Source organism: Phalacrocorax aristotelis, chromosome 1 (genome assembly GCF_949628215.1).
Source record: "Phalacrocorax aristotelis chromosome 1, bGulAri2.1, whole genome shotgun sequence".
NCBI lineage: Eukaryota > Metazoa > Chordata > Aves > Suliformes > Phalacrocoracidae > Phalacrocorax > Phalacrocorax aristotelis.
Window position 1 is genome coordinate 165,842,086 of NC_134276.1, and position 1,153,433 is coordinate 166,995,518.

At 39.3% G+C, this 1,153,433-nt stretch overlaps 13 protein-coding genes, 3 long non-coding RNA genes and 4 other non-coding genes across 71 annotated transcripts; 7 read left to right on the forward strand and 13 right to left on the reverse strand.

The window, feature by feature from the left end:
• Positions 1-10,373: 10,373 nt before the first annotated feature.
• Positions 10,374-30,149, reverse strand: GAS2L3 (growth arrest specific 2 like 3). 12 transcript variants are annotated; one of them, XM_075080087.1, is made up of 13 exons: positions 29,922-30,019; positions 28,821-28,944; positions 27,332-27,368; positions 27,071-27,125; positions 26,175-26,303; positions 24,822-24,869; positions 23,696-23,864; positions 23,165-23,283; positions 21,601-21,742; positions 17,820-17,883; positions 17,000-17,138; positions 15,626-15,733; positions 10,374-14,953 (listed from the first exon to the last, which is right to left on the reverse strand). In XM_075080087.1, the coding sequence occupies exons 6-13, from the start codon at positions 24,849-24,851 to the stop codon at positions 13,565-13,567; spliced, it is 2,160 nt and encodes a 719-aa protein (XP_074936188.1). In that variant the 5' UTR covers positions 24,852-24,869; positions 26,175-26,303; positions 27,071-27,125; positions 27,332-27,368; positions 28,821-28,944; positions 29,922-30,019; the 3' UTR covers positions 10,374-13,564. The 12 variants fall into 12 exon arrangements, with proteins under 12 accessions (XP_074936188.1, XP_074936187.1, XP_074936198.1 ...); XM_075080086.1 differs by having other exon boundaries at positions 27,071-27,234; XM_075080097.1 differs by having other exon boundaries at positions 27,071-27,234; positions 29,917-30,019.
• A 755-nt stretch (positions 30,150-30,904) lies between these two features.
• NR1H4 (nuclear receptor subfamily 1 group H member 4) lies at positions 30,905-71,724 on the reverse strand. Of its 5 annotated transcripts, XM_075080158.1 has the most exons (11): positions 71,634-71,724; positions 68,698-68,795; positions 65,554-65,693; positions 55,268-55,630; positions 49,614-49,754; positions 45,864-45,997; positions 45,241-45,339; positions 44,092-44,191; positions 42,136-42,282; positions 33,049-33,162; positions 30,905-31,762 (listed from the first exon to the last, which is right to left on the reverse strand). In XM_075080158.1, exons 3-11 carry the CDS (start codon positions 65,636-65,638, stop codon positions 31,524-31,526), a joined length of 1,422 nt encoding a protein of 473 aa, XP_074936259.1. In that variant the 5' UTR covers positions 65,639-65,693; positions 68,698-68,795; positions 71,634-71,724; the 3' UTR covers positions 30,905-31,523. The 5 variants fall into 5 exon arrangements, with proteins under 5 accessions (XP_074936259.1, XP_074936254.1, XP_074936251.1 ...); XM_075080153.1 differs by lacking the exon at positions 68,698-68,795 and having other exon boundaries at positions 49,602-49,754; positions 71,634-71,723; XM_075080150.1 differs by lacking the exon at positions 71,634-71,724 and having other exon boundaries at positions 49,602-49,754; positions 68,698-68,787.
• An 18,369-nt stretch (positions 71,725-90,093) lies between these two features.
• SLC17A8 (solute carrier family 17 member 8) lies at positions 90,094-120,089 on the reverse strand. Its single transcript, XM_075099486.1, has 12 exons — positions 119,805-120,089; positions 112,411-112,663; positions 109,742-109,860; positions 103,946-104,060; positions 103,392-103,479; positions 100,515-100,601; positions 99,480-99,619; positions 97,756-97,905; positions 95,376-95,508; positions 93,982-94,092; positions 92,477-92,604; positions 90,094-91,866 (listed from the first exon to the last, which is right to left on the reverse strand). The coding sequence occupies exons 1-12, from the start codon at positions 119,945-119,947 to the stop codon at positions 91,528-91,530; spliced, it is 1,806 nt and encodes a 601-aa protein (XP_074955587.1). The 5' UTR covers positions 119,948-120,089; the 3' UTR covers positions 90,094-91,527.
• Positions 120,090-136,279: 16,190 nt separating this feature from the next.
• SCYL2 (SCY1 like pseudokinase 2) lies at positions 136,280-175,562 on the reverse strand. Of its 2 annotated transcripts, XM_075080178.1 has the most exons (18): positions 175,337-175,562; positions 169,734-169,938; positions 162,055-162,212; positions 157,306-157,450; positions 156,566-156,715; positions 155,762-155,983; positions 154,771-154,887; positions 152,419-152,544; positions 150,781-150,957; positions 146,924-147,046; positions 145,597-145,710; positions 144,981-145,113; positions 143,030-143,148; positions 142,290-142,390; positions 141,465-141,531; positions 141,246-141,335; positions 140,045-140,164; positions 136,280-139,447 (listed from the first exon to the last, which is right to left on the reverse strand). In XM_075080178.1, the coding sequence occupies exons 2-18, from the start codon at positions 169,908-169,910 to the stop codon at positions 138,797-138,799; spliced, it is 2,790 nt and encodes a 929-aa protein (XP_074936279.1). In that variant the 5' UTR covers positions 169,911-169,938; positions 175,337-175,562; the 3' UTR covers positions 136,280-138,796. The 2 variants fall into 2 exon arrangements, with proteins under 2 accessions (XP_074936279.1, XP_074936283.1); XM_075080182.1 differs by lacking the exon at positions 145,597-145,710 and having other exon boundaries at positions 175,337-175,535.
• DEPDC4 (DEP domain containing 4) lies at positions 175,555-188,762 on the forward strand. 6 transcript variants are annotated; one of them, XM_075080203.1, is made up of 10 exons: positions 175,567-175,716; positions 176,658-177,084; positions 177,612-177,766; positions 178,328-178,514; positions 180,661-180,887; positions 183,690-183,832; positions 184,054-184,179; positions 185,623-185,701; positions 187,566-187,686; positions 188,107-188,762. In XM_075080203.1, the coding sequence occupies exons 1-9, from the start codon at positions 175,629-175,631 to the stop codon at positions 187,676-187,678; spliced, it is 1,545 nt and encodes a 514-aa protein (XP_074936304.1). In that variant the 5' UTR covers positions 175,567-175,628; the 3' UTR covers positions 187,679-187,686; positions 188,107-188,762. The 6 variants fall into 6 exon arrangements, with proteins under 6 accessions (XP_074936292.1, XP_074936304.1, XP_074936314.1 ...); XM_075080213.1 differs by having other exon boundaries at positions 177,615-177,766; XM_075080191.1 differs by lacking the exon at positions 187,566-187,686 and having other exon boundaries at positions 175,555-175,716.
• Positions 188,763-190,966: 2,204 nt separating this feature from the next.
• ACTR6 (actin related protein 6) lies at positions 190,967-202,438 on the reverse strand. Its single transcript, XM_075080255.1, has 11 exons — positions 200,236-202,438; positions 199,562-199,679; positions 197,735-197,803; positions 196,242-196,365; positions 195,363-195,498; positions 195,216-195,272; positions 194,427-194,525; positions 194,162-194,240; positions 193,275-193,446; positions 192,186-192,324; positions 190,967-191,383 (listed from the first exon to the last, which is right to left on the reverse strand). The coding sequence occupies exons 1-11, from the start codon at positions 200,301-200,303 to the stop codon at positions 191,254-191,256; spliced, it is 1,191 nt and encodes a 396-aa protein (XP_074936356.1). The 5' UTR covers positions 200,304-202,438; the 3' UTR covers positions 190,967-191,253.
• Positions 202,439-206,308: 3,870 nt separating this feature from the next.
• BLTP3B (bridge-like lipid transfer protein family member 3B) lies at positions 206,309-265,691 on the forward strand. 2 transcript variants are annotated; one of them, XM_075080245.1, is made up of 22 exons: positions 206,310-206,695; positions 214,281-214,427; positions 223,063-223,225; positions 224,334-224,372; positions 227,500-227,591; positions 229,153-229,342; positions 231,641-231,781; positions 232,340-232,510; positions 233,063-233,243; positions 234,548-234,631; positions 241,074-241,256; positions 241,355-241,473; positions 243,284-243,425; positions 244,192-244,385; positions 246,343-247,835; positions 248,245-248,420; positions 249,846-249,982; positions 251,574-251,724; positions 257,553-257,809; positions 259,984-260,092; positions 262,769-262,938; positions 263,653-265,691. In XM_075080245.1, the coding sequence occupies exons 3-22, from the start codon at positions 223,163-223,165 to the stop codon at positions 263,776-263,778; spliced, it is 4,218 nt and encodes a 1,405-aa protein (XP_074936346.1). In that variant the 5' UTR covers positions 206,310-206,695; positions 214,281-214,427; positions 223,063-223,162; the 3' UTR covers positions 263,779-265,691. The 2 variants fall into 2 exon arrangements, with proteins under 2 accessions (XP_074936341.1, XP_074936346.1); XM_075080240.1 differs by lacking the exon at positions 214,281-214,427 and having other exon boundaries at positions 206,309-206,695.
• Positions 265,692-267,280: 1,589 nt separating this feature from the next.
• LOC142051050 (uncharacterized) lies at positions 267,281-280,560 on the reverse strand. 4 transcript variants are annotated; one of them, XR_012658269.1, is made up of 4 exons: positions 280,364-280,560; positions 275,374-275,721; positions 270,133-270,195; positions 267,281-269,184 (listed from the first exon to the last, which is right to left on the reverse strand). It is a non-coding gene; the product is annotated as an uncharacterized LOC142051050 (long non-coding RNA). The 4 variants fall into 4 exon arrangements; XR_012658268.1 differs by having other exon boundaries at positions 280,407-280,559; XR_012658279.1 differs by lacking the exon at positions 280,364-280,560 and adding an exon at positions 280,251-280,343.
• Positions 280,561-281,282: 722 nt separating this feature from the next.
• On the forward strand, positions 281,283-732,000 carry ANKS1B (ankyrin repeat and sterile alpha motif domain containing 1B). Of its 9 annotated transcripts, none has more exons than XM_075080262.1 (27): positions 281,283-281,476; positions 337,833-337,913; positions 342,050-342,206; positions 352,788-353,084; positions 360,797-360,872; positions 363,076-363,177; positions 371,707-371,817; positions 374,926-375,101; positions 396,646-396,786; positions 421,508-421,673; positions 447,705-447,841; positions 461,132-461,312; positions 503,355-503,938; positions 505,965-506,037; positions 528,783-528,889; positions 555,676-555,774; positions 568,260-568,412; positions 677,690-677,797; positions 683,136-683,315; positions 696,640-696,714; positions 702,012-702,140; positions 706,213-706,284; positions 716,243-716,329; positions 720,897-721,034; positions 728,695-728,862; positions 730,087-730,175; positions 730,373-732,000. In XM_075080262.1, exons 1-27 carry the CDS (start codon positions 281,343-281,345, stop codon positions 730,407-730,409), a joined length of 3,858 nt encoding a protein of 1,285 aa, XP_074936363.1. In that variant the 5' UTR covers positions 281,283-281,342; the 3' UTR covers positions 730,410-732,000. The 9 variants fall into 9 exon arrangements, with proteins under 9 accessions (XP_074936363.1, XP_074936371.1, XP_074936365.1 ...); XM_075080270.1 differs by having other exon boundaries at positions 730,090-730,175; XM_075080264.1 differs by having other exon boundaries at positions 696,643-696,714.
• LOC142051114 (uncharacterized) lies at positions 300,459-305,046 on the reverse strand. Its single transcript, XM_075080302.1, has 2 exons — positions 301,632-305,046; positions 300,459-301,204 (listed from the first exon to the last, which is right to left on the reverse strand). The coding sequence occupies exons 1-2, from the start codon at positions 304,325-304,327 to the stop codon at positions 301,168-301,170; spliced, it is 2,733 nt and encodes a 910-aa protein (XP_074936403.1). The 5' UTR covers positions 304,328-305,046; the 3' UTR covers positions 300,459-301,167.
• An 11,021-nt stretch (positions 732,001-743,021) lies between the features above and the next one.
• APAF1 (apoptotic peptidase activating factor 1) lies at positions 743,022-782,024 on the reverse strand. 4 transcript variants are annotated; one of them, XM_075080311.1, is made up of 27 exons: positions 781,841-782,024; positions 779,349-779,490; positions 778,872-779,061; positions 777,390-777,587; positions 776,260-776,443; positions 772,387-772,499; positions 771,719-771,850; positions 771,092-771,330; positions 770,382-770,549; positions 769,407-769,538; positions 765,793-765,906; positions 765,024-765,202; positions 763,029-763,155; positions 760,903-761,028; positions 760,144-760,275; positions 757,987-758,112; positions 756,886-757,047; positions 756,446-756,574; positions 755,554-755,679; positions 754,592-754,711; positions 752,025-752,150; positions 751,536-751,661; positions 749,737-749,856; positions 749,274-749,399; positions 748,376-748,501; positions 747,719-747,865; positions 743,022-744,668 (listed from the first exon to the last, which is right to left on the reverse strand). In XM_075080311.1, the coding sequence occupies exons 2-27, from the start codon at positions 779,484-779,486 to the stop codon at positions 744,525-744,527; spliced, it is 3,750 nt and encodes a 1,249-aa protein (XP_074936412.1). In that variant the 5' UTR covers positions 779,487-779,490; positions 781,841-782,024; the 3' UTR covers positions 743,022-744,524. The 4 variants fall into 4 exon arrangements, 3 of the variants coding, with proteins under 3 accessions (XP_074936412.1, XP_074936419.1, XP_074936427.1); XR_012658309.1 differs by lacking the exons at positions 743,022-744,668; positions 747,719-747,865; positions 748,376-748,501; ... (5 more) ...; positions 755,554-755,679; positions 756,446-756,574 and adding an exon at positions 758,733-758,769 and having other exon boundaries at positions 756,910-757,047; positions 781,841-781,958; XM_075080318.1 differs by lacking the exons at positions 743,022-744,668; positions 747,719-747,865; positions 748,376-748,501; ... (9 more) ...; positions 760,144-760,275; positions 760,903-761,028 and adding an exon at positions 762,294-762,428 and having other exon boundaries at positions 781,841-781,958.
• A 72-nt stretch (positions 782,025-782,096) lies between these two features.
• IKBIP (IKBKB interacting protein) lies at positions 782,097-791,935 on the forward strand. 4 transcript variants are annotated; one of them, XM_075080401.1, is made up of 5 exons: positions 782,097-782,240; positions 783,509-783,737; positions 785,368-785,485; positions 786,429-786,734; positions 790,055-791,935. In XM_075080401.1, the coding sequence occupies exons 2-5, from the start codon at positions 783,544-783,546 to the stop codon at positions 790,808-790,810; spliced, it is 1,374 nt and encodes a 457-aa protein (XP_074936502.1). In that variant the 5' UTR covers positions 782,097-782,240; positions 783,509-783,543; the 3' UTR covers positions 790,811-791,935. The 4 variants fall into 4 exon arrangements, with proteins under 4 accessions (XP_074936502.1, XP_074936519.1, XP_074936511.1 ...); XM_075080418.1 differs by having other exon boundaries at positions 782,104-782,240; positions 786,429-787,128; positions 790,055-790,143; XM_075080410.1 differs by lacking the exon at positions 786,429-786,734 and having other exon boundaries at positions 782,104-782,240.
• Positions 791,936-797,523: 5,588 nt separating this feature from the next.
• On the reverse strand, positions 797,524-806,994 carry SLC25A3 (solute carrier family 25 member 3). Of its 2 annotated transcripts, none has more exons than XM_075080430.1 (8): positions 806,783-806,994; positions 806,477-806,630; positions 802,744-802,865; positions 799,663-799,842; positions 799,364-799,545; positions 798,649-798,821; positions 797,974-798,084; positions 797,524-797,858 (listed from the first exon to the last, which is right to left on the reverse strand). In XM_075080430.1, exons 2-8 carry the CDS (start codon positions 806,622-806,624, stop codon positions 797,698-797,700), a joined length of 1,077 nt encoding a protein of 358 aa, XP_074936531.1. In that variant the 5' UTR covers positions 806,625-806,630; positions 806,783-806,994; the 3' UTR covers positions 797,524-797,697. The 2 variants fall into 2 exon arrangements, with proteins under 2 accessions (XP_074936531.1, XP_074936527.1); XM_075080426.1 differs by lacking the exon at positions 802,744-802,865 and adding an exon at positions 802,459-802,580 and having other exon boundaries at positions 806,783-806,966.
• Positions 798,953-799,192, reverse strand: LOC142052204 (small nucleolar RNA SNORA53). The gene has a single exon (XR_012658773.1). It is a non-coding gene; the product is annotated as a small nucleolar RNA SNORA53 (small nucleolar RNA).
• Positions 806,995-812,062: 5,068 nt separating the features above from the next.
• Positions 812,063-836,175, reverse strand: TMPO (thymopoietin). Of its 12 annotated transcripts, none has more exons than XM_075080348.1 (11): positions 835,714-836,113; positions 825,809-825,935; positions 824,017-824,175; positions 822,415-822,515; positions 817,452-817,571; positions 817,252-817,347; positions 816,581-816,691; positions 815,618-815,707; positions 815,468-815,533; positions 815,212-815,306; positions 812,063-813,951 (listed from the first exon to the last, which is right to left on the reverse strand). In XM_075080348.1, exons 1-11 carry the CDS (start codon positions 835,954-835,956, stop codon positions 813,660-813,662), a joined length of 1,500 nt encoding a protein of 499 aa, XP_074936449.1. In that variant the 5' UTR covers positions 835,957-836,113; the 3' UTR covers positions 812,063-813,659. The 12 variants fall into 12 exon arrangements, with proteins under 12 accessions (XP_074936449.1, XP_074936444.1, XP_074936434.1 ...); XM_075080343.1 differs by having other exon boundaries at positions 816,581-816,694; XM_075080333.1 differs by having other exon boundaries at positions 815,468-815,707.
• Positions 836,176-843,569: 7,394 nt separating this feature from the next.
• TRNAW-CCA (transfer RNA tryptophan (anticodon CCA)) lies at positions 843,570-843,641 on the reverse strand. Its single transcript has one exon. It is a non-coding gene; the product is annotated as a tRNA-Trp (tRNA).
• Positions 843,642-844,094: 453 nt separating this feature from the next.
• Positions 844,095-844,166, forward strand: TRNAD-GUC (transfer RNA aspartic acid (anticodon GUC)). Its single transcript has one exon. It is a non-coding gene; the product is annotated as a tRNA-Asp (tRNA).
• Positions 844,167-844,320: 154 nt separating this feature from the next.
• Positions 844,321-844,392, reverse strand: TRNAD-GUC (transfer RNA aspartic acid (anticodon GUC)). The gene has a single exon. It is a non-coding gene; the product is annotated as a tRNA-Asp (tRNA).
• Positions 844,393-853,835: 9,443 nt separating this feature from the next.
• Positions 853,836-862,010, forward strand: LOC142060313 (uncharacterized). Its single transcript, XR_012661778.1, has 6 exons — positions 853,836-854,005; positions 857,605-857,742; positions 858,587-858,648; positions 859,247-859,365; positions 861,064-861,173; positions 861,366-862,010. It is a non-coding gene; the product is annotated as an uncharacterized LOC142060313 (long non-coding RNA).
• Positions 862,011-933,972: 71,962 nt separating this feature from the next.
• Positions 933,973-940,869, forward strand: LOC142060809 (uncharacterized). The gene is made up of 3 exons (XR_012662014.1): positions 933,973-935,833; positions 938,160-938,265; positions 938,683-940,869. It is a non-coding gene; the product is annotated as an uncharacterized LOC142060809 (long non-coding RNA).
• Positions 940,870-1,153,433: the final 212,564 nt, after the last annotated feature.

Below are 1,153,433 nucleotides of genomic sequence, written 5' to 3' on the forward strand. Positions count from 1 at the left end.
TAAATGAGAACATCAATCACAATCTATTTGGGAAATCTCACTGTGGAATAGATGCAGGTTACGAGTGCACCTCCTAATTCATCTAACCATTTCTATTGGTTGCAGAATGCCAGGTGCCCATAAAATATGACCTAACATCATATATTGTTTAAATATCAGTTTAAAGTTAACTTTTTTACCTAAAAAGAATAAATTCTACCCAGGCATAGATTTTTGTGTACTTTTAGCAATTATCTTTAACTTTTTTCCCTCTGGCCCCTTTTCATTGAGATCTGCTTTCCCTTCATATTTTTCACGCAGTACTGATAGCCCCAAGTGTTTATATATAATATATAAATAAAGAGGAAAATCTTAGGAAACAATCAGACCTGTTTAAGCATCTTAAAATTGAGGGACAGAAGTGTGTTTAGGAGACGTACTTTTTAAAGTAGCCTTTCTATTTTTGTACCTTTAAGGGGAGGCTAAAGGTACAGTATCAATACTAGATCCAAACGTTAAATTTATCTTCCTATAAAAATGGGTGACTCTCCTCATCTTCTGCTTGAAAGGGAGACTCTTCTTTTTCCTTCCTTAGCTCCTGAAATGCATTCAGCTGCCTGTGCATCATCCTCTTCCCTGTATCTATCTTTCTCCCCTTTCCTTTCACTTACTCCATACTTCAGACTATTCTATACGTATTATGGTGTGTCAGAGTTATGTTCCCCACATGGGTCAAAGCCCCAAGAGCCTTGGCACCATAGGTCTTATCTCTGCCTGGAAGTGAGCACACCCAGAGAGGCTTTGAAGTGCACAGCAAGGTCTCCTCATAGAAAATACAAGACAAGTACAAGCCAAGCCTTTAAAGAGAGACCACTTTGCCAGTGAGACAGACTAAAATAAAGCCTTCCCATTGCCTGGTGTCGAACAGGTCCTCTCCTCAGCAGAGCAAGTTTTACCAATTTCCTGGCTTGCAGCTGACTCCACACAGCTCCCTACAAGCTCCTAAGAAGAGTCTCTGTTGCCTCCAAAGCTCAGTTATTTCTGCTCCACATTACAGACCCTGCCATTTGAATGTAGGGCAATCTTTCTTGCGCCTGTGCAATAGGAGCATTGTCTGAATGTAGCAGGTTCCACAAGGTATAACTTGTGTTTGCCAAGCTAAAATGAAGAATTTGATAGGTGGCAAATGGAGCAGCTTGTTTTTCTTTGTCATTGGGTAATGTAGTCTTACTGGAAATTTCACAGAATGGTAGGGGTTAGAAGGGACCTCTGGAGATCATCTTGTCCAACCCCACTGCTTGTGCAGTATTTTAATCCAAATTTGAATGATTATTCTGCTTTTCTGGACTCTCTCCTGATCTCAGTGCACACACAGATTCCCGATGTCTTTACTTCTATCCCAAAGTACATATTTCTGCCCTGTCATTCCATCTGTTAGCCCTAAATTACTGAGTCTTAGGCAGTTTTCACTGTTACAGAAAAAAACCCAAGGGATTGTTTTCTAGTTCTTGGCATATGATTATGAGCAAAAGAACAGGTTTATAAAATAGCTGCTTTCAGCTTAAAACTCTCATTTGTTATTACTGACTTGAACCTGTTGAATTTAATGGTGACCCTAAATTTTCACATCCCCCATCCACGACTGGCCCCACATTGGGCCCAGAATTGATCCCTGGGGGGCCCCACCTGTGACAGGTTGCCACTTTGAAAAAGAGCTGTTTACCACCACCCTTTGGGTGCAGCCTGTCAGCCAATTCCTCACCCACTGCACAGACCACTTGTCTAGGCCATAATGCATTAATTTCTCCAGGAGGAGACCATGGGGAACCATATCAAAAGCCTTGGGGAAGTCCAGGTAGACAATGTTGACTGCCTACCCCTTGCCAACCAGACAAGTCACTTTGTCATAGAAGGCCACCAGGTTTGTCAAGCAAAATCTGCCTTTAGTGAAGCCATGTTGGCTTTTCCCAATCATGTGCTTCATTTGACTTGTGATGGCCCTCAGGAAGATTCATTCCATAACTTTCCCAGGGATTGAAGTAAGGCTGATGGGCTTATAATTACCCGGATCCTCTCTTGAGCCCTTCTTGTAGATAGGGGTAACATTTGCCTTCCTCCAGTTCTCTGGGATATCCCCCATCCACAACTTCTTGAAGATTATGGAGAGTGGCCTTGCAATGACATCAGCCAGCTCTCTCAACACCCTTGGGTGGATGGTGTCAGGGCCAATTGATTTGTAGGGGTCAAGCTCCTGTAATAATTCACATACTAACTCTTCTTTCACTGATGGTGGGTCTAGGTTCAGATCAACCAGGAATTTTGTTCCCAAAGCCTGGGGCCTGAGAGTGTTGGTAAAGACAAAGGTGGAGAAAGTGTTAAGAACAGATTGAAAGTGTTGAGCACATGCCCTTGAATTGTCATTATCTGTCTGTGCAGAATCAGATTTTACAGAGGGCAGTAGTTGTTCAGCTAAAACCAAATGCTTTATTGTCACAATACTGCTTCATATATTTTTACAGACACTGCAATATTTTCCAAAACCCTGATTTCTAATGTGTTTTAAAAATTTCCTTTGTATTTTTCTGTGTCAAGTGAAAGGCAAGCTAAGCCAAATGCTACCTTAATTCATTACCTACTAGAACATTTGGTGAAGAGCATTTCCAAAGAAGAGTCTTCCCAAAGAAGTAAAAAGCTGAGCTGAGAGAAGGAACAACCTCACCTGCAAACTGCATGCCTTTGCTTTACAGATATCTTACTCACTCATCCAGCACCATGAAGGCAACATCCCTCCAATCCAACCGAGTGGCAGCCACCTAGTCACCAGGTTGTTCTTTGTCAAAATTTCTTAGTTTATTATTTTTTGAGTTTTGAGAGTTGCTGTAGAGATACAGCTTTTTATTATTCAAGTGTGACAATGCTTCTTATCCCAGGAAACAGAGTATAGAAAGTGGCTGACATGGTTGTAGGTTGTGACTGTTGTTCTGGGGGTGAAAAGGGAGAAGGCAAGGTCTGAATGACATTCTTATAGAAATTTCAACATAGCATTCTGAGTCCATAGGCATGAATTTGTGACTGATTAATATAATTGCCTTACTGGGGGAAGGGGGGGGGGCAGTAAAAGTCCTAACATAAGTTTTTTTTAAGCTTTCTATATCACACTAAAGACCCATTCTTGGAAAACCAATCATGCAATGCCTTTTTGCACAGGCACAGTAAGAAGCAATATTCTCTCACTAATTACAGTTCTCCAGGTACCCAATTCCATTAAAATGTTCACAAGAAGTCTGTTGACTAAGCTAGTAATCCCTAAAAAGGTAAATATCCAAAAAAGGTAAATAATAAAACATCAGTTGTATGTTGGTATGCAGTTTCTCTTAATTATTTTCTTTCTTTCACCTTTGGCACAGGGACAGGACTGTCCCTTTATAACCCAAACCCATCTGAATAACTCAAATCCGATCTGAATCCAGTTTAATCTTTCACAAACACAAGCACTTACTTTTGCTTGATTTGAACAGCAACACTTACGGCAGTGACACATAGAGTAGAATAGCTCAGTTGGAAGGGACCTACAACAATCGTCTAGCCCAATAGTGTGATCCAGAGCTTGTGAAACACCAAGAGATAATTCAGGTTTCATTCTGCAGAACAACATACAAAATCATATTAAAAAATATAAATAATGTTGAGGAGTCAGACCATGTAAATTTAGGAAATAACAAAATTAAACTGGTCACAATTGCTTGTGTCTCCTGAACTCAGATCTCTTACATGCATTTAAGATGAGCTGAGCTGTAACTTTCTCAAGGCCGGTTTTGCTTCCATCGGACCGATGGATAGGGACAAACACACTTAGGGAACACAGGAAAGCCAGACAAATCTCTCATCTGTTGCTTCACACATCTAATTTCAGCCTCTAGAAACAAAACTTACATTATTTTGTTTGGTCTTTCTTTTCTTTTCTCTCTCTCTGCCCCCACCACCCTGTAGGATACCAGACAAATAAACTCACCCTTTCACAAGGGGCCACTACCCTTTTCTCATTACACAAGTGTCTGACTTAAGCCCATTAGTCAAATTGGCAATGCTGCTAAACACTCCCAGCTGTAAGTAAAGTCACCTGAAGTTTTTAAGTTATTCAGTCCTCTATCACACTAACTACTTTGGATGGTGAAGTGCAAAACAACTCAAGTTAATTACCTCAGCTGAGTGGATGCTCTAATCTCAGTGACTTTCAGCCTTGATTTTCCATCTATTTAAGGAGATAAGCCTGTTTTGACTTTACACCTCAAGAAACACTCAGGTGCTGGTGATGAGATCCTGGAAGGACTCATATGACAATGAATCATTGCCTTCAGCACAGGGTAGAGAATTAGGTAAGGGGCCACAGGATAAAGTACAGGGAAAATTCCAGATGCTGAATAACTACTCATGAGGTACAATTGTCTTCTACATGCTGAGTGAAACAGCATCCTGATGAAATTATAACTTATAATGAAGGTATGAGTCAAAATAATGCTTGCATGCATTCAAGAGAAGTGGTTGCACTGACCATCTGAACTATAACATCTTCTGAACAGTGAATGTTTGACTTCACAGTCCTAACATATTAATTTTACATTTCAGCGTAAATGGACTGTTACTTAAGGACCCAGGTCTTGGAGGAAACTAGATGGTTTTTAAGCAGTAAATCACAAAAAACTTCCCAAGATTTTTCCTTATACAGTCAAAACCAGGTATAATCTAGCATAGATGTTCCTATGACCATTTTCATATAGATCGCTAGATACCAGAAATGCTTCTTCATGTATATATTGGTAAGAAATTTGACATAGCTGAATATCCTACTATAGCTGAAGATCCAGACCATACAACAGTGTATTCACAAAACCCTCCCAAATCTAATGTAATGTACAGGAGCCTAATTCCAGGACTAGAGACCCAAAACATGTATATTTGGTTTGATTTTTTAAAAAACCTATTCTGCTGCTCTTTTCTTTGGATGCAGTGATAAATAACGTCAAGGTACTGCAACGGTTAATGCTGCAGTATATACACAATAAAAGTAATTTATTATGGTCTTGCTTCACAGGTGTCTATAGAATAGTATACTCAGCAAAAAAAAAAAAAAAAAAAAAGGCTGTGAAGAAGCATACCATTCATCAGAATGACATACCATGGTAATTATTTATGTTCTTTTGGGAATATAGGTTCCAGTACAGGAACTCTCTGTTACAGCTGCCTCGCTTCAGAAAAGTAAAAAATAATAATGCTTATATAAAAGATCAGCAAATTACAAAACTCTAAACCTGAATTTCAACAATTTTTTTTATTTTTTAAATGCTAGAGAGGTAAAGCATATGCTTTCATGCTGTAAATATGCATGTAACTGTTCTTAATATGGTTCTTGTGAGAAGCCATGTTTCAGTACTTTGACAAACAATAATACATGCTGATTTTCCTGTGTGAATATTCAAACATGGTCTTTTTTGGGTGAAACATGCATGAAAGGGGGAAGGGGCTTTTAAGATGCAAAAAACAAAAGTTAACTGTTCTGTTGTTGAACGCTTATCCAGCTGAAAGTTAGTTGTTGCGCAACACTTATCTGGCCGTTGTGTAAAATGATTAGCAAGGAGGCCTGGAATCCACCAGTGAAGGACAAGTTCTTGATAAGGGCAGAAACTTGTCTCAAGGACCAGCTAAAACGGACTTTGCAGTTTGGACAAGAGTCAAGGGATAACTGAGTCTGTGCAAAAACAAAAAGTTACTAGTGGTGACAAAGAGAAGCCATCAGCCTTCATCTTTACGACCCCCGATGACCACCACAAGGAGGCACTGTGCAAGCGCAGTTGGGAAAGATTTATGGTAATAACTCTTTTAGGCTAATTTTAATACGAAGCGGGGAAAGGTCATGCATATGTATAGGCGTATTGGGAAATCTTAGGTATATGTAATGCTTTACTGTATAAATCCAAGACAAACTATCACGTGGGTGCGCACGACTTTGGTGGGACTACCCTCCATGCTGCCCAGCACTGAATAAACATACCTACTTTACAATCTTACAGATTGTAGAGTCTGCTTTCCGCACATCATGCAAGTTTGGCTTTGTTTTGTAGGACCTCAGCTTTGCACAGTACTTTCTGACTCAGCACTAAAGGCCAATTTGATATCTAAGTTCTATGCTGCAATCTTACCTCCTAAAACCTCTTAGCATGACTAATCATAGAATTACAAAATCATTTCCGTTGGAAAAGACCCTTCAGATCATCGTGTCCAACTGTAAACCTAGCACTGCCAAGTCCACTTTCCCTAAACCATGTCCCTAAGCGCCACGTCTGCTCATCTTCTAAATACCTCCAGGGGCACTGACTCAACTGCTTCCCTAGGCAGCCTGTTCCAGGGCTTCATAACCCTTCTGGTGAAGAACCTTTTCCTAACACCCAATCTAAACCTCCGCTGGCGCAACTTGAGGCCATTTCCTCTCGTCCTATCACTTGCTACTTGGGAAAAGAGAGTGACACCCACCTTGCTACAACCTCCCATCAGGCAGTTGTACAGAGCGATAAGGTCTCCCGTCAGCCCTCCGTGCTCCGGACTAAACAACCCCACTTCCCTCAGTCCCTCCTCAGAGGACTTGTTCTCTACACCCTTCACCAGCTTCCTTGCTCTTCTTTGGACGCGCTCCAGCACCTCAATGGCTTTCTTGCTGTGAGGGGCCCAAAACTTGTCAATACTTTCTGCCTAGCTATGTTCCTCAGAGAAATGGCCAGCTGCTCCTGTCCTGTAAGGTTTTTCTTCGATCTGGAATGCAATACTTTTTGCACGAAGTGCTGCAAGAGCATTGATTTAGACAGCATCTGTTCCCCTCCCCAACTAGAAAGTCATCCACTGCTGGCATTCTCACCCATGACACACCTGAAATTTCATTGCTGAGTTGATGAGGATTTCTGACTAACTAGATCTGTACTGCGAGCAGATGTCATGTCTCAAATATTTTAATGTTTTACTTTTTCATAAGACATCTGAAATGTATAAAAGTGTTGAGCTTATTTACATTTCACACAAATTATTTTTCAAAACTTTTAGTAAGGAAGTAATCTTCAGTCTTGGCTCTTAAAAAAAGAAAATAATGAAAAGGTTTTCAAAAATGTTTTTGCATGAAATGAAGGGGTCTTAAAAAATTAAATATCTCTTGCATTATTTATTGCATGCCACATCAGGATTTTGCTAGCTAAAAGGCTTCATTTGGATCAAAGAGGAAGGTTTTGCCTGTGGATTTTAAGAGAAGTTAAAGGTCTTGCACTGGTGGAGTAGCCTCTATTAAATTCTTAGACACCAGGTGGCCCCATAGCACTCACTCATATAATGAAGATTTCAGTTTCCCTGTAGGGAAATAGAGAATGAGCTGTATAGTTTGATGTTCAAAGTTACGGCTGCTTGAAGTGTTAGGAGGAAAACTGCCTTGAACTTTATCAGATTTATATACGTGTGTGTATATGTGCAAATATATATGTATGAAATTGCCAAACCATAACTGAAGATCTTTGAATTGCATACATATTTTACTGTGCATTTATGCATGTATACTTCACCAATCCAAACTCAGGAGTTTTCCAAGTGTTAACAGGTATGTCATGCTAATGTTTTGGGGTTTATTCTATGCCAGAAAGGGGAAGGAGGTTTTGAGGTGTCACAGAGCAGCCCAGTTCTGCACAGCCCTTGTATCAGCCACAACAAAGTCTAAGGCAGCTACACTTTTCAGTAACTTGCCTGCTGCTTCTTGAGCTTTCTGTTGTCAGTCCTAAGTGAGGTACATCTTAGCAATCTCAAGGCATCTTCCTCTGGAGCCCAAAATCCATTTGGATGGCCTTTGCCTTTTGCTCATTTTGTTCTGAACAGAATTTGCTTACAGTGTGGCCCAGCTGGCTTTGTCTAAGTAAAACACCCATTAATACCACAGCCAGATTTCACTACGTGAAATACATAGGGCTTTGGGAAAAAACAGGAAGATCGATGGGTAGCTTCACATGAACTCTTTTGCAAGCTTCAGTATGGCTTTGGAATATGTCCTTGAGATACTCGATCCAGTTTATACATTTGCAATGGGTGATAGACCATGGGCTACCAAAGGACTTTGATAGCAATGGCATCAAAGAAAGCTGTTCTGGTTCAAATGAGGGACCCACACGAGCAGAAAGAATTAGACTGAGGTGACTAGATGGGAACCTTTAGCACAGAGCTGAGTATACTTAGATTCCCTCAAGTTTTAGTACAGAAAAAACCACTGCTAGCTATACTTTGATCAACATGAAGAACAGGATCTAATCCAGCTTGTCATTCCAGAAGCAAATGTTAACAGGGTATTGCAAGCATTTCTCCTTGTACCAAAGGGAATTTGATCTAAAGTGTACCAAAACTTTATTTACCCAACTCACACTATCACGAAGTAGTGACAAGCAGGATCACTCCACAAAGCTTCAGCTTAAACACTAGCCAGTAAAGGGAGTGCAGATGCAACCTAAAGCATCCTTCCTTCCTTCTCTTCAGAACAGCAGATCCAAAGAGATGTCAGGGCTGCAGTTAGATGTACAAAACCCATAGGGCACACAGGATCCAGGCTCATTTTGGCTACAGAAGGATCATGACGAGAACAAGGTAAAGAAAAGAAAGGTGTTCGGGTGACTGAACAACTGAATTTTTGTTGAGTACATGCAGTAAGTTGTTACAATACAAAAAAAAAGTGTGCTTTTCTGACAGCCAGACTTAGAGTATCTTAATGAGGAATAGAGCATTTTGTGACTACTTTGGAAATCCATTAAGTACAAGACAATAACAGCCACACAGTTACTAGGAAAACGTGGAAAACTTTGTGAAGAGCATGACAGTTGCACTGAGCAATATACTTCTCGCAAAGGAAATGGAAACATGATTACGGGATATTTTGTTGGGGAGTTGCACGCTGTCAGCACAAGTTAGAGTTCAGAAAAGCCTGGCTTCCCCCTGTTAGGAACTCCAGGCAGGAATAGTAGCCAGAGCCCTAAGTTAGGCACCTAGAATGTGCCAGAGAGACTATTCTAATTTTGATGTGCCTATAGGTTTAGTAAGGAACTAGCATTTCCCATTGCCTAGTTGTGAGCAGGGCCACAACCTGAAATTACACTCTTCAATGGAGTTTGGGAAACAAGAGGTTGAGACTTCAGGAATGCCTCTCCACTGAGTTAGAAGAATGGATTTGGACTGTGAATACGAGAAGTAAGCCCTTTTTAAAACAAAAAAGCAAATACCAATCCTATACACCTACCCATTAAAAGTGTGAATGATCCCATCTTTTAGGGTCTGAAAGCTAGAAAGCAAAACCAGGAAGGAGACGACCTCACTTTATCCTCATTCAGAATAAAACATGCAATTTCACCAGAATGTGTAATACCTACCGCAATGAAGGCAGTTTTGGAGTAGGAGGAAAAACCATCTCCCTTATCTCCTTTTAAAGCTTTACTGGTGGACAGTTAGTGATTTAAGATTTGCTGGGACAAGGAGGCATGACGTTGCAGTCTGATAGTTAGGACTGTTACCTCAGAGAGGCTCGGGCTGTCTCTGTATTTCATTGGCCAGCTTGTAATGCCACCATCTCTTAAAAGAAAACTGTACCTAACATTTCTGCAGAGTTTGGTCCTGTAGGAACGAGTATGGTAGATGCCACAAGAACGAACTTATTAGACAAAGATAAAGTGGAAGGATAAGCATATCTTTATGCTATATATATATAAAAACATATTGCGTTATATATGTAATATACATATTGCATATATACATGCAATATATATAATGCCTAATCTATATGATTAGGCACCAGCATCAGACTGGCAGGAACTAAAGCCACACTGGAAGAGGCAGAGAACTGCAGGCATTAAAACATTTTTTTTTAATCAAGGTGGCGGGGGGGAGTTAATTAGGTGGCTCCAGTGAGAAGACCCAATTCTCCTCTCAGTAAAACCAATGAAGTTTCTGTTATTGATGGCAACAGAAGCAGAGATGAGTATAAAGTTTGTTGACAAGATGTAAGCATGGAAAATATTGGCACACAAGTGCTTTGTATTTCAAGTAGAGCTGCAAAGACTAAAACTCTCAGAGGTATATCTGAAACTACTCGGGCACATTGTCTTCTAGGAAAAAGAAGGAAGCCCCCCTTCTACTCAATTAGTTGTACTAAAACCAAGATCAAAGTAAAGAGGTCTTGAACTCCAAACAAAGCAATGGATTAGAAGCAGCTATTTATGTCTTTATGATAGCCTGAGTGGAAGCTACTATGTACGTGGTGGTAGAGTGAAAGCATAAGCCTTCTGAAATACGTTCTCTTTCCTTCCCGCAAAAAGATGACAGTAGAAAAAAAATGTGTGCATGTAAAAAAGGTGCAGTATATGTTTATTTAAAATAAGTACTCATACAGAAGGACATTGATAACACGTGGAGAATTCAGTCAGATTCTTGCTCCAAGTTATCTTTCCCTCCCCAAATGTAATACAGGCTGAAGATTAGACTTGCTGTTTGGCAGTGTAAACACTGCAAAGAGAGTAGGTATTTCCATTAGGAGGTACTTTGTTACATTTTAATTCTTGGCTCACCTCACGTACACGACATAGTTAGAATGTGACTATAAAGTTGGAGTAATATTCATAGAAGTTGGACCACGCTCAAATATACTATTTTTTGTAATGAAGCCAAACCAAGCCTACCCACATACAACAGGTGAACAATCTTTAGATTAGCTGATTAAGGTTTTAACTGTAAAAAGAATTCTTTTGCCTTTTTCAGTGCCAGTTTCCCAGCTTATGCTTTTTATTTCATTCTGAACCATAAAACTCAGTCTAGTACATGAGATAATGGATTGCCAAGATGAAGCCATCCACCTCATTTTCTCCAAAGTTATAGTTCAAAAAGGTAGATACTGAGATAGCATTATACTGAGATCCAAGAGTCGCAGTGTTTAAATTACTACTAAAAAACTTGCAGAAGGTTCAAAAAGTGTTGGGGGTGACCCCAGCCAGCAGCTAAGCACCCACACAGCTGCTCACTCTTTCCCCTCCATCCCCACCAGGACAGGAGAGAGAAGAACAGCAAAAGCAAGAAAACTCTCAGATCAAGATAAAGGCAATTTAATACATGAAGGAAAGAGGAGAAAAAAACCAAACCACCAAGTGATGCAAAGGCAATCACTTGCTACCTCCCACAGGCAGACGGGTGCCCAGCCAGTCTGCAAACAACAGCCACCTTGGAAGCCAACCCCCCCCACACCTTCTTCCTCTACCCTGTTTTTTATTGCTAAGCATGATGTTTACTGATATGGAATAGCCCTTTGGCCAGCTCAGGTTGGATGCCCCAGCCATGTCCCTGCCAAACTCCTGCCCACCCACAGCTTACTTTCTTGGCAGGGGCAGAGCAGGGAAAGAGAAAGCCTTAACCCTGTACAAGCACTGCTCAGCAACAGCCAAACCACTGGTGTGTTATCAACAAGGTTTTAGTCACAAATCTGAAACACAGCACCATGTGGGATGCTGTGAAGAAAGTTAACTCCATCTCGGCCATACCCGGTACAGAAAGAAACCCCAGGAATACGGCTATTAATCTGCATGAGATGTATCATATCATAGCTTACTATCTGGAAGTCCAAAATCAAAAGCAAGTCACCTACTGTAAAATGCTTTCAGCATGTGGAACAGTGTGCCAAATTTATCAAACCTGAAAGCAGTCCATTACAGTCCATGCTATTCTTAACATTTGCAGTAGTGGCTTTGACCAGTGTTTTTATAAAACAAGGAAGCAGTAAGACCTTCCCCAAACATACAACTTTGTGTATGAGCTTGTGGGACTTGTGTCCATGTTATTAAAATTGATCTGTTTTCCTCCTACAGTTTGGATATTGTTACTTACTGTTTACTCCCAGTAGGATGTAAGCAGTATTATACAGTAGATATGCATAAATAGAATCATAAATAAAAAAGCTAACAAGGTGCTCAGAAAGGCAGCTCAATGACTTCACCTCTGCACACGAGAACTCATTATTAGTTGATGATGCTTGCTTACTCTAGGTCCAGGGAGGGAAAAAGTATACATGAGAAGCTGCGGTTTCCATACATCTCTTCTGCCCATAAGTAAATATCCTGGGAGCAAAGAGCAGAAGTAGTAGTCTTTGGAAGTCAGCAGTATCATCTTCACAGAACCTGAGAGCTCCTTGGTGGTTGTAGGAGTGACAGTTCATTAGACCCAAGATATTTCAAACAAGGCTAGCCCCAAAAACAGTAGGTTTTATTCATCTACTATGAAACTCCCTTCTGTTAAGGGTAAGAGTGTTGAGCACCACTGATGTTTAACCCACTGAAAGCCTTCAGGAGTTGAGAACATAAACAGTGCATAGCCTTCTGGCACTTTCAGATGTTTAAAGGCAAATGTAGTCCCTTATTACCTCTTTGGGAAACCACTCCTCACCGCCAGAAAGTAATACAGGAGAGCCAGTAAGGACGTCTCCAAAAATAAAACAAAAAAGGCCACTGCAGACTAAGACCCATACAACTGAGAAGTATTTAGCAATTCAGTTTTACATGTAAAGGCCACTGCTGCAAAGCAGTAAGGCTCTGCCGGTGCAGGTCAGTACTTGCAGCATTCCATTGCAGGAGCAGGAGCTGCTTTGGGGCTCCATCCCAGGGGAAAGTGCCCTCCCAGCAACTCAGGCACTTCTCTCCATGCAGCAAAAGCTTACTAGGAAGGACTGGGCTCACTTATAGACAGATTTGAACATGAACTAAGCAAGGTTATCTGCCCAGGGTTTTAAAAGTAGCATTGCTCACTGAAGAGATCTGTCAGGAATTTGAGAGGCTAAGGCACAATGAGAGAGAGTGATCCAGGCCATGATTTCCCATGTCCAACTTAACAGAAACCAAGGCGGCTCCACTTCCAAGCATGCTGAAGCCACTTTAAGGCACATGGGGGGCACAGTGAACACTGATAACAGCAGCTGTCAAATCTAAATATGATTAGAGGTTTCTTTCTCTTTCTAATAGATGCAGGTGACCCAAATTTGGGTCCTGGAGCACAAAAAAACCCATAGCTTTTTTGGAGGTATTAGAACTTGTTATTAGAGCTTGTGCGCAGCTCTATTCGCTTGCCAAAGGCCTCCATGCAGATGTGCCAGAACCACCAGGATCACTGAGGCTCTGCCCTGGGCAGACTATGCTTGGGCAGGCTTCGCTGCCTTGAAAACGAGCGGCAGCAAAAGCAGCAGCCCTAGCTCCCCTTTCCTCTCTCCCGCCTTCCCTGCAGCAGGTCAGGCTAGCAGCAAACAGGGGTATTCTCTATTCCACGGTGCTACACAGCAAGCAAGCTCACTTCTAAATTTATCCAAATAGAAGTTTCTAAGCTGCAAAATAAATACGGTTCTTACTCTAAGTTGTACAGAAAAATGTAGGTTATACCTAACATTTCACGGTAAGCGTAGTGTTATTTAATTTTCTCCCTTGTCCTCAGTGTAGCAGCTACTAGAGGCCCATTTCAATGAAATTAAGACTTCCACAGAAAGTAACAATTAAGTTTACTTTCTGAGTTTTTTGCTCCCTGTCATAACAAAGTAGTGATCATCTTGCCTGCTCTTCATAAGAGGACCTTTTGATACACCAGGCATTCCTTTGTTACATGCTGCTGATGATTTCGCCTTAGGGAGAGGCTTCTTGGCTGCTGAGGCCAAGCCTTCATTTGCTTGCAAATTCTTCGTTGAAGGCTGACCTTTCATAGAAGGCTGTGCTGGCTTTTTGGTCATTGCTGCTTTGGCTGAAGTTTGAGGAAGCCGTACAACAGATAACGGAGTGCGTTCAGGAGGTTCAGATGAAGTGGGTCCAACTTGAAGGGGTTTACTGACATTCTGCTGCTTATTGACAGCCGATGATACTTTTTTGGTTGTAGATACCAGCGTAGGTGGTGACTTTGAAGCTTTGCTAACTGCAAGGGAAGGTGCAGACACTGAGTGTTGTAGGACTGCAGCAGTTTTCAGGTTCTTTGCCAGGTCAGAAGCTGTTTGTGGAGCTTTCTGAGGACACTGAGACCCAGTTCCTGAGGTCTGAATAGTATTTTCAGAAGAAGGTTTTGCAAGGAGCTGCTGAGAACGTGCAAGCTTGGCAACAGCATGCAGATTTGTAACAGGCGGCCGGGCAGCCCTTGGAGCAACTGAATTTGCTTTGGTTTTAGTGACAGATACAGGTTTGCATTTAGCAGCAACACACTTCTGTTTTGAAGCCATCGTTTCAGTGGTCCCAGGCAAGTGAGATGGCTGGTTTTTAGAGGATGAGAGGGCAGTAAGCAGCACTGGTGCCGGGGAGCGCTGAGCCAGGGCAAATTTCACCTTGGGAGCATCAGGAGACCGAATACGTTTGCGCAATGTTTCGGAGTGAACAAGAGCCGTTCTCGTTCCTGCAGATGAAGAGCTTTGGCTTACAGATTGCGAAGGAGCAGAAACTGGTGAGTTGTATGCAGGAGACTCCAGTTTCTTTGAGGTGCCAGCTAATTGTTTGAAAGGAGACTGCGCGCCTGTCACTGAAGACCCTTGTAATTTGGACCTGACTGTCAGTGACTTCCCTGAGGAGGATGGGGGCACCGGCACTTTTGGTGATGCCAGGGCAGGGGACTGAGGACGTTTAGATGAAACCTTCTTGGCACTGGCCCCGAGAGCTGAGATCGGAGTAGGGGGTTTTGATGGCTGCTTTTGAAACATACTGACAGCTGACATAGGGTTCATGACAGGAGGCTCCTGAATTCTAACTGACGAGCTGGGGACACTGTCACTGGTGACCCCTTTCTGAAACGCCAGGATTTTTTGTTCCAGAGTTGCAAACTGAAGCACTCGGCATGGATCATATTTAAGCAGAAAACCTTGAAGAGTGTCCCAGCCTCCACCTACACGTACCATCACATGCTTGCCATGTAGCATCTGAGAATTGGGGAAGAGGGGGTGGGTCAGGAGAAGAACAGTTTTATGCAGCGCTGTGCCTTCATCTTACATTAAAATCTACTGAAATTGACTGAAAATAGGACCTCCTTTCTTACAGAGGCATATTTTAAGAAAGAGAAACTATGTTATAAATAAGGCTTATACTTTCCAATTCTTTTACTGGATAGTTTCTCCTGCAAGAGACAGTCATTATGTCTCAGGAAATAATGAAAGCATGTATACAGAAGACATTTTAACCATTCTGTCAGCATCTTTATTTAGTATACAAAGTTTTGGGTACAGGTTTTGTTCAAATTATGGATGTCCTCATGACATTTTAATCCCAGAAACTCTTATGCCTGCTGAAGACAGTGCTCAACTATCCTACAAATTATAAACCCCAAGCATCCAGATTTTGAACAAGCAATGTTCTCAGGATATTTTACTGCATTACCCTTATTTATATTGCAAGTTCCTACTGAAATTTTAGAAACACCATAGAAAAACATTAACTTGCTTAGTTTTCTGTGGTTGTAAAATCAATAGTTGTAAGAGCTAATTAGCTACACCTACTTTGAATAGGAGATTGGATGATGTGGTGTCCCAACATAAATCCTTCTGTATTTCTCTTCCCATTATGAATATAAATTGGAATTCTGAGAAACTACTTACCCGTATGAAGAGTATTTTATCTCCCAGCCTATAACGTCCCTCCGATAAGTATTCGATTGAAAATCGATGGGAACAACTGCAGGGAGGATCTTCGGCTATATGTTTAACCTAGTTATTAAAATTGAAAGCGTTCATTAGTATTATGACAGAAGCATGTGTTTAACAGTTTGAGATATTTAATACAAGATACTGATATCTTCATCTCACAGTCTGAGAAAACACTAGAATTCTATTCCCTCACAAGAAAATCTCACCTACATAGGTCTTCAGAAAGTAGAATAAAGATTAAAAGAAAGAACAAACTGTATACACAGACAAGTATTTGAGTTATTCCAATCCAATGTTCATTATTTCTTCGATTTTCAGTTATTTCTACTTTCCTTTTTAAGATTTGTCCAGAACACTGTGCATAGTAGCATCAAATTCCAACCACAACCTTGTAAAGACACTGTTATGGTCTCTAAAAATTGAAACAAGTGCCTGGGTCTCTCCTGTGACCGAGTTCCTTGCTACACCTGACCCAGGGCTACTTCTGCATTCTTCTTAACTTTTTGTAAGGCTTTTATAAGTTAATCTTCTATGTGACACCAAAGAAGGAAACCACTGAAAAAAGGAGAAAGGTAGTCCCCAAATAAATCCAGGCAGAGGAGATGTGCCTGTTACAGCCACTTAACAAATTGGAAGGTCAAGAGTATTGCCAAGCAGGAAAAATTCTGAGACTTTTCAGAGAGAGCGAGGATCAAGTGGTTGACATTCCCAAAGAAGCAGAAATTTTACATTACAACACAGAGGACCTTTAAAATAAATGCATTTTAAAGTCTCAATTTGCATTTTTAAGCAAAATAGTAAAGTTGCTTACCATTCCTTTTGGACCAATTCACACGATGTACAAATTATTTTCTTTTCCACATACATACTAATTCCTATTGGTACAGCTACAGAGATTTTATTTAAAGGCTTTTTCAACAGAGCTTCATCAAAGCCCAATTTATCATTTCATGAAGTTTTATGAAAACTTCAAATTGCAGAGAAGCATATGTTACAGTCGTAGAATATTGAAACACCAGAAAAACTGAATGAGAGTATTTCTTCTACTCAAAGAAGCAGTGAAGGAGGGGAAAATCAAGGCAAGTTATATGCACTGACACATTAACTCCAAAATGTATATGACAGCATTTTGCTTACATTTAAAAAAAAAAAAAAAAAAAAAAAAAAAAGAGTTGTTCAAGAGGTGGACACTCTCCTGTTTTCTATTTAAGGAGGCTTACAGATACTAGCCGAAAGCCAGCCTGTATTTACTGAGACAGATCATACAAGTACAAAACTTAAGAGTTTGAATTAAAGCACATATCACAATAAATAAGTAGTACTTACTGCTTCATGTAGCTCCCCATTGTGACAACATGACTTTGCTGTGCTAATAGGTGATGGTGGTCCAGAGGTCATCAGCAGTGTTTCTTCTAGCTCAATTTCCTTCTCTAGTTTTACTAGTACAGGAGGTTCAACTCCATACCTCAACACAAATACAGAAGTAGAGAGTTTAATTGCTAAAGAAAACAAATAGAAACTGATGGTAACAAACATGCAAAATTCTGAGTAGCTTGACTGACAGAGAACAGCCTTACATCAGTCAGAGGAATAACTGCCTTGATAATGCAAAGAGAAGGAGCAACTCTTGAGTTTCTAGAAGAAATCCTCCCAAAGTGGGTCTTGGAGCTACCAGAGAAGGCAGCAAAAATACTGTCAAAACTACACAATTGAGGTAGCATCCAATTTAGAGAAACGATCTTACAGCTTCCAGCTCTGCACTAGAAATAAATTAGAAGTCTACATTTAGAGAATGATAAAGAAATACCTGCCAGAAAGCTTAAAAAATAAAGACCTTAACACTGTATTTTGTGTTCAGTGAGTTCTTCCAAGATGTACATATATCTACAAGCTGAATGTTGTATTTAAACATACAGCTATAAAAACCAGTGTGGATCAGCACTTCTCCATGAAGAGTCTGATAAGTGTTTGAAAAAATACTCATATTGGACGGTGGTCCTAGAAAAGCTACTTGTTACTTTCTGCACAGAATTAACATCTACTGCATTGCACTTAATGACTGCAGATTGTGCTAACTTTGTCTTAGCTTTTACTTAATAGAATACGTTCTTCAATTTCTTGTTAGGAGCATGTATGGATCACATACCTGGATACAATGCGTCCAATTTCCAACAAACAAAGATACACTTGTCTTGGATCCTTGTGCAAAACTAAAAGGGAAGAGAATAAAAGGGAGTTACAGCTCATATTTACCGTGGGGAGGCCTGTGCAATTAGGTACTGTAAGGAATAGATGACTAACTTCATCGTTCTGCCCAGGGCCAAGCTACATTATCATGGATAAAGCACCATATGCTTTCCAACACTGATTTTCTATTCCATAAGGTGTTTAAACCCATCCTGGCACTCTGAAATCAAACTCTTCTCCAGTCCCTAAGAAAAATATGCTTTATTTGATTTTATGCTGTTCTTTCTCGATATGAACTGGAAAGAAAGATCTGAGAGCTTTCCCTTCCCTATTGCCAAATATATTATAGCAGTCTTAAACATGAGTATTCAACAACTGTAAATAGGAAAATATACTCCACCTGCCCATGCTTGTGCATACAGAAACAGATAGGCATGCACACTCTGTAGGTGAACAACCGTAGGAGAACACACTGCAAGGGATCTAGCAGACAAGTGGATGGCTATGCAGCTAGTCAGCCTAACTGATTTAAACCCTTGGCTGTGAAAGAATAATCCAGGTGATTGTTACCATTTCAGTAAAAATCAGATCCTTTTTCTTACAATTTTAAAAGTTCTGGGCGCCAGCAGTGTCCATCCATATGGCAGATTCACCCAGTTACAGTAGAAGACACAAATTTGCCAGTAGCAGCTCCTCTACCCCATGCTACACCCTCATTTCACCCCTCCCTATCAGCCCCCACCTCGTGCCCCATCCACCCAAAGGTTTTCTTCAGAATTTGGTATCTTTGTGAGGATCTGTCTAAAAACGGGGGTTAAACAATATCCCTGGCCATGGAAGGAGGTGAAAATGACATTGGTTTAAGAGGCAAACACTCAGATGCAAGTATCAGATAGCAGCTGTGATAACAGAAAAGATGCAACACTATTTCAGATATGTTAGCAGTACAGAGCTTTGCACTAGGCTTTGCTTCTCAAGGACTGTGCCTACGTTAACCCAGCTAGTGCCCAACATGGAGGCTGCTTTGCACCCCTCTGTTCAAAGCAGCTTGAACTGCTGCAGGCACTCGACTGCATAGACACACTAAATCATGATCAGGATTGCTAAGAACGAGATGGAAGAGTGGAATGATAACCAAATGGTGTGTAGGTGACCATGACAGTTATTCTGGCTTTTTCTGACAACTTTGAAATGAAAATATTCAATTATTTTTTACTGTTGCACTGAAGTCCAGTTAAGAATAGAAGAGGCAGAAAGAAAGCAATGTCTGTTTTGGTTTCTTGCAACTTACATCTTTAGTTGTGCAAGGAAAAAGGAACAAGGGCCATGAACAGAGGAGGAATATAGTTTAAAACTTTCACACACAAGTAACTACTTCCTCCCCTGCCCCCATTTCAGCCTCAAAATTGAGATGCTCTCAACATGTTCTAAGAACATAGCTGCATGAATGCTCTAAAAAAAAAATCCCTGTGCTTTCTTAGCCAACTAGGTATACTGCCTAATAACTCAGAAACCAAAGGCTGGGAGAAAGGTCATTCAACTCCCCTCCACCCACATACACGGCATCCCCCTCCTCCCCCCCATATCAAGAATATGTGAAAAGCTGTGGATACAATTTTCATATGATGTAACATTTATATAAAGAAGTCTGACTTTCTTCATACTGTGCAGTAACAATATTCAGTAGAAACTAGAAATTCACTCTGAAGAGAAGGTTAATGAGCCAGCTCTAGATTTACAGATGAAACCTAACATCTTTCTGATGTTCAATTTGACATTTAAAATTACTTTGCTTTAAATAAGACTGAAGTGTTTCCTAAAGTGTAAACTGAGTATGAAGTCAGATGTTCTTGTGTACATCATTTACTCCAGTTTGTAGGTCTACTTGTAGGTCTAGAGCTTGATTATGAAGAGTAAATCGAGAAAAGAAAGTTGGCACAGCCATAATTCTAAAAAGTACCAGAGGTCTTCTCATCTTTTTTTTTTTTTTCTCATAAGTCATAATTTTGTCAGCTATAACAGAAAAGGATTAATTTGCCTGAATCCAGAAGTGAAAAATCCCAAGCAGAGACCAAGACATTTGGCTTGATGTCAAAAGGAATCCCATCATGGCTACTCTCCCTTTCTGCTCTCAGGAGCCACTTGATTTATTTTCTTCACAGCCATCCACACTTTTCAGGAGGTGTTGCTACATGTATCTGATGGGAAAAGGACAATTGTCAAATTGTCTTCCCCTGTTTCATTCATTAAGAATGGCTTGAAAGTTTGATAGAGAACATCAGTGGAAAGAATGTTTCATCAAGGAGGCTGCAAGTCTGCTCATTTCGACTGCCAAAAAGGCTCACAGAAGATATTTATGCCACAAAGCAAGCTTGTGTCAAGAGTTACAATCAGACTTCAAAACACTTCTTGGCTATGAGTGAAAGCCACAGCATTAGGAAATCCTCTCTGCTTATCTCAGGGAGGCTAAACAGGTTCTAGTTACCCATCCACTTACAGGAACAAAGATGTTTAAGCAATGCAATTCAAACAAGTTGAACTGAAAAAAAATTAGAACTTATTTTCTTATAGCTCAGTTCTCCTACTCATCTGTATTTCATGGCACTGAAAAAAAAGATACACTCCCTAGTTAAATCAGAATGAGACAGATGCAAATGATGTTTTTTCAACTCTTTTAAAAGATGACTTATTCAGTAAAGAAGGCATGGGCAGTCCAGCTAGCAGGGAGGAGAGCTTGAAAGAAAACCAGTTAATGAAAACAGTGCCTCCCATTTAAATAGCATTAAATGGCACAAAGACTTCAAGGAAATCTAGTAAATACTTTGAGAAATTCATTTGATTACTGAAAACAAAGCTTCTTTGCAATTTTTTGCTATTCTGCTTGACAGGCAGATATTTTGCCTTTAAAAATAAAAAAAAACCACCAACACAAACAAAAACCCCCAAAACACAGTATTTGGCTTGCCACAGAAAGATTTGTATTAATTAGTTTTTACTGACATAATAGCTGGTAGAAGAGCATTTCATTATTTACCATGCAATGAAAGCACAGTTCCTTGTAATTAACAGTCAAAAAAATTTTATTCCATCTGGAAGTATCAGTGTAGAAGCTATTTGTTGTAAGGGGCAGACTGTGCACTGGGGCAGGCATACACACAGCTGGCAGTGTTATTTTTATAACTATCTTATTAAATGGGAAAATGCAAGTGGTTTAAAGTCACATCAAGCAGGTCCTGAAGGAAATGTTAATTACCAACAGACTGTTGTCACTTCAGGCACAACGCCCTGATGTAGTTACCAAATTTAGCAGTCATGAATGCATTATTCTGAGGGCTTTCTGCAACAAGAATGAGCGCTAATACCAAATAAAGAATCTTATTGTGAGTTGACTCCATGGCCCTGTGGTCTTCCCGCACAGGGAAAGCAAAACCACACTTTTCTTTCTCAGTGGGCCTTTTTACTGAAGGAAACACACAAGTTTGCTGCACAGCTGTCACTCCTCCCTTCCTCCCACACAGCAACTTTTAGAAGGTTGGAAAAGCATCATGCAAGTTAGAGCAGTCACTGAACTGATTTTTCCAAGGCTTTTATGTGAACACTAATGTTAAAAGCATTAACAGCTTGCACAAGACATGTACAGTTGTGACAAAGGCTTCGCAAGACTATACATAAGAGATCTCCCTGACCAGGTAGTTATCCACATGCAGATCAAAGCAAGTCTTACAAAAAGATGGATTTACCTAAACCTTCAGATTCAAAGAGATAAGTCTCATCAACTCCAATGGCCCTGCACCAGTTAAGAAAGTTGGCTGTATTATCTCTGGCAAAAAAAGATCCTGATGGAGCATCCTTCTTACACGGAACTTTTCTCATAGGAAAATTCTGGCAAGGGAAGAACACAAAAAATGCATTGTGCACATCAGCATTGCCAACAGATTTCCAAGCATATTTGCAAAGGAAAATAAACTCTAAATTCAGAGTACAGAAACAGCAGTTAGTAACTATTTTATGTTAAACCCACCATATATTCTGTTAAAAAAAGCCACACTAATGTAGAAGGCATTCCACCTTACCAAATGAACAATCCTTAGCTCTGCAACCTCTCCCAGTACTGCCCATAGAGTTTTTCCCCATTTCCCCAAATGCTGGGGTAAAAGTCTTACCGTTGGTTTCACAGGTCCAGATAATTATTCCCCCCTTCCCAAGCTCTGTTCATAGCAGCAGAATGAGCAGAGAGAACCACAGATCAACTATACTTAGCTGCCAGATGTCAACATTTTAGAGCCCATTTTAGAAAGCAGAGAGAATCAGAAGGGAGCAAAGGCCAGTTTCCTTTAAAAAAATTTAGTACTTTGTTTTTAAATTGGTATCTCCAAAACTGAAGAAACTGTTTGAAGGTACACAAGTTGGGCATCTTGTCCTCAAAAAACCCTAAGGATCTGCCACATTCATATAGCTCTTGTATAAATACTATTTGGCATCTAAGACTCCTGCCTTGTGTGTGTGTGTGTGTCCCCAGTTAATAATAGCTCTAATATTAGTAATTATATGACTTACTGGTAAATGTCCATTATTTAAAACTACTGTTTTACTAGATAAAACAGTAAAAGGCAAACACACAAATAAATGGTCTGGATATGGTGAAACAGTTCCTCCTGCCCCCAAGGGAAGCGCTACCAATCAGGACCCATTAGTTGGTGATCTACTATTTGACAAAACCAAGCATTGCTGTAGCTATGCTGGGTACCTGTACACTGAACACATGCTACCTGCACCAGCGTTACATGGTTTTATACTCCGAAGTGACACATCACTATTTTTCATTGCATAAACACAGACTGAAAGTTGCTTGAGATTCACATTTCATCTCAGCCTTGGTTCCTAACAAAAACACCGAAGCCCATCTCCAGGTACATCTCAATACAGACATTTTCATGGCTAACCTATATACTGGAGTTTAGCCACCAGTTTCTGGAATAAAACATTCCACCAAGCGCCAATGGACGTCTTGTTACCAACCCACACTGATGTTATCAGGGGAACAAACGCCAGACTTGGACAAGATCTTCCTCTGGCAAGAATTAATCAAATTACTAGTAAGGACATTAGGATTTGATTAACAAAGTGAATAAGTCATCTGTTGCATAAGGAAAGTTTATCCATGTAAAACACCACACTGTTTTTAATCAGTCTCCAGATACACAGCACACAGAATGCCACTTTGGGAAGCCTCACTCACCTGCTTCCCTTTTCCCACTACTTACAATATATGTGTTATAAAAAATAAATCACAATATGACTCACCCTTAAATTATTTGAGCTACAACATTTTTTAATTGTGTTTTGAAGAACACCAACCAATTGGCAGAGTAGTACCCCATTATCAAGTTCTTCTAGCAGTTGTTCTGCTTTGACTTCTATTCCTAAAAAAAAGGTCAATGTTAGAGTTACTCCAGAGAAGGTGAAGAAGTTTCATACAAACCTAGAGGCGATTTGAACAGCATTCCATCCATCACCTAACTTACTACAGTGTTAAAGACTGAAAATTAGTAGAAATAGGCAAGCTAGCTAAAAATCAAATACCTACTTAATTAGGTTTTAATTAGACTGACAAGATTCAGAAACACAAATTGGAATGATTAATCATCCTACCTCTAAGAGGTGGCAGCTAATAAAATCCAAAACCGAAGCATGCATTTTAATGCAATTGTCCTAGCCATTCAGGCCGAAATACACCAGATCTTAACAGTACTATAGATATTAAGTGTCAGCATTGACCGGAATATTGGAAAGGGCTTTGATATGTACTAGACAGTGATTTATTTTTAACCTCACCCAGCAAGCCAGAGAGCCAGATTGACAGATCTTCCTGCATAGGCACTAAAGTTGCTTCATGCCGCACGGATATCCATTGGTCATACAGGCACACATCTGCCAAACCTGGCCCATGTCTGGGAGTCAGAGGACTTCGGGGACTTAAGGGAAGGTCATCTCCAAACCACACCTGCAAAAGATTTCAGTAAGCTGAAGACAGAGAGCTCAAATATTTGCAGTCAGGTAACCAAAACTTGCAGTTCTGAATTATGTTAAAGATCTATTATTCAAAGAGTAAGTGTTCATTCCCCTTCAGACAGATACACCAAACCAACACAACAGTAACCACAAATGGTGCAGCTCTCATTAGTAACCCCTGTATCAAAAGCACTACTGCATTCATTCTCTTGACTTCTTTTGGTTTAAATTTACATACTTTCCTGAATATTAAATAAATAAAACTTCTATTAAATTTGTGGGGCTTTTGCTCCTCAGCACACTTCAAGTAATGAAATCTGCAGTTTACCATATAATTGACTACAGACTACTGATTTCTCTGATCAAACATTTCAGAGGCATTTTGTGTTTAAATCATTAAAATGATGATGTTAAAAGAAGAAACATATTCCCATATGTTTCGTATGCAAGAACACAACACACTTCATTTCTCTTAAGGATTGCATATTTTCAAACTGAGAGGTACCTTTACATTTCAAGAAAAGGACCACACTGAAATTTCATGTACAAAATTCCCAATGACAGAGAGTCCTTCTGGTATTCTTAACTACTTCCCTTCAGTTCAGTGTGTGTATAAAATATATTTATTTATTTATACTTAAGTGATTAACTACAATATAGGGTTTTTAAAAACACCTCTTAATCATCAAGCAAGTTTTTAAATAGTGTCAGCCTTTGACTTCAAAACCTTCTTAGGTAACAGCACCTAGGAAGAGAAAGGATCACCTATCTGATATAACACTGGGTTATCTACCTTGTCACATCACTCCATTCGTAAAATGAGAAAATTACCATTTTTTTTTTAAAACTAGAGGTAACTCTGGGGATTCTAGCATTTCATCTGCTTCAGGGTAGACCTTTGAATAAAAAGAGTGTTATAAAGAATTCAAATATTACAAAAGGCATTTACCTGAACTGCATTCTGCATGGTCGTCTGCATTTACATTAGTTTCTACCCCTGGGGAAAGAAAAGAGAATTTTTAATACAGTCCCTCCTGCTTTCATGGAAATCCCGAGAAAAAAACAGCCGTGCTGTTCTGGCAAAACATGAGCGGGTCTAATCAGGAATGGAGGAGGGAAAGAGGGAAGTATCTTAGCAGTTAACGTTTGGATCCAGTATTCAGTCAACTTCAGTTCTCTGCCCTTAAATAAAGCAGCAGTTATTACAGCACAGAATAGCAACTAACTTTGTATGCACAAATAATACTCAAAGGTTTGCATTATTTGAAGGAGCTGTAAGGCATTTAGTTTGCCAAAGAGAAATATTAATACTTCTGACCATTCTTGGATATAACAATGTTAGCACTCACTCCTTCCTTCCCAGCCATCACAAGTGTATTTTGTACATGCATGCATATACATATAAGTGTCCTGAGATTACATTAAATACTTCAAAGATTACGAAAATGTTAAAGCAAAAAAATAATTTTGAAGAATGAGATTTCTTCTTGCATAGATACATGAGAGAAATCAATGTTTTTATTAATGTCTATTGGGTTTTTGACTTAGATTTCCAGGCAGCTAGCACATGCCCAAATTTTCAACAGAATGCTGCAAACTATTGCAGCAATATGGTTATCAGGACAATCCCTGGCAAAACAATCCTTAAGGAAAGTTTTAAAGGCAATCTGGTTAACACCTCCTCTCCTGAAGCCAACAGAGTATTTTCCAAAAATGCTTTCAGTCATGGAAAAACCCAGCACAAACTCTACACTGGGCTGGGGATCAGAAAGTCTGTCCATGTCTAGAGCTGCACAGTATTACCAGGTTAGCTGCATTCACATGCACCAGAAGGAATTTCCTCAGCATAATTCTTCACAGTGGCAGTGGAGGGCATTACAACCTCAAAGTGTACCTATCTGTGTCTTGAAACCAGTTAAAAACAACTTTCTTGCTCCCTTACTTAATAGATACAATAAAGCTTCATCTTACTGATTAGGCTGGAAACCAGACTGCAGACATCGACAATTTTAACTCATCTGTTTTCCTTTAAAAATTAATAACTCCACTCTCTCATCCCAGATGTTTAAGCTTTATACATATACAGTATTCTCTCCTGCTCCATCTGTTGCACAACCTCACCTTCCTACAGCAAAAGGCCGAATAGCCCACCACAGAAGACCCAATTCTCAAAAATCCTTCTTCCCCTTCCTCTTACCTAGAAAGTGGAATAGTACCGTTTCCTCCCCATTTTTCTCTCCCACTGCCTTGAACCTCACATATTACATAGGACCACACATGTCAGGCATTTCAAACAACTTACCTCTATGACCACAAACAAGCAACCAGTTTGTTTTCAGACTGAAGCCACTTCCTTGTATCAGGACTGCTAGCACTTCTCAAACTTTATCAGAGAACACTTCAGGTGGTATCTTTCTCCTTCCTTTTATTTCTAGGTAAGGAAAAAAAAAAAAAAAAAAAAAAAAAAGAGAGAGACATCCTCTCCTTGATGTCATTTTTCCTTCTATGAATGAACAAGGGAAGAGCAGTGTATATACCAAGCATTACTAATGAGCATGTTATGCTTCCCACAGCTTTGTCCAGGGGAATACATTTTCCTTTAGCATAAGAAAGCTATTGTCTCAAGAGGGTCACAGTAAGAGGCTTCATTGATTAAAAAAAATAAATAAAACAACAGTAGAACAGCCAGTAGAGAAGTTGGTCTCATTAAAATAAGGAGCTCCATATAGGCTAACAAGAGCTCTAGCATACTAACTGCCAAGGAAAAACAAAAGGCAGCCTAATTCACAGGGAGCACTCAAAACACGAACAAAGCAAAACATTCACACAGCAGCTATCACAAGAATGCTCAGTATCTGCAGTTTTGTGACATGCCTATAAAAAAAACCCAAAAAACAAAACAAGGGAAAAATAAAAAGAAGAGGAAAATTGTGGCACTTGAACTTCGATGGCCTGCTCTTCTCAAACAAGTTATTTTGTAAGCCCATATGCCAAAGGGCTCTCTAGAAAGTCAAACGGCTTCACTTATTATTAAGGAATCTGAGTAACATTTAACAAGAAAAGCTCTGATGATACAGAGTATCCTGCACAAATTTTGAGTTGAAAAAATAATATAGTAACAGTTACCCATTTTCAGATCCCGAACAGTCCAACTCTGAGACTGCAGGAAACACAGATTAGTATAACCTTATCACTTACTGAGCAAGGCATAGGATGAGAAGACCCAGAAGTGTGCCACGTTCAAGCAGCCAGCCTGCAAAGACGCAGAAGGTGCCGTGATGAGGCAAATAATGCAATACCATGTAGAGTCATAACCAGATTTCACTTCTTCTAAAACCAGTTGGGTTCCCTGCATCAAAAAGCTGTACATAATGAATGAATCACATATTTGGTATTGAATTCAGTTAGCTCCAGGTAAAACCATATCAGTTCCTATGCATGCCAGTTTTTTCCACTCACCTTCATTCAACAGGCATTTGGTATTCAGGACTCAGAGCTGTGAAAGAAAAGACCCCAGAATGAAAATGTACTGTATCACATCCCCCACATAGCCTCAGGCCATACCATTCCCGTCTCCAGGCCTGCTGATATCCCCAAGGTGCCTAGGAGGGCTCTCTACCTGCTTCACTCCTTAAAACAGGGGAAGCAGGAGAAACTTGAAAGCACCTCCCAACCAGGGAGGCAACCGGCCCAGCTCCAAGCACAGGCAATATAGAGGTCCCCAACCTCCAGCACCACTCCCAGAAAACACCTCATTTCTGCTGGTGCTTCTGCTGCCAACAGGCTCCATGAGATGAGGGAAGAGGAGAAAGGCTGCCTAGTAGAACCTTATGGCTGGATCAATGCAGCGACACTGATTTACTGTGAGACTGGCGGTCAGCCCCAAATGATATATTGGGGAAGGCAGGAGCTGCCTTCAGCTGGCCAACAGCCAAACTTCCAATAAAGGACTAGAGCTACAGATCAACATTAGGACAGAGACGTGAGAAAAAAGGTACCTATCTTCTGACACGAGGCATAGGGACAGGCATTTCTCAGGAAAGGGGGTGCAGACGTACCCCAGACATGACAAGGCTGTAGTCTGCTTCTGCTTTCTAGAGATGCCCACCACTTTGACCTCAGGCAATCTGAGAAACAGTCAAGTCAGCAAATACTGAAGCACTTTACGCAAATACTTCAGGGTGCTGAACACATGCTCTTAGATGCTACACAAGATAGTCTGCTTAGTATCAGTTGTATCAGGTTCTATACATCATTCACTGGGGCTCAACCAGAAAGACATGCTACACTAATTACAAGCCTTTCTGCAGCACAAGATGAACCAAATCCAAGTCCCATTTTACTCGACTGCACAGTTTACAAAGAAACAAACAAAAAAATCCACAGCTCCGCAGATACCTAAAACATAGATGAAGCAGCCATTGAGCTAGCTTAAGTGGAACCTAAAGGGATTCACAGACTCATTAAAACGCCTTGGGTGCACAGACTCATTAAAGAAACCCTTGGGTAGAAACACTTTTACATCTTCACCCTATATTTAAGATATAACTCACATCATCTTCTATTCCATCAACACGCAAAGGCAATCACAACAGACTAACCCAGAGCAGCCGGAAAGTGTAGATTAGTCCTGACAGTACCTACATAAACCCACTTTTTAAACACTCTGAAATGAAAGAAGCTGTCAAGTCAGTATCTGCTGAAACCTTCTACAGGATAGCCAAGATTTTTTTTTTTCTTTGTACACATATCCTAACATGCAGAAGAAAAGAGGTAGGCATAACAAGATACATCCATGGAGCGCTACAGCAATTACAGAGCCCTTTTGTTGCATTACTGAGTCAGCAGGAGCTCTGCTTCCCTGGTGAGGCCTTAGAGGCATGAAAGAGAAAGAACCAGACTAGTCGGTCCAAAGTGAAGAGCTTTAAGGTGGCAACCAACTCCTTACGTTAAGACATGCTGACTGCTCTCCTTGTGGAGCACCTTTCCACACCTTTTGGTGACAGCGCACACAGCATGGGGCAGTGAGCCCGCTCTCCCCTTCCAAAGGGCTGCAAAGGCTCTGGATTCACCTGTCAGGGCAGAGAAACCCACTTGAAATAAGGGAGGAGCACTTCATCTCAAGAGCCAGCATCTCCGCAGGAGACACACAGACGACTCCTTTACCACAAGAGCATCCAGTCTGGGGAGAGACTGGTGAACACGAGACATGCTATCCCTGCCACTCACTCACGTTCACAAACCCTTCTCCCCCTCCCATTTCTACCCCACACTTCTTCCAGCAGAGCAACGCTGAAGGGAGCATCACTTGATGTCCAGGAAGGAAGCTGCTGGTTGGCCACAGTCAGGAGACATTTATTATGATTTAAATATAAAACTCTGTCTTATTATGAAAGATTCACCCACTACATTTAGAATTACAAACGTGTAGGCCAGCTATGCCTTATAGGTCTAAAGGTATACATGTACTTTCTCCCACGTCTGGATCTGATACTACGCCAAAGGTGACACACAGCATCCCTGGAATACAGCCAGCTTTTGGGCAAAGAAAGAAGCCAGACATTTTGCGGCTTACTAAGCAATACGAATGAGTATTTTAGCCGAGAGCAGTAGGGCACATTTCCTACAAAAACAGCAGCGCATCCTCAAAAGCTTGCATGAGGCACAGGAGAGACTGGTTTGAAGGGTGTTAAGCAAAAACTCTCCCCTCTCCCTTCCCCAGGGTAAGTTTCGCGGCGCTTTGCTTCCAACATCGATGCCAGTGAGGCTAACCCGGCCACATGGGAGCTGCTGCCCCTGGAAGGGTGACCGAGCCGGTCCCAGTAACGGGCTGAGCCCAACACCGGGGTCTGTCCCCGCCGCACCGGGCTCCCCGCGACCTTTGATGCTCAACATGTTTTCAGCGCTGCTCCCATAAACAGCCTTAACTGACCGAGCGCCGCCGCTCCGGAGCTGCGCGCCCGATGCACCGCCGCAAGCGGGAACCCGCAGCAGCTCCCTGGTCCCCACACGCGGCCGGAGCCGGCCCCGCCACCGCCCCTCACCTTACCCGCGGGCCGGGTCCGGGGCACGGCCACACCCCGGTGCGGGGGGAGCTGAGCACCGCCACGCTGCAGATGCCGCCGCCGCTGCTGCTGCTGCTGCTGCTGCTGCTGCCGCCGCCGCCGCCGCCGCCGCCCTGCCACCGCTCGCCGGGCCGTGCCGGGCCCCGCGGTACTCACCGACAGCTGCCGGCGCGCCGCGCTCCCCCCGCGCCTCAGGACGCCTCAGGACGCCCCCGCCCGCCCCGCGCCGGCCGCTCCGTTCGAAAGGGCCAATCAGCGCCCGCAAGGCGGGGCCGGGGCGGGACCGGGCCGTGCCCGCCGCACCTGGCCCTTGGCCTCGGCACCGCCCCTCCCTCAGCTCCGGGGCGGCTCCTGGCGACCGCCGCGGCCCCCCGCCAGATCCGACTTACCGGGGATAGCCCGGGCCCCCTCCGCGGTGAGGCCCCCACCGGGGCCGGGTCAGGCTTCAGCGTCCCGCCCGCCGCGGCGGCACTGCCCCGGGGCTGCAGGCTCGGGCGCTGTGGCAGGCGGCCGGCCCTCCCGCGGGCAACTTCTGCCGTCGTGAGAGCGCGGGCCTCGGCGCCCCCGCCTTATGCCTCCAGCGGCGCTGGGAAGCAGCTCTGCTCCCCCGGGGCAGCGGCGGGGGGCAGCAGGTGCGGGGGCGCGGCGCTGAGGGGGGGCGCGCACAGCCCAAGCTCTTCCCTTTCTGCCGCAGGGCGAAGGGCTGTTCCTGCGCCCGACGCCTTCCTGGGCTGGGAGGGCGGCACGTCGGTGTCCCGGCTGCCCGGTTTCCCGTTGCCCGGAGCAGGCCCAGGGACAAGGAAACCACCCGCCCTGCCTACAGCCCCTGCTGGCACCGGGGAGCCCGCGCCGCCTCACACCGCCTTCAAACGCGCGTACCTGTGCCGGGGGTGTTGCTGCTGGTGCTGTTCAGAGCCTGTAAGCACCAGCAACCAAAAGTTGTAAAGTAAAACAGCCTGTGATGCGCTTTCACAAAGTATAGACACCGTACAATTTTTACTTTGAAATAATGATGCAAGTGAAGTTACAAGTTTATACCATGAAAGGGTGTTTTTTGTCTGTGGGGCTTTTCCCCATCACATAATTTCTCATCTTCTGAAGAAATGAGCTTCCGCGTCTCACATGAACACATTTCACAGCTGAACAGCAAATGATTACAGCATTAATCATTTCAGTTGGTTTATTACCGTAAATATCTGGAATATATTCTTTAATGGAGGCCAGGCGCAAAAACACTGCAATGAAAAAATATGAATGGGAACGTGCATTTCCCTGTTAGTCAACACGAACTGTAACTGCAATCCGCTTAATTGCAGCAGGAATTAACAGGGTTCCTCTGAGGAGCCGGTGGACTCTTTCTGATCAAAGAATATAAATACAAAGAAAATTATACTCATGTGTCAAAATCTGATAGCTATACAATATTCTGTGTATAGTGAACAAAATGAGTCTTATGAATCTGTGGCATGTTTCTATAAAAATTCAATAAAGAAAATGTAATGTACTGTAGGATATTTTTCTATGAAAATAAGTGGCACATGGTCCTTTAAAAAGATGGTTTTCTAAAATAAAATACGAAGTATCCATCACTGCACATCCCAGATCTCACAGAGAAGAGGTGTGAATTTGTGATCACTCACTCTCCATGACATAAGCATCTCTGCGTGATGATGGTTAAATGTCCGTAATTCTGTAAGACGGCCCAGAAGACATGCAAAATGTTGAGGGTTATCTGGGTGGTGAAGTTTGCAGAATTTTTGTAGAATATCCAGCAGGGGTTCTTGAAGCCTTTCCACAGACTCTCTGTCCTTTATGTATTGCCGATCTGGTTATGTTTTTATATGAAAAGAAGTAATTAGAACATATACGCTCTGATACAATATAAATATTTACACTGATAAATGAATATCAAAATTTTCAAACATTTGCACTGGGCACTGATGTTCACACCTACCAAGAATATTTCTTTTCAAATTGAGATAAAATAAAAGTGCTTTAACATTTTGGTTTTGGTTTCGTATTTTCATGTAAGCTTCCCACTTCCAGCTAAGGAAAACCTTCTACTTTTTCAGAAACCTTTTTCAAAAGAGTTCTAACTCAGAAATGTTTCTCTGGGGTTGTATCATCATCTCCCAGTGAGTTCTGCACCTGAGTACATCCTGCGATGCATTGCAACAACTAAGCAGCACAGCATAAGTTCTTGGAGATGTAGTACAACCGAGGAATTTGACCAGTAGAGAAGTGTGAATACAGGTCACCAGGGGGATCAAACCTCTTCACCCTCAAATGAAATTTCTTTCTTAGAAAATACTTGTCTTTTCATTTTGTTCATATTGAAGCATGTATTTGGGTATTTGGAGAGGGAGGAAAAGAGGATGGGGGTTTCTTTGCCACTGAAACTTTTGGTGTAAAAAAAATTCCTGAGGCACGCAGACTCAACGAGCCATGAAATTGCTTCACCTTCTCACCTTCTGTGACACCTGATTTGGAAACCTCAGTGTCTGCCTCCTGTCCTGAAGCATCAGGCTTCTCTCTCCCATTCCCCTGATAGTCAGTTTGACTGAGACACTATACAATTTCTCCATGTGTTGTAGGCAGAGCTGGTTAGTTTTGTGTTGTCAAAGAATTAGTTTTTACAGCAAAGCCTCTAAAGAGAGGGCAACTTGCTACTCTCCTCCTGCTCTTGCCAGCTGGTGTTGGTTCAATAAAGGCTGAAGACCTTCATTGCCATTCTCTAGTCTAAGTCACAGAGTTTCTCAATTTCCCTCTAAAAATGTGACATTCCACAATGGACTGTAACGATGTGCATGTAACCACATCTGGGATTTTCTGAAGGAAGAAGCCTGTCATGCTAAGCTGTGAAGAGATACCAGTAATTTTTTTTAAGCAGGGTATTTAGGCATATTTATCCTTGTATGCAAAACCAGATGGTGTAGCAGGACATTTGGAGTTTGGGTTTGTGCTTGTTTTCTGGTGTAACAGCTGACTATACTGCATAAGCATGTATGCTCGCTTACTCCATGCAGAATGTAAGTTTTTACAAGTCCCAGGTCACACTCCTAATGCTTTCTTTCCAAAACCACTAATATTTAATTTTGGATTAGAAGTTACCTGGAGACAGGATAACTATGGCTGTGAGCAGCGCATATTCTTCCTGTGTCATCTTCAGCTCCCCAATGCTTTTATAAAAATTAAACATGGGAGTTATGAATTCATCTGAGATACCTGTGAGAGAAAAAAAAGGTGTAAAATTTCTTAATTATTGAAATAATCTGTTTATTGCCACAGAGCAGTTATTTAGTACTGGAAGCCTTGACCGCCTTGGTGTGAGAAATTTACTACACAATTCAGGCCTGATATAAGACAATTAGATACAAAAGTGCAAGCACAACCTTGTTTTCCAGATCAGAATAGAAACAAGCAAGGGCCAGCAAATTCTTTTCACACAGTTTCAAAGTCTTTCTTGCAAGCAATTCCTTTTCCTCTACGGTTTTGTCTGTCCAGGTCTTCAGGACAAGTCTCATACATGTTTTTCTTGCTGTCTGCTGATATTCTTCCTGTTTCCTGTTTCCAGTATGCGCATTTTGCAAAACAGTCCCCATGTTCCGTATCTTTACATTAGTTTTATGGAAACCTCTCAGGGTGTATGGTTTAATTCTAGCCCAACTCTACTCTACAGCTAACTGCCTTGGGCAGTTGCTTCAGTTGTCTCCATAGTCTTAATTGCTCCTTTTATGTAGCCTGAAACTTTAGCTAAGCCTAGGATTACCTGTAGTCCAAGATCAACTTGCTTACAACTACTACTACCTTAAAACATAAACTAGTGTATTATAAAGTACAGAGCCATAAATAATTAAAATCCAGCCCAGTTAAGGATAGGATCATGCGATTGTCTCACTATCAGCAAGACCCTTTGGGGTTACCAAACTGGGGCATGCCAACGGGGCTTCCTCTTACTGACTTTGTCATCAGGTCACAATGTTGTTACTTAGCCTTAAGTTACAGTTGTACTTCATTCTGCTTTTTGGTGTAAAAGAGAAGTAGATCCTGTGACATCAAATCTATGTTTGATTTTTTTTTAAACTGGTGTGTGAGTCACTCCGAGCAGCCACCAGACCGTTGACAATAGCTGCTTGCAACACTGAAGTGGTGGCACTGACAAGCCATAGAGATCCGAACCAGTGGTTCTGTAGCAAGAAGTCTTTTGGTCTTCCTTGGCTGAAAGGATGGAAACCTCCTCTGTTCCCACAGATGAGGGCCATAGGATTTCTTGTCATTTTACTCTTAATTTTGAGCTGTTCTGGCAGAAGACTTTATAACTTGGTGTGGAAACCACATGAAATAATGTGATTTTGAGTGCTGTATACAACACAAAGCTGCAGTCCAGGACTGGTAAGGTTTGGAGTGCCTCCAATAGGGGAAATTAAAAATGAAACTCAGCAGGTGGAACTCAAAGAAAGGAAACATGAAGTCACTTGACTTAACTACAGATAAGTCACATTTTGCTGTGACAGTGACAAGTTAGTGGAATGGTTATGTGTCCCAACAGAGTGAAAGTATGGTCTTGCAGGGTGTGGTTTATTTTGTGGCTGAATGATGCATTTAAACATGTGACATGAGCAACCTATGTTCCCTTCAGATTACAAGCCACAAATCTTGTTTTTGTAACAAGTTCAGCACTACTGAGAAGAAGCTAAGTCAATTAAACAAATATATATGATGCGAGTCAGCTCATCCTATGGAAATTAGTAACACAGATGGAGCTTTATACAAAGCAAACAAGTCATAGCATCTAATGTTCTGGGAGTTTTATGTCGTTAGTCACCAGCGAAAACTATTTAAAATTTTCAATATTTATTATTGCTAACTTTTGGGGAACCGCCTATCTCTCTCTTGGGCAGTTTTAAATGCCAAAGTTCCTTACAATGTTACATATGTAAGCAACACATACATATGACGCACCAAAGGCTTAAAGTTCTCATGAATCTAGAAACAGGAAAAAAAGTAAGTCTAGCTGAGCCCTAAGGCAGAGCAAATTAATTCCTTTCATGGAAGTGAATAACTCATCAATGACATGAAAGGAATCCAAGACAAAAATGGATATTTTTAGAAGTGTCTGTGCAAGGTATCACACCACTGGGTTCAATCGTCTTGGCAGCAAACAGGAAACGTGAGGAAGTGGGCTGTGACTAAGATGCCCATCATTTGTTTCTCATATTCATAACTGGATTTTTTCTCTTTTTTTTTTTTTGGGTCAGGTTAGCTTTCAGCTGGATGAATTCATTGTTCTGCTGACCACAAAGCTCCTCAAGTCCTACTGTCAATATAGCAGAAGTGGATGAAAATTATGCTGGTGAACAGGGTGTGGAATGACTAATTCAGGTCCTCATTGGTACAGGCACTGTATAAGCACGTAGTAAAACATTCCTTGCCCCAGAAAGCTTATAATCTAACATTAAGAAACTAAAGCATGGATGAGTGAAGCAAAAAATGAGTATAGATGTGGAAGCAAATGAAATTATGGCAGAGAGCCTCTCTGCACTACTGTATCTCAAACAGAAATAAAACAGAAGAGGTGAAAGGGAGTAAAAAGGGATGTTTCAGCAATGCAACTGATTTACTGCTTTTACTAAAGAGAACAGAACTTTGAAATCTTTAAATAGAGATATGTCACAAAACAATTATGAATGAAACCATGCACAATGAGCAGTTCTGAGACTAGGATAATGGAATTTTTTCTTGATTACTCGTTTTGCCCTCATCCTATCTGTGCTGCAGTTTTCCTGTTATTTCATCATCCTGTATGCACATGTTATACAAACCGCTGTTCCATCACAAGAGGGGGCTGTTTTCTAATAGGATTGAAATGCTTCAGTTTGGATTTAATAAACTCCACCAGAAAGCAAAACCGCAGGAAACAGATGTTTATAGTTCTTACTTTTTTTTTTTTTCTTATCTACTGTACAAGATGTTGTCTCTTCAATTCAGGTTATCAGAAAAAGAATTAAAGGCAATGTGTGCTCCTAACTGGAAAGGCCAGAGGAGAAATTATTTATGTGACTTTTCAAATGTCAGTTACAAATCATACTCCAAAAGTGAAAAAAAATCCGATAGATAAAGTTATAATGTATTTCTGGCCTCAGTGAGAACTGAAGAGTTAACTGGGTCTAGCCCCCTTTATTTAGATCAGATGAGCACTGCATAGTACTGTGACAGATAAGCAGAGCTTCCTGGGCAGTGTTAACGGTGCCTCCTTCTTAACTTATTTTCAAAAAGGTTTCAAAAATTTGCTTCATGCAGCATTACAACAGTAAGAACGTGCCCCTCCGTAGTGTTTCACTGTGCATCATTCTGAACTACACGAAATTCTACCCAGCCACCAGCCTAATTCTTGTCATCTGCTGAAGATACTGCAATTCATTTGATTGATTTCACTGCACTAATGGATGACTGGCTGTAAATCCCAGGGTAGTCAATGGGAGACACTAGCTTTACTGGGTATGGCCCTGTGGCATTAGACTGGAACAGATTTAAACCCATGAGCATTATTCATTCAGCACCCCTTACTTCTTGCACAGTTTCATCACTTTCTGTAGCTTAAGACACAGCACACAGCATTGATTTAGACCTTGCCTTTTTTAGGGTTTTGTTCCTATGATTTCTCTCTGAAGGTAAGATAACTGTCGCTTTCATAAGGTTTGCGGTTTCAGGCCAATAATAATTATCTGGGCAATAATAATCTTGGGATAGATGATTTCACTGTGATATTGAGCCGGTATTGCCACCTTTTTGAGATGAGTATTCTCTCTTCTATTCTGGCTGTTGATTAAAACTGAAAAGATTAATCTATTGCAAGAGGGAAGCTCGAGAGTAAGTACTCATTAACAGTAACTAGCACTGGGTGATTAATATGGATAAAGAGATCTTTTTTTATTGATAAATATGGAAGTGCCAGTAGATATTAAACCAAGGGTATATTAGTAGCTGTTTTATGAAAATAAAATATATTAATTACAAAATTACATCTTATCTTTCACAGTGTTTTATCTACCAGAACTGCTTTCCATGCTGCCTATGAGTCTGCCTTCTAACCTGTTCAAACGCATCAGTGGCCCTTTAAACACTGATCAAATTCACTGTGTTGCTGCTGAGAGCCAAAAAGGGGAAAACCTAGCCAGTAGAGAAGATACACCAGAGCATGTTCGTGTGACCTCCCCCCTCTCATCATCTTGTAGAGGTTAAATGGCCAACTTAAATGAGAGGCTAGCATGTGCCAAGGAGAACTCACAATCAGGATAACAAAACCCCATCTTCTCAAAAGCAGTCAATAAAACCATGGTGAAGCTGTCATTGCAAGCAAAGAGCCTTAGTCAAAATAAAACCCAAAAAAACCCAAAGAAACCCAACCAAACCACAACAAAATAAAAAACCAACAAACAAACCAAACCTGCAAGGGGGATGCAAATGACATTGCCACATACCATCCTTTGGCAGTGGCTTGAATGCCTGCAGTCAGGAGGGAAGTGCGGCCTGGCACACAGCAGCAGCATCTGCACTGCCTTGAGCTAGTCTTCATAGCCTGAGTCTATTTAAATAAAGTTTTTGGGCTGGACAAGCAGGCTTACGCAGAAGAAAAGAGACTGGGTCCTCTGACATTTGTTCTTGTTTTCATGGGTATAAATTAACTCTGTACATACAATTTAAACGCTTTTATCAATTTCACTTGCAATTCAGGAACGTGGCACCGACCAACTTGGTGTGGTAAATTGTGCAGCACCGCTTACAAACAGAAAAGCTCTTTCCTATACTCTGTAATTTAAAGTGGTTCTAACTTCTAAATATTTTGGGCAGCGTGCAAGTTTTGGGTCAAGTAACAGGATGGTAAGTGTCTCCTTCTGTGTGGAGGCATATGACCATTTGGAGGGTTAGACACCTATGATTTGCAGGTGTGTTTAGAAACAAGGGGCTAAATACTGGCCAGGTTGCTGTCTCAGATTAGATTATTTGGACTCAGCAGTGAAGATCATTTCATTTTGTTTCTCTGCACAGACCCCAGCACAATGGGATTTTGAAGCACCACCATTACTCAGTACTAGTAATCAAATAATAAAAGCCAAAGGCAGCGGAAGTGATTAGGTGTCTGTTGTTCCAGTGCCAAACTTTGCCCTTGGTTGCAGGAGTGTCTTGTCCAAATCAACAGGAACTTTGTATCCCACATTCAAGGGCAAAAGATGGCCGCTTGCCAATGCTTTGAAATTGTGACTATTTCTTTTTTTCCTTGGATCCCATTGTACGTCAACACCTGTAACCCATCCAGGAAGGCAACAGTATATTTGACAGTGTCAGGTGTCCTGCTGCCAACTGAACATTTGGGTCCATATCAGAAGATCTGTCCATATCAGATAGTATCTTATTCCCTGATACTGAAGTTAGTAGTACTGCTCTGTAGAATAAAATGATGGAATAAAAATCTGTGGCTCTTCATGACTGCTGAAAGCAGGTATCCTTAGGAAAACAAGCTATAAATGCTCACTGAGGAAACATTCAGCATTTCAGCACTGTTTTTAAAAGTATTGTCCTGCTTTATAATGGGGAGAGTTTGCTTTCAAAAGAACAGAAAGAAACTAAGCATTAAATTACTAGGATGTCAGCCTTTCACAGAATGAATCAGTCACAACTTGGTGTATGCATAGTGAAGCATCACATAAGATGAGTAAGTGGCATGGGCTTTCATTAACATTAAATAAAATGTCTGTATTTCTCATTAAGTCTCAATATTGGGATGAGTAGGAGAGGATTTCAGTCTCAGCAGCAGCTAATGAAAGAATTTCCATAACACCTTATGGAAAGGCCATAAGGGCACAAACAAAGGCAGTCAATGAGCTGCACCAGGACTTGAGCAATATGCTCAAGCTAGGAAATAAAAATACACCTCATCAGCATGAGAATAAAAACGAAGGCTGCTAATACTCAAAGGTCATCACCACCAGATCTCTTGGCTTTTTTATCAGAAAAAATAAATCCATTCTATACAATCAGACTGGGGAAGGCATAAATATTAATAGATGAGAGCAGCTTCCAAGTGGACATGGTGTCAGGTGACAGAAGTCTGGACAGCTTGTGACTTTCAGGCAGGTTCCCCACCCCCAATTTTATGGATACAGACAGCAAGGCTTGACAATAGGACTTATGTGACATTCAGACAATTGTCTGCACCTAAAAATATGTGCACAGAAGTTCTGACTAACAGCAATAATTTATGGCTGATGGCCTGACAGTGTTTCAGACCTCACTAGGAGTCATGAATAATCCTGATCTGTCTGTCATTCATTACCTATAAATTTAATTTCTAAACTTTCCCTTAGCTATCACTGCATTTCCTCTGCTGCTCTCTATTGTCTTTGCATGGTGTTTCAGTTCACTGCATTTAGTCTTGTTTTTTCAGTGAGGTGTTTTTTTTTAAAAAACCAACGTCCCTATCTCTGAATTTATGTGTAATTCTCATGGGTTTTCTTCTTTATTTGGCTTGGGTTTAATCTCTTCTGGCCATTTTATCTCTTGGACCAGTCTATAACATGATAATGGCCAGCTGCAGTTTCTGGTAGCATGTGTCCTTAAAGGTTAAGGCTGGAAGAGGCTGCTTAAGTTTCTATCCTAATATCACGTTTCATTTAGAGTAGGCTATTATTCAACCTAGAGCCCTGGTGTTGAGTCCTATGTCGTACAGGAATGTGAACTATATATTTAATATTTTTGAAAGCTGTATGTGTAAGCAAGGATAACAGAAGAATTTGGATGCCTTTCTTTCATTTCGTTTAAAGTCAAGACACATGAAAATGACTATGATTTAAACAACAAAACTAAGATGTTTCAGTAGTAGGTATTTTCCAACAATTATTCAGTTTGCCTAAATGTGTAATTCTGGAATTTATCAAAAACTAAGACAAAACATGCAGTCTGAGTGACTTCTGGTCCTGTGCAGTAGTAGTTAAATAGCATCGGTAGCAGCAATTAAGTTAACACCGCTACAAATGCAAAGATTTACAAGATGCTTCTGTTAGGCTTGAATTTGTATGGAGTAGAGAAATAAAATACATGGAAAAGGGTATTTGACCTGTATTCTGGCTATTAATGGAAGGAAAGAATGCAGCCAGCAGTAAGCTGGATAATACAGTATTCTCCTGTAATGTAGGGAGGGAGCAATTCTAGCAGCAGTATTTCCTCTTACGTCTCCAACTTGATCCTGGCTTGAGGGAAAATATTTCTGAGAGCCTTTTCCAAAAGCAGTAAGATACATATGTGTGTGTGTGTGCGTGTGCGCGTGCGTGTGTATATACACGCACACTAAAAATGTTATCTTTCATTTCTTGCAAACTATTCAGCCCAGGATTTGTTCTAATCCAGAACTCATTTTTAATTTACCTTGGGTTTTTTTTTCCACCCAGAAGAAAAGAATTGCAGGAAATCTTCCTCTGGAATAAATAATACCACATTTGAAATCATTACTTGTCTTGAAACTTTCCTCTACACAAAATGTTATTCTTTAAATCTATTTCATGACATGTAAATAATATTACTGCAGGATACATTGTCATATTATTCCAGCTAGTCACGTTATGGTATGAAATGCTATCTTTAAGTCCAGTACTAGCTTGCAAAAAATGACTTTGCATCTCATCTGGACTTAATAGATGCAGAGAATTAACAGGGTATTTTAAAATTATGAGTAAGGAAAAAACTATTGGTATGACACAATAGCTTATGTAATGTTCTAGATCAAAGTATTTCCCGCTTCTGCTCTTTATGAACAGTTGACACCTTCAACTCGAAGGTTGATACTGACTGTATAGATTAGAGGAGCAGAAGCTTTCAGTAGTCATGTATTCATATGGGTTAATTTCTCTAAGACCTATTTTAATAAAAAAATTAGGTTATATTCGAGTACAAAAATGTCTTAATGAAGACATTTGGATCCATGACAACTCATTACAGTTTCCAGGAAATATCTCTGTCCTTCTTGGCATACTTCTCTGCGTGCAGTACCTGGACCAGAAGCCACCCATATTCACTCTCAAAGTCACTATTTCCAGTCCATCAAACAGTAACCTCTTATAATAAATTGAAATGAAAGGCACGCAAAAAAACCCTACAAAATATAAACCTACAATTGAGTGTGCTAAGCGAAACTAAATACATACCTTCAGCACGTGAGTCACTCTCATGTTTCCTAACTTCTTTTCAGGGTTTCAAATATGTAAGTATTTACCTAATTTTGCTTATATCAGTAGTACCTTCACATTACTGATTTTAAGAGTTTCAGAACTGAGTTTAAGCCCATTTCTATGACTAGTATTGAGGTTAAATGTTATCCTATCCCTTTCTCCTTCTGACCATTAAAAAGGAAGGCCAGAAGCCAGAGTCAAAGCACTCTCTGACTATAGACAGACTCTTTGATTCTGAAGTTTTGTTACATTTGAGTTTTGAACAACTGATAGCTCTGGGGTGGATGAAGTTTTCTGGTTAATACAGAAAAGGGCAAAACATTCAGTATTTCATCATTGGAGCACAAAGAATACATAACAGTGCAAAACATGACTTTCTGTTCTTTAAGGAACAATCAAGATACAGCCCTGTTTGACTTCTGTTAATTATTAAGATTTATGTCTAGAACCCGTATAATTTGTCATAGCCATTGAGCCTTTGATGGACCTTAAGAAGCAGAAAACATACTGAGAACATGCCATGTTTATAATTCTTCTACGCACCTTGTGCAGTGTGATTCAATTTTACCAAATTGACCCTAAGAATCTGAGTTTCCCTACAGTCAATTCCAGTAACATCCTACCATCTTTTTTTCTTTCTTTCTCTCTTTGAAAGCATAAATATTGTTATTTTATATTAATAATTTGAAATGGTGGTACTTTATTGGTCTTTAATGCTCATATTTTGAGACTTACACTGGGTTTATTTGATACAGTGTCATTCATAATACTTGCAATGTATTTATAAATAAACCTTTACCATATGACCTTTAGACTCAAGGCTGAGTTGGATTTGTTCTAGTTAATATCAAAAACAGCATTCAGATAAACCTGTTGCAATGCTAATAAACAATTCTACTAGCTTTTCAAGGGCAAAATACTGACACAGAAGTGCAATGGTGTGGTTTGGTTTTTCCTCATTAAAAAAGATACTTACCACTATTGCGAATTCTTTCTTCTAAAAGGACAGTATGTCCTGTAGGGAGTTTCCTACTGAAGATCTCAGCTGACCGGAGGAACATGGCTTCTACTGCCGAGCCCTTCAGCAAAGCAATCTGATCGTCATGATCAAGGGTTTGGAAGCCTGGGGAGATGCTAGATATAAGTAAGGCAGCAACAGAAAAGTCCCCGCTATTTTCTGTCTTGGAGTTCTTGCATGTGAAGTGCTAAACGTGTATAACCTTGATGCTGATGTCAGTGGGGTTGCCAGGTGCTGTGGAAATCGAAACCCAGATTCCAGAAAAGGACAGAGATTTTTTTCTCCCTGAAGTTTGAGAATTAGCCTTGTGCTTCAGTGTTCATGGTACTTTAAGAGGAAAATGTTAAGAAAAGTTTAGTGGTGTAGCACAACCACTGTTGTGGAGATTTTGTCTAGCCTGATGGCACTGCCTAACATCTTCTGCCATATTTCCACCAGAGCTCTCTATAAGACTCTCCCTCTGCCATGCTGCTTTCAGCTCTTTCCATACTCCGATGGCAAAACTCAGCATGTGAAGCATCTGATTTTAAAAATTCTACCTTGCATTTGGACTAAGATACAACTTTACATTGAGGCTTCTTGCTGTATTTTAAATATGTGTTTCTCTTTTTGGAAGCGAAGGTCTCTAAAACCCACTGAAGAAATCAGAAGGAATTTGGTAATTTGTGTGAATATAGAGCTGATCCTCTGAAGAACAGGGAGCTGAAGATCATGGGAAACTCTCCTCATACTTGCCAGTGCAGGTACCCACCTTATACCCACCCCCTGATTCTGTGGGGAAGGGCAGAAAAAGATAATGTAGAGAATGAAACAAAAAGGTGATAAATCCTGCCAAATGTACTCTAAGTCAACACTGAAAGTAGCAGATTATTCAGTTACAAAGCTCCTCCATTCATCTTTCTCAACAAAAACTGAATAGCAGGACCTGGATCTTTTTCTGTATTTCTGACTTTAAGTCGCCTTTGCCTTTTCCTCAGCATAAAACCGCTTGGATTACAGAAGTCGGGGGGGGGGGGGGGGGGGGGGGCGGGGTTTCCCACCAACCATCAAGTTTCTAGCTCATAGCTTCACTCCCTGTTAGGTGTGGATGTGCACTCATAATCCCGTGCTTAAGCAGTGATTAAGGAGCAATGTTAGCATCTTTCCACTGACATTGCTGTACTCCTTTGTTTAATTTGTGCTCCATTCATTTCCTGCGAGCCAATATCCCAGTTAGCTTAAAAAAATATATAGTTACAGCTGCAGCGCTGAGCTTTGAAGCAAGCCCATAACACACAGAGAAAGGGTCAATATAATGGGAATAACAGGAAAATAATGTTTTCATACAGCTCAGCATTACTTGTCTTACAAGGAACCTGTACCATGCCGAGTGTTCACTCTTAAGGTAACATCAGCTTAGGAGTTAAAAAAATACTAATGATAAGTTCACGTTTTCAGTGCTTGTCCATAACACACTCTGCAAGGACCATAACGGTTGGTGCCACCAACTAGGGAAAGTTCTTGTTTAGGATGCACAATTCAGTGCATGCCATGACCTAGAAGCTTTGCTAGAAAGGCAGCAAAGCCTGTGAAGCAGAGTCTAGCAAGTGTTAGTGGTAATTTAGAGGCAGACTATTTAGCATTGTGGTGACAGATGTATATTAAATCTCTTTAGAGACACAACCCCTTCTCTGAGCGTTTTGTTTGTCAATAGATGAAGAGTGCCACACCTCAGACTGGCAGAGTTTGAATTATTCAGTGTATTATTCCTCAGAGCACAAAACTACTTTTCTTCAGTGTCTGAAGAATGCATATGTGTCAGAGAAGGAGGCCTTTTTATGTAGCTTTTAAAATATACACAACAATTGCCAAATGGCAACTGCAAGGCGTGTAAGCTTTGCAATAAGAAAATTTACCCCAACACAGTGGATATACCTGGTAGTTTTTTAGTGAATTCCACAAGAACCTGCACATGACTGGTAGCCATTTCTGTTAAAATCAGAAAATTTCCTTCAGCACTGAATTCCTCATGTAACTGTTAAAAAATCAAACAAAATCTGTTAATATTTGTTGTCACTTCACATTTAAGAGCATAAAATACAAGAATTACCAGACTGGATCAGGCAAGAGGCATTTGTCTCCAATGGTTGTCAAAAAGAGGTATTTTTGAAAGGTGATGTAAGAAGTAAAAGAAGTAGACAGTGTCCTTTCCTCTGGAATATCTGTCTCACTTTCAGTGTCATGTCTAGCAATCCATGATTTAGGTACTTCTTGAGCTTGAAGTTCTATGTGTACTGTAATATTTAACCAAAAGCTTTGTTATCCATGAATTTGTCTATTTCTTTTTTTAATACATTTTTGGTTTTGATCTCCTCAACCTTTCATGGAAGTAAGTTTCACAAGTTAGTTATGGGTTATTCAACCCTCCCCCTGCAAGTATCTTCCTTTTAGTTTTCAAAGTTGATGACTTAAGAAATAATTTTCTACAATTATTTTGGTTTGGGTTTTTTTTTTAAGATTGAACATGACAGTTTTTTAAAAAATATATCTCAAGCCATTTTTTCTCCCTGTTTCCCAACAATTTTTCATCCTACCATGAAATCTCTTAAAGGGAAAATGGAATTTCTGGAAGGTAGAGAGGGAAAGGAAAGAAGAAGGGATGAAACAAAAATCCAAAACTGGAAAATGTTGGGAATTTGGGTTCAAAACAATAAAATATTTTCAAGATTCCAGGCTGGTATCTTTATAGAAAGGAACCTTGGCTGCAAGTCAAAATCACTGCCTATACTGACAATGCAAAAAACAAAGCTCCAATCAGCAAAGGTTAGATTTGAGCATAAAAGTGTATTTCCAGAGTTGAAAGCTTTTTCTTAGCATCCAAGTTTGATAAACAAAGATGCAGTCTAACTGTTGACTGAATTGGAGAGATTCTGCCCCCTTGCAGCATCTTTTAACAGTAAGCTTTTACCCATAGTTTGCTCTACTACTTACTACACCTACTTATGCTGAGTACAAATATTTTCTGCTCTGTAATCCTCAGCTTCATCATCTGCATCTCAAAAATTAATTCATCAATGTACTTACTAGTTTTTTTGACACCTCCTGTGGTATTTGTTGTTTACTGTATGAATCCATGATGTAATCAAGAAGATTCTGCTGTTCTGGGGTAAATTCCACTTTCTCCTATACTGGCAAAAAAAAATCTCATCATGAAATGCAGTCACAGAAATGATCTAGCATCTCTTGCTTTAGGCAAAAGTTATACATCTATTTCTCACACCTGGAGACCAAACAGACAAGAGGTTTGCTTGTCACTAATATTTCTATGAAAGTGTATGGAAGAGAGGCATATAATGCTTCTAAATTGCATGAGTGTGTGTGATCTAGTATTAGAAATAAGGAAATGCTTAGCAAATAACTAGGTATGCTCAAACTCTAATATCACGCCTCACCGTATGTAATATATACCTGGCATATATATCACAGAAAAAATACTCCATGGATTTTATGGATGCTTTACTGAGTTTTGACTGAAAATATCAGAACTACTGCTATACTCAAGGTGTTTTCTTGACTTCGTGGGCGATGGAGTTTTAATTAATACAGACAGCTCCAGAGAGTTTGCAAGTACTCTATATTCACTGTAGTAGCTGCATTTAGCTCAAATATTACCACCACTGTATGAAATATTACAAGAATTTTCTTACCCTATATATTTTAGTTGTAGATGTCACTTGTTTCATGTCATGGACTTCATTATCTTCGTTGACTGTCTGATCTGGGGGCTGTTTCACATTTTTCCGTAGCCTTTTTGACTTGCATTGTATTTCTGTTAACAGACCTAGAACACGTAATACAACAGATAGCAATTGGATTTATGTATTCCTCAAGCACAGAGCAGGTACATAAATACGCCCATGGATGCCCTTTACACTAACAAACCCACTTACCTGTGCAAATCATTCCCAGAACATGTCATTATCTTTGGATGTGTGTTTAATGAGACATGCTAAGTACACACTAATGAGTAGTCTAGCCCAGCAGGAGCCCATCTACAGAACAAAACAGTTCTGGTGGCCCAGCATCCACACAGCGTGCATGTCAGGGGTCTTGCTTTGGACCAGCTCTAATGTGGTCTTACAGGCAGAAAACCCATTAGTGATGGAGTGCGCTGGAGCGTGTCTTTGGTTTTGTTCCATCAAAAGAAAACCCCTTCATGTGCTCCAACACCAGAACCAAAGTGTAATAAATGGGGTCAATTGGAAGACTGTCATCAAAAGTGTGCTACTCATCTGATCCAAAACGGTAACTGAGGTAGAGCTGTTCTTACACAAAGAGCAGTGAATGTTTTCAATAATCTTTAAGCAATATTATGTCTGTAGGGCAGAATCTTCACACGGAAAGCCCTTTCAGAAGAGAGGATTACAGGGCTTTAGCCATTATGGTGTTGCTATACAGATAGACCAACAGCTGAAAATGTAGGCTCGGAAGTAACTCAAGCTGGCAAATGTACCTGAAAGATGCATTTATTTAAAATGTTACCTGGTTGGTCTTGCTATTTTCCATTTCATTGTATTAGAGGACTGAATAAAGCCCTGGTTTTACTATAGCGTTTCACTCACCCTAATGAAAGCATTTTTGCATTTGTGGTTTTTTTAATTTTTTTGTTCTAGACTACATTTCAGTACCTTGAACCAGGGAGCATCCTTGTGTGGATGTCATAAAAACTAGCAATTTGCTTGTGCTCACAAAAGAAAGGGACAATAGGTGCCCTACACAACCAGTGGAAGGCAGCCAGAAAGTACAAATGAAAAAGTAAACAGCTAAGTGTTCATCTAAAAATAAACCTATCAGCGCAGGACTTCTTTTCTTTCTTTCTTACTTTTTTTTTTTTTTTTTTAGTTTCTTTCAAGTCTCATTCCCGTTCTTCGCCTTTGAAAATGCAGAGCAGGAAAAGAGGCTCATTCAGTGAGTATATGATAGTGGAGGAAGATACCATGAAAACAGTGAATTTTGTTGTGAATGTTTTTAATTTCCTGTTTAAGCACTATATAAAATAACCTACCTGAACTGCTGAGAGAAGAGGAAATTTACATGATTAAAATAAGACCTGCAAATAATACCTTGAAAGGGGGGAATAGGAATGATGGAGATAATAATTGGTATCGAGCCATGTAATTTGTGCTGCCACACAGCATCATAGATTTCTAAAATATTCAGTGCATCCTTTGGCAGTGTTAATGGGCTTGTACTGTTTTCCACAAGCTTAGGGTCTGGTCTACTACCTTCCTAGGGAAAATTTGGTTTACATTCGCCTTAAGTAGTAAGACAGATTTTTCTCATGCTTCCTGTTAGTGAGTAGTACCTTGACATCTTCTTCTGGCTCCCTTTAATTTAGCTGGAAAACTCATGTGAGAGACAGGACTTTACTTTTTAACTCAGAGATGGCTAGGTTGCAAGGGGTATTAAATGGGTATTACCTTCCAGGAAGAGCGGCAGAACCTGGGTCTTCCTTAGGTAGATATTTCACCCAAGAAACTTCTTGCAGTTTATATCAAAACTACAGCAAATGACTGAAACTGATGGTTAGTAATTTTGATCTGTCTGTGGTTTGTATATAAAGGGCAGGTTTAGGACTGTTGAGTAGCCATGCTATAAATGCCTATAAGACTTTACCTCCTTGTTCAGAAGGAAAAAAGAATCCACATAACTTGCAATTACAATCCTATAAAATGAGTAAGTGAAACAAAGTTCAAGGTAATCTTTTATTTCCTAGTCTCTTTTTTTTTTTGTTGTTGTTGTTTCCAAATAAATGCTTTATACTACTAGAAGCTTCATGTTTTACTGTCCTGGATTGCCTTGAACTGAAAGCAATTATACGGCACACTCCTACTTAAAAGCCATTAAATAGTACCTTGCCAAACATCCTCATTGCAGTGCATTAGAGCATGGTTATGGTTAAGTCATGAGCAACACAAGATATCCAGTGTTTCCATCGCAGAGAGAGAGTCAGGTGGCAGTGGCACGCACTGGCTTTTATTTCACATATGCCAGTTTGTGAAAACGATAGGCCAGTTTAAAAGTTTCATGTGGGCCCAGTCAGTATTACTTACGCTGACCTATTTTTTCAGTGGTGGGTGGTTTTTTGTCCTATTGAGTCACTCAGGCTATTTTGAAGCCTCAAAATTTTGGAACAATGGATCTGGGATCAGCACCACAGGGGACTTATTTTCCCCTGACACTTAGGGACACATGGAGGCTGTCATCAAGTGGTGGTGCCTGCTCATATATTTAGGTATTGCATGAGAATATGTCATATCTCAGGATCTTTGTGGCCTGTTCAATTTGCAGAATGAAAGATTAATTACATTATGCTGGCAATGCATTCCAAATATTGATGGAGCTTATTGTTTCTCACAAAACCAACAGTTAATATAGCATCTTCTGATCAGATTGAGGGATAGAAGTATATTAAAAATTCCAAGTAGATTAATTTCCTGTATGAACCTAAATTGGTTTCACACATATGTGTATGCTAAAATGATTGGAGCCATCAAGAAAAATAAATTGTAGCCCTGTTCATGGAAGGTGGAAAAGCAGATGTTTTCAGAGTGTTTTCAGGAGCAAGCTTTCAAAAATAATGGATTGGCAAACATTTTACTCAAAATTGAGTTTTAAACGTGTTTAAAGTTGCGCTCCAATATGAATATGAAATGAAGTTTATAACCTGTCAGTCTGAACAGCATATTTACTTTAATATGAAACATTATTAAAGTCCATCAGCTTCATTTCTGGAGACGATTCTACCTATGTGCCTATATGCAAGGCAGGAAAATCTATAGTGCCATAAGAAAAGCTAATGAGACTATAAAAAACGGCTATCCCTTAGCAGGCTTTGTCTGATTGCTGGGTGAGGTCTGGGAACATACACGTGGCAAGTCCACAGAAACTTCCTGCTAGTAGCAGTCCTTCTCTTTTCTTGAAAATGGCATTATTTGAATGCCAAAATTTGGACTTGGCTAGCAAGAACTTGCCAGAGAGAGCCCCGGAAAGAGTAGCCAAGGGAAGCACCAGGAGTTTCCTGCTCTGACTTCCAGAACACTGCAAACCCCTCACTCCTGGGGAGTCTCCTGTAGATTTGCTTGCCATGACTGCTTTTTCTTCCCGCCCTAGTGGACTAATGGCTGTTATCTAGTGCAGAACAGCCCTTCCTTCACCATTTTCTCGGCTCTTATACCCTTGTGCCCCTGACCACCAACTAAATTCTGTTGCTTATAAGTGCATTTGCCTTTTTCAACAGGATTTGATGCACTGGCACAGCATCATCTTTAATGTGCCTTCCCCCTGCCAGATGACACCTTTTATAGCTTTCTTATTAAAACCAGCCCAATTAAATACAGTATTTGATGTGTTCTCTGCACACTCTTACTAAATGATGCAAATACCTGTATACATACATTCAGCCAACATGCCCATTTGCTTGCATTTCCTTAGGCGGCACTCCTGGCATTTTCTCCTCATGTACATATCCATCTCGCAGTTGCCTCCATTTTTACACTTGTATACTGCATTTTTTGTGATGCTTCTTCTGAAGAACCCTGCACAACACAGTAGTGACATAGATAAAAGAAAACACTCAAAGAAGCAAGGTAACCAAGTTAAAGAGCACCTCCACCTCCACCAGGTTTTCCGAATGACACATGTTCTGCTACATTGCGAGTTTCTTTCTGTGCCTACACAACTATGTTCTTGATGTTTGTACTGAGAATAGTATCAAAGTTATATAATTTAATAAATCAACATGGTAAATCACATGCCCAAGTATTAGATATTAGCCCAAAGGTCCTGGACTGTGAATGTTGGGAAAATTCAGACCCGTACCTGAAACCTGCCAGGAGCAGGTTGAGCACCAGGTCTAGAGCAGTAGGCTGATACCATATGAATAACCAGTGAAAAAAATACAAGTCTCTTAAGTCTCTTGAGATACAGATTCACAGAGAGTTGAGTAACTCATCACAGTTCCCTCAGCTCCTGGGAGCTGCAGAAGCTCCATGTACTAGTCTGCTTGCCCACCCCCAAGTGTAATAAGGAAGCTGCATCATATCTGCCTGTTGTACATGCGGCTCCTCCCATTTGTAGGGTACTCCAGCCTCATTCACTAAATATTGCCCACCTGATGAGTTAAGCAGTCACCTAACTTCACCTGCACAGGCAGTTCTACTGGTATTGTCACTAGATTCACTCCCAAATTGCACAGTGGTAACTGCAAGTGGCAACTGATCCAAGAAACTGAGAGGACCTTCCCTCAGTCTGTCTGTATCTCCTATATGGCCACTGCCTACCACACCTCTGAGAGTGGCATCATGGGCAAAATGTGGAGTGCTCAAAATATGAAATGTAACTAAAAAAAAGAGTCATCACAGTGTCTTTGCTGCCAACCATGACTTGAATGTTTCCTGAATTTTTAGTGTGACTCACCATGTCACCACAATCTCTTTACATTGTCCTTTGTATGGCAGAGAGTATTTAGCATCAACTACAGAGAGAATTAACCCTGTCTGGCATAGGAGGGAAGCTCAGTTCTCCTCACATGAGCTCCGATTACTGAAATAGACTCCTGGGAGCTTCTGCTGGCACATCACTGATTTATAGTGTTCTTCAAACTAGAGCTCTGTGTAAATTTACATTAACCAGAGCTATTCACAAACATTTTGCTTTCTCATTGGCACCAGCTGGCACAATAAAAACACCATTATTTTGCAACCTGGCACTTTGATACACTAAGAGAAGCACCAGATGAAGACCCAGTCTCCCATACTCAAATCATAGGGAAAATTCAGGTGTGAATCTGAGTTGCTGTCCATTGCATGATTTGTCTGTGTGTTTTCAGAATACATTGAGCTAAGATGCCATCCTGCTGAATCTAGGTGAGAAAACAGATGATATGGTGATTTTGCCATTGTCAGATGATGATTTCCCAACTTTGGCCCAGGTTTTTGTAGATGCATAATCTCTTCCAAGCACCACTGTGCAGCTACAGTAAAACAATTCCACTCTAGTCACAAAAAATCTGGGGTTTCTCTGAATCTGCTATATATCCTGCTTGAAATCTCTCCCATGCTGTCTGTTTTACTGCTTTCATTTCAGATAAATACACTTGACTGGCATCAGTCTCTTTTGAAATGCAGATTGCTTAGAAACTCCAGCAGCCCCAGGCATTATTTTTATTCATCATTCATGTGGCATTTAATACATTACATTTACTGTCCAGGGAAGGAAGAAAAAGGCCTGGATTTTAGCTGTAGGTTCTCAGTGTCAGTTAAAGGCAATTCCATCTACTTTACATAATTTATAAATTTTGTTAAATTTAAATCCTGTAATTCATTACACATTAATTTGTAGTAAATGTTGAAAAGTTCTGCACAAATATTTATGACATTCTAAGCCTGATTGATGACTTTATCACTCACTCTGTCCACAAGGTGTGTGTTTGCTTTTTCATGGAAGAGCAAAGGAAAAGAGCTTTAGTAAACTGACCTTTTAGAGGTATGTAAGAGTGTGAAAGACAAAGCCAAAACTAGGGATGTAAAAAGGTAGGAGCCAATAGGATTCAGGCAGTCAAATATTTTCTCTTGAAAGCAAAGTTTTTGAAAAAGTGAATGATGTGAAATGGAAAGTGAAATATCTTTTGGCGAAAAGTAGTTTTACCCATACTTTTGCTTCAGTTTTATGATGAAGTGACTCTTGAATCATTGTCTTATTGAACAGCCTTCTTCATAATTAATTTTGAAACTGGCTTTTTTATATTAATGGAATTTCTAAATATATTATTCACTAATAATTCAAAATGAACTTAAACTGCCTGAAATATTTTATATGTGACCTTCTGTAACTGGAGTAGTTTTACAAAAATTCAGAGGTAAATCAGAAATTATTTCTGTTAAACTAATGATGGGGAAGCCCCAAAAGCTGAAGGTTTTCTGGCACCGTCTACCTTTTATCTGATCTTGCCAAACTACAAAAAGCTCATGTTGACTGGAAATGTTGAATTTGCTTTGTTCTCTTAGTTAGTCATGAATATGATTAATTATGGCTAGAGTTGATCTGATGCTACTGATGCTGGTTTTTCTTATGGAAATTATGAACGTTGAAGGAGGACAGCTATTAAAAGTATAGATGAAAGCTTTCTAAATATCTCCATTTTCCTCCCTGATGGCCAACTGCTTTGGGTTTTTCAGTTTAAAAGTTTTGAAGTTCACACTTGCAAGCAAAGAACGTGCTCCTCTCTGCCAAGACATGCTACAGCTCATGCCCACGTGGCGGGTGTTAGTGCAAGGAGAAGATTAAAGCAGGACCCTTCTTTGCAGAAAGTATTCTCTGTCTTGACTTGAAATCAAGCATTACCAGGTGTGGTTTGAAGACTACAAAAACTCATACTGACAGCCTGTGCAGAGGGAATTCACAACTAGCTTTTCTCTCAGCAGAAGTGATTCTGTGGCTTTATTAAACAAGTGTGATACTATGTCCTACTTGTTCTGCAACACATGAAAATAGCCCTTAAACCCCAGTATCACTATACAGACTAAGGCTATACCAAAAATCTTTGATGTCTTTCTGCAAAGGTTGTCTCAGAAATGATGTCTACAGCAGCAGGCTTTAAAGCACTCTATATTGTTCACTATACTGTAGCAATGCCTGTGAACTGCCTCATGCTTTATGGACCACAGCCATGATGCTGCTGTTCATCAAGGCAGCATTTTCTAAAGCGATATATTAGAGGTGAGAGAAACCTCAAGGAAGCCTTTTCTTATTTTTATAGCGCCACAGGCAAATGTTGTATGACAGCAAGTGTTCTGTCTAATCTGCTTTTGCATAATATGTAAAGTATTAATGAAATAATTCATACTTACTTGTTAATGGATGGCAATGTATTAAAAAAAGATATAGAAATATATACTCCTGACCATATCTTTAGATTAATATTCTCATGAGGGATGATAAATAAATCGTAATATTTGTTCCTTCTGCCCAAGAAAGAAAAACAAAAAGAATGGAGGGTGTTGCTGAATGCATTACCCAAGAAAGAAATGAAAAAAAAAAAAAATTAGCATATTCATCACAGAGGATTGAATCCCATAAAAATACACGCAGAGCTTCCCCCTTTGAATAAGAACGTCCATGGAATCAATGGAGGAGGGGTGCTGCAAGGTGAGCACTACTCCTACAGAAAGGGACCTGCATATTATTTTGGACACACATTGAGCATGAATTAACAGTCTTGTCACCAAAAAGAGGGGCTGATCTCATACTTGGATGTGACACACATGAGATAGTTCTATTGCACTTAAAAGAGCACAACTAACGTACTGAGCACAATTTTGGTAACCAAGATTTGAAGGTAATATATACCCATGTGAAAAATTCCACAGATACTCAAGAACAATCAAGGTCTAGAAAACATAGTAGCCTCTTCACCTTGTCAAACAGAATTACTATCCTCAGCACGTCTTTTTACTGAATCAGCTGGTACTTTAACAACCTCTGAAGTTTATTGTAGAAACAGAATGCATTATCTTCAAATAACTTTTACTATGTTTGACCAAGGGTACTATTCTTTGTAAATGATGTTGCAGTCATGAAAAAGAGCTAAAACATAGAACAAATTATCCCAATAAAGCAGTAAAGGTATGGTTACATAGAGTGATTCAAACTGAATCAATAGAAAGCGGAACATGTGAGGTTTAGCCTGAGTATTTACCTGGTGGTTTTAGCCTCTCTCCTAGAAGCATTCTTTACAAATTCCATAGTTTGTAAATGTAAGTCTTTGAAAAATTACTAAGACATTTAATAATGAAGTTAATAAACAGTAGGAATAGCTTACTAACAGAGTAAATATATCATTATTTTGAATCTTCACATTAAAATCAAGTTTAATCTGGTTTAAAATGACAGCATTCGTATGAGTTAGTATTTTTTTACTTTGAGACTATTCACACAGACAGCAGAAAGAAACAAATTTCTTATTTATTGAAATATTTGAGATAAACTATATGATCCTTGACTGTATTCATGTTTAGAGTGGTTGATCAGTATGGTCAGTTGTGCCCTCATAAATTAATTGGTTATAGAAAAGGCAAAACCCCCAAATTAGTTCCAAGTCTGCTTTCAGTGACAGTGAGTTCCACATTAAGATATTTTAGTGCTTCAATAACGTCCATGCTTTAGCCTTTATCTGTAGAACAGAAATGATAATGAAATATTTATTCACAGAATAGAATGAAAAACCTGGTCATTCTTCTTTCTATAATGTACCTCAGTCCTGTGACAGAGTAACTGTCTTTAGGTATCATAGTTATTCCATCAGCATAACCTTTTTGTCTCTCTGCTAAAATATCTGGTAATCATGCTTCTAATAATGGCAGTTATTTTCTATATCCCACCTGTCCTGACACCAACCTGTGAATACTGTTCCCCTAAGCAGCAAGATATTTGTCTTACAGTTACCACCAGTTCCCTGAAGAAGCTCCCTCCCTAGGAATAGGGGCTATCCCTAAGAAGCAAGTCTAGAATTAGAAATCCTTTCATTTCACAAACCTGAAGACACCTGCCATATCCCTTGGGAGCTGAGGGAATGAAATTCTCTGGGAACAGTCTGCAGGTGGGAGCTGACAGCTTTCAATTCCTCTCAATGCACACTACAGGAGGTGTTTGGGCTGGGTTTGCAACTGATTTCTAGGGCAGCCTAGCACTGAACTCCCAGGGGCCTCCATGGGTTTGGTTCCTTCCACAGGCAGAAACCAGCATCAACAGCTACCAAGACAGCAGAGCGAGGCTGCCAGGCCCCCACACAGAAGCTGTTCTTCAGTTTAGCAAGAGCTAAGGATGGCTTAAGAGCTGTAGGTTGTCCAACTGTGCTCTAGGTTCACAGGACAAAAGTGGAAGACACTGCCAGTCCTTCTCAGGAAAATACAGAATAGAGTACACCAGATCCAAACTTAAATCTCTAAAGTGATTAATGAGTCAGATAAAATTAACAAGAATGAAAAAATTAAAATTCAGAAACTGCTGTGCTTATTAGCTGAATTGTATTCTGCAATTTATTTCATCCTACCTTTGCATCCTTCACAAGTAAGGGCATTGTAGTGGTACCCAGAGGCTTTGTCACCGCAGACCACACAGAGCTCTTCTCCTTTCACTCTTCCCGTGGAGTGACCCAGTCTAGGCTTTTTAGCTGCAGGGATATCCATTATCTCCGTCTCCCTTGTGAAGAAGGTCTCTGAGGGTATTCTCCTGAGCTCATACATCCCAGGAGAATACCATTCCTCATGCTGTGGAGGGTAAAAGCCAAGGTTGGAGTAATAAGGTGGTGATGAAATCTGAGGCTGAACTTGGGGAAATGGCACACTGTTGTACTGTGTGTAAGGTGACACATCTGCATCTTGCACTGGAGAATTCATTGGCTCTGAAAGGACACCTGGAAAATAATAATGCAAAAAGAATTTCTATTACTACTACGAAACTTCAGTTATCAGAGAAGTTTCTACTTCCAGACATCCATCTCAAAAACAAGGCATAATCATAAAGATTGCACTGTCTGAGCTCAGATTTGCTGTGGTCCTGGTCCTATGCAAACACATTTCAAGAAACTTTAAAAGTAACTCAGCCATTCTCAGCCACTCCTTTATTATTGGTGGAAATGTCCAGCATTGGCACTTAAATAAAAATATCTTGAAAGATACTATGAAGCTAATTGTATACGTGTTTAGTTTACAAGAGAGAGGAATCCACACCACAGAGAAACTAGCAACCCACTAGGGAAAGACAACAAGAGGAAGACTTAATTAGAAGACTTAATTAAAAGAAAATTAACTTTTTAAGAGAGTCTGAAAGGCGAGAGTGACATTACTGTGAAGGAGCAAGGGAGATATTCCTAATATAAGTGGTCAAATCCAACCTTTTTGCCATCCAGCCTCCAGCAACCACCCAGCCAGCCTCTGCAGCCTGATCCCCAGCCCCTACAAGCCTGTGACATTCATATGAAGCACCTCTGAGCCAACAACAAACCTGGCAGTGGTACAAGAATGGCAACCTTTCCTGTCATGATCAACACAGTATCTGGTGGCTACCTTAACTTTGCCCATTAAAAAGCAGGTTTAAAAATGCAAACAACTGAAGTCTCATTTTTTTCTGTGCTACAAGTACAACAACATCTAGGAGTCCCTGGATGATGTAATTAAAATCAAGCCCATATCAACCAGCTAAAAAGAGTAATTTAAAAGTTATTTGCAAACTACTTCATATTTTCTGGTGGAGAAAGCCACATCTTGCTGTTTCGTGAAAACACTCACACAATTGCTTCATTGGTTCCAAGAAGAGAATCTGTGAAAAACAGTGCATATTTCCAGGAAGATGCTGAGTCTCACTTTTATTGCCGTCAACAGCAGTATTTACAAGGAAATCATAGATTAATGTTCATTGATGACCATTACTTAACAGTGCTTCAGAAGCACTCCAGAAACATTTTTGCTGACATAAAACTGGTTCCCTGGCAAGTCTCCTTCACTTCTGAGGAATCAGAAGCAGTGAAGAAATGCTAGCTTTTAAGAGGATGGAACATCTATAATGACAACAAAGAATAAAAATCTGTAGTAGAGGATCCTTCCCTCTCCTTTGTCTCACTTCAGTTAGTGCCAGAAACTAACCTTTTCATTTCACCTACTTTTTCCACTTTCAAGGTCTCATGCTTTTGCTCCACAGCCTTCTGCCCTTCCTACTTCACTGTGCTGCAGAAGCCATACAAATATTTTGGATTTATGTGATTGCTGTATTGTCCACAGCACATCTCTGCCAACAGCAAACCTTGAGGCCCGAGTTCAAGAATAAGCAGCAAGATTTACATCTGGAAGAATGTGACACAAAGCCAGATGAGAATAGTGGTGTCATTTATTATTAACAGTTTAATTACGGTTGCATTTGGTTGGTCCAGAAGAGGCCAGGGCCCTAGGTACTACCCTAGCAGAATAGCAGAAGGCGTGCCCCAAACCCAAGTTTATGCCCTTTAAATAAACAGCATAGACATACGGAGACCTGAGACAAAATACAGGCATCTGGGGACTTTATGGAAGAGCCTGGAGGTGAAGTTACAGCTTCATGCATCAAATGCAAACCATCATCAATACCCGCCAGCTGCAGCAGTGACAAAACACATAAAGGATGATGACAGCAATGATTTGAAGCTGACCTTTATTGTTCAGTATAGGTTTAATGACTGGGTGGTCTTTCTTTAATTATAGTTACTATTTGTTGAGACTGACGCTTGTTAGGACTGGTCAAGGTACTTCAGGTACAAAAACTGGTGTTGTGAGATACACAATCATTATACAAATTTTTCACTCTCTCTTTGGAAAGGAATCTGTTCACCGTGGAGTCCTAAGCTGTCATTTGCTAGTTAGTAATTACTTAGTTGATTGAGCTTGCTACAGGAAGGTGGGACGATGCCAAAATGAAGAGGAAGAAACTGTTGATTTTTAACTTTATACCATCCACGGTAAATTCCACAACAGCTCTATACCAGCCTCCTGAACTGCTTGGGCCTCTGGAAGAGCAAGAAGAGAAGGCAATACTCCTTCCACAGCAAAAAAAAAAAATCTCACAGCTTGTTAAACTCAGGACTGCTAAAGAACTGCAGCACATGCTGAGACAATATTGGGTGTTTATTTTAACCGCTGTAGATCTGTTTGGGTTAGTTATGTTTAGAAAAATCTTCACAATCATTAATTCTACTCTGCTTCTGGAGGAAACAAAAAAATCTGAGTCTTAATGTAAGAAGTTAAATACTGGGGGCATGGGGAGTGGAGGGGGAGGACGGAACACACCAACTAGCCTGTGTCTTCTCTTTTTTCCTTCTGTGTCAGGCACACATTATACAATTCAACTGAATTGAGTCCATGCTTAGAGCAATGGGAAAAGGAGAACAGGCAGGGTCAAGAGAGAGTGAGAGAACATGATCTTTTATGTAAAACAGGTTTACAACTAAAACTCTGGGAAGTGCTCAGATACTACTGTTATGGAGACCAGACTGATTTTTAAAGATAATTAGGTTGTAACTATGTAGATTTTCCCACTTTAGGTAAAGGGGCTTTCAAGGATTTGTTGCTATTGGGTTTTGGTTTGGCTGGTTGGTTGGTTTTTTGGGGGGGTTTTGTTTTGTGTTTTAAGTAGACCTGTTTGAAGGGCTTGGCGGGTATCTATATTTCATCCTTACAAATCAGCCAGCTTGGGCTGACTCAGTGAGACATCGTTCTCTACCCAGAGCAGATCAAAAATAGTTGTTATTTTTCCACACACACACAAAATTGTCAATGAGTCTACAATTAAACACTCAAGAAATGGCCTGCTCCAAAGCATTAGTGATCTAAAATAATTCCTAATAATAATTGTTTAAAACTGTGGAGGTGTTCCATAAAGATGATTTCAAAATTAAACTGTTTCATTTTTTTAGCTGAAATGTCCTTTTACTCTAAAATTTATCTTAAAATTTTGAAACAAATAATGAGGTTGAGATAGAAACTGGATGCATTGAATTTACAGGGACAAAGTACTTCTATGACCTGATCCAAAAAGCATGGTCTGAGCTGTGTTCCCTGGCCCTCTGCGTGCACGAGGCTTCTAACAAAAGCTGAAGGGATTCTGCTTTCAGAGGCATATGGTGCACGGGCTCTGCCCTGCATGATATGTGAAAACCACACTGATTTTTTGGAATTACGCTTTGCAAAGTACATGCAAGTCTAGAACAAATAGGTTCTTATCACAAAAGAAGACTAATCTTATCTTGCCAACTGGCATGTACATATGCTTTTATCTAGACATTTGTAGAAGTCTGGGCTGAGATGGGCTGGTCTCTTGCCACTCTAAGGCATGAGCCAGCCCACTGCAATTGCTGGAGTTGCAGTAGTATAAAGCAGTGAAAGTGAAATCAAAAACAAGCTCACTGGAATACAGCAGTATTTTATATTTGTGTGGCCTTAACTATTTTGAAACATTTATCTGTTTTTCCTTTTGGAAGCACACCTTTTACATCCCTAAAGAAAGACTAGTTAAGCACACACAAGTGTGATTTTACTTATAGCTATAAATCTTTTAGATTATGTTTTGCAAATAAATGTTTTTCAATGAAAAATGTTTTACAGAAATCTGGAAAGCTTACCAATACCAAAGTGAAGTCTTGACATGGATATTGTAATTATTTTACAAATATTTTTTCACAATACCGCTTGCAACTGAAACTCATTAGACAGTTTTGATTTTGTTCCTTTAAATTTTACACAGAATATTTTACATAAGACTTGAAAAATATTTGATGTAGGCTTAAACGCTTGTAAAAGTGAAATTGAATTATCTTTGCAGGAACTAAAGGAAGTGTTTTCAATTTGCAGAATTATACTGAGGTTACGTGCAGATTAAAGAATAACATGGATTTTTTAGACTATTACAGAAACTACGAGATCACATTTCAATGTAAAAATTATTGTTCCGTTGAAATAAAGCTAATTAAAGGGAAAATAATTCTAAGCAGGTTTAAAATATGAACCTCCAGCTCTCTGTCAGATATTCATGAAAGAACTTAAAGATTAAAGTTATAAAGATTCAGGATTAAGTAATTTGGAAATTATAAGATTACCATTAATGAAATCCTGATTTAACTCTAAACAAATTATTGGTAGGTCTTAAAAGATCGCTTGGTTTAAACAACCTTCTAGCACCCTACAGTTTCAAGGACAAATACCAGATCAGATGGCAAACCTGTCCAAGCAGGAATACAACAATATCCTACCTTAGGCTGTCTTCGGTCTGACCATTTCTTGAGGAAAAATACTCTCCTTAAGGTAGACAGTCCTTCTTTCCCTCTCCTTTTCTTTTTTTCCCCCTAAAGCCTACGTATAAATAAAACCTCTTAATTCTGCTTTGTCTGTATCCTGTTGACTTCTGTACTGTGAGAACTTTCTTTAAGACTAGCAAAGGAGTGACACAGGCCAGAGGTTATATAGTTTACTGATTAACTTCATTACAGAGAAACTTGTTTGTAAATGTCTGAAACAATAGCAATGTCTGTTCCCAATGTGGATTTACCTGGATAAAATTTGATTACCATTTGAGGGGTTGCTTCCAAGTAGTGTACCGATTGTAATTTTGTGCCTATTGTAGTTTATTTACAACAAAATTTTTATCAATAAACATATAATAATGTCAGGTGATTCTGTGCAGCAAAATAACCACTTCAATATCACAAGAAGCAGGTTTTAGCTGACTGGATTATCAGATTTTTTTTAAGCACAGAAATGTCATGTTCTCAAAAAAAAGGCCAAAGTGCTCAGGCCACACTGGATATATCTGTATGACAAGATAGGAGAGTGCCAGAGAGATGTCCTTGCCCCAAGGCCAAACGTCAAAAATTGATTCTCATCTGTGTAGATTAGGGATAACCCTAACTCACTCTAGAGTAGGCAGGATGCATCGACACTACATAGCCTTTGCTGCTGACCTTACTTTTCTGGGCCCGTGTTGCTTTCCTGTGGCTCTCAGATATTATTGTTAAATATCTGTCATTTCAGTTCAAAGCATCTATAACATTGTGAGGACTGTGTTGGATGCAACCACAGCAGTACTGGGACAGCATGAAGTGAAGAGAGAGCTGCCATCACACGCAAAGGCGTGAAGGTCCACTGAGACAGTATTAGAGGACAGTGTTGAGTGAAAGGAGCCAATCCTACTGCAGTCTGTCCGTGCTGCCTTTTTGGGAACAGTCCCTCAAGTAAGCCCATGTCTTAAAGACACTGCTAGCTAAACCAATCCACAACAAAACCCCCAAGCAAGATTAGAGTTGAGTAGCATCAAGATGGACAGTCAAGGGTGCTGTGCCTCTTTCAGTCTTTAGCCCCTTTCATTTAGCACTATGGATGAGCCCACTAAGACCCAACATTAAATTTGTGACCAGAAGTATGTCTGAGGATCACACCTGGAAGTAAATAGGCAGAGAGTCAAGCCCCAGACTGCAAGATTCCCCTTATTCCACAGAACAGTCTCCTTTCCAGGCTAAGATCCACAAATGACTCACACATGAACAAAAGAAAGCATCACACAAATGCATTTCGGCTTTGCCTGGCTTGGTGGTGAAACCTTCACCCTCAGAGCCCTGTTTATCTGCATTCTTCCTCATGAAATTTTTTTCTCAGATTGCCACTGTTTGGTTTGGTTTCATAATAATTACACATACATGATTTTCTGCTTTAATTTGTGCTGGTTTGTTTCCTTTCGATTTGGGGGTCTGTTACAGGCCTAATTATCTTCTCTGCAGGGATTAAGCCAGATGTTGCATCACCTGCCAGGTGGTGCGAAAGACAAGTAGTTATTTAACAGATCTTGTGATCTTGAAGCTGTTTAATCAGTTTGGACACTTGATCCTGCTGCCTTTTTTTTTTTTTCAAAAAGCATAATCGTAACAAATAAATTTATCTAAAAAGAGTCAGCCTTTTAAGCTCATCTTAGGCACTATTCTATGCCTACAACAATTTTCAATGGCATTTTGTTGTTCTTACATTGTCAAATATTTAAGACAAGTTTAGATGTATTGCTTTCTTTTCCTCTTTGTTAGGTTAAATTTTTTGTTTATTCTTCCTTGTCCGTTTCAATACAGCTTTTAAAAGTGCTCATTCACCCCAAAACACTTCTTTCTCAGCTAGAGACATGTACAATGAGGGTGGTCTTTCTTGTCTTGTTGTATTTTGGTGTCACATTACAAGAAAACATTGTCACACCATCAAAAACTACTCAAAATATTTATTAAAATTAAACATATAATAGTACTTGTTAGTACTTATCTTTCCAGGTTCTTAGAAATAATTCCATCTCTGGTAGCTGAAGTTTCACGCTTTATCTTGCACCTTAATAACTCCTATATAAGGTGCTTTCACAGAAAATAGAATGGTGCTATTACTTTAAAGGCCTGCTACTTACTTACCATATAAATGACCGTTTGAGTCAAATGCTGTATATATTTGGTTTAGGAGACATGGTAGCATTGGGCTGACAGTTAGACTTGATCCTAGAGGTCTTTCCCAACCTTAATGATTCTATTATTTTATTTCAGATGCCATACAAACATATAAGCTTACCCTCCATATATACAATATGAAGGAGACATTTTTGGTGTCTGAAAATTAGTTCAGTCCCTTGTAAAAAAAAGGCAAGTGATAACTATTGGAAGAAATAAGATAATGGAGCTACGGGTATTTAACACATGAATTGGCCCTATAATGGAAAACTTTCAAAAGCAATTGAAAAATGTTACCTGATACCTTTTGTGCAACAGTCTTGCTGTGAGCATCTTCTAGGTCACAGCTTTTGTCCAGCTAATTTGGAGCAAAGCAGAGGAGCTCAGATCAGACTATGTCTATCATGGTGTCCACAAGACAAATTCATGGCTCTAAAGTGAACTACAAAGCTCCCAAAGGTTTTAACGGAGATCAGGATTTCAGTCCTAAATTACAGGTGTTCAAAAATGCAGATTGGTAGGTGTGTCACTTTCTTAGTTCAGGATATTAAATTGGACCAGTCTTCACATAGCTGGCCTGGTTCAATTCAGTGGGGTTTGTGAAATAAAAACAGGGTTTGACTGAGGGAGAGAAATATCATAAGAGGACAGGTCCCATGAAGACCCATACACCTCTGCGATTTCTTGTCATCAAGAGTCCCTTTCCCTCACTGGGAAAACCGGAGCTGCAAGGAGGAAAAAGTAGATCTTGCATGCAGGTGCTACAGAGGATGCATTTGACATATCTAGTTTTGGCCACTTCTTAAAAAAATAAAGATTTCCCTCCCCTGTAAAGAGATCTAGGATGTTTCTAAATCATCTGAGTAGTGAGGTAGAAAAATAGAAGCAGTTTTCCAGGAAGACAGGGTAGAAGGGAAGGACCCTGACTTCTGCTAGCTTAAAGATCCTTCCTCATTTGCATTTTGAGCCCCTTTTTCCAGAGACTTACAACTACAGAAGTGAAAAACTACAGTTAAAGCACACTAACTCCAAAGACGTGAAAAGATACTTTACTATAGACATATACTGTTAGAATAACAACATACAATTTCCGACTACTGAAAAGCAGAAAACATTTCTTTCTTTAAGCTCTTCTGAAACCTGCTGTAACTAGAAATCTTGAGGGCAAGTATGTAGAAGTGCCCTGAAATTACCATGGTGATGAGGCTCACAGCACAAGCAACTCATGATTGACATTTCTTTTGAGACCTGGACCTGGCGCTAATATTTGGAAATGCACTTAGATTTGTGTTTGAAGGTCTGAACACTCTCCCCATAGACTGAGTGAAGCAAAATGAATAGATAATATATTTCCAAGGTTTTTTTACAGAATGTGAGTATTCATCTTTGAAAAAGGAGGCTGTTTTGTATAAAGGCTGATGCTTGTAAGCCAGCAATTTCTCACTTGTATTACGTCAGAGCTGTAACGTGTGAGAAGTCCTGGGAGAAATGTGTATTCTAAGGGTCATTTAAAAGAAAAGCTTTCCTCCTGTTTCTTTGGGTTCACAAGTCTCTATCTGCCAAAAGTAAATGTCAGAAAAATGCAAGTAGTTTACAAATATAAAATTGAGAGGCAAAACCATTTCCTACAAGCATTTTGAAGAGATGGAGTAATATTTTCACGAGTTACTTTCCCTGTGGACTCAGTTGCATATTATTTCTGATGTTCTTTTCCAACTATGAAAGCAGAAGCCACCAAATTTGTAAAGAATTCCCTTCTAAGACTTGAGTGACACCCCACAAAACAGTACCAAGTGGCCATACAAAGCAGAACTCAGCTTAAGTGGAACACAGCAGGAGTGCCAAGCTTCCTTCATAATGGGACCCCTGATTCACCGCCTTAATACATTATTTCTTTCTGTTACAGAAATGTCAGCTTGAATTAAATCTCCATTGTGCTAAGCTGTGAATACTGATAGTAGGAGGCACAATCCCTCTTCTGAAGAACTCAAAATTTCTGAGTAAGATTTCAGTGTGGAGGGAAAGTATTTTACATTAACATACTTCATTGTATTTTGAAGCTACCTGATACTCTCTAAAAATAATGAAATAATTAGTGAAAAAATAGACATCAGGGGGAAAATCTTGACAAAAATCTGAAATAGTTCAATTATGCAGGACTTAAAGGGACTACTGGACGTAAAATTTGACATCCTAGATTTGAACATCCTCTTTGTATATCACAACCTGACACTGGAATTAACAGGTAGCAAGGAAGTGTTTTAGCTATTTACATATACTTTTTTAAACAACTGCAAAAACATTTCCCCCACCAAAACCCAACACATCTAGGGAAAAAAACAATAACACAGTAATGCAATGGGGTTTGCTTATCAGTAGTGATAGTGCGTTAGTTTGGCTGTATGGAACCAGGACACTGGAAGTGGCCTGATTTGGAGAGATGCTCTCAACTTCTAAGAACTCTGCAGCAGGAGTGGTTCTGCATGTCAGAGTCCTTCCATGCTTGAGCCCCTATTTTAATTTCAGATAGATGAAACAGAAATGTTTTCAATTTTTCCAGCACTCAAAAAAGACAGAGTTCTGGTCTTATTTGGACTGGAAACTTTTGTAGTGTTGCAGCTTTCTGGGGGGGTCTGTATTGTGTGTAAGGCCCTGAATGTACCATGTTACTCAACAAAGGGCCCCCTCTGCTGCCAAAAGAAAGGCTAAAAAAATGTATTATTCTTTTTTTTTTCCCTTAGCAGTACATACAAGAGAAGACAGCTTCCCCATGCTTATAAAATATTGACCAAGAATTCTTCATTCATTAACAAACCCATGCTTAGCCTTGAAAAATTCAGTGGAACTAGAGCAAGGAGAATTTTCAAACCTGCATTATAAATTTTCTTGTGCATTGAAGTCAATAGCATAAGTTTTTTATGGTCTCAGTAAGACAATGGTTTTAATTTATGTTAAATTACTTTCATAAATTCATATTATTATGGCAATACAAGTACATTGTAATTTAATTTTCTTACAAATTAACTGAAAATAATCTGCTCAGCTGGATTTAAATGATTCATGTAAAGATAACATAGACCTACATGCAAATGTCTGTCTTTGCTGAATGATTTCAGGTACTAGTGTTACAAAAATAATCCTACAAGCTCTGCTATGAGCAGTGATGAGAGCAATAATGTGCAGGATTACATTAACACCACAGACCCTTATTCCTTCCACAGGTATTGAAGATTCATGAAGCCTGGCGCATGTCAGCCACACATCCTTGACTTGAGATTTCAATGCATTTTCTTCTAGGTTTCTGATTAAAGGATAACTTGCTGGTTTAACCTAATTCAGTGACTTACCAAACAAATGAGGACCTTCAGCAAAAGAAAATCCATCAGCAGTAGCTAGCTGGTGATGTCCTATTAAATTCATTTCAGATCCCATTTATTCTTCAGTTAAGGAGGAATATTCTAATTAAGAAATAGGTTGAAAGGAGACCCTGAAAGATATAAAGCAAAAAGAATATTTAAAACAAGATAACTCATTTTTGTGTACCTGTTGTACACAAATAAAATAGGCACAATATAGTACATCCTGCTTATTGTAAGGCAAGATTCAGGAGGTTGTTTCAATATTTACTCTGGAAAATGTTGTCTTGAAGTTACAATACCTAATTTAGCCTTTAAATAAAATGCTGCATCTAGTTTGCTTGTTTTTTCCTTACTGTGGTATATTTTATTTGTCATCCTTCTGCTGTTCATTTAAAACTAATGGCAGTTTATGCTCAGCCTTACTCAAATATTCACAGACTGAAGCACTGGCCTGACCTGATGAGGGCATGATGTCCAGCCCCCCTTCTGGCAATATCAATTGTTTGCATTATTTTTTCATCATCATTTCATTGTTTTCGCTTACTGAAAAAGCACAAGTTTATGATAAGGTCAGAAGACTCCAAGTCAGGAAACTTGAGTTTAATTTCCAGTGGCTGGCTCTTTATCTTGCCTTTGGTAATTACTGTCTGAACAAGCAAAAATATGGCAAAACCAGAAAGTAAAGCCTTGGTCTAATAACTAAGCTCGCCCACCCACTCCTGTTGTGGTTTCAAGCATCTATACAACTCTTGCTTGGTAAAGTTGGGAGGTGTTTATGCCTGCTCACTAGCATACTTTCCTAATGGGGCAGATAGAGCAGCTTTCATCTCCTGAGGTTGATGGTGGCGCTGGCCCCAGGTCTCCTCCTTCTTGCTCTGACTGCTGGGCTATTAAAGACAAGGCAAGAGACCTGTCATTGTGTCCTATTTGAGCAGAGGCTATAGCTAGAGCAGCACCTCATTCAAGAGGAAGGCATGCGAGAGGCTTCCTTGCCCAGGTCTGGCTCATGTGGGTGGGAAGGGGCACCTCAAGGTTGCATCTGAGGCAGGATCATCAGCAACAGGAGAACATACAGCTCCAACAAGAAGATGTCTCAAGGGTTTATGCAGACATGAAGAGGATTCTGCATAAAAGTTGACAGAAATTTGTTTTGCTTTGTTTTATAATCTTAATTCTTTATTCAGTGTTATTCCCATGGGACTATCCCTGGGACTACACTTCCACTCACTGAAGATGTTTAAGAGTTACAGCTCAGTCTGCTTCCCAGTGAGGGCTCAGCACGTTTCCTGAGCAGAAGTGAAGTCATCTGACAAAAACGTGAATGCAGCAGGGGTCCCCAGTGCTGAGCAGACTGGGAAGCAGCTTGTGAGAGCAGCAAGTACACTGGGTAATTATACTCAGATTTGTCCATAAGGATTCATTAAGTTCTTTCTTAAAATAAACAAAGGCTCTCTAATTAGATAGATGCATTTTAAATGTCTGCCGACAGATAATTTAAACAGTTTACTCGGAAATGTCAAAAGCTGCTTGTATCACAGACCAGATAGGGTTCTTGTGGCAAATAACATGTAAACACACAGTCTCAAATCTAGCACAGAAACACGGTTTTGCAACAGCAAAAAACTCCATGTATCTTGGGGTGGGGGTTGGCAACCAACCCAGCCACCCCAGTAGGCCCATGTATACTTCAAAACATTCTACTGCCTCACCACCACATTTGCTGGGGAGGGTGTCTGCTGCCCAAGTGATGGGGCTGCCTACATGGCTGAAAAGGGCTGTCAGGAACTGCAAGACAGTTTTCTTATGAACCACCCATTGCAGACCCTTGGGAAGGGGTTTCTCATACAGCCTGTTACAAGGGTTCTGCCATAAGAGAAGACAGCTACACAATCAGGACCCTTACAATGGTCAGTAAAAGAAATGTCAAAATGAGGCATCTTCAGAGGGCTCCTGAATGTTTCTCTGAATGTTCTTGCCAAAGGCCAGAGGAGAGAGCCCATGTGCACCCTTTCCTCATGTGCAAGCCCTTCAATAGCTTTTTTACAGCCCACAGGTGTACAGCCCTTGCAGGATTAGCTCTCCCTGCAGCCAGACTTGAAGATTACATTTCATCACTACTAGTATTTCTCATGTTTCCTTCTCAGACCCTATATGAGGAGATAACACTGCTAATAATAACATGTCAGCTTTGGGATTGTGAATTTCTATATGTACATAGAGAGCCTAGAACTTATGTTGAGGGGAGACCTTATCGCTCTCTACAATCACCTGAAAGGAGGTTGTAGCGAGGCGGGGGTCGGTCTTTTCTCCCTAGTAACAAGCGATAGGATGAGAGGAAATGGCCTCAAGCTGCGCCAGGGAAAGGTTAGGTTGGATATTAGGAAAAACTTCTTCACCGAAAGGGTTGTCAGGCATCGGAACAGGCTGCCCAGGGAGGCGGTGGAGTCTCCATCCCCGGAGGTATTTAGAAGAAGGGTGGATGTGGTGCTTGAGGATATGGTTTAGTGGTGGACTTGGCAGTGATAGTTTAGTGGTTGGACTCGATGATCTCAAGGGTCTTTTCCAACCTTAACGATTCTATGATTCTATGTTCTTAGGGAACTTTGGATGTTATATCAGGATATTTTAAATACAGTCCAAAGAAGACATCTATTCCAAAGTATTTTGTCAGACTGTCAGTATACAGTCAGACTTTCAATGCGTAGCTTCAATAGCTTCTAAGGTATGTACCCTGCATCTGTCTAGTCTGTGCTGCAAATAGGGAGGAAGCAAGCAAGCTATATTTTTAAACCCTAATATAGTGTTTGTGTTTTTACAGACTCTCTGAAACTTCTATATACTTAGTTCTTGTTCATTTGAGGCTATTCCATTTTTTAACATGCATTAGATAACATCACTCTACCCTCAGGGTAGACTACTTAGAATCTATTCTTCTTTACATACACACAAAAGAAACCTGGCACCATTCATACTGTCTTGTTTATAGTAAGAAACTTGGGGATGTATCTGTCACAACCTCTCAGTACGCTAGGATGTTACAGATTTTGTAACCGTACCTCTCCTGCCACATTAACTTTGGTCTGGGTGGATTCAGTTTGATTCAAGTGTTCATGATGATTTTATGGTTCCCACCTTTTTTTAGTACTTCTTTGTCTTTAATATATTCAGGTGCTGTAGATCATTTACTGGATTTCATAGAAGAAATTAGTACTCCTATCTTCTGGGGATTTCTGCAAGGTACAAGACATGATCACCATTAAAAAGGCTGGAAATATATTTTCCATTACATGTAGCATTGCTACCGCAAATTTGCCTGAACACCAAACTCTTAATTAAACTACTGATTGACATTTTGCTTTGATTTGCCCCTGAATCCAGCCATCTATCCTATATTAGATTTATCTAGTTAATTTCACCAGTATTTAAAAGGAGCAGCTACTGATTTCCAGCTTCCAAACCTGCACCAAGTACACAATATAGAGCATTTAAGCACTACTTATTCCACACATTGTTCAGTTCTGGGAAATAGTATAGGTCACCATAAGTCAGTGTTGCAAGTCATCACACACCCAGGGTGGACTCCACTTTCAAAGAGCTAGTTCCACAACACACACCCTGTCATTAGCCTCTTCTCAGCCTAATCCTCAGCCTCAGCCTAAACATTCATAGGTATTTCTACCTCATGATTCCTTCCTTACATGAAGTGCATCTTCTAGCTACTTCTATCAAGATTAATCTGGAATATCCTAGCCATCTTGACTGATACTCCATCCTGAGTTCTAACAAAAAATGCATTAGATCAGGTGAAAGCTGAAATAAAGGCAATAGGCGCACAGGAAATCAATATTGCTCTCAAAAATAAAAGCCCCTCAAGAGAAGTTAAGAGACATCAAGAAAGTTTAAAAACTTTTTCTCCAAATAATTATTTTAGTTAACTTTTTAAAAGAATTATTTATTTTACCATCTTTTAGGTTATTTTCATAGGTCAAAATTATACAGCAAAGAAAAACAGATCAGTATGTACAAAGTAAAATCTATGCCCAATTGCTTGAGATTATTTGCATTAATTGCATATTAAGAGCTCTGAATTACACATTATTTTATTACATGTACCCTTTAGCAATCAATCAATGCAAGTTTATGTATCCTATGTTTAGATGAGAAAATTGAGATACATATTATACATGTGACTTGTTCTCCCAACCAATATGTGCATGCATATCTGTTCAGCTTTCTGCTGGGATATAAGCTCATGGTTGTATACAAATATATATGTATACACATATGCACATGTGCACACGTGCGTGGGTGTAGGTTTCAGATTTATTGTGCACTCCTATCAGCGGACTACCTCTGACCTTACTATGGTCAATAGTAAAGCTTCCCCTGGCTTCTGTGTAAGCAAAACCAAACCTCTTAATGAAATAATTGTAAGTTAAAATCAGCCGGGCTCACTGAAAGACAGAAGCATCGTATCCTCATACTTTCAGGTAAAGTAAAAATAATTTGATCATCTGGAAATCTCCATGATAGTCTAATTGCATTTTACCTTCAGAAGAAGAATGATTGAATCTATTTCAATTATTCAGTAAAGGAAAATATATCAAAGCACTGACAAAGTTTTTCACAAATATTAGAGAGGAACATTTCCCTCCTCTTGTCCTGTAATATTGTCCTATTCTTTACGCATCTGGCTGCCAATTGCTCAAAGAGAAATTTCAATAACATCATTAACCTATGGCCCGATCCAAACACTGTTAACATCAATGGGAAGATTCCTGTCTAGTTCACAGGCTTTTGATCTTGCCTCATAGTCTTTTTGTGGAAATTTTAATGCAGTGCCTCATTTATTTGAAAGCCTCTTTTATTTGCTTGCTTGGTTGCTTTAAAGTGTATCGAAGACCCATAAAAGCATTAGGAAGACAGAGGCAGGACTGGTGTTACTGTGATCGCTTAAAATTTACTGGTTAGATTTTTCTAATATGACATTTAAAATCAGAGAAACAAAGAGACACAGGACACAGGAAAAATACAGGTATTCCTATAGCTTATTCTGAAAGGAAAATGTATATCTTTAAGTCAGTTACAAGTAGACCTGAAAGCTCCACCAAAAGGCTGAATGGCATTTCTGTAGGAAGGCAAGTAAATTCAAAGAGCAGGGCCAGCTTTTGACTGTCCCTGGGATGACCTGCTGAACACCATTTCTCTCTGTCTCCCTTTCTCCAGCACCTTTTCCCTATCTCACCTGGTAAAACTGCAAACCCTCCTTTCTTAACCTGTTTTTGGACTCCCAGCTAGCCTAGTGGGATCCCAATCTAGTTTGGGATCTCTAGGTTCACTCTAACACAAGCAGTAGCAATACAAATAACAAAAGCCGAATGTGTCCCACCACAATTATAGTTTTCTGAACATAAATGGCTAGCAGGAACACTCAGAATAAAGTGACATTTAACTTAAAAACTGGCAATGAATTAAAACAGTAATCACTTGAAATGTAAAACCCCCTTTCGCTTGTGCTAGATATGTGGAATAAATGCTGGATGTTGGAAGATGCACCTGGAATCTGAACACGAAACCACCAAACAAAGAAATTACATAAAATAAATATAACTCTTCCATTCTGGATTGTCTTCTCCCATTAATCACATTTAAACATATTCTGTTCCTAAAAGGATAAAATATTAACAATCCAGTACAATTTTAAAGCTGATGCACTTAATTAACTAGATAGTGTTATTGCAGGAAAGACTGAGTATTGAAGTTATGCTTTATTTTATACTGACACACAGGCACAGAAGCCAACTTTCTAAAGACAAATTCCAACGCTGTCATTTTTCATGACCTTAACATATTTTTCCCTAGGGGAATTCCTGCTGTTGCACCAGTTTTACGGATGAAATTACCTCTCCTTAATATTAGTCTTCAATAAAATTCCAGCTTTAAAAAAAATCCTTTTTTTTTTTTCCCTCATCAAAAATCCATTAACATCCTCTAAATAATTCAGGTGAGAAAATTGTTTTTATACTACACAACAGCTAGAGCTATCAATTTAAGGAATTATTACTTACTGCTCTTTTCTGGAAGACTGGGGACGGCAGGATGTAAGACAGTTCTGCGCTCAGTTCAGTATCCTAACGATTCTCGCACAGGAACATTTTTGTTTTGTTTTGTTTTTTAGGTTTAGCAGAAGCCTGTAGTGATAACACAATGAATCAAAGCTTGGGCTCATTGGCTCAGTGCCCTAATGGACAAGGATTACTCATTAACAATTCTTTCTTTGCGAAACTCTCCAAACACAGTCGGTATTAAAACATTGTGAATCCCAGCTTGTCCATCAGCACAGAGACTTGAGATGCTCATTAATACTCTGGCTGTGTGCAGGGGGGAAGTTGGCTCAAAATGTGGGGTGATAGTACCTTGATGCTGATTGTAACACTTCCCTTGCACATGTACATTTTTGATTCCTGGATTTTGGTTCCTGGATCTGCCACACTCTCTGACTAACTGCATCATTTTGATTTGGGTTCATCCCATAAAGATTTAGGCATGAAACAGACTCTTAACTTTAAACCTAGTAGACTCATGCACATTTTGTGCATAAGGGGAAGAAATTGGTACCTGTAGATGGTGAATCACAACCTGGGTGGGCTGCACTGCATCCAAAAATGCTGATCTCTTCCCACTGACCAAAACAGGACCTTGAACAACTACATCCCCACTTACCCAACAGAGGAATTAAGTAAAGTGGAATAAATCCAGGCCATTCTGTTTCAACATCCCGTCTACACAGCAAGGGTAACAATTCCCTGTTTTGCATTGCTAAACATATCCAGTGGGGATGAGTTAATCTGGCAGGGGTACTGAAGTGAATTTCAGCCAGAGGGGACAGTTAGCAGCATCATTTATAAGCGAGTTCATGTCTGCCACATGATATATGCTCTCCATCCTTCTCTACATATTTGCACTGTCTGATCAAGAGTGAATACACCAAGATACAAGCTGTACCTCCTGCTCCAGAAAAAGAGGCATTGGGCAGCAAACAAAGTACTTTTTAGGAGAAAGGTGACAGCTGCTGGCCATGAAGTTATCCAAGAGCAAAATTACCTCACTTTCCCTCAGTTTAAGAGGAAAAAAATAAATTAGAAAGCTATATTTATCCTCAAGCTTATATCAAGGAAACAAAAACTCTCTATCCTTCCCTTTAAAATGTAATTAAGGGTCTTTGTCATGTGTTCTGTCTCTTGCAGATTCACCTGGTAGCCAGCCAAACGTGCATGGTATGACAGGTTTCTGAAGAGATCAATGGGAGAATGATTCCATAAGGCTGTCACTGGACACTAGTGCTTCCATGGGGGTACTGTTTTCAGGGATTTATGCCTACAGTTCATTCCATCAGGCACTGGCCACACGATAGGTACATTTAAGCCTAAGGTTCTCTCAGTCCTCATTTCTGATTCTCTGAAATCCATCACTACTGTAAACAATGAGATTTCTGTTTTACAAATCCATGTTAGAAAAATTGACAAAGTACTTTCAAGTAAGACAATTCTTCCCAAAAAGCTCTACCCACAGGAGGCAGGTGGTCTCCACAACTCCAAATATGCCAGTGTCCCATCTGACACCTTCCAGTAAAAGTCCACTCCAGCGGTGCCTAGGAAACACATGCCAAAACCCGCCTATCTTTTTGGTCATCCTGAGGCCAGTGATGGCATTTGTCCCTCACTAGGTAAAGCAGCAGAGGCTGAACCAAGAAGTACAACAAATGTCATATTAAGTCTCACAGAGCTTTCTATCTCTCAGCTAGTTCTGAAGGCCTTAAATCTTTTTCAGATTTCAGCCTCCTGCTGCAGGTCCTGGGTAATTGGTGGCACAAAGCAATTGCTAGTTAGAAATCCCTAAAGACAAACCTTCAATAGAGGTTCTTCCCCAAAAAGCATTTTCCTCTGTGTGGATGCTGTTTGTCAGACAGCAAAGAGCTTACCACAAAGGAAATAAAATTTAATACCCCTATTCACTAATGAATTTGTTGCATTAAAACATTATTCCCTTCCTTACAATAATAAAGAGGCAAGTGGCAAAGTAGTGCTTTGTCCACTAATCAACACTTTCAAGACATTATTGGAAAAAGCAAAGAAAGAATCCACCTAATCAAAAGAGGAGATGTTGCCTGTAGCAACAACAGTTGGCCTTACTAGTTCAAGCCAGGTGTTCATATTTTATTGTGGCTGATGTGCAAATGAAAGTTGAACAGAAAGGAATTAGAGCAAATCAAAAATATCTTCTATAGTGTTACAAGAGACAGCCTACACAGCATCAAGGGAGCTAAGAGGAAGGGAAAAAATTCAAATCCACTTGCTTAAAAATAGAATATAATTTTAAAGACAGCATTACATGCTTTGGCTTTTAAAATTTCAGCAAATTGGCATTCAAAAACTCCTCCAGACAACATTAACTTTACTTCTGTAAATTAAAAAAGCACGTGTTCCTAAATACATCCATGCCATTATCAGTGCAAATACATGGTTCAGCTGCAAATACATGTTCAGCTACAAAAACAGGGCTATATGAAATATTCAGGGCTAGAAATCTCTCTGATTAGAAAATACCACTTCATAAACTCCACATCCATGAAAGAATTGGAGATTTTGTCGTAGCTCCTGTTTGCTCCTCCTGCTACCTTGCCTTTTCTCCACTGAAATAATCACCATCCCACACTTGCACTGACAAGGTAGCTCCAAGGCCTCAGCCATGGAAAGACAAGACAAATCCTGGCAACAAAGTAGTTGGTCATCAAAAATGTGGATAGGAAAAATCTAGCACAGAGGAGATGGGGGAAAGGAAGAAGAGGTGGGTTGGGCATTCGTATTCAACATTTCCTTCTCTTCACACCCCTATGAATGCATCACCACACATTAAAAAAATATGAAAACAATACACCCACAAATGACCAGTACCTTCTCTTTTTGGCATAGAAAATCTTGTCAACAGCTGGACAGCTTTCTGCCTACCCACAGCCAGTGGCTTGGAACTCCAGCAGCAATGGACAGATGACAACCAATCACAACTAGTGAGACACTTTGGGGCTGTGTTTGTTTAATAGGCCAAGGGACATGTGTCTTGACTGAGTCCTGCTTGTGCTCAAGAACCTCTTTTCCCCCATGCTGACGGCTTCCAGCATGAATAGTACTGCAGACACCTGAGGGCTCATCTGAACCAAACTGTGCCTGAGCATAAACCATCGGTTACATTCCCAACTTGATTATAAACAGTTGGCACTGAACAGCAGAGTCACCTGCAGCTTTTCTTTCATCCCTGCAGCACCCCTTATTTATCACTGCTACACAGAAGGCACGCATCGTCTACACCACTTTGGGCCATGGTCTGTCTCCTCAGACTGAGCATTTCTTACTCTCAGAAATATCACTATTCACCACTCTAATGAATGAAGCTTTTAATTTCTTAAAGGATGGCCAAAATTATCACCAGCCTACAATAAGATTTAGCATATGAAGATAATTAAGTAATCTTAATATATTAGGCTGCTCCTGTACAAGCTAAAAAGCTAGGAAAGGAATGGGCTGCAAACTTTCAGTAAGTTAACTCTAGAAGGTCTTTGGGTTTTTTTCTCCTGTATTTCAAAAGTGGTGGAATAACTCTGTCGTGGTTTAGCCTCAGTCAGCAACCAAGCGCCACACAGCCGCTCGCTCACTCCCCCCTGGTGGGACGGGGGAGAGAATCGGAAGAGTAAAAGTGAGGTAACTCATGGTTTGAGATAAAGACAATTTAATAGGTAAAGCAAAAGCTGCGCACAGAAGCAAAGCAAAACAAAGAATTCATTCACTACTTCCCATGGGCAGGCAGGTGTTCAGCCATCCCCAGGAAAGCAGGGCTCCATCACACGTAGCAGTTACTTGGGAAGACAAACGCCATCACTCCCAATGTCCCCCCTTCCTTCTTCTTCCCCAGCTTTATATACTGAGCATGGCGTGATATGGTATGGAATATCGCATTGGTCAGTTTGGGTCAGCTGTCCCACTGTGTCCCCTCCCAGCTTCTTGTGCACCCAGCAGAGCACGGGGAGCTGAAAAAGTCCTTGACCAGTGTACGCGCTACTTAGCAACAACTAAAACATCTCCACATTATCACCTCTGTTTCCAGCAAAAATCCAAAACATAGCCCCATACTAGCTACTACGAAGAAGTTTAACTCTATCCCAGCTGAAACCAGGACACTCTGCTTTTAAGATTAGTTTAGTTTATTGGATAAACCTTTCATTATTCAGAGCCTCTTTCTTATAAGTTGCTCTGATCATTCAGTTTCTGAATAGGGCAAAATTTGTTCAACAATCCTATGTTATGCCCCAATGAAATCCAATATTATGTCTTTATCACTCACATATTTAAAATGGAGTGACATGAAAGGTAAAATGACATGGAACAATCTTTCCTAAGAGCAGGGATTCCTTCCTGATGGCAGGCAGTTAATAGTTAGCCGACATGCTCTAGCAAGAGCATATATATTAACAAGACACCATATTACATATTACTGCCTGGGTGCAAGAGCAGAGCTGAGCATATGTAGAATTAGCTACAGATTCAGATACTAAACTTCAGCGTGGGGAACTTGGTCCACCTCCCCCTAGATGACTTCAACTGAAAATCAGAGTGTGTTTTTCTATAAATAAGTTCTGCTTACTCCACATTAGAGTCTCTCTTATTATTTTAAGTTTTAATTAAGGTACTGATATGACTCGCTCTTCCCACCACACCTCCTCCTGCTAGGGGTTACAAGTTTAAAAGTTCCTAGAGGAATCCCAGCTTTAAGTTAAATATGTTAGTACAGTATTAGCTGATAAGAAGTTATCCTAGAGGCCTTGGAGTAAATATATACTTTATTATTTCAGTTTTTTCCTTTTGACATTTTGATGTTATTCAGTATGATAGTGATTAAGTTCAATAAGGGTTAGTCTTCATTTATGTAAATATTTGGAGAGAGAAAAATATTATGACATGTTGATCTCTTCCAGTAAATGAATGCGCTGTCCTTTCATTAATAAGGAGTTCTTTTAAACCAGATGTCAAAGGTGATGAGTGAAGTATTATTAAAAAAATAAATATTAGTATATTTTTAGATGGGCTTTTGAATTGCTAAAATATTCACACTAAGTAAATTAATTCTGCAAGCTTTTAAACCCATGCTTATTTCTCATTCTGTGTCCAGTGTCAAGGAAAAAGAAAGACGTTTAAAAAGACTAGCTCAGTAGCTAACAAAAAGCTATTGTAGTCTAAGACATCATATGAAATGGATGACGTAAGCCGTTGGAGGTGCAGGAGTAGCCTCTGCTAATGTTATTTGGCAACCCAGAGTCATTATTAGCATTTTAAACCCTTAGTTCTATACTCTATTGTTCCAGAGGAAGCTCTACTGTGCCCTGAAGCACTGCAGGCAGATGACTGCTCTCATTGCTTTTTGAGAGGGAGGGCTGTGGAGCAGGCATCAGACCCCAGACAAGTACCCAGAGCAAAGCCCAGGGAAACTGTCCCATCCCACCCCAAGAACTCCATGACCACCCAAGGAACAGGGGGACATGACACACTCAGCAGCTGATGGCAAGGTCATTACACCTATCTATACATCCAGGAGGAGGACCTAGATTTGGCTACAAGGAATCATGCAGGACTCACTTTGGAAGAAGTTACCTTCTTCCTTCTGCAAAAGAGACACTTGTACATCAAGGCAGAACAGGAGCAGAACTGCTCCGTGAGGCCATGAGCTGAGGATACCCCCACTAACAGGCCATAGTCCAGCAGTACTTGAGTGGGGCCAGAGTGCTGATAGCAACAGGCCCAGAGGAGGAAAGGTGGTGAATCAGGACCAGGACCATCCAGGGATCAGCCAAGTGCAACAGGAAGAGATACAGACTGGAGGCACACTACCTGCAGCATCAGCCCAAGGTCCACCTAGGAGGCAGAGCAGAGGCAGGACTGGATATAATGCAGGCTATAGCTTACATCTGCCATTCACCTAGGAGTGAAGGAATCTACCAGTGAGCCACAACATAAAGAGGCACCACTAAACACACCTCTAACTTATCACAAGCCAGCACTAGAGGCCGGGGCTTGAGCTTAAATAGCATCCTGAGCCCACGGTCAGGGTGTGTGGGAGGCCCCAGGTGAGGCTGATCAGGGTTGTTAAAGCCTATTAGTGTCCTCAGGACCCTGATGTAGAACAGCTCTCAAAGCTTTTGCTGGCATTTCCTTGTTCCCTACTAGAATTTAGGCAAATGGTAAACACAGTTATGGTCAGTTGTGGCAGGCAGGAGGAGCAGCAGCAGAACTAGACCCTTAATGTCCAACTTGCACTGGAGAGATGGAGATATTAAAAAGTCAATGACACAACTTCAGCTGAAGAGCACTTATGACTCCACCCAGCTAACGAAAAATGAAAGGGGCTGGAAATTAGATAACATTGGGTCCTGGACATAGCTGAGATATTGCCAAACTCAGAAAAGTGAGAAAGTATATCACATGATCTTTCAGTTGCCTCCAGCTTAATTCCAACAAAGTCAGCCATGACTGTGTTGGTGGGGCCCTTCCCACCTCATTGTGGAAGATCGTGGGATAACTGATGCACAGCTCCTAGGCAAATCATAGCAAAGAGCTCTGAAATGGCCACGGCTCTCTTAGGACAATTGTATTCTTAGCCATGGAGGTGCAAAAAGCATGAGGTATTTACTGCCATAATTACCAGTTACAAGCAAGTAAGCAGGCAGTTCCCATGTAGTGGGTGTGAAGAAACACAAGGGTGAAATGGAAGAGAGTGAGGGAGACCACAGACAACTGGGCAGAGGATCCTTATTTCATGTACTAGGGCTCTATTCAGTCAGATCGTCTTGGTTTCCACCTAGAAAACAGTCTGTACAGAGGAGAGAAAGAGATCTGAAGGCCAAAGAAAACTGGGGTGGTTGAAGAGGAAGTTAAGGGGGTGTTAAACAATAGTTCTTGGGAGAATTAAAGAATTTAGTTTATTTTGCTTTCTTTCCTAATCTTCAGTTTACATCATTGCATTGTGAAAACAAAAAATTACTTCCCTTTTTGAAAGAAAGAAATTAAATGCGATATGAAGTTTATTAAATTTAAATAACACAAATCAGGAAATGCAGAGGTTATTTATCTCATAGAAGTCTTAACTTGGGCTCAATCTGAAGAAGAGCTTCATTTATCGAAACCTAATCTGAATGCCCTCTTTGTCCAAAATTGGGTCATATCCCAAAATACGAATCATTTGCATTGGCAGATCCCTCATTTATCTCAAATCTCACTTGGCAGATATATTTCATGTTTCCATCTCATCCCACAACGGAAAAGGTATAACAAAACAGGTTATCTAGAGAATAGTGATAGAGTAATTACATGCATGGGAAATTTGTCTTGTTCTATTTCTTGTCTTTAGTGACACCTCCTACCAAACCTTCACAAGGAAGGGAGTCTTATAAATTCATGACATTTAGGCTTGAACTGCTTCTCTAAATAGGTATGTAGGATGAGACAACTTATGTGAAAAAGGGCAAAGCTCAGTTCAAAGCATGGCAGTTCACCTCCCCAGCAGCATAAGCTATTGTTCCTCCCTCTGCACTGGCTCCTTACAAATACAGAACAAAATCAGAGGTTTCTATCCTTTCCCTCAAGGTTTCCTCAAAATTACATCAAGCTAGTAGGGGACTGTGGCTATAACTCTCTGAATTTACAAGGCTTCCGCCAAAACTGATATTTCCCCTCAGCAATGGAGTTGCCCACCAAGAGGAAGAGCCATGCTTATACAGGAGACAGCCATTTCTCAGCTGCTAACCCACGGTGGAATAAGTTCTCAAGAGCTTGTGAGATTGGTCCCTGTGTTTCACCAGTCCATTTTAGCCATATTTGCATTTCTTGGACAGAGAAGCTGATTACCACTATGGCAAATGGGGAAAGGAAGATGTTACTGTTACAGAAACAGCAGCTAGGAAGTTCTTTGGAGCAAAGGCTGGACTGAGCACCAGCTGTGGTGTTAACTCTTCAGTCTGGCAGGAACTGGCAGTGTTGGGCTCCAGCAGAAATCAGGAGCAGCCCTACCAACAACTCTGACGTACAGAACTACTTAGCAAAAACATCTCCAGCCCATGTGAACCAACCTCCATGTAGCATGGAGAATGAAGTTCCAGTTTCTAATCTCCTAGATTTTAATGAAAAATTAAAGCAAGACAGCACCGATGACCAATAACTAGAGAGCTGCTGTTCTGGTTATTGTGTGGACTACAGGTGAGTCTTAGCTGCAGCAAACTTATACATGAAATTATTTTTGCTGAAACATATGTGTTTATCTATGTGTAAGTGTTACTATTTCTACTCAAAGGAAACAGAAACTGTAGATGTGATTAACAAACACATTAATGTCACTGACAACAGAGGGGCAAAAATCATGCCCTATTCTTTTTCCCATAGTCTTTCCCCTGTAATATCTATTGATTATGAGCACAGCAGAAGTTGATGGGAGCATCAAAGGTACCAAATACTGGAGCAATTACATGATTATTAAATACAACTGATGCTGTTCTAGTGTTGTTAAACTGATGACTTTGCACATGTAATGCATGCTGCCAGAAAGTCATCCTCATGTAAATACAACAAAAGGGATTCCTTTCTGCATGGAAATTACCCGGATACTAACATGATGCTGTATTTCAGATTGTGTCTCATTAATGTGCAGACAATAGATGTCCACCCTGCCAAGTAGAAGACTGATAGAGGAAAAAACACCATGTAGCAACATCAGTTTTTAAAAACAGAAAATATTTTTCTCCTGGATATGTGATAACAACCTGGAAAGGTACATAAACCCTGGAACTGCATTCTTTTTTCTGCATATCCAATTCATTGCAGGGAGGGCCAAGGAAGGGTATACCTAGCTCTTACTGCTTTCAATTTAGTCCAAGAAAGATAAGTCAAAATTAGAAAATGTGAGGGAACTGCTATTTTCCCAGTGACAGACCTGCTATTCAAGAAGGTGATGAACTGTAACCTTGAACTATGCAAGACCTCAATGTCACTGATATAGCATGATAACCCCTATATTTTAAAATGTTTGCTGGAAGAAACATCAATTCTTAAAACTTTTAGGAAAATTTGACAAAGCATGACCCGGTCATGTTGTAAAATTTATGTAAAAAATGCATTTACCAAACATACACCTCTCCTCTGGCATTAAAGGTTATAAAAAAAATAAATTGCATGAGAAAGAAGATAGTTAATAAATATCAGGGACTGTAAATAAGCAGTAGAACAGAAAAATACAACTGAAGCTGAAAATCTTAGTGCTTCAACTTCCGTACAACTCAGAGATATGTTTTCTATACTTCATACTTTCTAAATCTCTTTTAAAACTAGCATAGTTGATACTCATTTTATCAGTTTAATCATTGACTTATTGCTTAACCTGTCTTGTTACTTAGGTCTTTAAAAGTCAACAGATAATAATACGAAATAAATAAAACCTTTGTCACTCATTCCTACATCGTTTTACGTAACTCCCCTAAATATGAGTTGCAACAGAAACCTTTGAACGGCGTGCCAGTAAAATGGACTGTATTGCAAAGATGCTGATAAAGTCTTGTTTGGAATATTGTCAATTTATTCCAGGAATTTAACTGTAATTAACCAGACTCTTTAGGCTTCTTGAATGTAATAAATCTTTTTTCTGTAAATATACTGCTCCTCATTTCTTCAAGTGGAAAAGCTTGATCTATAACAGCCCAGATACAGTTGTTCTCTTTTTGAAATTGCCAGTAAATGTGGGCAGAGATGTGATGATTTCTGTAATAGGAATGTCAGCCAGCAGGTGCTAAAATGAAATGAGACCTTGACTCACTTTACACCTGACCTTGGACTACTTCAAGGCAATAATTGAGGTGTGAAAAGGCACTGTTTTCCTGTACTCACTCTTGATCCCTCCACTTAATATTACAATTTAACAGTATTTTAGCAATCTAATTCCTAGCCCAGAGTTTTAGAAATTAATTGAAAATTCGAGGTGCCTCCATTTTTGCCTTCAGATGGTGGATACTCACTCACTTCCTGCTGAAAAATTAGATGTTCCTTAATGTAGCTTGTTGGGGGGAATAAAAGGAATTAGAGGTCTGTGTGCAATTGCAGGGGTCTGATATTACTGGGGTCACGGAGGCATACTGGTATAGCTAATATTGCTGGAGTGCTGCCTTGGATGGATATCGGCTCTTTAGGAAGGACAGACCAGGTCAGCCAGGAGGTGGAATTGCCCTGTACATGAGAGCAGCAACCATGCATGGACCTCTGCCTTGGGATGGAGATTGAGCCAGCTGAGAGTTTAGAGGTAGACCAATGAGGGCAATGTTGTGGTGGATATCTCTTACAGACTGTCTGAAGAGGAAGTAGACAAGACCTTCTTTGGACAACTAGAAGAAGTCTCGTGTGCAGCCTGTGGTCCTCATGAGGGACTCTAACCACCCCAATATCTGCTGGAGGCACAATACAGCAGGGACAAATAATCCAGGTAGTTTCTGGAGTTCATTGTTAATAACTGATAACTGATCATAGCTGGTAACAAGTGATTGAGGAACTGAAGAGAGGACATGCTCTGCTGGACCAGATTCTTTGAAACAGGAAGAACTCTTGGGATCATGAGGTCATGGACAGATTTGGCTGCAGTGGCAGTGGGATAGCAAAGTTTAAGATCTAAAGAGGCAGAAACAAGGCAAAAAGCAGGATCATAACCCTGCACCAGGAGAACATACTTTGACCTGCTGAGGACTTGCTTGGAAGAGTCTTATGGAACATGGACCTAGAGAGAAGAGAAGTCCAGAAGAGCTGGTTACCATTCAAAAATCACATACTCCAAGCTAAAGGACAGTCCATCCTGAAAAGCACAAAGTCACACAAAGGCATCAGGAGGTGTACATGGATGAGCAAGGATCTCCTAACATAGAAAAGAAGCATACAGGTGGTGGAGGCAGTGTCAGGTGGCCTAGGAGGAATATAGATCATGCAAACCATGCAGAGGTGGTGTTAATAAAGACAAAACTCACCTGGCATTGCATCTGGTGAGAGATGTGAATGGCAACAAGAAAGGCTTCTAAAGGCGTATCAGCAGCAAAAGGAGAACTAGGGAAAATTTGGGCTGGCTGCTGAACTGGGCAGGGGACTGGGTGACTAAAGACATAGAGAAGGCCAAGGTGTTCAATGCCTTCTTTGCCTCAGTCTTCACTGGTAAGATCAGCATCCAGGAATCCCAGGTCCCTGAGACCAGTGTGCAAGTCCAGAGCAAGAAATACTTGCCATCCATGGAGGAGAATTAACTTAAGGAACATCTAAATAGATTGGACATGCATAGGTCCATGGGATGTACCAAAAGTGCCAAGGGAGCTCCCGATGTCACTGTGAGGACACTTTCAATTGTTTTTGAAGGGTCATAGCAATTGGGAAAGGTTTCTAATGATTGGAAAAAAACCAAATATCACTCCTATCTTGAAGAAGGAGGCAATGAACCTAATAGCCTTCTACAATGTGAAGACTGGCTCAGCAAGCAAGGGGAGAGCGTGGCTTATCAAGGTTTTCAGCACTGCCTCCCATAACAACGTAAGTGACAAGATGGAGTACACACTGGATAAGTACACAGTGAGGTGGATTTAAAACTAGCCTAACTGTTGACCTCAAAGGTTTGGGATCAGCAGCATGAAGCCTGGCTGGAGGTGCTAATCTGTGGTATATCCCAGGGGTCGATACTGGGACTGATATATCTTCATATAAGATGCAGGCTGGGACAGAGTGCACCCTCAACAGCTTTGTAGATGATACAAAACTGGGAGGAGGGGAGGAGTGGTTGACACACCAGGTGGTTGTGCTGCCATTCAGAGGGACCTTGACAGGTTGAAGAAATGGTGCAACAGGAATTTAATGAACTTCAACAAAGGGAAATTAAAATCCTGGACCTTGGGAAGAATAAGCCCATGCATCAGTAGACGCTGGGGCAGGCATGCTGGGAAGCAGCTTAGCAGAGAAGACCCTGGACATCCTGGGTGGACAACAAGTTGAACATAAGCTAGCAATGTGCCTTCATGGTAAAAAAGGCCAACGGCCCCTTGGGCTGTATTAAGAAGAGCATTGCAGACAGGTCAAGGGAGGTGATGCCTTCGCCCTGGTGAGACCCATCTGGACTGCCAGACCCAGGTCTGGACTCTCCAGTGCAAGTAGGACATGGACTTACTGGAGCAAGTCCAGTGAAGAGCCATGAAGATGTTTAAGGGTTTGAAGCACCTGACGTGAGGAGAGGCTGACAGAGCTGGGACTGTTCAGCCTGGAGAAGGTGCAAGGGGGCGCTCATCAGCATGTATGAATAACTGATGGGGTGAAGTAAAGAAGATGGAGCCAGACTCTTCTCAGTGTTATCCAGTGACAGAACAAGAGACAGCAGGCATTAATAGAGGAAAAATTATTTAAACATATGAAAAAACCTTTTTTCACTTTGAGAGTGGTCAAACTCTGAAGTAGGTTGCCCAGAGAGGGTGTGGAGTCTCCACATCTGGAGATATTCGAAACCCAGCTGGACATAGTCCTGGGCAACTGGCTTTAGCTGACCTTGCTTTGAGCAGGAGGGGTGGGACTAGATGATGTCCAGAGGTCCCTTCCAACCTCAACTCTTCTGTGATGCTGTAAGAAGTGATGTGTTGTGGAGTAACAAAATTAACCTGGGTACCTTTCACTAAGGCATCAGCTACAGAAATCCCAGCTCCTCAGAGGAAATGTAGCATCACAAAATAAATTAAAATGTGAAGCCTACTTGCAATTTGGGGGTACACCAGGTGCAGAAACTCAATTTCTGCATGAGTTTGACAGATTTCAGTTGCTCATCTTTAGCTATTCCATAATTTCTGGGGGGAAGCATTAACAAAAGTATTACTGAAGGAAATGCTATGCTACCCAGAAGGATTTGTACCAACCGTTCCTGATGAAGAAAACTGCATGTGTGGTGTGCTGCATTGGAGGATTTGCTGACCTTCAGCTGTTGCAGTAGCTTGATGGCTGAAGGAAACATCCTGTAATTTTTTTCAAACTAACATGTGCCTGTGTCCTCGAAAACCAATCCCAACCATTGACACAAGCCAGAGAACAACTTGTTAGCAAACTTCTCTTACGTGCCATTTTGAAGAGACTGATTCTTTTGTTAAACTTTGGGGAAGTCTTTCCCAATAATTGGCATGAGTCAGCACCATACTTTCTCTGAAAGATACAAAAGTGCTCAAGGACAACTGCTAGATAATCTTCCTGCCTGAGCCATGGTGTGAGAGACCCAGCAGGTTAGTGGGCTTTGGGGCCTGCCCTCACCCCTGCCTTATGCATGCTGCAATTTGTGGTGACTCTGAAGTATTAAGGAGGAGACTTGCCACCAGAGCCAGCTGAACTCATTCAAGCTCCTGCATAACAGCAATAAAAAATATATCCTCCCACTCCACAGGTGGAGGGGGCTAGGTGCAGAGGGGTGCATGGACCAAAGGTACAGCTCAAGAGCACTGAGGGAGGCATGGACTGGGAGCACTGGGGAGAATGGGCACTTGGCTCTGGATGCAGCCTGGGAGACAGAAGGACTTAGCTGTGGGCTGCTCCTTGTCATAAGGAAATATAACAGCAGAGGGTGCCAGTCAGCAAGGGGCATTTTAAGCTGCACACAGCTTTTAATGAAATTGGGATAGAAGTGGTTGCTTGGAAATGGTAAAAGTGTGGATGAAGGATGCAGAAAATTACTTAGAAACACCTGCTGCTTCTCATGCTCCAACAGTTCCTGTAACCAATGCATCCAGCAAGGGTAGGGGACGGGATCCTGACTAGTTTCCCTCCCAGCTTTGTCAGTGACTTTGCTCTCCAGCTCTGTCAAAGTGTGACATTTCCCCTTGTGCTCTGGCAGAGCAGAGGGTGCAGAGCAGGCCAGCGTGGCCTTGACCTTTGGCCAGCCAGGGTAACACCTCAGCTACCTGCCATGGCCCAGCTGCTGCCGCTGTAAGCAGGAACCTCAGCCCAAAATGTCCCTCTTTCTGGGAAAAAACACCACGGGAATTTGCTAAAAAGCAAACCCTTGCTAGTATTGACTCTGTGTCAGCCTCGGGTCTCATACCATTTCATGAGTTAGCAAGGGTCAGGAGAAACCACATGTGAAAACCAGAAAGGTCCAGTGCAACTGTAGCTCTTTTCTGTACTATGCCCAAAATGCTGTAACAGGTGAATCTGCAGCCAGCACAGAGCAATGGGAAATGGGAGTGAACAGTGCAGGACAGAGAGTATTGCATTCCCTTGCTGAGGTAAAACCTACCTGCTGGGGTTAATCCTAGCTGCCTCTGCCTGCTCCATACAGCAGTGTTATTCCACAGGAGTAACATTCTACCCATTCAGGTTGATTGTCCTTCACTTGTTTTTGTCCTTAGCATTAATGTCTTTCACATTTAAATTTGAGTTGCACATTAGTACTATGATTTTTTCCTTGCCCACCATGAATCACCAGGGACACATAAGCTGCTTCCATCTACCTGCAGATTTCTACCAGCACAAACTACAGAACTGAACACTGTCAGGAAATAGACTGGGTCTCTCAGGACATACAGACATCTTTCTTTTGATTACACGCTTGGTGAGAGGACAGGGAACAAACAGATGGGATTGAAGTCCCCTCCCTGAAACAAAAGCAAGTCCCATTCCCCTTGTCTTAATCACGGCATCAGTAAGATTCTCTGACTTCTGCCTTGCTGTTCATTACAGCTATGCCAGCAGAAAGAAAGCACCTGGCATGGTGCTTCTGGTGATGACTGCCAGCTCCTGGGAGCAGAGTTATCTGTATTGGGTACCTTACATATTTCCTGGTTTACAAAAGTTCTTGTCTTCATGAGGTTGGTGCTCCAAAGACCCATGAGACACCACTGGGCAACCACAGCTCTGAGCCAACGGAGGTTTATTTTTCATGAGTTCCAGTGTTTTCCTGACACATATTTAACAAAACAGGCATGACCTCCTCAAAGGAGCTCTGAATTTGTTGTGCAGATAGAATTAAGCCTAAAGAGTCTGAGCACTGACTTTATTGAGCAGATAAATGCAGTTATACATAAACAAATGTAGTCTGTTGGCTGCTGCAGATATCGAATACACTAATTAAATGAGGGGGGAAACAAATCAAATGGCTCAAGATTTTATTATGATGGAGACTTGAAATATCCAAAGGATATGCTCTTGGGGGAAAATGTGTTGGCTCTCATTATGTTATTTTAAACAGAGTTCAGCACGAAGAATTGCAATCTTACTATATTTCTTACATAAATTTCATTCTTTACATATGTAATTTTGCATATAGAAGAGCTGTAAAAAACACTAAGCAGTATAAACACTTTTTCCTGTCACAGCTAGGCATTCTTATCAAATGGAACTTAATAAATAGTTTATATCAGTATGTGAGTAATTAAAAGCATTTTTACAAAGAATCCTACCAGCTTGTCTTCTGCATGTGCGTATAGAGCTGCCATAATGTTATACTGGTAGTAGTGTTATCTAATCCAACATAAGCATTTGGATGACATAAGAATGAGGAGGTTTTAATCTGTCAGTTTGTTTATTCCTGATTTCATGAGAGTTTATATTTAAAATGAGACCTGAGTGAACTCCCCAAATCTTGGGATGATGCAGAATATCAGGTCTTGACCCATCCTGTAGGTTTTTAACTCAAATACCTAGAAGACTCCAAATTCTGTTTCCAGGATTTGGAAGTTGTTTTCTCATCCTTCCTCAGCCCTCTGTCTGCGTCGGCTCTTAGCTGCAACTTGCTGTCTCTTTTTCTCATTTCCCCTCTCTGTTCTTTTAACCACAAGAAATACTCACTCCTCCCTCTTAAAATACAAATCATTTAATAGCTCTTTCAATTGAAAGTCTTTAAAGGAAAATGGGAAGAAAAATAAGATAAGAAATCTGGGTTTTACAAAATATTCCTTTAAAAAAATCCTTAAAATAATGACTAAACTGAAAGATCTCTATAACTATCTGAAAACAGGAGGTAACTGGAAATATTAATGTGAAGCTATGACACATTTTGCATGGTCTTGAATTAATTTTTGCCTTGCTACTTTCAAATTAATTATGTTACACACATGAGAGTCCTCCTGGCACTTTGCTAACACCTGGATACCCTTGTTATATTTTTTTACCCAAAAGTCTGTATATTCTTTTGGAGCAAGTGATTGTTTCCCTGGATAAGTTTCTACTTAGGTGAATTTTCATTGCTTCTGTCATTAATTTTTCCTTTCTTACTATAAGGAACATTTTGTTCAATTCTTACATAAATATAAGAGGAGTATTACTTACCAATAAACTTTTGCTAGTAGTGCCTGGAAAACATCAGGTGTCAAGGAAATAAAAGCTGCAGCTTTCTGTGTTAATAAAGACCAGTAGATAACAACACTGAACACATACCTAAGATTTACTGTCCTACTTTTTCCCTTCTCAGACTTAATATTCCGTGGCCTATCCTACCATTTCACATTATGGAGAGCTGACTCTTCCTCTAGCTTCCTTAAGATCTCTTTGCCAATATAAACCAAATTTTGCTTCCTTCTGCAATCAAAAAGCCATTTTCAAATCAAACTCTGAGTGTATGAGCACTGTCTTATATTTGAAAATATGCAAAAGTTATTTTGGACATGGGGACAGAAAAATATGCAAATAGTACAATAAATGAAGTTTAATCAAGCTAATATTTCTCCTTATAAAACATAATTTGAGTTATTCTCATCCACCAGCATTAGAACCATCACTTTTTTGGAGCCAGGTTGGGATATGCCAGATGTTTGTCCAGTTGTTTAAATGTTACAAATTCTAACATATTTTAAGAATACAATTTTAGCAGAAACACGCTCAGTGATTGCACGCTCTCAGATCCCACAAGGAAAGGCTGTTGGGGCAGGTTGCAGACAGAGACATCCAGCAAAACTGGAGTTACAAAGTCTCTTTGATCCTAATAAGTTGGCTTTATTCTTGGTCATACAGTATGGTGGAAGGGACTGCTTAGATCAAAGAGTTGATTAAGTAACAAAGATTTCCAGGAAAGAAAACTAACTTCCAACCAGTGCTAATGTTTACACTTCATGCAACGTGCCTGAACAATTTTAAACAGATGAAAAGGAAAGGGAGAAAGAGAACCCAAACATCTGATTGTGATTGCCTGGAAAAGCATCGTGGTCTGTGCATAACTTCATCTTGTCACAGATGATATTCTGCCTCTGGAAGCAGTTAAATTTAGAAAAGAAAGCAAGCACTTACTTAAATGCAAAAGCTTGTCCAAATGTTTTTAAACCATTTCTTTCAGGGAATTAAATAATGCTCAAATGTCCATTGAAGTCAAACTTCCACTGAACTAAATCAGTGCAGTCTGTGGATACAAAATGAACCCACTAAACTGAGCTCCTCACTGTATCATATGTCACTTGTGACAGCTGTGACACATGTCTATAACAGTAAGAAACAGCAGCTACTTTCACCACAGAGGCAACTGAGGTCTCCTGCTGGCTGGCCATTTCCCAGAGTTTGAGGATGTTTGTACTTCTTCGTTATAACAACAGCATTCACTCCCTTTGTGTTCCTCTTAGTGAGACAGGAAAGTTACCCTTTATCATTACTGGAAAAAATCATGCTTCTTCTCAGAAAGCATTACTGACTCTGGAATAGTCCATTGTCTGGTCTTCTCTTTACTAAGGCCAGCTGATTCTCTTACTCTTTCCTCTCTGCCAGATTTATATTTATACAGCTTCTTATATTAAATCTTTTCATAATACTATTTTCCTTGTTAAGAGTTCCTATAGTAACTACATGCATGCTATGTGGTTGGAGAGGGAGGAAGAAGCTCTTTGGTTTGCGCATATGCAAAGGGGCCCTCTCTCTTTCATAAGATGTGGTGGACATTGCAAAATAGTTTGACAGCAGCTAGTCCAGCTTTTCTGATATACTGGTGAGAACATTTGACTCAAGATCCTGCCACTTAAATCCCCAAATGTTGACTATAACCTGCAAGAAAGAAGATATTTTCTTATATCTGTTCCAAACTTCAGTAGTGAAATAAGCAACTCTAGTCTAAACTGAATCTTAGAATTTTGAAAAAATATTGTTTTTCTGTCCTAACAGACTAAAGCTATATTTTTTTTAGTAGCTTATTAATAACCTGCATTGTGTCAAGGTAGGATTGAGCTGTACTATAACAATACCCATATCATTAAATTATCTGCAGATAAAGATTTTTTAAATCCTCACTGGAGTCAAATTAGGCATGCATCCATTCACTTTACTTTACTTCTCATCTGTATATAGTTGTAGATTGGATTTTGCTGGGTAGAAAAGGAACCAGACACATGAAAAAAGAATCAGCTAACTTCCTGGTGTCCCTGTTTAATTACATTTGAAGGGAAGATAAATCATCCATGGATTCAAATGAAAGTACAAGTGTAATTCCACTCATGGTATTCAGTTGAACTTCAACAAAATAACAAAATGCATATTAGAAATGTTCAAATCTCATGTGCATCACAGTGGCTATATATGGTACATGAGAACAATAATACTAAAACATCACAAAGCACATCGTAGGCTAGACAGGAGAGCTTTCACTTGAATTTAATGAGGCAGTAATCATAATGAAAGACAAATTAAATCACAGTTTACTGAAAATCTCAATTCTGAAAAGAGTATTAATGCCACAATGAGTCTCTGAGTTGCAGCTAACTGCTTGAGATGATACAGCATGCTTCACTGGTTGATTCTAAAAATGGTAGAATAAGGCTGAAGCCACTTTATACTCTCAAACATATACCAATGGCAAAATAAAATTACTTTCAGACACACATACGCTGTTAACTCTCAAATGGTACAGTACTTCATTTGTAGCAACAGTAAGAGTGAGGCATTGAAATGTTACAGATCCAGAACTAAAGACTTTACTCGTGTAAGTAAGCTTATTCACCTAAAAGAGGATTGTTGGTCTTGAGGCCAGAACTCTATCAGTATAATACTAGAAAAATATATTTAAATTACTTCACAATAATTAATTGAGTGAGAAACTTAATCCCAACAGGACTAAGATTTCCTTTCATAAGGATTAATAATATTGCATCACTAACGATGATTTTGTATTCAAAATTATTTCATGCCAGCACAAAATCTTGGGTGGGGGGGAGGAGAAATCTCACAAGTATCCATTTTATTGCCTTATCCAGACTCTGTGGGCTATGCATATAAAGCAGACTGTCAATCAATTTGAAGGAGCTGTTGAAGCAATACTGTGCCCCCTCTGCTACATGTTCCTGTTAATGTTCCTGTTATTGAGTGACTGTTAGTAATCAGTTACAGTGTACTGCAGTAAAACTGCTTTTCTTTCAGCATGAGCTTGCAGTTTGACATGGGCTAAGCAGCTCAAATGCCAACATACAGGATTCCTAAAAAGGCAAAGCAGGGCCACTCAGGGCAGACTTTCATGCCACTGGAGTCCCAGTAATTACATATATCACTGTGGATCCACTGCCTGATATGACCTTATCCTTTCTTGTTCAGGTGAGAAGATGAGGACACTCCTTGGTCCTACGGTCATAGGCTTGCACCAGGCAGGATTTGTGCCAGGGCTGGTCATCTCCTAATGGGTGCAGGAGCCCCTCCCAAGGGGATACAGTGGCTGAGCAAGGATTTAGTATCACTTCTCTCAGTCCCATTGTTGTTAGCCTTCTTCCATGCTATTAGAAGGGAACTACCACCCGTCGCATCTAGCCACGTGGCCAGATGTTACACAATTGAATAAGAAAATAAATGTGGATACCAGATGATTTGGGGCAGCTAGGCAGAAGGGGGGATGGGAGTAGCTGCTATACAAACCTTACAATTTCAAGCATTATGACAAATCTTGAAAATTTCCATTTTCATAATAGTAAGAAGTCTGTTCTTCGATGTCTTGAGTTACTTGCTTTTGCTTTTTCCATTCCCTTCTCTGTATTTCACTGTTTTGACTGGTAGCACCGTACGTTTTCTTTGGACTTACAAAAGTTTCATTGTTCATCTCTGTTTCTTCAGCTAGTTCATCCTGATCAATTATGCCACATTTCTCTTCATTGAGGTTTTCAGGGTCAGCCCATTCCTGCTTCTCCCCAGAAGCAAAGATAGCATAGAATATCACTCCACTGTAATGCACCAGGGCTGCGATCAGAAAGACGTTTTGCCATTCTTCCCGGGTCTGAAAGAATGGTGCAGACCTCATTAAGTTTGCAGTAAAAAGGAATATTACTCTATTAATTAGACCATGAATTAGCACATATTGAACAATGACCATGATCACTGTTTGATTCCTGATGTTACAAATAGAATGATTTATAAGAGTCATCGTGAAGATTTCTTTTTTTAACAGCAGTTAATAATTAAAACATGGGAATTTTTTTTTCTCACAGTGATGTTCCTCTCTTGCATGTGAAATATTCATGGAGTTGGAAATGCAGGGATTTCTATAAGTTAATCTTATTGTAGATAAGTGATTGCTAAGGAATCCTGCCAAGGATGTGTTGTAGAGAAGTTTCCCATGTCCTGTAAGCATTACCCAGTAGTATGGAGATATTGCAGGGATCCAGCCTCAGGTGGTATGAAATAATATCTCGCTGCACAGATAATTAGTTTATGATAGCTGAGAACCTGACCCCTGTGATATTGTAAAAGCGAATGTTTAAAACAGGCAACAACAGAAAACAGCTGCAGAGATCGGTGATGAAATGGAGTTCCAAGGATGCTTCGAACTGTCTTAACTTTTGTTACATTACCTAATCCTTTTACTAGAAAACATGGAGAAATGTTACCTTATGTTTTGTCATTGCACCAACGATGAGTGGGCACACCATGCCTGACAGCGTCCCCACACCATTGGAGATCCCCATCAGAATGCTGGCATAACGTGGGGCTATGTCCAAGTGATTCACATTGAATCCTACAACAAATGAGAGATAACAGTCAACTATACAGCTTTGTACTACCAGGCCAACAGGTCTTTCTACAGCCATTCTGGCTGAAGAACCCTGAAAAAGGTAGGAAACACCATCACAAAATATATGAGAAAGAAGGGTAGTATTTTCTTGGTGATAAGGGTAGAAGGTATGTTACAACTCTCTATTCCTTTTCAAAACCTATTTTTCCCCACCTATGGGGATCATGTTGTATAGTTTGTGTTGGCCTCATTTGAAGTATCCGTGCTTCCCATCTTCTCATACTGAAACAATGCACTCAGCAAACATTTTTACTTAAGGAATGAATGCTTCATATTTATCAAATGTCTGATATCTTTTTATTTAGGTAGTAGTGGTTTTTAGTACACATCTGCTGGTACTTCAAGTAGCAGTTTAACAACATGATGAAAAAACAGAATATAAACCAGTAGGAAAACTAATTACCCTTACTGTAGCATATCATCTGGGTACATATTTTATTAAGAAATAAAAACAAAGTAAAAATCAGCTCAGATAATTATCTTGCTTTAGGTAATGAAAATTAGTTGTATGAGCTATGGATGATCAGAAGAAAGAATGATGAATTCCAAACCCATGGGATTAAATACAGTAAAAAGTTGAGTACTGGGAAAATCCTGCGATAAAATTTGCTGATAGAAATGGCCTGCTATGCACACACCTCATAACTGAGTAGCAAAACTACTTCCCATCTGCATAATTCTGAAACAACTGAAGACCAGCATTTACTTTGCTGGTCAATTTGCTCAGTAGATCATCTTCTTGGCAGTCTGCTAGCTGATGGCCTTTCATCTTCATAACAAAAGGGTTTTTTATTAACAATGATGGTACTGGTGGAGCTACAAAAGTCAGTCTGAGACTGATGAGACCCAAGAAAGTGTTAGAAACAGCTGTTCTGGAGAAGGGCTTGTTATAGGACACAACAGAGAGAGGACTGACCTAGAAAGCAGAAACTGGCATCTAGGGCTGGGAGAGGAGTTGCAACTGATAGCCTTTGAGAAGCTATTCATTCCAGAGTAATTCTGCCTCTCTCCTTTTAGGGATACTGTTTATGCAAGAAGAAAAGGTGGCTGACACTGTAAAAGTATATTAGAAAATAACAGCCCAAAGATGATGTAAACTGGAGTCACTAAAGAGCAGGTTCTTGCAAAGCTTCATGTCCTAAGTGCAATACATTTCATAGATACTGAAGTAAATGATTTCTGATATGGGAAGAAATAGAGAATACCCCATAAGCAGCCACGTTAAGAGCAAACAATAATAGAAATGATGACAGTAACAGTGAGGATAATAACATCACTTTTGTCACTAATAGTAAAACCAATAATAAGACTAATTCTTACCTGAAATTGCAAAGCCACTGAAACCTACTGCTAACACCAGAAAGGAAATAGCCACACCTTTTGTATGAGAATAACCAACCACCAAAAGCAAGGTTGCTTCCATCCCAAAGCCTTCAAATGAAACACATGGGAGTAAGTTACATTTGAATTACTGTTGGTCCAGAGATACCAATAAAGTCTAGCCAGAATAGCAACTTAAAATGAGACAAAATTCTTTTATATCTTACAGCTATTCTTGAACAACCTTGACACCTTTGTGGATTTGCAGAAATACCTGAATATTAATTGTTTGAGAATATACTTTTTTCCTCATTGCTGTGTAAATGACCCAAGCAACTGGTGACATTAACTCACTGAACAGTACAAGGGAACAATGAGAAAGTAACTGTGTGCAAAGCTCTGAACAATTCAGAAACACACAAACATGGTAGGGAAAGGAGAAAATAAATTCCTGCCTTCAATTTCTCATGGTTGTAGCGATTTGAGATGATCTTGGCAAATGGAGCAAAAGAGCGTTTTTCAGGCAAGTGTGCCACCACCACAGTAGGACAGCCCTGAGTATGACAGGGAACTTCCAGTCTCTGCCATTACTGCAAATTAACATTTTCTAGTATGTAACGTCACAATCCTTCTGTTTATTTTTTTTTAATGAGACTGAAAATAGGCCCTGAAAACACAATGACTCTGAGAATCCTTTGTGAAGACGCATAGCCAAGCTGCATGGCATCTCTGACTGCAGGCATCTCTATTTCAGGCAGCCTGTGCTGTCCGTAAATAGTTTAAGCCAGGAAGTGGCAAATGAGAGCAACTCCACATGCTATCTGGCTTGAAATTTTTCTCTAATTTAGTATCTTCCTTACATGTAGATGTCACTGATTTTTCAGTTCAGTGACTGAACTGGAAACAAATTATTTTGTGCTGAGTTAAAATGAGTCAGTCTGTCCCCTGTTGTTTTTTTCTTTTACCCAACCCTTCCAGCCTAAACTTGCCAGTGGATTCTGCTGGAAGTAACACATGGGAAGATGGCCAGTTATTGCAAGGCTGTATCCACTGGGAAAGGATCTCTCCAGCACCACAGTACATGGTTAACTTTGTACAAGTTTGAAGGATGAGGTCTATTTGATCACACTAATCTCCTGGGCCAGTCCCTATTGCCCTTCTATTTATTAACCAGGTTTCTTGCCTCCTTCCTTTTTAAAAGCACACTTACATGTGTTTTATAGCATAAGGATGTCTAACGTCAGCTCTCCATTAAATGCTTCAGATTAACCCGCTGCATGCAAATGCAGTCTAAGGTAATTTGTCTCGTTACAATTAAACATGGACCAAACTGAGATATTTGCATCAACTGTGGCGCACAGTTGAAATATAGTATTTTCAGAATCCAGTAGTACCTCCGCAATTCATGACCTTCCTTACAGTGGTAGTGGTTAAAATCTTCCTGCTCCGTAAGAAGTCAGCTAGCTGCCCTCCAATGGGTACGATGATTGTCATGACCATGTGAGGAACTGCCGACAAAAGGCCAACCTGCAATTAGACAAATGAGTGCTTACTGTTCATGTCCTCCCTCAGGATTTAGGGGAAAAAGAATAGGAACCATACCTTTTCTTCATCTCTTCTGCACGCCCCCCCCAACGGACACATTTTTATACTGGATCCTTGTGTGGGAGGATTGCAGACCAAGACCTGAGTGACCCTAGGATGGAGTGACCTTACGATGGAGACTCCACAACCTCTCTGGGCAACCTGTGCAAGTGCTCATTCACCCTCAGAGTAAAAAAGTGTTTCCTGATGTTCAGATAGGACCTCCTGTGTTTCAGAATGTACCCATTACCTCTGGTCCTGTCACTGGGCACTTCTGAGAAGAGCCTGGCTCTGTCTGCTTTGCACCCTCCTGTCAGGTATTTGTATACATTGATGAGATCCACCCTGAGCCTTCTCTTCTCCAGGCTAAACAGTCCCAGCTCTCTCAGCCTTTCCTCATAGGAACCAGAGAGGCTCCAGTTCCTTAATAATTTTTGAGAACCTTCATTGGACTCCCTCCAGTATGTCCATGTCTCTCATGTACTAGGGAGCCCAGAACTGGACACAGTACTCCAGGTATGGCCTCATCAGTGCTGTGTAGAGGGGAAAGATCACCTTCCTCTATCTGCTGGCAATACTTTGCCTAAGGCAGTGCAGAATACCATTCACCTCCTTTACCACAAGGGCACTTTTCTGGTTCATGTTCAACCTGGTGTTCCACCAGGACCCCCAGGTCCTTTTCTGCAAAGCTGCTTTCCAGCTGGGTGGCCCTCCAGCAAGCACTGGTGCATGGGCTTGTTTGTCCCCAGGTGTAGGACTTTGCACTTCCCTTTGCTGAACTTCATGAGATTCCTGTCAGCATATTTCTCCAATCTGTCGAGGTCCATCTGGATCTCTGGTGTATCAATCTCCTGGTGATCAGCCTCTCCTTCCAGTTTTTGTGTCATCTGCAAACTTGCAGCAAACTTGCTGCCCCATCAGCCAGATCATTAATGAAGATGTTGAACAGGATCACACCCAGTATTCACGCCTGGGGTACACTGCTAGTTACTGGCCTACAACTAGACTTCATGCTACTGGTCACCACCCTCTGGACCCAGCCATTCAGCCAGTTTTCAATCCACCTCACTGTCTACTCAACCAGCCCCTATATCAACAGCTTGTCTATGAGGATCTTACCAGAGACGGTGTCAAAGACCTTACTCAAGTCTAGGTAGACAATATCCATTGCTCTCCCCTTGTCTACCAGGCCAGTCATTTCATCATAGAAGTTTATCAAGTTGCTTAAGTATGGCTTGCCTTTGGTGAATTTTCTGCCAAAGGGTTATTACTGGTTCTGTTAGCTCTGGTACTTATCCCAGATATGCAAAAATATTATTTTGCAGAGTTTTAGTGATCAGGATGTCAGCTTCTAGAAGCTTTTCTTCAAAGAAATAATTTAGTGAGAAGGTTTTTTTTTAGGATGTGCAACCTCCTTACATTGACACTGAGTCAGTTTTACATTAGTTTTTAACTCGTGAGGTACACAGAGGTGTAACTCTAGCATTTGTGAAAGGCAATTTAGAATAAACAAACCTACATTATCTTCGTAGCCCCATTCTTCATCTCCATGCTGCACTTGGCCATTCAGAGTGGCATTGGTACCACAACAGCATTGCAGACCATGGGCACACTAGTGCTTCCAGACCACACAGGTAACGATGATGTTTGTTATTAGTTTGCAGGATTAGACTTGCTTGAAAACAATTTACAATATAGCAAGTAGATTTTTTAAAGGAATGTTGGGAAAACTTTTCTAAAACAAATATTCTGAGGTCTTCATTCATGCTCTGAAGAGGGAGTGTTACAATACTGGCTTTAATGAAGTGCCAGCAGCAGGGAATATCAATCTATACAGAATCTGATCCCCCATTGTAAATGAAAAGTAATGAAATTAAAAAAATAAAATTACCTGGCAAGTAATGCTGAACTGCCAGCACTGAACAAAATGTACATTACTATTTACTTACCTTGTGGTTTTCATGATATATGGCTTTTTTAATCAACTCTTTCCCAAAACAACTTTTCAGTTCTTTTCTTTTGCTAATAATTTGATGCTAGCAAGCTTTAATTTCTACCTGTTTTTCAGAAATATGTAATCCCAACTACAGTGAATAATCTACTGTAATGACTCCAGAGATCTCGGGATCTTTAAGCACTCTGTATCTCCTAGGGTAAGGGTTGAAGGTCACTGCTTCATCTCAGATTTACCTTGCTTATTGCAAACCCAAAGACTTCTTCAAAGTAAGCAGGCTGACTTATAAGGAGCAAATAGAAGGTCCAGCTTCTGCAGAAGTTTGCCACAATGATTGCATAAACTGGCATTGAAGTGAAAAATCTCTTCCAGGGAGTACTAAATTTCTAGGGGGAAAAAAAGAAATAAAATATTGAAGGCATTTTTGAGTAGGCAAACGGCAGAATAAGGAGCCCATTATCTCTTAGTATCAGGACTATCCAGTACATTGCATACAATTTACGCTGCAAGTCATTTACAATGCAAGTGACAGATATCTCCTGGGTTAATGGCGAAAGACGAGTAACTTTCTTAGAATAGTTAGAATTTTTAAGATGACTACTGTATTATTATTGCTCTGCTTACTGAAAATACACAAGGTCTTCTGGAATCCTGCTGTTGGGATGACAGGATCAATAACAGAATCAAAGAAAACTAAAGAAAACCTTGTGCTGTTCCCCACTTTTTGGCATGATGTAGTTTGAGACATTCCACTGAAGGGACTGTGAAAAAAAGATTATCCAAGCTAAGAAATATATGGTAGCGCAGCAACAAGCAGCTCCCTGCTTCAATGCAATTCGTTTAATTCAGCAAAAAAAAGTCTACGGTAGAGGATCTAATTTCTATAACCTGCTTTTGGCATCTCCAGTTTCTATTTATGCCTCAATACTCCATACAGCAGGAACCAAAAACACTTCAGAGCCCTATTCTCTTAGAGTCGAATTCAAATCAGAAGCTGAAATATGTAACTATGGCAATATACGCTGACATTCTCCTTTTTTTTTTTTAAATGGTAGTTGTGTTCTACAGGCAACCGTATGCCTGCGGTCATGTGTGGTAGTACTAGCATGGTGGTAGTACTAGAGTCCTCTGCAGTAAAACCACTGTACAGCAAGGGGAAAACCATGACCTGCAAAGAGTATATGTGTCTTCAGCCAAGACCTGTGTGACTTCGGTCAAACTTCAGGAGCATGCGCAAAAGCCAGTCTTGTACTTTATGCTCTTAGCAAGGCTATTACACAAAACATGGAGAAAAAGAGTTTGGAGTTATTTTGCTCCAGAATGTTCTAGAGTAAAAGCCAAGAAGGAATGGTTTATCAAGAAACAGCTTTTTTTTCACCACTAGCAAAATTTACTTATCTCAGGAAATGGAGGGAAGTTTGATGGGAAAATATGTTTTAGTTTTAAGTTTCCAGAATTTTCCAGGATCCTCTCAGAGAGAGGATAGAAGTCTTAAAACAATGAGCTGAGCGACTGTGAGAGTGAGCAGGGCAGAAACCCTGTCCTTAACCTTTCAGAATTTCAATCATCCTTAATAAGAGCTCAAAAGGCAGCTGGATAATTTAACATCTGCAGCCAGTTTCTTATTTAGCTACTTCCATTAATATTTTTTAGAACAAACATGATAGTTACTCAATAGCAGGAGATTAGAGTGTGTGGTTACTCATCTCTCCCGCATCCCTCCCCCTCTGTAGATTAGGGAGGCCCTATAAACTGAAACAGCACTGTGTGTTTTGCCTCTTGCTGAACTCATCCTGTCTAGCTGCATGAGCCTGATCCTGTAATTTTCGTAAAAGGAAAGGCCCCTAAATTTCAACATCAAATAGTTCTGCTGCTCTTATGCAGCTAATAGTATCCATCCAGTCACACGCTGATCTTGTATGAAGTGCTCACTATAACCAGAAAAGCGTTTTTTACTTACACTTGCACTAGCTAGGCTGGCTCCTTCTCCAATACTTGTTTCTATATATATTCTTTCTTCATTGGTTATTGTTGGATGTGCAGCAGGGCTCTCATAGGCATGAAGCAGCCAGAACATGTACCAAACAATCCCAAACATTCCTGGAGAGGTGGGAAAAGCAAAGTTTGGTTTTAAAAACCAATAAAACCACACTTTGGTATCTGTAGGCCTTGAAGTTCATTTCAAGAGCCAATTAAACCAAATCTGTGTAGAAAATATGCCCACGGAAGTAAGAAAATATAATTAACTCTGTGTATATTGTATGCCTGTTTGCAAAGCGTTTGAGCATTTTGTCACGTATTACATGATACACCTGGGGCAGAGGAAAGGCAGAAGCAAAGTTTTATGTGGGACTTGGGGAGGGAAAAAAGCAGACCAGTCGTAACATGGTCATAACCTGCATAAAAGAACTTCACAATCAGATTGTGATGGTAAATCTTATCTGTGTTCTGTGTCTCCAGAGAAAACCCAGCTTAACTGCGTTGCTGATGTGGAAGACCGGGTTTGAGCCAGCTCTGCCACGTACTGTGGAGGGAAGCACCAGGCCCCACAGATCAGCCATGATGCCGTACCCATGTGATGGGACCACATTGTAAAGGTGACACTGCTTTTACCGAGGGTGAGCAGCATGGGGAGAAGGTTTCAGAGGCATTTGGCTCCCCATCAGCAGCATATGCTGCAGCATTCACTGTTAGTGTGTATTGCGGGACACATATCGTGTTTGTCCTACAGAGCAACATTTGCAACTGCATCCAACCCTGCCACTGGGTGACCATGGGCTGTAGCCTGGTTGTTATGATTTTAAAACATTTTACAACAGATGATTACAAAATAAAAGCTTTCAGAAGCTGCAATAAGTAGGGAATAAATTGGAATACCCATCTGCAACCTCTTCATTCACCAAAACATCTTTGGTCCATACTTGTTATACAGGTTTAAAAAAGCTGCTGGCAGTACCAGTCTAGTCACAGAGATCCTTTATGTTAAGCAACTCACCATAAATATAAAAGACTGATGACCATCCTATATACTGTACCAGCACACCTGCCAGCGGCATGGCGACCACCGCACCTGCATAAGACCCTGAGGAGAAAAAGGATTAAGAAAACATGTCAGCTATGATAGGCAAGCCCAGCCTCCAGCACAGGTGCTCATGGGGGTAGAACTGGGGCCTCTGGCTGATTGGTACCATGATTTCTTGTGAATGTGGGGAATGGGATGGCTACTGAAAAATTTAGATTGGGGTGGTGGGAAGGAGTAGCCCTCACTGGTGTGGGATCACGAGTCTCCTTTTGAAGCTAGAAGGGCTGTGCCCTGCAGGTAAATGGGTTTCGCAAAGCTGAGAAGAAGCTGATGGTAAACCACCATGCAGGCATAAGCTATATGCACTGAAGTGGGGAATCCCACCTAATCCCATGGCATAAAAGGTGAGCTCCGGAGAAGCTAATGGCCCAAATTTCTGAAGTCTTCTTGGTGTCCAGAAATCCTCATGGTTGCAGATATGCTGGGAGGCTCTTGTCGTGGCTGTAGCCACATGACCCCACAAGTGCTGCTAATGGAGGACTTGTTCAGACCAACCCTGAGTCTGTTTAACCATGTCAGTTCATATCAGTGGCATGAATAAACAGCTGGAATAAATAGGCAAAAGTTTACAGGGGAAAAAAAGGATTAAAAAAGTGGTCTGTGCCAAGGTTTCTGATTGGGAAATATATAATACTGCTGAAATATATTTCCGAGTGTCTTGTAGAAAGAGATGAGTATTTGCATGCTTGGAAAGGACCCTGAAGACCCTAGGGAGAATTTATGCAATCTGGACACTTGGTTTCAGTGCAAGAGGGTGCCAATGGCTTCACATGCAAGAAGTGTTGCTTTGAATTATTCTAGGAGATTAGATAATTGTGGTTTTGAGAGTATTACATACTTTGTTAATGAACATTTGTTAATGCTCTACTCATTAGCAAATACTTCTTTGCAATGGTTCACAGTGACCCTTCTTCCTTGTCTCTGTGTAATTCATTTTTCCTATAGCAATAGCAAAGCCTTAAGCAAGAATACAGTCAAAGAAACCAGGAACCTGGTTAACATGGAGTTTCCTAGTTTTTCCACTGTTCCTGTGTACCTTTCAAGTGCAAGAATTGATGATCTGTAGCCACTAAAATGGGTGCTGAGCTTCAGGATGGATCTTTCTCTAACTGGTGCTAGAATTTCAAAGAGAGCACTGAGGGTAGAGAGGTTTCTACAGAAAACTAAATAATCACTAAATCCTAGAGTAATCTGCAGTAAAAATAAATGCCATAATATGAAAAGCTGCTTTTTTTTTTCTTGTTTCACTCCATCTTTTGCCCTTTCTCCTGTATTTTAGTGCTGTATTTTTCATAGCCTTTCATTCCATTGTTGATGGACAGACTGTTTTTTCCTGAGACTTTTACATTTTCTGTTGAATACTCTCTCTCAGACAGTCATCTTCAGCTGGCTTTGCCTCACCACCTGCATTTATTTTCAGTTTCCTTTTCTGCCTTACCCAACTGCTTCAACGTCCTACCATTTCTGATTTTTCTTAAGTATTTTTAGACATCCACTCACCATTGCAATTACCCTGTTAAAAAGGGGAAGGAACACACCAAATACAGGTGATGAGGGTATCTTAGAGGATGGGAAATGACAGAGTGAACTAATGAGCAGGGCCTTTTCCTTCACTGCCAGCACAGCTCATTTGAAGTTACAGCAGAACGATTCCTGCTCTGCACTCTGCATATCTGGACCTTTTAGGGTACAAAAGCAGAGGGAGTATATTTGGATTACGCCTTTTTTCCTTACACTTAGCAATCTACCCAAACTGAGCCTAGAGCTGGTAAGAGATACTAATATCCACAGTTTTCCCTGGAATTAGCAGATAATTGAAGATTGCAGGGTTACCAGAAGAAGATGAAGGTACTAGGTAGGAGAGTGTATGAGGAGGGGACAGCTCAAACTAGACCTGGGAAAGGGCCAGAAAGCTGTGACACTCAGAGTACTCTTTTCTGACAAGAATCTGTGGTATCACAGAGTGACCTGTGGCACCTCTTTTCAAAAACTGCTACCCAGAGGATAGAATTAAAAGTAGAAAACCCTTTTTTATTTTTCTTTCCTTTCTATTAGTGTGGCTTTAAGTGAAAAGAGGGTATCTTCCTTGAAGAACAAGGTGTAAAACCTTAATATTTTTCCGGCTCCCTGCTTCCTAACAAGGTTTAAGGCTCTTGCCAGAGGCTAGAAACATTCCAAAGGGAATGAGACAGATTGATTTCTCTCATCTTTCCACTGGGTTCCTCTCCCCAAAGTCTTCTGAAATTTCCCACAAGCCATTTTCCAGAAGGCCAGCTGTCAGCATTGGAAAGGGACCCAGAGAAGGGAGCAAAGTACAAGCCTGATCATAATTCAAAACAGAGGAGAGCAGAACAGCCAGTGGAAACAAGTTACATCACCTCCACTGCAGTATATTGAGCAGCCAGCCTAAAGTACTCAAGTAATTTTAAAATATTTTTTTAAGTGCATGCTTAATTAGGAGGGTCAATTCAATACATATAATAAATAGAATCCCTAAAGATGGAGCAAGTGAAAAAAATCAAAAGGTGTGATTTCTCTCATCTGACACTTCTAGACACATTTTAGTTTAATATGACAGCCATTCTGAGAGTTGGCTTTAAATGACAAAATGGGGACATATTAAACAAAAAGACTCTCAGGTTCCTGAGCTCAGAGTACAAGCCGAATGGGTACATGGGCAAGTACAGCAAAGGGTAGAGGGTTTACATTTCTCTTTTAAATCATTAAATGAATAAAATACATCTAATAGGAATATGTACTTACGTAAACCGTATAAGCCTATCAACTTACCACAGAACGATGTGGTGGCCAACCTGCTTCTCTCCAGTGGAGGAGCCCACTTACTCCACATCCCATGGCAGGCTGGATAGGTGACGCCCTGGCAGACATTTCACACATCATGTGATTTGCTTTCACTGCATTCCTACTTCAAGTAGTTGCTGATACTGTCCAACCTGTCTAGCTGTTTGTCACCATGGAATGATGTAGGAAAGGTTAGGTAAGCCTGGAAGAGCTCTGTTCAGGTATGAAGATGTCAAACTAATTTGGATAATCGCTTGAGTGGTAATGTGTTCTGGGGTAAAAATTCTGTTTTGTACGTGCAGTAGATGGCACAAGGAAACTAAAATAGCTTGACCTGCAGCACCAGAAAGATAAACTTTTTACTTCCTTTTAAGTAAACTTAAAAATATAAATTGGTACGATTAAAAAATAGTCATCCTAAAAATGAGCAAGTAAAAATGTAGATTTGTCAGAAAACCTGACCAAAGGATCTTATTATTTTTAGAGCCGAATCTCCAAAACCAAATGATGTACAAAAGGACCAAAATGGTGAGTTCTCCTACCTCCACCAGACCTTGCAGAATCCTTACAAACATTACACAGCCATAATGCACTCTGGCTGCAGAAGGGATGAACATGTTCAGTGTAGATGTTAGAAAGATAGCTGCTCCGAATACCCTATGGAAAAAAGTAACATGAAAGGGAATGTAATTATTGTCTACTTTTCAGAAGTGATGCTGTTCTCAGGTACAGTTGCAGAGACAATCTCACATACCACCGTCTCACCAACCCCCACACTTGTAAAGTTCCGTTATTGGCAAAAGGAGGTAAAACCCCATATGGGCAATACATTTCTTCTCTGAATGGAAGAGAGGTTTTATACATACTTAAACAAAGGTGCTGGATTTTAATTTGTATCAGAGGAATAGACATAGGTGTTGGTACTGGAGGCTAAGCTGTTTATATGAGTCCTCACCTGAGAGAAAGATTCATATCCTAGGAAGTATTTAAATTCTGTTAGATCAATAGGGTTTAACTTAGATTAGATAAAGTCTGGTTTAAGTGTCTCTCTGAAACATGGGAGTGTGCTGGTTAGTTCCACTTGCTGCTGCTAAAATGTATAACAGGGCTCCTTTCCAACATCACTTCTCTAAATAACAGCTACAAATATCCTTTGTGACTTGACATAGAAAGGGCATTTCTACAAGACAGCTCCTGTGAAAAACATTATATAAACATTTTGTTACCCTGCTTGGGAAGAGCACTTGTTGCAGCTGGGCACAAGTCAGTTGAGGCTCTAAATGCACCTGGGGCCCAGCGTGCCCAACGTAAAAGAACATCTGGGGAGCTCATTTGAAAGCTGAGCCTGCTGCACCATGGAGAACACCACTGGAAACCAAGAAAAAGACTTGGAACAGCTGGTAGGAACAACCATTGAAATTACCACAATTAGAAGGGCTCTACAGAGGGATCTGGACAATTGGCAAAGGCCAATTTTATGAGGTTTAACAAGGCCAAGTCCTGGGTCCTGCACTTGGAACGCAACAAACCCATGCAATGCTACAGGCTTGGGGAAGAGTGGCTGGAAAGCTGCCTGGCAGAAAAGGACCTGGGGGTGTTGGTCAACAGGCGGCTGAATATGAGCAGGCAGTGCGCCCAGGTGGCCAATAAGACCAAGAGCATCCAGGCTTGTCTTGGAAACAATGTGGCCAGCAGGACTAGGGAAGTGACTGTCCCTTTGTACTCGGCAAGGTGGTGAGGCCGCAGCTCGAGCACTGTGTTGCGTTTTGGGCCCCTCACAGCAAGAAAGCCATTGAGGTGCTGGAGCGCATCCAAAGAAGAGCAAGGAAGCTGGTGAAGGGTGTAGAGAACAAGTCCTCTGAGGAGGGACTGAGGGAAGTGGGGTTGTTTAGTCCGGAGCACAGAGGGCTGACGGGAGACCTTATCGCTCTGTACAACTGTCTGACGGGAGGTTGTAGCGAGGTGGGAGCTGGTTTGTTCTCCCAAGTAACAAGTGATAGGATGAGAGGAAATGGCCTCAAGTTGAACCAGGCGAGGTTTAGACTGGGTATTAGGAAAAATGTCTTCAATGAAAGGGTTATGAAGCCCTAGAACAGGCTGCCAAGGGAAGCAGTTGAGTCATCATCCCTGGAGGTATTTAGAAGATGAGTAAATGTGGCAATTAGGGCCATGTTTTAGGGACAGTGGACTCGGCCATGCTAGGTTTACAGTCGGACTCGATGATCTGAAGGGACTTTTCCAACCTAAATGGTTCTATGATTCTATGATCCTATGGTTAGTAAGAATGAGCTGTACTTGGTTGGTTAGATTTCATATACCTGAAGCCTCAGGTTTCCTTTCTGTGCAATGAATGGGATTCAGTAGCTATGTCATGCACTCTGAATATCAAGAGTTCATTACCAGAGCATCTGTGGAAGTGAATATACATCACGGTCCCTTCTAAGATCTTGTTACAGCACTGAAAAGTATCAAAACTGGCAGTAGGAGTTCTCCACAACTGCGAAGCACCATTTAAATTGAATGGATTAATGCTAATCCTCAGTAGTTTACTATCATCTTTGTGTTGTCTGCAATTCAAAGCAACCATGCCTGGCTCCCTGCAGGCTGCCTTTGTGTGGGACATCTTTCATTCTGCAGAGAGAAAGTTGCAGCAGTTTGTGGCCCTGGGGGCCACAGCACTTAGGAGATGGGAAGTCAGCCCAAAGCTGCCCTGTCTTGTTCCCAGACTCAAGGTGACAACCTGAGAACTAAGCAGTCCCTTTTGTTAAAGGCCCTCAACTCCTAGCCACACTGACATTAGCTAGCAGTGTGCTGCTCTTTTTGGACCATCATTCATGTGCCGCTTTCAAACTATACAACTTCAGTGATGTTTAACAAGTTTTGAATTGCCTTGTTGTGTGTGTGGCATTTCAAAAAGATATATTAAGCTTCATTCTGTTATAGGAATGGACAGATATTTGATCTGAGATCATATGATTTGAACAGCAGTATTTCTCTCCCTTTTGATTTTTCTGCCAAAGGCATACACAGATCTTATTATGCATAGCTATTTATCATGCTCCACTTCAAAATATTTATAAACTTTTAAAACCTTTTGTTGCAATTCTTTTCTGTTTCTTCTTTTTTTTTTTTTTAATAAGGATTTAAATTGTTTCCATTTCAGTCTCTTTTCGAAAACTTATTCACAGGAAATATACATCACCTCATTTTTTGAATCCAGGGTTGTTATTCACAGTAGGATTAATAGCAGTATTATAGCGTGAAGAATCTACAGTCAGAGATTAACACTGTTTTCTCTAAATTCTGTACACCTATTGACAAAAACAACAGTCCATGCCTAGACAGCTCATAATCTGAATGACAAGAAAGCACTCGAGAGATGAACACAAAAGCAAAGAGGCTGGGTAGGCTGGCAGAGGGAAGAGACAAAGGAACAGATTTATATAAAAAGCAGTCCAAAAATCTGAACTGGAATACAAAGCCTATGATCATATCTTGACATTTAGAAGACTGCTTTCAAAGCCAAGTAAACACTGAGCTGAGAAATAAGTATTATTTAGCTCTCTATTATGATCGATGAAGAAAATTTTTGCACCTTACTTCCTTTCCACTAATAGAAATATCAGGTCTGTTATCATAAAGCTATTGACAGTCTCAGGGAACTACAGAAAATTTTGTAAATTAATAACCACACGAAAGAATAAGCCATAAGAAAGAGAACGTATGTAATTATCCAAACAGCTAGCTCTGAAGACTGAGTTTCCAATCTCTGCTGCTTCATTTAGTGCCAACTCTTAATATGCCCAATGTAAATGTGTCGTTTATACTGAGTTAGAACCAGTCACTCTCCTGCTACTATTTAAGAGCACAAATATTGTTTCTGCAAAGAGCCAGCATCTTTCCAGCAGTTCAGTGCCGTTTATCCCAAAGACATTGGTCTGCACCACGGCTGAAAATATACCAGTTCTGTTCAATTCATTCCTGTATTCTTCTCTCCTTGCTGCCACAATCCCTGGCCAGCTGCCACTTTGGGATCAAAACAGACTTCTTCAGCAACAGAGTCCTCTGCCCAGCAGGGTGCTGTTACTGAGAACCGATATCAGGGGGTGCCTTGCATTTCACATATCCTTGTCGCCACCAAACAATGATGAAACTACATTTGGATGCATTTTTGAGGATAAGCAACAAGTCAAAGGGATGTTGTCACTAAATGGTTCATGAGCTTTTTGGTGGAATGCAGACCTGCGTGGATACATAAAGCAAATTACGTGGTGTTAGATGGTTTTGATGCAAAACCATAAATCACTCAGTTATTTCCAGCTGTTCTGAGGTCTACTTAAATCACTCATTATTACAGATAACTATCTGCATTAGAGAAGTGCCTGGGATGTGGGGGGGTGGGGTCCATGTATGTTCAAGGTTGCATAGTGCTGAGCAGGATTTAAACAGGTGACAAAAGAGTCTGTACTTAAATCTATAATGTCAATAATAGGATAGAATAATACATCTCCTTGCCAGAGTGCAGCTGGGACAAAAGAAAACATTTGTCTTTCTAGGGAGCAAGGTTTCACAGACTTGGCCCAGATCTCTTGGTTTCCTGCCCTGTATCTTAGCAAGTAACTCCTCTGAACCATAAAACTTGGCATCACTGGTGAATCTGCCCAAGTTGAAATTGGTTGGGTAAACAAGGAATAAAGGAAAAACATGGTGTTAGCCAGACCTGTGAATCCTATTACTACAAACAGAAATTCTCTTTGAGCCCAGCCTTTGGGATATTGTTGTTCCTCAGCAAATTCTACTCCTAAACCCAATTGTGATAGTCAAAGCTATAATTTTGTGTTGTATTATAGTATTAGATTGAGTCTGGAAGTCTCATAGGGACAGAAATACAGCTTTCTGTGCATATGCACAACACATACCTAAGGAAGTAGTCAGCTGACAGAATACGTTGAGTAACAGTATAAACATGATGGCTTTTATTGTTTGCAAGAAAATTAAGGAAACAAAAGCCAAACTAATAATATGCTGAATTATTCAGCCGACTGTGCACATCTGTGTTTTGGGGCCCTTCTGCTACAAAAGCTGGTGGCAAGACTGAAAGGGCTGGGGAAATTATAAAGCTTAGCTAATTTGTGGGGCTTATTAGGCAGATGGAAAAATACTCTGCTCAGGCACTTTTGTGTGGCAGAAAAAATTAATAATTGAAGATGCTAGTAGTGCTGAAGAAGCAGTGCAAACTGAACTCTGAGTAACTTTTGGTTATGGACAGAGGGGAGGTGGGACTGAACTTCTGGGCAATTCTATGGGATGAATGTCCTGGAGTCATTTCCACAAGGGCATAGGGGTGGGAAGAACTCCTGGGCAATCTTGTAACACCTATAGCTCTTTGCAGAATGCAGAGAGTGAAGTACTTTAATTTGGGGCAAAACAATATATAGCTAGTCTTAAAGACCTTTTCCAATTTGGAAATTGTTTGTAGACAAGTCACATCTTGTTTTCAGAGAATGACATGAGTACCAACCATCTTTTTTTATCTGTAGATCCCAAACACCCTTAACATGCACATCTCATCTGTTCATTCACACCCAGTTGTCTTCAGACAATCTCCCTCTCTCTGTTGTGATCATATTCCAAGTTCTGAAGGCTTATTGAATAAAGCCCAAAAACAAAGTTAGCTTTGGCAAAATCAGCTACTTTTCTTACTTTCATTTTGAAAAGCAGTTGAATTTTAAAAAATCAGCCCACAAACACAATGAGCATAGAAGAAATCTGTACAGATGCTCAGAGTTCACCAAACAGAAATCACGAGTCTCTATTAGAAGTCCTAGGCAATCCTAATTACAGACAGTACTGTATCCAGCCATGGCGAGAATATCCATGTGCATGCAGATGGATTTGTGTCTGCAGAACATAAATAGTTCTGTAATTCCTACATGCCTAGCTTCAGTCTACAGGGAATTTTTAAAGGAGAAAACTAAAATTTTGTTGGAAATTTTTTGTTTAGTGTTGAGCTAAAAAGCACTAAGGCAACTTTTGAAAGACAAATGCTGCAATCATTGTCTGAAGCATCAGGTGTGGTTTTCCTAACACTTTCCAGAAAGCATTATTGTTTAGAGAAGAAATGTGTAAATATTTGAAAAGAACAAGCTAAATTGGGAGAATCAGCAATAGAATCATAATTGAAAACTAGTCCCATTTTTGGTTATAAACTAGCTGCTGCAGTTTCAGATGAGTATTCCTGAAACACATTAATTCACTATTTTGGTAACCATCATTTAAACACTGTAAAACAGTCATCAGGGTGTAAACCTTAATTCTTTTGATTATTGTTTTCTTACCTGTTAGCAGCCAATTTGTTTGAGATGAACCCTCCTGGAATTTGTGTCACAATGTAACCCCAGAAAAAAGAGCCATGAATGAGTCCCACTGTCTCTGGATCCCAGTTGAATTGGGCTTTCTGTAAAGGAAACAATAAAAATGCTGTAAGATGAAACATACTTATTGTAAGAGAACCACTATTTGGAAGTCACACAGCAGTCACTCATCTGCCAAATCAAGGCAGTCTCTACGCTGGTGTTACCGAGCTTGAATCCCCCACAGTTAGGGCAAAATGATGTCAAATTCCCATGTGAGAGGGTGAGGTGTCAGGCAGTGGGGGTAATACCTGAGGACAAGGCAATCTGGAAATAAAACTAGGTAACACTAGTTAGCTGACTAGTTTATCTTTTATTAAAAGTAAAGCCAGTTATAGGGCTGGATTTGGATACAGAAGGCCACCCACAGACTAATCATAGATGGTTACTAGCCAAAAATGTTGACAACCAAGAAAATGCATTCACCGTACACCTCATCCTTGAGTACCAAGCAGTTTCAGTCATCTCAAGGCTCTTCCTGAATAAGAACATTCCTGTTCTCTGATGGCCCTGGTCGACATACTTTGTTCAGAGAAGGGATAGCCAAAGCAAAAGCTGGAGGAGGTAAAGAAAAGAAAGGTGGATCCAAGGTGCCCCTCCTGCCCTCCATTCTGGGAGATCAGGCAGGGCCCAGCTCAGTATAATCAGACTAATGTAAGGTCAGGGTCACCTTTTCCTCCTTGAACCCTCAGTTCAGAAGAGCTGTTTTGGAGCAAAGATTAATCATGAGGTTTTGCTTCATGTTCGTTTTTATGCTAATCACACAGCATGGAAAGGTGGCTAAGCATCATATGAGGAAGTAGCAAAGTAGCACAGATGTCTTTTAGACTCTGAATTAAAATTGTCACTAAAATACTACAGAAAAATGAAAACTAGAGTGATAAACCTTAACATCTCTTTTTTTCTGTATTACATTTTGTGTATAAAAAGAAAAACCAATTTTCCCCAGTAGGCTGATTTTTTTCCTAAACAAGCAAACTAAAAAACAGCTCCTCATTTGACCTACAGGGAGAAAGATGGCGTTAATTAGTCAGACATGTTTACAGAGGGATAAAGGATTTCCCTTCCCATCAATATGCATTCTGACAAGACACCCACTTTCCTGTGCTGAGCTACATTTCTGTTTTAAATACCTAATTTCTACTAGTGATTTCCAGCTTAGTTTCTAGGCAGTGTTAATTTCTGAAGGCAGAAACACCATGTGAGATGGAAAGAGTTCCTGTATCAGGAGGTGCTCATGCCTGGACAGGATAATTTGAGATTTGTGAGATGAGCTGGTCCAAATTTCCTCAAACTACCTCTTCTGAGCTTCCCAGACTATGCAGGCATATCCTTTCTCTTGCTCCAGGGTGAAATATAGACCAGAAAGTCATAGTGGGACCCTGGGGAGCAGGAATTAGACTGAATAAATACAAATTCAGCAGCAAGTCTAAGCAGCAGGAGTTGGTCAGAGGAGATTGCAGATGAGGAAGAACTAGGAAACTCTTCATTCACTCTGGTGAATTCTTCTACTGTTTATTGAGTCTTATTAGAAACACTTGTTTAAATTTTGGAATTTACTATAGAAACATTCTGCAATTTTCTTGTACCAAAAGTTAAAATATCTGAGAGAAAAGATGATGAATAATTGCGCAGCTTTTTGTTCATCTCTAGCAACATTACAGAAGGTATCTGCCTCTCTGGGAGAAGTGTTTTGTTTTAGGGAATGGGCTGACAAACAAAGGATATCCACGGGCTGGAGGAAGCCTCTGTTCCCTAGGAGGGTCTGATGATACTTTGTCTTTCTGTACTGGCTTTCCTCCTAGACCTCAGCACATGGGGAATCCTCAGGTAAGACTCAATATTTCTGTGAATAATTTGTTATGACAGTATGTAAAAATAAGTCAACAAGTAGAGCAAACGTAAATGAGGTTAAAGTTCATAAAGTCCATAAAGGGACTCATAGTATAACAGCTATGTACCAAGGCAGGACTGGAAAAACTAAGATGTGCATTGAACCTGCAGTTCTTGGATCTATCATTAAAGGTTTGTAGGCATCTGCTGTGAAACACATCATATACTACAAATTTGAAAATAGCTTGGCACCTAATACCAGTTCCAAATACCTCTAGACAGCAATCCACATTGTCAATAACCTATAAACACCTGTTGCCTTATTGCCAATGACTATTTTAAGGTCTTGAAAGTCATCTACAAATCTGAACAGAGTAAGAGTACTGCTACATACAGGAATTTATCACTCCTTCTGTTGCAGCATCAGAGCTCACTTCCCTGAGAGACAGTAAATAGTAAAAGCTTCTGCCACCACAACAAAATCTGTCTGCAACTCAAAGATCAGGGACCTGGCAGGCATGCAAGTCAATTCAGTTCTGGTTTCTGCTACTTACATCCTCTATGACACTGCAAATCCACAGATCTTACAGATTTTAATGTGACTTAGAGACCTAACTAGCAATTAAGCACATACACATCTATGTGAATCCAGATTCATATTTCTGTTTTTAATCTCTATATATAGAGTACTTTGATATGTGGCACTTTGACAATTTTGCATTGGGTCTGCTCAGAACAGTGAAGGGAAGATGTTTTCTCACCTGCAGCTCTGGTTTTCCATTAATATAAATAGTGTTATTGTTCACCATTTCCACAATGGCAACACCCAGGTTACACCTAATTCCAAAGGAGATGCAAAAGCCCAGACCACTCATGATGGCAATGATGTAGCGCTTGGGCAGCCCGCAGCAGTAGCAGTCGCACGGCACCAGTTTGCGGGTGCTTGCCTGCACAGGCCGCCCATCTTCCGTCAGCTCAATGTGATCCTCCTCTACATTGGTGCCATCGATTTTCCTAAATGGATGAAGAAAGAGAAAATGAAAATGCCTTACTCAGTAAAATTTGCTGAAATGTAGATGGGCAGTTACATGCTCCACTCAGCTGCTAAATCATCTAATTGTGAGGCATTTATCTCTTGGGTGTGTGATGAGTTAATGCTGGGCACACTTTGAAAGGCTAGCACGGCCTGCACTTCTTCATGAATGACCTCTGAAGTCTGTAAATCCAAGCCACCTAGCCAGACAGCTAGCTGGAATAATGTTCACATGCGCATAATTATGAGAGTTAACTGAGCTCTGTGGTGATAAATTCTGCAGGTAGTTAGGAAAATATGCATATGAAGAAATTAATCATAATTTCTAATTAGATCCCCTAAGCAGAGCTGGCAGTACATTTTAAGAAAAGGGCAAATACAATACAAAGCATGGTTTTGCTGAGCCCAAAACTCCCTGTGAATTTGTTTTCACTTGTAAGACAAAAATCAGGGCTATACTGAAGAGGAGAAGAGGCCCTGGTGTCAAAGCACCTACTTAAGATGTAAAAGAGCCAGGCTCAGGCTTTCTCTGCCTGAAGGGATTTGAAGCCACGTATCCCCTCTTCTCCGAAACATCCTCTCACCACAAGGACTTAGGTCATTGCAAGGTGAACCCCCACAATTCCTATTGTTGAACATGTTAAACTTTTGTTTAAAACACTTAATATTAAATGAGACATGAAGGAAGGCAAGGACTTTCCGGGCTGTTCATTCACCATTCCTCAGCAGTGGATGCTGAAAGGGCTTTGCCTGCATCAAATTTGGTGTGACAACTGCAGGGCTGTTGGGAGGAACAGGGAAGGAAGGGGCCAGGGATGCAGGCTCTCCCATTTACTCGGGATAGGGGCTAATGGTACCCAGCCACTTCAGCCTGCGAGAGGCTGCCCACCAGCCACCAGCTGACACAGGAGGGCAGCTCCTCTGGCTTTGCTTATGCAGCCTTTCCTTTTCCTAGAAGCAATCCTGTTGAGAGATTCATATTAAACAAAATGGCATTTCCATGTTATCTGGAATTACATGATAGTGCAATTAAAAATTAATTTGGTCTCCCAGTCTGATTGGAGATATTAACATCCTGTGCTGTAGGACCAGGTCTCTGGTAGAAAAGGTGAGGTCAGAAAGAACTGAACATGGTTAAATACTTCCTTTCCTAACAGTAACTTCCCGTGCCTTTGGTTTAAATGCAGAATATGGATTTTCTGACATGCTGGAACACTTAAGCACATCATTAGCTGTGAATACATGACTAGCCCACTTAACACTACCTGTGAACTTAATGTTAAGCGGTCACTAAAGGATGACCTTGATCAGCAGTTACATTACAAAGCCTTTCAGTTTTGGCATTGCTCTGAAGCAGTAAGATCAGGATCCAGCTCCTTTTGTATCTGCCATGGAGTTACTCTCAGTACTGTGAAAATACGAACAGTACTTAATCTAAAGGAAGCCCAGCTTGCCATATAAGATGATGAAATGATTTCATTCACTCTTTTCTGATAAGGAGTAACTTATTTCCTTCTTTCTGATCTGGCTGAATGTGTTTGAAATCTAATGCACTCCAAGTTTCCATATAAAAATCAGCTATAAAGAAATGTTGCCAGAGCATATACGGATGGACTGCACCTGGCCCACCTACACAGTAGCTAGTTGGGTTTTTGGGGAGAACAGCGTTGGTTTAATCACAGCTTTCTCCAGTTGCTGTAAATCTAATGTACTACCTATAACCTAACAGATAGTACTCTGTACTGAAGGTTTTGCAAATATAGGTGGTAAGTTTGGCTTCCTGGGGTACCATACAAAATTTCATTTTCCAAAATTTCACTTAAAAATCTCAGCATTTCTAGGCTTTACAGCTACAGGCTAACTGTTGCATCATTTACTATGTTACTCCTTTTTACGTGGTATCATCCAAGCATTACTCCAGTCTTAATCTAAGCAATAATAAAAAAAAAGCATATTACAGTCCATCAGCTCACATTTCCAAGAAACACTAGAACCAGAGCATTTTTGGTGAGAAGGGAACTCCGGGAGTTATTTGATTTAACACCTTGCTCAAAGCAGTGTTAACTGCAAAGGTAGATCACCAGCTCATTGTCTGGGTGGAGGGAAGACTTTGTGTTAAAGGAAGGTAACACAGGAAATGTGATATTTCTGTGGTGTTATTGAAGTTGATTGAGATCTTATGATTCCCTGACAGGGAAACAGCATTTGTTAGTGAAATGAGAGCACAGAGAGTAATGCAGTCGGGCATTTTAAAAAGAAGACACCATATATTCCATGCTCTGTATATAGATGCATGTAAACTGAATAAAATATCCAAAATAAAGACCTTAGGAAGTGAAAAGACAATTGAATACTTACTTTTTAGAACTGTTGTCATCTCAAAAATGTTATTAACAAATCAAAGGAAGTAATTTAATTGTCTTCCTCTAACATAATCTAAGATAATAATTTAATTAAATCAAAGCAAAATTCCTCAAATTTTTATACCTTTAACAAGGCTCTCTATTTATAAAAGAGACATTAGACTTTAATTGGTGCATTATTTTGGGCAACTGGCAAAGATTAGACACATCATGCAAAGCCAAAACATCTGTTCTGATCTGGGCATTTTCAGCTGGCTGTCAATTCACATAGGCATGAAAACGTCCTTCTGCTCCAAATTCACTGTTAAAAGTGGTGAGCCAGGACTAGCACTATGGGCCAGCATTGACTTATTAATTATTAATTGTTTTGCTATTGTATTCAACTACTCATTAATAAAAGCAGGTTGAGTACTGATCCATGACCCCATATTCACACAGTATTTTTCATACCCCTAAAGCCTAACATTAACCCCTCTGTAACAGATTTGTCTCGCAGAAAACTGTTTTGCAGTAGCATTAGCAGTGCAGACATTCACAGAGCCGGTGTTTGACCTAGCTTATTTTATTGAACAGGTGTATAATGAAGGTATGGCAACTCCATGAAAAGATGAGATCTGTATCTTCCAATTGATCTATATATTTTGGTAGCACCACTGAAAATTTTCACTTGTTTTACACCAGTGATTTAGAAGAAAACTGCTTCAGAACCAGGGCTTTCCTCTAATTATATGACTAATGCAGAAAAGCATTTTGCTGCATGGGAAATGTTCAGTGCTTACATCAAACTTTCATATTTTCAGCAAACATACAACACTTGGCAAGTAAGAAGAGCTAAGCTATTTGAAGATATCTGTGTCTGTGTTTAGTGCCCAAATGTCATAATAACTTTATGCAAAATTTCTCTTCTTTATTGAATGACTTTACTCTGGCATATATAGAATTTTGGAATAATGAAAGAAATTTCAAAAATTTCTATCAGTAATAAATAAAACTCCTAAAACAAAACATATACATTCACCAATCTGTATTTATGGGATTTTAGCATAAGAATTAGATAAGAATCTTCAAATGATAGAGTAGGTTGACTAGAATCATATAATTTCATTTAATTTTATTAAAACCACACAGATTCTACAACAATGGACAAATACTTGCCAAGTGTTAGAACACATTCTAGAATTACTTTTACCAGATATTAGCCTTTCACAGGCAGCTGAAGCACAACCATACACAATGTTCAAACCTCACATCTACAAATCCAGCATCCGTCATCACATGCAACAATTATTGATGATCCTGGCATAACTTCAGAAACCCACACACTGACTGTTGAAAAATATCAGTTATCCAAAAGCAGATACAATCTTCTGAGATCTCATTTACTCTCTGGGGATTTGCCCAGGTGATAATTGTCCACACCAAATCCTGCAATTTATGCATTGGTACAAAACCCCAGTACAAAACAGGCAAACCTCTTAAGTCACTCAGTTCATGGGATCTCTCAGGCTGGTTTCTGCATTGTATTTGCATGAAACTCATGGCATGTCTCAAACATACACACCCTAGACTGCATCTCAGAGGTGCTGCGCGCACGGGCTACAGGGCAGCCTTGCTGTTTCCCCTCAGCACAGCCTCAGTGCACTGGAGGGGTGCCCCACGGGTGCTGCAGTGCAGCGCTGCACATGGGCATTGTGCCCTTGCACTAACACGGTTGTACAAGGGGCCTGGCACAACTCACAGACCAGCTGAGTCTGGACACCCCGCATTGTGTTCACGGCGCTGCATGGTCTGTGGTGCACTAAACTCTCTGTACTTGTGTGCAAAGGAAAAATCTGAGAGGACTAAAGCTGTGATCCAGTGCAGGCAGAGAAGCCCTGTCCAATGCAAGGGTATATCACCCAGCTACAAGTAATGGTTTAGGCTGTCTAATTCATCAAGGGACATCTGCAGCAGAGCGAGCTACACCTATGAGGGCCCAGACTACATACAGCAGCTCTGTGGCATAGCCCATATGACTTTTCACATTAATGATAATGTTATTGAGTTGTAAACCCACTTAGTCACTTCCCACCCCCTTAGTAAGCCCACCATTGTTGTTAGCTGGTCCAAGACTCCCAAAACCCTGAGTAGGCAGAGCCTGAGATTTTACTTTAATTAATGAATTTTTCTTTGACTACAGTAAGTTCACAGAAGACCCCAAGTGTTTGTACATGCTAAGAAGCTCTGCAGGAAAAGCTTAAAAGGCTTTTAAGCTTAAAAGGGGAAACTTAAAGGGCTTGCAGAGCCCCAGCTCTGATATCCATTTCCTCAACCCTTGAATCCTCGAAGGTTTGGTTTTTTGTTTTTGGCTGCCCCATGGTATTTAACTAATCAAGAACAAACTGAATTTTGCATAAAAAGAAAATTTTTTTTTTAATCATCTAAAACATTTTCTAAAACGTCTTCTAAGTCTCACAAATTAAACCACTGGCAACAGCCTAAAAAAAAATCCTCTCAGGTCTCACCAGTTCAATCCCCTTTGCTCCCTTCCAGGATCCAGCTACCCTCAAGTAACCTCCTGTGGGCAGACTCTTGTTTCACAGCACCCACAAGATACTTGAGGTTGCTACACACCTGTGAGGAGGCAGTAAGTTGCTTTATGCTGCTTGTGCTTTAGCACTTGAACTTGTTTGTGGACAATTGCTATGGAGCAGCCTGTATCTGGCAGCTGGTCTTGCTCTGGATCTGCTCTGTTGTTTGCAAAACAGAGGAAATGAGTCTATGAAGGCATAGACTCATCATATTTACCAAAGCTGAAAAGTATTTTTCTACCCACTTTGCACATGGCAGTGAGTGAAATCACATTTAGACCTAATCAAGGATGCACATTAATATTAATTAATCACCTATGAAATGCTAGAAAAGAAACCAAATTCTGCTGATTTACACCATATTGAAGCCAATCAGATTAGATGAAGTCAAGGTAGCAGCTGCTACATATGCAGATGTACCATCATGTAGAAATAGAAGTGTATGCTCTCGCTTGCAGTCTAAGCTGTAGAGAATGAAGTTCAAGTTAAAAACATGCATGTTTCAATCCTTACAGAAACCTTCAAACATGACTGCATATTTCCTGAGAGACTGCTCAACTTGCAGCAATTCTTACTTAGATCTGACTGCAGACATAGTAAAAAAAATTTTATTGTTTGGATTATTTCCTCCAATGGCTAGTACATCTTAGAAAAGCACTGCTACACATATGTTTAAAACAGAAAATAATTTAGTCCTGCAAACTTCCTAATATCTCAGCTCAGATTTGGTTTGATTCAGTAGCAATGTTGCTGAAGTTGAATGCCAGTACTATCAACTGTGTAAGAACCAACGTGACATCCTTGATACATGGCTACAAGAGGAGAGTAATCTGGATAATTTAAAGTTTGCAAACCATTTCCACACAACAAACCCAGTGTATTGGCACATCACATACTCACTAGATATAAACCCTACATACGTTTGGTCAAATTGGCCAGCAAGACCTATAGCAAAGAGAGTTTATGACTGAATAAATGACTTGATGTTTTAGAAGAAAAATGGAATCCCTAGAATTACTGTAGAGTATCATAAAAGTAAAAAAAGTAAAATGTCAGACTTCACCTATAATAGTGTAAATGAAGAAAAGTTAAGTAGAAACTATGTGAAACACAGATACTCTGTTCACATGGTACAGAAACTGGCAATCCAGCAGTGCATATTAGTAACTTCTTCAAAAGTGTACATGCTTATTTTCTTGGATATACACGCTGCAGTACAGTACACATAAATTATTATACATTTTCTTGTAATCAAAGCTATCTTTAGATGTGCCAAGCACTATATCTCAACTCAAAATAGCATTCCCAAAAGAAGGTAAAGGGATGGATATGAAAGCAAATACAATTCAGTCACTAAAAATTCACTCAGTTAAAATGTCGGCCTCATCCATACAAAGATTTAAAACACTTAACATCAAGCATTCAAGAAATGCCACTGGACCCTCTGGCTCTCACCTCCGATTACACACATAAATGTTGTCAGTGGCCATTACTAATAGAAATGATCTTCCATTTAAACGCGAAATCTCTTTCCTTTTATGAAACTGGTCATTTGCTACATTGTAGCTTCATTTATCAAAAATTTAAAATATTTCAGTTTGTTCCTTCATAAAGTGTCAGATTGAGATAAAATCTTTAATCTTTTTTCTCTTTTTGCTAGCAAACAGCTGCTTCTCTTTTTTCTCCTTCTAATTTGTTAGTCTCAGTAAACACACACATACACATCTCTACTTAATACATTTTCTCACACTGATTTGGAAGAAGATTTTCAAAAAAGCCCCTGTAATTTAGGAGCATTAAGTCTAATTTCAAGAGTGGCATCATTTGGAAGTGATAATTCCCATTAAATCATCAGTTTTTCTCATGCAAGCTAAACTACGCCATTATTCATGTTTAGTTATTTAAAAGTTTTTTATTTAATTTTTTTTTCATGCTCTTTGTGATATTAGAACACTTTTATAACTTATTTTCATTTAATATAAATAGTCTATCATCTATTATCTTATGCTGTTGTAACAGTGCTCCTTTTACATCTTCTGTCTTGCAGCAAGGTGTTTCTCACTATCTGAACTCAGATATCAATTCTGCAACTCTAAATTATATTTGTGTTTATATATTTTTGTATAATTCATTTCTCTTTAATATCTTGAACCAATGGACCTGTCTGGGAATTTTCTGTTGGATTTTACCTTCTCAGATTCCCCAGCGAGTCACTAATGGTGTTCTTCACCTCTTCCTTTCCTGGGTTAAAAAATCTTTCCTTCAGTGAACCAAACCCTTTGAAAGGCATTTTGTCTTTCTTCTTCAGTAGATCCCTTATGTTAACAGGCATACAGTTCTGCTGTCATATTTCCTGATGCCAGACTCCAGAGCCTCCGCTGGTCCCCTCGGTGACCTCTGCAATAACAACCAGTTGCTCAATAAAGGAGCATGGAAAAAAAGAGAAGGGGGGGGGGGGAAAAAAGGAAAAATCAAACCAGACCTTCCAAAGCCAGAAAGTCTGTCAGGAAGAGCTCTGGAGTGAAACCCCCTCAGAAGCGCTCAGGGACTCGGCAGTGCACTTGCAGCAGCTCTGCCATGCATCTGCACAGGGTCGGGTACCTGTATGGGGGCAGCTAGTCCGGCGGCTGCAGCTGGCGAGCTGGAGGTGCTGCCGAGGGCCGGTGTCCCTGGGCAGGATGCTGCTGCCTGCACCAGGGGCGAACCTCAGGCTGGCTCGCTGGGGCTCATCCTCAGTGCCTCCCTCCCCCCCTCCCTCCCTCCCCTGCTTTTTTCACAGCGAGATCCTGTGCAAGGTGGTGCTATAGTAACGGACACAATACCTGTCCTCAAGCCACTCCAGTTCATTAATAGGACCTCATCTATGGCAAGAGCAAGAAGTTTATTAAACATTTATGAGTCCTTTCTGCAGGGGGGGAATTACTGCAAGCTACAGTTCCCATTCTCTATGTACCACCCACCCAGATGAGCCCCCCTCCCCCAATGCACCTGCTGGTTTGAACCCAGAGCCACCTGCCCCAGCCTGGCCATTTATTATTGATCTTCCTGGGCCCATGGGCAGAGAGGCACAGAGGTACACTGGTGCAATGCTGTTTGAATAAGCAATGAAAGAATGGCTATAAATTAAATGCGTTGCGTTTTTGAAACGCAAAGTGGCTGAAAGGGTGAGCCAGTCCAACTAAACGTGACTTCATGATGACAGCACACTTTTCCTAGCGTGGCAGAAAGTATTTAATGAAAATGCTTGTGGAAATGCAGCTTGCCACTATGCTTCTCAAGCCTGCATGTTGGTTGGAGTCAAATGAAGAAATTCTGCGTTCAGCAAGGCCTCAGTTATTGGGACTGGGTTATGGACAAGAAGAGGAAAAAAAAAAAAAGCAGCCCCATTTCATGTTGGTCTGAGCTCCTGTTCCCTGGGTGGAGGGGAAGGCCTTCCAGGTGGTTAGAAAAATAGAGCACTTTGTGTTTGTCACTTTTCCCTTGGCTTCCCAAGGAAAATTAAATTAAGAGTCTGTCAGTGCCTCATCAGACCACCAGCATGAAAGAATTGGTTTCCCCTGGAAGCCTCTGGCTGTGACTTGCCACGTGGAGGGCAGGTGGGCAGGCAGCTGCCCACCCACAGACCCCAGCTCCCACTCTGCCACCAGGCACCTGGTGCTCCTGGGCAAGCTGCTGTGGCTCTGGTCCCTCCCTCCTGCCCTGTGCTTGTCGTTATCCTTCCAGGCACAGGGGCCACACTTTTCCCCTTAACTTCTGTTCAGAGCTTGGTCTACCTAGACTCTACAGAGAGAAAGAGAGGAAAAAGAAAGCAAGAAAGTGATTTCTCCAGGGAAACAAACTGGATCTGAGTTGTTTTCAGCTGCCTTAGGGCACTTACAGACTCCTCATTTGGGTGTTTGAACTGAGTGAGTAGGATTGAGAAGGATGTAAATCTGGGCCAATGCAGGGCAAGGACTATCCGCCCCTCCATTCCTCCCCTGGCCCCTTGCACAGGCCACCAGTCTCTGGGTTTTAGATGTCTCCATAATACAAATACCAAACGTCTGGATTGTCCCAGTTCCACTATGGGGAAGGGACTATTGGGAAAAATACTCCCTCATGGTTAGGTGAGACAGGCAAGCAGCCTGCACGGAAATCCTTTATTCCTAGTATAAAAAGGGGAAAGGGAAAGGGAAAAGGAAAGGGAAAGGGAAAGGGAAAGGGAAAGGGGAGGCAGCAGTAGCAGGGAGCTGAGGAAGTTTTCTTGGCTGAGTCTCTTTTGTTGCAGAACTGGTTACAGTTTCTTTCTCGCTTTGAATAATTCATGTGCTGTAGAGCAGTGTTGGAAAACTCCAGGCTCACGCATTTGTCCTAGCAGACAGTCCTCCCATAGCAAGCAGTAAGTGCAGCTAGGGCCATGGGGCCAGCCACCTCCCAGCACTACCTGCCCATACACCTGTAGCAGGGCTTCTCTGGGTGTGTTTCTGTCTAGTTGGGTTGAACGGCAACTGCTCTCACTGCCAACTCAAGAGCTGCCTTGTAAACCCTCCCTGCAGCATGTCCTGCTGCCCTGGGAGCAACTGTACCTACGCCTCCTCACACTGCTCAGGCTTTAATCTGGCCATCTCCACAGCTGAGAGAGAGGAGGCAATTCCTCCTGGTTTCTCACTCCAGACCCTTGGCCCTGACATGCCCCGGCCTACTGGGATGCGCTGACAGCCATAGCAGCAAGGTCACTGCTGGGGAAAGGAGCACAGGCCCAGCACAATCACATGCATGCATTAAAACAAGGTCTCCAATTTTCAGAGGGCACACAGAAAACAAGCACTAGCAGGCTAACTGCCAAACATCAAAGGTATGAATACTTGTACGGATATATATATGTAAAAGTGTATAATGAAATTATCTTCCATTTACACCTACATCTATTTGCTAACGTTTGGGTTAGTTTCCTGAATGCTCTTAGAGCAGCTGAACACCTGAAACCATGTAAGAACCCAGCTCCAAACTGGAAATGGTGCAAATCCCAGTGCAAGGAATTTGCCTTGAAAGTTGGACTAGATGATCCCTGAGGTCCCTTCCAACCTGTGATTCTATGATTCTGTGACTAGAGGTTCAGGGTGGAAAGAGGTGTTCAAAACTAGTATCTCCCAGCAGCTGTGGAAGAGAGTTTTTTAGTTTACCCTTCTTTCTGGACTTCTGGTCCTGCTTCAGTTAAGGAGACCACAGAGCAGACACAAGAAAGGAGCTATGCTCAAAATTTAGTGCTTTGTTCACTTATTCACATGTTCTCTAAATGCATTTAGCACAAAAGTCTTAAGTCTGTCCTTTTTGCATTTGGGAATGCTTCAGGCAGCTGCCTCAGAGATATGTCCTGGCTGGCACCTGGTAGGCTATGTTCCCCTGACAGATGGAGGGACTCTCATTAGCAATATTGCCCACACTAGCAGAATTGTCCGTTTCTCGCAGCAGGTTTCACTTCTCCCTCCTCTTTATGCTTTGCAGTCGTTCCACTGCCTGCAGTTCCGCAGTGCTGCATCGGTGGCCCCTTTTGAAATTCAGTGACCCTACCCCCAAGTCTTAAAGGCTGTCTCGCACTCTTGCATCTCTGCAGGGAGGCTGCTAGACAGCAGCAGCGCTGTTTCTCCGCTTCCTCCTCCCCAAGCCCCCAGGGGTAGTAGAATACCCAGACCCCAAAACGCTGCTGCAGAGCGTCACAGCAGCTTTGCAGTGCCCTGCTCCTGTTGGGGCACTGTCCATGGGGGCACCACCCAACTCCCAACAAGGATGTGCTGGATGAGGCCATGGCAATCCCTATGAGACTCATCCCAGTACACATTTTGGTGTACCAGCTGAGGAAGTCACATGTCTTCCTTAACAAGACCTGACACAATAGCCCTGCCGGCCCTGAGTGTCATTGTTCCAACTTTTTTTTCTGCTGTTTTAGCCCTATGCCTGAATTTTCTTTTGCAAAAATTAAGTTACCCCATTGCAATTCTTCTTCTGATGTCTCAGATCTTCTTAAAACACATTGTATTATATCATATCACTGTAAGACTGCTGCTTGCAAGCTGGAATCTAAGTCCAAGACACAGCATGATTTAGGCCTGCACTTGCAAAGAAATATATTGCAAAATTAAAACTACTCCTGGCTTATACAGCTTGCAGCTACAGCTGAAACTACAGACTCATATCCCCAAAGACCTCTAGTAAGGCTGTATTAAAACTGTATTTTAGAGCCAATATGGACATAAAACTAGCACGAAGACAGCCACTGCTGTGGGCTTGTATACTATCATTATCATGGGTACTCAAGAATAATGTGAGTTGTAAGAAAACTTGGAAACTGGTCAAGTGCACATATAGGAGATGTGCCATTCTAACAGTAGCTGTGCCTTGCAGACACAGGGCTAGATTTGTGATTGTGGCATCCCCTTGAGAAAACTAAGCATGAAAATGTCAGAGCTAGCAATAAACATAACTCTCACCTGGAAGAATAGTTTCTACAGGTGCAAGTAAATGTACACCTAGAGGCTATCTGCTTTGTTACAGTTATTTCTTTCATTGAAAGAACTGGAAAAATCATCTTTATGCTACTCCTACTGTTGATTCCTCAAAATAATGGTTGGGGTGAAGCCTTTGCCACATTTAAAGGGAGAATAGTGCTACTGGTTTCAGCATGGACTGGATAGCGTACACATTTCATGTGCAGGTGTCATTCAGGCAGCGTGCTTCTGTTAACTACGACTCCTGATACACCTTTGCAAGCAGCTGCTTCTCCCAATGTTTGTAAAATATAAAATTTTGAACCCTTCACAAGTATTTAATCAACATGGTCATTCATGCTCTGACACTAACATCCTGGGAAGGTCAATTTAACCTTTTGGTGTCTCTGCTGAATTAACATAAATCTGCTTCACTTCATCCTGTGTGGTCAGCCTTAATAGTAACCAAAGGCTGCTGGGGTCCTCCAGTGGAAACACACACAAGTGAAAAGCATTGTCTCAGCCTGGGCGGTCACGGTCAGATCGCATCCCACGTGCTTGCGAGCTGCTTGTTGGATCACAGACCACTCCTGTTATTCCTTTGGAGGAACTTTCCTTTGGTAAAGCGACTAACTTATCTGTGGCTCTGGGGTTTCCAGGTGAGTTTGTCTTTTAGCTCTTACCAAGAGCTCAAAGGCTAGAAAATCCTGGGTGCCCTGTCTCCCTAACTTAAGATTTCTTGAAAATAAGCTGAATTAAAACATTCTGATATTTCAAAATTAAGTCTCTTTGGAAGTTTTAAATACCTCCTTTTTCTTCCAAATGGAATGAAGTAGTGAAGCAGAAGTGCTGAATACTGATTTCATCCGCATGTAGGCCATATCACAGAATCACAGAATGGTAGGGGTTCGAAGGGACCTCTGGAGATCATCTTGTCCAACCCCCCTGCTTGAGCAGGGACACCTAGAGCAGGGGGCACAGGAACGCATCCAGGCAGGTTTTGAATGTCTCCAGTGAAGGAGACTCCACAACCTCCCTGGGCAGCCCATTCCAGTGCTCTGTCACCCTCACAGGAAAGAAGCTTTTTCTCATATTGAGGCGGAACTTCTTGTGTTCCAACTTGTGCCCATTGCCCCTTGTCCTGTCATTGGGCACCACTAAGAGTAGTCTGGCCCCATCCTCTTGACACCCGCCCTTTAGAAATTTATAAGTATTGATGAGATCCCCCCTCAGTCTTCTCTTCTCCAGGCTGAACAGACCCAGGTCTTTCAGCCTTTCAGTGAATATTTGCTAGACTTTGACGTCTACAGCAGTGTGAGTTTGACAATGCTTTTCCCATGGACAAGACATTTGTAAAAGTTGCCTGGTATATTTGTTGCTATCTTGTCAAGTGTGTGCTACCCTGCTGCTTATTTTTTATAAAATGCAGCAACTTAGGATCCTAAAAATTTTTAGTCCTGTAAAAAGGGTTGAAATTGGCTCAAAAGTTAAGAGAGGACACAGAGGAAGAGAGAGGATGATCACATATGTGTTGTATCAGTAGTACAGAAAGCTAAAATCACATTCAGGGCCCTAAGAAATCACAAGATTATAGCTTAGATAGCATGAGAGTTCTTCTCTAAATGGGTTTATTTTACCTTCTTCCTTTCCAAAGTTTCAGGGAGCATTAAAGTCACTCAAAGCTGAATTGTCACTTCACCTCAGGAGGCAGAGAATTAAATATGGCAAATAAAAATCCTACAGTAGGAGATAAGTGTTGTAGTACTGCACTTCTCCTGAGACTGGGGCACAGGACTCAGGGAACAAAAATGCTCACGTGATTCTTGCCCGTGGTCAGCTTCTTCAGGGGAGGGACTGCAGCAGCCTTAGTTTTCTCCCTAAACCAATTTTTTCCAAAGAAAAAATGTTGAACATGTATTCCATATGAGATTCTCTTTCATCTTTCATTATGTTTCCAACAGAAATCACAACTGTAGATACAGTAAATAAAAGAAACAAGAGAAGAAGTGCCCAGATACAGCAAAACAAACACATCTTTAGACACGCCACAGACGTGGCCATGTAGAGATAAGTGTGAGTGAAGATTGTTTGATTCATCATGTAACTGAGTATCAACCAGACTTGATATCAAGTGATAGCACTTTTCAAATCAGAAACTGTGCCACTGTATGTGCTTGCTGGAGCCTGCGTTAGCTACATGCTCCCTCGAAACTTGGAATTATCAGCATCGGGGTATGAGTTCAGGATTCAGAGAGTAAGATCAGGGTTCCTAGGTGAGTTCCATATTACGTTTCCAGAGGAGTTTCTTTCAGCACTTTGCACGCACAAAAGTCCACTCAGGTGACAAGCGTATTTTATCATTAGACATGAAACTTTGGGGTGAAACCATTTCCCCCTTTGTATTTGTATAGTGCCTGGTGTACTGGAGACCCTATTTCTATTGGCATCTGTAACAGTCATCGTAATATTACATTAAAGAAAGGTACTATAGGAATTCAGCCTTTGATGTCTACAGCATCTGATGTCAAAGATAAAAGGGGTGACTTGCGACCCCATGTTATACAAGGATTTCGATTAAATTACCAAAATGGTCCTTCACATTTTGAAATCTATGGCTTTATGTCTGCACTCTTCCTCTATAAATGAAAATGGATCCAAAGACTTCAGGACTCTGATTTCTATTTTACCATATATGAGAACTGAATCCTTTCCTGCTGTGTCAAAATGCTTTGTGTTGAGTCAGCCCAAATCAAATTTTCAGATAATATATTTGTTTCCCCAATGTCTGTGGCAAAACTGGCGTTAATTTCAAGTGGTTAAAAAATTCATCTTTAGTTTCTGCTTCCTGATAAGGTAGCTGATAGGAAAGAAATTTGATCACAGTTAGACAAGAAATAAAAATAGAGGCTCCTGAGATGCTAACAACAAATAAAACAATAATGGAAATAGGAATTCTTATTTATAGTTTTTCTTACTGGAAACTGCTAATTAAATGGTAATTTATTACACCCTATGCAGTAAGCAGGAGGGCTATTTAAAGCATTTCTATGTGGAAAGCTATTATGTGAACTACATCTGTTTCTCCTCAAAAGGACAGAGCTTCTGTATTATTGCACCGACTACTACATATATATTTAATGCTAGAAAATATTTTTTTTTTGTTTCAATTTCTTACAAGTAAATATGTTAAGCATGAACTTCTTCAACAGAAGCCCCAGGTAAAAGAAATTTCCATATATAGAGCCAATAACCACTGTGTAAAGTGTACTTTTCTAATTCTGATATTTTTGTGGCTAAATTTGCCAACAGTCTTCAGGGCTCTCCCAAAAGTGAACAGGTCTAAACGCTAAGAAAGGGTGACAACACACCTGCCAGGAAAGCAAAAAAAAAAAAACCACCAAGGAAAAAAACCATAAAGCTGGTGTATTGAATGATTTCTGTGTATACAGGAATATTCTATGCTATTTAAAAATAGGTTTGTTTTTCCTTTCACAAAGCAGTATAAGGAAAGCCTTGTAGCTGGATAAGAATATTTCTGTAATGTTTGCAATTTATTTGAAAGTTGCTTGGGTTATAGTGACACCTTATGGTAGTTTTATTATATTTTACAGATTGTTTTGAAAGTTAAGATCCCTTATAGCCTTTTACAGCCTGTAACTATCAGCTAGGACCTGCTTTGATGTTTTCAGAAATCTTGTTACAAGTTACTCAAGAAGATCATTTAATCTCTTCAAATTTGTCTGCTTCCCCTTTTGCCCTTACCAGGAAAATAGATTTTAAAGGGGAATCGCCTTTGGTGCTGTCTTCTCTCCATGTTTAACAGATGATCTATGCCAGGCAGTACATGCATAACATGCTGTTCAAAACTATCTGTGGTGACACCTCACTTGTGAGTACAGTCTCCCACTGGATTGATTCACCAAATTATAGCATGTAGTTTGTTGTGTTCTCTAATCCCAGATCTGAACTCTTTAAAAGCAAACATCACGATAAAAGTTAATGAAAAATTCTTTACTTCTAAGTACTGTTGAAAACCAAACCTGTGGAATATGGGAGTAAATATCCAAACCAGCTAGTATGTGACTTTATAAAACCTGCCTTGCTGGGGCTCTCCCTTACATGAATTTTCTAGTGTCTGACAGGAGATATCTCATTCTACAGTCCTTCCCTCACTTGAAGTGCAAAGTTGGTCCCTCTAATGAGCCAATGGTTCCTATAAAACCCACAGGAATTCCTTACCTTTAGTATTTTAATCACACTCTCATCAAACAAGGGTTGAAAGTGGGCAGTAAGGTTCAAAGTTGCAGAGGGCTGCGAGGGAATGACGGAGAAGGATGACTGAGAAGTCACATTAATCTTAAAAACAGAGCTGAAAATCTATATATGCTACAGTTTCCTTGGAAGGCAGAGTTGTGTTTATGCTGAACTGCACTTAGGGCTCCTTTATATTAGAATAAAATAAGCTCCAGAACACCTTTTTTGTAGCCCCTTCTCATTAAAAAATTGATTACGGCATAAAGACAGACATGCCTTAAAACGATAGGTCAACTTTCTTTTCCATTGAGCAACATAAGTCTATTTAAAATTAATATTTTAGAAGTCCTGACAACCTATGTCAGTGACTAAATATAATCTCTTACAACCTATAAATGAAAAAAATCAAACGCCACATGTTTTTCCCAGGCTTTTAAAGATATTCATATTGCTAAGCTAACTGAAAACCCTGGCTCAGCACCTAGCACCAGCACCAGCCGCAATTTTCTTCAAGAGTGGAAAGGACAGCAGTTCTCGTTCCATTTTAAAACACTAGTTTTTCAAAGTTAAGAAACTGAGCAACACTGAAGAAACAAAATCTCCTCTTCCCTTACAACGCATGCATAAAAAAGAACTAAAGAAGAATGCAATTCATCAAGTGCAGCATCTTGAAGGACATGGTGACCAGTAACGCACAGTTCAGGACAGTGACTGTAATTATTAATACTAATACTTTTGTTCAAATAAATGTTTTAAAATGCACAGGTTTAACAAAGTTCCTTTTTTATGAATCTAACATCTATGTAGTTTTTTATACTGAATATTTTACCTACCTTTCACCAGAAAATGTCTGCTACAGCAAAACAGGGGAAAAAAAAAAGAGTAATTTATTCAACTTTCTAATCACAGTCATTCAATCTAACCAAGTAGTCATTTCTAACAAAAATAAACACGCAGAAATGAAGCATGCCAGTAAGTGTTATGGCTAAATTAAACCTGAGCTCAAGCAGCTGCCCGTCAGCAGCAGCAGCTGTCAGGACCAGTTAAGCTCTTCCATGAGACAGCAGCAGCAGCCAGCACCCTCTGCAAAGGCAACTCAGGAATTTGAACAGAGCAGGTGGGCTGGGGGGGGCACTATCTCAAAGAAAACAGGTCCAGCCCTATGGGCCTGGCACTGGACATTCTTCCATTTTGGTGGATGACAGTTTCCACTCTCCTTTCGTCCTTTTGGGGGTTTTTTTTCAGCTATTCCCTGAAATCTCCATCTCTGCTCTGAATGGTTGCTGTATTACTCTAGGATCTGAATTTGGTAATCCTCTGGATCACTTACCTGCAGCTGCTTTTAACATTTCTCCTTCAGTCTCACCATGCCCATAGAACAGGTAGCAAAGGAAACACTTGCCTATGCATCAGCCACCTCCATCAAACGGTCTGGCAGCTTGCCAGAGCTGGACCATCAAGCAGAGATCCAGAGCCTCAGGCCAGGTTCCTTTCTGCAGCCCCTGAAGGCAAAGCAACAATCTCCAGCTGAAGAGCAACAGGTACAAAGTTCAGGCTGCCTCTGTCTTAAATCCACCATTCTCTCACCAAGTATCACCAGAAAGAAATTTGTCAGATCCCTCTGATTTTTTGTTGCCCTTCTATGATTTTACACAGCCACGCGCTGCCTGTGAGCACTGAAGTAGGAAGGAAAATTGAAAAGAGAGGTGCTGCAAGAGATGGCTGCACCAGAAAGGGCCTGGAAAAGTAGCAGGCACAGAGTCCTAAGAAAAATTCTGACAAAAGAAGTGCTATACCTGGGATTGAGCTCAATTAAGCTGGCAATTACATGTGAAGAGACCTCCACTTACTTCATTTCTCCAATGTGCAGAAAATCAAGGCTTTGTACTATCTATGTAATGAAAAGAATATGGAGACACCTCCTACTCAGCAGGCAGTTAATGATCTGACTAGCTTACATGGTACTTATAGCGCCTGTTCAATCAAGGAGCTTTAACTGTATGGTTCTGGTTTGCAAAATGCGGTGTATATATAATGCAAAGGTGGCATCTCCTAGCAAATCTGTTTCTTGTAATGGTTGTCAATCAGAAAGAATCAAGCAATGGATCCTTTCAGAAGCGTAAAGCATACGTGCACGATCAAACTCCAGAAAACTCAGCTCATTTTGAAGAGTTTCCTGCTTGCCAAGTTACACAACAGAAACCAGAATAATCAGAAATTTAATCCCGCATGGGACAACATTGAAAATACATTAGTGCTTTATATTGAAATTACTTAGATTGCAGAAATAGCATTTAGTATCTACCAGGTCACAGATCCACACCAAAAACTGTCTTGCTACTTTTATAAAACAGACCAAGGCTTTGAGCGCGGCTGCTACATCAGGCATTGTCCCAACCCATCAAAGTTGTATGTAGTGTGTTCCACATATTTCAAATTATATTTTTACTTTATTAAATAGAGATATTTTTTTTCTATTTTGTAACCAAGTAAAGCAAGGGTTTGTGGCATAAGGCTTTTGGGGGAAAGGCTACATTTAAGGCTCCTGTTTAACAACAGAAGTATGAAAATGACATTTTAGTGTAATTTTGTTTTTCCTGATTTTCCAGCTCTGATTTTGTAAGATACAATTATTGTAAGATACAATAGCTGCAAGATACAATTATTTTTATAAATTCTTAAAAAAGAACGAAACAACAAAACAAACAAACAAACCCCACAAAGACTACCTGATGTCATGTTAGGATAGGTTGTTTAAATAAAATTTTATTGCTCTAGTTACACACGTATCTGATTGCTTCATTAGCATTTTTGCTTTTTTCCACTTATTTGAAGTCACTTCTGTGATATCAGCTAAGCACTTACAGCTCTGGTGCTGTAGGTAAGCGTATATTTTATCAGCATGGCAGGGGCACAAACCTATCTAGTGCTTGGTTTCTCTTTTCTAGGTTTTTAAGGTCTCTTCTCTAGTATTTAATTCTTCTGTTTGGAATGCAAGCCAGTTATTCCACCTTGTGGTATCTAGTTCTTAAGACACCTGTTGGAAAGCAAGCTCTTCAAAGTCTTGGTTTTGGTTACGTTTACGCTTACAAACCATAGCCTTAAGCTGGCACTAAGGAGACACGGAGACAAACATGAACAAATGCTGCCTGTGTAGTAACTCCAGCTCCCAACACCAAAACCCTTGGTTTTCAGGTCAAAGACAATTACGTTTTCATTGATGTAGCTTCAAATGAAGCTCCTCCCTTGATTATTCTTTATTTTAATGACTAATTATTGCCAAACAGTGTAAAATGGGGACTTTTGAATATCCTGCAAAAGGTGCATGACGCACATTCTAAGAAATTCCATTTCAAAGGCCAAATAATGATTAAGGTATAAGCCAAAAGCCTGACCAAAAAGCCTTCACAATTGATAAGTATATATAGGGAGGCCATTAAATAGCTATAATTTCCAAGTTCCAAGTTGCTCCATGTCTACGACTGCCCTAACTTGCTGGAAGAAACTGCATTAGAGCCATAATAATATACTTCATAGGCAGGTGTCCTACAGAGGAAAAAAAGATATTTTTTTAAAAAAAACCTAAGCCTACAGTTTAACTCTAAAATTTATGCCTGAAATACTAAATTATTTTAGATCTTACATAACTAGCATTTATGTAGCTGCTCTTGGGTTTGTGCATGGGTAGGAGTTTATTTCTTAATTCCTGGTTTACAAGTCTGGGGGTAATTTTCGCACAACAAATTGGAATCCCCCTTGTCACAGCCAGTTTTCCAACCTGTTGAGCAACTGCAGTTGTCTCCAGCTGGTGACATGAGTGCAGGGAGCTTCTGAGATGCAGGACAAAAGTGCATTTGTGTCCAGCAACAGGAAGAGAACATCAAACGAACCATTTCTCTCTGCGTAACTCCTGACAAGCAGCTCGTTTCCTACACCTACTGAGCTGCATTCATAACTGCAAACGTGATAGGGTAACACAGCTCTACAAACACTGATATAAAAAGGATTAACCTAGAGCTCTTGTGTACAACACCTGAAGGAGGGATTAGAGACATTTAAATGATGAAGCAGAAACAGAATTAGCTGCCAATATCAAAGTATCCCAGACAAAGAACAATCAACTGCAAAGATCTCCAGCTTTTCCAGATTGAAGCCTTGGAATATCTGAATTCATGGAAGAGTTTAAGAAACTGTGAATTTTAAGCCACAATAAACCAATCCAGAACGTCTGGATTTCAGCACTTGAGACTTTCCTGCTTAAGAAACAGGTAACAGTTATGGATCCTGCCAATGTCCAGAAACGGAGGGGACAGAGAGCATTACCATGGCAAAGGACAGTCAGATCAGGAATGTGATCTGCTGAGCAACTTACGGCAGATGTTTTCTCTGCAGGGTACCATCAAGTGTGCTTCCACCTTACTCCAAGTTCCCTCTCTTATCTTCTGCGACTATTGACTGAAAGCTGGCATGTAGTAAGAGAGTGCTCCCCTGATGGATAAAGCCGTGGAAGGAATGGGGATGCTCTCTGTCTTAGCAAATGAAAATGAAGAAGGAACTGCAGCCACCTGATGCTACCTTTCTATTTCCACCTAATCCATCTCTTCTTTTACTCTCTCCTCCTATACCACGGTCGGTCAACAATGATGATTCTAAGCTGATCAGATCTCAGATATCTCATACTTGATCAATTTATACCTTATAAAAAGCTGAGTACGAGCTTCCTTCAGAGTGCTGGCAAACTCTAGCCTGGCAGAGCACTGTATCTTGAAACCCAGGTTTAGAGAAGGGGCTGTTTTGTGGGTGAACGAGCAACGAAAACGCAAATTGAGATCACTATATCAGAACCCCAGATTCTGACATGGGCTCAGCGTGCTTTCAGAAAAAGTAGGTGCTAATTTTAGACACGTCTAGTGCGTCAGCTTTTTCCCAGGACTTTTAATCTTTGCATGAAGGCAATATGTGATCACATTTTACAGATGTCTGGACAGCAACCGCTCTAAGAAATGAACTCACTATTACATGGGATAAAATGTATTTCAAACAAAACACAGAGTGATAAGGTTTTCTAAATAAGTTACTATTTGTTAATTTTATGGGAATTTTAAATAAAAATATCTTCCAACATGAAAATATGAAAAGTTCATTTATTTCCATAGGCAACCTCATTCACAGTACAAAGTGATATGAATTTCTTGAAATCGTCACTGTAACTTTTACATATTTTTTAAGTAGCTGATCTAAAAGTTGATACAAGAATAAATTTGTTTTTGAAGAGCTGTCCAATAAACTGGATATACACTAATGCCATGCTATGACAGTTCTAATTATGAATCACAGCTGACACTACAGTAACATCACTTTATAAATCTCATGAGAATTTTAATGGTTTACAGTCAAAACATAAAACTGCCACTAGTACAGAGACTGGACAATTAGACAAGTAAACAAGTATTAAATATTTTGCACAAGGCCTGAGTCACTATAACACATTTTGATTTACAACTTCATCTCAGAAATCTGTACAGCAGTTAGAACTGTTGCAGAGGACTTAAAGAGAATACAATTTCAGGGGCATATTTGTTCTGTTGATACAAGTGTGAGGCCTGGAAGGCAAGAGGATTTGGTGTATGAATCCAAGGTTTTACTGCCTTGCGTAATTTTCTTGAAGAGCAGTCAAAACCTAATGGAAAGTTAGGTACAAGGCAGGACCTCACTTGAAAATCAGCTAAATGATCTTAAATTCTCCAGATAGGTTTCCTCACAGCTATTTCAAAGTTCACAATGAGTATATAAAATGCAGCATATCTCTTAACAAAGAACAAAAAAGGTCACATATACAACAGGGTTTTTTTTTTCCTGTTCTCCCCTCCCTATATTTCTTTCATTGGAAATGGCACAAATCAGCAATATCCCACCCACCCCCAATAAAAAACTCCTAATCAATAAACAAAGGTCACTCTAAAGTCCAAAAACTTCATCTGCAATGAGAGATCCAGTGTTCATAAACTTATATTTTAAAATCCTTCTTTTTCTGCTCAAGTTAAATAGATATATGCAGGCTAGAGCATGTAAATTTATAATATATAACAAAAGTATCATATAATTGTTAGCCTGTGTGGAAGCCTTGGGGAATTTGATTTAAACCTAATTTCTCATTTAATGTTTTCTCTGTTGGTGCAATTGAACTGAAAACATCTAAAATCCTGTAATCTATATATACACTTATCTATCTACAGACATAGATAACATTATAACAGGGGTCATAATACAAAAGTTAACACACATTTTTCTTACTTTAAAAGGTCAACAGGGTACTACAGGTGAAACAGGTGTTGCTAAAAAGACAAAACAGAAAAGGAAAGTTTTAAATAATAAGGCTTGAAATGTTGTGCACCTATACATCTAAAAATTCAGTCTTTTAATTGGGGTACTCAGCATCTGTGCAGACCTACAAAGCCACAACTTCCCCAAGACATTTCTAATTCACATCATCACTGGGAGAGGAAGGCCTAATATCTTCAGTAAAACTAAGGCTTTCTACTGATGTTCCCAGTAAAATTTCTCTCCCCATCTCCCAGATAATTCGCGGCATCCTTTACCCTTCAAAAGACTACTCTGGTAGCACTGTCCTCCTGCAGAAGCAGGTTCCACAGGCTGTTCTGTGCCTTATTCACAACACTTGTGTGAAAAGGAACAGAAAATCTGGTCCCCCCTTCATCCTTGAAATGGAACATGCTGTTTCACTCCATTTCTCTTGAGTGGCAGACCTAGGGTCTTCTAAGCCAATCTGTAACTCAGCAGTTCCAAGGTTCCCCTCCATCAGCCCCAGCAGTTTTTCAAGCCTCTTTAATACCATCCTTCCATCTAGCAGGATTAGTTTGTTTTCTAAGGCTGAGTATTCAGAGGATGCTTCAGAGACTTTCATACTTAAAACCAAATGGATCAAACAGTTCTAATATGGAAATCACTGCTGCCTTGTGCAGTCATGTTCATTTAGCATACACCAGAGCAGCCAAAGGACAACCGATGCTTGTATTTAAGATGTGCAGCTATTTCCAGTTCTTTTCCCCTTTCGTAGTAAACATAATTTAGATAAATCAATTAAAAAATAGGAACTTACTCCCTTCTTTTTACCTCTCCGTCACAAACGAACGTAAAGCATACTAGGTGGGCTGGGCAGTTCAGCCCAGACCCTGCTCTAATTTCCACAGTAGAATGAAGATCTGCTTGCAGTGGGTGAGCTCAGTGGGTGCACACGGTGGAGGCTGTAAGGTGATGATATAACCTGCCAGGCTTCCACACTTTTTCCTTTAAATGAGGTTGAATACAAAGGGCAGAAATTTTGTGTCAGTTACAGTATTGTTCAAGGCATTGTAATAACAACTTGTTTTATATAAGGTTACTTTTTCACTAACAGAATTTTCTATTTCTTAATTAGATACCAATTTCAAACCTGTGTTCTCCATTTTGTTTTGCATTAGGGCTAGGCAGTCCCTCTCCTTCAGGCCAAGCTAGATGTAACACTGCTTTCCATCTACAACAGGCGGCCTTGGAATGCCCACATTTTGTAACATTGCTCCTTTCTCCTACTCTTTCCCAAACAACAACTTGGATGTGAAGTACAACTGCTGCTCTCAAACAATGGTATTAACTCTGGCCACGACACGAGTCTTCCAGCCTCTTGCAGGGCCTCAGAATGACGACTTGTGAGTGCAGAGATCAAGTGGACAAGGCTTCCTAAAGAAAAACTACTATAGCCGGAGCAAAGAGGTGTGTGGCCTTGGTGACTTACCTCTTGCAAATCCTCCTTCCTTAAGTTAAGAAGAAGTAATCAGAGAACTTCACACACACTCAACTTCCTGACACACCAAGCAGGAAGCATCTACAAGGAAGCAGGATTTGACCCTCTAATTTTAACTGAAGATATTTTTTTCTTTTTTATTTTTAAATAACTGGAAAATTTTGTTATAACTTTCGTAAGTACCCTTTTCAGCTTTCTTTGTTGTTATTCTTCTATTCTGGTCATTCTGAAAATTGCAGCACAAAAGAGAAATCAAAATTATGTTCTCAAATATAAGTAGAAAAAAACTCATGTTACTTGAGCCAGATACAGATCTTATTCCATCACATTACCACTGCATAGAAGAGCCTCTCGTAATTTGAACTTGTAGGATTTTTTTTACTTTGTTCTTACAAATTAGGTTATATTCTCAGATAGCCCATCCCAAAAGCACATACCTCAAACCCCACGGTTTAGGTCTAGCATATAAAATTTGATCATTTTTTCCAGTTAATTTTCCCTCCGATAGGTTAAATTAAAATCCAGTTCTGAAATGCCCCCAGTCCAGGGGGATTAGGGACTAAAACCCCAGATCAGGACACGGACATTTAAGACTGCCTTCACCATGAATACATTAATTTAATACATTGCAGAGTCCTAAAGAGATGTTATTTTTAATAAAAACTTATTTTCCAAATAATTTAGAGGAATACAGATTCAAGTAATTCTCCAAAGGCTTCCCTAAGTTACCCTAACAAAACGTAGCTTTCAAAAGTTGACATAAAAGAAGACATTAGTGTGACTGAGAGTATAGAGTACTAGGAACCCTAAACAGTTTTAACAGTTCTAGTATTTTCTTAAGTTTACACAGATATCTTAACGTAACCTACAATGTTTGCCATCAATATTAACAGCACATAAGCATCACAATGTGTTAGGTATCGTTTTCTACACCACAATTTCACTGGTCCCAGGTATTTTAAAATAAGAGGACTAAGGCAGCAGCTATAATACATAAACAGTTCTTTAAGAAATATGCTTAATGCTATTACCGCTTAGATCCGTGGAAATATAACAAAATACAAGTCACATTTACAGCATAAGGCCCTTTGGTTTCTTAAGCAGCAAATTAAAGAACAATTTCTTCAGTGAAAGGCTTTGAAAAATAAAGCATGTAGGCTTTCCATAAAAAAGGTAACTAGTTCTTTCCTTCTCAAAATACCCAGCTAGAGTCTTCAAAATATTACATAAGAAAGCTCCTGAAATTCCTAGGAAAGAAAAAGTTAAAACCCAACAGTAGTATCTGACAGAGCAGAGAGTCCATCATGGGAAAGCTGAACATACACCTTCTGGGAAGTAGAAGAAACTACTGTTTGGTTTTCTGGAGAGCTTTATTAAATTTGGAATAATACCGTAAAAAGGATCTGAAATACCTGTGTATTTACCTTATATTCTAGAGCTTACAAATCTGTATTTGAGAACTCACTTCATATTCATCTATCCTTCATAAGGACTTGAGTTAAAACAAAATTAAAATAAAGTTGTTTATTCTAGTCAAGGCAAGTTTGGGCAGTCTGCTTTTTCACGTAACCATGTGCAACATTTACAATGCAATCCTTTTGCATCTTCCCAATGGAGTAAAAATCTATTAAGTAATTCAAGATATTTCGGTGTAACTAAACAGTGTGTGTTTAGTTACACAGAGCCGCTTAGTTATACAGCTGGGGCAGTCAACATCTGAATTTTACAGAGAACATTCTTTTTAGGAGGTTCCGTAACTACTCATATTCTTTTTTCACACAGTTAGAAGCAGTATCAAATTAGCCAAAACATTGGAATATATAATAAATGTGATTGTGCCACCACGTGTATTTTTAAATCGTGCTTAAGTGGTGTGTTGCTTTTGCTATGTGATGGGTAACAACGCATTATAAAACAGGTTGTAAACCAGCATGACCATTGGAGCAGTGTTCTTACTCTGCCCCAAACATGCAGAAAATTTTAAAACAACTTCTTATGCCTCCTGAGTCTTGTTGTAGTTTACTATCACATTAATTTTAATTATCTTACAAGAGAAGAAATACAAAATATTTCCTCACCTTAACCTCTGACACAGTTACTGGTTAGAGATCTTTCTGCATAACACGGCTAACAAAACTTTTTGAGGCAGCATAAGAATTTACTTTTTGCAACCTGTCATATGGCAAAATGACAGTTTGTGCCAAATTCAGGCAACACAAATCAATAAGAATTTAGCAGACATGGAAAGGACTGGGCTGCAGGACTGCGTTCGCTAGTGTTATTACCCCCTAAGCATTTTTGTTGAATTTAAGAAACAAAATTTTGTAGGAAATTTCACAGGAGTTGATTGAGTACACTTCTGAATAGTTCTGAAATATTTAGCTGCTTCTTTTTTGATTGAATATATGCATCCTACCTTCAGTGCTCTGATGTTCAGTAAAGAGACAGGAAATCTTTAGCATGTAAGATGACTTTGCACTTATGCAATTCCACTGCAGTACCAGGTGAATGCAAAATCAAGTCTTTTTTCCAGTGCAAAAGTCTTTACTTTGCTGGGTTGAAGGTTTCCCCAAGTCATGCTTTTACTAATCGAAAAAAGATGTTAATCAGCTTACCCATGATCCAAATTTCATTGATCTTTGAAAGAAGAAAACAAAACATTTTACCCAAAAAGATCTTTTAAGTCATTACTAGCTGAGCTGCTGTTTGTCATGGTGTTTGCTGGTTGTGCAAAGTTCTGAGGAGCAAAGAAAGGATTACCCTGTATGCCAAAGCCAGGCTGTCCTATCATGTTCATCTGAGGTCCCAAGACTGAACCGCTTGCACTTGGGGACCCTTGTGGGGGTACAAACTGATTAACCCACTGGCTTGATTTCTGTTGAGCCAACTGTTTCATACTAACTTTGGGTTTTTGAGGACCAAAAAGATTATCTAAAGCAGACATGTCTGGGGGTCTGTTTTGTTGTGTCAGCGGAGAGATTGCAGATGCAGCATTCATGGGACTGTAATTTGGCATATTGGCAGTCGGTACAATGTTCATCTTGGTTGTTGCTGTGGCACCTGGACCACTGAAGAAATTCTGAGTGGTGGGAGCAGCTCCCATACTGAATCCAGCTGTCTGAAAACCCAGATTAGTATTTAGTCCGTTTGTGATATTTCTCTTTGTGTTGTCAATAGGTGATGAAAATCCCATTCCAACGCCCATAGAAGGGACAGAAGAGAAGCTGTTTGAAGATGCAACGTTAGCTTTGCTGATAGAATGGCTACTCAAAGATGACATATTATCTATCAAGGTATCCGTCAAGTCTTTTGTCTGCAAAATACATAAAATGCAGTTAAGTGTTTTTTCTTTACAAACACTCTAGCAACAGTCTTTATCGTTGCTCCTGCAAAAGTGGCATTCATTTTTCAGAAAACAGAGTTTTCTGCATGGAATTGAACAGAAAATGTAACTATACACAAAAGCAATTAGGTTATTTTCATTCTTTGCTACTTAGAACTAATTGTTATGGAGCTTTAATTTGACAACTAAGACTATACATAAAGTACTACTGCGACATTTGCTTACATGCCCCATTCCTATCCCCAAGCCCTTTATATATGCAGGTAATAAACTCTTCAGAACAAAACCTTTTTTAATATGTGTTTTTGCCTTATCTAGAACAATGGCCTTCCAATAATAATTATTCCTTTGGAAACTCTTGCAATTTATAAAGTGGGTAATATTGCTAATGATGCAAATGGAAGGCAGATTAAAATTTATTTTAGTTTTTCTCAGTTGTGCCATTGTACTACCAGTGAAAACAAAGGTGACTTGCAGGATTAAAAACATGCTAAATGTACGCAGCACTTGTAAGGAAAAAGCATCACAGCTCCAATGGAAACAGTGTGGTAATTCATTCTTTCTCACCTGCTTCACTGGCGGTGTTATTGTAGTTGCCTGTGGTTTAAGAGGCTGCTGGCTTTTCAGTTTCTGTGCCTGTTCTTGTTCTTTAGCTAACTTTTGCTTCTCTTCAAGTGTAAGCGATGCCTTTGAAAGGGAAAGTACTGACAGTAAGTTGCACAGAAGTTATTCTTACACTGATATTTTTCTTTCATAAATAGCACTGTCATTTCAGTATGAGATAGAACAATACATATTATTTATGCAAAAGAGAAAGTGGATAAGCACAAAATCTATTACAATATTTATCATATTGCTTAAAAGTACTTAAAGCAAATAATCACAGTATTATAATTAGCATAATGAGAAATTTGAGCAGATCTCAAATAAAGAGGTGTCACAACAAAACCGTTTTAGCTTTGTCTTCTTAATGTTGGGAATAAGAAAAACTGTTCTTCACCATTTTTTATTTTATATGGTTACGAAATAGCACTTGATATAGAACTGCAACTGACCATGGAGTTGGAAAGCGAATTTTAAGATTGCATAAGAGGCTTTTCAGGATTTTAACTCTACTTTTGTTAATGACAAAGGATAAAATCAAAATCATTCCCCGCAGTCCAAAATTAGTGAGAGGGTTCAGATAACTAGAAATTAAAATGATAAAGTGACTAGATTCTGGAGACCCATTTACTTCATTAACAGCATGAAAAGTGTTTTACAATAGTTTATAGTTAATAGTCTAAGTCATGTCATGCTGCTTCTTTGCTTCTTGTATTTATCCCCATATTGACTGTTCATTTTCACTTAACTTTGAATTGTACAGTAGATGTTAGTCTCTGACACTACATGAAATTCTACATTTTATTTTCATCTCAATTTGTAATTTTATCATAAAGTTACCTATTTTGATTTTCCTATCTAAATCCACTGCTGAAGTTTCAGCTTCATTGAAATCTATAATTAAGGAGAAAGAAAAGGACCAAAAATTTATCATCCTAATTGCTGCCTACTTTGTTCAAAGATATTTTCAAGGATATGATTTGAACATTTTTCAGTGGGCCTTCACATGTGACGATGTATGGTGCTGTGCTATACAAAAGCAGTTAGTTTTTCTTGTAAAGCTTTAAATACAACAAATATTTACACATACTCTTTTTATGCAACTGTATCAGCCTTGTTTTAGACCAATGGATGTAACAGGATTCCAAAACAAATTAAAACACACCTTTTTCTGTTTTGATGACATCTCATTCTCTTTACTCTCAGATCCACCAGTTAGAAGGTCAGTTCCACTAGTATTAAATACCTTGTCAATCTGTTTAAGTTCAAAAGCAAAACTTAGTTATTTGAAATGTTATAATTTAAGGTAACATAAATGTTGATTAAGTAATTTTAAATTTCAAATTTCTATGTGCAAGCAACGCAATAAAATACTGTTGCTTACCTGGTTACTTGTACTACTAGATCTTGGCTCTTCAGACACACTCATTTGGTTAGCTATATCCAAAGACCTATATAGTGCAGAGCATACATATTACAAAACGATAACTTCACAGTCATATTCACAACATCAATTCAGCAACACAGATTGTTCTTCTGCATTTAAATAGTACAAAAAAACCCGCATTATGAGAGCACTGCTATTTTTATAGGAGGACTGTAGAATATTGGAAAATGTTAATATTCTAAATTGTAAAGGTTTCCTAATGATCATTTCACATGGTCTTAGTTTCTCCTTTTGAAGGGGACAACATAGAGTTTGGGTAGTCCAAGTTAATTTGACTCAGAAATCTCACCTCGTATCAGACTCCACACAATAATTCTAAATATTTTCAAATACCACCACCTTCTAAAAGGCTGCAATGTTTATGTTTCTCCAGTATGGTTTATGCTTTCAACGACTACAGAAAAGCATCTTAGCATATAGAAGCAAGATATAAACTGTACTAGTGTAGCTCAGTATTAACTTTTACATTTAATAAATTAATTAAAAATTATTGACTCAAAATAAACTGTGACTGAACTGTATAAAACCAAAGGATTTTACTCTACAAAACCATTGAAATCACAATATTATCATCATTCTAGGACTAATAAAACTTTGGTGACAACTGTGCTTATTTGAGGCAATTCTCAACTACTGAAGTAAGAATTACCTAGATTTTTTCATTGATATGACTAGAATTTTCTCACATTGGCTACAAAATTAACTGAAAATTATCTCTGCTCATTTGTTCCTTCTCTAATACACACGTAAATAAACACTTACTTCTGTTGCTCTTGCATGACATGAAGTTGCTCAAGCTTTGTTTTGTGCTCTGCCTCCAATCTATTAAGCATATCTTTTATAACACAAATAAAAGAATTGAACTGGAAAAGAAACAGACAAGTTTGGATTTTGCACTGATAGATTTCAGACACATATAACTTAAAAGGTAATATCCCATATAAAACTTACAATATACAATGTCAGATAAAGTGCAGATTTTTAAATAATTTATAATCCACCTTCACTATCTTCCACTAGGTACCCAACTACAAGCAGAGTGCATACTGAAACAGTGAAAAATATATATAATTTTAAAAAAGAAAAAAAAAAGTGGGGCAACCCCCACAAAAACCCCCACAGATTAATATTACCAGATTAATTTTCAAAAAAATCCTACGACTGCACTTCTACATTATCTGCAACATTTACAAACAAGAGCAAGGGAAGAAACATTAAGATTGTACTTCAGCTTTTAATTTGAATTGTAATTATGTTAGTAGCCAACTGCTTTTACAGGATAGTTGGAAGGTGACAGTATTAATTTTGAAATTTTATACTGGATCAGTTAAATCCACTGAAAAATAACAAGCTTTAAACATGCAAATACAATAACAGTGGAAAGTGTTTTGGTTTTGTTTGTTTGCTTTTACAACAGAGATAGACATATAGCAATGCATGGATTTTTCTCTGACAACAGTTTAAATCTAGTCTAAAAGCACGCAACACAGTCATGTTCCTACCTGATTGAGATTAAGATTGTTCTCAATACTAAGAGGAATCAGATGGGGCAATACTTTTCCTGCAAGCTGTTCTTTGGTAATTCCCAACTTCTTATGAGTAAATGTACATTTGTAAATACCTGACATACAACATCAAAATAGCAAAAATTGTTAAGTTTAGTAAGCAATGGGAACAAAGCAGCACTCTCTGTATGTATCGACCATCTGAATATATATTGGCTCTGTGTGCAAACAGGGACAAACATGATCAATAGAATCATAAAAGCTAAGTACTCATCCACAAAAAAACATATCATAGCAAAAGGCTCTCCCAAAGTTCAGAACAAGAGGTGGTCCAAAGTAATACTTTGCAGCTATGAAACCTGATATTAGGCAATGCATTGCCCTGGTCAACTATCCAAGAATTTGCATTTTTGAACAGGTCATGTGCAACTTAGTTACCACAAACTGACAAACTCCCACTGAGAAATTAAGCTGTGATAACTAAGGATGTGTTCTCTCCTGGCATACTGAAGCACCTAGGAGCAACTACCACAGTGGTCTCTGATAGCATTTTACAAAGATTCTTACCTAAAGTTTGGGGCTGTGTTATGCACAGGATCAGAAATCAAGCACAGTCTTTATCTGTTCTAAAATCACTGAAAAAAGAATACTGGCAGGCACGAGGGATCCAATGTTAATCCAACAAGTTCTATAGTGTTTCGCAGAGGAGGATTCCTCCACTTAAATAGTCCACCTCTGGTGTCAAACACAGAACGTGCTAGCATAAAAGAACAAGCTTTCCTCACTTTCTGTGGTTAGTATTAGAACAGAGCTGTCAGCTGGCCAAAGAAGATATTACGCACAAGATGGAAGGTATTATAATTCCGGAAAAAAGGAAAACCCAAGTATATAAAATTGATTTCAGCCCATCATTTCCAAACTAGGGTTCACTTATCCACTAGAATATCCAAATAGAATTCAGAATGCACCTAAGGTAAAAGATACGCTGTTCTTCACTCTCAGACAGCAAATACAAGTCAGAGCTGCATGGATTAAAGGAAAGAGGCATCTTGAAATTAGTACTGATAGATGCCCTCTTGCTAATTTTGAGCAAATCAAAATAATGCTACTATCACATATTATTACAGTGTTTAATGAGTGCTGCTACCAGTACAGCTCGGCTTGTTACAAATGGCCTTCTGTCTACTACTTCATTGCCAATAAGAAAAATGGTCACTGTCTTCCAGACTGGTCATGCAGTCCCACCTCTTTCTTGGCAGTGACTCTGGTCTTCTGGTCTCCTTGAGCCCATTCAAGTTGTTAAAATCACACATCCTGAAGTTAGGCAAGCACCAGAGTGGTACTAGGAAAGCACAACTAGGAGTGAGGCCTCCCACTGCAGACAAATCAGGTCCTTAGGTTTTGTTAGCTGTTTTGTGAAACCTCACCCAGACTATGCTTCATTTCAGTGCAAAGGCAGCCATGTTTGCTTAAAATGTCCAACAAAATGAGTCTAACACGACCTGTGGTGAAGAGTAGTAGGTTTGCAGACAATCCTTTATAGCATCTGACATGCAAGAATGGTAAGAGAAGGCAACAGTAACATCTTAAAAGCTCCAGCAAGGTGCTCAGGCATCTGAAAGAAGGCAGATTGTATACTCTTCTGAGGAAAACAGCCTTTTTGGCTGTGTGGACCATGCAGTCCATGAAAGTGTCACAGCCCAAGAACGGCAATGAGTTCTCAGAAATGCATTGGGCCTTGAAGACCACAAATATATGGACTAGTGTTCGGAAGTACCAGCAATATATAAAGTAACTGCAGAGGGGCATACTTAAGAGCCAGAGACAGGAAGTTTTTAATAGTCATTTTAGCAATACACTGTGCAAACATTGTCAATGATAACTCAGAAAGCTTTCAGATTTACAACATCAAAACACAAAAAAGGAGAAAGTTGAAAGTATTAATTACCTAAAATTCCCATCAGCACTGCAGGTTCCTTGGATGGAATTTGTTGTAGAAAAGGTAAAATATCATCAAGCACAAACCATTTATCCAAGTACTCCAAAATCTTGCCTAAGCACACTAGTGAGTTTACCCGGACCTGTGAAGTATGATAAGAATTAAAAAAAGCTTTACTATATTTTTGCCTAAGAAAAAAAAAAAAACTTACAAAACTCAGAAGGAAACAGGTGCTACTGAAACTACAACCTTACACCTGAATATTCAAGACAAGTTAAAAAAAAAGTTTTGTGTCATGAAAGGAAAATACATATAGTTACACACTGCTCACAGACCCTGGCCTTTTCTGTATGACAAACACTGTTAACATATTTATTGTGGAAAACACTTCAACAATTTCTATCTTACTCTTAACACAGTAAATTGTTAACAACTCTAAAAATTCTTAGAGTAAAAAAAGTAAACAGTGCTTTCATATTTGTAAGAAGTAAGAACGAAAAATCTCAGAATAAATGAGAGCACACTCATGGGCTTTTCTTTAAAGACACAACAGCAAAAAGCCCGAAGTAATTGAAGGTAACAACATTTTCTGAGGACTGCGAAATAAAATTATTAGGATACTTACAGCAAGAGAAGAGGTTTGCAAACACGCGTTTTTAATTCTTGGAATTAATGAATTTTTCATTGATGGGTAATCTATTAAGTTGGCAAATGTGGGAATTATGTTTAGGCATAGCTCCTATAAAAAAAAAATCTGCATAAGTTTAAAAAGATGCATGCATGTTTATTATAAAATTAGTACTAATATTACTCAAGATCAAAATTAGTTTAAAATGTCTTTTCAAACTTTCCTTTTAAGGAAATATTTAAGGAAATATCATGTTCAACTAAGCTGACCTTAACCTATCAGAGTCACTTAAAAATAGCTAGAGTAATAAAGCATCATGACATGTATATAGATTTCAAAAAGAGTATTCAAAAATTTTATTATAAAATACTGGGATAGCAAGAATATCTTGCATTTTCAGGAAACACCTTTATATAAAAATCCTTGTATTACATCAAGCTGTAACATTTTCCTACATAAGTCAAGCAAATCTGAATGAGTGCTATCAACAACACTGCAGCAGCACAATACGCTGAAAGATGAAAGAGTATATCAAGATTAAACGTACTTAAGCAACAGAGAAAAAACCAGAACCTATTTCAGCCCAATCTCAAAAAATCAGACAGCAATATTAAGTATATGTTGCAAGTAAATCCCTGAGTAACCAAACTCCTAATACTGACAAAAAACTCACACCAGGTATTTAGAACAAAAACCTTTCTCCATAATATTACAAAGGCTTTGCAAAGGTAAAAGTCACATCTGATTATCCAAATCCTTCTTTAAGAAATATTCTGTTTGTTTATCCCCCTCCCACTCCTGAATGCCTTTGGATAACTGGAAGTTAATTCCAGTAGAAGAATGATTTAGAAAAAAAGAAACTTAGAAAGGTAGAGAAAGCATAAAGAGAAAAAATTAAAACACAGATACATAAAAATGTCACCAGAAGGTATATCAGTATGATCTCACAGCAAATCAGGTCTTCCAAGGTAACTGTCAGCACACATGTTCTTACCACCTCAGAATAAGCCACCTCTCATTGACTGGTAAGAGCATACATGCCTGCGTAGTTTTTGCTGCACAGGCAATGTAGTATAAATGCACATCCTACTTTTTGCTATGGTTAAGAGCACTAGAACAACAGTCAACTGGTTACTCCCTGGAAAATAAGGGAACTAAGTTTTACTTCACTAAAACAGATTTTCTTTAACAAAACATTAATCTCTCACCATTCAGGGATATTACAAAGCTTTATCATTTTTTTCAAGTAAACACACACATGAGTATACAAAAAGTTGGCTCATCAATAAAAAATTATTTTAAATAAAGGCTGCAGTTACTATACCTGGATCTGAATTGAAGGTGCTTCCAAGGCTCTGTAAACCATTGGTAGAACACTGTTCTTTATTTCATCTGGTGGAGTTTTGGTTAGAAGCAAGTCCATTTTTTGCAGGAAGATCAACAAGATCTATTAAAAGAAGGACAATTCAGAAGCCAAAAGTTTTAACTCCAGAAACAGATGCTCACAATTTAAAGTGTGTTGTATCATATCATAAAAACTTCAGAAGTTTTCTTGTAACTCAGTAAATGTGATCACTTACCATGTTGCTTGCCTGAAGGCATGGAAGACAAAAAACACTTTGACATATTATTGCATTTTAAAAACAGCAAATACAAATTAAACAGAATGTGCACGTTCTAGACTAATCCTTCTGAAATAAGAAATCATAATGGCTAAGGAAGGAGTTCTTGTTTCTGTTTACAACATGGTCTTTTGTTAAAATCCACCCACAGAAAAATCTTTATACACGCGACTGCTGAAAAAGCTAAACTGTCAAAAAACTGTGGCTCATATGCTGTCCTCAAAGCATTTGATCAGAACTCCACATATAAAAGCTGTATTCCATCTGTATCTAGAATGAAAATATGGGACACAGCGAAAAGAATATTGCAGCTACTAAATGGACACAAAATACATTTATTCTATTTCACATGGAAATTGTATATCATAAAATGAAAAATCCCAAACAAAAAAAATTTCACATTACTTTAACCTAAAAAGCAACACTAGAATAGCACATAGTGGGATTCACCTTGCTTAGGCATAGCCATCTAAAAGTTAGCTGCTATTCTAAGCCACTCATCCAGGCTCAGTCTCCAATACAAAGAGCTAGGTAACTCTTAAGAGTCATGCCTCATCTCAGATAGGTGAGACAACTTGCTACAGGTGACATTGACTATGCGTTGGTATCTAGACTCCTTTTAGAAAACGGGTTAGACTAGATGGATAAATTGTGGTGAATGGTACCACATTAATAATAAAAAGCCAAGTATTTCACAGGAGGAAGAGATTTCAATTTTTAAGTCTAAAAATACATAGCAATCAGTGCTTGTATGTCAAATAAATAGAAGCATCAGAGTGTAGAAATACAAGTGTACCAAGAAACCAAAAAGGTTACAAGTTTCTTCCTTTCATTTGCTTTCCTTTACAGGGGAAAAAAAGAAATTATTTTAAACAGCAGCTAATGTGTGTTTTCTCATTGTATAATTTTATAATATAACTGTACACATACACACACAAACTCATATATTCATTCCATGAACGTTGATTCTGATGCAATATCCCTACATCTGGAAGAACTAGGGCAAGACGGACCAGATCAGTTTTAAAGTTAGTCTTTGTAATTATTCTTCAGTAAGGAATTTTTATTTGTCCTAAACTTGGCTTTTTGAAACCTACTACAGCTCATAATGCTTTTCGTCTCTTGTGTAGCAACCCTGTAATACTGTGGCACAACAGTTTCTAGTTAAATGTATAGTTTTGGAGAAGGATCATTTGTTTTTGCAAATTTGAAATGGACATGAATGAAACCTGTTACTTAGTAACTAGAAAAGCTCCTTTAAAATAAGAACCAGATGTTTGAACATATAACAGACTGCTTTTAAGTTAAACATCATACTATATAGTCATTTACATTTCACAGAAGCAATTCACTGGCTGTCAATGCTTTTCAAGTAAGACAACATAAAGCTGAATCATTTTTTATATCTTTCTCTACCCATCTTTAACTAGAATGTAGTTCATGCTGCTCCAAAGAACCCATTTTATTTTTACCTTTCTAGGATCATGTTCTTATACTTCTTATTTAAGTAGAAACTAAGACGTTACAGATTCACACACACCATCTAAAAAGCACGCAGAGCAGTTGCACTCTAAACAATAATGCTGAAGATGTGCTTCATTCATTAATAAAGAGCCCAGCACTTGTCGGCGTACACTTTGGTGTACTGAAACAGAATATGAATTTACAGCACATCACCTAACTCTCTGTGGATTCCCCTAGATATAAATTAAGAGTTTGTCTACACTGGGAAGCTACGCCAGAGTAAGCCAGGATGTGAATTTACAGCACCCCTGTTACTCCATGCTAACTCCAAGAGTACGATATGAATCAGTAGTTTAACTAAATATTCCATTTTCATATTATAAATTCCCTCATACAAAGGCATTGTGAGCACTGGATAACAATTTCTTCATGCTGAATTACAGCAGCTTCCCTATGATACATTCACTTCCCAACTCAAATATCCTATGAAAGCCAAGCAACAGGCCCCTCGTACAAATCTAAAACATCTTGAGAGCATTTGGAAGAAACACTGGCACCTTCCCCATCCACCCCTCTCCGTGAGGTACAGACACACAGGAACTGGACATTTTTGCCTTGCACAAAGACAGTCAGACTGGAATTCTGTCCCCTGCTCTCTGAACCTTTATATTTTTTCCCTGAATTCCTGATATATTAACATTGAAAACTTGTCCTAGATTACTTATACAAACTTTGCCGTACTAGAAAGACCACAGAAATGATAATGGAATACGCCACCTAATGTTTAGCATGCATTAAAAATGTCAACATAAGAATTTAATATATAGGATCTAGAAAGATACACAAAGCTCACTCTTTATGAGCTGACCCCGAGTCTGTATTTTGGTTCCCTCATTTCTCAAGAAAAAAAAAAAACACAACAGTTTTGCATCCATTATGCTCTAGATATAATTTTAGACAAACTTTTTGCAGTGAGGACTGTCTTACAAATCTGATGTTAAAGGTAGCAAAACACTGTCACCTTTTAAGATGAAACAGCACAAATAAGGTGTTCACTGGCTTTCAGTCAGTTAGATGTTTAACTTTTTCAAGACAGCAAGAAAGCTAACATAAAGCCTCAGTGTACCAAAAGTAAACAGCATTAAGTAGTTCTAATTTTCTGAGGTATTCTCAGTTACACAACTGCCCCCTTTCCTCCCTCCCCAGCATAATGAAAGTTCTCTGATCTGGTTTTCTGAAACCTGGAAATAAAAGGTCTACTTGTTCGTTCCCATGTTTATCTAGCCCCTTAAGTGTTCTGCACAGAAATAATAGCATCCAGCAGTAAAATAAGGTGAGCTACAAGGAATGTGTAGCTGCCTTTTATCTGTGGAGGCACAATGCCTAACTCAGTGACAGAGTTCTCGGGAATCATCATGCACCTGGTGTTGACAAAAGGATGCAAATATTTTGCTCCTTTACAGTAATGATAATGTCTTACTACGTTTATGCATGTAAAGAACAGAAAAAAAGTGTATTTTACTTACACAATACATTTGTCAAATGAAATGAAACAAATTTCACAAATTGTGCACAGCGCTCAAATAAACCACTGTTTTATTATTATCAATAAACAGCACTTCTAAGAGAGTGTCAAAGTTACAACTTTTGTACCCCATGATCCCAGTGTCAGCAATCTGGATACAAGAAAAAAAAATTATATATTCAGTTACTTGTAGAATATGTGCAAATATTGTACTGTACAACCCTGCTCAGACTGGCTAGATAAGTGATAAAATGCTTACAAACATACCTTCTACAACCAACCAAAATAAGAATCAAGTGGTAAATTAAATATTTCTTTTTTTGCTAATCTAATTTCATCTATAAATGCAAATATGCCCTCAGAAAACCCATCTAAAAAAGCAGGGGTAGATGCTTTGTGAGTTTCCTAGAAAAAATCTGTTTCATATGAATCAAGACTGACTGCCTGGACAACTACAGAGCAGGCTGGGCAATCTGTGTGAAGCTGGAAAAGGGAAATAGAACAATTAGTTATTTTTCAGGGGAAAAAACACCAGAGAGAAACATTATAATCTGAACAATATTGACATACCTGGATTGGTTCTTGCTGCTTAAAAACAGGACCAAGATCAGGCAGAATGAGCCTGATATATTCTTCTTTGGTGCATTCCTCAGCAATTAGGAGAACGTTAGGCAAGACAAAGGGTACCATATCAGGATTCACAAATTCAGAAGTCAGGCAAGGCAAAATTCGCTGAATTATAACGCGCTGAAAGAAAAGAAACAAGCACACATCACATTGTACTGCATTGCAGTAAGTTACTATTGTTCCAGCTCAACAGCTTTTGCATTAACTTGATATTTACAAAAAAGCAGACAGAAAATTTTCAGTTTTGAACTCTTATTTTCACAGTATACTGTAGCTAATTTACATTGTATTACTTTGCTTACTTTTCTTTCTCTGTTTGCACTCAAAACGTAACTGGAGACTATAACAACTGTGAAGGTCAACAAAAAGCAACTAACTGTACAGAAAACAGGACTTTCAGCCACACACATGAATTATGAAAACCTTATTCTATACGCTTTCTTAAAAAAGACCCTAAAAAGACCCTATCACCCCTCCAAAATGATCAGTTTTTCAGTACCCCATCGCTCACTGAACAAACACATAATCCTAATACCTCCCAGTAAAACTCCAGGCACATTCCCTAAAAGGGATTCTGCTGGCGAAATAGGTATTTACACTGTGGATGTCTACTGTGGAGCTTTTTAAGTCAATAAAGAGAAACACACAGTTCAAGGGCACAGCCCCTTCCCTCATAAAATATACTTTCAAGACAGAAAAAAATGAATGACAGAAAAAAAAAAAAAAGAATGCCTTAAAGATGATCAGGTCAGTCAGTGACTGTGTAGAGTTAGGTGAAATACAACTCATCTATTTCCAAATTCAAAGCATCAACGATTCTGATCAAAGGAAAAAACTAATGAATTAATAAGACAAGAGTATTAAACATGAAGTCTGATTTTGCACTGTGCAGTTCAAAGCAGAATTAAAAATAGAGAAATTTAATGCAATGGTTGAGAAGCTCAGTTATTCTATTATGTATTAAACTAAAAGTATTTTTCTACCACATAAGCATTATGCCTTATATAAATTAAGGAATACCACAAAAGGAAAAGGAGTCAGTCTAGACACAGTGTCTAACAGTACAGAGAAGAAATCTGTAATGACAGACATTTGCCTTTGAGGTTTCTGGGCCCTGCTAGCACAAGAAAGCACTTAGTCTGTTGAGGGAAGGAAGCTTTGCATCATTCAACATTAACGTACTGCCTTGTTATGGAAAAACCTGAAGCAATTTTATTGGGAGAAAAGGTGGCAAGATGACTTCAAAGGGCTATGATAACATCTGGAAACAAGGGAAAGCCTTGTAGGTGGAGAGAAGACAACTCTCAAAGTGGGATGAACTACAAAAGGACATGCAAATGATGATTCCTTAAACATACTGATAGCACAATCTGTGTTTTCCATTTAAAGAATTATTGACAGATGAGGAGTAATCCACACCAACTATTTTCTATCTCCCCTTCTTTCCTACTATACTGACAGTCTCATGGCAACTTTTTTATGGTACAGTGCTCCATGAAGTCCAGCATTCCAAGAATCAGAATGTTAATAAACGGTCACATATTTTTAAATTCACTATTTCAAGACATCATACAGACATACCTTAGGTAGTTTTGGCAGAACCTTTGGTAGCCCTTTAAAAAACTGTGATTTCTGAAGGTTATCCCTTTGAAATAACGAATCAAAATACTGAAGCGTCATTGCTCCTACATCATCAAAGAATGGTATCTAAAAATAAGATTAAAAGCTTGTGATCTGGAGGGAGACAACATTGACACTGTTACAAAGATTCCAAAATATAATCATCTATTTAACTTTCCCATGTACTATAGTAAACCTCTATAACGATGTGCCTGCAACTAACAATTAGAAAAGTACATTTTTACATACTAAGTAGTATAATATTCACAGATAAAGGATGATTATTAAGATGGATTTTCCCCAGCATTTTAAAGAAACCCATGCATATTATGTGCATCTAGGTTACCTTGTTGTATATGAAACAATGTTTTGCCTACAAAAAAATGGAATGAAAAGTAAAAAACTTGATTAAAAGTCCTCCTAGGAATAATTACGCTATTTAATATTACAACAAAGGATTAGCTACTAGGCCATTCAGATCTGGCTACCTCCCCTGGAAACTTACAATGAATCAACAAGCATTTATATGCAATAAATGTTTAATTATATAAATTTCTCTCCAATATTCAGACCCACTTGTAAATTCTGTCCACTGTCAGTTCTCACATGATCTCCCATGTTTGCATGACTTCAGCAAAGAGGGCACAGGCCTTCTTAAGTACTGTGTAACAATGTATATACATAGACTGGGCTTATAAAGATGGCACCAACAGAATACCAGTGGGGTTCAGCTATAGCCATTGTATATCATATTAATACTGATAGACCTGCTTCATCGTTAATGAAAGATTGATAAAAATGCATGGGGATAACAAGGTTGTTTATATAAAAATCCAACTCCAAATACTAGGCTTTCAGTTAGCAGATGGATGAAAAGAGTAGAAGAGTGTCTATCCCAGACCTACACAGACTGGAATAAAAAGTTCTGAGTTCAAAAACCTGCATGGATAAGATTCTTCCCTTCTGCTAGTCCTCAGTTTTAGGGAGGGATATATCAAACCACAGGCTCGCAGCAATTGAAGACAAAGCATGGCCTCTCAGACTATTTAGACACTTGTTTTCAGTTCGAAAATTTGTGCAAAAAGAAAGGCTGTAAAAATGTTTGAAGAAGCTCTGTTGTAAGGCAGAAAGAGAAGCCAATAATAATAGGGTAGTAAAGACAAAAAGGATCAGAAACACAGGTTGGAGTAGGGCAATACAGAAGAAAAGAACCTATCAGCAGAGAATTCAAGCTAGTCTGCACTGTGGACTTAAAGTCTGTCTTCTAGATCACACACCAAAATGTATGTGATTGTGGAATTTTACACCGGTTAACACAAACTAGTTAAACTTGCCCATTTCAAGCTCCCTTTTAGCTCATGTCATGCTGGCCATAACAAACTGCTTGTAGTACTAAAGCTCTAGGATCTCCCCCCTACAACTCAGTCTACAGTGCAGACGTGGTAGAAGAGATTTAACATCTTTATAAAACCATACTGCTCAATACAACCATTTACAGATTTGTTTGCTGTAGTCCTTCAGACAAGTGAGTTGATAGTAATACTTGCCAATTTCCTCACTTCCCATCTTTCAGCATGTATGTTGGCAGAACCATTACCTGTTCCCCCTCCCTTCTTCACTCACTATTTCTTCCACCTGTTAAGACACTGATTTCTCTCTCTGAATACAATCTTTTTATATGACAAGAAAGAAAAAAATTGCTTAGCTAAGCAAATCTATAAGCAGGAACCTAAAAGTATCAGGTGTGAGAAAACAGGGTATAAGACAACATGCTTTTAACTTCTACTTTCAGATAGGAAAGTGGAGGAAGAGTTTGTAAAGTTAAAACTTAAATTATCCAACTTACAATTAAATTTTGCTTTATTATGGCAAGTAAGCTCAAATATATTTTAAGCTATTCTGCTGCATATTTAAGAATACACCGAAAATCATAACCCAAGAGTTAATCCTTACATTTATTGTCCTTTATCATTTTATGGCTTTAAAATCCTTCCAATACAGTTTTAAAGACTGAATTGTATAAAAACATAGCGTAGAAAATACTTACAACTGTATGGGAAAGCAACAAAATAGTGTTGCATTGAATGATTATTCTAAATCCTGTCTCAGCACCCACTTCCATATTAATAAAGGTCAGCATAAGGACAACTTTTGGTATCAACTAACATAATGATTTCCAAAATAGTTTAAAAATATTTAACATTTCAAATAAAATGATTAACAGGAAAACACTTCAAAATAGGTCTATTATTTCTACACATCAAACACTAGTTTCCCTATTTCCTACAGCTACTGTATTTTCCATGAACTGACCTTAGTCATTTGATCTGCATCTGGTCTGACTGCTGGAGCTACATTTAAGAGTAGCTTTACATGTTCACGCACCTCCTCCGGTATATTCTGAAGAGTACTGGAGCTTAAACGGCTTAGCTGTGTAAGTAATTTAAACACATGCACCATGAAGTCAGAAAATCCTCCATATAACTATTTCCAATATACAACAGGACTATGTCCTCTTGATGGTTTCTCCACCCACACCTTTGATATCCCTCCCTTCTCCCCTTTTATAACCCATTTGCTTCTGTTCCCTCATAGTCTTCTTTCTGTCTCCCAACAGCCTACCTGCTTCAGGTCACATTCCCCTATTTCCAGCTTCTCATTGTGTTCAGGTTATCAGAGAACACAAACCCAGTATTTTTCAAACAGGTACATGTTATTATCTGCAGTGTTGTCTACACGCATTAAAATACAGTCACACAACTAAGGCAATGGGCACCCGAAGAAGTTACGACAGAGGAAACTTGCGTACAAGTGTACATTATGTCAGCTCATTCAGGTAACTGTCTTCTGTTAATATTCGTAGTCCACAAAAAATGTGAAATACCCAATAGCTAAGGCCATACCAATTCAATGTCAAGTGATCAAATCACTCTAAACTCAGCCATCTTCAACAGTCCTAAATAAGTCATTCACTGCCTCATGTTTCACACTGTTCACCCCAACAGGTAAAGTACTTATTCCACAAGACCAGCATTCAACAGGTTTACAGAGAAATCATGTGAAAAATGAAATTTTTAGTTTATAAAGTTGGTATATGTAACCTTCTCTACACATACTTTTATTTCCCGTATTTTGCCAAGATTCTTTTTTCTTGTTATAAAGATAGCACGCAAAGTAAGATACCATTATCAGATTGTTTATATTGGAGCACTGGTATTGTGTTTTAAGTATTTAAATCTATTGTAAAGCAGTAACTTTTAAAAAATGAAAATCAATAAATAGCAGTCACTAATAGAACAAATACCTGATCCAGCTGTCTACTAAAGCTTTTATAAATATCCTGCTTGTTGACCTCAAAAATTGGTTTCCCTTTGTTGAACACTGCATACATAACAGCTCCTAGAGAGTACATATCACTGGCTGTCTCACAGCTCACAGAGAGAATATATTCTGGTGCCAGATATTCAGGATTTGGAAGACACAAGGATGGCAAGTTTGGATCCCATTCTTTACAAGGGAACTTTGGCTAGAAGGGAAGTAAAAGAAAGTACATTCATTAGGGATTTTCAAAGAACATTTTAAATGAGAAACTGTAGCAGCAAAAAATAAATCATCCACTGAAATTCAATTACAAATGAAACAGAAAAAGAGTAAAGCAAAACTGTTAAGAATCTATGTCTGTAACTTAGCATGATTAGCTGATGCAGTTAAGTTCTAATATAACTGGGAACTGTAATATAAAATCAAAGCACTGCTGTAAGAGGGAAACATGAGCTATGATGGAAATTCATCTTAGGAGGTAGCAACCAGGCACTGAGTGGATGTAACAGACTAAATTAGGTAGCTTTGCATGTCATCCAACATGCAGGTGAGCAGAGGTGGCACAGGCTTCAGCCTCTGAATCCATCACTGGTTTATTTTGACTCTGGCTCTTCTTCTGCAATGAACAAAGGCATCACTTCAATCCAGACTTGTGCTGTATGGTCAAACTTCCCTCCAACAAAATATAGAGGAATATTAAATAAATTCTTCTGTACTGAAATGCAAGGTCATGAAACCGGGTTCAAAGATCTGAATTTGAAATTTAATGACGATAAAGATCTATTACCTCCTGTTCAGATGGATTTGTTGACTGGATACAAAAATCGAAGCCCATAATTTTCCATGCGCCACTCTTATTCAAAATTATATTTTCAGGAGTAATATTTCCATGGACCATTTTCACACTGCTATGCAAAAATGACAAGCCTTCAGAAACCTGTTAATAAAAGATCATTATTTCAGGTTAAATATTTCCCCAAATATCCTGTAAGACATTTACAAAAATTCTGTTCCTGAGGTCACAGTTAAATTGATAAGTTAACTGAGAAACAATTTTTCAGCAGTATTTTAGGCTAAGTCTTAAAAATCATGTATGAAGGAAATTAAACACAGATGGGCAACCAGCAGATGAAATTACTAATGCCGATTAACTATCACAGCATAAGAACAAAAATGGTTTTCAAAGTTGATCAACGTATTCACCAAATAAAACCTGGGAGCTACTGTTCCTCCACAGAAGGGACAGAAAAGATTTACATATGGAAAAGACAGCTGTAGCACAGACGTCTATATGGAAAATAAAAATTCACTCAATTTTGTATTTTCCATGTCAGAATAAGCAAAAACAGTAGCAACTTAGGCCTCCAGTCCTCATCCTCTCTTATACTTACAGTGAGAGGGCACTATCATCTCTCACTTCCCAATTATTTGATTTACTATAGGAACACAAAACTTTGGCAGCTTACAAACTTCATAATCATTAATACTAAAAGCACATGAAAATTGTAAGGACAACCCGTGTCATACCTGAAGCAAACCATATTTAGTCTCCACATCATAAAGTTTGTATTCTTTAATGTCAGATGGTAAAGGAGAAGGTAGGTTGTCCCAGCTGCCAAGAACGTTAGCTAAACTTGCACAGACTGGTTCTGTACAAAATGCCAAGCAATCTCTATAGAGGAAATACATAAAAACATTTCTTGTAAATAAAGCTAAAAACTCTCAACTGCAAATAAAGAACCATACAGACATCATATTATACATTACCAGAACACTTGGTGTTACCCAAAAATATGGTATAGTTCAGGTTTTGAATCATTATAAATAATATTATACTAGAAGGAAATAGTTATATATCTGAAGTATTCGAAAATATCTGAATATAGAAATCAGCTTAAGTTACTTTATTCTCTAACATTCACATACATCACTAACAGGTCTTGTTTATGCATTTTTGTGTTAACAGTGTTTGAAAAGCACAGATGAAGCAAACTTCTGCGCGTACGCTCCAGCACCTCAATGGCTTTCTTGCTGTGAGGGGCCCAAAACTGAACACAGTGCTCGAGCTGCGGCCTCACCACCAGAGCCTAATACAAAGGGACAGTCACTTCCCTACTCCTGCTGGCCACACTATTCCTGATACAAGCCCGGATGTTCTTGGCCTTCTTGGCCACCTGGGCGCACTGCCCGCTCATATTCAGCTGGCTGTCGACCAACATCCCCAGGTCCTTTTCTGCCAGGCAGCTTTCCAGCCACTCTTCCTGCCCAGGGAAGTGGTTGCATCACCATCCCTGCACATATTTAAAAGTTGTGTAGATGTGGTGCTTCAAGGGCATGGTTCAGGGGTAGACTTGGCCATGTTAGGTTTACAGTTAGACATGATGACCTTGATGATCTTTTCCAACCTAAATGATTCTACAGTTCTATGAAATTACTGGTTGCAACACTGTGCTTCAAAATTTCAAATGTCTAAGTCCTGAAAATAATGCGTCTCAGTTTCACAAACTTCATGTAACATAGACACAGTCACTCTCTATATCCACATTCTTCATACTGGTCTGCATAGCACTGGAGGCCCTGGACAGTCATTGCACCTCACTTCTTAATCGTTTTAATGATTTTTTGGAGAAAGCATTACATGAATGGTAGCACACATGCCTGGTTGAAGGATGAATAATTCATGAGACCACTAAATACAGCACCAGTATGAACACAGAAAAGTGAGACTGAGTTAACAGTAATAAAGATACATTTTTTAATAATAAAGTTACAGGCAAGAAGACAGAAGCCTAATTTTTTGTTCATTTCTTAAAAATACCACAGAAGATACAATGCCTCACCATGAATCTACCACATAGTTTTTATGTATCTCAATTAACAAGCTTGCTCTCTGAAGTAAGGCTGAGAAAACATGCAAACCTCTTATTACTCATCCAGATTTTAGTTTTACTTCAGTTTTATCTACTGTCTTTCTGAAGGAAAAATTAATATTAAAATACATCGATTCATAACTGTCAGCCAACCTGACAGAACTTCTTTGCTTGCTTCCCTCCCTACCATTCTGTTAATGCCATCCCTTTCATGTTTCTATTAACACAACTAGGGCTATAAACCTCATTTCTGTGGTAATCACAAAGAAGAATCAGAGCACAGAAAGACAAAGTCCTTTATTTTCAGTCTGACTTCAACTTTACCACAGAGCTTACACATTTAGTTACGGTGTCATGGTTTTAGCTGGGGTAGAGTTAATTTTCTTCACAGCAGCTGACATAGTGCTGTGCTTTGGACTTACTATGAAAACAATGTTGATAACACACAGAGGTTTTAGTTGTTGCTGGGTAGTGCTTGTACTAGTCAAGGACTTTTTCAGCTTCCCATGCTCTGCCAGGTGCACAAGAAGCCGGGAGGGGAGGGGGCACAGCCAAGAGAGCAGATCCAAACTGGCCAAAGGGATACTCCATTATCATATGATGCCATGCTCAGTACGTTAACTGGGAGGAGCTGGCTGGGGGAGGCAGGCAGCAATTGTGGCTCGGGGACCAGCAGTGTCGGTTGGTGGGTGGTGAGCAGCTGTATTGTTTATGTTTTGGGTTTTTTTTTTTCCCCTTTTTCCCTTTTCCTTTTTATATTATCATTATTATTATCATAATCATTATTATTCTAATTAATATTTTAATTATTAAACTGTTCTTATCTCAACCCACAAGTTTTGGTGGTGGTTTTGTGGTTGGTTTTTTTTGTTTGTTTTGGTTTGGTTTTGTGTACTTCTGCTCTTCCAATTCTCCCCCCCATCCCACAGGGTTGGGGGAGTGAGAGAGCAGTTGCGTGGTGTGTTTAGTTGCCAACTGCAGCTGAACCACGACATATGGTTAAGGCATAGATGACAGAAAATAGCTAGGGAACAGTTATTCAATGGTTTTCATAACGTAAACTCTGATTGCTGTCACTTTGAAGGAATAAAAAGATGGCTGTGTATTTTTTACTTTAGGAGCTAATTAAATAAGGACCCAAACCAGAGTAACAGAAGGATTGGGCAAATCTAATTAAAGTAACTGAATACTACAGAAGCTGATGTCTGCCATACAGTGCAGCAAACTGCTAAAGAAGCTGAATGATACCAAAATGAAATTCAGAGTAACATAATAAAAAGAAAACAAGTTAAAAATAAAAGTGATGGCCAAAAATGCATAAGCTTTGGGAAAAACTGCAACAGATGGAACATCTAGTAAATTAAGTATCTGAGACTCTTCACACTAGTACTATTTTTAATGTGTAGTAATGACAGTATGAGTGAACTTAGAATATGGCTTCTTTATCCTGTGATACAATAACAAGTTAAATATAGAATAATACTGCTCATCTGTGCTGTTACTGGAATTCAAGACCAGTTGTAAGTAAATACATTGTATATATATTAAATATTTAGTATAAATACATAGTTATTCATTATATAAATGCATGTAAAAATCTATCCACCATAATATATATATTTTTGTTAAACATAATTACATTGAATACTAGTAATTTGGAGTAGAAACATTATATTAATAGTGGAAAAGCTACCTACACACTAGGGTCAGAAAGGTATGGCCTTTCTTTCTATATCTACTTCAGGTCTGCAAGCAAACCAAGTATCCCTTTGCCCCAGAAAGAAGGAATAAAGGGCGACTTGCAAACAGTTCAACACAACTGTATGTTACTTTGGAGACAAAAAACCACCAGGTACAGCCTTGCCAGAAGGAGCCTTGACAGATTTCTTCACAAATAAGCCCTCTAGAAAGATGAGCAGTTCTAAAGAAATCTTACAGCATGCTTGCACAAGGTCACACACACAAATACTCTCTAAGCAAATTCTTCTTTTCTGAACGCCCTCCAAAAACTGTTACATCAGTTTCTGGCATATCAAGCACTTGGACAGGTTCTGAGCTACTGGTGTTTCTACCAGTAGCTGAGCAGGCCAAGTATGGAAAGAAGAACAATGGGAGCGAAGCATACGGCATTACTAAAACTCATAAATGAGAACTCTGACAGAACTACACTGTTAATTTTACTCACAAGGCTTAGATTCACAAGAAGAACACCAGAGCTTTCTTAGCACTCCAAGGTATAAATCTTAGTTTTTTCTTAGGAAGTACAGGATTCAAGGAAAAATAATTACAGATGCTGCTGCTCAGTCAATCAAAACACTGCGACAATTTTAGGAAGAAGCCTGGAATATACTCTAGGATTCACTTGCATACACTATGACTGAGATGACCCTAGGCCCTTTAGCCTATAATAGTTTATTTACTGTTTTAGAGTATTGAGAGCTGTCTTCATTCTTCCTTAGGCTTTTGTGAGGGGCATACTGAACCATAAGAGCAATGATAGCTTTGAGCCCTTGCTAATGCAAAACGTGTTTAGTACTGGAGGAAATATGTGTATGAATGTGCAAGTGTCATTTAATGCAAGAAATCTTTCCCGAAGTAGGCATCACAAAGATGAAGAAGCATTCCTACAGTATTCTCAGCTCATAGAAGCCAGTACATTTGGAAAAATGCAGGCTAACAGACCAACAAAAATGTAAAAGTTTGAAAGGTAATGTACGTGAATCTTAATTAGGCTACCATTCAGAAAAACTACTTGGGAAAAAAACCTCTAAAACCTTAATGACCTTCCTCAGCAGGATCAGGATCAGCTTTCCATGTTAACAAGAAACCTTCATTTTATTTGTTAGATTCTAGTGTGCTGTCATCACTGCAGTTGAACGATAAATCTATAAGATTAACCCATTATTGTACCTAGTGACCAATCTCACGCAAATCAAAAAAGCACTACAAAAATACATTGAATTTTGTCTCCCTTAACTGGCATTTGAGGACCTTTTGAACACATATGTGGCCACAACACATACAATTTACCAAAAATCGCCAATCTCAGGTGCACTAAATACAGACATCTCATAAACGGAATAAATGTGTGAACAACCTTTTGAAAGAAAACAATTTTTAAGAGAGTTCTTAATTTTCATAGTCTAAGGGTCATGTGCAGCCTTATAGCTGCAACTGGACCAAGATCATGCAATAGATTTTTACTTAGATTCACTAGATTCACACCAGAAATGCATCCTATGGCTTGGGGGGGGAAATCTGAGGGTGGGGTAAATACCATTCTCACATGAGTAAATATAGTAAACTTGAATCTCATCAGATGTAATTGGTCATAAAATAACCTGGAATATTCAACACATACAAAACAATTATTAAGAAAGCCTGTTCTCAACTTACTACAGCTTACCTGGATTCTTCCAATGGATGTTGAACAGTAAGTAGTCGAGGGTGTCGAAGCCTGGTTAGCTGTTGAACACCTCGTTTTAAAGAATCAATAATCTGATCCTTTTCAAATTTTTGATACTTGTCTATTAGCTTCTTATCAAAGACAAAAACAGCCACTTCCTATAAATAAGCAACAAAATTCACTCGGTATAGGACACGATCAAAAAACAATCCTCTACACAATTACATACATACACACACATATTTTGAATCAACAGTACAATCCCACCAATGCAATAAGTATTTCAATGTATATAGGCATATTGTCCGTACTTTGTCCAAGTCCTAATCACACAGGTTACGGTATATAACCTCTGGAATATACATTTGAAGAGTTAAGGTACTACTGCTCCTTAGGTTACAAACAGTAACACATAAACCATAACCACTATCTACATAGTGACAAAGCAGCAGATCCACAGGACAGAAATCAGCTTGATTTTAAGTACATGAAAGTTTTTACATCAGCTATGAACAATTAGAATATTCTGAGCATATATGCATTCATTTGGAATTAAATATATCAAGTTGTGATTTATTAAACCAGACCCTGTCTCAGCCTTCTTCTCCAAAACAGTACAATCTATCTTAAACTAGACATTCATGAAAGATATTTTATAGTCACAGTAATCAAGTAATTTCATCAGACCATTCACATGACAAAACATTAAGAATTTTTTAATGCTTAAACGTCTAAAAAGAAGTCCCAGAAATGCAGTACATGTTAAAAACAGGAAATAGTTCTTCCAAGCTACCTCTGCAAATGGAGTGGGAGAAAATTAAGAAATGTATATGAAACTTTGAATTACAGAGGTGGATATGAAATAAAAAATTAGATTACATCACCAACTTGGAAGCCATTAAAGGAGAAATAAATCAACTGAAGAAAAACGGAAATAAAATCTTTATTATGAACAGGGACTTTCTTATTCTCCTACAACAGCATTATAAATAGAAGTTAGAAACCAGTAGAAAATAATACGAAAATACAGTTTTCAGTACCAAGAGGAAGTCTGTGCTCTTGTACTGCACATTTTATAATCATTATTCTAATTAAAATCTCACAGGAACAGTTACATTATCAATTTAAAAAGAAAAAAGACTTCTAGAAATAGGCTATATAAAAAAAGAAATTCAGTACAATACACCAAAAAATGGTTTCTATTTTTTAGCTGTTTCCTGTTTAATTAAGCCATTAGCAGGTGAACATCTATAACTAACTCAACTACGTACACTCTCCCTGCTTCTATCCACACCAGCTCTCTGCTCCAACCCTGAAGCGTGATGGATCAAACATTAACATAGACACAAGGCAGGGAGGAACCAATGACAGGGAATGGAAGACATACACTATACCCACTATTTAAAAATACACATTTTCCAGTACAAAGTGTCAATGTATTGAGCAATATGTGACCAAAACAAAATTTCAAACTAATACAGCACTCCTGAAAGCATTTATGTGTAATGATAAGTCAAAAGAATCAGAAAGTAAATATTTAAATTGGATAGTATGGGACATCAGCTGTGGTTTGGATATTTTACAATGGCTATAAGTTCTATTAGTGCTTGCTGCAATTCTCTATGGTTTGAAGTTTGACAGAACTCTTACATATGCCAAATTAACTCACATATAAGTATGCATATGAAATTGCAGTATCCTAGGTATGAAAGTGATTGCTATCACATTGGTTTTGTAGCCTTAAATTATTGTGGAGGGTCAAGAATCAAAATAATTTGAGCTGTGTGACAACTTGCTTTCAATACCTTCCTTTTCAGGTAACATGTCTGATACAAGAAAGCATATACCCATCTCTGTCTGCTCATGGGCACTAAAATGTTAAATATGTTCTGATATTAATAATTAAAAATAAGGCATACTGGAATTCAATTCCATAATCAACATTGATTTTTATATGCATAATTCCCTATCAAAAATGTAATATCTTAGCCCCCACAAGTCACCAGATATTATTGTACAGAAAAAGGAATAGCTGAGTCATGGGCCATAGAACACACTCTCAATGCACAAAAATTACTGAAACCATACAGTACGCTTGGAAACATTTAGAAGTGTTCATGGTTTTATGCTGCGTGAACCAAATAACCATCGCAAATTTTGACTATGAACACATTATTTGTTTTTCCTGATATTCAACCCCAAAAAGAAGGGCTGCTGACATGGATTCCATTTCCTGTAACTACTTTTTCATGGAAACTTACTGAGATGAAAGCCTGCAAAGGCTTATATAGTTACTAGTTCTTTCCACAGAAAGCTCTAGGGGACCTTCCACTTTGCTTTTTCATTTCATAGGTTTGAAGGAAGAGTAGCTTCCTCTTGCAGATGACTACTTGTTATGTAATTCTGCAGTTATGTCATAATTCCAACTTTGTGATATAAAAATAAATTTAACATAAAAAGACTAAAATACGTTTAAAAAAAATAGCACTGCTCTCCACAAAGAAGGTGAAAAAGTAGAGACAGAACAACCCTTGTCTTTAACAACAAAAAATTTCATTCATTATGTGATAGGAAGTATACACAACTTACTCAACATGCTCCTGTCTCAACACAGTATACTGGTAACGCTACTGCCTGGGTTAGGAAGTATGGATGAGTATGTAGGCTGGCCTACATGACTAGACTGGCCACTCAAGGGACCTAAGTTTAAATCTCAGTTCTGTTCACAAGCATGAGCTAGTTCACACGTTTTGTCTCACCTCCCACATGTTTAAGCCAAGTGCTTTACTTCAAAGTGGTGTTAGGTAAAACTCAGTGATGATATAGAGACAGCTGTATATTATGATGCATACCATGTAGATATTTGCCAGGATGAAGACCTTCAAGAAAACATCTGTTGTTACTGCCAAGAATTTAGAATTTTTAACACGAATCACTGGAAAGATCAGTGTTTAAGTTCTACAATGCCTTTGCCAAGCAATTAAATGTCACCCGTGCAAACAGGCGTAAGCACAACATGCAAGACACAGGGCATCGTTTCACTGGGCTATAATCATATTAACTCAACTAGAATACTTTTAGACACTGAACAGAAAAGTGTAGATAAGTTCTCTTTCATTGTGTTTGTGTATTTCAGTGGAATCCTGTTGACCTTTGTCCCACAGACCTGGCATTCATTAATATACCCCTTCATAAAGGTTTTTTTATCCTTGTAGTTTTAATCACTAAATGCCTCAATTACCTTTTCTCAGCTTCTCTGGGCAGTTTTCCTTTGTACTGGGCCTGGCTGAGATGGAGTTCTTTTTCTTCATAGCATCCCATACAGTGCGGTGTTTTAGATCCGTGGCTAAACAGTGTTGATAACACACCAATACTTTGGCTATTGCTGAACAGTCCTTGCACAGAGTCAAGGCTTTCTCTTTTTCCCACTCTGCCCCCACAGTGAGCAGGCCGTGGGTAGGCAGGAGACTAGGATGGCACATGTCTGGGACAGCCAACCCAAACTGGCCAAAGGGCTCTTCCTTAACATATAACATCATGCCCAGTGATAAAAACAAGGGTAGAAGGAAAAAGGGGGTTTGGCTTCCAGGGTGGCTGTTCTTTGGAGACTAGCTTGAGCATCAGTCTGGCTGTGAGATGCGGTAGGCAATTTCCTTTGCTTTGCTTCGTTTTTTTCCGCCCTTCCTTCACCTGTTAAACTCTCTGGATCTTGACTTATGACTTTTTTGCTTTTCTTCTTCCTATTTTCTGCCCCAACCGTGCTGGGGATGGGGAAACGAGTGAGTATCTGGGTGGGTACTTAGTTGCTGGTCGGGGTCAACCCACCACATCCTCCCAAGTTTATTTGCAATCCTGCATTACTTATGAAATACACACCAGTTTGAGACACACGCTGGCAGTTTAAAATATGTCCTCATTTACACACATAAACACCTTCTAAACCAAAGAGAATGCAAAAATCCTGCTCCTATCTTAGCCAATGCCACTGCTTAAAAAAAAAAAACCAAACAAAAACAAAAACACGTCAACAAACAAACCAGAAAGGTGGGAAAGGGGAAGAAGAGAGAGAGAAATAATTCTTAACCAGAAAAGGGCAACCAGGCAACCAAAGTATGTCATGCTTTCTCTCCAGCCCCAAGAGGAAGGCAAGAATTCAAAAACACACTGGGTTTGTGTGTTGAAAAAAGATGCAGACAAAACTAGATTTCTAAATTAAAGACTCTAAAAGTATTTCTAAATTAGACTCTAAAAGCTGTGGAAATGTAATGATAATAGAATAGCAATATCTCTTCCTACTCACCTCACTGCATATGGAGAAAGCTTGTTAACAATACCTGTAAGACTTTCAAGCACTATAGTGATGAATGTTACAGAAACTCAAATCCTTCTATTTTCAATGCTGTTTTGAATAGTGCAGAGTAAAAATGCCAGAGACTAAGCATAGAACAAGGAAGAAAAGAAAAAAAACCCAACAAAATACTTAAAACTACAGTTCACCACCTATCCTGTGAACTGAATGATGTAGTGCTCTTGTGGAAAAAAATTCAATATGATCATGTTAAAGACTAAGACATGAACACAAAAGCAAAGGAAATTTTAAGGTAGCAGAGTGCTTGATTTTAGAAGCTTTACATTTGTTTTCCCTTCCATTTTTGTTCTCTAATTTACCCATATGCACTCACAGTTTTTTTAAATGAATAATCAAATGTAACTCAATATGCAAACACATGATGTTTTACCAAAGCCTCCCACTATGCAAAGCAAAATAGTCTCTGAACTAAAATACTGGAAAGCATTCCAGTATTACTCTGGTCTTTTGCCAGAAAAAGATTTTCCTCCAGCTTTTGAGGGGTTTATTTTTAGAAGCTTGCTGATGTTTTATAACCCTACTTTCCCATCAGTTTGTTTCAGTCATAAGGTATACAGAACAACTATTTCAGTTTCAAAGTTAAATAGCCTTTAAAGTTTGAACAGTAGGAAGCTTTCATTTCAAAGCCACTATATGCACACCAAAACAGAAAGCTGACTTACCTACCTATATATTTAGGACCACCACAACAAAAGTTAAACACAACTACAGTAGTCTTGAAGTACAAACCATTATCTCCTTAATTCTGCTAGTTTTTATGACTGAGCTGCCAACAAGAATATTAAGTGACCTCACTCTATTTCTTTATGATCGCACTTTCCAAGCGGAAAAAAGGACAAGTGCCATATTATGCTAGAAAAAAAACATATAAGTGCATAAAGACTCAGTTAACAAATCTGAGATGAACAGGAATACACACTGTAAAATTAGGAACATGTTACTTCATGTATACACATATAACCAGAAAGACTCATAAATCTTTCAAACAAACAGCACCAAACCAGCTATCAAATAGCACCAAAAATATGCACACAGGGAAGTAATTTCCTCACATTCTGTTAGGTTGTTATTCAGTTACCTACAACATAAGCAAGACAAGACAAGACACATTGGGGGGGGTGGGGGGGGGAAGTAAACATTCAGAAATCCAGGAAAACCAGCAATGCAGGAACCAGGCAGAACTCTGAGAAGAGGAATAAAACCATATATATCTACTGTCACCAGAGATGGAATATTTCTAACTGTCCACTGACTTACATAGGAACCAAATTAACCCATATTTTAAATCTTAACTTCAGCTGACCATCTTCTGTAAGACTGCTGACTTCCATTTGTTCTGAGAACAAAGATTTCTGATCAGCTCTACTGCTGTAATGCTAAAACTCCAAATTTAGCTATTTTATCTGGCTACAATGACTTAAATAATTACTTGTGTTGTTGTAAAGTGACAACAACGCAGGCAATTAAACCCTTACATCCTGCTTGTCTGATTACAATACACATCTACTGTAAAAAAGCTAAGTGCTTGTAGCTTCTAGTTAGATATACACCCTTGCAATACAGCAAATATGAGCATCGCTTCACAAAAGTGACTGCTACCACTTGGAAAATGACAGCCAGCCACTTCCCTATTGCCCAGCCAACATTCAAAAGGTACACGCAAAAGAAAAAATAATGTTAAAGAACAGACATACCGCAATACAACACAACATAAACTGTTTGTATTGCTGTGTACTTTTATTTTGCAATGGCAAACTGAATGTTGACATGACGTTACCTAACCGGTAATATTAATAATGAACGGTAATTGCATGTAAAATCACCAGCCATCTAAAATTCCCTGCAGTACAACAGTTGCTGTATTTTTAATGACTAATGATGGCATACAAACATACAGGTGTTAGTCAGGGTTTACAGAGATACCACAGGATCACGTGGTAAGACCTGAAGTAAACCACTGCAAAATCAGTGGTCAGAACACCCATTCAAAGCTTGAAAAACATGATCGACAGGAACCAAGTTACATACATTCTATCAGTCAAAGAAACTTGCTACAACTCTCTAGATCTTAAAGCTACACCTGCTACAGGTCAAACGCTTACTGGGCACTGAGATTGTATAAAACCTATCAAAACTACCATACTTTCAATGTTATCACTTCTTTGTAAAAACCCAATTGGTACATTAGGTACATCAGTAAATACTAGATGTGTAGAGTTCTGCAAGAGCAAGACACATGCTTAAGAATATGGCGAAAGTACCTGCTTGATGTTATTCAGATTCTGTCACAATCAGAACATACATTCTCCAAAGATTATTTATTCTGCATAGCATGTTTCTTCTCTATTTGCTAAAGTTTATTCTCCTACCATCTAACAGATTTTTTTAAGTTTTCCAAAGTTATTCCTTTGTGTCCATTTCTTTTTAGTACGTCTGTAGCAAGTTGATTCATTCTCTGACTTCACATCACTTCAGCATCAAGTTTAACTGAAGGCCATAACTTATTAACTCTTCTATTTACTCACTGAAAATTCTATTTCCCCTCCAAGTTTGAAGAAAAGATATTTCACATTTCTGCATTACAACAAAATAATTTTCTATAATAGCAGTTCTTAAACTCTGCTGCTGACAAACCTTCAAAGTCACAATCCCACTTTTATTTACACATGTGACTTCAAGTGAGTCAAAAGTTTACACACTAGTGCTCTAAACCCTAATACTTTAAGGAAACTAAAAGGGAACAATACTCAAAGCAGCACAGGGAAGGCACAACTCACTTCCTCCAAAACCACCTCCTCTATCCCATGCCTTGCTGTTACTGTATCTCATGACTTAACATTTCTAAACCCTCAGTTTCTCTGTGGCAGCTGAGCAAAAAAATACAGACTCTTTTGCTGAGAAAAAATGATGGCATACTTCATTATTATTTTAAACTGTAAAAAACCAGCACTGCTAAAAAAAGCTGCAATGTAAAATAAATTGGGGAACCAATCCATGCTAAAACAAACTTCTTCCTTCTTGTCAGACTAGTTTTAACTCAGATTAATTCTTGATTTTGGTCCCGAATTGTATGCCATGAATGCAGAACCACTTCTTTCTCCAACATTGAAGGCTTAAAGCAACTATCACCTATGTAGCTGAGAACATCATATTTAAATAATGTTGAGTTCTTTGTTTCATTTTACTTAAAGTACTATCCTTAGCATTAGCCTGCCCGGCTGGATTTTGTTTTTAAATGCCACTTATCAGCTGCTACCTATAAGTCTCTTATCTAACGCTTATAAACTTAGGTCTTTACTTGACAACCCACCTGTTTTGTTGATTTTTTAGTTCCGTTAAATATCTTCCAAGCAAGACCATTACCACCACTGGCAATATGGCGGCCAACATCAAATTCCCTTGTAACAGGATTTCCCATGACTGCACTGGTGACATCAGCCGTCACCTTTGTAACGGTGCTCTTCAATTTATTCAGCATGGACTCCATTGTCTCAACTGTACACCAATGTCCTATCCTACAAAGACAAGACAAAAAAGCTTCACAGTCCTTTCACAATTTCTATTAACATAAGACACATGTTGAAAACTCTAATATTAGAGGACATTTAACCAAGGATGCAATAGGATATAGGAGTAAGCCACAAAAAGGGTACTGAAATATAACTTCCAGGGCTTTGCAGTTATACATATCTACGCTGCATACACATAGCTGCACGTGTGCCTGGGGATTATATGGCATTGCTTCTACTCCTCCTCCGAAACTTTTGAATCTGTTGATCATTCTTCCTTAGATCTAACAAAGCAATTAAGGACTAAGATATTCAACCATTTCTTGAAAACAGGTGATTTAATCAAGCAGAGAATTCATAAACTGCTCCCATGAAGGGAAAGGTTCATACTTTGTTTATCAATACCAACCAATAAAGAGAAACAAATCTGAAGGAAACCAGGCTCCTTTAACTCCAGTGCTCTTGGAACTACACATTTTCTGAAGGAAAGGATTGCTTAAAATCCCAGAACAACAAAAGAATAGACATGTATTATACAGAAGAGAATTAAAAAATGTGTTCTTTCCTACACTGTGCCTGTCAAAATACAAGCTCAAAGTTCAGTGTTTTACCCATCAGACTGCTGACATTACTATTTGATTGACCCAAGTATTAATGAGGTGATAAGCTGCTGCAGGGGAAGGAAACAAGCAACCATATTTTTATGCTTTATTCTAACAAAATTGTACAAGGAAGTTTTTTACATCACCTTCCAAATTTAAGAGCTCAAAGACTGGCAACTTACAATTTAGCTCATCTTCTCCTGTAGTGTGTACTTCCACGGTTTCCTAAATTGTCATAATTAGAGCCAAAAAATCTGACTTGCCTGTTTTGCCAGATGGAAGTGCTGAAGCCTATGTCCCATTTATACAACTGTCTCTCTGATAATGGATACATTAAAAAGACTGAAGACAGAAAAGAAACAGTGAAAAGTATAGGTAGACATTCATCTTCCTTATCGGTGTGAGCAAAGATGGAGAGAGAAAGCAAGAAGAAATTATTTCCTGGAATCAGTATTATGTGAGATATTCAAAAGAAACATTTAAGGATATTTCTTCATACTCTCTTTCAAATAGGTGTGAACTGTACAAATTTCTTCAACCCATAGTAAAATAAACCTAAGAAAGCACATCAGCAAAAGTAGTGAAATCTGCAGAAATACTATTTTCATTCATGGCCTTATTTGCCCTATACTCAACTCACTGGCATATAATATGTGTAAAACTACTTCTTTGAAAAATAGAGAATTCCATTCCTATTCAAAGGGAAGAGACAAGATTCTGTTGTGATTAAGGCGTTGTTTGACAAGTCATGGTAACAAGGACAAAAGAAGCAGAAGGCACTAACAAATAATCCAGTGAGCACTGGGACTAATCAGCCCCAACATCCTTTTGATCGGATATGAGGTTATTGCTTGTTACAGCAACAGTTATTCCCACCGTTATATACATTTATAAGCCAATGTTCTAGTCTACATAGATTATCTAGTGGCTATTAATATATGTATTTGTGCCACAGCTTCTTCCACATTCAAGACACAGATGGAGTTTGTTTCCTTCCCACAGCTCTTTAGTCTCACAAAAGCTGTATCAACTCATTTTTGACACATGTATACTCCAGTCAAACTTGACTGAAGTCAACCACACTAAAGTTATTCAGACATGCACACCTTCTCCCCCTGGTACTATAGACCTGATTCCATTAGAAATCATGACAAATAATCTGATCAGTATTAAAACAGAAAGACAGACTTATTTTCTAAAAGAGGTACTAAACATACTATATAAAACTTCTTTAAAAGTATACAAGTTACTGAACAATTCACTCCAGCGTAGATGTGTGTTACAGGATTAACCTAGTCCAAAGCAAACACTAGCACAGTGCTGGAAGCAACACAGCTACGCTGGTCTGTCTTGAGTAGCATTGCAGTTATATCCCACCTTCAGTATTCTTCCACAGTGAAATGTAGAAATCCACTACTGCGGTGGCTCCATAGGTATTTCTCCAATTTCCACGTCAGCTGAGTGACACAACTTTGTGCTACTAAATGAAAACCAGACTAGGAATTTTGAGAAAATATATTACAAATAATAATAAAAAAAAGTTATCCAGCTGCATAGATCTTGATCTTACTTTAAAATCAGAAATAGAAGTTATGGCTTCAGCAGGACTACTCAGGAGCAGAACCAGATATGACCACAAGCACCTTCAGGGTGCAGTCAGTCTTAATTACAGGGAGTGTGAGTTTTAGATATGAGAAGCTGAGTCTGAATACAATGAGATAATCCTAAGAGTAATCATGTACTTGCTTGGTATGTATTAAGTGTTTTGTTGAGAACATAGCTGGAAATAAATTACAGGAACACAGAATTCCTTCATTAAGTAATTTTATTACAGTATGTGACATTTTATTACAATATATTAATTTTACTTTATGAGTTGTGCTATGGAAAAATGCACGTGCAGCCTAAGTCCAAACAGCTATTAGACACTGGCTAATATCCGTGTAAAAAGGAATTATTCATTATTCTGATAAATGAAAACTTTGAACAAGGATCACAGAGTATTCTGAACAGGAGCTATAGGTACTTCCAGCTCTCAGAGATTTTATTCTATAGCTTTTCCATGGGATGATGTCTATATACTAAAGGACTATAAAATCAATCCTAATGAGTTTTAAGATAACCACAAAACTAATTTATTTGTTTTTAAATCTTGTGCTTTTTGCATTGTTTCATTCACTCCCAGCCATCAAACCTTCTCTAGTATCAATGCAACACAATCTTGTATTACAACTCTCAAAACTAAAGAGATGCTTTACAAAATTAATTGCGTAGACATTACAAAGGAAATGCACATGCATGCATGTTCAAATTCCTTTGTATAAATCTGAAAGGGAGCTTCTCTATAAAGGTGGAAAGACGGTGTAGTATTGATTAAATCAGAAGTGCCCTCTGCTGTGGGTGACAGACTAACTGCAGCGAGAACCCTGAAAAAGCCACTACGTGAGAATGTTAACAGCATTCCAGTGTCTGAAGGGTTAGTTAGGATTTAAAAAGCAAATCTGGTAGGCCCTGTCCAACCTGTTTCACTCCAGCTTGACAGTATGCAAGCTCCTGTTTAATTTAGCTACTGAGTAAGAAGTACTGAGAAATTCTCAATAAGCAGCTTGGGTCTAAAGTTTACATACATCTAAAACCGTGAGCTTCTAGAAATCTTCATGTCAACATTTGGACTGTAACCTAAAATAGCATATTTAGCTTTATAAAAGCAATTGTTATTACCAGCTTCAATAAAAACCCAATATATGCCAACAGGAACAATGTACCTAGGAAATGCATGCCAAAAAAACAAAAAAAAAATCTATTTTGGGTAGTATCTACAATACCACAAATTATGATGATTTAACTATAGCTGAAATACGCAACTTTAGTTCTCAACTGTATGAAAACTGGTTTGTTCAGGTCTTTTAAGACTGAACTACTATTTATCGAAAATTAACAGCCACGGGACAATAAAGTCATTCACCCACTGGCAATGAAATTTTCATTTCAAGTTAAAAGGTAATAAGTGAGAAAAGTACAAGATATTAAGAGCAACAATGTTCAGACTAGCAACACAGGACATGCATTAAATGTTTAAGAACTTTGATTTCTTCCTGCTTGAACTGCATGGGTAATATTAATGCTACTGATAATTAGTCGATGAAACCTGGAACTAATCCTAAACAGAAACCGGATGGTCAATGTGTTGTTTTCATTAACTCCCTTCACAATCGATAACGTTCTTTATGCTGACGTACATCAGCAACAACACATCAGCACGATGACGACCTAATCACTTGGCAAGGCAGTAAACAACAGCCAACACAGCAATAAGAAATAAGGCAAAACATTCAAAATGTTGAACTAAAGGTAAATCCAAAACAAAGACTCCTCATCATTCTTTAATTCTCACTCATGTAAAACAACTGCATGATCTAAAACTATTAACACAGACAGGGAACTGCTCGAGTAAGTCCAGCAGAGAGCTGCCAAGATGATCAGGGGACTGCAGCATCTCCCTTATGAGGAAAGGCTGAGAGACCTGGGTCTGTTCAGCCTGGAAAAGAGAAGGCTGAGGGGGGATCTCATCAATACTTATAGATATCTGAAGGATGGGTGTCAAGAGGATGGGGCCAGACTCTTCTCAGTGGTGCCCAATGACAGGACAAGGGGCAATGGGCACAAGTTGGAACACAAGAAGTTCCACCTCAATATGAGGAAAAACTTCTTTCCTGTGAGGGTGACAGAGCAGTGGAACAGGCTGCCCAGGGAGGTGTGGAGTCTCCTTCCCTGGAGTCATTCAAAACCTGCCTGGACGCAGTCCTGTGCCCCCTGCTCTAGGTGTCCCTAGAACACCTATCAGGGGGGTTGGACAAGATGATCTCCAGAGGTCCCTTCGAACCCCTACCATTCTGTGATTCTGTGATTAGTTCCTTGAACTAATTCATAGCTTCATCTGATGTATGGACATGGATGCACACCGTACAGCAGTGCACCATACACTCTTCCAGTCTTTTGACTTACAGCAAGCGGGGACTCCCCTCTGGGAACTACAGCATCAGGCAGATGCACGGGGACTTCATGCTACCCAACCCAAACTTCCATCCTACACACCTGACCTAAACAATGATGTATTCACAGCAGAAACAGGTGGGAGAACAACAGAGTCTTACCAAACAAAAGAAAAAAAAACACAAAAACAGACACAACCAACCTTTTGCATTTGTTACAAAAACAACATGACGATCACAGCAACCGTGCTCGGTGCGGCTGACCTCAGAGCGAGTCACCTTCAGGATTTTTATTCAGCAGGATTTTTATTCAGCATTTCAGTACTGAGCTGCACCTGAAAGCTTACCAAAAACTCACGGGTCGAGACCCACGCACGGGGATCTGTGTGTCGCCTGCCGGCAGGAGAAAGCTAACCTACACGCTGCACAAACCCTTGGACCGCCTCCTGCGGGCCAGTCCTCCCGGACCAAGTACTGGCTGTTAATCATGGGGAGACCGGACTCGCACGGCTCCGCTGCGAAACCCGCTGGGCAGCGGGCGGCAGCGCGCCTGGGGCGGGCGGCGGCCCCGGGTCAGGGGATCCGCGATCCGCCGGCCCGGGCAGCTCAACCCTCCCCGCCAGGCCCCGCTCACGCAACGATCGCGCCTGCGAAGCGGCCCCTTCCCCCCCGCCCGTCAGCGCCGGGCTCCCGGGACCCGCGACCGCCAACCCCAGCCCCTGAGGGCCGGCGGGCCCTGCCCACCCCGCACGGCGACACTAGGCCACGGGCGGCCTCTCCTGCCCCGGGGCGCGTGGACAGGCCTCTCACCTGAGCCCGCGGGAAGCTGCCGGCGCCGCGCCCGGCCGCCCGTCGCTCTGTGGGCCCGGCGGGCCGCCTGTCGCGCCGGCTCCGGCTCTGGCTCCGGCTCCGTCCCGCTCCAGCTACTCCATAGCGACAGCGGCAGCCGGGGCACCGGGGAGGGGAGGGGAGCGGGCGGCCGGAGCGCGGCTCACTTCCGCCCCGGAGGGGCGGTGCTGGGGCGGCGGCCGGGGGAGGTGCCGGGCGGAGGGCGGGAAGTGATGCACTCTCCCGGCTTCCGCCGGCGGCACCGGCCGCCCTCATGGCGGTTTATTTGACTCCGCGGTTCAGGAGACTCCGGAGTCAGAGCGAGTTAGGCCCGCGGCGGGGCAGCGGGCGGTGGCGGCGAGGTGAGGGGGGAGAGCTTTTCCCGTCTCGCTGCTACCTCGGCTTTCTTTCATGTAGCGGCTCCGCGTCTGGCCGGAGCGGAGCGGGCTCTGAGGGGTGGCGGCCCGCGGGCGGGAGGGACGGAGGGAGCTAGCGCGGCGTCAGTAGCCGCGTAGAGGAGAGCGGGGCTTCCTCTGGCTGAGCCCCCAGACGGGGTGGTTAAGGGGGACGCCGCTCCTAGGCCTGGGGCTGCGTCTAAGTGTTCGGAGAGGAAGGTCGAGGGGTCAATGATAGGTTTGATGTATTGGAAATGTTGGTGTGTCGTCTGCTGAGCTGAGAGTGTTATGCGGAGGTGAACCTGGAGGCTGGAGGAGCGTCTTCCCCAGGTGAGGCAGAGAGAGCTGGGATTGCTCAGCCTCGGAGGAGGCGGCTCGGGGGGCTCTCATCCATGCCTGCAAGTACCCGAAGGGAGAGGGCAAAGAGGAGGGAGCCAGGCTCCTCCTGGCGGTGCCCAGAGGGGTTGTGGATGCTCCACCGCTGGAGAGTCTCAAAAGCTGGGTCCTGGGCGCCCAGCTCTGGCTGGCCCTGCTTAAGCAGGGGAGGTTGGAGCAGACGGAGTCCAGAGGCCCCTGCGAGCCTCAGCCGTCCTGTGATTCTGTAATGAATTAATGTGTATGTGCACATACATATAGCATGTGTGGTAATAACGAAAACCCCTTCCTTAACTGTTTCTAGTGTCTTATTGTTGCCTTCTGCTGACTACCCTAGTGGGTGTGAATCAACTTACAAGGACTGAATCATGAAGTATTATATTTCTCTGTCTTTGTAAAATTAAGCTGACTTCTGGAGATTTTTTTAAATGCATATATATATATAACTGCTTTCACAGAGTAAAAGTATTTTTAAAAATGTTAAAGTGAAGCTTTATAAATATCTGTAAAACTTTCATATAAATATTTTGCAGATTGTGATGGTCCTTTTCAAGCAACTCAGCTGTGGAATAGTATTATTCATGCTCTTCACAGTCAGGTGGAAATCAAAAGACGTAGGCAACATCTGAAAACATATAAAAACTGTTTTACTGGCTCAAATGCTGTTGATGTGGTACTGAGCCATCTTATGCAAAGCATGTACCTAAGCTGTACTGATATTTCTCGGCTGAAGGGAGTACGTGTATGCCAAGCATTGATGGATCACAAGGTGTTTGAGCCAGTTGGAGCAAAGCTTTACTTATTCAAGAATGAGAAAGAAACAGAGTTTGAAGACACAAACACTAGTCTCTATAAATTTGTGAATAGCAGTCTTAGTCCTCCTCTTCTGAGAAAGAATAAAGACAATGAGAGCTTGTCTCCTGAGCAAATCTGCAAACAGAAGCCAAACAGACGTTCCAAGTGAGTTACTCTAAGCTATTCTGATATTTTTTTCTTTTTTAAGTTAGGGTGGGTTAACTGTAGATGAAGTTATGTCTGTCTAACCCAAGTATTGGAGACTTCTGAAAACTACGTGCCAGTTCTGATAAGTGTCATGCCAAAATTGCAGATGCTACCTAATATGTCTTGGTATTGTTAAATTGCTTTGATCTGCCTTTTTTATATAGAATAGAGTAGTAGCACAGTAGCATAAGCCTAGGAATCATTTTGTTTTGCAATTGGTTGTGCTGAAATCTGAGAATTAGCATGAAGTAGCTACTTGCTGGAACCTGGTAAAAGAAATGGAACCAGTAAGCAGTGTTTGGAATCAATATACTTGCCCTTTCCACAAGGCAGATGTGGACAATTGGTTTTCTAGCAGTAGGATAGATCCTAGATACAGTGAAGCCCTAAAGTCCTGATTTAACAGCAATTTAGGGAGTGACAGAAAAAGAAATGTGTCCTGATCGTATTATACATATGGGTTTGTTTTTTCCCTCCCCCCTTAGCAGAATGAAGTGTGAAACAACACTTTCAAACCCCATAGCATTAGAAGCAGCCGATAAAAAGAGGGTAGAAGAGCTTCTTCGATCAATAAATGTTCACACATCTTTACCTCCAAAGATCATGGTTAATGAACCAACTCATCTGCTTTCAGAAAGAGGTGAGGACTGACTTTTTCCTTTTTAAAACTTGATTCTGCATGTATTTGGAGGATTACATCATTTCTGTTAAACACTGCACCTCAGAGTCCTAAATTTAACATGTCACTTATGACAAAATAGCTAAATAAGTGCTAAATGCATAAATGTTCATAGTAAGTAAACTGAAGGAAACAAAACAGGATTAAGTTTTGGCAGGATGGTGCTATTCTATTTATGCAGACACCACTTCAGGTGGTATTAGGTATGGAAATAGGTTTTAAGATTAAGTACAACAATATTACATGATTCCTTTGCTATTCACGTGTCTTTTGTACATATTACTAATTAGAGTACCTTATTACTAATTCTAATATGATGGGGGCAGAGATGTTCTCTTTAAAGCCTCCTTTCTTAGCATTCCTATTTTGATCCCTTTTTCCCCAACACAGAAACTTAACGCTATGCTGTCACCTTGTTTTCTTTGAACATTTAAAACATTCTTGAGGGCACAAAAACAGAAGTTAGTGTTTTACATAAGATCTTATTTTTGAGGGTTTTTTTTTGTTTGTTTATGGTATCAGTAATAGAAGATGTCTGGAAACAGCAAACTCTGCTACGACTGCTGCAGTTGATTGATGTTCCGCTTCTAGAAGATATCTTGGTGTCTTCAGTGAGGCCAAAACCAGACTGTTTTGGCAAAGAAGAAGACCTGATTATCTCAAATACTTTCCTGGACAGAGAGGTTATATGTAGCTTAAACTTGCCTGAGTAAGTTATACATTTATAAAATGGATTTGTTAGTAAATGCTTTATTTTACTCTTAATCAAAGATTTCTGTTGAGTGAACAAAGTAGACATTGTTGCACTTGCTTATAGACGGGGTAGCATTAACATACTTCTTAGTTTACTTCTTTTCAGAAGTGGTAAGGGAATTCACAAAAAGTATATGTTTAGGATTGGACACTTGGGGATTTTAAGTATACATTAAAACTTTAACCCCAAGTGTTAAAACACTCCTAGTTTCTAGACCAGGCACTTCAATCTTAGATCTCTAGAACAGATATTAGAACTTTAAAAAAACTCTTATTCTGAGTCTTTTTATGTGTTTGTCACAATTCTTGGTGGTGGTGCCGTGAAGATATAAATTCAATAAGGCATCTGTTGTTAGCAACAGAAAAGGAGAAGCTAAGCTGTAGCACTGAAGAATGATTATATCATGAGAATATAAAAGTGACAGTGCTCTTTTCCTGAAGCATTCTCTTACTTTTGTAGTGTTCCTGTTGATTGCACGTGGGCTGATCTCTATCTTAGCATGTACCTTTAATGAACGTGTCAAGGCATGTCTCCTCATGTGTGTATGCCTTAGTAATGCTTTTTTCTGTCGAATCAGTACAATTTTTATCTGTATGAGATTGAGGTCAATCTGTGTAACTAAAGAGATGCTTCGTAGAGTTTTTATGCATTCTTGCTTTAGGGAGTAAACATAAATATTTTTACATATGTTTAGAGTTTTATCTAAGCTAATGGAACTCCTGGTTCCAAACTAGGTTTATTGCTGGATAGCATCTTACCTCCATGGGGTTTTATTCCTCCCAGAATGGCTTAATGAATGCTGTTTCTTTTAAGCTTTATACTAACATTGTACTTGATTCTTGGGTGATTGGCAGGCTTATGTCTCTTAAAATACCTCATATGTATGCTATTTGGGTCTGGCTTCTAGCATGCCTGAGATATGGAAAATTCCAGGTATGAAGAACAGCCACTGGTATTACAAGTAGTTATAGGATTAATTGACCCCAATGTGAAAATAGGGAAGTAAAGATAATTTAAATCTCAAATTTTCTGTCTTCAGTTTTCGAATACTGTCATGCTGTGCTTGACAAATACCTCTTCTCCGTGTAGGTACTTAACTGTAATCAAATCCTGCTTGCAGTGATTGCATTGCTCATGGGATCGTAACTAAAGGGAGGTTGTGATCCTATTTTTATTTTACTGTCTTACCCCATTTATGCATCTGAGAGTTAAGCAGTCCTTGTTGGCTGCAGCAGTTCTAACCAAAGTTCATGTTTATCTGGCTGTCCAGCAGCAAGTTCAGAATCTTTGTTTCTGCTTTCCATGATAAAAATAAGATTCTGTGGATCTTAAATAACATTTGCATCTTCTCAGAAGTTATTGATTCAGTGCAAATTATTTTATATCCAGAAAGTCAGGTAAAATCAATTCTCCCTCTGTTCCCCGCACTTCTATAATTTGAGATTTCTTCTGTACAAAATAGTTGAGTTAGTGGCTTTTTTCCTCAGACTTTCCAGCTTCTTTGAACAATGAGTTGTCTACCCAAATTTTAGGTTCTTACAGTTTCTCTCCCTAGGTAAGTCATACAGGCAACAAATGCTTAAGAAAACTCATGCCTTTATGTTAGGTCATATAATAAGCTGCTTCCACAGTCCTCTGGGATTTAAACTATTTTTATTTTTCTCTTTTTTTCAAATTGTCTTGTTTTCCATCTGTAAAGATCTAGTCCCTTGCTTTTTCACCCTTCTTAGCCCTGGTGAGTTTTCATTGTGTGTGGTGGAGTAATAGTGGGGTGGTGTTTGGTTTGAAATACTAGCTGAATCGGGCAAGTGTCCTGGGGTCAGTGACAGTCTGGCACGATTGCAGCTTGTTTTGATCTGGGCATACCTCAGGTGTATTTTCTGTAGCATAGGAAAACCATGGAATTTGCTTATTTTGAGCAGGTCCTTGCATTACTCTAGCGAAATAAGTTACATAAACTGCTTACTACGGAACAAGTTTAATGCTGTGGTTCAAATATGTGACTATACCTGCATGGTTATTTCTATCTAATTTTCTTTAAAGGATTAAATAAGAATAGGCAGAGCACTTTAAGCACTAAAACTAACTTTTCCTTCTACAGGCTTGACAAATGGCTCTATGCTGCAATTGAATGCTTGGAGTATTTCCCAGACCAATTCATAGTGATGGTTAGTCAGCAGTTATCTCAAAGCACTAACAAACCCAGCAGTCTGAATACATACAAGAAGATTCTTTTTGACATTATAATAAAGTATTATAGTCAAAAGAAGGACTCCCTTCTTGCCACTCAGGATCTCGATATTCATTCAGGAATTATAGAACTTATAGGTAAGAGCAACCTGGAACAAAAAATATATGCTTTATACAGCTTTCACTTGTAACTTACTAAGCGTTAATTGACTGAACCATAAGACTACTTGCAATGCTATTGCAGATGCATTTTGATTTATAGGTTGGAAGGGAACGCTCAAGGTCGCTAGTCAGAAACTCTGCTCAAGACAAGGGAAAATTTCAAAGTTAGATCAAATTGCCTAGGGCCTGGTCCAGCTGAAATTTGAAAATCTGCAAGGATAGAGATTCACCAAACTCTGTGGGTAACCTGTTTCAATATATAACTACTCTCATTGTGAAAATTTCTTGCCACTAGTCAGAATGTCCCTTATTGCTACTTGTGACTAATAACATGTAAGTAAAATCATTGCTATAAAGTTTTCTTGTTAACCAGAACAAGGTTTTGTGAGTTCTGGACTTAGGGCTTTTTTTAGCAATAGAAGTTATTTAAAATGATAAAAGCTGTGATTCAGGCTGTGATCCCCCTCCAAATACCCTCCTTACATATGCTCACAAGTAAAACAGAAGGGTTTAATTTAAATACAAGTTTAAGAATAATCCTACTCTAAATAGGCCCTGTTACTTCCTCAGTTCTGCAGCGTTTATGGAGTGTAATCTGAAGTTTCCGTTTTTAGAGAGCTATGACAAGCTTGCTGGCATGGGAGCACAGTTGATCTGTGTCAAAATTGGAGCAGCAGTGGATCCTGTGGCCAAAACCTCATGAAAACACAAAGGCAATATTTTTATCAGTAGTATTTTGCTAAGGAGGAAAAAAAATCAAATTATAATAGGAGTCATGAAAGGCAAACTGTTGCAAAATTACATAACTCATCCACAAAAAAAGAATGCTAATTTGAAATAACTGACTTAACTACTGGTAATGTCTGCTAAATGTTCTCATAAATTAAAGATGTTATAGTTCGTATATGTACTTTAAATACAAAACTGATATAAATGAATATTATAGCATATTACTAAATTAGAGACTCAAAACAGCCAAATGTGTAGGCAAAGGGAAAGACAGTGTCATAATTCTGCTGAATTACGGTAATGCTTTAGTTGCCTGTAGGTCTTTTCCTTATTAAGTATCTGCTTGATCTAAACTACATGACCTGTGAACGCCCAGGGCTATTCTGCTTTCTTATTCTTGCTTTAATTTTGTCATTTTTCCAACCTGAGTAAGACTATCTCACAAGCAGTTTCTAGTGCTTTATTTCTTTTTAATGAAGTGGTAGGCATAATTTTATCATTAGGAAATGATTCTTTGTTTGAGTATATTAGTCTGTGTTCTTGGGTGTTCACCTGTGTTCTAGTTCATACTAGATCACTGTTAGGAGATTGTGCTTAACTATTTTACCTGTTCCATAGCACTGAGACGGAAAAATGTAATGGTCATCAGTGGATAAAACTTGGATTCTAATAATTTTCAAGTAGAATCCAGTGCAGTTAAACTTACTTTGATAAAGTGCTCTTGTTCTCACTGTAGTGCAAGAGAAAGCTCAAACCAGCTATGAACATCTAAATTTTGAGTGTTTTACATATGAATTTGAGAAGTGCTGCAGTTAGCTAAATTATGACTTCATTTTTGTTATCAGTGTATATATATGGCTATAACTGTATCTTCCTCAGTTACTAAACAGTTTAAGATGGCTGATAATGCAGCCCTCTTGTGAAGGCAAACACATTGCTGTGCTTGTTGCCTGTTAATTTTAAACAGCTCTAGAGTACTTTACTTTGACCAACTGCATTCATCTGTAATCTAACTAGTCCATGTGGTTTATTGAACCTTTTCACGCTGGAACATTTTTTTCCTACAGTCTTTTTAAAGTAACTCAGTAAAGCTTTAATCACAGATCAGAGAAACTCTTAAACTTTTCTGTAGAAATTATTTAACTTCCTGTCTTCATCTCTACCCTTTTACCTGTCTTGATCATGCCTTTTGGCAAGTTTTTCCTGCTTTTTTTCTGCCCTTCTTTTGGAAAAGGGTCACTTACTTGCTGTTTTGGTGTTCTTTTTAAACAAAGGTGGTTTCAAATGGCTTGTGGTACACTCCAGAAAGTCCTGGATTATTATAAGATATAACCTCTGTCCCAGTAATAGGACAGAGGCCAGACAATCATACATAGGTTCTATTCCTGTATCTGCCCTCATGTTGCTCTTGCCTTAAGAAAGTTACTTGGCTTTTTGATAGTTCCTCACTTTCAAAGTGAAGATAACTAGAGTTATCATCTAAAGGGTTTTTTGTAGGAGATTATTTCTGCCTTATCACATTTCCTTGAGAAACTTCTAACCTAATGGCTTAAAAGGGGCAGGGGGAAGGGAAAACACCAACCAACCAGCCAACAATGAAAAAACAAAAGAAAACAAAAAACCAGCCAAACCAAAACAAAAAAAAACCCAAACAAGCAAACAAAACCTCAAAGCAATGAGAAAGTTAGAATTGTTTGGGTCATTAATTACTTTGAGATGGATCCTGTAATATAATACAAAGACATGTAAACACAAACAGTTCAAGCATCACTTCAGTCTTTGCACATTGTACAGAGAGCATAGTTATGTCCTGTATATATTGTCCAAGTACCTCTGTTCCCTGACTAGCTGTGGGACAAAGGTTATAAGCTTATATTGATTAAATGCTGTATTGAGTCATGTCAAAAGGTTTTAAAGTCACTGAGCTAACCTGCTTTGTTTGGAGGGAAACCCCCCCCCCCAAATGGGATTAATATTGGAATTTAAATGTGTATTTATGACTCTGAAAATGAATAGTTGCACTGGATACGTTGTTTTACTCCATTGCAGAAAAAGGAAAAACAGATCAAGCTCTAGAGGCATCACAACTTTATTTAAAACTATTAGCACCAAATATCCGAGAAGAGCTACATAGACTCTTGACATTCATAGCCATTGCATCCGAATCTGAGGGCTACAAATTACAAAAGCAAGTAAGTATCTGTTATGTTTAGTGTGGGAAATAGTACCTTCCTATCCTAAGGCTAACTTTCTTTTTCCAGAGTTAGAAGTAATCTGTTTGCTGCCTTCCAATGTGATTGTTTTAAAACAAATATGAAGATATTCTTCCCACTGATAGCGTCCTGTTATACTTAGTCTTTGCTAACACATTGCAAGTAAGTATGATGCCAAATATGGGTTCTTCTTTTTCTAGTTTGATAACAGATCGGTGATCATCAAGACTTGCACAAAGTTCATCTTACAGAATAAGACATTGTCCAAGCCACAGGCAGAACTGCTGACTCAGTTTCTGATGGACAATCACTCTGAGCTATTCAAGGTAGCATTTTCCTTACCTCATTAGCTTTGCCATTTTAAATGTTAAATGCCATGGAGTGCCTTTTTGCAGATGAGAGGTGTGAGGAGCACAGTTTAATATTCCTTCTGTTAGTTTAATGGTACAGTCAAGTAGGGTGAGAAGATATTTCAAACTATGGAGGACAGCTTTTTGAGAGCTTTGCAATCCATTACATATAATATCCTCTCTCTTTATTTAGATAGTTTCTGTTAAGATAATACTTGAATTTTAAAGAAATTTTTATTAATAAAAATTAATATTTCTGATACTGTTAATTGTTTCTGATGGCTGGCTGCTAAAATTTTAACCTTCTTAGTGTCTTTATGCTTTAGAAGTTGGCTGACATACTCTGAACGATATATAAGATGGCATGTCCTAGTGCCCCCATGTACATGCATAGCTTTGACAACTCTTAAGAGTTTCTTTTGGTGTTTTGAAATGTTAACTTGTAAAATAAAGAAAATAAATAGAACCACAAAGTGAAATGGCTGTTCTATTTAACTTGACCGGTTATGTAAATATACAAATATATTTTATGGTCTCCTTTATTTATGTTCCATCATATTGTCACACATGAAAAGATGCAGCCTTCCCAGGCGCTCTATTGACTTTCTGAATTCAACCAGTGCGCTAAAGTCACTACTGTTTTCCTCAACTATAAAATTCCTCATTAAAACACTTAACTAGATAGAGATGAACTAATTATCTTAGCTGTTGTAAGACAGCTGTAAAATGCTGTAGACACTTATTGTACAGTTACAAATAAGCCTCACAGAAACATTAATTTGGTTTCAGTTAAATATTATTTTTAGTTCTTAGATGACACATTCACTTTCCCTTCTGACCTCAGCTAAAGAGACATGGGAGACTTTTTAATTACCTCCAGTTTAGCTTGAACGTATCAAGTGGTTACTGTGAGTTTTGTATGTGTTAATATACAGTAAAAAACAAATACTTTATTATTAAGGGTTCTGACATGAGGGTTAAGGCTTTGATCCATGATTGGAGATGTAGCCAGATCTGACACAGGAAGTGCCCGATGCTTCACAGCAGTGACAGCAGAGTGGATGGTGGCTCTTCCACAACTGCAGTTGAGAGCCTTTTGTATTACATAAGCTGAAATCAGATCAAGGTCTATACTACAGTTTTTGCTGTAGTTCAGTGGAAAACAACATCCAGAACATCTTGCCTTCTATTTCTTTGGCCAGAAATATCAGAAATAAACAAATGTATACGTGCTTTAGCACAATTTTTTGAGAGATTTTCAATGTATACCTAAATAACTGTAGGCATAGATTCTTCTGCAGTTAATTATGTGATTTTTTTGTTTTCTTTTTAAATTGATCATCTGAAAGCTTTAGATTCTCAAAATACAGAAGTATTGGGGGTTTTTAAACTTTTTTCATTATTGGATTGTGTTTTCAGACTCCTTTAACTCTTCTGGAACTAACTAGTAGGAGACTTGAGAGTTTGCTAGAAGGACGAGATCTGGATATTGATTCAGGTAGATGATGTGATACACATTTTTATATAAAAACCTTTCTATACAAATTGATTTATCATCAGTTGACTATAATTTTGTATAGACCATGTTCTTTTCCTCTGTTAAAAGTGAAGCATTAAAGTGACTAGTGGCTAATTCACCATTTAATTAAATTATCTGCTATAAGGAAACCACTGACCTCTGAATATCAGAGAACAAGGATTCTATTAATTATCTATTTTGAAGACATTACAAAATTTTTTTACAAAATAACTACTTCTGGAGAAACCAATGCAAAATGCGCTTCCTGAAGTGACTTGCTAATAATTTGGCTTGTGAATTTGATGGGATTTTGTATTTAGGAACAATATTATTATATTTCTGTCACAAGACACCTAAAAATTCTCAGAGTTCAGTAGTTTGAGGTTCTAATGGATGTCTTGAGTACAGACCTTGACTGTTTAGTGTTTTGAACTCTCTCTTTTCTGGGTAAGCACAAAGTTTATTAAGAGCTCAAGGCTTACAGAAGGGTAGTGTAGCCTAAAAGGAAGGCATCTGACACTTGGTGTGTATGTGGGAGTAGCGTTTTCGAGCTCGTTTCTTTTATAAGCTAACATTCCATCCGGCCTCGCTGCCAAAAATATCTTTCAGCACTGTGATTAAAAGTGCTGGCTTAAATAATTTAATTTCTCTCTGACTCTTCAGCATCTTCCTTTTGGCTTCATTTTGCCAGTGCATTATGTGCTTAAACACTGAAGAGAAACCATTAGGGAACTGAATAATTCTCTAAGTTATTGTGCTGTTTAGTACTATGTTTAATAGAGCAGCTGTCTGAGAAGTAGTTTTGGTACAGAATCTTTCGCCATCTGTGTTGGGTTCTGGAATGTGTCCAAACTGCTTCCAATACAATGTTCTGAGTATCACACATTGTATAGCTAAAGAATACAGAGATGAGCAACAGAGGAAGGAGTTGGCTGTCTACACTATTCTGGGAGCCTGTGTGACTCCCATCAGCACATTGAACAGACAATTGAAGTGCAAACCCCATGCTATATATTCCCTACTAAGTTTTGGGGTTTCAATCCGTAAATGCATATAGATTCCGTCTACTTGTTGAAATACCTAGTCTGATCTGATTGTAAGCTTTCCAGCATAGCATATTCCTATTTTCCTGTGTGCCTCATATTCTGGTGTCATTTTCCCTTTTCTCACGGAGGAGACTGGAGGAAAATCTTTCCTGAGAGCTACTGAGCACTCTTAGCTGGTGAACTTCTGAAGCGCAGGTGGGAGCAGGAGGGAAGGATGGGAGACCCTGATAAGAAAAGGAATCTGTCTATTGCAGGAAGGTAATCATTAGGTCTGCTGGAAATAAACATTCCTAAAAACACTGAGGGAAGTCTGGGCTTGGTTTTATTCTACCCAGCCATTTGAAATCCCTGGACTAAAAGATCCACCCTGAAGTGTTAAGAGTTAATCTCTTTGACAGAAGTTGTTAAGCTTTCCCTTTTGAAAGAGCTATATTTTCTTGATGTGGCTCTGTTAAACCATAAAAAGTATTTAACATTCAGTGTTTGACAGACTCATTGTAAAAGAAGGGAAGGACAGGTCCTCATAAAAATTCCAGCAGCTCAGGTTATTGCCTCTTTCTAGATGATGGTGTTTGTACAGAAGGAACAGTAAGAACTTTTTCCCTTTAGGCAATTGACACTTGTTCAACCAACTTGCTCGCTAACGTGTGGAGTAGCGGAATGCCAGTCCTCCCTGAGGCTGGAACTTGCCTGGCCAAAGATGGGGCTTGAATCCTTGCAGGGCAGCACTCTACTGCATAGGTTCATGATGGTTTTATAGCTAAATGTGCTTAAGTTGCATATCTCTCGGGCTCCAGTTCCCTGCTCTGCCCTCACCCTGAACTGCTGCCTGTTCCATCACCTCTGCTTCTGGTGCCCACGCCACGTTGAGCTGCCTAGTCACCTAGAAGTTCCTGAATTCTATTCCTGAATTCAGAGGTGGGTTCACAGGCAACTGTCTCCAAAGTATTTATTCACTTGCATTACGTACTGGGCCTTGCTACAGATCTGATTTGCTCACAGGGAGTCACTGGATCATGACAACTGCAAGGTGCCATTCTTGTCGTGTAGCATTCTTCATTATGGCCTCTGTTTGCAAGAACTGTATTGGCTCCTTTGACTTGCAGGCCTGTTTGCAATACAAAATCATCTGTGATATTGCACTCTTAACACCACTTTTCAATTTTATTTTTGCAATTAATGTTTAAATGTCATCCATGCTCAGTGGAGGGCTGTATGCTTCACGTCGTAGAGAATTGTAATCACATCTGAACTGGAATATCCGTTAGATCATATTTTTTTAATCAGGCTCTTATATGGCGCATTAAACTTAATCTGAACCTCTGTTTACTTACAAAGGCTTCACCTTCTGTCAGCGTGTGACAGCTAAAGAATACGAAGATCAAAAACAACAAACAAACCAGTATCTTCTCACATTGGTTCAAGAGATGGACAGTGACCCCGCTATTCCTTTGAAGCAGAAGAAGAAATTAATTAAAGAATTCCGAAAATACCATTCTCTCGTTTACTGTAGTGGTTGTAAAACTAAATGTGAATTTTGTACTCTAAATGGTTAGACATCAATACAGCCATGTTGGGGGTTTTTTTTAAAGTAGGGAATGCATATGAAAACTGCTCATGATACAAACCAATTACAAACTGGTAATAGGTTGTGTTAACTTGTGTATGTGTTTAAATGACCTGGCCCTATTAGATGTCAGGGAATGTAGTTGAAATCTCTGTCCATGCGTCTCCGTTTATGCACTTGTTATTCGACAGTGCAGTGTAAAATCATTTCTGGAGGAGGAAAAAAAAGACTGTTTCGCCTTTCAGAGGTGAATGCCTTAATTGCTAGACTACAGGGCTAAATATAGTAACATGGTAATTTGTAGGCTAGATGGACTGGGAATTGCTTTGGGAAATACTGTATTTTTAAAAAACAAATTCTTGCACTTTGGCTTGATTAGAATTTTCTTGTGCTAATTTAAAGGTGATAATAAAGCATTGCATAACAAGCGATGATTCAGTCTATCATTTCGTAGTGCTCTCATAAGAAAGGCAGCTCAGTGAGTGTAGAACCAAGTATCAAACTTTACAGAAATGTTTCAAGTGGACAGTCGGCGTTTATAGTTGCCAGGTGCTTTCCTTCAGTTCCTGGGACAAGAAGTCAAGATTGACCTAGTCCTGCAAAGGAAAGGAAGAGCTCTTGAGAGCCCTATTTTATTCACCTACCCTGACAGGAGGATCTACTAATTTTCTTAATCTTCTTTTGAAAGAAACATGATATTTTGCATTTAAGTATAAGGGCCTGCTGAACAGAACAAGTTTGGTGAACTACAGATTACTGTTTTTCGTTGTTACGCTTTCAGTTATATTCCAAAATTAGGAAACTTTATTGGACTTTAGAAAAGTTCTGTCACTTATTTTTACCAATATTTGACACACAATCATCTGGTGACGAAACCTGGACCTCTTGCTCGTTTCCATTTATGATTTCTAGCATAGAGCTATTAGATTAATTGCCAGTATGAATTTGTATTTGAAGTGTAAGGTTTCCAGAATGAAGTTGAGTCTAGAGGTACCTTCCAGTGCAACAAGCAATGCCACCTTCAAAGTAAGGAGGCTTACTTCTATTCATAAGAGCATTCATGTTTGCTCCTACCAGAGAAAAGGTTCGTTGTTGCTTTTATGAGCACAACGTGCATATTTCCTTATTTTAAGTCCCAGCTAAAGCATGCTGATAATTCTGCAAATCAGTTATTTAAAAAATCTAGGGGTCAGACATAAGGGCCTGTATGTGTGGCTATCAAGACAACAGTGTACATACACCATGAGCTGGCAGTCCCAAGTGAAAAAGATCATATTCAAGAGGAAAGATCATCTCAGAAAACTAATTGGGGCAGCTCATCATCGAGATCTCCAGTTCTCTGGAGTGTTGGCATCTCTTCCGTATGACCCTTATGCTGAGACCTCTGGGGAGCAAGAGGAGCAGCTCATGAGAATCTGGAATGTCAATCAGAGCATGGGTCTAACTCTATGTGCTTACCTGAAGAAGAATATGAAGCCAGACATGAGGGTATCTTGGTGTCTTAAATGCTACCAGTGAGCCAGGGGCTGCTGGTACAAACCTCTGTTTCCCCCGTTCACAGCTCTGGCCATTCATCTACGTCAATTACCCTTGGGTCACAGATCTCTCAGAAGGTAACAGTATCTAGTTGTGCTTCAGACCACCCCTTGGGACCTTGTCGAGGACCACTGGAGGGGCAGCAAATCCAGCAAAGCCTCTGCTCAATCCCTGCCATCAACTGCCTAAGTCAGTGCTGCTTGTCCCAAGCTACGTAAGTGTGCTGCCCAAGTACACTTACTGGTTTTACACAGGGGCAGACAAGAGAGGGATATGAGACTTAGCTGAGAACACTGAGCTGAGAACTCCTCTGCAAAGCTGAGACCACCAAATACCACCACCCCCACTAAAAGAGAACTCCCGTGCGGCCACAAGCTGTGTCAGGTCAAGATCAGCCTCAGCACCTGTGTGCCCACTCCCTGCCCTGCGTGAGTGCCTGCCTCTGTCCTGGCAACCGAGCAGGCCAGGCAGGGCAGCCCCTGCGAGCGCAGCCCTCTGAGACTTCTGGCTGGCTATTTGCCTGCACTGGTGCTCTTTCCCCTCCTGCGTGCAGTGCTGCAGACTGACGCACGGTAACTGAGCTTCTGATGCCACCTTTGCACCGTAAATAGAAGTAACAAGTCCGGGCTGGGGCATTTGGTGTTACCTAGAATGCAGGGACAGGACACAGATGGGATTACCCAGGCCACAGCTGCAAGCTTTGTCCACCTCGGACAGCTTCTGATGTCACCTTTTCAAAAAGGTGAGGGATGTGGCAGGAAGCTTTTTTGCTCAGCCATTGTTTAAAACAAAAAACCCAGAAGCTACTAACCCCAAACCCCTTAGAAAAAAGCAATTGTTCAAATAACTCTCTTCTCAAAGTCTAAATATACTTTCAATAGCAGGGGTCACATTTCAGGTATATTCTTCTCATGGCTATTCACTAAAATAGCCAAAAATAAACCTCATGTATTCCTTTTCAGGATAGCAAATCTCAAAGAGACTTTTTGAGATGTATTCATGTCCATTCAATTGCATGCACGACTTAGAATATTCCTTTTGAAAAATAAAAATAAAATCTTGATTTCTTCTCACCATGTATTAGCGTCACACCAGTAGAAGCATTCAGTATTTTTATTGCCTTGTGCATCAAGGTTTTATGCAATAAGAATAAAATGAAGCTATCAGTAAAAGATTAAACATAATGAAATGACAATGAATATATTATTTCATAGTATTAGGCTTGTGAAACTTTATTTTTAAACTCCAAAAATTATTTTTTCCCAACCCACTTGAATACAGGAAAGCTAAAACACAATCCTAACTGACAGAAAACAGGTTGTAGTTCAGAGAGTTCCATTCTGAGTAAAACAATGGAATAGCAATGTATCCAGCTATGCTACCTATATATCAAATTTCTCTTCACAGATATTGTGGCCATGTTCTTCATAATCTTCTCTAGTTACTACCATGTCTTCAAAATCATCATTTTCAGAAATGAGCTTCCCGCCTTCCCAAGAGTAAGTAATAGGGCTGAAAAATGAACAAAGTTATTGTTACTCAACTAAGTTCATTTAAATAGAAGTATGCAGTGGTAATTTCCAAAACTTTTATTTAGCCACACCTATTTAAAAATACATTTTTGATTGCTAAATCAAGCCATCCAGCTGCAGACAAGTTATGAGACAAAGTCTGAAATTTTCACAGGGCTACCTGACTTCGCTTTTTATAAAAAGCAAGTGCCTCTTCGGAGGCAGATGTGAAGAGGGCAGGAAATGGAGATGTCTCTGTATGTACTTTGCACAGATAATGATCCTTTAATAATGTTTTAGAATACTTTCTGATAATACTTTTAAAAAATTGAAGAGAATCTTGTACTTTCAAGATATACTTGTTTTATCTGGAGTGTATACTCTCTCCCTGCAAAGATGTTACCCTTTCCAAATCCCTGAAGCGGCTACATTAATAATGACATGGCAGCATTCAGATGCTGAAAATTTTTCGAAGTAAAAGACTAAACTCTAATCTTGCATACTTATGTATCCACTTAATGACAATAGTCTTATTTATCTGTTTACAGTAAAAAGGCCGATCCTGAAAACACTTACGTACATGCTTAACTTCATTAGCCAAAGTAGAGGGCAGGCAGGTGATCCCTAATTTATTTGGTTTGTCTGAAGAGACAATGACTTAAAACATTCTTCTTGTACAATTTCGGTTTGCTCAATACTAACTCCTTTATTCAATATTCTCTTTTTAATCAGAAAACGAAATCCCACTTTACAGTTTGTTCTGGTGGAAGGACAAAGCTTGTTCTGTACCGCTTAGAACTTACTTTTCAGGAAGAACAACAGAAACGTCATAATCAGTTGGAGTAAGACATCGAACTTCAGAATAAACCCGATCTCTGAAGCCTGGAAAAAGGGTGTTTCCCCCAGTCAGAACTATGTTCTTGAAGAAATGAGGCTGCATTTCTGTAAAATAAATAAGTAAATCTACAGTTAGAGACTGAATAAATATTTAAAGGGTTTTTTACCCTATTTTGTTATTTACTGGAACGGAAGTAGGAAATATGCATAGAAGAATTTTATGTTCATCTAATTATCATATCAGTTAAATAGTTTTATTGAGAAATGTAAGAAAGTGATCAATCACCATCTGTTCTTTGTGATTTCTAGAATTTGGCTTTGATACCTACTGTTTCCTTTTACTGTCTATTAAATTTCATGTCTGCCAACACAATTCCCCTTTCAAAAGGGATTTTCAATGTTACCATCTTTTTAAGAGTACAAAGTAATAGCCTCAATGCCACCATACTTATGTGGTATCATAAAACCTCTGAAAGTCTTCTTTGTAGTAATAACATTAATTACATGTACATCATCTATAAAACCAAAGCTTTAGTATTACTTCTGACAAACACAGCAGTCAGAATGGTTTTATGCTTTCATGCTTAAAATACTGAGTTTGGTCAGTTTCATTTTTCTCATCAGTTTGATTTTAATCTTCCTCCAGTGAAGAAAGAGATAGTAAAGCACAGCTAAAACTCGTTTCAAGTATATTCCATGGTCGGCATCAAAGACAGAGAGGTCACATGAGAAAAGGGTGTTAAGAAGCATGAAGTCTACAGAGATTAACTGAAACAAGAGTAGAAATCGATCAATGAATCACCTAAAAACTATCTTTGCCTGACAGAGAATCTTGTAGACAATCAGCTCTGGAGTGTATGACACACACCAGAAGACAGGACAGTTCACAACAACTCAGTAACTGGCATACCGAGAGTATTAGCTTCTTAAAGACACCCTGGATTTTAAAAAACAACAACAAAAACCAACAAAAAAAAACCAAAACCAACAACAAAAACCCCTAAACCAACACAAACCCCTCCACACACACTTTTCAAAATATTTTTAGGTTATACCTTCAGGTAAATTCTGAATAGAATAAACAATGGCTTCAGGAATTCCCATCTCTTGAATACCGATATCAGAAGGATGGAAGAGTATTTCTGGAACCGCAAATCTTTCATTTGTTAGACGAAGTATTTGTTCGCCGGTCTTGTATTTTCCACTTACCACCATCTCTTCCCTTGGCTAAATTAAAGACATGAATAGTAGTCACTGCTTAAGAAAATAAATTACATCCTAAAGTATTCAGCTAATCTTTTTCAAGTACTGCAGAGACAGGCAGTATATTCTATGTTAAGTCATATTATCAAAAAATCTTTCAAGAATAACACATACTCTGGTATTAAATCTGAAGTGTCTTTGCTTTTATCAGCTGCAGTTTTGCTACAGGGAAATAAAATAGGTATGCATGAAGGTGGCCTTACAATGGTGGGACTGCTTTCGAAACTGTGGCCAGCTCGGTAAATGACATAACATTGTTAAATTGTCTTCATTGGTATGAAGACTTTTCAGGCTCTTCTATAACATGACCTTGAACCTTGTACCTATTAGGGTATTTAAATGAAATTCAGAGAGACTTACAAAAAAGTATCAAAGCAGATAAACCATTTTGCAGCTTAACTTTAAAAAAACGCCAACAATAATGATATGGATAGGTTGTATGGCAGAGCACAAACATAGAAAGTTACAAGTATTAAATCATAGAACAAAAAAATGCTATGCTGGAAAAATAGTATTTCATTTTTATCTCAAGTTCCTAAGGAAAACTTTACCAATTAAAGCTTAGCACTGAAAGAAGCTGCAATACAGCATTAGAAAAAATAAAGTCTTTTTAACCTTTCTACTAGACTTGTGCAGGGGAGCGGTCAAAAAAACCCTTCAAAAACGACACTAGCATTACCTTACAAAATCCTTTTTTGATTGTGCTGAAGTCTGGCAAAACATAATCTACCATCACAGTATTTTCCTCTCCTTTCAATCTGAAAGAGAAGAATGTAAAATGCAACAGAATAAACAACAAGCTCTAAATCCCAACTATTTTATACTGACAAGACTTCCTTTGACCCAACCGGAAAATCTTCCGATTAGAGAATAGTTTTATCTGTTTGTACAAATACATTATTCAAAAGTACCAACTTTTACATTTACTACCATTGTATACTTACTTGGCAATGTCCATGTCCTTGTAAAAGTCTTGAGAAACATAACACACATCTTCTTTCACTTGATTAATTACATGCGTTTCATCCATAACATGTAGCTGCCTGTGACAAACAAAAACCAAAACCACAGAAGTTGGAGAAGAATTACGTTTTAGTGTTACCTGTCCAGTTTTCCACTGGAGATGAACAAACATAGTTTTCAAATCACAGGACGTTGCTGTTCCAATATCTAAAACTTGTATTCAATTTATAAAAGCATCCCTGGCCTACTGGAGTTTGATATTTTCCTATTTCACAGTTCAATAAATACAAACATCTACCTGCATTTGCCCAATGTCTTCGTAACAACTATAGCCATAATCCTGCAATTCCCTTTACCAGCAAAAACCTTTACCAAGATAAAGTTCCAAGCTAAAGGATCCTGATGAAAAGTTGATCCTATTGAATTTTGTTTGTGGTACTGATAGAATTAGTCAGCAAGCTGACTGATGATCTACTGAGGCAACTCAGAAAATGTGTAAGGACTCGTGTAATTGTGAACACACAGGTAACGTCAGGAACTTCAAAAGCGCTGGCACTTTAAAAACTAACAGTCTAATTCTTCAAAGAGCTTCAGCTAATCTTAATTCATCTGGATCTTAAACTAAATATGGCAGCTAGCAGATTATAAAAGACAAAAATTCCCTTCTCCTTTAAACAGCATTTAATCTAAAATTCACAGAACCAGTAAGAATATCCCCACAAACTTCTAGCTCATTCCATACCAGGTCTCAAGATGATGATCAGCTTTACCTGTAAGAGATTATCTCCTTCAGATGGTTGGTTAAGAGTTTTCCTCCAACATTAATCCTACAGAAAAGGAGTAACACAAGGAATCCTGTCATTATTAACTTCAGGCACAGCAAGCAATTCTTCTAGAAAATATATACTGCAGTTTACCTGATGATTGCCTCTTTCTTCTTTTTACTTCTACAATAAGGTACAATGTGTGTAAAAGAGTATCCACTATCCACAATGATACAACATAGCTCTGATGGATTATCCCGGAAATACCTGTGCGCACTAAGAGCTCCAGCTGAAATACAGAACATTTCATTCCATTTTTTATTAATATACACTTTTAGAATTTACATTGATACAAAAGTGTACTTGCTTCTTATTTTAAATGCCTCTGACAGACTTCCAAGACATCAACACATAATACTACAGCCAACACATGAACTAATTTTGACAGTGGATAAAATTAAGTATCATAGATGCCCCCATTTATTCTTTTTCAGTAATTCTAGTCCATGTTCAATTTCCCCTCCTGAAGTCCAAGTAGACTGATCACACCACAATTTATCAAACCTATCTGAGTATCCTATGTCCAGCTATCCTTCAGAAGGCTTGTGATGTTATCTACACATTCCCTGTAAGATACAATACACTTCATGACTGTAAAGCTGCATTTTATTTCCTCATAAAAAACAAAGGCAAACAAAAAAACACCCCCACCCCAAAAATGGAAAGCTATTGAAGACTTTATGCAAATTTTTGGTAGACTTTCTCAAATGCTATCCTGTTTCAAAATCCATCTGTTATCTCTGTCATCCTGACTCTCCTCAAATTTCCTTTAATTATACACCATGACGCTCTTAAGAAAGTAGTATAAGAGTAAAGCTGGAATTTCTAAAAAAAAAAGAAAGTTTCTTTGCTATCTTTATACATAGATGTGTGTGTGAATGCGTGCACACATGCTGATTTATTGATTTATTTATTTACGTACAAGATTACCTTCAAAATATATAAATGCAAAGTAGAAGGAGACGGACTCACCATTTACTCTAAGAACCGCTTGAAATTGATATTCTTCAAAGAGAATTTCATTCATGGATTCTTGTATTGAACTGAAGTTAAAATAAGGTTCGGTAATAATAATATTGGTATCTACAAAATCCACCTTTGAAAAATACATTAAGATTGTCATTACACAAAACTTAGAAATTAATACTCCATTACTACATCTTGCAGCAGTTAAATATCATGTACATTTGAAGACATGATTACCACTTGCTGTACCTGTTTGTAGAAGCTAGGCTTAGAAAGTTTTATTTTTTTTTAAAGACTTCATGAGCAGTGATACAACTTCATCAAATTAATGAGTAAAAACATAATAGAAGGGAACCCCTTCACACATATTATGCTCCTGTTACCATCGTTACAAATCATAATACAACATTTTAAAGAGATACCCATAAAGGAATGCTACAATACTAATGTAAGATACTTTACACTAATCCTATCAACTACAGAAAAGACAAGTCTCTTCAACAGCTCGGCACTTGCACCACAAAATTACTCATCTAATAATCAGAGACGAAGTCCTGCACAAAGCAGAATCAATAATGGAACTCCCAGTGGCCTCTAATGCAGCCAGCAAAGGGTCCTGGACTTTCCACATTTACTGATAGCAAACTCCTTTAGAAAGGACTTCAGAGGGTTACTTCAATGATAACTGGATATGGCCCTAAACGTATTACCAGCTGTATCTCTCTTCAGTGTAGTCTTCACTCATGAAAAAGAATTAAAAACAAAGTCTCCTCAAAACCATGACGAATTGAATCTAGTTCCAAAAATAAAATGACAGCTAAATATCAAAAGCCAGCACTGTATACTTTTACGTATGGAGACTAACATATTTTGAGGCGTTACTTTCATTCTTAGTACCATTCTGCCTCCTAGGTGTTACAAAAACCAAAAACTTTTGGAGTATATAACATTTTGTTAAAGAAAAATTAAAAGGAAAGCCTTACTACACTTCTTGTGCTAAATCCAGTTTGTGTGATAAATAAGAAAAATTAAGTATCAGATATTTATATTTATACATTCAACTTACTCATAGGTAGAAAATCGTGAGCCAAAGATGGTTACTTAATGCGTATGTCTTTTGGCCTACTGACCTAGCTCATCACTGTCTGTCACATCAACAGCTTCTTCATCTCAAAACCATATTGTATCTGCCTATAATTATTATTTTCTACTAACTGTAACTCTTAATTATACTGATGCAAATTTCTTAACATATGTGAACTGAACTCAGTATGAATACACACAAGACTAAAAAATGTTTTTTAAATCCCTACAACAAAGCTCAATGAAAAAATTTTCTTCAGTTTGCAAAAGAATAAATCCCTCTGATTTCTAACTGAAGGCACTTTCAAAGAGAACAATAAGCTCACCAGTTCTATTTAATATTTGATGTACTTCTGCTAATTCCATTAGTCAGTATTTAACCTACACAAAATCTGTAATTAAAAAATGGCTCTTACTTGATACATTTCTTTTCCAAAAAGATAATCCCAAACCTGTCTCTGGACATCCCAGTTAACCAAGTAACCCTGTAGGAATTTTATAAAAAAAAAGATTACACTATTTAGAAAATAAAATCATACTTAAAAAATAATTACTAGAAATCAAGTGATTGATAGACTGGTAATACAAAGAAATTTGAGAGTAAAAATGTCTAAATTCACATTTCTATGCAAGGAGTAAATGTTACATAGGATAAAGAATGTTACAAGTATTACCCATCAATATGTTAATTAATACACTACAAAAACAATTTAAACTGTGTTTCTTATATACATTATTCTCTTTGACAGAAGCCTGTTAGCCTGACCTTGGTGCCAGGGACGTTTATGGAGCAGACCACCCTGAGTGCCATCACGCACCACGTACAGGATAACCAGGCGATCAGGCCCAGTCAGCATGGGTGTATGAAAGGCAGGTCCTGATTGACTAACCTGACCTCCTCCTATGAGGAGGTGACCCGCTTAGCAAATGAGGGAAAGGCTGTGGATGTTGTCTACCTAGACTTTAGTAAAGCCTTTGACACCATTTCCCACAGTATTCTCCTGGAGAAACTGGCTGTTCATGGTTTGAGCAGGTGTACTCTTTGCTGGATAAAAAGCTGCCTGGATGGCTAAGCACAGAGCATTGTGGTGAGTGGAGTTAAAACAATGTGGTGATGGTCACAAGTGGTGTTCCCCAGGGCTTAGTGGTGGGGCCAGTTCTGTTTAACATCTTTATCAATGATCTGGACAAGAGGATTGAGTGCACCCTTAGTAAGTTTGCAGACGACACCAAGTTGGGAGGGTACGTTGATCTGCTTGAGGGTAGAAAGGCTCTTCAGAGGGATCTGGACAGGCTGGATCAATGGGCTGAGGCCAACTCCATGGGGTTCAACAAGGCTCAGTGCTGGGCCCTGCACCTGTGTCACAACAACCCCATGCAATGCTACAGGCTTGTGGAAGAGTGGCTGGAGAGCTGCCTGGCAAAAAAGGACCTGCGGGTGTTGGTCGACAGGCAGCTGAATATGAGCAGGCAGCGCGCCCAGGTGGCCAAGAAGGCCAAGAGCATCCGGGCTTGTATTGGAAATAGTGTGGCCAGCAGAACTAGGGATGCAATCATGCCCCTGTGCTTGGCACTGGTGAGGCCGCACCTCGAATAATGTGTTCAGTTTTGGGCCCCTCACTGCAAGGGCATTGAGTTGCAAGAGTGTGTCCAGAGAAGGGCAACGAAGCTGGTGAAGGGTCTAGAGCACAAGTCTTATGAGGAGGCAGTGACTGAGGGAGCTGGGATTGTCTAGTCTGGAGATGAGGAGGTTGAGGGGAGACCTTATCGCTCTTCTAGAACCACCTGAAAGGAGGTCGTAGCGAGGTGGGGGTTGGTTTGTTCTCCCCAGTAACAAGTGATGGGATGAGTGGAAATGGCCTCAAGTTGCGCCAGGGAGGTTTAGATTGGGTAACAGGAAAAGTTTCTTGACCAGAAGAGTTATCAAGCCCTAGAACAGGCCACCCAGGGAAGCGTTTGAGTCAGCGCCCCCGGAGGTATTTAAGAGACATTTGGATGTGGTGCTTAGGGATGTGGTTTAGGGACAGTGGACTTGGCAGTGCTAGCTTTACGGTTGGACACGATGATCTGAAGGGTCTTTTCCAACCTAAATGATTCTATGAAATTGCTAAACTTCACACTGCTGAATTTGATTCTTGTACGATACTACATATAACCCTACAATTGGGGCATATTGTACGCGAACTATTCCTTAAAACAATTTACATTTGGCTATAATGTTAAACTCAGGATATCTTACTTACTTTCTGAAAAGGGAGAATATAAAAAAGACCAGAGGGATCTTTAATTTCATCCAGTTGATTTGCTGTAAAGGTTTTCAAGCGTGCAGTCTTTGATCTGAACTGACAGTTGGGAATAACGCTGGAAAAGATTGGGAAGTTTCCTTTTCATCAGGGTTCGAGACACATTCATGCCCTTTACGCTACTTCTGTCAATAGCATACTTTCAATAATGGTTTTGGTGCTGCGTTTTGGCTTTAATCTCTTTACTGAAGCCCTTTATTAGAGAAATCTCCAATTCCTGACAGCTCCGGTGCCGAAGAGGCACCTGTCGGCAACACAAACCAACCCCCCTCCCCGGGCACTGCGCTGAGCCGCCGCCACCCCGCGCCGCCCACACAAGGAAACGGGCACCGGGAGCTCCCCCGCCCCCAGCAACCGACACACAGACACAGACTGACACACATAGAGGCTGGCGCGCGCCGCAGGGGCGGGGCCCGGCACCCGCCGCAGGGGCGGGGCCAGGCCGTGCCTCTCCGCCGCAAGCGCAGGCGCGGCGGCGGCCCGCCCGCCGGTGAGGGGCCGAGGGAGCGGAGGGGCGGGTGACCCTGCGCCCAGGCGCCGGCAGGGAGCGGCGGGAGGGCCGGCGGAGCCGTGAGGGGACGCCCCGCCCGCCGCGCCCTCTCCCGGACCCTCACCTGACGTTCGCGTGGCTGTAGCCGATCTTGGCGTTGTAGGCGCCGTTATCCAGCACCAGCGTCGCCATGTTCCCCACGGCGCCACGGCCGCCGCCGTCCCAGTATTGATCCGCCACCGCCGTGGATCTCTATGGTTACCATAGAGCAGAGGAGCAGCGCCCGCGCGTTGCCTGACGGGACGCAGGAGTGCCGGCAGGAACCGCCGCCGGGCGCGCGCCGCTTACGTGCCGTCGCTGACGCTGGCGGAGCTGCGGAGGCCATTGGTCGGGCGTGGACCGGAAGTTCTCGCGGGCGGGGGAGGCGGTGCGGAGTCGGGGCTGATAATGGGAGAGCCGTTCCTTCTGTGTGACTACTGTTACAGTCTTCCCCCCTCTGAGGGCGGGAGGGAGGGGGTGCTTCGCTCTGGGATAGTCGGCGGGTCACGTCGCGGGTGTCCCGGGAGGTTCAGCCGTGCAGGAGGCCCACGCCGCGGCGGGGAGCGGGAGCTAGAGAAGCGACGCGGGCCTTTCCTGTGTAAGAATGCTACGAAATGAAAAAGGAGCAGACTTCTTAAGTGCCACCGTGATTATTTTACTGTCTGTGTAGTCTTGCTGTAATTAACGTGCTTTTTGTTCTAAATAGTATAAAAGCTAGCGCTGTTGGTATTTGTAGTCATTGAGCAGCTGTTGTGCTACTTAAGTCTCTGTGGAATACTGCACGCCTTTATAGAGTCGCAGAACTATAAACAGCCCGGGCTGGAAGGGACATCAAAAGACCATCTGGCACAGCCATCCTTGGGAAAGGGAGCTGAGATGAGACCATCCAGCGCCCCGTCCAACCACACCTTGAACACCTCCAGCAACGAGGGCTCCACCACGTCCCTAGGGAGGTTGTTGCAGTGATTGGTTGTTTTGAATATTTTTAAAAAAATAATTCCTTATATTAAGATGAAACCTCTCCCAGTGCCACTTTTACCTATTGCTCTTTGTTTTCTTCTTGTGAAGAGAAAGCCTCCATCCTCTGTAGCCACCCTTTAAGCACTGCAGTACTGTGATGAGGTTCCCCTGTGAGCCTCCTCCAGGGAGAAATGACCTAACTCCTTCAGTCTTCCCTCATAGGGCAGGTTCTCTAGCCCCTTGATCACCTTCATGGCCTTCATTTGGACCCTCTCCAGTCCGTCCACATCTTTTTGGAATTGTGGGGACCAGAACTGGACAAAGTACTCCAGGTGTGGCCTGACAAGCCCTGAGCAGGGTCAGATGATCACGGATCTGTCCCTCTGGGTGCAGCACAGGATCTGATTTGCCTGACTTGCTGCAGCGGTGTGCTGCTGGCTCCTGTTCATCTTGCGGGACCCCCCCCAGACCCTTTCAGTAAGGCTGCTCTCCCACCAGACAGATCCGAGCCTACCCTGGGCTCTTTGGGTACGTTGTCTCAGGTTATTGGAGGATCTTGCACTTCTCTTTATGTTTAATTTTGTTTTATTTATATGTTTTACTTACCACTGCTAGTATGTTTGTTGTTATCCAATAAAAGAGAAAGTGAATTACAGTTTTGTCTCTGTATGTAATTGGCTTACCTGGAAATAGCAGAACTGAAAAATAACTGCCACTCCGTATGACGACTCTACCCTAACAAATATCAAATGCTTTTCCATGAGCCAGGATGTTCAGCAGAATGCACGGCAATCTGATTTTAGACAAATCTTCTTTATGTGCTTGTCAGTATCTTAAGAACAACATCCTTAATCCCCACTCTAGCAGGTTCTTTGGTTCTTGAGGAGAGGTCATAGGAATTATTAAAAGCCTGTTTTTGCAGTTCAGGAATTTCTGGATTCTTTTCAAGAGCACTGTAAAGTGTTGGTTGTTCTCCATTTTTGCCCACCGACAAGTATAGTAATAGTAAATTTTGGTTTTGTAATTAAATCTCAAATACACAAAACAGAATTTTGACAGCTGTTTTAGGTATTCACAGTGTTGCAGAGAAACATAAAATATTACTCTTAAAATCACATAGTTTTTACTTTATCCTTTTATTTATAATATAAAATTCTTAGAATAGTATAGAAACAAAATATCCTTATAGCCATTGCTAACTTTTGCCTTGTGAAAATAAAGGTCAAAGCCAGAATTTAATTACTTTTTCTCTTCTAGATGCTAGCTCCAGCTCTGTGAGTCCTCGTCTGTTATCATTTGATGACTTGTATTAAATTCAGAGTTAGTTTTGCCTTTTTTGTGTGTGTGTGCCAGGCTTTTAACAGTTCACTTAGATTGATGTGTAGAGGTTCATACACATAAATATTTACAATCTCTTAGACCTAAGGATGGTCTATGTACTGTTATTGCTAACTGAGGGCAACTCAGGTACATATTTACTGACTTTGTGTACATATTCATCTATATATTGCAATGACACTTCTGATCATACTTTCTGTTGTCATTGCTTGAGTACCTAACACAGGCAAAGGCAATAACATAGCAAGGACACATAGGACTTTCAAATGTCCACATGGCAGCAAACCTTGTACACTGGCCCTTGCAATAGCTTAGTATTGGTATTTTGTGATGCTCTTTAACTTTGAGTAATGCTCTTGCCTTGCACATCCGTGTTTGCAGACAGACCTATATCTTTTACATTATCCATATGAAGCTATGCTGAATTTCTCATTCTGCAAGTATGAAACAAAGCACTCACTGAAACTAAATCAGAACTTCTTAGGTCACATTTTTATTTGTTCTTTTTCCACATTTCCTACTGCTTTATTTAATGGGAAAAACAATGAATATTTTTTGTTAATTCTGTGACCGTCACATTTCTGAAGTTGCTTGGTCTCTAGCTGGTTTTTTTTTTCCCTCTCAACTCCGTTCCAGTTTTTACAGTTAAGGAATCCACATGACCACATGAAAAGTCAAACTCCACCTGCGCGTTTTATACAAAGCACACAGCTGCTTATTTGCTCTGCTCTGCAGGAACGTGCAGCCTCAGAATGATTGAACGGTGCCAACCACAAGATATGCAGGTTGTTCAGTGCAGCTGAAGAAAGCTATCCTTGAGGAAGAAGCTACTGCATTCTTTGACCCTGACACAGCAGGGGCGTTATCCTGGAATTAGCATGCATGAATTGAACTCCATGCGCTTTTATTCAGGTGATGGTGAAGTGCAGGCTGGTGGATGAGGGGACTGCCTGATGGGAAACTCTTATCTTGAATTGAAAGAGTTCACAAAGAGGCCCTAGAAATTACCTCTGGTAAATATAAGCCAAAATTCTTTGGTATCATCTTAGTACCCTGGATACACTCACAAGCAGGGTTCTTTCTTGGTGACATGAGTGCCAGCTACTCCATAAGGGAGGGAAACCAGGAGCTGAGGGCGATCCTGAGGCCAGCAGCGCAGGATCTTGCCAGCCCAGGCCTGTCCCAGCCAGGGAGCAAGGCAGGCAGGAGTTGGAGGGCAGCCCAGAGCCCTCAGAGTCATTGGGCAAGCGTGGATGATGAAGCAGGCCCGAGGTGAAGCACGTAAGTCAATCCTCAAGTCAGGATCAGGTCTGGTGTAGTGAACAAGGGACAGACACAGCCCAGGTATCACCAGGCAAGTCCATGGTGACCGGGCAGGTCCAAAGTTAACATGGAAAGTTGGTGGGTCAGGGTCCAGATCAGCAGAACCCAGATCAGCGGGAGACCTGGGAATACATGTGATGATCTGTACTATAGCCATCCCTTTTCTTCTCCTGTGACACAGTTTCTGCTCACCTGGTCACTTTGGTAAATTATGAGCAAAGAACCTTGGTTGCTTGATGAAGAAATCCTACATAGCAATGTTTATAAGTGCAAAGTAGTCAGGAAGGCTAAGCCAATCCTTCCTCTTCGTGGTTATCATATTCAGGTGACAGCTGATGACCCTCTCACAAGGTTCTTCATAAATGGTTGCCTTCCTCTGTTCAGAGCAGGAGTCAGTCTTTGTGGGACTTTGTATCAAGCACCATTTTCACATAGCGGTGGTCTAATTATCATGAACATGCTAGCAGAAATTCATCTGCAGGCAAACATGCAACTGTGGTTTGGAGAATCAGTCCGAAGTTTTAATAAATATGGCATGGGGATATCCTGATATTAGTTTGCGTCAGGCTCTAAAAAGAAGTGTCAGATACTCTGCTCAAACCAAGGGATAAGCTGGGCTCCTTATCACGTGCCTTTCTAATTCCCTGGGGCGGGGGGAGTTGATATGTGCATTTTCCTCCATTCCTCCATTCAGTGTGCTCCAGGAGATGGGGGAGAACATGAGGTCACGATTCAGATCAACCCTGCCAGACAGGAATATTTCTGGTTTCTAGTTCTGATGTAGTGAAGGGCCTCCAGACATTCCCTTCCCTGCCGGAGCTACATTTGCAGTACACTTGACAAGGAACACACAGCATGTGTCCTGCTTTCTGTGCCCCTTGTATTTTCTTTCTTGATGAGAAGCTGCTCCATCAGTATGATGAACATTGTTTCTCCAGGATACTGGTGGAATTCTTTCTAGTTGAGAAAACTGAACCTAAAACAGGAGTAAAAGTGTTAGCTTCATACATAGCTCATTCCCACTCTATAAATCTCTTTAAAGAATATAATGAGGTCAGTATTACACAACTGACTGATTTTTAAATGCCTGGAAAAATCAGTTGAAAACATTCATCTCCTGACCTATTTTTTCTGTTACTGCTTCATATTTCTGACTTAAAGGCCCTTGGGGTTCATTGCATGTAAATTATTAATCTGTTATGTATATGAGAAGTGAAGAAAATAGTATCTGATGTCTTTCCTCTGCAGCTTTAGATTATAATAGAGGCAGCAAGCCCTCCTTCATATAGAGGTCACATCTGAAAAGCTTGTTAGTTTTACAAGTGTTAATTTTTTTCTTTTCCCAGTTAATACTACTATTTAGGGTACTTGGTTACACACCACTGAAATTCTTTAAGGTACCTTTTCTGAATGAGGGACCCCCAGAGAAGAGGGTTACTGGATGCACAAAACTAATACAAGATAATTGTTTTTTAACTGACTTGGAAATTTTGCTACAGCATGAGAAGCTATTCTCTCAAACTTAAAATAACTTATAGGCTTCATACTTGCCACAGATACACAGTGATATGTAAGCAATTGGGGAACACCCTGATTTTACAAGTCTCTGGGTTTGAGTAATTGCTGAGAAGTTTATGTTAAGAGAACTATTATATGTGTACATATGTATGAATTTATTGCCATATCATTGTAAGTTTCTGTCAGTAAGCTTTTCTTCTTTTTATCTGGTCTCGTTCTTTCTGTGTGATGTGGCAGGAGCAGTAGCCACCCTGGCTTTCAGCGGAGCCAAGATCAGGCCTAGGAGAAGGCGTGCAGCTGTTTGGGCAGGGCTTGCTGCCTGAACAACTCTTCCACCTGGAAGAACAGATGGCAGGGTCGAATTTGTTGCTTCTGGGGTTGTTTGCTTGCTCAGCCTATCATTTTGGAGTGATTATGGGGATCCCAGATGGAAACAAATTTGAGGATTGCTTTTTGTAGCTGTAAATGAATATTGCTTATAAACCAGAGGTATAAAAAAGATAAACATCTCACTTGGCTCATCAAGGTGAATGCATTATGAAAAGGCTGGAGTAATGGAGTTTATCTGAAAAAAAAAAAAAGTAGCTTTAAATATCACTTCTGTGAATGAGCTCTGCAGAACACTTGGGAAGAGCATGATGTGCAGGTGTTAATGCCAAGTATTAATGCACGTAGGTAACTGAGCATTTATCAAGAGGAATTCTTGCTACATACTAGAACCGGTTGGTTTTTTTCCTTGCTGTTACCCCTTACACCTTTTAGTGGCACTTTGTAACAGACTTTTCAACACAAACAGGCGGTACCGGTCACTCGGGTGCCGGGGGAGGACGGGCTTGGCGCACGGGGTGAGGAGGCGGTGGAGGCCGGCCCCCCGGGCACACTCTCCATGGGCGGGAGGAGGGATGGAGCCACGGGCGGGGGCGCAGAGAGATGCCTTCAGAGTTTTGGAGATGGGAAGGCTGAGGAGGGAGGAAAGGAGGAAAGCGGAGAAAAGGCGGGCAGGGGCTGAGGGCGGGCGGCAGTGCTGACTAGGCGAACTCCGGCTACGGCGGGTAGAGGGTCTGCCAGCAACAGAGGGTCGGCAGCGGCCCCACCCCGCCTCCGGCTGCCGCTCTCCGCCCGGGGCGGTGGCTCCGAGCCTGGCCCTCCCCGGTACCGCCCCGCTGCCACCCCGCCCCCCGTCACTAGGCGATGCTGCAGCCAAGATGGCGACGGGCTGCGAGTGAGCGCGGGCGGAGGCAGCGGCTCCGCTCCCGGCGGTCTCCCCGCCTCGGGCAGGGGCAGGGGGAGGCGGAGGCGGAGGGATGAGGGGCGTCCCCGGTCCCGGTCGGTCGTCGTGAGGGGCGCGGGCCGGCAGACACCATGGCGGGGATTATCAAGAAGCAGATCCTGAAGCATCTCTCCAGGTCAGTGGGGCGCCGTGCCCCGGGTAGGCTGAGGGGTGCGCGGGGAGGCGGCGGCGGCGGCAGCTCCCGGCCCCGCGGCCCCGGGCGGAGAGCGGCCCCCGGGATCTGGCGCGGGGTGGGGGGACCGGGCTTCATTGAGCCGGCGGAGGGTGGAGCTGGAGCCGCCTCCTCGGGACGGGTGTTTGAGGCGGAGGAGGCTGGCGTGGGGCTGCCCGGCGGAGACAGCCGCAGAAATGGCCCCCGGCCCATTCGCCCGGTGCCCGGCGGCGCAGGAGCCCGCCCGAAGCGAGGAGGGGGCTCGGTCTGCCTGGCGCAGAAGGGAGTCACCGAGTGAGTCCCCGCCGGGCTCCGGTCGCGTCCCCGCCGGGCAGACGGTGCCCGCCCCCGCAGCCCGGCCGCAGGGCGCCGGGCCGGGCCGGGCCGAGGCGGGCGGGGGCTGCCCTGGCAGCGGGCCCGCCACCCCCGTGGAGGCGACGGTGCAGCCCTTCGGCGGGGGTGGCCGCAGAGCAGCCCTTGGCGGCGACAAGGTGTGCGAGGAAAAGGGGGAGCGTGGAAAAGAAAGCGGGGAAAACCCAAATCCCGTCGTAATTCAAAGGCGGCGGGGGTGTGTGTGTGCGTGGGGGGGGGGGGGGGGGGGGTGTCACAGAGGCCGTCCCAGCTGGCTTTGCTGGCCGGGGCTGCGGGAGCTCAGCCTCTGCTCTTGCAGGTCTGGTGGTGACAGCTGAGCTCCTGCACAGCCAGGTGAGGCCGGGTAACAAAAGAGATGAGTTCCGGTGCACGCAAAGGGATAAGTTCGATGTTTTCTGGGTGACCGTAATCGTACCTAACGTGCCTCGTGGCTTAAACAAACAAAAAAACCCAAACAAAAAAAAATCCCTACCGTTAGATTTTTTAACTGTCTATGTTAAAATAGACATATGTCTATGACAACTGTCAATGTTGTGTGCTGGAAAGATGGAAAAACTGCAGAAAGTACACAATCTGATTGATGCAGTTTTCAAAAGCCACGTTACATTTATCCCATTTTCCAAAGAGAGACAAAAACCTATTAGGTACTTATCTGTCATGATACCACAGCATTGTTATTCTTCCGAGCATAATTTTATAAATTAAAAAATATAACCTGAAATATTGGTCCCTTCTTTGCTTATTTTTTTCAAAATGTTTTATTGTATTTTTGTGTGGTGTTTCTGAAAGGTGTTTATTTTCATCAGTGCTAATAAATGACAGATTGTCATTTGACTAATCTGCTGGTGTTGCACAGGGAAAACACAATTCTCATTCCAAATCCTTTGGTATCTATCCCTAAAGATGACATATGAAGCAGTAGTAGAATTAATTTTTCTCCTCTACCCTACTCATGAGTTTTGTAGCTGAGAATGCTGGTACAGAAATCTTGTCTTCACACAAAAATAACTGAGCACTGTGCAAATAGAAATGCAATACGAAGATGTCATCAGCCTTGAGTCAGTTTTCTAATCAGAAATGTGCATGGTATCACTGGACTTAATTGACTGATACAGCTCACCTTCTACAGTGCCATTTAGCAAGCTATATGGAAAGAAAAGTGAACTCTAGTCTCTGTGCTAGCTGTTAAAGTCTAAAATGTTTCTGGGAGCTGGGCATGAGTAACATGAGCTGGTTTTTGTGTAGTTTTCCAAATAAACAGCTGAACAGAGTGAAGTACTTCTTAATGTTGGTAAATTTGTGTTTGCTTTGTTGTGTGACATGATAATGCTTACTCAACAAGACTATGTCAAATGATTGTGACAAGTTTCCTTATTTTTATAAAGTTTATGGAATATATCTAATAATCTGAGGTTTGCAAGTTGAAGGTAGGGTTCATGATCCACAGTATATTGACATTAAAAGAGTGTGTTTGTTACCTAAACTATAGACAGTATTGTTATTGAGCCCGGTATTATGGGTGTTCTTAATCAGATGATCAGATATCTTTTCTCCCTGCAGAACTGATGCTTCAGTGGCTGCGGAAGTTGGTTACACAAGAAAACAAGATTCAAGTGTGACAAGCACTTGTAAATCTGATGGCTTTTTAAATTTTGGGAACTTTGTTTTTTTCAACAAAAATTAGAATATTGTCCTTTATTTCAGAATTTTCTTTAACATGTTTTATAAGAACATGATTAAGGTAGGCTTCACACACTGTTGTATTTCAGTGTGGAGCCAAATACATACAGTTTCCTGTAATACAGAGAGTGCCAAAGGACACTTTCACTTTGTACTCTATTACTATATTGGTTCCTGTTCTCCAGTTTTCATAGTTCCTCAGAACTGGTGCCTGTTTACCATCTTCAACAAAACAGGTATTAGTGGCAGGTTTAAAACGTACTGGAAGGAATACCATACATAATGAAGAGTGGAAAGAGTTAACCTGTTATCTCAATTTACTTTCATTTTTGATGATTGTGTTCCTCTTTATGTTTGAACAATGCCAAATCTAGTATGTACTTCAAAGAAAAAATAGAAGATATGAACCTGTACCTCCAATTACGGAAAAGTACTTTCCTTTTTTGCCACAAATCACTGAATTGCGGAATAGTTGTGGTTGGAAGGGATCTCTGGAGGTCATCTTGTCCAGCTCCCCCAAATCATCATTGATTTAGCAATATTTGCCATGAAGATTGCTGCAATATCTGTTACTTGTGTGTTAGCAATTTTCAGCTTTCTTACTATATAGATACTCTATATGCAAATTTAAAACCATTGTGTCATTCAGCAGTGTAGTTTCCATTTAGCAGTTTACAGTGCTTCTAGCTGAACTGATAGGGATGCTGATGTTGTGAAGGAGCTGTATCATTCTATGTTGTTAGCTACGGAAAATTTTTATATAGGAATCCATCTTTAAGGTCTGAGAACAAGAAGAGGAAGACCCAAACTGCATTTTGGAACAGTTTTGGTATCTAAATGACCTTCTACCTCTGTAAAAGGTTCTTATTGCTGTGTTACAGCTTAAGAACAGTGAAAGTAGTACAGCTTATTTACTCAGCTTGTAACAGACCTGTATCTTATATCAGGATCTGGTGATGAGTTTTTACCTTTCTCACAGTATTTTAAAAACTTTAAAAATATAAGCTATGTCCTCTGTCTTCAACAGAGGAGCATTGCACTTCTCCAAGGCTGTGGAAGAAAATGAGGAGGGAAAGGGGGGAACAATATTCTTTTTTGCTGTTGTTGTTCTTCAGATGATGTGATGCCTGGCGTAGGATATGAAATAAATGCTCTCTTCTAAGCTGAGGAGGTGGGTTTGTCATTTGGAAGTTGAATTTTTGTTGGCTCCATGTTGTGTTAGTTGTGTTTTTGGTGAATGAAGATGGTAGAGTATTTCATAATATATGTGCCCTAAAATGAAACAAGTATCTGGATAATGGCATTATCCTTTACAAAGGTGGGAATGAGGCACTGTGCCTAGGAGCCTTCTGTGTAGCGTTGGGATCAGTTACTCTTACTGTCAAGGTCTTCCCCAGTGAACTGAAACTTGTGTTGAATCTTCAAATGTGCTGTTACACGTTTTCATGGGTGACACATTTCTTGTTCAACAGCACCTTTTATTGCAAGATTTTCTGTGCACTGCCTTGCTATGATAATAGCACATACCCTTCAGATACCTCAGTTAGACTTTGTAGAGAAATGTATAAAACAATGGTGATAAAGATTTCCAGTGGGACTCCAGATTGCACTACGCAAAGTCACAGTGGTGCTCCTGTTATACTATCTGTGGTTTTAAGGGGATCAACTCCACCACAGGGGTTTGAATCTTGACTTGTTTGTATCCAAGATATTGATAGAGATTGGGTATTACTGACATAGACTTGTAAAAGGGTTTTTTTCAGGTGTGTTTTGGCTTTTAGTGTCATTGACTGAAATTCTCTTCCAGTTAATGAACAGTGTAACTGAGTCTTCTGTGTAAGTATCTGCAATATCTTTGCAGATTTCTGTGGAAAACAGTTTTGTTTATCAAAATATGTCTAAAGCATGAAGAAAAGCTACCAACTTTGCCTCTACATTAAGTAGTCCTACTGAATATGACATTCTTCATGTCAATTAGATATTAACTCTTAAGTTTACCAATGATAACACATACTTCAACTTAAAAATTTACATTCCTTGTTTGAACCTTATTTGCTATTTTCACAAAACAGTAAGAGGTTTAAAAGTGTTTGGTATGGCAGAAACCCAAATTGTTTTCACTTTGTGTCATTAGTTAATGTTCTGCATGAACTTAGACCTTCTTTGCTTTTGCTCACCTGAAGCAATAGATGTGAAAATACTAAGATTTCAACAGAAGTGCAGTAAACTTTGTGACAATTTTTTTACCTCATAGGTGGGAAATAATTCTAAAACACATATGGAGACTTGTTTTACAAAGAATAGTGTACTAATTTTAAGGATATCAGGAATCAACTGATCCTGCTATGAACAGTGATATCCTGCAGCATCTGGTACAACTTCACATGTCCTACCTAAATATTTGATCTGCATATCACCCTGATTCTGTACCAGTAAGACATGCCTGGTTGGTGAGGGATTGTTGCCATCTTAAGAGATCTGAGGTGTCTCCTTTTAGAATCTACCAATGTAACACTGTTATTTGGCCAGAATGGGCTTGTTCCTTCCTGCAACTAAACAACTGAAATTGTTTGGATGAACTTTGAAACTTCTGCTAGTAGCAAAAGAAGTAGAATTTTTGCTTATTTTCAAGTTCGTGTATTGCACTTCTATGTCACATTAGTTTTGTGAAAGTTATCCAATTCTTTCAACCAGCCAAAGAACACAAAGTATGTCTTTTTCCTAGAATACAGCTTCTCTCTTTGCTTGCACTGAAGATATTACAATGTGTACTCTACGTGACTGAATTTATTGGCTTGTGTAGTATGTGGGAAGATTGCAAAACACAATGTAGACACAACAATCTACATTGTTCTGAAAGAATCAACGTCAAATCTGAATGCTTATGGAAAGTGTTGGCATGTTGTCTATCTAAAACAAGTGCTGCACCTAGCGAAAGACTGAGTCTGAGAAAGGACAGGTAGTAAAGCAGAACTGCTTGAGATGGGAGAAGAGAACGAGGAGGAAGCAATTTAAAGTTTCATTATAATCCTGTATTTCTTAAATTCCCTTATGTTTGAAATTCAGTACTTTTTGTATTTAAGCAGAGACTTCACACCAACAGTTTTGTTTGTGCAAATGCATTGGTAGTGTTCTGATGAGCATAAAGGAATCAATAAATGCTTTTTTTCAACAAAAATATCAAAATTTCACTTTCTTCTATTTTTATTAGTAGCTTCATGTGTCTTATTGCATTTTAAGTTTCTGTAATAAAGCATCTTCCAAAAGGCCAAACTGATATTGCTGTGGTGCTTTGTGAAATTATTATAAAGCTATTTTGGAGATAAACCAGCAATAATGTATTTACTGGTAGAATTCTTAATTGAATTTATTAGATTTAATATTAAATCTTGTGTTACATTCCAGATCTCTTAAGCTTTCAGTAGCTTTTGGGTTAATAAAACTCACAGAATTCGATTTCTAGTTTTCAGTTTGTTTTACATTATTTTTGAAATGTAGTATAAATCTGGATGCTGATTCTGCAGGGATTTTATTTGTACAATTGAAGTTCTGCTGAAGCTTTGTTGAAGTCAGGCAACTCTTACGTATACATAATAAAAATTAATGGATTTGCAGGATCAACAGGAATTTATCAATAGCGTTTTACTTGTATAGTATGTGACCACTTTCTTTAAATGATTCTCAGAATAGTTTTAGTGGGAAATAAGTTTCAAAATGGAAGTGATGTTGAAGATTGCTTTGTGTTCAAGTAGTTGATGTGCTAGTGTGAAGCATTCTCCAGAAAAAGGGTACTTAAATAAAGCCTGTGAGGAATAAAATTGTGTCTGTTTAAATGGTCATTGGAGTATTTAAAAATCTAAATAAAACCCACAGTTACATTTTTTTGAAATTTAGTATTTCTTCTGCTGAAGCCTTGGTGTTTTTTTTAATCAAAAGGGTATAAAAATATGCACTAAATAACTTTTCAGAGTGAGAGGTGCTTGTTAAAGTATATTTTTTTCCTGCTTTCTTCTACAAGCAGATTGCGCAAAGGAGATGAGATAATCTCTGATGAAACATTAATGGAATTATGAAGGCTTACACGAAGTGATTTCTTTCACAGATTTTTTGCAAATCATGAAAAAATTTGCTAACAAGTAATTATACAATGTATCTAGGTTTTGGCTGCTTGTGGGGGAACCCAGGTTTCTCAAACCGGTAGCTCCCACAGGAGTTCTTTATGCCTTTGTGGAGCTGGTGCTAACCAGGGTTCAGATCTCTTCATTCTCTCTCATTTCATGAGAAGACATGGGAGAGGAAAGTAAGAGCTCCCACCCAGGCTGAGGCTTTTAGTACTTCCAGGCTCCCCTGTGTGGACGCCCCAGCCTTGCTGTGTGAAGAATGCCCCCAGCACAGATTTTGTGGCAGCTCTGCCATGCAGATTACCATATAGCCTGAGAATACCAGAGCTTCCATTTTCTCAGAAGTTGGCTGCTTCTGCTACCTGACTCCCAAGGAAGCAGCCTTGGGATCCAGCCACCCAGGAATCTGGGAGTTATGTGGTTGTTTACTTCTGGAACCATTTTCATGTTGTAGTTGTTCCCATTGCTGGGGATCTGGAGACCTGAGAAAAATAATAATTCATAACTAGGTATCTGTAAATTCACTTTAGTGTTTAATCTCTTAAATATTGTTCAAATATACCAACAGACTGCCTACCGAGGGCACTGTCCAAATGCTTGGATGTTATTGTACCCAAAAGGATAAAAGTGTAGGAATTTGTTATATTTAGGCTGAGGCATCTTTTCAAAGTAAAGACATTTAACAAAAAAAAAAATCTTTTTTTTTTCTAAATTACTAAATGGTTTGCCAAGTTAAAGGTTCTAATTTCTAATTTTTGAGAAGCTTAATGTACTAAAACTTCATAGCCTGCAAAATCAGAATGTCAAACGTGTGCAGGTCTTTGTAGCACCACAAATACAAAAACAAATCCAGGAAGTCCTGTTCCCTTGCGTCTGTAGAGTCATGTTTCTTTAGTGTGAAATCTGAATAAGTGAAGTTGAGACACTGAGTAGGAACAAATAATGTGGGCTGAGAAATCTCAGGCTAGGCAAAACAAAACTGAAAAGTTGTTTCCCATTTCAAAATAAAATAAAAACCTCTTGTGCTGCATCTCTGGGCTATCTTTCTTCTCGCATTACAAATAAACTTACTGAGTATTCTGAAACCACTTGGCTGTATTATATAGACCTTTTCTCTACGATTAAAATATCCTCCATAAACTGTTGATTTAAGCATGGCTGCAGTATTGGTAGTATCAGACAGCAAGAGCTATTCTTATGGGATTCTAACATTTTACACAAGTTTGTTTCCTTTTTAGTTCCGTAATGTCATGATGTGTAAAAAAAGTGTTGTAACTGTAGTTATCTTTAGCTAAAACTCTCTTACATTATTGTATCACTCCTTTTTCCCTTTGAACTTGATCCCTTGTGTGTCCCCTGTGTCCCGTTCCCTGCAGCGATCCCAGCTGGCTCTGGTGGAGATTGGTTTGCTGCGAATATCCTTACTACCAAAATGAGTACCAGAAGCTTCTCAGAAGCCGTGGCAACTGACCACTTGCTTTCACCAGGAATAGGGGCCTTTTGTCTGAATACCTTGCCCTCAGGTAACTTCCCCTCTCCCACCTTTATAGAGTAAATGTAAGAGGTGGTATGCATTTATATAAATTTGGGAGTGAAATGAGCTCTATAAAATGTTAATTGGGTTTTCTCTCCTGTTTATGTAACTTTCAATTCTGCAAAAAGTAATTGTTTGCTATACAGCTGTGTTTTTGGGGTGGTTTTTTGTTTGGTTGGTTGTTTTGGGTTTTTTTAAGTACTAAACTAGACTTGCAAAACTGGTTTGTGAAGTAAATCAGCAATCCCATTATAAACATACCTTTTATGTATATTATCTAAATGTAATCTTCTAGGTGTTTCTCAATATCTTTAGGCTATTGGACATTTCCTGTTTATCATTTACACCTACTTAATTGATTTTCATACCTGGATGTTTATTACCTCTGTATTGATAGATATTTGAAGGACTGGTCAGCTTTTTACCTAGTTTACATAAGAGAATAGCTGATTTTTTTTTTTTGTTAAAATAGTCCTTATAGTTAATGCCTTATCAAAAAATCTTATTTGGTTGTGATCAGTTAGAATTAAAAAAGATATCTGCTAATGTCACATAAATCAGTGATGTGGTTTCTAAAAGGCAGATGTTATGTTTTTGCACTTCACTGTGATTTCTTGGGTTTACATCTATATTTTTTTTGTATCAAGTAGCTTTTCTTTGCATTAGGTACAGAATGTTGTATTTTGAGTGGAATTTAATACTTACCAAGTATAAGCAAATTTTCAAAATGTGAGGTGTTATTTTTGCTGCCTGCAATGTGGAAGTTGCCACATATGGTTTAGTATATTAAGGATTTTGTTACCTTGTGCTTGATGTATGCATTAAGGTCTGTTATGTATAGGATTGTCATATGTGAAACAAGTTTTTTGGGTTTGATAAGATTGACCATTTCCGTGCTTGTCTAAGTGATAGATGAAGAGACTTCTCAAATAGAAAAGCTAATATTGATCTGTGTGAGGATTTGTCACAAATGAAAGAGAAATTGCTTCAGCAATATTTTACTTACAAGATGATTATCATTCATGCAGTGTAAGCTCCTCACTTATGCATGGTGCTTGGCCATGTCTGAGCAGATCTCCTGCATGACACATAATTAGATAATAGCCATTGATGACAGCAGCTGTTTCAGTTCTGCCTGTACCCAAAGAACAACCAATATGGTATTTCCAAATAGAAAGAAAATAATTTCTTGTATGTATTATTACAGAATTAATAAGGGAAGCTTTATATACTGTCGAGAGTTGGTGGGGATGTCACTATTTGAAAAAGTGTGGAATGGGTTGTAGACTGAAGGGGTGAATGTGCTAAGCTGGTTTTTGGCATGGACTCCTACTCCAGCTGACTTCCTAAGTCCTTCTGTGTTGTGATGAAATGGAAGCAATTATTTGGAAGCCATCAGCAAAGCATCTGTACTGTTCAGCACTCCACCTCCTAGGATGGGAGAGATAAAGGAGATGGTGTGACAATGCACCAGACGCCTTACACAAGTATGGGCTCGTTGAGTCAGGGTCCTAATTAGTAATTTGCCTGGAAAGATCTGTCTAAGATCTAAAGATCTGTCTTTAGACTATAAGTCAAAAGGCCTGATGAGTGTTAGGTGGTTTAGGTCCTGTATAGGAGCCTGAAAAGTCCCACCTGAAGCTGTAGGGTTGTAGGTAGTGTTTTGGACTTGTCTAGTGTGCTATAACATGTGGCCAGCTGAGAGCGGTAGGCCCAGGTTGGGTGTCAAACAGGGGAATGCCTTGTCCTGCTTTAGAGGGTTGGTCTGGGAGCACCTTGGCAAGATGCTGCACAGCAAATCATACAGATTGTTTCCATGCTGGGCATCCAGCAGACCATGCAGGGTTCTCTCTCCATCTTGCACTCAGCTGCCAAATACACACCTGACAATTATACAGAAGTTCAAGGTGTGATTAAATAGAGCATGGGTGCGGGGCAGCCACATTACTGTGAGTGAAGGGGTGATGCCCTTCTCCTGTAAGAATTGATGTTGGAGGGTGTAGGAAGGTGCCAGTCAGGTATCACAGGTAGTGAAGGGTGTACTTAAAGTCTGGTGACAGGTGTAGCTGCTGCTGCAGTTGGTATTGCCATTTAGGAGTCCACTGAGAATCCCTGTAACCTGCAGAATGAGGGAATGGTAGGCCTTGCAGTTCATCTACTGACGGCGGCTTTTGGGGAGGAAACTGCATGGTATTTGGGAATCCATGTAGGACACAACATTGCTGATACAGGTGACTTCTGGATAAAGACTGGAGGATAGCCTATCAGACCACCAAACTTATGTCCAGTATAGACTTGCCTACTGTTTACCCACTGGCTGCTGACAGTGGTGCTGAGATTTTTACAGTGCTATGTCAATGCTCTTTTCTGATGCAGACTCTGAGAGTACCATTGTGGGAGTTTTTTGTCCAGAAATATTAAAATTTAGCCTCACAAGTGTTTCTTTTCAACCTAATGTACCGCGAATATTCTTAAGAACTTAAGGGTTTATGCGTCAGAATGTGTCTGGTTAATCCTACTGTATTGTAGGAATATAAGGTATTACCTCTCCCTACAAATATTACTGCAAGTGCCTGCTTTTTTTTTAAGTTCTTTTAAGCTTTGGATTTTGGTACTGTATTCTACCCTGATGTTTTCATGGGTATTAGAATGTTCTGCAGGGGTTGTTTCCTTTTACTGGCTTTAAATGTGTCGTCTTTTAGTTTTGTGTGTGGTGTTGTTATGTTCAGGTAAACCAGCTTCCAGTTAACTTCTTGTGCAGAGTTCATTACTTTGTCATTAATGTTTTTGTTTATCCTCTCTGTTTCTAAATTAGTTTAAATATTTTCAGAAATAGATATAATGCCCAAGATAAGGGCATACCATCATCATATTTTGTGGTGATATTTAGTACTACTTACCATTCTTTTTTTTTAATACGTGGAAGTACTTTAACCTTCATGTATTCGAGGCAGTTTTTCATCAACTGTCTCTTATCTTCCAGCTTTATTTCCTAAAAAAAAAAACTTTCACTTAGGACCCAGTAGCTTCCATGAATTACATCTCCAGATGTTCAGTGTCTGTCATCATCAATGAGTCAGCTGTTGCTGCAAAGCCATTTACTGATGTCTTGGGTTCCTCAGGTGGTCAGTTTTCTATGGATTTGATGAATGTGACTTTAATGTTACCTGTCAACTTTTACAAGTTTTAACTCAGTCTGCAAAGCTAGAAGTCATTTACTACAAATCTTACATAAACTATGGTTAATGGTTTCTTGCTGGGTGAAATACTACTTTAATACATTGCATTAAAATTCGAACATTGCTAGGGCAGCCAGGATTCACTCATAGGTTTCTGTTGCTTCTCAGTTACCAACTTTTTCTACGGCATTACTAAATATACTCAGTGCCTTTGGATTTCTACGCATCCTTTGGACATATTAGATATTGTTGCCCTTGCAGTCTTCTGACCAGTTTCTACTAATCTTAAGCCTTTACTGTATAGTTAATTTCTGTAGCAGCTTTTGTGATGCTTTTTGGTTGAAGTTTTTTAAAGTGCCAAGAGAAGATATCAGTTGCTTGATTTTGATCTTTTTTCATAGGTCTGAAGGATTAAAATAGACATCTTTTACAGAAGTTTGTTTTTTTGTGTGGGTGTAGTGTCGTGTCCGTCCCCCCCGTCCCCCCATTACATTCATGCATAATTTTCATTAGTTCCTTACTGTTTCTGAACAGGTCAATCACTTGTTGCATCTTTGAAGTCTGTCTTTAGTCTGTCTGCCATTCACTTAATGGCAGCTAAATCTTTAATCCTGTATGACTGTAGTCTGTCTTACCTTTTCTCTCCTGTCATACCTGGATCAAGAAGCACTGCTACGAAGAACTCTTCTGAATGTCATTGTGCTTAATGTTACTGGTATGTAGAGTTGTTTTTTAATCCAGGGAGTCTGTCTTTTTCTCATGTAGGACTTGCTGCCATCTAAGTAGATCTAAGCATGTTGGCACTTTGGACTTAACTAATGATGTGCTGCCACAGGGAAGGGTATAGCAGTGCTCCTGAACTTAGTATTTGCAGGTGATATTTTGGTCCTGAGATGCTTACATTTCTTCTGGCTACAGGAAAGAACATACGAGAAAGGAAATTGTTATGCTGCCAGCAGCATGCTATTTGCTGTGACTTTTTTTCCTTATTTAAAGGTGGGAGGGATTGAGATTCCCTGCCCCCCCCCCCCCGCCCCCCCCAGCTCAAACCAGTTATTGAAAATTAACTTTGATTTGTGGTGCTACACCAGATGAGAGGAACTTGCTTGTAAGAGTATGCACTGGTGATCCCAATGCTTTGTTTCTGTGCCAGATTTGACAAAGAATTAGTTCTGTTCCTCTTCTATTTAAACACAAAGTCTTAAGGTTTGAAGTGGTACAGTGAGCAGAATGATAGTAGACCTCGTTCTCTGTGTTACTTAGAGTCATGGGAAGCCAATATCTTCCTCAGAAACTCAATTGAAAAGACTGTTTTTCTTGCTTCAGAAATTGTATAGAGTCCTCAGTGATCTAATAACATGGTTCAGCCAGGTGAAACAGGAAAAAAACAGTTATCTTTCAGTTCCATTTCTGGTGTTTTATTATTGATACAGTTGCCAGTGCTTGGCAGGCCATGCTTCCCCTTTTCAGAGGTGGTTGTTTTGAACTATATATCTTTTTAAGGAGTTCTAGTTCATAAGCAAAACACATATTATGCTTTAATAGTCTGTCATGATTAGAAGATACATGTAGGATCAAATCACTGAAGGAATTTTATTTAAATAGCAGGGGAGGCATATGGTAGAGCCAGGTGGAAGAAATTGTATATTCAGTAGATGTGCAAAACAGCTGAGAATCCTGTGTCCAAATGCAATCCAGACTTCTGTTATTTCTCTATTAAATCCAGAGGTTGGAGTTTCTGTTGATGAACTTGACAAGGCATCTGGTATTCCCTCCAAACCTTTGTGGAGTTTCATGTGGTCTGCAGCTTTCATTATACAAACTGTAAGCTTGTGCTTTCAGAGAAGTGTTTTCCCCGTCTTCTCTGTTGTTTTTTTTTCTAGTTTAACTTCTTGGCCATCTTCTCTGCAAGCATGGTGGAGGGCTCCATTCAGAGCTCCAAGCCTGTTTTCTCACAAACAAAACTTTAGAAAATAAATATTTTGGGCAAGGAAAAAAAATGCATCTTCTGTGTAGATTTTTAATTGTTTTAGAGAGAACTGTTGTGGTCCTGACAAAATACAATGATTATAACTTATTACTCAATCTATGATTCTTACTCCTGTGCTGTTATCGCGCAGTCTTTTAGACTTTTCACTAAACTCTTCGTCTGCACTCTGTAAATTAAAGTTGAAACATCTATCTGCACAGTAATATTTCGTGCGTGCGCATGTGTGTATATATGTACCCAAGGGAGCTATGTCAGGCTTGTGACATTGATAACTTCGTATTTCTGAATTCTTGCATTTAAAGTGTAAAATATTTTATAGCGTTAATCTACCTTATGGAGCTGAACATTAAAACTGAATTGAAATTCATGCTATCAGAGTAATTCAAACCTCAAATCGCATGTTTTGAGAAAGGAAGGGTAGTTAGTGAAATTGAAACTAGATCCACGGAAACATGTTTTTTTAAGAATATCTCGTGGTACTAGCAAACCAAGTATGTGTTGCCTCAGTAACAGTGATGTCTTACTGCCACAGTAAAGCAGTGTAACAGAAAGCTTTGGTGAACTCAACCGTGTCCTTCATTTCAGTTCCTCTTGCTGCACCCTTTTATTTTTCTCTGTTCTGCTGTATTCGCTTCTTGTACCAAGTAGTGGGTATTAATGCTCGGTCTGCTCCCTAGAAAAGGAACATCAGTCAGGAGTTAACGGGATGTTGTGCAGGGAAATGGCCCTATTGTTGAGGCCTCTGCTCCCAGTTTGACCCAGTTTTTAAGGAGTGTAATTAACTCGTTCTAAGAAATGAACACCAAATGGCAAGCTGGGGGGGGAGCTGTTTTGCCTGTGCCAAGTCAGAGAAGAATGTGTGCATATCATGAAGTTGGTGAAATTGTTAGTTCTGAGTAGTTACATGAAAAGCACATAGAGAATTTTAAAATGGTTTTCCCTGATCAAAGATTTCTAACCATGAAACACCAAGGCGTGAGTAAAGGTTTCTAATTATTACATATTCAGAATTACATGATTCTACCCTAACTTTATGGGAAGTACCTCTCTGCTTTACATAAAAACTTGTTTCATAAATATGATAACCTAATAAGATCTCAAAGTTCATGCAATTAAGCATTGTAGGTTATGGTACTAAGAGACACAGTAGTTCTTTAGATATAGAGATAACTTGCCAACCTCCAAAGCTGTGCTACCTCATCCTTAGATTTTGCCTGGCAATAAGTATTAGAAAACATCTCCAACACCGGAATATTTAGAGTATTATTAACATTTAATTTAATAATAAAAATAAAAGTTAATTGTATTAAAATATTGCACAGATAAAATCTGCATTTTAAGAATTTTGTCAGTGATGATTATAGCAACTCATGGCAAGTTCACTAGAACCTGCATTAGACACGCATCAGTGTGTCTGGGGTACATCTTCTTCCTGAGTCTCTGCTGACTGAGCGCAAAGCACACCAGAAAGAAAAGCCAAAGCACTCTGGCTCAGTGGGGCATGTCCTGGTTTGATGTACCATGGGACGCTAGAACAATAGCATTTGGAGAGTTGTGGTTGCCCTAATGCTTTTTGTAATTTGTAATTCAAAATGCTGCTTTTCTTGTTGTTTGGCTCTTCTTTTAATTTTATGCATGAAGATCTGAATTCTTGTAAATTCTGACTAATGGGTACGATCACATTGTGTTTTGCAGGGCTGGCTGCCCAAAGAGGCCGGCTTCTAATTGTTTATTTTTCAAGTTAGAAGCTGTTGTATAAAACTAAAAGGTTTTCCTCTTATATCAACTAGTATAAAATGGTTCTCAGGAGCTGAAAATACCCAACAGACAAACAAAAGTGTATTCTGTGGAAAAACTGAGTTTAGAAGGAGCAGGAAACTGGTACAGAAGCGTAAAGTGTTGGCATTCTCAGTGGAAAACTGGCTCTGGACAAAGCAGAGAGACAAAGCAGATGTGGTTGGTGTATATTATGAAGTTACTATGGGTTTGGGGGAAACATTAGTCTCTTCAGCATCCACTCATCAGTCTCATTCCAGCTGTGAAAGTCAAATGAAGAGATCTGCTGCTAGAGGTGGCTACACCTGAAATACCTTCTCACAACTGACATGTTAAGAGTTTCTTTCTGTGACTCTTGAAATAAAGGGTGTAGTCTTAGGGGTAGAGATCCTCTTATGTTGGTCTGTGCTGAATGAAGCAGCACTCGAGTATTTTTCCTATTGCTGACTGCCACACTTAGAAACTGTTAAGAGGAAAAGCTTGCCAGCCTTTTTCACCTTCTTCCACCATCTCCCCCGAGTATCTGACTTAATAAGGATCTCATAGTTTGGTTAGAAATTGGTCTTGAATGGGAAGTTGATGTTGGAGTTGCACCTTCTGGGGCGTTGCTTCAGGGCAATGTTCCATCGTTGTGGACCCTTTGCCCTCTGTTCACAGAATATCAGCGCAGGGAGGTTTCGATGGGAAAAGTCACAAAGCATAATGCAAACAGTAGTATTTTCTACTACTTAATCTTACAAAATTACCCCCAATTCATGAGCAGAAACAATTTTCCATGGCAGAATGCAAGTGTGGTTAAGTATAGCCTGTTCTTCAGTTTGTGGTAGATATAATGCTACAGCTGTTGATTTGAGGGTAAAGTACCCATGATTTTTGTCATGTTATCTCACAAGGATGTGAACCATTTGACACAGTCACGTACATTGTTCTGTTGTGTCAGCAAATCATAGTGCCTTTGAAGTATAATGAAATTTATTGCATGTGGACTCTTTTAAATAGTTACATTTAAACCTTTATTTTACAAGGCTTTAGACCTTGTATATCAGAGTGACCTTTCAGGTTTTCATCCGTTATACACGCCATGGTTCTATGTGTGTGCAAATATGCATTATGTATATTTCTAGTTTATGTTATTACATTCTATTATTAAACCTAATTAATATTGCAAATATTTTCATTTCAAGATTTTAACTGTAAATATTTATAGAAAGGTACTATTTATAAAGAGTAGCTTTTTGATACTCCTCCTGAATGAATTCTAAGCCACTCCTGCTTCCTCTGAGAATGACAGTGTAAGATGTAGAGGTTTTAGATTTTTTTTTTCCTTTTGAAAAACTAAAAGTGAAATAGATTCACTTCTACCTTATATAGTTTAAAGTAAATAGTTGTGTACTTTGAATCAAGGATTTGTTGTTCTGGGTGATGGACAAATTAGAAGATACCTCCCAATATATTTAATTTTGTTTATGTATTTTTTAAATGGAGTTAATGAGACACAAAAAATGTAGAGGGACAAAGCAATTCCATGGTAGCATTTCTTTTCAGGATGAAATTATACCTAAGAACTAAAGATTATTTCCTTACCCCCAAACCACTGCTTTAAGTTAAATTGTCAGCAGTATGTGGGACAGCTCTGATTGCTTTATATGCATTTACTTAAGGTGCATATTTGTTTCTAGGTTCACCAAAAATCTGTCACCTGACAAGATCAACTTGAGCACATTAAAGGGGGAAGGTCAGCTGACCAATTTAGAGCTGGATCAAGAGGTGCTTCAGAACATGCTGGATCTTCCAACATGGCTTGCTATAAACAAGGTCTTTTGCAATAAAGCATCCATTAGGGTGAGTATTTTATTGTGCTGGAACAGCCAGAATGGTAATTAGCCAGACTTTTTTATTATTATTTTTTTATTTTCTTCTGTCTCTGTAAACTTTCAAGCAACTTTGTATTAGTAGAAAATTGTGCCGAGTGCTTGATAACATTTTGGAGAAAGCAAAGATGCTACCAGCAACAATTTCTTAATTTTTGTTTCTCATGTGATGACATGAAGTATGTATGGAAATGGTTGAAAATAAGCAGTGTTTTTAAATTTTTTTTTCTTTCTGAGTAGAATTTATTCCTGCATGTGGTGAAATAGGGGTAGAGATAAAAGTTTGTATTTGCCTATGGTCATTAGTCTACTATATTTATTATTCTCTTTTTTAATGTGTTATTTCTTCTCTGTACGCCTCTCTTTCTGTTGCTTTCTGCCTTGTTCCTTTCCTATTTCCAAAAATATCTTTCTGAGGGACTCTGGTCTCTGTGGGAAATGTGGAAACATTCTAAATCTAGTAGACATTGCTTTTTTTGTCCTTGTGGCTGCTAAGAATTGAAGCAATGTATATAATCTCTCCTAGATTATACTAATGAGAGGAAGAAATGAAGCTATGGCTTATTTTTGACAGAAATTATGATCTGATCAAACTTTGGCACCTCTTTAGTCTTCTGTGGTTTTCTTTTTTTTCTTTTTTTCCTCCCCTCAATGAGAGAGTGTTCTGATTTTTCTGAATGCAGTGAACTTGATGCTTTGTTGCAAGCATCCAATTAGTTGTAGGCCAACAGAGAAAATGTGGATTTTCTTTCCTTTTAAAGGAAAGAATGTGGAAGACAGTGTTGCTTTTTCTAATGCTTGACAACTCAGTATTAAAGAGACAGATACTATTTTCTTCCTGTTTTCTGTTCAGTGATAAGTAGATTTTGAAGTCCTGTTTTAAAGACCTCAAATTTATGTGTGTGCATAAATTTACTATGCAGTAATTTCAGATAAACTTGATATTTTGAAAGTAATATTATTCTCAGTTCTGAAGTTATAAATGTAATTTGTATACCTAAAATATATTCTAAACAAATGCATTATTTTACTGTATTTTTAATATTTACTTTGCTTTAGAATAATGTTTTCCCTTGCAGATACCATGGACAAAATTGAAAACACATCCCATCTCTTTGGTGAGTTCTGAGATCACCTCCTAAATATACTCTGTGTAGCAGAATTTTTCTCATATTTATATAGTTTTTTTGACTTGACTCTGGAAATAACAGAAACATTAATGGGTCTTTACTAAGTGTCCTCTGGGTAGTGGCAGATCAAGACAAAATGGCTTCACATTTTTGTGGGTAGGTTTGTTTTCTTAATTTACTGCCTTGGGTCACCATCACTGTAATGTTTGACTGTTAACTAATTTCTGTCTAATTTCTGTCTAGTTCTTCAGTCATTACGTCTTAGTTTAGGTTCACCTGAAGGGTAGTTATTTGTCCAACTAACCCTTTTACAAGTTCCTGCCTGTCTTTTGGAGCTATCTTTTCTAAGGACTTTTCTATTCTACATCTGTACTCTACCCAATAGTCTCAGTTATGGCAGGTCTGATACATGTAACATTTACAGGGTTTCTGTAATGGCTTATGATTCAGCCTGGATATAAATAGGATGTAGAATGTGTAAATAGGACTGAACGACAATTAGAAGTAATTCTAATTCTTGCATTTGTTTTAATTTGGTTATTTATTTTTCAGTGTACTAAGAAATGCATAGCACCGGAGGTGATTTGCTTGATGATGGCTAAACTTAGTTGTCTTTACTTAGGCATGAATATTTCTTTAACTGTCGTGCTTCCCAGTCTTGCAGTGAATTCCTGAATGTGCTTGTAATTCCTTAGTTCTGAATCAGACTTGGGAAGGACATGTTGTTTTAAATACTTGATGCATTTGCTAGTGACCCAGTTGTAATGTACTAATGCCTGTACTGCTTCTTTCTGACACACAGAGCTTAAAGGGTGGTAATGCTGAGGTGGGATGATTCAACCTCTTGACTGCAAGATGCAATTTGCCAAATTAGGAAATCTGTTTAAGCCATGCTGTTCTTAAAGATTACATACTTTGACCTACGGTAGCAAGGCCTGATTGTTTGCCTTGCTCCAAAGATTACATTTGCAATCTTTGAGGCTAAGAAAACTTTCATTTCAAGGTCACTTTTTTACATAAAGCTTTCCTTGAACAAGTGCATTGAATTGATAACAAAAGTTCTCTCTTCATCAGTAGACTGTACAACAGCCTTTTTGACTTCTAAAGGAAGGTGAACTCGATGGCCAAAATGGCCAACTTCAGCCCTTTATTACGTGACTGAATTTCCACTGTTTTGGCGGAGATATTTTTGCTACTGAGAGTTCAATCAAATTGGAATAGCATCCTCTGTTTGCATAATTTAGGAGGTAACTAGAACCCGCTTGTCTAGCCAAAGGTACTTTCACTGAGCTGAACTACCTTTGTGAAAATCCGTCTGTTAACACAGTGGCAAATAGTAAGCTATCTTTGCTCATAACCAATTTCTGTTTCTATATGATAAACAATATAATTTTGAGGAGTGCTTTGAGCACCCTGGGATGCTGTGCAGCAGGTTTTCCTCTATCAAAGTACAGTAGTTGCCAGTGAGAAAAGAATAGACAGATAACTATATCCAGGTGTCTCTGTTAACTCCTATTTATAGTACACAAACTCTTAAATCGCTACCCTACTGTTCTTTGCACTGGTCATGTAGTGAAGGAAATTATTCCAAAGGTCTTAATTTAAGAAACCTTAAAAGAGTGGTCAAACATCCAAAAATGTTAGGATAACCAGGAGAACTCTTGGCCTCCCCTCACTCCCCATTCTCAAATGAAGGGATTAGTTTTTTTCTTTGGTTTTTTTTTTCCTCTGTTGTTGTTTTGCAAGGCAAGTTATTCATTGAGACAGCTGAGAAAATAATTTAAAAATGTCCAAATTTACTCTTAACAGCTAATGTTTCCCTTTAAGCATCACAATGCAGTGAAATGTGAATAAATCCAGAGTAGAGAGTTTATGAATTTCTAGGTAGTAGTCAGGACATTTAATGGATAAGAGTAGCACAGAAGAATGTTTGTGGAGCAAGTGGAACAGGGAGAGAGGCCCAGTTAACACAATATGATAACAAAGTCCAGTATTTAGGGCAGGTTGAATCATAAAAAATCCAAAATTGAGGACAAAGCTTTTTAGTGTGGTTTGTCTGACCTAAGAGAGGGTAAATGGAGGAATTCAGAACGGGTGGTGTAAAATCAGAACTAGACAGGGAAATAATATTAGCTGTTGTGTTTTGAATGAGCTTCCAATGGCGCAAGATTTCAGAATTATAAGCCTTAAATTAAGAGCCTTCCTGGGCTATATAATAAATTTAGGTCAGAGACCTTGTAATTTAAGTTAGGAGATTATTGGATTTATTCAGTTGCTGGGAATAAGGTTTTGCATTTGGTTTGTTCCCGTTCTGTTCACCCCCCTGTTAGTACGCATTATTTATAATATGTTATAGTTCTGTTATGTAAATGTAGCCTTCAGTTAAAATAGGATTTAGGTGTCTCATTCTCTTAATTCACAGCTGTTTTTGTAAGGGTCCCACCTCAAGTACAAAGAATACAATAATAGCATATAACTTTAGTATACTATGTTGAAAATTATGCAAGAATATATCTTTTTAGGAATCACTTGTTTTACAAGATTGATTGTGTGTGTACAAGAATCTTCAGAGTGTATACACATTCATATGTGTGTATTATATACATTCAGATTTTGTTTTAAGGATGCAGCACAAAACTTCATCTACTATCATAAATTTTAGTGGACTAGTTTCAAATATTTTCCATTAAAATTTTCTGAAATTACTGCACCATTTAGAAAACTCAGGAGGTATTAAGGATTTCACTGAAAGAAGAACCATATAGGAAAAAACCCGAGAGGAGTACACATTAAATCATTCCCTTTTCGAAATTCCAATTTTTGAAAATGTGTGTGATGAATAAATAATACTCAGGGATCAAGAATTCTATAATCCAATATTTGTCTGGGAAGGTCTGTTAGAATTCACAAAATTTAAAAATGTATTTGAACAAATTAAAAGGAGATACAAAAGTTTATGGGAAAATTGACATGGTAAGAAATGCTTTATGTATACTTCAGAAAAAGTTTTCAAGTGATTTTTTCTTGATTTTTTTTTTTGTTGTTCTTTCTATGTCATCTGTTTACTGTGTTACCTCTTAGGTCTGCAATTTTTTGTTTTGTTTTGTTTTTCAAGTCCTTAGATAAAGTTGTAATGGAAATGAGCACATGTGAAGAACCACGTGCCCCTAATGGACCCTCTCCTATAGCAACTGCATCCGGACAGAGGTCAGTGATGATACTTACATGTAATTGATCCAAAAAAGTTTAAATTGTTCATTCTGAACTACTATAAATCAGTTAAAGCCTCTGCAAATTTCCAGAAGTATATAGGGTTGCAGCTTGTCATTTCCATCTCTTCAAAATTTTATCTCATTATTTGTGGGTAGAGTTACGTGTGTGTGTGTATATATATATATAGTGGTAATGGACCTATCCAGACCCAAGCATGGAAAGAAGATCTGAACCATGTATGCAGCTTCCTAGGCATGTTTCATACATGTAAAACTACTGCATCAAAAATTTACCAAGTTTAATTGATACTAAGTTTTTTGAAAATTAAAGACATCTCGACTTCAACCTATTGGGAAAATATAATGTTGGGATGGGTTTTTAAAATTTTTATTTTTCCTTTGTTTCGTCTAAAAAAGACCAACCAATATTAAGGGCTGTTCGCTACTGTGGTTTTTAAAGTTTGATTTCCTTTATTGTATCAGCCAAATCTTACTGAAAGATTTAATGCACACTATATAGCCTAAAAGTCAAGTTATTTGGTGGCACCATATAGCTTTACATCAGTGGTTTCCACCCCCCATACTCCCTCAGTCATTTCCTTTTTATGGACCCAAACCATTTTTCAGTGAGCATAGGGATCTATATACAGAGAAACGAATTTGATGATACAGTTGCTTTTCTTATTTTAACTTCTGCGTAATATGTAGAAGGAGTCCATGGGCCTCTATGTCTCGGAGGGTGCAGCTTGAAAATCATTGCCATAGAGATTCTGTGTAGGATGACAGTTATGAACAGGAAAAGGAATGACAAACCGCATAAAATGTACTTTTAAAGCAAGCAGGAAAAAAAAACCCAAGGGCAAAAAATTTTAGATGCTAAAAGAATATTAAAAATACAGCTTTTCATTCACTAATCTAAAACATTCAGAACGCATAAGATTTTTATTAAAAACTTAATTGCAACTGCTTTATATTTTCAATACTGGAATGCATGTTGATTTGGTGTAGAGATGTAACCACCATTTAGGCTGCCTTACTTTTATAGAATGAAAAAACCCCAATACTTTACACTATTTTGCATATATAAAAGATACTAGTTTTAATGAGCAGAATAACTTAGTTTATAGAGTATAAACAGTAACCAGATTGGAATTGTCAAATAATTCATTTGGCATGAATTACTCCATATGTATACAAAAAGAAGAGTAAGATTTCTGCATAATGCTGTAGGCTGCTATTCTTATAATTTATTTTTAATAAATTTTTTTATATATAGGTATAAAATAGTTATAATGGAAAAATTGTATTAATTGTTAAGCTCCATGGAGATTGATCTTGGTCCAAAATATGTTCTTTAATGACTATTTTGATATTAGGATCACAGGGTGGAAATCATTGTAAACTAGATCAAGTATATTTAAGAAAAACTCATAACTGGAGAACACATTAGGAACTTGTTTTGTTTTGCTTCATGTTGTATTTCAGTTGTTTATTAAGTTTAATTTTGTGCCCTTTCATTAGGTGTGTATTTAATAACTTGACATTTCACTTTTTAGTGAATATGGCTTTGCTGAAAAAGTGGTAGAAGGCATTTCAGTTTCTGTGAACTCCATTATAATAAGGATTGGCGCAAAAGCTTTTAATGCTTCATTTGAACTTTCCCAGCTGAGAATATATAGTGTAAATGCAAACTGGGAACATGCTGACCTCAGATTTACCAGAATACAAGAAGCTCAACGTGGAGAGGTAAATACTATCTCTTGGTAACTTTTTTCCCATGTTTTTATGGTGAAGGAGGAAGAAGTTGAATTGCAACGTTTTACAGTTTAGGAAACGTCCTTACTGGGAACTGGGGCATTCTGTGCTCAGTAATTTCAGCTGTCCTCTAGGAACACAAGGATGTAAAACTGGTGGATGTCAGCCAGATCAAATGTCATGTCTCTAGCAGTGGCCAAAGGGGATGCTTAGCGAAGAGTGAAGACAAGGGCAAGCATATGTACTGTTCCCCTTTTATGTTCTTCAGGCTTGTGACCACTCTAAAATGCAAACTAGAACAGGTTTGAAGAGTACTGAAGGAGTAAAGAATGATATATTAAATAAGGAAGGATTAGTCAATTTGCTATTTTTAATAATTATTTTTTATTATTTTTAAAGCTTTGGTTATTTGCTTGTGCTTGCCTAATAAGCTCTTTTTTTTCTTTAAGGCGTTTTAACTGAATTTTAATGAGTTCCAATGCAAGAAATAAATATTTTTCTTGGAATAACTAAATCATATGTACAAGAAAAGTAATAGCAGTGAAGTGCATTCTTTTCTACTGTCTGGGAGAACTTAACATGGAAGTCCTAGATTAGTGTACACTATTCTTCTGCTTTCTCCCAAATGACCAAAGTAAAATATATACTGAGTGCAAGGCTGTTTGTAAATACTATGTATTGTATTGAGAAAGACTTATTTTAGCATGCATCTGTCCTTGGATGAATAGGTGTTTCAAAGTTTGCCCATGTTTGCCCATTTAGAGACGATTATCCAGAACAGAGTTTACTCAGAGTTAAGGAGTCTGGTAGTTCCTTTTTATGTAGGGAGAGAAACCCCAAGAGACTGTTAGTTTAAAATACCATAAAAATAATTTGAAAACTATATTTTTCTGACAGTTTGTCTTTCTTGCAGCTTACCTGTATGCTAATGTTCATGTGTTAATGAAGTCTAAAGAGGAGGAATTAAAGTTTGACTAGAGGGAATTTTTTATTGCCTTATTTTTTCATTTTGTGCTTTCTACGAAGAGCTTGATTCTGAGTAGTCGCCCCATGCACAGCAGAGCTTTCCTTGGGGAGCGTTCCTTTTTGTGCAATGAATACTGGAAACGGGAGCGAATGATTTGTTACCAGTAAATGGCATGAAATGGTGAAAAAACAAAACTTATACTGTACTATAAAGATAACCCGTGCTAAACTACATTTTAAGGGAGTTAGCTAGAGTGCAAAGCTAAAAGCTTAACTTCTAATGTAGTAAGAAATCTCCTTAGATTTTTTTTATTTTTAGAAGCTTCCATTCACGCTGCAACTCATGGATGAGGAGGGTAGGTACTCTCCTTTTCTGCAAATAGTAATTTTCAGGCTTCTTTGCACTGTGCCTTTCCATCTTGCTCACTTTATTTTACCTCCTTCCCAAACACATTGGGTATGTTTTACTGAAGTGTCTGCTTATCTTTGTAGGATGTAGGCTGTATAGTTTTCAAATTGACAAGAGGAGAATGACAGCTGAAAAATAAGACACACACAAAACAAACTCTTCCCACTTTCACTTTTCCCATGGCTGATCTTTTTTTCCCTCAGAGAGTAATGTAGGAGACTTTTAGGGAAACTAGAATTAACAATTTTTCCTCTTGATGTGCTTTTCGTTTGATGTCCTCCATGATGTTGCTGCTGGACAATCACTTACTTTTCCCGTATTTGATTTTCAATATCCAGCTGACCTTGCTGCTGTTGTACCATTCTAACATTTGCCTGCTGTGTTGTCTGGAAATCCATGTAATGGATTCAAAGCTTGTGGGGTCTATATGGCATACAATGTGCTCAATGTTTAACTTTCTCTTTTAATTGAAATAAAACGCTCCAAAAACCCCTTCCATCCTGTAGCTTTGCTTCACTCCCCCCTCTTTTCCTATATACTAGGGTTCAGCATTTTGAAACTAAACTACACAACCTTCTTTGTCCACTACCAAAAGGAACCTAGTATGCAGTAATTATGACCTTTATTTTCTTCTGAATATTTTAAATGCTGCTCGCGACATCTGTCTGCTTGGAACTAGCTTAATATTTCTGTGATGTTCTGGAGGTAGAGAGAAGGATCAGGGCTTTACTTCCTGACACCTCTAAGTGGAATAACAGGTGACTTGTTCTGTTATATGGCTCTGCATGAAGGATAAATGTGAAAGTATGTGTGTGTATATATGTGCAGATATATAATACACATGCACGTGCTTAGGCACAAGTAAACTGTCATATTGCATGATGGTGTTTTTCTCTCTTTCCCTCTCTTTAAAGGTTTTGACTTTTAAAGAAATCAACTGGCAGATGATCAGAATAGAAGCGGATGCAATACAGAGTTCTAAGCATGAAATCATGAGTGCTCCGGTTCGACTGATTACTAACCAATCAAAAATTAGGGTCACGCTTAAAAGAAGGGTAAACTTGAAAAGTTTGAAATCTTGTATTGTTTTATGAATTTAGTTTTAACTCATTCTCGTAATGCATCCATGCACATAGCAAGGGTTTTAAATTTAGGCCATATGAAATGTAGAATTCCCTGAACTAAATTTTTAATAACATATAATCAGTAAGACTCTAGAGTTTAGAAGAAATATTACAAGCAGAATTTGAAGATGAAGACCTTGCGCAGGTCCTACTAACGAAGTCATTTGATCTGAAGAGCTTTGTTTATGATGATGCATGTTGTCTTACCTCTCTAGATTCAGGCAATATTTACATTACTTTCATTTAGAGGAATGCATCAGTTGAATATCCAGTGCATGCCAAACAAATAAAATGTGAGGCATAAATATACTATATCTTAGGTACTTTTTAGTTAGAGGAATACAATTTAAAATAAAAATGTTATTTACATGGATGAAATTTGCTTTTTGGGAAGTGTGGTTCTGCATTCAACTTTTTTCTTGTATTTGAGGTAAGAAACGTAGGTATTTAATGGACCCATTTGACTTGTTTAAATTTTTTATTTTACAGTTAAAGGATTGTAATGTAGTCGCATCAAAACTGGTTCTGATTCTGGATGATTTGCTGTGGGTTTTGACTGACTCCCAGTTGAAAGCCATGGTGCAGTATGCCAAATCTCTTAGTGAAGCCATAGAGAAATCAACAGAACAGAGAAAAAGCTTGGCTTCTGAAACAGCACAGGTATGATAATTGATTGTCTCACTATATCATTATCAGGTGTTATAAAACACAACACTGTGGCTAGCTGTGTTTATTTTAGAGAATGTTCTGTTACTCATTTTCATTCAGCTGTATATCTTAAATTACACTGGGCATGAATTCCCTGGTACTGGCACAGGCTCACATTTGACCCTATTGTGATGTAGTTTGGGGAACTAAACTATCATAAGTAAGCCCAACAAAACAGTAATACTTTTCTGCTAGTTTAGTTCCCTGAACAGCTTGCAACAAAAGTTAGAAAAATACCAGTGCTGGAAGTGACGGGTGTAGAGAAGTGTGGGGAAGGGGAGAATGGGGGATGCAATGGCATTGCCTCTTTGTGACATGCAGCCATTAGCTCAACTTAGCTGTATTCTGAAACAGCGCACTTTAATCTCAGTAACGATCCAAGGTGAATGCATGTGGTGCAGATTTTTCCTTATTTCAAAGGCCTGTTTTGAATAACTAAAAGCATACTTACACTTGAAAGGATGGATAAACTTTATAAACTAATATGACTAAATATTTTTTCAGAGCTCTGCTCCTGCACCCATCTCGCAGCAGGTGAAAGCCCACCAGACAACAGCAACGCCTGATCAAAATGATGCAATAGTAAAATTGTTTAATGATTTTGATGTTAAGGAAACTTCTCATCACTTAGTAATTTCCCATTTGGACCTACATATATGTGATGATATCCATTCTAAAGAAAAAGGTAACTTTTCTTTCGAGTAACATGCCTGTGAACAATAATCATCTTTAGAAGACGTTTTGAGGAATACAATAATGTTAATCAGGAGTCTTTATTTTAGAGGTGTATTCAAAATTGTCGTCAGTGTCTGTAGACACATGTAAAATTAGATGCCTCTATCAGGGCATTTTGTTATTAAATGTAATTATTTTAGAATAAATGCAATAAAAACTGCTAAGAGTAGCTTCAGTGCTTTTCCTGTCTTCTAGAAACTGATACTGTCCAGTCTGATTGCTACTGCTGTTTTTTTTCTTTTGTAAGTTAACGGGGTTATGAAGGGTGCAGTGGCAACGTTACTGTGGCTTGAAAGGGTCACTAAACAATCTGCTTCTGTAACACTCTTACAAAATACAGACTAATGAAAGAGCAGTCTCCATGTTACTGATTTAGAGAATTTGGTATGCTCTGCAGCACACAGAAAGAATGGAACATGTGTTCTGTGGCATTATAATTCTGTAATAATGTGTAATAATTCTTTTTTTTTTAAGAAAGGCAATTGCATATAGCCATGTTTCGAATCAGAAAAAAAATTACAAATGACACTTCTTTTATGCCTTTTAAGAATGATCGGAAGAGAATGACACATCAGTGTATATCCATGGGGCTGGCTAGTCACTGAAAAATTTAGAGGCACACAAGGTCTGCTGAAGAAAAGAGTATGAAAAACTTAGGTTTTAGCAAATATATTTCCTTGATTAGGAAAGGCACTTCCAGAGCAGCAGAGCATAAGGTTCACTGGCTAGAGACTTATTTCCGTACATGCAGTATATCTACTGCAGTTGGGGTTTTTTTTATTCTTGGTGAGATCTCTTTATTAGTCCTTTATTTTGGGCATGAAGTTTAAATTTAGCAGTGGAAAAATCAGAACAGAGGACTCGGAAGACCTCTTCACTGCAATAATATTTGTCAAATAAAATAAAATTATATTTACAGTATTCTTGAAAGTAAATGTTGACTTTGAATGACTGATGGTAATCATATAGTCAGTGTAAGAAGTTTATTTCAGAAAAACTGCAGTGATCTGTGTTCAGAGTTGTCTTTACTTTTTAATAGCATTTAAAACAATATTTTTAGTAGTGACCGAGTACAGAACACGGAATTCTACAAGCTGATCATTAGAAACCAGTGAAGACTACCTGAATGAAAATTTTGAGGGAGGTTGTAGGGGAGGAAGAAGTAGCTGTTTGGTGTTCAAAGGGATGCAGCAACATGAGAACTGGCGTGCTAAATGTGATGTCTGCAGAGCTGAGCATTGTTTTATTTTACAGACACAAATAGACGTGTTACAGGAGGGGCCATGCAGCTTTCCTTCAGCTATTTAACAGTGGACTATTATCCATTTCACAAAGCAGGTATGAAAGTGAGCATATTGTGAATTACCTGTGAATGTAACTCTCTTGCTTGGATACTTAAAAAAATCTCTGTGTGTATATGTAGAGGGCTTGAAGCATTCTTGTTCTAAGCATTTGAAATACACACCTTTTTATTTCCTTTTATGTGCAAAAATAAACAGAAGTAGCAACCTGGGAACCAATTTAATTTCTGTGAATGAGCTACTTTAGGCCAAGTGCGTTTCCTTTTCACTGTTCTGTTTGGTCAACAAAACAGCATTTACACATTTCTGACATGAAAAGAATTGTGTGTTGACAGAAGGAGGCAGTCTGGCAGACTGAGAATTCAGTAATTGGATATTTGCAAAAGTCAATCTGCTTGATTTTTTTCCCATATAGAAGTCTATCATTTTACATCCATTTCCAAGCAGTGGGTTTTTTTATTTTATTTTGCTAAACAAGAATTCCAGTGCGTACAGGTTCAATTGTATAGCCTTTTGTTAAGGAGTTGTTATTAAACAGATGTTAGCAATTTCTAAAGAAGTATTTCTTACAAATAATTTCTAGTAAATGTGTTTTTCAGAAATAAAAAAATTTAGAAAAGGCAAAATAAGTTTGCTGTTGAATTTGAGATCAGAGGCAATCTGGTACAGTGGAGGGGCTTTTAGTTGGTGGGGAGGTTGGCTGTGCTTTATGTGTTACTGACACAGATGAGTAATTTTCGAGCAATTATCCACATATGTTAAAGATGTGAATTAACAGTAGCTTGCCTTATATCCTTCTTGTTCACTCATGGTTGTAGATGGAATCCTGTAATGTCAATCTGTTTCATTCATAAGTAGCAAGTACAGTTTTGCACCTTAAAAAAATGTAATTTAGTGTGGGTCAAATAAACACACACAGCCAAAGAAAATAATATTCTTAAGAAAACCAGTATTCTTCCTTTGTTTATAGATTGGCCTAATATGGTTTGAAATTTGTGACATTGGATTTCTGTCCTATAAAAGTGACCTTCAATTATAGAGGTTTAACACACGCCTGTCTTTTGACCCACTATGTTTTTAATTTATTGTCACTTCTGATTCCACTATGTCTAAGTGAGGGTCTGATCTATTTATGATTCCTGTAAGCTGTCCTCAGGGAAAATGTAGCGAACCAGGGAAATAAATAGATTGTTTTGTTTGGAAGGATTCTTAGCCAGATTGAACCATGCACTGTAGGCTCTTGGGTGGGCGTGTTAGAAGCTCACTAAGAATGCTTTTAGGTAATGGCTACATGGGATGTAACTCCCACTACATGAAGCCAGAGATGGAAAAGATCATCCACAGAGCAAAGGTGGTGCCTCTAAAGGTAGTGTTCTCCTGCAGTCTTAAACATACTTGTACAGACACCATTTAAGTAACAGAAATCTAGGTCTCACTAGTAAGCTGTGACAAAAGACTGCGAACAGTGGTGCTGTTTGATCCAATAGGTGTATGTGTGGAAGGGGAGGGAACATGCCAGGTAGTTTCTTTCCACTTTAAGCGATTGTCATCTTCTCACTGCTTTAGAAGAGTGTGGCAACTCTACTGGCAAACTGTCGTCACGAGAGTCCCTTTACTCAAAGGAGCACATATTAATCTTGAAAGTTCAAAGGGAGATTTTAGCCACGTAGGTATCTTGCCTCTATCCACTGCTGTAACAGGCTGTCACCTGATATGCAGAGCATTCCTACCCTGAAGGTGAGGCTCTGCAATATTGCATGCTGAGGGACATTTATTAATACTCCATAACAATGAGCAGGAAGAAAACAGCTATATACTTCTGTGACTGTTACCAGACTGTTTTCTGGTTTTGTACCTCTCTGGCCTATGGAACATTTACAAGTACCCGTTTTGGTATAGTCTTCTTGGAAATAGTGATTAATGCTTCGGGAAAAAGCTCTCAACAATTAATTGTTTTGCAGATTGGGTTCTTGTGGGTTTTCTTTTGTTGTTTTTTTTTTTTTTTTTTGTAACACCTCACCCAGAAAGACTCCAAAGGGAGTCTGAGGCATAATTGCCGTAGGGTAAATTTCTAATCCACTGAAAATCAAGCCTTCCAACAGCAGCCTTTCATAGTACTTAAGAAAAAACAAAGCAGGTTGTGTGTCCATTGACTGTGATAACCCTGTCCTAAGACAGACTTATTGGATGTTGTAAGCCAGTCTGTGCAGCAATCGCTTTATTAGTCCTCCCAGACTGGCTCTCACAGAAGCTTTTATCGAGATCTGTGCAGCTGATGTGTTCCTGGATGATGATCAGAGAAAGCTGCTTCTTTGCCATCATGCAGGACATTTTGCAGCACAGGAAATTCTTGATGAAGCTGATATATTGAGACAATGTGAGAAACTGGAAAGCATTTTCTTCCTGGGAAGCCAGCAATAAATTCAGATAGTAGCAGCATCAGTGCCAGCTCCACTAAAATATTGTTTTCTTGTTACAATCTGGCCTGCTCTTCACTTTTCACAGATAAATGTGGCAATGATGTTTCCATAGATAGAACTGTAGAATAGTTGAGGATGGAAGGCATCTTTGGAGAGTGTCTAGTCCAACCCCTCTGATTAAAGTGGTGTTGATTAAAGTTAACTTCCCAGGATTGTGTCCAGTTAGGCTTTGAATAGCTCCAGGGGTGGAGACTCTGCAGCCTCCCTGGGCAAACCTAGTCCAGTGTTCAACCACCTTCACAGGACAAAAGCACTTTTAATGTTTAAGTGGAATTTCTTGTATTTCACTTTTTGTGGGGCTTATTGCCTCTTGTCATGTCAGTGGGCACCACTGAGAAGAATCTGGCTCCCTCATCTTTATTCCCCCATCAGTCATTTATACACATTGATAAGATCCCTCTGAGCCTTCTCTTCTCCAGGCTAAATGATCCCAGCTATCTCAGCCTTTCCCTGAAAAGTGTTCCAGTCCCTTAAGCATCTTTGTGACCATTTGCTGAGCTCAGGCCAGTAAGTCCATGGCTGCTTTGTACTGGGGAGCCCAGAACAGGACTCAGCACCCAGATGTAGTCTCACCAGGGTTGAGCAAAGGATCACCTCACTTGACCTGCTGGCAATGCTTTTCCTAAGCAGCCCAAGGAGCTGTTGGCTTTCTTGGCATCAAGGACACATTGAGAGACACATGAATTTATTGTCTCAGGTTTGCTTGTTGGTTTTTTTCCTTTGTTTTGTTTTTCCGCAAAGCTGCTTCCCAGCTGGTCAGTCTCTAGCCTGTACTCTAGATGCAGGACTTGGATTTCCCCTTGAAGTTCATGAGATTATTAATGAGTCACTTTTCTAGTCTTTTGAGGTCCCTGTGAACAGTAGCACAACCATCTGGTGTGTCAACCATTCCTCCTAGTTTTGTAACATCTGCAAAGCTGTTGAGGGTGTGCGCTCTCCCCTCATCCAGGTTATTAATGAAAACATATTGGCCCTGGGGGTATATCAAAGATTATTGCCTCCAGCTGGGCTTCATGCTGCTGATCCCAACCCGTGAAGATTAACAGTTTAGCCAGTTTCCAGTCCACCTCACTGTATGCTTACCTAGTCAGTACTTCATCATTTTGTCACTGAGTATGTTGCAGTGTTGAAAGCCTTGCTGAAGTTGACGTAGACAACATCCACTGCTCTCCCCTCATTCATCAAGCCAGTTATCTCATAGTAGAAGGCTGTAAAGTTCCTCAGGCATGATTTATCCATCATAAACCCATGCATCTCTACTCCCAATCTTCCTGTCCTTAATGTATTTTGAAAAGGCTTCCAGGATTATTTGTTCTGTTGCCCTCTGTTACCTTCCTCCAGTACTTTCTTTGAGGTGAGGCTGACCGGCCTGTTGTTCTTTTCGTTCTCCTTGAAGATAGGAATGACATTTGCTTTCTTCTAGTCCTCAGGAACCTTTCCTGATCACTATATAATGATAACCTTTCAAAGATAATTCTGAGTGGCCTCCCCATAACGTTGGCCAGCTCTCTCAGCACCTTCTTGCATCTCATCAGGATCCCGTGGACTGGTGCCTGTCTGATCTGTTTAAATGTCCCCTAATTTAATGCTCCTCAGCTGAGGGGAAGGTTTCCTTGCTCCAGACTTCCCCAAATGACCTCAAGGACCTGGGAATTCTGAAGGCAAGTGTTACCAGTAAAGACTGAGGCAAAGAAGGCATTGAGTCCCTCAGCCTTCTCCATGTCGTTTGTCACCAGGTCCTCTGTCCCACTCAGCGGCAAGCTTAATCTTTCCCTACTCCTGCTTTTGCTGGCGATCCACCTGTGGAAACCTTTCTTGTCCTTAATGCTCCTCGTTAGATTCAACTGCAGATAGGCTTTGGCATTCCTAATACCATCCTCCGTATTTTTTGGGGGGTAACCTGATACTGTTTCCACATCTTGTACACTTCCTTTTTATCTTTGAATTTAGTCAGAAGCTCCTGATTCATCCACACAGGCCACCTTCCACACTTGCTAGATTTCCTGCTTTTCGGGGTGGACCTTTCTTTGGTTGGGAGGTGATTCTTGAACATCAGCCAGCTCTCTGGGACCCTCTTCTGGTCAGGATTATATCAAGCAGGCCAAAGGCTGTTCTCCTGATGTCCTGGGTTGTCGTTCAGCTTTTTGCCTTGTTCCTTCACCTCAGAATTCTGAACTCCACCATGTCGTGGTCACTGCAGCCAAGGCTGCCACTTACCTTCACATTCCTGACCAGTTCTTCCTTTTTTGTAAGAATTGGGTCCAGTGGAGCATGTGCGCTCTTTGGGTCCTTAATTACCTGTGTTAGGAGGTGGTCACTGATGCACTTTCAGAAATCGCATGGATTGCTTGTGTCTTACTGTGTTGTCCCTCCAGTAGATGCTGGGGTGGCTAAAGTTCCTGATGAGGACCAGGGTCAGTGAACATGATACTTCTTCCAGTTGTCTGAAGAGGGCCTCATTATCTTCCCAATCAGTCGGTCTGTAGCAGACATCCACCACAACATCATCCATGCTGGTCTGCCCTCTACTCCTGACCTGTAAGGGCTCATCATCTATCAACCATCCTGGCTGATCATCCATCCCAAGGCAGAACGCCATGTGTTCCCACTGAAGTGGCAACTCACTCTCCTTGCTGCCTTGGCCTGTGCTTCCCAAAGAGCCTGCGTCCATCCCTTGCAGCATTTCAGTTGTGCATGCTATCTTGCTATGTCTCTGTGATCCCAATGAGATCATAGCCCTGTAACTGCATGCAGATCTCGACTTCTTCCTGTTCCCACATGTTCCTCATGCTGCATGTGTTAGTGTGCAGGCACTTCAGAGAGGCACCTGCCTATACGGACTTCCCAGAAGGGGTATGAGAGCTTTCCCTATAATGCTGCTGTCCTGTAGGTACTTCTGAGTTCATGTACATATGCTTGGGGTGACCCCACTTCAGCCCTGTTTTAGAGAATCATGGACTTTAATTTAATGTATCTTTGCCTTCTTGCTCTCTTTCTGTTTTCCTCCCTGTTCCTTTCTCTTATTTCTTAGCTGGAAAGATGTCAATAACCATCTAAAGGCTGTGAGGCAGGAGGGTGGGGAAAAATGTCATCCCTTGTGATAGGTCCTTACCTTAAAGTTTGTTCCACGCTGAAATCTTTGTATTTAGGCTTGAAATAACGTTTTTTTTTTTTCCCCCGAAGCATTTTCTGATTTTAATAGCAACTATATCTACTCATCCCCAGTGTAAGTATTCAAAACCTCATTAAGTCCCAAATAAAGTAAGTTTTCACAAGCTGGTATTTGAAGACTGATGTACCATTTGATAGAAGCTATTTATATTGCATCCTTGTTATCGAGCAGGTTAGTAGACTGTCTTTACAGGGACTGTTTGCAGAGATCTTGATTTCTTTCAGAGGTTTAAATGCTTGACCAACAGAAATATGGTAGGAATAAAAGAATTTCTACTGGGCTTGATTTTTAAGGCTGTGTGTGCTGGCAGCACTGACTGAACTTACCTTCTTGTTTGTGTGCCATAAAGGTCCTAGAGAGCCAAGACAAAACCAATACATTTCTGGAAAGGGACCAGGAACTTCTTAGGACAGAGTTCTGGCAGGAAAGATAAGCTTGGGAAAAGTCAGCATGAGAACATTGTTCTGTTACTTGCTCTCACTTTTTTTTTTAAAAAATGAAACTTTTTTTGCATGTTCTCACATATGACATTAATGTGTCATCAAATGTCTCTGAACTGGAAATATTCAATGATGTTTTGAGCATTAGTGGTGTTAAAAGGCAGGTGGCAATATTATATTGTTTTCTGAGTGATTTTGTGAAGCAGCGAGACTTGTTTTTAAGTAATATATAACTTCTGTTCTAACGTCTGTTATAACTTCTGTTCTATAATTACAACATGCAATGAGATTATATTTTGAAGAATTGTGAAATAGTGGAAACTTGTTATCCAGTTAGAGGCAAACTTTCAAATGAGTTAATATTTCCCCCATTCCTCTTATTTGCAGGAGACAGCTGCAATCACTGGATGCATTATAGTGATGCCACTAAAACCAGAAGCGGATGGGCCAAAGAATTATTAAATGAATTCAAAAGCAATGTTGAATTGCTTAAGCAGGCTGTGAAGGACCAGGTCGTAGATTCTCCTCCCAAATCGCCACCTGCTGTATCTCCTCAGAACCTACAAACAGGTACTTTGTATCGCTAATGCTCTAATACCATGAAATGTTAAAAATATTCTGAAAAAGCCTGTTCTTTTCAATGATTCCATCACTATTCTTTCCTACAGGCAAGGAACAGATACCGAAAGGAACATCTAGGGCTTCCTCTGTATCTTCCCAACAACCAAAGGGCAAACTGATGTCTAGTCCTATTGTGGTTAGACTTGCAGATTTCAATATATATCAGGTACATTTCCTCAAGTTAGTAAAATTGGGGCTACTTTGCCCTTGACTGTTCCATAACTGTGGTTTTTAAGGGACAATTTCGAAGCCCACTGAAATTAATAGAAGTCTTTTCATTACACTTTTATGAGCCTGCTTCTGCTTTGTTAAAATTGGTGGATGTTTTCTTATTGACTTTATATTGGATCCAAAACGTAATTGTGATAGGGTATCATCTAAGTTCTACTGTTCCCCAAATCCTGACATTTGAATTTCATCTTTTCATTGTACTATGTTAGCTACCAAATATTTTAATATGGTTTTGTATGTCATGCTTTTCTTGTTATCTTTTTCAAAGCACTTTTTTAAAAATGTTCAATTAAGAGTTTTAAAAATTTTTCTCAGCCCCTCCCTCCCCCAGTGATATTTTGAGTAGACACTTTAATCTTTCTCTTCTTCTCCCTTGTCCTCCCCGTCCCCCAGTTTGTTTGAGTGAGTAGTTTTAGTTGCTGCTTGTGGTCCAGATGCAGTCTTTGGTGCAGGTAGGAGGGAACTGGAACAGAGTAGTATATCTCTAAGGCAGAGTGATAGTGTTATAGGAGGATCTACTCTAAATTTTAGGTCCTAACAAAAATGCTTAGTGTGTGCCCTTAGTCACTGTGACTTCTACTTGCTCTTGTTCCAATTTTCAATGCTTTTTTGTCGTATCACCTCTGGTAGAGTAGGAGGTTGCAGCTTGCTGTCAGGAGCCTTCGTCTGGGTTTAAAGTGGGTTTGTAATACCGTTTTGTACTGTTGGTGTTTTCATTTGCCTTCTAATCTTCAGATGCTTGTCTCCTCCTCCCTACACAAATACATTTTCAGTTTTTTAACTTGTCATTGTTTCTATACATTTTACAAAAAGCTATTTTTCTAAATAGATACGTTATTACTTGAATTTTTGTGTGTCTTAATACAAAGATGTTTGCAGCTTGAAAACAGCTACATAGAGTGAAAGCAGGCTTATAAAGGTTATATACTTGTTATTTCCAGTGAAATTAATACAAGTAAATGTCTTCAGTATCAGTAAATTGGCTAATTTCAAACTAGCAGTCTGACCTGTGAAGTGTTGGATAAAAGAGCTTTGTTTTGACAACGTCCTTTTTAAACTAGGATATGTTCCAAGAAATTTAAGGTTCAATATATATCAAAAGGTGACCTCTTTCTTGTTTCATAATTTACATTGGAAGGAAACAGAAATGGAGGATTACTGTTCTGTAGTGTCTTGATTCTGCTGTGAAGTAGACCTACGGGCATAGCCAAGCATACATTTCTCTGCCAGGTGCGTGCTGAACACCTTGCTTAGCAGTATACAGTTGAGAGCTGGCCCACGTACTGGAATCGGTCCTTATGACAGTACAAGGACTTCCTAACACTTGTGTAATAAATTTATCTAGCCTGTGTGTCCCTTATCTAGATATGGGATCTTGGGCAGACGGTATACAAATATACCAAGTCCTAGCATAGTTGCTTATACAGGAGCTGTAGTGTTTGCAATGAAGATATCGGGCCATTCTAGGCTTTTACCGAACACCTTTGAAAGTGACCTGCTGCCTCCTACCTCACATGAAGGACAGGGGTCTGGTATCACAGGTTTTTTGTGAAACTATTCTATGCAGATTGCTTCTACTACAAGGCAACTAGGTTTTTTTCATTGTCAGCACGTTGTGTAGTTGGGGATCTACATCTGAGAGCAGTGAATGTTACCCTACTAGGGGCAGTGCCTTGCAATTACAAATGCTTAATGATTCATAAAAATGTAATGTACTAATGAAATTAATCTTTTATCTTCTACAGGTTTCAACAGCAGACCAGTGTCGTTCTTCCCCTAAAGCTCTGATCTCTTGCAATAAAAAGTCACTTTATCTTCCACCAGAAATGCCAGCTATTCATATTGAATTCACTGAATATTACTACCCAGATGGAAAGGACTTTCCAAGTAAGACTTTTTTTTTTTGTACCGAACCATAAATTTTATGTGTTACTTTCACCTTATGAAGCTTAATACTGATTCCAGGTTGACAACTGGAAAGAGGTAATGGCTTTCTGAAATGGAAAGAACACAACACTGCTCCATTTCCACAGTGCTTGCTCCTGGCAAACTCTGATAAATACTGTGGGTTTTTTTATAAATGTGGTTTTTAAGTCTGAAAACACTCAACAGCATTTTTACTGACACAGAAATTGTTCATTCTTTTAACATATGTATTGTTTCTGCAGTTTCACTGGCTACATAAAACAACTCAGTGGCTACTAAAAGAACTCAAACTATTGCAGTAGCGTCTAAGATGCAGTGAAGATTTGCTGGAGTTACTTTAATAAGTTATGGGGCTGGCCCTGTTTTATACACAGAAATGTCAGTGGATTTCTTGTGGGTGGGACTTGAGGACAGCAAATCTCCTTGGTCCTGCCCTTCCCCTGTAATGAGGACATTCTACCCCTCTCATCAGACTTCATTCTATTCTAGTATTAGCTTTTCTATTCAAAAGTTCAGTTACTTGTTTGGAGTGAGAGAAAGAAGCATCGCTTTAGGTATCCTCTAACAATGTGTTCTTCCTTGGGACCAAAGGAGTGGGTTTCCATTCTTTCTCTGATGTAAAATACTGGTGAAAATGGAGGTTTGCACTTTTTTTTTTAACCAACCAAACAAAAACCCCCTAAACATTTTACTTATTCTCACGATTTTGTTTTGTTTTCTCTTTTAGTTCCATGTCCAAATTTGTATGGCCAGCTGAATGCTTTACAGTTCACCCTGGATGAGAGAAGTATTCTTTGGCTAAATCAGTTTGTGTTGGATTTGAAGCAGAGTCTTATTCAGTTCATGGCCATGTACAAGTTAAATGACAATTCAAAATCAGACGAACATGTTGATGTAAGAGTTGATGGACTAATGTTAAAGGTACGCAGTCATTGAGGAGGGGTTTTGTGGCTCCTTGGAAGAAACGATGTTTGTCTCTTATTTTGAAAAGCTGTTAGCAAAGCAGCTTGAGGAATAAATGGACATATAAAGGAACAAACAACCCACGCGATAAGCAACACTGCTCTGGAAAACTGTGCAGAATATGATGGTTTGAAGACAGACATCTGTTTTCCGTACTACTTCATGTATGTCCTAGGGGTATTGAAGACCTGAATGGGAGTATTAAATTATTTGACTGTGTTTGGTGAAGCTGACATGGCAGAAGAAAAAAATTGAGTGCTGAAGTAAAAATAACTAGCAAAAAATTAATAGTTGCACTCTATATCGTGCAAGGGCCTTCCCTTGTTCTTTTGCTTGTAGTATATCAAAACTCTTTCGTCTTGTTAGTGAATGCCTGGGGTAAAGAAAGCAGTTCATCTGAAGGTCTATTTCCAAATATCTCCAAAACCCATTCTCACCGTTTTCTGTTTCACACTGGCCCTTGGCTGTAGTTCAGGTACACAAGTTCTCTATAGGTTTATTCCAGAGGAGTGACGCTTGTTAATGCAGCTGAACATCAGAGTTTTGCTTACCTTGTGTTCTCCTTCTTTGGAGGAGAAGGATTATTGAGCAGACAATTCCACCCCCACCATTTTCATCAGGCATTGGCTTCCAAGGTTCAGAGGTGAACAAAACAATGTGTCTTTTCAATGGTGCCCACAGGAGTCCTAAAAAGTCAGTGTATGGAGAGATGGTTATCTTCCTAAAGCTGTTGGTGCATATTTAATGGAACTTTAAAAGGACATGTTTTGTACTGAATGAAAACAATTGAGAGCTAACAACCAGGCAGCTACAAATATGGGCTGATTTAATATTGAATTGCTATAAGTGGGTAACCCACTAATCTAAGAGAAGATAAAAGTATTCTTAAATCCCTCAAACCTTGATTCATATTAATGATTTCATCACTGTATTAACGGCATTATTTTTATTCTAGCAAATGAATATTTTATTATTGGTGTGCTTGATGTTTACATATCATATAGTTAGTTATTATGTAGTTACATATTTGGTTATTTTGTTCTGAGTCCTTTCGTTTACATGAAGAAGCTTCATCACTCCTATCTTTTAAGTGTCTTTAAGATTACTTTTTTACTCTGATCTTTCTAGATCCAGCATGAAGATGTTGTGACAGAAGGTAGTCTGTCTGATACTAGCAAAACTAGCATGGGCAAGGTCCATGTTAACAACATCAGATAAAGGATTTGGCATAAAATATATATTTCCTTTAAAACTTGCACTAAAGATATCCTAGTTAAATTCAATCCAGTAGACTGAACTACTTTGTTTTTTAGAAGTTGGAGTATATTTTTATTTCTGTGAAGGAAAATTGTTTATGTTTACCAGATAATGGTCATAAAAACCTATTCAGTATGCTGCAATGTTAAGAATATTAGCTGTGTTAGAACATTTGATTTTTTCCTTGTGTCTTAACATGGAAATAAAATACTGTAGTACTCAGTGTAGTGATAAACCCTATTTGACAAATCAGATTAGAAAACAGAAAACTATAATTTGGAGTTCAAAGTTTAAATATTTGGAACAATTGAAGAAGCTTTCTGGCAAGCTGTTTCTGAGTTGAAGAAATGAGACACTTCAGCCTAACATAGCTGACTGAAACATAAATCCTTCAGATAAGAAACGCCGGTGACCCTTATGTTTTTGTACAAGCATCAGGTTTAGATGCCACAGCATCCTTCTTAAAAATGAGAGGAAACACAAATGATAATCTGTGAGCCTGACTTATCCTTGTTCTGTGTTAGTGTACTTGAATTCTCATAAAATCATAATTATATTCCTTTATTTTAGCTGTCATGGCTATTATGTTGTTTGTTTAATTGTATACCTTCTTAATCCACATATTTCTAACTAGACAAAATATATTTCTGTCTTGTAGTTCATCATCCCATCTGAAAACAAACCTGAAATTCATAAAGATCAACCTCGTGCACTTTCCATTCAAAGTTCAGAGATGATTGCTACAAATACAAGATACTCGCCAAACTGCAGACACTCTGATCTAGAAGCTTTGTTTCAGAACTTCAAAGACTGTGAATTTTTCAGTAGAACTTTCACCACTTTTCCTAAATCCCAGAAGAATTTTAATCTTTTGCATCCAATCTTCCAGAGACATGCTCATGAACAAGATACTAAAATGCATGATGTTTATAAAGGTTATATCATCCCAAAACTGAATAAATATGCATTGAAGACTTCTGCAGCTACTGATGTTTGGGCCTTGCATTTTTCCCAGTTTTGGATAGATTATGAAGGAACGAAAAGTGGGAAAGGCCGACCAATAAGCTTTGTGGACTCGTTCCCACTTTCACTTTGGATTTGCCAGCCAGTAAGATTTGCAAAGTCACAAAAAGAGCTTTTATCACATAATAAGACAGCTTTAAACATTCCAAAAAGTGAATCTATTGATCTTGCTAATAGACTGCAGCGTAAAAAACTTTTAAAGGAGTATTACAGCAGTGAGACGGAGCCCTTGACCAATGGCATTCAAATGTCAGACACTTCAGGAGTGCTTTCGGAAGGCTCTTCCTCTGATGCAGATGTACATGTTCTTGTCCACGTTCAAAAACATGTAAGCGTGCAGGTCAATCATTACCAGTATCTTTTTTTGCTGTTTCTCCATGAATCCCTTGTATTGCTCCTGGAAAACTTAAGGAATGATGTAGAAGCAGTGACAGGAAAACCGGCAAAGCAAACAGATGTCTGCATTGGGATCCTACTGAAAAGTGCAGAACTAGCCTTACTACTCCATCCAGTGACTCAGGGAAACCCTTGTAAGTCTCCAGCTGCGGAAGAAGGAAGCCCCATGGCATCAACACTCTCCCCTTTGGGAAATGGGGAAGCTCTTACTTCGGAGAGTAAATTAGTTGGCAATAAGATAGTGCAAGCTGGTATTACTAATTTTGATTATGTAAATGACTGCAAGCCTCTGAATGCTGAAGTTAATAAAGGAGTTTTAATAGATCCTCTTTTGTTTAAATCAGACAGTAATATGGATTTTCAGAAAGGAGCGTCATTTTCAGATGATGCATCAGATAAAGGTTTGGGAGATACGAGTGAAGGAGGAAGCAGTGGACTTTTTAGTAGAAGTGATTCAGAGGAGGTCTGTGGACCTCTGAGTGAGAAAAGTAGCTTGCATCCTAGGGACTCAGTGTCCATTTTAAATAAGAGGGAAGATTCTACTGAATTTTTCATTGATAAAGAGGATGACAAAAACATACTTTCAGTTAAGTTAAATGAACAGGAAGACGCAACTGAAGGCTGCCCTAACCAAGTCACTGACTTGGAAACAGAAACTGCCTTAGAATCTGAAGAGCTTGAAATGAACAAAGTGACTTCAGTTAGAACGGTTGCACCCCAGTCTTCATCAAGGTATAGCAGACTTAATACTAAATCTGTTTTCCTACTACTTGAAAATATTTATCAATCTTGTTGGCCACATACTTTTAGTAATGGTCAGCGGAAGTGAACATCTAGTAGATGAAAATTTCAGAAGTATAGAAGGTTATAAGAGATGCAGTATCCCACATGAAAGCTAAAATGAGCTGTTAATTGATTTAACCTATTTACTTCAGTTTTAAATGTTATAAAATATGTATTGAGAAAAATATTGACACAAATATCTACAGGAATGCTTATCTCTTTCTTGTCAAGGGATGATTGCATAATCAGATTTTTTTTCTTTTATATCTCACCTGGTTTAGATAATTTTTTAATGTAATATCTATGTAATTCCTTTCATTTGAAATAATAATTTGCTAATCTCTTTATGTTTAAAAAGTGCAAAGCCTAAGGAACGCTGCCCATCCAACCTCCCTGCATTCTCTGTTTCTTACAAGAATATGAAGAGAAGTCCGTCGCAGGTCTCTCTGGATACTATTTCTATTGACAGTATGATGCTAGAGGATCATTTGATAGAGAGTGATGGAAGTGACAGCCAAAGCTTTCTGGAGAAAGGTAAGCAGGTGGAACAAAATATTTTTAAGCAATACGTGAAAATGTTGTTAGCTACTAAAATAATACTGAAAAGGATGTGGTGCAGCAAATCCTAGATACTTTACAGCACTATTTCTGTTAGTTTCTGCAGTCAGTGATATCAGGTACATTCACAGCACATCATTTCAAGGGAAAGCAATAAGGTGTGCTACTTAAGCAGCGCTACTTAATTAAACACTACTTAATTTTCCTCTCTTGAGGAGAGTAAAAGCACTGCAGTGCTGTGTAACTCTGATTTAAGTGGAACTGTTCCTTGCTTTTCTTAAAAGCTGTTGCTTTGGCTGTAAGTGTTTATAGGTTTGTACCCTGAATCAGTGTTAGCCTGAAGTGGTAAAGAAGCTTTGATTTTAAAACTAGATGAAGAAGAAATGGATTTTCACTAATACTCACCATGCTAATTACCAGGCAGATAGATTTGGTTGTCTCCTTGCAGCTTGTTCTGTATGGAGCAGTTCCTAGATATTGACTGTCTAACAGCAGGTATTTGTCCAATTTTTGCTCATCTGTGCGTGAGCATTTGCTTCTGATCTGCCAGAGGAGTTCAGGCATACGGTAATTTTGTCTATGTAGCGTGTAGTATTGTGGACTTACGCAAACGTAATGATGTAGTAGCTGTCTGGCAAAACTGATTAAATAATTTTCTGATGTCGGGAAATACGATAAGAAGACTTTATTGGTGCCTCTTTTCTGATAAAGTCTACTTTGAATAAAGAATGACATCTTTTTCTGTAGGATTTCTTTTCAGTCTGGACCAATAATGAGAAGAATGCTTCACTTGCAAACCTGTTATATATTTGGATTGTAGGAGTATTCTTGCATTTGCTTATGTGGGAGTATACCATAAAATACATTTTCCATTTTAAATAACCTTTATATGATTTTTTATTATTATTTTTGCTTGTTAACCAAAATTTAACTGTGAGTTAAGTCTGCATGCTTTCTAGTTGTCAAGGAAACTCTACCATGATCACTCTAACGAAAAAATATATAGCTTCTTTCTCTAAACATAAAACAGCAAACATTTGCTCTGATGGCACTGTGCAGTCTTAGATACATGGCTTGAAATCTTCAACCTTTTTTTCTGCTGGATCAGTTTTATATTTGGAAGACTTAAAAACAATTTTTTAAATAATGCATGTAGAGTGCCATTTTGGTTTTGTCACTATAGCTTGCCTTACTTGCATAGCATCTAGAACTTTGAACTCTCTGTAAGAGAAATGGATTTGGCAGTTCAATCATAAATATTTGCTTAATAAGCCATTCAACTCATCTAAGAAATGAGTTAATGCATTCATACCATAACAGACACTGACATTATTCTTAATTTAGGAGTGATTGAGGTTATGCTATGCTAACTTTGCGTTTTTTCTGATGTATATGTGGAAGGTATTACAGCCACAAACTATCAAAGCCCATCAGAAAATGCCCATGAAGGAGGCACAGTGATTGAAAATTGTGATGGGTCATCTCCAGATGCCATGAGCGCTGCTTCAGAGAATGCCCATGAGACTAGTGAAGAAATGGTAATACTATTGAATTGCATTAGAATACATGCTTCAGTAAATTAAACCTTAAAATAGAGCTAAAATAAATGCTTTTAGAGCTGATTTTTTCAAGTAGTTTGGGGAGCTTTTGTTAATGCATTAGGTAAGCCTATAGATTTAGTGGACTTGTATGAAGTACAAATGAAGATTATAATCCAAGTTACACTGAGCATCCTCTGTCTTTATCTCCTTTCTAGCCATTGTTGATAAATGACAATAGTCACTTAAGCAGAAATATTTTCTGACATTTTTTAGTACATAGCAATATTTTGTAATATCATGTTCTTTTATGCTCTGTTGAATATGATATTTAAAATGAGCTTTTTAACATCATCAGGTATAGATAAAAGAAAGCACTGTAACTCTGACATGTCTTATATGGAGATGTTGTGCTTATATTTGCAGATAACTACAGAATGCTACCGATGCTGAGGAAACAACTGCCCTACTGGGTCAGATCAGAGATGGCTCTTGTCCAAGATTATGTCAGGACAGTGCCCAGTATTTAGAGAAGATTATAAGAATAGTGTAGAGAGAGATTCCCTCCCTGAGACACCATGCAGGGTCCTGCTTTTTCCATCTGCTTATCTACTTATTCCTTGCTGATCTTTGTTCTAATCAATGCTTCTTAAATTATATTCTTGTATCAGTTAAGGTCATGAACTGGAAACCTAAGACTATATGGGTCCAAAGAAAGACAGTGAATTTCCTGAAATCTATTGTGTGCCTGCTGACGTATTTTCCTTTTTAGTAATGTTAGTCATGTAGTCCTACCTTTGCTTTAAAATATTTGTGGATCACCTTCATTTTTAAAACAATGAAAAAAAGCAGCTCACTTAAATGATTGGTTCCTTTTAAAATAAATTTTCAATCACCTGTGCATATAGGTAATATGGAAAACCCAGAATTCATTGATTGTCATGCAAATGTATGTTAGTGTATTTTTTCCTACTTGTAGAATATAACTAAAAAGTCATTAGAAAAATGAGCCCAAAATCGTACCAATGATGACAGACAGACATCTCCTGTTACCAAAGCTGACTTTTGAAACTGTCTGCTATTGTTTTTGAAAGATACTGCAATCCAATAATCAGAGAAAAAGGGCTGGCTATTGTGCAGATAGCCAAAATTCAGTAGCCTGCCCTGGTTCTCTAACCTAGTGTGATTCAGCCCTGCAGATGCTTGGTTGTGCTTATGATATGCATGAAGTTGAATGCAGCCTTAGAAAATTGCAGGTGTCACATAGGTCCCAAGCTTCTTTGTCAGGGTGGGGAAAGTCTGTCTCACTTCCATGGCTTTTCTGGCCAATTCTGAATTGGTATTAGTGGGTTATAAATAAAAGTGCCTGTCTTTGGACAGACAATTGAGCAACCCGTTGTCAAGCCAATGGGTGCAAAAAGAAAAGAAGAAGAAATGAGGAAAATTTGTGCTTTCCTATGAGCAAGGGTTATGGATACAGAGATTCTCTTCTGGGGGAAAAGATTTAGACAGAACTTAAAAAAAACCAACAAACAAACCCACTGTAAATTCAATTTATAATCTCATTGTTTTGTCTTGATTTTGTTGACAGATGTCTGTTGTGGTTTTCCAAATATTTGGTGTTAATGGTGAAATTGACATCAGAGGTGAAGACACAGAAATATGCCTACAGGTCAACCAAGTGGTACCAAATCAACTGGGAAATATCAGTGTTCGACACTATCTTTGCAACAGAACTGTGGGTAAGAACTAACAATGAGATCTCAGTGTTATGCAATTGGGGTGGGAAACGTTTGTTCTAAGTCAATAAAAACACTGCATTAGCCTTAAAGCACAAAAACAGTTTTATATTAGTACAATAGCATCCTTTTTATGCTGGTTTACAATATCTACTCTGATCTCTTTCCTAATTGATGTACATTGAAAGGGAAGGAAATAAAAATGGAACCATTTTTTACAGGGTTAAAAAAAAAAGGCATTGCATTGAATTCTGGTCATTAGTTTGCCTTTTTTAAATCAAACAAGTTGCATTACATTATGTTATTGTTTTATGAAGACGGTACTCCCTTACTGCTCTAACGATACTTTGCATAAATGTACCTTGGTGTGAAGGGCTGTTTCTTTTTTTTTGAGAGCTGTTTCTCTAGGTTAAATTAACACCCACAATTTAAACAGATTTATAATCTGTGGTTTAAGAGAAGTTAAAAATTGATTCTGTATCAGGAAAGATGAGCTACAAGGACAGCCTTTCCTCCCCCCTTTTTTTTTTTAAAAAAGCTTGATAGGAACAGAGGGTGTAGTTTCATGCCAGATATTTGCACAACTAGATCAACCAGTGTATTGTCAGAGCTGTTCTTGGGCTTGAGTGCATGTATGTTCTCTGCCAGAAAACCTAGCTCACATACTGTGAGGTTTTTTTCTTGGCGTGATGTATTGGCATGCCACTTCATGTCACAGTTTGCTTTGCCCCCCTCTGCCAGCCTTCCACATGGATTGCTGGATGGGAGCTCTGTTGCGCTGTAGGGTTTTTGGGGCAGATCCCTGAAGCACCTGCTTCTGGTTCATCTCCTTTCCCAGGAAACAGCTATAGCAGCAGCTGTTGGCTGCCATTTATTTCCAGCCTTCCAACAGCATGGATTTTCTTCCGGAAGTTGTGCTTGGTGGTAGAGCCTCAGATGCCCTAGCTAAAGAACCCATTTAATGGTGAGCTGAGCAGTTGCTGGCACCTGCTGCCTGAGCAGCTGTTGTATGATGTTGCAGTTGTATTCAGGCATCTGAAGGCAAGAGGGAGGTCCAGCAGGGAAGACTCATGGCTAAACTTCAGTTTATACAGCAGGCAAACTGATTTCCGGTTATCTGTCATATCCTCTGTAAAAGAAAGAGGGAGTAAATAGTAAGAACATGCCACCTTCCTGCTCTCATGTGGATCTGGTTCAGCTGATTGAGAGGCTTGTTCACTGGCTGATTATTTTATACACAAAAGGTTGTAATAGGATTGAAATTTCCAAATATTTCCACTCCATATCTCTTCCTTTCTCTTTCTGGTGGGTATCTGGATGGGTGGGCCAACAACACTTTTGTATATCACTGGTCACTCCCATTCTGTAATGTACGTCTCTTTCTCTCCACTGATCTTTTCTTCTCTCCACTCTAAGGCTGTGCTTTCTCTACCAAGTCAGGAATCTTCTACAGCCACTGCTGCTCCCCATCTCCCACACTTATTCTAATATAAAAACTAAGGGAGAAAAGAATTTTTTAAAAATTTAGAAGATCAAGGTTGGGGAAAAAACTTGAGAATTAGATCAAAAGAGACAATTTAAATGAATTAATGGTAACAAAATACAACTAAAAGAACCAGCGAGCAAAAGTGTAAGAAAATATCCCAATAAAAGCAACACCCCCGGCCCCGCAAGACCTTTAATAAAACTTACTCAAGTGCTAAATTAATAATTGTAACCACTAAACTGAGGAACCATGCAAAGCAATGAATAATCAAGTCGTCATTCTACTCTGCAAAGGTGTTCTGGATAAAAAATAACCATTTAAAACCTACTATACTGTTAATGTAGAAAAGGGAAAGTATGCCTAATAGCTGGAATACGTTTGAGGGCAGTGTGGCAGCTGTGCACTTCCCTGCAGGGCTGGCTGCAGGATGGATGCCTTCGTCAAATCTTGTCTGGCAGCAGTAACAAAAGAAGGGGGATGGAGTATGGCAAGAGATACTCTGGGAAGGACAGGGCTTTTACTGAGACCTTGTCATGCTTGGAGGAGAAGGGAACAGCAGTTCATAGCAGCTTCTGAATTGTTTAATGTAATTTTTACTCCATCCTCTCTTGACTGTGCCCCTTTCAGGTATCTGCAAGATAACCCAGATTGCCTTCATGGCTGAGACTGAATGTGTGGTATTTTCTGCTGTTTTTCTACACTTCGACAGATTCTTCCAGCATTGATGCAGGCGCTCTTTTGTGGTCTGGAAATACTATGGGCACATACTGCTTATTTCTTTCTCTGTATTTGTAGGAAGAATACAGATCCTTGAGGGAAACAAAGTTTCCCAAACCAATTGCAGAGACTTATTGGCCAGAGTGGTCATTATTCTCCCATCTGGAGAGTTGTCCTTCCTCTCCAGGACTGTTGGTAGCTAATTCTCTTCTGTCTGGACTAGAGCCACAAAAGGTACCTGATACTTGCAGTGGATTTTTTTGTTGTTTGTTAGTGGGGTTTTTTTATGGGTTGGTTGGTTTTGGTTTTTTTTGTTGTGTGTTGTTTTTTTTTTAGTGGGGTGATGTGAGATCTAGCACTTAAGCATTAAACGTTGGAAGGATTGAAGGATGGAGACATGGCTGTTAGTGTTGCGGAAACCTCTATTCACAGAGATAGCAAAGGGAGAGGTTCTGGTTCACAGCAGAGGCTGAAGATTCTCATGTTCATTTACAGTTCTTTCCATTGGTCTTTGTCAATCCAGATCAATGATACGTTCTACCCTGACTCTAGTGCCAATAGATATGTGCATATGCTCTGACTCTACTGCTGCACAATGTCATCCATGAGAACTGGGCACCATACAGAAAGAGGAACCTAATTAATCTACAGATAGGAAAGCAAATTAATTACCCTGCTGGGCTGCTGTAGCTCCAGGCAATGTCTGTTCATGATGACTGAAACTTGAAATTGCAGTTTTCAGACCTGTACTAGGTTCGGGCTGGGGCAGTATTAAGTAAATAAAGTTACTGCCTCTTGCTGTGTGTCTTGTCTGACTGCACTTGGTCTAGAACACTTGACTAGCCTGCATGTTTTTTGGGATGAATATAAAAAGTTAATTATCCTCACCCCTCCACTTTAACCCACTTCTTTTTTTTCTTTTTAAAATTGACATGTACAAAACAGGCACTGATACAGTTCCTCCTGACTGCTCAAAACCTTCTTCCCAGTACTCCTGTGGAGCTGTTTCCTGGAGATGGTGTGTTTAGTTATAGTTGGTATACATGAGCATTGCATGCATCTGTTTTCCTTAGTTTGGCTTCCTCTCAGAGGAAGCACGCTGTCCAAGAACATAGGTCTTAAACTTCTAGGCTTCATCTAGGCACCATATCAGCATCCCCACTAGGGATGTGGTCCACTTTTCCCGTTGTTAGGAACCTGGACAAAAGGCAGTTTTGCCCCAATGTCCTTTGTCTTCTTGTAGGTTCTCATTAGGCCCTTTGTGAGCCACTGCTTGAAGGTTCCAGAGGTATCTCAGAGTGATCCAGTCTGTAATTTTGAAAAATAATACATCATGTATTGCTTAAGAGGAACTGAACAGGTAACATTCCCCTACTACTTCCCAAGAGCAATCAGGAATTCCTCCTCGGTCCAGTGGAGAACTTGCTGTGACTGGTAACCAGCCATCGCTGGGGCTTGACTCTGGGTCTGTCTCTGGCCAGTGACATGACTACGTGCATGTGGTACTTCAAATTTGCAACCACAGAAAATCTGTATCTATCCATAAAGAAAGCTTATGCTCTATGATCCTACCTTGGAAAAGCTTTGAGAATCTAGAGATACCGATCCTGGGGACAAGAACTGGGGAGAATGCAAGAGGCAAAGACCTGTGGGATGCCAGTGGGCAGCCTTTGTAACTTCAGCATGGACACATTGCCTAATCTGCATAAATTCTATTCAGTCAAATCTAACATCCGAAGTTTTTGATTGAATCTGACCCAGCATAGTGTCAGTGTGACTTAGGGAATTGTCATCTTGTTTCTATGGTTTTGATGCGTGCTTCATCTGGCTTAGCTTATCAATAACCTGAATCCTTAAAAGTGAACAGTTGTTGCAGCATTGCAGTAGCTATTAACAATATATGTTCACATGCTACAAATGTCTTTTCTTTAGAAGGATACCCAAGTATATTTATAGAGATTTGACATATCAAAAAGCTTGTGTCTCGCAAATGTGATGTGATCAGCAGTGACGCCTTGTAAACTAGATGCATAATTTCAGAAGGAACGCTGATTCTGTAAAGTATGGTTTTCCTCTATATAAAGGCATCCAGGATAAGCTTTACTGAAGAGAAGCAATGTAACTTGCGGACCACCAGTGTATCGTGTTTTGCATTTGCAGTACATGTTGGATTATTCAGAGTAGGTGATCTCTGAAATGGAGGGGTAAAGTACGGTGCATTCGTAACAGTACGCGTGGTTACTTACCATGAGATAGTACACCGCAAAGGAGCCACCACAGAGGAAATGTGCACTTCACAGGATCACAGGGTAATTGAGGGTAGAGGAGTGGAGGCGATGTCAAGATGTCTCTAGTCCAGTCCTGTTCTTCTCAAATCAGGGGCAGCTCTGAGGTCAGGCCAGGTTGCTCAGGGCTCTATCCTGTCAAGTGTTGGAAAGGGCCTCCGAGGGCAGAGACTGCACAGCCTCTCTAGGAAACCTGCACCACTGCTTAATTTTCCTCATTCCTTGCGTACAGTTTGAAGCTTTCTTGTTGCAATTTGTGCTGTTGTCTGTCAACCTTCTGATGAGCACCACTGTGAAGAGCCTGGCTCTGTCTTCATAACCTCATTGTAGGTATTGGAAGGCTGCTAGTAGATTTCCCGTATGCCTTCTCTTCAGCTATCTGGTAATTGCTCATATATGCATAAGCAGAAATCAAGAATGGGAAACTAAAATAAACTGCATGTCAGTAATATGGGGAGAGGAGAAAGAATAGTATTAAAGAAACAAAAATAGAAAAAAGCAGTCTTACTTCATCTTTCAATTTAACTTTGTCCACTTCTCTTTTCCAGTTTCTTAGCTTGTAAACATTGGTCTTTCCTGAGGGAACCAGAGTTTAAACCAAGAGGCCTTTTTTTTTTTTGTTGTTCTCATTCTTTCAAATTTGTTTAACAGTTAGATGCTCTACTAATACAGATTGATGTAATTCAGTTGATTTTACTTGCGTTACTCTGATTTTTCAGCTATCTTTCAAGTTTCAGTGTTTGCTGCTTACATAATTACTGTGAATATTCTTTTTGTCATACAGATAATTTCTGTAGGTCAGCCATCATAGTGACCAAATGACTTAAGGATCTCGTGGGGTAATTATTTCTGGTGGTGAGCCCTCTTTTTTGTACAACAAATGGATGCTGGCTACCCCCCGCCACCCCCACTCCCCAATATCTGGTTACCTTAACTCTTTTATTTTATTTTATTTTTAGAACTGTTTAGTTGAATGTTGCAGTTAAAGATACTGAAACCAACAAGCAACTGCTAAGGGTTTTTTTAATGGTTCAAATCTACTGCTACCCAAATAATGGAAGCACCATGTGGCCATGTTCTGTCTTAACTGCATTGCTGTTCCTGTGTGTTAGCCAGTGAGGCAGCAGTCCTTGTATATACTGTTTTTCTCTTTAGTAATTTGAAGTGATATACTTAGAAATTTGCTCTGAAGTTCTGTATTTGCAATGCCGTAATTTGTGGATAATGCTGCTAAAGTACTTTTGGAAAATCAGTTGGACAATAGAGGTAGAAGTAATTGCATCATAATTCCTTTTTTGTACATTGCAAAATTTTAATACTGATTTGTTTTCTTTTTGCAACAGGTTCTGACTGTAAATCTGTGGCTGGACCTGTTAATTCATCACCTGAGATTAGTCTGAGATGGGAAAGTGGGCCTAGTGCTGTCATACATTCTCTGCTGGCTGTAAAAAACGGTTTTCTTCAGTGTCACGTAGAGAACTTCAGTGCTGAATTTCTAACGTCTTCCCTCACAAACATTCAACATTTTCTAGAAGATGAAACTGTTGCAGAAGTGATGCCTATGAAGATAAAAGTTTCTAATGCAAGGATTAATTTAAAAGTATGTTAACAATGAGCTATTTGGCCGCTCTAAAGAAATTGTGTTCTTGTTTCTTTGATGATAAACTACTAATCTGGATACAGTTAACTTCAAAGAAACTGCTATCATATTCTGGAAGGTTTTTAGATAACACTGAAACAATTTAAAAATCCATAGATTTGGTTAGCTCTGTGGTATGCCTAGAGGGGAATTAGCTCCATGACCAAGCTATTTATATGAATTAATATGTTATACTTTTTTCCTCTTCTCCTGGTGTCTTTTGTAGAGTGGCAGTGTCTGGGAGTTGTATAGGTAAGGTATACCAAGGTCCTGGAGGCACAATGTGGGTTTTTCTGGTTGGGCTTTTTTTGCTTAGCGTAGTAATGGATTTTTAATTACAAAACACAGATTTTAGAGGTTTAATTCTCTCTCCTACTTAGAGGATAGTCCTTGCAGTGAAAGTTCAGTACAAAGGAAGGAAGAAGGTATGGGAATTCCAGTTCAAAACACTTGAATACTGTTTCTTAGAACCCAGACTTCATGTTCTGCCCTACCTAGAAACAGATACTAAATAATGCAAGCTTTTCTCACCGCTGTAGCTTAAAATAGTAACGTTAAGAGAACACTCCTGCTCAGGCGTCCTAGTGGGTTATCTTTCAGACATTTAAAGGAGATGCTGAGTTTTGTGCTGCACAAGCATTGAATATAAAGATAAGGACACTTTTTTTTCCTTTGGGGGGGCGGGGCAGGCAGAGAACAAAAAAAATGAACAAAGGTAAAGATAATTACAACATTGCTTTGGAAATTAATAATCACTCGTATGAACTTTGTTCAAAGTGATGACTGGAATAGCAGGTCCAGTTCTGCATCTGGGGCTGAGGCCTTGGTTTTGCTTAAGATCATTCTTGACTGGAAGGGAAGTATTCTCTACGGTGTTCTACTCAGTCTGTCAGTATTCCCTCCCTCCGTGATGCAGTTTTTCCATCCCCTGAGGATCCTTAGGCACTCCTTTAGGGCCGTTTCTGCAACAGGAGTAACACAAGCAGTTTTCTGTAAGAGCTGTGGATCTGTTCTTCGTATTTCAATGCATCACAAACATGAATGCCCAAATGCAAAAAGGAAGGTCTTAACAAATACTCATTTAAATTTAAAAACACAATTGTGCTGGTTTATTGGCAAAAAGGCAGACTTAAGCAAAATGTTCTTGAGAAAGCAGCTGTTTGAAGTGGAGAATATACATTAATGAACTGGAAATAGGAGTCTGCTTGGCAGCGAAAGCACTGAAGTGCTTACTCAGCAGCGCACACAAGTCACAGCGAAGTCACTCATGGTGGTTGACAAACTGCAAATTTGACATACAGATGATTCATTTATATAGAGTTCTTGGGTAATAAAGAGCGAGAGGATATGGTTCAAATTTATGCTGCTTTGCCTATTCAATGCAGTATATTCTTCTATTTCTTCTGTGTGAGACTTGATGCAGTGTGTTTCGGGCGCGGGGGAAGAATTTAAGAAAGGTTATTTTTTGCATTTTCTACCGCAATCTCAGTGCTGTTTCAAGAAACTTTGGCAGTTATATCTCAACAGCTTTTTTTCTACATGCTTAATGCTGATGTGTACAGTTTCTGATTATACTGGCTGGGTTATTCTGCTTGACGGGCGTAATGAACTGGAAAGACTTCCTGGGGAACCCCCAAAAGAAGTAATTTGTGAAGTTTCTCTTCAGTTAAGTACAGCAATATAACTGAACTAGTGCCACCCTAAACTAAATTTTAAAGAGGCAAAATCTGCTCAAGAATGATAGCTGTACCCATTCAACTTTAAATAGTTCAAGGGAAAATCAGATACTATATAGTGCTGGCTTCTTATCTCCGACTCTGAGAGCTCCTGAGCCAAAGAATGTCTTGAGTTAGGATATAATCTGATTGAGATGTCTGTAAAAATACTTTGAAGTATTTTAGTCAGACTGTGTATATTGAGTTCAGCAGACTTACTCCAGAGATAAATTTGGGCCTTTAATATGATCCCCGGAGGAAAAAAAAATGGAGCAAAAGTTTAGTGGAGATCCCATTAAAAATTCTACTCTGAAATGTTCCCTTTGAAGTTTCATTAATTCCACTTATGTTTAATTGAACATCTTAATTAGCTATTTTGATTTCCTGGTAAACTCATTTTTCAATGCTTGTATTTTTTAGGATGACAGTCCACGTGAAAATCTCAAGGCATCTGAGCTCGTACCCATAAAACTACATATTGACATACTCTGGATAGAAAGAAATGATGATGGCTCTTTTCTCATTAGAGGTTTGTTTGTTCCTGCACCTTGATATCTCAATATTATAATCTAATTATTATTAATACTGTGGTTTTCCTGGTTAATAATGAAAAGATAACCAATGATAATTTTTGTTAAATTGTGTTGCCATATACCTTAATTCTAAGTGTAGTCACACAGAGAAAAATTACCTATTTGAATAGCGTATTGGCTGTGATAACAACCCTCAGCTGAATCAACCTGAGAGAAACAAAAATATGCATATAAGTTCATAAGGATAAGCTTCATCAGTGCATATCACTTCATCATCATAAGTCTAAGGTTCCTTTGGCTACAAACCAAAAAAATTGCCTTTCTTTACAGACTACCAAGGTGGTTACCTGTTGTCTCTGTATTTTTGTGTTGTGGGTAGTGATAGAGAATATTGTAAAACAAAAGTCTGTTTGAGAAGTACAAGTAACAGTTTTCAATTCTGTATATTATGGCAGTGTCCTGGCAGCTCATGGCGGGGATTGCACTGGCTTGTATTTTGAACAGCCGTTTAAGCTTGTACTTTTCATGGAACATGTATACACTCTAAGTTTTTTTTCTATGTGCTTGGGCAAATACTAAATACTCTTAACAAGGCAATACATTTAGAGCTGGAACTTTACTGTTGTCTTTCACGGATATGTCAAAGAACCATAATCTTAGGTTGGAAGAAGCCTCTAGAGGTCATCTGGTCCTAATCCTTGCTCAAAGCAGTGGCAGATAAGATCGAGTTTCTCAATGCCCTGTCCAGTCAAGGTTTGAGCATCAAAAAGACAATATCACAAACTGCCCTAAATAATCTGTCCCAGTGTTTGACCACTGTTGTAGTTAATTTTTTTCATAATGCCTAACTGGAATTTCCTTTGTTGTGGCTTGTGCCTATCGACTCCTGTCCTGCCACCTCAAGACAGAGGTGCTTGAGCACTTGCCAAGCACTTCGGGGAACTCTGGTCCATCTATACCCTTCCACTAGGTAGGCAAAGGCAGCATTAAGATCACCCCGTAGCCTTCTCATCTTCAGATTTGACAAGTGCGTCTCTCGGAGCCCCTCATTTGTACATCGTGTGCTCCTGGCCACGATTATCTTGGTGGTCCTCAGCTGCCAGTATCTTTCTTGCACTAGGGAATCCACAACTGGATCCAGTATTCTAGATGTTGTCTCACTGGTGCTGAGTATAGGGGAATAATAACTTCCCTTGTCTTGCTAGCCATACCCTTGCTAGTACAGCCTGGATGTGCCTGGTCTTTGCTGTCAGAGCTGTCTGCTGACTCATGATAGATCTTCTTGTTGATCAAGGCCTGCAGGTCATTTTCCGCAATGTTGCGCTCTGTCCAGTTGGCCCCCAGCCTGCAGGGAAGCAAGAGGTTATTTACTCCCAGCTGCAGGACTTGACACTGGCTTCAGCTGAACTTCATGAGGCTCCAGTCAGCCCGTTTCTCCAGCCTCTCCAGGTTCCTCTGAAAAACAGCCTTGCCCCTCAGTGTGCCAGTCACTTACCCTTCAATTTGGCGCTGTTTACAAAATCACAGAGGGTGCAACCGCCTTTTCATCCAGGTCCCGAATATATTAACCCAACAATATGCAGTGTGTTGTATGACTTGAGGAAGAAGAGGCTGCAGGGTGATCTTAGTGCCCCCTTCGCCTACCTAATGGGAAGGTATAGTAAAGATGGACCAGCCTTCTCAGAGGTATGCTGTGGCATGATTCACGTGTATTTTATCTTCTCCACATTATCTAATACATTGTTCAAGTCTTTAAAGATGTTCCATGCATTTTGGTCATCTTTTTAAACTAAGTATTGGAAAAAATAGTAATTTAGTGAGAAAATACATAGTTTGAAGGTTTCTTTCAGTTCATTTCCCCCCCCCCCCCCCCCCCCCCCCCCGCCTTTTTTTGCTGAAGTGCTTTGATCCCTATTCTTGTCCTGGACTGCTCAGGTACAGTGACTTCAAAGGCACAGGTCAAATGCTATCTGCACTGCAGTGATTTATGTATCTGCAGTGCCACATTTTTAAGTCCCCATGTACGTGTGTGGTGGGACGAGGGGGTAATGAACAGAAAACTCTTGTTTAGAAGAAAACGTTTAAAAAAGAAAAAAACCAAACGAGAGTATTTTTAGGCTATGAAGAACCATAGCCCTCACTTTTTCCCTTAGTGTACAGCAGTGTATTTTCACAGATATTACCATGCACTTCACTTAAAAATGCTAGAAAGTTTCTTTAATGCCAAGTCATTTAACTTATTTTCTAATTTGAAAACTTGATCCTCCACGTTTATCTCACTGTGTGTTCAAATGTAAATGCAGCCTTCAGATCTGATTTGGACCTGGAGATAGTATATTAATAGCAATAGTAATAGTTCTCAAACTTCTAATTATTCAGAATGCATATTCTGTGGTGATGATATTGGTCAGTATAAAAATGTGATAATTCTCTTCAAGCTGGAACCTACATAATGCTGCTTCTCATGCCTCCTTTCTCTTCTCTAATCCTCCAAAAGGGTGTATTACTTTTTTTTAGTCTTAAATTTGATTTTTGGAGGTAAATATAAATGTACTTAATATTACAAATATATTTGTTTAGGTGGATTTACTTTTGTGCTGTTGAGAATCAAGCTTCAAAAAAAATTACAAAAACCCCTAAGCACTACTCTTAAATATCTTTCTGTGATGTAGACAATCAAGGACTAAATGATGTGTCAAAGATGAAGAATTCAAGTAGTGCACTGCAACAAGCAGCTGGGCCAGTTGGACATAAATCACAGGACCAAGCCACCCAGACTACTTGTGAAATTCCCAGACCTTCTAAATCAAGCAGGGATTCAGCTGACTTGCTCAAAAATGAGGTACTAAGAATTCCCTTTGACTTCCCCCCACCTGCACGTTATGTTGCAGTCATCAGTCATGATAATTGTTAGACTACCTGGGCGTGGGCTTGGGAGTTACTTCTGTTCAGAAGTCTGAGATAGAAAATACGAATTTTTGATGTTTCAGTGGATGGTTCAGTACTTAGGCATGCAAAATAAATTTCATACTACCTTCTAAATAGGGTGGTAATACACTGCAGACTAATTCTTCTCGTTTACATCAGAGGGAGTTTTATGAGGGAGCAAGTCACTTCTCCCCATTTCCCTCATCCCAGTACAACACAACTGCCAAAGAGGAAGGACTAGACTGTTAAGTCTCAGACCCTTACTGATCTATCAATTATACCTGAATTTTGAGTTGATGATGACAGAACCCGCACATCAATTTGGCTGGTTTTTCCACTGGGTAAGAATCCATTCCTAGAGCTCAGAACGCGGTGTCATTTCCAGTCCACTCCAGAATGGAAATGGTGTAGCTAAAACATTGGGTATCTTGCCTTTCGAGCTAACTGCGGCAACTGTCTCCATGTTCCGTGCTCACTGACTGGGAATCAGTCGCATTTGACTCAGCCCCAACAAACCTGCACTCAGGAAAGAATGTGAGCACGTGGTATTTTAAAAGTTACTGTAATGGAAAAAGTTGTCAGTATGCAGGCATACTAATAACTCTCTTTTCTAACATAATCATTTCAGCTTATTGAAGAAAATGAATGTCTCAAACAGGAACTGGCCAAAGCCAAAATGGCTCTTGCTGAGGTCCAGATGGAAAAAGATGCCCTGCTTCATCGTATAAAGGTGATGAATGCTGACCGTCAGTAGGACAGTGGTCTGTTGGTGCAAGGCATCATCAACAGAACTTCGGGTAATGGTGGCATCCAAAATACTGTTTGGAAATTGCTGGAAGACATGGTTTTTCTTTTTTTGTCACAGTCGAAGTTTTCTCATTAAGAACAAAATATTTGTGAACTATTCTGAAAGTATCACTAAATGTAACTTTTTTCATCCCGTTTTAAACTGAAATGACTTTGGAAAAATTAGTTTATATTGTACTTTTTTGATTTACTGAAGAAAAAAATATCATCTACTTCTAATATTATGAAAGGAGATGTTATTTTTTAAATGTTTTCTGAAAAGTGGATGGCTCAGCAATGAAAGAAGGTGCCTGGGTGCATAACTGAGTAAAATGTACCACGCCTCATTAACAAACTGTACCTCTGTTTGTTAAGGTTATGTTGTTTTATTATTACCAGAAGGTATCTATACAGGAGGCTGCATTTGCACTATGATGATATGGGCTAGACCCTCTAGAATAGTATAGCTACTAAAGATTAAAATACCAGCTCTAAACTGGCCCTAAATTCAGTGTAATTTGCCCAGAGAGGATTTTAATAATCCTCTGGTGCTATAGAGTCCCATATACCCCTTCCATATGCACTCCTAAAATACCACAGTAAATGCTGGAGAATTGAAGTAAGAGGGCAAACTACTGAGCTTTCCTTCTGTAGGAAGGTCCGCTGTATCCGTACGGCTGATGTAATTGAGACATTGCCACTTTTTTGCCCCTCTCTCTGTGATGAGGATACAGCCCTGCAACAGAACCCAGCCCTTTGTGAAGGGTGAGCTTTGAAGCATTTTGCGCGCATGTCCAGTTGCTGCACAACTCGTCAGACGTGCCCAAGGATTTGGTCTAGTGTATTTAAATATGTAACATCAATGCCGGGGTGGGGGAGAAATCCTATGAGGATTCATTAATTGTATATTGCTTTTTTTTGATAAAAAAGCTGTAGAGAATCATTTAATTACCCAATGAAATTGTGAGATTACATGAAATGTAATTATACAGTTTAAATCATGGGTGATTTGTAAAAATTGAACAATAATTTTCAGCTAAAAACTGGTACAGATGAATAAATAAAAAAGCACAACACTGTAAAATAGAGAATACAAGAGTGTGCTTCTAAACAATTTAGGAAACAACATACAAACCCATACATGCCTGTAAGAGGTTGTTTTTGCTAGAAGTAAAAATGACTGAATAATTTAACTAGTGACCTTGAATCTGACAACTGAAAATCTTTTGTTACCACAATTGTTTCTGCTCCATGGGATGTTTGAGGGAAGTTTTTTTTTGGTAGATAGGCAGACAAATCTCAAAACCTATTTAGTATCCTGCAGTTTGACTTTGCATATTCAGGCTGTCAAACTAGCTTTAATTAAATGGTTTTCATTAAAACTTTTTGGAGGACACAGAATTTACACTGCTGAAAATAGTTATTGAAAATATGTAGAATTTTAATCAAGAACTCTGTGGAAGAACTGGTTCAGACACTATTTTAAAGCCTGCCTTATGAAACCCTAGTTGAAATTCCCTTTAATGCCCATGGAAATTTTGATCTTATTATTCTGAATAAGATGAAAATATATACACACAGTTGTTTCTAATAGAGAAACAAAATATTCATATTTCAAGAGGTATTTGAGACAACACAGTGTTAAATATGAGTAGTCCAATTTCACACAAATATTGTGTCAGATTCAGGGGAGGAGTTCTCAGCTGGTTTAATTCTGATTTGTACTATTAAAGTCAGTAATTCTTACTTGGTTTATCCCTGCTAAGATCTAGTTAGAATTATTCTGAAAAAGGGAATGTATAGAGTGCGCAGTAGCATGTTGCTGGAATAATACATTGAGAATTGTCTAATTTTTAAAAAGAAATAAACAGCAATATCAAATGCCTGTCCTTATTATTGCACAAGCTTTTTGACAAAAACCAAACACAAACCAAACCCAAAACAACCCAAACCAGCTCCCCTTATTACAGATGTTGGAATTTCGGTGTCTCACTTTCTTGCACTTATTATAACTAAATACATTTCTACTTCATGGCAGTTTTGCAGTAATGAGCATCGTCTGTGAACAGCTCAGAAGAGGTGGGTGTGCTTGGTTGTGGACTTGACGTTACTGAAAGTGATAGCACTGTGTCATGCTGAAATGAGTTTTGCTATTGAAAAAAATGCAGGAGAGTTAGTGTATTAGTGTTTAGATGTACAAAGTTAAACTAAGCCTTAATAGGTTATACTAAAAATGGCGATTAAAGGCCTCAGGTTAAATAAAAATGCTTAATTCATTCTCAGGGCTCTGCCAGTGTTCATAACCTTCCTAAATCCTAGAGGAAATGTGTACCGTCAATGGAACAAAATGGAACAGAATTTGGAGAACTTGAGTGCAGAGAGAAAACTGACTCCAGAAGTCCTGCAGGCAAACTGTTAGCAAGCTGTACTCCACGCTTTCTGTGGAAATTTACATGGTCTACAGATTAGCTTAACTCTCATTCAGCTTGTTGAGAAACACTGTTTTAATGTTTAATAAAGCTCACCTTGAAGAGGCCGTGCCCTTTCCCAGGCTGGGCCACTGAATCATTGTGGCCTGCACTGTTCAGTTCTCACAGTAACTCTTAACGTTGCTGGTAAGCACAGATTTTAAATCAAAATCATGTGGCCTTACAGAATTACTTTTAAAAGGCCTGTTGGAGAGGCAGCTTTGTAGAGATCATGCCAGTTCTCCAGTGGCCCTGCTCTGGCTTCGTGACAGTAGCTGTGCCAGTCCCTGGACTAAACCCACCATGGCTGGTGGCACCAGGGGCCGCGGTACTGCCTGGGGTGGGGGGGGGGACAATGACTGCTGCTTTTTTTTTTTACTTTTTTTCCTGCCTAAGTCCTTTATTTCCCGGTCCTGTTAGCCATACCTGTTTGTACAGTCTTGCCTAGGAATTGACTTGCAGTCTTAAACTGGGATCATAATTGATCTCTAAAGGATAATTGCTACCTACAGAACGCTTCCTAAGTCTGACATGGTAATGGTTACCTCTAGTCGTAATAAATTCATAGTAAATGCAAGGGGCATGTGATCATAAAGTCAAAGACTTTATCAAGCATCTACAGTTCCAAGAGTACAAAGTGTGTGAACGTGTTGCAGAAGCAAACTCCTTGCAGTAACTAGATTTCAGGTTAAGTAATGATGAAGAAAATGGTTTCTATATTAAAAATGTGCTTGTATTGGTCTAGTTCTTAAAACATTGATCACAAAATGCTTGAAGTAGATATTCAGCTCACTGTTGCTACCTGCAAATTTTAGAGTACTTCAGAGTCTGATTCAGCTGTTGATATAAACCCATGTCTTTTGATCTATTGTAGGAACAGAACATGACCTTGCTAATATGTTAAGTAGGAATGAAGTGGGCACTTGCTGTGAAAACCACTAATTCATCCCTCCCAGTAGAGAAATGAGTGTTTTGTCAGCCCCGCCATACCACCTTATCCTTTTTTTCTTCCAACCCCTGCCACTTTACTTTTGCTGACGAGCTTTTGAACAGCAGCCCCATTCCTCTGCCTCAGTGCAGATACCTGTCATTGTGAACCTAGTAGCAGGCTTTGTAGTGCTGAGGCACATCTCTAATGTACTGAGGCAAACGTGGCTTCGGTGGTGCAGGCGATCTGCGCTAAGCCGCACTCCATTTACTTCTGTGGCAGTGTGCCTCCTGATCTTGCGTTACTTATTAACAAGATGGAATCTGAAAGCATGAGCAGCACAGAGGTCATGTTAATCAGTACTAAGGGATGCAAAAAATGTGTAGTGAAATGCTAGGGAATAGTGGTCTTGTGCTGGAGGAACAAATCTCTGTTTGCTCAAACCAACAAAAAGAATACATCTTAAGATTAATAGTAAACAGAAGCTGCTTAGTTACAGTTCTATGTCTTTTTTAGCATTCTTATGTAAAAACCACACATTTCTAAAATTATTTTCTAAAATTTCAGTGAATTAGTTAAATTTGATGGTCTCCTCGTTGCATATAGAGGGCGAAACTTGCCGTCACTGTAGTGAATTATGGATTTATACAAGTTTCATGCAGCTTAAACTGCTTCCTGAGTGTAAGCAAGGTTTAGATGCCTTTGAGTTGTCTGGTTACTGATTAAACTCTTATTGGCTACAGTATATTTTGGATATTAAAAAATCAGAACAATTTTAATTATGACAGGTGTTTTTGGGATACTTTAAAAAAGATTTTTGCAGCTTCAAGCTTCTCAAATACTACAGAACATCTTGCAAGTATGTGTCACATTACTTGCTAGCTGAAACAAGTTGCAGGAAGTGACTCTTCAAAAATCAACTAAACTCTGGGTGGCTTGTGATCAATCTCTCCTGAAATAAGGGGAAACTTCTGCATCCCAAAGAGATGAATCTCTCATATTGCCAGCTGCTTAAATGGGTAAATATTAACTTTGTTAAACGGTCAGTTTGGTTTTGTCTGTCATTGTCCAAGCCATACCCAGCCACTTACATTAAAGTATCTGGTTTTTGTTATTTCTTTGCTATCTCCTGCCTTTCGTTTTGTTGCCATCAGTCATTTTAGTATGAGCAGAAGTGGAGTATATGCATTTCCTCAAGCTTTCCCCATGTAATCTCAGTATTAAATCTGACGTTGTCTAAGAATTTCTGAGAGCATCGTTTTGGAAGTGAAAATCAGATGCATCACAGCTAGGTAAGAAACTGCTGAAAATGCTGATCGCTTTGTAAGGTGTATGCATGAGATAAGGACGAAGGCTGTATCTTCTGTGAGAGTGAGCTGGTAGTGTGGGGAGCAAAATGCGTGAACTGGTTAATGCAGTTTTTCTTGGTTAGAGTATGTTTGAAACCACCATGTTTTGATTTGAGTTAGTCGGTAAGGATTTTAAACGTTTGACATGGACATATGGACAAATGAGCACTTCGGAAGTGGTAGCCTGAGCCAGTAAGTGCTGAATAACGAAGCAGCCTCCGAACAACTTATCCGTGGAAAAAATCTGGGTGTCTTCACGTTGTCTGCAAACCTCAATACGCCGTTACCATGGAAGGTGCAACTGTCGTAAATACTTTTATCACGGTATACTTATATTCTTCTAGTAACTGTTGGGGTTTTTGAGCACAGGAAAATACTTTTGCAATGAGAATTATCATATTGAAGTCTCTGATGGTTAATGTTTTGCTAATAAGGAAAACGGTGCTTAACCAGTTCTCAGAAGTATGAATTTTTCAGTCATTCTCCTTTTAAACACGATTAAAACATGGTGAGCAGAACTCTCCCCAGGTAGCCACCGCTAGATGGCAGTCCAAGAAGTCACTTGTGGCTTCATTTCCTCGCGGGTACCAGTGTGTCTTGTTTCTTGACTTGCGAACAGTCTCATTAAACTAGAAAAAAATCAGGATACGATTTGGAGTTTGCATAAACTCTTGGTTATTAATTTCATAACATGATTTTAAATCGGGCTTTTTTCACTTTTAATTTATGTAGCTTATATTTGTTTCTACTGCCTTCTTTATGGCATAGTAATTTTTTACTCTTTAAATAAATCATATGAAATGCTTGAACATTGTTAGAAGAAAGACTTTCTTCCCCCTTTCAGGTTTAAATAAATTCTAAAAAGATAGTTTTGTACATATGGTCCCTTTTATAGTAAAATGTTTATCATATTTGTTGTGCTTCATCATTATCTGTTAAAATAAAAAGTTTAGGATTTTTTTCTGGTTTTCCTATCATTGCATAGATGAACAACTCCACCTTGATATCACCAATTTATCTGTTCAATTTCCTTGCTAACTAGAAAAAATCTGATTTTAGTCTAGTCATTTTCAATAAAAGACGCATATATAGAGGTTTCCTGTGTTTCTTTGGCAATAACCAAATGTAATCCTTTACAAACACTTACCTTTGTTCCCTACCTTGCCCAGATGGTAGGTAATCTAACCAGATAGTTAATATAAACACTATAGTGTGTGGTACGTGATCTGGAGTCATTTCTTTTTATATCCCGTTTAGTTATTCAAAAACTTGCAGCCAGAATGACTAAGCAGAGAGAAAAGCAATCTATATAAAATTTACTGTAGGAATGGGGTTGCTTTATTTTTGTGAAATACTTAGAGAAAATAGCATAGAAAGCAGATGTCTCATAATTCCTCTGGATCTTAATGTGGTTTGTTCCTTCTACTTATTTTTAAATTTTACTTCTAATAAGAGATGGCAACTCAGGATAGGTACGATGGAGAGTTCTTTAAGGTGTCATCCTGCAATGACACATGCTAGAACATGTTCCAGAATTTGACAATATACTGGACACCACCACAATCACAGCCACTTACCTGATCTGAATTTGGTAAAGAAATGAGGCTTTCCTTCTCTGGTCAAACTTAGCAGGAAGAGTCCTGAAAAATCATTTGCACGTAAAACATGAGATTCAATATTTCTGCAATAGTCACAAAAAAAAAAAAATCATCTATTCACAGACTTCTTGAGTACTTGAAAATATTTATACAACAGCTTTCTTAAAAATTGTAAAAAATATATCATCTCCAGCATTTAATTTCCTGTCCAGGAGTAACGTAAGAAATATGGTAACTTGCAAACAGGCACTGAGAAATTCTTTAAAGCCATATCAGAGCTATTTGCTTTAACTGGATCCTAAATTCTTCCAAATCACTAACAGCTGGTGACACATAACACTCTTGGAAAACTGCAAGTTAAGTTTCCAACTCGTATTAATATGACGATAAGTATCAGTGGGCATGACCTGAATGGTGAGGTTCTTAAACCTTCCTTTGCAATTATCAGAAGCCTTTTCAGCTTATGCAACAGGAAAAGTACTCCTTCAAAGTCATAACATTAAGAAGATTTAAAAAAACTCCTTGAAATGGGACTTGACAAAATATTTCAACAGGCACCGACAATGTAGAGTTAATCTCTTTTGCTTTTCCATTATGCAAAACATGTCCCTTATTTAGCTACTGTAAGTCACTGCTGTCAGGAAAGAGGAAAAAGGGAGAGGATTTGAAGTAAGTGTAGGGAAAACAATACATTAGAAAAAAGTGTGGGCACCTTATTCACGAAAACGTGTTCCTATCTGGCTGAACAGCTGCCACCCTTAATGGCATTGTGGCTGTCTTTAAACCTACAGCTGCTGGAGTCAAAAGCAAGATTTTTACCTAGCAGCAATTAGTCATTTATAGGCAGTAACAGATCTTTTTCTTTTCTTCCCCATCTGGTGACAGAAACTTGTACGTGGAACAACACCATACTGTATGTCGTAGCTGGCTACTAACTGACAGACGCTGCCACTAGAGTATCACTGCCGTAATCTCCTGCTTTGCTGATGTCCCTTCACTTTAAGGACACTGGGAAACTTCTTGTGACAATCAGGAGAACCTACATAAAGTGAGATTTATGAATAACAGGAGGCTTAGTTATATTGGATACTGTGAGATCTCACCCATAGTACCATTCCTGAGATCCACGGGAAATGGGGCTGCCAGAACAATCTGAGACTGAAGCACTGGAGGTGACGTTACCAGCTGAAGTTAACCGAAGCTGCATATACTTAAAAAAGGGTGAGGCAGAGCTGTAACTCCAACATGTCCTAAGCATGATGTACGTTTTCAGTACAGCCATCTGAACAGGGTAATCTTCCCTGTGAGAAATATGGAATGATATTAAAGAAAAGAAGAAAGAAGAGAGACAAAGCAAATTTTTATGAAAGGACATTCAAAAATTGTGGTGAGAGAGAAATGCCAATAAATGAAGACATGCTGAATAGTAAATCAGGTGGCATGTTTAGAAACCACGAAGACACATATACACAATGTACATTAGATCAGGTACATTACAAAACATACCAGAAGATTAAAAATAACTGGAAAAGATGTAAAACCAATCCTATCAGAAACAAAAGAAGTTGACTTGGCTTCTAGAGTGGATCTGAATTTTTGTTTTCTTGCTAAAATGGCAGTAGAGGAGAAACAAACCATGTCATAAAAAGGTACTGGGCTAATGCAGGGTAGTGTCTTCACTGGGATATCGCTCAGGGAAGCAGTAGTTTGATTAAATGCTAACGTCGAAATAAAACTGGGCAGTTCCATATCCTGCTGGTTCAACTTTAAAAATGTTTTATGGTATCTTCACCATAAAAAGGAACAATGTGATAAAATAATAGGGTCACAGAAGCTCACTAATTTGCCATTACAAAACCTATTTTCAAGAAACTACAGTGCTTGGCAGGTTCAGAGGTGTGAAAGGGGAAACAAATGTAGGAAAAAATTCATCACAGCAGTTATCACATTTATCTGACTTAAGAATTTTCCTACTTGAATTATTCATCCTACTTCAGTTATTCACCCTGCTTTAATACAGTTTCATACACTCTTCTTACACTGCATCTCTCTATTGGAGGGGGATCTTTTTAGCTCCAATTTGTGGTATACTTAATTATTTGATTAAAGATTACTTTGCATTAATTATTGCATATTTTTCTAGGATGATGCCAGCCTATTTGCATATCCGTTGCAGAGGATGTCTCTGCACACCCCTTCACAGAATATGGAAACAGAACATCTATCACAAATAGCTGTATCAGTTTTCTTCCTATGGAAACGAATCCAAAGATTAATTCCTAAATGTGTTTTGCTGAATCAGCCCCAGTTAGAAGAGTGTCATGGATGTGCTGGTATTCCTGTAATCCTCTCTGCTGCCTTTGCTACTGATGCTCTGGTGTACGTCAACACGCTATTGTGTTCTTACAAAATTTCTCTTACATTTAATATTTTTGGTGTACGATTCTGCCTCTGAGATCTTAGCTTTAACTTAGTTGCTGAATTAAAATTAGTAGGGCTATTTGCCTGGGGTCGATAGTCACCTTCAGTTCAGATAAATAATAAGTGTAAATCAAATGAATTGGCTGGTTTAGCCATAGACTTTACCAATTATTATTTTTGACCAAAATCTATTGTACTGTCTCAAGGCTGAAAATGAGGGACTTGTCATATTAGCAAACAAATTACTCATGCTGATGTTTTCCTCTGTAATCCAGTTACATGAGAGATAAATGAGATTTAGAAATTCACTGCATAACCACATCCTCTCATGCAAAAAGCAATAACTTTCTTCCCTAGGCAGTACAGGACTAGCTTTCAAATTTTAATAAACACTCTAGAATGTTGTTTTGTGGGGCTTGGAGAAGTAATTAAGAATGAAGAACCTTTTTACTGTTGTACTAACTGAATAAAAGATGTCAGGGGCCCTAATCTTGTGCTGGGAGAAAAGTATCAGCTTTACAAAAACACTATCTCCGATAAATTTGGTATTAATTGTTCCTCTTGGCAGATAGCAGAAGTACCCTTAACATCAGAGTCACTGTGTGGTTGTATATGTACTGTACAAAAACACAGCAATATTCTGTGTATTTAAATTTACATATGAAGACTACATTAAACTACACTGATACACAGGGTGGTATCCTGAGTCAAGAGAGATTAGCAGGATGATGAGCAAAGCTTACATAGCTATTGCTGTGCTACCACCAGTGTGCGCACATAGGTAGCAGTCTCCATGCTAAAGGTAATTATCAGAATGAGAGCACACGCAAGCAAGCGTAATACAAAGCAACGCTAAGCCTGTTCTAAATTAAAATGTTTGTATGAAAAAACATATTTATGTGTTTTAAGACTCTCCCCTGACAATTTTGTTGTGTTTCCCTAGTTCTTGTTTAGGAAAAAATAATGGATAATGGTTTTATATTTACCTTTTCCATACTACTTGTGATTTTATATGCTTCTATTATATCTCCCTATGGTTATAGGTTTTTTAAAGCTGAAGTGGCCTAGCCTATTTAGGCTATATAAATGCTGTACTATACATGATTATACCTCCTCCCCTTTATTGTATCTTGCTTAGTTCTGATGTAATCTTTTGAGACAGAACAAACAGAATGGTTTTATACATTGACTTAATAATGCTCATTTCCTTTCCTAACAATTCCCAATTATTTTGTCATTTTGATTACCATATAGCATTAAACAGACATTTTCATAGAAATATCCCCAATAATTTGAGATTATGCAGATGTGACAGTAGTTCTGGAATTGTAAAAGGGGAACCCAAAATCACCCTCTCTGTTGCAACAGAGAAATTACTTTCTTTTGCCAATGCTGAATTCCACCTCCTATTTTACTATCTACTAGAACAACGCCACAATGTACTCTTCATAGTCAGTTTTAGTTCAAGCTATTCTGAAACCTGTTGTTTTACTAGCCAACTTTGTTACTTCACTTCATGTTGTCTTCAGAGGCTCTTTATGTGCTTGCTGGACAGGGCAGGTCGTAGGAGAGCCCTCTCCACAGCTGTCCCGACAACCTCTCACCACTGTGAAAACTGCCCATTCTTCCATTTTACTTTCCCTCCTTCAACCAATTGCCCATTCACAAGAGAATCATGCCTCTTACTCGGCAAAAGTTTAGCTTCTTTTAAAAGTATTCTGTAAGGTCCTTGTCAAAAGCTTTCTTGAAAGCGAAATACAAACTATTGATTGACTTGTCATTTTCCACATGTTCTTTGACTCCTTCAAAGAACTCCAATAGACATATGAGACATGACTTGCTTCTCCAAAAGCTGTACTGAATCTTCACTATTGTATGTAGCCAGATGTCTACCAATTTGCCAGGCATGGAAACCAGGCTCTGTAGTTCTCCAAATCCCCCTTCAAGCCACTCAAAAGTTATTAGCATCACATTTGCTACCCCCCACTCACCTAGTACCAAGGCCAACTGAAACAGTTGCACCTCACTGTTTTAATTTCATGAGAGTTAGATTTGAGCTTCCTTTAGACTCTTTGGGGGAATTTAATCTGGTCCAGGCAAGTTGTTTTTATTTATTGATTTGTTTCAAAAAACTTTTCTTACAGGACTGTAACTTGAGTTAACCCACTAAGACTTGATGTCTAAAGAAAGGCCATGGTAATTGAAATGAAAACGACTTTTTCACCACATAATCATGTTTACTCAAAAAGAACTGGCCAGACCCAAGAAACCAGTGCAAAGCTAGCTAGCTGCATCATTTGTGTTACGAGTAACTATCAAAATTAGAAATTGCAAAGATTTGGTAAAGTACAGCTAGTAAGAGAATCAGTGGAAGATTGTTCTTCATGGTATATTTGACAATGCTATATCCATTTGATTTTTGAGAAAAAAAACACCAGTGCTGTGCCCATTTGGTTCCATGTTAATTCCCGCTGCAACATCAATCATAACTTTCTCTTATCATCTATTTCTCCTTTCAGATGTCCTCCTATTAGTCCTAGTTGTATCAACCTCTTACTGCCCAGCTCTCAGTCTGAGATTGATACCTTTTAAATACACATTGACAGTTCTGAGCCTTCCCAGATCGTTACCTAAATATATTCTATTCCCTTCTGTGTGCACAATTAATTCCCAGTAACCACTCTCTTTTGGACCCAATGAGGTCTGAAGCTCTGTGTGTTACAGAGCAGCGCAGCTGGAATTTCAAATACATTCTGCCTTATTGGTCATCATCATGTGTATCCACAAGTGTAAACATACCTGCAGGATGTATGATGCGCAAGCGCTTGCTCAACCATTTCTGTTAATCCTGAGGAGTGATTTACCGCTATATATTCCTGTCTAACAGTTGCTATCAGTAGACACACAAACAGAATGGGAAGGACTGGCAGAATACCTCTGGCGTACAGTGCTGGTTCACCAGCTCCCCTGTGGTGACATTCCTGTATGCTACTGTTCAAGAGCCAAGGATAACTTCTGTGCACAATTTTAACAGCTGTCTGTACTTTGAGTTGCGGTCCCTCATCACTAGCTCATTTCAGCTGAGATTTCTCTATGATCCTTCTTTCAGGCAGCCAAAATCCGGTGTGTGGGCAATGTTGTACGTATCTTAAAGGGAAAACAAGACAAGGGAAAATGTTTTAAAGTCCCAAAGATGTTGCCCTGTATCAAAGGTAGAAACAAGTTATTTTTTATTGCAACAAGCTATGCATCGAGCAGTACAAGCAAAGCTTTAATACTGTATCTGTCAGCACACACCAGATTGGGGCGTCTAATCAGCATGCTGCTCTTACCCACTTGTATTCATATTTCATTCTGCATTCCTCTCTAATGCATGAAAAATAGTTTTAGGCATATTTTGATAGCAAACTGATGTAAACCTAGGACAGAGCAGAAGGATTGGATGAATAATTATACTGCTAATCCCACCTGCTGTCACACAAGAAATACATGTGAAAAAATGGATAGATATACCAGTTAATCTTAGCATCTGCCATCAGAGCAAAATTGCAATTGCACTGGAAATGGCACAGCAGACAAATTTGACTTACTGTCAGCACAATCCCATTGCTGTTTTCTGGAGGCTCAGCTCTCCAACGCAGACACAACCTGCAGCCTGGGCGTACTTGTGATTTTCAAGCAGTGGGACATACAGCCCTCTGGGGAACTCAGCACGCTTCCCATGGTGTGTTCAGATGGCTCTGTAGGCCAGTGTCCAGCTGACAGAATAATGGTTTTATTTCTTGCCCTTCTTCAGTGTTTTCAGAGCCCCATGAGAATGATGTAGCGGGGCCAGTCAGTGCAAATGCTGAGACAGAGCCCTGCTGCTGTGCAACATCACTAAGGGACCATTTCCTTGCATGTTCTTTTCCATTACAAATTTACACCATTGTCAATGTGCCTCAAAGCAATTAAGTGTTTACAGAAAACATGATCTAGTCATAGTTGTACAGTCAGAGATAGGAGTGTTGTGGCCAAGTCATCAAAAATGGCTTTTTCCTTACGTTACTTCAGCTTCTACTTAATCTGATGAGTCCAAATATTCATGCCCTCTTTTGAAACTATAGCACTCTTGGTGTTTTTATATTCCTCATGAGTTACATTTAGTACGTTTAGTTTCTATCATTTTCTTTTACAGTGGAGGAGGATGTAAATCCTCTTGCATATTTCAGTGGTGAGAGCTAAACTAAGCAGCATGTAAGTACTGTGGTGTGTCCCAGGTATCCAAACTGAGGACCTGTCCACTGTGTCCATCTACCTTCTGAGGAAGGCCTTCAGCAGAAGGCCGACGTGCATCTTGGTTTCACCCTGACAGGGGAACCAGGACACGATGGGCGTTCCCGCCTGTCCTCAAGAGCTCAGATGCACTCCTGGGACCTCTGCTTTGGGCTTAGCCTCTGAGCCGGATCTTTAGGTATCGCCTAGAAGAGCGCTGCATACACACAGCTAGTCATGGTTGTTGGAAGTTCATTGAGTCTTTTTTACACTGTGAGTATAGTGTAAAGACCAAAAGACACTATCGAGCCCGAAAAACTCTTGCCACCTCGGTGCGTGAGAAATAGCACTTCCCCTCAGGCACTCTGCAACCTTTGTCCCTGACTTAATATGGGTGTACGAAAATGAGAATAATAATTAAGCCTATCTAATGCTAATTTATTTTCTACTGACAAAACCACTAGATCAGGTGGTTTATTCCAGCATTTTGAGCTCTCAGAATATCTATCAGAATTTGTAACAGGGATCTTAGACCTTCCTTATATCTTTACATGAGAGAATTGACAATAGAGAGTCCTCAAATATGAAGTCAATATGTTTGCTATTCTACACAATATTTTTAATATCACAGATTTCGGGTTTTTTTCAATATTTGCAACTCAGTTTTTCATATTTCTTCCATGCTCCTGCTTGAAAATATAGAGGGGAAAGTCACGGAATGTTAGAAAGCACTCATTTAATTTGCCTTTAAGCATGGCGGGCTGTAGGAGGAGGAAACCAAGAAGTTGTCACCCTGAAATAAGAACAAAGTCAAGTGATAGCTGCGTAGTAAAAACATTAAGGAAAGCCCTTGCTTATTACAGTCAATATCAGTCCTTCCAAAAGACAAACCAGTTAAAGAATTTCTAGGTAGGCTAACTGCTTTCTCTGGTATTTTAGAAAATGGAAGAAAACAGAAGGTAAGGCATATGTTGTGTTAAGAGAAATTTTGAGATTGAAGGTGTGATGCCACTTAGACACTGACAGCTGCATTGGTCATAACTTAAAATGTCTTCACAAATACTAAAATGACAGAATCAAAATTCTGCTGGGGTATGGAACAGCACTGCTCAAAAAGCATACAATGTTTTGAAAGATCTCTTGTCTGTTTCAAAAATTATTTTCCTCATCTGTAACTGCTGCAAATAAGTCCATGTTTCTACTTTCTACATCTAGTTAACATATTTATCATACGTATAATTTTAACACTCCACAGTGTTGTCTTCACATTACCAGGAACAAAGAGCATAAGACATTTAAAAACACAAAGGAGTCCACATGATCTAATAGGTTAGAACATTTACATTCAACTCAGTCTAGGTATGTTTTTTGGTTTGGGGCTTTTTTTTTTCCCCTTACTAGAGTCCACTATCAATTTCATCTCTGGAAAGAGACCAACCCATGTTCTGAATTCTTCGCTTCAGCAGCCCTTAGAATTTATCCATATTTAACCCTTCCATTAAATAGTGCTGCTTAAAATTACTTTTCAAATTGATAGAATAGCTGCTTTCTGCTCTATTTGCTAATGAAACTAAATCCTTGTTTGGCCTTCGCCGTTTTGTTGGGCACTAGGCCGACGGATTTGCTTGGGTATGTTTTGAGCCTCGCTACATTCATAAAATCTTCCTGAATTTGCTGGCTACTGCATGCATCTGCTCCATTGATATTTCTATCCCCATTCTCTGTACTGTTCTTCAACAGCTTTCTGGATGACCTTTTGAATTAGAGCACCGTCTTGAGATTTTATTTTCCCAAGAAGAATTATGTAACATTTATACTGAGTCATATTTGCCATCTGCTGATCCAACCACATAAACAATCCAAATTCTCAAAAACCCCAAGTTTTCCTTAGTATCTGTTTCTAATCTAATTTTTACAAATGTGCAGGTTTATGCACATACCCCTGCCTTACGAGTAGCTCTTCACAGAATGCTGGCACCTCTTCAGAGGCCCTCAACAAACTTGAAATCTATTCATGCAGAGCGTGCAGAGGATACATGTGAGAATGTGTTTATCAGGCAATGCACGTGATTGCATACAAAATCAAATGCAAGGCAGAAGTAAAGGGAAGTTATGACTACCTTAACAGAGGACACCAAGAAGCTTCAGAATGCAGGATTATTCTTACTTTATGGCCAACTTATTTGGAACTAGTTAATGCTCAAGTGGCTGGTAACAAGATACATAACTTTTTACTCCAGCTTTAAATTACTGTTTTCCACTGTGACTCTGCTCTAAGGACTTAAACTGTAGATCCTAATTCATGTGATTATACATTTATTTATTTAAACTATAATGAAAGACTTGTGATCACAGAATCAGACCTTAAAAATGCTATTTATATCAGACTCTTTCAATCAGAAAGGCCACAGTTTATATAGTCTTCCCACCTGATAATTTTATGCCAGCGCTCAACTCTGTGTCCTGTCGACAACATGGAAGAAGACATGATTTCACATTCTGAAAATGCCAAACTATGTAAATTACATTTTCTAGTTAAAAAATAGATACTGTTTTGTGTCTGTGGACAACTATATGGAAACAAAAGGTCTCCATAATGATAATTTTTTTCCTTTGTAAGACAAAATCTGACCCCAGAAAGAAACTTCTATTGATTTTTAAGAGATTGAAATTGTTTATTTAGATGATAAAAATATGCAAACACCTGTAAAACTGTTACTGACAGGGGCTAAACCCAATCATCTGTGAAGTCAACAAGGACATTACCATTGACTTGAAAGTGCCATAGGGCTGGAGTAATTAACACCCTCTCTGAAAACATAACATTAAAACCCGGCCTACCGCGATGTTATTTTGCCATTGCTGTGCTTTACATCTTGTAAGCACAGTTCACAGGAGAATGCCACTGGTCTCAGTGGGGGAACGGTAGGAGTCTTAACTTATTTGCCTGTTGTACTTACAGTTCTACATACACAAATTACTAAACTAAAACAGGAACATGGGGTTGTCATTTGGCTTTTCACACATGCACAGCACCAAGTGGTGCATTAAACAAGGATGTGCCTATGAGCTGGCCAGCACCGAATATTTTCAGCATAGCTTTTAAGAACCCAAAAGCCGTAAGGAATGATTAATTCCGGTGCCCGGAAAAGTCCTACAATTCAAAAGGCTACACGTTTGAAACCTGCAACAGAACCAGGAGTACCAGAACAAGGGCTGACTAGCTCTGACACCAAATACATTGAGTTATTCCTCTCATCCTTTGAAACATTAAAAAGCCGCGATCCTGGCGTTTTCATGGGTGTGAGCCGCCCCGCCTGCCCGATTCGCCGAGCCAGCAACTCAGTTTTGCTCCTGACCTCGGCGGGGCCCGCATTTTCCTTTTGTCTACACCGCTTTGCTCAACGAAGCAACCCTGTTACCTGCGCCGGAGCGTCCTGCCGTGCTCCCGGGTGGGGCTAAGCCCCTGCTCGGGGGATCTCCTCGCACACACACGCAGCCCGCCACGGTCCCCTCAGCCCCGACCCACCCGCACCTGCTGCTGACTCGCCTCAGGCCGGGCGCGCCTCGGCACCCACCTCCGCGCTGCCCGCGCCCCTGCGGGGCTCGCCCGCCACTCCCGCAGCTCCCCTCCTGCCGCGCGGCGGGGCGGGGCAGCCCCTCCTCAGCGGTGGGAGGACCCCGCCACACCAGCACCCGGCTCCCTCCCTTCCCCTTCCGCAGAGCGAGGAGACGCCACCTCCCCGGAGCAGCCCCCGAGCCCCCGAGCCCCCGCGGCGGCCGGTCCGCCCGGCTGGCGCTGGCGCCGCCGCCCCGCAGCGCGCTCCCGCCGGGGGCGAGGGCGACGCACCTGCCGCCCGCCCCTCGCCCGCAGCAGCGGCCAGCGCGCTGCACCGCAGTGTTGCGCGAGGCGCGGCCGTTGGCGAGGGGCGGGGCGGGGCGGGGCGGGGCGGGCGGAGGCAGCGGGGGGCCGGGGCAGGCGGAGGGGGCGCCCAGCCCGGGCAGCCACTGAGAGCGCGCCAGCCGCGTCTTCCCCCGCAAAGGGCCTGGCAAGTCAGGGCTGCGCCTTTCCCCCCCCCCCCCGTCCCTCCCTTTTCCCGTCCGTTCGTGTGTTCGCGGGGGTCGTTACCCCCCTCATCCCGGCCGGCCACGGGCACGGGGGCTGAGGGTGCACCCCGCACCCTCCCCCTCCGCGGCCCCGTCCTCCAGGCCGGGGCTCGGGGTGTGTGCATGGGAGTGTGTGGGGGGGAGGTTCTTTATTGGCCTCGTCCTCCCCCCCTTCTCTTCCACACCCCACCCAGAAATGATCCAGTGAAACCAGGAGGAGGTGATTCTCCTCCTCCCTCCTGCTGCTCCTCCTGCTGGTGTGGAAGGGACTGCAGGAATCTGTGCTCTGCTCTGAGGCAGGCTCTGGGGAGGGGAGGACGTTCGGTGGAGAGAGGGGGCCGCGGGGGCCCGGGGTGTAGCTCTCCTGGTGCGCGGCGGGTGCGTGGGGGGCTGCTTGGTTCCTGACCATGGGGAAGGACCAGGAACTGCTGGAAGCTGCTCGCACTGGGAATGTGGCTCTGGTGGAGAAACTCCTCTCTGGCAGGAAAGGAGGGATCCTGGGCAGTGGATCTGGAGCTATTCCCTTATCCAGCTTACTGAGGTAGGGACATCGTTCCCCATCAGATGCCGGGGATATTAACCTCTTCTCTCCTGTCATCGTCATCGCCACTCTCATCTTCATTTCCATTCCTCCATCCTTCATAGTAACAATAAATGGTTCACTCTCTAGCCAAGTACAAGTGTGGCTGTGTTTAAAGTCACAGGCAGTCATTTTATTAATACAGTGATCATGAATTTCTTGCCTTCAATGCGTCTGTAAGGTACTTGTTCATTCTGTTACTAGCTGTGCTGCAGAACTTACATTTTTATTGCTGGGCTGATATGCACAACATACTAATTACCCTTCCTTTGATATTTCATCTTCAAATTGCTACTTTGAATCACAGATGGAAGCCTTAATCACAGACAAGGCATTGCATTGTGAAATTCTGTGTGAAAAGCCATAGCTTCACCCCATACCCTCACCCATAGTTGCTACCCTCACTTGCAGAAGAAATTAGGCATGCTGTAGTAATGAGCCTACAAAACAAAGAAAAGGAATCATTTTTATGAGAGATCATCGAGGCAGAGGAGGTGTAAAACTTACGGAGCAGGTTAGGTAAGAGCAGCATTACTTTCAAGGTACCAGGATTTAGTGGAGTGAAACTGGGTTATTGGCCATGTTGGGTGAAAGGACCGAACTTCAGTCATTAGTCATGTCTCAGGCAACCTACAGCATGGATTTGATGTTAAGTTTCATCATGCTCTTAAGTAAGAGCATTATCACAAGCATTTACGGCATTTGACAGTATGCAAACGAGCGAAGGTCTGCAGCACACAGTCCAGTGCTAGTGTTCAATACTACACTAGGCATAGCAAAAGAAGGCAAAATGAACTCAAACACTGTTGACCTAGAACTTGAATAAACTGGGGTTTTGGTTTGGTTTGTGTTTTTTCTTTTTTTTTTTTCTGGAAATAAAGAAGAGGCCTAGAGAAATGGAAATTGTTTAAATGAAAATATACTTGTGATTCTATTGCCAGTACCTCATCATCAACATATTTATATTATTTCAATGTTCCCTATCAGAGGAAATTTAGTGTAACTGTCAAAATTATACCTGTTTAAACTCCATTATAAAGTATTGCTATTTTAAAGCTGGTTTTAGTGCTGTAAACAACAGTTTAGATATTCATAGTTTACCAAAGTTCTGTGGTGCCCCAGTCCAATTAGTTATCGCACCATTGTTTGGTTACTAGCCGATAGACCAAAATCAAAACAGACCGTGCGATTGCGTTTTGTACTGTACTTGAATAGGCTGCTTAGCAAGGAATATGCCAGATAACTGGTTGAATTTAAAATATAAGTCTTCTTAAAATGAGATACCCATTTTTTTTTCTAAGTACAGAAGTAAGTTCACATCAGTACAATGACTAGCCATTTATAATCCAGTTCTGCTGCATGATTTGTGTAGTGACTTTCTTCAGGGCTAGTGCCTGTGCTATATTCTTGCACTCTTACTTTCATGTTGTATATCATAAGTTCTCTATATCCAGAGGAGTGTATTTGCTTGTGGTTTTTTTTTTTCTTACTAAACAGCAGTGTTTTACTTTGTGTATACGGAATACATTAACCATGTGTTTTGTATATACAGATGGGTCATGACAGACATTGTTACTCAGAATTTAAGTATTTTAGGTTGTGAACTCAAATGTAGTGGTTTTTTTTTCTGGAAGTGCACTTAGCTTAAAGAGAAGTAAAGCAAAGTAAAACATGCATGGTTTTATGATGTTACTTACAAATGTATAAAGAATGTGTATGGCTTCTGTAAACATAACTTCAAAGAAGAAAATTAAAAATTTAGCATACAGTTGCTAAAATATTTCTAATTTTAAGTAAGTTATCTGAATACATTTGAAAAGAATTCAGTAATGGATTGATGCATAAACAGGCACAATCTAACACAGTATCAAACATAATGCTTTTTAGAGGGAATCTTAATAATTTCATTGACTTCACCAGGAATGCTCAAAGTAGAAGCTAGTATGCATTAATGAAGGTGTTTTCAAGAAAGAATTACATGTGCTAGGTATTTTAATATGCCTTTTTTTTGGAGATGTTTCATGGTCTAACTGATGCCAGTAATTGTGGATTACATCCAGAATGACATGCAAGATTAAGGTTGGCTCTATCTTGGTGCAGAACACATGGAAACAAAAGAGGGTACTGAAAGGGAATCATACTAACTTCTTGATCCTCTTCAGGAAATCAACACTTACCGACAATAGCAAAGTTGTAGAAAAGCCGTAATTGTACGGTATCAAAGTTTGAATTTGAGGGAATCTGAAGATTTTTGTAATAGAAAACCAACTGAAGTAGCTTACTAGTAGAGCTATACCAGTATTTTTAACATACAGTTTATTAGACTAAATACTGCGTTTGAAAGTTATAATTAAAAAAGTAATAGAAAAATATAGGGACATATTTTTCTTCTTTTTACATACTCTTTAGGAATCATTGTGTTTGACAGTGACTCCTGGTGTTTCATGGATCATAATTATCGCTTGATTCCTAAAATGGTGCCCCTGAACTGTACCTGTCCCTTTATGGTGAGAAAGGCCCATGTTGCTTTTTCTTTCTCCTTTTGTCAATGCTGTTCCTGGCGTGAGTTTGGAAAAGTGCAAGTCTTTGATCATACAAATGGACCAATAATGTGCCTGATATGTTGGTCTAAGTAGCAGTACGCTTTCCCTTTGGATTTCTTATAAGTGCTGGAGACAACTCGGTTTATGTGGCTGAACTCTCAATGGCTTGATGCCCTTTTGTGTGGAAATTTGCTTTGCAGCAATTATGTACCTTGTGAATGAAGTTTAATATTCATGAATTGGAAAACACACATCGATTGTTATCTGAACAAAGGAACAAAGTATCTGAGCTCTGAGCTCCTATTTACTTTTTTATAACAATTTTTTTTTCTGACTCTTGATGCCTTTTATGGTACTTGGGGGAGGAAATAGGGCTAGCATTTTATGGTTGTTTTATAGTTGAACCTGTTCATTGATGTTAATTGCAGAGTAAATTATCTAATTTTTAAAGGACTGACTTCTAACATAAAAGTCATTATATTAAATTATGACAACAGTTCAGGAAAACAACACTGTTTGAGAAGGCTGTTTAAGCACACATATAAATATATGAATGCCTGTGAGGATTTAAACACATGCTTAAAGCAGAGTATGTGTGAAGTGCATAGAAATGGTACATGCTTAATTAAGAAGTCTCATGCATCCAGGTAGCTGTAATAGATACCGTTTAAGACTTCATGCCCAAATTTATTTATTTAAAGCAATGACAACAAATCAGTGATGTTTGACTGTGTGGACACTCTAACTTGTTTCAGTTCAGGAGAAGTATTGAAAGGCTCTGGGTCAGTTTGTGGCCCCCTACCTCAATCTCCATATCTTGCAATGGAATATAAAGATTGTGGGTGAACATGCTGAGGGTGAATTCCTCAGATGCAAAAGTTAGCATAAAGCATTGCAACATATTACAGCAAGTATAATCCTCAGGAAATACCTGCCATAGTGTAATTTACTTGCTTAAACCTGGGTATTTCTTGGCATTTTAGATGCCGATGAGTTTCTGAGGCATTTGCGTAGGCTGACGGACTTTAACAAAGAACCATGCCCTGTGAAGAAGCAGCTAAATTCCAGGTGGGATACACTAGGACATCTGAAGATGTGTTACATGTGTGTATAGGCTATGGTCTGCCACCCAAAACAGTAGAGGAGGGCTGGGATCTGTTCTTTTATTATAGAATGAGGATACCTCAGAAAACATTGAGAGTTTAGATGACTGAACTGTAAGGGAGGTTTCTTTTCTCTGTTTCTTCTGGGATTCCACTTCTGGAATTGTCACACATTAGTATGTTAACTATGTTTCATATTAAAAACAAAATGTGTTTTTTAGGTGTGTAATAGATTGCAAAGAGAATTTTCAGATTTTTAAATATTTTCACTGGCTTTTATATTATTCCAGTATAACCATGAAAACTTGACAGTGAAATCCCACAGTCCCTCTAACAGAATATATAACTCAGTTCCCGTATCCCAAGTCCTTAAATGTACATCAAATGATTTAACACATAGAAAGAGTAAAGTGTTCCTAACAAAACTGGTATTTTTCATTTGCTTAATTTGATTATCTGCATATACAGAGCGTATTTTTATTGATCAACCTGTTGTTCATTATTGGATATAGGCAGGCTTCATTTCTTTCAAAGTGTTTTCGGAAAAATAGCTTTGAAGGCTTTCCTGTATCTCAGAGACCTTATATCATTTTGCCACGTTCAGTCATATGTGGATAGTTCTTAATTAAATGCTAATTTCAGTCTCTAAACTTTACCTGTTAAAAAAGCTTTGGATTTTTAACAGGACTAAGGGGCAGAATTTGAATTAATGTGAACTGGCACAGAGTAGTAGGGAAAGGTGAGTTGGCCCCTTCTGGCTCTTTGTTGGCTACTGCCATACACAGCATGGGGGAGGGCGGAGCAGCCTGCATGGAGCTGTTTTTTTGCCCTTCTACACTTGGCAGACTGTGGCAGGGAATGGTTCCATTCTTTGCTTATCCTTACTTAGTGTGGCTACGCCATGTACAGGCCTGGACCAAGATATTTCTCCTCTAAAGTATAAGAAACCTAGCAAGCAGATTGTCAGTCTGTGAGTTGCAATCTGTTTCCTCATCTGTTTCTCAGAGCAGTGTCTTGCTCGCAGCAAAGCCACAGTTTAGCCTGATGGCCTCAGCGCATGCTGAGAACCACACAAATCTTCTGTCCTTTTACAGAGCCCTGTGATTCATTCAGCTTCCTGTGCAAAATCAGATCACGCTTAGAAATGGCTTATAGCACAGAAAGTATTTGAAGTATTGAAATACTTTATGAGGCTTTAGTTAAAATTTTAACAAAATTGTTTTCACTTTATAATTTAAATAGCAAATGGATCACCTTATCAACAAAAATAAAGGCACTAGTTCTGTTTTTTTATTACAAATAAAATTGTTTAAGAGACACTTTCTCAGGTTGATTTTATAAAGGGATTGTGTTATATGAGGCTTGCAATAGTAGGGTTCTGGGCTTACATACTTTTGAGGTCACTTGTTTCTATGTTAGAAGGTATTTGTTTCACACAACTGGTGCAGATAATAGCAATTATTTGTTACGTATAGGTCAATGGGCTGTCCAATTAGTCTATGCTTATTTCTAATTTTAGTTACACTACTTTTTAATTAATACATGGAGGTTTTTACGGATGTCCCAGGCAGAGGCCGGCATTCCCACATTCCCTAATTACCTTCTTTATCCTGTTACAGAGGAAACTTAAGTCTTTTGGGGACATATTGAATTTTTCTTGCTTTTGTCTTTCAGTATGAAATGCAAATTAACGATCGCTACGACTCTTGGTTTATGCTGTTCGGTATTAGTGATAGTTGATTGCTGCCTTGATTCTGCATGTTTGCCCTTTCAAATGTATAAGCCTCTCTTAAAACTTAACCTTCCTTTTGTTACTTTCTACCTTTCTTAGACTTTTTTTTAATTCTTATTTCTGTTAAATACTTTCAATCAAAGTTTAGACAAAATTTTACTCTTGGAATTCCTTAGATTTCTTCGCAAGTTTGAAACATTTACAATATACAAGGGTAACAATATTATTGGGCAGTATCCAGGACATCTGGTAGAAATCTCATTGTTAAGGGTAAGGCAATTCACCAAGTTTGTGTAATAAATCTTCCACAGGAGCTCTGCATGATCCTGGATTTACACCTTTGTAGTTAATCTCTATGGATAAATGTCTCACTTCTCCTTACTCCAGATTTTGTTTTCTGAGTATTGTTCCAGAGTATATTCTATTAATTTTCGAAAATGCTAGACCTAATGTAAAAAATGACCAGCAAGAACTGTAGATCCAGTGTAAAACCTACCAAGGTCATATTACCTGCCCATAGATACAGGGTCAAGATATGGGATGTAGCAGTGGTGGGCGGACTGGTGGAGTTTGTGATGGAGTCAGGAAGACAAATAAGAGACATTTTACAAACATGTTACGGAGAAGATAAGGAAAAACCCCAGAAAGTTGAAGTGTCTGTAACTTAAAAGAATTCTTTTAGAATTCCCCTAGAATTCTTAGCCACCAGATGGCTAGTGTCTGACTCCGTGGAGGACCATATAAATGCATTTTGATCACCATCTTATTTTCCCTCGTGTCTGACACTGATGATTTTAGTAGTTTGGTAATTCAGTAGGATTAATGTTGCTTTATAAATTTTTAAAATTGATATATGACATTGCTGCTTTTAAGTGGTAGTGTTATAGCAGAACTAAGGGGAAATAAATGAAATAAAATTAAGAATGATGTAATCTGAAAGGTCTGCTATCTTGTGACTTGTCAAGGTTGGCAATGTTATGATGAGCAAATACAGATGCTGTTATGACAAGCATTTTCACAGTCACTGCACTAGTGATCAAGAAGAACAACCATGTTTCTAAATATCTACAGGTAGATTCTTTCGTTAGCCTCAGTTTCAGCTGGTATGCGTATTCATGGGTGAGCTATTAAGGAACTGCTTATAGCTCTAAGCCATTTTTTTCATTGCCCTGACATAGGCACTAGTTGAAGCATCCTATAAACTGCTTTAATTTATGCTACTGGTATATAATCCCTAAGGGACAATACAGTGTAGAGTGCATTTGCACTCCCTTTCCTTCAGTAAGCTTAGCCTGCTCGTCTGGGGAAGTGACAGGTACAAGAGTTCCATAGCTGGAATTCCCTTCTGCCGTGGAATTTTTCTGCTGGCCACTTCCAATCAGAGTACACATCCTAACCCTTTTTATTACTTTAAGGTAAAATATTTTGACAACTTTTAATGTTAAATGTGTATGACATAGTAAGCAGTGTTAATTCCTGCCTACTGATATAACATTTTAATGTACATGGATCCTTTTGGGAAGCAGGGAATACATTTTGTTTGAACTTTATAGCCTTTATGGGAAGACTTTTATTACTTTTTAATTACTTTTCATTACTTGTTCATTTTGCATTTAAGAAGTGATATAACAACTCTTCTGTACCTAATTTAACGTCTATGAATTTCTAATAATGTCCATGTATCTAATATAAGAAAGGTTCTGTGAGATTTAATTTCATGAGGTGGTGCTTTTATTAAATCATTTTACACTGTTTCCCATTTATTGCACATACGTTTTCTAAAGAAAGAAGAAATGCTAAAAATGACATCTTGAGTGAATTTGGTTCCAATTTAAAACACCCAGTGGTAGCTATGTTTCTATAGGTGTCAATGTCTGTGCTAGCTAAGTTCCCATTATAGCCAATGGAGATCTCATCAATACAGTTAGGGAGCATACAGAGTGATTCAGCTCGCCCCAAAGTAGATAGATAGTGGATGATTTTATTTCAAACTGAACCACGTCCCTAATTTAAATATTGTAGGTAAAAATATTTCAGTGAAGAACAGGAAACAATTCTAATTGAAGGTATATGTATAATATATATATATATAAATGACCACTTAAATGGCAAGGTTAAAACAAAATATGGGTGGAATTTCTCTCATTCCATATTTTATAGCTGATTTGGATGAATTCAGAAGTAGTACATTAAGTACTACAGATAATCTATTGATTATCTGGTTGAGAGGCAGAATCCTGGATGGCTGAAGTTAGAGATGGATGCAAAATACATGAAAGGCATGATATATCACATGAGGTCTGTTACAAATGTGCCAAGTGTGCAAGAATGGACTTAGAAAACCCTTAGATGGAGTTGAAACTAGTGAGGGATGGGAAGGGCAAAAGTAAATATGTTGACAGCAAAAGATGTGGACCCACTGCTCAGTGGAGCAGGAGACCTAGTGGCAAAGCACATGGAAAAGGCAAGGCCTTTCTACTTTGTTCTTTCGGTGGTTAAGTGTTTTCCTAGGTTCCTGAGCCTACTAGCAAAATTTGTGTGGCAATGAAACAGTGCCCACAGTAGAGAAAGATCAGAGGAGTGCTTAAATTCAAGGGACCAATGTTACTGCGAGGCCACTGTTTTCTTTGGAAGATCATGTCAAACCTGGGAAGTTTCTGATGACTGGAAAAGGAAAACGTCATGCCCACCTTCAGAAAGAGCAAGAGGAAGGTTCTGGGGTCATCAGGCTCATCGGTCTAACCTAAGTCCTGGGGAAAGTTACAGAGCATATCCTCATGGAAGTAATTTGCCGGCACATAAAGGACAACAACATGATTGAGAACAGCCAGCATGGATTTACCAGGCTCAAATCATGCCTGACCAACCTTAATTGCTTTCTACAATGAGGTAATTGCCTCTGTGGTCAAGGGGAGAACCGTGAATGCTGTTTAACTTTACTTTAGAGCAGTCTCTTTCAGTCAAAATGGTGAGCTATGGCCTGAATAAGATGGGTGGAAACTTGGCTGGAAGCTTCTATGAGCGGGGAGCTCGTGGCTCTGAGAGATGTGATCAACAGTACAAAATCCAACTGTTGGTGTCTTCTGGAGGGTTTCATCAGGATTCAAGGGGCAATATTGATTGCAATATATCAAGTATAGCAGGTCTGTAGATATACCAAATTGGGGAGAAACAATTCATATGAAGAATTGCTACTGCGAGCGACCTGGACAGGCTGGAGAAATGGGCTGATTGGAGCCTCATGAAATTCAGGCAAAGCCATTGTGAAGTCCTGCAGCTGGGAGTGAATAACCAGGCTCTTATGCTGGAGCTGAACAATTTTTTTGTGTTTTTCTCTCATATTAGTCATTACAAAACATCAGTATCATATTTAGTCTTTGAATTTACATATTAGTAACTTCTTTCTACTGCAAGAATGGTGTGATTGGTGAGTGGACTTTTTCCTAACCATTCATAGCCCAGACAAGTGCTGAAATAGGTTAAGTTGTAAAGTATTTATGTTCACGCTGTATGAGAATTGTCCAGGAAATAGACGCCTTTTAGAGAAGGTTTAAAAAAAAAAAAAACCAAACAGAATTTTATAATTAGAATTGGGAATATCTTCCGGAGTAGGTATTTTCCCTCTGCATATTGCCTGAATTTCAAACCTTTGTGATGTAACTTTCTAGTGTGTTTGTAACTGGGAGTTCTGGGAGTTACCTGGGAGTTTAATGTCTTCCATGTTTACTTGTTGACTTGTCAGGGTCATTGTTTTCTATTTTTAGATGCCACTAGATATACGTAGTGAATCTGTGTGTCTAGGTTATTTTTGCAGATTAAAACCCCCACCGCATTAATATTGGCACTTTGACCCCAGAATCTCAATTAAGTCGTTGGTAAGGTTTCCTAAAAAACGTAATTTACACTTATTTTTAGTTTTCAATTTTCTCAAGTAATTATTTATCTACTTCCACATCCTCCTTGTCATCTGTGTAGCTTATTTGTCAGATTATGCTCATAAGTAATTTGCAATCACTCTGCTTCCTGTTTTGTGTGCATTTATTGCAGAGCAGTATCTTGCATAACCAAGTGGTCTAATGATCTGCCAGGGATCTTCTCACATGATGTGCACAAGTAACATTTCAGAGAAGCAAATATGCCAAATGTAGAAATAAAGCATATGGTATATAGTGTATGTTTATGTTACAAATCTGTTGTTTGCCTGTCACAATAGTTAAATCTATCCCCTCTATTTTTACTTTCATGTAGACTATGTAAGTCTTGATTTCGGAAGCATAGGAGTCATGACATAAGCAGAAGATGAAGCCTCTAAAACGATAGAACTGGCATGTGTTCTGGGTCAGGAGATGTGGCTAAAAGATAGGTGAAGGGAGAGAGACCTAAACAGGGGTATTTGGAGCGTTTTGGCAAGCAGGCTGTGTATAAAAGTCTGAAAAGGCTGGAATGCTAGAAATGGTTGGTAAAGGTAATCAGTATAAGAATTTGAGACTGGGGATAAGACCTGAGACTGGTTGACTATGGCAGTTAGCACTGGTGAGGAGTGGAAGAGCCAAGTTTAGGAGACAAGATACAAGGAACAGGGCAAAAAGAGTTACATTCAGCAGAATAAAGAGAAAACGTATATCCACTGAAATATAATTTTAATTCAAAGCCTGACATTTTCATATTACCTTGCTATTACAGATATTTGTGAAATACATTCACAAACTGTCTCATTTTCTTTTAGTGCTAAAATCGACAGAGGTTAATAAAGTGCCATTAGTCATTCCATTAGTTTAAGTGGAAGAGGTTGTTGTGATGGATATAGAAATCCTAAATCATCTGGTAAAGTTTTGCCAAGATGACACCACATGGTGAAATTTCAGGAGTTTTAGTTTGGTTTTTTGCTAATGGTAAAAATAAGGTTGTCAGTGCGGTTTTTATTTAGCCTCCTGAATGTAAGCTTTTTTTTTTTTTTACGACACAGTCCTGCAGTCTTTTCTTTCACAAGGTCCTTACCTCAGTTGCAGCCTGCGATAGACAGTGCTCATTGAATAAGCAGTTATTCAGTATTTTTTATCCTTACTATTCAATGTTTAGCCCTAAGCCTTATTTACTGCACACAATTCAAACTCTTCTCTAGAAGAAGAATGATTAATTTTTCTCCTGGGCTTTTTGGTGGTGTTTGTCACTGTAGTATCTGACTGCTTCATAACATTAATGAGTTTAGTGTTACAGTATGTCTGTGACTGAGTAAGGGTCTTAATAGCTGCAGTTCACAAATGCTAGCTGAAGCACAGTTAGATTATGGAGAGAAGTATCCCCTGACTTGGTGTTTCTAACCGGTGACTACAAGGAGCTCAGTTTTCACAGTATTAATATAGTTAGTGTAAAAACATAGGAATGGCTCTTGGTCAGAATAAAGGTCAATCTAGCCAAGTACTCTTCTCCAGTAGTGACTGGGAGTTAAGAGGCTGGTCTTAGAAGCATATGGTAGCAAAGCAAGCATATAGTAAGTAATACTTCCTCCAGTGCACTCTCACAGCTTCCAACAATCTACAGCAGCTTTCTGAGACAGATATATTGTCTTTGTATTTAATAGCTCCAGCGGAGTTTTCTTCCATGCATTTGTTCAATTGGTCTTTGAAGCAATGCAAATTTTTAGCATTTGTAGCATCTCACAGGAAGGGTTTCACATCTTAATGAAGTATGTGAAGAACATTCTCTATAAATTAAGTAGCATTTTATATGTTCACATGTATAAAGATCTGTTCAGATGTTCAGAGGTTTGTTTCTGGACTACAGACACGGATAGAATCCAGTTCTGTGGTACAATGTTAAACTGCTCTTCCTGTTCTTCACTTGTGTAATTGTTTTAGTAAATACCAACACACCTTTTCACACCTTTGATTTTAAAAAAGAAAAGAGGTCTTATTCAGTCATCCCCATTATAGGGGATAGGCCTTCAACTGTTCCATGATCAGCATTCATTGCACAGGGAAAAATAGTATGGAATAATGTAATTATGAAGGCTAATACATATGCGTAAGCAAGATGACTTAGCACCAGAACTATAATCCTTGCTTTTGTAACCTCAATAATTTTTAATGCACTTTTTCTGTATATATTTATATATATATTTCCACAGGAAAAAATATATTTTACAACAGAAAAATATATTTCTTTTAAGAATGTAGTTATAGACTACCTGTGTGGTAATGAACAGAACATGAATTTGGAGATACCTCTATTGATTTACCAAAAATACAACTCCTGATGTGTATGTAGTATCCTTATAAAAAATGATGTGGAATTAGAGGTGCTGGAGGATTTTTTTCTTCTTCTTTTTTTTTCCTTTTTTTTCTTTTTGACAAGAAATGATACGCATTTGAACAAGATTCCCATTATATTACCTGAAACAGCAAAGGTGAGGCAAGGAAAGTCAAACTTCATTGAAAGTAATTTGTGAAGATGGAAGTGAAACAGCTGCACATAGGGGAAGGGTGTTACTTTCCTCTCTTCTTTTGTGGGAAAAAGTTATTGAGGAAAGAGCAAGGTCATTCCCCAGTGATGAAATGTTTCCCCTTATATGTCATGCCCTAGAAAGATATTTCAAGGCATATATGGGATGTGTATCATTTCCCCTCTTAAACTGGCAATTCAGAGTTAATTAATTACTTCAGGAGTAAGCTTTACAGTAGATGGAGCCAGTCCCGGTCACTGGTACTTACCATGTTGGTACTGCTTAACCAAAAGAGAGAAACTTCAGCATTCAGCCTCTATGTCTCTGTTATTCAGGCAAGAATAAACGAAAGAAAGATAAAACGAAAACTTCGTTATATACTTCCAGGCCCAAGAATTCTGACATAATGCCAGTGTTTGAGGGCACACCCATACTGTGTGATCTGAAGAATATATGTGATTAGTTTGGAGTTGCCTGTAATATCTAAAAATATTAGTGCTTGAATGTGACGTTATTGTGATACTAGTTTTGTGCACTTTCTGAATTATGGTGAAGAATACCAGAAACGCAACCAAGAAAGAGGATTTGGATCCAGATGCAGATTTTTCAGAAAATCCTGGAGAAACGATGAGAGATACTCAGTATGATGCCATTGTTTGATCTCTTCTACATTCCAGGAAACTGATCTTGGGAAGCAGGTTCAGGCTTGGGCATCAGCTGGGTTTAGAGGTGGACTATTGATCCAGAGGGAGTGGAGTCATGAGAAATGCAGTGAGAGCCAGAACCTCACAGGCTAGGGTTCCTTTACTTGCCACTCATTCTGATCTAGATCACATATGGCTGTTATTTAAAGAAATACACTGGTTGAAAGGCAAATTTACTTTGAAGAGATGGAAGCATGTACTTAAAAAGCACCCACCATAATGCTTTCTTCAGTTCAAGGATTAAAGTGGCCAATGTTTCATAGGGTTAAAGTTCCATATGTTTGGTCAAGCAATCTGCATGTGTGTTTTACACCTGCTTCTACATCTAAAAAGCCACTGCTTAATGAGTTGCCCCTAAAGAATAGTAGTTTATTTTGGGATGTTTGCTTCTCCACTCCAAGTGTGCAGCGTGCCAAAATCTTCATGTTAAGATGGAAGTAGATTGCACTAGATTTGAAAATATTGCAATCTTTTGTTCCTTTTTTTTAAAAAAAATCATTTAAAGAAAGATAATAGTTTAAAACAAGTACATTTTTGCTGAAAGGAAGGATCTGGGAATTTATATAGTTAAAGGGCTCTCGGCAACAAAACACAAAAATGTGATAGATTTCAGAAATACTTCTAAGGTGTTAATTTGTGAGAAAAAGACTTGGCCATGCTGAGTTTTCTTTTCATCCTGTATTTTCCCATGTTGAATGTGTCTCATATAATCAGAAGAAGAATCTTTGGCTTATATTGCTCGCTGTCAAACTAGACCAGTGACTTCTTCAGTTAGTGTTTAGGAATAACTGTTATTTGTTTGAATATTTTAATCCTGTTTCTCACAAAATACTAGATACTCTTCTCGTGGCTAAACAAAATTGAGCCAGTCTGTGATGTGACTGTTTTAACAATGAGAGATACTCAAAAACTTAATTTTTCTGTTGGTGAGGCTTGTATAATGGAAAAATAGGCTTTTTGTTGTCAGTTTACTAATCATACTTGGAGTTGACTTTAAGCATAAGGTCCTTCACTCTTTAGACCAAACTTGAGGGTATACAAGAACTCTGAGACCTAGGCACTTAGCAGCAGTTATGAGAAGGTATCCTTGCAACAGGAATCATTTAAGTGTTCCAAAACTGTGTAAGAGTTACATAGGTATATGTGTCGGAAAAGGAGTAACAGCAACAGAAATCTTGTGATGTGTTTCCAAGGCATAATAGTTTTTGCACAAAATGAACTGTTGCAACATTTGCTTCTCCTCCTCTTGCTTTAAAGCTCACCTGGTTATAACAGGGCACAGACTCAGGAAGTAAGTTTTGAGAAAAGCAAGTGAGGTTGCTAAGAAGTGTCTGCTTTTCAAGCAGCCAAGGGAGCATCTTCTCTGTTAGGCTGCCTACTTCAATACACAACCTCCAGGGAATAAATCAGCTAATTATAACAGTGGTAAGAGACAAACAGAGCTTTTCTTCCCTTCCATCAGTAACTAAATATTGTTTTCATAGAATTTTGTCTCCTCATCATCCCTCCTTTTCTCAGTATAACTGTTTTTCTTCCCTTCCTTTCTGTCACTATGACACCCAGCTTGAAAAGGGGAAAAAAGTAAGGAAGTGAAGAATTCTGAAGTTTCTTATGCCAACCTTGAAAAAGAGGACCTTGCTGCAGATACTCACCCCAAGGCCAGGGAGTCCAGTATGAAAAGATTGAAAATCTAAGTTAATGCTTTTAGAGAATGCAGAAGGCAACTCAGTTTGACAATGGCATGGAAAAGTAGAACATAATCAGGGAAAAATTCATTGGGAAGCTTGAAAGAACAGACACAACGCTGGGCAGAAGTGATAAGATCAGGGGTACAGGATTTGTTCGGGAAGTGGGGCATGATAACTTCCTGGAGAGAAAGGAATAGTTCCACCTTTAGAACCTTCCTCAAAGACTGATGAAAATGAAGAAGTGGCAAATAAATTAATTTAGAAATTGACAAGAAAATACACACGAGTGGTTGGATGTTGTCTGGTCTTTGTCTAACAGACCTGTAGCATATGTGAATGAATCTTCCTAGCTACTTGGGAAAATGCCAAAAGCAAAACCACCAGCTCTGAAAAAAAGGCAGAAGGAAGGAGCTGAGTCCCTTTGTGGTATTTCTGTGTAAATGTGTTCTTGGATTAAAAAAAAACTCAGGAGAGAATGAGACAGCAGGCCTCAGGATTACTCTTTAAAGGATGGAGCCAGAGTGTCTAGACCTCTTTGGAAGGAAGTATACTACTTTGGCTAGTCTTCAATTCATAGTAACTCATTACTCAAATCTCTTTTGAAAATATGACTTTCTTAAATTACACAAGATGTCACCATTTCTGGATAAGTTCCCAATAAACTCTAAAGAGGAATTAAGAACAATTATTCCAGAAGGTCAGCTCATAGTACACATCTCTCTCCAAATTTCACTTGCCTTTTGAGATGCTGTGGCATTGTCAGTAGTTTCAGTAACCATCATGCAGCATGCGTTTTTACAGTCTTCTGAGATTCTTGGAAAAGTCCAGAATACAGCTGAGATCTTCCTGAGGAGAACAAATGTTTTGGTAAAAATGACAATTCATTAAATTCCTGAAATGTATCTTCAGTTGTTTTTGGATCTTTGGGGATTTCCTTTGTCAGCTCCATAGAAAGCAGTCTATATACCAGATTAATTTCAGACTATTGCACTACCACACAAATTGGGCATCAGATGAGCCTCCTGTAAAGCATATGAAACTCTGGAAAGGATTGCTTTATTTTAACTGTAACTAAAAAGCAGATCCTTTCAAAGCAGCTGGATCGACACTCACACAGGGAGTTGTCCGGAACTATTTAAGTGAGTGCAGATTTACCAGAGCAGTGAAGGGAGCTGTCCTGTCTGTGTTAGCACTGCTCAGTGCATTCTTCTAATCATATGCAATTTTAATCACATGGCCTAACATGCACATCATCACAGGCGGATGCTATAGTTTTGATGACAAATCTCTTTCTCTTTGCAGCTCTATTAGGGCTCATTATTGTACATCGAAGCATACAGAACTTGACAGTAATAGGAATGGTTAAAATATTTGTTTTTCATTTGAAGTTGATGTTTAAAACACTCTTAGTTAATTTATGAAGAACTGCTTTCTTTCTAAAAGTGCTTTTAGTTTAGTTTCCATGGGTGTCATGCAAAAAGATTTAGCTAGGTTTGAAAATGCTGAAAAAACTGTAAGCAAACACATTGGACTAAGACCAGTGATTTGTGACCCACCTAAAAAATTGTCAGAAGAGGAAATAATGGCCTGACTTTAACTTCTCATTTGAAATATAATCTGTCTTTTAATTTGGGATTGTGTTGCTGTGCGGAAGTTGGCTGTATGTAATACAGTATCTGATTTTTTTCCATCACATTGAAGAGATTGTTTGATTTTTTGAACAGATTTTTTGGTCAGTAACCATATGCTCTGTGTAGCAATTACTGTACCCAAAGAGAAGTTTGCCATGCATACCTTAAAATTGATTCTCAGGCTTAAACTGTGATGATTTATCTTTAGCGTAACAGCTGAAGACTTGCACACCTAAACATTAATTCACATTCCAAGTGAACATAAAATGTATTTTGGCTAATAGCAATGTGTTCTGTAACTAGACACTGAACATATTAATGATACTGTGTAACTGAGTGTTACTGCTCCCATTTGTGCTAAATATTACACATCTCAAATTCTGTCAGTACTTCGATCCTTAGATTCTCTTTTCCATTTGAAACACTATCAAGTTGTGTTTATGTGTTCCACTATTAATCAATAGTGAGCTGGCTTATCATTTTCTCAGTAGGTTAGTATTTTCCACTACAGCTTAAAGACATAAATGTAAATAACTGTTCACTTTCTCTTCACACTTTTTTCTGTTTAGGGATGTTACTTAAATGCTAATGAGACAGGGCCTGATATCACCATCCTCCAGAAAATAATGCAAGTAGGAGAAAACATAGTGAAGAAGTTTTGCAAGTAAATTTGCATGGTGTCCTGCCTATAGAGGAAACCTTGAAAAATCTGGAAATGAGCACAGTCACAGTTCGGTAGCTGCGTGTCAATTTTGTAGATCTATGCTTCAGTGAAAAGAGGGTGTTCCTTTCCCTAGAGGCACGCACGCATTCCTCAAATGATACAATGACACTGAAGGTACATGTGCTTTCCCCCTCAGCCCTATCTTTTTTCATGAAAGTAGAAGTGTCTGTATGTCTGTAGGTGTGCATGCATGTGTGACATCGCCACGAAGGGCAGCTAATCCTACTGAAACAAGTAGTAAAATTAAAGTAGATAAAGGTTTCTATTTTTTTTTTAAAGCCAGATTTAATGAAGAAATACCAGCTTTTTCCTTTGAACTGCACTAGTTTTTATGGTCCTTGTAGTGATATGTGTCTCAGCTTAGAAATTACATGGAGTGTAAGAGAATCCAAAACAGTAGTTAAGATGATAACCATATCATTCACCTCTGATGTGGAGACTCAGGTTTAAGTCACTGGTCTGTTGTGACCCCAAGAGAGTTCTCTAACCACTGGTTTACCCAACACACACTTTTTCCCTGGTCCAAAGATTATATATAGTTACATAAATGTATTGAAATAGTTTCAAAAATACTTAAAAACAAAACTTACAAGCATTATTGGTCAGGACGCTTGTTTGGAAAACAGAGCAATGGTAAAGGGGGACTTTAATCATCTCATAATCCAGCAGTCTTGAGTTCCACATTCTGTTCTTTCCTTTTTAAAAAAGTAGAAACAAAAAAACCCCACTTCTGAATGAATCTTACTTTAAGTTTCACATAGAAAAGTGGAATTCTCAAAAATGGGAAAAGTGGAAGTCAAACACTTTACTGGATTGTAAAGGCAATATGTTGCAAAGTAAGGGAGTGTTCTGTTTGCACTATATTGAATCCTTTCTAAACTACTCTTCTCAACTACATTATTTTTGTGTGATTTTTTTGAATGAGTAGGTAATGTGTTAGAGCTTTGGTGGTAGCTTCAGAAATCTTAATACTGTTTGAAGTGGCCTTGGAGTTTTCTTTTTTCTGTGGCATGGACTTCAAAGAAGTACAGAACTCAACTTCTCAAAGTATTATGACTATATTTTTATAGACCTAGGAAGAACTACACAATTATGCAGTATCAGTCATAGGTTTGATTTGCTTAGGCACCAAACGAGATTTAGAACTGTTCCCTTTTCAGATGGGTATCATCAGTCCATTCTTGTCCGTGGTGAAGTTTTATATATGTACAATAATTTTCATCTGCTGAAGTAATTCCTGTTCGTTTTGACAGTTCATTAAAATATAGCATTACTGAAATATATCAATTCAGAGCACAGAGGTCTCTTAAGTATCTCCTTTTCTTTCTCTCCCTTTCCCCCATACCTCTCTCTTTGTTTCTCTGTCCACCTCTCCCCTCCCTGTTCCCCCTCGCTGCCTCTCTATCCCCAACACTCTCACACTCTCTCCATTATCTATCTTTCCATCCACCCCATCTCTGTCCACCTCTCTTATCTTCCCCCATCTCTCTCTATCCAAATTATCTCTCTGCCTCCTTCTTTTTCTCTCTCTCTACCAGCTTAAAGCATACAGAAAATCGCCTGAAACAAAGTAATACAAAACACAAATCGGGAAGCATTGCCCATTGAGCTGGAAATAGTTAGATGAAAGGATATAGTGACAAAGGGAAGTAGCCGGAAAAGAGAGAAGTTAATCTATTTGTTTACAAAAAAATTGGTGTTCCTCACTGAGGATGAGCCAATGACAAGTATGAGTAGACTTAAACAGGACAAGTCACCCATAATCCTATCCAACATTAAAAAGGAAAACAGTGAAATAGAGAAGACGTGTTCTACTTAGAATATGGAAATCTGCTTGGGTTGTATACTCTTTTTTATTAACTGAGACTTACCATAGTAATAATAGCAAATATCCTAAAGAATTGCTGGAGTATTTGACTGATTATACTTAAGTTCATGAAAGAATAAAAGCCTATGGAGAAATATCTGAAAGGAACATGAAGTATTTCAGACATTAAGAAAAGAGCTGAAGATGGGAATGTCTGATATTCAGAGATAATTTAGATGACAGCTACCAATGAAAAGAAAAAAAGGTGTAACTAGGGATTACTGGCAGTAGAGAGAGAAAAGTTTTAGATTCACAAGCATTTGATTGACTTTGGTGATATTACTGATTGTGTTGGATGGGTATCACATGTCCAGAAATGCCTTTCTTTTTAATGTATGGTAAACAAGAGAATTTAACACTCAAGTGCTTCAGATTTAAAATGGAGCTGCTTTGGAATACGCACGAAGAATAAGATAATGTCGTGGTTTAGCGGCAGCTCAGCCCCACACAGTCGCTCGCTCACTCCCCCACCGGTAGATGGGGGAGAGAATCAGAAGGGTAACGCTCGTGGGTTGGGATAAGAACAGTTTAATAATGAAAATTAAAAGAAACAACAGTAGAAATGCAATGTGAAGGAGAACAACGAGAGGCGCAAAGCCCCGGGGGAGGGGGGAAGGGAGGGGAGGGGAGAGGGGGAACGAACCGCCGGAACAAACCGCACGCGCCGCAGCCGCTCGCCGCCCGCCGACCCGACGCCGCGCCGCCCGCGCGCTGCCACTGCCCCCCCTCAATATACTGGTCATGGTGTCACATGGTATGGAATGAACCTGCCATTGGCCAGTCGGGGTCAGCCGCCCCCACCATGGCCCTGCCCCTCCCAGCCCCCCCTGCCACGCCACGCGGCAGAGCGCGGGAAGCTGGAAAGGTAGCTGACCCCCACAGTGAGGAGAATTAACCCCTTCTCAGCCAAAACCAGCACATTCTCCACCCCTTATTCCATACCACTTACACCATGCCCAGGTCCCATATGATGCAATACAACCGTACCAACCACCACCCCTCCCCTTCCCATCCTTTAACATAATACACAGACATCATTCCCTTAGTTCATGGATCTTCCCTGTAAAATGTCCATTAAAATGTCCATTGAGTTCACGCAGTCCATGACTCTGGGCTCCATCTGTTGTATCAGTCTTTCCGGGTGGGAGAGATGGTGTGTGGCGTTGGGTTGCTGCATACCGAGTCAGTCATCGTTCCATCACTGCTGCACGGCTTGTTTCATAGTTGATCTTCCATGGGTTGGGAGGCTCGTACTCTGATATCATTGATACAACACAGAGGTGACACACAATATTATATAGCAGTTCACATTGTGCCATTCAGTTCATTGACTGTTTTCACCCAAAATCAAATCCCCTTGAGGCACACATCGGATTTCTCCATCCTCCCGCATCACCCACCAAGTGCACCCAGGTCCTCGAGCAAAAACAATCCCACGAATGGGTTTGCCTTTGCCAGAGGCAGGAAGAACCCAGACTGTTTTGCCCAGCATACTTTTTGTGTGCACTACAGGGACTCTATCCCCTTCCACAGTATGTAGGATTTCTGACTGGGCAGGGCCAGCTCGGTTGGCAGATCCCCTCGTGTTGACTAACCACGTGGCTTTTGCTAAATGTGTATCCCAGTGCTTGAATGTCCCACCCCCCATTGCTCTCAGTGTGGTTTTTAACAGTCCATTGTACCTTTCAATTTTCCCAGAGGCTGGTGCGTGATAGGGGATGTGATACACCCACTCAATGCCGTGCTCTTTGGCCCAGGTGTCTATGAGGCTATTTCGGAAATGAGTCCCATTGTCTGACTCAATCCTCTCTGGGGTGCCATGTCGCCACAGGACTTGTTTCTCAAGACCCAGGATAGTGTTCCGGGCAGTGGCGTGGGGGACAGGATATGTTTCCAGCCAGCCAGTCGTTGTTTCTACCATTGTAAGCACATGGCGCTTGCCTTGGCGGGTCTGTGGGAGTGTGATATAGTCAATTTGCCAGGCCTCCCCATATTTATATTTCAGCCATCGTCCCCCATACCACAGAGGCTTTACCCGCTTCGCTTGCTTGATTGCAGCGCATGTGTCACATTCGTGGATAACCTGTGCAATAATACCCATGGTCAAGTCCACCCCTCGATCACGAGCCCACCTGTATGTTGCATCTCTCCCTTGATGGCCTGAGGTGTCATGGGCCCACCGAGCTAGAAATAGTTCACCCTTATGCTGCCAGTCCAGATCCACCTCAGCCACTTCAATCTTGGCAGCCCGATCTACCTGCTGGTTGTTTCGATGTTCTTCAGTGGCCCGACTCTTGGGGACGTGAGCATCCACATGCCGTACCTTTACAACCAGTTTCTCTACCCGGGCAGCAATATCTTGCCACAATGTGGCAGCCCAGATGGGTTTGCCTCTGCGCTGCCAGTTGCTTTGCTTCCATTGCTGCAGCCAGCCCCACAGGGCATTTGCCACCATCCAGGAGTCAGTATAGAGATAGAGCACTGGCCACTTTTCCCGTTCAGCGATGTCTAAGGCCAGCTGGATGGCCTTTACCTCTGCAAACTGGCTCGATTCACCTTCTCCTTCAGCAGTTTCTGCTACTTGTCGTGTAGGACTCCATACAGCAGCCTTCCATCTCCGGTGCTTTCCCACAAGGCGACAGGACCCATCAGTGAACAGGGCATATTGCTTCTCATCTGCTGGCAGTTTGTTATACAGTGGGGCTTCTTCAGCACGTGTCACCTCCTCCTCTGGTGATAATCCAAAATCTTTGCCTTCTGGCCAGTCCATAATCACTTCCAAGATTCCTGGGCGACTGGGGTTTCCTACTCGAGCCCGCTGGGTGATCAGTGCAACCCATTTACTCCACGTAGCATCAGTTGCATGGTGTGTAGAGGGGATGTTTCCTTTGAACATCCAGCCCAGCACTGGCAGTCGGGGTGCCAGGAGCAACTGTGCTTCAGTACCAACCACTTCTGAAGCAGCTCGAACCCCTTCATATGCTGCCAATATCTCTTTTTCAGTTGGAGTATAGCGGGCTTCAGACCCTCTGTATCCCCGACTCCAAAACCCTAGGGGTCGACCCCGGGTCTCCCCAGGTGCTTTCTGCCAGAGACTCCAGGTAGGGCCATTCTCCCCGGCTGCAGTGTAGAGCACATTTTTTACATCTTGTCCTGCCCGGACTGGCCCAAGAGCTACTGCATGGACTATTTCTCGTTTAATCTGTTCAAAGGCTTGTCGTTGCTCAGGGCCCCATTTGAAATCATTCTTTTTCCGGGTCACTTGATAGAGAGGGCTCACGATCAGACTGTAATTTGGAATATGCATTCTCCAAAAACCCACAACGCCCAAGAAAGCTTGTGTTTCCTTTTTGCTAGTTGGTGGAGACATGGCTGCTATTTTGTTGATCACATCCATTGGAATCTGACGACGACCGTCTTGCCATTTAATTCCTAAGAACTGGATTTCTCGTGCAGGTCCCTTCACCTTACTTTGTTTTATGGCAAAACCAGCTTTCAGAAGGATTTGGACTATTTTCTCACCTTTCTCAAAAACTTCTTCTGCTGTGCTGCCCCACACAATGATGTCATCAATGTATTGAAGGTGTTCTGGAGCTTCTCCCTGTTCCAGTACAGTCTGAATCAGTCCATGGCAAATGGTAGGACTGTGTTTCCACCCCTGGGGCAGTCGATTCCAGGTGTACTGGACGCCCCTCCATGTGAAAGCAAACTGTGGCCTGCACTCTGCTGCCAGAGGGATTGAGAAGAATGCATTAGCAATATCAATTGTGGCATACCACTTGGCCGCCTTTGACTCCAGTTCGTATTGAAGTTCTAGCATGTCTGGCACAGCAGCACTCAACGGTGGAGTGACTTCATTCAGGCCACGATAGTCTACTGTTAGTCTCCACTCTCCATTAGACTTCCGGACTGGCCATATGGGACTGTTAAAGGGTGAGTGGGTCTTACTGATGACTCCTTGGCTCCTCAGTTGGTGAATGAGTTTATGGATGGGGATCAGAGAGTCTCTGTTGGTGCGATATTGCCGCCGGTGCACTGTTGTGGTGGCGATTGGCACCTGTTGTTCTTTGACCTTCAGCAACCCCACCACAGAAGGGTCCTTTGAGAGACCGGGCAAGGTAGACAGCTGTTCAGTTTCCTCCGTCTCCAAGGCAGCTACACCAAAAGCCCACTTGTAACCTTTTGGGTCCTTGAAATACCCTCTCCTGAGGTAGTCTATACCAAGGATGCACGGAGCCTCTGGGCCAGTCACAATGGGGTGCTTCTGCCACTCATTGCCAGTTAGGCTCACTTCGGCCTCCAATACAGTTAGCTCTTGGGATCCCCCTGTCACTCCAGCAATGCTGATGGGTTCTGCCCCTATATAGTTTGATGGCATTAAGGTGCACTGTGCGCCGGTGTCCACTAAAGCTTTATACTCCTGTGGGTCGGACGTGCCAGGCCATCGGATCCACACAGTCCAGTAAGCCCGGTTATCCCTTTCCTCCACCCGGCTGGAGGCAGGGCCCCTCTAGTCCTGATCATGGCAGTCACAACTCACTTCCTGTAAATGTGAATCAGGAGTCCCTCTATTACACTTAGAAATAAAATCTGCGCTTCTACTCCTCTGTCTGGGGACTTGCTCGCTGGAAACTGGAGCAGCAGCTTTCCTGGAAGAGCCTCCCTGAGTGACTGTTCTTCCTTGCAGTTCATGTACTCGTGCCTGTAGGGTCGAAGTAGGCTTGCCATCCCACCTCATCATGTCCTCTCCGTGGTCACGCAGGTAGAACCATAGGGTGGCCCGTGGTGTGTATCCCCTTCTTTGAGCCAAAGGACGCTTATTCCTAACAGCTGAGACACTGCTCTGTCGAGGTGGGGAGTAGGACAGATCTTCTTTGAGTTGCTGGACCTCTTGGGATAGTTTCTCCACAGCAGAGACAAGCGAGGAAGAGATATTTGTGTCATAATCCCGGAGCCTATCTATCACCTCTGCCACCGTTGGTGTCTCGTCATCTTTCCAGGACATCACTGCCAATGAGTTTGCATGCGAAGATGGTGCGCTCCGTACAAACTTCCGCCACATGGGTCGTGTGCACTCGGCTTCATCTGGATCTTTGGATGACCGTTGATCATCCAGGTCACCATAAATCACCTCAAACACAGCTAATTCCCTGAGATACTGGATGCCTTTCTCCATAGTTGTCCATTTTCCTGGGCGATATGTAACATCTTCTTTAAAGGGATACCTTTCCTTCACTCCAGACAGGAGTCGCCTCCAGAGGCTGAGGGCTTGTGGTTTTTTTCCAATTGCTTTGTCAACGCCCCCTTCCCCAGAAAGGGATCCCAATTGTTTGGCTTCTTTTCCCTCTAGTTCCAGGCTACTGGCCCCATTATCCCAGCATCGGAGCAGCCAGGTGGCAATGTGCTCACCTGAACGACGGCTATAATCTTTTCGCATATCTCGCAACTCGCTTAAGGACAGGGATCGGGTGGTCTCTATTTCATTTATTACTTCTCCCTCCTCTCCCCGCGATGGCCCTGGTTCTTCATCATCCCGTTCTAAACGAGTTGATGTCCGCTTCCAATATTTCGTCTTGTGTATGGGGGCAACTGATACTGGTACGGGTTTATTTTCTGAGCTAGCTCCGGTACTTGTTGTGGGGGTTTGAGTGGCTGCAGTGCCTGTTGTCAGGGCTGGATTGCCTACAGTGCCAGTCACTTTGCATTTCAATCCAGAGACATTCTCTTCCCCCTGGGGGCACTGAATACTGTTGAGCAGGGCTCGGTATGCATGGGCCAGACCCCAGCACGTTGCAGTTATCTGTGTCTCTCTGGAGTTCCCAGCGTAACAACATACTTTCTCCAAATATTCTACTAGTTTTTTAGGATTCTGCACTTGCTCGGGGGTGAAACTCCAAAACACTGGGGGTGCCCACTGCCCTAGGTATTTGCCCATGCTATCCCACATGCCCTGCCACTCGTAACTATCAAGCCTCGGGGCAGATTTCTGGGTGATATTCTTAAGTTGCTTAGTCAAAACCAAAACAACATGCCCAAAAACTAACAATGACTGCACCTTAACCACCCAAGGATGTTCAAGATACAAAAACGTTGTTGTAACAAAGGCACAGACATCATAGAACAAAGTTGCAAAGGTATTATTCTGTATTTCCTCCATATAAAATCTCTCAGAGGAGGAGGTATAATTGCTAATTGCCTCAACAAGGTGGTATCCGAAGTACAGTAACGGTTTCAGCAAAAACCCCAAATACCAGGTAAAGCTGAAAACGAGTGTTTGTATAACAAATCTCGTAGGCAAAACATTACTAATCACAGCAGAACACAGCAGACTCAAACAACCAACACCGATTTTTAACACCCACTGCAAAAAGGACAACATGGTGCTGTGACCAGCAGCTGTTGTTATCTCCAACCCTCGTGCCCCACGTTGGGCGCCAAAAAGACTGTCGTGGTTTAGCGGCAGCTCAGCCCCACACAGTCGCTCGCTCACTCCCCCACCGGTAGATGGGGGAGAGAATCAGAAGGGTAACGCTCGTGGGTTGGGATAAGAACAGTTTAATAATGAAAATTAAAAGAAACAACAGTAGAAATGCAATGTGAAGGAGAACAACGAGAGGCGCAAAGCCCCGGGGGAGGGGGGAAGGGAGGGGAGGGGAGAGGGGGAACGAACCGCCGGAACAAACCGCACGCGCCGCAGCCGCTCGCCGCCCGCCGACCCGACGCCGCGCCGCCCGCGCGCTGCCACTGCCCCCCCTCAATATACTGGTCATGGTGTCACATGGTATGGAATGAACCTGCCATTGGCCAGTCGGGGTCAGCCGCCCCCACCATGGCCCTGCCCCTCCCAGCCCCCCCTGCCACGCCACGCGGCAGAGCGCGGGAAGCTGGAAAGGTAGCTGACCCCCACAGTGAGGAGAATTAACCCCTTCTCAGCCAAAACCAGCACAGATAATTAATGTTTTGCATAGAAAAGAAAGAGTGAGGAAAAGTACACAGACTGGCTAATTCAGTGAGTAATAACAAATCTGGAGAGATGGTTTTGTTAGTTAAAATGTAAGTATGGATGAGCATATTTAGAAGAGATATAAAGAGGACATATGGAAGGGAAGTTCTTTACAGTCAGCTTGCAATTGTCTTGAGAAAGAGGTAATTAATGTAATGGGTAAAAAAGCTGTCTTGCAAAGATCAAGGTCATGTACTTCTGCACTCCATTTCCTAAGTCTCTCTGCTTTTGAAAGATCTTAAGTCTAGGCACAGAGCTGTAGAAGTGGAGAGAGCACTTTTAGAGTCTCTCAGACCCAGGAGCACTGGGAAGCATGGTGAAGTAACACTCACCTGTATTATCTGTGGATGACATTATCTGTGTCAGGGTCAACAGAGCGAGCTAATAATCTATGTATGGCTCTGCTTAGATTCACATATGTGGAGGAATGATACCCGCTCTAAATCTACACAGAGCAAGCTTGGGTCTAGCAGGACTTCTTAGCTTAGATTCAGTGTCATGCAAATGTGACCACAATTTTTCCAGATCCTTGCTAGCTTTGGAAGCATTATAACTGCATGCAGTTAGCTAAGAAGTGCTGTTAGATCCAAACTGGCTTTATGCAGACAGTTCCTATGTCTCTGTACCCCTGTTTGTCTGCAGATAATCTGCCCATGAACTGTGGCGTGTGGACTGTATGTTGTCAGCATGTTGTATGTACCCCTGAGTATTGTACGTTATCACATGGTTTTCTTCAGATAAAATTAACTCCCCTTTCATAGCACAAGATGGATGGTGCTCCCTTAGTTGCTATTTAGTATTTTATTTCCTCATTGTTAGCCTGGGCTTATGCCTTTAGTGCATATTATGCAGATGTTTCTAGAAAGAGAATTATTTTCCTCACATGCTTCTCAGTAGAGTTTTGCAAACATAATGCATTTATTTTCAAAACAACCTTGTTTGATGACAGGGTGTTATTACTCCATTTTACAAATGGATCTGTGAAGCCCTGAGACATTAAGGTCAATGTTATTGGGTAATTTTAGATGCATAGTTCAAACCACCTAAAACCTGATTTCTGATTTTGCAGAGTATTTGTTATCCCATACCATTTTAAAGTGCAAAGCACAATTGCCTCTGCAGGGCAACTGCAAATGTGCTTTTACAGTCAAAACTCAGGATATGAAATTGGGCACTCTGAAAGTTACATGTTTAATGATCATTCTCGCAAAGTTGGGTTTAAGAGACTTTCCTACTATCAAAAAACCTTTGTGTTAGAAAAAGTCTACATGTCTAGGGCAATATTGGACAACCCTGCATTATGAATGTCTTCTTTTTCCCCTTGCAGTCATCTAGTTCATTCAGAATATATTCCCCTTTCTGTTTTAAGTTTAAGTTCAGCAGGTTCTGTTGCTACTGAGTCATGACCTACCTTTAGAGTAGATTACATAGACAGGCTGAGGCAGGTTTACTGAGGAAAAATATGCATGCAATTAATAGATCACGGAATTCAACTTTATGCATACATAAGCAGGAATTGAATTAAGATAAAGTCTTGTGCTATTTCTTGACTCTTTGGTATGACTCATTATAATATTTTGACATAATTGTATCTATGTAATTTTCTTTTTTTTTTTTTGTAAAAACAAACTGATAAATTAGGAATTCCATTACGTTTGCAGTATCAACACTCATACACATTAGACCTGTGCAATTTTTGCATCACAGCTGACCAGCTGCATGGTAACAGCTCCTGGGACTAAGAACCTGAGTATTCATGGCCAAAGAAATAATCTTTTAGGGCTGATCAATCTTGCAAGCCACTAACTAGATGAACCTGATGTAGGTCAATAGCAGAGATGGCACTTCTAAGATGTGCTGCACAGAACTCTATGTGCTTTAGTGGAATGCTTGGTGGGAGTAGTCAGTGGTCATGTCATAATTATTATTTTGCTGAAACTGTTGCTGACATTTGCACAGTTATCGTGGGATTCAGTTTAGGAAAATGTGTTCTAGCAGGGTGTCTAACAAATGTTTCTGCTCACTCAGTGGAAGTTCAGCTCTTCTAATCTGCCTGACCGTCGTCTGAGCTTTAGCCTTTAGTCCAAACATCTTGTGTGTCTTTGTGTCCTTTCACAGCTCTTAGTCGTACCCTGGAGGCTGATGCTTCCAGTATTTTTACTCAGCTATTTTCATTCTTTCAACTCCCCCTCTCCAAATTTCTGGTCTTGCCTGTACTGTCCTCTTTTCTGTCTTCTCATTTAGTTTTATTTTAATATCCTGTGAATTTCCCTTCATCTGCTCACTCACGTTTCCTGCCCTCAGAAATCCCATGTTTTCTCCTATGAATCTAGATCTCCTTTCTGAGAACTCTTTAGTCTGAGGTAGATGTCTGACACATGAAATTCCAACTCAAATAAAGCAGTTGTAGTCATAAGCAAAGTAAAATGTGATTTTACACTGGGGAGTGGAGGTAATGCTTAAGAATAGGTAGTGTTGCTAGGGCACTTTCTAAATTTACCATCCATAAAGAAGAAAAATTAGCTAGAGAAAGAACATCCATGGATCTTTTTTTTACGGAGGGGCAGTAACTTTTTAGCATGGTTTGTACAGGAGACCATGATTTATTTAATTCTGCATGGTAGAATGAACAGATTCGTAGAATGCATTAGTGCATGAATAGTACACTCAAGGAACTTACTGTTTATAGAAGACAATCTGATTATTATAGTAGAATGAAGGGAATACTGTAATCAAGTAGTATGGAAATAGTTTGAGAAATCCTAAAATAACATTAAGATTTAAGAGCCTTTTGCAAAAATCAGGCATGAAAGTGCATGAAAATTTGTTGATTAAAAACCTGCTGGTTGAAGGGGCAAAAAAGGACATTTATTTATAAATTTTGTGTGTGTGTATATATATATATAAAAGGAAGAACTAAATTCCTCAGTAAATGAATTTAATTTTATTGGTTGAACTAGTTACTCTGGAGAGTGAATGGGAGAAGTCCCTTGTGCCAGTAAAAGTGCTATTTTGCTCACATCCAGCATATATGCATGTTACCGGTACTTTGTATTACACTAGTACTGCTGTACTGGTAACATGTTCCAAGTGGAGAACTAGCTTCAGAATGCTGGTACATTGAACACCTTTATAAATCAGTCTCAACTATGAAAGACTCTCAAAGTATTTGACTGATAAGTAATGGGAGAAGCTCTTTACAGTTTCTCAAAAAAAAAAAGTAAATTTCAGAGTACATGATATTTTCTGTTATGTAGGCTGGATGTTTTATTTTATTAAGGGCATTAGATTGAAAATATACTCCACATCTGAGATGTCTTTTTTTTTAAAAAAATATTGTGAAGAACTAAAATCATCTCACAGTATGGTTTAAAGTTCCCAAAAAGGAAAAATATGATTATAAATATTGCTTTCCATAAGTCTAATATAATGTTTTAGTATAATTTTACTTTGAATATAAATTTAAAAAATCATTAATTATCTAGAACCTGGACAGAAAGCATTAATGATTCATGAATCATAATTTATGAAAAACTCAGTTCCATTTTAAAATAGAAGTATAAAACTAGTTAGTGAAAGGAATAGAGAATATGCAACATTTTAATTTTAAATATATAATTGGATTTAAGTAAACTACATGATACTCTGATTCTTAAAAACTTAATTAGGAAAAAAACCCCATTGCATTAGCTTGAATATGAATGATGTAGTGGATTAAAGTTTTACTAGATAAGAGATATTAAAAACAGAGACTACAAAAGATAGTTTATTCTACCAAATTTTAAGTTTAGTAACTAGGTGGTTACTCTAACTGTAAAACAAGGAGGAAGATGCATTTAAATGTGGCTGACTCCCAAGCTAATCTCAGGAAAGTCTGGTATGAAAGCTGTCATGTTCCTCCAACCTGTTTGTTTCCTTTGTTCAGTGTCTTGAAAGAAGTTGTCACTTGGGGACATGCCAAAGTTTGATTCTGCTGAGTATTTTCATTTTGGAGGAAGAAACCAAAATTACATTAGTCAAAATGACAGACACTGAAAAACTGGAAATTATTACAAAATACTTCATAGGACAGGATTAGACTGTCATAAAACCTTGATAATCTTCAGGAATGGCTTGAACTCAATGAATCTGATAATTAAAGAATATATATAAGAATACAAATAAAATGGTAAGGACAGATTATGCAGAAGTTGATATCAGATACTTCAGATAACCACTCTATACAGGTTCTTATGTTTATAATATCAAAAGAATTTTGAGGTCTCAGGAAAGCTCAGGGTACTTACCTTCTCTAGCAACATATAGTAAGAATAGTCCTAATCCCAAACAGGTTACAATACAGAAACACAGGCAAACAAAAGTAACAGAAAAAGCCCCAACATTTTATCTCAATTTTTCCTCAAGGCTACAAAGAAGGGTGTACCAGAATTGTGATTTCTTTTCACATCTTTTAGTGTGGGCAAGTGGGTCTTGCCTTTTTAGAGTCTGTCTCGAGTTCCTCAGATGTCTGCATTTCGGTATTCAGTTCCATTCAAATTTACCTTGTCTACTTTCAGTCTTTTTGTTTTTCCCCAACTGCCCAATAGGAGTTGTTGCATCTTGGTATTTGTTTTCCTCTTCTTTGATGTCTGTAATAAAAATGGTGTCAGTTATACAGTTGGTGCCTGGGAGACATTCTGGTGCCTAGTTCATTTTGTGTTGAAACATCCAGAGGAATTCATATCTGGCAGTGCCTGCAGGTAGTTGGGGCAAAATCTGTTATTTAGCCGTGTAGCTAGCACAATACACCAGGATCTATTCTTGACACCTCAAATAATGAACTTTCTTTTTTACTTAAATGATGTATTAAGGCTAGCATGTTATCACTAGCAATAAACTGTGACATCTTTTCAATAATTTCTTAAATAATTTGAGGCGAAAGCAGATCCTCAGATTGGTGAAAATTCTCTCATGATAGTAGATTGCTGATCTAATCTGCTACTTTCACTTGATAAAATTATGCCCTGCAACTACAGGTCTGCCATTTCGTTTTCAGAAGCTGTATCAAACCTGATGATAATGTGACTTTCACTATAGTGAAAGTTAGTGACTATAGACAGCACCTACTATGTTTATTTATAACTCACACTTGATATTGAGGTGCCCATGTTTTGAAATAGATCCTTATGTTTGATACTAGATCTGTGACAACTGTCCTCCCTGTCCTTCCACACTGAAGATGCAATTTGCAATGAAGTTACAAAAGCAAGTTCAGCTGGTGGTGTCTGAGGCTGAATCTGAGAACTGAAATGCTTCTATGAATATCAAGAGGGATGTTTTACTTTCAAGGCTATTGAAGCCAACAGGATCTTAAGCACATCTTCAGAGTATTGCTCTGACATTCTGAGAAGAGTATTTTATTTAAACAGTTGGAATGAGCGCATCAAGTATTAGTTTTGTATTACATTATTCCATTTCAGGTGTATTAGATGATTTCTTATTCAGGTGTTTATGAATATGTTTAGTGAAGTGCGTGATTGAAAATTCATGGAAAGCGTAATAGACAGTGAATTAGAAATGGCAAGGAGTAATGTCAGTGAAATATCATACAGTTGACTGGTACCAGATTAATCAAATATATTAAGCATTAATTTAAACAGAATTAGTATTATTCACCCCCCAAAAATCTGACATGCATGTAGATTGCCTTCTAAAGTGATTTTGTGGCAGTTGTGGTCAAAGTAAAACAAAGCTCTCGTTCTTTGTCAGGCTTAAAATTGAACAAAATTCAGAAGACGGTTTGAAATTATCATTAATTACTTATTTAGAAATAGATCAGCTATTCAAACATTTTTATTGAGGAGCACTTATTAATAAGATTTGAGTCATTCCTGTAAGGATAATAATTATTGTTAATGCTTGTCTTCTAGTTTGCATTATTTATATAATACCGAATTTTACAATCAAATTATTCTCTATTTTTCTTGATCTTTTGCCCTAAAATCACATTTTTACTGGCAGTGTTTTCAACGGAACTTCAATTTCAGTTAGTTTTAAAGATAAAATGTAAGACTATCTATTAATTTACAAGCACAGAATTAAAAATGTATTAGTTGATTGGCAATTGCAGAATTCAAGATAAACTAGGAAAGCAAGAATTTGATTAAATCTGAACAAATTTAATATTTCTGTAGGCATCCAAAGGCATAGAACTAAGTATATGCATAAGTATCTGGAAAATGGAAGCTTCTGTCAAAATTGATTTATCATGGGGAGAAATAAAGTAGGAGGAGGGGAGTAAAGGTGGAAAGGATAAAAGTACTGTGATGTCTTTAAAACTGTAGATGCTCTTCAGGAACAAATGTACAGTGTGAGATAGTAAAAGCAGAGAGGGTGTGTTCAGTGAGAGTGAAAGAGTGTGTGTGTGCATGTGGCTAACTGGATATCTTACTTAACAGTGGTTTACCCCATCTTTTGCAAACCATTTAAATTTAGAGAGATACCATTTTCCCAAGACTATTAAATTTAGAACGGAGTAGTAGGGACAGCTGGCTTCAGGATAATTGGTAAATTTGAACTCTGACAGACCAGGCTGACAGCAATGAGGCTGTCTGTTGCTTTAACCCTTTAATCCCATAAAGCAAGTGTCTCAGTCCTAAGAATTCTAAGTTAATACAGCTCCTGTACCTCTTCCCAGCTTTCTTTCATATGCTTTCACACCATAATCTTACTCTTCTCTTGATCTTCTTTCCTTCTGAGAAATGCCTACTGCTCTTTTCCCAGATAAATTCTACACAACTAAATGAAGTTCACTTCCATTCACTTTTTTGACTCCCTTGGTAAGCAAGCACCCTCATGCTGAAGCATTCTGGATTCTTTGACTGTTCTCCTCTCTTCCCTTCTGAGCTGGCTCTGAGATGTGTACATGCTTTCCTGCTTCCTGCAAGGAGGGCCAGCAGTAGTAGAAGCTGGAATTAGTTGTTATTTGCATCTGGAAGGATTTCAGATCGTATGGAGTGTAGGACAATATTTATTTTATCCTCTCTGATACATAGTAATCTACCAGTCTTAAATCCAAGAAACAAATCAATCATGAAACTATGGTGCATTTCAGGAATAACTTCTGACAGCTATTACAGGCAAAACTGAGATGTCCTCAGTTTCCTTTTGTGTGACTCTATAGATATTTTTTTAAATAAATATCTTGCTACAAACTGTGTATTTATTATTTTTGTTTCGATGATTTTAATTAAACTAGATGTTGTTAAAAAAACCAAGCAATTTACAGCATCTTCTGCAAGATATTAGCCTACATTCAGAGATTCCATGTAGGCTTTTTCATAGAGACTAGTCGTAGTTCCTGAGAGAAATTCCTTGCTCTTCTTTATGCTTGAAATGTTCTGTTGCAAAGCCAGTGTCGACTGATTTGTTATTTTTATGATTGTTTCTGTATTTTATCTAGAATTACCCAAAGACGAGCTATAGAGTCATTCACTAGTTAAGGTTCTGGAGGCTAAGATATTTCTTTCCCAGGTGAATGCTCTAATCTCCCTTTTTAAGGATTTTCCACCATCACCGAGCACCTTGAAAAGAATTCAGTTTTTCTCAATTCTGTGGGAAGAGGAGATGGCTGTTTATACTCATGAAACCCCCTCTGAACTCTGGGTCTTAAATGGAGGACATTTTTCGTAAGTCTTGAGATGCCTCATCCTTGAAACAGAGGGGTGTTCAGAAACATGCGTGTCTTCAGTATTTCCTCTTGACTAGTTTTAAGGAATTGCACACTGATTATTCTCAATTTAGATGATTCTCTGCTAAAGTGTTAGCTTTGCACTGTATGTGTGGGTAACATAGGTATTTAAATCAGGGTTCATCCTGGGGAGAAATACATCTAAAATTTACATATTACCTATCTCATATGTGCTAGCCTCTTCATAATTCTAGGCCTCAGGAAACAGCAAAACTGCACTTTAAAATAAAGAAAAAGAATTTCAGGTCAAACCTGAGTACAAAGCACAGAACATAGAAGCCTTTCAGCTTCAGCCAGGTATCTCCTTACAATTTGTTATGCCCTTCTTTTTAGAGGAAATCTGTGAAAATAAAAGGGGTTTACAATAATGGATTGAAGGACAAAATCTAGGCTTCAGTCTATCAATAAGGAAGTAAGATTAAAATTTGAAAGCCAATCATTATAATAATGGACTTCTATTAAACCATGTATAGAAAAAAGAATGTGAAATTATTATTCCTTTCTTGAATCATCTTCAGTTTTTGTAATATCTTCAGCCCCATCACTGTACCTGTATTTTCTTCAGGAGGCCATGTCCAAGTGCATGAAGGATAAGAGGGTGAATGAAGGAATCAGCATGGGTTTACCAAGACTAAATTGTACTTGGCTAACCTGACTGCTGTCTGTGATGAGAAATGAGTCAGCAGTGTGCCCTCACAGCAGAGAAGGCCAACAGTATGCATGGCCAGCAAGTTGAGGGAAGTATGTATTCACCTCTATTCAGAGAGATATACAGTTTTGGAGCCTACAATAGAAGACATGGACAAACTGGAGTAAATCCAGCAGAGCGAGACAGCAAGATCATTAGGAGACTGGAGCCTGTTCTGTCTGAAGAAAAGAAGACTAAACAGGATCTCATTAAGGTGTCCTCAGCTACTTCATTTGGTGCTGAGAAGAGCCAGGCTCTTCCCAGGTGTGCACAGCAAAGGGAAGCGGGGGACAGGTACAAACTCCAGCAAAGAAAGTTATGATTAGATATTAAGGATAAAAATCACAGTGAGGGTAATTAAACACGGGAAAAGATTGGCAAGAGAGGTGGTGAATTTGCCATTATTGAAGATATTTAAAACTTGACTGCACAGTTTCCCGAGCAAACTGATCTATCCTCATAATATAGCTCCAACTTTGAAGTTTTCTCATCTTGGAGAAAGTGGTTGACTTATATGATTCCAAATGTCCGTTTCATATATTCTATGAGTCTTCACAGTTACATTCTGTGCATGTTATTTCCAAAATGTGCTTTCTGACAATGACCATTCTGTCTTTTCTGGCAACAATATCTACAGCTGCCAAGTTCTTTTGGTGCTCATGCTTGGGCATAGGATTGGTCATGACCAATCATGTCCACTACTTGCTGCTGTTACTTGGCTTCTTAAGCAGTGAGACTCTTGGGCAAGAGTTCTGTTCTCATCCTTAACTATCTTTTTTATAGTAATTTTTTCTCATCCACTAATTTAAGGTGCTTTAATTTAGGAATTTTCCTCATCTGTTACTTTCTTCATTAAGAGTTGATAGAAATGAGTGCCTGTTCGCTTTGTTTTCTGTTGCAGTCTGTCATTGTTAGAGGTGGCATTGACCACAAATAATTTGACAGTAGAGTAGCTTTGGTACCTACAAGTTCCTTCAGCCTCTGAAAATTAGAGACTTATCTTTTAGTGGGGCTGAGCTTCAGTCAGCCCATTGCCCACATTGTCACAAACACTCTGAAAAGATTAAATTGTTCAACTTGGCTTGCTATCTGGACCACAAATATTTAGATTTTCAGGACAAAAGAAATAAGCGTGTTTGAAGGTTTGCTTGGATATTGTCACGTATCATGGTCTCACTTTTTGTACAAGCCATTTGACCAACTTTTGACCAGTCCCATAATTCTCACCCCAGTGATTAATGGGAGGACTTTATGGCAGTACTGAATGAAGTTCAATCTATCTCTCATGTTTCCCTCTAGGACAGCCAAAAGCAGCCTGTATGTTATTAATGCATCATGTATCCTAGCTCCAAGTTTCACAGAAAGTGTATGATGGGATGTGTGGTGTACCTGCCTTACATGTGTTAGAAGGGAAAAAACCTCTGTGGTTTCAAATGACTGGGCATATTTTCTCCATCATTATAATACCAGAGTTAATCTTGATGTAATCTGCTTCCCAGTGTCTAGCTTTATTTTTTAGATGAAGTTCAATATAGCTGAAGAAGAGAATTTGGATTCTCTGGATTTGAAGAACAAAGATTACAGATGCATTTTTTATTATGTGCACTTTTATACATGACATCAAGAGGCAGAGGTCTTAGTAAAAAGAATACATCTTTATGTAAAATTCCTGTACAAAATCATGGAACAATTGATGTTGGAAGGCACCTCTGGAAATCATCTGCAGAGGTCAACTAAAGCACGTTGCCTAGGACCATGTCCAGTGAGATTTTGCGTATCTCCAGGGATGGAGTCTCCACAACCTCTTGGGGCATCCCACTATAGTGTTCAACCACCCTTATAGAAAAAAAATGTTTTCTTATTTTCAGATGGAATTTCATGTGTTGAAGTTTGTGCCTGTTGCCTCTTGTCCTGTCACTGGGCACCACTGAGAAAAGCCTGACTTTGTCTTCTTTACACCCTCCCATCAGATACTTACTGATAAGATCCTCCCCAAGCCTTCTCCAGCCTAAACAGTCCCAGCACTCTCAGCCTCTACTCTTATGAAAGATAGTGTGGTCCCTTAGTTTTGGAAGTCAAACACATTTTTTTTTTCTCTCAGTAACAACTGGGAAGTAACTATGCTGATGCTTTGGACTTAAATTTGTAAAATCTTTTTATTTTAATTCCTTTTATCCTGAAATGATAGCTTTATTTAAAGCAACTTTATCCCTTCACATTTTCCTTAAAAAAAAATAATCACTATTTTCTTTATCTGTTACACAATTATAACTGACCCTTCTTTTATGTTTTTACCTTAACTACAAGAAAAAAGAAATAACAACAAAACCAATAAAAATAGAAGCATACGATGTTGGAAGCACTGATACATGGGGAATTACTGTTCTTTTATTGCCTGAATTATGACAAAGCAGTTTCACTCATTCAACTTCAAAATATTTTATGCATAATTTATGTTCGATAGGATAGAACCAAATGTTGTAGTAAAAATAATTTTATATTGCTGTCTTTACCATGCTGAAATATTGATGATGATTTGTATAGTAACTATGTTGACTTTTGTACATCTTATTAGTTCAAAGCTTAGGTTGAGTTCAGTATAGTAAGACTTTAAATGGCACCTTTTAAGGATAAAATCCACATAATGTCTTTTGGAGAATAAGAAACTTTTGTCCTCGGATATGTTACAAATATGAGTTCTGCTTGATGAAGCTCAATGTCTAAGTATGGAAACGATTTCCAGAGAAGGGAAATGGCCTTGGGAAGAAGTTAATAACCATAGCATGTACATATACTTCTTATTCACAAAACCATCCACAGTATGTAGCATTTAGAAGACTATTTTATCCTGTGGTTGTAGATGTCTGTCTTGGCATGTAGCACTAACTAAGTTTAAAATTATTTCAATTTAAAATAAGGTTACATTACACAGTTTGGCAAGAGGTATGTAATTTCTAACTGTGGATTGTATGTATATGGATTATTGTTCTTTTATATTTCATTTGAAATCCATGGGTTGGAGTCTGTGTTTAGAACTACATACTTTTAATTCACAGTGAACCACATCACTAGGAAATGTAAACAAAATGTAACAAAAGACTATGACTTTTACACTAACTTTAGTTATTATTTGTAATCTTGTGGTTGACCAGTACTCTGTGTAACTGAGTAGGACTAGTGTAATTTTTTTCTCTCCCTTCCCTTCTCATGTATCATTATTCTTCTCTTATTAGCATCCTTTTTCTTTCTCTTTTCTCCTTACACAGACAACACCCGATCCCATCTATGAGGGCTTGACTTCTATTCCATTGTCTCATCCCTTAAGCACTTGAAAATATTTTTCTTCCTAAATTTTGCTCCATGCTTGACTTCTGCACATATAAGACTATGCATCTGAAATCAGAACTCTTTGACCAGCAGTGTCTGTAATTCATTACATCCACCATGTACAAGTGTAAAGATGATACAGCCAGCTAACAAGTCTTCATGTTCTAATGCTTGTAGTTATAGGATTGAACTAGCAGGAGCTCAGTTCAAATAATTTGAATTTCTCATTTCTTTCTTCCTTTTTTCTTTTGTTGTATTTAGTTTATTTCTAATACAGAGTATTAATTGTATTTAGTTCTCTACAGGTGTTTTACTTCGTACCATTATGTACTTGTAAGGGCTTCAAAGTCGTCAGAACAGAAGGGAGAACTATAAAAGCTTCAGCCCTTTCTCTCTACTAGATCCCTTTCATCAGAACCAAGTAGTGACACCACTTTTGTGAACTCTTCACAGCCTAGGAAGAAAACATTAGGAATCTTTAGAAACACATTTCCAATGTGCATGTTGTTCAGTGATTTCACTGTCTCTTATCAGATGCTCTGAGTTGTTGCAGCATGTAGAGGATACTGGAGAAAAGCAGTAAGAATCCTGGACCTTACCATAGTCATTCCTAATGCCAAGGCTAATGGTGTTATCACAGCACTCATCTGTGTCCAAAAAATAGAGGTACGAATACTTCCAGTTTCTAGTTATTTGTGGCAGAAATGCTAATGTTGAAGTTTTTCAGGGAATTATAATATTACATGGATGATCCCCAAGGTTATATGAATAACTTGTCTCATTAATTACAAAGCTCACAATCTAAAGAGTATCAACAGAAGGAAGATGGCTTATCAAGGAGAGCTCACATCTTTGTAATGTTTCTCTTTAGTGCATAGGGTCAGGGTTCTATCTCATCTTTCCAGGAAAATACTATTCAATGCTGTTCTGTGCTACAAACTTTGCTGGGAGTTTGGCTACATGAGGCAGCACACTGCAGAATAAGGTTCCCTTGTGGTTCTGTGCATAGCCAAGATACCAACAACGTTTGAAGCATAAAATACTGCTACATTTCTAATACACTAAGAGACTGACACACCTTTTTTATTTCAGAATCAGGGAGAAATAATAATATAATTCACTTTGAACTCATCAAAGTTATGTTTAGGAGGACTGTACTTTGTTGCAGATCTTTGTACTGGACATAACTGGCATTGGTTAAAACATCTACTTACATGTCTACTCCCAGCCCCATCACTGTTCAGAACCATTCCCATTTTCTTTCAGCGTTGGATGAAAGTGGCCAAGAAATCAGTTCAGTTTTGTTGCATAGGAAACCAATAGTAAACCAGCTAATTCATGTTTGAAAAGATCCACCTTGAACTTAAAGAAGAGTTCAAATGATAAAATACAATGCTATTTTATGTTTGTAGCAACAGGAGTGGTTTGTATCTCTTGGTTTGTAAGATCATTTTTTTCCATAGTGTGATTTATCTGCGGGAAATATCTTTTACTTAAGATTGGTTATGGCCAATTCCACTGTAGAATCCTGCAGTTTGGTCTCTTCATGACTCCAAGTGTCCTCAGTGACAGTTTTCCATTCTCAGGTAGACTGGAGTGCTTTTTTATGCTCACTATGATTAGGTGTGGAAAGTTAGCTCTCTTGAACGGGTATTAAGTTTTCATTTGTATCTTCTCTACTCTATTGAGTAAGGGTGACTAGAGTTGCTATGCAGAAATCTTATGAGAGTTCCTAAAAATTGTATTCCTCATAATTTCTAAAAATGAGGAAGCTTCCAAAAGCTCTTCAAATTTCTGTCAGGTTGTGCTGGACTACCTGGTGTCATTTAATAGCCTTTCCTGTTAGAATCCACAGACATTCTAAACTTGATTTTTGGTTGCTTGTGGCCCTGAAGAGCACTTTAAGACTGTTTTCCGTAATAGTGCCACGTGCCATTGAGTGGCTCTAAAAGGATGCTCTTTTATTCCAAATTCCTTCCTGTGTCTCTTTTCTTCCCTGGAGGTACCACTAAGCCTTGCAGCAAAGACTCTCTGGTATTCATGGTAGACTCATGTCTATGCATATATCCTGTTCAAAGCATATGCCAAGTATTTCTTTGCCAAATCAAAAGATACAGGAGCTTGCACATGGCACTGCCACAATGAGATACATAAACAAGGAGATATTAAATTCTTTCTCCTCTATTCGGAGCTGGTTAATCTTTCAGATTGGTACATCCAATGTAAGATTTGCCTTAGAAATTCCTAGAAGCTCTGAAGACAATTTGACCTATTTTAGGCTTGTGAACTGTGAGTGGGTGATTTAGGACAGCAGTCTAAAATTTAATCTTATGACCTGAGCCTTCCAGAAGCTGATCTTTTTGTCTCAGTGATCAATAGAAAGTGTCCCCTGCCCTGCTTCTACTGTAGTCAGGCCTTGGAATCCCTATTATTGATTCCTTCTCTGATTAAATTCCCTGATGTATACTTTCATTTCCATTTCTTCCAGGGATTCTCAGAGACAGTATGACAGGCTGGCACTATGGAAGTGCCTAATTCCAGGACCTCCTTCATCATGGGTGTGGATATCCAACTCTCAGTTTCATCCTTGACCTGTTCTCACAAGACACAGACTTGTTCTTCCTTCTGGAGAGACCATCTAATTAATTACAGGAAATACTATCTCTGATAAGTAGGCCAGATTTCTAATGTTTAACTAGGTCCCTCTCACCTAAGAAAGCTTCTTTCTTTTTGATTTGTGATGATTGGGAAATTAGAAGTGAGAAATCTGTCAGTTTATTAAAGGCTTTTGCTGTTCTTAATTTCAACTCATTTCCTGCTGGTGGGAGTAATAATTTTTTCTCACCCAGTCACTTCTAGATTCCTCCCATGCAATTTGGATGAGAGTTTTTTTCCAAGAGCTCCCGTTCCTTTATGGAACCTAAATTTGGGTATTTTTCATGTCAGACTTTTCCAGGTCTATGCCTACCTTGACTTTTCTGAACCATTTTCTGAAGACTGCTTTTTTTTTTTTCAAAAAGTTTTTTTCCTGCTAAGGAGTTGAGGAGATTCATGCCGCTGTAGCCATTAACAATCTTTCCTGAAATAAGGTCACTTTGAGTCCTTTGTAGATTCCTTTCTTAGCTTGATACCAGAATGAGACTGCTAGACTACCTTGCAGGTAAACTGTGCAATTAGGGATGCACTGCTAGGAATTTCCATCAGTATGAGTGTGCATGTGAAGGAGAAAAGAAGTAAATAAGTTGACTTACCAGCAACAGTATATTGTTTGGGATATTAATGTGTATAACTTTCCTTCTCCTTCCCCTCTATCCCAGCATCAAGCAAAGGGCTAGAAAAGGAGGTGGGGTCAGTTTACCACTCCTTGCTTCTGTGCCCTCTGCTGGGAGGATCAAAGGCATAAAGCACAAACATGAACTGTGGACAGATGCTCATCAGCTCTATCTGTACCCAAACTCAGACAGTATTGCTCTTGTATCCTCTAAGCTGAGAAATGCTGCTGTTGGGAGACAGGCTTCTGCCAAACCTATGACAGGAATGTGAGGCCACATCTAACTTTAACATGCCAGGGAACATTTCTGGGTACTGGAATGTGCCATGTGGCATTCTCCCAAGGAATGAGCTACCAGGCACAGCTGAAGAATTAGTATGGGCCTAGGGCCTGATAGACAGTTGGGATGCAGCTATCCTGTTTGGAAGGTTTGAGTTGTGTAGGTGTGAAGCATTTTATGCCAGTATGACCTCAATGCCAGAAAACAGTTCCAAATATGTTTAGTTTACTATTGCTGATGCAGCCCGAGTTCCTAGATGGTTCAGACTGGAAGTGACAAGGAACTGACATGTCATTCAGAGTCTGGCAGAATGGAGAGCCCTAACCTGCATACAACCCATGATGCAACTTCTGGGAGCTAAGCAGAGCCAGATGCTTTTAATGATCCATATTGTACTTCAATGTCAACAGCATATAAAAATTTTAGATCCCAGATTACCCAGATTTGATTTTGTAAATCAAAATATGCAACGAGGACTAAACCAATTGTACCTCTGTCACATGGAAGACAAGTACACAAAACTCCACTACCTAAACATGATTGTCTGGAAAATTAGTTATGGATTTTAGATTGTTCAGAGTGACTGGGGGCTGTATGAAAGCCTATTAGAAAAACAGTTTCTGTTTGTAAACTTAAAGAGACAGTCCAGTATCAGTTTACCTTCAGGTGAAGATTTTTGTAACCTTGGTGGCTACAAAACTGAAGTTGTAAAATTTCTCTTGCCATTTACAAAAGCCTCCAGAGCCATTCTGAAATGATTTCATGCCCTGGATTTGTTGCTAAATTTTTGTCTCCTATGTGGCAGAACTATATGACCAACTAGGTTAAAGTTTGTATTTCACTGTAATGAGATTCTATTCCTTTGTTGGCTATTGAACTGTTAAAGTTTTCTGTTTTACAGAAAGGTTTGTTTCTGCTTTTGTTTGCTGTAGGTTTGGTATAGTTTTAAAATTTCTACAACCATAAATTGCATCCTGGTATTCTGTTTCTGTGCTCAGGGAGGAATTAACCTTTCAGCTTTGTTTGATTACTGTTTTATTTACAATGTTTACAGGTTGTCTGTACATTCAGACTACTCTGAACTGGCATGATCAAAGTCTGTATGGAATTACTTTGATCATGGGTGACAATTCTTTATGCTAGCAATGTACCCCCAATTAATTCAGTGTCTCAGTTATCAATATTAAGTACTGCTGTGGTGAAGTCTTTTTTCAAATCATAAGTGCATTAGCAGTGTGTTATCTGGGATGAGCTCTGATGCCTTTAAAGATGCCAAGTTCCTTCAGAACACTTTGCACTATTTTCAGTTGGCTTCCTGAAAGTCCAGAAGAGATGGATATTCTAGTGACTAGGTGGTTATAAGACATTTACCTTTTACTACAACCCCCCTCACTGGGAAAGAAATGTTCCTGGAATTGCACTAACTTAAGCTATGTCAGACAGACCTATATGAGGTTCTTTGCCTGGATAGTGGGACCAAGGGTAACCAGCCATGAACCAACAACTAGTCAGGCCTTACACAAGCAGGGTGATTTAAGGAATTAATCTCTTTTTCTGTAATTTTTGCTGGGTGCTGGGTACCCAGCTACTCAGGTAAGCTGACCTAAACAGAGTCATGGTTCAATTTAAAACTTTCCTGGGTGAAGCCTCAGCCACTTTTTAAATTTAATTCCTCTAGAAGGAGATATATATATATAAAAAATTCTGATATGACTCCAAGAATTACAAGTATTTTTTTTGATCAGGCTTCAGCACTTGGAGGAGAACATCCCTTTTCTTACTATTTGAAATCAGATTGTGCACCCTCTGGTGAAATGATTATTTCTTCATTTAACAGAATAATTACACTATTCTGTCAAGGTTGAACTAACAATCAAATCTACTTGCTGAAAGTGCCCTTAAAATGAGATGTAGAAAAAGACCTTCCTTTCCAAGATCAAAGATAATTGAAATTTAAAGTGAATTCAGTATAAGGTAAATTCAACAGGTGCCTGTTTTTCAGGGGGTTTTGGGACTGGATTCTTTTAACAGTTACTATTAAGTAGTTTCCAGAGAACATAGCCCATATGTACGTCACAAGCCTTCCATCTCCAACATTTGCTAAAAATCTACACCTTTCTAGAGATTTCACAAACAAGGATCCCTTCCTCACTGCAAATGATCTAAGTTTAATGACCTTTAATGTAAAACAACAAAATAAGTATGATTTATACATATAATAAAGGAAAGCAAGATGGAATCTGCTATCTCACGAGTACATTTCATAACCATTTTTGGTGTATCACTTCCCCTTTTTATGTTGTAGGCCAGTCTATCCTTACATGCTACGTTTAGTTTAGTACCCAAGATATTTAGTCAGGGATTGTTCTTTTATTGCTATATTATGTAAAGAGCTAGGAACGCTATTTGCATTAAACACAGCTGAACAAATCATAGGAATTGTTTCATGAGCTCTGCATGTACCGTGGTGCTAATAGTAGATTGCAGGGAGAGAGAGTTGGAATTAATCATTTTGCATGGTGTCTTATGTGGAACTGGGATCTCTTCTCCAATATTTCTCAAAGTTTATGGTATTGTGAGGAATATTTGCAGCTAAATTCGTGTTCTCCAGATATCTCTTACTAAAGAGGCAGTTCAGAAAAAACATAAAATTATTCCTGTAATGGCTGAGTCTTATAATATATTTTACATAAAGGTATCTGCCAAACAGATTTTGTGGAGTATCCCATCGGTTCTATTTTAAGGAGTGGAAAGATGACAAGATTATTCAGTTAACATTCTCAAAACATTTTTCCCCAAATTTAGCATTTTTATCTTCAGATTGCTGAAAAGTTCATGATCCATAGGGCTGGGATTGAACAGAACACTTGCAATACTTACAGAGTAGATGGTTGCTTCATTTTCTACAACATATGGCCCAGTAGAACTATTTGAGGTCCAACGAATATTTAGTTTCTTTGTTAGTATTTCATTGTTTTTGTAGAATTAAGAAACATAGTGTTCACTTTAGATACATCTAGAAATAAGTGGGTTTTTTTGTTCTTTTTAAGCTGTTGGAAGCTCTACATCAGCCAGATCTTCCTTTATAGTAGAAGCTTCTGTGTCATTTAAACCTCTTAGTTTTGGATTTCATTTCTATATTTGATAAGGCTTTTAAATAGAAGAGAAACAATAACTCCTAATGGATTTGAATAGAGAATTCTAACATAAATAGACTGCAGATTCAGTGAATATTTTTATGTAATTATATTTTGCCTTCTAAGCTATGTGTCATAAATTATTTTGTTCAATAAAAGGCATCATGTTGGATGAATTTATTTTTTCTGAGTGATCCAAGTGATTACTAGTACATCTTACCAAGTATTTTGTTGGTGATGTGATGGATATGGCCTTTGTAATTATTTCAGTAACAGTGTTCATGAAATTTTAAGTGGTGATACTCTTGTTGCATACCCAAAAGCTTTGGAAGACTTTTGTATTATGTAAAGTTGTGAAACTTCAGCCTCTCTAGTTAAAGTATGTTATTTGACTTTGTGAAAGTAATTTTGTGCTGATAAAGTTATTCCAACCATGATCATAGTAATGCTTTGGATGCTCCTGAGGTAATTCTGACCTCTGTTGGCAAAGCACAGCAAATGAAATGCGTGCGCAGTAGCACACTTCTGTTTGATATTATTTATTTCAGACATTACATGTTGCTGAGAGGAGAAATTAAGGCATTAATTCTATGTTTTCATTGTTAGAAAGCTTTTATTGTCCTACCATTCTGATTAGCTTGAACATAGGATAGAGGATTTATGCTCAAACTGTCCTTAGTTAATAACATTTCCCAGTTTAGTAATTTTTGTACCAGAGAATACAGTTTCGTCCAATATCTTTCCTATCCAGATTTTCTATACTATGCCAACAACATTTAAACATGTCACATTATAATAGCTCTATGTGTTAAAGATTGGATGTTGCAAAGATTCCATTTTAGGTTATGCAGTATGTCTGATATAGCCACCGTTCTCTAATAAAATGTTTAAGTCTCTGAGAAGATGCGATCAGTGGATTAGCTTTGTTATACAAAAACTTATAAAAGTTGTACTTATTGCAATAGCTACTTTCACACTAATAAACCTTCTTATTTAACATGTTAATCCAGTTAAAAGAAGTAAAGAAAAGAAATATTGGATTGATGTAATCTGAACAGGTGCTATATTTTTTTTCTCTGCAGTAACTATAATTTCTACCATACATTTGTCCTATGTGTCTTTATCTTTCAAATGTCTTTTCTAGGTTGTGTTCTTGTTAACAAAGATAATATAATGCTGATGGAAAGGATCAGTGTTAGCACTTTGATGGAGCCAGGTAACATGCAGATACTCTATGCTGGCATTCTAGCAAAGATACTAAGTGAACCTCTGTTTTGAAGCTATGTTACTCTAGAGAACAGACTCAAATTGTTCAATATTTTATGGTATGGATACTAAAGTACTATTTTGAATTAATTTTCATCATGGTTCCTTTCAATTACCTTATATCTTGCAAAAATGTACTATTGCAGGCTTCTGATATTCTCTGTCTTGCTCATCGTCTGCTTAGGGCAGAGTAACTGGAGTATGAGTAACTGAGGAAGTATCTTAGCAGAAAGCACAAATGTAGTCTATATGTTGTATGTATGTTGTAGGTGGCTGATAGACTCAAGAGCCTTAATGTCTTGGGATTCATATTTTGGAAGTTAGTTTCTGGAGCTGCACTCTTTCACTGTTCTGAGTTTAGGTTAAGTTTATGGGAGGTTGTCCAGAAGGGTTGGACATTGTTGCTGCTGTTACGAGATGAAGATATGGAAGCTTTGGACTGAGAATATGGGTAATCATGTGGACAGTTGGTGTAATGCCATGTGGTTGTAAACACAAGATGTGAAACTCTTACGTCTGTTACATTCTCATATGTCAAAATAGCTAGTGATTGATTTCATTGATGCAGGGATTAAGAATCTGCAATAGGTTGATTTCTGCATCTCCTTGTGAATCTCAGCATAACCTAAGAATGAGGTGTGGGATGGCCTTTAAGAATCAAGAGGAAATGGAATCATATTTTTCCTGATGTCTATTTTGCTGTTGTATGATAGAATTATTCTACGTTTGAGGAAACCCAGATTAGGAAGGACAAGGTATTAAGGCCAGCAGAATTGCAGACTCTATAGACAGCAAGTTCTGTTCTCTGTGTCCTAGAGTTATAACAGAGTCTCATCTCTGGCTGTTTTCTAGGATGAACAATCTTTAATTCTGGAATGATGTCAGAGTTTTAACAGCATCTATATTTCAAAAATTTGTGATTTGTTACTCTTCCCGGTACTGCTTCCAGTGCCAGAGCTTCAGAATTTTTTATTCCACTTAAACAACTGTCAGTAAGTGTTCCAGGATGCATAATTAATCATGTAGAGGTTTTTAAATCTCCTTTTATAATAAATATTGACTTTGCCTGTCTGTGATAAGAATGTGTTCAAAAATTGCCAACACCATGAATTTGTGATGTTATGGGAATACTGTGTTGGGCCTCCAAAAATATGTTCTGGAAAAACCCTTAATAACTTTTCTTACTAAAGATTCAAGGTCAGTTGAATTAAGAAAAAGAATGGCTAAAGGAATATCTCTCCTAAAAAACATATGTCATCATATCTGTGTTCTTGAGGGAAAGAGAACTTGGACTTTGCTTCAGTTTCTTTCTGAGATGAGAAATATTAGAGTGGTTTTGTGGATTTTAGTGGCATCTAATTTTTACAAAAGAAGAAGTCAAAGTGGTGTATCTGAGATCAAGTTCTGTTCTTCCAAAGAAAATACTGATGATAGATACTATAGTTCAGTGTTCATAGCTGTGTTCATGTCAGTGAATCTTACAATCATGAGATATGCAAGGGTTTTTTTCAAAACCCTTTAGAAGATCCACTTCTGTTGCTGTGCTTACAGAAGAATAATTATTGTTTATATAATTTCACTAAATAGCAGTTGTCTGGGAGGAGTTGAAGGAACCCAGCATTTATTTATAAGGGGAGTTCAGTATATGTACATACATATATATACACATGTTACATATATACTGATAAAAAGCTATAGTCAAGTATCTCTGTTTTTCATTCTCTGTTGTATGGCCTAATATTACCTAACACAGTGGAGCCCTATTGCTGATTGATCTTGATCATTCATAACATTAATAGAAAATGTGTAGAACCCATCTACCTCACATATGTAGGGGGCCCAAACTCATGATACGTAGGGTATGGAGTTGCCCTCCATAGGAATAGTTAATCTCATGCGCTGATCTTCAGCATTAGCCATATGGCATCCCTGCAGATTGCTCAGATCACATAAGATCATACCTGGAGATATCGTTTACAAGAGTTTTAAAACATGGTGCACATTGTGTAAACGTGAATGATTTTACTTATTAAAGATACTGCCTGCTGATCTGGTTTTGGACTGAGTATTTTTGTAATTTAGTAGCTGTTCTCACAGTGTTCTTGTGCAGGATGATGCCAAATGAGAGTTAACATTTTTTCCTATCAGGATGACTGGATTCTCAAGGACAGAACTCTGGAGTGGATCCAAGGATCTGTCTGACTCATCACTGACAAGCTGGAGTTACTAAGGTTCACTATGAACTGAGCAAAACCCCAGTTTGTCCCTCTAGACAAGTGAAATACAGAGGAACCCTGCTGTCATAACTGATGAAAGCTTTCTCTCTTTTAGCCACTGCAGGTCAATTGGTCTTGACTGTAAGGATAAGGCAAAGCTAACCAGTATTAGTCAGGAGCATATTGCTCTCTGAGTATAGCCACAGTATTATGCGGTATACCCAGCCAGTGTACTTCCAGATGAGTAGTTCGTAAAGAATCATGAAGCCAGGCTGGTTAGATAAAGGTCAAATGCGAAGTGACCTTATATATATGATAGATTCTTTTAATAAAACATGACGGATTTATTGCCTATTCCTTTGTGTGACATCAAGAAGTCAAATTATTTTTTCTTCATGCGTTTGCATATTACCTGATTTTTATAACATTTAAACTGATATAACTGTTAACTCTATCAGAATGAATTTATATACCTTCAAATGAAATTGATTCCAACTTCAAGTAAACTGAGTACTAGTTCGGTTAAACTAGTTCACACGACTTCTGTTCAGGTTTATTTTATTTAGATTTTACCATACAAAGTACTTAACTAGAGAGACTGAGTGCTCCTCAACATGTTTTTCTAGGTAGATACTTTCCCAAACTGAATGTATCTAAATTTGCATGTACTTACACATGCACAGACTGTCTAGTCTGCAGACTCCTAGCACACACCTCCCAGTGGCCTAAATCTGCCATACAAGACCACTTAGTTCTCTAGTGTTTTTAATACAGATATTCAAAGTTGGCTAAAAACACAAAATACTTTTTGTGGCTTCTGCAGAACACTGCTGCTCATCTTCTGGTGTGCAAAATCTAACTCTCACCCTGGTCTCGTGTGACAGCTTGAACCTCAGAGTCACACAGGCACACAACTGGCTCCCAGGCTGCTGAACCTACTTGCTGACTAGTCCAGCTTGATCTTCACTAACAATCTCACGCTGTCTCGCACACTCACACTCCCTGCAATTGTGGGCTTCATGAATACACGGGCCCTCTGGCCCATGGTCCCGCTCCAGTTTCTGGCAGCATAGGCACATGGGCTCACTAATCTGTTGTCTGACCCAGGTGCTGGCAGTTGGACCCTCATATACACACATGGACAGAGAATAGAGTCCCTCGTCCAGCAAGACAGAAATGGAATTTAATAAGATTCAGTCCAGGACATGGCCAGGCAATTTTACTTGAGAGCCAACTATGTACATGTGATTGACCCTTTTTGTCCCACTATCCCTCTATTTTCTCCCTCTTATTCTTCCCCAGATCACCTAAATACATCCCGTCTCCTGCCTTTGGTTCCTCCCCTAAACATCCTATAGGAAGTCTTGCTCAATCCCATGTCCCATACCCCTAGACCCCACCTGCTGTTGTCTCTTTGTCCTCCTTTGTGGATGTGCCCAGGAACTGTTTATCACATAACTCACGTGTGTGAAATTTTATATAGCTTCTATCTCAGTACTGTTCTAGCCTTTTCTTTGGGTACTTCAGAATCACAATGTCCTCATACACAGGTTCTGTAATTCCTTGCCTCAGAAGTTTCTTTAGAGTTGCTTCTTAAGTCCTAACTCTATCAAAATATGCTTTTATGAGACCTTTTTGATTTCCTTCAATTGCAATTCTTCTGTTGTCCTACAGTCAAAGGATAAGGTCACATCGACTCTGTGAGACTCATCATGGCTAAGGGTATTCTGGATATCCAAGCCTTGCATGTGTCTCTGTATGGGATTCTGCCTCTCCTCAGCAACACACTGAACATCTGTCATTTATGATCAGCCTTTTCTTAGTTCTTTCCACTGAAGAAAGTGTGGATGGTAGATTGGATTAATGACTGTACTAGCCTTGTACTTCTCCAATCAAAAATATAGTTAGTAACAGCAAGTATGGTAATGGGCAAGTATACTAGATTATCTATTTGGCACTAGGTTATTTGTATGCTTTTAAACACTGCCACCCGACTCCAGATTTTAGTCTGGGCAGATGTAGTCTGTTAAATCTGTCAGTGTTCATTTAGGAGTGATATTTCACAAAACTTGAAAAACAGTAATTACAGGTAAAGTACTGGGTTTTGACTCTTATATTGTTGGACATGATTCCTTTGTTCTACATGTTTTTTTTAAATTACCTTTTTTACTTCTGTATGTGTTATCACTTTAAGTGCTGATTCTGCTGTTTGTATATTTGGAAAAAGATCTTCTAACCAACTGCTGTTGTAGCTTTTCATAGAGGAAAGAAGCATGATTCATAGAAGATAAACATAACAGTAGTGCAAAATTCATAATGTTGTGAGTTTATTACTTCTTTCTCTTTTTGTACTGCTTGATATCCATCTTTATGGATATTACTGTTACTGCACATATCATTCCTTAGACAGGTTTTCAAAAGCAAAACCAAATTCTGAATTCAATCGCAGCAGATCTGGCAGGAATGCTCTGTGAAGTTGAGCATTATTAGGTAGCTATTGATGCTCGTGCCAAAGATATGCTAGATGGGAATGAATGACACTTCTTTTTTAATTTGTCTTCACATTTCTGTTCCCAGTTAACATTCAGAAGTGGTTACATATATACAGGGAGCTTCTACAGTGGCTGGGAGGAAGAAACGCTCTCTGCCTTTTAGAGAGACACAGAATCACGGATAGACACCCCAGAAGTGTCCCAGCAGTATTTTTCTGAATGTCTACTATATCTACCTAATGAGGAATCAAATGGTTCTCTAATGCTCCTTTCTTAGCATATCCCAGCTTGTTCTTCAACTTTCTAGGTTGAAGTGCATAATTCCTTGATAAGAAGGGAATAGAGATAACTGAGCAGAATCTTTGATGCTGCATGGGAGATTTTCCTTTACCTCTGGAAATCTTCACTGCCAAATATAGGTGGAGGCTGGATTTACCTGTAATTATTGTCTGCACTCCATTCCAATATTAATTTCATGTTACCATGATAAATCTTAAACTTTTGGAATATAGGCCACACCTGTAGATCTTGTATAGGTAATGATCTTGTAAACCCTGGCCTTTTGCTGAAATAAGATTTGTTGGATTAACTTGATCATACACTTATAAAGAAGAAGAACAACCTATGGTTGTTATCTTCTCTGTTTCAATCACAGGCAGTGTATACTTGCAATAAAATTCATTCATGATATCCAGCTATTAGGAGACTTCAAGGTAACAGTCCCTAGATATATGGAGTCAGTCACAGTTTCTCACTAAGATAGAAAAAAATTTGCATAAGCTATTGAAGGAGGAAGTAGTTTAATGTAGATAACTCTGCCTTATTATCAGACCACCGTGTAGGATTGAGACCTACTTGTAGAGGAGCCACTGTAAGTATAGGAATAAGTAAATGTTGTATAATATATAATAAAACTAATAATATTTAATATATTCAATTTTTCATGTTAAATAGAAATCACTTACCAAGTGAAGAGAATCAATATGGAAATAAAATCACAATTTGGTGGAGTTCCCCAGTTTTCCAGACTTAGCTATTTATGGCCAAGACTTAGCTATTTATGGCCAAGACTGTAAACAGATCAAGGTTAAAGAAAACAAGTGGAATAAGCTGCTTTAGAGCCTGAACTTGAATAACATACTTAATCCTATGAATTAGTTGACCACAAATTTTGTTGCATTATTTATACAGAGACAACTAAACAGCAGAAATCAAAACAAAATAAAAACATTCCACACATTCAAAAATGAAATGTTTTTGAATGACGTTTCACATTAATACAACAAAAGCACTTGAATAAATGATTGGAATTATATACAATAAGCTTTAAAAACACAGTTAATATTAATTGAATGGATAATCTCTGTGCCCTTCTCCTTTTTAAATTTGAAAAATTTTTTTTCAATTATTATTTTAATTTTAGTTTTTTAACTCTCAGTTGCTACATGCAACATCTGTTTTTAATGCTGAAAAGAAGATCTGAGATAGCGTTACTCAAGACATCACCTACTTTTGTCAGTCTAAGACCTACAGCTGCACTTGCTCAAAAAGAATCCTAGAATGCATTTTGTATGTGGTTTTTCAATTTACAGCTTTTGAGTACCTTATTATTATTTATTTATTATTTATTATGCTTTAAAATGTGACTTTCTAAGAGCATTTTTCCCACTAAAGGCAAATATTTAAATTGACTTGCCTTGAAGTAATTTGAAAATGTATCTCAAACTCAGCAAAGTAGCATAAATAATAGGTAAAATCTTACCTGAAAAAGACATAAATTTTTTTTACAGGATAATACATCTTATATAGCACTGGATTTTGTCAAAGAGGAATCTGTAGAAAGAAAAAAAATGTCATGTTTACTAAAATGAAACACTTCTATATTTTATAAGTAGCATTATTAATTTATACAGGTTAGAGCAACATGGTAGGCAATTTGATTTATTTGTGCATAAGAAAGAGAATGGGAGGTATTTTGCTGCTGTTCACAATAAGTAACATTATTTTTTTGTGTCTGAACAACTGATGATACATCTTGTTGTGTAAAAGTTTGCATTTTCAAAAATGCTCTGTACAATTGTCCATATATTTTGTAGAAGCTCAGTTTACATGACTAAAAATGTGTATGAGTGTAGGCAGAGCACTAAGGAATACAGGAGCCTGGCTAAGTGCTTTAATAACTTCAGGCAATGTGTTCCTGTCAGATTAGCAACAATAAACATGGAAATTTTGGAAGATTTTGGCTCAGAGCATCACAAATTCCTGTAATATGTATTTGTTCTATGGAACATAGGAACAGTAAGGAAACTAGATTTATCTGAGCTGCTTGGTGTTTGCCACCGACATCAATGGGAACAAGATGAAGCTTAGGATTTCCCACTGCTAAAACTGACCTGGCAAGATGAGATTCCCTGTTTCTGTAGTCCTGAAGAGCCAGGGGGTCTCTAGGAAGAGCTTCCAAAGATATTGGAGACCTGGGTGCGAAGGTGTGGAGAGGAGTGGGAGGGGTGAGGACTAGGCATATGCTAAGCCTCTGTCAGCCCTCAATAGGGTTTAGACCCTAAAATATGCAAGCATGAACACCATGCTCTGTCCATCTCCTCTGGTGGAACTGATTCCATCCAGACAGTGTCATCTTCTTCCTTGCCACTTCATTACAGAGAAGAAATAAATTCCAAAGAGAGTTACCAGTCAGTTGTTGGGTAAAGTTTAAGTGAAACCAATAGACAGACAGACACTAATGTCATCAGGCAGCTTTCTATTGCTTTTAAAGACTCTTATAACTGTTCTACCAAAATATTTTCTTTTCACTTTGGCAAAACTACCATATAAAGACCATAAATATTAGTGCATGGATAATTAAATAATAATGAAATAATAATAATAATGAAATAATGAAATAATATAATGAAAGTATACGTACAGAGAGGAAATATGATGGAAGCAGATTTAAGGTTGTGGTGGACATTCTGTGCATGGTTCTTGTACTGTTGATCCAGAGTGTGCCTGTGTGATAAAGATTAGCTGAATTAACTTCTGATTTCCTCACTTTTGTGTTCATATGTGTGTAACAACAACCAGCCACTTCAGGATTATTTTTTTTGCATATAGCACAAAGCGTAGCAAAATAACAAATCAATCAGCTAACTATCTTTTTCTGTGTCTGTCATTTTCATTTCACTTTTGAAATGCTACTCTTTATATGTGATTATCTTCAGCTCATAAAAAAGAAAATATGTTAATTTTCTTACCAATTAATATTTGACGTGAGTTCAAAAGGTCAACGTTCTTTGTCCACAGTGAGAGCAAACTGTGAAAGAAGGTCTTTCTGTTTTTGGCAATAGTGTAAGTAGTAAGTAGACTTCAGTTTCTTTGTGCCTCACTTTGACAAGCTATAATGGAAGAAACTAATTGATGATCATGCTTTAATTCAGAGTTTTAATTCATCATTGACTGAAAATTGGGGTTTTTTGCAGAACAAGTAGGTTCAGTTGCTTTCTTAGAATTCATTAAGTGATAGAAAGATTTTACTAGTTTACTGATATACATAGGAAAAAAAATACTAACTAATGTATGTAAAATTAAGAAGCCTGATTATTGACTGCATCAAAGAATCAGAAGAAACATGTTTTGGGGAACATTCAATATTAACAGTAATCTAAAGAGCTGCTAATCTTCTGTCAAAGTCTTCTTTTCTGTAGGATGAATGGTAAATTGTTTTGTTCCAAGTTCTCCTTAAGTGCTGCTTTCACAGTAACTATTGGAGTGTTTTAATACACATATGAATCAATGTTTGATAATTGCTTGTATATTGTATGTTTGTGATACCAAAAAAGAGCTCTCTAGGCTTTTTGTCTTTCTCCACCCCACTTTTCTACAAAATTAGATGCTTTTCTACAGAGCTGATACACAACTATACTTTTGCCTTGCTGTATTCTGATTACAGGAGATGAGCTTTAGATGACGTATACACCACAGCTGGGAGTTTTAGGGTGTAAGAATATCTGTTTGCATACTGTCTGGTTTGAATATGATAGTCATTAAAGCATAAATATCCAGTGTATATACTCAACCTTGCATTCATTTTGTAGGAAATAATGTTGCAATACTGTAGCAATGCCAGACCTTCTAGGAGGGGATTTCTGCACAGGCCCGAGGGAGAAGAAATGCCTGCAGCTGGGTCCTGCTTGTGTCTCCTGTGTTCTTTTGTTTGATAACCAAGTTCTGATTTTGAGTATGTCTTTCTGTACTGTTTGGGAGCTGACAGTGATTACTCTGTCCATCCTGTCTCACCCCACCTAATCATCAGGATTTTCTCGCTCTCCTTTGTCCTTTCGTCTCCCAACCTGAGTGGCCTCAGAAGCTTCACATAGGTGCATTTATATACTCATTAATAGAGTTTCAGTTTTTTTTAAACAAATTCAGTACGGTTTCGGTTGAAAAATAATTCCTAAGACCAGAGTCAGGAAGTACAACAAGACATTAAAGAGTGTCTGGATTAAAGGAGAAATTTAGGGTGGAAAAGAACTAGGTTTTCATTGGGGTTTTTTTGTTTGTTTGTTTTTTAGGAATTTTTTTTTTGTGAAAGGCCTAGTGCATCATGAATAATATACAAACTCATGGATCCCTTGCATTTTGATAAAACAACCAACAGGCGAAACGTAACAACTGTCAACCAAAGCAAACAAGCAAAAAAACCCGAGTAAATTAATATTCTGGTCATTTATATATTTATTTTAATATTTAAAATATTACATTCTATACCACTTTCAATTTTCTGCTTCACTCTCCTATAAGCTGGTACAAAAAAGGAAGAAAGAATCCAATAAATAAGAAAATTAATAAAGTGTTATGCAGAAGCATAAATGAGGTTGCAGAATATCAATAGATAAGGACTTCTTTCTTTCCAGTAGGTAAGAACAGCCTGTTTTTGCCATATAAATAACATCTGTCTATTATGGAAGAGCTATCATTCCTGAATTTAAAATAATTCCTTTTAATTGGAAAGGTTAGAGTGACTTTCATAGCTGGAAGTTGCCTTCTGTAGAAGAGAACCATGTGTAGGCTTCTTTGCAGATTAAAAGAAAATTACAGCATTTTTTGCTTCTTTGCACCTAAGAAAATATTTCAGTCTTGTTCTTCCAAGAAATTAAATTGCAGGTAGATGTGTGGTACACAGCACTATGTAGAATTACGCTCACCGCAGAACACATGTCACACAAATAATTCTGAATGCATGCAGTATTAGTTATGGGAAAACGCCTGTTTAAATTTATCAGCTAATTAATCATTCAAATATACACAATGAAAGAGAGACCATTCTGCAACACCAGTATTCCATTGGTAATAAAATACAGATTCAGTAGTAAAGAATTCTTAAAAAGCGTATGTTAAGCATAACGTGTCACTTTATTGATGTAGAGCATGAAAAATGTAATTATGAAAACTCCTTTCACCGATTAGCTTCAGATTATTGTCTTCAAACTGCAGCACTTGATTCTAAGCTATAAAGTGAAGAGAAAATATTGCTTGCCAATGTCTGTCTAACACTGCATTAGAAGCTGAAGAAAACAGACTGTAATTCTGGATTTATAACCTTCTGTCCTAGAAGTTGTAATCCTAATGATTGCAAACTGTGTAACAGAATTAAAAAATAGGTAGAAAATTGTTTCCACAAAGGATGCAGTCAACTTCAAATGTAGTTGGTTAGCAAAAAACCTCCAGGTACTCAACATACCTCTGGTACCCAATTTCCAGGCTTTGGTGTTCTGGGGTTTTTTTTGGCAGTCAGATTTTTCTACTCTGAAACAAAAAATCTCCTTTACTGTTTTGTGAACAGTCCATAATAGATCATGAAACTGGTTACATGGGACATATAATGAAACTGGCTGTGAAATAAGTGCTGTAAAATATAGAAGGATAACAAAAAAAAAAGAAGAAACATCATTTATGAAACTTTTGTTTTATACATATGTGATTTATTTTAAAATATAATTGGTTAAAAAGGGAGCTAAAATATCAGGCCAAGTAAAAAGAATAAAATCACTGTCTCTTTGAAGGATATGATTGGGTCTCACTAATCTTATGTTTGTATGAATCTAGATCAACTGACCTAAAGCCAGTGAATATATACTTGTGATAAAAGTGGTACAAAATCAGAGTATAGCCTCATTGTAATTACCAGAGAAATACTGTGAGAACAGTTCTAATTGAAATGACAGAATAGTTATTAGTCTTTGAGACTGCCCTACATAAAGTTCATGACTGCTATAAAGATGACTTTGTAAAATTATTTTTATAAATAAATTATCTTTATATCAACATGACATTTTAAGTTCTTTTCAAGATAATTTGTCTCTTGAAGTTTAATCACACTTGTTGCAGTGATGCTTACATTATTTATACACCAAATTTCTGACATATCTGTACTTGTCAAGCCAAAAAAATAACTTTACAATTGTGCTTTATTTGCAGCATCTGGCGAGGACCAAATATAAACTGCACAGACAGTTCAGGTTATACTGCTTTACATCATGCAGCTTTAAATGGACACAAGTAAGTGCCTCATGTTTAGCTCTTATGTAGAATGGTATTTAACGGCGTAACTTAAAAATATGAATCATAGCACTGAGATTTTCACAGAAAGTTTACAAACCCTGTCTTACTAAAATAATCTTATTTACCATGGGATAAATTAATATAATAATTTTTGACATTGTCATTGATATCAGCATGTAGTAATAAAAAATGGGAAATGCAGTTTAGAAGTTGCTGATTCTATACTGGTTCTTCCAAATTCTTGCTTGATTTTGAGTAAATTTATTATTGTTTTTGCTAGCGATGGCTCTAGTGCTTGTTAACTAGTGGGAAATTACAACAGAAAATTTTGTAGTGTGTTTGTGTGTTTACGTACAAATGTATAGTGTGTTGAATGTTTAAGAAAACAATATTGTGGAACAAAACATTATCAAAGTACAAGTAGCGTGACAAGAATATTTGGTAGTTACACACTTGAAAGCAGAAAAATTTTATGGGACCTTGTAGCTTTTCCTTCCCTGCTGTCCATCCAAGTTACCACATGCATGTCTCAACAAGCTTGGGGAAAGCCTGCAAAATACCCACTGAGGGGTACTCAGGCATACCAGTGCAGGTGAACCACTAAAGGCATTGACGTGACAGTAAAAGACTGGAAACTTGCGGCGTATTTCGTTATTACACCTTCTAATTTGTTCTTACACCTTGTAATTTGTTCTGTGTTACTTCTGTTATCACATGTTGCTCCTTGCTGTGTTACCTCCATTGTATTATGCTGCCAACTGCATGTTGTTATTAAGGCAGAACAAGAAAGATTTTAATGAGGCCTATAAAGTTCTAGTGGGGTGGACCCCATGTAACCGAGGTAAGAGCTGCCCCACTTAATGCAGTCCAGCTTGTTTGTAAAATAACAGTGTTAACACTGTCTGGATTTTCACTAAGGAAAATTTTGATGTAAGGCTTTGGGTTATTCCTCTGTGGGAGATAAGGAACTGATTAAAAATCAACCGAAGCTGAGGGAGGGTGAGTTGCACTAAGTTTAATGTGATTTTGGACTGTCCATAAGATAACATATGAATCCATAAAAATTTTATGTTTAGTTTACTCATTTTGCAATATTTGCATTCTTCCTTGGGAAAAAAAAAAAGCCAACTTTAGGATATGTGTTTAATTGTATTCTAGAAACCTGCATATTTTCTTTATACCAGATTAATCTTTTGGTGGATATAGGAGATTCTGTTTCTGAATAAATAAATGAAGTTAAAATGCTGTTAAACTAGATATTGTGCATTTTCCAAAATTTCAGTTCTGTAGCAAGATTCAGAATAATGCATTAATATATTTTACATCTATGGGATCAGGTCTAAATCCTTCATATGGTCTTTTAAACTCAGCCTTTTTTAAAAAGGGAGAAAATCACGTAACTCTTATTTATAGTTTATGGATTGTTCCTTGTGCCATTGCACATTTTTTGACTGACAAAAGCCCAAGCCTTAGCTTGCAAAGATTGCTGGTTTTAAATAGACAAAAAGTGGGTTTAGTATGTTTAATACTGACTATAAAGCAATAGTTACCCAGCAAGGCAGAAATATTGCTGTATAAACACTGAATCTGTCAGAGATTTCTAGTTAATCCTAGCAATATAAACTGTAAAATCCCAAAACATACAAAAGCCAGTAGTATTTTCAGGCACAGTGTTGCCGAAACTTCTGTTGAAGTCAGAGAGAACTTCAACATGTGGACTTATGTACAGCAGCAGATATAACTGCAGCTTTTGAAAAGGTCATAATGGCCACTGGCTGCTATGACCCCTCCCCTCACAGTAGGGTAAGTAGCAGCTACTGACATCACATTTATAGCTTGTTACAATAAAATGTAATACATCATGAGGTCTTTCAAGATAAATCACAATGGTTCAAGAGCTGCCATCTATGCTTTCATACAGATCCTGCTACAACGGTAGCACTGCCAGCAAGACAGTTGGACAGACACTCGTGGTTGTAATTTCCTTAGTCACCACAAATAACAAATGAATAGCTTTACACTGTTTTAGATTTGAAACTTGATATTCAAATCAATATCAGGTACAGTCTGTTGACGTGAGAGCCTTCCCACTTAGAAGTTTTTGTCCTTTGAAAACTTTTGGGGTTTTAATTTTTCACACTTTACATTAGGTCGAGCTTGAGAGATTTCAAAGTTTTTCAGCAAAAATCAGAACATAAGACTTAATGACCAAACCAACAATTTGTGGCTGGGACACTTGTTGGAAACCAGTGTTCAAGTCCCTGCTTAATCACTGAATGTGATGATTTCCCTCCTCCTTGGTTATTCTGGGATAGTTCTTTCTTTTTGAAATTGTTCTGCTTTAAATAAGTAATTACATCATATCTGGGGCAGGGACTTGAATCTCAGTCTCTCTAAGTGATTTTACTTAGCCTGGTAATGTTACTGGGCTAAGGACTCTCAGTCTTCTCCTTTCTGAAGTTTATTTCTACAAAATGAAAAAGTTCTGTCAAAGTGCCACAAAAGACTCACCCTAGAGAAGTATGATGGGTCGGGGCATTCCTGAAGGATGGAGATGACCTAGGTTCTATTTCATAGCTTGAATCTTGCAACAGGCTCTTCCCAATAGTTGCTGTATATTATCTATAGATTTCAGTTGTGGAAGGGGGTTTTGCTGGTTTTCCCCCACATATTTCAATTTTTGTTTCCTTTGATTTGTGTCCTGTTCAAACTACTCTGTATCTCTAGTCTTCATTAGACCATCTACTGCAAGACCAACTATTACGACATAAGAAGTCTCTCAAATGTTATTTGTACTAAGAAGTCTCAGAAGCCACTTTTCTGGAACTTCCTGTGTAGCAAAAGTCATTCTGTAGTGGAGCTGCTCTTTCTTGGTTGTTTCCAAGTTATTTGACCTTGATGGGATCCAGCTTAAAGTCTCCCTCAAAGCTTAGATGTGATGACTGCAGTATCTCTATGATTTCTTTTGAAAACAATTGGGTGTTTCTTTTGACCTGGATATATTCACTCATACCACATTTTTCTCTCAATAGGCAATTAAATAAGGTTCTGGCAAGGCTGGGAGAACAATTACCTTGGGATTTACCTTCTGTCTTAATTTGTAGTCAGGGCCTTCATTTATAGTCATAACAGAGGCTGCACTGAGCTCCTTCCACATGCCCCCCCCCAGTTTTTGTTCAAAATTGGTAAGATCCAGTGCCTCCATATTTAGCAAAAATGTGCGTAGAACCGCCCATGCTAGATCACAGATGCTATTAGCTTAATAACTAATGAGGCCTGACTGTGTCAAACTATGAGAAGACAAATGGAGAAATACATATTGGTTTACTTTTTGACATACTTGCTAACCAATGATCATACCACACAGTTGATTTTTAAGTTTAACCTTTGAAGTTAAGCACAGGAGGCTGCTTAAAAATCAAGGATGCAATATACCAGCTTATACTAATCTTTAATTTAATGTGTGATAAGCCACACTGAAAATACTGGAAGGAATGTAATAAGAATGAAAATGATAAAAATTACTTTTTTCCTCACTGCTCTCAGGAAGTTTTTTGTGGGAGATGAAAATAGAAGGAGCAGTTCCATAGAAGATAGTATGTACCTAACTAGATCATCATTAAATAGTTTCCTCCAAAAGAACTCTAACATAATGTCTTAAAGAAGAAGAAAATCTGTTACTTATGAGCCTTACTGCAAAAACTGTGTCCATAAAGCTACCCTCTTGTCTCCCTGCCTCCAGAACTCAGCAATGATGGGAATGGGAGTGCTCCTCTGCCTTTAGTGCCTGGAAGGTTTGTCTTGAGGGACATGCATGTGGCCTTGACTGGCAAATTCTAAAAATCATTCCATGGTCAGGTGATCCTGTTGAAAGAAACAGATTCAAAGAACTGATGATAGTATTGTCAATGGGTAAGAAGTAAGAATCATCACAGTAAATAACATTTTGGCTATGTTTTACTATCTATTTCATTCTTAGAAATGGTTGGTCTTCATTTTTGTAGCAGTTTCACTTGAAATACAGGATTTTTTTCTGTTATTCAGGGTAAAAATTTTGGTAATATATGTGTTCATGTAAAGACTTAATAAAATAAGCTTCCCATCGATTTTTAGATATACTTCCTCTTTTCCAGGGATATAGTTCTCAAATTACTTCAGTATGAAGCGTCAACTAATGTGGCAGATAATAAAGGTTATTTTCCTATTCACTTGGCTGCTTGGAGAGGAGATGTAGACATTGTGAAGATTCTCATCCATCATGGGCCATCACACTCCAGAGTGAATGAACAGGTGAAGTGATAAAAAATATTTATGTACGTCATCAGAAAAGAGGAGCACATAATCTTTAGGTCTGGCAAATTTATATCCAAATTAAAAAACCAAACCAACCGTTTTCCATTGTTTCAGTAATTTAGTCTCAAAGACTGATAAAATCTTCTAATATAAGCATACCAGATATCTTTCTTCTGGATGGACACTGACCTAAAGGAAATGAGATCTTAAAAATATGAAAAACCCTTCTGTTTGTTTCTGAAAAATAATATGAAGACATACTCTAACTATGCATCTTATATATGTTGATGTAAATTTGCATAAACTCTGTGTCTTTTTAACTTCATTAGATGTTAAATTCCTGAAAAACTTTGAGATAAAATTAATTTTCTTGGTATATTTTGAGTGTACTGTAAATGAACTGATAGGCAGAGATAAATGACAAACCAGATGGACCGCATGTATGCATGTGCAGCAGAAAGGACACATAAATACTAGGAAAAAATGATTAGAGTATTACAGAGGGTAAGGGCAGGATAAATATGTTGCATTCTGTTGTCAAACATATGGCACACCTTCTGTTTTCATTCTGATTATTCTTATATGGTCCATTTGTAGGATTAGTATTTAGAAATAGAAAGAAAGAAGATCATTAAAATCTGACACCTTCTATAGTCAGCTGAACTACTTGAGGACTGGAAGTAGGCTGTGAAATATGAGCAGTAACCATAAGCTATTGAATTTGCCAGGGTAGTGGGGAAGTTACTGGAATGTAAAGGTGGGAGTCAGCTCAAGATTCAGATCTAATTTTTAGTGTCTACATTGCCTGTACATGCACCATTTTATTCCACAGAGGTCTACTCAGTATAATCACTAGACCAACAGGGAACCAACAGGGTTATTTAGGTGACCAAAAGTAAGGCAGGATTCATTTGCCCAAACACAGAAATCCAGTACCTTCTAAGGCCTGCAGTAACTGAGACATCTGCGTGGGCCTGAAGGTATGACAGAGGGTGCTCAGAATTTCCATGTCCTTGTGGAATGGCTGATGGACTCCAGGTAGGGTACCCTACAGCACCTCAGATGACGAAGTACAATCTGACAAATGAATTGCACTCTCAGTGTCTACGTTAGTGTGGCCAGAAGGCAAACTGTGAGAAAATAAGAAATGTTAGACCTTGCATTTGCAAGAATGTAGAAATTGCAAACACGTAACCAGTGAGATGCTGTTCCATGAATAATCTATTTGTTATTTGAGGTTATATACTTAGCCATAGGAATCCATACAATAACTATGACACAAATATCAAGTATTAGTGAAGGAAATATAGGAAATACCTTGGCTCATCCAAGAAAAAATACAAAAACCAAAACTTGCCCTTCTGTGGTTTGAGTTGCAGATTAGGAGTTTCTCAGAGTTTCTCATTCACATCAGCTGTTACATGTGGGATGAAACCAGTTGAATTGTAGGATTACCTTTTGTCAAGAAGGTTGTGGTTTTTTGTTTTGTTTCTGCAACAAAATAAAAAAGCGACTTCCTGACTGCATGTTATCCATTTGCTTGAAGAGATTCCTTGTACTCTGCTGACAGAAAACTGGAAGCTATGCAGGAACTTCAGAGAGGGGGACAGTGAAAAAGATATTTCAGTAAGATCTGAAAAAGAAATGTAAATTCAAACCTACTTCTTCTCAATCCCACATATACATCCAAACTTCTAGAATATTCTCAAGCTTGATTAGGTGTGCTGTCCAGTCTCTCTGATTTGATCACTGGAGCAGATAAGCAGGGATGAATCTGATTCTATACCCCACTGACTGAAAAAAGGCCTTGTCATTAGATCTCCTGCTGTTTATGCATTTTACCCAAAAACTTTATAATAGAAAATGTGTGAGCAATCCTCACAAGAAATGTCGGACCCTAAGTCTCTTAAGGGAGTCATGATCTTATTAAACTTTGAAGTTAAACTCATACAGACACGGTTCTTCTGACCTTTTAAATAACCTGGTGTTTCACTCTAGACAGTGGCCAGCTTTAGTAGGTGGACTGTTTTGCTGGCACCGACTTGCCTGTGCTAATTAGCACTCTGCAGAGGAGAATATTATCCATATCATGGAATGAGGGAAATGCAATGTTGATATAAAGCCATCTCCACTCACATATCCTCAAATAACACCAGAGTAGCACCCCCATCCTAATACCTATTGTACATTCTTATGAGTCTGTAGGTTTCTGAGGGTTTTGCTTATTTGCTGATAGGCTGTATAAGGCAGGTGGCTCCTCATGGCTGTCATAGTTTCTCTCAGATCTGTGGACCTGAGCTACAGCTTACAAGAAATCCTGGGCTATTTTTCTTCGTTGTTTCTTCTTCTGAGAGTTGGGGAGAAGGATAGCCATTTTTCCTGACACTTTCTCACCACAGCAAAAAATACACTCAAGTCACTTTTTCCTGGTTGTTTTTGGTAAGGATCACATTAAGAATGTATGTGCTTTCAGTTTAAGAAAATAATTTTGTTCATTATTTAAAAATTGTTGCAACTAATTTGTAATATATCTTTGCTTTTCAACTATTTTATTAAAATTCTATTTAAAATAAATGCTTCTAAAAACTTAAGTGAAAGTAATGAACAACACAACAGAGAAGTAAATGAGAAGCTCATGATGCATAAATGCATATTACATGAATTAATGGATTTAATATGGTATACTGTAAATTAATTGAACTGCATCCTACACATTTAAAATGCAGTTAACTAGCATCATAGGATCATATCCAGCCATATCCAGCATCTAAAGCTCTGAATGCCCCCTACTGTTCCTATTACATAAATTGAAAAAAAAAAAAGAGGTGAACAGTTAAATGGCAATTTTTTTATGGGTTGGTGGAATGTAGACTGGCAACTCTACACACAGAAAATGGTTACAGCATAACAATTATGTAGGAATAATTCTATCACTGTTTAATACAGGTGTCTTAGTTGGCATGCATGATTTATGTTTTATATTACAAAATATGGTGAAATTACAAAACATGCGTTTAAACTTCATTGATGAAGAACTGAAAATATGTACATTATAAATTGAATGAAGATCAAGTAGTTAGCGTGATGTAAAGATTTATTAGTAAATTAATACCAAATGTAACAAAAAGGTGTGCTGTTAACAGTCGGACTACTTACATGGTTGTTTCTGTAAAGACATCTGGGTAGCACAAACATCTATTCTGGCAACTCTCATCACAAAAGTACATAATTATAAGAAATCCTAATCTATGAAAAAATTAATAATAAATAACAGCCACATATAGGTCAATTTGTAGTGTTTGGTGTTAGTGCAGGAAATCACATGCAAAAATGGTAAATGACATCAGGAATAAATATCAAGTTCAAAATATATTTTTAATATATTGAGAGAATATGAATAGTAAAACGTGCACAGCAAAAAATGTGAACACTTCTGAAATTTCGTGGTGATGTTCTCTGATTCTGCCTGTTTTTCTTTATGCACGCAGCACATATTTTTCTTTACATTTATGTATTTAATGTACTGTATAATTTTTCTGTGCATAAAATTGTAATTGTCATTAAAAACAATCACATTTCCTTAAGGCTGTTTGACACTTCTGAACTGTGAAGGAAAAGAGTTCAGGATATGTTTGTAATATGTAAAAACCTAACATCTAATATATTTACTGTCTTCCCCAAATCATCAAAATGAAGCACCGACATTATATGCTTCTCTCAGTGACACCTTAGGGACTTCCAGAAGTACAATTCAGTTCCAAAGTACCCTGTAAAACCAAAAATTTTCATTTCTGCATTTGATGTCGTCCCCCCCCCCCTTAAATTAGAGACTATGTGGATGGATTTCCAAATTTCCCTTGCAACTCCCGTTATGCCTTTTTTAGAAGAAAAATTGTGCAGTGGCAATCTTTTTGATTTGAGCTGATTGCAGCAATAAATTTGAAGAAAACATTAATTCAAAGTAGTCAACCAAATTACAGAATTGCTGTTTTGTTTTGTTTCCACCTAAGTAAAGGTGAATTTCAATAGGAATTCAGTGGGTTAGATTTTGATTCACACTGGGTAGTCTGCAGCAGAATTTTTCCCAATAACTTTTACAAAAATTGTCTTTTTGAAAATATATTACTATCTAAATCCAAGTACTCTCTAAATTATGGGACATTGGCACCTTTATTTGTCATCATATTGTTCTTATATGATAAAGATATTCATTAGAACATGTTCATAGAATCATAGAATGGTTTAGGTCAGAAGGGACCTTCAAACATCATATAGTCTAACCCCCTTGCCATGCTATTACTAGATCAGGTTGTTCAAAGTCCTGTCCAACCTGACCTTGAGCACTCCCAATACTGGAGCATCCATAATTTCTCTGGGCAACCTGTTCCAAAGTCTCACTACCCTCATCATAAAAAATGTCTTCCTTATATTCAGTCTAAATCTACCCACTTTCAGTTTAAAGCCATTTCCCCTTGCCTTGTCTCTACAGGCCCTGGTAAATAGTCTCTCTCCATCTTTCTTACAAGCCCCCTTTCTATAGTGAAAGGCCACAATAAGGTCTCGCCAGAGCCTTCTCCTCTCCAGGCTGAACAACCCCAACATTCTCAGTCATTCTTCACAGCAGAGGTCTTCGAGGCCTCTGATCATTTTCATGGCCCTCCTCTAACAGGTACACGTCTTTCTTGTGCTGGAGACCCCAGAGCTGGAGGCAGTGCTCCAGGTGGGGTCTCACCAGAGCAGAGTAGAGTAGAGTAGAGTAAAGGGGGAGAATCACCTCCCTCGACCTGCTGGCCTCACTTCTTTTTAGGCAGCCTGGGATAGGATTGTCTTTCTGGGCTGCAAGTGCACACAGCCAGCTTGTATCCAGTTTTTCATCCACCAGTATCCCCAAGTCCTCCTCTGCACTGCTGCTCCTAATCATTTAATTACAGAGTCTGTAGTGATATTGGGGATTTCCCTGACCCAGGTGGAGGAACTTGCACTTGGCCTTGTTAAACTGCATGACGTTCACATGGGCCCATTTCTCAAGCCTGTCAATGTCCCTCTGGATGGCTGCACCACTGCACCACTCAGCTTGGTGTCATCCGCAAACTTGCTGAGGGTGCACTCAGTCCCACTATCTGTGTCATTAATGAAGGTACTAAGCAGTACTGGTCCCAGTACAGATCCCAGGGGGACACCACTCTTTACTGGAATGTTCATTAGGGATTAAAATACAGAGACTTCAACTGCACTGAGAAGGAAGAAATAGAAATGGAGCACAGTAGCAGGCACTAAAGAAAAAATTCAATCAGGAATGGTAGGTCTTAAAGAAAACCCAACAAAGTTTGAGCAACACATCCAGTGATAAAATATGCATCTTCTTTTAAATACCTAGTAGGTATGAACTCTCAGGTTTCTACATTTTTTAATGTAAGCAAAATTGTGAATAATTTTTCATCTGTGTACAACTACAGTTGTAACAGAACAAAAAAGGAAAATATTTAGTCTTGTCTTAAATGCTTCAATTTTAAAATCAGTTTTCAAAATATATCTGGAAATATTAGGGATGCCTAAATTCTAATGCTTGGTTTTGTGTTTAAGAAAGCACTTCATAAGGAAATTTATGGGCTTTTTATTTCTTTCAGGACTTTCAAATTAGACAGGTTCATTGATGACGTGTGATAAGAAGGATGTCATTAGCTGTTTTTCCACATAAACTGTAAAAATCTGTGCACCATGTAAAACCCATTCCCTTCCTCAAAGAGAAGAACAATAAAGTTACAATGTTGTTCCCAAGAGCTCTCCTCATTCTTGGCAGTGTTTAGAGTTTCTGTTGTAACATTGTTTAGCCTTTGCCCTAGACATCCAGGCAAGCGCTTTAATTCCCATTGTAATTAAATACAGTGACATGCTAGCTGCTGAATCAATCAGGCAAACTTCCTTATTTTTTTCAGAATGATTAAATGGTATTTGTGGAAATTCTCAGGAAACTGTTTCCATAGATGAAGTAAGACCATCCTGAGATCTTTCCTTTCTCTGTCTTGGTTATATTGCCTTGTTCAGTTACTTGACATTAGGATTATGTGACAAAAACTTGCTCAGTGATTTAGGAAGTCTCCCTTTTCAAGTTCATTATAAAAGTGCTTAGATAATAAAGGAGTTGAGCATTCTTTGGAGGGGTCTGTAAAATCACTACTTGATAGTCATTATTGCTTGTGCAATACTTGCATGGAGTTTAGGAGCTTTAAACTACACAACTATGCAGTTAAAGTCTTAAACGTACCCAGTGTTTAATAGTGTCTTTACAAGGACCTATATAATATTCATGAGAGCCGTCCATTCTCTTGATATTTCCTGTACCTCTTCACTATCAGACTGCCAGGCTACAATAATTGTCTCTATAACGTATTTGCTAATCTGTCCTATAATGAATAGACCTTAAGAGATATTCTAGATTTTGGGTGGCATGCATTCTCAGTAGCTAAATGATGTAGTACAGCTGGCAGTACTGACTGGAGGCAATGCTCTGAAGGCACAATTCAGTTTGCAGCGACAGAAGTCTGAGTTCTGGCTGTACGTAGAAGAGAACAGATTCAGAGAAAGGCTAGAAAATGTCAGGACCATGCCCATGAAGAGACCCATGTAACCAATAATGAAGAAAAAAATTACAGAAGGCAAAACACTGAACCTTAAGATGCCTTCCTTATTTCTGAAAGAGGTCCATTGGGCCATATGAATAACTACTTGTTTAAAATATTATTAATTATTAATATTAGGGACTTCTGTTTTATACTATTTTGCGTAATAATGGTCTACTATTCTCTTTTTGTCTTACATTTTGTATGACTTGGTTCTGATTTCTAGATCATTCCTGTCTCATTCAGTCTTAGGATCTATCTTGCGGTTTCTAATGTATAATGAACTATCTGAAATTTCTAAAAGCATTCTAGTTGTGTTTCTTCAGCACTAGATGCATTATTTAGCCCTTGGAGATCAGTTTTAGAGATCTAATCACACAGTTGTAACTTGGATGCAGACATTTGTATTTTCATAGCAGGTTAACTGTTCATGGCAATGAGTGTTAGCACATAAACTTTCTGTACTCCAGAAACAACTGTTTACATTTGGGACTGAAAATGTAGACAATAGTACTAAATTATTATTAATTTTTTTCAAGAATGATTTTTTATGTCTTTCAAATATTTCTTTGGAATAATAAGCTATTTTAGAGATATGAGGACAAACAGTACCTTAAAACCAATAGAGTTTAGCTTTGCCCAAAACACAAGACAGAAGTAACGGCATTTTTGGGACCAAGGAAATCACATAACTTCAACTCTTAAAATATCATCATATAGGTTTTTTTTTATTATTATTCTTACTGTACATCTTCTATAAATGAATGCCTGAAGGAAGAAGTTCCTAACACTGAGACATCCACGTCTGTCTTTCCACAAGGGGTAAGAAGAGAAAGATAATTTTTCTTCTAGTCCAGGAAATAAGCTGGTATAGCCTCCTCCATCTTAGGGGTCTTTCTGCGAATGCTGAACCAACTGTGTCTATCTGGTGGGCATTCCCTCCTTTCCTAAATTTGAAGATGGCAGAATCTGTCAAAACCTACTTAAAAATTCTCTCCTCAGTAAAACCTCTTGCTTCCAAGGTGATTTATATTATGTAACTGGTACTAAATTGTCAAAGTGGATAAATGTAGAGGGCAGTTAAACAAGTTGTAATTCTCTCTTTGAAAGTTAAAAATCATTCTGTCTTTTATACCCAAATTGAGTTGATTAATTTACATATTAAAGAGGGAAGGATGTTGTATTAATAAGTTCTAATTAGGTAGTACCCCTCAGCTCTGATAAGACAATATATACAATGCCTGTTCTGATTGCATATGTGTAGGTAATTCAGTTATCATGTTTGTCCAGGTTGGATTCTTCTATTTTATTTCAGCAATACCTAGTTCTTTTTAATTTTGAATCAGTTTGATTTGTCATTAACTGAAATGTAGCTTTAATTTGACAAATGCAAAGAAACAAACCACACAAAAATGTTCAACAATGTTCATTTGAAAATAATAACATATTGTTCAGATTTACAGATGCTTTTATGCACCATGCTGTTTTAAATTATACTTTTCTGTAAATATGGCCTTGCAAGAAAATTCAGCTAGATATCCTTTATTTAGAGGGAGCAAATTTCAGTTTACTGCACAGCAACAGTGATTTGGACTGGTTGGTCTCAATGGGTCTTTGTGGCTCAAATTTTGGCTAGTCACCACATTTTAGGAAAAAGGCCATAGCCAATTTAATTTTTATGTCTCTCTGAAAATTTAATCAGAATACTTTTAAACTACAGTATTAGACTGTTGGCACAAGATTCCAGATACTTTATATATTATCCAGAAATGCTTGAAAAAATCCAAATACAAGCAGATATTAGATAGATAGATAGATCTGTTTGTCAACTGTATAGTAAATGTGTATTTTGCTATTTACCTCACAGGATGTGGATATAGTTATACATCTAATTTCTTTGTATAACTGTTTCCATTGGATACGTAAATACAGTAACTGTAGGCACAAATTACCATAATTGGCCATTTTATGTGCAATTATCTGATTTTCATACTTAATTGTTGTAATTGTACACAAAATTAGACTGCAATTGCCTGTTCATCTTTGCAGTTCTGTCCATGAAGTATTGAAAATCTAAAAATAAATCCTAATAAACTATGCTTGTGATTTGTGGGTATACCACTGTACCTTAAAAAAATTGCTTTGCCCAGTCCTACATAAAGAATGCATTAGAAGTCACAAGAGCACAAAAAGCATATCACAGGGAGTTGATAGATCATTGCAGCCAGGCAGTATTGTGTTAGTACCTATTTTAACCTGATTTTATGGTCTATGTAATAGCGAAAGACCACGTGGTGGTCTGAATAATGCACAATGATTCAAATACTTATTAGTCATCAAGCCATGTCGGCCATTAGAAACTTCTCACTTTCTACCCGGGTCTTCCTACTTTCCAGCTTCTGTCTTGCAGTTTAGCAGGAAACACACAACAGCCTCTAGGATCTTGTGTGGTGTTTAAACACCTGACTAGTTTATCTGCAGCATTAATTTATCTTAATGTATTGATCTGTCTCTTGTGTCTCCCAGGTTCACCTGAGTCATTTTAAATTACAAGATGAGATTAAAATGACAGCAATGTTGTTAAAACCACAAACCCAAAATTTAAGTTCTTGATTATACAATTCGAAACGCTGCTACTAAAAAGAGAAAAAAACTTTTTCGCCTTCCCACCTTTCTAGATATTATGTGCAACATGGATTTTCTTAGCCTAGCTAGCTTTTGAAAAAGATGCCAAAGCCTCATTTCTCTGATTCTCCCACCCTTTCTGTCTTTTTTCTATTTCCATTTCTCTGTCCCCAGAACTTTCTTCAGTTGTTTTCTTGAGAAATACAGCCTATGGATTCAGATTTCTCTCTTCTCCGTTCTTTAGGATTATATTTCTCTAGTATCTTTTCTGAATTTACATTATTTTTTAATTTCTTTATGTGACACATTAGCTTATTGGCTTTCTACTTTTACATTTTCAAAGCTGTCACAAAATTTTATAAATCATATATCAGAAGAGGCATTCAATGTACATACTTTTAAAATTTATAGTGCTAGTCTATTTTAAGGCTTCTTAGAGACTACATAAGATATATTAGCAATATCGACGGCATATACAATTCAGAGGGCTCTATAAATTATTTCCTTCCTTTCTGCCTGAAGTTATTTGTCTGTTTGGGATTGCAAGTGCAGAACCAGAAGGAAATAATTAAAGAAGATACTGCTTATTCTCAGTATTTATTTATTATTAAGATTCTTAAATATTGTTTGGGGAAAGACTTCGGGGGCATTGCTTTATAAAGCAAAAACTTATTCAATCCACAGCATACAAATACTCATATGTCTTAAAATGCACACAGACAACACCCTGGAGCCCCGCAAAGACTAGCTGCTTACGTGATACGCTAAGTCTTTCTAATATCCACAGGTGCTATTTTGCCTTCTTCCAAACTTTCATTGTTGTCTTGATAGTAACTTTTATAGTGATATATGAAACTAGCCTTGTGCCTGATACATTTTTATTACACGGTTTTCCTCTCTAATTTCACTACTTTAATAACAAACTTCTATGATTTAGAACCAGTTATACTGAGAAGAGAGACTAAAGATAAGTGTCAGAGTCTTTCTAAGAGAAGGACTCAACTGTGATTTCAGGAACAGTTGAATCAAGAAGGGTTACATATTTTGGCATATCATGAGTAAAAGGATTTTTGGGGCATATTGTTAAAAATGTATTGGGAGCAATGTGCACACATGGGGACCTGATCTGCTTGAGAGCCACAAAGCTGAAGTATTAATGTATTACTATTAAAATTTTAGTGGAGCCATTCTGAAGCATTTAACATACATTACCATACATCTTATTGCAAACTCTGCCTGTGTAGTGAATCTCATGGAGGCAATTTATAGAAGCTGCGCAGTTCTATTGTGTGATTAAACATGGATTTCTGAAGCTTTTGTTTTGTTTTGACAGAACAATGAAAATGAAACAGCATTGCATTGTGCAGCTCAGTATGGTCATTCAGAAGTAGTTGCTGTTCTGTTAGAAGAGCTAACAGACCCTACAATAAGGAACAACAAACTAGAAACACCTCTGGATCTGGCAGCACTTTATGGACGTCTGCGTGTTGTAAAAATGATCATCAAAGCATATCCAAACCTGATGAACTGTAATACAAGAAAACACACTCCTTTGCATCTTGCTGCACGTAATGGCCACAAAGCTGTTGTACAGGTGCTTCTGGAGGCTGGAATGGATGTCAGCTGCCAAGTTAGTGTGTAATTTCTTCCTTCCTTTCCTCCTTTCTTCCTTCCTTACCTTACTTTCCTTTATCATTAGAACATGATTCAAATGAAATAACTTCTTATATTTTTTTCTTTTAAAACAAAATTGCATTTACTTTGTTAGAAATGCTGCAAGGTGATATATAGTACAGATTTAATTTTTATGACCCAAGTGATGTGTTCAAAGGGATAACTCAAGAAAGATACATGTCTTCAAAGCTGAGTATTTTAATGTTGTCTTGAGACATGTAGATACACAAATCATACCAACTGTTCATGTATGTGTATATATAGGGTTTTTTTACAACATTGGTTTTAATGATACTAAGCTGACTTGCTAAAACTGTGGCCCTTAATGGTCATAGCACTCTGAAACAATGTTTGACCGAAAACTCTTTTTCCCACGGTTATCCCATTCTAAACCCAAAGTTACTAAATAATAATAGTTTTTATTTTCTGCTTTTCTAAACACTTGTATAAATCTAAAAGAAAATTCTATACCAATATACTCTTGCAGCTACTGACTCCAACCTGTTAGCTGTTTGCTGAATCTAGTTCTATGCACAGGAAATTATAATGCTGTAAAAGGGGTAACTTTAAATAAAAGAGACATAGATGGGAACAGATACAAGGTGTAGCAGCAGTAAATTTTATGTCAATTTCTTTGTAGAGGAAAGTGTACAAGCCTTTTAACTACAGGGCACCCAATTCTGTGATGTGTGAAGGCTTCCCTCAGTCTTACGATTTCTCTTCATTTGATTGATGGCACTGTATTTGAGTTTAAAGTGTATTTTATCTTCAGATTTAAAGTAGGCTTCTTGCTGTCTGAATTTATATAATACGCTTCGAATTAAGGTTGTTTCAGCTTTCTATCTATTTTCAGATAAACCAACCAAACAAACATAATTACGTCTATTTTAGAGTCACATCCAGGCATTCTTTACCAATAGGTGATGTAATAAATCTTGTGAACTTTGCCTAAACTTTGATTAAGTTTTATAACCATTTTAAGCTTTAATCAAACACCTTTGTACACATAATTCCCTTTTATATAGAAAGATTGCACCTGGATTCCATGCACTTTTGTTATTTCTGGATTCTTGCATCGAGGTCATGTTTTCAACTTTTGAGGAAAATAATGTGAAATGGAAAAGAAAAGATAGATTAAAAAAACCCAACAAAGCAGAACAGAAAATATTAACATATTTTACGATTAAAAATTGATATTCTCAACGCTTTCAAAATGAAAATATAGTAAAATTGTTTTGCTACTCTTATTAGCTCTAGTATTTTTTGAATTAGCATTGTTAATTCCTTCAAACTATTTCAAACCGGAACACTTTTTTTTTTCTGTGGCTTGCTTGTATTTGCCTACCATTATGCTTCCAATTTAATTTGCTTTTGATTTTCTTTACTAGAAAGTGATACACTTGAAAAGGTTAATACAAGCAGCCCTTTTGTTTCAGCTGTTCTTTACTATTACTACATCTTCAGTAATATAGAAAAGTTTAATGCTAAAGCAGTGCATAATGGAACCCTCAAATACATGTTTCTGAATGTATAATTTCTCTTCTATCTCTAGCAAATGAATGAGGAAAAAGTCAGAAAGAAGCTGAACTGATGTCTGAATTGATGCTTAAGAAATAGAATAATTGAAGAAAAATAGTCTCTGCCATGGCAACTTACAAACTGATGGTTACATGAGGGTTGAATATTACACAATGCCTTTATGAAATGTGTTCTTCCTCTTATGTAATCTAGATAATTTTAGCACTACTGTGAATTCTCCTAAGCCATTTCTATCAATAGTTATACCAAAAGTTTTTTGCTATAAAAAATACGGTGGCTGCAAATTTTGTACAATCTTCTTTTAAGAAATGAGAGATTCTTTTAGTAATGGTGATCTGTTTGCCATCTACACTAAAATTCTAGGACTTTTTTTTTTTAATTCTAATTTGTTTTAAGCCATTTATATTCTTATTTTTCTTAGTTATTCTTAGGCAGGTGGCATTATTTTTTTTTTATTATTATTTTATTTTATTTTATTTTATTTTATTTTATTTTATTTTATTTTATTTTATTTTATTTTATTTTATTTTATTTTATTTATTTTTTGCACTGGGAAATCTTGTTTCTTGTGTGTTTGTCCTACTTGCCATAAGGAAATATCATTTATTTATTTTGTCACTGGTATACATATTCTCCATCAATATGTTCCTTTTCATTCAGCATCTTAGCATATTGGCAAGTTGGTTCTGTACATATTGTTAACTTTTTACTTCTATAGCCTCTGAAAAAGTCTTTGTTGATGATTACTGGCAGCTTATTAGACCGATCAGAGCATACAATATCAGCCTGATACTTAAAAGTGAACTCAGCTCTTTTAATATTAACTAAATTGCTCTGCTTCACTGATTGGGAAAGAACAATATAGAAAGTATAATCCCCAGTGGTAAATAAAATTGCACACATTCATACACTTTAAGTAAATTCAGCTTATCAGTAGTAAAGAGCTCTCAGAATGTTGAGAGACAATTATAGAAGTAGCCTATCTGCTATCAATCTGTAATTGTAAATATTTATTTGTTTAAATGGGAAATTTACTTTAGGCATGTTATCTTTTTCTTCTGTACCTTCTGAGCACTTATAATCATAGCAAATATTTGGACTAATAATAGACAGCATATAATTTTTGGTTGAATTAATCACACATTTTATTCATTTCCCAGGTCTATCCAATATACTTCAATCTGAAATTATTTAGAAGTGGGCAATACAAATCTGCTTCATCTCTTTATGCTTTGAAGTTTTCATTTAATTTGACACATATGAAAAAAACACAGGTTTTGGGTGAGTGATAGATTTCGGGCCCTCAGTAAAATAAGATACTGCACAGTTCAGTGTGTTTCATGTAAACAGTAATTTTTAATTGTGAATACCTTAAACACTTGGCCCCTTCTGCTTATCCAACTTTTATCTATCCCTATTTGCCTTCCCTGTCTGTTCTAGTAATGATGGCAATTTCCATTGCTTATCACTGTAGTTCTGCAAAGAGCTGCGCCCCTTCCTTGGCTGTCAGTATGTATGGAGGATATTCTGTGAATCAATTTGCAAAGCTACCATTCCGTCCTTCAGTTTATGTCTGAAATCCATATCAAAACTATAGTAAACTGCCTATGAATAAGGACCACACAAGTGACTTAATTACAAGCTCTTGCATATTTACATGTTAAAAAAAAATCTCCAATTAATAAAACCCTTGATGCTTTTATGTGAGCCTGCAAATTGTACACCAAGTTGATTTGTGTATCCTGGTGTTCCTACTGACAATGTCCTTTTATCCTTGCTTGTTTTGTGTGTCCAGCTGGGACATTGTACCTCTACCTGTGAGCTACTTGGGGCAGCAGCTTTATTATAAGCTTAGCACAATTTGTGCTATAGTTCTCTATATTTGATATACAGAAAACTTAGGCCAGAGAATCAATATATAATCCATTGATGCAAACTCAGGCATACTACAGCTCACTGTGTTCATGAAAAAATACCAGCATTTTTTGCATTAAATATCACGGTGGAATAATTTCCAAATATAATGATAGTGTTCACTTTGCCAGGAAATTACGATGCAAGGCAATGAAAGCTTCAGGAATTAAAGCAGTGAATATTGTCTATAAACCTTACGTTTTCTTGCTGTAGTATAGACAACAAGAGTATATTAGTTCATAGGTGCACCATTATAAGTGAAAAAGATCTACGAAAAAACTCTAGCACATCTTAAATAATACATAGAAATTATTTGCAACTACCTTTTTTAATCCTTCCAATTTGTGTAACATGCTGTATTGCACCAGAAAAAAAAGTCATCATTATTTCTGTCTTCAAGTAGCAGTAGTCCACATGTACATTTACAGAGATATATATCTACTCAGCCAGTCCTCTGAGTTTCTCTTTGCCCTGTTCATCCTGAGGCTCAGCATTTTCCCTACGTTAAAATGAGTTCGGTAACTGAACTCTGGTAATGAGGACATTTCTGCCTTCTGGACAGTTTTTGGTTTGAGGGATCTGATTCACTTGTTAGTTATTCACTATTACCATGAAATCCTGCCTAGAGCTTTTAAGGTTTACGTCAGCATTGATCTTCATGACATCTCATGCAGGATTACACATCTGCATCTTACGAGTGTGCTTTCAGTCTCCATATTCCCAGACTGATTTTCTTTCAGTTTCATGGTAGTATTTCCCCTCCTGCTCAGAATATCACCTATATAGTAGACAGATCATTCCCCTGTTTATATGGTGTGCCTTTCAAATTCCTCTTTTGAACAGACTGTAATATATACCTCTTTTCTGGGATATGGCATTCATTAGCATTGCCTGATAGCTTGGAGTTGTAAAGTAAAGACTGCCCCAGAATTCAGGGCAGTGCAGAATGCTTGTAAAGCATTTCAGGATCCTATTCAGATATGACAGGAAATAACATGGTAGAATAGATGAAGAAGTGAGAAAGTATAGAATGAAAAAATTGGCATTTGGCTTTAGATTCCTCTCCCAACACTATGAATTACCTATGTAGGTGGCTTAAGTCTCTACTCCCTTTATGCAGCAGAGCTTTGGTTGATAGTTACAGAACTACCTTCTGGCTCTCAAGTTGACCCCATATAGATTTGTTTACCATAGACATCTACAGGAAATTTCCTCTTCTCATGTTTGTTTTCATTCCATTTCTTATAAGATGTATGCTTTCATCAAGGAAATGATTACTTGCCTTTCCTCTAGTGGGGAGTTTTGATCAATAGAAAGGACTGCTGCCAGGTCTGACAATTATCATATCAGGATCTTTTCTACCCCTAACTGAGGAGTCTGAGGATAGATCCTCGCCCTTGTCTTCAAAGCTGTTGAATCAGCATGCCAGAACATTAAGCTTTCTCAGTCTCAGATCATGCCATAGCAATGGATTTTAGATAGCTGTTGTCACTAAAGTATGTACATTTTTTCCTTTAAAAAGGTTCCTTATTAATATTAGTACAGAATGATCTCTACAATTTTAGTCAAGGTGCAGCCGGTTTCCATCTCTGCAGTTTATCCTCAGCAGGACTAAAATTTAGTGCTTAGGCCTCCTGTAACATTTGAACCTCTGTGGATTTCATTGTTGGTATATGCATCACTAATTATTATCCCTTGCTGAATCACAGACTGGTTGGGGTTGGAAGGTAACTCTGGAGGTCATCTGGTCCAACCCCCCTGTTCAAGCATGGTCACCTAGAACAGGTTGCCCAGGACTCTGTCCACAACCTTCCTGGGCAACCTGTACCAGGGCTGTCACCTGCACAGCAAAAATTCTTTCCTTATGTTCAAACAGAACCTCAGGATTTCCCCATTACCTCTTCTGTCACAGGACACCACCGAGCCTGGCTCAGTCTACACAGTCGCTTCAGATATTTGTACTCATTGATGAGATCCCTGAGAGTCTTCTGTTGTCTAGACTGAACAGTCCCAGCTCTCTCAGCCTTTCCTCACAGGAGCGATGCTCCAGTCTCTTAATCATCTTAGTGACTCTCCCCAGTAGTTCTGTGTATTGTACTGGGGAGCCCAGAACTGTACAGAGTGCTCCCAGAACAGAAGGGAAGGTCACCTCCCTTGACCTGGTGGCAACACTCCTCCTAGTGCAGCCCAGCTTTTTTGCTGCAAGGACACATTGCTGGCACATGTTCGGATATGACAGAATGAATATGTTGAACTATAGTGAATAAGTTCAAATATGAGAGACATATTTCTCTTTTCTCAAAATAGTGAGTGATCAGTTGTGATTGAGCCCATATTCTGGTGTTCCTCTCTGGCAGGTTACTGTGCCAAACTTCTCCCCATTGTGGCTTTTGAATTTTACCACCTGTCTTTCTAAAGTCAAATATTTTGAGAGTCAAAGCTTTACTTCACATCCTTAATGATAGGGAACTCTATGTTAATAGTACCAAGTCAACCCAATAGTCTTGAGGTTTATTCATATGAGTAAGTGACCGATGCAAAGGAAATGTCATATCCACACAAATACTGAAGAGGATAATAGGCTGGGTCAAAGCCTGTTTCAAGATTGCTGATGTCAAGCCTATTTCAGTAGTCAGACCTATAGCTATCAGTGACTTTTCTGAGAACTGTTTTCATTCCCAGAAATTTGTGATCTGCACCATAAGCTCTGCGTGTACCTTTGTGGTTGCACTATGTCATTGCAACGTTAAAGTCAATTACAGTTACTGGAAAACTCCTGTAGATATTGTTTGAGCAAAGGATTCTGAAACCATCTCTGAGTAAATCTGAATATTTAATCTTCTTGTTCAGAATAAGCCTGTGAATGTTCATCTGGATTGCTTCTGAAAAAGGGAACATTAGCAATTGTTTTGAGATATGTATTTCATATATGTACTCTCTTACTGACTTCCTTCTCCTCTCCATTATACTGTTAGTATACCTGATGTGCTGGATGTAAATGACATTGGGCATGCCCTACTTTATACGTCCATGTACTAAGTATGAAGAAAGATAAAAAGTGAGTGTTCCTATCATGGACATAAAAAGAGTTTTCAGGCTCAGTTGGTAGGACATATGTACACTTACTGTGTGTTCATATCCCATCTCAGGATCCCTGATTACTTCTAAATATCCTGTCACTGCATTGCTGTGACATTGGTGCATTCTGATACAGCTAATAAGTGAATCACTGTTTTATTTCAGTGTTAATTTTTTTGTGTGTGTCTTTAAAGTATTTTCACCATAGCAAGCATGACAATGGTGCATTTGGATAAAATATAGAAAAAACAAATTCAAGCATTTGCCCATAAATAAAAAAAACCACTCAAAATCTAATTTACTATATTAAAAAAAAAAGAGACAGATTCAGTGGGATCTAGTAGTGCTTTAGCTAGTGCTAATGCTACTGTATAGAAAGATTCTGTTCAGATTTTTCAGTAATGGTCAGCAGTCTAAAATACTAAAAAAAGTAGCTTGTAAAGAGAGGTAGTTTGTTTTTCAGTACTGTAAATTTTATTTGAGCAAAAGTCCATTCACAAATAATTTTGTGTCACAGAAATCTGCAAAATCAGGTTCACAGACATCTAAGGTAGAATTTAATGATCTAAACATAGACATCTAATGCTGTTGGAGGTGCCTTAGGGTATCTAAGACATCTGTATAGGGCAGATATGATGCAGCATCAGCTGGAAAGTCATCTGGAGGCCAGGTGGGTTATCTCTAGGGCATCTCTCACTGTGCAACTGAATTGACCTTCTGGGGTATGATCCAGTTTCAGATTAAAGCACCTAAGTGTAGATGTCCACATGTAAACTGGCTGACTCTGCTGAACAGCTATGTTCCACTGATGGTATTGACTACATTTTCACTGCCTGTAATAGGAGTTTAGAAATTTTACACAAATGCAGGCTTGTTAATTGGGAGTTGTGTAGCATCCCTACTACATTTTATTATTTAGTTATTAATTTTTCTAGTAGAACTGACAGCATTTATAGTTATCTTGAATAATAAAAAAATTATGGTAATATTTGTTCTTGCCCATTCAATGTTTTTTATGTATACATAGATAAAATAGAGGGGGGAAAAAAAATACTTCTTTTCTAAATTTATTCTTTTCAAAAGGATTCATTGGTATGTTAATTTGCATTTTAAATGTCACAATATATTTTTTTCTAGACAGAAAAAGGGAGTGCACTACATGAAGCAGCCCTATTTGGAAAGGTGGAGGTAGTACGCATTTTGCTTGAAACAGGTAAATCTAATTTACAGGAAACACTGAACAAATATCCATAATATTCCTAATCTGGTGTATGCCTCCTCAAACATTGGTAATACCAATTACTGTTATCTTTCTCAGCCTTTGCAAATCTAATCACATGTACCTCTCCTTGAAGCAGTGTTCTTTTAGAATAAGAAATTACTGTACACAGAGAACAAAAGGAATGTTTTCACTAAGACTCAGAAATTCCATATATGACTCAGTGTATGCCACTGTATTCAGAGAATAAATGTATTCTGAGAACAAAATGGCTACATAAAATTTTGTTATTCATTCTGAAAGACAGCCAAGAATATTCTTTGATCTAGAGGCCAGAAGGCTCGTGTTCACATTTCCTTCACTTAGCTATTCCTAACAAACACACCATCCTGCTTGCTCCTGCATTTCCTGGATAAACTTTGAGTGCCTGTGAAGAAAGGGGAAGGTAATGTGTCTCTGAGAACTGCATTTGCCCTGAAAGGACAGGAGAACGGGGATTTAGAGTTCCAACAAATCCATCTACTACATAATAAGAGTTTCAGTATTGTTGCAGGTAAGTTACTCATCTAAACAACTGTCTTCTAAGATAAATGAGAAGACCAATAAAAATGAAAATATCTAGAAATTACTTCTCTGGGATACGTGAACTTCCATTACATTGAGGGATCTCATTGATTTTTAGTATTGCAAAAGAAAGTATGTCCTACTCACAGCTCCTCATCTGAATCTCAGCTAGTGCATACCTGATCTGAGATCTGTTTTCAGCAAAAAAGGTCCTTCCAAGATTCTCTCTGGTGTGGATGAATAAGAAGGATCTTCACCTGCCTTCTAAAAGGCTGGACCTTTTTATTGATTTACCCAAAAGAAGAAGGACTGGAGAACATCACACAAACTTAGGAAGCCCTTAGACCACAGATAAAGAATACCTTTTATAGGTTAGTACACATTATAGCCTCTGCCAGAGTACAACTGTACAAGACAGTGGAGTAGAATCTTCGCTGTGATCTCCAACCCCAAATGCTCTGCACGTCTGCAACACTCCCCACCTTCTGCCTTTTTTATCTAACAATCCCCTTTACTCTAGTTCTGCTCCAAATCAGACTTAGAAGGTGCTAGAACTAGCTACTGCAAAGGAAATGTGTAAGTTGGTGTCTCTGGCCTCTGAAAATCAGCTGCTACTGCTAATATGCCCAGCAATATTTTGGTTTTATTTTCAGTGAGAAAACAAATATCTCTTTCTCACAAAACAAATTAGGAAGTTCTCCATCAGGTCAGGAAATTACAAGAACTGCAGCCTTTTCTGGTGAGTAGAGATATCCTTCCATGCTTCCAGAATGTCCTTATAAATCCTGCTTCCTCTGATATCCTCTACCCAGTGTCCTGAGAAGAATCTCATTCCTTAGGACCTTTCATGCCTTTACTTTTTATGAAAGTATATCTAAACTAAAAAACAACCTCAGTCTTCTATTATAAAGCAAAAATTTCCACAGTAGTGCCTACAAGACAAAGATGGAGAGTCATGCAGTATCATGTATGACAGGTTCCCTGAGACCTAGCCAGGAAAAGCCTCAACCTTATTTATGGTTACGTTCACAGTTTGAGCCAAACAATTTCTCCATCGTCTGAACAGTCTGTGAGGAAATGCTTTGGCTCTTCACACAGCCCTTATACTACATATGAGTATTTCAGTCTACTCAGAGCATGAATTTCAAACGTGTCACCATGAAGTACAAAACTTCTAAGGTTAATAACTTTTGCAGTATTGCTCCCAAAACACATACTGGTACTATGGACCAGAAAATCTCCTGTGAATCAGAGCAGCTGGGGAGAATTAGAATCCAGAAATGTAGGAAAAACATTCAGAGAAGATCTTGACTTTACAGAATATTATATTCAGGATGGCTGTTTCTTAGGAATAGTCTGTTAAAATAATCCCAAATTTGATTTAAGAAGCTTACTTTATATCCGCGTGAGTTACAGAAGCATAAAAACAATCCATGTCAGCATGCGAATTTTAGGCTACTCAAGCTTTAAACAGAAATGGGTGCTGTACTTCAGCTATAACACAGCTGTTCATCTGCTACAGTTGTAAAACCGCTTGCATTCAATTTGCCAGATAATTGAGTCTGGTATACCACATTTATAATCAGAAGTACTTGGGGTTAAAAATTCCACCACAGATCATTTTCTTTTTCAGGAATTGATACCAACATAAAGGACAGTTTGGGTAGAACGGTTTTAGATATTCTTAAAGAACATCCATCTCAGCAGTCACTCCAAATTGCAGCTCTACTTCAAGGTAAGTCATATTCAGTTATACATTTGTTAGGGACAAATCAGAATAGCATGGAGGAGTATTAAGATATATAGTAATGTCTATTCTTTAAGTATTTCATTATACAAAAGTGTAGTCTTTTGAATTAAAAAAGGCAAAATTCTTGTTTGCTAGATACACAAAAACAAGTGGTTGAATATCTGAATTTCAGAGTAAACGCCTTTTTTTCTGACAATAGACATGTGTCACTTACAGTTTCTCTTTGTACATTCTTTACAAAATAACGTATTGTAATATTTTGCTGCAGTTCCATTAAATTGTGATGGTAAACTACAATTGAAATGCTTAATCCATTCATAAATAACAACTATGACTGAAAGCTGATGACAAATTTTCAAAACATTTAATTAGGTTTTTCTTGTTTTCCTTAAATTTCTAAAAAAATTAAACCAGGCAGTAACTCTTGCCATTATAGCCGAAATAATATAGTTTTGTTGCATATATGTTTGTACTCATGCCCTGTCTTATTTTTGTGGTGTAAGACTGATGTAACTCTATTGTTTACTCTAGAAGAAGTCAGTAAAGTAATGAAGCATGAGCTAGTACATAACTCAGTGTTAAACATCATTCCTTCTCTTCAATGGAATTTGTTCCCTGCATTTTCAGATTAGTCTTTCATTAACTGTGTTTGACAGAGGAGTTCCCTGCAGATACCATTGCTGCATCTCCACCCGTATTGATTATTCCCATCTTTAAATAAGCATTTTAATCAGTTCAGTGGTGGTTCTACATATGAGCTTAGCTCATACTTCAGTCTTCCGCATAACTGTATTTCATAAGAACACTTCCTAGAGAAAATGAGGTCGTATGGCCTCACTGTGTCCTTCAGCTTTTCTTTTCTGAATAACTTCTAAACTTTTTAGCCAGCTTCAGTAAAGTTTTCCAGTGAGATGATAAACCAAAGATACAAAGCTTCTATGAGTATCATGAAAATTTTGCAGGCAGGCAGGAGAAGTATTCTCTTAAGGAGCAGGTTCATGTTATAGCTGAACTGAATTAACGGCTTGCCTTGAGGTCTCCCTCTCTTCCTCCTTCCTATTTTCTCTTTTTTCTTTCCCCCATTCCCTCCTTTCTCCCCCCTTATTTCCAGCTACACCGCTCCCTTCCATATTCCCTGCTTACAGGAGATCACAAAGTGATCTGGTTCAGTTAATGAACCCGTAATATACAAAATATATAATTTATTATATTACCTATATTTAATAGTATGTAACAATAATAAAATTTTGGATTCTATTCTATTATTTTATTATATATTATAATATTATAAAATATATATTATATTATAATATATAAATGTATATTTGTTTGTTTTAATGAACTTGCCCCCTGTATGATTCAGGTCCCAGAGTTAGCTCTGTCCCAGGTAATGGGCAGAAATGTGCATCAAAAAGTGGGGAGGAAGATATGGGTAAGGGAAGTAGGACTTAGCCCTATCAGCGGAAGGGCATTCCTAATTTGACTCAGACTGTATGGTGAACCTTCAGCCTTTATGTCCTCACTGAGCTGCAGTGTAAACATACGAGTATGTAGAGGAAGAGAGGGTTAATACCATACTGAAACTTCTTCAGTGGCAAGAAAAGGGTCAGTCAGAGCTTCCACTTTCTTAGAGATCCAAATCAATCACCCTTCAGATATTAATCTAAGATTGATTATAATGTCCCATCACCATCTAAACTAATTTTCATTTTAGTATTTTTGCATTGTTCTGTTTTCTCCTTAGTCCGATAACCTTGCAGTCTCAACCCCACTGATGAACAAAGTTTCTTCAAAGTATCCTTGCTCTATGAAAAACAGAGCACCCAAACCCCTCTCAAGGGTTTGTCACGTTGATGGATCAGTATCTGCCCTTAGTTTTTACCACAGAAAAGAAATACATAATTTCAAGGCTTTTTGGTGCTTTGAAATGCAATCTTTTTCACGTGTGCCTTGAAAATATAAAGATGACTGCATAGTATTTTCAGCTCATATTAGTATGATGAAACTGTGCTTGTAACGAGCAGCTGTTTATTTTTGCTCTCATTCAGAGAGCAGAAGTGATGTGCAAGGATTAAAAATGTCTACAAAGATGCCGTATTGAGTCTTAAGAAAATTTAAGGAGCCCCTTCAGAACACCCTTGTGGAACCCACTGAGATTCTTTTTCATCAGCAAAGGGTTCAGTGGGGCTTTAACAATCAATGATAAAGTTTGAACTATGAGCTGAAGTTGAAAAATAAAATCAGCATTGGCAGGATTCAGTACAAGCACTGCTGATGATAGAGAGACCTACCCTCCTCTAAAAAGCCAGTTGAGTGTACTTTTCACTGAAGAGTGGGTATTTATGCTGTTGTAGCTGAAAAATCAGTGAAGCACTGGGATTTGGGGAAACCTGAATGTACTGTAATTGAGTTCAACTTTAGTGGGTAATGAATTCCATGCAAAGAAAGGGCAATTGCTGAGAGAGAGTTAGTGGCTTCCAAACACATTCCTGTTAAAGCTCCTGTCTTCAGATGATCCTCTAGAGAAGCTTACATGTCTCCTCACGTAGCCGTGTAAGAAAAAGAAATTAAATTAATGGCGTCAGATAATTACTGACCAGATTTTGTAAGTTTCTTCCTAATTTTTTTCTTTATGCAGACACAACTGCATTGAATTGATTCTTTCACCTTGTTGCCAGGATAGAGTAAGATTTTATCACCTAGCGTTCTCGTTTTTAGAATTTCCACCTTGCATCGTCATGAGTGTTACTGTACAGTTTATAGTACTAATATAGCATAATATTTGTCCCTGCCACAAGACATCAGCTTTTAAAATATAAAATAAAGGCTGAAAGATACATATAAACAGACTGGCAGAAATGGACAAGGAAATAACGTGACTGGTGTTATTGGTGGGCCTGATAAGTAGTGTCTGTCCTGTATGCAGAGGGGTAACAGAGTTGTAAGAAAAGTTTTGAAAGAAAATTAGTTAGTTTTGAAGATATTTATGAGAAACTTCTTTGAAGAAGAAAGTAATTTATGTCTTCAGAAGCAGTTAATAGAGGTAGTAATATTAAATCAGTTCAGCTGATACTAAAACCTGCAGGACTAGTAAGTCTGCTGTGAATGAGGCTTCCAGAATTTAAGAACTGTTTCTGTTGGTGTTCTCCCTTTTAAGATTTACAAAACTACTTTTTACAGATTATAGGTTAAAAAGAAACAAAACCTTTTGCCAGTGAGGTTTTAGAAATGATCCTAGTGTTTTTGTGTTCTTTACTTTACATCTCTTCTCACTATCCTGAGAAAATGGTCATTGACATTTCCGCAAAATGTTTTTTTTTTGTGTTTGTAAAGTCTGCTGTCTTCTTGGAGATTTTGGTGCATTATCTGATAGAAGGAAAATAAATAACAAAATCACTTTAAAGAGCAACGTGGAAAAGACTGAGTAAACTATACCCCTCCTGAATGGTTTTTGTACTGCCTGTTAATTATAGATGCAATTATTAGAAATGATAGTTCAAGCTTTAATTCGTCACCATTCATACATGTCCCATCTTGCTCAGGTCTGAGCTGCACTGAAATAAATTAAAAATACTTATTACAATTTAGATTCTTTATGTGGTAATGAAGAAATAGCTGTTGAGGCATTATGTACTCAAAGAATGGAGAATTAGGGTACTGTGCCAAGTAAGGACAGTCTACTGGATGCATTTCATGGATGTAGTGAAACAGCAGGATTCAGTGCTGAAGCAGTTAACTGTGTTGGCACTTCGGGCTTTATAATTAGGCACTGAAGATAAAAGGGATGTTGCCAAGGCTAGTAGGCCTAAAATTAAACAGACCAGCTGTGTTTTAGTTTTTGCACATGTGAACGTGGTGCAGGTGCGTGCTATACCATCTTTCAACTCTTTCTCCACAGCCCACTAGGCTCTCTTAGAATCTTGCTCTTTTACTATTTCTGGAAGCATAATTCTTGTTATTATGAAAAAAAAGGAGATAGTAGATAAACAGATGAAAAATGACACAAAGCCCAGGAAGGCATAATAAGCTCTGTTGCATAGACAGTATGGAGGAAGATGTAGTGAAAAGCTTGTTTCCTCTATCTTCTGGTGAAGCTGCTTAAGAACCTAACATTGTTTGTACATGTTACCAAATTATTAATAAATGGAAAATGCATAAGCAGCTGCAGAACCAGGACTCCTTTCTTCTCTCCTCTGTTTAAATAGCTTTGGTGTCATTAGCACAGGCTTTCCTCTGTGTATTTTCACTCTTTCTTTCTCTCCCTCTCTTTCTGTGGGCAAGTAGATCTTCCATTCCCTTGAGTACAGGAGGCCAGCCTCACTGGAAGGGTGGAATAAGTTTCCAGTCAAGGATTTAATTACAGCTGTGTGAGATGACAAAAACTAGGATCTCAATCCCCCTTTGTTGTTCGATTTTTTTTTTCCCTCTTTTTTTCTTCCCTCAGAGCTTCTCAGCTCCTTTTATAGGTTATTGTGGAAAAGCTGTAGAGTATTAACTATGTTTATGAATTAATTTAACTGCTGTTGTTTTAGGGACTAAAAGTTTAGCTGCACCCTTACCTGTTTCAGGATCATAGCAGTACTTGAGTGCCGGTTGCCATTTGTCTTCCCTGAACATGTACACAGAAGTCTAATTATGTGCCAATAACTTAAATATCTATTGATTTCAGGTTTCTCTGGGATTTAGTCAAACTTGAATCATTCAGAATTGTCCTCTGAAGTTTAGGAGACCAAAGTCAGCTCAGCCTCCATCTCAGCTCAAGCCTGTCTGTCACCTTAGCAAGATAGCAGTTACCAGTCAGTTTTCTGTAACTGTTGCTGCTGTAAAGACAAGATGAATTAGATCATGAAACCTCAGATGATCTCCTTCCCAGGGGAGCAAATGACCTGTTTTGGGAGGAGCTTTTAGAGAGCTCGTGGGCTGGGGCAGGATTCAATTCAGCTGCAGAAAACTCAGCCAGATACTGGGAGAGCCCTGGGGAGGGTACAGGGCACTCTGAAGATGGCTGCCCTTCAGGAAGATACAGAATAGAGGAGAAGTAGGGGTCCCCCTGCAGGGACATGGAGGGGAGTGTTTCTAAACCAGTTTTATTCCTCTGATCTAGTTACTTGGACAGCCTTCTATTTGAAAGGGTGAGTGTTCAGATTTTTATTCAAGTGAAATTTGGGGTTTTTTTTAGAGCTTAAAAAGGCTTTTGGTGTCTTTAGGGGAAGTCACTCTAAGGAGTACCTCCATGCAAATCCACTCCATGGCATGGCCAAAGTAGGGTCTCAAAACAAAAATGAAAAGACCTCATACTTCATTTAAAAAAAACAAAACCAACTGTTGGTTTTGGTTTTTTCCATTACAGAAAAAGTAAAAAATCCTCTGAGGCTAACGTAGCCATTATTTCAAAAGCCAAGGTTTATAAATAAAGCAAAAATCTTGACCTTCTCACCTCACTGAGGAATATCCTCAAGGAGCTGAAGTTAAAGCAAGCTGTGCTCTAGAGCCTGAGCTTTTACTGCCTCTGGAAGTTCAGCAGTGGCTCCAGCCGAGTCAGGCCATGTTCTCTTCATGGCTGACCTTCCTGGCTCTGGCTGCTCTGCAGAGTGGCACCTGTGTTTCCCTGCTTTCATGTTAACACTTTCACTTCTGTTTAGCTTTGGCCTAACTGGTGTTACAGAAACAGAAAGCTGCAGTTCCACTGAACTCTCCAGCACTTGTTACCTTCTTGGCTTCATATTCCCCACTACTCTTATTTCCACTGTTGTGTGACCACCTTTATGCTATTACTTTTTGTGCACATGGCCCTATTTAGATTGAGTGGGGCTATGTTAAAGTCAGCTAACTGTAGAAAAAAATGCTACTAAGCAGGCAAAGTTTTTGAGATTCTTAGTATTAATCCTCACAGAACTGTAATCTGCCATTCAAGTCAACAGAAGTAAAATACTCTCTTCCCAAAGCAGTACGGTGAGGAAACATCTCTTAAGTTTAACATGTGTTAACATCTGCTTCCTTCACCCCTTACATGCTAATCATGCCAGTCTTTGAAACATGGACCAGGGTGACAGTAAGCTGGTGAAGGAAGTGTTATGAATCTAACAGGCTGTGTCCCAAAGAGCCTTTACTCTCCCCTCTTCTAAGAATGACAGGCTTTTCTCTAAACCCTGAGACTGCAGCTGGGGAAATGGTTCTGGTCATTAAGTGGAGTAATTGACTACACTTGGCTTTGCTCTGAATTATCTTTCTTTTTTTGAGGAAAGGGATAGAATCCAGAGCAGTCTCTCAAGTACATTGTAGTTAAAGCAGATGATGGTAGCAGGATCATATTTTTCAGTAAGTTTGAGTGGGCTTTGAAGATTAATTCCTAGCCAGCTGCAGGTGAATAGAATTTGGTTAGTGGTGAAAGAATCTACTGCTTGTGTATACTTTGTCTATGGCTCTTGACATAGATCACCTGTTTTGTGTCTGATTCTTTGATAATATTTTGGGTAAATATACATTTACCTAGACAATAAGCCTCTCACAACTGAGTCCATGTTTTTATTTGTCTTGTCCGTATCTGGTAGAGTTTTTAGAGGATCAAACCAAGTTAGGAGTAGAAGTCCCACAGAAGTCCAAAGTTTTAAGGGTGCACTCTTGCAAGGATGGCACACTGTTGGCCTGTTCTAAACCTCTATACCATGCCCCATGCTGAGCATTTTGTGGAGGTTTCCTGGAAGGAACTCTGCTGGTTTTAAAGTAAGCATTTATGAGACTTAGGTTGAACTTGGAACTTCCTCCTCAGAACTAGCCTTCAGCAGGTAAGTGCATTGTTTTGAAAGTGGGTCCTGACAAAGAATAAAAATAGGGTATTATTTTAAAACCACAGTCTTATGTGAATATTGGACAGCAAGGTTAATGTCCTTCACAATCTCCCCTGCATTTCCTTTCCTAATAATATCTGTATTGATCCAATAATTTTAACACTCCCACCTGATAGAACTTCATTTTAGGTTTGCCTTTGGACAGTTGCAGAATTATCAAGCAAATATTTTCAGGCATTAATTCCTTTTTTCCTCTTATTTTTTTCTGTGGGTCTAGCTTCCTTTTTATTTCTCTTCCATCTTGCGTGTTAACTTGGCAAATAATAAAGCTGACAGAGCCGGAAAACATTCAAGAGCATTTTGTCATGCTGCTGGTTTTCTCATAGTCTCTTACAGCTCATCTTTGCTGCTTTGCTTTCTGTACTACACGAAAAAATGGAAGTGCTCGTTTTCATATAAAGAAATGTATGACACATTGCCAGCCATCAAACTTAATATATGATATTTTCAAATCATACATTCTTTTAAAACAAACAAACACCACCACCCTTCCCCCCAAAAAAAACCCAAACAACCACCAACCTGCAAAGCATTCTAAAACTGCATGCTGTTCTCTGCCATTTCCAATTTCATTTTCTCACATGTCTATTTTATCACAGATTATATTTGGGTTTTGGGATTTGTTATTTAATCAGGAATAACAGCAAGCTAAACAAGTGTGTTGTGGACTGTAGAAATTAAATCAGGGAGATTTCGCTTCCCAGAAACTCTTTGGTTCTTCAATGTGATATTGATGAAAGCAGTTTTTGTAGTTTGCTTTTGTGTGTGTTGCAAGATGTACTGTGTGGTTGCTATTTGGTATCAGAAAGAATTTGTTTAAGTAACTTCAGAAAATCAAGAGAATGCAGATGCAGAATAACTGCCTGAAATGAGAACCAGTCACTCTGCTGGGAAAAAAGTGCCACTATTGCATAATTTCTAATTTATTATTTAATATTTGTCCTACAATAACATTCATTAAGGTCTTGGTGTTCCATTGAGCTAGCCTGTGTACAAAAGCACATGAAAATAATGTATATATTTGCACAAAAGTAATAGTAATGAAACTGAAGCTTAGCATGTTGATCATTCCACATTTTTCTGTTAATAAAAACATCATCATGAAGGTGGGACAGAGGAAGTTCTACGGAGGAAAAGCACAAAAAATTTTAGAACACTGCTTTTTAGACTGCTACTGCTAGTTCTGACTAAATTTTTGGATTGCATTTTTTTTCCTCGTGCTATCTCTGTTCTGGAAGCAGAATATTTGATTTTCTTAACAGTATCAGTACATCTACTTACTGTGAACATCCTGAATATCTTGACTAAAAACTCTTTAAAGATCTAGAACAAAAGATGACTCTTTCAACAATAATAATGTAATGGAACTGTTATGTAGATATTTCAGTGAGGCAGGAGAAAAACGGGGATACTTGCAATTCATTACTCCTACAATGAGATTTCTGTAACAGTTTCAGCAGATTAAAGAACTGGCCATTATAGTGTTTTATAATGCTTTCAATGAATTATTGCCTTGCAGGAATGTTTATGAATAATTACAAGGTGAATAATTATAGTATGAAAAATTGGAGAGGCTTTAATGAAAAATAAGTAGCAAATATACTTTTGTTTGGAATAAATCCCCTTAATCCAAGAGTTTAAGTGTATGTGTATCTTTAAATTGCAGAATATATGGAAACAGGAAATGCAAGTGTTTCAGAGGAACGCCCATTGGAATGCGCAGAACACCAGTCTTGCATTTTGTCCCCAGAAGTTCCTCCGTCTCCAAAGGCTAAAAGTAAATACATGTACTCTGTGAATACAGAAGATGTACTGAACTTCTCTTTAAAATTATACTGCTAACACATTCATACAAACATACAAAATGAAAAGAGAGAATAAGAAAGTTATTGATACTGAGAAATTTTTTCCACCATGAATTACCTATCTAGACTACATACTCTGTAATCCATGTCATATAGGAAAGCAAAGAACTGTATTCTCAGAAAGGACAACTTACTGATGGATTACAATGTATTACATTATTTGATCTTAAATCTTTGTAATTTAGCTGACTTTACCCATTTCATAACCAAGTAAAACAAAAAGGATATTAGATATGTCAAAATACTCTGCAGGCGTTGTTCACATTCAAGTTAAAATCGAGTTTATCTTTCCCAGTGAGTACCTCTTCCAATTGTGTTATGTTTGGATGCCTCTTTCAAAGATCATGTGTGTACTGCTCTTCCATTCATCTTCTAACATATCTTTCATATACCATGACTCTCACTGTTGTGTGCATGTGCTTTCATCTCATGTTCTGATTCACCCTTTACACACCACAGCCACTTAAAAAGGGCATTTTCTGAGTGTGGTGTCATCGTGCTCTTCCATGAAAATCATCCTCCTGTAGAACCAACCCTGACTTCTGCCTTCTGTAATCATCCAAAGTAAATGTAATTGACTGGTGGCAAATAACTAAGCCTTTCTTCTTTGTTTTTGTTGGGGGGATGTGGGTGTGACTGATGTTTGGGGTTGTTTTTGTTGTTTTTGATTGGTTGGTTGGTTTTTATAAGCACCTTTACAGGGAGAGTTTTCATTCATGAGAAAACTAAGCTTACTGCTGCATGCCAGATTACGATCTTCATGGTGATAGTAAACAAATGCTCTAGTTCCATTCATTTTTCCCATCGGTGTACTTACCAGGCATATGGTGTATGAAGATAAATAGTTCCTCTGAGATTAGTAGAATCATGAAGTCAACTACCCTCTGCAATAGAAATGTCTGTCCTGAAATTAAGTAATAAATATTTTTAAAATATGTTTTACTTCTTAACAGTAAGGTCATGATCTCGTATTTCGTGTTTCCACTTTCAAGGTATAAATACTGTAAAAAGTGCTAGCTGGCTTTTGCTTGTCTATTGGGTAATCTGACTCTAAAGGAAAGAAATTGTACTTGATTGTGCATCCCATCCATCTGTCTGCCATTCTCTGACAATCTAATTTCAAATAATTTAAACCGAATTTGGAAGAGGGGTAGTACTATCAATTACCTTTCTGTGACTTTCATGAAAATAGGTAACTAGATAGAGGAGAGAGACCTTAATTAGTACCTGCACTGAAAAAAATAGGCAAAATTTGTCTTTTATGTATTTGTTCTGGCAGCAATCAGCAAGCCAGTTAACGTACAGTTATTCACAGGTCAGTCAGCACACTTGCAGTTCCATTTTTGTCGCACAGAATTCATTCTTGCCCAGTAAGAAATATTGCAGGCTGTATGTGAGAGAACGTGGGACGGGGGACATGAACATAATTCTGTAGAAAATAGTAGTCCTGTTTCTTTTTAGGGCACTGTATCATGACTTTGGAGTAGTTCTTAATATTTCAGTATCTTACTTGGGGTTTTCATTTCTAATAGTAATCTGGAATAATTTCAATTTTCTAATTAAAGAGCAGGATATAAACCAACCTGGTTTTTACCTTTGTTTAATTTACAAGTTTTGTGCAAAGTTACCATTGACTAAGAGTAAGAAAAGTTTTGAATGCAAAATTTCTGTTACTTAAATATTAAAAGGCAATTAGATGCTTTTAATTGACAGCTTCTGTCTTAGCTATAAAAAGTTCAGTCATAACTGGCCATAGTTGTGATTTAAAAAATATATTAGAATATTTATGCTTACCTAGCATAACAAATAGTGACTATGAAATCAAATGACGCAAAAAGAGCTCTGGATCAAGCAGATACAATCTTATACGGGGCTTCTTTAGCTACATAAATGTACGTATATGTGTTATATGTATGCTAAGCTTAATATACTCACTCTGTTTTTCCTTTTCAGCATTTTGTTCCCAAAGATGGAGTAAAATGCAATTATCTCTGTATTTTATCGAGTCTAAGAACTAGTTTTTAACACTATGACTCTTGTAAACCTAGTCAAGAGAAAGGGTTTCTTATTTGCCCTGGAAAATCTTGGCTTTCACTTACATTTTCACTGCTATTACTGAAGGTAGCTGTGTAACATATGCAATAGATTGTCAGAACTTAATGCAGTTGTTCATAACAAATAGCTTTTTACTCTGGAAGCCTTGCTGCTGCCAGCGGGCTGTTTGCAGAAAAGTTAGCATTCAATGTGTTTCTAATACTTACTACTACTAGTGTTTTTAATAGTGGCCCTCAGGTAGTATAGATATCTAAAGCCCATTGTCTTACTCTTCTGGTAGATTTCTTAACTAAAAGATGCCTGACAAATGAAGGAGAAAACATAAAACACAATGCAGAATACACTAAACATGGGTTTCTGATAGACTGCTGTAGGGACACATGTTTTAAACTTGTGGGTTTTGCCCAGTATATCCTTCTACCATTCCATCTAATCCTGGGAAAGTGAGGAATAACTGTTTATAAAATGTAGCTACTTTGGTGGGACAGATGTGCATTCTCAGAAACTCGATTCCAACCTACTTACAGTTTATGGAAACCATGTAGTCTATAAATTGATCACAGTAGCAAACATGAACCTGATGCAGAGTATGGGACACTGATTTTGTATGTTTGTAGAAACTTTCCTTTCCTGGATAAATTTTACCTTCTTGGATAGTTGGTATTTCTAGCCAATTTTCAGGATTAGGAAACAGAGGAAGGGTAAGTACGTATTGTAATTCATCCTAATTAAATGCAAGGTATAGGGAAATGCACAAGTATGCAGATTACCTCCAGTGATTCTCATTCTGGATTGAGATGCCATTATTTTTGAGAGGAGTGTTGTGCATGAAGATCACTGTTTAGATGATAAGGCATGGAATATAACAGATACTCAACAAAATTTAAAGAATGTGCATTTACTTTTTAGGCATAACTTACCCCTGGTATTCTAATTATTGACTAATGGTGTGTCTGTTTTTAAAGGTGAAGCTGTGACTGGAGAATTATCAAAGCTCTTAGATGAAATCAAATTGTGCCAAGAAAAGGAATACTCTTTTGAAGATCTGTCTCATACAATATCAGACCATTATCTGGACAATTTTAGTAAAGTATCAGAGGAAGAACTTATGACCAGTGGAAGCCAAACCAAGCTTAATGTAGTAAGTAAGATGGGATACAAAGACAATATATTCAGTTATATCTGCTTTATTTACGGCACATTCAAGAAAGAAATAGTGCAAGAGTGAGAATAGTACAAGTCTAGCATTATAATAGGAAAAAAATAAAATATCATGTGCTCCTTACAGATTTAGAATTTAATGTTCCCCTTATTTTACAAAGACATTGCTTACCACACCTCAGAATGGCTTTTTATGGCACCAGTAGTATGACCAAAAGTTCAGGTTAGTTGTTCTTTTGAGTGTGGGGAGTGTAAGGAAGGGTTTTTTGAGAAATCAGTTGAAATCGGTTTGCTCAGTACTGTACCAATGGCTAAACGCTTGCAGAGTCTGATCAGAATTGCCTCCCAAAAGAAGCAGCTAAACATCTTCAGTTATGATTCTTGTACATTTTATTACCGTATAGCTTTCCCAGTAGCCTAATGGTTTTAAAGACTGAGTCTGTAATACTGAAAATTGTTGTGGTTGTGATACTTCAGTGATTTCCAACTACAGTTGAAAATATGACTTCATTACTACTAATCCTGTGAATAAAGTGCTCTAGGATTCATTTTTTCTTTACAGTGTAACAAGGCTTTTTTTTTTTAATTGAATTCTATTTCTCAATAAGTAAGTAAATGGGATTGCCCAGGGAATAAAGCACAGAACTGAGGGAAAATGCTAAGTGCTAAATTTCAATTAATGCTTTTCATAAGTTAAGAAAAATTATGCTCTCATATGTGGGTAAAACCATGGCAAGTTAAGGACTTCCATGTTCTAGAGGATTTATTACAATATATGTAGACAGAATGAGATTTACAAAGATGGTTAGCTGCCCTGAAATGCAGTAGATACTTTTGTAAAGCCCTTCTAAATGTTTGGATCATTAGATATATAACCCATATTGAAGCCAGTCTGAACAAAGTCCTGAAACCATTTATGCATTTTTATACAACTTCCTAGTGTCTGCCTGTTTTTAGGTGCTAACTGCTATTTAAATCTGCTCAGCTGCTGTTTTGCAGAAAATGTAATCCACATAATTTTGTCTACTCAGACTGAAACTTTTACAGACCTAAATGAAATACAATGTGAAAAGGAAGTATTCAGACACTAAATCTTTAATTTACATGTAGCAAGCAAATACAAAGGTAAATTAGGCAATATGTTTCTTGAGATTTCGTCTATTCATATATGGAACTAGATGTGCAAACAAATCTTCAAAATGGGGACTGTTTAACGCGTGTTGAGGCGCTCTCCTACTAGTGCACCCAGCTTTTCTTTCAAAGAAAACTAGAATCAGGATGATGGGTACGCACTCCCTACATGAAGTCAGGGTGCAAGGCAGAGCACGTTTTCTCCTAGACTAAACCCAGGCCTATATGGAGAGGATTCTTTGCTGTGATGTGGGATTTTCCTATTTGATCTAAAACATCCTTTTAATATTTTAATGTATTTTAAGGTCACTCAGTCTGTTCAGTTGGTACCTGGCTGCCTTGCATCGCAAAAAGGAAGTTGTTCCCAGTTTTGACACACTGTCTTTAGTTTTGGGGACATGCATCCTTCCCTTGGTCTGTAGACTCCCTGTATAGTGCATGGGTGATACGAAAACCCACATGTGCTGTAAGGAGCCATCAAAGAGTAATTGGGAAGAAGCACTAAAATTAAGAGAGACGTTTAGCTCTGAAAATGGGTGCAAGGATGGATGCTGCCAAACTACTCTGCGGGCAGGACCAGCAAGCATGGTGGTGGAAGAAGTGTGACAGCAGGGTGGTGACTGAAGAAACTTAAATGAATATTTATGCATAAGAATGTGGAGATATAGAGAGAAAGAGAGAAGTAGAGACATATATAGATATGGAGAGTCAGAAATACATTCCTTGGATATGTATTAAAGAGAAAGATTCTTGCAGCTTTTTCTGACTTTAGTTTTCTCCTCCCTGGGAAGTTTCTGTAAAAATCTCAGTAGAGTAAGTGGGGTCTTCTCTGTTACTCACTATTTGCTGTGCTAGCATCAGCTCTGAAGAGGTGTCGAATTTAGGTCCCTGCTAATGTGTCAGGTGATGCAATTTCCTGAAGAGGTGTTTCCCGAGATGATGACTGGTACAGGCTTTTCAACTTCTCCTGCAGTCCAGTGATCTGAACAGGTTCCAAAACCCAAGTCATGACACTTCGTGACCCTTGGGGAGATTCTGCAAAGGAACTGGCTGCAAAGAGACATCTGCACTTTTTGCATCATGCTATTTTTCAGAGAAATAGGAGGCCAAAACTGGGGTATTTCTGTTTGGAATAGTAGCATGTGGGTCAAAAACTTAGTAAGTTGGAGCAAGGACCATCAGGAGCTGCCTTCTGTGGCTAACATGGGCACGCGAGAGAGAAAGCATCAGGAAGCAGAGTGTGTTCCAAAGAGGTCTTTTTTTTATAACAGCTGGCTCTTCTGAAGAGAAGCAAATCACCTGTCGTACTGCTCTGGCTAAATAAGGTTTAGACAGATGCAGGAGAGAATTCCAGGCTCTGGATGCTAGCTAGACAGACACTTCTTTCTGCAGTCCTGAATGAAAGTGCCAACCTCTCTTATTTGAAAGAGCAGGGCTCCCTGTTTTTCTTTAGTGTGAGGGTAGTGGGGGTGCCTGCTTTTTAATGCAGTAACTTAACAGTAAAAGACTCCATCTGGAAAGTGGAAGAGTAGGGTTGAATTCTCTCTATGGCATAAGGGTGGGTTTTTAACATTGCATTTATAGTCCCCAAATAAAAGGACTGAGCATCAGCCTGTTGATCACCTCCAGTATTCTTTCTGGATTTTACAACCACTGGAAAAATCCCAGCGCAATCCTGACAGCAGGACGTAGGAATCCCTAGTCACTAGCAAATTCTGTTCCTTTTCTGGCCTCAGATGCCTTGCATTGTTTGTTGCTCAGTGATACAGCACCTGTAGAATACTACATTTTCTTTTGAAGAAGTTGTGGGTTGGAACTCTTAGGGCAAGGATGGAATTGAATCCATTCTTCCATTTGCTGAGTTATTGGACATTAGTCATCCAGCCACTTAGCAAGTTGCTGTAGTATGTTTAGACTAATGAGCTTCCTTCTTTTTGTCAAATTTTGCATTGAAAACACTAAACATTTTATTACTTAATATGTTTCTGTTGACCGGGTGTCTGACACGTGTGACACAAGGCATTAACAAAACCAGAGGTCTATGTGCTGATAGTATTTTAAAGTCAAATAGGAGCAGAGTTTGCGCAACTCTGAGGTTAGGTGAGACTGAAAAAGAGCTTTCTGGATGAAAATTTTGGGTTTAGTAACTTTAATTCTAAATTACTAGTCATTTAACTCTTAAATTTCCTCAGGACATGGAAGAGCTGAATAGGAAAACTGAAGGGCAGGTTCTTGAGGACTGGAAGGCATGAAGATCTGGGAGGGTACAGTGCAGCAGTAAGTAAAAGTAAGGAGAATAAGAATAGACATCACAGTGTAGATGTGAATAGGAACAGATCTGGACATGAGTAAAAATGTTCCTAAAGCTTAAAGGGAAACTGGGAAAGTTTTGGGGTTCTGGAAAAGCATGCTGTGTTAGCTTCCTGAATGTGGAGAGCAATTAATGAAGAGGATGACAGCTGTGAATGCTTGTTTACTGTATAGCACAAAGTCAGGCGAGAATAAGTTAATGTGATCTTTTGTTTGAAGAGTATGTTATAAAGAATAAACTAAAGAAAGTCAAGGTAAAGCTACACTGGAAACTTTATAATTTCAGTGCTTGATTTTGCAACTCTGGCTGTGTTTCAATGTACTTTAGATGTACTGTCATGTAAAACATCGATTCCGTTTCTTAGTCTACGTTCACCAGTAATTAAAACATTTATATTATGAGGTATCAATCAATAACCCCCTGTTCATTGTTTCCACAAAATTAGAGGCCATATTGAAGATAATATTGCAACTAGAAATGTCAGTTATTATGCTACTTCAGACAGAGCTCCAAAAAGGCATCATTTCAGTTGGACTTGCCCATTTTTTTCTCATAGGCTTGTATACTGGGTGGGGTTGATGGTGGATTAATAGATTTTTTACTCCCAGTTCCTTTCTGCCCTTTTTTCCCCATTTTGGTCACCGTGACTTGAATACGCTCTTTAGGTCCCCTGTGTATGCAAAGACATGGAAAGCCCTGATAGCTGCTGCACAGACAAGCTGGGAAAGCTTTATGCTTGTGTATTGTTCAGTGCTGACTTATTGCAGTTTTTCTATGTTTGCTAAATATAAAACTTCCCCACTCCAGATAACTAGGATTTGATTGTTCAGCAAGTCAGAAAAGGAGCTGTGCTTCAAAACATGTTCCAGAAAACATGAGGTGGAAAAAGATGTAGGAAAATCCTTGATTGTATCACAGTTTAGTTAACTTAGGCGATTTCTTTTAAAAAATTAAATTCTGAAGTGTGATTGCTAGCAAAATTAGCTCTTGACAATAAGTTACAGTAGTTTCAGTTAAATATTTTTTAAATTACACTTTTTTTTTTATTTTCCAATAGATGGCAGTCTGGCTCAGTAATTTCAAGAACAAAAGCAGCCATCTTGTATAAGAGTTTTTCCAACTTTTTTCATTGCTACGTTAAAGTCATGCATTTTTAACATGGTTGATAATACAAACTGCTTAAAAACAAACACCTGTAATTCTTATAAGGGGAAAATTTATTGAGCATCATGTTATACATTTAAACTACAAACTAAAATATCAAGGCTAAATTTAGAGGTGTATTATAATGCAGAGGTTACACATCAAGCGTGTGCTCAAACAATCTGTGTGAATTCAAGAACAAGAAAGAAAATTTAAATAGGTATAACTTACAAAGCAGTGATCCAGAAAAATCAAGGGTGTCAGGAAAACAAACAGAAGAATGTCGAAGTGTATGTTGTGAGGAATCTTCCTAAGCTTCTGCAAGTAAATTGCTTTAATTTAGATTCCTCTGTCGTTGGAGTACTAATTTACATCAATACTGGTTTCTTGTCAGGTTTGAGGTTCCTGTGTATATATTCATGTGAAAACAAATTATTCTAAATGTAATATTAAAACCAGAAATATGGTGCATTTATTGCAGTGTGTTTGCTCATTGTGTTTCTTAATTAAAAAAAAATAATCAGATAATATTTTTGTCCATGTAAGAAAAAATTCCTGTGGATACCAGAGAATGATATGTTACTTTTTATTTGCTTTGGATGGCCTGTGATTGCAAAACAAAAAATATAGTATTAAGAACTTCTACACGTCTATATATGTGTGTATGAGTGTATATATATTTACAAGATATACATATTGGATACAATACATCTCAATCTTTTTTTTCATGAATTTGGTATTTTAATGATTTTTTTTCCTAAAGTTGACTCTTTCAAGAGGTTCATCCTATTCCGTGTTCGAAAGTTTATTATATAGTTCCAGTCCTTACTTAAGAATGAATTTGAAAAGTGTTGTTTTCTTTTCACTTAGTAAGAATAACTATTCTCCGTATTTTTTGAGGTCATGAGAATTTTTGAACTGAAACATTTTAAAATAATAAAAATCTGCCATATACATTTAATAAAACTGAATCTCCAAACTGAGGTATTTTCTTCAGGTCAGCCCCTTTAATCTTGTGTAGTAGGTGGCTGCTTCCAATATTTGCTTATACATTTATGTGATTGTGTTCAGAAGCATAATACATAAACTACCTTATTGATTTGCAAGTGCAAATGCAATTTCTTACTTTCTTTGGAAATGTGACATGAGTTTAGATTAAAGAAGACATAGTTCCAGAAAGTGCCTTTGTGTTGTTAACAGCAAAGTGTGTTAAATGATTTTACTTAATTACCTGGAATAAATACTGAGAAAGGTAAGTTATAAGGTGCCCCTATTTTTTTTGGCTTACAGAATAAAACTGAAGATAGTAAAAACATGTAGGATTATAGTGACTGTGCTGCAGAGGGATTTCACAGAAGTTGCAGCAGTATATCTGATTAAATTTAATGTGGTTATGTAATAGATAATAAAGGCTGGCAGCAGGAATTTAAATTTAAATATGAAGAAGGGTTCTGTGTAGTCTCAGGAAAAAGATTTGGATTTCATCACAGGCGTATAAATGTCAATTTCTGCTTACTTCTGTCATCCAGAAAGGGAAGTTGATACTTATGTACATTAAGAGAGAGTAAAAAAAAAACAACCTTAAAAAGGTATTATATTGTTGAAAACAGTGATGGTACATATTTAAAGAGAAGATTCACTTTTTACTCTCTTATGTCAGAAAATCAAGAAGATGAGGGTATATAAAGGCAATAAAACTATGGTCATGTTTGATTTGCATCTAAGGGGAGATTTGAAAGATAGAATTGTGTGTTTTTTGAAAGAAGATGGCTAAGAATGAATATGTTAGAGGTGAATAAAATGTATGCATCGTCCTTTAGAATTCAGGTGGTTTTTTTCTCTCTAAGGCAAAGAACAATTGTTTTTCTTAAAAAGTGCACATATGAAAAAGAATTTTATTTTACAAAGTAATGATCATTGGAATTTGTTGAAGATTATTGAGGTAAACAATTCAATAATACAGATTTTTTTTTTACATAACATTTAAATAAATAATATCTGGGCTGAAATATTGTAATGGCTAAGAGTGAGCAAATATGCTGGAGTGAAGTGATTATTGTCTTGAATCAAAATCGGTAGCCTTTAACAGTACCACACACTTTCATATAGGCAGTATTGAAAGAGTGAGACAAAATTCCATATGACAATGATGATGAGCAAGCCAGAAATATATACAATGGCTGACTAATGTGGATATGTTAAGAATGTATTCAGGAACAATTTTGGTTACTTAGTCATTGAGGAATAGTAAAACAATCAGGCCTGATTGTTTGGGACTCCATGGAGAGAAGCAGATAAATTTAAAATTTATTTAATAAGTAACTTTTATTGAATTTGATAATACAGCTTTGCTGTATTTTGCAAGTATTTATGATGTGGAAAAAAAAGGAGAGACTTTTACTGAGGGTCAGTGTTTGCAATATTGGTGCTTCAGTTAATTCCCGCTTTATAATAGTGATAGATAATTTATGTGATAGTCATAGATAATTTGTGTTGCCAAATTTGACACTGCAAGAATTTAGTATTAAATTGCTCTTTAACTTTTAGACCTAGTACAGTTATGAATCTCATTTTATGTGCATATACTGACACTCATTTTTGTAGGAAATAAAAATATGAAGGCCATCTCCCAGGATATGTAAACCTTACTTTTTAAGATTCCCTTGTTGCAAAGGTCTACCCACTCTCTGAAGATTAGATTATATAACTTTAAAAATTGTTTTTAAAAGCTACCACCCAACTAAAAACCATCTGTTAGTCCCAGTTTCTAATGTACAGTGGTATTTCCCCCTGAGAAGAACTGTTGTTGCTGTTATTTTTTTCATTAGACATTTCTACTTGCTCATTATAGAAGTCTGTACTTGCTATAAGCTACTACACAAAATCGTTTGTAAATTCTATCAGAACATGAGCTGGTCAGTACAAAGAAGGAGAGTGAAATGTACCAACTTCATATAAATTTTTGTCCCTTCTGTTAAGTAGTTTACCTAGCTAAGGGAAGTTCAGACATTGTTAATGTATGCTTTCTTAACCTATGTTCTATAGTTATTAAAATAGGTTATTTTTTATATCTATAGGTTATGCTACGCTTCAGTACAGTGTTGTAAAGATTTCTGTGTTAGAGGGATCCTAACAGCAGCTGTGTGGAACTCTGCGCATAAAATCTTGCCCAGTGGTGTGCTTCACAGCCAACTAAATTAGCCTGCAGCTCCCTGCTGCTGCGATTTCTGGTAGAAGTATTGCTAGACAATCCTCTAGTGTGCTGTGTAGACATACCCTGTGAGATAGGACTTATTTAAGAATATAAAATCCTGAATCTTGACAACACTTAGTACGGTTTAAACTACATGGAATGAAGTGTAACTACGGGAAGGTGCTGGCCAAGTCACCAGTTCATCTAATCTGCATTAAAAAATACTTAGTTCTTTTCCACTAGAATGATTTTCTGGAATATTTAACCAGTCTGTCCAATTATGTATGTGTGTGGCAAATTCCTTGATTATCGGATACTTGCAGGAAAACAGCTTACAGACAAATGAATCTCTCTGCTGTTGTGTTGTTTAGCTTGTACTGGTGAATCCTAAATGTATCTAATCCTTTTGCTCCAATCTGTCATGTTGTTTACAGCAATGACCCTGTATTACTATGTTTTGCAGAACATGGACTTTTATGTACAGGCATTTTATTTTATTTGCTGAATATATGCTTCCATTTATTCTTAGATAGTAAAATCTGACAGAGTAGAAAAGAACAAATAGTTTGTGTACACTTTCCGAAATTTGCAATACTTCAGGCTTGTTCTATCTTAAAGCTTTCTTTTTCCTGACTAAGCCTTTCCAAGTTTATTTTGTGTTAAAGTCTTGCCATGCTACCAACTACTTCACTTGCCCTGCTGTGGACTCTTTCATCTTGGCTAAATCTCTTTTACATAAGGATCTCAGATATGGGTGTAGCATTTTTTCCATATAAAGTAATTATAATATAAGCTGTTCAGATCAAAGAGCTTGTTTGTCTTTATGGCTATAAAGCTATGTGTAAATTTGTGTGTGCTCTGGAAATGATTAGTAATATTTTGTCTACTCAAGAATCCTGTTGGACAGCTATGTTTCATTAAATTAACCACAGTAGACTTCTGCATTTTTTCACAAGCACCATTTTACTTCAGAGACTGTCATATGTTGTAGTACTGAGCACATATGTAATTTGAAGACTAACCTCTGTTTCATTATACTTAGATGAATACCAAAGAAATCTACTAATCTCAACAGGATTAGCCAGGATCTGAGGACTCTATCAGAACTGATCTTGAGATCATCTTCCAAATATGAAGTATATTTGCTTTAATTAAATATCTTTTTTTGTGTGTGTTATTCAGTGCTTTAGAGAACCTTCTTTTTCATTCCTATTTGTGCCATTATTATTATTTTGTTCTAACATCCCTGAGCTGCCTGTGCCGTAGTGTACAATGTTGGCAGGCTTGTATAGCAGAACACTTGTCTCTTCCATTTCTTCCATACTGTCAGTGTTCATCATCCTGTGAGTATGCAATAGTGTACAATACGATGCCCATTTTTAAGCTATAGTCTTCATCTTCATTTGGGATCTTTTGAGAGAATTTCAGTCACTTCTGAGGAACAGAAAAATAAGGTAATACCATGAGATTTCCACCCAGGCAGGTGATTTTGCAATATGAACCTCACATCTCTCTTTGTCATATTATTACAAAACCAAATCATGAGGAAGACTGATGAATTTTGCTATTGCTAGGATATCAGTTACCAGAGGTGTTTTCCCTGAAGCTCTTCCCTAGAGGTCTGCCAAAGATCTGTCACAGACTCCTGCCCTGCATTTTCCTTGGGTTTCTCCCGTCCTCAGACTTTTCTCCAGTGTTCCAGCCAGAATGAGGTTTTCAACTTCTCCCTCACAAGAGAACAAAAAGTTCTTTTCATCACGATCTTCCTTGGCTCTCTTAAAATTAATCTTCTCCCTATTTGATCAGAGTATCACTAGTAGGGGTGCTGAAATTCCAAAGGTGGGATCCAGCTGCCTTAACGTTATCTCATGTCACTGTGGATGCACAAAGTGCCTTTTGCATGGGTCTGACAAGGGCTCAGTCATGCCTTCAAGAGCAGTGCTTAAGGATCAACAGCTACCCTGTAGTATCTAAAATGACACTGGATGCCTGTGCTTGGCAGCTGAATCCCACCATAAGCCCTCAAGTCAGTTGCATAAACGTAGGCATCTAGTGCTGTTCTGGTCAGCAGCTGAGACATCTACATGGGTCTGGCAGATGTGACAAAGGACTTGGAAAGACACAGTCTTCTGGAGTGGCAGTTAGAGGCAAGGCAGGGTGCCCAAAGGTAGAAACTGGGCCTCGGTGTAGGGGCACCTTAATCAAGATCTAAATGCCCCTCAAGTAGATCGGCAGTGTTAACATTAAGGATTGAGAAATGTTTGTGAAATTTTAGTAACCTATTCGGTTTATTGCATTTGAGCAATGAAGTATGTAAGAATGTTTGAAATCTGTAAGGAATATGAAGGACTTCTCTAGCATTGAACTACCATTAGATTTTAATTTCTGAAAACATATTTTTGCTTTCTTGAAAAATTTGTTTTGATGATTTGTAAAAAGCCTGAGCTTGAATATGTGGGAGATCTATTTCTCAGTCATATGTAGATATTTACCCAGGGGAAGGATAACTAAGTTAATAAGGAAAGGAGAAAGAACACTGAAATGTACTCTTTTCTATCCTGCAGCCTTAAATGAGGAGTACATCATTCTAGAACTTTTTAGCTTTTGATGTTTCTGCATGTTACAGAAGTAGGTATTTCTGTAATATTTCTAGAACTCTATCACTGTTGCCAGCAGGTACCAGTGCAGGTTTGATTGTGGCTTTTAATACATAGTGACCTTAGAATAAATGAGTGTTCTACCTAGCGCACAGGATACAGAGTGAAAAAAAAAATCTTAAATGTCTTTTCTATATATCTAAAGTCAACACTGATTTCATGTCTACTCTATTAGTCTAAGAATAGAGTCATTAAACTTGGAACTGACAGAAAAGCCTGATGATCACCATCTGATAGGAAATTAATGAGAAGAGTGAGAACCATATGGGTATGTCTCTCAGTTGTTTTCAGTAGTGAGGGGAACAGCATAGTTTTATCCCTAAAGTTTAAGCAGAAGATGGAGCTTACTTTAATCCATCAGAGCTGTGTGAACCCCTACAGAACCCATTAAGAGGTGGAGATAAGTGTAAATGTATGGTTTCACTATATCATATTCTGTCATTCTTTTGAAGCTGAGTAAGTAGGTACTCTCTTAGCAGCAGCAGTCAGTTTCCCTTCTTTGCCTCCTCTTAATAAGAGATATATAAGTAATGCTAATAGTAATGGTAAATATTCTGCTGTATTTCACGGGGCAAAATGACCACCCATTATAAGCTAATACAAACGAACACTTTCTTTAAAAATTGCTTAGTAGCTGAAATTAGAACATCGGGCAACTTGTTTGGACTACTCGCTTAATTTCATTTTTGGTCTAATGACAACACGCACATTTTTTTTATAATTGACAGATAAAAAAAGATTGGTTTTGTCCTTAAATCTTTAAGTAGTTGACCAGTCACGACAGAGAGTTTCATTGCATTCAGCTGGCAGATTCTTTTAGTCTCTGGGAATAAGCTCAGGAAGTAGAAAACAAATAGCAGAAAAATATATTGGAGCAGATTCTTATACCTCTATAAAATATAAGACTAGGAGTAATTCAGGGTTAAGGGACAACTGCCTAATATTTACTATGCATTAGAAATGTTTGCGCATGGAATTAATACAGATCAACAGCGTGCTATAAACACACCTCTTAGCTTTTCTGGAGCTTCATGATATACTGAAACCCTTGGCTGAGTCCAGCGGTATAAATTTTAAAATGGAGATTAGAGGCTGAAACCAGGGTTATTTGACCATGCACGCATCCGTTTTTACACCGGATTCTTTACTCTTCCAGAGGGATGTAAGAGTTGAATGATTTACACCATTTCTGATCACCTATTTTCTTTTTTTCTTGCCACCTGTCCTTCCTAAACTTACTGTAAGTGTCAGTTTAGTGCCATGAGGGAAAATCTCAGAAAAGGCTCTTCAATTTTATTTGCTTCAGTAGTAATTTGAGATTGAGCAGTTTCTATTAATACTGCTGCTATTATTTCTGTTGCTATTGGTGCTCTGCCCAATATCTCTGGAATATGAACTGTTCACAGCCTGCAAGGAAGCAGCGTCAGCACTGTCTGTCAATCTTAGACAAAAATAGTCCCAAAATGTAAAAATGTTTTATTCCTATGCTGGTTTGTCTTAATAATTATAATAGTTGATTCCTTATGGGTAATGGAATATTTACTACCTTGCCTTTGTCTCTGTCCAAAATGGTGTTTCCTACAAGGAATTTCAATACTTCTAACAGATCACTTATTTAGCCATAGATACTTTGTAAGAAATAGTGTTACACAGGAGTTATAGATGAAGGCATGTTACTGACTGACTTATTTATCTGTATTTTACAGGACCTTTAAGACACTATATGATGACTGGCTGAAGAAAGAATTTAAGTATTAGCTCTTCAGCTACCTAGGAGTATGTCTGGAAACAACAAAAAGGTGTGCTTGTATTGCGGTAGACCTGTACATACCATGTTGAATCTACCACAGGCAAAAAGGACAGTACAGATAAGCTAGCACAGGAAGAGCAACCACTGTCCTAAATCTTCTGGTAGTACTGGTTATTGAGATGACTGCAGCGAAATCACTCTTTTAATTATATAAGACAGGAAAAAGCAGCGGCTTGCAGTATGTGAGCTTTACACTGGCAGGTTTTCCTACCAGCCATAGCAAAACCTTTGCCTTCTAGGTGAAGATGATTTTGAATTCTGCTTCGACCTGCCATGTAAATCAGACTGTGCTGAGAGCTGTTGTCCAGTTGATAGTATTCTGTATCTCTTGGGGGTGGGGGGGTTGGGGGTGTGTGTGAGATCCTTTTTTCTAATACCTCTAGAAGAGTCTGAGCTCTTGCATGTTTTACTGAGATCAAAAGGCAGATTATTATTTGACTGATCTTTTCCAGTTAGGGCTTCAACTTCTATAATACACTGACTTGCCCATTAAGACAGTTCAACTGATTGTCAGCTATTCTACTGTGTTGTTTTTATATTATATTTAGTACTTAGGTGACAATATTGCAAACTAGTGGTTATTTGTTACTGATGGATCTGGAGATAATGTAATATAAATGTTGTTCAAAGCCTTTTTGATTATCCACTCTTAACCAGCATTCATATTCAGATGACTAACTCAGCACTGTATATAGTTCCTCTTTAGATTGGCTTTGTCTATTCAGGTATGATTTTCTTTTATGCCCTTCATTAAGTGCACAGCAGCTTAATGGAATAATGACTGCATTTTCAGTAACACACTTTTACTGAGAGTATGTATGCTAAATAAAAAGCTGTGCAATGGAGGAGTAATAAAGTGGTGACTTCTGCCTACTCACTTACCACCTGATTTTTTCCCCTGCTTTAATTTCTGTTCCTTCTGCTCTATTTCATGACAAGTAATGTATTTTCTATAAGTTTCATCATTCTGCCACCCACTTATCCACCCTCTCTTTCACAACTTTAAAAAAAGAAAAATGTATGTTTTACAGCTGATTTGCTTTGCAATTACATTGCACTGAGTTTTTCAAATGTTATATGATAACATTCAGATAGCATAAGGATTTTAAATACAGAGATGCCTCTGTAGTTGTTCTCCAAGCAGTATTTTCTTTGTGACATTTAAAGACAAAAATGCTCGCCTTTACTTTGAATTATATTTTTTCCCTTTGTGCAAAGGTAAATATGCTTAAGCTTTTAATTCTATTTCATATTTCTGAAAATATTAACACTTGATTTTGCTTTCCTGCAGGCTCTTATACCTTTCATTATCAGTCTCTTCTTTTTCAACTGGTACATGAATTTTTCACAGTGAGTCATATTTTGGAATGAGTCATGTGCATATTGATTCAGGGAGACACATAAGCCTGTCATTAACATGAGAAATCCCATTAACTTAATTGGAACTCTTCATGTGCTAAAACTTCAAGACTCAAAAAAAATCACTAAATTCCTGCATTTTTGCACACCCTACGTTTGTGTATACCCTTCCTACATACCAACTTAGGTCAAATCTACTATGGCTGTGGGATGGAAAGAGATCCCTAGAAATACGCTTCTGTAGCATAGAGTGTCCTTGCTGTCTGTATGGCTTGCTGGGTTGAATTCTGTCTTGGGGCTTTATGCTTCAGTGTGCTAAGTTCTTTTTCATTGATCAAGCAAAGCACTTGAAGTGCTTTGATGTTAAGTATTTGAAACTGATACTAAGTGTGCAAATAGTCTATTTATGAGTATTAGATACATGCTTAAAGTTAGACAAGTATTAAAAGACAGTTTCACTTTATTTTGCCTAATGGTAAGGAGAAACTAATTGAGAAGGCAATTCCATCTTGTCCCAAACACAGGTATTAGGATGGAGTAGATAAGTTGTGGAAATGCCTATAGTTCCATGTGTTAAAGACAACTAGTTTAATCCATAGATTAAACAATCCAGAAATTAGTTTAATCCATAGATTAAACAAATAGCTCAGATTAAATGCTTAACTTTCAAACAGTTCAAACTCGTTTAAAAGAAAGATGTTCTCAGTGCTTTCCTGTTTTGGGACAGTGCGTATTGTAGCTTCAAGCAGCCAATACTTTATCTCATTAATTTCACACAGGAAAACAAATGCAATATATGCTTCCCAAGAGACTTAAAAATGAAAGTTCTATAGGCTTTACTACATCATTCTTAACAAATACCTTTTTATTATGGTTAAATTATAATTACTAAAAACACTTAATGTTCTGTTCTCTGCAGTTTTTTTGATTTATTGAAATAACAGAATTTTCTGTCATTTGAAAATCTTCACCCACACGGCAAAATTAAGCAGGAATTAGAAAAGAGTGAAGATTCTTACTGAAATACATTGAGGTGTCTTTTACTTTGCACTTAAGAGATACACATAAAATATCAGATCACTAAACATGAGCATCCTAGTAGTAACTTTTATATATAGATGAAATACTCTTCATATGAAGATTACCACACTTAGTTCAAAAGCTTTTATGTTTAGTGAAAAATAAATTATTCAAGGTCAACCTCTTATTAATACACTATACAGTGTTGATGGGCCATTTTTTCTTTTATGGTTATTTTTTAGCAAATAAAAAACTATCTTAAGTCTTGAAAAATACTATTTCCTTTATCAATGGAAGAAAAGTTTGGATTTTTTTTTTTTATTATTAGTTTATGCCTGGTATTTCCTGATTAATTAATAGCTTGTTAGGCTTTTAAATCCTAAAGACTTTTGTCATATAAGAGGACGCATACATACATGTGATGAGAGTAGGGCAAAGATTCAGAATTGTCTTGATTGTCATTATTTATGTTACATGGAAGGATGAATTAAAAAACTGGGATGTATGGCCCTGCTTTGAATACACATTCAGATACACTCATTCATTTTGTAGTCTCATTTTTACTTATGATGTTGGCATTATTCAGTGTACATTGTAATTGCCATCTAGTTCTGGGGTGTATTTACTGCATGCTTTCAGATCCTGCTCTGAAGACAGAATGATTAATTTCTGGGGTGCTCATCATGATAGGTGTCAATAACTCTTGCCCACTGAGGGGCAGTAACTACACATTCATGTATTTTTCGTCATGTATGTGAATTAATCATGTTTACCTAAAGTTAATACATTTTACTGTTACATATAGTCAATTACCATGATTCTGCTGACCTTCTGGTGACTTCAAGTTACAGTAATTTCTTCCCAGGTTCAGACATTACTGTGCTTGAGTTCAAAGTGTTTGACTCCTTCAGACAGACTTCTTTTTTTACGGACCCCCAGTCAGAAAATACTATCATGTGCAGCTTGACCGCTACACCACTGCAAGTGCCAAGGTTCTCCCTGTCTGGATCTGCTGCAGCTTGGATAGTCTCACATACCATTGAAAATGGTCACAGAATATGTCATGCTGGTTCCTGGTGTAACCTGGCACTTCTGCAAACTTGCCTTCACAATTTCAGTACAGCCAGGAAATAAGAACACAAACTTAGTGACCATCTTGGAGAAGTTTAAATGACATGTCCAGCATCCCACAGGGATTATGGCAGAGGCAGGTACAGAGTGCACTTTTCCAACATTCAGCTGCTTTAGCTACAAGACCGTCCTTGTTCTCCTGGTGTTCCCTTGCTGAATACAGGAGGTGCAACTGAACTCTAACCAGATTCATAGCAAATGAAATAATGAAAGAAATGTAAACTAGGAATATATTTGTGAAAGGATGGCTGCAGATGTGCAGTGTAAGGTGGAGGAAAAGATAATGAGGATGGGAAATGGAAAAATACCAAGCTGGGAGGAGGCTGCTGCCTTGGGGGATTTGGGAAAGGTGTGCCAAGGTGAAAGGCCACCAAAGCGTTTCACTGTCAGTTTTCTGGAAGACATAGATGTGTCTGTAAATGAGGCTCCTCCTTGTCAGGATCCTTACTGAATCCCAGAAGAGTATATTTGGTTAACGTAGGATCCTGCTGTGGAAAAATACATGGTGTTACATTTCATGCCCAAATGCTGCTTTTTCCCTCTTTTGCAGCCATCAGGCCTTTTCCCCTGGGAGCAGCCTGGGCAGCAGCAGGGGGAGCACTGAGAGCACAGGAACACTTATCCTGGCTCCGCTGGCCCTGGCTTGGCTGCCACAGCTGCTGGGAACAGCGGCGGCAGAGAACAACCTCTCAGCCTAATTTATGGAGGGATAATCAAGAACAGTTTCCCTCTTTGTTAGTTCTTAGTATAATGTGAAATTTAAGTATTAACCTATAGAATTCTTTTTTTTTTTTTTTGCTTGTATTTCATGGCATAATTACATATCCTTTGGGCCAGGCAAAGGAGAGGTAGAGGCACGCCTCTGTAATCCAGTGGTTAGGATCACATGAAATATTTGCATGGTCCTATGTCTGACAAACTATTTCTTCAGAAGAAACCTCCTGCTGACTTCATTGTTCCAGACTAAGTGGTAGCATTTAGCTTATCAAATGTCTGGTTGCTTTCTGCCTTCCATAAGCAGGAGGAGATTGTCTTCTGGATTTTTGTCTTTGCTGCTCCATTTCAAAAAGCTTATTTTCTTAATATGTGGTGTGCTGCAAGATAAATGAATAATTAACATTAGTGTCTAGGACTATAATGCAATAGCAAAGGGTAAAGGCCCTACTATTTTATATCTTTTAAAGTTTTGCGGGTGCTATCTTGCTCTAGTGGATACTGTCTGAAACTGTATTTGCAATACTTCTGCAAACAGATGATAGTAACGCAAAAACAGAGTTACAAGACGTAAAGAAAGATTATTATGTTTGGATTATAATTCAATCATCAAACCAAGTGTTTGGTTAGATTTCACGGGACCACTACAGGAAAGTCTTCTCTGTACCCTGAAATGGGAGAATTAAATCACGTTTTGCCTAGCAATGGCTGCTTACAAATGTCAAGGCAGAAAGCAGACCAGTTTTCACTGAAAACTGAGAAAAGGAGGGAATAAAAGGAAATGAGAGGTTTTGTATTACTTAATGTATTCATAGAGAAAACTTGTCTAGGGAATGAGGTCATGTGGTAGTCAGGAAATCACTGACTTCTGTAAAAAGGCCAGAACTTTATATGTGTTTTATACATGGCGTAAAGCTTCTTGAGCTGTGAACTTGGTAGCTTTAAGTAATAGCTAAGATTAAAGGTTCCCTCTTTTTCTTTTCCTGTTGACTTTTAAGAGTGGAACAGACTTTCTCTGCTTTTTTTGTCTGTACTCATTGTTCTGTCTGTTGCTAAATATTGGCTTGTTCTCTTAGATCAGGAGAGAGATGTCAATTTGTTGTGATAGCCAATCTGATGTACATACATGTACCAGGAGAACAAATAGCCTGTTTACAGAATGAAGTTCCCTTCAGTCTGATGTATCCTCCTGGGTAAATTTGGCCTTTTGTGTAGATGCAGACATGAAGAGGAAGACTTTCATACATAAATTTTCAAAGGCATAATCTAAATGCTCATTAGATATGAAAATCAGGCCCAGTAAAGTCTGAGGAAAACTTGCCATTAATTGTAATGGTCCAATGTCCTTTTGCTAGATATTACTGCTCCCTTACTGCTATATTATTATTATCTCTTTTTAATCTATAGAGAAGTTACACTGTTAGTCTCTTACTGCTATAAGCAATTTTTAATACTTAATTCAGTGTTCCAGTAAAAACCAGAACTTTTATTAAATCTTTTATTCTGTATCATTGACTTGTGGTTTCCCTACAGATTTTTATTTTTTTATATCTTATCGCTAATATCTTCTAAGTTTGCTGTCTGTTTTGTTTGAGGATATATGATGCTTATACTCATGTCTCTTCTAGCTAGGGCAGAGTTGGCATTTTGAAACTTAGTATTACAGTTTATGTTGACTTCATCATTTCATAATGTCAAATTCAATTAATTGAGCAACTGTGATCTAAGTGGCATTTTCTAACTACATTTGCTTTTTCTTTTTGGAGACAAAACAGGCATGAATAAAAGGTTCTCAACTGTGTCTGTTTTTCTTTAGGTGACAGAATTCTCTTCCTCTCTTTTTTTTTTTTTCCTGAGAAGTGGGCATAAATAGCTTTGGTTTGACTAAAACTCTCCCCACAGGGCTATTTCAAGGCTTTCCAGCAGCACACATGCAATTAGATTTTCATGTCCAAAGGATTTCTGGGAAAGCTTGGAGTCCTACCTCTGAGGAGGCAAAATTAAATTGTAGAACAGAACAGAAAAATGAGTGAGTTCTGGGAAAGGAACAAAGGCTGGGAGAAAATAGCAGGAAACTGGGTGGTCTGGGTTGGGAGTTTTATGGGCTTGTGTGACGGTCTGAGGTCTCTGTGGGTTCACTGTAGATCTTTCTGTATCTCATCTCTCTCCGCCAGGTGCATCCCTCTCTCCAGGGTATGCAAACCCAGTCTACCCTAAGTGGGGGACTTCTGACTCCCCTTTCTGTCATGCAGCTATTAACTCCTTTGCTCCTTTCTGCAAATGCAGCTCTCTCCCTGCAGCAACTCCCACTTATCCCTTTGCACCTGTTGTCTGGGAAGAATTGGGCTGTTGGCGGCAGGGATGGGTGAGAGAGGTGATAGTGATAACTGTTTCTTGACCCTTTGCATACATTTCTCCTAATGCTTCCTTTTTAGTGCTTTATCAGTAGCAGAAATCTGGGCAAGAAGAGAGAAATCAGTCCTTAAGTATAAAAAGAGCCAACCGCACTCTGCAGTAGTCTGTAAATTAGCCTGTATCGTGTAATTCATACGGGATTGTCTAGTTGTATAAGAGTGCTAGTCAATTTATTCAAATAGTGGGTCTAATGGACTCTGACATCAACTGGTCCTTTTTTGAATGTTCAGGAAATTTGCCTATATAATATTCCCCACTTCTTCTCATTCATATTGACAAGATCAATTTAAATTTGTGTGATGCCCACTCTATCTTAGGCTAGTTATATAAAATAAATCTAATGGAAATAATACAACTCTCATTCTGCTTGTTCACTAACGTTCTTGCTATGATTTTTTTCTACTCTGTTCCTATAATGGCTAAATACTCACATGTTCTCCCTTGAATGATTCAACTGTATTGAATTTCATTATTCATCTTCCTTTAGTTGTCTTAAATTCTCTCTGATATTATGTATGTGTATTTTTTACCTTTAGAAGGTGCATTGACTATACTTTTTTTTTTTTTTTTACTTTTGTCTTCATTTGCTTACATTAGCTTGTAGGGTCACAGCTAATGGGTGTTACCTGCTTTCCTGTACCTAGCACTGCTGCAGTTCTTTGCTTTTTGCTCCAGGGGGCAAGAAGCACTTTATTCTCTGGTACAACAATTCTGAGATTTAAAATATAAACGTACAGCAACCACCATGGAAAATGGCATCATAAATAGAAGGGAAAGACCTGTAGTCTGCTTCCTTTGTCTATGCAGATGTATAGCAATAATAGTCCTTCACGACCCACACTCTGCAGAGTTAACCCAATCCTTTTAATAATCTGTGTAAGAATATTGGTTGCTATGGCAACACATTCTGTGGTACCACTTGACTGTCAAAATAACCTTATGAAATATCTATGCTAAGAATGTTTTAGAAATTGAATTTTAAAATAAAAAAGTAAATAAATCCACCTAACTTTAGAAGGTATGGCTAGATGCATGAAGTCTGCAACAAGGGAACAACCATTTTCTAACTGAGGGGAATCAGACTAGTAGCGATGGATATATCGTGTTTCTCATCTTTGGTGAGTGAGCTGAAATAGAATTTAGAAATATTTTTTCTGCTTAAATTAACGGTATACCAACCACATCTCTGTATAAGTAGTTAGCACAAGAGTCAAAGGTTAAATGATCCTCAGATGTTATGCAATTTGAGTTAGTACCTGTCTGTGCAATGCCTTTGCTTCTTTTACAGTTTCCATCAGCTTGTGTTCATCTTCAGATCTGCTGCTGTTTCTCCACCTCTTTTCCCCCTCACTTTTCCTTCAGCTCTGCATTCCCTTTCTTGCAGCAGACTCCACACATTTCTTTATTCCATTGGCTGAAATAATCTGCGGTTAAGTGTTGGGGTTTTTTTAAATTTTATTTTTATATGGGCCTCATAGCAGTGCTTTGGAGCTAATGTTGCCACCAGATTAATAGATGCGGTCAGCCATTGCTCAGGCAAAAATCCAGCCACTTCTGAAAGATTGTTTAAGAAATATAAGCATTCCTAAAGACAGCTGAATGTTGGGTAGGCTGCACAAACGAATACCAAGCAGGCTAGAACAGCTATTACATACTCCAATTTAAAAATGGACAAAGAATTGAGGTGTGGGTAAAATTTTTTTTTTGGTTGCTGTATTTTTTTTAACGAGATTTTAAAAATCATTCATTATTGGCTCAACTTTCCTCCTCCTCCTGAAATCAATAAAAGTTGCCACTGCCATTCATTCAGTTGGGGTGGATTATCCCATGTGTGTAGCAAAGTAACATTAAGAAATGGGAACTGTCCACTCTTCCTGTTTCCGACTGTTGTAAAAAATTAGTATACTGGTTTAAGCAAAAATCAGCATTATTCCCTTATCACTGAGACCAATATGGAAGCCTTAATGCTCACAACTGAATGACTTTTCCTGTAACTTTCATCCCTTCTAGCTGACGAAACAAAATAAGAGAAGTAATTTTTAAATAAAATTTTTGCCTACAAAATAAGCTAACATGTTTATTATTGGCAAATATAAAATAAAAATTGAAACCTCATATTTTGATTGCAGAAAAAAATTTTCAAAAACCTTGAGTTGATCCAGGCAAATGTAATACAGCTGTACTTTTCTTTTCTGAATGCAACAGATAACTAGTGAAGCAAGATCCCCCTAGTTCATATTATTTCCTTCTTGGGGGTAGTAGTTTTTTATATATAGACGTTAGTTTTTATACTCTGTGGTGTATCCTAAACTTAATGATGTTAAAGTGAATTTTAAAATAAAATGAAATGGAAATTGCCAATTACTTGATAATGAAGAAAATAAATATATATTTTTAATGTATGATGTTATGTTCACTCATATTTAAAGTATAATTGCAGATAGGTTAATATGCCCCTTCCTTAGAAAGTGTGATTTTCATACAGCAAATTGACAGTTGAGTAGTTATTTTGTATTAAAATCGCAGTTTATGTTTTGGAATTTATAAATGGGAATCTTTTAAGTTCTTCTCATTAAGTGAAAAGTTTTTTTACAATATATCAATGTGTTTAACTTGACAGTACTGTTTCTTTATGCACAGAGGCCCTCTTCAATATGTGTACCACCAAGGGAGGAAGATGATGACGACGCAGGTGAAAATACTTGTGGCCCTTCAGGTTTATGGGAGGCATTGACACCTTGTAATGGATGCAGGAACCTTGGATTTCCAATGCTTGCACAGGTATGTGTTTACCTTTTCATCATAAAATGTTAACTATAAAAGAGCTGCTTAATCTCTTCTCTGTCTTACCTCTTACAGCAATTTCTAGTCTTGACTTATTCCCTTCATAATTGTTACCTTCAGTCTTCATTTTAACCTCAAAATCCAGTTTTAAAATTAGATGTCAAGGTTCAGTCATCCTGCTGTAATACTCATCCAGATGAGGTTAATATTGAGACTGTTTAACGTTTATCCCCATTTTAGACAGATAGTTTTTATGTTGCATAGCTTTCTCTTCTGATTCAGTGTGGAAAGAAATTTTGAAGTCACATCGTTTCCTTTGGGATAAGTACTTTATTTTTGACCATCTTCTAATTAATATAATGACATCTCAGCTACTTTCTTTAGAGATTTAATTGAGGACATCATGCATACCTCAGCTGATGTAAGAATATAGCCTAAGACTTCTCTTTGAAGATTATGTGAGTTAAAAAGTAAAGTCCCCAAACATTTTCAAATGCTCGTGATAATCCAGAGGAGAATAAATAAAAACGGGTAATGTACTTGAGTCTTAAGTCCCAACAATTCTCAGAGCAGACCAGTCTGCAGTATCCACCAAGGCATGCCAACAGCTGTATCCTGAACAAGTGATATTGTATTGCTACAGAACAGGGTGATGCTTATTGCTGCTTCTGGGTCTCCCTTGTTCTCTCCCTGCACTGTAGTTAAGCACTCTCGTTTTTGTAATATTTTTCCTCCGCTTGTTTTGTAGCATTGAATGGAGGCCTGCCAAATTTCTATTTAGAAGTGTCTGTTTTTTCTTTTGCATCCTTACTTGGCACTGCATTTAAATAGCTTTGTCAGATTCTTGTGTACCAGATTGGAATTACATATCCTGTCTCACCACACTTCATACACTGTTGCTTTCATACCGTGACTGGACGTTTTATTCCTTTAGTCTCATGGGACTTGCACCTGTTTGAAGTCAATGCTAAAGCTTCCACTGCCATCAGTGGAAACAGGATACGGCAACTGATGTGCTTGAATAACAATGAGCACTGCCCTGTCTTTTTCTAAGGAGCTTTTATATTGCTTTCCCCTTTCAGTAGCTGTTTTGTACTTCATACTATCTATCATTTTAGACATTTGGCAAGGTGCAGAGCTGTCGGAATTATCCTGATTTACAATAGGAGTGCTGTAGTTACTAATTCCTCATATTTAAGGACTTGTTTCAAAAAATATTTCTTAAATGGAACTTTTCTTATTTAAATATGTATCACCTATAGCTTAATTATTGTTAAACTTTCCTATGATGAACACATATGCTATTTTGGAGTGATTTCCCAATTTTAAAAAACACTTTTGTTTTCCTTGTTTCTTTTTAATGCAAGGTATATGTAAAGTGTGTTATAAAATTGAGGAATGCATTTGAAAAATAGAATAAAGTTAGCTTTGTTGGTTGGTATCTCCTTCCTTTTTAGAGAGATTAATTTCAAGAATTATGTAAGTTTTAGCATAGTGACTCCTGAATTAGTTTTATTCACGGTACTTAAATTTTAAACTCAGCCTTAAACTATCTCATCTTTCTTGCTCTGAGAACTAATAAGATTTTTAATGATGGGTACAGGAAAGAGTATAATTATTCTGTGTTCATTTATGAAATGACAGATTGCCTTTCTAGATTGTTTCTCTCCATAAAAATTGAAGACAGAGACAGTTTTGTGTTTTTGTTGTTTTCTATGGAAGAAAGGAAAGAAGTTTAGTGGAAAATCTCCAAATTACAAACCAGTGAATTCAGTTTATAAAGTATTGCCATCACTGTATGCAATCTTTCAAGCTGTTAGCTAATCTGTTGGATCTTTCACATTTACTTCAGAATGCAGCAGAGAACATCTTGTTCTAAGAGATTGAGAACATCAATTATTTCTTTCAATTTTTACATTAAGACCAATGTGTTGAATTGGTCTCACAAATTATGATAGGTATAATCTGCAACAGCATGTTTTAGGTAAAAGTACAAAAATGTGTTTCTGATACTCATGTCCGTCCACTAACATATCAGAAATGCAGACTTCATCATGAAGAAACAATGAGATAATGGTGCTTGACGTCTTAAAATCCCTAATCTACTAAAGATCCCAAAATAAATAAAAGGGTCTGTCAGTTACCCTTGACCCCTAAAGACAAGTTCGTTTTTCCAGTTCTAGTTAAAAATAGATTTTACAGTTATATAAATATACTGTGTTTACTAATCAAAGTAGAACAAACATGAAGATTGATTCTTGGTTTATATACATAAGCAGAGGTAAAATGGTAAAATGAAAGTGAATTTTAGGTGAGATTATGATAGTATCCATTTATGACCTAATGAGCTAACAGTTGTCAGTATGCCAAAGAAAAGAGCAGTAATCTCCTTGACAAACTGGATTTCTTTATTGCAGTTATGGAAAAAGGCTTGGCTGGAGGTACTTCTGACATGCAGTATGTCATTTCTGTCTGCACTGTGCTGGGAAGTGTCATTTTAGAAAGGGCTGTTACAGAAAGTTCTGTGTAAATGGTTCTGCAGATATAATTTAAAACCTAACATAGCAGTAATACGGGTATTCTCAGAATAAGTAACTCTTTTTTACAGTCTCACAATTGGTGAAGTTCTGGAAGGGCTTGATGGAAAATCTTTTTGTGTCTCGTAAAAATTTCAGGGTTTTAGAAAGTGCCCAATTCGACATCAGAATGGAGCTAACAACCAGCTTCATCAACCCCCAAAATAATAATAAAAAAAAAAAAATCCAGAGAGCAAGGATACCCAGCTGGACTTTGGGAGACTGAAATTTAAGTGCCTCTTCTTACTTTAGCAGAGAGTGAATTAATTTGTGGGTTATGTTTCATGGTTAATATGGGGCTATTGCTTTTTTATGAAATTAATCTTTCTTTTTGGGCAGAAATTACATCCTTGGTAAAACTGATGCACATTTTTGTGAAATATATGGACTTCCACCAATGAATATTTTATATCTGAAGAAATCTTTCTTAGCAAATTCCAGGTTGTACATTTTTCTGGCTGTCAGTACAAAAGAAAAACCTTTTTCTACCTGTATAACTGAATAACTAACTTTTACAGATTCCAGAATTTCGAATAACCTTAAACTCACAGTATTTTACACAGTAAAAACAGTTTTGAAAACTTTCAGATATGTAAAACCCCAAAGTGCTTCTACAGAGTCTCAAATTCTAGCATTGCAGTCTCCATTGGAAACAGTTCACTCTGCAATGATATGTCTGTAAAACTGAGACAAAGCTTTGATGATATGATAGTACTAGACCCTCTTCCATGGATCTTCAGGTCTTGTAAAATCTTCCTCCAGTAACTACCAAGATTTTTAATGCTTTAATGGTTACGTTTCTGGCCATCATAAAATTATGATACTAATGAACATTCTTCCTGTCCAAGAACTGGAATAAAAGAACATAATATTTCATATATAGTTTTCCCTCAGAGTAGCCACAAAAATAGGAATTATATGACAAAGTGTAACATCTAGCTGGAGAGATCTCACTGTGCTGTAGGAAGGCCCTGGAGAGAAAACTGAGATATGATCCTTAAAAAATATTTTTGAGCAATGCCTGCTAATAATAAAAAAAGCTGGAAGCATTGTAGTGTCATTATTATTGACCATCTTAAACGAGGAATTAGTCAAGAGACTGATAATTCAGCTAAATGTAGACTGGGAAAGTTTAGAGGTAGAAATAGCATAATCAACTTCATATGTATACGGGTAGTTACAGTTATGAGGATTTCCAGAGAAACACAGGCTGCCAGGACAAAGTTCTGCAGGTAACTGTGTTGACACTACAGTTCTGTTTATGCTTTTCTTGAAGGAACCACAGCACAGATAATGATAGCAGTGAAGATACAGAAAGAGGGGCTTCAGTACAGTGACTGACCTTGACTACAAATCTGCTGAGACGGCTGACCAGAGTCAGGCTGTAAGATAGTACCACATTCTCTGCAGTTTGTAAATTGTAGTCATAGCTACAATATAACTGTAGATACACAGCTACAGTGCAGATACACGTCGCAGTTATTGAGTACATGTCCCATAGGTCCTATTTTTCAACCTGTACCACTCCCATGGTTGTAGTTGGAGACTGACTCCTCTGAAATCCAACCTTCAACTGATTTTTTTCCCCAGTCAGACTTTCAACAAGTTTCTCTTCCCAGTCTGCTCCTTTCCAATGCATATCTTCTCCATGCCAGTCTGTCTCTTGTTTTGGTTCAGGCACTTTGCTATACCACATTGCCTTTGATTAGTCAGTGAATGGAGTTAAGTTTCTGTCCTCACAAAGGCAAGAACAGCAAATTTAGGCTGAGTAAGGATTCACTGCTTTATATTTTTGGTAAAAGAAGTTTGAATGCTGGTCACTGCTCTATGTTTGTATATGACAGTTTATGTGGAGTGCCATAAGCAGAAGACTACAGGGTTACGGTCATTTTTGGGTGCTGCTTCTCCATCTGGTTAAATTTCAACCTGTGTCAAACTTTTTTTTCAGCATAGTAAAAGGTTTGAAAGTATCCCCGTATCAGAAAAGCCTATCATCTAGTAATATGAAGGGGCTGTGGATGTGGATCTCTAAAAGAGAAAAAAACCTGAAACTTGATCCTATCTCCTGGGAGTGTCTAATTTCTGTATCACTTTGTGCAAGACAGGCACTTCTACTGGCCTAGATTAAAAATAAAAACAAAACAACTCCCCGGAACATAGCTAGCTGTTTCCACTGTGTTCTGGAAGAAGCCTCATCTAGTAGGGATGTGATAGATTTTCTAGGGACAAGATGATCATGAATTCCCAGAGAAGGCAGCGTGCTTCTATTTAGATAGTGTATCTACATAGTTCACAAAGGTTTAGGGGCATTTTGCTCTACCTTGATTTAATGCAAACTAACATTGAGACAAAGTTCTTAAGAGAACTTTGAGACATGCTGAGATAAAAAAGCTGGTCCCAAATTGCTGTAGCACAAGCAAAGCCTGTGTTTTCATGTATGTGTATGGATAAGCTACACCAAGTTCTGCCTCTTGATAAACATTCAGTACACACTGGTCAAAAGACAAGATAAAATGAAAACTACAGAGTTTCACGTTTGGAATATGCTGCTTAATTCAAAGGAAAAAAGTTTTAGTATGTGGATATTGTCAGGGTGCACTCAGGGCTGGTGGCTCCCTGGGGGTGACGGCGTCAGGAGCCACAGGGCATCTCTGGGGTGGCAGGGCAGGTCCTCACCAGCTAGGGCTTGTCCCACCACCCCTGTGAGGGAGCAGGGCAGGCTGAGGGGGGCAGCTGGGGGCAGCCCTGAGTGCAGTGCATCAGGCAAGGTCATGATGCTGAGACAGGTCTAATGTCAAGCCAGAAAGTCAGTCCACACATTGGGGTTGGGATCAGGCCTGGTGAGGTTAATCAGGAGCAAAGAGCAGATCACCAGGATGTCCACAGTGAAAAGGCAGGTCTGAAATGAAGCTGGGAAGTCAGTCTGCAAGTCAGGGTCCAGATTGTTGGGGGTCCTTGGCTAGGCATGAGCACAGATGTGGCAGTTAGAGATGGGCACTCCTGGAGCTTGTCTCAGGCAGGAAATGAGGGCCCAGGGCTGAGCTGAAATGGGGCTGCTGGGCCCATGGGTATGAGTGTAGGTAGGGGCCCCAAGTGAGGCTGTTCAGGGACTGTAAGACCTATTGCTACACTCAGCACTGTGACAGATATTGATAAAAGTGATAAAATATATAAACTGGAAGCTGAATTGGAATGCGGTTTTTATTTGACTTGTTATTGCAGAAAAGAAGAGTAAGCCCAAGAAGGAACACTTACTGATGTACTAGATTGCTTTGAATGCACTTCATATACAGGTTCTTCATATATGTGTGTGAACGTATTTCATCTGCATTTGTAGCTGCATGTCTTGGCTGGCATTTATATAGACAAAGTATTCCACCACAGGATCCTTTCCTGAAGATTCCCAGTGCTGCAAGAGCAGACAGGATTTCTAAAAACCCGTGTTTGCATGTCTTGTAATGGTCTGGCTATGTGGTACAGGGACAATACTGGTAACAGTAGGGTTTGAACTATGAAGAGTGCTGTGCATGTTAGTCTACTCTTGGCTCTCACTCCTGACTTATGGAGAAGACAGAACCTTAACTTCTGCAATCTCATAATATTTAAATGTGGAATAGGCATTAAGCAGCTCAGGTCTGGAGGTGAAGGTACTGGAATACTCAGCCATTTTTCCCATAAAGTCTCCTTATGGCAGAAACGTAGAAGATTGAACAAGATAGCTCCTTGTTCAACGAACAAGGAATAGCTCCTGTCTCCCGTAGTTTGCCTGAACATACTTTTTGGTAAAATAGTAGGAAGCAATTTGAACAAAGACAAGTTTGGCGAGGGCATTTGTTTGCTTTATCAATTGGTTAAGGGGTGCAAGGTAAGGAAGGGTTAAGGAATATGGTAAGTAAGTGTAGAGCAGTCTTGTGTGGCAGTAATAGAATTGTTTCTTGGTCTTAGAATCATAGAATGGTTTAGGTTGGAAGGGACCATCTGAGGTCATCTAGTCCAACCCCCTGCAGCAAGCAGGGACAACTAGATCAGGTTGCTCAGAGCCCCGTCCAACCTGACCTTGACTGTTTCTAGGGATGGGGCATCTACCACCTCTCTGGGCAACCTGTTCCAGTGTTTCACCACACTCATTGTAAAAAATTTCTTCCTTATATCCAGTCTAAATCTACCCTTCTTTAGTTTAAAACCATTGCCCCTTGTCCTGTCGCAACAGGCCTTACTGAAGAGGTTGTCCCCATCTTTCCTGTAGTTCCCCTTTAACTACTGAAAGGTTGCAATAAGGTCTCCCCACAGCCTTCTCTTCTCCAGGCTGAACAGCCCCAATTCTCTCAGCCTGTCTTAATCTTCTATTCTGCAGTGTAGATTAATTTACTTATTCAGCTCCTAATATATTTATTTTACAAAGTTTATCGGTACCCACATACATACATATATTTTCTTTGGAATAAGGCAGCATACTCCAAATGTATGAAACTGTAGTCTTCATTCTGTTTTCTTTTTCATGGATAATGTTCTTTGAATATTTCTCTGCTAACAGGCAAACAGGGCCTGATGTACAGAGATAAATACCGGGCTGTCTGCAATGTCAGAGAGATGGGTGGTCCAGAGTCCTGTGTGATCGTAGCAATATTATCAGTTTAAAGCAAGCAGTCTGCACACCTTAATCTTGACAGCCATGCCAGCATATTTTCCTAATTGTGATATAAAGTAATCATGGGATAAGGTTATGTCCCATTTAGGAAGCTGCTGGATCAGCTTAACTGCACTGTCTCTTGAATTAAGTGTTGCATATGTAACTTAAAAATCCTGACAGTTATTCCCTATGTTTGACATGACAGCCAACCAGGAGCACCATGTTTGTCTAACTGTTACAAAATGAAAGTAATGTCTGTAAAGAGAACAGTGCTGTTGCTATGGGAAAACAGAATTTCTATTTGAAAGCCATAAGTATAAATCTTCATGTTGCCCGTTGCCAGGAAGCATGGCTATTTACAAAAATATAGACAGATATGGAAAGTTTACTTAAATATTTAAAGAAGCACTATGTTTCTAGCTTAATGTCAGATTTTCATCTTTTTAGAAGCAATGAACTTCTGGGAAACCTTCACATTTACTTTTAAGACTGATCTCTGTTCTGCTTGTACAACTCCAGGGTTCCTAGAGGTAGGAACTCTAGCAACTTTGTGACAGGTTCTGCTGTGGAAGAGAAATTGCCCCCAAAAATGTCATTTATTTAGAGGGAGAGAGGAGAAAGTGGACTCCTGACTACGTTTTTAGGAGATAAATTGTATATAATGCTGTTTCTTTATCAGTATAGGCTGTGATAGGAATATTTAGTTTGGAGTTTGATGCATCAGTTAATTAGGGTTATTTATTTCATGTCCAACTTCCAGAAGATCATCATGTCTGTCTGTACTTCTTTTTATGTGATTTTAAAAAGTAATTTTTAATGCGAAGGAATTTTGTAGTGTTTATATTGTAGAAGCGGGTTAAGGTTATTCTGTAGAAAGCCTGACGTAAAAAATTATTATGTTGCAATTATGTTTACAATTGCAAAGGCAGTTCTGGATACATGAGACACAAATGAGCAAATAAATAGGAGGCTAACTCAGTTTTCACATAGAGATCAAGTCTATTCCTAAAAAGTCTCTGTGCTGATACGCTCTGGAGAGGGACAGCATGACACTATGCTGTCTCTTTCTGGAGAATTTTAATATTATATTCCAATAATATAGTAATTTTTTGAACTGCTCAGGTGCAGAAGAGGGAGTATAAAAGAGGGAGTTTTTCTTCTTTGGTCTTCAATAAAAACAAAGAAAAACAAAGAGCCTATTTTTAACTAAACACTATTGGCTGAAGTATTTTAACAACTTGGACCCAAGAAACGGTGTCATCCTTCACTAACAACTTTACCTCTCAGTGCATTCAGTGGAAGTACATTTCAAATTAGACTGATTTAGACTAGAAACAGATTTAGCTAATACTTCTTGGCATTATCTAATTTATAAGTTACAGGGGAGGAAACCTGTTATCTTGTGTGGTGATGTACTAATTCGATAGGTGATGATACAGTCATAGCAGAGACAGGAATTATTTTCCATTATTTTCCATTGAGGATCACCGTTAGCGAGGAAAGCTTTGGCATACAGTATACGTGGAACACGAATAGCCAGAGAAAGATTGTTATATTATCTATAATATTTTCCTACGGTTTCTAACCTTCAGTGAAAAATAGGATTATTTTTTTCCCTTCTTAATTTAGTAGATTACATGATGAGGTTACTTAAATGGAGTTGACATGGAGAGCTGTATTAACCATTAAAAATATTTCTGTTAAACTCTTGATTTGCAGTGTTGCCTCTTCTGCAGTAAGCTGAAGTTTTATTGGTAATTTCAGGAACACGCCACCCACACACTGAAGCAGCTACTGAAAAGTGCAATATGTATTCTGTCTAGAAAGAATCAGCAGGTGATGATTATACCCTGCTGAACAGTGATGGGAAATAAGTATATTGAAAAAAATTGTGGCTTATTTTAATGCTATGCTACATTTCCTTGATTATGTTTTAAGGAATGAAGCTGAGTGGTTTGTTCTTGCATGTAGTATGTAGCTTCTTAATTTCCAACATAAATTTCCAGCTGCCCGTGACTTCAAATGTCTTGCGGCAAATGCATTTTTACTGTACTAGTACAGTCTAGACACCGCCACACAGGTATGTAATGTAACCTGTTTATCCTTGGGTATTTTCAGAATTGACTGGACAAGACCCAGAGCAACCTAATGGTTAAGAAAGCTCTGCTTTGACTGAAAATTTGGACACGATGAGAGATCTTCCAGAGATCTCTCTCATATAATTACGTATAAATATCTACATTCAGGTTCTCTGTAAAATTCTAGATATGTGACCTCAGATGAACTAATTTCCTTAAAAATTTAGGACTGACTCAGTTTTCTTCAGTTTGTAAATTACTGTTTGTGAAAGTACAGCTATCCCTGTCCAGCACTGTGTAAATCTGGGCACTGCTCGTCTGTTCTGTCTCTTGGTGTGTGTGATTGTGAAACAGCAAAATCATAAAGGATGAGATAGAGAAAGAAGAGAGGTTTCAAATGGTACTGGAATTGTTGATACATGTTAGAAGTCATCTGAAGTGTTGATGACCATACTGATTTTTCAAGATGGATTTTAATTACTATTAAAAGTATTCAAATTCATGTAGAAATTGATGTTGAATTTGTCACATTCCTAACTGAAATATGGCACAGTGATCAAGTAGGAAGATCTTAAATAGCATAACTGTGTTACGTTTTGTCATTTTGTGGTTCGCAATGTAACCAGAAGATACACGTTTGCAATGTTTTTCCTTTCAGTATTGCCTGAGAAATTATGGGAAAATGGAAAAAAATTGATTTGAATTTACAGCGAATGGATGGCAGTAATGCATAGCAAATAATTTTGTGCATTCAAGGCTTCAACTTTATATTAAAAATTTCATGTTTGAACTTCAGTTGTTTCATAACAGAAATATTAAAGCAGTATGTTCAAACTTTAAAATTTATGTAGAAGTTCCTGGTTAGTCTGACCAAGTTTGGTTTACTGTTCAGTGTTACGTTTGGGGGAGGGGGAAGCCATCATAGATACTTTGTATTTGTTGTTTCTATGATAGTAACAGGAGGAAAAGAGTTTATGGACAAAAAAGCTGGTATTTGAGGTATCTGGAGTTAAGAGATCAGTTGAGTGGTGGTATCTGGAGACTGTGCTTACTACATGGATCTACCACATGGATTAGCCATTGAGTCGTGCTGTGGTAAGGTTGCAGTTCTATGAAGGGCTGTTTAAAGGCACTTGACACTTTGGGACTTTTTTGAGCCTAGCAACTTTTCTTCTGGTTTGGGTTTTGGTTTGTCTTTTTTTTTTTTCTTGACAGTGGTACAAATATACTTGAGAACCACTAACAAGCTAATACTGGAAACTGTGAGGGATTATTTTTTTTAGTTCCTTTTTTAGTAGTAGGGAAATTCATGGTTTCATAGAGCAAGTCCCTGGAGAAGCCTGCAAAATTGATAGAACCTGATTTCTTTCAGAAGAAAAGACCTGACTGACAACTGAGCATTTAAAAAGAACAACTTTGTAGTTTGTAGCTGTGAATCCTGTCTTGCTGTACAAAAGAAATTGTGTGCCTTGGGTTTAATGTCACGTCTGGCTGTTGTATTTCACTGAAAACTTTTATTACCAGTGCCCATTATACTCAGTCTGAAAATGAGATAAACCCTGATTCAACAAATTACTTAAGCCTACTTAAGCATAAGCATTAATGTGCTTAATCCCGTTTGGGCTTCCATACATACAGAACTTTAACAGGAGACAAGTGTTCGTAAAAATCCAAACCCGGTCTAAGGCTAAGAGTTTCTTAAAATCTGAACCTGGTTGTTATGAGTTTTCCACTATTAATAATTCATAGTTAAAGTGAACTCATGAATTGGAAGGCAAACAAAATTGAAACTGAAATTAAGGAGAGTCCATATTTGAGATATCGAAGGGAAATACGTAAGACTATGGTTGCTGCATGTTTTCCTGATGAGGTATTTTGGATTTGTTTATTGATAGAAAATGTGGTCTGCCAATTCTAGTCAAACACATGTTTTTACTTTAAGGCCTCTCAGAAAGGCAATTCAGCTAGGCAATGAGGAACATCATGTTTTATGTTTTTTGACCTAGAATGCTGTTAATCATTTGTGTTGCTGTAGAATGCAAATGCTCTATTCACTTTCCAGAACCAATAAGCAGTCCTGATCCATAAAATCTTACTATAATAAATAGAAATAAGAGTTATGTGAATAAAAATATAGGGAATAGTTGTGTTAATTTGGAAGAAGAGTGAGATAGCTTTTTAAAACATGTTTTATAAATGTCTCTCTGTATAATCAGAACAATCCACCAGGCATTTTGCAGATTTTTTCAACATAAAAGATATAAGTGTGAAGACACTGTGGTAAATCAATAAATTGACTATCAGGTTGACTATATTATTTTTGAAGGTGCTGTAATTTTATGGCATCCTAATTTTTGATTCACAAACATTTCTCTCTTCTTTTTAACAGTATAAAAATAAAATCTTCAGGCAATGTTAAGTCCCATTTAACTCTACCTAATTTTGAATTTAACAAAACTGAGTCTGTAACTCTGTGTTTTAACCTACCTAAGTGTCTGAGTACTTACACCACACTAGCTTCCTCCCTAATCAGCCTTTATGTTTAGCAGATACTTAAGTTCTATATACACATAAGACTTCTTGAGTAAACTGTTGTGGTCTGATTGTATGTGGACAGGTATCTAAATTCTGCGTTATTCAGCCTGGTTTTACAGAGTTATCATTTCTGCATTGCAATGAATAAATATTAACAGCAGAAAGTTCATTTAGAAACCCATTCAGGAACTTATATGTCTGTATCAATGAGCAAGAGTGGACATCTTTGAAGATGTTCAATTGATTGCTTTTTTATATTGAACAGGAAGCCACTGGAAGCCAGCCAGCATGAGATATGAAGTAGAGGGAAGTGTTTGACTACATGCCTAGTTTTTGAGCTGAATTTGTGTGCAAATTAAACACCAGGGCACTTACGGAGGGTACACAGTGGGCAAAGCAGAAGGCCTTCTTTCAGTCTTTTCTGCCCACTTCCAAAGTGGACAGATTGAATGTATCTTTTTTGTTTCTTTTGAATGTAATAATGTTCTATTGTAAAGTGCATGAACAATTTTTGAGCTGCCCCTTAAGGATAGCTCTCTTAACATCTTTCTTCTAAGGACAATTATTTCTGTGTGACCAAAGAAGAATTGCAGACACTCCACACTTTGGACTGTAAGTGGCTAAAATCTTATTTTGACCCAGAAGGAAGGATCCACTGCCAAGTATTTCCTGTTGTATGGCATTATGTGGTTCCACGTGACATGCGGGTTTTCTGAGTAGCAAATTTCTTTTTCTGACGAACTCTGTTTCTTCATCATGAAATCATGAAAGGATCTTGAATTTGCAAACTACTTGTGTGTATGTTAACTTCAAGCATTTACATTGGTATTTTGAAGTTGAGTTACTCAGTTGTTGAAACATAAGAAATTAGTTGAACCAGAACCTAGAGCAATATCATCAGTAGGCAGAGTTTTGTGTACTTTTTACCATCTTGTTTGTGTGAAACACTGACGTAGTTTGTTCACATATGAATGAAGGCCACACAGCATTAATAGAGAATATCTGTAGTAAAAGAAATACATACAGCTAGTGTCACTGCAAATCTAGGGCAAGATTCCTGAATTCTGGCCAAATGGACATGATTCTGTGGTAGCTGTGCTGAAACTTTAATCTTGCAGTGAACCTATAGAAGGTTTTCTAAGTCCAAATTTCATTGAAAATGTGACATAGGTTCCCTTATAATCCTTACTGACTTCATTTTATATAATCTCCACGTTCTCAGTTTCCATCATGTAATAACTAAGGCTGAGTATTTGTAATAAATAAGTAGCTTATCATACCATAGAAGTCATTATAGAAACAATTAAAGCAGTAGGGCTTTGACATAAAACACTGGGATTCCATAAGGAAGTAGCATGTTTATTAGCTGAATGTTTCTCCTTCAGTGATTGAGTAGTGAATTAGGTAACTATGCTGATGTATTGTCCTGTTGTGGTTTAACCCTGGCTGGCAAGTAAGCCCCATACAGCCACTCACACCCCCACGGTGGGATGGGGGAGAGCATCGGAAGAGTAAAAGTGAGAAAACTTGTAGGTTGAGATAAAGACAGTTTGACAGGTAAAGCAAAAGCCATGCACATAAGCAAAACAAAGGAATTTATTTACTGCTTCCCATCAGCAGGCAGGAAAGCCATCTCCAGGAAAGCAGGGCTCTGTCACGCATAACAGTACTTGGGAAGACAAATGTCACAACTCTGAACATCCCCCACTTCCTTCTTCTTGCCCCAGATTTATATACTGAGTATGACATCATATGGCATGGGATGTCCCTTTGGTCAGCTGGGGTCGGCTGTCCAAGCCGCATCCCATCCCAGCCTCTTGTGCACTCCCTGCCTACTCGCTGGTGGGGTTGGGGTGAGAGGCAGAAAAGGCCTTGACTCTGTGTAAGCACTGTTCATCAGTAATGAAAACATCCCTGTATTATCAACACTGGTTCCAGCACAAATCTAAAACAGAGCCCCATGCTAGCTACTATGAAGGAAATTAACTCTATCCCAGACAAAACCAGAACATATCCTTATGTTTCAGACTTAGCTATTTGAGTTCAATGTGGCCACTCTCCATCATCTTTGAAAGGTCATGGAGGACAGGAGAGGTGCCCAAGGACCAGAGAAAAGCAAATGTTACTCCAGTCTTCAAAAAGGGTAAGAAGGAGGACCTGGGAAACTATAGGCCAGTCAGCCTCACCTCCACCCCTGGAAAGGTGATGGAGCAGTTTGTCCTGGAGGTCATCTCCAGGCATGCAGAGGAAAAGAAGGTTATCAGAAGTAGTCAGCATGGATTCACCAAGGGAAGATCATGCTTGACCAACCTGATAGCTTCTATGATGGTGTGACTGGCTGGGTTGAAAAAGGGAGAGCAGTGGATGTTGTCTATCTTGACTTCAGTAAGGCATTCGGCATGGTCTCCCATAACATCCTCATAGACAAGCTTAGGAAGTGTGGGTTGGGTGAGTGGACAGTGGGGTGGATAGAGACCTGGCTCAACAACAGAACTCAGAGAGTCGTGATCAACTGTGCAGAGTCTGGTTGGAGGCCTGTCACTAGTGGTGTTCCCCAGGGGTCTGTTCTGGGTCCAGTCCTGTTCAATATATTTATCAATGACCTGGACAAAGGGGTAGAGTGTAATCTCACCAAGTTTGCTGATGATACCAAGCTGGAGAGCTGGGCTGAGGGGAACCTGATGAAATTCAATAAGAGCAAGTGCAAGGTCCTGCACCTGGGAAAGAACAACCCCATGCACCAGAACAGGCTGGGGGCTGAACTACTGGAAAGTGGCTCTGTTGAGAAGGACTGGGAGTGCTGGTGGACAACGAGCTGACCCTGAGCCAGCACTGTACCTTGTGGCCAAGAAGGCCAACGGTATCCTGGGGTGCATAAAAAGGAGTGTGGCCAGCAGATTGAGGGAGGTTATCCTCCCCCTCTGCTCCACCCTAGTGAGACCACATTTAGAGTACTGTGTCCAGTTTTGGGTCCCCCCCAGTTCAAGAAGGACAGGGAACTGCTTGAGCACGTCAAGCGGAGAGCTACCAAGATGATCAGGGGACTGGAGCATCTCCCTTATGAGGAAAGGCTGAGAGACCTGGGTCTGTTCAGCCTGGAGAAGAGAAGACTGAGGGGGGGATCTTATCAATACTTATAAATATCTGAAAGGTGGGTGTCAAGAGGATGGGGCCAGACTCTTTTCAATGGTGCCCAACAACAGGACAAGGGACAACGGACACCAGTTGGAACACAGGAAGTTCCACTTAAAGATGAGAAAAAACTTCTTTACTTTGAGGGTGACAGAGCAGTGGAACAGGCTGCCCAGGGAGACTGTAGATTCCTCTTCCCTGGAGACATTCAAAACCTGCCTGGACATGTTCTTCTGCCCCTGCTCTAGGTGTGCCTGCTCAAGCGGGGGTGTTGGAGATGATCATCTCCGGAGGTCCCTTCCAACCCCTACCTTCTGTGATTCTGTGGCCAAATCAGCCCTCATAAAATTGCCAAGTATGTAGGCAGTATGATAAGAGCACTGGGTGATGGAACTTTTTGTGTCCATAAAGCTAAATATCCGTGTTATGAACGTTAGTGGGTTTTGCCACATTTTTGGCCAGGAATCAGCAGAGTTCCTAGGGTCCCATTCAGGACTGTGGTTCTGAACTATGGTTTGAAGTAGGAAATTACTGGGTTCTTTAAGAATATGGTAGATATGGACAACATACTAGTAACATTTCTCTACTAGTAATGTGCGTATTTAATTAGCACTAACTTTTACAAACTTTGCATGCATGCTGGGACCTTTAAAGAACAATTTCAAAATGTTCCTCTGTTGGTTTTTGTACCTTATTTTCTCTTCAGTTGTGTACCAGATAAAGGTATGATTCACGACAAAGTTGTTCATTTTTGTTAATATGACTTTCAATAACTTTAATATTTGGAAAAACATTTTCTTGTTCTTTCTGTTTTACTGTGGGAGCACGTGTAGGAGGGGTTTCTTTTAAGAGAGTCTTGGCTTACTCTATTGCAGTAATAACTTCTATACCAAACATAATTAAATTCTAATTTCTTCAGTATCAAACTGGAAAACTTTTAAACGTGGGAGGTTCCCTTTCCTGAAATAGCAAATGCTTATTTGTAGCTTTTATTAAATCCATTATGTATGGCATCAAATAATTGGTTTCTGTTGTGAATATTTGCGGAAGTATGTACGTGACTTCAGAACAAGATGTTTGGGCAGATACAGAATATTTTCTAAACATGCACAGATTATTCATAAACAGGTAATGGATTAACACACTTTGGTGGTAAAGCTTTCTTTTCAAAGGCCATTTATTCCATAATGTCTCATTTTAGTGATGTTATCTGCTTTCCAATCAAGTCAGTTTGCAGTTCTACAGTTCTTTTCTGCTTTATGTTAATAGTGAAAATTACTGTTCACACTGATGACGTGTTTTGCCTCCAGATCTACTTAGGTGTATTCAGTTCCTCTCTCCCTTCCATAGCAACCCACATATTTTTCGTTAACTTCATTCCTATCAATTACTGTGCAAGTAATAAAGGGTGAGAAAATTTCAGCCTGTCTGCCTAATGTAGAGTAGTGTGTTAATTTTTTTCTGCATTTGCTGTCTAGTAAATATTGACCCCACTTCAGGGTTTCTCAGTATCTAACATTTTCTGTGGTTTTGGCCCTTATAATACGAGGGGTTATTTTTACTTCATGTTTGCTGCTTCTGTTGGAAACCTAGTACTGGCAAATTTTAGCAGAGTAGGAGACAAAACTTGTTTAAGAGCTGGACCAAGCCAATGGGTCTTTCAGCTGGGAAGAAGCAGCATGAATGGTTCACTGCCTTGTGGTCCAAAGGCAGAACTATAAATTCTTATTCAATCTTTCTGTGCGTATTTCACACCTACCCTCAGGCACATTCAAAAACATTAACCCAAAGTAGATAATATTTCTTTTATTGGCTTGGGGGAAAGTGATTTAATAGTGAGTTAAAAAAAACTTTTTTGTCATGCTCAAGATGAATCTGTCCATTGTTACCCACATACCGTTGGGTTCCCTGTAAGTCAGGAGATCTACCACTGTTTCTATAAAACTGTTGTGATCTTTTTCTTACAAATAAGAAAACCCTCTCTTTTTTTTTTTCAGTGAAGAGGTCAGGTTATATAACAAACTAATATTGTGTAAAATGTCCCTTCATAACCACCCTCAAATCTTTGGGCTGTTACCAAATGAAGTCCAGAGCCTGACAAAGTACACATATATTTATCAGTCTGTAGGAAAGTGGAAAGCAGGTTTTTTTTCTTCTGACTGCAGTAGATACCAGAATGGCCTTCATCCTGTTGCTCTGTGTGTTTTGAGCTTTGAAGCTGACACCCTTGAAACTGTGATGCTCTTCTAAGCCTCTTCATTCACCTTCTGAGACATATTCTAGCCTAAACTTCTCGCTTTCCAATGAGTTATTTTATCACTTACTGGAGAAGATGTTGTATGAAAATAAATGTTTGCATGTGCCCTCCTTCATATATGAAGTTCTGGCTACGAAATGGTATATGAATACTTTGACAAAGATTAATTAGAGGTTTTATTATCATACTTCATAATGCATAAAATTATATTCTTAATTATTATTTTTTTAATTTACCAGAATTTGCCCCATGTATTGAGCTAAGTGCTTTTTGTGTGTGTGTTTAAAACCTAAGCATTGGAGCATAAGCAACTTGCAAAGAAGTATTGTTTCCATGGAACTGAGGTTTCAGCTCATTTTATCTTTTTAATATAATACCCTTTATTTTAAATAGGCATTTTCGCATAGCTTGATATTCAAACAAGACATGTTTTTTGTTTAGCGTTGTTCATGAAAACTGGAAAAAATGGGAGGATATCTAACCTGGAAATTACTTGCTAGTTTGTAATTGCATTTTGTTCAGCTAAACTAAGAATCATTTATTAAAGCAGTTATTGTATTATGCTACATTGCCACACACAACCATTAAGATTTTCATAAACAAGATTATGTAGACTTGTAGTATATTCTTTGTCACAGTGAGTTATTTGTTAGAGGAAGCATATGCTCTTTTCCATGGCCTGAATGTTGTATGCAAGGGAAAGCATGTAACATGACTACAACAATCTAAATTAATTTGAAATTCAGAATATCTGCCAGATAGAATTATGAAAACTCTGCATAAAATACAGTGATATGTTTCTGCTGCTGAGGTTAACACTGCATTCATTATGCTCACAATTACCCGTATTTTCAGGCATTTTTAGTTTAGGCTACATTAGTGAGTTTTGTATTTTAAAGCTTTGCAGGAACCTTTGGCTTTCAGGGATTGACATCTGTAGAGTTTTCATATGAAATTTTGATTCTAAACAAGGTATGTAAAAATATGCATTTGAAAAGGAGAGCATAAACCACATTTGTGGTGCTATGTAAATAATGCTGCTTCTTTCTCAAACACAAAGTTTGAAAAAGCAGATCTAACTTTTTTGAATTGTTTCTGAAAAATTACGCATCATCTTTACATTTCTAACAATATAAATATACAGGACAGCAAATCTAGCATGTTTTTTAAAATAAACATTCTTCTCAGCTCTTGGGAAGGCTTACTGAAACTTAAAGGCTGGTTAAGATACTGGAGGGAAAGAATTATTTCTGATAACTTTGTACATGTGTTATTCCTACATCATCAAATCCACTGTTTCTGATGCTTGGTGAGAGGGTAAAAGAGAACATCCTTTTAAAATCTATATTATAAATACTTTGTGCAGACCAGAGTAGACCCTCCAGTGTCATCACCCTTACATGAGATTACTGGAGATTTTCCAGATTCTGTAATATATCATGAAGTGAACCTTATTATCTGTTCTATGACAAATTACATATTCAAGTGTTTCTAGCTGTCATAACAATGAACATTTATCATAGTTTGAGTCATGAAAAATTATTCTAATTACACGATACTACAAAAATTACTTTGGTTAAATTATTAGTAATAGATAAAAGTGTTTTTACTAGCCATAAAATTATAGTAATATTCCAGATTTCTTTCAATGGAAAGGCAGTCAAAATAAATATTTCTCCATGTAATTGTGGTTTTGGGTTGTGATGACACAGGTAATACTTACAATTGTTTTAGCTCAGTACATTAGTGTGACAAACTCACACAACAGGCTTCAGGTTTGGGCATTCTCTCCACTACCTTGCTGCATGTCAAAAAACTATCCTAATTATCTTCAGTGACTGGTCAGGACATCTTTCTTGCTTGAATTCTTGATTCCTCTCAGCAACCTTTGGTTAGTGTCTCTGGAAGTGTCTCAGTTCAACAATGTTATACGTCGGTCTGTTTACAAACATCAAGAAGTATGTTTGATGCAAACACATTTGGACTAGACATACGGAGGAAATTTTTTACGATGGGGGTGGTGAAGCCCTGGAACAGGTTGCCCAGAGAGGTGGTAGATGCGCCATCCCTAGAAACATTCAAAGTCAGGTTGCACGGGGCTCTGAGCAACCTTATCTAGTTGTCCCTGCTCGCTGCAGGGAGGTTGGACTAGATGATCTTTAAAGGTCCCTTCCAACCCAAACTCTTCTATAATTCTATGACATAAATGGGATAAATGGGATAAATGCACTAGTCATTGCTCACTTTCATGGTAATCATCAGCTTTGGGTTGATGGAGCATTTAGGTTCAGTAGCTCTCCAAAGCTTTATTAATAGAAGTATCATAGTACTCTCCTAAAGAACAACTAGGCAGAATTTATCCCACTATGATGGAAGAAGAGCCACTTGGTTTCTTCATGCTGGTCCTCTGACATGCAGCAAGCCAGGGGAGAAGATACAACACCCTGGTGGATGTCAATGTGTATGCCGGGATTTAATAGCAGTTCTTCATTATCTAATAAATGAAAAAGAAATTTTCTAAAGATGGCAGATATATTGCATTTCTCCTTTCTACATTTATGAGAATTTTTCTTCTTTGAGGTTTATTATTCAGAAGAAAGGAAACCCTGTGTATCTTACTTCCACTTCTTGTTCTTATGTGTTTGCAGATAATCAATAATTATAGCCATAAAGTTCTCTTTAAAAGTCTGAATTAACTGAAAATATAATTTAAGACCATTGAAACTAAACTACTCCCTAATCATTCTCTTCTAAACCAATGTTCTTAACCTATATTTTCAAGTATAAATATGAGTAGGGGCATTCTTGTTCCCCATACTTTCTAAAAAAGTGCCTTAGGGCTAGAACAACTATTACTTCTAGCCTTTGTGATTCTTATTAGGTGTCTTACATAAATGATGAGGACAGTTAATATATAATGACAAGGAAGTTGTATATCAAAATAGAGACTTAAGCAAATCCAGATTTAGTAAGTTGTCAAATAACAGGATGCAGTGTGGCCTTCAACTGTAAGTCGCCTAGACTCCAGGAGTTCAAGATAACTGTTCATAAGTTTAGAATTTTTAAGTTATAAGTTAATAATTGCCTGGTGAGACACAACATACCTACATGAACTATCACTGTGGTGAATGAGATGTGACAGTACATCTTCAAAGAACAGTTTTTTCTGCTGTTGCTCATCTGGCATTCATGTCTGACTCTGATGTGTTGTCCCATATTCCAGGGAAGTAAGAAAACTTCAACTGACCTGATTTCTATAGGAAAGGAGATAGATGGTATGGAAATTTTTCAGTTAAATACAAATTCCATCTTCTTGTCAGAATGTCAGTTCAGATTAGATGTCTACTGAGCCTCTATCATTTTATTCTTAGGTCATACAAACACAAATTTGTGTATACTGCTTATATCCCAGACCTTGAGCGTACATCATTCAGATTGATCCTTATAAGGAATGCAAGAGTATCTAGAAGGCAGAGGCAAGAGTAGCTAGAAGCTTGGCAGAAACATGGAAGAAAGGCCTCACTCAACATCATGTAGTTTTTGAAGATTTACTCATGTTATGGGCTATTGTTTCACATTGCTGTTTCTTTCTACAAGGCAAAAATCTGATTTATATTTTATCAGTATGGGCAAGTGTTCTCTAATGCTTTCCCAGTGATTCACCCACTCTCACTCTTCTCTTTTTCTCTCACTTCTATTGTGTATGTATTTTTATCCTTTCCACAAAAATACTTATTTGAATGTACTGGCAGCCCAGCACATCACTTTTCAGAAGTTGTAATTTCAAATAAGAACTAATTCTGACTTGATAGTGATGGTCAGTTGCATGTGTCATCTTCAGCTTTTTGGAATAGTTTACAGAAATTCAAGATTGATTAATTTCTAATTTAAAAAAAAATAAACTCAGATTATTTTGATTTCAGGACTAAAGATTATTCAACTATAATGGAAGAGTATGTCTTTAGGAGGTTTTATTATGCAGATGAAAATATCTAGGGCATGTAGGATTACTGTAGAGTTACTGCTCATTGCATGGGTGAGGTGAGACAACAGAACTGATATTATTGAGAGGAATGCTGAACAGCTTTTAACCTTAGAAAAAAACAGAATCACATTGCTCGGTGCCTGATACCTGAAGAGAGTTTTATGTCATCTGCTAACACCTAACTTGAATTAGTTTAGAGCTTAAAAATTTCTAGAATACACTCAGTACCTGCAAAATGGAGAACACATTGCAGCAACCGGAAGGGTTTACATGCTTTTCTCCAGCAATGAGAAGTTTGTCTTTTTTTTTTTTGCTACATATGCCCTTTTTAATTAAAGGTTATCGTCTTCACTTAATCAGTTGATAGAATTCCAGACCTTTTAAAGTATTAACAATTCTTTTTTAACTCTAACTTATTTAAGTTCTGCTTGGCATACTATAATCATATTTGCTTTATAGGGAGAGATTCAGGAAGAATTTACTTGTCAGTAATTTACATTCCAACCATTTTCTCAGTAACCCCATCATTTTTATTTATTCTTCTCTGACATTTATATTCTTGCAATGTTAATTACAGAATGTTGAATAACATTCAGAAAATCAAACTGAATGTTAAGAGCGATAGGAAAGGAGTAGAATACAAAAGAGGGAACATCATTATGCCAGTGTGAATACTTGGTGAGCCCTCATCTTGAATGCCATGTGAAAGTCTGGTCCCTGTCATATCATCCAAGACTGAGAGGGTGAGGGGTGACAGGGATGGCCAAAAGCCTAGCACAGTTGTGTGAGTAGGTTAGAATTTCTCATTACCTACAGGAGAGGACAAGGGAAGTGTAACAGAGGTCAGTGAAATCGCAAGGAGAGGATAAGTAAAGCACAACTGTTTGTTGCCTTCTAAAGTACAAGAATTAGGGATGTCAAACTTGGTGAGATAGCTAAAAAAAAAAATGGGGTACATGCAAACTGTAAAAAGTGACATGCCCTAAAGGCAACTTGAGAAGGTAATTTTAGAAAGTTTGATTGGTGTACATTCAAAACAAAGTCAGCACTTTTTGATTATGAAGTGCAGGATCCTCAAAGGGTTGTAGGGGGAGAAGTACCACTACATGATTGTCCTGGTCTCGCTGTTCTCTAGGCCAGCACTGTCGCCTGCCTTTGTAGACAGAATTTTGGGTGACGTAGGCATAAAGTATGATCCAATGTCTGTTCTTACATTTTGAATAACAATTTTTATTGTTTGTTTGGTGTTTTTTTTCTATAGCTGAATTCAGGAGCTGAGCAGGTTTCACTTTGGTGTTTGGTGACAATTTTAAGGCTACAGTATTTCTTCATAGGCTTCTCTAGGCAGATACACTATTACTAGGGTTTTGGCATTCTGACTTACTCTTATAGAAACTTGCCATGTACAAGGATTAAATTGAAGTCTGGTTTAGTCATTGCTTTGGTAATTAAATTTTTGCCTCTGTCTTTTTACAGCAGACTTGAAAGGACAAGGTAGAAATTCCTTTTTTTCAAGGTAGGAAGGATTCCTCCTCCTGTCCTGCAGTTGCACTTCAGCCTCTTTGATGCCTCCACATTACACAGTGCAGTCTAGGGAGAAATGTTTTCTGTACTTATTGTGACAAAAAGGCAGAAAGTTACAAAGTTAACGGTGCTGTTATTTACAAATTACAAGGTTTTTATAGTATTCTCTAATTTAAACCTAAGGTGTGAACTCGTGCCCTTTTATTCCAGTAATAAAACTTATTATTTGGAAATTTCTTGTTTTCACTTGTACTCTTCCTAATATCCCTGCTTCATTTTATGGAAGTGTTATTTTCAGGATTTTTTTTAAAAAAAAAAGTTCTTTTTTTTTAACAGGATGTGGGCTGCAGGAATAATTTTCTTTTAATTACATTAAGGAATAAGATGGCTTATGTTTAAAAGGTTGTATTTGGAGCTGCAGTAAGGCCACTTACAAACTCTTCCAATTCCTTGTTACGTCTTCCGAATCCACTAGCTGAAACTACTAGCTTTGAATCCACTAGCTGAAACTAGTTACTATTAGTATATATCAGTAAAATCATTAATGCAGCGAGCTTATACTCTGACTAGACATAAAGAGGAAAGGGTAGAAAAGGTAGAGATGCAATTACATTCCTCTTCTAGGTATGTTTTTTGAACACTAGCCACTAATCTTGTATTGTTTGCTGGTACATACTCTTATTTTTTATTACAAATGCTTCTTAGTATTGTTTATTTTATTTTGCATGATTTTTTTCCCCCGTTAACTGTTTCCAGGATTCATTGTCACATTCTTTATTCAGTGGTGGGTTAACGTAGGAGTCATTTAAAATTTGTTTCTACTGAAGTCATCAAGTAGGATTTAAAAGTGGGGGTCCTGTTGCTGCCATCGCAAACTTGTCGTTTGAGAGGCCTTGAATTATTACCAGATTATGAGCTCTCATAAAAATCAGGTCACAACACAATGAGCAGGAAAAAATGCTAAAAGTTGGGTAGTGTAGTGATTTGCTAACAGTATAAATAATTTGCCTAAAAAAGGGACTGTTATCTACAGCCGTAGTTTACCTTAGGCAATACGAGTCCTTCTTGTTGAAGAAATTGTTATTCCACATCCTGTTCACACACAGAATCACATTCTTCAATCATTTTCTGAGTAGTGCTATGATAACATCTAACTGTCAGGGTGCTTTCTGGCCCTTTGCATTTTATTATATTGCATTGGATTTATGTGTGGTGCTTGACTTTCTGAGGCATACATATGTCCAGTGTAAGAAAGATGTGGAAATATGTCTTCGTCTATGCAATTGCTTTCTGCTGGGATTAAAATGAAAAAATCACAAATCAAAAAACTCTGGTGAAACTGTATGGTATCTTCTTATTCATGTTCTAAAGTGTATGAGCGAAGCTTCTGACTAATCCGTTTTTTCCCTCCCTCAACATTTGGTAATGATGGGAATTCACTATATGTATCACTGTTAAGGGACCTTGCACCATTATTGCTGTTCACTCAAATATAGAGAGTAATTAATCTTCATTTACGACCTGGAATTCTGCCATCAAAATGTAGATGGCATATCTTTAGCTTTCTTATATATAATATAAACATCTTGTAAAACCATCTCCAAGGAGAAGGTAATTGCAGTGGTTAATGTAATTGTCACTTTCATGAGATATGATTTAAAAAATTGAATGAGAGACATCCCCTGAATTAGGACCTAGCCAAGCAGGTATTGCAAGACCTGTTATGGTGGAGCTTTTGCTAAATACAGGATTTGATAGATATTTCTGTAACTAAACAAGACCTATATTACAAAAAAAAACCCCAACCAAACGACAAGACATGTTATCTTCTAGCGTACAAATAATTCTTCAATTCTGTTATAATTTGGCTTTCAGCAGAACATGGTATTTAATTTCCTGAATATTAAACCCTGCTAGCCAGGGTTATTGAAGCCAGCTGCTTCTTTTCCTGTGTCATCTGAGAAATATCTCTCTTACCTACTTAAATTTTTTGCATTTCAGGAATCTTATTCAAAGAAGAGAGGTTATGCATTGGAAGCAATACCCTCTGTACCTCTGGATGCAGTTCCTTCAGAAAATGACAGCAGTCTTTGTGATTCGATAGACATAGCAGTGACCAAAAAACCTTGTTCCCTAGAGATAGCAAGAGCACCTTCCTCAAGACCAGGTAAATTACCAAATAATCCTTTGCATAGTCTTTTGTGTAAAGTGTAATGTTATAGAAGGTATATAGAAAAGTTTTAGGTTTATCTGTTTAAGAATACAGTACTGTTTACTTATCACAGCGTGATTATAGTCTTCCATTAGCTACCATAAGAGCTTAATATCAAAATGCTGTAGAAGGGAAAACAAAGCAGAGGTTTAAATAATTTCCTAGATAAGTATAAAAAGACTGCAAAAAGCCAAATTAGAAATCAAAATTCTTTAAGCCCAGCCTTTTGCAGTAATCTATTTATACTAACCTGTTTCTGTTTTTTAATGGGTTTTTTTATGCTTAGCAGCAATATTATACAACTAATTCAAAATTTAAAGTACTCTGTATTTCCATGTTACATAAAGGAAGGTCTGTTCTATTTTTAAAAATAAAACTGTGTGAGAATTGATAGAAATATTAAATGACAGTTTGGCAGACTGTTGTTGTATTACACAGGTTTGAACAGCAACGAGTTACAATAGTTAAAAACCAATAGAATTATGCTGAGTTAGATCAATGATATTATATGTAAGGTCTCTGTGTTCTCCAAAATTTTATGCTCTTTTCCATTACCATTGTTTGAACTCTTCATTAGTTACCACCTGGTACAGGAATTTCAGAATATAATCATTTTGCTGTAAGTAATTTGACCAAGAGTCTGCTTTGACAAATGACAGTTCTCAGCAGCACTGTCCTATTTGAAATGGGCAACTGACTTTTCGACCTGTGCTATCTTGATTGTGAATCATGATTTGGGAAATATACGAGAACGACAGATGATTGTTGACTAACATCATGTAACCTGTCTAGCCTGTGTAAGGGAAAGCACCTTGTTGATTCCACAGCTGAACTAGAATTGGAAGAGTGCCAGAGCTATATCAGACGTACTAAGGGCCAGATATGAAGATACAGCTTTGGAGTCTGCAAGGTGAGGTGGAGTGGATCATAATTCCCAACTCTCCATAAAATCTGGGCTAAAGAAGACCTAAGGGAACCTGCATTATGAACAGTGGCACAAAATAGGGTAGCGTCTTTACAGCATAGTTGTTGGACCAGAGTCTGACTCGAACATCAGCATGACTACTTGTGCAACTGAAGGTTTACTTTGTTGATGGCTTTTTGGCTCTGATAATCTAAAAAATTAGCAGATTGTGCAGGACAATATTATGGGTTGTCATTCAGTAAAGGGAGAAAATGCCAAATTATCCTTGTTTTTCAGACTCCTACTTGATTAATCACCATAAACATACTTATTGCAATGGGAAGACTGCCATACCTCTATCCCATGAATTGGCTGAGGGAGTTCATTATCTGCCTCCATAGTAATGGGGCTCAACTACAAAGCTTTCCATTGTAATTAGTATTAAAAAAAAGACACACTTTCGGTTAGTTAAAATACCAGGCTTTGGAAGTGTGATGTCTGCTGAACATAAGCATCTTTCTTAGTAAGTCCATTAAGATAAGTATGGAAAACAGATCCTAAAAAGGACATTTTTAGGTCTTAATCTGAAAATATGTTTTGACTATGGTTAAACATGGTGTGTATCAGACGCCCAGAGAATAACCAAGGAAGCTGTAGGACATTCATGAGGGCACCCATCATCTTTATAAGATCTAACAAGGTCAATGAGTTGACAATACAAATGTACTGTAATTCCTTCTGTCTTACTTTTCCATATACCACCGTGATCTTTTCCTTGGCATTTTATTGGGAGGAACATTTGGCTGTATAGATAAGCAGATTCCAAAATGTGATTTTATTTTAAGCCAGAAATGTAGCAGTTATCTAACTGGCCTGGCTCGTAAGTCATATCTGTAATCATGTTGGGTGTTATCTTATACTACAAATGAACCAAATTAAATCAACCATGTCACTCACGGTTACAAGGTACTTAACACTATGCGTAATTGTATGTGAATGTCAGCCTGCCACTTCAGTTCATACAGATCTATTGCTTGAATAAGTTATGTACGATTATTGAGATCATTCATTTAAAACAAATATCTAATTTGCATGCCTTTTTTTCCCTAGGTGAATTTCCCTGTTTTTGTATCACTGAGACATGCTGACTTTGGGAATACTGTTTCAAATTGCTGTACTGTGTCATGTGTTGTGTTCATTTCAGAGCATGAGGCAGCACTTTGAACATAAAATTGCATCTGTCAGTCTCTTTTCCCTAGGTGGTAGGACACTCTGATCAACTCTCCCCCCTGTCTGGGGCATTACTACCTCTTGGCAGTAGAAGTGAGACTGACTGCACTCAGTGATTGAAAATTCTACTTTCCTATATTGAGAGAAAAGGTCATTCTGACTGGCCTTTCAAGCTGTAGAGCTGCATGTTGTAACTATTATCTGCCCTGCCAGTAAACTCCTAACAGGTTGGGAGTAGTCACCTTGCCAGTCATCATTCTCTAATCTACTCGGGAAAAAAACAGACTGCTCTGTAGTTCTCCATATTATTTTTTAAGTTCCTGAATCTTATTCTTGAAATGATAGAGAATAGCAGAGGATGAGAACTCCATGCATGAAATGGTAAATGATTGTTAGATATAAGGGACTAAAACTGAACAGAAAGGAAATAAAAGTAGTCATAAAGTTTGTTACTTCCACTTCTGAAATCCTGTGTTGTGTGAGTTTTATGTCTGTTTGCAAGAAATTAGGTTTAGATAGGAAGAACAACAGTTACATTATTGGTTTATGCTGGCAGTTAAAACAATTGCTTCTAATTAGGACTGATCTAAGAGTAAAAAAGACTGCATGTGTGTCTGGGTTCAAGTAAGCTGTTCTTTGTCTCTGCAGTAGATTGATAGGACAAGGTTGGCACAGTCTGTTAGCATCTCTGTCTCAGTATCTCTGCTTTTAAACTAACAGTTAAGACTTGATAGGAATATTCTGAAATATTGCACTCTTTGAGACAAATTTTTCTGCTAAGTAAAATCTAATTTTGGATTTAAAGTTTCAGAAATCAATCTCATAAAATTAATTTTATAAATGAATTGATTCATGAATCAATCTTACTATCTCTTGGGCTATTCCAGAACAGTATCTTCATTCCTTAAACTAGACATTCCTACTAGTAATTTTAATTTTCAGACTGCCCTTCCATTAAAAAAAAAATAAATCACATGACATATTCAACCTTGAAAAATAACCATAAAATTTTATTAGTTCATAAGGCACGCATTAGTATTGCCCTTTTGCTGTTAAGGATGTAATTAAATTTTGTGAACTATAGCAACAAATCATCTTGGAGAAGGTGTAAACTTTTAATAAATGGCTGAAGCTCAAGGCACAGGATAATTTTAATGCTAAGGTAGGCATTGTCAAGTATCTTAATGAAGTTAGTTTGGTTTTGATGAGTTATCTAGTGTCTAGAATACCGGTAACAGATGTTTAGGTGCAGCACAATGCTGCATTTGCACCTGTGCTGTGAAGACCCTTACAGACTTAACTTGCATCCTTGGTGGCTTAGACATTTTGTACCATACTCCATCTTTGCACCTCACAAGGTCATATACTTTATTTAGCAGAACTGTTGAATGAAATCTGGGATACACTACAGAAGAAATGTTAATAAATATATTTTTCTCATTGGAGATAAGTGTGTGCCTGTACCCAATAGAAAGACCATATCTCTTTTAGTGTGCTTCTATAGTTTCTACTGCAGAAACTCCCTAGGGCAGGTGGCAGTCTACATGCTAAATTTTTAATGATAATAAGTGATGGCCAGTACTACTTAAAACATTTTTAGGTCTCATTGAGTATCATTAGGAATTAAAGAGAACTTTTCAAACTGTTTTTCATTAATAACTTGGTGAAAAAAAAAATCCTCCTTTGGGAAAGTTGATTTCTCCATGCAGATTAACGAAGGTTTTAATACAGCATATCAATAACAGGAAGAGACATTGCTGTCTGTAAACTGCATGAAAATCATCCTTGGATAAGGGAGTTCTAGTTCAAGGACCTGTTTTTTCCAGCTATGTTACTTTACTGTGGCTGTAGGTCAAGGAGACCTTAGTAAGCTGTCTTCAACTCTGAGAACAGCTCAGTTGTAGCAATGCAGAACTCGGTGTGCGTTGCAAAATCTGTCTGAGAAATAAGGTAAATACTTAGGGGCTTCACTTCTGCTGAGTTATCAGCTACCACGCAGTCAGCAATTCCCAAATCAGCAATTTTAAAGACATCTCTGGTACAACTACTCTACCCAGTTACATCTAAGATATGGCTTCTGTCAAGGGGATAAAAATGTCCTTAGATATGTGATAAGTTGCCACTAGCCCGTAGCAGGCAAACACAAGGCAAGGAGTTGAAGCATAAAGAGATATCTTAGCAGCTATTCTGGTCATCTACCCAGCTAAATGTACTTTGGAGAAATCTTGCTGTTGTCAGTCATGATTTTTTGTTATTTAGAAAAAATAATTAATTTGCACTTAAATGCCAGCAACTTACAAGGAGGACCATGCAAGATAATAAATCTGTAATTAATGATACCTTTTTCTTATAACCTCATAATCACAGCAGGGAAACTAACGCAAACTGCTTGTCACTGAATTATTACAACATATCAAACTGTCCCCAAGCTGGCCTATTTACTGCAACGTTAGGGTTTTTTTGCTTTCTCAGCCTGGCATTTCTCTCCTGTCATTACACTGAAAATGAACCTGAAAACTTGTAGCTAGTGTATCAGCTCACCTCTTCTTGCATTCTTGTGTCTACTGTATAATGCTGTGTCAGCAATCTCATACGGGTATTTAGGAGACAGTTCTTTAGAAACTTGAGTTGAAAAATAGCCTAGCTGTGATAACGATTTCATAAAAATTACCATATGAATCTTCTACGTAGTTTCCAAAATCATTAAATACTTGGGTTGGTAAATAAAGTGCTATTTGTCAGGTCATCAGTTTCTGATTGACTTCAGTAGCAAATCTTCACAGCACCTATCCTGAATATTTGGACATTCAATTCTTCAGATAAAGACTAAGATAGGAAATGCATCTTTTCTTGTTTAATGGATTTATACCTTTCTTTTTGTGCAGTTATTTTCTAGCTGTAAGCAAACCAGTGCAAAGTGGCCACAAGAAGGAACCATCACACTGCCAGATACACAAAATTGCCTGGATGAATGGAAAGTCAGGAGGCTAGCCTTAGTCACCCGTGCTTCATCATTTTGAAAGTGTAATTGATCTGAAGGATCATGCAGTAACCTTTCTGAAGTCCACTCACCCAAATTGCTTCAAACAGAAGGACTGCTAGTAGAGCTGTCTTTCATTTAAGTATGCTTTTTAAACCCAAGATAGCAGAATATAGTGCACTTAAACACATGACCTAAAGTCTTACTCCTCAGGATTAAATACTTTCAGTGATGAAGAAAGATCATCTTAGCTGTGTAGAGAGAAGAGCATAATAATGAAGGGAGTCTCTTATCAAGCAGAGTAGCTGCAATGTATAACAGTTGGTCTAGAACATCTAAAAATAGCTAGAATCGATGAAATTTAGCCTAAATTGACACCAATATTTCTGAAGCAACTGATTGTCCATGAAAGCTTTTGGTAATGTTGTGCATCTTGAAAATCACTACCACCTACTTGCCATGAGTGCTGAATTTCCTAAGTACTAAGTCTCAGGCCTGATGTGTCAGGAAGCAGCAAGAACCAGCTGCTCCCTCAGGAGGGGGAGGCAGGAGTGAAGGGGACTACCATGGCTGGCAGGGCAGGGGCCTCACTAGTCAGGGCCCACTCACCTCCCATTAGCAGAGCAGACCTAGAGATCGTGGCCAGATTCAGCCAATAGCCGAGATCAAGTAAGTATGTGCTGATGAAGTAAATCTAAAGTCAAGCTAGAAAGTAAATATGCAGGTCAGGACTGGGTCTGGTAATGGCCAGGAAGGTTCAAGATGACAAGACCAGGTCCGAGGTCAAGCTGGGAAGTCAGCCCATGAGCTGGGGTCTGGGTGCACAGGGCACAGGCATGGGCATAGGCATAAGCACCAGACAGGCACTACTTCAGCATAGCTCAGGCAGGAACTAAAGGCCCCAGGCTGAACTGAAATGGTGTCTCCAGGAAGGGGGATGTGAATGGAGAACCTCAGAAGGCTGCTCAGGGCCGTTAAAGCTTATTAGTACCTCAGGGCCTGACATGATGTATGAATGATAATGAATGTCCTTATTCTTTTGTCTATCAGTCAAGGAGACAGTATCTCCAAAAAGTATAATGCATCTGTATGTTGAGTGAGAAGTGAAGAGCCACTCTGAGCTTGTCAATGAGGAACACGAAGCAGAGGTGTGTACTGTAATGTGAGTCATGCATAGGTTTGGTAGAGTAGATAACTGACAAGAGGCTTGTGTTTCCATAACAACCTAATAGCTGAAGTCTTTCTTAGGCATATGTAGTTTCTCTTCTAAGTAATTTTTGGCTTTAGGGAAATGGTCCCATTACTAAGTTTCCCAGTTCTCAAAGTTGGTTTATACAGTCTAATCCTCCTTTACCTTTAGCACAGAAAAAGATTCAAAAGCCATGAGACGAATGAGTAAGAGAGTCTCACAGTGCCCCGACATGATGGGGATACTCTGAATGTGCAGTCTCTAAATGATTCTGAAAATCTCATATTGCCCTAATGCATGTCTGTGTGTATGTCCCTGTCATGGTGGCTAAAGGAATCTAAAGGGTGGTAGTGTTGCACAGAGGTCTTCCAAAAGCGTGTGCTCTGTATCTCAGGATGTTCAAATGATTTTGTCTTATTTCTCTGCTTAGGCATCCATGTAAGGTATTGGCCTCTACAGAAACTGGATGATATTATCTACATACTGTGCCCTAACATTCTTCCCTTTTTCTGTGTAAGAAGAGGAGAATGAAGTTATAAGGATTATAAGAAGACCTGAAGTGGTTGAACTGAAAAACAGATACCTTTTTTTTCAATTAAATGTTATGTTTAGTCCATCTGAAAATCTATTTTTTGCTGTTCCTTTTTAGTGGAATTTAATCTGAAGTGAAAATTGAAAACTATGAAACAATTTTCAGCTGTACTTTTCGGTCAGTAACTTATTCATAGTGAAATATAATGCCCAGCCTTAGTTATAAGACCTATATGTACTTCTCTACTCTTGTCTTCCTTTAACCTGTGTCTGAGCCATATGGAGAGAATTTGCCTATGGTACAGAATTTCTCAATTTACTTGTTTTAACAGGTTAATTTATAAAGATGTAAGAATCACATTCAGAGCTTCAGGATACAAATCTTTGCCAGAACACAGTGTATTGGAAACCAAACCAACCTTCTGACTGAGTTTCAGTGATGACACATTTCATATTTGTCATTCCTACTGCCACAGTATAGGGTGCACACTTCTTACAAGAAGCAATTTTGTCTAATGCACTAGCATATGTTTGCAGTTCAGATTTTTTAATTTCACGTGGCATTTTAATAAAGGTTAAGGGGAGTGCTGATGGAAGAATAAAATATACAATAGTTCTTCTATCATGCATTTTGTTGTTTTTTCTTCAGTACAGCTAGTATTTGTTTTAAGCACCTTTTGAAAATGTAAAAGAAAAGATTTCTGAAAATTATGCCTGGAGAGTGTTTGCCGATATAGTTGTTCCTATAATATAAGTTATAAATTTATAATTTATTTTCTATTCTTAGGTATTTTCTGGCATTTTATAGTTCTTTTTATTTTCTCTAGGTACAAATCCCCAAAATATAGGTGCTTGGAAGTTCTGTTTTATCATAACAATATTTTCATACCCATTTTCTCTATTTCTGATGTTATCATAGTTCTTGGAGTATACTTAATATGCTTTATATTAGCTTTTTTAGTACTAATGTCTTAGAGGAGCATAGTTCACCCACGTTTCTGGTCCTATGTTGATTACTATTTTGCTGACAGGTGTAATTCACCTACTGATTTTGACCAGTAGGTCTTCAAGTGATCTAAGTCTCAGAGGCTAGCATATATTCCTAACCTTGTTAGGGCATGTTTTGCTGTTGATTTCTGTTGGGTTAGATTTTCACTATATATATCTTCCAAAAAAAGGGTATTTATTAAAATTAGAAATTAGTCAATTAGGTATTGGTATGAGATCACAAATATTGTGTCTTGTAGTAGAATATGAAAAATGAGGTTCTGTCTTTGAGACTATTTCCCTTTTCCTTTGATTTCATCTGAAATCAGGAGAGGATACCTCTTAAGGTATTATAACACGGTTGTAGTTGGAGGTGGCTGTAGGTGGGTCAGGGCGGTGTGGATCTCTGATTTCTGCCCAGTTAGCTACCTCCCTAAAATCACACTTAGACAGCATGTGAAAGCTATGACCTATTTTAATTATCTTTGGGTAGGTTCCAGGAGGTGGGTGAGACAGCCTGAAAATTCTTTTTACAGTGAAGTTCGTTCCTAGGTAGTTCAGGTAATCCAGGTTTCTGGTATCACCTAAGAAACAGATCCAGGTGATTCATGTACGCTTCATGTACAGGTCCTGTTCCATATTCTTTCTTGATATGGCTGTAGCCTGCTGACAGTAGAGTTATACCAACAGTGCATATATCCCCTATCTAATGTTTAAAGAAGAAAACATATCCACTCTTTACTGTTTCAATTTCTCCTACAATGTGGGAATCAGCTTTCTTGATAGAAGTTACAAAGGGAGATGAAAAATAAAATTTAACTCCCATGGTACAAAATAGGCACCATTTTCATTAGGGTGTGACTCGAATTATAAATGTGTTAACAGACAAATGAATAAAAGAGAGAACATGAATGATAAAAGATTTCAATATAGTTCATCTACCATCTGCTTCCACTCTAAGAAGTCCTGGGCAGCATGAGAGAAAGCCACATGTTCCCCTAACACAACTGTTCCCTTAGTTATTCTAGATTTTAAACAGAACAATTTTGTATTTGGACAAACTTCTGTTATCATAAAATTCTCATATTAAACAATAACTAGAAAATTGAAATCTTCCAGTTCTGCCCTTACTGGAGTGGCAGACTCTAACTGCAAAGCACTATGCTAAAAATTGATTCTTTGCTGTTTTGGAGTAAAAAACTCCTGCTTTTTGGTTTCATTTAACTTCTTACCTTTTGACAAAAGCAGAATTTATCCAGAAAAGCAAAAATATAACATCAGTATCACAAACTGAGAAGCAAGCAGTGGAAGCATTCAGTGACCACTGTTTCTTGTGTCATACTTTCTTGACTGATTCTTGCCCAGTTGACTGGCAGCTTTCAGCATCCCAAAAGAGAACGTTAAGAGAAATGAGGTTTATACAGGCTTTTTGACCCTCCTTCCACCCGCAGTGGTACTTGTAGGATAAAGATGGGTAAAACGGTTATCATCTTTTTTTTTCATTTGGGTAGTCTGGAAGGAGCAAGTAGGTAATATATACAGTAGATACTTCTTATGCACATACATCTGGAACCATTCATTATTAACTTTTTAAAATTACTTCAGTTGCAAATGTAGACCACTTTAATAAATTTTAATAACCCAAATGTAATATTAACCCAAATGTAGTATAAAAGTGAATGTCAAATTAACTCTATTTACTTGTATTAAACAGCCTTATAATTTCATTTAAAAAACAGGTTAACTAATAAGATCCAGTTTCTCTGAAGCAATGCTAATTTGCATGACCTATGCCCCTTTCATTTATTATTAATGGTGATCCATATCAGCTATTCCATTACTCCTGATGTCAGGCTGAAAGCCTACTAAGGTTACTCTATTAGCTTCCTTTTAGTATTCTCAAATCTTACCAACATACCAAGTGCTATTAAGAAGCAGCACCATTTTTTGAGGTAAATTCTTGCCAGATCTTTTTAAACTCTTGGGTACAAGTTAGATAGATCTGTAGATTAAAAGTTTCTAGCTTTAGTAACTCTCATTTAACATTCCCTTTGGATATTTTCATATGAGTGTATTTTAATCTGAGTTTCTGTTTGATATTTAGGGGAAATATTTCACATCTCCACTGTTTTATAACATTATTTCTCCTGCCACATTTCTAGAGCAATGTGCCATAATTTAGTTTGTTCCATTGTTCACTTCCCCCACTCCTTTATGTCCTTGATGCAGCAGAGGTCTTGTGGGGAAACAGCATTATAATCATCATGAAAGACTTCTTCAGAATGCCTGTGTACAGAAGGCTGAATTGAGGGTGCACAAGCCACATCAATTCTTACATAGCGCAGCTCTAATGTACTTTCCTTTACAACCTTATCATCCCTCTAAGAGGTTTTTAGTATATAATTAAGATAATTGCTCCCCATCATATGCTCTTCTGGATAACATCTCTGATAAGATCCTTAACAATGAAATGTTATTCTTAAAAATACTCTGTCTTTTCTGAAGCTAAAGCACATGGGAATGACTGATACCACATGACCAGTTCGTTATCAAAATACATGCAGGTCTCCACCCATCCAGTATGCTTTAGTAAATATGTTTATGTTGTTAAAGTAATTCCACTTTCCAAAGAACTGGCTTACATTTTCTCTGCAAAGTGAGCGAAAAAGGCTGCTCTTGACATATGCTAAACATTTTCTGATGATTCATTACTTTTTATTATTATTCGTTAAAGTACAGTTGAAAAAAATTAGATGTCATGGGAGTTTGGGGCAATTTTTGCAAATAAGTGCTCATTAAAGTGCATGCATTCTGACCAACACTCGGTTTCATCCATCCCAGTGTGATTACCATCGAGAATGATCTCATTATACACTTGACTGCATGCTGTCAGAAAAAACCCCTTTTTCAAATCAAGACAATTCAAAGGAACATAATTATTTTGAGGTGTTTTGCATTTTAAAGCCCACATGCAAGTATTATTTAGCAGCATTTGAGTTTTTCCGTGTTAAATGACTATTAGTTGCAGCATCCTTTGCAAGTACTTTTGAGTCAGAGGTGAAATATATATAGACTGTATACAAAATATTCCATGTTGTAGTACATAGTCTAGTAAGTAATCCTCTAGTAAAAATGCTCCTGAGATTGTCTTATAATTGAGCAGATGTAAGTGATAGTACCTTTTGTAAGTGGCAAAATTTGAGATATATGAGGAATAATATTGCTATAAAACTCATCAAATTGCTAATATTAGTGGTAATAGTAGAACTTCATCTTACCATTAATTTGTTTATTTTACATGCATCTGGTATGTTCTAGAGGATTATAAGCTTGTGTAAAGGGTATAGCACTGCATGGAGATCCTCAGTAGGCATTCAGCTAATATTATATGTTTCCTGGTGCACCTGTGAATTTTCTACAAACCTTAAATCGAATTTTCTGCAAAGCTTTTCAAGTTGAATCTTAGAATCTTAGAATATTAGAAGTTGGGAGGAACCTGTTCTCTTGACCTCATACTTTTTATTCTGTTATACTCAAGACTTTGCATATTGCCCTATTTTACATTAGGATGAAACAGGGTCCTTAAAATTTGCGAGATCCAGTGCTCAAGAATTAGTGCTTCACTTATGTCTATAATGCAATTAAGTTCAAATACTATAAAAAAAAGCTAAACTGGTTTTCAGAAACACTGTAGATGTAACAGGAAATGCAATATAGATAAGTCTTGAATCACACAAAGAACCCAGCTGTCTTTTGTGGAACATTAATTTCTCCACTTTTTAGTCTCAATTTCTGATGATAAAGCTGCTTAGCTCTGAATGATTGATCATTAGATACTGCAATATACATATCTGAGGATCACCTAGACATTCTCAGCTGTTGCAGAACATTGTGACATTAACAGCGCTCCTGACTCTCCTGCTCCTTGTGTAGTTTTTCAGGCTTTTTTGATATTTTGTATTAAAGGTTGCAAGTTTAATACAGTGTATTAGGTAGTGTTTTGTGACTTGCTGTAGATGGTGAATAGGTGTGTAGTCTACAAGTGCCTTGTAGCACAGTTATTATTATGTGATTGCCTTCAATTTTGATATTATATTTGATGACTTGGGCAATCCCTTCTGGTTTTATGTCCCATATCAGGGCACATGTCTGGGATATGAGGGATCAATCTGAGAACCCTAATTTCTGAGTACCAGGCTGTATTGTGAGTGTCTATATCTATATCACAAGATGTGAGAATGTTATTCAGCGCTGGGCCCACATTTCACGTCTTATCTACATCCCAGCTCCATGTCAGACTAAGATATATGAACTTAATCCATACCCCATTCTGTCAGAATAGGGTTGAGCTCCAGGAAGACCCATGAACTGAATGAACAAAAGATCAGGTCTGTAGGATACCTGCCCTGCAGTCTTTGTCTCTTTTTCCCCCCTTAGTCTTTCTTGCAAAAGACTTCCATCCTGCTCTGATTATTGATGAAAATATCCTGAAAATGATACATTTCCCCAAGAAATTTAGTTTGGATGAAAGAGTTTTTACATGGTGAAAATAATTTGCCAAGCAATTCACAATCAGCTATACACAGCATTCATACATCAGTTTGGTGGCTCTAATAGACAGATACTGAGTTCTCTGGATCGTTGTTCTGCCTGCTCCCCCCTCCCTACTTTCCATCTTTATTTCCTTGTAGAGATCATCTACTGCCACTCAGTTACTGTGCTTTTTAAATTATTGTAGTGAAGTGTCGCTGGCTTTGATATGAATGCAGTTAGTAACCTTGTTGTCTTTCCGATAGTTCTAGTAGACCTAATATAGCCATAACTCCTCCTTCTACCCACTGCCAAACAAACTGAAAAATTTTAGCTTATAGCATACAATCAACTAGAGATGCATACTAATAATTTTATTTCATCATTGACATGAAACAGAGCTGAAATACTATCTTTTAGGATAAAAATAATCATGCCCTGTTTCTACTGACTTTACTTCTCCAGTAAGTAACAACTTAAATGTGGTCATTTTGTGAAAAATTTGTTATTTTATTTAACATTTCAATACCTTTAAATGTGTTCTATTGAGAACTCGCTTTTTCAAGAGATTATGATATGCTTTATGAGCTCTTTTAATAAACTTATCTACTAACTTTAGTACATTTGGAAAGCAGAAATCTTGGCATAGCTTGCTCAATTTTGTTAAAATCAAAATATTTGTGAAAATATTAAGCAATTACTAAAATCATTTTTGTACATAATGAACAGATTTATTTGTTTTGTTCAGTGTCAAAGATTATTAAAAAATAGAAAAACATTGATTCCTAGTGAAGGTAATCAGTGTTGCATTCTGTAAGAAAAAAAATTTTTCCTCCTGTTCTATTTTAAGTTAAATAAAAACACTCATTTACTTCCATTTTCTCTGCTTCTGTCTCCCTTTCTGCATCTGCTAGTCCTGATGGCAGTATGTAGCTTTCTGCCAAAAAGTTTCTTCCTATTACTTTACAGAGATTTCATTTTTGTTCTTTTTATACCATTTTCATATTTTGTGCCACCTCAAAATGAAATTTGAAGTGTGCAAGAGTTGTAGGATTTTGCTATATATCAAAATAGGATGGGAATGGGTTTGTATTGCCAATCCACAAACATATAGATGCAGCATATCTTTACTAGCAGCTAATGATATAATAATTTTCTGCTGTAACAGGATATCAAGCTAGTCTTTTCCTTTTTTTCTGACATGCCTTCAACTACAGCAGATTTGGAAGAACCCATACAAAAGAATATTTTTACACTCAGTTGCTTTATTGTTTTCAGAAAGCAGGAAAAGTCTTCAGAAGGACCATTTCATATTTTTTTCTCCAAGGCAGGGTGTATTATTCTTTCTATGATGCAATATATCATTGTATGCAGTAGTATCTGTTCTGGATGAGGATATTATAACAGCTGTTAGTAAAAATATTCTTTCCACTCTAGCTCCAGCTGTTCACTGCATGTCCTTTCTCTTTCAGATCTCATTCCCTCCCTGCTGGAAGATACTTAAATAATACAGTACGATTAAAACTAGTTTCTTACCAGCAGTGCTGGGATTGAAACGAATTTTTTTCTCTGAGAGCATTTCCATTATTTTGACATCTATTTCTGTCTTATGTTATAATGAAAAAATATAAAAACTTTCTGTGGATATTGCATAAGTAAAATTTGCAAAAAATACTTTTTTTTTTCCTGGTGAATTATATAGGTTGTCTTTCAGAGTTTTTCCTCATCTAACCTGTAATAACGTAAACAAGGTTTTGCCATTGATAAATTTGACAAAAGTGTTAAACGCCTTGTGAAGTCATTGCAAACAAAAAGCAATACATTTCATAAATTGCTTGTCCAACTGCTAGATATCAGCCTGATAAACACAATGTGGAATGAATTTGTGACTCATAGTCTGATGGAATAAGGATATTTGCAGTACAAAGTTGTTGGTGGTTAGGAGTTCTGGCAGTAAGGGTGACAGGAATTCTGTGAATCCTGCCTTTTGTTTTGGCTGAATATTTACCTGTATTCCAGCAGAATTTAACTGTAATTTTTCAGTATAGTTTTAGACTTGAAGTTGAGGAATGTTGAATATTTTTAAGTCATATTTTTCTCTATAAAACTTGGCAAAAAAAAAAAGTATGTTTTCACTTAATTATGATCCCTCTTTTGGTATTAATGTTTGGATGGGATCAGCTACTTCATTTCTGACCCACTATATTGGAATATTCCTTGTCCAAATATACTGCTTTAGCTCTATGTCAAATAAACAGGCCAAAGCTGCATGGCCTAAAAATTGTGATTTATTAATTTGCTATCAGGAGCAAATACAAATAGCATACCTCTTCAATATATGTAAAGTTTTGTGCTATCTTTATCATTCCTTTATGTAATTAATGCTGCTCTCAAAAATTCCAAAGATCTCTCCAAACTCTGTGGCCTCTCTATGAAATGTAGTAGGTTGCATTAGTGGGAACACTTAATAGGAAGAAATCTGCAGAGCTAGCTTGTGGATCTGAGAACCCCTAAAACCAAAACAAGAAGAGAAAACCACTGAGGCCAACTGCACACTGTGACAGTAACTGAATTAAAGATGCTGAAGTGTATAGAAGATTCTAAACACTCAGAGCAGAAGTTATGTATATCCTGCTTTGTCAGTCAGGAGGTAAGCTTAATAATGCATAAATATATAATACTGTTATATAATTTAATCTAAATTGCAGCAGATAGAAAAAAGTTAATGCAGGAGTATTAGTAAAAAGGATAGAATATTGAGTATTTTTCAGAAGAAAAAGCTAACTATAAATAAAAATACATAAACAGGGCAAAATTGTTTTGGCGTGTTAATGATAAAAGATTATTTGAAAATTAAAAAATAGAATCAAGTGTTCGGGTTTTTTTAGCTACTAAAAACTCTAATGCTGTAGTGCCACAAATCAGCTGATAATGGTTGAAAAATGGATTGTGTTATTCCAAAATTAGCCACAGTATTTCCTTTATCTTTCTCAAATCGTTTGGACATTATCGGGATAACATATTGGACAAGGTAGCTGGTCCGCTCTGACACAGATGTTTCCATATTGCTTCCAAAATAAACAGCAGAGGCTCTTAAGATTCCCTGAATTCTGACTGTGTATGACAGCCTGCTGGACAATGTCTTTGTGCTTAATTAATATATTGTTACATTGGCTACAATATACATTTAGAGTTTTGAACAAAATACTTTTTTCTGTGTGAATCTATATTAAATATAAAAATGTAAACTTTCAGAGTGAGACAAGCTCTCTGAAGTCACTCAAAAATTTAGATACTTTAAATAAGAATAACTGGATATTGAAACATTTAAAACATTATTCCTAGCTCTGTGGCTTTAAAATATTTTGGTTAAAAATGTTTTTGGCTTCAGTGTTCTGACAAAGAGCTTTATTAACTACTTGATACTTCAGAAGAACTGAAGCTTATGAAAATACAGTTTTGTCCATGAATTGCATTCAATTGCAGCTAAAGATAGATACATACTGGAAGGTTTATCTTCAAGACTGCTTAAGTTATTTATTAACTGAGCTTGATCCCTGAGGAGTATGGCTATTACCAGTATTATTTAAATGATTTGAGAGCACTTATCTTATCACCTTTTGCAGTTTATATTCTGAGATAATTTGAAAATGTAGCCCAATTCACTAATCATCTATTGCATTTGCAATAGTAGAATACTTTGTCTGCAAAGCACGGTTTGGTTATTCTCTTTGGATTATAGGAGAAGCTTTGTGAAATACTAAGGCATTCATATGATAGCATTCAGTGGCCTCTCACTGAGTTAAATTTAAAAATAAGCACAGGCATTCCCAATATGTATCATTCTTTTTTGGAGGATTGTTTTTTTACAAGACTACTAGGCATTACAGTTTTTAGTGAATGACTGAAATAAACAAAAATATTTTGGCACCTGTAACTATGCTGTGTGCTTTTCATTGAACTTCCAGAAACATGACTACATGCTGAGACAAGGCAAATGTAGAAATCTATGAAATAACTGTCATAGGCAAGTGCAGTCATTTCACTACAAACCTTTTAAACATAGAAAAGCCAACAAAAAAAAACATTTCACAAATAAAGTATATGGCAACTGTGTAGCATTGTTTTTGGATGCTCAATTAGACATCAACAGCTTGCAGAGGCAGTCTCAAAAGGTTACTCAGGAAATGGTGGAAATCACCCATCATCTCTCATTAGTACTTAATGACAGATGTTTTTCCAGACAGTTGCCTGGTATTACAAGGGTTATGCAAGCTTGAAGCAGTTCCAAAGTCTATTTGTGCAGGTGGGTGATTAGAGGAAATAAAAAGTTGATAATAGTCATACCCAACTCTCGTGGATGATGCAGAAACAACGAAGCAGACCCCCTGCTGCCACTGGAATGCACTTCACTGGTAATTAATTCCAAACATAGTCTTGAAATAGCTGACACATCCAAGACTGGGCCAGTTATGGCTTCAAGTGCTTTCAACAAGACAGTTGCAGATATATATTTACAATCCTACCCAGAACAATGGTTATTCAGGTTTAAGTGTGTGGGAAACTAAACAAATTCAAAAGAGCAAATTCAAACACTTTAGTCCAACCGTTCTCTCTATGTATCCAGTGTAGCTACCTACTGATTCTATTATTCAGCGTTCCATCTGCTCTTTTGAAATGTCCCTTGTTAATGTTCGTTCCTTGAAATCCTGAAACATGATTGTCCTCATCTGTAGTTCCTAGATTTATGCCGTGTTGAATAGTCATGTAGGAGAGAAGATTTGCTTTAGGGGTTTAGTCAAGTTAAAACAATTTTAAAGCTGAATCCTATACTGTGGGAAATTGCCTAGTCCCTCAATTTGGGCTACTGTATACCATGAACGTTTTTGTTATCTGTCTGACAAAATAGGAGATTTTCTAATTTTTCCTGGATTTCTGAACGAACTGCAGCCTGGCTTAATTTACTGTATGCAATTGCTCTGAATCTTTGCAATGGATCCACCACTTACAGGAGACACATTTTTATCACACATGCTAATCCCAGAAGTCATACACATGGCAGCTCTGTATCAAATCAGGGCAATTCCTACTATTTTGTGGCCTCTCTGCTCAGTTTTGGGTCTTAGTTTCTTCCAACTTGATGGCTTGGGCTCCTGCCCTGGAAATTTACTGCTGGTGGAATCCAGCAGCCTAGATTGAACCACAGTGAATGTATTGAGCCTAAGTAGTGCTGTCTCCATACAAAATGTTCAGATATATTGTTTTAAGACTTGCACTGAAATCTGTCTATGGGTATGTTTTAGTGTAATGGGGTGATTCTCCTTGCTCTGCCTTAGAAAGGGTTAGCTGTGTTTCAGTGAGCCCTCTGTAAGCTTCAGGAAGATCACTGTGCCTAAATTCTCTTTACCATAAAGAGCAGGATTCAGATGATTCTTCATGTGGGCCTGGGTCTCTCTCTCACTTTTTGAAAAAGCTCAGCAACAGTGGGAAGGATTTCCTGAGGCATAATCTGGGCAAGTTTCTTGGTCCTCAGCACAAGGGTATCAGCATATCCCTGATAAAACTTCCATATCTTTGAGTATCCCTGGGATTAGAAAATACTGGTTTATCTATCACTACAGTGTGCTTATAAGTGGCAAGTCTTCTTTCATTCCAGTTATGAAGCTTTTTAAAAGACTAGTGGATAATTCCCCCATTATTGAAGAGCACTAAAATCTAGTCCTTATGGTACCATCCATGATGGGACCTACATTAACCTGTTCTTTTCTTAGCCAGTCAATGAAACTAGCCCTTCTGGTGGCGGTGACTTCTGTGAGAAAATGTACGTAAATTCAGTGACTGGTGACTGATCCTCCAGAAATAGTGCTGTTTCCATGTTATCTCCTTTTCTATTCTTCCAAGATTTCTGTTGTGGTTAAGATTGATTTATTTCCGAGATAGATGACTGGCATTGCCATGTTCTTTTCAGAGCTTTGTGCCTCCATATAACACAGTAAATTTAAGAGGACATATAACGTGTACAGACAAAGGCATTCCAACATTTTTTTCAAAAGACAAATCCAAAGCCGTATAAATTGCCAGACTGGATAAGTGTTTCTGTAGTAGTTTTCCAATAGTCTAGCAAATTGAGTCTGCTATAACTGATCAAACTTAGGTCTGTCTTGATACCATACTAAAAAGCATTTTGATCCCAGACAACAGCAAGCTGTCTGGAGCTTTATTCACATTTTTGCACTATCCTGATGCTGGGGTGTCCAAAACAAATGCAGGGTTTTGGCCTGCCTTCAAGTAGTTTGAAACATTGCATGAAATCTTCCACATCAAGCAGAGCTTGAGGAATAATAGGAAGTTATTTACTAGTAATCAGATGCCTCTGAAGGTATTGTCTATATGTGTATGAAGGTGTATCTACGTATATTTGTGCATATGTATATATGGGTACTTCATTTTCCACCTATTTTCTTTCTCCTGGAGTTGCAGTGCACAAATCTATCCAGGCCCTGAGGTTATAGTATAAAGCTTTACAAGGTCATAATGATTAGACTTTGTGCTTTAGTATTTTGTTCATATCTAGTATTTTCAGAGGTTTTAGAATTTACTACATATATATACACACACACACTAATAGATGTGTAGTGTATAATCTAGTTCTCGATTATTACTGGTCCACACCTCTAAAGTTAAATATATTCTTCTTCCATTCTTACAGCAAATTGTAAATCTGAGCATATAGTATTTAAGTGGCTCCACAAATAATTGGAATGTGGAAATAAAATAGGCTGAATATACATTTGCATTTTGGTTCAGAGCACTGGATGTGAATTTGAAATAAGTCATAGTTCCCAGTTACTATTCATTTCTTTAGTCATAGGCTGGTTTTGGAGCACGTAACCAGACTCCTTTTTGATCTGAAGTTTCATTTCAGGTGGGCACCAAAAGCATGGGGTCCTTCTGGAAGCTGTGAGGTATATGTGTGCTGGGAGTGTTTGATAGAATAACTGAGATGATGTATAGTCCTAAAAATTCAAATCCACATATATTCTAAGTGGACTGTCATGAGGATCAACTGCTTTGATGTGCTGATCCATCACCATCACACTAAATTGTAGAAATAACTGATGTCATAGCTAATATAGACATAACTGTAGTTTTTGAAAAGGACACTAGCATGTTTCTGAAATGAAAGTGGAAAGCTACAGATTAAGTGTGTGTTCCATTGTGAAGATTTATTTCTGAGGTGAAATCTAATTATAACTATGTTTCTGGAATATGGGCTGACTTTTGGCTTTTGATATTTCACTTGCTGAGATGTGGTAGGAAGCGTTCTGGTTGGTATACTTGGTATCTGCCCAATAGCTGATATTGTAGCATTATATACATATCGTACATTTTCTTTGAGTACAATATGAGACAAATCTTCTATTAGAAAAGTTCCAGTGAGCAGTTTGTCCTCATAGTACATGGATTAAAATACTGATGAAACACTTGTTGAACTGTGGTGATATGGTCTATTACTGTCCATAAGGGCATTTTTCTCTATGCAGCGTATCGTATGAACGAAGACAATCATCTACTAACTGACTGCTGATGTCACACGGCACAGTAAAAGGCAAAGTTCCCAGTGCATGATTTTTTTTGTAGTTTCAGTTAAACAGTTAAGATTTTTATGTTTTTGTCAAACATCTTAGTAGGTGAGAGTAGCAAAAGAACACCATAGTTTGTTCTTACAATATATTGAGAGAAGACAATATTCACTTTCATTTTGCTCTCTCCAGACTCAAATCCGAATGATTCTTAAAAGTGTAAAGCAGTCACCATATCCATGACTAGGAGCTCCTTGCACTGCCCTCATTTGTAGACCTCCTGTAATCCTATAAACTTCAGAAAAAAGCTTACTATAGCCTTGGATCACTGAGGTGGCATCAGTTAACTGTGCTTTGACAGTTGAATCTTGCCCTATTTGTCTACAATGGAAGAGTCTGAGCTAGCCATCCAGCCTTTGTTTAAAACTAATGCATATCTTAGTATAATTAATGAAGTTTAGGGCTTGTTTCTCTGACCTAATATTTCTTCAGTATAATATATCTAAATATAGAATATATTCTAAATTCTAACTAATACTCTGTAACTGGTTTTCATTGACTTAGAGTTTAGTATGCTCACTGAAATGTAGCTGTATTTCAAGAAATCCCTCCTTGCAAGTCTGAAGATCAGTTTCTGAATTGCTCAAGACTTTGAGAACAAACTAATGCCATTTCTTTGGAAAGCAACTTAGTTACTAGCATATGAATACAGAAGTTTAACTTTAGGCCCTGAATTTCAATTCCAAAAATCAGTCTTATTAGATAGACATATATAACGCATTACATAATGTTGTTTTCACTTTATTCAGAAATTCTTTTTGTACTGAAAGACTGCATTGGAAATGAATCACTGAATACTTATGTCAGTGATAGTAGACCAACTTTTCTTCTTAAGAAAGGATCGGTTATGATCTTAACTCTTATATAATATCATTTGTGTGAGACATGAGGTTAGTGTACATTCATAGTTAAACATTTTTCTGAACAAGATAATTGCTCATATTAATTAGGCTTCAATAACATTGAAGTGGATAATAGATAAAACAACACTATGCACAAAAAGTATCTCTTTTTTGCAATTTTATTATATATGTGAGGTGCCTGTCTTGCTGCTTCCTTCCTCCCTTAATGTCCTCATAAAAAGTCGCTGTGAAAAATAAATATTTCCCATATGAAATTACTTTAAAACTCTTAAGTTTGTAATTTTCAAAAAACAATTATGTGAATTAGTTCTTATTCAATGCTATTCAATTTCTTCTTATCATTTTGCTGTAAGAATATATAAAATAACTGTTGGTGAAATATGGAAATATGGAGTTAGACCAGTAAAAAACTAATCTGTATTTCTGGATTTGGTGGAGTTGATTCAATATTAATAGGTTTTAGTGTTACTGAAGTCAAGGTTCCTGTCTATAATCAAAGGGTGTGGCTCAAATTTAAATAATGCTACTGTGGCTTGAAAGCAAAAAGATTTTTTTAAATGGTGGTTGGAACAACCTGACCTTCAACTTCCAAGCAATGATATCATCATTTGTAATTACAGTTTTTTGATGCATAAGGAAAAGCCTAGTACTCACCTGTCTAATCCTGACTAATCCTGTGAGAAATTTGGAATTTAAGAATTACCATCTTTTTTCACATATCCATGAGGTGGTTAGTGGTAAATGTGATCATGATGTATTGTAACACTTCCTGTCCTTTAAAGCCCTGTATGCTGAGCAAATCAACCAACCAAAAAAACAAATTAGTAAGATTTGCCAGGATGTAAATCAACATAGCTATGTCTATAGTCAACACTAGATGAGTCCAGTTAATCCAAAACCTGAGTTTATCTAACTTTTTTAAAAATTGTTTTGGTTATTCTGCACATAGAAGCCATAACATAGTGTATTTTCTTTATCTTATCCTATTCTATTTCCTTTGCTTTGAAACAAAGGAAGTGGAGGATGGAAAGTCCTCAGTAACCATTTTTTAAAACTCAGAATAAGCTCCAATTACATAATCCTTGTGACAGTTTCTCATGTATGATGGAGGCAGGAAGAAATACTGTTAGAGCTTGCTTCAGTTCAGTAATTTTTAGCTGCCAGATGATCCCTGGAGCCTGATGGTATCTGACTTGTACGGAAACATCTCCTAGCTTATTGCAGCTTGAGCCAGGAACTAGAAGAGAATGACAGCCGTAAATACTTCCCACTTGGCCCCATCTATAGCACCTATCAGAAACTCAGCACAAGAGATAATCTTTCCTAGGTAAATTTGGTAGGTTCTCAAGTTCCAAGTTCTTTTTGCTCTGAAATGTTCCACTGAAACTTAGATTATTACCATTATGGTTACCTAAAGGGAAAAAAAAAAATGTTTGCTTTAGTTTTGTTACCATAGAAAGAGAAAAGAAAATGAAAACGTAATTATTATATCAATTAATTACAAAAGAAAATATATTCAAATCTGTTCTGCATGAAACTATGAGTACTGTATACATAAACAGAGAAGTCGCCCAAATTGGTTGCAGGAACTAATTTGATGGTGCTGTTCTCTCTCTGATGGAGCAGACCCAGGTAGTAAATCATTATTGGTTGCCTAATGGGAAGATCCTACTGTGAAAATAAAGACCTGTCCACAATAAAGAAATTGTTTACAAGAAACCATTACACGTCAGACCCTTCATTCGAGAAAGAAGCAAAGGCATGAAATACTGAGCAGCTGGATTTTTTCTGAGATGTTTAGTTCAAAGAAAAATATTTTAACTTTTTTTAAAGATTTATGTTTAGATTCTAATAGCATGATCCTTTTTTGTATTACCATTTTAGTTTGCTTGGAAGGAAAGACTGTAACTACTCTTTTTTGAGATTGCCGCATATTATGTATGGTCCTGAATTCATGAGGGTTGCATGCATGGACTGTACCTGGAGAAGTTTTTCTCAGTCCTGTCTAGTGGAGCATATAACAGCCCTGCCTCTCCGCATGAGTATCTTCCAATAAATTTTCATTTCAAGAATTTAACTTCCACTCAGTTCAATGCTTCTCAGGTGGGACTGTATCTAGGGGCAAAACTAGTCTTTGGTGAGCTATCATTGAACAGGTTCAACAAGAAGCTGTGGTGTTTCCTGTGGAAAGATCAAAATCTTGCCAATACTGCCTGACCCCTCTGTAAATATCTTCTGAATATTTGAAGTGTGAGTAAACTAAGTTGAGGCGCCTATCATCAAGGACTTGAAACAGAATGAAATGGTAGCCAGAAAACTGTGTTCATTAGCGTCAGCACCAAACCATATTTCTAACTATCTGTCCTTCAAGCGATTTACCTCTGAGATACTTCCGCACCTGCAAGACTTCCCGATTTCACTTGCAAGGCTTTCATCTGCTAATCAGCTAAAGGGCAGCTGTGCTTAAGTACAGCCACACAGGCTTCACAGCAAAAGAGCAGGGACAGAAACTCAGGGACTGCTGAATTACTAGGGAGTTCGTGTTCCTTATGGTTTAGCTGTTTGTCAGAGACAATCGTTCTGTTTGTTTCTCACACCAGTAAGTAAATAAGGGCATTAAATACACTTAACTAGACTTGTACGAAACATTTCTCACTCTAGAAGTTACTTCTTAGCTTCCTAGATGGTGCCTGTATTACCACATGTCTTGGCAGCAGTATAGTTCCTGGTATCTCCGTACACAGTGCAGGGCTCTCTCAAAGCAAGTCTCTGATTCCTCAGTCAGGGAGGTTCATTGATAATTGTTGATGAGTCTGTCCATAGACTGAAAGATGATATTTCATATTCTGGAGCAAAAGAGGATAAGACTTTCAGCTCGATTAAGATGCTCCTAACACTCATATTTAGTCTTCATCCTCACTATGAGATTTCGAAAGACTATGGCAAGGCCTTAGTGGGGTGTCTTCTTGTCAAATCCCTGTCCCTCCTTTGATGAGCTAGGCTTTCAAATCACAGGATACTTATTCACATTCTGCATGTAAACAGTTTTTGAGATAGATGCCAGGCCAGACAGGAAAGCATAAGATAAACTGAAGGCTTTCTCGAATGCCATCCAAGTTCTTCCAGGTTAGGGATATTATTATGAGGATTTACCTTAAGTTCCTTTCTAAGGCTGTATAAAAATTTGATTCATTATATCCACATATTTGTATTACTTTCTGAATGAAATTAATTCAGATCCATGTTTTCTTTGCACACTTGCAAAGACTCAGGAAAAGCCCTTCTCTGCCTTAAGACTGCACACCTAAAGGACTGGCAGTTTTGATGCAGACACTTTTCAACAAAGTTGGAATTGTCTGTGTCTGTGACAGGGAGGGTTCATTCTGTCAGACCTCAGGTACCACCTGAGGTTCTGTACAGGATGTCTCCATTTTGGATGCCTGCCAGACTGCCACCTGAACTTTCATTTACTCTTTCATTAAGTGTAACAGTATTGCTGAAACATTCCAGCCTGGTATTTCTTTAGAAGAACAGTTTGTCAGTCTGTATTTGACGAGAATCATTAAGACCTCATTCAGATATGTAGTGTTCCTACGGGGAGTATTTCTTAGAATCATGCATGCTATGACAGTATCTGGAAGTTGGAAAGGCCATAAAGTTTATGTTCTTGCAAGTATTCTTCTTTATCCTTTCTTAGCTACATTCATTTAACTGGGTATTTCCTTCCCTTTGAAATCTCTGTTATACTTCCAAGAATTCTTTCAGGTCAGTAGTACTGAGAGCAAGAAGCTTCTGTCATTGCTTTCACACAGGCATTTGTGGCTTGTTCAGATGGAGGAGATTACGTGTGTTCCTGCAGAAGTTGGTTAGACAAAAATTATCTAGCTTACAGCACTGGGGGTGCTTTTGTTTATTTGGAGTTTGGGGTTTTTTGGAGTGGATTTGCCCACTGAGTGAAAGTACATATTGGTGATCCACCTCAATTACAAATAAATAGGCTTTCTTCTGTGAACTCTGCAGGCTGTCAGTTGAGGCCCACAGACATGAGATTTGAATGTAATCATTGTCTTAATGCAGAACTGCGGGTGCTATAGCACATTTAGGAACATTGAACACATGTTTTTGTGACCCACAAAAGAAAGTAGTCTATAAATTCACAGACAGTGTAAAGACCACCATGACCATGCACAGGCAATGGCATTTTCCCCAGAATCTGAACGAAAGCATTTCTTTGATAATACAGTTCTAAAGGTATGAAGTAATGTGGAGCTTTTGGCCTCCTGCTAAGTCATTCTGGTGCTTGGTTACCATCACAGCTGGAATCTGTGCCTTATTTCATAGTCCTCTCTGTCCTCTGACCTGATTTTCACTAACTTTACATTGTTCAAACAGCACTAAGAGCATTTAGAGAAGGTAGGAATGGTACTTTAAGTCCCTTTAATGCTCCTTCACAGTGCTGTAAAATGGTAACAGCATCACAAAATATGTCTGAACAGCAGTTTCTCATGTACCTGCAGGTTTGTAGACGTTTTTAAGCCAGTTGTAGGTTATCTAGCTGAGATACTGCTAGAAAGGTAGCTACTGCAGTGCACAGCTCTATGGAGATGGAAATTTCATCAGAGGAGCTGAGTACATTTCTGTGTAATTAAGCCTCACTGGTCCATTCACAGTATCCAGGAAAGTTGTCACTGATGGCTATTAACATGCTCTAAGCTGAGTATGTGTTTATATAACTTGTTGAACTGGTCATATGTGTTAGGATTTTCCAGGATGAGGTATGAGTTGCGTTAGAAAGCTCCCTTTTAAGTCACCCTCGTTATAGTGATAGTACTTGGATTCACAATTGGTAATTTAGGGTAACAAAAGTGAAATATTTGTGTTTTTCTTTTGTGCCTTATTTTATTTAGGTCTTAATAGAGTGCTAGATCCTGCCTTAAAACAGAATGAATGTATGGGCTGATAAAATAAATGTAGATATGCAATATATTCCTTATCAAATATGTTTAAATTATAAAAGGTTTTGTGAGTTGAAATAGTGTTCTGAGTAGCATTCTGTTTTCAAAAGAAGTTTTTATTTTAAAATGTATGAAGTATTTGTAAGTTCACATAAATGCTATTTTTATTCACAGATAATACACCTCAGGTAGCAATTACTGCACCAGGATCCGGTAACCATAGAAACAGCTCTACAGGCCCAACACCTGACTGCTCTCCTCCATCACCAGACACAGCACTTAAAAACATAGTCAAAGTTATACGTCCTCAGGTAGGTGATCACCATAAGCATCCTCTTATTAGCTGTAATTTTCATTTTGAAAGCAGGCTATGATGCATGTATTTTAAGAGGATGTTATCACTATACACATATGAATAGGTCAAAGACAGATAAACAGAACACAAAATATTTTTTGTACTTAGGAAGTTATCTTGATACCAGGTGAAGATAGAATATTTTATGAATGAGTCCAACAATGTACAGAGAGATATTGGTACATTTTTAGTATAACATTAATAATGAAAGAAGTCTTTATGTAATATTTTGTAATTTTATGTACTATTAGCTTTCATCCAAGTTTATCTTATATTTTTATGCATTTTAATTCCCTATTACATATTCAGGTTTCCTTTCCTCTTTCTGAATCTCCTTTTACGTGGTCTCGTAATATTTCATACCTTCTTTAGTTTACCTTCTTGTATAGTATTGCTTCTCGACTTTCACCTTTCCTAACGATATGTATTTCTAGCAGTGTTTGCTAAACAAGATGGTTAATGCATGGAAGACTTGAGTGCCCCTTGTAATTCTTTAAGAAGTACAGTCTTTTAAAGTAAAAAATCTTAGAACTTGATTCAGCAGTATAGACCTACTCAGCATAGGGGAGTTTATTTTAGAATCACAGGATCATAGGATAACATAGATCAGAAGAAACTTCAGAGGATTATCTAGTTTGCTGCTTAAACAGGCATGACATTAGGTGTCTCAAAGCTGGCTGTGACAACCTGAATTGACTAATTGTGAAACCTTTCTGGTGTGAACCAAAAGAACTTCTGTTCCTCTCCTACCAATTATTGGGTTCAAATGCAGCCATCTGTTCTTCGCTGCTGAGCTGATCTCTGCAACTGAGCCACTTTGACGCTACTGGGTGCAGGCTTTGTATCATCAGTATGTTGCTGGCATTTGTGTTACTTGAGGAGTAAGCTCATGGACACATGATATTTTGGTGGGAATTATGTAGGTCAGATTGTTTTGGTGCCACACAAGTGAGCGTGTTACAGTGCTGGAGGTGGATCTTCCTTTCAGTACTCATTGGAGCACACAGTTCAGAAGGTCTTGCAGAATCAAAGGTAATTACTAGGTGCACCAGCCATTTTTCTCTAGGACCCATTGGTTTCCTATGGCTGACACACCAAATGCACACTAATTCTAACAACTGGCTGGTGCAGCCCATCCCTCTGTGACACTACAGTGGTTTGGGTTCCACATCCTGGTTTAAGTCTAGATTGCAGGGGGTCTAAAATAACAGCTTCTCCTTTTCTCTTTTTATAGTTGCTTCTCATTTTGCTTGTTCCTGTAGTCTCTCTGTCCCTCCCACCCTACATCAGTATAATACTGAAATGCCTCCTTCCCTCTAAGCTGTTTTTTATAGTAGGCGGCAAGCAAACAGAAAGGTATTGGAATATTGTTGGAACAAGCTGTTGTGTGATAGCTTATTGAAAATAGCATTTTAAAAGCTGTTTGCCTCATGATATTGCCAACAGATGGACCCAGAACACTGAATGGTGATGTTCTCCTGCTAGTTAACTCTGAATGGATTCAGCAGATTCTGGGGAGCTATTTTCAAATTTAAATCATACCATTTACGGACTCCCAGTATTCTCATCATCCTGCAGAACAAAAGCTAGCTGTGCAATATATATGGTCAGAACTTTACCGTGTTTGCCAAAATGTCTCTCATGTGGCCTTACGTGTGGCATACTTCCTATGCAGAAAACAACAGCGGACAGGCACATGTAGGCTAGTGCTTAATGTATGTTGTAAATCAATGTGCTAATACATGAGAAGCTGGATGAACTATAGCATTCAGATCCCATTATGCTTCTCCTTTCCTCCATGTGTTTTATGCACATTGCTTCAGTATTCTTCATTTTCTTTGTTTTTGTGGCTTACCTAATCACCTCCCCCCAAGATATCAACCCAAGAATTTAGACAAAGAAGTTGTAGATGTTTGCAATGTGGTGTTTGCAAACCGCTAGTGTTAATTCTGCCTGCATATTTAATTCCTTTATTCCATGCCTGCTGCATTCAATTACATGGCAAGCTCTTTGAAGGTTAACACAATGGGATTCTATTCTTGACTGACCTCTCACCACTCATGTAAAACTAATGAATAGTGTTACACAATGCAGGCAAAATAATTAATTTTCTGTTGTCTGTCAGGGCCTCTGCATTTTTCTAGCAAAATAAACAGATTCTAAGCAGATCTAAACCAGAGATCATGTAAATTTCCAAACCAGCTGTCACTCCTTTCCCCTCTTCATTAGGCTTGTGCATGCAGCGTTGAAGGTGCCAGTGAAAGGCAGAAAGGGAAGTTCTTCAGCAGCTAGTTTTGTGTTTTCCACTAGGCAGGCTTTGGTAGCTTGGATGAAACTGCCAGGGAAGTCTGGCCTTTCAACTCACGTTGTTATTTTCATTTATAGCCTTACTTATCTTTCCTGGAGGGTTGTGCATATAACAGTTTACCCGCAGTGAGGAGAAACACTATGTTAACTACTCTCTGTGATGTGTGTAAGCAGCAGCAGAGCGGACTAAAGCTTCCTTCCTCCCACTAGTATGGTGAGGGCAGTCAGTGGCAGAGAGTGAAAAAAGAGAAACCTGGTGAGCTGGGTTTGGAGGCAGCAGGGGGGTCATTCTGCCTCCTGTTTTCTTTGGCCAGGTACCTAAGACCGTGTGCCAGCTCACATGATGGCAGTGCATGTACATGCTTCAACTCATGACAGATTCTGAAGGTGTTTGTGTAAACATGAGGTTTAGCACAGTACAGTGGCCTCTTCCCTCTCCTGTTCTGGACGCTCACATACCAAACCCAGCTTGGTGGGGGAATCTGTCAGCTACACCTGCTACATGGGGTCCCTGAAGAGGGAGCAGGTGTGATGCTGCACTGCCAGCCTATGGGGTGAAAGTACCACAGCTGGGAAGTGTGAGACAGGAACAATCTCATACATAAAGTGTGAATCCTGAGAGGTCTTGGTCATGGTCAGTTAAGGGATTCCTCAGAATGCACTCAAAATTTGTCCTTTACCTTCTAGTTGCCTCTTAACCCGGTCCTATTTCTCCCCTCTTACATTAAAAACATGCTCTCACAAAACCTGGCTGAGATTTTCTCTTTTCCTCCTACCTTGCACTCACATTTCTGGAAATTTATCCTTTTTTCAGTCAATTATGATGAATTTTGATGTGAGAAACCTGCGGTTTGTTGTGACCCTACCACTTGTCCCTTATCTAAAATCTATCTAAAAACTCTCTTTGGATATGTCTCAACTATTCAGTTCAGTGTACTAATACTAAAGCCTATTTTAACTGAAATGGTGTACCTACCTGGCACAGTGCAGCAATCTGGAGAGATTCTAACTCGGATCTCAGAAGCACTATTAAGTTCAGTGCCGCCCACCTCTACTGCTTCCAGTCCTGAAGACAGCTCACTTAATAGTATTTCAGGGATCTGTATGCTACGTTATCTCTGCACCTTAGCTATGGCCTGTACCTGTGATCTAGCATTTTGCAAAAACATGTCTTGTTTTCAGATTTTCATGGGGTCAGTCTCTGACAAAGAGGATCTGTTGAAAAGTTACATATATGCAGATGAGAAACAAACAGAATGTAATTCAGAGTTTGAATCACTTGATCTTTTTTTTTCCAGATTGTCCAGACAAATCTTAGTAAGTTTTTAACTCAGGAATTGCTGATTAATGAGGACTTTGAGAAAGTAATGCAGTTTCAAGTTAAGGCATATGCCTCTGTGAAGTATACAAACACACATGGGAGAATAAATGAGATGTGGTAGAAGACTAAGTAGGTTAATGTGTTAACTAAAGTCCTCTGAAATTTTGGGCTCACTTCCAAGTTTTGACTTAGTTATATTACTACATATGGTAAAGTATAACTTACCTTATCAGAACTGGAATTTTAGAAAGTGATAGTAAATTTGAGCTTGTTCTACAACAATTCCTGTAGCTTTTGGTCTGGATGAAACCTGAACAAAATTGGGCTGCGTGTGATGCTTCCTGTATTTTTTATATTAGCTACTCAATTTAATAAGACTTTCCTTACTTTAACATATTTATTTTTAAGCTCCATTTGAACAAATAAACTATATACATTGTGGGAGAAAGAGCATGTTTTCTCCTAAGCGACTGTTTCTTTTGTCAGTGCTATTCACTTGTGGGTCATTGGTCAATTCTTATAAAATTGAATTCTGACTTCTCACCTTTTAAATTCTTTACTAAGTATAATCCAATATTTGCATATTCTCGTCTTGTCTTTCTAACATGTGTTTCAAATAGCTAACTGTAGATACAGCCTCTGATGTCTAAATGTGGATTATTTAAAAGTAACTTGTATTTTATCTGTCATAAATTAGTATTTTCCCCATTTTATATGAGTAAGTAAACTCCCTAAGAGTGTTATTTCAGTGATATTAAGAGGGCTTCTGGTAGAAAGACGAAGGAACAGAGAATTTCAGTGTTTCGGACATAATGGAATTCCATCATCTTGTTCTTGCTGGTTTTATTGCTAAGATTTGCAATAATCTATTCATTATAATATGGGTTTTTTTCTTGAGGGTTTGGATGTGCTCTCTTTACATTAGTTGTAATTTTTTCTATTTATCTCTTTTAACCTCTTTAAACAAAGTTACAATCCCATCTATTCCTCTGGCTAAGACATCTAGCAATATAATTGAAGAAAATAGTTGAAATGTTAGAGGACAAAAGAAATTGTCTCATTTTTCTGCAAGCAGTAATAGAATCCTGCAGAACATCTGTAGCCTCTGATAGACAAGTGCAACCATTTTAAGGTAGTTGACAGTAGTCAGTGACCTTGTTTTTAGATATGGAGATGTATTTCAGAAAATACTCTCTCTCTATTTGTTTGTAAACCTTTAAAGTGTCTGTGCAAATCTGCTGCATGCCGTTTGATATCTTCTCATTCTAATGATGTTGAAATGAATAAACAAAGAAAGAAACAGATAACTAAAGCTCCTAAATAGACCTTAAAAAAGGGAAAACAAAGAATTAAAAGATATACTGTCAATGCCACTAAGATGCGGTTAGCAATTCATCTATGCATGACTGAAAATAAGACAGACATGAAATTCTGTGACTCTGAAACATTGAGTACCAATTACAAAAAAAGGTTATGGTTGGAATTGTCACACAGGACTGATTTTTTCCCCGCTGTATTGCTGCAGAATTAATGGGTAGAAGATATAAAACAGCTCTAGAGGAGGATTTTCTAAAAAAAATTCCTTAGAGCATAATGGATACTCTGTGACTACTTAATAACAACATTAACCAAAATATTATTAAAGAGATGCATTGTAAAATATTTCCTTTGACAAGTAACTATAAAACATAATTCTATTTAGATTATTTTAATTAGAGCTGAGATAATATGAAAACATAAACACATCTACCCAATACAAAGTACTCATGAAAACAGCAAACAGTATGTGTGAGTGCATTTAATTGCAGTTCAACAGGATACTAAAGCACAAGTATAAATTAAAGCAGAAGAACACTCTTTATTGTCAGGAGTGTTATGTTTTTAGAATATCAGTTCTAAATGCATATGTTTCTTGGTTGAAGTTGGTTGCTTACCTGGAGAGATTCTCCAGGTTGTGTTTCCTAATTCAATATCAGTGACATAGATCATACAGAAGAACTCAGCATTTTTCATATCTGAACTTGCAACAGACCAAACTGGTGAAATACTGAGCATAAAGATAGTTCAGATACTGAAAGCTAGGTATGTACAACTACACTAGTAGAATAAGCTTCTGAGCTCTGGAAGGTTGTCATCTATACTGTTGAATTGTTAACACAGTCCTGGGTATAGTTTTGGTCCTGTACAATTCTCTCTCTCCAAAAGTATCTGCTGTCAGGCCTGACTGGGAATTTGAATAGGCCAAGGACCATTCCTGGTAGGTAATTCTGCTTTGAGACCCTGCTCTGAAGGCTAATGAAGTTTTAATAGTAGGGGTGTGAACCAACGCACGCCAATTGCCCTGCCGTAGTACGTGTAATGCTTGGGAACAGTAACACACTCAGAATCTGGAATATTAAAGCCTTAGCTGTTGTGATTTGAAGGGTATCTCACCAGATTCATAGTATTTTCCTTTGTTTCTGTGTAGTGCTGGGTAGTTTCGAGCACCGTAGTTATTGAGTAATCCTTTATCATCATCTGAAAGTACACCACATTTTCACACATGCATGCTATCTGTAGCATGCAACTTAAAAACAGCCATCACCTTGACCCTTCAAAATTTGTAATATACAAATGTAATGATATAAGCAATTTTCATAATCTGTACGTCAAAATGGGATCTTGCTAACAGCTGGAAGCTGAAGGGCTTTTTAAAGAAAATGGCCTTACACCTGTTTTCCTGCTGTTTCAGTGAAAATAACATTTCTTAATCTTTGAAAGTTAGAAACTTTGTATAGCTGAGGAATAAGACTTCCTCTTATTTATCAAATTTCTCTCTCGCACTTTGAAGCTCATTTCAAGCAGTGTTTTCCCGGGATAGGAATAGTGGTGCGTCTTCAAAATCTGGTCACGTCTGTCAAAAAAGGAAACCACTACAAAGGTGTTACAGTTTTTAGCATTCAGGACTGCACAGCTGCAATATGGTTGCAACTGAAATGAAAGTGGAAGCCAAGGAAAATGGAAACTGGGACAAGATCTGTTCTTTTCCTTATTTGTTCCCAGTCTGGTTTGTCATCTGATATAAGACCAGAGCGGAAGATGAAAGGGGCCAGCAATGCCCTGACCTTTAGTTACATACTCCAGTGGAGGACTCCTAAAGGAGCAGCTAGTATAACGTGCACAGAGAACAGAACCACAGGAACAGAAAGCACTAAAGATATTTGGCTTCCTAACCACAGGCTACAGGAAAGATCTATGTGTCTGTGCCATCCTTGAGTGTGACACTAATGGAGAAATGATCAAAATATGCTGATGGGCCATGAGATTACTGTAAAGAAGTATGCAGTTGCTGCTCATGCAGGATGCAAGAGGTGTCTTTCTCGAAATTAAAAATCAGTCATACAGAAATTTCTAGGACTTTGGCACTGTGAAGCCATTAAAAATGTATTTAGTTTTAAAATGCATTATGCTTTTAGTAATGAAAAGGATCTACAGTTAAAAAACAGTAAAACCATTATCTCTTTTTTCTTTTTCTTTTTTTTTTTTTTTTAATTCCCATCATCTTGTAAGGTCCCTGTTGTGGCTGCTTGGGCTATATTTGTTGCCAGCCATTGTGTAATTTCTGCCTTCTGCTCTTAAACTAAATTAAGATGTTGAGAAGTAAAAGCAAGAATGTCAAGATGGGTGCTGAAACTGCCTTTATTTTATCTTAATTGTAGTCATAATTTAAGATAAGGTTCTATGAAATGAAAAAAGATAAAATTGTATTACCTTATTAAGAAGACAATGTGTCTTCAGCTTGTTTAACACAGTATTTTGGGGCTTCACAGAATAATTGATTCAGGAGTCTAGTAGTAGTTCAGTGCAGTCTTTTGCTTCTAGGTGACGGAGAAGAATCAAACCCAGATCCATTGTAATCTCCAGGTTTTGCAATTTCAAGGCTACTTGATCATCTTAGTTCGGATCCTATAAATCAAAAAACTCTTGGCAGCAGCATTGACTGTTGAGGATGTATCAGGCCTGCTGATTTCTGCAAATCAAAACTGAGGTACTGGGGACAGGAGTAAGTGAAAAAGCCTGTTGTCTCATAGGCTGCATTTTGCCAAGAAAATTACGAATGTTATGGGATTTTATGTAAGTGTACATGAGCAAAAGAGACAAAGACAGAAACAGAAATGGTATGTTGGAAAGTTGAGGCAGAGGACAGAGACTAAGAGACCGTAAAAGTGATGTGAAAGTTGTATTTGTAAGGGAGGACAGAGGTTAAAATAGGATGCATTGAAGGGCAACGAGAGGGCTGTAGTGACTGATAAAGTCAGTGGGAGATACGACTGTTAGGGAGTTCATTTGAGAGACATTGTTGACAAAGGCACAGAGAAAGCAGAGAAGTAAGGTTTGGAAGACCAAGTAGAACTGGAATCAGCTAGGATATGGTGAAGGGAGTTTTAGAGTAAAATAAGTAGTTTTGGAGGGAATATAGCAATAGATAGGAGAAAACTGAGAAAGAAGAAGAGAGTGAAAGGAGAAATGAGTGTGCAGAAAGAGAATGGGATCTTAAGAAAGAAGGAAGCTGGAGAAAGGAAAATTTCTGAAGTAGGAGTGAGTTGATCAGAGAATGAGAATGGAATCATCTGGGCAGGTACCAAAAAGAGGGATTTATGCAGCCACAAGACAACACTTACACTGTGTTATGTATGTGGGATGAGCCTGGGGGGAAGGGACTGCAGCCTCTTACTTTCTTTGGTAAGTGTGTATTTTATGTGCTAGCTAGAACTTGAGAATGTGGGTCCAGTTCTCTATTCTATCATACCTTTTCTACATGATATAATGCAACTGAAACCAGTCTTTACATCATGTAGGGCAGCTGGATTTTGGCAGGATTTGCCAAATGCAGAATATACTCAGGCTTATTGGTTCTCAGTGATTTAATGAGCCACACATCTGTCCCTTGGGAAAGCCCTATACCCTAGTTCAGCGTCTGTAAAATGGGGCTAATAGCTCTACCATAGTGCAGAGCAGTGTTGTGAGAATTAAATCTTTAAAGACTGTGATGGTGATGTGTATACAAATCCCAAAGATAAAAGAAGGCAGAGTCACAAGCTTGTATTGCAGAGTATTTCAAGGCTGGAAAAATATTTTTATTTTAAGTTGAGCAAGGAATTTTGCCCTTTGCCCTCTGCTAAATGTTGTGAGAAATATTTGAACAATCCCTTGCATGCTGATAGCGTTACATGCAAGTCATAGTAGCATTACAGAATTTGCATGCCTCTTCCACTCATGGGAGCATTAAGTAAGTCCTTACTTGTCTTTTTAAAATAAAGGCAATTCCATATGTGTATTTTGATAATACCTTTCCTGTTTTGCACTGTTCAAAGTGGTATCTTTCATTGATATTTGTTCACTACTGACTTAACATAAAAATGCTCTTACTAGATCTGATTTGAAAGTTGTTTAAATGTTGTTATTGCAATACCTTTAAAGATTTTTGTTTATATCATCAATGCAAAAGCAAAAATATAAGGTTTCTTCATTAGCCTGTTTTGGTATGCTGTTTTAGGATAGTCTAGGGTTTTCTAGGTCATTATTATTACAACTGAAATAATAGTAATGAAGAAACATTTTAAAGTAAACAAAATCAATCATTAAAGAGATTTATACAGAACAAGTAAATTAAATACATGAAAGTAACGAATAAAGAAAATCTACTTAAGGACAAATCTGCATGTGGTTATGTAGCATGCGCACTGGAGTGGAGTTAAGCCATAAGTATGCTGCAGTTTCACAAGGGTTATCTAAGTGTGTGCAGACCTTCTGAGTAGTATGAGGCAGACATGTAATGTAATGACTGACAAAGCTGGCTTTGATACAAAGAATAAAGGAAGCATCACCTCTTTGGGATGGAGTTTTGTGTTTGTACAATCTCCACAGCTATAAAACCTTGACCCCTGACTACGTTTCCTGGATATTATGGTATTTCGTGTAGTAAATAGTCTTCTTAGCATTATTCAGGACCTATCTTGAGAGACCTCGAGTAACTTTCAAAGATGCAGTCTGGGAAACCAAGGTACAAGATTCCAGTAAGTGACTCATTGACTCGCTACACATTCTACCCAGAATTTGGCTCCAGATTCTAACAAATGTAAGGTATCCAGAGTGCCTACATGTGAGCTAGATGTGGGATTCAGTCTGGGACTAAAACACCTATGCTTTCATCTCTGTATATAAGAATCTCTGTCTGATTTGGATATCTAAACTCCCATCGTGGTCAGGAGAGATGTAGATTTCAATTCGGTAGCCTAAAACTAGGCATCTACTGTCATTTGAGGTGCCATAAATGTGTCTTTGACATGCACGTGGAGGCTGTTAGGTAAGATATGGGGCACACAGAGGGGAGACCTGCACTCTTCTGGATGGCAGCCTGAGGCCAGGTGGGATGCCCCAGGGAATCCCCAGTGGTGGTGGATACCTATATTAAGAGAGGTGAACCAAGGTGTCTGGGTGAGCTGAATTGTTCTCTGGACTCTATTGATTGTATTGACTAGATCTCAGTTGACTGTAATGGGAGCTTAGATAGCTAGTGTATATGTGAATAGCTATGCTATAAATATAGTTATCTAAATCTGGAACTGAATTTAAGGATAACTGTAGGAAAACCCCAATGTTTTCTACAGTTTTTGTGCAAACTGTACTTTAGAGAGACGCAGAGGGATGCAGTAAATAGAAACTGGTTTACTGCATCTCTCTTAGAATATATTAATGAAAAAATAGCATACTTCAACAACATAACTTCGTACAGGACCCAGAAAAGGTGCAAGAGTCTCCTCTAGTTAGCTACAAATGGTCAGATCCTAGATTCCTGTGTAATTATATAGAAAAATTATTAGCATGTTTTGACAGATGGACCTTGTTAACTCCAAACAATATAGCAGAAGTGTTATGCTGTAGAGCACTAGAGGCTGTGTAAGGTTCTGTACAGAATCCTTAGATTGGAAAGACATATTAAACTGAGATATGTTTGTCTGAATTAATAACATAATATCGAAGCCCAAAATAATATAGGTGGTATTTTGTATCACCCAGGTCAGTAGATACATGTTAGCAAGAACAAACGGAGAACATGTTTATAGCTTCCATAATCATCTCTGAAAATCGCTCTAGGCTTACTTGATATCATTAACCCATGTCTCCAGAGCAAATCATAGCTATTGATTGATGGACATCTTTTCAGAATTTGTGAGCATTTGCAAATTATACTGATATTTAAAAATGCTTCAGAAAAGTTTGGGGCTTTTTTTTGTTTGTTCCCTCCCTCCCCACACCTCATCAAGACCTTGCAGGTATTTTTGTGAAACTTTTTAAAGATGTTAGCTTGAAATACTACACTAAGGCGTAGTGAAGCAGCTGATCATCCATAAGTTAGTACAAAGCCATATGATGTATCAGATACTGCTATTCGTACTCCAAGAAAGGGGCACACAGCTGAAACTATGGCTGGAGACCTGGCTGGATGAAGGCCAGAGCAGTTTTTGAAGCTGCTTAGGAAGACTGAGCTGGATCATCCCAGCTGCCTTTTTAGGTAGGAACTGTCTCAGTTTTGGAATAATCAAAGATCCTGTACATCATGTTACTTGAAGTGTCACCTTTCTAACTCAGAAGCTGAATTCCTGCGAAATCACAAAGACAACATTGTTTGGGAAAGGGACAGGAACATGTTTCTAAATGACCAGAGATCTTTTTCAGTTTTAGAAATAATCAGGTCATTGATGAATTTGTTGTCTAGCAAAACTGTGCAGTTTAGGTTTAACTAGTACATGTGAATATTTTTGGTCTGATCAGAGAGTTATTTTGGCTCAGGTCCCAAACAATGACTTTTAACCAGGCTGTTTGATGTTGGAGTCTGTCCCTGTTCATTGAACTCTCCCATGAAATTACTAGCCCTAGGAGTCAGCCTTTCAAATCAGAAGCTGTTTTTAATTATTAAAGAAAGTAAATCCCCTCATTAGACTGTAGATGAGTTCCAGATGAATGCCCAAATTTACCCTGTGCAATTTTTCTCAGTTTTAAGAAGACACAGTTAATTCACATGGTGCCCAACACAACTTTAGCAAACAATCAACATTATGCAAACCTAAGCCTATTCGAGTTCTTGTCCGACATGTTTGATAGAGTGAATTTTTAGCAAAAACTGTCTAGTTCTGTATTTGTAACAAAAACATTGCAGGGCTCATAACCTAAAAATGAAATAGACCACAAACAAAATTGAAAATTACTCCACTGGGATAGATTGTATTTTAACAGGTAGTTCTAAGTAAGGTATGGTGAATAGCTTCATGGTCCAGGGAAGATCTTATTGCTCCCAGGGCAACAATTTGGTCTTGACACTAATAAAGTAGCAAATTCTTGACCTTTACAAATATTCTGACCTGTTAAGCCTGACATGCTAAAACAAGAAGAGTTAAAGCACCCTTTACTCTCTTTTTCGAAAGCCTTTAGTTATCTAAGGCAGCAGGTCCTGAAACACTTTTCACTGTACTGAAATAAATATACAGACAGCTGTACACCTGGATGCAGGGCCTCCTCTAATTTGGAAGAGACATCTAAGGTTTCAGGTCATTGGTCTTGAAGCAGCAAGGAGCATCGTGGGGATAGGATATTCTGAGTATGGAGCCATATGAGTGCTGCAACAGACTATTTAGCATGACATTGCAAACCATCAGTGGTCTGTGGCTTATAGTCCGTGACATGGAGCACTAAGGTTATGTCTATATTAATAAGTAGTGCAGTGCAATGGAAACAGATCTGTGTAGCGAAAAAGTTGTTGCTGACCTGATGATCACAGTATATAGGTTTCATTGGTTTTAATTTGGGCTAGCTTTAGTGTGATCCTATGGTCAAAAGGTCATAAAGAGTTGGAGCACATTTGGTGTACAATTCTGTAATATACTTTATGGTGCAGATCCATCCAAAAGGAATGAGTTTCTCATGCTCTGAAGCTGCTCTGCAATCTAAAGCACAGCCATTAAGTTGGGTCAATGAAGAGGTTCACTTCAAAAGTAAATGTTTCATACAACTAGTATCAAGTTTTTCACTATTCCATGAAAACTCCTGAAGAAAGCTTGATTTTCATGTGTGTTTTTTAAGCTGACACTTTTCCCCTAAGCTTTTATACATTGCAGTCTTTGAATGTTTAAGACAGCCCTTCATAAATTGTATAAACAGCCGAGGGTTGCTTTTGAGGGATGAGTGCTTGGTATTATATTGTAAATTTCATTACACAGGCATCAGTGGTCTAATTCTTTTGCAAGATGTACCCAGCAATGCAGCTGGTGAAGAGCTCCCTTTCTTACCGAAACATGATTGCAATTATTACATGCAAGGCTGTAAAGCCCTATTTTATTTTTAATTAAATTGATTAGAATGAAGACATGCATTTTTTTTCTAATAAAAATTAATTCAAATTATGGAAATTATTTCTACACAACACAGCTTGTATATGATATGTTTTTTACTAGTATAACCTTTGAGCCAAATAAAAACAGTAAAAACAGAGAAACCCTAGGTAAATTTATTAAATGTCAAGTAATGAAAACTACAAAAAAGGTCTGTATTTTTCACCCAAAACCTCTGTTTTTCTTGTAGCCCAAGCAGCGCACATCAATAGTATCTTCTCTGGAATTTCACCGAATGAATCACAGCCACAATTATTTTGAAATAAACTCATCCATTGGATGTACAAGTTTTATTTCTACTCCTGCAATCAGTCCAGCTAATTATTCCTTTGGATCTCTGGAATACAGTGTTGAAGAGAGAGGACTTCCAGGTATAGAAAAAAAAGCTTACTTTGCCTATTAACAAAGCTGTATAAAACTATAGGTCTGTGGGTTTAAGCTGGAATTGCTGTTGTCTTTGGTAGTGAAATACATTAATCATAAATACACAAAATTATTCCTGTTTTTTTTCTTCTGCTCCTCAGCAAAGGGTTCCCATATTTCATTACCAATATTATTAAAATATACTTTTTCCTGATTATTATATTTTGAATAAATGAAACTTTGCTTTGCAGTAATGCCTAAAATTCAGGTATTGTACATTTTGAAATTATGATGACTCAGGTACACATCTGCTTTTATCATTGTGTGTTCAGCATACTCTAATATGAATTTTAAGTTGGAAAACTGTAATTAGAAATCATTATCTAACCATCAGTAAAGATGAGGAAGGGAAGATTTCTAAGGAATCTGACATTGTTTCTGCAGTAATAACGGGATTCGTTAAAGCAAAACTTTAATATATTTGCTCTGATGATAAGAATTGAATAGAGTGATAGTGTGATTCTAACTGTGAAGGCTTTATCTGTATGTAGAGGTTTACATAATGAAAATGCTTTAAAAATTATTAAAATGGTTTCTTCTTCACAGATCAAAACTTCAGGAGCAAGAAAGTGTCAGTAAACCGTGCATTTAGCTACTTCTGTCCCTTCAAATTTCATATGCAAGTTGCTTTATTGAGGCTAAATTTGTAACAGAAGAGTATAGTAGTTGGGAAGGATGATGTATTGAAACAAATGTCTCTGATAGCTAGTTTATGTGATCTGCAGATGGAGTTTCTTTTAAAGGGATACTGTACTTAAGATATAAATAAAAGTAGATTACTATAAAATAAAAAAATAATACAAATGTTGAAATTCAGTACAAACTTATCAGTTGGCTTGTGTAACACTGGTTTTCAAATGGGATGAATCCTCTGCATTTCTGGTTGGTAAGGTTCGAAAATTCTGAAAACTGTTGTTTTTAAATGGTAAAAAAATTATTCATTTCATCGTTAGATCAAAGGAAAAATATACTGTTAAAGAACTGTCATCAAATAAGTTAAGAGTGCAAAACCCCATAATCTGTTATGGTGAAGAAAGAGTTAAAATTATCAGAAACTATTAATATTGTTTTTCTTGGGCTGGCTGTGTCATTATCTTGAAACTAAGAGAATGTGCTTATATTTATGGATGTAACCAATATTTTCAAGTCTAACTGGAAATAATTAATTTGAATTATATCTTTTATTCAGGGGTGTGGGGTAATTTGATTGTTTAAGGGCATGGGTGTTTTTTGTTGTTATTGTTTTTTCTACTGTGAATTCTCTGCAGTGATCACAATTTTATTCTGGGTAGTTGAATGATACTACATATGTCTTGAAGTTTAAAAGCAAAAATGAGAAAACAGAAAGAACATTCATTGGAATTAGATAATGAAATTCTCCAGATTCCTGCTGTTGCACAGTTCTGGTTGAGTTCTTCATAATACCTGGATTTGCTTTACTTTTGTCTTCTTTGGTTAAGTTTACAATGGACTGCACTCAGTAACTTTTAATCACTGCATTTCATTTGGTCTGAAATCAGAATGATAGTATGCTTATTAGAACTGCACATTTCTAATTTGTGGATGATTGGATTTATGGACTGAGTGGAAGCTGAATTTCCTCTTGCATCTGCTAGAAAGCTAAGGAAAAATAACAAAGACAAAATGACTAGTTCCGTAGTTCTGGGCATCCTCTACAAGTTTTTCAATAAGTACAGTTTATCATAAGTAAATCATTAATTTATCATCAGTAAATGAAATAATTATAGTAAAAGTGCAATTCCCCACTCCCCTTCTCAGATGGTTTCTATCCTAGAATTATTTAAGTAATATACAGGATCACAGATTAGACACAATCTTAGTCTGAATGAAAAAAAACAGCATTTTATTTTCTTCATTAATGTCCTTTCGAGTCCTTAATGATAGATGATGCACTGTAATTCTGCAAGAGACAAGGAGTACTAATGTGTAAAGAGAATTGCAAAATCCAGAAAGAACAGATAAAAACTGTCTCTCTTGGAAGAGTCTCTGAGGTTTGTCTCTTACGTAGATTGTTAAAAGCTGAAGCTTGAATAATAATGGTCAGCAAGGAGTAGCAGAAGCTGATGTTTCACTCAAAGATTCCTTGTTCCTTTTCCAGATCTACAGTGACAGAAATTACAATTCATCATATGTCTTGATTATAATCCTCTGAATTGCCAACTGGTTCTGAAAATTCATGGAAGATCTGCACCTTAAAAGAATGTTTAGTTCAATAATAATTAAGGATTTGTGGGCATTTGAGTGTTTCTTTCTGTATTATATTCTTGGGCATTTATGTGTCTCTTTTTTTCTTTTTAAAACATCGTCAACAGAAAGCAACAAATTATTTTATCATGCTTATTGAGGTCAAGGGTCTTCTGGCTGACCAGAGAGAAACAACGTACAGAAGGAATCAATTTTCATAGTAACTGCAGCTAGTAGTTTATTGTTGCCTTCTTTGACACAATCAAAATACTTTTTACAGGATTTCTAAATCAGGAACTGCCATCTAAATAAGGCATTAGTATTTAACTACTCAGTTTCAGTGCTTTTTACGTGTTGTTTTTTGTTTTCAGGAAACTTGCAATGATTCATTATCATTCAGATGAGAGTGGTAGATGAATACAACAAAATAATTATTCCAATTCTAAAATCCTTCATCATTTTACTTCTACCTCAATAGTCTACTACCAAAGAAGACTCAATCTCTTGTAACTTTTAGTGGATTAGAGGAAATTCCTTTTTATATTTGGGGATCACGGTTTTACTCTTGGTGTTTGCTAATACCCTACATCCCCTGATTTGAAACGGGGATCCCGATTTTCAAGAAGTGTATTTCTATCAAGTAGGAAACAACTGAACTCTACCACAGAACTATATTGTCTGACTGACAGCATATGACAACATTTTCTGATTAATTAGCTGGAGAACAGTTCACATATAATGGTAAGTATGTGCTTTAGCTTTGCAATCAGGTGGTCTTGTAGTGTAAACAAAACCGTGTATGTTGCCTACACAGATGGCAGAAGATACCTTAATTTCAGGTTGTCTGCAACTAAAATGTAAGGATAAAGATTCTGTTATTTGTTCTGAACTTTTACTGGTGGAAGAACCTGCAACAAGTTGATAGAAACTCTTTTCTCACTCTAGTATACATAGGGCAGACTGTGAATGCAGCTTTGGTGTGGCCTATATTCACAGCTTTATTTGCAGCAAGAACATTGACTTCATAGAAGTGTTCTCAAATTCAGAGTGAATGATCATGCTTTTATAGCGCTGCGTTTCACCTCAAGTTGGAGGTCACTTTCTATACTAAAAGTGAGTCCACTCCATTGCACAAGGAAGTAATTACTGTACGTAACTCTGTTATGGCAAGATGCTAGTCATTTCCTTGATCATCTGAATACATGTTTAGTAGGTGTTTTGTATGATAACAAAAAAGAAAAATTAAAGACCTGGTAGTCAGTTGATGGTTTTATTTGTGAGATATTCCTTATATAACTTTGACCATGAGCAGACCACTAGATGTGTCAGATCATTCATTCCAGAAGAGGGCAGTCTGTGCTTTCAGGGAGATACCTCTCTGATATCATCTATGCCTTGTTATATACATCCATAAAGTTCTTTGGAAACTGTAAATCTTGAAGATTGAAGGCAATAAAATCGTGGGCATCTTGGTAATGTCAGCGTGGCACAATCAACACTTGCAGCTGAAATTTTCACTCTGGATTATTTTACTTTTCATTCTTATATCTTTCATTTTTATATTTTCATTTATATTTCATTTCTGACTGCTTGATCAGTCAGAATAATGGATCTTTCTCTAACCCATATTAACTTCATTATGTCTTCTTGTACTGAGTATAATTGGGTTGTGAAATTAAAAAGACAGTTCTGCAGATATTCTTGTTCTGTTTCAGATCAGAAAACAGATCTGTACTCAGATGCATGTATGCAGCAAAAATGTCAGCAGTTGTCTGTAGGTAATCTAATTGCAATCTTTATTTTAAGTCCATGAAAATCTTTAAATTTTAAGGAAATTCTGTATACCATTCATTGTAGAAGAGCATACAGTTTTTCTCTCACCTTCTTGTGGTGCCTAAAGGTACATGCTGAGTGTATTTCTTAGTTACAAAGTCTGTCTCCACTGTAGGACCTTAATACTCTTTTTACGTGTCTTGTTTTCTGACTTTGAGCAACATTATTTCACTCATCTAAGAAGGCTACTTTGTTCCTTAGAACAATCCAGAATGTGCAATTCAAGAATTCAGTCTTTAATACGCAGACTATAATTTTTTATCTTCTAGCACAAAGAAGTAATATTTGAGTCACACCTTAGGTTTCTTCTAGAAGCGTCTTCAGATCTTTCTTTAAAGTAAATATCTGATCAAATTGTTATGTCACATAAGCCTGATTTTTCTGAAGCAAAAGCAGACCTACACTTAAAGATAAGCTTGCAGTTTTCTTTCTCTTTTGAGAGAATCAAGATATTCAGCGTATTACTGTGAATGTTAGAAAGTATCAGAAACTTTGTTCAGAGGTCTGGTCTAAAATTTCTGGCTATGTTGCACTCATAGACACAGTCAAAATTTATTCTGCTGCAGGAATGTGTCATTAGCAAAGCAGCTTTTGAAGTAGGGCACATATTTGTCTATATTACTTTATTATTCAAATATCTAGTTTATTAAGATCTCATATGAAAAGATCAAACTGTGATGTCTACGTAGACTCTTCAAGCCTTGTTCATCAATTATAAAAAGTTTTGGAATTACTAGAAGTTAAATACAAAATGAAAGGAATGCAAAGAAAAAAGAAAATGCCTTTTATTGCTAGAGGGTATTTTTAGATGTGCTATATGTACGTTCGTGGTACACTGTCTTTATTAACAATGCCTTACTAATTACTAGAAGAACATGTGGTTTTCCAGTGACAGAGAAAGGGGAAAATATTGGTGTTTAATGAAATAAACATAATCAACAAATGCTGGTAAAGAAACCATTCCCATCTCCTGTATATGGACATCTGTGCTTCCAGTGGGGCAACATCTGAAAAAAAATGGTATTACTGAGTACTGAGCCTGTCCTGACCTATCATTCATTGAGAGCTGTTTTCTAGATGAAATGCCTGAGAAGGTCAAATTCAAACCCTCTTGTCTCTAGTTTTTAATTTTCCTCATCATCTTGATTACAATACAACAAGGTTAATGGTTACAATATAAGTAGTTTAACGTTGGACTTGATGATCTTAAAGGTGTTTTCCAACCTAAACAATTCTATGATTCTATGATTCTAAAATCTGCCAAGGCGTTCTTCAAATCAGGTTAATTTAAGCCTTTTTATCTGGTTTTTTTTCCCTTCAATTTATAGCCAAGTTCAACTGAGTGCGATTAGTAAGACATAGTAGAGCTATTCCAGGAACTGCTAGTGGGGATCATACTTGGTACCGTCTCAAACAATTTCTGTTTTGTTCTAATTAAGTTGTCCAGCAGATGCAGCATGTTAATGTCTCCTTATGTTTCCCTTCTTTTTGCTGCTTCTAATTCCAGCCTTTGCACAGTTATCCAAGGCAAAGATACAGCCTGTCCCACAGGAACAGAGAAATGTAGGGTTAATTAATATTATGAACTTTTATTTGTTAACTATTATTGTCTTTGCACCTTCCAATTTCAAAACATCATACTCCATGAAGCTCATTGTAATTATATCTCACTGTTAGAAATACGTCAACATGCAGTGTATAATGTCCAAAAATCTGATGGCAGAAAGATTAAGTTAGGCGATGCCTGGAAAGCTGTACATGAAACTGGCTCCTGTTGTTCCAATCAAACATAATATGTTTTTTTGGAAGAAACTGATCTTCTGTGCTAGCATTTGCATGAAACGTTAGATAAAATAAGCCCCTAAATCCTATGCCACCTGAACTTAAAAATAATCTTGTTGGAAATAGTTACATTTTCCCAACTTAAACTTCTTGACAGTGTCACCTAGATGCCTATATGATGTTGTCTTTTAGTCTTTTCTCGGGCATAAATGAATTATCTGGGCTAAACCCACTTAGTAACTGTTAGTGTGAAACTGCTCTCCAAACATACTGTTTCACATGTCACTAACTGTGTGGATATTCTGATTGCTAAGTCAATAGTAAACTAATATGAAAATAAAACAATTTGAAGCAGGCATATTGGAGGAATAAAACTGCAGATGAGTCTCTAAGCCCTGTTGTCAGAGAAAACATTGGGTGTGTTAATAAAACAATAAATGACATGAACAGCTAACCTCTTTTCAAATTAAATTCTGAACCATCTGACCACATGTGGATAGGCATGTGTTGAGCATATGTGTGTGCATATCTTTTATTCAAATGGCTATTCTTCAGAGGATTTGCTCTTTTCCCCCTTGTTATTTGCTTACTATGAATAAAACCAATTAGCAATTGTTGACAATACAGGGGAAAAACAATCCCATGTAATATGTAAAATACATTTACTAATTTTGAAAGCCTAAATTCTTAAGCCTCAATCCGGCAAGCAGGAAGGTAGGAAATAGAGCAATGCTGTGATGGGTGGAGATGAGAATATCTTAGATACTATCCTAAAATTGGCGAAGATTTCCCTCAGGATCCTTAGGGACCACTATGTGTTACTCTACAGTCAGCTTCAGGTAGTAGCGATTTTTTTTTGCCCCTAAAGTGAACATAAAGTAATGTATGCACGTTTGTGTACATATGTATTTGCACTATTAAAATCTATTACACTTCATTTAGTTGCACACATCCTCTTCTTTGTGAGATGACAGAACAGACACGTAACGGTGGTTCGTCACATCATAAAATGTTTTCCTGAAGGAATACCAGATATTACAACAGTAATCCTATGAAGAATTTTTAAAGACCTTCTTTGGAGGAACAGGTTATGAATGCAATTGTTAGAAGCAATATAATTTACATTTTAATTATATATATCTGATGTGTAGTTTTCCAGTTATAATAATTATCTTGACATGTAAGGTCAAAAGAAAAATACTTTCTGTAGTGTTTCATTTACAATTCTTAGCCATTTCTAGAAACACAGTAACTATAGGCAATACTCATATTTATCTGATTGTCATCTTAGTCAAATCTTTGCTTTGCTGTTTTGGGTTTTTTTACTAAGCTGGAAGCAAAAGAACTCCTTAACTTGTAGTGGGACCATTTGCAGAGACAGCTCATTTTAGTCTTTAGGCTGTCAGCATGCCTTCTGTTGTTCCCTTATCTTTCCTTTGGACATTTTTTAAATAAGATGGACCAAGCTCTGGAGGGATGCTCGTGAGAACTTCGTTGGTCAGAGTGGCCATTGCAAGATGAGGGCTATGAGAAAGAGCACTAGGATGTTTCAGTCTTCAGTTCCTCACAGTATTGTTTGTGGTACAGTTTTATTTCACTCTGTGAATGCACTTAAGCTGATTGTAGCATTATTTAGAATATTCTATCGTACATTTCAATTTAGTTTTCTTTTCTCACTATCATGCCCTCTTATTCATATTTAATTGCTTTTCTGCTTCTCCTCACCAGACTATTTCTATCTTTTAGAAAGCTTTCTGCTCACCGCTATATTTCTGAGCCCTATGTGAGATGATGAGAACTGAAGGAAATGGCAAACACATGCCTGTTTTTTTTAAAAGAACTTTTAGTCCTCTGAGCATACTTAGTGACCTCCAGTTTAAAACAAAACAAAGCAAAACACTCTCTGTATTACATACTAACCAGTAACGAAGAATTTTATCAGTTTTCTTTTCTCCTAAGACCGTTCTGAAATAAAAGACAATTTTTATTTCTCTTTCTTACTCTCTGTGCATGTAACTCAACTACATCTTTTTCTATTTGCTGTTCCTTGCTATCCGGTTGTAATGCTACTATCATTTGCTGTAATAAATCTCTCTTTTATGTTGTTCCACACTGTATAAAAAAATGGTCTACATGTGCGGGAAAACAAGCCTTCTGTACTTTTGGTGAATATCCAACAACTAGGGTAAAGTCAGTCTTACTCATTACCTAATTAACTAGGTATTTTATAACCATCTCTAGTTGAACAATGTAAAAGAGATGTGTATCAGAGTACATTGCAGGTAGTACAGTCCTTGCAGACAATGAAAGTTTGATGCTCTTTAGTCAAAGGAGAAGATTGAACCCAGATCTCTCTCTTTCTGGAATCACTTTGTCTATCAGCTGTCATTTTCACAGAATCACAGAATGGTAGGGGTTCGAAGGGACCTCTGGAGATCATCTTGTCCAACCCCCTCTGCTTCAGCAGGGACACCTAGAGCAGGGCGCACAGGACTGTGTCCGGGCGGGCATTGAATGTCTCCAGGGAAGGGGAATCCACAACCTCCCTGGGCAGCCTGTTCCACTGCTCTGTCACCCTCATAGGAAAGAAGTTTTTTCTCATCTTTAAGTGGAACTTCCTGTGTTCCAACTGGTGTCTGTTGCTCCATGTCCTGTCATTGGGCACCGCTGAAAAGAGTCACCCCATCCTCTTGACATCCACCCTTCAGATATCTATAAGTATTGATAAGATCCCCCCTCAGTCTTCTCTTCTCCAGGCTGAACAGACCCAAGCCTCTCAGCCTTTCCTCATAAGCGAGATGCTCCAGTCCCCTGATCATCTTGGTAGCTCTCCGCTGGACTTGATCAAGCAGTTCCGCATCCTTCTTAAACTGAGGTGCCCAAAACTAGACACAGCACTCCAAATGCGGTCTCGCATTTTGTTGATCTGCTATCATTTTGTCTAAAATGGAGATGACATGGAGTCCCAGAATTTTTATTTTAGCCTTGAAACCCATTTTTTTCCAGCAGGAATTAGTCAATAAATCTCAGACACTCAAGAATGGTTTCAGGATGACTGAATAGATATTATTATAAACAAAGATGAAAATTTTATGTCTGTTTTTTCATACGTTATTGAAGAACTTTACACAGTAGCTAGTTTGATAGTTTGTAATTAGGTAAGAATTCAAAAAGATACTGGCAAGTTTGGAAAAAATGAAAAATAGTCCTTGCTCTCAGCAGCGTTTCTACGCTTCAGTAGAATAATTGCACAAATTCAGGATATAACAAGTAAAATAAATTGAAATTGTCAAGATGTTTCTTTGAAAATCTATAGAATCACTCTATGTTATACCTAATTTTGGGCTTGGTCATACAAGTTCTGTATATGGGTGTTCATTTTATATTTCTAGTTGTATGTAGCTCTAATTGTAAAGTTGTATAAACTGAAAGGAGTTTTTTCCATTTCTAATTTTTACATAGAGACTCATTATCCTCTTAGAGTTATGCAGAGGATTCACTGAGAGTTTGGACTTATTCAGATGAAGAAGATAGGGGCAGATGGCCATGTCTGGGGAGGATACAAAGCTGTACTCTGAAAATATGTTAGAACTGTCAGAGACCCAAATGACTAAATTCTCAGAAGTTTAACAAAAACAGAAGGATATAAAATAAAAAGCATTAGAAAGGCTGCCCTGAGTAAGACTAAAGTTTTGCCTGCCCTGTATCATATTTGACAATGATCAAACATGAATGCCTTTGGGAAATGTGTAATTGCGAAAAAAAAACCTCATAGTGACACCTCTTCAGAATGCCATTACAGCCTTCAGCTATTTGCAGCCCAAGATCTTCCTGGATATTTCCTACATATTACGTAACCTTAGTAAATTTATATTGTGTGATTTATCCATTCTCCATTGAACCCATGTATAATTTTTGTACCCACAAGACATTATTGCAAGGAGTTCCACACTTAACTAAGTATCTAATCCTCATGAGAGGGTTGCACCTTTCATTTCCAATCATTTAGAAATTCAGAAGACTGAAAAGTGGGTCCATTGTTTATGTTATAGAACTTTCATTTGTGTGACTGGCACCTAGCAGATTGTGACACCAGCTGACGCCAATTTTCTGCATTTCAGCAGAAACTGAGAACTAAGTTTCATAGAACTAAGACTCTTCATTCCTGAGACATAGAATCATTTTCTTTTGGATTGTGGCTTTTTTTTTCTAGTTACGGATATTTTTCTTATATCAAGAGAAGCCCTTTGATAAATCAATTGAAAGAAAAGTCTTATTCCCACTTTTGTTGATGTTTTGTAGAGCTCGTTAGTGGCTATTTACTGTTTGTACATTTGCAAGAATGAAAGTATTGAAGGCTTAGTAGTGGCATTATTTATGTATGTTATTTCTTAATATTTAAGTCATGCTGAAGTGCCCTGTTAGGAAGGACTCTGGGTTGATCTTGTACAGCAAACAAGGAATAATAATACTCATTTCCTAAGGATTTTTTTTTAAAGAAAATGTTTAAGAATTGCTGTCTCCAGACACATCTCAGAGGAATGGCAGGATTCTCTATAGTCCTCCTTCCCCAGAATCCATACTAGCAACAGTAGGGGCAGCACACATCTCATGTCATCAAAAAAATCAAACATAGACTTCTACGTAGTCTTACTAAGGAGTTTGTATCACACTTCTGATGATCAATAATTTGTAATCTATCTGCAGTCTCTTTTTTAATGTATCAGACAGCTTGTAGCGTTGGTAATAAGATCTGTACTTCTGGTACCAGTCAGGCTTTAAGTGGCTGTAGAGAAGTATGTCCTTGCAGAATTGTTTGCAAGATGCTTACTTGTCAAGAAAGAAGAATCTCCCTGCAAAGCCTCAAGCTCTATGTGAAAACCCAAACACATACACAAAATAATTTTCACTCTAGCGTTTTTACTACCACTTTAATGAAAATCTAGTTTAGTTTAAATTCAACTTAGTTGAATTCTCTAGGGCCCAGTATGCTTGCTTTTTTAAAATTTAACCTCAAGTTTTTCTTCAAATATAATGCTCACCTAGCAGCTTTTCATTTATCAAGCTATTAAGGTATCATATATATACCCACACATATGTATATAGTCATGCTTGAGAGCTGTTTTGTTACTGTTACACTTAGCTTAAATGAGCTGTAGTCAAGAGAAAGGTAGATGTAGGTTTATTGTTCACTGGATTCTATAAAATACTAAAAACCAATACTATAATTCAATAATAATTCAATAACAAGTGATTAAAAGTTAATTTACTTTTTTTTTTGTTACTAGTTTTGGTGCTTCCCATAGAAGGACAGTGGGGTTGCTGGGGATTTTAGTTTCTGATAAATGGGTTTAAATTATGAAAAATTTACATTTCCCTATGCAACAGGGCACTAAGAGGCAGTTTAATATTGTTATTACTAAGGAAAGAGCAAAAGAGCGAAAAACAGGCATCCTTCAAGTGAATCCTGTATATCGTATACTTGCTGGATCTTAAAATACTGTCTTAGTGCCATATTAAAAATGGTGGAAGAACAAATCACGTGTATTTTTTTAAAAAAAAAAAAAGCCAACAAAGGTATAGTGCTCACACTGAAGCCCATCTTCCTATTTAATGTCAGCTAGGAGGAATACAGTTCATGCACTTTCAGATTGCTCCAGGATGTGAACCAAAGGCAACAAATGGGAACTGTCAGGAGATGTCCCAGCCAATCTAAAACACTAATGTAGATGCACCTGTAAACCTTCAGTATAAATCAGCTCCTATCATCCACTAAAGAATCAGAAGAATGAAAACAATGAGAAAGGGAGATTCTAAATATTTCAGCTATAGAAAAAGCTCTAATTGTCCCTTTTACTGTGTCGAATATCAGAAATGAGAATGACTATGAGATACATAGTTTTTGTAAAACCAAGCTTATTGTTTTGCTTTTCTGAGTTAAATTCCAGGAAAACCAATTATTAAAACCATAAATATTAAGCTATTTGAATTGCTTGGTATTTATTCAAGCAATTAGAATAACCTTACTTGCTTGCTAGCTTGCTTGCATTCCCCTGCAAAAGTGAGATGATACTCATAATTGGCCTGTGCTCCCTCCTCTTGTAGAAGGTGCCACCTTCATAGGCAAGAGAAAGGCGACACTGCAAAAGAAAGAAATAGGATAACAAAAAACAAAAATACTGCTAAAAATACAGGTCCGGGGAACACGGAAGACTGTTTTTCCCTGTATTACCAGGATTTTTTCACAAAGATAAAAACATTCATTATTTCTCTTGAGCAACATGGACTGCATGGATTATACTACCCCAAGCTTTTTTGTAGCTTAGGAGGTAGTTTTGTATCATGACCACAGAATAATAAATATTCATCACAATTTTTTTCATATTGTAAAATGATATATAGTCTGTCCACCTTTTCTTTCCCTTTCTGAGTGATGTACTCCACTTCAGAGCTTACCCTACTCTAGTAATTCCTATAGGTAAAAATTCCCTGATGATGTCATTCCAAGTCAGTGGAACTGACAGCCCATATCTGCCTACATGGTGTGTCTATGTGTTGTCAGCAGAAGTTCTCCTTGGACAGTATATCACTTACTCAGAAATACTCAGAGAACTTAGGCAGGCAGTTATGTTTTGATGGTTTAACAAGTAGCTGTTCCTCGCCTCATCTGCTGTATCTTCATGCTTTTACTCTACAACAAATGTTAATCTACTTCACAGTGAAATAGAGCTGGAGTACTGTTCCTTACCATCCGTGTAGGAGTGCTAAGAGTATACTCGTGGCCAATTACTGCAAGAACGTTGATGCTCAAGTGACACATTGCCCCTTATCACATGGCTATACTTTGAAAAAGGATGGGGAAATGGAAATATCACTAGTCTCAGTTAAAGACAAGGTAAGGAGCACCAAAGTACTAAGTGCCTTGCTTAATTTTGAAGAAAAATTTTGGAACAGACCTTTTCCAAGTTCCAATCATTTCATAATCAGACTTATGATTATTTCAGGATTTCAGAAAATTCTGAACTGGTACATTCTTTCTCTCAAGAACATTCTTCCACAGTATAGCAGCAACTGAAACATCACCTATAGCAACAGTAGCCATGGGGAAATTTTTTTTCTCCAGCAGTGAAAGAAAACCACTGTCACAGAATGTAGTACATACAATGCTATCAAAGCAAGAATATCTCATGATGGTGCTTACCTGGAATTTTGATGTAGTATACACTCTTAATGCATACTTTAGGTTTTTAGATTTTTAAATTACACTCTTTGAGTTTAATAATGTCATGTATTTTGATCTAGACTACTCTCCTCCATAGATGATGTTGGGTTGCCTTAAATACTTACATCAGCTACATAAATAATCAGCACAGATACTTTAGTTTCCTTTCTCCACCTCTTAGGATTTAATCACAGATTATTGTCTTGAATAACTTTTTAACTTCTCATTATAATTAGATATTGTGTTGTGTTTTCCTTATGAGAGCTTTATTTATTTTTATGGAAGCTATATGCACTCTTAGGACTTACAAACCAAGCCTGGTTATTGGATATGCACTTTCCTTCCATTCTCTTCTTTTGCAGCATAACCAATAGGACCACTCATGCTACTAAACACCATATTCATATACTGATACTGAGCTACAATAATTTCTACCAAAGAAAATCCACACATCAGTCTGTGTATAATTAAGTTCTGCCTCAACACCACAGACAACAGATCTTGTATGATTAGCGTCCTATCTGTAAGATATTGATTACTAAATACTGTCATTAAAGTAGTATTAGGAAAAAATTGCACAAAATAGTAAAAGCACATCAACTGTATTTCATCAACTATATTTCATAGGTATTAGTCATTTTAGTCCTAAATCTGATAACCCAAGGATAGCAACACTGATGATAGAGAAAAAAGAAAATGTTTCTGAGCAAGTAAGTTTTCGTCTAATAGAAATTTATTTCTTAGCATTCTTTATACCCCTAATTTATTCCCTGGAAACTTGAGAGATAAGCTTGAGGTAAACTAAAGAGATTGCAGCAGGTCCAGTGGTTCTTTAAGTAAATGTCAATGGTATGATTATGCTAAATCTGATGAGAAATGTGGACGCTTTTTGTATTCTGGTTTAGGAATTCTGTCACCCGTCGAAACTATGTGAGAAGGAGAACAAGAAATATGAGTTAGATAGGTCAAAAACAGGAGAGGAGAAAGCAAACAGTCAACAGCTTGGTGGTTAGGAAACTCGTCTGTGCTATGTAATCCTTCTTTCAAGTACCTGGGCTGAGCAGAGGTTTAAAGCTCTGTTTTTCACATCACTGGTGAATTCCTCAAATTCCTGGTCTTGTAGGCTCATAAGTTCTCTAGTTTCATCCATACATTCTTTTCTCAAGCTGAGAAACTTTTTGCCAGGGAAGTGTTATGGAAACCAACAGCTACATCTTGTAGATGAATTAGCATTTCTATCAAAAAGAGCAGAAAATTATGTGAAAAATTCCAAAGTTATCCTTTTCTGTAAAGTCGAACAAATGCAGTTATATTCTCTTACAAGACAGGTAAAATGAATTGCTACTGTTTTTTAATGGATATAGCAAATTGTTCTGCATGCTACCACTCATTCATTGATAACCTGAAAAAGAAATTAGACTTTTTATAAAGGAATTTTAATTACACGCTGTAGTTACATATTCCATATTATTCTTTGAAGTCACTGTATAGACCAAATCGTGCAACTATATTTTGCAAAATAAAATATTTGGTAAGATATCTATGGCTAGGACTATCTTCAGAAGATGTCATTGAATATTTGATAGTGACAATACATGCAATTCAGTAAGAAAATATGTTTAAAATGGTGTTCACCAGTTAAAATTCTCTAGGGATGTGATCCAAAGCTTATTGGTATTAGCAGAAATACCATGCTGAGTTTAGCAGGTTTCAGATAGAATCAGGCTTCAACACATTAAAAATTACTAGTGTGGAAGAGCTTTTTCTGTCTAAAAACACTGGAGGCAAATACATTAGTTCAAAACCAGTGGGATATCATTCTGAACTAAATCTATAATACTAAAGTAGAACATGTGCATGATAGGTTTGAACAGTGATTTAAAAGAGATTTGAATGAGACTGGCACACTTAACTGATGAGACTTGGGATTATTCTGTGCAGTAAAAAAGCATTTAAATCTGCATGCTTCCTTTTTTTCTAAGGGTAGGGATCAGTTTGGGGCATTTTAGCACCATACATCACTTATTTCTGTTTTAGATTCTAAAAATTGCTTTGAAGTATATGCCAGAAGCAAAATTATTTCTTCCTGTAAATGAAATAACTCTTTCTCTGTGACTGTGTAGAGTCAATCTCTGCTCAGGAAAAATGTAATATTTAAAAATAGAATAATATGTAACTCAAGATTAGCACTTTGCATTCAGAAAACATTATGGGCTAAATTGTGGCACAGTCACAAGCTATTCTGACGGAGGTGCAACAATCAAGATGATCTGTTTCAGTGAGGCACAATCTGCTCTGGGAAATAAGAGGAGGGTCTGTTGTCCATTGCATGTTATGTTGATGAGGAAGTTTACTCGAATGCTGCTGAACAGGTGGTTATTAGAAAAGCATGGGTGTGTTAGAAAAATTGGATCCATTTCCAGTATTTTTGACCCTTTCTTAAGAGTGCAAGTTCATGCAAAATACTTTGAGCCTGTTACCTAGTGTTCTCAGGTATGTCAAGTATAATGTGCTAAAAGAAAAGAGGATTGGTTTATCTCTTCAGTCCCTAGCATGAAAAGAGTTCAGGGAGAGTTGCTGTCTGCTCTTCTTGAACAGCTGTCCTGCTAGCTGGTGTAAGGTCTTATGGCAGGCTTTCACACATACACAGAAGATCAGGAGCAGTACACAGTCTGGCCCTGTACAGATTCAGAGCAGTATATAAATAGAAAATGTAGGCTTATGTTGTATTTGAAAGAGACATCTAGTTCAGACCATCACAGCTATAGTCACATGACTACTATCTGGTTTTCAGAAGATTTTCTTACCAATTTTCTGCATAACTCTGAATTCTGAAATGTTATAAGGTCGTTGCCATGAAGCGTTATGTCATCAGCTCTGTTGCTGAGGCATTCAGGGTCAATTTTATCTTCCTATGTGAGCACAGATTATAAGGAGATTTCATATAAAGTGAAGGCAGGGCATGTTATCACTAAGGATCGGATCTGTGAATCACGCTGGAGACAGTTCTAGGGTTGACCAGGATACCAAAAAGTTTTCATCAGTGGCTAAAGTGGATCTTTGAAGCTATTCTTTTTGCCACCCTCTATTCACAACCTTCCCAGATTTAGGGTGAATCCCACAATCCCTTCCAGTTTGAGGTTGGGATAATTCATTTTCTTTTAATGACCCATCATTGGGGCTCTTGTCTGCATAAAACAGGAGTGAATTTGGTTGATGATATCAAAAGTACAGTTGAGACTAAATATATGACACATGTGGAAATTATTGTGACATTCTTTTCTGAGCATCCAGATTTCTGGAAGGAGTAAATTGGATGTACTGGTGAATGCTTTAGAATACCATGTATGAGGAAGTATAATAGGATAGAAGATGCTTATCCAAAATTTGAAAGGTCTTTACATTGTTTAATGGTAGGTGGTGTAATGTTTGGGAAATGAAAGTATATAGAATGTTCTCATCTGGGATTATCTTTTGGTGACTTTGAACTTCTGTCTGGACCCAGAAATGCACAGTAAATGTGACGGCTCTTTTGAAAAGTGTGGTTAACAATAGAAATGTACTTCTCCAATGAGGTATTTACTAAAGCTGTTTGAAGCTCAAAGTCTGAATAAGCAAAACAGACACAAAAGTTGTCCCAATTACGGTTCAAGTGTGATTCTGAATATTTTTTTATAATTAGATAGCATATTGGAATTATAGAATTGTGATAAAGAAAGATTTAGTGAAAACTATGCTGCCCTGATATTTTGCAAAGAGTTACTGAAAATAAGTTAAGTGTGAAACATTTCCCAGATGGTAAAAATTCACTCGAAGGAATTTAAATTGATACTCAAAATATTGCTGTGTTCATGAAGCTCCTTTTGCATCTCTAAAAAGAAAATTGCAATGTACTCTAATCACTGCCAATTGTACTGTAATTTATTACAGGGAAGATTAAATGAACACAAAATTGCAGGTGGAAATTCGATCTCTCCCTGCATTAAAAACTTGCAGTATAATATCCTCATCTTTCAAGTTTTGACCTATTTTTGCTATATTATCATGAAACTGAGCTTTCTTCAGGGAAATATCAGTAAAACATCATGCCCTTACGAAACAACTGTCAGTGTTAATTTAGTTACAGAGACATTTCCTTCAGTGTAAGCAAGATTTCTTATAATCTCTTGAGTAAGTATTAGTTTCTAAAAAATATTTTTAATCAAAGGATTCATTATTTTGTTTAAAATATTTGAGTCCATTTAGGACAACAATCTAATATAAACCTTTCTTCAAATTCCTTAACATTGCCAGTTTAAATTGTTTTGCTGTCTAAAGTAGTCAATTGAAGGTTGCTAATGGGCTTTTTTTTTTCCAGATCTTGCATAACATTTTGTTACCTAACATTTGATATGTGCTTTATGCAGAATGAGTCAATGCCAGTAATGCTTACTTGATTAAAGAACAGAAACATACAGATTTAATTTGGTATTACCAGCATAATAATCAGAACTAATTCATATAATAGATGGCACATTCTTTGTCAAATGTGACTTACATAGAAAAAACAAAATTAAGTACCTTCATAATTAAAATATCTATAAACTCAATGCAGGGAAAGATTTTTCTAAGTTAAGCAAGTACTTGTGCATGCTCCTGCACAGACATGCCGTTTCCCCAGGATTTCCAACACAGAACTTCAATATTTTATGACAAACAAACAAGAGCAAAAGGACTTCAGCTGTGACTGATCCGAATTCTGTCCTTGCTCAAGTATCATTCAGAAGCTGATCACAGTTTCACCCATATAGGCCACAACGGTTTGTCTATCTGAAATGCTAAGCAAGGGAAGTATATTTTTTAATTCCTATGGCAGAAAACTATGTGATGCTGCTCATAGTCTGCCGAATAGTTTCCATTGTGTTTTTCAGAGGGAGCTGACTGTTAGTGGCAGTTAAAATGTGTTTCATTAAGTTTGGATCAAAGCAGTTGTATGAATGACTGTGCTTCTAATTATTTATTTATTTCTGTGCATTTTGCAAGAATTATTGCATACTTTTCTCTGTGTAGACAGTACAGCATTTTGAAAGCAAGCAATATAAGCCTTTCAGTTTGTGATATTGAGAAATGGAGGTGCTGTTTAAGAAAGATGATTGTTCTGCTTTGGTTTTTTTAAAGCTGACAGTAAAATACTAGAGGAAAACCTGAAAAATTGAGAGATTAATCCAATTCATTTTATAAAGCAGCCAAAGATGACCTTCTCACAGTAACCATATTTTAAAATAATACAGAAGTATTCATTTCCATTTCTCTTACAAGCTGAAATATGGATCCAGATTTCTTGAGCATTTATATCAAATAAAGAGAGCAAAAAAGGCATATATCTGACAGTAGAGGAATATCTCTGTAAGCTAACCTGTGACACACCAGTAAACTATTAATTGTTTTGTCTTTAAACAGACTTTAAGCATAAAATAGGAAATGCAGCCACTATAGTAGGTGACATATTTATTGTCAGATTTTTTATTAATGGAAATACTTCATAAAAAATCAAGTATGAATTTTTAGCAGGTAGTTGAGAAACTGGGTTAAATGCTGATTCTTAGAATTTTACGTTTAGACTAAGCTATGTAAAGAAGAGCTGTTAGCAGCTTCAGTATCTAATGTTTGCCTCATTGCTATGATTTAAATTATTCTTCTCTGTTTGGTATTTTGAAAATGGCTTATTCTAAGACATAGTTGCTGGGAATTAATCACTGTTTTCCTAACATCTTTATCACTGATCTTCTGGTCTTTAGATGGAGCCTCTCCCTTTCCAAAACACCAGGAATGACCATACATCTGCTATTTTTCTAATTCAGTTGAATATGCTAAATACTGAGCTCTTGGCTGTGAACCCATGTCGACTCTTCAATTGCTTGTATTGTCCTTCTAGCTTAACATACCCTGACTACATTTCCTTCTGTATCAAATTATATTCATTTGTTCAAATGAAATTCAGAGTATCTAGGAAGACTGCACTCTTTAAGATGCTGCTATAGAATGATTGCTAGAAATAGAGCTAGCTTTATTGTAAATGCTGTTTTAAAATACTCTGGAGGAAGTAACATTAATGCTACAATTAATATTATTTCTAATTACTAATGCATATTTAAATAGTGTAAGTACAGATTATGGGAATTTTTTTTCTTTTGTGAGACAACACCAGAACCACATCAGCAAAATGAAAGGTGGTACCAGAACTGTGCTATGACTACCTTGATTTGGTGCAGTAGTACTAGCGTTTAGATTGCAGTGATTTTATAAAGCTTATGCTGTGCTGTTTAGGGCATCACCTGGGTAATCCAGCTGAAGAAGAGATTATCCATTATGACTTACTGACATAGAACTTCCTGTAAAATTAATAAGAGAATGGCTTCCATAAATCTTGTGTATATATCATAGAAATTAATCTAAAATTTTTCAATGCTTTGCTTATAATGAAGATGTGAAATATCAATGAGTCTTTTTGTTTGAACAGTGAATTTAAAATTCAACTTCCTTAATGTTTTGATGCATTTTGGAAATAAGTGGTTGATATCAAGTTCTTCTCGAATTTTGTGGCATAAAATGTGCATAAAAAATAGGCAGTTTTTCTGATCTTGTGTAAAAACATACGACTTCATAAACTGGTTACTGATTCTGAATTAAGTGGATTCCCATTCAGTGCAATTACTTTTTCCATGTTTTGTTTCATCGCAGTGGAGCTGGGTTGCCTAAGCAACCAGTAAAATACCAGGACAGGGACATGGCTGCTGCTTTCCTCCTCTCTCTCCTAGCCTGAACACAGTCAGTGCTGTGCAGAGCTCCCAATCTCGAGTGCCCGTGCAAGGAAAGCATTGCCCATTGTACTTGACAATGCATAGAGTGAATAAACTCCCCTGAACTAGACAAAACCTGCACTGTTTTGTGTTGAGGGGTCTCCTAGGAAATATGGAGCTGGAGCTGTTGCATTGGATGAGGTCAGAGAATCAAGGGCGCACATCTGAGGAAGTGAATCTTCATTAGCTCTGTTGTCATAGGGGACATTATCAGGGAGAAAACTGAAGCACCAAGAAGCGGTGTGACTTGGTGGGAGACATGTAGAGTATGCATAACATAGGGGTACACAGATAATCACAAACTCTTGTTAGAGCTTTACTTTCTCTGCATACAAATTGAGCCTTGCCCAAAAGATGTGTAGCACGGTGAAGTGGTGTTCCTGGGCAGGATATTTTTCAGGAGTCCTGTTTTCACGGTTCAGCTGTTGTTAGATAAAGAGGCACTTAACTGTTCCTCCTCTTGGATTAAACAGAACGTGGATGGTAGCCCCAATACTTCAACAAAATGCATTCATCTAATTTGTTTTGCTACAATTTGAAAATACCAAATTGTTTGAAGTAAATCTCCTCCTCTGTTTAATCTACAGCCAAATTTCATTGGTAGACTATGTTGAAATACATGGAAGATCAGAAATAACCATATTATGTTCTTAACTTGTTCTTACATGTATTAATTGGATTAATTACTCTTCAGATCAGATGCTGTAATATGAAAAACAGATAAATTATATATTAAAAAGATTTGGGTTTTTTGAGTTTATACAATGAGAAGAGTTGAAATTCTTAAACTAACATTGCTTTTCCTGGCTTTAATTACTTGACATCTCACATTCATTTTTGAAGCAATTTTTGTCATGCAACTTTATTTTTTTATTACTTTATGAATATTTTCCACCAAGCTGTAATAGTAGATCTTTTACTTCATTTTCAGTAAAAAATGAGGCAATAAGAAGGTATTTTAAGAAGATGCTTACGTACAGGGAAAGGAAAAATGACAATTTTTATTCTTTTTTTTATTACTTTTAGCATTGAAGAAAATAAAACGTGAATTTAGTATAAACTAACAGAGTGTAACTTTCCTGTACATGCTGATAAGGAACTCTGATGCTTTTATCTCACTTCCTTGAGAGCACAGTTCTGGTAACTGGAGGGAGGGATGATGGGGTTGAAGGTCCTATTTTTCCTTTCCTTGTCTTCCATCAGCTATGAACCCCAATGCTCCGTAGTGTAACAGAGAGCATTTTGCAGTTCCCAGAACATTAAATCATTGTGACAGGGGCTCTCTACAAGTTTTTCTTACATAGCCAGGCTGGGTGGGAGTATGAAAAAGCCATGTCTCTGTTCAACATGTCTCTGCTACCAAAGAACTGTGTTCAGAGGCAGTTTATTATTTGAAAACAACCCTTTTGCTAAAGTACCTGATGGTTTTGCTTTTTGCTTTTATAAACTGTCTCTTCTTTATGGGGGGATGGGGTGTGTGTCTTCCAAAGCACTTAAAGGTAAACTGAAAATCCAGTCCTGTGGCTATTTTAGTATCAGGAAAAGAGAGTCTTTAGAGAGACACCAGTCCATGTAACAGTTCCATAGAGAGGTGGTTTTGCTCACACACACGTTAAGTTGAAATTAACTGGTCAGCTTGAATGAATGAAGGTACCCATATACATAATTATATATAAACCTGGTATTTTTCTAGAAAAAAAAGTCAAAATGCATTGCTTTTGCTTGAAAAAAAAGAAATAAAATGTCTTTCCACAATTTAAGTTTTTTGAAACATCACTAATTAACATAAGAAAAGTGCAGCCTATTTAAGAGGTTATTGCCAAGATATAGAATTGACAGCAAAATTAATGCTCTTAGTTTTTTATCATATTATTAGCCCCTTCTACATACAGACTGAACAAATCTGTTTTATGCTCCTGATAGCTAATGAGAAATATTAATACACTTACTGCAGGGGAAAACATTAACTAATCACTTGCAGACCACACTGAAAAAAAGATCTATACTCAAATATAAATACCAAACAAAATTGAATTTATGGCTTTATTTAGTTTTCATTATTTGAAAGATTAATAACTGCATTTAAACTATGTACAGGTATGCATTCCTGAACTTTTTAGAGGCTTGTGTGTCTTCACAATGTGACATAAGTAAATGTAGTAAATAAACAGAAGGCTTGCATCCTGCTAAAATCCTACATATTAGTGTGAACAGAATAGGAAAATGTGGCTTAATATAGTACTAGGCTTCCAAAATAAAGAGTTAAATTACTATGTATCTGTTGCTGCCAGAGAATTCTGGCAGTTAAAATTGTGTATTGCTAAGAAAAACTTAGTTGCTTCTAAAAATACTTTGACAATCTATTTTATTTACTAGCTATTCATTAAAGTTACAAATTTTAATGGTAATAAAAAGTAATAGCACTAAAACATAAAAAAAATTAAAGTAAATGGTCATGTTAAGAAATACAGGTCTTAAATTTGTTCTAAGGCAGTGTAATACATCCATTGACTTCAGTAGGCTTTGCACAAGGCTTCACATATCAAAGTTAATGGCAGTTGAACCATTTTATGTTTTCTTAGAAGCAGAATTACCACAAAATCATTATTCTGTAGTCTTTTATGCTATCTGTGAGAAATGTGACACTCTGGAAATAATTAATATTATATTGAAAAGTGACAGATGTTAACTCCATATGGATTAGTCAGGAACTATTGTAACAGCTTCGTTAATGTTAGGTATATCAGAGGATCCTCTGGGCATTTTCACACAAAGAATTCTGTGGGGATGAAAGCCAAGGACGTCTGAAGTATTCTTCATGTCTCCTGCAAATTTACTGCAGTGTAAGCTCTGGTTTTTGTACTCTATGTCTTAAATTGTTTTGAGGAGCTGGTGTGGGACCTGTATTTCATGGCATGTCTGTGGATGGTCTCTGAATGCTTCAGTACTGATGTTCTGCAGCACCAGTGCCTGTTCTTATGAAGGACTAGATGCAGTGACCCCATCCTGGGTTCCTTTGTGCAGCCTTTAATGATGGTATTCCTCCATCAGTGTCACATTTTCCTCTTGGAACTGAAGTTAATGGATGGTAGTTAATACAAATGACATGTTCTGGTACAACGCAGGCATCTTCTCTGTGAAGTGTTAGCCACTATTGGAACAAGAAAAAATGAGTCCAGGAAACCCGGAAAACAAAGACCTGGAAATAAAAAGCAGACGCTCTGAATTAATATAAATGTCCTTTTTCCCCTCAGTCCAAAGACAAACAGATGGTGCTTGGTATAGAAAGAGCTTGTAAGATAGTTTTATAATCTTTAACATTAATGATAGTAGCAGTAGTATAACAACACCTAGTTCATAAACGTGTATTTGTATTAAGTATTTCTTGTACCATCTTACCCAGGTCAGTATTGTCTCCATTTTAAAGTATTTCTGTATTGTACAATGAACGCGTGAAGATAAAACCAACAATTCAGGAACTAGAGGCAATTCCTCTGTAGACCTGTGTGAGGACTAGTTAGTCATGAGAGAGAACAGTAAATACACAAAATGCACTACATATACAAAAATCATATTGACAAGTAAGACTGTATCTCTGACCTGAACTTCTGTTTTTGCATGAAATTGTATGGTGATACTAGGCTTACAGTTGCATTCAGAGTTAGATAAATCACATTACACAGCTGTGCAGCATTTGATGCTTGGTGTGCTTTCCTTGGTAGTGATGTCAGATAAGAAGTGTTAGAAAGCATAGGAGTTCAGTCATTTTCTGGGAAGCTTAAATGTGTAGGAGAGGGGAGGAGGCAAACGATATGGATTGGGATCATAATTTGGAGTGATAAGGGAAGACTGCATGGCACAGCATTGATACTCTGTTTGGGAAGCTGGAGCTGTGCAGTGGGAAGGTTAAGAGCAGCATTTTAGATGGAAGTTTCACAGATGCATTGATAGTGTCTTGACTCTCGTATTTTCTAAGGTTAGCTCTCATAACCAAGGTGGGTATAAAATCTCAAGTGATAGGACTTTTCATATGGAATTAAATTCTTTAGGTCACTCAGGTGACCTTAAATCATATCAGGCTCTAGGCAATAAGTGCGATGACTGCCTAGTTACCTAGACATGTATATGAGGGATTTATAATGTTACAAGAGAGTTTCTTTAAAATGTCTTTTCTAAATAAATATTACTTTGTTTTTTAGAAAGCTGTCTTGTCAGTGGTCAGCTTTGTCATAGCTCACTAGTGAGCTGGCCACACCTTCTGAAAAAAAGGTCATATCTCCTGGGATAATTTGGGGATTATCAGGAGGATTTGGTTGCCAGCATTAAAGAAGATTAATACAGTTTTTATTACAAAAATGTGATGATGAATAGAAGTTGTACGAGCTAAATGGGTTGCTGTGGAAGAGATCATAAAAGCGTCGGGTATTTAATTAAACTTGGCAATCATGACAGCATTGCAGGCTCCTGATACAGTTTTTCTCCATACTTTTCTCTGTGTGGTTGCTGCAAGCGCAATAAATAAACTTTCAAATGAATACTGTATTTCTAGCTCCCCTTCCAGTAAAAAATGGCTTTCAAGGACCCTGGAGAACCTGTTTGTCTTAAACAGAACAAAACAGTAGATTGTCTGACATACCAGACTTCTCAGCTGTAAGAATATGAGGTACCATCTGCCTCTGATTTAAATTCATTGTATCAGACTGCATGAAAAGTCATGTCATGCAAAATAATATTTAATCATTTAAATCTTTTAAAATCATTCCGTTAGAGTTCAACCATAATCATGAAACTTCACATTTTCTTTTGAAGTATGTGTGCCTGGAAGCAACACATCACTATTATAGCCAAAGGGCTTTGTAAAACATTCTCTAATTTTTCAATTTACCATATATATTATGACACTTCGTATACTCAGCAGCTAAATTTGTTTTCTCATATATTCAGTTCCTTTCATGTTAAAAAAGATTCCTACAGACATTAGTAGAGAAGCATAAAAGCACAGTATAATCATTTTTAAAGGACTTTGAAAAATTCAGGATTTATGGTGAAGTCTGATAAGCATCTTAAACAGTGCTGGTAATACTTAGCTCTCATATAGTGTTGTTTTCACTAGCAGGTCTTAACACCCTTTAGAAGGATTGGTATTATTGCAGCCAGGGCGATTCAGGCAAAAGAATACTAAACTGATTTCCGAAGTCACCTGGTAAACTACTGAAAAGGCTAAGAATAACTCCCAAGCCACAATACAGCAGTTTTTACTTCGGACTACAGTGTTCTCTTCTGCATTATGATTTGCTTCAGTTAGTCTTCCATTAAGAGAAATAGGTTGCTTTTAATAATTTGTAACATTGTTCTTGTGGATTTTTAAACTAAAAACTATAATGGTTGGTATTTTTAAAGGTATCTGTGTGACCTAGGCAAATTGAGGTAAAACCTAATTTCCTTGGTTTTCCTTGGTAGCCCCAATATTTTACTTAAATTGTAGGGAATACTTCTACAAAACTGGCAATTGTGCCATCTTTAAACTACCTCTAGCTTGAGAACTGGTATTAAAATACAGCGTCTCATAGGCTAATTTGGTCTTGGGTTTGGAGCAAGTTTCACAGCCTATTCTATGTACTGCAATGATATTGCAAGATTTCTGTAACTATGTAGGGTTTTTTTTAAAGCTATCTTGGTATGTACAGTGCACTGTAGTTGTGAATGCAGTGTGGTCACATCTCATGTCCCTTTAAGTAGTTTTCATTTTATTTCTTTCTGCTAAACCTTTCATATCACCTATTCCTTTTCTCCTCTTATCATGATTCAGCTGCACTGTTAAATACTAATGAGAGAACTTGATGCAAACAAAGGTTTTCATTTTAAGTTACAATAAAGAGATTTTTGTGGATTTTCTGTAGGCATGTAGGCATGCACCCATTAAACAAAACAGTGTTGAAACATTTATGCCCGCAGAGCTTATTTCCAGTGTACACTTGTATTAATACTTGGAGGAGAGGGATATTTTACAGAATTTTAATACATACTCTTATTTTCAGTCAAATTAGTTTTCGTCTTTTACACTTTTTCCATCATCAGGAGCCTTTCAGACAAGAAGCAAATTTGCCATTAAACTAGGTAATGAAAACATTGGCTATGTTTCATAAGCAAAGCCTATGTATTCTCTTCTGTATCTAGAAGAAGTTGTGTAAAACCTTGCATTCCCTTAGTGGAAGGGAAATTACCACTTCAGGTAGTTCAGATTTTTCACTGGATACCATAATTTATATTTAGGGGGGGCAATCTCTTAGCAGAATACTCTCAGTGAACAGCTGGTACAAAGTAACATTTTATATCATTACAGCTGTCTTCAAAGTCATTTTATGACTCAGCCTAGATACCAAGACTAGAAGCTTAAATTCTTTTCAATTTTTCTCCCTTCATATTTCAAAAAATGTTTTCTTCAGAAATAAATGACCTATATCTTAATCTCTTGATCTACATAATTCTTGCCAATGTGTAAAATTCTAATAAATAATTGCTTTCTTTCAAGAAAATCAATTCCTCTCCAGTGGAATATGTAAAAATCATGTTTCTTTCTCAACATTTAGGTTTTGATTTGGTTGGTTTTGATGTTCTACTGTGAAAAAAATCAACTACATTTTTAATCCAATAAAAAATGGCTTTATTTTGGTGAATGTAGTTGAATCATTATTATTTTTCATCTAGCCTGTGTCACATGTACATAGATATCTTCCAAGAAAGCACCTTTGCATTCCCAAATTCTGAAGAAAAAGCAGCTGTTACCTTGAAAACTACTCTTAAATTAGGATAGTAGCAATTTGACATCATGACAGATTTATGAGAGAAACATTTACAGTGTACTTAGTGACAGATTTGCAGTATTACCACTGAAATTGTGGGAAGGGATATTTTTTAAGATAGAAATCTTCAAGCTGAAGACAGGATTATTAGAAGCAACCGCTTGGAGGCCACTGTGGAGAGTGGTGTCTTTTCTGCTAGATGTGTCATTGGAGTGGGATATGAGAGAACATGAACTACGTCTATAAAATGATTGTTGGTATCCCTAAGATCCCAGCTGTCAATGAAGTGCTCTTGATACTGTTTTGAGTCCTACAGTAAAGGCTCTACACAATATCCCTGGGTTAGTATTGTTCCGGCACGCAGAGGGTGTGCAAATGATGATAGCTATGTCTAGCACTCAGTTAGGGCTGATACTTCCAAATCAATCATTGTGTTTATACATGAAATTAAGAAAGAAGTCTGCCTAGTTAACCAGTTTATTTTAAGAATAGGTGGGAGCCTAATTGTATTAACAGTCTTTGAAGCTGTAGAGGAAGCAGAACAATAACAATCTCAGGCATAACACTTCCAAACTTTTCTTGTGCTCTGTCACAAACATTAGACCTGCGTATTGTCAGTGTTTCCATTTACTGAAGAATGCAGCAGATAAGGTGTGCAATTTTGTAGCTCATCAAATAACCTTTCTGTCAAAAGGCTGAAGGGCCCTGTGAAAAGGCTAAAATTCATCCTTCGATTTGTAATACTCTTCAGAGTGATACAACATGACGACTGCTTTACCTGATTAAACTGTTTTCCCTTTTTCCCTCCACTCCTATCTGTTTCTTTGGTGTAACCGCCATGAATGCTGTCATAGTCACATGAGAATGTAGGATGAAGCTTTATATTTTAAGTCTGAAGTTCTCTCTCAAGAGTTAGCATAAGGAAAACTAGATTCTGTAAGTGTGAGCATGATTATCTTCTAATTCACAAGAAAGGCATGGGTTCATGAAACAGGTCAAAAATGCCTTTGGTATTCTGTTCCTTCTGTCTGACTCTTCTGGCTTCTTTCTGAAGTGTTGCTTGGTTGAGCTTTGCCTTCTTTGCCCTCAGTTTTTCAGATATTACTGGAATTCTTGGAGACCTCTCTTCAAGGCCCTGAAATTGTGATTTTCCTTGTGTTGGTCCAGAGATCAGCTATGATCTTGGTATCCACTTCCAGCAATGCTGCAAGCTTGACTCCCAGCTTTTTCCTACATGAGCTTTGTTCTATTTCTTTTGGTTTGGGATGTTATTTCTTGGTTTTCGTATGGTTCTGGACTGAAGGAGATGAAAGCACTTGGACTGAGGATTTTGAGCTGAGGCCTGTCAATACAGCAATCGTTCTGGAGTCAAAACACAGGAGATATGTAAGATTGCACAGCAAAGTAATAAGTGTATAAAGACTGAGAATGTGTCTCTGATTACTTTGAAAAAATTCTGGCTGCATGACTGAAGGTTATGTTGGCTTAACAGTCAATTGTCTTTACAACCTGGTTTACAATTCAGAACAGCATGGCTTGGCTTCCCACGTGGTGTAGCTGAAAATATTGGGGTGTGAATATGGAAAACGTGAAGAGAACTCACTGTTGACAGAGTTAAACATCTGAGGAAGATGAAGCTATAATACAAAAAAATGTCTGTCGTGTAATTCTCATAGCAGAGAAAACTAATAAAAAAATCATAAAAACACTTCACACAATAAAAAAGTCCTTTTCAGGACCAATTGTAATTTGAAAATCTCATCAGAAGTTTCTAGGTTTAGAATCATGATTTTGTTGTTGTTTCTCATTATTTTAACAATATAAGCTTTTTAAAAATATTTTAAAAAAAAGAAGAAAAAAAGAAAACATCTGCCAGGTTTTATTTTGGTATCTGTTAAGGTGCTGTCTGATATATGGAGCTACTAGTGATGCTTGTTTGCTTTTTTAAAGAGAGGAAAATAGTGACATGTAAATTTCTCAGGAGGCTGTGATCATTTGATTTCCAATTTATTCCACATGAAGAATATGCTAATTAAAACAATTGTAATATTGTTTCTGCAACTATTTTTTAATTATGATTGACTTAATGAACTATTTCTGGATACTCAGTTCTCCTGAGTGTGTTTGGTAGGTTAGACAATTTGCCAGAGCAGAACTTCATCAAAGAAAACACTGGAAGAATCACATTATTTCAAAGCAAATTGATCTGGAACCTCCACAGATCTGTGTAGCAGCAACAGTGGGCTTGAGGCAATGCTAGGAATTGTCTTTTTTAGCAACATAATGTATAACAATGTTGATTTTTCTACAGCCATCAATTTAGTTGAAATATGCACTTGTTTTACAATCCCTTTGGATCATGAAATATTATAACAACTCAATTCTGCTCTGTGAATTCTCAGCAGAAGTAGAAATAGGGTCATTTCCAGCACATGAAAGACAAGCATCAATTATTTGATGACTTTGAAGGTTTATTAAGAAAGAATTTGTATGCCACAAATTGCCTTAAAAGTAACAGTGAGAGCCAAATCATGTAACATGTTCAGTGCAATAGACCAAGAAGGTGACTTTTCATAGAATCATGGAATCATTTAGGTTGGAAAAGACCCTTAAGATCGAGTCCAACCATAAACCTAGCACTGCCAGTTCCCACCCTAAACCATCTCCCTAAGCGCCACGTCTACTCGTCTTCTAAATACCTCCAGGGATGGTGACTGAACTGCTTCCCTGGGCGGCCTGTGCCAGGGCTTGATAACCTTTTTGGTGAAGAAATTTTTCCAAATATCCAATTTAAACTTCCCCTGGCAGAACTTGGAGCCGTTTCCTCTTGTCCTATCACTTGCTACTTGTAGAAAAGTTCTTGAATGGGTCAAGATCAGAGGGCCTGAATTTTAGTAGATACAAGATGATGTAAGGGTAGCAATTTTTAGCTGGGCAGGTAGAGGCCACATTTTAGAAATACTCTGCAGGAAGATATGTTGAGGCTTAAAAACAGTATGAATGTGTTAATCTGTGGAAGTAAGAGACTACTTAGCACCCAAGGTACAGAGCAATGCATGTGAGTAGACAGTAGGTCTGCTCGTTCCTACTTTGTTTGTATGTCTTAGCCACTCTGTCAGTTTTAATAATTCCTCTTTTCTTTGGGTGTAAGAAGGGGAGCGAAGGAGAGAGTGGCAAGGGAGTGTGTGCAGGGAGGCTGAGTCTAAGAACTCAGACCTTTTTTTTTCTTTTTTTTCTGTAGTGACTGAAAACAAGTATTCCAGAAAGGACAGTTTGAAGCAGGCCATTCACACCAAAGTGAATGTGTACCTGCTTAGAGTGAATCCCTTTCCAAAACAGAAACAGAAAGAGATATCCTAAAAGCTTTTGAGTCGGCCATCCAATACTGAAAAAGTGTTTGAAGTCATTGTTTGGGAGATACTTCTATTATGAGAAATACTGAGGTTTGGAAGCTTGTTGTCATGTGAAATGAAAGAGCAACATTTTTAAGGTTTCAATGAGAAAAGCTGAGAGAAATGTAGCGTGTTCTTTCACCTTACCCACACAGACCTTACAGTCAGGAACCACACCATGAATGGAAAGCACTGTCTACTTCCTGACTGACCACAGTGATAATAAATAGAAGAATGGCAAACTGTTCTACCTAAAAGACAAATGGTAGCTCAGATACCTTCATAGATGCTATTTGACATGCACAAAACTCTGGTGTGACCAACAGACAAATGCATTGCTCTGAACAGAAATTCATTGTTTGTTGTTTTCAGTACAAAGAAAATCCAGGTATTAGAGGGAGGTCCTAATGCTCCACTGGATTAGGAATAAAATGATGGGTTCAAGGAGGTCCAATAAGTTATGACCTATCCAATGGAAAAAAAATTGCCATGTCTGTCATTTCCATTCTTAGTTCCCCTAATCTTTGAAGGAGGCAGGTGAGCTTACCAAATTGTTTCAAATATAAGTCTTCTAACTGTTGGTTCATTGTACAAAGATTTTGAAGGCACTATTCTAAAGAAGAATGAAAAACTTAGGCAATAGTGATCCCCTAATTATTTCTCTGCATTCATACAAACGTCCACTTCATAGTAGCCTGTCTGAATAGCAGTCATGACTGTACAAAGTTTTTAGGAAATCTGTACTACTTTTTTACCTCTCCTCTATCCCTGTCCTCTTAAATATACAGTCCTCCTTTAAAAATGCTATAATTTTAAACTGCTGCATATTACAATTTGTAAACACAGATTATTGCATGCAAATTTTGAGCTTGCCTAGGTGCAATTCCCTGCCCTTTGTCAGGGTTCTCTCTCTTGAGGATCTGTTATGGCAAGTAGTGGAATATTCTTCAACTTCATCTCATGTTTCCAATTGAAAATGGGAATCCCTAGGTATGAGACTGGTAAACCAAGATAGAATCACAACTCTGTTTGCAGGAGGTGTATGTTATTATATCAGCTCACCTGGTATTTGTGTGGGACGTCCCTGTTGATGCAGATTCTGCCCATCCGTGTATCTACAAAAGGGGATCACAGTGATCTGTTCCCTCCTTACCTGTTCCTCAGGTGAAATAGAAGCATACTTGCTTAAACAGCAGAAGTACACGTATGATAGGAAGATCAGATCTAGCTGATCTATATCCTTCGTTCACAGGTAAACTGGGCTCTACAAGTGAACCTTAGTTCACAGGTAACTGGGTCTGGAGAACAAGTCTTATGAGGAGCAGCTGAGGGGACTCGGGTTGGTTAGTCTGGAGGGGAGGAGGCTGAGGAGAGACCTTATCGCTCTCTACAACTACCTGAAAGGAGGTTGTAGCAAGGTAAGTGTTGGTCTCTTCTCCCAAGTTACTAGTGATAGGATGAGAGGAAATGGTCTCAAGCTGTGTCAGGGGAGGTTTAGATTGGATATTAGGAAAAATTTCTGTACTGAAAGAGTGATCAGGCATCAGAACAGGCTGCCCAGAGAGGTGGTAGAATCACCATCCCTGGAGGTGTTCAAAAAATCTGTAGATATGGCACTTCAGGACGTGTTTAGGAAGCATGGTGGTGTTCGGTTGACAGTTGTACTTGATGATCCTCGAGTTCTTTTCCAACCTTGATGATTCTATGATTATTGATATCTGTTCATCAGTCTTCCTCATACTGGGTGAAATGTGAGTAAATTAGAGCAGAAGGAAGTAATAACATTCTGGGCCTGTCTTGCTTCAGATATTTCTGGTTTAAGGACCTGATTAATTTGTTATAACCTATATTGAAGCATTTATTTCCTCTGACACTGGGGGTAAGAACTAGTTATCTCTGAAAATAAGTTGCTTTCTAAATCCAAAGTATCTAATTACACAGTAAGGAAGTTTTGTGTACTTTTTAAAGATGTGCCAACAACTGGATGGAGCTCTCTGGTGGGGAAGAGTTTTCTACAACCTATTATTCCTGATATTCTGATCAGGCTGTTACCTGAGCAGAATCTGGGCTATCAGTTATGGACCTATAATGGGACAATTCCCATCAATATTAGTGTAGTTTCTGATCACTTAAACTCACATTCTGTTTTCTTGTTCACAGTTCCTAGACTCTTAAATTATTTTATTCATGTGTTTCTACCAGTCTGGAGGATATCTTTGAAAGCTGTACTATCTTAAATCCTTTTAGCTTAGTAAATTAGTCCTCATCATTAGACTGATACCAACTTCAAAAAGAACATATGGTCCCCTGTAATTGGAGCAACATAGCTAAGTTTGAAATACTTGGAATACTTTGCAAATAAGATGGTCTTAGAATTTGCTATATGTGATTAGATGGAAGGGAGCCTGGAGACACTGTATCCTTGAGTAGAATAAATACGGGAAATGTACTAGAATAAGCTAGTTTAGTATCAGTAAGAATTGTGTAAACAAGCCAAAAATGAACTGAGCATGCCCAAAGACATTTCAACCAGTGGACATGGTGAGGAAGACTATCGACGACCACCAGAGGAGTCTGGAAGACCAACAATAGACATGAATGCACATGCATTAAGAACATTTGCATATATTAATAAGTTCCAAGAATAGAATGAATATGATAATAATTTCGTAGAAATCTAACACATATGTATATTTTGATTGCATGTAACCCCTGTCGAAGAGCAGCTTGGGGCACACACTAGGTGGAGCGATCCCCTGCACGCCCGGTGCCGCAATAAAGAATGCATGCTTTCTAAAACTACAGATTGAGTTTTAAAGGGTTCTTATATTTGTTGACCATTTGTCAAGACCATGCTAATATTTATTGTCATCATGCACATTCTTCCACCTATCTAAGAAAATGCTATTCTCAGTAGGTGTAACATGTTTGAAAAGCAGAACTATTTGGTGCCTTAGGGGAGTATCCACCTGATGCGTTTTACAGAGAAAAGCCGACCCTTACATTGCAGAGAAGTATAATCCTTTCATGAATGGCAGAATTCTGTGGATGTTACCAGGACCTCTTTGTAATTGCACTTCCTTCATAGGTGGCCACCCCCAGATCTGGCTTCAGCTGAACGGCTTCTGTCAGTGCTTTCTAATCCATCTCAAACAAAATAAGCCAGATGAACTCAACTGCTCTACCCAAATTGGCACAGCTGATTTGCCCTAAGCAGATCAGAGGCCATTCTTACAAACAGCTCTGGCAGTGGAGCTATTGAATGATACCTTCTGGCTTAAAAGCAGCAGGGTGTGTGGTATGTTCTCTATTGCCACAACTATTCACTAAATGAAACTCTGTCCTCTAACTTTCATGTGATCCTAACAGAAGATAAATCATTCAGGATTTATACATGTAGCACTTATGTTGTGTGAATTTTCCACTAGTTATGTAAGCAGACTGTTAATTAGATTAAACTTTGCTTCTCTGTATTGATTTCCATAGTTCAGAAACATGGATTGCAAACCCTCTGTTTCTAACCAAAAGAACTACCTATACTTGGAAATATCAAGGAAATCTCTCTGTGGGAGCTTGTGACCAGCAACTAGTTGATGATTCACACAGTTTTTCATAACTTTTTTTTTTATTCATATAAGTATACAAAGCAGTCCAGGGGAAAGTATTGAAATGAACTTTTCTTCCCTATATCTGCCATTCTAAGACAAAGTTTCTGTAAGTTTTGGCAAAATCCTGTTAACCAAGATGCTCCTGCAAATAGCATGAAAGAGGCTGGTTTGCAACTTTTGCCTCAGGTAGCTGCAGATTAATCATTTGTCTTAACTGGTCCTTTCGGCTTCTTAGATGCTTTTTGCTCTGTGGTAGTAAGATAGCTTAGTAAAGTCTCATTTGTGGTAGAGCGTGATAAGTCGGCAGTTTGCCTTCTAAGTTCATTCACTGATCTTCCATGTCTGAACTATTATAGTCTAATGCTTGTTTTTCATATAACTAAATCTGAAATTGAACTAGTGCTTTTCTGCATCCTAGTAGCTTAATACAGCTACCCATTGGCTCTCCTAGCAGTCATAGTCAATTCATAGCAGGTTAATTCCGTGTTTCCAAAATGTCTTGAGCTGATATCTGGGGTCAGCCAACCTTTCATGCTCTGTGCCACTCAGGTGATCTGACTTCTTAACTTGATGGCTAGTCTGGTAGAAGTATCCAACAGTCATTACTGAAAATGCTGACAAGTTTTCAGTTCCTATCTAGGGGGAGTGTATCTGAGTCATCTGAAGTGGGGTATATGCACAGAATCACTTCAAGGAATTATTTATTCTACAATAATGGGTTCTTTGAGATGTATTGTCTACATGGGTATGACCATCAGTACTCCTTGTCTGCTACCATTTGACCTCTAAGAAACAATTCAGATGCCTGAACAAAGATGTCTAGACCAATTTGTACACTCCAGATACCCTTTCTGACCTCCACCTACTTTCCCAGAAAGACCCAGGCTTCTAGTAAGTTGTGTGTCACATCTGTCAGCCCTTGCAGTCACCTTGGATACCCTACTGTGTCTAAAATGGCCACGTATGTCTGTGTTTAGTCACCTGAATCTCTCTCCTTCTTTTCACAGAATCTGCTTTTAAGCACCCTACACATGACGTTACTTTTTAAAGTAACTACAGTTATTTGTGAAAAGTAAACATCTTTTAGAGGTTGTCAATCTGCCTAGAAAATTCATGTTCTTAGCTAAATTTTTGCACATAATTTTTTAGATTGACTTTTTTAAAGATAATTTGTTTTGTAAATAGAAATTATTTTTGTAAATAAGAAGAATTTATATAGTTATCCTTTCACATTTGCAACCCCCAAATAAATCATTACTGAAAAATTAATGTAGAGAAGCTGGTTTTTATTCTTTCACTTTCCTCACCCAGTATTTATAAGAAAAAAGATGTTGTGGGTTGCAAGCTTGCTAATAGAACAAGATTTTTAGTGGTCAGTTTCAAAACAGTCACATGTAAGTAATTGTATATAATCTCAGTAAATGTTCCACAGAGTTGAAAAATTTTGCAGTTCTGGATGTAATCTTCCATGACTGCATGTATCTACATCTGGAACTGGACTGTAATTCTACAGCCAGAGGTATTTTCTAGACATTTTTAATATTTATAAACTTTCTGTCCTCACAGTTTTGTTTCTACTACCTAACAGGAAATTTTGCAAAAATTAAATTAGGCCATTTGGGGTAGGGTGGGGTCTTTATTTTACATTATTCCCTATGAAATTACTGATTCCATTCTTGCTGGCTTTTGAACATAATTGTATAGTGAAACAGAGCATAGATGAGCTTGTATGTGGAATGACGAGAGGAGAGGCAAACTATTTTGTATCGCATCTTAAGTTTCTTAAAAATACTGCTCAGATCAGAAATATATTCTTCATCAAGGTTAGGAAAGACAGAAGTGTATGATCTGTGCAGATGCCAGAACATGTATTTTGTATTCTTTCTGCTTTTGTCTCATGCCTGGGGAAACTAAATTGTTACTTAGGTAAATCCTTCCTTCCAAATGCAAGTGTTGAAATTGTTGAGCAACATCCCCTTTTAGAAACAGCATTCTAAAAATCATCCATTATTTTTCCAGTCTCTTTTGCCTTGACAATTAGTAAGTTTTGTTCCTAGTTGGTGGAGGACTTTGTCATTCCTTCTTTGCATTTGATGCGTGAAGTATCAGGAGTGGAACAATTAACGGTTTCATTAGAGTTTTCAACAAAGAATAAGGTTTCAAGAGCTCATCTGTCACATTCATATTTCTTTGCACTGATTTTGGTTATTAAGTGTCACCAAATTTTTCCTCTTCTACTACTCTTCCATGCTGTACTACCTTGTCAAATTAACATGTACTTTCTGAGCACAGCCACAGCCCACTCAACTGCTAGCTTTCTCCTGCAAGAAGAGATTACCACAGAATTTCTCAATGCAATTATATGTAATCTTTCTGCAAAATTAGATTTTGCATCAATTTCCATTCATTTCTCAGAATTTCTTATGAAAGATTGCTTGAGTGTTACAAAGAAATACTGGGGTTTTTTTTTTCTCTTTTTTGTTGCATGGTATAGCTGAGATATTCTAGCAGAATGTTAGCTTGAACACAGACATTGAATTAGTCCAGTGTTTCGTCTGGGGTATGTTGAATATTATTTCATCTGTCTGAAATTTTTAGTCCATAAACATGTTTACATGTTAGTTTTCCTAAGGATTCTGATTTTGATGATCAGGTATAAGGCAGATTCTTGTGAGGTAAAATGTGGTGGTTCAGAAGAGGCTGTCTGTCATTAAGATGTATAGGAACCGTGCCTTATATAGTCACGTAGAAATAAATTCTCATGGAAACGGCATTATGGAGGTGGCAGCTGCAGCTCTGTATTTTTGTCTAAGTTGAATTTTTCAGTTAAAGATTAACCCTTTATGTGATCTATATAAAAATTACATCTATGTCCCCCTCAAATACAGAATATATTCTACAAGTATCGAAACAAATTTCTGAGAATATATAGGAGAGTTAATACATCTCTAAAAGAGTTAAAATTAACCCTGTTTGCACCAGATTACACTGCTATTGCTGGAATTTTGGGCAAGAACTATATTTGGATATTATAATGTGCTTAGAATTAGCAGTAATTATCAGCTAATATCCTTCCTCACTGGAAGCTTTTTTCTTCATTAGAGGCTGGCAAGCAATGTTCAGAAAACTCCATATGGAACTATCTTTTCCCCAGAAATCTTTCTCATCTTTTGTGGTTCCTGATGGGTCAGTGTGAAACAGATGAGTAAAATGTGGACAGTGAAACTACCAAGAAGGTAGCTATAGTGAGGCAGTGAAATCCTTCAGTACACATTCAAGTGCAGACTGTAATGTTAAGGGGTTGAATTGGCAGTTATGAAGCTAGTAAGAGCAAACACATAATCCACAGAGACTTTTACGGTGATTTCTAAGGGACTGTATGGCTTTGAGAAGCTGGTGATGGAACCGGGACACAGAGCTCGGAGACTGCCGACACCAACCTTGCAAACCACCTTCTGGTTGTTTCTCTAGATTTAGGAGGAAGCAGAAGGAGAAACAGCAATCTGGCTGGACACTGTTGCTCCTTTTCTGTGTTGTTGCTGGTGACAGTGGAAGCCCACATTCTTCATTAGTTGCTTAGTAATCGTGTTGTTATATCTCCCACATGGGTCCATGGTACCTTGCTATAACATTTACTGGAGTGACAAAACATTGCACTGCCTCATCAAAGATATCTGCAGCCAACATACTGCCATCAAAGAACCAGAGCTTGGTCAAAGCACCATGTTGTTTGCTGTGTGAAATCATGCCTTCCTGAGTATCACAACTTTAGTTTTCAAATACTATGAATTTTCTGTCTGACACCTTTTCTTGCTGATCATCCCATTTTATCACTTCAGCAATACAACCAATATAATCACTACTGAAGGTATTCTGGTGTGTCCAAAGCAATCTTTACCATGCAAATAAGATTACTTCTTTGCTTAACATCCTTCTATGAGAGGGTACTCTCCGAATATTACTCATCTGTGACTGTGTTAGGAGTCAACTGGGTGTGTGGATAAGGGAGTTGAGAATACATTTTTGGGCAGATATTACACATGTGCAGAGGGTGCTGCTAAAAACATCTTTCTCTGTCAAATGAAAACAGAACTTGAACAGTTTAATAGTGCAGGTGTCCCAGTACAGTTGTTACAATAGCTATAGAACAAATTTCTGGTGGATTTTTATTTTACATTAGAAACTTGTGCCATGGCAACAGCAATGCCTATTAAAGATGTAACTCTGTCATTATAATTTATCTATTACAGCTCTTTTCATTATTATTATTAACAACTGTTATTCCTCTGAATGTACTTTAGTTTTGAACATGGAATCTCTTGAGGCACAAATGTGAATAAGCTGATTTCCAATTTTACATGAATGCAAAATTCGCAGTATTTAGTATGCTCCTCATTTTCTTAATGTGCTCTGTAATGTTGGAGTCAGATTCAGAAAATAGATAATGTGAGTTTAGTGAAGCATCTGTAAATTATAACTCTCAAATACTAAAAGTGAGAAATGGTATTCCACAGAGTTCTGTATATGTACCACAAGCAACTGTGCTGGGGTGCACCAGGGTGTAAATAAATAGCTGATTGAATTGCAATCTGCTGCCTAAAAGCCAGTTTGGTTCTATATAAACTGGTGATAATAGCAATATGTATCTGTGGCTTTGAGATTATCACAGAACTGAATTTATTTGTAGTTCCAAATGTAAATGTTTTCCACACAACACAGATATGGCAGTATTGCAGTGATTTTCAGAAGTAATCTGCTCAGATGGGTAAGCTGTACGTGCACTTGTAATAACACTAAAGATTTGTAGAAATGGCATCTACTTATGTTTTGGTATTTATGATACTATTGACAAATAAAAAGATGTGGTAAGAAAAGCAGTATCTGGTGGGGAAGCAAGATCTCTTTCTGTTGGCTGTTTTAAGATTAAATATCATAAGCAGCAAACTTCTCTCCATTGGGATTCAGTCCAAGAGCTTGAACTTCTCCACCTTTTGTCTCTCCTACTGGTATCCTCACACTCTTTCTTAAAGTCCATTCTCAGAAGACTTATTCAAAAGCCCATGAGAAAGTAGATTTAAGATTAATTCTAACCACATGGGACATTGATCATCAGTACAGACAACTTAATGAAAGGATTTATTTCAATGCACAGCAGTATTCAAAAGAAAAGGAATAATTTTGATACATTTAAAAACAGACAGAAAATAATAAATAAAATATCACATTTTGTGCATCACTGCTAAGCCTCAGAAGAAATATTGATTTCAGTATCAGTTGTCTTTAAAATTTATGGCAGAAATATGCAACAATAAAAAGACACCAATCTCAGATATGGATAATTATTAAAAGCTAAGAAAGGATTTTGTTTTTAAAGTAAAGTTGCCTATTTTAGCCAGGATACAGAAGGAGCATTATATTAGAGTTTGTATTATTTAGAGTTTTTCATATTTTAAGTTCCTGAGATTGAGATCTTAGACATTCACATGAGCAATGAAGACATTTAGTTGCAGTTTTAGATATGGTACAGTTTGAAGAGGTTATTTAATGTCTCGTGCTTCAGGTCTTAGATCAACAAATACTGACTTGGAATAAGAAAGAAAAGTGTACTCTGGCAAATTATTTTATGACTATCTATTGTATGGACTATTGTTTTCCTTCTATGATTCCTTTAGAATACAGCAAGTGGTAGGATACTGTACTATAGAGCAGTGGTATAGTCCATGTCTGTACTCTCGTTATTCTCTGAACATAAAAGTATTAAGCATTAACTGCACTAGGGAACTAAGATAATACTACTGGATTATCTGTACTGAAAGAGCATAAGACTTAACAGTTATCAATTCAAAAGTCAAAAGTTTCAGAATCATCATTGGATCAATAAAGTGTTGGTTGGAAGGGATGTCTGCAGGTCATCTTGTTTACCCTCCTGTTTGGAGCAGGACTATAATCATCAGATCAGAGATGACTTCCTAGCCAGGTCTGGAAAACCTCCAAGGATGGAGATGCCACCTCTCTGGATTACCTGTTCTAGGGCTGCAGTGCAGCATGCAATGCTTGCTCCTTAACCTTTATCATGACCACATACTATTTCTCCCCGACAACCCCAATGTTTTTTCATTGCTCTATATAGATGTGGTTTGCATTGCCCAAAATCATGGTGGTGAAGAAGGCATAGCCATGAGGTTTTGCTTCCTTTGTCATTTAATTAACAAACCTCTTAGTTAAAGCAAAAGGTATCAAAGAAAAGTTTTATTTAGTAGTATAGATGTAGGAAAGATATTAGTGAAGATAATGTAGATATTAATGAAATCCTTGCAATCCAGGTGTCTGTAAGCTTTTCCTTTTCCTGATTTATTCTTGTTTCTTACTTCATCCTGACAAAAACTTTTATCTCTTAAGTAAGTTCAGTAGACAACCCTTAAGACTCATCTCTGGAAGAGCAGAATACAATTCAGTTCATGATTAAGACATCTAAATGTAAGCATCTGAACAGAAGCTGGTTGCCGTAGTCATTGGCAGTCTAGTCAATGCAGTTAACAGAGTACAGGGAGTGATTCAGCTGACCAGCCACAACATACAATGAGTGGCATCAGTCTCTGGGATCCGCTGACTTAGACTGACATAGTCAGAGTGATGTCTGACTATGGTGGGAGCTTAGATACTTCCTACCTCTGTAGATATATAAGATGAGATGTCTTAATGTGGACCTGAATCCCAGCTACTGAGTTTTTCATGTAAGGGTAAAACAATGAAGTCAAACATTTATTTTTCATTTTAAGTTCACCTACAAAATTGCAGACATACAGTTAATTCAGCAACTTTCAGGAATCAAAGAAAGTGAGAATGTTCCACGTCCTGCTTCTCTCCTGCTTTTTTCCCCCCAACCCAACTTTTCTGGCATTATTGATTCTTTGATCTCTGTCATGTCCCACATTCAACCTTTCACTTAACACCCCACATCATCTCAGTTGCAAAATGTCTTAAGTGTATATTCTAGTCAGTTGTTCCCGAAAGAAGAAAAGTAGGTTTTCTTAGGTTGTACTCTTAATCTTGATTAGAATTTTATCCTGATATTTTAACAAATGAGAAAAACACGTGATTTTACACTTTTAAGCTGCTATTAAAAGAGCTGATGGTGTTTTGAAGTACACGCCAAAATCTTTCTTCCATCAGTCATATAATCAAATACTACCTCCTTTTAGAAGTGATATTTTGAGATTTGTGGGGTTTTGTTACAAGCAGATATTTTAACAAATAAGAAGAAACTGTTCAATTTCTTTGCAAATTATGACATGATACTATGTTTGATTCGTTCTGGTAGCTAGAGCTGTGCATACAGTCCTGCAGTTAGAGTCTACATGTGAACATACAACTTCCTGCAGGAATAATGCAAATTTATCTTTATTTATCTTTAATGAAGTAGTTATAGAGATGCAACTGTTAGTGGGGACAGAGTTATTCTGAGTAGAATATGCAAAATTAATGCCACGTGGGTAGAGTGATGATGTCCACACCAACACTTTAAATGAGGCAGCACAGGTAGAAAAATATTTTATTTTTTTCTCCTCCTAATCTTCGCAGCAATGGGCATAAAAATATCTATAATTCTTTATAATCCACTCTGAACTGTGCCAGAAAGTGCATTTCTTCTGTAGTTCCTTCTCGTGTGTGTGTGCTAAGTTGCTTATAAGACTTGTTTCAAAAAGACTTGATTTCCTATCTGGTTTTTTTCCAATGGTTACTATTACTCTGAATCTCTTCTCAAAAGTTCCCAGGAATAAACACAATACTCAGATCTATTCTTTAGAGACTGACAGTAAAAAGGCATCATAGTGTAAATTCTCTATTACTATAATGACTATAAAAAGAAAAATTACTAACAACACTCCTGACAATACTGGTTCTTCATGTGTTTTACTATCTATAAAGTAACTAGCTAATTCATCATACTAAGCTGTATAATTTGTACACATTTCAACTCAACACAGACTAAAAGAGACACCATCAAGCTGATGGAATAGCAATGCCCTACTTTATTTCATAAATTTGTTTTTTTTCCTGGAATTTATGTGTAGCACTATGTGGGTTTCACTGTTTTTCACCCAGTCAGGATAAAATAGTCAAGTTTAAGGAGAGAATTGTTTTTTAAGAGACTAATACATCAATTCATGGCATAAGTATCTTTTATTTCTGTATATAAGGAAGAAGCAAGCAGCATACAAAAGCCATTTTGTGGAGAATAAGGGGTTTGTCATTTGCAGTATTTTGTCACCCTGTTTTTTTTACAAGGTACTCTCTCATTTCAGAGCGCCTTTGCCAGGGAGAAACATCCACTGAAAGAGAGCTTCCTGAAGGACACCCCGCTGAACAGTTTGCAGGTTTACTTCATGGATCATCACCTGCATGTGACCCACCTGATAATCCACTCCAGCTGTACAGCAAAGCAAACCAGTGCAGCGGTCCACTAGAGAAAAGCATTTTGAGCAAGAGCACAGTGCAGCCAATACAGCTACAGAAAGAAAGCAACACTGATCCTCCTGTTAAGAAAAAAAAGCCACCAGTTGTAAACAGAACCATATTTCATACTAAAACTAAACCAGTAGAAAATCATACACTGGTTGGCACATCGTCAAGGATAAGCGAACAATGGGTTATTACTACTGGGGGATTTGTGGAGCGAGCATGCACACTTGGGAGAATACGATCTTTGCCAAAGACTTTGCTTGAAATGCATTTGTGCAAAAATGTTTCAAAATCTGATTCTAATCTTATCACCCATCCACCAAATGACAAAAAAGCAAGAAGCAACTGGAGTGAACCCACAGCAAACCAACAGTGCTCCAAAGGGAATTCAGAAAGAACACCTTCCTTCACATCAGAATGGGAAGAAGTAAGTTTAGTTCATTTTTAAGCGCAAGCAAATATATGGTATTGTGAAAAATGCTGTTATTGTTTTCAGTTTCAGAGATGAAACAAAAAGTGAATCTTCTACGCTGCAAATCCTCAGAGAGTATGTCATAGCGTAATGCATGGTAGTTTGACAGCTGGCACAAAATCCAATGCATTTCTGCTCAAAGTGCTGCACACTTAATGAAGTCTATTGTTTCCATAGTGAATGAAGTTAACCAGAATTAATTCCACAATTTGTTGTGACATTGAAATTATTTTCTACTAAAGCCCTCACCACTGACACTAATAAAATTGGTAAAATTATTTGTAGCTATGCCCATATTTACATATTTGCTAATTTTTCCCACCATGGCAATGCCCATCAGCAAGAGACAAGAGGAAATGGCAGGAATGGAGAGTCTAAGATTTTTAGGTTGATTATACACTCTACAAACCCTCCCTATATTACATACCCTCTAACTGGTATGTAGCCTATGTACAGAACACTTGGCATATACCTGACTCTTGTGTGAAGTGGGAATACGCTTATAGTGACAATGAATTCGGGACTACTAAAAGAGATGTGCACACTGAGTTTGTAGTGCACATGCTTGCTCATACAAGAGACTTCAGTTTTAGAACTAGATTAAAAATAATTTTTAGCCACCATATTTTTTTTTCTCCTAAATTTTTTTTCTGCTAAATTTCAAGAATATAAATGATTCTTTATAGAAAGAAGTTACCATCTTACTGAGGTAAATTAAGAGTGGTAAATGTTTAGATCTTTACTGCTGTTACAGGAAGCAGGCATTTCTCTTTGAAATGACTGCTATGGGGAAATGTATATATCTCCAGAGTTCAGAAAGAACCCAGAGCTTGTTTGTGCAATTGGTTGGTTTTCTAGTAAAATGTTTTCAGCTCATCTAAATCTCTGATTTGATAGGGCACCTGAAGGTAGTTTTTGTTGTAAAGGAGATACTTTCTCAGTGGAAAGGTACTTGGAATCAGGTGTTGATCTTAATAACTTGGATATATTGTTATGAAATCCTGAAATGAGCCAGGTCCAAGTTTGCCTTTTTAGGGGGACATCAAGGCTTGATTGTTCTTACGAGTAAGAAAAATGTAGTTTATAAAAACAAAACAAAGGTATGAATTCTAAATCTACAGATTCAGACATAATTCCCAGTTTTGTCCTGTCACCAGTGACTAATACATAGCTTTTAAAAAGGAGACATTTTTCCTAATAGTCCTGATATTAAGCTCAGTAAAACCTGGTTCTCTGTCTCTGCCTTCTCAGACAACACCAGCCTTTTGATTCACTTTTTGTTTTGTCCTATTCTTACAGAAAATAAAATAGGAATAATAGATTTGATGTAGTAAGTTCAATGTAATTTAGAAATGTGCAAATGAGTTTCGAGATCAGTGTAGTGCTGTTTCACAAACAGTATCATTCTGTGGTATATGGGGACACAGCTATGTTTCATACCTATTCAGTGGCCTTGGGGCAAATGGAAAAAAGGGAGCTAGGAAATTCTCTGGAAATCTTAGTTGAAAAAATTGCTTTCGTACTTTATAACAGAAAACCCATTATTCTTATGCATTAATATTACTGCTTAAATAGACCTCTAGTGGTTCACAGTTATTATCAAATGAAATGAGCCTATAAAATTAAAATCCATTCCGTCATATACTTTAATATATTAATTTTTCTCCTTTGAATTTATATACTGAAATATTACAAAGTAATTTCAAAGAATAGCATATACCTAGATGACCAGAGTCATCAGTATGAAAGGAACTGTACTGTAGAAAAAGAAATACCAGTCTCATGGATTAGCTTTTGCTACTGTACAAACGTTGCAAAATAAAGATCAAAGTGGAGAATTTAGTTGTCTACCTTTTATTTTTGCATTTTGCAGTCTTGTTGTTTTCCTAATATGAGTAATAATGCCATAAATTTATGCATGAAAACCTAAAATAACAAAGATGGGACCTATCAATTGTTTTCACTATTCTTTCTTTTGTAGATTGATAAAATAATGAGTTCAATAGATGCTGGAATTAATACTGGACTGGGGGAGATGAATGATCCCACTACAAGTAAGGAAAACGAACTAACTGTTGTTTAATTTTGACTTAACTGTCTTCAGGAAAACTGTGGATAAGAGATTGCTAAGTAACCCACTGTGTTGAAATAATTTGTAGATATTTGAATAACCATGAACAGAATCAATGTTGTTTACTGTTAGAGATGCATTAGGCCCAGTATCCTGGAGCTGTTACTTTAAATAGCATATTGGAGTCATTAATGTTGTTTTGAAATCTTCCCAGAAAAAATATTCCATTAATGTCTTCGTACTGAAGCCTTTCTACTAGGGGGATATTTTCCAATCTTTTTCAGTTAAGTTTTTGTTTGGAATGATGGCATCCTGACTATATATAATCCAATAGCTGCTGACACTTTTTAAAGCATTATATTATCTAATGCTGCTTCGAGCAAATACTTGGCACAGGGCTGAAAATGTTGCTGACAGCCAGTGACTGGTGTTAGCAATGATGAGAAAATCTGCAAACCTTCCCTACCATAGTGAATTCTGAGAACACTAGTCATGACGTGATGGAGCCTGTTGCTCCATCACCATAAACCTATGTAACTGTGCTGATAAGAATTTTGAAAGTATTTTATTATGTCTTCTTCCTAACTCATGGAAAGAAAACTGACTTGTATGTCTGAATAATTTGGTCTTGAGGCAAAGCTATGTTAACTCACTGATAGTGGTACATCCCTGCTAGCAGTTGCATACTATTACTTGGGTATATGTATTGGGCAGGAGGCTATGTACCTTATTGCTTAAAACATATATATATATAAAAAAAGTATTTTAACAACCATCCATTTCATGGAGCGTTATATCTGTACAGGACAAACCTGTGTCGTATCAATTAAATAGAGTTGATGCAGCTATTTTAACAGTAGTTGGACAGTGAGAAGGGGATCTAGGAAGAAGAGAAAATAACTGATTTGAATGCAAATGTAATTGCAGATAAAACAAGCAGAATCAGACTATTTTTTTCTAAAAGAGTAGGGGGCAATATAATGAATAGTGCTAGACATGTTCTCCTGGCAGCCTATTTTTAATTTCTGAAACCTGCAGTGTTGGAAGGGAGAATTATTCGTAGAGAATTCTAGGTTAGGAGATAGTTTATAATTTCCGAAGATATTATAAGTAATTCAGGATTTGCTGCTTATTATTTTTTATCGTAGTACACAGGCACCAAATGCAAAATCAGACATCCATTAAGAAGCTGCACAGCAAGTAAGAGCTATGAAAAGGAAACAAAATAAACAGTATGCGTATGCAAATTTGCATAACTTCGTGATGTGTAAGCACTACTCTGTCCCTTCCCATGACTGACCACTGCTTTTCTTTTCTACTTTTAAGATCAGAAAATATATCACAACTCATGTCATAAGCCATTTTGTGGCTTCTACTGCATGAATTATTTTTCTTGGCATTCAGATGTGGCATTTGGGTCTTCAGCTCTTTCAGTTGGCAGGAGATCTACTCTTTCCTTTGCTTCGCCTTTTCCCAGAGGGGACTCTGGGTCCCAACTTCTTTTTCTATTTCATATGCAGCTTCCTGCAAACCAACATCTTTTTCTTTTCTGACAACTTTTTATGGTCTTTAGGTAGTTTAGAACAATGATCTGGTTTTGCTCTTAATGAAGAAATCAAGCTATGTACTATCAATCAAAATACAACTACTTTTCTTTAAATTTAATCAACTTTGCTGTACATGCAGACTGCAATAAAGACATTTCTTTCTGTTACAGAGCTGGCTATATGCAGCTGCATGTGTATGTTTTCCACTTTTCATTCCTTTATGCCTTTTCCAGATTCAGTCAAACATAGTTTAGGCAGCAAAGCAAAGGGAACTATTATGATATCAAATGCATTAAATGCATTATATCAAATGTTACATTTCAAGTATAGCCTTATTTTTTTATTAACAAAGTAATAGGATTATCTAGCAGAAAATAAGGGGTCTCTATTTCTTACCATTAGCAGACTGGAGGAACCGATCAAATGGAGCCTTATTACAGTGATATTTATAAATTTAACCACAGATTTTACTTGGCTTAAGATTTCAGCTTGTGTTAATTACCACTGATTAGCTACCACAAGGCAATACACAGGTTTTTCTTACTGATAATATAACCTAAGACATTTTTAGATAGGTCTTTGGCACCAATGAAGGCGTTGCTTTGACATTTTCTGCAGCAAATCAGCTTCTTTTGTGTGTGCTGCTTCTATTTAAGCTCATATAGTTCATTGGCAAGAAGTGCCTCAGGTGTCCCAGTGTTCCTCAGAGGTGCCTCACGTCTAATTACTTACAGAGGTTGGCATTCTCTGGATCCCAATGTTTTACTTAAGATATTTATCTGCCCAAGTGTTAGTACTGAGGACCTAAATTCCACCTCAGAACTTCTTATTCACCTTCTCCTCCTTCCTGGCTCTGTGCTAAGCATAACACAGCCAGATGTAAAGACCTGGCCTATGCTTAGGAATAAAAATTTAGTGGTATGGTATCAGGTAATATCATTTTTAAATACTTCATCGGTTTGTATAAAAATACACAGGTTTTGTTAGCTTTACTTGAATATATTTGTGTCCAGCTCTGGAGCCCTCTGTACAGGAAAGACACAGACCTGTTGGAGTGGGTCCAGAGAAGGGCCACAAAAATGATCAGAGGGATGGAACACCTCTCCTACAAGGACAGGCTGAGAGAGTTGGCGTTGTTCCACCTGGAGAAGAGAAGGCTGTGGGGATACTTTATTGCAGCCTTCCAGTACTTAAAGAGAACCTATTGGAAAGATGGGGACAGACTTTTTAGCAGGGCCTGTTGCGATAGGACAAGGGGTAATGGTAGACTAAAAGATGGTAGATTTAGACTAGATATAAGGAAGAAATTTTTCACAATGAAGGTGGTGAAACACTGCACCAGGTTGCCCAGAGAGGTGGAGGGTGCCCCATCCCTAGAAACAGTCAAGGTCAGGTTGGACGGGGCTCTGAGCAACCTGATCTAGTTGAAGATGTCCCTGCTCACTGCAGGGGGGTTGGACTAGATGATCTTTAAAGGTGCCTTCCAACCTAAACCATTCTATGATGTATATGTGTAAAAAAGATTATCCAGTAGACATTAAAAATAATGTATTTAATGTTTGGAGTATACAAGACAAAGAGATTTCTCTTAGTGTTGAACTGAAAGCATCTAGATTATTGAGCATTATATTCAGGAAACTTCACTTTTCTCGTCTAATAACTTTTTAGCAAACAGTAAAATTTCTGGTAATATTGAAGAGCAAATGTAGCTTGATATGGAATCTTTCATTTTAGTGTTTACTTAGCCCTATACATCCTATTATACTTCAGTGTGTTTATGAACTGGTAGTAAAAACAAAATTATATTCAATTCAAGTACAAATATTCTTTATCTACCAGGCATGAAGAGCTTTTTATGCTACATATTATTCTCATTGAAAAATATTTGAGGGGAAATATGTCATATACTGATAATTCAATAGCTATATTTAAAGTTAGACAACGATGACATCTTGTGATGAAATCTTTGAATGGATTTACAGGAACTTTGGCCTCTATTTTCCTATTGGAGAAATCTGGAAAGACTTGTTTTAGATCTCCAGGGGAATCTCTTAAGAAGCAATTAGAGGAGCAGTGAAAGAAAAGAATGAAACCTGGATGAGTATGGTCATGAGGACTTCATCCACAGCACACATTCAGAAACAAAAAAAATTAAAGCAGAGCTTTCAGCTTGGTAGCAGTACCAGCACTGGAGGAGTAGACTTGAAACTACAGAGAGGAAGATGGCTGCCAGTGTCCTCTAAGGGCATGTAGCATTCAACATCTGAATAGCTTACCATTGAAATCAAAAGCAGGAGTGCTGACCAAGGAGCAAGTAATAACTAATCTGAAGTATAACAGACAAAAAACCCACCACCTGAAGGAGTATGAAACCTCTGTTACCAAGAGGAAATAAAAGATGGTGCTGGCTAGTGCCCTTCTGCCCAAGGTGACGTGGAGACATCTGCACCACCTGGCACTTACATTATGGCTGGTGTGTTTCTTCACAAGGGTCCAAACTTGCTAGGTTGCAAAGGATTCTACCATCCAGAAGCATAAGATAAAGAATGCTAGTGATACTGCCAAGAATGAGCCTAAGCAAATAAAAAAATGCTTTTAAGGCTCTGTGGCAATGGATAAAGAGCTTGAAGATTCAAGAGATATTATTGTCTCTCCTCTCACGTCCAAGTCAAGCATCAGTCAGATGCACCCTAAATATAACTACATGGCGTCTATTCTGAGAGAACTTTGAGAACCATGTGGCAAGGACAGAATTCTTCATCTTATTGCAAATTGGACATAGCTTTAACCCCTGAGAAAGATAGGATTATTTAAAACAGGGTTAAAGAAGTGACTAGACAGAGTCATGGGGCAGTTTACCAGGTATCTTAGCTGTTTGTTTGCTAATGGTAGAGTAAAGAGGAAGAGAGAAGAATTAACAGATTAATGAGGAATAGACAAGAATTAATAGACGATTATGACAAAATTGGCATTGCAGAGAATTTATCATGTATGTTACACTAGTAGTCCAGTTATGTAGAGGAGGTAACTTCTTCAGTAAGAAAAGAAGAATAGCAAATGTTGGCTGGTACGTCAGAAATATGATGGTTGCTTTGCAATCTCGAAAATGGGATTATGTAGAGCTGTTAAATATCTGTTGGTATCCAGAAAAGCGGAAAAGAACATGGTTGTCCTTGGTACATATCCAAAGCCATTGGACTTGATAGTAGTGGGAGATTTTAGTTACTACAGCACTTGTTGGGAAAGAAATTACACTGACAGACTTCTCAGGTTAAAAAAGTCTCAAGAAGGTAGAAGTCAATAAATTAAGATAATTTTCTTTTAAAAAAATCTCCAGGGTGCAGGTTAAAGAGAAATCTATAGATTCTTCAACAGAGCACTACTAAAGACCATAGTACAAGCTTCACCAGTGTGAAAAAAAAGAAAGTTTAAAAGACCAGGTTGGCTAAATTGTCATATTTTCTTTCACCTTTGACATAATGAGAAAATTTTCTCTATTTACTAAGCATGGTAGAATAACGCATGTGGAGACAAGAGACTATGAGATGCAACTGGCAAGAGAAATGAACATCTAATATAACATAATTAGATTAGTACATTAATAGGGAGAAGAACAAAGAAATCTTTGGCACCTGAGAGAGGTACTGCAGGAAAGGAAAAGCTGCTCGTAGTAGGTGCAGAGAAGGCAAAACCATATAATGACTTTTTATCACAAGTTTACCGAAAAGGTCATCAGTAAGGATATGACATGCACAGCTAGAACCTCAGCTGTAGATAAGGCAAGGGCAGGTTATATAGGTTAGGTATCTTAAAATTGATTTAATGAACTTCATTTTGCATTGCATAACCGTCTGAAAAATTTAGACCTGTTAGTGAGTTTCAGTGAGAATTCTTGGAGGATGGATGAGGTACCAACAGACTAAAAGAGAATGATAGAGAACTTTAAAGGGGGAAAGGAAGGAGAATGTGGGGAATTATTTTCAATTCATAGAAAAGTCGCTGAACAGATGAACTATTTAAAGTAGCTGGAAAAATAGCAAAGAAATAAGAGACAACATGGATTTGTGAGAGCAAACCTATTAAAGCAATCTAATTCCCTGCTAGGAGTGGATATCAGATTTTGTTGGTAAGGAAAGAGCAGTAGATGCACAGTATTGGGACTTCAGTTGAGGTTTTGTCATTGTCTCATGTATTTTTCTTGTAAGGAAATCAAGGAAACATGCACTTAATTAAAATAATGGTAGGTCAAACAGATGAATCTTATTCTCAGTGTCTAAATTCAGACTTCGGCAGTGTAGACTGCATTGAGTATGTCCAAGCCACTAATACTGAGTTAGATAAGTAGACACTTCTTCTGTATCATTTGTCATATCTAAATGTCTGAAGCACGGCAAATGGCGCTAGAAGTATCTACAAAGGGAGCTAGAGGACCTCCTCAGATGTAGCTGTCTAAAAGTGGCTGAAATGAATCTCCCTCTTTTCTCCCCAGGACAGAATTATAAAGACAATACAGTGAAGCATCCAAGTAGATTAGCAGGGAGATTATAACCTCTGTTACATTCAGCAGCATCTCAAAGACTTCTGGATATTTGAAGTTGAGATATAACTGACCTTGGCTTGAGTCAGTTGAATGGATTAGGCCACTGTTTTAAGTCACTCTGAGTCTATTTTATGATGACTCTGACTGCTGTGATAACATGATTTAGATGGAACCTGTCTACAAGGTAAAGTTTAATGTCTTTTTTTTGGCATAGTAGGTACTTACACTGATTAGTAACATACATTTCGCAAAGGATTTAGAAAATATAATATGTTTAAATATCAGCCATCTGCACTTCTCTGGTAAAAAGAAGAAACACTTCAATTTACTATTTTCTTTGCCTAATTATAAACAATTTTTTCTACAATAAAAAAGCCTTTGAAGGCATACATAGCAGTATTTCTGTGTTAGTTGGAGCCCAGTAGCTGTTCAGAGGTGTGTGATTCAGAGTTTACTTACACTTGCAAGTCACTTGAAAGGGAATAATCAAGAAATAATCTACTTCAGAGATGACTTTTTTTAACATGGGTAATGGGTATCATATCCCCATCATGATTAAAGTAAGAATTGCCTCAAGTCAGAGCAATTAAAGTAATGACAAGGAAAATAATTGTTGAAGGTCATTCCATATCAAAATAATCTACAATCAGTTTAGGACTGAGCTGGGCTTTTGAGAGAACCACTTCTGTCAAATACGTTCTACACATGGAGAGTGATTTATAGTTTTATAGTTTTTCTAACATGAATTCCTTTTTGGATGCTATCCATAAATGCACTATCCAGTTGCTGTGTGCATACAAATGCACTGTAGCCAGAATTTCTTTGGTCAGCTGAGCATGTACCTATCCTCGAGTGCCCTCATTTTTCCACCTAGAGGCATACACAGTACAGTTTCCTGAATTATCTTCCAGTTTCTTGATCTACAGGTTTTTTGCTTGGGGAACATAATATACTGACAAGTCTTTTTCATACAGCTAAAATAAGCAAATTTCTTATTACGTTTAGCAAGTTCAGATTTTACAAAGTTTATTTGTTGCCCTTTTGTGAGAACAGTGCCTTCCTCTATGCTTGGAGATAATCAGAGCATCACATTCAGCATCTATGTCTAAATATCAATATCAAGTCCCCAAACTTTGGAGTTTTGGGCTCCAAAAGACTCACTGAGGCTACCTGGGTGAGTGCCTTTCAAAGACTATTGCTGTTTGTTACTGGAAGAGGTGTATACAACAGAATTATGCCATATAAACAAATCACTTTCAAGGGAACTAGCAAATCTTCTGAAATATTTACTTTAGCAGTACGTACTACCATGGCTACAACTTCAGATTGCCTCTAGAGCTACCTGGAAACCAGAAGGACTCTGGAATGCTGACAGCTATGCCTGGGTGGAGTCCACGTGAGCCACATCTCATTTGAAAGTAGTAGAGTTGCAGTGGATTTTGCTGTATTCAGAATAAACCCTACAACTCCAGGTCACATCAATTTTTTCCACAAGGAAGATGCTATTGCTTCTGGATGTGCTCACTACATATGCCTGTTTCTGTGTCATGTAGTACATATTTAATGCCAAAGTTTGACAGTAGGTCACAGAGCACTGTATTAGAATACATTTTGTAGTGTACTTTCTCTGATCTGTCATATCAGGATGAAAGCTGTAGGCAGTCATCATACAAAAGTTATTTTCTTTGTTTATTTTGCCTTCTCTACTTACATGACCAAGGCTATTGTTGTCTGTGACTCCCTCACAGTGTAGGGAAAATTGCAAGAAATTTTGCTCTTCAGATTTGTGAGGGACATGAGTTTCAGCACTAAGGATGGGAAAGTAAAGCAAACATGACTTCACCAGACTAGGAAAGATGGATTCAGGTGGGGCCACAGCCAGAAAAGCTGAATGCGAGGAGTAAGAGTTCACAGTATGCCCTTTACAGCCATAATGTAATGGAAATTGTGCAGACCTTTGACTGCCAGAAGCTACATGCTCAGTTTCCTCTTTTTCTCCCATCTGTTCCACTGCCACTACTGATGTGAAACCTTCATCTTACCTACCATGGTTCTGCCTGTAGAAGCTAACATTTCACTCAGAAGTCGTCAAACTTTCTTTTAACTAATGAAGCCTTGTTAGCCTGGCCCTTTTCTGTTTGGTGACATATGGTTGCAGTTTTGGTAAAGTGGTCTTCCTCCAAAGCTGTTAATATCCTCCCTCCTCCAAGGGCAGAAAACAGATAAAATATAAGCACTTAATTAAGGCAGAATTTTAATTAGATACATGTAGGCATGTTGGCATAAGGCAGTTTTCACAGTGGTAAGTTATATACTTGCAAGTATATACTTTAATTATAATTTAGTGTCTGTTTTGCAGCAGTTACTTCCTCTTTTTAAATCTGTGTGGTTAAACTAAGCACTTCGATAAAGTGGATTTAATTCATAGATTTTAATAAAATGAGCCATGCACCCTCTCACAAAGTGGGAGACCTCTTAAGCTTACAGTTTTGAACCCACGAACTTTAATTTTGTGATAGCCAACCACAACAACCAGAGTGTAAAATAAGGATAACATCACTTCCCTACCAACTCCCACCTTCCCACTATAGCTGATACGCTGCGCAAAAAGACCAAAATATCTGTAGCATCATAAAGAGGGGAAAAAAAAAAAAAAAAGAAAAAGCAGAAGGAACCTGACTCTGTAGCTGATAGAAGAGGGACCCAATGAGAGAAGACAGCTCCAGCAGCTGGTCTCTGCTCCCAGTGCTGTTTGATGCCTCCTTAATAGGAAATGCATATGCAGTTTGAAATTTTTAAACTTCAAGTCTGTGAACTCTTTACCAACAATTATAGGACTGCAGTGTAGGGAGCAGAGCCACACATTGGGTTTGATTCTGAACTTCCTTTTATCTTGTTAACAACTGCAAAGTGAATGTGGAATTTTATGTCACAGTGGCAGAACTGCTGGGGGAAATTTTTGCAGCTAAAGTCAATATGAAATGTTATGGAAGGAAAGGTGATTGTTTCAGGCAAAACTGTTTACAGTCACTCATGTTCTGTTACAAATGTCGCTCTCACACTCAATACCCAAAAGCACCAAGGTGTTGGCATGTGTATCCACGTTGCCCATCCATGGTCACTTGTGTGTGACATGGAAGGCTGACTATTGCATTCTCATTGCATCTATTGGGTTGCTTTTGATTAGCAATACCAAACTGGTTTTTGGATAGATCTTTAGGAGTCAACAGTTGCTATGGTATGGTCCTTTCGATGCAAAATTTTGTTTACTTCAGTGGTGTTCATTGGTTTTGCTTCCTTATCTCAGTTATTTTAGGGCTAGAGTCTGTTTTCCTTTTGGAATAACAGGAAGATGAATATCACACGCAGTGTGCTGTGATGTTGTTGCTTTCCTCCTATGCAGAGTAGGGTCTTCTGCTGATACATCATCTGTGCTCTTGTTTTATCAGAGCACACTCCTTTTCTTGACAGAAACACATTCCTTAGTGTTTTACCACTGTCAGCTGTGTCCCTGGTTATCAGTACAGACCATACCTTTAATCCTTCATAGCACTGTTTCTTCTGGTGCTTTCACACATGCATTTCTAGTCATGCATTATTCATACTGATCTTCATATTACTTTTACAAATATCTTACAAATACATTTTAAATTATTTGAATGGTAATTTATTTCAGTGTATGTAATTGACTAGATTATAAAATAGTGGAGAACAGAAGCCATACAGCTGTAAAATATGTAGAATAAACACTTTAGGCATTTATTTACTGAGAACATGATAGTCATAATGCATTGCATGCCACTGAACTTACCCAAAGATCATATAAATTCTACAGAAGAAATCACAAATAATTGGATTAATGTTTTGTTGACTTCTACGTTGTAAAAGGCTAAACAAGAGATAAAGATGCATCTGTTTTAATGATCCATTGAATCCCAAAACAAACCTTACAGAAGACTGGGCAAACTGCAGGATAACTGGAGAGCTTTTAGCTATGTTTTAAAATAAAAGCAATGGGAGTTGGATGTAAAAAGCTACAAGCGTTAATTTTATTTTCTGTTATTCATGTATTCCTATTATATTGGCAATTTTTCCCTGTAGTGTCATAAATGTAATATTCAGCTATATGCTCTTCATACACCAATTAATCAGAACTGTTTTTGAAACAGCCTACTACAAATGGAGACACAGGCTAAACTGAAAAGACAGTAAAAATCTAAGTCATCAGGCCGTACTTATCCATGTAATCTCTGATGCATTTTCTTTTTACATCTCCACTCTCTTGTAAGTGCCTATCAACATATACCTTATATCTCTGTCCATGCTTTTCATGTTCAATGTTAGGCTTCTTTTCCAAAACTGTTTGCAAAGCAATTCAGTCATTATATTCACAGACTTGAATAAATTATTTCTGGCATATGTCTTCTAGAAGGAATAGAGAAGATCAACAGCAAACAAAGAAACATAAGAAAATGGAACGATAATATTATAAATATTGACATTCATCAGCGAGCAAATGTAGAGCCTAATTCTAGTCGTTTTACATTGTAGTCTACTTGTGACCATCAGATCTTGTCATGCTAAATTTAGTACTGTGCAATAGGACTGCTTGAGCAAAGGAATCTTCTACAAACTCTCTTTTAATTGGAGGATTAACAAGTACTTTTGACTGACTTGATATACTGAGACTTTTCAGAGGTATTTCCCCACATCAGATGTAATGTTTTAGTGAAATAGCATAAGAGATTCAGACTCCGTTCCGGTACTGATACTTTCTCCTTTGGAAAAAAGTTTAAACCTTGGCAGCCTGGTCAGTTGTACTGTTATTTCTGAGTAACCAAAGTATTTTTTCTTTTATCACAGAATTAATACAAAAGGTATATCCTTCCTTGGAGAGCTTTTGTCAGACCTAAAGATACTTTTTTTTTATTTTGTGAAAAGACTTAATCTCAGAAGGAGGACTAATGCACACTGAATCCTTACCATCTCTTTTATCATTTTGTTATTATCTGATCCTTACATTCTACTGTTAAATATGGTTAGAAGTCTGTATGATCACAGGTATGAACAATTTATGTGCAGTTTGAATATACTACTCACATCTATTAAAATTCAAATGGTGTTCTTAAGAGTCTTGTTTCAGTATTTTTAAAATATTCTCACATTAAATAATTTCCCTTTAGAAGGAGTGAGAAATATTGAGTTGTAAAGACAACATGCATGTTAATAAGTACATATGGCATGAGGAAGACCTATACAATATTCCTATACACCCATAATAATTGTTTTGAGGTAGAGTGCAGAAAGGTATGAATACACAGAATGCAAAACTCAGAAAATCAGATTTTCATTGACTTCCAAGGACCTGAAGCTCAGAAATATTTTCAACTAATAATAAAATGGAGAGTGAAGTAGTAGGATGTTTAAGCATGTTTGGGGACAATGCGAAGAACTATATACATTACTGGACAGAAAATCAAATTAAGTGATTCTCACTTTAAAAGTTTGGATATACCTGCCTATAGCCTGGCCTTACAAAATTGCACTGATACAAACAAAACCAGTCAGAACACAAATAAACTAGTTGTGAAAGTTGCTTACAAATAATATTACTCACATTACCTCCTGGATTGTATTGGCAGTAAACAGGTCCCTAACTCTTAAGTGGATTTGAAAATATTTTTGAGGGTAATAATATTAATGCTTCAATCTACTCTTCTTGGTCAATTCTCTCCTCTGTCAGACCTATCCCCGAAGTCACTGAGCTGTACATACTGTATCTTTTGTACCATGGGGTTGAATATTGCTGAGCTATGTCCATCTAGATAGATAAAAAGATCAACAAAGGTAGATTGCAGACTTCAGAACTTGATAAAAATGGATTGAAACATTTTTCAAAGTTATTTCCAGTAGGACTGAGGTCTTGCCTGTTTCTCCACTGAACCATGACAGTCCAGGGGGGTACTAGCAATCTATGTCATCTCCACAAGGACAATGTGGCTGTATTTCACAAAGTTAATGCCAGGGTGTTTGTTGGTGTGCTTAAAAAGTGACAAGCTAACCATGCCCTCATTCTATAATGCTCTCATAATCATCCTACTGTAATTCCGGAAGTTAAGAGATACTTAACATGAAAAGAATGATCAGATTACTTGCGAGTTTTAGAATTCACTTGCATAGGTTCAGTTTTTTCCCTGCATTTTAATGAGCCTTGCAACTATGTAATAATTTACACCCATGTCTATTAATATTTAATTCAGCTGATGTCACTAAATTGAACAGCATTTATTCCTTAAAGCAGAATCTAGTTCAATACCAGGTTAAAACTGTATGCAGAATAGGAATTAGCTCCTCAGTGGAGTTAAAAGTATCCGATGCTCACAGTTTCACAACCTGTGGCCAAGAAATACTTTAAAGAGAACAGAATACTCCTAACTTCTAAAACAGACTGTGTAAAAACCATAAAGTGGTGACTAAGGGCAAATCTTTAAAACTTTGTTCAGTATCTTTGGTGGTCTTTTGTATGAGATTATCATCTCATGTGTATTACTCTTACAAACATGTTGGGGTTAGATATACTGTGGCAAGTGAGACTATGACGAAATTTATCTTTCATAAATTATATAGAGATCTAAGTCTACTAAAACTGAATTAATAACAGTTTCTTGAAAGTTCATTTGATTCACTTACATTTCCTTCTTAATCTAGTAGTCTTTAGATTTAAATAGATGTGAATCCTTGGAAGCTCACATTTCTAGTAATCACAAGAACATCACATGCTACTTAAAAATCGTTGGCTTATTATAGAATTTACAGCACACAGAATTGTTTCTAGTTTTAGTTCCACCTACAGAAAACTAAGTAATTTAGAATATTGAACTAACTAAAGTGTATTCATTTGCTTTGTAACCCAGACTGTTAACCTGAGTTCATGATCATAACAATAGAACCAGTATTTTCTTGTTTCATTGGCCTATATTCAGGAAGATATTGTATTTGAATGCCTTCAAATCCTTCAAAAATTATTTGCTATTTACTACTTACCACCCTGTTCATAACCCATGATACCAGGAACTTTCCAAAACTGTTTTTCTGCTTTTATCCACTGCTGCCTTTAGCTCTTTATTTTAGGTTATTTTGTTATTACAAAACTGAGATGGCTGAGGTTAAATTATTGATTGCTAATATGAATTTGCATTAAATGCTAATAATAGCATTTAGTGTAAGGTTCTGAATTATTCTGGTATCTATTTCTAAAGTATATTTATTATTCATTACTTCATGCATGAGTTTAGATAAACATTTTTTATGAACTCTGCAATTTGACTGTTTTTCTATTTATGGGATGTGATAGACCATCTCAGTTACTTAGTGCTACTTCTGTTTTCTGGTAGGCTATTTGAAATGTTTTATAGAGCATAATTCCAAAGAATACATTATCTTGTCTGTACACAAATCCCCTTATTTGCATATGAATATGCCATTCAGATAGAGACCAGCCATTCTTCTCAAATTTATGCAAGCAAAAATGCATGTTCATGAAAGTTTTCAAACAGTGAATAGCAAGGAATGCAGCTAAACAGCTCTAGACCAGAATTTAAGAGAATAACTGTAAGTGTTGCTTTTATTAAACCAGCTCTAGTTTTGATCATTTTGTATCTTAGCAAATAATCATTAACATGTTACAAAATGTTAGCGAAACCAGTCTGATGAGTACATTTTCAGCTAACCTGTACCTGGTAGGAGCACTTGAGCTCTTGCTGAGATCCATTAGCCTTGACAAAAGAACGATGGAAGGAATGATGCCTGGAGTACAGCTTATTAAACTTGTCTGGAAAGTTGCATTTCCATCATTCCAAATTCTAAAACAAAAAGCCATGCAGGACTAAGTACAGTGCCACGAGAGGTGTTTGCACTGTCTGTAAGCATCAACACAGATTTCTGAAACAGGATCCTAGGCTCTGTCTGTGGGTAGGGGAGGCCAGTTCAGAGTTCCTACTCCAGAGGTGGGAGAGTGAGAGTCGAGCAGTCGTCGTGAGGGAGCTCACAGACAGGTTGTACAGGGTTTATGTAACCTCATCCATATGCAAAGAGTCCAGTGAGTTGCCAGAGCTGTGCCAGCATGCCACCCACTCAAGTAACGTCTTTATTATTCATTGAAAGATGCTGCAGTTTTCTTTTGGCTTTGCAGAACCTGTGTTAGCAGGGGATAAATATTATGGTAGGTGATTATAGAGTTTTTATGTAATAAAGCAAGCTCCTGTTCAGAACCTGACTTTTTGTCAGGGAGTAGAGAGGGCCAGTTGTGCCCTAATGGCAGTGAGCTGTGCCCTCACCCATGGGGTCTGCACGCAGTGGGCAGAGCCAGGTGCTGGTAACACGCTCCATTGACCACCCCAGACAGGCCCGTGGGATACGTCTCAGGTGCAGGGTCCACTGAGGAAGCCCAGCCAGGAGCAAAAGGAGATTGGGTCAGAGATAGGAATGGAGACAAGGCTGTAACACGGGTTCATGGTCTATGCAGGAGGCAGGGCTGAATATAGGACTGCAAAAAAGCCACTATGTGTGTCTGAGTTCAGGAGATGAACTACCCACAGTGTAGGTCCAGCATCCATCCAGTTATAAGGATCAGACTGGCACTACTGTGGCATTGCTGGGGCAGGGACGATGGCCCCAGGCTGAGCTGAAATGGGGTCCTGGGACATGGGAGGGTGAGGGGGGCCTGGGGAGATGCTGGGCATGGACAGCAAGGCCCATTGGTGCCCTCAGAGCTCTGATACCTCTGGTTTTTACTCATTATTAAAATTTTGTCTTATTATATCAGTGAAACGTGGTAAGTTTTGTCTGATTTATATCAGACTATCTGAGATTTTGAATGTTCTAGGAAAGAAATATGTGAGGGGTAGTTCAGTGTTATTGTTCAGTAAAGAGCTTCAAGTTACCGTTTCTCCCATTTAAACATAGTTTTTCCAGTTCAGATTGAGAGTATCATCTTTACAATTAGCTGCTGGTTAACATCAAAGAGATAATGCATGTAGCAGATATTGTCCTGTATCTAATCTACAGAAATGTTGAAGTTAAATTAGGATTACCTCCAATACCTGAATCCAACCTAGTCTCAACTAGACAAATCCCAGGGGGTAATTTAATCTCAGATAAATTGTTTAATTTTAAAATAGTCATTTTTTTCACCTGTTTTAACAGTCTTGAAAGAGGAAGTGGGAGAAAAAAATAAATAAAAGGAAAAAGGCAGATGTGAAACAAAACAGATTTTTGTAGCTGCACATGAAGGATGACAAAAGAGCAAATGATCATAACTTACAAGGAGAATAAGTAGAAGTGAGATAAATAGGGAGTGTAGAAAAGGAATTATAAAATAAAGCTAGAAAGAACAGGAAGGAGAGAGGGGAATTCACCTGATGAGCTGTTCAAAGGAGGAGATCACTCGAAAACCTGGTGCATCGGGGCAAGGGAGCCTCTGAGCCCAACTAGGCAAAAGAAAACAGAAGACAAAGTACCAAGTTGAATCTGATCTGTAAAATAGTCCCAGGAGAAATCCTTAACCTTCCATCATGTATACTTTCAAGATTCATAACTTCAAAGCTATGATATTTTACTGCAGTGTCAGTACAGGCATCTCATTTCCACAGCTCTCCACAGGACCTTGCAGCAGTAACCGAATCTATGAAATTATGGTTACCATTTATTTAGTGGCTGTATTTAACTTCTTGAGATATCTCTGTGCAGTGAGTGTTCTGTCAAACCTTTTTTGAACAGTTTCTTCAAATATTTCTCTGTTACCCAGTTCTGCTTGTTTGCTAGTCCAGTGTTGCTCAGCACAGAGCTGTACAAAGATTTGCTCAAACTTGAAATTACATAAATTTGTTTGTATGGTGCCAGGAATTATAGCATAAAGGTTTGGGCTTGCATAGTATTTTTAGCAAGATTATGTAGTATACATTTTTATGTATATGCAACTTAGTACACTAGTTTTTAACAGTAGTCTAAAATCTTTAATGAATTAAATATTTTGGTTGGTCATGGTGTCATGTAAATTTTCAAGTTTTTTTTTCTTGCTAGACAAAAACAGTGAAAATGATTACTCATAGGTGGTGAGTGTAGTGTTACTATTATCCTGCAAAAGTTCCTGAGGCAAGCACAGAAATGGCTCTAAAAAACTAACTCCTTTTTTCAGAAAATGTGAGTAACTTTCATTGAAGCCAGAATAAGGATGTACACGTTTACCCCTTACATGTGAATATGATCCCTGAAAAAATTACTGGCAACTGAAAGCTCTTTGTCCTACCAAAGAATTTGTGTTACAATAATTTCATACCATAGTGGGGATCTGCTGAGATTTGGACTCATATCACCTGCTCACCAGTGCCTCTAGCAGTAGGAGCTCCTTCGGTGCTTATGAAGAGGGGAAGAAAATGCAGCTGAATTCTAACTGCATCTTAACTGTATCTTTTCTGTGTGCAGTACAAGGTTATGGGAGCCTATTACTCTTGTGGTGGCATCCAAAAGGTGGAGAGTCACATTCCCTCCATTTCCTCCATTTCCCATGGAACAGAGTTACAGAGGGAGGGTCGAAAATGAACCCAGCTTTCCCTGCAACCCTCTTTCTCCCAGCATATTTCATCAACCACCAAACTGTCTAGTTTTTCTCTAAAATTAGGTGAAATTGTGGCAGAAAAATCTGTAAAGGTCTATTAAGCATAAAGACACTATTTCTCTTTCAGGAAGGCATTGAGCTGCAAATTGCTGGAAACTGGGAAAATGCCAGGAAAGGACCACTGCATGTCCATCTTATTCTTATGCTCTTCTGTAGGCATCTAATAGTAGCTACTGTGAATGAAGCTGGTGAATGGGTGAAGCTAGATGAAGCAGTGGTGTGATCCAATCCAATTGATCCCGTGGTCTCAAAGTGAAGCATCCACCTGTTTTTAACTAATTCTTGCAATTCAATTGGTTGAATCTTTTATTTCTGTTCTGTAGGCCAAGGATATAAATCTGACTGAAGTCGTGGCTATTACAATGCCATATAATATAGTTTGATTTTTCTGTTGTCTTTAGAAAGAAATTATCCCCCCAGATTTATTCATTTAAAATACAAAATCAGAATCTGGAAAGACTAACTATATCTCAAGCAATCTTGCTGTATGATGATATATGTTACCATATACCATATATATATTGCTCAGCATCATAGTAATGACAGTCTTGAATAGAGCAAAGGTGCCCTGAGTCCTGGTCCGGTGGCTGTGCTCTAGAAAACATATAATTTAATTTTCCAGCCAAATCTGTCCCTCATTCGTTGAACAGGATGGGTTCTGAAGGAGACTAAATCAAAGCTCCCAAAGCAATCAGCTGAACATTAAAAAAGTACTAACTTTGAAATATCTGTAATAAATACTTGTTTCATGATGGAGTGGAGTACTTCGACTGAGCTGTTCCTGGGTAAATAATACATCAACAGTCAGAAACACAAACTCGTAGAAAGGCCAGCGGGGTTCACAAAGACAGTTCACTGTTGACAAATCATCTGTCAAGTAAAATGACAAATTGTCTCTGCTGACTTTGTAGTTATAGTTATTATAGATGTGGTTATTGTACTTACATAGTAGGAATGTAGAGCTAGAATAAACATTGGTATAAAAATCAGAAGAGAACTGTGAGGATGATTTTCCTAGTCAATGAGGGTTGTTCCATTAGCTTCTGTTAGCTGTGGTCTGAGAATTATTTTTGTGCATTCTGAGCCTCTTATGAGCAATGGAATGTAACCTTTAGATTATAGATACTAGATAGTGTTATTTAAATTCAAGCTGTTTCTAATGATTTTGTATTGTTTCTGTATATGCCATGAAAAATGTCTCTAAAAGTACTTTCAGGAAAATATTCATAATCACCAAACATGATCCTCCAAAGCAGCATCATCATCCAAACAGCTAGGCTGCTGACAGAAGTTACAGATTTTATGTAAGGCATTCAGGTTTTTCAGAGTTTTGTGAAAAAGATCATTTAAAATCTAAGAATTTTGAGTAGCCTAATAATACAACTGAAATGCATAAGATAAAGCAGAACCTTGCATACATGTCTTGGAACCTACTATACTTCTCCCATAATAAACTTTATTTATTTTGGTCTGCTGGATGTTAGGCATAGCTTTTCTCAAACAACATCCTGTTCCTACCTATTCTTAGCTCCTTTCCATGAATACATGCCGTTAGATTAGTTTATTCACTAGAACACCCAATCACGCTAACTCTGCTGTAACACAAGTTCTGTTGCAATGTTGAGAGATAACGTTTTTATCCGGCTGAAATAATAAATACAAAGAGAAAAATTATATCCCATTTAGTGTTGGACAAGGCTGAAAGCTTTAATTAGAAAAAAAAATTTTTTGACAATACTACAATACTTACTCCAGCATCAATTTCTTCTCCAGCTCTGCTAAACTGGCTGCCAACTTAAAAGATTCATTCTTTTGTATTGTAGTATAGTCTCCACTCAGAAATTTCTTGGTCAGGAGCTACTAAAATTCTCCAGTTTTTCATTCCATAACACCAGACATGTTTAGCAATGTTCAACGGGTATTGATTTACCTAAAAATGGTTTATAATAATCTATTCATGAGGACTGGGGGAGCACCTCCTCTACAAATAATCACTGCATTTCTTTCTTTTCCTCACTCAAAAAAATAAAGAAAGAAGAATCAAGAAAGAAAAATCCACATTGTTAACAGTAGAGACAATAAAATAGAGGAAACCTCAAATTCCTTTGCATATAGAGCAAATCTGCCTTACATCGTGTTTGAAATCATGTGCCCTCTGATATCACAGATTCGATCAACTCCAAACCCCACAAAAAAGATGTTCTGAGTCTCATTGGGAACGAGACGTCTTGTAGAAATTATCGTATAGCATACCAGATGGCATCTTTCTTGCAGACATCACTTCAATGTGCTGCTTCTATTGCCTTGGAGAAGAAAGAACCAAGTATTGCTATCCCTGTAAGAGACTTATGCGTCAGTTTTCCTATGCAGAAATAGGTGCAACTTTTTTTATTATGGTATCACAGAAGGATTATTATGGGATTTATGTTCTTTGAAATCATAGGAAAGCACAGTATTATGTAAATGTGTTGCAGGTGAGACCATCTCATACAATCTATATGACATTTTTCACTCTCAGGACCTGCTTTAGGCATAGGAAAAGCAGGCACTGCCTGCAGCAGCACACTGGTGGGGCTGGCACTGAATGACTAGGAAAATGAAGAGATAGCCTTCTAGTCTCAAAGCAATAACACCTAGGTTCTGCTTGCACTGGCTCAGAAAAACTGTCCAAGCAGCCCTGCCAAGTTAAATCTCCTGGACTGGCAAAAAACAAGATCTAATGAGCTGCAAGTTCCCATAACAAAATACTTGACCCTAATCTCTGCATTGCTGGCTCTGCTCTGTGCCTTCCTTTGCCTTTGCCTTACTACTACCTTTGGCAGAAGGAGGAGGGAAAAAAAGTCTTGCAGATAACAGGATATTCCACCAATGAGATGATAGTCAGGTATGAGGACAAGGTGGCAAGCAGACGGTGTTTCTCCTTACTTTCTTTCCCCTGGCTGAGCAACCTTAAGTTCCGTTGTTGGGCTCAGACATGTAGTTATACTGGCAGAGGACAAGAGTTGGAGGAGAGCGTGCAGTGGGACCAGCAGTGCTATAATCATCCAGTGCTGGGGCCATGGAGATAGGTAGACACAGTACCAACAGCTACATGAGGAAATGTGTCTGGGGAGCCACTAAAAACCTGAATTTTGCCTACACTGTTGCTAGGCTTTGAGCCAAGTACTTCTCATCTATGGCAGCAGAGCTTCCATGGTGTTTATAGTAAAGTAAGGAAGAAGCAGTTTGACCATGAAACTGGTATATTAATTATTGGCTGTGCCTTATTGTGGGCAGAACATTTTTGTTGGTGGGGGACACAAGGTGCAGAGACATTTGTGTGTCTATGCATGTATGGGAAATACAGGAGTCAATCATGCATGATCCTTTCAAAGAGTGGGAATATGCCTCACTAGGCCTCTTTCTGATATCAATTTTTCTGCTTATGGGGGAAAGGGGAAGCAGTCAGGAATCCTTTTCAAAGGAATTCATGATTTCTCAGTCAACTAAGAAAAATTCAGCAAGGATTTAATTCTCATCTCATTAAGATAACTTTGTTCTCAATTTGTTCTCTGAAGAGCTGGCCCGGCCTTTTAAATTTCAAGGGAAGTCCACTATATTTCAACTCAACTTAGCCTACCCTCCTCCTTACAGCGTTGCTACTGACTGGGCATATCCCTGGAGGGATTATGCTTCGTCTGTGTACAAAGAGACCGATTCACAGTAGGAAAAACTGGAAAACAGGCAAGATTTACAGACAGGTGTGAACAAATGCATTTGTATCTCCATGAGACCTTGATTTCTATCAGTTTGTTATATCTACTTTCTCTGAGAAAAAATGAATTATCCGTTAATCTGAAGTACATTTAGCTATTTGTGCACACTGTACTCTTCCCAAAAATATATGCTCTGTATTGCATACATTCACATGCTATAGTTATTAAATACTTGAGAAAATTCCTAAAAGTTTCTTCAGCAATTACAGATTTACCAGCGCCTGATAAACCTTCACTACTTTTTTGAGAGACATCATACTTCATGTAGTCATGTACCAAATCACTAAGAAGACCTGGAGTAATGTATGATCTCATAACAGAACTGTCTTAGGCAGCTTTCCAACCCCATGAAAGATCTTCTATGGCTCAACTAAAATTATTCTACAAAATCATTATGGACTTGAGTTTGCAAGAGATGTTCCACATATCCAAGCAGCGATATCAGAGTTAGATGTCATCCAGTTTTAGTCCAAGGACTAGTGAGGCTGGAGCTGAAACTCTTATAATATTGTTAATTTTAAATATCCGTCTAAATTTAGAAACTGTTCTGCGACTGCTCAGGGAGCAGTCACTTTCAGAGACTTTGTATTACAACATGTCAGTCAGACTGTAGGTTTGGATTTCTATGGGACAGTTTTCTGCCATAGTATCATCAATCCCAAAAGGTGCCCTTGATCTATAATTTCCTTATGCCTGGTATTAAATTCCTCCTTAAAGATGGTCATTGCTTGAGATTCAAAATGGAGAAGAAAAGCAAAGTAATTAATGTGTTCAATAAATTATGTTCTACTGGACAGGATTCTACTTAGAATTGTACCCTGACTATACCTGTTTTCTGCCTTTTTTGCTAAGTTCTTTGATCCTGTTATAAAAAGCAAAAGTTTAGTACACGTTCCTCTCAGAACAAAGGTGTAAAATATTTCCATCTTGAGAGAAACTGTCTGAAAAAATGGAACATTGATGGAAAATACATTGTGAGGTATTTGGTTTCTTGTGCAGCAAATAAACTTTGCTTTCATTTAAAATTAATAATCTTTTATTAATTCTTTCCATTTATAGTTGATAAAATATACATCTTCTCTAGAAATCATGCAAATCTTATGTCTCCTGCTGTCATTCACATTTTTGTAAGAAAAGGTTATAAACTTAAAATTTTATTTAGTAAAAATATTCTTGTAATTATTCATTTAAATGGTGACCTTTTCAAGTTGAATTATTATATGTTGGCATGAAGGTTTTCATGTGTCTTATAATATTTTACGGTTGAAGAAATCATGCAGATAATCTAATTACTTCGACTAAAATTGTTGTGCCGTTTATGTCTTTTGCTGTAGTACAGGAGAGAAACTGTGAAATGTATTCATTATCGATTCATTAAAGGGTTTTGCTATTATATAAGCAGAGATCCAGACCACTACCAATCTTGTATCAAAAGGGGAAGACATAGTAAACCATGCCATGGGCTATGGTTTATGTATTGCGTTTCTTAATGTCTTGTGAAACGTAAAAATCTACAACAGATATGTAAAGTGTAACTGGTATGAAGATTCTATTCACATTTAAGTGCTCTAGGTTGCTTTTGAATCTTGCTATTTTCTGCATTTGTTTTGACTGCTCTCATCATTCAAGATTGACGCTTGGATGGGTGTGTAGGAGGAAGCAGCAGCAGCAGGCTTACAGCTTGCAGACAAAAAAAAAATCTGCCTTATCTGATGGCTATTATTGAAAATGCGAGGTGTAGCCTAGGCTGGGTAATGAAGGGGAGAGAGCGAGGGGGAGCAAGAAGCATGGAGCTGCATACTGATGAGTGTAGGAGTACTTGATAAAAAGAATTCTTGCTGCTGGCAGTGCATTGCTCATTGTGGAGTATTCCAACAATCACATATAACGGAGAACAGCTTAGCTGACAGCTTGATATGCTTTTTTTTTTTTTTTCCTACCGTATGACGTACTGGTCTGTAGTAAAGATTAATAACTAAGAAATGTAGAGCTAGGATCAGATCTTACGCTATATACTGCCCTGTAAACTATGTTTTACTTCTGACTTTTCTGCTTGCTGAAAACATTAATCTGTCAAGCTGGCGGGCTCCTTTGATACCAACTTTCCCAGGAACACGATGTGGCAATGCCACCTCTCAGCCCAGGACTACCGCTATTATCCAGTGGATGGTTATTCGTTGCTTAAACGCCTCCCTCTTCACCCTCCTACAGGACCCCGATGCCCTGTCCAGACAGTGGGACAATGGTTGGAAAATATTGGGCTACCTCAGTATGAAAACCACTTGCTGGCTAATGGATTTGACAATGTGCAATTTATGGTAAGAAATCGTCCGTGCATAGCTGTCTATATACACTGTAGCTGCCTTTTTTGTCTGTCTCTTATGTGCTCATAAAAACCTTAGAGCTATTCTGCATTGCACTAAGATCTGTTTAGTGTTTCACTTTTCTGTGTCTAGCTAAATTAATATATAAACTGTCCTTGTATAAACTTCCAAATTGTACACGTTACAAAATATTCTAGCCAGAAATATGGTAAAAGAAAAACTGAATATTAAGGTTCTCTCTCCCCCTCAACACCCTTCAGATTAAAAAAGAAAAATGCACGGTTCTTTTAATCCATTGCAGGATTTTCACAGTATGTAAAAGCTGTAAACACCCCTATCTGCAATACACCACATTATTACTTTTATTTAAAGATTAACATCATTGTAATAATAATTAAATAACATTCAATGCCATTCTTGCATTGGGAGGTTTTTTAGTACCAGAAAATTATTTAATGAAATGTGCTCCCTCTGCAAGTGATTCTGGATGCCTCAGTTAAATGTTTTTGCATCTTGGATAATCAGGCTAAGGGATTCACTTGTTGAAACTTATGCCCTGTGTGGGAAGAAATTAATGCATTCCTTTTAGTAGTTCCATTTTCATGTTTTAACTCTAGACATGTATCAGGAACATATGAATGAAATAAAATTTTAGGTACTTCAGAATTTACAGCATTGCCATGTGGTGTACAGTAACATAGACCTGTCATGCACAAACTTCCAGTTGAAATGAATATTGACAGTAAAGAGAGAAGCTTACTTGTAAGGTTGTTATATAATCACTTTTCTACCTGCTTCAGTATTCCCGTTACTTGAACCTCTTGCAAAAATCCTGACCACATTTCTTATAAAGTATTAGGGCTTAAAATATTATTGATCACCCCTTTTTAAAGATATTTTTAGTAACCATGTACATCTTGGAACAGTTCTAACTTTTCGTAACTTACACCTGTCATATAAGAAACAGAAGTGAAACAGCATGAGTATCATGACCCAAAAATCATCACGAGTCATGTTTTTCCTATTTAATTTCTTTTGCCAATGTCATTATATGCCTATGGGTTACTGATGGGAAAATTATGGCACAGATCTCTGCCATTTCCACATTATAATAGTGTAGAGCTTTCTTACTGTTTTTACATGGCTGCCATGTGATCTTTTGCTTATATCAGTAAAAATCACTAGAATCTTTGCCTTTAAATATTCTTTAAAACAAAGCTGCAAGGGTGTCCTGCCCAGCAATGTAAAAAAAAAAAAATTCCAAAATGCGTTTCCAGCTCACTTTCCCAAAATGTGACCACATATTCTTACATATGTTGTAGCGTTAGTTACATAAGTAGATGATCATTTAGTCTTAAAGAGATTACAGAGGGAAATTGTTCACAAGAGGCTGTAGGTGGCAAACAAATGCAGAGGGGTACACCTACCACAGGTAAATGATGAGCACCAGAGAAGCCAAAGAAACTGCCCTGGAGGGGTTTCCAGTCATCCCCTGGCTTTGGAGGGGCCACAACCACGTTCTGGGGGAATTTATAAGACTTCCATTTCCTGTGTCTCTTGTTCGTATACTTAGGCAAACATACAAATTATACACGAGGTTCTATCACTCAATACGCAAATCAAACTTTTCATGTATCAAGCAGATTAAGTTATGCCTGCACACTTGTGTGTTAGCTGTTTTCCAGTCATTTTAATTTAAGCCTTTTCTCAGGTGGTTTGTTTTTAAATATATATCACAGGTAAAATACATAATTACTCTTAATATTAGTTGGGGTAGCGTGCATATGTGAATTGAAGATTAGACTTTTAAATCCACTGATAAGCAAAAAGCTGGAAAATTGCCTAGTAACAAAAAAACCACGTATAATTTCAGTAATTTACTAATTCCTAATTTATTGATTTCACACTGTTCATCATGCTGTTACATATTTAAGTTTTTGTTTGTACCAGAAATTGAATAGTTCCCATATTTTATTGGAAATTAAAATTATCAGAAAACACCAATTTCTTGATATATTTTTCTTTTGAATGTATAAGCATCATATAAGGAAAATGTCTCCTGAAAATTTAAATGAGTGTTTTTAAAAATATTTTCCATTCTAGCCAAAATGTTAAAGAGAAAATTAAACTTGGAAAGTATATAGGAAAATGAGAGAAGAAAGACCTGCTATGCTAAGAAAAAAATTCAGATTACTCCAAACTTAAATATGTTGTAGTCTTCCTTAATATGAGAACTGCTTTACCTTTATGAAAGTGGTTTACATATTAAGCTATATTTTACAAGCTTATTAAATTAAGTGTTTCAGATAGGTAGCTACTTTACATTGAACAAATCTAATACTTCAATGCAGTAAAAAACAGTTAGACATATTTGTTCTTTATTCTGTAGCATATTCCTGCTTTTGTTTTTTCTGGAAGCACATTCTGACCTGCATTTATTCATTCTGTTGCCTAAGCAACAACCATCACACTCCTATTAAGTATGATTTAGTAGTACAGGTCTTACTAGATGTTCAGGAGAGGGAATATCACAATGATATAATTAATGTCCATGGAATAACCTACATCTGAGAACAAATATGTCCTATTCATACTACTCTCAACAGCAAAATTCTATTAATTTAATTAGCATTCTAATAAAAAGGTGTTTTTCAGATAAAAAGATTTCACGGTTCATCATTCATTAGGTCATAGAAATTAACTCCTTGTGTTTAGCCCTCTTTGGGCACTAGGAGAGTTATTAACTAGACTATGCTTAGAATTAGGAAGATTTGTTTATGTCACCTGAAGTGTATGGACTTTATAGTAAGAAACAGCCTATTTCCTATTAACTTTACAGTATGAATATTTTTTCCATAGTTCATCAATATAATTAAAAATCAGTTGAAACATAGTATTAAAAAATTAGTTGTGTTTTCATGAACTACTTTCTACTTACAGCGTATTTGCACGCATAGCAAGTGCAATTCCGACCTACTATTAGTGTCGTGCAGGAGCTACACTTGCATAATATTTAGTAGGCCCAAGGCAAAATCAGTCCTAAGACTTGGTTCATGTGTGCTTGTAGGAGTAGAATTATACTTGAATATGTGTGTGTATATATATGCAGTCATTATTAACTTTGATTATTTGTTGTGTAATTGGCTGCAGTCCTTCAGATGTAAAAATTTGTAGTGACTTTGTGCAGAGATATTCTGTATTTGAAGATGCAGATGATACTGCAGTTTCATAATGTAAAAGCTGTTTTGCAGTTAAACTAATTCTGAAGTGCAAGGAAACAATTAGATCAGTCGTAATTTGCAGTATATAAACTAAATATAAGCAATAAGGAAACCTAATGAATCTGTGAACCCTTTTGATGCATAGGTGCCACGTATATCCCTGGGACAAGCTACAATTTTTATGCAGATTTGCAGGCCTACCTAACTCAGTATGCTGAGAAAAAAAAAAGTTAAATTGCAGAGAAACAGATGAAAATACACAAATGTGCGAAGTCACTAGATCCTTGCATGCAGCTTTCTACAGCTCTGGAGCTTCATCAAAGACTCCAGTCTGGATTCACAGAGGAAAAAACAGTTCAGTCAAATCACTGCCCAGTGGGGACTATTTCTGATTAAGGACTGCATATGACTATCTATTTATAGGTAGTTCTAATCATTTAATATATTCTAAAATTTTATCACTTGCTTAATATTGCAATTTGATGAAGATAATATCTCTTAAAAGCTTTATAAAACACTGTATGAGAGAAACAGGGACCAGGTTAACAGAAAAATATGAAGCATTTTATTATATTTTCTGACATTCCAAAATATTGTTCACTAGTACCAGTTAATAACCTGAACTGGCATTAGACACTAGAGTTTCATTGCTGCTGTGAACTTACAGAATGCACCTCTACCCCTTCAAGTACTTAAAAGGCTTGCATTGTCTGAGGATCTAACTATTGCCAAAGTACTTTTTTTAAAAAATTCTCTCGTTTTCACTGTTGAGAAACTGAGGCATAGAGTGACTGCAGGCTGGAATTTAAAGCTGCTTATGCATTTGAGATAAGAGGCACTAGTTCTTAAAGTAGCTATTATTATAATGTTTAACAGATCAATTCAGTTGCTTAAACATAGGTATGTAGTACCAATTGAGATACTGTAGGGAATCCAGGAGATGCAGATGGGGCTGACAGATAGTACTGAGGACCATAGACAGACAGACCCTTCATGATTAGCAGCTGGAGTCCAGGTGGGATACCACCGAGCATCTCAGATGCCTCTAGAGTTCTGATGCTTATGCAGCTGAAATGAATCTTAAATGTTGTAGGTCACACAGAGCTGGTGACATGTCTAGGAACTGAATACAGATGTCTTGTGGTTCCACCTAGTATCTTAGTTGCAAATACATTTCTTTTCCTTCTAATAGTTTTCCGTATTTGTATTCATCCTGCAAACTTACCTGCACAAGTATTTAACTGGTTTCATAGTGCTAGGCATGGACTACCTTCTCAGTTCCTCTTAGCTGCCTGCTTTGGATTTAGTTTTTGGTTAAATTTTGACTTTTCTTTCTCCCTTCCTCTCTCTCTTTTTTTCTTTTCCTCCATTTTTTACTAGGTCTGCAGGTTTATTAGTCAGCTGAAGTTTATCTGGAGACTGTCCTCTCTCAGGTGTCATTCCTGGGATTTGCTGTCCTGGAATACCCAATAATTCTTCTTGCCTTTAATCTCTCTGGAGGATCTTAAACTCTGTATCAAGTACAAAGACAGAAGCAATTTTATTTCTTTAGAATGAAATGCACCTGAAAGAAATTCTCTGTGTGCATTGGCTCCAAGTCCTGGCCTTGTAGAGACCACCACAGCTTTTATCCAAAAATATGTGGTGCAGAGATTGATGATTTGGGCATTAGATGAAAGCCTGAAAGAGTGAGACAGTCTGCCAACACCTTTCTTAAATTAGCCGTGCTGCAGATGATGAAAAAGAGGCCAATGTTTGACCAGGGTTTTAGTCTGTGGTGACTTTCAGAAGACAACTCTTAATGTGTTTAGGAGAGTAGATCGACCTTTGCAACATCCAGGCTCGGAGCTCTCTAGGCCCATAATGGCTACTGCACGGACTCATCAGGGCACTCATACATCATCTGAAGCATAAGACGATTTAGAGAGCATCATCTGTGTGTAGTTTACCCAGAAATGAAGAACTGTTTAAGGCAACCTTAAAACTGGCAGTCAGTGATATGCAGCAAGCCATATTTTTAGCAGAGTAGAGGAATATGAGTCCCAGTGATACTGGAATAATCTGTGGTTTCAGATTTTCTGTACATGTAGTAAAATCTTAGCATACATGCCCATGAGTTTCAACCTGCTCATCTGGAGCTCATTTGCAAACTCCAGGACTTGCTTTTAGTTTTGTGGCAGATCTACAGAATTTGACGCTAAAACTGTAGAGCTCCTCTCAGGGCCAGTGTGACCCTTGCTTCTTCCCTGAGCAACGTGGCTCTTTGTCACTCTGCTCTCTTCTGAGTCTTCCTTTCCTTCACCTTGGTAACTCTTTGTGACCATGGCTTCTGAGACAGACCACCTCTTCCCTTCGTCAAACCTGTTAGCCAAACATAGAGTTAAAGTTCAGATGTAGACATCTACATATGTACCACTCAGTAGCTGTTTAGGACTCAGTTCAGTTGCCCACGTATTGGAATCACTTGAGATGTCTGAGACATCTGTTTAGGCCTGGAATATATGATACAGGATCTATGGAAAACCAATACCCATCTGAAGCTTCAGTTGGATTCCTGGGAATGTACATTTGCAGCACCTCAGGTGACTCTAAATTCATATCTGTGGGTAACTAAGTGAAGCACCTAATCAGCCATTAAAGCCAATGGAGCATAGAATGCAATTTAGCTGACTGGCTGACTAACTATTAGGGTGCTTATCTTAGGATAAATTAAAATAGATTCATCTGGTCAGCTGAATCACTGTCTAGGCTGTTTTGATTTTTTTTACTAGGTCTCCTTAAGCTATCATGTAGACACAAAAACTTTAATGGCTCAATTTGGGCTAGAATCCATCCAGGGTTCACTGAAAAACAAACACCAAGTATAAGTATTTTTATTAATGTTTTTTCTCCTACCTCAGAGCATCCAGCCCTGAGGCTTCAAGATCCTCTTTTTCATCCTAGTAGGGATTCTTACTATAAAACCTGCAAAGTAGAGCTCAGGTGGGTGCCATAGATGAAGATTGTGTCTGTAATCCTGCAACAGCAGCAGGTCTAACAAATAATCCCATTCCACATGCTCCAGTTAATGCTTCTGTCACGGTATTCCTCAAGCTTTTTGGGAGATGGAAGGGCTTATTAATGTACTCCTCAATATCATATGTGTAAATAATAGCTTGCACTGTCTTTCTGTCTTGAGGTCTCAGACCATTCTTCATCATCCTGTGTGAGTGCATGCAGATCTGGAGAGGCAATGCTCATTCCCCAGTGGAAAGGGATTTAAGAGGAATCTGTTTCACATTTATATATCTATATATGGGTGTGGGAATGTGTGTTGTGTGTGTGTGAAAAAGACAGGCACTGCAGGCTGGTGGCTGATCCTGCACTTGACAAAGGACTTTTTGAAAATTTTGGCAGTAATGATTGCTCAACAGAGGAAAGAAAAACAAGACAGAATTTTTGTGTATTTCACTTGAACAATTGATTCATAAGGAACCCATCTCCAAACAGACTGTTGACTTCATTAAGGCATCCTGGGTATGGTGGATTCATTGAGAGTCAGAGGGAGTATGTTTTCCTCTAAACCTGTCTTGACGGTTGTATCTTGAAGGTATAATCAGGGATGGGTCCATTTGCATGTCTGCTAGGTTCTGCTAAGTTAACCTTTAGGTGAGGGTTTCTCTGGTTGTTCTGGAGTATTTGGCCATGTCTACTGAAATTTTGCTCCATACAAGGCTGTACATGTCAGGCACACAGGCAGGACCTTAGGCTGTGCACTTGATAGACAGTCCAGGTGCCAGTATATGCAATGGAACGCCCTTCTGCTCACCTCTGCCATTCATGTTAGTGACATCCAGTGTATATGCACCTCCTTAGAAAGCTCACTCTATAGCAGTCTGAGAGAAAAGACCTTGTCCAATGTACATGTCAATGTATTGGGCTCAGTCTTACCCTCACTAAGAACAGAGGGCCAAATCCAGATGTTGAAAGCTGTTACACGTACAGTCACCACTAAAAGTGAAACTATTTCATGGTACATGTCTGTAAGTATGGTACTTGACGACTAGAATTAGTCCCATCTGTTCTAACAATATGTTAAATGTTAATGTGAAGTGTTGTGATTGAGCTAAAAGCCCACCTAGTGCAGAGACTGGCCTTCATGTCAGTGCAAACACACTGATGAACTGTATTCTGAGACTACATATGTGAGGAATTGTCTGTTGGTCCTAAATACAACTTTATGAGAAAGTAGTAGCAAATATTTCATCTGAAAGTTACATTGATAAAGCAGGTGAAAATTCTAATGATGATATAATAAAGAATGACATTTTAATAACTGATAAAACAAGAGATGTAATGTTCATACAGCGTTCTTGCTATGCGTTTATTTAAGGCCAAAACCTTTCAGCTGCTTTTGTTACCAAAAAGGGCGATGCTAAATCTTCAAGAATTAGAAATGTTTCTGTGTAGAATTATGTGTATAATGCTATTCTTCATAAATTATGAAAGATACGGAAAACATGACAGTATGTAAAGTTCGTTAAAAGTAACAAAGTTTGAAGGTTAAGAGAGGCGGAAAGTCTAAGAGTTTTTACTCTCCAGTGTGAAAAACCGAAGATTCAAACGACATCAGTTTATAATTGTATTTACATTGTACGTAAATAATGGAAAACTTTGCAATGGAAGGCAATGGTAGACTTAAAACCAGTGGCCTGTATGTAATAGAAAGTTACAGCTTACTCTCAGTTATTTCATATGGAAATTCAAAATAAAATTTAAAAATAAACTAAAGTAAAATAATTTTTTAAAGGAAAACAATATACAGCTGTGTATATTACTGTTTTAGAACAATATTGTCCAAGAAGAAACAATTAAATGGAATCTGGTCCAATAGATAAATTAATTGCAAGCAATGACAGACTTCCCTGACTAAGTTAAAGATGTTTGAAGGACACAGCAGTACAGAGGAGCTTGATTACAGATAATTACATCGTGGGATTCTGAAGGAGTTATCAGTAAAGATTAATGGGGACTAACAGATAACTGGAAATGAGCATAAGATTCTTGGACCTGTTATCCTTTACGAAGGAAGACTGGGAGATGTAACAAAAGCTCAGGTAGTTATATGAACAAGTGTTAATGCAGATGAACAAACTGAAACAATCTAAAATAAAGAAAAGAGAGAATATATCATGAAAGAACAGGTAAATAACCAAAACACAATAAGGAAAACATTAGGAGAGAAAATGACATTTCATTAGCTGTGCCTGCAGAATACATTCAGAAAAGGTTTTATCAATATGCTATAGCTGTGAAAGGAATATTAAGAAAGTTATGACCACAGCTAGAAGTCAGATGAGTCATTGTGTTTTAGCTTAAAGAACAAAGTTCGAGAATTAGTGAAATACAGTGTTAATGAAGACCACTGTGATTTTAGAGAGAGAAGGAGAAAAAGAGAGAGAGAGCAATCATACTGCAAGCAGAAAAAAGAGTACTTGGTTATTTAAAATATCCAAATCATCTAGGTTAGGTGATGTTTGATGAAGAGTCTTAAGAAACTAGATCCTTTAGCAACCATCATTGAGAACTCCTGGAGAATGAATTAATTATTAGAGAACAAATAAAATACATGTACAGTACCAATTTCAGATCACAGGATTCACCCTCCATATAGATTTCCAGATTCCTGATCTCTTTGTCATCAACCTTTTACCGTACAACTAATGCCTTATCCAAGAAAGAAATGGATGATGATGTTACTAGCAACGGATAGTTTCTGTCATCAGTACCAAGTCTGGTGGAGAGAAAATGAGGAAGTGCACGGAGTGTCGCAATGGGATATAATGGGAAGAGAATAAAGCCAAATGAAGTAGCTGTGCAGTGGGGAGGTGAACAAAATATTTAAGGGAAACCAGTAAAGAAACAGATGCACTGTACAACCCATTCTGCCTCTCATCACATAGATGAGAAGCTTTCCTTCCATCAAAAATAATTAAAATTTCAACAAAGGAAACAAGCTTAATTTTGGTAGTAAAACTACAGCTACCTTTTAAAAGCTGTTCTAGCATATGATGTACCAGAATTGCCATGCAAGCAAGCCATTCCTGATACAGAGTTTGCCTGACCGCTTCTAAATGTCCTGGATACCTAAACTTTCTCTCCTTCACTTTAGAGATCTCCTGTTTTCCCACACATTGGTGAAAATATTTCCTTTTCCCATACCCCATGCCCATATATTTTTTATGGTACCAACGTCCCAGCATCAGTTTTAAACTTTTTAATGACAAAAGCAATGAAACCCATGAAGCCTTTATCACATGCTGTTCATTCTGCCTGCCCTTCACAATGTGCTGTCTGTTCTGCCTATTCACACACGTGCTCACGTGCACACGTGTGTACACATTGCACAAAAAGGTAATTCACTAAGGTGAAAAATTCCACATGCTCAGAAATAAAGAACTGGAGAGTTACAGGACCTCTTCAGCCTCAGTTCATATGCCTTCAATCACAAGTTTCTCTGCTAATTTTTTCCCTCAAAATTCCTTCCTCATTCAGTCTTCTGAGATTTGAATATGCACAAGCACACATTTCAAAGAAACAGCAGCTATAAACAAAACTTGTTTTTATTTTTCTAATGTTGCATTGCTTAACAATTTTACAACCTTAGCCCAATGGTTGTTTAATACAATGATGAGACCCCCAAACTGCCTTCTCATTCAGCAGTGATTTACACTTGTCTAGCTAGTATTGTTCATCTGGAACATTAGAATTATGTTATTACTCTAAAGTACTTCTACATCCAAACATGCTTCTGGTTTGCATTTGCATTTCAGAAACTGGGTTATAGAGTTAGAAAAGATAAAAGGATAACACTTCAGATGATAACTTTAGACAATTAAAAATTAATATATTCAGTTAGAAACACTCTTGTCATTATCTTTTAGAAGCTGAGCACTGTGCATCAGAGGTCCCCTCCAAAAACTCTGCCCGAGTGTCTTACATGGGTCTAAGCACAGGTTCAATTCTAAGAAAGTTTGATGTTCTTGACTTTCAATGGGAAAAACAATATATTCTTCAGCTACTGAAAGAAAAGTAAAGGCCCGGTGCAGACAAAGCAAACTGCCTTGTCTTAACTATGGTTTTATTCCACATCAGCGTAGTTGATTGAACAACAACCTTCTAATCATCGTATGTGACAAGGTCACATAATGAAATTCACACCTGGTCTCTGGTCTTCTTAGTTCACTCCGGACTGAAATACATTTTCAGGAAAACAAGTAATACAAATGCTACTTTACTCCCCAAATAATTTACTTCTGTAGACTTTAAAACACTACATTAAACATTTCAAACATTTTATTCGCTATGGAACATATTATATTCTGTATGTTTTGCTGTCCCTCATTAAGCTCCAATTACTGTGCATATGGGATAAAATCTCCATGCAACAATACACTGTGTTTGTTTTAGACTGGCTGGTGCTGATGAAACTGATGGCATATACCCTTGCTGTACATACAATCCATGGCTTAACTGAAATCTCCTGTTTCAGGTGTTTATTAGTATTACCTTATGCAGTATTTTATTGAAATATTAGAAACCAAATTATTTAAGAGCGTTATTGATGGGAACAGCAGTGGGTTAAATTTGCAAGATGTACCATACCTGCTCTAGATTTGTGTTGAAAGCCTTTGACTGGATAATAATTCTTGGAAAATTTTTTGATCCAAAGAGCAGATCTAGATGGAACTTTTGAAATATAAAAGGCAAAGTATTTGCCCAGGTGGCAGACGTGGAGGGATAAGGTTACTGTGGATACAAGTGCTAACAGTCAGTTTAAATATTGAAAACCGGAACACCATGAATGAAAGTATGCTGGATAAACACCTCTCAAATGGCCTTTCTGATATAAATCCCAAACAGTATTTTCTCTGACTACCTAGTTAGCAGCCATGAATTGGTAAAGAGTGGCCCTCTGAGTACAATCCCCCTTTGCAATTAGGAAGAGGGGGGAAAAAATCTGCATCTTATTCACTGGAACCTTACAGCTCATGCTAAAAACAAATATATGTGCAGCTGGTTACAGTTTTTAAAATCTCTGAAATGATCGATAGCTTCTATTCTTCAGTAGCCACACTATTTAACAGCTTTTTCACTGCTTCAGGTATGCTCTCTCTGAACAGCTCCCCTTTTAATCACATAGAAAGCCCACTTCTTGAAGTTAAGATGGCGTTTATAAAGAAATAATAGTCCTTAGCTGTTATGCTGCATTAGGATAAAAGATTGCACAATACTGAGTTGGTTTTTAGCCTTGATCCATTTTTAAATATAGTATGAATATTATAGTTCTCTTAGCTTCTCTGAACTCCCTAGGCATCCCTCTTGTTGCCAGAAAGGAATTATAAATTGACAATGCAAGTTATTTTATTTCATTTTCCATCTCTCTTGGAATTTGGAAATGTGTCTGTTCTGTCCGTGAACTTTTTATTTCCTGACGTCCTGATTTTTTAAGTACTTGTTTTATTGCCTGTAGAAATAGTAGATCTTCACTTTCTGCCCAGAATAATAACTTCATACAGCAAGAGTGGAAAGTTGTGCCAAAGCACCCAGATACAGACAAGTCTTTGGTTCCCTGTAATATCAGGTTTTTGTCAGCAAATTCTGCTGATCCTGCTTGTATGGTTTGATTTCTCTCTGTCTCTTAACTCTGCTATATATATAATAGCATCTTGCTCCATATATGTATTTGTTTAAAGTGTATGCTGATTTCCTTCCTTCTTGAACAACAAGATATGGAGACTCAGGGGAAAAGAGAATAAAGAAAGCACTTGCTAGCATATGCAGAAGAAGCCTGGTCTGTGGAGAATGCACAGGACAATGTGTCTAAGGGCCTTTTCTGAGGTCAGCCTTTGATTTGGATTATGAGTTTGGGGAAAGACGCTTCTCTATTCCCTTAATGATCTGGCTATAAATTGCATAATTTTGCTGGCCCAAATATAGGAAATCAAGAGAGGATCCTGGGATAGAAATATCTGTATACGAAGAGCTATCTTGCGGCCAGTTATCAGTTTGTGTCTGTCCTTTGATAGAACAGGTTTCTAAGTACCTGCAGTTGGAAATCACAGTTTCTCAGGAGGGAACCAGAGGTAGCCAGATCACCTGAGGAATCTCACTGAGTACCTTCAGTTAAGTTCTGAATAAATTCAGTGGTAATGACTGGACTAAAGCTAAAAATAGTACAGGAAAACAAACCAAGTATTTCATACGTATTATTATTTTTATGCCCCAAACAAAATGAATCAAGAACTTTTTCTAGTGGATAAGCTAGCTATATGCAATTTATCATTACTTTAATCTTGAAGTCATACATTTAGTTGCTTCTATAAGCCAAACTCAAGGCAGAAACTGTTTCTTAGAATTCCTCTTGTCTCTCCTGGAGTTACCTGGGTACCATTCTTTGTTCCTCTTTATTTCTGAGATTCTCTGTGTCTGACCCTCACTCAAAATGCATTTATGAGCTCTCCCTGCCACATTATCCCTGCAGGCTGGACTCTTCTTGTGCACCCCATCTCCTCCTTTTCTCCGTTTCCTCTTTCCTTAGTAGAAATTACTGTGTGTCTTCTTTGTCTCCAAATCAACGGAAGGAAGGAAGGAGGGAGTGAAGAAGAGTAGGAAAGGAGGGGAATAAAAGAAAACAAAGACAGGTATAGAGGATATCTGCTTCACATCTAAGTTTTTTTTACTGACTTAAAACATTTTAGGGAGTCCTGAACAAAAGCAGAGGAACATTTAACTGGATGTTTTCACCGAGAGGTTCTTGTTCTTCGGGAGACAGCTCTGGCCCAACAGAGCTGGTGCCGAGTGAGAGCTAATTTGCTTGGCTGGGCTTAAGCTGACTCCTTGCAGAAAGCTAGCCGTGCTCTCCAGCATGCTTTGCAGTACCATATTATTCAGATTTTTTCCATTTTCCAAGGTGTCTCAGGCTTCTGATTTACCTGGACAGCTAGCTTCAAATTGTGACAAGCTTTTCTGATAAAATTGTTGCACTGAAAAACCTTTGATACACCTGTGCCAGGGAAGCAGCAGGATTTGGATTTGCTGAAGTGTGAGAGCTCACAGCTAAAATGGAATTTGACTACAGTTGTCCTTTGAATACATATGTAGGTAGACACTAAGTACTCATTGAAATGGAAGAAAACAACCCCTGCATTTAGGCACTAAGAACGTATAGATTTTTTAAAAAAAGTTCTGGCCCTAATTAATCCTACTTTAATTCTTTATCTGTGTAATGGGTATAAAAATGCCACCTTGCCTTGAAGGCGTCTTATAAAATACATTAATTCCTGGTTTGGAGCTGTCTAATATTATTTCAATGAATGTCTAAAAAAAGTCTGAAGAAAGTGAGTCATTCTTACTGGTGAGGTCTTCAACGGAAAACTATATATAAGACATGGACCCACACAGAGAATGATAAAGGCTAAAAAAAGAAATATCAGCTATCTTATGTCGTAAGTACCACCCATCCCCCTGCACTGAATTCATGGATTATTCATAAATATAATTATACTGTGTGTATGAAGCCATGTAGAATATGTATCCTGGGGTGGAGGGTGGTAAGCCAGTGTTGAACAGTCTTTAGACTGATGTTTTGTAGCTTTGTGACTTTGCAACGTGCCTTTAATGTGTAGTGCGGATCAGCAGCTCTTATTTTGTCTGTTTTATTCGTTGCGGTAATTGTTCCTTTTAAGAAGGTGTACTGAAATATAGAAATTATATCAAGTGAGGTTCCCACAATCTTGTGTCACTAGATCAGGAGCACACAGTTTTATTATCTGATCTATTGGTAGCACTGGTCTGTTTTGGACCCAATATTAGAGGCAGGAGCCAGTGAGACTCACAAGTATTCATCAGGACTATTAGGAGGATTTCTTTATCATAAATAAAAGTTAAATTAGAAGAATCTTGCTCACAAAACATCAGTAAAAGCTGCTTCAATTTGGGTAGGGGGAGGCTCCAAAGACTCCCTAAACATTACTGTTGTCGAATGCAGTATCCTTGTATAGGTAATGGATTGGTGGAAATGCTCATCACAGTAGCATCAGGAAGGAGGGTGCCATAGGAAGTGGGCTGACTTGCATGAAGGTTTCATATGACTAAGGGAAATTAAGTAATAGTGTCAAATTGCTGGACTCTGACAGCAGATATCCCAACATGCATACTTGGAAAATCAGCTTTGTAGCAACACTGCAGAATCCTTCCACACTGTTTTGGGACTGGATCAGTCTGCATACAGGTAATGCTACTCTAAGAATATATCAAGCTGTTCTGACATTAATTTTGAACATGTTAACTCAGAGTTTTAAGAAAATGCAGCACACCCCTCAGATAAATGACAGAACAAGTTTACCTTTACACAGAAGAGTCTTGAAACAAAATACTATTTGCTAGGCGGGAAGAGTAGTTCAAAAGGCTGTATCAAGATGCTAGGGCTGTCTGTATGAGACCAATATGTGACTTTAAGCTTCACAGCTAGTACTTGCTTTGGCTGGAGGCAAGCTACATAGTTCAAATTCTGAGAAGAGATTTCTTGAATTGCGTGGATTTTTTTCTTATATTCACTGATAATAAAAGATTATGCTTGTCATTATATATGCAAGTAATTTATGTATTGGTATAAAAACGTCGTGTTGTGTGAGTATTTTAATTTCTAACTAGTCAGTTATGGGTAGAAAACACAGAACTATGGTAGTCACACTAATTACTGCTTTTGTGTTGTATCTGAGGTAAACAATACAAGAATATTTGCAAAAGAGTGAAAAATGTGTAGATAAAGCAAAGAGTGTGAATAGAAAGAAAGGTCACAGTATTTGAACTATATCTGAATACAATATGTGGATTGGGAATAAGTTGCATGGGGAGAAAAGGCAGAGGTGAAGGGAGGAAGGGAACAGAAAGTAGACAGTTTGCTATCTGGCTCACACAGCCAGAAATCTGATGTTGCATTTGTTTGTTTATTTATTAAATGTGTTTGTTTATTTTTACATTTCAGAATTATAAATGTTATTGTTCCATGGCAATATACTTAAAAACTGTGGGAAAACTATTTTGATGCCTGTGGAAGTGAATATTCTATGTGGGATCCAGTCAGTAGCTACACAGGTTTTTAATAGGTTCTGGGTGACAGCTGCTGTATTATTGGTGACATAGCTAGATCATGCTACATGAAATGCTACTGTTTAATATTAAAATATATTTTCATGGGTTGACAAAGAAATATTAAGAAATGTGGGGATCAGTGAATCACTCCAGAGGGCACTTCTTATGTATCAGTGGCTACCCAGTTGTTTTCCAAAATGGAACCTTTCATTTTTTGATAAAGTTAGTAGAAGTGGAATGTTTTTCCCTCATTCTTTGGATTCAATGTCCAGTTATACGTGTTCAAGTGTTCTAGGGATCAGTAAAGGACAGAGAGTGAAATAACCCCTTTATGCATAGAAGGGATGCCATCCAGGAGCCTTGACAGGCTTGAGAAGTGGGCCCATGTGAACCTCATGCAGTTCAACAAGGCCGAGTGCAAGTTCCTGCACCTGGATTGGGGCAATCCCAAATATTAGTACAGACTGGGGCATGAACTGATTGAGAGCAGCCCTGCAGAGAAAGACTCTGGGATACTGATGAATGAAAAATTGGACATGAGCTGGCAACGTGTGCTTGCAGCCCAGAAAGCCAATCGTACCCTGGGCTGCATAAAAAGAAGCCTGGTCAGCAGCTCAAGGGAAGTGATTCTCCCCCTCTGTTCTGCTCTGGTGAGACCCCACCTGGAGCACTGCATCCAGCTCTGGGGTCCCCAGCACAAGAAAGACATTGACCTGTTGGAGTGGGTCTAGAGGAGGGCAACAAAAATGATCAGAGGGGTGGAACACCTCTCATGTGAGGAAAGGCTGAGAGGGTTGGTGTTGTTCAAATTGGAGAAGAGAAGGCTGCAGGAAGACCTTACTGCGGTCTTCCAATATATAAAGGGGGCTTATAGGAAAGACGGAGAGAGACTTTTTACCAAGGCCTATAGTGACAGGACAAGGGGCAATGGTTTTAAACTGAAAGAGGGTAGATTTAGATGGGACATAAGGAAGAAATTTTTTTTATGATAAGGGTGGTGGTACCCTGGAACAGGTGGCCCAGAGAAGTTATGGGTGGCCCATCCCTGGAAGTGTTCAAGGTTAGGTTGGATGGGGTTTTGAGCAACACAAAAGTTGACCTTGCCTGCAGCAGGAGGATTGGACTAGAAGATCTTTGAAGATCCCTTCTGGCCCAAATGATTCTGTGGTTCTAAGTATCCTTTTGTCCAGGCACTCTACAAGTTCAGGCCTGTCATCATAGCACAGTTTGGAAGGGACTACTCTTATTTTGATTCTTGTGGAATATATCATCCTGAAGTTAATTTGTAAGAAGGCTAGTCCAGGGCTTCTGCCATCTCTTCAACACATAAAAAGAAATAAGCTTTGCAGTACAGGGACGATTTTCTGAGATCTAGAAAAGGAATAGTAAATCAGCTTCTTCCACATGCTAAAGAGCAGCTGAGCCATATGTATCTGTTGAAATCTATGGTGGATTTGCATTTAGCAAAATCAGGTCTTCTGCCTGCTATATATCCAGCACTCAGTCTGTACTGTAGCTAAATGCCCATATGCTTAACTTTAAATTGGCCCAAAGCTGAGAGTGAAAAAAATTATATATGACAAATTATTTTTATATATTGCTTTTCTGGTCAGTTTTGGCCACTAGCAGAGACACTGAACCGATGAGATAGACCTTTGATCTCTCCTAGTATGGTTGTACCGATGATTCTTGAGAACTACAGCCTCAATTCAGTTTTGCCAGCATGTTTCTGAGGAGCCATGTCTGCTTGGTGCTGAACATAGGCTTCATGGTGCAAGCCAGTCATTCTTGAAGTCGCTATATGTAGACTGAAATGCGTCCTAATATGATGCTGTAGTCCAAGCGTGACACACAGGATGACCATCCAGTGGAATGATAATTAATCCTTCTTTATGAGAATAGGGAAATGCATCTCCCAAATCGTTACTGGAGAACAATAGCACCGTGTAGTGACATAAAGCGCATGGGATCACATCACAGCGATCTGCTGGTTGCCGTGGTGACGGGAGTGGGCCCGCAAAGCCAGCCGCCCGGCTGCTGAATTGGAAGGGATAAGAAAAACACAGCCCACTTCCCATGTGAAATGAATTACAAGAACAAGCAAAGGAAGAAAAGAAAATTGTCAACCCTTAATCAAATGTTCTTATATTTTTAGAAAGGGTTTGAAGAAAATGGAGGCCATCTCCGCTTACCTCTTGGGCTTCAGGGACCTGGCGAGTAATATCTCTGTATATAACATGGAAATAAATTACAACAGTTTGTATAAGAAAAATCACATGTAACAAATCTCATCTGTGTGCAGCAGGAGATGACAATACCTTATGCAATCCTGCTATTCGTTGTGCCTGCCTTAGCAAACAAAATCTGTAAGAATACATTAAAACAGGTCTCAGCATAACGACTGTATTCAGCAGGCAAGCCTGACTGTGTGTTTTCCCCACACCCTTTTAATTTTCACCTACAGAAACTTAGTATATTCCAGTTCCTTATTAGCTTACAAGCTGTCTTACCTTTTACCCCTGCTTCACCACTACAGATCAAAAACAGCATGGTGGAACATGAAATGCATTTAAACATAGCAAATCAGTAATGGATAGAAACCGCCATTCATTTTCCAGTATTTCTCATTTTTGGGAGCTGCTTCATATTTTATTATCTTTAATAATATAATATTAAACAAAACGTCAAGTTCAGTTGACCTAACAGCTTCCCATTACCAGCAGCTAGGTCCTGAAAATGGTTTGAGCACCTGAAAGTTAGGCAGTGCCTTCATTTTGCAGTGCACAGAGCGGACTCCAAATAGCCAGGTGAGGCCTCCAAGACTATAATGAAAATGCAGTTAGCTGCAGCAATGGTGAGCATTGCCACACTTGACTTTATAGTTCATGTCTCTGGAAATGGGATCCCTACAATTGAATTAGGCACCCAAGACCCTGCATAACTTAATAGGAAGAGAAAGGCACTTAAGAAAGGGGTTTGCAATGCTAAGCAGAGGAAGCCAGTAGGGTACTCCAAAGCACGAGTTACATCTGAAAGTTTTGCCTCCCTTTGCAGCCTTGCACTAGACACCACTTGGAGGCTGGATTTCCCGTGCTGCTCCCTGGCTTTTGTCATCCAAGTCATCCCTTTGGATGAGGGCAGTTGTCTCACTGTTTTCTTTCAGATTACAGTATGCACCAGAAGCATGAGTCTGTAGCTCAGAAGTTAGCATACTTGGTTGAAAGAAATAGAACGTCCTGACTTTTTAGCTTTTTCTCTGCTTTTTATATTTGGCAGTCGCTGAACATAAACCAGAACCATTTCTAGCAACAGCACAAGATTGATTTACCACAGCCAGCTGTCATTGATTTAAAGGATAATATTCCTTTCTGGCTGACTGACTAAACTTCACAGCAATTTAGTTTCAGCAGGACCAGTGAGTGATTTCTCCTCAATCCCAGAATGCCCTTTTCTATCAGTTGTTGCATAGCTGCCTCTCTTTTTAGGAAATTTGAGTTTGAGAAAGACATGTGAATCTGATTTCCCACCTTCTGCATGAATCCTCTAATGGCTAGGCTGTGCTATAAAAAAGAAGGATAAAGCAATTCTTTCTCCTTCCACGACATTTGTGAGAAAGAGCAGCTGCCAATTCACCGCATGCTCCTGTATTTCTGCCTTGGGCATGCTCTGAGACTTCCTACCAGATCAAGTTCTGATGGCGTCTAAGAGGAGGACCTACATTCTAGACTCACTTGAAAGTCTGACTCCGTCTGCTCAGAAAGGAGAGCTCGAACACCAGGCAGCCCAAAGGTAAAGCTGCCAGTGTGAGTGGGATTCAGCTGCAGGCAGGAGATGAACAAGTGCTTCCAAGACCTCAGTCGTAACTTTAGGGTGTATGTGTTTGAAGGCTTAAGTATTTCCTTGACCATGTGTTTTCCTTGCTGCTATTCCACAGGCCCTTTCTGTGAACAACCTATTTTTAAGACATTGATCCTGCCCAGAATTTTACAGTCAAAGTCTTTGTCTCTGTTTTGTACTTGCCGGGCTGATTTGGGTGGCTCACATTTCAAACAACACGACAAGAATTGATTAAAATGTGAGGAAAGAAATGCTTCTGAGAGGCATTCTGGGATGTGAACAGAGTTTTTACATTTATTACAAAAACACCAGTGTTAGCTCCTAGGTTAAACAGAACGCCATGTTATGTGCAGAGCAGGTATTCTCTTTTTTCGTTATGCCTGAAAATACCATGTTTACCCCTTCCTGCGCTCCCCAAACTTACACACTTATTGGAGAAGGGAATATTTTTCTGATAATTTAGAAGTCTGTTAATTAGCTCACAGTAATATTGATTTTAAAGTGGGTCCTTTGAGAAATTTAGCATCTAAGCTAACTAGCATTTATCTCAAGTAATCTGAATAATGGTACAATATAGACCCTTTGGAATTTTCATTACTCGAAGTGAAATTATCTTCACAATATACATTCAAGACATTAAGATGTAATTTAGGTAAGTATTAATAATTATTTTATTGAATTATTATGACTAAATAAGCAGACAGAGTTGGGTCAACAGCGTTAGTAATTAAGTGGGCCAAGTGCGACATCAAAGGTAATTTTTTCAATTGCCACCTTATCTGTGCAGCTAATTTGCATGTGACAGTTGTGTTGGTTGTAATGAATCAGTGCTACAAGGAAGAGGGGATAAAAATAGCAGAAATTCTTCCTACAAGGATCCTTGTCCCAGCTATCAGTATTGTTTAATAATCACTATACTTTAATTAACTATTACTGTTGTGTGAAAGGTCTGTGACTGTATGTTCATTTGAATATCAATATTTGAAAAGCTTTTGATGGCACTGGTTCACTTCTGGAAGAGCTGAAAGTGAACCAGAGAAAGATCTTTAAAACATAGTTAGAGTGGGACTAGGGGTCTGTTGGGACTCCTTTCTAAACTGACCCTACTTATATCACCTTCTATCTTTATGCATAGTTTGTAAATTAGGGCTCTGAGTTGTTATCACCTCACTCTTATCTGTGAGTGAAATGGCCTTTTTTAGTTTACATTTCAATAGTAGTTTATTATTACTTCCTGACAAAATGACAGTAATATGGAAAGCTTTCTTCCAGTTTTCTCTTTGGTTTTGCAGGGTTTTCAGTTGCTAAGAAAGTCATAAATGTAAAGACTGATAATAGAGCAAAGTGAGGATTGAGGATGAGTATCAGTATCCATAGTTTAAAAGCAACATAATTTTGGAAGAATGTTATCAAATGATTACTTTACTACATGCTCGGTCCTTTCTGCCTAGCATATTTTATAATCGATCTCTTTCCCCAAGGCAAAATTTCATGCTTCTCCAGGCGATTTTTCTAACATAGTCTTGTCAGGTTTGTAGGTGAAATAACAATTTCTGCAGTATCTCCAGGAATCCGATAAATTTTTCTGGCCTCAAAGTACAAGTTAAGCATTTCACTCAGTAATCATTCTTACAGATCTTGTTTTCATGTTAACAGTGGCAATACTAGTGAGAGGCAACCTTTTCACTCATACTGAAGCTTGCTAAATTCTGGTTGTTTGCCAGTTCTTGTTTGGAAGTGAAATGTGTGACACATTGCCTGAAATTTTTGCACTAATAAGAAGCAGTTTTCATTGTTGAAAACTACATTTCTCCAGACATTTCTTGCAAGTCTCTAAGAAATAAATTCTTTTACTTTGTGGGAAAGCTATGTTGTGATGAAAATTTATAAACCTTCTGGCATATTTAGACAACAACAACAAAAAAAAGTCCTGGTTATTCAATGTGTCCTTAACCATTTTGTCAGACATCTTTAATTTGTTCCCAGCCAGCGGACAGTTTAGATGCCAACTATTTCAAGGGAATGCAGTTTGGAAGGATATTAGGATTAGGTGGGCAAGAAGCAAAGCAATTTGGAATGAAGAGGGGGCTGTCTTAAGTGAGCCGTTGAGGATGTGCTTCATAAGTGTCCATGTTCCCACTGGAACCAGCTGCCTGCTCCGTTCTTCCCAGTTAGGTATTTGGGGTGGGAGGGATAAGGAACAATAGAGCTCTTTGATGCTGTTGGTCTCAGTTTTTTGTATCTGACTTCAGTCTCCAAGCATGGATAATGGAAGAACATTCCCATCTGGCCGTGCCCTGCTCCCACCTCTCTTAACTGAGTGGCAGGGATGATGATACTCTCAGATACCCCAGCTAACTGTACCAACTCCCAAAATCTCTTTTTTCTTTTCCATGCCAAGTTGTATTTCCAGCAACCGTGAAGGCACAAGTGTGAGGCCTGTTGCCCCAACTGCATTCAGATCCCCACAGCTGTGCCTCTGCAGCATCAGGTCTCAGTCAGCCAGGGTGAGATTCGATGTAAATACAAAGTGTTGATGGTGCAGCAGATCACTACATGGGTGGGCAGAGGAGAGTGTATAGTGCTCACCAAGCAACAAGAGTGATGAAAACAGCAATGCTACCCCATTGATAGTGTATTTACCTCAGAAGTCATCCTTCTCTTACCCACACCAACCCTGCTCTTGTGCAAACCAGTACACAAAATTTCCAGTACACCTAAAGCATCAAAAGCTTACCAGAAGTTGTTGCCACTTCTCCAGCTGAGCTTGATCTCAATAATGCTGCTTAGCAAATGAGTTCAACTCAGCCTGGTGGGTAGCAGCTCTTACACAGCTTTAGGCACCAGATTCACTACTTTTCCTCCTCTAGCTCACAGCTGAGCATAGAAAAAAGCTGGGTTAGTTGGTATTGCCAGCCTATAGCCAGAACCCTCACAAATCTGTTTCTTACATAACAAACTTTTCTTTTGTAAGAGAGAAAAAAGCTTCGAATGCAAAATTAATTTTTTTCTTTTTTCACAGTTTTTACTCAGTTTACATAAAGTGATGCATATGCATTTATCTCCCCACTGAGGGTTGTTTTTTCTTCCAGAACTTTGTTTCCAATGAAAATCTATGAAACCTCTCTCCAACCTTTATCAGGCTGTCAATCTATTAGCCAAAGTAAAGAGCAAGAATAAGGCCTAAAAGCATATGCAGGTGGTTTGTTCCCCACATCCCCTCCCTTCCAACTTCAGTGGTTTTCAGATAAGTCAAGTGATACATCTTCCAGCTGTTTTAAAGCTTCTGTACCATTTTTATTTTACTTAGATGACAGAACCGAACATTGGAATTTTTCGCCATAGGTCTCATGCACAGAAAATATATGAAGAAAGATTAAAACCATAGGGTCAAAAGGGGGCCAGTGAGAAACATACAGTCCTGCTTGCCATCCTAATATCTTCTAATCACCATATTTTATTATCTTCAGGGACAAATCTTCAAAGTGCTTTTGCTCCTGCAGGATGTAGAATGCATATTGGTTTGAGTTTTTAGAATCTTGAAAGTTGTTTTCTTTTGACAGTAAATGAAGTAATCTAAAAATTTATGAACCTTTTGCTTTGATTGGGTTTTAGAGGTCCTTTGAGCTGTTTAATGTATTAAAATTAGGCTATTTTTAATGGAGTAATTTTTTTGCTTTAAATCGGACATATTCCAGATTAAATTGTTTTCTAAAGATTCTTTTTATATATATCCATACTTGTATACCTTTGGAATCTGGTATGATGGTCTAACCCAGCATTTTGGGGAAAGGCTATATTAACTTCAGGTGGAGAGTGCCAGAGGTCATTTTGTGTGGAACAACCCAAATAAATGCCAGTAAAATCTTTATCTCACAGTGTACCATTATGTATTTTGTTCTGAACTTATTTATAGGAATTATCTCAGATTTTGGCAAAATTTCTGGGTTTTTAAAATCATGTTGTTTTTCATATGCCTCCAGTCTCCCACATGCAGAGTCGTTTTTCCTTCCTTCTTGAGCCCAACTGTTCTGTGAAACTACTGCCTTCTTACTCAGGAGATTGGCTTCCTGTATGTGCTTACAGAGAAAAATATGATATTCCTGAGAGTTGAGCAGCGCCACAAATCCTGGGGGGAGAGGGGAGGGAGGGCAGCTACACTCTTCCCTAACGGGAACTTCAGAACCAGAATCTTCTTAATTCATAAGTAAGACTGTCTTTTATACATTAAAAGGTAGAAACTTGAATAGTGTAAGCTGAACTGAATGAGATCTGAATCTGACCTAGTATAAGCAATTTTGATATATTCTTATTGCTTTAATTCCAAGAAGTAAATTTTCCTTCCAACTAATTTTTCCTATAGACTTAAGAAACTACAATATCACAAATCCTTTTATGTTTTCATGACATAATAAAAGCATAATAACCCCAGTAGAGATTGCTGTCCCATACTTCCTGTTATAAGGACCTGTTCTGTATATAAGCATATCAAAGTTAAATCTTTAGATTCAAATGCTCTAGGTGTCTACTAGAATAATTTCGTTTGGTGAATGTTTCGGCTAACATAGCTCAGCTATTTTTTAGGGCTGAAATAATGTGAAAAAACATTATTGCATTAATATTAACTTTAATTACATTTACCATGTCATCTCTGTAAAGTTAATTGAGGTTAAATTTGGCCCAGCTTACAATAAATATGTGCATGGCAGCTAAGAGTAGGCAGAGAATTTCTCCTCATCTCAGATATGCTGCAGAAGGATGTGAGGTTTTCTTCACTCTCAGTGTAGGAGCCTATGGAAGGAGACTGGAGGACTGAAAGAAGAGGAATCAGGAAAAAAAAAAGAATCAGGCTGGGATTAAGGGGAGAATGGGAGCAGACACCAGGAAGATAGGAGTAAGGGGGACTGTTTCTTCACAGGCATGTCTGCAAAGCAGACAGCAGCTTTATACTGCTGTCAGTTTATTCCTCTATGTTAAGCAATAGTGGGTATACATGGAGTATCTAAAGTTTCCTAGTTTGCTCTTGTGGAAAGATGAAGAGCTGGTTCAGCTCCACGGCAGGAGACAATGAAGTCTGTTTTACAGGAGGGATGAGTGTCTGCTACCATTGTCACTGATGGTAACACACAGGAAAAGCTCCAAAGCCTGAGCACACTGAAAGACCAGGTTGCTGCCTTTTCAGACAGGGGACAAGGAGGCAGTTCAGGCTTTCCTGCATTTTAAGTATTTGATTTTGTAACCTTGACATACTTCTAGAAATATATAATACCAACTGCAAAGAAACAAAATATATGAACTACTATATAAAGAAAAAGCAATAGTAAAAAATAGTAAAGAATAATGCTGTCTCTGCTATGCAGCAACTTCATGCAAATAGAGAGGATTCTTCCTGTGCCTAAGTGTTAGCTGAATTGGGTTTTAAACATTGCAATATTGGAAGCTGGATGCCAAGGTTACTGACACCAGTAAACAGTGTGTAGTAGCTCAGTGATGAGTGTACTGTGATTGTGTGTAAACATCATGCAGCGATGAAAGGTAAAATCTGAAAAACAGGGAAATGAAGGGAAAGCAATAGCTGTAAACAATACAGCTGCGTTTATTAAAATGAACAAAAATGTATAGTCTTTGTTTTGGCCTGGATCCTCAGTTGGCTCAGTTTGCTTAAATCCATTTACGCTAGCTATTTTCAGCAGCTGGAAAATCCAGACCAAAATGCAAGGGGTTTTTCCACAGTTCTTCCTCTAAGTTTACAGCCTCCTTTAGGTTATTTACAGGAGAAAGGAAGAAAGGGGAAATTATATTTTGTATATGTTTACCAGGGAGATGAAGGGGGTATTAACCCCACCTCATCACTATCACTGTTTGTACAGCCTGTGCTGCGTGCACTCTTACACCATGTGATCTACTTAAACTGGCATGATTGCACAGCTTCTCCCTTTTGAGCAGGTCTCTGCATGCCCCTGTTCTGAATGCTGCACACAGATTTTTTTCAGGGTATGATTTGCGGACTTGTAGTCTTAAATCATGCCTCTTACTGTGAAATATAATTTTAAATGTAACAGCTTTGCAAAGTTTCCATGATTGCCTTAAAAAGACCTCCCCTAGATTTTGCAGGATACTCTGCCAGAGTAGCACCTGAGAGTCCTCAAGAGTACATCTGTAAACTAATCAGTCCATCTGAAAAGAGTGAAGATTTAGCAGCTGAACAGGGTGAAGTATTTCATATTCCAGTGTGCTTTTTGAAAGAAAACCATGTTGCTGTGGGACAGGAGATTTGATATTCAGAAGGAATTCATATCCATTATTAAGCCCTGATTCAGCAAAGTATTTAAGTATGTTCTGTTATGTGCCTATCAGCTTTTCATTTTGCTGCTGCTTAAGAGCTCTACTGAGTCAGAAGCAGCAAGCCAAATGGAAAGGTGGAGATGAAGTTTTTCATGGATTTGCTCACATAAAGACTATTTCATGATGATGTTAAATGAGTACAAAGAATAAGAATTCTTGCTTCTAGCAAATTGGTGTCATGAGACTCCAACAGAGGTAAGAGTTTTTTTCAGGTTTTGCTTACAACTGTAATAGTTAGAAGCTTTTTAAAATCAAAATTAAAAAAAAAAAAAACACTGAGGTTTTGTCTGAAATGAGGTAGTCTAAAAAAGCAATACAAGTTTGCCGGCCTACTTTGAACCATCTTGATTTGATCCCTGGCTGCAGTTCCTTTCTTGAGCTACTGTTGTGCTTCCTGTGATTCCCAAAAGTCACTGCCAGCTATTCGAGTACCTTAACCTTCAAATGCTGAACTTACTATCTAGGTGGTGTCAGAGTCCTTGAACTGAGGAGTCCTGTTATCCTGTTTGTGGAGCTGTAGGACCTCTCCTACTGGTAGCAGCTCCTAAGAATAGAGGCTTGAATTGTGGAATCTTATTATATGGACTTTTGTGGGCACTTATTTTGTGTACTGTTTGAACAGATGGTCTTTTTCAGCTGTTTGCATGCTAGAAGTTATTTGACCTGCCTGCAATCAGGGAGATAGAAGCAGTGATGGGTAAAATTAGGATTGCGCTGGTACAGTCAAATTCAGGGGGGTGGGACTGTATGGGGTTTGTTGATACCACTCCCTCTCTTTGGTTTTTTCCATCATTTTACTAACAAGGAACTAAATATTTTATCCTCATCCATTCTGCTCATCTTATTCTGTGCTAAGTCTGGAGAAAAAATGAATCTCATATGTAGCTGCGTGAGGTAGGAGGGGAATGAAAAAATGAAGTTTCTGAACATTTCTCTAGTCATGTCCTTGGTTTCAATCAAATGAAAGACGGTTCACATCTGGTATTTGGCTTGAGTGAGAGCTACAATTTCTCCACTGGCAGTGCTGCCAGCAGTATAGTAATTGTCCATGAGTTCAAGTGCCTTCCACTGTATTTTGTCATCGTGAAAACGAATGCAATCATCAGTAATTTATGATTCTTGTCAGATACTGTAAGTTAAGCAAAATGTTCTCTTTTAAATGCAACAGAAGGGCTTGTTTCAGGCTATTGAAGGCATCTGCTATTTTTTCATTTTTATTCTACCTTCTTTTTCCATTTTTAGGGAAGCAATGTAATGGAGGACCAGGATCTCTTGGAAATAGGAATCCTTAACTCTGGACACAGACAGAGAATACTCCAAGCAATCCAGCTTCTCCCAAAGGTACAGTTTCTGTTATTATCCAAGTGAGGGAACTAACACTTAGAGCTTTCACATTGTTTAAAACACTTTTTTGAATAGAGATAAACATAACTCTCTACTGTTTCTGTAGACAGGTTTTTTGTATATGCAAATGCGGCATAACATAATGTCATTGTATTGGACTCTCTTTGTATAGATGCAATTGACAAACAAAGCAAAGGAGTATAAAATCTGTAATTTGAAGTGTTGGCTGTTTAGAATTTATTTTAAGTCTTTTCGGCTTTTCAATCTGTTTATAGACTGTCATTACATATGTGTAAATAAGGCTGTCAATGAATCCCAGATGTTTGTCTTTACATAGCAGTTGGCCCAGAAATACTTTGTCCCTTATTTAGGTATTCTTAAAAGCCTTGGATGAAACATTGTTTTCCTAAATACCTGCCTTTCATGTAAGATGCGGAGACTTCCTGTAGGCTTCAATTAGATTTGTTGCTGTGTACATGAATTTTGCTTCTCAGCTGTGGACCGAATAACTTGCAGTCATTTTTTTCAATCATTTTTGGTGCTACCTGGTTTAAACTGTAGATTTTAAAATCAGTGACAGAAAGCGATTGTTCTTACATTTTACATACCAGAATGTATCAGTGGAGGCTTCTACTTGCATTCCAAACAAGGATAGTGGGCCTAGCGTGAAAACTTAGTATGCAATTTTGTAAAGGTGTATGAGGAGAATGAATGAGGAGAAGCAGACACCAGTAAGGCTTACAAGGCTGCCACATGTGATGCAGTTACTTAGTGAAGATACTAGGGCAGGAATAAAACCTAGTGTAAAGTGTGTGGAGTGTTCTGGGAGCAGCATGTGTAGAATAACTGAGGTAAATAGAGATTAGTCTGCTTGCAGTTTGATAATAGGGAGAATGAGAAGAGTTTAATTAAAGGACTTCTCAGTCCAGACAGTGAGGCTGACATTGCTGGAAGAGGCTTTTTGATGCATCATGGCTAATTGGATGGATCACTTGTAAAAGCAAACAAAGGTTTCTTTTGTCTGAGGAGAATTAGAAGTTGTGAACAACTTCTGCATCTGGATGGGTTAATCAATCCACGTATACTACAATATGAGTCTGTGCACTGAAACACCAAAGATTATTAAGGACAATAATATTCCACATACTATATTATACAAGTGAGATAAATTGTACAAGTAGTAGGGTATATAATAGTAGCACTTGATGAAGTACAATAGATATTTAAGGTTTAACTATGAATTTATTAATTTTTCAGCAATGCTGTCATTCAAACAAAATTTGGTAATACTAATCCCTGCTCTCAGCGGATGTATTTTTTCTGGTTTTCATACTTCTTAGAGAGATCAGTGTATTCTTGGTTAAATTTTTCAAAATTAATGAACGGATTGGAGACTGGATTCTGTCATAAAACTCTGACCAAGGTCTTTTTAATGTGTGCTTAATGTGAGAAAGGAGGACAAAATCAAAATCTGGGGATACTCTTGAAATCAGCTGAGAACACGACAGTTATGCAGTTACTTGGAAGAATTGGCGTCTTCTGAACCAAAGATAATTAACACACACAGAACAGCTTAAAGCATAAGCTGAATAATGGTGAGGTAGTCTTTAGCAGCTTCCCTGTTGAGCCAGAAAAAAAACCAGTCTTTAAGGACCACATTTGTCTTTGATGCAAGAATGTTACACCAAAACAAAGGCAGTTGAAAGCTGAAGCTGTGCATCACACTGCTTCACTTAAATGACTCAGCAACCCAAGAGAGCTTACATAGTAAAAATACATAATTTCCTATTCAAGACCAAGTTCTCTCGAAGGCACAGCTGTCAGAATAGTTATGGGGCCAAAAAGTTGGGATCACGGTAAGTTTTAACTAATGTAACCCACCCTTGCTGTATTCACAACAGCTTGCTGAAGGTCTAAAACACTTTCACATCCTGCAAGGAACGATGAAACATTTCTGTAGATCTATTTGTTTGTTGATAAGTTCAGCTCTGTCATCATGCATTCAAAATAGTGCATACCATCTAAATATTTTAAGATCTCAGACCATACTTGGAGTCTCACTAATTTGAATCTCATTAGAAAGAAAATCTTTTAGTTTGTTTGTTTTGAACATGTACATCTTTTCTGTTCCTCTTTAATTTAAAACTTGATGACTCCATGTGTTTTAGTACTTAATAACATTGCTGATGATGTTATTTTTAGCTTTACTATTGTTTCCTGTCTTGTGATACTTTTTAATTCAGATTTTGAGGTGGAAGTTAAGTGCTTTAAAAAACATCTATGGAACAACGCTTGCTTAGAGCTATATACTCAGGCAGTATTGAATAAGCTTAGAGGGTAAACATCAAGCAATAAATCTATTGTCAATGTTTTAAAATACTCTTTTTTTAAAGCTCTTTTTTTAATTCTCATCAATATTAATCTCTGCAACCTGAAAATTAAACAGGCATTTAGTGGCTGGAAAGAAAGACTGGCTTTTTTTACTCATAATTGCTGGTTTCCTAAAGTGTAATGAATTTCTATATTTCAAACACTGGTAGCCTGCTTAGGAATCAATTTCTAGAGCTTAAAGTAGTTTTAAATAGGAAAAATCCCCACATATCTATCCAGACAAAGACGAATTAATCATTGTAGTTTCTTATGCAGTGTTTAACCAGTATAAAAAGGTATGTTTACCCAGATTACTCAAAATATTTTTCCCTGATGATTCTGTATTTGAGGAGAACATTTTGTAAGAGCGTAAACTGGTATATTTGTAAGAGATGAGCAAGTTAAAATCTTTCAGTTTGATTTCTGCTTTTCAAAATCAATATATTTTCTCTGATTGATCAAAATATTTAAAAATACCCTTTATTCTTGCGGGATTAGAGCTAGTAGCCCAAATTCTCATCTTGCACTAATGTAATTTAAGTTATTCAAGTTTCACATTAATATTAACTAGGGCACTTTATGGCTTATTATTATTAAATAAGGTTGAGACACTCCAGTAGAAATATAATTTGTAAAGTTAATTCTTGAAGTGGAAATACTTTATATATGACATCACTCTTAGAGCAATTTTCATAGCAGAGTTTGATACTGCATTTAAGATTTTTTTTGTGTGAAAAGAATGAAATTAAAGAATGTTTGGAGAAGGATTTTATATGAATTTCAGACATGACAAGAGGTAGAGACAATGTCTAAAAAATACTGAAGTTGCAAATACAAGGACTTGAGAAAAAATCAATAGTGACAAAATAGTTGTGCGCAGGATATGCTTAACTGACTAAGACAATAATAGCAGTCATGGTATAACATTTGAGCCACACATAAGTGACGCAGGAAACCTAAGGAGCATCGTCAAGTTATTTCGGCATCCAAACCTATGTGCAAGTGACTTCTCAATGGGTTCCTCAAAAGCTAAAATGTTTTTGAAAGTAAGATTTACCCTAGCTTATCTGAGAACTTAGATAAGAAAAAGGATTGTTTTTGTGTGGGATGCTCAGTGTATGGCTGCTTCTCCCAGCGCATAATGGGAACACATTCTCTCATTTGACAGATGGAAGAAAGATGTTAGCTGAAAGCAGCTTTCTCCTGGCTTCAGAGTTATTCTTAAAGTATGCAGCTTGTTCCTTCCTGCATGGAGAGGTCTCAGCATAAAGCAAATTTAGGAATCCTGTAACAGTGATGTGCAGGCAGCCAGCCTCTTTCCCAAGTGCTTTGCAGAACCAGACAAGAAGTAGCGTATGAACAGGCTATGAGCACATGCTCTCTGAGAGTAGTGTTATATGAGCAGTAAATCTGTGCTTCCAAAAAGTGCTGGATCTATTACTCATATGTAACTCTCTTTTGTGCAAGCGCAGTAAGTCTGGCATCTAGGTAAACAGAACTACTGTGCATGTGCACATTTACTATGCTGTGTATGTAACATAGAAAGACCACATCGTATGTTTGCTATTGCTATATTGCTATTGGCTTAGACATCCCAGAGCTTATCAAGCTGATTTGAATCCTGGTGTTTCATTCTCTCCCATTCAGCACAGCTAATAGGGAGATCATTCCAACTTCCATTCCTAAAGACAGTGTCCAAACTAGGAGATGCTGGAAAGTAGATATCATAAATCATACTTATGACCCTTTCTTGGTATGACTCCTTGGTTCTGGGTCTGCTGGAAGTGAAGATGAAAAACAGAATTCAAAGGAAGTGCATTCTGCCCTGCTGTTTTTCCTCCATCTAATGCTTCTGGGAATTACTTTCCTGATTTGGAAGGAGGCCACTCACCTGCTCATTGCACTGCTTATAAGACCTTTAACAATAAAGACAGAAAGTGTTAGAATCTAGCATAACACATGAACTTTTCAACTCTGAAACACAAAGACCTAGTCTACATCATTTAAGTAATGCAGAACAATAGGAATGGATCAGTAAAACAAGGCAGTTAGAAACATCCATGCTATAGTTCAGGGTGGTTAGTTCAGACTAGCTTTAGACTGCTCCATAGACCAAATGTCCCCTTCACGCATGTGCTTCAAAACCGTCTGACGGAAGCAGTCTCACAAACATTTTCCTTCTTAACTGAGCCTACCAGTGAGCCACTCTAGACACGACATGCTGTCATTTATCTGTATCATGCAGATAACAACAGATGTCACTGGTCTTCCTACCGTTGCCCATACAGTAAGTCTTATTTCTCTTCCTGCTTTTTTTATACTTTCTTATTTGTGGTTGACTCTGCAACGCCTACTGCCTGCTCTGAGAATAGTCAGCAGACAAAGAAACATACTATAAGAGAAGAAGCACTATTCTCTTTCTATGGGAACTAGACTAAGATGACAACCTAAATGAGCCGTCTTTGACTTTCTGCACATCTTTGTGTCTAAGAAAGGAGACATGGACAATTGCTTTCTGGGAGTATCTGCTGGTGTGGCTGTTCTGCCCCGGGCCTTCACCCTTCAGGTGTTCATGAGCTCCATAAGCGCCACTGATGGGATCCACATTCCCATCTGCAACCTGTCTGAAGGCAGCTATAAACCACAAAGACTACCACTCAGTTGTCCCACACCTTTACTCACTGAGGCATATTTATGAACATATTTTCAGGTCATCAGAAAGGTCATCTGTTACCCATATGGTCCATAACTCCAGCACTGGATTCAGAGGGAACACTAGCATCTTCTCTACGGGCAGTAATAGTGTTAGCATCATCTGGATACCACCTCCCTCTTGGGAAATGCTATGAACCCTCTGCATCACCAGGTCATGAGACCATACATATCCAGAAATGGAGCAAGTAGCCAGTTTAACTGTAACTCAGTCACATGCTGTGTGAAAGGACACTATGGCTTTCGCCATCTGCCTGCAAGATAGCAGGCTGCATGACAGACTGGACACATGCATTTCCAATGTTTCCCAAACTATAGCTCTGGGGTGTGTTCTGCGCAGCCCCTGCATGGACACAGTTAAGTCATCTTAACTTTTTAACAGACTGGAATAGCAAAGAGCAGTTTCCTCAACATCCATGAGCACAGCCCTCTGTTCTCTTTGAATCTTCACAGACCATCAGGGATGGCACTTGTCTCCAGGCTGCTGCACCTTCCCAGATGAAGGGAAGACCACCCAGGAGGGACTGGAGTAAGACGAGGAAAACGTGATTAACACTGAATGTCTTTTGCACTGTATCTAATGCAATGGGAATATTACAAAGAAATGGATCTCTGTCTCCTTGGGTCTCCTTGAATTTCTGTCCCCGCTCCCACCTCCACACAAAGGGAGTGGTGATATCTTCATGGCCTCTGAGGCTTACTTGCTTCCCCATTCACTCCTCAGTGCCACTGGGTTGATAGATACGTTCATTCTGCCTACTGATGTGTGGCTGTTAACTCCTGTCTCCAGTGCCATCTGGAAACTATGCAGGCCATTTCACTATAAAAAAATCCAGTTGGAGCTGCTGGAGGATGATGAGGTGGGAGGAATGAAAGGCTAACAAGGCCTATGTAAGTGATTGCCATGACTTGGGGAGGGAGGAGGAGTAAGACTTGAAGACAGCTAGAGATTCAGGGCTGCCTAGGTCAGAGGCTAGTTTTCTGTTACCTCTCACCAAGAAACCCTTCTCTGTGTCTTCCTCCCACTCCTCCAGAGACGTGAGAGCTTTTGTCCCATCCCCTCCCACTTTTCATCTATCATGAGAAATTATTCATCTCCCCTGTGCCTATGCCTTTGGTTGAAACGCTCCATTCAGAGAATGATTCTCCCCTCTCAGTCTTATGGTGGACTCTTAGTACATTGTATTCAAGGCACTGTGCCCCAGAGGGCCCCCAGCTGTACCTCTTCAGTCTCAGAAATGATCTCTGCCTGCACAGCACACCATCGCCAAGTTCTCTGTAGCTGTCTCCCATGCAGAGGTTCAAAGGTCTCCAGAGAGACCCCAAGGTGGCCTCCAGAGGTGCCATGAACAGCACATGGCTCACAGTTGCTGCTGCCCAGCCCCTGAGAGCACACTTGCTAGGAGGACATCCAGCATTAAACAAAAGCTAAAAAATCATAGTGACTAATGACACAAACATTTTCCTGAGGGCTAGCACAGCCTACCATGGGCTGGCAATTACAGAAACTGGTCAGTGTGGCCTAATGAAACAGGCAGGACCAGCATGTGGGAAGAACAGAAGAGGTTCCAGCAGTCACCAGTCTGTTGCAACTTGAGCACCTAGGAAGGCGCTGCAAGAATGAGATACCTAAGAATGCCTCTCCATGTTATCTGAAGCAGAACAGGCAGAGCTACTCAGGATCCAGCAAAGGGTGAGAGTTTGACTTTGGAGATGTCAGTCTGTGCTAATATTGAGTTTTTGAAAGCATGCCTATAAAGCTGTAGCTCTAAGCACTGAAGTACCAACAAATATCCACAGGATTGCTTTTAGAAATTATACTCATAGCAACTCTTGAGATCAAAGGCCATAGCTTCCACGTAGTCCACAAATTCCAGATTTAGGTCTTCTTAAGATTACATTATATGTACTTGAAATGTCCTGAACTGTTGCATACCTCATCCTCAGTAATACTGAATGAGACCTGTTCTTACCTTGTCCCAGACATTGTGTCTGATGAAGAACTAGGAGGTCTTTCCAGTCTTCTGGATGTGGATCTGTTCAAATTTTTCCACACGCACCAAAAAAAAAAAAAAAAAGTGTATGTGCGTCTATTTTCCTTTAAATTCAGCAGATAGATTCCAACTGCAAAAATCACAGAAAAGGTGCCTATTGCAACGCTGGCGATCTTAGGTAGGAAACTCCGAACTCAGGATTTACCCTTGGGGCAGGATCCTGAATCAGGCAGTACTGTGAAGTGAATGTGCCTATACTATCTTTTTATAGTAAGCTCCACAAGAAGATGGAAGGCTTTTGATTACCAGAAAGAGAAGTCAATTATTAGAACACAAGCGTGAATAGTTAACTTTTTTAATATGTGGCAAGGTAGAAAACCAAAAGGTTTAGATACAGCTCTTGCTCACCCACTGTGTCTTTGCAGGCAAGTCCCTGTTTTCAGTCAGTGGCTTTCTCAACATCAGCGAATGCAAAGTCTTCTCAGGTCCTTAGGGAGTTGTGCCCATTCTCTGTGAGAGCTGCCTCTCTGCCCCTGACTGCAGGCTCAATTTCTGCACAGGCACGGCAGGCACCAGCTCCGTGTGGTGCCCCTGTGCCCACCAGGCCCTGTGATCCCCAGAAGTGTCACTCTCCCCAGCATTTCCTTTCACCACTCCAGAGGAGGAATGATCTCCTCTTCCAACAACATGAGTCCAACTGATCACGTTTATAAAGTACATAATATATAACAGACAACTCACAGAGACAGGAAGAAAATGAACTGATGCCCACCCACCCCCATTACAGTCACTGAGAATTACTCAGATTGATAGTTGATAGTTTCATACAAGTTCCCAAAAGTGCTGCTTAAATATCTCAGATAGGCCATCAGTTTAAAAGAAAGCATTGTGTGCTTGCTAAGACGATCTTACTTGCAAACCAACACATGAGTAAATTCACTGTAATCATAGCCATCATTTAAAAAGCTGCAAAAGTCAAGTCATCTCTTCCTCCTTATGCAGCAGATAAAAGGCTTGATTCTAATACACGCAGTGTTGAGATCTACCAGGTAGTGATACTACCTGTGGAGAAAATAGCATTAGTTCCCCATCTGTCTGAGAAGATCGGAGAAAACTGGTAAGAATCCATGTTAGTGAATTCACCTTGGTGCATATGTGATTACTTTGAAGCTCTGTTTGTGTTTTTTCGGCTACATTTCAGACACAAAACCACAAGTATCTTCTATGTTCATGTAAAATACGATGCCAATATAGCAGTGATGCAACTGTAGAAAAACTGATGTACAGACAGTCTCTTGTAAAGGATTTCTCAGCCCATTAGGATGCTACTTGACATTACTATTTTATTACTAGAAACAGCTTTCTGGCTTCTGCTTTCCATTCATTTCAAAGGAAGCAATACCAGTAATAGATCAATAGGACCTAGGAGAGAAATCTGCTATGGTTGGTGTCTTCTTCCATGCTTCTTTTATATCATATTTTCTTAAACAGTTCTTTTTCTATAGATCTTATGGGCTTCATTCCTAGCCTTTTCCATAGTCGGTGTGCCAAAATCATCTGCAGTGAAACAGCTAACACCGATATTGTTCTTTAGAGATAACAACTGAATGAACTAGTAGCAGTGTCTGCAGAACAATACTGCCCCTATTTATGAGCAGTTAATATTTGAAAGGCTGTCATGACTTGAAGCTTAGAGATTTTATACTGCTCTGAGTCAAAGACTATGTACATAGCTGCTTAGATGTTTGACACCACTGCAGCATGTGTTGTAGCTGGTGCAAAATGATTGAAATATTTTAAATGGAAATATAGTCAGTAGACAGGAGGCATTTTTTCTTTAAAAAAAAAAAATCAATCAGCAAATAGCATCAGCAGGGAAACCTGCAGGGTGCAAATGATCAGTGAGAGGACTCTAGGATGGTGGTGCAGTATAGTAAAGAAATACAAACAGTCCAAGAGCCATGACCTATTAATGGCTGGGGTAAGATGCAACTGAACTGCAGCTCTAAAGCTCTAAAGTAAAGGCACAGCACTTCCAGACAGATATTTTGAAGTGGTTTCTTTTTTATTTAGAAAATCCATAACATTTTATATGAAAAGCAGATACTAGTAACGATGCTGTCGTGCCTAGATAACCAATCTGTCTGTCAGTAAATATATGAAAGGAAAACATTCAGCCAGCTATGAATGGCCGTTAATAAGCTAGTTGATGTTATTAACAGACAGAACAAAACTTTCCATACAAGAGGACAGACACTGAAAGTTTATTAATTTTCATATATTAGACGTATTTTAGAAAATCTGTTTTAAATAAGAGATTAGTTCTTGGTTCATGACAAAACAAAATACTGCTTTTGTGCTGAAACTGCTGGCAAATATTCTAGTTCTGAGATAAATTTTCTGTGATAGGAGCAGCAGGAGGGGGCTGCCCTGCTGGGGCAAGTGGGCTGGGAGCTGAGGCGGAACAGTGAGGCAGGCAGGGAGCACCCGCACAAGGCAAGTGGGGCAGGGACGGTGGCAGCGATCGCAGACAGCCACGTCCCAGGGAAAATCCTTAGGGGCAAGGGTGGGACCAGGTCGATTCAGGAGGGCAACTCAGTGGGTGAGGATCAGCAAGGTGCATGGCTGAGGTACCTATGGCACAGCTTGGGTGAGGGTCAGGGACATGGACCTGAGCTCACGTGCAACTCCTGCAGAAGGTGGGGGTGGCTCCAACCAGGCTTCTCGCTGCTCTTTTTCACATGGGTCTGATCCAAGGCTATGCAGCTGCACCATCGCCAACACGGCCTTGAACACAGGCAGCCAAAACTCTGGGGCAGGGAGAGGGAAAATGCTTGCAGGGCCTGCTGCTGCCCAAAAACAGGACAGTGTTATTTTATGTAGGCTATTGAGTGACCCAATGACAATTTTGTCTGTTGGCACCAAATCCAAAGAGTGAAATTGTCACATACATCTCAGTTGTTCCCGGTCTTTTGCTTATTGGATTGTTCACCTGTGTTTGCTTGCCTGCAGCCCTTTGAGACACGCCATAATAGAGTGATATCTATTTTAACAACCCTTCTGATGGAGATATCCAGTGGGAATTGAGAATTCAGAAACTTCCCACGCTGTGTTTGCTTTTTATAGAGGCCGATGGGTTACCAGAATTGTGGACCAGACTGCATGAGATTTCTCAAATCAGCAGGTCAAAAAAAATAATCATGTTAGAATCAGGATTTATTAAACATAAAGATCAAATGGTAATAAACAAAATAAATAATTTGCATAATGTGGCCCATCTGGATACATTGAAAATTGTTTTGAAAGTGCTTTGCTTTCCTTTGTTAAAGCAAGAAAACAAAAATACCTTACATCTTTCAAAAGTCATGTGTTCCCTGTGGGCCCTGTACATCTTCTTCATGTCTTATCTGTGTTAGATTTTTCTTCTTCAGTTTATCAGGTCCTTTCTTTTCAAGTATCGGTTGTTTAAGCACACCTCAAATCAGCTCTTGAAATAAGCTTCCCAAGAGTCAGAGCTACCAGGGTCCTCCAGCATTTTTGCAGCCTGCTGGACAGACTACTGTCAATCTAAAATTGGAAGTAAATCTGAATGACAATCGAAGAATTTGCCATGCTTTTGGCATCTAAGAATTTCATTCTGAATTGGGATGAAACTAAATTCCAAAATGTCAAGTTCAACAACAAAACTGAACTCTCTCTTTCTAATATGACTCCTTTGTTACAGAAATGACCTGAAAGGCTACAATTACCGCTGTTAATTACAGGAATTTCTCTTGTCTCTCTTTCATGATTTAAGATAATGATTTCACTACATCATTTAAATATTTCCATTAATATTTTATATCCAACATCTGCAGCAAAAGACCAAAGAGTAAACTGTCATATCCACAATGCAGAGTGCCTGCATCACTCCTCTCTGATACTGCAAGAAACCAAGATCAAGATCATGACATGCTGGCTTTCTGCATTTGAAGAGACAGATCAACGAACACTGCTGTGGCTTTCAAATGCAGACTTTAATTTTTTTCTCTGCTTTGAATTCAAATCATATTTCAAATAAACTGTGAGAAATAAATTGGTTCAGGCAAGATATTAAGATCAGAATTTTCTAATTTATAAATTACTTTGTCACTTCAAACTTAAGCTCAAACATTATGTTTCTGTCACACTTCCCTTGTTTCTCCGAAAGTAGGAATGTACCTAAGCAGGCAGAAATGGGAGACTGGCTTTCAGCATGTGCAGTGTCACTCTTGCACAGCTGGGGGATCATACGCAAAGCATAAGGTTTCTAAACCTCTAAAGGTTCTTAACAGTTTACCAGTTTGGTGTATTATCAAGTTAGCAATAGTTACCCTTCTATAGAAAGACAATATGCATATAATACTGTTGAAAATGGAGGCTATTGCATAATTTTTTTCTACTTCTTTCTACTTCTACTCTGCCACTATTGCAAATTACTTTAAAATTCACAAAAACAGTATGGTGTAACAAGCTGCACAGGTAGAGGCTTTATACATTTTTATCTTTAATGGCTAGTTTGAAAATCTTCACTTGTGTCACTGAGAGGCAATTGTGAAAGAGAAATTGCAGCTCTTTACCTCTTAGTAGCTTAACAAAATTCAGAAAAATAAGATGCCAGTGGTATTTCTTTGTTTGTTATGAAAACAAGATTTATGTGATTATGCTTTCTGTGACTGTTGTCCTATATGAATGCAGATGGTGCGCTTTTGTGTATGTCATTCTATCAATTCCATTCCAATAGTATTTGGTTCAGTTGTCCAATCTCAAGCAAGTTTACAGGCAGAGAGCAATCTAAAATATATTAAACTCCCAGGAGTTCAATGAAAAATGTTTAACCATGTAGAGGAAAGACACTTTTTTAAGCCTCCCCTGGGGGCAGAAAAATGTAATGTGGCTTCAACCATTATAAAATATCAGATAACCTTCTAGGAGAGATAAATTAGGAAGAATATAACCAAAGCAATGTGTTTCATTTGCAGTTTGATACCAAAGATCCATTCCTCCGTCTAATTTCTTCTCCTTCTGTGAAATCTTAAGTGCAAATCCAACATTTTTGTGCAGTCAATATATTAATAATGTCTCTTTCTCACTCTTTTGCCTTCCCTCACTTATGGATTCTCTGATGTCTAGTAAGAATTGAACTCATGCTACAGTCTTAGTACACTCTCATTTAAAAGGCAAGCAGACATAAGAAAAAGATCCATTGAAAACTAAGTTTTATTAGTGCTTTTGCTCACAAAATCGTTTCATGTTGTACTAATTATTAGAGAATGTTGATCAGAGAATAAGATAACTCTGACCCAAAGAAAATAATATAAATAACTGCTGTTCTGAAAGATGTTTACTGAATATTGTCAGTAATTCTTACTCATTCTTGTTTTTCAGATGAAGCAGGTCGGTCACGATGGCTACAACCCCGCCTCTGTAGCTGAATGGCTGGATTCCATTGAACTGGGTGACTATACCAAATCCTTTCTAATTAATGGCTATACATCGATGGACCTTGTGAAAAAAATCTGGGAGATTGAATTAATTAATGTAAGTTGATCAATTTATAGCAGTAGTTCCTCCTAAAGACATTATAGTACTTGCCCTTACATATCAAAGAGAAAGCACAAAAGCAAATTGCACTACAAATACTGTCATCAAGTACTGTAAATGATTACAGCTTTCATGCCTATACCTGGGTTGACTGTACCCTTTGCTTCCATTTGCTTCGCTGTTGTCTTCAGCATGTTATTCAATCAGCATGATTGTGTCACCCATTCAGGCTGCTGAATTACATTTTAAAATATATTTTGGTAGTTTATAGCTGCAAAGCATACGTCTTTGCTTCTAAAGTGCCTAACAACAGTACCTCTTGTAAAGATGCTTACAGTTTACTTTTTCCACATGCTCTGGCTAAGTTAAACATAAAATAAGGAAACCTTAAATATAGTTAATAAGTTACGCTGAAGGAACAAAATACTTTATTTAATTATCACTTTTGCTTGAAACTTTCTTTACATGGGACGGTTAAATTAGATGCCTGCATATGGGCAGCCATAAGCTTTAATGTGGACTGCACTGCAGAGTAATTTGAATGAGATGAATTTTGTACTGTTACAGTGAAGACATTGACAGTAAAGCTTTGCCAATGGAATTTTCATGTAAGTTATGTGTCTGAAACTGAGTTGTTCCCTTTTATAAAAGATAGATGATTATAGCTTTGGATCTGTTGTGGCTTTTGAAATCAATTGTATTGCCAGTTTATCTGAACTTTAGCGTAATCCCTACATGGAGAAAAGCCTAATGACATATTTTATTGGCTCTTCAAGGACAAAAGGCTGTGCTCTTCCTTCCCATATAGGAGATTCTGCATCTCTGCCTCTATTTAGTGCTGAACTTCCAGAACGGTCAAAAGGCTACCAGTAACCATAGGCAATCAAACATAAGATAGAGCAGCTGACATAGCTTTATACTGGGAAAAAGTTCCCAGTGTGTCCCAGGATGGAGAAATGGAGAACATACTGATGACGCAAAGCCATGTTTCAACACAGTAACCGGTGCAGGAGGCACAAGCAGGTATAGCTCAAGACCAGTATTTAAAGAAAAGGGAAAGAAAAAACAAAAAAAAAAAAAGGGAGGTATTTCATTAACTGAAAGACAAAACCGCCATTGCATGTTAGAATTTCTTTTCTTACTGTCACATTGCAGTTAATGCTAACTAGCACAAAAACGTAGAGTAAGAGTAAGGACCAAAATTTGCCTTACATGCTATGTCTGTTGCATTCAATGTATGTTGTAGGTGTATAATTGAAGTCAGGATATGATTGATGCTATTATGGGTGTCTGCTGCTAAGCTATTAATGACTCTGAGTCTTTTTTCTATAAGTGGATGGAATTTTAATAAGAACTGGGGACCCTTTGCTCCGGAAGCTAATATAGATTAGCAACCAGCACCGAGTTGAAAAAAGTGGAAGCCTCTGCTCCCATTGTCTTCTGTAACTTAATTTTGCATCCCAAACATTTTGCCATAATCAATTTGGAAACAAATTACCCTTTAGCTCCCCCAAGTGGATCATTAAAACCTCATTAAAGGCTTGTGGTTTGATTCCAAACTTGCTTAAACTTATGAAAAGGGAAGTACCTGCACTGAAGTTAATAGGAATACACTCCTGTAAAATTAGTGTAAACCAGACCAGTATATATCCCTCTAACTTTACAGCTAAAGTTACTAAACAAGAACATCATGTTCTTGTTTAAGGCCTGTACTTCTTCAGAAAACACTCCCTTTTGCCATGAGTTGCAAGAAGAACTTGTTAAACAGTTGTTTAAATATTTGTATAGATACTTATAGAGATAAATATTTCTCCCACTGGATCTATTATTGGATTATGTTGTTCAGAGAATAAAATAAAATAAAACAGTTCTACATTCTTAGAATTTCTATTTTAGTCCAGTCAGTATCTATTTAATTCCCACCAGTCCATAGTAGGTAACTGTAATGAAATAATGTTCACTGAGAAAATCTGTAGCTTAGAAAAGTATTTATTGTTATTTTTCTGTTTCAACTGAGGGGAATCTTTCAGAAACAGACAAGAAATTGGTTTGAAGCATTGTGCAGTCTGGCAGAACAAGATACTTATCTCTGACCAGCAGGCCTGCTGTCTGAAATCAAAGGTCTCACTTCCCATTCAGGTGATGGCAAAAAAGAGCTTATTGCAGAAAGTTTTTCATAAAGGAATGCATAAAGGTTAAAGCCACTAACTCTGGAATAGGACTCTTGACTTGAGTAGGTCAGAATTCAGGCACTTTAAAAATAAGAGAAAAAACAGACTCAACATCCTGAAAAGAACTCAGAGTACCCTTGGTTTGGTGGTTCTTGGTGCTTAAGTTGTAGATGGAGCAAGATGTTTCATTTGCACTTAGGCCAAATATGCAATAAAAATGTATCAAGGGCAACAGATATAACTTTTTCATTCTAGCCCTCAGTTTAAACAGTTGCACCCACTGAATTTGACACAAAAGCAATTCCTGCTTTGGTGCAAGGAATCCCTTAGTTCATATTTAGTGCTTCTTTCCATTAAAGCCACTGGGAAATTATCTATTGCTTCTGGAGGGGTAGAAACAGATTTGAAGGTAAAGAAAATATCTTCTATTAGGTAAACTAGCATAGCTGAAAGGACAGGGGAGAGAAGGGGACGTTTAATTTTTCACAAGCCCTTCTTTACGTCCTAAAAAAAAAGAAAAATCTTTATTATCTTCTTTCTATGCTTTTGTCATCAATTCACATGCCTGTGGATGAAGTTCATGAGGTTTTAGGGTTTTTTTCCCTAGATCTAGACTAGTAATAAGGTCATCCTTTATCATGATGCATCTCAATATTGTACTGTGAGTTTTACTTATCATATGACTCTGAACTTTCATGTGTGACGCTGACCAAGATACTTTTCTTCTACTTCAGGGAATAAATCTATTCAATTAAGTTATTAAAGCAAACAGTTCATTTTTTAGAAAACAGAAAGAAGAAAGCATATTCGAAAAGTCTTCATGCAGCTGTATGAAGCTAGAATTCCTAAATTCCCTTTATAAGCTACAAAGGCTGGTGAAAGAAAGGACCATCCAGAGGATGATTCAGGGTGGTTAAATTACGGTTAATTGTCTAGATTGCTTCCTGTCTCTCCCTGCTGACATACAGAGGTGCTAAGGAGATTAGCTTTAGTACGACTGTTGATCTGCTTGAGGGTAGAAAGGCTCTTCAGAGGGATCTGGACAGGCTGGATCAATGGACTGAGGCCAACTCTATGGGGTTCAACAAGGCTCAGTGCTGGGCCCTGCAGCTGGGTCACAACAACCCATGCAACGCTACAGGCTTGGGGAAAAGTGGCTGGAGAGCTGCCTGGCAGAAAAGGACGACAGCCAGCTGAACATGAGCCAGCAGTGTGCCCAGGTGGCCAAGAAGGCCAACAGCATCCGGGCTTTTATCAGAAATAGTGTGGCCAGCAGGAGTAGGGAAGTGATTGTGCCCCTGTACTCAGCACTGGTGAGGCTGCACCTCAAATACTGTGTTCAGTTTTGGGCCCCTCACAGCAAGAAAGCCATTGAGGTGCTGGAGCATGTGCAAAGAAGAGCAAGGAAGCTGGTGAAGGGTGTAAAGAACAAGTCCTCTGAGGAGGGATTGAGGGAACTGGGTTTGTTTAGTCTGGAGAAAAGGAGGCTGACAGGAGACCTCATTGCTCTCTACAACTACCTGAAAGGAGGTTGTAGCGAGATGGGTGTCGGTCTCTTTTCCCAAGTAACAAGGGATAGGACGAGATGAAACAGCCTTAAGTTGCACCAGAGGAGGTTTAGATTAGGTGTTAGGAAAAGGTTCTTCACCAAAAGGGTTATCAAGCCCTGGAACAGGCTGCCCAGAAAAGCGGTTGAGTCACTGTCCCTGGAGATTGAGTGGATGATGAGTAGACGTGGTGCTTAGGGACATGGTTTAGGGGTGAACTTGGCAGCATTAGGTTTACGGTTGGACATGATGATCTTAAAGGTCTTTTCTAACCTAAATGATTCTGTGACTCTATGATTTGATGATTAAAGTTAACCTTTGTGAGTTACCCCTTACTCTTACAGGACACTGGAATGATCAGAGCTTTGAATCTTCATAAAAAGAACAGTTCTTACTCTATTTCCAACACTGGTTTACTGCCCTTGGAAGTTACCATCTAGGCAAGCATATTATAAAGCATACTGTGAGGAGAATGCCAAGCATATGAGAGACGGAGAAGGCCTGAGACACCGGTGGTAAAGGCCATCTTCCCTTAACTTCTCTGGTTCTCCAGCTACCTCACTGGCATTAAGAAACAAATTTAATACACTGCTTCCTGCAATTTATTGCAAATTATTCTAGCAAGGTACTGTCTGCTCTAACTTACGTGCTAGTTTGTTTCAGACTTTTATGTATACATATATAGTGTGTGTTTCTTCAAGCACAATTAAGCAGCAATTACTTAAAGCATTTGAATTGGAAGTGTCATTTTAAAATAAGTTATTCATTTGTGTTCCTTGTGAGCTCCCACTGGCATTCTCAGTCCTTTTTCAACAAGTGAGACTGAAATTTAGATTCTCTTTCACTAGTTCATTTGCCATTTAGATCAAGATTTTTTCAAGATCCATTTGCTTCATTATTTTCTCAGGTATGTGCTTCCTGGGAAGCATTGTTCTAATTTCCTTATCCTTGGTTTGTAAGTATTCAGAATGCCTTCTCCCAGCATTGACTTTCCCAACACTTCTGGCTTTGTCTCCCAGGTTTCTTGGCTCATTAAAGAGGTCTGATTCTGTACTCAGAATCAGATATAATTTATTCAATGCTGTAGCTACGTGGAACTTTTCTGAAATATATATAATCTTCTGAAAAAAAGTCCACTATGTTCTGAAATCCCTAACCTATCTGAAGTGTGCACCTGTGCTTTAAAGTATAAATGCTCTTTTACATGACTAATCATATTATTCTTGTCTGTTATTCTGGATTACTTACGTAACCCTCCCCCTCAGGGAGTCACTCTCTTCAGGGAACTTTTACCAAAGAGATTCTTCAGGCAAGATATAAACAGCTTAAAAGCACAAAGCAAGTTATTTATCGTCTAACACACACAATACATTGTAGGACTAATGAACTAGGTATTAAATCAACCCCCACCAAATGAGTCACTATGTCTACCGGGCAGGTAGTCATCACTCAGGTAGGGGAGGGCTGGCCTCTGTTGCTCCCTGGAACAGGCTGATCTATGACGTTGCTGAGTTGCTGTCTTCTGATTTCCCTTGTTTCCTTGGAATTTTATACTTTTTCATGTGAGTGTCGTTGTCCTTGAATCCTTGAGGTGCCAGTTTCCCCACCTCAACAATCTAACTTAATGTCTGCAACTTTACCTTTCTTATCTTGCATGCTTCCAGCCTGTGCACTCTCTCACAGCTCCTTCTCACGCCCTAGCAATTTTCTCAGAAGAAAACTGAGAACAGTTACACAGCTGTGCTATACTGAAAGTAGGCCTTGAATCACAGATAGCTGAACTCCTGGGAGGAGGGTTACATGTAAGTGGCCTGGTTTACTTTTCTTCTCAATTAGTTCATCCTGCACTGCAAGCTTCTATTTTTGTACATCCATCTTTCACATGGATGACTCAGTCTTTGTCTCCTGTAAAATAAATGTTTACCAAATGATTTCTTAAACTCAATTACTGTCCAGATTTTGAGCTTTTGGGGAAGTATTCTTGATACTGTCACTCACAAATTGCATTCCTGGTTTACATTAGGGTATAATGATTGCTGTGCAGGATTAGATCAGAGATACTAGAGAGAGAAAATAGCTACCAATGGACTGCCTTCCATTAGTTTATAACTAAATACTTTGGACCCTCCACAACATCATCGACAGCTTCCACAATTTAAATTCATTATACACTGTGTGACAAAGTGATTCTTCAGTTATATTAAAGGCTGCTACATGATCATTTCATTGCAGCCCGCTAGGTTTTTGTCATGGCTTTAGCCACAGTCAGCAACTAAGGACCACACAGCCACTTGCTCACTCCCCCCGGCACAAAGCAAAGCAAAACAAGGAATTCATTCACTACTTTCCATCAGCAGGCAGGTGTTCAGCCATCTCCAGGAAAGCAGGGCTCTATCAAGCATAGTGGTTACTTGGGAAGACAAACACCATAACTCCAAATGTCTCCCCCTTCCCTCTTCTTCCCCCAGCTTTACATACTGAGCAGGACAGTTTTGTACTGTAGGAGTGAAAGAGCATGAAAGTGGCCCTACTGAAACAGACCAGAGGCACTACCTAACCCACTGTACTGCCTATAAAAATGGCCTTAAACAGATGACCAGCGAAGGCGACGTGGATAGGACAAGCATATTGTGAACTAGCTGCATAGCATTCTTCTAGTCATTAATAATTTTCAGCTCAGGGACTTCTGGAATTGGGCAAGTTCTTCCCAACTGGTCCTATGTTTCTTGCCTTGAATGAGTTATTATCATCAAGCTTTGTGATCTTACTGCAAGTCTTCTTTCCTATGGACTTTATAAATATGTTGAATGGCAGAGGTCCATTCACAGATATCTTCAGAAATTCACTAAGAACCTTCTTCCACTGTGAAAACTACATTTTCTCCTACAGTTTCCTGGTTTAACCAGCTATTTATCCATGAAACAACCTCTTCCTATGGCTTAATGCCATGACTGGGTTTTTTTTTTTCTTAAAAGCCTTTTAAGAGTGGCTCCATCAAAAGACTTTAAAAATCCAGGCAAACAAGCAGATCATCCACATAATTTTTTACTGCCTCAGAGAACTCCAATAGGCTTTTGGGATATGAAGTGCCTTTATATACAATCACTTTAATTCTTCTTGGTTGTATTTATCTGTGTGTCCACTACTAGTATGCATTATTGAATTCCTACTAATTTGTCTGTGATGGGCTTAGAGACCGGTGTTTCAATGCATCTTCCATGAACTCTTTTCAAAAACTATCATAAATTTTGTCACCTTCCAGTCATCAGAAAACAAGAAGGTTTTAAGGGAAAAATTACACATCATTGCGAGCAATTCTGCAAGTTCATCCTTGAATTCCTTCTCTATTTATCTTTTCTGTGTTATTGTTCATTTTGGACACTTCTATCATTTCTCCTTTCAGTCATCTCATTTGCAAACTGAAGAGCCTTAGTCCATTTAGCCATTCCATACTTCCAGAAATCCTTGCTCTGTATCTTTTTAATCCTTCTCTGTACAGCTCCAATACTCCAAGTGCCAGCTCTACATGTCTAATTTTGAAGTCAGAATCATTTTATACATACTTAGCTTGAGCCTATAACTCTAAGTAATAGCAACCACTGCATTGACCTTAGTTCTCAAGGCTTTCATGAGGCCTTAGCTGACTAATGCACCTACAGCCTCGGTACAACTTACAGTCTCTTCTTAAAGAACTTAAAAATGGGCCACATACTGCATTTAGATTCCTTGACCAGGTTAGTGTCTCACTAGCAGCCTCCCCATCTAGTCCAGCAAAGCAGATAGCAACTCCACAGCTTGATTGGGTAATACGTACCAAATGGATCGATTTTGTACTGTGCTCACTTGACAGCTTAATTTCCCATGCTCTGTAGCATGAAAATATACGTTTTTCTTAGGAGGGCTGTCCTTCAGATTCTGTTTGACAAATTACTCTGCAACTCTTCTTCTCTTGTTATTACTTGATTTCCCAAGTGTGCCAATCTGCAGAGGCAGTTTTTGAAGAGGAATGAAACATCACATCTCAATAGCGTATTCCCAGACTTTGCAACTGCAAATCTACAATTCCTGTTCCTTTTCCTCTCTACCTCAGACCCCTGTGCTATATAACAGATCACTGAAAAGAATTAAGAGTTCTTAGAGCCACAGTCCTTTCTGGTCTCCCAGAGACACTGCTGACTGATAAAGATGCCCATAGCTCTTCCTGTAGTTGCTTTCTAAATGGCTCCAACAGTTTTGATAATCAGAAGAGCTTTCAAGACTGCGAGTCTGCATTAGGGTGTGGGATCTCAACTTATTAGGTATTTTGTTATTAAAAATAACTTCTATAGTTGTTGAGTTTAGAAAATTCTCTGTATCACTTTTTCTTTCTTCACTCTTTCCAAACATTCAGGAGTACATTACTAGTGTAGTTGATGAAGAAAGCATTTGAAGTTAATTTATGTGAACCAATACTTTTAAACCAGCTACATATATAAACATGTGCACACGCACATATGTGTGTATGTATGTATTTATATATAAATGTATGTAATTGAAAGTAAAGAATTCTACAGCAATCTAAATGATGGACTATCACACTTACATGCAAATGCTGCTTTTGTGGAGACAACCATGTTGATGTACTGGTGCAAAACCAGAAGTCTTGTATTTCAAAGTTTCTAGGTAGCATAAAATGCTGAAGAATCTCTCTGACATCCTGCAAAAACAAATATGCCTGTTGTACTGAAGAACAAATATTTCTAGCCTTTGAAAGTTTTATGGGAATCTTTAAAGTTTTCTGCCAGGCAGGCTGAATTTTGGGTCTTCTCACTCATTAGTAAGCTAGTAATCCGTGTATAGGATGCATTAAGACATTTAAGAAAACCTTTTCTACATTTGTGGTGTTTTTAATGTTAAATAACTACAGTTTTGAAGCGGTTAATGCACAACATTGATTGGTTTGAGGAAATATGAAAGAAACTTTCAATATCCATTCAAATTCTCTGGGTCATCTCTTTGCAAAACTCTCCTAATTAACATAAATAATAGGACCAGATATTAAGCAATTTTTTGACAATAGGATAGTTGCTTATATTTTTCAAATCAAATACTCCAAAGATGTGTCTGGAACTGAATAGCTTTCATCATGATGTACTATTTCTTCATGAGGTAAGATATGTACATGGATTTGTTCAGTTGCCCCTAAGTTAGCAGAGCAGTGCTGCAAATGAGATTACATTAATATGTGTTTGCTGCTACAGTTGTAATACAAAGGAGAACTCTCCAAATTACTTATTTCCCTTTGAAATGGCATCAGTAGGTTCACTGCATGTACAAAAAAAAGTTATGAGATATTATACAAATAGCAAATTTTTTTTTCCATACACAATAGTTGAGTAGATTTTGTTTATCCAGGGCAGCCACAGAGGTCTCAAAACGGTTTTAATAATGCACATCTTTATTTCTTTTGCAAGAACAAAATACTTAACAATTGCAACTATATAGTAAATTTGCTCCATTGGATCTTGCATTTGAAAATTATTGTTTCTGCTTTGAATACTGGTAGCAGCTCCGTGAGTCACTCAGTTCCTAAATGATTGTGGATGTTACTGATTGTTTAGGCACTGCTGTTATGTTGTAGTATTGCAGTGGCTGTTTCTAGAAATCTTGTTGGAAGCTCTTTATCCTCAAATCCATGTGCCAGCATTGTAACTTCGTAACATGTTTAACTCTTGTGTACAGTTTCTGCGTGTAACATTTTGTATAGGTAGTGATCTCGTAGCATTTGAGTGATTTGATGTGCAAACTTCCATCTGTTCCTCGTGGTAACGCAAAATACTTTTAAATACATCATCCTCTTCCCTCTCTATACTGTTATTTGCAAAAGATCAGGGAGCGACATAAGCTATGGCAATTTCTTCAAACCATCCACTGTTTACCTCTTCCCACACCCACCTTGGATCACGGCAGTGCTCAGACTCAGGGGAAGTAGGAGGAAAAACACTTCTTTTAGTTAAAATACAGTGCTTTATTCTGTTTACAAGACAACATGCTAAATATGAAAGGGAAAGCATTTGCACTGTGGACATTTTCACAGCATTTACTTTTTGGTAGTATAATGATTCTTTTGTAATCCGTCTGGTGTCATTTTGCAGTAGAGGTTATTTAAATAGAAGACATTATATAAGTACTTTGAAATCATTTCCCTAATTCTATATTTCTACTTCCTTATATTATGGCAATAATAAAAAAAAATAGTTTTCTGATTAAAAAGTGATAGTAAAATAACCATGTTTGATCAGTAAATCTAGCATTGAAATTCGCAGATTTCTTTTAATGTTTCTCATTTCCTGCATTTATTTGAAAATATAAGGATTTTAGTCATATCAAAATGATATAATTTTTAACAATCACTTTTACCTCTTTTCTGAGGTAAATCTTTGCTCTTACATTAGGATTCTTAAAACCAAGGCTTTTTGCCTTCTCTTGCTCTTTTTTCTTTCCCTCTGCCCCACGCTCTCTTCAAAATGAATTACAATCAGGTAGTGATTGGCAGCAATTTTTAGCACTAATAATCAAAGCTGAGCAATTTTAGCACCTATTGTGTTCCACCTGCAGGATCATTTTCTTGTCCTGTAACACACTAGGTAGCACAAATGATTGATTTATAATGCAAGATAATTTTTTTATTAAAGCAACCTGCTCTGCCTAGTGCCAGAGAGGGTATTGTCTCTGAAGTATCCTAACAAAATCTCCCTCCATTCAGGAAGCAAATAAATTGCCTTATCATCTGATTTTCTGTCTAAAATCTTAGTCTTCTATAAGAAGGTTCATATTCAAGTTTCAGAATATGATCTTCTTTCCAGGGAGTACAGCAGAAGCAGCCCAACCCAAGACTTCTTCTTTCCTTTAAAAAAAGCTAGAAAATATCCTCTCCTCCCAGCCCACAAGTTCTCTACAAAAACAGATAAAATAAATAGTCACTAAATATTTTGTTGTCCTAGGCAACAACTTGTTCTGCCTTCATTACCTTATAAGAGCCCTGGATAAAGAGTTATATTTTACCAGCTTAACCTTTTCAATTTTGGTGATCCTGAAAGAAAATTGAATTTCTATTTTTAAAAAATGTCCTTTTTCAGATCCTTTAATCTGAAATTAATTTAACATTTTAGACACATCCTATTTTGCATTTGGCCTTCTAAACATGCAGTCTTAGGATAGCACCCTTCAAACAATAATAATTGTAGATTTTAATAAAAGGTAGTTCCTCTAAAATAATTTCATTATGAGTACTTAAATTTTGAGTTTTAGACAATATTTGTATTAGTTTTGCTGGAATAAATTGCTTGTTCAAATGCTTGCGTTTGCCAAGCATTTGTCAAACCCTACCTCTCATAGTTCTAGCTTATGGCATTTTAAAACAGATTATGTTGATTGAAGGTCAATGTAAAATACTTGAAGTTCATGCTAGATAAATGCAAATGAGTACAGTGATGTTGATGTTGTAAAGCAGTACTTTTGCCTTCACTTTGAAGAAATTTGCAGTGATAAAAATCGTGAAGAAGTATCCCCTGTTTGCAAAGACATAAAGCTGCAGAATTTATTACATAATGTTTTCAAGGACTGCAGTACTATTTTGATGCTTTTAAAAGAATACTGTGTTTTCCAGCTCACTCTCCCGTTCAGCAGTGTGCAAGGAGAAATCGTTCCACTTTAAAATCTTTTTTCCCTGCTTCTTCATTGCTTTATAGGATATTGTGAGGAGTTGATATTTCCAATAAAAATTCCCAAAGGCTTATCAGATCATGACTAGCATCATTTGTCTTCTGTTCATGACTGGTTTTAATGGTTAAAGTTAAAAAGGACTGAATGGCAGTCAGTTTAGCTATAAAGATGTTGAAGATCAGAAACATCTTAGAAACATTTTTCTGGTGCAGCAGATTTTGTTAGCATTCTCAGGTGTAAGAGCAAATGCAGTGCTGTGCCATATAGACCTATCAGGGTGATTAATGTGCCGGAAATAGGACAGCAGCATTATCCTTGGTCTTCTGCCTGACTGTCCCTTCTTACATTGTACAAAGCTAGCTTGGATATCCCTGCATTCCACTGCATTTGTGTCATACAGACACAGTCCTGGATTTCAAAAAAGAATGAAAAGTATTATACCGAGATTATTAATAGAAGTAAGGTAAGAATTTTTCAACACAATAAAGATAAGGGGAAGGGAAGCATTCACTTAGCTATAAAAGGTTCTGTCGCAGCCTATAGCCAACAGGGCTTGAGTCCTTAAAGTCATCTTCAAGGATTTTGTCCTTTGTTGTTTTTAACTTTCAGAGGAATAAGGTTTCAGTCACTTTCCATAAAGGGCAACTCAAAATTCTAATAGCTGGTGATGCTGAGAAACCTTTCATACCCAGTCTGTATTATTTCAAAATTACATACTGTTATCTCCAGTTATCAATTTTCTACAGATGTAAAAAACACATTGGCAGCCCCAGTGTTTACACCCTTGAAATAGTTATTGGCAGGTATTTGTGATCCCTTTCATAATGATTGTGTCATTGCAAGGTATGTACATTTAACTCCTGATTTATATTCCTATCTCCGTTTGTACTTTTTCTTATTCATTGGTTATTTTAAAGAACGTTCTTCATGTCATGCAGAGATCTTAAAAATGCAGTATTCATCCAAAAGTAGTATGTTGTATGGATTTGAATTCACAGCCATAATTTGAAAAAGAATTTGAGAAAATGCAGTTAAACATGTTTCTCTGTGCAGTGATACTCAAAATGGTGTTCAGATAATGAATCACAATATAGCTGTTGCAAATCTGTTACTCTGTTAGTAGAAAATGAGGGATCATTCTAGTTTTATGGGGTTCAAAATAGAAAGTCCGTTTCGAAATCTCTTACAGTGTTTTGTCTGTATTTTTTTCATCAATGAATTAAACACATGATTCAGATACAGTAATGACAGAAGATACTGGAAAAAAATATAGTAGACCTTACTTATACTTTGTTCAGGTATTGAAAGCCGGATCAGAACCTGTCTGAGCCAGTCAGGTTACATAAACACACTCATCAGGAAAGGACATATATCAGTTTTCCAAATAGCAATTTTTATCATTCAGGAGGAGTCAGCCTAACCTCCCAGCCAGCCTGAGTTTTTTCAGGGTCTAGACTCCATGCTGCCATTTAAAATGACAAATTGAGTAATAAACATATTGGGTAGTTGCAGGTGAGCTGCTAATGACTGTTTGGGAGCCTCTATCATCAAAAAGGTTTTCATCATCCCCTCTTCCACATGCACAATCTACTTGAAGATGGAAAACACAATCATAATGTGTTCCTTTAAAATACTTACCCCTCCAGTAAGCCCCAAAGAAATGCATATGCACTCACGTGCACAAATAAAGCAAAAGAACAAGAATTATGCAGAGCTGAGTATTTTAAACATTTGTGTTCCCACACACAATATGGTCCTCCTGTGTTTTCAGTGAACGTAACCAAACACAAGGTAGTTTGTGCTTCCTGTCTTATGAGTTAAATTTGTGTAAGATTTACATAAGCGTAGAGAAGCATCAAAGCCATAGCCAAGGAGGATGCATGGCCAAACACCAGGCTGGTTCATAAATTTACATTACTGAAGAGTAGGGATAGATCTATGCTGCATCTTTTGTTGAAACTGAGCAGCTATTGGCAAGCAGAAATAATTCTTCTTACCTGCTTTTAATAGCAAAGTATACAGTAACACTAGTACATGACATCCACAAAAAAAGTTCATTATCTTGGGTTATCTGCTCTGATCTGTGAACATTTCTTTTGTTAATCTGTGGCTCCCTGGGAAGCAGAAGCATAAAATGTAACTTAATGTGAGAGGAAAGAAAATGACAGAAGTTTAATATGCCTCTAAGCATATGGAGTGGTTGGCTTTGGAAATTCACTAGAACTGAAGCATGGGAAAGAGGACACTGAGAACTGAGGGGACTTAGTAGTAAATGAGGGAGTTATATGCAAGGATGAGATGTCAAGAGTGGGAAACAACCGCCATTAGATCCTAATGGGCTTAGCAAGAAAGACTAGAAGTACATAATGAAGTAACATTCACCGAGCATATAAGTATCATATGAAACAGAAAAAGATTAAGTTAAAGTCCTTACTTTATGTTTCTCTAAAATATAAACTAATAACTACACAGCTATATAGAGAGTTTCAAATATTCAAAATTATTTACACAATTAGGTTTTCTCTGTTTTACTGTAGCCTTCAAATTAGCTTGCTGGCTCTTTGTGGCAGGGAATCATCTTCATGGATTGATAGAGAGCTCCCACAACAGCCTCTAAAATATAATCTAAAATTATAGTTTCTCTTGGTATTTTTACTACAGTTATTAATAAATAATTACTGGATATCAAAACGATGACCTACAGAAAATGTGAAAGATGACCACATCTTATATATTATAGAAGAAATAAAACATTGGATAGTGTTTCAGGTAAGATTTGTGTCAAGAATGCCATGATGTGAGAAAGAGTTTAGGAAAGATTCTTTGAAGATGTTTCATATTAGCTAAGGTTCTGGGCAAAATATTTTCCTGGGGATTGTGGTAGAACGTACTTCAGCTTTTCACCGTAAGATTTCTAATAGTCTCTGGAATTCAGATAAGAGAAGCAAACTGGCTGCTATCTTCTCTGCATTTCCCCAGGGATTTAACACAGATTATACCAATGTGTCAAGGATAAAACCCCCTCACTGTTTTGCAGGAGGTGCTGTTTAGCAAAATGGGTGAGATTTTGTGTTTATTGCTGACAATTTGTTATATTTCCATAAGCAACAGCATTTTAGCATTTGTTTTTGTTCTTGGGGTTTTTTTTCTGTGTAGGTATTCCATGAGCTACTGCATTTTTCTTCTGAGAACCAAAGAAGGTATTGCTTATATTTCAGTACAGATCCATTAATAGGGCAGTGAAGAATTTTATTTGGTCCTGAAATTCACTTACTCAGTTTGACTGTTCATGTAGCAATTATCAAGACAGTAAAGTCTGAAATATAAATCTTCTGATGGGAAAATGTCAAGGTAAGTTTAAATGAATGAGAGAGAATAATTCCTGACATCTGAAACCTTGTACTCAGATTCAATCTTTGTCATGTCCTACTGATGTCTTAAAAGTGGAAAAATTATTTCACGAAATCACAGAATCACAGGTTGGAAGGGACCTCAGGGATCATCTAGTCCAACCTTTCTAGGAAGAGTGCAGTCTAGACAAGATGGCCCAGCACCCTGTCCAGCCGACTCTTGAAAGTGTCCAATGTGGCCGAGTCAACCACATCTGTGGGGATATTATTCCAATGGTTGACTGTCCTTACTGTGAAAAATTTCCCTCTCATGTCCAATCAGAATCTCCCCAAAAGCAACTTGTGTCCATTCCCCCTTGTCCTCTCCATGTAACTCATTGTAAAAAGGGAGTCTCCATCTTCTTTGTAGCTACCCCTTAAGTCCCAGTACATGGTGATGAGATCCCCTCTAAGCCTCCTTTTCTTAAGGCTGAACAAACCCAGTTCTCCCAGCCTATCCCCGTATGGCAGGTTTCCCAGTCCTTTGATCATCTTGGTGGCCCTTCTCTGCACCCCTTCCAGCCTGTCCACATCTTTTTTGTCTAGTGGGGACCAGAACTGTACACAGTACTCCAGGTGTGGCCTGACAAGCACTGAGTAGAGCGGGATGATGACTTCTTGCTTTCTGCTGGTGATGCCCTTTTTGATGCAACCCAGCATCCTGTTGGCCGCCTTGGCCGCAGCAGCACACTGTTCGCTCATGTTGAGCTTCCTGTCCACCAGGAACCCCAGGTCCCTTTCCACAGAGCTGCTCTCTAGCCAGGTGGATCCCAGTCTGTGCTGTACTCCGGGATTATGTTTTCCCAGGTGCAAGACCTTACACTTGTCCTTGTTGCACTTCATAAGGTTCTTGCTGGCCCATTCTTCCAGCCTATCCAGATCTTCCTGCAAAGCAGCTCTCCCTTCTGGAGTGTCTACTTCCCCACTCAATTTGGTGTCATCAGCAAACTTCATCAGGCTACACTTGATCCTGTTATCCAGATCACTTATAAAGATGTTGAATAACATTGGGCCCAAAATTGATCCTTGGGGGACTCCGCTTGTGACAGGTTTCCGCTTAGAAAAAGAGCTGTTTACCACCACTCTTTGGGTGCAGCCTGTCAGCCAATTCCCCACCCACTGCACAGACCACTTGTCTAGGCCATAATGCATTAATTTCTCCAGGAGGAGACTGGGGGGGACCGTATCAAAGGCCTTGGAGAAGTCCAGGTAGACAATGTCCACCACCCACCCCATGTCAACCAGGCAAGTCACTTTGTCACACGAGGCCACCAGGTTTGTCAAGCAAAATCTGCCTTTAGTGAAGCCATGTTGGCTTTTCCCAGTCAGGTGCTTCATTTGACTTGTGATGGCCCCCAGAAGGATTCATTCCATTAAAAAATCTTTAAAAATCTATTAAAGATATTTTAAAATCTATTAAAATAAGACCACAAAAACCTTCCCCAATTGTCTGTCAAAGTGAGTGTACAATGATGTGGTTAAGGAGATATCTCTGTATAACAAATCATTTTACTGAATTGTAAGAGATGGGTATTAATGATAATATCCGTGGACAGTTTTTACATGCAACTGGTAAGAATGTAGCATGCTGTATTTATTTCAGAAGCTAGCTGATACTTGGTGATGAAAATGACCGTGTGGAATCAATTCTTTTTATTGTTCATTTTGTTTTTTGTTTCATCCTTTTTATTTCAAGGGCAGTTTCCCTGAAAATGTTTTGGAGCTCTGTTTGCTCTCACTATGAGTTTCCCACCTGAGTTCCTAACCCTGTTTAGCTGAAATGCTGAAAGTAAGTTGTAACAGTACATAAGGAACAACCACTGGTCAGTACAACATACATTCTGGGATGTATATAGGGGTTTTGTATCTTCAGTGTTTTCAGCAAAGAAGTCTTGCAAGCAGCTGAAAATGTGGCTTGGCGGTACATATGTCATTGTGTGTGTCTGTGCATGTCTGTAAAGTTCTGGAGGTACTCTGTATCTCCTCATAAAATTTATTGATATTTTAGCAACCCAGCATGTTTATTCGGTGCTTTGTTTGCCATGAGGATCTTGAGAACGTTTTAAATATATGAACTGAAGTGACGGTTGCAGTGAGGTACCGTGAGGTGTATAGGTGTTAAGTAAAGCTGTATACATAGTAACATAAAAAAATAAAGAAGCATTACACAGTCATTTGATAAGGAAGTGTAATTTAATATATACTTATCAAATCTGCTTCTTGTGTTATGTTTAACTTGCTGATGTCGTCCCTCCTCTGGCTTTGATTTTTTAAGACTTTTCTTTTGCCAGCCTTCATAAGGTATTACAGCATGAGCAATAAAAAACAAGACCAATGACATTCTCACAGTGTTTTGGCCCAACCAATCTCTCTGTTCTCATGGTTAAAGAGATGGTACCTCAGTTACATTGTTCAGTATTTTAGACTGCATCATCTAACCAGCCATTCCCAAAATGCTTCAAGTTTCTGAAAATGGTGTTAAGGCACGTCTTTACTAAATTATGCCAGAAAAAAGGGCAATATTGGGCACAATTCACAACTGTGTCTTTCATTTGTGAAGATGAATTATAAAGACCAATTGTATTAATTAGTCTTTTTACATGTTGCGGTCATTGAGTGGGTGAAAGTGTAGTGAGATATTGCATTGTTGGAAGAGCCTATGCTTTTCATATACATGTGTTAATTTTTAAGTTCCTCGCAGGGGTTGGTGCTACAGTAGTGAATCATGGATATACTGGAAACTTTCCAGATTGTTTTATTCCTGCTAAAGCAAAGGAACAAATATGCTTAAGAAACTATTTTTCATAACAGTATCACAGTTTTGAAAAGAAAATTCAACTTTCTTTCTTAAACTTACTTTGCAAAAGTTTAAAATTTTAAAATCTACATTTTTTTCAAAATTACATTTAAAAAATGAAGTATACAAAAGTATCATCCTGAAAATATATTTCATGTACGTAGGTGATCACTTACAATTTCGGACAATTGTAAAGAAGTCATTAGTGTTTTCTTTGATCTGTATTGAATACGCTAGATCATATTCTACTTTAGCAAAAGAGGGGCCTATGAAGGGATAAAATTTCAGTTGCTGGCTGTATCAGTGAAATTCATATTTACAACTCAGTCATAGGAGATACATGTCTAGATTCTTGCTATAATCATTGAAGATATGCAGTCATTTCTGATATGATTCATCCCGTCCTAAAGCAAATGCTTAAATTACATCAGATGAGTCATGCCTTAAAGGTGCGTATTTCTCTTTGCTAACTTAAAGGGACTCTTATGTGAATACTGAGGTCTCTATTGTGGATATTTTACATTCCATAAGGAAAAAAAAAAAAAAAAAGTAAGTCCCAGTATCACAGAATCACAGAATCACAGAATCACAGAATGGCAGGGGTTGGAAGGTACCTCTGCAGATCATCTTGTCCAACCCCCCTGCTTGAGCAGGGGCACCCACAGCAGGGTGCACAGGAAAGTGTCCAGGCAGGTTTTGAATACTTCCAGAGGAAACTCTGTAACCTCTCTGGGTAGCCTGTTCTAGTGCTCTGTCACCCTCAAAGTAAAGAAGTTCCTCACATTCAGGTGGAACTTCCTGTGTTCCAATTTGTGCCCATTTCCCATTGTCCTGTCTTTGGGCGCCATTGACAAGAGTCTGGTCCCATCCTCTTGGCACCTGCCCTTTAGATATTTATAAGTTTTGATGAGATCCCCCCTCAGTCTTCTCTTCTCGAGGCTGAACAGACCCAGGTCTCTCAGCCTTTCCTCATAAGGGAGATGCTCCAGTCCCCTGATCATCTTTGTAGCTCTCCACTCGACTCTCTCCAGTAGTTCCCTGTCTGTCTTGAACTGGGGAGCCCAGAACTGGATGCAGTACTCCAGACACGGCCTCAGTAGGGCAGAGTAGAGGGAGAGGATAACCTCCCTTAACCTTCTAGCCACACTAGCCACAGCACCCCAGGTTACTGTTGGCCTTCTTGGCCACAAGGGCACAGTGCTGGCTTATGATCAATATGCTGTCCACCAGCACTCCAAGGTCCTTCTCAGTGGAGCTGCTTTCCAGCAGGTCAACCCCCAACCTGTACCGGTGCATGGGGTTGTTCCTCCCCAGGACCTTACACTTGCTTTTGTTGAATTTCATCAGATTCTACTCGTCCCAGGTCTCCAGCCTGTCCAGGTCTCGCTGAATGGCAGCTCAGCCTTCTGGCATATCAGCCACTCCTCCCAGCTTGGTATCATCAGCAAACTTGCTGAGGGTACACTCTGTCCCTGTGTCCAGGTCGCTGATGAGTATGTCGAACAGGACTGGACCCAGCACAGACCCCTGGGGAACACCACTAGTGACAGGCCTCCAACCAGACTCTGTGCCATTGCTCACAAGCCTCTGAGCTTTGTCGTTCAGCCGGTTTATCCACCTCATTGTCCACTCATCCAACCCACACTTCCTTAGCTTGTCTATGAGGATGTTATGGGAGACCGTGTCAAATGCCCTTGTTGCTGAAGGTCTTGTTGCTGAAGTTAAGATAGACAACAACCACTGCTCTCCCGTTTTCAACCCAGACAGTCCTGGACTGTGCACGTCTCACCGTGTTGCTTTTCCAGCAAATATCAGGGCGGTTGAAGTCCTCCATGAGAAACAGGGCCTGTGATTGTGAAGCTACTTCCAGCTGTCTGTAGAAGGCCTTGTTGACTTGCTCTTCCTGGTCAGGTGTCCTGTAGCAAATGCCCACAACAGCATCACCCATATTTGCCTGCCCCTTAATTTTTACCCATAAGCTTTTGACTCGTTGTTCATCCACCCCTGGGCAGAGCTCAATACATTCCAGTTGCTCCCTCACATAAAGAGCAACTCCCCCACTTTGCCTTGTTGGCCTGTCTTTCCTAAAAAGGATGTAGCCATCCATGACAGCATTCCAGTCATGCGAGCTGTCCCACCATGGCCCTGCATCTGCACACAGATCTCTAGTTCCTCCTATTTATTCCCCATGCTGGGTGCGTTGGTGTACAGGGATTTCAGAGAGGTAACTGAGCATGCGGCTTCCCTGAAGGGGTGCACGAGGACCCGCTATAGCCATGCACACCCTTGAGGTGGTTGGTCTTCTGATTGTCACCTCATAAGGCAGCTAAGGCACCTTTGTCACTGCTCTGGTTGGCCTGGCTTATTCCCCCATTGGATGTGACAGCATTAGCATTGCTACTTTGGACCCCACCCACCAGAGTCCTTCAGTTTAAATTTAATATCAAAACTTCTGAGATGAATACTCTTCTCCCTAGAAACCTGTTTCTCATTTGTGGAAACATACTGCGAAGTCTTGGTATGTTCTGAGAGTTTTTGTAGCACACCATATAACAACTCATTTGATCACTAACAACCACTGGATGTGCCAGACAAATTCTGCCTACTCCTTAGGAAAGTCATAAATCATGCAGCTGGGTTTTTTTCAGTCCTGCAGCTATATGATTTATTTAATTCTGAGACAGCTGTGTCACAGAACAGAACAACTTTTGCCTCATCTTTTTAAACCCACACTGTTAGTTATGTATTCAAAGAGTAGCCAAAGTAAATAATAATACATCATCTTTAGTCTCATTTTTCTGACATGCCATTTATGTGAAAAAGTCTAGAATAATCCCATATAAAGCAGATTTTCAGAATCTCTTTTCAAATTCCTGTGTCCTATCCAGGACTGTGTTTCTTATTCAGGCAAGATAAGTCCCATTCAAGTAGCACAGATCCTGATTTTCTAAGGTTGTGCTCTTTACTGCTATGCCTACATATTTCAATCTATTTGCACTTCCTAAAGATAAGTTTTATATAGGTTGATACTTTGTTAACTTCATTGCAAGGTAATAAAAATTAATTCTGTGTTTGGCAGTTAATCCAAGGACTTGCTGAAAGCATAGCTCTATACATCTCCCAGGTTGAACTAATATATCTGCTTTACATTTGAGACCTAGAAAACTTCTACAAACATTTTTCTAGCCATCTCTTAGAAAATGTGTACATATATGGCAAAGAAGGAATGACATTTGGTTATGCTTTCCTACTCACTAAAAACAGAGGAGCCATACATGCAGAATCATCAGCTCCTGCCCATATTCCTGAGATCAGTTTACAATCGTAAAAGTTTGAATATGTTGTTACAATTATAAAAAGACATTTTATCAAAACATATTTTAAATTGCCCTTGATATTTCTGTGCATCAGTTTTGTACACTTTTGTATCTGTCACCAGAAAGATACTAAGATGTACTTCTGGGAATTGAGAGAAGAAACAAAAAGCTCACCAGATAGTTGACAAAGCCAATTTAGAAGATATCAGTAAAAGAATTTAATACTGTTACTGATACTGCTATGGCGTACAGAAGGGACATGACGGAACTTTAGAGATTTGAAGCGTAAAACCAGAAAGGTGCCAGATTAATGTATTCAGATTTTTTTAAAAAATAAGATTACATTTAAAAGACACTTTTAAATTAATTAAAGGACAGAATTGTTCACGACATATGAAAATTTAGAACACTGTCTCTCAGAATGAGCAGTGAAAACATCGTCCTTTGATACATTTAAAGTAGGTGAAAGACAGTATAAAATAGAATAATAGCCGTGCATGACAGGAAGATGGTTCAGAAACCTAGTAGGAGTCTCCCCAGCCCTAACTTCCGTGATTCAGTGGAGGTATCACATACTAACTTTCCCATAAAGCAGCCTATATTGCTATACTGCTTACAAGATGGCATTTTAGAATCATTGTAATAAATGAAAATTCCACTAGGTGGTTCTGCTGCTCTTCTAACAAGGATCAAGAATGTTAGTGCACGACAATTCTATGTTCTTTTTTTGCTCTGTTGTTTTCCTGACTATTCTGAGTATGTCAGAATCCAAACATTTAGTTGTATTCTGAATGGTGGTATGAATAATGTATTTCTTGATTAAGGATAAAATACCCGTGGCCAAATAAGACCAAGGTATGAGACTTCAATAATGTGAAATTCCATTGGTAGGTAGTTAGTGTTTCTCAGTTAAACTGCTAGAGCTATGTTTTACTTTTGCCTTGGAAATTATCTTCTTGAACTTGTAGACTTGAACTGTAATCACGATGGACTTGTAATTAGGTTTTTATGTGAGGTATCATCAATTTAGTAGAATTTTAAATTAGCATGTTTATTGCATGTAAAACATTGCTATCATCTAAGGTGGTATATGACAACAGACCATGAACAACTGTGCAATCATGGGAACTTTCTTTTTGTATGGGCTGTTGTTTAAGATAACATACCAATTTAAACATATCTCTGCTCTAGAGCTCTGCTATGGCCCAGTGCAGCCACTCTCGCATTTTCATTAAAATCACCTTATACTTATCACCTTTTCCCTTTGCAATTCCTCTGTTTCACAAACGCCAACTACTTTTTCTCTCAGATTGCAATATGCAACTTGAGATACGCTTGCATATTCTCAGCTTGTATTCCTCTTTAAAGGCTGCTGTTGCTATTTTAGACCTGAAGAAAGGCCTTTGTGCCTTGTACCTCCCAAATGTGTCAATCTGGTCTAGTAAAAGGTGTTATTCATTACTACAAATCTTGCCCTATTGAGTAGGTTGAGAGTGTGCTGCTGATTCTACAAAAGTTTGAGTTGTTTTTTTTGTCATTTCTGGTGTTACACGGTTATTTTTATTACCATGGTACATGTTATTAATGCTAGATAACTACTCCAAATATTTCCGCAAACATACTACAGAACTCAGGTTGCTTCAGCTCTGTATTTTCCTAATGCGCTAGTGAATGAGTTTCATAGGACTGTTCGTGGGAGAAATTTACAGAATATTATGGAGAATATTACAGAGAATACTACAGAACAGATATGATAAATTCCAAGTCTGCACTTCAGAAAACTGATTCTGATCATGAATGTTTTTAAATTATTTCAGTGTTTGTGGTCTCATATTTTTTTCTCGTGGAGGTATGGGCTTATATGTAGCAAATACAAGCCTATTGACAATAGCCCTGCTGATCCATTAGAAATCACTGGCAGAGCCACAGGGCTCCACATTACAACATAGACTCCCATCAGGCCAGAAATGAGAGCTCATATTATGTACTAGCGACAATCACAATTCATCTGCCATTAGTTTTCCAATTTAAATATTGACTACTCACAAAAATAAGTCTTTTAAAAATGCCCTGGATCAAATTTCACAAAAAGTAGGAAGCAAAAGGCAAGCACGTTTCGTAAGTTCTTCCATTTTTGCTGCCCTTTGTAGTTCTTGAACCTACCTTTTGGAAGAGATTATCCATTTTACAGTTTGTATACAGAATCACTGCTAATCTGTGCTTGGGCCATGCTTTCTGAGCTCACATTTGTGCTGGTTTGTGTCTAGGGGTTGATAGCACTCCTGTAATTAACATGATCATCATCTGCAGAACTTGTGGATACTTTCTGCAGGTGATGTTTTTATTTCTTTAGCCCACTGTTAAGAAAGCTTGTAAAATCAGGCTGTGAGATTGCTATTAAATATAAAGTTGCAGAACATCTACTCATCAGCTATATTATTCTGATGCCATGCCACAAAACCTATGCAGGGAATTTAAACTGGATTGGTACCCCACTTTACCAGAATACCCTTCTTACTTCTTTTCATGGTAGGTGTAGAATAGAGATCTGCTTCAGTCATTGATCAAGACTAGAACTAGAGGTATTTCCCCATACACAAGGATCTCAAAAGATTACAAAACACATTACAATCATTGCAAACATTGCAAACATTTGATGGGGTTTTTTTTGAAAAAAACATCCACAAAACATTCATCAAGAAGAGTAAACCAGTCTGAAAAGCCTTGTGACATCCTTAAAAACAATGTGATTTGGCTGGCAATCATCAAAAGCTCCATCTTTCTATACAAAGGGAGAAGGCACCTTAGGAAAATGCTTATCAGAAAAAGTGGTACACTTTTTCTAAAACTCGTACTCATTCTTTCATCCTGCCATAGCCAACCACCCATGTCAGAAATATTATAAAGCTGTGATGTAAATGCTTTCTAAGCTCTCGAAAGCTCACCTAAAAATGCCACATAAATAGAAGATCAAATGTGCGATGGATTCTGATTTATGTGTTGAAACACCCTTGTGACCTCAGTTATTCTAGAAAGACTCAAGACCACTTAGGACTAGATATTACAACACAGAAATGTGTGTATGGAGACAAATTAATTCTCTTTATAGCCAAGCATTTAGTGTGATGTAATTAAGCACTCAGTAGCCAGTTCTGGATGCAGGAATGCATGGATTTGCAACATTTATTTCTGCCAGAGTTTGTTAGTGATGTTGGAAGAGACATGCCTTTGAAATACCAAAAAAAAAAAAAAACAAAAACCCCACCCGAAAAACCAAACACCTCAGTCTTTATGATTAAAACCCAGAATCTCATGAGTTAAGAGCTAGTGGAAGTTTACTTTTCAAATATTTTGACTAATATTGCTTGACATATCCAGGGACTATCACTGTAATCAATTCTAAAGCATCTGTGGGCGTGAAGAACTAGCAAGGAGCATTCTCTTTTCTTTTTTTACTTAAGCAATACAATAGGTAAAGCAATGCTACTGTGCTTCAGTTCTGCCCACAACCCCTGCCTTAAACAAAGGAATAGTACATAGTTTTAGAATGCCATTATTCATGATCTACAAAATGTGTGTTATGTGAAAACAAAATAATTTTCTGCCAACATTTGGACATTTCAAGCTTGTCTTGCTTCTCGAGATAAAGAACACAGAGGTGAGTCATGTTGGCATGAGCAACTTTTTTCGTATGGTTCATAATCAGCATTACCAAAATTGACCTCAAACTCGGAAGCCTGAAAGTATATTTATTTTCTCTTGGTATTTCAAAAGATTATTTCTGTTATATCTTAAATGGTGTTTGTCATTGGGCACTTTATTTCTACAGTAACCTCTTAAGGTGTTTCCACCTAGACATGAGAAAAAAACTTCTTTCCTGTGAGGGTGACAGAGCACTGGAATGGGCTGCCCAGGGAGGTTGTGGAGTCTCCTTCCCTGGAGACATTCAAAACCCGCCTGGACGTGTTTCTGTGCCCCCTGCTCTAGGTGTGTCTGCTCAAGCAGGGAGGGGTTGGATGAGATGACCTCCAGAGGTCTCTTCCAACCCCTACCATTCTGCGATTCTGCGTGATTCTGTATGTTGTTTCTGAGGAGAACACATAAAATGGCACAGATCAGCCTGGCAGGTTTTAAATTGTCTTGGTGGTTCTTAACACACCAAGACACCTTAGCACACCACAAGAACAAGAAAACTTTAAAGAATGGTTTCAGTTAGGATACTGATTTCACATGTGTTTTGCAAAACCATTATTGCATGCATTTCCATGAGGACCACCCAGGATATTACCTCTTAAATTCCATGTAAGCTTGTTATTCCTGATGGATTTGTACTAGCTGCAATAATAAGCAAGCAACTGACATAGCCTCTCTGGCTTATGGTACATTACCAAATTAGTTTTGACTTTAGGACAATGAACTCCCCCAGCTATGTCTGCGTTAGTAAATGAAACAGTGTTCAGAAAGTGTCTCCAGGCACTACAGCCCACGTTCAGAAGGACCTGGGTATACTTTTGGCATATACCAACTACCATTCTCCCAACAATTCCCAGACACAGATCTGGAGCTAGGATGTTTTAGACGCCATTCCCAACAGCCATGCTGTCCCTTGGCCTTGCTGAGTCAGAGTTTACTAGCATAGATGCAGACCATTTCATACAATTTCACCTTGATACCCAGGGATGTTCTTGGGCGTATTTAATTTATTGCTACGGCTATAGATCCGCACTTTAGATTCAGAGAGTTTCTCAAACCTTATGCTGTTATGAACTTACATGGACACTGTCAACCTGGAAATTATATTTTGCAACTATCTGTTGTTAGAATATTGTCCTTTTTTAGTTTATTTAACTGCAATTTTTTTTCACAATTTTTTATATCTGCAATGACAAACCTGTATATTTAACTACCAGTCCTTTTTGCCTCAATTATACCAAAACTCATCTTGATTACTGCCTTGCTATAACAACACTTTATATGAAATTCTAACTACTCAGATCTCAACGGGGAGTTTTAATTAGTGCCAAAAGTATTCAATTTCTGTCTTTCTCACAACACTGTCATATAAGCAGCAGATGAAAGGTTTAAATTTTAACGTGTACTCTAGCATACCCCTTTGATTTGTGTTGTAAATACTATTTGGCAGTCTGCTCTTATTACTGTGTTTTACCTTATTACTATACATAACTTTAAAAAAACATATTTAAAGTTGATACAAAGTATGGGCAAGAATAATCTAGGTATTTGCTGTGATACATCTTCCATTATCATCTTGTTTCTTTCCAACATTTTCGCTCTGTTTTTCAGCAATTTCACATTCTGTGATACCCAGGTTTTTGGATTGTTTCCTAACTTTGACATCAACTGTAAATTAAAGTCTGCTACTTCTTCCATTGCTCACTCTGTAGACATTACCATGTTGATACTCTAAACTCCTCAGAGCAGAGATCACCTTATTGTCTGCACAGTACTTAGCACAGTGACTTCTTGATCAGTGTTTCTACCCACTCTAGTAGAAGAAAAATTTATTATAGGTGATTTTAATTTTATTTCCATTTGATCAGGTAAAAAGCAAGCGAATTGGACTCTCCTTGCTGTCCTGCATCAGCAGGGTGGCTCTGATTGCCTGCACTCCAGTGCAAAGGTGTGATTTCAGAGGGCTCATACATCCTGGCTTACCCAGGGGAAGCTGGTTTATCCTTTAGACCTGAATTGTTCAACCCCAAGTTATATCCGGGGGACATCTGTTGAAATCTGTGACATCACCAGTGTGGTGCTGTCAGTAGCTGCACTGTCCGGGTACGTCAGCACAGGCTGAGGTCACACGTCTGGGTAGCTGTTAAGTTGGTGCTTAGGTACATATCAGCCTGTGACCTGCTTCCATCAGAAATCCTTTGCCTGTCTCATGGTATGGCAGAGATGGCGCAGGGGGAGCCTGATGCCGCGTTGACTGTGCTGCAGCGCTTCAACAGTCAGATGTGCCTTGCAGGTGGGGCGGTGTGGGTGCAGACAACACCCTCTATTGCGGCTGCAGTGTCTTTTCCTACTACTGGCAATGCCTGAGCCAGAAATGACTCAACATTTCTATAAGATACCAACAGAAGTCTTGAGCACTGTCATTTAAAATCATAGTATTTCAAAGCTGAATTAAGCCGACATGTAATGCATGCCACAGAGATCTAGGGTCTGTTTTATGGAGTCACTTTGCAGAAGATCTAAAGCAATGTTTTACCATTGGTAATGGAAAGGAATGAATGGATTTTGAAAATAGACAGAGGAACAAGAGGATTTAGCATCAGGGTCCCACAAGTCTGGGGGCTCCCTGGGGCTGGGGTGCCGGCGGCTCCCCCGGGTGGCAGGGCAGGGGCTGGCAGCCCTGGCGTGTCCCACTGCTCCAGCCAGGAGCAGGGCAGCCAGGAGGGACCAGGGCAGCCCCAGCCCCAGGCATCAGGCACCTCCCTGGGGACAGGGACAGGCCAGTGCTGGGCTGGGATGTCGACCCACGGGTGTGTGTCAGGATCAAGTGCGGTGGTGGTACTGGGACCAGACATGGCCCCAGAATGGTTGGGCAGGGCCTCCCCGCAGTGCTGTCTAGGGGCCTCCATGAGCCCACAAACACCAGAGGGGATGTGCCCTGGGCCATTACCAGAAACATAGAGATAGCTGAATGCCACACGGCAATGGCATAGTGCATGGTGACTCCTTTTCTTGCTGCAGTTAAAATCCTCCTTGCTGTTTACATAGTTTACACTATATCAATAATTTTCAGTACGCTAATTTGTATTGGTGATTCCAGACTGTTTATCTCTTTCTGCAAGCTCATAGATCTGGATGCAGTGGTCTTCTTGCTTATACGCTTTCTGATAAAATCTGTGTGTAATAGAGATCACTTTACTGAGGATCACTGGTGCATCAGTGTAGCAGCCTACCGTTTTCTACTGAGAATCTCTTTAGGATATAGGTAGTGATACAGGAACATTTCAAGCATTTCTACTCAAGAGTCATTTCTAGGATATCTGACTTTTACTTGTCTTTTCTTTGTGTGCGACAGTCTAGCTCTTTTAATTGAGTTGTATATGGAGCATGGTGATTCTGTTCTTGTTTGTTTTGTCTACATTTCTCTAAATAATTCCAAACAGTAATAGGTTTCTAGATATTAAGTTGATCAGACTATGCTTGCTGGTAGAAAGTTGACACTTTCCACAAAATATCACATCCTTACTATTTAGTTCTTTTTCAGTTTCAAGGTTGAGAAAATAAGCTATTTTAGATGAAATTTTGTATTTATCATTAACAAAGCAAGATATTTGTCAATTATTGTAATATTTAAGTTCATGAAAGTGTAGGTAGATGATTTGGTAATTTTACTCTTTAATTTAAGTGTATTCGTTTATTATCCTTGCTACTTTGTAGGCACTCTCCAAAGCCAGAGGAAGGAAATGGGTACCTCCCATGGCTAATGCTAAACTGTTTGTTTATTTTGTGATGGTGCTTTTGACCTCCACTGTTCAAAGGCTACCATATGATGGGGAATAAAAATTACACTGAGGAAATATCCAGGTTCCATGTTACACAGGTCTGTCCCGATGAAAAATTACCTTGTTACCTCTGGGCAGTGATCTCTTCTGCAGCGGTTGGGGATGAGAGCAATATTTGCATCATAGCAGTGAGCGTTAAGTAATATGCAAGAAAACTTTTGAGCTTTGTTAGTCACCAAACCTGAGTGGTGTGGAGATCCTCTGGGTTGATTTGGATAGGAAGGCAGAAAGCATTTCAGAATGTTTCTGATCATTCCTATAATCATCTTGAAGTGACACAGAAGCTTCTTGTAATCAGGTTTATACTACATCAAATACATCACATAGGTTGAACAAAGAAATGTTCTTCCTCACTAACAGAAGCAGGCAACAGCCAGAGGAGTCAGAATCTGTATGCTTTTTGAGGTTCAGTTTTCCAGGGATTTTGATTTAGGGGTTAATTTGGAGGGCAGGATCTTTCTTCTGAGAATATTTGAAAACAGCTTAACTTATTTCTGAAGCAAATCCACTCAGGGAAAGATCATGTATACTATAGTTGTGGAGATATTTCTGAGTATGAAAATTGATACATACTCGAAAAATTTATTACTTTTGATATTTCTGCAACTTTCATGCTAACAGTATAAAACAGGTGTGTGGACATCCTCTGGTCGACATTTCTTGCTATTAAGTAGCGTTTATAACTTTGAAGCTTGAATTTCCTTCCTTCTATTTTCAGCTGCCTTAAGGACTCTGACAATCTTAGCAGAGCATATGAGCTTTTTAAGGATTTAGGGAAAGCAGTTAGGTCCTGTGTACGATGAAACAGTATATAGGTATTGGAAAGCAGTCAAGGCTATTCTCAGCTGATGGACTAAGATGGGATAAGGTAGGTGCTGATAAGGTTAGAGATTATTCAAAGGAAGATTTTTGAGAGGGCTAGTGATACAGAGGCTGAGTTAGATTGCTAACTGAATATGGTTAGGGACTGTCTATGGGCTCTGAAATGAAGTGGCATAAACTGACTTGTATCTGTTCAGGCAAAATCTCATCCTTACCCTCCAAAAAACAGGTGATCATGTCTTAGCTAGTGAGAATGGTCCCTGGAGCAGGTTGTCCTGTGAACTATGCCTCCGAGAGTGCTAATTGGCCATCCCAGGGAGAAGGCTATCAGCTAATTAACATGGCAGATCAGCAGTGTGGTGCCTGGGCTCACTCCCTGGCTCTGTTCCACTGAGCAGTTTAGCCATAAACAGAAGTATCCTTTCTGGAGTGAGCAGCTTTTCTCTGCAGGCTTCAGTCTCACTAATGGGCATTGCTGACTGATCCAAAGGCAACTTTTGATTTAGTCTCATTCAGTGGGTTGTTTGTCTGCTTCTCTTGCTTTGGTTTGTAACACAAATTGAAGTGAGCCCCTCTGTTGGAGCATTGGCAGAATATGGTGCCTGAGATGGCAGGTAAAAACCAGCTTATACCTCATTCTCTTTCACGCAGCCTTACTGCCTTTTTGTTATTAGGTAAAGACAATTTCTGAGCAACCTACCCAAGTAATCTGGTTCTGTGCGTATATAAAAAAATGCCCTGGCATACAGTCACAAGTCGCATTCTACAGGAAGGAAAAAAAAAAAAAGGATATTTGAATATATACAGCAGCTTATCAAATCCAGATGTCTGATCTTTTCCTCTTGGGTGCAATGGGCGAATTAGATTTGCAGCAGTCTGTATTTGTTTTTATGAGAACTATAATTCTTTCTTTCCCTGCTGCACAAAAAGGACTGTTTTCCCAGAAGAGCTTAGGGAAAAACACCAGGAAAATATGAAGCCGTAGTCCCAGACTTTAGCTTTTGTCCAGACTCTGCCCCAGTTCACTCTCCTGTGCCATAGTAGTAGTTCCAGGATGATATGACTCTTCTTCCATCTTGATGGTTTACAGCAACAGGTCCTTCCTGAGCCTGGAGGAGACAAATGCGTACCCGTTGAGGCTTAATGAATTCATTCCAGTTACTTAGCTGGGTTCTGCAACCTGTATTATCAGCATTTGTAGGTGACCAAAAGACCTGTTTACATGTCAGTATTAACTGTATAAGCTGGTTTTACTAAAATCCTCAACCAACCAGAAGATGACCTGGCTCTCACACCTTGGAGGAACATTAAGAAACACTTGCAACTTCTCTTTTTGATTATTCCAAGTATTCATCAGGTATCATTCAGAAGTTGGTCACAGCAACAAGGAGCAATGCGACCGAATACTAAGCCCTGTCTTTCTAAATTTGGAAAATGAGTTAATCTCTGTGGTAGGGTGATAGATCTGCTTCTTCCTAAATGATTTGGAATAGATTGTGAAGTTTTTTGCATTTGCAGAGCCTACCATGTAATTGAACAGCTCCAAAGAACAATCTCCTGTATAATGAGGGGAGGGCAGGTATTACAGAAAGAATTCAAAAAGGTGATCAAGAAAAAGAGCACACCTGTTCCTGAAGGGAAAGCACCTCTCTGGACCTGCAGGAGAGCTTACTGTAAGAAGTGAAACAGAGAGCATTCGAAAAAAATGAAGCCACCAGACAAGGTATTTTGCTCTTTAATGTCACAACTCTTACGGGTGTGTGTTTTTTGTGGGAATAGATGCCATATTTTATAACTTCAGCAGGCAGCATCCAGGACATGATCTATTTTTTCATTAATATCTCTACCAATCACCTGCATAAGTCAAACACAATTTTCTTTATAGAGCATTCTTTAGTTGTACATTTCACTTTAAGAAGCTGCTGGTTTTTTAGTATGCTTTTCTGATGTAAGAAGTGTGCTGGCCCACAAAGTGAAAATTGAATCTCATTGTTACTGTAAAAGATAAATGCCTTGCAGAATGTGAGTATTCCAGAGAAGAAATAAGAAACATTAAGTCCATTTACTAGAAAGTAACTGGCCTACTTAGTTATTTGTGGCCTATCTACTATTTACTATTAATGAATTGACCAACATGCTTAGACAATGGCACTGGAATAGCTGCCTATCCAGTTCTCGATTTGTAATTGCTTAGTTGGCTGCTTCACATTATCAAGATTTTTTCACAGTGCTGGTTTACTAAGTTTGACTTTTGTTTACTGAATTTACTAATAATGAAATCTAAAGCTTGCAAGGCCAAAAGGTCTTCCACATCTCCTATAACTAATGCTAACCAGTGCAAACATCACCCTCTGTATTACAACCGTGTGTTCAGGTTTGTAGTATCTACTGCTGTACTCTGATTTAGCATTTGGTCCTCTAAAAAGGAGAATTTCCAAGGAGGTGATTTGTCAATATTAAGGTTGAGGTCCTCAGAGGATCTGAATCAGTGTTGCTCCACTGACAACATATCTTCCACATACTGCATATCTAAAACTTGATGACAAACGCAGTACACAATATCACTGCTAACCCCGTCATACCTTTCATTTTTTTTCAAGATGTTGCAGTTGAAAGTGAGAAGACATTACATATGGTCATGCAACCACAGAAAGAGGCCAGAGGAGAGGTCAGCTGCATAGCAACTGAACTTTTGGAAGAACAGAAGACTGAGGGACCATGTCTTCCTCCTTTTATGCAAGGAATCAGGAAGATAGTCTGAATTGCGAAAGCCCAGGAGAATAAGGAAGAGGAAGAGAGTAAGCAAGAATAGGATGTGAACCCCTTTGACTTTCCACAGAGATCGCATGCTCAGCATATCAAACAATACTGAAACAAAAAGGGGAAAAAATAACAACAAAATGAAATACTGCAGAAGAAAGTAAGAAAGAGAAAATAATCTCCTAGGATCAGTTGTCTGAAGAACGAAGACAACAAAATACTTAGCCAAAAGCTGTCAATTTTCTTGCATTGTCAATGTCCCTGGTCAAGTGCGTTGTATATCAAATCTGAATTAGCAGAGAAGCAGAACACTTCTGTCCCCTGTAAAAAGTGGGGGGGGGGGGGGGGGGTGGGGGGGGGGGGGTGGAAGAAGCAAAGATGGAAAAAGATTTTCTTTAAAACCAAAGTTATCCAACAAAATATGCAAAAATTACATGCTTAACAGTCATTTAACAGTCATTCCTTCTGCAACATGTGATATTCCGTGAGTATCCTCGTTCTGCTTTTTGAGACTAAAAAGCTCTGAGAACCTTCTGGAGGAATCTGTACCTTACAGAAGGCAAAGTCCTCAAAGTTCCTGTAACACTTCCTTATTGGCTTCTCTCATTATAGAAACAAAAATACAAGCAACAAATTTCTTCTTTCTTTCCTTCTATCATACAAACATAGGTGTCTGTATTTTAAGACATTCAAGTTGCTGTAATATATCTAGTTTTTTGCCCTTTAGACAATGGTATCCATGTTTGTCTCCACACTGCTTTCCTGACAACATGCCAGTCTGAAGTGGCATATGCCTGCTTGTTTACTGTGTGTCCAGTAGAGTGTGGCTGGTCTGCCTTCAGGGAATAAAAGTAAACCTTTTGGAATATCCTGAACTTTCAGTTCTTGATAACATCATCCACCTATATCTATAGGAAAGGTAAGCACAGGCTCACTCTTTTTGTCTGAGTTATGTCAGGACTGTAACAAAACATGAAGAGGGAATCAGAGTTTTGCCGCTAGTGAGCAACGACTAGTTTTTCTCTGAAACCATTTCTTTGTTTTCACAGACTGCTTGCCCTTCATATTATACTTCTGTCTTCTCTTGGAGAAGTAAGGGTGAATGAGAAATAACCTACTGGCAAATTTCCATGTCATTGTTATGTCCAATGGTGAATCATGAGACTGAATTACAGGACAGCACTGAATTATAGAAATAATCAGTTTTCATATTTTGCAACTATTAACATCCATTTTAATAATGTAGTCCATTAATAAGTGTCATCTTTGCAGTGCATTGCACTGCCCTTTCTGTCTCTCCCTCTTTTTACCTTTTGCTCCAAAAAGGTTCTGCCTGTATAAGATACCTGATATCATGTCTCTTCTTCCTGCATTACTGTATCTCTCAGGCCATCCTCAGAGTCATCTACTTGAATTATGGACGTGAATGTAAAAATTGCAAGCACTGAAGTAAAGATTACTCAAATTAAATATTTTTAATGCCTACTAATCCAGCTGTTCCACCTTGCAACTGTATGTAACTGTGCCCTCTAGACTTGAGGGAAAGCTGTCTCCTCACAGTTTCTTGGGTGGAGAGAGAAAACATTCAAAAACCCTACTGTGGGCCATCATCTCCAAAGTTCAAACCAAGGTCCTGGCTCTGGGAACAACTTTCCCCCTTCCTCTGAATCATATCTTAAACAGATTTCTTTGGGGGAATTCACAGCTCCTTCTCAGAGCACTATCACACTAGCCATTTGTTATTGATTAGGTGTGGAAGTATTAGCACATCTCCATTTAAAGGTTGCTTTTCTCACTCAGGTTCCTCTCTGTCTCTGGTGACTACCCAGTAATAGGAAACAGTTTTAGTGGAGGTTAAGTGACCGTGCCCAGATCACTTCACTGATTGTATGTCTAAAGCCATACTGTTGGGTTGATGAGCATATCTGCTTGGGCTTATGTAATGATTTAAGTCTTCATGCTAAATTAACTTTTAAAGGTTAAAAGTAATTTTCTGCACGTTATCTATTTCAACAAATTAAGTTTTTCTTTTGCTGTTTCATGATCTGTTTGCATAGAAGTCTATGACCCTATTGTTTCTCCAAATATATACTGCATAGTGATTATATGCAAATAATGAATCATTTTGACTTTTTTTTTTCCAAGAAATTGCCGGAAAGCTAAAGCAAAACTTTCTTACAATAAACTCATTGGCATGAAGTTAATTTTCTTCTGTTTGTACTGTAAGTCATGCAGCATGCTTCCAGCAGTTGTAACAATGCTGACCTCTTTCAAAAAAAAATTAATAAAAATGGAAGACTATGTAAAAATGACTGATTGTATTCTGTCATACCTGAAAATATATGTCAGTAATATAATCATGAGGAAGGGTGTGAATGGTGACTACTGTGAATGATGCTATTCTTGCTTTAAAGTATTTTTACTCTTGCTTCACAAGCTTGGTATCTGATATTGGTGATGACTAGAAGTTTCACGTAATTCGTGGTGAATAATGGATTTAATTAGTTTTAGCTCTGCTCCTGCATGTGATTTTGTCATGAACGTCTTATAATTTTCTCAAATGTATTCATGAGGTAATTTCTCTGAGTAAGTTTTAGTGTATATATTGTTCACAAGTGCAAATATTTGAAATTCCACATCTAAGCTGTTTTAAAGAGCTTTGATTGGATGTATGAGTCATATAGTATTTTTCTGTTCCAGGACTGGTTAAAAGAAACTTATAAATTTTTATGACTAGTCACATTCACAAGTTCAAAATCTGCTGTGTTCTTATTCTCTAATACTCATTTTAAAAGGTCTTTTTCTGTGAACTGCTCTGCTATTTGACTCCTTTGTCTCAATGGGCACACAAAATTACACTCAAAATGAGTCCAAACAGAGCCACAGTAGAGTCAGCATTTTTCCAAGTAAATATTTCTGGAAATTCTACTCAGGTAGATATATGTCTCATCAACTGGCCATTTCAAATGTGCTTTGACATACTTTATTTGAAGCGACTTTATGACTGGAGTGTTTAGATCTTGAAAACTGAGGGGAGAAGGGAGGGTAGAAAAGGTAATTTGCAATTCTTTGGTATTTTATGCGGTGGTTAAGGAAAGGCATTTAGTGTTCCTTAGTGTCTGAGTTCATATAATCAACACTGAATACTAGCCCAAAATGTCTGGATGGAACTATATACTCGTTCTTACATTCACAGTTTGCCTACTCTGATACCATTAAAAAGCCTAGCCCTTGAACTAATACTTGATTCTAGGATAGGGTTAAGAGCTATAGATGTGTCTCTTACTCTAAGTTCTATAATTAAATCAAAAGTGTATTTCTGGCATGTGAGTAATTATATGTAGAGATTAAAAATTAAAGCTCTGAGCCACTAATACCCCAAGGCAGCTGTTCTGTTTTGCTGATACATCACGCTGAATTAACCTGGTCACTTTTGGCCTGCTCACCTAATTCACATACTCCCTAATGGAATGAAATACTTGATTACATTTTAGTTGACCTGCCTTTTACCTCTGATAATTTGTGGAAGAGACAGAAACAAACAAAATCTAGAGATTACATACTCCACACTTGTGTAGGGGTTAGTAAAATTTAAAAAGAAAGTTATGCATGAGAATATGTTCGTTAGTATAAACTCTTACCCCTGATGTCACTAGGGTCACATCCAGCATAGCATTTAATATCGTGTATTTTAACCGTGAATAATTCAATTTATAAAAAATACTTACGTGGGATAAAATCGAAATTCTTTGTAGACTTGAAACATATAAGAATTGCAAATATTCTGTGATTTCTGCTCTGGGTCTTCCTGCTCTGTGGTAACTAAAAACAAGCATATACTAGTCTAACCAGAGGAAATGACATTTATTTCACAGCAAGCTTTAAGTGTTCCACAAAATTAATTCAACCCAATCCAATATTCTATCCTTTCTAAATCAGAAACATTTATTCATACATCTTAATTGTCAGTGATCTTAAAGACTCTTTTCAAGTAGCATGTCTAGGGCTGCTGTTATCAGCAAGACTATTACTAAAGTATTGTTTTAAAGAATATCAGTCAGGTTTACTAACATTTTAATTCACTTCTATAGTCTCAGGTAGAAATTAGCACTGTGTTTCCAAAACATACAGAAAATACTACTTTCAGTTATATATTATCATTTCAAAGAAACTATTAACTTTCTGAAGAGTTATTCTGGAACAGCAGGAAGGTAACAGGGCAGAGTATGACCAGAGTTTCCACAAATTACTATCCCTCTCCTATCTGTATATCTTAGTGCCTGGGTTTTACTTCAAGTAGTTAGTGAATGCTCATTCTGGCAACCTTTACACAAAACTATGAAGCTGTTCCCAGTAAATAAATTATTGCCTTGAATATCCAACAGACACAATTTAATGCATGTTATTTTCCAGAGCTATTCCACCACTTAGAACAGGTAATGCTCTGACAACAGATATTCTCTTTAGAACAAGACAAACTTTTGTATTTTGCCCTTTGCAGAGACATGCTAAAAAATCGGCCACAGTATATGGCAACCAAAAAGAGTAATTATAGCTTTCTCCTTCTCTGTGTAAATTCATTTAACAAAATAAACACAAGGCTATCCCTTATGTTTTATGATGGCTTGTTCTTCTGCCTTTTTTTCACGCAGAGGGACAACCATACCTTACATAGGATCCCAGCAGGAAAAACCCTAGAAATTCCTGGAAGCCCTGCCATCTGTTGGAGCATAGCAGAATGGGAGCTCTCAGATATATAGGAGGTTTTGGTCCATCACCTCTTCTACACTTTCTGTAAAGAACAGAAGATAACACACAGCCCTCCATTTGAATTTTGGGTAAGCCCCTTTAACATGATTCTTATACAAGGATGTTGCTGGCTTACCTGAGGCCCTCTGGGATCACCACTTTGTGATCATCATTATTTTATTATATTAAGTAAAAATGAATTAGTGAAGATGTAGCAAACTAACCAGCACCAAATGAATGCAGGTTTTGCAGGGTTTTTTTTCATATATGAGCTTCATATCCTCAGACAATAGCTAAAGATCATTGTTATTTATCAGTATACAAATTTGGTAGCATAAAAGGAATATAAAGGTTATTTCCTCAGCGAATGGCTTTGCAGAGATAGTATCCCACTGACAATCCTTTAATGAATAAAGCAGCTTTACCCAATATTCCTGGCCTTCCACAAAAAAATAGCCTGTGTCTGCTTCTTTTCTCCCTTTTTAAAGACAAAGGTGGAGTGGATAGGAGAGGCAGAATTAAATGACATGAAATTATTTCCTGTGCAGTCCCTTTCACTGTACTACTTTAAACAGATTACCGTAGATATCAAGATAACAACTCTCTTTTTCAGTCTATATAAAGAAAGAGATAAGGCATCTTTGTTATGAAGGAACATATAGATTGAAAATAATCCTCTGGCAAACAGCACGGTGAAATAAGAGCAGAAAGGTCACATTAGACAGCATCTGGGTGGATTGTGACAAGGAAGAAATGGAGATGAATGACTAGTCTCAGATTAAAGATTCTCAGAAGTGTCTTACAGTAGAGCAATCATCATTGCAAAGGTGATTAAAATAGCACGCTTAGTCATGTTGTATCCACTAATCTGGAGATAGAACATTATTATACAGCACTTATTCACGTATGTAGTGCATGAAGGCAGAATTTTAAAATGGTACGTCCCATTCGGCTTGTGAGTCAAGCAAAGATTATGGAACACCCATTTAATTGCCTCTGTAATGCCACAGCTGCAGTATGTGTATTTCTGCATTCAAATACTAGAAGCCACTTTCCTAGCTATTTTAGCTCATTTTACCTTCATTCTCTTCCACTTCTCTGCTAAATCAGCTGCCCAAGGCCTACAGGGAAAAGTGGTTTTCTGCAGTCTTCCAGAGGAAGGTGCATCCTGCACCCAGCTCATCTGCAGTAAATCAGAAACCTCCAACATGTCTTCTTGAGAGGGAAAAACTTTCTATGCTGTGGCTGAAGAAAACATCGCTGACATTCTTAACAGACCAACAGAGAACAATCTGCTCATGAAATCTTCCTAAATTATTTTCACCAAATTTTACTTAACAGTTATGCTATCTAATCAATCCAACCATCTCTTATAATTCATGGAACTAATTCTTCTGATTTTTAATCAGATGCATGATCTGAAAATTCCTGCATGCAGCCTGCATGCTGGAAACTTTAGGCTATTGTACTGCTGCATTAGTTGGGGTTTATCTTTTTTCACATCAGTTTTAGAAAGAGATTCCTCATTCGTGATAGTTCCTGACCTGAGGGGATTCTAGCCTGCTTGTTCTCCTTGTAAATGCAAGGTGACCCTGAATATCCTGCAGCCTCTAGGAAATCTAAGAAAATAGTTAAGTATTAAAAGAGATCTTGTCCAAATGTCTCCAAGGTGAATAAACTATCCCACATACACCTTTTTTATTCACTTTATGCTCATATTCTATTGTGCACATGCAGACCGATTAAGGAAGACAAGATATTCATTTAACTGAAAATATTACCACTATAATTAACTTATTTAGAATCTGAGGATGAGAATGTAAAACATAGCAGAACTGTTTTATCTTTGATACTTTAAATTTGTGAATTGAGATTGATCTCAAAAAATAATTGACATAATTATTGCAAAAATATCTATAAAAATAAAATAATTAGGTAGAAAAATATGTGCATTTTCCTAAGTTCAATACTTCTGTTTCTTAATTAATCAAGGTAATAGTTAAACACAGACATAATCTTAAAGGGAGCTGCAGTCCCTGATGGAGATGGCTTTGTGAAGCCTTAAGCTCTAGGGTATTTATAAGAGACAGTGGCAACTTACCTAGCAAAAGCAATATAACTGTGTTATTGCAGTCTGCTTGCTTTAATTTGTTCTGCCAAGAAGTTGTGTATGTTGGACAAGGCACATCCCCACTCTGGTGTGACTATGATGCTGCTAGTCACTGATCTACTGTGTGCTGAATTGTGCTGCATAGCCATAACTGAAAAGGCTTCTTCTCAGATAAAAATGTAAAGATAAGCAAATATAAAAGGTTTTCTTCTTTCATACATTATTCTGAGTGATATTACCTGTTCTTCATTCTAGTCTTTTTTCCTCACATAGAGGAAATTCTGGTGTGGTGCCTGGGAAAATGATTCGTCACGTGTCGTCACTCTCAAATCCCCTGTGATACCCAGAAGATTTTTCAAGATCATCTCGCATAATTCCACTAATAAGAGACAGCTGCCTACAGAGCACAACAATAAAAATCAGTCCTAAGTTTACATCCTTTTAAATATATTTAAAGCAGTCTTTTCATTGCTCCAGTTTAGACTAGAGATATTGATTAATCATAAATTCAAATAAATAATGGGACAGACTCAGATAGTCATGTCCTTTCAACCAAAGAAATAGAACTGATATTAGCTAACCCAGAGATGTCAGCCCAGCTATGCCAAACTGCTTTCCTCAACTGATAACATCCAGGGTAAATAGGCAAGATCTTTTTTCTCTCTTCCTCCTCTTCATCTATGAAATCTATTCAACTCAAACAAGAGACTGGCCTCTTCCCAGGGGATCCAGAACTTCATATCCCTAGAAGCTAATATTCTTCTCTGCTCTGCAGCAGTATCATGTATCTTATTCAAGAGTCAAGATACTGTCTGTTCTGCCAGAGAAAAGGCGGCTTTTGCCAGATCTTAATCATGAACCATATAACCTAATAGTCTATGTTTAGAAACTTCTCTTCCAGATGGCGCACATTTCCTTTTCTCATCTTAGGATTTCTCCTACTCAGTTGGACAGTTTATGTTACTTCTTCCTGTTTTTCCCTCCGATTCTCTTCAATAAGACTCAGAATTAGTCAATACAGTCACTGTAAAAATTAAAAATAATTCTTAAAGTAAAAGGGTCTCATTTGCAATAGATAGTCTGCCTCAGGGTAAAAATCAGTATTTTTAGATACCACAGTGCCTTTTTTCCCAGATGACTCCAAAAATATATCTGAAATTATTTCATAAGTACTCTGAATGTTCTGTCATTTCCTTTTATTTGAGGTGGCAGTAATTTTGATGGATTCGCATTGTAAGGTTACATTTTAGACTTCCTTGCACTGATGAAAAACAGTAAAGTTTTGAAAATGAGAAGTTTGAAAGGCATTGTTCCTTAGAGACTGGACTGGCAAGAAAAGAAATCATAAATCACTACTGCATAATTGTAGGGCATACAAGAAAAGGAAAAAAGTTCAATAAAACTACAAGCTTACTTAAAAAATGTTCATTAGAAAGGAAGGAGAGAACATTTTTTTGTTTGTTTTCATGGGAGAAATCATACCATTCCCTTTCTTTGAGACGTGTAGAATTTCACCAGGAAAAAAATAACCAAGAAGCAGTGAAATTAGTATAAATACTGCCAGGTATACAGTGGGCCACAGATTTTTTTTCTCTTGGGTGAGATAACCCACGTTGGACTTCTAAAGGTGCACTTGATCGCATGGTAGCAATACTGTGATGCTGAATAGAGCCTTTCTTTTTGGCCCTTGGCCAAAGGGAAAGTGCTGTTTTACAGGAGCACGGCCCAAATAGCTTTACTTTTGCTGTCACTCTGCAGGCTGTAGGAAGAATGGTGGTATGCTGAACATATAAGAAATAGGAGTGAAAAATAAAAACAGACATACAGATAAGCAAAAATTATTTCAAGAGAGTGCGAAGCGGCAGCAGGAATCAACATGAAGTCCAACAAAACCTCCTTAGTAAAGCCTCCATCTATTCCATTGCTTAGGCATTGATGCTGCAACTACTTATAAAACTAAGAGAGTGTTGCTTAATGTTAGAGTGTTATTCCTGTTTCCATTCCCTTTTTAATGCTTAGGACTTGTAGCAAGATATTCTGATACGATATATATAATAGTGGAAAATGGCTCATGGAGCACAGCACAGTAGATAAGCATTAGTATCTTAGAAGAGCATCATCGGATTAGTAATGAACTATATAACTTGATGCTGTCCTGATAAAGATGGTAGCAAAAATAAATCATGGTAGTCTTAAGTTATTACAGTTCTAATAAGCCTTTGGACAGAGAGTCAGCAAGGCTTCAGGTGCTGTAGGTGGGATTTTTCTCTCTCCTCTCCTACTGCCTAGCCAGTCTGATCTCAGTGGACTAGGATCATGGAGAAACTTTACCATGTGGTGAAGGCTGAAGTTAGTGAAGTATGCATGCTGTGATATTACTCTTCTCCTAGAGTCCTTTCCTGGGATATGGGCTCCTAACTGTTTTTCACTCACTCTCTTCTGGGGCTTTACGACACTAGCTCACAGCTATTATCCGCTTTAGTATTTGTGAGGGAGAGGGAGGAACACTGCAGGATGTGGGGAGTGATATGGTTCACGAATTTTACATCCCCTCTGTAGGGTAACTACGGAGGTAGCGTCTCCCCAGCTTTCAGGAGAAATTGTATTCAGAGGTCAAGGGAGCAAAAGCAGATGAACAGTACTGGACCAGGGAGTACTGTACAGAACCAAGAACAAGATTTGTGTTGTGGTGACCGTGATGCTGCAGTAATATCAGTGCTTAATTCTGGTACAGTATAGTATTGTATTATTTTAAAATCTCGGTGTTGTTAGTTCTGTAGTGTGGTAATAGATGGTGATATTATGTCTACACTGATGAGGATATTGTTTCTTTGAGTAGCAAGGAAGAGTGAACTCCTTTCAGGTCATTCATACGCATTCACATTTTCTTGCAGCTAGATAAACTGAGGAATTAGGAGCATCATACAAAGCCTGCTCTTTCTTTTTGGATTTGAAATCCTTCAAAGCTGACACAAGCTGTTAATACCGAGTTGTTAATACTGCCATTTGATGACTCTGGAGTGGACTATGTGAAATGTATTTCATGGCTGCCATTCTAGCTTCTATATTTGTCACAAATTGTCAGTGTTTTTGGTTAAAGACTATGCGTACTCAAAGGCAAAAATTATTCACATGTCTGTGGAGCTGATGCTTCCAAAAATGGTTTGAAGAGTGCTGGCAGGGATGTGGGGAAGTTTGCAATGGGAACTGATATACTTATCCGGTGGGGGAATGTGAGCTTGAAAGAATGAGCAAAATGACCAAAAAAGGTTTGAAGAAATACATAGACAGTTGGAAGCAGTTAAAAGAGAAAAGCTGAGTTAAGTGTGAATAGGAACAAAAAAAAAAGAAAATATAATAATAAACTGAATAATAATTACTATAGGGAAAATTAGAAAGAACAGTTTACAGTACAATGAATAATGAATTGGGTCAAAAGGGGGAATCTCAAAATTACTATACAATTAATTGCTATTTAAACCTTTTTATTTACATAAAACCATTATTTTTAACTCTTTTTCTCTAAGCTATTTAATGACAGATACTGTATATCTAGAGAGCTGGATCATCTTTTTTGCATTTTTATGGTATCTGAAAAAATATGTTTCAAGTATATTTTAACTATTAAAGATAGTTTTTCTCACTTTCCACTTATTATTCAACAATAAAATTTTAAAAAAAAAAAAAATTAAAGGGATCTTTTCTGGCCACAAAAGCCTGTTTACATATTTTTGAAGTTAGTCATAAGGTGATAGCTAGTGATAAGATCCTAGTATGGGACATTTCTTTCTCCATTAGTAAAGATATTTCAAGGTTCATATTCTAAAAAAAAAAAAACATATTTCACATGTACATAAACTCACACTTAAAATCAGCTATAGTTTATTTACTGGATATCCAGCACTATTTTTTTTAACAAATAACCAATTTTACCAAGTTTCAACTTTTGCAGACATTTCACAGAATCACAGAAGGCAGGGGTTGGAAGGGACCTCTGGAGATCATCTTGTCCAACCCCCCTGCTTGAGCAGGGGCACCTAGAACAGGGGGCACAGGAACATATGCAGGCAGGTTTTGAATGTCTCCAGGGAAGGAGACTCCACAACCTCCCTGGGCAGCCTGTTCCACTGCTCTGTCACCCTCACAAGAAAGAAGTTTTTTCTCATATTGAGGTGGAACTGCCTGTGTTCTAACTTGTGCCCATTGCCCCTTGTCCTGTCATTGGGCACTATTGAAAAGAGCCCAGTCCCATCATCCTGACACCCACCTTTTAGACATTGGTAGGTATTTATGAAATCCACCCTCAGTCTTCTCTTCTCCAGGCTAAACAAACCTAAGCCTCTCAGCCTTTCCTCATAAGGGAGATGCTCCAGTCCCCTGAACATCCTGGTAGCTCTCCACTGGACTTGCTCAAGCAATTTCCTGTCCTTCTTAAACCGGGGGGCCCAGAAATGGACACATTTCTCCTTCTCTTGTTAGAAATTGTGAAGTTACGAAGCTGATATGTCTTAAAGAGTGCCTTTAAGGAAAATTACGTAATATTCTGTATAGATATTGACACATTAAGGGATTTTACCATGATGAATATTGAGATATCTACTGAATAAAATTCCTGAAATTGCAATCAAACTCCACTGATTCCTTCATTCTTTTCCCCCTAGCTAGCAATATTTTAAAATTATTTCAAAACAGATTTCAAAACATTATTTCAAAATTATATTAAACAGCAGGTGGGAGCATTGGTGATTAACAGTGCAATTCATATGAATAGGTTGCTCTGAATAGATTAGCAATTGTGATGACTAATGACTTTGGAAAGCATGGAAGATCACCAGAACCTTCATGCATCAAGAAGAGAATGGAGGTGAATCAGGCATTAGTTCTACAGGATATTCTTCTGAAGTGGATTCAGCAGGTGGGGCAGGGCTATTTTTTTGACACATCAGGACACAGAAGGCTGAACATAGAACAGAGGCCTGGCGGCCTAGACGAAGCTGTAGCTTGGGCTGTAATAGGAGTGCATTTTGTGTCTTCTTAGGTGTGAAAAGTGTTTACCCATTGCAGTCTGGAAACCTGCTTCTTTTCCAGTTGCATCAGCCTGTAGTCAGCCATTTTAATATTGGTAAATCAATGACTGGAGGCGTTTAATTAAGGGAAGATACTATGATAAGTTAAAATATGTCTGCACCGGCCATAAAACTTGGAGTAAAAAAGATGAATTACACTTTTTAGTGCCTAAATTATATAGTCAAACATAGCTAATATTTGCCCTCTCCCCACTGGGCAAAAGACACTGCAAAGTTCCAGTTTATTAGATATGATTGATCCATTAACATTAATAAATATCTGAAAAGGTCCATTGTACCATGACATTTTGAAATTTCACCCTGCTCCACATGATGAAAAATTAAACTCTTGCCTGATATAGATGTTAACAGTGTTATACTTCCAGACCTTATTCTAAAAGATCCACCTGGTCTCATGCTTCCCTGTTTCAAAAAAATTATTGCTATTTGTATGGTGAAAGACATTACTTGTATCCGAATTACAGAGTGATATTCATTTCATAAGGTAGATGTTTGTAGCGTTTGCACATCAGAAAGATGTTTACACAAAGGTAGCAGATGGGAATCAGATACAGAGAGTCTTTCAGAATGCCCCCAATAGACTGCAAAGCTGTTTCTTCCGATGTCCTCTTGGACTTTGCGGTCATGACCAAGTAAACACTGTGCTTTATTTGGAAAGCAGATTTTACGTTGCAAATGGTTAATGTTGCGTATGAAATTATTACACGCTACAGTATCTACATGGATTTTGTTAGTAAAATACATTATTAGGGAGATATGCAACTTAATGGCATTTTTCAGTTAAATGCGATTTTAGAGAGTAATAAAACTGTAGCTTTGATGTACAACAACATAGTAGACTGGAAGTCTAAAGTAACATAGATGTAGTCAATGTGTAGGATGAATGCATATTTGTACAACTGTGGACCACAACAATTTGTACGGGGACCATAGCTGTTCTTGTTGTGATTCATAATGTGGAAAGGGTCTGTCTGTTCCATGCCACTAGAAGAATGAAAAGGCTTTTAGTGATCCGTGCTCTCAGTAGGCTTCAGGACAGGGTTAGAGGGGCCAATATACTTATGCATTGTCAATCACTGTTCTTCATTGAGCTCACCTTTGCTGCATCATATCCAGCATCCATTCCTGAACACATCTTTTTCTGTCTAGTCTTCCTTTTCTTGATTATTTCTGGCATTTCTTTAGTACTTCTCCCTTGCTCTTCTTTTCTAATATAACTCTTCTGCTATTGTTCGGCTGCTGACTTGGAGGCATAGCTGGGTTTGTTAAAGGAACACAATTCTCTTTCATTCCCTTTCTCATCCCTTAGAGATGTAGCAAGGCATTAAGTACTGATACCAGTTTCTTCCCTTCATGTTGTGCTGTGATTGGTGCTAAAAAAAAGAAACATTTTTGATTCCTTTTCTGTGGTGTATTTTCCAGGAAGAAGAGTAAGATTTTAAAGGGGTTTTTTTCATTCTACTATGTTTTCCCTACAATACAGACTAACAATAGCCTTTCAACAACTACCACACATCCTCCTAAGCAGAGAAAAAGGATTCAAAAGTAGTAAGACTAGTAACTTCCTTTTACCCCATCCAAAAAAGGCTGTTCTTACACTGAAGATAGTACCTGCCAGTGTACCTCCAGAATTAAAGTATGCTCTTAATCAAAAAAAGTGAAAAATGGAAAGATGCACTGCATTCATACTGTTTGAGCGTCCTCTGCACAATAATGATTTTGGGATGCGCCATCAGAAAATTACTCTGTTAGTTCCCGTGAATCCTTTCCAGCTCTTCCTTTAAAGTTCTTCAGTGGCCTGAGAACAAGGATTTAGCAAATGACGTAAAATTTGAGAGTGACCAATGAGTCTTAAACAACACTTTTCTCCTTTTTGTAGGCAAGGATAATGACATAGAGGATCAAGGCAGCAGGGAACAGCGCATATGCATGAATAGGCTCAAAGACATCTAGTTCAATAAGATATATTTAACCTTTTCTTCAGCCCAAAACTGCCAAAGATAAGCTGCCATTATCAGATTCTTCTGAACTGGGGGAAAAGTACATTACACTGGAGAAATGCTCTCTCCTTTTAAACAACACATGATTAAGATATAACTTACAGTATTACTAATTGATTCTCTATAAGCAAGATAAAGAGACACATGAAGTTTCTTCATTTCTCCAGCAGTGTTCTGCCAGCGATACCAGATGCAGTTCATAAACAGGACAAGAAAATTTATCACTCAGGCCCTCTAATTATACAGGGGATAAAGGATTTAAATGGTCCTTGAAAACCTTTGTCTTTGAGATGTAGAGTGATTAATTCCAGGAAGATATCATGGGAGCTAAATGTTCAAACTAGACCCTGACCAGCACCTTGATCCCATGTGAATGCCAGTGTAATGCATTTCTGCGTATTTATGCTATTTAAAGGGTCTAGACAACTTTCTGTCTTCTGTCAGAATTTCACTGAGCAGCTGCAGCACATTATATCCCTTCAGACAATAAATTTGCTTTTGCACATGATACAGTTTAAAAATGTATGAAAGGTCTTGTTAATTTGTACTCACCAGTAAAAGATGAAGTTCTGTCATGGGAACTTAATTTGGCAAGGATATAGCCTGGATCCTTTTGAAAACATGGTGGATTATTTTTTGTTTCATTTCTCTATTTTTTAACAGCTTTTGTAAGACTCATGACATCAGCAAGGTTAGGGGAATTTGCTAGCTATGGTGGCAGCTGCTCTTTTTGAAAAAGTTAACCTCCCCTAGAATCCTTTTGATAAGGCAGGCTCTGACTATCATATTAGTCTTATCAATTTATTTGTGATATGTCTTTCTAAGATTGCCTATTCATAGAGAAGAATATAAATATATATTTCAGGTTAATCAATAGTTACTTTACAATATGAATAAGAGAACTTTCTAAAACAGCCTAGATTTGTATTTCTTATGTTTTATCTCCTATTGTTATGACAACTGTAGAAAGATATTATTTCTCAGTCATTATATAGGTAGATTAGTCAGGATATAGAAAATGGATATAGGGCAGTATCACTTCTTCCTTCTCCAAGAATTTGGATTACATTGATGACAGCAGCAGTGGACATATAGTTAGCATGTCTCTGACATATTTTACATATTCCTGTTCTTGAAGGATCTCTACTCATACTATACAAAACAGTATTAATTAGCTCTGGCTTCTAGGGCAGCTGCTTAGTTTGGCAAAACAGTATTTCAATACCCTTTCAACAGTGATTTGAACACTGTGTGACTGGCAGTGTATGGAGAGGACACCTAAAGAAGGACTGGTTGTTACATATTTGTGTACTTTCAGGTTGTGCTCATGTTATCTTTTTTGGGTGAGAGGAAAAGAGATTCTGGCCAGAATGTTAATAGGGTCAGAAGTGGTCCACAAGCTGGCAGAGGAAAAAAGAGCTGAGACGTTGGAAATACCATGGCCTTCCTATAGTGGTCTGGTTTTCCAGAATGTCGTGGGTTCAAAGGGGAGGGCTAATGGGGCACACAAGCCTGTTAGGCTGGAGTCCTCCGGACTGTGAAGCTTTGGTCTCTCTCTTAACTCTGATTTAACACTGCAGAAGCAACCTCCATTTTCACAAGATGGTGACAAAGTAGGGGAAAGAGTACCTGTGTAGCACGCAGCCAAGCCTCTAGATCTCTTTGCTTGGACTTTTCTTTTATAACCCCAGCTCCAAAGCAAAACAAAGTAGTAATATCTGTAGTAATTATTTGGTTATCATGATGTATATATCCTGGCACAAATTTAAGCATTATTTACAAATGAATATTAGTCAAAAAACCATTTCTAATCCTTGATATAATGATATCTTACAGCATTTACATGGTTTTTAAAAGAAAGCTTAAAATAATTTAACCTCAAGTGTGCAGTTTAATTTCATTTTATGTATAAGAAAATCTTATTATCTCTAAAAGTTCAGGACAGCACCAAATTTGTGACCTTATGTTAATTTTCTACGGGCATATTTCTTGGATTTTTCTTTTGCTATAATATATGGCCATTGTAAGTTCAAGGACATTAATATTTATTTCTGAATGTGTTCCATTGCCAAGTGGAAAAATGAGGATCAGAAGCAGTTATAAGATAGGAAACAGTCAAGCAAATCAGAAAAGGAGGGAGAAGTACTAAATTTTGATTTACAGATGAGGGATTAAAATATGTAGTAGGGAAAAAAACTGTCGCTGTTTTTACTGCTCTGTTTTCTTGCTTGAACAATACTGTGAATGTGCTATAGCATTAAAAACAAAAACAACACCAAACCAAAACCTAAGCAGCTGCAGGACTTAACGGCATTGGAGTCTTGGATATATCTGTTTTCTGTCCTGTCATTACTTACAAAACATGGAGGTAGCACAGAAGTTTTCAAATCTTATTAAACAAGCACTCATGGGAGACCTAATTATTTTAAAGCACTTTGTACCTACTGGGTTAGAGACTTTCTGCAGTGTTGTTACTTGGCTTTCTCATAGCCTGTCTGATGTTGGGACTCTCACTGGACAGATAACAGGCTGAAGGCAGCTGAAAGCAGGTCCTTCTCTTAGCTGGACTCTCTGATGGCTTACGTGGTCTCAGAGAAATGTTTGATGTATTGCAGGTCAGACCCAAAATATTCAACACAGGTCATGGTTCTGTGGTGACTGCCAGGTAAAAATCTGGTCCGGCTTCTCGTACAGTGCATACAGAAATATACTGATGCTCTGAGAAAGGTATTTTGTCTTTGGTGTTTGGTAGCTCACCCTGAGCGCTTTGACAAGGAGCTTGCCCCATGGAAATAGGATTTCTGTGTTTGCTCCATTAGCTGTAATGTGCTAGGACATACCTGAAATAGAGTTAAAGATGTGCCACTTCTCACAGCCCTGAAACACCAGGTTCTTGTGTCATGGCTGTTCAGAAGCACAGGTCTTCTGCATGTAGCTGATTCACCGTCGACCTTGTCATGAGCTTGAATTAGCAACTGCGAAGTTTTGGATATGTCTACACTTTAAGTGGAGTGCGACACAGGATGAAGGGGACCATAGAACAGACAAGAACACATAGTTCTCTAAGCAGAGCGGAGCAGATGTGGAGCAATGCAGTTCGTGATAATAGTGGTGAGGTCTACTCGAAGAGATAATTGAAACAGTAATAACAACCTAACTCAATAAACCAATGCAGGAAACAATTTTACCTAAGGTGAAAATGATGACCTGCATTTTGATAGAAAAGACTCACTTTGCTGAAAGGCTCCCTTTTAACTTTTCAGGGGAAAAAAAAAAACAAAACAAAACCAAAACAAACCTGTATAAGTTTCACATAGTCGAATACATACATTTAATTTTTGTGCATAACAGACTTTCAGTTTTTGTTAAAACTTCACATTTTGGTATAATCATTCAGGAGAAGCCAGCAAAAGCACTTCCACAACAACTTCAGAAGCCTCTCAAATCTGGAGGAACTGGCTATCGAAGACAGTTGACTGGCTGACGCCAAAGCACTAACATAATACTGTCAATTCAAATCATGATCCAAAGAGAAATTAATGTTTCACTTTAGAGCACTTTAAAATACTTCCTCCTTCCTCATGCTGGATATACTATCTGATTAGCAGAAAACTGTTAACAACACAGTTCTTTATTCCAGTAGTTAATCAAATAATATTAAAATTTTAATCAGTAAGTATCACTGTTGTGTTTTTGTATAATTCAATATGGGCATCATCCAAAGCCCATGGCAACAGGAAGGAAAAGTAATGATATCTTCCTGAAACCCATCAGCTCATTATAGAATTAGTCTCCTTGGAGATGACATCTGAACCCCTTTCTACTGAGTTTTCTATTGCAAGCATGAAGTGAGGGTGCTAATACATATAGCTGTTAAAGAAATTGGTCTGCTTTATCAAATATAAGTTTGTTTCCTTTTAATTAGAAAAAGCTTTTCTGAAGAAAAAAGGTCTGTTTAGTCTTCGTTCATCATCCTTTTTTTGTAAATTAATCTCTGTTAGCGTGCTCTGTCTAGTTTCTTAACTAACTGTTGTCATGCTAGCAGCTGAATGTTTCTTTTTGAAGACATTCCTCGTTGAAATTTCTGTAAGAAGGGATGGTAGTGTATATTTTATTGTGAAAGGCTGCCATGCCTGGACCTTGAACTAACAGATGAAACTATTGAAGTCCTTTCTGGTGACATTCTGCCCAGTACACGCCCTGGAACTCTTTTTGGAGATAGAAGACAACCCACTGAAATATTACTGTTAGTCTAAATCCATAAACCATGCAGTTCTTATTAAAAATCAGTATTAAATTAAAAAAATGGTTATGAACTGAACTAACAGTCAAATAAAGAAGAATTCTTCTGCCTGCTTTAATAACTTTTCTTTTCTTCTTATTTTTTAGGTTATTGTTTTCCTGCTTCAGGACAGCCCTACCCTCCCCTTAATGTGCCAGAACTGCAGGGCTTAGTCATTCCTTCCCCTTGCTCTCCTCCCCCAGTGACAGAACTTTTCATTTATGCTTTCGTTCTTTGAAAAAGCTAAAGCAACATTTGTGTTCTCCTCATGATTTATCCATAATCCCCTGAAATTCAAGGAAAACTCAAGCAGAGTATTTTTCAGAAAATATGGGTAATAAAATGTGCCTCAGAAGAGCTTCTCAGGTTCCCAATTTAAAATTCTTGCTTCGCTCTTTCTGCTGTTGTGGACAAGACCCTAAATAACATTTTAACCTTGATCACTGACTCCTGATCTAGGAAAACAGGATTCTCTTGAGAACCCATTAACACCATGTAGTTACCCAGAAGAATTACTGCTGGGTGATATGGACACCTCCTCACCTGTAAGGATTAAGCATTTGGCATCTGCAGGCCCACTCATCTTTAAACTGAGAAACCTGGGCATGAGGCTGCTAAATCTTCCTCATGATAAGGCAAGGAAAGTAATTATCAGTGGGCCATGGGAGCAGCTGGTTTCAGGTAAAAGGAAATAGTAGCTTGGAGATTTTCATTTGTTCAAAAATTTTACCAAACTAAAGCCATTGATCTTATATTTTAGAAGTCTGTTCCTCAATTTAAGCTGTTCTAGAGGAGGCTTGCTCTTGGTATGTCCACTCCAGGTACAAAGAAGTGTCATTAAACCGTAATGAGTTAGAACTCACTGGCCATCCTTTTAAAAGCAGTAAATCGACTAAACTAAGCTGATTAGAATTTGGTCCAAAGGGAGGAATTCAGGGTCACTGGCATCTCCACAGACATCAATGGAGGGGGTCTGCACCTTGTGTTCTAGTCTGATGGGAGGTAGATCCCTTAGGCATTTAAATCATTGTTTTCCCACAACATATTGCTGGTTTCATTTGACAGTTATGTAAGAATAAACATGTCCTACAGTAAAGAGAGAATGTGGCAGAAATTCAGAACTCAGCTACACTGTCGGCAGCGTAGATCTACTCTGTAGGGATGATCACCTGTGCTTCACACTGTCAGAGTTCTTGCCCGGGAACTCTTTAATGATTTCCATTCTGCAAAGTGCTAAGCAATTTCCCAAGTACCTGACTCCTGCTGGCTTGCTTTGGGTCACCACATTCAGAGGCATAAGCCCAGAGATGCTGTGCCCCTGCTGAAACTGAGGCTGTGAAAGACAGATAATAAGAAAAAGTGACTGCTAGATTGTGGAGAGGAACTGATAATGCTTTCTGCTGTAGGAAATTATCTGGATTACTTGGTATGTTTTATATTTAGTATACTTCCTAGTGTTTTGACTGCTCCCCTTTTATGAGATCTATTCAGGTTGTAAAGGGCATTCATTACTCCCTATGCATTTGGAAGCATAAATGACAGATGTTTCTGATTATATGTAGGTTATCATTGATTATTACATTCACTGAAGGATCAAATAGTAATACTTTACATATAGTAGTTTACAGTCACAGTGGCATGTTAGTGGACACATTAGAAATAACTTCTAGCATGCTTTAAATTTACATTTCACGTAACTTGTCTATTTGTGCCACTGGATGCATTGATTTTTTTCAGCTTGATTTTTAAGGTATTTATGGTCATTGGCTAAATCAGTATTTCTTCTGAACAGCTCTTCTTTTCCAGAACTTGAATTTTATTTCACAAAACTTACAGCCCTCAAAGCTGTGTGGAAACAAAAATAACACGTCAAGTAGAAGCAAAATGATGCAGCAAGTCTACCTGTTTGCACAGAGAACTTAAAAGAAGTTCCAAGTTAGATTTAAAGGTTTGAGAGTTATGAATAACAGTTTAACTCAGTATTTAAGTCCATCAAGTGAAGAAAAAGGGAGGGGAAGGAGTACAATCTGAAAGTTACAAACCTTATCCTGAATGGTAGCTCATTGTTGGTACAGGAATTTGGACTTAGCAATTACTTCTCCTTTTTACTGTCACTGAAAAGGAACGAAGTAAAATCCAGCAAACCTGAACCTTACTGGGGAAAAGGTAGACCAGTGCTAATTTGCAGAGAATAGTGAACACGCATGATCATAATTTAAGTAAGCGTACCTTCCACTGAAAGTATCATATTACTTTGTCTCCCCATGGATAGAGACTGGAACAGTCAAGGTATTTTCCCCAAACTTCTTTACTGCCATGAAAGTATTTTGAATTACACTCACTGGTGGAATTATCACAACAAATTTGATATAAAATCTATATGTTACTGAAATGAGGAAAAAAAAAAAAGAGTGAGTTATATATTCAGATAGGAGCATTTGGCCTTTAATAATGTATTCTGACATATCCAGGACTTGGCTAAAGGTCACTGGCAAAGGCAAATCCCTTGGATTTGTGGCGTTTGTTGTGTTGAATGCAGGGAGTTTTCATTCTGTAACAGACCTGGGTATGGTGCCTGCATAGATCCAAATACCCTGCCTGCCATTTGGGCATGAGTCCTTGAGGCATACCTGCCTTAATGGCTCAGGCTATGTAATATATTCAGTAGACTTCTCACAAGATGAAGTATGCTCATTAGAAATGTGCTGTAGCCATTCTCAGAGTGATATATAGTGAAAGAATAGCATTTTAAATGAGTAACATTAATTTCTGGTTATTATCATGCAATAACGATTCAATGTGGCAAATATTTTGTCATTTAATGAGGGTAATTCTTATTGCACATCACAGTCTGCTTGAGATTTTGTATAACTTACTGATAGGCAAACCTTCACATGTTCATATAGAAATTATAAGAATGTAATAAACATACTGTATAGTGCTCACATCTAATTGCGAATATTACAAGGAACAGCAATGTGAAAGTAACATGATTGCTAGTTGTCAAATAAGAATTTTCCATGGAGCCAAAAAGACTACTTTCTTGAACTATTTTTTCTTTATTTTGAAAAAAAAAAAAACCCTTTCAAAATTACCTTCTGCCTTTCTTGGTTATGGTAAGCTGAGTTTCCCTTTAAATGGTAGTGTCACTGAAATCCTTCTAAGTAAATGTATCAGTGTCTGACCTCAAATCATTTATTTATTAAAAGACACTATATAAATACCCCAGAATGAATTGGCCTGGTGGCACTCAATGTTTACCAACCTAATTTATACCCTGCTTAAACATGTTCTGAGAGAATAAGTGGGAAGGTACCTGGATAACTGAGGGCAGAACTTGCTCATATAAATTCATCATTCAAAGAGAGACATTTTTCTAAATGCCAGCTGCAAACACTGAAGCTAGGGTTTAGTTTTTGATGTATAATTAACAACAAAATACCTGCAGGTTTTATTTGGTTTGACTCCCATGCTGCCCTGTCTCTTTCATAGGATCACAAGTAATTTCAGTTGGAAGGGACCTCTGGAAGTCATGTGGGCCAAACGCCTGCTCATAGTGGAGCCAATTTAGATCAGCTTGCTCAGGGCCTTGTCCAGTAAAGTGTAAATATTTCCAAGGATGGAGATCCAACAGCTTCTCTGGGTAACCATTCCAATACTTCTCTACTCTCCTTGTGAACATTTTTTTCTGTTATCTAGGATTTCCAGTGTTGCGGCCGGTGTCTGTTGGCCCTTCATCCTATCACTGTACCTCCGAGAAGAGTTAGGCAACATCTGCTCTGTACGATCCCATTAGGTTGCAGAAGATAGCAATAGCATCCCCACTTACCCTTCTCCTTGCAGGACTGAACAAGCACAGTTCCCTCAGCCTCTGTTCATGGGGAGGGTTGGTGTGCAAGCGTAACTGCTTGGAGCTTACATAGAGCTTTACTAACAGCTGATAGCAGTGGACACTGTCCAGCTCCCTCCTTCTCAGTTATGTTGGCTGAGAGGCCTGGAAGGAAACAGGACCAGAAAAATATGTTTTCAAATACTGAAGTCCTCAGATACAACTGGGAATATACATTAGAACCTGAGGTTTTATGTGTCACTGCACCACTTATTTTCAATGGTATACTCCTTTTACCATAAAACAACCTTTTCACATTAAAAGAGATTGCTTGACTCATAAAGAAACACAAAAAACCCTTTTTTGATCCGGTGTACAGTTTCACAAATATATCAGATTTTTTTCCTAAGCATTTAAAAAGCACTGCATTACTATGCTATCTATGCACTAGCGTAAAGAGGTGTAATCTAATTTAAAAGCTTAAGTCGAGCAGTTTGTGTGCTTGGGTAGTAAAACTCTTCTCAGCAATGTCTCCTGCAGCTGAGCAGCTCTGCTTTCTGGTCAGAAATTTACAGGTATCTGCTGGAGGATATTTTTCCTGCTCAACTTTTTTTAGTTAGTTTTGGGCTACCATAGAAGTCTGTGCTCATGGGTGGTTGTGTAGCTGTCTGTCTATCTGACCTCACTACAGCGGCAACGTGTAGTATTGGAAGCAGTTCTGCTCCAAAGACAACTTTTTTTTTTTGTTCACTCTTTCCAATGACTTGAACAAAGGCTCAAGGAAAATGTTGTTCTTGTGCTTCTGTTTCTCCTAGTACCTTAATAAGTCTCTCAAGAATGGAATTAAGTTTTCAGTCAAGATTTGTCCTACAAAAACCCAGGATGCTTTCTCTTACAATTCTCTCGCAAGTCTAGGTTGTGGCTTTTTTGGTAACTACTGCCAGCGCTTTGTCTTTCTGTGTCATCTTCAATTTGGTGAAAATCCCAAGTGTTTTTTTCAATATGACAGACAGGTGAATACCACTCCTTCCCTTCCATAGCTAGCATAGGGAGTGAAGTAATTTACTCAAATTATGTAAAATCTCTGGCAGAAGTATAAAAACTTCTCAGAAAGAAGTTACAAGACCCGTCAAAAGTGGCTGCTCCATTTGGTGTTGACAGCCAACAGCCTCTGCCATAAGTAGCAGCATGATTCCTCCCTGTTCTGGCAGGAAGGAAGCTGGCAGTTGTAATTAAGCACCAACCACAAAGCAGTAAATTGCTTGGTCTCCACTTCCTTCCTCATTTGCTTTTTCTCAACTGTCCACTACATGTCAAAAATAGCTGTCACTTTCAGACTAGTCTGTTAAACTTCATTATTATTATCATCCAAGCTAGCTAATTTGTGCCAATTCTCTTCCTTGCCTTTCTCAGAACACTAAAAGCACGCCATTCCATAATGACATACATTTTCTGGTTTGCCCTTTGTGCAGCCAGAGTTTACCCTGGGCAAAGAGAATCTCTCTTTCCTCACAACCAAAATGTTTGTGGGGAAGGGGAAGGAAAACAAGGAAGAGGAAATGTGAACAGGACAGGGAAGGGGACACATAAATGAAAATGGGACTTTGAGGAGAACAGCCATGACAGGGTTCAGCCTCCTGCATTCAGGAAACCCTCAACAAATAGTCAGTGTGCAATGTGATTTTATTTAAATGTCTGCTTTTCCTACTCTAGAGATTAATATCAGGAATTTATATGATCTTAGTGTATATAGCATACTTATTAGGGACTGTTGTCTACTTCTTTCTTTCTTTCTGCTCCAGATTTAACATATCTATCTGCATTGGAAGCATCTGGTTATATTCATTTTATGCTGTAGTTCTTTTGTAATTTCTTCAGTGGTAATTCTCAGTGGCTGTAGCAGTTGGCTAGGTGTTAGCTTTTGTCTTTTTTTCCTTCTTTGTTGTATATATTTGTCAATCTGATAAAACAGTGGTTTCACTCAGCTTTGTAAATGCTTTATTTAAACCAAATTGAAAATTTTATTAGGATGGCCACTGACTGACTTTGAACCATCTCTATAGAAATGGGATGCAAAAATAATATCAAGCTTTATTATGAGAACAGCATTGCCAGGGAAATAACAAAAACTACAGTGGGGCAAATAAACCTTGGGCTTGAGAGACTAAATACAAAAATTATAAAGCATTAAATGTAGCTGGTTCAACTAAGGGCACAGATCTGGGGAATATTTTTGTAAGTTTTGCTACATGAGCAGTAACATAACAGTCTGCAAATGACTGAAATACCAAAGAAGGAGAAGAATTTTATTCACGAAAGACTATATGGCAGCAAAGGCATAAGATTAGTAAAAGAAAAAAAAAATGAGAGTTCAGTATCAGTGAGGTAAAGTATCATTGTGATACTGTGTATAACACTGTTGTGGAAGTAGCCAAAACTTTCTCATTTGGGACCTTTTAATCTAGACTGTACAAAAACTACAAAGTATAGGGAATAGCCTTGTATTTGCAGAGTTAATGGGGTGCTAATAAAGATTTTCTCCAGGTCTAATTTCTGTGAATCAATTTAATGCAGGAAAGTCCAAAACGTTGATGTCAAAAACAGAAAATTACAAAAGAGATTATATTTCAAATGGTCACAGATTTGGACACTGATGATAAAAATAATAACAAAGTTGATGTTAGATAGAAACTTAAAGCCATTGATGCATTAGCTCGTAGTGGTTAGGAAAGTAAACAAGTTATAGGGATGTGTCAGCAGAGCACAAGAGTAATAACCAGAAGAAACTACCACATAGAGATCCAGTAAGACAACCTAGAAGTATTTTGCTTGGCCAGTGGCACTGTACTATAGACACAAATTAGGCTTGTAAAGATGAGCAAGCCTTGCCTATGAGGATGTATTGTTATGCTGATGTTCCTTAGGAAAAAAAATTTCACTATTATAAGATTTATATACTAGAAATGTAAGCAAGTTCAATTCCAGTTTGCAAAACTTGACTCTTAAATATCTTAATCTGAAAGTCTAGTCTCCATTTGTGACACTCATTTATGGACCTCAAATATCTGCTGTTTAGGCTTCTATGACCATCACCTTTATAGGGTTCCTACCATGACATTTAGGACAGAAAATTATTGTATCTTGGATGTAGAAGCGTCTTAGGTGCCAGACTTCCTCACTGTTACTAAACTGCTTTTCACATTTCCAATTTATACCAAATCTTGAGGTACTGCTCCAAAGGTGATGTTACTGTAACTCTTGCTCATATTTACCATGATTGCTCTTTTGTCCCAGACCCCCTTTTCAATTCCTTTTGTTGTAATACAATTTGTCTTGCTTATTTCAGATGTTAAAACGGTGTGCTTTATTATAAGTTTTACTGTATTCTATCGTGTTTTTAATAACATCCAGAAAGTCTACATTTATCAGGGGAGTTCTCATTTGGCAGTTAAATTATTTTTATCATAAAGTGGATATTATCAGACTCTTTGAGAGGAAGCATGAGACTGAAATAATGGGACAAAGATCAAAGCCAGCAGCTACACAGAGTTTCTTGAGAGGAATCCCTGACTGGAAAAGAGAAGCTGGCTGACGGCATTTTTTTATACAACTAATGAAAATTTCCCAAGAGGTTAAACCTTCTAATAGTTTGGAAGATGTAATAAAAGCTCATTTCAGACTAATACAGAATTCCCAACAATATTTTGTATGCATTCAGTTTGCCCTTTACTGCTGGTACTTTTCACCACCGTAAGCTTCTGTCCTGCAACCACGCACAGAATTAGTCCTGCGTACTTCAGTAGTTATGCCAAGAAAAACTGTAGAGTCCTATTGCTGGTGATACTTCTCTAACCTTTTCTATTTAGATGCTCTGATCTTTTTAGCAGTATTTTTGTATTTTATCAATACTAAAATTTAATCTCAAACATAGAATAACCGCCTGTGAGTGTATGTATTCCTTTACTAAAGTGCTTCTAGATAAATATAATAACTGAAATTCTAGGAAATTAGTAGAAGCAGTAAAATATTAGTACATTTTCACCCAACTCCCTGATATATCACTTAGGAACTGTCATAAATTCTGACTTGCAATTAAGATCAAGTGTTGCATTCAGTTATCTGGAATATACTCACTTTATATGTATTTTAACATTATTGCAAACTGAGCTTTTTTAATTAAAATAGCTTTCTTAAAAAGTTCTAAGTGCAGATCAGAGAATGCAAGACGTAAAAGATAAATGTGGAGAATAGGCAGGAAAAAAAGGGAAGTAACAGAAAAAAATTTATAATGATCAAAGAGTTAGTGATGCATCAAATGAAAAAAGTATGAGAATTACACAATTTAGGTAATATATTGAATGAAGTGAAGCAAATTATCCAAAATAAGAGTTAGTCAGCAAAATGTATCTGTTTTCTGGGAAACTCTTTAAAAGTATTTTCCCCTTACAATGGCAAGTAATTAGGTATAATGTTTATATAATATGGCTTGTGGTTTGTTTACTGATTTGTTACTTACTCGCAAGGAAGACCACTATTCATTAACATACCAGAAGCATTTTGCGCAGTGTTCTGGGTTTTCCTAACAGGAGATCCATCACAATAAAGAGAATGCAATTATTAAGGTCTGACAACTACACAATCCAAGTGATAAATTTAAAAGCTGTTTAGCTATGATTCCAGCAGACTTATTACCTGCAATAATCTCTAAAAATATAAAGCGCTTCAATGTTTTCATCCTGTGTTGTCAGTTTTGAATGCATGTGGATTTTCAGAAGTTTTGAGAGGCCTATCAGGAAGGTAAATATTATCCAGAAAATGGGATACATTTCTCAGTTTCTTGGTTTTGTCAGAGCGCAGCAAGGGACAGCTGCTCCATAAGGGAGGGGACCTGAGGGGGAGAAATATAATATCAAAGAAAGGAAATTTTTGTTCTGAACTGTGAAATCTCTTTGTGTGTGCTGCAGCGAGGTGCAGACTGTCAGCTTGGACAGTCTTAGCACCCTTTTCCCTGATACTGAGAAGAAAAGATCCTGTAAGAACTGAGGCAAGGATATTGAAAAAGTCTGTTGTGGATCAAGTTGGCATTAGCTGTTTTCTAACTACTTTGACACTCATGGGTTTGGTGGGGGTTTTGTGTCATTAAATCTGTGATCCACAGCTTAAGAAATATGTGACTCTGACCTCAGACTGAGTCACCATTTCTAGGACCAACCACGTTCAGATACTTAAAAGTGACGTTTTCAGCACAGACAGACAAAAACGTTGAACAGCTGACTTGACTGTAAGAAAATGGTGCTCAGTCAACACTCATTTAGATAGCTAGGGAGTTCCTTCTCATTTAACACATCCAAAATGTCTTACAGTATTTAAGCCATCTTATTGATCCAGTCTTTCAATCAGGATCAGGAACTCTTTTTCAGGGAAAGTTTTTACCCCAGGTTCCTTCTTGGTGGAAGATTTTCTTCCTTTCTTATCTCAAAATTGGCCTTCACTGGAGAACCATAACAGCAATTAGTTAACTGATCTGAAGTATTTTTAACTCAGCAGTCTTGCCTCAGGAATAAGAACAGTAAATATTTCTTGTGATTGCCTTCATTTATCCAAACCTGATAAACCAAAGTATTTCCATGAAAATGAATCATGCAGTTTCTCTCTAACTGAATTATTTTATTCCTGGAAGGGCAATCTTCTGCTTCATGAAGACCACACTGGTCCCAGCCTGGACTTCATGCTCTTGGCAACTCCGCTCAGATCTTAGGGTCAGGCAATGTTATTAGCCTTTGCTGTGGCTGTCATTGCTTAAGACCTAACTTAAAGTATCCCTTGCCAGCCACATATTTTTAAGACAAGACTCTTAGCCTGATGCTGTCATCCTTTTCTTTATTTCCTTTTTACCCAATACATTAGATAAGCATGTAACTGTAAATATACATGTAGTGTCACTGAAATCCACAAAGCTACTTTATTTGGTTTGGGGTTTGGGTTTGGATTTTTTTCATGTTTGGCAATAGGCCGAGCTAGAGAAATGCGTGAGGTCTGCCACTAGACAGTACTGTAGTGCAGGTAACGAAGAATCCAGGGAAAGGTGGAAAAGGAACTTAATTTTTGTCCTGGAATATGAAAAATATGGAGCAGCAAATCAGTTTTGCAAGTTTGAAAGATTACTAGGCTTCCATTCTGCTAAAAGAGGTAAGGAAATACACTTTATTTTATATTTCTAAAATATCAGTAAAAGTAAGATTTTTCACATGAGAACTGTAATTCTGGAAACCAGCTATTATAGTTAAGTCTGAGCATATTGAATGCAGAATTTAACATAAGTTTTCACCCAGTAATATATATGACATTTCATTCCACTAATCACTATTTCAGCTGCTGCTAACACAGGGGAGAGAAAATTTAGAGATGTTGATTTATCCACTGTTGCATAATCAACAGTGGATAGCAAAAAATAGTTACAAATAATGCAACAGTCTGTGTTTTTATAAAATGGTATACAAAAATAGTAAAGCTGAATTAATTTCCACATAAATCCCAAGAAAGCAGTAACTTCTAAAGAAAAGCTAAAAAAAAATAGTCGTTTTGCAGGAATAAGTTTTCTTTACCTTAACTGTCTACCAAAACCAGACTGAGCATCTTAACTGAGCTATTAGCATATTTTCCCCTCTATTTTTATTCAGGAAGCCTCTGTTCCTCTCTAGGCTCAGACTTAAGAAAAGTGTTTTGCTTTTGAATAATTCTATAGTTGTGATAGGTTGCTCCAGTGGCATGGCCCTCTTGCTTTAATCACTATACTACACTCCAGATTGGTAAAGAGTAATTTTCTGTTCTGTAATTCCATTATTTTTTATTTGCTGAGATCTGTAGTGGTGTACATGTGCAAAAATGCAAGTTATTATGAAAAAAGAAAGAGAAAAAATTAGTTGAAAATTTGAAAGTATTACAAATGTTATTAAGATTTTCTATTTGAGCTCAATACATTTATTCGAGATTGTCTTTTGTTAGGTTATTTTAGCAGAGTTAAATATATTGTTAAAACTGATTTCATGTTATAATTGGCTTTAGTGATTTGGCCTCTAAAAGATGTCATTTATTTGATATGACACGGTGCTTTACTTGAGTAAATACCAGCTGATATATCCATTATTTAAATGCTGCAAAAGGTTATACACATTATATTTATTTATCAACAACAAAATTGCCTGTATCAATGGTAAACAGAAGCAGCTTGATTTCATGCTCCAAATTGGAGAACAATTTCAAAATGCTGATTATCCCAGAGCTACCTGTTCTGACACCCTGAAAGCTCTTGCCTCGTTATCACCACCTGCCATTGCTATTATAGATTCGTAGGTGAAGACGAAAATTGTAACTAGTGAATCTTCCCATATTCTAATGAAATAATAACTATAAAAAGTATGCACTACTGAAGGAAAAAAAAATAAGTAGAGTTTCTTTCTAGTATGTCTAGATTCAGCTCAGTACAACAAACCCAGTATCCATTTAGGAACAGGCTCGAGCTTACTGGTATTTTGCCGCATTCTGCCTGAAACAACACAAAAGCGACAGAATGGCTGAGAAAAACTTGTACAAAATAGAGCTCAAACCCCTTGGACTGCTGTAGGTGACACTGTATTGGATTCTAAAGGTGTGGGTATATTTTAGCCTGTTGGACCAAAAGTCTTTCAAACTAAACTGCCCAGAAAGATGGATTACCAAAGAGTTATATTTTTCTGTGCTTATACTTGGAGTTTGCAGTTTGTTATGTACTCGTGTCCTTAGTATTGATACCAGTATCATTAAAAACTGGCATAAAACACGTGAATCAAGCTAAGTCATACAACCAGCAAAACTCATCTCTATTTTCTTTCTAATTGTGGGGAGGACTTTATCATCTGGCACAATTTTGATAACAAAAATCTGAATTGACTTGGCTGCTTTGCTTTTGTCTCTTTCCAGGCAGTCAAATCCATTTTCTAAAAACTCCACCCTCCAATACGCCCATTCGCCCCACCACAAATGAAGGGATGGAGAATTAGGTCACATCTTCATCTCCTGACAGATTTTTCTCGTTGAGGCCGTTTCTACATTCCTACTGCCGTGCGCACTGTGGAGTGCAGATGTAATGCTGGAACCATATTCATAAGAACTATCAGACCTTCAGATTTAATTAACAGCTAATTAACAGCCCTTCTGGCCTTTGTAGTTAATACTATGCTGTATTCAAGAAATAATTTGGATAGATAATTATGAATGCTATTTAAAAAGAATGAGTTGAAGCATCTACAAGATTCTACCTTGACAAAAATGTGATTGCTGAAATTGTCACTGACTAATACGTATTTGGGAGGAACAGGCAGCATTTAGAATTTAAAAAGTGTATTCCCATTGTCCACAAAAACTCATCAGAAATGAGAAAGAAATTTGTAAGATCTCCAAAGAAAAGAATATGAAATGGAAGAGGTAAAAATGTAATTTCTTAGAAATCTTTTTTAATGGACGAAAATATGCAGCATCCAATGCCAGTTGCCAGGGACTGGGCTTTGCAGCACGCTGGGGGTGGTTGTCTCACTGCAACGCGTATTACAAGACTGGGGACTAAGTAGTCACTGTCGTGCACAGTTCAGTGATATAGCAATTTTTATTTAATTTGGACAGCCTTGCAAAAGTTGTTATTTAGAAAACCAAATGTATTCTTTCATAAGATGGCCTTTCAGTCTGCTTTTCATTCACTCATGCCCATAAATCACCATTTTCTGTTTATATTATAAGGTTACCCTAACATCCTTAATGTAACAGTATTTGAAGCAAAATATTTATGAAAATGAATGGTTTGCACACATAGTGGTAAATGTCTAAAGTACCTAGAGGGTGGTTAAAACACAGTATAATTGCATACAATACAAAGGTGTAAATCAGTCTTCTATTTTTGTTGCCTTTTAACAAAAGCCATAGGTTATTGTAGCTACAGAGTTGCTTGGGCTTGAGACGACCTCTAGGGGTCACCTGATACTTTCTCTTATAATGCACAGGGTTTATTTAATAATTTCTAAATCACCCCAAGAAATTAAAGACTTCTCGAGCAGTTTCTTACTTTCAGCTAGTGATGGCACACTCTGTTCTGTATATGAACTCTTATTTGTTCAGATATTATACAGCCTTTCCTAATGTGTAACCTAAATTTTCCCTTCTACATGTTAAATGAGTTCCTCAGTCGTCTTTGATTAATCCAAAATATGGCCTACTTTATGACATGCCTTTAATTATTTGTAGACAGTTCCTGTTATGTCATTTTCCTCCGGATGGCACTTGCTTAACTCTAAAATCCCAGATAGATCTTGTTTCCCAAACATCTCCGCTCAGCTGCAGTCTACCCAGCTTCCCTGGCCAGAGCTCATCCTTTTAAATACTGTGTCCCTAGACAATTCGCTGATCTTTAATCACTGTTGAGTACTGCATAGCTATCTTACTCAGTATTTGGGTTGTGCTTTTCCAGAGTGAATGAAAAATAACATCTCAGCCGAAAGGGAACCCTACAAACAAGGAGGAGGAATGTTAAGAAGGGCAGCGGCTGGGAGACGCCTGAAATTCCCTCCCCTGGTTTGCTCATGTCAGTCAGGTGTAACCACAGAACAGGAAGAGCCAATCTTGTTCTGATAAGCCCAGGAGGAGCGTGTATATTATCGCCTTTCTTGCATAGAAGTGTCCCTGTGATTGGAGGCACGTTCCTTAGATCATCCCCTTTCCCATAAATTATCTTATGGTATGACATATCTTAGTCAGTGTCTTAGTCCAGAGAAACAACACATTGCTCTCTTTTGCAGCAGTGTGAAATATTAACATAGAATCAATTGATATTTGATCCTGGAGAGACAAGTAACGGTCATTGTACCTTTGCTTTGCATTTATTATGTAGCAATCCCTTCTGGCCCTCAAAGATACTAATTTTCTGCATCATTAATGTGGTTTTGTATTTTTATAATGTATGTTTTGTCTTCGATTACTTCCTAAAATTTGAACAGATTTTTTTCCTAAAAATGAAGAAAATGAAGATATTTTATCCAGTGAATCTTCTATAACTTTAAAATTTCTTTTAACTCTGATTCATGGCAAGAAACTGAACTCACAAAATATTTAATGGAGAAAATATTCTGAAATTTTCAGTCAAAACAAAATAGTGGCATTGTAGTTCAAAAGCCTACTGCATTTGTTTTCAGGTGCAGTCTTCATAGACATACTTCACAACAGTCCGTAGTCTAGTGACTCCTCTGATTCACCATGGTTCTTGTTCAAAAGGGATCTCGTACTATAGTGGAACACAGACCTTGAGGTACTCTACCCTTCTGGGAAAACATAGAAATCTTAATTATAGATCCTGTGAGAAAGCCACTGATTTGGAAAAATAGTAGGTAAGAAAGTAAGTTTTTTTGACTTGGGGGGGGGGGGGGGGGGGGAAGTTATTCAAATGGAATATTTAATTTTGTTTTACTTACTCAAAAACACACCATTCAGGAAGAAATGCTTCAGCTAGATTTTCCAAATGAAAATTCAGTATTTTTAATGGAACATGTTAATTATGAAGAAACTACATCTATCAATAAATTAGGATATCCAAATAGGCTACCTAGTAATGATACTGTGTATCTTTTGATTCTCTTCTGACTTTTTTCTGATCAATCTACTTTATAATCCATCTATTGATCTGTTAATAATATATTAACAAATTTTACTCTGCAGATTCTTAAAAATAGACCGTTTGTATCTAGTATTTTCATAGTGCCAATATATTGTGGCCACCATTACAGTACAGTAATTATTTGCAGCATGGCCTTTGACACCATTACCAGTATTCAGTATTTAGATCTTTTTAAACACGCACATGCATCTTACAGTACCATTAAAAATACATTTGCAGCTGTATATTTAGTGGTCGTATACACTCTGCATGCATACACATGCAATTCTACAGTCAAGGAAGGCTTCCTTTCTCTTCAAAGCTGATCATCTCATGGTATTTTCGCACTAACTATACTCTCCAGATCAAAATTAATTTTTTTCAGCTAGCCTTCTATCTCTAACTCTCTGTGAACCATTTATTCCTTCCTCTGTGACTTACAAGTTTTAAAAATACTACATTAACAGGAAAAATAATAGAACAAAAGAACTTTTATTATTTCATGCTTTCTTTTTCTACATGAAGACAGCCAAACAGCCAAGCCAGGTGTCTCTTTACTCCTAAATTTCAATACTCTGTTATTGCTTCCCTTCTCCCAGTAAAACCATGCACACATTCACATGCATTCACTTCAGGGGTCCGTGTTTATTTATCCAATTATTAGAAAGCAAATACTCTGTTTTATAGTTCTGAGGTAATATTCCTGTTTATCCATTTCTAAGTCAGGATTAACAGCAGATTTTCACTCTATTCCATTGCTTTGCTTTCTGATCACGCATTAGATTATATCTATCCATTCATCTCTTTATTTTCTTTTCTAGTTAGTCAAAGGTAAAATAACCATTGTGGTCACAAGAATAAAATTGATCTATGTACTTTTCCTCAATTTCTTTTAAAGATTTCAAGAATCATTAACCTACTTGAAACCAGATTATACTTTATACTCATGTAGATATTCCATACGGAAGCATTAAAGAGGCTTCAAACTAGATTCTGTATGGTCTTTTAGAACCTACTTTTGTACCTTTTTTGCATCAATTTGGGTTGTAATGCCTTCTCACTCTTGGGGTCCTTTTAGTGAAATAAACAAAAACTAAAAGCCTCAAACTTGTACTGCCTCAGGAAATCCCTTGTGCTGTCTTCTGCTCTCAGAGAAACTGTCTTTACAAATATCATAGAATCACAGAATCATTAATGTGGGAAAAGACCCTTAAGATCATCGAATCCAACCACTAACCTATCACTGCCAAGTCCACCACTAAACCATGTCCTCAAGCACCACATCTACCCTTCTTTTAAATACTTCCAGGGATGGAGACTCCACCACCTCCCTGGGCAGCCTGTTCCGATGCCTGACAACCCTTTCGGTGAAGAAGTTTTTCCTAATATCCAACCTAACCTTCCCCTGGCGCAGCTTGAGGCCATTTCCTCTTGTCCTATCGCTTGTTACTAGGGAGAAGAGACCGACCCCCGCCTCGCTACAACCTCCTTTCAGGCAGTTGTAGAGAGCAATGAGGTCTCCCCTTAGCCTCCTCTTCTCCAGACTAAACAACCCCAATTCCCTCAGCCGCTCCTGATAAGACTTGTTCTCTAACCACCACCACCACCAGTAATTGCGCAGCTCATTTCTTGACACCTTATTCAGTAAGGTGGTTTGTAGTTACTCCATTCCTTTGGTACTCACATACTACCTAGTTCTCAGCAAGCAAGAGCCAGATGTTGTGTAAGCCCGTATGAGCCAGACATCTCTATTTGCCCATTCAGGTGATATTAGATTTCTTCTCTGATTGATGTTTCATTTTTGTTATAGGCCCATGAGATTGTCCTGGGGGAAAAAAAAGCACATAATCTGTGTTTGCCAGTGAGAATTCCTTCCCAAACCCTAGCACACCGCAGCAGCAGCCGCTGCAGAAACTCCAGCGGTTTCACATCATAGCCCCAGTTATCTCTTTGGGTATGGGTCCCACAGTAACTGCATGTCCAGATAACGTTGTTTGGACTTGCTATTTCCAAGGAGACTGTATAGCTCAAATTTATCAGCTTGTTTGGACTTGTGTCCAACACTGGACAATTTTAAGAATAAAAATCAAATTTAATTTTGAATTATTCTGAAACATAAGCACTTGAGATTCTAATTATGAGATTGGAATTAAAAGAAATGTATAAAGACAATGCTGGTTTTAGTATCATAGCTAGATTTCTTTCAGTTCTTAACTTTTCTCCTCTAGGATATTTAAGCTATCAGAAGTGTTTGTCCTATACAGCAAGATCCCATCCTCTGAGTGCTGACCCAGAGCTGAAAATAAAGCCAGCTTGCAGGACTGGCAGTGAATTCCCCATGAGACTTCCCTGCTTAAAACAGCATCCTGTTAGCTTTCTGCATTCAAAAGATGACAGCAGTCATCATCTCTTTTCCCTTCCTTTCTCATCCCCACTTTAAACTTAAGTCCCTGCTTCTTACCCAAGCCAACAAAGCTTCTTCATCTCTCTTCAGTGAGTGTATTCCCTTTGTCCTGATTTGTTACAGCACTGTTGGAAGTGTTAGTCTCTGTCAAGTTATATATCATAAGAATTATGTACATATATTTTACCAAGTGCAGAGTCTTCTTGCATTCTTAACTTTCTTTGAGGACCATGCATAGCACGTAATCCCCGTAACAGACTTCTGCGACTCTTGTTTGCAGCTCTCTCCCCCGTTTCCTTTCTCACCTGTATACTCTTCAGCCATCTATAGTCTTTTGGCATCTCATTTCAGCAAGTATAATTTACTAGTAAAAATTCCTAATATGTTTTTTGTTTATCTGTTGGATTCACTATATGATGTTGCTTGCTCAGTAAACACACCTAAACAATTATTTTACCTCAATATCTGAACATTGTTATGTTTATGTGTACTTATAATAACCTAGATATGGAGTCAATCTGCTCGGTCCCTATTGAGGAAATTAAAAATCAATGTATTTGGCTCTGAGAAAGGATTGTAAAAGCAGTCCTGTTAAATATTTTAAACCATTTTAGCTTGCTTTTTATTAAAGATCACTTTCCTACATGCAAACAAGAATTAATTTTATCTTGCTCTGACTTTTTAGATCCCTTGACAGAGGCTTAACCAATAAGGTCTGGATAGCAGCAAAGCAGTTCAAATTAGCAAATACTTCTCTCTGACAAAAAGTCAAGTTATTATAACACAGGACTTTTAGCTCTGTTGAAAGAAAAAGAAAATAGCACAAACTTTTGGAGTATTTTAACAATCAGGATATAATATTTTTAAATTTTACTTTAAAAAAGCTGCTTCAACCTAGTTCCGGAAATAAACTTTATTGCTAAAGAATAATAATTTTCTATGACTAAAAATTCCCAGTATGAAACTAAGTGTTCATTAACAATTAATTTTAAGTAGAAAACAAATTTCCTCCCTTTGTTACAACAGTTTGCATTTTCCCTGAAAATATGTGTAATGTTGTTTGGCAGTAGGAAAAATAACTGTTAGGGACTGTTTTGTTAAAAATCTAAGTCTATTTTGACTTGTTCATCAAAGAGCAGCGTGGTGATACTTACCCATGGTTTGAGCCTGGGGTGTAATTAACTCTATGGATGTGATAACTGGTTTCTTTATTTAAAATGGTCCTTTTTGCTATAGAATAAGGTGATCTTTTTCCAGAAATAATCCAACCCTCCAGTTTCTGAAACCTCATTTGTATAAGACATTTCCATTACTTTACATAGAGGTGACTGAGGTCTAGAGCCTGCGGGCATGAGTGTTTCTGCCTAAAAGTGGTTTCCAATATGAGGAATGCCCAGAAGGACCTGATTTTAAGGTACATACTAGATACAAAAACAAGCATAGGAAATGAGATCTAGTTCTAGCCAGGAATGGAAACTTCTTCATCTTACTACCCTACTGGTCAGATTTTTTTTTGATTCAGACCAATATGGTAATGGTAGTCTTTTCCCATGAGGCTAGTTAACAGCTAGCTCTATTTGTCTGAAATTGCTGAGCACACCCTAGCTGAATCACTGCTGCTTAGCCCAAGCCACCGCCAGGTTAGTAGAATCACAGGGTATCTACCATTCTCTGCCTTTTAGGACCTATAAGTTTCCCTGTAGCATCACATCAGCTAAGAGAACAAGGCCCACAAACCAGCTGCAAGGGATGAAGCTTGCAGGAAAGTATAACAGCACCCAAGTCATTCACAAGAAGAACAAACAATTTGACAGGATTGTCCCATTGCTGTAAAAGAGAAAGCAAGCTGCCTAATTCCTTACAAGAAGAATCATGGCCACCAGAGCAGCTCCTCAGAGAGATCTACAGACAGTCCATGAATGAAGTGTTGGACCAAGCTCTGATCACTTTTATCAGCATATCAGCACACTTTGCTGATAGGTTGAAGGAAAAAACACAGGAGATTTTAAAGAAAAGATTCTATTTCTGATCTAATCAGACCCACCCATGCTATCACTGGCAGAGTTTGGCCTCAACATATACATCTAAGATTTTGTAGCTTTGAAAAATATTTGCTAAAACTCATTAAATGGATCCCTGTCCCTTCTCACTAGATCTCCACTACTAAAATAAGGTGTTAATCTGCCTTCAGGAAAAAAAACCATTCACCACACTTGTGGAAACACACTGTGGCCCACACAGCCCCCAAACCAGGACTGCAGCCTGTCAACAGTCCCCACTTCTCTCACCCCATTTCTGCCCAACCTGTAACACCCACAAGAACATTAACTGAAGAAATGGCCCGTTCATGACTATGAGGGAGGCAAATTTTTTTCTCTTTATAGTGACAGATCTCTTTGACAGAACAGACTGTGAAATATCCTAATGTACATTCCTGCTGTGACAGAGGTGAATGGTCCGGCACTTCATTTATTTTTATCTTTACTTATCTGGTCCTGTCAGGATGCAGGGTAGCCAACCTTCTCTTCAATTCCAAAACAAGAGCAGGTTGAGAGCATCAGGTACCACTGTCTCGGCTGGTGACAGCATGCGGGTGCAGATATGTCTCACTCACCACTGACACAGCCATGACACCTACTCAGCTACAGGCAGTCAGACGTTAGAGAAAGAGCTGCCGGCTGGAAAGGCATCCAGGAAAGATGAAGGTGAGAATGACTGAATGGGAGATGTACCTCGTGCTGAAATCATGCAGATCTTCCCTGTCAAAATAGTACAACAATCTGGGTTCATGTTTGCCTCCTCAGCGAGCGCCTGAATTTCTAAAAAAGCCCTTTCTTTCACCATCTTGCTAGAAACCTTCATCCTTTCCTAGGACTTGCTAGTTGTTACACACTTGCTTCCTTCACGCAGAGCTGCTATAGTCCGCAATGTGTTACAATCGATGCAAGTAATGAGGTTTATGGCAGGTATAGAAACCAGCTGGGCATCAACACACAGGGCTCATGCTGACACCCTTAACTTGTTCCTCCTCTGGCTTAGCAGTTCCATTAAAGTATTGTTCCTAACTCAGAAAGCTGTTAATGGATCACATCCCACCTCTGCTAAAGATCTGATTTCAATTTACAAATGCAGATCACAAAATCCGCAACAAAGTGAGTTGGAACCGTGCAGAAAGTCTTCTTAGCTGAAGGGATAGAGACGTGGAGATCCAAGGTACTGGAAAAGTTTAGACAAATCCATAACCAACATTAAACGTTTTAAGGCAATACTGCCAAACCGCCTGCTTTGAAGAACTGTTCATGTCAGAACAAAAGTGACACTGACAATTTAGGCGAAATGTTTTATAGTGCATTAACATGTTTTGAAAAGATGAAAAAAAATGTTTTGAAATGGTCATTTTCATATTAACAGTCTAAATCTTCAGGATTCTTTTCAGGAAACATTGCAAAATGTTTATGTTTTCTCCTGATTCAGAGTGAAGCTAAACTTTTATACTCTGTTCAGTCCTTCTCCGTATGGACTACATCAAATCTATATAAACACCAGACTGCATCTATAAGATTTTCTTGAAAAACTGGAGCTGTGGGAAGAAGCAGAGTATATTCAGTTCAAATCAAAATAACTTTCCAAACCTCATCCTAAGATGTGCTTTTGAATTAATGCTTAGGGTTCCCCGACATCAATTTGGCAGGACTAATTAACTAAAATCAGTTATGATATAGAAAACGCTATCTCTGGGAGCTTGCGTAATTACTTCAACTCTTAAATAATCAACAGTTGCTCTTAGTGATTCACAGAAAAACTTACTCTGCTGCCTTTACTCACACGTGCGCCAGAGCGTTCGAAGTCAGCACTATATTGGGGTTGAGGTTGAGTCAAATCCAGCTGACCTGCGACACGTCGATGAGCTCGGTGGCTACGTGCACACCCCAGCGGTGCCTTTTGTAGCGAAAGGGTGTTACCAGCCATGTTGATAATGAAGTGAACCATTTATTAATATGATCGGTTAGTTCTTGAAAGATTTGCTTTTGAAAAAAGGCAGCTTAGCAGTAGTTTAAGACCTAATTAGAGCTCCAAGGGACATACACTCAAAAGATCCTCAAATAGGATTTATTTTGGTGTGCAAAGCCATCTATGCTTGAAGTTCTATATAAGCACATGCAGTAGGACATGCCAAACAAAAGGGCTAGTGAATTACGTTTCTACATTTAGTCAATGTGAGGTCTCTGAGAAATTTAGGCTATGGACTTGCACACGTGCTTGGAAAGTATGCCTTGCTGGTATACAGGGTCTGCAGCTTCTACATCTTGCAGAGGCTGAAAATCACTATGAATTACAGCGCTGCGAATTTGGCCGTGTAAAACCGTGCCCGGAGCGTGACACTCTTAATTTTTTCTCTCACATTTTTATTAAGCCTTTTATTCCACAGAAGACAGAAAAGCCGGTTCTCCTTGAAACTTGCTGGTTCCCAAGGCAAAAATGAGGGCCTGGGGCACCTCACCGGCTGGCGTCTTGGATGGGACTGCAGGGAGCGGGCCGGAGAAATGCAGCCTGCGTTAGAAACCGTACACTCCCCATCACTTTACCTGCCGTAAGAGAGTAAAATTTTTTGACTTGGTAAAATGTTTCTTCCAGCGTCCGCTGGCTGAGCTTGTCAGATAATGTGCTCAGCCATCAGGCGTATAACTTCCTCGGGGAAGCGGAGTAAGAGATAAGAGCCGCCATGGGGGACTGAAAGTGCAACTCTGTCCTCTGACATTTTGTAAAGTTAAATTACAGGGGCGTTATCTTTTGTATTTTATTTCCCTTATTAGACAGCGCGGGTGCTGCTTAATGGGATGCAGTTACCGAAGTAAACAATCCCGTGGGATGCTTATTTGCTCGTATTAACGCAGGAACTCGAGCTCTGCTAAGACTTATTTAGGCGCCGGTGTTTAAAAAAAAAAGAAAACGACAAAAAAAGCGGTTTTGCCGAGGGAGCAGGGGAAGGTGCTGCCAGCCGGCGGCGGGGACAGCGCTCCGCTGCCGGCTCCCCCGGCCCCCGCCAGCCCCGGGGCAGCGGCGCCCCCCGGGAGCGCCCCGCCGCGCCGCCGGCCCGCCTGCGCGGGTGGGCGCGGAGGAGAGGCAGGGCCCATAGCCATAGTAACGGCGGGGGCAGAGGGGAGGCGCCGCGGTAGCTCCCGCCCGCCGCAGCCCGCGCGGCGCCGGCACCGGCACCGGCACCGCACCGAGCCGCGGTGAGCGCGCGCGCGCGCCCCCGCCCCGCTCCGCGCTTCCCCGCGCCCCGCCCCCCCCCGGGCAGCGCGGCCCGGAGCAAGCGCGCGCGCCCCCGCGGAAGGCGGGGGGGGGGGGGAGCGGGGGCGCGCGCGGCGGCGGCGGCTGGACGGGGAGGGCGGCGGGGGCTCCGGTGTGCGCGGCTCCGCGGCGCTCGCCCTGCCTGACTCACCGCGGGGCGCGGGGAAGATGCTCAGCGCGGAGGGGTAGCGGCTGCGGAGCAGACGTCGGGTCCCCCCCTCCCCGCCCCCGCCGGGCTCGGCAGCTCAGCCCGGCGCCGCCACCGCTCCTAGGTGAGACCGGGGGGCAGGGGAGGGGAGGGGAGGGGAGGGGAGGGCAGGGCTGGGCGAGTCCCGGGCTCGCGCGGGGGGCCGGGCACGGGGCCACCGGGCGCCGCCCCCGCCCCGCCGTACAGCCCGGAGCGGGGAGCGGGGGGCGGGGGACGGGGACCTGGCGCGGGCCCCCCCCTCCCGGAGAGGGGATGCGCCGGCTAGCGGACCCCGGGGGACGGGCGGGAGAGAGGGAAGGAGCCGGCGGCGCCCGCCGCTGCCGGTTTCGCAGGATTATGTCGGCCGTTGCCTCGCCGGTGCCCCCTCCGCCGGCGCTGGGGCGGGCGGCGGCGGCGGCTCCCGCCCGGCGGCGCTGCGGGGCGCCGCGCTCCCGGGGCGGGCGGGGGGCGGCGGGGAGGCGGCGGCGGCAGCGGGGCGACCGGAGTTTCAGCCGCCTGACGGAGCCGGTGCTCTCCTCTGGTGAGTTTTCACCGGGCCGGTGTGGTAGCGGGAGGAAGGCGCCCCGGGCAGCCCCGCCTGCCCCGGTGTGCTCCCTCCCTGCGCGTCCGAGCGATGATGGAGCCCGGGGATGGGGGAGAAGGTGGGCACCCACCGGGCGTGCTGCGCCCGGGAGAGCGGGGCGCGGCGCGGGGAGCCTGCCGCTGTGCTTTCGGGGGGGCTGTGCCGGTATGCGCGTCGCAAACCTCAGCTTCCGGAGGTCGCTGAACTTGGCCGTGATGTGCCCTGGTCTAAAACTTGCCGAGCGAGGTCTCGGCTTCAAGGCACCGCTGTTTGTCCTTTCGGTTATTTAAAGAACGGTACTTGAGCGGAGTGCTACGGTTGTTTAAAAGGCGGGGGGGGAAGGGATGAAAAGCAGAAGAGTGTAGAGATCGGAATGATGGTTCATGCTTCGGTATCTCAGGACAGGCTCGGGTTTGAAAAATCCATCCTAACGAACAGCTGTTTTACCTTACGGCGAGAAGGCAGTGTTGGTATTGGGAGAGAGAAAAAAATGATACCGGAGAATTTCATTTGGAACTCAGTTTGCTGCACACGTGCAGTAGCGCTTTTCCTGAGGATTTTTAGCATGTGGACTGATGCATGCTGCCATGTGCCTTGCAAAATTCCTTCTGCTCGGCAATCGGTGGCAATGTATGCCCGCATGCACGAATTCAAGGTGTGCTCCATACCGTTCTCAACAGCAGCGGCGTTAATGAGGAAAGCTACGGTGTCTGTTGTGGCGGGATTACTGGCATAAGGTATTGTAATGATTCCTTAAAGAACATTTTAACTTATTCCGTTAATGAGGTGCAAACTAGTGTTACAGTAGACCCCTGACATGACAGATAGTAACTCCTGTTTTGAATATTCATTAAGAACCAATTTGTGTTATCTTCTGTTTATGCCAAAATAGAAAATATAATAATCTGCTATAAAAAAAACTTCAGTGGAAGGTTGTCGCGTGATAATGGGGACGTTTTTCCCTGAATAATTATGAATACAAATTGTAAGCATTCATGTAAAGTTGATACTTGTTTGCCAGGTACGAAACCTTGACCCTACGGTGTGTAATGATCATAATGGGTTAAAACTCCATTCTGATGGCATCCTAAAAATTTCAGTGATACTCTGAAAAGAATGGAGAGTAAGTGATTTTAGCTGATGAATTTTAGTTTGGTGACGCTTTCTTGCTAAGAGGTCTGTTCTTTTTGGTATGCATATATAACTCATACAAGCTGTGGTAGTGCGGTCGCTCGCAGACCCTCCTAACCCTACGCACCTGAGAAGTTCCATTTCAAGGATCTGTGCAAATGGTGGACAGATGAGAATTGCAAGAACTCGCTGATGTATTCAGAGTAAGCGCTGCTTTCTGTAATATTGGTGAACTCCTTTATATTTTTTTCCCAGAGAAAAGAGATGTGATAGTCAGGAAAAGATAAATTTATCCAGTGAGAGGCAAAATAAAATAGACATATTCATTCTGTTTAGAAGGCATTTAAATACAGTACCCCCAAATGAATACGAAAAGCTGAGGGCTTGATGCTTTTTCTCTTAGCATTTTTCTTTGGGGAGCTGGGGCTGGGGCAGGGGGGAATTACACCTCTAACTAGAAGTGTGCACATGGAGTTAAAACAGGAGGGCAGAAAATGTGAAAATTAGGAACAGAGCTGTTAATGAAGCTGCTATGAAAGAAGGCTGCACTGAACTAAGACTGCAGCAGATCGGCTCTAGGTAAGAGTTTTGCTACTGAGGAACTTGAGGAAGGAGCTATGACCCAGGTCAGTCGTGATTTGGCTTACATTCCAAAAGCAAGGCATTTTAATATTGGAGGAATCAGAATTCCATGCTGGAAATGCTTGATTTAATTTATTTCCGGCAATGAGGAGGATGCAGATTTTGCTTTGTTTTAACGTTGAACAACTGGCGTTTTGGTAAGGATCTTTGTATGTATTTGTTAAACGTTAGTGATAAGCATAAGGAATAATATTCCTCAGAAATAGTAAACTTCCACCTTGCTTTGAGCAGACTGAGAAACTGCCAAGCCTTGGACTTACGTTCTCTTGGCTCTTGGTCCTGAGAGAGCTGCTCTGCATGCAGACTGGAAGCTAAAGCAGAGATGAGAGTGAATGGTATCATTCTGGGTCCAGTCTTACACATTTGCCGAATACCAATCATGACTACGTTACATTTATAAGACTGGACTTTTTTCCTGATGATCCTATTATCACAATGCTTTGCTTACTAAATGTTGACAATTTATATTAGTCTTCCAAATCAACCATCACTGTGATGATCTGGACAGTTTTTACTCTGAGAGATATGACTTGGGATTGTTTTCACATTTGGGAACGTGTTGGTTTATACCAGTTCACATTTGCAATGTTGTCGTCACAGTTATATGAGCTACAAGCTTATTTTTAAGAAATCACAGTCAAATTCTGGAGAAAACACCTTCAGAAAACTGTACCAGCCTGGCACTCTTCACAGTCCAATGTAATTTTTCCCTTTGTGTAGGCAATAACAGAGGGCTGCTTGTACTTGATCTTTTAGTCCATGTGCCAGCTATGCCAGCTTGTCTACAAGACAGTAGTCTTGTTTCCAAGTGTCAAAGGGTTATGCTTTAGATAAACCTGGCTTTGACAAGGTAATCAAGCTAGGGAAAGCATTTCGTTGTCATAGTTTGCTGTCTCTATCCATAGTCTTTCTGTATTTTTTGCCTTTGAGGGGAAAAGCTTTGAAATGTGGTAATTTCGGTAGAATGTTTGAGCGTGTTATATTGAGTATTTCGAGCACTGAGATTCAAAGATGCAGGTCTTCACATACCTTATTCTCAACAGTTTAGCTCTATACGCTGTCAGTCTGCTTCCTTGTTTGAATTGCTCTCAGAGATAGTCTTGGTTTATGGATTACGTGCAAAGATAGTGGGGCGTTGCTGGGAGAATTTCAGTGGTCATATTGCTTTTGATGTGGAGTTATATACTGCTGGGTGGTCTGGGAGAAGAAGAGGAGATATCTGATTATGGGTTTTTTTTTTACTGCCTTTCTGTTTACGTGCTCTGGAGCAATAGAGTTTTTTGAACTGTCCTTCAGTCAACTGGGAAACATTTCTTCCTCTCTCCCAAGATTCCTTATTTAAAAAAAACAACACCTCAAATTTGGGCTGGATTCACTTTCACAAGCGTGAGCATAGTGTTAAAGAAAGAAAAGGAACTCGTTGACATTGTCACCCCCTGATGAATTTCTCTGAAGTATCCTGCAACATTGCAAATGGCATTCGTCCCAACTTCATGTTAGCTGCAGATAGCAACCATTATGTCCAGCATAAGGGAGTGATGATACTGGCGTTGAACAAACATTAACCAAAGGAAGATCATCAGAGAGAGAGCCTTTCTTCCTTGGTAAAGAACAGTGATTTTGGGCTGAGAAGTGCTGGCAAACCGCCTGGTGACTCGCTCTGTCCTTGGACCACAGAGTGGGACAGGTTCTTATTGTTACGGAAATATTCAAGCACAAAGGAGAAAATCCAGGACCATCTCTAGTCTTCCTCCATTCCTTACTTTCTGCCTTCAGCCTTCTACTAGTGGGATATTTCTAACTCAGTTGACTGAGGAGCGTCATGGATAGTTTTTGCAATGCCTTTCTTAAAGACAGATGATGTTTACATAGTCTTTGCTTGGCCCATTCCTGTGGGGTTGGATAGTATCTTTGTGATACCTCTAGAGAAATCACAAGAGCATACGTGTAGGCTGCTGTGTTATCAGTGTAATGATGATACCCAGCATTTGTCTCTTTTTTGTTAGAACTCAAATCCCAATTTATCTGTGCACTGAGGACTGAGAGTGGGTTCAAGTCAAATGGCTGAAACACAGCTTGATCAGGAGAAGAGGTGATGAGCCAGGACAGCATATCTGAGGATCTTCTAAAGTCTCTGGCTGTTCTATCACTTGGAGGCACTTGCTAAACATTATAAGGTGGTCTTCAACACTGGGACATATGTGCTCTGTGGATAGTTAAGATTTGTACTTTTTTTCCCATGTAGATATGAATATCTCGACTTGTTTCCAAGAATTCCATGATCCCTCACTAAACTACCAAAAAGAAGGGCAGTTTTCCTTCGGGAAAACCAATTAGAAATTCCAGCTGGTCCGGAACTAAGTAATTGTAACTATCCTGTTTCTTCTAAATGTACCACACACACTATATGCTTGTTAGAAGTGCCAGAAATAAGTGTCTGGTGGGGACAAAAGGCCTTAGGAAACTTGAGATGGAAGTTCTTTCTCCCAGGCCTTTGCCTTTGGAGTTTCCTCTTTCTTGAAATGTGAAACTGGGACATGTTAAGGAAAGACATATCCCTCTGTTGCTGTTTTTCCAGCTTTTTGATGTAGAAAGTCCAAGGTGATTTGTGTGAGGTTTGTTAAATGTAATTGGTTTGCTCTTCATTCTGTCCCTGGTTCCTGCAGTCAGCAAACATCCGAAGAGGTTTTTCTGTTGCTTGGAATATTTTAAGTTCTGATGCTGTAAAAAGGGTACATTTAATCGGAGCTGCAGTAAGAGCAAATGAAGTCAGCAGGAATTTTGCCTGTTTGACAGCAGATTTTAGCCCATTGTTTAATTTCTGAAGTACTTTTTTCCAGAAAGTCCTTCTCTACTGTGGGGAATAAACATTTAGTTTTTCAGTACATTTAAACGTGGTGAAACATGAAGGTGATGAACACTTGTTTTGCTTGTCTCACCGTGGATGATCATCTAAACTCTTCATTTGGTTGACTGGTCCTCCAGACTGCAGTGTGGAGTCAGACCTTCAACGCTTCTCGGTATTTGCGTGTATGCCGTCCTGGCTGGTTCCGTACACTTTGAAGTAAAGCTTTTGCAAAGATGCCAGTGAGAATACATGTCTTCCTTACCGAGGGCATACTGAAGATAATTTCTCTCCTCTTTGTGTGTCTGTTCAGTGAAGAGCACTATTACACATAGTATCTTTTTATTTCTAAGTATTGTGAATGACGGTAAACGCCACTGGTAAATTGGTAAGTCACAAAAATGGTTGGATATAATTACTCCTAATATAGGAAAATGCAAAGTCAGTTCCAGTGTTCATCAAGATTTATTATATAATACTAGAATGCGTGTGTATACATGTATAATAGGAATAATTATAAAAGTTTTACTGCTGTAGTGCATGACCATCTGACTGTTTTTAGGCTTCATCTTGCCCCGTTGAAATTGATATTAAAGATCTCATCATTTTAAATAGATTCATAAAAAGTGCTTGTAGAAGTAATCTAGCAACTTCTTACTTTTTTTAAAGTCTTAGATAATGACACTTATTGCATAAATAAATATGCTGGGTAAAAGTTTGCAAATAGTTAAAATATTTAAAATTTAAGATAACTGAAAACTGTCTAATTATCTCCTTCAGGATCCCGTACTCAAAGAGCTATTATACCATTGTCATGCTTTGTTAATGCTTTTATTTTCCAGGTATGTTTTCAGAGGTAGTTCTAAAATCTAGGAAAAGTGTTACTTTGTTAATATTGCAGTCACCTAGAAAGCTCATTATTAATAAGTACCCAATTGGTTTGTGAAACACCTACATTGTTGCTATATGATAAAAATACATAGAACTTTAACATTCTGTACTAATATTTATAAACCACCAGAGAGGTAAGTGGATATTGGAGTGAATTGTCACACAGAAAAATACTTTAGCAAAACCAAAGGGAAGTATTGTATGACTCATTTGTATTTTAACTGAAGCCATTACAAAACTGAATGCAAGTTATTATTATTCTTTAAAATCTGAATGTGGTGGTATTCCTGCTCTTAGCATTAGCAAGAAAGAATTCAAGGATTTTCACAGGCCTTTGTAAGGACTTCTCGATCCTAATCCATGTTAGGCCCAGCTCAGGTACCTCAGAAGCAAAGGTTGGCTCTGCAGAAGGCACGTTATACAAAGACTTTGAAACTTCATTCTTCATCTAAAAACTCACAGTTAAAATACTAAGCTGAACAGGTGCTGACAAGTTTGAAAATCTGTTGCACTAACCTTTCCTAGGTTTTTCCCAACTACCTATTAATTTAATTGACTGTCCGTGTCAGTTTTAAGTACTTGTGCAAAATGGCCATAAATCTTTTATATGGTCTGAATACTGCAAAGTTGCATTTCTTTAAGCACAGAAGCATGGGAAGAGTACTCAATATTATGACTATCATTTTCTAGTTGGATTCTATTGATTCTAATCTTTGTTGTTTGTATTTTTATGACTCGTTTGAGAGATTAACAGGCCCTTTGCTTTACCACAGAATACTGATTTTGGGGTTATCATGTGGTGCCGTGACTCTAGTGTTTCCAAACCACTGTCTGCACCCAACCACCTCCACACACCACCAACAGCTCCATACTTGTCCTTTAAATACTTTGTGGATGTATGCAGTACAGTAATAACGAGTATTTATTTAGTGCTGTCTGCATCATGTTAACTTCATAAGCGTCCACCATCCAGCGCAAGATAATATTTGGGGTTGATGTGGATGAAATACGCCCCTTCCACCTCTAGCGCTTGGCTGTGCCCATCCCTGCTCCTCTCCAAGGCTTGCTGTCACCATTTTTGTTCTTTACAGAGCTGCCTGGGGCCAAGCAGTGATGATACGCACAAGGAAGCGTAGGGCAGGAGAGGAAAGCATCACGTACCCTGAGGGGTTGCACTCAGATTTTGAACAAGGTTCTCAGCTGGTGTAAATTGTCATAGCACCATTTATTTTATTGACTGCACAGGCTGAAGATCATGTCCCAAGGACTTGGTCAGGAGTAATGTTCCTGGATACTAGGAAGAAGGACAAACAATAGAAGTAAGTTCAGTTATAACTGCAGTGCAGCAGTATTTGGGCAGCTCCTTACATACCTTTCAGAAGGTAGTAAGCATCCCCCTATTGCTATCACTAGATGAGAGCCCTAACACGTATAGAAGCCCCATGGAGTCTTTCAATGTGGTTTTATTTACTTCTTGATTCATTCGCATTGACCAAATAATGGCTAAAACTTCAGAGAAAATAAAATGTTGAACAGGAAAGCTCAAGACCAATATTTTTGCATCTTTGTGGCCTAAAAGCTGGTCTCTAAAATTTATATTCAATATGTGGTTTTCAAAGGAAAAGGTGCGTTAGTATAGTTGATATTCTCTGTAAATGCCCAGTTGTGGAAATAGGAATCTAATGTTAGGCAGTTCTGATTTGGAAAGCTTGGCTGTAGAGTGTTAAGTTTCCCTTTGAAGTATATTTCATGTAATATGCCATGTTCTTCTATATTTATACAAGCAAGTGACCTTCCTTGGTCACTAGGTCAAAAGTTTTGTTGATATTTAAGGATAGTACTGCAGGACTATACTTCTGTAATAAGAGTATCGGTAACGTTCATTAAAAATAAATGCAAAGCAAATGCAAAACATAAGCTAAAGAGCAAGTCATATCCCCCAAAATAGCAATCTTTCCTGTTTAAATAGTTGAGTGCATTGAGATTATATTTTCTTTGTTATTATGCATACTGAAGACCACTCCAGTCAACAGAAAGTTGAGAAGCTTCTTTATTTGTGAACAGTTTCCTAATTACTTTCACAAGTAGAGAAAAGCTACAATTTCTGCTGCCTTTTGGTGTGGTGCAGCACATGCGTGGTACCTGATGACTTGGTAATGCCCTGTAGCAGTCAGACCATGCCAGCTGAGGACAGTAGCTTGGTCAGACTGGGAAGTGATTCCCCAGCTTGCTGCTCTTTGGTGTCTGGGGTTGATAATCTATGCTGAGACTTCTGCAAGAGAAGAATCCCTTTTTATCTGCAGACCATAGCATGGAATTTAATTTTTAAAATGTCTTTCTTGCCTTGCGGTATAAGAACTTAAACTTTGCCTAAGAAAATTTCTTTTGCAAAAGCAGTTTAGAACAGAAGTACTGTAAAAGAAACAATCTGAATTACAAGTAGGGAATATATACAAAACAGCAGTCGTCTTCCCGTGTTGTTTCTACATTGACATGCACCCTATTTTGAGTTAAGTAATAGGATTGTTTTTTGACCTTCATAATCTCATTATACCACTGGAGGTACAAATGCTCGTGTAAAATAAAATTTCTTCTTTTCTAACCAATCTTCACTTTTAGTTATCTGTATGTGATGATGATTTTATACTTTAATGCAAAACTGTTGATTCATGGAAGTAATCCTGTGTTCATGTATTACGCAGAAGCTATATCTGGTATTGTTGCTATTGCTAGGGGCTGATGTGTTACATTTTTATAAATCTTATTTTTAGAATATCTTATTTCAGCCACCACGACCTGTTCTGGTTAAAACCCGGTTATGTTGATCCTGATACAGTGATGGCGTAACTAAGAGGGTGAGGGGAACGGTTAAAAGCTAGTAACATCCCTGAATTATTACTTAAATTTATTAGGAATGTAGGAAATCCTTACAAGTCAGGTGCTCCTAAAAAGGTGGTAATAGCAAGAAAACAGTCGATTCAAACATGTAAATTAAGTGGAATTTAGCACTTTTGGTTTATCTTATATTTTTCTGCCACTCACCTCTCCCCTGGTTCTTTACTCTGAAGTTTATACTTTTATATTATGCATCTTTTACTTCATTATTCACATCAACCATTTTCAAAAACCAAATCCTAACCTTTTGCCCTGGTGCCTTTATGCTTCTCCCTGGGCAAAGGAGAGGTGGGGCTGCCTCACTGGAGTGCGCGTGGAGAATCCCCGTGACTGATGGTCTCCAAGGTGGATCTCACCATCCAGCTTCCCGTTGTTCCTCCTGTTCCTGCTCTCCCACTTCAGCACAGGGCTCCACTGAAGAAGACGAGACAATGGTCTGGATCTCCCTGCCTGTTGGGAGGGAGCGGGTGATTGAAGCTTAGCTCAGCCTTGAGGTATCTCACATCCTACAGGTTCAAACTGAGGATTAGGGGATTTTAAGTATAACTTCAAGTCACTCTTTGTCACACATTTTGAGGTGAGCAGAGGGTCTAGTCCAGCAGTATGAAAACTGACATAACTGAGTTCAGTCTAAAGGTTTTCATGTTGCTGCGTTCACGTGTAAAGCAGTCTGAGTTTGGTTCAAACTTTAGTGGGGGTGGGGGTGTGTGTGTGATCAAGTTTGAAGGCATTTACATAACTACTGAATTATCAGAAGTATTAAGAGAGCTGTCATGCGTTATTATGCTATAAAACCTGATACCTTTTGTAGACTGTGACACATGGAGTGTTTTTGTTTATATTTTTGGCATGTTACTGAAGATTGTGTGATGCATTCAGAAATTACATTGACACTATAGCAATTGCTGTCTCCCTTTTCTACACGGCAGTTCCTCAAAAAAGAAGAATGTCAGTCATGGTTTTCTGTAATCTCAAAAGGGATAAAAGTTGAGGTAGTTAATCATAAATGAAAAATTTTGATACAGTTTTTTCTATTTCTTGAAGCTGTGACAAAGTGGACTCCCTCCTAGCTTTACAGTATGTTTTCAGGCTGTGAAACTTCAAAGTTAGGGACAGTAAAGTTGTTAAATTGTGGATAGGAATAGTTGAAAACAGGCAATTTTAATGTTTTCAGTTTGTATTCTGGAAAAGATAGTGATGGCAGAAGGGAATAGAAACTTCAGGTCTGCAGGAGAGGCTCTAGATACTGTAGTAATTGGACTAAGTTTAAGTGATTAAAGTTTTTATTTATAATCTGGTATCTTCTTCCACAGACAAGAATCCAGTAGGCACATTCTGATTTAAATTTTGGTAGGGCTGCTTTGAAACATCATATTGCCTGTTAATGGTGGTGTGGGGTTGTTTAATTTCTTGGGAGACAAGACTTACTGAGCTATATTTGTGTGGATTCTGCAAAGACATGATTTTCTACCATACTTCAGGTGTGGGCTGGGGAGCTTGTCCTGTAATCCAAGAACTCTGAATGGATTTAGTCCACCCTCCCTAATGTATCTGGGAGACATTTTTATACCTATGTATGCTTATCTTGGGTGTGTAAGATACTTCTGCATAACCCGGAGTATGCATGTTAGAACAAAGGGGATGTCCTGACATCAACTTGAAAATGTGATATTCCTATTATTTAGCTGAACGTTCAAAAATTTCTGGGACTGGTGTGTATTGTATTGTGTGCGTGACCATAGCATTGCAGTGCTTGGTCAATGTGAACATTCTGGTAGATGCCACTTAGTAGAAAACTCTTGCCCAAATGCCACAACGTGTGAGTGGCTGAAGGCAGGTAACGAACGTGGCCCATCTCTAGTTCTGTGTTGCCACAAAAGACATGCAAAGTCGTATTTGGTTTTTTCAGCAATAGGGAATGAGAGTGCAGGTATGCTCACCTAAAGCAAGTACTCCTTTATGAAATCACTCCAGTTGCTCTTACTCCCAGCTTTCTATAGAAGATTAGAAAAGATGATGCTACTCTGCTACAAATAGCCCCCATATCAGTCCGCGAGTTTTGATTTTCTTATAGTAGTGATTCAAATACTTCTGCTCACTGTAGCGAATCATCCATCTGAGGCAAGGATGTTTTCTACCTACCAAACCAAGGCTCTGTCAGTGATAGGGTTGATTGCTCCTCCAAAGTTTAACAAATCCCACTGGAAAGCACGAATACTTTCACCGGGAGCGCTTGGTCCATGGTGAAAGTGGAAATGGTTTTCTGGATGAAGTAGACAAGAAATTGAGTGATGCTTGTTTCAAACACTTTTATCCTGAACTACTGACCTCTTTTTAGGTAGTCCTGAATTTCTGTCAGCTCAGTAAGAGCCCAGGACTTTCATCTGTCTGTTTAGGGTAATACTATGTGTGTGATTATTCTACAGTTAAGAAGTTTTTGAGGGATTTATTCCCTGTGTTTGCTCTGCTGCCTGAACCATACCTATCCTAGGAGTTGATTGCAGTATTTATCAAAGCTATGGAGCCCCCATTTGAGCCATCTGTAGGTAGTGGTTGTGCCATCTGTCACTGAAGACTGCGTTCCAGAGGGAGAGACAATATGCACAGACTTCGTCATGCAAAGCCTGTAGGGTATGGTTTCTGATGTTTGCTTTATCCTTGTAAGATGTATAGGTTGTAGTGTTTCACTGGCTTCTAAAATTTTTATTGCAAGAGGCTTCTGAATGCCATGGTAGCCGATACACCATCCTTGCCCATCTGTATGCATTATGCGTCTTACTGAACTCCACACGTTCCTCTGGGAGGTGAACTATGGAACCTAGTTGTTAAAGGCTGCAAGAATGTTAAAAAAATGGGCAAAAGATTTCAAACTAGCACATAGCGCTCAGAGATAATGGAAAGAGCCACACAAAATGAGGTGCCTTTGGGTGCCAGCATATCATTTTCTGAATATTTTTGCTATGAATTATCAAGGATTGCAGCAGCAGCAGATGTTCGAGGCAGCATGATATAGATTGTGTATACTTTTGTGTTATGATTAACTGAGCCAATATCCTTGTATACTGGGAGATAGGTGACTTCAAAAAGTTTCAAGAGAACATTAACAGCATGTTTCAGGAGTACTTTCACTACAGGTGTTGCTACTGGGAGCAGCATTCCAAATTTTTGCATGGTGTTTAGTGATCATCTAATTTGTGATTAGCAGTAGCAGTTTGTGATTAGCCACTAAATTTGAAGTGATATTTGCCTTGTACTCAGATGTATTTCACGTTGGATCCGGAGACAGTGTGATGACCTAGGCAATAGTGAATGTGAGAACAGTTACCTACTAATGAACTGTGGGCCTTCAGGACAGCAATTTTCATGACTCCACGTTCTCTCTATTGTACAAGCTTATTGGCAGTCCTTGTCACAGCAAAGGGTATGTCTTCATACTGTGCGGTCATGGGGCCGTGAATCCTTCTGCTGCCTTTTTCAACTCGGGGTAGAGCGTGGACCAGACACACGCTGGTAACCGGAGGGTTCAGAGGCTGCTGCCGAATTAGTGTGTTGCCCAGGGCAGTAGCTCCTCTGTGCACGTAGGACTCCTAAACAACCCTTGTTCATTTTTGACCCGCACAGCTTGGCAATCTGTCAGAAACAGACATGAAATATAAAGCAACGAAGTGGTGGGTTCTGTAGTACATATGGGGTATTTTATGCAACACAAGGAATAATTCGTACAAATGACAGAACCCTAAAGAGAGACGTCGCATCAGTAAGAGGTGATACTGTGCATTGCTATGTTAAACAGAAAAAGAACTGATGTAGCATAAGCAAACAGACTTTTAAAAAGCCCTGTGATAGCTATTGCTATTCTAATACAGATCAGATGTACCATTGAGAGCCTGTCATGACTTATATATGTCATGTCTGTGTACTTATATATGCATTAATAAAATATTCCAAGAAATGCATAGCAAGAACATTATATTGTCAGTAAGAGGTAATGCATGTTTAATCTAGACCTAGCTTCTGAAGATACTCATGAAACGTGGAGGATCAAACATTTTATTTAAATATTGAATTGCAGGGCATTTGAGTGGATTATTCTTTGTTCTTTATGGATGTTCTCTCAACATGAAACCAAGGGGATATATAAATATATATATATTTCCTTTTTTTCTTTTTCTTTTTTTTTACTGTAGCAGGGACTTGCTCAGTTGCTAGGTAACAAGGTATTGCTTTATTTGCGGGAGCAGTAGCTGAGTTGATAGTAGAGGCAATGATTTATACGAAATGTATTAATATATACTGTAGCAGTAATAATGATTATAGAAAATGCTTATTTTTATGTGCTCTGTGCCACAGAAAAAAAAAATCAGTTCATTAGAATATTTCCTTCTGCTGTTTGTAGAAAAACTGCTTAATTCCTGAGAATGTCCAGTTATATAGTGAAGCAGAAGAATCTGTATCGTTTATTTAGTGACTTAAAATGAGTTATTTCAAAAACAAAACAAGTGGTAACACAAAAAGGGGATTATAAGGAGCAGTTATTTCTCTAAATTGTCCATTCATACGTTTCTTTTTGGCCTTTCACAGACAGGCTTGCTTTTCCAGCAGCAATACGTTTTCCTCCAGGGATCAAGACCAAACCTGTCAGTCACCAGGGCAGAAGTTGGCTCGTTCCTGGTGGCAGGCTGCCACCTCGGTTCTGCCTCCAAGAGGACCAGCAGGTGGTCTGCAGGCCGCTCCGCCACCTCCTTTCTCACACAAGTCTGGAGATTGAGAACGGTCAGAGTTGCCTTCAGGGCAAATGCTAATGCCACCTGCTTCCACTCCTGGCACACGACTGGCTAGGTGGTGCTGGATGCTGTATCCGTGACCAAAGATGTCACTGCCATTCATCTTGTTCTGTTTTGCTGTTAGCTGGGAGAGGGAAGCATATGCAGTCCTAGTGGATTCCCCATCATGATGCTCCTCTTAGGTCAGGTTACTCTTAGCCAGGTAGCTGTCTGTTATGTGAGATGTATTAACCAGATCTTGCTGCTGTTCATGGATCCAGGAAGACTACGTTTGAGTGCATAGAATAGGATTTCTGTGGTCACACTGAAGAAGAGCAGTTATTCTTTAAGGATGCTGGAAGCCATATTGACTTAGAGGAAAGTTGTCTTTGGCATTAGCCAAATTAGTGAGTGAGCTGAGCATTTTTTTAGTATGATTCAAGTCACTCTTGCCTACACTTTTGACACCTTTCCTCCTTGCAAAGACTGAAGTTTAATAATAAATTGCATGTATAATTTTTAGAGCAAACATTGACCTTTTCCCCACATCAGTCAGTTTTTAGCAGTTGCAAATCTTTTTAACCCGCAAGCTCACCTGTTGGACTCTGAACTTGGGTCTCAGACATTCACACATTGCTCCAGAAAGCTACAGTTCACCTCCACGCAGGAGTTACTCCTCACACTGATTTTCTCATCCTGGTGGACTGACCTTTCAAAAGGCTATTATCTACAGTCCTGATCGTTCAGTTCGGTTTTTTTACAAAGCAAGATCCTCTGTTATTTGAACAGAATTAAACTGGTGTTTATCAGTCTGTGACAGAGAGCAAGGTAAGCCTACAAGCCACAGTTGATGGGCAGGCAAAAAAGGGATAGTAGAGATGGCAAAGTTGATCTGGATGTGCCTCACCTGTGCGAACAAGCATTTGCAGCTGTGGATAACACGTTGCTGCTTGAAAACTTACTTGTAGCTTTTATATTCTATCATACATTACATTATCCGTTAGACCTCTAGTGACTTCTAGCACAGTCATTCACATAATCGGTTCATAAGTAAATAGCTGCAGGCTTGGACACTGTCTTAACAACTAAAGTATTCCTGATCCTTTGGCTTTCGTTTCAGCAAAAGAAATGAGTAGATTAAATAGAGGCAAAATGGCACTCACACAGTGTCTGGCTTCCTGAAAAATTGCTGGAAAGAAAGAAAAGCCAAAGCACAAGAGAGTTAAAAAGAATAAAAGTTAGAAAGCTATTTCTATATCTAGAAATTTAGAAGATTACAAGAAAAAAAGGGAAAACAGAAAGGACGGATGAGAGAAAATGGGTGCAGCAATAAAAAAGAGCAGCAGTTATGCTTCAGCATGAGTCAAAAGGACACATGAGGATGGTACTCTTCTGTGAATCATCAAAAGGTAGGTATACGGAGCCACTGCAGGATAAGGCCTTCAGAATACACAAGTCTATTGTCTTGAAGATAGAGGAAATAATTTTTTTGGTGTATGTTTTCATGTACTATCAAGTGAAAGCTGTGCACTAAGCAAGCCTATGCATCCAGGGTTGCTCACTACCTCTCTGCTCATCCTCACCTTCACTCTCAGAAGTTTCACCCCTTAGGGGAGCGCCTAGCTGCAGCTCATTGGTGCTCAGTGTGCAACTACCCTGTGTGCAACTACCCTGTGTGCAGCGGGAGCATCTAGAGAGTCCTTGGATCATTATCATCACACAGAGGCATACTAACCGGGACTGTAGGACTCCCTTAACACCCCAGATTTAGTGAGCTCTGTGTAATTCATTTCACTGCTGTTTAAAATTCCCCAGTCCTAATACTGGGACTCTGACAAGGGACAGCATTTGCCTGCTTGATGTTTTCATTATTTGAACAGTCAGGTTCACGACTGGGTTCTTCCCTCTTCCCAGAAGATTATCTATATGGTTATTTTGATAAAAATTCTTTCTTAGTGGATAAATCATCAAAGAACTGGATAGTTTCTAATTTTAAAATGCTTTCATGTGATTATATTAGTGTATTATAAGCTTTGAAATCAATCTGATCCTTGCATGTCCTAAGCAGCAGACTTCTACACAGAATCCTGTGTAGAAATTCTGGATGTGCGTGCTTAGGTGAGAGAAATCAGTGAAGACAGTTGCTTAATTAATTATTGTTCTGGCGTGAGTGTGGAATGGCATTTGCTCTACATGAACATCATGTTGCTTATGTAGACACGAATGCACCATCTAGGTTGTTTTAGCTCAGTTGTGTTTATCACTGCTGAAGGACAAAATTAAGTCTAAATTTGGGGTGCTTTAACTTTCCTGTTTGTAGCAAAAGAGTATTAAGAGTATCGTGCTCCTTTTATTTTATGAGGTGAACAATGATTAAGTAACTGCAGTTATGCTGAAGTTACATAAGAAACAAGATTTGAGGTTCTTGCTCTGAGCTATAATTATTATTAAAAGACATGTATTTTAGAATTTTTGTCACTGATTTACTCCATTAAAGTTTCCTTTTGGGGAATACTTCTTAACCTAAAGAAGTATGTTTTTGCAGTTACGCTGCCAGTCTTTTGAACTTCCGAACCAGTTGGGCATTTGAGCTGGAAGAATGGTTTATTTCAGAGGTATTGAGTTCCCACAACTGTCATGAAAGTGAGTAGGGGAACCCTTTTAACATCCTCACTGTGGCAAGGATATTGTGGCTTGCAGTGCTGGGGGTAGGAAAAACTGCAGGTAAGGAGTAGTAGAGCCGTGATGGGAAGCTGAAATTACTTGGAGGCTGGGGGAAGCTGGAGAGATAATATGGAGGAGAAAGAGGTAAGGAGGAGGGAGGAGTTGTGGTCTGGGGCAAGGGAAGGGTTGTTGAGACGTAAGTGCAAATCCACAGCAAACTGCACCGTTACTTATGCTGCTGGTGGCACATGTAATCACCAGATGCCTCTTTAAAGTAAGTCACTACGTGATGAGCGGCATATTGGCTTAAGGAAAAGCACTCTCAGTCATGTGTAGCTTCCCATACTGCTCTCCTCACCATGCTAAGTGCCCTCCGGTAGCGTGATGTGACTAACAAGGGCCACAAGTGCCTAGCACTCTTATCTTCTGCCCGGGGGAAAAGCATATGCCACAGAGTAGATGGATTTAGCAGAACGTTACAGTTGTGGGAAAGGGTTCCTCGGTGTATGTGGTGCTATGTAGTGGGTAGGGAAAGCCAAGGCAGATAACTCTGCCTTCTACCCGGAATGGAAGGTGGCAGAGTGGCAGCATAGATGGCTATATTAGAACTTCACTTTTGCTTTCTCATCTCCTTCTAATCAGGTATTCTACTGTTTTACAAGGACTAATGTTTGCTAAACCTTGATTGGGCAAAGAATACATGTTTTTATAATGTTTTTTTCCTCTGTATTTGTGATTGGTAAATGCACTGTGAGTTATGTAATAGTGGTCCGTGAGAGTGTTGTGATTTTCCTAAGTATCATCGTTGGTTTATGAGAACAAAGAACAGTACAAGAAAGCAATGTGGCACATCTGATTTTAGGCTTGCAGAGAGTGAAGACTGTGAACCACATCTTTTAGTGCCTGGCCAGACTCCACACAGGGTGGGTGTTTTTTATAGCTCTTACTTCACCCATTGTGAGTGTGTGGATACAGCAAGTAAGGCCAGGATGATTTTGTGGATAAAGCATGGCATTAGGATTTAGGAGATGTGGTTTTCATTCCTATTAGTATGCCAAGTTTTATCTGAAGCCTTAAGTTTATCGGTTAATCCACATGTGCTTCAGGTTTTCATTTGTTAAAAAGAAAATAGGAAAGAGCAATCAACTTAATGTTGTTTTCTCCTCTGCACTGACAGAAGCATACACTTACATTGTTCAGCGACTCAAGAGCCACACTCTGTCAGCAGTACAGAATGAAGTGACCACATTGCAACAGGGAAAGTTGACGCTATATAAAATTAAAATCGATGCATTAAAAAATAAGTTTATAATCTGACATTTATACTACAGTAAGACTCGCTAGAGTACAATAAAGCTTGATCATATGCAATGTAGTATAGTGGATTAAATTTCATAATTGCTAATAAGTAATCCTTCTGTCTCCAGGGTATATAGAAGGCTGAAAGGCAGCCAAACCACTGCATTTTCATTGTATCCGTCTCCTTGGCAGTTCTCTGTGGAAGCGTGCTGATGGGCTGGAGGCAGGTTAAGAAGAGCCTCTGGGTACATATGGCATTGCTGTCAGGTTCATAAATTACACAGGTCTACTGAAAAGTGGGTGCACAGTAGCACATGTTGTATATCCTCCTGTGGGACTCCAGTGCAGCTTTCTTCTGGCTCAGGGGATTCAGTTACTCACTGCTCTCTCCCTCTCTTAATTTCATTTGTGAGCTCATTTCACAGGATTCTATTCTACTCTTAATGCTTCTATGTAATTTTCCTGAATACTGGAAGTATATAAAAGCAATGAGAAGAGCATAGACCTCTGAGCTTGGACGGTGTTTTCACTGCACTGAATATCTGTTTTACCATTCATAAGCTCTCATTCCACAAAACCTGTGCTGCTGCTCTAAGATAAAATGTGTAGGTTTGGATCTCATTTTTCTAAGAAGCTGGATAATAGGCATAGAAGTGATACATACAGCAGCATGTCAGGATGGTTCTGTGTTACATTACTGTGTTTGAAAGTAAAGCCAGAAGAGCAAGTCTTCTACTCTTCTTCACATTTCTTTAATCATTTTCTAGCATGCTGTGAAATAAAACGTACTGTGTCAGATAATTTTCTCCTTAAATCACATTGCTCAACCCTATTCTTATTTATCTAGCAAATCAGGCCATGTCTGAGCACATGTACTTTGCTCCCTGCTCTCTCCCATCCCAAACTCACTTGATGTTCAGTTTACAGACTTTTTTTCATTTCGTCTTGCTGGGCTGTGTCTTCTCTGGTACTTTGCCATAGAGTGATGGAAATCCTGGATGCCTGAGATGCAAGGACAAATCTTACCAAATTGGATGCATCCAGTTCCCTTCATCCCACTGCTGGCATCATTCCTCTTGAGACCTGAGCTGCTTTAGCTCCTTGTAGGCTTCTGCTGTAGTAAAACAGGGGTGTTAACAAAGCAGGCTGGAAAGGTTGGGAGCTGATGATATAGGATGAAGAGCAGCTGTAAGTAGAAGTTGCTATCATCTGCATCTTATACTGGTGTGTCACTAACATTGTGGCTGGGATGAGCTGATCTGTGGCTCTTGCTTACCACCGACACCAACAGTCTGGGAGAGGTTCCTGTAGGGTCAAGAGGAAGGAGAGACATGTCAAAACTGCAGGTTGTCCCCAGCTTGTCTCAGATCTGCCTCAGTTTTATATGCTATACCAGTGGGTTGGGAAGAGAGGATTAGCACCAACAACAGTGTCCTTTGCACCTGTGTCTGAACAGAGTCCTTTACAGAGCACAGCCAGGGTGAAATACCACCATACAACTTTTCTCATTCATCTTTGCTGTGGTTTTTGGTTTTGGTAGTTTGATTACACTTGGGTTCTGTCCAAGCTTTTATTTGCATCCCTGAGAGATTATAAATTCCTTTTACCTAAGTGAAAGTTAGGGCCTTTCATAACCCTGCACTGTGAAAAGCGGAAGATTTATTGACGGGTGACAAAGTGCCATGTTCATTTTGTCTTAGGGACCACAAGGTAAAAATTGTCAAGTTTGGAAGTAAAAGGTTTCTCCTAACTACAGTGTACACGATGCTTGCAAGTCTAATTTGGTGTCTGAAAGGCTGTCTTCCTTGCTTTTGCATGGTAATAAGGATTCTGCAGGCAGTTTTTTCAGTAGGGCTGCTCCAGCTGGTGTAGACTGTTCCTGGGCATAGAATGCAGAAGTTCAGTTGCCCTTTAATTAGTGATTATATAGATTATGAAAAGCTAATCAACCTCAGGGCTCAAATATCATAGGAAAATTCAAATGTGGGGGTTTTTTTGCAGCCTCCCTGCCCTGATATGATAATTCAAAGCCTTCTATGCAGGCTTGTGACTTGTGCATTTTTTCTCCTAGCGAAAGTTGAGATTCAAAAGTTTGCGGTTTTGGGAGGAAGATAGACTTTGAGACCCATGATTAAATCACGAGAGTGAGAGATGATATAAACAGGGTCTGCTTGCTCTCACCATAAATGTTCCATCTCTGAAAGGGAAATAAAAAGTAATCCTAGGGTTTTTTCTAGCCATGAGTATAAGCAGCTATGAGATTGAATGGATTTGTAGGGTAGGTCTGCTGAATAAGAAAATACTATTTTTACACAGTCAGCTTTCATTCTAGCATTTCATTTTAGCTGTACCCATCCTTTTCAGTTCTGCAATGCAGTGTAATCCCTATTTTATTACAATACAGCATGTCCAAGTGAGACACTGGCTTCATTGCAGTCAATGGTATTTTGCCATTGACATCAAGAAAACCAAAATCTCATCCTTATTAACAATAAGTGGTATTTGAAGAAGACACTTGCATTGGCATTAGATCATTGCGGGCAGGTAATTTATAAACTTGTGAAAAATAATATAGATACTACCGAAGTTCTAATGCATGTATGCTTGATTAAGTTGTTAAACAGCGTTAAGCTGATAGTCAGTGTACATTCAGAAATTAAAGCAAAGCAAAGGTTCCCTTGGGAACAAGGCACCTTGGACCAAGAACATATGTGTAAATCTAGACTAAAGGCCAAGTGTTAGCTAGGAACTAAACAGGAACAATTTCAACAGGGAATATAGGTTGTCTAGCATTGTGGTACTCTGACAAGTTGAGAGGGATTCTTGGTGGGTTCTGCTGCCCTGGACAAGTACATAGGTCCACAGGCAAGGGAGAGAAAAAAACCCAAAAAACCACAAAAAACCCAACCCAAAAAACACCCCAAAAACCTATTGTATTATTTTCCTAACCATTTATCCAACTTTAAAATGCATGAAAAGTTCAATACCACTAACATGGCAAAAGTGATTTAAATGTTGTGTGTTCACTCAGTGCATAATAATCTGCAGTGTATAGATAACTTCTGAGTGTGCTGCACAGAGATGTAGCTGTGCAACTTTGAGCTACGTTAAAATAATGATGTACATTTTCCCGTTTAATTTTAGATCCTATTTTTCAGTATATGGGTCAGCTCCTTAACTCAGTCCTGCATTAGTCTTGTTGCGCAAAGCAGGTTTAGAGCTATGATCAGGTCTTCCATGTTTTCATTTCTTTAAAATACTGAACTGTAAATGAGATGTTTCTATCTAGAAATATAAAGGTGTCCAAATATGGTTATTGTCTTCTTGCAATCTACACAACAAAAGCTATGTTTACCCTCTGAAACAAATAATTTTTACTAGTGATTATTCTGCTGATAAATCTGTGGTTTTTTACCCTTTCGGGAATTAGACAGTTTGTAGTGAAAAGGCAGTTGCTTTCTTCTCATCTTAATCTCAGTTGTAAAGTTTAACAGGTTTTGCTATCATTCATTTGCCCAGGTACCTTCTCTGCCATGTGAGGAACATTTTAGCACACTAGCTTGTGTCTGCATTTTTGTTTGGGAGGGCAGGGAGCTAAGCTGGCTTGATTTTGAACTTGAAATGGGCTGTGTGAGCCTCTGTGAGTGCATCTGAATGAGTAATTCTTCAGTTGCACGCGCCAGAAATACAAGACTTACCTCCCAGTTTGCTCTGATGTGGAGCAGTTTGACGCTCATCAACTCTAGGCCTTGGTGATCACTTTTTCTCGGGCGTTTAGTGACTAGCTCTTCTGCAGTAGTATAAGAGGACCCTTGCACATTTTTCTTTCCTGCTTTCTATTCACGTGTGTGTGTATGAAGACGACAACACACATCATGCATTTTTGGATAAAGGTGCGTGTATTTAAACGCCACATACACACTTGCACACCAGGTATTTGGAATCAACTCAATGAATCATGCCCATTCAAGTTTCCTTTAATGGCATAAAACCACACCTTTACAAGGAGGGTAGCTTGGGAGATCTGTCAACAAAGGTACTGCTGAGGGATACCAGCCCGGGTCTTGTCCATAGAGCACTCTATACTTAGTGGTTTTGTACTATTCAAATATGGAAATTCCACTTGCCCTCCATTTATGTTTGAGGCAGGCTTTGTTAATACACATTTTCTGGTTACACGCACAGAATTAAAATGTCATTGTAGTTACAGGAATGAGTGACTGCCTTTACACAAATAGAAGCCTATATGTACATATTCTGGATATACATCACCTGGCCTGTAATCTTAACAGGTGGTATGAAGTGGTGAGCTGCTAGGTAAATATTAGTCTTTTCCCTTCCCTGATTTTGAGAGATACGTGTGGAAAAGAATTTGGGGTAGTGTAGGCTTTTGGCTTTTTAGTGTCTATTGAAAAATAATTCCATGCAGATCTTACGGTAGGCACTCTTCATTGTGCTTGTCAATTGTTTCACAGCTTTACACATAATTTAAATAAGATAGCTGGACTATGCTGCTTTAGCATTTAAATGAAGCCAAATTAGTATTCTGTCAGCAAGCAGAAGTGGTTTTTATACTAGAAAGGTGTAGGAGGGAGATGGATAATGACGGATGAAACTTGCTGATACAAACACATGCCATGTTTTCTTAAAAATATAACATTCTGAACCACTGAAGCCTGTACATTGCTAAAGCTGACCCTAGATGCTTTCAACATATATGCCAATTCCTGGGGGCTTACAAAATTTATTAGCAAAATAATACTATAGTAACATACAGAAGTGAATTTTGATATTTTCTATTTCTTTCTCGCACCATATCATTCTCATAATTTTCAGTTTAGACAGTAAGAAAATATATCCTAGTGAAGAGATTTCACAAGATTTTAAATAGCTAAAAATCAGGTTCACAATTAGAAAAAAAATCTATAGCATGAGCCCATTTTCACAAAATTACTTTTTTCTTTAAAACATTGAATAACCATTCTGCAAAATGCTGCCTATTGGTAAAATGTTGTTTGTTCTATATGTTTTATCTCAATAAATAATTAAACAATCGTGTACTATGCCTGATAGTATACTAAGTCGTCCTAGGTCACAGCTGATGAGGGGAGCTGGTTGCAGTGCTCCTAGCAGCAGCACTTGTACAGAAGACTCACTGTACAGACTACGAAAGAATAGAAACGTATGTGGGTGTTTGTTCTCTTCGTTTCAACAGTATCCTAGAGGTGCAAAATAAGGACAGAGATTGCTGAAGAATGAGGCGGTCTTTTTCTGCAAGCTTGGGTGTTTATCCAATAAATGACATAGATAATAGACATTAAACATACATTTAAAATGTTGAGTTAACATGGTTATTTCACTGCTTATGGAGGAGAGCAGGTGCTGTTAAATCAAATCTGATTTTATTATTAATCCAACAGCATCCTTTCCATTTTTCTCCAGGCTTTTTACATTACTCATTGGTCAGCAGTTTTTGCTCATTCTTTTGTTGTCATTTCTTCCTGTCACCTCTGTAGTGGTCAGCTGGATGAGGTGGGAATATGGTTGCAAATGTAGATTAAATTGCTGAGCTGGGTGGGGGTGGTGGTAAAGAAATAAAGGGGACCTGGAGCAAAGCTGCAAGGGGAAAAACAATTTGGGGTCTGTTGAGCTGAAAATAAGATGTGAAGAGAGAGAGGGAGGAGGTTGATAGATGAGAGAGAAGGGAGTTGAATTTGCAAAGGATCAAATAGGAAAGTTATCCGAACAGCCAGAGCAGACAAATAAAATAATGTGCTCTGGTTTATCACAAATGCCTTGTAGATGTCACCTACTGCTATCCTTCAAATAGTTACTTTTAAATTTTATTGTAAAATGTAAATCCTTCCATTAGCTGTTTCTCATCTGATTACTATAATGACCCATTTTCTGGTCTTCCTATTCTTCTGATGTGTTATTCATCCTCTTAAAATTTCTGGCACTCATTTTATCTCTCATAGATTTCAAATTCCCATTTTACCTTATTATTTCAGGAGCTTGCGTTGGTTGTATCTGCAGTTAAGAAGTGGATTAATAAAACTTAACATTTGCATTTTAAGTTCTCAACAGATATAATTCCTTGTACAGTTAGGACTTAGTTTTAGCTCATGCCGTCTCTTGCCATTTTTTGGTTTCTGATTTGCATACAGTATTTTGTCATTTATTTGCCCTCCCCTTTTCTCCTTGATGGATGCAGAGGAATCCTGGGCCTGTACAAGGTCTTAGTTCACAGTGGTCTGTAACACAAACCTAGATTGTAACGTTATGTGGTTGTTGCTCTCTCTGAAGGTGTTCGTAGAATCATTAAGGTTGGAAAAGACCTGTAGGATCATCAAGTCCAACTGTCAACCCAACACTACCATGCCTCCTAAACCATGCCCTGAAGTGCCATGTCTACACGTTTTTTGAACACCTCCAGGGCTGGTGACTCCACCACCTCTCGGGGCAGCCTGTTCCAATGCCTGACCACTCTTTCAGTGAAGAAATTTTTCCTAATATCCAATCTAAACCTCCCCTGACACAGCTCGAAGCCATTTCCTCTTCTCCTCCTCCTTCACTGCTGCCTGCGTGCCCCGGCATTGAAGCACGCAGCAAAGCGTTCAGCGTGATCCTGAGCAGAGCTGGTTTGCGGCAGTCGGGCTGCGGGACAGCTCCGAGCAGGGAGGGCATCCCAGGGGAATGCATGTGTTAAAGCATCCTGCTGTGCTTCAGACTCCTCCATCCAGCAGCATCTCAGCATGCTGGTTTTGGACTGGTGCATCTGTGTCAATCCCCAGAGGGCTCTGCCATTAGAGAGCTATTTTCTGGAAACATATTTTTAATTTTCAGGGTCCTAGTAGGTGCACCGTGCTCTGCTCCCTCTGTTTTCCAAACTGAAATATGGATTTTTATCTCCTGGGCAGCCCTGAAGTGGCAGTACCTCTAGTGTTTTCTTTTAAAAATTTTGTTAATGCTATGTATTGTTCTAACTCTTCAAGCGTGAAGAATCTGCAGAATTTTTCCCAGTCCATCCATGCTGCGCTTCCATGGGAAAACCTGGCTGCACTGCTCTCATGCTGGTTCTGTCCTCTGGGCTTATGGCCAGGGAGGGTACCCAAGCCCTGGGTGCTCGGTGGGAACATCAGCACTTGGTGAACTCCTTGCAATTGGTATTAATTCAGAAAAGATGAGCTGTACCTATCAGACCAAATTAAGGTGAAATGCAGAAAGAGTTCCTGAAAATTAAGAAATTGCCTGCAGCTGAGTAAGCCCATTGTATGTGATACAGAAACATAACATTTCAAAAGCATATTTTAACCTTTTCCTTAAGTATTTTTCATTCCTACTACTGATCACACAGTCATTTACTTTCAACTCTGTGCAGAAATTTGGTTTACTTACACTGTTGAGTATCTTTAAGAAATCTGTTTGATAATATGAACACAAATCACAAATGGAAAATATGATTCAAAGATTCATATTACAGCAGAAACAAGGAAGTTTAAATGTCAGGGTTCTTAAAGTGAGAAGAGCCTTACATTTTTCTACATCCAGATCTGGATCACAAATACAGGAAGAAGTAAAAAAACCCACATAAACAAGATGTGTACTTGAATAGTAGAGTTTCTAAAACTATACCTAATCAACAGACTAAATTTAGGCTTGCTTAGTCATTTGGAAAAATGTTAGTTAGTTCTTTAGAAACTCAAAAATGCAGTTTAAGTCTAAGTAAGTGATGTGAAGATATCCCAAATGGCTACATACTAGAACATAGCAAATTTGTAAGTTACATTATCATCAAATTGTCAATAATACGAGGGCTTTTTCTCTTTTCTTGTTATTAATATGAATCTACTCTTCTGATTCATTATTAATCATAGTTCATGTGGTGATTTGGTGTAAAATGTTCATGACAGGATTTCTTATGTTACAGTGAGTTATTGTGATCTGTACTGTAATGCATGTTTGTGACAATATGATGTAGAAATTTATTTGGCTTCACAATAATACTGCTGGCTATTATACCTAATACTATAAATTAATAGATATAAATGTACATATAAATGAATTTCTTTTCTGCTTTAACATTTCAAGCTCTAGCAAAATTAAAGGTCTGCACACTTGTCATCCCAAACAAACGTGGATTTTCATAGCATTATTTCTGATCAGAAGGGTGATTACTTAACGTTGTAGTAACATTTGTAAAATAGAATTAAAATAGAATATGATCTTTGTAACGCATAAATGGGCTGAATCAGTTACATAAGATTTAACTAAAGAAATGTGAAAGTGGTTTATTTTGGAAGTGCAGATCACATGAGAGAATATAACGAGCTCTGAGTATATTACTGAACAGCAGTACTGGGGGAAGAATCTGGGCAGGAGGAGTAGAGCTACTGGATATTTGATTGAACATCGGTCCACAGCAAAACACACACCAAAAAAAGGATAGTGATATGTGAATGTTGTGCATAGTAACAAGAGGAGTGTGTATAAGAACTCGTAGATTTCTGTGTGTGATGTGGTGCCCTTTATTTTTGAGCTGGGATAATGTATTTATGTGTTGGATTCTTTATGTCCAGATAAAACAAATTTAGGAGCAAGAGTTACTCTTGGTAGAAGAATTTTGCAAAATTGCATGTACGTTATGATAAACGACTTGCAAAAGAAAGGAAAACCAATCTTTTTCTCTGTTTTATATTATTTATTTTTAAAGTAAAAAATTTATGTGTTTATATTGCTTTTTTAGATGAGGGGAAGAGGGATTGTTGGCTTTTTTTCTGCTCATGTTGTATGTTAGAAATCATGGGTGTTTCTCAACTTACGCCTCATCCAGATACCTAATGTAATGAGCATGTTCCTTCTAGGGGGGCATCAAGATCGAGGGCAAACATAACTTACAGCTGACATGTAAGTGGATGTTATAGAGGAGATAATGATAAATTATTTTCATAAATCAGTGAGGACAGAACAAGAGCTAAAGAAGAGACAATTTAGGTTAAATATTAACGAAAACATAATTCAAGAATCAGAATGGTTAATCATTGGATTAAGGATATTTGCTGAATTACAATATTTAGAAGTATAAAAAGGCATGACTAGACATTGGGGAGATTCTTGACAACATTAAGAGTGGTTTGGGAATCATTATAGGTGTGATTCAGGGCCTCTGACTTCTTGCAGCATGGGGCCACTGTCCTGCAGTTAGCTGCATCCACAGGCCTACTAGGTCATTTTGGTTTCATGCAGGTCCAAAAATCCCCTCATGTAACAGTTCACAAAATAAGGACTGCTGGTGTTACTACTACTGATGGAAAAAGTGGGGAATGAACTGCTTGGCACTGTCTTTCCTTCTTTCAACTTTGTGGCGTGGGTTGGATGGGCCTAAGGTAAGGAACAAGAAAAGCAAAGCCTGAGCCGTGGAGATTAGGTTTATCCTCTTTTTGACACTCCTTTTGAAGAGAACTTTCCTTTTTCAGGAACTTTTGATAAGGCTAAAGAAAAAAGAGAGAAAGAGCAGAGGTGAAGAAAACATGGTACACTACCCTGTATGAGGAGTCCTGAGCAGCCCTTCTCACTGAGAAAATTCCAATGAAATACATAGTAAGAAAGCCTTTCCCATGATAACCCATTCACTGGTGGGTTTTGCCAGAATGCTTCATTAATAATGTATCTGCCTGAACGGTGAAATTCAGAAAGATACACACATCTATATTCTTTTTAATTTATAAAATAACTTTAAGGACAACAAGTTTGAGATGACCAAGGCTTTGCTGGTTTTCACTGTTTAATCTTTTTTTTGACTGTAGTACAAAATCAGCCTCCTGTTTGGAGAGCTCTTCAGTACAGCTTGCCCACTTGCTTTGTTCTAATTTGGTATGTACAAAAATGTTTCTTCTTTAAGCCAGACTAATGTTGAATGTTTAATGAAGGAATCTGCATAAGATGATGTGTATGATCTGAATGGCCTTGCAGTTTCAATTTATCTCAAATCATGCAGACAACAATCTTTTATGTTGGAATTCATCCTGTTGATCAGGGCCACAAGGGAAGAACTTACTTGAGCTATTGACGGATGAATATTTTTGCCACTTTATTTGGATCCTTTTGTAACCCCACTTTTGATGGTGTTCCTTCCTGCTCTTACCTTAAGGCATGAAAGAAAAAGATATTTTGAGAAATGCTTTTGCTGTCCCCTTGCTGCCCCTGGCAGAGTTAATCCAGCCATCCCGCTGTGCTCATAGAGCCTGTTCTCTCCCACCCACGGTGCTTCCTCCTCACAGATTAAGAGTCAAAGTACAGCATGATGCCGACTCTGTGATGTATGATTCTGCTCTGCCATGGTGGCCGTTGCCTTTTTTAAAGAAAGTAGTAGCGTGTCTACAGTTGTGATAGGAAAGAGTATAAATGAAGCAAGAATATAAGGGAGAACTAATAGCTTTTTTTAAAGTGATATCATGAGTTGTGAAATGGACTAGATTTGGGATTCAGAATCTGACAAATGACATCACAATCCAGACAAAATTGCTCTTAATTTATTTTAATTATGCTAATCAAGCAGACTACCTGAAAGAAAACAGTAGATTACTGTAACTGCAGTTGAGATTAATTGGTAGCTTTTACATATGTAGCTTATATTTGGTGTTAAAGGATGAGATTGATGAAGGTGGAGGTTGGGGTGAAACCTAGGGAGGGGAGCTGCTACAATTTATTTCAAGCCATGATTTCCTTCCAGAACATGTAGTAATTGTTTTGATGAGTTTATGCAAAGATTACAAACAAGGATAGTTTAAGACAACCAGGAAAATAAGTTGATGGAGGGGTTTTTAAATTATTTTTATGCTAAAGTTCTATGTTGTGCCATAACCTATACTGAGGTTATAGATTATTCAAAGTTTATTATTTTGGGTAGAGTTCTTGCTGAAAGAAAAATTATGAAATTGGTCAGCTGGCTGTAGCTGCAGAGCAGATAGAGCAATAATTGAGGTCACTCTTTACATCACATCGTATTTGTAGGTGCATATTTCCTGTAAAGTAATGAAATTAAGATCTTAATAGAGGTGACATCCCTGGAGACAGCATAATACATGGTACCCAAGTGGAGTCAATGGCGCCTATACTAGCACATCACAAAAAGTGTTTTACTTCATCCAATGTGCCAAATGCTGTCAAAGAACGCAACGTGGCCGAGACTAAGCAGCACTCTGCGATAGGGCGAATCCACACTGATTACTGATAAGACAGAAACTGTTATGAGAAGAAAAACATTTTTCATGAAATGGCTACCCTGTCTCTGGCAGGTTTTTTCCAGTCCTCAGGAGGAAAATGGCAGACACCTGACAGACAAACCAGAAAGCTAAATTTAGTAACTGCTGAACACTAAAAAGTGTAGGCTCATAGACCATGGTTTCTGTTAAAAGATTGGCTTTAGGGTTCTTTACAGATTTATTTATTTGTGCTAGCTGCCCTCTTCCCGGATGGGATCCCTAGAGTGAGATCTCTGGGAGGCCGCTCTGCCACAGCTGCTCCTGCTTTGCAGCCCAGCACCCCTCCAGCTGAACCAAACCCCAGTATTTTCTTCTGCAAATCTTTCTTTTAAGGAAGCATTTCCATGCAGTTACTTACACAAGACTTATAGGACAATTCACCTGTATTTTGGCAGCGTATTGGAATTGGTTGTGTCCTTAGCATTATGCTACCGGTTCATACTAGTAGAGTATTGGCATTGCCAGTGAAGGCTTTTGTATCAAAGGCTACAGACACTTTTCACATTTATATCTTTATCATTCCTTTACAGCTCTTCCCTTTAAAAAGTGGATAAATATTAATGCAAGCAGTAGGACAATAATGCATAATCAACTTTGTAACTCTGGGATATTCAATACTTTAGGGGATACGTGTATTCTGGATTGTTCTGTGCGAACTGCTCCATTAGCTCAACCTGAATGCGAGCCATAGGTAGCCTCTGTGCATTGATTTAGCTTGAGCTAGATATTTAAGGGTAGATCACATGCTTTTAATGTGAATGTTTTACAATATAGAAAAATAATTTTATGAAACTGAAAATCATTTAATACAATAGTAATTAGATCTTCATGCATACAGCTGGTAACTTGCAAATATACTAGGAAACTGAAGGTCTGCTAAATACCGTCTCTTAACAACATTTGTTCCGATGCGTGGTCCAGGTTCTCCTGTCCAGTATTTTGCTTTTCATTCTGTACGTTGAAGACATTCTTTCTCTAGTTGTTGTGTATTTACAAGATGATGATGATTTAAAAAACCAAAATGCATAGGAGGACCTCCGTTAAATTATACTATCAGGAGATATTTAACACCATCTTAGGTTTTATCATTATTTTTACTGCCATTTTTATCAGAGTATATAATTGCAAGATACAGAAATAAACAATCAATTTTCAATTCCAGAATATTAATATCTGTATATTTAACTGATATTATTCTCATATTACAGAGCTTACCTTTTAATGACTGCATTAGTTGTAAATGTGAGCTAGAGTAATCTGCATTTTTACTCCAGGCAGCAAATGGCTGTTTGCTTCTTCTGGTATTACAAAAACATTCATTAGTGTATGTTATTAGAAAGCTTGGGTGTGTGGAAAAAAATCATCTATTTATTTAGTAGACAAGTGTCCCATTCTTTAAAGGGGTTTGAATGTGTATTTTTTTTTCCTTTTGCTTGGAACTAAGTCTGTGATAAAAGTGAATCAAGATCAGAAAAAGGATCAGTTCCAGACCTGTTAAAATTCTCTATGGAGATTTTTATTTTATCTCCTATTTCTTGTTACCCTAGCTATGTTTCACGCTTGTGTACAGATTAATGTGCTTTGCTGATAATTGCTTATTAAAAATAGATAAATAAATGATTAGCTCATTATGAAATGTGTTGTAGTACCAGTAACTTTAATTATAATTTATCTGCTATGTAAGTAAACCTGCAAGATATTGTGGGATAATATATTGGTATTGCAATTGCTCTTTCATAGTGCTATACGATTAACGTTGAAGACCTCAGGGAAGTTGGCCAGCAATACTCCTGGTCTCTGTTGACCACACATGTTCCAAATCCTATCTAAACCAGCGACTGGACCTGTCACTATCTCAGCGCATGGGTGGCAATGCAACTCACTAGCGGAGGGAACAGCCTAAGTAGTCTGTCCTCTAGGACTCAATATGGGAATTATTCCACCTTCCAAACTGTCCAATAATTTTTCCACTTACTGCCTGTGGAAACGGAATGTTTTCACTTTATGTACAGGCCTGCTTAGAGCTTGCTATTTTTTATGTAAATAATATTTTCAGCCTCTTAGAATAGGTAATCATTATTGTAATAATCTTTGTGTTTGTATGTATAATAGACTTTTTGGATTTCTGATTTATGGTTTTCTGAGCCTCATGTAGTACAAATGCACATATATAAGATTTGTCATACTTGCAAAATCATTACATTGCAGGTATGTTAAAGGCCATAGATTTAACTTCTTTTTAATTAAAAAATTGTTTGTAAAAAGCTGTTCAGCATGTAGCCTGAGATACATCCTCAGGAGGTAAAGTGTCCAGGTCTTGGTATTGGCCAGGTCTTGTTACATTGTATTTTCCTGGCTTTTATTAATGAAAAATTAAATTAATATTTTTCCACAGAAATATTAAGGGTTATTGCTTACAGGCACAGAATTACAATTACTTTTTTTTCCCTTTAGTGGAGCCAAAAGTACTAGCACCTGATATTTTCAGACAGTCAATTCTTAAACTAATGAGAATTTGGAAAACAGTTTAATGACAAAAATGGCTTGTCTTGTGAATTCAGGGTAAAAAATTCCAGCAGCCTCAGTGGTACCAAAGGCTGTTCTGAGAACTTCTGCAAAGAATAATAAACCCTTACCCACCTGAATGTGGCCTGGGATGGCAAAGGCTGGACAGCATTGTAACACCACTGCTCTGGCAGCAAGCTAATCTGCAGCAGTGCAGCTCAGAGGAGTGTAACAACACCGGATTCAAAATTATCTTTACTTGGAGAAGACTTCTGGCCTCTGATTTCTCAGTACCAGTAAACTGGAAATCTGCAACTAAAGTATGTGTTTGAAGGGGGGGGGATATCAAACAAACGTCAGTTCCTCATGATAATGTATAGAAATGGGACTTACTAGGCAGCCATCTGTCCTTGTGAAATGCTGTCACCAGGACAACTGACATCTGTTTCCAGTTGGGTGATTAATTGAGGGGGATAATGGCACATATTTCATATCATTATGATATGTTACAAGTCTCTTCATAGGCATAATAAACAATTGCTTCCACTGCGGTTGTAGAAACCAGAGAAGTCTTGCATCTGTCAGAGTTGCAGCCAGTTTGTGATCTCCAGGTGCTTTGGAGCCTCTTGGTTTTCACATGCCAGCACATTGCTGGGCAGCCAGGGCTCTTCAGGAAAAGCCCTGCACAGTTAAAAATGGCAAGGGTTTGTGGTAATTTAGGGCTGGAAGGAATCAGCAGTTGCAGTTAGGATGAGAAAGATCATAAAGTATCCCTGTGTGGGAAAAAAAAAAATGCAGCAAAAGTTTAATATGGTTTGGACTGGATTTGGCTGTGTCTGGTATCGGTAAGCCACCGGACATTCAGTATCATAGCTGTGTGGCACAGCCCTTGCTTTCTTCTGCCTGCACATTTGTGGTCCTGACCGCAAAAGAGGAGAACGGGGTGGGAGAGATGCAGAGCATGCCTTTTTCTACAGCTCCCAGTTACTTTGGATCTAGGTCCGATCCCACAGAGCCTCGCCTGTGTGGAGGACAAGATTAACGAGCCCATTTGGTAAATGGGGCTCCTGCATGTGCAGCATCCCACAACCGGCTTTAGTGCAGCTGGAGTACTGGGGCACGGGGTCAGTTATCAGCTCTGCAATGTAGTGACAGTAGTTGTTTTTATGAAAATCTAATGACTCAGGCATATATATCTTTCAAAATATGCCGATTATTACACCATGTAATCGTGGTCAGTAAGTGGGGTAGGGGGTTTTTGGCTTTTTTTGTTGCTGTTGTGTGTTGATCACTGACAGCCATTCTATGGATAGGATTTGTAAAGTTTTGAACAGTTGTCCATGCTGGGAATTCATATAGCAAGTGTATTTAATCCATTCGCAAATGTTCAATTAAACCAGTCATGACGATCAGGTGAGCTGTACTGGTTGGTCCAGGCTTGCATCCTGGGTATTCTGGGCACTGTTGTGTTTTAGGATTAGCCTTCTGGGGTGGCACTGTGACAGGAAAGTGGTAATAATCAGTGAATTCTTCTCCCACAATTCCAGATAGCCTGGAGTTTATTCCAATAGGACCAGCAGTAAAATGGTTAATAAAATTGAATTTAGCTAGTGTTTGGGCTGTTTACTTACAGAAATACGAAGATCACACCTTGTTGGCTTGTATTTACCATTTTTTGTCTTATATTCTGAAGTGTCTAATGCTGCCATTAGAGAATTACTAATATTATTCTGATCACTTTGTAGCTAGTTCCTAGTGTCTGATTGCCACTGCATGTTTAATTCAGACCACTTGCACTATTATAGTCCTAATTTTATCCCATACAGTAACTTTTCTGATTATTCCAGAAGAATGGGAATTGATGTAATGAATTTCAGTAATCTTTGTAATACACATTTTAAAAATCGTAGAATAATTATAAAAATGCAGTATTGGATCATATTAGTCAATCAGAAGAAAGGACTGGGCAGAAGAAGGTTGCAGAAATAATGCTTGGTTTTAGACGGAATAACTTGTTAATTCCAGCATCTGCACATATACAGTCACCAGGGAGTTATTGGGCTGCATGTGTTTGTTTTTTTAAAACATCTGTCAATTAAGTCAGAAATCTAAATGCAAAGTGTTGCACTGGTTACATTTGTGGATTTCTTACATTTCCTAGTGGAATTTCATTTTGTATGCTAATTGTTGGAGAATATGGAGGTAAAAATGGGATTAAATTTGTGTGCAGATACCATTTCTTTGGACAAATGACTTGCCCCGTTCTCTTTCAATTGTATTACAACATCAAATATAAGAAAATATATGAGATGGGGTTGCGTTATTTTTGTCTCAGGTATCCTGCTGTCGGTGTGGAAAGAGGCATGTCACATACATGCTTTTTTTTTTTTATTGTCCCGGTAACAAAATAGCAGATTGTGGAGGGCCTTAAGCTGCTCTTAACATTTTCATGACATATTGTAGTTGATTCCTGCAGCCACACTGCAAAGCTCGTTTCATTGTCATAAATGAAGTAGGCTACAATCCATTTGACAAAAGGCTTCACTGGATAGCACTTAGGTGCATTGACTATACCTACAGTTCAGTGTTGCTATGTTCACTCTTACCTGGTATATAGAAAATATTCATGGGGAAATAACTTGTGGGCTAAAGAAGTGAAAGACTTTTAAAGGTTATTTGATACACAGCATTAAGATTATTTCTAAGATACTGCTTTAGGCAACTTTACCATTGCACACCGTTGACCTATATTTATGATATTTGACATTTTTGATAAATACTGTCAAGGATAATCCATCACAGAACAAGCTTTCAGAGTTTCAGGGTGTTTGTTAAACTCTCATAACTCAAATATAGAAGTGTTTCAGAAAACAGTATTTTTATATTTGCAATCAAGTAACAGGTTTTCCAAGTAAGAAAATTACTAGGGAGTCCATTTCCAGTTAGCAGAGTATGAGGTCCAGATGAGACTGGGCTGAGTACCATATGTTTTTGTAGGTTGCATCGTTAAATCCCTACCACTTCATATTTGGGGAGGCCACCATTTTAATAGAAAAACAAAATGTGGAATAAGCTTAGCAGCACCTGTGGTGTTCAAAGATCTGTATTGCTTTCAAATTGAGCACAGTTCTTGAAATAATATAACCATTTAGACCTGTCTGCTGATCTCTTGTGTGCGAAGTCCCTCAAGACTCATGGCCTTTTCTCTCCTATTGTTCAACAGCTCTGTGAAGTCAAAGAGAATTGCTTTGTGTGGTTTGACACACCTAATAAAGCAGGCAGAGCGCTGAGGACCTCGAAACAACCCAAGAACTGTAGCTTGACTTAAAAATCTCTGGGTAAATGCTCTTGATGATGGGGAAGCATTATGAAAGAAGCAAGTTAACGGAAGTGCATTACCTGAGTAATGCTTAAAGCAGCTGTAGTCCATTCACGTGTTTCATATAGTTAAATACAGAGATAAACAGTGTACCCTCCTGTTTAACATTAAATGTAGACTGAATACATAACGAAGTCTCCTGCATGCCTCCAGCATTTTTGTGTGTGCTGTGCTGTCTCAGCTGCACTCATGCTTCTCCAGATTTAGGCTAACAGGAGAGCACATAGCAGGCTTGTGGGACTCTGCAGCTTGGGTCTGCATTGAGCTGCAGGGTCTGCAACAACCCTGTAAGGTGCCCCTCAAAGGCCTCGATCCATTTCATGTCATAGCCCATCACTTTGTAGATGCAGGCAAACAAGATGTTCTTGATGTACAACAATATCAGATAGCACAGAGGCATCCAGCAGAGGAAGAGTGGACAACTTCACGTGCCCATGGATAAGCAGGAGTTCACCCAGCAGAACAGTGATGGCATGTTGCTGTACCATATCCTGAGATACTGGATCTAAGAGATGCCGTAGGAGAGTTGTTGGGGTTTGGGGTTATTTTGTTTGTTCTCATGAATGGTAGCTTTTAGTAGTACTGCTTAAACTGAGGTAGTTGTTCACTTAAGAGGTAGCATTTTCAGGGTGTTTTGGGGACTATTACTTTTTCTAGGTTAAGTGAGAAATTCCTCTCGACTGAAGGGTGTTGACACACGGTGGTCCTAAATATAGTGGGAAGTACTGTCTTCTGAGAGGGAATGGAGGCAGCTCTGGTGTATGAAACCATATATACAGTCTGGAAGAGTTACGTGAGGACACTGCTGTTTGCTGAGCAGAGGCTTGCTTCTACAGTTAGGGCTGTTTTACAGTTTGAAGCCGTTATTGAGCCATTAAAGAATAGCGTCAAAATATTTCTCCTACTAATGCTTAAGTTTCCAACTTGCTGCTTCTGCCCTCTGTTTTCCTGAGTGCAATGGTGGGTTTGTATGTGGCAGAGACACCGAGAGGTGCTAGTCGGGAGTAGTTGCAGTAAATTTGGAACACTTTTTTGGCAGGGTTCTTGGAGTTTGGACAAGGACAAGGTATTTAAACCTATCCACTGATGGTCACGTTTGTGTGCAATGGAGATTTTTTTCATAGCATCTGATAAAAGTAAAAGACCTCCAGGACAAAGTTTGTCCATCCTGTGTTTCTTACGCAGGGATGATTCTATACAATAATTCAAACTGTACGTGTCATTCGGAGTTTACCCATGAAAGGCATGGTGAATGGATCTAAAAGTGATAACATTTATTCATGACGACGTTCTTTTTCTCCCTTCTTGCCCTCTCTAAGAATTCACTGGCTGGTTCCTCATTCTCTTCCTTATCCATCCTGTGAATCCCTTTAATCCTCATCACTCACTGTTTGCCTGCACCTCTACATTTCCTTCTCGTCTCCTCCTCCCCTTCCCTTGTTTTAGCTTCTGCTCTGCTGCCTTCTCTTCCTGTTTTGTTTTCCTGTCCTCCTTACTAATTTTTGAGGCTTTTTTTTTCCCCCAGTGTTCTACATCTATGCCTGCTTTGGTTTCTTCCTTCATTTAACAGGGTTTTTCCTCTGATCTTGCCTTGCGTTTTCTCTGCTTATTGTTTGCCTCGCACTGCTCTCTGTCTGTGTAGCTGTGTAGCGGACTAACTTGTTAAAAGAGAAAATAGCTTCACTCTGAATGGATCTTCTCTTAATGATTGCAATGGGTTCTTTTTAATGAGGGTTTTTTGTTATTATTTCAGGTCTTAAAAATTAGCTTGATTGGCCACCGGAAGCGCGTTCTGGCATCTTTGGGAGACAGGCTTCACGAAGATCCTCCTCAGAAACCACCTCGGTCAATAACCCTCAGGGTGAGTCCTGATGAAAATTGGTTTGCATTTCTCAAAAAGTCAGCAAGCTTTTCATAATACTCACATGAAAACAGCAGCCACTTCAACTTTACCTCACTTCAGAAATTTACAGTCTAGACGTCTTAGGTTGACCCGCTCAGTTGCACCTCCCCGTATAGCCAGCGGAGATAAATTGATGTTTTCACAGGGTGATTCATCTGACCTGTTTCAGATGTCTACCTTAGGATGAGATAAGGAGTATCTTAGAAGTACCAGCTTATCTTTTCTGCTCAAGAAACTAGCTCAGGACCAAGTGTGTACAAGCTGCATGTCTACATTTGCCCACAGGAATCCAGCCCAGGTGATCAGTATTGCAGAAGGAGAGTTACCAATTTCCTTCCACGTTTTCAAATACTTGCACTTTCTTTTCAGATGTATGCTTTATGCTTTCTTTAAAGAGACTCTCTTGAAATTGTTGATATACAAATGCCATTAAGATGTTTCTGTGTATCAAAAGTTTCATCGTGTTTTTAATTTTCATTTGTATTCCCTCTTTCAGAAACGTTGTTGCAATGTCCCTGGAGTTTTTTCAAACTTGACCAGATTTATTTTCCTCTTGTTACACCACCTGCACTTGGTTTCTCTGATCCAATGCCTTTGTTTCCTTACTGTCTGTTACCCTTATCAAGTTGTGGTCTGTTGACCCATTCCTACTGCATTCTCTCCAAGGGAGTTCATATCAACACTTTTTATTTTGATATTTTAGGTCACACCTTTTGCATTTGATTGGATCTCATTATTTTCATGGGGCTGCATTTCTGACTGGAATCTCATTTGGGACTAAATTTCCAAATGTCAGAGGGTGTCTGTGCTCCCAAGTTAAATTTCCTGGTGTAAAGAGAAATAGAGAAAGACAGAATGAGGACTTATTTTCACATAAACTTACAATTTCTGCGACCAGCCTGTTTTCACCCTGCTTATTCTCAGATGCCACATAGAGACATTTTAGATCCCCCTCAATTTCAACCTATTCCTAATGCCATGTTGAAAAGGTCTAACAAATTTGTAACGTCCTGCTCTAAGGCACATTGCACAAATGTGTGGGTACTTTTCTTGAATTTTATTTTTTGACTATTATGGGAATGATTCCTGATGCATGACAGGTGTTAAAACACTCCCAGGAACGAGAAATCATTTAAAAGTCGCACATTTTTGCTCAATACTTTCACTGCTCTGGACTGGGGAATTAGTTCCTCTTCAGCAGGTGGGAAAGTTTCCACAGCCCATGTTATTGGTTAGGACTGTATATTCTCAGTTAATAGTGAAGAGGAAACTGAATGTCCTCCATCTGTAGTCAAAATGATAAAAAGTAGTGTGCTGCTCCACAGCGAGAGCTACTGATGCGGGCAAGTGCGAAATGTCATTCATCAACTTGTGATATTGGAGTCTTCACAGAGAATCCTGAAGAGGACATGAGTTGGATTAAAGTTTTCCTTCCCATCAACTGCTATTATGCCATTTCACATGAAATGAGGACATAGTATTTAGTCTGTAGTTTGCAATAATTTTTACCTTGAAAATTGGTTTAAATAAACTGCTTTAAATAAGTCTGCTCCTACTAGAAGATTGATACAGAATCATAGAATGGTTTGTGTTAGAAGGGACCTTAAAGATCATCTAGCACCAACCCCCCTGCCATGGGAAGGGGCACCTTCCACTAGATCAGGTTGCTCTAGATCACTAGAACAGATAGTTTTGTTGTTTAAAGTGTCTACTTCTAAGAGCCAAGGTCAAAGTAAGCATGGATAACGCTTCATCTTTTAAACTCTTTTTGTATTAGCTTTTAAAATATTTAAAAAGGCAAAATGGTTAAATATTGAGGAAAAGCAACAAATACTAAAAATACCCACAACATGTGTTATTCCCACAATAACTGTGTACTAAGGAAAAGTTATTTTGATTTCAAAGTCATATACTCGAAAGTTAGAAAATGCTGGATCTCAGGTTACTTGTGCAATTTTGCCTTCCTTCCTTGAGTGCATTACAATCTTTAATTACAGGACCAGTTTCCATGTTATTCATGGAACCCCATCCTCACGTGGTCAGCACTGGAGGCTGGGATTTAAATGGAAGCAACAACAATTTAGGCTGAAAATTTGGAGGAGTGTTATAATAGTGATGATAGTTCAACAACAAGAATAAACTCACTAGAGAGAATTCCTGTTTTTAGGAACTGGTTAGACAAACATCTCTGGGGCCTGAGGTGCACCTGGGCAGCCTGGGGAAGGATCTCTTTAGCTCACTTCCATCGCTGACCTATGTGGTACTGGCTTTACGTGACCGGCAGGGCAGGTGTGGATGAAGCAGATTTTGATAGTGAAATACATCATCAGGCATCCCTGCAGGGCATGTATTCATGCATTCACAACGGGGTGGAAACACGATATTAATACCTGGATGAATACTACATTAGCACAGTACTGAGGACATGATAGCACCTGCATGGGCATCCATGCCTGATCAGCAGATTTGTTAAGGAGATGAGAAAGTGGGTATGGAGTGAGGAAGAAGAATGAAGGAAGAATGGTAAAAAGAGTCACAGTTAAAGGAATAGCTGTAGCTTTAAGTAGCTGTAGCTATGAAAATACAGATTTACACCTGCTTTTGCCGCAAAGCCCTTGGATAACACTTGGTAAGTTATTTAGGTAATTGCCTCATAAACAGTCACTAATTTTGTTACTGACATTCTGCATATTTGACTGGAGTTTGGAGTCTGATTTATACAAGTGCTGAGCACACAGTGCTGCAAATTAGATCAACAGAAGTGGAGTTTTGAATACAAGCGCTCAGAAAATCAGGCAATAGATGCTATAATTGGGCATCCAAAGTGACTGATATTTTTTAACCTTTGTCTGTGTCTCAGGTCCCCCACAGTGAAGTGGTGATTATAAAATGCCAGAAGTCACAGGGTGTGGTGAAAATAAATTGATTGACATTTGTAAAGCACTTACAAGCATCATGAAAATGACAATATTAGTCATCCTATCTTCAGAGCAGGATTTGAATACAGTTTAGGAAGGGGTTTGGGGCCATGGAACGAGGTGAGAATAAAATACTGACTACACGATAACTAATGATAACACAGTGCTGAGTATATGACAACATGCTGCACAGTTGAGGATCCATCTGTGCTGTGAAGGACGGCTTTGAGAAAATAGCATAAAATCATACAATTACATACTGTTCCATGATGCAGAGGCACGATAATTCTTTCATTTTTTTACTTTATAATTCTTGTCTGTATTGCCTTGCCAGCAATCTTCTGATATAGATCTCTGAGTGAATTTCCTCTTTATATGCAGTTTGATAAAATATGAAAAGCTCAATGAGAGCTGGAATCTGTATGTCCGTTGCACGGTCGTCTGTCACTTTGATGCACTGATGGCCCTATCAGTCTACTTACAGTGAGTGAATCATGTTTTGGAGCAGAGAGGTGTTACCTACCTGGCTGGAGCAGTCATTAGAAAGGATCTTGTTTGGTGTCCCTGTGCTCAGGTTATTTTCGGAGCAGAGGCACCATCTAGTCAGAGTTGGGCCCGTGGAGGGTAAGTTATAGAGATGATGCCTCAGCAAACCTTCTGAGCATGTGCAGACTACAGCTTTTCAGAAGCTTTTAACTGGGCCAAATGTAGGTGGATTTTTGTGAAGGAGGGAAAAAGACTATTCCTATGAGGAAAATGCTCCTTTCTTTGCCCTGGGAAATGTCAAGTGCTTATCTCAGATCATATGAAAGCTAGAGAATTAAAAAATTAAAAAAAAAAAATCCCAGTTAATTAAAAGTTGCTAAACAACTATATATCCCTGATTTTAGTCAACCAACATGGAAAATACTCATCCGTTATTGTGATTTTAAGGAATAATATCACACAGACTCCTACATTTCAAATATTAACATCAGATGTTACTATCATTTGAACACATACAGACAATTGCAGCTTTCCTTTCCATTTGGAAGAGATTACAGCTCTCTGATTTCTTACACCAGATCTTGTTTCTTAACAGCATGGAGTAAAGTACCTTGATGCTTTTCAGAATTAGATTTGCTTCAATCTAATCGTGCATGAAATATCTACTTTAATGCTTTCTTTAAATAAAAAGGCAGGGTTTTTTTACCCTCCATGCACACTGGAGCAGGTATTTGCATCCTCTAATATCTTCAGGTCCCTTCTTACTCGGTATGAAAATATAGTATTAGAGCAATAGGTAATTTAAAAAAGGTCTGTGCTGTGCAAACAGACTCCTGGGTATGTTCTGCCTCCAAAGAACTTACTATCAGAGAAATATCTAGTGTCAGATAAATTGAGCCCAGTAACCTACATCATGAGAGGAACGTGTTTCCCCGTGGAGTTGCTATGACAGCGTTTTACAGTCCACCCTGGGGTGGTATGTGTGCACACGGGCTGGTCAGTACACTGTAGCTCTGCTCCTGCTGGTTGTGATCTCCAAGACAGTGCTGAAAGGTAGAGCTGGACACCAATGTTTGTACTTGGTGTTTGAACAAGTGATGTAATGTGCATGAGAATAGGTGTTTCCAAATGTACATACAGGTGGCTGTCTGTGAGCGGTGTGGTGGGAGATCCTGGTAAAATGTATGATCAGGAGGACATGTTTAGCTATTTATTAGATAGAGTTCATGTATCAGTTCGCTGTGGTATTTGCACATTGACTGATACAAGGTCATGGTTCAGCACAGATTACAAGAAAAGCCTGGTGAAATATTTGTACTCTGATGCTTTCATGCATTCTAGGAATTGTTACTTAGCTTGTTTCTGATATCCAGTACTTCAAGTTAAACGGATGTTCTGCAAGACCTATAAAAATTGCAAAGTGTCTATTTTTTGTGAATGTTCGTGCATTTCTTTTTTCCAGCAAGGGATGTTGCTAGAGTTCAAATCCCTTTCAAATCACTTTCACTGCTCAGAGTGGCTGCTCAGAAGTGGTGAGAATGTATTTCATCTTACAAATAGCTAGTCCTAAATTGTGGCTTTATTTGGGCCTTGACAGGAAGTAACTCACTGTTTTATCTCTCTAGCAGCCCTAGAAGGGAGTATATATTACACAAGGAGGTTTTGTAGAGGGAATGTGCTACTAGTTCATGTAAATAGCAAATTATTTTTCCTTCCACTGGGCTCTGCGCTTCAGGTAGCAAATCTCGGAAGTTCATCCACAGTAACCTCTACTTCAGGAATTGTTCCTTCATTTTTTTAGTATGAATAATTCAAATACGCTTTTAAATGTGTGGTTTGAAATCAGCAATATGCTGTTGTTCTTATGCTGCATTTCTCTCCTCTCTGTCCAGGAACCCAGTGGTAACCACACTCCTCCTCAGTTGTCTCCATCACTTAGCCAAAGCACTTTCACTACTGGTGGCTCCCTGGACGTTCCCCACATTATCATGCAGGGCGATGCAAGGAGAAGAAGAAATGAAAACTACTTTGATGATATTCCCCGGTCCAAGCTGGAGAGGCAGATGGCACAGGTAGGGTTAAAACGATGCCATTAAAAGACTGCGTCTTGCTGCAGTTGGTTACAGAATTCATCCTAACCATAGCTGTGGTTAGGTGAAGGCTGAATTGTAAACTACAAAGATTGACAATTTTTCCAAGCTGTCTGTTCCAGGGCTCTATATTTCATATAGTGTAAGTTTGTGTGCAGTTTATCCTGAGAAGTAGAGTTTTGGGGGTGTTTAGGTGCCTGGAGGCTGAGATGAAGGTGCCTCCTGTGCACCAGAGTGTGCAGACTCCAACCAGCACTGACTCTGCCTCTTGTTTCGTAAGAAGGTGCAGATTCCTCAATTTCTGAACAACCTAGATGAAAATAAACTGAATTAACTTCACTGCCAGAAACTCAGAGGACTTGGGAGAGTGGTGATTGCTGCATTTATTAACGGACAGGGTCAGCACTCTGCTAAACTTTGTGATCTGGGGATATATCTTGAGTGTTCAAAAAAGATTTAACTGTGCAACAACTCACTTGAGCATCGCAACAGTGCTAGACTCAACTGAATGTTAAATCAAACTCTTCATGAAAGAATGCCTAAAGTGGCCTCCATGTCTAAATCTTTTCAACCAAACACAGTAAGAGTGCTGACCATTTTAAATCAAGTGTACATTGGCCAGACTCATGTCTTGTACCATTCTAAAGGGCAGTAAAGTTAAGCTTGGATAGCTTGTTGGTGAAAATGCTTTAGGGTGAGCTCAGCTGTATGATGAAAGACAACCAGGTCTTGAGCCATGCGGTGCTTTGCAGCGCATGTTGGAAATAGGGCTTTGATTTGCCATCAGAAGCAGACGGGCAGCCAGGGCGGTTCCTGGAGCGACTCACTCCACGAAGGAGCAGGTTGCTGCATGCTACCCTGCGTGAGGCTTCCCAGCAGTTCTCTGCCTGCCACAGCCCAAAATAGAGCCTCTATCCAAAATTCAGCCTCAGAATGGAAACAGCTATGCAAATAACTGTGTTGTGGTTAACATAATGAACAAAAGGCTGCAGTCTTCACTAATTGCATGAACAAGAAGAAGTAATTAAATAAACAAGCAAAACAAGGTGCTGCTGTTACCTGGGAACACAGAAACAAATTTAATTCCATTTGTTCAGAGGACGTTTCTAGGGAAGTGAAATTGCATTTGGTTGGGTGGAGCTGTTTCCTTGCCTTTTTTAATCTCCTAATTTTCTGCTATATAATCTTATTGTACAGAATTAAGGGGAAAGTTGCCTAGTGAATGAGCTTGTTTTCAAACCAAAGTCTGCTGGGCTTTTGTGGCAAGAACAAGGTCGAGCTGAAGTCCAGCAAGGAAAAGCCCACTTCTTAATGTGAAAATATTTCTGTGAATGTTTGAATGTGAAATTTAGGTATTTGAGCATGAAATACACACTTGCTCATGGCTGAGTAGACTGGTTCATGTACTTTGTTCATTTCATCACTTGGTTCACAATCCCTATTCTCACTTCCTCTTTTAGTCCCTAACATTGAAGAAAATAAAAAAATCCCAAACAACCCAAAAAAACATACTAGCAATTCTACCCATCTCCTTTTCACTCTTTTCCTCTTTGAAGTCCTGATATTCCCAAGAGATATGACACACTCTCATATATGGCACTTGGAGATTTTCTCTGGGCTGATAAAAACTGGTTTTCCAGAAGGACTGTGATATGTTGCATATCCAAAGAAAAAACTGAGCAGTTAGTACTTATACCACTCCAAACCACTTTAAAACCAATTAAGTGCTGGGACTTTTTTTTTTTTGATGGGAGTGTGTATCCACTGAATGAATTACTTCAGTGCCTTCTCTCTAACTTTCACCATGGAATATAGCAGCCGTCCTTTGAAACTCCAAAGGGGAAAATGGATTCAGATGAAATCCATAAAACAGTGTTTGTGTTAGTCCCTGAACTCCAATCTGTTTGGAGTCTCTCAGCTCTGCCCCCAAATTCTGCGCTCCTGATGTATGTAAAATTCCCTTTGACTTTAATGAGAAAGTCAATGACTCCCTCTGGTGATCATTCTCACTAAATTGGACTCACCCCATTAAGAGGCTAATCAGGGATTTGTTCAACCATTCTAGCCCAAAAATAGATTTTGAATTTATTTTTTGCAATATGTGCTTTTCTAAAATGAACTATATTTCCTTCAATCTTTTCCCCCAAAGCCCCTTTGAAATGAAAAGTAAAATAATTGTTTCTGGTAAATAAAGGAGATCCAACTGATTCTTAACATGAGTCTTCTGCACCATCGTTTGGGTTTTTTTTCTTTTTTCTTTTTTTTTTTTTTTTTTTTTATCTAGCAGCTTCCTCTTTGCAGTTTGCAGGTTCCTTTGGCTTATGTCAGATCAACCACAACTTCTGAGCTGATGCCAGTCCAGCTTTCCAGCTAGAATACTTCTCACAAACAGAATGATCTAGAGGGATTATGGAATTGCTTTGAGGATATTCTGTGTCTTAACCCTTTCTTTGCTAGGCTGTTGCATGCTGCTGTATGAATTTGCATGTTTACTGGATGCTATAGTAGCCACATGTGTTTAAAGGCATCTTTGCTGTGATTTTTTGAATGGGTTTTAGGTGTCGTCTTGATAATGAGATTAATGAGTATTTTTATGACCTTCAAGAGCAAGGCCAACCATGGTATTGAGAGCTTATCCGTGGTATTGCTTTCATGAACTTGATTTATTTCAGAAATGTTAGGATCAGACTATTTTTAGCCCTAATTTAAAATCTAAAATCTGAAGGTATTTTGAGAAAATGGTGAGATCTCTTGTTTCCATCTTTACTACAGCCTGTGTTTTCACTAAACTTTTACATGGTTGTCATCAAGCATGCTGATCTTTGCATCAGATATCAACCAGTGTTTGTTAAAACAATGAGCACATCAGTTTAAATCTGTTTTCCTTTGATCTGCTAAATGGGTTTAAACAATTCTCTAAACCATAATCAAATCTGCGTGTAAGTAATTCAACACTTTGTTTCTTGGAGGAAGCACTGATTTAAATTTACTTAATGTGGGTGGTGTTGTCTCAAGGCCAGCGTGTACCTTCATTCAGAGTTCCCCAGCAGACTGTTTGTCACCGAAGAGGGGAAAATCCTAATATAAACAATGAGTCTAACCAGTATAGATTCCTCACTGGAATAGGTTTGGTCATCCAACTCTCCAGTTGGTTGTCCAACTTCGAAAGTCTTTTGACATCTGATTGGAAAAAGCACAACTGCAGAAAAGGTAATATAGAAGGTTGTGAGATGGCTTATTTTCAAAAAAGGAAAAAAAATTCAGAAAGGATTGAGCAGTCTGAGTCATCTTTGACTGTGGATGTTGAATTCTGAGCCTGCAAACTGTAGATTAATATGATCAAATTATCATAGTTTAAAATAGCTGAGGTTGCTCTTAGAATTGCCTAGATCTTTAAAATAGAACTGAAATCATACAGGCAAAGCCTAAGGACTTTGGAACCAAAATTAATAGGAGTAGTCCCAATGGAGGGATCGGGCTCTTCAGTCACATCTAAAATCATGGAGTGGAGGCAAAAATACGTATTTGCAAGGAAGAGCTTTGGAGGTTAAAAGGAAGCATAGCTAAGTTCATTAAAATACACCAATTAAAATGTCAGGTGTTTAGGATTTGTAATTCTCCAGGCAGCAGAGAAGCTTTAGGTACTAGCTGCAAGCATATCCCAGACTGCCAGCCCCAAGGCTGTTGCTGTTTACTGCTCTAGCCAGTGACATATGGTGCTTTTAGCTCTGTGGTCTGTAAGACCTCTCACCGTGGTGTTCAGAGCGCTGCACCCTGCCCTGAGCCGGGACCAAGGGCTGAAAGCATCCTCCCCATGGCAGGCAGGCAGGGAGGTGTGGAGAGTGCCTCTGCCCACACCACTCCTTGCAGAAGCAGAGCTGGGTCAGGCATCACCCCAATGCTGACACACGCTCTCGCCACAGGGCAGAACCTGCAGCGCACCCTGAGACAGGAGAGGCCTGTCGTTTTGGGAGGCAGTGGGTGGGCACCTCTTTAGGGCTCTGGGGAAAGCTCCGGGCTGTGTCTGCCTCTGGCAGAAAAAAACGGTAATGAGTCAGAGTAAGCTTTCTGGTAGGATAAACCTAGTCATGGCCCATATGGGGGCACCCGAGTGGGCTGTGATGGGAGGAAGAGAATCTTTTAAGATCTCAGAGAGTTGGAAAAAATTATTCACAAAGGCTGGCAGGAGAAGTTCTTTCCCAAAGACACTGAATGCAGACTTTATTTTGAAAGCCTTTCTGGGTTCTTTGGTACCATGGTCTGAGAGCTCTTACTATTTTGTTGTTGTTGTTGCTGTTCCTAAAACACAAGATAACTTAAATGTAAGATCATTGTAATGACTGGGTAGTAAGTCTGAAGTAAAGCTATCCCAATTGTTGGGATTCTGCCATATAATATTATTTTGTGAGATATAATAATTCATTGCAGGATTAGGATTGATATGCAGGAGACAGTCATTTAAATGGAGTTAGTACTAGAGATCCTTTATCTACAATAGGGGAAAAGTGTAATAAAAACAAGAGACAGAATTAGCAAGGGCTGGTTTATAGGAAAATAGTGAAATAATTTTGCTGCTTTCTGAATTAATAACTTCAACTCAATAATATTTTCCAAATACTTCACAGATACTAATGCATTCATATTTCCAGTGTGGGGGCTATGTGGCTTAAAATCATGTTTTCTATTTTACAGCTAAGAAAATTGAGGTACAGGGATGTTGCAGGTTGGCTAAGATGACACTGGAAGTTTGAAGGAGACAAAAATAAAACTCTTGTCTCATAAGACGGACCTTTAATTTTTTAACTTTTAACCACAGTATGAGGTGTTTTGTTTGTTTCCTGTTTGCTTTTCTGTCTCCTTCTCTGCTTTGGAAGGATTTAAAGGCTACAGTGAATGATGGAAAATATGCCAAGGAGAATATTGGTGTGTAAGATGAGATTATCTAAGAAGCAATGAAGAATGGATTTTATCAGTTGTTGAAATCACTGGTGAAATAACAGAATTCTTTACTAGTAGATTTAAGAAGCAATAAGTACAAAAATACAGTTGTCTAGACCATTTCATTCTGTTGTTATTGCTAAGGTTTCTTCCATTTTTTATAAGCATAAAATAGTGTGTGTTGTGAGAATGAACAGACAGCCATTTTAAAGACAAGTATGTAAAATCCAAACAAAATGCTCTAACATTCGTATTTTTAGGTGCATTTTATTTTTAATAAAACTGACTGAACTAGGAAGACCTTCAATTTAACATCAAAAGAAAAATCCTTAACGGAATCTATTTTTATTGCATGCTGTAGATGTTACTGACAGTTCTCTTTTTAATTCAGGTAGATACTAATGCCATAGAGGGCTGTATCTTGAACTGTAAATTTCAGCAAACTTTCATCTGTAAACCCCTTGAGTATCGTGTATTTAATGGACAGTAAACTGATAAAGACATTATGAAAAACCTAAGTAATTTCTGCCTGAATAGAAAGAGAATTTGTTTTTCAAGAACGTTATGGAAGCCAGCATTTTAGAAATAAAGTTGTGGGATATGGATCATACCTACATGCTGCTTCAGCATATGGAGTTAAGGAAGTTGCTTCTATATTTGCTATTAATGATCCAAAGTACGGCCACAAATACTACACCAAGAAGGGGCTAGATGTTCTTTAAACATGGGGACACATGTTCTTTATTAATTTGCTGTTTTCCACACAGTCTTGTGAGCTAGAAGCTATACATTGGAAAGATTGTATGAAAAATAGAAGAGGATTTTATGAAAAATGGAGAAGATGAGGTAGTTTCTACTGTCAATTAAACTATTCTTATTGAAAATTTGAATATTTCAGAGTCAAAGATAAATTTTTTAATGCCTTTTGCATTTTTGAGCTGCTGGAAAAGATTGTAGTTAGAGTTTGCGGTGCTGCTCTGAAAAAGCCCACTTTTTTTTTTTTCTGGGCTAAAATGTAGGTACCTGTACCTAATGTTCAGGGACCAAAGTCTCATAATCTTTATTGGTGGTATTTGTTCAGAAGTTTGTATCCTCCATGCAAGGCTAAAAGGCTGGGGTGTGCTTGTAGCTGGCAGCACCAGCAGAAGGGGTGTTGTCAGTCAGAAGAGGCTGGCTGCTTACCACGGGTCGCAGGACCAGAGCTGCGCCTGTAAGGCTGCACCTCCAGGAGCTGGGCAGGGCAGCCGTAGCCTTAGCCAACGACTGGGAAGACCCTCAATCGGTCCTCCCCAGCAGGAGCTCAGCTCCTGGGTTACTGGATTGAAATCAAATGAAAACTGACTGCCTATCAGAGAAGATCACCATGAAGGAGGGTGTCAGCTGGGTAAGAGAGAAGCACAGCTGTGTTATTAGTCTTTTCTCATCAGCAAAATGTGCAAAGTATGATGCTGCGTGGAAGGAGAGGTGGAGGTGTGCAGGACCTAGAGCATTGACCCTGCCATGGAGGGTTGGCTTTCCTTCTCACCCTGCTGCTGGCTGGAGGGCACAATCTTTGCCGACTTGCTGTGGTCCTGGACCAGTCGTCTCCCCTCCCGGGGTGTGCTGCCATGGCACGCACCTTCTTGTGCTACCTCGCTGGGAGCTGCTGACAGGGTGCACTGACCTGGAGCTTGGTGTCGCTGCTCGCACCTGTCATCCACTGCCTGCCTGCAAGAAAGCCTTTCCAGGATGGCCAGTGATTTTCTGGAAATCTTCATGTAAAATATTTTCAGGAGAAACAAAAGAAATATACCAATGCAAAATATATGCACTTACTCTAATAAGTGTCATTTCTAGTTTCTGCTTCTCTAAAAGAGATACCAATTTCAAATTTCACTCTCCAGCTCTGAAGATCTCTTTTTTTGAAGGAGGATCTGTGATTATTCCAACCAGCAAGACAAAGCTCTGCCCAGAGCTTTGGGAGCATTCAGGGAAGCAACATCTACTGAGACAGCACAACTGCCCTCCCATGGTCCTAAAACGTTTGGAGTGACGATTACAAAAGGGGCCAGACAGACCCACTCATTTGATTTTCGTTTGTTTCTTTCAGCTGTTGCACCTTTAAAGATTGTTCACCATGCCAAGAGTGATTTTTTTCTGGGATTTGATCCAAAATTCTCCTCATTTCTGGAGCTAGACTGAATTATAGTTAGCGAGTTAGATAATGTGCATCAGAAGGAGCAGGGTTTGCTGCTGTTGCTCTCCTTCCCTCCTGCGCCTTGCTGGGGCTACCGTGTCAGGAGATGGGAGTGATTTCCCGAGGCTCAGCCCTGCGGTGAGACACAGAGGGAGAGGCAGTAGGGAAATAAGCCTGGAGGTTATGTTCAGCAGCTCCTCTTCTCCCTGTGCACCAGCTCTGTGACATGGAAGTGCGAGAGGGAACAAGCCTTGCTGGGGAGAGGTGGAGAAGGCAGCAGAAGATCAGGAACCATCAACAAACTTCTTGGACCAGCTCCGGGATGAACAGACCATTGGGGACCGACACTTACCTAACCAGGACCATGCCCTGGCATTTTCTAGACTTGTGTTTGTTGTTACTTTCTTCTGGATTCTCACAGTGTCCTTCCATCCTCCCTGAAGTGCAGTGGCTAACGCTCGACACTGCCCCATATGAGACCTCGCTGGTGGCTGCATATGACACAAAAGTTCCTTCCCATGAGTTACAATATGCTACTTTTATTAAATACCTCATTTTTTTATTTAGAAGAGGGGAGTTGAGCGAGGGGCCACCAAGATATTTGAGGGCTGGAGCACTTGCCCTCTAAGGAGAGGCTGGGGGACCAGGGCTAGCTGGAGAAAAGGCAACTTTGGGTACAGAAACTGGAAGAGGAGAGGTGCTAACTGGATGGCAAAAGAAACTTCCTCCCCAGGAGGATGGGCAAGGCTGGGGACAGGTTGCTCACAGAGGCTGTCCAGTGTCTGTCCTTGGAGGTTTTCAAGACTTGACTGGATGAATCCCTGAGCAACCTGGTCTCATCTCACATCTGCTCCTGCTTTGAGCTGCAGTTGAATGGAAACTTCTTGAGCTCTCTTCCAACTTGAATTATTCTGTGATTTATCTGCTTATTATTTTGCAAGACAGTTGTATTTAATTTGAATTATACTGAAACTTCCAAATCTTTTTGTGTCCTCCCCCACCTCCCTGTTAAACTGCTCTCCTAATTTATTTGCTATTTTATTTATGTATTTAGTCTTACTTGCCCAAGGAATACTCCTATCTTACTGAACTTCATCTGACTAATTTCTGTAGTTCGTCAAATCCATTTTCAGTTCTTAACTTGTCTGGAAAGTCCTTGACTCCTGGATCCTCCCCAGAGAGCCTGAGCTCTCTTCCAAGCCAGGAAACGGACCAGGTCATTGCACATTCCAGCAGCATGTTCCAGTCCACTTGTGCTTCCATACCAATAATTATTCTCTAAACGTGCATTTCAACTTCTTGTACAACCACTCCATTTTGACTGAAGCTATTTTGTGTAGGGGACATGTAACGTGTCACCGCATCAGGAGTTGTACCATCAATGTCCCAGGACCTGCTGGGCTTCTCATTGCTGCTGCTGATTTAGTGGCCTGACTTCCAACAAAGGAAGTAAATTTGATCTGAGATGATTCATACTGAGCAACCTCATTATAAACGTTTTGAATTTCTCTTGGCCCATAGAAGCTCTCTCAGGTAACACACAGCAGGCAATAATACTCTTTTTCTTTGTTATCCTCAATAATGTATACATCTATATAGATATACACACATACATGCACATATTCCTAAGTCTATTTCAGGTGGCCAGGAGCAATATCAAAAGGTCTCATAGGCTATGAGGACCAGGGGATGGTGACTGGATTTTTAAACAACTTTTCTAGTAACTTGCTGGTCCCTCCTACTAGGCTTTCTGAATCTTTCTTTTTTCCCATCTTAAATATTCTTTTAGCCCTTCTTTGGTCCTTTCAGTATCTTCTATGACTTTCTGAGGATAACTGCTCCTAGTTTAGGTAAATCTGTGACATCTTCGAAAGTGCAGTCGAATGAAGTTTGTTAAGCTGTGCTGAATACATCAGGACTGTCTTCTACCCAGCTCCTGTTCCTCCTGCCTATGCTGCCCAGGTGTTCTTTCCTGTTGCTTTCCCCCTTTCTCTCTCTTAGAAAGTACAATTTCTATGATCACTCTTTCTGGTTTGTGATCACTTCTGGTACAGATACTTTCTATCTTAGATGCTCAACCAAATCTTCCCTGTCTATAGGGATGAAGCCTAAAGTAAGTTCTCTTTAGATAGTTTTGTTTACCTTTTGAAACACTTGTCTCCAACATGGCCCACAACGTTGAATACCTGTATATATACTGTCCTACAGCTTTTCCAGTAAATATATGAGTAATTAGAATGACGTGAAGCAGATGGAAATGTGCAAACACTTTGTAACATAATTGGCTACTGACTATACAACAGGTGTCTGAAATAATTATGCCCTATTGTCTTCTGCCACAGAGGAAGTTAGCAAGAAGAATCGGAAATATTTCTTATGTGAATATGTTTTCTTGAAATCAAGCAGGTTAAGTTAATTAAATAGAAGTGAAAATATCCTTAACCCTTTTAAAAGACAGTCATAAAGTGATTAGGAGACCATGTCAGAACTGTGATTGCTGGGAAGGGAAGGAAGGTGTGTGAGCAGAGAGCAGGCAACGCAGAGCCTCACCTTCCTCCCTTTCTCCCTCCCTTTCTCCACCCGTCCCTCTCATACCATTAACCAGCCACTTGTACCATGCATGGCAGGGGCTGTGCAGTGCAGGTCGTTCCCTGTCCCCTTTCCTTTGCCCCTCCTGTCTCTCAGAGTTGTGGCTCACAGAGACTAGACAGGGAAATCTTTCATACAAGGCGCATCTATAGCTATGACAAAAACAGTATCATGATAGCAGAGTCTTGTTGCAATGTTACATGTACACATTTATCTTTTGGGAAGAGTAAGAGAAGTGCATGTGTGATACTAATCAGGCAGTAGCTGATGCTACTTTTTGCTCTCCTTTACCATATTACTTAGGAAAATGTTCTTTGTTAAGCTCTTTTTCACAGAACCCTCTGTGTCAGTGGTATTAGGCACCCAAGTGTATTTGTGTTTATTACGGTGGAAGTGCATGCACAGATTGAATTATTTTCCTTCTTTTTGAGGGCATATGTTTTGCGAGCTGAAAATTATCAGTGTTTGAAACCTAATCCCAATGCTCCCTCCTACTGCCTATTTTCTGGCCTCAGATACTCACTTAACCTTTTTCCCTTCCTTGGTTCCTTCCTTTTCATCACAGGGGTATGCAACTTTAAGTGCTTCTGGGGATTTCATAATTCATTAAAAAAATTCAGCAGTTTGAAGACATAAAATATGTATATAGTAAATGCTAAATATTTTTACAGTGATGCAAGGCAAAGTTTGGTTTCTGAATTTGAATTCATTACCTGCTGTAAAATTAATGTTCCTTCTGTACTGCATTTCAGTACCTTAGTTATTTAAACGTTAATGAGTGCAGAACTGAGTAATGAGTTTTGCACTGCTGCCCTTCTGACTGGGCATTCATACAGTCGTGGGAAATTCTCGGTCTCTGCTGGTTCGCTTGATTTATTATTGATTTAATAAATCAAGTCACCTGTATTTAAAGATGACTTAGCTTAATCCTAGATCATCCAAACCTTTAATTCTGGAGGTAGGTCTGTGTGATGGGGACAGTTCACTTGAACAGTCCTTGGAGCAGAGGCCTAGATCCAGAACTTGTCTCTCAAAGGTGAGCGCTCCAAGCATCTGCTTTTATGCATTCTTCTTCCTCCAAAGAATTAAAAATAATAAGGAGGTCTTCCCTTCATTTATAAAAGGGGTTGAAGACAGCCTATCTTTTGCTGCTTTAACCTGCGAAAGAGGAAGGTGAGGTACCTAGGTGTGAATTCCCCCAGGCCAGAGAAGGGCACCAAACTGAGAGCTTCCAACTCTTGCGGGGGGGGGGTGCACTAACCCATGAGTTTATGCGTGTGAGAAGATAAGCTGGGGAGGGAGGGGCAGGGTGGGTACCATTAGTGTGTGTAAAGAAGGATTGATTCCCTGCCCTGTTTTGAAATGGATCAAGTAAAAGCCTGCAAACACACTTACTGCAGTGTGGTGTTACTTGTTCCTCAGTTAGCACCAAAGCAGCCGATAGATGTATCTGGTGTTATTTACATGTTTACATGCTGCAGCACGGTTAGGGCCGCTCTCGCAGCACCGCTGTGTCGGTGCAGCAGCCGTGCTGCTCTGCGGCGGAGGCAGCGCTGCCGGGAGAGCCTTGCACGCCTCTGCTGTGTGGGGACAGGCACTGGCTCCCAGCTGATCCAGCTGAGGCACCACACCGTTCCCTGAAGCCAAATCCTGTGGAGGGGCAGTATTTAAGGATACAACCTTTGTCTCCAGAATACCAAGACAGTGAGAACCGGCTGTATGATATGACAGCACCACAGCAACCCCATGCCAGCACCACAAGCACCAGGGAGAAATAAAACATCTGCTAGCATACAGCACCATGCTGCCTTACCTTACTCCTTTCAGGACCTCAGCAAGTGTGTCCAAATAGCACTGCAGTATGCTTTCTTGATTACCAGATGCTTGGGGATGCTGCACCTGGCATGGAAATGCCTTTTCTTTTACTTTTTTCTTGAAAAACAGAGGCACAACCTCATGCCATGGATTCCCATTCGGGAACCCCCCTAAGGCAAACAAACACAGGCACCACAGTGATGGGCAGGGCTGAAGCATCCAGAAGTCCGTTTGCCTGACATACAGAATAAAAGGTCATTAGTGCCAACTAGTGCAATGTACAAATAACGGCACAGCAGAAGTAGCTGGAGTGGTGTTTGCTCCTGGTCTTGCACTGAGAATACATGTTCATCACATGGAGGAGGACAGTGTTGTAGCGAATTGCAGAGGATGAGGTAGAGGACTGTGGACCAAAGTCAGTTTTTATTAGCTAATGCTATCAAAATTTAGAGCCCTGCGTTATCACGAAGGAGAAGCAAATAACTTTGAAAACAAGATGGGGGAGAAGAAATTAACCCGATACGGGAAGGTTTAAGCTGGGAGAAGGGATGCGCACATGCATTTCAAATCATGAAGGAAATAAGGGACAATTAACAACATTAGGCAGCCACCAGCCTGTCTGGCAGCACTCCATAGTCAGTCCAGAGGATGCCAGCCTGCTCCGTAACCAGAAGTGATAACCTAGTCTGTCACCAGCCAGGCAGCCAGGTTTCAGGCTACAAAAGGTAAGAGCAAGAGCCATATTTCTAAGAAGAGTTGCACTTATTTGGGTTGTTTTGAGCATCGGTGCTAAATTCCTGCTGCTGCTGCTGACAAGAATCAGCAATGCACATTCTTTCTGTTTTTAAATTACTGATACATTAATTGCTATCTATTCTGGGTGCTGCAGTTGCATTTTTCATGCGTGTTTATTGCCTTGTATTGCTGCCTGCCGAAGATACTGTGGGCAGATCCGACGTCTGATGCTTTGTTTTAGTTGCCTGGCTACTGTAAAATGTTATCTTAGCTTTTGCTGAGGTGTCACAGATGCTTTCTTGATGAGTGTCCAAACAAGGAAATATGTAAAAGATGCTGGTGAATGCTGTGCTTGCCTAGTTCTGCTGCTTTTGCTGGAGATGCTACGGTATGCTTACTTTGCTTTGCTACTGCAGACTCTCTGTACAATAACGTAGATGGTAGACTGAAATCTTTCATTTACATGGCGGGGTCGTGGTCAATACCAAAGGTAATATTAGCTGTATCTTTGTATGCAAAGGAACTGTTGTTGGAAGGAGATGGTGGGCAACTGCTTCACTTAATTGCAATGCATTCTCTTCTGGTGATTTTTTCAAAGAAAATGTATTTTTCCTGTTGACTGTATTGCCACATTTTTCCCTTCCTCTATCCCTGTGAAAGCCTCCAACAGGGAGATTCACATCTCAAAACTTAATTGGGATGTTGACTTCAAACTTCTTCCCTGCCAAAAACTGAAAGTAACAAATATTTCTTCAGCTCTCTGCATTTTCTGTTTATGCCTGCATAACTTTATCTCTTTGCATCACCAGTGCTTCTGACTAAATTGTTTTCTTGTACTCACAGTTTGAAACATCTTCTAAAGTCTCTGAATAAGCTATGTTTCCTTCCAGTCAGTCCGAAAATATTTTGTCAGCAAATAAATAAAAATTACTTTTAACAGCTGTTTTACTTCCTTCTTTAATGTTATTGCAAGCCTTTTCTTAATTCTTGCCTTTTGGCAGTTGCGGTGCATTAATATTTACAAGATGAGATGTAGTTTTCTGTTTATATTAGCAGTCCTCTGTCTGTGAGATCTGGACCAACCAGAATGCAGGATATCCTTTCTCATCGATTCATCAGGTTCATAATGTAAGATACAGTGATAAATGGCTATGTTGTCACTCTATGGATGTACAGTCTGTTGCCGTGGTGTTATCTGCGGGTGTCACGTCGCTGAAATGACCAAAAAAAAAAAAGTTCGTAACTTGTCCGCCCTCTTTTGGGATTGTGTGTGCGCGCATTCGTGTATCGTGCCGTGTGGTTAGCATCTGTTGGCTGTATGGTGTACATACAGGACGTGGGGGGATTGCCAGCAGCAGTCTCGCTCAGGGGGAGCTTTGACTTCTGTTCCTGATGTTGTTGTTTGCTCACTTTTCCAAAGCGAGAAACCGTGTAAACAGCTCCGTTTGCACAGTTTCACCCCCACAATGTGTTGTGCTGCCCTTTCTGTGTTAATCTATAGGCTTTGCCTAGCTGAGGAGCACGCCGGGTTTGCAGATGCACTTTTGGGGAATTAGAGGTAACGCTGATGGTGCTCTGAATTTCCATCACTTCTGTGACAGAGGCACACCTGCTGTGCACGTGAGAGCAAACGTGGTGATCCATATTGCAGCGTGGTGAGGATGACAGCCAGTCGTTCAGATTTCACTAAGCATAGTATTTCAGAGGAGCTGTAGATTTCTCCTAATTTCTGCCATATAACTGCCTCCTTGGAGTATTTCTGCCAGAGCAGGGCCCTTTTGGCTACCGAGCTTTAGAAGCTTTTGAAATGTAAGTATGCCACGAACCCATTTCCATTATATGAAAAGCCAAAGATATAAGGACCTGAAAAAATTTCTCTTGCTCTAGGAATTAAAATGTAAGCAAATAATGAGGATTTGCTGGTCCACAGAACATTCAAAATTCTTACAGGGAGAAAATTATTAATTTTTCAGCCAGAGCATTGTATCTATGTGTGCTCCAGTTTATTGTTGTCATGGTGACTAATGCATGTTACCATAACTAGGCATGAGGCTTTAACAGGTGAAAAGTTATAAGACGTGTTCCTTGTTAAAAAGGACTACATTCAAGCCACTCAAAACCAGGCCTTTTTAATTTTCCTGCAGCATGGAGGGTTTTTAACTTGACATTTCCATAAAAAAATGAGGTAGGTGTTAGATTTTATGGAAGTTGTATTGAGATTATTTCTTACCTCTGCATCCAGGTGCCTTTAATGTGAATCAAATACAGTTCTCAGAGAATGCGATGAGATAGAATAATGTGCAACGATTGTAAAAAATTACCTAATAGCAGTAATCTGCCTCTGTAGCTCATTTGACATCAAGCATCTGACCCTTTCTAGAGCAGAGAAGTGCACGTCTGCCCATTTTCAGCGTTATGAAGGACTGCAAGAGCATGAGATACTGGTCTTTAAGGCTATGACCTTTACGGTTAAAAGTTGTCACTGTAAAAGGATTGAATCTTTACCACTCTGGCACCTGACCTGACACTGTTTTGTGATTGTAAATTCTGTATCTGCAAAATGTGGAGCAAAATAGCTTCTTTCTCAAGACAACTGAGACCAGAGAGAGGAAAGGCACTGGTTAAAGACATGGGGAGGTTAGGATACTAAACCACAGGCAGTACAGCAAAAAACACGTGATAAATTGCACAGCTGTCTGATGAGCTATAAAGTTAGATGAGGAATAAATTATCTCTTGCCTTTCTACTTCATCAGAGAGATAAAAATCTCCTAACGTATATTGTGTCATAAAAAATACATAAGCTTAAATGTTTGATTATTTCTTAGAATTGCAAATTAAATATTCAAACCAGAAAATCCTTATCTTATTATATCTATTTTTAAAAATTAAATCCAACATCATAGTTGTTCCTGCATGGCAGTTTACGAACATTTCTATACTGCTTGAAAGTGGTTTAGGTTCTTATGAAGGTCCCGAGTATATCACCCACACCATTTCCTCAGATTTAGAACTACTAGTAATTTGTATTTTTCTAGCCCAGAGCTGAGACTTGTTTCAAATCTTCTCTAGGTCAAAGATGTTCCTACTTTGTATTTTACCTGAAGTTAATTGCCGTCACCTCATCCTATATCTCAGAATTTCAGTATCTGACTAGAGTCAGTCAGCCAAGGAGCTCCTTTTCTTCCTATAGAGGTTTTTAGGTCCAGATCTATGAAAGTATTTAGCTATCTAAAACTTGTATAAAAGCCATTCTTCCCTTAAAAAAAAAAAAAGGGGGGGAGGAAATTGCATGGGGAATATGTAATGGGAATTACACTTCTAAACATCTTCATGGATCTGGGCTTTGGAGACTACCCTTTTATAACTCAGCCTAAAGAGGTAATGAATACTAGCAATAGTACAGTTTAAAAATCTAAGCAGTTTGGTAAGAAACAAAAGGAAAGGAGACCAGAAGCCACTTCTGCTGAATATTAAAAACCACTTATGATACAGTTACAAAAGAAAATTTTATTACTATGTATAACGTGTCTTCTTCATCCATCATAATAATCTATACCTATGATTAATTTTATGTGGCTTTTCGTAGTAGCTGCTCCCTCTACAAGACACACCGAAACACGTGAAAGGTCTTCAGGTGCAGTGGTCTGTCAGGAACAGCAGAAATCCTGTATCTGCGTTCACTTAACCTGAGCTGTATTTGCCTATTTAGATCATCCTAGAGACATGTACAACAATCGTATCAGTTCTGTTTTGTCTAATTTAAAAGGAGTAGGTACTAGCATGATTTTATATATTTGTAGAGCAATTAATGGATACAAATGAATGGTTTCCCCACAGTCCCTCTCTAAGTGTCTCATACACTAGTTTTATTAGCCAGATTGAAGATTATTTCTCATTTCCTTGTGATTATTGCTTCCTAGCTGCTTTACAAAATTGAATCAATATGAGAGGTAATCACTGTTCTTCTTTTTACTGCCCTTCATTTACAGACAGAAGCAATGTGATTCTCCATGTTTCTAATATCTTTCATGTAAAAGGGAGTCAGACTGTAAAATTATGTACTCATTTCACTCCTTATGTACCCTGCTTAATTTGTCACTACTGTCCATTTTTTGTATGCAAGGGAAGTCACCTGCAGACCAGTGCAACAAAAGGGTTTGGAGCACTCCCCAGGGTTGCTTATTCTGTGAAAATTCTGGTCCTACCTCACAGCCATCCCCATGCTTCCTCGGTGGAAAGACTGGTGGTCAAAAGATGCATTTTTATAGCTCTCTGTCCTGAATTTACTCCTGTTCCATTGGATGGGATGCATCTCCTGAGATCTGCTTCCCTACACTGAACATGCAGGAGTATTAGGGGAAAAAAAGGACTATTTCAAGTGGTCTCTTTAGCTATGGCCTAGAACAGTTCATAAGAGACAGCTGAGCACACTGTGAGAATTGGAGATGGGTGCGATCCATCTTCTCTTGTAGTCAAATACAAATTCCACTAACAAGGATGCAGATCCTTACCCCTTGTACTATGATTGAAACCTTATTTTATAAGAAGAGCTGCTTCTTAAAGAAATCAAATTCCCACTTCAGATTAAATATAATAGAAGGTTTTTATGCATTAGTGGTCAGGAGGATTCATTTCTGTGGCTACAGAATGCTAAAAATTGGAGCAATTGCTCCTGTTACTTTCCTTTCAAAATGTGAGGTTGAAGTCTTATCCAAAGCATATAAGCAACTTAACTAGGCAAAACGGAAATTACAATATGGTATAATTTGTATATGTGCTAATAGTGCCAACATTAACTAGGTTCAACTTTTTTTATGATGTTCACTTGCTTGAAGTTACCGTATCAGCAGGGTAATGTTGTTTCCAGATTTATCTCTTGCTTTTCATTGCAGAGCTGTGCAAATGTGTGTCATTTCATTATTTTGTGACACATCAAGATGATGTACTTGTTTTGTTTACTCTGTCCTGATTTAATTAGTAAGACGTGATAGTTTGCCAGACTTTTGAATGTCTTCAATGAGAATTTCTTCATGTGTTTTTGATGCTTAACTTCTTTTTGCTTTAAAAGTCTTAACTTCTAGCCATATTCTGTGTGAAATGCTGATGACAATTCCTTGCCAGCTTCAACACATATTTTAACAATATAACATGCGTAGAAAATACACAGAGATAAGTGCAGGTAAAGAAAGAAGTAGCGTAATTCAAATTGAAATAATCATATAGAAGAGAGGGTAAAATAGTTTTAGAGAGAACAAGCAGGGGAGGAAGGAGGATCAGGAAGGAGAAATCTGATCCCCAAAAGATAGAGTGGGCAGGAGAGGGAAATTCAGAGACAGACTAGACCAGACAGGGTAGGGGAGAAGTAGGGCTGGTGGCAGAGGGAAGAGGACTTGGGAAGAGGAGAAGGACTCCATACTTGGGTCATTTTCAGGTAAGGTGAACTGATGCTGGTTTGGCAGCATCCCTGGTGTTGAGGACATGGGTAGCGTGGACATATGTGAACAGAAAGTACAAGAGATCTAAGTTAAAAATAACCTCAAAATAAAAAATTTTTTGCATGGGCCTGCAAGGTGGAAGGAGCCCCCAAGTGCCCAGAGGTCAGTCCAGGTCCAATAAAGCCATGTCCAAAAATACGGAATGGCAGGTGAGAGCCAGACCAGCACTGGCATGCTGTGGGGCATTCCTGTGCCGATGCCTGCACTGGCTCTTTTTGGAAGGGAGAAGAGTGTCCTATGAAAATATTTGGCAGCAAAATGCAGCCCTACCTATGTTCTCTGAGGGCTTTGAGGAAAGAGGGGAGATGACAGCTTAGGAAGGCAATCACCTATATCAATGAGAATGATGAATGTGGAAGGGCAATGTTAGTAACTCTACAATGAGAAATCAAGAGAAGGTGATCAAAGTAAATATTCATAAAGAGATTAAAGAATGCCTCATATATTTGAAGAATGTATAAGTCTTCAGATCAAAGCAAAGTCTCAGTTATTTAGCCATTTAGGAAAGTTAGTTATTGGTTATATGTGCTGGATAATGGAAGACTTATTAACTGTGTAGAAAAGCTTGTAAAACACATAGCGGAATTTGTGAATGGCATTGTTGTGCATCTCATGATTTTTTTTCAAGTGCTCTCATCCTCATATATGTATTGTAAACAGTTGTTTTTAAGGAACATTTCCAGTGCCTAATGATTTTATTCTCAAGGCAAATAGATATAATTAAAGCCTTATTAAGCACTACAGTAGATTACTTTGGATTATAAATTAAATCATGAAAAACGTTGTAGGAGTTGTATTCTGTTATTTTAGTAACATGTCTCTATGTGTAGAAAATAAATTATTGTTGATTGAGCACAGCAATGGAGGGCTATTTTGGAGCGCGTTTGCCTGCAACTTTTCTTATATCTGGAACAACTGTGATTTTCAGACAGGAGACTGGGGAGAGCCTTCAATTACCTTGCGACCTCCAAATGAAGCCACAGCATCAACGCCTGTACAATATTGGCAACATCATCCAGAGAAACTCATCTTCCAGTCATGCGATTATAAAGCATTTGTAAGTGTTGATAAATTTAGTGGTTTGATTTGGGGTAGGTCTATTAATTTTAGATTTTGATAGACTGTTGATTTTCTTAATTTATAATATTTTTTCAGTCACTTCTAATGAGACAGACTAGTTCCTCTGAAATACTCTAATTGTAATAAATGAGAAGCAAGGATGCACAGTACTTTTTGCTGTCACTTTTGTGGTACATTGCGGTCCATGTAGCAATAGTGTTAGAGAAACGACACTATGAATAAGTGGCCAAGTGTTGTAGAAGTGACAGTGAAACACCACTCCCTGTCAAAATCCCTATCTAGTACTTACGGTAGAAGAATAAAACAATCTGCCTACCTTAATGCTGTGTGCAGAGTAGTTTAAGTATTGCCTTACCTAAATTTTATACACCCGTTTTGGGGGAAGGGAGCTAGGGGAGGTGGAGATCAAGGTCCTGAAGCAGTGTTTTCTGTCCATGGGACAAGGGCACATTCAGACCTCTCCTGGACTGATGACTACCTGAAGTATGAGTAGCAGTCAGTTCTTTCAGAGCAGGGAGTATTTATTTTTACCTCCCGATAGCTGTAACTGATTCCCACTTCCCGTCACTGGAGAAACGGAGCTTCCCTCTACAGCTAAAGACTATTAGTGTTCTTCAGCTGTTATAAACACTTGTGAAGGAGAGGAAGGTCTCCTGAAGTACAAAACGTTGTATTGGAAGACTTTATTTTTTAAATGAAAAACAGTTTTCTGAAGCCTTGAGTTCCCCATCAGCAGGGTGGCAGGGCTGGTACATCTGGGGAGCTGAAGAGGTGCCTCAGCCCACCTATTTAAACTCAATTATATTTCCTTGCCAACTTTGCTGGAAAGCACTGTTAAAGTTGCTGAAGGTGCTTCCCCAGACCACTGTGTCCTCTTCAGAAGCTGCTACCTATGAAGTAAGGCTGACTTCTTTTACAAAGGAAAGGGGCTCAGTAGTCGTAGTGCCTCTAGCATAATAGCTGGGGCTTAACCACTTGTCTGGGACGTGGGTTTTAGTTCCTGCTCACCTGAAGGAGCTTGGATACTTAGTGCTTTTTGTTCACCAAATACTGGAGCATTCTGGGGGAGAGTTGAGGGCTGCTGGACCTGATGTAAAGCATATCCAGAAAAGTAGCAATTAGAGCCTAATTGCAGGTGAGACAGAGCCTGGCTCCCACTGAGGAGGGGCAGAAGGGGTGTTAGAGGCCTGTCTCGCTGGAGCACATCAGTATCTTCCATCAGAGCTTCTTGGGGTAGAAATTGCCATGAATGCAGTGACTTCTCCCTGGACAGTAACTAGAAACTCTGCCTTCCTCAGCAAGTCACAGTCAAGGTGCAGCTCACCTGCTTTCAGTCTTGCTCTCCTATGCAGCACCTCAAATTGATAAGGAAGCTTAGTGACTTCTGGTTCTTTAAATATTTTTCATAGTTTTCAGTAAAGTGAACAGTGAAGTTTATCTTGAGATAAACCTCATCTCATTACTTGATCCAGCAGTAAATTCATAATCAAATGTAACCTTTGTGGAAGATTGGAAGGTGTGTGGATCATTAAAGAAATTAAATTGGGATGACCAGGAACATCCAAGTTACCGATGATTAAGGAAACGCCGTCCTTCCCTAAGGACCATGACCCAGGGCATTGTCTCAGCTCCCTGGGATGCATCGACCTCAGCTTCATAGAGTAAAACCCTGGCTAGGAAGTTATAATGGGGGCAGCTTTCATTGTATGCCACAACCCTCAGCTGAACTGTTGGAACTGTTGGATGTCCTCTGCATTGCTCCTACATGCTTTGGGTCTTTGAGAAGGAACATTTCCAAAAGCACAGCAAGTCAAAGGAAAGTAAAATTCCATCTTAGAAATTCAGGGTTTTCTGACAACTATATTGGACAGTACCTCCGTGATTTGTTTGTCTATTCAACAGTCTACCCTGGGAAGCATTTCTGAATGCCTGCAGCTGAGGCTTTTTGCTGCTGTGCAGACGGGACTTGAGCTGCCCGTCTTGTCTCTTTCTTCCTTTTGTTTTGCCATGAGCTCAAAAGCACTGCTTTTTCTCACCTGATGCCTGACCAACTGGTAGCTTTCAAGGAAATACCAATATGTTGTGCTGTAGTCCATAAAAAAATAGAAATGAATTGCATTCTTCCCAGAAAAAGCTAAGGATGCAAAGGTGTCAGACAGCAGGATCCAGAGAAAAATACAGCTCAACTCAATACACTTGTGTTTAGTTTTCTAATTGCAGAGCTTGCTTTAAATTAGTTGCTCTTCTGCAAGGGCGATATCAAGCCATCCCATCAAATTAATGCCCAAAGCCCTATTCATGTCACCATCAATCCCCCAGCTGGAGTCACAGCTGCTTGGTTTATGAATCTGTAGTCCTCCAAGAATGCCCTTCATTTGTTCCTTTCTGCTTGTGCTTATCTGGTAGTGTTGATGTTGCCCACCCTTCCATTTATAATGCCCTGAAAAGTGTTGCTCACTAATTACTGTGTTGACTACTGTCTACATTGAAATATTTATGCATTTTCTTGCAGGTCAGAGACTCCTGTGGTACACAGTGTGAACTGAAGTCTTTAAAGAAAATAGTTTAGGTCAGAAGACTAGAGAGTTGAACCAGTACACTTTCTGTTCAGTTCCAGCTTGCATTCAGCTGTAACTGAAGTTATTTTTGACAGGTTCTTGTTTAAGATGAAGCTGGTTTGCTGTCTGGTTGAGTTTCCAAGGAGAGTGAGTGCGGTAGAATGAAAAGGGTCAGGCAGCAGTGGTGGGCTGCAGCATCGGCTGGGAAGAGGCTCCTGCCCACAGCGCTGTCTTTCCTCCTGCAGCTCACCTACCGCGTTCTCACCAGTGGCATGACTTCTCTTCAGGTCCCATGTTGCTCATGTAGGACTGAAGACTTAAGAGAAGCCATGGCATTGCACTACAGTGAGAATGCAGAGACATTTTGTGTCTGGGGAGAAGACGAGGGGTGGCTTCTTGTCCTCTATCCCCAGTTGTGCCAGGTTTGCATGTGACACTGTATAGAAATACAGAACCATTCTGTTTGCACAGAGCTATATGAACATGCGCCCATCAACAAATGCACGTGCCTGTAGTGTCTATAGGAGCGATGCAGAGCGTGGCTCTCGCACAGCCCTGTTAGCAGTAACAAGACGGCTCAGTGCTAGGAGAGAACAGCAGGGATAATGCAGCCAGCTCCATTCCTGGAGGAGCAGCACCATTCAAACGTGGTGCAGAGAGGTACTGAGATCCCAGAGGAACAAACCGGAGGAGCAGAGCCTGCTGTCAGAGTGCAGGAGGGCTCAAACTGCACGTGCCAGCAAGTGACATAGTGAGGAAGAGGCAGGCTGGAAAGGGGATGTGTCAGTGAGGCACTCACTGCCTTGCGTACCCTCAGAGATAAGCCGGCTCCTCTGAGAGCATGGTGGCTTTCAGTGAGCTGAGCCAGGACCCAACAGCAGCACCCTGCTGCTTCCTCTCACCCAGCCCTCCTTCCGATCAGTAGAGGCTTCAAAATAATAGTTCGGGGTCAGCCCGTTCTTAGGAAGAAATGATTTAAACTAGTTTTCAGTTCAGATCTATTTTCTCTGTTTGTTGACATCGGGCTCTGTTATTTGCACATAAATTAGTTACAGATTGAGTACACAGAGGTTAACATTGCTGCTGGCCTTCACATCCCCATGATTGCACACATAGCAATATGAGTTTGGCAGATGGCAGCTAAAAAAAGCAGATTCTCCATTTTTTAATCAAATGGCTTTTTAAAGATGGAATCTGTAGTATTTGCTTGTTGTTTGAGTGACTAAAGTGAGAAGGTAGAAGACTCTCAGATATTTCAAAGGGCTCTATCTGATTCAAGTCACTTGCTGCTGTGCATTCCTGTTTCATAGGTTGATTAACACACTGGTTTAAATGATATATCAGAGAACTGTAGAGTGAAAAAAACTCTAAAGCAATGTATTAAGTTGACTGCTACTGCTGTGGTTTTTAACGCATTTTTAGTGCATTTCTGCAGATGTTTGTCTGCTCTGGAATTTTAGTTAAATTAAGTTTAATGGATTTTTATTTTAGTATTTAGGTTCTATGCTGGTAAAAGAGTTAAGAGGCACAGAGTCAACACAGGATGCATGTGCAAAGATGAGGGTAAGTAGGTAAACCTGCTCCTTTCTCAAGCATCATAATATTAAATAATATCAGCTTGTGATTACCTGTACTGTGCCCTTTTGCTTTCATAATGTTCTGTTATCCATTTGTTTTCCATTGCCCTTGTATTTACATTGGTATTCAGTAGGAAGTCCGTTCTGCCTTTTGTCTTCATTTCAAGTAATACCAAAACTTAAAGGTAGATTTTTATTTTGCATGTTGTATCTTAAGAAAAAAACAAATGTATCCATTATGTTTCCTGTTGAATCGTCACATACATTTCAAAGTACTTTCCGCATACTTTAAATGTGCCCATATCACATGCGTTTATAAACAGAATTTATAGCTCATATATGATAATCTAGATTCAATTTACTACGTGAAAATATGTACTAGTAAATATATTAACATGTTACCAAAGCCATTGTTGCTTACGTATGGTCTAATCCTACAGTCACATAATCCTATGGATGCTTTTACTGACATGAGTATTCCCATTAATTATGAGTTACTTACACACTTACTGATTGAAGGATGAAAAAGGATCTAATTCAGTTTCACCTGAGGGTGGAAAAGCAGTTAGGTTTCCTTCAGACTGGTAAGAATACTTTTTCCTCTGTCTCTTTGGCCTGATACTGGTTTGCAGAAAATTACAATGGGACTTAGTCCATCTCCAAGAAACGGCTGCTGGAAACTCAAAATAATCCACAGGCCAGCTGCACGATTTTTTCCTGTCTGTAGTTGTAAAGAGAACGCACCTGTTCATAGAGATGGTAACATATTATGGTCTGGCATGATTAATTAATGAAGAATATAATTGCTTGGTAACCTACCAAACGTGTAAAATTACATAGATGAATGAGTGAAATCCCTTCTTCCGCGGATCGTCTTTTATGCAAGCTGCCTCTGAGCACAAGACGTAGCATTCAGATCAATTAAAAAGCTGGAAGATGTGTAAAATTCATGCAATCAGACAACCATTTCCTATTGGTTACGTATCTGCAGCACAGAGACTTTTGTACAAGCTGTTTTAGCTAAGGGTGGCAGTAATTCATGCTTGCTAAATTGCCTGTAAGTCTGTGGCTTTTCAGCTAATTACATGCTAATCATTCCTTACCTGGGCTTAAACTCCTCTAAAAATTAAAAAAACAACAACTTGATATGGAGGGATCTACGGTCACTTACATGTGTTATGGGGAATTAATTGAGGATGCAACCATACCATCTTCCAATCCAGTTTTCAAACTGTCAGAACTAGCAGTTCAAGTTTTTAGGCATATGCCTGTGCAGATCTTAGGGCTGAATTTGACACCACAGTAGCATATGACAACTTCAGGAAGTTATTTGACTGAACTAGGAAGCTTAACATCAAAAAAAGTAATCCTAAATAATTTATAGCCATTTTAAGATACTTTTTTTTAAACTAATGAATTTGGCAAATTTAAATTATAGACCTGAAATATTAAGTGTCTGAAAACAAATTTAATTTACAGTACAAATTTTCTAGAAAAATAATGGAGTCGCACTATTAGTCTATAGTGCCCATACAGGGTACTTATGTAAGACAGTGATGGAGTTTATATACATTCATTTTTAACATTCTCTTTTGAAACCTTTGTGCTGTGAGAATGTTTATCTTCTGGTTTGAGGGGTTTTTTATTGTAAAAATGTTTGAATAAAACAGTTTTAAATCAGGTTTTCATCTATTCTTTCTATGTAGTCGTAGTCCTTTTAATAATATTCCTTTTCAAGTCAGAAGCAAAAAGCATTGACTTAACAGGAACAGATTATTGTTTTAATGTAAGTTTCCCAATGAGAAAAATGTATCTTTTTCCAAAACTTTCTCCACGTGGTTGTGTTCTGAAAGTTGGTGTCTATGAATTTGGAGCCCAGGTTGCCCTAAGTCATGCTGAAGTTTTGCTGTGGTGTTCATTATTGTATTTAGTACCACTGAAATGTGGTTTCTTTTATTATATTGTTATAGTCTTCTTTTATTCAGTACATTTTACATTAAATGTACTGAAAGGGACATTTCACTTACAAAAAAGAAGAGAATAGCTAGATATGTTATTTGACTGCTACTCAGGTACTGAATTCTGTCCACTTGTCCAGTGTCTTAAGAGTTATTAAGATTTTTACATGGGGTTGTACTAAGATGATAGAGCAACATTTTTTAATTTTAGGGCTGTTTTTTTTTCCATTTATATATTTCAAATCTATAGCATGCTGCAATCTGAAACATGTTGGGGGGGGTGTACGTCACATATAACCTTGTATGATGTTGAGGTCCTTCCTGCAATTTTTTAAGCTTTCTGGAGTCAGCCACATAATGGCTTTTAAGGAGAATATATGAAAATTAAGGTACCTAATTTTTCTGTCAGTGTGGCTATAGCTTCTCCATATTTTACCTAATGCTGCTCAAAAAGTGTTGATATTCACTGCATATCTTCCAGTCAGCAGATGCACAAGGACAAAAGCAGCCTATCAGTGGGAAAAAAAAAAAGTATCTTGATCTTCCTTAATCATTCATAGATACAGAGAAACAACAAATATGCCATGTTTGCTGACTGCAGATCCTTCCCTGTTAGTTGTAGATGCTTCCTGTGCTTTCAGTTATTGCAGTTGATGGTTTTGGTTCTCAAGGGAAGTGTCATGCAGATATCCCTCGCGTCTCTCCACAGAGGGGCTTACAGCAGCCTCCTTCTCTTATAGCTTAAGAGTGAAGGGGGATCCTAAATCTTCTATAATGTGTTAAAAAAAAATCCCAAACTGACAAAAAAACCCCAAAACCTGGGAACCTCTGTCTTAATACATTTTCTTGGCTATCCACTGTGCATCTCAGCATTGTGCAGCAGCATGCTCCAGCAGGGCAGATGATGGATTTGTTTGGGGAAAATCATGCAGATGCAATAGATTGAGCTCAGCATGGGGGTCAGGGTTATACATGCTTTTTGTTCCCACCCCCCAAATTGCAGACTCTTGCAGCCATCCAAAATTATGGATATTTGGCAAGAGCTGTGCCTATTAGAAGGATTATACTTTATTTTTCCATTCACATATTTGCGTTTCAGGGATGGATTTATGTTTTATGGTTTCTTATTTGTTTCCAGCTATTTTCTCTCATAAACTCCCTCTGCAGTTGACAGCACTGTCTCCTTATCTCCAGTCCCCACTTTCTGTAAACTGACCTTTGCTACGTGGAGATTAAATCTTGCTGTCCTGGCCAGAATAGATTTATTAATTGTATTTGAGAGGTGCCTTCAAGAATTTAAGAGTTTTCATCTTTCTTAGTGTGGAATAGGAAATATTACAAGTTGTGTTGTCAATCAGATTACTGCCTTCGCTTCGAATTACCATAGGAACCCAAAGCAAGAATAAAATATATTTACATCAAAATAAAGAAAAGGAATAAAGTTTAACTAGGCCTAGGAAGAGACGTTGTTCTCTACAGTAGACTCCATCTGGCATTTACACATCTGAATTCCTTGACCAGGTAGGAAGGGGATGGTTTTATACTTACTGGCATGAGCACAGCAGCAAGGCAGACTCTTTCCTTGTAGTAATGTTAAATCACTAATGTGGCATACACCAATTGCACGGTCTGAACCAATCAGATATTTACTGCAGCAGGTTAGATTTTGTTCTTGGATCCTGCCACCTTCCAGAATATTTGTGTCTTTCTTAAAGGTTTACTTGTTAGAAAAGAATTTCTTACATTTCAAGCTAAAATTCTGGGGAACCATCAACATAATTTTATTCACAAAGCAGGTGTTTAAATACCTTGCTGGCTTAAGACCAAAATGTCAAAGTTAGAATTATCACTAAATCTTCTCTTTGAAGAGGAAGATGAAGCAGAGTGGACTCTTTCACTGAAAATAAGCAGGGTCTGGGGCATTCCTTCCTCGTTTCTTCTTACATAAAGGAGGAGGAACCTGGATATAGATGGCAGTCTCCTTGTTTCTGCTAATCCCTTCCTACTTTTCAATCTCCATTTGCATTTCTCCTCTAAAGTAGAAGTGTCCTCCTTAGGCCTCCTCATGAAACTAGCCAAGCAAGTAACATGTCAGGGATCAAATACTGTATTTGAGAATTTAGATTGTTCGTTCTCTGTTTATTTGGGACTTGAAACTCTGTCCCTCTTGTGTGGCCACTGCTTTGGGAGGGCCTGCAGTGGAACAGGCATGTGGATATTACTCAAAAGGAAAAAAGTGTTGGGAGGTCTTAAAGATGCTCAGTCCTTACGCACATCCACATCATGCCATCCCATGTTCTTCAGAGGATTGTATGTCCTTCAACTTTGTGGCTGAAAGGAATCCAAGGTGCAGGAGGGATGCACTGCCGTTTCACCAGCAGGTGAGTGTGTACAGATATTGCAAAAGCAAAAACTTCTCATTCTCAAGTAAATGACTTGCAGGTGCATCCCCAGTGCAATGTTCATATTAATGCTGTAGCTTGGAGGCATCCACTAATTGTAGCAAAGTGAACAGCCTTGTACCACAGGGATTACAGATGCTATCTTATTCCGAGAGGTATTAAATTATGTCAGTGATGCATTTTTAAGCCTTTTGGACTGAGAGAAGTTAGTAAATATTTGTTACAAGGCAGATTGTAGTTTCAAAACTGGCTTCAAAAATAACTGGTCAAATGTGAACTTTGACTTTTATTTCAGTTTCGTCTCATGCATGATATTGTGAAGGTGATTCACTCAAAAGGAACTGTTTAATGAGGCTTCATAAGCCTTAAATAAGTAACAGACTCATGGGTATGATAGTAGGTGGTACCGATACGTATTTTGAAATGTGCAGTCTGATGCCATTTGGAATTAATAGTTGCTACCACTATGGGGAAATGTTCAGAGTCTCATAGTGAAGTGGATTTCAGTACATAATTGAACAGTAAAATTGCCAGCTACAGTCTTCAGATAGCTATTAAAAAACAGTATAGGACAGAATTAGCAGATTCACTTGCAAAAATAAAAAGCCAGGATGAAAATGTAAGATTTTACAAGCTCATAAACTTGTACTTAGAATTTATGTATGGAATTGTTAGTGACTTGGAATAGTTGAATAATGTCTTTTTGCTGTGTATTTGCAAGATCGAGTACAATACATGTGCAGTAAAACCTAAAAATGAACACAGTTTCATTTTGGCCACTGTATGAAAGCTAAGTAATCCAGTTATAAATGTATATATAAGTACATGAAAGTGGTCAGCGTGGCAAAGTAGAAGTACCAGTGTATCCCATTTCCTCGTGGCAGGAAATAAATAGGTGAGATGAAAGCATTTTGAGAGCGGGCGGGATTACACCATGTGCTAGAGTGTATCAAGTGAATGTATGAGTGTCTTATGCGGACGCCGTTCTATGTGTGCTCCTTAATTTCTTATTCATCTGCTTTGTGTGTGAGCACGGAGATACCATGTTTTGTACACCACAAGAGTATTCAAAAGTGTTGGATTAGTGCTCTCAGTTCTGCACAGGACAAGGTATTGCAGTACAATCCTGTCTTGAAAGGGTTGAAGGCTGTTTAGGGTTACAGGTTTTGTATTTGCATGTATTTGCTTTTTTAAAATAAACAGCTAGTTTAGAGTGCTTTATTCATAGAACAAAGTCTTGTCTCTTAAGCCATCGTTAATTACGTTGATTTGTTAGGCACACTAGCTGGGTGGATCTCAAATTAGTTGGATTTTAGTTTATATTCTATATAAATGTCTAGCAGTGCTGCACAGCCTTTAACTCAAATCAAAATACAGGTAGAAATACTTTACCCACTTAAGAGAATTTCTAGTTCTATACTACGGAAATCTGTTTAGAGTCTACTTGTGAGTACGATGTTTTTTTCTGTGAAACTAAAGATAATTCATAAACAAGATCAGAAGCAAGCCTGCACTCGCTCGCTCACTTTCTCTGGCACCACTGCTCTTGCATCCCTTTATGGCCAGTTTCAAAAGGCAGAATTGGGAGCAGCCCTGTCCAAGGCTATTCAGAGTTCTGGCACTGTCCCATGTAATGGCAGCAGTGGGTTCAGATGCAAACTCAGAAGGGTCTTAAATCCAGTCCTTTATTGTAAAAGCAAGCATTGTAATAACTAGGCAGTTATGCAGAAGGTGCCTTCCACCTCCTTCCACTGGATGGATCTCCATTCTGCGTGCTGAGATGATACAGGTTCATCACAGCAGCTGCATCAAAATACAGGCGAGGCTGCTATTCCCGATATTCTTTATTCTGAAGAAAAAGAGGCTCTGTATCTTTTGGGGGGTCTGGGGAAGCTGAACATATGTCACATTAGATTTAGGATGGTGATGCTTTCTTCCATCTTCCTGCGTCTGCAGTCAAGCCTGCTTTATGGTTCTTGCGTTACAAATGGCCTACTTCCATTATCTACCTGTAGGAAGTATTTCAGAAGGGGGACCGAAGCTCCATCCCTCTGGCATCGCAGACCGTGCAGCATTAAGACTCCTCGCTGCAGGAGCAGTGCACCTGAGGAGACAGGGCATGCACATCTGCCCTTATGTAGGTGACCAGCTGATCAGAGACAGGCACTGGCAACGAGCCTAGAATATGCTTGCTGTTCATCCAGATGATTCTCCTGAAGTGTATTAAAACAACGAGCCAAAGTTACAGTCGCAAACAATGGAGTTCATAGGAGCTATGACCTGTTCCAGGCTAGTGAGCACTTGCCCAAAGACAGGGTCCTGTCACTATGATTGCTTCTACATGACATAAAATCTAATCCTGCTACTATGGTATGAACATGCCTTGGAGCTTTAGACCGTATGTCAGCATGCACATGACATCCAATGCCAGCCTTCAGCTGTGGCTCCTATAACTTTGGCTCAAGTCCATACGCTTCCCATAGAGGCACCAGATGGACAACAATATTTGTCATCTCATCGTGTCCTCATGGAGTTGATACGGTGGCTAGAACTTGAAAAGCCCAAGGAAAGGGAATACTGACTCCTGTGTCTCACCTTCTTCTCAGATTCTGGTCACAGGCATAGGCAGAGATGCCCACTTGGCCAGCACAGAGGTGTGAAATGCCTGACCATGAAAGCTGTGGGACTTCACGTCAACATCCTAGAATTTAGAGCCAAAGCACTTACAGTGCCTGAGCGAATAGTTTTCATACTGTATCTCTGAAAGCTCACGTTGCACATCCTGGCAGCCACCTCCTCCATTAAAAAGAAAGGAAAAGCAAGCAAATAGTATCAGCTCACCTTGACAACTCAAAACTGTTGAAGTCTGGAGACTGCTTGGAAATAATAATTATATGGTGGACTTCCGTTACTGTATCACTGGGAGTCTTGCAGAGGGAATAGAGCTGTGTGTTTTTCATGATAGCGCTGTCATAATAACAAAGGGTGTTATTCCACTGGCCAACTGTTTGTTGCAATGGGGTTAACAAGTGCATAATTGTTTCCCAAAATCGTGTTTCTACACTGGATTACAGTCTTCCGGATCACCTTTGAACAAATCCAGGGGCTTGTATGGTTTGCAAGCTGCTAAGGGACATCCCCTGCTCCTGACCAGCTGAGACAGTTTGGCTTAATAAATTACAAATGTCCATCCGTTTCTGATTAATTTCCTAATTTGCCAACTATAATTTAATAGTATCTTGATGAGCTATTTCACTCAGATACAGTCTTCTGACAGTTCATGGCCTCGATTAAATACTAAAGATCATGTCCGCTTCAGACAAACTGAGGGGAATGTGCAGTAGATAAGGAAGATGATTAAATTACAGACTACTGGTCTAGATGAAAGAGGACTCCCAGATGGTTAGTGCAATGTGGCCGTGCCAACAAGAAGCTTCACCTTTATGGCAAATGGAGGATAGTGCAAATTAGACCAAAAAGCTAAAATAAATGAACTTAGTAGCCATGTTTGTGTAGTGTGTTGGAGGAGAAGAGGAATTTTGCTGCTAAGGAGGCGAGGAAGGAGATAATTACAATAATCAAAATGTGAGAGAAAGTTCCTGTGTGTAGCTGTCAGGATAGAAAGAAAGGACAGAAGTTGGATGATTGCTGGGTTGCCAGATGATTAAAGTGATGTTGTCGTATTTGTGAATATTTTGTCTGGTTATGAGCATATGTGGGGTATATTGCTTGTTATTCTGATAGATGTATGTACTGCAGCTTCCGTACAGTCACTGTCATGCTTTCTGTGCATTGAAATTGAATTTTATGAAAAGGCTCATTTGAGACCTATTACAGAGAAGCACACATACACACAGGTATGTACTTGCTCTGCTTTTAGCAGGGATACCATTGCTTTCCCCACTCAGTTCAGAGACATGCAGATCAGATTAGCGTCTTCAGATTTTGTTAGATTCTTCAGGATGTTTTACCATTTAAGCTTTCATGTTTTAAAAGTGCCCAGCCTTCCGGGTGAAAGAAGCTTTCTCCGGGATAAATTGACACTTGATTGTCGTCTTGAGTCTCTTGTCATTTGATACAGAGAGATGCAACAGTCCTCTCTATTAAACAGATGGGTGGGACTCTCCTTGAAACTTTAATTAGAGGTTTCAGCCTTCATGGCACGGACACTAATTGCAGAATGTAGCTTTGAATTTTATGCTGGCAAATAGGGAGTCTCATTTGATTCTGGAAAGAACGAGATCTGACAAGGGGACTTCAGTACACATTTTTCTCTTTTAAGCTTTTGTTTGTTTTGCTCTCTAGTGTTAGCGTTACCTATTTTTCAGACTTTTTTTTTTCAGATACGGACTGTGTTTTCAAGCTTATATCTATACACTTTTATTTTTCTTGAAGAATACAAAACAACCGCTGCTACTTTTGTTCAGATGCTCTAATGATTATTCTAGGTCCCAATTCTAGACCTTTCAATGTGTTTACACTCTCATTCTGTGTGCTGATCTTTCTGTATATTTAGCTGTAACTGAACGTACTTCTGCCTCTGAAGAAAATGTTTGATTAATCTCTGATTGTTTTTAGATACTCCCATGAGTGAGTGTTCTCTGAACATTATCTGCTTTATTTATCTACAGTAGATTTGTATAGAATAGTCTAATCCATCATTGCCTTCTACCTTAAAAGAATTCAAATCAGCTATAAACTATTATGCCATATTTTGTTTTGTGGTTGGTTGGTTTGGGGGTTGTTTTAGTAAATTTAATCTGCAAAGTAATCAACAGTATTTTCTGCAGAGAATCTCTGCCAAATGTTGGCCCGATCCATTCAGCAGGAAATATCTTTGCTGTGTGGATCATGTTGAAGGCATACAGAAGTAGGCTAGCGTAAAAGAAAAAATAGCCTTATAGGAAGACATGAACTGTAGGTAGGACAACCTGGCACTGAGGGAATGCAGAACAAGCCTCTGTGCTAATTCATGTGTAAAGCAGCTTCCAATAGCAGCTGCAGTCGAGGAAGTGCAGACGGTCAGACGTGACAAGATACAACCTTAGACTGACAGATTGACTGGCAGGCCTAGAGGGTTGCAGGGATACCTCGTGTCGCATACACAACTCCAAGAAGGCAAGAGAGTGAAATATTTGTGAAAAAAACAACTAATTGCAGCAAGGAAACAGTAATACGAGAAGTACTGCGCTGTTGGTTTATACAGCTGGGAAGGGCAGGAAGAGGGGAGGGGAGGCAGTGATGAATGGGGCATATCAGGGAGATGTCTTAACCATGCACATTTTGGGAAACCCCTGATTGCGTGACTTGTCTTTTTAAGCCTGGCGAACTTATTTCGTTCTCTTCCCATTGTGCTAGGATAAAGGAGAATTTTTACCATCCTCGCAACGAGCTGTAGAGCTCTTTTTAGTTTTGTAACTACAAGGCAGCTATTTCAAAAGCCCAGAGCATAGTCAGCTCAAGAAAAGGTCACATATTTGGTTAAGTACCTTTTGTTTAACTTACGTATTTTGTCAGAAGGAGAGAAAGAACACTGTTCTTGCAATGCAACACAACTCTAACAACATCTTCATTTTGATTTCAGAAGTCTACAGAACAAATGAAGAAAGTCCCAACCATTGTCCTGTCTGTCTCCTACAAGGGAGTCAAATTTATTGATGCAACAAATAAGGTATGTGCAATTGTTCAATATTAGCTTTTATTTCTCACAAATGGGAATACCTATGAAGCTGGCTCTGTAAGAACACCAGGCCAGAGAGGGGACAGAGTTGCACTTTGTGTTTTCCTCTCTTTTTTCTGTTCTTTCCAAAATGGATGAAATCACATTGTCATTGTCCAGAAACTCAGTCTGGAGGACAAGTGAAGCAGCTTTAATGGCTCATTTGGAGAACATTGTGTCCAACCTTATCACAAAAGACATTTGGCAGGGAGCCTCCATGGAATCCTTTACCATATTCTTCCCTATAGAGTTCCTTAAATATGCAGGAAAAAAAATATACATTAATATAATTTTGTAAAAAAAAAAAAAAAAAAAGTCTCAATGAGGAATAACGATACAAGGTTTTATCCAGGGCCAGTCATTGTAAGAATAAGAAACATAAGCCTCGAATGTCCTTTTCGAAAGTCAGAGCCTCTCTGAGAGCTGTTTTCCTGGTACAAACCATTTGACTCCCTGAACTACAGCAGCTTCTTAACAGTTGTTATTCCATATTTTTTTCATCTTCCTGTGTGGCAATGCCCCTGTGCTTTGTTTCTTACATTTTAAAATACATCCAATATCTAAAAAAAACCAAACAAAAGCAGAAATTGAGAGATCAGAGAACTCAGTGATGGATAGAGCAATGGGTTCTTGCTTAGCCAAAGTAAAATGTACAAGCTCTGTAAGCAGGAGTAAAGTAATGCATTAATTTCTCTTCTTCGGATGTCTAAAATGGCATGAAAATGCAATCCATACTGATGCTTGCATATGAATAGAAAAGAAATTCTCTTTTCCGTTATGTGACTGAAACTCACTAAGCAATATAAAAAATAAATCTGACAACCCAGCTGCCTGACCAGGTTAATAACGTATATAGTTGTTTTGTGTTGCTGAACATTCAGACCACATCTAACCCAGTATCTGTCAAACTTGCCAAATCAGTCAGTTTTTAAAGGTGTTTAACTAGAACTGGGTTTTAAATGAAGGAATGAAAGCAGATATGTGAACTTCTGCTGGAGTTTGGAAGCCATGTCTAGGGTTACAAGATGGCATGAGAGAAAAACAGAGGTGAAATTACTGTTACGTCAAGCCTGGCATATTTGCCAGAGCAGAGTGGCGAGGGATTCCTGTCAGCTCCTTTTTCTTCTATTGAGTCAAAACTGAGCTTCTGCAACCCTCATTTCCTTTGTGTTCTCTGATGTGCAGGGCATAAATCAGGACATTGTAATGCTGTTAACTCTAACTTGGATAAGGCTGTTTTCAGCTCTTAAATCTCTTCTGTAGTGTAAAGGATGTAACTGCAATGTCCTTAGGTTTACAAAAAAAAAACCAGGAGAACAAAGGGAGCTTCCAGTGTCTCTTTGCACAGTGCATATAATCTTATGTAAGATGGAAACTTGAAAGAAGTTTGGCAAATTGCATTAGGTGGCTCTAGACCAGTCCCACTGAAATCTTACGCGTAGTAGTGCAATAGACGTATTTGATGGAGGTATATAATGCCACAGTCCTGTGTTTTTTCTCAAGCGGTAGATTGCTTTCTCTCCGGTTCAAAATCTGCACTGCCTTTCCCTTCTGTAAAAACCAGGTAATAGCCTGCAACTCTCCCAGGAGCGTTGTTATCATCCTTGTCCACAGTGTGCTGTACCCAATTCCTTCAAGACCCAAAACAGATTAGCACTAAGGTGAGATCCTATTCAGACTCGTACCGCTTCCATATGAGCTTATAGTTGACAACGCTGGGCACCACTTAGCCATAAATGCATACTTTTTAATGACAAAAATAACTAGCAGTTTTGTGCTTGAAAACTCAGCTCTCATGGCTGTTCATCCTTTTCCTTTATGCCACCAAGCTACGAATTTGTATTCCGAGTTGTAGCAGGCAAAGCTTCAGGTGACAAAGGGGCCCTGACCTCGTTCCACGACAGCTATTTCAGTGGCGCCTGGAAGCTTGGCATGACACCACTTTGACTTGACACCATTTCTTTGCAAGTGAGGCCAGAAAGAAATTGCTGCTTAGGAAAAGCTGACTTGCAGAATTTTCTCGTGGGTCGCAGCTAACCCTAACTTCTGGGCGATTTCTGCCAAGAGGTGACTCATCCATCACGAGGCAGGCAAACAAAAGGAAGGCTGCTTAGCAAAAAACTGATCTCTCAAAGGTATTTCCTTAGCAGAACCAGAACGGGCTTTCAGCTTCCCTGCTTTTTTGGAAGTGCTAGAGGTTTCTCTTGACAAACCGGGTGACGAATTTTAGAACGATGACTGTACAGTGTCGGTCAATGCCTGAGGCGTGTGCCCTGAAGAGTGAGCTGGTTTAGCCTTGTAACTTCCACAGAATAAGACTATGAGTCCACTGGTGTAGTGACCCTAGGAAACAGTAAGCGCATGCACTGAAAACGTTTAATTTTGAAAGGGGATCACAGAGGATATCCTAGAGAAGCTAGGGAAAAAGCTAAATTTCACTACTGATTTTCATCCAGAAGGTTTATTTTAGGTATAGCTCATTTTATTTGAAACAGTCTTGATATGGATATGTTTCCAAACTTCACTTGGTTTAAAGTTTAAACATCAAAATAATCTCCATGAGTTTTGACTAAAGTGCAAAGCCCTGTGTCAGCCCCAGGTCACCTCAGAAAAGTTTCAGCTTAGCAGAGCTCTCTTCACACACACTGCATAACTTCAAGTGATTACTTTGTGGCTCATGATTTGGCATAAATATTTCACATGATTTGAAGACCTTCCAAGCTTTAATTCTTTCTGCCTTCTAAACTACGATGTTGCCAGTACAACATCAGTGACAGCATATTACAGCTGTATCTGTGGATATCTAAATCTCTTGTTGTGGTATAATTGTAATTCTTATCAAAATCTTTATTGAGGGTAAAAGTTATCAATTTGAGAACAAAGCAAATAAAATGCTTAAAGTAACATAAAAAGCCAATGATTGTTAAGCAGAGATTATACGTGTCGTTATAAATTGGCATATATTGAAACAGTACTGGTTTTGTCATTTATATGAATAATGCATTAAACAGAAATAATCAAGTATGTTGCAACAATTTAAGATTAAGAGGATTACTTCCTTTCTTCAGTAGCAGTTTCCTTATCTTGGTTTTTCCATAATTTGAAATTTGGAATGCTTTTTATTAAGATTTTTTCCTAAGCCATGATTTCTTCAATTAGATTTATTAATATGTCTTTTCAAAAACTTGACACCCACATGCAAGGGGGAAAGTTGCCACTTAGCAAATGAGAGAAGATATGGCAAAGCATCTTAAGTGACTTAGCTGCATATTTTTCCTGTTCTTCAAAAAAAAAAAAAGAGGGGGAGGAAAGGAGGTGGGAAGGAAAAGAGAGGGGTGAGGGAAAACCAGAGGTGCTCACAGATTGTTCTAGCTTGGACAGGCACACTGAGTCAGGAGCAAACAGTGGCTCTGCAAGGGACCGGGACACTACAGATGTCGCGTGTCCGGTGGTGCAATAGCGATGTCATGCTGCAGCAGGCTTGTTCACTTTGGGCTTTTGTGGAAAAGCCAGAGCTACAGCCAGCAGGGCCACAATTCAGAAAAAGCATATAAACTATTTGCGAAGTAAATTCATATTCAATGGATCATTCTTCTGTTTAAACAAATCATTTGAAATGTGTGTGTTGCCGAAGCAAGGCCTAATCATAAGCCACTCTGCAGTATATTCTTCTCTGACTTCATGGTTCCTTTGGCCTGAACACAATAATTACATATCAGCGATTTATGTAATGAATATTCATAATTTTCTCTAAAGCTTTAAGACAGCTTTTTTTTATTTCATCAGACAGACATGCCCCACCTCTATCTCAATAGTGTGCTATAGCTTACATTGGCTGTTGCAAATAGTGTTGCTCGGTGCATGAATGGTTTAATTTTTCTACATCTCTCTTACAGGATGCTGTTGTCAGTAAGTGGAGAAAAGTTGCCAGATCCTCCTGTAGTTATCTTTTTACTAAGCAGAAGCCTTTCAAGAGCTCTGGGTTTCAATTTTAAGTGATGTTTGGTCTCTTTTTCTCTTGAAAAAAAATACGGCTGAAATTTGTTGAACAACACATGCAAAAAACTGGATATTGAGCCTGTTGGGTTTCACTAGATCCTGTCTGTCAGTAGACTGAAACAGTGTCATGTAGTGATTGCTCATTATACAGAAAACCAGCAGCATCATAAGATGCTTATATTGTGCTTTGAAACTGTATTTACAGCTGTAGGCCAGGAAAGATGTCTCTTCGACACAGGATACTGAATAAACTGTACAAAACTCAAGCAGACTCATAGGGAAGGCTCTAGAATGTAATTGTTTCCTACCGGATTATTGGCAATTTTAAATATCATTGCAGAGAGTCAAAATTCCAATGACCTGTGTGAGATCATACATGGGGTGTATTAAATCTCTTCTTATTAAGAAACTTCTGAAATACTTCATCACAGCAGATGAGCATAAATGCATAAAAACACAGCTTTTATGTCTCTTTTACATTTAATTCCTAAATTGATTGAAAATATTTTTTTTCAAACAGAATATTATTGCTGAACATGAAATCCGTAACATTTCCTGTGCTGCACAAGACCCTGAAGACCTTTCTACATTTGCGTACATCACTAAAGACTTGAAGACTAATCATCACTACTGCCATGTATTCACTGCGTTTGATGTGGTCAGTTTATAGAAGACACTTCATTTAATAGTTCTTTGTAATAGTAATATTTCTTTAATTCTGTTAACCATTTTCAGGGCATATAGTGATTAATGGAAGGTATCATTCATCTACCGCATGAAAAGATTAATCTACTATGGGATAGTAAGAACTTTTCTGGAGAGGAGCAAAGGTTTTCTTTGATTTTGTCTCATTTCCCATCTGAAATAGCTCACCTCTGTAATCTCAGCTGCTGACTGTAAACTTAGCGAGTAGCTTATCGTACAAGCCTTGACACATAATTCTTCTAAGCTAAGCTATAGCCTTCACAGAAGTTTGTAACAAGCAGATTTGGCCACCCATTCCAAAATCCCAGCACACACCAAATACACAAATCAGAACTGGATCGATGCGCATTACAGACGGTGCTCAATCCTGCCAAGAGGTAGATTCAGGAACTAGTTTAAACTAAGTCTGCAGGGTGTCCTGCATTTTTGACTATGTTGTACTGCCTGTGTAGTCAGGGAAGGACTGGTTTGGTGATGTCCAGCCTTTTGGCTTTTACCCTCATGGGTCCATCCCATGTGGCCAACAAGGGGTGAGAGGGCTGGACACTTTCCTGTGGGGGCCCTTTGAGCTTGGACACATCCCACACGCGTGATGCAGATGTGGGCTGATCAGATGTTACCACCGTAAGTGATTTCTTCAGATTTATTAGCCCTGCTGTTCCAGGAGTTGTAGTGTTTCAGCGTAAAGCTGGATCAGTCCCAGTAACCCAGGCATCTCTCTAAATATTGTTTAGACTTTTGACATGACATTGAATGAACTGGAAAACTGAAGCTTCCTCCGTAAATGTGTAGAGAATGTATGAAAAGTTTTGAATTCACTTTAGCCAGAGAACTGAAACTCTTACAGATCTGACAAAGAAGAGACCGCGTGGGTAGCTAATTATGTATCTCAAGAGGTCCTAGCATTATTTGGCTACCACAGTGAATCTGAAAGTTTTGAAGCATCTGCGATAAGAGATCTATGCAGAGCATTGTCCTTTCTATGTTCCTGTGTAAGAGATTACTCCTGTAACTGTCAACAGATTATTAGTATTAGATGGCCCCTCTGTTCTTCTCTGTTTTCTGACATGTCAGTGGGAGTTTTAGCTTAACAAATAATGCAGATACAGAATTTGGGGAGATTTTATTTTAGCAGCACCTTTTCCTTTTCAAAAAGATGCATTTATTTTGAAAATAGCAAAATAATGCTTTAATTCTTACTTTCTTGTTCCAACCTTCTTGCCTAAAAATATCTCAAAGATGATATTTCAGCAAAAGTCCTCACAGCTCCTGTTATTTTGGTGGAAAATTACTAAGTTCTTCCTATATTTATGCTTCTCGGATAGTGATGCACAGTCTACTAGTGTTTCAAGAAATCATGAATACATATCAGTTAATCAGTCATATTGTTTTCAGATGAATTTGGTGAAATAAGTAGCGGCTCTAATTTTTAGGACTAAGGGATTATTGTCCAAAAAGTTCAGGAATGCTTGCCATTTGAGTTAAGCACAAAAGAAATTTAAAATGCTGTTAAAACCTTAAATCATTCAAGAAAATTATTTTAATATAATATAATGTGTATGAATGCTTGAAACGCTTACATAAATATAAATAAGTTAAAAAAATAGATAGGTCTGAACAGAGACATCATTTGTGACTGGGGAAACAGTCAACGTTGCAGAGCAATAGCATGTAGGGTAGTTCCAAGAAAAAGATGTACAGGAAGGTAGGTTAGAAGGAATTTTTAGCATTTTGGTTCAGTGCTTTTGTTGTTTAACTCCTCTGCTGACATTTTAGTGTCACAGGGAGTAGAAAAAACTTCAAAATTGTGTTAAAAATAGATAGACCATGGTCAACAAGATGTTCCATTATATAGATTTTAGTGATAAGTGAATCAACTGAAATCAGACTGGTTGAGTGAGTTTATTATTTCTCGCAACCATTTAAATACTTCTTAATGGTTTCAAAGTACTGCAGGTTCATTTATAGGTTTAATAATCAAGCACAAACACAGACCCAGGTGTAGCAGATGAAATTCATTTTCTCCTTGCTTGGCAAGGGAAGAATAGTGATTCAGGAATAATTACAACATTTTGCTCACTTCCTGTACTTTAGGAGCAGCATTTAATACCCCAAGCACTTTAAATGGCTATTTTAAGCAATACAGAAACTTCAATGTCTAACTGTCTTAACTTAGTTTCCTCTGCAACATAATCCTCAGTAGGGTGTTACCTACTCAAATATTCTGTTTTTTGTGTTGTTTTATTTCTCAGGATCTAGCATTTCTGATGCAAGTACAAGCTCCGTGGAAATAGCTAGATATTCAGAACACAAGCAAACAGTAAATTAAATTTTCTATTTCAAGTCTAACACTTACCTTAGCTGGTCTTCCAGTTTGCTAACAGAAACAGTCCTGTCCAATAGTCAATGCATAGAAGTTCAATCATATTGAGAAAAATAAGGTTTAAAATTGTAGAAATCTACAATAAGGCGTAAAAAAAAGATGCAGCTTAAATCATATATATTATGGTAATACAATATATGCAATGGTATGAAGAAAATTTTACTCTCTTAGGTCCTTCAGTTCCTCAGGAAACGTGGGCAAGAACAATTTTGTTTTTGCAGATAGGAAAGCATTTTAGTGTAGTGACACGTCAACTACCAGCATTTCTGGTACTTAACCATATGGGAGGGACTGTGTGTGTAACTTCTGTACTCAGAGTTAAAATTCTATAATCATAATTGCAAAACCATCAGGCTTGATTAAAGGACACTGAAGAGGACAAGGTTTGGGGGAAGAAGAGGATTTATGGCTCAATATTTGAAATCTACTTCACTCTCATTCACCTGTAAGGCAGCTCTGAAACTACCAGTAAGGGATGCCCTCTGGAGAAACAAACCACCATAACAGTTCCTGTGTCAAATTCTGCTAAATACGTGGGAGACATCCAAAGTAATTTCCATCAGATATTCCTTCATTGCCCAATGCACCTATGAATAGAAGACAACCAGCATAAACTGGAAAAATGTCTGCTCTTGTTCATGCCAAGGATTAGACTGGTGCTCTACATAACACAAAGACTTTTTTTCTTTTCTGTGTTCTTTTGTCCTTCATTGCAGACTTAAGCTGGGTATGAACTGGAAACTGATAGTATACACGCTTGGCAGAGAAGCCAAAGCGTGCATTCAGGTCTCAAAGTTCTGTTCATTACCTTCCTCCAGGGGATTACGGGACTTTATAAAATTTTCCGCCATTCATGTGATCATCCAGATAGAGTGTGGCATCCCCCAGAACAGAAAACTTCTCTCCTTTGCAGTAGCCAAAGACAGCATGCCCAGACAGCCTGCCTCCCTGGGGAATGTTAGGTGGAATGTGTCAAACCATTTCAGTTGATCCTGGCAAACTTCTTGAGCTGGAGAACACTCAGGTACAAGGAGCTTTCAGCTCATAAGTAAATGGAGCTCTCCTCTCTCATCTACATCAACAGCTTTTGCAATAGCCTGAAAGGCCTACTTTGGATGCCTGTTTCCATCCTCCCATTGCATACAAGGTACCTTTCTGTGCCACACTGGAAGAGAGGGATGGATTCGGAAGTTTGCCTTCCACAATTGCTTTAAATCCAGAATGAGAAAGGATCAAGAATTTAAGTTGCAGAAGTGCCTCATGCAGCTCAGGAGTCTGCAAATGTTACAAGCAAACGTCAGCCATGTTGGTCTCATCACACCGTCTTTAGCAAGCTGAGCTTTCTTCCCCATAAATGCACAAAGGCTGACGTGTTGGAAGGCATGGACAAGTCCATATCCTTTCTAGATCCCCAAAAGTAGCAGTTTAACAGTTTTGAGGTCTGGAGGGGTAAAGCATATGTACGCTTAACAGTGTAAATGTATACGTATGTCAGCTTGAATCTGAAAGAGCTCCTGTTACTAGTCAATAACCTTCTCTTCCTTGTCAGGCTCTTATAGTAGAAATCCTCCACATTTGGCCTTGACGATTTTGCTATAGCTGAGAAGCAGGGAACTGATTTCATCTCAGGGGATGGACATTTTAAACTGCATTGGGATTTTTCAGCTTTTTCAAGTTAAGGTTCCATATGCTCTGTTCTGTACGATTTTTTGCCAACTGCGGTTTTAAGTTTGGTACCTTGAACACAAGGTGTCCTAATTGATGTTCCTACACATCCAATGTGAGGGTAGCTCACACTAATCATCTGAGAGGCTCCAAAGGAAGCTTCTTCAGTCAATCCAGTCTTCAAAAAAGACCAGGTTTGACATTGATCTTAAAGAAGAAAGTCATCACCTAAAAGCAAAACCCCATAAAATCCTCGTTTTTTGAAAAGTGCTTTCGCAAAAAGGCAAAATTTTACATTTTCAAAAAATTCCTTTGCAAGTGACATTTTAGGTTTTTATAGCTCAAAAGACAGAAATCTTATTCTCTTTTTTAAAAATATTCCTGCCGCCTCAACATAGCTTTATAGAAGCATGAAAACACAATGAAGAAGCAGCGCCTGCCACAATTTATACAGTTAAAGTCATTTAAAATGTAACAGAACAATTAACCATTGTAGTAGGTTGGCTCAATTAAAGCGGCTGAAGAATCCTGACTCAGACGTGCACTGGGGCATTGAGTTGTAACATTACGTGGCAAACAAGGCAATTGACCTCAATTTCTCATCTCCCAGAAATTATTGCTTAAAGCTGTTAGCTTACTCATTTTCCTTCTCTGCTGTGCCAAGCAAAGAACAGGCTTGTAGCAGCCTCAGAACCACCATGGTCCTAAAAGTTTTGCCTCCTTTCCAAGGACCCTGATGGGGTGCTGTAAGGGTCGGATGGCCTTTACAGTGACCGGGGGTCTACAGCTTTTGTGCCAAGTGTCTTTCTGGGAGCCAGACCGGTTTCTTTCCTTTTGTGCCACATGTAAAAGAAATCAGATGGTCTCCTCACTGCATCAGAAGAATTTCCACGATGGCCTTTGTTGTTTGGTTTTCTGCTCCCATGCCCAAGGGAATCCTGCATTTACCTCTCCAGTATAACCCATGCAAGAATCAATACAAACTCTAATCCTCATATTCTTCTCCCAGGACTACAGGCAAGACATTCCTCAAACCAAACTTGTTTTTTTTCAAAATACAATTTTGCAGATGCTGTTATTAAATTTTACAAGGTAGGCTTTTAAAGCTCTCCTTACCTCCATTTGCAAACTTCTCTTCTTCAAGGCTCTACCACAGCACACAACATATGACATTTATGTACAAGTTATGGTTCAGTTTACATTTTGAATATTGAACAGAACAGTGATTGTTCTGTTTTACTTGCTATATTTCAAATATTTATTAACCATAGAAACAGTTACATGGTTCCAATGGCTTTCAGGCTCTAGGCAGGCCTATTTTTTTTTCATTTTACAGACTACAAAAGAAAACAAATCATAGTGGTTCCTGACAAGATGCAGGACCCAGTTAGATTTATTGCTCAGCGTGGCAAACTCTCTGCTTGTCTCCACGCTTATCTCAGCGCTTTTCAGGCCCATCTCTCAGTGACCTTTTTGTATGCCACACTGGATGGCACATATTCTCAGTCCCACTAACATTACAGTCTACATTTTCTCTAAGCCATTACTACACCCTGTCTTCTTGATGTATTCCTTAGCAATAATATTATCCACTGTAGACAATCCTGTGATGATATAGTACACTATCTTACTGTCATGACAGCAGATTAAGATGTCTTTAGAATAATATTCTTGTGCTACTAATAGGCACACTCATTTTCAAATAGTATTATTCTATACGTTTTTAACAATTACGCTGTTTGTCTTAATTCCAGAGCCAGCATTCTGCTAAAAGGCAGGGCACTGTATAATAGTCCCTTTAGCCTTTCATTTATTACTCCACTGGCAACTGCATCCTCAGTGTTTCTCGGTCCTGCCCAGTTTCCTCAAGTTAACGGGGAGACAGTTTGGAGACTACTGCTGTCAAACCAGGCAGACATTTTTATTTGGGCAGCTATGAAACTTGGGCTAGCTTGCTGTTGTGACGGCAGTCGTAACAGCTGAGAGCATATCCCAGTGGAGGAGTATAATTGCTTTCTGTCTGACCTAACACAGACCAGAGTTAGCCCCTTTATAAGAATCTCTTATAATGAGCTAAATATGCTGAATTTAGCCTACAGTGTTATCACCCATGTATACTGAGATAAAAGGATGGAATTTCTTCCTGACTACAGTGAAATTACAGTGTAGGGCATGAAATAAAATGCTTATCCTTTTAGCTGTGGTTTAACGATTGAAGGGCAGATAGCGTACTGCCAAGGGTCTTGCATTGCTTTCTGGCTTATTGCAAACTCAACAGTTAGTTAGACTTGACTAGCTAAAAAAGATATCATATCTCATTAGAAATTATATCAGAAACATGGGAATTTTAAGGGATCCCCTCCTTTCAAAGCAATGCAGGATTGCATCCAACTATGGGCTGCAGAGGTTCAGGAAGGAGAGGGTAATGTCTGAATTACATCAAAGATCTATGAATTATTCTAAAGAGACTGTAGGACATAAGGAGACAAGACCACAGGCTTGCAATTGCTCTGCAGGGGGTTGAAGCATTATTGGAAAGTTAGGAGCTTAGAAATAGGCTGTAGCAGTAGGACCCTACAAAACAAACCCACAAACCTGAAAAAAAAAAACCATAGAAATTCACTTACAGTTTAGATTAAGGTCAAATTTGAAACTCACAGCTGCTTTTTAGTTGATGTAAAGCTGTACCGAAAAATATTTATACCAACCCCCCCTGGATCCTCATTCCTGCTTTGTAAGATTTCTCACAGGTTTTCTTCCACATACTCAATGAGACCTTGCCACCAAACTGGTCTTAGTCTTAAAAGCCTGATTTCTTTGGTCATACACACTAACGCTGACAAGAGTGTGCTGACATGCCAGTTTCAGCTCGAACATTTTTACCTCTAGAAAACAAAACCATCAGAAGGTTGCCCCAGCACTTGAAACGTGCATCCGATACACAGCACTGACTTTCAGGAACGCATAGGTGCACTGTATCTGCGAAGCAGAGCATGCACTTTCAACATCTGATTTTTGTCCTTTTGGAAGCATCACACCAACGCTGCATCCCCTTCCTGTGATGTTCGGTCTGAGCACAGAGCATCCTGAGGTGCCCGCCCAGGGAAGGCACGCGTCAGGCTGCCAGCTCTGGAGGAGGACGGGTCAGCAGAGGAGGTCTGAAATAGAGCGAGGTGGAATGTCAAGTAGATGCAGTATTGTGGGATGGGTGGGATCTTGAGAGCAGCAGATACAGGGTGAGCTGGGAAGTTGGGAGGGGATTAGTGCACTTGTTCTAAAAAGAGATGACACACTCACCCGCTCCTGTTTTCATGGTTGGTGAGACAATGTTTTCAAGGTTTTTAGAAGTAATCACTTTCAGTACAATAAATTACATTTAGATTGTTTTTAATCAGTGAGAAATCAAATGACAGATGTATATATTGCAGAGACTTAGGAAGTTAGTACCAGTATGATTTTAATTATTTATATCACCAAACGCTTCTGCAGACAGCACTACCCCAATTCATGTATATGACAATAATTCAACCTCACTCCAGTTCTAACTCTTTTCGTTTTGTTCCAGAATTTAGCTTACGAAATCATTCTTACACTAGGACAAGCATTTGAGGTGGCCTATCAGCTTGCACTACAAGCACGAAAAGGGGGCCATTCTTCAACCCTCCCAGAAAGCTTTGAAAATAAACCCTCCAAGCCTATTCCCAAACCACGTGTTAGTATTCGGAAGTCAGTGGTAAGTAGAAAGTAGTGGTGCATGCAAACAACAAAACTCGGCTGTACAATTAAGAGTTGATATATGTAGAAGCTGTAGAAATCAATCTGTCTGTTGAGTCAGCAATGCTCCACGTCTCCATTGTGCTACCTCTGCTCGTCAGCTGGTAGGGTCACATCACTGCAACATGGGCAACCACTTCAAACCACTGCTTAGTTCAGATTCCTCCAGTTTAAGATGTTGCTTGGCTAGTGTTGCACGTATGTCTCTTATAGTAATTGCAGAGCTTTAATTGATTCAGTCTAATATTCTAATGTATTGTGGCTTTTTTAAGGGCTGAGGAGCACAGCCGATACATACCTCTACAACTGTGCGATTCCATGGACTTTCCTGATCCTGTACCAGGAAATAAAATCAGCACCAAACTTGTTTGATACACTGCATATGTATGCAAATCAAATTACAAATCCAAATCAATTTACAATTATCTTCTCATACCAAGCAACTTCTTTTCTTACACCTTTTTTTTTTTTTTTTTGACCCTCAGCACACCTTCCTGTTCCAAAACTGGGATTCAGTTTCTTTTCAATATTTTCTTCGTAATCCCAAACTCCTAAGAATCCAAGCTCATTGGAGCCTACATATTGATTGTCTTTTAAGTGCCCTCCTGAAGTGCCTAGATGACAGAGGAGTATTCTTTTATGGTAGGGCTTTTAAAAAAATTATGAACACTATTTTAAATCAAGTGAGAATACAGGCACCAAGTGACTTGGGAAGGAAAGGGGAAAAATGACCACAGACTGTTATATTCACTGGCTAAAAGGTGAGAACCATACTCTGTGATATCTAATTATTGGAATACAGGAAGGTGTGGGGTGGGAAAATGGCTGTACACTTTGTTGTCCACTGACAGCATCTTCATCCATAAAATTTTAGGGAAATTACATTTCCTGATGCAATCATCTGTCTCGGTAACAAAAGGACTTCTCAAGATCAAGTCTAGCTTTAAACATAGCTTTAACAACCTATGATGATGCCCTAGAGCTTGGGGATAGGCACAGCTCTGAGCTAAAGAGGAAACAGAAGGCAACCATGGGAACATGGGAGCATAGACCCCACTACTATAGGACCTTGACAATAAAGGATTTATTCCGTGTTGTATTCATTTAAAGTAAAAAAAAAATACTGCTGAAACGCTGTGTGCAGAGATGGTAACCCATCTGTACATTTGTATTTGTCTTAAAGCAGATAGATCCAGCTGAACAAAAGACTCTTGCGAATCTACCGTGGATTGTTGAACCTGGACAAGAGGCCAAAAGAGGCATTAATACCAAGTATGAAACTACAATTTTCTGATACAAAACTGTCCCCCTGTTCCTTGTTGTGCCTTGCACGCCAAGCAGTCACAGCACAGCCTTTCCTTTATGGCAACATTTCAATCCAGCAGAGAGGAAGACTGCACTGTATGAGTGGCCTTGTAACTAACAAAAAAGGCTGACAGTCATTTCTGGTGATGTTCTTCTTCCTGCAGCACTGACAGAAGAATGACACCATATGAAGACTTTTAAAATTACAGTCCACAAGAGGAGTGAGAAACCTTATTTTTCATGCAGTTCTCCCTTGTGACTCTGCCACAGTGCTTTCTTTGATTTCTTATTTTAGAATTCTACTTTTTAAAAAACACAAAAGGTCTCTAAACTAACACTAATGCTGCCTATGAGTAGAATATTTGATTGGTTTTTTATTCAAATCTTGGCAGTTTTTAATTGAAATAGAACCAGAATTAATAAGTAGAGTATTTGTGAAACCACTGGATTCATTAGTAATTACTGTGTTGAATAAAGAACTCATTAAAGTGACAAGAAATTAGGCACTCTGATTTCTGTGTGCGCTGGTTTTATATGTAATCATCGGTGTCCTTTGATCCTCTACAGAAATAGGAACCTCTTGCATTGTAACAAAGGATCAGAGTTTTATGAATGGTTAGAAAAAGGTATTAATAATGCACAGAAAACATTTATTAGATATTTTTATGGAAGAGAAGTACTATAGGAAAACATATGAATATTTATGGAAGGAAGCCAGATTAATTATGACAAATATTGTTTATTTTAAAGTTAAGTAAACCACTGCTATTGCAGCATTATGAAAATTGTAAGAGTTGTAGCATCAGTGCACTGGATGTTCCGTGTGATCAGTCTGGAATGAAAGTGGAATGTTCATTCTACTACACCTACATATAGTTTATGCAGTTCAACGTTGCTATAGCCATGAATTCTACTAGTATTTTTAAAAAATCATCTCAGTGGTTCTAAAAAAAACCATCAAAACAGTGGATTTTGCTATCCAGATTTCTGTCACAGAAAGCTTGTTTGGAAGAGTGTTGATAAAATTCTACTGCAAAACATTTTCTAAATAAAAATAGTGAGAAAAAGAAAAAAATTCCAAAGTAATAAAAATGTTTTCATGGAACAAAATAGTTAAGCATTTGCTTAATATTTGATTAAATAAGATTTACTTACATTTTCTTTGAAGTGTTTTAATTTTTTTAATGTCTGTGGAGTATTTGTATAATACCATGATGTATATTTATGTAGAACTGAAATTATAACAGTACAAATATCACTATAGGAGAAAAATGACATTTTAACGTATATTGTTCTATCCAGTCAAATTGTGAATCATTTTGAAGTTCATTATAGAGATATTGATAAATTGTGTGGTTGTCTTAATGTTTTTTTAATTATTATTTCATATCCAGCTGAGGTTTTCAGTTAGAATCATCAGTTGGTAAATTCCAAAAAAATGGATAATTGAACTTGGTTTAAACCTGATAATTGTATACGGTTTAGTTAAACCTAATCATAGCGCTGAGTGATGACATACTTTTAATACAGTATTCAATTTACTTGAACACAAGAGTTCCTTGTACATATTTTGCCTATTCACTGTTGATATGTACGTAGTCAACTGACAGTAAAAAAATAACACTAAAAATATGGTACCAAAAGGAAAATTGTATAGGAGAACAGTAAATAGTAGCCTCACTGCAACAAATACTTATGTAAATATGCTTGGGCTTCCAGTTATAAATTTTGTAATTTTGTCATTTATTTATATCCTATAAAAGCACACAAAATAAAATGAAGTTGTACAGTCCCAGTGTTTCGTGCATCATTTTATAATGGCTAAAGGATGTAGGGGGCCTGATCCAAAGCATACTGAAATCAGTGAAAGCTCCTCCCCTCCCCTTTCCCCGATTTCACTGGGCTTTGGGTCTTGTCTCACGCAAATCCAGGCACTGCTGTGAAGACAGCTGTGGTTTAGAATACAGATTTTTGGTTACAGATGGTAAATACTTGATACTTCAAAGTCCTGAATTAACTGGTTCTTGGGTGTCCTGCTGAACTGCTGACCTCCCATATTTAATTGCACCCTGTAAAGACTCGCAGAGGGAGTTATGTTAAAACACATTCACTTCAGGCACCAGAAGGACAAAGAGGCCAGATTTTCAGGCTATAAAATTGGGGCACCTCTTATGAAGCTGAGTGACCCCTGCAATTAAAGGACGAGACAGGAGCTGCAGCACAACTCTGAGCAGATCTAAGGGAAAGGAATGAAACCACAGGAAGAACTGGTAACTTGCTGGAAGAATTTGATCTAGGTTCATCAAAGAGATGTCAAGCAGGCAAGGTGGCACAGTAAGCTGCTGAACTTGTTTGGAGAGATAATCAGGGCAAGAGACTGAGGATGGCTAGCAAGTCTGATGAAAGATGAGACACATTAAAGCCTGGTGGGGCCGGGAGTGAGTGTGAAGAGAAAAGTTTGGGGATGCAGTGAGTCAGTGAACAATTGAGCTCCCACAGCAGGCATAAGTTGAAACTGGAAGGAGAGAGAAGAGTTAACAGGCATAAGGCACTTCCGTATTGGCAGAAACCTGGGGTTTTAGATGGAAACATTTTCCTTACTAACCGATACTAGCATAAGCCAGTTGGAAAGAAGTCCGTGGGGTGTCCTCTGGCATGGGGCAGTGGTTCAGCATTCCTTTCTTCAGATCCAAAGAGCCTTCTACAAACCTGCACTAACTCAAAGCAGTTACCACTTGATCGCTAGTCCTTTTTAGTCAAGGTGACTTTCCATTAAAGTTCCTAGTATACTGAAAGTGTATATAGGCAGTAAGGGGACAATGGTCAGTGTTAAAAGTGAAGGTAGGGAAAAAGCCAGATACCTCTAAAAGATGAGAAAGTGAGGAGAACTGCTATTCTTGACCTCTACTCAAGGTAAGAGGGAAGCAGAGGCAGTCGAGTAGAGCATGTGACAAAACCGGAGTGTTTGGATGCTGCAAAACCAGGAGTTAACTGCACCAACTGCCTTACAGTGGGAGGGGTGGAGAATGGGCAAAAGAAGAGAGATGACATGGAAGTAGATTGCATTTGACATGAGAAGGTAAGGAAATCAGAGTCAAAGTGAGGTAAGTGTGGGTGACAAAAGATTTTGAGAATTATTTGGGTAGTGACATCTCTAATATGCAAGGTAAAAAAAGCTGCTGCTGGGAGAAGACTTAATGTCTGGAGAAACTCCTGAGGAAACAAGAGGGAAATTCTGTGTTGTGGAGGTTTTCCTAAAGCAGATGTTGCATTTCAGACCAGACATGGTGAATCCTCCAACCTGGCCTGGTGTTAATTAAAAGCCAGAGGAGCTACTGCTCACAGCTGGCAGGAGGAGACACTCAGCATCACTGGTTCTGGTATTCTGCCAGTAAGTTTATGAGAGGCTGCCTCTCCTGCAGAACCACTCTGTTACACATGCCTTGCAGTTTGAAGCCAACATCTCAGAATCAAAAACTGTCATGGCCATGAAATGGTGACCATTGGGAAGAGAATTAGCAGGTCACGAAGAAAGTTGTGTCAGTCCTTTGGAAAAGAAAGCAGCATGCTAGACAACTAATAAACTTCCACATCCAACTGTGAAATAGTTTATAGCTTCCATTCTAGACTAAAACAGGCGGTTTGTGCCACGTGCACAACTCATTTAATTTTGCCCTAGATTTCTTTCAGTGTGCGCTGTTCAGCTGTCCCACTTCACACTTCACTGAAGGATGATGTCTAAGATGCCATCAAGACTACGGCCTAGAAATAGTAACTTCAACTGTCTCCAAAGTACCAGCCCAAAGAACAATTGACTCTACAGATGAACTGTGTAGCAGTAACAAGCACGTAAGTGAAAGACATGGCATAAGGATTAGAGACAATATTTAGATGTGGGCACTTAGATAAGAAGAGGGATATCTTATCTCATGTAAAAAGACCAGCTGAAGAGGGTGGGAGAAAAAAGGACTCTGAACCTGCTGGAAGTGTCAGTATTTCCAGCTCACTGGAAAGCACAGGGGGATAATGCTCAGGCTTCTACAGAAAAGCTCTGTAACTTCCTTCAGTGAACCAACAACTTTGCTAAACTAGCAAACTGACTATTGCTATCAAGCCCAGCCTTGAATACACTGGTTCTAGTTCATTTGCACACCTGTGAGCTGATAACCCAAGCCAGACAGCGGCTGATCACAAGCTCAGCGAACTGAAACATACAAGATGCGCTTGCAGCCAGAGTTCACACTAGGACGTAGATTTTGTGGAACTGGTGGTCGATTTCCTTCCTACTGACTAGACAGCCACGCTCATCCTCATTACAATCCTGAATGCAACCAGCCCAAACACCGCTGTCCTGCTGAAGAGGCAGAGAAGAGAAATCAGGGAAGTGGCCTGTGATCCTTGCCTTTCAGGAAGGATATGCTCCAAATGCAGGAATGGGAACTGGCACCTCCATGCCTGGCTCCTGCTCTGGTACATTACCACAAGCAAATTTCTCTTCAGTCCCACTTCACATTTATATGCATTTGCTAGTGCCACATATTTCACCCTTCCAATGTGGAAGTCGGGTACCTAGGTACCTTTGAGAATGCGGGTCTGGGTAAAGCGGTAACAACTAATCAGACAAAAATGTTATTGGTATGTAAACAAAACAAAGTTCTCTCTCTACTCTTGCCACCAAGAGCTTGGAAAACTACTTTTTTCTATCAATCAAGAAAGCTGAATTCAAAACACTTTACAACCACATAAGAAAAAGTAAAGCTTAGTCAGAAACTGAAGCCCTTAGACTTCTTCCTCACACACAGAAAATATATCACAGATTTAAAATTATAAGTTCACTTAATTGTAAGATAAATGCCTTTTTGTAATTTTTTTTAAACATGGCAATTCCTACCTTCAAGTCATAAGAACTGCTCAAATTCTCCAGATTCTTATCCAAAGATAAATTTATGTTAATATTAAATCCTTTTTAAAAATAAAAATAAAAATTCACACATGATATTAAGGATAGGTCAGTGATTCAGAGAACATGTCCAGATTTGAAAGTAGTATATTTCTTATCTTTTCTAAATTATATTAGAAAACCCAGAAATTCAGGATGAGACAAAGGAAATGGAAATATGTTCCAGTATAGAGAATACACAAAGCATTAACTTTATCCTATAGTGACACCATGAGGAAAAAAGGAATAGACTACATTGATTTTAACAATACATTAGATGCAGTGCAGTCTCATTCTTGCACTTGTGATTATTGGGTAATGATAATTGCTAGGCTGCAGAATTAAGGGCTTGGGCATATCCTAAGCAAAAATATCCTAACGTATATAATTGAGGCTAGCACTGCTTATTTCTTGAGTTCATGTTACAAAGAAGATTAATATTTTTTATTTTAACTTACCTTTATATACTTATACTGTTATATACTGTCTCAAAAGTATCACTGACAGATTGGAATTGAGTGAATCTACTGAAACCTCCCAGTATCTGGGAATGCTGTATTTGATTGGAGGTTAATATGAAAAGATATTAGATCATTCACCATGGCGATGTCTCATGACAGCCATAACATTTCACTCAGCTATACTTGCTTCAAGAATTACCTAGGCCAACTACCTCAAACCTAGAAAGTTCCTGATTGCTAGGAAAACAGAATGATGAATACCTGTCACACCTGCAGGCGCAGCTCACCTCTGTTCAATACTGCACTTCCTAAAGCAGCCAATCTTGAGGGTGCAAAGATTCAGAGGCCAAATTATACAGTACAAAAATTAATTTCTTCCCAATCCACAGATGACCAACATAACCCCTGCATCGTAGTGTTTCGTTACAGTCACGCTCCTAGCACAGACTCTGCAGACCTGAGACAAGGAACTTTATCAGAGGGCCTCTTAAATTCCCTTCTGTACCTCTTTTTAGATGAAACATGCAAAGCAAGGGAATAAAGATCTTAGGTTTATAATAATCCATAACATTTGAATCATACAGAACAGCTGGGAAGACTTAAGTAGAAACTGAATGTTTTTCTGAGACATTTGTTTAGACTCAGTTTTGCATAGAGAAGTAGAAATTAAGAACTAATTCCCTTGCTTCACATGATTTTACAAGGTGTTTTTTTTCCTTCCAGCCAATAGAACTTGTTATTCTTTTGTCAGCAAGGCTGAGAAGTCCTGCTTCTCTCCCACACCTCATGAATACGTCACTTCTCAGCCTTCTCTCCAATTCAACAAAATAAATTCAACTCAAACTTTGCACTGCAAGACTTTTGCCCAGCCCTTAGGTCACTTTCTGTGGTCCTCTTCTAAACTTTGCTTGAATCCAAATTCCAGAGCTTTATGCACTACTCCAGCTGATGCCTTATTAATGAAGCACATAGATCACTTCTTCACTCCTTCAAGACAGATCTTTTTTTATGTATGCACAAGACCTGTTTACGTACCACTGCAGGCATTTTGGAGTTTGTATGGATGATACCATCCACTTTCATTTCCACACCACCATCTCCACTGGTCTTACTGGCATTCTTAAGTCCACTATGTATGACAAAGCTATACTTTGACCATAAGGTAACAAAAACATGCTGTTGGGTGTTGACAGCAGACACGCATCATATTGTGATAGCTACTTACTCTTACAATTCACTCTTTAGCCAATTTTTATAATCTGCAGCTCTATTGTCAAAGGTTTTAGAGATCAGGAACAAAAATGTTTGAGAACACTGTACCAATAATGTGACCCATATTTTAACCCATCCAATATGTTCTCTACTAATGCTATGGAATAGAAGCTCTTTTAAATCAGAGTGTTGTGTTATAATAAACCAAATTCCCTAAAGAAATCCAAAGTTCATGTATTGACACTGTTGGGATAGAAAAAAAAAAATCACAAGCAAAACAGTTAGAAATCTGTCAACGATGTTCGCTGAAACCAGTCTCTCATAAATCACGACAATCAGCAATGCCTAGAAAAGTTCTGTGCTGTTTAGAGTAGACTCTACTTTTCCATACAACCCTAAATCTACCATTCCACTGTTTTAGTCAGGACTGACTTCAGGTCAATAATTGCCTTGGTCACCCTCTTTCAACACACCAGAATTGTCATGATTCACAATCCTTCAGGAATTTCTAATTTTTTCAAGACATGATGAATTTTACCAGGTACAATTCAAAGGACACCCCATCTTATCCATCTCAGATATTTGGCTATTTATTGGTTGGACTTGCTGATTCAAAATTCTTTAGTTTGTCCAAATGCAGCCTTGACACCTGTTAAGATTGTAAACCTCCTGTCCCTATGATTAATATACTCCAAATATTCTGTCTTTCCAACATCATATTTCACCAGTGTGTCATTGTGATCAGTGGACTAAGCTACTTCGTGTTTAATACTGAACAACCTCTCATTTACTTTGTTTATTGATATTTCACTCGTTGGCGTACAAACCCCTATCAGTTGCTCCTATACTTTGTAATTTGCACTCTAAAATATCACAAAAATCTCCTAATATATTTATCTGTGTTTCACTGCACCTTCCTCACCTCTTTTTAAACGATGTCATGTAAGATCTCATCTCATTCAGCAGGTTTTTGGGGATGGTTGGGTTTTGGGTGGTTTTTTTCCACATCTGCAGAACTGTGACTCCTTGGACCCCTTTCAATGGTTCTCAGCTTTAACACATCCTACGTTACATCTATGTTCCCAGCTATGCCAAAAATTGTTTTGCTGGAATGATTCCAAATCTGTACCTCCCTGACCGAGGTGATATCCTGTTCTACAAGGAATATGCAAGCAGAGTATGATAGGTTACACCTGGAAAACTGCCAATTTTTACACCTTGAATTTGATTTCATAATAAAGATTTCATCAAGGTTTGCTTTTCAAGAACGTCTCTGCCAATCCAAAGCCAAGTGTGTGGGTGTTTTTTCATCTTGCTGTAGTTGATTTAACTTGTAAAAAGGAGACTTAACTTCCTCTCTATTTTCTATCAATTACATAAACATTCCTGTGAACAAGTCAGTAAGAACTTATGACAGATTTAGAGCTGCCTGGTGATAATTTATGAGTACTTTATGTTGGCCTGATTACCAAAATGTTTGTTATATGGCTTCGCTCATTTAACGTAGCAAGAATCTGCCAGGGAAAAAACAACTCTGAAAGGGAAGGATAGATTATAAGGTACCCAGCTTTCATTTCTACTCAGTTCTTAAGGAAAAATGCCAGAATTACTTGAATATCCTATTCAAAATAGCCTCTAAAACTGGCTTAGAGGAAGAAAAACCGAAGTCCAAGACTCCACAAGAGCAAAACTTGTGTTTCAAATGGAAAGCAAGAAGTGCTTAACTGTTAAAAAAAGTACTGTTTCTCTCGGTTGCTGTACAAACACCACCGTTGCAATCACACCTTCTGCTTTAACATGCCACTGCTACTGATCTCTGACTGCAGTCACTTATGATTTTGTCTTCACTTCCTCTGGGGAAGGTTTTCTGCAGTCACTTTTGGGCCGAGTCCTTGGGTTATGGTTCCCAATTCAGCTGTTCTCGCTTTGAAGTTTTGACTGTGTTTAGGAACCTCCAATTTTTCCCTTCGAGGAACCTCAGCAGCCGTGAATGGACAGACATTTTAGAAAGAGCAAAAAATATCTCAGTATGGTTATTTCAGTAGGGAAAACCACTTTGTTAGAACTCAAACACTGCACAAAACACATTAAAAACAGAAGGCACCCAAGCTCAAAGCCCCTCAATTACTTGGCATAGTTATAGATTCTAATCTAGACATCCAAACTTTGCTTTTGTGAGAAAGAAGAGTATATCAAAGTTAGCACTCTTGTATTTGCTGCTAACTGCTCAAAGTATACACTGTGATCAAATTCTCATTTTCCACATAGGTTCCTGGTTGTACAAAACAAACACATGGACAGATATATTGTATTATCCTAAAATAATTTCTAACCCATGACAGAAGTCAAATAAGGGACATAATAAGCAATGCAAAACAGAGGTACAAGCTGCATGAGCTGGAGGCCCTGTGGTTTCATTTTTGAAAACCAGGAGATGTAATTTGTATGCAAACTAAAAATAAAAAATATAGGAAGGATTATCATTTTTAGAGAAGGTGATCTTAATTTCCTAGATCCACATTTTTGGGAAAGAAAGAAAAAAAAAAAGGCAATACGGTGCATGATAGACTTATCTAACAGCTTGTTAAAGATCATTGCTTTTTTCAGTAATACATGCTGAAGAAACCAGAGAGCCAGAAACACAGACAAAATGCTCCATTACACAGAGCCACTTTGTGATAAAAGAAAGGACAGTGAAGTACAACTTTGCTCCAGCAAATCTTCCCCTAACACTACCAATACGAGAACCCTGAACAGTGGAAACCCCCATTTGAAAGCAGGCTGACAACAGTAACTAAGGACTAAATATGAGATGTGATGATGGGTAAAGCAGCTTGAGAAACTGCAAAGTGTAAAGACCTCCACAGCTAATAGAAGTTTAAGAGAAAAAAAACAGACAATAACTTCAAGGAATAGACTTTTTTCCCATGTCTACCATAACCAAAAGTTAAACCCTTTGAACAAAGTTATTTCTGGAAAAAGGAGATAAAATAGACGTTTAGCTTATTGCCATCTACTGTGTTAATGTACTTTTAACCAAATTTAAATGCTCAAGATACACTAAGAACGAAGTTCCACATCATGTGTAGTTCAGTTGCATTGTACCTGACTTTGGCAGGTATTCACCGTTACAATCTTGCAGTGAAAAACAAACTATTCTTCCACAGATTCAGTTTGGCTACTTACCATTCTTCTTCTTGAATGAACGTGTACCCAGATGATCTACCTGAAACCCAGTGCTCCAGACTATGAAAAACCAGCTGCTGACTCAGAACAGAAATTTAATATCTGAATCCTTAATACAGTAGAAAGAAAAAAAAAATTTACTATAAGCTTTACAATTTTTAGAGACAAACGTGGAAAAAGACACAACTGTGGCTTTGAGAAATTGAGTGTGACATCTGCAAGATGCTTAACATGTTTCTTTAAATGCTTTGAAAATTCAGACACACTCAGGAGATCCTTCTTTCATGCTATTGTTAAACATACACTCAAATAGAGGTAAAATTTATCATTTAATCTGTTCAAACTCTTTGAAACTGTTCCTCCTCACATTTCCCAGTTCTGAAGTTTAAGTCACATATTGATAAGACCACACATTTCCTTCAATCTCTTTTGTACAGCTAGAAATATAAAACACATAATTGTTGTTCTGTACTGAATATGATTAAACTCCACATCACACTAAGAAGTCACACAAACACATCGAAAAATTAAGGAGCTACCAACTTGCATAAATATATCTTATGTTACTGTCTGGATGCTGAGTGCTCAACCATCAGGGCATGACTATTGGCTTCAGATTGGATTCTTTAAAGCAAAGTGTTTGATCTTTTGATCTGTATTTAGAGACAGATTTCCACTAGCCCATCCCTGTCTGTTCGTTCATCTATTCTCTACTACAATTTAGAAAAACACACCCAACCAAAAAGGAAAACCAAACTTCACATCACAAACCAAAAACTGTTAAAGACACAAAACTCTAAGCATTTCTAAATCTCACATGAAAAACATGCCATTCCTCTCATGCATTATTGCTGTGCTGTTAAACAAAAATTCTATTTTTCAGTTTCCTTAATCTTTTTTTTCCCTACACTACTTCTGCCAAGGGGCTTATAAGCCACAGCCAATACTGATCATAATATTAAAAGATGAATTTAAGTGGTTCTAACTGGGAAGCACAAAAAGAAATGTCCCTGTCATTTTGTCTCTGGGACCAGAAAACTTGCTCTCAGAACATGACAAGACTAGGACTCCTTAGCACTGAAAATAAAGAGTTTGAACCAGCAGGATACAAAGTCGTAACACACATAAACCTGAACATTGACTCTAGTGAGGAAGAGGAGTACAGACCAGTTACTACTATCTTTGGAGAATATTAAAGACAAATAATGTGATTTTCAGAACTACAGGAAATCCCTTCTCTCATTTGCTGGAAAGTAGTAGTAATCTATAGAAATTATATGTGCTATAAAATTAGTAGAGAACCATTATGGGAGCCTGATGTTTCAGAAACGTGAGTAATGTAAAATACCATTTTTTGAAGTTTTTTTAAATATGAAGCATACTTTGTGTGCATTTATGCATTAGGTATAACACATGCTTTACCTAAACAGCATTGTATTTACTTTTACACAGCTGGATTGGGTAAATTTGTCTTTACCTCATTTTGAGTTATTTTAAACATCATGATTTTAAAAATTCATCTGAGTTCATATGTTATTAGCGAAACTGGATAAAGCTAAAAAAAAAAAATCAGAGGGACGCAAATAAAACAAAATAAGTAAACTGAAGTAATGAAATCCACCACACCCAAACACATAGTCTAATTGTGGCATCCTAAGTAAGTACTCTGATGATCCCTCTTGAGCACAGAAGAATCCTCCCTAGCCTGAAGGACCTGAATCTAACTGTTCTCAGAGCACTTGTTGTACATACAATGTATGGTTTGTTCAATGGAAACAAACACAGGAAGCTAATTTGTTCTGTGAACAGTCAGGCCCCAAGAGAGAAACTGCCTGTTGAAACACTTAAAAGATGCTTTAGCTTTCTCATCCTCCTGAATAAACACATGCATGCCACTTAAATAGTTCAACTAGTCCAACTATCACACAGTTGTGCTGTATCCCGCAAGGGTAACTGTAGGAGATGATATAGGAAGGGCTGAAGTTATCAATAACACACACACAGACTGAAAATCTCACTCCTTTATACTCACTGGATCTTTTAGGATGCACCCTAACAACCCCAGCTTAGGCGTCTATTAAACCTAGTTGCAAGTTTTCTCATAAAAAGCCCCCTTAGAAGAAATGTGTGTGGTAAGTTAATTTGGGAAAAAAAACCCCAAAGCCAAACCCAACCTCAAAACCCCAGAAAACCCAAAAATCCCTCTCTCAAACCCACCTCTCCCCACCCCCCTAAAAAGCCCCACACCAACACGCAAAGACATGGATAACAGCACAGTGCACAGTGGCTTTGGAAGTGCTAAGCAATATAGGTCAGCCTACTGCAGAGTTCATGCCACAGACAAGCCTGGTCTCAGCTTAACATTTTATCGTACAGTGGCAGAGCCAGTGATCGTGTCCCATTCCTTGCTTGAAAGAGCAGCTTCTGTGCTACTCGCTTCTTACTCACTTCAAAACTGAAATCGCCTATGAACTCCACTTATTCACAGGTCACTTTCTTCATTAACCCACAATCAGCCTTTCCTATCACCACAGTTTCAGTAGCGTTGTCACAAAAGACAACTTTCTGCCCTGGTTCCTCATGTGAAACGTTTATCCTGTACCTCTTTACCTAGCTAGGTCTCTAAGTTCAGACCAACACACAGCCTGTGCAATCGAGCAACACTGGCTGAGAGGAGTTTCCTGCTCCTTGAATCTTCAGCTGTTCGGGGAGGGTACTGATGAGGTCTGTACAAACTAGACAGTAGAAGCAACTCTGTCCTGAACATTGCAGGACGTGTTCCAGGACTTCAGTTTCCCTTTGTTCACTTTTTCCTCATATTTAATAGTGTTGCTTAGCTGTCAAAGTATTTTTGATGTAGTTTGTAAAGCAGCATTATTTTTAAATGGAAAACAAAACCACAATAAAAGACAATGAAAGAGGCAGCACTCCCCCCTCCCTCCTACCCTGTAAAAAACAAAACAAAAAGCGAACCAAACAAAAAAAAGCCCACAAAAAACCAAAACCACTCAAGAATTCAAATTCATTTACAGCTTTAGCCAATGTTGCCTGGATTATCTTTATTGAATGCTGCATATACTTAGAATACAAACATCATGTTTCTTCTATTGAATTTCTTCACTTTACATTTTTGCCAGCAGTACTCTGATTACACTGACCCGTATTCAATAGCACCTTAGAAATAGTTGCATTTCAAGTTAAAAGAGAGGAAAAAATGGTGATTGTCAAAAACAGGAAAATACTAAGAATGTGTATTAAATCTTCTGAAATGCACACAAAAAATACTAGAAGTGAGAATTTCATTATTCAGTATCAGTTGAGACACTTGCTAATGTACTTTTTTACAACAAAGTACATAGATGGAGTATTCTAGTACCAACTACAAAAATATGAAAATCATTATATTAATGCTTGTGCAGTTGCTCAAAGCAGTTGAGAGGTAATAGAACAATACTTACTACATACCTAAGAAAAATTGTTATCCAATTATTCACAAAAGATATGTCAAGTATAATTAGTACAAAATGTCAAAATTTCACCCTCATATTGAATCTATAAATATATTGTAAAAAAATCCAAAAACACAAACAGAAAAAATCACATATTACCAGGCAAGAGGTCCCTGCCCATAGAATCCCATGTAAACAAAGCTGATGACAACAAAACGCCTCCCCAGTATAAGCTGAATGTTAATTCCAAAAGGAAAAATAACTAAAATTCACACCTTCTTATATTTTTCAATATATAGCTTTTAAACTACTTCCATGCTCAATTTAGCTGGGGAGCTCTATTCATCCTTTGACTAGAAATGTGGCACAATCTCTTCCACTTCAGTTGCCAAATCGTTTCAGATCTTGCCTTGAGAAAACGAGACTCAGGTTGTTCCCCTTAAGAAGAGCTCACACATGTTATAATGCACTTTATCTCCACAAGGTTAGAAGCATGAAGGTTCTTAACACAAGCGGGAAGCACTGCTGCTGTAAACTGAACAGCTACTTGATTTGTTTTGAATATCAAGTACCAAGATAGCTAGTTTCATTTCTGAAATTAACGATGTCCCTGATTCTTTCCATTTTGTACTAAATGAAAATCCTTGCGTCACAGTAAAAAAAATTGTCTTTTGCATCTTACACAGTTGGGTTCGTGGCTAGAGAGCATTTAGCCATCAGCCTTAGCAAGAAATACAGTTTCAAAGTTTTATGTCCTATTATTTCTTTGCTGCTGTTAATATTAATTTCAACGAATTTGAATAAATCTTAATATTATTTCCTTACAAAATTGGAAGCAACATACTTAAGATGCAAATCAAGACTTAAGGACTGTAATAATGCTTATTAAAAACAAGACTAAATGCAAGTTCTTTTGAAAAACATGCATAAATGTACCTAAATATACAAGAAAACATCATGAATACAACAATGAAATATAAATCACAGCTTAATGAGCATCAGACAAACATGTAGGAGAATATTGTTTCTAGCTCAAACGAATGAATTCTCTTTGCAGTGTTCAACACAATCACAACTTCTGTAATACATAAAGAATACCAAGATTATCAACAGTCACATACATTTTGAAATTAGGGGACACGTGTATTGACTTGAGGTTTGTTCCGTTTGTGTAGAAAGTTTGTAAGGATTCTCCAGTAGTTACATTCCACCACTATAAAAAAAAAACAACCACATTTTCAGTGAGTCGAAGGAAGCTTAGAATAAATTCTATAAACAGGCTTAGCATGGCAAGCCCAATTGCCTGCTTTCCCCAAAGAGATAGAATTAAAAATAAAAATACAACAATCTTAAGTAGAAAATGTTTAGAACCAGTTACTAGTGGTATAAGACTTTCAGATGAAATGAAACTTCAAAAAGACTGAAGCTGTTCAATTTAAGGGAAGCATATGAAGGAATAAATTCAGGTACAGCCCCTTACCCCACCACAAAATGTGATCAATAGGTATAAAATGTAACATGTCCAAAATATATAAAAATACATAATCTTTTACAACTAAATGAATACATGAAACACATTGCCAGACACTATAATTGAAATTATAGCTGGATTTAAAAACTAAACAAAACAAAAAGAACCAACCCAAATAACCCCAAAATTTAGCTGGGCTCATAAGAGGATCAATCATCCACACTGCTGAAACCTTTTGCAGTTTTGTTAGCAGGACAGACTTTCTTCCCCCAGGAGTGAGATTAGATTTTTTTTTAAAAATTATACAGTAAGCAGTAATAACAAAGCTAGAGGAACCTTCAACCACCAGTATACTCCATAACCATAGACTGAAATTTCACATTTCTCAAAAAACTGCAGACCAATGCAAAATTGAACCAAACTCAACCCAGCACAAAGCTGTGTTGGAACAGTCAACTAACAACACAAAGTCTACCCTTTATTCTTGCAACATTTGAGTGCAGTAGCAAAATAGAAAAACAACTACCTTCAGATTTGATCATCTATAAAAGCAGGTGGTATCACTACTTTTTAGCTTACTCACCTCAGGAAATATGTAACATTATATTTGTGCACATAATACGGATTTGCAAGTTCACAGCTACAATGTTCTAATTAAAAACATCTTTCCTAACATGTCTGTTATTTGATGAACATTCGGGGGGTGGGGGGGGAGGGGGAGGGAATCACCAAAAGGATCTTAACTAGCCCTTGAACCCTTGGTGGTGCATAAATGGTCAGGTTCTGGGCCAGTGGGTACCACTCACACAAGTTCAACAGTGCATAGCTGGATGCACTACATCTATGAATAAGATGACTCATTTGTTTAAAAGAATCTTCTGTGTAACTCTGCAATCCAACTTAGTCCAGTTTTTGGAGTTCCAAACTTCTGAAATGTTTTAGACTTCCACTGACTAGTACCTCCCTACGAAAAGAGTGTGTGCATGCGTTTTCATGCACATCACACACATCCATGTGTAGATCTTGAAAAAAAAGTAGAAATACAATACTGTGAGAAGACATGGTGATTGAATCTGGTCCCAGTGACTAGAAAAAAAAGCATTTTCACAATGGTAAAGAAGATGCTGTGAACTAAAGGCCAGTATTCTTCACTCCAGCGTCTGGGACTACTGTGGAACAAGTTTTCTCGAAGCCATTTCAAGTGAGGACAAGAAGGTGATCATGAACTAGTTTACTGAAGGTAAATCATGCTGAACCACCCAACTGACTTCTGTTGACAATAATGGTGGCTCTGCAAACAGCATGGCAAAAGCAGATGTGATTAACCTTGACTTTAGCCAAGTCTTCAACATAGTCTCCCATAGTGTCCCTATAGTCACACTGGAGACAAAGACTGGATGGGTAGAATAGAAGGTAGGTCACAAACTGGGTGGACTGTTAGATTCAAAAAGTAGTAGTCAGCAGTTCGGTCACTGCCTGTTGACCCCACCCTAGTATGAGACAGACACTGACAAACTGGAGCAAGCCCAGCACATGGTCATTGAGGTGGCCAGATACCTAGAACAGATGTCATAGAAGAGAGACAGAGCACGGCATGTGTTTAGCCTGAAGAGAAGGTGGCTAACTGCTGTCTTCAGCTACCAAAAAGAGGGTTACTGATGACAGAGTTAGACTCTCCTCTCAGGGCCCAGAGGCACCCCTGCTGGAGTGGAGGACAAAACTTGCTGGGACAAGGCCCTAAGCAACTTTACCTAACTCTGCAAACAACTTCTAGCAAGGGGCTGGACTAGATGAGCTCCAGAAGTCCCTAATACCCTAAACCATTCTATGACTCTAAGAAGCATCACAACACCATAGTGTGTAACCACAAGATAAAATGGGAAGGAAGCTAGAAACAGGACACATGTCTTATTCTTTAAAACAAAATTAACATTAGAAGACATTTTCAATGCTAAATTAGAATAATTTAGTGGTCTTTGTTAAATGGTTACTAAGTGACTTCACAAAATTAGGCTGGTAGCATGGCCAACAGCTAAACACTGACCAACAATCAGCTAACTTCCAGCACTCTGTCAGATGAGAACTCCACAATCTGTCATTTCACATAGTTTCTACTAACTACTTTCACACGGTTTCTACTAGGTATTAGCTATCGCATGGCGGGGGACAACACCTAATGAGAAATTTAAAATTATGAAGAACCAATTCACAGACTGAAAGAAAGACCACGTCTTCCCCTTCCCAAAACACATATGCCCACTAGATGTCTGAACCTATGATGACTTCCTCAGTTTCAACATGCCCTCTCCAAAGATTACTTATAGAATGTCTTTCAAGGCAGAAAATAATCACTTGCAACTCCTTCTGAATTACTATTTATGAAGAAATTTAAAACTTAATATCTTTTAAAAAAATAAAAGCCTGACAGAGAGGATTTTTCTGCTCATTATAAAGAACACAATTGCTGCTGAAATTGAGCGGCTATTAAGGCAGACAAAAATTACTGGGATCTTTAATATTAAAGATGTTAATGAAGGATGCTGCTAATAAAAAATTGAAGCTAATAAAAATGGAATATATGGAGTTAGAAAACAAACTAGAAGTCTGAATTCTTAAGAGACCTTTTCAGGGGGCTTTCAGTTTTGAGAAGAAGTGAAAAGTGCTGGACAGTAAGAAAAATTGAGCAGCTTTGTGTTAACTAAAATGTTTCATGTTTCTTTGAGTTAGTCTGCATTTTCGAGTATTGCCATTTAATTAGGTATTTTAGGTTATTTTATTATTTCAAGGTTTACCTTAAGATAGCCTCCAGATGACACAAGCGTTTTACTGTCAGGAGAAAACGAGAGGTCTGTTACCCAACCACCATGTGTCGGTTCTCCTTCGTCTACAGTAACGGGGGAGCATAAGTGAAGTAATGCACCTGTTACAATGTCCCAAATCTAAAAGAGAGAGAAGATTATGTATATAAGTAAGTTTAACAGGGGGGGGAAAAAATCTCCAGTAAGGACAGCTGAAATGTATTTATCTACACTAGGTGAAAAACAACTTTGTAAATAAGCATTCTACCTGAAGCGACAGAATAATAAAAAATTAATTCTTCTCTTACAACTGTATCATATACAGAGAATTTAATCACACATGCAATTGAGAGGAGAATTAGTAGCAAATCCTGTGAATCAGTTCCTCAGCATTCATGGAACACAAATCTATCAGTATGGCTACAAACTACTGTCTCATGTGACAAACTTTGCTACTGTCAACTCCCCGGTGTTGAGGTTAATAATTAATTACTTAAATGTAATTATTAATTATAATAACATGATAATTATTAATAATAAAAACACATTGCTAACAAGTTAGACATGCAGAACACAAACTATGAGAAGTCTTCTGTCTGTGAACTGACTATCAAGTGAATTACAAAATAAACAGCAAGGTTAAAGCAGTACCCTTATTTCTCCTTTGTCATCTCCAGTGGCCAATAATTTGTTATTAGGAGAGAAAGTACAGCACCGCACACAAGCTTCATGACCTTTAAGCTCATGAAGAACAGATGAACTTTCAAAGCTCCAAATCTAATTAGAAAACATCACAGCAGAACAAAAAACACAAGGTCAAAACAATTATTACTTCTTTCTAAAAAGGCATTAGTATTTAAAAGTACATAAGACTTTGCATGTATTCACTTATCTATGTATTATACTGTAGTCTGTTTTACTTTTTAGTATCTGAATCACACAAGAATACATTTGCTACAAATTACTGAACCAACTGCAAGTATATTTTTTCCTTGGAATATACTCTTAAATGAAACTGATTCATTTACAAGAAAGTTTAAAGTTGTTCATAGTAAAAGGATTCATCAATCAATTTACAGCTATATTTTTAAAATCTAATGAGATACTTAAAAAATAATCAAACAGGGCAGTCCCAGAATACGAAACAGTTCACTTGTTTTTTGCACCTTGCTTCTGAACAGGAATACCAGCAACTATGGACTTTCATTGGAAGTTCCAGAAATTGTTCTTAACTTATGCTTCCAAATTAATAATATTAGGCTATTAACAAAACAACACAGAGAATTAAACAAAGTGTTCTGCACAAACTTGTGCATTAAACATGCATTTTATTTGTACAGAAGTCAGCAGGACAGCCTCAAGTTATATCCAAGATCAATTGTGAACGACTGTAACAGCTTTAGGAACATGTTCAGATATAGGAAATTTACTGCTAGAAATACAACAGGATAACTTAAATAATCACTAGTTACTTCATAATAAAAAAATACAGCTTACATTTCACAATAAATAAGGCATCATTTTTATCTTTGTACAGAAAGTAACGAACCTTTGCAGTTTTGTCAGCAGAAGTAGATGAAAATTTACTGCCATCAGGTGAAACAGCACAGGAAAGAACAGCACCTCCATGGCAAGCAAAATCTTTTGCTGTGTTTCCAGTAGTGATATTCCAAACCTACCAAATATAGAGGAAAAACAGGTTACTTTTGTGACACTGTAAAATGGTTAAAAAAACCCTGCATCTTAGACAACAATATATATAGGAGAGATAACTCAGCTACATGGTTCTAATATGGCCAACATTTTGCTATATTTACTCGTTGTAGTTGAAATACAAGACCATAAATCTTACTAAAAATAGACAATGCAAAATTGTGCCTTAAAATTCAGCTTACACTTCAGGATCAGTTCAATAAAACATGTGTCAACATTAAGTGCAAAAAATACCAAATGTTAGAAGAGACAATAAAACATATTTTATGCAATTTGTCAATTCCCGGCCTTTTATTTACCTTAACTGTTCCATCAAATGACCAAGAAAGAAGTTTTGAATTTTCCAGAAGTCTAAAATCCTTGATTGTTTCCTTGTGCCCTCTTAGAAACACACATTCGTTCAACTGCCAATTCCATACCTAATAATAAAGATGGAATACTTTTTAAAAATAAACTTAATGCCAAACATAAGTTAAGAAAAATGAAACAACTGACTGATTTTTAAGTCACAGGAATAATAGAAAGTACTTATGGAGGTGGCAACTAATTAAAAGGTTAGATATTGAAGGTATCCATAGTAGAGATGCTGAAGATTGAGGATGCCAGAGTATTTAGTAGTCAATCTATGAGAGAGTTTCCTATAATACACAGATAATCTGATTTTTGAAGTGAATTTCCTGCTTAAAATTCACTGGTAATTCAAAAAAAAAAAAAAAGGCAAAACAATAACTTTTTAGGCACCCCAGAAATTTTGTGTTTAAAACCTTTGATTATCGCAACATACATACTTCCATCATCTGGCAAACCTCATATCTTCCATACTTAAATTAACCTTCTTTTATGTTTTTAAAGCGTATTTTCTATGAAATGCATTTTGGTTTGCATTTTTTTTAAATGAAATTACACTTCTATTTTTAATTCAACTATTCACTGAAAACTGAAGAAGTGTCATTTTATTTTACTTAAGCTATTAAGCATCAATTTAATTTAAATGACAATGATTTAATAGCTTCCAGATTAATGGGTTTTCCGCATCAAAGAAAGAACAGAAAGCAGGCGTGTTCAGATGACAATCCTGGGGGCTTAACTGAGACACTGTCCACTAAAGGGAGCTTAATATCCAGAAGAAAAACTACCCACATCAGACCTGAAAGAAGGATCCAAAAGCCTGGTGAGCTGTCTGTACTGCTTAATTGACCACAGCGATAGCACTCGAGCTAGCTTCAGATCCACCAGTCAAATGCAGAGTTAGAGCAAAACAAACACCAAAGTGGGATGCAGCACAGCTGTCCTCTAGATCGCCAAGTGGGTAGAATACTGAAGTTGGAACCAATTTGGTGAGCAAACTAGTGCTGAGGACCAGCACCCGCATGTGTTTTGGAGGTTTTACTTCAATCCAGCTCAAGTTTGTTTGTGTGGACTGAATGCTTATCAGCATGCGCTCAAGTTTAGAAATCCTGTCAGCATGCCGGCAACTGCTCTGCAGGGCAAACTGAAGCACCACAAGCATAAATGACCAGGACATTCACTTCAGAAGTACATCCCTGAGGTGAGCTAAAAAGCTAATAAAGACACACCAGAATGCTTCTCTGGAGCCAATCTATCTTACTGAGAGCCAGAGCTTATTAGTTTGAGACTACATTAGTGCAGCCATTCTATTTCTAGCTATTATCTTTGTTCAGCACTGGGCTGGACTAGGTGGACACACCAGCCCCCTCAGAGATAGGTCTTTTTACCTCATTCCTTCAGACAGCATATGCAAGCCCACTGACAGACCTATCAGACATAACCAGTTCTGGGTCGCATTCCAAACCCTTCACTTAAGCAAACCAGAACTGTTGAGTTATCTTGTTTGAAAATTAATGTTCCTTTCACCCATCAACAGTTGGTGCCTTTCTATCATCCACAGCATTAAAAATAGAAATTGTGTAATATTCATTATCACATAAGGTAAAAATAGAGGCTACAGTTTCTACAGTCCCTTGGCCCAAGATAAAGCAAAACAGAATACAGTAGTCAGTTACCGAGTTCCCATTATCTATAGTATAAAAGATCTTGTTGTAAGTTACAACATATTCTTTTTAAATATCTTCCAAACCTGTATAATGGAATCATGAGCACTTGAAATGAGCATCTGACAACCAGAAGTAAATCGACAATGCTGCACAGATGTGCTGTAAGCCTCCCGGGACTTCAGAACTTTTCCATCCAACAACTGTAACACCTTTACAATGAAGGATGCAATAAATATAATTATTTTTACATACTTGAGGGAAAGGAAGAAAAGAACATGCAAATGCTTTCTTAAATAACATGGAATTATAAATACATGATTCTCAGTCAATGGGATGGAACAACCGAAAATTCATGTTAGCTTAGTCCATGGTAAAATTAAATTCAGAGCTACATTACTAGCATTACCTTTAAATTATTGTCATTAGACATCACTCATAAATGTAAAAGCTTCAGTGTACCATGTTGAAGAATATTATTGTACAAAGTCATTCAAATGACATTTTTTAAAAAGAAAAAGCACCAAGAAGGGTATTTTCCTACTATTGTTAAAACTGAATTTAGGATTTAATACCTTTATTGTTCCATTTTCCTGTCCAAAAGCTGCAAATTTAAGATCTTCACTCAAGCAACAGCAGGAAATGGGGGATTCTTGAGCTGCTGTCTGCATAACAACATTGTCTGTATTTCCATTGATAAGCTGCAAGACAGGAAGTTCATTAAGTTATTACAATATTTTTAATTTTAAACGTAAATTACAATACAGAGCTAAGAATGCTAAAGAAAACAGTGTACCAGTTTCAAACTTTGAATTATAAGGATCAGTTACTTTCATAAGCCAATTGCTTTGAAGGTCAGTGTAACCAGCTCCATAGAATGCTCTCTGAACAGGACAAGTTTGCAGAAGGGAACATATCTCAGTATTAGAAGACTTTTAAAAGTTTGACTACAGGAAATGCTACTCCCAAATTTCAAAAGCCATTTAGTGAGTTCCACACTAAAGTTTACCTTGCCAGCCAGATTCTACACCTCATGCCAAATGGAGCATAAAATACTTCAACTGAATCCTGTAAGCATGACTTTAAAGTTACTAGCACAGACAATACACCAAATCTCAACTCAATATTGCCCTCAGATCAATTCCCAGGGTGGGGAATCTTTAGAATCCAATGATTTACAAACAAACTTTGAGTTTAGAAAGCTACCAGTGTGAAGTGTTTAAAAATGAACATACTGCACATCCAAAGGTGACTAGGGCCCCAATTCTGAGAGATTACAAATTGCAAAGGGTAAAACATCACAGTTGGAAGAAAAACTACTTTTAGAGATGTGATAGCAGAGATACACTGTTGAATACACCATCCTTTCAGTCAATTTCTCTTCTCGCACAAGGGTGGAAAAAAAAAAAAATCTATTTTCTTTCTAGAACAGAGTCTTCTCTCATGACTGCACCTCTATAGGATGCCAGAATATTGTATCTAGGGCAGAAAATCTAAGCACCATCTTTCTCTAGGAAATGGTTCAAGTGAAGTTACAATAGAAACATATTAATCATAAATAAATAGATCAAGTCTACTAATTAAAATGAGAGGCAGGCTACACCATTACAAAGTAGTACAGATTTACAATTCAGGAAGATTAAAAAGTAGTGATTATCCTAAACTGCTCCCCACACATAAATAGGTATAACTCCATTCACTGTGGTTTCTCCCATCTCTTCACTGTAACTGGTTCAGCTTCTCTTTTCTCACCCATTATTTGTTCACATAAATTTTAGTTTCAACATTGACTGCTCAGTCTGAAATCTTTTTATGGCCAAGGCCCCATTGAAGACACTTTAGTTATTTCCACATCTGTATTCCCCACTACTCAAATATCATCACTATTCCACTTAAGGGTTTTCTTAATAGGATTTTAGGTAGAGTAAGAACAGGTTAATTTGTTGACAGGACAGAAAATAATCAGGAAGAGAGAAAAACAGGAAGTAAAAGGGCAAACAAGAAGAAAAGTTCCTGCAAAGGAAGTTCTCATTCTCGTAGCAGCCTCGGAAAAGCTGAGCATTTCTTAGGACTAGAAATAAAGGCAATGGTCATGCTGATCAGCCAGGATTACATAGCTTACATGTTTGCCTTTGGCCAAATTAGGAGAAAGGACATGACCCTACACAAAAAGATTATCTGCACAGTGTCCCTCAGTGCAGGGCAGCAGAATCTATTCCAACACTCACCTACCTACATATTCAGCAATAAGAATTCACGGCTTTCACAGTCCAGAACAAAGGTTCATTTCTATTCAGATGCTGCTTTAGGCTAAACACGTGAAATAGCTACCTCATGGCCAAAGATACGGCATTGCCCATTTTGCGGGTTAACAAGCAATTATTTTGCTTAAGCAGCATTCTGCAACAGATACGAAAGTGTTTCCAATTTTAAACAGTTACAATCAAGTAGAAGCATAATCTGAATGAACTATATTGCCTTCACTTCAAAGAAAATCCTATCAACTGACTTTATTTGATGTAATAGGCAATCATGATTAAAAAAAAACAAAACAAAACAGAAAAAAGACCTGTGTGAATTTGCTATCGTGGAATGGAAAAATATATTTTGGATGTTGGTGTACTTACTGTTTGGTGGGGGGTCCACAGTAATAATAGTGTATCCACTATGAATATTTTTTTAGAACGTAGGAGACCCAATGCTCTCCTAAGGCTATACGCAGACCTCAGCTTACATTCCCCCAGTTTGAGATGATTCCTTCAGCTATTACACAGTTCTGATGAATTACATCCATGTGCTGTGTAAGACCTGGTCTTACATACGTGTCCACCCATTACACATCGCTCTGCACAGCTAAGCCACTCGGAGGGGTCAGAGCCGCCTCAGTGCAAAAACAGTTCTGCTCCTCTGCATCCAGCTTCAGTTTCAAGATCAGTGTGGAAATTTCCCCTCAAACTTCATTTTTTGCTTACTATACTAGGCAGAGTTTCAGATACAAAAATGTTATCATACATTAAGAGTCATCTGCTACAGATTCAACTGTCGAAAGCAACAAAAAAGCAGTTCTTCAGTGGTTCCCCCATTTCCGACTGAGATTTGCAGATAACATTCAAGTGTACTAACATTGATAAACACAGCTTACTTGTAAATGCTTCTGATTGTAAATCACTAAAATCATCACTTCGCTATTGTGAAATACAACATCTAGTTCACTTTTTAGCACAGCATCAGAAGACTTGCACACCTTCTTTGTTTCCCAAATCTGTTAAAGAACACAGTATTTCATTAGTTGTGTTAAAGAACAAGATACAAAACTTCCTGAGTAAAAGTACCTGTAAACCAAAAGTCTTAAACTTGCAAATCACACTGATTTTTTTAAATAAAATTATGCTTCTGCTATTTCTATTTACTAGGGAAGGTTGTGCAATTGCTATAGCTATTTGCTAGTTGAAACAGAACCAGTTTTTTCCAGGCCGACTGGCAGGCTCCCCCGTGTTTAGTCTCACAGCTATAAAATCCACAGTTTTCTCATTCGACGAGTGTTAAAATTCAATTACAAAAAATACCAAAAGCAGATTTCTATATTTCAACTGCTTTCAAAATTCCAAGAATATAAGTTATTAACTTGTGAGAAAAAGAAAGATAACTTTGGTAAACTATAGTAGTACTTTCACAGATTTTAATGAGGCATTGCAATTATAGATCTATCCTAAATATTAACATGCAAATACATCTAACAATGACGGTAATATCAAGTCTGCTAGGATACTCAAAAAACTTCACAATTCCTGACTCAGATAAAACAAAACAAAAAAAAAAGTTAAAATTACTCTTGAACAGCCACTGAACTTAAATCAGATAGAAATACAGTAAATTTAGATATACAGACTAAATTTACTCCTAAATAATTTCTAATGTATTCTAAATGTATTTCTAAATAATTTTATGACAAATATTTAAATTTATATTGGCTATAAACTTACATAAATACTAAGTATGTATCATATATAAACATATATGATGTGATTTTATAAACAATTCCTTACATGCATAATAATATATACAAAAATTCATGTTTTTCAAAAAAGAAAGATGTCATCTTACACGTATTGTCTGGTCATCAGATGATGTCAGAAATAAAGATCCATCTGGCGAAAATGTCACACAGTGAACCCAGCTCATGTGTCCCCTGCAATACGCTACTTTTGATGAAGTTTTAATATTCCATAACTACAAAAAAATATGAAAGAAGAAATCAAATGGATTTAGATTGCACTTACAGGGAAAACAGTGTAAAACAGGTAGTATACTTCATCACTATTTCTTCTAGTATTTTCTTACTTATTCTGAAATCAGATGTAACAAGAATTGTGCCTGCTTATCACATTTTGATGGTCAGTGCAATTGAATCAGCAGCCTCTTTGACTACTGTAATTTTAAAAGATGAAGGGAAAGAAAAGAGAAAAAAAAATAAATCACTCACAGTATTTTAAAAAACCCAAACAAGTAGATTGCAAAAACAAAACCAAATAACCCCAAACAACCACCAAAAAAACCCAACCCCCAGAACTGATACTTGTACAGGCTTACTCTAGCTGCTAGTCCCAAAGTCACTCTGGCTGTTTTATTCCTTTTAGTGAGTTGCCACATTCTGTAGCAGCATATAGGAGAGGAGTTTTTGTCTGAGTTAAGCAATGGGAAGGCCTATACTCCTGAGAGTGACAGCAGTAACTTTAAAGAAATTTAGTAGCCTAGTCTTTTTATGTAAATGTGAGTTCTGTTGTCCAAAACTAACATAAAACTTTAACATGTTATTTCCCAATTGATATGTTACATTTCAGAAGCAAATGAAGATTAAAAAGAACGAAGCATATTGAAAGCCTGCTAAAATAGCTATATTTGCTTTACCTCTGCCTACAAGAAACTATTCAGACAAATGTAACATTTTGTATTACAAATAGCCTTTCCTGGTATACTATAGTAAAGAATCACTCACCTCAACAGAACAGTGGGACAAAGCAACTGCTACTAACTCATCACGCGGACAGAAGTCACAGTATTGGATCGTACTGTGATGACTTACGATGACTTCCGTTAACAAATCACAGGTTTTAACATCAAAAAGCTGTGAACATGTAATTACAATAGTTAGCACCCAGCCTGTATGACTTCAATATAGACAAATAGCTTATATCCTCAACAGCATACATTCTTGAATTTAGAAGGTATTTCTCACAAGTCAGCAAGTTTGTTGCCCAGATATTTTTCTTTTACACACACTTGAAATGACGCACCTTATATCTGAAACATCTTAATGGCCTAGAATTTTATCTTTAATCGTAACTTCTAACTAGATGATCTTTAAGGTCCCTTCCAACCCAAACCATTCTACGATTCTACATTACATCAAGAAAGTTTTTAAATTGAGACACTTACCAAAAGCTTATTTTTGGCTACCACCAAAATCATGTCACCGTTACTGGACCAAGAGCAACATTTTACTAAAACCTCCACATCATCTGGTTGCTCATCTGCATTTCTGAAGAAATCTTTTATCTCAATACTTTTCAGTTCATTTGCTGAGCGTGCTTCCCAAAGCTGTAATAAAAAGAAAATACACAAAAACTCTTTTTACTGATGTGGATACAGAGTACAACAGGGGAGAGCTAACTCCCAATCACTCTAGGGAAGAAGGGAGGTAGGGGTAGAACACAAAGAAAACCTTTGCTACTTTCCCTGGTCAAGAAATAGCTACAACTCTATCTCTTAACAAAAGAATAAAAATAGTATCTGCTCTGCAACTCCATTAAAAGTCCACTCACCATGAGAAATCTGGTACACATCTAACTTTGAGCCCTAATTTCATTGAGGCATCTGCCAAAAACCTACTGAATATTTCTGCTCCCTCCACCACAATTTTCCTTCTGAACAACATCAGCTACAGTAACCCTTCTATCCTGATTAGCAACTCTACAGAAAGATAACAGTGTTAAGAACTGCAATTCTAAAATAGCATTGTTCTGTTGCAAAGGCAATAAAAAGAATACTTACATTCTGAGGAAAACCAAAACATAAACCTCTCAATTCTCTTCTACTGCATACATGACAAATAGCACATAGGAATTGCTTTTAACTTTTATGTTTACTGATATTCATTTTCAGAGATGACAGAACTTTCAATTAATCTAAAAATTTATTACTTTTTCTTTTTTTAAACAAGTTTCACTCCCCTCCCCCCAAGTTTTACTGAAGTACATTAGTGGGGGGAAAAAAAAACAACATGGCGAAAAGTAAAGTATTAAAAATGAGGCTAGCTAGGTTTTATTTACAACTACAGGCACCCAACTTTTTTCCCCTGGTACAGGACAAGTCATTTCAAAACACTGCATTAAAAACTGAAACAATAATCAACTGTTTCTGGAATTAATTAATTCAAACTGGCCATGCAGACACAAAGTTTTCTTACACATATTTTGCATTTTATAAAAAAAAAAAAATCCATCACCAAAACAGTTGATTTAAGAACACGCTGTTTACCTTTACTGTTCCATCTGTTGAGCAGCTGGCAACATATTCATCATCTGGTGAAAATCTACAGTGATTGACAGAATTTACATGACCCATCATCGTATTTCTACAATACCTTTTGTTCAAATCCCAAAGCTGCATGAGAAATAAACACATAAATATCATCATATTCATGAATTATTCAAAGAGTAATTGTTTGTGTTCTTCTCAAAATCATGCACTGGCAATCAAAACCTCAGGGGTTTTGTTTGTTTGTGTGGGTTTTGTTTGTTGTTGGGTTGGGGGGGTGGAGTGGGGGTGGGGGCAGGGGGTGGGGGCAGGGGGTGGAGCTATTTCTTAGTTTTACCCATGTGCTCATGGACTTGATGCTACAGTCCAGGCTACCCCACAATTTACCTCCATCTGCTAACATGCATGAAAATTATTACCATCAGAATTACATTGAACTAGATAAATTTCTGCACAGTGCAGACAAGGCCCTTGAACAGCACAAGGTTACTGAAAGTTTCCTCAGACTGAGGAAGAAGCTTCCTCTTGCCTCTTCCCCTTTCACCTTTGAGGTTGAGAATTATGTAGCTTACATGTAATAACAAAAATCAAATCAAATCTCTCGGGTTAGTCTTGGACAGTCCCAATATGATCCTTGCCACATCAACACTAACAAAGTTAAAAGAACATTCCATATGTTTTTTTTTGTTTAGGGCTCCTCCTCCCCACCCCTCTCACACACACTATTATCCAAGCCCATAGCTCACATTTCCTTTCTCTGTTTCCAAATGTCTTCCCTTTCTCCTACATAAGAAAAAAAATAATCATGCATTTGACTGTTCAAGTGAGAGCTCCACACAAGAATGGTCATTTGTACAGTGTTCTCAAAAAAAAAAAAAAAAAAGAAAAATCAGGCCCTTTTGACTATTGTGCATATGTCGGTTCTGTTATTCATTACACATTAAAGTGTCAAACACTGTCTAAAATCTTAACCACATTTACAGTACAAAAATTGTAATTTTCAACAAGTCCCTTCTAAATCTACCTGTTCCAAGATGTCAGTCTCAGGCAGCAAATGCATCTCCTGAGACATCCAGGCCAGCATGAAAGCCTCTTTCCACCTTGACATCAGACCATGACTGGTGTTTTACCTCCAGTTTACACAAGCACAAGCTCTTGCAAGAACTTTTCAGATAAGACTTCACATTACAATTAAAACACCTCACATCCTGCTAGCTACAGCTGGAAGAGACAGCTGTCCCTCCCACTAACAGTCTCACTCCTTGCTCTTTACTCCCAACAGTCTCCTTGCACTGGCACTGGGCGAAACTGAGCCACTACAGGAAACTAAACAAGCAGAAAACCAATCCCACCAGAGGAGTTTGCCGAGTTGGCTCCTTGGACCATACCGTTGCAGAATACGATCAGCACACGCACTGCAACAAAGGCAAGAATATACAGCCAGGGCAGTAGGACCATCACCTTTCAGTGCCAGTTAACTATGTGATTTGCTTAGTTGTACTGTGAAATTGCACTCTTACTTGCCACAGCGTAGGTCTTACTTGATTCTTCTGTTTTCCCCCTTCCCTCAGATGCAGACTGCAGTTGCCTGGTTTCTGCTCTTTCTGTGTACACATACTGCCTCCCAATCTGAATCGTGCCATCTCATTAACCTGACAAAACTTTTGCTTTGATTACTGTTATTTTGTTGGCTTCCACCTCCATTTCTATACTATGCCCAATCAATTTAATCAAAAATGTACCTGCCACACTTCCATAATGCTTTTTTTTTAAAAAAAAAAAAACAAAAAAAACCTTTCAGCATACAGAGTTTTTTTACATTATTGTTTTCGATCCTAAATTTCTGCCTTCATTTTTCTTATGCTGTTTTTAACCAGGTATTTCAGCTCTCATAGTCTCCCATTCCCATCCCACCCTGTAAAAGTCTTGCTTCACCTTCATGCCCTATCAACAGAGAACTTGCCCATTCTCCTTCTGTTCTGCCTTGTTGACATCCAATTACGGAGCTGTAGTCAGTACTCTTAATCCGTTACCATCTCTCTTCTACCCAGCTCATTAAAAACACCCTTAAATTTTAGTGTTTAAATATAATTATACATCAATAATTATCCTGTTATGATAAGCAGTATGAGAATAATCTTAACCTTTTCCACTTACTTTGATGAAAGTGTCATTTGAGCAGGTGGCTAAAAGATACTGACCACTTCTGTTATTGAACTGGCAGCAGTTGACCTGCTCTGAGTGTTCTTCATATACACACTTACACTGGCCTGTTCTTGAATTCCAGATCTGGACAGAATTAAAGGATGAAAAAAGACTTTTTAAAATATATTTAAGTACTTAAAAAAAAAAAAAAGATCTGTAAACTATGTTGAAATACAGATGAAGCCCTAGAACATTCTTAATAACACCTCAAAAATGTTTTGAAGATGAAGGGAAAGCATATATATTTACAATTAGAAATAAGAAGTTGTAAGGGGAAAGGTTATAATTCAGATTGGAATCTGACAAATACTAGAATTTCACCAAGGTTTTGCTACAATACTGAGGAATTTAAAATTCCACATAATTCACATGTAACAGGAAAAAAAATTTAAAAGATAGATTATGGATACATTTGTCTCATGTTATGGATAGGTTTAGACTTTATGTTCTACTTACAAAAAAAATCATCTGATAATACAAGTAAAAATTGGTGGTAATTCTGTAAGTATAATGTTAACATTAAGCATCTTTTACATTATGTAACAAGTGGGGCTTTTCTGTTTGTGTGTTAAGTAGTGAATTATCCACATAAGATTTAAGACAGTTAAAAAAAAAACTTTAGTCTTAATCTGCTCTGCCCCAGTTGGTTAAAACTGAAATTAGAACTGTTAATTTGAAAAAAAAAAAATTATCTGCTTTCAATTTTCTCACCTTCACTTTTTTATCAGCTGAACAAGTTGCTACAAATTCACCATCTGCAGAGAAAGCGCAACAGAGTATTTCATCATCATGGGCACTTATCTCCAGGAGTCTCTCACCACTTTCAGCTTTGAACACCTAAAACAAAGAATAAAATCTTATAACTCACATTAAATTTTAAAACAGAAATATAAAGGGTTTTTTTCTCTCAAACAGCTCTATATAAGCTCTTCATAAAAATGTTTGTCTTTTGAAAGTATTTATAATTTCAGGGAAATTAACATGATTTTTTAAATATTTAATTTGAGCTTCAATTTTGTAAGGATGATAGAAACTGTTAGGGAGAAACAGTGAAAATTGGTTTTAAAAAAAAATATTTCTGTAGGCAATGTGTGTTTCATTAATAACTTTTTCTATCCTCACTCTTTAAGCCTAAATCTATGTTCTTTCTCCGTATTTTTTAATAGTAACTGCAAAATGCTGTATCTATTAACAAACTGTAAACTATTCTTAAAACTACAAACTCCAGGTTTATTTATTTAATGTATATTATATTTTTACATATATTATACGCTTCTGTGCAAAGTAAGAATTTCAGCAGCAAAGAGTGTCACAGATTAATAAATTTTCCAGAATTCTGGGATTTAACTTCACAATGGGGGGGGTGGGGTGGGGGGGTGGAAGGGGGGCACGTTGGCAATCAGGTCTCCCTTTCCTCCTTAGGTTACATATTCTTAATTATTAAAACAAATCACAAGGCGACCTTTACAGAAGTGTTCAGGATACTACAGTTGTAAAGCCTATTTTTTCCTTTACTTTTGCATTGAATGGGAACATCAATGACAGTGAAGTATTTGGTATTTGTTCAAATAAGAACACAAATACTGAAGTAACAGGAAATGTACATTTACAGTAAATTCTGCAGAATATCTGTTCTTAATCTAGCGATAATTATTTTTTTTATTTTACAGAAACAGTAGAAGTAGCCGTGAAAACTGCAAAACTTAGGCCACTGTTAGAAAAAACATGAATAAGTTCAAAGTTAAACAATGAAAAAAGGTTTACTGTTAATTTTCCTATTACTTTTTTAACAAAAGTTTAGTTTAAACACAATCGCAATCCACAGATTTTATTTTTTTGGGTAGAAAATGAAGAAAAAATAAGCAATCTGCAGCGTCAATAATGAGGCCGTTAAGTACAGAAGCCCAGCACAGTAACTTCAGCACAGCATAAAACGAGAACATCCACCAAGCATCTCTGTAAGTGGATGCTGTAATCATAATATTGTAGGAGCCAGCAAATAAAATAAACAAACACAATAACAACACCGTAAGTAGCCAAATGAACAGCAACTAAGCACCGCTATATATTATTACTTTAGTACTCAACTTATCAAGCATCCAAACAATACCAAAGGCTTGCAGAAAAGTAGTTCTTTTCTCTTACCTTTGGCTGTCTGGTTTATGGATACTTTACCAGGTTACTGGCTGGCTGATTGCTAGTTTTCTTGAGAGCTGGCTGGCTCCCCTCCAGGCAGACTGCTGGCAAATTTGATTAGTCACTTTCCTCTCTGTCTCCCCTAATACACTTTCCTAAGCACTTTGGGCCCATTTCCCATCTAATACTGTCCTCAACTTCAGGGCTTCATTCTTCTCCCAAGACTTATTTCTTTTGCATAATACAATTTACTAATTAAGGACCAAAGTAGCACAATGTCCATTACCATCCCATGGAAATAGCAAAAGCTATAACTAAAATGTCTTACTGTTTCTCAGTTCTGTAGAAAGTCTGCTGTGACTGGAAATAACATTTCTGTAAGCAAGTATGAAATACGCTGGGGTGCATTACTTAGGCTGTGAGCTTTTCCATATCATTAAAAGGCATCCATGTTCACATATTACACTGGTGAGGGTACAAACCCTAAAATCACAGTTTGGCTTTTGAACTAGAACACTTACTATTCTAAACATGCAACTTGACATTTGTATAATAATACATCCTTCTCAATCATTTCTCTCCAACATGTTCCAGATCCCTAATACTTCCACATCACAGCAAAAGAAAAGTGACAGGACTGTTAACAAATGTTACCAAAATAGCACACAGCATCTCTTTTCACTTATGCAAAGGCACCTTACCTGAAGTGTTTTATCAGCTCCACATGATGCTACTCTTTGTCTATCCTTAGAAAAGCAGGCATGGTAAACTGCATCTCTGTGTGGACGAACTACCAGACGGTAGAGGTTTTTCAAGGATTTTTTATTTCTATAGGGCAAGACAGTTGATTTTAGATGAGCAGGATTTTCTAGTGCCTTTTTATTATCCAAAACCCTCTATAAAAAGATAACACTTTTTCACACATCTTGAGCAGCAACCTCTATAACAAACCAATCAACCAATGCACTATACCTTACCTCTCAGCCTTTACACTGAAGGAATAAGGGAAACACAAATTTCAACATTCACTCAGAGTTTTTATTGCTCTCCTATATACAGCTTAGAGATCAAGAAAGGTAATACATGCATGAAAAATTAACATGATACTTTATGGGCACAGCTGTTGCACTGCAGGACACAGCCTTCCTAATGACATTTTTATGATCTGATATGCACTATTTCCAAATATTAATGCCTTCCTTTTCAGATTCCTTGCAGACCCCTTTTCAAGCTTACTCAAAAACATTTGTAAATTTGTTTAGATTTTAGTCAATTTACTTAATTTTCACAACAATGACCCATCACTGCATTTCAATCAGAGACTAAGTGCAGAATCTAGCACACCTTAGATGACTCTTACCTCACTTCAACAAAAACTTAGAATTAGTAGGAATCATAATCATCCGGTTTACCCAGATCTTAATACAGAAAGCTGTCACTGTAATAAGATGATTTTTGGTGATTAATAGACTGTGATGATTAATTTTTTTATCTAGAGTCAAAACAAATCCATGTACTTCAAGTTTTTATTGTTACCAATTTCAGTCTTCTGGCTTAGCATTTAAATAATGGGTAAAACACCTCAAACAGAACAGCTGCACTTCAGAATGAAAGCAATTCTTCACTGCAAAATAGTGACTCATCTAAGCCAAGATTTTTCTTTTTTTGCATATTTTAATAAAGCTAAAATTACACTGCTCTCTTGACCAGCATTCACCTACATATTCTACAAACTATTCTTAGAATGTTTCCCTAGGATAGGGGGCAACCACATCTGTCTCTGTTCTGTTGATTACAGTCATGTTCTTCAGCATGTCTCTCGCATCCAAGGTGAAAGCCCTGAACTACCTGGAGATTGACTCTTCTGAATTGTGCAACTTCCAAGCGTGTTTGTTAGAATTCTGTTAGCTATGCAAAAGTGAAATAGCCAAATATTCAAAGAGAAGACATGAATTCAAGTGTGCCTGGATTAACCTGCCTGGTTATTACCATAATTACCTGACCTAGAGTCATTCTGATTTTTAACCACCAAGTACTGCACATATGAGAACAGAAACATCAAACAGAAGAATCCAACAGACACAGTTACATGGTCAGATAATGGCTGGACTATGCTGGAAAAATATTTAGATATATATACTTTTTCCTTAAACAACTTTGAAAAATACAAAAACAGCAAAAAATTATTTAAATACGAGAAATTTCAAGACTGGGTAGAGATTACAAAGCCTTTTCCCATCTCGCTGCTTTCAAAAACTTTGCAAGGTAACACAAATGCTCTCCTTTTTAAAAGTATACTAGAACACCTAAAAACATACTGTAATGTACCCAACACTTGCACTACAGTTGTAACTTTAAAAGAAAAAACAACCACCAAACTTATTCAGAGAAGTTTCAAAGTATCTTACTTTCATATTGGTATAATTATTTAAAAGGAACAGTCACTGAGTACAAAAGTAAATATATTTCTCTATTTATTTCTATGTAATTATTACTGATTTGTGGCCTTACATATCAAGAGTTCCCCTCCTCCCACAATTTCTTGAAAATTATTTCACTTTCTTTTCCCAGAAAAAAAACCCACAGCAGTTCTTAAAAAGGTCCTTATACTAAACATATGTTGGATTCAGTTGTACATTAAATTATGTTCTTGGATCAAGGGATAAGCATATCGTAGATGGAGTGCAGCTACTTACATCCATTCCAAATAAAATGCTCCTGTTTCTCTCTGAGCATGTTGCTTGGCTTGTTGATACACCTCTGATGTCTCTGGTTGGCAAAGACCCAGTTGTATAATGTCAGGAAATGGTTGCCGTCCAAGAAGGTGCCCATTTAAAGACAGAAATTCCTGGAAGTTCTCACGTACTGTGCTATTCTATGTACAGAGCAGATAATATTTGATAACATAGAAAGTGGATTTATTTCCTAAGCGCCCTTTGCTTTTTAAATTTTCTATACAGCTAATATTCTTACAGAAGCATTTGTTCTATTTTTCTATTTAGTTCTATTAGCAAGTACATAGGATAGACTGAAATATTTCATTATCCTATGCAGGAAAGCATATTATCCTTATTTTTCAAATAAAGGATACTGGCAACAGTGATTTACTCAACAAGCAGTCAGTGCAAAATATCAGAAAAACTATTCCAAGTGACCAACAAAATTCTACTTCTCCTCAAAAGCAGGGTACCATATGTACCCACCATGAGTTATTGTTGTTCACCTTAGTTAATTGAGTTCCATGGTCAATTACTTGAGCACTAACTGAAATTACAACTAAAACAGAAAAACTAAGTTTTCTTCATTTTTCTCTTCCCCAAGTTAAAGTTTAACTTAGTACTGTTTTTATGTTTCAGTTTTTAAGCTTTCTATATAATCTCATATATGCACACCTCCAACAAAATGCAATTAGACATGGAAAAATATATTTGGAACAGACTGATCATTTACCTTTTAGTATCATACCTTTTGATCCAGGATTGAACTATATTCTACATATTCATGAATCAGATGAGCAGGCCCTAGCAATTCTGTTTTAGCTTTAATCCAATCTAGAGAGAACATAAGATCATGGAGTTCCTGCAAGAAATACAAATTTAAGTTCAAAGCATGAGTTCCACAACAGAATCTACTTAAGGGAAAAAAGAAAAGCGCAGAAAATTCATTAGGTATTTAATATGCTTCAGTAAAATTGTCCCTAGTTAAAAACTTTGCCAATTTCCTGTTTCCTGCATCTTACTCGATCAGGTATAAAAATTCTGGGTATAGGAGGCTAAGCCTGTTTTAATAGAGAGAACTGCTCTTTGATACAGCTAGTCAGAGAAGGGATAGGGGTACAAAGCAAGTCTTGACTTTTGTAGCACGCACAACCTGGTTTAAGATACAACCCTGAAAAAGCTTCTTCTAGTCCAATCTGGCAAAAATCACTCTGCTAACAGTGATCTGTTGCTCTTCCTAACAGATGCTGAATTCGAATGAAAGTAAAAAATCTGTTTTAGTTGCATTTAACTTAAAAAACGAGAAAGCTGCTTAAAAGGCAATCAGAAACTGCAAACAGAATACACTATTTCAGTTAGAAGGGACCTACAATGATCATCTAGTCCAACTACCTGACCACTTCAGGGCTGACCAAAAGTTATAGCAGGTTATTAAGGGCCTAAATGCCTCAAACACTGTCAGGCTTGGGGCATCGACCACCTCTCTAGGAAGAGGGCCTGTTCCAGTGTTTGACCACCCTCTCAGTAAAGAAATGCTTCCTAATACCAAGTCTGAACCTCCCCTGACGCAGCTTTGAACTATTCTAACACGTCCTGCCACTGGATTCGAGGGAGAAGAGATCAGCACCTCCCTCTCCACTTCCCCTCCTCAGGAAGCTGTAGAGAGCAATGAGGTTGCCCCTCAGCCTGCTTTTCTCCAAACTAGGCATACCCAAACTCCTTAACAGCTCCTCATAGGACATGCCTTCCAGTCCTTTCACCAGCTTTGTTGCCCTGTTCTGGATGCATTCAAGGACCTTCACATGCCTCTGAAATTGTGGGGCCCAGAACTGCCCACAGTACTCAAGGTGAGGCTGCACCAACACTGAGTAAAATGGGATAATCACTTCTGTTGACCAGTTGGTTAAGCGATGCACCCCAGGATGCGGTTTGCCCTCCTGGCTGCCAAGGCACGCTGCTGACTCATACTGAGCCTGCTGTCGGCCAGCACCCCCAGATCCCTTTCTGCAGGGCTGCTCTCCAGCCACTCCTCTCCCAATATCTACTTGTGCCCAGCATTACTCCATCCCAGGTGCAGAATACGGCATTTGGACTTGTTAGATTTCACTCCAGTCTACCTAGATCCCTCTGCAAGGCCTCTTGTCCCTCAAGAGAGGTGACAGCACTAAACTGGGAGTTTGGTATCATCATCAAACTTGCTAATGGTGCATTCAATTCAAGCACCCAGATCTTTGATAAGTATATTGAACAGGACTGGCCCCAGAATTGAACCCTTAGGAGCACCACTGGTGACCGGTCACCAGCCAGATGTAGCCCCATTTGCTACAACCCTTTTTGAGCCCTGTTGTTCAGCCAGTTCTTGACCCAGTGCACCATGAACCTGACAACTTGTCCAGAAGGATGCTGAGAGGGACAGTATCTAAAGCCTTACTAAAATCCAGAAAAACTACATCCACCGCCTGCCCTCGTCCTCTAGGTGAGTAGAAGTATAGAAGGATATCAGGACTTTCCCTTTGTGAACCCCTGTTGAGTGTGCTTGATGACTGCCTTATTCTTTAAATGCCTTTCAACAGTACCCAGTATAATCTCCATAATTTTTCCAGGATCTGCGGTTAGACTACCAGGTCTGTAGTTCTCTGCATCTTCCTGCATGCCTATTTTGTAGACTGGAATAACGCTGGCTGGCTTCCAGTCAGCAGGGACCTCCCCAGACCGTTGGTAGATGGCTGAGGGGGGTCCTGCCATAACAACCGCTGGCTCCTTCAGTACTCTGGGATGAATCCCATCAGGCCCCATGGACTTGTGAACATTCAGCTGATACAGCTGGTCGCTTACAACTTCCGTGACTACAAATGGAAAGTCACTGTTCCCCCACTCATGGTCCTTTGACTCAGGTGACTGAGCAGCCCAAGGGCTGTCAGTGTTATTAAAGACAGAGGCAAAAAAAGCATTGTATGCCTTCACTTTTTCTTCATCCCTATTAGTCAAGATGGCCATCTTCAAAAAGCATCGGTCCAATGTTTTCTGTAGACCTCCTCTTGCTATTAAATACTTTTAAAAGCCCACCTTGTGAAACAAACATACTTGCTAGCATCAAAAAAACCTGCTTAGAGATGACACTGCTCAGGGTCAAAGTATATTCCAATTTAAAATCAGTAAATAGTGCATGGATTAAAAGGTTATCATGGTTAAACAAAGAAAAATAATACCTCCCATCTTTATTAGCCTTCCAACAAATAGAAATTATGCCTAAATAATGACAAATAAGTAATATAAAGAGTGTAAACTCCAGGAAGGTACAGTCATAATGAGACAGGCTAAAGAACTCTGAGAAGTTAATTCTACAAAATGTAGAAAGGCTAATAATAAAAACAGTTTTCTAATACATGGAAATTAAAGAAACCGAGATCATAGAATCATAGAATCGTTAAGGTTGGAAAAGACCCTTAAGATCGAGTCCAACCACTAACCTATCACTGCCGAGTCTACCACTAAACCATATCCTCAAGCACCACATCTACCCTACTTTTAAATAATGAAATATGATCCAAAAAACTAGGTTTGTAGCCCACATTAATTATGAAGGTTCCTATAAGTACACAAAGTGTATTTTGTATGATAAGTCAGATGAACCACCCCAAATGAGGTTCAAGTGAAAAGATTTGGGTACCTGTGAAATAAAGCTATTAGCAACCAGGACTAAATGCAAGAATTCTAAAGACATTCAAGTGAAATTACTTAACTATTAATCTTGCTGCATTTGTGTCTTATACTAGTTCAGTATGTAAAGAACAGTAGGTGGCAAAAATGACAGCAATTTTTAAAGGTGCCAAGGCTATCCTGGGAACAAGACGTTTGCCCTGTCTAACTTTTGCTACATTTTTTTAATGGCTGTTGAAATCTAGTAATACAGACAATGAACTTTTACACATAAATCAGTATGACATAAGAGGAAAAAACTAATAAGACTTCTGTAGAAAAAGTAATCCAATCAAATTATCTGAAGAAACAATTTACTTGTATTATCACACAATAAAGCAAGCCTGGGTTTTCAAAAAAGTTTAGAGAAGATTTCTTATCAAAGCTTCTTGAAAAGGAAAAGAAAACCACAACCTATTATGATACAAAATAGGAAATTTTCTCAAGAACTGGTTGAAAAGACAAGACACAAGGGTAGAAATAAAGTAGTTTTCATAGCAGACAGTGATTATCAGCGGAGTCCCTAAAGGTAAATGCTCAACATAGAGTCCTATCTGCCCGAAGCCTGGAAGAAGAGAGGTTCAGGTGGGAAAAAGCCTGGGGGGAAAGGCAGGAATAAGGGTGGGTCAAGAAGGGAAACAGAGGACAGTAGTCAGAACTCACCTTCTGCATGTTGGCACCAGCCATGTGATACGCCAGAAAGTTATACCAGTACATGCAATCCTCTTGAGACGGAACAGGTGTATTAAGTTTGTAATATTTCTTGTACTGATTTACTATGTTTTTATGTAGCTCCTGCAATGTGAATCAAAACATACTTTCAGTTAATACTATACAAAAGTATGGACTGGTTTCAGTATTGAGGAATTATAGCTATTATTAATATTATATTGTATATAGAATTGAGGATTATTATTATTATTTTCTCAATCGTTATGTGTCATCAAATTAAATAAGAAAAGCTCACCTTCCAAAACTGTACACTTAACCTAATTTATTGCTTAAAACTTCTCCAGAAACATTCTCTGGATATTAAAAGACAGAAGAGGAAGCTGTTACCCTTCCTGCTTAGGTTGAGAACAGCTATCAAATCACTCTTCATATTATATGTGTGTAGCCAACAAAAAAAAAAGACTCTTACACATGTAGATCTGAAGCAAGTCTAAAAGCTTGCCTTTCCTTCATATCTACTCTTTCTGACTGGTCCTTCAGAACTGATAAATTTATTGGCCCAACTTATAGGTCTTCTCCCTGCAAATATTGCCTTATGTTGAAAAAAAGGAGTATAAAGCACTTCTCTGTATTAAAGAAGATACTTCCTATTCTGGTAGGGTCTTGACGCCCTTGGAATCATGACCGGAACATTCCACCTCCTGCTGGAAACGTCTTTGAAGGAGCAAAAAAGATGGATATAGAGTCTTCTCTCAGTTTAGCTTCTTACCTCCACATGGAACCATCACTAAATCACTCCACAGTTTCAAGGTGAAAACAAACGGTTTTAATTAGTCAGCATTAAGTTTAACTGCATCGTGGACCTATTCTATGAAGCTAATCTAGACACTATTTAATAGAGGAGTATTTTCGGAAGAACATCCAGCTTTGGAGCGTAAAGTTAAAAGCAGATAGTCAATACCCTACCTGAAGCTGGTTGCGATTTTTCTCTGTAAGAAAGTCAAGTTGAAGGTCATGTAAATAATAATGGAATGACTTCCCATTACGATCACAGAACAACAGTGATTTGTTAACAAATTCCTGTAGTATATCTTCAACTTCTTCAGTTTCCATATCCCAAAGAATACATAGAACCTAAAAAAGCACATTAAGACCGAAAATAATCAGGACTAAGGGGTGATATGACTTCTATGAATATCATAAAAGGCTACCAGTTAACTGACAACAAAAAAACATGCTAACAAATACAGACATATTACAAATGGTAATAAATTCAGCAAGTTACTAATTCTTCCATACCAAACTACAGGACAGATAATACATGCTAACCCATCTTTTGTCTATTTGTGCTGATTTCTGGTGATCATATCTTCTTCTTAAAGGAGACAAATTTCACGTAAGAGTTTTTAAGCCTTCAGAGAGCTCAATTACAATCTAATTAAAGAACTATATACAGAATGCACATTAAGCTAACATTATGAAAACATTTGTTCGGTTACCATTTTTTAGTTTCACTACTGACCATAAAAGTCATGATACAATAATGGACCTGACCTACCCAATCTAGCAATTACTATTAAGTTACATACAACATGTCATACATAACAATTATGAATTCTTTGAAGTTATTGTTTGTATCTCACAAAAACCTGAGTTTTTTGCATTGCTGTTGTTACCTTAGTAGGTACTTTAACATCTTTTGGGAGGATAGAGAGGTCTTTATAGTAGTCTTTATAATTGTCATTCAATTGCTCAACACTTATGGACATTGCTTCATCAAGGGCTTCATAATCGTAAGATGACGATTTTCGTATTCTTTTAAACTGCTTATTCTGCAGCTGTTTGAGATAGTATTCCCAACGACTAGGGAAGTCTCGTAATAATGCGCCTATCAAGGATATCACAAGAGGAGAACCTGAAGGAAAAGATGAAATTAATCTTAGAGGTTTGCTAGGAACACAGTCCAATAGTTTAACCAAGTGGTTGAATAAATCACATAATTTTCCCAATACACTGATTGAATTCTGGAGGTGTAGAGAACAGACAAAGAAAACATGCCATCCACATAGACATCTGCAAACTCACCAAATTTAAGTGTAACAAGGGGCAGGGGAAAGATACACCGAAGAAAACTACTCAAAAATCAACACGAGACACTTTAGTTTATAAAAACAAAAGCATTTAACAAACACTTGTGCTTTGCTCAAGGCGTATGGCATTAAAGAAAGTTCCCTCCTCTTTCTAGGTCAAAACCTAGAGAAAAATTTGGTGGTAAATGGTATGTTAAAGAGTGGCAAGTATACCTTTGCATTCCCTTACAAGGCAGTTAGCTTGTTCTGGCAGTTCTGACATTTTCATATTCACAAATAGAGATAAAATCTCCAGTCCCTTCTCATGTGCTAGTCCACTTTCCACATGAACCTCGTATTTATTGCCTAGACATAGAAACATGGAAAAAATTTAAAAGAATGTAAAAAATCCTATGGAAATTGAGAGTATTTTCCAAGCAAAGTTTGGAGCAAAGGACCTGGCTCATTATTTTATGCATAGTATTTTATACACTTAGTACTAAGAAGAGTATAAATTTTACTTATCAGAATCAAGTTTGCACTAGGGAGACAGAAAAATTAGACTATAATCTAATAATGACAAATGCATTATAGGCATGTCGTAGCAGCGACTGCTTAATAACGTAGAGATAATCAGTCTAACGCCAGCAGTGTCACACAGGTTGCTTTATCCTGTTGAGAACCATTGCACTCTTCAACGAGGACATATAACTTTCAGGATAACACATAACATCTATTTCACAAAGAGCATAAAGTCTTACAGAGCAGAATTCTAAAACTTTGGCACTTGTGCAGAAGTTAATAGACAGAGATTCTATCAGATTCTTTTAAAAGTTCACAAGAACAAATCGCATACATACACACACACAACATGTGGAGCAGGACGGGAAACTGTTCCTTACCGGCCACAGCATCTGTTACACTCCTGTCCCTGCTGGTGATAAGAACTTGACATTGATTATCAAATGCTTTTAATACCCAGGAATCCCAAATGTCATCCAGAATCAGAAGAGATCTAGTGCAAAAAGAAACACTGCAGATTTCAGATCAACTATTAGCGCTAAAATCAGTGTTTCATCTTAATAATGAAAGAACATTTTCAGAATTTACAATGTATCACTGCAAAATTTTTATGTTGATATGTAAAATAAGAGGGCATTAAATACTCTGCAAGAAAGCTGAACACAACTATCTCAAAAAAAAGTTTTTACCATTTATTGCTTTATAGCTACAATTGAAGTGTAAACAATACAGTTTTGAGAAATGTTTCCATTAGTAGATGCCAGGAAAAACAGAAATATTTACTCTGGTTTTCATGTCATCAGACACTGTAAATGAAAAAAAAGTTGTATAGGTCTAAGGTAACAATTCTGCTTGACACGGGCTAGTGATAAGCTTTGTGGGAGAAACTATTTCAGTTTCCTTTTTACTTGGGTTTTCAGTTTTGTTTTTGTATCTTCAGAAACCTATATGAGACTAATCCTCTTGTGAAGGAATTGTCTTGGATGATGAGGCTTTTTTTACCTAAACAACATTTATAGTGACTACATATTCAAATCTTGCAGCTAGTCATGTTTGTAGGTTACTACATGGAATCTCACCAGAATGACATACAGTAGACTTCCCTACACCTGCCTATATCTGACAAAGAAGTTACTGAAAACTGGTTTTAAAAGGTTGGTTCCAAGGCAGCAAGAAGTCAAAAAGACTGGCTGCCAAGTAGATTTATGAAAAGAAATACCAGTTGTTTGCATTCTGTTTTGTGGAGGACAAAGTTATTGAAACCCAATCCTGTAAACTGTTTAGGTTTACTGACTTTTTTTTTTTTAAAGGATGGAGCTTTCAGCTACATTAATGATTGTTTAAAATTGTCCAATTCCCACTGAGGATGCCATGGCTTCATGTTTTTCTTCAGCTAAATGATGCTTATGCCATCAACACCTACAAATAAGGATTTTATCCTCCATAAACAAGTGCATATACATTATATCACATTTTAAAAGTTGCATATAAGTATTGGATACCCATATTTCATTTTTATACAATTCTCTATTAATACCCTTTTGATAGACCAGAGGGTTTATAAGAATACTAACATAGCCATAAATTACTGATTTTGTGATACTTTCACACTTGAAAATTTGTTGCGCAGCATGAGTTACAGCCTGATTTTATGTTTCAATTAATCTGAGAGCTTCAAAGTCCTCCCAGTCTTTTGGTACCCATGACTTTCTTCCCCGACCACACCAACAAATCTTAAATACTAGTGAGGATTATACAAAAAAAAAAAAAAATTTAAACCCCAAAACACTGTGATAGCAATCACAGGAGATTTAAACCTGAAACTTCTTACTTTAACAAATATCATAGCTTCAATTTATTCAACCATAATCCAACAAAATACATCATGCTATTTTGATCTGAAAGTTTTCATTTGACTAATACTTTAATCCCAAGAAATGTACTGGGATGACTATCTGAATCCAGAAATAGCTTAAATTACTTTTTGTCGACAAAGAGAATTCCAGTGCAGAGCAAGCTCCACAAGCCACAGAACTAGTGACGCTTGGTTTCCAATACACTTGCACCATATGAACCCTCACCCTCCAGTACATTCCCCTCTACCTCCTCCCATGCCCACTACATCTCCCAGATAACTCATCATCAGGAAGACTTTCAGTTTGTTCTTACAACATTCTCATGTATACCTAACTGGGCAGGATGCAGCACAGGCTGTAGCCTGTTCCCAGCTCATGTATCCAAGCTGGTCAATTAGCAAGACCACAAAATATGTTTCCCTTCAGTGGTGAAAAGGAGTATGGAGAATAAATTGAAGGCACCTATTTGGACTTCTCTTTATCCAACTGTCAATCTTCTTAAACTTACAGAATTTTCAAAGATACAAAGTTCCTACCTTTAGATTCAATTCTGACAATATGGTCAAAGTGTTTAGGATAGAGGAGGAGAACAGAAAGGATAAACAGGACTAAGATGAACAGTGTGATCACATTAACATAGTTTTGAAATGGCAAAAAGCGGTCAGACTAGAAAAGTTTTATGATCGATTCTCGTCCCTTTTCCTTGAGGTGCAGTCATTCTCTGCAATACTCCTAACATCTTTACTTTTACCTTGAAACAGATTAATGAACATTGCCAAGTCAACATGAGATACCTGGCAGTCTATAAAGCAGACACTGCCACAGCTGGCATTGAAATGCCCTCAAATAAAACCAAGCACCTAATTATTTCCAAAGCTGGCATTTTCTCTTTTCCCCTTACCTTCCTCAGCATACAGGTGCTTTTTTGACAAAACACAGTAAGCACCTCTTAAATGAGTCATTTTGTGCACTACAAACAATATAGCGCAGACAGTATGTTAATGATGTTAGGCTGTCATGTTATTTGGCTATACAGTAGCTGCCAACTTCTAGAACAGTTCATGATGCCATAGGGACCCATCTTACAAGAAAATAGCACATAGTTCTCCCTTCTACTCAGAAGAGACAGTAAGGTTCTACATGAATTAAATATCCAAATTCTGTATTTAAGAGCTCTGTTATTCTTTTGTTCATTAACAAAAACCACAAGTCAGTGGAGACAACTGCTTAACATACTTCAGGGAAACCTGCACTTTCAGCTGGAGTGTCTTGTTTGCGTTTTTCATATGCGACTTCCACAAAAAATGAAAGATTTCTTGTGAAGGACCTGGCACTGTTTTTCAGTTCTTTTCTTTGCAAGATTTACCCCCACCCTCCCCCCATACAAAAATGCCAGTATTATTCTACTCTATGCCATCTGTAAAGATCACACAGTTGGAGTATTATTCCTGAGATATCTCACTCAGGTGCAGGCTTGTTTGGTTTAGTACAGATTTCCCCAGAGTAATAAAATCCTCAACAAATAACAAAAACTATTGCTCAAAGATGAAAAAAGCTCCGCAGTGACTGATACGCTGCTTGATTAAATCCAGTCACTTTTCCTGAAGTCTGAAAGCAATAGATTTCTTGGCGATGATTGATCAGATCACAAAAACCTGCTTTCACTCTGATAATTCAAGACCAACCACTTTAAAAAGACATCAGCTGTTCTGGAAAATAAAAATTTTCTGCAGTGATACACATCCTTTTACTGCTCTATGATCCTCACACATCAGTGAAGCATTCTATGTACACAACGAGAACGCTGAAAGTTAGATCAATTCTTATTTCCAGCTGTCTATTCCCAACCTTCATTATTCAACAACTAATAATTTTTCAAGCAAATGTGACTCCTGTAGAGCTAGTTAACATATTTTATTAGCAGAAGCCTTATTAGCCTACTAAATATATTCCTATCCAGGAGAAGCCGACAATGTGTCCCTTAAGTTACTCCATTTAAAAAGAAAAAAAAAAAATAAACAGGGACAGAGTTACACTATGTATATTACACACCTGCCTCTACCAACTATTTACCCTTCAGCTTTTGTACACTTACCTGAACTTATTTATTCTTTTATCATATACAAGTAATTTAGAAAATTTTAACAGAAACCCTTATACAATAATTAAAATTCTAGAAGTATTGTTAGCTTCACCTTGACTAACACTTCCTAACTATCTACAGTAAGACAGAAAAAGGGGAAGCAAAAAGCAGAAGAGTTAGGAAATTGGTTTGAAAAAAAAAAACAAAACACCACAGACATGTAACCACAACACAGACACCTCAGACAATTAGACTAAAGTTACTCTGTGAAGTTTTATCAGTTAAAAGAACAGTGTTTCATTTAGTGACATTACCTGGGATATTTGCGTAGCATCAGCAAACGAAGACGATCTTTAGCCTCCTCAATATTAAGTGGTGGCCTTTGTGAAAGAGTAGAATCATGTTCTAGTCTACTACAGAGATTCTGAAGTTTTATTAGGAGCCCTGCTTTGTCCTGTTTTCCAACAGAAATCCAGTGAACTCCTCCTGGAAAGTAATCTAACAAGAAAAGCAATACTAATTATGCTATACATTTAAAATCAGAAACATTGAAGAGCAGCTTAAAACAGCAATCAATAACTCAATTTCAACTAAAACATAAAACTGTAAAGTCTATTGCAAGACCACTATTTTTAAAGGAACAGGCTCTGTAGGGCAAGTTCCCACAGAGAATTCACACTGACACTGTTGGCCCCCCTACCCCACATGCCTTCCTGCCAGTCCCTCGACAAACACTTCTGCGTTCAACTTCCTGCTAGTCTGACTTCGCATTACTTTTTTCACCCTGTACTACTGCAGGAATTTAGAGCCTGGGATGTGAAAATTATCCCAAAACAGTAAACAAGACGTCTAGAAGAGTCAGCTGCAGAGGATGCTGTAGTTTCTAACCCGACACCATGTTTTCTGGTGCCTGAGTCCCACTTTCACCTCCAAGTCTCCTATGCGGGGAGAGGGAGAGAGAAATCATTAAATGGTTTCATTTATGATCTGCTTTAAGCTAAAGTGAGACCAGCGTAATCACTGCACAGATACCTGCCATTATTAAAATACATTCAAAAGTTAGAGCAAGATTTTTTAAACTAACAAGGGGAAGAGTCTGAGGACTTAAATGTCCAAAAGCAATATAAACTAAATATTATTTTGCACTAACAGCAATAAGAATTTCAATTTAATTAAGGATGTATCCATTCTCATAAACCAAAGCAGATTCTAAGGCAAAAAGCTATTCAGAATTTTTTCCAATAAGTCAGTAAAACACTTAGTTGTCCTAGAGCACTAAATGATTATGAAAGCTGTAAGCTGTAAGCAAATATTTCAGAAGCACCTAAGAAATTTAGAAACCTAAATTACTTTCAAGACGACATAAGATACTTTGTCATATGTATCCAATATGTGCACACCTGTAGTAATTTTTATAGAAATAGAGATGTTTTTCTAAAAGTACCTTCCAAAAGTTGATGATCCCTTAAAGCTTCTGCTGTTAAAACAGTCTTCCCACAACCTGCCATTCCATACACTGTGACCCAGCCTGGATCACTTCCCAAGCAGCACAGTTTCTTTTTAATAGCATCTACCAGTTTTGGACGAGTGACAAACACAACCGGTCTCTGTGGTACACCTCCTTCGCAGAGAACGGTCTTAACTAAAGTTAAAAACAAGAAACATGAAAATAAGAAGTCATTTCTAAATGTGATTCCTCTTCAAACCAAACCAAACGACTCCCCACTGCAAATAACTAGTGGGTTCCCCCTGCCCCCAAACTTGGGTCCCATACAAATGCTCTAAAAACTACTGGACTCAACACCAAATACTGAAGAAATATTACTTTTTGGAACTAAATTACTTAACAGATAACTAGCTTCCACCTAAAATAGTGGAATAATAATACTACTATAATAATAATAATAATTAACCACTACATTTTCTTCAAGCTAGTTACATCAATCTCTAGAAATGAAAAGATAATTAACAGCTCCAGTAGAAACTGGCAAACACACACAGGAGCTCAACATTACTATACCCAACTGTCAAGTCACTTTTTTAGCCAGAAGTTACTGCCCCAATGGATGCAGCAGAAAAGAAAGTGCACTGTGTAAGGCTTTTACTTTGTAGTTAACAGCACAGCATTGTGGTTCAAGCAAGACTTCTTTGATTTGAGCTAAGATAGTGTGATTTGCAATAGAGCAGGTAAAGCATAGTAGTAAAGGAAACGTGCACTTCATCTGTTCACTGCTGGCCACAAAGTGGCCATATGCAGTGCCATATTATACTGATAAGCTTACTCAGATAATGAAAATTCCACGTCTGTGACACTTCTTTAAATGTAGAGCGACAGTAAATATGGCATTTAGTCTTATGCAATTAGAAGCTTCTTCCCATTAGAAACTACCAATTTATTTCATGTCAAAGATGATACTGATGACAACATAGGTAGAAGTTAGGAACTTACGCAGGGTGACTAAAAGATCTGGTGGAGAGAATTAAGCAACCTAATAACTAGATGAACTATTGGAATGTAGGCTGAGAGATTACAGTTTACTCTTCTAGAGAATGTCAGAATTCGGGAGGCTACAACATTTTATGTTAGATTCAACTTCTTCAATATATACAAGTAAGATTATTTCTTTTATACACAAAACATTACCATTTAGAGAAATGTGTGAGAGCTTCACGTTTCCTGTCTTTTAAAATAAACATTACTAAATATGAATGTATTCCAGATGACTGACAAAAGTCAATTGTTGTAACTGTCCTGCCTGATTAAGCAGATGAAATACAGAAATACTGACTACTACACTACCAAAACAAGTGAATGCACCAAGTACTCCTTTTTCACTGGAACAGGTATTATAGTCACTTAGTACGGAATAAAAAATACAACTTATCTTTACTTTCAAGCACAGGGTATAGCAGTAGTTACACTTACTGTATGAAGTCATTCCATCCATTGAACTCTTTCTATTACCAGAGGAGACAGCAGGGATGCCATCCTGAAGAAGAGCAGCAAGATCTCTGTACCCTTCATGAAGTAGTGCATTATAAAAGGATCTATATGAATTATTATCTTTTGTAAGAATAATGTTTATTAGCATAGCTGCTCGGTCCTTCTGTGTATTCTAGAAAAAACGTTAAAAGAGAAATTACAAAACAAAGAGACCTTCAAAATCATCTAATCTATCACTGTCAATTACAGACTGTGTTTATAGCCTTCAACTGTGAAATAGCCTTCAACTTGACCACGCCCTTAACTCAGTCTTAAGTGTGATAACAACTGCATGCTAGGCATATGCTTAAGAATTTGCTGAATCCAGGAATGGGATAGACAGAAAGTATTATTTTTAAAAAGAATGATAAAACATGTGAGCAGAGTAGGAAGATAAAAAACAGTGAGAGACAATTCTACCTGTTGTTTCACTTTTTCCTCCTCCTGTAAGGTCAGTACTTCATCAGAAATCATACGATCCATAATATACGAGGTCTTGATGTCTTTTTCCAATGCTTGGCGATTCATAAGTAAATAATTTCTACTCTTCACGTCCATATTTCTTCAGCATTGAAAGAAAAAATGTCAAGGCGGAATCAGAACATAACTTACAAGGAAAAGATATTTTAAATAGCTTCTGAATTTTGTTTTTGAAGTCAGAAAAAGTAGCAGAGCAGCTGCATTAGTGGAAAATACAGTGACGTTTCAGGCAAGCTCATACTACAAACTGCAGAAAGCTACAAAATTTAGTTGTTTTTTTTACTTTCTGTCCTGATAAAGAGACTTTTATACTATTGTTATATGAATTTACTTACACTGTTTATGACCCACTAGTCCAGCTTGGCTGGACAGTACAGTATCATCAAGAAAACACTGGGAAAACCTAATCTCATTCCTTTTCAGAGTAAAAAAGGCATATTAATAGTTAAACTTCAACAGTTCACAAGCTACGCTGAATATGAATAGTATTCTTGAGATATTTTTAGATGCCATATGCTATTGTGTTTAATAAAAACATCCAGCAGGGCATTATTACAGTTAATCTGACTAGAGCATTTCTCCAGTCGCTCTACTTGGAGGCATACAAAGCGGGTATAAAAAGGATTTCAATCTTTCATGCTAATTAGACTCATAGTAAAACTCCTGTGCTCACTGCATGAATGGAAGTTTTCATTAAAAAAGCAGATATGTACTGCTAATTTGTGGAGGGGTAAAAAAAAAAAAAGAGTAGTTTTCCACATTTCTATGAATTTATGCTTATGAACACTTTCAGAACTGAAGAATCAGCCTGTGCAAGCTTCTCATATACTAGGAATTTGTTAAGCATCACTATGAGAAGTCTTTTCCCCTCCCACTACATCTCTAAAATTTTTTAAATCCTTGGATCATGTGATTGGGACAACAGGATGAGGCCCAGTCTTACGGCTGACAGCACCAGACAGAATTACAACAGAAGATAAATTCCCTGTGTACCAAATCCCATGAGACAAACACAATTTTGTCTCCAACTCCAGTACACTTGGATCAAGTACACTTGGATCTCAACACACAATGGAAGATGGAGCACCCAACACAGCCAGTGACTGAGCCATAACTTCCTTCGTCAGCATCTGATACACAACTAAAAATTTCCATTCTTCCTCTGTCATAAAAAATAATTGCCTGAAGATGATATCAGGTGAAAACTATTGTTGTAGAATCACAGAATGGTCTGGGTTGGAAGGGATCTTTAGAGATCATCTAGTCCAACCCCCCATGCAGTGAGCAGGGACATCTTCAACTAGATCAGGTTGCTCAGAGCCCAGTCCAACCTGACCTTGAATGTTTCCAGGGATGGGTTATCTACCACCACTCTGGGCAACCCAATCCAGTGTTTCGCCACCCTCATTGTAAAAGATTTCTTCCTTATATCCAGTCTAAACCTACCCTCCTTTAGTTTAAAACCATTACCCCTTGGTCCTGTCACAACAGGCCTTGCTAAAAGAAATTGCCCCCCTTTAAACACTGAAAGGCCACAATAAGGTCTCCCCACAGCCTTCTCATCCCCCAGACTGAACAACCCCAACTCTCACAGCCTGTCCTCGTAGCAGAGGTGCTCCAGCCCTCGATCGTTTTTGTGTTCCTCCTCTGGACCCACTCCAACAGTTCCATGTCCTTGTGCTGAGCTGGACACAACTCTTTACATCGTCTACCATGTAAAGGGTTTTCAGTACGGATCAGCTCCTCCTGCAAGTCCCTGATGATCAAAACAACCTCTCCAATCACACTCCTGAACAACTGCAAGCTCCTCCAGAGCAACTCTGCAGCCGCCTGCAGAAACGTCCACCTTTTCCTCCACTCTCTCCTTCAGGAGCTGCGTAGGTGCAGAAGCGCTCCCTTTCCATCAGCCCGCGATGGAGCGCCTCTTCTGTTGCACTGACGAAATTTCCTATTTTCACTGAAAATTATGTGGTTAGGAAAGTCTTCCATCCTAACTTTACCCCACTGCACGGCTTACGATGGGGACATGAAAGCTCTCTGCTACTCCCAGTTGAAAAATGTCCACGTTAACACCACCACCACAGGTAAAGCAATCGCAAAACGGAGCCACGCCACAGGCAGACAAAGCGCAGGGTTCCCTCACACCCAGACACGCCCCGCCGGAGCCGCCGTTAGCAGCCGCGGGGAGAACGAAACAGAAACCGGAGCGCTCAGACCGACCGCCCACAGCCCCCCACCCACACCCCCGCCCCGGGGGCCCTGCCCGGCCGCCGTCGCCGCAGCTTCCCCGCCCCGAGGTGGGCAGGGGGTGCAGGACGCCCCCGCCGAGGCGGGGGGGGGCTCCAGAGCGGCGGCTGGAGCCAGCCTCAGGGGCCCCCAAGACGACACCGCCCGGGCGCGGCCCTTCCTCACACCCCGCCCTGGCCGCTCACCTGGCCGGCAGCGCGGGACCCTCGGGCCCCGCCGGCAGCGAGTCCTGGCGTCGCCCCGAGGAGAAGCCGCTGCCCCGCACCGGAGAAGCAGCGCGCCGCCAGCACTTCCTCCTTCCGGGCCCGGGGGCGGGGAAGCACCGGGCCGGGCAGGGCCGCGCTGCAGCTGCCGCCGCCCGCCCCTCCGCACCACGCCCGGCGCCGGCGCAGAGCCGCGGAAACCCGGCCGCCTCGGCGGAGCGGCGGCCGCCCGCCTGACGTGGCGCGCGGCAGGCGGCGGCAGGGGCTGCACGGGGCGAAGCGCCAGGCACCGGCCTGGGCCCGGGGTGGGGCCCCGGGGCGTGTAAACGTGGTTAACGGCCCTCCCCGCCCCCTCCGCCGTGCGCCTGGGGCAGCGCTGCGGGTACGGGGGGCTGCCGCGGCTGGGGGGGGCGCCGGGGGACGGGGGAGCGGCTGGGGCCGGAGTGGGGGGTGTCGGCAGGTCCGGGGGGCGGCCCGGCTGCGGGGCGGGCGGGGCTGCCGGGCTGGGGCAGCTGCCGGGTGGGGTGGGGGGAGTATTTAACTTCATAACGCGTGCTCTCAACCCTCAAGCTGTTTTAAAAGTTACAAAATAGCGGGTTTGGGGTTTTTTTGGGAGAGCAAGAGGTGTTTTTTTTCGTACGTGCTTCAAACTCGGAGCACGCTTCCTAGTAGCGTGGCCCACAAACGGCTCTAAGCTTCGTGCCCTCGTGACAGGTTTAGATATTAAACAATGCCTTTTATGCATGTATGTGGCTATGTAACTGTCTCTAAATATTTAAATATATATTTTTTCATACGTGACTAGGCGGCAATACAGCAGAATGATCCGGAAAGAAGCACAACGATTTTGTCTCAAATTGTGCTAAACGGAATCCACCAAAGGATCCACTCTGTTTTGAGCAGTACGGTGGAAGGTTTTAGGCTTAAAAATTCCACTCTATGCTTCCACTCGGTGGGTTAGAATATGAGCTTTTCTACGCTTCGAAACTGGAGATTCATATTGCCTCAATCTATTCGGACCTTAGTTTTAGCAAAGAGGAAGTTACTGCTTTTCTTTTATCTAGATACATTATTTCATTAATCTTCTGTATTTCACTGTCAATGATTTTCTATTGTCTGGTTTTACAGATGATATGAAATCATTACGACAGAACTATTTCTAAATTAAATCTTGATTTGCAATCCCATTTTTAAAAATGATAAAATTAATTCTGCCTTTTAATGTGGCGTAGATTGGGGTTTTTTTAAATCTACAAGTAAAACAGGATAGAGAAAATGCTGATGAAATTGTGACAGTAATCAACTATAAAAAGAAATGCTTTTCAGTCCTTGTGATTTTGCGTATATCTTCAAAATGGCTTGTTGTACAACAGATGAAATATTTCTGGAAAGGCAAAATTAGCTAAAGTTTGAAAACTCATTTCAGTTTGAGAAAATATGAAAGCAGTGCTCTATAGTATAGAAAATGAATTTCCACGAAGTCTTATGAAAGTATTATGATACTTTACAAAAGTTCACATAACTAGAAAACAGTAAACACTGAAGGAAACATTTTTGGGGGTGTATTTGTGTAACTAAAGGGCAAAGGTCATATTCGGGGACCCTTAGAAGTAACTAGTCCTTTTTTGTTGTTGTTTTTGTTTTTCCTAGCTCTCTGGATTGCTTCTGCTTTTTAAAAATTCAAAATGTCTGAAGTTAAGCAGCGGAAAAAGGGTATTTCTTCATCCAAGACCAGTGAAGGTTCAGAAAAGGTTGAGAAACACAGTAATTGTGGGAAGCTGGCAAGTCTCAGGACCAGCAATAGTTGGAGTTCCTTTTGGATGGACTCACGGACAAGCTTGAGCATAATTTGCCTTGCTGTTTGCCTGGTGCTATCCTGGTAGGTAAGCCTCTAAAGTGGATATTAATATTTTCTTTTATATTCTATACTGTGTTCAGTCATGGACAACATCATTAGTTCCATTTGAATATAGTGTTATAGTAAATAGAACTGACCGTAGAAACTTGTTAAAGCTAGGAGGATCAAGAAAAGAATAGCAGTATTCACAAGCATGGAAACATTGGCATACAGTAAGGGATTATAGAAGCTCGATCTCTTCGATCATGTTGAAAGTATAAAAGGTACTCATGAATTGTAAACCTGGCTTTGGAGACTCCGTCTGACTGGGAAGAGCAACTTAATCCGACAATAAGTATAACAAGGCTCATTTGGCAGGTGATAAACAAATCATCAGAAGTGAAGTGGAGTTTTCTGTAAATAATTTGCTCAGCGGTGCAGGAAATTGTTTATCAGGTTGAGCCTTAAGTCAAGGTAAAATGTTGTTGTAAAAGGTGTTTTAGAATATTTTAGTTCCATTAGAAACTGATCTTGCAGAAATGGTATGATGAAATTCTCAGAACTCTAGTGCAAGACGTTAGTCCAGATTATTACACTTCAGGCATCAATCTGAAAATTGAGGTAAAATTTGTTCTTACCTTAACATCACCCAGATTTTATTATCTAAATCTTTCAGAAACAGAACAACATAGTAGAATAAAGTGATTAGTGATGCTTCTGCTTACTGTTTTATAAATATTTGTTTATGTCTGTTTTGCGCATATCTATCAATAGCTAGTATTTTAACTTTTATTGCCTAACTTAATCTGTATAGGCTATTGTAGACCTTTTGAAAATTCTAATTGCTTTACAATATACTAATAAATATCAATTTATGAAAGTGCATGTATTTTAAATAAACTCTATTGTTCTAGATAAAATTGTTCTCACTACTGAGAGGATCCCTGCATAGTCTACGATAAACCTTGTTTTGGGATTAATAAACATCCAGCAAAACTCAGGGTTCTTTCTTGGCTGTCTCATTTCCTTTTTAACTGTGTAAAGTGCTTACAGTTCAGAAAGCTCCCAAGTTCACACTAAATGCATCTAGAATGTATATAAAGTACAGGACTGAGTTCTGTTCACAAAGGTAGCATCATCATAACAGGAGCTATACAAACTTTGCCACAATGCACCATATCTTCTTGCGTGGTTACAATTAAACAACATTATAGAGTTAACCAGCCTTTCTAAACCCAAAGGATTCTGTGCATGGTTTTGTGATGCTTTGCAAGAAAGTACAAATTATTTTTTTGTGTTTTATTTCCACCGGTTAAATAATACTTTATGCATAAGATATATTGTAAGGCAATGCATTACAAGCATATTACGGCCTCCCTATGTCAGCAGTTTTATCAGACATTTTTCCTGTTTGAATGGCATACAGTGTAAAAACAAAGGACACCTGTGGGTGTTTCCTTATTTTTCCACCTTTATTGGAAGTTAAGTCCAGTATGAAGACAGATCAGCTTCATTAAATCATAATGGTTTTTTTTTCTCTCATGTATTGATCTAGCAAATTCTGTGAACACAAATCCCTGCAGTAATAAATTGCTGTGAATCAAGTTCCAGAACACTTAATATGTGCTAATTATGTAGTTACATTTACTCTTTATTTATTTGCAATTTGCAGGTTCCTATTCCAGCAGTCAGGTCAATTTGCTGATATGGAAAAAAAGTATAATTTCTTGCAGCAAGAAGCGGAAAAATTCCTGGACGTGGAAAATAAAATTAATTTAATTTCTGAAAAGGTAATCATTAACATCTTAATTGGATAATCTCTAGTGAACATTTGGCATTGTTTTACTTTGTCATCGTTTAGTTAAATTTAACTGTTTTAAAATAAACTGTCATAATGTGCTCTCCTTCCCTGTGAATAGGCCTTTGGAGCATACTTTATGTGCCTAAACGTGTCAGCCCATACCATTGTTCCAGTATGTGAATGTAGTGGTTGTGTCTCAATATTATTTTTAGGACGCTAAACTATTTTTAAAAACTTACATTTATGCACATAATTCATTCTACCAGGATTGTTCTGTGTGTTTAAGTCTAATACACATTGATTTGAAGAAAATTTGCAGGCATTTTTATGTAGTAGACCTGTTCTAATAACATGAAAGACATAATGAAGTGATAGTAATATTTTTTCATTGCTATTTTATTTTCTTATCTATGTGTGGCATTATTAGGTAGAAAACTTGGGCTGGCTGGGAGATAATCCCTTATATCTTACAGATAATTATGGGAGTGCAGCATGGCTTATGCCAGTGATGTTGTTTTAGCGCTGATCTCATAATGACATCATTTATACATGATGTAATTTGGATATTTATGTACTACACTTCAGATTGCAAAATGTTGCATGGGATTTAGGTAGTGTGATACATTTTATTAAAAAAAAACCACCAAACCAAACAAGCCACAACTACCATGGAAAATAAGGGATTGGCGACAAACAAACCGGCAGGTATTCTACAGAAATACAACAGCAAACACAGCCTTTTCTGTGACTTTCTCATGCTGGGTTAATCAACAATATTTTTAAAATGAAATATGAAAACAAACCCTATAGGAGCTTTGTAACAAGTGAAGTGGCTTCTAAGCTACTTTATTCTCTGTTAAATAAATGCAAGTGGTTTCCTATGCTTACTTTTATTAAGTAGACACGGACATTGTTTTGTGTTACAAATACAGCTTGAGTCTTCTGAAAGTACCCTACGAGAAGCTCCCTCATCCGTCTCTGCGATGACTGAGTTTGAGCAGGAAATATCTTCTCTTCAGAAGATCATAAATGATATTCAGAACAGTGAACAGACTTTCTCTATAAAGATGCAGAACATTACTGAGAAGTTCCAAAACGTTACAAATTCCTGGAGAAGAAGCTTGGATGAAATGAACACAAACACTAGTAGTTTAAAATCTGATGTGAAGTTCATACATACAGAAGTTACCTCCCAAATCAATGAAGTTGACCAAAGGATTAAATCCCTTTCAGAAAGAGTAAGAGATTTGGAAGACAGTACAGCCAGAAATACTAAAACACTGAAAAGACAAGAGGATGATGAATTCTCTAGAGTTGAACAAAAGTTGGACGTAGATGCAAAGGCAGTTGAAAAGCTAGAAGAAGAACAGAATAGTCTGGTAGCCAAGGTCACAGACCTGAGTCAGAAACTTGAAAACTATGAACCTAAAATTGCAGAGTGCAAGACCCATTTGCCAACAGTTGAAAATGCTATTCACTCTATCCTTAGGTTTTCAAGTGAATTGCTAAGTATGGAGAAAAAGATAGAGGACTTGACAACGCAGCTGCATACTGTGGAAAATGATATGTTGAAAACCATTTCTGATACAATGGCAATGCAGAAGATTCTTGAGGGCATACAGTACAGTGACAGTACATTGAAAGTGCAAAATGAAATAGTGGTTTTAGAAGAAGTAATGCATGACATAAAAGTATCTTCAAAAGTAAAAGAAATAACTTTAGAAAGCTATAACTTAGAAAATGACCAGAATGGAGATAAGTGAATTTGGACTTGGGTTTTTCATTGATTAAAGAGTACTTTATTATAAGTCATGTGACTCAAACATATGTTGAGGGTAGCTGAAATATTGTCATCAATTTAAACAGGCATTGGATCAGACTGAAGGGCAAACTTGAAGAGGACAGAGAGCCAGAAATACTGTGTTGGAGGGGGCAAGGACTATGTTCTTAAATAAATTAAGGATTATTTTCAGCTCAATTAATAAAAGATTATTGTTACTAAAATAGAGTTTGAAGCAAAGTATTTAGATTCAAGGAAAAAAAAAAGAAAACCAGAGACAGATTAAAATTTATATTTCATTCTCATTACTTTGGTTTTCATATCTTTACTTTTTGCATTCTATGGACTTGTAACACAATGAACAATTAAGTTCGTATCTCTAGGTAGATATACATGTACCTCACTTTTAATGTATTATATACTGTGATGGTTTTGTGCTTACAGTACAGACTTCTCAATGTCAGAGTTGTTACTGGGGTCTACATATTTTATTATGTGCAGGAAGGCACTAAGTACTTTTTTAGCAGCTGAAGCTCATATACAGTAATATTACAGAAACCACTAGTGAAGTACCCCTTACTGGGAACCTTCTCTCGTACTGGTATTTATATGCAGGGGGTTTCATAGCAGCTGGTGTTATCTTTTATTTCTTTGACCCCATGCAAATAGCCTCCCTTAGACCTAATTTCCAGCCTTTTCAGACTTCCTAAAATCAGTGGCATAGTTTTGTTCTGCCATTGAAGTAATTGGACTACGTATAGGCTGAAGATCTTATTAACAGATATTCCCATTAGATTCTTCCGTCATTTAATTTACTAGTTTGGTGTGATCAGTCACTGTATTAGTTTTGGGGGTGTGGGGGGTTTTTTTGCTTGTTATGGTGCTGTTAGAAACAAGTTTTAACCTTTTCTTCTGTAGAATGTTCTCTGTTAAGCATTACATGACATGTCTGGTAGTGCTTTGCATTTCAAAGGGGGGGAAAAAAGCCAGCGTCACTGACATTGGTTCCCAATGTTTGGTGAATCAGGAGCTGCGAAAGCCGTTAATGAAAGCTATGGAGTTATGTAGCTGGGGGCAGGGAATCTCTTATTTATCCATAGATCTAATAGACCTACTTACACAGGACATAGTACTGCCTAATAGGCCTTGTAGCTGTTCATTGAAATTTGGATCTCAGTACCACCATAAATTTGTGTCTACAGACCTATGTCTTGATAATTTCCTATTTCTGAACTCAGGAAAGGAGATTGCTTAGCAGACAGTATGAACCCACAACATTTATGACTTAATCAGGGTTAAGTTAAATTATTCTGGTTTTGTACATTGGTTTATCTTGAACTCTACTGAAATCTTCACTGAACAATTAATGCTGCCCATTCAAGAGACTATTGAAGCAGCATTTCTCAATGTTATGAAGTCTTTCATACATTTATTACTTCTGTATAGATTTGTATTGCTTTACCAGTCATATTCAATAAAAATATCTTGTAGTGGCCTGCCCTGTCCTGTGCATAATCTAGTTCAAGATAAATTGCTCTTCCAGAAAGGGTACAGAATAAATACTTTAGTGTTCAGTGTTCCATTAAGAACCACTATTCTATATGGAAATGTTTTTTAAATACTTTTCACAAGTGTGTTCCAGTGTGTTTCTACTCCATATGTTTTTGGGGAAGGGTGGCTAAATTACCAGTGGTATGCTCCCCAGTTTAATGGCTTTCCTCAACCTCAACCCTATTGAAAGCTGAATGTACACAAGATTGAAGAGGAAATCCTCATCCTTAGAGGGCAGTAGCTGGGAAACCAGCACAACTTGCCACAACCTAAATTTTGGTATTTTGTTTTCAAGCAAGCAGCTCTGCGCTAGTGACAAATGACCAACACTATCAAAAAGTTAAAAATATTTGTTTCTTTGGTGATATTTTTACAAATAGCATCAAGTAAAGGATTAGTATGAAATTAATTATAGCCTTTTAGAATGTGTTTCAGATTGCCCATTTGATGTTTTTTCTCTAAATTCTACACTGACTTATTGGGGATGGAACAGAATAGTATCACCCAGATATTTTCCTTTCTTCCCCTCAAATTTGAAAACCAAGACCCAATCATTAAAAAGAACAAAAAATTGACCTAGCAAATTCAGCCAAAAATCCAACAGTAGCATTGAGCGTTCCCTCGTTAGCGTACCTTTTATGGAAGCAGGCTGTTTAAGTAGTGTTCTTCCTGTGAAGTATTTTTGGTGGCTATTTAAACAAAAGGGAACCATGCCTAATTCTTTTGACATTTTATTCTGTGAATGTCATGTTCAAAATACACATTATGGTTACCAAAATAAAGACACATCAGTTAATTATGGTCCATGATTTTGGATAAAAGAATTTTTGAAGTAGGCATCTTTCTAAAATGTTTCTGAATATCTTTCTACATCTGTCTTTCTGGATCACTCAGGTTATAGGCTTAATACAAAAAAAAAGTGTAAATCAGAAGATTGCTTTTGATAACTTGGGTTTTCAGAGGTCATGCTAGAAATTCATATAGCATCTTCCTGTAATTTTTGTTATAGTAGAAAAAGTAGTAACATTTGAATTTGCTATGTATACTAAAAGGAAAAAAAAAGAAATATTTGGTTCTGTTGCAACAGAAATTTATTTTTTAAAGACAGGGTTTGTGCTCAATTTCAATATCAGAATAGTAAGATATTTCATTAGAGTACAGCTTTAATTTTGATGTAGGATGTTAAGCTAGAAATCATGTCAAATATTTTTATTTGTATCCCTCTAGTGTGAAAAGACTTGGAACTTAATGGAACAGCTAGAAGATCTTCAAACAATTTCTCGCATTAAGCATCTGCAGGAAGATATTTATGCAATGAAAACACGGTCTAGCAGCATAATTAAAAAACAAGAAGAACTGCAGAAGAATTTAACAACTCTCTTCCATGCAGTTTCGAGTGTTGAACAGAACGCAGCTTCTGTAGCAAAAAACATAACTTTGACAATTGTGACAGTAAAAACTGACATAAGGCGCATTTCAGGCCTAGTCTCAGATATGACGGCCCTGACAGATTCTTTGCAAATGCTAGAAGATAAAGTAGAAAAAGGTGAAAAGAAGACAGTAGAAAATATAGGTGACCTGCTTACCAGTAGCATCGACCGAAGTACAAAACTACAAAGCTTGGCATCCAGTAACGCAAGAAAAATAGAGCAAATTAAGACAGCGTTATCTGAGTTAAGGAGTGATTTTAGCAAGCATTCGGATAGACTGTTGAATCTCGAAGGTGACAGAGCAAAAGTTCTGAAGACTGTTACATTTGCAAATGACTTAAAACCCAAGATGTACAAACTGAAAAAGGATTTTGCTATCTTGGAGCCGTTAATAAATGACCTAACACTGAGAATAGGAAGATTAGTGGAGGATGTATTACAACGGGAGAAGGAAATTGCTTTACTGAATGAGAAACTGGCCAATCTAACAAGAGTTCAAACTGAGATCAAAGATACGAAAGATGAAATAACCAAGATTTCGGACACAAATTGATCACAGTGAAACATCACTGCCTATAGAATAGTAGTGTGGGAGGAGTGTTAATTCCATCATGTGTAGTACTAAGACGACAGACAATTTTTAAAGGCTTCATTTAGAAGCAGACTGAAAAACTAGAGACCTACCCTCTTCCTTTGAAAAGGACAGAAAAGTCACACTGATTTCAAGGGACAAGCTATAATGTGAGGAAAGAACATATCTCTGTGCATGTGTTTGTTTTTCTGAAGAACAGCAGATGCTATATTTAATAAATTGCTTGTTTTGTACAATAAAAAGTGTTAAAGCATAAAATGTCTTGCCTTTACAGCTTGCTTACATGAAGAAAGCAGGGCCCAAGACTGACAGATCTTCAGCTCACCTTTCCTCCTCCAAAGGAAGGAAAAAAATTGTGGTTTCCAAATAGAATTAAATAAGAGTCAAACTGCAGTAGCAGTTTAGTATTTGTCTCACTATATTCACTCTATGATTTCTGTAAACTATGGCACTTTTTTTTTTAATAATCAATATTTCAAGAGGTAAATGCATTGAAGCAAGCAATGCCCAGAAATATTGCTGGGGCCTTGCAAAAAGTTTGTCACATTTAGATGGAATATTTTGTATAAGGTTTTCTGTGAGGCTTTATAATTGTAAATTATATTACTGTGCATCACTGCTATGTCTTTAAAACGCAGCGCTCTATATGGGGACAGTGCTTTGAAAGACCTACTGACCCTACTTATGGCTTTCTCCCAGTGTCACGGTAGCTGTTCAGGAATGCTAACAGTGTTATTCATTTGTTGTTTCTTAGCCTGTAAAATACTATAGTGAGCCACAGAATTAGCAGAGAGAAGCTACTTAGGTCCCAAAAGGTTAGGCTGATACAAGCCACTGGCAGTATTTATGTGGTGAAGAGCAAGAGTTTAAAAGACCCGAGACATTTGAGAATGTGGTAGGCAGTAAACTGAAATAAGAAGATAATGGGAATGGGTTTAGCAGAGGAAAAGGGGAAATGTGCATTAAATAGGAATAAAAATTACCATAAAAAACAAATTAGGAGAGATACAGCAACTAAGAAAATACCTACAAATGAAATTATATCAAGAAGTATACGCATACAGTAAAGCTTTTCTAATTTCTCGATTTAGTTCGTCATACCTGAACATCTCGCAGCTACCAGGCCCTTTATTGTATAGAAGATGCAACCATTCCCCTCCCTCACTATTCTCTTCCTCATTCAGCATTCTGTACCTTTTGGGCTGTTTCATGTTGCTGGCCCTCTGTACCTTGCTTGCCTCACTGCCTTCAATCAACCTCAAATGCTTTGTTGCATCGAGTTTCCTATTTTTGGAATAGGCCCATTCCTACCTCCCAATTTTCTTTTACCCCTTTTCCAGTCCACCTGACAGACCTCAAGGATAAACCTGTCAAAAGACAAGTTTTACTAGAAAGCATCCACAGATACTATTTACCAACCAGCCTCCCTTTCTCTTCCACACAATTCTTAAGCGAGCCCTTGAAAATAATCAAATGGCATTTGAAAGAAACAGAAAAATTAACATCCAGAATGATTGGCCATGCTAAAGCATGAATTGTATATCATACCTGAAAAAAAAAAATACACATACACATACCTATGTTGTCATTGGGGTTTACATAATAATTATATCTCATTTGTATACTAAAGGCCGATATTCACTGAATCCACCAGTCAGGGGTGGGGGCATTTTGTGTGCAAGCTCATGTTAGCCCCGTCATGGAGAGCGCTTGGCCCAATAGACATGGCTACAAAAAGAACATCGATAGAGCTGTGTAAAAAATCTATCCTATGCACCTTTCACCATGGCCCATCTGATGCAGTGATGAGTTACCAGTGGGTTAATTGCATCATGGCTGTGGTGGGTTGACCCTGGCTGGACACAAGGTGTCGACCAAAGCCGCTCTGTCACTCCCCCTCCTCAACTGGACAGGGGAGAGAAAAATACAGTCAAAGGCTCGTGCGTTGAGATGAGGACAGGGAGAGGTCATTCACCAATTACTGTCATGGGTAAAACAGACTCGACTTGGGGAAATTAGTTTATTACCAATCAAATCAGCTGCTCCAGGTGGGCTTCCCATGGGGTCACAGCCTCCTCTGGGTGCATCCACCTGCTCTGGTGTGGGGTCCTCCAAGGGCTGCAGGTATCTGCTCCACCCTTGACCTCCATGGGCTGCAGGGGGACAGCCTGCCTCACCATGGCCTTCTCCACAGGCTGCAGGGGAATCTCTGCTCCAACACCCAGAGCACCTCCTCATTCACTGACCTGGGTGTCTGCAGAGTTGTTCCTCACATTCTCACTCCTCTCTTTGGCTGTTTTTTTCCCCCCCTTCTTAAATGTTATCACGGCAGCAATACCACTGTCACTGATCTACTCAGCCTTGGCCAGCAGTGGGTCCACCTTGGAGCCAGCTGGCATTGGCTCCATCGGACATGGGGGAAGCATCTGGCAGCTTCTCACAGAAGCCACCCCTGTAGCCCTACCTCATCACTACCACAGCCTTGCCCCACAAACCCAATGGGCTACAGTAATTTTATTTTGTTTTCAACTTTATGAATCAATCATTCATGGTCAGTAGCCAGTAAAAACCTGGAGAGGCAGAACTGGAGAACCAGTAGAGCAACATCTACACAAGTGAGGAGAAGCAGAAAATATGCTCCAGCTGCACAGTTAATCCAGAGAAGTCTTGACACAGCAAAGAGGTCTTTCTGGATGACAGGAGCACACCCTCTCTTTGGAAGAGTAACCAGAAAATAAGCCAGGATAAACAACGGTTGATTTCACTTTCAACCCCCAAATAAATAACCTCCAACTCTTAGAACACATCTACCAGTGAAAAGCTGAGCATACAGTCCTTTTCATGGTCTCTATGGGAAGTTAAATATGCAAGAAGTGTTACAGGAACATTAATTTATCTATAGATGTGTGCAGACCACCCACCCTTCCCTTCCCAAGTGCAGGCCCAAAGCATTATGATCCTTTCAGAAACTGTTGCTACAAGGAAGAGAGAAACAGTTTAAGTCACAGAGGTAACATTTACTTGAAAAAAAAAAAAAATTAAAATCTGGATCTAAAGTTTACACACCCACTGTATTGTCCTTGGAAGTAAGGCGAGTGATCAGTAATTCTCACTTAATCTGCACAGCTATTACAAATCTTCATTTGCCCTTCAAATGCACACCTCCACCGTACCAAAAAATTAAATGCAGATTCTTAGAGTTGCTTTGTAATTACAGTGGACAGAGGCAAAGCTCTTTCTACAGTGGAAAAGATGAGGCACAGTGTGAGATATTTTTCACAGATTTAAAGCAGACTACTAACCTCGCCTCCTTGCTTTAGTACTGTCAGCGGTGGGAGAGCTTTGACTCAGTAAAACTACAAGGTCTTACTTGGGGGCACCCAATGACAGTCTCAACAGTTTTATCGAGTGATAATGAAAGGTGATAATGATAATCACATGCAGCCCAACCTGGAGTGATACTCAGGACATCTTTGCTTTTAACTTAGTACGCAGGGACAGAATTGGCCAATTATATTCCAGCCAGCAACTCACAAGGTGAAAAAACCAAACCAAACCAAACCTGCAACAGCATTAAGTGATCAGTGCTGAAAAATGACAGGAGTGAAATAATCCCAACATGTTAAAATCTACTTTTACACACCAGAACATCAGCTCAGCCAAGAAGTTTCTGCTAGCGACATCCTTCTCCCACATCACTCAAGTTACAAAAATCGTACCCTGTAACAAGGCCACGTAGCTAAGCTCAGCTACCCAAGGTACTCAGCTTTGCTATAAAAAAAAGCAGGATGTTTATTGTTTTAACTGTGAATTATGTAATTTCTGTGTAGAAAGGTAAATGAATTACAACTATTTGTATTAATACAGCTCATTTTAAAATGATATGTAACAAGCATTTCAGCAAGTATCGGCAAGTATCGGCACGCTTGTTCTGTAGTACAATCTGATACAAACACAAGGTGTGAATGGAACTGCTATTCCAAATTTATATAGACAGTACGCTTTAAACACAAAAGCTGATCTCAGCCCCAGTAATAGCAAGGATGTTTTCTCCTTCATGAAACAATATACACAAGCAGCATATACATAATCCATATTTTACAATGCACTGTTGGGTTTAGTGACTGGTCTGGATTTATCCAAGTTATACTTGGTTCAAAACGGAGTGCTCCTTTTCAATACAGAACCTCCCTTGCAAGGAAAGCACAAGTCCATCAAAAGCACCACTGCTCCCCTGCCCCATCTTCTCAACTTTCAGAAAACATACCGCTTGTTATGCTACAAAGCAGTTATTAGTGTCAAACTTGACTTTTAAAATGCATTTTAATACTACAGTTTTCCCATTAAAGCTTATGTTAAATATGTCAAATAATATAACGTTCCAGCAGGTGACTCTTTAAAGCAGTAGCATTTTACATGTTAGACCCTTTCATCTCAAGCATCTGATCAAGCCCATGGCTGAACCTCAACACAGTCAGCAGCTGCAAGGCAATTCTCTCCCTCTCAGGTTTTCCACTGAAACACAACACTGGAAGTAGCACTAAGTGCATTTGCCCTTTCTCAGTTACAAAAGAAAAGACTAGAAGGGCCAGCTAGCTGATCTCAGATTCACTTTGATAAAATTATCTGAGCATCTTTAAATTCAGGTCTACCCTTGAACAAGGAGAAAAAGGATTTAAGACTCTCTTATTACTGCACTTATTTAGAACAGATGCACAAAGGTGACCCAATTCTAGAGAAAAATTGTGCAATTTTGTTCCACAGGTAGAATGACTAGAAACAGCCTTGAGAAATTTAGCTTCGCATCAGATTACTTGGCAATCAGACTACCTCACTGCACAAGCCAAATTGGTCTTACTCCTCTGCCAGCCTTTAAAGTTGACAGAAGTGCTTCACTTCCCCAGGATTAGAAGGAACTTGAGATGCTTTCCAGCAAACAAAGAAGGATCTACTGAGATAAAACATGCCTTTAAAGAAACTATGACGTTCAGTACACAAAAGTGATACAGCTTTTTCTAACAAGTTGAACCACATACAAAAGTTAACTTCAGTAGCCGATTCAATGTCAATGGTTGTGAATAAAGATCAAGTCATAGTTAACGCTCTTCTCCAAGGAGGCTCTCAGGAGCATTTAATGATTCGTTAAATAATTTCAAAGCTTCCCACTCATGATGGGGCAACAAGATGTACATACTTGAATCATGAAATATATTTAATTCAACACCACAGTACTTCTACAAATGTTTTATTTAGACTTATGGAATATGACTTTGCCCTATAATCCAGTTAGATACCAACCACTCTTAAGAATGTGTTTAGTGTCATGGAGACAGGGAAATGGAGCAGTTTTAGATTTTATTCCACATTTTGAAAGGTAGCAATTCAAAATAAGGCTCATCATCCAAAACCTTGGAAATCAGAGGGTTTTCCCAGGGTGCAAGAAGGTCAAAGCTATGTAAAATGGTAGCAGGAACAGACTCCAGTAAGGTGCAGTGGTCAGTTTATTTATGCTACTCCAATGGCACCTGCTTTAGCTGTCCTTTTGACTCTAAAGGACACAAGTAAAGAGGAAGGAGTGGTACAACACAGGTGAATACCAAGCCAAGCTCAATATCATCAGCCCACAAGCTGAAAGGCAGCGTATCCAAACAGCTTTGCACAACAGACTTATGCTCCAGTTCCTAACAAAGTAGCACTGGGTATGGTGAACCCTTTATATACTGTCAAGCATTTTCTGGATTCTTCTCAATGATTATCAACTGTTGGTTCTTGAACACGCAAAACCATAGAAGGCAGCATGCTCATATTTCTGTAAAAGACTGGAAAAAAACCCAATTAATTGCCTTAAAACATTGCATGTCTCATCTTGCATGCCCAAGAGCCTAATTTTTTTCATTTGTACCAAGTAAGGTCCAAAAAAAACCTAGTATGGCTTCTTGAACTGCAGAAGTGCACGGTTCAACCAAAACTCAGCGTTAAACCAATTCAGAAAACAAAAACAAACTAGGAAAAGCTGGCAATTTTGTCAAACCCTACAGTAAGAGGGCAAGCTGTTTCTATTTTACTGTAAAGCTGTAGAAAGCTTTTAGCGGTCAGATATCTTTGAGAATCTTTATTAATATCAGCTTTTCTTTTGTTAAAGTAGCAGCTACTGTTTAATTCCACAGTACAACCAAAATGACTGAATTCTTTGGTACAGTTCAAAGCCAACAGAAGCAGAAATCAGCCAAGTAAGCTATGTCAGTAAGCAAGCACAAATTAGTTATGTTGGGATGACCACCCAAAGCAGTAATGGCTCTATTACGTATAAGGTTCCTTTTATCTCTACAGAGAGCACCGATACTATGACCGGGACACCCTCTCAGGCTGCAGTCTCATCTCAGCCATTCAGGAGTTCAGCTATTAAACAGTAACAGATTGTTATAGGTAAATGAAACAGTGGACTCAAAGCACATAGAACCACAGTTAGTTTCTGCAGTTCTGCAAGGATAGGTTCTTGGCACTTCTCTGGAAACAGTGGAACTATTTTATTTTTTTTACAATTGTTTCACAATTTTCTAGTTCCTGAAGTGTAGAATAGGTTGGATTTTTTTTTATGGGGGGTGGGGAGTATTTGAGGTATTTGCTACTATGAAATGAAGCTTTTATATGCAGTAGTAAACAGACACTAAGCACTCCGTTTCTCATTTATTTCAGGCAATGACAGTGGTAGAATTTAAACCCTCATGTGGGATGAGGGCACAGCCAATAACGACATCATATAGAGTTTGTTTTCTACATAGTCAAATATATAAAAGTTTCATGAGACTCATCACTGGAACAGCCAGCATAGTCAGTCCATGAGTTGTCTATTCAGTTAGACCAAGCTTCTTCTTCAGAGATTCTGGCATTTCAGGTGGAGGTGGACGAGGAAGTCTGAAATAAACCTTCACAGAATCATAGATGAACCACTGTAGTGCAGTCAGGGTACCAATCATGATGATACGGGCAAACAGACCTTTCCATACACCTGTAGAGCAAAACATAAAGCACGAGTAGCATAAGTCAGCAAAACCCAGAAATCCTACCCAAAACACAAATCACCACAAACTCTTGATCCAAAATACATGGAAGTAAGGATGTACCTTTGAATCCAAGCCTCATAAGAACCTGTGAAGCAGAACTGCCCTTTTCTTTGTTCAACACGGACACCACAGAGTCAGCAGGATGGGAAACAATTGCACAGAACACACCAGCTGAAAGAATAATTTGACATTAGTTCTGTGGTGTTTTAGCTGTACCATTACTGTGTACACTAAGTACAACCAACTGAAACCACACCTTCTAATAAATTGCACAGAAATTATATCAAGCCTCCCCATATCCTGAAAGGACAGCAGGTACATACTTATAATGTGACGTGAATATCAGAAAACACCTCTGTTCTGCTCTTGCAACACCTCTTCTGCTAAAACAAAACTCCTCCTGAATCTCTGGATACTGAAAATCCCCCTTCCATCTAGATTTCTCTCCCCTTTCTTCAACCTTCCCCAGCCTAGCAAAGATGCAAGTTTTTTCCCTTAAATCAGCTGCAGTTTCTAAACTTGGACATTAACAACATTGGTGATACACAGGAACAATTAAGAGTATTGTCCTACTACAGACCTGTTTTCTACTTACACACTGAATGTAGTTTTGCCCCTGCATGTTTTAAAGTTACAAGTAAACTGCCCCATTCTAGTTATATCTATTCAATATTCTGAAAAAGCTTCCAGAGTTGCAGTAGTACATTAATGACATGTAGGACTTAGATTGCTTACCAATATAGCCTGCAATAAATGTGACTACCAGCTGTTCTGCTTTTGTACATTCACTCCGTGGCTTGGGAACGACGTACTTGTAGAGAGCTTCAACAGTACGTTCAAAGCAGGCAAATTTCATCATCGTGTATGGAATCTGTCTCATCCATAGTGGAGCAACACCTTTATAGAAACTTAACCAGAGAAGAGACAAACTCAGTTTCATTTTCTCCACTATTTGAGGTACATTTCTAACCTGCAGCCACTTTTCAGATTACAATGCATTGCAGTAATGCAGTACTGATGCTACAAGTGCAGTAAGGTGCATGTCTGCATACCAGCCAAGTCCCGATAGTGATAAATGACTTGTATATTTACAGCCACTTCTATCAGAACAGAAAGCTAACATGCAGTTGTATTACTCTCACATGCCAATGACTCAAGCATCTTTGACTGTACAACCAAAAAGTTGCTGAATATCTCTGACTGGAACTGCTAGAAACCCACGTTATCCAGCAGAACTCAGCACAGAGATACTCACAAAGATGGATCTAAGGAGCATGTGGAATTAACAGCCAGTTCCGCACAAATTCTCCAAAGCATGCTAAGTTGTTACCTTGAAATGCAAAGACCAAAGCGTATTATAAGCTACAGCCACAATTAGTAACATCTTTCATTAGGAAAAAATACTCAACATCAAGAACCTGAATAAAAATTAAAATCAAGGGATACTTACGCCCAGATGCCTTCTTCTCCAAACATTTTAGGTACAGCCTGCCGCAGAGTGTTAGCATACCCAGGCTGTGTCTGAATACGAACTTTAGCAGCTTCCATTGGAGCCAGAGCAATGTCAGCAAAAAACTCTGCACTGGCAGATGCAGCTAAATATAGCGACGTACGCCACAAATATGCGTTTTCCTGCAGGGAATTTAAACACATATTTCTATTAATGAATCGTGGTTTTGTGATTACTCTGCATTACTAATACTACTGTGTAGCAGATTTAACACCTCATGTGAGCCACTTAAGGCTTACCTCTCCCAGCATGTTGCCATATAGGATTTTGAAAACTTCATAGAAACCAAATTTACAAAGCCCCTGCATGGAATACCCGATGAAGGTTGGAGCCCATCCCTTAGCCAAGCCACGAACGCCATCTTCTTTGACTGTCACTGAAAATCCATTGAAGATGCTCTTGTATTTTTGTGGATCAACCTAAACAGAACAGGCAGTTAATTGCTTGATATAGCCTACTATTTCCCTTTTCACACCCCCAATAATACCTCCAAAATACAAAAATTCTTAAATTCTTCATACAGCTGGCTTCCTAAGGTTTCCTGGACAGACAATGTACTCACCACAAGGTTACACTAATGTAACTGTAACGGTCACTTGTCAGTCTCAAATCCTAGCTTATTTTAACAGCCAGTGCATTCCTCAACACTCAGGAACCACCAAACTGTCTGAATGTTGCTTTACATTTATTCTCCACATCAACAACATGACTTTCTTTATCAAAAAGATTTACTGAAATCACTATTCTAACACTGTCAGTGATACACTGGTATAATTGTGTTTACATCAGATTCTTTAAATATGCGACAGCTTCTGACCGCAATCTTATCCACTCTATGCGTCACACCTATGTGACACACTCAAGTGTCGCCACAAACCAAACCTGACAATTCACTTGATTCTTAATCAGAATAGGTTATTTGTCCACTGTTAGTTTGATCCCTCCACAGTCAGACTAAGACAGATGGAGCAAAGCAGATCAAAGAGTACTCTCTTGTACTTTGACTTCACAGTAAAGGCTACATACAAAATATTTCCTTCACCGAAAACTTTCAGTGAGATGTCATTAATAACTTCTCAGAAATTAAAAAAGACCAACCTGAATGATTTTATTTCATGTGAAAGGAAACTATTTAGCAAATTCTCAAAATTTGTCAGAATGACCTGTTTAAGTCACATTACACTGTTACTTTTCATATTTGACATCATCCAACGTTTCCTTAGAGGGACAAGAAGGAAGATACCAAACTAAAAGTCAACCAAAGCTTTCAGAAAGAGCTATGGGACATGCATGCCAACCTGCAGTGACTGATATTCTGTCCTGCAGTCTGGCAGCCTTCTTGAGAACTAGCTCACCTAAACATGTTGAATTTCAGAAAACTGGATATTTATTTGGGCAGTGTAAAATGAGACTATGTTCATGTCAGAACCGTGCTTAACCATCATCTACATAAAAGGGGACCTATTCTGAAAGAGGCATGAGAGGGCAGGCAACGGGTTGCTTCCTGGAGAATCTAGGAAGGATTAGTAACATGCTCTGTATTAGATCTGTAAAGAGAAATGCTGACAGGTTTTACAAGGTCACACCTGGAATCTGCATAGAAACCTTCCCACGCACTCTCCTCCAAGTGCTGGAGAGGGAAGGTGAAGTATCACCACCCTTACCATGTAAGAGGCCCAGGACTGGTAGCCTAAGCTGAACATACCTATGAATTAGTTGAAGCCTGGAAGTACGAGGCCTTGCTCCCAGCTGTATATGCAGCATTGCAAGCTCTCAGGCCTTCTGCCCAGTAACCCAATTTGCAGTCAGATTAAGAACTGTTTGAGACGTTACATCCTCTTTATCCATGACCAACCTCCTGCTCCTCAGGAAATTCAGCCTTAGGCCGGGGTAGTCAAGCTACCGATCTTAAAGTCCGTAACAACAGAAGAGTGCACTTAAGCTACTTTTTCAGAAATAGAACACATAACTCAGCTAGAGCCATTCCCTACTAGTAGAAATAGGGAATTCCTACACAGTTAGTCTGGTCTCAACACAAATTTTGTAGAAAGCAGAATGTTGCCTTCATTTTGATGCACCTGGTGTTTGTGCAATGTGTTACAGAATTACTAGTTTGAGACCAGAATTTCAGGTGTTCTCAAGTACATGAAAAAGCCTCTCTTGTGAAATATGCTAAATAATTCCAGAAGAATGCAGTTTTAAAGACTATCACATGCAGTACTCCTAGTGTGACTAGTGGGTCTGACTAACTCATAGTTCCCTCTTAATTTCAGGAGTTCTATCAGTATATAATTGCTACTTTTTAACGTGTCAGCCTATGCAACAGGGAAGCCATTAACTACTGTATTTCCAGAAATTTAGAAGTGTGCTTCATTCTTGAGACACAGATTTGCCTGAATAAATCCATTAGTATATTTTTATCCATGGCTGTTCACGAGGTGATTTTAATTTGGAAGCTGGTATTGCAAATTAAGTGCAATGTGATGACGCTCCTTCCAGTTCAGTCAAGAACTGCTTCAAGGAGACTATCCACAAGCACTGATGGGCCTTACCAGTACCATTTCAAGTTCTACCCATTCTATTTAAGTGGCATCATTAGAAAGCATCCGATCCATAAGCCATGCAGTGATATCCACAATGTTAGTGGATCAAATTATACATGCATATCACTCCAGGCTAAAAACCGCAGATCTTCAAAACACCAAAGATACTATTTCCTTCCTCCAAACACACACGCATAGTGCTAGGTAGCCTACCAGGCAGCAAAGAGTAACATCGTAGTGGGTGCCTTTTAGCAAATATAGTCACTTAAACGTGATTAAACATAGTCAAAAATAATTGATCCAGATTATCCTAAATGCCTCTGCTTCTCTTGAAAGTGGTATTTTGTTAGTCTCATAGCAGTAGACTTGATAAAGCAGCATTCAAGTTTACTCACTTCCTGTCATTCAGAAAAGTCTGCGTTCCTACTGTGAAATCTTAATATGCTGGCTACATAGAGAAAAAACTTAAGAAACATTTAAGTTAATACAAACCTGCATACGACATTTCACTAAGTCCAGAGGCACAACAGCAGTGTGTGTCAGGCCACAACTTAGGACCCCACCAACGCCACAGAGAGCATAAAACTTGAGCGAGCCATATTCACAACTGTATTCTGCAGCAAAAAATAAAGACACACCATGCTTTACATAAACTCCATGCGCTGCTGGACAGCGATGTCCAGGGGATAGTTTATGCCTCCAGTTCATTAGTTGATTAACGATACCACGCTAAACATGCTTTGTCAATATCACCACAGACCAACATGCAGAACAAACCTGTATTCTGCATTTAACCAGGTCTAGAGGAACCAGCGCTGTATGTGTTGTTCCACAGCTAATAATTCCACCAAGGCCACAAAGCATAAAGAATCTGCCCGAGCCATATGCACAGCTGTATTCTAGTCAATTGGAAAAAAATTACATACATATATATATATATGATCAATCATAAATGGTAAAAGATCAGAAAAGAAACAAAATTGGCTAAATGCTACCTTCTCAAAAGTATTCCACTGGAATAATCGCTCATGCTATTTTATTCAGATGTAGTGTTATACTCAAAAATAATTCCCTTGCTTTAAATTAACACTTTCTGGACTGACAAGATTTGATTCTAGGCCTTCCAAATTAAGTTTTTGCTTTAAAAAAAAAAGCAATGGAAGAAACAGTAAGTTTTAGCTCACAGCACACTTCAAACATAGAAATGAATCCCAGAAGCTGCTAGTAGAAATTATGACTCAAAGTTGCAACATCCAACGTTTTCTTCTATCAAGGAACTAATGATGCAAGAAAAGTGTTTCCCTAGTATTCTGGAGATGGAAGCTTCTGTGGTTAAGTATTCTGTGATAGTGCAACTCCTATGTATAAGTAGAGACCATACAGACCTACAAGATCAGCACTGGATTTTTCTTTTTACAGATATATTTTCAGGAGTTTTTTCAGATTCTTCATACAGATTTTTAAAATTTTCTTTCAACTACAGAACCTCAGATCTGTACAGCTTAATGTCATTGCAGAATTTTATTAAATTAATCATCACATTCAGTGCTCATAAACAAGCTGTTAAGGAATCTTTCATATCACATTTAATCAAGGGATATTCCATTCACACTGTTCCATACAGTATGCTGTATAACACTATCTAGTCTTAGAAGAGCAAGTTATTAGTTTTCACGAATTCCAACACAGCAAAGTTACTGGAGCTGAAAAACAAGAATCTGCTTCCCTCTTCCATTTTTGCTGAAGCTACAGAGGGTATGATTATGTGCAACCAGAAAAATGTTTTGGTTTACAATTAACAGTATGAAATAAGCATAAGGTAGCAGCAGTTTCGCTACTATGCTTACCATTTTTAACATAGAAGCAAAAAGTAAAACTAATATACTGAATAAGCGTATAGAAAACAATACTCTATGTACTCCGGGGAGCATCTTCTACAAAGGAATAACCTAGGTTCTTCTGCTATTAGATCTAGTGGTGTTACTCCAATATAATGGAACAGACACTGAAGTGTTACACCAACTTAATAAGAACTAACACCAGAGAAACGCTAATGAAAAATCAAAAGATGGTAAAACCGGATCTTATTCAGAGCTTCTTTGCCCTGTCTTTTTGCTTCTGAAATAAATTCCTTTACGAACACCAACAAAAATTTGCAATTATATTCAACAGCACCTGCAGAGCAACAGTTAACACTAGCAGGCGTATCCAGCTCGTAACTTTTCTATTGTAAGAGACCTTCTTCCCCAAAATGTTCCAGATTTTACACTGCAGTTTCAAATTTCTCACCTTACTCTTTGAAATTAATCACCATGACAACAAAAATGCCATTTTTTCTTTATTCTAAAATAACAAATACCAAATCACAGACACCATCTTAAGCCTAAACTTAAGCAAGGAATCTTAAGTCAGAACAACACATAACCTATGAGAATTTTTTTAATTGAGATACTGCTCAAGACCGCAAATATGCTGGTCCAGGACTTACCCGCATCTCTACGATAGCTTGGTTTTGCTAGCGGATTTGCAGACAGCAATAATATTCTGTTTACAACTTGCCAGAATGACTGGTTAAACAAATACAAAAAATGGTTTTCCATGCAGGTGTAATCAGAGAACAGACCCTGGGTCTGTATTACTGGGCAGATCGGTCTAGCTGCATCTTTGGCCTGCAGCACAGCAGTACTGCAGTAGTTACCATGCTGCCCAAGTATCTACTAGAAGTGGTTGTTCACATTCCCTTTTTCACAATTTAGAGGTCACACTCCTCAACTGACTGAGACAAGACATTTGTAGAAGCCACAGAAAAGCAGAGCTTTACACAGCCATTTTATTACAACGGTATTCAGACTGACCTGTCAGCTAGGCATTCAAAAACAGTAATCAAGAAAAGCAAGCCAGCATCAGTTCAGCTTGAGCTCTTCACGTGTACCTAAGTTCGTAGTCGTATAGCAGTATTAGGAAAAAAAGCCATAGTAGATCCCAGACTTTCTTTTTCAGAAGTAGAGTAAAATTTCCTAAAACCTGTTACCTGAAAAAAGAACTGGCTAAACATGTAGTACAGAGAGCAGGAAAGTTATTCTAACATACCTAGACACTAACTTAGAACACCCTGAAGCTACTCAAATATAAATATATAGCAAAAAAAAAAAAGGCTGCTCTGTTAAGACAGCTATATCATAACTATTTCATTCCTTTGCTTCCAATTTGACACGTTAACAAGGACAAATTCCAAGAGCTAATCATAAAACACTTTGTCTGAGCTGTGTTATGGTTGATGCCCTGACCTGAACTCAAAATGCCTTGTGGTTTGTACTGACTTTGTGTGACCTCGTGTAAGCAGATATCTTCTGCAACATGTTACTCTCCCAACACAAAGGCCAGAGAACCAACTGGTATGTGAAATAATGAACAGAGCAGAAAAGACCCTGATCAGCTTTGACTGCATCTGCCTATGAACAGGATGATGATTAAACACAATGCTTTCAAGAAATAAGTGCACCTACTAAATATACTTAGCATACCGAAGAGCGATGGAGGGCTTTAGTTAGCTAGCAAGAAGATTACTACACTGAAAGCCAGAAATGCGTTCTTGAAAACTTAGTAAAATCCAACACCCAGTTCTGTTTCTTTCACATATTACATAAGTGTTCATGCAAGAGCACTAACATACTTCAATAATCATGGTACTCCAGAAGACGCTATCTTGATGAAAGCACTTCTTCCTTTTTTTTTAATAAAGGCAGAGAGATGGTTTTAAGTTATTGACAGCTTAAATGAATTAAAATTTTACCATCTACCTCCACTATTAGGGGTACCATCAAGGTCTGACCTTTGGAAATCATGACAGTTAACAGGAAACAAAGTTAACATTTGCACTTAAATCTAAAATGCATCCCTACATCTTAGACAGCAGAGCTACCTCCTCTATGCCCCACAACTACCAAAAAAAAACCAAAACCAAAAAACACCAAAGAGCAGCTGCAGGCACCTCTAATGTGTCTGGATGTTCAGATGTGAATGAACAGGAAAAAGGGGGAGGGGGGGCGGGGAAAACCACACAAAAGGATGAGAGAGATGGTCTCTTAAAACCATCCAGATTCCCACGCTGCTCTTCACCACAAAAGAAAAAAGTACGGGCCTACAGCCTCATCGCCGAGACTGCCGGCCAAGCAGAGCCAAAAAAAGCACACTCTCATCCCCAAAACGGGCTCCATCGGGGGTCTCTAATTACCCCAAACTAGAACCTTCGGGTGTCCTTTCCCGGTAACCCCGGATCGTCGCTGCCGCTCAGCACCCACCGCACGGGTAGCGGAAGAGGCCGCCAGCGCCTCCCCCACCCGTGCCCTTCCTCGTCCTCCAAGCGGGCGCGTAGGCCCAGCGCCGGCCCCTCCCCGGCCGAGCCCCGCCGGGCGTCAGCCCTTCCAGCGCAGGCCGGTGCCAAGGGCGGCAGCGGGGACACCGCCGCCTCCGCCGCCCCGGGGCCTGGCCCCCGTCCCCCCGCTCTCACCTTCAGCAGCGGACGCGGCCGCCAAGCTCCGCCGCGTGGCGGGCGGCCCTGCCGGCTCCGCGCGCTTCCTCACCCCGTCCTGGGCCGGCTGGAAGTGCGGCGCGTAGAAGGGGTTGAGCCGGGCGAGCGGCGCGATGGAGGAGAACATGGCGACCTGAGAGAGGGGGCGAGAAGAGCGGAGTAGCGTGGGACAGGGAAGCCCGCCGCGGGCCCGGCTGGGCGGCCCCGTCCCCGCGAGGCAGCCCGTTGCCCCGGGGCGAGCAGCGCGCCCCGCCGGGCAGGCCCCCCCGCGCCGCCCCGACTCACCTCCTAAGATGGCGGCAGCGTGCAGACCCGCTGCGGCGGCTCGACGCAGAGGCTGACGGCGGGCCCGCCTCAGCCACTTTGTCCTTCGCCGGCGCAAGGGGCGGAGCCACAGCCCAAGAAGCTGCAGGACGATTGGAGGAGGCGCTCCATGAGCCGGCACTGGCGGGCGCGCGCAGCCGAGGCCAACGCCCTTCCCCCCCACGCCTGCGCACCGCACCCCTCCCCCTCGCGCTGGGGGAGGGGGCGCTCAGCTCAGCCCTGGTCTCCGCGGCCGCCCCGGGCGAGGGCTCGGACGGTGGAGGGGGGCGGCCGGTGAGCGGGGAGCCGCTGCGGGAGCGCTGCCCGCCCCCCGCGGCTGCCCCGGGCCCCCCGTCTGGCCGCGGGCTGCCCTTGGCCCGGCAGAGGTCAGGCCGGCGCCGAGCCGCGCCAGGCCCGGGAAGGACGGTGAGCGCTGGCCGGAGTCCCGCCGGCTGGGGGGCGGTTCTGCTGGGGCGCTCACGAGTGTATCGCTGCGCCCTCCCTATCCTAAGCCCTGCGCCCCCACTACCTCAACGCCCCGGGCAATGTCAAACCAGAGACACTCCCGAACTCCTGCCCCAAAAGCACCACGTGCACCTTGGCCGTGCAGCACCAGCAGGCCAGCCCTGATTGCTGCTCTGCAGCAGCTGTACTCTGAATTACACCCAATCTTTAAGATGAGTTTAAAGTCCTCAGTATCACCCCAGATTCCAGTTCTACTAGCATCTAGCAATATGTTCTATTCAGAGTCTGGTAAATGCAAGCCTCTGCTCTCCTAACAAAAGGTTCACCCCTCTCACCAGGGTCACACCACAGCATGGTTTAAGACCAAGCGTGGTCAGGAGGTAGGTCAGTCACCAAATGCACTGGCTGCAGCCTCTACCACAGCGTTTCACCTTTGGAGGACAAGCTTATACAGCCTCTTGACACAGTCTATGCTACAACAGCTGCATCCGCTTACTGAGGAATTGCTAGTTACTGGTCTGTTAAAAGTAAGATGTTACTTAACACAACAGCCATACTTGCGCTTAACCACATTAAACTATGCCTTTTCTAATAGTGTGATTTCACTCATTTTGATGGATTTAAGAGAATTGGCACAGCACTGTTCATCTCTCCAGTTCCTGAAGACCTAAGAACTTGTTTTCACTGTCTTGATCATACCCATTCCACTACAGTGCTCCATAACCACATAAGCAGAGGACAGCAAAGCAGGAGGCACATACCAAACACCCCAGCTATTACTTCTGGGCACAGAGCCATAATGCAACTGACAGCACACCTGCACCACGTCACCAAAGAAACACTGTCAGCCAGCCCAGCAGCTCCTATCCAACATCCCTGGAGCACGACCTGCTACACCAGCCTTCGGACTTGGCTCTACTTGCTGTATTTCACAACAAAGTTGATCCAGGCAGGCTGTCATACACAGGCAAAAGCGACACATGCCTAATAGCACTGTCACGGAAGTCTAGGTTGGCTAAGTCCCTCTTGAGTAAACTAGGCTCCAGCTTCCAAGTAGGAAAATGTCAGCTGAAACTTGCATTCTTTAAATTCTACCGTTTAGCAACCAGCTGAGAGCCTGAAGTGATGTTCACTTCACTGCCACTGGCAGCAATTAAGACAGGCCAGAATTATTCATTTTGCCATTACTTGTTCTGCTCTACAAACCCGCATCTAAACAATTGTTGGTAGCAATGTTTCATCTAAAAGCCAAACACTGATATTTGTTTTTAATTAGCTGATAGCCTCTAAACATGACTGAGACTTGGGCTCTTACCTTGAAATTACATATAAATGACTGCAATTCTTGCAGACTTTTCTGGTTTTTAATGTACAGAAAACCTCTGCTCCTTCCAGTTACAAAGGATGAACATGTACATAAGTAGTCACATGTAATGGCAAGTTGCGTGCACAGCTAGTCCTGACACAGTTACAGTCTGCAGAACAACGACTTTCTTTGGTTTTAGACAACAATTAACTTTTAATGGCTGTACTATTAATATGTGCTGTTACAACAGCTGAATCTAACATATCACTGTCAAAATACAAGGATAGTACATGTTCCTGCTGAGTGCATATCATCTTACACAATCTCTTCAGCTTTTGCCAGATGTGAAAGAACAAAATAGCAATAGCCCGTAATTCAAGCTATCTAGAATAATCTGATCTCTGACATGCACTGAAGGTAATAATAGATGAAGACTTGAAAAATGTTTTCTTTTGGTGTCCACCTCTGTCAGATTCACAGTAAAAAGAGCCATTTTAAATTAAATCCATCTTTTTAATCAGCAGCTTTTCAAATTTTGGGGGTTCAGGAGAATGTCCGTTTGGCAACTCCTAATTACATCTCTCCTGCTATTAACACCCACCATGCACCCCCTCCATCCCTCCCCACCCCCAAGCAGAATACAATCAAGAAACTGTAGACCAATTCCTGTCTTACAATCACTTTCACAGTCCTAACATTTTGGTGATGCCTGTAAGAAAAAAATCAAAAGCTCTTACAAGCTTGTTCTTCAGGTCACTTACACCACACCCTTGTTAAGGAGGTCAGCACAAGCAGCACCTGTTCCTCTTGTAAGTATATATTTTACATATTCATTGTATCAACACCAGTACTACTAGACAGTGATTCTAGAGAATCATTAACAGATCAAGCTGTAAGTAGGTTTCACAGCCCAAGGGAAGCCCCAACACTGCAGCATCTCCTTCAACAGGATCCAGACTAGCTAGGTTGAACTACAGCAGTCACATCCTCTGGCTGCACGAAGTACTGAAGCCTCTTCTATTCTTATTAGTCACTGCCATAATTGTCCTCGTCTGATAATCTTTTGTAATTTAAGTTCTCCCCAGACATTACATGTTTTTCCTCCATAAAACATCACTTTTTTTTTTCCTAAGTAACAAATAAAGGCAATGCAGATACACTTTTTAACCACAAACTACCAATGCTGACAAAGAATTTCAAAGGGAGGTGGGACAGAAAATCTGAGGAATTCTTTTAGATATTAATATATACATACTACTTATAAGCATATGCGCCACCTTAGGACTATTGTACAAGTTGAATTAGCTTGCAGACCCTGTGCTGTATGAACACACGCATGTATGCATACATCTGTCATTAGTTGCTGTTGCACTGGTGCAAAGCAGCCTGGTATACTCCCTACAGAAAAAGAAAAGCAAAAGTCATAGGAAAGTCTTAGACATAAGTAGATTTACCAAACATACAGTAAAAGCTGTATTAGACAATAGAGGCTATGTTGAAACACCTAAGTTTGTAAACACACGATTAAAAATTATACTTTATAACCCACCCCGTATCTATTCTGATCAGATAAAGTTTTCAGATTTTTTTTACAAGTTTTTCAGCCCAAAACACAACTTCAGCCATATCAAAACAAGCCAAAAATGCTTGTAAAAACGCACAAGACATGCCACACAATTTTACAAGCTTCATTTCCAACTATGCATTTTTTTTTCTGCTGAAGAGCCTCCTTTTGGACCTCTAGTATTTAAAGGCATTTTCTTTACTCAGCTTTTCTGATTTAACTCTGCACAAGCTACTTAAAATTTTTAAAAAGATATTTTGTTCACAGAACCATCCGAGAAGGTAATTAGCAGGAAATGAGGATTTTAATACCATGAAGATTTTCATGAGTTGTGCCCCAGGAAACAAAGAAAGCACACATGGATCAAGCCTAGGAGAGACCTGAAAACGTTCTGTAGGGCAGTACTGAGCATGCTGCTGGTAAGCAAACTTGAAGGAAGAGTCCCTTTCACACTGTTCCCTACTTAAATACAAATCAAGGTTTCAAAACACACATAAGTTAAATTTAAGATTCTCCTTAAGAACTTCCAGTCTCAGACACTAGGTAAGGTCTCACAGCCTTACTATGGATCAGGTGCCATAAAATTAAGTCTCAACACTGCAAGTGATACCCTCTAGCAATTCACAGCTTGATACCAGACTCCTGAGACTAGGTTCATGTTAAAAGATTAGCACACAACTGAAAGGGAAAAAGCACAAGCTCTGCATTAGCGCTAATTCAGACAGGCAAATCAAGATATCCATGTTTTCAGCACAGCACTCTAAGCAGTATGACTGACCATGAGAACAAAACTCAAAGCCAAAGAAAATGTTGTCATGCCTAATAACTTACACAGGCCTTCCTCCAGACTTTTTTGCCCTAAAAGGGACCTAAGCAATATTTACTATGTCAGAACTCAACTAATTTTTGCAACTGGAATCAGGATACTAATATCAGTCCATAAAATGACTCTATTTTGTGACTGGTTCTGAAGGTTAAACCTGGCTCTGTCCAGAAGCCAAGATAAACTAATGGAACGAAAGTGAGATTAGAAAAAGAAAAATCCAAACCAAAACCCAAAAAAACCCAACACACAACCCCCCAGCACAAAAACTAGTTCGTCTTGCTTCAGTACTTTGATACAAAGACTACAGTATGCTTCAGTGTAATTTATACAGCAGTATTTAGAAGGCTTTAAGCACATGCAGCTATTCAGCTAGTACCATTAGTATGACGTGCTACTCTTAGAACAACACGAACAGCTTTAGGAATGCTGGTGAATCCATATTTGGGGCTAGGGGAGGAAGGGAGAGAGGGAACAAAGGAGGAAGAGATTCATCTCAGAGCTATCTCACATCATTAATTGCCCCAAGTATAAAGAGGCTCCTTCATTTCTTGAAGATGCATTGTCTTCCCACTGCAACTGAGCTACATGTAGGTTTCTGAGGACTTACATAGAAAAGTCTTTACCTTCCATGAAGTAACACTGAAGCCGAGAGGATTCTCCAAAACAGTGCATAAATTAAAGAATGACGACACTTAATTGCAGTGCAGTTCAGTTTAGGGTTTGTTTGGGGTTTGGGTTTGCTTTTTTTTAAATGATGCTAACAGTATCCCTGAAGGAGGTCAACTGAAAGTATTTCATGTAACTAGAAGAGAAAGATATATCTCATGTTAAAACAATACAGCAAAGTGGGGTGAAAAATAATTTAAAGTGAAAAGGAAGTTCCTTAAGCATTGAAAAAGCAAATCAAGACTAGCTTCTCCCCCCAACCAAATTAAAGGCCCAACATAGCCTAAAGAATTATGGTACAAAATTATTAATATAGTGCAAGTATGATGAATATTCCTCCAACCAAGTGTTCACATCAACTGCTCGAGTTTTTACTGATTTTTTTTGAAACATGGAAGACTGTAGCAGCACAAAATGATACCACTGATACATCAGTTGTCTTGCTTTTGCTGCTTTTTCAGCAATGCATTTATTTTGATAATGAAAATCCACACACATTAAAATCGTTTTTATTTTTCTGCATTTTGACACCAAAAGTGAATGTCTTATGTTACAATTTTCTATAGGATGGACACAGGTTTAGCAATTTGGATTACTCAAAAAAGCAGATTAAAAGGAAAAAACATTAATCGATAGAAAAAACCCTATTGCTTTGCTACAAATTACCATGTTTGTCCCAAAGTTCACAGAAAGTAAAGCTTCCCTATAGCTATAGTCTACACAATAACTGTACCTAGAGTAAAAAGATATTGACTATTAACTAATGTTCTCAGCTTTTTATAAGTAGCACTTTAAGAGTAAGTAGTACGATTTATTGCGATTTTGTACCAAGCAGTAAGACTGAACATCTGTATGCTGCAGGTTTAAGCGCACCGAAATGTATACATTCACTTTAAAAAAAATTGTTCCTTATCACTCACTCTTCATTGGTAGTAGTGAAGTCAGCTGCCTGCTCAACTAAGTTACACAATATAGAGTGTTTCAGCATGCTTCCACTGAGAAAAATTTTCAATTGCATGATAGTAGTAAATCTCACCTTAGAAGATGAAACTGTAGCAGGAAACGCAGCAATGCCCTCTTCGTACAAGAATAAAACTTCATATGGAATTTTCACACTTTGAGAATACTTCTCTACATGACTATTCAAAGATAATCACATAAAGCTGTATTGCAAAGACCTTGCTTATTTAAAAAAAAAAGACCACTGCTAAGTCAGAATTTAGACTGCTTCAGTTAACAACTTTGACCCAAAAAAGTATTTTAGTAGCAAATTATATTGATGCAATTTTTATTTTCCACACATGACTAATAAATAAGTTCCTCTAAAACATCTCTTGCCAATTAGATTTGTATCAGCTCCTACAACACTGTAAGCACTAAAATGAAGGGATACACTTAAATGAGGTTACACTTAAACTGAGTTACTAATGATACTAAGACTTTTACAAAAATGCAAACAAGTTTACAGTTACATTTACTAAAAAGTTACAGTAATCTACAGAAAAGGTTGTAGTTGTACTCTCCCTACATCCTACAAGAGATCAAATTCAGTTACATTGTTACTGAAAAAAATGCATGTAAAAATGCATTTCCCTTAATCACCCGTGTTAAAATCCTCCTCCACGATAATCTATAGAGACAAAAGTACAACTTCTCTTCTGTACAAAGGAAAAGCTTTAAAAACACAGATTCACATTTTACTACATTTGCCCTTCTCAGCTTCCAAGTTCTTGCAGAAACAAATATACAGTTTCTCAAAAATGAATTTAAAGGATGTCCACATTAAAAAAATAAAGCCTACAAAAAGTTCAAAGATCTAAAAAAGATGTTATCCCTATGGCAAAGTGATCTCCTACTAGTCCAAAGTCCAGAAAGTTACCGGTGTCCATTTAACATTATCTTGCTTCATTTATCCAATTTATCAGGTTCCAATCACATTATTTGTAAGAAGTCCTTGAGCCGATAGAGGGCAGAAGAGCTCTCTACAATTAAAAATAGGAGATCAAATCAGGTGTGCCTTTCAGAAAGATACTCAGTTGGCACTGTCCTGAAGGGGAATATTTTGGTATCTAGAGAAAGGGTTTCCTTGATTAGTTTCCATAGACTGATAAACCAAAAACAAGAAGACTGAAATAACAACAAAGAGAAGAATTTTTATCCAGAGGGGAATGGAGCGTTCTTTTTTTGTTGGCGGTTTCTCTGACTTGGTGTCAGTTGAGGTACCATATTTTGCAGCATACTTAGAGAAACTTTCCTCCATTCTGAAGTCACTGTGCTCTATAGGCCGACTAGCAGCTCCTTTGATTGGTCTGCGGCAGCTAGCACTGTTAATTAAAAAAAAAAATTAGAATATTGTGTATTTAAAAGAGCAATCTAAGGTATACAGGAAAATTTTAGAACAATTGAAGAACTAAAAATTATTTCTAGTGAACACAGTACCTGAAATATCCATCTCAAACTCTAGCGTGGCTATGATCGCTATTTTTAAAGTCAATCATTCAGTATTAAAATAAATACGGCCTAAACCTCAGATGCCACTTTACTTCATCCTATCCACATAATCAATGGATCATAACTGGCAATAAAACTCTAAGAAGTGTCTGTCTCTATCCGTATCTTTAATGATCATTTACAAAACCCCCTTGGGATTTCTAAACCTAGGATTGTCCCTGGCCATTAAAATATCTAATGATGGCTAAGCCAATACACAGACCCAGAAGACAAAGCAGTAAGGGTTAAGAAACCTACATACATTGCCAAGTCCTAATATACAAGGAATCCACATGCATGATTTTTCTTTTTAAAAAGTGGCATAGATTTAACTAGACTGATAGACCTCAAAACAAGAGAGGACAAAGCTAAATGGTGAGCAGATATGCCACAGTAATAGTAATTGGTACCATATATTCTCCTTATGGTAAAACTTTACACAATTGCAGTTAAATTGAAGCTATAAATATCATGCTGGAAACACAGGAGTCAATTTCACATCTTAACATAGGGAAACTTTTTCTCATATTCTCCAAACAGGACAAAGGTTTGTGAATTGCTTAATTATCAGAGAGTTGTTTCAACTTTTGTTTAAATACAAAGTTGCAAAGAAGAATTTAATAGCCCTTCCTAGATTCCATCCTTATTCATGCTAAGAGTAATCTTTGACTGCAACAGAACAGGTACTTAAAGGTAAATAGGTTATTTAAAAAGTCTTTTTTGCTTTTCAAATGGAAGTTCAAACCTATGCTTTAACAGCAGGCCTAAAACAGCTGCATCTAGCCAAAACCTTAAGTATTACAGCCATTACCACAGAGAAGCCCTCTCCATTTAACTTCCAGCATCCAGAAGTTCCAGTAATAATTCCTACTATAGTACCACCCTGTCTTCCCACCCCCAACTTAAATAAAGGGGAGACTGTTTTGGCTAACAAAACTATGTACATAGAAGAGCTAGGTAGTCATCTCAACTGTCATTGAGCCAGAATGCAAAAACTATGCCTCAGAAATCTAGCAATATAATCAAAAGACACATCTCAATTTAAATAGCTTTACAAGAACCAAGAAACAAGACCCCATAAACCTTAGTAATACCTAATTCCTGTAGGCGTTGATGCTTCATGAGGGAACATTTCCTTAAGAATATCCCTTTCTACTCTTCGTTCTTCTGTATGAGTTCTCTCCAGTACCTAGGAAACCAAAAACAGTTACAGGCCTAGTAGACCACAAAATAAAAAAACTCCTGCATAGCTATCTCAGTGACCATAACCACGTGCAATCTGTAAGACTGAATGAGTCACCCTGTGACACTCAAGAAGTTTATTTCTTGGGTTTTAGAAGTTAGTTTAACCTTTGTCAGTGGCAGCTGTCTGGTCACTTTTGGTGTCCTAAAGCATTTGGTGCTGTCCTCAGTTTCCTTTAAGATAAAGAATATGTTGTACAAACATAATACACCTGCCAGCCAATGATGCAGATGATTAAAATAACTCTTAACCATCACCTCTATCATGGCTGTGTTGAGCAGATCACAGGATTGGTTGTGGCCAACATGATTTAAAAAGCATTGATGTAGGCAATCTGTCTCTTCTTGCTGTAATAAACAATGTCACAGTATGGTAGAATACTAATTGAAAAAAACACTTACACAGTTTGAAATACAGTATCAAGTTTTCCCACAATCTTCTATTCAACAACTAAGTCTACATTGCAGTCACATTATAAACAAATAAAGCAGCCCATTTCACGTTAGACCCACTGGTGGAGTAGGCACCACAAGTGTTAATACAGTTTACAGTAACTATATTAAGCAATGAACTCAATTTAAATTCAGACAAGCATGATCTTGTAACGTCAATTTCCACAATATTACAATACTACATTGATATGTTACATATACTTGCAAGTGCTACAGACAGTTGTCCAAAAGGTATATAATTTTGATAGCTTGAATAGGTTAACAGTAAAAGAATTATTTTCTTTCTTGATAACTGATAGGAATCTACAGATGCTTTTTAAATTCAGGCTTTCAGTCTGAATAATCCTACTCTTCGATTCCCTAAATTAAGGGACGTTGTGGTTTTTCAGGGTAGTCTGATTTACAAGATCAGAGGTAGATAACCCAATTTTGCTCTGAGTTATTCAAAGAATAAAAAAAAAAAAATCTATATTTTGTACAGAAAAGTAGCAGCACAAGGAGAAATAACAAACCAAAATGTATTTGGCTTAGGGGAAAAAAAAAGAAATCAACTAAAGAAAAACTAGAAAAGCAGGATATCCCCCCACCCCCAAATCTAAAAGAGGAATATAAAAATAAGTTTAGATTCTCTCCTTTATGGTAGTCTATTTTGACTAGTGCCACCTGGGCAGTGACATCCTCTACCCGTTCCATACTAATGAGTAAGCACATACAAGAATCTTGTTCACAGAGAGTAAGCAAGAGCAATCTAAGTTTTAATTTATTTACTTCAGCTGTCATCAGTGGTTTCTTTGGTGTTCTTCTGGGTATGTCTGAGAGTTCACTGATTGACAGTGTAGGAGTTGCATGCTTGATATTTCCAGGCACCCTATTGACAACCTGCTGAGATTCAAAATTGTTCAAACTCAGAATCAACCAAAACACACAATAAAACAGAGAAGAGGGGAGAACCAAACAACAAAGCCTTTATGTGCACTGCATATATGCATGTTAGGAGTTCACTCAAGAACGTTACGTAACAGATACTCTTAAATAAGCACAGGAATCAGATCGCTTATTATTCCAAGTAGTTTCTTTTAAGCCATTTAGAAACATAAAGGCTATTTAGCTTGTAAGAAAAGTCAAACTTAATAGCAGATATTCTACATGTACTTAAATAAATTAAGAAATTATCTGAGTTTTTAAAGTGGTTCTTCTTGCCCCTCCCCCAGAAAAGACGTTAGATAGGACCTACGGGGTCTACCTAGTCCCATCTCAAAGTGAACAGCATTAGGTACTAATACAGATACTGAATATGCGGTTTCAAAGACTACTGAATAGAAGACTTTTAAGGATAGTTAAGACTATCTGTTCAAAACAGAATGCTTCTGTCAGGAAAGATATATTACAGAAGAATACCACTTGCACGATTTATTAAACATATTACTAAGCATATTTACTAGGGTCTCGTTGCTTGCAGTCAATATAGTTTCAGCTATGGGAGTACTCTCTGTTATTACAGCATCATCTACAGGCAACTGTACTGTAGCTTCCACCTGTTTGTTTAAAACAAACAAAAGAAAACAATTGAATACAACAGCCACAGGGACCCTGATAGTAAAAAAAGAAAAGCTTGTCTATTATAAAAGCCTCTCATCACCCTTTTCCTTGGTGTTCTTCTTGACACTCTTGTAGACTCCCTAGAAAATGCCTGCAGAGGTCCACTTTTTGAAGATCCACTTGTCCAGACAGTCTCAGTAACTTCATCTTGAGAATAGGTCTATTTGAGCATCAAACACATGATCAAATACATGAAAGCCAGCTCTCAACATTGGATACCCACAACCAAAAGCCAGAATAGCATGCATACTCCAGAAGCAGTGTGTCTGCAATCCAAAAAAGTTTGCATCCTAATACATTCAATAATACCTAGATTAGTAGCATTGACCACAATACTTAAAGCACATTATTTTTCAAATACAGAACTGACTAGACAATGCCCAACGTTGAAACCTTACCATCTGCTCACTGCAATAGCGTGAAATAACTAATGCTACAAGTAGTTACATCAAGTCATGCACAGCATATATGCTCGCTTCCAGGCCCATTGCATTACCTGCCTACATACACACACAAAAAAAAAAAACAACCTATGAGCATAAGCAGAAGGCATCACCATGTTCTCTGCCAGGATAGGGGTCAATTCTCTCAAGCAGAGATGGGAATGGTTTAGGCGCAGCCATCTACATTTCAGCAGGAACTAATCTCTAGCCACAGGGGCAGATGTTTTCTAATCTTAAAAGGTTCCATGTACAGAGATGAAACTCACAATTTTCACATAACAGTGGGTTTAAACAATCAAGCCTGACACAGATCTTTATAAATCTAAGCAACAACACAAAGCACCAAACTTTTATAGCAAATGCAGATCATTCCCTATTCCTTGTTGCAAGTTTTATGCTCAAACTGAAAACCCTCCTCAAAACTAATTCGAAACGTAGACCTGGAAGGAAAGGGACAAGAGGACCTGCTTCTTCTAGATTATATACAAGATTTTCCTTTTTATTTGGTTAAGTTTAAAAATAAAAATTATTACTTTGTTAATACTGAAATCTTTGCACATAACACCTCATGCATTGACGTATTACCAAGTTTTTGCAAGTTACGCATGGTACTGATGGAAGTTATATAGACTGGTGCAACTGTCAGTTACAGGTGTAACAGCAGAAATAACTTCACTGGAATGGTATTAGCCCCAAAACAATGTGTTAAAAGAGCAGGCTGGAAAGTACTTTTTTTATGGGGGGATGGGGTGTGTGTGTGTGTGGTGGTGTATAACAATGCCCTCATCCGTTCCTCAATTGTATATTCAAAGTTGCTCCCGTGAAACCAGAAGCTGAGCACCTTTGATTCTTAATCCAAGTTCTGTATTACAGCTGCCACGTATCCAGCAGAGGGAGCACAAGTGTTTCGCTTTACTCCAAAGTCACTGGAATACTTTTAAAACCAAATTATGTACATTTATGCACAAACCTCAAGTCCGAACAGATTCAGATGTTTTGTTGAGAACTGTAGTTTTCAGCTTAAGTCTCCATATTCTTTTCAATTTAAGCATAATTCTGATGAAAGATCTCCCAACCCCTCTTTATATATTTACCATACACCGACTTCTCTTCCCTATTAAGAAAAGCAACCTTCAACCATGGCTCCCTACCTCACCCCCATACACTTTCTATTTAAGATGTGTTGTTCTTTAGAAGCTTAGAGAAAAACTCTAATTTCAGAGTGGTTCCACTCAAACACATTCCATTCAAGATATCAGTAAGGCAATTTCTTCATCCTACTAATGGAGAGCTGCCCTGCCCCAGGCCATTTGACTAGGAACTAGTTTTCTTCTAATGAAAAGTTAGAACTTCAGTGAATAACCACCTCTCCCCTTAGTTTTTCAGATGCTTGTCAATCATGTGTTTTAAGTACCACGCTTCAAGTTTTTTCTTGCATGAAAAGTCTAGGAAAAAATCAGAATCTACTGCATAAGACCCATCCAGACTTCAGCAGAGCGTATTCAAAGTTTAAAAAAATTTTTTTAAAAAATTGTCTATGTTCATAGTTATCCTCACTGTCAATTGAGCAGGCCATGTCTGCTTATCCCACAAATATCTAAACTAAATAAACCCTATTAGAATTTAATACTCATGTTTAGGTACACCAACACCCTGTATATAACCAGAGAAAGTTACAATGGTGTGGTACCCAAAAGCACATGCTGAATAGTGCTTAACTGTTGTATTACTCACAAGCAGTGAAGCTATAAATTATGAGTTTACCTCAGCTGTCACTTACCAAGTTTTTTATTGGGTGTATGCCACATGAAATTTGTACGCCAGCAGCTGCAAAGGTGCATGTTTTATTTTTAAAAAGCCCAGCTATATAGGACTCAAAAAATGCAGGGAGAAGTAGAACACAGCCCATGCAAAATGTCACTATACAGAGTCTCAAGGAGAGAGAGTAGTTCTACATTGCTAGGACTCCTTAACACAAGTTATTTAGCCCACCTCTTTCTGTCCAGTGCCATCTACTATGAGGCCTTAGGCTCAGTTTTGAACTCTTAACTCTACGTTCACCTACCTGATTGGAAAGGGGCATGCAAATTAGGGTATTATTCCAGTTCACTACGAGGAGGCAACTAGGCACAAACAGCTGAGCTCAAATTCATCTAGCCTCCCACTGCTGACTGACAAGACTCAAGCCTGCTCAACCTCCCCACCCAGTTTCTCTTGCACCAGCCTGCTTAAAGACTATCTATTTGCACTCTTTTCTTAAGAGAGCAGCAACACCTATCCATGCCAAATGACAGACAGTCCTTTCAGCTGTGTATGTCTGGACTAAGACTAGGTCCTGTCCAGCACTAGAAGTGACTAACAAGTCTGCTCACACCACACTACCAACCGATTCAGCTCCACCACTCTTCAGAGCCTCATAATCTTTGAGCCAATGCCACACAGTCCACAACAGTTGCATATAATTCTGCAGAATTATTATGGTCACCTGTCACACCAGCTGCAAACTTAAGATCCCATTTCACAGGAAGAGGGAAAGAAAAAAAGATAGCATCTTCCACTTTTATTCTCAGCAAAATATATAACTACACACATCTGCTAGCCAAAAACACTGGGCTGTTCTTGGCTTCAAGCAGCTGTAAATTTTTGTTGGTCATTGTTTGGTTTGGTTTTGTGGGTTGGGTTTTTTCTGTTTGTTCGGGTTTGGGGGGGGGGGAAGGGCGTGTTTGTTTTGAATTTTTTTTAAACATAGCAGTCAGGAGTTGAAAGGTGAAAGGTTTAAGAAGCTAGAGATCCTGAAGAATTTGGCATCATTTTGAAATTAGATAATTTTTTAATTAATCAAGTGATATTCCTTTTATTAGCTACTGGTAATTAAAATATGGAAGCTGCAAAATATTGTGCCTATACTGCACATGTAAAAGACTGCAAGACAAAACACAGTGATGACCTAACATTATTACAATTAAATTGGATGACAAAAAATTGAGTAAGTACTCGTTACTTGAAAATGCCACAAAAATACAGAATAAAAGAGAAGAGATGCAGTGATGTAAGTGGGTTCCTGAAGACTAGGCAGCTTGCTTTGTTGATAGGTGAATTAAATACCTCTATTATACTGAGGTTGGCAGGGATTTCTGGGTGAATTCAAGTTGGAAAAAAAAGTAATCCTTAAAATACAATAACCTCAAGATTCTGGTTCCCATTATGAAGACCATCATGAGCAGAAGTTGCCTGAATAAATTAAGGAATATTTTCTGTTGAACTATGTGTGTGTTTTGATTTGTAGAAGTGAAATCTGTTTAGCTTTTACCCTAAAATCCAATTAAAAATAAGCAGAACTAGTTACGGATCTCCGTAACTGTGTTATATTACCCAAGCTCACACAGCAGCATGTTACCTGCTTTAAGAGACATTCATAGCAAAAGCATGTTTAGTCATACATATACACTACCTAAATAGGAAGTATCTGGCATTTACCACACTACAGTAAGAAAAGTCACTGGTCTCCTAAAATACATGAAGCTATTAACAGGTCAGATTAAGTCACTGAGTGCTTTCTATACAAGTCCTTTACTGTAGCACAACTCTGCTACTTATTGGTCAGATGAATAACACTGTGAGGATCCTAAGTAACCTAAGCTGGGGAGCAGGGTATTTAGTGACACTGTCACATCACAAGGACAAATTAGCCACCAACTACTGCATCCAATATTCAGCCAGCAGTTTGAAAACCTGAGGTGCTTCTGTAAATAAAACCCCTCTTTCACCAAGACAATAGAACTAATGATATTTATAAGTAAGGGACAGATGGTACATACAGTGAGATTTAAACTGGTTTATTATTTTTCTTCTTAGGAGAAGGTTTCCAACAAATTAATGTCTACTCTAGTACTGCTGTTACAAGCACAGCTGAGGAAAAACTATTATATAGGTTGCTAGTACACATGCATAGGCACATACACACATTTCCATATATATAAATATAGGCATATACACTCACATATTAAATCAGTCATTAAAAAGATGTATTTGAAATGCATACATATATCTGTAGATATCAAGTCAGATGATAGAAATATGATATGCATATTTAAAAACCTTTCTTAAGAAAACAAACAAAAACCAGAACAAAAACCCCAACCTTTTCCCAAGCTTTTCTTGTTGTGGTTGGGGGTGGTGGGGGTTTGGTTTTTTGCCCTTTTTTTTTTTTTTTAAAGAAACTGCTTCTTTTATTGAATCAAAAGCATCCAACAGGATGACATCAGCCCATCTGACTTAAAACCTGTCAGATTTCCAAAACTAAACATGTTAAGGTCGACTATTATTATTCTCTAAGAGGTGCCAAACAATTTTTATCAGACCATAATTTTGAATGTTAGACAGGCTAAAACCAGCAGCTACAGTTAATTCACAAGATTTTCATGCTGTATTAGAACAGGCTTTCTGAACATTTAAAAAAATATATAGCCCACTTAATCAAATATGTTTATGTTAGAAGTAGTGAGCCCATCACCCGCAGTTAGTAGCCATTGCAGGTGCCACTAAACTAAACAAACATACCTGGTTGTGCTCAACAACTCTTCTTTGTTTGAGTGCTACTGGAGTCTTCGTCCTGGCTTTCAGTGGTTCTCTCTTCTCAAGCCTCAGCTCAGTTGTTGCATCTGTAACCAGTGTTAATATAACTAGTTTCTATAATGCTACTGGTTGTTGTACTAGCTTAAACCAATTGTATTTTAATAAAAATTCATTTTAAAAGGCAACATAATTGTTAAGAGTTATCATTTCCTTAAAAAGTTGTGAGATACAGTTAAGATTCTCCAGTGAATGTATAACAAAGGCTTTTGAAGAATAAGCTTAAAAATTGTTTTAAAATACTGACCCAAGTACTTCAGTTTTGTCCTAAAAATCCTACATTTCAGATAAGCTTTGACCAATCCAGCAGTTCCATTTAGAAACTGGTATCAGATTCCAATTACTTTAACCAAAGTACCATTATATTATTGATTGTACTAAGGGTAAGTTTTCCAACATTGTTTAGGCTGTTAGTTGTTTCCTTTAAAGTAGGTCCTTTTATATAAAACTTCTTTTTGATGCAGAAGGCGGCTAAGTGGTCAGCAGTCATCTTACCAGTAAGAAGATTAATTATTTCCACCCCCTTTCTAAAATTCTAAATAATGTTGGTGTAATGCTATTAGAGTTCATTGATAGAAAACTTTTTTTTTTGCAGGCGTGTGTGCTTGGTATTTTTCCCCCCAGTGTTTGAACAGTTTGGTAATTAAATGAAGTATATGTAAGCATAAGGAGATAGCCATCAGTTGTGACTGGGCTCTTGGCTGTCCTTAAAATAAATCTCTAAACAGCTCCTCTCCCCAAAAAAGTGCAAGAGATTAAAGTTCAAAAACAAGCCTAAATACGCAAGGGAGATTCATCAAGTTTCTAGTTGTATTTCAACCCTGGAAGTTCCTGTTAAAAAAAATATCCCCAAAACACCTCACCACAACACCCCCAAACCCAAACCACACAAAATAAGGACCTTCTAACATTCCATTCAATACACTCTTTAAAGCCTACACTGTTCTTACTTTTTGTAAAATGTATGATGTTGTGGTCTAGGTTCTACTTCCCCCACTCCTATACTTTTTTAATATAAACTTGATATTAAAGCCACAAAAAACTGCACCCAAGACCAATCCATCAACCCACTCCAAACTAGGTCCGTAAGAAACAGAGTATAAAAGGAATTGTCATACATAAGAGACATTAAACATAAAAGTACAGGATAAACAAACATTCATACACTATCCCACAGTAAAGATAGCTACTGTAAGCACCGTAAGACAAAATTGCACTCGCACTTAGATAAAGCACAGGGAACACTGGAACACTTCATACACAGTTCTACCTATCAGATTTACAGGCTCCAACCTGGGGGAAATGGACAAAAGGGAATAGTTCAGTATCAAAAAGTTTCCTTTCCCAGAACAGGCACCTAGATCACTGTGCTAGTACTGCATGATCAACTATATAACTCCCACGGTCTACATCAGCATCTTAAAGCCTCACCTAATAGCAAGATCATGCCCTCTCTAGGTATTCTTCTACTACAAGTATTACTAATGCATAATTTGAATAGTTCACATGCAAGTTCCACCTAAATCTTACCTTCTTCATTGTCACTGTACTGGTCAGAATCATTATTTCCATTCTGTCTGGTGTTCTCAGCAGCTGAAGAAATCACTGGGAGAGGCACAGGCGCCTTCAGTTCTGGACCTTGCTCCATCAATTTCAGCAGTTTTTTCTCATAAAGTTTCCTGGTAGAAGCTATAACAACGAAGGAAACATGCTGAAGTTTTCATCTTTCCTGGCTTGGTTGCTAGAACTTGGCTGTTTTATATTCCCTGGGAATACCCTATGTTTTTGATTTTTAATCCATCTGTATGGCCCAAAGCATATACCTCTAGGAATATAACGTTGCCTCTAAGGCTTCTTTTTGGTTTAAGAGAATTCTTAAGATAAACTTAGACCTGTTAGTACACTCAAAGTTGCTAGGATTTGTCTATGGAAAGGGAACTTACCTGCTGTTTAGATGTTTTGTTTCGTATGTTGCACTACACAAGTTATACCCTCAGAAAAAAAGTTTAGTGAGATTAATATTGCAAGGGTGACAGTTTCGATCCAAATTCGACTATTATCCTCTTAATTCCTTTACCCTGGAATTAACACCCCTTCCCCTGCAGTTTAACCTTTGCCCTGTTTGCAAATTCAGTCCAATAAGCATCACAGGTATTGCAACTAAGCAGCAACAACAGAACTTGCTGTTTGCAGCATCTAGCCATCAGGTTGGCTCACTTGATCTAGCAGGACAGCTGTTTACCCTAAAAGTTAAGTCTAGCACATACTTCCATGTCAGGACTGTGCTGGCAGAAATCTGTAGAGGTCACCGGTGCCAGAGCCATTAGCTGCAGGAAAGTCTAACCTTAGAAAATTTCAGGTAAGAGGAGGCCATGCTCAAAAAGGAGTGGAAGACTCACAAGAAATAGAATCCATACCCCATAAGAACTAAGGCTTTTACTTAGACCAAATTTGGACATCTTTCCAGTGGACTGCATAGGTACTTGGAATTTCTCAGACGACTGAGGCACTATATAAGAGGAATAGGTTGAATGGGAAAGCATACAGAAATAGCTAACAGAAAATATTATGCTTAAGACTTTGAATACAGACAGGACCCCGGACTCCATCACTGACGCTTCCATCCACCCAGGATTTCAAGAACATTCCACGGAAGGCTCAGCAAACTACAGGCAACCATCTTTTTTTGAAGAGTTGTGAAATCAACATCCCTTGCCATTAGGCTGGTGCACAATCTGAAAGGGAAGGAGCTTTGATCCCACACATCACAGGTAAGTGCCCAAGGCAGGAGATTGAGCTGGGGTCAGGACCTCTCCTGACACAGGTTAGCATGCAGGATGGAATGCTAGGTTCAAGGGGCCAGAAAAAAAAATAGCAAAGGAAAATATTACTGCACAATGCAGTACGTAGGAAATGTTCTAGGGAAGGGGAAGTTCCATGTTCTCATTCTTGTCTCAATGCTATTAGCTTGTTATGTAAGATGTATTTTCTATTTAAGCAGGCCCCAGATCTCAACCTTTGTATCAGAAGACCTAATTACCCCAGCGCTGAACTTAACAGTTACACAGCTTCAGAACAGAAGTTGGAACACCTCCACCTGGCCTAGAACACAAAAGGAAAAAACCGTGGACTTGCCTACACTGATGCTTCAAGTCATCTCAGCGTAAACAGTTCAATGAAAACATCTTAAGTGGGAAGCAGGATTGTAACGGTATTGGTACTAAACTTATCAACTGTATCAGAGAAGCTTAGAGTACTGAGAACTCAGGCTTAGTGAGAAATATGTTGAATGGATTAATATTTGCTAGTTCAGTTGACCTACCTACAATCGGGCCAGGATTTAGCCCATACTTCACAAGTTGCTCTTGAAGATCTTCATTGCTCATCTCTGTTATATCTAAGTCATCCTTCTCCTCCAGCCTGGGTTTGTCAGTTTTCTTTGTGGCTTTCTGTGAGTGCGTGAGGGAAAAACAAGACAAGAGCATTTCCAGTTAATACAGAACACCTCTTTTTCTTCTAAGGGAAGAGGAAGATATTACATTCCTAAACATACAAAAAATTATGTTCTCCCCATTCCTCCCACAGTAAAGCCTATATGAAACACTTCAAACATTTACACCTGCTAAAAAACCATGCAAGAGTTTCCTAATTTATGTAAGGATATACCCATTACAAGACTCCTTTATGTTAAAAAAAAAATCTTGCTCATTATTCTGATGCTGTGTTTTAATTTGAAGTTCAAATAAACAATAGTGGAGTATTTCTTTCCTATGACTGGAGAGGTAACCTAGCTGTTTCACCAGCGCTACTCTAAGCTAGAAGTATATATGTTCCATCGGCATTTCTTCATATTATTCTTCCACCTAGTACATCAATAGTTCTTCCCCTAATGATACTGAACAAGTTCTTCAGCACTCACACCCTCTGAACCAAGTTCCCCAAAACCCCATTCCCACTTATCCTGGTGTTCTCTCTAAGATTACATGATGTTACAAAGCAAGTCAGGCAAGGCAAAAACCAGAAACACCCTTACATTTTCAAAACCTGCCTGTCTGCTCAGGCCTCTGCTACTGTAGCTCTAACAGATCCTAAATCCAACTCTGGCAACACTACTCTAACAGTTGGCAACACAGCACCACCACATACAGATGGTTATCAAAATAATCTGCCAAGATGCTACTCTTAAATTAGCAGTTTCCACTGTATCCAAACAGAGCGATCATAACATTTGTTCAACTTGGGAAGCCCATGTTTCTACAATAGGCACTTCAAGCTCCAAGATCTGCAAGAGACTGAGGAGGTAAGACAGAAAAAATATGCTTAGGATCTGCTTGCTCTCAACCAAGAAAGATCTTGGTACTGCTTTGAAATAAGTCCTGTTTGTATCTCAAAGTTGTAGGATAAAGAAAGATACAACTTCTACACTTAACATGTTTCTCAGCTTGGTTGCCCAGAGGGGCTATCTGGGTTTTCGGGTATTTACCGAAGACTAAAATTCCAGATTCCAATTGTTATAATACTTGGTCACAATTAACAGGTTTTTTTCTTGTTGTCTTTAGTTAGATAGTACTAAAAGACTATAAGATGACTGACAAGAGTCAACAGCATCTAGCTAGCTATTAATGCCGGTTCAACACTGGTTTGCATGCAAGCTTGGTCTTGCCTCAAGTGTCTTGATATTTAAAAGCTACAGAGGGACTGTATGAGGATTTCTCAAATATAACTGACTCCCTAATTAAATTAGATTTTCCTGCAACTCCTGGATTGTGAAAAACCCAGCATGCTGAGCTTAAAATCAGCTGTTGAAAAGCAACAGTATCTCCAAGAACTCATGCTATTTCTTAATTCTAGGAGACTCCAAGCAGTCTGAAGAAAGGATGGGATCACTAAAGTGGCAGATTTGACTAATGACAGCTCAGTTTATCAATCATTCCACTCCTTTATAACATAAAAATCTAATTAGTTTTTGAAGCAACTGAGCCTACTGATCTAGCACACAAAAAAACAAACAACCTGCAGCTATAGGAGACTATTTACTTTCATCTGTTGGTCATAACACTATTTCAAGTTAAGTATCACATTAACAAGAAGTTCATATTCAGTGCATTTTTTCTGGACTACTGTACTATCCAAACAGTGGAAAAGAGTTCTAACACACATGCTGGGTTTTCTTGTTGGGACCTGTTTAGACTGTTGACAGCTCTGGTGTTTGCACACATCACCAAGTAGATTAACTAAGATACTACATCTATATTTCAAACTACTACTGTGGTGCATTAAATCAACATTCCAATGGCACTTCAAAGAAACTGGAAACTTAAGGTATCTCTGCCTTTGTATCACTCAGAGGCCACAGAAGAGTCTATAACAATATATACCAGAAGAACTACTCAGCGTTCTACTAGATGTTTTACCAAAACCTTAACTACCAGAAATCTAACTGCAACTAATGTGTAATACGGTTCTCTAATGCAAGTAAACTCAGATATGTTAGAGTATCTTTGGTATTTTTTTTCTTCCAAGTACCCTTTGACTTTTTCCTACAGTATTACCACACATTGAGACCATCAGAATAGTCAGTTTAAGCAGAGAAAAAGGGCAGGGAAGGGATGAAAAGCTAAAGGTAACCCGTGTTGTTCAATAATATGGCCAGATGAATTGATTACCTTCTGTTCTGCGAGGTCTTCAACTTTTACTTTTGAATACCTATTCTCCTTAAAGCAGAAGCAAATTACTTAACTTGTACAAGTAGAAAGCTGCCATTTAACCACTCACTGGACCATAAGATCAGTCCCTAGAAGCATTAGGCAGGATAGGAGAATTTCTCTCACACCTTGGCTGTGGTACAACAGCATTAACCTCAGCAACACCAGCTTTAATTACAACTACTATTATAGTATAAAGCACAACTACACTTTCTCTACATCATCACAACATATCCATGGAACTACACTGTGAGACAGATCAAAAGGGCTAGCTTTAAAAATCTATCATTGCAAATTAAGCTGAACAAAAAAAAACCCCACACCCCCACATTTTCCTGATCTGGTGACCATTAGTAAAGTTCAAGTGACTTACTGTAATGAAGAAGTGAAGCGCTTAAAATGAAATTATCACAAACACCAGGATTTGCCACAGTAAGGTGGCACAGCTGACCACTTCACATGTAATGCAAATATTCTTGCAACACTTATACTCAGACCAATAAATCCTTATCTTAAGATCACCTAATTCCATCCAGAGCTAGCATTAAAAAAATATTTCTAGTCGCTGCCATTTTCTACAAAACAGAAGATGGAAGAGGATCTGCATACTTCAGCTGAGATTTGTTCACACCAAAGAGATGGCAATTTGGTAGTGGTACCTCTCAGGCTCAGTTTCATATTAAGTAGGACCCAACCCTTCAAACAAGTACTGAAGTGAATTTTAAGCATGGGGCTCCAACACAGCATTCTCAGTTGTAGGGCCACTGGAAAAGAGCATAAGATAAGTTAATCTTCTCAGAGTGCCACCTCTCCCCAGTAAAAAGCTTTCACCTTCTCTCACTAATGAAGAGCAGAAAATGCAAGTGATGAGAATTCAGACCTGGAAGCTATCCCTTACCTCATCTTTGGCATTCCTGCTGAAGAGAAATCCAATAGCCACAGACCAGTTTAGGAGAAATTTTACAGCTACCTTTACTAATTCCAGCACTACTCCACCAAACACAAGCATAAGTAATATCTTGAAGCAGCAATTAAATAGTAACAGACAACTATTGGATATTACCAAAAGAAGCATTTTCAAATCCCAAGTTAAATGGCACCTACATTAGGATATTCAAGGACTTTAATCCCAAACAGGTGCAGCTTCATCACTAGAAGCAGAACGGCTCAGGGCTTCTTTACTATTTCTCTGAATGAGGTTAAGACAGGCTAAGGAAGCCCAAATCATGCCAACAGAATGCTCTTTAATTCTCCAGTTTGTACAGTGTCCTCTCTGGTAAAACATAACAGTATTTCTCTTAGAGAAGATAAGGAACTGCACGTGCCAAGACTCAATAATAGACTTATGCTGTGAAATACAGAGGTCTCTATTCCCCTTGCACTTTTTATTCTATCATACACAAACATTTCCTGCAATAGAATTTCTTCTTTTTAAAAAAAAAAAAAAAAACAAGTCCTATTGAACTTTTTAATCTCAAATGCCTGGAGACAATATTTAACAAAAGCTGCAGGACAGACAAAATAAACAATGGAAAGGAAATTATGCAGCCGTAATTCAGAGATACTGATACACTCAACTTCAAGAATTCTCTACTTTTTAGCCTCAGTAAGTGCCAGACTTAGAATTTCCAAGCCTATGTATGTAGCCGTCCTAAATTATAAGATTAGGGACTACTTAACGCCCCCCTCCCCTCCAGGCACTAAATTCCACATTACTCAGTGAAGGGAATGCACCCACTCTGAAGACAGATGAATGCTGCATAATGAAGAGTTGTTTCCAGAAAATTTAAATGGAAGAGTAAAAATTCACAATAAAAAAAAAATCAAGAAACCTAACTAGCAGATGGTCTGTCTCATGGCTCAATCAACTGAATGCCGACCTGGCGATCTGGCCTGTGCTTGTGTCCCTGCTGAACAACTGAAATGCACTGCTAGACAAAAATTACTTCAACAGGACTATTTTATTTGAATATAGATATAGCCACCAATATTACACCAGCACTCTAACAAGCACACCTCCCTAGTTCATGAGTCTAAAACTGCAGAAAGTCTGAAGGTGCAGTAGAGCACAGCAGGACCTCTCACTGCAGCTGGAATTGCTCAGTCATCTCACCCCTACTGCCCACAGCTGTCACTCAGATAAACGGCACTTACCTGTTAAAAGGCCACAAAGGTGTTAATCGGTGTCCTGGGTCACATTTTGCAGCATATCATAATTAAGAGATACGGACACACAGGACACACTGAATAGAGTCTCTTCCTTCAGCAGGTAGCATGTACGCTTTACATTCTCTCTCTATCCATGTGAGCAGTTTCACCCTCCACACTCCTAATCTTTATAAACTACCATTTTACTATTACTGCCCCTTTTCCAATAGAAAAGCATACAGTTACCTCAGATACAGATATTATCACTACCACACCATTCTGACCTTAAAGAGCTGAAGCTAGCTCTTAATTTACTTGGCTACTTGACTAAAACAAGAAAAACCTTTCTAGAAGAAACCTTTACCTGATAGGCCTCTTCTATAAACTTTCAAACAGGCCTATGAGGTCCAGATGCTCTCATTATACCTTAATTAACAGAAGTGGGAGGGGACATATGACTGATCATTTTCAAATCACCACTTTAAAGGTCAAAAATATCACTCTGTTTTAGAAGAGATTCTTCCAGGACATGAAATGCACCAGTAAGCTAAGTCATAAAACCCTACACATTCTGAGCTCTGAACAGCTCCTGTTTGGCAACAGTGTCAAGATGGTATTTTTGGTATGTGCTTTAAAACAATGCTCCTGAAGAGGCAAAAATACCATTTCGTAGTTATTTTTCCTTTGAGCTATTTGTCCTGATATTCAGCCCATAACTAAACAGGACCAGGAACATCAAGATGCAGATGGTTCCTCCTGCAGCAAAAAGATGTTTCACATACCAGCCACTGTCCTCACACACTACTATGTTAAACAGGCATAGAAAAAAAAAAGTTGCTCCAAACATTAGTAGAACTGGAGAGACTGCCTCCACCAGACAATATTATCATACTGAGACCCAAACAAGCATAATTTTAAAAGCTTTTTCTCCCCTGGTAAGAGCATATAGCCAACATGAGCCCTTCCCCCCAAAAAGTAAGAAAAGTATTACATCTAGAGAAGTGGCGTCTAGAGACACCATTTAAAATTATATTTTCAAATATTGCACAGAAAAGCTCTTTAAAAAATATTTGGGCTAACATTTAATCTTACATTGATTCAGTGATTTTTATATTTGACAGCATTTGAAGTAGTCTCCTACAAAGCAGACTGCATTTTATGCAATAGGACGGGGCTTTGCTGCATCACACTACGAATCATAAAAATACTGTCCGAGTTTCACAAAGGGGAAGTAAGATCTTACTACTGTGAAATAGTTTAAACTTCAGGTGCCAAAAAGATGCTAACTTTGCTGTTCCAAAGCATGATGGTTTCAGGGCCTGAAAACAATGCTGTTAGAAGAAAATCCCTGTACGTTTTGATGTCCTCATACATGCATGTTAATCATCTGTATGTATCAGAATAAAAAACAGGCCAAAATAAACCTACATGAATATAAACGGAGGAGCAGCAGCATCACTATGGATGCATGACACTGTCTCACAATACATCAACTTTACATCACTAGTATATTAAGGGTTTTATTTGTTCTGAGAGAGGTATAGGTTAGATGTAGTATTGATAGAGCTGTTCTGGAAGAGTGATGGATTTAAAAGACAATTTATAGAAAAAAAAAAAGAACTATGGGGTTTTGTCTCATTGTTGCACAGCTTTTTATCAATAAAAATCTGCACCCAAATGCATTATAAAATGCCCAGAACATAGAAAATTATAACGACAGCGTAGACTGTTTAAAATCACTGATGACTACAGCAATGTCAAAACATGAACTGTCACTATCAAGAAACCTGTTTTAGCTTTACTGTCTTTTCAATGACTGCAAAACGGATATTTGGAGTATACTCCTCTGAAGTGGTTTCTCACACCATGTTAAGAAAACCACCGCTTCCCCCCCTTCAGCATCCATAAGTCAGCTGACAGATCAAGTAAGGCACCGATTCAAACCTAGCGGGGAGCACCTGCTAAGCCCCCCACCCCCCGCCATACTCCCAGGGTGCCGGGGCACCCGCGCCTCCCGGGGAGGCGGCCCCGGAGCGCCCCCTGCCGGCCAGCCCGGCACCCCCGCCCCAAGGCCTGACCACCCCACGGAGACACGAGCGCCAGGCTCCCCGAGGGTTATAACTCGCGCTTTGCGCTCGCTAGCGGGAGGCGCGAGCGGACCCGAGCGGGATGGGGGAAGGCTGTGACCAGTAAATCCCTCCAGCGACTGGCAAGTCGGGACCACCCTTACTCAGGCCAGCATGGCATCCCCATTACAATCGATTTTTCACACTGAAAGCCATATTAAACAATATTTTGTACATCTTTGATAGCCTATGCCCATGACTGCTTGACTGTGACCCCAGCCCTTTCACAGGACTTGAGCAACTGAGAGGATTGCTCACTCGGCGTTCGGACTTCAGCAGGCAGGCACGCAAAGTTCAGCACTCTCAACTGCTGCACTGGTATTACTACTAAATAAGCACAAACTTGAAGAAACAGATCATGCCTCTCACTTGTATTACTCTTCTCTATTCAGAAGTACTGATTTATTTGCTCCAAGAGCTGTTCTGGCCCTTTTCTACCTCTCCCTCTATGCATCCAGCATTCACTCATTCATCCATCCCAGCAGTAGGAGTGAGTCCTCATTCCCACATCACCCCCCAAAAATTGTGGGTTTTTGTTTTGGGTTTTTTTTTCTGTTTGGTTGGTTGGGGTTTTTTGAAGGACTATATAATAATGTTATATCCAAAGCTATATTTAAAAAAAAAAAAACAAAAAAAAAATAAGGAATAGCAGAAAGCAGTCAGACAGAAACCTCCAAAATGCAAACCCACGTGTGCCCTTCCAAATGTTTTTACAAGTTAATACTAGCCTTGACTGAGTCACCTGGACTGAAGTGACTTTTTGCAATTTCCCAGTTAAGCAGTATTCAAATTCTTAGAGGTATACTGGAAATGCAGAACAGAGCAATCCAAATTTTTCTGATCCCATAGAAGACACCTTTGTAATATAGTAAAGTATTTTGGTGTTTTAGGAACTTTAAGTAGTGACTGCCTAAAAGTTTGAAACAGCTGGTTTATACCCCCCTGCAATGTACACAAACCAATACTACAATTTAAGACCTGTAATATACATAAAACCAGAATTAATAAAGCAGTGCAATTTTGTTACTCAGATCTCCACCTACCAACAGAAGAGAGCCATGTTGTTATACCAGTACATGTTATAAAGTACTTTTATGCACCCACTGCAAATTGTTTTCTGGTCCTTTTAAACATATACATTAAAGAAATATTTAAAGTAAAACAATTAAGTTACACAGAGGAGTAAAGGACAGAGGTTGCTGAATCTACCTTTGTTTCTGGAGCCTACAAAGTGACTTACAGGAAATACAGGATTCCTTTATTTTATTCCTCCTTTCCGTAATGCCTTGCAGTCCCAGCCTCCTCTCTTTGCCCCTTATTTCTAGTTTCTTCTCTTTCAGAAGTCTGAGTGCTTTCCCTCCTGTCCTCTCTTAACCCTATCAAGATATTTCGCTTTGTTTCCATGCCAGCATCTCACCCCCCGGATGTCAGGCTTCCTTCACTCTGCCTCTCCCTTCCAACTGTTTTGGGGCAAGTCAATCTGGAGACCTGTACGTTACTCTCTTGGAAGGAGCGCAGATCAGAGAAGCACCCTCAGGCCAGGAGGCATTAACAGGAACAACGACTACTCAGGCTACAAGCCGTTTCAGAACGACCTAAGCTGTACTAAGCAGACAACAGGCATACATCAACAGAATTTCGGTTTGGTTTTGGCCAGCAGGGGGGAGCGTGATGGACCCAAATCCAAGCAACTGTCGCTAGTATATTCGCTGAAGTTTTGAATGTTGTGATACACTGCTGATATTAACACCCAAGACTAGCAGAAATAGCACAGAGCCTTCCAGACATTGTTAACAACAGTGTAAGAGCACCACCCATTCTGTAAACATCAAAAAAGTCACCCATAATTGTTTAAGCTTAAGCACTGGGGAAGGGAAATGAAAAGGCAGCACTAGGAATTCCAGCAGTTATGAGACTCCTTCTCCCATAAGCGTGAAACACATCCCATTCCGACTCATCCTGTTTTACTCAAAAGCACTTTACAAATGCTACAGGCAGACCATTTTAAGTCAGAAGTGTCTTAGTTCACTGTAAAGTTTCTCCAGTGAACGCCAGTTAAGTACCTGAACGTTAAAGAGAGGTAAATAATTTGGTCAGAAATCTTTTCCTCTTTTAGTTGCAGTTTTCAGTTTCTTAATTCAAAAACTGTTTGTTAGGGTTTTTTAAAGATTAAAGTATGAAAGACCTTCAAAGGAGTCTGTTTCTCCTTACAACTGAGCTTTGAAATACGGTATTTCAGATATTACAAGTATTTAATGATAGTATTGCACACATTGTAACTCCGGTAGCTGGTGAACATTATATAAACCTTTACATGACACCAGACAGCTTAGAATTACGAACAAAAAGATTGCTTTCTCAATATAGGAAGTTTACAGGCCCCCTATTAAAACGGAAATCACGTTTTCCAAATGGGAAAAATTCCAAGTGGCATCAGCTCCTCCCCCCCTTTCCTTACATGATAAAAGAAATTATGTCTAAGGAAGCAAGTACCAGCGGACCAACTGAACATGCAGGAGAAGCACTTCGCTATAAAACGTACACTCAGAGGTATGAAAAGCACAGCTACATTAAGCAGACCCTCTTTACACTAAGCAATCCACTTCATTAAACAGAACAAACAAGCTGTTCCTTCAAAGCTTCATCCTTTCATCTGGAGGTATTCACGCAGAGTAGCGTTGCTTCAGTACAACTGAGAGAGCTAATAGGAATCTTCTTTCCAAAGTTGCAGCCTCGTGGAGAGTTTCTCCCGCTTTATTCCTCCAACACTTAGGAGACCGCCCGCCAAACCAAAGTAAAGGCTTCCCAATTTACAGTCGGGGGGGGGTCGGGAGCGTCTCAGGCTCCACACGCGATCGCGCTGGAGGGGAACCCCGCCACGGAGAAGCGCACACGCGGGACGCGACCTGGAGACGAAGCCGGCGGCTGCCCAGCACCGACACGGCGGGTCCCGGTTCGCCTCCCGGGGCGGACGCCTGGCAGCGTTCCCCTGCCCCAGGCGACAAGGGCCGTCCCCGCCGGGCACGATCGCGTCCTCAGCCCAGCCGGGCCGCGCCTCAACTAAGGCGAGGCGAAGCCGTCCCCAGCCCCACGCGGGAGGGCGTGCGGGGAGCCGCAGTGCCTCACGCCGCTCTCCAAGCTGCGGCCGGACACATTCGGGCGGGAAAGAGGGCCCGAGGCCGCCGGGAAGGCGCGGGAGCGCGGGCGGGGGCAGGACCCCGGGGCGGGAACGGGGCGGCGGTACTCACCCGCCCGGCGGCGGCAGCGCCGCGGCTCCTGGCGCCGAGAGGCGTGGGCTCCCGCTCCTCGTCGCTGGAGAAATCGGGCTGCGCGATGGCGGGCGGGTTGCGGGCAGTGAGGTGCTGCAGGTAGAGCTGCACGTACACGTCCTTGCGCTGCTCGCCGCCCGGCAGGCTCACATTGTTAGCGATCAGCTCGCTCTTCAGCTTCTCCTTGGTCAGCACCGACGGATCCGCCAGAAACTCGGGCATCGCCGCCGGCCGCCGCCGCCCTCCAGGGAGAAGCACCAACAAAGCGCGGGGAGAAGGGGCGGGGGAGGAGGAGGGAAAAGAGGAGGACTCGCCTGCCCCGCGCCAGGGACTCAGCTCCACAGCGGCCGGGCGCGCACACCGAGCACTTTTCCCAGCCAGCAATAAACAGGGCCCGGATTGGCAGAGAGGAAAACGAAGCGGCCTTAGTATTGGCTGCCGGGCCGAAAAGAGGAGAGGCGCGCGGGACCCGCCAGCGTTAGTGCTTTGCGCGAGCAATAGTAACGCAGTTTAAATTCGGCTCAGGCGGGAGAGGTGGGGGGGTGGTGCTCGCGCGCGCGGTGGGTGGGGGAAGTCACCGCCTGAGGCCGCGGCAGCTGCCAGCGTCCTCCCGCCTTCCCCTCCCCACTCTTCTCGCCCCGGTGGGGCCCTCGTCAAACAGCGCTTCTCCCTTCAAGGCTACCGCCGGGGTCTTCCCGGCGGTGAAGCTGCGCTCCTGGCTGCTTTCCTCTGTTGGGAGGTGGGGTGGGAGCACCGCGCTTGGGCGGCGGTTCGGGCGCGGCCGCGCGCCTGCCGTGAGGCGGCGGCGGTTACGGAGCTCCCTGTAACCTGCTGCGATCGCTGTACCCGCGGTGACACCTGCCGCCAGCGCCTCAGGGAGCGCTCTGCCCGGGTCACCGAACCGGCTGCGATCGCCGGCCGAGTGCTCCACTTCACCTAATACGTTAACCGGCAGCCTTCAGGAGAAATCCGAGCGGGAAACCGGCAGCTAATCTGCTAGTGTAACTGCTGCCTCGTTGTGATGACTTCGATGTTAAAAATAAATCGAATCGTTTCTATAGTGTTGCAAAATTTGGAAGGCGTATAGTCGTTTTGTTGAGTGACTTCAGATATTTCACAAGCGTGTCACAAGCTGGGGAAGTAGGACTGAGTTTAAGACGGCACAATCTTTAAACGAGTTAAATCTCCCTGTGCTTACATGCTACTTGCTGGGAACATGCACGACTACAAATTTCCCTGTATTTTATGAATGCAATGGTTTAATATTTCTATCCAACTATATATCAGAGCTTTTGAGAACTGTGTTACAGTATCAGATATAAGAATTGAAATGTGAATATTTTAATTTTCTCATCAATTGTTGACATGAAAACAGGACTGTTAGTGTTTGCACCCTCTCCTCTTTATGTTCCAAAAAGTTTTAAATTGCTGGTGAGGAGAGGGATTTCCTCTGTTTGGGCTTGCTCTGTCACAAAATATGGTGCCTGCCATTCCTGCCTACCTAGCCATTACCACAGTATCAGCTAGATGAAGGTGCTGAGGGTTATTTGTGCGGAAGGTAATTTTGAGGCAAATCAAGGTCTTGCCTATGAGAAGCCTGATGCTTCCAACTAAGGAATTGGTGTGGTGTAACAAAGTAATTAATACAAGGGAGAAACTTAGCTTGGGGTACTCAGTTTACCTTGTAGTGAGGTGGCCATCATCTGCAGTTCATTATAACTTATATCTGAAAGTATTTGGTTCTTGGTGTCATATATACTTTACCCCTTCAGTTTGTTTGATAATGAGGCTGAACAGTGGGTAGAAACATCTTCCTCCCATCTGTAGCGTATGCATACAAAGCCAATATTCATAAACCAATGTGGATTGACTACCGCTTGTAAGCCCGAACAGAACAAACTAGATGGTTCTGTTTATTTTTCAGCATATCTTACCCAAAGTTTTTCCTGGAACGTGGGTATCACATGACAAGTGTTACAGAGATGCTTCAAGGGAATTGAATTCCTCTCCAAAATTGATGATAATAATTTGAAGTGTAGACAGTATGTTTCACCTTGAAAAGCCTCTAGGGGCCTTGGAAGATAGATCCTTCCCCCACCTTTAAGAATTTGCATCTTATTCAGATATGAAACCAGCTGAAGATAGACACAGCGTACTTCAGAAAGGCAGCAGCAGAGAGATTCTTCAGCTGTTGTACTGATGTAAAAAGTAACAACCTCCATTTGTACCCAGTAAAAAAATGTTTTAAAGCAGTGTAAGGGGGAACTGGGTCTGGGAAATCTTAACCAAAGTTAACAGTGGAAATGTAATCTAAAAAATTGGTGCAGGCACCATCTGACATCCCCACGGAAAACAACGATACTATACTTTAGGCCTGAAGCTTGTTTTCTAGCAGTGCTTCTTAGAGGAATGCAGCCGCCATTCGCAACTCATTGTACTGTTCAGAATATGCAACACGGGTGGTGCTAGCTTTTCCTGCGAGCGACCCTCAGGGGTGGAAGGAAGGAAAACTGTTGAGCTTCAAGTCAGTTTACACCTTTCAATCTAAGCACGTTGATGCTAAATCTGGTTTTAATGCATTAAGTGTAGCATAAAAAAATGCAACAGCAATATGGCATGAGGTAGTAAATCACTACAGAGTTATGCTCCCAGTTCAGCTTTGGTCATAACAAATGGATGGGTTAACTGGCATTATCCTGGATCTGGTTTTTTTTGTCTTTTTGCTGTCAGGTAAGACTGGCACAGCAGCATGAAGAGAGCAGAAACTCAGCATCGTATGTTTTGGCTAACTGTTCAAAATCCAGTACAGTGGTCGTGGAGCCACAGCCTCAGACTGACATTACTTACAGCTCATATTTACAGTCCATTTATGTTTTGAGAGTTATTTCCCCAACTATAGAAATATGTATTATCTTTCACGAATGATTGTTGTTACACTGACATAGCTCCCTTGCATGGACACCGGGCCCTTATTGGCTTACCTCCGCTGCTTCCAAAGTGACAAAAGATAAAGAAGCATCCTGTAACACTTTAGTGCCACCCTATTTCAGAGCAGCAGACTCCTCTGGGAAGCAAAGTCCATAAAAAATCCTTGGCACAAAACTTTCCTTTATTCCCTGGCTCTACGCTTTTCATCGTTGCTCCTTGGGAACAACAGGCACCCTCCAGGCAAGGTAAAGACAGGGAAAGTAATACGGGAAACAGCCAAAATGTGCACATACATAACAATTAACACTGGAACCTGCAAACCTGCAACTATCACCAGGGTTAGACCTTAACACAGCTGAGGATCTGCACCTTTATTGTTTGTTTCCTTCGAAGGAAAGAAAGCTTGTATTTTGTAGCCCAATGCAGCAATCAAAGGGGACAGAGAATGAGTTCATGATGAGCAAGCTGAAAAGATTGTTCTAATGTTTTTACAGGGGAAAAAAAAAAAACAGGAGGCAGTCCCTATGCCTATTACATGATTTGTCTTAAAGGTTGGAGTACAAAACTGTTGTTCTGCCGTGCCTTCTGTGCAGCATCCCAGTACTTAAACAGCAAGTTCTGGTTTTCAAAGCCCAGAACGCCTGCCTCTACCTGAGAAACAGGAAGTCATTTTTTGCCTCTTGCCAGTATAAATGGTGACAAAAGGAAAGTTTAGGGGAAAAAGTGCAAGTGATGTGAGACTATGGCCGTTCTCAGTGGTTGAAAAACTGCTGTAAGCTTGCCTAAAAATGTGAAATATGCTGAATGTAGAAGCCAAAAATCCTTCCTGTGTAGGACCCTCCCAAATGCCTGGAATTTGTTAGTTTTCCTAAAGAGTGAGAAAGAGCTTTTCAGTCATACAGTCATCTTTGACATGAAAACTCTGAATGCTTTCTAAATTATCTCAGATTTCTAGGTTTGAGTTTCCCCAGGTTTATGATTCCTTACTTCTAATGCCACCCATAAAAACACAACAGGTAGTTTTTGTTGTGCTGCACTAAAAAAAATGAATTTTCTATATCTGTGTGTTCAAAAAAGTATCCTAAATTCTGTAGAGGGTTTGGATAACATCTAATCTGTAATGAAGTACAGTTGTATAATCTGTATTCACATGTACTATTTGCTGCACTAAAAAAAATGAATTTTCTATATCTGTGTGTTCAAAAAAGTATCCTAAATTCTGTAGAGGGTTTGGATAACATCTAATCTGTAATGAAGTATAGTTGTATAATCTGCATTCACATGTACTATTTGCTTCATAATAGATAGTAGGACTGTGAAGGCTATAAATCCATCCACGGCAAAGGCATTTAACTGTGCTACAGACATGCCCTTGTCTTAGACAGAGCTGATATGACGGAGAAGATATAAATCTTCCTAGCTAAAGGAAACGTAAGAAACCTACATGAAGTATTAATTCAGTTCTTGCTGCGCAGTGGGTTTCACGATGAAAATAATGCTTCTCTCAGAATGGCAACAGAAACTGGAAAGCATTACTATAAATAAAATAAGCAGTTGCCTAATCATTATGGCGCAGTGTAACTACTTTCCAGAGTCACTCATTTCTTCCCCACATTCTTGATTAATGTAGAAAAATCAGGTGGCTTTTTAGCAGCTCTAGCTTATCAGAAATGTCTCTTTAAGCATAATCCAAGTAGAAATGGCAAAGCAGTAAGAAAAAAGCACGCCTTACTATAATGGGGCGTATCGCTTCTAGAGCAGTTCTCTTACAGAAGGAAAATCACACCTCCCCCTGAATTTGCCAGTGGGTGCAGTTTTACCAGGGGGACAGGCCAGGCACCTGCACTCTTGCTGGCACCCACTGGGGAAGGCTGCTGTACCTGTGTCGCCCAAGGTGGCCCACAGAGGGGTGGTTGCCCTTGTTACGAATACAGGGGCGCCTGGTGCCGTGGGTGGTCTGTACGACGCCCCCAGGCAGCGACAAGAAATGTGTACGACTGAAGGGTATAACTGTTTTGAAACTTCTCACTACTGACACTGTGATAGACAAAGGCTGGTACCAACAATGACTGAAAACAGAAGTATCAGCTCCTTCTTAAGTATGCTGACAGAAATGAAATGAAAAGGACGATTTACAGGGCAGTTTCCCACACTGAATCATTTTCAAAGAAGAATTATCTGGATATCTATTTTTATCATACATGGACAGAGATAGCGCAGAACCTGTATTTACCATATGTAAGCTATTACTTCAGCTCCAAGATTCTTGAACCTTCTGTGGATTTAAGTTGCTGTCTACATTTAGCTAGTAATAATTTCATACGAAAAAGACATCTGTGTTAAGAGAAGAGTCAGGTTACAAAATCAAGTATTTAAAAGCTAGAAAGGGACACAAGCACGGAAGCACACGCGCTGTAGAAATGCTGGTGAGAAACAAATACCCACTAGCGTACCTGAGTGCCTTGGAATTAACGGAGTCAACTCGGCAACACCGCTGTCACATTAAAGAGAATTATCATCCCCACTTTACCTATAGGAAACTGAGAGGGAGGTTTTGCACACAGCTAAGGCGCATTTAGTTCTTTCAGTTAGTTTTGAAGCATCACTAGATTATTTTGCTTTAGGGACAGTAGGCTCTCCTGCCAAAGAACAGCCGACAAGAAATTTAACTGAACCATTGGTAGTTGTGGTTGTTGTGGAAAGGGATGACCCTGCTCTTTATGCTGTTGCAGGCCACGGACCCTGACGCTTTCCTTGCGTTGGCTCTGGTAGCTGTGCCGCCAGATCTGCGTGCTGAGCCAGCAGCTGCTGCGGCACAACTGCACAACCGATCCAAGTGGAACAGGGGAAACAAGCAGGCAGGGGCGGACAGGGCAGGGCGAGACTGACTGTTTTGTGACAGCCTGCACTCACGTTACACTAGGTATATTAGTGTGAAACCACACCCTGAAAACTTTGACTCCTGTCAATAGTTTGTACGGTCAGGAGATGAACCCCTTGCTGCAAGCCAGAGGCAACGTTCGTCTGGCAACGATGCGGAACGCTCAGAGCAGCGCACCTGCTTCGGCGGCCACACAGAAATGCAAGCAGATTGCCACCACTTCTTGCACCCAGCTCTCTGGTGGCTGGTCAGGCAGAGACATGAGAGACTTTGTGGGACCAGGGAAACATCTGAAAGACTATGCATCCAATAAAAATAAAAAAAAGGACTAGCCACATAAATGGAGGTCCAGTCAGCGCAGCACGTGAGGCAGTCCTCCTCTTCTATTCAGACCTGGCAAAATCTGAGTCAGCTGAAATGCTGTGACCAGTTCTGGGCACTTAAAAATGCAACTTATTTGGAAAGACTCCAGAAGCAAGTTATACAAATAATCAGAGGCCCAGCAAACATGGTCTGTTACTCTAGAACAGCTGTGGAGGGTCATTAACAACTTTCAAATATGTAAGAAGTACCTACAAAAAGGAAGAGAATAAAATTCTCCACTGCAATGGCACGAGGGCTGGATATAAATAACGGCAAAAGATACATCAGGGTTGAACTACACATACTCCCTTTGTAACAGTAAGGGTAGCAAAGCACTGGAACAGAGCACTTGAGGAAGATGCAGAATTTCTGTTTCTGAAAGGTTTGAAGGGTATATGGAACAAGTATTAGCCTGTAGAAACAAAAGTATATCTTTAAAAAAATGCACATAATTTGATGGCTCTGCTGAGTCTGTTTTCTAAGACCTCTGTATTCTCTTTATTTTCTCCCATGGTTTATGACACTAATAATCAATCCTTACAAACTTAGAATTGTATCTCTGGCATGTTTCTTTCTGTCCCTCAAATTCAGGCCCTTGACAAACTATTCTCTTTCCCTCCTAATTAAATATCATTAAGTGTCAAACTTTCCAGTCCATCCAAATCACTAAGGTGTTACTTCTAGGACTCACTGCTTCATATCTAGATCAAAGATTAAGTACTTTCTGTGTCTTTCTGCCTTTGGCACCTCCGTGTGTGGAAATGGCTACTCTGAGAAAACTCTTCTGTTCCACAGCCCGAGCCCACCGCCCTCCAACGCGCCTCCCCTGGCACCCCGCTCCCCTCGCCCGCCCCGTCAGGGTTTTGTTCGCCCTCAGGGTTCTTAACACAGCATCTCTCCCAGCTCTCGGCTCTGGACCACTTGCTTCCCCTGCCTTTACTTCCACTCCTTTTCATGGGAAGTTCTGTACTGAAAACAGGCTGTCCCTGCCATTTTGGGGGCCTCTGTCCCATTTAAAATTTCAGGTCACTCCTTCTACACATCTTTCTGACTTTTCTCTCATCATTTCCACACAGTGGAAAACTTAAAGTAGATCTTTGACGCGTTCTTGCTTTTTGTGTTTAAGCGTGGTTTTTAGAGTCCTGTACACACAAACACCATAAACAATTACTTTTATCCAACGGGATCTTTACGATGACGTAGACACAGCACTAACCCCGCGCCACGGCTCCCCTTTGGCTCCGCGCACGCTGGTTCCCAGCCGCGGACCCCGCGCCGCGAACCCCGCGGGGCGGCATCCCCCGCCCCGCCCCGGCCCCTCCCGCCCCCCGGGCCCGCCGCGGCGGGAAGGAAACTGGTGTCCGCGTTTCCTCCGCCCCCCACCGCCCAGGCACTGTTTCGCCCCAGTGCTTCCCCCAACCTGCCGCTGTCGGAACCTGGAAGCCACGTGCTTCCCGCACCCCCGTTTCTTGCGTTTCTCTCCGCAGGCTGCCTCGTCCGTGACACCGTTCAGACGGCCCCCGTTGTATACTTCTGTTTTTCCTCTCAGGCTGAAGCAAAAAGAGAAGACCCTAAGCTTTAGGGGAGGAAGCCCCTCCGTTTCCTCCGAGATGAAGACGGTAAAAGCCGACGGAAGAAAGCAAGGGCGAAGAAGAAAAGGAAGTGACCCCGACGTGATTCGAACACGCAGCCTTCTGATCTGGAGTCAGACGCGCTACCGTTGCGCCACGAGGTCCTGCTGGGCAGCCGCAGGCAGAGCGTTAGAACTCGCCCACCGCGGGCCGCCGGCCGCGCCCCCGGACCCGCAGGGACAGGGCCGGGGAGGTCGCGGGGACCGGTGGGGGCGAGGACCCTCCTCACTGGCTGTGACAACCGCAGCGGCTCGTGCCGCACCCCCTCCCCGGCCCCTCTCCGCCGCCACTGCTTCGTTTCCCGCCTTCCCGCGCAAGTACGTTAACTGTCCCCACCCACCGCTCGCCGCCGGCAGCAAGGGCTTTCCGCCCCCCGGCGGGGCCGGGCTCGCCGCCCGCGACCCTGCCGCCGTACGCGGGCTGCTCGGTCCCGGATCCCGCTGCCCGGAGACCGCTCCTCCGGCGGAAACCCCGCACTTACCGCGCCCTGGGGACGTGGAGTGTGCGCGTTCGTTTGCGCATAAAGGCAGGGCGGCGAAGAAAGCAGATAAGGCAGTTCCTCGTTAGTATAGTGGTGAGTATCCCCGCCTGTCACGCGGGAGACCGGGGTTCGATTCCCCGACGGGGAGGCCGCAGAACACGTTTTTGATCCCGCACCCCTGGAAAGGTGCGGGGTGGGGGGCCGCAGCCGCTGTTTTTTGCCGCCCGGGGGCCCACGGCGGGGCGCGGGGCCTCTCTCGCCGAGGAAAGGCGGGGAAACAAAAAGCGCGGGCGAGCGCGCCACTCCCCGTCGGGGAATCGAACCCCGGTCTCCCGCGTGACAGGCGGGGATACTCACCACTATACTAACGAGGAGCCGCAGGACCCCCCGCGCCCCGCGCAGCCGCTCCGCGGGGTGGGGGGGTGGGGTAGCCCCGGGGGGATCTCGGGGGGCATAGCAGACCTCCGCCCGCCTTCCCCGGCCCGGCCCCGGGAAGGCTGCGGCTGGGCAGGAGCGCTGCTGGTGTCCTGCAGCTTGTCCAGCACAGGGAAGCGGTGGGGAGAGGGCGGGGGGAGCAGGAACGCTCCCACACAGCTCGTGTTTTGTCCGGATCCTTGCGCACTGCCGTGGGGAGGGAGAGGTATCGTGCCACACCAGCCGTAGCTCTTGCCTTCCCTCCCGCCCCACAGCAGAGCTATGTGGGACCTGCATGTGCGGGTCTGGGAAGATTGCGGTGCGAGGGAGTTGCCCGACGGGAGGCGGTGAGGAGCGAAGCAGCAGCTCGGATGTCTTTGCGTTCGTATTTTTGCATCTCGTTCACGCAGTTTGTTTTTACGGCAACCTGAGAAGCCCTGGAGTCAGCAGTCCGTGGGGTGAAGGGACTCGAGCACCTGCTTCTTACCTACCTAAAAAGGGAACGAGAGAATTGGAAACCAGTTACTTTGAGATTTGAAAGTAAAAGGCAGAAGGACACATACTGACCATATGGCTTGATACCGTAGGGGTCAGCAGCAACACGGTTTTAAGTTTGTATCGCAGTGACATTAGACAGGAAACTATATTTAATTTGCTAGCTTGTTAGATGAAGAATAAATGCCGTATAATAAACAAGCGATCGGAACAGCTGGTGTTTTCTTTCAATGGTCTCTGCTAGTGCTGATATTCCTTTGGGAAAAAAAACCCCAGCTTAGCTTTTTCAGACAAGTGTAGCTAAAGGACAAACAGCAACCAATAAGTAGACATCTAAATATAAGTGACCTGTAAAAAAAGCATTTCTAAAAATTGGCCTACTCGTTTAAGCATTTGAATATAAACATGTGTTTCTCAGTGGATGCAACAGATTCAAATTTTGTCCTGACAAGTGAAAAATAACAACTAGAGTCTCATAATAATTTCATTACTTTAGAGATAGTATAATGAGATCAACAGGTAGGACTGTGATCAAGTGATAGGCTTTAAACCTCCCAGAGCAGGATCAAAACCAGCGTTGTTTGCTAGGCTGGTCTAAACTTGCTGTGCAGGTTCAAATTTTATTCAAAAGATGTTGATGGTCAGCTTTAAGCTGGGAGACTTTCTGGTGGATCAAACATTGCGCGTTTGCATTTTGTGGGACCGGTCACACTTCGCTAGTTTAGATCTTTTTGCTGGTCACTTCTCAGTTCCTTCTGTTCCTTGACCCTTGTGGTCAGGTAGCTGAGATGTGACCGAGTGGTGGTGTTTGCTGCAGTCAGACCTTCCTTAGCTGCTGCTGTTTACCTCACAGCTAGTTTTGCCTCAGGTTCCTGCACAGACCTCTCCTTGGGTTGCCTTCTCTTGGAACAGGACTCCTGCTATCTCCCTAACAACTCTTGCAAATATTTAGCATTGCTAAGCACTTTAAGAATTCTGGAGGCAAGCTCACAACAAGTTGTATAGACTTTATACTGTGTTCTTCACTTTGTCCATGAAGGGAAGAGCAGATCTGGGTGGGAGTTCTGGGCCTGCTGGAGATACGGGGAAAGCCTACAGCGTGACAGACTCTTGAAGCACCATTTTCAATAGCTCAGTATGTTGCTAAGGGTGTTTTGTCAGAAAGCAGCTAGTTTAGTAACGAGAGTCCTTGGTCATGCCTCAACTTGCTGCTCTGCTTCTGCACACCTGCTCCCATTTTGGGACAGCTATTTCTGACTGCATCAGCCATCTTGTATATCCTCCACCCCTACTCCCAACCAGGGCAACCCTGAACCAAAAGTGCCAGTCAATATGGCAGCTCATGCCTTTGCACAGCTTCCTCCCACTCCCCATTTGGCAGGGGAGAGCAAGCATATCTACTAAAAATACCTACTATGGCCTGAGCTGGTGACGGCGATTATGAAACAACCCTAAAGAAGTGTTAACCAACTGTCCCGCTATGGTGAAAACTGTGACCACCTTTGTTTTCTCAGTGAAACCTAATACGCTTCGGAAGCCAGACTTTCAAAGACATCTTTGTGTACCCCAACCAAGATGACTTATCCAAAGCTGTCTAAGAAGTGGTGCAAGAAGAGACGTAGAGGTATGAGTCAGCACAGCAAAAGTGCTGTTTTGAAGTGGATGGACTGTTACAGGGCTGCAATGGCTCGCAGTTACAGAGCAGGTGCATTCACTGTTGATTTGCCACAGCTGCAAAGTGCAGAGCAGAACAGGTACTAGGAACTAGTATCAGCGTTCCAAAGTCTGTGAAGCATCTGCCTTCTCCTCAGGATCTGCATACAGCTATTCCACGTGTCCAGACCTGACAATCTTGTTCCATGCTCTCATCATCATTGCACCAGCCACTAGAGACCTGCTCCCTGGAGCAACAGCCATCTGCAAGAGGCCCTTTACGACCATAAGCAGGGGTAGGGCTGGGATCTAGCACATGATTGTAACTAGAAGCTAGTTACCAGCTTGCTTAGCTGAAGCTCTGCTTGCAACTTGTCCAGTTGAGTTTTGAATGTCATCATGGATGGGAGATTCCACAACCTCTTTGCCACAACAGGTTGTCCACCCTCGCTGTGAAGAATTTTGTCCCCCCTTATATCTACTTGGATTTGCCATGTTGCAACTTTATCAGTTGCCTTGTGTCGTTTTGCTGTGCACCTCCGAGAAGAGTCTGGCTCCATCTTCTCTATTCCCTCCCACTGGGTAGCTGAAGACAACAATTAGATCATCCTATAGCCTTCTCTTCTTCAGGCTGAACAGACCCAGCTCTCTCAGCGTCTCCTTGTTTGTCATATGCTCCAGCTCCCTGTTCTTTTGGTGACCCTCCATTGGAGTCATTCTAGTTTGTTGGTATCTGTCTTGTATGGCAGTGCCCCAGACTGTGCGCAGTACTCCGTGGGCACTCTCACAAGTGTCAGACGGGGGTGGGGGCAGTAATCATTTCTCTTGATCTACTGGCTATGCTGTTACTAATGCATCCCACTATACAATTAGCTTTCATTGCTATGAGAGCAATTGCTCACTCAAGTCCATCCTTGTTGTTCACTGGGATGCCCAGGACCTTTTCTGCAAAGCTGCTGGTTACCCAGTCAGCTCCTGGCTGTTGTATGGGTTTATTATATCCAGGGTGCAGGACTTTACATTTGCCTTTGTTGAACTGGAAGACGTTTGTGTTGGCCCATTTCTCCAGCCTTTCAAAGTCCTGCTGAATGGCAGCCCTGCCCTTGAGTGTATCGGTTGCTCCGCTCAATTTCAATCTCATCCACCTGTGTCACCTGCTGATACTTGCCTTGACAAGGAATTATTACTGGCATACTGAGGTTCAGTGCAGCTGCTATAATCCTTGGCAGTGTGATCTGGGATCTGTGCTATGGCAGCTGCTTGAACTTCTCCTGCCATGTAGAACTACCCCTGCTTCTAGCACTACGGTTGCTCAGGTGCGACGCTGAGGCTGTGGCTTCCTTTTGCAGATCTGAGACGCAAACTGAAGTGCAGCAGTGCTTCCTTGAAAGCACTGCCTGGCAGAAAGCTCGGCTGCACAGAATATCCTCACAGTGCAGCTGTGCTGGCATCCCAGTGTCCGTAAGCAGTGGATTTGACACAGTGGAATGCAGGACACCAGCAACATGTTCATGGTAACACTGGTACAAAGTCAAAGTACTATCTCTAATTTGAAGTAGCCACTTAAAATTTGGCCACATAACAATGTCTTGAACTGGATGAAGCCTCTTACACCAGGGCATCTCTCAGTATAAAACGCTTGTTGAACCATACTCTGAACATTATGCCTTCCATTAAATACCTTAAGGTTTCTTTTCCACATAAAGAACTGCACTGATGGCCATATTTTATACAAATAGGAAGCTGTTTGATATGGTGATTACTTTCCATTTTCTTGAGGTAGCTTTTGGTTAGCTTAAAATACATTCATACATAAAAACATATCTGCTTCAGATTAGTCAAGGTGAGTACTGAGTGACACTTGTTCGGTGTCACCTCCAAAGCACTACAGCCTTCTGGAGAACTGCCCTGATACCGAAGAGTTATCTTCTGGGTTTTTGAAACCAGAGTCCATGAAGGAAGCTAGGAAAAGCAAATGAATTGTTGTTGGGTTTAGATTTGTTGTACAGAGGTGTATAACCCATTAGGAAAATGTTAGGGGTCGGAACTGAGGAAAATTTTTAAAAGCTGCAGAAGTGGTTTTGCCTCTTCTGCAGTTTATGGAGTCATCTGGAAAGTGTCAGCAGGGGGAATGTGCTAAGTGTAGGACAAAATCTTGTTAGGGCAGCTCCTTGCACCAGCAGTTCTCTCCTAGCTGTCGTTGCCACAATGATCCGGGTGGCCTGAAAGAAATGAGGATAGTCCTCAGAACCAGCAGCGCTGACAGATAAATTTTGTGAGCAGTAAGTCAGGCCCTCATCTCCTTGCCAGACTGTAAAATGGCACAAGTAATTTCAGCCCAATGACTGTAATTTTATATTCAGTGGTGGGGAGGGGAAAAGAGACTTTTGTAGGTGCAGAAATTAATAGCTTCTAAATAAATGTAAAAACACAAACCTGGGTGAGAAGTGAAGCCTGTCACTAGTGTGCCCTTTAGGGTGCCCCAGTCCAGAAGAACTGCTGCAAACTGAATATATTTGATTCTGATTACTCTTCATAGCTATTTTGTACGTGCTTATTGCTGCCCATTCACACATACCCAACACGCCATCTGCTCTTTGTGATCTATTTTGCATTTAATTTTTGTCTGTACCCTCACCCTCTGAAGTTCACAGCACAGGATGTAATGAGCTTTCAGTAAGAATGTGTAAGTTATCAAATGGCTTGTTAAGTTACAGGACTTCTTTCTGTATAGTTTTTGGCCTTATACAATTTCTGTCCAGTGCAATGGATTTTTGTGCAGTCTGTATGACTTAGTGATCTCTTTCTGTGCTAATGTATTTTGATCAAGCTAAAACTAAGTTATTAGAAAAAACAGTTTACATCAGTTAAGGGGATGAGTGATCAGACATCCCGTGTAAAATCAAGAGCTGAAGAGCTGAAAAATTCAAGGTAAAGGGGACTGTGACATTGTATGTCGGTGCTTGGTGGATTAGAGGGAGGAGGGGCTTAAGGGGCTTTCCCCTATTAGCATGCCTGGTACAGTTTATACAGGAGTAAATGCAGCCACACAGCTGGGCAGCTTCCTCTCCGTGTTGCATCATGTGAACTGTCTAATAAATGGAGCCTTTTAAAAACTTGTTGGAGGAATCTCAGGGCTTGAAAATTTATGTCCTAAGAACTGTGAAATAAAGTAGACAAGAAGTACCCATGCAGAACTGCGTTTTCTGTTTAGGCAAAAAGCACTCTGAAAGAAAAGTTGAATAGTTGGATCTAGCCATCTCTGTTCCTATAGCATGGTTTAAATCCAGTAGATACTCCCAATACAAATAAAATCCTTCTCAAAGGGAATCTACATTCTGATCACTTTTCCCCTCAGAAGGGATTGCCAAGCAAATATACTGAAGAGATACCATAAAAAGCTGGAAAATTCAAACCAGGATAAGCGGAGGCTGGCTGGTTTTAATGAATAATTTCAACTCTAGAATAGCAAAAACTGAGAGATGTCCTGCTTAGAAGTCAGAGGACAGGGCTCAGTAATAAAAAGAAGACTGATCAGGTTTGTATATTCTGGTGTTTGAGATGTATTGTTTTGGAGTAATCTCAAAAGGTTGTTTATGCAGCAAAGCCTTTAGAGACCTATCATGATGCTCCAAAACCCAAATAAATTGTGTACTAATATAAGTGTTCCTGTGTAATGCAGCTCTGGATACTAGAATATGCCTGCCATATGACTAGAGGAATAGTCATAACTTTCTAGCTGTGAAGAAAAACTGCAGTGGACGCAAACAATTTCACCATTGGTCTGACTTGGTCTGAAATACGGCATTTCTTAAAATCTTGAAATTGTGAACAATTTGTTTCAAAATAGACTAATCATGTAGTGCCTAAGGAGAAAAACTCTAGAGACAAACGTGGAAAAAAAAAACAACTGTCATATACAGCTATAATGTAACTATTGGGTCTGACTCTTGCATCGTATCAGGTCTAGGAGTAAACAACTGTCATTCGAAAAAAAGGAATAATGAATGTAATAAAGCAAAATGAAGTGTAGAGACAGGAAAAACATGGAATAGCAAACCCCACAGAAAGTAACACAGGAAAAAGTACCATAGACTGAAGTTAGGTAACCAAAACAAAGACATCATGAGATAAAGGCGTCACACAAATAAATTAATTCTACTGTAAAGAGCGTGGGGAGATATTTAAAGGCGTTGGGTTTATAAAACTGTACATGAGGGAATATGCAATGAGTTTAACTTTGTCTTAGAAAGCTGATCATCACAAACCTGTTTTATGCATTCTGATGCTCACTTAATAGACATCATGGGCAAGTGCAGGCCAAGTAATTACGGTGGGAAAACTGGACATCAAAACCAAAGATGAGCACAGGGAGGAGGTGCTATTAAAACCAAGGCCTCTGTGCTTGCTTAAGGCATGGAATTAGAAATACACATAAGATCATACAAACTTGAAAAAAAAATTTTACGCTCCCACATCAGAACTCACTGATGCCCCAGACCTTGAGTAGTGCTTGCTGTTCTCTAAGTTTGACAGATTGTACTGCTGTAGTACTGAAAAATCAGTAGGTAAAAAAAAAAGTCAGTGTGCTAAGCCAAGAATGAATACAAGTCAGTTTAGTTTTTATCTAGTATTTAACACAAGGGAAACTGACCTTACCTTGAAAGCACTCTCAGAATGTGTCAGTATAAAGGGAAATTTATCTATGTTTTTCTGCTTTTGTGAAGGTTTTGAGGAGTTTCAGCATGACAGACAGATGTGCATCACTGAAAAATGTATTAATGACTCACAAAATCCAGAGTTTAGAAAACACTGTAGCAGAGAGAAAACCATATTGAAACATCAGAGTGCATTATCAAGGTACATTTTGTCTGTGAAAGCATTTGCTATTAAGTAGAAAGCATAACAAAAGGCAGTTTGGTATCTTCTATATGGCATCTGAGTTAATGGAGCTTATATGAACAATATAATGTCTGTTAGCAACCTTTCCCTAAGAATTCAGTTGGAGAAGACCTTCAGAGCTTAATGAATGTTTTGAAAAAAAGTTATGATAAATGTTAAGAAAACAGAAGTGCTAAAAATAGTCTCAGCAAACGACAAAGTTGACAACTCATTTATTTTAACAACCGAGCACTAGGTCAAAGGTACCAGCACTCCAGCAACTTGTTGTAGTGCTGGCTTCATTGTGCCTTCCTGGTCCTCCAGTTGCCACCATTTACTACTTCATTGTGTTGTGCATGGGGAACAGAAGAATAGCTCCCTTTCTAGACAAAACTATGGCTTGTTGGGGTAATGGTCTCCTCCCTTCTCCTTTCCTTTGGATACAAAGAGCACATGACATGGAAGCCACGCTCTTTTCATTGCAGTAGTCCATGTACACAGGGAAACCTTGAGGAACCCCAAGCGGTCCTCATGACTAACAAAACCCAGTAAGGCTTAATTCTCCTTTCAGTAGTTGGTTTTTATCCTCGCAATGTGTTGTACTATTACTCCTACTTCTGGCTTCTCCACCTGCACTCTTTTGTCTTCCTTTTCGCTATTGTGTGTCCCCCCCTTTTCTTTTTTACTCTTTTTCCTTAAGAAAAAACAGGATGCCCCATGTCTTGTCCAAGTCATGGGAGTGCAAAAGAGTGACCTGAAGGCTGGAGGAAACTGCTGGTCCTGTTCAGCCATGCCAGAAGATCCTAGGATTGGCTTCTTTTGCTTCTGACACAATTTTCAGTGGGTGGACGAGTAATATCGGTTCTTGGATTTAGCAGATGGAAGAAGGAAGATGGCATAAAATAAAACATTAAAAAGCCTTTACAGAAATTAATTGCCATTTTCAATGTTATTCATGACAGAGAAAAGCAAATGTGCACATTCACCAGAGATTGTTCAAGATGTGATGGATGGTTAACCATCTTGCTCAATTGTAAAAGCCTGACACTTAAAAAAAGATGCAGAAATGAATCACAGTGCACTTTAAATTTGATACAAGAGATGAATATTTAAAGTCAGTTGAATAGGCAAAACCTCAAATGAGGAACTGTTGAGAATGATGTTCTTAGAGCACAGCTGCTTGAAGTAAGAGCTTAACGCTACTGTGTATCTGCAATACATCGCCTGACAATCACCAAATTACTCTTAATTCTAGTAAAATCAAAGAAAATCCAGCAAGAGAAGAAATATCAGATGCATTGCTGGGTAGAATCAGATTCAGAGAACACAGGACATTTTACAGCTTTCTCACAGCCGGTAAGGATGGGAGATGGTGATCTGCAATCACTGGTTTGGAGATGTCAGTTTAGAGAGATGAGAAAAAGGCTGAGGAATTGGTGCAGGCAAAACGTGAAGCAAGACATTGTCAAGGTGACAATAAAAAATTAAAATAAGGGGTTATTAAAGTGCAGGGCAATGCAAAATAATGCATCTATTCCTGGGGAAAAAATATAAGCAAGTTTTTTTTTTAATTTACATTAGTGTTCCTCATTATGTGTGATTGGAATGTGGAGATTTTTACTTCAAAAGGCACAAAAACCTGTGCTTCAGAACAATAATCTTTGTTCCTTTGCTGTCTGCTTTTTTGCAGGATAATGATCTTTCTGTAAGGTTTGTTTTGTTTTGTTTTGTTTTTCCAAAAGAACTAGAATTTCAAGTTTGCAATTGCATTGGCTCCCTCTGGTGGCATTCTGGAACGCTCTACTTTATAGTCCAGTAAAGTTACTGATCCAAAATTAGTCTGATAGCAGAAATTTGAAGTTACTATTTTATGTAATTGTTATATTCAGAATAGGAGAAACAAATAAATCGTACCTCTTAAATCCAATTCAGCCTACACAAAATCAGCTCATAAAATGCAATTCTAGCAATCTGGGTCAAAATGGTTGGAGAAAACATCATTCATTTCCCCTCCCTCACATTCTCTTAACTGAAGCCATGGAGAGCATTTGGGCAGTACGTGTTTGGAAAGGGGAGGAGTTACAACAATGTCTTTACTATGGGACTGGCCTGTTTCACTTGGCAGCAAAAATCAGTCAGTCCCTTACAGCAAGTTTTAATAGGAGGATTTCCATTTTAAAATTAAGGCACTTGGCAGCTGTTCCCACTTGCATCCTGAGAGTTCTTGCCAGAGCTGAAACCAGATGTGCAGTTAATGCCTGCTTTTGTCCATTTGTTATTAATAATTAATATAGAAAAGAGAGGAAAGAAAGGATAAAGAGGAGCAGGAAATGGAGAAGTGGTTAGATCATTTCCCCTGTTTATGCATGTGGGAAGGACCCACGTTTTGGAGATTTTGCAAAAGAAGAAGCTAACCCTTTCGCCTAGAGTTGGGTAACTGCAGTTGCCCATTCTCAGACCAAGAGGAAGAAAATTATCAGAGTTGCATCATCACTGCATCCCAGTCCCCTATCTCTGCAGCGTAAGTCCTCATTACCGAACATGGTAGGTTTCCCAAATGAGTTTATGCTCCTGCTCCTTCTTTTACTTAATAGTAACTGAGAGTTCAAGGACTCTTGCCTGGAAACAGAGAGGGAGAGTATTTTTTGGTCAGTTTGACTCTTCTGTATCAGCATTCTCGGGTTGATACACTGATATACTTTTGATTATAGCACTTGAGAAACTATGAAAAGAAGACAGGAAAAAGTCAATTTTTCTGTAGATTAACTGCTCATATTGGAATAAGTTGTGTAGGCTCTTCTGTTTAAATGGATGAGGGGCCCATAATCTTTTCTGACATAGTTTAAGAAAAGTAAAAAGGGAAATGCTAAAGATATTTTTTTAGAACTATTGTTTTCAAAATGGCACAAGGACTAAGCTTTTTGAAAGGGCTTCAGTGCTAAGTAGCAATAATACTTTGCAATTCTGGCAAAATTCAGATGAAGATATCAAATTTTGGCCCAGTGTGAGATGGGCAAAATCCTGATCCTACAAACATTTATGCTTAAGCAAAAAAATGTAAACAAACTTATTAGATAACTTTTTAATGAACTTCTTGTCTACTGTGCCTGAAATTTCAGAATTATTTCAGACAGGTGATTTCAGGTTTTCAAAAAAACCCACAGCCAGCAATACTATACGTAAGAGCTGTACATCTGTGAATAGTGTGTGTGTATATATATATTTGTCTACTACAGAATGAAGAATTTTCTATGATTCGCTTACTAGTATATTTAAGTATAATAGCTTGGCATTCTTAAGGCTTATTTACATAATTCTGCAAAGGCTTATTTACATAATTCTGCACACCTGCAAGTTCTTGGAGCGTTTCTTTAACCTGTAAGACACACTCTGTCAGATAAGCAATATATTGCATGTGTCAGCGTGTTATTCTAGAACAATAAACATGAACTTTAGTATTACTAAACCTTGTTTCTTCATATGAGGAAGTCCAGTATTATTCAGCAAGTCCTTTACCTGACATTTCCACAACGTGTGTTTGTTTTACCTCTACAAAACCCACTAGTTTTGGACAATGCCTTTTTTTGTTTAAAATCAACTGAGCCAGTAATAAGTTAACAACATTTAAATAAAGCTAGCTTCTGAGCCAAGAAAGAATATAAGAAATTTCAGCTGTGTTTAAAAGGCAAAAATGATTGAAACTGTGCATTAAGAATGGGAAGTCATTCATAACTCTACATCATATGATTAAAAGCTGAGCTTGACTATTTATAGCTAAGCACTGTCAAGAGCAATATGTGTTGATGAGAAAACCTGACTGTTAGTACATTCCTAGATTAGGTGTATGTTAATGAGGCCTGTACAGTGCAAGAAAAGGGTTAGATTGAAGATAATATTTAGAAGCTGGAAAGCATGTTTAAATTGCTTAGATACACAAGATTTTAAGATCAGAGCCAAAAGGAGATAAAGTAGGTAAATTTTCACTTTCTAACTATTTATAAAGCAACTCTGCTTCCTATAGAGACTTAAAAATGCAGACTCATAATGCTTTAAAAATTTACTTTTAACAAATAATTATATTCGTATTTTTAAATAGTAGTTAATTACTACTAATAAATACACAGCCCCCCATTAAATAAAGATTAATTCATTTAGAGTGTATATTTTCCTGAAGACATTTTTTTTAAACAAAGGAGAGAAAGCAAACACTTTGCAGAGGGGCTCTGTTCCAATGCAATGCTGAAACCAAGCTTTTTAGTTTTGCTTCTGTCTTAATGTGGGTTATATTAAGGATAATTTCAGGATAACTGGCAAGCATCAAGGCATTTGACTCTTAGCAGTGTGTCAATCCTTAAACCTGGGTATGGAATCACCTTTACAGTGCCCATCCATCTGGTACAATTCCCTGAAAGATTTCAATGTTGATAGGATGCAGCTTTGTAAGACTATTTAGATCAGTCTGTGAATTTCAAAAGATGTGTATTCAGGGCAGAAGATATATCAGAGATAGGTGGATGGATTTATCAATCAATCTTCTGGTCTTCAGTTTTATTCAGAAAAAAATCCTTAGTATGCACAGGAGAGAGTTCCTGAAGTCTGACTGTTCCTCTAGAATAACATTGTATTTTCATAGGATAAAAGACTAAAATACCAAAATGATACAGGTGTTTTAGGCAAATGAATTGTGGATATCCTATTATGACATGCAGTCTTATCATACGCTACCTCCTGTAACTGCAGAGTGTAGCAATCTGTTTTCTATATTTGGAAGTGAAGGAACAACTACTCAAAAATGGACACTACAGGGCCTAATAATAATATCCCTGTTCTTTTAACTAAAGACATGCTCGTGTGTAAAGTTTAGATCTACATCTGAGTTTGCCTACAACTTAGGGAGGGACAGAAGAGCATTGTGGTTCTGCAGACCGGATGCAGAACTTCAGCTGAGATATTTGGGAGAAGGATGTTGTGGATAGATAGGTATCTCAGATTCGAATACTTTTGTGTTTCAGGATGCATGCAGAATGTGGGTGTTGCCTTGTGCTAGTTCCATATTTAAACTTCCTCTGTGGTAAAACGATTAGTTAGTTTGAGATTTTGGTGAGTGAAATAAAGAGAATTCATGGCCTGTGAAAATGTGCACAGAACTCATGGAAAGAGGATATGAAATTCGGAAGGCTGCGATTATCGTTTCTGCAGCCCATAAACCACATTTCCTTCATGTGTTCAGATGATACAGCCAAGAGATGGTCATTGTGCAGGGTGCTCTCTCCCTTTGCCAGGTCACTTTCTGAAAGGGAAAACAGCATGAACTTATGCATCAGGAACGGCACTGCCATGGCTAGTCCTAAATGGTTGGATACGGTACAAAGAAAGGATGGGGATGGGTGATGGTATCAGGGCAGTCCAACAACAGCAGACATGCCATGCACATTGTCAAATGTTCACTCGTCAGAGATCTCAGCAGCTTGGCAGGCTGTTGTGCCTACATTCATCTTCTCACTCGGCATGCACGTAATAGCGATGCCTGAATTGCAATCACTTATCTCCTAGCCCCTAACTGCAATACTTAATGAGAATACTGTGAACACTCCCTCCCTATATAGTCAGTTGTACTGGTTTTGGCTGGGATAGAGTTAATTTTCTTCGTAGTATCTAGTATGGGGCTGTGTTTTGGATTTGTGCTGAAAAGTGTTGATAACACAGGGGTGTTTTAGTTACTGCTGAGCAGTGCTTAAACAGAGTCAAGGCCTTTTCTGCCTCTCACCCCACCAGCGCGTAGGCTGGGGGTGCACAAGAAGCTGGGAGGGGACACGGCTGGGACAGCTGACCCCAGCTGACCAAAGGGATATCCCATACCCTAGGGTGTCATGCTCAGTATATAAAGCTGGGGGAATAAGAAGGAAGGGGGGGGATATTTGGGGTGATGGCGTTTGTCTTTCCAAGTGACCGTTATGTGTGATGGAGCCCTGCTTTCCTGAAGATGACTGAACACCTGCCTGCCCATGGGAAATAGAGAATGAATTCCTTGTTTTGCTTTGCTTGTGTGCATGGTTTTTGCTTTGCCTATTATACTGTCTTTATCTCAACCCATGAGTTTTCTCACTTTTACTCTTCTGATTCTCTCCCCCATCCCACTGCAGGGAGTGAGTGAGCGGCTGTGTAGTAGCTGACTGGGGTTAAACCATGACACAGTAGAGAGACAGACACAGCATTTCAGCGTTAGGCTAGCTGAGTGTTATTCTGACTGCCTACAGAGTCCAAAGTCAGGTGGGATAAAGGTAAGCTTGTTTGAGTAGCAAATTGTTATTTCTGCTTGTTTCATATCCTTGTCACAAGAGGGTCGTTCCTAAAGTTTTTCATTATTTTAGCATCACAGAAATATTATCTACCTTGACCCATTGTTTTCTTTCATTAAGTTTGTCCACTGGAAGATGGTCATTCACAAAAGCTTTAATTTATGTTATTGATAATTTATTACTACAGAGATGGTTACACGGTGAATGAAGATTGTTTTATATTGAAATGTCTTTCATTAGGTAATTTAATTGATAGGTTTGGTGCTACCATTAGGCAACTCCCAAGAAAAGGGAATATTTTAACTTAATATACTACGTATAAACACCTTCCAAGCCTGTATAATAATTGCTCATCATTATGTCTGAAGCAATGGTCTTTTGGCAGAAACTTAATTCCTGTTATTCCATTGGGCAAGCTAAGGCTCTGGTATTCACTTACTGAGTTATTGTCTTAATTCTTTGTGTCTGGATGATCACAGAAAATGTTATTAATGAGAAATTGGAAATGAAGGATAAAAGGGTCTATTCATCAAAGACCTTATCCAAAGGACATACAAACTCTGGCTTGCTGGACTGGTTGTTTAATGCAAGTGATAGTGTCATTTGTACAGCAGATGCCTAATAGCAGCCGCTGAAGGGTTACTGAACTGCATTGCTCTCAGAAAGATGTGGGCATCTTGCCATCTTTGCAAACTGTAAAAATAAATTTGCAGAGTACAAATACATTTTCATAGATGAGACTGCTTTCAAGCAACTGAAGATATGATACTTAATGTGAGACTTAATTTCATTTCCTGACTATCTATTCCTTATTTTCTAAATGTAGATAAACTGGAATAGAGGAAAAGTTTGTAGCAGAAGGTAACATGAGAAGAAGGACTCTAAAAGGTCTTGGAAGTATTTGTATTATGAAGAGTTCTATCATGCATCTAGCTATTCCTAGGTTCCTAGATTTTTCTGAAGGGGAGAGATTTTTCATCATCTTTTGAAGGGCCTTAAAATAGCTGACCTTTTATATACCCACTATCTGCTTTTCTACAGTCTGCAATGGGAGAGGATTTTTCTGTTGTTCTGCAGAGAGCATAATTTTCTCCTAGGTACAGCCATTTATGACAAACTCACAGGAGTACATCTTAGTGGAGGAGGCATTTGGAGAAGGCATGGGAAGGTCAGAGAGCCGGCCCGCTGCAACAGTACCCCATTTACAACATCTCTTTAAGTAGTCCTTTAAACCATTTCTCATCTTCCTGGAAACCCAGTGTATTACACTTCATGTTGGTGTGGGATGGGATACAGAAGGTGGCATGTGATGGAGAGCTCAGGGGTGTAAGCACATGACATGGGGCATGTGCTGGGTGTATTGGTCATTTTACAGAGGAAGAGGTGAGGTGCTGCATTTGCCAGTGCTTGTCAGGGCCTAATTTCAATGCAGGGGCAAGGAAGATAAGAGCTAGAATGCAATGATGTTGCATCTTTTTCTTTCCAGGCCTCCAGGCCTGAAATACAGCTCATACAGAGATCACCAAGGAACTGCATTTACCTACATGAATGCAGAAGGTGAGAGGGGTTGTAGCACTGTACTGACAGTGAACTTCAGGCACCTAGGTAAGACCTACCAAATAAGCAAACCTCAGACTAATATTGAACAGTTCTGCCGTTCATGTTTAAAAGACTTTAGTTTTAAGGGGTCCTTGTGTTATTAGCTTGCACAGAGTGCATCATGCCCTGGGACTGAACTCAGTCTTGTGAAGCCAACAGCAAGAAGGGAAACAGTAAAGCATTATTTGCTAACAGCAGAGCAGAGCAGCGTGGTGGGACTCAGATCACCAGCAGTGTTGGATTTACAGCAGCTTGTGGCATGAGCAGCAGTTGACTTTGTATTTGGAGGTGGCCATGGAGAATTAGGATGTGAAGATGACAGTAAATACATTTTACTGCCATTCATGGTATTTGCAGTGGCTGAGGACACATGCTTCCATTGAACCTGAAACTTCCATCAAATGTGAAATTTGTATTTGAATAATTTGTAGAAAAACAGGAATGCAATCATTTGATCAGCTGGATTGTGGATTCCATGGAAAAGCCATCCTTGCAATATAGATCAGCAGCTGTATTTGACTGGATATGATACGTAGATAAGATGATACAGATAAGAATCTGTAGTTGAGTGGATATTGCTCTACGAGGGCAGGTGGCTCCCTGCGGCTGGGGTGCTGGAGGCCCCATGGGAGTTGGGGGTGTGTCAGGGCAGGGCTTGGCAGCCCATGCCTGTCCCACCACCCCAGCCAGGAGCAGGGCAGCCAAGGGCAGCCCCAGCCTTGGGCACCGGGCACCTCTGCGGGGATGGGCCGAGGTGGTGCTGGGATGTCAGCTGTGCTGGTTTTGGCTGAGAAGGGGTTAATTCTCCTCACTGTGGGGGTCGGCTACCTTTCCAGCTTCCCGCGCTCTGCCGCGTGGTGGGGGGGGCTGGGAGGGGCAGGGCCGTGGTGGGGGCGGCTGACCCCGACTGGCCAATGGCAGGTTCATTCCATACCATGTGACACTGTGACCAGTATATGGAGGGGTTGCACTTGCAGCTCGGGAGCGCGCGGCACCGGGTCGGCGGGCAGTGAGAGGCTGCCACACGTGCGGTTTGTTTCGGCGGTTCGTTCCCCCTCCCCGGGGCTTTGCGCCTCTCGTTGTTCTCCTTTACATTGCATTTCTATTGTTGTTTCTTTTAATTTTAATTATTAAACTGTTCTTATCCCAACCCACGAGCGTTACCCTTCTGATTCTCTCCCCCATCTACCGGTGGGGGAGTGAGCGAGCGACTGTGTGGGGCTGAGCTGCCGGCTAAACCACGACATCAGCCAATGGATGTGGGTCAGGATCAGGCCTGGTGAGGAGCTCTGGGGCCAGAAACGCCCTGGGATGGCTGGCTAGGGCCTCTCCATGGTGCTGCCTGGGGGCCTCTCCCCATGGGCATCAGTGGGAAGGGGCTGCTCTGGCTTTATCTTGGCCCTGAGCCACACTGCCAGATCCCCAGATGGTGGTTGGATGCACTGAGGACCCTTAGAGATATGTTTGATAAAGGCAGTACAAAACAAGTGGGGAAACAAAGTGTCAGCAGGAAACACAGAGTTTATCACAGGATTTATAACAATTGACAGGTAGGAGCCATACCCTATGGCAGGGTCATGAAGGCTATATAAGAGCTGCAGAGCAAGTAAGGAGGGGTTGTCAGCTGGGTCCATTGCTTTAGCACAATGTAAAGATGCTTCCAGGTCATGAGCATCTCTGTAACTTGTCCTTCCCTCTGTGCAGCTAAGGACATCTGAAATGGAAGTTTTGCTATCCCTGTTTCAGCCACTGAAGGAGAAAACACCAAGACTGAAAAGAAGCAGCATCACTATATCTGCTGAAACTAGCACAGGGTGAGTCAATGGCTAGTCGTGGGCAAAAAGTTCAGAGAAACCAAGGATGTCAGGACAGGGATCTAACATACACTGCTAGTTAAACTATCCAGCCACTCCCCTTGGGTGAATACTACCGGGTCTGAATGATTATGTGATTTTCTAATGTAGATTCCTAGTCTTCAAGTATAACTGATGACATTCTTTTTGTAGGAGAGAGAGAGACTAAGAAGGGAGTCATTTAAGAACATGAGAGTAAGCTTCAATTATTTCTAAGCAGCGCTATTGCAGGATCTTAACTTGAAACAGAGACTGAGGAGATCTGAAGCCCAAGTGTCAGAAGTCAAAGATGTGAATGAAATACACTCAACTTTTCATTAAATATGAATACCTCCACCAGGCAACAACAGGGGGTCTTTTGCCGACATGATTTCAGACCAAAAGAAAGGCTTACATTTTCTGAAAATGTCTCATTTTTTTCCAGCCATATGAATTGCAAAAATAAAAGATGTTATGTCTCATTACAACCGACGACACTTTGAGGCCTCATAAGAAAACTCTCCATGACTGAAATATTGGTTAAGTACATTTTGTGAAATTTATTCTGTTGCTAGCAATTGATTTTTAATTGTATTGCCACAGTACTTCTGAAGTGAAAACGTTAGGAAGATAGTTCTCTGCAAGTATGAATTTCAGCCCCCCAAATCTTCTGCATCATCTTCCTGACATACCTGGGAGAGGCTAAGCTGATTGTTAAAGAGAAGAAAGAGGTAATACCAGAGTATTAATAATGATCATTGACAAATGGCCTCTAGTCAGAGCTCCTGAGGGGTCATGGGGTCACAACAAAGCTGAAGTGTTAGTCCATGATACTGAAATAAATATCACAAGACTGAAGTGATCAGAAAAATAGTCTTGCTTGTTTCCTTAAGAACAATGAGCTCAGTGTCTCCTCAAGTGATTTTACTGATTTCTTGAGACAAAGCAGTTCTTGGTGCAGGACTCCACCTACTTCCAATGCGATAAATCTGCAGAAAAACATAGCAAAATATGTCAATCCTCAGAAAAACAGCTGCCTCATCCTGCCATGCACCCTTGTACATGTAGCCCTTAGGAGTCCCAAACATAATAATTAGATATGAATATCCCAAGTCTAAAATCTTCCCTCAGTCCCATGGCTTTTCTTCACACCCTTCCCAGCAGTATCTTTCTGCACTCTTTTCCAGCCATGTCCTCAGATTGCATTTCTAGAGTTTTAGAGGGGGCAGACTGCATCCTCATCAAGTTTGCAGATCACACCAGATCGAGGGGGCTGTTTGATACACTTGAGGGCTGGGCTGCTGTTCTGACAGGCTGGAGGGATGGACCAACAGGAACCTTATGAACCTCAACAAGGACAAGTGCAAAGTCCTACACCTGGGAAGGTCAAACCACTGGCAACAGCACAAGCTGGGGACTGACAGGCTGGGAGGAGCTCTGTGCAGAAGGACCTGAAGGTGCTGGCAGTCAGAAGGCTGAACACGAGCAGTGGTGTGCCCTAGCAGCAGAGAAAACATCCTGAGCTGTATTAACAGGAGCACAGCTTGTAAACTGAAGAAAGTGTTTATCTCCCTCTACCAGCATTTGTTAGATCACACCAAGATAGTACAAGTTTTGGCCTCCTCAAAACAAAATATATCAATAAACTTGAGCAAGTTCAGCAAAATGTCACCACAGCAGTCAGGCTGGAGTTCCTGCTTTGTGAGTGGAAGCTGAAGGAATGGGGCTTGTTCAGCCTGCAGAAGAAATTGCTTAAGGGGACCTAAAAGCAGCCTTCCCATACATACAAGGAGGTGACTGAGGAGGTGGAGCCAGGATCTTTGTAGCAGTGGATGGTGAGAAGTCAGGAGACAAGGGACCTAAACTGAAGCAAGAGAAGTTCAGACTGGATGTAAGGAAAGCCATTTTCCCCATGAAGAAAGCCAAGAAGTGGGACAGGAACCCAGAGGGGCTGTGCAATCATGACCCTTGAAGGTTTTCAAGATCTGACTGAAAAAAGCCCTGAGCAACCTGGTCTGACCATTCTTTGGTCAGGCAGTTGGACTAGAGAGCTTCTGAAGGTCCCTTCCAACCTGCATTTTCCTCTGATCCTATGAAATTATTTCTGAAAACTTTCCTCTCCCCTCCTTGGGTGACTTGAAGAAGTCTTAAGGGGAAACGAGACAACAGGTATGGCATAGTAAGAAACTAATGTTCTATTTCAGCAAATTACATTAAAATCTTATGATTAGGAAAATGGAGGTGGAAGTAGCAGAAACCACAGGATGAGAAAGCATGGGGCGAAGTATTTTGGAACAGAGTCTGTAAACAGTTATTCATGTGAGCAAGGACGGATAGACAGGCCTGATTAGTGTACAGTTGTGATAGGACTTCATGCTCTACTGGATCAAAATAGTAAAGTACTCCATTATGGCAATTATCTATCAAAGGATGAAAGCACAATAGATGAAGTTGCTAAAATATTTCTGTGTTCGTTAGCCTCATTATGTTGCAAATGTGTTACAGGGCCCTATATGCTAATGCTGTACCTGACAACCAGAAAATGTTAATGGCAATGATAGAAAGACAAATTATAAGGAAGCTAATCCATGTTCGGCCATTACAAATCCAACTACACGTTCAGCCTACAAATACTTACAGGTCGGTTTGTGGTCAACTTCCAAAGCCCTTTCATCTATTCCAAGCTATGAGGGGATTGAGGTCATGCAGCATCTTTCTTGTGACATGATAGATCAATAATATTCTACTCCGAGCCAAGGCTGAACAATTTTGATTTTTAACTTAGGGAAACGGATAGCTCTTTATTTGACCTTGAAGATTATTGGAAGGCAAATAAGCGATCAAGCATTGTCAAGCATTCTTTGGTGAAAAGCTCTTTGTAATCAAGATTTGTAAACTGAAAGACCCACATAACTTGGGTTGAACTAAACTGCAGCTTTTTAACAAGGAAACGTGATGGTGTTACCTGTGTACAGCGATGTGGGTCTCTGCTTTCTATCATAACTATGTCTTAAGGTTTTGCATTTAATTATTTTTCATATGTTTTTCATATAACATTTTATTAAAGTAATTACTTGTGGTTCTGCACAAGAAAAAGCATTTAACTCATCAGGTACCAGTGGTTTCAGACATATTTTAAGAATTTCACCATTCCTCTCTGTGGCTGAGTCACAATTTCAATATTCACCCATGTGTCTGGGGAGAACAGAAGGTATGTATACATCTTTACCAGCGTGGAATTCTGTGATTCTGTGAATATATTCCCTCCATAGCGGTACTAGTTAGCAAGCTATAGGGAGAAAGGACTATTCCTGAGCTCTTCCTCAACTCCTTCCCAGCAACTGCTTCCAAAGCTCTAAAGAGTCCTTCACCACTTACATTCAGAAGATCTAAGGGTTCTAATTATAACCATTTCTTCACCACTGACATGGAAGATGAGGAGAAGAAAATGAGATCTCAGTGTGTTCCTTCTGATTTTATTCACCTGCAGCGAGTGTCAGAGAGATAACTGGCTTCTATTGATTGCGTATGGCACTGCTGTCTCAGGATACTAGGAAGAAGTTATATGAACAGCTGATTTGTGTAGCCGATTTGTTCTAAATTTGGTGCTCATTTCTAGATTAAAGCCTCAGAACACAGATCTGCATGTACAAACTCTCTGGGGCTATTAGATTTATGTCAAGAATCTAGCCCGTGTAATGCTGATGCTCAGGAAAAATTACACATTAGCTGGAGAGGAATAAAAACACAACAGGATAAAAGTGCATAATAACAGGAAAAAAATGAAGATGTAAAAAGGAATTGGTTGTTTTTGAGGTCAAGGGAATAAGGTTCTGTGGCTAAACCCAGCTGGCCTGGAGGAAGAGAAAAATGGGTAAATAAAAATATGTAGGAAAGAAGTATTGCCAATTAAGTTTTAATACAATTTGTGCAAGAAAGTAGCAGTGTTTAATAAGACTCTATTTAAACTTGAGTGTATTAACCGGCAGGGGCAAAGATATGGGGGGGCCCAGTTCTTAAATAATGGGTGCATATATTTGCTGTTCTCAAGAATGTATTTTCTCCAAGGAGAATTTCAAAATACGACACTGTAATTCAAACAGTCCTCCCATTTCCTGGACCAGATTTTCTTCCCTTTTTTGCATCTCTGCATGCTTTAATAGCTTCAAAAATGTTGCAGAGGGATAGTTAAATTGTTCAGTAGTTACACTTGCAGACAGTAGTTAGGAGAGATTTGCAAGCTGGAAGAAAGAAAAACAAATTTCTGAATAAAGAAAGAAAAGATTGCAACAGAGATCAAAGTATGCTTTGGGGTAAGCTGTTCTTTATGATTGCAGCAGGTGCAGCAAATGATGTTGCTTTGCTGTGCGATACGGATAAGATAGGTGACTGGGAACAGTCCCAAAGGGCCTTGGCATGTGAGTGTCACCTAAGCAGCACACACTGCCTTGCCGTAGCTTATAGGGATTGGAAGAAGACAGTTTTGTGACAAACTTGAGGATTATGGGGGCCAGAGAGGCTGATCAAATTCCCTTGAGATTTTTCTAAAGAAATAATGTCACCAAAATGACTACTCCAGCCTTTAGACCAGTGCAGCTTCCGTGGGTAGGCTGACCTACAGGATGCTTTGGGACAGAAGATTTCTCCTTCTGTCCTTTGCCTAGTGTTCAGCTGGGAAATTGCTTGTTAGTCAGTATTAACACTGGCTTAGGCTCCCAAACTTCTCATAATTCATATCCTCTGTCCTGAATGTCCAAATGTGTTTTTTGAGCCTTGGGCAGCTCATAAACTATTGAAGTTGCTCTGCTGCTGCTATGTGTTGTGGTGAGTTACAGGGTAGTACTGGCAATGAGTCTGTGTGGTGACCTGTGCCCTCAGCCACTGAAGCAATGCGGTGAGACAGACAGTCCTGGGCCACAGAAGGATTCAGCTGTCCACCTAACCCAGCCGCAACTGGGAGAAGGAGGCAGTAGGACCCTGTGGATCTACAGTAACCACCCGTCTGTGGACCAGTGCTGGATGTCACTTCTCTTCAGCTCTCACAGAGGTTGCTTTTTGCAATATGGAGATTTTGGTATGCTGCTTGTAGGATTTGAAAGATTATGCACGTTGAATATTGTATATAATAGATGTTGCATTTTAATAACAAAACCTCATATGATATTGCCAAATTCAATTTTAATTGCATTTATTTTGAAATTAAAAGCAATGGAAAATGTTGGATGATTAGGATGCATTTTGTACAGGAGACTTTTGCATATTATGCAAACAGAAAACGCCAGCACTTGGACAGGTAGCCAGTTAGCTGCACAACTCACAGTTATGGGGTCAGAGCAGTTCACAGAAATATTTCACAGTTTATTAATCTATATTCCAGCCACTGCCCTAGTAGCACTCTCTCTATGTTCACAGTGATAGGACTGTATATGCCTAACCTACACTTTTTTGAGCCAATATGACGCCAGTGCAGCTTCACATACTCTCAGCATTGGTCTCTGTTGGAGCCAAGGGCTGCAGTGGCTTTGACTGTGCTCCCTGTTCTGTGCAGGGTTGCATAAAACTGGGAAGAATCTGGATCAGATATTCAGCTGCGCTTGATGCATTTTCCCTACCTTACATTCTAGATGTTAAGAATATAATCCACATGGTGGCCAGGTGGCATGAACCTTAAACCTTTCAGGTGTCCTTTGAACTGTTTCTAAGACAAATAGCTCATCACTGTTTCCCATGAAAACTGCTCAAAGAAGGCATACAAAGAAACCATTTTAGCTGAAATGGGAGAGGAAGATAGATATGAATTTTAGAGTTCAATTTTAGGAGTCAAAATAGTGTGATAAAAGTGTTCAGAGGGTGACTTGTGAAGTGAACCCAAGATGAAGCACATTTCTTTGGGAAACAAAATATTGCTCTAGCTTATTAATCAGGACAGATTGCTAAATGTTTTTAGTGTGACTGTAACAGATCCTTTGTCATTAGCAGGCACATGTGCAGAGTACAAACACCTCGACATGGGAGATAATTAACAGGAACTGAAAGTAACATGACCAAAAGCTGGTGCCTCTCTGCTGTATTGTATCATCCCTTCTGGGGGGAATAGGATGCAGTAATATCAACAAGTATTAAGCTAGGGCTTAATCTCAAGCCTCAGGCTCTGCCAGTTTTTGCATTGCTCTATAAATCATCCTTTCTTCTTAGCAGAGCTTGGTTGGTATTAAGGATGTGTTTATATCTAACCTTAAAAGTCAGCACTCGCTGATACAATTAACTAACCTATACCTCTCAAAGCTGAAGCTAGTTGTTTATTTTTAGGTAGAACTATTTTTCATCTGAAAGCGCTGATTTATCAAAACTAAAGTGTTTTGTGGGAAGATGTTTTAACAACAATTGAATAGAGCTATCTGCTGAGGAGGCATGTGTGAGAACCTGCCAGTTTGACTAAGCAAGGGGCAATAGCAAGTTGAGAGCGTGCAGCCCTGGAGCCAGGTGTGTGGCTCCTTGCAGGCTCAGCTTCTCTGTTCTCAGTTTTTAAGTATCTCACCTCAGGGCTGCCAGGATTCAGCAATGGGGAAAATCCTCAGTGTTCAGCCCTAAGCTGGTGTAGCAAGGCTTGGGGAACATGAAGGAACTTTGTGGAAAGGTAAAAACGCAAAGAGGTCTGGACTTTTGAAAACCATGATTTTGGAATTTCTTTCCTGTAACAACTTGAGTTTTCAGTCTGAAAGAGAAGAGGCTTTTCTACATTCTCTCAGCAGAAGAAACCCTGTCTCTGGACAATAATATCTGCAAATGTGCGTATACAGCATTAGCTTCCCATTTCCTAAGCTGTCTCCACAGGGCTTCTTAAACCCTACCTGTTTCAAACATGAAAATACAGGTTCTGAGACACACAGAAACAGTCACCAAGGGAAAATGCTAAGACGGCAGTATGGTATAAACGAGCCAAATAGAAATCCCACATTGCAGTTACACCTCTTTATGAATGGAGTCTAATAATGCATGCATTAGTAGATGCCATTCTTGGGAATTTTAGGGTACATACACACCCCTGTCCCACTCTGTCCAGCTCTGGGTTGCTGCATTTAAGACTTGCAGTTTCACCTCATTGTATTCACCTTTGGACAAACCACAAACAGAGCATCTGCTCTGTTCCCTGGAACAGTGACTATAAAGATCTAAGGTCAGAAGCTGCGAAATAACTACTCTCAATTCCCTGAACAAGCTTGCTATTGAATTGACTCCTTTGTTCTTACCCAGGGAGAGTACTCATCTCTCTAATTTGCTTGGCAGCCAAACCACAACCTCCTACTATTCAACATACTCTGAAACTATAAAGCATTGGTTTGAATAGTGTTTTATAGCGAGGAGTTATATAAAAGAAGAGAAGCACTGACAAAGGCAACCTAAGTACTTGTCTATGTAATTACACTAGTGTAATTATACAGGTAAGAAAATACTTGTATAACTTAGCCAGGATGAGTGTCTTTTTTTTCCCCCTGCAGCTCTGCGTCTCCTTTAAAGCAACAAGATGATGTACGGCTTTGCTAGGCTACAGTATTGTGTTTGCTAGGACTTGAAACTTTCAGTATTTAAGTACTCTGATCAGTAAAGAGTGAAAATTTGATTGATACAGGATGGATCAGTGCCTCCTTTCAGGCTTGTCCTCCTGTTGCTACAAGCACTTTCTAGTGTTCAGCACAGTCTGCTGTCTTCTTGTCTATATTCAAAATGCTTCAGGACCTGGCTCCAGTTTATCTAAAAGATCCTATAAAGTGCCAGGAGGAAAAATGCAGTGGGTAACCTCAGGAGAGGAGCAACAAGTATTGAAAGGGGGCTGCTCACTTTCCTGAGGCTGCTGGCCATTGGTTTTCTCTAACCTCATATGCTTTCCCAGTCATCACACGGTCATACTGAAAAACCTGCCAGCCACTCCTTGAAGTATGTTGGGAAATAACATACAAATTTTCATTCTTGATTGGCCAAAATATGGTGGTTTGTACAGTGGCAAATTGGGAAGGAATGTGAGAAAAGTGCATGTGAAGAACTAGTTCCCAGTACATGCTCCTGACTTCTGATAATCTGAAGTTTATGAATGTCTAAAGACAGAGTTTGTATGGTATTGGTGTTTAAAGTGAGCAGTATTCCTATCTTTTTGCAAACCTAAAAGCCTGTTTGGAGAAGCAGAAGAGTATATAGGGGTTCTTTTGGCCTAGATTTTGCTTCTTTAATAGGAATGAAATTTTCCATAGTCTGTGTCAGGCCATGAGGTTCTTTTCTCAATCAGGACTTTGGAAAGCAGTTATTCAGGAAATATCCTATCGTCCTTCAAGGTTAATTATACATGGAATTTAATACTGGTGTAACAGGAGCTAGAACGAATCCCTTTAAAGTTCAAAGGTGAATTTTAGGTTTTACAGCTTCCCTTTCTATCTTTCTAGTAATTAAATGATTCATTTTCATATTGCCTGTGATACTTTTACATCTGCATAAGTGTTCTTACTACTGGGCTTTTACAGCTGAAATATTGTCAGTCGTATTCAAAGTTGTGTTTCCATTCGGGATAATGAAACCATATGTTTCTGCATTTTCCTCAACAGTAAAAGATATTTGACTCCCAAATTATAAAACGGTTGAGCATATTTTACTATTTTAGTATCACCTATATTCCCTTTTCTATCCTTGAATGCAAATAAGTTTTTTAAAGAAAGCCAAGGCTGTGAATGTCAGTTAATGACACATGAACTTTGCCCTGAAACTAAATCTAATGTGGTGGCATTTCTATAGCTGTGGGAGAATAATCTAAAAAGGTTAGGCAGAACCACCTTTTATTTTTTCTTTGAATACATAAAATTGATAGCTCACAGTCAGTGGACCTCATCCATTTTGGGCTTGGATTCACTGGACCATATCCAAAAATAACTGATATACTTCCCTTCATCTACTTGTATCTGCTTGTGGGGACAGAAAACGCTGGTTGCTAAGTACAGGAGACAAGCAGTGTTAACTTAAAACTGGAATTTAAAACAGATGGTGGCCTACATTGACACTGACCTTCAGCACACTCTCATTATTCTTCTTGTCACCCTTATGTGGTGATTGTGATATGACCCAATGTACAGAATGGTTGCATTTCTTTGTTTCATGCTGCCCTCCTTGCAGGTCATTTGTTGCCTCTGGTTCTATACTAAAAATATCTTCTCACTGGCTAGGGCCGACGCTGTCAGTCAGTGTGGAGGAATGGGAAGGGAGATGACAACCACAGTGCCTACCAGCCTCATTGGTGAGCTCTGGGTGTGAATGGAAATCAGTTAATTAATAACACGATTAAGATTTTGCCAAAATATTAGCACTGCAAATGCACTATTTGGTCTCTACATGTTCATTATTTTTAGTGTAAAGACTGTCTTTTACCTGATTTGATGTACAGAGCCACGCAGCACCATTTAAGAGAGCGACAGCCCCTGAGGTACTCCAGGGACCGTGCAGTCCTGTGACAAGGCCTGCAACCCACCAGCTTGAAGCTGCCCGTGTTTTCAGCATATGAAAACCCAAACTGGACCACAGTGGGGAAAAAAAGATATCATCACAGGTATTAAACTGAAGAGTTAATCTAGCGCTAAAACAATTTCGGCAGCTCCCCGCCTCTGCGTGAAAGCCCCTTTCAGGCTGGCGTTTTGCAGGGCTTGTGTTGGGGTAGGGAGGACATCTTGTGGTCAGTGTGGAAAACTCGCCCTCTCCCAGCAGGCTGGCAGCCCTCAGCTTCCTCCTGGGAGTGAGGCACGCGCTGGGACCCATCCTGGCAATTTTGAACCCCCAAAATGTGCTCAGCCGCATTTGACGGAGAGGAGCAGCCTCCCACGACCTGGCGCTGGTGTCCATGTGGTGGAGTGAGGCCGGCAGGGAAGTGAGCTGGGAATCCCTGGGAAACCCTGGGAAACCCTGGGAATCCCTGTTCCCAGCTGAGGTCGGGGACCTGTGGGCACCCAGGGCTTCTGAAAAAACGTGTTTCTGCGATTGGTGTTCATTGATGGGGATTTGTTCTCTCCTTGATGTACACATAGGAGCCACAGCCATCAGCCTGAACGAAGTTGCTCCGGGTGGGGGCGGGTGGCGCTTTGTCTCAGCAGGGAAACAGGCGGTCCTGCAGCTCACATCAGGATACGGGGATAAAAACGTGCCTCGAAAATGTAACCGAGGCAGGGGAGTGGGACAAAGCCTCCGAATCCAGACGCTATTAACATTCAATAATCACAGTCAGATTAGTGGGATTATGACTGTGAACCAAGAACGGGGCCTGCAGCGTGGTCACGCAGGCCTTACCCAGGCTGCCCTTGCAGGTCACCGAGCCAAACAGGGCCAGGCCAAAAGGAGACCAGGCCGAGCCAGCCCATTCACATGCCGTACGAGTAACCCGGAACAGGAGGCAGCTGGGACGTGCTGAAAGCAGTGCCGTTTGGTGGCCTCGCCGAGGAGAGCTGAGCGGTGGGTCCCCGGGGCTGCCTCCCTGCAAAGTCCAGTCAGAACGAATGGTGTCACCAGTCTTCTGCGTTCATCCTGTTGTCCTCACACGGACATGCATCAGGCACTTGGCAGCATCAGGAACAGGAAGAAAAAAAGCAATAATTTATCAGGGATGGGACTGTCATGTGTCTGCCTGTGATGTCCTCTGCAGAAAGAGGTTTGCAGGTACTATTGCTACTTGTGTCAGACATGCTGAACATGTGCTGCACAGGGACCAGTATGGTACACTCATACTATGGGAAATGACTAAGATTTCTACTCACAGCTTTCCTTTTGGACCATGTGCAACAGTGTGCCACCAATTCTGTCTACCCAGACCCATGGAAATCCCAAACAAAGACTGTAAATCCTCAAATCCACTGGGTAAACATGTCCAGAGAGAAAAGGAGAATCTGGGGAAACAGACGTCTTTCAGTTTTAATCAGGCTACAGAAGGATAGAGGAAAAGAGCAAAATGAAAGGACAGAAGTGAAAAGCATGCTGGGCTTTTCTGGGAGCAGGTAATAGAAAGCCCTGCTCTGTGCTTTAAAAGGTATTAGCTAAACCTGCACTTAACTGTCTGTACGCTTTCTCCCCATTCTTCATATGCCCTTTTGAGTCAAGGAATATCTGCATTGTGTTTCTGCAAAGTCTACCAAAATGAGGCTGATTTTTATCGATTTTGTATCTGTTTCTAAAAATAGATTAAGAATATTTGGCTGCCACATTTTGACACTGTAGTGTAGAAAGATGAGATCAACCATGTGAAGCACATACTGACTGAACTTGGTAAAGCCTGCTTTTTATGGATCTGACAAAAACAAACATGGAAAAAATGTAGAGCCTCATGTTTTATCTCAATTTAATTCTGTATATGTGGTAAGCAGATGCACACTTGACTTTCAATCACAGCAATCAAACATTTATTTTGATATATCAGCTTGCTATAATAGAGATAAATCTGTTGGGATGATGCTACATTAGGTCATTTGTTGTCCAAAGGTATTTTGTTTAAACATTAGCCCACAATCCTGTCTTAAGTTCTTTGCTGCAAATCTCAAGATTGGGCAGGCATCTACTGTACTGTGCACACCTCTTACATCAGTGACTGCTACCATCTAACTGTTTCCTGCACTCCCTTGTGCTACCACCTGTATTAATATGAGGTAAACACCTGATCATCTAATTTTCATATTCTTATACATCACCGAATGCAATGAAGCTACAGGCAGTAACACAGTAGGGCAGAGGTAATTACAGTAACACCAGTAATATACTGAGTGGCCATGAATTTTGCTGACACTATGTGCCCTTAGCAGCGTGTCCAGCTCCTGCTGCATTGTGCAGCTGAGACTTGTGGACAGAAATCAGAAGCTGGTCTTCTGATGGAGATTTCTGCTGCCTAAGAGACCACCTTTAAATCTTCATCCTTGCAGCTTAAAATAACTTGAACATTTCTTTAGAATTCGGTACAGATGTAGCTCAGCTGCTGAAGAAGTAGGAGCTGTTATTAATCTGTCTGGAAAAATATGCACAATAATAACAATTAAAAGAAAATTTCTGCTCAGCCTGCTTCCATCTAGGATTCAGTTCCAGTAAATAGAACTAGCTTAGGGGAGGCAAATAAAGTTTGCCTCTCATACTGGTATGCATACAGGAACATGGGCAATTTTGTTTTAGGACTACATTTTCTTCTATTTCCTGTTTCAGGGTGTTGTTTTTTTTTTATACTATACCCATTTTCTACTGTTAGAACTCCTCATATGACACTGAAATGCAACATTTTCTTGGTTTGCCTTTGATCTTTGAATATCAAGTTTTGGGTGCGGTTTTTAAAATTAGAATATTTTTGCTTATTTTGCAGGTGGAAAAACTATTCCACTATCAAGCCCTTTGGCCTTATTTCATTTCTAGTCCTCTATGTTTATCATTCAGTAAGCTCCCCCAAACCACGTGTGGTTTTCTCCATGAACAGAAACAATTTAAATTCCAGGACTGTTTAGTTTCTTCTTCCAGCATCTGTATTTTAAACCATTTTGTTTCAGTCTGCACAGTTTGCTTCTAGACAAGGTTGTATACATTTCTCTCCTCAGAGTGAGATATTGTATATTTCATTATGAGACAAAATAAGAGTAATCTGCAGGTGATTTTTTGCCAAGGCAAGGACAACCATAGGAGCTAGAAATGCAAATGTGAAACCAGAACCAAACTGCAATGAAACAAAAAATTTTTCCAGTTGCAGAGAACAGTAGCTTTTCTGATAGTCTTTTATTGCCCACCTTATTAACATACAGAGCATATCGGTCAATATCCACATATTTAACACATATCTAATCCCATTTCCAACAGAAAATTGACTAATTTTGCACAACCATGGCCTGAAGGTATCTTTAGGTATGTCTTATATCCCACTAAGTTCAGGAATGGCTTTTGTTGTCTTGCACATTTACAGTAAAAGTAACGTGAAATTTGTCAGTTCTGTCTCAAGTATTGTATAATAGATTATGTGTATTTTGTAATGTATTTGGCCTATGAATCCAAACTAGACATCATTCAAATGTTTGCAGTGTACAGTTGTACGTAGTGTGAGTCTATGTGCTTTCACAGGAAAAATGGTGTTTCATACTATACTGGTAATACTCTACAGGTAGGGAAATAACTGCACTGAATTAGCTCACCTTTAATCTGACTTCTGTTATATCCATCCTGTGGCTTTTGCCACCCCTTGCCACCATAATAGCACAAGAGTCTAAGGCATGAAGTGATATCAGTGCCATGGCAGACGAAGCTGTAGCAGTTGTTTCAGAAGCATTGCCTGGGGCTGCCTTGCCCATCTGAGGTGGGAGGTGCTGTGGCCATCGCATTAGTGGGCACAGTGTATCTCAGGATATGATATGTTATGGCTTCCCAGCTGGCATGGTTCATAGCCTCATACATCACTTCGCACAGTTTTAGTTAAATGATAGGAAGAGTTTAAGCTGCTGTACCAGAATCTGAATTGCAATGGCTGAGAGCCATCACACAGCTGCTTCTGTTGCCTCACCTGTGGGCAAGAATCTCCCCAGAAAGTTATGGGACAGAGATCCGTGAGAATGAAACTCCCCATCTACTGTAAATCAGAGCCCTTTGGCATATTTGTACCTGCACAATGACTTTTTGGAAAATGTTTGCCACCACTGCTGGCCCCAGAGTACTGTCTACGTGGGTACTGATGGCTGGAGCAGACCGCTGCCAGGCTCTTCTCATCCATTGGTGGTGTTAATGATGTGTCATCAGAGCTGTCTGAGACTGTTTTGTAACAAGCCACTGCACTTTAATACATTTGTTTTATTTCTCTGTATAAAAAAATTGATTTTTGAAATCAAAGCTTGCAGTCTATTCCCCCATAATGTAAATGAATCAGTTCAGTATTCCTTTTTAGATGAATCCAGCAGTTGTGATAATGACATTTTTGAAAGTGGCTGCTGCCTAATGCTGTGTAATTATTTTTAATAACGATTGATCCATAAAATAAAATTCGCACCATTCTTAATACACGTTCTAACTAGAAGCAGTGATGGTGTGTGTGCAGAGCATGCACATCAAAAAGTGTCTGAGTCCTTGTTTCATGGGGCATATCAAGCCCCTGGCTGGTGCAAAAGTAGGTATCCTCCTTCGGCTGCACTGGAATTTCGGTTGCTATCAGCTGCAGAGAATTCGGTCTACGATCCAAACAAGAGTCAGACTTGAAAGCATGCTATAGAAAATGCAAAGTAAAACAGTATTATCTGTGAATACTTTACTGTCTATCCTAGACAGTGAATGAAAGGAAGTAATGAGGAACAGAGATAGTGATGGAAATCCCCTGCTTTTACCAGGGGTATTCTCTGTGATAAAGTAAATTGCAGTTCTGAGCAGTTTTTCACTTGTAGGATCTAAGGCCAGTGTAACACAGTCCAAAAAGACTAAATTGTGGCACATTTTATAAATGAAAGGAAACATATGCATAAGTTTTTATTTATAAATTGTCGTCATAAAATGAATATTCCACCCACTTGGTCAAGCACTTGGCTTAAGTACTCATGTACAGGACATGCCTGAAGGTAGGAATTACTGAAGACAATACAAGGACGTTAAGATGAGTCAGAAGAGGAGAAAGGCTTCTCTTTAGTTGCAAGTGAGCATAGTTCAAATGTAGTAAGTACCTGAGTAAGCAGTATCTTTTTTTTTTTTTTTTTGCTATGGGGTGGAGAAAGGGAACGTTCCCTTCAGCACTGTGAAATATTCATGTCATCTGCTACAACATGTTATCTATGCAGGTATTTTATTAAGCAGCATCACCTGGCCATTGCGACAGTAATCTAGGCTGATTCCTGCCTGTTTCTGTAATATTATTCAACTTACATCTTTTCACAAAGTCCAAGAATATCTTTTGTCTGTTGTTGCTCTTTGATGGAATCTCCATTCTCCTAGAATCCAAAGATCGGCTGAATACAGGTGTCGGTTTAATTTATGCATCTGCTGGTTTATACCCTTTCAAAAGGCATTGTACATTAACTCTAATTTGGTATCTACAGGTCTTAACAACAGTATTTTAAAAGCAACCATTCTACTCATGAGTACAATAAAGTGTGCTTTCAAGAGTAGATAGGTGCATCGAGTTACAAAGACTTTCCTGCCCTATGACATTCTCTTGCATTAGCATGTGAACTGCTTTCAGAAGGATGCCAGTTAAAAGGGATCAGTTCAGCTGTGACCTACTGAGCATCCATGGGACCCAGCCCTTGGTTTGCAGGCAGATGCTAATATCTGAAAGACCAAAGCACTTGAGGGACATTACCAGCAGAAAAAAGAAGGTGGGGTTTGTGTTTTGGTTTTTTTTTTTTTTTTTTTTGCTGTTAGAGGTACAACGAAAGGAAACTAACACAGTGATAGAAAGTGTTGTATCTCTAACGTTGCTACTTCTCTGCATGCTTCTGGGTAGCCTTCCTTAATCCTGGAGAGCTCCACTCCCACCTTGGTCCTGCTTTGCTGGGACACTTACTGACCAGTAGAGTCTCTACAGGTAAAAACAGTGCCTGCAACTATAATTGTACCAACTGGAGAACCCGCCTGAGTGGAGAAACTCAGGATCTAAAGTTAACAGACTGAAGTTTAGTAGAAGTAAATGCAGAAGGTGATAATGAAGTGAAATCAATCACAAAATGACCAATGCCTGGCAAGATGGCAGAGCTGCAGAACAGGGTCTGGGGCTTACACTGGATCATAAAGTGAAAAAAATCAGTCAGTGAGATGCTTCTGCAGAGAACATCAGTCTCCCTCGGGTGTATTAACAAGAGTGTCACTGAACTGAGCAGAATTTACTCTTTGCAGTGCTGTTGTGACATCATTTGGAGAGGTCAAAGCACCACATATTAAAAGGAAGACATTCCCAAAAAGAGCAATAAGAACAGTCAGAGGGATTTAAAAAAGCATTATCTGTGAGAAATGAAAGAGGAAAGAATTTGTTGCTTTCAGAAAAGAGGTAACTGTGACTGGGGATTGCTAATGCTGATAACCTTTCAACCCTGTAAAATTTAAAAGATTATTATAAAGAGGATAGTAATCAGTCATTCTGCTCATCAGCACAGACCAAGGAAAACAGCAGCTGAAGTTTCAGCACACACTGCTTTGGCTAAATATTAGGAAAAAATTCCAGCTATAAAGGTGTTAATGTTCTGGAACAGGCTATGGAGGGATGTTATGTCTCCTGCCAAAGTTTTTCAGAGTAGGCTATATAAATGTGTGCCTCTTCATAACAGGAGGCTGTACTGAATGCCATCAGATTCTTTCCAAGCCTACAGTAGGAATGACAGTAAGAACTGCAGGGTTACCTCTGCGACAAAAGCCTCTTCAAACTGTGAAGCTGCATTAGTGCATGGTGTTGTCAGGTCCTCATCTTGATATGGGCCACTGCAGTGTGTGCAGGAATATCTTAATGTTATGAATTTTTAACATCCTTAGCACTTGTGAAGGTTTTTCAAACTAACAGGTCAGTTCCCATGATAAGCACAACCTAGAAAGAGCTCCTTGCTTGATGCCCCACTTCTTTCCGAGACAAAGCAGTACTCCCTTCTATCCTCTTTCACAGGATCAGGGCAAGGACTTGCGGGATCTGAAACAAACCTGTGAAAATTAGGACTGCCAGTGTATGTAACCATTATTTCCCAGGTTTGTCTGCGGCCTGATTCCTTTTTGAAAGCCTGCATCTATTTTCCTACCTCCTGGGCTGTGTCTGAAGTAAATAAAGATGAGCTGAAGGACTTAATGCTGGCAGCCCGGAAGGCAAATATTTCTGTGCCTGGGACTGTAACCAGGCAGCTAGCCAATATCAACTTTAGTAAATAAGTAACACTCACTGCTCTCAGCAAAAATCACTTCTGTTTCTAAAAGAGCACATTCGTGGAAATCTATACTCAAAAACACACTTAGGAACTTCCCAGACAATTAATTTACATCTCTCTGGCTTTTAACCTCCCCTCCTCAACTGGTTATAAAATTTGGGATGCTCAAAAGACTGCCGTAGCAATCACAGCAGGAAAACTCACCACCACTAGAAACCTGCACACAGCTCTTTTTGAATTAATGCACTCTTTTTTTTTCTTCTTTTTTTTTTTTTTTTTTGAGCTGGGGAAAGAAGAATATGCAGTACAGTTTTGAACGGGACATAATATATATGGGAATAATTTGTATGTCATGACAAACAGGCTCCCAAATCTGTTATTACTTCTTTTTCTTTGGCAGACATAAAAGCATGCGGGGTGCTGTACAAGCATGGAAAAGGTTCAGATGCATATTCTAAATGGTGTGTTGGAAATGGCAGGAAAGTCTTGGTGCTGCAGGGGCTCTGTGCAGGTGAAAGATAACTTTTTAAAAGTTGTTGTCCACACTTCTGCTGTCACCTGGGGATCCCCGGGCAAGTAAACTCTACAACCTTTGACTGACTCTTTAAAAGATATTGCTAGAAACTGAAACACACTATTTCAAGCAAGAAAGGTTTCCTACATTTTGGATTTAGAGAGTCTGATTGCTGAAATGCTGTTTTCATATGACTTCTTTTCTAAAAATTGCTTTTCCCAAAATGATCCCAAACTTTCTGAAATAACCTGACAAATCCTAATTCCTGTAGAACTTTTTTTTTCTCATTTTTGGTGTTATCATTGGTAAACATACCTCTAGGCTGGCATTAAGTGGCAAACTTTTGATGTACTTCTAATAACTTTAACACCTGCCTTTTTTTTCACAGCAGAGTAAATCCCGCTGAAAAATATTTATAGTGATCATCATTTCAGATGCCTTTACAATAAGTCCAGAGGACTTAAGAAAAAGTGTTGAGCTTTTCTGTGGGCCTCCATAACTGCATCGAGTCTGACTGCAATAAGTCACAGCTCCCAAAGGGACTTTGATTATATAGATTTAAATGCAGAGAGAGCAACGATAAGCCCAGGAGCTAAAAAGCACTGAATCCTGCCTTAAAATTAACAATCACAAAAGCTGTATCTATTTAGAACTTTGATTTGACTAAGTCTTTCAAAGCACAGATCAATCATAGGCAGGGTAAGGAAGCCAATCACCATAATGTCTAAGTGAGGGTGTTTATCCCAGTCTCATTGTTCCCTGCATTAGTCTAGAGATATGGTAGGATCAAGCTCTCTTGTTAGACTCTCAGCCATTCCTCCCTTTGTATCTACAAATGACAGGCAAGGGACAGAAACAGATACGTCTTGCAGTCCACAACAGCATATCAATATCCCAATCTGCATAGCACACAACAGGGGTCACCTTGCAGATGGATTAGTGTGCCAGCTCCCTGTTGCTGCTAGGTAATACAATGAGTTACATAAAAGTTAATTAGCAAAGCAAAGAAAGCGGAGAGCCTAGAAAGGCTCTGATGATTTGTTTAAATACTATAATCCTCTGATGTTCTGCAGATTTACAGTAAGACTCATGGCTTCCTCTTCTTTATGGCAGAATGAGGGGATGGGTTAATGCTTGGTGAATTTGACTCTTTAGATGCATAGCTGAATAATCTATACGGCATCCTTATAAGACAGGGCAATGTTTCATGAATCAGTCCCCTAGCTACATGTTATTTAGTGTCCTTGAGATCTATTCCTTGAAGATAACATTTAATAGGACTGTCAGGGTGCTCCTGAGTTTGGCTAGCCAGGGCAGATCTCCAAAAGGAAAAACTTGAAACACTTTGGGAGTACAGGCCTATTTCAAAGGTTTAATTCCTTTTTTTTTTTTACTTGCCTGAGCATTACAGTCCTATAGTTACTTTTATTTTTTAAAAAATAAACTACATTTTTGCACTAACCCTTTTATCTTTAGTAATAAGCGTGACCTTTAACTTTGCTGCCATGTACAGCCCAGCCTGACATCACAGACAGCAAATAATTTCCCTCAAAGGTCTTGTGTCCTTTGGGATGTGTACCATCCAGTCCAAATGCTTCAACTCTATAAAGCTGAGGAACAAGTGTTACTCTATTGCTACAATGACTGCTTTGCAGCTTGGTGAGATGATGGCTGTACTTGTGGGCATTAGTTTCCCGTAACGGCGATCAGGACTTCTTTGTCATGGGATTCCAGACATCGCAAAGTGATGGCTGTCTCTGTAGGATGAGAAGAGAGATCTACACAGCCTGGTGGAGACCAGATGAATGTGGTGATAAGAAGAAAGTAGAACCAGGTAGTTTATGGACCTGGGAGAAGAGCAGAGCTTCTTAATTTCTACCCAGTGTGGGCCATGACTCAAAGGAACAGAGTCATAGTAATAACTAATACCGCTATGCTCAATCTCATTTCCTATGGATTAGCACTTCCATTGCAAAGATGTGACTACTGCCGGTGATGCTTTTATTAACAATCAGCAGCGTTCTCCACAGAAATGAAGCCCTTACTTGAATTTCTGCAGCTGTGCCTTTAACTCCCTCTGGCTGCCTGAAAATCCCAGGGTAGCTCCACAGAGGGACAGAGGACTTATTAGAGACAAAGACCAAATGTGGTCCCTCCAGATCAGCGCGGAGCGCGGGTGACAAGGTGGCAGAAGGCAAGTCACTATCTGCCCATGCTCTAGACATCCTTTGGTAAAGCAGAAGGGTTAGTTCCCAGGGGCAGCATGTGGAGCTTTCAAAAGTTTCAATCCCCTATAACAGGGAAAACCAGTGATGGAGCTTTCAGGAAGGAGGAAACTCCAGGGAACCCAGGGCACAGGGCTGGCAGGATGGGATAAGGGGGAGTGAGCAATGACATTCACCTGGAAAAATGATGTTTCATTGTGATTTCAGGATCTGAGTTGCATGGTCTTTGGCTGGCCGATTCACTCCTTTGGGCTTTCACCCCCTCAGTTGCAAACTGAGTGAGGGATACACTGTAGATGCAGAAGTGAAAATTTTTTTCCGAGACCTAAATGTCAACACAGTCCATTGCTATAAGAAACAAATGTTTACTTAAAAAGTGCACAACTTGAAAGAACTGCAGACCCTTGCTATTTGAACTTTCTGTCTAGAATTGTGGTGCTAATGCAGCGACCACTGTGGTTTCATAGAAGCGAAGAGGAGGAATGCCATAATCTCTAACATTTTTCTCTTCCACAACTGTTTTTGTGGTAGGATTGGTAAATTATAGAAGCAGCCACTGGATGGCAATGTTTCACATACAATTTCAGTCTCAACGGTTTAATAAAACTTGGAGTGCAGGTGCTCATCTGATTAAAACTTTCATCCAAATCCTAGTCTAACACTTATTTCAATTCCATGTTTATATCACTGACAAAAATTGAACTGACAGTTGTATTATGGAGAGGCTACTGGCTCTGCATAGCTAAGGTCGAAACTTGTTTTCCATTATAACCTTAATCTTGGCCTCACCTCTGAAATTCTCAGTAAAGACCATTCCTTTTTCATATATTGGGCCCACAATGAGTAGCAAAGAGAGATGTTTTCTTCACATTTCAGATAAGTTAGGCAAGGTATCCATTTGATTCAGGTATATGAACACCGGGGTGTTAAAATACATTTTAACTTTTTTTGCCACACTTTGCAAGGTCTCCTCTGTGAAACTTTCTGTGAAATGCAAGACCCTGAGGACATCATGTGCTGGGGCTGAAAGGCTCACCGGATGAAATGGGAAGTGAAGTTCCTCCAGCTGAATTCACTCTTCTTTCCGTATGTTTGCCTGCAGTGGAAATTCACCTAACATTTCTGAACATTTTCAGAAAATGAAAACCTAGTGACAAGTAACACAGTGACAGGTGCAGGCATTCTCAGGAAGCAATTTTTTACACTCATCTGTCAGTATTCATGCTGGGAGCACTCACACCTGGATTCAGCTAGGAGCAGGCACAGTGCAAATCGGATGACTTGGCTGGCAAATTACAGCTGACCAACATGGCTCAAAAAGAAAACGCTGTTGCTTAGAGAACTAAGGTGGCATATCCATCCACTTTTTTTTTCCTCTTTTAAAAAGAAAAATTTAACACTTTGGGAGACAATATGAAATAAGAAAGTTGAAGAATTCTGAGCATTAGAAGTATTTATTGTGAAAAAGCAAAACACTAAAAATCACTGATGATATTATTTACGTTGTTTCACTTACCATATTACAAAATCCTCCTTTCTCTCTATACACCTGCTCTTGTTATCTATTGCTGACCAGCACATTGACAGGTGTGCCATATACCAGGCAAGAAAACAGAAAATCGCTGTTCAAAGGAAATTATTCACAAATTTTCGTTTCTTGTTTCAGTGCAGGTTTCAGTAGTAGTCACGGGAATCATGTTCACAGTGCATTCCTTCCTGGGCCAATTTAATATGGTGTGTACCGGGTCTGAGGAAACCAACTCCTTTGGAGAAGGATTGTCTCTTGAGATATTTCTCGATGCTGCAGTCATTCAGGAACGGATACGCTTTCTACTCTGCCACTGGTTTTGAGCAACAAGCTTTTCATACCTGCCCTCAGAGAATTCAGAATTGCTCTAGATGGGAAAAATCAAATTAACTCCTATATTGGCACAGCCTTTGAATCCTCTGCTTTACTTCTAAAGATCATAGAGAATGCTCCTAGCAGATTTTGTGTAACAGATAAAAAGGTACACAGAGAGGAGGGCTGAAACCCTGGTATTGCTGTGGAAGAGAGCTAAGGTTAGAACTACACCTGAAGATCATTTCCACTTTCAGGTGTTCTCAGTTTAGTCTTACAATATGTTCCCTAACTTTGTAATGGCTCTTTTAGAGAATTAAAGTGCTCTTATATTTTACTTCTCTGATACTGACAGGCACTCTCATGCTGTACACAAGCTTGTGTCTGGGAAGTACATCACTTCTTTTTCTTTGCTGCTGTGTAGAGCTAAGTTCAGAAGGTGAATCTGTATTTGATCAAGTCATTTAAAACTTGGCACTTCTTCCTTTTTTGATCATGAACGATGACATGCCACGAAAGTACATAAACTGTTATAGCACAAAGCTGAGGTACGGCCAGGCAGTAAGGCAGAAAATAAATTAGACTTACACTGCCGAGACCTTGCTGGGAAAATGATGTAACCTAGTCCTAGCAGTAGCATAGTGATACCATTTGCGTCACTGAAAGTCATTAAAAAGGTCACCATTTCTCTAAGGAAATATTGCTTCAGGTGTTAGTAATCTGAGTGTGAATATTTGTTTCGACAGGACTTTCATCAGTTTGCATATATTTCAGTCAATTATTTAAAAAGGGGAATCTTTTAAAAATAATTATAACTGTTCATGTAATTAAAGCAGATTGTTAAAACCCCGCACACTTTACCCAAATATGTTTTACAGGGTATATCACAGAGGAGTTTTTGTTAACAGGCATCTGTTGGTGACCTAGGAGCTCAGGTTCTCAGCTGCTACAGTAGGTCAGTCATACAGAAAGGGTAAGTCTCAACAGCACTCAGCAGCCGTTTGCATAACCTGCTCAAAATATCCAGGGCCTGACTTTTTTAAGTGTACGATTTTATTGAAATGAGTAAGTTCAAGCCATAGGTCTAATATACAGCTGCAGCTATGCGTGGTGGTCTGGCCCCAGGAATTCACATTACACATTCTGTATATGTGGAACATGCAAATAGTGATCACCTAAAGGCCTGCCCAAAATCAGATAAGACCTCTTTGGTAGGGACAAGGGAATACTCTGCGCTACTGAAACAACAGAATACTTAAGTAACATTTTTTTCTTTTTCAAAAACATCAAAGATTGCCTCTCTGGATCAAAATGGAGTATTTTATTTTGGGACCTTAAATTAGGACAGACTGCCTCTTAGAATATTTATACTGGGATATTAATTTCCCCTTAGAGGGAAACCTTCTGTAGTATATCATTGCCAAACACAGAAGTGGTCCAGTGAAACAGTATGTAAAATGAGACTGGAATTTTTCAGTGTGGTAACTTTTATCGTGCTATGAAGCCAACTAGATGTGAGGGAGATAGACTGATTTGAAAATGCAGTGAAATCATCATATAAATCACTATTAACATTTTTTTCCTATATTAATGACATCAGAGTGACTTGAGAGATTGCATTTATTTCCTACTGAAATATGACAGTATCCTGATACTTCCTCCACATTGGGTTTGTTAATTTTTTTTGTGTACTGACATCTGTTTAGGGATAATAGCTGTCAAATCCAAGAGCTCATCAAATAATGGGAAAAGGACAAGGAGGAACAACACTGCATGGGAGGACACGTAAGACCGAGGATACTGTTTAGTGCTATGTGCTTGTAAAACTGGCTGGACAGAAGGACTGAGAGGATGGAGACTCAGCTACTCCAGGACCTGACAGCTACTCCATGCCTGAGGCTTTGAGGGGAGCTTCAGGAAATGTGATAATCAGGAAACGACTGACCTTTTAGACAAATGTCTTCCTTGGCTTCATCAGCCGTTGGCTGTTGGCTCGTCAGCTCTGCACAAAGATTGAGATTAGAAGTCAGTTATCCTCTTTAATGCAGGACTGGTGTTTCCCTCCAGGCTGCTTTAGGAAAATGGTGCTTTTCTCTTCAAAGTGTGACATCTCTGGGTGTCAGGGATGTTGACACCAGTATCTTCTACAAAGACCTTTTAATGGAAGAGATGACTGAAGGGAATTGTCACTAGCAAATGCCAGCCCAGCCCCCTTGCTTTGAGGCTGAGCAAAGGCTGAAAGGTGTCAGCAGGATTCCAGACCTATGGTCCTTCAAAGCTGAGCAGCAGTGGCTCCTCCACTGGCTCCCCTGGTCTGCCCCACACCTTCATGCCATGTGTGATGCCACCCACCACAAGGCACTCTGTCCCATCCACCACTCGGTGTCAAACTGACGCGGACAGACGAGTGTTTCAGCAGCTTTTCTTCTCTTTGACCAGAAAGGGAGGCTGTGGCAGTGAAGGCAATGTCAGAAATACATCCCTTCCCTGCTTTGGGACAGCTGTGAGAGGAACAAGAAGACCACCTCTTAAGGAGATGGGGAGGACAAAAATCCTCATCAACAGAGGAGAAAAAGAGGTGGAATGTGAAAACTTGTGCCCACTGAGGTCAGAGGCAAACTGCCCAGGAAATCCTGTGAGGCCAGTCTTTCTGCACCAAGAATGGGAGGGAGAGAGAGACAGAAACTTGAAAGTGTTCCCAGGGAAGCCAGCTTTTTGTTTTCTTAGTTGCACTGCAAATTAAACGTGGGAAATATAAAATATTTTATGCCTTGGCAGAAGCTTGTTTTTCCCCGTGGGATAAGAAAAAGAGAAGGATTCCTTAGAAAGCTTTTAAAATGGAGAGGATGTTTTGGGGTTTTGTAAGCCAAAGACCAAATGTCGTGAAGGCTGAAAGGGAATACTTTTGGATTTGGTTATTTTGTCACGAGCAATCGTGTGTATTACTGGAAAACAAAAGGCTTCACAGCTGTTTTATCCGCCTTCATTTCCTAGCAAAATGTTTTCATCCATTTCTTTTCACATCCTTGCAATAGTCTCCATTAAACTCTGCTTTATTTTGCCATTTTCGTCTTTCATTATTTTGGTCCACACAATTTTGCAAAATGGACCTTGTAAAACAGGTTTTTTTTTTTTGACAGTGGAGCTCTGTCAGGTTTATAAAGAGAAGGTGGCTCAAGCAGTTTCTCTCTAAAGTGTCAGAAAATCAAACGCTAAATTTAGTGTCCCCTCTCTCACTGCTTTTCTCTTGCCTATACCTGTGATTTTGGATTCGCAACCAGTTTTCAGGATAGACAAGATTTCTGGTTGCTATCTTATGTTGCTGTAATATATCTCCAGCAGTGGCATAATCTCTAGCTGTGATACCACTTAGCAGTTCATATTTTTGAAAACAATCCCTTAAATTTTAATCCAATAAATGGCTTCTTTTAAACACCCAGTGGAATTGTACCGTTTCTTAGCTTTGTTTGACAACATCTTGAAAAAGCCTTTAGATGTAGATCTATAAATAAAGCCCAATTTCCGCCTTAATTCCAGACTCAACAGAATAAAGAGAAGACTGTACACCTGTTTTACTGATATATGGGAGAGGCTTGAAGAAGGTAACTATTGTAGAGATTGATTCTGCAGCCTCAGCAACTTTGAAAGTAAGTAGGAGGTTTAAACTTACCAGCTTCAGCATTTTCAGAATCTAAAAAATTGTTGTGAAAGTGAAAAACGTCTTTCAGTCTGGAGCTACAGGGAACAGCATCTGTTACATTATGACTTATGAATGATGATAAGAGGAAAAAAGAACAAGCAAAGAGATTCATATATTTAGGAAGGCTTTATTTTGGGTCTGAGGAACTGTTTCTCATACGAGGGAAGGGAAAATTACTGTATCATGTCCAAGAAATGTGTTTGTTCTAATACATCTGGTTATTTTCATAACAGAATAGTCAGTAGGTTTTTTTTCTTAAACCAAAGAGGATACACTCTTTGGAGAACCTAGTGTTAGACATATTCAGTGTACACAATCAGAGCCTGTTTTTGGATGCTTAAGTGGCAACAGAATTTGTACTGATGCCCTGGGAGAGCCAGAGGATCATGCTCCAGTGGTTCCTGAAAGCTCCATCAGCAGGAACCTCGATCTTTTGATTCTATTTTTCTTTTCTGTCAGGTGCCACATGTCTGTCGTCCTGCATAAACAAAAGAAAACACCTTCACTAATCAGAACAGTGAGAAGTAAAAATGCATGTTGATAGCGTTGAAATGCTAGAGTTTTCTTTGGCATTGCCAGCATTAGCCTGCCTGATGAGTGGTCTGAGGCAAAGCATTGAGAGGCAAAAAGCTTCTATTGATTAGTCCTATTCTGTGTAAGGAATTTGCGTCTTGGTTCTTGATGGCAATTCAATCTCTTTGTACAAAATTTTGCTGATGATGGACTTGCCAACAGGTCTGTTGAAGCCATTGGGGATTGCCTGGATAACTCTCTAGGGCAGCTCTGATAATGGTACTTGTGGAGTTAGGGGATTGTTAGGGAAATATAATGTAAAAATATAACTTTAAAAATGAGATTATTCTAGGCAGGAAAAAGGCAATCTTGTTCAGTGAGTCCAGACCTCTAATCTTTCTTGCTGTTCCTGTATTTCTGAGTGTTCCATTCAAACTATGCTGTTTATTGCCACTATTACTTTTAGTATTTTCCTAATTTGTATGCTGGAAACTGAGAAGGGGGATCAGTGGGCGTCTTATTGCCCCACTAAAATATTGCCTTTTATATCAGCTTGTCTGGAATTTGGTGGATCTGGGGAAGGTTGATCATCACACACTTGTACTTCCTGTTAGCAGTTCTGTAAGAGCCTCACAGGAGAGAGAAATGGTTTTGAGGTATTTCCCATGAGAAAATTAACAGATCACTGTGACTATAGTCACAGCCAAGGTGCTCCAAAGACAGTTCACCACTCAGACTAGCATGTGGTCCATGCTGGCTTTGCAGGACAACCCTTTGATGGCTGTAATAGCTCTCTTTTCCAGCAAAAGGTTGGAGCCACATTCACCCACCAGCACTGGAGAGAGGATAGGTGAAAACTACTCATACACAGCACCTTTTCCTTTCAGCAACTTTTTTTTTTTTTTTTTCATTCAAAACTACCAGCTGAAATACAGCCATACACTCTGGAGCCTGTTGGGTTGCTTTGCCAAGGGACACTCTTGTTTGCATAATGGGACCAGCTGGTCATGGCAGGTTATGTGATGCCTGCAGCTGCCTCTTTTCAAACAGCTTTAGTGGCTCCTAGCCCCTGCCAATTGCAAGGTTGAGACACAGGGTCCTTCGGGAGTTCAGTCTTTATTAAGCAACATGGAGAAACCCTGTTGTTTTAAAAATTTGAAGCAAATTAGAAGGGTGATTGAGTACTTCATGTCTAGCTCTACCAGCGTTTCTGTTAATCCAAAGAAAGATCAGTGAACAAAAGGGAGTAAGTGGGGTCTACTTTTCATATGTTTTTAATAGTTAAGAATTTCTTCCCAAAATCTTTTCTGCATTGGGCTAGCTCACAAAGAGGTGTTGCAAACATTTACTGCTTTCCAGCCTGGTGTTAATTATGTAAGTTGCATACATTGTTTCTGCTCTCTGATTGAGTGACTTAGGTAATCAACCATGTCAATGAAAATTATAGCAATCAAACTTAAATGTGTTTTTTTTGTTTGTTTTCTGAATATCTCAGAATTCAAAGGTGAAAATCAATGTTTTGAACATCAGTGGAAGTGAAGCTTGACTGCATGAATATTTACTGACAGCAAAGATGTCAGATTAGCAAATCATATGAATCAAATTTGGGTTTGCTTGTTATTATTGTTAATAATAACTGGTTGTGTCACAGTATTACTTAATATTCTTTCAGTGCTCAAAATATAGTGAAAGCATAAAACTAAGTGATAGTCTGATCTTCAAAGAAGTTACAATATAAGCATAAAACACAGGGGGTTTACTGGCTTTGGAACAAATGTTTGCAGAATTTCCCTCTTTTCTCCCTGTCTCCTGCCTCTCTCTCACACAAATATACTCTTCTCCCAATTATAAGAACCACTATGAAAAAACTGATTTAATGTTACCACTATATATTCCCCAAGAAAGGGCTGCATAAAGCTTTGTTTCTCTAACTTCTGCAAGTGCTTTGTTTTAGACAGAAGAGAGGAATCAAATCACACTGATCACATTTCTGTGATGTCAAAAGATTCAGTTATATTTCTGATGTGCTTCTATAATTCATTCTGCAGAGGGATCTGCTGCAAAAAACATCCTCTCTCTTAGAGCCTGCATGGAAATCTATCATCTCTGATAGCGGTTTTGGTACTTTATATAGCTAAGAGGGTTGGGTAAATATCCCTAAAGCTTTTCTATGTATATTCACAACCTCACTATTCAACTCTTTAGATGCTGTTTAAAACCTTCCAGCTGGAACAATCATTCAAAATTGAAACTTTGGCTATTGAACTTTCTGGCAAGATTGTTACTGAAAGCTCATATTTTAAGTTAGTTTTCATAAAGTGGCAGTAAATTAATAAGTTAAAAAAATACTGGATTTAAAAAATGTGAGCTTTGAAAGTAGAAATCCTAGTCTAAAAGTTATAATATATAATCAGGGCATAAAAACATGCCAAGAAAACTATATGCTCAACCCAAAGAGTTAGAATATGACATTTCAAACAGTGAATCCCTTCTATGGATTACTCAAGCATAAACTGCAGACAGGGAATTATTTTTGAGGAAGTGTTCAATAAAGTGTTTGAAATAATGCATACATTCAAGAAATCAATAGTGAAGTTATAAGGGAAAAAATTGTATGTATCTTCTCCACTTGCGAGAATGGTTTGGCACTCAGAGGTGGAATTAGCCTCAGTATTACCAGCAAAGTGAAAGAAAGCTTCAACAGCCTTCGCTAGCAGTGGCTAGCAAAATGCACACTCCTGTATTACATGATGTGTTTGCAGGAGCCTCCATTTAAGCAGGGTTGTTTCCACCCATGCAAGGAGCAGTTTAAATTATTTTTTTTTTTTACCTAGTAGTTGAAGACTCCCATAACACAGGCATGCACTAACTGCAGCGTTAGAAAAGAGTGAAGTTCATAACCCCTAGCAAGATTACAGTAATGAACCGTATGAAATCAGAGTGAGAAGAGACAGATGATACAGAGCCTGGTCAAAAGCCAAAGGAAATCAATGGCAGATCAGCTGCAGGTTTCAGTGGGGTGGGATTGAAAGTAGGGCATCTAATCTCAAGTCTGATACTCACTTTGTCTGTAAATTTGGGCAAGTAATTTCTACTTTATAGCCTTTGTTTCTTTCTGGAATAGTTGTGAGGCTTCAGTTAGTGTTTCAGAAGAGTGTCAAAACCTTAAACGAAAATATGAACAATTCCAGAAATATGAACCATTACCAACATCAGAAAAATACGGGCTTTTTATCTTAATTGAAAGCAAGTAGCAGCAAGACGATGATACGTATAAAGCGTACTATAAGTGCACTTAAACTTCTGACTTATAGATTCAATTAGAAAGAGAGAGATTGCGGGAGTATAGATGAAATCTGTAAGAGTACTGAAGGAAAGCAATAAAACATCCAAACCGCCCAAATGCCTGCCATGTGAAAACTTTCCCCCACATGCACAGAAAACCCACAGGTGCTGAATATACTGGCAAAACAAAGGGAGAAGCATATTTCAAATCAAGCAGGTGCTTGCAAAAATAAAACCATTAAGGGAATCTCAATGAATAACAATATGACTGCTTATCACTCACATAATGAAGGAAACATTTTTGCCAAGGGCTCAGTACTAGTGCGACTTAGCAAAATTGTGACTGAAGAAAAAGGAGAATTGTCAACATGCATATCAAAAGATTATTGGATTTCATATTGGAATATTAAAAACTTCCCTTTCTGAGTCTGAATCATCCATATTTCTGGCTCCACAAGAGTGCTCTACTAACAGCTAATTAATCCTTCTGGTTGTTCAAATATATATATATATCTAAAACTGTACCTTTTACATAATTTCAGCGTGACCATTTTTGCAAATGAGGAATCATTTGCTCAGATGGATTAAGCCAAAGGGACATTTTCATTGAATCAGGATGATTTTTAAAACTGTATTTTACAATTGTACTGATATTGGGCAAAGCATTGCTCTGCACTTAGAGAAAATTCTGTTATCCAGTACTGATCTCATATTCTGAAATGACAGTTTTCTTTAAGTTTTTCTGTATTCCTGAACCATCTCTTTTCATGCTTGTTTTTCGATGCTTTCACTGTTTTTTGTTTGCTACATGCAAAATATTCTTGGGCCAGTAAGCACATTTTTCACAAGTATATTTTTGGTAAGTATTTCCATGCAGGCAAAAGTACACATCCTTTTGTCCACTAACTGCTGTAAAAATTCAAAGCTATTTTTATACAGATCAGTTCTCCCTATATATTAATAATTGATATTTTAAAAATAAATCAAAAATTTATTTTTAAAACATATTTTTAATACATATAAAGGTATAATGTGAATTAGGTCTATAAAGCTACACTGATGTGAGCTACAGCCACTGTGTTACTTTACTAACATTCCCTGACAGCTGCATAATGAAAAGTATGCACGACAATAACATTTAATTTTGTAAAAGGGTGAAATTCACTATAAGTTAATGAACTCCTGAAAAATGTGGCTGATTTATTTGAATTTCACAAGAAGAGAGGCTGGTTTATCTGTGATAACGTTGTATAACCCAAAAGGATCCCATCTGACAGCTGTTGAAAAGCGTACGTAAAAGATGGGATGTGGGAGCAGTCAAGTCCTTTATAACCTATATTGATGCCCCCCTTTGGCAATTTTACTATAGAAATCAAGACTTAGTGTGCCTGAAAATAATTACCTTCTCCTCACTAGAGATAGTCCTTCTGTACTGGGATAATGCTATGTGGACAATGGCTACGGGACTGCTTTTGTCATGCTCCTCATGCAATCTGTATTTGACTGACAAACAAAGAATTTCAAGGGCATAAGTTCAGGATTTTACAAGTGCTAGTTGTAAACCCACAAGGTAAAATCCTCTTCTCATACGTGTCAAGATTCTCTGTTCTCCCTCATGTATGAGCCATCTCAGAAGGTGTGTAGCAGAGAATAATGACGATGAGAGCAGTGGTGTGGCTTTGAGATGAGACTTCTGCTGTGAGAACACTCAGTTCATTCAAACAGTAAAGGACTCATTATCCTGCCATCTGCGACAAAACTTTAAAAGCTAATTTCATTTCAATCCTTTTGTCTGCCTGTGGAAAACTAACCGTTCTAATTCCTGTTTGCTCTCATTTGCCTGAACAGGGTTATTTCAGGCTCTCCGTTTCCTGATTTTAACAACAATTAGACATTTGGGCATTGTTGAAGTGCCTTGGATTTTTACAACTAAACCTTCATACTTGAAGGGCTACGGAAGCCTACAAAAAAGAAAATTCTCCAGCATCTTCACCCATGTGGGGGATTGCTTAGCTTACTGCTGTTACAACACTCCCTGCCCTGATGCACATGTTCTAGATCTGCTTTTTCTTCTTCTGGAAGGACAGGGTGTGAGAGGGGGTTTGTCAGGAAAATGCAGGACTCAAAAGCCCAGTATGGGATCAGAAGTCACCTGCAGGCGCACACAGCCCAGGCTCTTTGCCTCCCCAGTGCTCCATAAACCTTCTCTCATACTCTATAGCAAAGTTCAGTAGAAAGAGCAGAAGCCTCAGAAGCCACTCTTTGCCCCAGGAAGGGAGAAGGTGCATCAGCACTGCCTTGCATTTTTCCAAAAACAAGGAGTTTGCCAGGTGAGAATGTCCAAACCGTCGTGAAAGAGGTATGTCCCCAGCAGTACTAAGGGAAGGAAAAAAAAAAAAATGTCATGTTTTATCTCTGCTTCACTTTGTCTCACTCTGATTTAACTGACGTACTCCCCCAGTCCTTTCAAATGCTGAAACATTTTGGTAATCTCATCTGGCTCCCAATAGACACAACAGCCGCATGTCTTAGCAGGCAGACTTGGGACTGAGCAACTGAGCTCTCACTGGGGAGAGGTGCGGGCGTTGGAGCTGGTGTCATGTTATTGCTGGGGCGTGGGAGTGAGATCAGGTACCAGTTATGCTAGCTCAGACTCTGTCTGGCCTCAGGTCATATTCACTAGGGTCATATTTTCAGAAATGCTTAGCACCTGTCACTGGGACCTGTTTTTCAGATGTGCTTCCAGTTCAGCACTGAAATAAGCAGGTAGATTTCAAAAAAGCTCAAACTCTTAGGCTGAATTCTTCTGAAATTCTCGCTGCATTTGTGGGTGGTGAGTATTTGCAGATCTTGCTCTGAGAGCTTTTGAAAAATGACTCTGGCAATTACAGCTGAGTTTCATTTTTGTACATCTAAGGAACTGTACAAGTAGGTGCTGCCTGAAATCTCTCCTTTCTCGTCCTATGATATCTTGACTCAAAAGTAATATGAAAGTTGGTCTACCTGTGGCTTATTTCATCCATTAAAGCAAGCCAGATCTAAGATGGTCTGCTCAGATAGGATCTGGGCCATTAGCTCAAAGCCTCTTGGGAACTTATATGCCGTTTTTATTCTGCTCTGTAAACACATGCAGGAGAAAGCTCCTGGAGGAGTAACTTGTTAGCTACACACAAATTGTCATTTTGGTCTTGTCTGGGTCAATAAAAAACTTCTGAGACATCTGCTAATATGCTGCAAAACCTGTTAGTTGAAGATAGTAATTCTGGAGTGTCCCCTCTGGGTACTCTTCTGGTTCCTGGAAAGAAGGGAATCATTCACACAGGAAGATATTAACAAAAATGAGAGACCAATAAATGCACCTGTCAGTGTTCAGCAACAGCTAAAATTAATTCACAAATCCAAACAATCTGCAGAAAACTGAACACAATTATATAAGAAATTAAGTTATACAGTTTGCCATGACCTTTAATCAATCATTCCAGCTGTTAATGTTAATTTTGTGATCTGAAAATCATAGTTCTATTTGCATTTTAATGGATGTTAAATGAGAGTCATCAGGAAGAAATAGTGGCAGCTTGGCCTTTTGATACCAAGTTCTTCCCTCCTAATGTGATTTGGAAGATTTGGAATTCCTGTTCCGAAGGGGTTTTGTTTCAAACTGCACCAGGCATAGGGAGCCAATTTTGCAGAGGGAAAATAGGCAATTCAAAGCAAAATCCCTTTTTAATCCAACTGTAGCTATGAACAGATCATAAAAAACAGGTAAAAAAAGCTATAATGGCAACTTCATTACTCTCTTACTAACAAAAACTCTAGTGTCTTTTAAAACTCTTTTAACAGATATATGTTATTTTAATATTTTTTCTGTCAGCAGGGTCTTTGTACCTAACTAGCACAAATCTTTGTCAAATGGAAAATGAAATAAAACCCAGCAAATGCAATAAAACCACTAAATAACCAAGAATTTTAGGTTTAGTTCAATTAGTTTATTTTGTGTTTACCCATCCAAAGTGTTGCATACAGCACTGTCTTATAACATAAATACAACTCTTTGGCTTATTTTGCAGATAATGACGTTAGTGGTATCGCATTAGATCGAAACTATTTAAATCAGATTCCCACTATGGAATTACTGTGAACTTGTTGACTGCTTTAATTTTTAATAAGATCTAAATGTCTGCCAGCCTCTCGTGCTAGTATTTTCCATTTTAACATTAATACATTTTCTTATTAATAGAAAGACCTTCATTGTTACATGACAATTTATTTGTATGCAAAGTGCACAAATCTGATTAAAATGTGATGCTCCTCTTAAATCTTCACCTAAATCTCCTAGGAGACAGTCCCCAGGTGAATCTTCTTTGGTTAAGAAAGGAGGTCTTGGAACTAGATGTTTGGAAGGGAAAGCAGTGAGCTGCAGACAGATTTCAGCAATTGGAAAGCAAAGTCAGTATTAACAATAAAAGAAGAAAATGGTTTAGCTCTATCCAAAGTCATTTTCATTTAAAACAGGTAAATTGTAAGAGGAAGAAAGTTTCAGCGGATGTTTTCAGGCTGAGTTTCATAAAGGATTGAATAGCAGTAGGGAAGAGGAACATTGATAAATGCCCTGCCTTTTATCACACAAGTAGGACTTCTGTCCATAAAGGCAGTCTAATTTGAATGCATTGAACAGCACTCCCTCTTCTTTCCCCAAGCAGAGAACCTATGCATTCTCTGCTTTTACATTACTTCTACAAATAAAACGTGTACAGGTGATACGCATGCTAATGGGGCTGATCTCTGAAGTCGGAGCACTGCCTGATGTGGGAAATTGTCGCAGGGCAGGAGGACTCCCATCCTTACTGTGACAAGCCCTACCCTGGGTTCTTATGCAGACAGACATACTGTTGCCCTTCAAGCTTCCCATTTTAAAAGCTAACTAGGAAATGAGGCAGCTCCTAGCTTTGGCTGAAACACAAATCAAAGCAACAGCTTCTGCATGACAATATTTTGTTCAGGAAATTTGCTCCCTTAGAAACCCAAGGAATTTTCTGTCTGGCCAGTAATGTTCCAATCTGTAGTACAGCTTTTTGCAAAATCAGTGCAGTTGTGTGTGTGTGTAAATGTAAGTAAGCAGCAGTATGCTGTGCATAAATGGTGATAGGGATTCCTAGTCTAAAATTCTGGCTCCACAGAAGTCAGTGAGGGCGTTGCCACCAGTTTTGGTGGAACCAGACAGTCACCCTGCAGTCTGAAGTCCTTTAGCCCAGACTAAGAATGGGTGAAGTGCAGGGGTCTGCACACTGAACACACTTAAGGATGTGTGGTGTGAAAAGTTAATTTATTCTCCAAGATTAGTCAGATTCTAATGAATCTGCTCAGATAACTAAATGTGATGTTAATTAGTATTAATTGTGGCGTCTTTTTTTTGTCCTTAATATATGTCTTTCTATTGCAGGTCTTGTCATATTTAAATAGGAATAGACAAATCTCCAAAGGTCTGGAGTTTGATTTGGCCAGGTGTTCAGAAGTTCTACAGCTAATTCTAATTCTCTTTTCTGAACCTCTTCAGTTAAGACGTCAGTCCACAGATCTCCTGACTACAACGTCTCTCATAGCATTCCTAGTAATTCCAATTCTGATCAGGTTAGAAATAAGAATTTTTTTCCAGGTACTTTATGATTTCTGTGCACATCAAGTAAATGGATATTAAACATTCTTCAAGAAGAATAGCATGTGGAAAGGATTCACCTAGATTTTTTGCTACAGAATCAGGCTGCTTCTTTTTTACCGAACCACACACCTGTCCTGAATTTTCACTGCTGGATTAAAGGCACTAAAGAAATCCAAAGAGAGTGGTATCTTAACTTACTATTTTCCACCTGTTGATAATCCTTGGCATTTAAAATGTCACTATTTTTTTTTTTGAGACAGAGCTTTCTCAGGAAACCCTCTATGTGGTGTTTATCTTGCAATACATATCATATTCCTTAACAAACTTCAGAAATCAAGCCAGCAGATTAGCTCCAGGAGAACAGACAAATCTCAAAGGTATCTTTATAGCTATATCGCAGGTCAGAAGCTCAATGCAAATGGGACCTATTTTGTTGCTCACAAATTGCTGAATTGCAGGAAATGTCTATATTAATATCCTAAACAAATATATTCTTCCTGTTATACTTGGTCATATCTTACTTGTATTGCCTTTTAAAAATCTAGATAATTTAGCATTGAACTGAAATGGTTTTAACAAATCAGACCCTGGGGTACTGTAGGGTTGTGGGTTTTTGTTTTTTTTGTTTTTTTTTTTTTTCAGGTAATCAGGGCTTTAATTCACTTTTGTTCTCTGATTTCATCATCTGTTCTGCGTCCATCAGACTTGCTACCTGTCCCTTTCAGACATACTGAAGCTTAGGAAAACCAAATATTTTTCAAGATATTTTTATCCTAATTTAAGGCATTTATAATGCTTGATAGTCAGGGTTGGTTTTTTTTTTTCATGATGATCTAGCCTAGGAACTAATGCATGATGCTGGCTGAAAAATCTTTATGCAAAACTTAAGCCCATTTTCAATTTCCTTTCTGAAAGCATACCAGAAGCAATGATAGATGGTGCACAGTCTGGGTGTCATGTACCTTCCTCCTCTTCATGAGTATGCTCTTTTTTCTTCAGAAAACTCTGACCAACCTTGTTCCATCTGATTGTAGATGTCTTACAGAAGATTTACATCATTACAATGCACTGATAGGAGTTGTGAAAAGGAGTTTAAGATTCTGTCCAGTCCCCCAGATTGTTGGCAGCAGTGCTAAAACACACACAAAGGCCATCTGGCCCACAGAAAGATAGTTTCCATACAAATAGATTTATGCCAAAAGTTTTATGTATACAAAGATAAGTAACAAGATAGTTGAGACTGACGATGACAACTCTTCTTGGTAAAATGCTGACTACTGGAGCCTATATTGGGACAACAGAACTGAGTTTCCTCATATGCCCTTTGGGAAGACAGGCTGCTTGTAGAAAAGAGGAAAGATTCAGGGATTGGCATCTTCCTGGTCAGGCAGGAACTGGAGAATGGTGATGGGAAAGAGTGAACAGAGTCTCCCACTTGCACTCTTGCAGTGAAGAGTGGAATCATGGTCAAACCCTGAGGGCAGAATTGCTGAAACAGCTGACCCTGTGTCCAGAAGTGAGAGACAAGAACTGGGCTTTTGGCTGATGGGCAGCTGCCTCCAAAACTGGTATGGGAAACCTCTGTTGCAGAATCCTTGCCAGATTCATTAGCCCTCAGACCCTCACCCTCATCACTTTGCCCAAGAAGTCCTCTTCAGGTCCCAGCAGTGATTATTTAAAAAGTTAGTAACCTCACCTGTTATAGTAATTATGAAAAATGGGTAAATGGTTGATATTTCACCTGGACCGTGCTACCAGATCCCCCAAAGTGGAGCTAACCATTTCCTTAGTCACTTGGCTCTTAGTGTCTTGATTGAATGACTTTGCAGACCATAGGATTTCTCATTTGCCTCAGGAATGAGTCTTTCAAGATGGGTTTGGTGTGCTAGGCTTTTCAGACTTAATGGTAATGGAAAAAAATGGAAAACAGTGTAATAAAGTGAATGAACAACAAAGTAAACAACAGGCAAATAAGTGAAATAAATCTCTGAAGAGAAATGATGTCTCAGCAGAGAACCAGATTTAATGGAGAAAAGAAATTTATTGGGAGCATGAACAGGATCTGCAGGAAGGAGGGTTAAAGTGAACTAATCAATAAATGTTTAGAAAGTTGCCATTTCCTCAAGTCTCCTAACACTCACAAAATCCTAATCCCAGCTTCTTAAACTGTATAGCAGAGCTGAGGTTGCAGGACAAGATAGTATATCTTGTCTTGTGCTAGCAGACTTAAACAAAGTTCCCTATATTTTCTTCATCCCTGGGACCTACAAGTAGGCTAAGCTGATTTACCAGAGCTGAACTTCTGACAGAATAGTCCCAGAAGCCATAAAACAAGCTTGGACTTAGCACTGTTATTCAGAAAACTGCATGTAATAGTTCAGAATGCAGATGATTTCAGCTAGAGATATATTTCAAATAGCTTTCCTGACTTTACTTTTAGACTAATGGATAGGAGCGTATCGCAAAATTGTAATAAATATAACTCTGCATTACATGAAGCACTATTAATAAGTTGCTTCTAGTGGCAATGTTATTGCTCCTTATATGTGAGAACATACTGCAGGTGTCACATGTAATTTCTGAAAAAAATGTTCAGAATATTTACTGATAAACCTGGTAGGATTATTGTTTTGGATGGGAAGAAAATCAGGAATAGTCTATCTTTTGAATCTTATGTGACTGGTCATAAAGTGGTTAACAGAAATTCTCCATCACTGCAGAAATATTTACAGCGAGGTGCAGTAAAATCCATTTTAAACTAGGCTAACATATAGCACTGTGTATGTGAGTATTCCTGCTTCAGAAACTTTCGCAGTATGATTACTCTCCTGTTACACAATCTGGAACATAAATTGACAGCATTAGGAGGAGCTTTTCATTCATTGGCATAATGGTTCAACGTGTTATGGAAATAACTTAGATTCATTTATATTCAAGGGCTTTGGAAGGACTTTTATGTAGAATGGTGCTCAAATGCAAATTTCCAACATATCCAAATTCACTTGACATATTTTTCTCTTAAAATGAATTATCAAACACTAGGATAATATTATGGGGAAAAATGCATGTTTTAACCAGCAGTAGTCATCTTATTGTGGAGCGGTATTCACATACATCCTATTACCATGAAAATGTCAGATATTTTCTGTATTTATTTTGCATATACTCAAGGATATGTGTGTGTTTTGTTGTACGTTCATTATTTAAGGCTTTAGTTCTGCAGTGGGGCAGTAACAAACAGCTCCATACTTAAGCCTGTTAACAGCCAACTTCTGAAAGCGATCTGAAATCCAAATGCTCACATGGACCATCCTGAGAGCTGCTGCATCTCACGAAGATATGGGGCAGAATTCGGCTTCCAAAGCAGAAGTCATAAGAGGTTGCTTTGCTGGAAGATGAGTAGGTGCTAATTAACATGTCCTCTGAAGTGTCTTTATTATTGCCATTATTTGATGTCCAGAAAGGGAGTGTGGCCAGCTACAAAGTCACTCAGATCAACAGATCCAGACTGTTGTCATATGTAAAAATAAAGCATAACATTGATGCCCTGTTCAACCCCCACGCTTCACCTCCATCAGGAAGCAGGGGAGCCTGGGAGTCCCAGCTTTCAGTCTCTATTGATAGAAAACCATGCTTTCATCCACTTAGAAATCTTAGGAGACGTTAACTGCTGAAGTCCTCTCAGCTATTCCAAGTCAGAGACCACAGAAAACAACAGCTGAATAAATAAATAAAACTGCCTGTAGAGAATGCTAGGGCCTTCATTTGCTTCACTGGGGAGCTTTCAAGAAGTATCGACACCTGCACCAAATGAAGATATCTTCTTTTCGTAATAACAAGCTTCTGGTCACCCAGAATGTCAGAAACTGAAACCATCATAGGATACAAAACAATTTGATGGTAGGCTGGAGGATTTACTACACCGCCAACTGTAGTGCGTTCATCCATCATGGCCTTAAATCCACAGTCTTGATTATCCAAATTGGCCTCTTTGCTCATTTCTCTTGGAGATTTCTGAGGGGTTACTAGATATCATTGCTTGTGTACATTCACAGAAGACTCCAGTGTTTCTGTGAAGCTAATTAAAGGCAAGTGGAACTCTATTTAAAGAAGTGAAAAATGTAAATGTGCAGCTGGGGAGTTGCTTCAGTCAAGTGACCACAGAGAATAGGGGAGTGAAACGTAATATGGCTCTTAAAATCCCACTGTGAAAGAGCTGACTTACAGCCAGGACAGGGAAAAATAATGAATTCTGAATGTCTTTTACCTGCATGTGGAAATATTTTCAATGTGAGTCTAAAATAAACCTCTAAACGAAACTTTAAAATACCACTGGTTCAAGGAAGTTTCTGTGAACATAATAGACCATACTGAGGATCCAAAGTGTCAAATTCAACCCAAGAGTCTGTGCTGCCACCACTGCAGCTCAAACAGTAATGTCCCTCAGGCACTAGCTGTGTCTTGGTCATGCCCTATCTATAGAGTACCAGCAGCTAAAAGCCAATATACAGATGGCCAAGGAAACAGACGCGGGTATCACTTTGAGGAATTACCTTTTTGAGTGCACAGTAGGCTACCCAGGAACCTCCAAAACACCATTTTCTGGAGATCTCAGAAGGACTCAGATTTTTAGGAAGCCAAATAGACCCTGTTTACTCCAGCAGCCCAGAAGCTGTGTGTAGACACCAAATTGTCATCTGCCATGTTTATTCTTGCTCTGCTTGTGCTGCTCAGGCTAAATGCCACTCATCTTTTGGGATCCGCCAAGTGGAAGATTTAATTGCCAAAGGTTCGGTGTGCCTCTGCTGGGGAGACAGCCTTTCTGCTCTCTTTTGCTCAGGGAACAGAAGAGGTGGCAAGGAGGGGAAGAAAGGAAAGCCCTTTTCTCCCAAAAGGGGTGTAGTGGACTGAGTCCCATGGCCTTCCCCACAGGTGTGCCCCACTGTCTTTCCCTTCTCACAATTAGTCCCTGATCCCTCCCTGCACAGCTGCCTTGAGGCTCCCTGCAAGCTCCCCCATTGCCTACTTATGCAGGTTGGAAGGTGTTACACACTTTCCCCATTTTCTCAGGGGAACCCTCTAACCACAAGCAGTTTACAGTTGAATGTATATTTGCAAATTGATAATGTTGCATCGTGTTGCAAGAGGCTGCTTAGCCCTGGGCAGTGCTGTATTAGGAATGGCATTAATTCCCCCATGGGCTCCTGAGCAGAAGCTACAAAGACTGGAAGTAGAGCAAGAGCTGGTGTCGGCAGCCTTGGAGGGAGCGGCTGACAGCCCGGAGGGGCAGAGCAGGACTTGGGGTCCTGGGGCACGATGGACGAGCTGCTGCACCTGACTGAGAGTTGTTCCCTTTCTTCCCAAGCACTGCCTAATGAAAGGAAGAGTCTGACCTCTGGGACTGGAGCCTCTCCTGAGGATACAGATAACTACACTGCACTCTCACAGCTTTACTCTCAGCGGAGTAGCCCAGCATACCATGTGTGCCACGCACAACGTTCAGCCTCAGCAAGAAATCACAACTAATAGCTTTGCCCTGTGCTGAGAAGAGTATTCACTAGCTTTGCTGTTAGGTAACCTCCCAAAACCTGCAAGCGGGGACATGGGCAACTCTTCCCCGCTGGCTATAGAGTTGTTCTCCCACAGCAGCTATCATGCCTCAGGGCTGCAGTGCTACTTTCCCCCTGGACAAGAAAATATAGCAAAAAAGGGGAAAGGTATAATCTAACCAGGGAAGCAACTAGGAGGGTGTGAAAGATGAAGGATGCTAGGAAGGAAAATGTAGTTCAGTCTCAGGAAGTCACATTCGTATTGAACAGTGCTGGAGCTGGCTGGGAAAGGAAGAAATTGAATTGTTCATGTGTTAATACTAGCTGGATAGTTATTGTGCAAAGGGACTTGTAAATTCTCATTGATGAGTGGAGGTCTGATGTAACTCCCATTGCAGAGCATTAACAAGGTGATTCATGTAAGTGAAATCTTCAAATCTCAGGGTGTAGTTCTAGTAGGTAGGACTGAGGGGGAGGGATGGCACCCAGCACTACCCCCTTTAAAGCAATCAGTAGCTGGAGGAGTGTGAAAACATGCAAACGATAAACTCCAGAAGGGATGCTGGGGGAGTGAGGGGGAATGAAGAGATGATGTCTGCTACAAAACACTGAATCAAACCAGAAAGTAGGACGAATTACTCCTAAAGCATCTGTCTGCACTCTAGAGTGAAAATTGCATTATTGTAGGGAACTTAAGTTTGGAAGATCTCATGCTCATGCTCATGGTTGTAAAACATTATGAGTTCGGAGATTTAAATATCTTTTTTTCCTTTTATTTTTTCTTCTCTCCACAAAAGGAGATTGCATTTGACAGCTATCTGTTTGGAGACTCATTCTAACAGATAATAATAGATTAATTCTAAGACTACAAGTTGTTGATTGCCTAAGGCTTATAGGGTCTGGTTACATTCATCATGAAAAAACAAAGGACAGTCCTAACGTATAGTATTTATATTTGGAGCATCACAACACTGAACTTCCCATCATTAAGGAATATTAAGAGAATTTGACCAGAGGGTGGATACAAGGCAGAAAAAATGCCTGAAAATCAGGTGGTTGTTTAAGAAGTTTGCTAGATGGGCAAAAAGCCATGGCCTAGAGTCAAGAGCAAGTACAACTTTGGCAGAAAGCTCAGGATGGTTGAGAGAGGAAGCCCATAACAACAGGCTTCTTAAGCACAAAGGGCTGTAAAGGGGCAGTGATCTGTTGCACGGAGACAGCCACAGCATATGGCTTCTAGCACAGCACATGGGTGTCCTTGGATGTTGGCAATTTTTCGACAGCCCATCAGGCCTTTCGGAAGGATCTGTTGCAGGTCTGTCCTCTAGGAGGATGACCGTGGCTGAATGACAAGGGTAACCCATGCAGCAGCAGTGTAGGGCTGACCTCAAAAAGTTAACAGTTGCCTTCAGCCTCACATCCAAATTCTGACACTGGGAAAAACAAGTATCGTCTTTCATGTCCCTTGAGGAACTACACTTTCCTCTTTGCAAACAATGAGCCTGTGTTTGAAACAAAACCAATTTTAACAGGAGGAGGAAAGGTACATTAATTTAGGGAAAAAACCCAACAGCAGCGGCAAATCAATGGTTCAGCTGTACAAATAACATGTGAAACATCTGCCTACACAGTCACCTCCAGCGGTCTTTCATCTCCCTCTTCTCAGCTGCCTGATTGACCAACAAATGACTGTCCTTTCACAGCCCGCTTTCCTCCCACACTTTGTTTTTTGATGCCCCGCTCTCAGTCTAGCATCATTACCTGACCAAGTCCAGCATCTGGACTCAGGTCGGCTCATCGCCAGCGCTGATGAGAAATGGTATTGTGTTTCTGTGACAGGCCTCCTGTGCCGTTTGTCCCTGAGTGATATTTTCCATGTGAATGTCGCTACAGCAGCTACCCTCTGCCAGGGTAGCTAGCCTGGTCCAGTCCTGTGCACCAACTGCTGCCTGTAGCAATGAGGACTGCAATACTCAGCATGGAGCATAAAAAGGGGGGTGGGGGACACAACCAGTTTTGCAGGGCTGTGCTGCCTTCTGCAGCTTCACCGCCCCCGTCAGCCCTGACTCTGTTTCCATCCCAGCTCCAGAGGTGGGATGAGCTGCTCAGGACTCAGCATGATCAGGTTATTACGTTGCATGATGGGACCAGAGTTTCCCAAAACCATCTCCACTCTCTTTGTAAAGACTTTGTATATTTAAAATTACCTTCTAGTCTGGCAAACATGCAAACCAGGTTAGTTATCAAATAACCTTTTGGAGTCAAGTTTATGATGGCCATATGAGGCCCTCATTCACAAAAGATCGATGCCAGGCTGTGCACAGCTGGCAGTTACAAACCCATTCATTACCAGGAACAGAAACCAGCAATGCAAGCAAAACTACAAAGCCTAAAAAAGCTGAAACAACTCGTTTCTGTGTGCTTCACCCCACCGCAGGGAGCCCACAGGAGCTGAGACACCTCGGCTGAATCTGTCGGAGCTCAGCCCTACGTCCCTGTTGGCGAGGAGGACGCGTTTGTAAGGGAAAAGGGGCCCGGCTTTGACGCGACCCTGTCCGGTGCCGGTGCCGGTGCCGGTGCCGTGAGCCCCGCGGCCGGCGGGGCTGGGGGGACGCTGCTCGGCCGGGGACCGCTCGGTCGCTAGAGGGCGCTGCCCGCCCGGCCGCCGCGCCCGGCCCTTCCCGCAGCCGCTCGCGCGCGGCGGCGCCTTTGTGATACGTTCGAAAAGGGAAAAAGAATGAAGCAAAACCCCCACGTAGCTGAAACGTCCTGCTCACGTCATGCAGCGCCCCTCGCCGCCATGAAACCCAGCTCCCTCCCGGTCCTCAGCGGGGAGCGTAGCGCGGCCGTGGGTGGTTTTTCTCCTTCCGAAGTTGGGAAGAGGCTCAGGCGAGGTCTGCCTGGTTTGGGGGTAGGCGTTCTTCCAGTACTACTTTGCAAGGTGTTTCACGTCTGTCGAGCGATTGCTGCCAGTTTGGACTAAAACTTCACAAACATGCTTGTTCACTGGGATTTCAGCAATGGCCAGACCAGAGCCAGAATTCTCTCCCCCTCCTAGTTTAGGGTTTGATCAGACATTTAAGACACAGGGGCTCTTCACACCTGATTGATGCCCTCTTGGGTGAAAACTACTAGGTCTGGTTTATATGAACTACTTTACGCTCATGAATAATTCCCCTTATAAATAACTCCTTCCTTACAGAGTTAGAGAGGGAATTGTTCTTCTCCATATAGGGATTATTCTGAGACTTATTAAATCCAGAATTCTGAAACCTTATGACTGTGTACAATGATGTGCATAAACTTTTTTGGTGTTTTTTTTTTTTTTTTTTGTAGGGGTGAAAAATTCAGCAAATTCCATTAGCGTGAATTTGTTTCGGATGTGCTTGCTCCCTTTTTATTTCCCTTGTTTGAATGTGCTATGAAATATATTAGCAAGAATGATAGGTGAAACAAATGACATTTTGAATTATTACAAGAGAATTCTCATCGAAAGTAATTTTGGAATTAAAAAGCATTAGACTTGCCATTGGAAAACTCTTACTATAAGAATGTCATCTAATCAGGAAACAGAAAACTGTCATCAGATATGCACTATAAATCAATATTAACCAACACAACTCAACAAAGAATGTTGAATGCTGCTGTAAATTTCTCTTGAACAAACTATAAATCAAGAATATATGCTTAAATTATATGACAAATAAATTCTAGCAGTGAATTACACTGAGGTGAAAAACGTCTAGATTATTTGCCAACATTTCACAAAACAAGAGCTAAAGTCATGTAGTCACTGTGAAAAATAAATCCAGTTCTAATTTTTTGTAAATAGGTTTGCAATTGCAATTACAGTTTTTGAAACATAGTACCCATTTTTGCAGGTAAGTAATTTTGATTCAATGAGATTCAAGCTAAAAGCCTTCTATTCTTTTAAAAATTATTTTTGTGTGCATGGTAATGTCCCTGAGCTTAGATAACTGCTTGGTGGAACGCATATTGCATGAATATTAATCTAACAATATATACTGATGGTCATGTGAGCCTAGAAATTCTCACCTTCTCATATAGACACGAAAAATGAAATATAAAAATGTCATCTGGCATTTACTGGAGTTGAGAAAACTGTGAAAATTGACATAACATTGACAAGCTTTCAAAACACTGTAAGAAGTACTTCTGGTGCCAAAAGGCGTGCTTGAGGATCACAGCACAAGTATTGTATTGTCTCGCTCCTAGTCACCTAGTACCATTTTCTAAATCCATGTTAAACTCCCTGTACAGCACATGCATAGAAGTGCTTGCCTCGAGATGGAGTCCAAGAAGCTGCTCTGCTGTAAGATGTTGATAGGCAACAGCAAACACTGGCTAATAGTGTGCATGCCTGAATTTTTTCCCTCCCTTGGACTTGAGCATTCAGGAAGGCTCTTTCTTTCTGGAGATAGGCTGTTGAGTCTCCCCTGTTCATGAAACCTGCATTCAGTAGCAGGACGTTCTGGGTAGCTTGCTCCCAGGCTCTTCTTGGATACTGAATATAAAATACTTCACCACTAACTGGGCCCTCAGACCATATCTCTTCTGCTTTCAAAGAAGAGCTGAAGAACATGAAGGAAGTATCAGGTACCACCTTTCCCTCTCCCATTTCCAGCAAGTATTTGATTATTCTGGGCAGAGCACAACTCGCCCAGAGCAGAGTTAGACTAAACCGGTCCTGGGTGACAGTCCAAACTGCCTGTGGTTAGGGCAGCCGCAGGGTTTTTGGGCAGTGCAATGGGTTAATCCCTTCTGGTACAGGTGAGTGATGGCAACAGCCCAGCTGAATCCCTGAAATAGGGCACCGGTGCTGGTAGAAGCAGCACCCCAGGGAACCTCCACTGCAGCAAGCCCTGCAGAAAAGCACAGCCCCTTTGTGGGTTTGCCCCATTTGGGGGTCCCAGCTGTGCCCCTGTCTGAGACAGAGCTGAGATGCTTGCCAGGGCTAGGAGAGAGGTTTCTCTGGGAAGAGAGAGTTAGATACTGGACTAAAACCAGGTGATGTTCAGACCCTAAAAGCTACAGCTTTCAGGTGCTTCTACTCAGGTGGAGTAAAGGGAATAGGGCTTATGAAGACCTGAGTTTAGGAAGCAGCATTTCAGTGCTTGTGTGAATCTAGGCCTCTGCTTTCTGGAAAATAAAAGATTCTTTTTTTGTTTGAATGCAGAGGTAACGTATTAATGGAAAGATGACCTTGATCTTGCAACTGAAAAGCAAGAGAAGAAGAAAGGGTGTGATGGTTAGCAGTCTTATACCTGGGCCGCTCCCAGGCAGAAGTTCCTAGACCTCAGGCAAGATGAGAAAAGTGTGTAGAGAACAGCCCAAACTCTTCTTACGGCCACTGAGTAGGTGAAAAGGTTTAGCAGAGGGAGCCAGTCTGAGTACATTAAATTCCTTGTGCAGTCAAGGAGCCCTAGTTTTATTCCCACAAAACAAGTCTACATATCAGTCAGAGACAACTTGTCCTCCCCCGCCCCACTTCAGCTGAACTAAATTGCTTTAGGGTATATTGATGCTGTTGTTCGTGGTAGCTCTGCTGCGGTTACGGGTGCTTGCCATTAATAAATGCACTAATAAATACATGAAGCTCTAAGGTTTCCTTAGCTCAATGAAACAAACTTTTCACAGAAAAAAGACTTCTTCAACGGTTTTTATCTTCATGACACTAAAACAGAACCTATTTAAAAGTGTTTCAAAAACACAACCAATAATTTTAGAAGTGATTTAGAGATACCATGTTAAATGTTTTTCCTGCACAAGTGCTTTAATGGGCATACAAATAGTGATAGGACAGGCCCTTAATATTTTATACAATAATAATTCGTATTGAAATTCATGGAAATTTTGGCCTGAACAGTCTGAGGAAAAAAAATACTAAAGAAATTTTAGCTTATACTGAGAAAGAAATAGGGTATCTCTTCCTCTGTTGTGTGGGCCCCTCATATCAGGGTATGTCTTCCTCTGTGGGTCCCTCATATCACTGGCTGGAGGAGGGAGGCAGGGCAGCTCGTTCATCAGGCTCTGCACAGGGGCTGGGAAGAAAAGGGAATTCTCTCGCTGTTGTTGCTGCATGGTGGCTATCCCTGCTGGTCTGGCATGGGAAATCCTCTTCACTACTTCCAGTACTGGCCCAAGGTCTCTCTGCTTGAAGGAAAAGACAAAGAGGGAACTGAACTGAGGTTATCCGAGTCACAACATGACCCCATGGCTATTCCATATACCTAAGGACTTCAGTGCTCTCAGAGGTCCGTAAATCCTCACCTTACAGGCTCTAGAGAATTTAGATATACCCAGAATTGCATGAATTATATAAAATATAAATATAGCAGGTAAAATACAGCAGATAAAATGGAACCATAGGTATCTGGCTGGGCCAATCTGTTTTTCTGTACAAACACATGGCAGATGCAGAGTTTTTAAACATACATGTGGTTAAAGTGAGTGTTTTCAATGTGTTTTAACTAGATTTGTACAAGAAGACATTTGCTGTTAAGACAACACAGGAAAACTCAGTTGCTAGACACTGCCCCTTGCTTAACGAAGATATTATGACAGCTTCAATTCTGAAGCAAAATTCTACCGATTTTAAAAAAGGAATGAAAGCCCTAACAGTGAGCAGCTATTAGCTCCTGAGATGAGGGCTTCAACAATGGTGATGTTTTATCTTTGCAACTGAAAACGACATTGACAAGTGCCAAGGATGTGTCAGTGTGCACATCCTTTTCAGCTTGGCCTTCTCCACACCTCCTAAGAGAAGGAGCAGTGAAGTTTTCGAGAGCCCAGCAGTGTTCACCACAATGTCCAAGTGAACCCAGACAGTGTTGATTATTTTAGGCATGGCAGCTTTCCTTGCAGGAGTCATCACTGCAGTTGTTCACAGCTCTTCTGTCATTAGACACCACCATGAGGATTGGGGGGCCTCCTGCATGACTGCTGGTAGATTTGCGTTAGACTTGTTAAACATACAGGTGCCCCATGTGATTATTCAGATGAGCAATCAGGTGATTCATTTCCTGTTTTAAGCACCTAGATAGGGAGCAGAGCATCCAGACTAGTGCTGATATTTGTATTTGCAGCTGTTTGTAATGGGCTCACTCATTACTGCTCATGCAGTGCCATTAGTGGGTTGAGTGTATTACTGACACAAAGGCACACTTGCCCTGAGGAGCCTACAGTCAAAAGCAGGCATCAGGATAGTGAAGGCTACAAATATTCAAAAAGCGCAGGAATGAGAGAACGAGGGCTAGAACACCGAAAGATTATGAGATATGCTTGTTATATTCACCTCTTGCAAATGCCTTGTTTTTTCAGTCTATGCTGACACCTAACCTGAACGATCTTGCGAAAGAATCATGTTCTGAATTCATATAGCTTCTTGTGATAAGCTGTTGATGTGCTAGTGGTATTTTTAAGACACAGGAGAGACATGTCAGAGAAACAGGAGCCCGATTGCACTGCAGATAGAATATTCTAATCGGTGAGCAGCTTATCAGCACACTTACGGGCAGCAAATGCTTCACAAATCCTGGGGAACGCCAGATGAAAATCCCCATCATTACTGACATAACTTTCTTGATAAGCCTCCTCAACAATATGAGGTATTGTTTATACCGAGAAGCACTGCTGAGGTTCAGTGGAAAGGTGTGCGGAGCTTTTTCCACCAAACAAATGAAGTGCTGGATTCATGGGTGAGAAGCAGACCTGCAGGCATTCACAGCTCTTATTCTATTCAGTGGTCATGGCAAATGACACCCTTTCATTTTCCCTTCCTGCACTTCATAGTACAAAAGAAAAACTTAAACCTAAAGCAGCTATTTTTATTTTTGATTAAATCTTCCTTTCCCCTCTCCAGATGGTACATGCAGGGGCACGACATTAACCCGAAACAAAAATGAGCAACCAGAAGCAAGTGTGCCATTAGCTCAGCTCAGCATCTGATGTGTTTATTTTCAGTTGATCTGTGAAGCAGGCTGACAAGCAGAATCTTTTTCTTCACATATCACTTACAGAGCTCCAGTGAGCAGGCACCATATGAAACAGCCAGTGAAAAAACCTTCAGCAAGGCATGGCCGTGATTTTTTTTCATTTTAGGCACAGATACAGTCGATCAAAACCTTGATCGGTGAAAGAGGCTCATCAGAGACAAAATTAAGATAATTACATCGTAACTACAAATTGTCATAAGAGACGTTTTATGACACAATTTAGCTGAATTAGATACTATTGACCCCAGAGTGGTTTATCAAGGCAGGAGAAATAAATTAAGAGAGATACGCGTACTGAGAATGCAAACGGTAAGCTATGTTTTTCAACTTGTTTTCAACTTCTTTGAGAGCAGGTGGGATGCTTTGATTTACAATCACCAAAATGAAAGGTCCAGATTTTCAAGGTACTGTCATGCATGAGCACAGCAGAGCCAGAAGGTTCACAAAGTGACATTATATGCCTTTGTCTGTGCTAGTAGGCCAGGGCATGGGTGTGCACGTTAGCCTAGGATGATCCGTACTGGAAGTAGCGTAGCAAGGTGCTTGACATGGTTTTGGCCAGTTAGCGTCCTCTCCAGGTTTCAGACTCAGCCTGGTGGTTAGCACAGGCTAAGGACCTGCCCAACTGCAGGCCAGATGTGTCCCCTCTTCTGAAAAGAAGTTTAGCCATATGAATCAGAGCGGTGCTGTGCCAGTGGACCTCAGGGCCAGAGAATGATCCCTATTTACTAATACAGATGTGCCTTGCATCTGTGGAGACGGAGAACGGGCAACAAGCTGTCTTCTGCGCCACAAACAACGTTCCAGTAAATGGTGCTGGTAACTGGACTTTCTGGCTATTTCATGGTGACTATGTTAGAGCAGTCCACTCTGGTAAAGCGTCTTGGCAGGCATGGCTAATTTGGAAATACTGGATTCCTTTGGGCTAGCTCCAGCACTGGACATGCAACATACAGAGAGATGCACGCTCATTGGATGTGAGCCAGCTTGCACTCAGGGGTGATGTAGGCACGCCATGGTGCGGCAGCTCACGGGAGTAACCTTAGCTGGTAAACACTGACAGCATCCCTGTGTGGAGGTTTTGGCTTGGGTCTCTGCTAGCTGGGGGAAGTGACCATGTGGTGCAATGCTCCACCACCATGTCCTTTCCCAAGCTTTCCCACGTCCTTTCCCAAGCTGGGAGGTGTCTTGTCTTGGGTGTTTGCATAGTGCAGAGCACTGGGGTGAGAGAGGGTCAGCCAAAGGGTTTAGCTGCTATTGAAGCACAAGTAATGGATAACAGGAGTCACTAACAATGAAAATTAACAATGAAAATCAACGTGAAAGTCCAACTCACCTTGAGAAACAATTAATGACTCTAATGCAGGCAGAAACTGAGATGTCCTCTGCTACCTATAACTTCGTTAAACTGGTGAGGTTTTCCACTGAATGTACTTGGCAAGCACACCACAAACCCTTACTGAGTTCTCTGCTGCTTTCAAAAAGTGGCACCTCTTGGGATCTGGAATCTGCTGACATAGATGTTATAAAAGACTTTTTCTAGGATTGACAGCAAATAAAATATTCTGCTGCTTATTGCAAGGCTTTTGACGGCATAATTATGGGTATCCTTGCTCCAGGCTTCCTGACTGATTCCCACCTGACAGACAGCCTCACAGATTTTATGCATTCAACAAATGCATTGGCACTCTCCCTCATATTTCAGCATAAATCCAGGAATGAAACAGACATCAGGTGACTGTCTATTTTGAATCTGTTGTACAGCTTTTAACATTCCTGTCTTTTCTGTGTTGTTACAGAAAGTCTCTCTCTCGCCTCTCAGCTTTCTGAAACAGAAATAAAGGGCTGTATCACAAACATTAGAAACGAAAGAGAATCATGGCTGAATCAGGGTGCTGTATGTGTACATTAGCATGAACAATTCAACATTATGTTTTCATTAAAGATAGCTTAACAGGAGTTCAGAGAAACTAGAAAACCTGAACCTTTTCTTCACAGGTGTTGAGCATCTGAAACTTCCATTAGCTTTCTAAAGGCCTCCATTTCTTTTAGGCCCTAGGTACTCTGGGAACAAAAAGCACTTAAGAGAAACACGCTGCTTTTTAAATGGCAGTGACCAATGGCAGACAATAACAATTTGAGGAAGGACAAGGAGCGTTTTTCTGTTAAAAGGCAAGAGCACCTCTGAAAAAAACCAGGACAACCTGATTTTTCTGTGCTTATTTTAGCAGAACGGTCCAGAGCAGACCTATTAAAAGTTTCCACTAAATCTTATTTCCATGGAGGAGCGATAGAATTTGTGATCATGGACACCATCTTTAGCTTTGACTTGAAGCACACTAAGCTACTTTTGCCTTATTCTTTGTAATTTTAATTATGGAGTAAAGTGTTCTTAGCCTCCTAATGTGGCACTATGCTACGAGTCAGCTTTTTACAGTACATCTATCTCCTTTTGTCACATCTCCAGCTTTTCTTTATCTTTCTGTAGCTATTGCATCTTGATACCACTCTCATTTGTAGTAACCTCTAGCCTAGCTTTCAAAAATCCCTCTCTTTTCAAAATAAGCTTTATACCTTGTCTAATCATCTCTTCCTACAGGTTCCTTTTGGAGCAACAACTTTCAGTGCTAACATGCAAAGTGCAACGCTCAGTTTCCTGTAACACTTGTGCAACCCGTTGAGATCTGAGGAATTGTACTGGTGTAACAAAGGCAAGTTCAGCTCATTATATTTGCAGTCCCAAACCCCTCCTTGCTGTTTCTCTGAAGTGTGTATCCTCAGACATCTTTCTTGCTCCCAAACACCAGGGAGCCTCAGGGAGCGATCCCTTAGCGTGGGTGCTGCTTAAAGTCAGCAGCTGAGAATGCGATGAACAGCAGAGGCTTTTCTTCTTCTGATCTTGTCCCTAATACGACTCATACCTCTGCATTTGTAGTTACTTTCTCCTGAGTAATATAAAAGCCTGATGATCGAGTCTGTATCCCTGAGACCTTCCAATAGAAGGTTTCAAAAATAGTGTCACTACCCCAATGTTACTCTTAATGTAATTGGCATATAACAGAAAAAATATTGTAATTCTACATCCTAAGCCTGCAGCGAGCATGGCTAGATGCCCTTAAATCACACTGAAGTTTGTAATATTACTGTAAAGGGGGTGGAAACATCCAGCTTAATTTTGACCTTTCAGAAACCACTTGGTAAGCTAAAGAACTGCCTGAATACATGGCCTGGAGGTGACAAGTAGCATGTAATTCACAGTTCCCAGTTTATTTCTTTCCACTGTACTGTGTGGTACTTGATAATGTAGCTGACAACTCTCTTCCCATAAAGAACATTATTTAGGAGAGGTGCTGCCTAAGCATGGTTCAGAAACATCCCCCAAACTCATGTCTCTCTATGGCTGTGGAAGAGGGCTTTACCCATGCTATTCGTGCAAACAACGGCAATAACAATCTCTCACCTTCGTCATGAGGGAACATATCACTTCATGAGGATGAAAAGGGATAAACTGTTATTTCAGATTTCTTCTGTTATCCTTCATCTTCCACATTCTGATTTTTCCTCACCTTCCTAATTGTTAGAAAATCCTTTTCTTTCGTAAAGAAGGGAAATGCACGGGTACAGTAGGAGGATATTTAAGAGAATTAAAGTGTTCCACTAGGTATAGTGCTACAGTAATTTTAATTTCCCATTCAGGACTTGGGCGTAACAGTTCAGAGGTCTCAACACTCAGGACTGAAACCTGCCTAATTACAGTGCTCCCTGTGCCTTGCACACTCTGTGAGACCTCTGCTTTCCCAGGAGCATGTTCCTGATTCTGAAAGGTCTGAAAGGAAATACACATTTCTGAATTTTAAAGAACACTGCAATACCCCCATGGAAACAGCATTGCTGTGCAATAAGTGAAAGGTGGGGTGAAAGGGTAATATCTCTGCTTCATGGCTATGACATTTGTTTCAAGAGATGTAGTACATCAAACACTTCATCCTGTGTAAACATGTTAGACTGAGGAAGACAACTGAGCATTGACTAAGGAACATGGTGGACTTTACAGTGAATGAAGGAAGGACCAAAAGAGCAGAATAAAAGTTAGTCACAGAGGACTAAAGTGCTTTACCAGGCTGTAGTTACCACCATATGGGACTGAGTGGTAGTCCAGTAGGTAAAGCAAACAATAGCAATTTTGCCAGCTATCTCTGCCCTATATAATGCAATGAGGAATGACCACAAACTGTCATTTGAGAAGTGATACCGCTTCTTAAGACCAGCAGAGCATGGTTTTTTTAGGGCATCAAAGTACATTTATACGGCAGGGCCATAATACAGTGTCTGGCAAGAGGTGTTACCACAGGGGTTGCCAGAAGCAGGCTCCCTTGCAGAGGGAGCACCCAGGTGCTACAGTGAGAAAACCCAAAACTAGTTATATTGTTGTGTCCGTGGGAGTCCTAAGCCTGGAAAGACTCCACTGCACAGGACCTCCGATGTGACATCCCAGTGCTGCTGGCTACCTGGCTCAGCAGGCGTCTGCCGTGAGTGGGTGGGTCACTTGGGTGGAGAGTCAGAATTAAAAGGCAAAGCAAATATCTGTGTCTACAGCCTACCAGAAACATTGGCGCTTCTCAAAACCGATGAGACAAGGAGGCAGCAGGGGAAAAAAGTATAAATGAAGTTCATTTTGGAGGGAAGCAGCAACAGCCAGAACACAGTGGCTAGCCCTGAACTCTTTCTTCAGAAGCGGAAAGACCCTCTGAAGAGCAAAATCACGAATTTTCAATTCCATTAAGTGAGCTCACAGTAGGAGTAATTTTTAAAATGAAAAGCATGCCCACTGTTCAGAGATACAAGCAGAAGAATGGCAGGGGAATATACAAAAGGACAGAGGTGATGAAGAGAGACAGCAGGAAATCAAACTCCACTCAGAATAGCAACCTGCAAAGTTCCAGTGCAGTCCAGCCTGCAAAATAACAAATAAACTCTCACCAAGATGAATAAACTGCTAAATGCCCTGGTAGAGAAAGAATGAGTAGTACCTACAGGTACCTCATGGCTCTTTTAAATGGTAACAGTTAGAAGTCAGGATGTGAATACAACCCTCTTTTTCTTTCTCTAATTCACAATATACATGCTTTTGAAATAGCAGCATATGGAATAAGGAGTTTGGCATCTTGGAAAAATCATTGTATTTCAGATGACCTACATTACCAATAGAGGCTTTTCATTTACCTCCGATATATTAATCCTTCACTGGAGGGGGTATCAATTATAGACCCAAATAACTGTAAATCAGATACCCTCACATTACATTTGTACTTAGGTATAGTGAGTGAAGCCAGAAACTAGTGTAATCTCTACCTTATCAGAGGATGTCTGCTTAGGAAAATGTTCTTGATTTGTAGGTGTTCTCACTGCCCACTTTCATTACTCAGGTGTAAAAATTGCTCCATTGCTTTAGCATGGAGTATCAGGTTTCTCTTAAGGAATCCTGCAGTGAGTTGTCTATATTTTACCTTTGAAATATCTGTGATATTGATGTTTGGAATATCAAGAATTGTTTCAGGCAGATAAAGTAAGCAGATTTATTTCAGATTTTTTTCCAACTTTATTGTCTTCACCAAGTTCAGAGGTAGCTACTGTACCCTTTTTCAAAGTTTGGGGTGGTCTAAACTCATTAGAGATAGGAGATTTGACTGGTCAGACACGGTACATGGCCGTAAGGACTCAATTAGGAATTTAAAGTCAGTGCTCAAAACTAGAAAGATGGGTTGATTTCATTAGTATTGACAGGCAGGTCATTGAGAAGTTCACCACAGTAGGAACTCATTTAGGTAATAAATCCTCACTGGTGTTTACAAGGTAAGCTTTAATTCCTGTCTAAAAGAAAAAGGAAGGATTTATTCTTTTTTTCCAATAATGAAGGAGGCTTTAGGATTTAAGGCAAACATATTTGGATTACAGGATGGTCAGCAGTTTCACTGGGAAACTTTGGACAAACCTATCCAGGTAGTAATTTTCAGTACTGCCATGTCACTTCTGTTTCAAGTGCTAGATATTTCAGAACTGTAGACAACATCAGGATTGCAAGGCAGGTATGTACTTGCTATGGGTATTTGTGAATTCTTCCTGACCAAAAGGTTTGGCTTGATTCAGTAGTAGAAAACTGCATTTAACTTACTGCCTCCAATGAACTCATCTTGTCCAAATTGCTTAGTAATGCTAAATCACTAAAATGCTCAAAATAATAACTTTGAATTTTTATTTTTGTCCATTTTCCTAAATGCCATTTCAATTACAGCCAGTTAGAGAATTCTGGCAAGGAAAAAATTGTGTTGGGATGGTATCTTCTCAGTTCCCACAGGTGTGGCCCTTTAGGTTGGTGTGTGTCTGTAGGTGTCCTCTTCCACAAATACCCTGTGGGCAGCAGACCAAGGATGTCCCCATAGTGTTTGGGGTGGTCACTAATGAGATTCTTAGCAGTACATTAACCAGGTTTCTGCAGAGTTGACAGAAGTGGGGTCAAGTCAAGAATAAATCCCTCCTCTGCAACTTGGTGAAACCCAGCAAAGCCACTGTGGCAGTGTCTGTGAATAGCGAATGCTTTACTGATTTTTAGTCAGTGGATCTACATATTTCGGGACCCCTGCAGGCACACTTGGACTCTTCCTTCAAACTGCATCTCTTTGTGTGACTGCTGCCTCAGCTACAATAGCTGGCGATTTTCTGCTGCAGATGGCTAATCTGCCACTGCTGCCCTGCAGCAAAACCCAGACAAGAGTTGAATTTCTCCCAAGACTGATTTTCTAAGTAGATATAACAAGCACCCCAATTTGGGAATTTTTAGGAGGGTTGCAAACACAATCTACTGAGGTGGTTTCAATTGCACAGGATGAACTGTCTCTACAGCTGAAAGTTATTGTCCTGGTGGTCTTCAGTGTACTGAAATTAAAGATGTGCTGAACTTTGAAATTACTGGCATAAACAACTGTGCACCCAAGGATATTCATGACAGTTGCACAAATTTAGTGTGTGATCAAGATTTGAGATTGCTATGATAATCAGGTTGTAAGTATATGCCCAGGCACGTAATACGTCTGGCTTTGGAAGTAGGCTGGACATGCAAATAAGCACTCTTGTTAATCCCTTACTTTGTTTAAAGCACTGGAGATCAGTAACTGTACTGTTCACTTTAATAGGCCAAGTAGTACCCTCTACTCCTTCCTTCCTTCCTTCCTTCCTTCCTTCCTTCCTTCCTTCCTTCCTTCCTTCCTTCCTTCCTTCCTTCCTTCCTTCCTTCCTTCCTTCCTTCCTTCCTTCCTTCCTTCCTTCCTTCCTTCCTTCCTTCCTTCCTTCCTTCCTTCCTTCCTTCCTTCCTCCCTCCCTTCCTCCCTTCCTTCCTCCCTCCCTCCCTCCCTCCCTTCCTCCCTTCCTCCCTCCCTCCCTTCCTCCCTTCCTCCCTCCCTTCCTTCCTCCCTCCCTTCCTTCCTCCCTCCCTCCCCTCCCTCCCTTCCCTTCTTTCCTTCCTTTCTTTCTCTCTTTCTCAAAGGAATAACTTGTAGGCGTTTTTTTCCCTAGAATGAGGTGGAAGCCAAATCAGAGAAGTAAGTGTACATACATACCAGTACTTGTACACACCACAAAACATATACATATATCATGCTCAAAAATACGTGTTGAAATGATGCAATTGTTTACAAAATCAAGCTTTTAAAACTTAGGAAATGCCAGAATCAAGTTTGCCTGTGCATGCTTAATTGAGTTCTGTTCTGGTTTTGCATTACGATGAGTGCTTGATTGTACAGCTACATTTTTTTACCCACAGGTGCCTGAGATGGATTAGGATCACTTGCTGGGCAGCTTTTCAATATTTTGTTTTATCTTCATAGTTCAGCACGTGGCCCCATGTCTCGGGTATTGCACTCTATTCAAGCTGTGCTCTGGATACATAATTATTAATTTCCTCAGGAGCTTTTTGGTGGCAGTCACTGCTATTGTTTTCAAGTGGCTCGCAAATAGCGGTGAATTCTGTTTTCTCTCTCTGAGATGAGAGGACATTGTTATCTTCATTTTTCAGGTGGAACGAAAAGACGCAGGAAGATTAAAGTCCATAGGTTCCACTAATTTCAGTCACCAAAGATCTCTGCTAATTACCCTTGTGGAAAGCTGATAGCATTAGCAATAGCCTTTATGTGGTCCAGTGCTAACAAAGCCTTGCCAGCGGCTGTCATAGCTATTTGCTGATGGGGGAGGCAGTGGAGCCCCAAGCACCTCCCAAACTCTTTGAGGCAAACGTGCTGTAGGTAGACACAGGCTCATCTGTGCACAGAATCTTGCCACAGCATGATCCGTGGACAGCCGGCTCCCCTACTCCCCCACCCTTGCCTCCAGCTGAAGAGGGCAGTTTCGTCCCCATGCCACCAAAAGTGAGCCAAGTGGACGCTCTGCTGCCAGCCGTGGTGACCATCCCCAGCCAGGTGGCAGCAGCCTTGGGCAGCAGCTTCTGGGTGATGCTGAGGCACTCCAGTGGGGTTTTTGAGGAAAAAAAAAAGCACAGGCTTTTTGAGGAATTTAACTGCTTTCCTGTGCTAAGCGTGCTCAGACTGTGATCTTAGGAAGGCGCGTAACATGGGGAAATTGGGGTTGATTTGCACAGGAGTAGCAAATGACCTGTTAACCTTTCAAGAAGACAAGGCCAGGGCATATATTTTTCCTTAAGCTTGTTCTTAGAGAAAAAATGAACAGTCTGGCATTGGATATTTCTCTAAGTATATAGCCTGCAGGGAAATCTACCTAGAAGACTTCAGCCCAACAGGTTAAAGACTAGCAAAACCGTCAGCAGATGAAGCAGGAATATCTTGGATGACTTTACTATTGAGTAGTTCTAGTAGTGGCCTTGCTGCTAATAAGAAGGCATATACAGGCACATATGCACCCACACACATACGATCTGTGCATACACAAGCACAATAATTAGCAGGATGCTGGTTGCCCTCTCATTTATTTTACTTGTTCTTTTCTGTAGAGCTTAATCTTACAGACAGTTTACTTTAATCCTGAGCGGATGGAAACGGCAGGAGTTTGTAAAAAATTGGTGTAAATTTTCAGCCACTGAGAGCAGAACCCATCAGAAGGCAATGCTGAATAAATCCAGAGGAATAGCATGGCATTAATTGTGCACCGTGCTGAGCATACCTACTGCGGCAGGAGGTGACTCCCACCCCAGTGATGGATGGGATCCTGAACGAGCTAGGACCTCCTCATGTTTCACCAATGCAAAATTGCTTAAAGCTTCATGTCATGGTTTAATTCAAATTAATTGAATTTAAATGGTAAACACGGAATCATACAGACAACTTTAGTACAAAGTGAAGGAACTCACTGTAGTCATTCCTCTTTTGGAAATGAGGTAACACCTTCAGAGGAAAAATTGTGAGACATGGAGGAAAAAAAAAATCATTTGCGTATGGAAAAAAAAAAGGTGTTAGGCCTTTTAAAAAAGTGACCTGCCAGATGTTTTGTATATTAGTTATGTCTTTATACATAGTCTAAGTGAGAGTAATGCATGTGTCAGTAAGGGTTCAAATTTTCAAGGAGTGTGAAACAATAATTTAATCCTCCTGAGATACATTGTCAATGCCAGTCCCATGCTTTTTATACATGTGTAAAATTCAGTGGAAACCATCTTAACTGTTTTCCTTCTCATTAAACAGTCTTCCAAAATCTATAATTCAGTGAGACATTAAGCAGTTGGCATTTGTTGCTATACAATCCCGTTCCACAAACCCCACTGTGAATTCAGCAGGGCATTCGGCACTAGCCAGCTTTTGTTATCAGTAACTCTACATGAAAGAACTTGCATTTTCCTGCTAATGAAACAGACCGAAGAATAATAAAGTTGTTCAGTACTTTAAAACCCTAGTTTGGATTGCAGCTCCTAGATTTCAATGTGGAGAACTGTTGAGATGCTCTCGAATCCAAGTGTCTCTCACTGCTAAGTGCCTGTATACTTTTATCTCCTGCAGATGAACATATACAAGTTATAGCAACGTTTAGACATCAGTAGGATAACATCACTAAATTCTGATAGGGGATCTCAAATATTCAATGAGCTGTGTGTATATTAGGGAATTAAGAGTTAAAAAGGCAGACTAGACCCTTGGGACTGAAGATGGTGAGCAATACCAGCTGCAAATGCAAGGTAGAAAGATCAGCTTGTGACACAGCACCTTCCCTTCTCTTCCTAGCATGATCATTGCTTTTTAGGAGCCTTATTTTTGCAGAATGATAACCAGTTTTGCCTTCACGGAGTTTATTGAAGTTTATTGACTGATAAGCCTGTCAGTGGCACTCTGGACACAGGCACTGGCCTCAAAAGCCTCTTTGGACTAGGAGTCCACTAAGATCCCAACTCCTTTACGACCACACATGAATTTGCATGGTGCCTTCCACTGCCTCCCCTGCGTGAGCCCAGTTGGGCTTGAGGAGCTGGGTTTTGTTCAGTGAAGCAGGTGGTGTTGCTCCTGAGATGACTGAAGAGTGATCAATGTAAGCGCTTGGGGTGAAATGTCCAGGCTGGATGTGGTGGTGTGGAGCTGCAGCGCTCAGGAGCTCTTGGCACAGCGGGGTTCATGCTGGGGTCTCACTGGGGCATCCCAGCCACGTCCCTTTGGCTTCTGGAAAGCTCAAAATAGGAATGATGAGAAGATGAGTCAAAGCTATGTTAAACTGTGGTCTCTGGCCTCTGGCCTCTGCCTAACTCTGTCCTGTGCTTCTGAGGCCATCCTTGTACTGCCACAGTACCCAAGTTGAGTCTCTACATCCCCTTTTTTTCTTTTTGGCTACTTGCCTGAAAAACAGGGTATTTACCCTCTGCTGTGACACATAACACTGGGCTCGTTTCTCAGATTATCATTAAGCAAAGGGATACAATGTAGTTTTTGGAAAACCACAGCCCTACCCCATTTCCTTGGATTTCATTGTCCATCTGCCTCCATCCTGCTCCACAGAAGAAGGGAATTAACTGGATTTATCAGCACTGTGGGAGTAACGTGTGATGTCACATTAAGCTGGAGAAATTTTTTCAAATGGGAGGAATTTCAATTTAGCAGATAAAATGCCATTTTGGGGAAGCAAGTGCTCTGAGTTTGGACTCTGTCAGTGGAGGAGAGCCTGTATCCCACAATCAGTAATATTAGGGTGAGTTTGCACCACTGAAACCAGGACGAGTTTTGCTGCTTATCTACAGATGGGCAGGCCAGAGATTTTTGCTTTTCTGCACTTGTATTTTTCAGCTTTTTTTGATTAGATGAATTATTGCCAGAAAAATATTCCTGAAATCATTGTCAAAAACCAGCTGCAAAATGTTTGTCTTTTACAGAAAAAAATGCTCCATCTCCTTCCCTTCTGCACCCACAAGTATGAGATATTTCATCTGCTCTTCTTGTTGAGGGACATCACATCAGAGCTACGAGCACAGTTTTGCAGGGGGAGGGAAGGACCACTCAGCAAAGTTACAGAAGCTTGTTTGGGGTTTGTTTTACCCAGCACAACATTGTGCCAGCAGAAGGTTTCCAGGCTGAGCAAAAATATGCAACACATTAATGATCCTGATTTTTAATGAATTTTAAAATGAATTTGTGCTGGTGCAATCAGTTTTGTTAACTGCTGAGCAACAGTATTTGTGTTCACAATTAGTTGTGGAAGTACAAGTACAGGCATGCAGATAGAAGCTGAATTTAAACCAGCACGTTCCAATTAAATACATGGCTGATAACTGCACAACTGGAGACTTGTAACAACGGTATTGTCAGGAAAGATCAGACAGGTGTTTGAAGACCCGGTGTGAAGGCAACTTGAGGGTTGAAACTCCGGTCTCTGTGATGTCTGCAAGGAGAGCTGGATCTTTTCACTGCAAAAACCTAGCCTGTGGGGGTGAATGGGAAGCAAGGAAAAAGGCCATAGACTTCTGACAGTGGAGGGTTGTGAGCACTCTAAATATGCCAGGACAGCAAGGTATCAGGGCCTCGGTTTTGTCCCTTGGTCTAGAAAAAGAGGTTTTTTTCCCATTATGGAATACTGTGGAGACAGAGTGTCAGCCGCTGTGTGCAATTATTGCAACTCTAAACTATCTCATTTAGATAAGATTTCTTAGGAAGTAAGTTGTTAAGTGTATGGATTGCTCCAGCTGAGGACAAAGAAGAGCACTGTATTTTAGGAGATGTTCCTAAATGCTAGGGCATAGGAAGGTTGCATCCATTGCCTCAGAGGACAACTCAGGATAACTGTGGCATTTTTTTTTTTTTTTTTTACTTTGGGACATGCAAGGATGAGGGCTAGTTGTCTATTTTTAGACTTCTTCATGGAAGACTACCAGATTCTTCTTACCCTTTGAAATTGCCCTGTTGTATGGCAATTTCTGAGATAAAAACCACGGAGTAGCATTGTTCATTTGCCAAAACTCTTTTGCTGATCTCTTTTTGTAGATCATTTGGCAATGCATGGATAAGATGTGTGCAAAACATCCCACCAGTCTGCCTGCCATGGTGTAGGCTAATATGCAATTGTCCATCAGGAGACACATCTCTTGGTACCCTTCAGGACAGTGCAGCGGCTTTGAATAACCTTCAGTCATGCTAGTGTTGTTGTTGTGTGTTGGAGAAGAGTTCCTGAGCTTCCTTAATTGGTGGATATATGTGACAAGCAAAGTGTCTTTGTGAACTGTAGGCACCCCACAGAGATCTTCCTTTCCTTTATGCTCTTGGCCACCAGCAGCTGTGCAGGAGGACAGATGAGGACCCCCAAGTCACTTCCCAAGTGACTTCTTGAGTTTCTGCCATTGCAGACGGGGACTTGGAAAACCCTTTGTGAGTCCCTGCTGTTGAAAGCCAATCTTGACTTCCCTGGGTTGCTGAGTTTGAAGAGCTGGTGGTAGGTCATTCCCATAATAATGATCTTATTTCCTAGCCAATGAGGTAGAAAGACTTCCCTAAGTTTATTATAAATCTTGGGGAAAAAATGGGGAGAGAACTGCAGAGATGGAGGGAGAGGGAGGAGTCCTGCTTATTCATCCAGCCCCAGTCTCCTTACAGACAGCATGAATGTCGCAGGGCACTGGGAGATACCCAAGACAGAAAACACTGGGCAAATCTTTTCTTGTCTGTCTATGTTTTCATCTGCATGTAGCCAGCTGAAGACACAGAAAGCAGCTAGTTTATTATTTCCCCAAAGAAGTGTCTATTTATTAGCAGGGAAAATGCAGGCTGAGACACAGTAAGACACACTCCACACATGCCAGGAGCAGCAAGGAGATGGACTTGGAGCAACATCCATGTCCAGCAGTGAACATCTGTCCTAGCCGCTGGTGCTGCAGGGGCAGGAGGGTAAGTGGAGGGTCTTTCTGTAGGCTTGGCACTGGGCAAGACACCTGCCGTCTGCTGCCTGTCCGTAGCCAGTGCCCTGGGCAGCCCAGTCCCGCTCCAGGGGTGCACAGACACCCCAGTGCTGGGGTGAGGGACTGCAAAGGGGTCTTGTCCTCTGTTATACTTTGAAATGGGGATTATCAGTGCTAAAAATGTACAGCTATTCTGGACAGCTTCACTACTCCCGTTTTATTGCCTCTTGGTGGAGGAGACTGCCCAGCCTTGTCACAGTTGCTGGACTGACTGCAGTTGTCTGTGTTGCTAATTTTGCTAAGGGCTAAAGGGAGATTGATCAGGAAGAGTTAAGTCACCCGACTGATGATACAGACTGGATGGCATGGAAATGACATGGCGTGAAGAGAACAGAACAGACAGAACGTATTTTTAAAGTTGATAGCTGCTTCACCATCCTATTCCCTGGCCTCCTGATCTTGAGGCCGACTCCTGTGCTGTGGCAGGAAGAGCAAGAGAGGTTAACTGTGGCATTAACCACTCCTCATACAACCAGCACAGTTTCTGCACCAGAGTGACATAAACAGCAAAATGAGCAATTTTCAAGGAAAAGTGCTAGTGTGGATTCCTGGCAGGATGGGGAAAATAAAAGGATTTTAGTCCCCTTAGATTTTGGGCTAAAGTTAAGTGGCTTTGGGGCACTTAGTCTGTGCAAAGAGAAAGACTTGACACATAATGGGACAGCTCAGGAAGTATTATTTAAATGTCAGGATTACACAACAACTAAACAGTTAATCTGTTATTTAAAGAAAACCATCCTGATTTTAAGGGCATCCCCTGCCTTAGGTAGTTAGCCAAAGGGCTCTCTTCTTAAGAAGCTTGTGAAAGCATTGCAGAGGCTTATTTGTCAAATAATCACAAAACTGACAATGGTTATCACAATAGCCAGACTTCTGCAGCGCTGCAAGGTCCTCCCCGAGGAGCCTGCTGCAGGGCAGAGGGGAGGTGGCTGGGGGGGAGTTGCCCATTTTTGCAAAATTCTTTGTGGTTTAAAAATTTTGATGCTGAGTTAAAATGGACCAAGACAGAACTAAACCTATTCTATATGCACAAGGCTATAAAAAACAGCTCTGTACTCACTTTGCATTGCCTGTCCTTCCCCACACACCTCTTTGTCATTCAAAGTATGCTCATAGAAAACTTCAAGAGAAGCTGCCAACAACATTATCAACATCAAGAGAGACAGACACACCAATGACACAGGATGTGAGTGAAAGGATACCACTGAGAAAAGCTACACAGATGGTTTTATAGATTAAAAAAGCTGGCATTTCTAAAGCTCAGGATTGTTAAAAACAGAGACAGATAGAGGGGGAGAGGGGGAGAGAGAGGAGTAACTTATTCAGTCCTTCTGGTTTGATATTTCTGTAGGCCCCATCTGTACTTTGCAAGAATGGGTTTGTGCTTTTGGTTGCACTCCCAGCTTGTTCTTCTTGGTGTTTATAGGCTATCCCAGATGTCAAGTTCTTCTTTGCAAAGCAAGTTGATAGCTCCTCGCAGCAGGAATTGTTCTGTTCTGGGAATGCGCTGAGGCATTTTGCATTTATAAAGTGATTTACAGTCCAGAGAAGCCCTGCAAGGAATAACTTCGCTGTTCCTAGGGCAGAGGAGCATTAGGTCTCTCTTGGCCTGCCTTTTAACTAGAGCAACAAGTTCTTAGTTATAGCCATTGTTCATTCATTCCCTCTTTGCCTAAAATTAAATCACTTATTCTGGTAACTCCCAAACCACTGTTTCTTGTACCACATCAAACAGTGCTTTCTGTGGTGGTTTCCACTGAAGGCCTCAGGACGGGAGTGTGTTCTGAGAAATTTTGGTAGTGCTGTATTTGAACAAAAGTTTTGGAAAAACAGAATTACTTTGTCTCCTTCAGATCATTTCTGGTATTACCAGCACTGAGATTTTAACAAGCAGGTTAAAACAGTAAGAGGTACTCCATGAGCCTTCTAGAATATATGCCCAAAGTTGCATGGTTTCAGGAATCCTGACTTCTGAACAAACAACCCCAAAAGGACCATCTCCTCCCTGTTAAGTAATTTACGTTAAATGGGTGCTACTTCTGGGCACCCAGGCTGTACCTCCTGGCATCATCCCTCCTCCCAGCTGTCCTGCCAAGTGCCCCCCAGCTTTGCTGTGCACCCCTAGTGTCTTGCCTATGGTCCCAGCCAAAAAGAAGGCAATAAAGAGATCCAGAAATACTTTCTCTATCCCAGTCCCCTAGCTAGCTTGGGTTGTGCTGACGTTTCACTTTTCCCTCTATACAACATCCGTGAAAGTAACAAAATTGCTGCTGACTCTGGAGGTCTCAGAGAGTCTCTGCTGGCACAAAGTGTCCTTGGGTCACCTGCAGCATCTTGCATGAAAGAGGGGCTACTGCAGGCGGCCATTCATGGCACTCCATTTCATAACCCAAGCCAAGGTAATCCTGCATCTCTGTCAGTGTCTCTGTTTAAATGTTTGGGATCATGGCAAGTGTTTGATGCAAAAAAAACATTTCTAAGTGAACAAATGTTATTTTATTTCTGAAGACTAGAATTAAATAAGATTCTGAGAAGTAAACAGACAGGCGGAAGTGTATTGACAGACAAATGGGCGGATGATAAAATTGGTCTTTTACTCTGATCTGTTTCTAACATATTTCAAAATAGCAGCTTTGGAAGATGGCACTTCCTTTTACAGTCGTTTTCAGAAATAATAAGTGTGGTTTGCTAGAATTTTGGTCTAACTATTTAATCACCACATTACCTTTAGCAAAGGTTTGCCTCCCATCATTAAGTAATTCACTCAAGGTAACAAGTGATATAAAGCTCAAGGGTTATAGGAGCCTCAGATGTAAGCCTTATTTTACAATAAAGAACAGTGTGGTTAGGCTTTCTCCAGAGGGCATTTGTTTTGTATGTTTTCTTGCTTTGTTACAGCTTGCAGAAAGCAGGGATTACAATATGTATCTGCTGATCAATATTAAACTAGTAGAGTAAAATGTCAAGGAGAAAAAAATTTGAAATCATACTACATTTCAACACCAACAGAGAAAATCCCAGCATCGTTAAATGGCAGCAATAAAACTAGCAATTGTTATTTAGTTTTAAGTAATGAACCAAATAAAAAATACAGAATTTGCTACATTGCCTCCCAAATGGGGCTTATTACACTGCTGCTTGAATGTTTGTACAATCTTTAATTTAAACATTTTCTCTTCAGGTCTTAATAATAGGCATGGGTAGTTGCAATTTACTCCCTCTTCAAAGGCAAAAAATGAAAGAGGAAAACAAAATGCTTTAACAACTCACATGCGAACAGAAGTGGCTCATTCAGCCAGAGGAGGTTGGTAGGGTTGAAAGTCAGAGAATTTCACCCCGCGATTTATCTTTCAGCCAGGTAAGGGCAGGATTAGCATGTGGGCTCTCCAGAGCTGCTGCCCCAGGGAGAAGGAAGAGCCATTCATCACTGTTTACTGGGCCTTTGTTCTGCTGCAAACCCTCACAGAGAAGAAATATAAAGAGTAATTTGTGTTTCTCAAATGGAGACCAACACGCAATCTCATAGATGCTTCAAGGATTTTTTTTTATTATTATATTTTTAATATATAAGCAACCGAGGAAAGCATTTAGAGGTGAATGTTAATATATTCCACTCCTCGTGGCCCACAGGATTCTCAATTCTCAGTTCAGTTTTTTCATTATGCATCCTTTGTTTCTGGAATTACTGTGATAGTTTACTGGTTTGAAGGATTTTAGAGTTGCAGTCATAAATAGGAGCAAATATTAACCTTGAAACTTGAATGACAAAATAATCCTATTTGAAACAACTCCTGAGTGGCACATGGAGGAGAAAGAAAGAAATTAATTCCCTTTTTTCCTGTACATGACTACCTCGAGCTCAAGCTGCTGTTTAAAATTGATCATCTGATTTTAAAATCCCAAATTTTAAAATGCCTGGCTCTGATTTTTTTATGAAGGAACAGAGGTAGGCTGGGATATTTATTCTTGGCCTTGGGACCTGTGGATGCATGACCTTCTGTTTCCTCCCCTCCCGTTGGGGCACTGGTGCTTATACCTCCACATGCAGGCAGAAATAATTTTGAAAAGCCTGGGTTCAGATGCTCACCTGCAAGGTAAATAAGGAAGTTTTCCTCTTGGGCTACATTTGATTTCTTTAAATATTTTTGTTCTTTGGTTTCTGGTGTGCCTTTGCAGTGAAGCATGGCTCGTTATTCACTGTGCCGCGCCGCAGGCAGGACCAGAATGGAGGAGCTGCTGCTTTGCAGGGGCACACAGCCTCCCTCCAGGCACCTGCCCACTCATCTGGGTGGCTGCAACGGCCAGGTGAAGCCTGGGAAGGAGTATTTTGGGGAGCCTGGAGGAGTGGGGGACCCCCCAGTTTACAGCCTGGGAGTTGGCTCAGCCATGGCTATGAGGGCTTTTCTCTGAATCTGTCCTTGCTCTTGTCAGTCCTGGGTATCTGGGAGATCTCAGCCACTTCCCTCCGCGACCCACAGCATGGCTTTCTGTGGGATATGAGAATCTATGAGCTTTTTACAAACTACTGGAGTGACATTTAGTAGGTCACAACATACAGAAGGACAGATCAGAGAGCCTTGTGCAGCATTTGTTAATTTTTATCGTACCTATAACCTTTATCCTTCCTTACTGGAAACTCTCTCTCCTGATGGTCACACTGGTCCTAAAAATAGAAAAAAATAAGAATGTCCTTAGCACAGTAAAGTAAATCAGAGAGTAAAACATGATGCCATGAAATAAGATGTTCCAGGTAACATCTTAAGCATGCAGAGAAGCCAAGACCTGGCTTACCCTTCTGCAGGGCAGCTGAGGACACCCTGCACAAACCCAGTGCTGCTTGGGCCGAGATCCCGATACATGCTCCGGAGTATTTACATCTGTGTTAACCGGTCCTCTGGAGCATATTGGGACAATCCCCATGCTTCAGACTAGTCATATATACTTTTAGAAGCCCGGGGGCCTCTGATGTCCTTTTGCAGGTGTGCAGAAACCTTCAGGACAGGACTGACTTCCCCCTTCTCTGGGACAGCTGATAGAAGAAACCAGGAGCATATGACAATGACATCTGGAAATTGCATCCTGAAATGAAGTCCAGAAGAATTTGGATTTGGCTTGCTTTTTCAAGGGAAACTGAGAGGAGGTATGTATTTAGTAATGAGTTATTATGGCAAGGAGTGTATTAGAGGTCTAGAACAGCTATATAGTACCTGAGTAAGAGAATTTTGCTGAAATGTTATCAGTACTTTCACCTACATAATGTTTTTCATCCTCTAGGATCTGTTTCAGATAGACTCATGCAACCACTGTAAAACATACTGACATTACAATTTTTTCCCAGATTAATCTAGGAAACAGCTGGGAACACTATTAATTTCTGTCTTCCATATTCATTGCATTGAGAATTTCTAACACATTCAAACTACTGGTCAACCACTGTATGCAGTCTGGCTGAGATGGAGTTAATTTTCTCCTTAGCAGCCCTCATAGTGCTGTGCTTTGTAGCTAGAAAAGGTGTTGATAACACACTAGTGTTTTGGCTACTGCTGAGCAGCGCTGGCAGAGCATCAAGGCTGCCTCTCCAACATTCCCCCTGCCTCACCCGGTAGGCTGGGGGTGGGCAAGATCTTGGGAAGGGACACAGCCAGGACAGCTGACCCGAACTGACCAAAGGGATATTCCATATCACATGACATCTGCTCAGCAACAAAAGAGAAAGAAGGAGGAGGGGGAGGCATTTGTTTTTGTGACGTTTGTCTTCAGGAGCAACCACTAAGCTATTGAAGCCCTACTTCCCAGGAAGTGGCTGGAGATAGCCTGCTGATGGGAAGTAGAGAATAAATCTTTTGTTTTCCTTTGCTTCCAAGCATATCCTTTGCTTTTGCTTTATTAAACTGCCTTTATCTTGACCCACGAGTATTTTCCATCCTATTTTGTCCGCACCCCTGTCCTGCTGAGGAGGGGAGTGATAAAGCAGCTTCATGGGCACCTGGCGTCCAGCCAAGGTCAACCCACCATAACCAATAAGGAATTAGAATAGGAAATTATCTTCTGAATTATGTCACAGACTTTTTCCTCAATCACAGTTAAGTTAAAGGAAAAAAGCAATTAGAAAGGTATTATTTGAGCCTGAGTATATACAAGGCAAAGAGAGTTCTTGCTGCCAGCAGCAAGACTCTTGGGATCTATCAAATATCCAATGTTGAAGATAGACTCTTTAAAATCTAGGACCAATTATGTATCCAGACAGACTAGAATTTAAAAAAGACCAGACTTTTCAATTATGTATAAAACTTAAGAAAGGTTACTTATATTTAAGAGGACATAATTCATTGCTACTTATGCTGAGGGATGGAGATGATGTAGAAACAATGCCAGGTCTGTATGGCAGAGAAAAATCCTAAATCTAGCTTGTTACCTAATGAAGTTCACAGGTATTGTGTGATTCTAAGTAGTCAGAAGAGAGTGTGGTAATAAAACTACACCTCAAGTGCTCACTGTTCTGAGAGATGATCTAGCTTAGGGAAAAAATAATACACACACACACACATAGAGAAAACACAGGAAGCTTTAAAGATAATCCATCATCAGCATTAATGGGGAAGACTTGCAGCCATGTCAAGTAACCAGGATTGTGTGGGACACAGCTGGAGGTACTAAACCAGGCTGCAGTCTTCATAATTTTCCTAGTAATTCATAGCTTCTTTTTAATCAAGGACTATTGCATACCTGCCTAAACCTGGGGAGCAGTGTCGTGGTTTTCTGGTCACCCAGGCCAACACCAGGACCATAAGCAGTGAATTTCAGGCAGTACTTCCTACATCTTAGGATCCTCTGTCCTTGCCTGGGAACAGGGGAGGGACATCCTTGGGATCTCCAGCTCAGTAAGTAGGCACTCAGCTATGCAATGATTTCATGACGATTTCAGGAGATGTTAGCACCTTCCCCCAAAGGGGGACAAAGTTAATCTATCTTATTAGTAACTACATAAGAAAAAAGAAAATAGGAGAGTTTCAGTATAGCTGATGGAACTGAAGGGTTTTCTATCTTTTGGGAAGTGTTTTTGAGTCTAGCTCAGATTAACAGTGATCAAAATACATTTTTATCCTCGGAAAGCAGGAGAATGCTTTTGTCTCAGGCCTTTGCTTTATGACGAAGGTTAGGTTTTTGCATCTACAGATCTGACCTGAGGCTGCAGAAGTGCTCAAACAGGAGAATGTGGGAAGCACGGAGGAATTATCTGCGGCTAAAAGGCAAGCCTCCCAACACAGGTTAAAGCTTTTTTGCTTTCAGCTGCTGTCTCTCATCTCATGTTGTCTGAGCTAGCTGACAGTCGGAGACACCCTGCAAAATGAGGCATAACAAAGCCAGGAGACAGAGGGGAATCGTTTCCCTCTACATCAGCGGCTTATACTCAGTGTCAGGGAAGAGAACGCGGCATGGGTGTGTGGTCTGAAGGGTTTGTCCCTTGCTAGGTAGAAGAGGAAGAGACTGAAGGTGGGAGCCTTGAGAAAAAGTCCAATAATTATAGGTGCCACAGAATAGGCAGGGAAATGATATATTGTGAAGGAAGGGACCCCCTGTTTGAGCCAGGAGAAAGGCAGAAACATAATCTTGAATGAAGGGTTTCCTTGGAGGGAAAAACCAGAAGAGGGTGGTATCCCTGCTTAGAAGATTAGACCAAAAGGAAAGACAGACCAAGAAAGAGTTGCTCAGTTAGGGAGGGAAAAACAATCATAGTGGGAGAAATGATGAGGTTTGCACCATAACAGCAAGCACTAAATATAGAAGGTGAATGAAAGTCTTTAAGAGAGACAGTGGGACTCAGTACTTGTTACAGCTAATGCCAAGCAATATTAATTTACCACACCAGGTATTAGTGAATATTAATATTATGTTGTTAGCAAGCTTTCAGCACCACTGGCAGTATGTTATGCCTTTTCTGGGGTGAAATAAAAGAACTCAGTTTCTAGCCCTACTAATTTTATATCTTTTATGAGCAACACATTCACTTTTAAAAAATAAAATACAACATGTAAAAGTAGTAATTTACAGCTAAAGCAACCATTTTCTGGTGTTCTCATTAAGCCTATTTTATGCACCTGTCTTCTATTCACTCTTTTGAAATTGTAGACCACAAATAAGTGTACTGGGAGTGAGTAATTAGCCATAATTATTGTGTCTTTGTAATATTTTGGGATGTTGGGAAGATTTCTTATGTGAGAGCGTCTTTTGTGAGGACGGAAATATTCATAGTGATGCTGAAGCTTATGACTTGAACCTGCACATCGACAGAAGCCTGCAGTGAGGAGAGCAAGAAAGAATTAAAGGGGGGTGCTTGCAACAGCAGGTTTCACCAAGGACAAATCCAAATATGGTTTAATCGCCGCTTGGTGTTAAATAATTTTCATTAAATATTTGCGTTTTTATGTCGACTAAAGGCTTCGATAGTTACAAGCTCTTTGATATCCCAAATTTGCTATAATGTTGTGTATGTTTAAATACATCTCTATGTATAATGATCTTTAATGTCACTGATCCTCTGTGTAATGAATTAGACTTTTCACTGCTGTAAATAGGACTGATGAAAGATTAATAAACCGAGCCAAAGAGTATTGATACATGGAATTGATGTAAAGCAGGTTAGAGGAGAAGCTAATTAACATGCTTGAGTGATTTACAGTCTAATCCTATACAAAACATTAGAAACCAAACTTGTGAGAACTGAAACAACGAATCCTAGCTGAAGTATTAAAAGCGATGTTTCAAATTCTGCCATGGTTTGTCCCCTCAACACTCCTTAATATTACACTAAGTATGATTTTGCAGACTAAATATAAGCATTGGTATTTATTTTATAATTGGATTTAATGTGAAATCTGTTCTTCACAAGGATTTTTTTAAGAAATGAATGGATTTCTCCATCAATTTGCAAATCTAAACTATTCAATTCAAACAGTAACTGCAACAGTGTGAAAAGCTATTTACAGGTCTGCAGCCATCTCTGGTTTCATCAATTTGTTTTTCAGTCTTTGTTGTTATTTCTTGCTTCTTATGGATCTCCTGGGACAGCTTCTTGCTTGAGGAGAGAATGTCAATAGCTCATTCGTCCTCCAGGATGTTTCCTTGCAACAATGAGAATCCTCCCCGAATTTAATCTGGTTCTTTTGCCTCTTTTCTGTAAAATAAAGGAAAATTAAAATAAAAAAACATTTCAAGAAACAAGAATATCGCCTGCATAAGGCTGCTGTGTAGTAACAGCCTGGTTTTGCTTGGTTTGTATAAAGGGGTAATAAAATGGATTATAACTTTCAAAAATCCATTAGTGAAATTCTGGACCATTTTCAGCACTAAGTTCAGAGTAGTGTAGATGCTGGACAAGTTCATCTGAGAAGGGCTTTTTGCTTTGTTGTTGTTGTTTTTTTTTTTTTAATTCACCAATGTATCATGAAACTTACACTTAAACCTTGTGTACCTCTAGGCTAGTCTGCTGGAATATTTATTGAAGAACTAGTTTCTGTTTTCCTGGGGCCATAAGATTATTTCTTAGCCCATGCAATATGAGGATGCATTGTGATGTTCATTTTGTTTTAAAAACAAACCTAAGGAAGTATGAGCATGGTTGCAGACAAGTATTTGTATTCTAGATGGCTTCTAGAGAGAAATAACCTTGTATTAGGTGGAAGGCTCAAGTTTTCTAAGATGTAATATATGGAAAAAGCACCTGTTCTTTATCTCTTTACCTGCAATTTGTAAGAAAAGATAATTTCTTTTGTCTGGGGCATGTCTACCAGGGGAAATTAATTACGATAGCTATTCTGGATTAATTCTCCACACAGATGCTGGGTTAATATCAAACAGTGAAAGGTCATTCTTATTCCAGAATTGGAGTGTATACATAAGGGAAATAGTCTTGCAGACTTGTTCCACATTCTGTTCATGCCTGAATTTAATCCAGATTCATTTCCTTACAGGTGTCCTGAAAAAAAAGGTTCTTTTTTTTTTTTTAGGAAAAGGACTTCATAGTAGTTCCTCTAAACCTGGGTCTGAACGGCAAGAAAAGGAGAATTACCGGTGTATTGATTTAAACTTTTTTCCTGGTATTTACTACTTCAGTTCTTATCTAGTTATACTTCTGGAGTTATTGAGCATCAGGATGCTTGGAGCTGCATACAACAGACAGCTCTGCACTGAACCCATCAGAAAAAAAAAAAGTAAGTGAAAACAATAAAATTATGTTCCCTGGAACAGATCTATAACAAAAATAATATTAAAATCATAGCTGAAGTTTGGTGTGATAGTAATGCATCACAGCTGAGACTGTGATTTCCCTGTCCACACCTGTACTTATCTGTAAAATCTGTGAAATTGCTGAACCGTTTATTGTCTGAGACTCTGACAGGTTCTTTCTCTCTTTGTTAACATAAATGACCACTTGGTACAGGGACCAGATTCCCATATTAGTTACATGATTATTGTCTAGCATATTGTAGCTTAACCCAACTTTCCCTCCCCCTTTCCCCTCAAACAAAAAGCCTCTAAAAACCTATGGGAAATCAGGTGAGAAACTGTGTTAGAGAAAATCAGTTCATATATATACAGACTAATAACCTTTTGACCTTTCTTGCCAGAATACACACGATAAGGGTAATTGCCAGCACTGTTATTTGTTCTCATTTTATTAAGTCTGTTTTTACAATAGGTGTTAGAGATAAGTACTCTGATGGCTATTTCTCCAGATGTCTGGTTTAAATGTACCATAAAACACACTATATGGTGTATCCATTAACACCATATAGTGACGAGAATAGCAGATTAACATTAAACACTGTGTTAAAGGGGAAAATGTTTCTAAATTGCATTTGCTTGGGTTAGTCACAGCAACTGGAAATAATTAAAACTGAAACAATTAAAAAAAGATATCCTTCTATACACGGTTTGATTTTTTCTTTTCTTCCATTTCTTTTTTTAATTCCAGGTTGCTTTTGGAGTCAGAATAGTCAGGTTTGGTGAGTCTGGTGCTATGCACAGAGCGAATATGTTTGTGCTTCCAGAGCTGGGAAGGAAGCACAGATATTCTGTCTCTGTGCCCTCCCCGCTCCCTCATTATGCACAGACGCTTTCTGCCTTTGCATGTTAGGTTATTTTATACACGAGGTACATGCACAGCACCACGATGGATGCACACAGCTGTTAAAAACTCAAGAGTTTTTCTGTGTTTTCACTATTGCTGCACTAAATTTTCACCTTTGAAAGGCTCTTATGTATCCCAAACCTAACCGTTGGACCTACACTGCAGAGAAACAACTCAGCCTTTTAGCCCCTGGAAAGAGTCAATAGTCTTTAATTCTAAGAACTCATAATGCTTTTTATGAAGCACACTTTCATATGTTCTTCCAAACATTATCTCTCCTCTTTTGCTCCCCCAGCAAAACACTGAACACTTCATACTTTCTGTGTGCAACACTTTATTGCCACCACCAATGTCCTGGTTGTGCCTTTCAGCTTCGGTGTTCTGCTCTGCCTTTTTCTATAACTCCTTAACAATAGTTTCCAGCTACTTATACCTTTCCTTTTTTTTTCTTCTTACCCCTTTCTTGGATAATTTCTCCTTTCTGTCTCTTCCATCAAGTATTTTGCAACAACAACAACAGTATCTGATTAGTCCCTGTGATTTCCTCTCCTAGTAACTTGTATAGAGAAAACATACTTTGACAGATACTTCAGGCAGATAATGAGGATTTTGGAGATGGGTGGTCATGTGGTGCTTGAAATCCCTGCTGTAATGAATAACAGCCTTTCCCCAACTGGATGTGTTCCATTTCACTTTGTTTAAATGTCTGTCTCAGCTTCGCAGACTATAGAGTAGGATCGAGTTCCTCTGAAAAGTTTTCAATTATCACCATGTTCCCAAACAATCAAAGCAAAAATGTATCAGGAGGCAGGGGGGGAATGCAAACAATTAAAATTTTTATTTCAAAAGTCTTAAACCACTTTGGTTGCTTAACATAGCAAGAAAAGTTATTTGAATGGAGCCTAATGAACTAATTTCGACAGTCCTGTGCTTGTCAAGCATTGTTTTTTAACCCTTTAAATCAATACAGTGCATTGCTTTCATTTCTAAGCAGTGAGGAGAAATAAGTGAAACACTTTAATTGAAAACTGTACTTGTATATTCAGCATAAGAAAAAAAAAAGACAGGGAGCAGAAAATGTTTCCTTTGCATCAGCAGATGATGAAAAGTTTTCTCCTCTTCTGTGAGAACGTGACTTGATTTTCATTCCTCAGTGTCAGTGTACTACATCCATTCACAGTCCTCTAGAAATCTTTTTTTCCCCTCAACTTTGGATGTTTACATTCTTTTTAAACCTCAGGGCATGGGATGGCAGCACAACACCTGCCCTGCAGGAGGCTGGCCCCTGGATTTAAACTACTCAATACAGTGGCGGGGCCTGGCATGAGGAGGGTAATCATGGTAATTGAAACACAGCCCTGTGAGACTGGATGACTGATGGCTGCCTGACTGTGGCTTCAGGAGATGGCCTTCCACAATGTCCCGTCAGGTGAGAGCAGGTGTTGCTTTACTGAAAGGAAAGACTCCAACAGATTAATGTCCTGGTACCTACATGAAGAGATTTGGTAAAAATCTCGTCTTCTGTGTTGGTAGATGTTTCCAGCCATATTGTATTGCTTCTCACTAGGGATAAAAACCCACGGGGCTGACACCCAAGTCAGTCAGCACCATTTTGCACCCATGCTTTTCAGCAGGAATGCAGGTATTTGGTGGGTAAAAGAAGACTCTTGAACTTTATGGAGGTGATCTTTTTTCTTTTCTTGTGCCTCATCCCAAACCCGGGCCTGGGATACTGGCTGGGGCTAGTTTTCTGTGCAGAGTGTCCAGTTGTCATCATCTTGAAAAGCTTCCCAGGGAACAGGAATTAGGAGACGTGATCTAAATTTGACACTGTTTCCTTCTTTCTTTACAGCTCATCATCCTACTCTGTAGTGTTTAGAAGATATTTCCAACACAGTGAAAAGCTATGGTGTAAGATTTTCTTTAATGGATTTCACCGCTGTAATGAGTGGGGCTTATTTTCGCTTGTAGTAGCGTAGGCGTCTCGTGAAACTCCAGTGTTTTCTTGTCAGCTCAGACATTAGGGGAGGTAACATTGGTGTCCTTTCCTCTTGAGCAACTGTCTTGGATACAGCTAACCTTTTCAGCAAAGTTAGATGATTAAAAACCAGAATTATCACAGCTGACACTTGGCCCTGAGATTTGGGGAAGACAAGCAGGGCTTGTTATCAGCTGACTCTAAAAATCAATGTCATGGAGTTGTGAATTCCTGTGCTTATGTGCGAGAGCTTCCCTCAATGCATGGTGACCATTTGTGCCCTTGATGTTGCATGGGCGTGTGCCAAGAGACCTGAGAAGCCAGAGAGAGCATGAGAGGAGCTTGAACTCCCCAGGGCCCACAGGTTTATAATAAAAAACAGAGGGTGAATGAATGTAGGTATACTCAGGTGAAGAGGCGGAAGGGAAAAGAAAGAAGGAATAGTTACAGTAAGACAAAGGGGAGTGGATGAAATTACCATGCAACAAAGTGGGAACTGGAGACATAAAACCAGAGAAGAGAACGGATGGGGAAAGACAGAAATTCCTCTATCCTGTGCTGTGACTGCCAAGAACACCACTGTGTCTGCAGTGACAGGGAAAGCTGCAGTTATGCACCCAAAATGCATTGTAGGTACTGGAGGAGGAAGGCCAGTTCTTGCCCTACTTACCCATTTAATATAGAAAGGAAATTTGTGTAGGATTTTAGGGAATGATACTGTTTTGTTCACAACTTTTCTTTAAAATGTTCTTTTGAAGTGGTGCAAATTTTACCTGGTCATGGCAATGTAAAAATAGAGTCTGTAAAGCTAGGCATTTGATGCACTGAAAAATTAGAAGAGCAAACTGCTTCATGCAGAGTGATGAATATAATGCACTCTATTTATAGCAGTTATGTTTATAATAGGCATGTCTTCAGGATAATAAACCAGGTTTATTAGATAAAGTTACATGCTGTCCATTTTTTGCTGGTGATAGAAGTTGTTAAGGATTTCCTTGTCTTTTTTTAGTATTTCTTGGTGACCAGTACTTCTAACAAAATTCTTGCTGCAGTTCAAATGCAATTAAGATAAGCATTTTGAAACAGGTATCTTCTGGCTTAAAAACAGTAGCAGGGATCAATCTTGGTGCATAAATATAGAAAACGGGCCAGCCTCTGAATTTCCTAACACACAACTGAATGAATCTTTTCCATGTAAACCAATTCTGTAGAATAAAGATTTCATAGTGGCACTGAACACAGCAGTAATAGCTACCTCCTTCACCTCTGTCTTGAAGTCTTGATATCTGGCAGGTTTACCTTGACTTTTAGCAATAAGCTTCTTTCACATAAATATAACTTACCAGGGGTACAAATGGATGTTCAGCAAACACAGAAACAAAGTCAAAACCCAAACACACAAACAAACAGTAGTTGTATGTTTCAGAAAAGCTGTGAGTGTGTTTTAGAAGTATGCGACAACATAAAAAATTTTGTCCTGGTTTGATCATATTGAAAGCTTATAACAGGGACCGGGAAAGTTTCAATGCTGCCTCTAGATACAACTTTATATTGAAGCAACATATTACTGCTCAACAACAAATTAATCTACTGACTCCTTTGCTGTTAGTTCCCCAGACCAATAAGTAGCAGCTGGACCTAACATGGGCCTTTCACATGCTGGAGAATATACCTGCTTTCACCCAGCCAGGGAGGGAGCATTAATACTCTGCTACAGCCAGGAAATCACGTGTGTGCTACCAATTAGGAAACCTTTCAAAATGTGGCTTTGCAGCCCATCTGTGATCTGCAGACCTCAGTTTGGGCACCATTATTCTCTACTAATGGCACCTGGGGAGCGGGAGGGATGGAAAACTGTGGGGTTCGAGGGAGCAGAGTCTATTAAATGCTATGGCAACAGGTAGCAAAACAGCTTTCTCCCTTTCTCCCTTACTAATTAGTAGCTGTTAGCATCTGGAGTTGACTGTCTGTTGGTGGATGTAATTTTCTGCACTCCATCTTGTGATGGTGCAAGGAAGCTGAAGGACAATGCAAGGAGCAGTCAAGCCAAGAAGCAAAAGAAATATTAGGAATGAGCTCCTGTACACTTATTTTGCAATACCATGTTAAAAATAAATTAATGCTCCTGGAAGTCTGGGAGTAATGTGCCTAACATAGCAATATTTTCTACCCTGTCTGAATTGTTTTGCTTACATTTTCTGCATTCTTTTGGCAGAAAATAGTCCAATACTGTTCTTCTCACTTGTTTCAAATTTTCAGAAAATGAAATTGCCAATTGAAAAGAAAACTCCCATGGTAGATCTGAGGAAAATCTTTCTCCTTAACTATTGGCAGTCCAAACCCATTGGAAAGGAGAGCTTTCCAGGTAAGCTCTGGCCTGGTGGCATGTTGGCAGAGGACCAGGGAAGGAGCCACAGGCATGGGATTGCCCCTGCCTGTAGGGAGAAGCAGGTTCACTTCCCCAGAGAGTCAGTATTGGAGTCTTTCTTATTACCAAAGCTGAACGTTTTGAGATCACCACCTTTCATATGAGATACGATTATTATTAAATAAACTTGGCCTATGGGGTTCGACATTGTCTGGGGAGAGAGGAGGAAATGTGTCTGAAGATGTGGCGTATTTGCAGAGGCTTCGTTTCCTGAGGAAACCAAGCAAAAAAAGAAGAATTTCAAACTTAAATATTGCATATACTTGGTATGTTTGAAGGCAGGAGTGAAATTAGACCACTGTGTTCAACTACATTGATATTTTATGCTTGATTGTATTAATCTCTTTCTTTCAGTGCTCAACTACTACCAAGCTCAACAGAGTTTCCTTACTGGCTGGCTAGAGAGGAAAAAAGGAGCTGATACCAGGAGATGTCAAAGGAAAGGCCTGTCAGCTGAAACTGTGCCCAGGACGTAGCGCAATGTTTCAGGGATTCTATACAAAATTAAACGGGGTGATTGCTGTTCATTAGTTAACTACCAGGGCTTGCCAGGTACCACCCTGACATGCTACAAAAAGAGCAATAATTGTTGTAAAGGGCTGGTGGTCCAAAGCACTTTCAACCTTCTGCCTGCTTCAGAAGCTGAGAGACTGCAGTACAAGTTAGAACGTCCCTTTGTAAGACTTTACAAAAACCTGTGCATTATATATGAACCTAATCTGCACAAATTTATTAATGGATTTGTTTCTATTGTTGTAAGAAGTTCCTGTTACGCATATACTCATTTGCAGAATGTAGGCTGTTATTCTGGCTTGTCATGATATATGCCAAAGTGCAACCCTCCAAGTTACATCAGTTCTTTGTCAGCCGATGGACAATTTCTAGTGATTTAATAAGTGCAGTTCTGATTACTCATGTACTTATGTTTTCTTTTGCTGCTTTATGTGGGTTTTGAGTTTGGATGAACAATGCAGCAGTTCTGCAGGAAGTTAGATATAATGAAAAACTAAGAAAATTGGAATTTCTTCTAAAATGAGAAATTGCAGATTATTTATTAGGTAAACAATATGGCTCAAGAGAAGTAGGCCATTTCCATTTTTAACTGTGCCTAAATAGAAGCTCCAAGGTTCAAATATCATCAGCTTTGCAGAAACAGATTTTAATTTCCCCCTGTGTTTTTAATTTGTGTACCAGCTTGACCTTGAAGGCCTGCCAAAGATATAAAACTATCTTCTGAAAATGCCGGAGAAATTATAAAAGCTATGGGAGCTAGGTGATGATGGGCATTTGAAAATCCCATGTATACCCATCTGCATTTTTAGGCACCTAAAAGAAAAATCTATCTTCAAATCTGCAAAGCAATCAGTTGCTCATTGGATCTCTGTGATGGCAGATTTAAAGATCTGCAGGTGCACTAATAAGAAATCAGCAGGATCTGAAGCAACATGAATAGCTGTGTTATATGAAAGAACTGAAATGGTAAACTGGCATAGGCTGCAGGAGTGAGTCAGAGAAAAAGTGTCTGGTGAAGCTTGAGGAGCAGAAGCTCCATAGGGACCATAAGGAAATATTTGATTTGGCATGGTTTTGATGCTCTTTTTCTGTTATCATTACTGTTTGGGTCATATGTTTTACACTAGATAATCTTATAATTTTTTTCCCAGACCAGATTCAGAGGTTCAATGGATGGCAGTGGATTAAACACAATTGACACACATGATAAAGCAATACAGCAGTAATTGTGTTGTTTTTTTTTAAACTGTGCTGTTGAGAAGAAAGGCTTGGGATTCAGGCGTTGTCTGTGAGACATGCAGATTATAGAGGGGAGAAAAAGTCTATAGAAACCATACCAAAATAGTCTTAATTACTACACTGGTTTGTAGTGCCCAAGTCATTGAGAAGGATAAGAATGGCAGAGAAAGTGCAAACAAAATGAAGGTGAAAGAACACAAAATTAATTCTGTTTTCCCTTATCTCCAAGTCCTGCCTGTGGTTTCTCTACCTTAAAAAGATATTCTTGAAGTACCATTTCATTCAACGGATACATGATACCTATATCAAAGGCAGCCTAATACTTCGCAGGACTAAGTTAGATATTCCCAGCTGCAGGGTTTTTCTGTCTGTGATTATGGAAATTCATTTGTACTGCTTTTTTAGCTCAGTGGCCCATTGTGCTTGCTCTAGTTTTTTAGCCTGCAAGAACAATGACAGTCATTTTATGAGAATGAGGTTGTAAATCACTTACTTTTGCACTTCAGTGTCTTCCCCCAGCGTTCTCTGAGAGCATCCGAGAGAGCTTCGGCCTGGAGGACATTACTTCACCGCTCTGTCCCTACAAGTGCCACTGGCGTCTCATTGGTTTTAATTTGTCTGTGTGTTAAAGATAGTTTTTCTGAATTTCCAGTCACTGTCGCTTTGCAGCGCTCTTTAAAATATATGTAGAAAGGAATTACCTCTTGCCCAGAATGACATACAAGCTTGAGAAGCAATTTTGGATTTCCTTCATTAATGTATTCTGATGTGGGTTTTAAAAATCCTATTTAAAATAAACTAAATCAGTGAAAACCAAGTAAATGATCTTGAAGTCTGGCGTGTTTACACTGTCTGTGGAACAATTAAAAGGATTTTCCAGGAGATACTGTTTTATTAATATCCAATGCGTCAGTCATGCCAAACAATGAAAGGCAGCTAAAGAATAGCCCAAGTTGGAGAAAATCTGGTAATTATACAACTATAAATGACAAACTTTATTATTCTTTTAATTGAGAGCTCTTTAAATTATTTTTAGCTTCTTTTTTGATGGCAGAGTCACAGAATTTTAGGCAGTTTGTTCAATATATTATTGCTTCTTATATCTATGAGGTCTTCCTACCTTCTGATTTGCTTTGTATATTGATTTATAGATGGAAATGAACCATCTTTGTTTGCTTTAATTTAACCAAAGAGGCACAGCAGGTCTGACTAGGGTTTGAATGCATGATAAACTTTTAGAGGGAATCGCACATGCAGTCAGAATTTAGGATTAAATGGTGTGCTGCAGGACTTGTCATTTATTACCATTTTTTATTTACTGTGCCATTTTGATATGTCCTGTACCAGAGTTGCAGGTAGATAAGCAATAACTTTGTGAACTGTGATGCTCAAATGCATGGGCATTTCTTAAAATTTTAATAGAGAAGTGTTGTAGTTATTACAATCTTACCATATTTACTAGAAAAAGCAGGAATAGTAGACCTATAGCAGGGCTCAGTCAATCTGGGAAGTTAAATTCTGCTTTCTTGGAGAATTTAACTGCACAATCTTACACTGCAGGGACATTTTTCGCATTCCATTTACTTGATTTTATTTACTTATTTTTTAAAACCAGAAGTGAGAAAAGACAGAACTGTCGTTGCTTAATATTATTATATGGACATAACCATTAGCCCTCATGGAGGTTAGTTGAAAGGAACAGCTAAGTTGTCATGCAGAACCAGGGCCTGAAAATACCATCAGCCTCTGCTGCAAACACCAGCACATGGCATCAGCCAGAGCAAAAGCATATACTTTGTGTGTAAGGTGAGAGGGATTTGCAGCCTCCTGTGCTGCAATGGTGTCTGCATGAGAAGCAGAGGAAGAAGAGAGAAGTGTTGGCTGGTGAAGGATGAAGGAGAGAGAAGGAGCACGGAATGGACTGACAAGTCTTGAGTGCACAGACCCAAAGGAAGCTACCAGAGAGAGCTTTTTTTGGCTGGGTGGGAACAGAGGTGGGTCCTAACATCCTCCAAAGAGAATCTCTCCAGGGGGGCAGTGTACAGCCTGGGCTCCTGCCTGGGAGCTCTCCTGTGCTCTGCATGGGGAGTTGCCCAGCACCAACCACTACACCAAAGGTAGACAGAGCTGTGAATTTAACTGACGTCTCCACAGTCCAAGTGAACCTGGAGTGCTAAGACTACAGCTAATCTGCTGCAGCCTTCTTAGGAGTAAAGCTGAGTTATTTCAGAAGCGTAATAGACCTTGAGTGGAGGTTTATTTCTCTCGACACATGATGGTTTTTAGTACATTTGTAAGCCTTTGCTTAGGCACTCAGTTAACTCTGACTTAAAGTGGAGGCACTGACAGTTTTTTGGCACACTTGGGTATGTGGTGGTGCTTTCAGTCAGGCATTTTGGTGTGCGAGTACCAAGACACCTGTGAGATTGTTTTTGATGGCCAACACAGCACACCAGAGATGATCATTCATGCTTTTCCTGCAGGCCCTCCAGTGCCTCTGAGGCACCTCACCTGTATTTATGCTGCAAGCCATCTGGGCTGCCAATAAGTCTGATACCTATCCCAGAAGCACTTACACCACTGCTAGCAAGGACCTTCTTGCATTTGTCCTGTCTGTAAGTGGTCTACAACACACTCACCTCTAACACTTATGCAGCCTTGAATGAATGGCTCTGGTGCTGAATGAGGTTGTCGGTGTCCACACTAACCTCTGCACCAGGGCAGATGAGCAGGCTGAGGCTTGCAAGACCAAAGGTGGATGGGTGACATGGGAAGCAGGACAGTCCATAGAGCCCACAGCAAGGGAGTGAATATCCCATTTCCAGAGTCAAGCAATCAGTTGATTCCTGAGACTTTTCAGCTGATGCCAGCTGTATCTTGCAGCTAGCTGCTTGAAGACCCTTCAATGGGCCCAAGACATCCTCCAGACTTGGGATGATGGACAGCAAGGTGCTAATTGCAGATAGGTAAAATGAAGCCAGATGGCTTCTGTTTCAGGAGATACATGGCCTTCATTTCTGGTTCCCATCAAGGTCTGGAAATGGGCATATACACTCTGCAAGGTAGCTACATTAGACAATTACGGCAAAACCATTTGGCATCAGCTATGACCAGCATCATAACAGAGGTCTGCAAGCCTGTATGCCATCTGGCTTGCCTCTTCAAACTTTTTGGCTTTGTTATAATTTTGGCAGCCAACCCAAACAGGTGAATGGTCATTGGAATCTAAGCGTGAATTTCTTGCCAGCAGATCACCGCTTCCTTAACCTTGAAATACTCAAAGAAAGGTTTCTGCTTGTGTTCCTAAGCAGTGTAGGTGCAATGTGGGGAAAGCAACTTTGTACTTTAACACGCAGTGAGAGGACATTCATTTCTATCTCTGGCATCCTTGTGACAGGACTGGGCATATTCATGCAGCCCTCAAACTGGAGGAGATGGTTAGTAGTAAGGAAAGGACATCACTAAGTCAAAAGGACAGAAAAGTTGTGGAGGTAGAAACATATTGATAATGCAGACTGAAATAAAATCCAGGCTCTTGCTATACCAGGGGTCTTCATATGCTAACATGAGCTAGAATGGTCCTCAGTCCCATGTCACAGGTTTCTCCTTTTGGCTGTTAGCTTTTTTTAGCCTGAGCTGAAATTCCCCTGTAGGATTTATTTTAAACCAATAGAGATACCAAATTATTAACTTTAGAAAAAAAAAACCACCCCTTCTCTCTCTCCCTCCAAATCTCAGTGCTACAGTTAGAGTTTACAAATTGCTAAAGAATGTAAATAAAAGTAGTTTGGTTTATAACCAGAACCATTTTCAGTTCTTTAAGACAAAGAAATCTTTCATATGTGTATGCAATGAGACACCTACATTGTCATCCTGTGAATTGTCTCAGGATTAACTGACTCGTCTCAATTCTGCTTGTTTAGCTGAAAATACAAGCATGCTCAGAAGTGATTTTCCAGGTACTTTAAAATTTTTCACTCTTATTACTTAATTTATAGGACCTTTGCTGTGCAAAATCAAGCCTTACATATAGTGGCATGAATATTATTTTAGATGTGGATCTAGAATATGATTTAAACATCTTTACAAGGCACCAAGACTCAAAATGTAAAACTTAAGTGTAAACATAGGGGAAAGAAAACTGCAAGGGCAAATAAAATGAGTCTCAGCATACTTTTCAGAACCAGCCTAACTAAGTAAAGACCTTAGCATAGCTGTCTCTCCCACATAATTTTTTTAAAGTTTTATAGAAATTGTTTTTCAACTTAGGATGTCTTGACTGGAAAATATTCTTCTGGAGAGAATCACTTTTGGCTACTTGGTTGATGGTGGGTTCCATACTGTATCTTTTTATAGAAAGAGTTTCTTTTAGTAGAGATAATTAATAGTAATTTGATCAAAGTAAATGGAAAAGTTCTTAATATACAGTTTGTTTTGCTTGATGCTGTTTCTCAGATTCAGAAGCCAAGAGAAAGATTTATTCCAAACACAAGTCTTCTCTGACATTTTCTCTGTTGACTCTAGCCCTACTGGTCTAATTTCTTTCTTACTTTTGCATGCCAATCAACTGAAACTGCAACAAAATAATTTAACTTGCTCTTATAAATCTAGTAGTTGATCCTGTTACTTCTTTGTCCTGGCAGGCAGAGAGGCCCGGGACAGCTGGTTGATCTCCAATTACAAGCTCTGCAGAGCACAGGAACCACCACTCTGATGTGCAGGAAGTCAAGCAGATGAGGAAGGAGGTCAGCGTGGATGAGCAGGGACTTCCTGACTGAGCTCAAATGCAGCAGATAAGGGCGTGGAAGGAAGAAGTGGGAACAGCTGCCCAGGAGTAATATGGAGACATTGCCTGAGACTGCAGGAACGGAGTTAAGAAAGTTCAACTGAAGATGAAACTAGCAAGGGATGTGAAGGGAAGTAAGATGATTATTGGTAGAAAAAACAGGCGAAGGAAAATGTGGGCCCCACTGCTCAGTGGGACAGGAAACCTTGTGACAGAGGACATGATAAAAACTGAGGTGCTAAATTCCCTTTTTGTCTCATTTTTTATTGGAAGGATTTGCCCTCCCACATTCCTGAGCTTACTAGCAAGGTCTTTGTGAATAAATCACTACTCACACTAGAAGAAGATTAAGTCAGGGACCACTTCAGCCAACTGGACACACAAGTCCATGTGGCCAGATGGGATGCATGTGAAGGTGCCAAGAGGTCTGTCTGATGTCTGACTCTATCACTCTTAAAAGGCTTTGATCAGAGGAGGTTCTTAATGACTGGAAAAAGACCAATGTCACACACGCCTTCAAGAACGGTAAGGAGGATCTAGCTAACTAGAGGCCATGCAACCTCATGTCAGTCCCTGGGAAGATTATGAAGCAAATCCTCCTCGAAGGATTGTGTAATTTCTGAGTATGGGCAAGACAAAAAGGTGACTGAGAACAGCATGGGTTTACCAAGTGAAAACTGTGCCTAGCCAACCTGATTCTCTTTTATGAAGACATGAATAGATCTGTCGATGGGTTGAAAGCAATGGAGGTTTACATTGTCTCCCACAGCATCTTTACAGCCAAACTGGTAAAACACAGGTGGGGTAAGTGCACAATACAGTGAATAAAAAATTGACTGGACTGCTGCACTTAAAGAGTTGTGATCAACAGTACAAAGTCCAAATGGTGGTTTCCTACTGGTGGAGTCCCACACAGATCAATACTGATGCCAAGACCATTTAACAACCTGGCCACTAGGATGAAGTACATCCTCAGAAAGTTTGTAGATGACAATAAATGGGAAGCAGGAGGGTGGTTGATATGCTGGGGAGCAGGGCTGCCACTCAGAGACCTGGATGGACTGGAGAAATGGACTGAGGGGTACCTCATGAAATTCAACATAGGTAAGTGCAAAGTCCTGCACCTAGGACTGAATAATCCCTTGCACGAGTCCAGTACTGGCTAGTGACCAAATGAACCAAAAGCAACTTTGTAGGAAAGGACTTGTGGGCTTTGGTGTGCATAAATTGAACATGAGTCAGCAGTGAGCCCTCAAGCACCAACCACATACAGGCTGTGCTAGCAAGGCTATAGCTAGCAAGACTAGAAAGGGAAGAAATTGTCTCCCCATACCTAGTGCCAATGAGACCATATCTGCAGTACTGGATACAGTTTTGGAGTCTCCAGTATGAGAAAGATACTGACAGAGAATGACTGCCAGGATGATTGGGTACTGGAGCACATGATGTATGATCTGTTTGTCAAGTCTGAAGACAAGAAGGGTACCTGGTGATCTTAGTGCAGCCTTCATCTTCCTAGGGGAATTGTACAGAGAAGATGGACCAGATTTCTCAGAGGTGCTTAGTGGCAGATGAGAAGCAATAGACACAGTTGCAATAATGCAAATTCTGACTGGATATTAGGGGGAAAAGATCTACAGTGAGAGTAATAGAACATGGGACAGGTTGCTCAGAAATTTGTGGAACATGGAGAAAATCAGAGATATTTAAAACAACTGGACAGGGCCTTCAGCTAACATGAATTAAATCTGCTTTGAGTAATTGATCGGAATAGATGATCTCAAGAAATCCCCCAACCTAAATTATGCTGCAGTTCTGTGATTTTGTTATTATTGCCCTGCAAGTGGCTAAATGAGAAGAGACACAAATGAAAGAGCAGATCTGAGCAACTATTCAAATCTATTCCACTATATTCTTTGAGTCAGAGGAAGAAGAGGATTGCAGAGAGAAGTAATATATTTTACTAGATCAACTGATATAGCTGGAAGAGAAAAATAGATATATTTTTTATTAGGTTTGAAAGAGAAGTGGTGCTCTTCAAAACTAAAAACAAGTAGAGAACAATTGCTTTAAATTATATGTTTATATTTAGCAGTGGAAAAAGGTAGTAGGTACTTTTAGGGCAAAGAATCCTAGACCAGAACAGAGAAGCATCTGCAGGATAGAAAGAGCACTTCAACACCAAGACCAGCTCATGCATTTTACCTTTAGCCCCCCCAAACTTTGCCTTCAATAACTAACACTTTCTTCAGACATTTTCACAGCTAGAAGGACAACATGCTCCCACAATATGCTGTAGGAATCACCATGAAAAAGAGATTCTAAATAACTGCCAGCAAACCTAAGAAAGCTTTATCATTCGGACTGAAACCCTAGAATCCCTATCGATTTCCACCACAGCTTCATTAATCACTTTCTGTACAAACACTAATTTCCTAGTCACAACCAGCAACATAAAGAATAGATAGAATACACGCAGAACCAGGACCAGTGCACCTATTTCTGCAATCATTTAATCACCAATCAACCATTTAAAACAAAACAAGGTTGGGGCATACACTCAGATCCTGAAACACTGGTGTATGAGGAAATGTCAGAACACCTACCCAAATGCCCACAGAGCCATTGAACAGGATTGTCACCTGTGAGGCAATTCTGTGAAAGTAGACCCCCATCTTTAACCAAACCACCATATACAAACTCTCTTCATTTAAAAAGTCACACCAAATGTTTGCAGCTACCTGGGAAACACCCCAGCTTCAAAAATAATACTGAATTATCATCCATACCAGAAGAAAGTTGGAATTTATTTCCTTCCTTGGAAAATAAATTGGCTTCACATTCCCTCCCACACCTCTACCCCCTCCAGTCTTGCTAAGTTCATTGCCCAGAGCAAGTTTCCTGGAGATCAACATGCACCACTTGTTCAGGCCATTGTTCAGGAAGACTGGGCCTTTTGGACAGAGGCTGACTTGGCTAAGCAAGGAGCTTCTTAATGAACAAAAATGCAAAGCACATAAGAAGTGGAAACAAGGGCAGACAACAAAGGAAAAGTATAAAAGCACTGCTCAGACATGCTGGGACAAATCCAGAAATACCAAATCCCAGTTGGAGATAAAACTGGAGAGGAACATAAAATGTAACAAGATGCGATTTTACAAGCATGACAGAAATGAAAGGAAACTCAGAGAAAATATGCATCCATTTCTGAGAGGGAGTAAACCTAGTCATGGACAGTATGGAAAAGGCTGAAGTACTCAATGACATTTTGTCTCAGGGAAAACCTGCTCCCAACTCTGTGCACACACCAGTGCTATACAGGAAGGATGACAACCAACAGTGTATTGAAATCCATAGGACTGCATGTGACTCCTCAGCAGGTGCTGAAAGATATGGCTGATACGCTTGTGAGGCTGCTGTCATTTGTGCAAAATCATGGTGTTTGAGGGAGGTCCCTGATGACTGGGCTGATGTTACACCCCACTTCAAGAACGGCCAGAAGGAGAATCTAGGGAGATGTACAAAGCATCTTCAGAAGAGAAGTGTGGGAACTAAAATACACACACCTGCTGGACACTAAAAATTATAGACTAAATAGAAAGATTGGCTTTATGGCACATTGTAATTCCCTCCTTAAGCTCCTCCGTCTTTCACAGACGATGAATTACCTGTCTTTTTCTCTTTTTGCCTGATAGGAGCTAATGACCTTATCAACCTTTTCGTTGCTCACACCACTCATGCTCCACAGGTAGCAACAACTTTCTCACCCAGATAGTCTAACTATTTAATGTAATCAGGTTTAACTCAGACCAACTGTTCAGTTGCCTTTAACACTGAAGATGCTGCTTTTATTTCAGCCTTGAAAAATGGCTCCTGTAGCTGAAAGGCTATTTTTTTCCCAACAATGGGCTGGGTCTAATAAAAGATATTATCTCCCCCTACAAACCTTGCCTCATTTATATCCATAGATTATCATGCTACAACAACAATGCCACTTTTCTGAGTTACACCATTTAAAAGAACCATGTTTTCAAAGAAAAATACATAATCCTCTCTTCCACTACCACCCATTTCCCTATATGGAGGCACATGCCCAGAAACTGCCTGTAAACTGAATTTTCTAGTGGAGCCAGATGATATAACAAAAGTTTCATTTACCCTAATTTGGAATGCTGCAGGTCTTAATCCTGATATAGGGCAAAACTTACTTCTTACATTCTGCTGAAGGCTGATGTAAGTCAGCCGTTGAAGGTTATCTGTTTGTCTTTATGAACTGCATCAATCTCAGACTCGTCAGTACAAACACAAACAAGACTATGTTGTAGCAGACTTCCATGCTCCTGGAAATTGCAGAGCTGAGCAATCTATAAATGATGGTCTGTCAAGCCTGTATTCTTTAGGGCTAGTAATCTTGGCTGACAAGGAATCTTTTCAAACATTTAATTTTTAATTTTTTACCAATCTTAAATCAGCCCATTAGCTAGTTGCTAGAAATACAGGGGAACTTCTAGGGCCAAAAAGGAATCACAGCCCTCTCTTGATGGACTCTATCCCATGTCATAGACATGTCATTTCAGTGTAAGACCAATTTAAGATGAAGGCTTGTGTAAAATTCAAATATTGCATTAAAGAAGGGTTGCAGCAAGCAATAGTTAAAGTACACTAAATTCTGTAACTTTTGTAGTTGTTTATAAACCAATTTTATTCTTGCTGGAAGCCAACATCATCATTGGAACTATTCTGGATTTTCACTTTCAACAGTTTCACTATAGGTCAGGGTTCACTCTAAGCTGCTCCACTGTATAATGAACTAAGCCAGAGGGGCTGGCTTAGAAGTCTAAGTATCACCTTTGAAATATCCAGACACTCTGGAAACAAAGGTTTAAATCCCAGCAGGGTTGACTCAACCCTTCCACTTTTTGAGATAGATAAATGGTGCACAGTGTGCCAGACTACCTATGGACCTCTCTGATAAGGTGAGACCTCAAAAAGAGACATGTGATCTACTCTCTGCCTTTTTCTTAAGGGCGAGTTTGCTTCTAATTCTTGGCCAAAATTTTTCAGCTCCAAAAGTTGTGCAGTTCAATCTGTATCGCTTATCTGAGTGACTATTGCCTCCTGTTTTAGAGGCAGGAAAGCTCCAGCGAGACTGCCTGCACTTCAGCCTGATCCAAAGCGCAGCAAAATTAGGGTTGTTCTTGTAACCTTTATATTGATTGTTTTTGGCGCAGCACCTTCCAAAAAACCCTAGGTGTCCTGCCCTCCCCCTCCCCCCCAAATCTGACTATTATTAATGACAATCCCTGTAGTATAGTATATCAGAAGCACACACGCATGTGTAATACCATATACTTATGTGCACTTAGATAAGCATCCTTGCACACACCTAATACAAAAATGAAATCAAACAAATGTGACTCAGTCCTTCTGGCTACCTCAGCCCACTTGTCCTACTTGTGCAGCATATTAGCATTCATCTCACAGTGATTTGCCTACAGAAATTTTGCAAGATGAAAGTTTGATGCGTAAGAAGAATCTCAGGACAGAGCGGTTCCCTTAGCAACCTTGCAGCCAGCTCCAGGAGCTCTGACCCAGCTACAAAGCCCTTCACAAGCCGAGGAGACACACTTAATGACAGCTGGCTGAAATTTGGGAGTACTGATAAACTGCCTTCTTATCTGGAAATCACCTTTGAGGAATATTATCTTTATTGACTTGCTTTAAAAAAAAAAAAAAAAAAGCCCACAAACTGCTGCTACAAATTAGTACATAATAATAAGCAGCAATACCAATTTATTAGTGTGCCCTCCCTCTCCACCAGTAAAGCACCTGGGGCACTCAATAACAGAGTAAAAATAAACACAGTGTAATTAATTAACACTGATTACACTCCCTCCCCTCTGGACCATCTCAAATGTAGCTGCTTAGTCCTGTCTGGCTTGCCCATGCCTCCCCCCAGGGAGCCTCTTGCTGCATCCCCCAGCTCTCTACTGCCTTTGCAAGCTCTGGCCTTGCTTTGTTTTTCAGAGTGGGTGTACAGCTTTGTCCTTTCTCTGTTTTTGTCAGCTATGTCTCTGCCTTCCAACCCCTGTCTCCATTTTGTGAAAAAAAAAGACAGTTTTATCTTTTGTTGGACAGGGCAGTAAATTACAGGTATGACTCTATAATGGCAGTGAGGATATACTTAAAGAATAGCAGGTGCAAATATTGCTATGGTTTCCCAGGTCTTTCTATCTGCAATGCTAAAAACAAGTGTTATCAAAAGTTTGGCTTTTAATGACTTATTCATATGGTATCTCTGGGCCAGCCCTGAACCTCCTGGTTGACAACCATATTGTCCAAGTTAAGAAGAATGAAATGGAGAGGCTGTTGGCATTGGCCTCTCTGCTCAGCCAATTACAAGGTGTTGCCTTCTAGCCAAGTTTCAACCTGAGCCTCATGGACAAAGACAATGTTTAGCTGGTAGGGATTGCAGCTGAAGATTTTGGTGTGTTTGTGTGTGCACATTGAACCAAGGGAGGTTCAAGAGGTTCACAGAGCGCAAGAAAAGCCATTCCCTAGAGGTTACTCATCATCAAGGTAATACTAACAAGATGAGAATATATGTCAAGAAAAAAACCCAACCTTTAGCATCTTAACTTTCTCCAGTATGCTCTTTTTCATGCTCAGCCCCTGTCACCACATGTTGATCTCTGCAAGGATTAACCAGCAAAGTTCCCACTGAAGACTACTGTGTCAGTGCACAAACCCATGAGAACTCAGTAATGCCTTCCAGCCTCCTAAAAATAAAAAGAGGAAAGAAAATCTATGGAAGTTTTGTTATATGTTATAATAGTTATTTCATGCTGTAAACTGTTACATGTTGCAACAAGTTTGAATGAAGCTTGTAGTTACCTCCATCGTGTTATTCATATTATTATTAAGACAGAACAGTAATGAAAAAAGCTTAGCAAGATTTATAAAATGCTGATGGGGATGGGACCCCACCCCCAAGATAAAAGATACCTACGTAAACAGAAAATCTGCATGTCAGAGGAAGATACTCCCTTTCACAGCTTGCGTTGGGCAGGAAATTGAAGAAGTTGTGTCTGAAAAATAAGCACTGTGTAATGGTGCAAGACTGTGGCTGGAGATGTGACAGCGCGTGTGACAGCAGCTTCAGCATTCATTCATGCTGGGGTGAGCATGAACTTTCCACAGATTTGCATTTTGAAGGGGTTGTTTGTGGGGAAGATGAGGTGTTTTAGGACAAATATGGTCAGCCTAAACCACCACTTTTTCTATGCCTCAATTCTCCCTCTGTAGCTATTCATAAATAGATATAAGTAGGTTTAAGTTAAACGCTGATAAATAGATAAAATATGCTTCCACAATTCATGCCACTTAAAATTATTTTCCTCAGCTCATTCAGCATTCTCCAAAGCTAAAAGACATCCCTTATTATGAGTAGATACACATACACAATTTATCATTTTGAATCATCCTTTACCTTAAGATGAGCTGGGGCAAAGTTCAGGCACAGGCAGAGCAGGTAGCTCCCTTGGACGGCTAACGGTCTGTGAGTGTAAGATGATCGGCTCTAGCTGCCGCAGCTTTGGCTCTTTTGCCTGCTTTTACCTGTACTTTCTCCTGGAAGGGTTGGGACTGGCAGTTCAAGCCACTTGAGCTACCCTCAGGGCAGATGTCTCTTTCTCCCTGCACAGCTGGATGTGCCACTACCCTGTGGTTGGGGTCAGGGTGTGGTGCTGTGGGGAGGGATTTCTCCAGGGTGGGAAGAGAGGGACAGGCTCATTGCACTGCTGATCTCCATGTCTTTACCTTCCTCCCCTTCCCCATGCCTTTTGTCCAAGGGCACAGATTCATGGGGAGAAGGGAGGAGGGGGGAGCAGACCTATACCCAGCACCCAGCACCACTGAAAGTCTTCCATATTGTCCCCAAACTTCCCAAACCACTGAAGATTTCCAGCCTTCTGCACCACTCAGCCTTCTTCCTTCTTGCCCTTCTCCCCAGGCATTTGCCATTCCTGGTCCGACACGTGCATTTCCCCACAATCCTTACACTGCACCCGGTTTTCCCTTTTCTCTCTGGGTTTGCACACCCCTACCTGTGCACTTGACATAAACATTCCTGACCTCTGAGCAAAGTACTCCTTTTCTCCCACCCTGGATGTTTTAGCTCTGCCCAGGTGCTGGCACAGCTGCTGCCATCCTGAGCTTTTGCTGCAAGGCCATGGGCCTCAAACCAGAGCTGTCAGCTGTACACCAGCCCCACAGCACCATGATGCCAACCGAGCAAAGCTGACAAAAGCTCTGGCCGTGAAAGCCACTGCGACAAAGACTTTACAGTCTCAGCAGACAGGATGAGCAGAGGCTTGTGAGAAGGGAAACAGGAAAGCAGAGAGAAGAAATATGACAGCCCAACACAGACGACATCGGTAATGCCTTCAGAACTAGATGTGTTAAGATGGACCTGCATCTCAAAAAGAACAGGGTATGGCTAGGGGACCGTCACTCACAGAAAGCAGGGTTACCAAGATTTTATGATCAACCATGTGATCTTTGAAAAGGTTGAATTTAACCCTTTAAACACCTAGCTCAAGTGAAAAATAATTTAGGACATTACAGTCTGAATAAAACATTAAGACATATTAACTATCCACAGTAGTCCCCGCTGAGTTTATAAGCCATGACTATTGAAAATTTTAGACTTTCAAAACAAAGACAGGGATTGACTTCAGGGATGTGTCACCTCTGGAGTAGACCAAAATAATTACAGAATAGGTGGTGAGATATATAAGATAGGAGAAAGGACATTCTTGCTAGTACACTGCTCTAAATTCAGTGTGATTGAAAAGATTTCAGGAAGAGATGAGTAATTTTTCATGGAATGGAAATTGAAAGAAAAAAAGAAATACATCTGCCTCAGATATCCAGTTTTGTGTTGTTTTGCTCATTAGAAACAGCCCAATTTGTTTTACGATATCATTTGTTACTGTACTACAAGGTTCCAATAAACACTTTAATAAACATCACAACACAAGAACTCATCATCCCTGCTTATGTCTCCATAAAAATTTATGACAGCATCACTCTGCCAGGGCTTCTGACTGAAGAATTTAACTTAGATGGTTATTTATGAGTTTGGTTTTTTTTTTTTTGGGGGTGCGGTGGGGTGGGAACGTGGGACACACATATTTGTAGAACAGCTGGATGCAGTTGGCTAATGCCATCAGCCCCACATGTCCGTAGCGGCAGACATTTAGACTTTTTTTGGACATTTTGTGCCTCCTGCCTCCCACAGTGTCCTGGTTCAAAAAGGGATGAGCAGTGAAGTGGTTTCAAGCCTGAGCCTGAGTTCCAGCTCAAGCTTGTGGATGGGACACTGGCTCTACTTCAACATTGCCCTGCTGGCTACAAGTGCTGGTACTGGGGCTGGTAAGTGACTCTTTCTAGACACTGGAAGCTGAATTCCAGTCCAGGCCCCCTGCCTATTGCTTCAGATATATCTAGAACCTGCCTGATCTTTATGATTGAAACACTGATGAGAAAAAGCTTGAATTTACTTTACCCCACAATCCAATTCTGTTCTTTCCTCCCAGTTCATAGTTTCAGCTAATAGTTTTGCACCAAGTCATATTGACACAGTAAGATTATTTTCATATATATCTTAACAGTACTTAATGCTATTGAATATTTTAAAATAAGCTCTGGTACAAAGGCCTTCATGGACTCCAGGAGTAAAGGACTAGCTCTGCCAAAGGGAGTGGAGGCTGGACCTGTCTACGACTTTGGGCTTGGAGGTAACCAATAGCACCGAAGGTGAAGTTCATAAGGAGAGGCACAAAAACAATAAGCAAGAAAGAAAAGAAGTTCTTTTTGTTAGCCCTGGGGAGGAGATCAGAGCAAGTGAGAGCCCTCTCCCAGTGCTCTGGTCAGGCGCTGGGTGCCCTCAGCTCTGCATGGCAGGTGAGGGTGGGAGCCTGCATGAATACCCAGCACCATGCAGAACTTGTCCATGGGAGCTGCTGCTTGGAGTATCCCCTTTTTAACTTCAACTTTTCTTCAATTTTAGTTGCAGCATGGAAAAGTAAAATAGGAGGAAGGGATTTGATGCACACAAAGATAGTTCTTTTTAATGGTGGCAACAATCTGTTAAATTCCCAATATTAATTGGCCACGTTTACCTCCTCAGCTGAAAAGAGACTTTATCAGGAATGTGATTTATATAAAAGATAGCTGGTTTTATACCTCTTTATACAAATCTTGACATAAATCAGCATGAAAGCATTTTAACAATAAGTTGCTAACTCATAAAACAGTAAGTCAGCTTCCAACACAAGCCCAGATAAGTCACTGTCAGGTTCTGCTCACTTGGTAGGAGTCTCCAGGCAAATTCTCTCCACATCTGTGCCTTAAAAATACTTTTATCTCAATGCGTGGGGGATTTAGCTCAGGTTCTCATTGCAAAGAGGTCCATTTCCAGGCCATTTTTATAGCAAAGTCATAGACGCACACAGGTGTGGGATTTTTATTTGTTTATTGGCTTGCCTTTTTTGTTTTTTAAGGGAAATGTCACAGTTTTATTTTTTCATGGGTATTACACCGCAGAGACGAAAGGTATATGGGCTTCACCACTGTGCCGTCATTTGGAAGTTCTCCTATGGCTCAGTATATGACTGTTCTTTACTACATTGGCTTATGCAGCTTTTTCCTTTTCAATTTTCTTAGCATTACTTCCTACTGTACAGCTCAAGACTAAAAATAAAGGATAAAATGACAATAAAGGCTCCCAGGGAAAAACAAAAGGGAGGAAACATGAAAAGGACTTGAGAAGAAAAGGGTACAAAAGCACAAAGTACAAAGGAGCATAGAGTTGAAAAGATTATAGAATTAAGGGGAAAAACGTGCTAATGTAATCTTATAAAAAGAGAAATAATTCAAATGAAAAGCCATCAAAAGGAAGATGAAAAGGAGGAACATTTTAAAAAACGAGAGAGATATTTTTAGGCAGCCTGTTTAACCTGAGGGGACAGCCCTTGGGAAAGCCAGATGTAGTTTACTGAAATTATTATCCTAATAAAATGTATAACAGAACAGAGAGCACTATAACAACACTTTTAATGGAGAACACAAAACCTTGTTCTCTCTCTCCTTTCATAACACCTTTATTTAGAGTAGATCACGAGCACAACTTTTGCAATGGGTGCTGGTTCCCATTCCCAGCTGGTTAATTCTCTGCTGAAATAATGCCTGCACAGCTCGTCCTTATTTTCCTGTGATAAACATTGAAAACTCAGTTTTCCCTACCTTATTTCAGTAAGACATTTGACACTGTCTCCCAGAGCATCCTCACAGGCAAGCTAAGGAAGTGTGGGTTGGATGATTGGACAGTGGGGTGGATAGAGAACTGGCTCAACAACAGAACTTGGAGGGCTGTGATCAATGGAGCAGAGTCTGGATGGAGGCCTGTAACTAGTGGTGCTCCCCAGGGGTCTGTGCTGGGTCAGTCCTGTTCCACATATTCATCAATGACCTGGATGATGGGACAGAGTGTAACCTCAGCAAGTTGGCTGATGATACCAAGCTGGGAGGAGTGGCTGATACACCAGAAGGCTGTGCTGCCATTCAGTGAGACCTGGATGGGCTGGAGAGCTGGGCCGGGGGTAACCTGATGAAATTCAACAAAAGCAAGTGCAAGGTCCTGCACCTGAGGAGGAACAACCCCAGGCACCAGCACAGGCTGGGGGCTGAACTACTGGAAAACGGCTCTGATGAGAAGGACCTGGGAGTGCTGGTGGACAGCAAGCTGACCATGAGCCAACACTGTACCTTGTGGCCAAGAAGGCCAACAATATTCTGGGCTTCATTAAAAGGAGTGTGGCCAGCAGATCAAGAGAGGTTGTCCTCCCCCTCTACTCTGCCCTGGTGAGACCACATTTGGAGTACTCTGTCCAGTTTTGCATCCCCCCAGGTTAAGAAGGATGCAGAACTGCTTGAGCAAGTCCAGCAGAGAGCTACCAGGATGATCAGGGGACTGGAACATCTCCCTTATGAGGAAAGGCTGAGAGACGTGGGTTTGTTTAGCCTGGAGAAGAGAAGGCTGAGGGGGGATTTCATCAATACCTATAAATATCTAAAGGGTGGGTGTCAGGATGATGGGACTAGGCTCTTTTCAGTAGCGCCCAGTGACAGGACAAGGGGCAATGGGCACAAGTTGGAACACAGGAAGTCCAGCTAAACATGAGAAAAAACTTCTTTACTGTGAGGCTGACAGAGCAGTGGCACAGGCTGCCCAGGGAGGTTGTGGAGTCTCCTTCACTGGAGACATTCAAAACCCACCTGGATCCGTTCCTGTGCCCCCTGCTCTAGGTGTCCCTGCTCAAGCAGGGGGGTTGGACAAGATGATCTCCAGAGGTTCCTTCCAACCCCTGCCTTCTGTGATTCTGTGATTTCCAGACCTGTCTTGCCCTGGAGTGAAAGAAGGTAGATTAAGGGCCAATGGGGAGTGGTCCCCAAGTCCTCCACATCTGGAAACAGCAATATGGATGCAGCCCTGCAGGGTGGGAGCAGTGTCCCCAGCACTGCCTGGCCATTGCCTCAGGATCATGCCAACAGCTAGCTTTAATTATTTATGCGGTGTTCTTAGTAGGGTTAAAATCAAATGGCCACTCTGAGGGCAGGTGGTGACAGTCAGTTCAGCTTGGTAAAATGCAATCATTAATTTCCTACACTATAGTCTTTCATTACAGTGCTATATTTAAAGCTAAGAAGTCTTTTTTCTCCGTCTTGTTCCAAGCCATTATTTACAGAAACATCCACCCTTCCTAAAATACTACATTTTTGGCTGGGAATTGTTAAGTTTCTCCTAATTTCAGAAAAGAGCTATTCTGAAAGATTAAAAAAAAAATAGTGTTTTACTTGTGTTTAAATCATATCAATAAAAAAAAATAAGAGACTAAGGATCCTCATTAGTCAAGACAGTCTTCATTTCCCATTTCATTTCACTGGGGCCCAAGTATAAAGCAGTTGAAAAGGCAGTGAGATAAATTAACAAAAGAAACATCCATCAAGGACTACTAATCACAAAGGTGCCAACTCAGTTTTTAGCTTAGGAAGCTGCTAAGCTAAGTCACTAAGACTATTGGAAACTGAAATATCACTTGATTCTTGCCTTGATTTAATCTTGCTTCAGCTCAGACAGAGCTGATCTAGATGCACCATTGGATGCAGCTTGGCATTTTTATACTATGAAACCAGAGCACAAAGAACCAAAAACATTTTTAAAAATTTTTTGTCATGGGGATTTTGTTGGCATGTGTTGAATCAGAAGCTCCAGGTTGTGGCTGCTGGACACACTATTAAGGGCCGAGAGTATGAAGTCCTTGTTTCACACTGCAACACACAGCTCCATCTAGGTTAGAGAAGAAGACGGGCAATAGAGAAACTTCTCTTTAGGTCTGCACCTGTGCAGGGAAAGGCCTTGACAAGTGAGTTAGAAGGCCACAGAAATATTCAGAAGTGGTGAGTGCAGTTCCCTGACAGACTGGGCAGTTGTTTCTGATGTTCATTAAACTTTCTCATCATGGGTTACACACAGCCAAATCCTATCAATGGCTGACCTAAACATTGCTGGGATAGGGATAAGGGAGGGGAGCAAAGCTGAAATCAGGGGAGCCTAGGCAGCAGGGAGGTTAAAGGTAAAAAATAGACCACTGCCAAGCTGTATTTGACATTTCCCATGTGCAAAGCCCCTGGCAGTTTAGGTCTGCACAGTCAAGGGCAGGTATAAAACCTAATTTCTGCCCATGGTCTGTTGTGGAAGGTGGGTTATCTCTGTGAAGAACCCAAGCTAATAAGCCCTGGGAATGCCAATACCCTCTTGTAGGGGTGGCCCCAAATACCTGGCCCTGTCTTGGTTCCCTTCTCATTGCTCCCAGTGAAGAAATCAGCACTTAGGCTGGCATTCAGTAAGCCCAGAGGGATCTCCCAGTGGTAGGAATTCCTTCATCTGTAGCTGTCTCTTTATTAAATTTTTCACAATTTTATATTCCTAGCACATATGTTGAGGAAATGGAAATGATAAGAAAGCAGGGATAGCATAGGTGGAGCGCTAATCAATCCTCCACTGGCAGAACAGTCCTCATCACCATTTCATTTGCGTACAGAGCTTCCCTGGATTATAACATTTTGGCTCAGCTTACCAAGAAGAAAATGCTCCGTCATGTGCAGCACCACATAACCAAGAAGTGCAGTCATACTGAAGCTGTAATGAAGACAAATCACACAACCACACTGTGCATATCTTGTGAGCTGATGTATATTTGAGTAACATCGCCTATCAAATACACTTGAGAAAATGAGGGGTGGTTTGTGAAATGTTTAGGAATAGAAAAATAATCTGCTGGAAAACCTCACTGTTGATCACAGATGGATCTTGGTAAACTATTTGGCAATAAGCAAAATGGGACCGAATGGGACAGAGCAGGACATTTCTCCCAGAAGGAGGTTTCTTTTGGGAACAGAGCAGTAAAATATCATGGAGTAGATGCAATCAGAAGGTTTTGGCTGGTTTACCAGTTCAGGCCCCAAAGCCTGGGACTTTACCCAGGCATGTGAATCTATTAATGTAGGACTGTGGCTCCCTCAGTTAAAAAATGTAGTCCTGTCTACTGGCGTTAATATAATGAATCTGTGGAAATGAAAATACATGAAGCATTTCCCAAATGGTCATGCATATGGTTATGCTTGACTTCAAAGCTGAGTGTGTTACTATGACCTGTCTTCTCCCACACTCCCTTTTCCCAAGGGAAGAAATTTGTGTCTCTGTTACTTTTTCACGTTCCTTTGAACACATCTTAATGTTCTTAACGTTAACTCCGTTCTTCTTTAACAACATATTCTCCTTTATATAAGAAGTCTGAAAGCAAACTCCCATGTGAAGGATGGCGTCAATATTCCCCTCCACAACCTCCTTGTCTTTAAACAGCAAAATTGTTGACACATGGCTCAGAATATGAATATTTGATCAAAATGAACCTTCAGTGATTCCAGAAATTTCATGTCCCCAAGAGTCTTTTTGGCAGATGGCCAGTAATCATCTACATTTTTTTCCATTTGGATCCACCTTGTTTCAGGTTTAATGCCCTTAGAATAGAACAACCATTATGGAAATTAGTTAGCAGCTGCTGTACATCAATGTTTAGAAAATTAATATTACCCACATTACACAGCACAGAAGCTGAATTTTAATGAAGCATGGAAACTATAAGCAAATTGACCTTTCACCTCATCAGAGAAATAGTCAAACACAACTTTGTCTGAGAAAACTTATAATTTCCACCAGAATTCTCTGGACACAATAACAGAAATATAGAATTTTCAGTATAACAAAAGGAATTAAATGCTTCAGCAGATTAAAGATGACAATAGAATCTAAACTGTTATGTGTTCTTACTGCTAAGCTTTAGAAATATTTTCTCTTAGTTGTATGACAGTGGGAATTACAATGCTTTATAATAATAGATCTAACACATGAGCAGAAACGATGAGATATATGCTGGGAACAAAACTGATCTAAGCAGTCAGCCAAGGTTACTCTTGGCTTAGGAGCTGTTACCAGCCTGTACCAAGAAGGCAGCAGCACCAGCCTCTTGCTGGCTTTTTGGTTGCTGGCTTTGCTTTGCTGTTTCTCATCACCATTTTCGTTTCCTTTTTATTCAACTCTCCAAAGTGTTAAATTCTGACCTCTTTAAATTAAAGCATGTATCTTCTGCTATATTCTAAGACAGTTATAACTAGATCACAGCAAAAACAGAAGGGGTAAATTTATTATCCTCAAGCAATGTATCATGGACATTTTAATTTCAGCTACAAGCATTTGGTTAATGTATTTTTCTCTCCTTTTTTTAAAGAATAATTTGCAAAACTCACTTAGGAAAACTTGCAGGGTGTCTTTCTGCAGACACTTTCTAAAATAATTTTGTAGCCTTATTAAAACACCCTCCTAGTGTGTGTTTCTGTGTATGTGCTTGTGCGGTGTTCTGCATTTTGTAAACATGCGTCAAAACTGCCAGTATAAATTTACCTTGAGGGTACATTCATTGTGTAAATGACAGCTAGTACAAGAAAGTATTCCAATGGAAAATTATGCATAGTTTCTAGCAGAACTATTTACTGGTGTTCAAAGTTAAAGGAATAGGTCTGAACGCTGTAGGGGCCATATTTAGTTTTTATTCACATTTAGTTGGTAATAAAACAGCTCTGAAACTCTCAAAAGTTAATAAGTGTAAAAAAAAAAAATGTAATCAGGAGGACATTACAAGACTCAAATAACTGTAAAATAAACTGACTCACCTGGCTGCAGCAGGAATCTTGCTCCATGCATAAGGATTAAAATTAACAGAACTTTGGAGGAAGGAGAAAGTCTGCTTATCATTTTCTTCAGACACAATGCTGATTAGAAGACTGCAACAGAACCATAAAGTGCTATAAAATTACTTAAAGGTCATCACATGTTGTAATAAACCGTAACCTAATTTATTTTTTTTAATGCTGACATGAATCTGCTGAAACTAGAAAAGCAGGTAACTTTTTCAATTAATGTCAAAATGTTCAGTTTTATTTTATAGGTTGTTTTACCCATTCTAAGTTAAAATGATGCTTTATTATGGCATCATTTTATGAGCCCAAGGAGACATTTTGACATTTAGTATAATCTTCCAGAAAGTCAAAAGAGAAATGGTTACAAAAGATGTACTGAATAAAACACCCTGAAACAAAATGTAAGAAAGATTATGTTATAAATAGGAGTGGTGATTAAAGTATTGTTTTTTCCCCAGTTCAAATGTGGGGGCTCCATTCCGCCCCCCCGCCTTTTTAACACTCTTCATCACCGTCTTTGAAATAAAAGGCAAGCATCTTGCAAGAAAGACCTTTTAAAAGCAATAAAAATCTTTCTTGAGCCTTCATTTTTGTCTCGTTATTTTACCTGTAACCATTTGATGACAGTTTAGTGCAGGGGTATTATGGATTTAAACTGCAATTTATGGGAAGTCTCTGCTCCTTACTGGGGCACTGAGGGTGAAGAGATGAGACATAAAGGCTTGAATAGTCTCACTTAAAGAGCCTCTTTCTCCCAGCCCTCTCTGTGGTCAGACACTCGAGCACCCCTGTTCGCGCCACCACAATGAGGCGGCAGGAGGATGCTGGCAGCCCCTGTCCCACCACCAGCCTTTGTCCTCTGCTCGCCTGCTGCTTCCCCATGCCACTCAGCTATAATTCATCACCGTGGCTTATGGGTGGAGGGAGATGATCTCCACTTCCAGAGAAATCGTGTGAGCCCCTGGCTCCCTCACACCCCAACACTGTCCCCCTCACTGGCTCCTAACCACAGCCACCAGCGTGCTGACCACACATCCCACAATTCTCTGAAGCCAAGGGGATGTTTAAAAATATCCCATAAGGGTTATTGAAGCCTGATGCTGTAGGGATCAGCAGAGAGTCGGTTCCTTCTAACTAAAGGGTTTAATTTACTTTTGAGCCATCCCTTACGTCCCCAGAGCAACCCTGGTTTCCTCTGTGTCTTCAGAAGGGCATGTCCCACTTTCCCGTCCCCACCAGAGACCCGAGAGGTGGGAAGTGACTGCAAGAAGACACTTTCTGCTGCAAGCAGAGGTTGGAGGAGCAGATGAAAGGCAGTAGCAGTGGCCCGGCATGACCCCAGGAACCAGGGCTAAGCCCAGCTGGGCCTCACTGTCCCTGGAGCTTCATCTCTCCTCACTGGCAAGGAAAAGGGAGGTTATACTTCATTAGGATTAATCGCTAAATGCTGACTTGGCATCTGGGGTTTCTCCATTTTAACAGCAGCTGCTTCCAGGTCACAGTTGCCTAAGAGCAAACATTCACTATTGGCTGTCAATGGACATGAGACATTTTAAAACACGAGATGTTTGTGTGGAGGCAGCTGTCCAGAAGGGTGAGGGGAGAGGCATAAGTAAAGGCCAGTGCCAGTCCTGCCCAGGGGACCACAAACATCTGCTCAGGGCCAGAGACACCCTGTGCTACCTCTGGGAGTGGGAAGAGGTAGGAAGAGCAAGGCACGGAGGGCTGGACACACAGGGGGACATGGTGAACACAACATGAAACCCCTACACAGCCAGTGTGGTATCTGGGATGCCCAAACGAACCATGTTTTGAGGAGTGTTAGAAGTGGGACCAACAAGACCTACAGTCTGTGTGGTGAGATGCCAATACCAACCACTCAGAAATGCCGCAGGCAGGGGGGCAGCATGGAGTTCACACCTGGGACAACATCACTGTGTTCTTGCATGAGGAAGAAGCAAGCAGAGGGAGTACCATTCCACTCCTGCACAAACCTCGGAGATCTGGAGTTTGAACTCAGATCGGTTGGGCAGGGGAAAAAGTCTGAACCAGTGTCAAGCACCACAGGATGGGTATTTAGCCACTGGGTGATGGGAGCAGGGTGAGGTGGATCACCATCATCTTCCCCTGCCAGCTGCATTTCATGCAGGGCTTGGCATGGTGAGAGCACTTAGTCCCTGCATGCTGTGGGGCCTGGGTGTGAGGCTGATGCATGGCAGCTTGTCAAGCTGTTGGAAGCAATTTTCTTTGGGAATTTAAACACTGCCAAGTGATAGAGAAGGCAGCAAAACCTTTATTTTGGCGAAGAAGCTTTCAGCTGCAGTGAATTACCTGTAGCTTCCTTACAAACCTTGCGTATTTTCCGCTCTGGTGGTGCTTACTGGAAAGGCATGAAAATACACTGCTGGAACAAAAGAAAACAAAAAAAAAAAAAGAGAAAGGAGAAAAAAAAAGGAAGGCATGGGTGTTGCACAGCAAAAGGTGAATATTAGAAGAGAGGACATATAATTCGAGGTGTAAGGCTGGGATCCCCATTGATTTAACGAGCCACACAAGCTGCTTTCTTGCTGTGTGTTAAATCACCAGATCCCTTACCTGGTACACATTGCAACACACAGCCAGCTGGTTTTCATCCTGAATGACAGGCTTGCAAAGTCTCCAGTAGGCCTCATTAGCAAGGAGTTGCTAGCATTTGCAGATGGGTTGGATTTAACCTGTATCTTACAGGCACATTTTAAATGTCCTTGTTATGACTGCAACTGCAATTTTGAAAGATTATACCAACTCCAAATGACTGCAACTTTCTGACTGCCCCCAGGAAGAGGACAGCAGTCACACCATTTGAGGTCAGTGAGGAGAAGGGGGTTTTCTGCTCTTCTGTGTTAATCAGAAAGCAGAATCTGAAGTGCCAGTTCTGTAAAGAACTGTGTCCAGTTTTCCTCCAGCCCCGATGCTGAACTGTCTGATCAATACTAAATCTAATTTATAATGATGGCCCCTGTGAAGATTGCAAATGTTATGTCAACATATCTTAATGGCTTTGGCTTCCTGAGTAGCCTTGTTAGCTGCAACCTTGTCTGCTTCTGCTACTGGCTTAACTACTTCCACCTACGGAGCCCCATCTGTAACGATGTTGACCGCTTCTCCTGTCCTTCTTGCTCTCTTCTACCAGTGGACACTTCCACACTGTTGGTTCCTGTCATGTGAGAGCTCTCTGACAAGCACATGGAAGAAAAACAGAAGAAGAGGGAAGAAAACAAAATTAATTCCCCTGCCGATTCTCCCCCCTCTCTGCAACTGATGAACCAAAGAAGGAAATAATTGCTACTCTCTTTTAATAACGGCACGTTTACAGAAATTTCCATAAAGATGATTCAGAAAGGAATGCATGGATTTCTTCTCTGTGGGGTGTCCAAAACAGTTTGCATTGTTCTGTAATGTAATGTTATTAGTGCTCCATCTAATTTATATTTGCATTTCCCTGTCTCCAGGGCAAATTTTTACAACTCACTTGCAAAGTACTAAATGAGGAAGTGCTGCAGTGCTAAAGAACCACATTTTCTAGCAAGCTTTCAAGCCATCCATTAATTGCTAAGGGGCTGAACCTGAAAGGTGTTGAAGGACTCCAAAGAAACATTGACTTTTCTCTATCCTCATGTGGAGCGGAGAGCACACAGCACCATAGGAGGTCAGGAGAAGTGATTGTTCATTACAGTTGTTGGAGCATGGAAACTGGAAATGTATGTACTATATGTCTGTAGCTTGAACTTGCTATAAATGGGAGGGGTTGTCCTCCTACTTACCACTGGAAGGGAGTTTGAAAGTGGAACAGAGGCAGACCAATGATGAGTGATAGCTGGAGAATCACTGTCTTCCTGAGGTGTCTCGTTGCCTGATCACGTGGCACATCCACATGTGTGGTGGGATAGTTTAGGCAAACCAGCTTTTACTAATTAGATACTTACAAACATTTAAAACGCCACAATTATAGCAGGGTTTCTCCTGCCAGTTACTGTGTAGGCACAGAGTCTGTATCCCAATGGAACAATATAGGTGAAGATAGGAAATAATATTAGTGCTACTAATGAATTATTCTGAAGTAGCAGTAAAACCTCCTTTAAGTGCACTGGGAAACTGATGCACAGAGATGTAAATTACTTGCTCAAAAGTTAGATGAGAAATGAGTGGCAATGGGGAGGAGGAGGACACAGAACTGCCGAGCCTCAGTCATATTCTTCACACTCAAACCATTTCTTGCCTTTCAGATGTCATCAGTATGAAAAAGTATAAATATCTGTACATAAGAAAAACCCTATATAAATTAAACACCACCAGTGGGTTCTTAATTCAGAGAATGAGTATATGGTATTTCAAGAGTTTGCCCAGCATCTCAGGTCAAGCTAATTTGGGTACAGCAAGACAAGCTGCAGACATGCCTGAATAGTTACCAAGGGACAATGGTTACTCTTTTCTTCCATAAAAAAGCTCAGGCTTCACAGCCCATGGAAAAATTGTATTAAAAATCACCAGGTCTGTGAGAGAAAGAAACATAACATGCTCTTTCTGTTCTAAATACCTGATCAAAAGACAAGAAAAGAAAAAAAGCAGCAGCTTTCTAGACTTTCTGGGCAGCAGAAAGTCGTGATGATTTCTGTGCCTGTAATGCCAAGGTGGCTGCTTTGTTCTTTAATGAGAGAATATTATAGTCCAATTAAAACAGGATAAACTTATTCCACCTGCTTTTTAATGTCAATAACTCTAGGCTGCAGTTTATGGCAAACTCTATCCACACACTGGGGAAGCTGCACCTGCTTAAACATCATGTCTTAATTTGGCCAAAAATCTTTACGGATGCACCTCAGATTTTGTTTTTATAAGATGACTCTGCATGCTTTGCTGGTGCTAACCTTTCAGATATATTTACAAAGGAGAAAAGTGTAATATTTCAAGTCTTAACCATGTGTCTTAGCTAGCAACTCAAGCCATACATTCCAACATTTAGAAACCTCTTAATTAGTTCAAGCTAAGGAGTCAGAATCATGTTTTTTTCTCAGCAGGGATTCAAAGAATCTATCCACTTGCTCAAAATAGATGATGAGCCAAAATTTCATGCTGGAGTGGCAATTATGCCTGTCAGAGAAACAAAGGATTCCCCCCGCCTTTTGTTTGGCTCATCCTTCCCATTCTGGAGTGAAGTTGTGATCCACAGAACCAGTCTGCACCTCAGCAAATCCAGCAAGTACCATTTGCAAATGTTATGCCAAGCTAAAAACAGCAAAAAGAACAAAACCTAATTTCTACTTCAGCAGTTTAAAGGTTAGGTCAGAGGGGAAGCAATGCAGACACTTGTGTTTATGAATATTGTATGAGCTCTAACACGTAATGAAAGTTGTATTTTAAAAATTAGGTAAATGCTGGTCAAGAGAACATCCTGCTATGTAACTCTTTGGACTCCAAAAATAATGAGTGTGGCTTTCACAATGGAAAAGAACAATATCTATCTTGGGGCTGGCGTCTCCCTTTGTTTGCTCCTCCATAGATCCATCTCTCTCTGTTCCCCCGGCTTTGGTAGTCAGCAAGCAATTTGCTCTTTGGCAGGAGGGTTTCTGCATGGCAGTGATAAACATCTTCCCACTCACATCAGTTAGATTCTTCATAAGGAAGAAAAACCTTACACACTGTCCTCATGAAGTCTGTTTCTATATACTGGGCTCCTAAGGGCAATGGTAGTGGATAGAGACTATAAACATACTCTAACGTTTAAGAACAAGTACCTGTGATAAGAATTTAATAACTAGGCCATGTTTTCAAGAGAAAGACCAGAAACTCACAGTAAAACATGGAAACTGACCTTCAGCTCAACATTTACAGTTTCTACAAGCTGGGTACCTGCAGGCTTTGAATATGACCTTGCGAGACCCAGTCTGGCTTTGCATGAAGGGTGTCTCAATGAATCCCTGATGATCATGCAGATCGCAAGACAGAGCATCGCGTGAACTTTTTCTGAATCTTCTTCCTGGCTGCGCACGTCTACCCCACGTTCTTTGAGGGCTTTCCTTTTCCAAATATTTGGTTCAGGTACAGTCTTGCAGTTCTGCCTCAGAAGAAACCCTCACTGAGGCCTATGGATTTTGCTAGGCTAATCAAACAGCCACCACAAAAAAGACTTTTTCAGTGATCGGGTTGTGCAGTCAATGCCTGTGCTCCTCGTTTGCCTCAGTGCAGTATCTGCTGGCTTAGTTTGAACAGCATTTAGTGGTACCTTGAGCTGATGCTGCCCTTGGAAGGAGAAAAATCCACTGATGTGATGCCTTCAGCAGCATAGGAACAAGCCTGATGCCTGATGCCCTCACAGCTACTGCTTCAGTAGCTGACTATGGTCATGGATGTCAGGGAAGTTTTAGCTACGTCAGATCAGTATTTGTTAAAGGCAGTCTGCCTTAAGAGTGCCTGAATCTTCACACAGGTTACAAGGGGTTAGCAAACATTTGCAAACGAACACCCTACAGATCCTAGCCTGGACAAAGCCAGTGAGAGGGAAGGGGTGTTTAAGTTGGATCTGGAGGATTTGTCAAGCAGCCAAGCCACTTCTTCCCTATTTGTAGCAAAGTCTGTTAAAAATAGGATAAGGTTCAGAAGGCTCAGATATGCCCTTCAAAAATATCCAGATAATTGAAGAGTTTTTCTCACTGACACGTTTCTATTTCTGTTGTCAAAAGGAAAGAAAAACTAATAATGTTGGGGTTTAATAACAGAATATCCCTGACATACAGAAGGTCCTTTGATTTTGATTAGGAGTATACAAGGTAGGCTGCTGTTACCTGTGCTTACTAAACTAGTGCACAGTAAGATCATAACTGAAGGGCTGAGGTACAGGTCAGATAAGCCACAAATAAAAAAAAAAAGGAGAGCTATGACATCTTTCATTACACTTTCCTCCTGCAGGGATTTAAGAACAGTAGTAAGTAAATAGGTTTACAGCTGTCCACAGGTGAGGTTTTTTTGATCACCAATACGGCTATATTTTACAGACCTGATATGTTTAGGACCAGGGGTTTTTAATGACTAGCACTGGTCCAAATTTCAGCCTTACTATCTCAACAGAAGTTTGAGATTACCTTCTAAAACACCAACAATGATGAAAGTGGTAAAATACTCATTATGGGATCTGATTTGCTGCCTGAAATCCTTATTATTGGTGGCAGAAAAAAACAAAAAATAAGTACGCATCTTAAAACGGCAGCTTGGTGTTATAAATAACCATTCCCTGTGAGACTTTTGAGAGATATGCATTCAGTTTACTGAAAAAAACATATTTTTCTTTCTGTCACCAGAGTAGAGGCTATATAGCTACACACGAACATACTGCATTCTGTCTCAAACACTTCCCTGGAGAATTTCCAGTTAAGTTCTTATTCTACAATTTTTATAGTCAGCAATGATACATAAAGTACAGAAATAACACAGTTTAACTTGAAGCTACCAGCCTGAATCTCCACTCCTGATCAAAGAATCCTGAGTTGACTTTAAAACTGAGTGAATTTCATATAGAATTTATGGTGCAGAAATGTGTAGGGAATGTTTGGATGTCATTTTTATAAGGACACTTCTTATGGTAACTGAAGCTGCTATGAATTGAATTACAAAATATGGAAGTCCTTAAGGTTTATGGTAGTTTGACTGCTGAAATGAAGACAAAGAACTTGAGATAACAGGTGTGTCAGCAGCACAGAGGTCAAATATGATCCATTTTGAGGTAAAATTCAGATATACTATTTTCTGTGAATATTTGAATTCCATTGTAGGTGAGTAAATAATGGGTTTGCATTAATTCATGCTGAAAAAAATACTTGGCTCTTTGATGTTGAATAGACTATGTTGCATGATAAAGTTTTAGTACTGTTGTTTCTTTTGCCACAAATATTTGTAGCATTTCATAGATATTACACCAACAAACTCCTTGGACTTGAAAATATGTTCTCTGCCCTGATCCCACAGAGTCTGCTTATGCATTTCACTCTCCTGCCTTTGTTCATTAGAACAGTAATTACTTACAGGAGCAGAGCTTGCTTTTTTAGGTCCTAAAACGTGCTACTCTGCTCTAATTAGGTTCTTTGAAGCTAGCTCATTCTGTAAATAATTCAAACATATCTGATTCATGAAAACATGTCCAAACACCTCATAGGAGTAATTTCACACAAAACAGAGATTAGGATGCCAATTCCTAGATTTCTGCCTCCTCTGAAGCACTGAGGCTGCTTCACTGGGAACTTTCAAGGCCAAGAAGGGTCCTGGCGGTAGAGGCACCTCCATGCCAGTGTCAGGCAGGGTGCAACCTCAGCTTCGGCAGTGATACCACAACTCAATATTAGTATGGTTCAAACAATCTTTCAGTTTTAATGAAAACTTCATACCTGTATCTAATCACTGCTGAAGAGAAAAGGATGCATTTGCCAAGCAAGAAGCTTAGCTGAGGTTTTGCAAAAGGCTGAGATGCATGGTGGATATAAAAGATAGAAATGAACCTTGGATGCTTGGAGAGGTGAGGTCAAGGCAAACATCTGCTGAATGCTAAGTATGACCATTGGCATTGCATTTAGTTACCACAGGTATAGGAACTTTTGAAATAAAATGGAGAGATATTTAATGTTGGTGAACACAGTGCTTTTGAACGACACTGCAATGGAAACTGTCTTCTTCACCACCACCTCCCACCACCCCGACCCCCCACCCCCGCCGCCAGAACAAGTACACCAAAGGTACCAGCTGAAAAAAGTAAAGGTCTCAGCCAGGCCAACCCAGCAGCGTGCTGCCAGCTGACCTGGAGCAATTCTGAAGGCATAAAAGTTGCTTACTTCTATGGCCCATCTAATTTTTGACCATCTACTAAAAAGGCGCTAACTAATGCAGATTGCAGTAGTGGGGTTTTTTTTTTGCAAGCAAATTCCTGCAACAGTATGAACCAAGCAATTAATTTCTGACATGGTAGGGATCTCAACAGTAGTAGATGTGTGTGAGTGTGTGCATATGCTTTACACAATCAAAGTTTAAAGGTGTAAGTTGTCCAAAGCAATAATAGAGTTTTTCATTAGGAAGATAATCCTAACAAGACAAAAATATCTAGTGGTTAAACTTCGGAAAACAGACAAAATGTTCCTTTACATCCCCTAAAGACCCGTCTAAGTTTCCTCTGTGACCTCTTTTCAAGCTCCAGCCAAGTTGCCACAGGCCCATTTCTGTGAGCTTGGGGACAGCCAAGAAAATCCCCAGTAAGGGCTACCTACCACACAGGCACACAAATGCACAAGAGCTCTGCAATGCATTTATTGAACTTGTTTTCCAACACAAAGCTAATCTATTTTGTTCAGCTTCACTGTGAAAAGGACAGCTGAAGCACTCAGTTACACAACAAATTCTTGCCACTTACTTCACCAACAAAATCACAGGACAGATGGAGTTTGGGACCTTCTCATTATATCTTAAAAGCCTCCCTTCACTCTGCCCAAGCTGCAAATGCATCTGTGACCTTGGGGATAGCCATGGAATTTGCTGCTGTGGGTGTGCTGCCATGTCTTCTCTGTTGTGTTGTGGGCTGGATGCTGGCATGGGTACCAGCCATGCCCACCACAGGGGTGGAATAAGAAAGATTTTACAAATTGTTATGAAATTATTGTGGGAATGGATCCCATAATCTCAAAGGTAAGAGCTGCCAGTGCTCCACTGCCAGAAAGATACCAGTTTGCACAATTAGTAAAGTCATCCACAGAAAGAAAAGGTTGCAATAGAAATAACCAGTCTAAACATAATGTCTTAGAAACTCTGAAGTTATGCTTAAAATTGGTTATGTTTTAAGAATGAATGAAATATAACACCCTTTTAAAATGAAGCTGACCTATAACTGTAGTATAGCACTTCACCATTTGCACTTAAACAAGTGAAAACCAAGTACATAATGTTGTAAAATAGCAGGATTTCAGAGCCTGTTAAAGTATTAACACTAGCTAAATAGAGAATAAAAAGCAATGCATGAATGATCTACATTTCAAAAGCTGAAACATCGCTGTGCTGTACTTCATACAGTTAGTTTTGCTGCAACGCTCATCCTGCGCAGAACTTGAGATCCACTTTAACAGTGAACTTTCCAAGTATGTACTTTACAAAAGGCCATCTCATTACACAGCCAATTAAAACGATTTGTTTGTTCATGATGAAATCTAATGTAGAGATTTGTTTTCTTCCAATAGATACCTTCTGCTAAGAAGCCAAATTGGCACAACTTTATAATTGCGCTAGTTCCACTGGGAGCTACAAAGAAGTTTGTGAAGCTGATAATTCTTTAGTGCAAATGAACTAACAATAAAGACAAGCCACTTATAAAATTTTCCACTGTGAAAATTCAGAAACACTGCAGAATCTAAAGAAAATGTAGACGATTAAAACCCCCAGAATTGTATTATATTGCTGTCTTTATTGTATTACTTATAATATTTATTACATTATTGTATTACCGTATATATTATATTATCAGCTTTATAGTTGATGTACTGATGAAGTCTTTGTCATGACAATTTTAAGACCAACAACCTGATATTGCAACACCTTTTTCTTTCCCAAGCAAGATACCAAAGATGCTGTAAAAGTTGTCACAGTGACAGTTTTGGCCTCTGTTGCCCAAATAAACCCATTAACAATAAAAGCTAACCTGGGCATAAAATTCAGTAAGTCATGCCAACATGTTTTAAAATTGCAAGAAAAACCTATAGAGCCTTAGAGCCTTTCCTTGTAATGAATGTGAACAGAAATATGCTACGAGGCATGCAGAGCGATATGCACCCCTCACCGTGTAGCCTGTTCATCAAAACTGCAGTACCTACAAACTCATGGATTAAAGCACAAGACATAGAGGGGACAGGAGGAACGGGGATGAAGTTTTTAAAAAATGAAAGAAAACTGACCCTAATGAATGTGGGCACAGTTTCCAAGGAGAAAATAAGGGTTTCTGTATCTCAGAGTGGAGCTGACTTTGGCATGGAAGCTTAACTGGTGTCATTGCTGCAATAGAATCATTTGTGAAACACCCAGGTATTTTTTGGCACTGAAGTTTGTTTTTCATTTTTGATTTGGGGGGGAAGAAGCAGCAGAATAAGGACCATCAGTATGGTCAGAGACAGATCTGACCTCCCAAAGCTGGTGGAGAGATTGATGGTCCTTGTTGCAGAGCACATCATCACAGAGGAAATGCTGAGAAAGCCAGACATGAAAGATTCGTTGTCATCCTTCTGGGCAGAGAGGACTCTGCAGCAGTGTCCACAGGCTGCCTTATGGGTGCCATGAGTCTCGCACAGCTCTCAAGGGGATGAAAAAAATGGGTGCTGTTGGCAGTGCTAGGGAGAGGATTTGACCCTTAACTGTACTGACAGGATGTATTTATGCGTGACCAGGACAGCAGGCTGTTCTCTCTAAGACAGTTAACATTTCAGGAGAGGCAAAAAATAAATATTAGTACTGAAGAGAGAGGAAGCCACGCTCCCTTTCATCCCTTTGCCTTACCTTGGCAATCCAGCTGAAAAGTGAGGGAGGTCTCTGAGGGCTCTGGGGAAGGCCTGCTCAAAGGTAAGCAATGCTCCAGGGGTAAGACACAGCTTTTGCCACAGGAACACAAGTGATCCAGTGGCCCGGACCTGAGGTTTTTGTCCACACTGTGGTATTAAGCAGAGAATTGTGTTCCCTTTTCTTGGAGGCAAAAGTTTGTTTTATACCATTTGCTTCAGAAGGTTAAAATTAGGACCTAAAATGTGATGTATGATCAGACGCTTCCAAAGGTAGGAAATTCTCTCAGGGCATCTAAATTGCCTCAAGCAGATGTTTTGTAGCCACAAGTGTGTGGAACTAGCATCTCCCTTACCTTGTGACTTTATCATCTTTCAAGACAGTGCAATGTAGCAGTCAAGTACCACCAATCCAGAAGTGTGTATCACTGCATTTTGCCTTAGTAACTCTCCAAGGTGCAGAAGAAAAGATGGTTTGTTACAGTATTTGAGCTATTTTCCTTTGGACTAGGAACGCCAGTGTGAAACATCATTATTATTCTTATTGTGGATAAAATTAGAATTTAAACTTGTAAAATATATGGCAGTGTCTGATGATATAATAAAATGAAGTTTAGGAGCTGATGAATAGTTTATACTGTGGATGCTCAAACAAGATAAAGAATGGAGTTAATGCTGAAAAAAATGAGCTGGATACATCTCATTAAGGGCTTACTGCTGTATTTGCATTTTTGTTTAATACTCAAATCCTGAAGCACTGCAAATGAGCTGTAACTTTGCAGTCTTTAAAAAAATAAATAAAGATTAGATAAATGCAGATGCTATGCAAATAGTCGATCAGAAGCAGGCTACTGAGCAGCCATTAATGAGTGCTGGAAAGTTACACAGGTGATCATGAAAGACCTTTCCAATAAGACCAAATGGTATGGTGCTGTGTAAGTTCCTCCTGATTCTTCCTTTGAATTTGTCATACAGGCTATATGAGGTAATCTGAAGTTATGCCTTGTTAGTTGGGGAGAGGTAATGTATCTGTAGGTGGGGAAATACATGTAGAATTGCAATCATGTGAAGAAGAACACAAATGATATAATTGCACAATGCCTGGATTGTTGTAAGGGAAAAGAAATAACCTTTTCTATTATTTCTAGTTCTTCTTCATTATCAAGTAACATATGAATATCTCCTGCATTCAGGATCATACTCAGATCTTCTAAAAATGACTTATCCTAGATCAGATGAGACACTTGCTCATTTATACCCCAGCTTACAAAAGCATTTAAAAAATCATTCTTTCACTATCCATTTATGTGCCTGACCCATGCTTTCCTATTGGTTGTTCATTATGAAAGAGATTTATAGCTTAAAACTCCATCTTATTTATCCCCTTCCTTTTAATGAGTAACTATAAAATAAGCATCATTTTCCTAATGTGCATTTTGAGTGTCAAAAATAGGCAATTTAAATGTGAAGCTTCAAAACACTATTAATGCTGCGATTTAGTGACAAAATATCTCTCAGTTTTCAGTGGCTCTTGCCACATTTCTTCATTTCAGTGATTTATTGTATTATTTCTCTGCCTGTAATAGCTAGTGCCCTAAGTCACTGGTGTATTTTTGTATTTCTCCAAAAATTAATACATGTCAGTAATGGCTGGCTCTACCTTTGTTTGACAATCAGCTGAGAGGAACGCGACGTAAACCCCCCTGTTGTGCCAGGCCCTTCTAGGCACCTTTTTGAGATTGTCTCTCCATTCACTGACTGTGTATGACTCTTGAATACTAACTTGGAAAAGCTCAGCCTGCCATAAATGGCTCCGGTCTCGCCAGAGAACACCAACCACTGCTTTCTCCTCCTGATGACAAGGGAGAAAAGCTGTCACAATGCCTAACATGAAAACCTAAGTAATGATAGACATTAGAGGGTTTCTTGATGATTAGCTCAGCTTCATCTGCTCCAAAGCCTTTAGAGAGGATGAACTCTGGCTTGAGCAAAACGCTGTTGCTCAGTAAGTTTACCAGTCTCTCCTCTTGTCTCAAACATGCTACGAGCTCAAGTAACTTCTTACTAGTCGGTGTGTGGCATACACAAATTCAGGATGCTAGATTATCTGCCTGCCTGCATGAGGCACAGTGTAAATTATCCAGCACCCTGCTGCTATCTGAAGATATTGAAAGCTGTTTCAATTTTAAATGTTCATTCAAAATCCAGATACTATACCACCATGCCTGTGTTAGATATACACTTGTGCTGAAAATGTTTTCGGACAGCTTTATACAAATGGGTCATTTGTGAAAATATACCGTTGTGCTCTGAAAGCTGCAAAAGGACAAACTGTGCATGACAAAGCTCTCCGACAGTCTTCTCTTCCCCTCCCAAACTTCAAAACCTGTGAAAACAGTATAGGTACCCTCATCATACACATACTGTGTATGGTGGAGGTATTGCTTGGCATCAGTTGCCATTTAGGGGTGAGAAAATAAACCCCAGAGATGTGAGGTACCTATCCTAGTGTTGTACAGCAGATCTATAAAAAATTTCCTTCCTCTGTGCCCTCATCAAATATTCCTAAATGGCTGACACAAGTGCATTCCAGTGATGAAGTCTACACAGTCAGCTAAATCAACATTTGCCACTGGACGAATACCCGCTGTCAACAAGTTTGCTCCTGAATACAGGACTCCTGTGCCCCTGCAGATTGCAAGCCCCTTTTTGTTGAGATTTTGAAATCCTTACAGGAAAACTCTTGAAATTGAACTAGAAATGCTTCCTTACAGCTTAGTGTTTCTCTTCCTTTTTGGAATGATAAAGTCCCACTGACCTAGCAGAGGATGTGATGGCCATGTGCCTTATGGGTAGTGGGGGAGGTCATTGCTGAAGTAAGTTCCCCCAAGGGAAAACCAATGCTGAGGCACCCAGAAAAAACTTGTACCATTATATTTGTAAAACCTGACCAGGCTTGTCACATTGTTCAGGAGGAGCCCAAACAAGTATTTTAATCCTATGTTTATATCTTTATTTCTACTAATATGTATGTTTGTACAGTATTTAGCACTGGAACATAAATTTTTTTTTTTACTCCCAACTACATTTCTCCAAGGAGAAGGAAGCCCATCACTTCAGTGGGAGCATCCCTAAAGCCAAACCGCTCTGAGGTTCAGTGGAGATTGGCTGGATAGGAAGATTGTTAGTGTAGCTCCTAGACTTGCACTGGACAACCCCGTGGAGTGGGCTTTGTGTGAATTCCCCCAAGACTTCAAGTTTCTGTGCAAAACTTGGGGCACTCAGGATTTGGAACACCCTTGCCCTTTGGTCACTGTACAGGTGACCAATTTTATAAGACCACATGTGTCTGAAGTTCTGCCATTATGAGCCCAGATTATATTCCCCTGCTATTCAATCTCACCCTGAGTTTTACCATGAGAGGACTTAAGTTTGCATAGAGCCTGAAACAATAGCTTGAAAGACACATATTCTCCACCTGCAAAAAAATAAAAAATACTGAAATTTTCTAAGAGAAGTATGAAATGTCGTTTTACTGAATGACTTCACCTGAAAGAACACATCAACCAGAAAATTGTTCTCTACATGCACCTGAATGCTCTTTGATTGCTGCAGTCAGTCACAGACCATCACATTAGTCTTTGAAAGAAGAAACTGCAGACTAACTGCAGAGACTGGAGGACATTAGGCCAGCAGGGCTTGGAGACACTCTGAAAGTTTCTCTCCCCACTCATATGCTGCAGCACTGCTGAACATTTTGCCGTTTAGCTGACCACAGAGGAGACTCTCAACTATTTTTCCAAGTGCTAATCATGACACTTTTATGGAGAATAAAAGAGGGACGTAATAGGAATGTGCAGTGCCCTGGAACAAGACAATGAAGCTGGCCCATCTGAGAGTACCATTTCAGACACACACATAAGGTCTATGAGCCCAGGCTGCCCAGTCCTTCAGGCTGGTCCTTCAGCACAGCAGCGCTATCTCTTTTTGCTTCTTATCTGAAACATTATATTTTACTCATTTAATTGTTGGTTAAATTGGTAATTTTCTTATTCTGGCATTTTAATATTCTTTGAGAAGGCAGATTTATTAAAGAAAGAGCTACCCAAATCACAATCTTGTATCAGTGCCCCTCAAGATGGGAGCAGTCTTCTTCCCTTCGAGCAAAGTTTGCACAATGTTCTGAAAAGAGAAAGGTCTGAATAACTCATTCAATATATTGTATCCAAAAGGCACATGGGCTGTACAAAAACCCCCACCATTTCACATTTTTACCACATTTTCCAGTAGAAAAAGAAAATATGGAAATAAATGTGGGATGATGTAGTTCAGGTTTATTAAGTCTACTTGACCCTTATGTCATATACTGACATTTTAATTTTACTGCCTGACATTTAACAAATCCTTAGCAGTCCTGGAAAAGTTAATGATTAAAAAAAAAAAAAGAAATCTCTCTGCATAGTTAACTTAAATATATGCAAATAAAATAAAATAATTAGCAGCACCTTTTGTTTTATCATATAAAATTGTTCACTATGGTGATTTTTAATTGCATATTCAGCATGTATTTATCCACAGCCTTTTGACTAACAGCTTGCCCTATTTATTTAAGTCATGGTTGTTTCTTTAAATAGCAATATTTATAAAAGTGTTAGGCAACAAGAAGGAGACACTGCTATAATAATAACTTATAATATTCCTAACATTTGTCAGACTTCTTCCTCCTTCACACAACTGACCTGGGGAGCCACTATTACTGGAATGAAAGTACTACAATGCCTTTGCATATTTCCTACAATAGGATCATGTCCCTCCCAGCTATTTGCAAGAAGTCCTACAGGAACAATTATGAAATACTCTCATTCATTTGGCACAATGGCATATGGAAATTTCCTGCAACACTAATTACTATGGTTGCAATTTTTAGCCAAAAATGTCAGTGTCTAGGATTTAATTAGTCTGCAGCAGGATTTTAAAACTGACCTTCTAGTTTAGTTAATTAATTTGCCAGTTCTCTTCTTTTCTTTTTACTTTACTTTCCCTATTTTTTGTTTAAAAGAGAACCCTGTCACATCTGTTTTTAGGAGATTTTAATTAAAAAGAAATCACTACTTCCAATGTTAACAGAATATCTAAAAGCAGTTGTTAAACATTTTTAGCAAATAAAAACAGTGAGGTCAAGTTCTTATTGCTTCAGAGTGCCCCCTATCCATTGCCCACGAGCGTTAAGATTGCTACCCAGGTATCTGTGAAAAGCAGTTTGCAAAATGTAAAAGTGTAATGAAGTTTTTCCCCAATTAGCTCTTCTCCCCGATGCTTGCATCAGCATTCTCTGCTGATAGTGGTTTCTTTACAGGAATTTTTTACAGCATTAACTAGATATCTGTTTGAATCAAAATACTAGAAATCAACACACTGAAAGTCCACACTGAAAATCTTAGAAAGTTTGAATTGTCTCAATGTCTCCAATGAGTGTCTGAGGCTGATTTCTCATTCGAACCAGAAATCTTGATATAAATTCAGTTTCAGAGTTATAAAGACAGAACTCTGAGAAAGATTTTTTTTTGGTTCAGTTTTATCTTGACATGAGCCCAAATACGCCTTTTATTCTATCCTCTTTCTTTGTGACAGTTACTCTGCTGAGAAGTTACAGATTACTCTTTCCTGTGGAGAAAATTAAAAACAAGCTATCTAGCAGTCCCAGCTCTGCGGCACATTCCAGCTACTGAACAGTGTCATACTGTTTTAAAAGAAGAACTATAGTACATCTCCTGAAATGGAAGCAGCTGTGACTTTTTAGGTGCAAAGGAATCAATAAAAGGATGAAAAGTACACGGACATGCCTCAGACTGCTCTTGACACACGCACCCGGACACAATTACGAGCTATAGTGTGCTATAATGGTAGGGGTTTTACAGCTAAGATTTAATCACTGGAAGCATGAATGTTGCCATCCAACCCATGCAAATGAACCTTACACTTTTGAATGCCAGCACACTAATGTGTGCAAAATGGAAAACTTTGTCTGGAGCCATTCATTTGCTTCTAAAAAACAGAGTGTATTAAGTTGGGTGAAATATCTTAATAAAACAATGTAGCTTCCAGTAATTCCCCTTGTTATTTTGATGTGTTGACATAACGAGGAAAGAAGACTAGGTCTGTAATAAACATTGAGTAGTAATTACATTTATTCCCCATCAGTGGTGTTGTCCTGGAATGGACCATGTGCCCAACTGTCAGTCCTTTCTGCTCCACTGGCATCAAGAGACAGACCGTCCTGAGTCCCCTTGACTGATCTTGTATCCAGCTTCAGCTTCGGTGTGTTGTTATTTCTTTTACCATACTTCTACATGTCTTTCAGAAACATTTTGTTTGGGGTTTTCAAAATACTTTCCCTTACTTTTTTAATATTATTTTTTCCCTGGAAAAGAGAAGAAAAGCAGGTAAATTGATCTGAGTCACTGAATCTGAGAAACTCCCTTGGAAATAAACACCACATCCTGGGCACTTTTCAAAGACCATTTCTAAGGCCTACCTGCCACACTCCATAGAAAAGGATGAGAAGCTCCATGTGACACAAGGCATATCTACCTGTGGACAGATAAGATTGACTTGGCTTTTCAGTAGCACTTCAAAAGCTGAAGGCTGCCTGCGAGGCCCTACTACATGCCTCACCACATTCGCGCTACGTGAGTTTGCTAGATGAGCTGAGTTGTCCTCCTAGTTCAATGGTTGCATAAGTGAGTAGGCACGTTCCAGTAGGTCTCAAGAATCCAGTGATGGACTCCTAGGGAATTTCACTGTCACAATTACCCAGCCATCAAGTCCAGAACACAGCTAAAACTACAGTTAACCGCAAGGGACTGCCTTTTCGCAAAATGGTGGTAACCTTTAATCTCTATGGCAATACTTGTAGCGGATCTCTAGTCGTAGGTCCACTCTGTTTCCCCCATATCCTAGATGAGACAAAAGACTTAAAGCACAAGTAGAAGAATAACATCATTGTGATAAAGTCATCATCTTGCCAAAAAGCCCCAGGGATAAATAATCCCAGAGCTATCACTTGGGATAGCTCATCAAGCCACTAGGATGAGCAACAGCTGTATCCATGTATATCTGCAGCTCAGTCTGCGTGTATCTGTCAACTCTCTATTGCAGGGAAATGATTCCCTTAACTACCACAAAATGCTGCTACACTTCATAAGCAGAAGAAACGAGATCCCATTCCTTAAAGGAGACCAGGTTGTTGGAGAGGTGATGAATGGAGAGAAAAAAGCAGAGGTAGAAAAGAAGCAAGATTCAGAGGAGGGGAGAAAAGAAAATATCAGAGAAAATAATTTCAGGAAATGTGCCCATTTAAAACTCAGAACAAAGAATCATAGCTTCACAACACCTTCTCCATTGTTAATGTTGCTGATATGAGCCAGCAATGTGCACTTGCAGCCCAGAAAGCCAACTGTACCCTGGGCTGCATAAAGAGAAGCCTGGCCAGCAGGTAGAGGGAGGTGATTCTGCCCCTCTACTCCACTCTGGTGAGACCCCGCCCCTGGACTATTGCATCCAGCTTTGGGGTCCCCCATACAAGAAAGTCATGGATATGTTTGAGTGGGTCCAGAGGAGGGCCATGAAAATAATCAGAGGGCTAGAACATCTCTCTTATGAAGAAAGGCTGAGAGAGTTGGGGTTGTTCAGCCTGGGGAAGAGAAGGCCCCTAGGAGAACTTATTGCTGCCTTTCAATATATATATAGAGGGCTTATAGAAAACATGGAGAAAGACTTTTGACTAGGACCTGTAGTGGCAGGACAAGGGGCAATGGTTTTAAACTAAAAGGGTAGATTTAGGTTGGATATAAGGAAGAAATTTTCTACAATGAATGTGATAAGACACTGGAACAGGTGACCAGAGAATTTGTGGATGTCCCACCCCTGGAAGTGTTCAAAGCCAAGCTGGACAGGCTTTTTGCAATCTGATCTAGTGGAAGACGTCCCTGCCCTCAGCAGGGAGTGGGACTAGATGATCTTTGAAGGTCCTTTCCAACCCAAACCATTCTGTAATTCTATGATGTGCCAGTGAGCAAGTCTGATGGCAAACTGAGGGCCCACTAGCTTCAGTGTGTTTGCTCAGTAGAACATAGCACATCACTGGTGCATTATGAATACAGTGTCAACTCACTTTTCATACAAAATCTCTCTTGAACGTCATGGAATCTCCAAAATGCAGGAGCTTGCTTCAGGTGTTCCATAATTTCCAGGAATCTGCTTTTGATGTTGACCCATTATTCATTCATCAAAAGGGGCCCTCTGGACCTTTACAAACTGCACATGCCTGCTTTCATTTTTTGGCAGTGAGCTTGCCTGAAGACATGAATTCTCTTCAGATATATTTTTTTCACATGTTGCTGGTCTCTTCCTTCATCATTGCATGATGCTGAGCTCCACTGCAAGGACTACCAAAAATGAGATGAACTCTCTCTCCTGTTTTGAACACTGAACACATCCTCTTGATAGAGCCAGAGAGGCTTTGTTTCACATGTGACTGCAAGAGGCTGCGTGGTTGTAGTGTTTGTTGACTCTTCATCCTCAGCAGGGGAGGGAATTTCATAGCTCACACCTTTAGCTGAATGTTTCACAAGCAGCATCACTAAGTTAAAACCAATGAATTTATATCTCCCTTTAAAACAAGAATCACAGGAAAGTTATCGCCTTTCAGTTGCATGGTAACTGTTGACCATTTAACAGTTCAAAAAAAGTTCTGGCTAACATCAAATATAGACTTTGCTTATTATTATAAGCTAAATGAATGGGTGGCTATTTCTGTCTCAGAAACCAGAGAGCAGACTAGCAGTAATCACTTGTGAAATGAAATTAGGCTTACAGGCTGTTAGACTGAACAACTCATTTCTGTACTACCATTAGCTATTTTGACTTTGCATTGAACAATGCATGTTCCAAGGGCAGAATTTCATTAACCTGAACATATTTTGGGCTCATCAAGTTAAAAATCAAGCAAGCAAAAGAAAGAAGAGTCAGTGCATCTTTCATAATATTTCTACTGTTAGAATCTCCAAGGCTTTCAAGAATTGCTTGAAATCATTAGCTGATTTTCTCATTACCTTCACAGTCTGGAAGGAAAGTTCCGTCTCTACCAGCTTTGACTGTCTACAACTTTATCACAAAGAACCCAGTAGACTTCCTGTACCCATAGTTGCGTTAATTTTCATGTTCCTTCAATAACTTGAGGTACTTGTTCCACCTTCAATAAGATCACCCCGTACCAATCAATAAAAAAAGCGGAGAATATGAATCTTTCAAAATCGATAATATGTACAATAATTACACAAGCATTCTAGTGACAGAGTGTCAAAGCAAATCCCAGGACTCATGATCTCAAAACCTCCAGAAACTAGCAGAAAATGATGCAGTTTTATTCACTTGTACTTTTGTATGAGCCAGTGTCAAGATTAGATGATGAGTGGGTGTATTAACTCCTCAGCCTATTCCCTCAGCTTTCACAAAACAGGCTCCACTTAAATGCAAGGATTTTCAGTTTGATCAAAAGCTCTCTACTGCTGGCTGCCCACTGAAATGGCAGAGTTCGGATGAGGTGGCAAGAACAAAACAGTGTACGTGAGTGCTAACCCTCACACTGCCCATCTATGTGATACAAAGAGGATTCATGAAGCAGGCTTACAGGAGGAAAAAAATCACGAGGCTAGTTAGATATGATTGCAACAATGCAAATCAAAAGCAGCTTGGAAAGTCCATGTTCAGTGAGGAGCTAGTCCCTTGGGTGAAGGGCTGGGTTACTCCTCTTCTTCACAACATTTTTCAGTCATATTAGGAAGTTAGCTGGTAGGTGCTCCAGGGAATGAACTGCTTCCTAAATAATACATTGATGTAATGTGTTTTTAAGAAGCCTGCGGTCTTCAAATTCCAAGGTATCAAATAATTTCCATGTAACTGTACAACCTTTGCAAATACAGAGGCTTTTCTGGATCGGAGGTGCTTGCAGGTTATGACTGGATTTCCTGAAGTCTCTCTTAGCACTCATTCTGAGCTCCACACATCCATTCACTTGCCTACAAAGAAAGTACTAAGAGTTTGGCTGTAGGAAATGATGGGAGATAAGGGTGGCTGGCACAAAAGCGTGTTTTTTCACATTTGCTCACACTGCAGTAGCAGTGCTTGTTCAAGTCTAACCTCAGTTTCTGATGTTCTTACTTTCTATTGGGTTGGTGCATAAAACAAAGACCAGGTACACAACCTTGACTTTCCTTGCTTTTGACCATTTCCTAAGTACAGCATAATGGAGTAGACACCCTCAACAACCTAGTCCTCCATGTGCTGCCAAAGCATAACTTAAAATGGACCTCTAAACTCCTCTGCAATTTCATCCCTTCAAGTATGCTTAGATCCAAGAATATAAAAAACACCTTACAAACAACTTCTTCTAACCAACAATCCTTTTTTTTTCTTTTTTTCCTTCCTTTCCTTGGGAGTACAAATTTCTACTTACATCTTTACAGAGTCACAAAAATATTTTCACATGGACTACATTTAGCTAAGTCAAACTGAACATGCTACCCAGAAAGTATGCTGAAAAAATCCCTTCTGGGGAAGGTGTAAGAAGATTTACATAAACAGCAGCCACAGCTTGCTCGTTCATGTATGTTGCTGCCCAAAACTGTTGTGGAATAGACGTAAGGTGAGAAATGGAATAAGAGAAGACTTTAAGAATAAAATAAAATAAATATTTAAAAGTACACCTATATTGATGTTTCAGAGCACCGCATTAGAGGTCAGGTTTATCAGCAGGAAACTGGATATGCTGATATCAAACAGCAGCTCTAGCCTGTCAGTCAAGACTTCAGCCAAATCTTGTTTATGAGCGTGTGCAGTTCTTCGAAATCCTTTGGTGATAAAGTGAGCTTGGACATAGCCTGCATTTCCTGTGTCCTTGGCCTCCAAGGACGGCGATAAACTTTTGTGAAAGGAAACTTTCCAGAGTTATAAAGATCTGTCCTTTGATCGTATTTCTAGACAATCAAGCCCGAGAAGCTGTAAGTTGGATCAGACAACAGGGCTAAACACGGTTGTAATCAAAACACAAGACAAAAGGCATCAATGTGAAGAAGTAAGTGATAAAAGGAAATAAAAATTTAACATGATGACTATCTTTCTAATTTGTCCATGGCTTTCTCTGCTGTTTTCATTGTTCTTAGGTGTTGCTTCCTACATTACCAAAGTCTCTGTTTGCATCTTCTCATTTTACATTTTCCAGGTATTTTTAAGGGCTCTACCAGCCTTTACAGCTAGGAAAGACTGTAAAAGGTACACTAGAGAAGCCAGAGATATAAGCCTTTAACCAGCAGGAGGGAAGGTTTTTCTGAAAGACTGAAAATCCAAATGAAACCTAACTTCTCTTCAGGGCTGGCCATGTGCAGTTGGCCGTTGTCTTATTATCTCAGGGTCTTATTCTCCTACTCAGGTTGTTTTGTGCAGTGGCCTGCACCACAGAAAAAAAAAAAAAAAAGCCAGGCAAGCAGAGATGAGTGTCTGCAGGGTTCTTTTGACATAAGAGCATTTCTCTCCCTGCAGTGTTGGGGTTCCTCTGTGAAAAGTTTCCCTATTCATTTCCACAGTAGGATTCAGGACCAGAGAGTATTTCTTTTTAAAACTTCTCAGTTCCATGCAGTGACGGGTCTTGGGAGATATATATATACACATATATATGTATGTGTGTGTGTGTATATATATATGTATATAAGTACAGATTCGCTGTATTTCTTCTTCAGAGCTGTGGAAAGAATAAACCTGAGTTTAAAGATGCAGGCAAATAAGCCCAGAAGATGAAAATTATTAAGGGATATCAAATCTTTGAGTACAACTCCCTGTCAAAATAATGCCAGACACCTTTTTTAGAGAGAAGAAAACAAAGAAGCATGCAAAACTTTATTTGGCTTGGTTTAGTTTTCCAGCTCACAGTAGCAGTGTACTGCTAATTACCATATAGACAGAGAGTGGCAGTTCCGTAGACTGGATAAATAAGATTTGCGATTATGTCCTCATTGAAAAAAATGCCAAAATTCACCAGCAGGGCTCTTTGCAAAGAATTTCATCTTTTTTTAACCAGTTCTAATAAATGAGGTGGCAGATGGCCCCACATTCAATACAAGGTTTCACTGGCTCAGGGGGCTCTTCCTGTTCACGGGTAGCAGCTGAACCCCAGAACTGGGCTGCACCCTGGGAGGTGCCTTTTGTTTTAATGGGTAATGCTTCATATTTTTGTGTTGTGCCACCCACCCCCGCCCTCACCCCCCCACCTATTTTTTTTTTTGTCAAATCTACACAAAGGATTGAAAATGATTCCTCACTAGGTTTCCTTTTTGTACCACTGGCAATCGTTTTGTCCTCCTCCAGTTCTTAGGGGAAAAGGTTTGCATAGCTTTTCCATAATGACCTCCTTATCTGTGCAGCCAGCAGCAATGTTGGCAGTGCTGGAAATTGGGCTGCTACTTAAACTAGTGCTCCCTCTGTTGGCTGGATGTCAACACCCTGAAACAAAGACTTGCAAAGCCAAGGATTACACTGATTTTTTTTTTGGGGGGGGGAGGTGGGGAGGATGCTTTGGTGGAGTTAGAGCCCAGGTGATATCCCGAAGATCTGTGTTAAAGTTGTCTTGCAAATGAAAATTAGGTCCTGAATAAGCACCTTCACTGAGTGGAGCCTGAGAACATCACCAAAAAAAAACAAACAACCAAACCAAACCTCAAAAAGAGTTGCATAATTTGGAACTCTTTGAAAAATATGATATCTCCTTTTTTAGTGTGCATGCCAAAATTGCTTCTCCTCCCTTTACATTCACGTCAGTCAGAAATAATTTAGAGCATTTGAAGTTTACCTGGCAAAGAAGAGAAATAATTCAGACCTGACATAATGTTGTTGCGTACTGAATGAAGGGTAAGAACTGAATTTATTCTATGTCACGTTGTGCTGTGCCCAAATTCTACTCGGGAAGGTTTCAGATACAAAACTCAGCACCTGTATTCTAGCTGAAGTGCCATCTTCCAAGCAACTGCACAGCTGCAGAAGAATGTAGATGAATACATGTGAATAAGGTTAAACAGGTAAAAAAAAAATCTCGTTCAAGTTATTTAAGACCTGCACTCCAGAGCTGCATAGCACTTTGTGAAAAATTATATGTAGCCCAGTTTGCTCAGGTTTGAGGGTTGTACTGTCTCAGTTTCTCCTTCACTTGCTCAAGAAGAATGAAGAACTTTCCACCAAGGAACTAAATTTCACATCCGGAAATTGATGGAATATTTTGGGTCCCTGTGCTTATGTCACTCACGGTGATGGAAGGTGAGTCAAAAGAGTGTAATGAAGTTTTGCCCTCCTTGCTCCATTATGACACAGTGACAGAGAGCCTCATTATTACTCTGTTCTGTTTATGAGGATGGGACTAGACTTTTGAAAAACTGATTAACCAGGATTTCCACAGAACATTGAATATCTTCACTAAATTACAAATCTTATATTTCAGAACTAATGCTGTTCACCATTTCAAGAAAGCCCTATGCATCAACTTTTTAATTAATTATGTACCTGGTGCTCTGTTGCAAGATAAATACATTTGGGTTTGTATTATTAGCAAACAACATTGTCTTCTATGCAGTCCATTGGGCTGTCGAGCACCGCTTACATAGGAGAGTGTCTCTGCTTGTTTGGCACAATGGAGTTTAGGATAATTTAAACTTTGTAAACTGAAGAGGATGCAACACAAACTAAAGAAAAATCCCAAGACATATGTGCTTCAGCTAAGCACAGGAATTCCTTTAATGCTACCTCTTTGTAGGACATTGCCATCTGCAGAGGTGTTTCTTGGCAGGGTTCTGGCACTGGCTGCTTTCCTGAGCATCTGACCTGCCAACAGGGAGTTGTTGCACCTCATCCGATCTTGCTGGACATGAGCTACATTCCCAACTAAATCCATACTGAAGCTTGTCCACCTAGGTAGCTCACTGAAAAGATGTCCTTCCTCTTTAGAGATTCTTATTTTCCTTACTCCATATTTTATACTATTTCTTTCCTATTAAAGCTATTTATCATCTCAGTTGCAATCTCAGACTGTTTTATACTTGCTCCCCTTGTAAAAAGCATTTTCTTTTTTTGCTGCTGAAGCCATACATTCTGCCAGCACGTACCCTTCCCCACCACCTTCATCGGTGTCAATCTTTCTCTCCATTTCCCATTTGTGTTGGCTCAAATCTCACTGAAATTATTTCTTGCATTTCAGGTACCACAGGGAAGATCAATACCAATTAGGAGACTGTATTGTAATAGAGATGTATTAAATTTTTTCATTCTTATAGGCCAATTTTATTCGTACTGAAGGGTAAAATAAGGCAACAATTTAGTGACAATTCCCTTTTCCCGAACAGGGCTATATATCAACTTAGCTAAGAGCTTAGCAGGGCATACTGTGTTTGCCTACAGCAAAAGTCTTATCCCTTCCTATCAAAACACTTGCTCTTGGTTACTTTGGATACAGAATAGCGCATTAAACAGACCTTGGTTCTGACCTAAATGTAGGAAATAACTAATACAGGACTTACAGCCCTGAAAACCATTGACAAATTATTTTAATGAATGCATATAAGGGCTTTTTGTTATCTTTATTGGAAAAATGGTATAATCATAGTGGTGTTTTCTTCTTTCCAGGCAAATGCAGAAGTGCTGTTCACTTCCTTGGGGTGCAAGTCCTTGGCACAGGATTTGGCTCATACTGCTGTCAGTACGGGCAGGGAAGGCAAGGTACATAGTTACTAAGCTTTGAAGCTTGGATATGATTTCAGAAAAGTGTTAAACTCCGCATCAAAATGCTCAATCAGCTCCTCATGGAAAGATACTTGCCCTGTTTTTGTTAGGGAAGGAGTCTGTGGGGATTACATCAAAAAAAGACAGGGAGACTGAGGAGTCTCTGTATGTCTTCCGCCACCAGGAGGGGCCATAGCTGCAACCAAAAGCATGCCCTTGACTTGTACCACACCCCGTCTCCCTACATCAAAACCAAAAACGACTTAATTTTTTTTTCATGTCGTTGCCAAAACTCCGAACCCAATGAGTTTGCCTCCTCTCCCTCCACAAACTCTCTTTAATGGACAGTGTAAAGCACCCCACGCTCTCCCTCTGCTATTAAGTGCACCTCAGCAAACAGAATAGAGTCATAGCACAAAATAAGGACAGGCTATGCTGTTTATTGCAAATGAAAGCAGGGGGGCTGGGCTGGGGGGGTGAGCTTTTCACAGCCTCGTATTAAAAGGTAACTGTCTGCATCTCCACTGCTGTCAGGTGTCTAAAGCAAATGGATGCCTGACGGTGTTTATTCTAACAGTTTGAGTTTGAAATAATGACCTCAGACTTTAGTTAAGCATTTAACAAATAACAAATTAAGATTTGTATTCCCAGAGAAATTACTGGAACAGGCCTAATCTCTGGTCTGCCAATCAGGCAGAGGAAAAACATTAAAGGAATAAATTGCTGTCTCCAGTCTTCCTGCCTGCCTCCAGACAGGCAGACCCATCATCCCAGGGGAATGTGCCAAGTTTGTCCTCTGACATGGGCACTATTCCCCAAAAATGGCCATTCTTTTGTAGCATGCAGCAACAGTTGCAGGGGACAGTCCATACATGCAACACTTCCTTAGCATTTGCACTAGCCCAGCGGCCCCCTTTCCCTCTGCTCGTATGCTGGAGCTGACTCCTTCCTCTGGAACTTTGCTTACGTGCCGTTGCTATCACCAGTACCCACATCTATCCCAGACTAACAGAGCAGAGACTTAGCCCTGGGTTTCCTCGCAATTTGCAGGCTTCCTTTTGAAAATCAGTCCTTCTCACTTGCTTTTGTTTTGCTTGCTCCTTTTATTTTGTTTAAACAGCCTTGGCAGTGATTCTGTCAACTGACTGTCTCTCTCCTCTCTGCTCAGTGCAACTTTTCTTTTTGTCGCCCCTTCTTCCCGCTGCCACAGTAGGAGTGTGTTGCCCATCTTAAGTCATCGAAATGTCTCCATGTCACAGATTTCAAACTTAGTTCTCCAAAAAACTGCTGCTAAATTTCAACTGAAAATGTGCAGTGGGCAAGGAAAGAGCCTGGACTGCAGCATCAGAAGGCTTGAAAGCCTCATCACATTTTTGTTCCAGTTCATAAAGCTACTACCCTGGGGGGGTGGGATGGGGGGCAGAAGTGGATGAAGCCTGAGCCTTAGAAAAGTGCAGCGTGACTGGTGCTAGATCAGTCCGTCTGGTGGTTCAGGTTCTTTATGACTTGCTGTGAGAGAATCGCACGGCTCCATTCACGCATGAAAAAAAGCAGAAGACAGAGGGTTGCCGCTGTGATCTGAAACACTGTGCTGTCTGATGCCACTGACAGTCTGAGTGTCACCCCAACCTACTGGGGCAAGAGGCAGCAAGCAGCGAGAGAGGGGCAGCAATACCTGGGGGTGAGAAAGCAATGTTGTTTTCCTCACTGACACACAAGATTCACAGTTACCAGTGTTTGTTAGGCAACTATTCTTCCCCTGAAAGTAACCATTAACAGCTGGGGAGAATTTACAAATAAAAAGAATGTAAAGGTTGATTCCTGCTTTGGCTGCGCTTGGCAACTCTCTGTCTTCTGATTCCTTGTCAAACTTCCTCTGCACGGGCTCCCTTTTGCCCCTTGCAGAGGTGGGGACCTGGGGTGTGACTGCCATGCTATCAGGGCCACTCATAACCTCTTCGCTGCTTAACCCAAGATTTTACCGGTGTTCAAGCCTTGCAGGCTCTTTGACTTGCCATTTAATTCTCTACAAATGTGCAATAATCAGAAAGTCCAACAGGGTTTGCAGAGGCTTCTAACCCCACTGTTCTTAAATATCAAGACTGCACAAGAAATTAACACCTGCAAAATAGTGAAATTCCTACCTGCTTTCCCCCCATTCAGTTTCCTTATCAATCTAAAGCGTCAGAATCTTTAAAGCATTCAGGAGTCGTCATCTCCTCCATCCCTGGGGCTCCTCCTGCCTCCTTCTCTTAGGCTGAGAAATAAAAGTCTCCTTCATGGCTGCCCATCAGGCTCCTTCGTCCCTAGGAAAGCTCATTCAAATCCCCCACCCCGTTATGAGACTATAAGGGGACTGTCTTTTTTAAGCTGGCTACCCTCTGACCAAGAATGCTTCATTTCAACAGAAAATTATCGAAGTATAATCTGTCTCCATAGTCAGTCCCTTTGTCTCTGAAATGTTCCCAAGCTAAAGGTAAAAACACACTGGAGAAGGTAAACAAAGCCCTGACTCAAAATCTGAGTTATATGATGGGTATAGGCTCTATATAGAATTATACTGTTGAGTTTGGGAGCTCTTCTGACTGAGAAATAAAGCAGCAGGTATTACTGGAACGATAACAGGATAAATGAATATAGAGCATTTTGTTTAAAAAAATAAATAGAATAAAATCATAATATAAATGAAAGACAAATAATATTAGTTATGTTTCAGAATTTTCAATGGAAAATGTTTATTAAAAACTTCCCAGTTATTCATTTTAGTAAATTTTGTTGTTTATCAGGATTGGTTTAATTTCTTTTAAAAGGTCCTTATTTCTTGGAAAAAACACCTTAATTTCTTGGCAAGAACTTTTTTTGGTGTTAGAAATGTCCGACACTGTCTTATTCAGTGAGTAATAGAACTAAAATAATTGTCCTAGGGCCAAAGATATGGTCTTGTTTGCATATCTCAAATTTCTGTTAAATGCATATGCTGTTCTCCAAGAGCACTGATGTGAGGAGTAGAGATAACAACACTCCCAAACACTTCTGAAACCATCAATTCAGAAACAACAATTCTGGATTTTATACATAACTTTTAAACTCTGTTCATTCTTTGGTGACATCCAGGAGTCTCTGTTTTCAAACCGTGGAGTGACAGTAAGATGTAGTGGGAGGTAACTCCTGTTCAAGGAGTGGTGCTTAGGCTCCATGGAAAGTTTTGCGCTGAGTGTGTGAAGGACCAAGGGGCCCTTCTGGGGCTGCATTTGAGGGGAAGAAACAGTCAGTAACTGACCAGTAGCTATCTGAAAAATCAACCAGGACAGCACGAGAAAGAGTGTCATCTTGCACCATGCAAGGAAAGACTTGTGTGGGATAAGGCCACTGAGAAGAGGGGCAGAAGGAAAACATGCAGATAAATCTCATACGGTCTCTATAAGCTCTATCATGATAGGCAGTGATGGACAAGTACTTTCAAACCTCCTGTAAATCACCAATTAAGGAATCCACAGGCATGTGTCTGTTTCCATTATACGGTTCCCTCCGGAGGTGTTCTGTGTGGTGTACACAAAGACTTCACAAGCGCAGTGGCAAGGTACAAATCAAGCGAAAGAAAGGGGTTTCTGCGCTGAATCTTGCCTCCCCTTTCCTGTCCTTTGCACAGTTTGAAGCAGCTTTCTAAGGGGGGGATTGTGATCAACAGAAGAATGGTGCGCTTTCTTCCCTCCTGCCCTTCTAAAATAACGTGTTAAGTGAAGGGGGATTCAAAAGATTAAAGCTCTGAAACTTTTCTATATGTAAATACTCTCAAAAATCTAGAATCCAAGAAAGGACTGAAACATATTTTTCTTTTCTTATTTTGTGCCTGCCAAGTGAGTTCTCTCATTAATAGATCAAGTATAAATAGCCCACACAGTTGGCTCTGGTAATTTTCAAAATATGATATACATAAATTTAACTTTATAATCTCATGATGAGTATGACGGTATGAAGAAATAATAAATGATACACTCTGCAATGCATCTTCAGATGCTGCCAGAATATTTTATTGCTGTAGCAAGATTCATACCATCTATCATGTGAGGAGTAAGGGGAAGATGTTTTCTCTTCACCTTCTGTGCCTGCTCCCAGTGCCCTGCAGGGAAGCTGAACCATTTGCAACAGGTAGCTCGACTCATTTTCTTTGTCCGCATCAGGGATTTAACACTTTGGGCTGAGTTCAGCCTAGAGAAGGTAGGGTCAATTGCCAGGGACCAAATGTTGGTTTCACAAGTCTATGACTGCTCAGACCCACCTGAGATAGAAAAGTATGAAATGTTATATCTAAAATTGAAACTGTGACACAGGGGGTTAATTTTTAAAAAAGAGGCTGGAAAGGAAACAAGGGGGAAAATTGACAGGGTAGGAACAGAGGAACAATGGGTATAGAGACAGGATGTAGGACATGAAAAGCTGCAGAGAAGTCAGCCACTCTCCACCCAAGATTTCCACATTTCATGAGCTTTTTTGCCCATTAGCAGAACTGAAACCCCAAACCCCAGATGTATACATCCTTAGGACTGCTCTGCTCCACAGATGCTGCCGTGACTACAGTCTCCAGAGACATGCTTGAACCCATATTAAATGAGTTATCTTGGTTAATACTATTTAACTGGGACAGCACAAGCAGCACAGACAACTAAGCATTTGCACAGATTTTCAGGCAGGATTTGCAGCTCATGCAAAAAGCCCATGCAAAGCCCTGTGTTGCCATGACTGCCCTTCCAGAAGCTTCAAGCTACTTCAAGTGAGCATCAGTAGGGCCAGCCCAGGCAGTCAGCCCTTAGGCTCAGACCTGACATCAGTGCAGAGTGGCACTTGCCTGACTCTTCAGAGTACAGTCGCACAGGTCTGTAATGCAAACTGTAATGCTCTAGACCTCTCATCCTCGTCTAGCACGGCTGGTGAGTTAGGATTTTTCCATCCCTTACAAAAATGGAGAGCCTGCAGCGATACCCAGGTCAGACTTTGCTGCTGTCTTCAGAGTTCAAACAGCCAAAGTCACAGGATTCTTGAGTGATGGGCCGGGAGGAGGGAGAGGCTTTTCCTAATCAGATAAATGAAAGAAAAGATGCTGATCTGATGAACAACCGTTATGATGGAAAGCACCACATGATGGACTGCTTCCCTACTGTGTCCATATCTACATAAAATGGCATAAACTCCCACAGATCTACTTGCTATGTGTATGATATTATATTAATTATATTGATGTATATTCATTCATACATATATATATATGCATAAGTATAGATAAATAGATAAATATGTGCATGTGTCTTTCTCCTTAAAGTGGTTAGAAGCAAGTAGTGGACGGATGAAGCAGCTGGTTCTTGATTAATCCAGGAAACATGTGTGATATTTACAGGAATAGAAAATACTACACAAAATGTGCCAGAATCCTGACCTTTGTCAAATGTGTAATATCTTCTGGGTCTTATGGGATACCTGGATAGAAGAAGTGTGGTGAGGAAAGCATTCTGTTGTCTTAGCCTGTCTGACAGACTTTCATTTGCTCGTCTCCAGCAAGAATTCCTGTCCATCCATTCGCCTGCCCTGGGAGACAACACAGATTCTTACTCTACCTGGAGCTGAACACGACTATTTCAGATGGGTTGAGTCAAACAGCCCAGTAATTCAACCACCCATGTGATCTACAAGGGTCCAAGTGAACACATGTTATCTTTCTTTATAAAATTCGCATATTACACGTTCCTCCACACCAAGTTCAAAGGCCAAGTCCAGTTTAATGAAAAAACTTTCAAAATCAGGACTGATCCATCTGAGAAACACATCCACTAAGTTTTTCATCAATCACTAGAATTGCACCACTGAAAAGCCATAGTTTAAAGGTGGTGTAGATCGAGGACACAAGACAGTCTGGTCAAGAACTGGCTGTAGGACCTGCTTCTGAAAGAAATCAGACTGAGGTTTACTGAATTTAAAATTAACCTTTTTAATACAGTCTTTCTTCAGGGGCAGTATTGGTAAATAAAGCAATCAATGGCCATCTATGGGGAGGAAGACAAGGGAGAGAGGAAGAGAGGAAAAGAGACATTCACACAAGTGGTAATTCTGCTTTCATTTTTTTTCCTAGCATCAGGAAATAACAGGGTTGTGTCATCATGGGAAAAGCTACCCACCTCACAGTATGTATCTTAAGGCAGGATTTGTTCCTTTTTATTGCTACACGTCCCCTCCATTTCTCCACTCCTAATGCAGTCAAGCTTTCTGCTTCATGTTGAGCCCATCCTTATTTTGCCACTTCAGAGCCATTTTGTAACATATGGTCTATTACATGTAGACGTGCAACCACTTACATAACTTCAGGCTTGCTGGAGTACAAAGACCTAAGTATACAACAGATGCACAAATGAACACGGGGATGAACGTGCTGTGGATACAAAATGATGATGATAGTGCTCAGAATCAGATTTATTCTGCTTCTCCTGTAGAGCACACCTGTCTTCTGCTGGCGATATGTGTGGCTCCAGCCGGTGAGGCTTCCTCATCCAAAACCAAGCTTAGATCTTCCTTCATCAGTGTACTTGTGACTCCCCCTCCTATACCTCATTTGCACAGGGCATCTATGTGTTCATCAAAGCATTTCATTAGCATATTCAAGGCATAACCCCAATAGACCTGAATGCGATACACACAGATGCAAGCAAATAAACCTAGATGAGCAAACACAAGTATACCGTGTGGGGTTCGCAACAGGTTTTAAACAAATTCCCAGAAAGGAGATTAAAAGTTGTAACAGCTTTAGTTGTAAGAAAGTGAGCCTTGTTTGTTACTTTGTTGTGGCAGTTCATGATCCCCTTTCAAGGGTGCTTTGTTCCTCATGCCATGAAAGGAGCTTCAACAAAGGACCCTCAACTGTGGTTTTCTGTTAAATGGAGCTATTCCATATTAGCTCCTGGCTCCTGCTCCTTTGCTCTTCTTAGGCAGAGCAGTGATGGAGCTACTGATGTCCAGCTGGGAATTCTTTGAGGACCGTTCACGTGGGATAATTCTGGTATGAATGAGTTTACACCATCTGCTTTTCTCTCTGACACAGGTATTTGGGCATTTCAAGGTATCTGAGTGCAGAGCTTGGGCTCCAGCAGTATGGAGAGGGGTCTTGAGGGGACCGAAATTTATAGAAGGCCTTAGACCAGTAGAGAAATGAAAATATGCCATGAGGCAGAACGTTGAGTCAAGTGGCTGCAACACTCTCTTGATTATTTGTTAAAAAAAAGAACTTGTTTCATGGACTGGGAAACCAAGGGAACTTTCAGCCCTTCATGCAGGACTACAGCTTCAGGTTCCCTGGCATGTCCTCCGTAGCCCTCCCACACCAATACCCCACTGCACGCTACATGTTGGGCTTGCTCCTGCACCACTCCTGTCCTTCCCTCACTGGGGTCACACCTGATGCATTTAGGATGCTTCTACATCTCTGAGACTGCAATAGCTGTGTCAAACCTGGCTCAAGAATTGTCAGGGAGCAGGGGCTGACAGGCAATGCAAAAGCAAGAGCATGATTTCCTTGGGACTTCTTACCTGCATGAAATCAGGAACCTTTTTTGTTGTCTGCAGTAACCATACAGATAGTGTGACAGAAAGCAGGCTCTGAGGCAGTAGTGGGTCTTTTACTAGCAAGTCTTTCCTGTTTAGCATCCTCAATGGCTTTGCTGCCAACAGTTTAATCACCTTAGAAAGCCATGGATCCCTCTGACAGTAAAGGATACTACCTCGAATTACCTCAGCTGCTTCTTCCTGTGGCTATATTGTCAGACATTATCAGCAAATATTTGCTTGTTATAGACTGTCATTGGGGGAAAAAACATGCCAGTCTTCTTGCCTTCCAGGTAACTAATGCTTTGTTGTTTATCCAGCGAAGAGCGTCTTCCTCAAATTGTTCTTTCTGTGTATATTGCTCATCCAGACAGGCTGACAAGTGACAAGCTGCACCCACAAGCACAAGTAATTCTGAGTATATAAAGGAGCGAAACCTTTCTATTTAAAATGGCATGAGTTTGTTTTCTCATTGTCCCCACCTGCTTCTTCCCAACCTCCATCTCATGGTTTATACAGAGGGTAGGGCAGTATGAGAATTTTTGACAATGAAAAGCCTCATTGTTCCTAAAAGGAAAGAAACTCTGCTGTATTCATTAGAAAATGAGGGATTTTGGAGCAGGAAAATTACTTGCATTTCTATCACTGTTTCCTAAGTTCAGTATAAAATGATGAAAAGATTCTGCCTAATGCTTTAAGCTTCTAGTGCAATTTCACTTTGAAAATATTAAGAAATATTCTATAGTTTTGAGAAAATATCAGACTTGAAAACACCCACATTTCTCCTCTTTTATTTCCTTGCTCTTTTGTATTGCACTACAGAAAAGCCGAAGCCTTTATTTTATTTGGTTAAGGGTAAAGAGAAAGGTAGGAGCTCCAGCTGAAATGCAGACACTACCTGCCAACTTTCATGCCTCTTTGAAAAGCACAGAGGGAACATAGGCTGAGACCGCCATGCAAAGTTGTAATACAGTGTTAAACATATATTACTAGAAAACAGGATCTTCAGTACAGTAATGTGTGTAATGACTGGTTTAAGCATAACTGTGAACCATAATAATAATAAAACATGCAAGAAATACCAGTTCTTAATTAATGGCCCATTCTTTTGGTAAAAGCACAGCTGCTTTATACCTTAGGTATATATAATTAAGTGTATCATAAAGTATGGTTACATTTGTCTAATAATCGAGCACTGGAATGGAGCCTCCATGGCTCGATGCTATTTTACTTTTCCTGTTCAAATCTAGATTTTTTTAAAGCTGCAGATTAACTAGGTTTGCTCTTAAACAACAAAAACTTCTTTTAAATTCAGATATAGGAGACATAAACAAGGGCAAATTTGAAGTCTTTCTAACAACCTGTATTAACTTGAATCATGCAGAACAGTGCCTGAGTCTATTGCACACTCTTCCTTTAAAACTGACTGCATGTTAGAAAAGCGTCTTCGACTGCTTTTTAACCTCAAAGTCATTCACTGAAAGACAAATGATTTTGTTTTAGTCCTTAACAACCAAGAACTAAAAATTTATTTGAAACTGGTTTGTGCTGGCTTAAATACTGATAATGTTTTCTCAAAAACACGAAAATGCATGTTGTGCCTCTCTCCCATGTAGGCTTGCCTTTCTCATGCTGTAATTCACTGCAACATATAAGCCTTTATTCCCTTTCCTATACAGGGAGTCATGTAACTCGGAGTGTTTTCCTGTTGTGACTGAGAAGATGAGGAATTATAAAAGACTAACACTACAATTTAACGCTTCAGAGAAACAGTGTATATCATTACTCCTCTGTAGCCAAGCACACTAATTAATATTTATTGCACCTGTCAAACCAGTAGCCATGGTCAATCCATTGCTGCAGCAGTTCAATGGGAGGCTGGGCACCATATTTCTCCTTGGCAGGCATGTTTAGGTCATCAACAAAGACAAAAGCCCTTTTCCCCAGTGGAGCACTGTAAACCCTCTTCTTTCTCCTGCAAAATTAAACCATTAATTTTATTCATGTTAATTTTCATCTTACTTTGAAAAAGCAGAAAAAGAGAGAGGGGAAGAGAAGAAAAGAAGACAAGAAAGAAGGAAGGGAAATCACATACTTTCAGGGGAGCCTGCCTGACATTATTATTAGAACCGGTTCTTTTGGAATCCATGACCTTTTACTTTTATCAGATGTGCCGTAAAGGTCACAGAAACATGGGGAGGACATAGTTATAAATCCACATGGAGTTTAATCAAAGGTGGCACGTTGTTCTGAAGTAAACAAGCTAATAAAGCTATTCCAGTTTAAACAAAAAAAAAAAAAAGGAAAAGAAAAGAAAAAAATCTTTGTTAAAGACTGTCAACAAAACTCTGATGAATGTGAATGGCTATCAATAGAATTAATTAGGCAAGAGGGATTATAATAAGTGAATTTCGGTGTTGCACCTACAGTAGGCACTTTGGCACCCTGAGTGAAATGCTTTTATTTCCAGCCCTGTGCCTTGTTCCAAAGCATGTCATGGTGCACAGTGTGCTGCTGGGGAGCCACATTCACTCCAGCTAATTACAAGACAATGAGAACTTGAACTAAAGGCAACTACAGAGCAGATTGCTTCAGTTCTGCCAGCCTGTATCCTGATGACACCACGAACACTTGTGACACTGTGAAGTAACAGCATAAATGGAAGAGAGCTGATATATGGCACCCTGCATTTCAGGGTGTAGCATGAAAACAAATTGTAATTATAGGCCTTGCAAGAATTGCCCTCTTTCTTCCTCCTCAAAGGTACCTGGACTGTCTGTCAGCAAAAGGATACTGTGCTCCAGTGTGGGTACTAGGTAAGCTAAGGAGTCAAAAATAAGACATTGGTTCTACTTCTACCCAAGCTGTACTTGGTGTGCTGGGTCCCTGGGAAATGAGACACCTAAGAGGCAGGAGGGTCAGGCAATACAAGTACAGGAGGCAGTGTTGAAATACCAGCTACCAAGAGTGCAAGCGGTGAAACAACCTGAAAACCTACCAGCTGGAGGAGGAGTAAAGCATTTGCTTCTTTTGGAGAAGACATAGATCATCTTAGTGAAGTCCAGTGCTGCAGGAGTCCTTGTGAGCACTGAATCAGATGCCAAGGTTTATAGTATATATCATATTATATATTCCTGTGAGGGAAGGAAGCCTCTACAGAGGGATTTGGACAGGCTGGATTGATGGGCTGAGGCCAATTGTATGGGGTTCAACAAGGCTAAGTGTTGGGTCCTGCACTTTGGTAACAACAACTCCATGCAACAGGCTTGGGGAAGAGTGGCTGGAAAGCTGCCCAGCAGAAAAGGACCTGGGGGTGTTGGTCGACAGCCAGCTGAATATGAGCTGGCAGTGTGCCCAGGTAGCCAAGAAGGCCAAGAGCATCCAGGCTTGTATCAGGAATAGTGTGGCCAGCAGGAGTAGGGAAGTGATCGTGCCCCTGTACTGGGCCCTGGTGAGGCCGTGCCTTGAATATTGTGTTCAGTTTTGGGCCCCTCACTGCAAGAAAGAAACTGAGGTGCTGGAGCATGTGCAAAGAAGAGCAACGAAGCTGGTGAACGGTCTAGATCTTATGAGGAGAGGTTGAGGGAACTGGGGTTGTTTAGCCTGGAGAAAAGAAGGCTGAGGGGAGACCTTATCGCTCTCTACAACTACCTGAAAGGAGGTTGTAACAAGGTGGGTGTCAGTCTCTTCTCCAAACTAATGAGTGTTAGGGTGAGAAGAAATGACTTCAAGCTGCACCAGGGGAGGTTTAGACTGGATATTAGGAAATAGTGCTTCACTGAAAGGGTTGTCAGGAGTTGGAACAGACTGCCCAGGGAAGTGGTTGAGTCAGCATCCCTGGAAGTATTTAAAAGACGTTTGGATGTGGTGCTTAGGGACATGGTTTAGTGGTGAACTGGTAGTGTTAGGTTTACAGTTGAATTTGATGACCTTAAAGGTCTTTTCCAACGTATAGAATTCTGTGATTCTGATAAAATGGTCAGGAATGGGTTTTTTAATGTTATAGATGCATATGAATAACATCATGCTTCTCCCTGCAAAAGACCATGGGCTGGGTTTTCAGTAGATGTGCAATACTCAGAGAAATAGATAAATGCTTTGAGAATCTTGCTGGCTGTCTAAATAACACTTTGAAATAAGAACTGGCTGTCAAGCCTACTAAGGTACATTTGAAAATCACTCTAGCAGTTACATGACTCAACAGATGTCTAAATACCTTAGGAAATACAGCCCTTTATGGTTAGATATATGAGGACAGATGTATACATATTTTGTCTCTCACACTAAGGCTTGTTACTCAGATGGGTCTAGATCCTCAGGGAAGATCTAGGTCATGCTGCACACAGCTTTTAGGCACTTTGCTTTCTTAAGGAAACCACAGCCCAAAGCTGGATGCTTGAGATTTCCCCATACAGTGGGGAAAAGAACAGGTTCATAACCACCACCTGCCAGCGCTACCATCCAAGGACCTTATCCACCAAGAGACTGCAAGTATCAGAGCAAGGTGAAATCCCACTTTTTTAAGGAGTGTTAGGTAGCCCTCTGCTCTCATTTCTCGTCAGCCCATGTAATAGCTTGTTGCTTGGTACAAGAAACAGGAAATGTGCCAACCCCAGGACAATGTCCTGGGTAGGGCAGGTCTCCTGAGAAATTATATCAATTCCTGCCCAGGTGGAGGGGTGCCCTGAGCCTGGGTCCCCTGGCTCCCACCTGGGAGTGCAGGCAGCCCAGGGAGCCCAAGGCAGAGCAGGGGAGGTGGGCTGCAATTGTGCCAGGGGAGTGAAATGAGCACTAAGTGCCGGCATCTGTCTTGTGAGTCTAACCTATATTTCCTGGCTCTTTAATTCCTCCACAGGGTTTATTATGCGAGGCCGATGAAATGTATCAAGAACTACACTTGTGGGCTGAATGTGGAAAGAAGCCATTTTCCCTGTGCAAATAATTATAGAACTAATTCTTGGGTCTTTTGTCAGCTGTCTCGCCTCTCCCTTAAACATTGTTGGATGGGCTGTAGTGCCATAAAACAGGTTCAAAATAATACTAGAAATTAATACAGCTTGATTTAGATGACCATTTATTTTATAGCCCTAGTTAAAATGTCGGGGAGATTTAACAGAAGATAAACTTTGTATTTGGCCCTTTATGCTAGAATAATTCTAGCAGCTCAATGCCATGTTTTGGGGGCCTAGTGTTAACAGTATTTTTCCTTTTCCCTGAAAAATGAACTGTTAGCTAGCCATCAGTTAATTACTGACAGATAGAGGTGATATATCAGATAATATTTTGTGTCAGAGAATCACAGGAACTAGATGCAGAAAAGACTTCTTATGTCATTCATGCTCTTACCAATATGGAGCTGTTTTATATTCTATATTTCTGTACAGTTCATTTTACATGGCCTGAGAAATGCTGCTTTCATTGTTTCTCCCAGAGTCTTTTCATTAACAGAAGATCTTTTTCTAATATGCAGCTTAAACGTTCATTACCTTATTATGCTTCACAATGAAGGGAACTCAGTGCTTCCAGCATATAGTCATAATTTTTACCTATCAGCTGGAAGTGTACTCTACTGTATGAAAACGTCAGAATTATCATACAGCTACTGCCTGATAAAACATTACTCAAATCCTGTAGTGTTTTCAAATCTTGAGCTATTAATAATTTAACGTAATTAATTCAAAACACTTCACTCAATGTGAACCAGAGAGAGACGATGGGGAAATGATGCATATTCCTTCTTTCAAGGGTGGAATTAAATATGGAAAACAAGGAAAAGATAAAGAGCTGCCAACACTTACTTGGAGTGTAATTCACCTGTTTTGAACTTGCTACAAATTTCATGTTTCCAAGACTTTCAACTAACTTCACAGGCATAAATAAAAAATACCCTTTCCCCTATCACAAGTGAACAATTTAACATGGTTATAGCTGTTTGTCAGGCATAAGAAGAAAAGAAACAATTTAACAAATGGGGGAGATTTTCTACAAAGGAAAGTAACAATTAAGCAAACCAACCGTCTTATAGAAAACCCTTTAAAGTGGAATACACAAAGATTCCTTCCTCTTTTTGTTAACGCTTATCAGCAAAGAGTATTGTATCACTGACGCTTTTGCTTGATTAAACTGTCTTTAAAAGCAGCTTGTTGTTGTTCTTCTCATGACAGGGTTGCTTTTTAAATTTTATTTATTTAAATCAAGGCTGGACCGAACCTTTGTTTTCCTGGTTAGAAATTCTTGCTGTTAGAAAGAACTGCAGGTGCTAAATTATGGCACAATACATAGCAGCTGCAGAAGTGCACCTGGAAAAAATTAGACTAGTAATGAAAATTTCACCTGAAAAGTGCCAAATTGGAAGTCTCAGAGATTGAATGCTTCCATTAAGCCACCACTCAGGAACAAACCAAGTAATAAATATTGAAACTTTCTCTCTTCTTTACTTTGACCATGAGGACTTATTTCAGATGTGTTTTGCTCTATATTTGGGGAAAAAAAGGGAAGAACACAGAGCATGTTCATCTCTCATCTCCATTAAATCCCTAGCCAACCTCTGCTGCCAATAGAGGTACCAATTAGTGCTAATTGTAGTAGACACTAATAGTCTAGACACCTGTCACTATCTATTGAGCTGGGACCATCAGTAAATTCACAAAGGCCACCAAAAAGGCATCTGGAATAATAATGATCATCATTTTGGTACCGACCCAGTCTGAAACTAAACTGTTGATTCTGAGGTAAAAAGCTGAGCAATGCTTTTCGAAGGTAGGATAATCTAATATAAGTAATGCACACATATATATATATTGTTTTTTATTACAGAAACACACAAAAATGATACAGGACTGGTTACCATAGCAACAGTGCTTCCTGCACTGCACGGACCAACAAACCTCACTATTTTGGAGCATTACAATAGATTCATGCTTTATAAAAAGAAGCTGAGTGGCAGAACCTAAATATCCCCCCCAGGCAGTGGCAGGACCTGTGTGGGGAGAGTGATGAACCCCAGCCGGTCCTGATTCCCTGCGCAGCTGACACGTGCATCACTCATACCCACACAGGCAACATTCAGGTTCTACATTTTCACATGTAATAATGTCATAATTTCGTATGTAATATGTCACACCGCAATGAAAGGTAGCCACCTTTCATTTTGACAGAAAGCATGCAATCTGTCAGCTTCAGCACAACAAGGGCAGTTCAAGGGCCAAGCCTGAGCGTGTTTCCAGGCCACCTACCGATTATGTGATGTAAGTCATTCCATTAAATGCTCCCTTCCCTCAAAGCGGTTGTGGGAAAGACAAAAACCCCTGTGATGTGAATCATGCTAAATCAGCCATCCAGACACAGGACATGTGCTGCTTGGCTTGGGAATGGGAGCCAGCACCTGTTGGTCTTGGGGGAGCTTGTATTTCCCGCAGTTATTCTGCAAGCACTCCAGGCACACTCCGCAAGCAATACTAGAGTGATAACAAGCCCATAAAACACTGAATGTTAGAGATTACATGTAAGCATGATAGAGAAAAATTAAATCCATTAAAAATCCCTGCCAGGCTGTGATTAGCTATTATTATTTTTTAATTCATTGTAATATACACTGTGCATAAGAGAAAAGCTAACAAACATAAATGAGAGGGAAGTTAACAAACACATTAATTTCCATTTTAACTTAGGCCTCTCGCCCGGAATAAATGGAAGCGGTAACTCATATAGATGAGAAAGATCTGTTCTGAAACCTTCAGGATGAGCAAGCCCTGGAGAAATACCAACAGGATGCCATTTGTGAGGGGCTTCTCTCTGGCAATGAAGGGAACCGTAGTACTCAGAGCAGGTAATTTTTACTCAGTGTGGAACAGCTGGACAGCCACGGATTCTCAGGCAGTTTCCTTGCATCGAAGGAAAAGGGGGATTGGGAGTTTGGAGGGCTCCTGCAAGCTGTTGCCTGCTTGAAGCTGAGCACAAAACAACTCCACAGGAATATGTTTAGATAAGCAATGCCTTTTCCCAAAGACAGACATGTTTCATTTTCAGTTCACAAAGTACCTTTTTGGATTTCTGCGTGTTGGGAAATTTGTCATGAAGCTTCTCTCTATATTCTAAGCTCTTGTAAGGCTGCATCTCTGGGCCAGCAGCACACATGAGCTCTGGCTGTGCCTGATGGGCCCAGCAACGCTGGTAAGGACAGTCTCTTTTCTTCATCACTTTCCTGGAGGAAGCACAGGAAAGATTTGCGTTAATCACTAACTCTCCAGGGAGAACTTGGATCTGGAGTTCCCTTTGCTCACCAGGGGGCTGTGCAGACAAGCATGGAAAAGTGCTAGTTCGTTCCTTGCCTTTCAGTACAGCACTTCACATTCCCCAACCAGGCGTGAAGTGATGTGCTTAACAGTGCAACCTGCCTATCTGCCCTGATGGAAAATATTGCTGCAAGCAGCTAAGTTTCCACTCAGAGGCCTAAGTGTACACCCTGAAAAGACCCGTCTGCGAGAAAAGTTATTTGGCAAAGATCTACCTCTTTTTTTTTTTTTTTTTCCAAGAATTAATTAAATGTGGTCACGAAGGAACAGTGAAACAGTTCAGGCAAGGAACTTCAAAACAGAAGCTGTAATCAAACTACAAAAATCACTCAACCCACATTTGCTCCAGCAGGTGGTTAAATGCAATCTGCTCAGAGAGAGAGGAAGCAAGCACAAGAAAAGCTCCACAGAAGATGATGAAGTTGCTTCTCCATCCCCTGAAGAGCATCTTTCCCCACCTCATGTTCCAGGCCAGAGTATTTTGACTGACACAGAAGAGGGTACACTGCAGTCCTCGCCTCCCCCTCGCTGCCCTTCAGCAGAGAGTTTGGACAAGTTACAAACCAAGCAGACACAGGCAAAGAAGTACAGGGTGTCCTTCCTCCCCCACCAGTTCAAAGAAGGGCAATCCAATCTTTGTCATGAGGGGATGAAAGAAATCTCATTTTTGAGAGAACACTGTGCACTAACTGTTAGTCTCCTTATTTATTTGACTGTTTAATTCAGTACGTGACTTCAGGCATGTAGTCAGACGTCTGGTGTTCATTTTCAGTCAGTTGACAAAATGCCTGGAAGTTTGAGTCATTTGATCAAATACTCCACTGAAATAATCACTGACTGAATCACTCTGACAGATCCAGGATGGGTTCTCCTTTAGCTGATTTCTTTATAGACCAGAAATTTGCCTTGTGCTGTATGTAACTTAAGCGCCTCTTTGATCAGACAGTTTGGCAGTGTTTGTTATGCTAAAGGTACACCATGCACTGCTGTCACAGCCTCCTGCTACCTCCACTCTGCCTGAAAACCATGTATGACTGACTCCTTCCTCCTCTCTCCTCTGGGCCACCACCTGCCTCCTCCCTGGTCTCAGCCAATGACTGTCTGGATGGACTTGTATTCATTTGGTTTCCTTTGTCTTACTCCAGTACTTCTGTGTCCCCAGGACAGCCCTGCACCCTGTCCGGGCTCCCCTTGATCCTCCACCATGAATGCCTGCATTGGAAATGTTTTGTGGGGGTTTCCTGGATGCCATGACCACCCACGGCCTTCTCTTAATAGCTAGGCTGCATTTTCCAAATTGCTACCTGCGTTTCCACACAGCTAAATTTCACAGTACCCACCTCACATGACAGCCACCTATACCACGTGGACCAAGCTGGGTGCTGTGTCATTCCATCATTGACTTTTATTACACTAGATTGTGTTGATTTGTACATAAAATGCAACATGTTTTGTGCTGGGTCTTCCAATTTAATAGCAGATGTTTAGCAATTAAAAAGTTAATAAAATATAAACAATGACCTTTCTTACAAGAATAATTTCTCTGTTCTTTTACAACTCTCTGTCATCAACTGGAAACCTTAAAAAGAAGCTCTGCAACATCTGTACTACAGTTTGATTTCATTCCCAGGAAGTGTTTGTAGATGCATACATTAATGTTTCACTCTCAGTAAATGTTTCTGAAATGTTCACTATCTGCTTCTGTTGAAGGGGCCAAAGTAACTCTGTGAAACTATGCTACAAGTTGTACCACTACGAGTGATCCTGGCCAAGCATAATCAGGGAAGAAACCTCATCTAGTCCATAAAACTACCTAAGCCTGGTAGCTAGTGTTTCTCCTTCAAAAGAAGTACATTTCTTTCATACAGTTTTGGAACACCACATTTCAGGTTCTTCAGCAGCTTTTGGCTCAGAAGCAGATATTAAAAAAGCAAGAAAGGCACTTTTTTCAAAATATTTAACAATTTTTCCAGACATATATTACATTTTTCAGAATCTGCATGTTCTCACTCATTTCATAGCTAGTCCACTGCAATCCGTCACCCAAACAGATGGGCTTTTCAAATAGTTTTTATGAACTGGAAAATTAAAATGCGAATAATCAAAAACTGACAATTTTTTACCAACCCTGTGTTGAATTAGCACTTTCCTAGAGTCTGTTCAAGTGATGTATTTATAACCAGACCCACAGGGTAGGCTATCCAGAGCCCTTTAAGGCATCTAGTTAGCATCCTTACTTAGGAATATGCTGGGTCATGAACCAGGCAGTCAGTGTGTGTGTGTGATGGGAAGCATGAGGACAAGACCCAAGGGAGGAGGTACTGGAAGGGAGGAAAATGTATTTTAATGTATCCATACTAGGCTTTCTTTTGAATCTCGGAGTTTTTCAATCTTTTTTTGCATACTATTTGTTTAAGATAAGATAAAATTTAGTTGGTTTGGCTTTCTCATGGCATTGCATATGTACTTTATTGCAAACAGTCCCCTTCTGAGCATTTTCCTCATCTGAGAGAAAATTCCTATTTTAGTGTGGGCTAAAACAGATGTGCTGTTTTTGGTTGTGGGAGAGTTAATTTTCTTCCTAGTAGGTGGTGTACTATGGTGTTTCGGATTTAGGATGAGAATAATGTTGATAACACACTGATGTTCTAGTTGCTGCTGAGCAGTGCTTACACTAAGTCAAGGACATTTTTGCTTCTCACAGTGCCCTGCCATAGAAAAGGCTGGAGGAGGCTGGGTTAAACCACAACAGTCCTTTTGGTACGGGGTGTCCTGGTTTTGGCTAGGATAGAGTTAATTTCTTCACTGTACTGGTATAGTGTGTTTCGGATTTGGTATGAGAAAAGTGTTGATGGCACATTGATGTTTTAGTTGTTGCTAAGCAGTTGCTAAGTAGGTGCTAAGTGTTACTAAGTAGTGCTTATACTATTCAAGGTCTTTTCCAGCTTCCCATGCTCTGCTAGGGCACAAGAAGCCAGAAGGGGAGGCAGCACAGCCAAGACAGCTGATCCATACTGACCAAAGGGATATCCCATACCATATGGCGTCATGCTCAGCATATAAAGCGGAGGGAAGAAGGAGGAAGACGGGGGTGTTTGGAGTGATGGTGTTTGTCTTCCCAAGTAACGACTGCACGTGATGGAGCCCTGCTTTCCTGGAGATGGCTGAACACCTGCCTGCCCATGGGAAGGAGAGAATGAATTCCTTGTTTTGCTTTGTGTGTGTGGCTTTTGCTTTACCTGTTAAACTGTTTTTATCTCAACCCACGAGTTTTCTTACTTTTACTCTTCTGATTCTCTCCCCCATCCCACCGGGGGGAGTGAGCGAGCAGCTGTGTGTAGTTGCTGACTGGCACTAAACCATGACAGGGACTATGTTTTGGATTTGTGCTGGAAACAGTGCTGATAATACAGAGATGTTTTAGTTATCACCGTGCCATTTATATCATGCTCAGGTTCCACACTATCCAATACAACCTCATTAACCACCACACCCTTCTCATCCTTTGATACAATAAACAGATATCATTCCCTTAGTCTATGGACCACCCCTGTAAAATCTCCATAAAATGCTCATAAAATGTCCACAGATGTCCACAACTTGTCCATTGAGTTCATTTAGTCCATGACTTTGGGCTCCATCTGTTATAGTGGTCACTCAGTACAGAAGAGGGGTGTGTTGCGTGGAGTTACTAGGCACCAAAGCCAGCTCAGGTCGGGTCACTGCTGCGCTTGCACTGCTTCTTGTAAGGCCTATCCTCCACTGGTTCAGGTGGTTCCTGCTATAGTAATTCCTATAACATGCAACTCAAATCATGGTTTACAACAGTGTAAAGGAATATCAATTACAGTCTCCACCTTGGTCCCTTTGGGACCTGTCATTAACACTGCAATGAACTCCTCCTCTTGCTCCTAGCCTGGCTAGCAACAAGACATTCCTGATACAGTAATTCCCATAACATGCAACTCAGATCCCAGGTTACAATAATTTAAAGGTATTTCCATTACTACCTCCACCCCTGGTCTCTTTGGACCAAACCATTGGGTTTAGCATTGCAATGAACTCCTCCCATTGCCCCTGCCCTGGCTTGGATTTGTCCACAGACTGCAGCCCCTTAGGGCTGTACTTGCTCCAGGTGGAGACTTATCTATGAGCCACAGTCTCTCCAGGGGTATACCTGCTGCAACACAGACATCCACAGCCACAACTGCTTTGAGGTGCCCCTGTTCCAGCACAACCTTCTCTATGGGTCGCAATACCTTCAGAGATATACCTGCTCCAACAGGGTCTTACCCATGGCTGCAGTCTCTCCAGGGGAGTACCTGCTCTATCATGGGCTTATCCATACCCACATGCTTTGAGGTCCTCCGGCACGACTTCATGCACAGCCACAGATGCTTCAAGGTGTACCTGCTGCAGCATGGACTTATCCATAGCTACCAATGCTTTGAGGTGTACTTTCTCCAGTGTGGACTTGTCCTTGGGCCACAATCACTTCAAAGGGATACCTGCTGTGGCACAGACATAACCACAGCCACAGACGCTTTGAGATGTGCCTACTCTGGCATGGGTTTATCCACAGTCACAGATGCTCCAGGGTGTCATAATCCCACATGGACTCATCCACAGGTCATGGTCCTTGGACTCGAGTTCGCACTGGAGTTCCAGCCTGTCTGGTACAGCAGCACAGAAACAGCAGCGATGCCCTGGCCATCTGCCAGTCCAGGCACATCATCATTGCTGTTATCAAAATGTTCCCAGGCACAGCAGAGCAAGATGACCAGCAGCAGAGCACTACAGCAAGCAGTAAAAGCAAAAAGCAACCGCTAACGAGCACTAGACTCTAATATACGGTAGGCCAAGCAAGACCCATGGCAAGCACAGGAGCTTGTCAATTAATAGCTAAACAGCAATAACAGCTATAAATTCAATCCAGCACATTCCAATCAAATCTGTCATTATCTCAAAGCCTTTGAGACCCATATTGGGCGCCAAAAAGGACTGTTGTGGTTTAACCCAGCAGGCAGCTAAACGCCACACAGCCACTTGCTCACTCCCCCCACAGTGGGATGGGGGAGACAATCGGGGAAAAAAGCCAAACTTGTGGGTTGAGATAAAGACAGTTTAATGGGAGGGAAAAGGAAGGGAAAATTATAATAATAATGATAAAAGAATATACAAAATAAGTGATGCACAATGCAGTTGCTCATCACCCTCTGATGCCCAGCCAGTTCCTAAGCAGCGGCCCTGCCCCCCTGGCTAACCTCACCAGATTTTTGTTCACTATGATGTCATATGGTATGGAATATCCCTTTGGCCAGTTTGGGTCAGCTATCCTGGCTGTGTCCCCTCCCAGCTTCTTGTGCACCTACAGCCTCCTTGCGGCAGGGTAGTGTGAGAAGCTGAAATATCCTTGACCTACTATAAGCACTGCTCAACAACACCTAAAACATCAGTGTGTTGTCAACATTATTCTCATCCTAAATCGAAAACACATCACTGTACCACCTACTAGGAAGAAAATTAACTCTACCACAACCAAAACCAGCAGAACAGTGCAGCACAAGCTTATGGTGACCTTGCCAGCATTGAGACTGATCATTTTTGGGTGCCTAGTTATTCCAAATCTTCTGCCTAGACTACCTTAATATTCTCTTTGATGACAGAAGTTTGAAAACACAGCTTAAAGAAAAATATAAATATAAAACAAAAATACATTGAGGAAGTGGTTTTATGTTGACTATCCAGAAATGAAAATGATCATGACTTGTAAGCCCCTCAGCAAATACCGTCATGGCATTTTCTAGTTCTTTGTACTGTTGGTAGGACAAACAAATGTTTCTCCATTCACTACAGTCTGTCAGTTTTCATAACAACATTTGTCAAACACCAGTATGCATAAAAATGTATTATTTCTGTAGTTGAACTATTTATGCTACAGCTGAGTCAAATTCTTAGTTTTATTTGCTCAGGGAAGTTGCAATTACTACAGTAAGTTTTAACACCAAAAATATCATCTATACTATTCTTAACAACTCATGCCCATGCCAAGCACTTTCAGCACTTTCTCCTTACTTTTATTTATTTACTTATTTATTTATTTTTGCATTAATTGATGTGTAATGTTGCCCACAGACCCCATTTCTGGTGCTTGTAAATAAAAAGTTCCAAGTTTCGCCTAGGCTGGCTGGTGAGTGAGGCTCTCTGTATTGAAAGGTGCAAAATACGGTATAAGCTCCCTTTTATCACGCCAATTAATGTTTGACTTGTTTGTCTGCCATGTGATGAATTAAAAATGCATGATTTAGATGCTGGAGAGCTAGCCATTTTCTAGATATAATCCCCTGGATGCTTCCATTCATCCAGTTGATCTTTTTGCCCTCCGTGTGTTGGCGAGTGCCATATATAGCCTACTGCTCAGATCTTTCCCTAATAGATGGCTCTCTTTACTGGTTGGTACCCAGTCTGGTGATTCCCTTTAATACGCTTTAGGCTGAAGAATATCCAGGGACAGGCAGCTGATTCATTCTCCTAAAGCAAAAAGAAGATCAAGTTAAGAAGACGCGCTTTCCAGACTATTTGCTGTTCTATATACCCCATAAATCAGAATATTTGTCAACATCAATTAAAGCGTAGTTTCTCTGGTAATACACATTACATAGAGAAAGAAATCAGCTTTCATTTATTCTGTCAGAAATGGAAGGAGAGCATTTCATATTATTTTGTGGATAATCTCTGTGGAGTAAAATAAGCACAATTACATATTTGATTTTAATTAAAACTCCGGGTACGTTTCGAGTTTCGTTAGTAAGATGTCCTGGGTATGATTAGCTGAGGCCTGCGCTGAGAAGTTAATTTGACATACAACATATTTTTCATGAGGTAACTGTCGCAGGAAGTTGTTTGTAATAGCTATCTTTCCCAGGCCTGTGGGGGCAACAAAAAGTAATGGCTTATCCTGAAGCAGCAACTTCTCCGGTATGCAGTACATCTGCATAACAGTCCCAGTGGTGCTCACAGTAATGTCATTAAGCTGGGAGAATAAAAGAAAGAACCAAAAGATGCAGATAAAGGTGTTTCATTACCCACTGTACCCAGAACAACAATAGAACTCAGTCATAGAATAGTTTCGAATCACAATAAAAGCAAAAACCACAGAAAATACCTGGGAATGACAAAGGAGTTACAGTTTATGAGCAGCAGGCCGGGTGGAATTGCCAAGTTGGAGTCTTAAGCACAAAAGAGCACTAAGAAATCCTGTTTGGTATTGAGGGAGGGAGGCTATTATACCCAAAGCTGGTAATGAGAATGCAGTGTCGTTAACTGTTTTCTTTTACAATATTTGACACCAGGATGGCTTAATGCTATGTTGTTTTCTCTTCAAGCTACAGTTTTCCTTTGCAAGAGTGTGAGAGCAGAATTCTAATGCGAGTATACACTGGGAAAAAGGGCCTTGCTGCTCTGCTTTGTCTTTTCCAATCTCTTATATTTTAACTGGAAGGTCATTTCATTTATTACACACAGAAAAGAGCAGGAGCTAGGCTTAAAGCTTGGTATGTACTCGTATATCAAACTGGCACTTATTTTGTTCTCCCTTATCTTGGTTAGCCTCCTGCCCTCATCGCTGCTATGGGTGCATGCATCTGGCTAGAGAGAGGTCAAAATGACCTCACTGCATGCACTCCGCCTTCGCATCCTTCCAAAGGAGTTACCTTAACTTGGGGTATTGGTGGGAGAATTGCTCTGCTGATCCACAGGGCATTTTCTAACCTCAGTAGCTATTCCTCTGCATGAGAAAGCTGCAAGGAATGTGTGCTTCATGCAGCAGGTTCACAAAGCAATTTCATCTATTCACAGCTGGCTTATTAAGGGAATCTAGCAAATGGCAGTATCATTGAAGCATTATGTTTCCTGCCCTTTTCCTTTTGAACATAGCTTTGAAAATGTAACCAATATAAGCTGATAGAAAACAATTGCTGGGGTTGATAGCTTGTCACTTATGTTTCCTGAAAACCAGAAGCTATTCACAGTCCCCTCTACCGGGGTCCAAACTGTGCTTTGAGCAACCATGGCTGTGAGTACCTCATTTTCTGTGGCTGTCCAGGGCTGCATGCCGTGCCATGGCTGCACTGCATGACCCAGTGTGGTGTGGGCTGGTGTCTCTCCTCCCAGCTCTCAGCCTGACCGCAACGCAGCTACCAAACCTCTGAGCAGCCATAGTAGGCTCTGGTACAGTAACTTAGGTCATGGTGTGGAAATGCAGAGGACGGAAGAAAAAAAACTTTCATGTAATGCTGTATTTTTCATATGGGCTTTCTCTTGGGTTTAGGTCAAACCACTCAGGCCTCCTCCCTTGTTTGTCCTGGATTAGCACTGACAATTCATTTGCACCACATCAACTAGCATGTAGCAATATCTGATTAGGAAGCATGCAGACACACAGGTAAAAATAACCCACCTCCTGCAAGAGCCTATGCTATGAACTGACAAGGCAGATAAAAGCTGGGAGGGAAAGTCAGAGAGGTAGTGTGATGTCCCAAGGTCAAAACAGCAATTCTGGGGCAAAAATAGTTAAGAGAGTCCCTGGCTGCCTGTGGCTCACCCCAGGATCTCTTCCAGCAGGATGCCATGGTGAACAACAGAGTTGGGTAAGACCCACTATCCTCAAGTGAGGATGTCTGTAACGTTTATAGAAAGCCATGGCCAAATATACAAAATACATCAGTGGGATGTAAGGGATCTAACAACATCCTTCTTATTTTAACAAGAAGACTCTGAAGCCTTTTAAAGCTGCAGGTTGAAGATGAAGCAGTTGGCCAATGGTCCCACAGTAGAATATGGCCTCTTCTCTGGGATTCCCACCCGTTTTAGTAAAAAACCAAATTAGTACTGTTTGGAATGTGTCCTGAAGTGCTGTCCTTTTAATCAGCCCCCTCCCTGACCAGAAGCTTGCCCTGGGCCTGGCTGTACATTACCAATGGACTGGGATTAGATGTCCTTGCAGATGGACAAAAGTTTTATGTATTGCCTCACCTTTGCACAAATCACATACCAGGGGCTGTTGTTGTGCTTTTTAGGTGCAGAGCTTGAGACTGCCATAGAAAAGGGGAAAAAGAAGAATCAGGGAAGGACAGAAAACTCCAAAGAATATTTAATTACCACAGACCTTTTGTGGCTCCAGAGATGTGCACTGTATACCCTTGTGTATATACAATTAAGCTGTGAATTAGCCACAGTTTGACCTGTACAATATTGGTAGCTCTCCTTACAGATTGGTTTCACTCCGGCCCAAATTCCCAGCCTAAAAGGTTAAATATATAATATCCCATACTGTTGATAATCCATTTTTCCTGCTTTCGGCAGTAGAAAGAAGGTGAACATACAGCTAATTAAAATACATTTGTTGAAAAGGTCATGCAGTAAGCTGCAGTTTGGATGAATAGAAGGATTACGATCCTATTCACCCAATCTAGTCACAAACATGCTGAAAATGGAGCCCAAGATACAATTAATCTGTTTTGCTGTCACCAAATGGGAAATGACTCAAACTTAACAGTATTCAGGTTCTGAAAAAAATCCCAATCCTAAGTGTTCCCAACATGCTCTGGTACAGTAGTAATAGGCTATGGCCATGTTTTTCACAAGGGATTTGAGGAGTAAGCTGCTCCAATTTGATTCAAATGTAGTTTGAGCATCTCATTCACGTTCCTGTAAAAATAGCAGTTTACTTTAAAAAAGTAATTTGTACAGTGCAGTCACATATTAGTGACTACTACCTCCTGGCAAATAACTAAGCAATTAAAATCTATGCTCAGTTTGAAACCAAGGATCATCTCCTTTTTCCTGGGAGAAAACATAAAACAAATGAAGTTGTGTGTGCCTACATCTGAATATTCTGCTGCAGTGTCTGATCTCAGTTCAGGAGTCTGATATTTGACTTTATCAAAGATGGGAACTGTTTTATGTTTAGATTTCACTAGCTGCCAGAGTAATCTAAAGGTACCTCCTCTGCATGAATGCATAAAAAAAAAAGTTGTGAACATTGTATTTTTCATGCTATTCACTGTTCTGAGTCAGACACCTCCATGACACCATAGGCCTAAGAAGGTTTTTATGCCAAGGGTAGTTGAACATTAAAGAGAAAAAGATTACATTCATCAACCTCTCACATTATCCAGAAGAGGTTTAAAAAGCCACATCATTATTTACCCTGGGGTGCTCTGTTGAAGTGTCAGCTCCCCATCCTAGTCAAATTTTAACACCAGGGCTCCTGTAGGAACTAAAGAAGCTCAGCACCTCGCAGAGCCTTTATGCATGTGTGACCTATGAAGTGATGCTGTAGGACTGTATGACCCATGCATTCCTGAATAGTCAGCAGTGTGCCAGGGAGAAAGTTGCACTGTTATCACTTGTCTAGAGCGAAGACCTCTCTGTGTGGGAATACAGACCACCAGCAGAAACGATAGGGGAGTGAGAACATAGTACCTACTTGATTATATTCAGAGGTAAAAGTGCAGATAGGCAGACAGCAATTAGTTAGCCACAGATACTGGACTCACTGAAAATGGAAGGCAGTTCAAAGCAAAATCTATTTATAGTCCTTCAGACTGAATTACAGGAGGTATAAATTCATTATACAACTACAAAGACTGACAGAATATGGAGTTTTAGAATCATAGAATCATTAAGGTTGGAAAAAACCTCTAGGATCATCAAGTCCAACCACCAACCCAACACCCACAGGCCTCCTAAACCATGCCCTGAAGTGCCATGTCTACACATCTTTTAAATACCTCCAGGGATGGCGACTCTACCACCTCTCTGGGCAGCCTGTTCTAATGCCTGACCACTATTTCAATAAAGAATTTTTTCCTAATATCCAATCTAAACCTCCCCTGGTGCAGCTTGAAGTCATTTCCTCTCATTCTATCGCTAGTGACCTGGGAGAAGAGACCAACATCCACCTCACTACAACCTCCTTTCAGGTAGTTGTAGAGAGCGATAAGGTCTCCCCTTAGCCTCCTCTTCTCCAGACTAAACAACCCCAGTTCCCTCAACCTCTCCTCATAAGACTTGCTCTCCAGACCCTTCACCAGCTTTGTTTCCCTTCTCTGGACACACTACAGCAACTCGGTGTCCTTGTACTGAGGGTCCAAAACTGAACACAGTGTTCAGGGTGCAGCCTCATCAGTGCCTAGCACAGGGGCACAATCACTTCCCTACTCCTGCTGGCCACACTATTCCTGATACAAGCCAGGATGCTGTTGGCCTTCTTGGCCGCCTGGGCACACTGCCAGCTCATATTCAGCTGGCTGCCAATCAGCACCCCCAGCTCCTTCTCTGCTGGGCATCTTTCCAGCCACTCTTCCCCCTGTAGCTTTGCATGGGGTTGTTGTGACCAAAGTGCAGGACCCAGCCTGTGGCCTTGTTAAACCTCACACAATTGGCCTCAGCCCATTGATCCAGCCTGTCCAGGTTCCTCTGCACAGCCTACCTACCCTTGGGCAGATCGACACTCCTGCCCATCTTGGTGTCTGCAAACTTACTAAGGGTGCACTCAATCCCCTCATCCACATTATTGATAAAGATATTAAACAAGACTGGCCCCAACACTGAGCCCTGGGAAACCTGGCTTGTGACCGGCTGCCAACTGTATTTAGCTCTGTTCACCACAACTGTCTGGGCCCGGCCATCCAGCCAGTTTTTTACCCAGTGAAGAGTACACCCATCCAAGCCATGAGCCGTCAGCTTCTCTAGGAGGACACTGTGGGAGACAGTGTCAAAGGCTTTGTTAAAGTCCAGGTAGATAACATCCACTCATCCACTAGGCGGGTCACCCTGTCATAGAAAGAGATCAGGTTGGTCAGGAGGCACCTGCCTTTCATGAAGCCATGCTGACTGGGCTGGATTCCCTGGTTGTCCTGCACATGCTTGGTGAGCTCACTCCAGATGAACCACTCCATAACCTTCCCCGGTACCGAGGTCAAGCTGACAGGCCTGTAGTTCCCTAGATCCTCCTTCCTGCCCTTCTTGTAGATGGGCATCACATGGGCAAGCCTCCAGCCACCTGGGACCTCCCCTGTTAACCAGGATTGCTGGTAAATGATGAAGAGTGGCTTGGCGAGCTCCTCTGCAGGTCCCTGAGCACTCTTGCATGGATCTTATCTGGCCCCATAGACTTGTGAGTGTCCAGGTGTAGCAGCAGGTCAAAAACTGCTTCCTCCTGGATTATGGGGGGTTTATTCTGCAGTCCATCCCTGCCTTCCAGCTACAGGGGCTGAATACCCTGGGGATAATTGGTCTTACTGTTAAAGACTGAGGCAATGAAGTCATTTAGTACCTCAGCCTTTTCCTCATCCTCAGCTGCAGTGATCCCCCCCGTGTCCAACAGGGGATGGAGGCTCTCTTTGATTCTCTTTTTGTTGTTGATAAATCTGTAAAAACATTTTTTGTTATCCCTTACAGCAGTGGCCAGGTTGAATTCTAGCTGGGCTTTTGCTTGCCTAATTTTCTCCTTGCAAGACCAAATGAGGTCTCCGTACTCTCCTTTTGTTACCTGCCCCTTCTTCCAAAAGTGGTAGACTCTCCTTTTCTTCCTGAGTGTCAGCAGAAGCTCCCTGTTCAGCCAGGCCGGTTGTCTTCCCCGCCAGTTCATCTTGCGGTACTTGAGGACAGCCTGCTTCTTCGCCTTCAAGACTTCCTTCTTGAAGAAAGCCCAGCCTTCCTGGACTCCTTTGCCCTTCAGGACTTTATCCCAAGGGACTCTCCCAACCAGTGTGCCCTGAACAGGCCAAAGTCTGCCCTCCGGAAGTCCATGGTAGTGGTTCTGCTGACCCCTCTTCTTACTTCACCAAGAATCAACAGCTCAGTCATATCATGGTCACTAAGCCCAAGACAGCCTCCAACCACCACATCTCCCACCAGTCCTTCTCTGTCTGTGAACAGGAGGTCAAGCGAGGCACCTCCCTTGGTAGGTTCACTTACCAGCTGTGTGAGGAAGCTATCTTCCACACACTCCAGGAACCTCCTAGACTGTTTGTTCTCTGCTGTGTTGTATTTCCAGCAGACATCTGGTAAATTAAAGTCCCCCAGTAGAACAAGGGCAACTGATTGTGATACTTCCTCCAGCTGCTTCTGGAACAGTTCATCTACCACTTCATCGTGCTTGGGTGGTCTATTACAGACCCCCAGCAGGATGTCTGCCTTGTAGGCCTTCCCCCTCATCCTTACCCATAAACACTCGTCCTTATCATGAAAGTCACTAACCTCTATGCAATTGAAGCACTCCCTAAAATACAGAGCCACCCCACCACCTCTCCTTCCTTGCCTATCCCTTTTGAAGAGCTCATAGCCATCCATTGTAGCACTTCAGTCATAAAAGTCATTGCACCATGTCTCTGTGATGGCAACTAAGTCATAGCTATGTCACTGCACAATGGCTTTCAGCTCCTCCCATTTATTACCCATGTTGCGTTCATTGGCATAGATGCACTTGAGCTGGACTATTGGTTTCCCCCCCAACCCTGGTATGCCACCCCTAGGCTCCTCTCTGGTAGGCCTGGATACATTTCCCTCCCCCTTCAAACCTAGTTTAAAACCCTCTTGATGAGCCCTAGCAACCCATTTGCAAGAATCCTTTTCCCCCTTTGAGTTAGGTGAACTCCCTCTGCCGCCAGCAGGCCCGGTGCCACGTAAACCTCCCCATGACCAAAAAAACCAAAATCCACCAATCTAGGACACCCAAAATAATTATTGAAAAGACAGACCATCAATGATCAAGACTAAGAGTTAAGTTCAACATAAAATGGACTAAAGGCCAGATCCCACAGTGCTGAACTCTTAGATGCCGCCTTCTGCTGAGATTACACATCTCTCATGTAACCTAAAAGGCCACTGGCATAGGTGAACTTATACGTCATCGTCACACAGGACAACACCATGCAAAATTTTGACCAGCTATCTCCAGAATTCAAAGTAGCCTTTTCAAAGAGGGCAAATTGCCATGAGCTACAGCACTTCTGCACTGAAGTGGGTAAACAACATATCCAGATCTATCGCGGCACAGTAGAGACTCTGGTGGCCATGGAGTGCCCTGTGCAAAAACTACACCCTACCTGCATGACACATAGCACCATTTTCCCCATTGACAGTGCATCCAGCCTGGTCTCCAATGGCACCTCAAAACCGTGTGCCACATGGGCATTCTCATATGCAACATGGGCTCAGAAATAACCTACATGCTGGGCAGGAAGCTGCCTAGAGCTAATTGACAAGTTAATTGACAGTTAATGACAAGTCTTAAATCCTGTCTGTCAGGCAGAAGTCACCACCAGAACTCTCTCTTGAAAACTGACATCTGTACACTTTCTTTGCAAGGTCTGCGTAGGATCTCAGTTCTTGAGAAGATGAATGAATCTTGAACCTTGATGTCAATTCCACTGCCGAGGTAGTTCTTATTACTTACTATTCTCCTTACTCCTTACACAAAGACAAAACCAGGAAGCTGTAGGCTAGCTTGGGAAAGGATGCTAAGCATCCCCTGTGTTGAAGGTGTGCTGCTATATAAAAATATTGAAAGATAGGTACCCCAGGAAGAAGGGGCTGATGAGAGATATTTAAAGAGCAAACTTGAAGATAATATAAACCCTGTAGCTTAAGGAAAGGATGATCACCTGTGAGAAGAGAGGCCTGGGTTCCAGCACTGTTTAATCCAACAACCCCAGAACAAGGTCCAAAATGTAGTGTTTGTCATTCCAAGTGAGTCTCTGAACCAGTAGTCTATAGCATCACACACAGTCTACTACATTATCTTGGAATTTGTTCAGTGCACACTGGCACAGCCACAGAGGCACCTTTATCCTTGCCCCAGAGCAGTCCTGGGCCTGAAGGTTAGAGGATTTGGGAGGGCCCTTCAGGCAAAATAGAATGAAGCAGTTGTTGGTTGACCACTTGGCAGATGAGCACAGTAATCACAAGCAATAGTTGTACACTAAGGGAAAGAGGAGGCAGGTGCACTCAGAGCTGTTCTGAAGGAGGACATAGCTGGATTGGCCTCCCCAGGGAGCCTGATATGGCTGCTCATGGCCTCTGAAGGCTGGTCAGGCTGGCCTGCAGATGACTCTTCAGAGGGAAAGTCTCCTCTGGGTTTGATCTCAGGTTGGGGATGGGCTGCTCAGCTCTTTCAAAACTGGGGGAAGTTGGTAGGGATCAAACAGAGTCTTTAGGCATTTTCAGAGTCAAATGAATAAAATAACTGAAATAATAATAGAGTAAAAGGAGAAATTCTGCAAGCAATGCATCCAAAAGCTGGATTCTTTCTTGGATTATCTACTGTCTGACATAATATGAGTTCTGACTGGAGATTTCTGAGACCACAGCTGGGATTTGTTATTCCCTCCTTCCCTCTCTCATAGAGTCTTCAGTGTCTAATAAGGATTAAGCTCATGCTGCAGGCTTTCTCATAGTGGGCACCCTAATTAAAATCTTACTCCTCTATACAGCTGTTTATTTTCATCAAACTTGTGGAATTTAATATATTTAAGACTCCCATTCCACTTTTAAATCCGGTTGAAACTAAATAATGAATTCAAAATGTACTTGAAGAGAATCTGTAGGTAAAACAAATGTATACTGGATGATCACATCAGTCTTACCTCCTTAAGAAACTAGGCAAAAATCTGCAGTACCTATGAAGCTTAGTTACTTCCAGAGGTATGTCACAGGGAAGGGGAGTTTTTAAAGGTATCTTTTGGAATCAGATGTTCAAGTTTGATTAAGTCGCACCAGAAGATCTATTTCTGGGAGATTTTTCTTCATTAAAAACAAAACAAAACAAAACTAACAAGCACTCCAGAGGAAAGGACTCATTTGTTTTCTTACCACGTTGCATAGAAATCCTCTTCTTTCGACCCACATGACCCTGCACGATGTTAGCTGTACTAATTGTAAACAAAAGTCACGCTGTCAAAATAAAAGGGAGATGAATTAGCAACAATAGAGTTCATTAAAGCTTGATAATCTTTAAGGGGATGGGTGCAATGTAATTGGAAGAAAAGCTAAGAGCTATGTGGATAAAATATTTCAAGGGAATACGTTTCACTTCAAATGACAAAATATAATTAAAAGTGAGAAGTTAAGTCGTCAAAAGAACAGTTACATCTGCCTTTTTTTTTTTTTAAATTTTAAATACAGTGAAGTTCTTTTGCCAACTTTTCCAGCCTGTCTGACCTGTGGTCTGCTCTAGTTTTAGCTGCAGGTCCCCTGAGGCTGGCTCTCATTGCTCTGAGGGAGAATGTACCCCTTGTGTATTTTCCTCTCTTTTCCTCCTTTATATCCCACCCTAGGTACTCAGCTACCAGGTCATCCTCATAACAACATCTGCTGCAGCTTTCTTTTTCTCACTGACCCTTACTTTCCTTCCTTAGCAAAGCTAATACTTATTTTGACAGCCAACCACAAAATCTACTGTTCGCAAGTGACTCTTTCCTGTCTGTAAGCCAGACATCCAGGGACCTGCAGTCTTCTGCTTCAGTCCCTGAGAGATCCTTCTGCATCAGATGTCTAAGCCTCTTCTTCTGGACTCTTTCTATTTTTACTCTTTGCCCAGAGCCCTTGTCTCCTTCTGTGAAACTTCGCAGTCATAATATTTTATCAACTATCGTTTCTTATTCCCCTTCCTATTTGAGATGCCTGAACTTCTGCTAACAACACTTTTTGTGATTTGAATATCTTCCCTCTTCTGCTGGGCACAGTAGTCTTGTGGTTACGGTTCAGGTCCTCTCAGCCAATGCAGTGCTCCATTCTCTGGACAACCTCTGCTATCACTGCAGTGCCAGACTTGTCTATCAGCCTGTACATAAGGAAACCTGGGAAGTGTAAGCTTAACGCCGCAACATCTGCACCCACAGCATACACTCACCAAGAGGATTTTGCTTGTCTCCCTTTGCATTATTGCATGCTATCTCATCTCTCAGTTTAATGCTGCTTCTTCTGGTCCTGCCTATCTCAGCTAGACAGTCAGCTCCTTGAATCACAAGCTTTTATGTGTAAGCTATCTAAACAGCACACATACACTCAAAGTGTCTCTTCCTTCAAACATAAGCACATATATTACTCTCACAGTCAAAATAGGTGCTTTCCAGGGAGGAAAGACAGGACTAAATAGCAGCATACTGTGATTTTCCCACCATACCATTACTTCTAAGTGCTCACAGTCATACTTCTGAGGTCTGGTTTGTAACCAGAGATTGGATGCTTACACACATGCACCCACTTTTGTCTGAATATACACACAGAGAGCTGTGAGTCACAATTCCCAGGGCCCTGAGGGCACCTACAGCACCGACTGTTCCTGTTTGGACCCTGGGGTTCCCCCCATGCTGCCCAGGACCCCACTACAGCTCTTTGGGGCCATCAGTCCCTGCCCCAGCAAGGCTGCAACAGAGCCAGTCTCCAGCTCCCCACAGCCCTGCCTTGCCTGGCCATGGGACCCCTGAGCTGGGCCCACCTGCAGGCCAAAGCCTCAGCCTGGCCTTGGTCCTTCCCCATGGCCCTGTGTGGCTATCCTGAGGCTGTGTCTGAGCCCAGATCCTGACCCCATGCACAGGCTGATGTCCTGGCCCAGCCTCGACCTGTTCCCAGGGAGGTGCTCCATGGCCAAGGCTGGGGCTGCCCCAGTAGCCTCCAGCTGCCCTGCTCCTGGCTGGGGTGGTGGGACAGGCCTTGGCTCTCCCATGGAGAGCCCCTGGCCCCCACAGGACCTTGACAGTTGTACCCCAGGGTCTGGTATTTTCTGCAAGCTTTCACAGAGAAAATATTGGGAATGGTTGGATCTCTGCTGCAAGTGCTGCACCTGGGTCACCTTCATGCCTGTGCCCATGCTGCAGTTACCAGAATCTGTCAGATTTTCATATAGTATACAGAGTTTTGACACTTAGACTTATGGAGGGCTTTTTGGAGTGGACTGGTGCAAAAAGATCAACCCACCCTACCTCTTTTGGCATCTCATATTTGCCATGTTGCCTCCTCGTCAAGGCTGCCCCAGCCTGATGCTCCTGAAATGTCAAATTCTCCCTTCCCCACACGAATATCACACGATGCCTCCCATGTTTGGCTAGATGCTGATTTCCTTGACTGTAAATAATAATAATGGAGGAAGCACTTGATAAGCGATGTATTGTGAAACTGCTGTTCTATTAAAAACTTCTATTCCCACAGCTGTCAGCGAATGAGTTTTCTGTTATTTTTTTCCAGGAGTCACCTATTACAAAGCACCTCCAGGTCTACAGGCAGCATTTGAAGTGTGCCCCATTGACCAGCAGCAGCAAAAAGATTGTCTCTGCAAATAACTGTCAACCACCCTACTAGCATACAGTTTCTGGGAGAGGCACAAGCCTAATTTTTCACCCTACAAAGGGAACAAGGTTTATGTTCTGCTTCTTTTGTCTTGAGGTAACCAGCTCCCACCTAAGTGCTGGGAGCTACCTGAATGCCTCAGGTCCTCAGGGCTCCAGAGCTGAGCATCAATCCACCCCTTTTTGATGCAAGTGGCATTGCTTCACCTGCTCTGCTCACAGGATCTGCTTGTGGGGAACTTCAGCCCCAGCCCATGCTGGTGTGGTGTGCCAGCACTTGTGTGAGGTGGACACTGTAGTAGGCCCTTCAGAAAGATGTACCTCTAGACTCTGCTGTGAGATATGGTGCTGGAAATTAGTGGTGGAGATCACAGATCCCCTAGGCATGGTCTTAGTTCCTGCCTCCAACATGATGATCTGAACTTGCTCAGCATCTCCCAAGCAAAAAGATGACATTTGTTAAAAACTTATCATCCCATAGGACACCCCAGAACAACCTTAGTGCCTCAAAAGCACTCTAAAGAGCTGGGACAAGCAGTGTACTTCTGTGGTATCTTCTGGCTGCTTTCACTAAGTATAGGGGCAGCTGTGGGCACAGTTGGCTGAGAAATTATCTGAGATAATAATTCCTCAGTAACAACTCCTGACTTTAGGAATGGGGAGTTGACTGATTATGTGCATGCAAAATGTCTAGCACCCTGTGCATGCCATATAAATAATTCATAATGTTCCTAACGACCTGACAATACTATTCACAATTTTCACAATTGTCTTTTTCATCCTGGCCAAATAGGCAGATAGAAGCCTCATCCGTACTAAATGAAAACCACCATAAAAAAAGAAAAGTATAAACAGAAACTAAAAGAAGCAAAAGTATCCTTCCTTTGATCTGAATCTCTGACCCATGAGCTGTAAGCACTTCTGTTTCATGCTCAGAGTTAGAGTGTGAAATGAGTGGGACCAAAAATCTACCTAAACATGAATTGTTCAGGGGTCCCCAAAAGTTGCCTGTTCAATTTACAGGGGTGAAATAGTATACCAGCTGAGGTAAAACCATTAGTTCAGTGATATTTATACTGTCATATTAGGCCATCTTCCAGGTGAGGTATGTATAACAGTGGTAACAAAGATTATTACTGCAGGTTAATTGCATAACTACGAATGTATACAGTTGTTTAAATAACACTGCTGTGAACACAGATCTGCTTACCCACTGTCAATATATTTTAATATGCTTTCTTGCAGCATGAATTATGATTAATGAATTTGTAGGTGAATGGATTACAATATTGTGATTAAATGTAATACATTAAAATGTCTCTTCTGGCATCTCTGTATTAGAAAGGAATTAGGGTGATTGTTTATTCTTTGCTTGTATGAGGGTTTCCAAAACATATTTTAGCAACTGCATATGTGATAGTTTTGGAGAATTGGAAGAGGTTTCTTCCAAATAGAACTTATCATTAAAATATGTGAATAATTAATAGGGAAGAAATGACGCCATCCTTTTAGAGCTTCTGAACTGTGACTTTTGGCATGGGTACATTCTATCTTTGGGGACTTAATACAGAGTTTTTTAATTTGCTTTCTTGTAAGTCATATCATACCTTGGTGAGTTAAAACAAATCCACTTTATAACACCAGTTCAGTCAAGTGCTTGTGTACCATGTGTCTCCACTACTGTCATGTATGTAAAGTTTTGTATAGGCTTATTTTTCTCATGAGAGCAGGGAGTTTATGATCATTTCTAGCACAGTGAGAAAATACCTCATGTTAAGAGGCTCATCATTAAGTCTGGCAACAAATCTAACTTAACTCAGTCACAATTAAAAATGGAACCATTGGCTATAAATAATACATAAAGAATTCAACTCTTAAATAATTAATATTTTTATTTTAAAAAGAGTTTAATTTAGTCTGAAGCCTTGAAGTTTTCTTTGCACCACTGTTTTAATGAAAATATTATCATTCACCCTCTTTTCTGATTAGAAGTATGCAAAAGAAACATACACATCCTGCTTTTTTAATGTTTTTTTTCTATCTGATCATAAGAACATGAATGGTGTTTTCCCTTTGGCTTTTTGTTTTGTTTGTGTTTTACTTTGGTGCACATAAGCCACATAAAAACAAAAGCCCAAATAACTATTCCAGCCCAAGGATACAGACTGAAGACTAACAAATAAATTATTCTGTTTTCAAAAGATTTATATTTCAAAGGATGTTGTTCTATGTTGCAAGTACAGCTGATGGGTTTGCTTTCTCCTTAAATATTGCATTCTAGTCTTAAGAGTCAAAAAGGTGCAACCCCTCTGCAAGATATTGACAAAAAATTCCACTAAATTGTTTGTGCCACCTTCGATTCCCCGAACAGTGGCCCTTTAATATTTTTTCTAATAGGAATCATAGATCCAGGCTGCAGCATACTAATGAGTCTAAGCCTACCAATTACATTTTGCTCTCCATTTCAGATTAAATGACTGTCAGTCTATGCGCTCATGCAGCCCACCCCCTCCCCACACCATGGTGTCCTGGTTTTCAAAAATAGAAATAATAACAATAATAATGTACGGTATCTTTCCAGTTAGCTACAACTCTATATGCTTTGTTAGGATAATGATAAAGCAAATGCCTGAATCTCAATGTTATGGTAGCTGCTTCATGAGGATAATCAACTTGCCATGCATCCCTGACACTTTGCACAGCAGAACAGAGAGATAGGCTTTAAGGAGTCAGAAACAGCAAAGTGCGTATAGAAAAGAAAAATAACCACAGATGAAACAGCAAAAGAAAATTGATGGGTAAAAACAGTACAACTGCTTAGAATTTTCCACTTCATTCTTTTCTCCTGGAAAAGAATTTTTTCCATTAAGTGCCCTTTCCATTTTTTTCCTTTTGAGGAAGGTCCCTTCCAGCTTTCTGGCATCCCTTTTCTCCACAGCCTTGATCCAGAAGATAACTGGAATAGCTGCTGTCTGTACCTTCATTCACCCTAGCTGCCAGAAGAGCAGTGGTTTGGGGTGCTCAGCTTCCAGCAACACATGGGAAGGTTGCTCTCAGTCTCACCACTTGTCTGCCAAATGCAGGTGGACACCCCACCATGCAAAAACTTTACACCTCATTTGAGCTCACGTCCTGTACATCTGCAAAAGCACAGAGGTTGAACCAGACCCACTTTTGTATGTCTGGCCCCCATCTTGGCCATGAACACTGTACTTGGTATTTTATTAGTTGTGTCAAAACCATAACTACACCAGCTTGGGACTTCTGAAATAGTAACATGGGCTTTGATGTCAATAGAAAAATGCCCCTCAGCCCAAGTCTTCGCCTCTTGGGTTTCACAACAGATGGGGAAGAAAGAGAAGGAGAGTGAGGCTGCAACTATAGGCTACATTTATGAAAGCCAGAGGTTGGGTTTATGGAGAGTAGCTGTAGGAAATGTTTGACAGAGACTTGTAGGAGATGGTGAACTTGAAATTCAAATGCATCCATGAGTAGCATGGGAAGGGTTAGGGCAGGATTGCAAATAGACAGGTTGCATAAGATCAGAGACAAGCTAAGGCCTCTCAGCACACCTGTCTTCACACACATCAGTGCCTTCACGTACTTTCAGTCCCTGATCTGCAGGAATTGGAAAGCATGCTTCCAAGGGATATTTCTCACAGCTCTTGCCCATAGGTAGTAGCCTAGTTCATCGCCTCCATGCTGATAGGATATTTTGTGCCAAGAGGATGAGTATTTAGTCCTAGGGACCTGCAGCACCCTGCATGGCTCTGGAACTTCAGAGGATGCAAAACAGTTTCGGGGGCTTTGGTGCACCCATCTTCATAGAGGAGAGGGTCACTAGTGCCCTCTGGAGCCTTCCAACCCCCACCTTACATGTGGTAGCAGGACACTAGTTTTAGGTTGACAGCTTCACAGTTGGCCTCTGGGTAGATGCGGTGCGTGTTGATATTTTGCTGGTGGAGACCCTGTGCAGTTGAGGACTTGAGGAGCACATTGAGCAAAGAAATATCCCCATTGCCTAGTGAGACCCATATCTATTGCTGTGCATAGCGGGAGGACAAGGATGGAGCCATCCTGGAAACTTCTCCTTGTCTGTAAGTGCCATGGCCTTGCATTGCCCTTGTCTCAGCTACAGACTTCTGTTCATTGCTATTTAATGAACTTCTCCTGAGCATAACAAGCATTTCCCTTCCTTCCTATTTTTTTCTGTCTCACCACGGGTAGACTCCTGCCCTGTGCCAAACTCTTTTGCTCTGCTTTCAAAGCAAGAAGAAAACCACCTGTCTCCAGCCTGATAGGTCATGCATGAAGAGAGGAAAATGGGATATGAACAACAGGTTGGCATGATGCCTGAAGAGTGGATGCAGCAGCCCTCAAATTGGATGAAATTAATGAAGGGGGATGGCTGACCTATACTGTAGAGCCATTCCTGGATTGCTTAATGATGATGAGGAAAGGTAATAAACTTGCTGCCTAAACCATGTATCTCTCATCTTGTCCTGAGCCTCTGAAACATTGGAGGACTAGAGGGGAAGGATGATTCTGTTTCTTAGCTCCCTTCCAAGGCTGATAATATGTTCCCAGACTCCTTGCTGGCTCTTCTACAAATGTGCTAGCTGGGCAGAAAGGGCCAGGCACCCAGTTTCATCCCTGTCTAATCCTCATATGGCCAGTTAACATTTAGAGGGTTGCTGGGCCATATTCTAGTATAGATTTGCATGATGACTCTGATTACCTTCTCTGCACAGACTCTAGAATGAGAGCAGAATTCACCCAACTGACACACAGGAGGGTGCCTGATTACCTACTGAAATTCGTGGCAAAACTCCACATGTGGGAGCCATAGGTAAGTTTTAGAGAAATCACTGCTAGGTTACAAGCCACTGAATGGGTCCCACTGGTTTTGAATCAAGTACATACACTGTAAGAGAACCAAGTGAGTTAAGCTACACTAGGGTTGTTAATTTTGCCTGGTAGGCACAACTGAAAAAAATACCACCACAAAACATTAAAATTACAGGTATTCATTCTGTCTGTCCCTTTGGAGTTCAACCACATAAACAGTTGAACGGGCACAGCTATAGGAGAGAGCTAAAAGAACTCATAGGGAAGGGAAAGGGATGGAGACTTGGTGGTTTGAATTAGGAGTTTTCTGGGGCAGATCATCGGCTGCTGAAGGAAGTCTGTGTTCCACTGGGAAGACTGCGTTTGACAGTTCTCCATCCATTCTGTTCATCCTCCCCACCCTCCAGGGTGCCGAATTAAGCATTTTGACACCTATGGAGAGGCAGGATCAGGAGGCCTTCAAATGACTGAGTGAAAGAAAAAGGGATTATTATTTTTGAAAGTGATCAGTGGCAGACAGGTCCTCACCTAATATAATTTAGACTTGATCGAACAACCTTGTTGAAAAAAAAAGTCCTGAGGGACAGCTCTGCTTTGATTACAAGTGGAAAGAGACATCATAGCCAGTTGCAGCTTGTCTTTGACTGCAGTGACATTAGGATTTACCCCAGTGAGTCAGTTTCATTGACATTTACCATATTCAGATACTTTTTACATTTCATTCCTCTCAAATCTACTACTGTCAACTTCCAGTCACGAATACAGCACCATCTGCAGCCTTCAACATGGTTAACTCTACTACAGAAACAAATTTACTCTCAGGTAAAAAATGTTACTCAGTTGCGTCAATAACCTATCTGGAAGAAGAAGCATTTTCCAAGAAAGGTTAATTGACAATCAGAGGGCCTGACTTACACGGAAAGCTGAGAAACCTAAGTACGACTAGGTTGGCTGAGCACCAAGAACAAGTGGGAGGACACATGAACCATCTAGAAGTACCAGAAACACCTGAAGACTAAGGATGGAAAGGAGTTGATTAAAGTGGTATCACAGGTAAAAGCAGGAGTACTAGTAGAATAATCTTTTAAGAAATGATACATTCACAGCTAAATATAAAACCAAGCTTTGGTAATGAATCTTGCTATACAGGAGAACAGGTTTTCACAGTAAGCTATTAAGCCCTGTCTCCTGGGACCTTAAACCTAGACTCAAAAAGTACCTTGTAAAGCAGGGACAAAGCTGCCACAGCCTCCAGTATGGAAAAGATGGCCCAATATATATTTTTCTTCCATAATTTCTATAATTCTATAACCTTTCATATTTTGAAAATAAAATTAATTTCTGTTCGCCGAATGCTGATGCTGCCTATTGCTTTGTGAAAGTAAAAAGCTCTCCCAAAAAAAGTTTCAGCTGCCCTTTATTGCAGTCTTTCGTCACTGTCACATCATCGTCTTCAGGCTATCTGCACTAGAAAAAAATATTTAGGAACTAAGATTAATAACAGGTTTATTGGAAGGAGTGGAAATGCAAAAGGATGCATGATCTTTAGCCTCTAGCTGTTAATGCAGCATCTTACATATGTTAGCATTCTTTGCTTGTGGAAAATGGGAATGCTGTTTCTGCTGATACTGGAAACATGGCATGTTCACAACATTCTGCTCTAAGAAGACAAGTAATTGTTGACCAGTTGCTACTAATAAACAAAGAAACCCTGACTCAGAGTATAGCAGTGCTTTCTGAGAAGGACATTTTTTCCAGTTTATCTAACCTACCACAATTTTTTTGTCACTCCTGAAATGCAGTGTGTCATTTTTAAAATGAATTAAGGTTGAAATGAAGTAGAACAGAAAGAGAAACAGTGGGAATGGAAAGGAATTCTTGATTAAAAAAGGAATGATTGAAGCTAGATATACTAAAAAAGGTTGCTGTGGAAGAAAACTGCTCGGCCTATAGCAAGTGACTTACTTTGCCTTGGCACTTACTATGAACTACAGTCTCAGAGAGAAATCAGAATTTCAACAGGACTCAGTAGGGCCAGAAAGGCAACACAAAGGAGAGCTGGACAGACAGCTGTGAATAAATACCCTGAATATTTTCTCCTGCCCTCTCTTCCCCTCCAGTGACAACAAATCTTCATCCTTCCCATTTAGACATTCTTGTGTATTGCGTGCTAAGTAGTTAGACCAAATTTCACGGGGTGAAATTTGTTCCATTGGGAAATAATTGCTCAGTTGGGGGTAAGGAAGGGGAATGTTTTATTACACTTCTTGGAAAAGGAGATGTGCTCGGATCATTAAGCCATTCTTTTCTCTCTGGATAGAATCAGATCAGAGGGCACCAGAGACATGACAGCAACGGGAGTAGAGATAGATGGACATATACACAGATAAGATGGATAGACAGATATGACAGAAGCTGATAACAGGGTTTTATTATATGGGGTAGAAAGATTACAAAACTACAATCTTCCCCTGGCCAGATGTGGAAACTGTTTTCTAGAATGTTACATTTGGTGTTAAGAATTCTGTAAAAGCATTGAAGTGATCTGATGTATATGATTTACAATAACTGTAAAGAAGCTACCAGCCTGTAAATGGAAAAATGGAAAGGCTCTGAGGAGCAGAAAATCATGGGACAACAGAAATAATTTGAAAAATAGTGTCCTCAAGTAACATAGACACTTTCTTACAGGTATCTCCAGAGAAGAAACTTCTTACTGAAATACACAGCAATCTTGTATCTAGTCCCTGTAAATGATTACATCATCTGCTATATTTAGAATACCTCCAGTGTAACCATGGAAACTGCTTTTGCTTAAACTCACATTATTCCATTCAACATTAGTTGGCACTATAGAAATACTTTTGGAAGCTCACAAAACAATTAATGTATCACTTTTTATATGCCTGTATATATAGCAATGTGGTTTTTGTCTTTTCTTGAAGTATGCATTATGCACACCCGGAGATGTGAGATTTCTGACAAAGACTACAAACAGCCAGATGCATGGCAATGGAGTGAGCATAAAAGAGTACAGGAGAATTCAGAGTACATCCTCTGTACTTTGCTTTAAGCTCAGCTGCCTAAGGAAAGAGCTCATGCTGTTACACTGCATGCACATGTCCATGTGTCTGTCTTTCCCATGCAACTTTTGAACCCAGTTCCAACCAAATTTGACAAAGAGAAAAAGAGGGGGTTTTTAATCTGCCCCAAGGTTTGCAAAGATAAACAGCTATGCAGAAAGAAGTCTTACCAGTGATCCCACTGAAAGACTAATAAGTGCAATCCTTATTAGACCAAGGAGAATCTGCAAAAAAGAGGCTGCATGATTTCTGCAAGTAATAGAACTACTTATAATAGTGATAACAGTATTAGAAACCCAATAAAAACTATACCTATATATTGCATCACAAAAGTGCAAAAATACTTTTGTTTCTTTATAAAAATGCAGCTTCGCAGAAATCATTAAGAAATCACAAACAAGTATCAGAACTTCAAGCAAATACAGAAAACCTAGAGAGGAATTCAGAAGAAACCCTTAGAAGCAGAAGTCCCAGACTCAGCCTTCCAAACTGGAGGCAAGGAGCTACAATCATTTCAATATGAAATTGCTTTACATTTTTGCAAGGAATTATGTGAGATTAAAAGGTAAAGTTAGTAATAGGAAACAAAGTACTAAAAGGTAAGTACAGACGCCCAGTTTTCACAATGCAGGAATGCTACCATGAGGTCCCAGATACACCTGTGCTCTTCAGCATATTTAGAACTAAGCTGTAAATGGGAATGAGGTGACCACATTTGCAGATTGCAGTTGATTGTGAATAATTGCAGAAGGATCTACTGATATTATGTGGCTGAGTGATAAAATGGCAAATGATATTCAATGGTAATAAATATGAAGCAGACTATGTCTGTGGAAAATAACCCAAACTACATATGTACAGGGATAAGCTCTAACTTAGCAATTATTACTCAGAAAGACACACTGGATTTGTAGGCACTTCAGCACAAAGATGGGTAAAAAAGGAAAATCAGATATTCAGAGTTATTGGGAAAGTTATCAGAGCAAAACAGAAAAGACCTTATGTCACTTATGAATTCAGGGCGCACAAACGTTTTTATGACTACGTGTGATTTTAGTCACCTCAGAAGCGATGTGAGAGAACTGGCTAACATGAGGAGGAAGAAAACAGAAAGCCAGGCTATGGCATCCTTTCAAGAAGAGAAGAATAGGTGAGAATTCCTCAGCCTGGAAGAGAGTCGGCTGACGGGTGGTAAGATTAAAGCCTACAGAGGCATGAATTATATGGAGAAGATGAAGGGGGAGTGACCTCCTTCACACTGGGGAGAGGATGAAACAGGAAGAAGGGAAATGGCCTTGACCCCAGCTTCCACTTCATGTGAGAGTCCTGCCAGTGGCGCATCTTTTACATCTGTCCCAAGTCCCGTATCCTGCCTCTGAGTGGTGCTAGCCAAGAATGCACTGCCACATAAAGAGACTGCAGGAAAGCAGAGGAATCATTACAGAAGCAGGGAAGAGAGGTTTCTAGCAACAACATATCTAAATGAGCAAAACGCTCACCAAAGACATTGCTTTTAATGCATTAGAGTTTCATGGGTAGTGTGCTGTCACTAGCAATACCCTAATTCTGCAGTAGCATCATGACAAGACCAGCTGGATACTTCAACTGAGTTGCACAGCACTTGCTTTGAAACGACTACATTTTTTCAACATTTTCACCCTTTTTCTCAACAACAGCAGCCGAAACTTGCTGTTGCCTACACCTACAGTTGCCAAGTTGTGGCATGGGACCAGACCTGTAGAATGAAATGGGTGGTGCTGAAGATCTGACATGTTCAGTACATGGTTTGAGGAAGTGAAGGTGCCTCAGCTGACCTCTAGTCAAGTGCCATGGTCTGAAGGCAACAGACCTCCTGCTGCCCACCCGCTGCTCTCAGGAGAGCAGCCAGCCTTCCCAACCCTGCTTCAAGGCTGTCATGTCACCTGTCTTTGTGCAGCCAGGTTGTAAAACAGGTTGCTAAAATGATCTAAATTAAAAATAACCAAGCAGAAAAATCTAGGCAAAATATTGCTCTGCTGCAAATGATGGCCAACAGCTTGCCAGCTGCTGGGTGGGTTTTCTCCACGTGACTTCTGTGGGAAAGCATCCAAATGGATTTTCAGTACAGTGGCTGAGCAAAGGAGGACAAAATGAAATGATAGTGACAGTCAGTTGCTCCAGCAGCAGGATGCCCCCAAAGTGACCAGAAAGAGTGTTGAGGTCCCTTACGTAGCATGGACCAGGGAATGAGTCCTTTCTGCAGAGAGGAACTCTGCAAAGCCTTGGTGGTGACTTATCACCAGATACATTCTGCAAAATTTTCCATACTGAACGTGTGGAATCTGTAAGTATTTCACATTGAATGAAAATTATCACTCACATGTAGTAGATCAATTTTCAAACAAAATTACTATGTCAACTTTTATGTTTTTAGCAAACTTTTCCCAAGGCACCAATCCCTGTTCAATCTTAGGAGTCTCAAAGATGATGGCTTGAAAAGCACAACCTTCCAAAATGTTTTGCAAACATGTCATAGTATGTCCACTTGTACCAGTGGAATTCTTTAACAGAAAAATCAGATTGCTACCAACATCCAGAAACTAATTAGGAGGGAAAATTACATTTCAAACTGCAAATATTCCTTTTTTTATTCCCAGAGCATTACAAATTGAATGACAATGCTAAAAATGTGACTGGAAAATAATATATTGCCAACCTGAAACCTTGTTTTACAAATACAAGTTTTAGCCAAAGGCAATACTTTTGAACAGTCAAGTGGGAAATCCTGAAAATAGGGGCTGGAAAGTCCTCTTGGAGTGGAGAGGCACCCTGAACTAATGCATTGTCTGCATGTTGATGCTTTGTAGCATCTTATTCCTTCTAATGGGGCAGACGTTATTTCAGATCTGCATTAATTTGCTAAGCAAAGTCATTAGACACCTCTGAGTCGTTTGCATCTCACTTTAATCCTTCAGTGTAATGTAGACAGTTCCATAGTCCCACATAATATGAACCAGCTGAATGGGTTCCAATTTATCAAGAAACTATAAATTGCAGAATATTAAGCTGAAATGGCAGTAACAAACCCAGTGATCACTGTCCCATACACTTCAGATTGTTATTTGAGGCCTCCTGGGAGATCAATGCTGTATAACCTATTTCTCAGGACTCCTGTCAGCTATATGAACTCTTTGCAACTGCTTTCACTAATATATTATGACTTGTTTATGATACTGAAGAATAAGTAATGGGATCAGCATGGTCAAGGTGGAATGGGAAATGATGTGGAAATTGTCTGGAAAAGGTATCAGTTTTTTCTATATGCATAAACTGAAGGACACTGTTATTACTAGCCTATCTCACAGGCATCCCATTTAGGTCCTTCAGACATTATGTTAGAACCTAGACGCTCCCTCTTTGTGAAAAATATAGTATCTGGGATACTAATTGACTCCTAAACAACAATCATAGAATTCAGACTCAAGATTTAACTTTAAAATTAAATTTAGGAGTTACCAAGAAGATATGCCAGCAAAACTTTAAATCTCTGCATTTCTTCACAGACTATATGGCTGCCAGTCAAGCAGTATCCCACTTCACAGCAGCTGATGTAACAGCTCATTTCGGCCTCCACTATGTCCCTGCCTGCACCCGCTAGCGCATACAGCTTCCAGGAACCAGGAGACAGAATCGCTGCAGCAGAGATTTCCTGCTCCAGCTGCTGCAGATGAGATGGACCCAACAGGTTCTTTTGAAGTAACACACCAAGTTCCCACTGAGCAGGAAATCTGCAATTACACCTCCCTTACTTTCCCACTTCCTCAAACAGCACTTCTCAGTGAATTAGCCAAGTGTCATCAGCAAGGCACTGGAAAGAGAAGCAAAAGGCAAAGTCTGTTGCCGTCCCTCCCTTCTGTGGGAGCAGCTTCTGATAAGGAGGCTTAGAAAACAGTTGTGGCTAAAAATTTCAGGGAGTGAAGCTCTGGGACCACCGTTGGCAAAATTTCACACCCCTTCTTTCTGATCATTCTCAAAGCCAAGCTCCCTTGCTCTGTGTCCCGCTCCTATGTCATATATGTTAATATCTCCACATGTAACCCGCAATCTTGTCGGCACCTCGGGAACACGTGTTTCACTCTGACAGCAAAGGGAATCACATCCTTCGGGAGGCTGCTGTATGCAAGCTGCTTTCAGCATTATATCATGAATTTCCCGAAAGGCTCATGCTATAAGTACAATTACCCCCGTTTTACAGAGGACGTAACTTCAGCTGAGAGTTTACCAGTTTTCTCAGACATTTCTTATGGGAATTATATTTTTAGCTCAGGAATACATTTAAGTATACACTTCAGTCAATTTACATTGCTTTCTATGACTACACTATTAAAGACATTTTAAAGCCCACTTTAAATCCTGTTGATTAAAGTTCTTGCTTATATGGCTTTCCAAGTAAGAACATTTCACCAAATTGGAGTCTTGTGTATAACACGGATGACTGAAAAATAAAATGCTGTTCACTATAGGCATCCAACAGAGCAAAGAAATATATCAAGGGCTTTCATACTTGGTGTCAGGCATGATCAGATTCATTTTGGGTCTGCTCTCTGGGCAGACAAACTACCAGCAGACTGAAAATGTAACACATAAAATAAGAGACATAAACATGACGGTCTCATCTGATAATGAGAACGCAATGTGTTTTCTGTTGCCTTCCTTTCCCACCCTGACAAAAAACACTTTTTGCTTCCCACAAAGCATTAAAGAATAATAAAACCATTTGTCTAATAACAGAAAGTTTCATTTCCCATTGTTTGCAATGCCTTAGCATATCCTGCATCATTCCTACAAGGTAGTGAGTTTTGCGATCAATATGGTCCTAACAGTGCTTCTCTGACAAGGTGCTTTAAAAGATTATGCTCTACCGTCTTTTCCCATGCAACTCATCTGCTCCCTCTTTCTTCCCTCCCTGCACGATGATTTGCAGGACACAGTCAGAATGAGATATTTGTAAAGCCATCGCCTTATTTTGTATACACAGATATAAAGATCTCTCACAGCAAAATATTGTACATTTTATTGAAATAAAAGCCATAACGAGAAGAGTTAAATTGTAGGATGTGTTGCAGTTGTTAAAAAGAAATTATTAAAGCCTTTCTCTTTTCTGTCACAAGACATGGTATGTATCTTCACAGTGTTATAATTCAAATAACTATTGAATTATAGTAGTTAGCTTCAAGTTCTGATTCTTAATCTAGTTATCTGTGTCACACTTATAATGCTGCATTAAAGGACAGTGTGGCTTTGATCTAATGGGGAGAGACTAGTTTTTTGAACCTTTGCCCAACTTTACAATTATATCTTGCTCACAGCACTTCATCATAGACATATGCATGCCCAGATGTGCATACACACATTGCCTAACTAAAGCTGTCAACGGAAGTGACCTGCCTACCGATAAAACATGACCTTCTAAGGGTGAAATCTTGCAACTGTTTAATGGCATGCAGTCACGCCCATTAATTTTAAGAACTTGGGGGCTTGGCTTCAGGGGGACCTGCAAGTAGCAACCCGGTCACAAACAGAGATTTGGCAAAGCCATCAGGATTGATAGTCAGAGGCTTAAAGACAAAGCTGTCTGTGCTGCACAAAGGTGGGGAGACCCTCAGCTTCATGGCCTAGTTAAACCAGAGCATTTCCAGCGGCACAATCTCTGCTGCCGTTTGGACTTGGTACTGACTCAGCCTGGACCTACCAAATGCCCGTCACTGTTTTCTGCAGCACGGAGATATTTCTTCTATACACTTATGCAGCCCAGCCTGACAGTGGTCGATGTACCTGAGCCAGCTCTGGCTGGGCTGGCTCGAGCACAAGAAACAGCCTAGATGAACTGTATGTTGCTCCTTTCCTGCCTTGCTAAGAAGTATGTGGTATTGATATAGGCTTCCCACCTAAGCAATTATTTACTTTCTCCTTGCTTAGCATATCAATTCAGATAGGATCAAAGTACTAGCTGACGTGGCTGAAAACTAATCAGCTTATAATTTGCACAGGGTACTATGCTAGTATTGTACATCATTAATAAATATGACAAAAATCAGACAACACTGCTTGCTGATCATTCATATTACATAGGAAATTGACTGAGAATGTCATTAAAAAAAAAATCTGTATTCACTCGGAATCAGGAGCACTTTTTCCCATTTTTCTTTTCAGGAGCTGTCCAAATCTTTAAAAATATAACATAAGAGTTGCTTTGAATTTGTGAAATGTCAGCTATCCCTAAGTGGCTTTTTTCTAAATTATGAAAAGTATTGACAGGTTTTCTCATTACAACTCTAGGAAAGTTCTGCAAATCTTTTTTTTTTTTTTTGTATGATTTTAAGTCAATAAATATGAGGCTATATGCAGAGGAAATGGGATGAAATGTGGGGCAGCTGAAGAGTAAATGAATAGCTTCCTTTCAAAGATCTACTAAATCAAAACAAAATTTTTGAGACACTGGAAATCTCTCAAGAAATCTTTGAAACTGCCCCACTTCCCTACAACAGTAAAAATATTTTGCAAAATGCAATCTGAAGAGTTCATCTTTCTTCTCCTACTGTAGGTACAAGTGGCTTTGAAATATTTTAGCAGGGGTAAAACAGCCCTCCTAGCTATCCTGTGAATTTCCTGGTGAAAACAGTCAGTAAATGAAATACAACAGAAAATTTAGGATGTTGTCAAAGTGCAACCCAAGGGGGTAACCAGGATGCTGGGTTTCTGTGACCACTGCGTGATGCTACCCGCCTTCTACCTTTGTGCTGTTGTCCCATGGCAGTTGTCACACACGGGCTGGTCTCGGGGGGAATCTCTCCTGCTTTTCATTAAGTCTTTTGCCCCTCTGACACCAGCCATGCTGCCAAGTCCTGTGCCAGACTGTTTGCTGCTTCTGCAAAATGATTGTCCGGTCAGCTGCTGACCAGTCCCACATAATTTTCTGCAGTACGTGGAGCTTTGCAGTGCATCCCTCCTGGCTGACTTGGTGTGATCAAGGGCAGCCACCATCTGACACATTCAGCAGTTTCACCGCAGATGCAGGGGTGCATTTCATAGTCAAAGTGAAATTTGGGGCTTTCAATGACCATGTCTGGCGAGTCTTTCTCATTAAATTAGCAAATATCAGCAAGGGGAAAATAACTCAGAGATATTATAGGGTTTTTAAAGGCTAATATCACACATAATAAAATTTTTTAAAATGTTTTGGCTCAGGAAGATCAATTAACAAAAAAAATAGACTAAAATTATCTCTAAGTGCAAACATCATGGAAAGGACTGAATGTTCAACAATTTCAGGCCACGACCAATAATAATTGAGAATAATGCCATTTTAGCTGGAAAAAGTGGAAGTAAAAAAAAAAGTTTGGTTTGCTTTGATATTTAGGATGCAGTCTTTGACTTTGTTAAGATAAAGTTGAAGAAGGAATGAATTATTCATATAAATGTTGCCGTAGTAACAAGCCAGCAAATAAAATAATGAAAGCAGCTCCTTTTCTTTAAGGGGGAAACCACAAATTTCAGCCTATTGGCTCTGAAAATTCAACACTTTGTATACTCTGAGGAAACTCTAACTTATGCCTACACCCGCAAAACATGAGATCTGCATGATTCTCATCCCCCGATTCCCCCCATATGATCTTTTTTAGCATTCAGAGGAGTGGCAGGAGCAATTGCCTCAGCAAGACCCATGCATGAGATCATCTAGCATCACCTAGCCCTGCAATGAGTGGAGAGGTTTTGTTTTTTTTTTTCCTTTTCTTTTCCTAAAACCCTAAGTAACTCCATTCAAAATGTTTTATTAAAAGGAAACTAAGGCCAAAAAGCAAAACACACCATATCAGGAAATTTCAGCACAAACATGATGATGAGAAGATTTTCAGGTAACACATTCTTGTGGAAACCTGCGTGGGTACATAGCTTGGCATTTCCAAAGCAATTAAATCAATTAGGGTGAAACTGACAAAGGAACAGAGTAGGCTTTTGTACCACCTAGTGAAAACCAGAGCCCTGTGCTTGAAACATGAACGCTCCTTTGGTGCCTGAGGAAAATTCAGCACCTGAAACAGCTGGCACAGTGAGACTGGGTTGTCTGAAAAAGGGTGGTGGACAAGAAGGGAGCATCCCAAGCCTGCCTGCATAGGGGACAGTGAGATGCTAAAAGGATGATTCCTGGGACAAGGGTCTCTGTCCCAGACACCCAGCCAGGGAGCACTGTGGGGTGATGCAGCAGGCAATGCCTGACCTGTTGTGCTTTGGGGTGCTCACCAAGGACGGGGGGAGGGGGCAACATCACTGGGAGCTGAGTTGTTAACATCCCAGAGCAACTGTGGTGCTCAGGACACTTACCTGGGAATGGGGACCTCAATATTTCAGAGAGAACATGCCTAAGTCTAAGTCAGAGCACTGAGAGACTGCCTTTTAGTCTGGGATGTTCCTGCTGGCTTTCAGAGCCCTCCCTGACCTCATTTGCTAAGGGATGAGCATGCACACAACTACTCCTCACAGCTGCAGGTGCTTACACTCATACAAAAACATTTACTGCTCTATGTTTAGTGTTTAAAATGGGGTTATTGTTCAGCTGGGTAACAGCAATACAGCTGATGACCAGGGCTTGACGGTCAGCATGGACGACCCATGGTGTGAGACTTCTTTCCCTGAAAGTTGTTGTAGTTTTAATTTTATGTGCTTTGCCTTATTTTGCAAGTCTATTTCTATTCAGCTTTTTCTCATGTCATTAAAAATCCACTCAGCAACAGTATTTGGCTCTGTAAATAAACCTGAGGCTAGACTAGGAGCAATACCAGTTTATACCACCAGAGAACCTGGCATATATTCTTTCATATTCTTTCTCTGTTTTTTTCCCCCTGCTCCTGCTTTTTTTTCTGAAAATACTTTTTTATTTTAAACAACTGTATAAAATATCAGAGAAGACAGGGTGGAATGTGGAATCTTTGTAGCACATTACTTGATGTCCCAGGTGTAATCAATTCAGACAATATCTAGCAGTGGAGAGTTTAAATAAGGGTCAGATTGATGTCAGGAAGAACTTAAACTCTTCTGCTTTCTAAAAACTTTTAAAAAAATATATATACTCTTTGGCCAGAAAATTTAATATGGGTAGGTGATTTCAAACACAGCATCAGTATACCCTCTGCGTCTCATGTTTTTCCCTTCATTATCATCTAAGCTTAGCTTTACAGACTATCTTACATCAGATCATTTCAAAGCAACATCTGTTGGTTTCAAGGTTAAGCTTGCTGTTACAATAAAGTACTGTTAAATGTTAGTTCTCTATAGAAATACCTTGGCCAAGGTCCACTTTATGCACAAATTATTGTCTTGGAATACTGCATGGAAACCAGAAGAAAAGATAAGCTAAATTACAAGGATATTTGCTTAGAGTAATCACTTTTGTTTACAATACATTCAGTCTGAGAGCACTGAAAGACCGAGGCTTTACACTATTTTTGAGTCTGTGTTCATGTAACAGGGGACTCATCCTAGCATTCACACTTCCCTAGCCACAGTGCCAGAAGATCACTCCACCGGAGAGACTGCATCTTGTCAGCCAATGCAAAGGGTAGGCAGGGCTGGATGACATGGGGCCATGGCCATGGCTTGTAGGGGATCCCCATCAATGTCGCATTGCTGGAAACTACCAGTGAGTTTGAGCAACTCCAAGTGGACCCCCCAAAACAGTGCTGATGGATTATCACAGACCCATTCCAGGGATAAAGCCTCAACTTGGGGCAGGGCTGACTCAACACACTAGTAAACAAAAGTATTTTAGTTGCATATATGGTGGTTATTTTCAATCTGCTGAATTTAATAAACTAACATTAGGCAGACTCCGGGCAATTTTCATCTTACCAATTTACCTTGATTTTATACATAAAACTGCCTTTTATTCCACCTAAGCTATTTATTAGATCGACTTGTGAGGCGAGCGATGCTTGTGAAGTAGGTGGCTACCTAGGCATTGCCACTGCTACATTTGTTTTTTGTGTCTATAGCCTGAACCCCCAATCTCAGAGTGGGGCAGATTAATGCTTGTCCCAGACAGCTCCACCAGGATCATGGGTTTCAAAAATTCTCCTTAGCAAATAGAAGTTTCATTAGAGGTTAGAAATATAAATTGGTGAAGTGACAGATTCTATGATATGATGGAAGCTCAATTATAAGTGGATAACATAATATAACAAGTGCAGATGAAATCCTATTAAGGTCTGAAAATCCAATATCTCATCTTCCTGACTTTTAATTGATCTTTACACATATTGTCATTGCAGTCAAATATTTGAAATGATTCCTGTACACATAAACAAATGTAAGCACATTAACTCTGTTAATAATTTTAACAAGTAATTTGTATTTCCCATTAGACTGTCTTACAATTTGCTTTACTATAATTAAAGATATCATCAGTGATAAGCTTTAACGTGTTATTTAAAGTCTGCCTGTTTATAAGATTTGCTTTTATCATTAGCTGCAGGTTGATACGATCCACACATACCCTCATTAAGAAATTAGATTTTATGTCTAAAGCAAATAGGATGTTCAGGTAGGAAAGGACTGCTGATTTTTTCATGAATGCTAAATATAGACCTTTCTTCCTAAGGATGATCTGTGGTAAGCCAAGCAAGTTCATTACACCATGGCTTTCAGTCTGCTTTACCAGAAAAGCAACACTTTAGCCAAACCGCATGTCCTTCAGTCGCCATAAAATTGCACCTCTCTGTGGTGTCTAGAGTACTGATGGGCAAGGGAAGTTCTTCACATGACGATAGTTATGGAAACCTGCTGTGGAGCAAAGTCACAGGTTGCTTTGCTTTTGGGTGGGATGAAAAGCCTTTACGAATGAAGTCCTTTTGCCTGGGTTTCTCAAAGCCCAGACAACAGTGGCTTTCAAACACCCAGCTAGAGAAACAAATGAGGTACACGTGATATGAAGTGCTGGTTAAATCCTTTGCAAGTACTTTGCTGCTTATGCCCTTTCAAATCAGATACAAAACAGCCCTCCTTTATCCTTGAGCAATACAATGGGAATCAACAGACTACCTGCCTCTGCCCTTGCTCTGTTTTGCACAATTGTTATGTCCCTCTTAACAGGAGTGCTCGGAACTAACTTTTGAGATTATTTCTTTTACACTACTTGCCAAGAAGAAAAAGATAATTAATATGTATATTTCCAATTTGAAGTTTGAACTATTTGCTTGTGGTACAGATGTGACTTTTGTGAGTCTTTCTTTAGATATACCCAACACCACTACATTGTAAACAAAAAACAACTTTTGACACCAGCTATGACTAATCCATTGCTTTAGTTCAGTAAGTAGAACATACGTTCAATTCATAATCAAACAGCTGAAATTACCCTGCAAGGCTGAAAAATTGACGAGTGGTTTGGCTATTTATTTTTTTAGTTTATAAGACTTTTAGACAGAGGTAAATAATGTCCTATTGAATAAATTGGCAGAGTAGGTGGAGGTGAAAGTAATTTTCCTTAGTTTATTTTTCACTTGTTGTTTGTTTGGAGGGGGGTTTTGTCCTCAATTTTATTTTAAGGGATGAAACACTTATTCCCCAGTCTCAGCACCTGCTGCTTTACTGTTCTTATTTTTGTGTAGAGAGGAGATGATTTGGACTTTAATTAAAGTTGAAATCACTTCTTACCATGGAATGATATTAAACATTTTGCTAGCAAGACCTAGCATGCAGAAAAACTTTCTATTGCTATTATTTTGATGACACTTTCAAGATTCCTCCAGGAGATGACAAAAAGACTACAAAGACATCACTGACAAGTAATGGATTGATGCTCTTCCATTCCACATGGCATTCAGAATGGCAAAATCTTTTGCATCCTCCTTCCCTAAGATCTCGGCTACCCTTCCTCTGTATCTTACGTTTTCCAAACTGTTGAGTACAGAACAGATTCAAGTATAACATTAACTGAGAGCTGTTTAACTATTTATGCTGATATAATTTTGTATTGATTTTATGTAAACTTTTAACCAAACACAGATTGCACTGCTTAAAGACGACTTTTGGGAGTTCCTAATAAATTGCCTTTCCGATCTTTAATGGAGCATTAGTAATTATCAGATACAATGTGATTTAAAGTCATTTAGAAGCCACAGAACAATAGCTTGATACAGTACATTTCTGTCTCACTAATAAATTTTGTGATACGCACTTTATAGCTGACAAAAATACTAGGAAAAATACTGACAATAATTTATCTTCATTGTAAAATTCTATGTGATCATCACGATATGATATGTATATAATATTTTCATCATTAACAGCTACAGTAGTTATTTAAGTATTTCTACAGGAAAAAGAATTAGCATAAGTGGGGTCAGATGCACAACAGAACGTTGCAGCAGAAACTTGCTCCTATTTTCAACCAAGTCCAAGCCAAGGGAAAATAACCATGTCCAGAGCAGGTAAGAAAACAAACAAATAAAAGCACACTCCTGCCTGAAGTAGTCAAAATTAGAATAGGTTGCCCACAGAAAGATCAAAACAGAGAGAGATCTGATTATTCCAAAGCTAAGACAGAAATTCTGGTGATGACCATATCTTCAGACTTTCTCTTCAGTTGTGGGTTAACAGCCAAGGAAACCCAATGAGTATGCATCGCTGGGTAATGAGGATCATTGGGTAACCAGAAGCTGCTGTGACGAAGCAACTGGATGCAAATGCATTGGACTGGGACACATGAATGGCCTGACAAGTCCTCTGTGTCTTATCCATTCCGTTTCCAGCCCTCATATCACCTCTGATACGTGCTTTAGATACAAAAAGCTTCAGTAATTTTTCCATAGTCCTCCTGTTGGTCGCGTGGCACAGCTGGTTTAAGGAGGCTGGCTGCACAGTGAATCGAGCATGTGCTGGGGAGAGGATTCGCTTCTCTGCATTGCTTTATCTTTTGCTGCTGACAATCCCCATATTTCAGCAGTCTGTACCTAAGGCAATGACTTTTTATTACGCACCCCACAGCCATGGGCAAACGCCCCATCACCTCCAAGCTGCACACAGGCCTAAGAGAAAGCGTTTCCTACCCCTTGTTGCCAGCATGCTAAGGATGCTACAGTTTTCAGTTCATCCCTCTGTTCCTATCACAGCTCACTACATTCACAGCCTGCTCACAACGCTCACTGTCCCCTTTCACCATTGCTCCCTTCTTCGCTGCTCATCCCCGCACGCCCCTAAACCGCTCACCCACGTCCCACCCAGCCACTTATCCCCCATTTCCAGCCTCCCACACCTGCCTTTTTTACACCCAGCTCCCACCTATACATATTTATCCTTCCAGTATCTGAATCACCTCTTCAGTCTCCTTTGCCTGTTAGCTGCTTCCACTTTGTCTATCTGGCTGTTACTGCCACTCAATTCTCTTTCATATTTCCATTCTATCCAGAGCAAGCACTGCCCTGGTCTGTAATAAATTTCATCTAACCCATTTCTTGTTCCTTCCATCAATCTATCCTGATGCCTTTTATCAGTTTTCTCCCTAGGGAATTACTTGCCCTTTACTTGGCCCCCATAACACTGTTGGAGTAACTGTATTCCTATCAAGTCTACCCATCTATCTTCAGCGTTTATGGTCCTCAGGTCATTACAGAGCATAGGCACCACTACCTTTCCCAAGATCACCAATTACTATTGGAGCCACTTCCTTAAAATTCAACCCATTAATTAGATATTTTTACTAGTAGCCTCATCCCTCTCTCACTGCCTCATATATACATTTCAATACCTTTACCAATCTATAAACAAAGGAAGAAGACTGCAGGACTTGTAGGTACTTTCTGCTGGGCACAGCTGGACAGGCTGCCATGAGTAACAACGCTCCCCACCTGCCACATCCCCAGGCCTGGCACACGGCCCATAAAAATCGGTCCATTGACTTGAGTGGTCAATGAATAGGGTCTGCTGCCTTATTTCTTTGTTTGTTAGAGCAGACAAGAGCAACACAATTAAGTAAATGTTCTTAAGATTTAGGAGATGGGGTTTTTTTAACTGCTCATTTCATGGTGGACCATAACTCATAGGGTTCATGGGCCTTACTCCAGAAAGCAAAAAGCCCACAAATATTCCATACAGCACTCGCTAGTAGAAAGAAACACAAAGGTTCGCAGCCAGCAAGCAGCTAGCCTACCTCATCCATTACCTCAATTGGCATATTCCCATGTGTGCAGGAACCTTCTTAGGTAGATCTAAAACAAGACAGTGATTGATTATGGAAGGAACTGTTATATAACTTAGACATTATCTCGGTTTCCACAACCCTAATCACAAAGTTCCAAATGCATTCAAGTGACAAACCAATTTAAAAACAATTTGACTCCCAAGACAATCACAACAGGGAAAGACTTTAAACTGAGCAGGTATTACAATGCAATTAGCACAATTAACCCTTTGTCACAGCAGCAAATCAAGAGTTCCCGCCTCTTAGCGGTTCTTTAAAATGACTGTGATTGGAAAATTGACTTCCAGCAAGGAAGAGTTAACACTATGGCAATCTCTTCTTTACAGATTTTTAACAGTCACCAGGTGGCAAAATCTATTTATACACCATATGTTTGTAATAGGATCTCAATTTGTAAGATACAACATTAAATTTCTTGAATGAATATGCTGAACAGAATAGCATGACAACTGGAGCCGCAATAACATGATGAAACATATTAAAATCGGTGTTAATATAATAATCAGCTGTGTTTTGTTCCATATGGCAATTTATGTTAACAGTTAAGCTAAACCCCATCTGTTTCTTCAAAAGCTGAATGTAATAAAAGAAGAAAGGTCATGATCATGAACTTCTGCCTCCAAGCCAGACCGCGTGTATTTCATAATGAACGTATAGCTCACTGGCTTTCTATACGATGTGTGCCTAGCTAAAAGGCAAGTTTTTTCCACATGTAAAAAGTAACAGTTTTGGAGAGAATCTCACTCCTTATCTCCTAACTTACTGAAGCACTTTGAGGAGGTGCACTGGTGGCAACAGAATGGTCAACAGCAATGTAAAGAGCAGACCTAAATTCTTCCTGGGCTGAAGATCCTGTCATCTCAGGGTACACCTGATTCTGCAGCTATGACAAGACAAATGGTATATTCCACACATCTAACAGGTGTGCTCTGCTACCCTTCTGCTTGTACTGAAATGCGCTGACAGTACAGCAATGGAGTACATTTGTCTTTATCTTTATAACAACTGACAAGATGCATGATTACTGCTGTAAGGGTATCAGGGATAAAAAATAAAAAAGGCCCTGTCCATGAGCCTAGTTATTAGTCACATGCTGAAATGCTGACCAAGTCTAGCAGAGTAGGAATTATTTGTAGAATTGCCTTCAAAGAACATTATCTCCCACCCTGCTTCCAATAAACAGATCAAACAGAGCTCACCTTCACCAGCTTTTCATATTTTTTTTGTGAGAATATCTGGCAGTTTTGTAACTTAGCCAAGTTCAAACTATTAATGTCTGCCTGAAATTCATCACATCTGTGGCTTTATTTCTTCAACCTTTGAGAAAGATCTAATTATTACTATGATGGATTTTTATCAACATAAATATCTCAGAAGAGTTGCTACCTGTGAATTTGCCAACAGTGCAGAAAAATATATATACTGCATTCGGTTTTGATGGCAAACCTCTCCTGGGATACTTTCAAGGGAAATGTAATTATTTGGCCCCATATTCAAACAGACGATCCTCACTGGGGCATCTACTTCACATCTTCTGCTGCACTGAGATACATAAAAAAAGATCTGCGTTATCAGTTTTGTCATACACATGAAAAACAGCCTATTGAGCACTTCTTATATCAGCTCTTTAAATAATCCAGCATTCCTGAACCATCCTCCCTAAAGTGGATGGATTCCCCACTTGCTGTCTGGAAGTTAACCTGGAATGTAACCTTTGTAATTTCTGTGAATACGTTGATCTGTGAATATAATCCTGCCTTTGGTGAACAGATGCAGTGTCCTCTGTAATGTGCAACAAATTCACTCTGTAAACAGCTCTAGGTTTCCCCTTTGGATCCAGGATCTGAGAATCAGAAAGGTAAAAGTTTGTGTAACCTGGGATACCCCTGTTAGCTACACAAATAAAGAGGATTAGGAGCATACCTTATTCCTACCAATTAAAATTTAAGCTTCTTGAATAGTCTCCCACAGCAGAGTAAAGGCAAATATGGATATTTCTACTACCTGTGAAAGCATAGGTTTAGCTAAACCTTTTCCACCTGCAGGGAAATTATACATACAACACAGCTAGCTAGTACATAGGCAGGAGATCCTTCTGTTCCTTCAAGAATGTGGATTATGAAAAGATCAAAGGTTTCTCGCAAGATCTCTCCCGAGACCCTGCCAAGTGAGCGTATGTGCGTGCTCCTCTGTGAAGACCGTCCGTATAAACCAGCTCGGCTGCCCTGACTGTACAGGGGATAACTGGACATAGGAGCACCAGCAGCTGCTGTTCAAGGCAAAGCATGGATGAGACATTTGAGTCTCCAGGATGGTGAATATTGTTTTCAAGGTGTTTTCCTACAACAGATGTTAGCAAACAGGATAACTGGGAAAAATAAAAACCCACCTTTCTGTCTTTGAGAAAGCTCAAAGTCCCAGCACCGCTCAGAGCCACACTCGCATGATTTTGCTTGCCTCCCTAGCAAGCCTTGTTTCTCTGCTGCCTGTCCTCTCTGTAAGCTTCTTGGCTAGGTATTTTGTCCTTATATCTGCTTGCAAAAGCTATCAGTAAGTTGTTTAACCAGGCAAACATGCAACTAATGAATAATTATCCATTCGGAAAGCAGGTCTTTAGACAGGTGGTAAAGAGTCATTTCTACCATGGGCAGGTATTACCCCAGGAGGCTGATGTGGCCCCTTTCCATACTCACAGTCCTGCACTGTTCTTTTTTTATTTATGATAAAGTAAAACAAAAATGAATTTAGAGGGAAATGATATCACTTCTATGCCATTAAAATTGAGATATAAACCACAGAAGCCAAGATACGCAAAGACACAACTGTCATTTTTCCTGACACCATGCAGTCTAACATAGTGCCAGGCTTAACTTTGAATTTCCTGACTTTGGTGGGTTCTTGTTCTAACCCCAAGACATCATTTAAATGTAGTTTGTCATTTCTGAATACAACTGTAACTCTTATATTATCAATAATAATAGGGTACCTTCTGCTCCTTAGGGGCAAACTCTCAAACAAATGACTTGTGAATCAATAAATACGTTAGTGTGCTGCAGCTGAATTTATTTATTCATGAGATGCTTATCTCTCTGTAAATTCCTTAGGAAAAATCCTTAATCCTACCATACTGAATTGACTATTTATCAGTTTTAAATTGGACCTTATTAATTTTTTCCATGCTGGAAAATGTCTCTCACACAATATATCTTCATACAGAATTGTATTTCTTTCTTTCTCCTTTTTCTCTTCCAGGGACTAAACCCAGTGGTTAAGAATGGGAAATAACAGATGGCAACAAGCTCCCATATACAAATCTGCTGCATCTGAGCGTCCTGTAAGCTCTCTTTGCAATCTACTTGCAGAAGCCTTTATGTCACGGCATAAGCACAGTCACATTTGGCTTCTCACTCATCGGTGACAGGCTGAGCTGTTTCTCCCTTTGTTTTATTGCCGGCTCATTGGCAGCTGCTGTAAGTAGAGATCATCTCCATCACAACCAAGCGCAATTATATTTATAGGGTACAAAGGTACTTACAAACCCTTAAGCATAAAATTGAATTAGATGCTAAGGTTGTGATTCAGGTTTTACCTACTGACTGTGGCAGGAGATGTCTTCTCAAGATCTAGGAACTAAGAAAACAATGTTCTGCTCTGGGCTCATTTGAATAATCTCACCACTCATTAAACACAGCTGCAAGGCAAGGAATGACAGAGTTCAAAGGCAAACCAGGGGAATATATTAGTAAAAAAAAAATTATTGTCAGAGCCTTTAGGTATTTTTCCCCAATATTCCTCAACATAATGCCATTAATTACAATAGGAACAATTTTGTCATTTGCAAACACTTGAAAAGGTTAGAAGAATACTCTGTGCCAATAGCCTAAATGTCTATTTTCAGAAACACTGTTGGTAGACAATTTCAAAATGTTATACCTTTTGATTAAGGACCAAAAGAGGGGTTTGGTTTGGCTGTTAGTGGCCTATTTCATTTTATGTGATTGGTGAGCTGTAGAGCCCAGACAGCATGTTCTTTCCTAAAAATGGCTGTTGATGTGATTTAATATATATTGCCTAATCCTAATATTTTCAAGAGGCTACAGACTGCAGGGAAAAAAACAGCACTCAGAGATTCATGTAAGATTATTTTTGACTTGTGTTTTTGCATATTATCATCATCAAGCTACTTCTCTGGCCAAACAGCATCCACTGCCTCATCAGAAATGCACCATTCTCTGCCTTTTTGGCAAACGTTCCCTGATACACCTGTTAGGACAGGCAGTGAGCGCAGCAATTGGGCAGTCTCTCTCAATTCAGTCCCTGTGATTGGAGGGTGCCAAAATGCTTCAGGGCTACCAAAGTATTGATGTCTCCAGTGCAATTTTCATCACTCTCTTTGCTAAATAAAATAAGCTTTCCAACATTGCTCAGGAGATTGTTTTTTTTTTTTTCCCTTCTCTGTGAATCAGATATGCTGCCATTCTTTAATATTTATCAACCTGAATCCAGAGGGAAATACTCAGCCTTTAGTTTTCCAGAATACATGTTTTTCCTCACCCAAAAAAGCTGCTGGATTCTATATGGCAAAGAAATTCAAATGCGTTTGATTTTGGAGAAGGGGGATATTACGAGTGCTTGGAGGACTATGTGGCAAGTGGCCATTTTTCAGATCTGCTATTGTAATCAGAAGCAGAGTGACTGGAAGGTATTTCCCATAAAATACCTCTCTGGAGCTAAATCCAGGGACTGGGGCATTGTTTGTGAAAACACTGTCATTTTTAAAGGAAGTGTACTTGTTTACACATCATAAAAAATTTGATACTTCTCCTTTAGGGACAAGTGCAGACAGCTAGAGCTGAAGAAAGTTGTTTCATGAATCCTTCAAGTGAGAAGGAGCACTGAAAACAAAAAGACTTATGGAGTCTGTCACATTCAACTTTTGTAAAACTTGTAATGGAAATGCTCATATGGAGGAGACAAAAGTACTCCCAATTAGACCTTGGCTTGCACAGCACTTAGGCACCTGCTTATCTTTCAGCCTGTGAGTAGTAATGCTGACTCCCAAAGGACATACTCACAGATGAGCATGGTCTTCAGCCTGGACAGAGAAGAGGACCTAGCACAGTGGCAATGTGCCATGCCGTGCCGTGCCATGCTGCGCCGCTGTGCCCTGACTCCCCTCCTTCTTCAGGCCAGAGAGCAAAGGGCCCTTCCAGGCACCGGGGTTATTCTGCAGAGGAGATCAACAGGCTCACAAATGAAATCTGATCATATTCATTGTTGATTTAAGTCTTGTTTTGGTCCTGCAGATGCTTTACTTAACCCTGCAAAGTCATTTGCAGGTGAGTTCGGTGGAGAAAGTCCTTTATTAACAAGCCAACACCAGCTGCTTTTAGCCTTTCTGTGTGGGAACAAATGTCACGAAAAAGAAGGAAAGAGAATATGCTCTTTTTTTTTTTTAATGGGGAATTAAAAGCACTAAAAGCCATGGGCCTATCTCGCTACACAATTTAATTAGACTATTTTTCAGTGGTTTGTTTAGTTCTCTTATTTATATTTAATGTGGCTGCAAACAGCAAGCAAGGAGTTTGGTTCTCCAGTGTAATGATGCATTATGCTAGCAACTAAACTCCTGAGACTTTGTGATCCTGGCATTTCTGGTCAGGTCACCTCCTATTATTCAGTTTCTGGAGTCACATGTGAAGAATATTAGCATTTGTTCTTCTAGTGAGGGGAGGAAGAGCACACCACCAGCACACCAGTGGATGCTGTTGTTAGGCAGGAGCCGGAGTCCTGCAGTGGGGTCATGCTTACTCCCCCTACATGGTATCGCATGTCATCACAAATTACTGCAGATGGATTGAAGAAAGCAGACCTGTATTCTCTGGAAGGACAGAGCATAAAGAGTGGATGGAAGTAATGTGGTGTTAAGAGGAAATTTTTGCCATTAGTTGGCAACACTTGTCCCTAGCTCGTTCTGCTGGGAGGACAAACAACACAAACGGACAGAGCTGGCTGTGTTGACAGCCCTGAACAGCTCGATACCCCCTTCAGCCATGGGGAGAAAGTATTGAAACTGAAACATCCACCCAAGCATTCAGGTTTCCAATAAAAGAGAACTGCAGGTGGTGGGATTTGGAAATCCTTGCCCTCGTCATCCCTCATCCCTGTTAACCCGGTCTGCTGCCCTGGAGTTTATCTGAGCTCCAAGATCTCTTCAGACACCGTGCTCTAGAGTAATAGTTTCTACTTTCTGAGACAGAGAAAGCAGAGTTGCCTGGGGCATCTGCCAATAACACAGGGACATGACGAGGGGAATTTATGTTTTGGTTTTCTGGGCCTTTCTTTTTAGCAACTTTTTTTTTTTTTTAAATCAAGCTCTGATAATCTAGTGAATGAGGTTGTGATTGATTTCATTTTCTCAAGTTCTCAGGTATATTTTGCAGTTTCTAGAGCACATTTGTGTGAGTATATATAAGTAATGCTGGATTTCATTTAACAGGAATGGATATTTTTAGCAATTTTTTTTAAGGATATATAACAAAAAGGCAGGCTGACAATGCTGTGACACCTTTGTTGGGGTTCTATAAAGTGAAAATACCTATTGAGAGGCCTCAAATATTAACTTATACTTCTAGCTCCTGTAAGAAATACAACTGGAATAGGATAAAAATAAAAAATTAGTAACAATTTCTTACACAGAAAAGTCTCAAAATCTTTGTCCCAGAAAAGAAATAACTCTCAGGGACAATTAATATTCCAATCAAGTCTTACGTGCTGTTCCAGTCATATCATACAGCATTTGTATAATGGATTATGCTCTGAAAGAATGAAGGCAATAAAATCAGATAATATAAACCAGCTCAACATACACAGGGCTTTACATCCAAAACCAGTGTTGACATACTATATATACTTCACTGGAAAGAAGGCAAGCAACTGAAGTCTACTGATGGTCTCGTGCTTGAATAATTTTTTTCCCTCTCTACATATCTGAAAAAGAGCTATACTGGCGTTGAAATGAGTACATAAAAATAAAACGGTGGAAAAATCCATGGAGGGAACTCAAGCTGAACCTGAATGCTATTTTAAGCAGTGGGAGGCAAAAATCTCTGCATGGAAAATGGGCAAAAATTCTTAAGAAGGCTGATTAATACCTTGCTGGTGCTTAAGAGCAGACTGTGTAAAACCGTTAGATCGAGTCAATGCAATACTCCCATAAAAGTAGCATGACATATTTTAAAAACTAATAAAACTACAAACAAATTGAAAGCTTATAAAGTGTTCTGGGGTTAGCATACATATTGTGAGCAATTGGTAAATGCTGGCCTAAGGTGTGCTTGGTGTGGGTTATAGCCAAGGAGGCTGTACCCTGTGTTGAGATTTGTTTCCTGACTATCTCCCTAAAGAGGTGAAGTGTTGAATACACAGCCTTGGCCCATTAGCAAAGAATGGAAAAGTGAAAATCACTGACCATGTGGGATTTCACCTTGGGATTAGACAGGCCAGTCAAGCCTAGGAAACTACACAACATATCTATTGGATCTGAATGCCCCAGGGTCACACATACAGAACTTCATTAATATTGGCATTGCTTGCCTGGAGAAGACCATCCAGCAGAAAAGGAAGAAGATTAATTCAGACCCTATGGGTGTTTTAGTATGAAAATGAAGAGAAAATTCTCAAGAGGTGCTCAGAAATTTCTTAGCACCCTGCCTAAGAGTCTGAAGAGCCATTACAATTGGTCATTCCTTTCTGTCTCTATTCAGAGTTTCCAAAAAAGCTGTTATTGAAACGTGACCTTGACTTCTGTGTATACAATCAATTCCAAGTCCAGGGCAAGAGACTGCCATTTCACAGAGCACCTTGGTCGATGAGATTATATGTGAACGTACATGATAACAATAACGATAGTAAAAACAGTGAAAAAATCCATGCACTGGAAATGCAAACAGACAGACAGATTATACTTTACACGTAGCATTTGCATAAAAGGATTCCTTCACTTCATGGCTTTACAGTGGCTATGGAGCAACCCTGTGTAACTTTTTAGCAGCATCAGCAGTGCTGAGTGACATGTTAAGATGGTTTATGTTATACAGCTGAAATGACAGAAGTCTAGATGTGTAGTCTGCAGTAAGCCAGGCTGGACTGTAGCCAGGACACTCAGCTAAGTAACACCATTGGAAGCTTTTGAAAAGCAATCTTGGGATCTTTAAAGACTGCAGAGGAGCAAGCTAACTGCTTTGCAACTGATCTGAAAAACAGTTCATCACAGTGGAGACATTCAGTCTTATGGCTGAGGCACTCTTGGGCAGTTTGGAGGTCTGGTTTTAAGTCCCCACTCTGCCACATGCTTCCCAAGCAATGGTGGGGAATTGAGTCCATCTCTCCATGACTCTGCTTCCCCCACAACACACGTGGCAGCAACCAGCCTCCATTTCCTCCAGCCTTTGCCTACTTCATCAGACAAGCAGAAAATGTGATGTGATGTGGCGTGTTTGTACACATCCATCCCAGTGTTGTCCTACCATTGGTAAGGGCTGTCCCTGCTCTGGGAAACCACCTTATGAGACTGGGGCAATGTGGTGAGATGAGCACCCTGTTCTGTGCGTGTGGGAGCACACATGGTAGAAAGTGAGAGGTACCCCAGGGGGTACCCGTGGGAGTGACCCTGACAAGGAAAGTCCTGATGGAGGCTGGAGTCCTGCACTGATGTCTATTCCTGAAAGGAAGTCCTCATGTCAGGCACACTTTGGTAGAAGACACAGGCTCCACAGCTGTTGCTGACACTCAAAAGCAGGAGAGATGGCTCAGCACTACAATGCAAACGTGAGGAAGAAATACCACCATGAAAGAGTGTGAGGCCAAGACCAAAAATACGTGACATTTGACAGGCCTGGTCTGGGAGCATGGGAAAGAGCAACAGTGGCCAGGTGTTAGAACAAGAGCTTGTGAAGAACAAGTCAGAAATACCGAGGGACTTGCTGCTAGACATATTAATCTGGAATTAAATAATTTTATGTATTTCAAAGGAGGCACAATAAAATCCCTAGATACATCACTATAAATCATCTAATTTTAACCCCCTAAAATATTAGTATTTCTAAAGTAGTCTGATATTTAAGTCTAGAGACAGGGCATTCAAAGATTTAATTTAATTAGCTATAGAATTATAGACATTTAGTCTTAATCAAGAAAGACAGCTCTAGTTGTTGCCTAAGAATAACATATAAGACTTTAAGCTCATTCAGACTAAAATTACCTAATCACAAATGCCCAGCAAGCTTTTGAAATAGGTAGTACTATATGATCTGAGATATGGAAGAAAATATTTCAGAATAAATAATAAAGTCAGCAGATTAAGGAAAAGAAAATATAAATAAGCAGGCACTGTTAGGAAACTGAAAACACAAAAAACAGTGGACAAGAAGGACCAAGGTGCTGTTCCACACAAATTCTTTATCAGTGGAAATGTGGCCAACCAAAATGTTACATAAATCTGAATTGGTATGCTAAGATGATACAGACAGAAAAGCATAGCTATCTGAGTTCTAATAATTAATATCATTAACATAAAGGAAAACTAATTGGGCTAATCCTAAAAACTGTTTGAAACCTTCAAATAAAGAAACTCTCAAATGACAAGCATCTACAGAAACATATTCACAAGGTCAAATAGTAATAGTTGTTATAGTAATATAATGAATTAAATGGATGGTTATTTCTCTGTTACAATAAGAATATCTGACAGATATATCAATACTTCTCTCAATTTATATGAGCAGATGAAATATTTAACCTAGACATTGAACATGTTATTCTGCACCTTTTCATTCATGGAAAAGGATAATTCTGAAAGAAAATTAGACAGTCTATGCAAAAAAGGGCAAGCTAGAGAAGCAAAAAAGCCAGTTTAAAACCAATCTCCACAGTTCTGAAAATAAACATATTAAATAATGTAAAGTGCATGTGTCCAGACAGCGTTACGTGACAAGCTGCCAAACAGGAACCCTCAAGGCCACAAAGGAATTGCCTTGGGATCCTGCATCTGCTTCTGTGTCCAGGTATATGGATCTGAGCTGATAAGAATGACGTCAGTCTTTAAAAGCTCTGTTAGAATTTCTCTGGGTTTTTTTTTCAATTTTCCCTGTCCTGCTTGGAATTCTCCCTTTTGGTGAGCATTCAAAGCAAGTAAGGCACAACGTCAGAAGAATGGCAAAATTTGGGTATCAAGCGGAATAGGAGAATAAATGGATGGACTCTGGAGCAACAGCTATTTCAGAAAACTAGACTTGGAGAGAAAAGCTGACTTCTGTGGGACAGCAATGGATAAATGATCTGTGGGCCAGAAAGTTATAGACATATCTTCTTACGTATTTTATGCAGAAATGCAGGGATACCTGTGGTGTCTAGTGGAAAGCTCACCGAAGTCAACAGCTGTATGTCTAGATTCCCTCTCAAGTCAATGGAGTGAATAAGCACACCAAGGGTAACTTCATGTCATCCTAATGTAGGTGGCTGGAAATAGGTCAGATTATTCACACTTTTAAAACTGCTTATTTCATTCATGTGGTTAAAAGAGATCTCGCTGATACAGTCTACGTGAATTTCCAAAAGACATTCAGCAAGGACCTTATACAAAGGGTCCTAAAGTAACTAAACAGGCATGGGATAAAAAGGAAGGTCATTGCATGAATAAATAATTGATTAAACAATTGGAAGAAAGGGTAAGAGTAAATGGCCAATTTTCACAGTGGAGGGAGGTCACCAGTGGAGTCCCACAGGGGCTGTGCTGGGCCTCATGCTGTTTAACATATTCTTAAATGCTGTGAAACAGAGGGTGGGCAGTGAATTGACAAAGTTTACTGAGAATACTGGGTTATTCAGGGTAGGAGAGTTGAAGACCAACAGTGAAAAACTGTATAAGGACCTCTTAAAGCTGAATGACTGGACATCAGAACTCAATGTAGAGAAATGTACAATGAGGAAAATGAAGACAACTTCTGATATATAACCATGCAACTTTATCTGATATTACCCCTCAGGACTGAGATCCTAGGCTTCTAATGAATAATTCCTTGAAAATGTTGGCAATGTGAGGAGTTATGGTTAAAAAATAAAAAATAATAAAAAAACCCAACATAAAGTATTTTCAGGAAAAGAACACAGAACAAAACAGAAAACAACATTATGCTTTGCAAAGCAATGACTGATGGAGATATATAAAAGAGGATTATGAAATTGTGAAGGGCAAGGAGAGACCAACCAGGAAAGAACTATTTGCCATCTATTCTTGTTCGAGACTAAGAAAGCATCAACTGATATTAGGCAGTGGTCTGTTCACAAAAATGAAAAAGAAAGCAATTTGTAGTTCATGCAGCTTATACTTCAGCTGCAGAACTTCTTGCTTCACATTGTTGGGAATTTACATCGAGGCTTACATAGATTCAAAAAGTAACCAGGCCAATGAAGAGAAAAAAAATTATTTGACGGTAATGAAATGAAAAATAATTAAATTAAACACTCCCACACCCCCACTCCCTCCACCTCCACCCCCCACCCCCCACCCCCCATATGCTAGTTTAGGAAACCACTGACCTGCAACTTGTAGAACACTTGGAGAATGTTTCAGTATTATCATAGATGGCCAACAGCTTCTCAAACTCATCCTTAGGCATCTGCTGTCAGCCATTGTCAGGGGTAAGATACTGGGGCTGGATAGACCTTTGCTCAACCCAGTCTGACTGCTCTTATATTTTTGATGTGAATGCAGGGACATTCTTAACAAACCTTTGTCTTTTGTGCCACAGTGATTCCATGCTTAGTGCTAGAGTTATAAAAGTACTGCTCAAATGTGAAATAGAAAACCGAGTAGTTTCAAAGAAGGACAAAATGCAGGGCAGAACAGAACAGAATGAAACAAAAAGCCAAAGAAATGTATTTGGAAGAACAAGCACACACACTGCCGTAATGGTTACCAGATCTGCAAAACATGCGAGCTGAAAAACAGAGAGAAACTGAGAGTGACAATGCAATGAGTTCTTTAAAAGAAATAATAAGCTCAGACTGGGCTGCACAGAAACTAGTTCCCTTGACTACGGGAGACTTTTGGAATGGAAAAAACCCAGAGGTGACTGAGAGAATGAGCAAGAGCAGAAAGAGGGGAAAACAGAGAGTCCAATTAAAATGCACGGAGAGAGTCTGAAAAAGATTCATGAGGACACCTCAGATGGCGTTATGCAAAAGACTGGGCAACAAGCAGGCTTTATTGGGCCAACATGAATGCAGAGACAGTAAAAATGGTCAGAAATCATTGCCACTGTGCAAAGTACCAGAGACAGAAGCACCGGGAGGCTATGACAATTTGTGATGCACCCAGCAGAGCTTGGCAGCAACTGGCAATTGATGTATTTGAACATGGAGGAAACCACCGCCCGCTGATAATTGATTATTACAGTTGTTCTTTTGAAACTAACAGAAGTAAGCAACACATTAGCCAGCGCTCTAGTGAATCACACTGAGGTAAGAGTCACCAAACACTGTATTTGTGATGAGCTCATTTGAGATAATGGGTCATCATACACGTTGGAGGAATTTTGAAGATTTGTAAAGTACTGGGGCTTCAAATGCAGCTGGTTGTTCTTATATCTGATAGTTTAATGGGCTGGCCAACACTTACAAATAGTCGACAGATACTAATGCAGATAAGACCTTCCTTTACGTTTACTGACAAGCCCTTATGGAATCAGATGTTTTACTGGCTGAGATGCTAACAAGCTGAAAACTCTACTCCTAAGTCCCATGGCATGCCCCTTCTACAGCCCAGAGCTGCAAATAACAGCCAAATAGGACAGAGGGGAGCAGGAGGGGAATGGAGGCAGCAAGCCCAGCATGATCATTCAAGAAACTACAACACAGTTCTACGTAACTCAGAGATAATGATGTGGTGGCATCCTTATGTGGAAACAGTACCTGTGGAACAATTAAATTTATCTGCCATGCAGGTAGAAAATGGAGAGAACAAAGACCTCAGGTGTTAGAAGACAGCTCTGGCCATGCAACTACTCTTCTCCCCTGATAAAAATCTGATTCATGATGCTGAAACAGCATCTGAGAAAACCACTGACTACAATCCCACCATGACTTTAATGCCACTCGCTGTGCAGAAGGAAGATGACTCAGGACTGAACATCAAGTGATACTTGAACTATACTATGCCACTCAAAAAGTTCAAGCCTAAAGAGCTGACGTCCTAATGCTGTGATTACACAGAAACATTGGTAAGAGCATCTCCAGTTTTATGTTGCTTTCATGCACCGTTAGGTAACTGGTGCAACATCATTTACAGAAAGGCTCTTAAAATGACTCCAGGAGATTGTTTCCTGCTCGCTCGCTCTGCATGGGCGCTGAGTTCAGATGCTGAGAGCAAAGAGTGTTTTTGAAAAGCCCAGATAAAAAAATGCCTGTTTGAGTTTACATGTGTGCAGCTCCATTCAAGTGAGCAGTCCAAATAAGACAAAATAAAGGTCAGATAAATAAAAATGAACAGTTACATTCAAAACAGAAATTCACATGTCTGCTGTGGAAGGACTGGGGAAGATTTGTATGGCTGAGCTGGATCTCTTTCATCTCATAGGATGAGAGGAAAGCCTCTGTGATACTGCAGCCATGTCCTAGATATTCCCTCATACAAATATTGCTTCAAATAAGAAGATAAATTAAGGGCATTCTGAATGTTATGAAGCAATGCATTCGGGTAGGAAGGTGATTACCATACTCAGCTGTAGAGTTTACTGAAGAGTCAGTTGGTCCCTTCCAATGCAGGAGTAGGTTCCTTTCCATGTCCATAGCACTGTCTCTGGGAGCAGTCTGGCTGAGAAACCATGAGGTATGTGAGCTGAATGGCTCTTTTGATTCCCCTGTCTCAGCTAAGTCTCCACTGAACACAGCAGGAGCTTAGACACACGAAGCAGATGAAGAGACACTTATATGTAGCCACCTAAATTTGGGTGTCTTAAACTGAATGTTGTACACCGTGACTGTTTCTCTTCTCCTTCATGGCTGCCCTTATTCTCTTGCCCTTTTTCATTCTAGTTAAAAACAAGCAAAATTGTCTATTATGAGAATATGCATATGTATTTTTTATATAAATTAGCAGAATATATAACATAACATAATAATGTATATTAAAAGAAGTTAACTCTTCTTCTTGCTTCTTTGTTTGTATGAACTATCTCCAGTGCCCTTGCTTTTGTCTGACTGGAAGGCTAGACATAGCTTCTTTTTTATGCTTGCCAGAATCTAGCATAATGGGATCCAGGAACAAATGGCCTTTTCGGACTGTATCACAATGTAAGTTTATATCATTGATCTTAAGCTACTGGTAACACATTAGATCCTGTATGATGTCAGAACATCAGAACTTGGCTTTTCATGATGTGTATACTTAGAATCGCAGTGTGACATCCTCACCTGGCAAATATCAGACTGGAGAATATGAAGCTAATAATATATATATATATGTATATAAACACACAGAGACACACACACATATGTAAATGAAGTAATTGTGACTGTGTTTATCAAATTTCTGTTCTTCTTAATTACAAAGTAATCATCCATATTTTGCATAAACAGCTGCAATCACATTAATTTTTTTGAAAACAGTATGGTCAATTAATTTTAATTAACTGTAATAAGTTTTCCTGTTGTTATTTTCTTTTCCTAATACCTCTTGTTCTCCCAGCTTTCTTTAGCCCTCAGGATTTTCTTTAGTTTTCTATTCAAATATTGATGAAGCTTAACCCTGGTTAGTTTTCGCATCTGACAAGATCATAACTTGGTGTGTACTGTTATCCATTAAAAATCACTTAAGGCAACTGCTGTTACCACTGTAACATGATAAACCTGACAATAGACTGTTAGTTCAAAAGAACCCAGTAATTTCATTTATTTCCCATTCCTCAAAACATCTGCAGTGACGTGAAAGAAATGTCAAGTTAAAAATAACAATTCATGGGTCATGGTATCAACTGTGGTTTCATTACATTATGTCTGTGAGCAGAAAAAAGCTGCTCTGGCGTTCAGACTTTAGGTGAGCTGGTAAGTGAAGAAAAGCTGAACCTATTCCATTTTAAGATTATTAATTATTCAAATACCTACAAAGAGTGTCTATTTTCCCCATGTTCCTAAAATGAGAACACAAGATGGTCTGCACAATGGGGGGCAGGCAAATGCTGGTGGGCCCTGCTTGCAGTCTGAGCCTGCAGGGTCTGCATTAATCCAGAGTGGGATGCTGGGATCCCGTGGATAGTGTGGCACTGAAGGTGGCTGGGGAAGCTGGGACATTGGCTCAGTCTCAGTATTGTGCCAACGTGGCTTCCTACATTTTGCATGGGAACAGTGTTGCACCCTGCAGGCAAGCCTTGCCTGTGTCTGCCTGCACTCTCCCGTGATGGCGTGCCTTAGCTGTGGGAGAACTGCTGTTTAAAGGAAGGATTTTCCAGGGCCATTCTAAACACCTTTCTTCCTATGCTGAAAGTCAATTATTACAAAGCAGCTACCTTATCACTTAGAAAAATTAATATATGAATACAAATTGAAAGAGCTGGCAATCTGACAAAAACCCAGCAGAGGAAAGCACAGGTAACACCTTCTCCCTTGTAGGTATTTATGGCAGTTGTATTGCAGTATCTAGGACTGACAGGACCTGGTAAGCTCATGTTCTGCTTTGAGACACCAGTGTGAAGAAAGAAAGTAAAGTTTTAGCCCTATTTCTGAACTACATTGCTTTAAACTAGCAGACCTTCAGGGCTGGCCTTACTTTTAAGGAACAAAAATTGCTTAGTCCAAAGCGAGACAGACAAAGCTGAAATCTAGCAGAAGAACTGATATTTCAAGACATCCCTTGCTTTAAGCTATCTGCAAGAAAAATGAAGCTTAAATACGAGAGTGATATAGGCACTTTAGAAATCCCCACACAAAAAGGGACAGGCAGTCAGAGATATGGACGGCTATAGGTGCCCATTTCAGAATGTACCCACCTAATGTCACTGCCCAGCATTTGGGAAGAATGGATCTCATATATAAGAATGACACAGGTAATAAAAATTTAAAACATTCACAAGCAGACAAAATCCATAGACAGAGAAGTGTTTCACCAGGGTTGGTTTTTTTTTTTCCTGAAAGCATCATGTCTGCAGCTAGTGGTTGAGTGCATGCACAAATTAAGTTTACAGATTTCATAAAGCAATTCATTCTGCTTGAATGTAATAGCAGTAATTTTTCATGTAAGTCAGCAAAATACAATCCATAAAGGAAAAATATTGCCATTATTTTAAACCCTATTGTTCTTATTCAATCCAAATGTGAACTGAAACTAAATAATTTACTGTGTAAATTTCATTTTTAATTTTATGCTATTCCAAAAGAAAAGAGAGTGAATGAGAGAGAGAGAGAGGGTAGCTTCAAAGCTTTAAATCCTTGTATCCTAATGTCTCAACAGTAAAATAATCTAAGGAGAGTGCTTCAGCAAAAATTATTGCTGGGATCTATAATAGGATTGTTATAACTCAATAGTGTTTTATAAATTTTTGATTCACTCTGAGTTTTTGACAGCTTGCCAAGTTCCAGTTTTTATCTGATCATCTTTGCATTAATAATACATTACAATAAGTTTCTCTGAAAAGTGGCCACTTTTTTCTCACTGAATACTTCACTTTTGCCAGCAAAATATTGACTTGCGTTTATAATCAATGCCTGTTTGGCTTGATCATGCTTAGCATGAAACTAAAATATTTGCTGCTAGACAGCTGCCAATACAAATGTCATCATTGTTCTACTCTAATGAATTCCATCACTTGCTAAATGATCTGCTTTGCAGGTTGCAACATGTAACGGACTGAAGCCCAGAGCTTCAAAGACACTGGGATGTGAGTAGTTGTACTTACATGAGACTCCCGTCCCCCTGCTCCAGGAACACTTCCTCCCAGCGACAGCGTCCATTTCTATAGAGCCAGCCTCTGAGTCACCTGTGGCTTGCTCACTGACTAGATTCAATCAAGGCAAAACTACTGCATAAAAGAAAAAATGACAAAAAAAAATTTAGTCACCTTCCCCTACCTTCTCGGACATGAATGAAAACTGATTTTCAAGAAAAAAAATACCACTAGAAAAAGGACTTATTTCTTAAGAAGTATTTCAGAAAAAAGTTTTAATCTAGGTGCAATTCATGTGTCCTTATCTTCCTACATAATTATAACAATTATAATTTTTATTTACAGATCAATTATGCTTGAAAGGTGTCAGGAAACAGAATAGTCTGAGAAATACTACTGTTTAACCTAACTCAGTTAACTTACTTCCTGAAGGCTTAATACTAATTACCTCTTCCTTCATGTTAGCATGCCATCCAGAAAGCCCCATCAAGTTCTGGCACATCAACCCCAATCCCTGAGTTTTCCTTCCAGGGAAAGGAGCCAGAAGTCCCGCAATTCTCTCTTTCTGCCTTTGAGGTTGACAGCACAGCTCTCAGAAAAGTCCAAGATCAGCACTGAGCCCAAGGTCTACACTGTTGGCAAGACATTACTTTGCCACATCACCTGACCAGAGAAGACAAGCGTGCACATGTCTAGAAACTCTATGATGTTGATGGATAATGTACTCTCAGAACAGGTGAAACCTTGCTGCATCCTCAGCTACCCCCGTGGTGAATAAGGGTAGTGCGAGGGACTCTTCTGAATCCCCAAGGTGAGAACTGCAGGGAGTGAGAACCTACCTGGAGAATATAAATGTTGGAGTCTGGCCTAAACGAAGGTGTGCTGAGGTCCATCTGTCTGAAAGGCAAAACAAGCATGCAGAAGTGGCACAGGCACAGAACGAATGCCAAATACCCTACCTGATCCTCACAGTGCCATCTTTCCTGCTGTAGATCTCACTTTGACAAGGTTAAATGCTCTGATGCTCTGGCACGTTGCATGCATCTGTAACTGATATTGTGTGTTGCTCAGTTTACGCCCAACTTAGATATCCAGAAAAAGTGAAGAAATGTAAAACAGACATGTGCAGGCACCGCAAACAAGCAGATTTTGAATGTCAAGGGATGCCTTGGAATTTCATAAAGTCACTCCTGATGTCCAGCCATTCTTTGCAATTAATTATTACCTTCAGCTTGTGCCATTCAAAAAAAGAAAAAGATAACGTGAAAATATGAGTTTACATTTCAACACAATTACATATTATATTTATTGCTTAATATAGTAATTTTCTCCTCTACCCCAGGCATCAGGCAATTGCTCTGAGAAATACAATATATGTGAGCTGCTGAACTATGCAGGCCCTTTAAAGCACTGCATACATCTATAGTGTCCCAGTAGCAATGACACTGCAAATTGTAACACAACAATGCGCCCTTTATGACAGTCATTTTCCTGGATCTGGTCATTACACAGTTACTTTCACAAATATGTTTCATCTTTCAAAAACTTTAAATCCCTTTCAGAAAAGAATGTGAAATTTTGTCTCTGAAAACTGTAGGGTTTAACTGTGGCAGTCCTGTGGCACATGAGAGGACAGTGCCCCAAGTCTCAGCATTAGTGATCTCAGAGAATAAACTCCCTTTATATAGTTTCATCTCACTTGGGGCAAACAAGGAAGACAAGAATGTAAGTTTGCTGCAGCTGCTATCTCCTGCCTAGAAGTGGCTGTCAATCAGGTTGAAAGGAAAGGAAAGGAAAATGCATCCTTCTCATAGCAAGACACAAAGAACAGAATGTAGTGGGAGCCCACTAAATCAAGAGTGTAAAAAGCATCATTTTGAAATAAAATTGGAAACAGCTGGGCACTGAACTTCTTCAACGTCTGTGATTAATCAATACATCTAGGCCAAATCAATTAACAGTTGATAGCTGGTACATCTATTATGGAAGTCAAACAACAGAAACAAAATTGAATTCAAATAAATAAGCCTGCACAAATACATCAGTGAAAAAAATTGCTGTGGAATGCTGCAAAACCAGTGCTCATTATTTTTAATGTATGCTTTCTATTTGCTAGAGGTGGACTTCCCAGTCCTCGGGTTGGGTGAAGGTGGCAGATGGATGGTGCTGCAGAGAATGCTGAACACGTGTGATTTACACATAGGACTGAGTTAAAAATTACCTTTTGTCTCACCAAACAATAAAAAGATGACAGTTTCAGATTCACTCACATCACTGTCTTTTTGCAAATCCACAACAGCAACTCCATCACTGGTACAGCATATATCGCTCCCCGTTCCAACCCAGGCAAGCATAACCTACATGGCAGCAAAGGAGTCTGGAAGCAAGAAATGCCATCCTGATTTCCCTTCTGACAGTATAATTTGTGTTCTTCAGATTTGAAAGAGTCAGTGAATTCACTGAGAAAATGGATGGGAAAGAAAAAATTAAAACTCTCTCTCACTGTCATGTGCATACAAAATGAGAACTATCAACCCAATGCAATCAAGCACATAGAAAACAATTTTATTGTTTACACAATAAAAGTAAACAAATAAGTTCATTCAACCCTGGCTTTCCAAACTCTTATTTGTTATACTTTCTTCCAACAGGAAGGATTATTTGGGTTTGGCTTTACTTTCCATTGAAACTTTAAAAGATGGTGCTGACTAGTGTCCCTTTGTCTGTGAACAAATCTTACCATGACTTGAGCTGAGCTAGAAGGTTGATACTTCTCATTTTGTTGCACAGAGGTATCCTTTTGGTTTCACCAAAGTGAAAAAAAAAATGACCAGAAATACCACTAGGCTGCAAAAATACCTCAAATATTAGCTGGAAATATATAAGCAGGAGTCACCAGTAAGAACAACAGTGGTAATTACTTCATCACTTTCCCAAAGGAAAAAGATGCTTTCTGGTTTTTTTTTTATTTCCCCCTGTTGAAACAATCATTCTTCCATTAATGTACAGTGGTCATGACATCGTTGGTTTGTTTATGTGATTTCCTAACACCACGGATGTCTGTGAGGTTTTGTCCAAGCATCTTGACACCTCACTTTCTCTGACAGCAATCATTCCTGTCACAAATGCCACTGGAGAATGTTACAATGGAAGAAAGCGAAATTCGGCGCTTTCATAACCACGCGTCATTGTTGCAGTGATTGAAGGTCAAGCATCAGGAGTACACAGGGTTTTGTATGGCTGCAGTGACAATAACAGTCAGTGGCTGATGCCCAGGAAATCGCCTTTTATTATTTCCTTTTGTGTTACACAGATCCTTGTGTTTTACTGTAAACTGACTTGACCTGTGGTGAGGTATGCACCATTTGAAAATCGATATCATGGTCTTTTCCCCTTTCTCTGTACTGCAGGTCAAACAAAAGGAAGGTGTATTTTCTTCTTTTTTTGGTTTTTTTTTTGTTTGTTTTGAAAGTTCATCTGAAGTGATCTAGTGGGTATCAAAGAAACTTAAATGGAAGCTGGTTCCATTAAGAGGAAAAGCATTCAGAAACATGATGAGTTTTTCATCTATTAAATGCAAAGCTGACTCATGGAATTGAGGAGGGGACCAAAACCCAGGTACTTATCATAAGAATATCACAAGTTCTCCTCTTTGGCCTGAGGCAACATGGGCATTTCATTACATCAGTGCATCTCATGACATTTTGTTTATAACAACACTGCCATAAGATCAAGATGATCCCTACTTGGCTGTAAATCATGCCTCCTCCAGCTTCTGACTCAGACAGCAACCCCTGAGCACACAGAGCCACAGACAGAAACCAAAGTGGTTTTGAGCCACATAAATTTGTATTTTTAGTTGCAGATATTGGACAAAAGCTTGGTTTGTTTTCTAATTGAGCCAAGCCAATTTGTCCTCCCCTACTGCCAAGCCACTCACATGTAAGTCCTTGGTTTTCCATGTTCATAGTGTCTTGGGGAAAGAGGAGCATGTTAAATGCGTGGTCCCTACTTTTGGTCAGAGGTGCTGGGAAACAGATGATTCTCTAAAAAGCTGCAGAGACTGTGTCCTTTTCTCCTCTGTATTTCTTGCTCAGCTTCTTTGTTCTCATACTTTTGTGCAACTGGCACCAGTATTTCCACTTTAAATGATGCTTTAACATAGATATTCCCCTATGTCTGCCATTCTTCCTTGGACTAACATTTGCATGGCAGATGGTGCAAATGGCCCAGCAAATATTTACTGGATCAGTGTTAGAAAAGCAAAGCAAAGCAAAACAAAACAAAACAAAACAAAACAAAACCACCCCAGCTGCCAGACTGATGACTTTCTGGCACCATATTATGTGCCACCAGTCAGGATGGGGAAAACACCACAGGAAGATAATTGATGTTGAACTTGCTGGCTTTTTCAGAGTGTCTTTTGAATCTTGTTGCTCGCAGCATCCCCCAAGGGGAGGTACAAGGACAGGAACTTTTCCCCTACTTTCTCAGAGTCTGCTTTTTTCTCATTGCTTAGGTGACAAAGAAGTATGATGACAGATTAATGTATTCCCCTTTCAAATTAAAAACAGCCATACCTGGTATCGGAATTGTATTAATTACAGTAAACAGATTGAATTCCTTGCAAACGGTGTCTGCTGAAACTGCAATGGCGAAGTCTGGGATAAATATATTAAAGATTTAAACAGTGATAGAAGTGGAGGGAGGTGATCAATGTTAAGAATAACCTATTACTGTTGGAGACATTTACTTGCTAAGGCTTATCACAGGAAGAGCAGAGCAATGAAGTACCTGCCCAGTGAAGTTGCCTTTTAATTTCTAGGTTCCTGTCAATCACTATCCCTCTATTTTGCCATTTCCTTGGTAGTTGAACTAACTGGGTGTGAACATCTTCGATGGTGAAGGACAATGAAATGCCAGGAAGTCTTATGGAGCAAAAGCCCTTTTCTCTACTACAGTGACACTCTAAATTATATTTAATGGTGCAGAAACAGTGCAAATTATATTACTATACAAACTGAGGTTATTTTCTAACCCTATAATTCAAATTTAAAAAAACAGTCTGTTAAGATTCTGAGGGGAAAAAAAGGAAAAGAGGAAAAATAGAAGCCAACAATACTTAGGCCACCATTATGAAAACTAGTTCAGCAGATGATCAAAGAAAGATTTGTACAGAATGGGACACAACAGAAGAAGATGGAGCACATCTGAAATTCTTGTTCCAACTGGAAGTCGAAACCACCTGAAAATCAAATTGCATATACATTCGTTTTAAGGAGAACACATTTTCCTCCTCCTATCAGTCCATCAGAAAAGATTGTTTCTCTTTAAGCCGAAGAGCAGGTAAGATAGAAAGAGAATGTATACACAACAAATATCAGGCAAGAGAAGAAAGAAAGTTCAGTCTCCTGTAATTGTATTTTGCCCATTTACCTTGCACTGTAAACTGTGAACTAAATGAGAATATGCCATGAACCGGAAAAGGGAAAAACAACACAGTCCTGATTAATCTAGTTCACCCAAAGTTCTCTCCTTGATCTCATGGCATTTCAGAAGACAGTGTTCATTAGTTGCCAAAGCTAAAAAAAAAAGTCATCATATCCTCAGTACCAAAAGAGAAGAGGACAGGTCCTCCGCTGCAAAACTAAAGTGACTACGAAATCCTTGCACAAAGGCCATGGAGGGTAAGGCTGTTTTGGAGTCCTCTCTCCAGGAGTGCTTTTATGACTTTCAAACAAATCTTGATTTCCAAAACTCATCCACGCTAACCAAAACCTGGGGACATCTGAAGCCACATCTGAACTCTGAGATACTCAAAATTGCAGTATCAGATATGGGCATTCATGAACAGAGAAAAAGTTTAACTACAGACACTGTTCCATAACCTAGCAGATCCTCCTCTACTACTAGGTGGACTTGTATAGTCTAGGAGAAGAATATATTCTTATACAGAGAACAAAGTTCAGAAAACCATCAATGAGAATGGTCTTTTTGAAGTCATAGATTCACAGACTGGCATGATGGATGCAGAGAAGATGGATCAGGGTATTCACAGTGCTTGAAGGCTCTGACCAACCAATAGGAAAAAAAATTAAGAAGGAAAAATGGCAAAAAGCAGTTGGCTTTGAACCTCATGCCTGTCTACCTGCTTATTACAAAAGCTGGTCATCTGGTTCTGGAGGTTCAGGGGCTCTCATCTTTCACACCTCTAGTACTCCAGCTAATCTCAACTTGGCTGAATTTCCTGCTGAACTTCAGCAAACATATTCAGGCTAAAAACTGTGTAACTTACCCAACTGGCCTGTGCTGATTTCTAGAAAAGAAAATTAAAAAATACATCAGTGCTTAAGTAATTTGTCAATGTTTTAATCTTCTTCCAGCTGCACACCAAAGACATTCTTTCTGCTATCATTTCTACCATTTCCTCTCAGTGATTCCTAAACAGAGGCTAATCTCTCTGAAGCACCTGGAAACTGCCACCTTCTTAAGCCAAAAAATCCACCAAAGGATATTGGATATTGAATTTCACTGGCCCAGGGTAGGATATCACCAGGTCTTTACTTTAACTCACTGCTTTTTTGTGGTAAACAGAAGAGGTTATGCAAGGAAAGGGAAGATGCAGCTTTTGTGCTGTTTTCTTTTCAGACAAATGTGGTTTAGAACTTCATGTGTTAGTAGAAAGAGGCACGCTACAGAAGCCTTTAGAGTGTAATATGCAGCCAAAGAATCCAGGGTTTAAAATCAATATAATTTATGAGGTTTAGATTTTGTAAGCAAATCTGTCCATTATATCATTAAGGAAGCACCCGTGAAGTCACTGACCAGCTCCTCAGTTGGAGGGTCTTGGCAAAGCTGCGCTGAAGCCCAGGGAAGGGTTGCTTGGGGAAGGGTTCATCCTTGTTTCTGTATGTACTCCCTTTGTTTCTCTGCACATAGGACTTTCTACATGTATCCCTATACATGGAGGCCTGCATGTTATATATAACTTGTGCACATGTACATAAATTCCCACCTCTATAAATGCTACAGGAAAGGCTAGTCACAGCTTCTGTAACTGAGAGTGACACCTGCCACTCTTGTGTCTTGCAGAGACAGCGCTGTGTTTTCGCAGAGCTTATTGCTCTGTCAAAGACACCAAAGTATTCTGTGTGGGATTGCTACCTCAAATTGCCCTGTTTTTTTAAATTTTCAGCAACAACATTCAGCAAGTGAGATGTGGGGAGAAGACTTTTTTGTCCGTCTTGTAAAAAACGGTTTCTCTTGAAAAGGGGGAGGAGAGAGCAATTCAAATGAATGGAATGTTAAAACCAAGGATAAGTGGAAATGTTGCAGGTCCCTACCTATAAAAGGGGGTCGGCTGACCCTGCTCTTCCTAGGGTATTGTAAAGATTTATTAAAGTTTGTAGTGTGTTCAGATAGAGTGAGAAGAACTGCAGAATAGTCGAGTAGGAAATGAATAATTCTGTCTTTAGAGCTATGCCTGAGCAGTGTGCAGTAAATAAGGCCTGGGGCCAAACGCCAAGCAATGAGGATAAAAGAACATATTGAATAGCTGCTCATTAAGTGAGCACCATCCATCCTGTGCCCTGCTGAAGCAGGTGTCCTGGGGAAAAGTAATAGTATGCAACCTTGTAATTAAAACTGTATGATAATGCATATTCACCAGGAGGCAAAATTAAGGGTGCCCTGAGAAATTCAGTCTGACATTGCCTAACTTTTCAATGCTGGACTTTGCAAATTTTATGTTCCTTTTGCCATATGTATAGAATTTTTTTTTTTTTACTGCTTTCTGTATTTCAGGAGGTGGAGACATATGACAGGAGATAGCAGAATATAGTCTTTCTGGCCACACATCCAAACAAGAGTAAGAACGACTTCAAGCCAACGGACTAAAACTAAAGCTACTGCGTGCATCTGAAGAGCCCAGAGCAGTGCTGAAAGGAGGAGAGGGGTAGGGCTGAAAACCTTTAAGCAAGGTAAAGAAAGTGTGATGGCCAGGGATCATCAGCCTGTGGCCTGTATATAATAGGCACTGATGCACATCAGGGTTAGATCTTGGTACATACCTTCTCTTGCCTCACTGGCAATCCGGTTATATTTCATTACAAACTTATATTTCATTACAAACTTCAGCTAGCAAATCTTCTATTGAATAAACTCTATATTCTTTGACTACATCCTACTCATTCCACACTTTTCTTTCTATCTTTTTCTTTCTTTCGTTTAACCACATTCATACTTGGCTCATCCCAATGAAATTTTAAAGAATTTTCCATGTTTATTATCTGTCTTTAAGCTATTGCCGCACCTTTTCTCATTTTCTACCCTGGGGTGCTCTTGCTTGTTATCAGCACTATTTCTCCTTGATTTATTGATTGTCTTTCTATACCTATGCATATCTAAGAGTGTGAAAATGATTGAAAATTAATGTAGAAATATATTTATATTAACACATGCAAGCATGTGTGCATATGCACACACATCTTTTACACATACATAAACTGGGTATTAAAAAAATGTTAATGACACAGAATCAAGGCCATAGCAGTAAAGTAAATGACCCCATAAAGTTGTTTGAATTTGAACCACAAAAATTCATCCTCTTTCTGTGTATTGCCCTTTCAGTGGAGCTGCTTTTGCTTTTAATGAAATGGAAGTTTATTCCTTTGTAGACCTCCAGATGTTCTGGCTGAGCAAAGGATGTCCCAGTACCTCTGTCCCCATGCACAGCTGGGGCTGAAAATCCCAGGCAGGACTGTTCTCTGGCCATGCTGGAATGGAGGTGGACCACTCATAAGACCTGCTCCTACCAGGGACGTGACCCTCAGGCAACCATCCTGCAAGTATGAGGATAGAGGAAATCTGTTTTTAACAGAAGACTAAATTCAGCATCCTCAGCCATCACTCTATGGGCCCATGCTCTGTTTTCTGCATGTCAGACTTTGCAGACAAAAGTGTTTACTTTCTCATGAGCTTCTGCTCCTGAGATTTGTCTGAGTGCTCAATTTAAAATGCAAATATCTGGACTTTTTTGTTGTTGTTTTTCAGTCAGCAGTATCACACTGGGAACTTCCTATATTTCAAGAGGAGGGATCTGTTGTTTTTAACTCGCTCAGAGAACATGGCTGCCTAGCAACTTTCCAGCAGGGCACAAAGTCTATTTTATCCTAAACTGTCCCCAGCCCACCTTCGGTTTTCTTCTGACCCTACTTTTCTCAGCTCTAGCCCCAGCTAAGGAACTCCTGGTTTCCAGTCCCACTTTCTAGACTGACACATCATTCTTTAGTAATATATTTTTTATATACACCACATATTTTATAGATTACTAGTTTCAGAAATCTTTTGAATCATTGCTTTTTAAATACACTGTTTTCTCACCTACTTATTTATAAAGCAAGAAGAGTTTTAATGCTCCAAATGTTATTTTATAGGCCTTGAGGGAAAAGAAAACTTATAGAAGTTACCAGAAAGAGTTTTTTTAATATAATAATTCAATAAATTTATCTTCTATTATCAAATTCTGGTGTTCATTCAGCCCCTTTGAAAGTCTCCCCTTTCCTAAAAAAACATTGCTTGGTGTTAAATCTCAAAGTTTTTGAATTTCAGCCTCTAAAACAGTTATACTCTCTAACAAAATATTGCATACTCTGAGGCTTAGGGCTAGCATAGTGCGAAGGTGAAATCATACGAGTTGGAAGAAAGAAGGAAGGAAAATGTTGTGCTGTTTTTTCCTTCAGACAAATATTTGTGAACAACAGAACTAACGAAGAAGAGTTTCCAACATAGTGTCTTCTGCTTGGTCTGCCTGGTGGCTAATAAAGTGCAAGCTGCAAGCAAGCAAAGCTTTCCCTGTGGTTGGGAGGGTCATGCATGCTGTCAGGTGTGTGGGTCAGGTATGTGAGATCATCTCACTTTACACAGATTTGCTGAAGTCTAGCACAGGAAGAGCTCATGCCACAGCCTTCCCTCCTGTGTGAGCCGCTCCAGAAATTTTGGTCCTCTTCTGCTTCTTCTATTTGCATAAAATTTGAAGGATTTTAAGATATTTTTTTTTTCCCCTGTCTGGAGTATGGAACACAGAAACTCTTCATGGTCTCTTGTGCAGGTGTGCCATGCCCCAGGGCAACACCTGGGCTTAGAAATGAAATCTGTACAGAGGGGAAAAAGGTGAATTCCTGTTCTTGTACAAGGATCACAGATCAGGCTGTGCCATGCATGGGCAGGAAAGTGTGAATCTGTCTGTGAATTCTGTCTGTGAAATCTGTCTGTGAATCTGTGTGTTCTTTGATCCCTGTGCCTCTATGGCAGATCTGATTGACATTGACCAACGGGTTCACAAGTCATTAGACACAGAAACATTCAGACAGCATTACAGAAAGCTTGTTTCTGGAGGAAACAGGGTCAAGATACCATTAGCCTAGAGAATCTTTGGAATGCATTTAAAGTACTGGGAAGGAGATGGTTTAATGATCTAGATGCAAATCACATAGTCAATGCCTGTCCCACAGTCTCCTTCAGCTATTGGTCACAGCAGCATCACCAAGAGCTTTTAAGACTAAGTGCAAGGAAAGCTGAAAGAAACCACTATGAAATTGTGGTGCTACCTTCCCCAAAGTCCAACCACAGCCAGAAATTACTCCTGGTTGTGGATCTTCAGGTTAGCTCAGGTAGCTTGAAATGAAAAGAAATGTAGAAATTAAGCATACTCAACAGTTACCCCTGAAATCAACACCACCATTTTAGTGTCCAAATGCAGAAACCTGACCTGAGATCTGTGCTCCCTCAGAGCTGATGGCCCTGTGCCTCCACCGGACAGCTCAGGACCCGATGGCTGCAGTGGTTTGGTGCCATAGTAGCAGAGTATGCCAAGACATTTAGGTGATTTAAATATCTTAGAGTCAGACATCTGAAAGAAAAGGTACAGTGAGATGATAGAGGCTGTAAGTTACTAGGGGACATTCCTCTCTGTTTGACATGGGAAGTTACTTTCCGAGACCTCGGGACTTCCCACAGCCTGACACCAAGAAGCACTTGCCCACTTGGGGTCTTTCCCCTGAGTCTGCTGAACTCACTGCACATAACAATTATTACTGTAGGGTTCAGCAAAACTTGTTGCATTTGACAGCTGCTTCCTAGATATCAGGTGTACGTTCAGAGGTGCGTTAATGTCTTTCCAGGCAAAACCAAAGTCAGGATTTGAGCGCTGTGGGGAGAACCACAGATTTAGCAGGGAAGGAAGAGAACATCAGCACAGCTTGAGCAGAGCAAACACAACACAGCAGAGGCAGAGAGGGAGGAGCAGCTGAGCTTTGCCCTATGCCGCTATGCTGTGGAGGGATGAGTACATGCTTTGCTGCGGTCACTGAGGATCCAGTTCTTTAAGCAGCCGCTACTGCAGAGCCAAAGAGGGAAAGAACCAGAGAGTCTTCAGCTGAGGGACTTTGTTGTCTTGTCTCTGGCATTATAAAGCCTGCAGGCAGAAGAGAAAGGAGTAATGCCAATGATCAAATGTGAGGGAGAGAAACAGTGCATGAGTACATGGCTGGCTCTTCTGTTTTGCATCCCCAACCACCCCTTCCTGTGTTTAGAACAATAAGCGGCATTTTTCAGCAAAGGTGTTGAGAGGAACATTTTCTTGCAGTTTGCTTCACCTGATGCTAGGTGTAGAGTAGTTCTTTCCTCACATACCAGGCAAAATTGCTGCTGGAAAGCCACAGAGACAACAGGAAAAAGCAAGGGGGGGTGGAAAGCTGAATAATAATAATAAATAATGAATAATAATTATTAATAATAACAACGATAATAATCACCGGCACCCTTGTTTATGTTTAATATGAACAGGCAGCACAAACCACAAAACTCTGCTGCATTTACCTAGAGAAGGGAACTCTAACCTGAAATGGTAATAAGGGGCCAAATGTCACCCTGGCTGTGCACATCTTCAGTCATACCTGTGCTCTGAAGGTACACACATTGCTGGTCTGCCACATCCAGAAAAACCAAGATGAATCAGTCATTTTTGTTAACTGTGTAAAAAAATGGTAATTGTGTCACTTCTTTTCAAGATCAGAGGAGTGAAAGGACAGAGGGAGGTTTATGAATGAGCAGTTCAGAAAGTTCAGTCACTTGTTTTGTCTCATTTCTTCTTCATGTGAGACCTTTCCAAGAAGGGTCGTTTTGTGAAAAATATCTTTGTGCTTTGTAGTACCAAATTCCACTTAGAATACATTGAGGTTCCAGTGTAACAGCGCTTCTACACAGAATCATAGAATCATTAAGGTTGGAAAAGACTTCTAGGATCTTCAAGTCCAACTGTCAACCCAACACTACCATATATCCTGAACTATGCCCTGAAGTGCCACGTCTACATGTCTTTTAAATACCTCCAGGGATACCTGCTTAAAGATGAGCATTTATTTAAATTGCATCCTTAGTCAGCAAAAGATTGAAATCCCTTATAAGCCTCAGGTACTTGCAATCACTTTTCAGGCTGGTTGTGCTAGTTTTCAATGGGATAGAGCTAATTTTTTCCATAGTATTGTATGAGACTGTGTTTTGGATTTGTGCTGAAAACAGCGTTGATAATACAGGCATGTTGTTGCAGTTACTGCAGAGCAGTGCTTGCACAGAGTCAAGGCCTTTTCCTGCTTCTGCACCACCCCACCAGCAAGTAGGCTGGGGGTGCACAAGAAATTGGGAGGGGACATGGCTGGGACAGCTGACCCCAGCTAAACAAAGGGGTATCCCCTACTGTATGACATCATGCTCAGCATATAGAACTGGGGGAAGAAGAAGGAAGGGAGGACTTTTGGAGGAATGGCGGTCTTCCCAAGTTACCGTTACACATGATGGACCCTTGCTTTCCTGGAGATGGCTGAACACCTGCCTGCTGAGGGGAGGTAGTGAATGAATTCCGTGTTTTGCTTTGCTTGCATGCATGGTTTTTGCTTTACCTATTAAAATGTCTTTACCTCTTAAAATGTCTTTACCTCAACCCACAAGTTTTCTCACTTTTACTTTTCCAATTCTCTCCCCCATCCCACTGCGGGGAGTGAGCAAGCAGCTGCGTGGTACTTAGTTGCTGACTGGGATTAAACCATGACACTGGAGAATAATACATCAGTGTAGGAAAAAAGGGACCTTGAAAAACCACAATGTGACAAACGGAATCAAAACTGAGCCTGAAAGGTACATCTTTAAATATCTACGATAAAAAGTTATGCATAGTATATGAGAAGAATTGTCTTAGCACTGAATACTTCGTTATTATTATTATTCTAACATGTTAACAACACCCTTGTCATCTGGACAAGACATTCTACAGCTCTATATTGATATTTTAGCTCCAGGTAACTGGGCCATATGGAACAGAAGTCTAAAGCGTGTTGTGGGTGCTGTAGGCCAAATTGTCCCCACCAGGATGTTCATCTACATAGCCAGAAAAGAGCTTCACAAATGTGGACTTGGCATTTGCTCCATGGTAATGAAAAATCACAGTTTGGTGTCAGCAAATGCAGCAAGTGCGGAACACATCCTACAGACTTTATTAGCATTCTGAAGGTTTATCATTTCACCGTGTTCAAGGGAAAAAGACAGAAGAAGTATCACAGATGATTTTCACTGACAGTCGAACCTGTTCCAGGATATGAAGTGAAGCTATTTGTTCAACATTACGGCATTTAATTTAGGTATTGGACACCTCATGGGAGCCTGTTATATATTTATTTATACAAATGTGGAGCTGCGGACTTTGTAGCGTGAGAAGATAAAAAGCAGAGCAACATCTGAATCAGATCTTTGCTTTTCTGAGTATTTTAGAGAATTGAGTATATAGTAAAAGAAACCTGAGTATTGGAAATACGCAAATAAATTATCAAAATGGCATAAAGATAGTTACTAGCTGATGAAGAGTTACTTTGCCTCTCAGTTAATTTATCTCTCTTACATATGAAACAAGTCAGTTTATAAATCAATTTCTGCTTTGGAAAAATAGAAAGAATTAAATCATAAGTCCTACACCAATGGAAAAAGTTAATAGAAATTTTAATGAAAGTACAAACTACATAGGATTTGAACTCAATATCCTTGAAATATAAGGTGTCTATCCCCCAGGCTAAACAGCTTTTGGTACCATCTACAAACAAGATGCATGATTTTCACAGGCTCTCCTGAAGAACAGAGTTATTATCATATATTAGATTTTGCTTCTTGATTAAAAAATCATATTAATTAAATGCAATTAAATTAAATTAAATTAAGAGTTGAAGATGCAGCAATCCATTTATCATTCTTTTCTCACAGTGTGGGCCACATTCTAATAGAGCGATCACCCTGTCTCCCAGCCTCCCAGTCGCGATTACACAACATCCCTGGAGCACTTGCAGTAGCTGTGCTCACAGAATAGACACATTACAGGAGTATTTACAGATTTTAATTCTCTTTAGTGAGATTTTTCTCACACGAGAAAACTGGCTGTGTGGCCTCCTCTTCGTCTTTGGGGTCATCTCTTTTTCTGAATATTTTTCTTTGTCTTGCTGTTTCTGAACTGTCTTTTCTTTGTCTTGTTGTGTCATGTCTCTTTGCATTGTACCAGTCTACTTCACTGTATCCACTCCAGTATTCCTGGAAACCTTCTTGTGAAGAACAGACATCTCTGCTGATAGCTACTCTTACTGTGTTTGTGTTGTATGATCGTTGAGATTGTACATCTCAATGATCCTTGAGAAGAGAGAAGTGGAGAAGAATGGAACAGATTCCTCAAAGTAAGAACAAATGAATTTTCTTTTTTTGGTCTTGAAGGCAAGATCGGTCATCCAAAAGGCAATTGGTTTGATTTTTTTGTTTGTTTGCTGTTTGTTTCTTTTTTTTATGTACAGACTGCCGAGCAACCTTTCGTCAAGTCACTTAAAGACTAGAGGTCTAGGATATGTCCAGTTGGTTAAGTGGGAGAAGCTCCCATGCTGGCAGGGTAAGTTGGCCCAGAGGAAACTGCAGCAGGCAGTGGACAGAATGGTCCTACATATAAGTTACTGTGTCATGTCCTTCTGCCCTACTCTACTGTCATGGTTTTAGCTGGGATAGAGTTAGTTTTCTTCACAGCAGCTGACATAGTGCTGTGCTTTGAACTTAGCATGAAAACAATGTTGAGATAACACACAGATGTTTTGGTTTTTGCTGGGTAGTGCTTGTACTAGTCAAGGACTTTTCTAGCTTCCCATGGGTGCACAAGAAGCCGGGAGGGGAGGGGACGCAGCTAAGAGAGCGGATTTAAACTGACCAAAGGGATATTCCATATCATGTAACATCATGCCCAATATGTTAACTGGGAGGAGCTGGGCGGGGGAAGGAGGAAGGCAATTGCGGCTTGGGGCTGGGCAACGTTGGTCAGAGGGTGGTGAGCAGTTGTATCGTTTGCGTTTCTGGTTTTTTTTCTTCTTTTCCTTTTTTTTTCCTTTTCCATTTTATTGTATTATCATTATTGTCATTATTATCATAATCATTATTATTATGATTATTATTTTTATTGTAATTATTAAACTTTGCTTATCTCAACCCACAAGTTCTTTTGCTCTTCCGATTCTCTTCCCCATCCGACAGGGGTGGGGGGAGGGAGTGAGTGGCTGCGTGGTGTTTAGTTGCCAACTGAGGCTGAACCATGACATCTACATAGGCTGGCAGAATGAAACACATGGTCTGGTTTGCTAAACCAGAGCTGAAGAAACAGGCTGGGTGCCCTGAACCATGACACAATAAAAGGTAAGCCACTTTGTCGAGTAGAATGGAAGTGGGTAATGAAGCCCTGGCTGGCTGAAGAACTGGTAACAAGTGTGGAGTCTGGGGCAGAAAAAAAGACCTGCACCAAACAAACTGTTTCTTGCCAGGTAAGTCTTAGGGCAGTCCCATTGGCAAACCTGTGCCCTCATTTTAAGGAACATGTTCTCCATGGATTTTTATCTTCCTAAAAATATGAGGAAAAAAAAGCCTATTATTTGCAGTTCTTTGTGAGTGGGCAATCCTCATGGGGGAGAACTATTGAGAGTTTGAGCAGCTGCCCCAACAAAACTAAAACCAGGGTCTTAATTGATGAATGCACACACATGCCACAGAATTGCACCAGAGCCAGTTTTTTAACCTACATATAATAGAATGAGGAATTATTTTCTGCTGTTGCGCTCTCCTTCTCGTCTTTAAACTGGGACTGCCATCCCTGCTTTGCTGAAATGCTTGTTACTCTCAGGAGCATTCATCTCCCCACACACACTCCCACCATCTGCAAAAAACTTCTTCCTGTATCATCTGTCTCACCTGTTTTCTTTCTCACTTCAGTTCACTGCTGGCAACATGTTCTCTCCCTTGCCCTCCTTAATTCCTTTGCCTTTCTTTCAGCAATAAAATTATATATGTTAATATTGTTATTTAGTGTTGTCTCAGATTCCTGGATCCAAGTTATACCGAAGTAGCTTGTTGCATTGCATTTGCCACAGTATTTTTATACATTATGTTTTTATCTCATATGGCAGATTTGTTTCGAGGACATTATGAAAATGAGTCTGTTCATGATTATACACTGCTGATTCAAGACACAATTTTGTTTTCCTTTTGGAAAATCATGTTGGCTAAATGTCTTTCTTTTCGATATCTCTGGACAGCTTCTGCATTGTGGTCCCTTATGACAGTTTGTTTCAGAAACAGATTAAACTATACTGCAAAATAATCTCTTTATACTATCCAATTCACAGCAAATACTAACAGGGACTGTACTGAAAGGAAGATACATTCTGTAAACAGAGTGAGTCCGTAGCAGTTTTTCCTCCAATATTTATATAGTCAGAAACATGGGCTTAGAATTTATTCCCCACCCCATTGCCAAATGCTGTTCAGATCTTCAACTCGCTTAACTGTGCTGTTACTCAGGGACACACCAGCCTGTAAGTCAGAGCACGAACCATCCAGAAAGACCAGGCCATTGCTTTATAGACAGATAGATATGCACATGTATGCTTACAGTCATCCTGGCCACTTCAGTCCTGCACTGCAAAGACAATTTCTGAACCAAACCGAAGAGTAACCAGGCACTTCATCACAACCTGCTCCTCAGTCCTTTGCAGTTCACTTATTCACATTGAACACTGCTGGTTAAGACAGGCCTTTTACTCATTATCACATTTAAAAATAGTTTAAAATGTTTATTTGTAAGGTTTATTTGTAGCATACGTTCACACATGAAGAAAAAAAAATAGCTTACCAGGTGTCCATTAGTTTTCAAAGAAAACCCTAACCAAACTAATCTCCTGAGTCTGAGAAATCAAACTGTAAGCCTTTCAGGAAAATTGCACTATAAAATAGGCCACGCATGAAAATATAATTAAAGTGGTTAGTAGTTTTCACTACAGGAGCCCTGTTCTGCTCTCTGAAACACCAGCCATCGTTCCATTCATGTGAAATTGGATCAAATCTGCCATACAACTGCTCCATAGTGATAGTTCTTGGACGCATGAAAACATGCTCTACTCTATGTTCATCCATTAGACCTTTTCCTTCCTGCTGTTCAAGAATCCAGAAAGTACTTTCAAAGCAGAGGTCTTTGCACCCTAGAGGGCTCCCCCCAACATAAAACCAGACCAAACTAACACTCATTCATAGACCTTTCAAAGAAAAAAAGTCACATTTATTAATGGAGATAAAATGCTTAACTAAGAGATCATTCAGTTTACCATGACAGAAGTTGCTATACATAGCCTAAATTCCCCCCTAAAAAGACAAGTTTTATATTATGTCCTAAAGAAGGTCTGTTTGTGTGTTTGCTAACGGAGGATGGCAGAAGGACTAGTAGTACACCCCTAAAGTTATAACATGCAATACATAAAACTGATTCAATATATAATGAAAGATACAAAGGTAGCAGATCCGCTAAGGAATATATCACAACTTTCCTAAATAGAGTGGGATATTGCGGAAGGAAGGATAGGAGGGCGGATTTAAAGGAAAGGTTGGTTTTCTCCAGAGATACCCTTTTTCATTTCTAAAGCTTTAGCTTTGGCAGTCCATTTATCAGCTTGCTTAAAGAGTGCATATACGTAGTTCAAAACAATAACTTTTATCTTTATATGAAAGGCTATGTATGATTCCACTGAAATGCTTTCACATTATTTTCTTAAACCAAAGAATTCTGCATTCATGTTTTAAAGTATTAAATAGAAAGATGTCCTGGTTTGTATTATCTAACCAATGAACCAGAGAACCAGCTGCAGATTCATTTTCTGTATGATTTCCCTGATGGATACATTCAGGATGCCATGGTCAGGAGCTGGTAAAACAACCCCTGGGAAGAGGTCAGAAATGATACTATCAGAGAACAGGATGCTGTGGGACAGGCACAGAAAATTAAAAAAAAAAAAAAACAGATAAGAAATGTGCGGCCAAGGCTACAACTAATGTAATCATTTTAGCTTCTCTTATTTAAATCTCCTTTAATCCTTCATCTACAATTAATAAGATTTGCTATTTAAAAAAAGTTCAGAGGGTTCCACATTTATTGCTGAAACATAAAAGTAAAATTCTGGCCTTTCATCATCTAAAATATATATAAAATTTTGTGAATCAAAAGTCTCTTTCAAACATCTCTGAGGGTGACAAGTTAAAAAACTGCCAAAAATGAACAGTTTATTGTTGAAATCCCACCACAGAGTAGTGAAGATATGAGCGAAGATGGTAGTCAGTGGTATACTGAACTGGCATCAAAGACAGTGAGCTTTCAATCTATTTTGGAAAATAATTTTGCATTTAAAATAAAAAGTAACCCATTAAAGGTATAAAGATTATCTTTCTCATACCTAATAGTGTCAGACAGACTAGGTATATGGAAGGATGGAAGCAATATGTACAGGGAAACAACCCCAAATTAATGTTAAATGTGGACTCTTACAACAGCAATGAGGATAATAACAATGTAAAAAAGGAACTGTGCATACACATATTTTGTGTTCCTTTAGACCCAGGTGAGGTATTTGCACGTGCAACTCACACAAAAAAGGCTAATTTCATGGCCCTGTATTGCTAAACAAAATCCTGTTTAATATACAGAGATAAGCCTGATGTGGTGCGTAAGGAAGGCAAGAGAGCCTGCTTGCCTTCCCTTTATTAATGTAACATAGACCCTGCTGGTCTCAGCCTGCGCACTGGGAGCTGAGGGAATGCAGCCGATCCCAGCAGAAAATCATTGCATCCTCTCTTTTGCTTCCAGCCCTGATGCAGGTGAGGTGATGCACTGTGCCACAAGCCCTGCTCAGATATCCCTGGCTACCGAAGACTTCTGGCCAAGGAGCTGGTGCCGCTCTGTCCAGGGATGGGAAGGTGGGGTGAGTAGGAGGCATGCAGGCAGTGCAATCCCTGGGGGCACAGAGCCCGCTCTGCTCACCAACCTGCCTGAGAGACCATCGTACTGAAAGGAAGCAAAGCAGGGAAGAGCCAAAAGGGCTACAAACTGGGCCCCCACTTCTGACCAAAGCCAGAGGCTAATGAGAAGACACTAGTGTGGTGCAGGCACCATGGACCAGCTCCAGAGCTATGCTGCCACAGGAAATAAGATCTTTTCCATTCTTCTCTATATATTTGCTTTTGCTGTGATTGTTTTTTCATCTGTTGTATAGCCAGGACTATCTCTTCCACCTTTGAATATCTTGTTGCGTAGTAAGAGTTTCTAGAGGGAATAGATAAAGAAAAATCCAGCCCAAATGGCTTAAAAACTACAAGGTGTAAAAGAAACCCTTTCCTGATTCTGCTTCAGAACTGGAAAAGAACCTGTGCATCTAAAAGTTTGTCCTTTTTTCCCCTCATAAAGCATATTTCTTCTAAACTTGTTGCCAACAGAATGACCTGCAGAGTGAGCAGTGGTGCTGCCTTGAGAGATTTAGGACATGGCATTGTTTTAACATGAGATGAGACATTATTACTCTTTGCCATTTCTATTGGTCTTATTGTATATATATAGAGATAGATGTATGCACCCAGGAAAATAAATTAATCTACTCTGGATCAGTCCACTTAGTTAAGCACTTATCCATCTCTCTTCAACAGTGTGTTTGAAATTGAACCAGGAAGTGTCTGCATTTTGGAGAGGTTTTTTTCCTGTAGCTGTGAAAGCAGATGACACACTGCCTAGATCCAGACAAACAACCCCTTTGGTGCTAGTCTCTGCTCCTTAGATTCCAGCCTCCTCTTCCCACTGTGCAGCATCAGAATGAGGTAGAGGTAGGGAATGGGAGGGGAGGCTCACTCCTGCTGACAATCACTAGCACAGAGAGCGACCCTGGTGGGGATATCTCCTGAGACTGTTAAACAAGTTAAGGATACTTAAATGACAATATTGCAGCCGTGGAAGATGGCTGGCACCAGCAAGCTGTTGTTTTTCAGCGGGATACCTGAATAGCCATATCTCTTGTTTCTACCACTGCAATACAGAAGTATATGCTGTGTATCTCTTTTAATGATGTACCTTTATCTGCAAGGACAAAGAGCAAAACACTGTGTGTACGTGTATTTTATGTTGGATGTACATGCCAAAGACTCTTAATGGTGAATTGTTTCTGGTTGTTCAGTTTAATGGCATTTAAATAGACCTGATTCGAACAGTTAGCTTTCTGAGATGTCCTAATTTCATCTCTCCTTTTGAGCTGGCAGTGCTAGACTCGGTTTCACAAACAGGGAGTTTGAAAGAACACTACCATTTTGGATAAAGTAGGTAAAAATTATCTTATTTTCATTTCTGAGATCACAAATGCCATATTACTTCAACAAACGAAAATATCTAAAATCCAAATTTCAAATGGCAAAAACCATCTTGTTTGTCAGCATGCCTTTAGTCCTATCAGAAATCAGGTTGCAATCATGCCCAAAAGAAATAGTTGAAACTACTCTGTGATCAAATCGCATAGATACCTTAAACTAAACTGCTCACTGTGACATTTAAAACACTCGGGTTGCTGCAAGGCAGTATAAACACACTAAAGAGAAGTTTTATACCATAAAAAAAAAAGTAATTTATTACACAATAAACATAATTCAGATCAACAAGGAGAATGGCAACTTCCAGAGAAAAGCCTGCCAATCCCACCCTGCCCGTACACATAGAGATCTACATCCAAGTGAAAACAATAGCTCATAGTTTCCATTAAAATATGTACTTAATAACTCTACATGGCTATAATGATGCTTTCAGATTTTTCAAACAATAAAAAAGCATTTCCAAATGCATTTTGAGGAGTAAAGGCTACTAGCAAATTCCCTGCCAAAACAACTTAAATTACCATGCCACTTCTCCATGCGTGTTCAAAAGCAAAATGGAGATGAATATGAAACACCAAGTCTAAGATCTATTTTTCAAAGTGTTGAAGCCAACACATGAAAGTGAAATATTTCTTAGTCTCCCTAACTATAGATCCACCGCATTAATGCAAGACAACGACTAAAAGCTATACCAAAGCATTTAAAGGCTAAAAAACTAGCAATCTGGTTTTCTCAAGGAGGGCATAATAAATTAGCTGTAGAAGAAACAAAAGTGTTCAGAATTCTAAGGCAACAGAATTCTGCCTGTTAGGTACTGAGGAATACCTAAGTGTGAAATTTCAAAACTTGAAATATCTAATTTACTTCTATTTTTAAAATGCCTGTTCCTCTTAGGAATATGAAATAAGGTACATGCACAATAACCTGAAAAACCTCAAGAAGATGCAGAAACAGATGGAAATGTAAACAAGTTTGAAGGATCTCTGCCAAAAGTCTGCTCTAATCCACTGTCCAATCATTAAAGAATAAACACCACACAAACCCCTTTGTTTTGAATGAATTACAACCTGGAATTACTTGGCAAGTACACAATGCAGAATGTCATGGAAATAAAGAAATAGAACCTAGCATAGAGGGACCTATTTGCAAGTCATCTCCTTCTGTGCAAGATCACAAAAAGGTAAAAAATACATCTTTAGGACTCTGTTAGCTAAGGGTATAGAAAACAAACTTCACTTTTTGCTCCATGGCCCTGGCAGCAGCAGGTTAGAGGCACTGCAAGCTGCAGGATCCATGGGAAATTGGACTGTCTTACAAAAGTTGCCTCAGAGCTGCCCTTGGGACCTGACTTTCTGTCCAAGCAGGCAGGGAGCCTCTGAGGAGGTTAGCACACCCTGGGGCAGCTAGCCTGCAGGGCAGCCAGTACTCCAAAAGGGACCTGAGGAACAGCTCCTTGCGTCTGTGGGTGCAGAAGACATGAGGTTGCCATCCTTGTAGCTGCATCTAAAATGTTGCATCTTGATAAGGTATGTAATAAAGAAACTAACTTTAATTATTCCCCAGACCTAGCCCTCTGGTAGTTTAGTTGGACAGTTTCCCTGCTGTGGTTTACATCTCTCTCACAGTAAAATACCTCCTGTTTTAGGAAGAGAGAATATTGGTAGCAATTTCCTATTTGCTCCACTCTCTTATGACAGCATGCTTCTTAAATTAAGGGTTATCATTGGAGAAGGTGCCCAGCATGGAGATCATACTTCATAAAAAGAAGCTATAGATGTCTACAGCATAGAGAACTGGGCTTGCAATGAGGCCATCAGTATTCAGTTCCTCTCTAGTTTTGTGCTTTCGGTGGTCCCCTTCATTTGGTGGCATCAGCAACACCTACCAGGAGCTGTCTGGCCAGACAGAAAGATGAACATATTGCTTTTAATTACATGACTCATTAGCTAATGAAATTAAGTTTGATCAGCAAAAAAAATTCTATGTTCTTTTTCTCTTATAGATTAGGCTGACTAGATTCACATAGGTGAAACCTTTTTGCTTTCAAATTCCCAATATCTGCAACGATATCCCAGACACTCCCCATCCACATTTTGTAGCAACTATGAAAGAATGGCTTTTTGCTGACAATAGGCACAGAAAAGGACAAGATGTCCCTCTCATCGATGCCACCATAGACTGTAAGTAATTCTATTAAGGTCAACGTAGACCTGTCAGACATTACAAATCCATATTTCCCAGAGATAGAAGAGAGCAGAAGCTGGAGGCAGGAATTAGGTAGGAGAGTAGTAGGTGATTGTATTAGGAAAACATGGCATGGTAGCTATAAAGCTTTGATTATATTTATATATACGTACACATAGACAATATATATCTGAGCAAAAAACCAGATTCTCTTATTCATCTGTTGGAGAGGTCTGTTAAGGATGCATCGGTATAGGCCTATTTTCCTTGTCTAGATTCATCCCAGTTGTTTCCCCCTTTTCCCAAGGAACTTCATCTCCAGATTAGGCAAATATTAGGGTCCTCTTTCTGTAATTAGTGATACTTACATACACTTTATTTGTTTGACAGAAGATGTGTCTAAGCCCAGCTGAAATGGCTCCTTCCCACTGTTTCCCACAGACTTCTGTATCAAGTAGGTAACTTTCCGTGCAAAGCCGCTGCCTGTGCTCTCTGATGCAATGGCAATTGTTCCTTTATTTACCAAATACATATATAACCCCATCCTTAGCCCATTGGCAAGGAAGATCTAAATACAAGGGGGTCTCTGGAGGAGATGGGTGTGAAAGAGGGTGATTAGGGAAGAAGCTATCAAGGTTCTTCAGAGACATGATCTTAAATTTCCAAGGTCTATTATTTTCCATGCAGGAAATAGGCTAAGCCATCCAAAATATCCTCCTCCCCACACACATATCCCAAAAGTAGCTACTGGAGTGGCTGATAGAAAGAGATGGCATTCGGATGCCTTGCACAGCCCAGCTGTGGTGCAAGGCAAGACAGACCAGATGTACAGTCCTGCTTCATCCCCTCACACCTGTCAGCCTCCTTCCCCCATCCCCTTTCCCGCCTTTTGGAAAGTTCTGCCCCTTTCATTGCTATTTCTGTAAACAAAACATTTACAGAGTTCAGGGGTTGTTTTGCATGACATCTTTGCACATAATAATTGGGAAATATGTTAAATCACCTGTTAGCTTTAGTAATTGAAACATGCTGGCTGGGCCCCATGAGGTGTGGAGTTCCCCATCTGGGACTAACAACAGCCTCAGAGCTGGAAGCAGAAGTTGGGAAGAGATGGGAGAGCAGGCAAGGAAGATGGCTGGAAGCAGAAAGAAAGTCTCAGTGGGGGATTCAGGGAACCTGGCACGGGGTCCCCGTCGTGCCTGGCACGGTATGAAACACTGTGCAGAGCCAAGTACTGCTGCCCCCTCCCCAGCTTCAGACAAAGACATAATTGTACCCATTAGTTGCACTGCAGAGTAGTGATGAGTGAACTCCTAACAGTTTGGAAGTCTTTTTACTACATGGTCCAGGTGATTAGCTGAGTCCTTTGGGCCTGCAGGACCAATGCTAAATCTCACATTAACAGGCTTAACTGTGAGATGGTGAGCATTTTTACCCCCCCTTCCCAGACAGTGCAGAACAGTTTGAAAAGGCAATGGCGATTTGGAAAATTCATAGAACTGAACATTTCAAACCTGAGAAAGACTTTACTTCATTTTCACTTGCAGATGAGAGCTTGTAAAGTTTCATATTTCATCAGACATGTTGGTCATCCACACACAGAGATAAGTGCAGTATTTGCTAAGCCTTACAGGCACTCATTTGGGGTGGAAATATTATAGTATCTGGTATACATGCCCACGTATTAAGGAAAATTGATTTGCAGCATTTCCCTCTGTATTTTTGGCTGATCCAATCTAGTGTCTATCAGCCTTCTCTCTCAGCCCCAGACACCTGATCTCATCGGCATTAATAAAAATATTAAGATGAGAAAAGCCTCTTATTTGTTATCCAAGAAACAATCCTGATTTCTTAATTCTTAAGGCATTCATCCTGCTTGAATTAGTTGTTGACAGTGATCTTGCTTTCATATATATTTTTTCTGAGTAAAATTTGTGAACAATGTATCTGTAGCACACTTACATTTTCACCCAAATCACCACTATGTGGGCTTGTCTGCCCAGCTGCACGTACTTTACCCGAATGCTGAGCACCTCCTAACTCCACAGTCTGCTGAACTCCACCAGGTTTCTCTCTACTGAACTGCACTGCTGAATACAACCTGCGGATGTTAGCATCTTACTTTGTTGTCTGGCTGGCAGCTCTGTGCATGCAGATGCTTCCACTGCTCTTTAAACCTTCTCAAATTGTGTGGCCCTGCCATTGATATCTGCTGGAGTCTGCAGCAGCACCGGGTTTATGTATGTGGGGAATTACTTCTACAACCTAGTGGGGCAGAGGCTATGCAAAATTACCCTGATTCTTAAGGGGTCACAGATTTCACAGGCACCAGTGTGCTAAAATAGGAGATGCTCTTTCATTCATTTTACAAGCATCATCATTAAAGCCTCATGAGACAGTTTCCAGGCTTTTAATTGATACAGCCCTGGGACTGATGAGGCTCCCACCCACTGCGGCAGCACACAGCAGGGAGTCCTGCAGTTCCTTTAGTGCAGCTGGGTGCAGCATTGCACATTGCTTAGGTAGCCCTGAAACTTATACTTGGTTAAGTCCATCTTTTACAGCATGTATCATCACCACAGGGAACTTTCCCACCCCTTTCTCAAACCACATCCCCAGTACTCAGTCAGGAAGGAGTCTTAGCAGGGTGATCTCTGCTGGCTATTGCAAAGACTTGTACTTCAATGACAAAGTTCCCCCCCCCCCCCCCCCCCCCCCCCCTTTGTGCAGAAATCATGCAGTTAAGCCTAGAAAACCTGGGTGTGGAGAGAAACTCTTAGCCTGCAAAGCTGGAGAGCTTCTCCAATGGGTGAATTTCATTTTTAAGTTAAGACCAGAACGCATTCCCCTGTCGGGGAGGTGACTTGGTGAATCCTATTAACTGCTCAACTCTCCTGGCTATCTGCAGGTACTATCAATACACCTTCCGCTGCCTCTCCTGGGATAGCTGAGACACTTGGCAATTAATTTGCAGGATCTCAAGCAGAAAATTATCTCTCTGTAGAATGAGCAAACCCTGACTGGTCTCCATTTTAAGACAGATAGTATAGAAATGGCTGCTATTCCCATGAAATCCTGAGCGTGCACATCCCTCTCCCACTTATCCCTTCTTACTCCTTCTGGGATTTATATAGGTGATGGAGGATAGTGCTGTTGTCCAGAAAAATCACAGCCTGAGTGTGGCCAGAACTGCACCCAAAACTGAGCAGCAGCTCTTTCGGAGCCATCTGACTATCGCCGCCTGCATCTGTGTGAAAATGCTGGTTCCAGCCGGCTCTTTGGAGCAGGCTCAAACAGCTGGGTGTACAGAAAACGTTTTCTTCCTCCTCTTAATTTTCACCATGGAAAACAGCACGTTTAACACATTCGAATCAGCAGCTGCACATTGCAGACGAGAGACAGAATTTCTATTTTCTACGTGCAGAAAAAACATTGAAGAAAGTATGTTTTATTGATTATTTTGATTGTGGATCAGGAGAATAGGATTTATTCCAAGTGACGTCTGCCATTTAGAACTTTAGCAACATGATAATGAAATAAAAGTCAGTTAACTTTTAATTTATTTCTATCAATTTATTTTCCAGAAACACTAAACTGTGCTCCAGTCTAGATAGTGCCCTCCTCAGAATTTAAAGTATATCATATTAAGGTTCTTTATAGATACTTGGAATTTCCTTGCGAAATTGAAATCTGTTGCTATGAATACTCATGTTCAATACAAGTAACTATGCCTCTTACCATGTAAATCAAGAAGAAAAATGAATTCTTACTGAAGGAAAGGTTTTTCTTGGAACAGCTTCACAGTGATATAAAAAATTGTAATAAAATGGTGATATAAAAATGTATATAAAATGAAATGTTAAATGTTATACTTTCTATTTAATATTTATATAAAATAAAAATCCTAGCTTTCTGTAAATACTGCAATGTGCTTTCAGTTATTATAAATCTGGTAACACCTATTCTAAGAGGATTTTTCTTTGTCTGTGGGGTGGGAACTTTGTAAATTGATAAGGTATATGAATAATAAAGAAGAGCCAGATCGGTGCAAATCTGGTGCTACCAGTTAATTTTCCCCACTTCCAGGTGAGTTAGCTCATAGCAGCTCAGCAGCTCCAGACGTACATTCTTGATGAAATCATGAACGTTTCTTTAAAGTTCCCACAAAAGTGGTTAATTCATAATCAGGGCATGAGCAGTAGGTTTCTTTTCTCTCACTTAACATTAAAGTAACATGAATTACTCAACATTAATTAATGTTAATTATTTTACCAAAGGAGCTTTATTCTCCTGAGTTCCCACTCAATTAAAACCTTACTCATACTTTGAACAAACAGACCCTAAAAAGAACTCAGAATAAATCCCAGAACCCCTGGAAGTGCTCTCCTGTCTTGGAATGTTGTGGCAAAATCTGTCTGTCTATCCATTTGAGATATTGATATGGCCCCCAACAGCAGGCTTCCTGAGTACCTCTCTGTACTAAACGCATTTACTGCCCAGCCTTTCTGTGCCATTATCCTATGAGTCAGAGAAACAAAGCACAATGTTTGTCTGCCCTAATTTGAGTAGCTAAAGTTAGATGTCACCCCAGGCTCATCCTCTGAATAACCCTCTGGAAATATCCCTGTCGCTACCTCTCCTGCCAGGGCAGTGCAAAGTCATCAGCTCAAACTTAGACATCTTAATATTAGATCAGAGTCAGTTGAAATGTAGCCCAGCCTAAGTGATTTGCCTAAAGTGCAATACCGGGAAAAACATCTCATATTTTCAAGCCCAACTAGCTACTAGACCATTCTTTTTCTTTCCCAGTTCAAAATGGAGCAACTGCCATTGTTTCAAGTAGTACTTATACAATTTACATTTTTTATGCACCAGCATTGCTGTCTGGTTAACCAGGCAACAATTTCCTCATATGGAAAAGTTAGAGAGCATTTCGTAGTAAAAACACCTGATTCATATAGTGTTTGGGAGCAGGTGTTTTGGTTTTTTTTTTACATTATCATCACTTAAATGTTTCTCATACAGAATTTACAGTATCTTTCAAATCAGAGAAAATTTTATTAAAAATTATATATAGGTGGGTGTTCATAATTCTATTATTGCTATGTAATTATTTGGGGTGAATCTCAGGGGGTTCAGTGCATACAGAGTACATCACGGTCCCATGTTTGTATACAAGTTAGAAGAGATTACTGGAGGGTTTAGTGGTTCAGTGTACTTGATGCATGAGCATAAAGTGTCCCACGTGTTTATGAGGTGAAGGAAAAGGCAGCTGCAAAGTACAAATGGTCATGAGGACATAAACAGAATCAACATAAGTAACCTGTCAGGAGGTATGCTGTAAGGTTTGGTTAACCACTAGGTAAAAAAAGCCATTAATCTTTTATAATCTGTTTATAAATAGAGCATCCTTGCAAGGTCTCACCTTAAAAATCTATAAGGATTTAAAGAGGCATCATGTCAAAAATATCCTCTGGCTACGTTTATTGAGAATGCTGTGCCTGATGTCCCTGGCCCAAAAGATGCACCTTTCCAAGCCTCGCCCAACTAAAACCAACCAGCAGCCATGTGTTTGTAAACAGAATTGACAATAGATACCAAAAAGGCTGTATTTAACCCAGAAATCATGTACTTCTCATGTTACAAACAAGCAATAAACGCTCAGCAAAGAGATTCCTTAATGAGATACAGTTTGTTATGTGTGCTCTCAAGGCGAGGGAGATCTCTAAGTAACAAAAATCCTCTGCATAATGCCCTGCCTCTTCCACGAACGCCATATTTGTTTGCTTTTCAGCCTGGATAGAGCAACCCCTGCCTGCTTTCTAGTCTGCAGGTCGAAGTGGTAGTTGCTGGCCACTCACCAGCAACTTTTTGATAGTTGTCGAAAAGATGGCTCTGTGCATACTGGTTTTAGAAGGCTCCATAAATACAGTACAGCTGCAACTATAAGGGACAACCCCTTTCCATCATCATTTTCATCTCTTACTTTCAGACTGCAAAACAAACCAGAACCATCAGCTCTATTAAAAAAAAAATAAGAAAATTACCCAGGTTTGGCAAATTGCTACTCTTGTAGGATTACACCTTCGGAACATAGGTGCTAAAACCTTATAGCAGAGAGTTCACTTTTTTTATTAAAAAAAAAACCAAACTGTGACAAGAGAGTGAAATTGCTCCTACTTTATAATTTACAACATAAGGTGGATCTGAACTGGGGGTTTCATGTCGGGAAAATGCTTGATTCATTTTAGAATAAAATCTTCAATGTTTTATACAGGGTTTTTTCCATACACCAACTGAAGTAAAAAGTCAACTCTGTACAATTGCCTGCTAAGAAGAAAAAGAAGCCAGAGGTTTTTTGCAGACATTTCTTTCTAGTCCTTATGAGTCTCCTGGTATGTCATTATAAACTGGGGAAAACATGAACTGGAGATATTAATGGCTTTGTTCTCATTTTCTTGTCTTAAAAAAAGATAAGACAAAACGAACTGAATTCAAACTTGGTGTCAGCCTCATGAATTTACATCCAAACTGATGGTAAAAATAAATAAAATAAAAGGCTTCTACTTTGATGAGATACACTGTTCATCTTGGATAGGACTGTCTTCTATATCCTCCTGGACATTATTTTTTTGTAAATTCCTGTGTTAGGCTGTTTGTTAAACTTTTTCAGCAGTAACGGTTAAGGTAAGAAAACATAACATTTTATCTGATATGTGAGTGAGAACACATTACAAACAAGATATAAACTTTAAAAATCCTCCTTGGAGAGTTTCCAAATCCAGCAATGAAGCACTGAGTCTTTTATTTCCTTAGTTTAAAAGCCCATTTAGAATATATCACTTTTCATTTCCAGCAACAAATTGCCTCCTAAAATAATTTTGATTTAAAGGGTCATATTGTCAATCATAATGGGCCATACTGAGTATGTCTGATAAAGTCTCCACTGAGCTGTGATTTCTGATATGTGGAGATTATAGCTTGTTTAAATATAGCGGAAATCCCACTTCAGGGTTTGGTTCATCTAAGAGGCACGTTTTTTTCACAGTGTCTTCCTAGGATGGTTCTCCTCCCAGTAAACCTTGTGTAGATTTCCCCAGAGGAAAACACCAAGAAACATATGCTTGATTGTCCAAAAACAACTGGGGGAACAACACTAGTAAAACAAAAAAAAAAAATAAGGGCAAAGAAACCTTTTACTTGTTAGTGGTTTATAAGAAATGGCAGCATTGCACATGCATGTGGTGCTCAGCATGCACAGCGCCCCTATCAGTCCCATCCACCCACAGTGGCACCTACAGATGCAAGCTCTCAAGTGAACGAGGCCAAATTACAACAACTTAAGAACTTACTGCCTCTCCATTGAGTGATCACACCCCAACTTTGATTTGATAAACCCTTTCCAAATGATGAGCCGAAATGCAGCAGCTGAAACTTCTTCCTAATTGCATTAATCCTAGTCTATTTTACTGAGGTTTAGACAAACTCACTTCAAGTCGCAGCTCAGCCAGGCTCACCCTGCATGCAGGGGCAACTAGGGCAGCCTCTCTGACAGGTGGTAACACACTGCCAGTTACTCCAACCTCTGACAGTCGCATGCTAGTCTTGTCTCCAGCCAAAACTTAATTCTTCTCTATGATAGATTATTTTTATTGTATATGGTGTTAAATCATCCTGACAAAATGTGTCTGCTTTTCATTTTTAAATGACACATCATGCTAGTTTTTTAACAATAGTACTACTGCATAGCATAAATAGGAAATAAAACACATTGTTAATACATATTTTTGTATATCATTTTATTATATACTGTGTATTTATATTCTTCATTGGTATATAGTATAGGTCTCATAGCCATACCCTCCAGCCACATGTTCAGCACCACATTTGACACCTGCCATTTCTGTTCTATTCCCTCTTTGCTCTTCTCTCTAGGGGGAGAGCAGGGAATGCAGTGGAGTGCTCAGTTTTATCAGGGCTTTTGGTTCGGTTCTGGTTTTAAACATACATGGTGCTTGTGTCAGGGGCCAAGAGATCCAAGAGGCATTTCTTGCCCTGGAGCAGCAGGTGAGGAGGTGGTCAGTGCTCCCGTGGGAGGGCATTCGCTCCCCACCTCCCAGTTCAGCATGCCAGAAACCCTCATCCCTCTGCACAGAGGAGTATTTTTAAGCTAAATCTATGAATTCACAGGTAAAAAGGAAGCTGTTTGCCGGTTTTGCGATGCAAAAACACAGCATAAACGTGCAAGGAAGCTTCCTATTGTAAAGAAGTGGCTGATATGTCATGACTGAATGTGCATACACACCTGAAACTAAAATAGTTTTACAGAGCTATTTTCTCGGTAATGGCCAGAAAAGGCGTTTTGACAGTAGCACAGGAGGAAGTTGGCTCTGTCACTCCACCAGTTCCTCCCAAGAACAAGGAGACAGTAAGGAATGTGAGTATAAAATAGACGCCTCCAAGTGAAATGCCCTCTGCCACCATCACGAAGAGTTAATTTTGGCAAGTTGACATCACTGATTGTTTTGCTGGGAGCCAACACTTCTTATGTCTGGAAATTAACTTTCAGATTTCCAGTGGGGGTGAGGACAGATTTTACTCTTGTAACCCATAGGTTGCAAAGACAGATCTTGTGACAAGAACTAAAAATCTGGAACTCATTTTAAAACTATATCTAACACCAGCCATTGGAATACATCCAATTTATAATTATAAGACTGGAAAACTTTAAATTAGGTCAAACTTCAGCTCCAAATTAAAATGAAAGCATTCAGGGGCTTAATGCATACCAGCAAGACACGCAATGATGCATCTGTTCTCACACTGGCTACTTGAAGGCTAAATTGATATTAAAAGCAAGAATGTTAAATAAGTGAATTTCTTTTTAATCAAGAGTTGGTGTTTTCTTTGCTCATCACTTTGTGCTAGAGTGCCATGAAACTATCTCAGCAAAACTGTCAGTACTTGCAGTCTCCGTAGCCTACTCCCCAGTGAAGCCGAGCTACTTATTTAGCTGTAAAAATGTTTCACTTGTTGAAGTTTCTAAAATTACACACGGAAACAAGAAAAAGGTTTGATAAATCTCTCCTGAATATAATGGCAAACCTCAAGCAAATTACCTTTAGAAAATTTATTTACCATAGACAATTCAGCTTAGGTGAACTATTTGCTTTTCCATGAGGTTTTGCTTTTCTACAATTTAACAGCAAGGTTGACTGTTAAAAAGAAAAGCTGGTGAGTTGCCACAAGCCACGTAATGAAATGGTGGCTTTGTTTACAATAGGTGCTAGAACTCTGCTGACTCCCAAGTTTTCAACCCTCACCAGTAGACCATCCTGACATCCTAATGGGGATTGGTAGGATCCCAGTAGGAGCCATACCAAGTCCTTTTCTTCTTCCAACCTAGAGAATGGCAGTGGCATGTGGAGAGAAGTGGTGATGTGCCTTGCTTTCTGTACTAAGCTGATGGACACAGCTTTGAAATAAGCCAGTAAGATATAAAGGAAAATAAAATAAATTTAAAATAAAATAAAATGGTCAGCAAAAGAGACCTAGTTAATAGGAAAATAATTTCTGCTTGGGTTATGCATGAAATCTGCAGGCTTTGGAGTGAAACAAAGCCTTCCCTAAGCCTTAAGAGCAAGCAGCTTACATTCTTGTTGTTTCTTTTAAAAATCCCCATTTTATGACAGTAAGACTAGCGAACTCTCGACTGTGAACCCACCTCTCAAAGACGTTTCATCAAAGTAACAAGGTTACCTACTGGAAATCTAGCATCAAAGATATAGTGCTGTCCTACAGGGTAGGGGCAAAAAGTACAGGGAATGTATTGTTTCCAGCTTAACTGCAGATGACAAGGAGGAAGTTCAGTGATTATTTTTACAGGGGTTTTTTGGTGTGTGTGTGCAAAGGCAATTACACCAGGAAATAAAAAAACAACACACCAAAACCAAACCAAAAAAGACCCGAACCACAACCCCCTCATCCCTGAAAGATTCCCTGCTAAGTTATCACTACACCTGTACAAATATATCTATATCTTTTCCCTTCATGCATTTTGAAAGCTGAAATAAGCTGCAAATACTAGACATCATGTTTGGATAGCACAGCAGAGAATTGCTTGAATTAATTAATGCAAACTTATTTTCCACTCTGTCCAGCGATGCAAAAACCAAATGTAACTAACAGATGGGCAAAATAATAAATATTCCATTTTATTTTGACTTTTAATCACTTTCCCCATATTGTATTTAAAAGAACATAGATAAACAGCCCCTTTTAAATATAAGTATGTTAAATATAACCTATTCCTTAAAATGGTAATAGGCAAAAATAAAGGACTTACTTGAAATGGAGCTATTAGCTTATCGAAGCTGGGGTAGCAGACAGAAAATTTACTCAGAAGTTTGGGATTTTGTTTTGCTGATTTTTACATCACGGGCTATCATGGCTAGGAATGTGGTTTTTAAAAGAAAAAAACTGCACAAGCAGGAAGTACCCATTAATAAAGGGGGAAACAGGCAACTACTTGGCTGGGGTTGGGGTATCTCTGTAGGTATACCTCTGTAGCCTCCAGTGCAGTATCATACTTAATTCCTGCTGCTTTCAGGACGTCATTCCTCTCCCTGGTGCCATCGGCAGTGTCTGTCTCCATACCATCAGGAAGGCACCTGCCAGGGCAGGATGACACCCCCAAATCTGTCCTGCCCAGAGGTAGGGGAGAGGGCTCAGCCCCCTGCCTGCTCTGGGGACACAGCCCCGTGGGGCAGAACAGCCACCCCAGAGGCTGCTCCATGCTGGGGCTGGGTATGGTCCATCCTTGTTCTGCACAAATACCCAAGTCCAAACACTTTTACTTTCTCTCTGGGGTAATAATGTTTTGGAGGCTTTTTGCTTGACCATCAAAGCTGTGCTGTGTTTCTGCTCTGAGGCAAGGCATTGTGGTGGCTGAAACATGCCACCCCAACATGTCCCTGCCCCCATCACCTCGCTCTTCAAGATCTGCATCTCACTCTCTGTAAAAAACAGTGCAACACCTGTTCATCATCTCTTATCTTCAGGGGCTTTTTTCCCCCGGTTTTCTTTTTGTGTGGTAGTTTATTCAACACAGTGCTTGTGAGTCTTTGATAGCGTGAGGTAGAAAATCATCGCACAAAGAGTGTAACTCCCGGCAATCTGAACTCTGTGTTTAACACAAAGCAACATTAGCTTTATCAAAAGATATATTGTTTCTACCTGTAGTTTAGAACCTTTTTGTTTTCTTTTTGCTGAGCCATTCCTTATGTTTCTTTCATCAGAAAGAATATAGCTTTTTTCCTTCAGTAGCAGAGTGCCCAGACAAATCCCCCTTGCCCTAGAAATCCCTATTTAAGGTCAAATTTCTTTCTTGGATACTTGATTAGGGACTTTCAGAAAAATCAATGGGAGCTGCTTTCAGGCCTTTAAAGTCTGGCCCTGCTGAAGGTAAGGAAATCTAAAATTCCAACAGAAGAATTCGCCTTTTCAGAAGAAATCCTTTCAAACATTCAGGTTAACCAGAAGCTTGTTTTTCCATTCACTTTCAAAGAAACAGGGCAGTACACTTAAGTATAGCAACCTAACTCTTCTTTTAAACAAATAAACAACTAAGAAAATAAACATCGTCTTGAGCCCTTAGTTTTAAAACTCTTTCAACATTAGCTGCATGAGGAAATTAAATATGGGATGTATTTTCTTTGGGGAAAATATTGCAGCCTTTCACCAGGATTAAATGTATACATGGATGTGTGATCATCAGTTTGGGAAGTTAATATACTTGAAACAAATACCAACACAGTCAAATACATTGTTGAAATGCAAGTGAGTCTTTTATATGCTATAAACTTATTGGTCCCATTACCCCAGTGTAACTTTCACATACATTTAATGACAAATAATCAAAAGCTTTGAAATATTAGTGTGCAGTTAGATCTAAAACGGTCAGGCTAATGAACTGTTCTGCTACAATATCATCTCTGGGCCACTGTGAATATCTACTCCTTGCACATAAAATAAACACGGGAAAATATAGCAAGGAAAGAATAGATTTTAAAGTGGATTTTTATATAAATTTGGCAATATGTCCACAAAGAAAATACCATTTTGACATGTGAATTGTTGAGTTAAAGATAAGACCATTGTGCTAAACAAAACAACTGTCCAATAAAGATCCAATGTTTTATAGGACTGTAGTCACAAGCGAAAAATTAATTTAAAAGTACATATATTCCATACACCTTGAAATCTGCACAGATCTACACTCCAGTCAAGTAAAACAGTTTGAGTAGTTCTTTTCATTAGTCACATGCCAACATGCTTTGCCAAATTAACAAGAGAGGATCTACTGCCTCTTAAAACTGATGGCCAGGCTTTCTTTTAGCACTGTAAGGTCAGGATTTCAAGTTGCTTTACTACACATATGTTAAACATTTTTACCCAGACTAGTACTGCAGAACTAGTGCAAAGCTTTGGAGGAATGATCTAAATCCTCTTCTGCCTCTGCACTGTTAGCAAAGGTGCTGGCAAACTTTTCCAGAGCACACTCTTTGCATTGCATAAAATTTTAAGTAGCAGAAAAAAGTCCACATCCATCTTAACATATTAGATCTTAAGACGCTTGGTGCCTAGTCTTCTAAACTCAACGCATTTGATATAAAAGATAGTGAGAGGTACACTGTATGCAATTTTTAGGAGATTAGAGCAAACGATTATTTTTATGTATAATTATTTTTTAAGGATAAAATAAATGTTTTCATGATTCATTTTTTTTGGGAAAAAAGTCTATAAATAGCTGACATTTCATCCCAATAATAATGAATAACAAGAAATCCTTATGAAAAAAATGGGATTTCAGCATTTAAACTAATTTTCCTGAGTCTTCTTTGAAGCTTTCAGAGAAAGAGTATTGAAAATGTTAGAAACAGGACAAATGAGTTTAAAAGTTTGCTAATGGAAATAAGTAAACAGCTGAACCTACCCAGGACAGTTTCAGTGGTTACAAACCAGCTGAATTTATGAAGTGACATTTGGAAAATGAATAGGAAAAGTCAGCTATTCCCTCCTTTTGTTAGGAAAAATGATCACCCCATGCTGTTCTCAAGGCTGCTGTGTGAACACATGCACATTAAAAAAATAAAAAGAACAATAGTAAAGAGATACCTTGCAGAAGAGAATGTCAAATAACAGCAGTGAAAATCGAACAGCCTTGCAAGCCACCATAAAATAAACAAATATTGTAAAATTAACAAAATTAGAAAACCATCGTTGATATACAGACATACACACCAGAAGATGTTTGGCTGATGGGCAGATTTATTAAAGAATTGATGCACAGAATTTAAGGGACCAGTGTTGGGCAGCGTGTGGGCATGGTGCAAGATTCCCTTAGCACTCTGCCTGCTCAGCTGAATGCCTTCAATTAGTCACATCCTATACTTGGAAGGTGTCACCTCTTTTCAGAATGGTGGAAAAGCTGGGGATGGTACTGGAATCTATTTTACCAAAATTTTGAATGCACAAAGATCAATGTGCCAGAGTAGGTTGCAGGTGTAGGTTACACATCAGGAAATCACACTTGAGGGCAGGATTGATCTTCCCTTATCTCTGTCTCAGCAAAGGAAAAGATAGGAACTGTCTTACTCTCGTTAGTTTTGGTCTGGAAGACAGGCTGGAAGTAAGCACATCCAAGTAAACAGCATTTGTGTTTCTAAAAATTAATGTTTCCAAAAGTGAGAGATGATCTTTTAATACAAAAGTCTTTGCATACAACACAGGTCATTCTTGTAGACTTCAGTGTGACAGCTTGAATCGCACCCCTGGGAGCACAGTTGCACTAGGGCAACTGAGAGAGGAGGATCAGGTAGAACCTGTCCTTTTCCTCAGATACGGGAGGAAGCGCTAATAAGCCGTTTTCTGAGGACGCTCAAATTTCAGATTAACTTTTCTATTATTGTCCCAGAGTAGAGCACATGGCTATGAAGACAGTGTTAAATCTGAACCTGTGTGTATGCTTCAGCTTCTACAAGATAATATAGAAATAAGGAACCCAAACTAGACTTTAATCAGTGGTGAACAGGAAGGTGAGGTTAGGAAGCTGGGAAGAGAAGGGTGCTGCTGGACATGGCGTTACAAAAATTGACAATGAGAGAAATTACATGCTGAGGTTCAAATCAAGCAGGTGTAGGGAAGCAAAAAGAAGAGACTTATTTCCTGTTTTACCTGGTGTGAATTGGGAGTAAAGCCCTCCTTTGACATAATTCCACCATTTTCTCTTATTTCTAAATGACAGGAACAAAGCAGATATTAGATAACTTTAAACCACCCATTAGCTCAATGATAGGCTGAAGAATTTTTTGCATCAATGGACACCACCTTCTTCAAGAATACTTCATAACGTGACCATCTTTGCACTAGCTTAGCCAGTGTGTGAAACAGCTTTCACACGTCCTCTGTTTCTGCTGGCTATCTGGAGAAAACAAGATTCATCCAGGTGCCCTGTCTTCATGGTGATGGCATGGCCTGACGCAGTGCCTCCTTCCCCTTCATGTCTGAGCGGGGAGCCTGGGTAGGTGCCACCCTTCGGGTGGGTGGCACTCTATGGGAGCTCTCTACAATGAGAGAATGACAAAGAAGTGCTATTGATAGATACTGTAAGACTGTATTGCTTATTTCTTTATGGCTCCTTCATAGCTATTGGTTTAACACTTGGAATTGTGTTACTTATTCTGGCACTGTAAAAAAACCAAACCAAACAAAAAAAAACCAAACCCAAAACAAGAACACAAAGGAACAGATTAAAGGAAAAAAGGAAAACAGCTGAGGTTAGTAATCCAAACCCTTTATTATGAATAACAAATACTGTTGGGGTCAGAGAGCAAAAGGTTGGATTTCTCTCTCTTAGAATATTTATTACAGAAATTAAATCACTGTTTTTATCTCGTTTGGGGAATGCATTTGCAGAAAAGATGAGTTCCCACTTCTTTTGCTATCTACCAGCATGATAATGTCCTATTTCATTTTCCCGTTAGAGTATTACTTTTCTGGTGATTATACCTGTGTGAAAGTGTACTTTCTTTAAGCGTGCAAAAGCAGTGTAATACCTTTCTATGAAATGAGAGAAATTCTGAAGTTATTTGAATTGTGTGATCCATTATAATGTAATATCTGGCCTGATGCAGTGGCATATTAGCTAGCTTCCTCTGCAGCCTGAAATTCTTGTAAATACATACCCCTGTGACACAGTTTCAGGCCCTGTACACATCAGTGGTGAACTTATAGTCATTTAGATCTTGGTACTCAGAATTCCAAGGGAATATTTAATTTCCCATTTTTGCCATTCATTCTTTCCTATAGTGTGACTTTAAAAATATTTAGAAATTTAAAAAACCCCACTGTGTATTCTCAATGTTCTTGTGCAAATACTCATACAAAATTAAAAGTGACAGTATTAGAGCTTTTGAAGAGCAATTAAAGATGATGAGGCAAATTTTTGGATCTACTCACTTTAATGGCAAAATTCCCAGTGGATTTCCCAATGGTTCTCCCTACAGGACATTTACAGTCTCTGTGTTTTTATCTCATCTATTATGACACTTACAGAGGAATGAATAACTTTGTGAATTTCTAGATTCAAGAGTGGGTGATAGCAGCTTAGCCGAGCTTGTACAGATGCAACCGACATCATGGTATTGGACTGAGGGAAGAAACCAGACATGTTGTAAAGATTTTTTTTTTTTTTTTTTGCAGTTGAAGTCTACAGACTAGTAGGTGCTTTAGATCTGAGCTCTTCTTAGCACATGAAAAAGCCTCAGAAACCCCAAAGTCTTTCCTGACTCACAGCTCTGATGTTAGCACCCAGACACAGACCCAAATGTTTTACTGCCAGGCAATAACTGTGGTAACAAGTGACAGCTGGGAATGATTGTGGGGATTGGCCAGCAACCTGAACCAGAAGAAGATACCTACCGGACGGTCATGGATTTCCAGGCACTGTTCGAAATATGCTATAAAATCCTTCAGATGGTATCAGACCATTCAAATGTCTGGGTGGCCTCTACCAAAGTTACCCCATACCAGCTCAGTCCGTCTATGGCAGCCTCTGGGTGCCAGAGGCTGAGACATCCCTTAATCAGGTATATTGCCTTTTGGTTAGATAAAATCCTTTGCCATTTGTATGGCACTTCTTTCTTTGGAAATAAATTTCTTCAGCAGTTTGAGGACCAGAAATACCACATAAGTAATGCTTAGATCTCCTAATGGTTTAGTTTCCAGTTTGAAGATATCTAGAATTAAAGCTAGGTCTCAGAAGAAAAAGAAACAAAAAATTATAAAAAGGACTAGTAAAATCAACACTGGAGAGGTGTAATCCTCCAGCTGAATCTGATCAAGTATATATCATTACATACAGTCTATGATAATATATTAATATAACATAACATAACATATCATGGATCATAAAAGTGCTAAACAGCACATTTAGGACTGAACATGTATGCAGTTTAACCCTAACCTTAACTGCACCCTAGTCCTAGGTTAATGTAACCATCCAGGTTCTATGTGACCTTACATTAAAAGAATGAAAAAGAAATGCCCTTTTGCAAACACAAATCCCATTCAGAAATGAAACTGTATGGGATAAGCTAAAAGAAAAGGAGCATAGTTTTTAGAAATAAAACCACTAAGTATTCTGCTGTTGTTGATTAGTGGCATGCAGACATTACAGCGAATGGTAAGTATTCTAGTCATCCATTCTAATTAAAATTTAAATTGAAAACTGGGTTCTAATGAAGAGGAGCTTAGTGTTGGTCTTGAGGGATCTCCTGTCAGTGGGCAAAGGAAAAAAGTGCACAAAGGCAGAAGGGTTTTCACTCAGGCATTTACTTGGTGTATGTTGCACTCTAATATAAAAAGGAGTGCACGCTGCCCTTTTATTGAAAAACCAATGCAGGCACAGTTGCTCTTCATGGGACTGCAATCTAGTGAGAAAAACCTTTCTAAAGTCTAGCAGAGGAGCAAACAGGGATAAGGAAGAAATGATCTTATAATTTTGTCCGACCTAACTAACATAGTTGTTTTACTATTGTTCCTTTTGGGTTTTTTGACAACTCTACTCTGCCAGCCCACCCAAACTGCTGATAATAAACATAGTGGGGGGTGAGTCCAGACGCATCTTCCTACACCTGCACCTGTTCAAACCCAGTGTCTGAAGGGTCAACATTTGTTGAACAGCTACAAAGAGCACTGAAGGGAAGTGCAAAGCAAGCTCTTTGACACAGTTTTTGGTTTGAAAACACCAGTACATTTGTTTTTAAACTTTAAAATGATTTTTAATGTGCTACTAAATGTAATAAAAACAAAAATCCATCACACCCTTAAGCTAATAAATTGCCCGATGCATTGGAAAATTCCCAATGCATCAAATGATAACCTGCTAAATGAATGAAAATGCTAAAGCCATAGCATCTTCCAGAAATAGCTATGTATCTCTAATGGTCTAATACAAGATAATGGAAAATACAGCAGGCATATTGTATTTTTAAAGCCTGTTTCTATGCTACCTCAGAAGCAGAAATTTAAATGAATGGTTATAAGCTAATTCAATGTCAATACCTTCTACCAAGGGTTGCCAGTAGCTGTGATTTAAAAAGAAAAAAAATATTAAAAGAATGTAGGAGCTATAAAAGATCAACCAGATCACCTCAGTTTATATAAGAAAATAGGTTATGCGGTATTTCCCTATATGGACATTTAATTATGCTTTGTGCAAGTGTAATAAATTACCTTCTTAAATGCTATTCTGAATAATGAAAAAAATCCAACCACCCAGAGCTCTCATTTGTTGCAGATCCCTCTTTGCAGGGTTGCTTTCTGGTTTTTGTTGTCCATCCCCCCCCTCCCAAGGTAATAAATGTGGTATTAAAGCAGTCTCTCTCCCTGGCTGTGAGCTTTCTGTAGATGAAAGTTAACTCCTGTCTTTCAAAACACTATGAGTGGCAGGTTGCATACCAGTGCAGAAGAGAAATCTCGCTGCTAATCTATCATGAACAAAATACAATGTCTCCCCACAAACCTCCCTCTGTCACCGTGCTCAGAAGGTTGCAACAGCAATATTTCTCTGGCTACATTTACAGTAGAGAATGCAGAAACCATAAAAAAATTACAAGGACAGATTTGGCATAGACGACCGGTTGAGTTTGATTAAAATGTACTAAAATTGTATTTTTCTTCATTTAACAGTAAGCTTCAGTCAATGTTGTTTAATGTCAGTACTGTTAATGAAGTTGTCAAGCTTGTCACTTTCGTTGAATACCAACTTTGCTAAGAAACTGGTACTACAATTACCTCCAGCTCTATACGATTAAATTCATCAAAGCACACCAAGGCTCCAGATTGTGCCAGACCTTTGAAGAATTTCCCCATGGCTTTGTAGTCTCGTCCATCAGAACAGTTCAACACAATGCACTGCCAAAAGAAAAGAGCTGAAAAAGATCATTTTTTGTTGTTTAAAATGTGTAGGATTTGGCAACATTTACTTTCACTGCCTGCAATTCAGCCTTCCCCACCACCACTCCACAGCCCCGGAATTTCCCCTTAGTTATCCAATCTAAGTCTGTAATATAAAAGCAGCTCATGCAGTTCTTAACTAACTTGATCTTTCACAGTAGCATGTGAAATGTGTTTACACACAATTTTAAAAATAAACCTCTAACAGCAGGAAGACAAAGTTCAAAGAGGACCAGCAGCAGTTTCATGTCCTCCCAACTCCTGCACTTCAATATGCTTCTCATCATCCCTCAGTGAAAAAATCAATTCCATCATGTAATTAAAAAAATAAATAAAATGCAAAAACCCTCCAAAACTAACAAGCAGGCGAGAGGGGCATGTTTCTTGGATGAAGAAGTCAGTGGGAGAAAAGAGGTTCCTGGATTCCTCTCCTGTCTCTGCTGACATAAGGAAACCCCTCCAGGATGAGGTGACTGCTCTCACCACTGGGCACATTGGAAAGAGCTAACCTCCTCCTTCTCCATCCCCATGTCTTCCTCTCCCACCAGCCTGCCTGGTAGCCTGAGAAGGACACAGTGTCCCAAGGGAAGCCCAATTCCAGCTGTGCAGGAATTGGGCAGGTCAGTTTTTGGGCACACCCTGGGCTGGGTACTTCTCCTTGGCAGCCCGGAGTGGACACACTAGCAGTATAGCAACCGAGGTGTTCCCTGAATTTTTCAAGACATTAGTTTTGCTCTGTGTTCTTTATACCATCCTGGAAATGAATATGCACCATCTCCTGAAGACCAAGCAGGAGAAAACAGTGCCCACAAATGTGGTTTTATGGAAATTAAAATACCTATGAAAACAAAGACGTAAGACACGAAAAATCTAAAAATCTAAAAATCAGCATGCTGGACGCACACTTGTTGCACTGCTGTAGCTGGGTTGAATAGTGCAGAGGGTGAAAAGGTAAATGCTGTACCCCTAGTGTGAAAGCTAATTTAACAACACACAGTATAGTCTAGGGTAAAACACACTGCTTGCTTGAGCTGTATATACTGTCCAGAAAAAAAAATTTCTCAAATATATCCACAGAAAATGGACATTAAGAGGAAAATAAAGTTCTGAGGCTACACTCCAAGCTGAAGACCGTGTTGTGATTTCCAGACAGCTACTCTCAAGCTCTTCCATGAACTACCACCACTTTTGATTTGGTGAATGGGTAACACAGAAGGACATCTCATGCAGCTGCAGAGAAGTTATTTCCTTCTGGCTTCCCACTTGCTGCGCTTCCCTCCCTGGGCTGTGCTTATAAATGAAACACATCTAAAACTCTTGGGTTTATACTTCAAGACAAATGAAGTAGAGAGACTTTGACAGAGAGATCACCTGTGGAGCCATCAGGCTCCTGCTCATACAGATGCAAAACACACCAAGTAGGGTCTCCCCAAGACTCTTGGGAACCTCAGCTCCAACGTATATAGGTATATAGGATACGCAGGAACAGCCCAAATGGGTCACACCAGTAGCCCCCCTAATCTACCTGGGGTCAATCTTTGCACATGAGCCAGTGAAGCCTATGTGAGCTGTCTTTGGGACTGAGGCAGATGACAAAGCAAGCAAGCCACCACAGATACGTATGTATTAACAGGAGTTACCTGGTCAGGCCATAATATTTTGAGGAAATGGATCTGTTCAGAATAGAATCAGAGAGAACACAAGGAAAAGACTAATGGATCAAATTCAGTGATTATCTTAGACATCTGCATACTAATACACAGGTATGTGGAATAAACAAGTGAAGACTGAAATCTTCATACATGATCAAAATTATGCGTACTTGGCCTAAGAGGCTCAATCAATCACATTATCAGAACTAGCATATGAGGTGATAAAAAACTTGCTGTAGAAGTACAGGTAGAGAAAAAAGGAAGTATCTGATATCTCAAATATTAAGGACATATTTATTTGCTCTGAAATCCCAGAATACAGAGGGGTTGTGAGCAGCTGAAGAGCTCTTAAGTAATGATTAAAGGGAAATAGATGTGGTGGGAAGTCTATCAAAGTTCACCAAAACAGGACGATCTGGTGGAATAGGCTTTTGTGAGCAATAAGCAGAATCATTTAAATGAAAGGACTTGGCAGCACTTAAACATTTCAGCTATGCAGGCAACTAATAGAAACTGGATATACCAGCACACAGAATCCCATTTTCCTTTAGATGACCTGGCAACAGCTACTTGATAGAGATGGCAGAGAAACCTCCAGAAACAAAGTATTTCTATATTTGGTTCCAACTAATGGCATGAGTCATTTGAAAACCTGAATATAAAAAACAGTTCAAGTAAGCATCATTATCGAGACAGAACATCAAAACAGAAACCAGTGGACTTCAAGATATTGATACCCCCATAAAATTGTCTGCTCGGGTCTCCCGAAGCTAAGCTGATAGGGAAGAAAGTCAAGGAGGAATGGCAGTTCCTCAACATGACTGTACTAGGGACACAAGTGTAAACTATAAGGAGAAGCTAACAGAGAGAATTCAGTAAACAATATTCTTTTCACTTACCAGGAATGCTTGAAAATATACAGGAGGCAAAAATTATGTCAGCTTACAGACAGGCTTACAGAAATAGCAAAAGATGATAGAGAGAGATTCACAAAAGCATGAAATGAGATACAACTATGAGGTGACACGGTGCGTAACTAGAAATCATTCAAGAACATTAGTAATACTAAGAGATGAAAAAATATGCTGGAACACAAATTGCAAAGGCAAAAATATCAACAGGTAGTGATGAGAAGACCAAAGCTTACTGCTTTTTTGTATCTGTCTTTTACTACAAAGGCCAGCTACAGTATGGTAGCCAGCAATACCGATGACAGTGGGTAATACCTCAGGTTCATGCAGGCAAATGAGAGGTTAAAAAGTAATTAGCTCAATTATTGTATTTAAAGATATCACTGAAGCAATGTCAGAATCATTACCCACTATCTTTGAGGATTCATGGGTGACTAATGAGATATCAGAAAACTGGGAAGTTCTAACAGAAAACTGATATTTACAGGAGAAGTCAGAGAATTACCAGCTCAATTTCAAATCCCCCAAAAGCAGTGGAACAAACAATTAAACAAAGGACTTTTCATAAGCCCTGAAAAGAAAACAAGATAAGCACCAGTCTGAGTTGATTTGTCAGGAACAATCACATCAAAACAATCTAATTTCTTCCTGTGACAGGAGAATGACTAGTGGGTATGGAAGCTATAGCAGATGTCACACACCTTTTCAGTAAGGCTTTTCACACTGTCTCATGAGAAAGTTAAGGAAAACTGTTCTGTGGGAAATTATTTCAGGCTGGGTATAACTGCTGGAAAAAACGTAGTTTAAATGTAGCTACCAATGGCTGATTATCAGAGGATTACGTCAAACAGGGCTCTGTGGCGCATTGCACCTGAGTCTTGTGTTCTCTGATATTTCCATTAGCCACCTGCATGACAGAACAGAGTGTAAAACTTAAAAACCATACCACCTTACTAATGTGAATAACCAAAGCCTGTTTTTTTCAAAAATGTTGTCATGAGAGGTCAAGAAGCATAAACAGATGCTCACAAAATAATCATCCAGCACTGAGGAATCTCCAGCTAAAATGCTGTGCTAAGTTTTGAAGAAACTCAAGAAAACCACATGCTGTTGGAAAGCATCTGGAAAGAGAAATGGAATGTTCTACAATGGATCATTTCATGAGATGGAAAGGGCAATAGCAAGCACCAAAAAAAAGAGGTTTATTTAAAACCAAATAAAATCTATTATTCATGACAGTGGTGGATGAGCAAGCTGTGGAATGTCCATGCTTTGGTCTCAAAGGTAGACAAATGTGTATGAGGACACATGGCTTTGTTGGTCCAGCTCTGTCGAAGAGAGACAGACTAGGATGATCTTGAACTCTTTTCTCAGTCTGTCTTTTCACATGATTCTAAAATCAGAGAAAGGTGCAGGGCAAGAGAAGTTTGTATCTAGCATTGTCACTTTTAAGGCAGCAGGCACAGTGCAGTGCCATGAAGACATGTTCAAACTCTCTATAAATGTAGCAATCTCAAGTGCCTGGAGTGACAGAGAGTGCAATTCTGGGTGAGATATCTGCCCATCTCTTGCTCAACTAATTTGGTCATATCTGCACAGCACTCCATCCTGCAAAGGAGACATGCCCCTGACAGTTGGTTCATGCCCAACAACTTTAGTTTTTATAATCCCAGTTAGTAAGAATTGTGTAAAAAAAGCATCCTATCTGGAGACAGGATAGAGGTTTTTATTGCCCATGCAAATGTTCAGTTCTTTTTTCAGCCTCCGGGATCCAGAAGTATCTTTAGTGACTGCATATACTGCTTAAAATAATCTTGGGGTTTTTTTTTAATTTTTTTAAAGTTCATTGTTTTTCAGCTTTATTTTGTCTTGTTAGATATATTGTTAAGCAAAAGGGGACACAGGAGTAAACTACCTCTTCTGTGCAATGCCCTTTCCCTAGACAAGAATCCTGATATTTTTCAGCCTCTTATAATTTGAAAACCATAGCATAATAGAACAGCCCATGTTGGAAGAGACCTTGAAAGAACATCTGGTCAAACCAAAATCTCACTCTGTCTCATACTGTGCCAGAAATTTCTTTTGAAGCCCCTCCCTCTTGTTATATCTTTCCAAGGCAGAGTTGTTTGTGCTGAGAAACAGCATAGAGTTAGAGGGAGAAGGGAATCTCTTAAAATCACGGCACATCAATGTTTTCAGTATTATTCTGTATGCAGTTCCTCAGACAACCAGCTTGGCTGGGTCGCTTCTTAATCAACTGCTTTGCAATTGCATATTAAGCAGGTTTACGAAGTCCTGTCCATGGTAACATTCTGGTTTTTTCCTTAGTGGTTACAGCTAATTTCAAAGCAGCAATGTAGATAGAACCATAGAATCATTAAAGTTGGAAAAGACCTCTAAGATCATCAAGTCCAACCATCAACCCAACACCCACAGGCCTCCTAAACCATGCCCTGAAGTGCCATGTCTACACGTTTTTTGAACATCTCCATGGATGGTGACTCCACCACCTCTCGGGGCAGCCTGAGCCAATGCCTGACCACTCTTTCAGTAAACAAAATTTCCAGATACCCAATTTAAACCTCCCTGATACAACTTGAGGCCATTTCCTCTCATCCTATCACTCGTAACTTGGGAGAAGAGACTGACACCCACCTCACTACAACTTCCTTTCAGGTAGTTGTAGGGAGTGATAAGGTCTCCCCTCAGCCTCCTCTTCTCCAGACTAAACAACCCCAGTTCCCTCAGCCGCTCCTCATAAGACTTGCTCCATGAATACCTCAGATTATTCTCTCTGAAGTCCATTAGCCTGCCTTCATCAGCTGTGTTCTTATTTGCTGCTGTGCTGCCTGGTGCTTCATTTTGGTTTGCTTGAATTTCATGCTTTGCTCCGTTGGGGCACAAGGCTGGACATGAGTGAGGAATGGCAGAGGCACACAAGTCTGCCAAGAGCAGGGACCAAACACCAGTGTTTTAACTCTAAGGAAAGGCCAGGACATCACCTTGACTCCTTTAAAAGCAGGCCTGGGTTTGCTCCCCTCTGTGCGTCTGACACACATGCCTGCGCTGGTAAAGCCACTTCCAAATACCTACAAAATTAGTGGAATTACACCAAGTGAGGGAGCTAGCCCAGCATGTATTACCAGCTGTTCTGAGCTTTTCATATCCCTCAACTATCATTTCTTTGCATTGCATTTTCCCTTTTGTTCATTCCCCTGCTTCCTTCTGTTACTGTGTAAGAACAGAGGTGTGGGTAATCCATTTTGTCATTTTTTCTTCTGGGTCTCAATTGTTCTTTCTAACCTGCTTTCCTCCTCTGTCAGCATTCCCTCTTGCTCCTAACCTTTTGTTTTCTTCCTTCTGCTGCCTGTCCAAGACTGATTTAAATAAATCCAAGGAAAAGTAATTTGAATGGGACTTTTGCCTGCAAAGACTAGAAGCAAGTGACTTGCTCCACTGGCACTGCATTTTTATACCATGCATGCTGCAGAAAGCTATGTTCACATGGTTGGAAAGAGTTCACATATCTGGAGACAGGGAGGAAAGCTGACTAGATATTTTTGTGCCTTGCAGAAGCAGCAGCCCTAACCATACCCATGACAGAGGTTCAAACGTCTCCTTGGAAATGTCTCAGCCAACAAAAGTATTTCATCCTGAGCATCACATGACACATGAAATTGGAAATTCTGTGTTTCAGTCTGTTAGACTTTCTCATGAAGTAACTTTGCTGCAATCTTTGTTTGACTACATTTTCTGAACCAGCAATGTCTCTCTCAAACCTCTTTCAGTGTATGCTTTGTCTCTTTCCCTCCCTCTCTCTCTCACGCTTTTCTCCCCATATTGTGAGCACTTCTCTGGCTTCTTTGCTTTTCCTTTTATCTAAAGCTTCTAGTCTCTTTTCAACACGGGAAGATTGAAGAGTTGTGCCATTTTGCGCTGCTCGACAATTGACATCCTCTGAGATGTTAACACTTTGCTGTTGTTGAGCAAGGAGTGCTGAACAGTTGAAGTATGTCTGCCAGGAACTGGAAGAGCAAGCTGCTGAGCACAGGCATTCCTGTTCTTCCGTAACAGTCTTAAGCTCTTACCTGTAACCACCATTCTGTGACTCTCCTCGCACTTCTTGAAGCACAGGCTGAGAACAACAGCAGAACATTTTAGACAAATCAGGAAGCTCCTTTCCCTGGAAAGCTAGCATCGGCCTGAATGGGTAAACAAGGACCTATAACAGGGTTTTCAGTAGGTGGCTTGGGGCACTGCACTTGTAGTTAGCCTGAGCATTTTGTTTAACCAATAGAAATACACACGCTCTTAAAGTTAAGCACACACTAATGAGTCAAAATTAGCTAGAAATTAGAAACCAGCCATGGGATGTTTAGCTGTTACATATATGTCTATGTTGGGACCTGTTTCTTTTCATTTGCATGTGTTTATGTACTTAAGAGATATTCATAAGCAAATCCTCCCTCTCCTACATATTTATTTTCTTAATTAAAATACACTGTAATTTGTTGCTTTAGAAGCACTGGACTTGTATCTGTCAGAAACAAGAATTTTAGATCATTTCCTTATGTCCTTATTTCTGTATTTCCTTCCACTTTTATTTTATGATTTAAGATTAATATGAAAAACTATCAACAAAAGATATCTAAGTGCCATCCGAATGCATTATTATAGAAGGAAGCAAAGCTCCCAGACACATTACTATATGTTCCCAGCAAATACTAATAACTGTTTGTATGCATAATAAAAATATCTATGTATAAAATGTTGTATATAGAGTGATACAGCAATGAAAAATATCCCTCTGGGACTTATACTGTTATTGTCTCAATGAAATTCAGATGCTCTTTTCTCCACTAATTTAGCAGCACAGAAAACCAGAATCCTTCCAGTCCCACACTGTGCCTCAGAAACGCCTGTGTACACAGACTGTGTTTCTTTAATCAGTGTAAATTCACCCTGCAATTTTCTCTCCCCACTGCTACCCCCTTGAGCAACAGCTTAATAAATAAATAAATAAATAAAATCCGTTTAGCTGCTTCCCGAGTTGAGTGCAGCCAGACATCCTCTCTAGGTCTTTAGGTAGATGAGCAACCGTGCTGACTCCAGTGACTCACATACTTGTAATTATGTGCACACAGGGAATCTACATCCTTAATTTGTTTTTTGCCTCCTGTGGTGTTTAAATCATGAGGCTTTTTTTTTTTTTTTTTAACCTGCTTGTTGTTCTAGTTGGGTCTTAGCAAGTTTCTCTTTTCCCTGTTCTAGCTGGCTTTTCAGGTGCTCCAACAAAGTATGTGTATAACGCTCCCACCAGAGTCCTTAAAGAAGAAAGATTTCCAGGGTGAGTATACTATATTAATAAATGAAATCCAACCTTTTAAAAATTACACTGTCAGAAAAACCCATTAGGCTGTAAAAGAGTCGAAGTAAACATTAGATTTTAATATCTACTGCTGCTTAGATTTTTCTGAACTGAAAATCCCCAGTGAGCACTTAAAACTTCATTACTACGCTGAAAGGTTGTGAAAGGCTATTTAAAGGTTTTCAATTTTGCTGAAGTCTAGAGGTTATTACAGCTTGAAAGAATACAAACCCTAATATTACATGGAATGAAAGGAATCAAATTTATGTTCTCATCTCCCCTGTAGTTTAATCCAGTTCTATTAGATTCAATGGAGAAAATTAGGGCAGGTTGAAACTTTTTAGAGGGCTGATAAAAATAATATTTGGTCGTTGCAGAAAACATTTCTGTCTATTACTCACACTTTAAAGGATATTCCTATCTCTCTGTGCCACAGTCACAACTTATAGTGTTATCAGCCTCTTGCTCAGAAACCCATGGGCTATGACCTATGTCAGCCTCATACCAAAATGTCCAGAATTACACCAGAAAAAATGAGGATATCGGATTCCATCTCAGAACTGAGGTTATCTATAACTTGATATGCAGGCTTTCATTATAAGTATTTTAAGCTCTTTTCATCCTTTACTTAATTTGGGAAGGAATATTTGGTGACTCAGATATTGTGGGTTATCTACCATCATAGGAGACAGATATAATGGAAGTTGACCAAACAGTGCAGTGCAAATTATGATAAAGAGGAACTTTTATACTCATCTACTGAGCAGTCCATCAGACTCCAGGTTTGGTCAGTCCCAAGTGCTAAGTGAAGAAAAGCACGTGCCTAGTGCACAGCTGTAGCTGTGTGAAGAGCTCTGTATCGCCAACTCTACTGGGGCAGGAGAGATTAGCAGCCCATTTCTTTTCATTTTGGTGCTCTAGCTGTCTCTCCAGCTTGCACAACTGAAAGGGACCCAACTACAGAGATTACCCTCAAATCATATTGACTTATCATAAAATAGTAAAAAATACTTTTAGTTTTCCTTGGTACCACCCATACCTGAACGTCTCAATGCCGGCATTTCTACCTTGAGCCAACATACTGCCATCTGTTTTAAAACTTATCTGGTGCTAATTGCTTAAACGCTTGTACATGACTATAGCTGTGTTGACCTAAATCCTGGAGGGTAAAAAAAAAAGAAGAAAGAAAATAGCCAGACAGTACTCTGCATTTAAAGAAACACCTTTATCAAATCTGCATTAAAAAATATGCTTAGTAGAGATAGGGTCACTGTAAGAGGAAATAAAATTACTAGACAACCTTTTAATGGCTGAAGCATATCACCCTCTTAGAACTAGCAGTCATAGTGCAATTGAGAAGGGGAGATCAAATAAAAGTCTTGGTGATCTTTCTGCCTTCCTTTGCCTGCTGCTTTGGGACATGGCAGGAAGCAGATGAGACCTTGAGGTGGCTATGTGACATGGTGGTTAGCTTACTCCTTGAAGGACTGCTCTTGGGTGTATGACATGCTAGAGCTCAGCATTCTCCATTGCTGCTCCTCCACCAAGCTCTCAGTAAGACTGGTCCAGAAGATAAGTACTCCCCACCAACAGCACCATCCTGAAGAGACCTTCACATATCCATATTACACCTTTTACACAACACCGTTCCACACTCTCTTGGAGAGGTTTAGTTCCAGACTTTGGTCCTAATTTAAAAAGGGGGTAGAGAGGTACTAGAAGTGTTGACAGCCCTAACCCTAGCAAATCTGTACCTTTGACTTCTCCTCTCACCCCTCCTTTGCATCATCTATTAGCCCTTTAACTCCTTCAGAAATCACATGATTCTTAAAGCAATGGGTACACGAACTGGCAAGGAAGCGCACAGTGTTTCAGGAACTCACAAGACAAAGGAGCTTGAAGGGATCTGCAGAGGTCTTCTGGTCCAGCCTCCCATTCTAAGGAGGTCCAGCAAAGGAATGTTGCTCAAGGCCTTCTCAACTTGAGTTTTGAATCTCTGGCATGGAGATACCACCATCTCTGCAGGCCTTTGGGTGTAAAAGAGCAGTTGTCTATATTTTTATGTAGGAGTATTTCCAGCTATAAACATGGGGAAAGAGGTACTACATTTCCAACAATTATTTCCTGTCTTGAAATCCAGAAGGCGTGCAAATAAGCAGAATGCTACTATCAACTGTGCTCAGTGAGGTATAGTGGTTTTAAGATGCAAATTGCTCTTTAACTTCAAATCTTAATTTCATTCACTCAGGAGAATTGCAACTTGCACTTAATATGTGGACAGAAACTTTCACTGGCATTTTTCTGAGAGCACTGGCTGTTTAAAAATTGATTATTCAACATATAATTTCAAAATAGTCATCAACATTTCAGAATTGATACATCTTCTACATCATTCTAATAAATCTTTAAATTTTTATTAAGAATGTGGGATTTCTACCCTTTGTTGGTAGGAGAGTTAATCTTCATAGTTCTTCCATGTAAGTGCCAGAGCACAGATCCTACTCTTTCCTTTATGGTCATTTAGAGATGAGATATAAAAAGGCATTAATTTCTTAAATATTGGCATGTGTGCAGTTTTCACCATTCCTGTAAAGGTCAGTGAGTATGTTGTCAGTGGAGGAGAAGCAAATAAGTGCTCTTTTGCCCAGGAAGGCAGGTGTTATTTGAATCATTCTTGCTAGGCAATTTTCATCTTCTTTTGAATTTATTATTTGTGTCAGCATCAGCAACAATAAATCACGCACAAGTTGCCTGTCCGCATGGACACTTCTGTTGTCTCATAATGTGGGAAGCTAATGCAGAGGAGGAAATTACACTGTGTGGGTGATGCAGGTAAGCGTGCTCCCTCGGGGAGGGTGTGAGGACAGTGTTTGTCCCAGCTCCCACCTATTCCGGTGCAAGAGGCATGGTTTCTTGGTTGCCTTGGGGCGCTGGACTTCTCTGACCAGCAGCTTCTCAGCTGTGGAGTCCAGCTGAAGTTAGTATAAATAAAGATTTTTAAGAGAACCTAACTTACAAACAGTAGTTACTCAGGAATACGAATTTTATATTAGCATAAATAAAGTGCATGGCCTATACTACCACACATGGAACACGTTAATTTTCAATTCTCAGAATTTCTCAGGTCTTTAGGGAAGCCACAGCTTCGCGCAGCTGGTTCTGTGTATAACCCAATACTGCACCACTGACAGTGGCTACCTAACCAGCAGCAAGTGTTTCTCTAGCCTGACACTGTTTCAGGTCTCTGTCTTTTCCTTAGAGCCCTAAACAAGCAGAAGCCAAATTATGAGCTTGATGACCTCTGAGCCCTTGGTCCTCTGAAGCAACTGTCTCTTGTGGGGATGTAATGGCTGGCAAAATCCAGCCTTGAATCCAGTGGGGCTTGGCAGTGTTCAGGAAAAAGCAGTGAGTACAGCATGTACAGATACAACACACCAAACTGAGAAAAAAAGTAGAAGTTTTCAGTGGGGTTTTTTTTAATGCCCCCACCAGGCTTACTTTCTTTTCAAAAAAAAAAAAAAAAAAAGCAATCAATATCTCTGCTGACTCCCTGTAATAATTTGCAGGTAAGGAACTTTGTGCTTTATGCTCCTATCTCCTGATTAAACTGAGTTGAAAGATACAGAGTTTCAGGCTGTTTTCCCTTTCACTTATGGTGTTTCCAGAATATGGGCACAAAATATACGTTTCAGAATTAACAGGGGCTGAAAGGCTAATAAATGCAAAATGGATCTAATCTTTAACCATGGACTACAGCTTCCTCAGAGAAAAGTGGTACATTCCTATACTACTTCAAATACTTCTTCAAAATTTATAAAATCAGTTGCTAATACACACACAAACACACAGAGAAAGGCAAATGCAGTCAGCATTGCTGGGCTACCTTTATAATACAAAAATCCATCCACATTAGCTTCATAAACACCCTTTACTGGAATCAGCAGTTTCTTAACCCATCCAAATGCTTTGGAAAGGGAGCCGTTTCTCCCATCAATGCTCAAATAATGCTTTTAGTAAACACAGCAAGAGGTCTGAGAATGCATCCAGGAGGAGGCTTCAGCTCCGCTTTCAGTCTGGAGCACACATTTCGTTAACTCAGGGCACATATTCTCTGTGTGACGCTGTCGCACAGGTTCCAGGGGGTGACTTTGTGGGACACAGCACTTAAGGGGTTAAACATATAATGATGAAATACTGAAGTTTCTAATGCTAATGTTTAAATGGAGTCTAGTTGATTAATGAGGTCTTTCATTTGCAGTCACTACAAAAATAATTTTTTTTTTATCTTACTTGCACAGTCTACAGTACTTTCAAAGACACCGGCTGCTCATTATGAATAATCACAGAGTGTTCATGAAAGAAGAGTACACTAAAAATTACAAAATCCCCAAGTTATTAATGTGCAAATATTCAATGTAAAGTGAAAATTATTTATAAAAAACACTCTGAAATATTGTAATGTCATTTGTATAATTTCACAGTGGGGAAAAAATGGGATGTGATCTTACGTTTTATCATTTTTCTAATATTTTCTATGCCCAGGATTAATTTTCAAGCAAAATGCAAGTCGTCTTTTTAGACAGCTGCTGCTTTGAGACTTAAAAAAAAGTTATAAAGAAAACAATTTTCTTTAAGAAAGTAAGAATATAAACACTGTACAATTAGCTGTTAATGACATTGTAAATCTGTTTCTTAAGAAATGTACTTAATTCCTGGTTTTATAACTCATCATTAGATTTACGTTAAAATATATTCTACTGTCTCTCGATTTCTGTTCTGACATTCAAAGGTGTCCTTTTTCTCTGAAAACATATCAATACAGAATCATTGCAATAAACTCTTTTGTGAACTTCTGTATTTCAGGTGTTAAAATAATAACAAAGAGAAACAAAGCATGGGAATGTGATAACATCAAATTTAAGAAATTCAAGGAGAAATCCTTTCCACATGGTGAACATTTAAGTTATAAAAGATCTGAAAAATAAAAAGCATCTTGGAGGGAAGGAATAAGCTTCAAGGTGTGAGTCAGTCTGCAGCTGTTGGAAGCAGGCAGGGAAATTATTAGGGCAGAATATCCTGTGCCTACCTCAAGGAAGGTATCCCTACCCTTTCCCTTGAAGCGATTGTTAACAATTAGCCCTAGGTTATTAAATGTAGACTCTTGGCTTTATACTGGTTACATTTCCATCTGTAGTATATCTAAGGTATCCACCACCTCAGAACATGATCCCCTAAATTGTCTCCCATTTGAGATGCCCTTTTCTTAGAGACAAAGTAGAGAGACTAGGACTGTGGGAGTCACACACTGCAGCATGTCACGTAGAGGTACACCAAAAAAACCGAAGGATCTGGCCTTGGTATGTCATGGTTGAAGTAATGCAAGTTGTAACCTTGAGAAAAAGAAAAAGATTTGAAGTCTACAAAAATAATTAATTTGCTTAATTTTCCTCTCATGGAACTATTTGCTGACATTTGTTTGCTTCTACGACAGTCACATTTAATATTTAACAATATAACTTGACATGCCTAGGTCTAGGGCTCAGAGATTTTTAGGAGATTTTTTTTATTTCCCAGATGCAATCAGTACGTGCACCTTATCCTGATAGAGATCTCCACGTTTCCACCATGCTCCTAAGTCATACAAAAAAACCCCAAAAACGGTAGGAAGGGCTGTGATTTGAAAATCATTTTAGCCTCTATAGGGTTTTGAAGGCCTTTGAAATGTGTTCTGAGTTTCATGTAACACCAATTCTTCAAAGCAATGAAAAGCTTAAATTAGTATTGCTTGAGAACATTTCAAGACCGATCTTTCTGTAAATTAATTTCTTGCGCTATTTTCCCTGCTTTTGGCTTGCAGTAATTTAATCAGAGTCTGTAATCTTCTATCAGTTATCATGCCACCCTATAATGTTTCTTTACACTTGAATGGAGTCCCTGAGCATGCTTCCAACCTATTGAGAGGAGACATTCTCGGTGCTGTTAGTCCCAAACTTCACGTTTCAATGTCTGAGAAGCACATAAATAATTAAAATAGGTCAATATCAACTTTCAATATTCTATTTTTCTCATTATGGGGATAATTTACCTGCACGGACTCATTTTTACCCTCACAGACTCATTTTAAGTCCTATATTCTATTGATAGGTGTTTCATGTCTTAACAGCGGTTGTTTTGAAATACAGAGATTCCTTAGACAGGAGTATATGAAATATCCTAAAAAAGAAAAAGAAATCCTGGTTGTGCAGGTCAGTTGCACAAAAAAATAGTTTCTGGCTGTAATTTTTATTTGTTGTTTATGGCAATTTACAATGGGCTTTTGCCACAAATCCTAGGCAGAATCTATCAATCTTTCTGCCATAAAGTAAAACAATGCTTCACTCCCTTTGTGTGACCCTGGTACTGTAATATTTTTCTAATTAAGGTCGCTATAAAATTCATTTTTGCTCTACTTCCTCCTCCACATCCCACTCCCAATTTTCTCTCAGAATAAGAAGGCTACTGTTTCTGCCTACTACCAACATAAATCAATTCATAGCAAATAGCCTAGTGTGATATCTATTAACTTGTCACCAGGGATAAAATTTATTTAAAAGTTAAGAAGTGTTTTGCAATATAAAATGCTACCCAGTGCTGCAGTAAATAGTATATGCCTTCTTAATAAGGCACTTTTTTCAGGCACCATTTTTAGAAATACAATCTACTGATACTGGAAGACTGAATGCAATTCACATACCATGAACATCTTTAGTGATTAGTGTCTCAAGAGTAATACTTACTTTTCTGGACAGCTTGCCTTGTATTATGTCAACAAGATTTTCCATTGGTTTACTGTCCTTTTTTTTTCTTGTTTCCCCAAACAAGCAAGTAGATCACCTCTTTTGGATAGGGATCTAATAAAAGAACAAAGCAGATGGATAGCCCAAATAATTTCCTGATACAAATCATGGCATGGAACTTAGCTAATTCCATTTTTCTTTTCTGGAGGTTTTACGGTAATTTGATTTTAGTTGCACAAATATGAATGTGTTTGTTAATCAACTCTGGCATGTCCAAAACCGTGTAAGAAATCTTCTCATATTTTCTAAGCAGATTTGAAAAACTCTTCTTGGGGGAAAGCATCTCACTTGATGGGTGTATAAAATAAAGTAGGATAAAATATGCGCTACAGCATTTGTTTGCCTAGTCACATCACTTGTATTTTTCTGTTTTCCTCTGTTTATTAATATCTAATGAGAAAGAAGAAAGAGAAGAAGACACAGAAATCACAGGAAAAAGAAAACAAATTACAATAAACCAGTATTTCAGCAGATTACATACAAAAAGGAAGAAAAGAATTCATCTCCAAAGACTTACATGAATCTTTTTAAAGATAACAAGCATAAAGAAAATAGTCGGTATTGCATGGTAAAGTCCTCTTTAAAATCCCATTCATTTGTAAAGGAGAAAACATTGCTGTATTTTTCCAGTTCCATGTACCACCCTGTGTTAACTTCTCCTCAGAGATATGTTGGATAGGTCATTTAGCAATTTTGCATAAATTGGAATGTTTCAGATTTCCCTTATCTAAGTATAATTCATTTAGCCACTAAAATTGCTATTGAAACCCATTTTGCATCATTAGCTGGTATTACTAAATCGTTCAGCAAGCTCGGAAAACACAACCATGGGAAAACATATGTTCATGTGAAGCACTTTTGATAAGCTGTTATAAAGAGAGTTCCAGTACATAAACCCATAACTTCTGCCTATAAAATGAAATGTGCAACAAGTAGGCCAAATCTTGATTATATCTCTGATATTAAAGCTACAATTTTGGTTTATTTTGCCATGTGGTGATTATGCCATCTGTGAATGACCTCTTTAAAGTCCTTTGCAGTCATCTGTACAAAGTGGGAAAGAGCCAGTTTAATGGTTTGCTTTTGTTTAATATTTAGTTTTCGTTTTAAACAATCCCAGTTTGTGATTTCTGGCCTGGCCTGCGAATAAGAAGATCCCAGGTTTTGGTCACAGCCCTCTGGCCTGACCTCTGCCCAGTAGCTGTATGCAGCTCTGAGACAAGGGGATGCTCCCTGTGGCACTAGGGTGACCAGAACAGGAGCCTGCCTGCGACTCCAGAGAATTTCCCAATTAACTGTGTGGCAGATACATCTCTTCCTTACTTGTAACAGTCAGGCAAGAGAAGAACCGCCATCAAACGTTTTTACAAGCAACCAGTTGCCACAGGGTTATCATTTTTCTTTGAAAATCCACAGTAACCATATTGATTCTTTGCTGGAAAAAGATACTGGAGAGCCAAAGCCATGTGTATATGCTCCTTTGACTGTACGATCAATGCTCTTTAAAATACAGTAGGGGCTCCTTTCTAGAAATCTAGAAATCCAGGGTTTTGCATGTTAAATCAAAAGGCAGAGCATTTCCATGGCACTGCCTGGTCCAAAGCTGTGGTCTGGTATTTTGCTGCAGACCTGCTGAGGCCAGTTACTGCCCCATCCAGCTGTCCTTTCCAACAACTTGCTCCTGGACATGAATTTTTGCGTCCCTGCTGCTGCATTCATGTTCATGTGGTCAGGTAGGCCAGAGAAATTTGATCCAGCTGAAGAATAACCTCCGGAGAAAATAAACAAGGGTATTTACTGTCCAGCCTGCTTCACTGCCTGCCTGGAAAAAAAAGCTGTGCCAGCACAGGGACTGTGGGATATGAAGAGAGGCATGAAACACAGGGCAAGAGCCAGCAGCAGGGGCAGCTACTGCTTGCGCTGGTGTGGCCACCGAAAAGCTGTTCAGCATGCTGTGCCCACAGCACCCTGCCTGTCACCTATTTGATTGTCATCAGCCTGTTCCTGTCTCTAATTGAAGTTCTGTCTCCTTCCTTGTACTTCTCATCAAGCAATTCCTTAGTGTGTAAAGGCTTAAGCTCCACTTACTACTGATACCTCTATTGCTCTGTGCAGAGGGAGAAGTACCAGCACCCGCTCAGGCAGGACAGCAGAAATAGCCATCCTTCCATTTGGTCAACAGCATCAATGAGGTCATAACTGCCAGCAAACATTTCTTCACTGACTCAATCTACCAGCAAAACAAACCTCTCAGGAAACCCAGTTAAATATAGCAAACACACTGTTTGTCTTCCTCCCTGAGAGATATCACAAGGACATTTGGAAATTAACCTGAATGATCATTAAGCATCTTTCTGACACAAGGTGACGATCAATCTCGCCAGCTGGTAACGCACCCAGGTTGTCGATGAGGTGCCCTTGCAGTGATAACAGAGGGGAGGTGTTGAATTCTTCAGGGATGCAGTACTTCCCAAAGCCTTTTCCCTTGTGTTACATGGGTCCTCCACAGCAGAGGGAAGCTTGCATGGCTTGGTTCCTTCAGTGTTGACAGAAAGGACCCTTCCAGCCACATTTTCAAGGCAAGTTGCACGCACTAAGCAGTGCTCTAGCAGGCAGCCAACCATCACTTTAGAAATATTACCAGCACAAAGAACTAATTTGAAATAGCTGTAAGCAGTGAGAAAATGCTCAGAAACACCAGTGTCTGAACTAGCCAACTCGCAGGCACAGTGGGGAGGGAAAGGGGGCTGGCAGTAGGATACCTCAGGCCAGGAGAAAGTTGCTGCCAAACACTTTTGAGGGCTAAGATGACCCTTCTTGTGTCACTCCAGTCCCTGCAACACCAAGGTGAAACAGAGAGCCTACAGCTGATGAAAAGTACAGCACTGTTTTACCTAGTCTGTGAGTCATCAAAACAATATTATTCCCTGATTTCTGGTGAGGATAACTCCTAGACAAAGCTGCTGATGATATGCTGATGATGTGTTCGCTGGAGACTATCACCTCTCAGTATGGGCATGAAAAAGATGTTTTTAAAAAATATTGAAATGCCACCACTGTACGAACCTCCACAAAGCAAACGGAAAGATTTTCTCCTTTCTAATGGCACAGCAGACTCACTTAGTACAGCTGCTTAGGTGCTATTTTTGTATCATATCGCTCAAAACCATTGCGTCTCACTGCAGAGAGGGGTGTTGGGCGGTAGGATGAAAGAGAAACAGTGATGCTGTGTCTGAGGAGACATTTTAAAAGCTCCATGAATTCAGCGTAGCTGCACAGAGGAAGGGAGTGTTGCTAGCTGACAGGATACTCTCTGCCATTAATTAAAGCCTGTTTACTTAGGGATCATATCTTCATGCAAAAGAAGAGAATTATTTTTAGAGAGATTTCACCTTTATTGCCATTGAATGAAATTAGCGTTAGCTGAATGGCTCACTTGGAAACATAAAAAGCAAAAGCATCTTAGAGTGCCAATTACAAGCATAAGGTCTGGAATGGCTCTCACCAGCAAGCAGCAGCTACCAGTCCTTGTGAAACGACTCCGCAATGCCCTCTCTCTCTTCTTCCAGCTGTTGAATTTGCTGCCTTGTGATTCTTCAAAACAGCTCATTTCACTGCAGACAGAAGCAAGAACGATTAACCCACTGTCCAAGCTGACCAAAAGCTAGCTATGTTCATGGCAGCATGGCTACAACCCTAAAATTGCCCCTTTGAGTGAAATCATCATACAATATTTATTCTGAGCTGTTTGCCCAGTTTTAGAGTGTATGTTTTGATGAGCTGGAGAGGCACCTTTCCATGATGAAACCAGTCAGTTCAGGGATAGCTTTGATCTTTACGTGTCTTCCATCAAGCAAAAGGATTTTGCAAACAGTAACCGTGAAGGAAGTTGGCTTTCGGCCATGAGCAGGGAAAAGTAAATATTAGACGTCAGTTGAGAATTTTATAGAGAATTTGGGGGGGGGAGGGATATTTGTTTTAATAGAAAGCAAATTTGGGAGACCCAAAAATTTTCTGTCATGTTTCAATTTCTGATGTGCAAAATGAAAATTAAACAGATTGGCTTAGGTTGGATTGATCCATGCAGAACTAATTTAGTTTGCTAAATACAATTAAAATATCTTTTCTCAGGACACTTCAACATTTATCTTTCTTTGAACTGCCACAGTGTTTCACAGGGCGTGCTGTTTATTCTCTTCTGAGAGACAGGTACCTGACATACCACATGCCTCACAGTCCACACAGTTTTTAATTGAGATCAGGCAAAATAAAGCTATTGCTTTGCTGAATTTCATTTTGATGTATTACCTTTGGATAAATGTGAAAATGCAGTAGAAGTTTGGATGAGAATTTAGGAATCCACCTGCCTGGAAAGCTGAAAGTTCCTTTGTACCAGGGTCTGCAAAGTGCAGAAGTAGATCATACCTGGCCCTGCATGCAGGTGATGAATCTCCCAGCTCTTTGGAAATGAATAGCTTCTGTGGGTAACTTCGGAGAACCAGAACAGCTATGCATAAACAACAGCTCAGATCCCTCAAGGTGGACCAGGAAAACAAGCTTAAGGTCCATCGCCTAGACTTTTACATTGCAACAGTTCTGTGCAGAAATCATCCCTTGTGATTGCCAAAGGTGTGATTTTATTGCTCTAAAAGCTCTCTGAATTGTGCCATTCAACAATAAAGGCAGCAGCTCTACCCTCCAAACATCTCTGCACGGCTGGATACCTTGTCATTGAATACTTTATCTCAGTATTTTTTTTTTTTCTTCCCAACACAGTTTCAAAATTGATCCCTTTTCTTTCAATAAGCTCAGGATTTTGAAGGGTTCAGCTGTAGATGTAACAACCAGTTTTCACCACTGAAAATGGAAGGGTGGAACAGTACACACTTAGAAGTAGAGTTTCAACATTTTATTTTCACAGAAAGGCTATTTCTTTCTAGGACACTAATGAGAAGCCTGTATAGGAAAAAAAAAAAACAACTTGACATACACAGGTGGCAAAGACACTGCTGAAGAGTTTCACCTTTTAGTGAAGGCATATTAATGCCAGCCAGCTGTTACTCCAGGCTGCTAGCTGGGCCGAGCCAGGTCACTCCAACCACTCCTGCTGGAGTAATTTCTCCTGGGGAGATGGGGAGGGCAATTCATGTAAAGGAGTCAGCTGCCACTGGGCACTGGGGGCTAAAAACTTTGATTGATCTTTCCGTTGACCTTCTATCACGGGGCTTCAGATACACTTAGTGGGTGGGATTTTTTTGCAGGGAAGGGGGTGTTAAAATTTTATAATAATCTTCTCTGGTTAATGGTAGTTTCATTACTTCAGTGATAACTTTGAATCTACAGCCCCTGCCCCCAGCGTATTTTTCACAAGATAAGAAGATTAGAGATAAACAATTGCCTTCTTTACACTTCAGCTATACCACAAGCAAAGGCAAATACATAATGTGACAAATCCCCAAGTGTGAAGTCAGTGGAGGACACTGATTTACACCAGCTGAGGACTGAGTGGAGCACTCTCTTTCTCTTTTCTTGAGGGAGAAGGTTCCTTCCTTCCTAGGATTTTTCCTGTAGGCTACGTGGATCATTAGAAATGAACTAATTATACAGAATGTTTTAAAGATATTTTATTTAACTAATGATGCACTTTTTATTTAATCAATACTACATGACAGGTTATACATTAGACTAGACTACATTAGGTGTTCAGCATGAATCAAGAAATGGTATTTCCCTTGCCTAACACATCTACTTACTAGCATCTCACTGCAGGTGTCACAGAATCACAGAATCACAAAATCACAGGTTGGAAGGGGCCTCACGGATCATCTAGTCCAACCTTTCTAGGAAGAGCACAGTCTAGACAAGATGGCCCAGCACCCTGTCCAGACGACTCTTGAAGGTGTCCAACCACTTTCCTGGGCAGATTATTCCAATAGTTGACCGTCCTCACTGTGAAAAATTTTCCTCTCATGTCCAGTTGGAATCTCCCCAAAAGCAACTTGTGTCCATTCCCCCTTATTCTCTCCATGTGACTCTGTGTAAAAAGAGAGTCTCCATCTTCTTTGTAGCTACCCCTTAAGTACTGGTACATGGTGATAAGATCCCCTCTGAGCCTCCTTTTCTCAAGGCTGAACGAACCTAGTTCTCCCAGCCTATCCCTGTATGGCAGGCTTCCCAGTCCTTTGATTATCTTGGTGGCCCTTCTCTGCACCCCTTGCAGCCTGTCCACATCTTTTTTGTCTAGTGGGGACCAGAACTGTACACAGTACTCCAGGTGTGGCCTGACAAGCACTGAGTAGAGCGGGATGATGACTTCTTGCTTTCTGCTGGTGATGCCCTTTTTGATGCAACCCAGCATCCTGTTGGCCGCCTTGGCCGCAGCAGCACACTGTTTGCTCATGTTGAGCTTCCTGTCCACCAGGACTCCCAGGTCCCTTTCCACAGAGCTGCTCTCCAGCCAGGTGGATCCCAGTCCGTGCTGCACGCTCGGATTTTGTTTTCCCAGGTACATGACCTTACACTTCTCTTTGTTGAACTTCATAAGGTTCTTGCTGACCCACTCTTCCAGCCTATCCAGATCTTCCTGCAGAGCAGCTCTCCCTTCTGGAGTGTCTACTTCCCCACTCAACTTGGTGTCATCTGCAAACTTCATCAGGCTGTCTTTTCTGTCTTCCACAATGCAGTAGCTTCCTAAATTTTCTTGATGGACTCTATATCAGAATCCAGGTAAAGATTAATGTTAATATCTTACTTATGAGTTTGTGTCCCAGTTTCAAAATAAATTTATCCTATATGTCTCTAAGTCTCACAAAATTCAGTCAGAAGCTTTTAAGTGCTCATTGTATTGAAAGTAGATTCAGATTATTCTGAATATCTTATCTACCTCCCAGTGCAAAATGAATGTTAGCAGGGAACAAATTATTATGTTAACAGTATTGTAATATTATTTTTAAATCTTCGCCTGGTCACAGTTTAGTGTTCTGTGTAAGTTCAGCTTCATCTGCGTTTATTGATTCAAAGTGTTATTTAAAAAGAACTCATTAATAAATATATTCTGTCATTCTCACTTACTCATTGTGATCACAAGACAATTTTATCAACAACAAAATTCAAAAATACAGCAAAGAATAATAACAAAGCTCAAAGAGATTGCTTTTAGGGGTATAAACTTCAAATCATGATCACCAGTTGATGACTTCAAAGGTATTCTATATTTTAAGTACTAATATTTATGGGCTTCATCTGGTGGTTAAAGTACTGTGCTATAAATAATGCCTTTCCAAAGGAGCATACTGGTGGACAGCACAATGGGCATGATTCTGATTTCTTTTGTGAAAATACTGCAGTTTATCCTGCTGTGATTGACATCTGTGTGCTGATATGCTGCTGATATTCTGCTTTAATTTGCCTTCTAATTATTTTTGATAATATGTAAGCTGGGAAAATGGGAGCTTTTGCTCTCCCTGTACCCTGAGTTTGCATAAATCCCTCCTGCCCAAGCCTGAGAAAGCAGGGATGCCAACAGGCAGGAGACCCTATGCCAAGGGTAAGAGGACAGGATCTGTCTTGTTTTAATGCATCACTTCAGATCCCATCCAATATGCAAGAAGTCATCCTAGCAGAATTAAATGTTTGAAATATTACCTCCCAATCAAAAGACCTGTGCGTGTGCAGGTCCAGGCAAAGTTTGACACTTGTGCTGAGGAAGTAGAGAGGATAAGCACCTGAGAAAGATGGGATTTTTCTCTGACTGAGTGGTTTAAAAGCTGTGGATGTTTAATCCACGAGGACCTTGTCCCTGTCCAGGTCCCCATCCCTTGCAAACCCTTTCTCAGATGTGGCTCTTGAAATCACAAAGGTTAAGGAAAAAATGTTACATTTGATAGCAAATGTTAGACATCTTCCCCAAGCAGTCAACTCAAGCTTGAACGAGATGGAGAGGAGATAGGGTGCCATGCTTGTGCTGGCTGCCCTCTTTACTTCAGGGGGCAGGGACAAGAGAATCATAGAATAATTAAAGCTGGAAAAGACCTTTAAGTCTTTTCCAAGACTTCAAGTCCAACTGTCAACCCAGCACCACCGTGCCTCCTAAACCATGCCCTGAAGTGCCATGTCTACACGTTTTTTGAACACCTCCATGGATGGTGACTCCACCACCTCTCGGGGCAGCCTGAGCCAATGCCTGACCACTCTTTCAGTAAACAAAGTTTTCCTAATACCCAATTTAAACCTCCCTGATGCAACTTGAGGCCATTTCCTCTCATCCTATCACTCGTAACTTGGAAGAAGAGGCTGACACCCACCTCACTACAACTTCCTTTCAGGTAGTTGTAGGGAGTGATAAGGTCTCCCCTCAGCCTCCTCTTCTCCAGACTAAACAACCCCAGTTCCCTCAGCCGCTCCTCATAAAACTTGCTCCATATCCTTCAGCAGCCTCGTTGCCCTTCTCTGGACACACTCCGGCAACACAATGTCCTAAAAAAAGCCAGAAATAAACCTGGCTGGTCCATGACTGCCTGGGTTAAGATGAAATCTTGGAATTTTGTTTCAGTTTTTGCAGAGACTCAGATAAGAGAACAAAACATGCTGGAAGAAAGGGTTGCAGGGAAATGGGGTAAAAAAAGAGAGAAGGTGCCTGAAAGTCTTTGTCCTAGATCAATCTGTGCATGAGAAGCATTCTGGCTTTCTTTTCATTACCCAGTATTCCCTCAACCAAAAGAAAAGACTGAATACAAATATTATTGACTAGCATGTGGGAGATCCCATCCTAACCTCTGACTGAAGGAAGCAGGCTATGTATCTTTTTAAATACAAAGACATCATCTTTGCTGAAGGAAACCCCTGGTCTACTGTAGGGTCACGGAGTATAAAATACCTGGTTAGCATTCACTTGATCCTCTACTAGCCATTGACGGTGACAGACTACTGGATTTGGGGTATTTTGGTCTCACCCATTGCATCCTTTCCCATGTTCTTAGAGGGTCAGGGTTGACAGCAAGTTCCATCCTGGACCTGAGAAACATCTCTTTAAAAAAAAATAGTTTTAATTGGTAAAACTTGCCTACCTATGCAGAAAAAAGTCCTATTTCATCAATTCTGCAATTTACAATAAAAAAAGTGCTTTATGAAAAGACTCATTACCAGATCTAATGCCCACAGTCTTGTCAATTGGGGGACTCAGAGGTATCCTCCAGAGGGGCTGGACTGGATTTTTCTCAACACTGTGCTGAATTCATACTTAGAAACAGCACCCTCTTTTCACAGTCAGGAAGGGAAAGTAAGGAAAAGCTGATACCATTGGGTTTTCTGCCTGAATTACACCTTCTGTAAGATCACTGAAGGCAGCCGCACTAGCAGCCAGTGCCCCCAACAGCACTGGAAATGGCACCTGGGAAGTGGTGGGCATGCCAGGGTGCCTGCCATGTATCCCTCGCCTGTTGAAGACCTCCTCAGGCCCCGGTGCGTCCAGGAGCAGTCTTCAAAGGGCTTTGCTGTCCCTACACTGCCTCAGTGCTACAAGCTGAACGCAGGGAGCAGTCACGGCTAAATGCTGCCCAAGATACTTATGAAATATTTCATTGGAATCTTGTGATAGACATAAAAAATTGTCAAACTGATACCCAGCATCATTTTTTTCCCAACATTTTCATTGTTGTGAAAGGCAGGCATGACCAGACTGAACGTCTGCTTGGCCCCTCCAGCACTGTATCCTGCCTCGAACTGTCAGCAGCTCAGAGGGCACCGAGCCAGGGGCAGAAACCCTGCACTGCAGAAACTCTTCCAGGTGTCAAAGTACACTGCATTTCTGATATATAAGATTACCACTACTTTTACACATAGATTTTGTACACTGCTGAAGTAAAACAATCTATTAAGTAAGGTTACCAGGTAAAACATTTGTATTTTATCTTTATAACTACAGAAGCAATGGGAAGTGAATGAGCTACAATGTGATACATTTTACTTCTGTTGCATGCAAGACATTGAAGGGTCAGGTACTGTGAAGGATTGTAACGGGCTTAGGCAGACAGAACAGCCCTCCACTATCGTCCTCCATAACCAGAGAAAGACGACCAGCATATACAGCCAGTGCATTTTATCATTAAGCAGCATCTTTCAAATGCCAAACTTATTTACTGAACTTACAGTTCTATTTTATCTCTTACAAGCCATGCAAATAAGTAATATGCTTCATATAGATTAATCCTTGTAATTCTACACTGCTTACTCGCAGAGATAACTCTCACTCACTTTGTCTTCTCATTATCTAAACAGACATGCCTTTCCTTAAGTCATCAACAGAGGTCATCACACAAATGCCCTTGTGGAATATTCATTAATCAAACAACTAATTTGAAATGGATCTTCAAAGCATTATTCATTCCCCATCATTCTTCATACATCAATTTAAATGCTTTATGTGTATAATGATTAGGTTGATGTTTAATTAATTGTGAAAATGTGAATTAAAGCTAAATTACAAGACAAATTATTCCACAGCACACAAAAAGCTTAATTCTCTACTGTTAAGTTTTGAAATCTTGGCAAGTTTCCATGAACACCTTTGTCAGTTCCACACTGTGAGATTATAGCAGATCAGCTGGCTACACTGTTTAATAAAGGTTATGGCTTCAGTGCCACTAATTTACTTCCTCCAATGGCAGAGTAAACAAAGGTTAATGCAAATACACAACACCTATTTGTAATTAAGAATAAATAGGATATTTATTATTTGAGAGGAAACTCAGAGGGGCCAAAACAGAGGGAGATATGCTAGAGGTGTTCTACTTCAGCTTGAGAATTTATCTAATCTCATAAAGCCCTTAGATTTAACAACGAATTTCTCAGAGATCACCAAATATAATCTACCATCTATAGAGTATGAAGCAGGTGATACACTGTGTGACATACATGTCCCAGACATGGCAAAAGTTAGTTGGCTTTGTGACAGAGTAGCATCCAAATTGTAGCACATTAGTTACGTCTGTCCTATTTACAAACCAGTGGCTCTACATTTCAACTGGATAAACCGTTATTTATGTTCCTTCCTATAGGGTTTCACACACTGTTGCTCTTGCAGAATGGATACTGCTTCTAAATGCCAGGAGGGCATTTCATAACTGCATGGCTGATCTCAGTACACTGCAGCCCAAAGTACTTTGGTATGCCTCCTGCTGAAATATGTAAAGTAACAACACAGTAAGCTGATTTACAAAAAGAACTTCCCAAATTTACACACAAAAAAATAGTAAAATATTTTTGTGTAACAAGAATTAGAACAACTTAAAGATTTCTATTTCAGTATAGGTGAAATAAATATATTTATATGTACACTTATATAAATATAGCCAAAGAGACCATATATGGCCAAAGACGTCCATAGCATGATGCATGATTAAAAAAGAATTATGGTAGGTAAGGAATCACATCTAAATTTTATTATAAAAGTAAATATAACTTCTAAACAGATTTATTTTCAGCTGTTAATTTAATGGATGCAGAACAAAAAAGGCCACTCAGACTAAAAATTTTTCTTCTGCTCACAAAACGTATATGACAAAAGCTGTGCAAAAGGCATCATATTAAATTCAAACAAAATCAGGACAGGGTGACAGAAATTGGTCCCACTGCGGCAAGGCAGTTAGCATGGGCATTTTTTAGCACTGTTCTGAGCCTTACTTGTGTAGAGTTCACATATGCTCCAGCAACGTGATCTAAAAACCACATCCTTTAGGCCTATCCCCATGCAGTACTGTACCAAAGTAAGAGTTAAGGTTGCATTAGATATGCACTTAAATGTGTTGTATGATAAGGCTACATTATTGAACGGACAATGCCTGAAGGATAAGCAGTAAGATTTAAACGGAGCTGCTCAGAATGAGGGAACTCTTCTTTTTTCTTTTCAAAAGCCTGCATGAGCTAGTCTGAGGCACCTCCTTATTTGTATGGCTCAATAACAAGAAATGCTGAATATCTACAGCTCTCACTGACTCACAATCAGATGCCCATCCAATAATAGACCAATTCTCTTAGATTTACTTTCTGTAAGCAACCAAGAAAAACCACTGACTTTTATAAAACACTGCTATTTCAGCAGCAAATCCTTGAGTGCACAGACCTGGGCCACCAAAGCAATATGAATATTAAGGATGCTGACTATTAGTCAAGATGAAATTTCAGATCAAATTAATGTCAAAATACAATGCAGAAAAAGCCAAATAGTCAAGCAGCATTTCATTAATTTTCCTGTTTGGGGAAAGTTCAGTAGAGGTTTTCAGATGAACCAAGAGTTTTCAATTTGCTCAGCTGTCTTGAATAATAAGTACATCTTTTTCCCTTTCTTCCTTTTTTTTTTTCCCCTTTTCTTTTTTCCCTCCAGCTGGGATAATAGCTTTATGGTCTACAAGCCGCACATGCTAAGAAGAAGCAATGTCCAAATTCCACTTCAGCACATCACAGCCCTTAGCAACTGATAAAGCAACATTAATAAACCTGGTCTCATCCAAGTCAAAGCAGATATCGTTCAGAAGACGTAAAATACAGCAAAAGGGGTTGAAGTATATGTCTAGTTTTCAGTGATTTATTTATTAAATTCCATGGGGATATAACCACACAAAGGTCTCAAAGCTGTGGTCTGTGGTAAATAGTATGTCATAATATATTTAACAAATGATAATTCAAACCACAGAAAACTGTACAGGGAAAGGTTCAGAAAATGTTTCAAGGCTGGGAAGTTACTGAACACTTGGTTTTACAATTTTATGATAGCGTAGGGGTAAAGTCACTGCTGACTTTACAAAGAAATAATCCCCCTCTCTGTAATAGCAGAGTTTTTTGCTCACATTAAGATTGTTCAAATCCTAGAAAAATTACAGGTGAAGATGTAGAAGTTGCCATGAAAATGTCCCCGTGGATCATCAGACACTAATGAAGGAACAGTTTCATGTATGGCAGTAAGCTTTCAGAGGTTATTCAGAACCAATAATAATAACAATAGAATATGAGCAAAAGAAAATTGATTTAGCATCAGAGAAAACCTCAGGTGGTGTATCATCCCAGCTCTCAGAGTAAATCACTGAAAAATAAAGAGAAATACTGTACAGAATTTACTATTCAATTCTATAGTGCCAAGTGTTTGTAACTGTAAATGGCCCATACGACAGCGATCCTATGCTTCTTCTTGAAAGGTCATTCTCTCATCTGGTATGGCTGCTAGAATCAGCATTTACAAGGAGTCAGCCAGAATTTTCCAGCCCCCTATTCCATAATGTTACTGCCCTTTTGTAATGCCAAAAGCGATAGTTTCCTTCCTTTGATGCTCAGATATGCCAAGTACTATATGGGAAATATCTTTAATAAACTTCATTGTCACCTCTCATAGTACATCTCTCTTGTCCTGCTGCGTATCACAACCAGTTTACTCCTTACCATGCTGCCACCAGCCTGCAGCCCATTTCCCAGGAGTTTAGCTACATTGTCTTTTGCCATCCCATGCTACATTTTATAGGATATATGTTTTCACTGCTGTCTGCTTTTACTAAAAAAGTCTGCAGAGGATCCACTAGGTTTCCATTTTTACAAATACCTGACTAGTGTTAAACATTGGAAAAAATTTGCATGAATTTAGTCAGGTTTTGGCTGGCATATCCTACTATGCGAGCAAAAGCTTTAGGCTGGAAAGTCTGTCCTGCTATGCCTGCTCTCAATCCAAATGCTAAGATAGGAACGATGCGTGTGAAAGAAACTCTAAGGTCAGGATTTGTGTCAGAGGAAGCCTTTGTGAGTCTGCCTTTGGTTATTGCAAAACCCTGTGCCAAAGTCCATTAGGGCTCTGCTCAGGTTCTCTCTCTTAAATAGTCAGGATCTGACTTTACTTTCCTTGCTCCTCCTTTCTTCCCTCTATTATTTCCACTAACTCTTTCTGTTAAAAAAACCCCAAACAACAAGCACATAAGCTGTACAGAATCTCATTAAGTCTGGATACAAAGTTCATCGTATGCAATGATGAGGACTGTGAAGAAATGTCATTCCTCACATGCAAGCAGAATGTTTCAAAATCCCAGCCGTATCTCTGCCTGGCTCCCAGGACACCATCCTATAACTTGCCATATACACATTAATTAATTCAGGCCTTGTTTGTTTTGTCCCAGACCTTTTTTTTTTTCTTTTTTTTCTTTTTCTGTTTTTAAGGAAAGGCTACCGGATGGTCACAATGAAAAGGGCAAAAGTCACATAGATAGAGTCTTCTGAAAGGTCAAGCCATTAAGAATTTGCTTATATTCTTCATTGTGTCTGTACCTTTGCTACTGATATCCAAAAGCTGAGTCCCAAAGCTGAGCAGGAGAGTCAACTCTCCCGGTCCCAGCAGACACCACATCAGCCTCCATTCATCTGCTCTGTGCAACTTGGTTCCACTCAAGGTTCTCACTGAAATTACCTCCAGTGTTTACTGTCACAGGCCTTCCACTCTGTGTAAACAATTAAAAATATTAGAAGCCATTAATACCCCCTTTAAAACATTGCATCCTTGGAATCCTTGGCTACTGTGACACAGAGAAATAAAATGCAGATTTAACAATATATTAAAAACCTCAAAATTACTACAGTGAGGGAGAGGGTATACTTGTCACCAATCATCCAGTCATTTTGATTGTCTGCTCTAAGACTTTTCCTTATTCTTTTTATTGATTTAAGAGTAAAATAGTTGAGAATGTCTATATTCCTGCTACATACAGATTATTGTTGAGTAAAGATAACCATCATCAAAGCAAAATGAAAGACCAGTTTATTCTCATTTGCCCCTTGAAAAATACCTGCTCAATCAAGAGAAAAATCAGGAGCAAGAGATGATGAAATAAAACTCTTTTAGAAGAAAACATTTTTACCAGCAAGGAAAATAGCCTGTTCAGTTAGCTTTTAGTGTTCAGTTCTGTTAGAAGTGGTCTTGCCCGCAGACTTCTATTTTCTCCTGGATCTCCAGGAAGATAATTCCAGCTGATGACTTGTGGAGTTTCCAATTCCCACCTTCTATTCTTTAGCAAGCAGTAGAGAGAAACATCTTTAACAGCTTAAAGCTTCTGTTCCTTTGCTAGCACTATTACTTGTCTTCAAAATATATTTTCCATCACCCATCCAACGTAATTTCCCAGTGCTGGTGCAATACAATAGCAAAGCCTGTGGTTTAGCAGTACATTTCATGATCCTTGCATTTAAAATATTTGGTATGAAAACCTACTGTTTCTCAACAATAATCCCATGGAAAATGTGCAATTAGTCAACAAAGGAATTATTTGCAAGGACCTTATTCCATAAAAGAGTGGAAAGTGTTTCTTTCTCTCTCTCTCTCTCTCTATCCATCTGTTTTTAAGCTAAATAAGTTTCAGGAGCAAGAGGTACCCGAAACAGAACTCTGTTTTAATTACAATCAGTAAATTGTCATGAAGCCACTGGATTTAATTTGACCCACTCAAATTTTTTTTTTTCTAAAGAAGATGGGGATATTTAGTAGCTTTTGCGGGCATTATGATGGTGGTTTTGGGGTACTTACAACAGTAACTTACCAAAGCTAGTAGGAACATTGCTTTGGTACCCTCATATAACCCAACCCCTGCTCTTTCTCCCTCCAGTATATCCTTCACTGATTTTAGCTTTGATTTCTACTACTCTGAAAACAGTGTGAGACATGAATCTTTTACAGGTTAATCATGCAGCATCTGAGGACTCCCATTTTCCTCTGGTGAGATGAAATGTGAAGGTCTCTGGATCTTAAAGACATGTCAGGACAGTCCTAAGCATGATGACTTTCAGATCTGTAAGCACAGTACTGAGACAGCAGTGCCTCCAGGCTGTGGACTGCAAACCAGTGGTGGTGAAGACACCAGCTATAGGTCATTTGCAGCTGCTCTGTAGAAATGTCTAACCCCTCTGTAGGACGTTATAGAAACTTTGGAAAATAAGGGTTCTTTGGGTTCTGTGATGAATTGTGAGGAATGGCAACGGTCCTTAACCCAACAGCATTCCTCAGGATATCTATTTAAGTTGTATTTACAACTGTTACTCTTCTAACATGCCTGGACTGGTCATCTCAGAGCATGGCATCAACATTACAAGTATACCTTCTTTATCAGTCACAGCTGACCTGGGTCTCAGCCTTAGCACTAGGCTCACCCTGAAAACAGAGTCCCCAGCATGTATCACCCACCCCTTGTGGCACTGCCAGGGTCTGGTCTTTTCACCATAAATGGTTAATGCAGTTTCCCAGCCGTGTGAGGGAACCTGATGGTCTTTGGGGATAAAAGGATAAGGCTGTGACGTGTGTGCGGTCTTAATCCTCCAGGGTCAAAACTGAGTGTGAACACAGACGCACCCACAGAAAATGCTTTCATCAGCACAACTTATTCTTGTTTTAGTTCCCAGAGGGTAATAAACTATACTGGCAGAAGGTACTGTGGGGCTGTGGGACTGCGCTCAGAGTTACAACTTTGGGAGACAAAATGCTCATACCACTACCAGAGTTACAGCAGTTAAAAAACTGCAGTCAAAGAAGCCTAGAACAACATAAGCAATACACATACACAAAAGCTGATGACGTTTTGCTTTTGTGGACCTCAGAACAGCTGGGACTGCACAAGGGAGGATGACTGGTGCCAACACCCTGAAATTGAGTCACAGCTCTCCTGGCCACCTCCCAACCTAATCACACATGCACATTTCAGCATTATCAGCCCAGCTGTTTCTGTACCACACAGCAAACCAGCCCGGGGGTTAATTGTTTAAAAAATTAACCCAGAAAGTGAAGAGGAAGAGAAAGTTGTGGGGTCTTTTACCTCAAGTCACAGAGTTGTCACACGCAAGCAGTTAAGCTGGCACTGCTGGAGAGAAGGACACTCTCTCTGGGGGGCATTACCCTGGTTTGTTAGCAAAGGTTTTGCACTGCAAAGTTGCAAGCTGAGACACTGCCTTGTCTGCATCATCATTTTGATGCATAATATAGATGCATGGCTAGTCTCTTTCTAGCTAGATGCGGACCTCCTTCCATTTCCACACTAGGTGCCCTCCCCCCTCCCGCCCCAAAACAGAGCACATGTTTCAAGTTCTTTAGCACTGTAGAACAGGTTTTCACCACATCCCATTTCACTGCTCTCCACCAGCTTTGACAAGTGATCAGAACTTGTATATCCACACTTACACACTTTGCCTTTAGTTATCTAGGTAGAGCCTCAAGTACCCAGATGTGTATCACAGTGCTTTTAGAATACCAGTCAGCAAAACCTGTACACATTTTCAAGCAATATCTAACCTTCTTTTACTCCGCTGTTGCAGTCTATCTACAGTTTCACTTATCAAAATCACTTCTACTACAGGGACACAAGACAATGGCAATATCCTTGATTCCTCCTGCTCTCTTCCTATGTGTTGCATAGGTAAATGAAAGATGGATTGTCTTATCTTGCTGGGGTGCCTTTCATAATTTTCAGTGCACTTCTTCCTTGGAGCTGGTTTAGCTGAAAAGCTCCCTTTGCAGACAACAGGCACCACCTTCAAATTGCTGAGTATGGGAACCTGGAAATCTAGCTACAAAATTGACCAAGATAGGATTTAGAAACCATTCAAACAATGACAAACTGCAACAACAAAAACATAAAACTTCCAAAGTAAGTGACATGGAAATGCAGAAAGACAGGCTGCTGTTAGCTATACTGGGAACTGGTGATTCTTACTTCTTTTAGAGGTTCTGTTAAGAACTTTAACAACCACAGAGTCTGAATCTCAGCTTCAGTCACCACGTCCATCAAGCCTGTGTTGCATGCTGCTGCTCTGCAGTACAGCCGTTATCTCAAATATTCATTAACAATTCAAATAGAATCATCTTGGAATTCCTCTACACATCACACTATTGTTCTAGTTTTGATCTGATTTACCTGATCAGCAATCAAAGCAACAAACATCTGAAACTCAATGGAATATGAAAAAGTACTTAAGAAATAGGGGCAAAATTGCACTTGAACACTGCTGGCTATACCTGCTAGGAGGAAGTCTCTAACTTCTGCAGTTAAATTCTGGAGAAAAAAAAATTAAAAGTCATTATGATTACCTGTCCTGACTCCCTTCTGCAGATAGCTAACTGTATATGTCAAGTGGTACTGGTTATGCCGGTTATGTTGCCAGCTCTCACGCTTAGGACTAACACATATTTTTGCCCAGAAGTTAGAAGATTAAACAGTTAAATAAATCAAAGCATGGCAGGCCACTCAAGCATAATAGTTAGCATTAATGGAAAGGTAACATGTCTCAGTACCCCTTGGGTAGCAGAATCTTTATAGTTTAAAGCACAGGTGTCTCACACATTCCATTAACCTCAGTGAGAATTGCAGGGTCTTAAAATTTCCCATTTTAGAGACTGGAGTCAGAAGCTTTCTGCAGCACTGAAAATTTCACCTCATATATGAAAGCAACAGGCAAAATGTTGTAATGCTCAGTAAGTGACAGGTTCAGATGTTACTTACCAAATACAGATGATGTCTCCTTGCAACAAAGTGTACCAGCTTCTCCATGCCTCAGACACCACCTGTGCCAGAAAGTTTGTGGAAGCCCTCTGTAGCCCGAAGACTCTCTGAATCTAGAGAGGAAATTCTTGCTGGGTTCAGAAAAGCACTTTTAGTGGGAGTATTTCAGGATTTTAAAACCACCAGACACTGTAGACACTCAGTGATAAGGAGGTTTGTAGTGATCACAATTAAACCTGGGAGCTGTGGGGAGAACTTAGGGGTACCCATCTTTGTTACCCTGCAGTTATGAGACAAGGATTAAGTTTTTCCCCTTTGTGGAGTCAGTATCCATCCTGAAACACTTGGTGAAGACCTCTGTTAACCTTGCTGCTCCTTGCCATAAATTTTGGCCCACTCGTAAGGATGAGTAACACTGTAAAATAATCCAGAATCATTCCTTTTGTCTCCCACTGTGGCTTGAAACAGCTGTCATATTACAGGTCTTTGTTATTGAATCGTAAGGCATTTAAAGAAAGATTTTATTGTCAGTCTTTGAAAAGGATATTGAACTGTGAAGAGCACGCAATTACAAGGTATATATCCAGATGTTGACTCAAGTGTTTGTTTCTGATATTTGTGTAGGATATGACCTGGCTGGTTACTGCCTACTCCTGAGTAAAAGCTGCTGAATGGATGTGCAGTACAACCAAAATAACAAAACCAACAAAATCAAACCAAACAAAAAAACCCCCAAAAGTGCCTTACAATTCAAGTAGTCACTGAAAAAACTGGATAAAACCTAAGGATGAAGCTTTTTCTTTCTTTCACGCTTTTCTCTTACTGTGGTGAAGAGATACTACCTCTAAGTATTCAACACAAATTCATTATTTCTGTTAGTTAGGTAATAAATAACATGTCAGCTTAGCATGCTCAGGAAATGTTTCAGCAGTATCTTTGGTTTTCTTGTTGGAAGATATATCAAGTACTGAAAATGAAAGTCCAAGAAAAAAATTGTTTCATTACCATAAACCAGGCTGTACTATACAGTGGGCAGAGCACACCTCTCTTCTGCCCCTGGTTTCTGTAGCTCTATACCAGATGCAGCAATGAGTGTGGAGCCCAGCACGGCTCCTCCTGCCACCCAAGAGCCCCCAGCTCCAGTCAGCGCTGAAGTTTGACATGGGTCTGGAGCAAAACAAACTCACCAAGCTAGATCAGAATGAAAATTAGTGAGATGGGTAACAGGAGAAAGTATAAAAGCATTGAAAACAAAGACCAAAATGATGAAAAAAAGGCAAAATCCTTTTCTGGAGAGGTGTCAGCCAGGTTTTATGTGGTCCCTAGCAGTCTCACACATTTATATCTTATTCACAAAGAATGTCCTAAGAAATGTTCCCTTTGCTCCCAGACTTCTTTTTCTTTCTTGTTAAAGTGTTATGAGTAAATACTAAGACAAAAAATACAGGAATATTAACACTTTTTTCTAAATGTGACGAATCCTCAAGTCACACCTTCAGATACCTGAGTGCCAGGTCATCTGGATTCAGAATTTGGTCAAAAACTTTGGATCAAGGTAAAGATGTCAAAAAACAGACAAACTGAAATGTCAGATTTTAACCTCACCGAAAATTGTGTTTCTGTCCAGGGTGCAGCCAACATCCTTAAGAGGCAGGAGCAGAGCATGAGAGCGAGCTCAAGGCATGTTTGAGGGAAGAGGTGAATGCAAAACCTCAGGTGGTTTGTATGCTGCTAACTCCTGCCCTCCTCTCTACATTCCAGGAAAATTGTCTCGAAACACACAATGTGCAGCCAGCTGGGGAAAATTCCTGCGCCAAAAGTAAGAGGGCTGAGGAGGAAGGTGAGCAGTACTCAGCAACAGCAGCTGCTTGGGGAGGGAGGGAAGGAAATCTAAAAATACAGAAACTCTTCTATTCTTAATAGGACAACTGTCCAACAGGACTTAAACCTGGAAGCTGGGAAATTCTCCCTTTCCTCCCAGCACAGCCTTATTCTAAAGGCTGGTGCTGCAGCTGGCTCCAGAGCAGCTGCTGGAGGGGTGCTGGAGCATCCCACCAAGGTAGCACTATGGAGCCAGGGACTAGCACTCCATCAGTAATGAAATAACTTGGGGCCGCGTTGCCTTTAAATGGAAAGGGACACTGCTCCTGCTGTTGGCAGCCGAGGACCTGAATGATCACAATTTTAATTGTGCTCACCGTGCTGTGATTTAAAGACTTGAAGAGACAGATTTCCAATCTGTCTTTGCTGACCCTGAGGCCCTCCCTATTTCAGGTTCACTTTCCTGCGTGTACCTTAGGTCAGATGGATACAGAAGTCTCTCCCTCTCTGTGACCTAACTGCTCACACAATTTAATTTGTGGATTTGTGCTGGCAGAATAAGAGGTCAGCTCCTGAAAACCCAGCCTTAATGTGTCCTGTTGACAGCTTCTCAGATATTGCCTATCTGCTACCCATATCACAGTGCCTGTATTCTCTCCTCATAGCAGTAACAAACCTCCCTTCATTCTCCAACCTGTCATCTTTTCACCCCGTGAATTTCCAATAACATCAAAAAAAAAAAACCCCAGCAGAGGCTAAATGAAAGAGCTGAGAAAATACTGCAACCAATGCTATGCTCCTGCATAATCCCCTAAACCATGGCATATATTAATAAAAATCTATAATAAGAGTAAAGCCCTGGAACAAAACAGTACAGGTTTTCGCTTGTTTCTGTGTTTGGGTTTCTCTTTGTCACTCCGTGTATGTAAATACAAAAGGCTGTAAGCAGCCGTACGCGACCAGTGCATTACTCTCAGCTAATGCATGCCTATGAGGCATTCCAGCTGCTCCTTCAACCTGAGCTGTTTTGTAATGCATGTGAACCTTGTTTGAGCTGGCATGATATAGTATCTGGAAGAGCAATTTAATGCAATCTCTCATCTATTTCACTGATTGCAACCATTTAGTGCAATCTTAAAGAAAGATGATTAGAACTCACTGGTTCTTAATGTTTAATTTATTTACATTCATGTCTGCTAGAGAGCCATTTCATTCATCTCCTACATGATAGCATAAAATCATTGAAAAATGATGTGCAATAAACATTATTATTATACTGCTGTCCTCACTAGCAGATAACAACTGCTGTCATTCGTAACACTGATTGACCTATATGGCACAGCTCTTTAAATTCTAGCCATAATAAGACACATTACAGGCATAACAGTTCTGTATTGATGCCTGGCACAACAACAGGTTCTTAGTTAAAATAAAATTCAAGCAAGACTGGCATTTCTGTGTAGGTAGGCTGAAGCACAGCCACTCTTCAAAAGAAAAAGACCCGACACATAAATGTCATATTAGCTGAAAAAGAAAGGGTGAATTTTTGGAACCATGACTGCATTCTAATTGGCACTTCTGGTGTTGTTGCCTAGTGCAGAGGCATTCATATTAAGCTGAACAAATGCCACATTTGCATTTCTGATAAGTGCTAGCATTTTTCACATTTCTCATGCATCTCTTGTTTAAATAAGCATACCTGAAAAGTTACCTAAATTAGCCTGCCAAGATAGCTTACTATCTCATTCTTACTGGCAAAATTGTGGAATTTTTATTATAATAACCTTGCTTCAAGGTAAAGAACCCCACCAACAACATTTGGGGGATTAGAATAAGAGCAACATCAAAAGTTAAAGTGGCTGCGATGGATATCTAACAAAGCAGCAGACAACAGCCTGTGCCAACAAACATGAAAAGTTTAAAAAAGTTTCCAGTAAATGAATGCATTCATAAATGTAAAACTTTTTTGTAACATAATGCAGATATTTTGTGATTGCAATGCTATAAAAATGCTGTTTCTTTTATTTGGCATAATAATATTCAACATATTATTACTTCTTTCAAAGGTACTGTACTATTAAAAAGGAAGGTACACATTTTTCTTGATGGAGTCATGGCAATGAAAAATTGAGAGTTACTCTTCATTCTAGCTGTGCAGTATGGCTTCTAAGTTTCCAGTAAAAAGAAAAAATTGCAAGTAAAACTAAGTTACTCCTGCATAATGTATGGATACATATATAGATATACAGTAAATCAATAAAGTATAAATAAAAGTGTAATATTTTAATTTTCCCCCCACTCACCCACCCCAAAATGCAACACTGATTAGACCTATCAAAGTATTCCTCCAGCAAGGGACCTGGAATCAAAATGCAGCTCTCATTCAGGAGATGACTATGCAAAACAGGCACTTTCTACTTATACAAACTTATAAGGCATGTTACTTTTCTTGAAGTCCCAATAGCGAAAAAGACAGACAGACAGATGGAGGGATGGATGGATGCTCTTGTCTCCGCATCACACCACATTGCCACCTGAATTTCTTGCCAGGTTCCAGCCCGTCACACATGGGCAAACCCTGGATGCCAGTGAGGTTGCATAGGTGTCACTGCCCTTTGCCAGCCAAACTGATATTTCCAGCAATGGCTCAGGAAAACTGAGCATAACTCCGACTTTCGGCTGAACTTCCGCAGCTGAAAAATAAAGGAACAACCCATCTCATTTGATGAATGTTAAAAATACTGCACATACAATTAGTCAAGTGCAAAAAAAAAAAACAACCACCAAACCCAACCAGAACTCACTTTAAGTGCCTTTTCAGAAAACAAGATAATGCTAGTAAAATATGGATACTTGGGAATTCACAAAGGACTAAATCAGGGTTGGCAAGTAGTTCCCACCACTATTTTTCACTATTGCTGTGTTTAATTATCTTATCTTTATGTTTGCTGATATTATTTCTGTATATACCTACACACATACACATGGAAGGGGGTGAGGGAAGAGTTTGGAGACAAAGCTCGTGAGTTTGCAGATCATGACACCAGTGACATGGGAGCATGACCACAGGGATCGTTCAGCACCAGTCTCAGCTTTGCAGAGCAATGGCTTTCTGGGGGGTACAGACGTGTGAGTCCCTAAATGGCCACTCCCATGCAGGAAGGGGAATGATCTTATAAAGCTGCACTCTCTGCTCTTCCATAACCAAAATCCCATACTCCGTTGATAAATTCATGGCATAACTCTTGAACAATCAGCCTTTCTAAATGGAAACATAGCTACTTATACAACTGTAAGAAAAAAACTCAAACCCAAACAAACAATCCACTCTGAACAGCAGAGGTTCAGTCCAGTCTCAATGACATACAAATAGCATTGGCTTTTTTAATAACTTTTGTGTTTCTCTTACCAAATTCCATGGCTTCCTCTTAAAATGCTGGGTTTTCCCTGATCTATATAGCCCTTCTTGGGATTGCTGGAGTCAGAGTTTCGGAGCAAAGGTTGTTCAGGACATGATGCAGCTGCTTCACTTTTCTAACCACTGAAACAAAACTCTTCAGAGCAAGCAACAGGGCTGTGGCACATTTGAATATTCACGCCCAACTTAGATTGCATCAGCTGAAAAAGAACAAAAAAGAGAAATGTTTCTCTAATGTCCTCCCAGTGCATCTATCCCCTATATGCTATCCTGAAGCGGCTGGGGTGGTAGGGCATCAGGGTCTGGGGTATCTTTGGGTTTTAGTTCTCTGGAGATTTTTTTCAAATCCAGTAGAATTTGCTTGAAGTAACCAGGTATACAGTGACCTGCTTTAAGTGCAGTAGAATAACCCCATCACTGCTCAAGGCGTATTTGCTTCCTATTGGAAGTAAAGCTTCACCTGTTTCTAGTGGATTTCGAACAGCTTTTTATTGCCTTGGAAAGAGATTAAGGGTCCCTTCTCCACTTTCCTCCACTTTGGCTGGCCAGAAGGAAGAGATAGAAGAGCAGCTACCCCAGCTCGCTGTCTCTCCAGCACGGTGTGCACGTGGTCACCAAGAACAGCCAGATAGCTGTCCTTCCTGGAGAACTGAATCTTTGCTAGATACTGTAAAATTAGGAGTAGACAATGGTGTTTAAAAAAGCCATTTCCCTGGTTCTATCAGCCATTATCATTGCTGCCTGCACCCAGCTAGATTAAACCAGCCTGACGGTTCCAGCTGTGCTTGTTCCTGCTTTGTCATGCTAGCTCAGGGCAATAGATGGATTCAAAAGCTCCAGGACCCTCACTGTACAGATCAGCAAGACTTTCCATTAATGCTGTGTGATCGTTACTACCCTGAGTACTTTCCTGATCACTACAACTGTGAAGTGGGCGTTCTGATAAAAACAGGTTTTGGTGTCAGGTTAAAAAAACCCAGAACAATACAATAGGTTCAAAATATGTACAGTATCTACCAGAGATGGTGCAGCAGTGGAGGCAGCCATTAGTCAACCAAGTTGCTTTGAACTGGCAAAATCCAAACCACGGATGTGTAACAGTATCAGACAAGCAGGGACCCTCTCTGCATCCAGTCTTACACAAGTGGCATTCATGCCTTTAGGGGCTATTCCACCCTTCGTGACTATGTAGACTATGGGCACATGAACAGGTTAACTTTTGGCAAGCTATCTCGATTTTTAAAAGCTGTGAATGACAATGCAACTCTTAAAAGCACCGCAGGCTTACCTGAAGAGCAGCAAAAACACCAGCGGATGAGTCAGGGCAAATCATGTCACACTTCCAATCACTTACTTGCACAGTGTAATTTGCTCCAGGTTTATGACTTCGGCGTCCACTCCTTGCTCAGGGGTGCCTAGTCTTACAAAGTCTGAGCTAGTCACAGAGCAAGATTTAATGCTGATAACTCTGCCTTCCAAATCCTTGTTATGTGTGTGGATAGCACAGGATGGAGCAGGGAAAGGCAGCAACTACTCTCTTAAGCTCCTTTTGAAGCTTCTGGTATTTCATGGCTATCCGAGTGCCAATTAGGGCTCTGATTTAAAGTTTCAGCAGTCCCCAAGGACAATAGCAGCCCCAGCAGAAAAGTAAATACTTGAGTTTTCCTTTGCCTTACACTGATCAAGGAAACACTGACACCAATACATTTTCCCATTTCTCTGTGAGTATTATTTGCAACCAAAAAATAACTTCTAGCCAAAAGAGTAAAGGGAGTCAGGCAGAATGGTGAGTTGGGCCCAGTGTGTTTTTGTTCTTAGGAAACAAATGAAATTATGATGTTCTGCCAACCAGACCAAGGCTGCAAGGGTCAACCTACACGGATAATTCCTTTTATCTGATTGCCTCTTCCACTGTATACACAAGCAGAGCAGTCCCTCTTCCTACTAATTTGGCCCACTTATTCTCCATGCTTCTTTAGAAATTATTGAGAAAAGCAGGCAAATTATGGGCCTGGAAATCTACATGGTTCTGTTTTGTACAAAGCGTTGTGACCTTTTTCTGCTCTCCAATACCTGCAAAGTGTTTTGCTTTTAAAAGTTCCATCTTGTCATGTTGTTAATCCTGGATGATGACAAGCACTCACCATATATTTGAAAGATATTGTTTGGAAAATAAGACTGATATTAACATTTAAATTGATTAACTTTTGCAGGGATGTCGTATTATGCTGGTAGAAGATTTGGCTGAATATCAACAGTATTATTTTGGGTGTCCGACTGAAGTGCTCTGATTCACCGCTCCTACAGGCACCCATTTCCTCCCTCTGGCTCAGGGTGGAAATCTGGCCTCCTCATGGCACCAGCTGTCTCTTCCACTGTTTCCTTTAACATCATTTAAGGCATGACACACACCTTCAAACCACCACCATCCAAGCAATGGGGACAAGGATGGAAGACCAGGGGAGTGGAGAACCTCCTCCAATCTGTCTAGGTACTTATGGCTTTTACTCCTGGCTGGCTGTTCACTGGAGTATCTCACAGGTATGGTCCCACCTCAGGAGCTGGGACGCAGCCCAGCAAGCTGCCCAATGCACCTTTGCCATGGTCATAGCCAGCACTGGGCACGGCTGGCAGGGGATTCTGCCAGCTGCTGCTTCCCATGCAGGACCCAGATTCAACTTTTTGAGTGCTCTGTTTGTGTTTCAGTGCAATGTCAGCCAGCTCAGCTTAAAGGCAATTGTGTCAGTCTCACTTCTCTAGCAAGCAAGGGAAGGACCACCCTGCCTGAAGCTATTCCCCAGCAAGGCACAGAGTCCAGCTCGAAGCAGCAAAGTCTTCCTTATGCAGAACTAGAGGGTCAAAATGGTCAAAATTGCTAGTGAAGATGCTTGCAAAGCCTCTAATATTTCTGAAATTCACCACAAAAAATACTAAAAGTATTGCCATATCTGCCATTCAGTTTGGTTATCAAAATTTGGGTTGTTATGAGTTTTAATTAAAGAGAAAAAAAAATTCTAAAAAAAGAAAAAGCTCTTAAATTGCTTCTTTTAGAGACAACTACATCTTCTTTCTTCTTAAATCGGTGGCCAGGCATGTAAAATGAAGAAAGAGAAATCTCAGGTGCCTGAGAAAGGCAATGAAAGTTGGTATCCATAGTAGTAGGAAATTATATAGTTTCCTCATTCGCTATTCTGAGTCTGTGTGCAAGATGGGGATCACACTGCAGTATGGGGCAGTATGAACCAAATGAGCAGATGGCGAGAATGAGCACACCTTGAAAAGAGACATAGGAATTAGTGAATGGGAGCTGCCCTGCAGAAGAAGTGTAAACTGCACCAGTTTTATTGCTATTGCATGTCCTGAAAAGGGGACAATCTAGTGTAGGTAGGTGGAGAATGGTAGGGTACATTAATTCAAATTGGAAGACAATCTACTTCACATAGACTTCACAAACAAAAGACAACCTCTACTTATTTAAATCCCAAAGTGTTTTGCATCTAAGTTTGTGCTGCTTACATTATCCCCTGTAAACGGACAAATGATACCATTCTTTTCATTACCTAGAAAGTGGCATTCAAGGAAATAAAGCCCTGGCTAATAGCTATACCTTAAAAAAAAAAGTAATATGCAGGAGAAACCTGGCTAGACTTAAAGGGTATTCAGCTTCTTCTCCAACCTACGCAGCAATTGCCTTCTCAGGCTATAAATTGTGAGAATGGGTACAAATGGAATCTGAAAGTGCTTTTATGATTACCACTTACTGTTTGTGGAGTTGGTATGTTTTCAAAAGTATCACCATTACATGGCAAACTCTGATTAAAAAGACGAAACATAAGAGTTTTATTTATAAGTAATACTAAATAATCTCCAGCTCCTTTTTATTGCACATAAAAGCTAGATTAGAATTTAGAAGTTCTATTGTTAAAGCTGCTGCTATTAGCCTGACCAAAATATTAAAAGAATGTTAACCAAATCGTATACAAGGCACGAAATGTGCATAGAGTTCAGATCCTATTTCTATTTAAATGAGTAAGCACTTTGTCCTGGCTTCTAGAAGAAGGGTTGAATCTGGGAACTATGTAGGCAGCACCTCAACCAGTACAGGTCATCTTTCTTTTGTATAGCTCTGTTGCCAACCTCCACACCACTGTCCTGGTTTCAGCCCTCTGATGGGTTGCAACAACTTAGCAAAAAGGTTAGAGGACAAAAAGGACATTGTCTCCTCACTGTGCTAAACACCAGGGCGAGGTAGGGAAAACATAAGGAACTCCATCCCCAATCCGCAGCGTTCTCAGAAGGTGCCTCCTCCTAATCTGCTTTTGGGCTACCAGACAACCGGATCACCTACTGAACCATAACTAGCACTACACACCAGCTGTTAAACGTACCACCTTGTTTTCCATTGATAATTCCTGGGGTACTTCATATTGTTAGTTCTTCCCTAACCACAGTCATGGTAACTGTCTCCTGCTGTATTAGCATGCCAGTGTATTTGCAAAACTTTAATAATTTAGGCACCATCTGACTGACCATATTGTACAAGATTATCTTCTGTGAAGGCCACCAGTGCTTCTTTAATTTTCTGCAGTTGCAATAAATAGAATTACATTTGGGGTACCCTTTCTTTTCTTGTACCTTCCTTTTTGTCCTAAATTCTTACTCTATTTTCCACCCCTGCCTGCTTCCCAATGATCACACGTAATCTCCACCTGTAAATGTAAGAATACCCATAGGTCCCAGTGCAGTGCCCTCCCACCTAATAGTAACTCCCAATAGTAACTTAAAGGGGCTGACAGCCAATATGCATATAAGCAAACTGCACAATGCTGTATCTAGACATCCTGTGACCTGGTGGCCTCTTGCCCCTGCATAAAGGAAGGATAAGAAAAAAATGGCCTATTTACATCAGTGAATTTCAAAGCCTCCAAAGAGCCTCTAGTCTTCCATTAGGCCATTTTTGACAGTGAAAATAAAATTGCTGCTACTCCAAAACAGGTGGTAGAAGTTAACATACTATTCACATTCATCAATATTGTCATGAACTGAAACTTTCTTATTGCAGTTATTTCTTTATTTCTCTTCCTTAAACGAAGAAGCTGCTTTCAACATACTTTGAGCCAGAACATCAAATTTCTTCTCCCTTCCTCTGCCAAGACTGCAAAGCCCCATCCAAAACCCTAGGTGAAACCTTACCAGTCCACACCAAGACCACTGTTATGTGTGTGTTGCTGGAATCACCACCAGACATCTGGTAACCAAAGTATCTTTCTGCATCGTGCAGTGCTTAATAAACAGCCCTGAACAGTATACAACTGTGGCCCATTAAGTACTGCTGACACCTGAGCTTGTAACTCAGTGTGGAAGCAGGTCAAAATCAGCTCCATTTCTTCCCCATGACTGCAACCGATTACTGAACATCCATCCAATATCACTGCGAACTGCATGATGGCAGTAGCTTTGCACTAGAGACAAGGCTGGACAGAAACTACTTGCTGCTCCCTCCCCTCTCCCCCCCGCCCAGCACTAGCAGTTACCAGCACATACAAATATCTGGCCTCTAGTCCAAAATCACCCACTGCTTTTCTGAAATCATCCCTGAAAGCAAAAGTACTGTGAGTAAATTCTTGCCTTTTAAGCATTATGAATAAACACACCATATTTTTACTATTCCCCTGCATGTGTCTTGATACAGAAAAAAAGTAGCACAAGGGATGTATAAGTCCTCCCTTTCATACCTGTAAGCCAACAGACTTTAGCTGCAGCTTTCTGACCCAGTCAAAGCAGCAGTCACAGCATGCTCCCCACCATGCAGAACAAGCTTAGTGCTCGCCAGAATGACAGTACCTGTGCAATTCCCAAGGCAAGGCACCAAGGAATTGTCTTCCTCCTTTGACACTGCTGGGCTGGAAGAAGATATTTCTTGTTTTCAGTGGCTAGGAAACAAAACTTCCTCGATTCTTAGCCCTGTATTCATACAACATAATAAAATGTCTCTTCAGTAGGCAGGACTTCTGGGGTTACGTATCAGAAAGGCTGTAAAAATATTTCCATCTTTGCCAAACTTCTTTCTGGAATGAAAGCTACATAGAAGGTTTTTTTATAGTCTGTAGTGACTTCCTGGATAATTTTTATTTTTTTATATATATATATATATGAAACTATTGATATCTCTATGTAGCAACAGATACTGCTCACATATTTCTAACAAATGAGACTGCTACTAGATGTATACAAAGAATTGCCTGGAGATGCTACCGCAGAACTGTGTGGTTTATCATGCAGGTTGAAAACTAAATTGTTTTGTTCCCTTGTTGACTTCAATACACCCAAGGAACTCTCTAAACTCCAAATTTCAGCTGCCAAACTTTTGCACATTCCCTAGTCAATGTAACAAAAATAAAATGGATTCTTGAAATCATTATAATCTGAAGTAACCTGGAAAATATGTGGGTGGAATAGAAAGATGGAGGAAGGAAGAAAAATGCACCAGGATACCTATAACAAAAACACATCTTCCTTGAAGTTTACTGCTTATATGCCCATTGATGGAGAGGGATGCAGCAGCTGAGACGAATGATATAGTGTAAATCTGAAATCAGTTATGCTTGGTATGCTACATAATGCCAAGGCTTCAAGTCTGCATTAATGGTCCCCACATATCAGTTTTGATGCTAGCTGTTCAAAAGCCATGGAATCACTAGAGCCCCAAATATCAAAACACAGTCAGTCAAAGTTACAAATGACAATTGCAAAGCTGTCTTAGGAAATTAAGATGTAAGGTTCAGGAGCTCAGCAAAGTTGCCAGGCTATACAGCCAAAAAACCTTCTTCCAGTCAAAAGAGTAAGTCTCCAGTCTCTGCATCTGTGAAAAAGAAGGTAATCTACCCCCTTTTGCAACAGCTGCCCAAAAGCCATATAAAATTAGAACAATATGGAGAAGTAAGGGTCAGTAGCTGCAGTTAGCATATTTTCCTACATTCCATCAGGGAGGGCAAATTCTTTTTTCAGCTGGCTGAAATATGAAGGAAACTTTTTGAAGAAACTATGAACATATCAGCTCCAAGCATTCAAAAATCACACACAAATGCATGACCTTCAGGAGTCATAAGCTCAGCTTAAACATCTGAGATGAAGACTTATTCTCAGTGAAGTAGATGGCAGATTTGATTTTACCTGAGTATGGATTCCACTCTGTCAGATTTCCCAAAAAGCTTCAGGTTGATTTTATTTGCAGGTCAGGTTTTTAAGCCTGCAAGGTACATTCAAGTTACATTTTCAGTTTTTTCCCTGCAGAAGAGCTAAAAAAAAACCCCTTAGATTTTGGAAGAACTGAGATTCTCATTTAAGAAAAAAACCCCAAAACCCAAAAAACCCCTAAAGAGGCACAGACTTGGAACTTTCAAATATGCCACTTTTATGATATACAATAAGGCACCACTTCGTAGTTCAGGGCTGTCAAAATCCACCCAGTTAGTGAATTTAGCAGGAAGGAAGGGAATAACATTTTCAACTCTGCTAAAACCTGTTTTGTTTTCTTTTCCTTTTTTAATAATGGGTTCTAAATTAACATAGTAAAATAAAAAGCTTAAGTTTATTTTCAAGAAAAGTAATTTTGGGGTATGGTAAAGGAGCCCCCCTCCTGACCTGGTATGTACCAGGGTCTGGAGTTTCAAAAAACCAGCAACTATCCATCTTACCAAGACAGGATTTCACATGGAGATAAACTCTTATCTACCCAGGCAGGTCATTTTTGCCAGCAACTTTTCTGAATAAAAATTCTGCAGTGCTAAAAATAATAAAAACACAACCTGTTACATTTATCAATGATCAAATACAGTGACACGGAGCAAAATTTCTATAAAGTACTCAAATCTAGAGAACAGAGGACTGCAACAGGCTTTAATATATTTTTGTTGGGAATGTAAACTCTATGCACAAACACACAAATGTACGCCATTATGACCTATCAAAATGGAGTTTTTGTAGGCCATTAAGAACCAGACAGACAGATTGTCTTCCAAAACCTCTGGAAATAAAAAGCAAACCCTTACCAAAAATGAAAGAAGGAAAATATTTCAATCAGTTCACCCAAAACATTACTTGATGTAACAATTTAGAGTGGCCCATGACTACATGAGGAAATACGAGTGCCCCAAAATGTGGTCATGTTAGCTGTGAGATGCACTAGTAACTTGTAACTGTGCTGAATTGCTTCTTTTCTCTGTTTCTCAATTTCTGCTTTCCTATCTCTCAATAAATCTGATTAAATTGTGCTTGCTTACTGAAGGGCAAAGGAAAGAGGAGATGGAACTGGCTAAGATTGAAAAGAAAAGCAAGGAAATGAAAAAACCAAGAAAGAGACGTTGGATTATTTTTTTAAACTGCCTGTACCCTATGACACTTAACACTGTGCAACTTAAAATAGAAAGGATTTGGAAAAGCTCAGAACAGATACTATAAAACAAAGGAAAAAAACCAAACAGCTCCAGATAAAACATTTTTCAAAGCTCTGTGCCCAGATTACATTGTAATAACGTAAGCAGAGGCAGGGGTTGATTTTTAAGTTACCTGTTAGATTCCAATCTAATCAGCTGTGTAACTAGCTTAAAAATTTGGAAGCTTTTCTCTGCTTTGAAGAGTTACAGAGTTAGACATCGGTTCTTCATTCTGCTGTATAAGCCTTTGTGTCATGACCACTGAAGAGTTCTTCTGAATACACTTCAGACACAACCAAATGCAAAAAGTGGGGGGTTTTTATTTTAATCCCCTGAACAAGAAATCACAGGCTGAGAGGGAAGGTGAAACTCAGTTTTCAAACCCTACATTCGTTCAGGATGCAGTGTTACTGTCAATTGTGTTGATGGCTGCCCTGTAAAGGAATTTGTGAAGGATTTTTCTAGAAAAAAACCCTAATAAAGAAAAATCTGCACCACTTGATCAGGTTCACTGCCACACTTTTTAGCTGACTACTCCATATGATCTTTTGTCTGTCTCCACTCCTCCCCGTCTGTTCAGATGGAACAGTGCCCACTCGCAAATTGGACAGTCCCTGTTGCAGGGAAACCAGATGCGGAATGAATACTTGAACAACAGGGAAAAAAAGTAGCTTACAGACACTTCTGACTGCCAGCGAGACGGCTGCATTTCAGAAAGCACACTAAAAAAAAAAAAAGCCTACCCCAAAAACCCAAGAAACAACTGTGACTAACTTTCAAAAAGATGTAGCTGAATTACAGTTGCAAAGTAGACAATTGCCTCCTCAGTCGTGTGTGTGAATGCATTGGCAGGCCAGCAGGTACTGGCAGCAGAAAGCTATTAAGAGGTAGGATTTGCTAGATGCATTAATCAAAGAAAAGAAAACTTTTAAATGGGTCAGCTCAGAAGGTGCAGTATTTTCAATGTGCATCTCAATGCCAGAGGAAGCCCTGGACAGCAATATTTTATCACCACCAACATTTCTCACGGCTTTTGCTGATAAGGTAGTGATAGGTTGCAAACATCACTAGGTCTGAGACGTAATGTTTCCTATATTTTTTACTGCATTAGAGCCCCAGGAAATGTTGCTTGCCTGCACATTTACTTCATCAAATATTGAGGTTGACATTTTATTCAAATATATCCCATTTGTTTGTCAATAATTGCATAGCAGCATATTCTGCGGTACAATAGGGAACGGAGGGAAAACAATAGGACAGAGGGAAAATGAGGGGAAAATCTAGCCACTGAAAAGCACACCCAGCAAAGCTCCAGATACAGTGATGTTCCCCCCTACCACCACCCAAGAGTCTGCACCTGTAAAAAATACTTTTATTTTCAGATTTCTTCTGATCTCTGATGAAACGGGTTCAGGGAAATACAAAAAGCAGCCAGTCAGATATATAACCAGGGCGACACCTTGTCAGAAGTTCAGGGAATATCTAGAAGAGGAGAGCAGCTTTTTCTGGTGGCTGAAAAGGTGGTGATGATCCATTAAACCACCTCTTTGCCAGGATGAGAGGTGAACCTAGAGGCACCATTTGGCTGTTTTATGACCACAGCGTAACTTCATGTAAATAGCTGAGATACTGCTTAAGTGTAAGCTAGATGGTAAAACTTTTAGGCTCAATCTTACAAGGGCACAATCCCAACATGTGGCCTACTGAAAAGTCCAGCAGCTGCCATTGCTCCCCACCCCACTACAGGTTCAACTCTATGTCCTTTTGCCTTGAACTGCTATGAAAACAACTGGCTAGGGAATACATCTTTTAAACAGGGAAGAGTTATTAAACGCTAAATTTCCACCAGTATAAGAGTATAAGTCATTTAGTATTAATAACTTCACTTCATAATTAACTTTGCATAACAATAGTAGCTGGATACCCTCATACTGTGATAAGTAACAGGCTCCTCTGCCCTGGAGACAATACAATCAAAACTGACAAAAGAGAAGAAAAGGATAATGTACGGAGAGATTAAGTGGATGTCCAAGGTCACACAGACCATGTGCCATAGAGGCGGGAGCAGAACCCAGAGATTGGGAGTTACACTGGCAACTGCTGTTATTTTAATGTTCCTAAAGCAGACAGCCCTAAGGCAGCACAGTGAAGGAAGGTGTATTACTGATCTAACTTCCACATGAGGATTATTTATCCCTGAGGTCAACCAAATTGACCAGCAAAGCAGGGTCTGATCTATCTGCAGTTTAGAAGGCGGTCCTTCCTCAGCCACAGCTCTACAGTGAATGCTGAAAGAGTTAACAGACATCTTCGGCAGCATCATTTAATTTGATGTTTTAGACTGACTCTGTTATGAATGCTACTGAGACAATGTGAAAGTAGATGAATGTCGCAGCAATATTAACATGGACTGATGTTAATGTTTATTAACCTAAAAAGGTTTGGGGAGCATTAGGGAATAAAAACAGCTGGGTGTCCTGCAAAATCTTTTTCCCTGCCAAAACCTTGTCTCAATTGACTGTTTGCCACCGTGAGTGTCACCTGCACCGCTGTTTCTGGGTTTGTCTCTGAATGTCTCAGCATTTTAAATATCCGGTGAGATAACGACACTTCTTTATTTACGTGATGACAAAGAAAAGATAGGAAGGGGTGGCAGTGCTTATCTGCTTTTTTATTGTTGAAGTATTAGCAGGTTATCAGTATCTCTAACAGCTATAGCAATTTGATTTTGAAACTGGTTTTATTGCTACTCTTTTCACCTCATTTCTCAGAAGATTTGGAGTCACATTCTCCATTGATTCTCCTCCTCTGACCCTAGGGAGATTGAAGAGATACTTGGGTTCAGATGTAACGTTCAATAAAAACTCAAGAAAATCTCCATATACTTTCTCCATCAAGACTTTGTTTTGATCAGTCTCCTAGCCTATTAATCATCTACTCAGCAAGTTACATACATAAACATGGTAGTGATTTTTAGCATATTTGTGGAACTATCCAAGGGCTGAATATTAAGGTATGTTCAAGTCAACTGCTACCAAAACTCAGTCATAAGCGCAAGTAGAAATTGCAGACAACAAATTCAGCCATGTCCTTCTCCCATGCTGTAAGCAATTGTACATTGTTTTTTCTTTCATTGACTGAATCTTTGGCACACAGATACATCCAACTTTGAGCACCATATTTCAGATCTGAATAAAACTATTGTCTTTCAGTGTGATATCCCAAAGAAAATGGGATTTTCTTCTAAGTAATAACAATGAACCGTGTGAGTCTGGCAAAATGGTATTTGGCAGCCAGAGAAGGGAGCTGAGAGAAAGGGGAAACATCTGTTTTATGACTATATCCTTGAAGAACTGAGAGACTGATAAAAGGGAACATCCCACCTCAGAAGACACAGAAAGCTGGGTTATAAAGTATATAGTCAAGGAGGACAACTAATTGGGATGTCAATAAGAACCAAAGCTGTGTCCTTTAGCTGAACTATCCTCATTATAATACTAAAATTCATGCCCGTAGGCCAGAAACCCCCCCTACTCAAATAAGCCCCTTACTTTCTGAGCATGAGTGTTAAATTTAAAGGGAGCAGAATCTTTAAGTTAAAATGAGAAAGAAACTAACCCATTATTAGCTGGGGGGGGGGGGAGGGCATGAATATTAGCTGTTGCTGACGCATGTAACTGTATAACTACCTTGTAGTTTCTTGCTGCGGGGTGCTAGCTTTGTGGAGTTACGATCTAGCACCACCTCTGCGCAAAAATGAAATTAATAAAATACCTCCGTTCTGGGTGTAGTTTGGCGTTTTGCACACCAGGAGAATGAATCTGCTTTTTAGGAAAACAAGTGTTGCCTTCCATATTTGATCATAGAGAGCAGAGGGTATATAGTTGAAAAAAATATCTTTAGGACACAAAGATGTTAAGGTGCCTACTCTGCATTCCTGTGCTTGGGAGGAAGGCTGAGCACATTCCTGCAGTATTCGGAGTAGTTATGCCTGAACAACAATGCTTGAAAATTGATCTAGTCTGGTCAGTCAGTCAATGATTTTGGATAAT

What these genes read in the sequence shown, in the direction of transcription:
- SCYL2 (XM_075080178.1), bottom strand. Translation starts at nt 169,910, where the DNA reads ATGGAGTCCATGCTGAATAAATTGAAGAGCACCGTTACAAAGGTGACG. An exon ending in CACCTTCAATTCAGATCCAG is followed by an intron (nt 145,711 to 146,923) that starts GTATAGTAACTG and finishes TTTTTTTTATAG; the next exon opens with GAGCTATGCCTAAACATAAT. An exon ending in CTAGTAGTACAAGTAACCAG is followed by an intron (nt 141,336 to 141,464) that starts GTAAGCAACAGT and finishes GAACTTAAACAG; the next exon opens with ATTGACAAGGTATTTAATAC.
- ANKS1B (XM_075080262.1), top strand. Translation starts at nt 281,343, where the DNA reads ATGGGGAAGGACCAGGAACTGCTGGAAGCTGCTCGCACTGGGAATGTG. An exon ending in GCCAAACCAAGCTTAATGTA is followed by an intron (nt 375,102 to 396,645) that starts GTAAGTAAGATG and finishes CTTTATGCACAG; the next exon opens with AGGCCCTCTTCAATATGTGT. An exon ending in TTAGTATTCGGAAGTCAGTG is followed by an intron (nt 728,863 to 730,086) that starts GTAAGTAGAAAG and finishes TTTGTCTTAAAG; the next exon opens with CAGATAGATCCAGCTGAACA.
- TMPO (XM_075080333.1), bottom strand. Translation starts at nt 835,956, where the DNA reads ATGCCCGAGTTTCTGGCGGATCCGTCGGTGCTGACCAAGGAGAAGCTG. An exon ending in GAGTTGTTGAGCACAACCAG is followed by an intron (nt 817,572 to 822,414) that starts GTATGTTTGTTT and finishes ATGCTCAAATAG; the next exon opens with ACCTATTCTCAAGATGAAGT. An exon ending in CTGCAAGCAACGAGACCCTA is followed by an intron (nt 816,692 to 817,251) that starts GTAAATATGCTT and finishes GAATCTCAGCAG; the next exon opens with GTTGTCAATAGGGTGCCTGG.
- SLC17A8 (XM_075099486.1), bottom strand. Translation starts at nt 119,947, where the DNA reads ATGCCTGTTAACATAAGGGATCTACTGAAGAAGAAAGACAAAATGCCT. An exon ending in GGCCACCACATCGTTCTGTG is followed by an intron (nt 100,602 to 103,391) that starts GTAAGTTGATAG and finishes TTTTCTCCTCAG; the next exon opens with GGTCTTATGCAGGTGCGGTG. An exon ending in ATCAGTCTTTTATATTTATG is followed by an intron (nt 99,620 to 100,514) that starts GTGAGTTGCTTA and finishes CCACCTCTCCAG; the next exon opens with GAATGTTTGGGATTGTTTGG.
- APAF1 (XM_075080311.1), bottom strand. Translation starts at nt 779,486, where the DNA reads ATGGACGTGAAGAGTAGAAATTATTTACTTATGAATCGCCAAGCATTG. An exon ending in TAGCCAAAAATAAGCTTTTG is followed by an intron (nt 756,575 to 756,885) that starts GTAAGTGTCTCA and finishes ACATGTTCACAG; the next exon opens with CTTTTTGATGTTAAAACCTG. An exon ending in ACAATCAGAAGCATTTACAA is followed by an intron (nt 752,151 to 754,591) that starts GTAAGCTGTGTT and finishes CCTGTCTTGCAG; the next exon opens with CTTATCAATGGAAATACAGA.
- IKBIP (XM_075080401.1), top strand. Translation starts at nt 783,544, where the DNA reads ATGTCTGAAGTTAAGCAGCGGAAAAAGGGTATTTCTTCATCCAAGACC. An exon ending in GTTTGCCTGGTGCTATCCTG is followed by an intron (nt 783,738 to 785,367) that starts GTAGGTAAGCCT and finishes TGCAATTTGCAG; the next exon opens with GTTCCTATTCCAGCAGTCAG. An exon ending in TTAATTTAATTTCTGAAAAG is followed by an intron (nt 785,486 to 786,428) that starts GTAATCATTAAC and finishes TTACAAATACAG; the next exon opens with CTTGAGTCTTCTGAAAGTAC.
- NR1H4 (XM_075080153.1), bottom strand. Translation starts at nt 65,638, where the DNA reads ATGGGATCTGAAATGAATTTAATAGGACATCACCAGCTAGCTACTGCT. An exon ending in TGAAGGTCCTCATTTGTTTG is followed by an intron (nt 55,631 to 65,553) that starts GTAAGTCACTGA and finishes ATTATTTTCCAG; the next exon opens with GTGTCCTTTCAGAGCCAATG. An exon ending in CTACAACTAAAATATATAGG is followed by an intron (nt 45,340 to 45,863) that starts GTAAGAAAATTC and finishes TTGCCAGTATAG; the next exon opens with GAGAAAGTGGAATTTACCCC.
- DEPDC4 (XM_075080191.1), top strand. Translation starts at nt 175,629, where the DNA reads ATGGCGGTTTATTTGACTCCGCGGTTCAGGAGACTCCGGAGTCAGAGC. An exon ending in TGTAGCTTAAACTTGCCTGA is followed by an intron (nt 178,515 to 180,660) that starts GTAAGTTATACA and finishes TTCCTTCTACAG; the next exon opens with GCTTGACAAATGGCTCTATG. An exon ending in ATCACTCTGAGCTATTCAAG is followed by an intron (nt 184,180 to 185,622) that starts GTAGCATTTTCC and finishes TTGTGTTTTCAG; the next exon opens with ACTCCTTTAACTCTTCTGGA.
- ACTR6 (XM_075080255.1), bottom strand. Translation starts at nt 200,303, where the DNA reads ATGGCGACGCTGGTGCTGGATAACGGCGCCTACAACGCCAAGATCGGC. An exon ending in TTGGAAAAGAAATGTATCAA is followed by an intron (nt 196,366 to 197,734) that starts GTAAGAGCCATT and finishes TATTTTTCAAAG; the next exon opens with GTGGATTTTGTAGATACCAA. An exon ending in AAGGAGATAATCTCTTACAG is followed by an intron (nt 194,526 to 195,215) that starts GTAAAGCTGATC and finishes TGTTTGTCACAG; the next exon opens with GCAGCTACATGTTATGGATG.
- LOC142051114 (XM_075080302.1), bottom strand. Translation starts at nt 304,327, where the DNA reads ATGCCATCAAACTATATAGGGGCAGAACCCATCAGCATTGCTGGAGTG. An exon ending in GCCTCTGGGAAAATTGAAAG is followed by an intron (nt 301,205 to 301,631) that starts GTACAATGGACT and finishes CAATGATATCAG; the next exon opens with AGTACGAGCCTCCCAACCCA.
- BLTP3B (XM_075080240.1), top strand. Translation starts at nt 206,652, where the DNA reads ATGGCGGGGATTATCAAGAAGCAGATCCTGAAGCATCTCTCCAG. An exon ending in TCTTTGCAACAGAACTGTGG is followed by an intron (nt 251,725 to 257,552) that starts GTAAGAACTAAC and finishes TTTTTGCAACAG; the next exon opens with GTTCTGACTGTAAATCTGTG. An exon ending in TGGCTCTTTTCTCATTAGAG is followed by an intron (nt 260,093 to 262,768) that starts GTTTGTTTGTTC and finishes TCTGTGATGTAG; the next exon opens with ACAATCAAGGACTAAATGAT.
- GAS2L3 (XM_075080126.1), bottom strand. Translation starts at nt 24,851, where the DNA reads ATGCAGACGACCATGCAGAATGCAGTTCAG. An exon ending in CTGGCTCTCTGGCTTGCTGG is followed by an intron (nt 23,284 to 23,695) that starts GTGAGGTTAAAA and finishes CCTTTTTTTTAG; the next exon opens with GAATAGAAGTCAAAGCAGAA. An exon ending in ATTGGACGCATTGTATCCAG is followed by an intron (nt 17,139 to 17,819) that starts GTATGTGATCCA and finishes ATTTGTGTTGAG; the next exon opens with GTATGGAGTTGAACCTCCTG.
- SLC25A3 (XM_075080430.1), bottom strand. Translation starts at nt 806,624, where the DNA reads ATGTTCTCCTCCATCGCGCCGCTCGCCCGGCTCAACCCCTTCTACGCG. An exon ending in TGGTTAAATGCAGAATACAG is followed by an intron (nt 799,843 to 802,743) that starts GTTTGTTCTGCA and finishes TGTTCTGTTTAG; the next exon opens with GTTGATCCACAAAAATACAA. An exon ending in ATTTATTGCAGGCTATATTG is followed by an intron (nt 798,085 to 798,648) that starts GTAAGCAATCTA and finishes TTATTCTTTCAG; the next exon opens with CTGGTGTGTTCTGTGCAATT.